Source organism: Stegodyphus dumicola, chromosome 2, assembly GCF_044657685.1.
Source record: "Stegodyphus dumicola isolate Sdum_Otavi_A_Nest chromosome 2, ASM4465768v1".
Taxonomy (NCBI): Eukaryota; Metazoa; Arthropoda; class Arachnida; order Araneae; family Eresidae; genus Stegodyphus; species Stegodyphus dumicola.
Window position 1 is genome coordinate 124,094,041 of NC_140769.1, and position 1,153,433 is coordinate 125,247,473.

At 33.4% G+C, this 1,153,433-nt stretch overlaps 1 protein-coding gene and 1 non-coding gene across 3 annotated transcripts; one reads left to right on the plus strand and one right to left on the minus strand.

Annotated features, from left to right (window-relative positions):
- Positions 1 to 237,837: 237,837 nt before the first annotated feature.
- On the minus strand, positions 237,838 to 237,910 carry TRNAA-CGC (transfer RNA alanine (anticodon CGC)). The gene has a single exon. It is a non-coding gene; the product is annotated as a tRNA-Ala (tRNA).
- A 155,212-nt stretch (positions 237,911 to 393,122) lies between these two features.
- On the plus strand, positions 393,123 to 914,841 carry LOC118193323 (lachesin-like). Of its 2 annotated transcripts, XM_085811101.1 has the most exons (11): positions 393,123 to 393,182; positions 434,929 to 434,994; positions 644,165 to 644,271; positions 731,432 to 731,639; positions 748,129 to 748,299; positions 763,364 to 763,399; positions 832,376 to 832,507; positions 851,536 to 851,823; positions 855,023 to 855,091; positions 894,096 to 894,182; positions 899,164 to 914,841. In XM_085811101.1, exons 2-11 carry the CDS (start codon positions 434,958 to 434,960, stop codon positions 899,262 to 899,264), a joined length of 1,236 nt encoding a protein of 411 aa, XP_085667227.1. In that variant the 5' UTR covers positions 393,123 to 393,182; positions 434,929 to 434,957; the 3' UTR covers positions 899,265 to 914,841. The 2 variants fall into 2 exon arrangements, with proteins under 2 accessions (XP_085667227.1, XP_085667228.1); XM_085811102.1 differs by lacking the exons at positions 393,123 to 393,182; positions 434,929 to 434,994 and adding an exon at positions 519,288 to 519,310.
- The last annotated feature ends 238,592 nt before the right edge of the window (positions 914,842 to 1,153,433 follow it).

The following is a 1,153,433-nucleotide window of genomic DNA, read 5'->3' on the forward strand; positions in this document are numbered from 1 at the left end:
TTTCATAAAGACTGGAGCATCAGTTAACGAATTAACTAAATCCATCATGATAGATCAAGAATTTTGGATTAATAATTCTATTTTTGATGAAACTGTTCTCTTATCCTGCCTAAACATAGATATGCGTATTGCCGCCTTCTAATGCATTAGAATGCGGTATAACTTAACTTTTAAAAATGCTACTGAATTATTAGGAATAAATAAGAACTATTGAGAATGTTTCTAATTTACAAGGAATAATATTTCAGTAATGATAAAAAAGTATAGAAATATCAATGATATAGCCGTTAAATTCGTAAAGAACACATACACTGAAAAAGAAAAGGAAAACTAAAAACATAAATAAATAAATAAAAACTAGCATAGATTATGAATTATCAAACTGAGACTTCTAGTAGTATACTTTGTAAGATTCTCACTAGTGTATTTCTCAGTTACTGTAGAAAGTGACGAATCTTAAGAACTATTTAGCGAATAATCGCTTAAGTTCATGTGACAAGAAACAACAAGAAGGAAGGGTAACTAACAGTTTATTATTCCAATAAGATTTAACAAAACTCCGTCTTGGAGTGTACAATAAAAGCCGACACTTGGGCTTGAACTTAAGAGACTAAATATTAAACTAAAACTAAAATTGACTAAAGAGATATAGCCGAAGTTATCAAGATTCTAATCGAATTGGTCCCTTAACTCTAATTGACTACGAAGCTTATCAAGGGCTTGAGTACGGCCGAGCGTAATAACAGCTTTGAGAGTGAAAGTAGCCAAAAGGCAGACGCGCGCAAATCAGAAACTCTGATTATCTCTAATTCTGCAAATAGACTTCGCGGTTTAAATACCGCTCCTCCTCATTAAGTATTCAGAGTGATTCCAAAATTACGTTCTAGCCGGAAGTAGTAAGTTGAAGTTAAGAATTTGACAGGAAAGGAACTTAAAATTTAACTGTTAATAAAATCAACATAATCCTTACAACTTATTGTTATTATATGTAGAACATCTATCTGTGCCCTTCAAACAACATCTTATCATCGTGATATGCAGATTACATTAACGCAGGTATGCAGAAATGCATATTATGCTAATTAAAGTAAGTATATCAGTTTACTCCTCGATGTGTTTCAATAATAAGTATTATATGCCCGTCATCGTCTGTAAATATTATGTTACTAATATAAAATAAAATAATATAAGATTATATAATATAGTGTATCTTGCAAAAACTACAAATTTTAAACCTTTGATATCAGTGTGAAAAGTAACGTACTCTCATAATGTAACTGAATGTAAAATCATTCTACTTGCGAGAAACTGTGCCCACCAATTGCCGAGGGGTAAATTAGCTGAACACTGGTAAACCGAATCCCAACGAACGTGGTGGCTGCACGAGCGTTTAGTTAGGTTTGCCCATGTGTAACGTGCACATGAGATAGTTTCCCTTAGAAAGTCCTCCACAAAATCATCCTTACCCTTAGGCAGATAGCCATCGAGTGTTTTGCGATAATCAAGGAACCAAAATGCACCTCGAGAAAAGCTCATCTCTATTTTGCTTCAAACAAACGCTTTTTAATGTTAATAGCATTAACTGCAACTGGAATTTCAAGTGATATATTATTCTAACAAGTATAAATGTGGTATCCAATGAAATAATTTACAATTTTTAATCATTTCTTCTTGAATTTCCACGTCCACCAGCGGTAAAGTCGCTAAACATTGATAGTTCGTTCCAAGGTTCGAATCCCGGCGAACAATCTGGCGACATGGGCATTTTTGTAGATTTCAACATGTGTAGCGCGCATATCAGTCAGTTTTAATTAGAAAGTCCTTCACGGAAACATCCTTCCCCTTAGGTAGATAACCCTCGCGTGTTTGCCGCAATCAAGTAAGCAAACCCAAACTTGAGTATAGAAATTGTTGAAAGTCTGATCTGTGGGATTTTTGAGTCATCATATATGATATAAAAAATGTCGGTTTCATTTTAGGATTTTATGCATAATAGGGGTTTTCATGCATAATAGTTATTAATAATTTATGCAAGATAGGTTTCCGTCCAGGGCATATAAGAAGCAATTACTCTTTACAGAAGACATAGAAAATTATTCAGCTGTTTACTGCTGCTAACATAGAAATACTATATGAATGTCTGGCCTCCCGTAGTCATACTAGAAATATTGGAATTATTTTTAGCTAACCCAATTCTTGCTTTAATATCTCCTCTGTCACTAACTTTACTCCATTAACAATGTGATTTCATATTTTATGTGACGAAAGCATAATATTCAGTTGCGTACTCGCAAGCTTTCCCCGGGGAACTGAATCAGATGTAAAACTACATTATTACTTCAAAGATTCAGCGACGGAGAAAAAAGCTGAAGTTCTGTCTCGGATTCACTTGCTCCCAAATCAGAGAAATTACTTACAACAAATATAAATAATTTTTTTTTTTTTTCATTTGGTATTAATTTTTTATTGCTTCATCTTCCTAAACTCAGAATATATAATTATTAGAGATCGCATAAACAATTTTGAATCACTTTGCTTTATTTAAATTGTATGTCTGTTCAGCCAGTGAATTAAGAAAAATAACAGTTCGAAACTTATAATTAACTAGCGGGCTGTAAGCTAAGCAAAATTTATAAGTTATATGTTCACCGAAAAAGTGTTATATGTGCACTGAAAAAGAAAATACATTAAAATATTTTAATATGAATGAAATGAGTTCATTCCAATAAGCAACTAATTCGTAAAGAAAAAAAAACTGAAATCTGTAATCTGAAGGCTTTCAGATTTTAAATTACGCCCAAAGGGACGTTTTGTAAATGTTTTCTGTGCTACCTTTATTTATTAATATCATGTTCTTCGCACTTAAACCATAATATTCAATTGAACAGCAATATCGCAAATTAATTTTAAAATGAGCATATCTTTAAAATTAATTTCCGATAAACAGTCTCGCGCGCTGGAGAATTTTATTTTTTTTTCCCTACAGTGTTGCTATTGCTCGCTTTGAAATCGTCGAGTTTCTTAATCAAGAACCCATAAATACTTTATAAAATATGAACTAGGTAATAAAGAGACTCCAAGCTGCCCAGACGGTATAATGGTTAGGGGAGCTTGACTGCGATACCGAAGGACCGGGTTTGAATCCCGGCGAACGCATGGATATAAAATTGTCTATCCTTTCATAGGAGTTAACAATGGCCGCCTATTAGGTCCCTCCACAATAAAATGGTCACCGCTTCCGACCTTAGCAGTGGCCAATGCCGTTATAGGCAAGTGCCCGCCGTTTGTAGAAAAAATAAATAAATAAATAAATTCCAAATTTGGGTTTCCAGATGCCCATATTCGGAGGAGGATTATGTTAATCAAACTTCGATGGCACTAGGTACCGTTGTTTTATCACTATGCGAGAAACTTGTTTGCAAGCATTTGTTGCAGATTCTTCATTATTTAATGTCTTTAAATATAACAGAGAGCAATAATATTTTGTGGCGACATTTTTAAAAGTGATACAGACGTTTACAATGAGCACCCGGAAACGAAATTAATACCCCTTATGAGCTAACGCTCTTTCGGGCTAATATTTTGCTGCCAAACCAGGAATCGAAAACGTTTTACTTCAGGTATATACGTATGCGTATGATGCTACGATTTAAATTTAATGTAGAATTTTTTTCTCAGTATCAATAAAATAATTAATGTGGCAATAACATACCGCCGCAGTTATCCTAACCTGAAGCAAAAAAATAGCCAACAGTAGCTATTTATTTAAAATGCTAACATTAATAAATTATTTTCAGCAGACAATGATGTCACATGCAATCGAATGTTTCCTTCAACGTCGGAATATGACCTTATATAGTAATGGTATATTTAATACTTGGCAATGCTATTTTTATTTCATATTTTGTAAAACTTGCAAATTTATTATTCACAAACTTTAAGATTTGAAAGTGAGAAGTGGCAATATTTTTCGAAATAAAGCAGATTTTTATTTCCAGTGGGCGAGATTGTTGCCATTCGGAAAAATGAGTGTGAAAAATAGTGTTTTCAGAGTTTTTTAACAGCATGGCAGCTGATGAAAGCAGTACGAAGATGAGAATGGTCGAAATGGCTTCCCACGAATTTTTCGAATTTGAGGTACTTTTCTCAAAACTCAACTCCCCGCCGTTCCGGAAAGATACTCTGACAAACAAACAAACAGACAGACAATCGCAGATTTTTAATAGATTCCCGTATAAGGAATAAAAAAAAAGGTCTATTTAAATTAACACGGGAATCGCACACGTACGTGCTCAAAAAAAAAAAAAAAAAAAAAAAAAAATTGGGGACAGTGCTATATCTCCCGTTCTACTGGCCCGATTGACAAAATTCAAACTGCGCTTTTCATGTCTCGAAAGCGCGATTTAGGATATATATTAGATTTATATACAGCACTATTCTAACATAGGTATTTTGACACAAAATCGGACTTTTTCTGAAATAACATACCAATTTTTTTACATATTTCGATTCTACGACTCAAATTATGCCAGAATAAGTTTTGTAAAAATCGTACGAATAGTTTTTAAAATATTAGCTCTCAAAATTTTAGCTTCTCAATATTAATTGAATTTGGCAAATATTTATTAATATCTCTTTTTTTATTAAACTTTTTTGATTTTTTCTCTCACATTTCGAAATTTTGGTTCATTCCAAATAAAATTTACCCATTTTTTGCGTTTTATTTTTTAAATTTCTATTTTTAAATAATTTCTATAGATTTTTCGAAAAATATTTTGAATTATAACCTATAAAATTTTTACCATCATCTTAAAGTAGGTGTATTTTTAAGCATATCTGCAAAAAATTAGACTTTTTTATTCAAAATTTTCTAAGATATACACGAATTTACATAATTTCGCGTTTTGAAATTTGGCACCTTTTTTTTGAGCGATAATAACGCCAAATGTGGTCTATTGGTTTTTGTTAACTGAATTGCCACAGCTATTTTTAACCTCAAACTTCAAGTAACATTTTACGGAGAATTAATTATATGACATTATTTCCCTCAATGATGCGTAATAAATATTTATTAATACTATATGAAAGGCTATTTTTTAAATTATAGATGATATTATTCAAATTTTTAACAATTTTTTTTTCAATTTCTCTCGTATCTTTTCTCTTTTTAAAAAATTTAAGAGTAAGTTTTTGTAAGAGTAAATTTTTACCTTCCGCGTTTTATCGTCTGCTACTTTACTTCGTTTAAATCGAATTGTCTAAAACTGAGAATTTTCATTTGATATTTATTTGAGTTTTATGACATTAACTGCACAATTTATTTCTAAACAAACTGTTGCTTTTAAAGTGGCTGAAAGAGCGGCTGATACTATCATCCATATTTTTAAAGCACAAAATATTTTTATAGAAACATAATATTTAGAATAATCATTTTTTATAAAAGTCAAATTATGATATAAACATACAACCCTCTAGAGACTGAATTAATGGAAGTTCAATGGTTATGTAGAAATGATCTGCAGCTACTTAATGGCTGGATAAGTCAGCAGATACTGTGAACAAGTAAGAATAATTATATAAACGACACCAACATTCTGGATTCAATAAACAATGAGGATACGATGTTTACTAAATGAATTTAAGAAGTTTTAAAACATAAAAAATCAACTGATTTTTTTTTCCTAAAATGTATTTTTGTGCGTAGCGTATTTTCATTATATCCTTAAAATTCTAATTTAGAATGTAATTGTCAAGAACTGAATCCTAATCATCAGTAATATAATAAGTAATTATTACGGTTATTAATAAATCCTTCTTATAAAGTAATTGCAAATATTTCAAAAAACTTTCTGTCTGAATGCAAATATTTTTCTATGCAAATATTTTTAATTTTATATTAATCAAGATTGCACACCATATTACTTATTTCCACTTCAATTCTTACCGTCAGTTCTAGTAGAATTTACAAATCAATTATATTTAATTAAGGATTGGATTGGATTATTTAATTATGGCAAAGCACACGCGGGCTATCTTCCTAAAGCGAGGGATGACTTCGTGGAGGACTTTCTAAGGGAAACTGGCTCGTATACACGTTACACATGGGGAAAACACGAAACCGCCCATGTGGCCAGCCCGTTCGCGGGATTCGAACCTCGGACTGAATTACCAGTGTTCAGCGTCTTTACCGCTCTGCCATTGGTGGGCTATTTAATTAAGGAATGACCATAAGTTAAGAAACAGCGTACCGTAACAACATTTCAATTCTTGGCGCCGTATCTTTCATGTTACTCCCGATCGGCTAGCTACATGATTTTTAATGAGTATTCGGATTTTACTAGTAACTTCACGTGGAAATCGCGCTTAAACTAGGTTAGTTGGTTATTTGAACATAGAAAGAACATGGGAGCTATTTGATTAAGATGCTTTCATAGAGAACCTTTGTAAAGAGAACCTAGAAAACTACGAAAACCAACCATGCAGATTGGGTTAGACTGAGCATCAAACAATTAGTATTTAACAATCTTTTTTTTTTTTTTTTTCAAATGCTAGGCAACTGATGAGGCTCCAATTAAATCTCCAATTTAATATTTTATTTTTAAATATTTAAAATATTGTTGTATTCTTAGACACAAAAAGCAGAATTTAAGTTTTGTTAACTCGTTGGTAAACTACCAAGCCGTAGTGCAAATGAATATTCAATTTCTTTTGCAATAATTGTATTCACTTAATATTCTTGGAATATGAGCTAAAGAAGGAACGTTCTCGGAAGATTAAAGAAGTGTTTAAATCCAGTGATATTAAGTTTGTGTTACAAGCTCAGGATCAAAACGATTCTGCAATTGCCCGAATAGTTGACTTGTAAATGGATGTGAATTAAGCAGATGACTTTTAATCTTACGTTATTCAGCCAGAAAACGTATTCCAAATGTTTTGTATTGCATGACAATGCATCTTTTCATTTTTCAATAACCAGTCGGAGAACCGCTTGTGTTCCGAAAATAAGTATGTGTACTCAATCGTCCTGCATGTTCTTCAAATTTGTCTTCTTGTGATTTTTTTTCTTTCCCAAAAACTAATGTTGCCTCTCAAAGGAAAGTTTTTTGACATTGAAGAGACAAAATTAATATGACATCTACTTTTAGAGGCATGTCGAAAACAGATCTCTACAAACCTTCTTTTACATTACATGTTGTGCAGTCAGACAAAAAGTTACATCAGCGTAAATTCTATAATCTATTTTTATTACACTCTGATTACTTTATTAACATACAGTGAATATATACTAAATCTTTTACTTTAGCTTAAGTAATTCGGAATTTCTGACGGAATTGTTGTCGGAACTAGGAATTAGAATATAAGTCAAATTAAATATTGCGATAACCCAATAAATTCAAGTTCGAAATTTCAATATTTTATTTTCGGAGGGAGGGGAAATGTTTTCAGTTTTGGTCCATTATACTAAGTATATTTGCTTCGATTTTTTATTTTTCCATAAAAGCGAAAATTTTACGCATGGTATACATATAACGCATAGCTTCAAATTAAAATTTAATAATATACAGAGTGGTTATAATTAAAGTTCCACATTGAAACGGTCATAAAAGGAAAACTACTGGATCAAGTGTTATCAAACTTGGAAATCGTGTAAAGGAGGTCATGGGAATTTATTTTCCGCGAAAAAAAGGAAGTTCGAAACCTCACCACCAGGGGGGAAATGGCGCTGTATGCAATATTGTTAAACGAAATATGGGTCGGAATCTAACTTAACATTTTGTTAAACGGGTTTAATATGTTATATACCCTTAAGAAACTTTGAAGTAGGCAAATTACCATTTAAAGACGTTAAATTCGATAAATGTCGAGTGCGCCATCCCTGTAAGTGAGAATTTCGTCCGTGAAAACCACGAATTAGCGATTAGAAAATGTGAGATCGCAAATCACTCTCACAAGTGCGTACAATCTGGACATCGTTTTCTTACAGATCACTAATTTGTAATTTTTTAAGCCTGAATTCGGCACTAAAACATGAAAATACTGATTCAAAACGCTTTTAATCGATTTGGGCCAAAGAAATCTCTCATGTTATCTAGCTAGTTCCATTGCTTTCTCCTACTGCATTCGATTGCATAACAGTCATTTCACACCGTTTACTGTTGAATGACAGCTAGTTTTATAACAGAACCATTTTTTTCTGAAGAGCAGTCGACAGCTGGACCACTGCGATTGCAGCTCACTTAGAGTCAATATTAAAATGTTTCGTGATACATTAACTGCAGTAACGTGACATTTTAGATACTACGATTTTTATGCAGGCTGGGCACCACCTCACGTGTGTCGCACAGTTACTTAGGCAACATTTCACGAATGAACGTCTTATAAGCCAACACTTCCCCTCTTCCCACCAGACCTCAAACTCTGTGACTTTTGTCTATGAGGTTATCTCAAAAGCACTGTTTATGGTGATAATCTAAACAATTTGGCAGAAATGAAAAATGTGATACACTGATAACATTCCTTCTGATATGCTATGTGTAACGTGTATACGAGCCAGTTTCCCTTAAAAAGTCCTCTACGAAAGCATCCCTTCCTTAAGGCAGATAGCCCTCGAGAGCTTTGCCGTAATCTAATAAACCAAACCAAAACCAAACCTGATATGCTAAGAGCTGCTGTTGAGAATGCAGTAACGTGATTTAACTTGCTTTCGGAAAATGCTGGACGCTACATTGAACATGCTTTGTAACACGTTTCGGAAAATATTAAACACATTTAAAAAGATGTTTTCGTGTCTTATTTCATTTAACAATATTGTATACAGCGCCATTTTTCCCCTGATGGTGAGTTTTTGAACTCTTTTTTTTCCGCCGAAAATAAATTACCATAATCTCCTTTACACGATTCCCAAGTTTGATAACATTTGGTCCGGTAGTTTTCCTTTAATGATCATTTCAAATTGAAACTTTAATTATAACAACCATGTAAATTAAACTTTAAAAGTTTGACAGTTTGGTTCAAGTCCCAGCTTTAAAAATATATATATAAATATAATCTTTTATATTAATTCTCTTAGAAAGAATGTTTAAAGAAGCTAATTTTTCTCTCGCGTTATAGACTGTATAAAAGAAACATGATCTTTAGTATGATTTAGATTGTTTCAGCCGATATAAGAATCGGGTCACTCGGTGGTACAGAATAAACCCTGCTGGACTGTTTTATTTCTTTGTCATTTAGCAAAAATTTTTAATTAAAATATTTATCTTTGGACTTCGCTTTAAACTTTATTTATAGCTAAAATGACTAGAAAATGAAAAGCTGTCTTTAGCTGAAACGCAATTCATATAATTGATATTTTAAAAAATTGACAAGAATGCAAAATGTATGGAAGTCTAGCAGTCGAAAAATCTTAATTTTCTTGTGTGAGCACTGAAAATAACTGTAGAAGGAAAGAAGAAAATTCGGCAGAAAAGTAAGCAAAAATTTGCAGGGAAATTTGGCTATCAGACATACCAAGATGTTCAAAAAGTTGGACGCTTTCGAATATACTTTCAGAATACTTCAAAGAATTTAGGTGTTTAAAGAGAAAACACTTGGACGTGTACACCAGCAAATACCATCAATTGAGCTTGTGTTAACAGAAAAGACAAAACGATATCATTGCAGATTAAAGTGAAGAGCGACTGGTTTTAAACTATATGGTTGTGTAAATTACGTTATAGAACATCATATCGTATCATAAATGGTGAATCCCATGATTTTCTCAGTCGAATTATTTGAAGATTCAGGAGTTTATCCAGTGATGTATGTGGATGTCGCCTAAAGATGTTTTTTTTCCCTTCCTGATGAAACAGCGGCCGAGCGGTAAAGTCGCTGAACACCGGTAGTTCGGTCCGAGGTTCGAATCCCGCGAACGGGCTGGCTGCATGGGCGTTTTCGTGGTTTTCCCCATGTGTAACGTGTATGCGAGCCAGTTTCCCTTAGAAAGTCCTCCAGGAAGGCATCCCTCCCCTTAGGCAGATAGTCGTAGTGTGCTTTGTCATAATAAAATAAACCAAAACCTTTGCATGAAACCAGTCTTTCCTTTCATCTCATACCTTCAAAATGTTTAGCCTCTAAAGACTGATAAAGGCTCTGACGAAATACTTCGTGAAGAACTTTCTAAGGGAAATCAGCTGTCATACGCGGTACGCATGAGAAAATCCACGAAAACGCCCATGCAACCAGCCCGTTTACCGGTGTTCGAACCCCGGAGTGAACTACCAGTGTTCAGCAACTTTACCGCTCGGCCATTTGTGGGGCTTTATGAAATGGAAGGCGATAACTTTATTTAAAATGATTGTCAGAAATACCAAAATATTTTTAAAAGTTGGATACTTTTCAATATACTTTCAGAATGCTTAAAGAAAAAGAGAAGAAAAATAAATTTTTTCGTAAAATTTAGTATTCGTATTTTTTTTTAATTTAAAACTTTTCAATCTTATGATATTTGATTCTTGCCATTTTAAAAATAAAATATTTGACTAAAATAAGAATAACATTTTAAGAAACCAAATGTAGGATAAAATTGTGTAAAGCAATGGGCACAATGATAAAACTGTTTAAAGCAGTATATGCAAGTCATCCTAAGTTAAAATATCGGTTATACATCTCTCTTATTTATATATATCTTTTTCTGAACGGAACATTGAAAGGCGTGTAAAACTGTGCTTTACTGTATTTTCTCTTTTAATATAGTATGCAGTTTTCAAACGCATCGTAGTCTGGGTTACAAAGTATTCTTCCGAAAGAAACGCAGTTCAAATAAATAAAATCAAATTCTGGAAAATTGATATTAATAAATATATTTAAAATGCTCAGTTCGAAGGAATAAATAGAAAATTTTAAAACAATTATCTGAAGAGACAATGCAACACAAACAATTAAAATAAAAGTATAAAAATTTAAAAATGACCTAAAATAATAACTATGACGAAAAATATATATAAAGAAAACTATTTGAAAAAAAAATAAACGCTGCACCTTTATTTACGCAGTTCGAATAGGTAAATAGAAATTTTTAAAACAGTTATTCGCAAAAAAAAAAAAAAAAAAAAAAAAAAAAAAAAAAAATGAAACTCTAACAATTAAAATTAAATTCGAAAAAAAAATTACTTAAAATAATAAGTTATAATTAAAAATATAATATAAAGAATATTATTTGGAAGAAAGGAACGATGGTGACTTTTTTTCCTATCACGGGAAAGGAAACTAGGTTGCCATATGTTAAGAAGTTTGCCAAGTAAACATAAATTTGTGAATTTCTCCGTAAATTTCACTCCAAATTTTACAAAATTTCATATTTAGGCGTAATTTGAGTCGTAGAATCGAAATATGTAAAAAAATTGGTATGTTATTACAGAAAAAGTCCGAATTTGTGTCAAAATACCTATGTTAGAATAGTGCTATATATAAATCTAATATATATCCTAAGTCGCGCTTTCGAGACATGAAGAACGCAATTTGAATTTTGTCAATCGGCCGAGTAGATCGGGAGATATAGGACTGTCCCTTTTTTTTTTTTTTTTTTTTTTTTTTTTTTGAGCAGTGTACATTAAAACCAAATTAGGCAAAAGTAAATTTTAACTAATCCTAATTTTATAGAAAATTATTCTTTACTTCGCACAATCCAGTCATGCGTTCTCTCTTCTCCCAAAAGCCAAAAAACAGTGTTTTTTTAAAAATAAAATGTGCATTTTTCTCCAGACACCTATTTTGCCCCCAAATGGCATTTTGTTTCATAAACACTTCAAGACCACAAATATGTCCTGCAAATGTTTCTAATTTTTGCAATCTATTCTCCCTATTTAACAGCTTTTGCAAATTTAGTACTTCATCACGTCCTATAAATGTTGCGTGTTTCGCTTCTTTTGTTCTTAGTTCTCCAGTATCGCTCTTTTTACTTCCTTGTACGAAGTAAAGGGAGTATTGTAATCGCGAAAATTTCCGAGTATCATAATTCAATGAAAATATCCATTCTGACCGCCATCGAATGCAATTTAACGGTGTTATTGAGTATCATCTGTACTTAAGGACAGAATAAAGGACACGAATTGCAAAATGGATTTAAATGGATTCAGAAAAAATCTTTAAATGATGTCTGTATGTACACTGCTAAAAAAAAAATGGGACAGTGTTATATCTCCCGTTCTACTGGCCCGATTGACAAAATTCAAACTGTGTTTTTCATGTCTCGAAAGAGCGACTTAGGATATATATTAGATTTATATATAGCACTATTCTAAAATAGGTATTTTTACACAAAATCGGACGTTTTCTGAAATAACATGCCAGTTTTTTTCCATATTTCGATTCTATGACTCAAATTATGCCAGAATACCATTTTTGTAAAAATCGTACGAGTAGTTTTTAAAATATTAGCTCTCAAACTTTTAGCTCCTCAATGTTAATTGAATTTCCTAAATATTTATTAATATCTCTTTTTTTGTTAAACTTTTATTATTTTTCCTTTCGCATTTCGAAATTTAAGTTCATTCCAAATAAAATTTACACATTTTTTGTGTTTTATTTTTTAAATTCCTATTTTTAAATAATTTTTATAAATTTTTCGAAAAATATTTTGAATTATAACCTATAAAATTTTTACCATCATCTCAAAGTAGGAGTATTTTTAAGCATATCTGCAAAAATTAGACTTTTTTATTCAAAATTTTCTGACATATACACGAATTTACATATTTTAGCGTTTTGAAATTTGACATCTTCTTTTGAGCGATAATAACGCCAAATATGGTCCATGGATTTTTGTTACAGTGAACTGCCGCAGCTATTTTTAACCTTAAATTTTAAGTAAAATTTTATGGAGAGTTAATGATGCGTAATAAATATTTATTAATACTATATGAAAAACTATTTTTTTAAATTATAGATGATATTATTCAAATTGTTAACTATTTTTTTAAATTTCTCTCTATCTTCGTTTTTTTAAAAATATAAGAGTAAATTTTTGTAAGAGTCAATTTTTACCTTCGGCGTTTTATCGTCTGCTACTTTACTACGTTTAAATCGAATTGTCTAAGACTTAGAATTTTCGTTTGATGTTTATTTGAATTTTATGACAGTAACTGCATAATTTATTTCTAAACAAACTGTTGCTTTTGAAGTGGCTGAAAGAGCGGCTGATACTATCATCCATATTTTTAAAGCACAGTATATTTTTATAGAAACATAAGATTTAGAATAATCATTTATATAAATGTCAAATTATGATATAAACATACAACCCTCTAGAGACTGAATTAATGGAAGTTCAATGGTTATGTAGAAATGATCTGCATCTACTCAATGGCTGGATAAGTCAGCAGGTTCTGTTTACAAGTAAGAATAATTATATAAACGACACCCAACATTCTGGATTCAATTAACAACGATAAATGAATTTAAGAAGTTTTAAAACATAAAAAATCAACTCATTTTTTATCCTAAAATGTATTTTTGTGCGTAACGCATTTTCATTATATCCTTAAAATTCTAATTTAGAAAGTAATTGTCAAGAAATTAATCCTAATCATCAGTAATATAATAAGTAATTATTACGGTTATTAATAAATCCTTCTTATAAAGTAATTGCAAATATTTCAAAACACTTTCTGTCTGAATGCAAATATTTTTCTATGCAAATATTTTTAATTTTATATTAATCAAGATTGCACACGATATTATTTATTTGCACTTCAGTTCTTACCGTCAGTTCTAGTAGAAGTTACAAATCAATTATATTTAATTAAGGATTGGATTGGATTATTTAACTATGGCAAAGCATACGAGGGCTATCTGCCTAAAGGGAGGGATGCCTTCGTGGAAGACTTTCTAAGGTAAACTGGCTCGTATACACGTTACACTAGGGGGAAACCACGAAAACGCCCATGCGGCCAGCCCGTTCACGGGATTCGAACGTCGAACCGAAATACCAGCGTTCAGCGTTTACACCGCTCGGCCGCTCTTGGGCTATTTAATTAAGGAATGGCCATCTAAGTTTAGAAACAGAGTACCGTAACAGCAATTCTGTTATTGGCGCCGTATCTTTCATGTTACTCCCGATTGGCAAGCTACATGATTTTTAATGAGTATCCGGGTTTTGCTAGTAACTTCACTTGGAAATCACGCTTAAACTAGGTTAGTTGGTTATTTGAACATAGAAAGAACATGGGAGCTATTTGATTAAGATGCTTTCAAAGGGAACCTTTGTAAAGAGAACCTAGAAAACTACGAAAACCAACTATGCAGCCTGGGTTAGACTTCGCAACAAACAATTAGTATTTAACAATCTTCAAATGCTAGGCAACTGGTGAGGCTCCAATTAAATCTCCAATTTAATATTTTATTTGTAAATATTTAAAATATTGTTGTATTGTTAGACACAAAAAGCAGAATTTAAGTTTTTTTAACTCGTTAGTAAACTACCAAGCCGTAGTGCAAATGAATATTCAATTTCTTTTGCAATAATTGTATTCCCTTAATATTCTTGGAATATGAGCTAAAGAAGGAACGTTCTCGGAAGATTAAAGAAGTATTTTAAATCCAGTGATATTAGGTTTGTCTTACAAGCTTAGGATTAAAACGATTCTGCAATTACCCGAGTAGATGACTTTTAATCTTAGGTTTTCAGTCAGAAAACGTATTCCAAATGTTTTGTATTGCATGACATCTTTTCATTATTCAATAACCAGTCGGAGAACCGCTTGTGTTCCGAAAGCATGTGTACTCAATCGTCCTGCCTGTTCTTCAAATTTGTCTTCTTGTGATTTTTTTCTTTCCCAAAAGCTAAATTTGTCTCTCAAAGGAAAGTTTTTTGACATTGAAAAGACAAAAGGAGTATGACATCTACTTTTAGAGGCATGTCAAAAACAGATCTCTACAAGCCTTCTCTTCCATTACATGTTGTGCAGTCAGACAAAAAGTTGCATCAGCGTAAATTCTATAATCTATTTTTACTTAGAAGATAAGTCATATTAAATATTTCGATATCCCAATAAATTCAAGGTCGAAGTTTCAATATTTTATTTTAGGAGGGAGGGAAAATTTTTTCAGTTTTGGTCCATTATCCTAAGTATATTTGCTTCTATTCTTTAAAAGATTTACGCATGGCATACATATAACGTATAGCTTCAAATTAAAATTTAATAATATACAGAGTGGTTATAATTAAAGTTCCACATTGAAACGGTCATAAAAGGAAAACTACTGGATCAAATGTTATCAAACTTGGTAATCGTGTAAAGGAGGTCATGGGAATTTATTTTCCGCGAAAAAAGGGATGTTCGAAACCTCACCACCAGGGGGGAAATGGCGCTGTATGCAATATTGTTAAACGAATTATGGGTTGGAATCTAACTTAACCTTTTGTTACACGGGTTTAATATGTTGCATACCCTTAAGAAACTTTGAAGTAGGCAAATTACCATTTAAAAGCATTAAACTCGATAAAAGTCGAGTGCGCCATCCGTGTAAGTGAGAAATTCGTCCGTGAAAACCACGAATTAGCGATTAGAAAATGTGAGATCGCAAATCACTCGCACAAGTGCATACAATCTGGAAATCGTTTTCTTACAGATCGCTAATTTGTAATTTTTTAAGCCTGAATTCGGCACTAAAACATGAAGATACTGATTCAAAACTCTTTTAATCGATTTGGGTCAAAGAAATCCGACATGTTATCTATCTATTTCCATTGCATTCTCCAACTGCATTCGATTGCATAGCAGTCATTCCACACAGTTTGGTGTTGAATGACAGCTATTTTTATAACTGAGCCATTTTTCTCTAAAGAGCAGTCGACAGCTGGACCACTGTGATTGCAGCTCACTTAGAGTCAATGTTAAAATGTTTCGTGATACATCAAATGCAGTAACGTGGCATTTTAGATACTACGGTGTATTTAATTACGGCAAAGCACACTAGGGCTATCTGCCTAAGGGGAGGGATGCCTTTCGTGGAGGACTTTCTAAGGGAAACTGGCTCGTATACACGTTACACATGGGAAAAACCACGAAAACACCCATGCAGCCAGCCCGTTCGCGGGATTCGAACCTCGGATCGAACTACCAGTGTTCAGCGACTTTACCGCTCGGCCGCTGGTGGGCCTTTTAGATAGTACGATTTTTATGCAGGGCTGCGCCCCACCTCATGTGTGTCGCACAGTTACTTAGGCAACATTTCACGAATGAACGTCTTATAAGCCGGCACTTCCCCTCTTCCCACCAGACCTCAACCTCTGTGACTTTTGGCTATGGGGTTATCTCAAAAGCACTGTTTATGGTGATAATCTAGACAATTTGGCAGAAATGAAAAATGTGATACACTGACATGTCCGTAACATTCCTCCTGATATGCTAAGAGCTGCTGTTGAGAATGCAGTAACAGGAGTTAACTTGCTTTCGGAAAATGCTGGACGCTACATTGAACATGCTTTGTAACATGTTTCGGAAAATATTAAACACATTTTAAAAAGATGTTTTCGTGTCTTATTTCATTTAACAATATTGTATACAGCGCCATTTTTCCCCTAGTAGTGAATTTTTGAACTCTTTTTTTTTTTTTTTTTTTTTTTTTCCGGCGGAAAATAATTTCTCATAACCTCCTTCACACGATTCCCAAGTTTGATAACGTTTGGTCCGGTAGTTTACCTTTTTTTAGCATTTCAAATTGAAACTTTAATTATAACCACCATGCAAATTAAACTTTAAAAGTTTGACAGTTTGGTTCAAGTCCCAGCTTTAAAAATATAAAAATATATATATAAATATAATCTTTTATATTAATTCTCTTAGAAAGAATGTTTTAAGAAGCTAATTTTTCTCACGCGTTATAGATATATAAAAAACATGATCTTTAATATGATTTAGATTGTTTCAGCCGATATAAAAATCGGGTTACTCGGTGGTACAGAATAAACCCTGCTGGACTGTTTTATTTCTTTGTCATTTAGCAAAAATCTTTTAATTAAAATATTTATCCTTTGGACTTCGCTTTAAACTTTATTTATAGTAAATATTACTAGAAAATGAAAAGCTCTCTTCAGCTGAAACGCAATTCATGTAATTGATATTTTAAAAACTTGACAACAATGCGAAATTTATGGAAGTCTAGAAATCGAAAAATCTTAAATCTCTTGTGTGAGCACTGAAAATAACTGTAGAAGGAAAGAAGAAAATTCGGCAGAAAAGTAAGCAAAAATTTGCAGGGAAATTTGGCTGTCAGACATACGAAGATGCTTCAAAAATTTGGACGCTTTTGAATATACTTTCAGGATACTTCAAAGAATTTAGGCGTTCAAAGAGAAAACACTTGGACGTGTACACCAGCAAATACCATCAATTGAGCTTGTGTTAACAGAAAAGACAAAACGATATCATTGCAGATTGAAGTGAAGAGCGACTGGTTTTACACTATATGGTTGTATAAACTTAAATTACATTACAGAACATCATGTCGTATCATAAATGGAGAATCCCATGATTTTCTCACTCGAAATATTTGAAGATTCAGGAGTTTATCCAGTATTGTATGTGAATGTCACCTAAAGGCGTTTTTTTCCCTCCTAATAAAGCAGCGTTTGAGCGGTAAAGTCGCTGAACACTGGTAGTACGGTCCGAGTTTCGAATCCCGCGAAGGAGCTCGCAGCATGGGCGTTTTCGTGGTTTTTCCCATGTGTAAAGTGTATGCGAGCCAGTTTTCCTTTGAAAGTCCTCCACAAAGGCATCCCTCCCTTTAGGCAGATAGCCCTAGTGTGCTTTGTCATAATTAAATAAACCAAAACCTCTTGATGAAACCAATCTTTCCTTTCATCTCATACCTTCAAAATGTTTAGCCTCTAAAGACTGATAAAGGCTCTGACGAAATGCTTCGTGAAGAACTTTCTAAGGGAAACCAGCTGGCATACACGGTACACATGAGAAAATCCACGAAAACGCCCATGCAACCAGCCCGTTTGCCGGGATTCGGACCTTGGAGTGAACTACCAGTGTTCAGCGACTTTACCGCTCGGTCGTTTGTGGGCCTTTATGAAATGGAAGGCGATAACTTTATTCAAACTGATTGTCAGAAATATCAAGATATTTCGAAAAGTTGGATGCTTTTTAATATACTTGCAGAATGCCTAAAGAAAACGACCAAGAATAAAGTAGAATGCCTGAAGAAAAAGAGAAGAAAAAATAAATTTTTGCGTAAAATTTAGTATAGTATCTTTTTTTTTTTTTTTTTTTTTTTTTTTTTAATTTAAAATTTTTTAATCTTATGATATTTGATTCTTACGATTTCAAAAATAAAATATTTGACTAAAATATGAATAACATTTAAGAAACCAAATGTAGGATAAAATTATGTAAAACAATGGGCACAATGATAAAACTGTTTAAAGGAGTGTATGCAAGTCCTCCTAAGTTAAAGTGTCGGTTACACATCTATCTTATTTATATATATCTTTTCTGAACGGAACATTGAAAGGCGTGTTAACTGTGCTTTACTCTATTTGCTCTTTTAATATATGCAGTTTTCAAACGCATCGTAGTCTGGGTTACAAAGTATTCCTCCGAAAGAAACGCAATTCAAATAAATAAAATCAAATTCTGGAAAATTTATATTAATAAATATATTTTAAATGCTCAGTTCGAAGGAATAAATGGAAAATTTTAAAACAATTATCTGAAGAGAAAATGCAACACAAACAATCAAAATAAAAGTATAAGAATTTAAAAGTTACCTAAAATAATAACTATGACAAAAAATATATATAAAGAAAACTATTTGAAAAAAAAAAAAAAAAAAAAAAAAAAAAACGCTGCACCTTTATTTATGCAGTTCGAATAGGTAAACAGAAATTTTTAAAACAGTTATTCGAAAAAAAAAATGCAACTTAAACAATTAAAATGAAATTCGAAAAAGAAAAAAATACTTAAAATAATAAGTTATAATTAAAAATATAATATAAAGATTATTATTTGGAAAAAAGGAACGATGGTGACTTTTTTCCCTCTCACGGAAAAGGAAACTAGGTTGCCATATATTATGAAGTTCGCCAAGTGAACTATTCTTGGCGCAAAATGAAAAAAAAAAGTTCCAACATAAATTTGTGAATTTCTCCGTAAATTTCGCTCCAAATTTTACAAAATTTCATATTTAGGCGTAATTTGAGTAGTAGAATCGAAATATGTAAAAATATTGGTATGTTATTTCAGAAAAAGTCCGATTTTGTGTCAAAGTACCTATGTTTGAATAGTGCTGTATATAAATCTAATATATATCCTAAGTCGCGCTTTCGAGACATGAAGAACGCAATTTGAATTTTGGCAATCGGCCCAGTAGATCGGGAGGTATAAGACTGTCTTTTTTTTTTTTTTTTTTTTTTTTTTTTTTTTTTTTTTTTTTGAACAGTGTACGTACCTATGTATGTATCTGGCGTAACTTACGTTGAAAATTTGTATATAGAACTGCTATAAAATATATTTGTACCCACCTTTTTTCGGTTATAGTCAGCAGCAACAAAAGTATATAAATATATGTGCATTATGTTACCGTGAAAGATTGAAGTTGGAGAATATTGACTTTCACCGGAGAGTGTCAACATTCACCAAATGCGTCGGTGAAAGATTGAATATTGCCTTACATTCTTGTACATTCGGGCCCTCACCGGTGTATGCCGACAATCACAGATTTGCTTTGGTGTAGGTCGAAAAGAGAGGAGTATATGTACACGCTTGTCACTGCAAAAGGAAGTGTTTCATAAATAAATGCAGTTGTAAAAGTAAGGGTCTCTTGTGCAATTCAAAGTGTCATAATTGTTTAAGTTGTTGCAATAAATAAGATTTGAATCACATAATTTAGTAAGTTTTTTATTTCTACTATTTTCCTTTCTCATTTTGAATGTAATGTGTATTTTAAGTTCTTATATTCTTAAGTTCTTATTTGAAGTTTCAAGTGCGTTTTTTCATAACTGAATTACGAAGAAAATATAATATTCTTGTATGTTCAATATTCACCATTAGTACATGGTGAATGACGACCGGTGTAAGTCAGAAATAAGAGTATTTTGGAAATATTTCGGACATACACCAAACGACTATGTGAAAGTTGACATTCACCGGTGAAAGTCGATATTCTCCAGATTTCGGTGTTTCTCCATAACATACATATATACATGGTCTGTTGCCTGGGTCGCTGAACTCAGTTTGTTTCTTATATTTTGGTAAATTGTGCCTTTTTGGTTTTAAAAGTGATTGAAATATGTTGCGCTTAAATTGCATTTAAGGGTTTTATGCCTTTTGTTAATTTTCATGCAATAGTAGTAGAATTATCAGCAATTTAAAACTTATTGAAATGCGGATAAGCCTAACGGAGTAGCTATATTTGTTTATACTTGATACTTAGCAGAATTGTGAATTAAGTTAGTTTCTGCACCTTCAGTGTCTTTTTGGTGAGTGGTGCCGAAAGTAAACATTCATTTTTGTGCACCGAAAAATCTGCCTTTTGTCCGCAGGTGAAATGCTTGCTTTTGCCTAGACTTTAATTATTATTGTAAAAATTCTTTTTTCCTGTATCTTTCAATTTTTTAATGAAGGTATTTGAGTATTCATGTATTTTTGCCTTGCTGAGAAGTGAGAAGAGTTAATTGAATGAGAAATATATCTCCAGTTAGTTTCAAAGAAAAAGGTTAAATGAAATGCAGCAGAAATGTGCATAATTTAATATGCCGTAGAAGGAAGTCGTGTGTTTTCCACATCAAATGTTTTATAGTAAAATGTTTGTAATAATTTAAAATAAATTTTAATAAGCAAATAACGGAGACACTATATAGTTTATATTGCTGCCTGTGGATTTGAGAATTCTCTCTGTAAATTAAGCAGAATGGTTTACAGTTCTTTAAAAAAAATGAAAACAAACAGAATGTTATTTATTGAGGCAATAAAAAGGCAGAAAATATTTATGATTATATTTCAAGAAAGAAATATTATTTTCGCTAAACTCCTACATATAAGTGAAGGGCAGTCTATAAAAAATCTAAATGGGACATTTTAAATCTCAAGAAATTGCTGTATGCGGACAGAATACATAATGAATTGCATCCATTATAGGCAGAGCCTTGAACCAGAGCTTCCACCGGAATAGTTTTGAGAGACACTTGATCTGAGTTTCGTAGATATGTATGTCTAATTCATATTCAATTTCTATAGCTGCATACTAGGGTAACATTCCATTTTAGATTGCCTTTAAAGAGGACTTACTACAGATTAATTATTAACTCTTTCCCGATAACGTAAATGAAGAGTATTACACTAATGTGACAAAAGTCATCGGATAGCAATATGGAAATATACAGATGGCAGTAGTATCGCGTAGAAAATGTATAAATGCGAAGTGCTTTGGCAGGGCTTTCATTTGCGTTCAAGTTATTCATGTGAAGAGGCTTTGGCGTGATTATGGCCGCACGACGAGAATTAACAGACTTTGAACGCGGAATGGTAGTTGAAGCTAGACGCATGGGTCATTCTATTCCTGATATTGTTAGGGAATTCAACATTCCGAGATCCACAGTGTCAAGAGTGCGCCGAGAATATCTAATTTCAGGCATAAGATCCCACCATGGACAGCGCAGTGGCCGACCACCTGCACTTAACGATCGAGACCAGCGACGTCTGCGTAGAGTTGTCAATGTTCACAGACAAGCAACACTGCGTCAAATAACCGCAGAAATCAATGTGGAACGTACGAGGAACGTGTCCGATAGGACAGTGTGGCGAAATTTGTCTTCCTTGGGCTATGCCAGCAGAAGACCGACTCGAGTGCCTTTACTGACAGCACGACATAGCCTGCAGCGACTCTCGTGGGCTCGTGGGCATATCGGTTGGTCCCTAAACGAATGGAAAACCGTGGCTTAGTCAGATGAGTCGCGATTTCAGTTGGTAAGAGCTGATGGTAGGGTTCGAGTGTGGCGCAGACCCCATGAAGCCATGGACTCAAGTTGTCAACAAGCACTCTTCAAGCTGGTGGTGGTTTCATAATGGTCTGGGCTGTTTTTACATGGCATGGACTCGGTTCTCTGGTGCAACTGAACCGATCATTGACTGGAAATGGATACCTTCAGCTACTTGGAGGTCACTTAAAGCCATTCTTTGACTTCACGTACTCAAACAACGATGGGATTTTTATGGATGGCAATGCGCCATGTCACCGGGCCACAATTGCTCGCGATTGGTTTGAAGAACGTTCTGGACAATTCCAGCGAATGATCTGGCCACTTAGATCGCCCAACATGAATCCCATCGAACATTTATGGAACATCATCGAGAGGTCAGTTCGTGCACAAAACCCTGCACCGTCAACACTTTCACAATTATGGACGTCTATAGAGGCAGCATGGCTCAATACTCCTGCAGGGGACTTCCAACTACTTGTTGAGTCCATGCCACGTCGAGTTGCTGCATTTCGTCGGGCCAAAGGAGGACCTACAAAATATTAGGAGGTATCCCATGACTTTTGTCACTTCAGTGTATATACCTTAATTTGCCCTATGTTATAATGTGTCCTTTAACTTAACTGTGGATTAATTATTCTTCCATGCCATTTATTATTGTTATCAGTTAGTATATATATATATTATCGTTTAGTATATTTATTAATTTACTCATTCATTTATTTAAAATTGTATTATGTCATTAGTATGTGTTTAAATTAATGAATCTAATTTTAATACTTTCCGCCACAGATTAATTTTTTATTTGATGAAATATATTTTAAGTTCCCCACCCTAGTGTTCCTCCTGATCTGTTATAAAATTACATATCATGCTTTTGTAATGTATGCAATATTATAAAATTATGGAAATATATAAAACAAATTTAAAAGAATCTGAAAGCTTTCAGATTTTTACATTACGCCCAAATGTTTTTTTTTAACGTTTTGTGTGTTACATTTATTTATTAAGTATCATGTTCTTCGCACTTAGAACATAAAATTCAATTCAACAGCAATATCGCAAAATAATTTCAAAACGAGCATATCTCTAGAATTTCCGATGCAGTTCCTCGCGCTGGTGTTAAAAATGTTTTCTTTCGTAAAATGTTGAGTTTCGTAATCAAAAATTCGTTAAAGTGTTAAAAAATATGGAATCGGTAATAAACCAAATTTCAGATTAGGGCTTCTACATGCCCATATTCAGTAGAAGATTAAGATATTCATAATTTGATGGCTCTAGGCACCGTTGTTTTATCACAATGTGAGATACATACATACATTTATGCAAGTTCTTCATTATTTAATTTCTTTAAATATAACACAGGGCGATAATATTTGGTAGCAACAGTTTGAATGTGATGTGGACAATTACAGTAAATCGACGCAAAATGCCAAAACGAAACTTATGCCCATTCTAAGCTAACGCTCCTTTCGGCTAAAAATGTTCTATCGAAATTGATAGAATTGATAGAAAAGTGATGCTTTTCAGACCTTATTAATTCCATAACTATAAGGAAGAGTAAAGCAATTTGGGATCCTAGGTGTTAAAGGGAGCTCAATAAGATATACGAAATTGCAAGTTTGTAGGTCTAATAGATTTTGAGTAACGAGGGGTCGAATGTAGCTCGCAATAGTTCGTGTAAGATACACAGGGTCGGTGCCTCGCTGTTTCTGTTCCGTCTGTTCCGAACTTGACTGACTAACTGCCGTCTATCTAAATATATTTTTGATTGTTCTCTTTCTTGCACTGAAATACAGTGCATAAACAAAGCCATGCATATTTATCATTCACGAATTAGCTTTCTTTCCATAAAATGGCAAATTATCCCGCGTATACGCACAAAACAAAAGACGTCCTTTTGACCCGCAAATTATCACCAAACAGAGAGCAAATTAAGTACGCATGAATGAAATTATCAGTATTCACGTAAAAGGCTTACAGACAGACCAAGGTTCCTCAACTGAAAAATTTTCTTCTCTCTATATGGATGCAAGGAAACCTGTTTTTAAGTCATTTTCGTCTTCGATGATTGCTATTTATTAAGTCTTTTTGCTGGGGAAAATTCTTTTTTAGATTAAACAATACAAAAAGCGCAAAAACAAGAAATTAAACGATGGATAAATATCTAACTATATTTAAGTTTCCCGCATACCTAAAAAAGATTAGATTGAGTTGAAATGTTATTCTTCTTCTTGACACACTGATTAATTTAGCTATGTGATTGAAGTCAAGTGTTGTTCACTTCATTCACATAGCTAGATTAATCAGTGTGTCAAGACCTGGAAGGTGAAATCTTCAATTTTGCGAAATCAACCTGAGAAATTACTTTATGTGAATTGTTTTAGATGTTCAGCAAAAGCCAAAGCTTCTTCAGTTAATTTAACAATCTTCTCGCTTAGCGTGTTGTAAATTGGAGCCTAATGACTCTTAAAGGCTGCCAATTGGAAAGAAATCCATTCAAACTGAATTTCCAGCGATAATTGTTTAATCTTGCTAATTTTAAAAGGAGTTGCATTAACGTAACTAATTCCACTTTGCAAATTACGTTTACTTAAAAAACGGCATCCGATTATCTGGGAAAACTGGTATTCTTAGAATCCTACTAATTGTGCTTATCTGAGCTGTAGAAATTATATTCACTGTAGTAACTGTTGCAACTACTGTATTAGAGTATCATATCTACATATAAATATTAAAAACTCACAGATATATATCAAAATCAGTATTATAATGCTCACAAAGAAATTTTTCGTTTATTTCGGAAGAAAGTATTGGGTACCTTAGTTTGTGAATTGCTCAAGGATAACCGCCCCCGAAGTTTAACATTAATGGACTAAAATTGTGTAAAATATGAACTAACGAGAAAATTACAAGCCACAGATTGAAATTTAATTCTAAAGGTTCTAGATAAATACTCGTCCATGAATGAAAATTTAAGGTCTCCTAAAATGTCGCATCATATTTTAGCTGCTTTTTATGTCTGAAGAATGGGAAAACATTTATCAAACGTTAGCTGATCGCAAATATATTTCACATAATTTTTCACTTGAACACTGAGGGATTATAGAAGAATCTGTATGTATTGCTGTATATCCATTTGAACGACATTTATGTAAGTTCAAGGAACAATAAATATTATATATCTCTCGGAATTGAAAAAAAAATATAGAATATAATACCACCACCAATATACGTCATAGCAGTTACTGTATTTAATGCTGTGGAAATCAAATTTTTATCGAATAACTTTTGCTTTTTGAAACTGTGGTTCTTACTGTCAGTGAAAAATAATCTGCACATTTGCTTTATGCTCATTCTAAACTAAAACCTATTTGGATGCATTCTGTTTCGTGGTACTGGAAGCATAAGTTTTGCACACCGGTACAACCGACGGAGGTGCTCCGAGTACAGACCAACGGGCTTCTATTTTTCTTGTAACTTGAATCTATGTTGTTGCTTACATTTTAATTCGCATTTGTTTCATAGTTTCCAACTGATGAGGAAGGAAATATGGTAACAATTCATTTTTCAACCATCTTTTTCAAGCACGGCTAAGGTCATGGAACAAATAAGCTGCTGGAAGCTCATTGCTTCCATCTAGTCCATCCCCTCCGTAGTTTGCGATACCAATGTTCTCTTACGAATTATGCGTACGGGATCGCCGAGATCTAAAGAAACTAGGCCAAATGTACAGAAAATCTTTTATTATATTCTAGGTAGTAGGAATTACAACACTTACAAGTAAGATAAGTAGGTAATAGCTATTAAGTAATTACAAAAACTGTAATTAAAAATACACTATAGATAATATAAGAAAATATGCTTTGTTGCAAAAAGAATTAAGCGCCTAGAAAAATTGAGCCACAACTACGGAACGTGGCGTGTAAATGTGGTTTTGCGAGTTGCGTAGATGATTAAACTTGCAGCACCAATCAGCATTTTGGAGCGATACAATGCACGTCTGAAGTGTGCAGCTGGTAGAATGTAAAAGGGCAGGCACGGCAAGTGAATATAATTTACAACCGCTCTGATGTTTGGATATACGACACTGACGTACTCGACGGCGTTACAAACAGCTTTGAGATGGGTGGCATCATAGGTGAAAGAGAGGCAGGTTGGTCGAACAGGCAGATTGGCCGGCATATTGGTCCAAGCGATGCAATAAGACGTCGTAGTTTCTCAGGACGTCTCCGTGGTCACCAATGAGCGAGATTATCGCGCAAGTAGAAAAGCTGCCACTCCCACACCAAAAGATACTTTATCCTCGATTCAACGCCATTTGCCAACTCGCAGGGATACGATTCACAGAAGTCTAAATCACGCTGTGCTCAGAACTCGCTGTCCATTAAAACGCTTGCAGTTGACGTTTCATCATAAGCACTGGACAGTTTGTGATTGGAGAATTGTGATGCTTCAGTGACGAATCAAGCTTTTCTCCCAATGTTGATGTCATCCTTATACGTGTCTGGAAATGGAGAGGTGAGCGGTCCAATATACCATTTGCTAATAAGCGGCACGTAGCCAGAGCACAGGGTTTTGCCTGTCTGGGGAGCGATCAGCTGGGACAGCCTTCGCCATTAGTCGTGCTACGAGGAACTCTGATTGCTCACAAGTACATTGACGGCATTTTGTAGCCGATTGTACTGCCTACGGTAGAATGTCGTCCAGGTTCTGCTTTGCAGCAGGACAACACTCGGCCACACGCAGCGTATACTTCCCAACAATGTCTTCGACCTATTAATGACTTCGGCTCACCTGCCAGGTCTCCACACTTGACGCCCATCAAACATATTTCGGATATGTTGTTTCAGCTGTTTACAAATACGCCTCAACTCTCTGACCCATTTGCTCGATTTGTGGCACAATCCATCACAGATGAACACTAGCACTTAATAGACTCCATACCCAACCGAGTATCGGCTTGTGTAGCTGTCAAGGGTGGTTTATCCCCTACTGGGTTTCACATTCTTTGTATTGCTGCTCGTAAATGAAACGCACGTATCGTCCTAGTTGTTGATCCTTTCTTTACCTACTTAAACACTATACTATTGCTGAATTTCGTACTTGTGCATGAATTCTTTCTGAAAGCATGCATTCTTTTGCAACAGAATGCATTAAATAACATATATAAATATATAATGCCAGAATTATTATCAGAATATTTAATCACTTGCTCTGCATTAGTCATACCGGTAATGTTTAAATTTCTTATTACGAGATAAGCACTTATATGAAGAGAAACATGCATAGTTAAATATATCTAGAAACTCAACTCGCTCTGTACCCATTAGTCGTGAAGAATGGATGTGATATGTTTTATAACTACAGCTGAGTTAGGCACGGTTTCATGAATTCGCATTATCCACGTTTGAATAGCTGGCATCAATAAATGTGAAAAAAACGTGTACAGTAGTTCAAAATGTGGAGATTTCAGTCTCCCATTGCACAATAATTGCAGAAATTTATTTTGACTTTGATACATACATGAGCGAATGAGATAAGTGCTTTGATTTGAAGATTCTGGAATCGGGGCTCATGGGCCCTTTTGGAAGAAACTTGTTCATTTGAGTCATAATCCCACTATTATTCACTATTTTCCAGAAGCCAAAGAATGATGCTATGGCTTCAGCTTTTGTATGTAAGTTGCCTGCAGTGGTATGTTGGTTAGTTCATTAATCATTGTGCTTTCATATCTTTAACTCATAGTTTTAGAGAGACCAGAAGCGTTGTCAGAGAATGAATTGCATATTTGCTAACTCCTGCCCTAGATCACCCCTCTAGGTGAAATTTAACAGAGGTAGACCTGCTCATATTTTGTAAAGCACTCCATAAGCTGTTTTATACTCACATGATTTTTATTAATACAAATTCGTAAGTATTTAAGAATATCATATGGATTCTAAGTAATAAGAGTCGCTGGTATGTTTTCAGATGTCTTTCAATATCTTTTTGAGTTAACTATTTGAAGATCATAACGCCCCAGACGGTCTTTCCTTCAAACGACCACAAGGGCCCAAAACGGCCGAAATTCCGATGTTGTTTTCTTCCCTCCCCTAAGGTATGCAGCAGGTGCAGTTTCCCCAAATGCATTGTGTCAGACTATTGAATACTTCTCATGTAAGGCATATGGTTAAAAATTTAACAGAAAAATTGCTATAACCCAGATTCGGAAAACTTCCAGAATATTGGCAGTTTGCGCAAAATTTTCATATGTCACAAACTTGGAAACAAAAATGTTCTTAAGGCCCTGCATGTCCGATTTTGTGCCCACATCAGGTTCTACTCGATCTATAGTTGCAATCCAATGTCAATTCGTCTGGAAAATTATATATGAAGAAAACCCATTCACATAAATTAGAAGGGATGATTTTAATATTAAGAAACTATATATTAAATGAATGTAAAATCAGCATGAGCAGTGCAATAAATAAATAAATAATATATAGGTTAACAAAACGATACAAAAATCATATAGAACTATAAACAAATTCGAGCAAAAATTTACATAAATTACAACAATACATACTAGAAACAATCCTTGAGGAGATATAATTTTATTCCAGCATATAAAATATATATATATATATATATTTAAATGCTTATATTATTTAAGAAAAAGTTCTATAAAATTTTCTGCGAAGTACATATAATCTCGTATTTTGACCAGAATTCCTAAATTTCATAAAGAAAATCTTTCTACATCTTCTTAACGTATTTTGAGAATTAAAAACATGTTTACAAAAAATGCATGTTAAAGGAACGAGAGTTGTTCCTTTAACTCTCGTTCCTTATGTTGAACTCGTATTCTTATATTTTATTCTACACTGGCACCTTTTTTGAAAACGAACGAAAATAGAAAATGTCAAGACTCTTGTTTGCTATCTGGGACATAATGTATCGGCAGTTGTCAGCTGAAATGATGGCCTTTACTTTCCGTTTCTGATGTTTCGTGGGAGTAAAATACCAACATTAGTACTTTGAGCAACAAGATGCGTAAAATGTGACAGCAGTGTTTGCAGAAGCCTTTTGTAGTTTTTCAGTTGATCCTTTAAAGCAGAAGAGCATATCTCAATCATCATTCTTGTAGAAGGAAATGGATAACTTTTCTTAAATTCTCGTGTGAAATTCTGAGGTACCATAAAAGCTCATCTTTCTTGATTTCCTTTTTATTTTGTCCGTATGCCATTGTTATTCTTCAGCTTGTGTTGCTTTCTATGCAATTTTCTGACAAGATTGCTTACTTAGAAAATAGCTTTGGCAGAAGTTTTTTTTTTTTTTTTTTTTTTTTTTTTTTTTTTTTTGACGCCATTAGACCGCAGATATTAAATATTATTTAGCGGAAGGACCGACATGCCTTAATGGTTCCTTGTTTTTTTCGTTGCACTACAGCTATATGTGAATTTAGAGGCACTGTTATTAAATTATTTCTTCTTATTCTTATCACTGCATCATTTTTTTTTTTTCATTTTGGAGCTTTGTGGAAATTTCTAAGTGCATGGAAATATGAATATTTGCATGTATGATAAGTTTAATAGAGTATAACTGGAAAGTTTTAAAAACTGTTCTTTTCTTAATTTACTTTGTTTTTACGTTATTTAAGAAAGTTTTAGATATCCTTGGACAGAACTGTCGTATTCTTTCTTGTTTTTTTGTGGAGTATGTGTTTAACATATTAAGTTATATTTGTGAGAATCGTAATTCGTATGCCAGCAAGGGCACAGTTGAATTTTTTCATTTCTCGCTCCATTAAAGATGCGTTATTGTCTCTATTTTCGATACCCAACTAAAAATATGTAAACGCTAACTTTTTATCTTTTGGATATGATCGAATAGGTCTCGCCTATTTTCCTCAGTCACCTTCTAAATGGGAGGGAATTTAAGGAATCATTGCTTTTCTCCATCTGTGTCTCTTGAGAATGCAAGTAGTTAGCACCTTCAACGCCGAGATTCGAGCTTGGACCTCTTGAATTCACACCAAGTGCGCTACAGTTACACCACAAAAGTGTGCAGAAAGGAGGGAGAAAATACCTTATAAACAAAACTTCGTTTTCAAAGCAAATGTATTTTGTGTTTTAAGGAAAAAGAATCTTTAATTTTATTCTGCTTAACCTCCCAGTCTAATTTTCATAAATAGGCCCACCAGCGGCCGAGCGGTAAAGTCGCTGAACACTGGTAGTTCGGTCCGAGGTTCGAATCCCGCGGACGGGCTGGCTGCATGGGTGTTTTCGTGGTTTCCCCATGTGTAACGTGTATACGAGCCAGTTTCCCTTAGAAAGTCCTCCACGAAGGCATCCCTCCCCTTAGGTAGATAGCCCTAGTGTGCTTTGCCATAATTAAATACACACACACACATAAATTTTCATAAATAAATTTTGCGCTCGTTTTTCATACAAAAATTACGGATCTCATGAATTAAAAATAGTGAAATCAACCACGAATAGGAAAATCCAAAATCTAAAATTTAAAATAGAGATGTAATATTTAATTTTATTTTTAGCAAAACAAAATTATTCTTTTCACTGTTATTTGTTTTATTAAGAAATTCCGCATTCTAAGGTAAACTAAAAACAAAATAATGACCTTGATGATAATGCATGACAACATTCTATCAAATCAGTGTTAAATAAATATGGATTTTACATACCTTTAAACTTCAAACTGGAGTGCTTGCTTATGCATATAATTTATAATACGAGTATTAAAAGAAAACGACAAAATGCAAATGAAACAAACTATGAATGAGTTATTTATTTAAATGGTGATTGCATACATGTGTGAAGCATAAACCTGCGTCAAAAGTATCCTGTATTTAGCAAAAAATTAGCTGTTTCGTAACAGATGCATCTTTTTTTATGCATGGTATTCATCTTTCTAAAGCGATTTAACCAAAAATCTAAAATCATTTAACCAAAAATTTCAAACAGGTTATAAGGTATTTCTCACTCTTTTCTAGCGTCCCTTCGTGGTATAGTGGTTCTGCACGCTGGGCCGGTATTCCAGCTGTCCGCAGTTCGATTTCCGGCGAAGTCGGTTGCTAATTTTTCATCTCCTCGGCTTTTCCAATTAATCTCATGTCTCTACAGTGGCTCCCGAACTAAACGGGTGTTGGATGAGGATCCTCCACATCCAGGATTTGGTGAATGGATCCCCTAAAAACACTAGTCGCCGCCCTTTAGAAAGGGGAGTATATAAGGTATTTCTCCCGCTTTCCTAGCGTGCCTTCGTGGTGTAGTGGTTCTGCACGCTGGGCCGGTGTCAGTGGTTCGATTCCCGGCGAAGGCAGTTGCTAATTTTTCATCTCTACGGCTTTTCCAATTAACCTAATGTCTCTACAAAGTAAAAAAATTAATAAATTAAAATTTTATACTATTTATGATCACACGAGTTCCACGTAATACGTTATAGTTAAGATATCTTGTTCTTTCTTATATCTTGAAATTCATTTATTTATAGAAATATGTTTTACATTCTAGGTTTGCAGAATTTCAATTTAGAAAGCAATAAGTTAATTCATCAAATATAGTCCTTAAGTACAAGAAAGAACTTGGAGGGTTTTTTTATTCCATGCAGATGATAAATTTTTTCAGCTTTGAATCAGTGATAACAATAAACATGAATAATTGAATATTGTTACTCGGGAATTAACATAATACAAGAACCATAAATAAAAGTAATAAAAGTATACGCAGGATTTTTTTTTTTTTTTTTTTGTTTGTTAGAAATGCGCCTGAACTGTTCTACAGCTAAAATAGTAATAATTATTGTAATAATAATGCTAATTGTAACACCATAATACTTTTTATTCTTGCTATATCTATTGAAAATTCTACATTTCTCTTAAAACTTTAGTCTTCAGCAGAAATAAAAAACCAAGGCAGTTACCTATAAGACTTCTAACAGAAATGATAAATATCCGTGTCATATAACAGCATTAGAAACCAAAAGAAATTGTTGCATATCGTCATTAAAATACCCTTCTAACTGCGAGTTCATGTAGAACTTTTTTTATTAAGTCATTACTTACATTTCCGTTTTAGCTGTCATCTTTCTCCAGTTTTCCTTTTAATTTAAGTATGAAGTAGCTGTGAATCTACATCTCAACTATAGGGATTCTGTCAAGAATTTTTATTTCAATACTTACGATATTTAAGCTGAAAATAACGCCATGGATCCTTAGAATTCCATATTACTGACAAAGAAAAATTTTTTAAAAAATGTATTTTGCTGAATGCATTTTGGACAAGAATTTAATGAAAGTTCGGCGTGTGTTTCTTCTTTTAAAGTAAAAGACTGATATTCCAAAGCACGTTAAAATATGAACGCTGTTGGAAATTTCGATCGAAGAATGCTTTGAGATGTCTTCATTATCCAAGAACACATTAATATGCTTGATACTAAAGTTCACATTTATTTCAATTTACCATTGCTATTAATTAACACATAAAATATAATCAAAATGTCAGAATCTTGTTTGAAAGGAGTATTACTAGGAACATAATATTTAATTTTAACTATCAATTCCATTGTGAATCGTTATCTGAAAATCCATATTTTGAGCCGTTAAACGAAAAGAAATTGATACTGCATAAATACATAAATCATTTAACTAGCATAAGCTAAGATAATACGATTCCGTGTTAAAAATAACTTAACATACATGCATTGATTTGGGGAGAACAGGAATTCAAGGGAACTAAATCCTAATAAAGGAAGCTGTAAAAGATGCCAGAAAGTACTAGGAAAACATGACCACAGCAGCAGAAAAAATCCGAAATCAAGGACAACGAAAACAGTTTTTGTTCCGGTAAGAATTTCTTTTACCATGAAAAAGAAAACATTATATTGATGTAACCACCTGCAGCCCACAGGAGTTTATATATTTCACGTCTGTTACGCAGAATGAATCCAATTAATTTTTTCTCTTACTATAGACTGAAGTTGCATTGCTTTAGCTATGTTGCATTATAGAGAACTGGAAAGGAGTTCAAAGAAGTGCTGAGATGGTATTTAAGACCAATTTAATCTCCCGTTACATATTTAGAGCCCCAGGAATAAGCAATTTTTAATTCAAAAGGTTTATTCCTATCTTCAAGCATAGAAGGTTTCAGGCTTAGAAAAGTTTAATTCTTTCTTCAGGTTTCAGGCTTCGTATTTTAATACATTAGCATTTTAACACGAACAGATATATCATAACTTTTATATAAAAAGATAATTTAATTCATTTAAATTTACTTGTGTCAATTTAGATGTAACGATTATGTTTATTATATCATAGTCCTATTTTGAGACACATTTTATGGAGGAAAATCATTTACATTTAAGTTAGATGAAGAAGAAAAACAAATTTGTGCACCAAAATTATAGTTTTTTTGAATTAAATTACCTGAGTTTTAGTGATATAAATTTTTATCCGTTACAAGTTTATTAGACAAAATATATGGCTACATTTTTTATGTCATTTAAAACATCTAAAAATAACTTACAGCACCAGTTTTTATCCAAAAAATGAAATCCGTATTTTAAAGTCATCTTCTAATTATTCAAAAGTAAGGCTTCCACCATAAACCATTAAACATACAATCTGGCAATTTAATTCGGGGATTTGCATTTCCTCTTTAAAAAAAAAATGTTTTGGTACGATACGATGCAATGTTACTAATATATTCTTCAACACTCCAAGATGATAAATTAGCCATTTTACACAGGTGACCTCAGTCAGTGTTTTCTCAAAAGCAGCAGTGTAGACGTAGGACCAGACACTATTGAATTATTGCCTCATTTGTATAATAGAAATTATAAAATAACAATAAATATGCAGATGTTTTTGTTTTAAACTGGGAAAATCGGACACAGAGATTTTCAGATGAAATTATAAATGCTCTACTCGAAGGTAATTTAGTCAACGGAAGGAGGATTTTCAAGTGGGTTTGAAGCTTTCAGAATATCCAGTGTCTATGAAATATAATCCTTTCATCATTCAGAATGAAAAATAATTACACAAATCAATCGTGACTTTCGAAGAAATTATTGCAAGAACAAATGTTCCACTTTGCTCCAGTGCCCAAATTTTAAGTAACGTCCGGGAGTTAAATCATACGTCCGCAATCCTTCGTTCCTTGCCACCCAAACGCGATAGTGGTTAGGGATTCTGACTATCGTAACGAAAGTGCTAGGTTCGAATCTCAGACAAAGCATGGATGTATATAAATGTATAGTGTCTTTGCAACATGGGAGCACTCTAAATATATTTCGAGCCGAGCGTCTTCTCGCGGTGTTTTGTGGTAGAGGAAAAAGGGTGGGAGGTAAACGGACCTAACTCTCGAGGTACTCTCCCTCAAATTTGAGGTGGAACAGGCCAAAATCGTACTGCCACATACATGGTGCCTAAGCCCCTTCTCAACGACAGGCGTAATGTCATACTCTTCGCCACGATAAATATCGTAGGCTTGTTCTGATTCAGGCAAGATAGATTTGAACCGAGGATATGTATACACACCTTCTTTTAACCGAAGACATTCGAAGAACCGAGGACATCCTCGGTTGGAAATAATGCCAGAATCGCACTCAGGAACCTCGGATCCATGTAAATAGAAACCAATTATGAGCCAAACTAAGCTATGTCCTCGGTATGAATATAAGTTTGTTAAGTCTCTCTCTCTTTCTCTCTCTATATATATAGATATGTATAGATATATAGATATATATCTATATCTATACTCCTATATGTATATATAAATGTGAATATTAAATGAATTCTTACACATTTAATACAATTCTAGTACATTGTATTTTTCTGTTTCCGTAATTTGCATCTATTGATTAGATGCCTAGGCTCTGCGTCATGTTAGAAATGACAGTAAAAAAAAATCACATGCGTATAATCTGAGTTGTTAAAACAGAAGTCGAATCGCACAATATTTTAATAATATCTAGAAAATGTTCTACAAATTTGATAAATATATATGTTATGAAGTATTTCGATAGGTGGCGCTAACGCGCCAAAAGTGTTAGTTAGATCTTGCAACTCATCGTGAGCAGACGCATATCTTGAAGCGTCGAAAGGGCTAAAATCCTTGAAATATGTATGGTAGCCCCACCTTGAAATATGTATAATATTGTATGTAGTGTTTAATCTGTGTGGGACTTAATCCTTGAAACGTCACCGGCCACAAACAGCATCTTGTAACTACACCCTCTGGATAATTAAAGCCTTTCATGATCGTTCGCTTACAATATATATTTATACACGTTTGATGCACCCGATTGCAATAAAATAGGGAGGAGCACATTTCCATCTTATAGTAGTCTTACATACAAAATTTCAACGTTCTGACGGTGCTAGTTTTTCAGCAAAGCGAGATACATACATATGTACGTACGTACAAGATGTCACGAAAATTTCTCTTTTGAATCCATTTTAAATCCTTTTTGAGATCCTTTTTTGAAAAAAAAAAGAGTCCTTTATTTTGTCCTTACGTACTGATGCCACCCAAAAAACGCTTCCTTTACTTCGTACAAGGAAGTAAAAATGTTTGTGGAATGCATAGTATTAAAATTTCTAAATACAAAATGAACAATTTGACTAATCGGAAAGGAAAACTATCCTTTTCAATGCGAAGTCACGCTGCGAGATCCGTATGACAGTTAGTGGGTATCATACCCTCTATTAACCTCCTTGTTCCTTTCATCTTCATACCTCTATTTTAGGTTTTCCTGTGCTAATCAACCTTGCATAAGAATCGACTTGTACACCTTGAATGCTGTATGGTACATTTTTTGGTTTTATTTGAAATTATATGCTATTCAAAATTTGATTAGAGTCTATCCAAAAGTCCTTGTTATTATGGAATATATGCTTTACAAACTTAACCTTACATTAGCGCCCTCGATTTTAAGTTTTCAGAACACACTACTTAACATCACTTAGTTTGGCAATGCTTCTCCACTTGTTAAGAACAAATATAGTTGGTAATTAAAACTTACTATTTACTTGCCTTTTTAGTATTATTTAAGTATAATTTATTATTTGTTATAGATAATGTCTAGTTTCTTTTTGATTTATATGCACAATTCGTGTAGGGGAAATTTCTGTAGGCAAGAGTTTCTAAATTACAACTTCCCCTTGATAAGTCTGTCTCCTGCCTGTTCAACAATCATTCACGTATGCATTTTTATAAATAAATATTTTAGGATTAAGTAATTTTTGGAATTTTATATTTATTAATGGATTTTTATACTTGCACTTGATTTACATATGTTCTCAATTTAAATTATATTGTAGATTAGTTCGCAACAATAATTAAGCCTTTATTTGTTTGCAATAAATTTCATTTACATTTATTAACTTTAATTTGCTTTTTACGAATAGAGAATGTTTGTTAAATTCAAATTCCATTCCTTGCAGCTATGGCGCAAGAGAAATATTTAAAATTAAGTTTAACTTTATTCTTTTGAAGCAATATATAAAGGTATATTTATATTATATATAAGTACATTTATATTATATATATATATATATATACGATGTGTGATACAAAAAAAAAAAAAAAAAAACGAGACTTGTCCAATAAGTCATTGTACTTACAGAATCAGTTCTCCGTGACATTATCACCTTCAAAGTAGTCCCCTTTAGCATGCATACACTTCTGCGTTCGTTGCTGCAATTGCTGATAACAGTTCTGGAAAAATATTTGTAAGGCATTTCAGGAGATTCTCCGTTTTTGCCTAATCCTCATCATTTGAGGTAAAATGACTTCCCTTTAAGCAAGGTTTAACTTTAGGAAATAAGACAAAGTCGCATGGAGCCAATTCAGATGAATAAGAATGGTGTGCCATCACAGTCCTAGTGCAACAGCCATCCATCACTCTCAAACTGTAGCCTTTTTTTTTTTTTTTTTTCAGGAAGTCTTTTTAGTACTTCAATGTAGTAGTGTTGAGTAACAGTCTGACCACTGGGAACCCACTCAATCATTACAATTCCATTAATGCCGAAGAAGACACTTAATATTGCCTTAAATTTTGATTTTGACATGTGCGCTTTGTCCTTTCCACCTGAAAACCGCTTATGCCATTCAAACACACGTGCACGAGACTAAGTTTCATTTCCACAAGCCTCAGTTAATATTTGAAAGGTTGTTGTGGATGATTTCTAAAGTTCGACAAGATACTTAATGTTTGATTCGCTCTTCCGTTTTTACATTAGACATTTTTTCCGACAGAATGCAGTTGCATATGTTCACTCAATGACACAGTGTTCCCCACGGGTGTGATTGATTAAATCGAAACTGCCCGCATAGTTAACGGAGATGTGTGAGATGACGCACCAAAAGAGTTCTTGCCAACTCCACTTTTTTTTCAAGCTACACACTTAATTTCGTTTTTTGTGTCACTCCTCGCTTCTACATATATATTATTTCACAAGAATATAGTAAAATAAAATTTAAATACTTCTCAGCAATTGCGCAAGGAATTTAAATTTAAATTCCTTGCGCTATTGCTGCAAGGAATGAAATTTGAATTTAACAAATATTCTCTATTCGTATAATTCGTATAAAGCTAATATAATAACCTTAATTTAATTAAGAAATTTAAATTTCAAAAATAAAAATAAAAATAAAATTAATTATCGCTGCGAACTAATTTAAAATATCATTTAAATTCCAAGAACATATGTAAATTAAGTGCACGTATCTAAAAGGTAAAAATTAGTTCGCAGCAATAATTAATTTTATTTTTGCAATTTAAATTTTTTAATTAAATTTTAATTTTATATTATCTTTGTACGACTAGAGAATATTTGCTAAATTCAATATATATATAATATATATATGTAGATATATATACTATATAGGTGCAATTCTATTATATATGTATTTATATTATATGTATTAATAATTAACTTTAATTTGATTATTGTCTAGGAAATAATAAGTAAGTATATAATGGGAGCGGTTTAAATTTAGGCAGTAACGATATGCGAGATTTTTTAAAATTTTAATTTGTCCAAACTGCTGAAAACAAAACGTGTAATCTGTATTAAATTTTATGAAAAACTCGATTATTAAAAATAAAAATATTTTACAAGAAAAGCTGTTGCCGATTGCATAGAAATATTCTAACTTTTCAATAGGTATTAGACGTTTTCCATAAAATCACTAGCTATTCAATTCGATCACTTTCGTCTCTCTCGCATTTTTGAATAAAACCCCCGGTCCAATATATAAAAAATGGAAAGTAATATAATATTTGAATTTTGGAATCGCTTTGACCCGGTCCATTTCTTTCATTATAAATACTGCCGTCGCTTCACCCATTTTGCAGAATTAAAAAAAAAGCCGTCCTGAAAAAGAGGGACTTATGTCTTACTGAATTTAAGTAGAATTTTACATAAATAAATCTATTCTAAAGTAATGTTGTCCTTTTCACAAATTTTAAAATTTAAACCTTTCTTAAAGAGAAATTTCAAAATGGTTAATATTTCAGCTATAATCTTTGAATTGGAATGTTATATAAAATATTTTGATCATTCCTTCGTGAAATTCACCAGCAAGATTCAGAATAGTATTTTTCTTTTTGATCTATCCTGTGAATCAATGCAATGCATTTACACATTAAAAACACAGTGCTAACATCAGAAGGAGATTTTTAAAAGGAGTAAAATTTTTCTTCCTAACCGAGAGTATGCCCCTTATTGATAGAGTAGGGGAAACGATCAATGCTTTCCAGATTTTGAAATGGGTTTTTACTCTTCTTTACTTTATTCAGGATAAACTCGAGTGCTATCTCATTCCCAGCAGATTCGAGAAAGTGAAAAAAAAGGAATGCACACAAATGGTAAAGGCTGAGATGAACCTTCAATGATACTTCAGTGGTGGAAAACATTATTTTAATTTTTAAAGGCTTGCCAGATTTGAATTACTGCCTAATTTAAATTTTTAGAAAATTAGAGTTTGTGATTCCAGGTATTATACTATAAATATTCAAAAGGGTATTATTATATTATTATTTTAATATTTCCTGTAATTTTATAATAATTTGAAAGAAACTCATAATTATTATGTTAATATCCCATTAAAATGCTACAGCATTAACCCTTTATAATTTAGGACTTTTATAACAAGCAAGAAATAGTATTATAACATATTCTTTACTTCGTAGAACTGCATAGTATAAGTGGAAACAATGAATATTAATTAATTTATGTTTAATGGGGTTGATACAAAATTAATCACAGTTAAAATAATATTAAATTGTCTCCAACGTAATTAAATTGATGAAATGAAAAAAAATAATCCTCATTTGTGAAATTACATTCAAATCCGTCAAATTTCAACAATAAACAATTTTTATGAAACACACCGTAGCTTATAATAAATGCTCAACAATTCGTGAACAAATTTTAATCGTGTATTTCAGACGCCAGAGATCAAGAAATGACCATAATGGAAATGTGTACGTTTGTCAGTTAATTTGAACTATCTAACTTTAATTAAATTGTAGCATCTGTTCATTCATGCTTACTATTGCATACTAAATTTAAGTCATCAAAATTAAGTAATTCACTAATTCGTAATAGAGATTTTGTACATAGAAAGTGTATTATTTATTTTGACATTGATGGTGTGGTGTATTTAATTATGGCAAAGCACATTAGGCTATCTGCCTAAGGGGAGAAATGCCTTCGTGGAGAACTTTCTAATGTTGACACTGATGACCTTCATAGCGAGTGAAATGTGGGCAATTGTACAACGAAGTGCTTTTCAGTCATAAATTGTTGGTATAACCGAATTATGTAAATCAATACTTAAACGGTTATTCATCACCGCAGAAAAAGGGAATATGTACAATATTTATTGAGTGTGGAAATTGGAGTTATAATTCCGATTTTTAAATACGCGGGTTATACACTCAAACTTTTCCTCTGTTCCGTGAACCTTGAAATTTCCAGAATGATATAACGTTCCAGGTCTGATACATTTTGTGGAATATTAGCTACAAGAAGCTTTATAAGGTATATTCCCCCCTCCTTCCCGTAAACCTTCCTAGTATAACGGTAGCGCACTCGGCGCGTATTCGGGATGTCCAGGTTCGAGTCCCGGCGAGAGCATTTCACATTTTTCACATCTCCTACTTCGAAATATTCTAATAACTCGACAGTGGCGCCCGAACTAAAAAAAAAAAGGGTGGTGGAGAATAAATAATTCGTCACCCGTCAGGTTCCCTAATCCAAGTCACCCTTTAAAAGAGAGAGTAAATAAGGTGTTTTCTCCCTCCTTCCAGCATACCTTCGTGGTGAAACGGTAGTATATTCAACGCGTACTCCAGAGCTCCAGGTTCGAGTCCCGGTGAGGCGTTGCGCGTTTTTCATGTCACCTGTTTCAAAATAATCTAATGTCTCTACAAGCTACAAGAAAAGATGAAAAATGATGTCCATTTTATATTTAAATAAGTGGCATTCGGTTTATTAGTAAGAAACTGATAGCGTACATAAATCATGAATTAATCTCTACATATAATAAAAGAAAGAGTCTGTCTGTGTGTGTGCGTGTGTGTGTCTTTCGTTTGCGCTGCGCGTAAGCTAATAGAGCCACGGCTACGAAATTTGGTACATAGGTGCCTCTAGACAAGAGCCAGTGCACCTCGAAGCGATTTTTTCGAAATTCGAATTCGAATTTTTTTATTTTATGTTTTGTGACGAAATCGCGTCATTTTGAGCGAGATTTTACTCTATACACTCCATTTTCACATCGTCATGAAACGTAGGCACTTAGCTATTTTACGAACTTAAAATAAATTTCGTGTTTCAATAAATAGATTAAATACGAATTTATTTAACAAAGTGAGCTTAACACCTTTTCAACGGGACTTTTTTAAAAAATTTTATTTTTAAAAATGTACAGTTTACTTTTCTTTGATTTTTGGACACGTTAAATTTTCATCCTTGCGACTGCGTTTACAAAAAGAATTTTGGAAAAATGATAATATTTTGAATTTTTAAAAAAAATTTTAAATGAAGCTTCCGAGTACACTTCTCACATCTCACATCTTTAAAAGTGCGATTTTGGCAACAATTTTCCTGTCTTATTGTTGTTGATAGATTTTTAATGAAATCGCATTATTTTGAATAGTTTCATTCTTTTAGAAATATGGGTTTGGCAACAATTTTTCATCGTATTTCTTATGTCACTGTTTTAAGACATTGGCATATTTCATTGTCATTTTTTTATATATATAATATTTTTTTATAAAGTTGTTTTGCAGAGTAAAATTGTGCGCGGAATGTTTTGTTTTTTGAGTTTCATTCATGTTATTTTTTGCTTATTTCACTGTTTGTAAATATTGAAAAGTTTTGCATGATTTTTTTTCTTCAACGGAAAGTTGGTTAATTTTTTTCATTAGGATAATTAATATTTGTATTAAGGGATATAGCTTACTCATTGTAATTTTTTTTCTCTTGTAAATATAAGATAAAACATCATTAATTATACTTTGCTTTTCAGAATTTTTTTTTGTTTTTTTTTTGTATTCTTTTATGTTATTTATTGCTCATTTCATTGTTTTTAAGATATTTAAAAATTGCGAGTGATTCTTTTTAGGAAACAAAGTTTTTAACCTCCTTTATACCATTTGAGTTCTTAAGATTTTGCAAAGGGAAGTTGGTTAATTTATTTATTAGGATAATTAATATTTGTATTAAGGGATATTGCTTATTTTATTGTAATTTTGGTATACGTAATAACTTTTTTTGGTGATGTTTATAAAGTTTTTTTTTTTTTTTTTTTTTTTTTTTGTGAAGTTGTTCTGCATATTAAAATTCTACGCAATTTTTTAATTTAACGTTTGGTGTTCCCTTCAGCCATTTTTTCGGTACATTTAAAAGTCAGACGAAGGCTGGCAGCGCAACCGCTAGTCATATTGTAAATACTCATTGTGACCTCGGACCAAACTACCTGCGTTCAGCGACTCTACCGCTCGGCGGCTGGTGGGCTTGTTAGCAGAATTATACTGCATTATTATTGTATTATGCTATAAAGTAACAATGCTATAAGACTGAGGGTTTGTTCATGGAATAGTACTTTTGTAACCTATTATAGTATTAGAAAATCATTGTTTCTTTGCAAATTAAAAAAAAAAATACTGTTCATAGCATTCTCATTTTTATATTGTAAAAGAGATATTGATTATTATTAGTTTTCTATTTAAAATGTGTTGAAACGCTAGTTTGACAAGGACTTCAACTGCAGGAGACCTACACTGATTATTTTTACTTTAGTACTTGCGCTGTGAAAATATTACTATCTTTTAATTATTTTCACAGAATAAAATCTTTTGAGAAGAAGGAATATTTAAACTGAGCATTTCTTATATGTATAAAAAATTCAAATAATAGCAATGTAATATAAAAAAAAGGTATTAATAATTGTGTGACAAAAATTGCAAAACGAATTAATCGTACATACAGGATATATTAGTTTAATTTTGGTTATATATTTTATATTGAAAAAAATATTTTCTTTCATGTTAATTATAGAATAAATTATTTAAAATAAAGCATTTTGATGCGTGTGTGATAGTTGAATGCAGCAGCAATCGGCCATACTGTAATAGCGAATGAATTTTATTTCTTTTCCTGAAAGAAAAAATTTTCGTTGAAAAAGAAAATAAAAAAAGGGAAGAAATATTAAGAAAGAAATATTTTCTTTCTAATTTCTTATTTAAAGAAATATTTTTCCAATAGTAACTGTAAAATAAATTGCGGAAAACAGTTTCAATGTAAGCATGGAAAAAAAAAAAAAAACTTAGTTTGCTATTAGATTGTAATGCAAATTAATCATATTATAAATTTAAATGATTAAAATTGTTTATTTCTAAAAGGATTTGAAGTAAGCTTAATTCATTTCCTTTTATCTATTTACCATTGCTTTCGTGGTAGCCCATATCACTCTTTATTTCTTAGCTCTAAATTTCTGCGTTAAGTTTCCCCTTAAAAAAAGGAATTTTCCTTCACATAACGCAGCAGATACTGTTTTGTGCTATTTTTTTCGAACTACAAATGCAGCGTGTGAGTTAGTGAAATAATGGGAGAATATTCCTAGAATTTCAGCCAGCGCGCGCTATAAATGTCGTCACTCGTCTGTACTGCGATTGGTCTAAAGCTCCTTGAAGCCTTGTCCCCTTTCAGTAAAGTTAAATGGACCCACCCGCCCACCAACGAGGACCACAGAATGGCTTTCTCCGATAAGTTGTGATGGCTGTCTATAACGATTTTTTTGAGTCGAATATTGTTCGCTCAAGTTGTAGACAGATCCAGTGATCATAGAATAGGCGTCCTGTTTGATCAAAATCAAAGTTCAAGCAAAACTTAATGAGGAAACTTTTCTGCATATTTTACAGCTTTATATTGAAATTTATTTACGTTTCTGGGAAACGATTGCCAAAATTAGTTTAATTTGCCAATGTTAATGTAAAAAATAAATAAATTCTAAACGAACGTTACTTTTATTCGCAAATTCTGTATTGAATCTTACAAAAAATTTATTTCACTGCTATGCACTTTGTAAGCAATAAGCAATAACCGTTTTTTGACAAGGTATTCTTGAAGCCAGATAACGATTTCAAATCTCTGTCAAAATAGAGGTATATGGAAGAACACTAACTACTCGTGAAATGTATTTTCAATTGTTAGATGTTAAATAAATTTAACATATCCGTACATATAGTTCAAGTCATTTTAAGTTTATGAAAGTTTAATTGCCGTTAATATAACTATACATTGAAAATCTGCATAAAAATTCTGATGTGTACACCACATGACCTCCTTGTACGAAATGTTAATGTATATATATCTATCCTTTGCTGTATTTAATTTAAACGTTTTTCTTGGAATTTCATTAGAGATATATTTCTCATTCAATTAATTATATTTTCACTTTGGGACAAGGCAAAACTACATAAAACCTCAAAATATCCTCATTGAAAATTGAAAAATATAGAAAAATGTAAAACACCAAATACATTTAAAATAATTAAAAAAAAAACAGTATTTACAATTCAAATTAGAGTTTCTAGGCAAAAAGAAGCAAATCGGCCAGCAGGCAAGAAGGCAGATTTTTTTGTGCACAAAAATATAACTTTCGGTCCCACTCGGCAAAAAGACACTGAAGGTGCAGAAACTGACTTAAAGCACTAATATTCTGCTAAGTTTCAAACGTAAACAAATATGGCCCCTATGGTAAAAAGATTAGGCTTAGGAGTACTTTATTTTCTTTATTAAACAAGTTTGGAATTGTTGATAATTCTACAATTATTGCATGCAGATTCTGTAATTATTGCATGCCGATTAAGTCATAAAAGCAATAATCGGCAGATAAGAAAAACATAACTCAAATATTTTCAAGCAAAAATGTACAAATTATTAATATATAAGAATAATAATAAGAAAACGTACCTTACTGAGACGAGTAACAAAGTGGGTATAAATACCCACTCTATTACTATATATATACATACACACATACACACACACACCCATGTATATATATGACCGATTGCAACCAAAAAGGGAGTTGCACAACTACATATTTTAGCGTTCCTATGTACAGAATTTCTGAGTCCACTCGTTTTTGTGTTATGCGAGATACATGCATACATGTTTGGCAAAGAGAATCCTTTATTATGTCCTTATGTACAGATGTCACGCAAAAAAATCGTTAAATTGCACTTGATAGAGGTCAAAATGGATATTTTCGTTAAAATATGACATTCGAAAATTTTTGCGATTACAATATTTCGTACAAAGAAGTAAAAAGAAGTAACCTTTTTAATTTCATTGTGCCGCACAGACGAGAAAGTGTTTGTGACTCTGAATGCCACACCGAATAGCCCGTATTTAAGTCCCACATAAGGCATGATGTAAATCGTCGGTGCCTTCAATAGGAAAAAACTGTGGTTTACCAGTTAGGTCCCTCCATAATAAATGAAACCCCATTTTCGGCTTTAGGATTGACGAACGCCTAGCAAGGCTAGTGCCCGTCATTAGAAAAAAAAAAAAAAAAAAAACAATTTCAGTGCTGTGGAATTACTTTAGAGATAATGATTTACAGTAAGAAAGAAGACAGCGTTAGCTATGAAAATATTTAAGTCAAGCATATTTAAGATGAATTACGAAAGCTAAAATAATTATCAAAATGTACAAAAGTGTAGAAAAATTTTTTTTAAACATCGAAAGATAAATTAATAAAGCTTTTCTAAAGAAATAATTTGTTTTGACGAAGCAATTTTTCTGTAAATTAAATTACCTGAAATTGCTTCCTTGGAGACGACTCAAAATTTACACGGACATCAAGAATTAATATTTAATGCCTAGAACAGGATTTCGGGAAAAAAGATAACAATGGATTGTAGCTTAGTAATTTCATTATAGAAATCGAAGAGTAGGACTAATTTACACTCTAAAGTTTTTTCAACCAAGTAAATTGAATCTTACATAAGACAATTTGGAAGGGGGGAGCAGTTAAATGACAAAAACTACTTTTAAATTATTCAGATGAAATATATTTAAAAGAGTAAAAAACAACAGTGCTGAAATGGGTATAAAAGCTGATACGTAATCATAACGTAGATTTTAATGAGCTAGTAAATTAGTCATTCCAGTTGTAAAAGATTTGGATCTCAAATCAAAATCTTGTTAAAATATTGTTTGTATGTAGCGAAATAAGGGAAATACTGAAGCTTAATTATATTCATTAATTCTAGTTTCTAAAAGCGGTCAAGCGGTTAAGACGCTAAACACTGTTGGTTCTATCAAGGGTTCGAGTCCCGGACTGCCTGCGTAGCATTTTCATTGTAACGTGTATAAGATTCAGTGTCTCTTAGAAAGTCCTTCACGAAGGCATCCTGCCCCTTAGACAGATAGTTTGCGTGTGCTTTGTCATTATCAAATAAACGAAACCTTATCTAATGGTAGAGTCAGTGAATATCTTGATTCTTTCCGGATTTACACCACACGTAGCGTAAATTAGAAATATTTTCCGGAAAATCTTCCGTGAAAGTAGCTTACATGCTTTGTTATGAATTACGTATTCACTAGCACGAGCTTCATTAGATAATAATGCTTAAATTAAAGTTGCACCATTAGATAATAGTTCATTAGTACGCAGGTTGTACATAAAGTGACATCAGAATTATAAGGTTGACAGAACACAGTAAATGCTAAGAATTTTGCATTACATTTCATGGCAGAAAAATGTGAAAAATTACGAAGAAAGTAAATTGTTTTAATCACGGATATTTACAACACATTGTTGGAAAAACTACCATCAACTCCATTACAATTTCAATCACGACGAAGAAATTCTATAACACATATGAAATCCCAAACTTGTAAATCCTAATTCAGAAGTCACACAACAAAATTCATTTGTTGTTTGACTTCTTAATTAGGATTTGCGGTTTTGCAGCTGAGGATGGTGGTTCGGTAAAAACCATCGAAACCAGTCCTGCGAAAATTTTGAAAATATAACGCTGATTTTTGTTGTTTGACTTCTGAATTAGTATTTATTTGGCGTGTTATTGTGTCTTAATTGTAAATCCTGTTCTAAGCTTTAGCCGAACAGCTTTACGCAAGGTCATGCCTCAGAAATTTAAGCGTGACAGAGCACAGCAAATGTAAAAATTTAATTAATCATAATTAATGGTAGAATAAAATACAAGGGTATGCATGGGAACGCACAAGCATGTATGGTGATGTATAGGGATGTATGAGAACGAGGAAACACAAATTATGAAAATCACGAGGAAAGAAAATCATTTTATTCATGGGTACTTGCAAGATATAATGTATGTTGTTTATGCTTGGATCTTAAATAATAACGTTGGGAAATTCTTGGACGCATATGAAAATGTGAATTGGAACTTGTAAATACTGTTTTAGACCTTCTTGAGCTAACAGCCTTACGCGCGGTCATGGTCTATTTAACTGTGTGGTATAATTTTGTATGATATGCCAATCTATAGCCACAACAGGTTTTATTGATAACTGCCCACCGAGTCAAGATATATATATATAGGTATGCATGTATGTCGTAAGAATTTTGATGTTGTGAGGTAAATGCATAATTATGAATCTTGTGCATAAAGCTGTCGCATTTATCCTTACCAATTGATTTTTTTTTAATTAAGCAAAACTTTTTTGGCTTAGATTTGAAATAAAATTCTATCGATGTCGAAGGTGATAAAAATACAGTCTTCTAGATTCCTTTCCTGAAGAAATGGGGGCAGTTTCTGATCATCTTAAATATCAAAATTGTTATATATAAAAGCTACACTAAAATTAGCTTCATGTTTTGCCTAATTTTAAATTTCACTTTAGCCTTTCCTCTCGGCTTCTGCTTTTGCTTTTAAATTAGAGCTAAACTGGCGAATACACGTGCTCCTTCCTCAAAAACTGCATTCATACATTTGCATTCCTTAATAAAAGTTATAAAGTCCAATATTCTTAGGTAGCATACGCTATACTTCAAAAAGACTATTTAATAACCATCTTCTAGCCTTGTGAAACAAAACAAATGTCAGAACAAGGTGTATGAGATCCTTTTAGTCGAACACAAAATAAACAGTTACCCAACTTGGGTTTACTCAAGCCAAGTTTTTATGACTTAACAGAAATACGTAACGTTGAACAAAATGAAATGTGATAGATTAGCCTAACGGCTCACAGAATATTTTAATGCGCAGAGAAGGCTCTGGTTTTTAGAAAAAACGGTGAGACAAGCTGAATGGCTAGAAGCACTCAATGCCACAGAATCAAATCGTTGTAATCACGGCACGACGTGGCCTGGAATAGGCACACACCCTCTAACACTAATTTCCGAAACTCTTGCTTAAGTAGTGCTTCTTTCCACCTTAATATGAATAAACACTCGCTATCTTATTTACATTCTGACATGAAAAGCGTGGTTGAAAATAGATTGATAGGAAAGTACTAAATCTTAATTATTAGTTATAAATGGATAGAAAAACCTCACAAACTTATTCGTTTTTTATCACAATTTAATTGAAGTTAGAAAAAGAAGCAATGAACTATAGTATATCTAAGCTGAGCAGATAAAGTGCAAGTGAAATCCGCAACTTGCATTATGGTTGTTATTCAAATTAGAGTTTTACTTTTATTTCTATTGGTTAAGAAATATTTAATTTTGAAATGCAATATTGTTATTAGCTAAAAGCCTTTATCCATCAGTATATGAGAGCATTATTAAGCATTATTGAAGGATCACACGACAAGGATTAGTTTGGAAAAGACACATTTCAGAAAGATTCATTATAAGCTTCTTACTAGTTTCCCGATAGAGAGAAGGAATAACCAAATTAAATGCTAAAATTAACGGGATAGGAATTTCTAGTGGCATTTATGTTTACTCACATTTCCTTTAATTTAACAATTGCAGTCGTTTATCTAATTTTAAGTTTTTAAGTTAATCATTATTAATGTAAACGGATAGAAAACATTTAAAAAAATAAATATTTCTTAATAAGCTTTTTCAAAAATAAAAATTTGTCTTTAAATGGAATAAAAACACTCGAAATCATCTTTGTATATTATCTGATAATGAGGCGGAAAGGTGGCCGCGGCTTTGTTTGCTAACTTGCTTCGTATGTACAGTAAATCAATTAAATGCAACGAATGTAAAGTAAAAATCTCAACTCCTATTTGCATACGTCTGGAAAGATCAAAGAAAATTTTTCTTCTCTTCGTGACTTATTTCCTTTGTAAAAGAAAAAAAGCAACAGTTATATTCGGTAAGGAAATTAGATATGTACGCTTTTTAAATTCTCATCATGTGATTTTAACATCTGGAGCTTTAACGGGCTTGGGAAAAGTTTTAACTTGAATTAATGCGATTTAAATTAAAATACATAATCAATTATAATTAAAAACATTTTTGCTCTTTCATTTTTCCCTCAGATTCGTTTAATTTCAAATTTCTGGGAAAACTTAGAAATAAGTATTAGCATTTTGGATGATAATATCTCTTCCTACCTTTCCTCTGAAAATGATGTTTGAGAGAAATAGAGCAATGATAGCGAAGGGTTAATTTAAATTTGGAAGCAGAATAGTTTTATTGTTTGTTTAATTATGTAGTCTTTACCTTTAAACATAAGTCAGGCATTTCCGTAAAAAAGATTTTGCGCTATGTATAGACAGGTATATAGATAAATAAATTATATATGTATAATTAATACATATATAGCACTCAAATCAAAATTAACACAAAAGCAATTCAAAACTGAAAAAAAAAAAAAAAAAAAAAATCAGCCAGGTTGTCAGGATTAAAAATATATTCACTACAGTTGATTAATTTACACTAATTTTTATTTTTTATTACTTACGGTAGGACTTACTTAGCAACGTAAGGAGGCATTTACTGGATGCGTACCAATTACAAATATAGTTCTAAATTTGTAAACAAGCCCCCTCTTTATCAATATACATACTTTATCCCTTTATTTATCAATGCATCGTAATTCAATGAAAATATCTATTTTGAAAGCCCTCGAATCCATTTGAATAATTGCTTTATATAGGCATGCACGGACAGAATAACTATTCATTTTCGCAAAACGGATTGTGAAATGAATTGAAAATGGATTGAGGAGAGATACTTTGATGACGTCTATACGTACGCACGTACATACATCTGTATGTATCTCGCATAATTCAACAAAGATTAGCATAAGAACGTTGAAATTTTGTTTAGAGGATTGCTATAAAAATGTAGCTGCGCAATTCCTCTTTTCGTTGCAATCGACCTTACTAAACATATACATATGCACTCTGTTACCGGGCTTGCTGAGTTCAGGTTTTTATTATTATATTTTTATAAACTGCACATTTTTTGCTTTAAAGGTGATTGAATTATGTTCTTCTAATGTTCTTTTTAAGGTTGATATACCTTTAGTTAATCTACATGCAATAGTTGTAGAATTAACAAACATTTAAAAGTTTATTAAATGGTACTAAGTCTAACGAAGCTACGTTTGTTTACATTTGAAATACATAGTAGAACAGTGAATTAAGTTAATATGTGCACCAACTTCAATGTATTTTTTCCGAGTGCGATCAAAGGTTAACTTTCATTTTTGTGCACCGAGTAATCCGTCTTCTTCCCCACGGTTGAATTGCCTGTTTTTGTGTCGAAACTCTAATTTTAATTGTAATGTTTTTAATTTAATGTCTAATCTAATTTTAATTTAACGTCTTTTGTCCGAGTGGGATCGAAAGTTAACTTTCAGTTTTGTGCACGAGAAATCAGTTTTCCTCTCCACTGGTTGCAATGCTTGTTCTTAAGTAGAAACTTTAATTTTAATTGTAAAACCTGTTTTTAACTGTTTTACTGTATTTTACAATTTTTAACGAAAATGCTTTGAGCTTTGTGGTATTTTTGCCTTGCCGAGATGTGAGAAATGTATTAATTCAATGATAAATATATCTGCAATGAAATATGTGAGGAAATACGCTTAATTGAAATGCAGCAAAATTGTGTGTATAATTTAATAAGTCGTACAAGGAATTCATGATGCGCCTACATCAGATTTTTTTTTACATTTGATTCATAACGAGCTCAAACTTTATATCTAATCTTAATCTTTAAAACTCATCTAAAGAAAATACCTTTTTCAGACAGACTTCAAGCAAACTGATAGTTTCAGAAAGAAGATGCTACGCTTCGCAATTAGTCACTTTTTTAATGTCTTTAAAACTATTCTGTGAAACAGTTTCCAAAGTAACGTTGGAAAGATTTTTTAATAGCTAATGCTTTTGGTCCCAATGTTGAGTTCTTGTTTTACTTTCAAGATTGCATATAAAATATGGGAAACGCATATGAGGTCAAAGACGATTAAAGCAAGATGTGTTTAAGACGCTGCTGAATGGCGTGATAAACAGTTTGCAGTATGAGATTTTCTGAGACAGGAGACTTTTTGAACACTTAATAAACTAAAGCTATGATTAAGGAAACAGTTGCACAGCATTTAGAGTTAAAAGTAGTTAAAATTAAGCAGAAAGACATATTTTTTGGTGCTCAAGATTTCCCCCCCCCGCCTCGAGAAAAAGACAATGAAGTTGTAAGGATTTTAAGTTTTACTAACGTTTATTTTGTTTTAAAACTTTGCTCTCCTCTCTTATTTTCCAATTCTGACCAGAAAAAGCGCGAGTAGAATTGTTTATGCTAATGGAGTTGCAAACTGTATAGGTATTTAAGATGTTAGCTTTTAGCTAAGAGAAAATAGATTTCTTGCTGCCTTACCACGCACGTGCTTTTCAGTCAGTTCATGTCTGCCTTTAAAGCCCGAACTTAGTTCCGCTGATATTTTAAGACGTATTGTAGTTTTTTGCATTTCGCTTACTACATAAGTAGTGTCAAAAGGCCAGTCTATACGTTACTAGTCTCTGTAAATCACATAGGTTAAGTTCTTATTTAGTTTAGTTAGTTTATTTTCTATTAAACCCAAAAGTGCTAGTCTCTGTATCCCGAAGTGCCGGAGCGGCTGTACGCTGTGGAAAATAAAGGGTAAAGTTAGCCCTTAGTGGTGTTTTTTGTCTTACACACACACGAGCATAGTTTGAGTACGTTCTCTGTTCCCATTCAGGATTAGTAAATGTTTCCAAAGGTAATTAGAAGGAACAGCAGTCTTGAAAATTTAGTGCAGAAACTGAGTACACCATGTTACTAAATTTCAAATGTAAACAAATGGCGGCGCCGTTAGGCTTAGTGGAACTTAAAAAAGTTAGAATTGTGACAGTTCTACAACTATTGCATGCATAAAAACCTTAACCGGAACGTAAGAACAGTATAGTTCAATCATTTTTAAAGAAAAAATGCACAATTTACCAACATATAAGAATAAAAATTATATCTCCACTTAACAGAATAACAAAGTGAGAATATATATATATATATATTCGCACTAAATGGATTTAAGTTCATACAACATTATATATATATATATATATATATATATATATATATACTTTATACTCACTATATATATATATATTATTTCCTAAGTAATATTGATTAATTGATTATATTATCTCCTAAGTTTAATTAAAGTAGAATTATTTTAAAAGAGTGAATCCATACTAGTAAGTTATATTTTGAAAGATGTTTTTAAGTAACTTGAAAGTAAAATGTTAATAATATTTTAACGGGGACTGGAATTAAATCATCATGAAGAACAAAATTTCAATTGTAAAAGGAAAAATTAAATTAAATGCATGTTATCATTGTCATTGATCGGAAATTAGTTGACTTTTCAAGGGGAACAAACCAACTCCCGTTCAGTGAACAATAACTAATAAAGAAATACGTAAATACGAAGGTGTTTCGTCTTTACTCGAGTAATAAGGTTAAGCCAAACCAGCAATTCTACTCAGGCCAAATATTTCCTCGAATAGAAGGGATTATAAACCAATGCTGAAACTCAAAGAACTTATTCCTATGAAGCATTTTAGCCAAATCAGTTTTGAGTGAAAAGCAATTTCTGTAGGAATTTCCGAAAAAACTCGAGTAACCGTCCCCCGACACCCCCGTGTTTATGCATTTGAGTTCTAGATTATTTGTAAAAATTAAACATTGGAAATTGTCGTTATGAAATAGAATTCAAAGTATAAAGTTGAAATAAACATAGAAGATTACAAAATTAGATAAATAATGCAAATTTTGTAAAAACAAATCAAAAATAATATAAAAATAAAAAATATAATAAGAACAGTGAATGTACATGAAGATATAAAGGCCAGAAAAAGTATTAATTATTCTTTCTAGTGAGGAGTCGGCAAAGTGTTCTCTTCGCGTCTGACTCAGAAGTTTAGGGTGTCCGAAAAATTCTGAGCGGCAGCGGGGGCTTTGAATAATATCAGTCGGTAAGACTTGGGTGAAGTAATTTATGGTAGTGGGTGGGACTCGGAATTCTTGAGGGATGTATTATGTGGAGTTCTTATTTGAGTGAAACTGTCAAGATTTTTTGAAAATACTAGTGAATGATTTCTAATGAGTGATACTAGTGAATGTCATTTTGACACGACAATTAGCCAGAAATTAATTAATTTCCATATTCACTAGTCAATAATCAATCAATCAATATTATTTAGGAAATAAATTATTATTAACTTACTTTGCAGCAACTGCACAAGTAGTAGTAACTTGTTTTCGCACTAAATAAATTTAAGATCATACAGCATTGTGTATATATGTATATATATATATATATACTGTTACGTTATATCCTTCCTTCTGACACCAGTTGTTACGTTATTTTCTTCCTTCGCGTTTTCACACTCACTCGATGAGAGACGCGCACTCACTGACTGCAGGCCAGCAGGGTTTATATAGCTTTCGGCTTGTGTTCGAGAACATTGTGAGCTAAATCGGTAAGTATTCGTTCCAGAAAGTTCTCCAACCGTCCATGGCACATCGCCAATTTTGTGGCCAAATGGGCGATCTCTTGCCAAATGTGGCAACCTTGCTTTTTCTTGCCGTTTTATGGCAACCCTATAAGTGCTTTGCGGGGAAGCTATCTCACCGCGCCTGTACATTTCGTAACAATACATACACATATGTATACACTTTTAGCTCGGCCTATCGCAGCCAAAAAGTGAGGTGCACATCTACATATTACAGCAGTCCTGTAAACAAAATTTGAATATTCCGAGATTACACGTTTTTATGTAATGCGAGATAAATGCATACGTACAAACGTTACGAAAATATCTCTTCCGAGTCCATTTTAAATTCATTTGGCAATCTGTTTTTTGAAAACAAGTCCTTTAATCTTTCCGTACATGCAGATGCAATGCAAAAACTTCGTTTAAGTGGAATCGAAAGCTATAAAATGAATACTTTCGTTGAAATTAGTTGCCTGAAATTTTTCACGATTACAATACTTTCTTTGCTTCGTACAAGGAAAAGTGTGATAACATATTTTATACCTTCTACTGAAATTATCATTAGCTTCTCTGAAACATCAGGATTAAGCTACAATAGCTATTGTTTATTAATTATTAGAAATGTTTTCAAACATAAAGCTCAGAAATTTTAAAAAAGGAGAAATGATAAAATAGATTTTTCAATTATTTAAAATTATGAAAAATAAACATTTTTATTACATGCAGGAAATAATCTTGAATGGATGTTAAGAATTGTTTTATAGATATATATTACATTAAATATTAAATTTTTCTAAATGAGTGGAAAGTTTTAGAAAGAAATCATTTTTTCATTATTTAAACACAATAATTTCTTCTAGAAGAGGCTTAAATTTTATTGAACTGTTTCTCTGTATTCTAAATTAGTGCAAATTGAAATAAAGTAAATTCAAATGGAAATATATATTTATCAGAAGCTGAAGTATCAAATATAAATGTGCTGTAAAAGTCAATAATTCTCAGTAGTATTTTGTTTCATCGGAGGAATGTTTAACTTACATAATTCTTTTAGTTATTGCCCTTAGTTAATATTTTAAGAATTTTGATTATGTTTTGTTTACTGGTTAATCAAATAATATTATTTCATATATAATTAATTTTAAATGGGGATAAAATATTTGGAATGTTGAGGATTGATATGAAATTCTTTAGCAAGGAAATTTTGGGGCATTAAAATATGTGTAAGATTGAATTAAGATTGATTGATTTGGATGTTCAGCTTTGAATCTCTAATTTTCTTAGTAATAGCAGTACCAAAAAATGCTGGCTACTAATAATTAGACTAACTAACGTCACATGAATTAGCTGTCGACATTCAACAAAGTCTTTTCTTTTGAATGCATACATTGTAATGTCATGAAAGATACTTAAAATGTTACAATTGTGAATATAAGCTGCTATATTGGGATCGGAAGAAGTGATTAAATATATACAAAATTCGACATTTTCTGCTATGTATTTCATAAAAACATAGAAATTTAGATAAATGTGCCATACTAAAACTGAGGACGCTTAGTGAATTGATAGTATCAGAAAAGTATTATATTACTTTTACTACTACTAAAATATTGAAAGACTTCATAACAATAATGCCTCTTTATAAAAATCCAGTCACATGCATAAGGGTTTCGGCAAACTAGCATAATTGGTCAAAGTAATCACAAAAGACTCCCCGGTGACGAAGTATCTAGCGCGTCGCGCAGCTGCACCACTGGTCTGGGTTCGATCCTCCGGTAGGACAGGGTTGACTCAGCCTTTCATCCCTTGATTGGGTCGATAAAATGAGTACCAAGTTTGCTTCGGAACTAAACACCGGGGGGAGCATATATACATTCTGTACCGCGCCACGCGTATAGGGAAAAATCCGTGCTAATGATTGGACATACTTTCCTATGACATCATTTTATCTTGGTGTATTGACGTTTAGGAGGGATCCTTAGGGTTTTGTTTTCGTTGAATGACGCGTATAAGTAACAACACGAAAATGTTAAAATATTTTTTTTTTTTTTTTTTTTTTTTTTTTTTTTTTTACAATAATGCTATACCAAAAGATTTACTTGCAGTTTTCTGCAGATGGTTTCTTGTTTTAAGAATAAAAAAATTATAAAATCCTTTAAAGATGCTGTTAATACCAGACGCAAACTTAAGCGCTTACATTATATATATGACAAGTTCTAGAATTTAGTATAAAAACCAAAACACATTGGATTACTCAACGATTTCGACCCAAATGTAAACGCAGTGTGTGCTGGTAAGTGCATTATTATAGCAATTTTGTTGCGCTCGTTTCCTTTCACTTTGCAGAAAATATAGCCTTTGCAAATGCATATGTTATTTCCATGTTAGTACCCATGTCTTTCCCATTTTTAATATTCCTTAAATGAAAGAAAAAAAAGCATTCAGTATTGTCGCTGAATTTAATACACGTGTTCAATTAAATGAATTTCCTTTTCTGATAAACGCTATTTTTATAGAAATGTACGAAAGATATTACACATTAAAAATGAGCAATATTCATACAGTAATATTACTCAATTTTAACACACGTATCTTTGTTTCTCTATTACGAATGTATAATAGTGTAACTTAAAAAATAAATTTAACTTATCCTGACTAACTACAAATATTGTGAATTTACTGTGTATTATGGTAACTCAAAATATTTTTGTCACCTACGAAAGCTGATTTCTCTCATATTTTCGGATATTACATCTGCAGAGGATGGATATATAATGAAGATGAAATAAGAAATGAATAATCATCACACCTTTACTTTGAACAGTTAAACATCTCTGCACCGAATATTAATACACATTTACATAACACTTTTTCTCTCTAGAGGAGAAATTCACTACATTTTTTTTTTTTTTTAAATTTAATTCGCCACATTACAATGCCGTAAGAAGTGTAATCTCAAGGCACCAAATATACAGCGCATGTTATTAACAGAAATAATCTTTTCTATGCTGCTATCAAAATGTAATCAAATGGTATGGAGATGTACTCTCGAGCCTAAGCAAAGGCTTCCTAAGCATACAGCGCACGTCAGTAACAGTAGTAATCTTTTCCATACTGCTATCAAAATGTAAACAAATGGTATGGAGATGTACTCTCGAGCCTAAGCAAAGGCTTCCTAAGCATACAGCGCACGTCAGTAACAGTAATAATCTTTTCCATACTGCTATCAAAATGTAAACAAATGGTATGGAGATGTACTCTCGAGCCTAAGCAAAGCCTTCCTAAGCATACAGCGCACGTCAGTAACAGTAGTAATCTTTTCGATACTGCTATCAAAATGTAAGCAAATGGTATGGAGATGTACTCTCCAGCCTAAGTAAAGGCTTCCTAAGATAGAGGAAATGATCTCATCGGAAGCTATACCCAATCCCGAGAATATATTTTTCTCTATGCGCGGATGCGCGGGGTGCGGTACAGAATGCTTATATGGCACCGGAGTAAAGCTGACCACTAGTCCAGGGCATATGCTGATACACTCTGGGGCTTAAGTTCAAGAAAGCAGAAAAGAGCATTGAAGGCCGTGGACCATTACGGCTGTTGCGCTACCGTTTAGTTTTTAGTTTTCAATAACAAAAAAAAAAAAAAAAAAGGATGGCAAATGTCTTGGGAAGTAGCAGCATATATCACATTGAGCACTGTAAACTCATCTTACCAGTAAAATATGAGCATATAATTTTACTTGAAAGAGTAAAAATAATATTCAAGATTTATTGCCTCTTAGCTACTATATTTCGAACTAAGGGTGTAACTTCTGCGGCAGGCAACATTTTATGCCTGAATAATACTTCTGCTTTCTTGATTCCTTTAATAATTACAAAAATTTATTACATACGTAAACGATTTATTTACTAAAGCGAAACCTAATAATAATTATGTTAATATTTAGCAAATTAAACTGCTATTTTAAATATTTTTGGTTTTACTTGATCCCAAATATGTTTCTAAACCTTAGAAATTTAGTGAAACGGTATGAAGGAATGAGTTTACATAATCTTCAACACAAAAAGATGAAGCTCTGCCCCTCCACTAAACTTGTAAACCCAATTAGGCTCTGGAGATTAAGAAAATGAAAGTAGCTATGCCCTAGGTAGAATTTGAACCAGGATTTTTCAGCTGTTAGTAGACGTGTTCCACTTGCACTTCGAGACTGCGCTCAGCTGAACGTAATAACTCTTCACAGATTTTTCATGAATTCTCGATGATTGAGCAAATTCTAGCACTCACACAGACAAACATTTTTTAAAAGCGATTTCATGTATTGAAATTTCAGTAACGCCGTTTCAGAATGCTCCTGTAGCTACTTACCTTGAGGAGGAAAATTATACCTTTAAAATTGCAGGTTAAATTCCTTACCTAATATGAATATCAGTCATCAGTTTATGTTGTTTGAATCAATAGAAATGCAGTCTAAATAGGACAGTGGTTAGCAACTCTGACTACCGTACCGAAAGTTCCGGGTCCGAACGAAGAAAGAAGGTATGGATGTTTGTAAATATATAATATAATGTGATATACGAGAACTATATGAACCGAATGTCTTCTCGTGTGGTAGGGTATAACGGAAAGGGGAGCCTCTGACCTTCCGCCGGATGTTCTCTCTCATAATTTGTTGTAAAACTAAGCAGAATCGTACTTTCACCTATATGGTGCTAAAGGCTCTTGACAACGATAAACGCAATCTTGTACTCCTTGCCACGGTGCATTTCGTGGGCATATTCAGATGGTGAGGTTAGACGAGTGAGAGTAGTAGCAACACTACAACAAGAAAAGGAATGAGCAATGCATTGAAATAAAGGGGTTATAACATCTAGCGGCGGGCCTTTCTAGATGGAACTTTTCTGAGAAACGAGATTCTGGTAGCACTGGTTTAAACGGCAGTATTCCTAGAAAGAACAGTTCCGCTGGAAGTGAAGTCTCGCCTAGTTTCCGCAACGATGTACCAGATACGCGGAATTTTTGGAACCTTCGCCGAAAATGTATCGGCTGCAGCTCTGTCCCGGGTAGAGTTCAATCAATCAAACGAAAGTTCTGCTTCGGAAGGATCACGTGATCCCAATCTAAGCGTTAGTCGATTACTGTTTGGCGTTACATTCTTTGTAGCCAATGCCAATGATTTGCAATTTTCGGAGTGCCTATGGTTCAAAACCATGTACCTCCACATCAGAATTACTAAACGTGAGCAGAAATAGGAAAAATTTGGCATAAGTGATTTACTTGATGCTCAATAGAGGGAGCCACAGGCTCGAGAAAGTTTAGGGATAGAGATAAGATAATAAAAACTTAAGTATCATAATCTTTTTATAAGTTTTTAGGTTTTTATAATTTTTTTGTATTTTATATTTTATACTTTTTTTGGTTTTTATAATTTTTTTATACACAATACAAACACTAAAGCAAAAAGCGGATAGGAAAGAGTTTACGATTAATAGGCTCATTGGCATGTGGCTATGTGTAGGAGAGTGCAAATAATAAATGGGAACGCGATGAAAATATTCTTAGGCAGATTTTAGAATCTGCGGGAGATGTGATTCTTAAGTAAACAGATTGATAACTTTGCTTGAAGATCTTGGATTGCAGTTGTAGAAGATATATAAGCAATTATATGGCAGCTCGCTGAAGAGACATCCTTCCTTCATGGCGCGGGGGCTGGAACTGATGTTGACGACGAAGATCATATGCTTTGTTATAGTGTCAGAGCGCGAAGTGCTCTTTTACTATGTTTCATATTAAAACTATCAGAAGTTAGAGTTCGTTAATGAGCTGTCCGAGACTGATGTTTGAGTATAGAATTGAGGTGAGCCGTTCTTCAACCGGCGAGGCGGTGGTGGCGGGGCCACACTAGTCTAGCAGTGACGTGAAAGGTAATGTAATGTTTTTGTATAGTGGTAGCTGTAGTAAAGGTGTCAGTATTAATGCCTGTGTTATGGGGCAAGGATATGTGCTGGGTACCTGTGTTTTTCGACAGGGATTGGAGTATATCGAAGGTTTGATATTTCTGGATTATGATGAAATTGGACTGATTGAAAGAAGTTGGTGGAGAGTTTGCGTATATATTCTGCAATGGTATTGATATTGAGATCTGTGTGAATGGTGTTATTTGGGATAAACCAAGGTGCATTTACAATTTCACGAAGCATTTTGTTTTGAAGAATTTGTAGTTTTTTTATGTGCATTTTTGCCGCTTGTCCCCATATAGGGCAGGCATAGAGTAGAGCAGGTCTGAGTATCATTTTGTAAAGTATGACTTTGTTGGATATGGAAAGTACACTGTGTCTGCCTAAGAGTGGCCGCATAGTGGCCGCTGTCATTTTAAATTTTTCTGTGACAGCACTGAAGTGTTGCCTAAAGGTGAGTTTGCTATCCAGAGTGATCCCTAGGTATTTCACCTCGGAAACCCATTCTATATCATCTTCAAAAATTTGGGGTGGTGCTGAGGTGTAATTCGAGGTACCTTTACGAAAGATGATTGCTTTTGATTTATTAGTGTTGATTGCTATTCTCCAAAGTGTGAACCAGTGCTCGAGTGCTATGAGGTAATGCTGTAATTGAAGTCGAATGTGATTTGTATGTATTGCCCTCGTGAGAATGGCCGTATCATCAGCGAACAGTGCTAGTGTGATAGTGGCATCTTTGGGTATGTCATATGTATAGAGAGGGCGTGTCTTGCCCTTTTGGATGGCGGATAAATGCCGAACTCTCGGCCAATCACGGCTCTCGGTCTCTTCTGTGAGCTGCGAATAGCAGGATCGTATGCTGGTATCTGCTGGAGTGCTCGGTTATCAATCTGTTCAATTTTGAGGAATAAATTTTGACTAAGTTTTTTAATATAGTAATCAACAGGTTTAATGTTAAGGTCCGAATGAATCACATCTGTACGGACGTACCAGGCTGCATTCAGGGCCATACGTAAGGTCTTACTTTGAAAAGATTGAAGTTTTTTCACATGAGTTTTTGCAGCAGTACCCCAGATTGTACATGCATACATGAAGACAGGTCTTATAATTGATGTATAGAGAAGAATTTTGTTTTTAATTGACAGATGGCTCTTTCGAGCTAAAAGAGGATAAAGTTGGGCTCTAGCACCTTTTGCTTTATTGAGAACATTTTCAATGTGAAGGTGCCAGCGTAATTTTGAATCAAGTACAACTCCTAGGTACTTGTAAGAATTTGACCAGGGAACATAATCGTCGAAAAACTTTAAATTAATGGAAGGGTACGGGAGAGGGCTACGTTTGAATATCATAGCAGCACATTAGCAACATTAATTTTAATTTTCCAAGTGATGAGCCAGTGCTCAAGGCTGGAGAGATATCTCTGAATGATGTGAACAAAGTTTTCAAGGCGTTTGTGTTGAGCTAGGATGGCTGTATCATCTGCATAAAGTGCAAGAGTGATACTAGGTGATTTTGGTATGTCATTTATGGAAATGTTGAACAAAATTGGGCCTAAAAGTGACCCTTGGGGGACGCCGCTTAGTATAGGACATGTGCCGAAATGAAAGAATTAACTCGTACAGAAAAAGATCTATTAGTGAGGTACGAGTTAATTATATGAATTAAATGGGCAGAAACGTCAAGTCGTATGAGCTTGATAATGCTTCCTATATGCCAAGTCCTATCAAATGCTTTGGCTATGTCAAGAAATAAAGCGCCAGTAAGCATATTGTTACGAAACCCTTCGTGAATGAACTCCACTGTCCTCAGCAGCTGGTGCGTAGTGCAGTGTTTTGCTCGAAATCCAAATTGTTCATCAATCAGAACGTTGTGATTTCGGAGAAAATCATTCAGGCGTTTAAGTAACACAAATTCGTATATCTTTGATAACGATGATAGGAGGCTGATAGGTCTATAATTTTGAGGATTTGAAAGGCTTTGGCCTGGTTTTGGAATAGGCACAATGAGTGCTTGTTTCCAGCTTTGAGGAAAATAGCAATGCTGTATCATAAAATTTATAAGCATTACTAAGGAAAATAGATAACTGGTGGGTAAATTTTTAATCATACGATTAGAGATAGAGTCCATACGAGGGGCTTTTTGGGCGGCGGGCCTTTCTAGATGGAACTTTTCTGAGAAACGAGATTCTGGTAGCACTGGTTTAAACGGCAGTATTCCTAGAAAGAACAGCTCCGCTGGAAGTGACGTCTCGCCTAGTTTCCGCAACGATGTACCAGATACGCGGAATTTTTGGAACCTTCGCCGAAAATGTATCGGCTGCAGCTCTGTCCCGGGTAGAGTTCAATCAATCAAACGAAAGTTCTGCTTCGGAAGGATCACGTGATCCCAATCTAAGCGTTAGTCGATTACTGTTTGGCGTTACATTCTTTGTAGTAAGTGAAAATGGTAACCAAGCTACGTAGGTTTCGTGGAAATGTGCGGGGTGCTGAGAATTGTCCCTTTCGACGTCCAGTCCCTCGTAGCGGAAGCATATGTGATTGGGATTTAAAGCAGTTTATTGACAATGCCGTTATGTTTCTGCTTCATGATTTAATTTGCTAAGTTTATTTGTTCTAAAAAGTCTGTTTAATAGTAATTATTAAGCATAATAAATATACTAGGTAAAGTTTACTGAAGAAAATAGCATTTTCATCTCTCAGCATAAGAAAAATATAATTTTTTTCTACCCTATTCAATTCTGCTACCGGCACCGCATAAGTGAAACTTTTGAAATGTCTTACACATGTCATTTTTGAATGACCTCTAGGCGCTTGTACTTCACAAGGTCGGGTTGTAAGCCATCCGGAAAACTAGGTTTGCTTACAGGCATAAATTTCTCCTTCAGTTCAATCTGTCGCTTTTGATTATCCTTTTTAAAGAACGTACCCCTGATTTGCATTTCTTTGCTATTATGCTGAATATGAAGTAGGAATTTAAAACGAAAACGGAATATTATAGTAATAACTTTGGTTGGTTTCGGAAAATAATAACTGTGGTTACATAATTTGGAAGAAAATAAATAAAAATAGTTACGACTCGTAAGAATATGTTCTATACTTAGGCAGAGGAAATAAAAGGTATACTTATTTTCAAAACTATAAAAGAAGAAAATATTTTTAAATAGCATTTATTCTTTCTGAAGACAATTCTTGAAACTTATGAAGCATCATATCCATAGACTGTCTTGGCAAAATGCAAAATTTTCTCTTGTCAAATGCAAATGCAAAATATCTATTTAATTCTTTAGTTTCACCGATGAAAAATGCTTAATGTCAATATCTTAACATCCAGGCAGTATTTAATACGTACAGAAATAACAAGTCCTTTGTCGCAAAATACTGAAATTACATGTTTCATTAGCATAAATTAATATAAGAAATCTTGAGCATTTTTTATCTATCAGTATTTTTTTAAAATGGAAAGAGCAGTGGAATAACCTCTAAGAAAAACAAATTTTCAGTATAACTTCCATGAATATTATAACTTAAATTCTGAACTTCTGGCGAATTTTTAAAAATTCGTGGATTTATTAGACTTTTTGAGGTTTATGATTTTAAAACTTCTACATACAAACTGTGTCGGTTTATTAAGTTTAATGTAGATTTTAAAACAACCGTTTCATCCTCTTTTCAAACAAGAATGATAAAAAAAAATATTAATTGGGCGATTTTTTTTAAATAGAATGTGTTGCAGTCTGAAGCATACAGGAGAAAAAAGCATTTCTCCAGGAAAAAAATTTTTTAAGCTTGCATCTGGACGCGCTTCATGACTAATTTACGATATTCGTTTTTGCACTTAGCTCCAAGCGAAATGATGGTTATAGCATTGTTATTACATCCATTTTCCAAAACTGAATTTTCAAAGCCATTTGCTCATTCTCTGAATGATGTTCAGTTACGTTTCTTTATTCCATAATCTTCTAATATATATATATTTTTTTTACCCGTGTTCTAATAATGACTAAAAATTTCATTACTGATAACGTTTAACTGAGACTAAATACAGAAAATAAAGTACAATTCAAAAATAGTTTTTTATATAAAATTAGCTTTTATTTAAACCTTTTAAAGTAATTAATACGTACATTTTACTATGGAAATAATGCAAGAAACTTCAATTGCCTACAATTAGAAATTACGCGAAGAATTTCGAACGTTGTTGTAACGGGTAAACTTTTAAGAATTGGCAATCCTGCTTTAAAAATGCCATAATATTTATGTATGTGTAATGTAAAAGTTTAGTAAATATTATATAATTGTACTAATTCAATTTTAATTTAGTTTTCAGTGCTTTGTATAATTTTTATTCATTTGTATTTTTTTTTTTTTTTCTTATTTAAATTTATGTAATAGATTCAACAGGTATTTTGGTTTAATCGAATTTGTCTCCACGTATTTTTTTTCAAATGTTAGTTTTGAATATTAAATTGTAGATGTTTTAATTTTTCATCATTCGATATCTTATTTAAAAAAATATTTAAATTAGAACTTGATATATGGACAGAATTATTCTGACGGGATTAGACAAATATTTTTGATTGTTAAGTTGATAACATTCCTCTAGCTATCGGAAACTTGGTTACATTCTGGAGGTTTTCGGAACACCCATTTTCAAAATTTTAGAAGCCACTCATATATGATGAGCAGCTATACAAATTCGTTTGTGTAAAAACATCCGACACTCAGTCATCTGAGTTCATAGTTGTATGAAGGTATTAGATTTTTTAGAGGAATAATTTTAGTGATCTAATAATACATTCCTTGCGGGTTAAGAAAAATGTCGTTACATCTGTTAGTGTTCTTGTGTTAGGTTTTATTTGGCTGTACGTGTCATTAAGAACTCTTAATTAGCAAAAACGTTTCTTGATAAATAAAAGATATCCGAACTTTTTTCCGCGTGCAAAATAGAAGCCTATATATTTGTGGAAACAGAAGACTTTTAAAAGGACAGAAATTTTAATGAAATGTAAATTTTGTGTATGGTTCAAACTTGCAATGGACTGACAATGAAAATATATATGGTATGTTTAGATTATAATAAAGTAAACAATGGTTATTTTCCTAACTAAAATGGTACATTCGTAGAGGACATGGATATTTGCTGATAGTCATATTAAACATGGGAAAAACCACGAAAGTTTTCCCACGCAGTAAGGCCATTCGCCCAGATTTGATCTCAAGTGTACCTACGAGTGTTCAGTGAATTTTCCGTTCAGTCTCGGATAGGTAACTCTATACATCGGCAACAAAAACCATAGATATAAATATCAGAACAAGAAAATTAGGAATTCATTAATGGTTTAATTTTATTTCGTGAACATTTAATTATCTCTTTAATTAGCTATTTCCTTAATTGCTATATTTACTTGTATCCCATTCCCATACCTACTAGTAGTCAAATAATAATTCAATTTTGTTATAATTATTTAAAGTTATAACAATTAGCAAATATATTTGGTATATGCTGCAGCAAATTTCAAACTGTTGAAAAAGTTTGAGTTAAATCAGTTTCAGAGAAGCATGTGTCTGCTAACTGACATAACCTTTAAAAATACTGTTACGGTTTTTGTATTTAGTTTGCTATTTTGAATAGAATTGTTATTAAAATTGTTTTATATCCCCGTGCAATGCAGCAAGAGATTTATTTGAAGAGAAAGCAACGCCGGAAAAATTAAAATACAGGATCACGTGCATTTAATATTTTAATAAATAGATATCTGGTAATAGTACTCTTTTGCTATACAGAAAATCGAGAAAATACCAGAATATTTTTCGTCCACGATTAAAAAGATTATAAAAGTTGGAGGAAAATATCTCAGTTCAGTTGTTTAATTAGTTCTTGTTTTTTATTGTAGCGAATTCGCTGTGAGATCGCATTAGCTTTCTCTGTTTTGAATTGAGTTCTGTTAGACGTTTTAGTAAGTTAAAATATGACTACTGTAAGACATTGTGGTACTGTACGAATATCTCTGAGGAAATTTCAGCATTTTGTTTTATTTGTTGTGATAAGAATAAATTTTATTCACTTTTCATCGGACTTGTGCATTCAACTTATTACGAATCCTCACGTAGGAAACAATGCGAAATGTCTTACATTTGAAAATTTTGGTATTTCTCCCACTTCGAATCACGAAGTAGTAATGTGCTTCGAAGTGGTAATGTGCACGTAGTCACATTGATTTCACGTACAATTACGATTTCTTCTTCCTTCACAAGTTTGTAAAAAGAGGCAAATGACTTCGAAAACTTAACGCTTGCCATTCAGCAGCAAATGTTATGAACGCTCTTGTATTTTGCACAATAGCACGCATACATTTATATAAAACAATTATTAGGTATTTCTCACGCCTTCTTAGCATGCTTTCGTGGTGTAGTGATTAGCACACTCGGCTCGTATTGAAAAGGTCCGTGGTTCGAGTCCCGGTGAGAACACTGCTCATTTTTCATGACTCCAGCTTCAAAAACGTCCTAATGAATCTACAGTGGCACTCGAACTAAAAAGGTGGTGGATGATGACTCTCCACCACCAGGATTTGGTGACTGTGTTCCCTAATCCCATCCCCAGTCGCCCTTCAAAAGACAGAAAGGTATATCTCCCTCCTTCATAGCATTCCTTCGTGGTGTAGTGGTCAGTACACTCGGCACGTATTCGAGAGGTTTGTGGTTCGAGTCCCGGCGAGAGTTTTTGTCCTTTTTCATGACTCCCGCTTAAAGCAAAATTCCTAATGACAATAATAAAATATTAAACATTAGAAATTCTATACCTAAGTTTAACTAGGGATATTAAAAATCAGAAAGTTATTTGTATTAATTTAATTAAGTTTTCTGCATTTATGCCATAAAATAAACATCCATAAAAAGCTTATAAAGAATTGAGTAAGACTAAATTCGGTTTGACCCAATTTGATTTTGGAAACCTTCTCTGACAAGAGATACATTTTAATGTATCAGGCTTAAATATTACATTTCTGTGCACGCGGAGCATTTGTTTGATAATAAACACGAATTAATATACGTCTCAGGTTTTTATTAATTCGTTACAATGTAATTTACCGTTATCTTTATCAAAATAAAACAAAAAATGTGACAGTCATTGTTGCGTAAATACTACTCGTCTAAGCTTCTGATTTTAAAGAACTGCACATAATTACTTTTTAATAATGAGCACAATTCCTTGTTGCTTTAACGGAAGAATTACCTTTTAATGAAAAATAAAAAATAAGTTTTTAGTCCTTCCCGACTCCTAAAAGAAAAATAAAATGATCCTCCCCATTGCACATTGTTTCTTTTAAATTAATGCTTAATAATGCTTCAAAACCTTCAAATAATATTAAAAACAACCTTTGATCTTTGCTGTAATTAAAACTCAAGGAAACTGTTTTGGGACGAAAAACTTATTTTCTTTTCTTACGGTGCCTGTGATTTAAAATTTTAAATGTTTTATCAATTACTTTAGGAATTAGAAAGGAAAATATTTTCGGCACTGTTCTTGAATTTTTTGGGCGAAAATATTTATGAAAGTAATTACTTTTAAGACAAACGCAGCTGTTTAGTAAAAATGATTTGATTTTTTAGTAATGAAACTGTTGTGGTGTGACCATGTCACATTCAAGTTTAAAACAAACAAATATTTCCATATATTTAATCTTTTGTTCTTGGATATGTAAATTAAATTATAAGAGTTCTTAATTGCGTTTTTTTTTTTATTATTATTTAGTATTCCTATCCCCGAGAGAAAGAGAGAGAGAAAAAAGGGTCCTGTTAGTGATTTCTTACTTTGAGTAAAATAAAATGAAAAAACATTAATATTTTATAAATTTCTGTAATCGAAATATTTAAGAAATTCGGATTTCTTGTGAATCAGTATTAAAGACTATACACATGTTCACTAATTTACGAATATGATTTATTTATAATATAATGTTTCAGGAATATATATATATGATGTTAATATATAATATAACGTTTATATGTATATAATGTTTACTTATTAACCTTTAACTGCTGTGAGCTGTGTAAGAGACCGTGAGGATTTTCTAACCGTCGTTTCCACCCCTAAAAAGGAAGAATGGTCCCTGTCCCTCCTCTTACCTTCCCAAACCCGTCTCGCAAGTTCACATATCCACTTTCACACTTCTAGCTTTATTGTGGTTTCAGTTATCACGTATTTTACTTTTTAAGTTGTCTGGGAGACCACTCACAGCAGATGCGTACCAGTTTTAGTGGACGAAAGACATTATTTACCGGATGCTTGTTTTTCGAAAAGTGATAATATGGCTGGCTTCAAATTCTACAAGAAAACGTCCCATATATCTCACTCAAAAAGAAATTGAATATCTTGCTAAGAATAATTTTGATGTAGAATAATCTGATTCTGAACAATCATGTAGTAATTACTACATGATTACTGCATGATTGCTACATAAAACACAATGAAAGCAAAGGTGAATCTGAGCTTCCTGCAAATGAATATAATATTGTTTCTAATGACTGTGAACAAAATGATAATTTTTATGGAAAAAAAAGCACTTCAAATGGAGCAAAAAAGTATCAAATCGGGGGTACGAACACCAAAGTATAATATAATAATTCAGCTCTCTGGTCTGAAACATCCTGGAAAAATAGGCTCTAGAGAAGATCCCGAAGATGCTTTGAATTTATGTTCACACGTTATTTTTTATGTTATTTTTTAAAAGTCAGATCCTGATGCTACAGAAATGAAAAGAAAATATTTTATGCTTTTATTAGCTAATCAACTTATTAAACCTCATCTGAAAGTTGGGATAACTTCTGCTTTTCTCCCAAGGGAACTGAAGATAACAATTAGAAGAATCCTTCAGCAGAAGGATATTAAGAGAATAAATTTATCAAATCATGAAGAAAAATTAGGAAAAAAAAAAAAAACATGTAGTCTGTGCCCACCTTGTAAGAAGAAAGAAACAGCATACACATGCTTGGAATGCAAGGAACCAGTGTGCCTTGAGTGCTTCTCAAAAAATGTGTTATGACTTTGTATCATCTTATGATTCATTCTTGCAAACAATGATGTACTAATTTATTATTTATTAATGACTAAATTTATTATTGTAGAGATATGGTTTAATTGACAGTAATACTTAATAAAGTCACATATTTCCATGCATGTTTAATAAAAACTTTGTTCTTTAAAAACTCTGTTCTTTACATCGAAGAAAATAGTAATTTTTTTTATATGAAAATAACTTCATAAAATTAAATGATTGTGTTTAAAATATATTGATTTAAATAAATTAGAATTTCATAAATATGCATAAAGTATCTATAACATTCCTTAAAAAGCCACAAAAGTATGTATTTTTACGCTTTTTTTAAAGCGGTCTCTGCGACCGCTCACAATAATATTGGCAAAAAAATTGTCATAGCAGTTAAAGGTTAATGAATATAATGTTTTTAGTAAAGAATTTTAAAAATGAGATTTAACTTTTAAATCAGTTGTGATAATCAAATCAAACCTGGATTTTCAAAAATATGGTAGGAAATATGTTTCACAAGTAATCTTCCAACAAAACTTGAAAATTAACTGGCTTCGAATCAGTAAGAATGAAATTACATTAAATAATAATAATAATAAATCTGAAAGCTTTCATATTTTATACTACGCCCAAACGCCATGTTAATTTGTAGAGTAACTGCAGATTCGTCTGTCTTTTTCGAAAAAAAGGGCTCTTACGGTAAATGTTATGACCTTTTACATTCCATAGCAAAAAGTGTATTTAATTTTTTTTTGCTGCTTAACATTTCAGCAGATGTGTGTAATATTCTAGTCTTTTATATTTTCCGATATATGCATTAAATTTGCCACAGAAGACTTTATCCATGGACTTTCCCAAATAACAATGTTCTTGTAAATTTGGACGGCACTGAAATGGCGTACACAATACTACATTTAAAAATTAAAAATGTCACTAAATGACAGCTCTAATTTTTTTTAAGTCTTCTTTAATCAACTTTAATTAACTTCTAATCTTTTTCCCCTTTTCTACGTAGAACAACTCTGGTATAATAAATTAATCGCTTCCACTCCTACAGCACAAATTTAAGAATGAAAGGTAAAAAAAAATACAATTAAGAAAGAAGGTAACAGACTTAAAAAATGTCACAAAACAGATCATCTTCATTGATTACTCGTTATTTTTTCTAAACCTCATTTATTCTTACGAACTTCCAATAACGCTCCTTGAATTAAAGTTCCAAGTCTTCATTTTTTCCTTCCCTTCTTATTTTGTTCACGTGATGAGAACTAATAAAAGGAGAGGAGGTTTTAGAAGTTTTTTTTTTTTTCCCTTTCTTTCTCCGCACAAGTTGAAGAGGCTACTGCTACTTTGCATCAAGAAAACACTTTTTTAATCATAGACCGGCTTTTCGTTATGCTGTAGAACACGTTAATCAAGTTTAGCGATTTTTTATATGTATAAATTTGAAGTGCATGGATAAGATGAATTACACAATTTTGGCCATAGTCTCATAGATACACTACGGTCATAGAAGCAATGTCTTATTATTTCCCGACTCTGTGCAATTAAAGCAGAGTTATACTTTAAGGAGATCGGAAGTAATTAATTTAGAAAATTTATTATCGATAATTGATTAAAATACGAATTTTAATAACACAGTCTACGGTGAATATGATCCATTGAAATCCACTATATTTTCAAAGGTATTATACATTAATAACTAATACATAAAACGACTGGAAACTCACAAATTACAGATATTCTGTATGCATCGTTGGTTATAAGACATAAAAACATTAATACTACTAAAATCTGTGCTCCTTTGTCTGTTTGTTTGTGGCATTATTCCCTCCGAAACGGCGAAGAATAGAGTTTTGAGAAAGCCACCCGCGGATTTCAAAAATTCATGGAAAGCCATTTCAATCATCCTTAACTTTGTATGACTTTAATTGGCAAAAATAACGTTATGAAATGTACAGGCGCTTCCCCGCAAAGCTAGCAAGATAGCTTCCCCGCAAAGCAAGATAGCTTCCCCGCAAAGCAGGCTGAGGGTTGCTATAAAATGTCAATGTAAGGCAGGGTTGTCACATTTGGCGAGAAATCGCCCATTTGGCAATATTTAGCAATGAAATTGGCGATATGACATGGACGGATGAATTACCTTCTGGAACGAATTCTTACCGGTTTAGCCCAGACTGTTCTCGAACACAAGCCAAAAGCTATATAAACTTTGCTGGTCCGCAGTCAGTTAGTTCCTCGTCTAAAGTGCGGGACAGTTAGTCTCGAGTTAGTCAGTCCCTGCGGAGTCGATCGAGTTGACAGCCGGGCAGCGAGTGCCGAGTGGGTCCTCGAGTGCATCGAAGAGTCTCTTAGTGCATCGCGGTTAGTGCATCGTCGAGAGAGTGTGTTAAGCTCCGGGAACGACTGAAGCGAAGATAGAAATACAAATAATCAGCTTTGTTCTGTGTGTCGTCGAGTGCATCGCGAGCTATAGCGTGGAGAATCTCGAGAGTACGTGGAGTTCCAAGAACGACCAAGCAGAGTCGGGAGCTGTACTCTGGTGCTTTGCAGTAAAGCTGTATCCACCGTTATTGCCTGACAGTGTGAAGGCTGTGTCGCTGATTGTTCCAGCGTGTCCATAGTAGATCTTCGACGACTGTAAAAGTGTTTTGGAGCTTAATATCGGTAAATAAAATGTTTTTCGATATTCCATCAAGTGCTGTTGTCAATATTCACTGCAAATCCACACGAAACCCGTATGAACGTGAAGGAAGAAAATAACGTAACAACTGGTGTCAGGAAAAAAAGTAACAACATTAATTAAAAACTTTAAAAAAGCTGATTTTCGTGTTTATGTTTCCGAGTGGCAATAGCCTCGCGCGTTGGAGATAAAAGTCTACTTTACAGTAGAACTCCAATTATCCGAATAAATTGGGACCGGATCCTATTCGGATAATCAAAAATTCGAATAACTGGATTTTTTCCGAAGACAGGGTCTACGTACTCTTTAATTAATTACTGTATGTACTGTATGATAAAAATGGGAGAAAAAACTTTTTTTTAAGAAAAGAAGGTTTTAATTAATTAAAATGAAAAGGCAACAATTTTGTGTACATGTTATATTGCGTACTGAACAGTACTTGCAAGTGCTGAACGTCATTGCTTGCTGAACATCTCGGTCAAAGTATGCTCTTTGACGGGCACCGTGCCTTCCCTATAGCCAGCCGTTACTTGCTTTAAAGGATGAACGACCAAGCTTCTTAGCTAAGATCTTAGCTTTTTCTCAAAGAATCGGACCCAAAATTTGGTTTCCCATATAACGCTGCTGCAAAAACTATTTGAAAACTACATCTTCTAGATTTTTTTTTTCTTTGTTGCTGCGTTGATTTTCTTGAAGAACTTCCATCTTCGTTTCTAAACAGTGACGCAAAGTTTAAAACTGTAGGTGTGCTCCTTTTAATGTCTGAAATCGTTAATTGTCCAACACTACTTATCCGTCTTATTATTATTTTTTTTTCTTGAACTCTGGAAGTAGTTCGGATAATCAGTAATTCGGTTATTCGGAGTTCGGATAATTGGGGTTGCATTGTATTTCGAAAAGTGTTGCCACTGTTCTCTTTCAAATCTTAAGTTCAAAGTTTGTTAATAAAAAATTTTAAAGTGTTACAAAATATGAAATGCAAATAATATCGTCAAACATTAAATATGTCTCGATTCCAAAAATTCGTTGGAAGCCATTTCGATCATTTTTAACTTCATATGACTTCGATTAGTCAAGATATTTTTTAAAAACTTTGAAAACAGTGCCGAGTGGCAACAGTTGGAGATAAAAATGCTTTATTTCGAAAGGTGTTGCCACAACTCTCTTTAAATCGTAAAGTTCGTTAAACAAAAATTTTTAAGCTTTATAAAATATGAAATAAATATAGCAATGCCAGACATTAATCTATATATTATTATTATAAAAGGTCATACTTTCATGTTGAAGAAAGCACACGATTGTATGTCGAAAATCTTTCGTTAATGTTAGTATTTTAAATAAATAGCTGCTTGTTCACGATTTTATATTCGGGTGAGGATAATTGACACAGCATACTATTACCACATTAATTATTTTATTGATATTAATAAAAAGTTGTGATATTACGTAAAATTTAAACTATGACGTCATACGACGTTTTAACCTGAAGTGTCCAAATTTTTTGTTTCCTGTTTGGCAACAGAAACTTGCATAAGAATTGATTGCTGCTTGGAACGAATGAACTGATTTATCCATATTGAAATATTTTGATGCATTTTCGTTTCAGTGTACTTAATTATAAACTACAATTGTTCATAATTATATTGTACATTAATATTAGTATAATTTTTATAATATATGTATTAATATTAGTATAATATATAATAATAAGTATAAATTTTATTTTGGCCATAGTTGGCTCATGTGATGCGATTGCCCGCTAGTTATCTATAAAATGCAGAAAGCATCTAGCTTGTATTAACTTATTTCGTTTTGCTAAATTTGGGAGGCATCTGGTGCAATTAGTTAACATTTTACACAAGCGACCTACATTGCATGAGATACTAGATATTATAATGTTTCTGGTTTCAAGACACACTTTTCTCTGCCTCTGAATGGCAACATGAAAGTCAGTAGAAGCGCATTGATTTAGAGAACTTTAAGCGGCAACAGTTTGAACATTGGAACTTGCTTTCGATTTGATGTAGCTGCAGTTTATATGTTTTGACAAAAAGATTTGAGTTTATGTTTGATGCAAATGATCGTATGCACAGAAAATAGGGTCAGAATTTTGGCAATTGAAAAATCATATGCTGATGGTGGGGAGGAAAATTTTGTTCCTTATACTGAATACATAAATTATGATTTATTGCAAAATGTTATTTAAAGTTTAATAAATCTCTTTTAAGTTGATGAGTAACGAATTTAAAAAATATGGAAAATATATTAAAAATTTTTAACTTTGTCAAATGAAACAGCGCCTAGCGTTTATTTGTAGAGGACAAAATCCGCAAAATGGAGAAAAACAAATCGCTTGCCTAGCTATTAATTAATGTTAATAAGCAAATGTCATCCAGGCTTGTCTTTCTTCTCTGTAAGCAGCAGATAATTATTATAAAAAAAACTGAAGGGTTTCAGATTTTAAATTACGTCCAGAGGCGTTTCTTAACATTTTGTGTGTTACCTTTATTTATTAAATATCTTGCTCTTCGCACTTAAATAATAAAATTCAGTTCAAGAGCACTATCGCAAAATAATTTGATAATGCGCATATCCTTAGAATTTCCGATACACAGTCTCACGCGGTGGAGATAAAAATGTTTTTTTCTGTACAATGTTGCCATTACTCGCTTTGAAATCCTTGAGTTTGTTAATTAAAAATTACAATTAAAGTTTTACAAAATACGAAACCGATAATAAAATAAATTCCAAATTCCAAATTAGGGCTTCCAGATGACCATTTTTGATGGATGATTACGTTATTCAAAATTGGATGGCTCTAGGTTCCGTTATTTTATCACAATGCGAGAAACATATACACACTTATGCAGATTCTTGATTATTTGATTTCTTCGAATATAATACAGGGCGATAATATTTGGTGGCAATGCTTTGAAAAATGAAACAACGCTTGTCGTGAATCAACGCAAGGTGCGAAAACGAAATTAATAGTCCTTCTGGGCAAAGTGCCCTGTTGGCCTAAAAATAATTCATGAATAATTAAATGCAACTGAATAATTAAAAGCTTTAAGCTCTGTTTTAAATTCCGATTTGGATTTAAATTCTACATCAGATTTTGTAGAAATAATCAAACCTTAACCTTCTTTAAAATAAATTGCAAAGAACCGACATTATTTCAAATGTGTGTTAATATTTTCCGTTGTAGAATAGGCTAAATATGATATTTTCACTTAGAAAAAGATTCGAAATCAAGCGTAAGTACTTTCAGTTATTTTTCATTCATAGAAAATGACGAACTAAATGACGAATAAATAAAATTATAGCGTCACAAATAAAATTCTACTCGTGAAATCTAAACTTATAATAATTCTTTTCTTTAAGACAGTCTAGAAATTAATTCCGTTCATTATTTAATCATTCTAATTTTATCTTTTATGTCTTTATATAAAGCTTGCTTGCTGATCAAAGCATTTTGCTTTAAATATCCAATTTTGTTTTAACTTTTAAAATATGCAGTGTGTTAATCGAAGAAGTGAACTTTTTCTCAAAGGCTATTCAGAAGAGATTAAAAGAGTATAATTAGTTCTATTATAATATATTAAATGCCAAATATAAGTTTTTCAGATTTTTTATATGATTTATTACGCATCAATTTCTTTAAATTAATTGTTAACTTTGCGTTAAATTAAAACTCTATGCTTTAAAACACGACTTCACGCTCTAAAAACACTCCGGATAAAGCATTCGTAGATTTTAAGCATTCGGAAAAGCAATAAACTTTTGTAAAGTATGTTGGCTGTGATCAGTAGCCTATACTGCATTTTAAAGCTTAAAAATCAATTTAAGCATTCAAAACAGGGGACCGATTTGTTGACCAACAGTGACTTCAGTGGATCATTGGTGTAATACATTTTTGATAAAGCATTCGTAGATTTTAAGCATTCGGAAAAGCAATAAACTTTTGTAAAGTATGTTGGCTGTGATCAGTAGCCTATACTGCATTTTAAAGCTTAAAAATCAATTTAAGCATTCAAAACAGGGGACCGATTTGTTGACCAACAGTGACTTCAGTGGATCATTGGTGTAATACATTTTTGATAAAGCATTCGTAGATTTTAAGCATTCGGAAAAGCAATAAACTTTTGTAAAGTATGTTGGCTGTGATCAGTAGCCTATACTGCATTTTAAAGCTTAAAAATCAATTTAAGCATTCAAAACAGGGGACCGATTTGTTGACCAACAGTGACTTCAGTGGATCATTGGTGTAATACATTTTTGATAAAGCATTCGTAGATTTTAAGCATTCGGAAAAGCAATAAACTTTTGTAAAGTATGTTGGCTGTGATCAGTAGCCTATACTGCATTTTAAAGCTTAAAAATCAATTTAAGCATTCAAAACAGGGGACCGATTTGTTGACCAACAGTGACTTCAGTGGATCATTGGTGTAATACATTTTTGATAAAGCATTCGTAGATTTTAAGCATTCGGAAAAGCAATAAACTTTTGTAAAGTATGTTGGCTGTGATCAGTAGCCTATACTGCATTTTAAAGCTTAAAAATCAATTTAAGCATTCAAAACAGGGGACCGATTTGTTGACCAACAGTGACTTCAGTGGATCATTGGTGTAATACATTTTTGATAAAGCATTCGTAGATTTTAAGCATTCGGAAAAGCAATAAACTTTTGTAAAGTATGTTGGCTGTGATCAGTAGCCTATACTGCATTTTAAAGCTTAAAAATCAATTTAAGCATTCAAAACAGGGGACCGATTTGTTGACCAACAGTGACTTCAGTGGATCATTGGTGTAATACATTTTTGATAAAGCATTCGTAGATTTTAAGCATTCGGAAAAGCAATAAACTTTTGTAAAGTATGTTGGCTGTGATCAGTAGCCTATACTGCATTTTAAAGCTTAAAAATCAATTTAAGCATTCAAAACAGGGGACCGATTTGTTGACCAACAGTGACTTCAGTGGATCATTGGTGTAATACATTTTTGATAAAGCATTCGTAGATTTTAAGCATTCGGAAAAGCAATAAACTTTTGTAAAGTATGTTGGCTGTGATCAGTAGCCTATACTGCATTTTAAAGCTTAAAAATCAATTTAAGCATTCAAAACAGGGGACCGATTTGTTGACCAACAGTGACTTCAGTGGATCATTGGTGTAATACATTTTTGATAAAGCATTCGTAGATTTTAAGCATTCGGAAAAGCAATAAACTTTTGTAAAGTATGTTGGCTGTGATCAGTAGCCTATACTGCATTTTAAAGCTTAAAAATCAATTTAAGCATTCAAAACAGGGGACCGATTTGTTGACCAACAGTGACTTCAGTGGATCATTGGTGTAATACATTTTTGATAAAGCATTCGTAGATTTTAAGCATTCGGAAAAGCAATAAACTTTTGTAAAGTATGTTGGCTGTGATCAGTAGCCTATACTGCATTTTAAAGCTTAAAAATCAATTTAAGCATTCAAAACAGGGGACCGATTTGTTGACCAACAGTGACTTCAGTGGATCATTGGTGTAATACATTTTTGAAGAGCGAATTGAGGTATTTCGAGTTAACTTTAACTCTTCAATGCATGGTGTTGCATATATGAAACATACCAATTTTTACTGAATTTAGCATTAAAACAATTACAAAGCAGACGGTTTACTGGGCTGCTTTTTATCTTACTGTATTTATTATTATCTTACTGCTTTTTATATTACTGCTTTTTATCTTACTTTTTATCTTGATATGGTATCAACAGTTTATCTACTTTTTTCCCTAGTAGATAGCAACATAAAACTGTACTCTTTATTTCATTAGTTCCAAAAACACAGAATTCATTTCTGATTTTCAGTAGTCAAGCTAACTTTGTCTTCATAAATTCAATATTAGACGCTTAAAAATTTTACTCTGTATAGCTGAAGGGATATACTTTTGAATTTTATGTTAATATTTAACTATAGTTTTTTTTAAATGAAATATTTCAATTTTTCTGTTTGACTCATATATGCATCCGAATGCATTTATGATTAGATTTCATTGTAGAGTGTACGGTGATGCTTATATGAATCTGGTTAAAATTTAGAGTGGATTTTTATTTATAAGACTTCAGATTACCTTTTATTTCATGATTATTTTTATATCAGCAATACCCACTCGATATTTGTATACATTGTTCTTATTTAGAGTCATAAAATATTAATTTTATGTTTCTAATTATGCACTATGTATATTGTTTGTTTGTATTGAAAATTCTTTTAATTGTTTTTACTTATGTTCATTTTTATGTGGTCTCGATGGATTTGCTCACAAGTTTGAGGTATACTCAGGCCAAGAAAATCTACTTCATAATCGCTTAGCAAATAGTGCAGAATTGCGCGCCAGCATAAATCTTGTGATTAGACTTTGTAGGGAGATTTCTCGAAATCAAAATTTCAAACTGTATTTCGATAACTTTTATACTTCAATTGACATAGTGAAGTCTTTAGCTGATGAGGGCATTCTTTGTTTGGGGACTGTGCGTAGGAACAGAATTCCAGGTTGCAAGCTCCTTGCAAAAGAGCAACTGAAAAGAGTCGAGGAGAACAAGCATTGAATACGTTGCGCACTGCGGTGGAATTGAAATATGTAATTTAATGTGGAAAGACAATAAGAATGTGCTCCTGTTGTCTACGTTTGATAGGAAACATCCCATTGAATAGATATCTACTTTCGATAGGAAGGGAAAAAAAGACAGTGTGGGCTTCCCAAAAGTTGTGAAACGATGCAACAAACATATGGGGTGGGGGCTTAGATTTGCTGGATAGCCACATAAGAAGATATAAAATATCTCTGAGATCAAGAAAGTAGTATATGAGATCTTTTACCACTTCTAAGACACAGCGGTCATAAATGCGTGGCTGCTGTCCAAAAGAGTGTCTCTGCAGAATGTACACAACCCCAAGGATTTACTAAACCTGGCAGCCTTTTCGGTTGAGATATCTTTTGTACTGTGCAAAATGGCTAAAAGTTCAGTTCCTAAGCGTGAAAGACCGATATGTCTTTTAAAAAATTATTACAATATGAAAAGACAGAGAGGTGCTGAATCAAACATTCCTCCAACCTGCATCACACAGGATAAAATTCAACGTGTTCCCATAACGACTCATTGTAAAATGTCAAATTCCAAATTCCAAACATTTATTGGATGTGAAAAATGCACTGTAGCATTACGTCTAAATAAGGATAGAAATTGTTTCGAAATTTTCCATACAACACAAACTTACAAAGTATTTGATACATCATTTTTATATAAATTTTTACCACAATTTTAATTCTTATAAAGTCTGAACATGTTTAATTAGAATTAAGTATTAATAAAATTTTAATTAAAGTCAATATCTTCTAGAAACAATAAATAATTAGGCATTTTATGCCAATATTTATTAAATATATTATTGTAAATGAATTTTGTGTGACTTACATTTTAGTGCTAAATGCATGATGATGCATATCAAACCTAAATATTCAAATAATAACCAATAAAAAATGTTAAATAAGTTTAAATATTTTTCTATATTTATTTAAGCTATGACCATGAAGAAAAATAATGATTTGCAAAAATATTTAAAAAAATCATGCATTGAAGGGTTAATAGAAAATTATCTAAATCTATTGCTCCGTCATGCACTAATATGATATAGATTGATGCAAAGTGCCCATCATCATCCAGTTCGCTAGTAAACGAACGTTTTGAGCAGCACGAGTGACATTTGATTTCACTGCGAGGTCTGAAAATTTCTTAACAGAGTTTTAAAGCACGTTTAGTTTCCCTGCATCAGTATTTCCTTATTTTTTTTTTTTTTTTTTTTTAAATAATACGTTACGTTATTATCCCAAAGGGCGTTAGCCCAGAAGGGTATTTACTTCGTTTTGGCATTTTGCGTCGATTCACTTTCTGTGCTGATTCACATTTCAAACTGTTGCCACCAAATATTACAACCCTGTATTATTTTTAAAGAAATTAAATAATGAAGAATCTGCATAAATGTATGTATGTTTCTAAATGCATAATGTATGCATAAATTTTGTTATATTTAAATTTCCATTTTGTTGCGCCTCCTTAATGCGTTTTATCGTATTGCTTCCTTAACTGTACGTAAATTAAAAAACTCACATTAAATTTGCTTGATGCTGCGAACACACATAAGGCAAAAATAAGAATGCCCATTTAAACCTTAATATTTTGAAATCCTTCGAAATTACATAACAAAAGGAAAAAAAGGAGAATCTGAAAGCTTTCAGATTTTATCTTATGCTCAAAGGGTCGTCTTTTTAACATTTTGTATGCTATCTTCATTTATTAAATATCATGTTCTTCGCACTTATATCATAAAATTCAGTTTAAGAGCAATATCGCAAAATAATTTTTAAATGAGCGTATCTTTAGAATTTCCGATACACAGCCTCGCGCGCTGAAGATAAAAATATATTTTTTTTCGTACAATGTTGCCATTGCTGTTTTGAAATCGTTGAGTTTTTTCATTAAAATTTTGTTCAAGTTTTATAAAATATGAAACAGATAATAAAACAAATTTGAAATTTGGGCGACCGGGTGCCCATGATCTGGTGGGGGATTAGATTATTCAAAATTTGGTGCCATTATGTACCATTGCTTTTTCTCAGTGCGAGAAACATACATACAATCATGCAGATTCTTCATTATCTGATTTCTTTAAATATAATATAGGGCGATAATATTTGGTGCCAACAATTTGAAAAGTGAAACGGACTTATGGACGGAAACTGATGGAAAAGTGAAACGGAGCAAAATGCCGTTTCCAAACTTATAGCACCTTCTGGGCTAGCGCCCATTTGGGCTAATAAGCATTATTATGCATTAACTATTATCATTAAAATATTCTCATTTATATCATTTAAATATTCTCATTTATATTAAGTGATTCGATCTTCACATGTATTGTTTGTCTTTGGAGAATTGCAGAGCAAGAATTTCTAAAAGCATATTCGACTTTAATATTTGATAAGCTACAACAGAGAAATAACCTTCTTTTGATTTACGCATTTACATTAGAATCTAGAATCTAGTTTTTTTTTTTTTTTTTTTGAATATATTTCAAATTGTTTAAGCGCTATTAAATATTTATTTAATTTGATTTATTCTGGAACCGCTTGATGTAGAGTTAGATACAGCTTACCTCATGAGGTTTAAATTTTATTAAGACAAAGAATGATATGTGTCATTTTTTTAAGTTACTCTTTCTCAATATGTAGAAAAAAAATTTTTTTCATAAGAATTTCATAATTTCATATTCCAATAGCTCACATTTTGTTGGAATTCCCTTTAACGACATTGATAATAATCAGTTATTGATTTCGAGGTTTGCAAAAGGAGAAAGAAATTACATCAGTATGATTTTATATCATGTCCTTCTTTACCCGCATTACATTTTTGAAGTGCCCCACCAGTTGATTACCGAGTTATCGATCGACATATCCCCCGAGACTGCCATCCAAACGAATCTTTGTCTATATCGAGATCATGGATCTAATCTGTAGTCTAGGCATCATAGGGTGGATGTGATCTCAAAATGTAATGAACTGGGCCATATCTAAACGCGCCCTACCTGATTCGTATTCCATAGGAGCACTGTTTAGTGATCACATTATCTGTTGTTTTTCTTAAAGGATACGCAAAACCATTTTGATGCATGATGGCAGGATTTGTTAAATTTTTCCTTATTCTTTATTTCCCTAAACAAAGGTGAGGTTCGATGCTGGAAATAGCGGCATAATTTTATTTTGAGGCTGTAAGGAATGTTGGTATGATATATGAATGATGAATATTTTGATTATGTTATTTGATTTTTTTGAGTTAGTGTGTACGGCACCATGAATCAAAGTTAAAGTTTTAAAAGGGTATTCTAAAACCCCGTAATTTTCAGATATTCAACAATACTAATAATTCATATCCAACAATGGTGCCGTGACTTCGCGACTGGCAGACCACTAGATTAATTTTTGTGTATATTATTTGAGTATTATTTTTTATTTGATTTCTATTTTGTTTTTATGTGTATGAATATTACATTTTTGATTATAAATGATGAAAAAAAAATTTTTTGCGCTCACCTATATGTTTGATCCATTTATCATTTAGTTTAAAGTTTTGGTGAGAATTGCGTTTGTGTTTAGTTTTGGTGAGAATTGCATGAGTTGATTTTGCTATTGCATTTTGAATAATTGCTTTGCAGATTTCTAATTTTAATTAATTGATTTATTGTCAGAGCAGTATATTTTTGTGTTCTAGAAATAGTAATTTTTTTAAACTTCTTGAGGTGTATTAATAGATTTTATGAAATTTGTGCTTAATAGAATTGAGTTAAATTTTATTTTGAATTTATTTTTGGAAAGATCTGAAATGTTTGTTTCTTAAAGTTAATTTTGGTTAGATTTGTAAAGTTGCGCGGGAACAGTGATAGTTTAGTTAGGGATTGATTGAATTTTTTTTTGGAAGTTGGTCTTCAGCCGGAGTGAAGTTTCTTGTTTAGCTTTTCTGAGTTTGAGTAATTAATTTTCTACCTAGTTGTGAGTTTTGTGAACATTTATTGCTGTCTGAGAAATGTCTGAAAACATTAGAATAGTGAGTTTGGTGTTTTACAGCAATTGTGAGTTGTGAATTTTAAAAATTTTTTTGGAAAGGTAGAGCTGGTTTTGTTTGGAATTTTGGAAATGCAGTTAAAAATATTATTCTTGCTCTTTACTCTTACTGTTGTTTTTCAAGTGTTTTAATGGTAGTTTTATAGTGAGTTTACTAGTGAGTGGTATAAGATTTGTTTTAACGGTGATCTAAAATTTTTTTTGACTTTGTCAATTTTTGAGCTTTAATAGTTTTATTGCTTTGGTTTTGAATTAAATTTTTTTTCTTTGGTTGAACTTGTTACAGTGTTGTAGTAACTTTAAAAGTGGATGTGAAATGTGTTTTGGAAATTTAAACTTTGATACTAGTGGAAGTGAAAATTTGTTTCGAGAAGTTAAACTTGATTTTGTGGAATTAGAAATTACTTATGTGAGTTTAGTCTTGTGAAGATTTGAAAAGAATTTTGATTTGATTTTAAGAGTAATTAACTCCACTGAGTTTTGTACTGAGTTTCTGTTTTCAAGTTGGTTGTCTTTCAAGATTTTTTTTTTTTTTTCTGGTTTTCTGATTGCACTGTGTGGTTACTGAAAAATTGTGATTGCTCTTGAGGCTTAGTGTATTTCAAGGAGTTTAGTTTTGAAGTGGTTTAGGAAGTATAGAATTGAGTTTTGTGAGATTTATAGATATTGAGATTTTGATTTTTTTTTTTTTTTTTTTGGTAAACATTTCCCTCTTGTCTGCTTTTGCATTTTTGTGCCTGCAGTTTTGTAGTCTTGTTGTGAAGTTGTCATGCTTACGATTGCTACCTAGAGTGCAATGCATACTCTTCATCTTCATTACTTACTCTCCAGGAACTCGACTTTTGAGAATTATTTTGTGTCGTTCATACTAGTTGTGCTTGATTACAGCCTTAGTTCGGTACATCACCTTTTTAACTAGACGTGGATTACGAGTGCATTTTTAACTGGGCTGGTGGTTTGTCTAGGGAATGCATTGAATTGCAAGTATTGTTCATTAAATTGCCTTACTCTCCCGACTTACATGGCTATGGTTTGATAGCTCTATGTTCTTCATGTCAGTGAAAGGTATGGATAACAACTGTTCTTTGTGGTGACTCACTTCTTTTTGAACCATGATGCAGTTTGGTTTTCTTCTAAACTGTAGCAAACCCTTTTGTTGGACACTTTCTTGTTTACGTGCAAATTCTCTGTGTGTAACCTGGTTCAGTTCAGTTTTAACTCATGTTGACTAATTTCAGAATTAATTTTTTTTTATTTGATCTTGAATTTTTTATGAATTTGAATTCCATTTTTTTTTTTTTTTTTTTTTTTTTGAGTGTTAGTTTTGTTTTCTTGAAAGAGTATCTAAGGTTTTCCTCCGTAGTTTTGCAACTGGTTTGGTCTAGGACTTGTTTGCATTTGTGTGAATTCTTTTAGTTTCGGTTTCGAGGTCTTGACTCAATAGTGCTTTGCGTTTAAAGATTTTTTCGGCTGGTCCGAATTTTAATTTCTTTGTTTCAAGTAAGTTTATCTAATTTTTTCCCCTTTTGCTTCTAGATGCGCTCTAGATTCTTTCTGCTTAATTTTTTTTTGGTCAAGTTCTCTTTTCCGTTCCTGGGGGTGTTCTCCGTTTGTTTCAACTTCTGGTTCAGTTCGGTGTTTAATTCATTTAGGATTTTTTTTCCACTGTTGGTTGGCTGGAAAGTTAAAGTTAATTTGTTTTTCCTCACTAGTGTTTTAATTTTTTTTTTTGGTTTGTGTGCTTTTATTAACTTGTTTTGCAAATGGATTATATGACACTTCACTCCTGCTGCTGTTTAATTAGTTATGCGAGTTGAAATTAGATTTTGAATTTAATTTGTTAAACTTTGTGCTTTGTAAGTAAATTTTATTTTTTTAATCACTGCTCTTCGTGACAACTAGTTTTGAGTTGATTATTTGTATGGCACTTAACTTGGTACTATTTTAAAATGCTGTTTTGTTTTGTTTTGAAAAAAAAATTTTGATGCTCAAAAATTTTTTCGCTGGTGCGTGGGGGGATGTTATGTCGCGAATTTTAATTAATAATATGTGTTTTAAGTTATTATTATTCTAATATTTTTATTTGTATTCATGTGTATTTTAATCCGGAAAAAAGTATTCTTAAGCTCTTAAGGTTTTATTTAACTCGTTATTCTTGAGTAGGAATTCTAACAAAGGCGAGAGACGGTTGCAAGGAAACACATGGTTTATTGGTTTATAGCCTTTTACTAACAGTGGAGGCAGTAGGGTATGTGTTGTCACCTTTTAACTAATGGTGTTTGAAACGGAAATCGTCTTCTTGTCGCTTTGTTAAAGTTGCAGTTTGCTTACTTCAAGACAGTGGGGGGTGTACTAAGCTTAGGTAACTGAATTCTCGTAAAACTTATTTTCCGCTTGTTAGTTGGGTGGTCTACGTTTTCTCACGTTATGTGTACAGATGTTTTTCGGACTGCATTGTCAGATTTTCTGATGTCTGATTCGTCATGGGTGTGTCATTTTCTCAGTTTAGATAACGTAAATTTCCGGGATTGGTAAGATTTAATTTTATGATTTTTGAAAGCCTATGAACTCACAGAGGCGGAGAAACCGAGATTTCCTCGGTGCTTGCACCAGGCTAGAATTATTCTGATTCTGATTTTCAAGAAGAGTAAGAAAAGGAAAAGTGGGGGCTTGACCCTTCGGGTCTTGCTCTCGAGAGCCGCGTGAACCAGCCGGCAGCGGGTATGATTTTCTCTAGGCGTTTAGCTGGCGAGAATTTGCGTTGGCATAAGGCGTAGAGCTCAGCAGAAAATTTCGATTCTTTTGTTCCAAAATTGTACTGCAGATTCTCTTGGAGATCCTGATATCCTGATGCGGTATTCCTGTTTTTACCGACTTTGACTTCCTAAACAGATTTTGTTCCAAAGGCGCTCTACGTTTTTTCGTGCGTTGCGAGGCTTACAGAACGAAAGAGACTCGTGTAGGATCCGTCTAAAGTGTGCGATGCTGTTTATTCTGCCTGTGTCAGCTGCGTAGTTTTTTTCATCCTTTAGTACTCTGGAATTTATTTATTGTAAGGACAGCTTCAGTGGTGTTTCAACCAAGTCATTTTTAAAATTCGCAAGAATTTCTATCTCCATTAACGAGGGTTTTGTGAATAAAGGTGTTGGTGTATTGAGAATACGGCAAAGCATACTAGGGCTATCTGCCTAAGGGGAGGGATGCCTTTCGTGGAGGACTTTCTAAGGGAAACTGGCTCGTATACACGTTACACATGGGAAAAACCACGAACACGCCCATGCAGCCAGCCCGTTCGCGGGATTCGAACCTCGGACCGAACTACCAGTGTTCAGCGATTTTACCGCTCGGCCACTGGTGGGCTCTTTGTGAATAAAGGACAGCTTCAGTGGTGTTTCAACCAAGTCATCTTTAAAATTCGCAAGAAATGTCTATCTCCATTAACGAGGATTTTGTGAATAAAGGACAGCAGGAATAATGTGGCGCTCGAGTAAACTTTGGACGCTGGACAATCTGCGGAGCTGTCAAATCACCTTATTAATCAGTATACGAAGGTATTCCCGAGTAAAGTGAGTGAGCGGTATGGACTTCACCCTATGAGTGATTTGTTTTTTTTTTTTATTTGTTTTACTTTAATAATTATCTTAATACTCAAGCAACAGTCGTCATGTTAATGTTTGTTGAAATTTGAACAATTACTTAAATTAATTAATCGATGTGGAAATTATCAGTGTTCTTGAAGTGAATTACCATGATAAATACTTAAAGTTAGAAGATGAAATAAGAGAAATACTAGTGTTACACTTATGTTACAGTAGAATTTGATAATGTTAATCTTAATTAATGTAAGCTGTAATTTGGTGTAGTATTATGTGTTATTTTGCTTAGAAAAATATGTAGTAGGATTACTGATCAGTTATCCATTATTTAATTATATAAAATAGTCAAGAATTTAAAAGTGTGTGTTTAAAATTTAATTGCCTTTTGTGTATTTATGTTGTGTATAATTTACTGTGGTCTGTCATGTCCCTCCATTTGTTTGAGCCGGGAGGCTTTTAAGAAACATGGAGTTTAATTGAATTTGGGGTTATTGATATTTCCTTTTGCATAGGTTACTCACAACGCGAACCTAAAAGTTAAATTGTACTATACCACTATACGATTTATTGATTGATTGATATATTTGATATACGAATGTTTATAAGTATGTTCGATATGATATATGAATGTTTTATATAATAGAATTGAGTTTATTTGCTCCGGCACCATGAATTAGTTTCAGTTAAGTATAAAAATTAATAAAACACCTCAAATTCTCAGATACATAACATGTGTAAAGGGTACAAATATTGTAAGCCGTACTATTATAATTAAGTTTCCCTCTTGCAAAATACATTTTGAGAAATGTGGTGTGTATTTAATTATGGCAAAGCCTCGAGGGCTATCTGCCTAAAGGGAGGGATGCCTTTCGTGGAGGACTTTCTAAGGGAAACTGGCTCGTATACACATTACACATGGGGAAAACCACGAAAACGCCCATGCAGCCAGCCCGTTCGCGGGATTCGAACCTCAGACCGAACTACCAGTGTTCAGCGTCTTTACCGCTCGGCCGCTGGTGGGCCCATTTTGAGAAATGTCCTAACAAATATTGTTATTCTAGCAAATTTATCTTTTTGGTTAAAACTTCGTTAGAAACCTTTCCGTTTTCCAACTTTTTGAAAGGTAATGAAATAAACAATACATTCGCCGTTTATAATAAAGATCTTTTAGGACAGCGACAATTTCGGAGCTGATGAAAAAAATATTTAAAAAAAATTTGAAAGGTTTTAGATTTTAAATTACGTCCAAAGGGGCGTTTTCTTAACGTTTTGTGTGTTTCCTTTATTTATTAAATATCATGTTCTTTGCACTTAAACCATAAAATTCAGTTCAATAGCAATGTCGCAGGATAATTTTAACATGAGCCTATCTTTAGAATTTCTGATACATACTTCCGCGCGCTGGAGATAGAAAAGGTTTTTTTTTTTTTTTTTTTTTTTTTTTTCCGCTTACAGCAAGGATGTCAAACTCGCGGCCCACTACAAATATTTTTACGGCCCGGCCAATATATCGGCAAATAATAATATATAATAATAAAATAACATATCGACGAAGAAAAAAAATGAAATGTTTACTGCTAAGTAATTAACGATAATTTAATCAGTGTTGTCAGATTACTCACAGCGAGCTGACACACACACTACTTAAATTACAAATGCATGTGAGTAGCTTGCGTTCAGCTACCTTCGGCTTTTGGGGGACACGTGCACTCAGAGCTTGTGCGCATCCTCCGATAGCCGAATGTGGCCGAACTCATGGTCTCAGTTTTCCAATCATAGTTTTGTACGATATATTGGTGCATGCATGTGCATGCACTTTGCTTTATTATTAATTATTACTTAATTCATATTGTTACGGCTTTCATAGTTATTTATTTAGTTAGTTTTTTTATTTAGAATTGTAATTAGATGTGCTTCATGTTGCCTTAGCAACGCAGACGATTTTTGAAAAGACAGCTGCGTTGGAAGGTTAAAATAGAACAGCGCGTGCATTTAATACCTAATAAATAAATATCTCGTAATTGCTGTTGCCATCCACAAAAATCCAGATATTTATAGATGTTTCCAGTATATTCGAGAAATTAATTACAAAGCTTATAAAAGCCGAGAACAAACAACTCATCTCAGTAGTAGCTGTAGTTCTAGCGAACCCTTTGTTTACTTAATGCTGTGATTGATTTGCAGCGATTTCGCTGTGAGATAGAATTAGTTTCTCTGTTTTGAATTGATTTTTGCTAAACGTTTGACATTTTGTGATATTGTTAGAATATTTTTGAAGAAATATTTCAGCATTTTGATTTATCTCTTGTGGAAAGAATAAATTTTTGTTAACTTTTTAACGTTAACCGTGTTTATTCCAGCCCTTTGTATTCAGTATGTCTATATCAAAACCAAGTGGTAGTAAAATTAAACGAAAAATCGCTGACGAACATAGAATATTCCAAGTAAAATGGGAATTAGAATATTTTTTCTGTGAAATAAAAGTTAAAATAATCTGCTTGATATGTAATAATACTATTAATATATCAAATACTATAATATACTATAATGTATACAAAGTTATATAATATTAAACGTCATTACGAACAACACAAATCGAAATATAACAATTACGAAGCATTAATGCGAGAAGAAAAGTTGAAAGAGCTCAAGTTAGGAGTGAAAAAGCAACAGTCCATGTTTAGTAAAGTATTGCAAGAAAGTGAAGCGGCGGTACATGCAAGCTACGTCTTGTCCGAGTTGATAGCTAAACATTCGAAGCCTTTTACTGACGGTGATTTCATCAAGGAATGCCTAATGAAAGTTGGAGAAATTGTTTGTCCTGTAAATGTGAAGGCTTTTCAATCAATTTCATTGTCTCGAAATACAGTTGCGGAAAGAGTTACTGATTTGGCCACGAATTTAAGTGATCAGATCAAAGCAAAATCATCTAGTTTCGAAAGTTTCTCCATTGTCTGTGACGGACATTAGTGGCAAAGCTGAATTAGCAGTGTTTCTTCGTTCTTGTGACAAGAATTTTAACATTTTTGAGGAATTACTGGAACTAATACCGATGCCTGGTACTACCACAGGAGAAGATATATTTACTTGTGTTTTTGGACTTCTGCAGAAATACAATCTACCTTTGGCAAAATTAAATTCTGTAGCTACAGATGGCGCTCCATCAATGACCGGGAAAAACAAGGGCTTCGTAGCATTACTAAGAAAAAAACTTAGTGAAATTCACGGTCCAAACATTCATCATATGCATTGTATTATACATCAAGAAGTTCTATGCACGACAGTAATAAATATGGAGAATGTTTTGTCATATATAAAAAAAGTTATAAATTTTATAAGATCTCGAGGTTTAAATCAGCGTCAATTCACTGCTTTCTTAAGTGAGTTAGATAGTGAATATTCGGGTTTGTCCTACTATACCGAGGTCGTTGGTTATCTTGCTCAAAATTCTCAAACAATTCTGGGATTTGAAAGAAGAAATATGTCAGTTTTTAAAAACGAAAAATCAAGACGTAAGTTTGTTTTACGATCCAATATGGATACAAGATTTATCTTTCTTAGTTGATATTACCAAACACTTAACCAATTTAAATTTATCGTTACAAGGAAAAGATCATATCATTACGAACATGTTTGACATAATTAAAGCATTCAAATGTCAACTAGTTCTTTGGGAAAAATAACTTAAAAATGAAGATTTGACGCATTTCCCGACGTGCAGCATGAATAAATCAAGTTTAGGTGATACTTGTTCGTATCAAAAATACGCAGAAAATATTGCAAATTTAACAACTGAATTTGAAACAAGGTTTAATGATTTTAGTTCCCTCGAAGACAAGTTTTTTTTGTTTTTTTCGATTTTCTCAATAAGTATTGACTCAGTACCTAGCCATATGCAAATCGAGGTGATCAAGATTCAATTCAACTCAAATTTGAAAGCAAAATTCATTGAAGTGGGCGTGCCTGAATTTTACAAATATTTACCAGCCAGGTTTGAAAATACTCGAAAATTCGCATATGAAATTATTTCCATGTTTGGTAGCACTTATCTGTGCGAGCAGTTATTTTCAGTCATGAAAGGTAATAAGTCTCCTATTAGAAACCATATTAATGATGCTCACCTTTGGTCAGCGTTGAAAGTTATCACTGCAAACAAAATTTCTCCTGAAATAAGAAAGATAATAGCAGAGAAGAGATGTCAAGTATCAGGACGCAAACATTAAATTTTTCTTGTTCTTTTCTATATAAATATATATATATATATATATATATATATATATGTTTATTATTGTATTATTCGAAATAAATCTAAGTTTCTATGAATATTGATTTTTTTTTTTTTTTTTTTTTTTTTTTTTTGCGACCCGCCTAAAGTTAAACCTTGTTTGTTTGGCCCAAGTGTACCTATGAGTTTGACATCCCTGGCGTACAGTGTTGCAATTGCTCGCTTTGAAATCCTTGAGTTTGTTAATCAAAGATTCGTTAAAATTTTACAAAATATGAAATCGATGATAAAACATATTCCAAATTTCAAATTTGGGCTTCCACGTGCCCATATTCGCAGTAGGATTACGTCATTCAAAATTCGATGGCTCTATGTACCGTTGTTTTATTACAATGCGAGAAATAGACAGACATTTATGCAGTTTTTTCATTATTTAATTTCTTCAAATATAATGCCGGACTCTAACATTTGGTGGCAACAGTTTGAAAAATGAAACGGACATTTATAGTGGTTCAACTCGAAATCGCAAAGAAAAAAAAAGCAATAGTCCTTCAGGGAGTCAAGTCCCTTTGAACTAAATATCCTGTTAAAATTTTCATTATGGCTATTGCTCACTAAATTCTAATTTCTCGAGAGATACTCAATACCTGTGAAAGCACTTTTCGACAGGCACAAAACCAAAATTTTATTGGACACGTCCTCATGTGGGAACTGTCAGCAGTAAGATTGCTGATTACCTAACAGGAGAGTCTGCAAATAGTATTTTAGGGTAAATTATTTCCTTACCTAATTCAATATCTTACTTAAAATCTTGTTTAGAAAAAGATCTTATTGCACAATGGAAATTTGTATGGTCACAAGAAGTCACAGTAAGAAGAATATTTACCTTCTTACCCATCCCCTCACGTAAATTAGTTTTCTAAAAATACTGCAATGAGTTATTTTCTAATAGCTAATAAACCTTTCGTGGCCTACGTATTTCGTTTTGGTCTACATAACACGGACAATTATATTTGTGGCTTACCAGATATATTAGCCCTCTATTTGTTTCAGTGTCAAAAAACCAAAGGTCTACATTTCGGCCCCTATACAACAAAGAATGCTCGTGAAAATGGTTTCAGCAAGTGCAACTCTTTTCTCCAGACGCTTCAGACTATCTCAGTTCTACTGGGCCGATTGCCGAAACTCAAACTGCGTTTGAAATGTCTCAAAAGCGAGACTTAAGATATATATTAGATTTATATATAATTTTGTTCTAACATAGGTATTTTTACACAAAATCGGACTTTTTCTGAAATAACCTAGCAATGTAATTTTTGGTGGAAAATGTGTAGAGAAATTTAAAAATTTATCTAGGAGGGTTATTTTCATTTGCGACAAGAATAATTCCCTTGGCGAACTTTTTAGTTTATAGCAACCTATTTTCCTTTCCTTTGTCTTCATTGTCCACTAGCGGAAAAAAAGCCATCGTTCATACTTTCAAATAATTTTAACAAAGTGCGTAAACCACATTTTCGTTATTATCGCTTATAATTAATACACCAAACTTCAAAACGCGCCAAAATGTAAATTCACGTATATCTTATCTTAGGAAATTTTGAATAAGAAAATCTAATTTTTTGCAGGTATGCTTAGAAATACATCTACTTTAAGAAAGCGTTAAAATTTTATAATGTCTTTCGAAAAATTTATAAAAATTAAAAAATACAAATTTTAAAAATAAATCACAACAAATAGGCGATTTTTTTTTTCTTTTTTCTTTTTTTTTTTTTTTTTTTTTTTTCTTTTTTTTTTTTTCAATGAACCTAAATTTTGAAATATGAACGAAATAATCAAATACGTTTAATAGAAAAAGACACATTTATAAATATATATCAAATTAAATTAACACTGAGGAGCTAAAATCTTGAGAGCTAAGTTTCAAAAAAGTACTCGTACGAATTTAACAGAACTTCGCAGTTTGGCATAATTTGAGTCGTAAAACTGAGATATAGAAAATAATGGGCATGCCGTTTCAGAAAAAGTCCGATTTTTGTGTCAAAATACCTGTATTAGAACAATGCTATACATAAATATAATACCTATTCTATATCGCGGTTTCGAGACATGAAAAACGCAATCTGAATTTCGACAATCGGCCCACTAGAATGGTAGATATAGAAACTGTCCCATTTTTTTCCCTCAGTGTGCCTAGTCCTAATCAAAAGTATTAATATCATACTGATCATGGTTTAATGTAAAGGAAAGTCGAATAAAGAAACCAAAATACGTTTTCATTCCTTTTATACATTAAAGACGAACTATAATATTTTACAAACAACAAAACCTTTCATATCATATCTTTTCTATTATATACATATAAGAAATGAGATAATATAAGATATAAGAAAGAAAAGCCATTTTAGAAATTTTGTTAAGGAAAACATTTTCCTTGAAGAAGTATTGTTTTATTTAAATTAGCTTCATTGTCTTTTCTCTTTTTATCTTAAAAATAGAAAAGGTTTAATCAATCTATTCATAACATTCTAATTAAAAAGTAAAATATCAATAAAAATTTGGATATGTTTTAATAAAAATATGATGATATACTTACTAATTTTTTCTTTTTTATATTTACTCCCAAAAGTTTTAATTTAAATCCAGTTCAATGCAAATTAAAAGCTTTTGTTGTACTTAGCGGCTCAAGTTCTTAAAATAGCTCGAATGACAAAAAACCGGTTAAAAATATTTAAAAAATTCTTTAAAATATTAGTAATCCTACTAATTACATGGGCTAGAATTTGAAAAAAAAAATTCTGTTCAATCATTTAGGGATAGAATTTTGGATAGAAATACGGAATTAGTAATTTCTAAACTGAAAATAGGAATCTGAACTTAAAGTTCTTGGCAGTAAAAATATACCACACCAAATTTAAGCATCGACATATTGACAAAAACAATGTGCCTTAAAAATAAATTAAAATTCGTTGCTATGAGATTTCTAAAATGAAAAGCTAACAGTTTTGTCTAGCTAAATATTTTTCAACATATTTCATTAAAAATATTTTACTCTTTGAAGTATTAGAAACATGTATTAGCCGTTGCCAGTTTTTTATACTTAACGCCTGAGGGATCGTTTTTGATTCGACGTGCTCTTGGATAAAAGTTTGAAGATTTTCTTCAAAGTTTATTCATGCATTTGCTTGCATTTTTAATACCGTCTAAAGTAACTTTATAATATCTAACTTCTTGTCTTTAATTTTTAGCGCTTAGAGCTATCTGCAGGGAAAAAAAAAAAAAAAAAAAAAAAAAAGAAGATTGTTAGATTGTTTTATCTCAAGATTTATTTGACTGTTTGGTACATGTGACGAACTATCAGTAAATACTGTTAAGAATTCCTAATATTCTGTTTTGCATATCTCAGTAGATTTAGTTAATGTTAAATTATAGTTTTATCATTTGTTCTATTGCTTACTGAATTATTAATTTCATCCTTTTCTTGAAGTAAGGAGAATTATTTTCATTCAAATAAATAAGTAAATGAATTTCATCCAATTTCATATTTTATATTTTGCACAAAGCATAAAAAAATTGTTTTCTGAGGATATGTCTATGCCTGAATTATTGATATACGAATGCGTATTCATTTGCACTTATTATTTATTCTGTTTCTTCCTGAATTATTGAAATCTTTCTTCGTTAAAAGTAACGAAAATAATTTTCCTTTTATTTTATAGTTAGCTTAGTATATAAATATATTTATTAGTCCAAATGGGCAATTTGCCCAGAAGGGCTATTAATTTCGTTTAAGCATTTTGCTTTGTTCACTATAAAACGGCATTTCGCTTTTCAAATTGTTGCTAGAAACTAATATCGGCATGCATTATTTAATGAAACTAAATAATGAAGAATTTGAATTAATGTATGTATGTTTCTCGCATTGTGAAAAATCAACGGTACCTAGAGACTTCAGATTCTGAATAACTTAGTCCTCCACTCGAATATGGACATCTGGAAGCCAAAATTTGGACTTTTTAATTTACATTAATATCTATTTCACATTTTGTAAACCTTTAACGAATTTTTGATTAACAAACTAAACGATTTCAATAGGAGCCAAGGAAATACTGTATGGATAACATTTTGAACTCCTGGCCGCTAGAGTGTGTATCGTTAATCCTAAATATATGTTGTTTTTAAATATTGTGTGATATTGCTGTTGAGTTGAATTGTGTATGTTTTAAATGCGAAAAACATTATGTTTAATAAAAAAAAAATTAACACACAAAACGTTAAAAAATCCTCCTTTGGGCGTAATAAAAAATCTGAAAATTTTTAGATGTAATTTTTAAAAAATATTTTTATTTATTTTTTAGTTTTTTATTTATATAAGCAAACAACACATGTGTCTTTGTGCTTTGATATGCCTCAGACGGAATCAAAATGGCATGAAAACCTATTCAGATTTTCTCTCTGGGTTATCATTAATAACGTACATTTCTTTCGACTTTAATAAAAGCGATGAAACTCTGAATCTAACAGTAACTAGTAATTAGATTAACACATAAACTAAAACCACTTCAAAAAGAACCTAATGACTCTACAATTATCAGACAATTATCGTGCAATTATCGTAGTGCTGACCACCACACTACGAAGCCATGCTAAGAAGGCAGGAGAAATACCTTACATGCTTCCCCTTTTAAAGGGAGACTGGGGTTTTTAGGGGACCCAATCGCCAAATCCTGGGTGTGGAAAATCATCATCCACCACCCTTTTAGTTCGAGCGCATTTTAGAGACATTAGCTATTTATTGGAAGCAGAAGACGTGAAAAATGAGCAACGCCCTTCCCGGGAATCGAACAACGGACCTCTGAAATACGCTTTCAGCGTGCAGACTACTACACTACGAATAAACTGAAAAAGAATTTACATTAAAAGAATATAAGATTAACAAAGATAAACGAAACTAATTTTTAAATTTCATAAATAACTAAAATTTAATAGAGGTAATTTTATGCAGTTTTTCATCTTCCTTTTTTTTAATTCAATTTTTAATGAAAATTTACCAATGGAACTTTATAAATGAGATAATTAATTAATGACCTATATTATTTAATTATGTAAGTTTAAAATTCTACTAACTGCCATAAATAACATTAACTTCCTACTGTGATACTTCTTTCGCAATTTGAAGCAAACTCCAATGATGGAAAACAGCAATATTTTTTATTTAACACTCAAAATGGCGACATACAAACAAGAAGAGAAAACGAATTCTAACATTTTTAAAATGAAATAATTACATGCTTCGTGCGAGAACCGCATTCGGCTCTCGAGCCTGCGTTTCAATATTGCCAGTGACCTGTACATTATTATTCATCTATTTCATATGCACGAGAGATTAATAATAATATTTAAAGCTGTTACACTACTCTGTTTCAGTTTTTGAACGCTTAGATTTAATTCTTATTTCTCTATCAAAACTGATTAGTTAATTCAAAAACATGCCATATAACATTAAAAATATGCCTCATTTCTTCTCGGGGTCACAAATCATTATGCCATCATGCATTTACAACTTTTAAAGTCTGTAAAACGCATGCATACGATATTATCGTTATGAGATAATTTGGAGGAGTTCTATTTTTTAACACGATATTTTCGACGATGATATTTTCAAACTGCGGTGCTTTTAAACAACTTTATTTTCGTTGAAAATGTGCTTTAGACCACTGCTTGGCGAGTTTTAGTAGTGGCGATTTTTTGAAAATCGCCAGTAAAATCTCAGAATAGGTTGCGTAACCAAAGGTGCGAAGGCGGAACTAAGTGACGTCCATAAATGTGTGGGACTAAATTTGTGACTTCACAATGTATTCTCTATAGATATAGAAATAAGTATAATAAATTAAGTATGCAGTAAGTGAATTGTACCAGTTATTAAAACGGTAAACAACGTTGCAGTCTCTCATATTTGTATTTCATACAGCTTCAGTAATTTCAAAGATTTTTAAGCTTTAGAATTTATACAAATAAAAAAGGATTTTTATTATTACATTTATTGCGGCAATTATATCAGAATGTTGCAAATTATTGCGTGTCTTTTAAATAAAATAGTATGTACTCCAATTTACGTTAAATCTATTAATATAAGGGCTTAATAAATTTCAAGTCTCACCCCCCCCTTTGTTGACATTTTTTATGCTGGATTATATTCCGGATAGCTACTAGAAAAATACTAACTTCTTCTTTTGTGAATGATTCAACGTAAAATAAATCATACACATGATTTTGATTTTTTTTTGGTTTTATATTGACATAATGCTATTTACATTTTTAGTTTAAAAGGATAATCATTTAAAGAACAATATACGATTACAGCCGATTCAAAAACTACCAAAAATCGAGTTCAAGTTCTAAAAAAATGCTAGTTCTACGGCACGGAGTATAAAGACTCCGTGCCGTATCATTATACTCCGTGTTCTACGGTTTTCGTCTGGTTTCTCTCTGTTGCCAATACCCTCGAATCGATACCTATTTCCGTCTCTCTTTTTTTTTTTTTTTTTTTACCGGAGTAGTTGCCAACAAATTTAAATTCATATTATCGAACATTTTAATTTATCAATTTTACAAATTACATTGTTGCTACGTAACGACACAATCCCTTAGGTACTAGTAAATAGAAAATCTTCATTATTTTCTAAAAATGTTAAACTTTACATTAATAAAAAAATAATAAAGATTTTTATTGCAGATCAACATCGTACACAGCTTTCATATCACTGTTTCTTAAATTCTTAAAGCACGTCATATTCTATAGTCATACTAGAATTCTATACATCTTACAAATAAAAAAAATCTAATTTCTCACAATGAAAAAAAAAAAAAAAGTAAATAAACACTACAAATTTGGAACACTAAGCAATGCTTCACACACACACACACACACACACACACACACGTATTATTAATGAACTCATATTATCAAGTGCAATTGAGATAGCAAATACTACGTATTAAAATAAAAAAGTATACGTTATTTATAGAGTCAAAGTTAACAGTTTTGCTACTATTGAGTAGATCGTCGGATTATCGATATTTTTCGGAAAGCATTATCAACACATCAAAACCAAACAATTAAAAATACTATAAAAAATGTCTAAAGTATAACTTGTAATTAAAACAACAATGCAAATTTAAAATACACAAACCTCACATTAAACATTGCATATAAAATTCGTTACATTACAGCTCGGTATAACATACAGCCTCGCTTTGTTCATGTGCACAACGATCTGTATTCGCTCGAAAAACTTCAAAGAATTGCAAGAACTTGGTGTCGATGTACACATCCATCTATTTTCACTAAAAAAAAAAAAAAAATCAGAGAATTGCACAAGCTTGGCATTGCGCATTGCCTTGGCTTTGTCCATGTGCAAGTTACTTAGAATTTATTACAATTAGTTATATTTTTACTTAGAAAACATTAGGGAACCGCACAAACTCGGCATTGCTCGCTACATTGGCTTTTCCTATGTACACATCTATCTATTTTCACTAAAAGAAATCACAGAATTGCACAAACTTGGCATTTCGCACTGCTTTGGCTTTGATCATGTCTATTTTTTATATAGAAAACATTAGAGAATTGCACAAACTCGGCACTGCGCGCTACATTGGCTTCGCCCATGTACACGTCGATCTATTTTCACTTAGAAAACATCAGAGAATTGCACAAACACGACATCGCGCACAACCTCGGCATTGCGCACTGCATTGGCTTTGTACATGTACACATCGATATATTTTCACTTAAAAAAAATCAGAGAATTGCACAAACTCGGCATTGCGCACTGCATTGGCTTTGCCCATATACATATCGATCTATTTTCACTTAAAAAACATAAAAAAAATGCACAACCTCAGCTTTTCCAATCTTCTAGGATTGAGCCAAAAAGAAATACAAAATATTAAAAGTAAGCTACTTTAAAAAGAACCATGCAAGAAAAAATTTTTCACTTGCCCATTTCAAGAAAAATGTAAAATCTTTTTGAGGGTTTTATATATGTATATTGAATTTATCTCAGGGGGAATCCCTTTTGGATCCTCCCTCATCTTTAAATAAATTCATTAAAATTTTATACGCGGTTTCCGTAATATATGCAGAAAAAAGGCAAAAACCCACAGGGTGGAAAAACACTCGATTAAAAAAAAAACACCACATAAGAACATTCAAACCGCAACAGAATTAACTGCTCAAATTAACGAGTAAAAATAAAAAAAAAAGAAAAAAAAAAAAAAAAAAAAAGAAAGAAAAAGCTTTCAGATTTTACATTACGCCCAAAGGGACGTTTTTTAACGTTTTATGTGTTACCTTTCTTTATCAAATATAATATTTTTTCACTTAAACCATAAAATTCAGTTCAACAGCAATATCGCAAAATAATTTTTAAATGAGCATATCTTTAGAATTTCCGATACACAGTTTGCGCTCTGAAAGTACAAATGTTTCCCCCCCGTACTGTGCTGCCGTTCCTCGCTTTGAAATCTTTGAGTTTGTTAATCAAAAATTTGTTCAAGTTTTACAAAATATCAATCATATAGTAATTAAAAAAAATTCCAAATCCCAAGTTTGGGCTGCCAGATGCACATATTAAGTTGGAAATGTACGTTATTCAAAATTTGATGGCTCTATGTACCGTTATTTTATCACTATGCGAGAAAATTTTATGCATATTTTTCAATATTTAATTTCTTTAAATATAACACAGGGCGATAACATTTAGTGGCAACAGAATAACAACACAGTTTCAAAACATCGGGTTAGCCATGTTGGCGCGTTTATTGCCCATTGAAAAACAATCGCCAAGCAGTGGGCTAAACCACATTTCAACCTTATTTTCTCCAATGATACGTGGTATCACGATATTTTAGAAATGCGATGTCCTTTTTGCTTTGTTTACTCCGAAAATGTTTTGCATCACTACATTTTGGTTTGCATTCTTTTCTACTCGACGTTTTCGGCAACTATGTTTTCGCTTGTAACTGTCTCCCAATTCCTATATTTATATCTGAGAACGTTTTATACTCGTTATGGAAAAATAAAATCATAAGAAGCCTGAATCTCAGCCCCCCCAAAAAAATGGTTGGTATTATTTAATTTCAAAATTTGAAGTTTTTAATTTTATTTTCTACTTGCTTGAGGGATCAGTTAATCAAGTTAATTAATTCTATGAAATAGGTTTAAATGAAGTGCAGCAAAAAGTATGTTTAATTTAGTGGACTGTACACGAAAGTCATATAATACGCCATCAAATATTTTATATTTCTTTTAAAAACAAGAAGTTCTCAGAAATTATAAGAAAAAGGCAAATCCATAATAATATTAATTAAATACCCATATTAATTCAGAAGTCAAACAACAAAAATCAGCGTTATATTTTCAAAAAAAAATGTTTTTTTCACAGGACTAGTTTCGATGGTTTTACCGATCCACCATCTTCAGCTGCAAAACCGCAAATGAACAAGATAGAAAATAATTATTAGCTAAGATAAGAAAGCTTGGACAAGAATAAGCAAGTGGCGCCATCTGTTAGTGAAACCAGAACTAAAACATAATTTCTTTAATGGTCAAAGGCAAAGATGGATTGGAATTAGGATCGTTAACAAAAACAGAAAGATTTTTTTGAATGTGAAATGCCTCTAGAAAATCCAGTTCTCTAGAAAATCTATTTCATATTAACGAGAAAATCTGACGATTCATGATTCATTTGCGAATTTGCGAACACAATGGATGATATGAAAACACTTTCAGTATGCGCGAATAGTGATAAAATATTCCCTTGGGGTTTGAAGCATAAAAGAATTTGAAAATCTTTATTTTACAATCAGGTTTATGCTAAATATATCTATAGTTTGAACTCAAAATTTGCTTCTGAAGATTCGTTATTTGAAAAAATCGCTTATTCCTTAGTGTTGCATTAAAAATTATTTTCTCGTTAATTTTCTAGTAAATCCCAATGCATTTCAAAATTAATAAAAATTCTGAGCATTTTTAAATTTATATTACCGTAGATTTCGGCGTATAATGCGCAGTTTTAATACAAAAACTGAGACCTAAATTTGTAGGGTTCGCGTTATACGTCGGATAAAAAGAATAATAGATTAAAAATTATATTTTTACTTGCACCAGAATGCTGATTATTTAAACGGAATGACAAACCTTATGAAATTAAACATTTTCATTATCGGATAACATGAAGATTTCGTCATGCTCGTCTACCGTCACATCTTCAGGCGTATCATAGAAATCTGTTTTACCTTCCCCATCATTGATATTTTGATCCATAAATAAAAAATCATTATCTGTTCCATCTTTCATCAACACCAAACATTCTTGCTGCAGTATGATTTTCATCTTCTTTCACGAAATAAATGGCTTTGTATTTGAAACGTTTTTGTTTCTTTTAGCGGGAGCCATATTTACTACTAAAAGGAACACCTGAATCCACGAATTCATTTAGATTGAAAGTGCATTTTTATCCACATTATAGCTTCCTTCTCTCGAATTTCTGCAATAGCATTCTTGTGGACACCTGCATTGAACACAGTCCACCCTTTTGCAGGTATATTTACTCCATCAAGCATTTAACCCACAAACATATTGTTAAACTTATCGCCTGTGAATTCGGTATACAATTGTTCGAAAGGCTAGAGCCGAATGTTCGAATATTATTACCTCAAAAATAAGAGCATTGCATGTGTATCTTTTAATTTCCTTCGTGAAGAATTCGGTGCGCGTTATAGGACAAATATAGCTAGAAATATTAAAAAAAAAACGTAGCTTGAAATTATAGATGCGCGTTATACACTTGTGCAAGTTATATGCCAGAAAATGCGGTATATTTTTATATAAAATTAAGTTTTGAATGCGTGTTATTAGTACTACCACAAGATTTTATGCATATTTATGCATAAATTTCTCTGATGGGTAGTATTTTCCGAAGGCAAGAAGGCATCCGTCCCTTCGGCAGATAGCCCTTGCGTGCTTTGTCATAATTAAGCAAACCACTCTTTCTTTAAAAGAGGCTATCATTAATATACAGTTATATAACAGTTTTAACATTCTTAATTTTTTTAATTGAAATTTGAATAACATTAATGTGGGCTCATAAAATTGAAAATATTAACTTATCATTCGGAAAATAAATTAAATTATTTAAATATATCAGTTTGCAAAAATAAATGATGTTATCATCTATTTAACAGAATATAATTGAATAAAATAAATCTGATCTTCAGTATCCGCTATACATAAGTAAATTTTGTTAAAAATGCATACAATAAATATTCATGGCTAATTTTTTTTAAATCTTTTTTTTAATTTATACGTGTTAGGAAGTTTTACTATAATGAAATTTGCATTATAACAAAAGAAATTGCTTTAATGAAGATTTTATTTTAATTAAATTTTCTAATTTAGTCTAATCGCTTAAAGCTTCAGAGATCAGAAAACAATCTATAATTATACACAAAAAATAAAATCTCCATTGCTTGGAAGTAAAGTGGATTTTAAAACAAAATTTAATCTCTACCCTAAAAGGAAAATGTTCCAGTGAATAAACCATCGAATGATAAGTTTTTTTTTTTTTTCTGTCACATGATGTAAAATTAATTAGCTGTCACAAGAAACTTATGAGAAGAAAGGGCAACCTAGTGATATGTAAGAGGACGCGAGATTTTTTTCTACTGTATTCTCCCAAAATCATTCTGGAAAATTCAGTAATAAAGATTTGATATTTAGATGGAGCTTTCAGATATAGCAATAAAAGCACTTATTGAGATGAAGAATTATTTTTGAGACATCAGAAACGTGAAATACTGGTTGAAGTCAGGTAACACATTACTGCAAAGCTTCGTAATCTTAATAACGTACATTTTCTTCTAAGTTCTTTATTAAATGCAGGTCTGAGAGAATTTTAATAAGGTGCTGAAGACAAATTCCTCACCACATTAATTATCTTCTCATTACACTGCACTTAAATTAGATATTACTTTTTCACTTCTATATATATTCTAATATAAGTGCATGTATGCCCATATCCATATAACTAGGACATGTGCCTATTCATTTTTGAAGGCAGAAATAAAACTATGCTGTTGTTGTGACTAATCTCACTTGTCTGATATCAGAAGTCCACAAAATTCATCGTGGCAAGGACGCAAGATTACGCCTGTCGTTGCCGCAATCTTACGTCAAAGACAGGCGCAATCTAGCGCTCAGGCGCAATCTTGCTTAAGAGCCTTGAGCACCAACGACAGGCGAAATCAGGTTCAATCTTGCTCTAGAGCCTTGAGAATCATGCAGATGACAGTACGACTTTTCTCAGTTCCACCCTCAATTTTGAGGGAAGGCATCCCCAAGGGAACGTGTCCAAGGGTATTCCACCCCTCTTTCCATACCAAAATCTCTCGATAGGACTTTCGTTCGCCTCATATTTAGACTGGCCCCATGCCGCGCAAACATCATACATTTACAAATATCCATGTCTTCTCTGGGATTCGAAATCAGACCCTTCGTTACGACAGTCTGCGTCGCTAGTCACTGTCTCGGTCGAGTGGCACAAAAGTGTGTGAATTCACCAATGCATAAAGATATCTAAGCATGATACCTCGTATATGAAGCATCTCACTTCAATATCTTTAAGGAATCTTACATGAAACAGAAATTCGTACAACAAAACATTTTAAGAAAAAATACTATAATCCTTTCTTGACTTCCTAACTTCCTACCTTATTACAAAATCTAAGTATAATACTACATAGAGTGCACATTTAGTTATAGTCTGCGGTTTCTTTTAAACTGGGTAGCAAATTCGTAAGTTAAGCATTAGTAAATAAGTACTCTAACAGCACTGAAAATATAATAAATAAAGCTAACGCGTTGAAGTTACGTTTTTATCTTTGCTTAAAATAAAAACGTAATTTCAGTAACATAAATCAGACTTAAGATTTAATCTTAATTCATCCCATGTGAAACTGTCAGGCGATTTATCTCAACAATTTTAAAAAAGAGATTTTTAACAAACGTTTTTATTCTAACTTAAAAATGGGGAGGAGGCTGTCCGTTCGAAACGGCTGATAGGGTTTAATGCATAGCCTTTCCTTTAAATGCGTAGACTTTTCATGACTCTCTTTTCGCAAAGAGAATTTTTTTTGCAAACTGTAAATAATATTCATTCATGTTTGTATACTGCTTTTATCCATAACTATTTTATGCAATATAGGACGACAATGCGAGAAATAACAAGCAGAATAAATAACTGTGAACTAATACTTTGTGTGAATGTAAGATCTATAAATGATTTGCCAAGATTAAGTTTGTCCTTTACATACACTACCATGGAGGAACGTAAGTCTACATTAAAAATTCGCAGCTTTTGTTTACAAATCAATCTCCGCTATTTTCAAAATCTAAACTAACAGGAAACCGAAAACATAAAAGAAAAACACCAAAGTCAGGCATTAAATTATCAAAGCAACAACCCTGCATTTGGCGCAGATTTAGTCAAGAACCCAATCGATATCGAGGTCAAACAAGTACAGGTCCCTCTTTATCCCTATTTTTTTACTCCTGATGAAGAGGAACCTGTACCTGTTTTCCCTCGAAATCAAATGATTTCTTGACTAAATATACTTGAAACACAATGTAGTTGAAAAAAAATGAAAGATCAAACATCAAGAAGTTATAGTTGTGTTTTATGTTCATAGGTTTGAAGACAAATTTTAATATGGTTTATAATTTCTTTAATAATTGTTGGCTGAAAACCGTTTCTCTCTCCGTAAGTACACCTATTTCTAGAATTATATGAGAATGACATGGGAAAGTGATAAATGATTTTTTATGAAGACTTTGCTTATTTTATAATACAAATAGCATGTAACCAAATTAAAAAAAAAACAATGTAGTGGCAGCTGGAAATCAAAATAAAGGTTTAAATTTAAAAACCAAGTATCGATTACTGAGAATTAGTATCGATTACTCGTACTATTACTCGATTACTTATAATTATATAGTTAAAAGGGTACTTGAAGCTTAAACCTTGAAATCCATTCTCTTGAACATTAGTATGCATTTGAAAAAACAAATGCGAAATTGAATCAGTAAATGTTTCATCATAAATGCATTGTGAAATTGAATTGAACCAACATTTTACCATTATGCTCGAAATGAAAGCCTTTTTGAACGTAAACTTTAAGTCTTATACATAACTCCAAGCCTTTCTCCCTCTTTTTAATCAAAAAAGTCCTAAACTGCTCTTTCTTGTAACACAAATTTTGTTTTGGATTGTATTCTTTTTAGAAAAAACTTTTCTTATTTTTTTGACAAGTACAGAAGTCTCCTAGCCTATGCATTTAAATGCATTTATACGCTTCAAACACCAGGAAATTCTGGATATGCATATAGTTTCGGTTTTTGTTTATTCTTGCTTTGTAAACTTATTAAGTGACATTTTCTTTGTTTGCAAGGAACCATTTTAAATCATAGCACATTATAAATTACGGAGAAATATGTGTATTAGTACCATAATCTATGAAATACGTGAGATATATCGCCTTCCTTTCCGGGTTTTTACTTAAACAAACACTAGGATAGGTAATACGAGAAATAGCTATATCTGAAGCAATTACAAAGATTTGAAAAGATTTAAAGATACCTATTTAGTTAGCAGAATGTGTTTAATACTAGCCGCTACGCGACCAGCCTTCGTCTGGATTTTAAATGTGCCGGAAAAATGCCTAAACACCAAACATTAAATTTAAAACTGCAAAGAATTTTACTATGCAGAACAACTGCAGAATACATACGCTTATTAAAAAAAAAAAAAAAAAAAAAAAAACAATAAAATGTATTACATATAAAACAAATTACAGTGAAATAAGCAATATCCCTTAATCCAAATATTAATTATTCTAATAAATAAATTAACCGACTTCCCGTTGCCTTCTCTTGACAAACGTCCAGTATCCAGGAAAAACATTAAATTTAAAACCTGCACAGAATGATCGCCCTCATTTTTAGAAGTGGCAACAGTGATGATTTTTCACAGTTAGTAGCCATTATACAAAGCATTAAATGAAAAACCTGTTGCCTAAAACCACATTTCAAAAAGAATGAAACTATTCAAAATGATGCGATTTCATCAAAAAAGATTCAAAGAAATCTGATTCGAATTTTGAAAAAAATCGCTTCGAGATGCACTGACTCGTGTTTAGATGCACCTAAGTACCAAATTTCGTAGCCCTGGGTCTATTAGCTTACGCGCAGCACAAACGAAAGACACACACAGATACAGTCTTTTTCTTTTATTATATGTAGAGATGAATGCATTTTCTTTTACTCACCGTATCAGCGACTACATGTCGTGATACAACTAAAATGATAATAGTTTCAAACGTAAAACATACAGTAGTAATCAGAAACTACGCAATTAAATTTTAAACTTAGCTGGTTTAAAAAGTCTAACTGTCGGCTTAATGAATTCAAAAGTCGGCAGCAATAATAATTGCAAACATAATAACAATTAATTACAAAATGATAATAATAGTAATCAAACATAAAGTTAATATAATTAATAATAATATAAATATTAAATAATGTAATTAAGAATAATGGAAAAGGAATAATTGCAAACTTATCCGGTTGGGCAGGAATTACGTTAGAGGTCCTCGAAAGACAGATATCCGCTCTGTCTTACAATCCAAAAAATCTCAGCTTAAATAGTGTCTAAGCTCATTTACCTTCACGTGACGGTACAGCGATTATGCCAGCCTACTGCGGTACCGAAAGGCCCAGGTTCGGATCCCGGTTTGGTGGTCGTGTGCTTAATGCATGATATAATTAAAAAAAAAATAAGAGTAGACAATCTCCTATAACAAAAGAATATATTAAGTACTAAATTAGAATTTAAATTACATTGCAGAGATCAACGCAGAGCTCGGAACACAGTTCATGCTACCGTCGCGTACAGTTGTCTGACGAGAAGTCTGAGTGAGTAATGACGTCGCTTTGCTGCTCCGATTAAGAACTGGATTTTACACGTGGCGCCATCTCATGAATAGAAGTTGAAGTATCTGTCGGAACGCCACAGTACCCCCCCCCCCAAGTACCATCGGTACGTTATAAGTACTTTGGGTTAAATTTAACCTTTCTTCTAGATCTGGTAGTTTTAGGTTGCTTTTTAACGGGATGTAAGCTTTCTTCCGGGAGTGATGTTGATGAGGAAGTTGTTGGATCTTGCATTAGAAATGCTGGTTTGAGACGATCGATTCCAATCACTGATTGTTTGCCATTGCAGATGATGGTGAAATGTTTCGGTGTTCGTTTGACAACTTTGAATGGACCATCATATGAAGGTGTTAAAGTTGGCTTAATTGCATCGTTGCGCACGAATACGTGCGAAGATGTCTCAAGCGCAGGATGTACAAAATAGCTTGGTTGGTTATGCGAAGATGCTGGGGTTGGCGAGATATTGCTCATGGTCTCACGTAAACGTTAAAAGAATGTTGGAGGGTCGATAACTGGAGTAGATTCTGGGTGAAAGAATTCACCTGGCAGACGGAGGGTTGCACCATATAACATTTCAGCACAAGTGCTACCAATGTCTTCTTTGAATGCTATGCGAAGACCAAGCAAGATTAGGAGTAAGGCTTCTGTCCAGTGTGTGCTACTGTGGCACTTCAGACCTTGTTTGAGAGATCGTGAAAGCATTCCACCATCCCATTTCCAGATGGATGGTATGGTATTGTGCGAATGTGGCGAATGCCAAGAAGAGAGGTGAGGGATGCGAACAAGTGACATTGAAATTGTCGGCCTTGGTCAGTAGTGATGGTGTTAGGCATGCCAAATCTTGAAAGCCACTGGGAGATGAATGCTTGAGCTACAGTTTCAGCGGATATATTTTCAATAGGAATGGCTTCAGGCCATCTTGTGTACCGATCAATACAAGTGAGGAGGTAAGTGTAACCATTTGAAGGAGGCAATGGACCAACCAAGTCTAACTGCACATGATCAAAGCGTCTTGCTGGAAGGTTAAATTGTTGAATGGGGCTGTGAGTGTGACGGGATACTTTACACCGTTGACATCTAATACATGAACGAGTCTATTCTGTGATGTCTTGATTCATTGCTGGCCAGACAAATCTGTCTGCGATCAGCTTTTTGGTGGCACGGATTCCAGGATGTGCCAAATTGTGCAAGGCATTAAACACTTCACGTCTAAAATTGACAGGAATATAGGGACGTATTCTATTGTTCTCTATGTCACAGTAAATTTTAAGCGTTGGATCAATGTGCAGCGGTTCTAACTGAAGGGAGGTTTGTGGATTTGAGATTAGGTTCTTGAGTTCCTCATCATGCAATTGAGCTTTTGCAATTTCAGAGAAATCTGGGGTAGTGAGGTTAATATTGTTTACCCGAGACAAGGCATCAGCGACACAATTATCAGTACCAGAGACATATCTGATATCTGTACTAAACTGGGCGATGAAATCCAGATGTCGAAGCTGACGAGGAGAACATGAGTCAGAGTTTTTTCTAAAAGCGAAGGTTAATGGTCGATGATCGGTGAAAATGATGAAGTCGTGTCCTTCCAAGTTGTGCCGGAAGTATTTAACAGCACAGTACACAGCAAGTAGCTCCCTGTAATATGTGCTGTATTTCCTTTCTGCAGTAGTAAGTTTTCTGGAGAAGAATGCCATTGGGGAAAGTCCTTTAATGGTATGAGCTTGAAGCACTGCTCCTATGGCCGTGTCAGATGCATCTACCATTATAGAGAGCTGATCACTAGGTGAGTGATAAGAAAATGTGGCTGCATTTGCCAGATCGTGTTTGCATTGCACGAATGCTGCAGATGCAGATTCAGTTCAAGGGACAGCTCGTTGATCGTTTTTTTTTTTGCGATTCTTCAGAAACTCATGTAGGCAGGCTTGTATTTTTGCGGCATTTGGCAGAAAGCGTCGGTAGAAATTTAACATTGCTAGAAAACGCTTCAGTTCAGAGATGGTTTTGGGCTGAGATAGGTCGTTAATTGCTTTGACTCTTTCCGGTAAAGGTTTGACTCTATTCTGGGTGATAAGACATCCAAGAAAGGAAACTGAGGGTTGACCAAGTACACATTTGGATGGATTTAGTTTTCCATGATCTTTAAGGCGAGTGAAAATCTGACGCAGATGTTGAAAATGTTCTTCCGCCTCTGTAGATGCAACCAGGATATCATCAAAATATGGGATGCAGAAATCGAGGCCAGACAGTACTTGGTGTATGAAACGCTGAAATGTTTGGCCAGCATTGCGAAGGCCAAATGGCATATATAAGTACTGAAAGAGACCAAATGGTGTATTCACTGCGGTCTTGGGCACATCTTCAGCATGCACTGGGATCTGATGATATGCTCTGGTAAGATCGAGGGTAGAAAATATGTTTGTTCCATGAAAAATATGTGTACAGTCTTGGATATGTGGGACTGGATATCTGTCAGGGACTGTGACGGCAATTTGTAGAATTAAGTCGACGATAATCTCCACAAGGCCGCCAGTCACCATTAGACTTTTTAACCATGTGAAGTGGACTGGCCCATGGACTTTTAGATGAGCGAATGGTCCCCTGTGCTAGCATGAATTCAAATTCTTTACGAGCAGCTTTTAGCATCTCTGGAGAAAGATTTCGAGGCTTGGAAAATAAAGGTGGGCCATGTGTTTCAATGTGATGATACACTTCTGGCTGATGAGTATGCTGCCCTGATTTGGATGGGTTTAAAACGTCAGGGAATTCTGCTAATAACCGATGAAACCGTGTGCTGCCCGATACAACTCTTATGTTGGTAAGTACGTTCGATATGTGAGAAGCTTGGCCTTGTGATGTCAGCTGAGTTGTAGCATCAATTAAGTAATTATTCTTGACATCCACTAGAAGGTGGAAATGTGTCAAGACGTCGACACCAATAATTGCTTGAGTTACATCCGCAATAATAAAAGGCCAGTTGAAAGTCCGGCGCAAGTTTAAATCAAGTGTCAATAGTTTGGTGCCGTAGGTTGCAATTTGGGTACCATTGGCTGCATACAGTACAAGTTTATTAAGTTGGTGAGCATTTGTTTTAGTTCTAGGGAGCACTGATATGTCAGCTCCAGTATCTACTAGAAAACATAACTGAGTTGAACGATCAGCCAGTACTATTCTGTCGATGTGGCGGACATTCTGTTGGCCAGCAGAAGACCGCCCATTTAGTTTCCCGCTTGTTCAAAAGTGCATGGAGGGGCACACTTGCGAGCTTGAGCGCCAAAATTCATATGATAAAAACATATGCCACTTGTGGGTTCTTTGTACTGCGTTCGAATATTGTGACGAGATCGACTCCAGCTTCGGGCACGAAATTTATTACGTGGGCCCTGATTTGATCGATTGTATCTCCGTGAAGCATGAAGACTTGTAGAGAGTTCAGATACTTTTTTGGTCAATTCAGCCACTTGTTGTTCGAGGGATGAACTGGAAGGTGCAGCATTAGAGCACTGCCATAAGCTGGAGTAACAAGTTCATTAATTTTGTCAGCCATTGCTGCTAAACGGGTTATATCTTCATTGGAAGCAGCAAGAATTATTTGTATGTTATTAGGGAGACCCGAAAGCCATAGTGACTTCAACAAGTCGTCACTAAAATGGCTTCGTGCCAGATCACGCATTCGTGACAGCAAGTATGAAGGTCGCTGATCTCCAAGTTCAAGTCCTTGTAGTAAAGTACGTATTTTAGAAGATTCACTTTCTGAATAGATCTCAATGAGCCGCTGTTTCAGTTTGGAGTATTTATCACAATCAGGTGGTTTGAGAATTAAGTCATGCACTGAATTCCGAATATCAGACTCAATTGCTGCAACTACATGGTTGAATTTTGTAGAATCCTCACTAATGCGAGCGATAGAAAATTGTGCTTCGATCTGAGCGAACCACAATGAAGGGTTATTTTTCCAGAAAGGCGGTGGCTTCACCGCAACGCGTATGATTTGTGGCTCTGGTGGAATATCGTCGGGCATACTGATAGATAATTTTCACTTTAATTAATAAACACTTAACAGCACAAATATTGTAGCATGAGGATACACTATTGATATTTTACCATGATAATAATAAATATTTTAACCATGCAGAAAAAATTTACGTAACGATACACACACAAATAAGACAGGGTCAGCAATTACACACACAAATAATATTTTACCGAAATGCATTTGAAAAGAAACCCCTATTTGAGAAAAAAAAATGATGCGTTTATTTTGTATTGCGCACACACAAATCACCACTTCACACTGCTAAGGCACTTTCGAAGGAAAAAGGAAATCACTCCTGTAGCACATGGGAAAAAAATTCACTACTTTCGAACACTGAGGGAAGAATTTTGCCGTAGCACGTTGCAGAAAAATTAATGATGTAGCACATTTAGCGAAAATCACTATTGTATCACCTTTGTCACAAAAGTTGAATGATCGAAGAATTATTGCACGACTGGCGAAGTCAGCGGAACGGAACAGATCACATTGATGATTTGCTGAAGCTCCTTGCGATGATATGCACGGCTTTGGAAAAAACACAAGCAATATACGTATATCAATACTTCTAGAAATAATTGAAGGGGTACGTTGTAGCATACGTTTAATGTCCATATTCGTTGTTATTTTTAGTCAGTTCTTCAGAATGCCTTGGATGCACGTGGCTTAGGGTCGTTGAAAATCCATTGTCAGTAGCGTGCTCAGTCAAAAGGTCACCACTTTTGGTGGTCGTGTGCTTAATGCATGATATAATTAAAGAAAATAAGAGTAGACAATCTCCTATAACAAAAGAATATATTAAGTACTAAATTAGAATTTAAATTACATTGCAGAGATCAACGCAGAGCTCGGAACACAGTTCATGCTACCATCGCGTACAATTGTCTGAGTGAGTAATGACGTCGCTTTGCTGCTCCGATTAAGAACTGGATTTTACACGTGGCGCCATCTCATGAATAGAAGTTGAAGTATCTGTCAGAACGCCACACCGGAGAAGGCATGGATGTTTTAAAATCTACAGTGTACTTGAGGCAGGGGGGCACTGGTATTCTAAATATGCGGGGAGCCGAAATTCCTTCAGAAAGATTGCTGTGAGGGGAAGAGGGTTGAGAGACCCTTGGATCCGTCTCCCCGGGGTATTTTCCATCAAAATTAGGGGCGGAACTGAGCGAAGTCGTACTGTCACCTGTACGGTTCCGTATTCGTAGTGTACGGTTATCAAGGCACGTAATCGTACTGTACGGTTCTCAAGGCTTTTGCCAAGGCGCAGTCTTGTCTTTGCCAAGATGAATTCCGTGAACTTGTTCTGATGTTAGTGCCAGACGAGTGAGGTAAGTCGCAACAGAACACAACACAACACATTATGGTAAGGAAACGGAAAAGAGAAGTTATAGTAAAGTCTGAAATAATAAAATAATGTCTTAATTTAAATATTTATCTTATACATTGGCTTAAAGGATGTCTTATACTAAATGGAACATTTTGGATTTTACTAATGTACATTTCGCATACGTCACGCTCATATATTTCTTATGTGTTGTTGCCATGCTGATGACGCATTGCTTAATGTATATCTTTGTAGGAATTGACAAAAAATTAAAGAATCGGCTTAACAATAAATCAGAGAAATATATAGTTTGATTATAGTTATCAGGAATGCTTTCTTAGAGAGGGCAACAAGAATTAAAATCCAAAGCTAGATGTAAGACGTCAGTAGTTTTTTATTAGTATCTTGCATTTTGTATTTTGTGTCTCGTATGTGTATTTGCTGTACGTTCAGTTCCATTAAAATGTATTTGTAATCAAGAATAGCCCCACAGATATTATGCCGCCCACATGGACTCTACAAATGATCAGAAGTGGGATATACAACTCTACATCTATTTATTATGGGAATTTAACTTAGGTTAACAACCCTGTAATTATTTATTATAAATTTCATAACGGAGAGTTTCCTCACATTAAAACTTCCATTTCATTCGTGTGAATTTCAACTATCTGATTCCGTTAACTGAACGTTTATGCTCATTCTCTAAGGTTCAGATAGCTTGATTAATTTTTGACAACTTTTCCGTAATTTCTTTACCAATTCATAAGCTTAAAATAAGTTAAAAGATTTTAGATTAAATCCGGCATAGCTTCATATTCCATCTTCCGTTAACAAACACTACAAAATAAATATGTATTTGCCTGTAAGGATTTCAAATGCATGTAAGGTACCCATGAGAGAACGAATTATTATGAGTCAGTATATCAGGAGAATGAAGCAGTCTCAGAAATAAAATATATAAAAAAAAATACCTCAGAAACAACACGCACATTTCTTTAAAAAATGAAGTGACTTCAGCTCTCTCAACGGGATGCACAACATACTTTTATCTTATCCTCTGATATGATCTGAAAGAGCTTTTATGCTGTATTATTGATAAGATAAGCTCTATGTTTATGAAACAGGCCCTAGTGGAAAAGCCATTTAACGTAAAAAAATCTTTCAAGACACTTTCTAACATACTGCAGTCCGCAGCATACCTGTAAAATATTTTAGGCAAAAGAAAGGAAAGCGAGCAAAGATTGTGGAAAAAAAAATCTGTGTTGGAAAATGCTGTAAATTGCAGTCTCCTACAGCAAGGAGAAAAATAAAAATAAATATAAATAAGCTGATAAATAAATAAGAAAAATAGATTGCAGCATGGAAAATAATCTTTTTTATAATATTTTGTTTCTTAAATTACCTGAACACTTTCTAAGTGTCTTCCAAAGACTGTTTGCATATAGGTGGGAATTTGTAAAATTATAAAATTTACTTTTAATGATTCTAAATTTAAAAAAATGACGGAGTACTTGTAAAAAATACCCATTCAGTCGCTTAAAAAGATATAAGTGGAACTTTGAAAACGCTGTATATGACGTGAAATATTTGTTACAAGGAACGTATTTAATAATGAAAACTATTAAAGTATGAGTAATTTCCTGAATTATATCAACCTTCCCTAAAATTACGTTATTTCAGTTTCGACAATCACATCCACAAAAAGCGAAACTAAATGAAGATATCGTCCTCACATGTAAAATGTTTTTATGGCCAAATACGTAGAGGATGCAGATGAAAGTAGGTATTTAGTTAGCAGTAATTCGGAGACAAGAGAAGCATGACGTCTTATAGAAGCACAAATAGCAAAAGATACTTTTATTAGCAGTCATTCTATTCATGTTAGGAAAGCACGCTTTCTCTCTTCCCCCTATCACCTACTCTTCTTACGGAAATTTGAGACGGACGATACCTGTATTTCTGGACGAAGACGCAATAAATACAATCTTAGGACTTAATGCGGATATCGCAACCAAAGACGGGATCGCAAGCCAGGGTAGCTAACAAAGGCAGATAATTTGCTGATTCTCATGTAAAGCTCCACTATAAAATCGTGTTAAAACTATTAATTCCTAGTTATTATTATTATTTCATGCGTTCGAACTATTTCATGACAGCGATTTACTAAAAGAATTTAACAAATGGATAAACATAAAGTGTATATTTCATTTGTATTCAGCAAACATTCCAGTATTAAGTTTCTTGTGTAAGGCAAACATACATGTCACATTAATGAAAATAAGAAGCACTTGGCTGAATTAATAACAAAAATATCCAATTACGGTTGAATTTATTTTAAATGGTAACTGATTATGAAAATTCCACTAAGTTGTCTTTAATAGACCAGACTTCTAAATTCTTGCTATTATTTTTAATATTTGTATGGGAATTTCCATTTCTCTGTGATCAGTGTTTCAGTAAGACCTGAATTTTTTGATGACTTTTCTCTTTTCATTCTGTCTGTGTTTTTTCTATGATTAATTCTCTCTCAATTTTTCGAATTTTGCCAAATTGCCCATCTTTTAATTGAGGCGTAAATCATGATTCAGAGCTCATTCTAAGCTCCTGAAAAAGGATTTTCTTATCTATATATGTGGACCAGTCATTTCCTTTTATTACATTTGTTTTGGTGTAGTCACATTAAGGGGAAACAAGAAAATAAATAACTATACGGTAGCGTGTTAATAAATAAAACTAAGCCATAATTTTCTCTTTAATTAAATATCAGTTAATGATTATGGAAGAGGATATTTGCAGTAAAACTTTCTTTAGAATATTCTTCACAAAAGCATCCTTTGCTAGGTATATCGTTTTCTCATAGTACTTGATATCCGACAATACATTTTCATTCTTTCCTCCGGCCCACCAGCGGCCGAGCGGTAAAGGCGCTGAATACTGGTAGTTCGGTCCGAGGTTCGAATCCCGCGAACGGGCTGGCTGCATGGGTGTTTTCGTGGTTTTCCCCATGTGTAACGTGTATACGAGCCAGTTTCCCTTAGAAAGTCCTCCACGAAGGCATCCCTCCTCTTAGGCAGATAGCCCTAGTGAGCTTTGCCATAATTAAACACACCCCACCACACCATTCTTTCCTCCAGCGGCCGAGCGGTAAAGTCGCTGAACTTTGGTAGTTCTGTCCTGGAATTGGATTGCAGAAAATAGGCTGGTTGCATGCGCGTTTTCGTGGCTATCTCCATGTGTAAAACTCTAATCACTTCCTTCGACGTGAGCGGCTAGGCGGGACATTTCCGAGAAACGAGATTCTAGTAGCACTGGTTTATAAGGGAGGCTTTCGAGAAATGTTTCGTCTAGCTAGGCGCAACATGTCCCGGCTATGAGCAACAATTTGAAACCTTTCTGAGAATGTTCCGTCTGGAGACGTATTCCGCATACATTCAACCAAACAGACGAAAGTTCTGCTTCACAAGGATCACGGTAATATTCAATATGGCGATGGCTCTCAATCTGAAATCATGGACGTTGGAAATAGATGCCGATTTAATTGAAGAAATACGGAAAATGCCGTATACATATATATATATATATATATATATATTGCTGTTTTGTTGTACTACAACAGTCTAAGTCATTTTTAAATGTTTATATATTCATTAAGTTTATAATCGTGAAAATTTCAGAGTAGACAATATTTTATGACATGCTCGGTGATGACGTGCTATTTCTGATGATCTGTTTACAAATTATTCGTCGCCAAGTGTTAGCCAAAGTTGTCGTATTTCTGATCATGTGAAAAGAATATTATTGTTATATAATAGAAGTTTTTAATAAGTTGAAGGAGAATAATTTTTTAAATATGTTTGTATATGCGTGACTTTACTTTTCTGCTAATTACTTTTATTACTTTAAAACAGAAATTGCGTAATCAGCGATTATGTTAAAATCAGCGATCATGTATATTTATTAAAACATGGATTAATAATGAGGATACACATTAAATTTGTATGCTATTATCTTCATGTTATTAATGAAATGCTTTTTTAGATTATAAACACATTAAGAGCTATATTTTTATTATAAATACTACATATTGAAACATTGGAAATTTATGAATTTATTATTATAAATGATGAAAAATCTTATTCATTACATTAATACTAATAAACATACATCACCAACTTCTAAGCCATCGTATCTCTCTCGCTATGTGTAGGCAAATATATGACTTATTAGATGAGTGTGTATATATATATGTAATGATATTTTTAAAGCAATTGATTAAATTAAATTCTATTAATATTGCTTAATAATCTGTTGGCGATTCTCTACCTAAATTGCATCCCTGTTCCTAAATTTTGGCGAAATCCTTTCTTTAGTATAAAATATATTAACCTGTTGGCGCCTGCCAAATCGCCAAACTCATAAATCTGTCATATTACATAAAGTACTTAAGAACACTCCTGATAAGAAGATAGCGTCACCTCGTGATTTCAATTAATATCGCTGATTGGAGGAGCCTCGTGACGTACACATATGTATAAGTAGGGCTTCTGCTCAAGGTACGAGGAAAACGCTTACGAGATGGATGCTAAAATAAACCTACCACTTTATATTCCAAAATTTGTCTCATTCCTGTTGCCCCGGCTGCACAAAACAAATAATGTATGAGAAACTACATTTCATATATATATATATGTCTGAATGCAAAAATGAACAACGCCAAAAAGGTTATTTGAAGTTACTTTTAATTCATATAACGATTATGTAATTGTCAGCAACTGTAGTCATCAGTTATTTGCACCTTATCATGGATAGGGAATACACAGTTGAAAAATAATTGAAGTGTACTTTGTGCATTAGGCTAGTCATTAAAATTCACCCACTTACACACAACCTTTGCATTTGTAACTATACTTGGGAATTTGAACAAACAAAAAAAAAAAAATTGAGCAGGTAGAATTTTTAAAATATTTAATATTTTGGCGATAAAATAAAACGTTTTGACTCATCACAAAACAAATATCACTAAGTGGCATTATATCATGTACATAAAGGTTATTAAATAAATATATGGATACAAAAATAACTATTTACAATAATAAAATCTAATATATACAACAGATCATTACAAAGAATAGGACTTCTGTTTGCACGTTTTTTTTCTCTTTAATTTTTAGAATCGCGAGAATCGAGATAAAAGTGATTTACTTAATAGCCATCACCTTTCTATTATTTTCCAAAACTAACAATAAAGTTTAAAACGAAAAAAGTGTTAGCGACACAAAATACAACACGTAAAAGCAATCGTCACATGAAAGGAAACGTCACTTTCACCAATCTGAGCAATAACTGATACTTGTTTGGCTTTCAGCCTGTTTACCAACTGAATATGGAAACCCGATTTCGCGGAAGCTCACTTCCCAGAATTGTTCCTTCTAACATTATGTTTCCGAAACAAATATCGTATGTGATATCAGGCTAACGTGTATTCGAGCCAGTTTCCGTTAGAAAGTCCTGCACGAAGGCCTCTTTTCTTTTAGGCAGATAGTCTTCGTGTGCTTTGCCATATTCCAATAAAATAAATAAAGAAATTTTCATTCAAATAAGCTCCTGAAGAACAAATATATGCTTTCGTTAAATCCTTGGCCTATTTCGATGAATCAAAGTAGTGGAAATGACAGGCCATTGGATAATATACGTTGGTAAAAATAATTAAGAAATGCGTTTACTTTGTAATATATGCAAATAAAAATATTTAGTAAGAGAGTAACATTCTAAATGTCAGCATTTGATGCATTACTAGCCTCTGATGAAGCGATTTTTCTATAATGCCCTGATTAAAAAAAAAAAAAAAATATCCAAATCATTGCGAACCTTTACAAACGCTAGAACAATGACAAGTTGGCAAGTACGTTTCTTGTTCCTTTTTATCCTGGAGGTAAAGTAGTGAATATTTCATGATTCAGAGCAATTTATCAAGTTTCGCTATCATTAACTAATAATGTACATGCATTTGGCCTTCGTCATTGATAAATCATGCACTCAATTTGTCTTCATCTTCTTAACTCATGACCTTCCATTGTTGGGAGACAATCACGTTACGCTCATTTGGCAAAGGATAATTTAATTTGATAAAGGTGTACAGAAAGAAGTTAATAACATGCTTTGCAAGTATGTAAAGAAAATCCTTAGAAAGTATGATTGCTTAATTAATCTCATATTATGTTTTACTCATGAAACTGGGTGTAAGATTGATGTAGCAAGCGTAATAAACAAATAACTGCCGCATTTGGCTCTGAGAACTTCTCTATTTTTTATTCTTTTGAACGAAATAAAGGAAGTATTATAATCATGAAAAATTTCGGTTATCATATTTCAACGGAAATATCCTTTCTTTGCCCGTCCGAATCCAACTGGATGACTTTTTCCTTTACCTTTAATAATTTATATATTATTATTTTTTGGTGACGTCTGTACGTACGAAGACAATAAATGCTTTTTTTTCAGATCAGATTATATAATATGAAATAAAAGTTAACTGAAAGAGAATTTTTTCCATGATTGTAATGTCTGTGCGAATGTACGTATGTTTTTACGTACGTACAAGTGTAAGTATGTACGTATGGATGTATGTATATCGCATAACTCAAATACGATTAATCGTAGGACGTTGAAATTTTGTATAAGGGACTGCTTTAACATCTGGTTGTACACGGTTCTTTTATTGCAAACGGTAGATTCAAACAAACCCACTCCGGCTGAGAAATCCTTACCCAGCCTTTATTTTCCCAATCATTGGCCGTAGTAATATACTTCCAGTTACAGAATAAAAAAAAAAAAAAAAAAAAAAAATAAAAATAAAAAAAAAACTAAGCTCGCCGAACCAGGTAACAGAGTGGGGATATAGTACGTATGTATATTACATGATAGTGTATACATGATTGGTGCAGCCGAGTGAACGAAAAAGGGAGGTGCACGACTGCATGTTATAGCAGTCGCATATACAAATTTCAATGTTCTAAGGCTACTCGTTCTTAAGTTACGCGAGATACATGCATAAATATGTGCGTACAGACATCAAGGAAAATTCTCTTCTGAGTCCATTTTTAAATCCATGTTACAATCCTTTTTGTCAAAAATTTTATTTATTCTGTCTGTATGTACATATGTCACGCAGAAGCATCGTTCAAATGGTTTCGAAAGCGGATGAAATTGATGTTTTCGTTGAAATATGAGACCCGAAGCTTTTCGCGGTTACAATACTTTCTTTACATCGTACAAGGATGTGATTAGATAACTAAAACACCTTTCAGTTACACTTACGATCACGATTGTTTTTCGCACAAGCAGACATGAAATAATAAGAATATTATTGAAAATAAAACGTTAAAAATCTTTTTAAAATTACCTAACATTTGTCATCATTAAAAATATAAAGGATATTTTAGGTATAATATTATATATTGCTCATATCTAATTAAAAATTAAATTGGTTTTGCTAAAAATGATTGATTTCAAAAAACATTGTAGATCTTTGTTAAAATTGTGAAATAAATATCTATGCGATTTGAATACAACCATATATGTAATTACAAAATTCTTTTGAAAACAAAATATAAACATGCCTACTATTTTCACGCATTAAGCGTTGCAGAAAATTTATCATTAAAGACATAAAGTAAGAAATTTAGAACTAATATTTCAAAAAACGAATATTCACAAAAAACCAAAAACTTAAATTGATAATTAATAAATTTCAAATAATATTAGAAATGCAAAAAAAACTTAAAAAAATTAAAATCAAAACTTTTCAAACAAGCAGAACCCCATTTAAAAAAATTAATGAAATTAAAAGAAAACTGAACAAAAACAGAAGAGGAATTCTATCAACTTCAATGCTACTTCGATGGGGAGGGAGGAAGATTGAAATCAATTCAAATCTCTCTTATACAAAAATTATTGCTTTTCCTTGCTTTCTGATATATTAGTTGGGGCCAACAAGCGGCAGAGCGGTAAAGTCGCTGAACACTGTTAGTTCTGTCTGACGTTCGAATCCCGCGAACGGGCTGGCTGCATGGGTGTTTTCGTGGTTTTCCCCATGTGTAACGTGTATACGAGCCAGTTTCCCTTAGAAAGTCTTCCACGAAGGCATCCCTCCCCTTAGGCAGATAGCCCTCGAGGCTTTGCCATAATCACACATACACACACACACTGAAATATTAGTTGCCTTCATTAGTTCTAAATTTTGTATCTTTTAAAAAATCTTGTATTTTTGACTAATAGCGATTCGCTATTTTGTACATTTGCCTAACCAGGCCAAATTGTATAGTTTTGTTACAGATAGGTAAAAACTGAATTTCAAGATTTGGCCCAATCAGACAGAGAGAAAACCAAGTAATAAAAACATGTGATTGAGACCGAAGTTTTGTAACTGAGACTATGAATTTAATAAAGGGTCAGCATAACGTATCTTTGTGTTAAAATCACATTTGGTCATTTGATTAGTTTTATTTATAATGATAAACAAATGGTACATTTCAGCGTGCGGATTCGTAGTAGATTGCTTACAGAAGTGATGATCTTGATAAAATTTATTTTAACAAAAGACACAATTTGCTGTTCTGGAACACAAAAATACTCGTCAACATCACAGAGCATAATCAGTTGTTACACTTCAATTTACTAAGAACGTTAAACACAACTCAATGCAAAGCGCATCTGTAAGCCGAAGCTGTCATGGAGAGCTCAATATTCCGAAATCAGCTCTGAACTAACAACTGCTAAATTGATGCCCTCGCCTGTCTTTTATAGCTTTTCCTCAGCTTCCGAGAAATTTCTGGACGGCATATGAGGGCAGGAAATGGTTACAAATATATATATGAATTAATTGCAGTTATTCACGTTCACAGTGCCAATTGCAGTTATATAAGGACTGGACCATAATATCTCCAATGGTCGCGAAATTTGCAACTTTTGTCTATTTCTTGAAAAATTTGGCGATAAAAATTAGTCGCCAAAACCGTTGGCAACTTAGCGATATCTTATCAATTTAGAAAGGACAGTGATAAATAGATTTGCTCCCTACAATTTTTTTTTCCGGCGGAGCTTCCTCTCTTTCAAGCATTTTATGTTACATTACACAAAAAATATTACAATTTCACGTATGCTTTTTCTAGATTTATTTACATATATACAAAATTCGTAACAGTAAAAAATTCAAAATCTTTTACCCAGAATTCTAAAACATTGAAGAAGCTGCTGAAATTTAAATAATAGATGATTTCAATGGTAATTTAAACCTCCCCTAAGTATGTTTTCATATACCAGACGTAACAGTAGATCACTGATAATTCAACATAAATGGAAGAGCCTTAATTATTGACGATTTTGACCAATTTGTTCAATTATACTTGAAGCTCTATATGATGCACCAAACGCATCTTTATTATTGCGCACAGAACTTGAAACTTTATATTTTAAGCCTGCGAAGATTACTGAGAAATGCGCAGCGATTGGATAATCACATAGATTTTGATGTTGAAATGTATATAAAATATCAAACTGCTGTATATATAGTGTAACTTCTCAGTGAAGAGAAATACTAACATTAAGAAGATTAATAATAACAATAAAAAGAAAGAACCAGAAAAGATTAATAAAGGAGCAAAGTGCTAAGAAATAAGATTAAGAAAGGACTGGAACACTTATCCTAAGCAACTTTGCAAATGCTTACTGCATGATTTTAACAAACATATATAAAAAAAAAAAATCTGATCTCAGACACCTCACAAATGCAGAAACGCTTCAGCAAATAAAAAGATAAAAAAAAAAAAAAAAAAAAAAAAAAGACTACCTACTGATCATCTAATCTGATTGGATCTCTTGGCTGAATGTCTCGGGTTTTCCCTTGCGACTTCTACAGCGCTTTCTCTTCACTGAAGAAAGCAGAAAATTCAATGGAAGTTGACCGTATCGTGAATTCCGTTTGTTAGCTGGGAAATTTCTTTCCCAGAAACAAAAATTTCACTTAATAAACGGATTGTTTTTATTAAAGTGTAGTTAGTTGGGGAAAGAATCACAAAATTCGTGAACACGGTATACAGGATCATTTATTCTTTGTGTAAATAGTCTGTTTCATTCAGTCTTGCTGTATAATATATATGTGAATGTGTATGTGGCTATATGTGAAATAAGCATAACAGGACGATGCTAAAATGGGATAAGCAAACTGCAAACTTTATTGTTTCAAATAAAATCTGATCTACTTAGTTTTGAAATTTTTATTTTTGATCACTCTAAGCGAGAGACTATTAACCGATCAATCGATTAACCTGTATGTTGATCGTTAGAAAATTAGTTGGCTCATCACCTAGCAATTTTAATGCCTGATTTCCCACTATTTGATATGGTTATTTTTTTGGTAGCATCTGGTATATATTTTATTTTAAGATAGAAAAGAAATTTTTACCCAGTCAAATAAATTTTTTTAATGATATGCGTCTTCATTTCGAAAACAAAAAGGCTTATATTACAGACATTCTGTCTCAGAATTTTGTAAATATATAAAATAATAAGAAAACGTTATAAGTTAGATTCAAGGTTATATACGATAGGGAATATACTTCGAAAGGATGTTTAATATTGCCGAAAATGCCTTGTAACAAAGATTCTTTCGGTGCTAATAAAGTAATATATTGTGTTCCTATGTAATGGAGAATCTGTCAGCAAATTGAGGTGATTATTATTAAATTCACATGAAATTTCACTTGTCAGTATTATACGTTTACGATTACAATAAAAATGGTTCGAAATATTGTGTAGTGATGATATGGTATCAAGTACGCTAAATTTAAATATGAATTTCTGTCAAATGATTACCTTCCGAATGAAAACCTAGTCTAAAATTGTTATTCCGCTTAAGTGTAGGATGGTGTTTCTTTCTAAAATTATCATTCTAAAGATTATAATTATCTGAAGGTTATATGCTAATATAACATAACTATGATCCTCTTTCGGCTACTTACGCATCTTAATATATATAAAATGGTTGAACTTCGAATGAAACCTATTCCAAAATTATTAGTCGGCTTAAGTGCAAGATGTCTTATAACAAGATGATGCCTTCTGAAATTATCATCCTAAAGATTATAATCCACCTAACCCTTTAACGCGCGGTGGTCGCGCCCTGAAACCACCAATTTTCGAATTTTTTTCTCCTCTTCCTTCCGAAATTTTTGAGTGAAAATCAATTGACTACTGATCTTTGACCTCTAAATAACACAAAATGTCTGCAGAATCATACATGTTTTAGGTTTTAGTACTTCAAATCGGATGCCTTTTAAAATTCGTTTTCAATGAGACAAAATAACTTCCTTTTATTAATACAAACAACTTTAAATTTTAAAAGTTATTCATCACACATCATGATTTCTATCATAAACGATAAAAAATAACAATAATTAAACTGCATATATATAAAAAAAACCTCTATATGTATGGCATTTGCTTTGTGGTTTCAGGGCGCCACCACTGCACCACTAGAGCATTGTGTCACAGTGCTCTAGAGGCTCGGTAGTCGCGCCTTGAAACCACTGCTCTTCACAAAGGCGTTTGCTTGCTTCTCAGATAGGAATGTTTATTTTTACCGGATATAGATAAGGAGTTTTGAAATCACAGAGTAATTTTATTACTATACGATACATGCACCTGCCCAGTAAAATGGTCTTTCTTTTCCAGAGACTTTTCTCTGACCTCAACACACTTGCTCCCCAAGCTAGTATTGTGATTTTATAAATTAATTCTTGTAGTTTAAATTTAATGTAAATATACTTTGCTGTAATTAAAAATAGAAATCGCGTTTTATTTCGCGTAAAAATCGCAAAAAAAATCGCGTAAAAAAAGTTTTATTTAAATTTAAAATATGTTCTGAATATTTTGGGACGAAATACGAATAAAATAAGTATGAATGGGAAACGAATGATCCGTATCAAAGCCAAAAAGACCAAGCCCCTCCTCATTAACAAAAAAAAACCACAAATTTCATGTGCCAGATGAAAAGAAACTAAATAACGCTGGACATACACCAGTGAAATTTAGATCCAATCAGTGTACATTTTGTAGCACAAAGAAGAAACCTCATAGAAGAAGATACATGTGGTGAAACGTGCAATGTGGGCATGCATGTACCAAAAGGACAAAACATGCTTTGAACAGTGTAACAAAAAATATTTGTTCTTTGAAATTTAAAAAAAAAACACTGAGTCTTTTTTTTATCCTTATTTTATTGAGTTTTTTAATCCATTTATCCAAATGTCCTTATAATGTAGGTACTTATATTTTCACTGCTATAGAAAAATGACACAAATGCTTATTTTTTATTTTTTTCTGACGATTTACTTTGTAAAATAATGTAAAAATATATATATATATATATTATATAATGCAATTCCTACACGCATTTTGTTTTAAATTCGTAAATTTAGTCACTTATTGGAAACGCGCACGGAGAAAGGTAAGTTTTTTTTTCCTACTTACTCGGTAAGTTTCAAAGTCCTACACGCGCGGTGGTTTCACACCCACAGAACAATGGGCAAGGGTAATTTTTTTTTTTTTAAATTCATAGATTATTTGTCTCTAGGATCATAATATTCAATTTCTAGAGTTTTTAGTTAAAAAAATTATAAAAATAGTATCACGCGCGTCAAAGGGTTTTAAATGCTAACATAACACAACCTTGATTCCCTTTTAGTTACTTACGCAACCTAATAATTATAAAATGGTTTAATTTAGGATGAAGCCTATTCTGGAATTCTTATAAGGCTTTAGTGCAGGATGACATTTCTCCCTCAAATTATCATTCTAAAAATTATAATCCTTTTATGTGCTAATATACCACAACCATGATCCCGTTTCGGCTACTTACGCAAATTAATAATTATGAAATTCCATATGTATAAATAATCTTTCTTTATTCTTTGAATTTTACGTTATAAGTGGCATTTTCTTGTAGATTTACTTTAAAGAATTATATTTCTATAGTATAATTTTCCTTGTTCTCGATAAATTTCGATGTATTATACAAATGAAGTAACCTATACGTAAGCCATAATTTTATTGAAACACACTTGAAAAATGCATGGTTGTCTTCATAGATTGATTTGATTTGGTTTGTGTGATAACGACCGAGCCTGGCTCGGTCGTTATCACACAAACCAAATCAAACCAAAAACTTAAGATAACGACCAAAAACTTACACAAACCAAAAACTTAGGCTAACGACCGAGCCTGGCTCGGTCGTTATCCTAAGAGGAGGGATGCCTTCGTGGAGGACTTTCTATGAGAAACTGGTTTGTATACCCTTTGCATACGCGGAAACCACGAAAACACATATGCAACCAGCACGTTCGCGGGTTTGAACTCGAGCCGAAATACCAGTGTTTAGCGACTTTACTGTTCTGCCGCTGATGGGCCTAGGGTTGTCTTGAATTAAAAAATATAGTAAAAGAGCTGTCATTATGCTTCAAAACACTACAAAAACTAATTCCATTTCATATTTATTTTCTCTAATTTAAGGCGTTTAGTGGCATTTCTGGTCTAAGGCAACATGCGAAATTTAAATAAATTTTTCCCAGAGAATAAAAATTTAAATTTAAAACAGAGATAGGTATTTGTAAGTATAAAATTAAGTATGTAATTGTAAGTTTCTACTTAAACACAGGTATGGGGCAAAGAAGTAAAAGTTAATGATGATAAATTTCATAAGTATATAAAGAGTGTCATTTCATCTTTTTCGAAATATTATAAACCTTAAAATTACAGTATATTGCCTTTGCACCATTTTTTATATAAAGTGAAAAACACAGTAATTTTAATAAAATAAGATAGAAAAAATCTACCAGAAGTTTATCGATAAAGCCATGATATCCAAGTTATTGAATTTATAATTTTTTAATAATTTTAAAATTGTTTTCGTAAAGAATGTGAAAGTCACCGTATTTTTTAATAAAATTGTTTTTAAGCCTTCGGTTTACAAATTTGTGAATTATGGTCATTAATATTCGTCTGTAGAATTATGCATTATGTAAGCAAAATACAAGTCAAACTATTTTCAGTTGGAAAATCTCTCGTAGTCGTTTAGATAAGAGGCTGATATGGAAAGCCATCTGAACCTCAGGGTAACTACTCTCAAACGGAAATCAGTCGATAGTTATGAGTGTCTTGACAATGGAATCCATGTTTATGTCACAAATTCCAAACTGCTTTTACTACCATCAGGAGGCTTCGGTCGATGTTTTCCAAGATTCATATCTGTAAAGTATCTATATGTGGTATTCAAAGCTTTACTCAATATGGAGATGGGACTAAAAGGATCTTTGATTATCACAGTGCTGCGTTTGGAACAAAAATTTCGATGCTAACCCTATACAGATTATTAGTAGAGCAAAGTCTTTACATCTTAGAAGTAGCGGTACTTATTCCCATTAACAAACTGCAGCATAAATCCTTTTATTAGAGAGGAACACCATTCGTTGATGCAGCAAAACTGGAGCCATTTCCTATTCGCTTAAGAATCGAGATTCACTCGTCATTTTTCTGGAGAGAGTCTGGGAGACATTATCGTCCTCCGATATAAGAAAAATCGACCACTTTAATGAGAGTGGACTCATTTGTATGTGGAGGTATCATGTTGGCCGGACTCACAACACTGTACATATTATGATAACGTTGTAGGAAAGATGATCTCGAAGATTATATGTCTTCCTTTAGAAGCTGTAGAAGAGGAACTTATGAACGATATAGCCTGGCCACACAGAGCTCAATTAGTTAAAGGTTTTCTGGAGGAATATGGTCACATGGCTTTACTAAGGAAATTCCTGCTCTTAAATCCAGTGCAACATGTTGCGAATCCTCTATAAAAGAGCCACTGCATGAAGTCAGCTCACTCCCAGGACACTCACGATGGTAAAATCTTCAATTTTAGAAGAATGTGATTCGTTACGTTTTACATTTGTTTACACAAAACCTTGCGAAATATCAAAATCGCAGACAAACTTAGAAACAGATGCACGAGCCTGACGAGTACTTGGTACTTGCTTCCTATAACATCTATAACTCTCGAAGTATGAGGTTAGTTTAGTACTTAATAACAGAAGATTCAAACATCCCATTCGGCTACAGTTTATAAAATTCAAAATCATTCAAGATTCTTAGTACGAAGGACATACGCTGTCTTACAATTTTGAAGACTAAAGTTGCGAAGGAATTAAATTTCATTATCAACCACCGGCGTATGCATATGTGTGTGCATTTACGTATACAAATATATACATAGTCACAACTTATCATCTTCACTGTATATTTTGAATATGTAATGCAAAATGTATTCTGCCTTTTAGGTAATGCCAATAAAATATTGTAATAAAAAGTAGGAAAAATAATTTTTTTATACTTTGAGGCCCAGAATCAGAAAATAAAACTATTTGTGAGTAATTATGGTTACTTTAAGTTTATAACTATTTGATTTGCTTCGTAAAACCTTTTTACTAACATGTTAGTATAATACAGCTCGAGTAATAAAATACAGTTCAGCTGCATGTGTTTAATATACCTGCAGTTTCTATTAATTAAAAGTGAGTAAATTATTTTCGTAATCCTGATGTGTAACCAAATACAAACTAGAAATTATTTTAATTGCATGCTCTTTATTGAGTTGCATCATTTTATCTGCTCACTCAAGCAAGCTCCGTACATCATATTCACTTCCGTTAATTAAGCTCGGCATTTCACTTTATGCATCATAAAATTCAAAAACAGGCATTACACCACATTTAGTTTAATTCAAGAATGGTTTACGCTAGGATACACTAACCTCAAAACTGACTTTCGGATGTCGATAAACTTAAAGGGATCGATTGGGTGTGTATTAAACCTTTCAGGTGGAAATTTGATAAGTCTGCGAGGAGGTGTGTAATTCCCCCTTTACGTGTGCGCATCGTTCGTCAATAACAAAGCAAAGATATGTTATACAATACTCTAGTTTCCTTAATATCAAATTCAAGATTTCAAAGAATCATCTGTTTCCGTACCCTCTGCGTCCTATTTTTGTATAAGTACAGTCAGTTAAAAAAATGTATCTCCTGTTTCAGTCTGCCAATGAACAAAATTCAACATCTTTTTATTTTATATCTCAAAAGCGAGACATACAATATATATTATATTTATATATAGCGTTGTTCTAACATGCATATTTTGACACAAAATCGGACATTTTCTGAAATGGAATGCCAATTGTTTTCCATATTTCGATTTTATGACTCAAATATGGAACAAAATCAATATTGCAAATGGAATCCTTATTGGAAATATAAAATTTTGGTTTGGTATTTCGATGTACCATTCAACTAAGCTTAAGTGCCAAATTTTGCAAAAATTGCAGCATTAGATTTTAGCCCAAAGGGGCATTAGCCCAGAAAGGATATTAAGTCTCGAAACGGCATTTTGCATTACATCACTTTTGCATTTTGCAATATATGACTTTTCAAATTGTTGCCACCAAATATTATCGCCCTGTATTATTATATTTAAAGAAACTAAATAATAAAGAATTTGCATGAATTCTACATGTTTCTCACATTGTAATAAACAACGGTACCTAGTGTCATCAAATTTTGAACAACACAGTACCCCACTCAACACATTTCTACACAAGTAAAACATAGCACAAAAAATAAACAAATGGGCAGTAAGAGATATTCTGACCTCACCAAAAGCACAGCGGAGCCAAAGTTTCTTCTTACAATCCTTCACATAATAAAATTTGACCAGTATTCAACATATTTTAAAGTTCCGTATTTTCCGGCGTATAACGCGCACTGGTGTTTATCACACATCCATAATTTTAAGCTACATTAAAAAAATTAACTATATTTGTCATATAACGAGCACCCAATTATTCACAAACAAACCTAAAAGATGCATGCACATTGCTTTTGTCTTTCCAGGTCACTTATTCTAACATTTGTTCTAGCCTTTCGAACAATGGTAAACCGCACTGACAAGCGATAAGGGGAACAGCATGTGTAGGAATGAAATACTTGAGGGAGTCAATATTCCGGCAAAGAGGATAGATTGTATCCAATGCAGGAGTTCCAAAGAATGCTATTGTAGAACACTTCAACCTGAATGAATTCTTGGAATTAGGAATTAGATATTTTTTCTTTCTGTAGTTTGTTCTTTCTGTGTTTGACGCTGAGATATTGTTGTAAAAATCGAAGGCTCAGCAAATCGCATTTGCTTTACTTGAAATACTTTTCATCTAGTGTTACTTTTAGTCGTAAATATGGCTTTCGCGAAATGAAACAAACTCAGTACTGGTTTCAAATGCACATACATCTATTTTGCGAAATAAAATGGAAATCGTGCTGTACCAATTATGTTTGGTATGGGTGAAAGATGGAACGGATAATCATTATTTATTTATGGATCAAAATACCAACGATGACGAAGACGAAACACAATTCAATGATACGCCTAAAGCTATAACGGAAGACGAATCTGACCAACTTTTCATACTATCTGATAATGAAAATGTTCAATGTCATAAGGCATGACATTTCGTTTAAATTAGCAGCATTTTGTTGCCTGCAAAAATCTAATTTTGTCCTTATTTTTAAGCCCTCATTTTTATACCCGGCGTATAACGCGCACCCGTAAATTTCGGTCCTGTTTTTTGCATTAAACATGCGCCCCGGAATATACGGTAACTGAGTTTTTAACTGGATAATTTTATGAGCTGTTTGAAGCGATCTGGACTCGCTTCAAATGCGGGAGCAATAACGAAAATATGAAGCAAAATCTTCTTGAGTGTATTCTTAAATCTCATATCTAGTAGAGTATATCCAGCAGAGGCAACTTTGAAAAACGCCTGACTGTATCTTAGCTACTAAATGTTTGCGAACTTTTCAGGGCAAAAAAGACAATTTTTGCTTTTAAAAATTTCCTTCCCAAATCAGAGTTCTCTTCTGGAATCCATTCTGTTCATTTACGGGAAATAATGATTTTATGCTTTAAATAATAGTCTTTTATATATTAATATTTACTATATCGCAAATACACGTGTTATTCTCACTAAATGAATATTAATCAAATACTGTGTAGAATATATATATATTAATAGATATTCATCTCTATCTATACATGTGGAAAAATTGTGGTGTATATTACTTTTTATTTTATTTTTAACAATGACAAGACATTTGAAGGCACTTTGTCAACGAGCAGTAGTGCTTTCCTGGAGATTTTGACTTGGCTCGAATTTACGCTAAGCATATGGTAAATGATGTTATAATAATAAAATATCAGTACATTGTATTTCTATATAAATGTAAAATTAAATAGGATCATTTCTCCAGAAAAGGCTAAAGCGTGTATCATCATCTGTGTTGAATATTACAATAAATAATTTGAGCTACAAAGTAGTTATGCCGCATTTACTTTAGCGAAAACATCCCTATTTACTTACTCTGCAATGCAACAACGGCAGAATTTATTTAAATGTCCAGGGAATTATTTGATCTGCATATGATTAGAAATATTCACCAATTCCTTTTTTAATATCATCTAAAACAAAAACACAAAGTTTTAGTTATGGCAGCTTTTAAAAGTAATATATATTGTTGCGAAATATCTAGCTGCAATAAGATAACTTCCCCACAAAATGGGGTAAGAGTGGTCAGGTTTGGCACGAAATCTCTCATTTTGCGACAAAATTGGCGATATGAATAGACGGAGTGAGGACATTCTAAAATGCATACTTGGCAATTTTCCTCAAGAATGTTCTCGAATGTGGGATAAAGCTATATAAACCCTGCCTAATGCTGAGTAGTGGTATCTTGAATTCAGTAAAGTAGTAGTGTCTTGAGTTCAGTGATTAGCTTGAGGGCGATCGACGGAGTCGGGAGCTGTACTTTAGTGCTTTGCCATGCAACCGTCTTCACTGTTGTAACCTAAAGACTGTGTTGTTGATTTTTTGAACGCGCTTGACGTAGTTTCTCGACGACTGCAACGTGTCTTTAGAACTGTCCTGTTTAATATTGCTTACTGGCGAATAAATTGTGCTTTGATTCTTCCCCAAGTGTTAACATCAATTACTCCAAATCCACGAACGCGTAGAACACAACAATATATAAATAATGGACATTGGTTTCAGGAATTTACAATGAAGCGCAGAGATTGATGGTTACTCCTCGGTAATAACATTATAAGTAATTTTTAATAACTTCATAAATGCAGATATTTCACTCTTTTCTTACTGTTGTGACTGATCTCGCTTCTATGACATCAAAACAAGCTCAAATTTCATCGCTGAGTACAAGATTATGCCTGTCGTTGGTAAGAGCCTTGAGCACCATATTGGTGACAATATTGTTCCACCCAGTTCCAACCCTATTTCGGTGAAGAGCAACCCGAGGGGTGGGTCCGAGGGTCTTCCACCTCTTTTCCTTACTACTAATCCACATGAGAGAGCTTTCTGCTCACCATGTATTTACAGTGCCCCCATGCTGGAAGGACACTATACATTTAGAACATTCATGATTTCTCCGGGATTCGAACCCGGGTCCTTTGGTACTGTAGTCGGAGTCACTAACCACTATCCCGTTCCTCTGATAATGTTTTCTCAGCAGAAATTTTAAAACATAAATTAACTTTTAAATAGAAATATTAAATTGTGCGAGTTTAAACTATAAATACATTTTTGTAATAATTTCAGAGCCGTCCCATAGGTAAAATCAACATCAAGTGTTTGCAAATGAAATATTAACGAAGTCAGAATGTAGTTTGTTTTACTGAAAGATATTGCATTTAAATTTAGGACAACGATCAAGTCGTACGAAAAGACAAGGGGAATATTGGAAGCTGCTGAAATATTCATGCTATCTGGGGTTTAATCGATAGCGAGAATTTGAAGTCATTTTTACATCAGTTTTGGAAGCCTTCTTTATTGCCTTTCAATTGGATAAAGTTTTACACATTTCCCATTAATGCGCATGCATTTTCCTTTTAACAAAATTATTGTTGATGGCACCCGCGGCATCTAATGCACAACGAATAAGTTCGCGGAAAGTTTTCATGCTTAGGAGCATTTAGATCGTTCGATGCAAACTCACTTTATCTCAGGAAGATCGTCAAACCGTGAACCGCCATTTTTGGCCATGTATCAAGACATCTATTTTCGAACACTTCAGATTCATTGAATAAATAGAATTCGATATTTTGAATATTTTACTTGACAGAGCTATTATTTAGACAGATATTATTTTCAAGAACAAATGGTGGAAAGTGAAAGAAATAGACATGATTCTTTATTGAATTCTTATTAGGAAAAAAAATTAAGAATTGTTAACTTTGATGAAAATAACTCCATGTATTTTCAGTCAGCAAGTGTAGAAATTCAATGTGATAATTTGCATAAATGTAAAAAATTCCGTTATTTTTTTATTTCTATCATCCGTTATTTTTTTCTTTCTCCAGTTTTCATTTCATGCACTACAATTTCTTCAGAGCTCACCACCGTAACATCAATACTTTGAAAAAATTGAAATGAAATTGCAATCAAGGATAGATCTGGGTTTATCTGAAGTAATTATTATAATAAATTTCTTTATTCCTTGATTACATAAATCTTATGAACATTTCAGTGGTGCATATTGAAACATTCATACGTTTATATTTTACTTGTTGCCCTAAAACCTAATTGCATCTGTACTCGTGATTTTTAAAACTACATGTAATTCTCTTTCGCATTTCAGATGGAGACATACTAAACAAAATGCAAGAGGAAATCGAGAAGTTTGCTTCTCGATTTACACATATCTAAATTTCTCTCTGAGAATACACCGCTTGAGGTACACTGCAAAAAAAAAGGGGGGGGGGCACTTCCATATCTCCTCTTCTACTGGGCCGATTAACGAGATTCAAGTTGCGTTTTTCATGTCTCGAAAGCGGTATTTAGGATGTAAATTAGGTTTATATATAGCATTGTTCTAACATAAGTATTTTTACACAAAATCGAACGAATAACATACCTATTTTTTCCATATTTCGATTCTAAGACACAAATTGTGCCCAGATATTAAATTTTGTAATTTTTGGTGAGAAATTTATGGAGAAATTTGAAAATTTATCTGGGCAGATTTTTTTCAGTTTTCGTCAAGAGTAATTCACTTGGCGAACTTCTTAATTTATAGCAATCTATTTTCTTTTACCTTTTTTTTTTTTTTTTTTTTTTTTTGTGTGTGTGCACGAGCGTGAAAAAAAATTATCGTTTATACTTTCAAATTAAGAAAAAAAAAAAAAAAAAAAAAAACTGAAACGTTTCAAATTATAAATTACGTTCCAAACGGGCGTTTTTTTAACCTTTTTTGTGTTACCTTTATTTATTAAATATCATGCTCTTTGCACTTAATCCATAAAATTCAGTTCAATAGCAATGTCGCAAAATAATTTTAAAACGAGCCTCTCTTTAGAATTTCCGATACACAGTTCCGCGGGCTGGAGGAAAAAAAAAAAAAAAAAAGTTTCCTCTTTCCCCTTAGAGTGTTGCCATTGCTCGCTTTGAAATCTTTGAGTTTGTTACTCAAAAATTCGTTAAAGTTTTACAAAATATCAAATCGATCAGAAAACAAATTCCAAATTTCAAATTTGGTCTTCCACATGCCCATATTCGTAGGAGGATGAAGTCATTCAAAATTCGATGGCTCTATGTAAAGTTGTTTTATCACAATGAGAGAAACATAGATACATTTATGCAGATTCTTCATTATTTAATTTCTTGAACTATAATGCAGGACTCTAACATTTGGTGGCAACAGTTGGAAAGTGAAACGGACATTTATAGTGACTCATAATTAATAAATAAATGCAACACACAAAACGTTAAAAAAATGCTCCTTTGGGCGTAATTTAAAATTTGAAAACTTTCGGATTTTTAAGTTTTGTATTTATTTACATTTGAAACTCAACAGAATAATAAATTAAGTCAATTTCTGCACCTTCAATGTATTTTTGCCGGGTGGAACCCAAAGTAAACTTTCAGTTTTATGCACGGAAAAATCTGCCCTCTTGCCGACTGGTCGAATTGCTTGTTTTTGTATAGAAATTCAACAATTTTTGTGTAGCAAAAGTTACTTTTTTAAATCATTTTTAACTGTATTTGGCATTTTAGGTTTTTCTGCATTTTATGATTTTTAATGAAGTTAATTTGTGTTTTTATGTATTTCTGCCTTGCCACAAAGTGAGAACTGAATTGATTGATTGAGAAATATATCTCTAATAAAATTCAAGAAAATAATTTTAAATGAAATTCAGAAGAAAATCTGTATTGTATAATAGGTCGTTATAGGAAGTCATATGCGGTGTCCCCATCGGGTATTTTATCTGAAAAAACAAATCAGTTTTAGATGTTCGGACATGAATAGCTGCCATGAAAACTTATTTTTTTTTCCGATCATTACCATATTTAATTTTTTATTTTTAAATATTAAAACACTTATAAAACCTTTTTTTACTTTAACTCACACGGTATAAGGAATTGTCTCATTTCCCAGTGAGGGTTCTCTTGCTGTAAACTCGTCGAAGTGGCAATTTGAAGGACTGCGGAGTGAACACTGGAAAAGACCATTGGACTTCTTACATTTCCCATTTTGGAAGAACATAGTAATATTTTAGTGGTGCTAGCAGAAAAATATAATGGGAAAAATTCATCAACACTTACATTTTCTAGCTTGAGTTTCGTGTCCCTTCACAGTCGCACTTTAAGTAGAGGAGGGAATAAAGAGCCTTTGCATATCGCCATTACGTGCCGTCATAATGTTAAGTTCCCATTGAGCACATCGCGCTAGCAACTGAAATATCCGTAGTTCGAAACTTGCCGACTCTCTACAATGGTCTGAGATAAATGCTTTGAAATTAATTAATTAATAATAACTATCTGAATATTCTTAGTTATGCATAACAAAAATAAGATAAGAGATATATTCAAAATGAATTATTTTAAATCTAAATGTAAATTCTCAAAGAGAAATTCGAAAACATTAATTATATATATAAGGTATAATAAATGTACGTAATTCCTAGGCTATCACTTCAATTGTTCTTTGAAGTTCTGAAACTTCAAATAATATTAATGTATTATTTATCAAAAACAGAAAAATTCTTATATTTTTGCCCAATGATTTCGATTTTAGTTCCGCATAATCAAAATATTATAGTCAAATAAAAAGTGAGTATTATCATTATTATTAGTGTTTTTAGCTACAAAGAATTTTACGTAAAATTTGTGAGTAATATAATGAATAATATGAAATTTATTTTAATATTAATTTCTCATATGTAAGTCCACAGAAAGAGAGAAAATTCTGATGAAAGAAAATATCTGCTTCTAAATGTAGGGAAATTATTCCTTTTAATCAGTATAGCAATGAAATAACTAAATTCAAGTTACTTTCAAATTCTTCTACCCTATCTATAGTATAAGTTTACATTCACCTCATTAAAATTTTTGTTTAATTCAAAATGCACACATTTAGTCACATCACTTCAAATTACAAGACTGATGACACTGAAAGATAAAACTGAATTAAAAATACATCACTCTAAAAAGAAGTACGGAAAAAAAAAATCTGGTAAACACCACATGACTTCCTTATATGGCCTATTTAATTATGCACATTTTTCCTGCTTTTCCTTTAAACCTGAATTCAAATTTCACTTCTCGGCAAAACAAAAATGCATAAACACTCAAAGCAACTTCATTAAAAATTGTGAAATGCAGAAAAACATAAAAGACCAAATACGGTTAAAACAGTTAAAAAGATTTAGTTTACTCAAAAGGAAGTAATACGACCATCGGGTATGAGGGCAGATTTTTCGATGCACAAAACTGTGCAAAAACAAATGTTTACTTTGGCTCCACTCGGGAAAACGCTATTGAAGGTGCAGAAACTGATTTAATTCACTATTCTATTGAGTTTCAAATGTAAACAAATGGCGGTTCATTACTAACTCACCACTTAAAATTTTACATAGTTTATAAATCTACAACTATTGCATTCAGATTAACTAAAGTCCTAAAAACTTTAACTGGAACATAAACACTGCATAATTGAATCATTTTAAAGAAAAGAAGTGCACAGTTTACTAATACATACGGAAGCATAGTTCACCGAGTCAGACAGAATAGGAATGCATATATATGTTCAAACGTTTTTCGTGCAACCGATTACACGGAAAAAGGGAGGTGCACACCTACACGTTATAGCAATCCCACATACACAATTTCAACATTTTATGGCTACTCGTTCTTGAGTTGTGCGAGATATGTGCATACGTAAATACATAAGTTAAGAAACAAATCTTCTCTGAATTCATTTTAAATTCATTTTGAAATCCGCTTTTGGAAAAACAATTCTTTGTTCTTTCCGTACGTACATATATCATGCAAATACATCGTTAAAATGGTTTCAAGAGCATTGAAATGGATATTTTCATTAAAATATCATATCTGAAATTTTCCGTGATTGCAATTCTTTTATTTCGTACAAGGAAGTACAAAGAGAAACAATCGAATGCTTTAAAAATGTCCATAATTTGTTAACTTAAAATACCAATTCCAAAACAATTTCATTTGAATGATTATTTACCAATCAATCCATCAATCAGTTGGCAATAACAGGAAAATTTCTTGTTAATGAGTTTACTTGGAAATGAGTGAAAAATATTAGTGAAAAATATTCAAAGCTATATAATAATAACCTGTATGGAAATCTGACAAAATCGTTGTGACGTTTTGCATTTCCATTGAAGAAATGCTTATGCGTGAAATTTCAAGAAAATCGGCTAAGTAGAACGAAATCAAAATTTAATTTTAAGACCTGCTTCAAATAAAGAAAGAAGCCAATTTAAAGAAGCCTTTTAATAATGAGAGAACTTTATGCAACATAGTTCATAAATAGAAAGGAAAATAATGTAAGTGCATAAGTATTCGTGAAAAGGGAGGAAAATTAAAATTTCAAGGAACGCCAGTTGTTTTTTGAAAATGGTAAAATGTCGTTGACAGAAATGTAAACATAAAATTATTCAGTATTATTCTAGCGCTCAGAAATTGACAGTATCAGTGTTTAATACACAATGTTATGTGTATCAATTTATTGGTTCGTCAAGATCTCCTTAATAACTACAACAAACAAAATAAAATTTACTCTAAATTACAACAAAAAGCAGTAAAAAAATGCACTTTATTTAAATAAATAAAAACACACGCAAGTAAACAGTATTAAATAGTTTAAAAAGGAGAAGACTGATAAGACAGATTTTCTTATCTCGTAAGAATCATCACAAAAACGCAAAATACTATATACTTCACAAGCGACTTTTCAGTTATATTTGCGCTATACTGAACTGAATAATTAAAATAAAATTTCGTTTAACGGATTCGTATTTATAGGGATTCTGGGAACTTTAAGAAAATAGGAAGGACTCCATGAAAATGCGTTTTCGTATCATTTAAGGTCTTGAAAATAAGCTTTTCAATAATTCCATCATGAGGCCAAGTTGCAGTTTGGCCTGGTTAAAGTTGTCGCCAAGGCCTTTAAGAGATTTTTGGTCCATTTATGATTCTAATTTCTCTTTACAGTTCAAACGTCGATTGATTCAGAATTACAAATATATACAGCACAATATGCAAACGTAATTCTTATGAATTCATTAATTTGCTATGAATAGAATACGTATAACACAATTATTAAATTATTTAAATATAATGCAACAAATAACGATAAATAAATTTAGAAAAGAAATCTGAAGGCTTTCAGATTTTATATAACGCCCAAAGGGCTTTTTGTTAACGTTTTCTGTGTTACTTTTATATATTAAATATCATGTTCTTAAAGCATAAAATTTAGTTCAACAGCAATATCAAAAAATTATTTAAAGAGAGCACATATTTTAGAATTCCCGATGCGCAGTCTATTGCGCTGGAGATAGAAATATGTAACGTGTTGATATTGCTTACTTTGAAATCGTTGAGATTTTTTATCAAAAATTATTTGAAGTTTTACAAAGTATGAAATAGGTAATTCCAAATTCGGTCTTCCAGATATCCATATTCGAGTGGTGCAGTATTGTACGTTATTCAAAATTTGATGTATTTAGGTACCGTTGTTTTTTCACAGGGCGAGAAACATACATACATTTATGTAGATTCTTCATTACTTAATTTCTTTAAATACAATGCAAGGCTCTAATATTCGGTGGCAAAACTTTGGGAAGTGAAACAGCCTTTATAATGAGGCAACCCAAAATGCCAAAACGAATTTAATAGCCTTTGTGAGCAAATTAACCCTTTGGGCTAAAAGGTATATTTAACATTATAAAAATACATGAAAACCAAAAATATAATCAAATGAACACCAATATTTACATATATTTATTATACGGTTATTTACGAAAGTTTGTGTTTTGTGCCATCATTTTTTTTCATTAAAAAGAAAATGAAGCTATTAAATTAAATTTTCCGTGTTTAATTTTATAAACTATAAAATATAAACTTATGCAATATAATAATTATTAATGAGGGCTAAATAAAAATGCATTTTAATGGTACGACTTTTATCAGGTTTCATTGCTTGATGAGGAAAGGAAAAGGAAATTTTACTATTTAAATATTTAATATAATTTATAGTAAATCAGAATGTTGTTGAAGATATTTTAAGACAGACTCGTTTTCATTGAACCTAATTTTTTGGTAAGTGTTGATTTTTTTACCACAACTCATTTTAAGTTAGTTTATTGAATGTAATACCATAACTTAGACTCTCTCAAATAAGGAAAACATAGCGTAGAGATCTGTGTAAAGGTGCGAGACCAGCTTACATTACACAAAATAGCTGGCCTTTCTGGTACTCTCCGAAAAGTAAGAAAATATATTGAAATAAAAAAAATATATATGCGTTTGCTCTAGGAAATGCTATGTTATAATACATTTCAATAGTGTAAACATCGCATATAAAGTGGTTTATTTTAGGTACGGCAGCGTCTGACCTTTCAGTGTTTGAGAATTTCATGAAATCGAAAACCCTGAACGTGCTTCCGATTTTTCCACATTTCGATTGGCTGAAAGTATTAAAAAAAAAAAAAAAAAAAAAAAAAAAAAACTTTTATTGTGGACCTGAAAAGTTACATAGAAGACCATTAAATTTAAAAAATTTTTAAACAACTGCATGCTTTGATATTGTGCTTCTGATACAGAAGTGTAATTTAAAAGTGATACAGAAGTGTAATTTAAAACTAACTTAAGAAGCTAAATAATAGTTTGAAGAATTTCAGAGATTCGTTTATTCACTTCAAATGAAAAATATATGAAAAGAAACTTCTTATGAATAGCATTGTTAAAAAAATTTTTAGTTCACAGTAAGTTCGGTTGTTTCTGGTGTTTGGTATAGATTTTCATAAAATATAAAAGTAGGTGATTTACACAAAATCAATCCAACTCTTAAATGAATTATTATGTTGCTAAGTATTTTTTAAATAAAATTTATTAAAAGAAACTGTAAATGTTCTTTTTTAAATCTTAATAATTAATTAACATTAGTTAATAATTAATGTTAACTTGCTTTCAACCGTTATATGTATTTCAACTGTCACAGTTCACAGTGATTTTGATTTTGAAAATAATATTGATACGAAATGCCCAGCTGCGGTATGATAGCTTCCCCACAAAGTGGGTTAGGATTGCCAGAAAGTGGCAAGAATGGCAGGGTTGCCAGATCTGGCGCTAAATCACCCATCTGGCGACAAAATTGACGATATGCCATAAAGGGAGCTAGAACATTCCAGAACGAATTCTTACCGGTTTTCCAAGAATGTTATCGAAATGGAAGTCAAAATCTATAAATACCCTGCCTATACGTGGAATAGCAGAGTATTGAGAGAATATTTGGTGGCTACAATTTGAAAAGTGAAACGCCGTTTATAGTGGAACGCAACAAAATGCCAAAACGAAATTAATAGTCCTTCTGGGCTAACGCCTTCTGGTCTAATAAATAAAATAAGGGTTTAAAAGAATCTTAATAGATAAGCTTATCAAACACAGATATCTAAGAAAGAAAAATCTGAATGATTTAAGATTTTAATCGTGACCGAAAGGTTTTTTTAAGGTTTATTTACACTCTCGCTGAGCTCACAGTCTACCAGTGTGCCATTGCAGTCACCCCTGATAACCCATAACTTCCTTGTCCTTTTAGCTTTATTAATAAGCATATTTTCTTCGCACTTACGCTATATACATTTCAACAGAAAAATTACGATAATTTCAAAGATAGCTTAGCAGCATATGTTTAGAACTCGGAATGCAATATTAAGTGTTGATATGCTTTCTTTTTCAGTCTTTTCTCAATTCATAGTGTCAATGCTCAGTTTTCTTTGCAAGATGGCTTGCAAAACTTCTTTCTTGTTTTTATATTGTTAAAGTTTTGTGTGTTAACTTTATTTATTAAATATAATGTTCTTCGAACTTATGACACACACACACACACACACACACACACACACACACATACACACACACAAAAAAAAATTCAACAGCAAAAACACAAAATATTTAGAAATATCAAGCATGTCTTTCGAAATTTGACACATAGTCATTTTTTTTAAAAACATATTAATAGAAAGAGAAAGAAAAATGCTCGTCTGGGAAAACATGATTTTTCCTATAATACAGATTTTTATATGTAGGTGCAGCTATAAAAGTTTAAATGGGTAAAATTTTAATTCAGACTGTTTTCATTCATCTTATGAAGTCACACATATTCTACGTATAATCGATTTATTTTTCTAATTTTTTGCAAAACCTATCTGTATGGGTTTACAAAAAATAACATGGCTATATTTCATTAAAGTTTAGAAGAGGAAATTTGTATCAAAATTAACAGCAGAAATATGTTGACAGTCTGTAATAACATAAATGTTGAACCTGACAGAATACAAAAGTTATTTGTTCTCTGAGAATTCTTATCAACATGGTATCCTAAACTTCCGAGCAATTTACTAGAATTTAAATTATTAGTTTCGTTCCATAATTAACAAAATCATTTAACTCGCATGTTCTCGTCATATGAAAACAGGGTGTCATAAATTACCACAGATAGAATGGCAAGCACGTAATAAAAGAGAAAAATCCATAAGCATCTAGAATAGATTCAAAGTGATCAATAGGTCTTTCTAGATAACCAAACTTGATTTTATAAAACTATAGTTTTAAGAAGCGGAAACTGAGGTAATTATGTTTTTGAAACAATACTAGGTCAGCAGATTTGAATGTATATATACCCATCATGTAATTTTGAGAAAATCAAAAAAGGTTTTTCATTTCTCCCCACACGTTATTCAACATTAGTTTTGCATAATATTCTGGTCTCTGCAGTATCAGTATCATGAATTGGTGGCGAAATGGACTGGTCACGGGCATATCTTATGCCCGATTCAGGACATGGTCAATAAATAGTGAACTCTCACGGAAAGTATGCCACTTCCTGTAAGGTTACCAATCCTACTAAACATCCAGAGAAATCCGAAGCTTGTGGGGAATTTAATTTTTATAATAGATTAAACAAACTTCGATTTTTCTTCAATCGACATTGTTTAGTTATTATCTTGTAGAGACATTAGGATTTTTTAGAAGCCAGAGAGATGAAAAATATGCAACCGCCTTCGCCGGGAATAGAACCACGGACCTCTGAAATACCGGCTCAGTGTGCAGAACCACTACACTACGAAGGCTCGCTAAGGAAGTGGGAGAAATACCTTATATACTCCCCTTTTTAAAGGGCGACTAGGGTTTCAGGGGACCTAGTCGCCAAATCCTGGGTGCGGAGAATCATCATCCACAACCCTTTTTAGTTCGAGCGCCACTTGTAGAGACATTAGGATTTTTTAGAAGCCAGAGAGATGAAAAATATGCAACCGCCTTCGCCGGGAATCGAACCACGGACCTCTGAAATATCGGCTCAGTGTGCAGAACCACTACACCACGAAGGCTCGCTAGGAAGTGGGAGAAATACCTTATAATCTTATCCTGGATTAAAATTTTATATTTCTATCTTCTGAGGCTATTCCAAATAGAACGCTCGTCACCAGGGTAAGAAAGTTTACTTGCCCTATGTATTTCTTGCAGAAAACTGCATCGCATTATAAACATAACATCTTAACTTAAATACCAAAGCTTTCAGAGTTTGGAAGAAGCAATTTATCTCATGAATATCATAACATTTTAAAGCTATGGTATTTAATATAAAATACCTTGTCTTAAGTGCAGTAATATAATAATATGCACTTCTTGTTGCTGTTGTTGTTGTCGTATCAATGATGAAGCCTATTCAAATAGGGTTAGGGGCAAAGATGAGGGCTCTGACAATCTGCAAACTGTTATCATCGTAGAATTTCGGCCTCTTAAACAACACCCCAATTTATATCAATTGAACAAAGATGTCCGGACAATCAAAATGTTTACAGTTGTCAAATCTGCGTCCGAGCAGTTATCATAATATACTCTTGCAAAATAGAAGACGAATTGTCAAAAGTTTTACTCGCAGCACAAATGCTTTTTTTTTTCGCAATACAAATACAGAGATTTTGTGCCTAACAGAGATTTTGTCTCAAACTTAAGAACAGTCTTTACGGATGTACGATTACAAGTTTACTGCCATGCCATCGCAAATTTGCTATCGTGCCACCACAAGAAAAGGGCTCATAAAATGAAAGGTACTGTTGCGTTCTACGCGTTCGTGGTTTTTGAATAAGTGATCACAACACTTGTTCAAGAACCAAAACACAATTCTTTCGTCAGTATTACATAGTATATTTCCACACTTGTCGGAAAACTACGACAAACACGCTGAAACAATCAGCAACACATCCACTAGGCTACAACAGTGGACACAGCTTCACCGCAAATCCCTAAAGTACAGCTCCCGACTCAGTCGATCGCTTTTAAGCTTATCTTTGAATTCAACACACTACTGCACTCAGTGCTGAGAAAAGACTGAAAGAATGAACTGAGAAAAGACTCAAAGACTGACTTGAGAAAAGACTGGAAAAAAAAAAAATCAACACTTAATACTGCATTCCGAGTTCTAAACATATGCTGCTAAGCTACCTCTGAAATTTTTGTAATTTTTCTGTTGAAATGTATATAGTGTGAATGCGAAGAAAATATGCTTATTAATAAAGCTAAAAAGACAAGAAAGTTGTGGGTTATCAGGGGTGACTGCAATGGCACACTGGTAGACTCTGAGCTCAGCGAGAGCGTAAATAAACTTTAACAACACATTTTTGTCACCATTAAAATCTTAAATCATTCAGATTTTTCTTTCTTAGATATCTGTGTTTGATAAACTTATCTATTAAGATTTTAAACCCTTATATTTTATTTATTAGACCAAAAGGCGTTAGCCCAGAAGGGCTATTAATTTCATTTTGGCATTTTGTGGCGTTCCACCATAAAGGGCGTTTCACTTTTCAAATTGTATCCACCAAATTTTATGGCCATGTATTATATTTAAAGAAATTAAATAATGAGGAATCTGCATAAATGTATGCATGTTTTTCGCATTGTGATAAAACAACGGTACCTAGAGCCATTGAAGTTTAAATAACTTTCTTATCCCTCCAAATATGGGCATCTGGAAGCCCAAATATGGCATTTGGATTTTGTTTTATTACCTGTTTCATATTTTGTAAAGATTTTAAGAGTTTTTGATTAAGAAACTCAACGATTTCAAAGCAAGCAATGCAATATTTTACACACATACAAAAAAAAAAAAAAAAAAAAAAAAAAAAAAGGCAATACTTTACACACGTACCAAAAAAAATTTATCTCCAGCGCGGGAGACTGTGTATCGGAAATTCGAAAGCTATCCTCTTTCTAAATTATTTTACGATATTCTCTTCAACTGAATTTTATGGTTTAAGTACGATGAACATGATATTTAATAAATAAAGGTTACACAGAAAACGTTAAAAGAAGCTCCTTTGGGCATAATATAAAATATTAAATCTTTCAGATTTCTTTTGAATTTTCAATTTTTTTTATTTAGCCGTATTAGCCCAAAAGGAGTATTAGCCTCGAAACGCTGTTTTGCGTAGAATCACTATGAATGCGCCCTTTCACAAAATTCGAGACTGTACACACTCGACAAAATATAAACTTTTATGTTTCAAACTGATTCTTTCTGTTGTCGATTAACAAACTAAGCTATCTAAAAGCAAAAGAAGAAATAATATATGTTTCTTACCTTTGAATAGATTTGATTTAAAAAATAAGAAAGTCTCAAAGGTTTTAGATTTTAAATTACGTTCAAAGGGGCGTTTCATTAGCATTTTGTGTGTTACCTTTATTTTCTTAAATATCATGTTCTTCGCACTCAAGCCATAAAATTCATTTCAAGAGCAATATCACAAAATAACTTGAAAATGAGCATATCTTTAGAATTTCCGATACACAGTCTCAAGTGCTGGAGATAAAAATGTTTTTTCTGTACAACGTTGCCATTGCTCGCTTTGAAATACTTGAGTTTGTTAATCAAAGATTCTTTAAGAGTTTACAAAATATGAGATCGATAATAAAGCAAATTCCAAATTTCAAATTTGGTCTTCCCAGATGTCCATATTCGCAGTAGGATTACGTCATTCAAAATTGGATCGTTCTAGGTACCGCTGTTTTGTCACAATGGGAGAAACATACCTACATTTGCGCCTATTCTTCATTATTTAATTTCTTGAAATCTAATGCAGGGCGATAATGTTTGGTGGCAACAGTTTGAAAAGTGATACTGACATTCAGAGTGATTCGCCGCAAAATCGCAGAACGAAATCTATAATACCCCAGGGACAAAGCCCCTTTGGAATAAAAATGCATATAATTCGCGTTCTTTCTAAATGAAAAATATTCAATATTTTCATGGAATAACGTTATATATTTATTTTCATTCGCATGTGGTCACTATAAATGTTTCCATTCTTTCTGGAGATTTCTTGTTCTAAGCAACTTATCGACTGCTTTGCAGACGCGTAAACGGACTGTACAGAAAGCTACAGGTGCCCAGATTAGTGGTTGCGTTGAGACCGGAACCGCTATGAACTTTTTTTTTTGCTAGATTAAATTCTTATTTTGGAAAATCATGATACGTATATTTCCATTTTGAGGTTACAATTCATACTAAAGTATGAGATATAAGATCGTGCATCGTGAAACAAGATCTCGACGGTTTAATTTTCTAATTGCTTTCTTCTCTCAGTTTGATATTTTTCTTTCATCACTCACTTTGCCCCTTGATACTATGACAGGAAACGGTAGTATTAAATCTGTCATGGCTTGAAATATAAGCAAACAATAATTTCATATTTCTCTTAGTCCTTTCCCAAAACAGCGCGATTTATTGCATTTCAGAGCATAGCTATTTCATTTCCAGTTCCTGTCGCTTATGAATGCAAATCTATATAAAATTTAAAAAAAAAGGAAAAGAAAAAAAAGAAAGAAAAAAGTAAACTTTAAAAAAACATAAATCTGCGATAATAAATAGTCTACTTAAAATGGCAAAGAAAGAAATATTTTAATTACTTCTTCGCAAAACCTTTTTTTTTATAAATTTCTGATGAAGTTTTAAATCGCAAAATAAAAACGTTTCATTAAACCCAATTAATACTTAATTGCTCCTCAGAAGCAAGAGTGTTCCATTAATTCAAACTCTATAAATTGCCCCATTGAGGTTTAGCTTTCTTTTATGCGATTTAGAAGTTGTTTTTATAGTTGTCTAACAATGCAAAACATAGACTCCTAATCGGTGCAACTTTTCTTGGATTTGAGACAAAGTGGTGCCATAGAAAAATTCACTAGGAATCATTACACATGCTTAAGTCCTCTTTTATAACTGAAAGCTATATGCTAAAAATTCAGTTTGAAGATACCAAAACGGTACGACTTCTAGGTACCAATATCCGTCAACGATTTTACAAATTCTTTTCATAATTTCACGTTTACACAAATAAACTGCAGCATAAAGAACGCCATTTATGAATTAATAAATCCTACATATTATTATTTAAGAAAATGCTTGAAATCCCTTTTAAACATTATTTAGTACTTAACGGGGGAAATACTAAAATCTCGGTTACATTTGTTCAACTTAACAGAGCTTTTCGTAAGCTCTAATTTACTGGAGAATTGTATTGCGTTACATGTATAAAGTATTTAAACTTTGACACATTTAACAAAGAATCAACTGTGTTTACTTTAGAACTTCAGTTGTAAATTTCATTAGCCTTTGATAAACAAATAGATTACATTTCCGCTAATTAAAATTAGAGTGTTGATTCATAATTCTCTCTGTTATCATCTTTCAGTAAGAGAGAAGCAATCACAATCTGTATGTTTTCGAATAAATATGTCAGAAGTTCAGCATTTTATCTTAATATCCAAAATGCAGTTTATCGTTGCGTGTTTACTGCGGTACTTTAGACCACACAGAACTAAAATAGGACATACTTATTACATTTCATGACTCATTACATTAAAGTGATATAATTATCATCAATGAATTGTCGTGTTGTCTTTAACGTTCCTACATTTAATCTCTGTAATATATCGCGGGAATGTGGGGCAGAAAAATAGATTCCCATTTCGTATCCATGAGAGAAAAAAGTCCCTTACAAATGGATCTTGCAATTAATTATTTTATGCGAATTTAGGAAGAAGCGAATAAAGTCTTTAAAGAAGACTGACTCTAAAGACCTAACAGATTGGAAAAGCATAAAGTTTTGTGAAATATTGTCATTTTATTCAGCCACATATTATACAGAGCTGAAATATACTTTTTTTACAAATCATTATACTTTCACTTCATAAGGAATGAATTTATATTAGTTAATTTTAGTTACTAATATTACTTTTTAATTTTAGCACTAGCTTTTTTTAATTCCTGGTTAACAAATAATCTACCAAAACTAATGTTACGAATTTTGCATATACGTAAATAATTTAATTGAAATTGTAATATCTTTTACATGAAACGCTTGAGAGAGGAAAGATGTGCCAGAAAAGTAAAATTAAAGGGTCAAGTTCATTTAACACTTCCTAAATTGGCAAGATATCGCCAAGTTGGCAATGGTTTCCGGGAATATTTTTAGTCGCCAAATTTGGTAATATTTTGGCCCGATCCTTGTATAACTGTAATTGCTACAGTAGTTGAATAACTATAATTGCTCTTTGTATGTAACTGTAACCATATTAGTCTCTTATATGCAACTTTAGCCGTATGTGCCTTCCAGTATTTTCGAGAAATGGAAGGTACTAGAAGTTTATCGGCAGCTGCAGGAAACTATTTAAGACCGGAGAGAGCATCATCTCCAAGTTTTTATAATCCAACAGTCCAGCGAGATCTTACCGTTTCAGATGCGCGTTGCATCGCATTGTTGCATTTAACGTCCTTATTAGTTTAAAGCACAACTCCTGATTGTGCGGTGTGATACTGGGCAGAGCTGTACGACTGTTATTGTGGGAAATTCCAGAACTGTAAACTTTTCCTTTTGGAAAAAGAAATTTAATCAGGCTACTATCTCTTCTGTTTGTATGTAAAAAAATTAAGAACGCGTACACGTACGGAACAATATTCTGTTGTTAAATTTCCAAATTTTATACTCCTTTGGCGTTTTAAATTTACTCATTCGGCCAAGAATAATGAAGACTTTTTCTAAAGCTCAAAGCAAATTATCTTCACAATCTCAAATTATCTTTCACAATTTCAAAGCAAATTATCTTCACTTCAGAATGAATGCATACCAATGTGTCGGTAATCGTTTAGCAGAACTTGATCAAAATAGGGGTAATATCACAAAATGCAGCAGTTGTATTCCATATCCGTAATTAAACACACACAAGTCTCATGTGTCACTCATCTGCGATTTGTTTTAATATATTACTAAAAGAAAATTGCTGAAAGTCATGTTCATACTTCCATAAGTACAAAAAGCAATGACGTACTTTAGTACCGTAGTGGCTAAATAATATACAGTTCTTCATGTCTGCTAGAGCCTGGAGCAGGACAATAAGACTCAAGTTAGCAGAACTGCTGTGGTATTGTCGCAGAGTTGGGCTTTTAGCATTTCTGGAACTGGAATAGTTATGAGTTTATGCTAGATGGATTTACAGAACAATGGATTCTCTATGCTAAAGCTAGTCCTGAATTGTGTTAGTCTTGTTACATTGAGGAATATTTTGTGCTTACGCTCAATAGGAGCCTTGCTAGATTTGCTGACATTGTACTAGTGGATACTATATATCCGCAGCAAAGTCTCAGCATATGCGCTCACATGGAACAGCACTGCATTACATAGGCTTGTAATTAAATTAACATATTATCAGTCAGAAAAAGTGACAATGAAATTTTTCTAGTATATAAATGACAGCAAAACCATCTAGGAAAAAGCATAATAAAACCAGCTTTAGACCTGCAAGCATCCGTTGAATATTAATCTTCATTTAAAGAATTATAGTCTAATTAGGTCATCAAGTAAATTTTTTGTGTTGTTCATTCGCAAAATATAGTGATAAGTATTTAACATATTGAGACCAAAATACTTCAGAGTTTTCTAGTACGTTTTAATATGCATAAAAAATACTTTCTTTCATTTGCCTTAATGATTTACACTAATAATTTTTAGCTTAGATTCCATGCTCTCAGCAACAATTTTCTTCGCGTTTTCAGCAAATTTGCAGTTTAAATTTACTCATTCGTTTCTTTTAAAGTATATTATTTTTTCTAAGAAATAAGTAACATTTCTTTGTTTGAATAAAGTTTATTTTATTTACGTCATTATTATTGTTATTATATTATTATATAATATTATTTTATTTATTATTTAGATTATTTATTTATTATTGATATTATTTGTTTATTATTTATATTATTTTATTTATTTATTTATATGAAGTTATTATTAAATTATGATGTGTATGATAACTTAATAACTTAATAATACAGGCGCATATATATTATATATATATATTAACTTATTCGAGTTAATTTATTCGAGCGTAATTTTATGAAGTTGCGTTTCGCATTATCATTCCTACATTGTCATATATTCTATATATAATTTGACTTATTTGCAAAGCTTATTTATTAAACAAAAAGTAAAAAGCATAAAAAGATGCAATATGTTTGATATTATAAAAAAAATTAGCGATTTTTTCTCCCTGGAGCAAATTACAAAAAAAAACCTATTTACAAAAAAACAATATTACATGGTTGGTATGATTAATACATTGTATGTCTCCCAGACGATGCAATACAGTCCGTACAAAGCCTAGGCATGCTGAGTATCAAATTATCGATCTGATCTTGGGGGATATTACACAACTCAAAAAGGAATGCTCTTCGAAGTTCCGGTGGACATGTAGGAGGAGGTTGACGGGCTGCAACTCGTCGGCTAAGCATGTCCCACACGTGCCTAATTGGATTCAAGTCCGGTGAGAATACTGGCCAGTCCATACGGGTGATATCCTCCGACTGAAGGCATTCGATTACGATGTTTGCATGGTGAGGACGGGCGTTTTCATCCATAAACAGAAATTGTGTGCCCATGGCGCCCCGAAACAAACGTACATGTTGTTCCAGAATGACGTCTCGATAGATTTGGCTTGTCATGGTTCCAATTTGAACATGCAGGTCAGTTCTGGAACCCAGAATAATTCCACCCTAAACGAACACTCCTGCACCACCGTAACGGTGTCGTTCAATGATGTTTTCTTGGTGTTAATGGGTACCTGGAGCTCTCCATATGAACGTCCGGCGAGAATCAGACTGCAAGCTAAACCTGGACTCGTCGGAAAACATCACACAAGCCCACTGTTGCGGTGTCCACAATGCATAGCTCTCTACTCCAGGCTAACCGCAGGCGACAGTGAGTTGCAGTAAGCATCTGACAGGTCTACGAGCATATAGACCAATCTGCCCTAAGCGTCTGTACACGGTCTGCCTTGAAATTGTCGTGCCAGTGGCTGAAGAGTGCTAACGAGACAGGTCTGAGGCCGTGCTCCGCCTGTTTCTTTTGGCAGTAACTGCCAAATACCGGTCCTCATTACCGCATACCGGTCCTGTGGGGCGACCTGTGCTGTAACGTCTACTCACGATACCATCATCTTGGAATCCTTGCCAAAGCCTGGAGATGACACTCTGCGCAATTCCGAGTTCGGCTGATACTTCCAGTTGTGTACGCCCACATTTCAGACGGCCGATAATTCTACCACGTAAAAAATCATCCAAATGCGTCCTTTGTGTCATAACTATTCGGTTATTGCACTGAAATGCTTATAATGCGCCTGCGAACAATTTTACTTCTTTGCCTGTATTCCTTATATATCACTCTCTTACACTCTCGTTATTGTGACCAACCATCGGTGTCATCTGGTTACTTCTTGAAATTTGCATATGATTCTTGAAGATGTGTGTAGTGATTTTACAGGTGATATATTTATTTTAGAGTTCGATTTCCGCGTGGCTCCGAATTATCCTTAATTTATGGACATGAGTGTATATACGTATGCACATACACATGCATACATACATATATTTCTGAATCCGGTCTCGATAACAGTGGAGTAGCAGCAAATTTACTGCTGGGCCCAACAGACTCGGCCACTGATGGGACCCAAGCAAGTACTGATAGATTATTTTAAAATTATGGTAGAGATAATAATATGCATATGATAAATTATACATCTGTGCTTTCGATTCTCTCAGAGATATAGTTTACTCTTTAAGCAGTGAAAAGCCTGATTCTTTTTAAAATTTCTTACTTCTTTTACGCATGTATAATTTTTAAGCTTTGTATCTAATTATTTCATTAATTTCCGTATTATATTTTCAATGAAAATTGAAAATGCTCAGTATTACTGGCGAAATATTATATTAAAACCGAATAATATAGGAATAAGGGGACAAAGTTAGACGACAGTTAATTAGGATTTCCCTCAACACTGGGAATTAGAATACTTTAGCTTTGCTTTGATAGTGTATGATATTATATTTTGCTTTATTAGTGTTGCAAATAATTTGTTAATCATAACAGATATATTGAACAGAACGAAAGGCAAGCCGCACTTTAATTAAAAACTCCAGGAGTAAGAGGGTCTTTGTAATTAAGAATCTTAAATGCTTTTATCAGCATAAAATCTATGTTGTGATTAATTCTTAATGTTAAGAGCTACTCTTAATGCAGCACAGCTATAAAAGACAGCAATATACAGGTAAACATTAAGAGAATATTTAATTAATGCGCATTTTTGAATAAATATCCAGTTGTTTTTTATGTACATATTAATAATTACGAATTGCGAAAACTTTGAACAAGCCGTAATTGAATTTACTCAACAGCATTTTGCTTCATTTTTCTACACAGTCAAACAAAATAATTATATAAATAAGCCTATTTTTTATGTCTTCATTATGGGGGTAACTCGCATTATATTTGCTTGTCCTGTATTAAAATATGGTTATCAAGGGACTGATAAACCTGGCAGTTAATTAGTTGTTGCTGAAATAAATAACAATCTTAACATTAAAGATCATATAAAGAAATTTAAGTTGCTTTCAGGAAATCTTTTTAACATATTTGTATGTATCTGATGTAGTCTTCGCATCAGATATCCATATTGTGTTAAAATTTAAATTAATATCCTTAAAGGCAAATATTATTTAAATACTCTACGTGGAAATAGCGTTTTATTACATCTTTTATGTCAAAATATTAATTTAAAACTTAGCAGAAGCAATATTATTTGTAAACCATTACTTAAATTCAACTTCCATCGTGAGTACGCGTATTGCTTCAAGAAGAAAATGGGTTTGTAAAAGTTAAAAATAAAAAAAAAAGTTAAGAAAATTAACTTTATTATCATTATCATTCTCCTCCTCCTCCTCATTATTATTATTATTATCATTATCATTGTTATTACTATCTTTGTTATTATTATTATTAATTTTTTATTATTATTCTCATCATCTTGATCATCATTATTATTATCATTATCATTGTTATTATTATTATTTATTATTTATTATTATTATTATTAGTCCAAAGGGATTTGAATCCCGAAGGACTATTAGTTTCGTTTTGGCATTTTGCGTCGGACTCATAAATGTCGGTTCACTTTTCAAACTGTTGCCACAAAATGTTAGAGTCCTGCATTATATTTGAAGAAATTAAATAATGAAAAATCTGCATAAATGTATGTATATTTCTCGTATTGTGATAAAACAACGGTACATAGAGTCATTGAATTTTGAATAACGTAATCCTCCAACGAATATGAGCATGTGGAAGACCAAATTTGAAATTTGAAATTTGTTTTATGATCGATTTCCTATTTTTTAAAACTTTGACGAATTTTTGATTAACAAACTCAAGGATTTCAAAGCGAGCAATGGCAACGTTGTGCAGAAAAAACATTTTTATCTCCAGCGCGTGAGTCTCTGTATCGGAAATTCTAAAGATATGCTCGTTTTAAAACTATTTTGCGATATTGCTGTTGCACTGGATCTTATGGTTTAAGTGCGAGGAACATGATATTTAATAAAGAAAGGTAACACACAAAATGTTAAAAAACGCCCCTTTGGACGTAATTTAAAATCTGAAACATTTCAGATTTTTTTATTATTATTATTAATTAATTAATTAATAATAATAATAATAATAATAATATATTTCTGCTGTTTATTTTGTCAGTTGCAAACCGCTAGATAGTTCATTTTATTCTTGCATCTCAGATTCTTATAGCCGAGTGGTAATCGATTGGGAAAGATTTTGAATTCACTTCATATGACAAATGTTTTCCTTAATTTCAAACAAATATAGAATTTATAATATAAATAAAAAATGTGTTTAATGTTGGAAACACTTGTACTTGGCGTTATTGTCAAAGATATGCATACGCATATGCATAGTATCTAGCAAAAGAAGACTAAGTATCTAAGTAAACATATATGACATTCCCTGACTTTTCAAGATATACTTTCACTTTTTTACATTTCATTTTATTATTTCAGAAAAAGCTTCGGCAAATTTATAATTAGGTAGCACACTACATGAAATAAAGCGAGAATTATGTGCCTAACGGGTGTGTTCATGGCCAATACTTTTAAGTAACTTGAACTTTTGAAGTAACTTGAAACTTGAGTTAACTTTGAAGCAAGCTCATTACTCAATGAGCAAGTCAAGAAACCAGATTTCCTCAGAGCTACCTGCTCAGACATTCGTGAGTGTAATTAATATATATCTCTCTATATAAATTTCTGAAAATGCACTCTTGCTAATTTTTTTGTCTTAATTATATAAAATTTTAAAACATCAGCGAATGTTCAAAATTCAAGAAGGATAACAGAAGAGCTTAAAGAAGAGTTTAAACTCATCAACGTTAAGATGTTTCCCTTGTTGCGACTTACCTTACTTGTCTGACAGTGACATCAGAACAAGCCCACGAAATTCATCGTGGCAAGGACTGCAAGATTACTCCTGTCGTTGGCAACAGCCTTGAGCACCATACAGGTGACTGTAGGATTTCGCTCAGTTCCGTCCCAAAATTTCGAAGGAGATCACCCAGGGGTACGGGTCCGAGGGTTTCCCATTTCTCTCTCCCTATCACAACTTCTCGAGAAGACCTCCGGCTCGCTTAATATTTAGAGTGCCCCCATGCCGCACAGACATTATACATTTACAAACATGCAAGCCCTCTCTGGGATTCGAACTCGGGCCCTTAGGTATCGCAGTAGGCTTCCCTAACCACTAGACCGTCTGTGCTGCAGTAGGACTTTACTGTATTAAAACTTCTAGACGAGAAGAAAACATATGATGAAAACAGCTGTAGTGAAAAGATAAGAAAATTACATTAGAATCACGAGCTTAATTTGCATCTAGCGAAGCTGAAATCAGTATACCCTACGTTTCAAATCACGCTGAGTATATTAACAGAATTTTGTTCTGTGCTATTTGTAATGCGATATGAAGTTTTGAAATTCGCTAAAATCATGCTAAAAGTCACAAACGGTCATCATTGAGAATCTTGTCTTGATATTAGATATCTCAAATACTTAGATATTGAAAAACAGTTAACAATGTTAATTTTTTATTAATTTTGTATACTGAAATTCTTATAAAACGTCAGGTAAATTGAATAAAAATTTAGGAATTGTTACTATTTCCATTTTACTACACGCAATTTGTTTAGGCTGCATTGATTGTAGATATATTTAATATAATTAAGCAGCGTTTTCTTGTATTGACAAACACATTATAAAAATGTTGACATTGCATTGACAAACATATTATGAAACTTACGATCCAGAACATACATTTAAGCATTTCTTCTGCTGTTATTTCGCTATATTGCTGCCTGTCCACAAGTGGTAAAGCCGCTGAACACTATTAGCTTGACTCGAGGCCTAATTTCAGTGAGCAGATTGATTGTTTTTGCCGAAGTGTAAAGTGAATGCAGCCATTTTTCCTTAAAGTTTCGCCCACAAAGGCATCTCACAGTTTACGGAAATAGCCTTCGATTACATTTCGATTAACTATGATTATAATTATAATTCAGTAAATAAATACACATATATATAATCCGTACATAAATATAATATTTGTCGAGTTTAACGTATTTTGGCAGTTGCATGATACTGACCTTGGGCAGAATATGGGATAGGAAATTAAAACCTGTTTTGTTAGACCATAGATCATCAGTGTGGTATAGTACTTAAGTATATGCCTAAGATAAAATTGTTGCACATAAGTGCTCGTCAAGGTCTCCGATGGCAAATGGGCGCAGATGGATTAATGGCTCTTCAAGGTCACAAGTCCAGATCATTTAATGCTATCTCGTAAGTCACTGATATGGGGCTACATAATATTTTCAAACAGATATACAAATTTAAAATAATCAAAGTCCACCAGTGCTATAGGTTGATCATTGGTAACTTTAGCCTGAAACAGATTTAAGTTAAAGGTTAGAAGCTTACTTGGGATCAAATTATAGGCTACAGCTGTGGGCAAAGCAATAGAGTTTGACACATATTTAAATTAAATGGAAACAAAACAGTGAATATAAAGGCTCTGAGTCACAATATCCATCAATGGTGTTGGCCTAGACGTCAATTATGATTCACCAGTATAAGACAGAGAAAACGATTGATGTATTTTTAAATAAAATAAAATCAGAACTTATCATTGCTTATCAATGTTTTCGATCACCATGATCTATACTTGAAGGTCACTTGAGATCAACCAAATATTCACCATTAAGTGTCAGTTGCATAAATATACATAGATATTTTAATTCAAATTCACTCGAAGCAAAATCGACGTTAGTAATTTTAAATATTTCTAAAATTTAAATAAGAGTAAATAGTGAATATAAAGGCTCTGAGTCACAATATCCATCAATGGTGTTGGCCTAGACGTCAATTATGAAGAAGTAAATAGTTCCGAAAGACAAAAACACTGAAAATCTAACATTAAAATGAATGCACTCCGATATGAATAATTATTTGTTATTGGCTTGAAAAATTATGGAAATTTCACCTACACACATATAGTACGATAGAGCAAAGAACTGAAGCAGATTTAATTAAAATTAAACAACAAAAATATAGAAATCTGAAAGCTTTGAGATTTTATATTACGCGCAAAGGGGCATTTTTTTAACGTTTTGTGTGTTACCTTTATATGTTAAATATCATTTTCGCCGCATTTAAACCTTAAAATTAGCATATCTTTAGAATTTCCGCTACACTGTCTCGCGCTGGAGATAAAAATGTTTTTTTTTTTTTTTTTTCGTACAGTGTTGCCATTGCTCGCTTTGAAATCGTTGAGTTTTTTAATCAAAAATTAGTTAACGTTTTACAAAGCATTAATTAGATAATGAAACAAGTTCATAATTCCAAGTTAGGGCTTCTACATGTCCATATTGTAGTACAGGACAACGTATTTAAAATTTGATGTCTCCAGGTACCGTTACTTTTTTGGTAGCGCAAGAAACATGCATACATTCATGCAGATTCTTCATTATTTACTTTCTTTAAATATAATGCAGGGCTCTAAAATTTTGTGGCAACAGTTTGAAACGTGAACAGACATTTATAGTGGACCAACACAAAATGCCAAAACGAAATTTATAACCCTTCTGGGCTAACGACCTTTGGCGTAAATATGTTTTTATTTTTATTTTTTGTAACTACCATTTAATCAATATTTGAATAATTTTCTCGCATCAAATGTTATTCAGTATATCTCACATTATCTGATGTGATAGGACGTAAAAATACAAAATAAAATTACCTTGATTCTTTGATACGTAAACAATGCGAAGTGAAGAAAAGGCATTTTAAAACACCATTTTAAGGTCATGTAAAAAAACAAGCACTTTTTTGAAGATATTTATTTAACGATGAGCATTCTCTTTTATGATATAAAAAAGACTTGATTTTACATTTTCCTTGGTCCAAAGCTTTATTTTTATAACAGAAGAGTGAGTGAATGCAAATTTTTAATTATGCTATCCATCGTCTCCATAACAATCACTGATCATTAGAATAAAAATTGGTGACATAATGCAAAAAAAAAAAAAAAAAAAAAAAAAAAAAAAACTCCGTTTTCATGCTGCTAAGGAATAAAAATTAGTTTAATTAATTTAAGTTTTAATGTGTCAGCCGATTTTTATAGTTTCAACTTTTCGTTTATAAGATAGAGAAACAAAATTAAAGACAATTAATTGCAGTCGCCGGTGGATCAAACATAAACATTTTGTGCCATTTCTCTGCCCTCACAGATGACGCAAGCAGTGTATTCTCGATTACAACTTTTCCTGCAAAGGGAATAATAATTTTCTTTTATTTTCATTCTTCCGAATTTCTACGAAATTTATTGCAATTAGAATACACCACACGTACAAGACACTGACAAATTATGCCCGCAATTCAAAGCGCTTTACTAAACAATACGGATAGTTGCGTTATTCAGAATTCTTCAGCCCTACTTTAACAACTTCCTCGTCATACGAATTAAAAGGGGATTTGTACATACCTCGTACAACAGTCACTCGTAAACGAGCGAATTTCGTGACGAGGGCGATAGGAATCGCTTTTTTGGCAAGCGGACATTTTTACAGAAGTGGACAAATTACTTGGATACAAATGACTCCTGTTTAGTTTCTACTGTGGGGCAGTTTAACAGAATGGAGAATTGAGATGTATATGACAAAGTACATTTTCCTGGTTTTATCGTTTTGTTTATGTTCTGTTTGTCTTTGAGTGTTCGGTAATATGTTACAAAGATATAAAACGAATGACTACTAGATTTCTATGCCACTTATGAGGAATATTGGAAGAAATATATTCTATACGAAAGAGTTTGCAACAAAATCCTAAAATCACTGAAAGATCCAGTTAGGCATTAATATTAACAAAGAAGTAATAGTAGTAGTAATGAAGACGTAATAATCTGCCTGTTAGTTTTCTGAGAAAATGATTCATAAACAATTGTTTGGTTGAATTCAAAGAAGGAATTTAAAGATAGTAAAGATAAGAAAGCAATTAAAAAAATATGTAATTCACAAGAATGGGGCTGTAGACTAATTAGAGGAATGCAAAAGTTGTTTTAATACAACAGTCAAAATACATCAAGCATGTTTCATACTAATTAAAAGAATTTCTTAATGAATGACAATATGTTTTCTCATATAAAAGAATTTGTGTATCCCAACGTGTTCTGCTAACATAGTACTAATAAAGTTGCAAAAGATCCTAGTTTTTCTTTTCAATAATCCATACTTTCATATATATTTTTAAACCAATAGTTTATAAGGAAACATCTCCTTCCTGCATGCCTTCGTGATGTAACTGTAGCGCACTCGGCGCGTACTCGAGAGGCCCACGTCGAGTCCCAGGGAGGGCATTGCACATTTTTCACGTCTTTTTTTAAAAACATACTAATTGACTCTACAGTGGCAACTGAACTAAAAGTGGCGGATGATGATTCTTTACCACTAGGATTTGACGAATGTGTACCCTAATCCCCAGTCACCCCTTAAAAGGGGGAGTATAACGGTAGTACACTCGGCGCGTATTCGGGATTTCGTCTTTTTTTTTTTTTTTTTTCAAAATAGCCTAATGACTCTAAAAGGTTATTTTTTAAAAATGATGTTTATGAAAAATATTAAACGTGTGAGATATGTTATAAGGTAATGCGCAATTTCTGTCAAGATTATTAGTGCACGTATATTAGTCAGCGTACAAAATGTACTTTTATACCTAAGTATGAATGAATGTGCGTCGAATAAATGAATGCGTACTATATTGCTGTATAAAGGAACACCTAGCATTGCCCTGATGACAACCATAGCAATTATAACAGAAGACGTAGAATATCTATTAGTTATGCAAAAGCATACTGTGGGTTTATTTCAGCTTTAAGAAAAAATGTGAGAAGAAATTAATCTCCGCAGTTTTAAAAGGACACCCACACATATACAATATATATATATATACACTATATATATATATATATATATATATATATATATATGATGTATTCTTAACTACGATTAAATCATGGACAAGAAAGGCTGTTTTTAAAAGCATGCAAGTCATTAAAATCAGCTTTCTACTTCCTTATACGAAGTAAAGGAAGTAATGTAATCACGAAGAATTTCGGGTATCATATTTCAGCGAAAATATGCATTTCAACTGCTCTTGAAACCATTTGAACAATAGTCTTGGAAATGGGACTGCTATAACATGTAGTTGTGTGCCTCCCGTGTTCGTGGCAATCGGCTGCACTAATCGTATATATATATATATATAACAAAGTAGAATCAGAGTAGTATATTATAACAGAGTAGAATCATATTCATATATATATATATATATATATATATATACTAGCAGCTGCGCTGCGAGCCTTCGTCTGGCTTTTAAATGTACCGTAAAAATGCCTGAAGGGAACACCAAACGTTAAATTTAAAAACTGCGCAAAATTTTACTCTGCAGAAAACTTCCGAAAAAAAATTAAAAATAAATATATTACATATAAAAAATTAACCAACTTCCCGTTGAAGAAAAAAAATCATGCAAAACTTTTCAATATCTTACAAACTGTGAAATTAGCAAAACATAACATTAAAGCAACTCAAAGAACAAAAAATTCCGCGCAGAATTTTACTCTGAAGTACAACTTCATCAAAAACAAAATCAATAAAAATGTATTATATATATAAAAAATGAAAATGAAATATGCCAATCTCTTAAAATCAGTGACATAAGAAATACGATGAAAAATTGTTGCCAAACCCGTATTTCTAAAAGAATGAAACTTTTCAAAATGATGCGATTTCATCAAAAATCTATCAACAACAATAAGAAAGGAAAATTGTTGTCAAAATCACATTTTTAAAGATGAGAAATGTGAGAAGTGTACTTGGAAGCTTCAATTAAAATATTTTTTAAAAATACAAAATATTATCATTTTTACAAAATTCTTTTCGTAAAAGCAATCGCAAGGATGAAAGTTTAACATGTCCAGAAATCAAAGAAAATAAACTGTACATTTTTAAAAATTATCGTTTTTAGAAAAAATTCCGTTGAAATGGTGCTAAGCTCCCCTTGTTAAATAAATTCGTATTTAATCTATTTATTGAAACACGAAATTTATTTTAAGTTCGTAAAATAGCTAAGTGCCTACGTTTCATGACGATGTAAAAATGGAGTGTGTAGCGTAAAATCTCGCTTTCCTATAGCGTATATTATGTCTCAAAATGGCACGATTTCGTCACAAAACATAAAATTAAAAAAAAAAAAAATTATAATTCGAATTTCGAAAAAATTGCTTCGAGGTGCACTGGCTCTTGTCTAAATGCACCTACTATGTACCAAATTTCGTAGCCGTAGGTCTATTAGCTTACGCGCAGCGCGAACAAAACACTCACACAGGCACACAGACAGACTCTTTCTTTTATTATACTTAGAGAAGATGAATCTACTCTGTTACTTGACTTGGTGAGCTTAGTATTTTTGATCTTATATGTTGGTATAATGTGCATTTTTTGCTTTGCGAGTAATTGAATTATGTGGTTTTTATGTTCCGGTTAAAGCTTTTATGCCTTTAGTTAATATTCATGCAATAGTTGTAGTATAACCAACGACTTAAAAGTCTAAGTGGCGAGATAAGCCTAATGAACCGCCATTTGTTTACATTTGAAACTCAGCAGCGTAGTGAATTAAGTCAGTTTCTGCCCCTTCAATGTCTTTTTGCCAAGGGGGATTAAAAGTAAACTTTCAATTTCGTGTATGGAAAATTCTGCCGCCTTTGCCAGCTGGCCGATTTGCTTTTTTTTTTTTTTTTTTCTTAGAAGCTCTAATTTAATTTAAAAATTGTTTCTTTAACTGTTTTAGCTGCATTTGGTGTTTTATGTTTTCTGTATTTGACAATTTTTGATGAAGATGTTTCGAGTTTTCACGTATTTTTGCTTTGTTGCGAAGTGAGAACTGAATTAAATGGATGAGAAATACATATCTAATGAAATTCGAGGAAATAAATTTAAATGAAATGCAACAATTATGTGCATAAATTAATACGCCATGCAAGGAAGTCATGTGGTGTCACATGATTTTTTTTTTTTTAATCACATCAGTATACACGAGCTGTGAAGCTGTAAGATCATTGGACAATGGTATTTTAACCCGAATTTATCTTCTCGTGAGCTAGCTGTCTGCATTAGTCCTCCCTATATGAAATGTGAATGTAAACTAGTTTGTATTAGCCTGGCTTGGGACAAGCTAGACGATGTTGTTAGAAAATTGAGACCTCAGTCTAGAGACCACCATGAGAAAGGAAATTTTTTATACGAGCAATTGATATATATAGTACGTATTATAAATGTATTGTAAATGCAAATATACAAGCAGGATATCTGCTTCCTTCAAAATATACAAATTTAAGTTGCCAAATATAATATAAAGTAAATAAGGGAATCTGGTGAATAGGTGAAATGACTAAAAAATAACTCAATAAAAATTAATAAAAAGAATCGGATCATAAGAGAAATTATATGTCATGCACGTCTCATCGCGAAACCGAGAGAGCAACGCATGATGCAAAATCAATCATTATCTTACTCGTTTCTGAGCATAGATTTTGAATGTTATGTAAATTGGCATAATTAGGAGTATAGAAAATAATCAGTTAATAAATGCCAATATAATGAAAGAAGATATAAATTTGCATCCCTACGTAACATGACTGTTCTACGTAACATGATCCTTGAGCAGCATACACGTGACAGCCCGACTCTAGCACAGTACCGCCCCAAATTTCGAAGGACTGCCCCCCAGGTGGCACGGGTTCAAGGTCTCCCATTCCAATTCTCCTACCACAACCTCTCTACTTTAGGCTTGCATCATACGTGCATGCCGCACAGATAGTATACTTTTACAGACATCCATGGTTTCCCCGGGATTCGAACCCGAGCTCTTCTGGAAGTCTGGAAGCCAGAGTCACTAACCAATATCCCAGCTGGGCGGTTTAATTGAGTAGAATAGCTAGACTGAATATTATTTCCAGTTGAAACTTTAATGGGATTAATTCCGTCGTCTAAAATTTGTATACATTTATTCCATTCTTTTCTCAAATCATAACGCAAATCATAACGCAAATCATTCTCAAATCATATTCATTTAATATGTTTACGAGTTCTTCTGTCTCCTTAATCTTGGGATATCAATAGTTTACGAAATGTTCAGGCATGTTGGTAATTCTGAAATTGCCCACTTACCTGAACATTTCGTAAACTAAGAAACCCAAGATTTAAGAGACTCTTTTAGATCTCCCAGGAATTGCGCTTCTGAACATTGAATCCATTACTCGAAAAAAAATATCCGATTCCAAAGGCGAAATCAGTTCAAGCTGGGGGAGCTTCTTTCCTCAACGAAATAAAGTCTTGTGTGACCTACTCTCAATTCAGTTTGAAGAGACTGAGAAGTATGTGTTTGATGCTTTCTCATTTACGATATATTTTATTAAAAGGAGGTATTGCAGAAACAGAAAATATATTATTTTCGGGAAACTAGAAGATTAATTTTATTACGTCACATATGTTTAGCTAACATAAAATGTTCTCGACGTTGAGGACTATTGGTGAAGTTTCACCAAGTTTTTTAAATACTACAAAGTCAGGAAAATGGTGTAAGGAACCCTTTATTAACTCAAATAAAGTTTAACAGTTTTTGATTTGAACGACCAGTTTTTGATACCCGAAGTTTAAGGCACCAGTTCATGTTTACAAAAGCCAACACTTTTGGCTTGAATCAAAGACAGTGAATAACTTAAAAATTGATGAAATTAAGTATAGCAACTGCGCAAGCTGGGTCTGACTCAAAAGTCGGCGTAAACAAGACTTATGACAAGAATAACTCAACGCCGCATAAATCTAATCTCTAGAGAATCAATGACAGAAACGTGGCTTTCAAGCAGCCAGAAAGTTCTGATTTCACCTTATAAGATATTTCTCCTGCACACTGGGCTGGTATTCCAGAGGTCCGCGGCTCGATTCCTGGCGAAGGTGTTTGCTCATTTTTCATCTCTCCGGCTTCCAAAAAATCCTAATGTCTCTACAACCTTCAAAAACCTTCCTTTAAATATTTCCTTCTACCTACTTTGAATATCGCGCGGGCTGAAAATCTGCGTTCTGGAAGGGAAATGAAATGAGAACTGAAAGGAAAGTTACTTTAACTGCGAATAACGGGTTTCTGAAATTAAACGAAAATCTACAATTTAATCGATTGCTGTAGCGTAATGCAGGCAGTAGATTCAAACGCATTAGTCGACCATGTTCTTGCATATTTTTCAAACAATTCCTGTAAACAGAGAGAATTAAATCTGCTAAATATATGTAATTTAAATATGCAGGATTTTCATATCACGTTTACGATAACAGGTGTAGACGAGTTTTCAGTGCTATGTATTTCTCCCCATAACTTACAATTTTGCTTGCAAGTGCTAATGTATAGAAGGGAAAAGTTTAATATTACTTATAAAGACAATAGTAATTCAACTGATGTAATTGATATACAGTGATAGCAGTTTTTAAAATTAATGTAGACATATAATTTAACTGATGTAGTTGATATACAGCGACGGCAGTTCTTAAAATTACTGTAGACATGAAATTTAACTGCGAGTTTCATTAATCTGCGCAGTATATATGATGGAATTTGAAAGTAATACTTATTTTCATTTTTCTAAAGGTAAGTTTGAATTTAAAAGAATGCCTTACATGCATTTAAAGAGAGGATGATACAAAATACAGTGGTACTTGAGTATATATCCGCTTTGAAATACGCCCAATTTGATATACCTCCTGTTTGGACAAGAAAAAGTTTGTTTGGTACATGATATTTGTTTAGAATACGGCGATTCGACTTCGATGAGTAACGATTGCACGCATGCCACTTGTTTTCCTCTTTCGACAAAATACTACGACTATCCAAGATCGTCAGTGCGCATGTTGCTACTATTCCGTAGCAACATTATAATTCTGAATTTTCACGTGATTATGTGTTTTTCTCGCATATAATTTCTTGATAATTTGTTAAAAACAAGTTTTACGAAAGTTAATGAGAGGAATCAAGCAACGAAGAAAATGGTTAGGATCACTAGAGAGGTGAAAAGGAAAGTTTGTGTAAAGTACGAAGATAGCATGCGCATCCGGGATTTCGCTATTCTCTAATCTTATACCAAGTAAGAAGGTGTATACGCTTGTGAAAAGTAAAGGCGCTATCAAACGACTAACGTTAGGAAGGGGTGAAACTGATTATCAAACAAAGGTAAGAGACGTTACAGCAGGTTGACAGTTTCCTCTTAATCCGGATAGCGAAAACACATTAATATACAGCATCATGTACGATGCTTCATTCCTGTACATTATGTATTACAACCACTGCATTTGTATTTAGTATTAAACATTTATAATACAATAATTTTTTTTTTTTTTTTTTTTTTTTTTTAAAGAAAGGATTAATTAACTTTTCTATATGCCTTACTTTAAAAGTTCAGTTGGTATACGTTTATACGTTCTGGGATCTGGAGCTTAATAAGGACTATACCAATGTACCATTGAACATTAAGGAGTCATCTTAAATCCTGAAGTCATCGCAAATGACCTGAGAAACTATAGTCTTCTTGAATAAGCTGTGGGATTTGCCCATTTGTAAATAAAATGGTATGATTTTCGTTTTTGGAATTACTCTTAAGTGATTTATTTTTTTATTATTTTTTTTTTTTTTAAAGAAAAAGATTAGTTTTGTCATAAACCATGAGTAATTTATTTTTCAGCAGTTGACACATTCCAAACCACTATCTTTATTTATGTATATGACCTCTGTATAACTCAAAATAATTCCCCATAAAATAGCGACTTACATAACTGTAGAATGTTGTAAATTCTGCAAATCATTACCTCTTAGAACTTATTTACAATCCTATATTCAATCTTTTGCTTTAAAACATTAGGCTCTTAAAATAAAAGTGTATATGTTATATATAATCATTTATTAGGAAATTATGTAGAAAAACGCATAAACATAGCAGTACCCTCAATTTAAATTGTTATGTGAATTATCTGCATTTATATGATGGTAACGTAACTTATGATGGTAACGTAACTTACGTTATAAGATATTTCTCCCACCTTCTTAGAGTGTCTTCGTGGTGGTGGTCTGCACCCTGGGCGCATATTCCAGAGGTCTGTGGTTCAGTTCTTGGGAAAGGAGTTCTCATTTCTCATTTTTCATGCTTCCAAAAGTTATCTAATATAGACAGTGGCGCTCGAACTAAAAGGGTTGCGAATGATGACTCTTCACACCCAGGATTTGGCGATTGGGGCCCGTAAAACCCCAGTAGCCCTTTAAAAGGGGGAGTGTATAGGATATTTTTCCCACCTTGCCTTCGGGGTGTGGTGGTCTGCACGCTGGGCGCGTATTCAAGAGATCCGTGGTTCGATTCCCGGCAAAGGCGTTGCTCATTCATCTACCCTGCTTCTAAAAACATACCTAATGTCTCTACAACGTAAGGTGATAGATTTTCCCAATCCATGTAAATATATATTGTGTCATCATACGTATTCTTAACTCGAAATTAACAAACCAATTTTAATCCCCGCTTTCTTTAAATTATCATTATCTTATCGAAAATGTTTTTGTATTGTTTTGGTTTCTTTTTGTAAGCAAGCAAGATGAAAAATTAGCAGACGCCTTCGCCGGGAATCGAACCACGGGTATCTGGAATACCAGCCCAAGCTTGCAGAACCACTACACCACGAAGACACGCTCGGAAAGTGAGAGAAATACTTTATAGTTTTACATTATGCATAAATATGTTAGCCAGTACCATAGAACTAAAGCAAAGATGGCAAAGAATAATTTCTAGAGAAATTAGACACCGGCGGAGCTAAAAATACAGCATTCTTTTAATTAATTTCTAGTCTGAATAGTATCTTTAGTAGCTATAAATAAAGAACTCACGCTTTACATAACAACCTACTTAGATGTTTGGGCCACCTCGACTGCTAAAATTATATTATTAAAATGGTAAGAATGTTAAACGTGTGATGAGATATTGTTTACAGTGTACGTTATCTTAGAAATTTCATTAGAAATCCCATAACTCCTTTAATTAAGCTCAGTAATTTCTCCAACCATTTTTCTTGCGGAGAACCAACGCGGCGAGTTGATACGAGTAGAAGCAAGACGCTGTAGATCACCGTTAGCAGCTCGCCTGTGAGATTTACCAAGCAAAACACGTCTACACAAAACGCGTCGTTTTGACGTGTGTTTTATAACCTCATTAAGACGTCAACCCGTTATTCATCATAGGTGAATTAATGCGGAGCGCCATTGAATCACTTCTGGAAGGTGACAAATCACGTTGCCTAACCTCGATTCTATTCAGGGATCTCTATCTATCTAACTCGCACATGACGTAAGTGGAAGGGACGGAGTTGGTGGGTAAGGAAGCTGGCCGTTCGGCAGCCAGGTTTGACCTGTCATCCTTTTAAGCCAGCTTTTCGATGTGTTTTGTGTCTGTCTTTTATCCACCAGCACGCGATGTGGCATGATTTAAAACGCAGGCTTTGACTTTAGTGCTCAGCAGGAAATACTGTCAGCGGATCGTTCATGGCTAAGTAGTGGCCCCTCCCATATTATTTTCTGGGGATCGCAGTAAATTGGGGCTTCTCCCACGCGAACATGTCATTGAGTTGCAAGAAACTAATAATGAACATTTGCCTTTCTTGCAAATATAACCAGCTTTGTCTCTGCAACTGTAAAGATATTTTGAGGATTAATAGCTATATATATATATATATATATATATAGCTATTATATAATCTCCAAAATGCTTTAATAGAGCGGAATTTTACATAAAAATGCGTTTCTCTCCAAAATGTGATTTTTTTTTTTTTTTTTTTTTACACTTGATGTACATTTTCTCAGGAACTACGTACTGTTCACAGGTTTGTAAATTTTTTAAGGCTTCTTTGTTATATTTCTCAATATTTACTGACAGAAGCTATTTGTGATAAACGAAGAAAAAGAATGTAATCTTTATAAGTTTATAAGGTATTTCTCTCGCCTTCTCGGCATGCCTTCGTGGTGTGGTGATCCGCGCGTTGGGCTCGTATTTAAATGTCCTCGGTTCGATTCCTGACGAAGGCGTTGTTAATTTTTTATCTTGCCAGCTTCCAAAAATACATAATATCTCTATAGTGGCGCCCGAACTAAACAGGGCGGTGGATGATGATTCTCCTCACCCGGGATTTGCCGATTGGGTCCCCTAAAAACCCCAGTCGCCCTTTAAAAGGAAAAATATATAAGGTATTTCTCTCGCCTTCTTGGCATTTCTTCGTGGTGTGGTGGTCTGCACGCTGGGCGCGTATTGCAGAGGTCCGTGCTTCGATTCCCGGCGAAACCTTTGCTAATTTTTCATCTCACCGGCCTCAAAATTACCTAATGTCTCTACACAGTTATTCTGGGTTTGGCACTATAAAAGTCCGCAGCAGACGTGTTACCCACGGAGATAAGAAGAAACTCACTTACCAAAAGAAACCACACTTTATAGTGTCATCAAACTATGGCTTTACTTTGTTCACTGCGGATTGCTTTGTAAGGAACTGTAGTCTGATGTGATTTAATCTAATCATGATTAGAGGCGGATTTTATTATCATCCGTCTTTTAACAAAAAGCAATTTAATATTAAAATATATTACGCTTATAATAATTTAGGAATTAATTTGGTATGTTCAGTTCAAGTTAATCACCAAAGTAATAAGCAAGAGGAAAAATAAATAAATTATCATTATCGCGGCTATCCTATTTGAATGCAGATACTGGCTATAAGAATAGCAAAATAGACGCAGGCGGTTGCTCAGTTTTCATCTTTCCTACTTCCAAATTACCTAATGTCTCTACAGTAGCGCCCGAACTAAAAGGGTGTTGGATGATGATTCTCCTCACCCAGGATTTGGCGATTGGATCCTCTCAAAACTCCAATCGCCTTTTAAAAGGGGGAGTATATAATGTATTTCACCCGCCTTCTTGGCGTTGCTTCATGGTGTGGTGGTCTGCAAGCTGAGCGCGTATTCCAGAGGTCCTTGGTTCCATTCCCGGCGAAGGCATTGCAAATGTTTCATTTCTACTTCTTCCAAAAAAATACCTAAAGTCTGTACACCTTTTTTATTTGTCAGGAACGTGCTAAATTTTACTATGCCTAACATAATATTCTACAAATTACTCTAAAACTAAAAACATGTTTCAAAAGCTCATTTTATTATAATCATAGGAAAATTTCAAACATGTATCTGCAGCAGATTTCGAGAAAATGTACATCGAAAATGGCAAATTTAACATTGTCCGTATAAGAGGTTCTGACTTCCCTTAAGGAAAGGGTAAAAATACGCAAGTAGCAAGGTATATAATGTGTGTAAGATAAAATATGTAAAGCAGGCTTCTAATTTTAGTTGGCAACAGTCCCTCCTTGCACTCTTCATTTTAATTTTGGTATTTCCCTTTTCTGTCTTATATATTCCTATTGTTTATAATATATCAATCTAATATTTGTCTTTTCCAAACTAATCCGCATCATATGACATTAGGCAGCGTTTGAGTGCAGACATCTTTTAGCCAATCAGATTGAAGACTTCAGTTGAAACCGAAACGTTTTTGACACTTCCCTTCCACGCTTTCTTCTGAATCGTCTTCCCACTTTGCTTCGTGCTTGCGACATGCCGCTCGCTGCTTGCAGTCTCCAAAATATACTTTACAAGTACATACTATGTAAGAATTCTTTAAGAATATATCGCTGTAACGCCAATTGACCTGTGCTGGCTTAATGAGAAATGAAGTCAGCTATGAATAAAAAGGAATTAATTGATTTCGGCCTCGTCTGCAATTTCTCCTGTTTTACACATCCATGTAGGATCAGCTTGTGTCCAATCTGTTATACATAATAGAAGCTTTAACTCTTTGGTTAGTTTTATAGGCTTATAGAGATATTAAGTTTTTTTTTTTTTTTTTTTTTTTTTTTTTTTTTTTTTTTTTAATGCAGGAGATGGGAAAATGCCCTCGCCGGGACTAGAACCTGGGCCTCTCGAATACGCGCCGAGTGTGCTAACGTTACACCACAAAGGAATGCAGAAACGGGGTAGAAAATACATTATATACTCTGTCTTTTAAAGAGCGACTGGGGATTAGGAATTCTGGTAGTGAACGATCATCATCCACCACCTTTTAGTTCGGCCGCCACTGTAAAGTCATTAGGCTTTTTTTATGGTGAATATATGATAAATGAGCAATGCTCTTATCGGGACTCGAACCATGATCTCTCAAATACTCGCCGAGTGTGCAACCGTTACACCACGAAAACCATGCAGAAAGAGTACAAAAATACCTTACTATATGCTACCTAGATAAAAAATGACATAATAAGTTTATTTTTAAGTACTGTAGTTTCACGTTATCCTTTAGATCTGAAATTTCAAAAGTAGGATACAATAAATAATCATTGTGATTAATGATAATTTTTTTGCCCAGAAATTACTACAGTATTATTTTAACAGCCTAAAATTAGGTTAAGGAAAGACATACATCAAATTTTGTTTTAATTTTGACTTTAGTAACACAATCTGCAAAGCTGTTAAGCGCTGCTTTTATAAAATGTGTTTTAAACAATAGCTTTAAATAATTAGAGAAGTAATTATTTATAAGCACCTTACATTGATATTCAAATATAAATGGTATCGTATATAGTTTCTTTAGTTTTCATTCCATAGCATCATCCCATATTTTCTCTCACAGACTGAGTAAAATTTTAAGCTGTTAAAATTTAACTGTAAATAATATCTGCTACAAAATAATTCGAAATTTTTAAGATGTGAAAAATCTTCTATCTCAAGTTTATTATACTGTATATTAGTAATATTTTCATGTGTTTGTGCACAAACACTGTCACGTTATTCAAACAACATTTAATTTTAGTAAATGGGCACAAAAGAATGAAATCCTTAATAAAAGTTTCATTTATATATTGGCTGAGTAATTGATTAAGGCAAAGCAAGAGGAAAATATCAGCCTAAATTTTAAAAACAGCTCTTATACTTTTTCAGAAATATCTTCAGTGTGAATTATAGGTATAATTTTTAAATATATTTGTATGCCTTTTGTAATGTAAAATGGTATGCTATGTGCGATGAGCTCACACGTTCTGCGTAGGTTACAAACTGCAAATTCTTCAGTGTGAATTCTAGGAACAGGTTTTTAATATATTTGTATACTTTTATAATGCAAAATGTTCTTCTATATACTACGAACTCACGCTTTCTGTTCAGATCTCAAAGTGGTAAAATCTACATTATATTTCATTACGGAACAAATAACTGAATTTAATTGATACATGCAACAACAAGAAAAATGTTTTAAAATCTGTTCAATGAGGCATTCTCAGTTTCTCTCAGTTCTATGCTCAAGAACAAGTTATTTTTATATTCATTTGTTATGAGACGAAGTATATAATTGTCCTTTTGTTGCTTCAACATATTACTACGTTTATAAAAAGAAAACAATTAAATTTTGACACTGTCTTATGGAAAAATGTTTCTTGCAGTTTAAAACCTCAGTTACATACTTCGTCTATATAAAACGTTTTTTTCAATCTAGATAATTGACTTTGCACATGAGTTAGCGGAAACAATTTTGAAAATATAGATCGAATTCAGTCAATCATTTTAAATGAATCTAACTTTTCATTTTTTTAATTATAAGTTTTGGTCCAAGTGCACGCCATTGTAGGGAGACGCAAAAAAACACTAATTGTTTAGATCCGACATTACTTTAATTTCTCAGAAATAGCCATAAAATGTGAATTTCAACTCTTCGGTCTCTAAGAATAGCAATATATTCCGATTTTAGGAATACTGCGGACATTTCCTGGGAAATCAATAATGTCCTACACATTTATTTATGAGGGTATTTTAAAACGTTAAATGCATCTTGGACGCATCATCGAAGAATCCACGTTTCCAGTATTAAAAATATATCAAATAATGCAGACATTCAGACTACAACAATTTAACAAAGCGATACCTTACAGTAAAATATACGAATTTGAAATTTACATAGATGTACCATAAATTATAATACCAAAGATAGAAAGGAATCTTATAGGAAAGTAATGAAATACGCATCCTTAGAGTAGCAAAAGTAACAGAAATATTTTAAGAATTGTAAACTCTAAAATTCAGGTTACTGCTAGATCCAGTTTTACATCAAATATATATAATACGAGTATTATGCATCTGTTTTAAATTCTCAAATCTAAACCAGGGCTATCCAACCAGCGGTTTACGGGCAGCATGCGGCCCAAAGGCAAATCAATCAGGCCCAAGAAGCGAGCACGAAACAAAACAGAGATATCAAGACCCCACCCGAAGCTATATTTTTCTGTTATGATCGGATTTGGAGGCTGGCTTTCACCTCGGACGGGATGTCTGACACTACGAGTTGGAGCACATTTTTTTTTCCAATGTCGGGCCATCAACCGACTTCTTCTTGGCCACAACTAAGACCTGAAGTGGAGATCAATTTTTTATGGAAGCACCTAGTAGGTGGGCCACTTTTGCATTAATATGAAGGGACGGACAGTTGCAACCATGACTTCTCTGGGGTCCCTTTCGTATCGCAGTCGGTTTCCTAACCACTATACCGTCTGGGCGTCTGGAGCAAAAAAAAAAAGTGTTTTATTAGTAGAATACCGGTTCCAGATCTCCTTTGATTTATGTGCAAAATGATTTTCTTCATTTCGACCCAGAAACAAATATGCTTGACCTCATAGTCATGTTTTATTCATATCATAACTTTTGGCAACAAGTGCACGTGGCTATAGGATCCATTTTAATTAGATTAAAAATAATTGAAAAATTGAAATAAATCTCTTAATTTTTAATAACAGTAATTTTCTTGTTTTCCTATCCAGACTTAAATGCAAACTTAAACAACTGTTTCCTGTACAAAAACGTTGCTTTAATTAAAATCAAATGAGGAAAAAAAATATGTGTCCTTAAATTAGCTAAAAATTCCTGTAAAATTAGCTAAAATTTGAGTAATATTCTTATCGCAAACCGTGCATTGCATCTACAACTATTTGTTATAATACTGCTTTTATACCAGCTCTAAGATGTTTTACTCTTCAATTATGCGGCAGTCAGTGTTTCACTGAACCACAGCTTAAAGCTATAACTACATGGGGCAATTAATGATGACCTGACAATGACCTGCTGGACACCCCTCTATTTTTAATAAAGGACAGGCCAGCAACTCGCATAGTATCTTCTTGCAATAATTGACAGAATTTTCCGCTAGTCTGAGATTATGGCTGCTGTGATAAAACGTTTCTCTCACAGCTTGGCGATATTTCTAAAAGTGTCTTATTTTTTCATTGCAAAATAATGGTGACTTATTTTCCGTTTCTAAATTTTCCGGTGCCCTTCGTTCCGTTCCTTTTTTTTTTCGGGTGACTTTCTTCCTACGACCTTTTCAAGAGGGAAGGAAACTCAGATTAGAACCAGAATATCGGGGAAAAAACTTCAGAACACGCCGATCTTATAATTATTTATAGTATATAAATAAGTATATTTTATTTATGCGTCGATAAAAAAACGTTATAAATAAGATAAAGATACTAGTTTCTTATTATATACTATTTTCAAATTTTTAAACTGCTTGGAAAATTATTTCTCTTAAAATTAAAAAAAAAAAAAAAAAGATTTAATAATTTGTTTACTTTAGTTTGAATTAATGTTACCATTAATTAAATAGTTTAGAAATCTTTTAAATAAGTAAGACTAACATTTATTGAAATACTTCTAATATGTTTATTATATGGTACTGAAATAGTTATTTTATTAAAAAAGTTACTATATTGAAATAGTTCTAATATTTGAATAACAAATTTATAATTAGCAAAATATCTTGCAGTTACCAGGCTTTAGATTTCCATGCAGAAAACAAACATAAATCTGATTGTTTTCCCTTTGCAATGTCTTACGATTGTTTATATGTGTCGAACTGATATATTGTAAAGGAAATTTAAAATTTAATAAAAATATTTTTACTTTGTTAACAAGTTAACGTAGAGCTTTAATTTTGCTAAAAAAAAATGTTCTGGTCCGTCACCGTTTGTTAAGTTGCGCATTCAGCCCACATGCTATTTCATCAGGACCACTGCTGTAATGAGTTTAATGTTAGGCCAATATATGTGACGAAGATGAGGAGAACCAAAGCAACAATGATGGACGTTAATATTAATAGACTTTAATATACAATGAGGTCCGACAAATAATCAAGTACGGTAATAAATACTACATAACTTCAGATTAGGCGAGAAAAATTTCTTTTTAGCTGAAGAAATGGGTCCAAAAAAGATTCTGCGAAGTTTTTGCACGAGTCGCAAAGACACAAAGCACCTTTGCAAAGTATTTCCTGACAAAAACGTAATTACTCAACTAAACCATCTGCCTATCACATGTATCTACAGGACTTTTGACTATAACCAAAATTAAAACCTCTAAGAAGAGGATAAATATATTCCTAATATAAATTTTTTCCAGGACGAATACCCTCTAAGTCACTGTAAGAATAAGAAAAATAAAAGCGCTAGTATTTCCTAAAAACAATTCCATATGAATATTTTTGAAGGGGCATTTCATTTGAAGTGGCTGTAAAACTTCGAAAACTTCAAAAAAAGTATGAAATAAAAAGTTATGCGAAAACATTTTAACATAGCAATAAAATTCAATTAACAGAAATTTTTACCAATAATGATGACATTCTTTTACACTAACATTTAAAAAGATGTCTGCAATTTAAATAATACCGTCACTTACGATTATCTAGGAAATTTCAGCTTGGCTTTGATACATAAACCAAAGACTTGTTAAATACACAGGAGACTCTAGTTGCTATCAGCAAAATGAAAACCTTCGAATATTTCATTGATTTGACATCATGGAATTATTTTTTATTTTGCTAACAGAGCTATGAAGAACATATTTGTTTACTACTGGGATTACACTTTCTATTGTGACGAACTGAATTTCCTTTACTCTTATTAAAAGGTGTCACGCCAATAAAATCTTCCCTATCTGAAGACCGCTTTTATCTGCTATCCAGTTTTTAACGGCAGCGATTAATCCACTGTTCAGATTTCATTTAAGAATACAACAATTCCACTCCTTTTCAGTTAATATATATATAATTTTACATTACACAGGTATAGTATCATGAAATGTATTCACGTCTGGCAGTTATATGGCATTCCTTTCTAACAACGTATGTCCAGATGGAAAAAGAAACTTATGCTTAAAGCTTCTTCCTTAAATAAACTTGTATAGAAATATCATTACTAAACTTTTGATTTTTCAAGACATTCGTTATTTTTTTTTTTTTTTTTTTTTTCCGTTCAAGATCTGATTCATTACATTTCGCGAATTTGGATTGTATGAACTTATAAGGTATTTATCCCGTCTTCTTAGCATGCCTTCGTGGTGTAATGGTCAGCACTCTCGTCGTGTATTCGAGAGGTCCGAAGTTCGAGTCCCGGCGGAGCTCATTTTTCATGTCACCTGCTTCGAAAGTATCTAATGTCTCTAAAGTGGTGCCCGAAGTAGAAATGTGGTGGATGATGATTTTCCACCACCAGGATTTGGCGATCGGATTTCCTAATCCTCAGTCGCCTTTAAAAAGAGGAATTGTATAAGGTATTTCTCCCTGTTTCTTAGTATGCTTTCGTGGTGTAATGGCCAGCACGCTCGATATTTGGCATATTTGACGAGATGGATTAAGTAGAAAGAGCTGATATTTTACACTGAGCTAGAATGAAAGAATATATTTTTAAATAAAATCATTAGCAATGCAAAGAAAAAAAAATGTGCATTGAAATATTAGTATTATAATTTGATTATACTTGTGTAAAGGGAATAAAAAATATTTTTTTTCTTTGCATTCCAATACTCACTTAACCAATTTTTTATTTCTTAAAAATAATATTTAAAAATATATTCTCATAAATTTGTGAATGGATATCACTTATGTTATCGCTTTTGTTCTTTTCCAAATCTATTCAAACATGAAATTTAAATTAATATAACTAAGCAATATTTACTGCATTGTAAACAGCCTTTATAATAATATATTTTGGAACGAAAATCTGCATTTATAAAGAGTTTACTGATTTATATGAAACTCCTATAACAAGCAGAGTTAATTACTTCCCATCAATTTCGGTGGAATAGTTAATTATTTATTTCGTACCAATATAAAATGAAATCAGAAATTTGATTTTGATTCTAAAACTTATAAAGCTTTGTATCAATTTGCCACATTTTGAAAGAATCTCTTAGGCAACTAGATCTAACGTTGTATTAAAAACATCCCAAATATTTACAATATTTATTAATTACGTAAATTACATATAAACTAACATACTTTAAAATTTTAGCGAAATTGCTCGACCAATGTCAAATTTTATACTAAGAAACATTTAATTTCCTCAACATTCAAAAGCGGAAATTACGAAGCAACAACCATGGAAGTGACTGTAGCAAAGAACGTATTTTATACTCTACAAGGGTTTAATTGAGTTGAACAATGTTCTATGGTTTAAACAAGTACAAGGAAAGATAAATGAACCACGACGTGATTTACGACATAACGCCCATTTATTTTACTTAACTTTTCTTTTTTCACTTTCAGTGTATAGAGTGTTTGTTGGAGTTTACTTTAGTTTTCGTCTCCATGAATTAGTAAATCTTCAACGCACTTGTTCCTGGTAGCGAATTAATTCCTAACGTACACTTACGAAATGTGTTCTTTTAAGGCTATTCACATAAACCTGCCAGGAAGCACTATAAAATTCAGTTTATTTAAAGCTGAAAATTATTTTAAAATTTAAACAAGAAAGCAAAATGTAAGCACTATATAGTTGAATTCCATACATCCTTATGAGACCAAAATGGACTTTAGTCTCGAAACAGCATTTTGCGTTGAATCACTATAAACGGCATATCACTTTTCAAACTGTTGCCACCAAATATCATCCCCTTGTACTATATTTAAAGAAATTAAGTAATGAAGAATCTGCATGAATGTATGTATCTTTCTCGCATTGCGAAAAAACAACGGTACCTACAGCCATCATATTTTGTATAGCGTAGTCCACCACCCGAACTTGGTCGCGAATTTAGAATTTCAAATTTGATTTATTATCTATTTCACATTTTGTAAAACTTTAACGAAGTTGTGATTAATAAATTCAACGATTTCAAAGCCAGCAGTTGAAACACTGTACGGTAGAAAACACATTTTTATCTCCAGCGAAAAATATTTTCCATTGGAAATTCTAAAGATATGCTGTTTTTAAATATTTTGTGACTTTGCTGTTGAATCGAATTTTATGTCGCGCAAGCGGCAAAAAAGTTAAATTTAATATATAAAGCAAACACTGAAAATGTCAAAAGTAATGACAAGAAAAAAAATTGTAAAGCCATCTTAGTAAGAAAACTGGACATTGAAAATAACACAAAAATGTTATACCAACACTTAACTCTGCAATGGGAATTCTAAATGTATACTGCTATGTTGCTTTTAAAATTTTTATAATTTTGCTGTTGAATTGTATATGGCTTAAGTGCAAAAAAGTAATGCTTAGTAATAAAGCTAAAAAGGCAAACAAAATGAGTTATTAGGAGTGAGTGTACTAGCAGATTGGTAGACATCAAGCTTAGCGACATCGTTTAAAAAAAAAAAAAAAAAAAAAAAAAACTTTGATGAAGCCTTTTGGACGACCCTTGACATATGAAACATTCAAATTAAAAAAAAAGAAGGTCTTATTACTCTCGAAATGACATTTTGCATGGGTTCACTATAAATTACGTATCACTTTCAAATTGCTGCCCTAAATATTATTTCCCTGTCTTACTTTTAAATGAAAAATATGCATGTATGTGTGTATGTTCCTCGCACTCTGAACAAGCGACGGAATCTAGAGCCATAAAATTTTGAACAATGTAGGCCTCCACCCGAACATGTGCGTTTTGAAACACAAATTTTGAATTTTGAATTTGCTTTATCATTTTTCTTTTTATATTTTGAGAAACTTTAATGAATTTTTGATTAATAATTAAAACACTCAAAGATTTGAAACAGAGTAGTTGTACTATAGTTCAAAATAAAACATTTTTATCTCCAGCACACAAGATTGTTGACATTCGGAAAAATGTAAGACATTTATGTTTTAAATATCAATCGCAGCTGTATGAAAGCAACGTGTTGACGCAGCTGGAAATAAAATACTTTTATCTTTCATGCTGAGTTGCCATTCAATAAAACTCAAGCTTTATTCAATCTTAATCTGAAATGCTACTGAGTAATAAACTAAGCGATATAATGCTAAGATTATTCTTTTCTATTTCTTAATGTGATTGATTTAAATACACACGTATTAAAATCATGAGTTGCCGAAATAGAATATTCAACATTCCTATGAAATGAATCTAATTGGACTCATTGAAATCATTATAAATTAAAATTACAACAAGTGTAGAAAATGCTGACTAATACCAAAACTTGGTTAAAAGGACTTTTTTTATATTCATAAACTAAAACTAAATACTTAATTAACTAACTACAAAGTTCACCGCATTCCCCTTCCAACAAAATTCCGCAATTCTCAAAAAGGGGGAATTCCCAACAGATTGAGACACCGTGCTCTATCGCAAATTCTAATATGATGTTTTCAAATATATTGTGAATTTTTCATTTAATTGAATTATGTGGGACGTAAGTGGAAAAACCATTATATTTAATAATTAAAGTTAACACAAAAAGTTCATCGGCCGAGCGGTAAAAGCCGCTGAACACTAGTAGTTTGGTCCAGGGTAAAGTCCCGGCGAAGGGGCTGGCTGCATGGGCGCTTTTGTGTTTTTCTCCATGTGTAACGTGGAGAAAAACACAAAAATTCCCTGAAAAAGACCTCCACTAGGCATCCCTATCTTTTCATGCAGTGCCTAAGGGCTGAGCCCGTAATAAGTTAAAAAAAAGTTATTGATAAAAAGACAGAAACTTGTGTAAGCCAGCTTACTAAGAAAATGAACATTAGCTGCATGGGCTATAAAAGCATTATTATTATTATCTCAGATTTTAGTTAATTTCAAAAGATATGAGGAGGTCTTAGTGCATTCAAAAGAGAGGGAAATATCTTAGAATTCAGCATCTTCTTTACTATTTACCTATCATATATAGTAATAAATGTTGTCACTTCTTAAAACTGATGTTTCGGATTAGTATAAAAAAAGTGTCTTTAGCGTTACCATCTAATTTAAAAATTTATCACATATGATCAAATATACTCCTGCATGTCTTAAATTGTACTATGTATAATTAGCAGCATTCGTTTGAATTGAACTCTTAGTAATAACCTTATTGTGAAAGATATGAACAAATGAAATTGACTGTAAATATGAATAAAGTAACTAAATTGTAGAATATTATCTGCTTTCTGGTTTCAAGTAATTAACATCACACAAAACAAAGATGGAAATTAGAGCTACATTTTAATCTATATCGGGGATGCTTTGAAAACCATTTTGGAACAGAGTAGTTTTCAAAGCAGCTCCAAAACGCAAACCATATGTCAAAATCAGTAGAAAAACTTGCTTTCTCTTGGGAGCCTTTTTTCATTTGTGTTGAAAGCCTTAGCAAGACTCTCCTTAAACGGCAAAAGCTTTTCTGGCAAAAAATAGAATTAAGTACTTTATTTGGAAGCAACAAACAGCAGAATAAAGCGCTGCCCTCAGAATGAAGTTCTCAGAGGTAAGTGCTTCAGGTTTTCTTCAAGTTCATCGTCAATCTGAGGTGGGGATTTTTCCTCAATATTTTTTCTCCTGCTCCCTGGTTTTGACATGTGTCTTGTATCACTCATTTTATGGCACCCAAGGGTATGTCTAATAGTGGTAGAAGGTTCTAAATTCCTGCGAGCAGCACAAAGTTTGTTCGCCTCATAGATCGTGCAGCATAAAACTTTTTCCCATTTCTTGCCTTATTTAACCATACTCTAGATTTTTGTTTCACTTTTACAGGGAAAGACTTTTTCCTTTCGTTAAGTACCCGTCTAAAGTAAAGAAGGTTATTTTTTCCCTCGGCGTTTACTGTTGTTTTTTAGTTTATTGCTAGCCACGTCTTCTTTTTTCCTCATTTCGATTAATTTTTGTTTTCGCTCAGTTTCGAGCTTGATTTAGACATTTTTTCTCATTTTACGTGTCAAGAGATAAATTTTGTAATAGCTTTTCTTTTGTGCTTTACACTTCCGTATATACGATTTATGATATTAAAGACTTTAAAAGCAAATGATTTGAGAGGCTTAGTAAAGTTAGTGTTTTCGCAACTCATGCAATCTCTCTGTTAGATTTCACCGAAATGGAATCAGACAAACATTTTGGATTTTTTATTTTCTAATGACTGTAAATTTAGTCAGTTCGTAAGAGTGCCCAAAATCAAATACATCAAACTTTATTTCCTATAATCCGTATGAGATGTCTCAAAAGTTAAAATATCTTAAAATACTATACTGAGGTGTAAGAATAACAAACTTAATGCATGGAAATAGTGAAAATATTCAAAGAAAGAAGTATTTATGTTTTAGTAAATATATTTCAGTCTTTATTTTTCAGTCAGGTATTTATATTTCAGTCTCCATGTTGCAAGTATCAGCGCTTATACTCAGCTCAAAGTGACTTTTGAATTTGTTTCCAGGAATATTGCTTCAATCATTTGAACTTGATTTTTGGGTTTCAAACATACTCATATTCATTGAGTTTATAAGATTTTAAATCAAATACATAGTGTACGTTCGTTGACTATAATCTATACGAGAGTCTCAAAAAGTTCAAAATATTTTGAAAAATGCTCGTATCTACAAATAGCAGCCTTGAAGAGTTCCTCGTCCTTTGTCTATGATAAAACGTCGAGGAACTTAGTGAACTACACTCATGTCCATAAATTAAGGATAATTCGGAGTCACGCGGAAATCGAACTCTAAAATTAATATATCACCTGTAAAATCACTACACACATCTTCAAGAATCATATGCAAATTTCAGAAAGTAACCAGATGACACCGATGGTACTTCACAATGACGAGAGTGTAAGAGAGTAAAATTAGAAGTAAAATTGTACGCAGGTGCTTTATAAGCATTTCAGTGCAATAACCGAATAGTTTTGACACAAAGGGCGCATTTGGGTGATTTTTTACGTGGTAGAATTATCAGCCGTCTGGAATGTGGGCGTACCGAACTGGAAGTATCAGACGAACTTGGAATTGCCCAGAGTGTCATCTCCAGGCTTTGGCAACGATTCCAAGATGATGGTAATGTGAGTAGACGTTACAGCACAGGTCGCCCCAGAGTTACAACGCCGAATGAGGACCGGTATTTGGCAGTTACAGACGCTTAGGCCAGATTGGTCTATATGCTCGTAGACCTGTCAGATGCGTTTCACCCACTGCAACTCATTGTCGCCTGCCGTTAGCCTGGATTAGAGAGCATGCATTGTGGACACCGCAACAGTGGGCATGTGTGATGTTTTCCGACGAGTCCAGGCTTAGCTTGCAGTCTGATTCTCGCCGGACGTTCATATGGAGAGCTCCAGGTACCCATTAACACCAAGAAAACATCATTGAACGACACCGTTACGGTGGTGCAGGAGTGTTCGTTTAGGGTGGAATTATTCTGGGTTCCAGAACTGACCTGCATATTCAAATTGGAACCATGACAAGCCAAATCTATCGGGACGTCATTCTGGAACAACATGTAAGTTTGTTTCGGGGCGCCATGGACGCACAATTTGTGTTTATGGATGGCAACGCCCGTACTCACCGCGCAAACATCGTAAGGGAATGCCTTCAATCGGAGGATATCATCCGTATGGACTGGCCAGCATTCTCACCGGACTTGAATCCAGTAGAGCACGTGTGGGACATGCTTGGCTGACGAGTTGCAGCCCGTCAACCTCCTCCTACATATCTACCGGAACTTCGGAGAGCTTTGATTTTTGAGTGGTGTAATATCCCCCAAGATCAGATCGATAATTTTATACTCAGCATGCCTAGGCGTTGAACGGACTGTATTGCATCGTCTGGGGAGACATACAATGTATTAACAATCATACCAATCATGTAATATTGGTATTTTGCAAATAGGTTTTTTTTTTTTTTTTTTTTTTTTTTTTTTTTTTTTTTTTTTTTGTTATTTGCTCCAGGGAGAAAAAATCGCTAATTTTTTCAATACTCTCAAACATATAGCATCTTTTTTTGCTCTTTACCTTTTGTTTAATAAATAAGCTTTACAAATAAGTCAAATTTGTTTTGCTTCTAACTCTTCCTTTGCCTGATTTTGCATTATCCTTAATTTATGAACATGAGTGTATATAGCGAGTTACCACTGAGTTCAAAACAACTAAGACGTAGAATCGAGAAGGGTTAAATTACCCTTTTATTCACTCGAATAAGAATAACACTCGGATCTTTCTCGGGCTTGCAGGAAAGCCTCTATTCGGGATGTAACTAAGAATAAGAAAGCTATAAACTAAGTTTCTATTAGCTAAACTATACTTAGCCGAAGTTAGACACAATTTTCTAACATAGTTGGCTCTTAACTTAAACTAGCCGGCGAATATCAATAGGAACGTAGAATACGACCGAGCGTAACAGCTTCAAGAATGACTTAGCCAGAAAGCAAACACGTGCCACTAAAGATTCCTAGCACTCTCTATCGAAGTAAGCTTAAACTTCATTAAATACTTCTTCTAACTCATTTGCATTCAATTCGATTCTAATAATTCATGGTGGTAGGGAGTTGTAATTGGAAACAAGAATTAAAAGGAAAGGGTTTCAAAATAAAATAACTGTTATAAAATGAAAATGTAATTTACAGCCTTAGTTCATGAAAATGATAAAAATATTCTCCATAAAAAAGTAGAAGTATTTATTTTTCATTCGCTGTGTTGCAAGTACCAGCGCGTTTATACAGCTCAAAATGACATGTTTATTTTTCCCAGAATATTGCTTCTAGCATTTGAATTTGATTTTTAATTTTCAAACAGTTTTTCATTTAATCAGTTCATAAGAGAATTAACTTCAAAATTAACTACCTGGTGTAATTTCATTTACTGTAATCTGAATAAGGGGTCTCAAAAGTAAAAATAACTTAAAAAATCCTGAGTTCTGAAATAATAGACTTAATGCATGAAAATGCTGAAATTATTCGCCACAAAGAAGTAGGGATATTTATTTTTTAGACTGTATGCTGCAGGTACCAGCGCGTCTATACTGCTCAAAATAGCATGTTCTTTTCCAAAAGAATTTGCTCCAAATATCTGAATGAATTTTGTAAAAGTATCAATTCTACAGTCTCTAAGTTCATCTATGTGGTTGTTTCGGATCCCAGGACGTTCTTGATTTTTCAAAAGTGGCAACGAAGCAGCTGCTGGTTTAATGACCCAACATTTTTCTGGCCATGATCCTTTGCATACCTTCCGCATCGCTTCTCAGCCACAGCGGCATTATCTGTGTATGAGATAGGGTAAGGAAAACTAACTTTGACTCTCAACAAACAATATATTGCATTATGAGATCCATTTCCACAATCTGGCCATCATGGACTGTTAAATTTCATAGTAACAGAATTAATTGCGCGTAATAAGGATCGCTGTTATGTTATAGTTCCCTGTACCTACTCAAAGATTTCAGGATGTTTGCAGCCTGCTCCAAACAACTCGTAACTCGAGTTATATCAGATTCAAAACTCAAAAAGAAAGACATTTCAAAATTAAAATTGAATTTAAGATATATAAACCTTTATATGGTTTAGTCTCTTTAGGTATCGTAAATTGTAACGAAACATTAGATAGATTGGCAATGCATTATCGCTACTATAAAACACCAACTGAGTCTTGAAAAAGGCTGCTAAGACCTTTTTCATTAAAACTAAAAATAATTGCCTGTTGTAAAATAAAGTATGTTGTTTACAACTCGGTTAGCATTTATGGCGAGATAAAACAAAGTAAAATTAAGTTCAAATTTAAACAAGCTAGTATTGAAAAACTACACAAGACAATTTAATTGGAAGTTGACTCAAACTAACTGGTGTAGATATTTAAATATCAGCAATTATAATGCAAGCCGAAGGCTATAAATCTTCTTTACCAAATTTTACCACGTATAAATTCCATGATCCTAAGATTGTTAATGATTAAACTGCTTTGACCTATTGCTTGCATTATGGAGTGTATATTTTTAATTAATGTAGAAAATTATTGCTTACATTATGGATTGTGTATTTTTAATTAATGTTCAAAATTATTTCATTCTGAAGTTTTCTGCTAGTTTTAAGAAACGAAATGTAATGAAAAGAGAAACATGATTTTTTAACTTTTCTATAGGTTTAATATTTACTTAATTAATTCTGGAAAATATGCCATGTTTATATTATCTAAGGAAATTGTACCACATCTAAATTCCGTGACTCCATGACTGTTACTGATTAAACTACTTTGACCTATTCTTTACATTATGGAGTTACATTTTTTAATTATAGTTGTTTACATTATAGAGTTACATATTATTTAAACATAGCTTTCTACGTTATAGAGTTACATTATTTTTACTTAATGTACAAATCTGTTTCACTCTGAATTTTTCTGCTACTTTCAGAAGAAAAAATGTAATGGTTAAATTCAAATTTGTGTGAAAAGAGAAAAATAATTAGATGTTTTGGAAAGAAGTAATACAAACACAGTTAGAAATATTAATATTAGTTTCTTCATTAAAATTTGAGTGTATTAGTTAAGAAATGTCGAAACTCAGACATCGTTTTAGCTATTCAATAATTTTAAACTTAAAAAGAGTTTTTCCCCTTTTATTGAAATAGTTAAAAAAAAATCATAAAGAATCAAAACGGGTAATTCTTTGAATTCCTGCGGAGGAACTTATTCATTTCCTGTCTAAGAAAGGCATAAAATGATTTATTTGAAATCTGAAAGATATTAATTTCTTTCTTTTATTTCAAACTCAGATTTTTCAATCCTTTTCCCGAACTTCATTTCGCATGAAGTAATCAACTTCAGTTTCCGAACAATAAGAAGTTATCCCTTCAGAACAAAATATTAAACCCCCTTCCGCCTATTGACTTCCGCTCCCGTGGATGCGAATTAGAAATAAAAACCGTTGTCCCTTCTTGCAATATCCAATAACTTCAACAAATAACTTGATGGAAAGGAATTCAATAAATTGCTGTACGGAGCCGCGTTTCTACATCTAACAAGGCGCCCCGTGGCGATTCACCGGACGAAAACTTGCTTCGTCTAAGACTCATTGTTAGGAGCATAAGTTCGTATCACCTCGATATACGTTTTTCATTTATTATTATTTTTCTCGTAGCATGCCCATTTTATTAGCTTTTATTACAGTAAGTGCCTCCCAGCTACCGAGTCGAAAGAACTATCAAGATTGTTTTACCACTCGTATTATTATCAGGAAGCGGGTAGGATCTCCTGCTATTTTTTCCCATGTCAGAATTGGACTAAATAGATAGATTCTGATTCTACGATAATCAAAGTAGTAGTCATTCAATTAACTATATTCCCGTCTTCAAGAAATATTTGCTGATTCTCATATATGTACGTTTTTATATACTTAAAAAATTTGATTAATTATTATTTAGATTTTCCATATAATCTTAATCTTAATTTCGATACAATTAATCGTATTCATTGAATTTCAAAAGATAAAAATATACTAGCACCGGAAAAGAAAATATATGAAAACATTTTAATATGAGTGAATCAGTTCGTTCTTTCAAAGCAACAACCAATCAGTAAATAAGGTTTTATTGTCAAATCAGGACACATAATATTTGACACTTTAGGTATGTGTATGATGTCATGATTTTAAATTTAATGCAATATAATATTTTTATTCTCAATAACAATAAAGAATTACCGTGGCAGTAACATACCGTGTCAAGTAACATAACCTCAAACAAAAAAAAAGTTGCAAACAGCTATATATTACTTCCTTGCACGAAGTAAAAAAAAATATTGTAATCGCGAAAAGTTTCAGGCAGCACATTTCAACGAAAATATCCATTTTGACCGCTATCGAATGCAATTTAACGATGTTTTTGCGTGACATCTGTACTGAAGGACAAAATAAAAACCTCTTTTCCTCCCCAAAAAAAATATAAAACTGCTTTAAAATTAATTCTGAAGAGAATTTTTCGTGATTGCTGTACGTACGTAAATACGTATGTACCTCGCATAACTCAAAAACGAGTAGCCTCAGAACGTTGAAATTTTGTATGTAGGACTGCTATAACATGTTGATGTGCACCTCGGATTTTGGTTGCAATCGGCCGCACCAAACCTATATATATATATATATATATATATATATTTATATATATATCCACTTTGTTACCCGGCTCAGTGATCTCAGTTTCTTTACTCTTTTATGCTTGTAAATTGTGCATTTTTTACATTAAAAATAATTGAACTGTGTGTTCTTATGTTCCGGTTAAGGTTTTTATTTGTAGAATTATCAACAATTTAAAAGCTGTTTAAGTGCGATTAAGCCTAATTTTTAATAACATGGTGGAAATGCTTGTTTACATTTGAAACAGCAGAATAGTAAATTTGTTGCCGATCTAGAGAGACTGAGCTTCGCAACAAAAAAGATAACACCTTCATTTATTATTGCGAATTAACATGCTTAATTCTTACTGGAATTTTTTTGAGGAAATAAGTGTTTAAGATTTAGTTGGTAATTTTTAACATAGATATTTTGAGTTTTTATGTATTTTTGCTTTGTCACGAAGTGAGAACTGAATTAATTGAATGAGAAATACTGAATCGTCTATATAAAATTATTTTTTTTTGTTTTGTTTGCTTAATTTAGTTTATACATCGTTCTAGATTTATAATAGTATTTGAATAGAACATGTGGCAACGATTAGATAATTCTTCAAATGATATAAATTTTGTGCAACGAAATGTAACGCTGTTAAGTGAACCCAGCGTCAGAGTGTGGCTATGGTAAACAAATATAGTAAATTTTAAAGAGTGCATTTATTCTATTGTGGTTATGCGCTCTCGGCGAAGTAGATTTAATTCAATCCAATACGTTTAAATGAAATGCAGGAAAAATTGCGTATAATTTAATATTCCGTACAAGGAAGTCATATGGTGTACACATCAGATTTTTTTTAAATGCTGACATTAACGAAAACATTTCGACATGCTATGACGTCACTTGTAATCACTGGCTTTCTTCAACGTCAGAATATGACATTATATAATAAAAATATACTTACTATTTGACAATGATATTTTTATTTCTTACTAGGGAAAGTCGAGATGTCAGTTAAGTTAGATTGAGAGTAATGCATTCTAACAACAGACAAAACGGTACCGCTGTAATCCTTCTCTAATAAAGATGCAAAAAGAACGATTCATAGTCATGTATTTTCAGTCTGATGCGATATGGAACCCACATAAAAATTTCGATATAAAAATAATCTAAATCTCTCATTATACCAGCAACAATGGCACACAGGTTTTAATAATTTTCGTCTTTCTAATCAGGTGGTCGTAATGGCTCGTTTCATCTAATATTTCACCTATATTCAGTTTCAGTCGATTAAATGTGACAAAAATATATCATAACTGATCAGAAATCAATGACGCGAACAAACAACCAAACACACAAACAGTCATTCTTCTTTATATGTATAGATTTTGTAAAACTTACAAATTTTTGATTCAAAAACTCTACGATTTGAAAGCGAACAGTAGCAACACTTTTTAAAATAAAACATTTTTATCTCCAACTCGCGATACTGTTGCCACTCGGATAAATAAGTGCGAAAATTAGGCGCTTTCAAAGTTTTTATTTAATATCTCGGCTGATTAAAGTCGTACGAAGATGGGAATCGCCGAAATGGCTTCCCAAGAGTTTTTGGAACTGGGAATAATGTATTTAATATTTAGCAATTCTATTTTTATTTCATCGTAAAACTTCGAAATGTTTTATTAACAAATTCTAAGAATTGAAAGCGAACAGTGGCAACAAATCTTGAAATAAAGCAGAGTTTCGTCTGCAGCTTGCGAGACTGTTGCCACGTGGAAAAGGAAGGGTGAAAATTATCGTTATTCCGAATCTTTAATTACTATTTCTGATTTTAGCTACTTTTTATGAAACAGAATGGACGTCGACCTTTTCCAGGACCCAAAAAGGACTTGTAGAATGTTTGGTGACGATAGCTATAGTAGTGACTGAGTTATTACACGACAACTGAACACACAGGCTTTCTTCTTTATGCATAAAGAATCTGTAAAACTTATTCTTTTTCTTAACAAACTATACAGTTTGAAAGATAGTAGTGGTATCACTCCTTAAAATAAAGCAGAATTTTATGTCCAGCGCTTGAGACTGTTAGCACTCGGAAAAATGAGTCCGACAATTAACGTTTTCAGAATGAACCAATAGACAGAAGCACACAGATTTTAGTAGTATATATTTCTGCTCGAAATGTAATTATTTTATGCACTTTTAACGTAAATAATTTTTTTAATTTATAAATTTCGACTATTTTAGATTACATGCGTCGCAGAATGAATGCATACCATCTTTTCTTAAATATTCGAAATAATGTCTCAAGCTTTACAGTACAGAATGAAAATCCAACTTCCGCTAATCTTCATATCATATAAACTAATTCAGCTTGTTTCTAAAAACAAAGGAATCCTCCAATTCCTTCAAGGGCATATAATTCAAATTCTATACTTCCTTGTTAGGTTACTTTAAAAACAAAAAACATTCACTGTATCTTTCAAAATTCCTCATAAATAAGGACAAGAATACTTATGATATTATATTAGAAAGATATATATAACGGCTGAAGGGAAAATGCTTGCTGGTATAAGCATAAAATATTAAAATATCACTATCAGTAAATATCCGATTAAAAGATTCACTTCAGAGAAATTTACGAGAATCAACAATAAATGTTAATAAAAATAGAAAAGATTCAAAAAACTAATTCTGTAATTGCAATAATTTTGTAGCTTTGGGTGAAAGCAAAATTGCAAACTACGTATAATTTCTAAGAGCTCTGAAATCGACTAGAAATTTTATAATTCAGAGTAACAAAAATAAGTTAAATTTTATGATATACAAAAATAAGACGTGAAAGTTTTTGCACTTCCCTGTAATTAAAAAAAAAAAAAAAAAGAAAGAAAGAAAGATTCGAAGACAATATGCAGGTGGCGCTTAAAATCATTCAAATCATCAAAGCCGTTCGCAAATTATCATCGTTTGCAAGGAACATAGATGATGTAATGATCACTAGTCAAGCAATTTGGAATAAGAGTAGCTTTAATTAAACCTGTAACTATAAGTACAGTGCCGAATTTATTTTTGGTTTTAACTGATTTATGGCGTTTTTACATTCTTGTAAGGAAGTATTGTAAGGAAGTAAAGGAAGTATTGTAATCGCGAAAAATTCCGGGTACCATATTTCAACGAAAATATCTATTTTGACCGCTATCGAAGGCAATTTAACCATGTTCTTACATGGCATCTGTACGTAAGGAGAGAATAAAGGACTATTTCCCCAAGCGAATGATAAAACTGATTTAAAATGGATTCAAAAGAGATTTTTTCCTGGCATCTGCACGTATGTACGTGCGTACGTATATATGTATGCATCTCCCATATCTCAAAGCACAATTGCCTCAGAATGTTTAAAGTTTGTATATAGGACAGATATATAACATGTAGATGTGCACCTCCCTTTTTGATTGCAATCGGCCTCACCAAAAGTTATATATGCCCACTCTTTTGTTCGGCTCAGTGAGCTTAGATTTTGTATTCTTATATGTTGCTAAATTGCGCATTTTTTTCTTTTAAGAATAATCAAATTGTGTTGTATCTTATCTTCCGATTAAGGTTTTTATGACTTTAGCTAATCTGCCGGCAATATTTGTACAATTATCAACAATTTAAAAGTTGTTTAAGTGCGGCTAAGCCTATTTCTTTTTTTTTACCATAGCAGCCATATTTGTTTTCATTTGAAACTTAAAACAATAGTGAATTAATTCTTCCTTCACCTCCAGTGTCTTTTTGCCGAGTGGAACGAAAAAGAATCTTTTAAGTTGTGTGCACCGAAAAATCTGCCTTCTTGCTTGCTGGCGGAATTGCTTTTTTACGTATAAACTATAATTTTAATTTTAAAAATTGTTTTTAGTGTACTTGGTGTTTTATATTTACTATTTTTAATGAAATATTTTGAGTTTTTTTTGCATTTTTGCCTTGCCACGAAGTGATGACTGAATTAATTGAATGAGAAATATATCTCTAATGAAATTCGAGGAAATAAGTGTTTCGTATAAGCAGGAAATATTCTAGCCAATCTGTCTCGGACAGAGAAAAGTGTTTATGCATTGCGCCATTAGGAAAGCGGCGCTGAATCGTCTGTGAAGAACTGTTCCCTCCCTTTTTTTGTTTAATTTCTTTATACATCCTTTTAGATTTATTATAGTATTTGAATAGAACATGTGGCAATGATTAGATAATTCTTCAGATTGTATAATTTTTGTGCATTCTGAGTTAAAAATGAATGAGATGTATTGCTGGTAAGTGAACCTAGCGCCAGAGTGTCGCTATGGTAAATAATTATAGTGAATTCCAAATAGTGCATTTATTCTATTGTGGTTTATGCGCTATCGACGAAGTAGATATAATTCAATTCAATAAATTTAAATGAAATGCAGGAAAAAATGTGTATAATTTAATATTCCATACAAGGAAGTCATGTGGTGTACACATCAGCTTTTTTTTCTTCAAATATAACTTACTGAAAATATCTATGAAGATTTCCAAACAGCACGTAACATTTGGTAGCTATGTGACAACCACGAGACACGCTGGAATAAAAAAGACAATAAAATGCTAAAAATAAATTAGCAGATGACACGACGCACAGTTTAGAAAGCCGTCTATTTAACTAGCACATAGTCTTAACATTTTAGAAGAATAAATTTCGATCAAACAAATACATACTGTTTCTTTTAAACACATATTAGTTGACAGCTTTTAGAGCGAACTTGTTGTCACGCATGTAACCTTTTGTTACGAATTCTTTATAAGCAACAGCTAAAAATCAGACTTCAGGATATAAATAGAAGGTAGATAATGATCACATAAATAATGTAATTGTTATGAAACAAAAATATAGTGACTATTTCTGTATTTTTATTTGAAAACAGAATAAATTTAGATCACGGATATCAGGTGGCTTTTACTTCTCCTTCATTTTATTGAAGGAAGTCATTTTACTTTGTCCATGTTTTCGAAATTTCTTTTGCTTATGATAATTTTCATGTAAAGAGAAAAACAAAACGGTGAAGAAAACACTGAAATATTCATTCAAATTTTCCAAAAGAGTACATCTGAACATTCTCTCCTGAAATGTAAACGACTTTCAGCGTGCTGCTCGTTTTCGAAGTTTCGTTAAAAAAGCGTTGATACTCTTGATTTTATTTCCGTCCCCCCGCCTGACATCCTACATTTTGATCTCCTTTGAGGTTTCGTAATTTTATCTGAATTTGACTGATATGTGATTCCCTTTTTCTTATCGTTATTCTAAAAATGCTTCTCAATGATACTTGACTCACATTTTTTAATTTTAAACAAATTAATCTCACTTTCGCGTCCACTTTTAAGTACTAAAATATTTATTTTACCTTTTTATGTATTAAATTTATATAATAGAAACTTTACACTTGTATAGCAAAATAGTTAATTTCAAAACAGTTTACAATGTCACTTTAACAGCTGGAAACAATATTTAAACATAAAAAGTAAAATAAACACTGAAATGGGTCATTTGGTCGCTTTCACTTCAATTATATTAAAAAATACTAACTATTCGAAAACCGAAGCCTTCGCCAACCTGCATGCTTAAAATACAGAAACGCCCGTCTCCGTCCATTACCTGTCCCATCAGTTTCTTCCCCTCCCTGTTGCGGACAAAGAGGTTTGAAGATTTCAAATGGCATTTTTTCTGCTTGCTAACAGAGAAGCTTCCAACAGCCTTTTTGGACAAGCTGTCAGTAATAAACTGATACAATGCGTTTTGGGAAACTGCACCTGCTACTGCATACCTTTGGGAGAGGAAAGGTGGTGTGGTGTATATAATTACCACACCACCTTTCCTCTCGCAAAGGTATGCAGTAGCAGGTGCAGTTTCCCCAAACGGGAAACATCATCACAATCTCGGCCGTTTCCGGTGGTTGTAGTCGTTTGAATGAAAGGACGTCTTGAACGTTTTGAACTTCAAGGGGTTAAGGTTTTCTTCAACTGAGTTAATTTTGATATTTTAAACTGTACTTTAACTCAAATTCTCATGATTTAAAAAACAAATTTAATTGAATTACTCATGAGTTTTCAACGAATCCATTGCATATATTATTTTTAGCGCTTCTTAAATAATGATAATCTTAAAATAACATTCGATGCATTATTTCCTGTACATTAATATCAAATATTTTCTGTAAGACTATTGAAAAATGACCGTTTATAGCAACGTAATTTATATCACACCATACATTTGTAAATATTTAATCTCACTTCACTCATGAAAAATGCAATTTGCTTTCTTCGAGAGTTTAATTATTACTGGTTTTATCTCTTTAGAAAACAGAAATAGATTTGAAGACAAATTTTTCTGTTATGAAATCTTTTTTTCAAATTTTGAAATAATTTATTGAATCTTAAATAAGTAACTAGATAGCGCGAATTCTGTAAAGTGTAGAGAAATTTGTATTTGAAACAATAATGACTTTCAGATACATTACTAATACTTTATCCTTTCATGTATAGAATATGTTTAGCCAAGATATATATAGGACTTTGGACATGTTTCTTTTTATTACTGACACCCTTTTGTATTATTTTAATATTCTGTGCACAATGATTTGCTGTAGGTTTTGGTTTCCATTAGCATACAATTGGAATTAACATAAATAATTATCTCAAGTTTATACACTGATCTTCATTTTAATAATTAGCCTTTACATTTGAAACATCTACATCGTCAGACACACACTGACTCTCGAAATTTGAATAATATGCACATTTTTTAAATATTCCTAACCACAAATTTATGGCGCTTTGCATGGCATAACATAGCAGTTTGGCAGTATAATGCATGCTGTTAATATACGGCCATCATATAATTAATGGTCGTTAATTTTTTTCATTAATTTTTATCTGAGGCTCATTATACATATTGAATCAACGATAGAAGGAGGAATCACTATTTCAGAATGACAAACCCTTTCTCTCTTTTACATTGATTTAATCTCTTTTACATAACATGTTTTACATTAATTCTTGGCAATGTTACAGGCATCCATTACATGCGTATGCACTGCAAGAGTAATTATCTTCATTCTATCATGCAGTGTTTGTTCCACACATTCGTCGCACTATCTATTACGCATCGATTGGCTTCTTCCTTCATATTGGTGCAAAACAATCATTAATGTATATGGTGGCCTGATGCAATACGGGTATATATTATGCTGCATGCACATACAGAATTGTAGTAGCTTATAAATTCTTGTAGGGACATTAGGTATTTTTTGGAAGAAGGAAAAATGAAAAATTTGCAAAGCCTTTGCAGGGAATCGAAACGCGGACCTTTGGAATACGTGCACGGCGTGCAGACCATTACACCACGAAATCACGCGAAGAAGGCGGGAGAAATACCTTACTTATACGCTTCTATACCGAGATGTTCTTGCCCCGTATGTGTTTGTACATAACAAGACACTTCTTTGTACTAGCGCTGTTAATTGGAAAGATATGACATTGACCAAATGAACTTTATTGTTCGTTTCTGTGATTTAATTTAGGTGAATATATTTGAGATTACAATAGTAGACACTTTGCAATTCATTATATCACCCAGTAACTATTTTACAGTTGAGTTCTGAGTGAGAAAAGGACAATGTTACCGCAAGAACCTCTAACAAACACATTCACATGATATACCTTGAAATATAATATGTAACTGAATTTCAAGTACAATCACACGAACTACTTAAGAGAAATTCTTATCTTTAATTATTTACTGACAGTAGTTCACCTCTGTCATTTAAGCCAATGCTTCGCAACTGTTTCTGAATAAATCGCATCTTTATATTTTTACGTATTCAACTGCTTTAATATTTTTCTCTGTCCCTTCGACATCACATTAGATAATTTAACGGCAGTTTTCCTGTATCTAAGGCGTATCTAAAAGTTTAAGAACTGTTCATTTTTTTCGATTTGCAATGCAAGTGTAATTAATCAAAAACAATGCAATATCAGGCTAAAATTTAAAATTACCTCGAGCAATCATTAATGGTGCGTAATAGACATTTTCATCTAGAGCATGAAAAAAAAATAATACATAAATGTAAATTAGTATAGAAAAATAAAAATAATTCCAGTAAAACCCAGAATAATATTATTGTTAAAAAATAACAAAAATAATCATTATTATACTCGAATAATCGTGACAAAAGTTGAATGTCGTTTGATGATTTGATTTAAGTCACAAAAACTGTAAAAAAAATCTTCTTATTGTGAAGGAATTTAAACTTTCAGTTTCTACTGTTTTCGAATTTTTTCCATCTTCAATTTTATTCAATTTATCTTAACATTTACTCCCTGTGGAAATAAACGGAGGAATTTTAAACAAATAAATATTTCAAACGATCTGTTTTTCTAGCTTTCTAACTTAATATTTACATTATAAAGCTTTAAGGTTCTCTGTCTCTCTGTACACACACACATATATATATATATACATTATATTTGATATTTTGAACTTAAATTTTAAATTTATATATATATTTACTTTATATATATATATATATATATATATATATATACTTTAAATTTATATATATATATATGCATATATATGTATAATTTTATTTTCCCCTTTTATTCGTTTTCAACTATGTATTCGGACATTAATGGAAAACATGAGGAAGATTTTCATAAATAAAATCTCCAGGCTTCTCTTTCCATTTCATTTGAACATAAAATTTGCATTTTAATGGATAAAAGCGTTTTTGTAGTTATTGTTATTTATACGCGTACTATTTTTTTTCTGTTTATTTAATCTTGCAATTTACTCAGGAATGCATAAGCAAAGATTCTCCTGCGCCTTTATTTTCCATTTTTATTTATCATTTGCTTGCCTATGTAAAAATAAAGTATATATTTTTTTAATTTAATTTTTTACATTTAAACGAAATTTGAATTTTACGACCCTTTTCACTGCATAAAAATACTCAACTCTCCAGGAACTAAAAAAGGTAAGCGTAATTAACCGTTCGTGGATTTCATTTCTAGAAAAAGATCCTTCGCGTGCTTTCTATTAATTAAATCAACTAACCTGGCTAAAATTTTGAAATTTAAATTTCAGTAAACACGCTTGATTTTAATTTGCAAGAAAGTTTTCTAAGGGCATCAACAATTACCCAGTTTGTCTATTTGGGAAGAATAATAACTTGATTTGCAAGTAGCATTAAGGAGCTGAAAGAAGTGTTAAGTAGAATGGACTTTTGTAAAAACTTAAAGATTAAATATTTTCCTCAGGTTTCAATTCTGGTTGAAAAACGAGCTGGCAACATTGATGATTTCTTGGATTTTCTATGACGTTCTTAAAAACTCGTGTATTCCCTTAGATAATATAAATAAAGCCATTTCTTCTCAAACAGACAGCCTTTGAGCCATAACGCATACACGAAAGAAAAGAAATTAACCACACCAGATAAGAATTCGTAGAACAGCATTCTTGCAAGCGATACACTTGTTTCTTATCTGACGAAGATAGCGCAAATTTTACTGTAAGTTAATGCAATATTAGCAGTTATAAAGAAATATTTTATTAAAATAAAAAAGAAATAAATGTTCCATGATTATCTAATTTGACTTATTTGAATACTCGTTTATTGATTTTGTTAATTTTAGTATGATTTATATAAACGTGTATCACATTGTTGTAAACAGTTGTAAAAGTCATTTGATTACATTTCTTTATGTGTACACGTATTTAGCTGTAGTACTGTGTATTGCTTCATTCAAATTCTGAATTTTTGCTCTTTTATGCCGATAATTTTAGGAATTAATCTTCTCGTAATTGCCTTTGCGACTACAAGTTTTGCACAAAAGTGTTTTCTTCTTGTACGATAGATTTCTATATATATAGTAGATATTCTTCTTGTAGATCTTTTAAATCTCAATGCAACTACATTTAAGGGGGCTCATACACCTTAAACCCCGTATGAGCTTCGAATATGTAACTGCTCAAGAATTAGGATATTTTATTTATTTTAAAAGCAATTACTTCCAACATTTTACAGCGGACTACATAATATAGCAGCTTTGGAAACTAGTAACCAGTAAGTTTATTTAGTCCGCTTTGTGACAAAATATTTTCGTTATGTGTCCACATTGCGCGCATGATATTTTAAAAATAGCTAATGGCACATACTTGAAATCTGATGGAATTCTTTATATGAGTACTCTTTTCTAATTGAATCCAAAATCTGAAGAATAATTTAATATTAAAAAATTGTATGCACGAAAACATTACAGTTTTTTTTTAATAAAATACCTTTTTTAAACTCAACTCCAAATAAAAAACCTTAACAGGAAATTCTTAGAATTTTTGGTTCACAGTAGTTTCCAAATGTTATAAAAGCTATACATTAAATACGGAATTAAATTATGCAAAAGAATGTTTTAAACTGTGCACGCAAGGTGGAAACTTGATGAAACATTTTTCAAAAACTGGATTAAATTAAAAAAAATATTTGTGGCAACACAAATTTTCTGATTACTATTTCAGAAAGCAGCTAAATTATGTAGTCAGCTGTAAAAAGTTGGAAGTGATTGCGTTTAAAATAAATAAGTTATCCCGATTCTTTAACAGTCACATATTCGACGATCGTCTAGGTTTTAAGGTGTATGAGTCCTCTTAAATTCTTTAAATGGCTCAACTTGAACGCAAAATATGAACAAATATGCAAATGACGGAACTTAGCTGCAATTTCTACCGCTACGCTGTTGGCATTGGCCGATTTCTCCCCATCTTTGTGATTTTTTGGACTTCCTGTAAGCTTACAATTGAGACACCCTAGCAATACCATGTAAATACATCTCTGAGAGCCAGGAAGAATTAGTACCCTCAGAAACGACCGAGATCCATCATTGGCTGACAATACGGAACTACCTGACTGCTAATAGGTGATGCCGCTCCCTCAAAAATCATAAAAATACAAAAAAGAATATGGTTTGAGTTTCCACGTACTCCCGAAATTAACCGTAAGTACTTAAGTAACTAATGGTCCTCGGAGGAGTCAGTTGTTACCTCAGGTGTTACAGATTTCAGTGCAAAGCATGTTAGCTGACTTGGGTTTTAGACATTACAAAGAGAATAACTTTTTTAATTACCGATGTTACTCCTACGCCTAATATAGGGGTTTTACATTAGCTATTTATAGAGATTTAATTCTCTAAGTCACTGTTATTTGTAGCAAATCGTAATTTTCTGTCTGCTCATCTGGTGTAACAATTTCACATTACTCGCGACAGATGGTATCAGAATTGTGGATTTCTTTGAATGCCGATAACCAGTGCTAAAGTAACAAATGCAACTAAAAGCTGTAACGGATATCATTGCTTTCAGAAGGAAGGGAAGAATCTTCTGAAATGCGAAAACATGCAGATAGAAATGTCGCAGAGATAAAATCCAATAAAAAATACCTCTGAGATGAGAAAGAAAGCGGTAATGTATAAAAGAAAGTATCTCGTTGGCGCTTTCCGAAAGGGAGACACGACGGTAGCACATTCCACTGAGATGAAGGAAGTAATGTTTTGCGATGTAAGGGACAATTGCAAATGCTGTAAACGAGAAATTAGTCGCTGTAAAAGATAAATGTAAGTAAGCGAAGAAATGAAAAATGAAAAATCTTGGGAAAATCAAGAATTCGTCAACGACTATAAGGAGACTTCGACAGACTGAAGAAACAGATTAGAAATGGCAGTACTGAACTGGCTTAATCTATAAACAGAAACCCATTTTAGATTTCTGTAACTGTAGCTCCTGGTCATCCTGCTATAAGCAACATTCTGGCTCTCTCATCTCATCTCGCAACTAAGATATCACCATACCATGGAAATTATCTTCAAAAATAATATAAAACACAGTTTGACATGATTTCTCCGGAACAGCATTACGATATCGTCACCAAATCATTAGTTGGCTGTTGATATCTTAGAAAGCCTTCCAACTGGAAAACGTTCAGATATTGACGCACAAGTTAATAAATTATAATTGTGGCTTAGGAAAACTTTTCGTACGAATTTTTACCTACTTCAACTCCAGAGTCGACATTAAAAAGCAAGAGAGACCCATCAAGAACTAGCTTCTGATATTAAAAAATTAACTGGTCTGGCATTTCTGGATTGCGGTTGGGAAATTAAAGACACACTTAGTCCTCAATATTTTGTCGACGTTATGAGAGAGCATTTCATGAGAGTTTATGAGAGATTACAAGAATTTTAATAATACGGTATATGATCTTAAAAATGATCCTCTATACGCAGTGAAAGTCTAGGCTACACAGAAAGTCGGCTGAATAAAATGTAAAACGTTCGAACAGCGCCAGAAGTCTCGAACATGAGTGAGGTGATGGAGCTGGTGGAAGGACTGAAGTCAGAAGAAGCCCTCGAGATTTAAAGAAGCCTAACAATGAATTAAAGTTCTTAAGGGTAACAAATAAGCGCATTTGAGCATTTAATGTATTGCGTGTAGAGAACTAGGAAGTCAAATTCAAACGAAAGCAAAAGAATTAAAATGAGCTCTCGATGATCTAGAGATATCATCATTTCACGGTAGAAAGCATAGATTCTGTGCTGGAGAAGACACGGATGGTTCTGCTTGCTACATGGTTGTAGATATGGGTGCTAACCTATTTGAGAGCTTATTGCAGCCAGGCAAATGAATAGAACCCTTTTTGTATATGGCTCCATTCCTAACTTTGCAGACATGTGCCGAGAGAAAATGTCAGCGCACAAAAGTTAGCATTTGGTCTTTATGAGCACATGGTGTATATGGCTGATGCAATAGACCTATGTATCGTTATGTTACTTCTTAAGGAAATATGGATTTTGTTTAGACATAAAAATTAATGAGTTGTATACATCTAATTGTAATTAACTGCGAGTTACCGATGTTGGGAGGGGATGAAAATTAATTGTTAGAGGAGGACAATTAATAATAACGCAACACCCTTTGTATCTTCCGTTTCGTAAAACAAGAGGAAGTCGGAAAACTTCTGAAGAACATGCAGGGCAAAATTTCTATTGAACCATATAAAAGTAATCAGGCATCTCCTTTTACATTTAATTTCGAAGAAATACGGCTCCACGCCATTTTGTGTCGACTACGGACATCTAAATTGCATTACAAAAATTAATACTTACCGTTTTCCTAGAAGCGGTGACATCTAATACGGCAGAAAGAAACAAATAGTTTTCCATGTTTGGATTTGAAAGGCGACTATCAAGTGTAAATAAATGCCAAAGATGAAAAAGCTGCTGTTATTACCGTCTGAGAATTTTTTTTGCTTCCTTACGGTATACCTCTCTGGAGTAATTTGAAGCATGTCGGGCAAACAATCGGAGGTTTCAGAGTTCGAATTCTTGCAACAGCATTACTGATTTTTTCCCGTTTTCTGCTCCGAAATAATCCTAATTCAACAATATTTTAAATTGTTTGAAAAGAATGGTACGTATACTTGTATTTCCGTTTCTATAACCTTTATATGCTTAGTTAACAGTGCGTTCTTACTTTTTATATATATACATTTAGCTAATTTTCATTTTAATAATATCTAAGGAAAATATCGTTATCCATATTTATCGATTCTACAAGCTGTTTTGAGATTTAATAGAATTTTATTAAATTTATTTTATTAATGATTGATTTCAAAATGCAGTGAAACGTCTATAATGCATCCGAAAGAAACGATTCTGTGGCGTTTATTTAAATTGCAGATTTAAATTTCTTTCCGTACTGAGATGGCAAGGCGTTTTAAACAGTTAAATTTTAACAATAGACTTAATGATATTAAACAGCTCAATTCACGAAGCAGATATATGCTATCTAATTATTATTGGTAAAACAGAGATCTTACACTTTGTTGAATGGCAACGCACTGAGAACTGGCTATTTGCGAAGCTTCGTGGAAGATTCTATCAGATGAACGATGGTTTACAATAATATTTATTTTACGTTTACTTTCATTTAGAGAGTCAAGTCTCATTTCTTTCTTTAAAACACTACGGATACTTTGATACAAATATTTGTAGATAGATTTGAGACAATTTTAGAGAACTAAGATAAGAAAAAATTTTTTCAAAAAACGCAGCCTGTCGTAAATTTAAATATTTTCATTTAAATTGTTTATATAGTACTTCTCTTTTTACTTCCTCTTACGAAGTAAAGAGAGTACTGTAATCGCGAAAATTTTCGAAAATCATATTTCAACGAAAATATCCCTTTTGACGATCAATTTAACGATCTTTTTGCGTGACATCTCTACGTAAGGACAGAATAAAGGACTCTTTTTCCCCAAACGTGTTACAAAAAAGGATTTAAAATGGTTTCAGAGGAGATTTTTGTGACGTCTGTACGTACGAATGTAATTATGTATCTCGCAAAACTCAAAAACGAGTAGCCTCAGGACGTTGAAATATCGTACATAGGACTGCTTTAACATGCAATTGGTCGCCTCCCTTTTTGGTTACAAATGCCGCAACAAACATTTATATATATATATATATATATACCAAATCTGATACTCGGCTCTCTGAGCTCAGTTTCTTTTATTCTTATGTGTTCGAAAATTGTGCATTTTTTTGCTTTAAAAATGATTCCGTTATGTTGTTCTTATCTTCCAGCTACGGTTTTTGTGCCTTTAGTTAATCTGCATGCAATAGTTGTAGAATTATTAACAATTTAATAGTTGTTTAATTAAGGCTAAGCGTCACTTTTTACCATTATTTAATATGAAACTTAGCAGTATAGAGAATTAAGTCAGTTTCTGCACCTTCACTATCGTTTTGTCGAGTGGCCAAAAATAAACTTTCGGATTTGTGCACCGAAACATCTACCTTCTTGCCCGCTGGCCGAATTGCTTCTTTTTACTTAGAAACTAAATTTAATTGTAAGAAATTGTTATTTAATTGTTATAACTGTATTTGGTGTCTTATCTTTTCCTATATTTTTCATTTTTTAATGAAGATATTTTGAGGGTTTATGTATTTTTGCCTTGACGCGAACTGAATTAATTGAATGAGAATTAAATCTAATGAAATTCGAGGAAATACGTTTAAATGAAATACAGGAAAAATGTGTATAATTTCCTTGTATTGTCATGTGATGTCCGCATCAGTTTTTTCTCTGGAGCTAATGAAATTAATACCAACTTTTATACCAGTTTCTTATAAATATTTTAAAACCATGTTATTTGTTTTAATTGATCAAAAATTTTGTTACTCTGGCAGGTCAAGTTATTTAGTACAGATATGCAATTTATTTAATTATATATATATATATATAATTAAATAAATTGCTATAAATATATATATATATATATAATATATATATATATGCATATATATAAGAAAAATAAAGAATATGCGGCGTAAATTAATTTCCCTTCTCTAAAAATAGTAATCTATCTCCACTGCGTCATTCTGAGATTAATCCATCTTATGATTCTTATATAATTCTAATGATGTAAATGAAACTGAAACTCAAACAGCCTATAGGAATTTTACAGTATTAACTACCCAATCAAAATGCATTGAGAACCAAAACTAACTCAGTCTGAATTAAGATTTCTCCCTCAACATAAGGCACTTGCTTCCTACGCTTTGGCCAACTGGACTGCAGTCTGTCCGCTCGTTCTTTCTTACTGCAAATTTATAAAAAATGTAAACTTTTTGTAATAGGCATGAATAATGAGCCAACATGTCTGTGGCCGCAACATGTTAGCTAAAATAAAGTTGAATTAAATCTACCTCCACTGCCAAATTTCGTATTCATTGTGGATTGTAGTTTCAACATCCCTAAGCCATCAAAATTCCTGCTATTTATTAATCACTTCTAAGTTCGTTTCTATTACACACACACGCATATATATATATATATATGTATTTAAATGATATAGTTATATAATAATAATTTCTAATAATAATTCTGTTATATGAACAGAAGCATACAACTAAATTTATTTGTACTGTATCTCAAAATGTATAGAAAAGAGCTACCTAGAAATTCATTGCATGTTAGAAAAATATTTTGCCTTAAAATCTTTCATTGCTCTTTGAATACACAAGTTATTCTGATTTCAAATGCAAATAATGACTTTTATTTTAATTTTTTTTTAAAATTTTTTACATGCTTATCGTTGAGTCAAAATGCAGGAAATATGGTTATTTTTATTCTAATTCATTCTTCAAGTTAGCATATTTGGATGCCTGACTTAACTCATTTTACAGTTAAGACTTGCGAAGAAAGTGCGGAAAAAAAGCCAGATGGTTTGGAAGAAGAGATAGCTGCATTTTCCGAATTCGGGCTAATTTGCCTTTTTTGTTTAGTGCAGCGTTAAGACATTATCATCCCTAGAGGTTTCCACCGTCCACCCTTTTGATTCGTTGAGCGCTGTGGGCTTTCCAAGTGGCCGCGATAGTTTTCCGCACTGAGTTTTCTTCTAATCGAGTTTGGTATATTTCTTTTCCTTTTCATTCTTTCTATAGCTGCTAGTTATTAAAGGCGAGCATTTATTCGAACGCGGAAATGAACATTTTGCTTTTGCGTCAAGAGCTATTAAAGGTATAATTAGTAAATTCTACGTAATGCATGCATCGCTTTTCAGAACTACTCTTTTCAGTAAAGCATTATACTATAACAAGCCAAATTAAAAATTTTAAAAACGCAGTGATTATATTCGAATATATTTAATTTGATACATGCATGTAAATTAGAAAACTAATCGAGGTAGAAGTATAAAATTTTAATAAATTGAACAAACTTCTTTAAATAATTCAGCCCACCTCTTGCCAAAGGCAAGGATCGTTGGTAGTTCAACCTAGTGAAAATCTCGTCGAGCGAATTAGCTTCAAATTGTTTTTATGATTTTTCTTTTGTAAAACATGAACATGAGCCTCGTGTTCATGGAAAAGACTTCTGAAATCATTTTTTCGTTGGGCAGTTAGTCTTACAGTTTTTTGTCATTATCTAATAAATCTGGAATCTGTAGCTAATTCACAACATCTACACCGTTTTTCTTAATTAAAATACAGTTCTGAATAAAGTTAAAATTCAGAAGTGCGCTAATCGTTCATGGTTATCGTAGCCATGAACACAAGTCATGAACACCATATCTCGTGCTCCAAACAGACTATTTTATTTACGAAATATGGTAGGGATCTGCCGAGAAGATTATTTTCTGTGATATTTCCCTTTCTCTAAGCATATTAAACATCAGAAATAGGAGACAGAACATATATAACTCAAAGAGAAGGAGCGATAGTTGTGAAAAGTTCATTCTAACAAGCTGTAACCTGCAGGCTACAGCATCCGCTTTTTCTTAGGCTCCGTTCGGATGGTGGTATAAAAGTCATAAAGGCACAGTGTTCAGGATATGCGTTCACACCTACCAAATAGGGTCTATGCTAAAGCCAATAAAGAGAAGCTAAATTTTCCGCTTGCGTCTATGTGTCTACACTTCCCCGCTCTGTTTTTTCGCTGAAAAGGATTCGCGCTTCAGCTCTGATTGATCGACTCTTATACCAGGTCGACCTTAAGATGAAAACTTTGAACATTATGCCAAAACACCTAACCATTTTTTGGGACTTAGCAAGGTTTGGTTACCTGGCAATAAAGCTCGGCTTAAACCACTTATTACATTTACACCATCGTCTTTAGCAAACCCTTCCTCGACGGATCTATTTGCTTTGGTAGAATACTAACCAAGGCCGTATTATCCGTATTAAGTCAATCAGTGTATACATTAATGCCTACGGCTCCAAGCACCTGGAGTTTTCACTAAAATTTTGCCTGCGGAGGTTCAGTTTTGAAAGAAATTCATTCGTTTCACTTTTGGATGAAAATATTTCATGCAATTACAAAATGTCCAGCCGTCATTTCTTTCCTTTGAAACAATGTTGCTTACATTATAAGCTTCACTATAAGCCTTAAGCTTCAATTGTCGATATCAAAAAAATTAAAATTCTCAAAATATTAGTAGTCGATAATAGCGGTTGATGATTACAAAAACAGGAATCTTTAGCGTTAATTTTTATCCTATCCAATGATATAAATTCAAAGTGATTACAAACTAAGACATCTTTTAACTGAATATAAGAGATAATTTAGTTATATCTCTAAGACTCTCTCATTAGTTTATCCATATTTCGTTATAAACGAATTTAGTTATAAAAGGGAAAGATCTCAATGCACCAAATTAAGCCATGATTCCTTGCCTAAACAAATAAATATAGTAATTACATTCTTCTCAAATTTTGCTTCTTAAAATTTTTAATTACATCTGTCTTCAATAAGCTTCGGGAAAAATCTTAAACAGATGTGCTTGCACCTAATTCTGCTCAGTTAATACATATAGACATTTAATCTCTGAAGGTAGAAAATCAATCCAATAAATCAGCTTTGCTCCCCTGTATCTAACTGCATTACATCCGTCTTTTTTTTCTAGCATAATCTGCAAATTCTAAGAGAAAAGAAGTGTATTTCGGAAACTCTGTAGCATTAGAAAGACAATATAAGTATTATATGTTCACATAACACCCGCTGCTGCGGCTGAGTTTAATTGATGTCGATTTGTAATCATATCAGTTTCTCACTGCTCAAGTAAAATAATAACTAACATAAAACTCTTTAATTTATCCAGAACTATTAAAAATTAAAAAAAAACTATAATATACTGTTTGGGTGATTTTTAAATTTATTTAAATAGTTTACTAAAAATATTATTATAATTGCATTTTTGTTGAAATTTTATCTCTTGCAAACATCTATGTTTGTCTCCTATTGTTCACCAACAGTTTTCCAATTCTATTCTGTACTTTTTTAATCTGTTGACAGCATTTTTGATCAGCGCTTTCAGTTTAAGACTATTTCTTAGAATCTGCAGTGCTTTTCTAGATATGATTGACGATGGCATGGCATCACATTTTTCTGTATCACTTTCCATGTTAGTTTCTACAGCTCTTTTAACACTTTCACAGTAAGCGTTTACACACGTTATCTCAATATTATTGCGAATCGTCACATCATATTCTAAAAAAGAATCCTTCCGTTCCTCATCATATTCTAAAAAAGAATACTTCCGTTCCTCATCATATTCTAAAAAAGAATACTTCCGTTCCTCACTGAAGCCTGAAAATCTAGCTATAGTTTGATATTCCACTAAAGCTTTTTCTACATAAAATCCTTGCTTTCGAAAACAATTTTAACTCATTTAAAAAATGAACTCCTCCCCTGCGTTCACTATAATATGTACGGCACCAAGCAGAAATATCGACTTGCTTATCGCCTTCGAATTGCTCGTATTTTTACAAAATTCGATTCAGTTCGTCACTCACTGAACATCTTTCTATAACAGCATCCTGAAATTAAAGGTTTAATGAAATTGTCTTTGCAGGATGAAACACTAGTGCTTTCATATAGAGATAAGAGGTGTTTGTGCTGAACAGCTGTGTACTTAATAAAGCTATTTTTTTTTCCTTTTTACAGTTCGCTTTACATTTTGATAAGAAAATCAGCAAAAATATAATTGTTTACCTATGTGTTCTTGCTGCTATGTTCCTATGATACTGTTGCTGCGATATTGTTGCTATGATGTTGTTATGATATTGTTGCTATGATCTTGCTGCTATGTTGCTTGTTGCTATGACAAGTTAGAAGTAAATTTCTGACGCTTTTGCATCTAATGGTTCTGTGAGACTAAAGGTGCATCCAAGAGATAATAAGAGGTTTTGTTAACAATAACAACATTTATTTACAAGAAAATATACGAAAATTTCAATCAATTAGAGATATATTATTAGGCATCTCTGCCTTCCACGTCTTACACCTTTAGTATCATGCCTGCCACTGACTATTAGGACGAACGCAGCGCCCTCTAGTCAGAATGACTCCGGAAAAACGTAATAGACGCCCTTTAGGGTTTTCTGCTTTTGTCAAGGATCAATGTTGTCTTATTTGGATCCAAATTGCATGTTAACAACACAGTAACTTATTCCTTCAGTTTTATAAACCAACTGCTGTTTAACGTTTAAATATTGATGTGTGCTCTGGTAATGTTCTGTAATGCACTCCAGCTTCGTATAACTTGTATTTATTTAGCAGCAGAAGTAAAACGTCTCATCCAGTTATCATTGGCTAAACATCTATCCTGTTATCACCTGCGTGGTGATTCGCTTCTTCCTTTTCACCATGCAATTTCTGATGGGCTATGTCAAATTCCACTTCCTCCAGCTTAGCCATATATCAGTTTATATAAAATCATGACTTAGCATTTAGTACTTAGTACAAAAAGCTCTAGAATTAGAAATTTGTAGCTTTTTATCTTTATAGCTTGAAACCATTACAGAAAAGAAATTTCAAAGTCTCTTGATTTTCTAATTTTTTCCCCTTCCTTCACATAATTTAAATTTTTTATATCATTTCTTCAAATATTATAATTGCTTGCTGAAAAAACTCGCAACAACACTTTATTGGAAATTTCCAGTTTAAATGTAGTTTTTCTCTGATTGCATTTACCAAGAACATTAAAATATTTTACAAATTCATCCTTTCCGTTCATACTGAAATATTTTCGCTTCGTATCTAGACATGTTACAAGTTATGCACACAACATATTTTAAAAAAAATGCTTCTTTCAATAACTTATTAAAATTTCAGTATTTACCGTTTTTAAAAAGTAAGCCAGCTGAAAGTCAGCCAAAGACTTTTTAATCAGCCGAAAGATTACACTTTGTCTGTTTAGTCGATCTGCTTCTTCATGATTACAAGCAAGTCCAACAACGCTTTTCCTTTAATTTACAGTTACCATTTCTTTTCAATTCAAAGGCACTTAATGCTCGTAAAGCTTGGAATCAATTCATAAACTTTTTTATAACTATGTGCGAACATAATGTGTATCCCAAAGGGAAGATTTTCAATATGGAAACGTTAAGAAATGGGATACAGAAATTGCAATTCCCTCTCTTTTCAACTAGCGTTACAATCCTCACTCACAATGTCTCTAGAGGTTTGTTTATGTTAACATTAAGATAAGGAATTTCTTACGCTCTGAATTCCATTGGGGACAAAAAAACTCTAAAAACAGTGTCTCATAGATGCAGGGACCAGGGAGTACGAAATGCTTGGTTAAAGACATTTTAATGAAGCAATACATACCTGAATGAAAACCTAAGGTCCACAATATGTTAAACGGACAGTGAGATATTCTGGCACTAAAAAAATCAGTCTTTTGCCAATCTGAGTTTAATAAGCGGAGATGAATTTCATGAACGGTGATTTTTCTGTTGACAAGTATGCACATGTTTTCATTCCTGGAAGTTAAAAGTAATAAGCAGCTGAGTTTATAGGCTACGGGTACTATATGTGTATAAACTTGAAGCAACTGAAGTTAAAAGAGAATTTTTTTATTCTGTTAAATTAAGTGTCGAGGAATCTATTGAACTGGTAAGCGAATAATCGCTTGGTTCAAAGAACAGAAAGCGTAAACTCAAGAAGGGTCAATTACCCTTCAGTCACTCAAAATAAAACTGACAGTCGGTCCGTTTCTTGGGGCGTATAGCAAAGCCTCCACTTGGGCTTAAATTCAAAAGTAAGAAATAAACACTAATTAACGTGTAGGATTCTCCAATGTGTACTTCTAAGTTACAGATGAATGTGAAGAATCTTAAGAATTAGTAAGCGAATAATCGCTTGAGTTTGTGAGGTAGAAAATAACAAGTGAGAAGGGTGAAATAACCCTTCATTATTCCAACTAAAGTTTAACAAAACTCCATCTTTGAGTTGTACAATAAAGCCGACACTCCGGCTTCAGCTTAGGAAACTAAGAATTGAACTTAACTAATCTTAACTAAAGAGATATAGCCGAAGCTATCAAAATTCTAACAGAGTTGGTCCCTTAACGCTAATTGACTGCGAAGCTAACAAGGGCCCAATGTACGGCCGAGCGTAATAATAGCTTACGAGAGAGTAGCCTGAAACCGCGGACGCGTGCGAGCCATAATATCTGGCATCTCTCTCTAAGACAGTAGAACTTCGCGGTTAAATACCGCTCTTCCTCATTAGCAGTCAGACGTTATTCTAAAACTACGTTCTGGCTGGAAGTAGTAAGTTGAAATTAAGAAGTGATAGAAAAATTTAACTGTTAACTCAAACTTTAACTGTTAATACAGTTAACATAATCCTTACATATGAGTAAATGAGAGATTTAGCCGAAGCTAGCATAATTCTAAAGTAGTTGGTCCGTAATCTTAAACTAGCCGTCGGACGATCAAAAGGCACGTATTAATACGGCCGAGCTTAGAGAGACGTACGCCCAAGGCAAACGCGCTCTACTCAGAAATCCTCACGCTGTCTGTAGAATTCAGTTGAACTTTAACACTGTTCTCTTCGTCATTTGCATTCAGCGCGATTCTAAGAACCGCATTCTGGGAGGGACTTGAAACGAGATAAGACAGGAAAGATTAAGTTGAATCGAGATAAGACAGGAAAGGTTCACTAATTTAAAATAACTGTTATAAAATTAAAATATATCTTACGATACATTTATGTAGCAGCATGCTTAGGTGATCTTGAAAGGTTACAAAATAAAATTTTAATCTTAGCTATGAAATGAATATTTGAATAAATAAGTTTAAAACCATAAATAGAAATAAATGAAAATACTTATGTTATCAGTCAGCATGTCAAACGGTCAGACTTGTACTTTAAAACATTTAATCTATGTAGCAATATCGCAGTTTTGAATAATTATAATAATTATTATCGATATCTGTACATTTAATAGAGCAACTGAATCTCCATTTAATTTGATGTCATATTAAAATTAATGCAAAATTCAGTATAACAGTCGAAATTAATTAGTTATCAAATATTATTGTATATATTTATGATTTAATTTCAGCCTAATCTGATTAAGTTCGAAATTACACAAGTTACTGCGAGCATTTATAAAATAATTTAAATTACAATAACTATTAAAATAGAACAAACGCTTATGATAATTAAATAATAAATTAAGGCGAAAAGGGTATTATTGTATTTTAGGAAGTTTAGATAAAAGCATTGTCTCAACAGGTTAAATTTAATGCTTCAGTAATTGAAAACGTAAAACAACTCGCATTGTCAACATAATATAATTCAAAGAACAACATATTAATAATATAGGAACTTAATAACAGATTTTTCTCGTCATCATAAATAATACAACAAACACAGCACCATGTTGTTCGGGAAAATCAATTACCTCCAGCTGTCGGTGGAAGCAATACGTAACAAGTTCAGGACCATCTCTTTTCCATTCCGAATAAAATGAACGCCGATATTTATTCCAGTCCCTCAATTCATCCGATGTTCATAAATATTTCCATTTATTAATCTCAAGCAGATTTTGCATTCTTTATATTTGCAAGCAGCACTAGCTGCATGTATTTTGGTCGTAGAATCGTTCACTTCTTTGTTTGATCGAAGTAGGAAAAGATAGCATTTGGATAATTCTTGATAAATTTATGTAATGCTAGCAATTAAACCATGTGTTGAACTAGTTAGCTTAGAATAAAATATTTATTGTTTTGCTAATTCATTAGCAAAATATTAACGAAAACGAGATTGTTGAAACATATTGCCATTCTGCAGTTCGATCAATAGATCTTGGTAGATCACGTTTCATGCAATGAGGGATCGGGTTGTATGTTTCTGACATCTTCACTCATTTTTATCAACCTTCCATTTTTTTTTTTTTTTTTGTCTATTCTTCGAAAAATCTTTTAACAGATTTCTTCAGCTCTCATAAAATCAATGATTTTCAGTTTCTTTGAGAGCGAAATGAATCTTTCCATTCTGCATTCCCATCGTCCCATTTAAGTATCGGGTGGCCCAGAAGTCACTTTACATTTTGAAAATTCAATAACTTTTTCTTAAATGAGTGTATTTAATGAATTCTTTTTTATTACAAAGCTTAGAGTGTGTAAGTTAGTTCTGACTTAGTGACGAAAGATAATGTCTCTTAAATAGCCTCCATTCTCGTCTTCACAAAGTCGAGCTCTTTCTAAGCTATTCTCCATGACACTTCTTAACATCTGAGGTTGTTTGCCTTAAGTTCTTGAATAGTTCGGGGCTTATTTTCATACACTTTGTCTTTAAGATATCCCCAAAGCCAAAAGTCCGGAGCTGTCAAATCAGGAGAACGTGGAGGCCATTCAAAATCGGATTTAAGAGAGATTATCCGATCCTGAAACATTTCAGTTAACAACTGCATTGTGGCTCTAGCAGTATGTGCAGTTGCTCCATCTTGTTGCCACCAATACCCTGCCATGTTTACTAACTGAGGTTGAACAAAATTCGCTAGCATGTCTCGATATTTCTCAGCAGTAAAATTCAATTATTAAAAGTAAAATTCAATTATCTTCACTCGTTGTTCTGTTGTAAACTTATCCATGCCAAAAATTTCCCGGGATTATATTTTTTAATTCTCAAAAGAGAAAAAGAAATATATTAATAGAAAAAAAGTTATTTAATTTTCAAAATGTAAAGTGACTTCTGGGCCACCCTATATATGCTAAACATATCTGTAAAACTAGAAAGCTGTACTTAAATGAATAAATAAATAAATACATGTTTATGTCCCTTAAACTTTAACCAACAAGTTACACAATTATAAATGGAACATTATATATATATATATATATATATATATATATATATATATATATGTGGGTTCTTTAGTTTCGAAATCACAATTCATATTCAAACAAAACACATTTAATAAAACATTAATACATCTATAATATAGTTCATCTATTAATACAAAATCTATAACATCGTTTATCTATTAATACAGCATCTATATCATCTTACATCTATAAAACAACATCTTACATCTGATAAAACAAAGTGGCGAGAGTTCTATCAATTTCACTCGTGCAGTCAACAGCTAAAATTTAGACAACGCGCGAGGAAAAATATTAAGCTATGGATTTAAAATTCCACATTCGGCCTTCCTGCTATGCGTCGACCTCGACGACATTATTATACTCTTGGCATCATAAATCATTGGTCATCTTACATTTTCGTTGTCTTCAGTAAAAGGACCATCATCATCAATAAGTCGAAACCTGAAAAGAAATACGAAGGGAGAGGGCAAGATTGTGTGCTAAGGACAAAATTGAAAGGAAACATCGTAATTGTCCTTCATCTTTGCAACAATAACCTCGTCAACAGTTCCTTCTATTTTTCAGAAATTTCATCTCAATCGAAAAGTATCTTCAATCTTTCACATTTCTGGAAAAGTTCATTTCACCTTAAAAATAACATTAACTGAAATAAAAGTAATTATTAAGTGAAACATCACAGTTCGGTTATCAGTTGTATGTATCACTCCTGGTTAAAACCTCATAATCAGTATTATTTTATACATCTTCTGCTTGAGTCCATGGTTTTTTGTATTCAGCGCATGCAGTTGTTTTAATGGGTCCTTCATGATCTTCTTTTACAACGTCACAGGAGTCATTATTCTTTATTTTGACAGTCTTAGACGAGCCTAAATACTTTGATTTTATCTTAAGGGTTGGTTCAAAGTGCGTTCTTTTGATAGTTACTAAATCATTAATTTTATAACATTTTGGAGAACGTTTTCGAAGGTTATATGTTTTATGTGTTCTATTTCGTTCCTCTACCTTAAATATTTGCTTCTTTATATCTTTTCGAAGCTCTCCTCGGCAAGTTTCAAAACTATTTTGAATTTTTGCATCAATTGTTTCTTTAATGTTTACTTTTCCATAAGTATAATCAGTATCTGCTTGAAAATTAGAAGCATTCTGTTTGCTTACTCCAGATATAAAATTAACAGTTGATATTGCTTTAGAAAATCTTCCTTTTGGGACAGAAGGTTCTTCAAGGAAAGATTTACGCCTTATATGTAATCTTGTCTTAGATTTAGTTCATTTGTAACTTGAAGTCACAGTAGATGGTATTGGAACAGCAGCAGCAACACATAGGTCTCCATAATGTTCCCAATCATCAGCATTACGAATTTCTCGCAACTGACGAAATTTTCATTTCATCGTTTATCTATTAATACAGCATCTATATCATCTTACAGCGCGCGAGGAAAAATATTAAGCTATGGATTTAAAATCCCACATTTATATATTATATATATACATATATTATATATATATATATATAATTTATTTCCTAAACAGTATTGATTAATTGATTATATTATCTCCTAAGTTTAATTAAAGCAGAATTATTTTAAAAGTGTGCATCCATACTGGTAAGTTATATTTTGAAAGATGTTTTGAAGCAATTTGAAAGCAAAATGTTAATAATGTTTTAGCGGGGACTGGAGTTAAATCATCACGAAAAATAATATTTCAATTGTAAAAGGAAAGATTAAAACATGTAATCATTGTCATTGATCGGAAATTAGTTGACTTTTCAAGGGGAACAAACCAACTCCCGTTCAATGAACAATAATTGATAAAAATACGTAAATACGAAAGTGTTTCGTCTTTACTCGAGTTATAAGTTAAAGCCAAACCGGCAATTCTAGTCAGGCCAAATATTTCCGCGAATAGTAGGAATTATGAACCAATGCTGATACTCAAAGAACTTATTCTCATGAAGCATTTTAGTCAATTCAATTTGGAGTAAAAATCAATTACTGTAGAGAAATCTTGTAAAACTCGAGTAACCATACACTATATATATAGAACATTATATATATATATATATATATATATATATATATATATATATATATATATATATAGTATACATATATATATATGTGTGTGTGTGTGTGTAAGACATAAAAAAATACGATAGCTGCTAATTGGCGACCTCAAAATTAACGATTCTAGATTTGGTGCTTTCACCCTAAATTCATCTGTTCTCCCAAATTCGAGAATCTTCTATGTTATGTAACAAACTCAAATTAATAAATCATAGCTTATCTTTACAATTAGCTCAGTATAAATACCTCTGGCTAGTTTATTGCATTTGCATTACTACTTCGTTTCACTAGGTGTTGCGCTGTCAACATTGCGTCGCTTAGCAATGTACATAGAAATTTATCATATATCATGTTGATTGAATCACAGAAATGTATCAGATTTCATTATGATTGGATAAATATCTCCTGAGATGATTTATATGTGACTGGGAATTTGTCTAATTCATTTTTGTGTCGGTGTCATCTGTTCGTCTCCCCAGCCTGCCACTATGTCACCAGGACTACGCTTCAAAAATATTACACACACACACACATATATATATATATTTACCGAGCATTTGAGGTGTCACCACTTGATCGGATAACATGTCATAGAATTAAATTACAGTTACCGTAATTTATCCAGTATATCGTATAATATTTTTCTTCTTTTAACAGACGGTAATTAGACCGTCTGTTAAATCTAAGGTATTATCTTTCGTTGGTTAAGAATATTTAACTTTACTAAACGGCTTTTCGTTGAATTCTCTGCTAACATGCGCTGGTTTACAACAATCCTCTGCAACTGTGGGAATTTCCTAAAACTTAAAGTAATCATTTGAAAAGAAAGTAACCGAAGTTCCTCTAATAATGAGACCATAAAGTTAATAAATTATTCTGTTAAGTATTAGAATATTAATAAAACTAAAAAAGAATATCGGTCGGAAAAATTATATGCCAAATGGTTTAATCAAAATATATTTATGAGTGAAGAAACTGTCTTTAAAATGTATGAGTTTTAAAAGACTGATATGTAAGGAATTTGGCTTCATGCACTCTCGTAGGCTATATAAGCTAATTGACTAAATAAGATAATTGGCTTTATTTTCGTTTGTTGAATAAAAAAGAAACAGATACTCAAATAAAATAATTTTGACGTTTATTTAAGAGATTTTTCAAACAGTTAGAATTAAAATTAAGAATAAACTACATTTAGAATTATATAAGCAATATTTTGAAAATAGTAAAAAGCCATTTCATCTAAAGTATAAAAGAAAAGTATTTAAATAATAATTTTTAATAATTTTTAAAACATGACTTTGTAAAATCCCTTGTGTTTCGGAAACTTTGTGAAAATTGCCATAGACGATTGCATCAACATCCTGAAATTATGTGCTAAATTTAATGTCGGAAACTTTTGACTATTGACTTACAATTATTTTATTTATTTATTTGGCTTCCCTTAATTATTGATTAATTTTATTGTAATATTTAAGTATTTGTATTAAATTTTAACAAAGTTACGAAATAGTAACTTTAGATCCCGCAATAAAACAAAATAGTCCTACAAAATGACTGAATCATGAAACACAGAGAATTTTATAAAACGTAAACTCAGTATAAAAAATGAAATAACTAAATTATGATTATTAAACATTATTTTATAAGCGAATAAAGACTGGTTAAAGAAACAATTGGGCCAAAATCCGCAAGTTAACAAACATTAATCGAATGGAAATTTTAAAAGTAGAAAAAGGAGGGAGAAAAACTAAAATTTAAACTTCTCTAACATAAAATGTTGTTTAACGTTGCTCAAATTAGATTATACTCGTAATTAATTAAAATTTTTTAAGCTATTTCATAAGAGATTTTTGCTCTAGCAGATTTAAATTACTTTTATAGTGTTTACTTCACGCGCATACGCACGCAGCGATAAATGTAATTATCAAAATTTATCAAATTTCAATAATTTGTTTTTTTCCTAGCATATGTATTCTCTTTCTTCAACTTTAATTTCTTTATCTCTTTCTTCAACTTTAATTTCTTTATCTTTTTATCTAGGGGGTTATGGAGTTACTCATTTGTAAATATATTGGGAAAAGAATATTCATCGTTACTTGTAATATGAGAATCGCAAATAGTGAAAAAATCTTTCTGAAGAACTTTATGAATAACATTTATAACTACGCCCATTGCCTGAGGATGAAATAAATAAGAACATGTTTTAAAACTTATATACTATTATTATTGTTTATGATATTTAATGGGTATTTATTGTTTATGATGCTTATGTTTACTTACCTATATAATTGCTTCAATTACTAGTGATAGTAAATTAATAAGTCTTTGATGGTTATAGAGCCCACCAAAGACAGAGCGGTAACGTCGCTGAACACAGGTAGTTTGTTTCGATTCCATATTGGTTTCGATTCCATATGAGCAGGCTGGCTTCATGTGTGTTTTCGTGGTTTTCCCCATGTGTAACGCATGGAGGTAGGAAGTAAGAAGGAGTCGCCCTAAACAAGTTTCTCCGTACCCTGCTCTGAAGCACCGGCGATCCCTACGTGGTGACCAAAACATTGGGTCATTTACCATTGAGTTCTATGGGATTTGACGCGTTCGGGTGTAAATATTTTGTAATTACGTCGCAAATATACATATAAATGTATATATTTTCTTTTTCTACAACACTTCAGAGTCCTAAGTATGTGAAAACAACATATTTTTAAACAACATTTCATTCTGAACGGAATTAAATGCTATACTTTTCTCAGAATGGTTTAATTTGAATGAAATATTTTCACAAGTTTTCGTTAATTACATTAGAAAAAAAAATTAAGGTAATTCGATTTTATTCGGTTAAGGTACAAAAATTAAGATCAAAGTTTATTGTATTATTAATATTAAAATTATGCATTATTTCTTTTCTATTTATAGAGCTTCTTCCGAAAATACTTTCTTAAATATGACATGATTTTTTGGTTTCTTTTCAATCGAGAAATGTAAGTCAATTTATAATTAATGCTCTATTCGGTTCATTTTAAATTACAGAATTATTAGAAAAATAGTATTTGACTTTCTCTGAACATTTCTGAAAGGGAATAAAATAAGTTTTTTTTTTTAAGTATTATTTAAAACTTGTGACTGAGTTATTATAAAATGTAAAGGGAATAATTCTTTTAATTATACTTATCAGATTTTTTTTTACCCTGCATTTCAACAATACATATTCCAAAACTCTTTATTACGTTCTTAAGTGCGCATCTCATAGCATTTGCTTTACAATACCTTTTAACAGATTGCTTTCCAATACGAACAATTCTTGCTTAAATAGTTTTATAACGTATTTGTCAACAGGATTTCAATTTATGTTTACAATTCAATAATAAGGTTTTTATATATTTAGATAACATTTATAATCATTATAAATTAGATACATTTAATCATTAGATTTCTTCACAGTACTTTCACAGTTGTTTATAAGCGAATAAATTCTTCATTTCAAATACATTTATAAATAATTTAATGAATATTTAAGTATTTTGTCAAAGGCAGATACATGCTTTTTGCAAGCACATGCATAAATACCCATACATATTTCATATTTATCATTTCCGGCATGTGCAAATCTTTAATTTCTGTGCATTCACTATATTTTTCGTGTAAAGTAATTTACACTAATTTAGCATACACCCGAAAGTTTTACATAAAAAATATATATGAATATAATTTGAATGAAAATTATAAGTATTATTTTTAATACCCACTCAAAGGTCAGTTTTTCTTCAAAATTCCCCCACGATGGCATCTCTCTCTTTAGGCAGATAGCCCTTGCATGCGTTACTCTATTTAATAAAAACTTAATCTGACCTATGTGCCTAATTACAAATATTTTAACATACATAATTTTATTTAATTTATTACATACATAATTTTATTATAACATTTAGCCATCAAGTTTCAAACTTTTCAAATCTTCTAGAAAATAAATTTTGGCAGATCTCTTTTAGCAATTTTCTTAAAATCTATATTTTTGTAGTGCAACAGCTTAGAATTTTATAAAACAAATTCATAATCAAAATCGCTGTTGTTAGTTATCGAAAAATAACCAAGATGTGATTTTTGCGTAAATGTCAGTACTATACAAATTGCTATTATCCATCACACTATGAATGTTTCTTTCATGCGAGAGTGTCCCTTTTTCGATTTCTATGGAACTGTCGTGTGTCGAAATACTATCAGAATTTTGTCAAGCGAGCTTCTAAATGTAAACAAAAAACACCCCGTCTGGTGACCCAAGCTTCAAAGCAGTGCTTCACTTCTAGCGCGGAATGGCCCCTCCTCCCTTTCCTACCTCCATGGTGTAACGTGGATACGAGGTAGTTCCTCTTAAAACGTCCTTCCCCAAGGCACCCTTAACCTAGGGAGGTGGCCCTCTCGTGCTTTGCCATAATCCTTTAAACCTAAACAAAGCGTTCATGATTATATTGAAAATTAGAGTTTGCTGAATTTAATGGACCTATACTGCGTACAAAATCCAAGGCTATACATAGACTGGTACAATCTCGTAATGGCGATTTGCCCTAAGCTTTTGATTTGGACTATTTTTAGTAACATGTTGAGCATCAGTTTTACCACCCTCGGTTGGAGTTAAAATTGCAGCTTCGTTGCTCTTGAGCAACTTTGCTTTAGCTATGTCCCCTTTCGTCTTCTGTACTTGGTCGACGATTCATGGTAAATTGGAGCTCTTCGATCATCTGACATTATTTTCTAACAATTCTTTAACGGCTTATGTTTAATAATTTGTTATATTATATTTAATTTCCTTTACTTCTAAAACTAAATAACTAATTATCAAAGAAACGTTACTTGCAATATACGACATAATTTAGAATATAAGAGTTTGGCTAAAAAAACGCAATTTGTACTTTTAGGAAACATGCAAAATAATACATGAAACTAAATCTTTATCATTGGAAAGACGGGCTTTTCCTCTTGCTTAAAAGTATAAAGCAGTTTTTTTGATTGAGCAAATTTTAAAAAAATAATGTAATGTATTGGACATCCATTTAACATTTGGATAACATTTGAATAACATTTGGATAACATTTATGATACATTATATTCAAATGTTATGCATGATTCACATGCTGAAAGAGTTTGTAACGTATGCATACAGAACCGATTAAAGCTTCATGAAATTTATTTTCCCAAAACCGCTTACAGTTCTGGAACTTTTTACACAAAAGTATTCGTACAGTTCTTCTCAGTATGACAGAGCACAACCAAACTACTAAGAAAGTTGAACACAAGTCAACGCAAAGCTCAGAAAAAGCGAAAGCTCGCACTATGATCTCTCAGCACTCTGAAGTCAATGTACTGACTTCTCAATACTCTAGGCTAATCTGAAAATCGATGGTCTCTTCAGTCTCATGTAGTTTTCACCCATCCACCAGAGATATTTCCAGTTCTTCAAATTCTCGAAATTTACAGAAGTTGTGCATAGTGACATAGAAACAGGGCAAAACTGTCGCAAAGTTCAGCGACTTTCGGCAATTTTTCGCTAAATTTAGCTATAAATTAGTCGATTAAACTAAGCTAACTTGGCGCTATTTCGCCAATTTGGGGAGCACCTCAATATTAAATGAACTTATCCTGTACCCTTATTTTTCCGTCGATGCTTGGTTTCTGAAGTTTTCCATACTACTTATACAAGAGACACTACAACTTGCATATGACTTCACTAAATTATTTATATGCATACGAAATTTCTAACATCGCCCCTTGCTCAAGGACTAGACATCCCGCACTTTACAATCAATAGACAGAAAGCCATACTTACAACTAAGGAAAATCGATAACTGAATACTAATGCAACATTAAAATAATAATTTTTATAACTAACATGGAACAAATAAAATATTAAATTAATAAATAAATGCATAAATTTATAAATTTATATACATGTATGGCGATGGTCTATTTATGTTATATATACGATGGAGACTATATGTAATGATAACACTAAGGAGCTAGCCAGTAGTTATGACGACTTGAGGCTGAGACTTCGATGGCATACCATTCCAAGCTACGACATCATTGAGTGTGTTTATGACTGTGTAAGGACAGTTCCCAAAGGGATTTAGTTTAGAGGAAAGTTATTTCCGTAGAATCAGGTTACATAATCACACCTTGTCACCTACGTTGAATCGATGTACTGTAGCTCTCCTGTTGTATTACGTCTTTAACTAGTCCGTCGCCAAGTTGACTCGCTCTCGTGTAAAATCGAACATCACATCCAACCGTGTCTGAAGATAATGAATGAACTCCTTAGGCGTTGAAGATACAGTCGGGGGGCGACCAAGCAACAGGGTCACAAAACCGACGAAAGTCACCACCGAAGAGCCTCAGGAACTTGAGATAATCGGTAGTCTCGTTGATAGACTGTATATACTGCTAAAATCACTGGGATAGATTTCTAAGCACTGGAATAGACTGCTAAGATCAGTGATACTTCCTAGTCAAGGTTCTGTTGGTTTATGGAAACTACGAGATACAAGTCACTAAGGATGAGATGATTGCCATCTGTCTGAGGATGCACAGGTGTTATTTCGGTTCTCTCTATACCGAGCAGTTTACAGAGTTCTTTAAATACAGCCGTAATAAAATTCCTTCCTTGATCGGAATGTAAATGAACAGTCAACTCCTGGGAATCCAATGTTGCGTCATTACATTACAGACTTTGGTTAGAGATTTTTGATTAGACTTTTGATTTTACTTTTGATTTGACTTTTGATTAGACTTTTGATTTTATTAATTAAATACTTTTGATTAGAGACAGGATACACTCCCGACCGCTTCGCAAAGTAATCAAATACAGCAAGGATGTATTTCTTGCCATCAGCAGTTCGTGACAGTCAGCTCAGAACGTCGAAGGCGATGCGTTCAAAGGGTGTTCCTATACTGTAATGTTAGAGTTCTCCCACTGCCGCGTTTCTTTGGTACTTTCTTGGCTCCAAAAAGTATTGCAAGACTGACACCACTTTTGCACGTCAGCTCTTACTTTATTCCACTAAAAGCGCTCATGAACTCTGCGCAAAATCTTCATTATTCTGAAGTGTCCTCCTTCCCGAATGCTGCATGTAGTTTCTAAGGATGTCCGGGATCTAGGAAGCATTAGCTGCCATCAAAATACTTTTCATCATCCTATTCTAACTTCCGGTAAAAGACGCCGTTTGGAGTGTGGAGTGAGTCGCAAGCAGCCTGATATTGTTTTTTCTTGTTTCGTGGGATTGTCGATCTAAATACCCTGCCAGGTATGTTTTCGTTTGAAGACTCCATTAAGTCAACTAAGGGTTTAATGTTGTCGTTTCTCAACTGGTGTTTTTAGAGATCGTCCTCCATGGGTGTGGGCCAGATGATGCTGAATTTCGTAATGTGACGTACTACTTAATTAGCCAGCTCGTATTTCGCTTCGATCCTGGTAATGGTGCAAAATAATGTATGTCTTTAACAATGGCGAGGAACTAGTTCCTGGGCAGAGCAATTCCTCTCCAGATTAGACAGATGCTTGTTCCAGTATGCAAACACACATTCTCAACAGATTATATCCTGGAAAAAACAACACCGAAACTGATGTTTTACTCATCCGTGTCAAATATAAACGGTTTATTGACATCACGATACGTCATGATTGTAACAGATGTGAAAAATTCATTTTTCTAAAATTAATCCTGACATTCTTTTTCATTTACAAAATTTATTTTCTCCAAAGGAAACGTTTACAGCTCTGTAACATTCTACAAAAAACCTCATACAGTTGTTCTCAGTATCACGGAGTACAATCAACACTTTAAATTACTAAGAATGTGAAACACAATGCAGTCCAATGTACATCTATAAGGCAAAGCTCTCACAAGTCAGCTCTGACCTAACAAATGAGAACTTGTGTTCTTCCTGGTCTTGTCTAGTTTCCTGCTGGCAGCTGAGAAATCTCTAGTACCTCTGATTTCTCGAAATTCTCGAAAGCATATATGGTTACAGTTACATACAAGGACCAGAAACAGTAATAATTAAATATAGGGATCAATTGCAATTATTCAGTTACAATATCAATTACATTTATGCAGGCACCGGACCAAAATGCCGCCAAATAGTCCTCAAATGTCTACTTACGCCAAATTGGGTGACTTGTTTCTTGCCAAATCGGGTGACAAAACGTAGTCGTTAAACAATCGCCAGCTTGGCGATATCTTGCCACTTTAACGAGATAGACATTTACCTCAATGTGAAATAGTCTTGCATTTGTAGTCTTACTTTTACGTCAGTGTTTCGCTGTTTTCAGACTTTTCATCTTACATTATACATTAGATGCTAGAATTTTAAGTATGATTTCTAATATCAATAATATGATTTCTAATTTATTCGCTAAAATTATTTACATATATACAAAATCCGTAACAATATATTTCCACTCTGTAACTGGTTCGGTGAGCTGAGTTTTGGTTTTTTTTCATATGTTGTAAATTGTGCCTTTTTTGCTCTAAAAGTGATCGAATTATGCGGTTTTTATATTCCAGTCAAGGATTTTATGTTTTTTATTAATCTGCATGCAATAGTTCTAGAATAATCGACAATTTAAAAGTTTAAGAGGCAAGTAAAGACTAACGCACCGCCATCTTTTCCATCTCTCGACAGTGCATGATTTGCTCTCATTAAACCTCAGCCAACGGTCACTTTATTATGCTACATGAAATGACGCTACAATTGTTTGCGTAAAATTATAGCAACTGAAATCTGAAAATTTCATTCATAGAAGCGAATATCACAATACAGTATGAGGAAAACCCTAGCTACGTGTTTTCCTAAATAACATATATCAAATTTTACATTAAAAAGAATTTTTAATTCAAACTTAAAAAAAAATAATAATAATTATGTGAAAAAATAAATTAATGTGAAATTTGCATAATTTCGCAAGCGTTTATATTGTTTTACATTACATATAGTTCTCAACTGCAAGTGAAAGGCTAGAAATTATTTTATACGGAAAAGAAATTTGGCAAAAGACAGAGTAAAGCATTTTAGCACGTATGTTCAGATGGATGCAAAAAACAAACGAGAATTTTATTATTTTTCCCCCTAACAAGGGAAATATTTTAATTAAAATTTTCATATATGTTTTCTTTTTATGTAAAAAAATGATGTCTTTCTTTAATAAAAATAACTTTGATGTGCAGCGCATATTAGTGACACGAAGGAAAAATTACAAAAAGAACTCCCATATAATTAGTAAGCTTTAATGGTAATACCATAATTAATCTTACCTTCTTCCAAACTGAAAGCAGATTCTTGTCAGATATAAAATGTTTATAGTTTTTTTTAATATTAGGTAAATTGTTATTATTATTATTTAAAAATATATATTATTTTAAGATACATTTATTTTTCTCAAAGGCGCGCATTATATTTCAACATTTTGCTTTTTGATCGATACTTCTAGGATTTCTGGAACCCGATAAAAGCCAAAAAATATTCTTATTGTGGTTAAAATAATACAGTACCTGAATTAAACTGATAAATTCTTGTCAATAGAATTGAAAAAAATTTCAGTAAGATATTTTAGCTAAAACGAATTTTTTGCAGTGTGGATATAAGAATTTTACGTTGAATATGAAGAAAAAATGTATAAAAAATGTTTAATTCTGTGGTTCTATGAAGGATAAAGTATAGTACTATGAAACCTCGATGCTAATTATATGAAAAAATATATTAGCAATAAATTATTTTTAACGATAAATGAACTGACAATTTTCAAATGAATTTAGGAAATACAATGTAAAGCAAAATTCACCGTTTATTATTTCCTTGTACGAAGTAAAGGAAGTCTTGTAACCACGAAATATTCCCGATATCATATTTCAATAAAAATAGTGATTTCAACAGCTCTCGAAACAATCTGAATGATATTTTTGAGTGATAGCTGTACGTACGGTCAGAATCAAAGACACGTTTTGCCAAAAAGGATTGTAACATGAATTTAAAATGGATTCAGAAAAAAGTTATTTCCTTGACGTCTGTATGTGCATACTTATGTATGTATCTCGCATAACTCAGGAAAGAATAGCCATTGAACGTTAAAATTTTGTATATGGGACTGCAATAACATGTAGGTGTGCACCTCCCTTTTTCGTTGCAATCGGCTGCTTCAAAACCTGAAAATGAGGAATGTTTGTGCTCAATTTTTGCCTTCGATTTCGGAACTCAGAAAGAAAAAGACAATGTGCCCAATGGAAAACACCGTCTTCTTCCTTACCAAAAAAACAACAACAAACAAATAAATAAAACATTTAAAAAAAATTTAGATTTAAAATTACGTCCAAAGGGACCTTTTTAACATTTTGTGTGTTACCTTTATTTATTAAATATGTTATTCTTCGCACTCGAACCATTAAATTGAGTTCAAGAGCAATATCGCAAAATAATTAATATTAACTTGAGCATATCTGTAGAATTTCCGATACACAGGCTCAAGCACTGGAGTTAAAAATGTTTTTATTTGCATCGTTGCCATTATTCGCTTTGGAATACTTGAGTTTGTTAATCAGAAATTCGTTAAAGTTTTACAAAATACGAAATCGATAATAAAACAAATTTCAAATTTGGGCTTCCAAATGCCTATATTCGCAGTAGGATTATGTCATTCAAAATTGGATGGCTCTAGGTACCGTTGTTTTATCACAATGCGAGAAACATGCATACTCGTACATTTATGCAGATTCTTCATTATTTATTTTTTTCAAATATAATACAGAGAGAAAATATTTGGTGGCAAAGTTTGAAAAGTGATACAGCTTTTTAAAGATTCCAAGACAAAACGCCAAAACGAAAACAATAGTCCCTCAGGAACATTTGGACTAAAAAGCACGGATATCGAAATAAAGGTCTAAGGGGATGTTGAATTCAGATTTTGATTACGTAGGCCTGATCAATCATGAATTTGTCTTTGAAAATATATCAATTAAGCAATATTTTTACATGAAGCTGCCTAGAAACATGATAAGGCGAGATAAGAAGGAACTCATCGGATTTGCAAAGATTGTTTATTTCACATGCTAATGCTATATCTTACAGTATTACCTGTACAACAATATCTTGCTAAGCATTCGAATGCAGTTATAAATCACCCATCGTATTCTCCCGATTTATCGCCAGCTGATTTTTTCCTGTCTCCGAAGCTTAAAGGGGCCTTCGATGTCTTGAAGACACGTTTGAAGAATTATCTAGACTCTTGCCACGATTGTTTTGAAGGAGAAAAATTTATTTGCAAGAAAGTAATCTTTTTGGTATATAGAGGAAGTTGCCCGGTTAGTTTATTGGCACACCTTGTATTTTACAAAACATATTTTGATTTTATCTTCATTAATACAAGAAATCTGTTCCTTTATCGCACACTGATTTGATTTTTCATATTCCTTAGAAAAAGCAAACTTCTCTTGATATTTTTCTAACATACAGAATACGATATGTAAATCCAAAAACTCATTAACTGCTGTCAGGTAAATTATCCCAGCCATAGGAAAACCTCTCATAGCAATTGTGGACATGGTTGCTGTTACCAATCCTGTTCCTTCTAAATCTCAGGTATAGGTAAAAATTTTTTCTATCCATTTTCAATATACAGCTACCTTCATGGAGCTACCTTGAACTGCCTTAAATTTAAACTTAAACCTTCAAACAGAATCTGAGTGGACAGTATGCGAGACGGTATGCCTACAGGTATGCGAGACGCTCTAAAGTAGCATTACTTTTACTGTATTCCACAGAAATCTGGGGATCCATGGGCATCGATCCGCGAAATTTACGTGCATTTTTTCCTAACTTTTAAGAAAGTAACTTAAAAAAGCAATAAAAATTTTAATTAAGAAAATGGAATCATAACTAACCGTCGTTTCCAAATAGTAATCTGAACATTCGATACAACGTTGCGAGTTGTGACGGCCCCATTGGGACAGTTTCTTTGTATTCTACACCAGTCATGCTGGAGAACCACCCTGAATCCTATTACCGGTGATTCCCCGGTTCATTTCTTAATTGATTGCTACACATGGGAAATCCCTCAAATCTAGAAATACAGGGAATCATCCAGTTACAAAAATGGAGATGAATCCCGCATACTTGAATATTAAAGGGTACTGAGAATAACCAGAATAATTTTCATTTGACAATGTGTGCCTTCTAATATATAAATTGATTGAAAGTTTTTGACATAATTTTTTGTTTATAGATAATTTAATTGTTTTTAATTATGGCAAAACACTCAAGGGGTCTAGGACTTTTCGCTGTTTCACCGTGGCCGTTTCGCCGTCGGGACGGTTAGCTGTCAAGACTTATTTTTCTTTATATGATTGTATTATATATTGCCATATTATACTCGTATTAAATTTATTTAGTTTAATAATTCTGTTTACCTTATGTATACTTAATAAAGGTTGCTTGTAACATATATAGTTATTTACAAGAATGATATATAAAGAAATTACACATAGTTAGTTGGAAAATTATGACAGTGTCAAAGAGAACTGGGCTAAACTTCTGTCATATCAGAAGTTATATTATCAATTTTTAAATAATGCGGGTGCAATATTTACATAATTCTCCAAAATGTTTTGAAATTTTAATCACCTAGTTCAGAGAAATCACACATACAAGCAGGAAATTCACATTTTCATGAAATTTGAATAGAAAACGGAATTACTTTGGAATCTTGTCAGCACATTACTCTCTTAAAATTAATACGTCATGAGTAGCGGTGTATTTGTATAAAACTGTACACAAAAACATTTTATATATTATTTTACATAAAATAAATTAAATAAAATTTTTAACTAACCTGAGTTATTAATTTATATCAACTTAATATAATACGGCGAGATATAATACATTCGTGTAAAGAATTGTATAACTTTCATGCATGGGAATAACCGAGAATACGTCCATGTAGCCAGCCCGTTCGCAGGGATTTGAGCCTCGAACCGAACCACCAGAGTTCAGCCATTTTACCGCTGAGCCGTTGGTGGGACCATTCATTGATAAACTTTATTGGTTATTGTAACTTCATATCATCCATTCCATAAAATTATACACGAAACATTTTCGGGAATCTAAAGGTAAATTATAAGGAAATCCAAACAGACAACAGACAAACTAATACTTATCGATGATTAGACTCACAGATACTATGAGATAACTAAACCGACATCTGTACGGATACAGCAAAGGCCATGAGTGCATAAATAATGGGGATGAACAGATTAAAATTATCATGAAAACCTGTTCAAGAAACCATTGCGTGACGCAGTGGTAGGCAGTTGGTGCAAAAAATTTGCCCAGTCATAAAATTGCTCATGATGCGATCTTTAGAGTCATTAAATTCATAAAATCTCCGCTACTAAATAATTGTTTATTCAAAATACTATGTGACATGAAAAATATGCATGCATCTATTCATTTACATACTGAAGTCAGACGATTTCTCGATGAAAGACACAAATCTGTATTTTTGAGATAAGGAACGAGATAAGAATTTTTTTTCTTTCTAGATCACAATTTCGAATTGAAATGCCGATTATTTGATAGAAATTGGTTACTTAAAATTGCCTGTTTAAGCGAAATGTTTACAAGATCAATAAAGAGCTCATTAAACGTTTAACTTCAGGGCAAACATGTCAATATATTTAGTGCTCACGGAAATATTCTTGCTTTCAGGAAAAACATAAATTTTTGGATAATTTAGGTTCTTACGACTTGGATTGCATCCAAACAATAAAACGTTGTTCAGCGAAAATGGAGTTGAAATAGGAAAATCAGTTATTGAAGAAATTATTCAGTCCCTAAAAGATTTATTGAAGCTTTTAATCAGTATTTTCCAGATGAACAGCAGGTTAAATATCGGAATGAATTGTGTATTAAATGTCCATTTGAGTTACACGCTGAATAAGATCTATTGCGGATGTTAAGGCAACAGGTGTCAGCGTAACATTCGTAAATTTTCTGGATTAGTTTTGAAGCTCTAAACATGGAATAGGCTTCTTCGGGTACAGAACTTCAAAAAAGTTAAAAAGTGCATTTTGACCTTCTCAGCTAGAGAAGAAGGTTCTATGTTCTACATAAAGATGATGACTCCCAACCGATATAGTGGTTAGCGTCGCTGACTGCCATGCCGAAGATCTCGGTTTCGAATCCCGAAGAAGGCATGGATGTCCGTAAATGTATAGTGTGGGTGTGGCATGGCGGTAATTCAAATATACCGCTAGCCGAAAGGCCTCTCGTCTGGTTTGATGGAAGGGGAGAGGTGTGGAAGACAATCAGACACGTCCCCCCAGAGATTGGGAGCGGAACTGTGTTAAAATCGCACTGTCACCTGTTACGTGCTCAAGGGTGTTGCCAACGGCAGGCGTAATGTAGCGCCCCTTGCCACGAGGATTTTCGTGGGATCGGGCTGACTACATCAGACAAATGAGCATAAGCAACAACCTGTAATCTAAAACCTGCAATATGATTCCTGTAATCTAAAGATATACGATAACCTATATATCTTCAATGCATGATCTTCAACTATGTCAGCAGAAGAATACGAAATTTTTATTTAAATAGCATCTGATTCACTGTTGCAAGAAATGTTTTAATTAATTGAATTAGTAGAATTCTGTTCCAGTTTAGAAAATGAATATCTATCAATATTCTGACTTGTAATAAAGTTGTGTCGACACTTGTACGATTTCCATCTGCAAAAAACGTGGTTACCAGCTGTACCTGTCAAAAAAAAAATAAATATCGCAACAGAACTGATGCTGGGCATGACTTGAGAAATTATTTTACACCCGCAAAACCTAATATTAAACATATCTAAGAAAATAAAACACACTAATACTCATCTCTTTATAATAAGAATTTAATTGTCGTGTTTGATTTAAGAGCCTTTGGGTTAATTTTGAAATTACGCTTGAAGCTGTAGAGTCATTAGGATCTTTTGAAGTAGGAGATATGAAACACGAGCAGTACCCTCACCGGTACTCGAAGCTGGACCTCTGGAATAAGCGCTAGTGTGCTACCGTTTCACCACGAAGGTATGCTGGAAGGAAGGAAAAATACCTTATATACTCCCGCCTTTTAAAGGGCGACCGTGGATAAGAGGATCTAGTCGCCAAATCCTGGTGGTGACGAATTATCGTCCACTACCCTTTCAGTTCGGGCGTCACTGCACAGTTAATAGGATTTTTTGAAGAAGAAGACATGAGAAATGAGCAAGGCCGACACCACAGGGACTTGAAAGTGGACCTCTCGAATATGCATCGAGTGCGCTTCTGTTATACCCCGAAGGCATGCTGGAGAAAAGGAGAAAATACGTTATAAAACAAATTGAATTATCTGAAATAATAATAATTTCTGCCTCAAAAAATCCATTTATTGAATGTCTAATTAATACATTAGTACCATACTATTTATTCAAATCAGGGTTATCAAAATAAAAGTGGACATTAGAAAGTATTTCATTTGTCAAAAAGACTAAGAAATGCTACTTTGACGTTTCAACTCACAGGGATCCTGCCTTCGAAAGAGAAACTGCATGTAGATTTGAGATGTTTCTAGATGAAGGAGACAGGTGTATTCTACATAAAGCTGAGGAAACTGCATGGTAAACATATTCTTAGAAACATATTTGACATAATATATGACATTAAAGACTGATAATACCTAAAAAAAAAACATCCCTTTATTTATCAGAAGATTATTGATGTGTCAGAGGTATCGTTATTTGTACCGCAAGAAGTTAAATATGTACAACATTTTATTGTTATTTTGTGTATTGAGTTATAAATATTTCAGAATGTCTGTTTTTTCAAGTAAAGAGCTTATGCGTTTGCTGGCCTATAAAATTGCAATATTTTACACCGAAATTTAATTAATTTTAATGTGTATTTACTAGATATTTTTCATTCGGTACACCTAAATTTGTAAATGAAGATCAACACTACATTTTAATATAGGAATCATAGAATAGTATTCATTTTACGGTGGCATCTTAATCACTTTTTTAATTACTTTCTGTCATTTCATGTGATAAACAGTTTACATCATTCTGAATCTTAACAAGTTAAATTCGTCTGCTGTTGTCAGATTTATCACTTAAACGCCAGTCTCGAATCTGTCATCTTTGTCGAATATGAAGGTAATATATCTGAATGTATATTTTAAACAGAAATGGTAAAAAAGACAAGAAATAAAATAAAGAAATGGAAAACTATCATTAGCTTACATTTAAACACACAAACCTGACACCTAACATTATGTAATATTCTACATGATATTGGAATTTACTATTAACAGCAACAGAAGTATTCTGTCATTCAGAAATGAACGCTGTAGTTTGAGATCAAAATGGGGCACTTTTTTGCTCTCACGATATCTACACAATAATAAAAAAATCTGATGTGTACACCACATGACTTCCTTGTACGGAATATTAAATTATACGCATTTTTTCTTGCATTTCATTTAAACTTATTGGATTGAATTAAACCTACTTCGCCGACAACGCATAAACGACAATAGAATAAATCCATTCTTTAAAATTCCCTCTAGTATTTGTTTACCATAGCGACACTCTGGCGCTAGATTCACTTAAAGTATTATATTTCGTTCATATAATAACTCATAATGCACAAAATTTATATCATTTAAAGAATAAAATTACCTAACCGCTGCCACATTTTCTATTCAAATACTATAATAAAACTAGAATGATGTATAAAAGAAATTAATCAAACAAAACAAAAAAGAAACAGTTTTTCACAGACGACTGAGTATTTCTCATTTAATCAATTCAGTTCTCACTTCGCGAGAAGGCAAAAATACATAAAAACTCAAAATATCTGTATTAAAAATTACGAAGTAAATCTTAAACACTTATTTCCTCGAAAAAATTCCAGAAAGGATTAAGCATGATTTAATTGGCGTTATCTTTGTTGTTGCGAAGCTAAGTTTCTCTAGATTGGCAACAAATCCACTAGTCTGCTGTTTCAAATGTAAGCAATCAATGGCCGCCGTCAAAAAAAAAACAAGGCTTAGCGGCACTTAAACAACTTTAAAATTGTTGATAATTCTAAAAATATTGCACACAGAATTATTAAAGGCATAAAAAGCTTAACCGGAAGATAAAAACAACATAATTCAACCATTTTTAAAGCAAAAAACGTACAATTTACAAACATATAAGAGTAAAGGAAACTGAGATCACTGAGCCGGGTAACAGAGTGGATATATATATAAATATATTTATATACGTTTGGTGCGGCCGATTGCAACCAAAATACGAGGTGCACATCTACATGTTATAGCAGTCCTATATTCAAAATTTAAACGTTCTGAGGCTACTCGTTTTTGAGCTATGCGAGATACGTACGTACGCACGTACGTACATACGTTCATACAGACGCCACGAAAAATTCTCTTCAGAATTAGTTTTAAAGCAGTGGAGGAAACGAGTCTTTTATCCTATCCTTACGTACAGATATCACGCACAAACATCGTTAAATTGCATTCGATAGCGGTCAAAATGGATATTTTCTTTGAAATATGCTTTCTGAAACTTTTCGTGATTACAATACTTCCTTTTTACTTCGTACAAGGAAGTAAAAAGAAGAAGTTCAGTTTAGTAGCTTGAGCAAATAAAGTAAACATTAATCTAGATTTCACAGAAGCTTAGCAAAACTTTATTAAAACATTGCGACTTGTATTGTAGTACACGCAGTAAATGTTGATGTTCTTGACGTAGAAGTTATACGTTAGTGGTAAGAAGTCAGATGAGACACAGAACAAGTTTCTCCACCCCTACAACGCAACTATATTGATGATGCAACTTTCAACTCGTTTTTATCGGAGCCGTGAAAAAACATATTCTGGGCCGCATCTCTGTTCTTTTGAACAGCTGCCATATTAGATTTCTTTACTTACCTAGCATTAAACAGACCAAAATTATTTTCCTCAATTCTTTGCCAATATTTCAAATTTTTTGAATAATATCAGTGTACAAGATATTTTCTCTCTCCTACCTGCATGCTTACATGGTGTAACGGCAGCACACTCGATGCGTAATCGAAAGGTCAATGTTCGAGTTCCGGCGAAGGCATTGCACATTTTCCATGTCTCCTGCTTCAAAATAGCTTAATGACTCGACAGTGGCTCCAGAACTGAAAGGTGGTGGATGATGATACCTACTTTAACACCAGGATTTGGTGATTGGGTCCCGTAATTCCCAGTCGCCGTTTAAAAGAGAATTTAATATATAAGATCGTCTCTCCCGCCCTCGAGCGTCCTCTCAAATGATTTTATTCCTCCTTTGTGCATGTTTTCATGGTGTAACGGTATCACACTAAGCGTGTATTTGAGAGGTCCAGGTTCGAGTACTGGCTAGGGTATTGCTCATTTTTCATATCTTCTACTTAAAAAAATCATAATGTCTCTACAAATGTACTACGTTTTAAATGAATTTTTCAAATGTGAAAATTTACGTTCTCAGAATGGAACAGAAAGGTCATTTACATGACAAAAACTGAATGCGTTCGTATAAACTATTGATTTTTGAAACTAAAAAAGAAATGAATCCATCGTTACGAATTAGCTGAGGATTTCGCAGTTTGAGACTGAATATCTCAAATTTCAATTGCATATGAAATATTGAATCTGAATACTTCCAGGATGAAGAAACGTTGCTTTCTCAATTGCATTTTAGGCACTGAACCTTTTAGAACTAAGAATGTTAATTTTTGTTAATACAACTACATTAGCCGCAGAGACGAAATGATGGGTAGTCACTCCGACTGCTACACCGAAGATCGTGGGTTCGAATCCCATAGACGGCATGAATGATTGCAAATGTATAGTGCCTTTGAGGCATGGGAAGAGTATGAGCCGAAAGTCTTCTCTTGTGGTTTGATCTCAGGGAAAAAAGAGGGATCCGTGGAGGTCCGTGATCTGCCTCAAAATTGGAGTGAGGACTATAAATCGAACCTTTCAAGGCTCTGGCAACCATTGTTCCACGAAATATGGACTCGAAAACAATTACAATTAACATAACGCAAGGAACCAGAACACCGGCAATGCAAGTTCCGGATGAGCATTTACTTGAAATGTAACCCGAATGTTATTAAATGTCTTTCCAAAAAAATAAATATTATAATTTAAATTAGATTCAGACTTTGATTTATGATCCAGTCGCGCTTGACATCCCTTCAGGAAACCTCGGCTAGCAAGCATTGTAATTCAAATTCAGATTCTTGATTGGATCAGTTCGATTTGATTGTAGCTAATGGCAAGCTCTCAAGAATCTCTTGTCTAACTGTTTCGCTGAAGTAGTTAAGCATAATTTAATAACTTGGCCTGGAAGCATTTCTCCACACTTCCAGGTGTTAAAGCGCTATGCTTATCGATATTCTCATGTTGCGAGTAACAGAATAATGGATTTCGATTCCGCTGTCATCTGAGAATCGCATATCCTTTAGCATCTTTCGTAATTTCCTCAATATACTCTGACTTGCAGAATGTAACTTCAATTATTAAACTACGGGTGGAATCAATGTAACTGAACGCGGGAAAATTGAACAAAAATTAAAATAAGAACCAAAATTGATTGTCTGTTTAAAATTTTAAACCCATTTGATAAAACAATAGGATGATAACTACTAAACTGAACATTTGATAAAATAATATGATGACGCACAATAAATGAAGATATTTTACTTATAATCGCAAACAATAAGTGTGTAATTCTTAGCTCTCTAAATGTTTAATTTGTGTGGGAATCTAATATCCACACCAATTTTGGTATCCTACAAGCGGCCGAACGGAAAAGACGCTGAACACTGGTAGTTCGGTTGGGGGATTTAGTATCCCCGAACGGGCTGGCTCCATAAACGTTTTATTGGTTTCCACCACGTTTAAAGTATATACGAGCCATTTCCCCCTCAAAACTCATCCACGAAGTTATCCCAACCATTAGGCAGATAACGCTTGAGTGCTTTGCCATAATTAAACAAACCACATCAAATTTACCAGCTGAATTTTGGCTGATAACTGTGATCGAGTAAAGAGGAGAGCTAACACGGGTAGTTCTACTTTCATTTTCTTATCGCGGTTTCCGGACAGGCTTCATAGATAATTTCTGGGATATGGGATCTCCCCGTGTATAACATGAATACGAGTCAATTTCTTTTAGAAAGCCTTCGTAGAGGTATCTTTTATCGCAGGATGATGGTTCTAATGCTCTCTGCTCTATTCAAATAATCAAACGCATTTCGACTTGGAAATACGCAATTAGATACTTCACGTATTCAAATAATATGTAATTGCTAATTATAGGTATACATCAGGATATAGTCTAATTCAATGCATCAAAAAGCATCGTATTTATGCTTTATTCAACATAAGAGTAAGAAAAAAAATCGATTGTCTCAGATCTCAATATATAACTTTTAATATATATACTGAAATTCGTTTGTAGATTAGGACTCATGATGCAGGAAAAATAAAATATAACAATATTCTCAACTGTTAGATTAATTACAAAGAGCTTAAGGAAAGGTAACATTTAAAAATAGACATTCAAAATAATTTTTTGCTATTTTTTATGCATTATTAATTTTTTGTTTTATAAAAGTAATTATTCCAAAAGGGGTATTAGTTTGAAAATGTGCTTTTCCTTCAATTCACTATAAATGTGTAGTTTCAATTTTCATTCGAGTCTGTTGCCAGTCGGCAAAATATAATTTTGAAAGCGTATCTGTCAGTTTTGGATTAACATACTAAGACGTCTGAAATTTACAGATGCAGCTCTTAAGAGTACTCATTTCTTTCTTTTGAATCGCATTGCTTTAAATATTGAAAATGCATGTAGTTAAGATCTATTTAATAATGTGTATGTAATATTTTCTTAGAATGATGTTAATATTTTTAGCCGAAAGGGACAATTTGTCCGGAAAAGCTATTTATTTGGTTTTGGCATTTTGCGTTGATTCACTGTAAACGGCGAATCAATTTTTAAGTTATTGTCACGAAATATTAGAACCCTGTATTATATTTTAAGAAATTAAATAACGAAGAATCTGTATAAATGCATGTAAGCCCAAATTTGGAATTTGTTTTATTATCTTTTTCACATTTTGTAAAACCTTAATTTTTTTTATTAATGTTCTTTTAAATTTCTGTGATATTACTGTTGAATAGGTTATGATTTAATTGCAAAGAATTTTTTATTAACAAACTGAAAGACTTGAAAGCGAGCAATGGCAACACTGTGGGGAGTAAAACATTTTTATCCCTGCACGCTAGTCTGTTATTCGTACAATTAACGTTATGCTGTTTTTATATATTTCATGATTTTGCTGCTGGAGGGAATTTTATGTGACATAACTGCGACGAACGTGATATTTAATAGATGAAGTTAATTCCCAAATCGGTAGTAATGAGAATACAAAAATAAATAAATGTCTTACAAGATGTGTTATTAACAAAACAGAACATTAACAGAAGAACTGAGAAGTAACTATTAAAAAACCCCGAAAGTTTCAATATTTAACTGTCACCCAAAAGGAATTTTAAAGCTTTTTTACTCCCTCACTGAGCTTGGATTGTCTTCTCTTGCACTCACTACTGCTAACAACCTATATTTTTGTTTCTATTATTTTGCCTGTATTAACCATCGCTTTTCCCTCATTTATACCACATGTAGTTAAACCAAACAAAAATCACAACATTTTTAAAAGCTAGCAGCATAAGTTTAGAATTTTGGGTGCTGGTATTTTTTTGGGTGCTGGTATTTTGGGTGCTGGTATTACCACTTTATATTTTTTCACTTTTCAGTCTTTTCTCAGTTCAGCAAATCAATATTCATTTTTCTTATGAAGACGGCTACATGTTTTTAAATATTAAATTTTTATGCGTTACATTTCTTTATTAATATCACTTCCTATGCACTTACGCCACATAAAATTCAACAAATTCACAAAACGCAAAAGAACGGCAAATCGTAAAATATTTAAAATACAGTTTCCTATTTAAAACTGAAAAGATAACTAAATTTTAATTGCCCGAACAGTAAAAGTCTCCTCCACTGAAGATTAAAATGTTTTATTTCAAATGGTGTTGCCACTGATCTCTTTCAAATCGTAGAGATTGTTAATAAAAATTCATTAAAGATATTTAAACTACGAAATGGAAAGTAATAAAACAAATTCGAAATTCAAATTTGTGCTTGTAGGTGAGCATATTCTTGTGGAGGATTACGTTATTCGAAAATAGGTCGTACCACGACTTTTTCACAGTGAGGGGTACGTACATACATACATACGTACAGATTCCTAATATAAATATTCCTTAAAAATAATTCAATGCAATAATGCAGTGGCAACAATCCGAAAAGAGACACGCCATTTTTAATAAGCTAAAGCAAAATCTCACTTGGAGACTAATAGTCTCTTTTGAGCAAAAAATTAGAAAAACACGTATGCCAACACTTTAGCAGAATTTTAAGCATATACTGCTTTTAAAGTTTCGCTGTGTTTCTGTTGAACTGTATATGGCATAAGTGCGAAGAAAACCATAAACTAAATACGAAGCTGAAATGGCAAAAATAATAGGTGGCAGGATTTAATAATAAATAATAATAGCACATTATGATTAGCTTAATAATAAAGTTAAGATGACAGAACAAAATATGTTACCAGTACTGAATGGAAAATAGCGTACTGGTAGATTGGTAACTCTGGGAGAGCTTAAAAAGTCTTATAGACTCTTTTGGACGACCGTTAAAAATCTGAAAACTTTCAGTTATTAATTTAATAATTTTTACCGTGTTATACTAATACAGTAACGTAGTTTTGATTTTGTACAGCTTTTATTGTAATCAAGATTATGAAAATAAACTGTAACAATTTTAATAAATTTAGAAGTATTAATAACAGCACATAATCTGCAGCATAATCTAAACTAAATCTCAGGAAACATAACTGGAATAAATTGATTCCAGTTATTTCGAATCCCTCTGTGAAACTCTGTATCCTTTGCCTTCATAAATGCACTCTGGCCCGGATTTTAAAACCGAATGATATTCCTGTTGGAATTTAATATTTAATCGATATCCAATTCCGTTGCAAGAATGTTCTGGAATTCTCTTGTGACCAAGTTTTAATATTTATGAGATATACTGTAGCTGCGAAGAGTTCACACAATTTGTTTTTCAAAGGAATCAAAATATATTGGAGGAGAAATGTTGCTAAATGCTGTATTCATGATGCGCATATCGTTTAAAATTTTATTTCGAAAGTGTTAAAAAATCATGAATATTTGTTAAACTAAGCATTAACCACATAGTATTGATTATTCTCTTTACATCGATAGCATAAATGTTTTAAAAGAGGTAACCCCATTCTTTCTGAGCCTCATTCTCTTCCAATCAGTTATATAGAAACACTGGTAAGATGTCATTTTATTCATGAACATTTGTGCTTGAAACTAAGGGAAGGATAGCTCAAGAACATAATATTACATCTATCTACAAAAATAAGGTACTGATTTCATTGGCGAAGCACATTTAACAGTAACTGATCTGATTGCCCTAAGTACAGCTCTCCAGAAGTGATTTACAAGAACTAATGTGATAAATATATGCTAATATTGTAAAATTTAAATTAATATCAAGCGAATCTAAAACACGTATCATATCTTACTAAATAATAAAATTCTGATGTGAGCACCATATGACTTCCTTGTCAAGCCTAATAAATTACTCACATTTTGTTGCATTTAATTTTGTTGGAATTTGCATTCCTACCGTTCATGACTGCGCTGAACAGAAAAGGTGAACTATATAACTGCACAGAAAAATCCTCCTGGTTCGTGCAATGGCAAACTGAATTTTCAGTTGATCAATGTTAAACGAATTTCGCATACTACGCATGCCCAGAAGAGAATTTAGCGTAATTGCGACTTTGGTACAAATTTAAAAGAAGATAAATACGGTGTATGGTTGATATTCTGTTATCTGGGCGTAAACTGTTCGGAGTTTTAAAACTTGTTAGGTTATAAGTTCCTTTATTACTTAAAGGGTAACTATCAATTCTAAACTACACAAAGTTTCGTGTAAGAATGATTACAAAACAGGAAATATTACAAGATATATTAGCTGAATCTGTATTAAATATATTTATGAGGAATAAAAGCAACTGCGTATGGTAAATAACTATATGTTCCATTCGTATATACTTTAACAAATTAAAGATTAAATCCAATTTAAATTGCTGAATTAAAGTCAAGGAAATTATTATAAATAACTGATATTAAATATAACGTTTATGAACAAAATAAACCAAAATGAAATGAAACAGAAGCAAATGCATTAAGCCCAAATAAATTTCGGTAGTACTTTAATTGTAAATATTAGATAAAACCTACATGATGAACAGGCTTATGTAATGGTTGCTTATGCTTAGTCGTCAGTATTTCTTGCCACGCCAACGGTACACCACTGAGCATGCGCAGTAAACTAAATTCGTTAACATTGATCAACTCAAAGTGCGGTTTGCCATTACGCTCCCGATTCTGATGGTACTGAAGACTGTCCTTCCTGCTTTGCCTATCCGAGGTGTTTGCGACGTATCCAGTAGCCGTGATTTTCTCGAGCGTGGTGCAGCAATTCGATGCATAAAGTTCTAACAAGGAACAGCGCAGTGAAAGACTACATTTAAACAGGGATCATCGCCAAGTGTCCAAGTATGTTATCCAAAGTATGATTTCATTAATGTATCATAGTTTGATATGACATGTTCATCTATTTGGATAAATAAAGGAAAGTAACCGATTAAATCTTATGTTTTCAACTTAGTGCAATTTGTACTTCTGCACCAGAGAACCTCGGTTCTACACGTACAAATGCGTTTAACTCTCAAGACCTTTTAAAGAACATAAATTTAAAAAAACAACACATTTAAGCGTAATTCCTTGAATTATTACAACGTAATTATTTGATTCCTCAAGTCAAATTGAAAATAACATTAAAATTTCAAATTTTGAAATTTAACAACACGGTCAGTTTTTGTTGTACGGGAGTCAGTTCTCAAAATTTTAATTTTTCATAACAACTATTAAAGTTTCGCAAATGTAAGTATAGGAACAAGGCGATCGCATTAAAAGTTAGGCTTCTCGGAATCATAATCAATTCAAATAAGTTAAAATTTCAGATCGCTAGCACCTGTTTGGAATCTAAACCTAACTCCAAAACTAACAGCTGTTTCTTTAAAAAGCGAATACTTGCCGCGACAGACTTGAAGAAATGACAAGCAGATTGTAGATTATAAACTTCGGGAACAAAATTTTTGGAAAAACAAAACTGCAGATGAATTTCTACATTTTTATCTGCTTGATTGATAAAACATTCAAATCGTATCTTTCTGAAGGCTGGATTGCTTTCTCGGAAGACTTTCTAACAGAAACTGAATAGTCACATTACAAATGGGAAAACCCACGAAAATGCCCATTCAATAAACATGTAAACAGGGAATTTAGCTGTGATCAAACTACTGGCGTTAGTGATCTTAAACTTGCTCACGAATGTGCTTAAAATGAGCAGAAAATAACAGTTTGTTATAGTGAAGTTTTACGGTCTTGTGGCTAGAATACTATGTAAGACCTATCTCTACTTTTCCATATACACTAACTTAGATCCTGCAATGAACCTGCCGATTTCTCGCAAAGGCGTGAATTAAATACCAACACAGAAGAAGGGTGCAAAATAACCCTTTATTAAATCAAACTAATTTAACAGAAAAGCACAGACTTCGTGAGTTACAAAACACCGTTCACTTGCGGCGGTATCTGAACGTAGACTATAATACAAGTCAAACCTGAAAATAAATAATACAAAAACGCACTTCAATTTACGCCTAAGAAGTAGGCTCCTCATAGAAATCTAACCGGTGTGATACTAAACTGATAAGGCCAAGAGGCTTACTAGGGTGACCGCGAAATAACAACGAAACGTGCGCTTGGCTAGCGAAACACGCTCTGAATAAACTGAGATATTCACACGCTTAAATAGTACTTCATTTAACTTTAAATTTACATCCTGGCGAGAGAATGTGAGAGGAAGTTGAGAACAGGAAAACTTAAGATAAATTTGTTATGCAAAATAAGGAAAACCCTAAAGCTATAACTATGAAAGTTGAACATATGACTTAAACTCATATGTTCAACGTTTTCTAATACTCAAATTTAAATAATGAAACCAAAATGGTATGTACATAATTAGTGAAATTGTATATAGTTGACATTTTATCAATTTTTAAATATTCTTGCACATTCTATAACGGCCATTTAGAAAGTTTCCACGATGTAATTAGCTCTTTTATCTACTTGCACTGAATCCCCAAATTAACTAGTGATAGAATAAATTTCGAAAGCATTTATTTATAATGTTATGGACTTCAGAAGTTCTATACACAGGGGAAAGAGCAGTAATTTTCGGTGCTGTAAAAACTAAATTATCCTGCACCACATGTTATTAACCCACCAACGGACGAGCGGTAAAGTCTCTGGACGCTGGTAGTTCGAATTGGAATCGAATCCCGACGAATGGGTGGCTCCATGTTTGGCTTTTTGATTTTCCCCAGTGTAATGTGGATACGAGTCAGTTTCACTTAAAATAATCTCCACGATGGCATTCCTTGCGATAGACAGATAACCCTTGAATAGCTTTGCCTTTATCAATTAACCTAACCTAGCCGCATGTAACTTTATTGAGATATTAGGGCTTTTTTTTTTTTTTTTTTTTTGGAAGCAGAAGACATAAAAAATGAGCAATGCCTTCGCCGGGAATCGAACCACGGAACTCTCGAATGCGAGCCGAGCGTGCTGACCACTACACTACGAAGGCATGCTAAGAAGGCGGCAGAAATACCTTATGTATTCCCCCTTTTAAAGGGCGACTGGGGTTTAGGAGACCTAGTCGCCAAATCTTGGTGGTGGAGAATCATCATCCACCACCTTTTTTAGTTCAGGTGCCACATTAGAGATATTAGGGTTTTTTTGGAAGTAGGAGACTTGAAACATGAGCAATGGCCTCGCCGGGAATCGAACCATGGACCTCTCGAACACGCGCCGAGAGTGCTGACCACTACACAACGAAGGCATTCTATGAAGGCGGAAGAAATACCTTATAACTTAATATTTATAAAATTTGTTTCCAACCTATGTGCTGTACCGTATTTATTTATTCGAGTTTGGTTACTATAAACACGTTTTATTGATACATTAGTTTATTATGTTTCTAATTACAACTGAAAAATTTCTAATAATAATTTTAATAATTACATATTAGCGTGTTTAAAATGGACATTTCTTTAAATGATTAACTCTTTTGTAGAGTTCAAAACCATAAACCATATATATATATACAAGCGTTGGACAAAAATATGGTAACACCTTTAAAAAAACATGTTTCTTTGCTTAATATGGTGTAGGAAACCCGTTGGCATGCAAAACAGCTTGCAGTCTTCTCGAAATGGATAAATACAGTTCCTGTATGTTTGCCAAGGGAATATTATACTATTCTTCCTGCAAAACGGTGGCAAATTCAGATAACGATGTTGGCGGTGGATAACGAGAACGCACTTTCCGTTCCAATGTAGACAACAAAGTTTCGATAATATTCAGGTCTGGTGACTGTGGTGGCCAGGGGAGATGGGACAACTCATCCTCGTGCTCAGAAAACCAGTCCTGGACAATGTAAGCTGTGTGAACAGGGGCTTTGTCGTCTTGGAAGACACCATCACCATCGGGGAACAAAGTTTGTACCATGGGATGAACCTGATAGGCCAAAATGTTCACATAAGTCTTGGCAGTCATGTGCCCTGACACAGTTATCATGGGGCTAGCAGAGAACCACGATATGGCTGCCCAAACCATAACAGAACCCCCGCCATGTTTCACTCTTGGCAACAAGCAGTCTGTATTATAGGCCTGAGATGGCGTTCTCCAGACGTAAACTCGGCCAGAAGTGGGAAACAATGTGAAAGAAGACTCGTCAGACCATATTACTCGCTTCCACTGCTCTATAGTCCAGGCCTTTATGACTTAAACACCCCCTTTTCCTGTTACGGGCATTAGCAACACTGATGAGTGGCTTCTCAATTGCAGCACGGCCAGCAATTCCCTGTTTATGAAGCTCCCTTCTAATTGTTTTGGTTCTCACAGGGTTCGGAAACACAACATTCATTTCAGCAGTAACTTTTGCAGCTGTGGTCTTCTTATTTTTCGTCACAATTGCCCTTAATGATCGTCTGTCACGATCACTCAGGACACACTTTCGTCCGCGCTGTGATTTAGCAGATGATGTTTTTCCGCTTTTCAAATATGCGGAATAAATCTTCGATACAGTACCTCTTGAAACACTAAACACCTCGGCTACCTTGCTTACGGAAGCACCTACCATACGTGCTCCAACAATTTGCCCACGTTCGAAGTCTGTTAACTCTGACATAATGCAATGACAACCTCACATAACAGTACTCCGACAAACAACTGAACTATTTAGCACATTTACGAAGTTGTATAGGTGGCGTCAGTAGTCAAAAACACCAGCGCCACCTACATATTTCATTAAAATCAATCTTTCTTTTCAAACATGCATATATATATATATATATATACAGTGGATGGACAAAAATATGGAAACACCTTGTTAAATGCATGTTTGAAAAGAAAAATTGATTTTAATGAAATATGTAGGTGGCGCTGGCGTTTTTGACTACTGACGCCACCTATACAACTTCGTAAATGTGCTAAACAGTTCAGGTTTTTGTCGGAGTACTGTTATGTGAGATTGTCATTGCATTATGTCAGAGTTAACAGACTTCGAACGTGGGCAAATTGTTGGCAACGTGGGCAAATATATATATATAGATAGATAGATAGATATGTATATGTATATATAAAGTTTATATTTAAAACAAATATATATTTTTTAAAACATATCATTGCAAAATGCATTCAAAGATAAGGGAGATAGCAAACTTCTAAAATTGCTAAAGAAAACAGGGCATGATAGCTTCCTCCTGCTTTACTGGTATTATAAATAAATTATAAATAAAAAAATACGCTAAATATTTTATAGATTTAGTGCAGAAACAAAATAAAGAAAATATTGTTACGAATTTGGTATTTAAAAAGCTAATGTTAGTTCAATTATAAATTAAATGGTTTTATTTCTCGCGCAGTGCAGCGCGTGACGAATATTAAAAGAAAGCTAAGCCGGAAAATTGAAAATACAAGAGCTCGTGCATTAAATAAATAAATATCTCTTTTTCATTTCGAGAAAGTACTGGAAAATTCTAGCGCGTGATTTTAAAATCTTATAAAAGGAGGAAAACATCTCAGTTTGTTGTTGTTTAGAAAACTGCTCTTGTTGATTGTAGCGTATTCGCGGATTAGTGTTCTTTAGCTGCTTTGAATTACATTCTATTGGACATTTGAGTAGTTAAAAGATAACTACTGTGAGATATTGTAATACTGCATGATAATTTGAGAAAATTTAAGCATTTTTGTTATGATAATAATAAATTTTTGTTCATTTTTCATCGGACTTGTGCATTCATTTCATAACGAACCCGTACCCACGTAAATATATTTACCATTTCTTTTGTTAATGAAAATATTATATGTTATTCCCAAGCCTGCTGTTTTAATAATCTCAATTGCTGTCATTTCAATATATGTAATTCAGTATATTAAAATTTTAGTGGTTTCAAGCTTCTTTGGGAGTTTATAGTATGATCTCGTATGATACAGTCCTTAAAGGGTTTGCCCCCCTGATATACTGCACCCAAGGATAGGCATTGCATGGAATCTTAATCAGAAGGGGAAATGTATATGTGACGACATTACAGCAGTAATTGCGTTGAGCGTAACTCAGCCGTTGAAAACTAAAACGAAACAATATATATCTTTGATGAGGTTTACGTGTTGAAAGGAGAAATTACATCCTGGATAAGTGCACTGACGTTAAAAGAGTTTGCTAAAACGGTTCCTCAACTCTAAGGCTGTCCCCCTGCTTCTTACGGTCAGCATGCCTCGTTAAGTTCTCAGCGAAGCCTTTCAGAACTCTTGGCCCCGTTCCAAGCTCGTTTTGGTTTCGATCCAACCTGTAAAAGCGTCACTCGGCAGAACTAACTTCTTTTCAAAACATGTTGCTTAAACTTGAGTTTCTTTTCAAAAGCCAGGCGATCGTAAATCCTCTCTAACATATTGCAGCGGTTCAACAAGTTTGTGCATAAAGCGTAAATCAGTTGAAGTGAGAATTAAAATTTCCCTTCAAGTAAATTAAAATTGTACTTTTTAACTTACAAATTAAATCAAACATATCTAGATAAGCTTTAATTTAAAGCCGATGTCAAGTCCATCACTTATGAATCTTCGCGAGTAAAAGATTTTATTCAAAAATAAGAAACTTCATTTAAGCTGAAAGCTTACAACAATTTGGAATGGCATGTTTCTTAATATTTAAAAATGTATGTCATAATTGCGTATTTCCAATTAATTTCGGAAACACATGAATTTTAACTGTAAAAATAAGCATCAAGATGTTTACATTGGAATAAAAATACCTGTAAATGTGTGAAAGTGATTTTTATGAAGAGGAGACCTTATTTTAAAAAATAAAATTCGTTTGTTTTCTATTTTCACTAATTCTTTGAAACTGTTATTACTGAACTTTATTATTAAATCCAGACTACACGGCTTTCCCTTACGTTTGATCTCTATTGGATTTTATACAATAAACATTTACATTACTAATAATCTTATATCTTATAAAAACAGGAATAACAAAGCATTTTATCTTGTAGTTTTTCAAAAAAAATTCTTAAATATACAGGGTGTCTATAATTAAAGAACCCCATTTAAAACTACCTACAAGCAAAACCAGTGATCAGAAAATTGTGAAATTTTGTGGCGGATTTAATGAAGGTATGAGAATGCATTTCAGTGAAAAGAAATAGTTACAAATAGAGTTACCACAAGGCGTTTCACTTTAGAAACCTGTAGTAAAAACGTAAATCTCTAACGGCGTCCTGCAGCAGCTGTTATATAACCTGGAAACATTTCGCGGAGACTCTTTTCAATGTGTTGTTTAATGTGTTCAGCGGGTTCAATGTGGTATTCAATGTACTTTTGGTCACAATGACGATAAGCTAAAGAGATTGCGCTTTCGTAATGAAACTGTTTTACAGAAACAGCCGGAACTTTTGCAATGTGTGGCCTCCCCAATTCCCAGACCTCAATCCATGCGATTTTTGGCTTCGGGAACATTTGAAACATATGGTAAGTTGTGAGAAGCCAAGAGATTTACTTCATCCTAAAGCCTGCATTTCACTCCACGTGTTCAAAGTTTCCAAGCACACACTTTCGTCAGCTGTGGACCATGTTATCTTGCGATTTCAGATGGTAGCTGAAAATGATGGCCATTATGTGGAACATGTTTTTTTTTTTTTTTTTTTTTTTTTTTTTTTGTCCAAAGGGGCAAGTTGCCCAGAAGGACTATTAATTTCGTTCCGCCATTTTGCATTTATTCACTTTTCAAATTGTTACTACCAAATATTATCGCCCTGATCGCTCTGTATTAATTATATTTAAAGAAATTAAATAAGGAAGAATCTGCATACACGTATGTATGTTTCTCGCATTGTAATAAAAAACGGTATCTTTCATAACTTTGAATAACGTAATCCTCCTATGAAAATGGGTATCTGGAAGCCCAAATTTGAAATTTGGAATTTGTTTTCTATCGGTTTCATATTTTGTTAAACTTTAACGAAATTTTGATTAACAAACTGAATGATTTCAAAGCGAGCGATGGCAACTTTGTACAGAAAAAAAAAAAAATATCTCCAGCGCTCGAGACTGTGTATCAGAAATTCTAAAGATATGCTCATTTTCTCATTTTCAAGTTATTTTTATTTTGCGATATTGCTCTTGAACTAAATTTTATGGTTTAAGTGCGAAGAATAATATATTTAATAAATAAAGGTAACACACAAAATATTTAAAAAACGCCCTTTGGGCGCAATTTAAAATCTGAAAAATTTCAGACGCTATGAAATAATGAGAAAGTTTCCCTCACACGATCAACAACTTGCAACAGGACTGTTGGTCGGACAGAGATCCCTTTCCGCTTGTCACAGATGCACCCTTCTTCGATGAAATCCTTATAGCACTTCAAACTTGACTTGTCCGAAGGTCGTTCCACAGCACATTTGTGCCTGAACGCGCGTTGAACAACACTCTTCGTTGTGTGGAATTCTAACACACATCAGCTGCACTGCTGTTTGGAGAACGCCGTCTTGAATTTAAAATCTGTCCGTCGGAAAAATATGGAAATACCTTGTTAAATGCATGTTTGAAAAGAAAGACTGATTTTAATGAAATATGTAGGTGGCGCTGGCGTTTTTGACTACTGACGCCACCTATACAACTTCGTAAATGTGCCCTGTAGTGTAAAAAGGGTAAATGATACAACCTGTAAGGAATAAACAAAAATATTTTGAGTTACTACATCTTTTGACATCTTACCTCCAAACATACTGCAAAAAAATTTCATTTTAATCAGTTAAAATTAGGCAGTGTTTTTGTGGACACAAAACCTGTAACCATAAAACTCCTCATGCAGTATTCTTTCTGCTACTAATGGTAGCAGACACATAATTCGAATTATAGAATAAGTTTTCAATAAGAAAAATGTTATGTTTATAGTAGTTTTAAATTTCAAAAAAATCAATTTTTATAAAAACACATTGCGAAGTCTAACTTTTAAACAGCTTTTTGATCATTATGGCTACATTTAGTGGATATTTATATTTGTTCTATAAAGCAAAACATAAAACGCTTGACTTCGCAAGACAAGACAAAAAAGGGCCCTTTGTCTCTTTCTATATATACATATACATATATAAGTGCATATATGAAGAGAGAGAGAGAAAGAAAGGCAAAGGATGAAGAAGTAAATTAAATACAAATATTCTTTCACATGTATGGCTTCTTACCTACTCCTTCCATCTCCTTTACAAAACAGCATTACATTATTAACTAAATGGATACATGAACTCAGCTAAACGCTTGTCGATGAGAATTTCAATTTAGGTTTAAAATGCCATGGCGTTGTAAGCTCTATCAGATAAGAAACCACATCTGGTCGAAACAAAAGCACAAAAGCGAAAGCATTTTCATTTTCCAAATGAGTCCGAATATTCATTTTTTCTTTCCATTAAGAGAAAATCACGCACGCGATATGTAGAATGCAGCTTCGCAAATGGAAACGGCAAAATGTAAGTTCGTTGCCATAATTAGCATGGTCCGCTTAAACCATTTTCTTTTCATTCGAAAATAGCGGAAATTCTTACAAATTATCTTCTTGTAATGGCGTGCACTTAAAATTCAAAAGCATTAGCAGCTGAGAATTCTCCCTATTCGGTCACTTCATAAATATTTTACTTTCTGAGGCGTTCCGCTTTGGAATAAAAGTTTATATATATAAATGTACTATATGCGTAGGAAAATAAATGAAAAAAATCTAAAATTAAATTTCTTAAGCATTTTTTTTAAAACTATGAATTTTAAATCCTTGCGAAAAAATTATATTGTTTTCCTTCCAATTACTAGTGTTCTAATTTTTGTTGGTCATTTCTTTTATCTGCGCAATTTAATTACTTGTTTTGGTTGATTTGGTTTGATTTGGTCCTGTTTATTATAGGAAAACACACAAGAGCTATCTGCGTGATGAGAGGGATCTTTGGTCTTTGATTTTAGTTGGCTTTGGCAGCCTTTAGCGGTGTCCTCTTTTACTGCTTGTCTTGAAGGCGTGCCCTTAGACGTTGGTTATTGAATTGCTAAGGTGAAAATCGCCACGCCATAGACGCGAAATAAAAACAACTACTTCAGTAGATAATTTGGAAAATTAGTCGAAGAGGTGTTCGAGCTATGATATAAATAAACTTCAGGTGGAAATAGTTTGGAAGGGAGCCATGCTTTAGTGCAGGACGTTTTAAGGGAAACTGGCTCCTATACACATGGAGAAATCAACAAAAACGCCCATCCGGCAGCCCGTTTGCCTGCATTCGGATATAAGTCTGAACTGCCAGTATTCAGCAATTATACCACTTGGCTGCTGTGGCCTCAATCATTTGTTTCGAATTAGTGAAAATTACTAAAGTTTTTTTCCGCCGTTTAAATTTCCTACTATTACGTATTGCATTACACATATAGATATGAAGAATACAAAATACATGAAATTTCTTTCTTCTGAAATATACGTCGCAGGATATTTGAATTAGGTATGGAAACAGGGATTTGCATATGAAATTAATTAATTTTTTTCTAAAAGAATGCATGAATTTTATAGTAAAATTGAAATATTTTTAAACTCATATCAGTGCATAAATTTATGTGAACCATTTCGGTTATATGAAGTGTATTCACTTTTAATATGTGGGTTATTGAAATGTTATTTCGTGACAAGCGTTCTTCGCATCCCGTGTTATTACCAGAAAAGTTCTGCACGTGCAAGCACTGTAGTGTTAGTTTCGAATTTCCTAATAAATCTGTGTACATTTTCGTTTTTTAATTGGTAACAATTAGACTAACATTATCCAGAATATTACTCTTATCAGCGCCAAGTTTTAAACTGCCATCTCATTGATATGCTGATTTGCAGATTTTGGCTTCCACTTTCAAAGCCCACTGTTAGATTTTTCGAGGTGTAATTATAGTGTCTTTACTGTGAGCGACCGCTTATTAAAGGTCACCTTGTGATTCGATGACAGTAAGTAAAGAGGGAAATGAAACAGTCAAATTCAACTCCTCGAAGTGTTTTCTATATGTAACCCGAAAATTGTCATCCATCCCAATGTCGAATATTGCCCAAACGCCCAGGTTAGTGCTGCCCCCTAGGGTTTATGCATAGCTCATTACCTTTCCGTATTTTTTGAATAAGGTGTCGATTATTCTTATGCTAAGTACTTGTTTTTTTTGCCTGGGTACGCCTTCTTCAGCCGCCCAGCTGGTACAGTGGTTAGTAACACTTAAAGACACAGCGGTGGGCTCGGTTTCGAATCCCAGAGAAGGCATGGCTGTGACTGTCCGTTCCTTCATAGGAGGCAACGGTGATCAGCTAGTACGTGCTTCCCTAATGAAATGGCCACCACTTCCGGCCCTTGAAATTAATGTAGATAATTACTGAGATAATTATGTTTTTAGAGTAGTTTACATGAGATGAGATTACTTGGGGTCACGTGATAGGAACCGGCGAATCAGGATGTTGAATCATGATAGCATAGTAAATTCTTAAATTAACGTCTTTTTACAAATTTATTGTCTTTATTTATTGGCTTTTTAAAAAATTTTATACCATATTAATATGTTTATGCCTTCAATATGAAAAATTCTTAGAACTAACATTTGTTAACATTTTTTATGTGTATAATGTATGTTGTCGTCAACAAAGTCTGCTTAGCGAGATTTGCGCCGGCGAAACGGAAAAGCACCGAAAAGTCTTTAAAGTGGTAAATGCAAAACAAAAGGTACTAATAGAAAAAAAAAAAAAAACAATTAGTATCTGTAAAGTTTCAGATTTTAAACTACATCAGAAGGGGCGTTTTTTAAAAATTTTGCGTGTTACCTTTATTTATTAAACATCATGTTCTTCGCACTTAAACCATAAAATTCAGTTCAACAGCAATATCGCAAAGTAATGTTAAAATGAGCCTATATTTAGAATTTCTGATACACATTCTCGCGCGCTGGAGATAAAACTGTTTTTTCTGTACAACGTTGCCATTGCTCGCTTTGAAATCGTTGACTTTCTTAATCAAAAATTCTTTGATGTCTGAAAAAATATGAAATTGATAATAAAACGAATTCGAAATTTCAAATTTGACTTCCAGATGCCCATATACGCAGTAGGATTACGTCATTCAAAATTGGATGGCTCTATGTACCGTTGTTTTATCACAATGCGAGAAACATAACAGATTCTTCATTATTTACTTCCTTCAAATTCAATACAGGGCGATAATATTTGGTGGCAAAAGTTTGAGAAGTCAAACGGACATTCACGCAGTGATTCGACGCAAAATCGCAAAACGAAAACAATAGTCCCTCAGGAGCAAAGACACTTTGAACTAAAAATAATTAGTTAAGTATGTAATTGTTAACGTTTAATTAATTTAATTCTTAGGGAGCAGAAATGTATTTAAACTGAGATGTTTTTAAATGAAATTTGAATCTGGCGTTTCAGTTTCTTAAGAAAAACAGACACTGTGGTAAACCGATGGGAAGTATTAACACCTGGAGCACTGCTGGAGAGTTTCTTGAGACAGAATCCTTTAATAAATGTTAATATGCGTACAAAGTATATTTAATCGGATGAAGAAATTGAACTAATTAAAACTTTTCCAAAGCAAAATTTTCATTTTAATTTATTATTACAAGCCAATAAATGAGGAATACCATCACCAAGTATTACAAAATTATTAACTCTTAAGTTTTTATTTTGTTGCTATTCATTGCAATAAATACTGATAAAATTCTTTAAAATAATAAATGCGGTAGGAAATTATCTGATATCACGAGCAAAATATTTCTATTTCGTATGTTTATATGAGAAACTAGCAGCTACGCGACCAGCCTTAAATGTACCGGGAAGAGGAAGGGAATACCAAATGTTAAATTTAAAAACTGCGCAGAATTTTACTCTGCAGAAAAACTTCACAAAAGAAATTTATTACATATAACAAAATTAAATGAAATAAGCAATATCCCGTAATACAAATATTATTTACCCTAATAAATCATTTAACCAATTCGCGTTGCCTTCTCTCAACAAACGTCCAGTACCCAAGATAAACATTAAATTTAAAAACTGCACATAATTATTGCCCTCAAATTTCCAACTGGCAACAGTGTTGATTTTCAACAGTCAGGAGTTCGGTGTACAATTGAATGAAAAACTGTTGCCAAAATCATGTTTCTAAAAGAATGAAACTATTCAAAATGATGCGATAAAATCGAGAAGATAAAGTAAAATAAAATCTGATTCGAATTTTGAAAAAGGTCGCTTCGAAGTATTCTGGCTCTTGTCTAGATGAAACTATATACCAAATTTCGTAGCCCTGGGTCTATTAGCTTACGTGTAATACGAACGAAAGGCACACAGAGTCTTTCTTTTATTTATATGTAGAGATTATAAATAAGTTATGTATTCGATGCAATGTGTTATGTCGTGGAGCAAACAACAATTTTACTTTACACCTGACTGCCACTGCCTCCGACATAGCAATGTGAATACTCTACATCTAAAATTTTAAAGCACCATTCCAGAATTTTAAATGTTTATTTTATAGAATTCTATTCATATATTTGAAAGTTATACACTATAAACACAATAAACAAAATTTGAACTTATCTGCACCAGCGTGAATAAGCCTGGCATAATATTCTGAACTCGACGCAACTTGAGGAAAAATACCGCTAATTCAAACACAAGGCTCCCTCCTTTCCAACGCAGCTAATTTTCTAAATATATTTTACTAATATCAGCAGCGGGACAGCGTATTCCATTTCATTCACCCAAAACTCAAATTTTATAACGAAATAGTATCGAAAAGACGCAAAAAACATCGACTCAAAATCAAAAGAAAATCTATAGAATAATCATCCGCTGTTGCCATTCCAGCACTGCCAAGTGTTTCTTCCTGCAGCTGTTGCCAGACTTATCCTCGCTGTATGATGAGAGTACAACACATTGGTTATTTTGATCAATAAAATAAATTTGGAAAATACAATTATCTTAAAAATACTAGCAATTATAGAGAAATCCAAATCAAGGAAGACAAGTATACAAGGAAGTGGATCATCCAAATCATTGATAATTCTATGACAAAAAAAGGTCTAGTAGCAAAAAGCCACAACTTAATTTGATATTTCAGGTAATGTGTTTAAGGTATAAACTGCATAATCTTAGTTGCAAGATATCGTCCTAACCGGACTTGCATTTTAATAAAGCGTCTAGATAATATCATTATCTAGAATTGTTTTAACATATACTAAATGCAATGCTAAGCATCTCATCACAAATAAATATTAACTAAAACTAACCAAAATAATTATTGTTGCATTCTACGGATTCGTAGATTTAGAGTCACTGATGATAGCACGTGATTAAGAATCAAAACACAATTTATTGGCCAGTAAGCACTATATTATCAACACAGGCCAGTTCCGAAGACACGTTTGCACTCGTAGAAAACCTTCGGCACTGCTATTATTGCATACTGAAACAATCAGCAACTCAGCCATTAGACTATAGCGGTGAAGACAGCTGTAAAGCTGTGAGGCAAAGCACTAAAGTACAGCTCCTGACTCTGTCGATCGTTCTCAAGCTAATCTCTGAATCCAAGACACTACACTACGACACTCTCAAGACAGACAGGGTATATATAAGTTATGAAGAATTCGAGAATATTCCCGAGAAAAGCGCTAAGAATGCGTTCTAGAATGTTCTCACTCCGTCTATGGCTTATCGCCAATTTTGTCGCCAAATATTGCCGAATGAGCGTTTTGGCGCCAAATATGGCAACCCTGCCTTTCTCTATCACTTTCTGCAAACCTTAACCCCGCTTTACGGAGAAGTTATCTCAGCTTGGCTGGGCATTTCGCAACATTAGTTTCATAAGAGGCACATTAATAGTGCATTTTTCCTGAAGCACGTTAAAAGTTTTCTAAGCGAAATAATGTTTCAATAGTTTTGTTTTGGGAAAGAATAACCCAATTTTAAATCTGTGTAAAAAATTATTTGTGTCCCATAACATATTACACATCTTCACATAAACAAATACGCTACTCTTAAAGACAAGGACATTTAATGAAGCAGTTTAATTCAAATATCTGATGTTATAATCTACATTTATATTTAAAATTATATTTTGAGAATGTGTCACAAAAATTGTGTTTAAGGAAAAGTAAACAAAACTGATGTTGAATGTTGGAGATCATTTGCCATTAGAAGGGCCAACAAGAAGAAGATGTGCCCGCTGTGCCAAACAAAATAAAGAAACCCGAACAAAAACTGTTTGCGCCATGTGTAAAATTGCACTATGTAAAAACTGTTTTGCAATGTACCATACATAGAAATTTCATAAATAATGTTGTGTAGGTAGGTGTTTTCTGATAAAACTGTTTCAAAAGTATTGTGAAATTCATTTAGAACTAGAAAACTGAACTTTTCACTATGTTTTATATTGTCACTTCAACCCCAATGGGACACATGTGTCCCAACTAAAAAGACCAGTGGGACAGATATGTCCCACCTCCAAAATGGCCCTTACAGTAAATTTTTGCTTATAATTGGGCAGAATATTGCTATTTCTACTTTATTTTACCTAATAAACCCCTAATTTATTTTTTTAAAGAAAAAACTGGTTGTGAAAGGGTTAAATTGAAATCTCTATGCTACAAGATATTTTCTCTTCCAGCATGCCTTCGTGGTGTAATGGTAGCATACTGAACACGAATTCGAGAGATCCAGGTTCGACTCCCATTGATGGCATCGCTCATTTTTTACGTCTCCTCTTTCAAAATAACCTAATAATTCTACAGTGGCGCCCGAACTAAAAAAGATGGTGAACGTCATTACTCGGATTTGGCGACTGGGTCCCTTAATCCGCAGTTTTCCTTTAAAAGGGAAGTAAATAATGCATTTTCTGCCTCCTTCCAGCATGCCTTGTAAGCGATGTAGCGTAGCACATTTGGCAAGGATGTAACGTAGCACATTCGGGGCGTATTCCAAACGTCTAGGTCCGAATCCCGGTGAGGGTATTGCTCATTTTACACATCTCCCACTTCAAAATGATCTAATATCTCTACAATACTGAGATCAAAATGCAGTTTCTTCTTATTCATACTCTTAGGTTTTATATATATATTCTAGATATCCTGTTTTAAAATATATTTTAAATATTTATGATTTATTCGAGATGTTATATTGTAATAAGATATTTTCAGTTTGTTTATTACTTCAGTACAATACCTCAATATGATATAAAGAAAAGTATATAGAAAGGGAACTCAACATCAAAAAATATGTTAATGTCAGTTAACTAAATGAAAGAAATTTTTATATGATTTGCTGCTAATTAATTTAAAATGCAACATCAAAACAAATATAAATGGCATGGAAAAAAAATCTCAATAAATATAAACGCTATTCTACATACATTTTAAAATAGCTTAAAACTGTCTTAAATGAGAAAATTTAATTTACTAGCAATCCGTCAACATCTGGCGACTATATTTGCTTCCACTGAAGCGTGTGGTTTTGCTTGTTATTATAAGAGATTTTCATGAATGCTTTTTCTTTAATTATAGAGAGTTTATTTGAAAATCACAGCATTACCTCTTATGTTTTTCATTAATTTCTTGACATTTCAATTAGGAGACTATTATTTTTTATAATTAAACCTCTCTTATTTTCTTTTCAAATTTTTGGACCCTCGTTTAATGAATGCAATTAAATGCGCAATGACTGTCATTTTAAATTAAGATGGAGAAAACGTTTAAGGTAATTTATTAAAATAAAAACTTAACAAATATTCCAAGAAAACGAAAACACAGTAAATGATTCAGTAAAAAATAGAAGAAACGTCATATCAGTCAAACTTTTCTTACAGCATCTGATTTAAATTGGATTCAGTCGCACAAATTTTGAACATGTAATTAAGGATGATAAATCATAAAAGAGAACGAACTGTTTTCTATCATATTAACTGTTTCCCATGGTAGATCTAATTTACGTTCGATGAATGCAACATTTAACTAACTATGATTTTCTGATTAGAAAATCTTAGAGAGAAACATAAATTTACTAACATACGTATAATAATATACCTTTCCCAATAAGGCTATTATGTATAAATGGAAAATAAAAATATATCCATTTTAGGCACTTTTAATTTTGAGGCTAGAATGCGAAGAAAATTAAAATTTTTTCTTAACTTCTAAAATAAATATTTTATGGCAGAAGCATGTGAAATTTTAAAACTTTATGTACAAATGTTAAAGAGTGATACATTTTCAGGGTGAATCTGTACCAGTGAGCACTACTTTAGAGGGTGATGGAACGCAGATATACGAGCAATATTCGTCATAGAATGTATGGTCGGAAAGCAACAGTGAACCGCTAGGTGGCATTGTAAATAAATGGTATAAAAAGGGTCGGCCCTCGCATCCAACGGCACATGGATTTTTCGAGTGGTGCCAGCCAAACGTACAGTACATAGTTCTGTTTGCACGGATATTTCAGATTCTGACTCGCAATTTCCCGCCGCGCTACCTTCAAGTAAGCCAAAAATGCCCTTTTTTAGGACTCCTTCCGATTATGACGATGAGATAAATGAGTATGAGCAATCTACGCGATCGATATTATCACAGCCTAATCTGAGACGAGACAACTTCCTAAAATATGAAAATTCCTAAAATATAAAATATGGAAAACTGAAAAATATGGAAACCCCTGATGAAGAGTAGAAGCTTAACCGAATAATGAAGATAGTACAAGAAGGCGGAATGGATGATGTTTTAGCTACAGCGGGTAGGTAAAGCGCTTGAACAAGATATGGCTGATCTAATAGCAATGACAGAAAAGAAGAAGGCTAGCGGATCGTCGGTATTTAATCAAATTCAAAAAATTACGAAGGGAAATTCAGCTAATCTCATGGAGAAACAGACGATCGAACAACGCGAATCATGGATTAAACCACAAAACCAGTAAAAACTCCAAACCCCATCGAACCGATGAAAATTCCACAAGAAAATCGTTTTGAGACTCTAAAAAATATCGAGAACAGAGATGTGCACCGCAAGCGTTAACCGCTTGCATATCAAAATACTACCATAGCCTCAGGGCATAATTCCATTATCATAGGTAAAAGTATCAATTGCTCACACGTTTAATATCGTCAAGTTACAAAGTTACAAGTTATCCAACTGCATTTTCTACCGTGGATTGTTGAGAGGATTGCTAGTTATACGAACCACGAAATTTTCAGGGCGATGGATTGGTCGATATGGTCCCATAACTTAGCTACCAAGATCGCCGATCTCTCGTGTTTGGACATTTTCTTGTAGGGCCATATGAAAAGCCTAATCTATGAGTGCCCCAGTGAAACCAACGTGGATCTAGTCGTCAGGATCGCCGCTGTTGCCGGCGATAATCGGGAAAGGCGAAGGCGTTGCTAATTTTTCAATTTCTCTTGCTTCCAATTACATAATATCTCTACAAAGTGAAAGGTCTAGTTATAAATTATTGAAGTCCCGTGAAGTTATCTGAAGCTGGTTGCCAATTTTACTAGCTAGGTTTAGTGAAGCAAAAACGCTACTCTCTTAGCGTGGTGGTAGGTTAACCGACTATCATCTTTGGTTCGGGTTCGAATTCAAGAGAAGACAACAGATGCTTGTGTGTATATGGCATTTTTGCGGCACGGAGAGATTTCAAATAAAGTGGAGATGATACTGCTATCTGGAGTTTGTAGATGTGAAAGAGGAATGGAAGACCTTGGAATACATCCTTCAGAAAAATATCCTTTAAACTGGAGTCGAATGTTCAAATTTCAATTGCTACCCATACACTGCTCAAAACCCAAATCCACGATGTGCAATGCGTATGCGAACTAGTTTCCCTTAAACGACCTCCACGATAGCATCTCTCCTCTTAGGCAGATAGTCCTCGAGTGCCTTAATTAAATAAACAGAAACCGAACCTAAATCAACGAAAGGTGTAATTTTCCCTCTTGCCCACGAAATTCGTCGACTTGGTCTAATGTTATTGCCATAAAGATGAATATATATGCTAATGGATTGCATGCAATATATGCTTGACATATGCTTAAATTAGAAATTATCCAACTAAATTAACAGCAAAAATGTGTTAAGAAAATCATTTTATATAATTTAGCATGTTTGTGTTCTTTATTTATTAAGAGTGAATTCACAGAAACTCTTCTGAACCGAAATATTCCTCAATTTTAAAGACCAAAATGAAGTGTGAAACGTTTGACAACGGAAAGATTTGCATACAGATTTACAACGAATTAATAGTCTTGAAAAGTACATTGATATGCATAAATATATAACAAATATAAAGCATTATACAAGTACGAATTTCAGACACAAGCTTCTGATTTGGAGTCGCTAATAAATGTCAAGAAAAGTAAATCTTGACATTCAGCAAATGTATTTCCATTATAACAATTATGAAGGAATAAACTGTGTTTTTTGGGAGCTAGGCTAGCCCGCTTCGTTATTTGGAAGCCACAAATTCTTCAAAGGAAGATACATTTTCCTACAAATAGACGGGAAGCTTTGTAACACTGTAAGATATTTTATCTATTTTCTCCTTTCCACGTGTAGCGACAACACATTTCGTAAGAGATTGAGAGATCCAAGTTCGAGTCCCCTAATGACTCTGCATGGACGCCCAAACTAGAAGGTGGCGGATAATAATTTTCCACCACCAGAAATTGCGACTGGGTCCTCTAATCACCAGTTGTTCTTTAAAGAGGTACTGGTAAGTTACTTTCTTCCTCCTTTCAGCATGCCTTTGTGATGTAACGGTAACGCACTCGGCGCGTATTCGAGAGGTACAGGTTCGAATCCCGGCAAAGGCTTTGCATACTTTTTACCTCCCCTGCTTTAAAAAAAACTGATAACACTACAACACTTTTATTTAGAGCTTACGGACAATACCAACGTTAACACAAGTCAATCAAAATTTTGTTAATGCTGTAACATGGACTTGCTGAATGATATGAGATACAATAAACGAAGTGTTATTAATATATAAACAAGAAATAATTTTTTTAACAAAGTTACTTTTTAATAAATTTTAATAATTTTTTTAACAAAGTTACTTTAATACGTACCCATTTCTTAAATGGGCACGCATTTATGGATACATCAAAACCTAAAATCAAACATTTATAGACAGATGGAAGTATCTTTTGTCCTAAATCTGAACGTAAAAATGTCGTCTCAGTTTTATGTTTAAGTTGAAGAAAGACTATGCTACAAATTTCTATCTCCAGTACTGATATTTTTAGGCATAATTTTAGTTCTTTAATGTCTAAATATATTCACAATATATCAATTACATTTAAAGAATTACTTGTTTATATACATTAGAAACATGCCAGAAACTGAAGTACTATTTTTCTAAGCGCTTGAGATAAATTTTAGATCACAAAATCTCTCCAAACCACTCAAGCATTCCGCATGCTGACTAAACACTTTATTAAAATTGTTTAAATGTGTTTCAAAGTTCCAAGTTGTAAACGTCACTAAAGCTTCTTTCGTAACAAATAAATGCACGCATCACCTTGCATGCCATTTAACAGTCTAAGATCTGCATGGCTAATTGCAACATTCATTCATAAAATTGGTTGCATCTATTTAACTCGGAGCATTCCACAGCTTTAATTAGATCTTTAGTGATAAAATAATTCGTTTCCCGATCCTTAGTGTCTCGTTTCGCTCTCGAATTAATATGAATACCAGAGCTGTGTACAGGTTAAATTAAATTTTACTTTGACGCGAATTTCGGATAACTCTTTCCTCCCCTTGCACCAATATAATGCAACAGGGAAATAACATTTGACACACTGAGAGGTCCCAGACGTAAAATATGTTAAGGTAATAAACTAAGTCGATATTTTAATTACTCATGCTTAAAATGAATATAATGTCATAATTACGATGCTAAATCATAATTGAAAACAATGATCGAAATATTTCTTTCGTATTTCATTACTTTAAAACTTCGGTTTTACAGTTCTCATTACAACTATATTAATAAGATTGGTTAATTAAAATTATTACACATGTCTTTTATATGCATGTGTTATAAAATCATATAAAAGTCCGAACTAATGTGCAAAAAAAGAAAGAGTGTAATTTGTGGTGATAAGCTGTATATTTTTAACATAATGTTTCAATCACGGCCGATTTCCGTTCCTTAACAATATAAAAGGTAACGAAGCTTAGGGTAAATCTTTTGCGCAAGAATTCAAATAAATAAATAAATAAATGCTCAACTACGTCTTCAACAATTAATTCTACTCGATGATAACAAAGCGCTCAAATCTCCATGTCGCATTAATTTACAATGAAAGATTATCATAATAAATTTTTCAATGCCATTTGTCTTTGCTATTTTGTAGATTTCAATTTAAATGTAAGATTTTATGTGTTACGTATTTAAAATCTACAAGAATAATCCTTCAACTAAACATCTATTGAAAATGATCGAAATTATTTTTTATATATATTTGTTATCTGCGCAAGAAAACCTGATGTCTGTTTCTAATAATTCTTATAATAATCATACTTTTTAAATTAAAATATAATTTATCTGTCTAATTTATATATAAATAATTATATATATATATATATATATATCGTATATTACAAAATAATTTTTTTTAAATTTTAAAACAAAACTCTCCCAATCATTTTTCCGCCTAATATGCTGCTAAAATTATATAATTATACACAAAATATAAGACATTTAGAATCAATTCCAAAAGACTCACAAAAAAATTTAATTCAAAACCAGTAAATTTTAAAATTTCCAAAAAATATTCATGTAAATCAAGCAAAGATCAGAAGAATAAAAGAAATGTGAAAAATAAACCACATACAAAAATCATAGAAACAATTCAATTAAAACTGATACAACGTTATCAAGAGCAGGTATACCAGACTCAATTAAACCCTCTTCTCCATGGAAAACCTAGGCGTTTCTGTTCATATAAAATTAGCTGATGAACCATTCGAAAGTGATAGGTACTAGTGCGGAGTATTCAGTTTGTAATTTTGTTTTTCGGTTTCGTTATTTCCATCCTGTGTTTTGCAGAATTGCGCAGTACACTCATAGATTACGACATCACATATACACAGAAAATTTGCTTCATAAAATAAAGTTATATAAAATCAATCATATTCTAAAGAAACTGCAAATTTTCTGTTTTGATACTTCTTTATGCAAAATTTTAATTTAATTCTGCTCCTTAATGAGATTTCCAAAAATATTTGCATTATTCCTGTGTGACATTCGCAAACAAGTGATAGGTTCACTACGCTAAGCGGCCCACCAGCGGCCGAGCGGTAAAGTCGCTGAACGCTGGTAGTTCGGTCCGAGGTTTGAATCCCGCGAACGGGCTGGCTGCGTGGGTGTTTTTCGTGGTTTTCCCCATGTGTAACATGTATACGAACCAGTTTCCTTTAGAACGTCCTCCACGAAGGCATCCCTACCCTTAGGCAGATAGCCCTAGTGTGCTTTGCCATAATTAAATACACCACACCCCTATGCTAAATTGGTCGCTTGGTGCGTCCTTGCTTAATTATAATTATCTTCTCCAGTTTAACAGTAAACGGTAAATCAAAATTTAAATATCTGAAGTATACCTTAAATTATTACGGTTTATTACTCTTTACATATTTAATGCACTATTGAATATATTGTTGCGTGCGTACGGATTCGTTACTAAATGAATGCACAAGTCCGATGAAAAATGAACAAAAATTTATTATTATCACAACAAAAATGCTTAAATTTTCTCAAATTATCATGCAGTATTACAATATCTCACAGTAGTTATCTTTTAACTACTCAAATGTCCATTAGAACGTAATTCAAAACAGCTAAAGAACGCTAATCCGCGAATTCGCTACAATCAACAAGAGCAGTTTTCTAAACAACAATAAATTAAGCAACTACTGCGAACTGAGATGTTTTCCTCCTTTTATAAGATTTTAAAATCACGCGCTAGAATTTTCCAGCACTTTCTCGAAATCAAAAAGAGATATTTATTTATTTAACGCAAGCGCTCTTGTATTTTTAATTTTTCCGGCTTAGCTTTCTTTTAATATTCGTCACGCGCTGCACTGCGCGAGAAATAAAACCATTTAATTTATAATTGAACTAACATTAGCTTTTTAAATACCAAATTCGTAACACTGCCCCCTTCCCAAGGACTGCACGTCCCGGGCAGTACAATCCATGGACAGGAAGCTAAACTTACAACTGTGGCATACATGCATTAATAAACATTACATTACAATAATGAACAACATGAACAATAAATGCAATAAATAAAACAAATCAAATGCTATCAAATACAATTCAAATACAAATCAAATACTAAATGCAAATCAAATACTAAATATAAATCAAATCAAATATACATTTAAAAACAAAAAGGACCATGGTCTGATACTATTTACAATTATTTACATTATGTACTATGGCCATAGTAATAAGCTAACCTGTCGTAAGAGTTCGAAGACTCACGGATCCGAACCACGATGTCATTCGTGTTCAGCACTGTATATGGACCATCCGAAGGTGACTGTAATTTAGGACTCAGTCCTTTTCGTTGAATTGGGTCGCGCAACCACACCTTGTCTCCTTTGTTGGATCTCTGTCTAGTAGCTCTTGTGTCGCATCTGGTCTTCATTTTCTCCGTCGCCAAGTTGACTCGCTTTCGTGCAGAACGGTGCATCCCCTCAAACCAGGCCTGGACATCTTGGATGTGTTCCTCAGGCGATGAAGGCGCATCCGTAGGGCGACCAAACAGGCGGTCACAAGGCAGACGAAGGTCTCGACCGAAGATCTTCTGAGATGGAGAATAGCTGGTAGTCTTGCGTTTCTTTTCGACCCTAGCATGATTTCGACGGCTTCCCGAGCTGGGTCTTTCGGACAAGGCGTCGGCATTTCCAAGTGAGGATCTCTTCTGAGGATGTATAGTCATGTCACCAGATGCTGAAAGCAGTTTGTTGTTTTTGAAGTCTAAGGAAAAATTGTATTTCCTTAAAAAGTCCAATCCGAGTATGCATGGATCTGTGATATCCGCCACATAAGCCGTGTGATGGTAGGCGGCACTTCCAAACGTGATGTTTACGTTTAACTTCCCAGTTATGTCGATCTTATCACCAGACGCAGTCTGAAGGGTAACACAGGATGGCGTCCAAATAAGTTTATCTTTAAACTGTTCAGCTAAATCTTTCCTAATGATGGTAACATTAGCTCCTGTGTCAATGATCATATTGCAAGGAACTCCATCGATATTCCCATTAATGGACATTCCATTACTGTTGCCACTCACTGTATAAATTTTAAGCGCTTTAAAACAAGGTTTTTCATTATCTGACAACCTCCGTTCCTCGATATGGTCACTAATTTGTTTACTGCGTCGTTGCTGGGAAATGGTCTTATTTTCCGTACCTCGGGATGTTCTGCAATTTCTTCGTATGTGGCCTTCAACTCCGCAGTTCCAGCATTTTAGAATTAGTTTCTTTTCACTCCTGTTCCGTCTCAAGCCACTGACTTGTCTGGTAAAATCATCTGCTTTATATTCCGTACCCTGGGGTGTTCTGCAATTCCGTCTTAGGTGACCTTCACTACCACATCTCCAACACCTTAGAGCCACTTTCTTCTCGCTCCTACTCTGTATCAAAGCGTCGACTTGTCTGGCTAAATCATCTAAACGAGCCATCAGTTGATTCACTGGCTCATGGACTCGCACAGCTCTAACTGGGTAGCGATCTCTACTAGTTGCTTGCTGGGCTGCCTCGAACTTCATGGCGTACAACAGAGCGCTTTTTATGTCCTTTACATCTGTCATTCGAAGAGCTTTCTGTATTTCAGGATCCCGGATGCCGTCGATGAAATATTGCAGCGACAGGATTTCTCTTGTTTCTGTCGGGCACTCCGAAAAGGCGAGGTGGGACAGCCTTTCAACATCCGTGGCGAGTTCCTGGAGTGATTCGGTGGGCTTCTGTTGACGGGATTTTAATTGAAGCCTGCTGTAGTCTTTTAAACATTTCTCGCCAAAGCGCAGCTCCAATGCGCCGGATAAAGCTTCGAAGTCAAGTCTTTGGTTTTCTGGAAGCGTCTGCAGGATATCCGCTGCGTCTGCTCTCAGAGAAGCGGCGAGATGGCAGGCCTTAGTTTGGGAATCCCATCCATTCGCATCCGCAACGATAGAAAATTGTGTCCTATCCACCTGCCAGGATGTCTTCCTATCATATGTAGATAGTTTCAGACCGGAACGAGCAGGCATCGATAAAAGTTTGAAACTTTCAGAATTGTTTCCTACCGTCGCTATGCACTTCTTTAGGCTGTCAACTTCTTTGGCGACGGCAGCAGAAACCCTATCATTAATTTGTTGTTCGACGGCAGAAACTCTTTCTTCTATATGTTCTTTTACAGAAGAAATTCCTTCTTCTACTTGTTCTTTTACCGAAGAAACTCTTTCTTCTATTTGTCCGACTTTAGTTTCAACCGCGTCTATTCTGCCTTCCATAGCCTCAAATTTATTTTCTATTACGCAAGTAATTTCTCTTTTTATTTCGTCCTGACCTGCTTTCATCTCATTTTTAAGAGATTTCATCTCTTCCTTAACGGATTCCTGGCCCAATTTCATTTCTTCCTTAACGGAGTTGACGGCCCCTTCCATCTTTCATTGGCTTGATTTCATCTCTTCTTTCATTTCTTCTTTAAACGAGGCAAAGGCTGTTATCAATTGCCTTAACTGCTCTTCCATCGCTCTTCTTATTGGCATTCAAATCCCACTCCTGACACCAAAAATTGTTGCGTGCGTACGGATTCGTTACTAAATGAATGCACAAGTCCGATGAAAAATGAACAAAAATTTATTATTATCACAACAAAAATGCTTAAATTTTCTCAAATTATCATGCAGTATTACAATATCTCACAGTAGTTATCTTTTAACTAATCAAATGTCCATTAGAACGTAATTCAAAACAGCTAAAGAACGCTAATCCGCGAATTTGCTACAATCAACAAGAGCAGTTTTCTAAACAACAATAAATTAAGCAACTACTGCGAACTGAGATGTTTTCCTCCTTTTATAAGATTTTAAAATCACGCGCTATAATTTTCCAGCACTTTCTCGAAATCAAAAAGAGATATTTATTTATTTAACGCACGCGCTCTTGTATTTTTAATTTTTCCGGCTTAGCTTTCTTTTAATATTCGTCACGCGCCTGCACTGTGCGAGAAATAAAACCATTTAATTTATAATTGAACTAACATTAGCTTTTTAAATACCAAATTCGTAACAATATGAAGCGGAGCTTCTCCTCACTAATTTTTTAATAACTCTGCTTAAATTTAAACTTAGCATTTAAAAATTTTAAAATGGAGACAGAAAACTATATATTAATTTTTTTTAACCTAATATATTAAATTTTATTTTTGCTTTCAGCATGCAGTTAAATGTCCTGTATTTATATTTGACAGATTTTCCGTTATTAAAAAACGTATTTTAATATTAAGTATAAGAAGAAAAGGAAAAATTTGTTGGATGTTAAGATTTAATTATTTTCTATGTAGCATCAGTCTCTCTGCACTATGGAATTAATCACCGCAATTTCAGCATTTTTATTGTATTACAATTTATTCAAATTTTGAATAGAAGGATTACTGCAATCTTAATAACAGACTGCTTTGAGCTTTATTTAAATTTTTCAACGCTAAACAAAATAAATTCAAAATGGATTAATTTAATACCATCACATGAAAATAATGAATATATTTAAGGCGCTTTCCTTCTCTTGAAAAGAGTAATTGTGCCGTGAATGATAATTTTTTATCACAGTTAATACACTGAATAAATTTCAAACATGTTTGATTTAAAATTATATGGACAATGGACATGAGCTCTTATCACAGCATTAAATGAATTTAATAACGGTAGAAAAAATAAAGTTTGAATAATAATTCGATCTTTAAATTAGAGGTTCTTCAAAGAAAATAAGCAACAAAACCATCCACCATACAAACCTTAATCCTTATCTAAGTAATTTAATCATTGAACTCTACTTAATATTCAGTAAACCATTAAATACATGTCTCGCTTATTTTCACTTTACATTATCGCATTAAGTTGTATTATCGCATTCTCTTACATTACTAGATAATATTGCTTAAAAAACAAATATTTAATCATTGTCTATTTAATTTCTAATTAAATAAATGAGAATTATTTAATGATATCAATTGTTAAAGGAAATTATTTACTGTTCATACTTGACCAATGCTCCGATTTCAAGCGTTCTATTTATCAAGTCTGCAATGCTTTGGGAACTTCAATTATACTTTAACATATGACAAATATTCGGAATGATAATATTTGCAATCGTTTAAAATTTGCGATGTCATGAATTAATTATGCGAAAGTAATCGCAAAATAAATAAATGTGATAAATAAGAGTTACCTTACTCTCTTGTCAAGTGAGATTAAACATTATTACACATTACAGAACGTATCATTTTAGGCCCGTTACGTAGTGGAGAAAGTAGAAGTCAACAATATATTTTCTTTGGTTATATGAAGACAAACATTTTCCAGATTCAAAGTCCGACAGTTTTCAGAGGCATATTTTTAAACAAAAATAACTATCATGTCAAATATGAGTCACAAAGTCACATTATCACTTGAGTTACAAAAGACAGCAGGAAATTGACCATTTTCTGCTTTTACGTATTATACTCTAAGTTTGCGCTATGTATACCAAAATGAAAACTATTTTCTAACAAAAGCAAATACCTACATTGTAGAGACATTAGGTATATATTTGGAAGCAGAAGAATTGAAAAATTAGCAAACGCCTTCCCCGGGACTGGAACCACGGACCTCTGGAGTACCGGCCCAGCGTGAAGACCCACTACACCACGAATGCACGCCAAGAAGGTGGGAGAAATACCTTATATACTCCCCTTCTGAAGAGCGACTGGGGGTTTTTAAGGGACCCAATCGCCAAATCCTGGGTGTGAAGAGTCATCATCTACAAACGTTTTAGTTCGGACGCCACTGTAGAGACATTAGGTATATTTTTGGAAGCAGGATAATTGAAAAAATTAGCAAACGCCTTCGCCGGGAATCGAATCACGGGCCTCTGGAATACCGGCCCAGCGTGCAGTACCACTACACCACGAAGGCACGCCGAGAAGGTGGGAGAAATAACTTGTAACATAAATATAGGGTTTTGACGAAAGTTTCCCACCACGGTAAATATCATCTACGCAAATGGTATCCGTTGGCGTGTTTAATCACATTTTTTCAAACGATTTTTGACATTTGAAAGAAAGAGACTTGCTTTAGTAGAGTGTATTGTTCAAGTTGTAAAAAAAATATCGTTGTCATTACGTATAAGGTATCTGAAGTGGAATTATCACGCTGTCAGTTTAGAACGATCATCATTTCCAGTTCTGTTGTGAAAAGCAGCTATAAAATATCACCAAATTATTTGTAGAGCTTTAAGTACTAATGATGTAGCATACAACAGTGTGACGTTTCGGTACCGAACTTTCAAAAACAAGGATTATGACTTTCAATAAGCAGTGCACTCTGGTTGGTCTACTGAATTTAATGAGGCCTATATCCGAGAATTCATGGAAGAAGATCAGTATACAGTCACTCGAAGAGCTTGCTAAGGGGTTAGATATTAGTGCCATACCCATTAATCATGCATTGCATAAACTTAACGTACATGTTCAATCGCTGGATGGCGCATGAGCTGACTCAACCAAACAAGGACAGAAGCACTAATCTGCTCGAATATCAACGCAAGGACAGAATTCTGGACCAGGTCGTCTATTGTGATGAAAGGTGAATTTACTTCAACAACGCAGGCCGAAAAGGGGTTTGGTCTGGAATTTTTGACTTCGGCAGCGTCCCAAAGCGCGAATTGACTAACAAAAACATCATGCTTTGTAGCTAGTGCGATTGAAGTAGAGTCCACAAAGATGTATCTTCATGGATGTTTGTGGATCATGACAAAGAGTATCAGGAAAAAGGTAAAACCCTCGACAGTAAGGTGCACAGGGAGATGCTAGTCCGTATTGAAGCTGCTATCAAGTAAAAACGCGGAACTGAGTTCCAGAGCAAAAAGGTAATGTTCCATGAAGGTAATGCAGGACTACATGTGGATTCATCAGCTGAACTCTGTACGGACTCGAATGTGATCTTTTGCCTCACTCACCATATAATCCCGGCATCGCTCCTTCGGATTTCTAATTTTTCACACCTGCAGCTACATCAAGCTGGTATTATCTTCCATTTGGCACAGGACGTCCACATTGAGGCTGATCGGTTTTTGGACTCGCAGCCACCAAGTTTCTTAGCCGAAGGCTTCGAAAAACTACCTAAACCTTGGCAGAAATATTCATAGATTTGGGCGGTGATTACTACCTGCACTAAAGGTACTACTTTTCAAGTTTTTTTCCTAGCTTTATTATTAAGCTTTATTTATTAAGAACGTTTTTTGGCGGGAAAACCTTTTTTGGGTTTTCCTGACAACTATATATTTAGCTCTGCTTGTGATGTTCTGCTTCTAGTTATTAAACTTGAGACAATTTCCAAATAGAGCGTTTTAGAAGCATGAGGAAAGACTTATGAGGAAAAAATAAATGTTTGATTGAATGTTTAATGAGGAAAACAAAAAGTTCATTGTTTTATTATTTTAGAAATCTAACAATATGTATATCTTTGTTATACCTTATGTCAACTAAGAATGTATTACGAATATAGTGTTACGTTTTTCAAGTATTTCCGTGTAACACATACTGAAATTTGTATTACGAGTTTAGCAGGTTTTCTCTATGATTAAGAACAAAATGACCAATCAATATAGAAAAAGGAAGTAATAATCAGTAGAAGACAATTGCATGGAATATCCGTCACTCCTCCGATTTTCATGGAGTCTATGTAAAGTTATTTTAAAACAAAGCGTATTGTCACGGCGTGATTAAAATTAGTTTAATACAGTACACATATATTTAATATTAACATTTTTAAAGTAGGACATGTAACATATCAAGACAAACAGTTATATGTTTCGTAAAGCCCATTAACACTATACTACAAAATATTTATAACACAGGTTATTTATTTAAATCAGAAATATGGTTCTGACAATTTAAATATAAAGTACCAAAAGCCCCATATATAACTATAATATCGAATACGACATGCTCAATTAGTTGAGAGCTTCCAGAAAGTAAATACCTGTTCCTACTTTCAAATGCAACCACAACTTTATTGAAGGACTGTAAAAAAAATAAATATTACTCACATAGAGCGTAATCGTAATTAAAAGGCTCTGAGGATATCTTGCCCTTATTCCCCAATTTGAGTGGCAGAAACATTTTTAATTCTTAATTTCACTGAAAACGTTTCAGCTCTTTTCCTTCAGAGATTTTGAATAAGAAATTGTTATACCCGTTAAGAGACCATAACATGTAACAAAGAATCTTTGCTGAATAAAATCATTTCGTTCTACACAATCAATAAACCCAACACCCTTTCCCTCACCTTATCAAGATTATCTTACCTCAAACAATGGCTTCCAGACGTTTTCTTGTATCTCCTTTCAAACTCTATTTATCTTTGTTACAAACACTTAGTAGTTACTATTTTTCAGGATGTGCAGCGTGTAGATTCGTTGATTATCATTCGCTTCTTACACATTACTGCTACAGAATTTTTAATAACGAGAGTTTGTTTATGTATAGCTAATGAGAAAGTTAATGATTTTGGAAAATTTACAAATAATTCTCCACAAAGAATAGATTTTTTATATTCCTCTAAAATGTAAAATGAGTTAGCTTTCGAAATATATTACGTTAAATGTCAAAATGCCGCTGTGATAATAAAGTTCACAGATGATACTTGTATGTAGTTCTACTTAAAATGTAAAAACATATTACCTCCTGACCGTCGAAGTAGCTTGCTTTAGAACATACACATTTGCTCTAGCATTCCTGCGTTTCCTGTAAGCATTGCAGTAATTGAAGGGCTTGGGGGAAGAAGGCAACCAGCTCCACTTTGGTAGATTTAGTGTTCATGGGTCTTTTATTATAAAAATGGTGTTTTGCATTGGAGTAAAAAGTTATTGAAGTAGCCGTAAAAATTATTTTTATTACCACTTTTAATGAGGACAAACGTTTGAAATGTAAGTTAAAAAATAAATTTTTGAAATTAAAAACAAATTCCGGAAATTTAAAAATGTGGAACTGGGTTCTTCTTGCTGGAAACCAAGCCCTTCAGTTTATTTTTAAATACCAATATGTCGATGTCAGGACATCCCATTCCCATTCTTAAACAGCATGAATTATCTGAAGGTATTGACACATACATCCATCTTGATTAAAGAGAATAGTGGTGCCAGAAGATGAAAAATGTAGCAAATGTCGTAGTTTCTGCTTGATAGATATCCTTTTCTAGCCAACAAAACGAAGTTTATGTCCTCCAATGCGACACCGATGTTTTAAACCTCTAACTACGCTGTTCGGGATGCTTAATAGTACACTGAACACTGAGTTATTCAATGGAAACAACAACTTTTACAGTCATTGTTTTTACAGTCAAACAGTCATTGTTTACTGATGTTTACAATTATTATTTATTTTCCCCCTCGGTATGTTGCTTAATAGGTACTTAACACTCGTACTCATGACATTTGTTTATTTGCGTGTATTTCATTTTATTTTCTCATCATTAGATAAGTTTTGTTACACCTAGTAACTTTTAAATTCGTGCTTTATCAGAATTCTTGTTAGGCATTTACAAAATTAAGTATTTCGTAATTATAAATTAGTTGAGTTTTATTTTTTATGTTAATTTTAAAGGAGGAGATTCAGCGCGTTTTGAAAAAAAATATACATTCTGGGAACATATATGATGTTATACATTCTGGAATTCCCAGACGTTATGCAGGCTGGGAAAATATATTAAAGTGAGGACACATACCTTCTTATTATTTTATTTTTCATACAGTGTACTCAATTTGTTTCGTTAACATTTTTAGAATTATTTGGGCCGATTAGAAAATAAAATAATGTCTCCCAACAGCTGCTTGCGATATTAAAATTTATTTCTTCAATGGAGATGTAAATCTCTTAATTTTTTACAGCTTTGTTCCACGCAAAAGTTAAGAAATTTATTGAAGAAAATGTTAATTACGCGGCAGTAAAATTGTGATGTGTGCATATATAAAAACATATATGGATGTCTAACAACAATGGAATTACGACGTATAGATATGTAACTGTACATGCTTTTCTACAATACCCTATATGCCGAAATGCATAGATATGTTTATATCTGAACCATAACTGTAGCATTAGATTTTGTGCTTCCTTTAATCATTGCTTGTTTGTTTTAGCTGGACTTCCTCATCCATTTCTTCAAATGACGTCATTTTTATCATAAGAATAATATTCCATCATTTACTTCGATAAGTCATTTTCGAAGACTGTGACGGAATCAATATTGCAGATACTTTTGGATATAAACTAACCAAGATTAAAAACTGGCAGTTGTTTACTCTCTGGTAATGTAAGATCGACTGTGGCAAGATCATTCTCCTACATGGAATACTTGTCTAATTTTTAAAAATATAGCCAACGTAATAATTGCACCAAAATCTTTTTTTCTGAGCATTTCTTCAGACATTAGATCTTCTCTAATAATACTAAGCCTCTGACAGCCAAACTCAATAATTCTAATTTTTACCATCGTGACATGATATTCTGCGAAATTTTTTAATGCAGAACTTTTATTGCATATTCTTTAATTGCCTGTGTTTCTTTAATGAGATAAAAACACAGCTGAGTATAAAATGAATTTAAAAAAAAACATTTAAAATTTTACTTCCAATTGTACTGACTTCTTTATTCTATTTGCTGCTGATGTAGTAGATTATAGATTCCAGATAACCAAGGTTAAAAATATTTAATAATGTTAATGAATGGGGATCATCCAGAGCTACACATTGCTGTTGTTATCGTTGTTGCTAATGCTCACTTGTCTGACTTATAGTCAGCACAAGCCAAAGACGTTCCTCGTGGCAAAGATCGCAAGTTCACTCCAGCCGTTGGCCTTGAGTTGACAGTGAGATTTCTCAGTTCTGCCCCCAATTTTGCTACTCAGTTCAATTGGGTAAATATTAACTATATTTAAAAATTCCTTTGAGCTTCAAAATGATATTATGTTATATATTTTCTGTGCCTAAAGTATTGCTGCTAACTTTATAAAACATTTAATTTTCACATAAACTATTACAAAAATACTTTTAAAAAAATCTGAGAGGTTTCATATTTTAAATTATGTCCAAATGGGCTTCTTTTTTACCTTTTGTGTGTTATATTTATTTATTAAATATCATGTTCTTCGCACTTAAACCATAAAATGCAGTTCAACAGCAATATAGCAAAATAATTTTAAAATGAGCATATCCTGTAGATTTTCCGATACAGAGTCTCGCTCGCTGGAAATAATTTTTCGTAAAGTGTTGCCATTGCTCGCTTTGAAATAGTTAACTTTGTTAATCAGAAATTCGCTGAATTGTTACAAAATATGAAATCGATAATAAAACAAATTACAAATTCAAATTAGGGCTTCCATATGCCCATATTCTATGGAAGATTGATTACGTTATTCAAATTTTGATCTATGTAGGTACCGTTTCTTTAACGCAATTCGAGAAACATACATACATTCATGCAGAGTTTTCATTATTTAATGTCTTTAAATACAATACAGGGCGATAATATTTGGTGGCAACAATTTGAAAAGTGAAACAACACTTATCGTGATTCAACGCAAATTGGCAAAACGAAATTAATAGTCCTGTTGCGCAAATTACCACTTTGAACTAATAATAGGTGGGTAAACTTATACAATTTAAATTTAAATGGAGAAAAACGCATTAAATTTCAAAAAAAAAATTCCGGTTTTGATTTTGATTTTATTTACTAATGAAAGTACTCTACAAAAAACGATGAATTTTGTACTAACGTGATGAATGTACACTCATGTCCATAAATTAAGGATAATGCAAAATCAAACAAAGGAAGAGTTAGAAGCCAAACAAATTTGACTTATTTGTAAAGCTTATTTATTAAACGAAAGGTAAAGAGTAAAAAAAGATGCTATATGTTTGATATTATTAAAAAAATTAGCGATTTTTTCTCCCTGGAGCAAATTACAAAAAAAACCTATTTACAAAAAACCAATATTATATGGTTGGTAGGATTGTTAATACATTGTATGTCTCCCAGACGATGCAATACAGTCCGTACAACGCCTAAGCATGCTCAGTATCAAATTATTGATCTGATATTGGGGGATATTACACCACTCAAAACGCAATGTTCTCCGAACTTCCGGTAGACATGTAGGAGGAGGTTGACGGGCTGCAACTCGTCGGCCAAGCATGTCCCACACGCGCTGTACTGGATTCAAGTCCGGTGAGAATGCTGGCCAGTCCATACGGATGACATTCTCCGATTGAAGGAATTTGCTTTCGATGTTTGCACGGTGAGGACGGGCATTGTCATCCATAAACACAAATTGTGCGCCCGTGGCGCCCCGAAACAAACGTACATGTTGTTCCAGAATGACGTCCCGATAGATTTGGCTTGTCATGGTTCCAATTTGAACATGCAGGTCAGTTCTGGAACCCAGAATAATTCCACCCCAAATGAGCACTTCTGCACCACCGTAAAGGTGTCGTTCAACGATGTTTTCTTGTTGGTAACGGGTATCTGGAGCTCTCCATATGAAAGTCCGGCGAGAATCAGACTGCAAGCTAAACCTGGACCGGTTGGAAAACATCACACAAGCCCACTGTTGCGATGTCCACAATGCATGCTCTCTACTCCTGACTAACCGCAGGCGACAGTGAGTTGCAGTAAGTGAAACGCATCTGACAGGTCTACGAGCATATAGACCAATCTGCCCTAAGCATCTGTACACGGTCTGCCTTGAAATTGTCGTACCGGTGGCTGACGAGAGCTGACGAGACAGGTCTGAGGCTGTTTCCTTTGGCAGTAACTGCGAAATACCGGTTCTCATTCGGTGTTTTAACTCTGGGGCGACCCGTGCTGTAACGTCTACTCACATTACCATCATCTTGGAATCGTTGCCAAAGACTGGAGATGACACTCTGGGCAATTCCAAGTTCGTCTGATACTTCCAGTTGGGTACGCCCACATTACAGACGGCCGATAATTCTACCACGTAAAAAATTATCCAAATGCGTTCTTTGTGTCATAACTATTCGGTTATTGCACTGAAATGCTTATAAAGCGCCTGCGAACAATTTTACTTCTTTCCCTGTATTACTTATATATCACTCTCTTACACTCTCGTCATTGTGACGTACCATCGGTGTCGTCTGGTTACTTCCTGAAATTTGTATATGATTCTTGAAGATGTATGCAGTGATTTTACAGGTGATAGTTTTTAGAGTTCGATTTCCGCCTGACTCCGAATTATCCTTAATTTATGGACATGAGTGTAAATATTTTTTTCTAAGATAACACTTTATCCTACTGGAGTCTGAGTTAGCACTTTCCATCATTGACGTTGTTTGCAAATGGTCATCTATTAAACATCTATTACGGAATTAGATTCTTTGATTCCGAAAATGATTTTGCAAGGTGGTAAATATTCCTAAATAAAAGCATAAATTAAGTGCATATAATTTTAAATTACTGTATTTAATTTCCAAAAGATATGTACAAAATTTGAATAGCTCCTTTACTTTAAACTACCATGCCTTCTCCGGGATTTGAACCTGCACCCTTCGGCGTGGCAGTCAATATCACTAACCACTATCTCGGCTGGCCTGTAAATTAGCATTTGATAGATCAGTTTGTCTGGTTTCCAAATTAATTCTCAAAATGAGCTTTTCTGATATTTAACGTACGCTTTCATAAATTCCCATCTATCATACAAACTCGAAACAATATTTTATAGCTATTGATAAATGTATTTGATGAACGTATTTAAATTTAATTCCAAGAAGAAAGGAATAATTGAGTCATTATTTTCTTAAAAATTACTGCATGTTTTAAGTTTTCAAATTTCTTCCTTTAAAAAAAATATCTCTTTTTGTATGCTATATACATAATAAAAATAGGTTTCGCTTAATATATGCATATCAGTGAAAACTCAAAGTGTTTTTGAGTTGAAAAAGTTAAAATATGTTCCTACCTGTGAACATGATTCTTACAGCTATAGCTGAAAATCTATTTTAAGTTTCCTTTCTAGTAATATAATGCTGAGGATAAAAATTAATAATTGTAAATATAAGGTATTTTGTCCCTCCTTTCTGCCTACCTTCCTGATGTAACTGGAAGCGTAATGGCAAAGTGCACATTTAGCTGATCAATGTTAAACAAATTTCGCACTCTGTGCATGCACAGAGGGGATTTTGGCGCAATTTCAAAAGAGGATAAATACGGTATATTGTGGATTGTCTGTTATCTGGGTGTATACAGTTCGAGTTTTTAAAACTTGTTAGATTGTAAGTTTTTTCATTACTTAGAGTGTAAATACCGATTGTAAACTAGCAAATTTTCGTTTAAGAAGGATTACAAAACAGGAAACATTGCAAAATATATTAGCTGAATATTTATTCTGAGGAATAAAAGAGATGGAGTATTTGCCCTACGTTTCATTCGTATATATTTTAACAAATTAAGGAATAAATCCAGTTTAAATCACTAAATTAAAGTCAAAGAAATTATTATAAATAGCTGATATTAAATGTAATGTTTATGCATAAAATAAACTAAACTGAAATGAAACAGAAGCAAATACAATAAACAGAAACAAATTTCCATAGTATTGTAAACAGTCGATAAGATTTACATGACGAACAGACTTGTGCAGGGTTGCTTATACATAGTCACCAGTATTTATTTCCTCCCACGCCAATGGTACGCCACTGAGCATGCGCACTAAGCAAAATTCGTTAACATTGATCAACTCAATGTTCGGTTTGCCATTACGCTAACTTGGAAGCACGCTTAACGCGTATTGGATAGGTCCAAGGTTCGAGTCCCAGGTCCAAGGTCCGGCGAAGGACATGCACATTTTTCAGGCCTCCTGCTTCAAAGTAACTTGGTAGGTACAAGTGGCGGCCGAACTAAAAGGTGGTGAACGATAATTTGTCACCACCATGACTTTAAAAGGGGAAGAGTGGTAGATAGGATAATTTTTCCCTCCTTTCTATATGCCTTTATGGTTGCGTGGTGGTTATGTACTTGGTGTATATCCTTGAATTGACATGACTCCTTTTACTTAAACATAACTTTTATTCACACACACCATAACTTCAAACACAACTGAAATAACAGAACAAATAACAAAAACCACTAAACTAAAATTCAAACATCCTATGCTGCAGCTAAAGGCGAAGTGAGAGAGTTCACAGCCGCGCTAGCAGTTTTTACATAAACCACAGGACGTGGATTGGCTGCGCACGACACAAAAGGGGTTGGCTGTAAATTTCCAATTTAAGATATGCACATTCAAATAACAGTTATACTTTAAAATTGTACGTACAAAAAGAAATACAAATATATGAATAGTAATAATACATTTACAATTCTGATTGGAATATATACCTATACAATGCATAACTTAGTTAAACATAAATAATGAAAAGTTAATAAGCATTTTATATAACTCAATACGTATGACAAAAAATTATTCCGAGTATCTATACATTGTAACATTCGCAGCAAACCGCAAGAGAGAACTTTAATCATTTTACAGCAATTAGATTTTTTAGGAAAATGAACACAACGTCCACTGATAGTAACTACTTGTTTTGGAACAATTGAGTCTTCCCAGACTTCCTGTGGAAACTGAGGAATTACAGGTGAATTTATACATTCTGACAACATATATGCTGGTTTTAAACGATCGATTGTAACTAATCTTTTTGTTATTTACCTCAATAATAAAATTTTTATCCATTCGTTTAACCACGGTATGGGGACCAGTGTAAGATGGAGTTAGAGGTGGTTTAACAGAATCGATACGCAGAAATCCATGAGAACAGATTTGAAGTGCTGGATATACATAAATTGGTGATTGAATATGCCTAGAGGTTGGAATAGGTCTAACTAAATGCATGACTGATCAAAGTTGTGACACATAAGATTCAGTAGGCGATACAATATTTGTAGCATTCAGCATATCTGACGGTAATCTAAGTGTAGTACCGTAGACAAGTTCAGCGCAAGTAGCATTTATATCTTTCTTAATGGCAGATCTAATACCCAACAGAACAATAGGCAGAATTTCAGTCCATTTTGGGTTGTTATGAGACATTATTGAACTGTTAAGTTGCCTGTGAAATCTCTCAATCAGTCCATTGGACTGAGGATGATAAGCAGTAGTTCTAATGCGATGTGTACCCAAAATTTTCATTAAACCCTTAAATAAGCGAAATTCAAAATCTCGGCCTTGATCAGGTGTTATTGATACAGGGCAGCCAAATCTTGCTATCCAGTTATGCCCTAACACTTTACAAGTCGTCTGAGCTGACATCTCGACAGTAGGTATGACTTCTGGCCATCTGGTAAACCTGTCAATAATTGTCATGCAATAACGATTACCTTCAGACGGTGGAAGAGGACCTATTAAATCAATATGGATATGTGCAAATCTTGCATCAGGCAAGGAAAAGGTACCCAACGGTGGTTTCGTATGCCTATGGATTTTAGAACGTTGGCACTGTAGACATGATTGAACTGCAGTTTTAATAAATTTCTTCATATTAGGCCAAACATAGCCTTAGTAATTAATTAGTAAAGTTGAAATACCAGCATGAGAAAGACAGTGAATCTTCTGAAATATTTTAGAGCGAAAATATTTAGGTATGAACGATCGAGGTATACCTGTGTCCATATTACAGTAAAGAGTAACATCTTCTAAAGGAAAATAATATTTCTCAAGTTTAAAAACTGGTGAAGATTGAGGTAAGGAATTTTGAATTTCAGAGTCCTGAATTTGTGCTTCGGATAACTTTTTATAATCAATGTATTGATTATCAGATACTGCATCTATTTCTACCCTAGATAAGGCATCAGCAACGATGTTGTCACGACCTTTGATGCATCGAATGTCAGTGGAAAATTGGCCAATAAAATCAAGATAACGAAGTTGTCGTGGAGAACACTTTTCGTTTCGGGTTTCTGCTCAAAAGCATATATTAAGGGCTTTTGGTCAGTGTAGATTGTAAAGATACTACCTTCAAGCATGTGCCGAAACTTCCTAATAGACAAATAAATTGCCAATAGTTCTCGATCATAAGTTGACCATTTCCTTTGACTTTTGCTGGGTTTAACGGATAGAAACGCAATGGGTTCTCAAACTGAATTATGCAGTTGCATGAATGAGCTACCAACCGCAACGTCCGATGCATCAGTACAAAGTTTCAAAGTTGCACCAGGAATTGGGTGTTTGAGAAGGGTTGCCTCGGCAATTGCCTTTTTTGCATTTTCGAATGCTTTCTCGGCTTCGTCGTCCCATTCGAGAGGATATTCTTTTGTTTTGCTTGGTTGTGAAGGTTTCCTTTTATTAATGCGGCCTTCCAGTAACCTATTCAAGGAAGCTAAAATATGTGAAGATCTTGGGACAAAACGTCTGTAAAAATTAAATATGCCAAGAAATTTCCTTAACTGAGTTAATGTGTTTGGTTTAGGAAATTTTTGAATAGCTTCTACACTCTCGGGTAAAGGTTTTAAACCCTGTTCAGATACATGAAAACCCAAAAATTCCAAAGAAGTTAAACCAAAACTGCATTTAGATACATTAAGTCTTAACCCATAATTACTTAATCTTCTAAAAAGGGCTTTTAAGTGTATCAAGTGCTCATTTTCGTTATTTGACGCTATCAATATATCGTCGACAAAAGCAAATATTCCTGGCAGCTCGCGAGTTACTTCATCAATAAAGCGTTGAAAGATTGCAGCTGCATTGCATAACCCAAATTGCATTCTTGTGCTCTCAGAAAGTCCAAAAGGAGTGGCAATAGCCGTTTTATGGATATCAGAGGGATTAATTGGAATTTGTTGATATGCTTTAACCAAATCTAATCGAGAAAATACCTTTGTTCCACGTAACTATAAGCTGCAAAATCGCAAATATTGGGATAGGATACTTATCCTTCACTGTCTTAGCGTTTAACCTCCCAAAATCTCCCTCAGGTCTCAATTCGTTTGTGCCCTTTTTTGACACAATGTGAAGAGAAGAGGAGTAATTACTTTTGAAGGGTCGCATGTGACCTAAATTGATCATTTTTTTGAATTTCATGCTTAGCAATTTTTAATCTATCTGGAGCTAATCTCCTTCGCTTACATGAAACAGGAGGACCAATGGTTTCAATGAAATGCATAGTATTATGCTTAACAGTCTCATTGAGATCAGGAAGCTTTGACAGTGAAGGATAGTTAGACAGTAATTTATCATAAATACAATTTGTAATAATTACTTTAACAGAATATAAATGTGTGTTAATTACACTACAGTTAATTTTTAGATGTGTTTTTAAATCAACAAGTTTTTTATTACTTAAATCAGGTAATAAATCAAAATATTGCAAGAAATCAGATCCAATAATATTTGTTGACGCTTTACACACATAAAAAGTAAAATTAAAATTACGACGAAGTTCAAGGACAATACTTTACGCTTTTTGTCCGTAAACTGAAATAGGGTACCATTTGCTGCAGAAAACGTCATAATAGGTGTTTGACGCGCTTCCTGTCTGGTTGCTGAAAGAAGATTGACGTCTGAGCCAGTGTCGCACAAAAATATTCTATTCGATTTCCTGTCTCTAATGAAAAGGCGACGAGACTCAGAGGGTAAAGCGCATGTCGCCACTACACTTTCCCTGGTACATTTAGCTGGAATGTACATGGTGGAACACACTTTTTAGCTTTATCGCTAAATTTATGATGATACCAACAATAGGAACAGTTCGAAGCAGCTTTAGCTGAAGGGCTTCGTTTCCTGTTATAGCGATTTTCGGAAATAATGCGTGATCGTCGTAGAGACAAAACTTCGCTACGCAATTTGCACACTTCCTCTATCAGGGAATGCAATTTAGAATTCTCAGAGACATTTAGAGATACACGAGAAGAAACTTCGCTTACCTGAGCGGGTGTAACTCCCAATATTCTATCCGCGATACTAGCAGCTTTCGATAAATCGAGCGGCTTAACTGACGCTAGAAATAGTCTGAACATTTGGCGGCATCTGGTGCATGAATAGTTTCAGTAACAAAGAGTCAGGCACATTGTATTTTTCAGCTTGCCTAGTCAGAAGTTCTGATACTCGTAGGAGTTCTGATGGCTTTCTATCTCAAAGTTGCTCGCAGGTGAGTAATTTCCGTATTTCACTCGTACTGCTTTCACCACAGCGTTCCGTTATAGCAGCTTTGATGTCTTCGTAAGAAGAAACTGTTCGTTCCCGGAGAATGATATCTCTAACCAACGCAGCAATTTCCGGCGGCAAATAAGCAACGCAGTAGTTAAATTTTGTCTTCGAATCCGTAATAGGCTTGGGTGCGGCTAAAACAAAAGTTGCTTCACACATAGCAAACCACAATGCCGGGTCAATCGGATTGTAAATTTGAATTTTAATTGCTGCTGTTTCCTCCATGTGAGCGGCTGAAGGGAAAACACACAAAAGTTCTGGAACCAAACTCTTTAAAGAACAACCAGTATAAGCTTCATGCAAGTAGCCGGATCGCCATTTTATGGTCGTTGACACCGGGTCACCATTTTATGGTTGCGTGATGGTTATGTACTTGGTGTATATCCTTGAATTGACATGACTCCTTTTACTTAAACATAACGTTTATTCACACACACCATAACTTCAAACACAACTGAAATAACAGAACATATAACAAAAACCACTAAACTGAAATTCAAACATCCTATGCTGCAGCTAAGGGCGAAGTGAGAGAGTTCACTGCCGCTTTAGCAGTTTTTACATAAACCACATGACGTGAATTGGCTGCGCACGCAGTCGAACATCAGATTGCCACACTTTCATAGTGTACGTAGAAACACACTCTACGCGTATTTGAGAGGTATAAAGTTCGAGTCCCAGTTGGGAGAACTGCACATGTTTCACGTATCCTGTTTTAAAGAACCTACTGTGCAATGACTTTGATAAGGAAATGATTACGTTAGTTGTAACAGGTATTTTCCCTCTTTTCTTTGCTTTTATTCTTTCTTTGAAACCATCTTATTTCCTTTCAAATCCTAAAGAATGGAATACCAAAACAATCCTGACGAAGTGAAGAATTTGGCAGAAATCAAAACACTTAGTTAAAATGTTCTACCGTCTTTAAATTTTTTTAGTTTTAAAGTAAATTATTTATCCATTCTGAATCAACTTTTTTCTTGTACATGCCATTCAGTTCATACGAATCATATTGTCACATGGATATTTTCAATAGATAGTATACATGTTTTGCTTTCCTGCTCTTCCAAAATACATATATTTTCCATTTCTTTTCACCGGATCTTTATTTTGTTCCTTTACATAAAAAAAGAATTCTTTCTTACATACTTTTGCTTGTGAACAAGAAAGATATTTATGTGTAGTTCTTTCATTTCTATGATTTCAGTCAGATCTGTTACTAGTTGCTTCAGAAAACATTCCCTTTTCATCTATTTCGAAGAAGTGAATCTGTTTATTCCTAAAGTTATGAATGAATGTGCGAATTTAAAATATCAGAATATCCACAGTGTTAGGCTTTTGGGTTTTGAATGAAGAAATCGGTTTATTCTACCTTGTTAAAACGTCTCTTCTTTCGAAATATCTCATAGCTTTTACCATGATATGTTCGTTTTAAAAGAGGTTCTTGTGTACAACCATTTTTGCTAGTTTTATGTTGAATAAAAGTTACTATTTTATACCAACTTCTTAGAAATCATCAAACATCCGCGCAGAACAAATTTCAGAACTTCATCTCATTTCTAAAGATAATTTAAACCGTAGAATGCCCATTTTCAGAACATAGTTAATAAGTAATTGATAATTAAGACACAATAACACGCCGAACAAATCTGCAACGAGTGCAAATTAATTTTTTGTCATATTTTTTATGTAATTCTAATAACACATGTGATCATATAATCCAAAATTTAAACAAAACATTATATACTATCGTAAGTAACCCAAACATTTATTAGGTAATATGCAAGAAAAGAAAAAAAAAGAAAAAAAAAAGGTTCTTTATTCCAGAAAATAATCACACGTCTTTCATTCAATGGTAAATCCGGTAAGAAACCGGTTGAGGTGTATTAATTGCTCGTAATAGAAAGATATATGACAGCTAGTTGAGAAGAAACGTCTAGCTATATCTCATAATGATCTTTCCCAGACGACAATGTCTCCATAAAAATATTTTTTTTATTATGACTTTTTGTAAAGTATTTTGGAATGTTTTCCTTAAGTGTCTAGTTAAAAATTTTGTGAAGCAGACCGATGAAAGCTGTCTCATTATTTTTTCCAAAAAAATTTTTTTTTTCTTCCTTTCTTTTGCTTTAATAAAAAATTTTAAACAGGAAAAAAATGCATATTTGTAAAATATATTAATTATTAAATGAATGAATTTTTATATTCATTTCCTTAAAATCTTCTATTCCTTGACCTTCACTGAATTGATATGTTTTTTATGACAATGTCTGATTCAGGAAAGTATACGTAACGCTGCATACATATAAGTGACACTTACTGTCTGTTACAGCCAAAGTATAGTTATACATTCAATTCGTGTTTGAACTTCTGTCTAATCCAAGTAAGTTGTAAATCTTGCATCAACACACACACACACTATTAAAAAAATAAAAAAAAAAAAAAAAATAAAAAAAATAAAAAAAATAAAAAAAAAAAAGAAGGGCACCGAGCTATATTTCCCGTCCGTTCGCGTAATGGCAGACCGCCCATTGAGTTGAACAGTGTTAAAAGAATGTCGCATACTGCGCATGCCCAGAAACAAATTTTGGCGTAATTATTATTTTGGCGCGATTTGAAAAGAAGATAAATACGGTATATGGTAGATGTACATCCATATGATTGTAAACAAATCTGGCGTTTAAGTCTTCGTAGAGTATATGTGCAATGTAAAGTAATTACTGTGTTAAAATAAGGGGGAAAGTGCAAAATCACCCACTGCTTGGCGCGTTTTTAAGAATTGCACGTACTCGGTATCCATGTACACATCGACCTATTTTCACTTAAAAAAATCCCAGAATTGCACAAAAATGCCACTGCGCACTTCCTTGACTTTATCCATGTACACATCGACCTATTTTCACTTAAAAAGTCAAAGAAAATTGAACAAAAATCCAACTTTTCTTACTTTTGTAAAAAGCGTCAAACAAACACCAAACAAATAAGTGGGCGATTCTGTACTTTAGCCTTTATTTCTTTGAAATAAAAAAATAAACGCGCGAATATACGTTAACAAACTAAGCGAGAAAATCCAGTTTACGTTACTGATTTATAACATGTAAACAAATTACATTTAAATAACGAATTATTACGCACAACATATGTTAACAATTACTAAATGCACTCTTATTGAGAAATTAAAATTAAACATATATTAGAAAAATAAGCAGGATATAGATAAAAATAAGCAGGATTAATAGGGACGTTAAAATGAATAATAAACAAAGTTCCACAGCATTGCATTTGTAAACATCACTCGACCACACATGGCAGCCATGGCGATCACGAATAAGCTAGCGTAGGGTTGCTTAGTCGCCAATATTTCTCCCCGCGCCAAAGGTACATAATCAAGCATGCGCAGTAAGCGAAATTCGCTCAACACTGTTCAAGTCAATGTGCCGTCTGCCATTACACTTCTCGTTCCACTCGACGGATTGACGAAATTTAACTAGTATTCGTCATGCCTCGAAAGTGTGGCTTATGTTGTATATTAGATTTATATATAGCATTGTTTAAACGTAAGTACTCTAACACAGAAATTGGACTTTTTCTGAAACGAAATACCGACTTTTTTCGTACTTTGATACTACGACTCAAATTATACCAAGTTTGACAGTGTCAAGTTTGGTGACAATCCCACGAGAATTTTTTTTAAAAATTAGCTCTCAAATTTTTTAACTCCTGAGTATTAATTGATTTTGGTATATATTTATTAATATACCTTATACGCTTATATCTCGCAAATAATTAATAATTTTTACTTGATTCCGTCTTTCACAATTCAAAATTCAGGCTCAATCCAAATAAAATTCGCAGCCTTTTTTTTTTATTTGTTTTTAAAATTTGTATTTTTTAGTAATGTTTATAAATTCCTCGGAAAAGTTTTTTAACTACAGCCTATAACAGTTTAGCATAGCATCGTCTGAAAGTAAATGTAGTTCTAGACACACCTGAAAAAAATGAGATTTTTTATTCAAAATTTCCAAAGATACATGTGAATATATCGGCGCGTTTGGAAATTTAGCATATTTGTTATAAGTGGTAATAATGCTGAATCTGCTTTGCGCACTTTGTTAAAATTATTTGAAAGAATGAAAGATGCATCTTTTTTCCGTCGTGCACAGTGTAAAAAGGGAAAGTGAAACAGGTTGCTATAAATTAAGAATTTCACCAACTGAATTATTCCTGCCGGGAATTGAAAAAAGAGCGCCAAGATAAAGTTTCAAATTTTTGAGTAACTTTCGCATCAAATTTTACAAAATTTTAAATTTGGGCATAATTTGAGTCAGAGAATCAAAATATGAAAAAAATCGGTATGCTATTTTAAATAAGTCCGATGTTTTTGTATATATACCTATGTTAGAACAATGTTATATGCAAATCTGATGTAGGTCATAATTCGAGATGAAAATCGCAACTTAAATTTCGTCAATCAGCCCAGCAGAGTGTAATGTATAGAACTGTGCATTTGTTTTTGTGCAGATTGTATTACATGTTTTCGCGATGTTTATATAGGCCCACCAGACGCATAGTGGTAAAGTCGCTTAACACTGGCAGTTCGGTCTGAGGCTCAAATCCCATGAACGGAATGGCTTCACGAGTGTTTTCGTGGTTTTTCCCATTTGTAATGTATTTTCTCATAGAATGTCCTCTACGAAGGATACCTTTCCCTTAGCAAGTTAGCTCTCGAGGTTTTGCCATAATCACGTAAACCTAACCAAACACAATGATTGTACAGAATGCATTATTTTAACATCACATAGCGCTTACCATATATCAATTCATCAAGCAGCGCAATATTTTGTATATCAGTTTCTAGGCTCTTTCCCAAATAAACTATCAAATGGTGAAGTAAGGCTTTTGTGGTGAAGGGATCAAATACAAAGCACGAAGTAGTTAAAATTAACTGCTTAGAAATAAGTTGTTAAAACAATAGAATTTTATTAGTGATTTTGTTTCATATATCCAAACATTTCTATCATATACTCGTAGTCTGAATATAAAATTCATCTACAATGTTGAATGGTAAAACATTACTCGCATGAAAGAAAGGTGTATAAAAATATTTCTTTCGAAAGAGAAATAAATGTCTGTAATTTTGTTTTCCTAAGGAGTCAATTGTCCGAAAGCACTAGTGACAGATTATTTACTACAAAATTTTGCGTCACTGTAAATGATTTACGATTGTACAAAGACATATATTTTTTTACTTTGCACGTCTTTTTTCATAAAATAATCCTATCTATTCTGTTTTGAAGGTCTGCCAAACTCTCTTCTGAACCTGGATGAATATCGATCAAATTATTTGCGAGATATTTTGCTTCACTAACTCAAATAACTTACGGCTATGTATATTTCAGTTACTCCGACTAAAAAGCATTTAGTATGGCATTGTCGTAACGACTACTTTATATATGAACAATATGCTGATTTAATTAACTATTTTTCACTCTACAGTTGCTATCTTCAAACTGCACTAGACTTTTGTACTTTTGTATTAGATAATTTTCAAAAGATATTATTAAACTAAAGAATTGCTTTAAACCACTCAAAATCATTCACTTTTTAGACTTTTCAAACATTTACATAGTATACATTAGACAATCCATGCTTAGCACAATAAATAAATAATTTTCTCAGTATATAAGAAGAATTTCACATTTCAGACTTGTTCTTGGAATAGGTCTTATTTTAATATTCTGTGAACGTTTTGCTAATTATTTGTAAATATATTACGGTGAAACACCGAAATCTGGAGAATGTCGACTCCAGATTTCTGTGAATGTCAACATTCACATAGTCGCTTGGTGTATGTCCGAAATATTTTCCAAATACTCTTATTTCTGACTGACACCGATAAATGTCGACATTCATCATGTACTAATGGTGAATGTTGAACATATAAGAATATTATATTTTCTTCTCCGTATTCAGTCGCGAAAAAAACGCACTTGAGACTTAAAATAAGAACTTAAGAATATGAGAACTTAAAACACACAGTACATTCAAATGCGAAAGGAAAATAATAGAAGTTAAAAACTTACTTAATTATACAGTACGTTCTAAATGAGAAAATAAAATAATAGTACTAAAAAACTTACTAAATTATGTGATTCAAATTTGATTTATTATAACAACTTAAAAAAATATGACACTTTCTGACCTCTCTTTTCGACCTACACCAGAGCATATCTGTGATTGTCGACATACACCGGTGAGGGTCCGAATGTACAAGAGTGTAATGGAATATTCGATCGTTTACCGACGTATTTCGTGAATGTTGACATTATCCGGTGAAAGCCAACATTCTTCAATATCGGTGTTTTACGGTAACAAATGTATGTGATTATTATATTACCATGTTGCTAACAATTTTATTATGCGGAACATTTTTCAAATTTCTTTATCAGAAGGAATATCAGATATAAAAATTGATGTTTTGGTTACGTTCGTATTATTAGAAACGCCAATAATAGAAAACCTACATTTGGAAACTTCTTGAATAAATCTCTCCCTTTTGGAAAGACACTCTCCACAATAAATGAAACCTCGTAAATTTGCATAGATTTTGTTCATTCTTGATTGAGTTTACGCTTTGTTTAAACTAAAATACAGAATTAGTTTTGATGTTGGATTATTTTCATTAATTCTAAATTTGTCTGTTACGAAATGGTACTGTTGTTATATATGGCTTTATTGGAAGGAACAACCAATCGTATAAAATAGATCAATATCTCACCAGAGTAATCATATATAATAAAAAAGAAAACAGACATTTAAAATAAGAAACAGAACAAATGAAAATGGGAACAAAAGTAAAATTTTAAAAATTTGAACAAGAAGGAAAGGAACATTAGAGATATAGTCTGTACAAAGAGTTCATGAACGTTATGGTATTTCAATATAGTCTGCTTTATCTCTGCTCTCACCACGTTTCTGAGACTCTTTATCTAGTTATGGACATATATTAAGATGCTGAGATGCTTTGTATTCATGATGCCCGAATTACAAATTTGGCATATACTAGATGGAAGGATGCCAATTTTATTAAGATGATGTGCCATGCAATCGGTGATCTGCTTGCAGTCTGAAGTTTGCCATAGCCTCTTTACGGGGTTTCTGACAAACCTTTTTCCAAGTGTCTTGAATGTTAGTCCAGGATTTGCCTGCTGATTTTGTTGTCTGGCCAGATTTAAAAGTACCCATTAATTTCTCAAAAATATGTTTTTTAAGTGACTCTTTAGAAAGTGGTTTGCTGTCTTGTGGCTCAAGTGTTCCTCCCTTGGCTAGTGAGTCTGCCTTTACTTTGCCATCAATACCTACATGAAAAAGGATTCATTGAAAACGATTGTTTTGTTGTATTTATAAAGAAAGTCCAAGGTCTATCTTATTTATGAGATAATCTTGGTATCTGTGTCATGATTTATAATTACAGCCTGGATGGCTTCCTAAGAATCGGATAGAATAACTGCATTAAAGTAACAATACACGAAATGGTATTAGTTTCAAATGATTCATTAGATAACTGTAAATTAGAGGGAGTGTACAATTTCAGGAAAGAACATTTTATTCTCATTCTGGAATTTTTAATCCAGGAGATTATGTTTTCAACAATGTTAATATCATTGCTTCATAGATTACAATTTACTAAGCTACATATTTACGTTGTAACAAATGTAATTAGCGTGTAAAAGGCGAAATTTGAAAGCATTCAGCTGCTGTCTGAACGTTCCAACGTGATATGGAGTAGCTTTCAATCAGAATCCCAAAAATTAGGAAATGAGTTTAAATATTTCAAAAATGTGAACGATAAAAGATTCGAAAAAATTACAATCAGATTTTAGTATGTTGATTCCAGTTTAAGCTAAACAACTGCAATTAATCTACTAGTTTAACTTAGTTATTTAGATATTATTTAGTTAACTAATCTCACAGGAACATCAATAGATAAATTATAACATTTATTTGAAAAGAGTTTTTTAAAGTATTACTACGAGCTCGTAAGGGGGAAAAGATCTTACAATATTATTTCATAGCAAGTTATTGCCACATGAGCTTATTTAATATACAAAATCCTTAATATGGTTACGAAAGGTCTAAGCACGGTAAGATAGCTTCCCCGCAAAGCAGTTTTAGGGTTGCCATAAAATGGCAAAGAAAGGCAGGGTTGCCACATTCGGCAAGAAATCGCCCATTTGGCGACCTTTCACGACAAAATTGGTAAAATGCCATGGACGGACGGAGAACCTCCTGGAACGAATTCTTACCTGTTTAGCCCAGAATGTTCTCGAACAAAAGCCGAAAGCTGTATAAACCCTGCTGGTTCGCAGTCAGTTAGTGCCTCGTCTAGCGGGCTGATAGACAGTCATTGAGCGAGTGTCTGAAAGTCTAGCGTCGAGTTGGTCGTCTAGTGCATCGGAGAGTCTCTTAGTGTATCGCGGTTAGTGCATCGTTGAGAGAGTGTGTTGAGCTCCGGGAATGACTGAACCGAAGAGTCGGGAGCTGTACTCTGGTGCTTTCAGTGAAGCTGCCTCCACCGTTCTAGCCTGATAACCTGAAGGCTGTGTCGTTGATTGTTCCAGCGAGTTTTAGATTTTCGACGACTGTGAAACGAGACTTTAAAGCTGTCCTGATAAAAACCAGCCAATAAAGTGTGTTTCGATACTTCATCAAGTGTCGTCGTTATTCACTCCATATCTAAAAAACCCGTATCAAAGTGAAGAAAGAAAATAAAGTAACAACTGGTGTCAGAAGAAAAACGTAACAATATTTTCGAGTGTAACCATATATTAATTTCAACGGTTTCCTGTCTTATGAACTTTGCAATAATCTTTTCCTGCAAGATGTCAAATTCGCTTATTTAAAGCAATAAAAAGATGTTTCCTTTAGGTACTTAAGTAGAAATAAACACCTCAAAGGAGGTTTTTTTTTTGCGAATTATTAATTAAGTATAGTTAAAATAGGCAGAAGTTCAAAATGTCTACTTGATGTTACATCTCTCTGTTTCATTTGCATGAGTTTCAATTCTCAACATGCTTAAAATTTCGATCTCTGACACAATCTTCATAATTCAATTGCCTCCTACATGCCTTCTTTGAATGCTATTTATATTTCTCATTTCCCTTGCATTTAAATAGAAGTTACATAAGTTTTATTAATATTTATTTTTCTTTTAGTTAGTCTACCGCTAGCTTTCACCACTGAAAATCTTTCAGAACTAAAAATATTCCATGGAAAATACAATTTAATTGTTGTCAGGATAGCAGCTTAAATGTGAGGAAGTATTTTAGAAGTTGACAAGGGATACTTTTTTTACGAAAAAGTTTCTTTCTGCATCTAAAAAGGAATTCTAAAAAAAGGTATCGAAAATCGTTGCAGGCAATGTGCCAGGGTGTATATAACTTCCATCTTTTTTCAGGAACTCCTTTTTTCCCCGTTCTATCCTATCTGAACAGTTATTACAAAAGTGATTTTTTTTTTGTCTCATGGGATTTTTTTATTTACCTTGAAAGTTTTATGATTTGATTATTTATTAAACTTGCCGTTCAACCTGTCTGGTGTGTGCCTTTTCATGTTTTACCGCCTTGTAAGTGATTTTTTTAGCCGATAAACTTCACCGTTTTGGATGTAGAAAGTAATTTATTGGGAAATAAGGCTATATATTATACCAGATTGGGAAACTGAAAAAGCGTTAATTGGGTAAGATAATTTATAATGAGAATCAATTATTTTATAAGGTATTTTAACTAAATAACCGTGTGCTATTTCATTTAATGTCTATAAATTTTTATTTAAAAGACATATATCTGTAACATGCATAAAGATATGTTGCATTTGTATAAATTATAATGTATTTTCCCCCTCCTTTTCGAATGCCTTCGTTTGAAAGTTTACATGATGCCTATTCGAGAGAACCGGGGTCGAATCCCGGCAAAAGCATTGCACATTTTCCCCGTCTAGAGCTTCAAAAAAAACCTAACGACACTACAGTGGTGCCAGAACTAAAAAGGTGGTGGAAGATAATTTGTCATCACTAAGATTGGGCCATTAGATCCCTAATCCGCATTCGCCCTTTAAAGGGACTCCCTTTTCTTTTACGCATGCTTTCGTGGTGTAATTGGAAGCATAATCGACGCGTATTTGTGATATTCAGGGCTCGAGTCCCAGCGGAGGTGCTGTATATTTTTTCAAGTCTTCTCCTTCAAAATAACCTAATTACTCTACAAAGTGTGCGCAACACGTGAAAATATATTAGAAGAGATATGTTGCACTTAATGCGATTGGTATAAGGTATGCAACATATATGGAAATATATTGGAAAATATATGTTGCATTTAATGTGATATGTATAAGTGTACGCAACATATTAAATATGTTAGGAAATGTATGTTGTATTTAATGTGATTTACATTAGTGTTGCGTTACACATATCAAAATATATTAGAAAATATACATACCATTTAATGAGATTTTCAAAAGCATACTCATCAAATATGAAACTATATTAGAAAAAGATTTAATAGAAAACAATTTAACAGAAAGAGATTAATAGAATTTTAGAGTTCTGCTCTCTTATTCTACTAAAGTAAATGTCTAGGAACCTAGTGAGCTGTTAAGTGATTTATCCCTGAGTTCAAATAACAAAAGTTGTAGACTCACGACGGTTAATTACCCTTTATTTTACTGAAAATAAGATGAATAATTGGCCCCTTTTTCGGGCCTACAAAAAAGCCTCTACTTCGTCTTGAACTCAAAATAAGAAATAAGAACTAAATTAGAACTAACTAAGAGACTTAGCCAAAGCTAACACAAATATAAGGTACTACTTTGGTAGACGGTTGCACGGATTTTTGGCGATTTACGTTGGCGCACTATATTGGCGCGATTTTTACAATCGTCAGCCATCTTGAAAAACGCTCTTTTTACGTATTTTACTCATAATAAAGTAGTCGAAACTTTAAAAAGATAAATACAACTAAAAATAATGGATTAAACTTTTTTTGAAATTTTTTTTTTTTTTTTTTTTTTTTTAAGATGGCAGGCAAATGTAAATAAATACATTCACTACGAGTATAAAATACTAAAGTAAGGTTAAATTATTACTTACATATAGCAAAGAAAAAGAATAAAAATACCGCTATAAAAACATTGCGCCAACTTTAATTGGATTAAAGTATTACTTAAATTGAATATCGAATTAAAAACATCATACCAACCTTTAAGATAATTTAAATATTACTTAAATTCAAATACTTTAAAAGAAGTTTTATAGGATATAATTATTTTCTAACTGCGCCAGTCAGCTACAGCTTCTGGAAAAATACGGAGCTCACATTGAATTCTATCGTGCGAACCCATGAATATTTTTTACACTAGAGCTAAAATGACAGCAATTGGAAGTTTACTGCTGGTAAAAAAGAAGGAATGTCTAATACTTCTTTTTATTGTTACAGCGGTTATTTCTTCCACCGTGACCGCAATACCATATACGGCCATCCTCAGAATCGGCTCTTTTAACGATCTTCATTTGTGAAACACATTTCTGGCACTTCGTTAAAGAAGCAATTAGCGAGGTTTCCTCCAAAAATTTAAAATAAACTTCCTCTAACCCTTGTAACAATTTATAAATAAATATTTTATTAGTAAAGCCAGGTTGGCCAAAATAAGGTCTCAAAAGAAAATTTTTTGATTCCGATACCAATAATTCTTGGTACTTAACAACAATAACAACATTCATCTTTGAAAGGGGCATATCCGTTCGCTATGAAATCTAAGGAATTCGAAGAGGTGAATAAAATTAAAAATAGCGGTAATGCACAAGTATTCAGTAACCAATCAGGGAGCTGATTACATTACGTTTATAATTAAAATTAATTAAATAATCACACATAATAAAATCATTTTTAACAAAAAATTGCAAAACTGAATTGTATTTTAATATTTAACAGCCATAAATAATGTTTAAATCATTAGATTAAATGTATAGATATTAAAACCAATTACATTTAAAGTAAGGTGACTTCATTGATTACATGATCCACAACATACAATTATATAAAATATCATAAACAATAAAATTTTTATTTCAAATAAAATGCAAAATTAAATTGATTTTTAATATTTAGAAGCCATAAATAATTTCTTAAAACCCGAAATTTATGCATAATAAAACGCATTATTTTAAAAAATAAAATGACAACAAAGTATAGGTTATCATAAGTAATTTGTCCAGCAATGGGTTTACCATAAGTCGTATCGCTCGCCCAAAAATAACCGGCAAAATACGTGCAACTGTCTACTAAAGTAGCACCAAATCTAACGTAGTTGGCCCTTAATTTAAACTAGCCGATAAATATCAGAAGGCATGTAACATACGGCTGAGCGTAACAGCTTCTAGAGTGACTTAGCCCGAAGGCAGACAAGAGCTACTCAGGATTCCTAACTCTCCTTCTCGAAGTTGAACCTTACTTAAATGCTACTTCTAACTCATTTGCATTCAATGCGACTCTAAAACCTCATTCTGGTAGGGAGTCGTAAGTTGAAACAAGAATCGATAGGAAAGTAGATTGAAATAAAACTAGCTGTTATAAAATTAAAATATACCTTACAGAATAATAGAAAATATTGAATAGAAAGATATTTAAAAAAAAAAAACTGTATGATTTTTTCAGCTTTATAAGGATTCGAAAAATAAAAATCTTAAAATTACGATCGATAACTACTGGGGAAATAAATCTATTAGTAATAAAACCTGAGAAATGTAAATTTAGACAAAAGACATACAAGAATACAACTTTAGGAAAAGAAAAAATGTAATATTAAGTACTGGCAGTTGACTCAGAGGCGGAATGTCCGTGAAGGAGCTGCCCGTATGGAATTTTTGAAGTTTCAACTTTGCCTTGTTGACACCCGAAACAGTTTTCTATGGAAATTCCTCTATTGAAGGCATCCTGCCTGTAAGCAGATATCCTTCTTGTGTCTTGCCATACTTAACTAAGCTGAGAAATAAAAAATAAAAAAAAAAGTATTATAAAACAATAAAAACAGATAAGAAATATCCAAAGAGAAACGAACTGAAATAATGAAGTAATTTACCTTTGACGGTTAGGTAATAATTTCTCCAGCATTAACTTGACATTTCGGACTCTTTGTTAGGAACAAATTGTCCGAAATATCAGTTAACTGATGGCCACAAAGGTTATGTCCAATTGTAGGCGAGTTAGCGCGCAGTACTGCTTAAATATTAATTCAAAAGGTAAAAGTCAAAATTCGTTGTATAACAGTAATAAAAGTCAAAATTCGTTGTATAACATTTTCAGACACTTGCAACTTAATTCATTAATTAGCAATGGAGAATATTCATTGGCAATTTATCTACCACATCACCGAGAGAGTTGCTTAAGCATCAAGAGAGTGCATCTGAGTTACACCTGTAAGAAAGAGTAAACTCCATCCCTCTTTTGATGGAGAACGCACCGAGAGACTGATCGGTTTCTCGCTACCGCTCGATTTCCGTAGCGCTAAACCCGTCGGGAGGATTTACAGCTTGCGAGTATTTTATGTACCTTTATGCAGCACAACTATTATCTACTTACAAACATCCAAGCGTCCTCCAAAAATTTGAACTTGGGCATAACGATACGACGCCCACTATACCACTCAGAGAGGTGAAATTCAAAATTACTCATAGAGTTAAAATTCAACCCATTATACCACTCAGAAAGGTAAAATTTCGAACTCGGGCATAACGATACGGCACCCATAACTTATTTATTTAAGAATATTTAAATTCCTTGTGCACCACATCGCTATCTACTTTAGGGAAGGGCGCGAACAACAGGAGTAATAAGAATTTGATATGGCCGCCCAAACCTAACAACTTTATGCGGTATAGCTCTTAGCGACGCTGACTGCCGTAACGAAATTCGGGTTCGAATTCCGGAGAAGGCATGGATTTTGGTAAATATATAGTGTCCGTGCGGCATGGGAGCACTCTAAATATACGGTGAGCTGAAAGTACTCTCGAGTGGTTAGTGGTAGCTGAAGAGGATTATGAGAACCTCTGTGGTAGCTGAAGTTAGTGGTAGCTGAAGAGGATTACGAGCCCCCCCGGGGTGGTCTCCGTCAAAACTGGGGGTGGAAGTGAATAAATCCCACTGTCACCTGTAAATTGCTCAAGGCTGCCCGGGTCTGGCAAGTCCTAGAGCAGATGGCTCTAGTAACCCGGGGTGGCATCTCGGTGACGCTGGGTAATATCCCTCTGCGACGGGCAGCCCGAGCGACTGGCAGGTAGCAAATCATAGTGAACGAGTGGTATAGCAAAAGCGATGCGCCCTTCTCTCCATGCTGAGGGGGCGGAGGTTGAACCTTTGCCCCTGGTTCGAAGGGGCGAGATGACTCACAGAGCGGTTACGTCTCGCGGAGTGAGGAATACCCAGATCATTGTTGTGTTCTTTAAGGAACAGTAACTCGTATAAAAACTTTATTCTTTCCTAAATCAGGGTCTTTAAAAATTTTTTATAAAGTTAAGTAATCCCTCTGTCTAATCTTAAAATTCTTGTATTCCGAAAATTTCTGAACTGTGTTTTATCTTTCGTCATTCCGCTTTGCAATCCAGGTGTTAAAAAATTCTATATTTAACAGCTTTACTTTGTAAATTTCGATTTTTTTTTTCTTTTGTATTTCCGGTTTTCGTCCTATGTCAAACAGCGGTTAAAACAATGTGCCAAATATCTTTTGTAATTAACAAACCAAAACAGAGGTTCTACGAGCTGAAATACGACAGCTATGTTTCAATAAACTGACTAATACGAGGTACTGACTCGTAGTTTAAACCTAAATATCGTTAATATATACTTAACTACGAAAAGCACAGTATACTTCAGAAGATCATTGCTGTCGTTTTGGGAAATAAAAATCGGTATTATGACCATTTCAACGGTTCTATGTCTATAGATTGAGAACTTTATGATAACGCATCCACTACTGCGCTATCAAAGGAAATTCTCTTTTTCCAGAAAGCTAGTAGGCAAAATACTGCATAGAACGAAGGATCTAAAAATTAAAGAAATTAATATAAGATAATAGAAAATTTCCAAACGACAGCTGAAATATCCGATGAATGTCCAAAAATTTATTGCCCTATTTCAGCCCCCATTAACATTTCAGAAGACAGCATCTGCGCAGATAATTCGTTGGAGAAAAAAATCGATAACGGCCGAATTATATTAAGGTAAAATATGATCCTAAAGCTCCCAGACCGTAAATTTCATTTGATTTTGCTTCACCTTGCTGTAAAGAATAAAGAAAGAACTTCAGATTATGTTTAGTATTTAAATTTACATAAATCAGAGAGAAAATTAATTTCCAGAATGCGTGCGGAGGGGGGAAAATAATAAAAGAATCAATATTTAATTTGTAAATTTAGTACAGTCATACGAAGTAAAGGGAAATACTTTTAAAATGATGATATTTTTATTCTTCTTTCGCTTTCAAATAGGCTCGATCATATTTCTTAGAGATACACATATAACTATTGAACGAATATAGTAATGAAAGGGGTAAAAAAAGTAAACAAAAAGTGTGATTTTTCAATATTGTATGCAGTAAATACTATAAGGAAAAAAATAGAATGTCTCTGAATAACATTTTATTTGTAATAAAGTATCATATGCGGAGTGAAATACTTCAATAATATTTTCACAGTTGTTCAAAAGAGAATATTATATTCGTGTGATTTCTTCCGTATTCAATTTTAAATTATTTATCAGCTTTAACAAGCAAATATTTCAAAAGTTTGGGCAAATGAGGTCGTATTACTTAATTAATTAGTACCGTATTTCTTATTGTTGAGAAACGCCTATAGAGGGCGCTGTACCCCGCCTTGCTCTTCAGTGTAGAATTGTTTAACTAATGAGTAAAAATGCTTGTAAATGAGTCGCCGGCCCTAATAATTAATGGCACAATTAATACTACACTTTATTTCAGTAATCATGTAAATAAAATTCTTTGTTGTTGTGTTCAAAACTGAGCCTTTCATCGCTTATTACGTACAAACTGAACCACCAAGATAGTTACAAGTTTTGGATTAGTAAAAATTCTATATGGTGCATCGTCAGCGAAGGAATTCCGGGACTATTAGGCCATTATATTTTGGATTACTAAATCATGCTCAGGAGAAAATAAAAGGTAGGCTCTCATTTTGTATCTATTTTTGATCCTTGGATGTATTTCTGTTGTACTGTATTAGGAAAATGGCAGCGTTAGAACTAGCAAAAGCTAAAAGAACAACAGTTCGAAAATTAACAACCCAGTTAATTAATCAAATTGATGCGAAATTAAAGTCAGGAGAGGAGCTTGATGAGCAAGATTTAAGAGACGATTACGAGCTCTTATTAGAAGAAGTAACGAACTGAAAGCTCTCGACAGTGAAATCGAAACTTCCATTGCAGTTGATCAAATGGAAAAAGAGGTTACGGCGAGTCAGGAATATAAAGCGAAATGCTTGAAATACTCAAGTATAATATTGTGTTACCTTGAAAGCAAAACTAAGATTGAGTCAGCGTCAAGTGATTCGCATAATCAAAGTACGAATGTGTCTTTAAGTGAAAATTTAAGAAATCAATGTTCATTTAAATTGCCAAAGTTAGTAATTGAAAAATTTTCCGGAGATCCGAAACATTGGCAAAGTTTTTGGAATAGTTTCGAAAGTATGATTGATAAAAACGAAAGCATTTCTAAAGTTGAAAAATTCGCGTATCTTAAAACCTTTTTGACTGGTCAAGCTGCCAATGTTGTTTCAGGATCCGAATTATCTAACGATAATTATGATAACTGCGTAAAAATTCTGAAAGATAGGTTCGGGAAAAGAGATATCATTATAAATTCCTTTATGAATAAAATACTAAATTTGGAAGAAGTAAAAAATTCTTCTAATGTTTCAGCATTACGCAGAATTTATGATGAGCTTGAGATCTCTATTCGAAATTTAGAAGCAATAAATGTTACATCAGGCTCTTTCGGCCATTTGTTAATGCCTATTTTGCAAAAGATCTTGCCTCACGATCTAATTTTAGAGTTTAACAGGAAAAGAGGACGTTGACATTTCTAAATTCATTTTATTCTTAAAGAAGGAGGTCGAATGTCACGAAAGTTTTTTATTGGCTTGCGGTGAAAATAAAACGTTTACTAATTATTATAATCAGAAAGCTATAAATAAAAGACACAACAGAAATACACCCACGGCTAGTGCATTTAACACTACAGTATAACGAGTATGCATCTTCTGTGAGAAACATCACGATTCTTTTAAATGCTGTAAAGGGGTTACTGAGAAAATAAATATTCTCAAAGCGCATAATCGATGTTTTAAATGTTTTAAGAAATTTCATTTGAGTCGTTTTTGTAGAGATAAAAATGTATGTATTAAATGTAATGGCAAAAATCATCATGAAATTATCTGCTTGAAAGTTAATGAGGAATCAAATTCATGTAATTTATCTGAGAATGAATCAATTGCCACGAGTTCGAAAAAGGAACCTTTAGTGTCAAATGTTAATACTAACACTTTGGTTTCTCAGTGTAATATTTCTGTTTAAAAATATACTTTACAAACATGTACTGGTTTAGCTTGTAATGAAAACGGAACTAAAGTTGTTCGTATCCTTCTTGATCAAGGTAGCGAAAGATCGTTTATTAAAGATACCTTAGCGAGATCTTTAGAGCCTATTCAAAATGAAAAATTGTCTGTGTTTTCGTTTGGAACTAAGAAACCAATTGTTGAGAATTATCCTGTGGTCGTAATTGAATTAAGGGATAGAAATCAAAAGAATAAAATAAAATTAGAATGCCTAGTGACTAACACGATATCAGCTTATCTCATAAAAAGTCCCAGACATAACACACTCGAAAAAAATGAAGCGCTTAGGTTTACATTCAGCAGATTTAAGTGTAAACAACAATGAAGAATTACAACATGTGGGAATATTAATTGGCGCCAACGGATTCTGGGATGTAGGACTTACAAGTTGGAAACGCATAAATAAACACATCCAAGCTGTAAATTCCATTTTGGGATGGCTGTTAGTGGGAAATGAAAAAAATAAACTAAAGGAAGGAAACGATTCGATAGCAGTAATGGTAGGGAATGCCTCGTTGTCAGATGATTTAAGCGTGTTATGGCAACTCGATTCAATAAATGAAGGGCAAAATGAATTTAATCAAACTGATAACGATCTAATCAGCCATTTTGAAAGAGATACAAGGTTTAAAAACGGGCGATACGAATGTAAATTATTGTGGAAATCTACGGAAGAATTAGGAAATAATTTTGATATCGCAAAAAAGCGGTTTGAATTTTTAAAGCAAAAATTACAGAAGACTCCAGAAATATTGCAAAAATATAGGGGAATTATTGAAGAGCAGTTAAGGGAAAATATAGTCGAAAAATGCCCTAATGAAATTAAACTTTCACAGTATTATATGCCGCATCGTGCTGTAATTCGCGATTCTGAGACTATTAGTGTCCGGGTAGTTTTCGATGCTTCTTCGAAGACCGGAAACTTCAAATCCTTAAACGAATGTTTAGAAACCGGTCCAAATTTGAATCCGAATTTTCTTGACGTGATCCTGAGGTTTCGTGAACCTGAAATAGCATTTTGTGGGGACAGAGAAAGGGAATTTTTAATGATTAGCATTGCAGAAGAAGATAGGGATTACTTAAGATTTCGTTGGTTTGGGAATGATGAGAAATCATGTTATATTAGGCGCATGTGTCGGGTTCCTTTCGGAACAGTGGTTAGTCCCTTTCTTTTGGCTGCTACAATAAAATATCACATCAAAGGGTATAAAGAAGACCATCCCGAGAGTTTTTAAAATGCTTAATTCTTCTATTTACGTTAATGACTTATTTTATGGAGGTAAAACTGTAGAAGATGCATACCGATTGTCTGTAGATGCTGTAAGTATTTTTCGCGATGCCGGTATGAATTTGAGAAAACTGAAATTGAATCCAGATGAATTAAATACATTACGGATGAAGTCAAATATTAAAGGGGAAGATGATTTCAATAAAGAAACAAAATTTTTGGGCATGATTTGGGATCCTAGTAACGATGCAATAAAGTTAAACATGAAACCAGTTCAGGAGTCAATTGGAAATGGTGAAAGCGACACATAAAGGCTGATGTTAAAAACTGTCGCCAAAATATTTGACCCTATCGGATATTTGCAACGATTTATAGTTCGGGTTAAGATCATTTTACAAGACATTTGTCTTCTGGGTTTAGAATGGGATGCTGCGCTTCCCATATATATCAAGAAAAGGTGGTTGAACTGGTGTGCAGAAATGAAATGTTTAAAAACTCCTTAATTCCCTAGAAAGTTCTTTCATAAAATTAGTTACACGCAGCTGAGCGTTCATATATTTTGCGATGCGACACCTAGAGCTTTTGGAGCAGTGGCATATTTTAGATACACTGATGGAAATAAGAAAATTAAAACCAGTGTCATAATGGCAAAAAGTAGAATAGCTCCTCTCAAATCTTTAACCCTCCCCAGATGTGAGCTAATGGGAGCTGTTGTACTGCTCGCTTAGCTAAATATTTAAAACACGTTCTACCTATGTTAAGCAACAATATTATCTTTTGGAGTGACTTCCAAATAACGCTACATTGGATAAGGAAATCACCAAATGTCTGGAAGCCATTCGTTGGCAACCGTGTAGCAGAAATCCAGGCAATTTGCAACGCTAACCAGTGGTACCATTGCAGTAGCAAAGAAATTCCTGCAGATCTATTGTCTCGAGGGGAACGAGCTGAGACCATCATCTTCAGTCCATTATGGCAAAACGGACCAAGTTGGCTTATCCAACCTGAAAATTTGTGGCCTAAAAGACCGAGCAGGGAAGAAAATGAGGAAGAGATATCCATAGAAAAGAGGAAGACGCATAATGTCCTACAAGCTGTTATTAACAATAAGGACTCTGAGCAAAATTATTGCTCGATTTAAATCAGTTTAGTAAATTAAACAAGGTATACCGAATAACAGCGTGGATATATAGGTTCATCAACAATTCTAACCCTAGATCCGAAAGACTTTGTGGACCATTAACCGCTTCTGAAATAATGAATGCAGAAAAATACTGGATTAAAAACACGCAATTTCAATATTTCGAAAAGGAAATCCTCGGTTTATCTCAAGGAAAGTCAGTTGACAAAGGTTCCAATATTTACTCGTTCAATCCTGAGCTCGACGAAGACGGACTTCTACGGTTAAAAGGCAGAATACAATTTGCAGACTGTCTGGAATCTGCCAAGCATCCATGGATACTTCCATCAAAGTATCGATACGTCGATCTGTTAATTTTCAACGCACATGAGATGGTATTTCATTCCGGAGTGGACTCAACTCTGACGCACCTGCGCGAAAAATTTTGGGTTGTCAAAGGCAGACAGCGAATTAAATCCTTGTTGAGCAGATGCGTGATTTGCAAAAGATACAGTGTTCGCGCTGGAGTTCAAGACGTAGTTCCACTTCTTCCAGATCGAATTCTTCAGTGGCCACCGTTCGCTGTAACTGGATTGGATTATGCTGGGCCATTTTTCACGAAAGAGAGCAACAATAAACATTACCTTTTAGTATTCACTTGTGCAGTAACGCGTGCTATTCATTTAGAACTGGTACTTTCGATGAGTACGGAAGCATTCTTATTAGCCTTTAGAAGATTTATAGCGCGACGAGGATTGTGCTCAATTATATACAGTGACATTGCAAAATCATTCAAACGCGCAGACACTGAGCTGAAAAAACTGTGGACTTGCATTTATGATCCTTCTGTAAAGAATTTTTTCTCTTCTCACAATATTCATTGGAAATATATAATTGAAAGAGGAGCATGGTAGGGAGGATTTTGGGAAAGAATGATCAGAACGACTAAAACAAGTCTTAGAAAAATTGTTGGCCGTTCATCGCTCGCTCCCAATGAACTGGAAACAGTGTTCGTTGAGATTGAAGCCATGATCAATTCCAGGCCCATTACTTACTTATATTGTGAACCCACAGAACCCTATCCACTCACTCCTGCACATTTTTTGATAGGTAGACATTTGTTATCCCTTCCTCCAATTAGAACAGTGCTCCGCAACCTTTTCTCACATGCGACGCACAAAAAATCTTTCTGGAATTTCGTGGCACACCAAAGAGTTCCGAGTTATCAAGGAAGTGCCGAAAAAATTCAAATACTGACACACTTACAATCACACACACAACCACACAACAGTGAAATATATAAAAACATTTAAAATAGACATTATTAAGGAAAAAAATGTAATTGTGTATTAAATACATGATAAAAAATTGCAAAATGTCAAATACATGTATTTGATTGCGGCACACCTATATCCTACTCATGGCACACCGGTTGCGGAGCACTGAACGAGAATAACTAACGATGATTTATCAGGATCGAGAAAATTTATTGTGAAAAAATTCAAACATCAGCAGAATATTTTAAATAATTTTTGGAAATGCTGGCGAAAGGATTACATATTAAATTTAAGATCTGCTAATATGTGTCAGCAAATTTCAAAGATAACTGAATTCAAACTAAATGACATTGTGTTAATCTCTGAAGAACGCTACCCAAGAAATATGTGGTCTCTAGGTAGAATTATAGAGACTTTCCCTGGAAGGGACGGCAAAGTTCGATCATGTTCGAAAAAGGCCAGTTCAACTGATTTACAATTTAGAGCTCAATGACTGAGCCTAAAATTAAAAAATTTACAGTATGATATTCATAAGAACGAAACTTTATTTTTGTTTTTTATTATTGTGTTCTTTTAATTGTTATGTGCTAATAGTATATTTATTCCTGTATTCTTTGTATTAATAGTTTATTCAAGAAAGCTTTGTATGGAAAACAGGTTTAGAAGATCACATGTAAAAATATGGTATTTACTTTATTGCAATGTGATTGATGTAAATCCAAATTATGGAAATTGGTAAGTATTGTTATAAACTCTATGTTTAGAGTTTAGGTGGGGAGTGTTGAGAAACGCCCATAGAGGGCGCTGTATCCCGCCTGGCTCTTCAGTGTAGAATTGCTTAACTAATGAGCAAGAATGCTTGTAAGGGAGTTGCCGGCCCTAATAATTAACGGCACAATTACTACTACACTTTATTTCAGTAATGATGTAAATAAAATTCGTTGTTGTTGTGTTCAAAATTGAGCCTTTCATCGCTTATTACGTACAAACTGAACCACCAAGATAGTTACAAGTTTTGGATTAGTAAAACTTATTTCTCGTCCTTTATGTATTGTATGTGATTAAAGTGCATTTACGAAATAATGCGAAGAAAAATAGCATTTTACTTACCTAACTACTAAGCATATTTTATCTCTTCGTAACTTAAAAATGATTAATTTTAAATTTATTGCTTATTTATGAATGGTTTTATTTTATCCCGAGTTCATGATAATGTCTAATATATTGATAAAATTTTGTACATTTTTCATCTGATGCATTTTTTTTAATATTTAAATGACTTTATACGGTTTAGCATTTAAGCAACCTCGTTCGGGGGGCTTGTTTCATATTTTTTTTTTTTTTTTTTTGTATTTCTTAATTTAGAAGATTTTGTTATTAGATTGCACTTCCAGTTAACTATAATTGCTACAAAAATGATAAAATTTATTATTTTGATAAATTTGTGCAAAAAAACTGAAAATGTTGCATCGAAATTAACAAAAACACCGGCGATGACTGAAAAGAAAATAATGATGATAAAAATATGTCTTTGAATTTATGTTATATATATATATATATATATATATATGAACATATAAAGTAAGAAATTTAGAACTAATTTTTCACGAAGACCAATAATGGAAATTGATAATTTATAAATTTCAAATAATCCTATAAATGCAACAAAGAATTTAAAAAACTTATAAGCAAGCAATGCTCCGATTCACAAAAAAAAAAAAAAAAAAAAGTTAATGAAATTTAAAGAAAAATGAGCATAACAGAAGCGGAATTCAATCAACTTCAGTGCACTTCGTCAGGGGAGAGGAACACTGAAATTACTTAAAATATCTCTTCTACAAAATTCCTTGCTTTTATGTATCCATAATTAGCCGATGAACCATTTAAATGTATTTTAATTATAGTAATTCACCCAAAAATTCGGGCACTTACCCAAAACAAGGGAAAAAGAAAGTAAATTCAAATTAGAATCTTGTATCTTAAATAAAGAGAATTGCATTTTATTTAAAGAATTAAGAACCTAAGTGAAATAATAAAATACTTTATTGAAAAATATAAACCAAAATTTTACCTTTAAATAAATATATAGCATAAAATCCAAATAATTTAAAACTTTAGTGAAATTATAGAACTTACGTGAAAAGACTTAACTAAAACTCACAATAATTAATTAAAAATAGTTTTATAATTTAATTTATTAATGAATTTTAAATTGAATTATTAATTTAAAATTTTTTGAATTGAGGTATTTCTTGTTTAAAATTTTTGGTTTTAATGTTTTTTAAATTCTTTGTTGCATTTATAGGATTATTTGAAATTTATTAATTATGAATTTCAATTTTTGGTTGTTGTGAAAAATTAGTTATACATTTCTTACTTTATGTCTTTAGTGATAAATTTTCAGCAGCTTAACGCTCGAAAATATGTTTACATTTTGTTTTGTTGCATGTTTACATTTTGTTTTTAAAATATTTGATTTCAATATTGGAAAAGATTTCAGTATTGAAAAATATTGATTGACTAGTAATATATGGCTAAATTTGCAGATCAGTACTAAAAAGTCAAAAAAGAAATACATGCACAATTGGAGGAAAAATTATATAATTTTAATAATCTGAGGTTAATTTTTTAATTCCTACTCTACATCATGCATAATAATGCATAACTCTGTGCAAAATTTCAAGTAGTTCTGTGAAGACCTTTTAGAGTTACTACTGTTGCTGTGAACATAAATGAAAAAAAAAAAAAAAAAAAAAAAATTAATTGACCAAAAATCGAATCTAAAGTTTTCAGATTAACGTTACATGACATACATGCACAACTATTCTCGTTGCAAAACGAAAATGAGAAAATACATGATAAAAATGTTTGTCATATTCTCGACACGTACTGAAATGCTTAAAAATATTCCATTAAAAAGTAAAATAAAAAAGGGTAAAAATTACATTTTTAATTTTCTCTTTAAACTTTGACTTCCGGTATGGCAGACAGTAACTTCCGGTATGTCTTCTCTCAGAAAAAACTGATATACTTCCTTTTCTAATTAACATATCATGAGAAGAAAAGTTGTTTTTAAGAGTTAGGAATATGATCTTTAACAATGTAAAATAAAACAAAAATTGAAATATTTAGCAAATTCGGCCTTTCTAACCATTTCGGTTACCTTGTAGTAGATCGACATGCACAACGGAGACTTTGTTAAATCTAGAGCAGCGGTTTTCAAACTTTTGCGACTCAGGTAATCCTTGGAAATAAAAGGTTTCTTGCGTAACCCTATCCCACACTTGGAAAAATATATCTTAAAATAATATTAAAAGCAGATCAATCTGTTACAGGTAATTAATGTAAAAAAAAACAACGTACTGTGTTTTCCATGAAGAAATTTTATTTAAAATTAAGCTTACTTACTCTGTAGTAACACTAAATCGTGCTCCATGTATCACCTAGTATTGAGTTATGTTTCCTGACAGGAGTCTGCTTGCAATTTTTCAAACAAACTGTCACAGTATAGCTTAGTTAGGGTTAAATAAAATAGCATTTAATATTCTGCATTTAATTTGTTTCTATATATATATATATATATTTGCCATTTTAGAAATATTGTTCACTTAGGTACGGTGTTGCGAATGGCATTAAAATAGTTTCTGCAGAATCTACAACCAAAAGGTGCTGCTCTTACTTAAATTTAGATTCTGACGTCAAAACGTTTGATATATAGATGATTTGTTTTATTTTCTTCATTGGCATGCCATATTATCTATCGTAGTTCTAGAATAGATAATTTATCCAGTATTCTTAGCTTTATTTTCTGGAAAATATTTTTTTATATTTTTCTTCAACTGGAAAAAATACTCCATTGAATAATTGTTAACTTCGTCATCTAATTTCAATTCACATTCATCGGAATTCAGTTTTCCAAAGCATTACAAGTCATTCGCTTTGAAATGTAGAACCTATTTTGAATTGAACCAAAACTGAACCAATTTTGAACAAATTTCTGTGGAACCAAATAGTACAAATAACATATCTTTATATTTTTTAGTTCATAAACGCAAGTCAACAAATGTGAGGACTTTAAACTTTCCATTTCAGTTTTTTATTTTGACTCATGGATGCCCGACTTTCTGTTGTGCACAGCTTTACGAGCACAGATACTGAACAATTTAAATTCTTAGAGGTAATTAAATTACGTTGAAATACCTTATCTTTATACTATTCTGATACGTTATAAGGTATTTCTCCCGCTTTCTAAGTGTCCTTCGTGGTGTAGTGGTTCTGCACGCTGGGCCGGTATTCCAGAAGTACGTGGTTCGATTCCCGGCGAAGGCGGTTGCATATTTCTCATATTTTCTGCTTCCAATCAACCTAATGCCTCTACAGTGGCGCCCGAACTAAAAGGGTTGTGGATGATGATTCTCCACACCCCAGGATTTGGCGACTAGGTGCCCCAAACCCTAGTCGCCCTTTAAAAAGGGGAGTATATAAGGTATTTATCCCGCTTTCAAAGTGTCCTTCGTAGTGTAGTGGTTCTGCACCCTGATCCGGTATTCCAGAGGTCCATGGTTCGATTCCCGGCGAAGGCGGTTGCATATTTTTCATCTTTTCTGCTTCCAATCAACCTAATGTCTCTACAACGTAGGTAAAAATTGAAAGCTACTCTTATTCCTTAAATCGAAAATGGAGTCTATAATATAAAAATTTATACTATCGTAAACATTATTGTTTTGTGCAATATGATGCATTTTAGATGTTATGTTTTGCAACTATTAAAACTATAAGTTTGATTTTTCAAGTATTTTATTTCTGAATACATAAACTCTTATCAGACGTATGATGTTAGGCTCATAGTATCTTGAAGAATATTCAGTGGGACGAAATTTAGTCTTTAAACTCCTGATTTACTAATGACATGCAATTGCAGCCTGAAATGCATTGTTGCAAAGGATACTTGTAAATAACTGTCTGTCGCAATAAAATCTCCCTTTTAGACACTATTGCTTTAGCTATTATACTGAGTATGAAAAGTTGAAATTACATTTAAAAAAAAAACATTAATCTATTTTCCATATTTCATTTTATCTGTTTTTAAAATAGTTCATATTTTACTAGCATTAAACGATGAATAATATTATAAGTCAGTTTACGATATCCATTATAAATCTCTTAAACAACAGTAAACACAATAAATCCTTTTATCGTAAAGATATTTTCTTGGACCACAAATTTACTTTTAAATCTTTATTTCCAAGTTCAATAAAATATAATACTTGAATGCATACTATGATATTTTATTTAGTGCTCATAATCATATATCGACCATGGTGGGGGAGAAATAGGGTAATAATTATATTCATTAGTTTAGGGTGGTCGAAGCCAGTTAAACAAATCTACGGTAAATCAATTGTGACATACGTTGCTGTCAAATTCTACCTATGGGACGTTTTTCAACAAGTTGCAGATCAGACATAAAATATATATTACCGCAATTTACCAGATATATTTTCGTGCGGTAATGTGTCCGATGGACATATTGCAGAGCATTTATCATGATGTCCAAATAATGCGGTCATGGAAGAGTGTTTCAACATCCCACAGCGCTTGCAGAAACTATAATATATATTCTTTGGCGAATAATTCCTCGCCGTGATAACTTGAGTCGCTAACGTTTTTCCCTTGGAGAAATCCTATCCCAAACGGGCGATAAAGAAGCGCCGCCTGGAGGACAGGCGATAAAGTAAAGTTTTCTGGAAACGGTCCGGCTTAATGATCACATTGACTTCCCAAAAGTATGGGATAGTAAATGCCTAAAAGACAGTAGAGAAAAAGTAAGAAGGAGGTAAGAAAAAGCATAGTGGATGGGGTGGGCTGATAAGGAGAGAGAAAATACATCATGATCTTCAGCAACTTATGCCTAATGGCATCCATGGCCTAGATCTAGGAGAAGATGTAGTCTAGAGTAGTCCTATTGATGTATATGTATGTCGAAACGCGCAAAAATTCGCCATTCCAGGGTCCGCACCTTGTGTTCGAACGAAGAAAACAAAGGAAAAGGAATAAGATATTAGGGAATGTTCGCAAGTTACGCGATGAACATTACGATCTAAAACCTCAGATTTAGTATTCTTGAAATAGAAACGGAGACAGCCCTTCTTTAAAAGGAAAAAAAAAAGGAAACGAGTGTAGGATAAAAAAGAGAGAAAAGCCGTCAATACTATAAAAAGGATGAGCCTACACGTTCTCCAAGGAAGAAGGATTCCCAAGAATGTTGTTCTTCCACGTGATCCATGAAAAATTCATAAGTTCGCAAATAGGAAATGAAGACGAGGCTTAGAGAAACGACGGATTCTACCAGTTTCATGCAAATCTTTAAACACTGTCAGTTTTTATTTCAACCGAACCCCTGTTTGTGTCCAGGGACAAAGATATTTGTCATCCACATGAGGATAAATTCGTAATATTGTCACTTAAAAATGTTTCTTTTTTCTGAGAACAAGAGGTAATTCTTTTTCTATGCTTTAAATGTTTTTTGGTTGCGAGCTTAACCAATTCACGAGCAGTCATTCAAAATTTGGTAGCTGCTTGTGATCTTCCTAAAGATCCCATGTTTTATTTATGATAGCAGTTTCCTAATAACGGTAACCATACTTTTAAAATAAGCAAAACGTTTTTTAAATATTTAGCTCATTTTTTTAAATACCGATATTTTTATATTTTACATCTTCTTACAAAACGTTTTCAAATCACTTATAAAAGTTAGTACATTTAATTGACATATATTTTGTTTGTTAGAAATGAGTAAAATCATTGATTTTGGAACATCTTAAAATAGCCAAAATTGGCATCTTACATTAATAAACAAATCATTCCGGTGTTACAATAATTTTCAAGTTTTAAAACAATTGCATTAGTAGGAAATTTCTGCCTGATACTTTTGTCAAGTACTTTTACTTCTCTAAAAGTATCGATCCCATATTGCTAACACTTCAAATTCTCATTCTGTCGATGAACTTACGTCCTGTTGATTAATTATAAAAGATAAGTCAAATTACCATTTACAAAGAAACTGGTTCTAGAATGGTGACTATGTTAGCGTGCTTTAAAAAATTAAAATGAGTAGTTTGAAGAATTCAGTGTACCGTATTGTATTCAAATTTAGAGCATTACTAATACATCGTGATATTTTGGAAGTACGAATACAGAAATATAGGAATTTTATTCAATTAATTTTATATTCCACAATTTTTATTATTTTTGTTCTTTTCTTATTATATAAGACAATAGATCATTAACCTTTTATATTCTTCAAGCGTAATTTAAAAACTTAAAAGTCTGAAACAAGTAAATGTATTTTGGAATTTATAAGAACGTCAATGTGAATGCTTTGGGTTCCTAATTTATCAGTGACATGAAATCTCCGCTAAATTGTGAAACTACTAATGTAATAAGTTGTAAGTGCTTTTACATTTTATGCGAGAGCTTGAAGTACAGATCATAAAATTCATTTCAACGGGTGGTTTCAAGAAAATTCCAATAAAATAAATAATACTATTTAAAAATTATTGTCACAGTGCATATAACTGGTTATTAGTTCTATCGCTATTTAAATTATTGGTTATCTAAGCTATGGAATGATCATTAACAGATATTTCACACAAATTACTTCATTTAGACATTATGTCCTATACAAGATGATTGTCTCCTTTGGAGTTAGGACCCACCAGCGGCCGAGCGGTAAAGTCGTTGAACACTGGTAGTTCGGTCCGAGGTTCGAATCCCGCGAACGGGCTGGCTGCATGGGCGTTTTCGTGGTTTTCCCCATGTGTAACGTGTATACGAGCCAGTTTCCCTTAGAAAGTGCTCCACGAAGGCATCCCTCCTCTTAGGCAGATAGCCCTCGATGCTTTGCCATAATCACACACACACCTTTGGAATTAGGTTTAGGCTTTCACATTAATAAAATATTTGTTAAGCATCTACCCAAGCAGACTGTATCTCAAGATATAATTGTTTTATTTGTGGGAAATAAAAACGCAAATTTTTGCACAGTATATATTTTAGGAATGAATAAGCCTCTGTTAATTTACCATGTTGCTTTAGAAAAAATTTTTTGAAGCACCTAACAGGCAGCCACCGTTATCTCGTAGAAGGAGGACAGACAGTTTATATCCATGCCTTTTCCAGGATACGAAGCTGTGGCCTTAGGTATGCAGTTGGCTTCCTTAGCCACTATACCGTCTGGGCCAGTACTGAGTGGGAATAATTTGAGGCTTTTTTCAGAGTATTTAAAAAAAAATTACAATTATTCAGAATTCGTACATGGTTATAAATTAAACAGAATCAATCTAAACGTCTGAAGACTTGTATGTATATTTTTCTTATGTATTGAAACACATTTAGCAAAAATTCCATTTTTTTAATTCTCTCATTAATCACATAAATTAATTTTTCATACAGACAAGTAATGGTTTTTCTTAGTATGTGTTTATATTCAGGATTCCGCACTTCCTGTCTTACTGCAAGAATTTAGGCACGATTTTTGTACACTAGGAATTCACATTAGCTCGAAAGAATTAATATTGGCTAAAAATTCTTAATATTGTATGAATGTCAAAAATAAAGCATGGAATCTAAAAAAAGTAATTTTTATCCAAACTAATTTTACAGGGAATTAAAATTGTCATTAGATAATGAAAGGAAAATTTTCTTCTTTCAAACTAAAATGACTAGACATATGGATTACCTTTTCCAATTAAACAGATTCAAGCTAATTGAAATTCCAGTACTGAAAATATTTAATTCCAAATAATAGAATTTTCTCTCATTTATATACGGTTTTTCATTTATGATAGACGAAAATTAATATGCGTAATTTTAATAAAGGCTAGTAACTAAATTTTGGTAATTAAAGATTCATCTTAGTTAAAGACTTTAGGGTTCAATCCAATTCTTCCTACCGCTTTTAAAATTTTATAAACTTAATTTTTCAATGCCGTTACTATTTTTGCCGACAGATAGCGCTACCTTCTTGGTTGGATTTAGTACCGTAGGATGTAAATACGACCGTTGCACCCCCTGCTTACCAGTATTGCAGAATTATTTGCTTCCGATGAAGAGGGACCTGTACCTGTTTGCCCTCCAATTCGAATTCTTTTCTTTCATTTAAATAGTTTCTTTTTGAGCAGATTATGAATATAACTCATTTTAAAATATATTTCGCCTATTATTTAGAATAAAATCTTATATTTATTTGCTTCTAAATGATTAGCTTACATATATTATTTTGTTTCTAAATTATTACATTTGATTTTATTTATTTCTGAATTAAAATAACTGCAAATGCAATAGAATAAAGCTGGAACGTAATCAGGTCTGTTTAGGGTACTTACGTATTATTCCGTCGCCCCCTGATAGAAATTTCAGCAACGATCGCCAGTCACCAGTGGTTGCTGCGAAATTCTTGAGAACACGGTCGTCTATAATTGGCCTAGTTGGCCACTCGACAGGTAAATACGTAAGTATCATAATTATTTGTTTCGTTCGCGTTCTTTCTTAAGATTCAGTTATAAATATACCCAAGTTATGAAGGTAATTTTAATCGGTTTCATGCTTCCTTAATAAAAATGATAGATTGGATGCTTTCCCTTTTTATTCCAACATATTCGAAACATAATATCAAATACGCGTGTCTGAAGAAAATGATACAGAAACAAATATTACCGTTAAAAATCTCAGCCTTAGCATTTTACAGATGAAACTAGTTTTTATTTTCATTTAAATACTAGAGTGTCTTCTGCAATTATGAGTTATGCATCATATTGTTACGAAATGTACAGGCGCGATGGGATGGCTTCCCCGCAAAACAGTTATAGGGTTGCTAAAAAATGGCAAGGGAAGGCAGGTTTACCTCATTTGGGAGAAATCGTCCATTTGGCGACAAAATTGGCGATATCTCATGGACGCATGAAGAACCTTCTGGAACGAATTCTTACCGGCTTAGCCGAGAATGTTAGGCATATATAGATAATATCTAGACATTAGCAAAATATGAATAACCTCAAATTACAGAAACGATCTTAAATTTATGTTATTGGATGTGGAAAGTTAAAGAAAATTCTTTATAATTTGAAGCAGTTTTGCGAATATTTGCAATTCTGCGTGATTTTAAATCATGTGTTAAATAGATAGACATAGAAAATTAGCAAAGCAACCACCTTTCGTTTATTATAGATTAAGTTAATATTGGGCACACTATAATTAATATAATACTAATTATACACTATATATTTGGGCATATACGGCCCGTCAGACTAAACGACACTCCGCAGCCAATCCAATCACAGAACCAGGCGCAGGGGTTCAACTTCTGTCCGCGCACTTTGGAGAGGATTGACGCCATCGGCATAAGGCAATACTGGTCGTCAAAATTTGCCACCTGTCAGTCACATGGGCTGCCCGTAGCCCAAGGACATTACCCAGCAAATCCGGAGCTCCACCCTCAGGCAGCTACACGGGCTACTAGGACCTTAAGCTGCCAAGGACCTGCCAGACCCAGGGGATGACCGATAGACGACCTTGCCGAGGCCATTAGAACCACCAGATTCGTTATTTGTTTACCTCCGTGGCCGAGACTGCCTACGTACAGATCTCAGCCAGTAGTTTCGCAGAATTCTCTACGTCGACTCTCGGAGGAGGTAGTTTTATTTAGATCTCAATCGAATTGGAGGGCAAACAGGTACAGGTCCCTCTTCATCGGAAGCAAATAATTCTGCAATACTGGTAAGCAGGGAGTGCAACGGTCGTATTTACATCCTACGGTACTAAATCCAACCAAGAAGGTAGCGCTATCTGTCGGCAAAAATAGTAACGGCATTGAAAAATTAAGTTTATAAAATTTTAAAAGCGGTAGGAAGAATTGGATTGAACCCTAAAGTCTTTAACTAAGAAGAATCTTTGTGAATGTGGAAAGCTTTAAGAAAATCCAATTCACCGGTTGAAGAAACTTTCTGGATGATTTCTACATACCCATAGGCAAAAATATAATTCAATTTCCAACCATAATTAGCTATTCAAGATATGTTAATTTCGCCTTTTCGGACTAAAATTCGTGTTTCTTGATAGGAAACTTTAATGCTCTTTTAGTATGGTCGATATGTCTCCTACCACACTAACAAACATGTTATAAATTCCTCAAGAATAAAAGTAAGAAAGATCTATTATCGAACTGTGGATTTTATTAATAGGATAGAAAATGACATTAAAAATGAACTTCTGGAGAAACCGTGCCATTTTATAACTGACAGAAGGGAAGAACGGAAGCAAGACAATGTTACTAATGTTATTTCTAATATCTAAATATCCCCTTTGATGGTGAGGTGAAAATAATTTAAAGGTTTTATCAATAACCACGTTAGAAAAATCCTCCGTCAATGCAAATGATCTCAAATAATTGAGTTCATTAGAAAGCAAAGGTTCTAAGGAACAAACTTTAAGAACGAGAAATACATCACAATAAAAAGAAGCGAGTGAGTGAGGGAGTGAGAGTTTATTGGCGCAAAACCAAAGATGATTAAAACGCGCCAAACACAGGATGGGATGATTACAAATGATGAAATTAAGATACAAAAATAAAAACAAGTGGACAAATGTACCAAATCCAGAGGATGAAGTCATATATAAGCAAGGTAAAAGCACACATTAAAATTCAAGATACAATCTTCAAAAACAAATTACATTAGGTAGTAAAAGCCAGTCTCTTTCAAATAATAAAATAAATTACAATTAGCCTCTCTTCCAATTAAACGATCGAGAGGTAAGTCACAGCTATTAAAATGTTTCTGACGAAGACTATTGCCTTCACGCTTGCCTTCACGTGATGTTTGAAAACATCAAGAAGCTGAATCCGTGAATTTTCCCAAGATGGGATTTCAAAATTCTCTACTGCTTGGGGGCACATATCAGAGAGGGAAAGTTCCTCAATGACAGGGCGAACTCTTAAAAGAAAAGTAGGAACACAAGATGGACGTGTTTCAAATAATGTGTTATACACATTATCAGGTAAGCACAGCTTATTACGATGTTCAGGTTGAGATAAAATATTAAAGTATTGTAAAAGGGACAATTGCTCACGCCTCAGATAAAGTGATGGTTCGTTAGAGTCAACATACAGGCTCTGGACAGGAGAAGTCCTGAAAGCTCCTGTACAAATCCGCAGAGCTTGATGGTGAACAGGATCTAGTTTTAACATAACTGATAAACGAGCGGATCCATAAACAACTGAATCATAGTCCAGTCTAGAGCGAGCAAGCGCTCTGTAAATGCGAAGCATAGAGCCACGCTCTGCACCCCAGGATGTGTTCTCCAACACTTTTAAAATATTTAGTGTTTTTAAACACTTCTTTCTCAGGTTTAAAACATGAGAAAGGAAAGTCAATTTTTGGTCTAACGTCACTCCTAAAAATTTTACTTCGGGCGCAATTGGAATAATTGTACCATTCAGATATACCTCAGGCTCAGGAGGGAGACCTCGCTTCCTACAAAAGTGCACACACACAGTTTTCTGTTTGGAAAAAGTAAGTCCCTGTTTGTTTGACCATTCTTGGATTTTATTCAGAGCCATCTGCAGTTGCCTCTCTATGTTTCTCATGTCTGCCACTCGACAGCTAATCTGTAAATCATCAGCATATAGAGATCCCAAGATAGTAGGAGGAAGTTCTTTTAGTACACAGCCATGAGGCACACCCTCTTCCTGTTCAAAAACATCCGACAGAACAGAGCCAATCCTTACTTGAAAAGTTCTAGTCTTCAAGAAATTCTGAATGAAAATTGGTAGGTTGCCGCGCAAGCCACTCTCATGAAGATCGCGAAGTATACCGTATCTCCATGCCTTATCATAAGCTTTCTCAATGTCGAAGAATACCGAGACAAGGTGGCTTCTTTTTACAAATGCTTTTCGAATAGATGTCTCTAAGAGGAGCATGTTATCTACAGTTGTTCTTCCCTTTCGAAAACCCCTTTGATAAGGCGATATAATATCATTCTTTTCCAAGAAGTAGACTAGGCGGCTGTTTACCATCTTTTCAAACAGTTTGCATACGCAACTCGCAACTCGTAAGGGCAATTGGCCGATAGTTCGAGGGATTCCTTGGATCTTTCCCTGGCTTAGCAATAGGAATTACAACAGCTCTCCTCCACGCACTGGGAAAAATACGCTCCTTCCACACTCTATTGTAAAGAGTGAGGAGGGCAGTCACTGACTTATAGGACAGATGTTTTAGCATTTCATAATTCACGCCATCAAGACCAGGAGAAGACCTATATGTCTGCAATAAAGCTCTCTTTAATTCCAGCATAGTGAATGCTCTATTGTAAGGCTCAGATTTGGACGAGTTGAATGCAATGGGATTTATTTCAGAGTGCTGCTTGGAGCACTCTGAAATAAATAAATAAATAAATAAACTCTGAAATAAATAAATAAATAAATAAATAAATAAATAAATAAACTCTGAAATAAATCTCTCTACCAAGAGAAATGCAGGTGAATAGTTTCTGCTGGAAGAAACGGCAGCAAATGTCTCACCGATAGTATTCGCAATTTCTTCTATGGAGCTAATCACTCGGCCATCTTTTTCCAAAAAGGAAAGTGAGTGGTCTTTATATATTCCGCATGCTTTTCGAACTCTTTCCCAAACCCGTTTACTAGGCGTGGAGGTTGACGACACATATGAAATCCAGGAATTCCTTTGGCTCTGCATCCTTACTTTTCGTGCATTTGCTTTGGCTCTTTTAAATGCAATGAGGTTTCGCAGAATAGGATATCTAAGAAAAATACCCCATGCTTTTTTCTGTTTTTCAGTACTTCATGACAATCGCGATTCCACCAGGGTTTCGGATATCTCAGTATTTTTCCTGATGTTCTAGGAATGGAAAGCATAGCTGCCTCAATAATAGTATTAGTAACAGCTTCAACAGCATTATCGATATGCGCATCTTCTACCATTTCATCTGTGAGCTCTGCAATGGAAGAGAAGAGTTCCCAGTCTGCCCTATCGAGTATGAATCGAGGGGATCTCGACATGGGGTTTGCTCCTCTTCGTGCAAGAGATATAAAAATGGGATAGTGATCGCTGTTGTAAAGATCATTTCCCACACTAAAAGTGCAAAATGGCAGCACAGATGGTGAACAGATGGCAAGGTCGAGAGCGTGGAATGTCCTTGAAGGCTCATGGAAGTAAGTATCCTGCCCATTATTCAGGAGACAAAGGCTATGATCTTCGATCATCTGCTCTATTTGTCTTCCTCAGCAATTTGTATCTTTACTACCCCAGAGCGGACTATGGCCATTAAAATCTCCTATTATGATGAAAGGCTCAGACAGCTGCTCGAAAAGGTCAATTAAATCTTGCTGATCAGTGTGCTCATTAGGAGGCAAATAAAGAGAAACGACTGAAACTACAATATGAAAGTTTACTTGTACAGGGACAACTTGGAGAGAAGTCGTCAAAGGAAAGGAACTTGAGGGATAGTCCAGTGAAGTGATGAGACATACACCTCCACTGGCACGCTCACCTGCAAGGTTATCCTTCCTGACGAGAGAAAACTTCCGAAGTTTTGCATGTTGATTTGGTTTCAGATTTGTATCTTGTATTGCGAAGCACACAGGATGATAAGCATTGATCATAGCTTTGATGTCAAGGAAATTTCGGTGGAAACCGCGACAGTTCCAGGAGACGAGTGTGGCCATTATGATTGATGTTTGTTCTTTCTGTGTTCCTTTTTAGTTTTGCGCGGAAGCAGATGTTCGGGAACTTCCAGACCGTCTTCCACTTCCATACTGTCTGAATCTGCAGATTCAGAAATAGTTTCATTTACAGAACTATTGCTGGGACTTCTAGTTTTGTTAATTGGTTTTGGAGGGACATGTTTTGGTTTGCTTTGAATAGCTATTTCTTTATTTTGTACGATGTGTGTTGTATTTTCCTTTTTCTTGTTCGCAGGTTGCTGGGATTTATTTGATGGAGTCTGTGTACTTATGGAAGTTTGGGTGGCTATAGTGCGTGTTGATTTAACGGCGCTGGCATATGATTTGTTTGATTGAGGCTGTGTGCTTTGAACTTGTCTCCTGGCTTCGGCATATGAAATGTTCCTAGAAACTTTTATGGTCTGAACTTCCTTTTCTAATTTCCATTTTGGACAGGAACGGGAAAATGCTGGATGGTCGCCCTTGCAATTAATACACAGTGCTGCAGCAGTGCAATTATCGCTGTTGTGGCCAACCGACGAACACCGAGCCCACATCAGGGACAACACGACAGGACATCTTCGAATGGCCAAAACGCTGGCACTAGGAGCATCGCATGGGGTTTGGAATATAAGGCCTTACGGGGCAATTTAGATATCCAGCCTTAATATTTTCCGGCAGATCAGGCGATTTGAAGGTCAGGATCACGTGTTTCGTGTCAGTCAACTGACCTTCCTTACGCATCTTGATCCGCCTATCACCACAGACGTTTTGGTCAGCTAACTCGGAAATGAACTCTTCTTCTGAAACACACAGAAGGTCGATTTCCGAGATCACACCTCTACAAAAATTCAGAGTTTTATGCGCTGACACAGTTATAGCTACATTTACAAGTTTGGTTTGTGACAAAAGGGAAGCAGATTGGATTGGCGAGACAGTATCTATAAGCAGGTCTCCAGAACTTTATGTTCTTTGGTTCACCTATGCAAGAATGAATATATTTGTTTATCAGGAAAGGAGACATCTTTTTAAGTTCTTCAGAGGCACTGGAAACAACAACAAAGCGAGGACATTCAGTAGTTACTTTGGTATTTGCATCGGTACGAATTTTCTTGCTTACTGATAGCCGGACCTATATGCAAACTGAAGCCCCACAGTCGGCTTTCCCGAAAGCAGGTACTCCCGAGAGCTTGACCCCAAGCCACTGACACAATGACTAGTGACCAACCGATTGACACTCGTGAGGACGACTAAGGTGCCTCCCGTTTAGCTGAAGCAGAGGCCAAAGCAGTGTGTTGGGGACAGTACCTCGCCCCTCAACTACCAGGACCCTCCTTTCCAGCGACACGGGTCTCCACGTACGGCAAACACGTGGGCAGTTTTCCCGCCACTCGAAAACTAGAGACAAGGTCTGTTCCAGTCTCTCGTGACGAGCCCCAAACTCCGTAGAGAGAAACCTCAAAGGAGAAGGGAAGAGAAAAAGTTCCAGCCAAGAGGAGAGGAGACGGAAAAGAGATTAGATCACTGGGGCTCCAGGATCGTGACACCCGTCTCATCAAGGGATAGGGTACCTCGGGATTGCCACACCCGTACTCACAAGAGTGAGCCCCCTGAGGGGCAATTAAAAGAAGATGTAACAGACCTATTTAAGTGTAATTGAACTATTTTATTCATGTCATGAACTGTAACCGAACTATTTTATTTAAACGCCATCTCGTGGCGATATGAAAAAACGCCAGTCGACCTCCAGCCGCCATGATGATAGCTTACTATGTTATGTTATTCTCAATGTTTGATGTTCCATTTGGTATATGTTTCATTTTTATGTATATTTATTTTGTTTGTAACCGTTCCTGTGTGCTCTGTTAATAAATCCTTTAAAAGCTAGCCGGTATTAGTGTCTATTGAGGAACGGCTACATCACATTGGCGCCCAACTAAATTTGAATCCAAAATGGCGCAACAAAATGTTTAGAATTTCTGTTTGGCTTTGGCTTTAACAAGCTCTTACTCCCGAATTTAACTTTTAGTTGCTGGAGATCGGCTCAGTTTCTTTTCAGGTGTGGACTACTGGTCAAATATTCTGGAAACCAATTCTGGAATTAAAATTGTCATACCGTGCTGCTAGCACATCGAATCATCAACTGGACAATTTCAACGGAAAAGATAAGTTTCGTTTATATTATCGTTTAATCTGAGTTTAAAGTTCTTTTAAACTGATTATTTATTATAAGCTGCTTCTTAAATCAAATGTAAATTCTTTACTGAAATCTCATTTATTGATACTACATAAGAGTATTAAACGAAAGCAAACGGCTTTCTGTTAACCAAACGTTATTTCTTGAATTGTAATTTGTTATTTTAAAATGTTAATGCGCATAGTAAATTAATTTGTGAATAATATTGTTTCACTGAATACATGTTTTGATTTTAAACTTTGAATATATTCATGGACGTTGTTCATTAGAATTTATTAGTTTCGATTCTGACATACAGCAGCAGATGTTTTCTCCCCGCGGAAATGTTTAGACTAGCGATGATTTATGATGTGTTTACGTCAAATCTTTTATTATTTTTATTTCCTTTGAGTGCTGTTGTTCCTTATTAAATGTTTTATTCTGCATAAAATAAAATATTGTACTTGTTGATTTATCTTTCGACGAACATTTTGAGAAAATGATTATAGTATAATACTTTAAGAAAATACGATTGTTTTCCTTTAATGAATGCATGTCTTGAAAATATTTCTTGAAGCGAAAGAAAATAATTATGAATAACATCGAATGACCATTTAAATAAAGTAAAAGAGTTACTAAGTGTGTGTTGCTTAATCAGCTTAATATTTTTTTAAGATTAAGATTTCGAAGAATTCAGCTTAAATATAAAAGCTTATGGTAAGACATTTATGTATGTTGCTAAGTAGTAAACAATTTTTGAGCAATTTATTATATGTTATTTTCTTGATATAAGTTGAATTTATGAGGGCATTTTATGATATTTTTACGACTCCGAAATAATAAACTTTGTGAGTATTATTGTTTACATTTATAAATACTGTTTAATAGTGGTATATAAATGTATGAGTAACATTGTTTACATTCATACATGCTGTTTAATAGAGGTATATACATTTTACTTAAAGGAATTATTAATTCTAAAATACTATATTGTGAATAAAATCGAAATAACAACAAATTCAACTTCATCTTTTCCCTCCCCCCTGACCTCTCATATAATTATGGCTTACCTTGCCAAAGCGCGAAAAGAGGATTTAAAAACTCTCGCTGCAGAACTGGGTTTCACTGTAAACGACACTATGCGAGTAATAGATCTTAAAGATCTTATTGTCAATTCTGACACTTATGATGAGGCTTTTACCAGGAATCTTCTGGAAACTTTAATCGAAACTAGACAACAAAAACAACGTGAAAGCAACGATCTGGAGACACGTCAAAGAAAAGAACAAGAACTTTTATTAGAATTGGAACGTTTAAAATTAAACCTGGCAGCTGCTAGCTCAAACCCTAACTATGCCGCCTTTGCTTCAAATGCAGCTATTGGAACAAATATTCAACACCTAATCCCTAAATTTACAGGAACTTCTGACATTGCAACCTACCTGAAAATTTTTGAAAGACAATGTGAGAAAGTTAATATAAAACAAATAGATTACATCACTCATCTCCTACCTCTTCTGCCTATAGACATTTCGCAAATTATTTTAAGAGAACCAAAAGACAAATTAGAAGATTATTCTTACATCAAGAAGATTCTGCTACAAAGATTCAAATTAAATGCTGAATCATTTCGAATTAAACTTACTACACACCAAAAACACCCTGGGTCTTTATGGAAAGATTTTACTTACGAATTAAACAATTATCTGGAAGAGTGGCTCCATAGTCTCGATGTTACAGACTTTGAATCACTCAAAGACTTGGTCCTGACGGATCAGCTTAAAAGAAGAGTCAGTAGTGACGTTAAGGAGCATTTTATTGATACTTGGGGAAAAATAAAGAGTTCATCTGAATTAGTACAGAAATTGGATGATTATGAAGCTGTACGTGTTAAAAATACGAGCTATAAAACTGAACTTCCTGGCAGGCGGAACTATTCTTACAAACCGACTAATCCATCCAAACACAAAGTAGAAAATCGAACAAGTGACATACAGGGAACTCATAAAACCTTTTCAAATCGTGTTCAGCAACAAACAGAGGAAAAGCGACCTCCTTTAACATGCTATGGGTGCGGAAAAACTGGTTTTATCAAGTCTAAATGTCCAGACTGTAACCCCCCAAAGACTTCAAATTCATCAAATTTTGGCACTATCCAAATCCGATCCTGTTTATCTTCCACTCGGACTGCTGAATTTCCAATTAGTATTGGTGGTGTTTCCGGTACAGCTTTCGCCGACACTGGTGCTAGTCACTCAATTGCAAGTGAATCCCTCTATCATTTTCTGCAAAAACAAGATGCAGTATTTGAAAAGACAACACTACAGGTGTCTTTCGCTGATGGTTTGGTATCTGAAAAAGAGGTACTTCGCACCGAACAAATCATTCTTCTCGAAGGCAGAGAGTTCAAAACTCCGCTCCTTGTGTTGCCTGATGCCAAAAATAACTCGACTCTATTAGGAACTGACTTTCTTCAAAAAGCTAAAATTGTTTTAGATCTTGCTGAAAATAAGTGGAACTTTTCTGATGAACCTCGAAGAAAATATAGCTTCGTGAAACCTCATCAATCCCAAGTACTGGAAGAAACCCCAGTTGTTGTAAACAACTGGCGACTACGAGAAAATGAAGGACAGCAATTAACTACAGCCCAACGGCTTGCAACTGATGCATTGCTTAACAAATATCACACTGTCTTCAAAGTAGGGGGAGAAGCCACTAATCAAAAGCCATCTGGTTTACTTCAAATTCCAGTCTATGCTTAACGTTTTGAAACCTTGTCAATTGATCTTTTCGGTCCCCTTCCTAAAACACCGTCTGGTGAAAAATGGATTTTTATTGTGCAGGACTGTGCTACGAAGTGGACAGAACTATTTGCTTTAAAGGAAGCCACGGCCAGAGAATGTGCCACTATTCTTTTGGAGGAAGTCGCCCTTCGATTTGGGTTACCCAGGAAAATAATAAGTGATAATGGTACCCAGTTTACTAGTGCTGTTATGCAACAACTATGCTATATCGTGAACATTGATCAAAGTCTTACTCCTGTCTATCACCCACAATCTAACCCAGTTGAAAGGAAGAATAGAGATCTGAAACCACGTTTAGCAATACTTGTTGGTAACGACCATCAATCATGGAAGGATAAACTGCCATTAATAAGGTTTGCTTTGAATACAGCCAAATGTGATTCAACTGGACATTCTGCTGCTTTTCTTCAATTTGCACGAGAGTTACGAACCTTAGATGATGTAAAGCATGATATAAAAGCCGTAATTGAGAACGATAATTTTGTTCCCGACATTACTCCATATTTGAAACGTTTTGCAAGAAATGTACAACAGGTACGAGAAAGAGTCGAAATGCATCAAGATAAACAGAAACGTTATGCTGACAGAAAACGAAGAGAAACACCGAAATTCGTTCCTGGAGATAAAGTTTGGGTCACCCTCCACCCAATCAGCAAAGGTCCACTGAAGAAAACTGCTAAATTCATGCCCAAGAGAGATGGTCCTTTGATAGTGACTACAAGATCTCCAACCACTTATGATATTGCCGATCCTCATGAACCAGACAAAATTCTCGGCAAGTATCATGTTTCAGCCTTGAAACCATATCAAGATCGAAATAAGCAAAACTCAGCTCGTGTAATTCCAGTGGTTCCCTTAAAGAAAAGAGGATGCCCGAAACGTGTAATACCATCCGAATCTGCACCTGTTGCACAAGGTGCTGGTGACGCAAAATCTACTCCTCGTCAAACTGGAGCCCGTCCATCTGATTCTTCGCCCGCTGCACAAAGTAGACAAATGTCAGTTCCTGACTTCTTGCCGAGACGTCTACGAAGTCAGAGGGGGAGGATGTAACAGACCTATTTAAGTGTAATTGAACTATTTTATTCATGTCATGAACTGTAACCGAACTATTTTATTTAAACGCCATCTCGTGGCGATATGAAAAAACGTCAGTCGACCTCCAGCCGCCATGATGATAGCTTACTATGTTATGTTATTCTCAATGTTTGATGTTCCATTTGGTATATGTTTCATTTTTATGTATATTTATTTTGTTTGTAACCGTTCCTGTGTGCTCTGTTAATAAATCCTTTAAAAGCTAGCCGGTATTAGTGTCTATTGAGGAACGGCTACATCACAAAGCTGCTTTTTTGCTTAGCCGGTGATATGAGTTAGTATGGATCTGTAAACAAACAGGAAAGTGTTAGCGATTGACAGTAGGGGTTAAAAACAGATTCATTGCGAATTATAACATTATCAAACGGAAGGGTATTGTCAGATTCATGTTTGATGTGAACAAATGTAAACAAATTCAAATGTGAACTGAATGGCTGGATAAATTGAATTTATAATAGATAAAATCTGGGATAAATCTTCTTTATTACCATTAAAAAGCCCGAAAGTGTCATCTTGTTAAGTCAATGAACTTAAGTCCAATCCAATCGTTCCTAACGCTTTTGAAATTCTATTAACTTAATTTTTCAATATCATTATTATTTTTGGCGATAGATGAAGCTACCATCTCGTTCGCTGTACTTGAAGAGGGACTTGCCCTCGAAATTGAGATACTGACTAAATTTATGCCAAACAAAGTTTGTCGCTTTGTTTGGCGTGGATTCAATATATGTATATGCTCTAATATATATATATGTTCTAACATATATATATATATATACATGTTCTAACATATATATATATATATATATGTTCTAACATATATATATATATATATATATATATTGTTACGAATTTGGTATTTAAAAAGCTAATGTTAGTTCAATTATAAATTAAATGGTTTTATTTCTCGCGCAGTGCAGCAAGTGACGAATATTAAAAGAAAGCGAAGCCGGAAAAATTAAAAATACAAGAGCGCGTGCGTTAAATAAATAAATATCTCTTTTTGATTTCGAGAAAGTGCTGGAAAATTCTAGCGCCTGATTTTAAAATCTTATAAAAGGAGGAAAACATCTCAGTTTGTAGTAGTTGCTTAGTTTGTTGTTGTTTAGAAAACTACTGTTGTTGATTGTAGCGAATTCGCGGATTAGCGTTCTTTAGCTGTTTTGAATTACGTTCTATTGGACATTTGAGTAGTTAAAAGATAACTATTGTGAGATATTGTAATACTGCATGATAATTTGAGAAAATTTGAGCATTTTTGTTGTGATAATAATAAATTTTTGTTCATTTTTCATCGGACTTGTGCATTCATTTCATAACGAACCCGTACGCACGCAACAATTTTTGGTGTCAGGAGTGGGGTTCGAACCCACGCTCTCTTTCGAGAACCAGAGCGATGGAAGAACAATTCAGGCAAATGATGACTGCATTTGCTGCTTTCCAAGAAAAGATGGAAGGAGGCGTCATCTCCGTTAAGGAAGAAATGAAATTGGGCCAAGATTCCGTTAAAGGAGAGATGAGATCCGTTAAAAAGGAAATGGAAGCCGTTCACGAAAATTTGGAAGCTGGTCAAGTAACTTTTAAAGAAGACATAAAAGCTGTACAAGAAAAGATTGAAGCAGGTCAAGACGAAATGAAAAGAGAAATAACCTGCGTAATAGAAAGTAAATTTGAGGCTATGGAAGACAGAATAGGAGCTGTCGAAAATAAAGTCGGCCAAATTGAAGAAAAGGTTTCTTCTGTCAAAGATGAAACAGAAGATAGAGTGTCGGCTGTGGAGCAACGAGTCGAAGGAAGAGTTTCGGCCTTCCAACAACAAATTGAAGAAAGAGTTTCTGCCGTCGAACAACAAATTGATGATAGGGTTTCTGCTGCCGTCGCCAAAGAAGTTGACAGCCTAAAGAAGTGCATAGCGACGGTAGGAAACAATTCTGAAGGTTTCAAATTTTTATCGATGCCTGCTCGTTCCGTTCTGAAACTATCTACATATGATGGGAAGACCTCCTGGCAGGTGTATAGGACACAATTTTCTATCGTTGCGGATGCGAATGCATGGGATTCCCAAGCTAAGGCCTGTCATCTCGCCGCTTCTCTGAGAGCAGACGCAGCGGATATCCTGCAGACGCTTCCCGAAAATCAAAGGCTAGATTTCGAAGCTCTATCCGGCGCTTTGGAGCTGCGCTTCGGCGAGAAATGTTTAAAAGACTACAGCAGGCTCCAATTAAAATCTCGTCAACGGAAGCTCACCGAAACGCTTCAGGAGCTCGCCACGGATGTTGAAAGGCTGTCACATCAGGCCTTTTCGGAGTGCCCGACAGGAACAAGGGAAATCCTGTCCCTGCAATATTTCATCGATGGCATCCGGGACCCTGAAATACAGAAAGCACTGCGAATGGCGGATGTTAAAGATCTGAAAAGCGCTTTAGTGTATGCCATGAAATTTGAGGCAGCCCAGCAAGCCACCCGTCGAGACCGCCATCCAGTCAGAGCTGCTCAAGTCCAGGAGCCAGGGGATCAAGTCACTGCTCGTCTAGACGATTTAACTAGACAACTGAACGCCTTGAGACAGAATATTGGTGACAAGAAACCGACCGTAAAGTGCTGGAACTGCGGTGCTGAAGGACACATACGACGAAACTGCAGAACACCCCAGGGCACGGATGCTAAGACCGCTCCTAACAAACAGCAGGGAAACTAATTAGTGGCCATCTCGCGGAGCGGAGGTTGCCAGATCATGAAAAGCCCTAGTTTAAAGCGCTTCAGATTTCTGCAGTGAGAGGCGGCAGTAATGGACTTTTCATAATAGGACATATTAATGGAGTTCCCTGCAATATGACGATAGATACAGGAGCCAACGTTACCATCATCCGAAAAGATTTGGCTCAACAACTGGGAAGCAAACTTATCTGGACGCCGCCCTGCGTTACCCTACAGACTGTGTCCGGTGAGAAGATCAACATCAATGGAAAAGTAAATGCTAACATCACGTTTGGAAGTGCCGCTTACTATCACACGGCATATGTAGCAGAGATCACTGATTCTTGCATACTCGGATTGGACTTTCTAAGGAAATACAATTTTTCCTTGGACTTTAAAAATAACGAATTGCATTCTACATCTGAGGACATAGCTTTATTTGGAGTCAATGATGAAGTTAAATCTGTCCATAAAATCATAGCACAAGACAATATCACAATACCGGCAAGAACAGAAATTTTACTTCCTGGATCCATAGCCGAAAACAGAAATTTCCGCTACGGCATCATAGAATATCCCAATAACTGTAATAGCCCAAAAGGAGTACTAGTAGCCTCAACACTCGTCGACCTATCCAGAACGGTTATCCCGGTGAGAGTCGCCAATGTAACTGAGAAGGCGAGAGTTATTAAGAAAGGTGAAGTGGTTGCGACATGTACTCCAGTAACCACCGTTGAAAGAAAGAGTAACATCCAAGAATCCGTGTCTTCAGAAAGCATTACATCAGAGTTACTTCAGAATGCGCAATTAAACGATGAAGAGAAGAATGCTGCCGATCGCGTCGTTAAAGATCTTCAAGTTGTTTTCTCCCGCTCGTATTCTGACGTGGGTCGAACTAGTTTGATACAACATAGAATAGATACCGGTGATCATCCCCCGATCAAGCAACATCCAAGACATCTACCGTTTGCTAAACAGGAAGAGGTGCGAACACTGTTAAAAGATATGGAAGAAGACGATGTCATCGAGCCTTCAGTAAGTCCATGGGCATCTCCCATCGTCCTAGTCAGAAAGAAAGACGGCTCAACAAGATTTTGCGTCGACTATCGCCGGTTGAATGAGGTTACGAAGAAAGACAGTTATCCTCTTCCTAGAATTGACAACATTCTAGACACTCTTTCTGGAAGCAAGTGGTTCTCAACACTTGATTTAAAGAGTGGGTATTGGCAGGTAGAAATACAACCTGAAGACCGAGAAAAGACGGCATTTACTACGGGATAAGGGCTTTGGCGATTCAAGGTGATGCCGTTTGGACTGTGTAATGCGCCGGCAACATTCGAACGTCTTATGGAAACTGTTTTGAAAGGCCTTTCCTACGAAGCCTGCCTCATATACCTGAACGACATCATCATCGTCGGAAAGAGTTTTGAAGAACATTTAGAAAATCTTAGGAAGGTGCTTCAGAAACTGAAAGAAGCCAATCTGAAGCTGAGTCCCGCTAAATGCAAATTGTTCCGAAAGGAAGTGACTTACCTGGGACATGTCATCTCTGCAGAAGGTGTGCGCACGGATCCTGAAAATGTATCAGCCGTTGAATCCTGGAAACGTCCCGAAAATGTCCATCAGCTGAGAAGCTTCCTAGGGCTTTGCACCTACTATAGGAAATTCGTGAAGGACTTTTCTTCCATCGCAAGACCCCTACACAAGCTGACAGAGAGCAACCAGAAGTTCTTGTGGACAAAAGAATGCGAGGATGCATTTAACAACTTAAAGGAGGCTTTAACATCTGCTCCAATCCTGACGTATCCTCAGCTTGACCGACCATTTATTCTCGACACCGACGCGAGTAATGAAAGTGTTGGTGCTGTTTTGTCCCAAGAAATAGACGGCCAAGAACGTGTAGTGGCATACTGGAGCAAGTGCCTGTCTAAACCGGAGAGGAATTATTGTGTCACCAGGAAAGAGTTGCTCGCCATAGTCAAAGCTGTAGAACAGTTCCATCACTATCTATACGGCAGAAAATTCCTGCTCCGCATCGATCATGCATCATTGACCTGGCTTTTAAATTTGAAGAATCCTGAGGGTCAAATAGCCAGGTGGATACAGAGACTCCAAGAATATGACATCACTATCCGTCATCGTAAGGGATCATCACACGGAAACGCCGACGCCCTGTCTAGAAGACCTTGCCAAGAAAGCTGCCGATATTGTTCCTGGGTGGAAGCGAAATACGAGCTGCTGACTCCGGTCGCAAGACAAATTACAACATCAACATCGGCTGATCGAGAACCGTGGAGTGATGATGAAGTCAGGAAAGACCAGCTGGAAGACCGCGACATTAAACCCATAATTGATTTAATGGAGTCATCAAACAGAAAACCTACCTGGCAGGACATTTCTATCTGTAGTCCTACAACCAAACAATATTGGGCACTCTGGGATTCACTTCACATTCGAAACGGCGTCTTATACCGGAAATTCGAATCGGATGATGGGAAGACGTTCCGATGGCAACTTATACTTCCAAGATCCCGCATTCCTGATGTCCTTAAAGAGTTACATAGCACCCCTACTGGAGGTCACTTTGGAATAATGAAGACCTTGCAGAGAGTTCGTGAGCGCTTTTACTGGAATAATGCAAAGGATGACGTGCAAAAGTGGTGCCGATCTTGCGATGCCTGTGCAGGTCGGAAAGGACCGAGGAGACGCAGCCGAGGCAAGCTGCAACGTTACAACGTAGGGGCGCCATTTGAACGTATCGCCTTTGACATCCTGGGACCTCTGCCACGAACTGCTGATGGCAACAAATACATACTCGTTGTCATTGATTACTTCACCAAGTGGCCTGAAGCTTATCCTATTCCTGATCAAGAGGCTGTCACAGTAACTGAGGTAATGATACAGCACTGGATTTCCAGGTTCGGAGTGCCTCTTCAGTTACATTCCGATCAGGGAAGGAATTTTGCCTCGGCAGTAATCAAAGAACTATGCAAACTACTCGGCATTGACAAAACTCAAACGACGCCATTGCATCCCCAGTCGGACGGCATGGTAGAGAGGTTCAATCGAACCATCCTTAATAACCTCTCATTAGTGGTTTCCAGAAACCAACAGGACTGGGACAAGAAATTACCACTCTTTTTACTGGCTTACCGCAGTGCTGTGCACGAGACTACCGGCTATTCTCCATCACAGATGATCTTCGGTCGTGACCTTCGTCTGCCTTGTGATCTATTGTTTGGCCGCCCTACGGATGCTCCTTCATCGTCTAAGGAATATATTCAAGATCTCCAGGCCCGGTTTGAAGTGATGCACAACTTTGCACGAGAGCGAGTCAACTTGGCGACGGAGAAGATGAAGACCCGCTACGACACAAGAGCTACTGAACATCAGTTCCACGAAGGAGACAAGGTGTGGTTGTGGAATCCGACTCGACGGAAAGGACTTTGTCCGAAATTACAGTCACCTTGGGATGGCCCGTATACAGTCCTAAAAAGACTGAATGACGTCGTGGTTCGGATTCGTAAGTCTTCGAACTCTAAACCTAAAGTCGTTCATTACGACAGGTTAGCTCATTACTATGGCCATAGTACGTAATGTAAATAATTGTAAATAGTATCAGACCATGGTCCTTTTCGTTTATAAATGTGTATTTGATTTGATTTGTATTTAGTATTTGATTTGCATTTAGTATTTGATTTGTATTTAGTATTTGATTTGTATTTAGTATTTGTTTTGTATTTAGTATTTGATAGCATTTGATTTGTTTAAGTTAGTTATTGCATTTATTGTTTATATTGTTTGATATTGTAATGTAATGTTTATGCCTCAGTTGCATTTATGCCACAGTTGTAAGTTTAGCTTCCTGTCCAGGGATTGTACTGCCCGGGACGTGCAGTCCTTGGGAAGGGGGCAGTGTTACGAATTTGGTATTTAAAAAGCTAATGTTAGTTCAATTATAAATTAAATGGTTTTATTTCTCGCGCAGTGCAGCGCGTGACGAATATTAAAAGAAAGCTAAGCCGGAAAAATTAAAAATACAAGAGCGCGTGCGTTAAATAAATAAATATCTCTTTTTGATTTCGAGAAAGTGCTGGAAAATTCTAGCGCGTGATTTTAAAATCTTATAAAAGGAGGAAAACATCTCAGTTTGTAGTAGTTGCTTAGTTTGTTGTTGTTTAGAAAACTACTGTTGTTGATTGTAGCGAATTCGCGGATTAGCGTTCTTTAGCTGTTTTGAATTACGTTCTATTGGACATTTGAGTAGTTAAAAGATAGCTATTGTGAGATATTGTAATACTGCATGATAATTTGAGAAAATTTAAGCATTTTTGTTGTGATAATAATAAATTTTTGTTCATTTTTCATCGGACTTGTGCATTCATTTCATAACGAACCCGTACGCACGCAACAATATGTTCTAACATATATATATATATAGAAGAATTAGGCTTACCGTTACGAGAAGGGCATCGTGGTACCGGTCGACCATCAAAACTGCTGAATGTTGGGAGTTCAATACCAATCCAAATTTTTGCCACCATCTGGATTTCCTGATTTTATATTCATTTCATCATCAATTTGCCCTTTAAGCTGAATATAATGCAATGAATTGTCCCATTCCTTGCGTTGTTTTTCTTATGGTCTAAGTGGTTAGCATGGAGCTAACAATAGAAAATGCAACATTCAAATCTCAAAAGGTCTATGCTCTTTCCAGAGTCAAGTTTTGTGTAAAATAGACTTTATAAACCCCTGACGGTACACAACATGTCATATAAAATCTTTAAGAGCTTTCATGGAAAGTATGTAGAATCATTAGGATCCTTTTAAGTTGGAGAAGGGCAAAATGGGGAAGTGGCCTCACAGGGACTCGAACCTGGATCTCTCGAATACGCGCCGGGTGCGCTAACGAAGGCATGGCGGACTGAGGAAGAAAATAGCTTATAAATATATAAAAAACCCCGTATTGTTTACACCCTTAACAGAGAAAACCATATTATAAGAGCAGTTATTTAGGGTTAGCATACTTTATTTAGTTCTCCGGTCTTTTAGTAAATAGAGGGTATCTGTACATAATAAGATAATGGAAAGTAAAAATATTTTCTCGATCGCAAGCGTTAAAAATGTGCAGAAGCAGCAGTCATTTCACTGTCATACACCATATGTTCCCACTCTGATAATAGCTCCTATTAAGATCTTTTCTCACAGCCCAACTTAACAGAGCGCCCAGTTATCTGAGCATTATATAACGAGGGAATAAAACTGCCTTCATATCATATAAATGATGTTCTCTATCATTGGTGGTAACAAAAGAAGACTGGGATGAAAACCTTGATGATGTTCCGTCCTTATTATTTCCGCTATCTCTGTGGGCCTCTATACGTTTCATTCTCTTTTTTTTTTTTTTTCTTCTTTTTTTCCTCTTCTCCTTTCTTCTATCTCCGGCATTACTCCGCAATGACTGCTGTCATTCTCAGCAACATTTACCACCAAGAAAGCAAGGTGTGAAGTAGACAGCGGTTTGCTGATAATGTATCGCGACGAAACATTTTTCACAATTTTCTATGCTATACACTAAGCCGTAATTCGAAGCAAAGAATGTTACTTTTATCCGAGAGCTCGTATATATAATTTTTTGTATTTCTTCGCGAGTCACTTTTACTTTGATCTATGACGTGTCTTGCTCAGGTGGAAAGAAATCTTTATTTCTTTGGATGAATGAGTGCAAAGAAAAAAGAATATTTTTTTATTAAAAAAAAAAATGTGGGTCTTGTGTCTGTGACCACCGGACTCCAACAATGTTAAAAGTGTATTGGTTCTATACAATTTTCTCCAAAAAATATTCTCTATGGAATAAAAAACGGATTATTTTATAAACGAAAAGGGAATCCGCTTGACGTATGTCAAACGTAGCTTTTGAGGAGATAAAAATAATTTTCGGAAAACAAAAATCTTTCAAAAACTTCATACTTCTATGGAAATAACGTAAGTTATTTTCAGGAAGCAGAAGCTTCAATGAAATGTTTTAAAAGTTCATAAAAAAGAAAGTTTTTATAAAATTCATAAAAGTTAAAGAGATTGTCTCTTCTTCAATGCAGCTGAATCAAACAAGCTCTCCTATACATTTAAATCTTATAGAAAAGTATGTACTTTTTCTTTACGCTGTTAAGCTTCCTTTTAGAGGCAGCTTTTCAGGCTATGTCCTCTTGTTTTCTTCCTGTCTGCCTTGAAGTTTCACATAATTTAGACTAACCTTTGTTCCTAAGAACCGTTTCCATCTTGATAAGTTATGACACTCATAAATCTTAGGAGATAACCAGGAAATTTTATTTCATTACTGATAATCTCTACTATTAAAGATACATGCGTGTTTGTTTGTTTGTTTGCTTGCTTGTGGCATTAACTTCTCCGAAACAGCGAGGAGTTGACTTCGAGAGAGGTAGCCACGGATTCCAAAAATTCGTGGGCAGTCATACTGACCGTTTTTATCTCCATACAAATTTAATTAGCCGAGATATTAATTAAAAACTCTAAAGACGCTAATTTTGCATTCGTTTTTCGGAGTGCAACAATCTCGCGCGCTGAAGATAAAAATTTATTTCATTTAAAAAAGTGTTGCCACTGCTCGCTTTAAAATCGTAGAGTTTGTTAATAAAAAATTTGTGAATTTTTCAAAATATGAAATAAAAATAGCATTGCCAAATATTAAATATATTATTCTGGATTCCAAAAATTTGTGGGAAGTCATTTCGACCATTTTCATCTTCGCAAGACTTTAATCAGTCGAGATATTAATTAAAAACTCTGAAAACGCTAATTTTCGCTCTCATTTCTTCGAATGGCAACAGCTTCGCACGCTGAAGGTAAAAAATATGTTTCATTTCGAAAAGTTCTGCCACTGCTCGCTTTCAAATTGTGGAATTTGTTAGTCAAAAATTTGTATGTTTTACAAAATATGAAATAAAAATAGCACTGCCAAACAGTCAAGATATTATTATTACATAAGGTCATATTCTGACGTTGAAGAAAGCACACGATTGCATGTGACGTCAGTGTATGTCCAACATTTTTTTAAATAAATATCTGCTGTCCACATCTGTTTCTGTTTCAGTTTAGGATAATTGAAACTGTAGTGTCGCTTCAGTTCCGTCAAGTTTCTAATTAAATTTAGTTAAAACGGAATGGCAACACTTTTCTACTCTCCGCGAAGAACGAAGTAAACAAAGTTCGTTTTTCTGTCACGCGATTCAACGTGCATGTAAAATGTAAATAAATCTTATGAATAAGAATCTATAACTTCGTAAGGAATAAAATATTGGTTCTATTGGAGTCAGAGAAGTGTTATTTTTGTATATTTCCATACCAGACACCTCACTGGTGACCCGGACGTGATCGAACTCTACAATGGCTGACGAAGACGAAACCGAAATTAAAGCAACAACTGCATCTGTCGCCAAGGTAAGCGTTACAGTTCCTCCTTTTTTGAAGCCAGATCCTAAAATAGGGTTTATTCAACTAGAAACACAATTTAGAAATGCAAAAATTAATGCAGATCAAACAAAATATGATTATGTTATAAGTTCCATTCAACCCGATATTTTGTCACAGATATCTGATATTTTGCTAAGTCCACCACAAGATAATAAATATGAGGCAATTAAAAATAGACTATTTTCATTATATGCTGATTCAGAGACTCAGAAAACCCAAAAATTACTGAATGAATTAGAACTGGGTGACAAAAAGCCATCTCAATTGCTGTGTGAGATGCGTAATTTGGCGGGCGATAAAGTAACAGATACTTTCCTAAAAACATTGTGACTACAACGTTTACCCGTTAATATGCGTAGCATTATATCTGTTAGTAGTGAAGATTTGTCAAAAGTGGCTACAATGACCGATAAGATTTGGGAATTAAACCCTGTTATTCCACAAATAGCTGCTGCTTCATCCATAACGGTAAAAGCGGAAGAGATTGAATGTTTACAAAAACAAGTTAGTGAACTTAGCTTACAAGTTTCTGCTTTAAACAAGCAACGCCACAGTTGTCCCTATTGTCGTAACCGAACCAAATCAAGAGATAGGAGATACAGTGGTAACATATCTAGTGATATTTGTTACTATCATAAAAAATTCGGTGATTAGTCATTTAAGTGTAAACAACCCTGCAACTACTCATCAACATCACAGACAAATAGTCCGGAAAACAAGCTACCCGTCTCTCATTGACGACGGAGGGACAAGGGGTGCAGCTGAGTCGTCTTTTCATCAGCGACAAAGAATCGGCTACTCAATTTTTAATAGATACAGGGGCAGAAAATTCTGTCATTCCTCCCTTACCTGCTGATAAAAAAATCTCAAAATTAGAACTCTTTGCTGCAAACGGTACGAAAATCAAAACATATGGCCAAAAATTACTCAAGCTTGATCTTGGACTCAGACGATCATTCACATGGCCTTTTGTAATTGCGAACGTAAACAAACCGATAATAGGCATGGATTTTCTTGCAAATTTTAAGCTTTTGGTAGATTCTAAAAATCGCAAGTTGATTGATTATTAACAACAAATGGAACTCCTTGTTTTCAAAATAACAATAATAATATTCTAATTTTAAACGCCGTAAATGATCCATATAAACGTATCATTAATGATTTTCCGGATTTGTTAAAACTGAATGTAGTTAATAATAAAGTTAAAAATCATAACATCGAACATTATATCGAAACCGGAGGTCCACCAGGTTTCGCTAAAGCCAGGAGACTATCAGCTGAGAAACTCAAAGCGGCTAAAAAGGAGTTTGAATTTATGCTCCAAATGGGTTTATGCAGGCCATCCAAAAGTAACTGGTCGAGCCCACTACATCTCGCTATGAAGAAATCAGGTGATTGGAGACCTTGTGGAGACTATCGAGCGTTAAACAACGTCGCGATTCCTGATAGATACCCTCTCCCATTTTTAACAGATTGCAGTTCCATTTTAGCTGGAAAAAGAGTTTTCTCATCCATAGAACTCATTAGAGCGTACCAACAAATTCCAGTTCGCGAAGAAGATATACCGAAAACGGCCATTCTCACTCCTTTTGGCTTATTTGAGTTCTCGTTCATGACGTTCGGCCTACGAAATGCGGCCCAAACGTTCCAACGTTTCATGAACAGTGTGTTGAATGGACTAGAATTCGTGTTTTGCTATTTGGATGACATTCTAATAGCCTCTCCAGATGAAGAAACTCATCGAAAACATATACGAGCAGTCCTCGAGAGACTAAACGAATATGGTTTGTGCATTAATGCGGAAAAGTGTAAATTTGGTCAAACAAAACTTGCATTCCTGGGATACGAAGTGTCAGCTGAAGGACTTAAACCTCTTTAAACGAAAGGTGATGCCATCAAACATTTCCCAGAACCAAAGTCATTTACTAGTTTAAGACGATTTTTAGGTATGGTGAATTTTTATCACATATTCATACCAAATTGTGCGAAACTGCAACAACATTGCTCAGTGGTATTAAAAAGAACTGCAGAAAAGAAATAACCTGGACGGGAGAAACAAGAAACGCCTTCCAGATTTTAAAAGATGCACTTATTCATGCCACAAACTTAACTCACCCATCCGAAAAGGCTGAAATATCGCTAACAGCTGATGCTTCCGATACTGTCATTGGAGCCGTTTTACATCAGATTGTGAACAATGAAAAACAACCCTTAAGTTTCTTTTCCCGAAATTTGACACCAGCACAACAAAAATATAGTGCCTACGACAGAGAACTCTTAGCCATCTATACAGCAGTAAAATATTTCAAATACATCTTAGAAGGCCGACCTTTTGCAATATACACGGATCACAAACCACTAACATTTGCCTTCCAACAAAATTTGGAAAAAGCTTCGTCACGACAAGCTAGACAACTATTATATATTGGCTAGTTCTCAACCGATATCCGATTCATACAAGGGCATGAAAATACCGTCGCTGACGCTCTCTCTCGCATAGACACAATTTCTGTACCATCTGCAATAGACTTACAAACTATAGTAGAGTGTCAAGAGGATGAAGACTTGGAGATACTTAAAAAGAACCCAAACTTAAAAATCCTACAGATCCCTGTACCGAACAGCGACAAGAAAATTTACTGTGATACTTCTACAAATTATAATCGACCATACATTCTTGCAAAGTTTCGGCAGAAAATATTTTCTTCCATCCATAATTTATTTCATCCTGGTATTAGATCCACGATAAAATTGATAACACGACGTTTCATATGGCCCAATATGAATAAAGACTGCCAGCCATGGACTGGAGCATGTTTATCTTGCCAAAGATCTAAAGTACACAGACATACACAGTTATCTTTCGGAGAATTCAAAGTACCTCCACATAGATTCCAGCATTTAACCCCTTCGCGCCGACTGTCACGTATACGTGCCAGCAACGAACACACTTACCTACCGGCCGACACGCAGGCGTGCCAGAGCATTTTTGCGTTTATTACCGACTGAAACGTATTTGTGCCAGTACCCTGGAACGTTTTTCAAACTATAATTTCTGCCACAAGATGGCACTGTATGTCCATATGGTTTCAGATACATGTACATTAGACCTTCTACTCGAAATGAGAGAAGCATGACTCACATACACGTGTTTTTGATTATATAAACAAACGGGGAACTAAATGTTTCAGAATGGCGTGATTTATGACGTCTCTTTAAATCGCACTTTATTCGCACGTGGTAGTTGTTTATTGTAAGTAGAAGTTTTATATGCGCTAAAGCGTTGAGTATTTCGGTTTACAGTTCAGTTTTTAGAAAATAATTAGATCTTCTTAGACGTGAATTCTTTCTGTTTTTACCGTTTCAATGTCAAAGCGTCGAAAATGTTTACTAGAGCATGAAATAGCAGAAATGGTGCAAAATATTTCAGATATTGCTTCTGAAATTCTGATATTGATTCTGAAAGATTAACTGAAAGACATTTTCCAAAACTTTGTTCAGAAGAGACTGATAAGAAAATGAGACGACGATGCTTCGTTTGTTCACATTCCCGGAAAAATCCTCCAAAACGGCAAATGAGTTATTACGAGTTCAAGGAATGTAACGTAGGACTGTGTGTAGATCCCTGTTTTCAAATTTTTCATACGAAAAGAGAATTTTAAGTAATATTATTTAGTTTTCAGATGTATAAAAGTCATAAAATGGTGAATAATTAAAATAAAATGTGTAAAATATGCATTTAAACAAGAAATAAGATAATTAAAGTATATATATATATATAAATATCTATAAAGCATAAGCCGTTTAAATACTCTATAGAGCATTATTAAACAATGCGTTGATACTTCGGAAATTTCATGGATTTAGGCTTAGTAGCAAAAAAGCACGCGGACCTGGAGAGACGCTCGCGGAAGACACTGCCGACCTCCGCGATAAGCGCGCGTTTTCGCTACCCGGCTCGAAAGTGGAACATAGATCTGGTGGGTCGCTACTTCTTTGTAAAGGATTCAAATATCTTCTAACCATCATCGATCGTTATACACGATGGATCGAAGCGGTACCGTTAGAAGATCAATCAGCAGAATCTATTGCTAAAGCTTTGATTTATACTTGGTTTTCACGCTTTGGAATTCCGTAACGCATAGCATCTGACCAAGGTCGGCAATTTGATAGCCAACAAAAGTTTTCAAGCTTTAGGAAAATATCTTGGTTTTCATACAAACACTACAACTGCGTACCATCCACAGGCAAATGGCCTGATCGAAAGACAGCACCGAACTTTAAAAGCAAGTCTCAAATGTCATCTACTCGAATCAAAATCATTGGTGGAAGCATTTCCTTTCGTTCTTTTAGGCATAAGATCTGCCATCAAGGAAGACTTAGGTTGCTCATCCGCAGAACTTGTATACGGAACCCCTTTAGCATTCTCTGGTGAATTCTTTTCAACAGTACCTCATATGAAACAGTCTGAATTTCCTCAAAACCTTCAGAAAATAATAAGAGATATGAAGCCAAGTTCTACCACCACCCGTGGAAATATAACAGTCTTTGTTTCTAAACATCTTTCCAACTGTTCTCACGTATTCCTATACAACAACATTAATAATTCGTCACTACAGCCTGTCTATCTTGGACCGTATCCTGTAAGAGCAAGAAAGGATAAGTATTTCGATATTGAAATCCAAGGAAAAGTTAAAAGAGTTTCAATAGACAGACTAAAGCCATGTTTCCTAGTGCAAGATTCTGATATTCCTTTTCAAAACTCCCATTCCAAGAAAGCGGAACTTGGAGAAACACCTGCACTCAAGAACACTGAAGAAAATTCAGAAACTCATCATGAAACCAAGACTACTAGAACCAGCAGTCATGTAAAGTTCCCCAGACACTTTAAAGACTATCTTCCATAATCGCTGTCACTAGGAAGGGGGTGTGTAGTGTCGCTTCAGTTCCGTCAAGTTTCTAATTAAATTTAGTTAAAACAGAATAGCAACACTTTTCTACTCTCCGCGAAGAAAGAAGTAAACAAAGTTCGTTTTTCTGTCACGCGATTCAACGTGCATGTAAAATGTAAATAAATCTTATGGATAAGAATCTATAACTTCGTAAGGAATAAAATATTGGTTCTATTGGAGTCAGAGAAGTGTTATTTTCCTATATTTCCATACCAGACACCTCAACACGATATGTTATTGCGACGTTAATTCTTTTATTGATATAAGGAAAAGTTATTATATTTCATTAAATTTAAAGCATGACGTCATACATATTAATCTGAAGTGTCAAAAGTTTTCGTTTCCTAGTTTGGCAACAAAAATTATTTACGAATTGGGTGTTGCTTGGAAATAATGGACTGATTTCAATTATATTGATATGTTTCTTTACATTTTCTTTTCAGGTGCACATACAAAAATGTAAGTTTTGCTTTGACTGCAGCCCGCTCTTGTAGTGGGCTTGCTCGTTAGTAATGTTAAAACTTATCGTGCGATTTATACTAAATGTTCAAATGAGTTGAACGTATTTTAAAGACATTATCTTCTCATAATCGTATGAAATTCTTCGAACGATTGCAGTGCACGTACTAGCATTTCATATGCTCTCGACCCGTTATAATATCTTTAGCAAGAATGTGCGTATTTCATATTTTTCAAATGTAAAATGTAACATTCTCATAAGTAATACGCATAAGCCTATCATGTATACTACATAGTATGTTTCATTTAAAATATTCTTCTAAAATTTCCATCTCTTTATCATTATTCTTTCATGCCATTATTTCATATACAATGTCGAGTTAACGGAATACGTTCAGACTTCATAAAAAAATACATTTATTCATTCTGTTTTGCCTCCAGTCGTCTTCAAAGTAATCTATTTCAGCGAATTTGGTATTCGATTTCAAAATTCGCAATCTATATTTTCGCTAACAAATGCTGTAGAATTATTCATAAAAAAAACCTCGAAAAGTCTCAAAATGTTAAGTGGTAGTCATGCATAAATGTCATTTGTAAACTCTGAAGATGAAGTAGATTGTTTTCTTAATTTTATATAATTTTAAGGTCAACTTAGGGAAGATATCTTCAAGCGATAAACGTACTTTCTAAATATTTTCAACTAGTTTGATTCAGTATTACATCATGGTTATTTTAATGAGGGACTTCAATCTTTACCTTGCTTTATTTAGAAACAACATATGGCTCAAAATGTTTCATATCATTGATATTCATAAAACTTTAAGCAATAAAACGCAATAATTATAAAAATTGGGGTACATAATTAAAATCACATGCAGCGAAACGATAACGAACCTAAATCGCAAGGTTCGTTTCAAACATTTACAACAAGGAATCTGTGTCACAGCAATACTGAGATTGTTCGACTAGACTCTAGTATGATCTCATTAAAATCCAACCGACCCACTGATGCATTTTAACACATGACCTGGGGAATTTAATTATTAATTGCATCTTCGCCGCTGATTACGTACCTCAGGCTTTCATGCTCACTAGCTTAGTACTCACGTGAGTTCCAAATTAACAGCATGCATAGTCCCAGGCAGTATGCATATTTATTGCGAATACTATGAAATTTCCTAGAATGATATAGAGCTGTAGTAAACCATAAACACAGAAGGAGCACACATTTAGAAAGGTTTTTAGAATTCGTATAATATTCGTAAAAGTAACGAACGAAAAGTACTATTATGTCTACAGTTTTTATCAGTACGTTATGTTTCTCATAAATTTCTTAAAAATAACGTGCATAAAATGTGATAAAGCGTCGATGATTACCTTCAACTTTTTTTATTCGTGTAACTTTCTCAAAACTAACGTGCAAAAAATAACACACCCGTATTTCACTAAAATTATACGTATACTTTTGAAGGCATGCTGTTTGGTATATAGCTTTAAATTTCATGATATAACCAACATACCTTATATGAAAATGTGTTACAAAAATAACGTTTTCGAATATCTCTGGAATTAAAGGAAGCAAAATTAAACTAATAGGAATAAAATCATAAACAAGAAATAAATAAATTTGTTAATTACTGTCCATTTTAAGTACTTACATAGATGAATTAATTTGACTTGTAATTTCTTCCGTGCCCTCTTGCAAACAGAAGACGGAGAACAGTACGAAAGAAATTCATTTTGAGCCTATACAGGGTAAATGGAATTTCGATTTCAAACAATTATATAACTATCTCGATAAAACATTGAGGAGCAATTCAACTACTTTTGAGCATGTGTGGTTTTATATCTGATATTAAAAAGAAACTGGTGCCTTCAATAATACAAGCGCCAAACCAGTTATTGGTGAAATGCTGTAAATGTACTTCATGCCCGTGATTTTTAAGCAATAAGAAAAAATTTAAATCACGCACTAAGGAAAAACCTAATAAATGACTATAGTATTGATTAAGTATTAAATCGAGAGTTGGTAATAAAAGCTGAATGTGTATTAATTCTACCTATTCTCTTCCCTATGAAACTCGTATTGCATAGAATCATATATAATTAAATTGGTATCCGATTGAATTATTGTGCATCAGTTCTATTTAGTTGGAAAGTTGTCTGTCTGAGTGTAAGGGATTGATGACGTCAAAAGTTTCAAATGGAAAATGTAATAGCCATCACGCTGTAACATGGAGAGGAATTTTTTCAAACTTGGATTTTGAGATAGCATGAAACAGGACTTAGAACAGAAGGGCTAGCTCATAGAGCTTTTCCCCTTGAAGCCGAAAGAGAGGAGTGATGACGTAGTCATGCTGACACTGAGCGCGAAGATGCAATTTACAACAAAGAAATTAACGTTTTTGAACCAGCTTTTAAAAGGAGCTGTGTGTGAAAGAAAGCTATAATTTGGAAGAGACAATGTTACTGCTGTATGCATTTTACACTAAACATTAAAAAAATAATAATACTTATTCAGTTTTAAAATAATAGATAAAATACGCTACTCTTTTAACACAAAGGTTTTTTTTTTAAGGAGTTTTTATTTATAATACTTTCTTTATCTGTATGATAACTAAGAGAATTCTTATGCTACTTCTAAGATAACTATAATAACAACTATTTAAAATTAATCAAATGAACTTTAAATTACGTAGTTTTAAACTAATATGACATATGTGGCAAAATTTCTGCTAATCTAAGGATGATTTTCTTTGCTTAATTGTAAATTTTACGTTGCAATATTTCTTTACCAAATCAATATAATAATAGGTATTTTATAAATAATTTTGTAATTTTTACTTACATCTATATTACATTTAAATATATATATATGTAAGTTTGTTTTCTTAAATTTGACAAAAGAGTTTTACTCACAGTACCTAAAACAATTATTTAATTTTTCAAAAGTGAGAGTTAAGGAGACAGGTCTTCTTTTGCCAATTACTTTGATGTTTTATTCTATTATATTTTATCTAGAATGCTAATCTAGCACAAAATCGAATCAATAATTAGTTACAAAGGATACAAATAAGAATAACAAGTACTTAACAAAATTAGTTTGTTAAGTTCTTGTTAAAGTTATTCTTGTTGGTACTATTTTGGTACTATTTATAACATCGAAAAAAGTAACGCTATTTGAGATTTCAATTTCTGATACCAGTTTCTTTCTAGATGTCGTCCACCTTCTTTGTCGTTGAACAAACATTCTAATTTTTTTTCCTCTATTTTTCAATATTTTAATACAATTTTAAGGATATTATTTTGTTCTTCAAATTATCAATGCATTCTTGTTTATCTTTAAACTTAGGATATTCAGGGATATCTACATTTTCATTTGTGAGTTTTATTTCAAAATCATTCAGATTTGATTTATTGTTATTATCATCAATTTCATTTTCCGCCTCAAAATGAGTTTTCTGTAGGCTTAATTCGTGTATTCTTTCAAAAGTGCTCTATATTTTTAGCTTCCGTTCCGTTCCGTCAGTTAGTTCGGGTTCGAGCCCCGGCGAGGGCATTGCTCATTTTTCATGTCTCTCCCTTCAAATTGTTTTATGACTCTACAAGCTCAATAAGTAAAAAGATTATTTAGTTTTAAAGCTTGAAACCATTCTAAGGAATTTTTAGCAGGGTAAAGAGTATAGATATATTACATATATATCTTTTTTGGTACCGCCGATTAGAATAAAAAAGGGAGGTGCACAACTAGATGTTACTGCAGTCCCATATACTAAATTTCAACGTTCAAGCTAATCGTTTTTTAATTAAGCGAGCTACATAAGTATATGCGTACGTACGAACGACACGAAAATCATCTATTTTAAATCCATTTTACAATTTGTTTTGATGGATATTTTCATCTGATAATCAAAAGTTTTCGCGATAATCACACTTCCTTTCCTTCGTATAAGGAAGTAAAAAGGCATTTCAGAGATGGAACCGCCGCAGAAATCCTGTCTCCGCTTTCTTGGTGTTATATATATAATTTTAGTCAGTATATATATATAATTAAAATTAAAAGCTATATCAGTATATATATATGTGATGTCTTCTCTGGCGTTATATTTTAAATTAGCGAAGTCGCAGAAAGTAGTTAAGGTGGGATCGATAAAGTTTTCTTCTAATATTTGTTCAAATTCTGAGTAAGTTTTTAGCTTATGGCAATTTTTAGTATAGAGCCAGAGGGCTTTTACCTTAATGTAACGAGAAATATTTTGAAGTTTCCAATTTTCGTCCTTATTTTGGCAGACCTTTGTTAAAATAACCTAACCAAGAAATTATGTCACTGTCCTTAGAATCTTCAAATGGAATAATATTTAAATCTATTGTATCTTAATTCACGTTCAGTGAATCGTCAAGATTAACGGGTTCCTGATTTGTCGACATTGGAACTGAAACTTTAAAATTTTCTTGAGAACAAAAATGTGCACTTTTCTCAAAATATTTTTACGATAGTTAAAATAATTTTTTTTAAACCGAAAACTCTTCAGAGTATTATCAACACTTCATAGAATAATAGACTTAAATAAAAATTTTGTATTCTCAAATTTTATGATTTCACATTTCAGGATAATATCAAATCTTACTTAGAATACTATTAATTAGAATAAGACTTGAAATTTAAATAAACTCGTAATTATTTTAACATAATATATTTAAACAAACTATTGTCGTAGCAACTTAGTTCACACACTGAGAAAAAATAATTTCTTAAAATCTGTTCTTACTTGAGTACATTATTTATAAATGATTGAAATTCTTCATATCCAAATCATGCGGTTCTAACTATGAGACGCGCTCAAAATGCGAAGACAAAGCTGTATCACAATTCGCAATTCTTCAGTTGTAAAAAAAAAAAAAAAAAAAAAAAAAAAGCTTGCACTTAAAAAGTTCTTTCAATTCCATTGGAATTACTTTTCTCTTTGGGTACACCCGTCCTGCCGACTCCTTGGGATGTACCAGCTTTTGTACGGAATAAATAGATTGGTGAATAGATGTAGTCTTAGCTTAAATTAGCAGACGATAAGTTTTAAAAAACAGGAAAGATATGCAGGGGTGAATTTAGTTACCGAATGAGGGGAATTATTATATTCACTAATAAGTTGATCCAAAATTTTCGTCCATGGAATTTTCGATGATGTAGAATTTACTTTACATATTAAACGGGTTACTAGGGTTTGGTTCACACGCTCTACTTTACCATTTGTCTGGGGGTGATGGGCAGTAGTTAGAAGTTGTTTTACATTATATTCTCTAAGAAATGTTTTGAATCTATTGCAGGTGAATGCGGCATTGCGGTCACTAAGGATTTTTTCGGGGACTTGAATTTGGAAAATTTGTTTCAAAATATTAGCATAAGTTTCTGTAGTTGCACTTTTAGATTTAATCACCCCGCAATATTATTGGCCCTACATTAGTAAAGATATTGGAAATTTCGTGAAGCATTGCCATGTTTGTCAAATTAATAAAAAGAAAAAAAAAACAAAAAAATTGGACTTATGCAAGAAGTACCCCCAACTGATAAACCTTTTGAATGTCTTTCTATTGATACAGTCGACGGTCTCTTATTTGAAAGTATGTGGAATTAAATCCATAGCCCCGTAGTCAAGTTGTTTTTCCCGTCTTTTCTACGCGTACAGTTTTAGAATGTTCTAGAGATATTTAAAGCGAACTGGAATGACTGACGAGGCTGACGTATCTCTTCGAAGCTCCGCCTTTCCAGAGGCTATAAAAGGATTCACAAAGGAATTTCGTGAATAAAAATTTTGTATTCTCAAATTTTATGATTTCACATTTCACATTTCAGGCGTCTTTTCTTTAATGTAACGATGCAGTAAACCTTCATACAAAAAGTTATTAGTAGTTTTTTTTTATTTACTCCGGAGATCTTAATTTTTGTAACTGCTATTTTCTCCTGAAATATAAAAAATGGATCCTGTTTTTTAAAACTTATCGTCTCATAATTTAAACTACGACTACATCTATGATTCTTCACCAATCTATTTATTCCGTACAAAAGCTGGCACATTATATATATATATATATATATAAATTATTAATCATATATATTTGTTTTCTAAAAAACAAGAATTTGAAATAACTACAAACACATGTTGGATACTCCGCAAAAGTATCCATGTGAAATATTATTTGTAAATAAAATGAACAAAGGAAAATGGGATAAACATCTGAGCCCAAATACTATCTTTACATAAAAGTATGCGTGCGAGAAATTATATATGTATATAGAACTCAGCACTTTTTATTGCAGTCTATATGAAAAGGATGTTCTATAATAATATCCAATGCAGAATTTTATACAAAATTAACTTTACTAATTTGCATTCGTATTCATTTAGTGTGTTAAATTTCACATTTAATAACTGCTCACTCTTAAATGTACTGTTTAAACAAGAAATACTCATTTAACAAAATGAATTTATCCTATTCACAACGGATATATTCAATTTATTCACATATAACTTTTAATGTTAACAATAGATATAACCAGATAAAATACAATATGTATTCTGAATCTTACGCATTAAAAACCAAAACAATGCAAACACAAATAAGAAAACACTAGATTCATTGCAACACTTCCAGTTCTTCTCAGCTCAGTTAAAAAATATATATGTATATACATATACGTTTGAATTCTCTTAATCCACAGGTGTTAGTAAATGCATAATATTCTAGGCTAATTGTAGCTTGAGTCATTTTTTCGATATAAAGAGCGATAATATGCCGTAAACATCAATCCAAATATTAATGCGTGATAAAAATCGCGAAAGTGAAATTGTAGAGTCATTAGGATTTTTTGGAAGCCAGAGAGATGAAAAATTAGCAACCGCCTTCGCCGGGAATCGAACCACGAACGTCTAGAATATCGGCCCAGCTTGCAGAACCACTAGACCAAGACGGACGCTAGGAAAGTGGGGGAGAAATACCTTATAAAATGTCAGCGATTAATTAAACTCATAAAAACGAAAGAACTACGAGGTTTTCTACTATTACGCCATGCATTTACAACTGCGAAACACATGCAAATTAAAACATAAATTTACGCTCACATGTATGAAGATTTAGCGTCGCAAGAGCGATGGAAGCTCATTGGTCTATTTTCGAAACCCCCCTCCCTCAGTGGTTACGCTGATGTGCACTTGTGAAATATGGTGCCGGTTAACTCCGCCGATTAAGCTCGCGTCGACGATGTGTCGAGCAAAGGAATGAACTAGCCCTTTCTACCCTGGGATGAAAGAAGTTAACGTAACAAGCTTGATTTTAATGTTATTTCTTTATTTAAGTTTGGAATATTTTTAGTTCAGATTTAATAATATTGTGTATTGGGTTAGTAACACTCATTATTACACCGATTTCAGTAACATTGCTTATTCTGAAGAAAAAAAAAAAAATCTGAAATGTTTCAGATTTTAAATTACGTCCAAAGGGGCGTTTTTTAACATTTTGTGTGTTACCTTTCTTTATTAAATATCATGTTCCTCGCACTTAAACCATAAGATCCAGTGCAACAGCAATATCACAAAATAGTTTTAAAACGAGCATATCTTTAGAATTTCCGATACAGAGACTCACGCGCTGGAGATAAAAATGTTTTTTCTGCACAACGTTGCCATTGCTCGCTTTGAAATCCTTGAGTTTGTTAATCAAAAATTCGTCAAAGTTTTAAAAAATAGGAAATCGATCATAAAACAAATTTCAAATTTTAAATTTGGTCTTCCACATGCTCATATTCGTTGGAGGATTACGTTATTCAAAATTCGATGACTCTATGTACCGTTGTTTTATCACAATACGAGAAATATACATACATTTATGCAGATTTTTCATTATTTAATTTCTTCAAATATAATGCAGGACTCTAACATTTTGTGGCAACAGTTTGAAAAGTGAACCGACATTTATGAGTCCGACGCAAAATGCCAAAAGGAAACTAATAGTCCTTCGGGATTCAAATCCCTTTGGACTAAAAAAAAAAAGTCTTACTTAGAATGACTAACATAGGGCTTCATTACTGACATCGTAATATTGTCTGGATAATCGAGCATCCTAGCCGCAGAATCTATAAATGTGTTCAACCCAGACATTATACATCTGTTTCCATTCATAGTGGGTCAAGCAGACAGCTCTTTAGCGTGCTTTTGCATGGGCAATGGCCTATTTCTTTAAAGTCATCTTCCGTTTTAGACTATGAAATTTCTTCAGAAGGAATTCATGTTTTGCACTAGTAAAAATGTTTTGATCCCCTTCTATTTGTTACAGTTTTGCAGACTGCAGTATCAGGCGAGGGCATTGCTCACTTTTCATGTTTCCTACATCAAAAATTAACAATGGCGCCCAAAATAAAATGTGGTTGGTGATGATTCTTCACCACCAGAATTTAGTAGTTGGGTCCTCTCATCCGTAGTCGCCCTTTCAAAGGTTTAGTATATGGGATGTTTTTCCATCCTTTCTGTATTCCTTCGTTGTCTAACGGTTAGCACACTCGGCGCATATTCGAGAGTTTCAGGTTCGAGTCCCAGCAACTGAATTGCAGATTTTTGACGTCTCCCGCATCAAACAACCTAATGTCTGTGCAACATAAGTTATAACAACAGAAAATTTGCGAATTTATTTTTGATGATAATTCAGAGATAACATTTAAAAATATTCTCGTAAGTAATTATAAAATTTACGGAATATGTTGTCTGCGTACTTATAAAACTACCTTCAGAACCAAACGATTCCGTACCAGAAACGTGCTATATGCCGTCCAAAGGGCCTTTGTACCCGAAGGACTGTTGTTTTCGTTTTGCGATTTTGCGTTGAATTAGTATCAATGTCCGCTTCACTTTTCAAACTCTTGCCACCAAATGTTAGATTCCTGCATTATATTTTAAGAAATTAAATAATGAAAAATCTGTATAAATGCATGTCTATTTCTCGCATTGTGATAAAACAACGGTACATAGAGCCATCGAATTTTGAATGACGTAATCCTTCTACGAATACGCGCATGTGGAAGACCAAATTTGAAATTTGGAATCCGTTTTATGATCGATTTCATATTTTGTAAAAGTTAAACGAATTTTTGATTAACAAAATCAAGGATTTCAAAGCGAGCAATGGCAACACTACGGGGAAGGGGGAAACCTTTTTATCTTCAGCGGCACGAAACTGTGTATCGGAAATTCTAAAGATAAGCTGATTTTAAAATTATTTTGCGACATTGCTATTGAACTGAATTTTATGGTTTAAGTGCAAAGAACATGATATTTAATAAATATCATGTTCTTTGCATAATAAGGTAACGCACAAAACGTTAAAAAAAGTCTCTTTGGAAGTAATTTAAAATCTGAAACCTTTAAGATCTTTTTTATTACAATTACACTGCAAATATATTTATATCAATTAGTTTAGTACAATAAATTTATTAAAATTATTAAGACGTGTTTTTATCACTTTTAAATCATTCACTTTGTTAATTAAAAAGCTTGATTAAATTCAGAAGATAAATCAAAGGTATTAACTTGCGTACAAAGGCAACACTTCAACTAATGAGTTATAGGCAAGGCTGCGTGGAAGAGATATTAAACATGTTACGTTTCGCACGATAATAAAACTAATTGATAAGGTTACGAAAACTGTAATAAGATCGTCTAAAATTTTGGAAATGTTTCACTAAAGTTATTTCTAAAGTCAAAAGACATAGCACCTTTGTGTATTAAATAAAAATGAGTAAATATACAGCTATAAAAATGTCTAAATATAATATTAAAAATGTAAACATTCTATCCGAGCATATTACTAAGCAAGAAGTTTTACGTAAATAATCTTGCAAGATTTCATTTACAGAGAATGTTAAAATGATTTAATATTTTAAACTTCCAGTGAAGAAATTCTCCTTCTCCTTTTAATATCATTTTCAAAGCAGTCCAATAACTTTGCGGAAAGAAATACAAAAGAAATAGCGTTACTGTTGACGAGTGAATAATGAAAGAGTAAGAAAATACATTAAGCAAAAAAGATACAGCAACGGAAATTGAAAATGCTAAACGAGGAAGAATGTAAAAGAAATACGCTTCGCAGCTCTTCAAAGAAACTTTAATTGCATATTTTGAAATGTTTCACGGAAGAAGAATACCGAAATGAAAAAATGACTTTCTCCACAGTAATGGTATCTCAATGTGAAATGATAATGTAACAAAATAACCAATAATGAATGACTTTTAAAAGTTATAAGTAAGTAGCTATATTGTTTATCATCTTGTTATGGTGATATTTCATACTGCATTTGTTTCGGTAACTTGAAATATAATTTTATGTAAACTTTTCCTTATGGATTTAAAAGCAGATGGAAACTATTACTCACAGTCTGTAGAATACTTATAAGGTATTTCTTCCACGAATTCTACAATGGCGCCCAACTAAAAAATAAGTGATGTATGATGATTCTTCACCACCAGGATATAGCGCCTGGGTCCATTTATCCCCAGTCGGCTTTCAAAAGGGGGAGTATATAAAGTATTTCTCCCAACTTCTTAGTAAGCTTTCGTGGTGTAGTGGTCAGCACACTCGGAGCGTATTCGAGAGGTCCGTGGTATGAGTGCCGGTGAGGGCATTGTACATGTTTCATGTCTCCTGCTTCAAAATAACCTAATGACTCTACACAGTTAGGCATTCTAGGAGAAGTATAAGATATGAGAAGTATTATATACTTTACCTAATCGTTGTACACAATACCTAAGCTTTCTCTAGAATGACAAATGCTCTTTGGGTAAATAATGAAAAAAAGGTCATAAGGTTATTATTTAAAAGACGCTCATTTCCTCAAAAATACAAATTTTTTCTTGAAAAATAATAGAAAAATATCTTAAACAATTTTATAATTCAAAATACATAAAAAAATGAAAGCTTGAATGCGATTTTGAATATATTTCATTACTTTATTCACACAGAGACATTTCATATTTTTGCACTTTTTTTTAAACATACACTTAACGAATCCTTGGTCACTTCCGTTGGACTGACACTTTCAACTGACCAGAAAGGAGCTTCGTCGCCAGGAATATATTCAGTTCTAAGCAAGTTTTTAGAACATAAAATGAAATTTGATCTTGTATTTAAAATTATTTCATGAGTTCCAAGTCAGGAGAAACTATCCTCTGTCACTCTCATTACAGTTGCGATATATTATATATCTGCGTGAAATGTTATATATTTGCGCGAAATACTTTCTTTAGGCAATGTATATAATATGGCGATGTATTTCATACTTTTCGGGTTTGTAGTTTGGCTTTCTGTAGAACGGCTAAGCAATATGAAAAATGTTTAATCGTTTCATACACTGCACGCCAGCTTTTGGCATTCTGTAAAATTTCTAGGTATTCTATAGAATGCAGAGTTCTATATTTTGCCGGTAACAAATTTAAGCAAAAATTAAGAAATGGTTCTTAGTAAATGTTGTTGCTATCGATAGTAAATGAAGTTTTATGAAGTTTGTTGGTAACGTAATGTGTAACAGTGGTATTACATCGTACCACTTTTTGATGAACTTCAAAGAGATACAATCGTTATTAAGCCATTTCCGTTATTTTATCCAACTAATTACTTTTACTACATTCCACTTAAAGAAGAAAAGTAATGTTTTCTCTATCATAAGATTGTTGATAATGTTGGACTACAAATAAAACTTGGTGTTGATAAGAGTGAAAAATTTTAAATCTCTTTTTATCAAGTTGAAATTTAAATTATTTTAAAGTAATTAATTCATACATGTGACATTTTTCGTTTTAATTTACTAATTTTCTCCTTAACATGCTAATGGGTACATGTCATTCATTCGGCCATCCCCCTAAATTAGTATGAAACTGAAAAGAGCCTAGCCCCTATCCTTAGCACACGATAGATCTCACCTTACGCAATAGTACTCCTCCTCTGCAGCCAGTAGCAGACTTGCAAGCTCTTGGTTACTGCCTGACTTCTGAACAAGTTTCGGGTCTTCAACGCTTTTTCAACTTTTTCAGAACTTCTCTTCAACTTAATAATTGCCATGAGCTAAATAATTGCTATACTGGGATAGGGTTATGCCCAGGAGCCCACTACATTTCAGATACATTCAGATAATATCTTGATGGCAAAATCCAGTCATTAAAATTCCTTTGGTGAGGTGAGGTGTGTGTTCATGGCTGCGATAACTAAATACAGAGGAATGCCCTGCCTGATTGATTAAAAAAGCGTTTTTGCAAGAAAACATTCTGTAGACATCAAAGAAAACTCTTTAAGAGGTTTGTAGGGATTATTTTAATTTTCTAATCGTTATTTTTAATTTTGAAACCCTTTCCTTTAAACTTTTGTTTTCTATCTTCAACTCCCTGCCAGAATGAGATTTCAGTATCTCGTTTTATGTAAATGAAGTAGAACCAGTATTTAATGGGAAGATCATTCTCTTCAGTAAAAGAGCTCAAAGTTCTCATTAGAGCGTGTTCTGCCTTCGGGCCACGTTGTTAATTTAAGCTTATGTTTCTACGAAAGGCCATGGTCTTATGTGCTTGTTAATATTCGCCGGTGAGGTTTAGTTAAAGGCCAACTCGGTTAGTTTCTTTTGTACAGCTTGGGCTAAAGTTGAGCTAGTTAGAATTAGTTTAGTTCCTTATTTTCTAGCTCAAGTTAGAACTCAAGCGAAGGGCTTCCTGTAAGCCCGAGAAGGGGCCGACTATATTATTTTTGTGAGTGAATAAAAGGGTATTTTAACCCTTTTTGGACTCTTACAGTAGGACTCCAATTATCAGAATCAATTGGGACCTGACCCCATTCAGATAATTGGATTTTTCCCGAAGAAAAGGTCTGCGCACACTTTAATTAATTAGTGTATGTACTGTATGTTAGAAATGGTAGAAAACAACTATTTTTAAGAAAAAGAGATTTTAATTAATTAAAATGAAAAGGCAACTTTTTTACGTACATGTTATGTAGCGTATTGTACAGTATTTACAAGTGCTGAAAGTAATTGCTTGTTGAACATCTAGGTCAAAGTAAGCTGTTTGACTGTCTTCATCCGTTTTGGGGCAGCCAAGTCGCGCATCCGCTTGACAATGAGAAGTTGCATGTGATCACACTCGAGCTTAAGCTCCATCTACTTCAACGCGGTTTCAAGACGGGCATACACTTCACTAGCTGATGGTCTCGTGACTGCTTCACTTCTACGTTAAAGTCATCTCCTTCTTCGATACATTCTTCTCTCACATTTTTAATAAGTTCATCATCATTCAGAAATTGAAACCCAGGGTCTTACGAATCACACACCATCCATTCTGCTGTATCCTCAGCACTAACCCCTGAACATTCAGGAATTTTTAAAAGAATGCTCCTTAATTCCTGAAGTGCCACGTCATCCTCAGCTTCTCCTGTGTGTTCCGTTTCCTTCTCTTAAACGTCTTTTTCCTTTTCTTCCTTTTCCTTCTCTTCTTCAGTTGATTCTGGAAAGTTCTGAAAGAGATTCGGATAGTGGGACTTCGGATAATTGGAGTAGTACGGTAGTTGTAGGAAGATCAGTACATAGTTGCTAGACCCTTTACTAAAGATCTAGTAAGGAAGGACACTTAAAATATCTAGAACTTAATAGGTTTAGTAAAAAATCTTTGATTTTAAATTTTATCCGTTATGTCTTCGAACAGGTCAACGTACTTGCATAACAATGGCAGCTCATTTTGAGGAAATGGCAACGAACTTTGATCTTGTTATAGAAAGGCAGAAGCTTAAAAATCTCAGTATAACTGTAGCTTTGAATATCAGATGTCCTGCAGTATCTACTGGGAGAGTAATTCATAATTGTCTTTGAAACGCCATATCCGCCATTCGACATATTACACATGCTTCCCTGTAGCCATGCTTTATTCACACTGATTCCTATCAATTAATAGTTACAATGAAAATATTTTTTTGACAAATGCTAAATAATGTTTAAAACAACTTTTTATGTAGTGAATTATTTTTTTTTTCATTAATATACCTCAGTGTCTTCTTTCAGAGGTCTTTATTTCATAATTCGCTTTGGCATTCTGTGAAGCAGGTATACTCAAAGCCTGAAATTCCGCCCACTATGTTTAGAAGATACTGAATACAGCTTGAAATGAAGTATAACGTTTCACAAAATTTGAGGCCGTTAATGAAGTAAATCAATAATATAAAGCAGAGTTTGGACATATAAGAAAAGACATACAGTTTGATATACAAAACAATCTACTGAGATAGGATGTGGGCAAGAATTATTTATTTCATTTTTTTAAATTGGTAGCAAGTTTAAGATATCTTATATTAATTAAATTTTAGTTTCCTGAACACAAATGGTTTCTTAATATTTTTCATGATTTCAATATTGTTGTAAAGATTATAAGGTTTTCCTGAGCGAAAAGGAAAAAAAAATCAACTATGGTTTCATCGGTACTCAAAACACTGACTTTTCACTTGGTAGTATGCTAACCACTTATACTGCAAGAACATACGTACGCAACTGCCATACAACTCTACATTCTCTACTGTTTGACGTGCGAGACGGCAGACTCAAGAAACCCAGCAGACCAAATCGTGGTGGCGCGGAGTTATCATGTGACATATTTTAATTCAGGAGGCAACGGTCGAGACTGTTAGGTACATGGGAGCAAAAAATTTGAAAAATCAAAGTTGCGTTTTGTGAGATGCGGAACCACGGATCCTGCATTTCCTAAGTGGATTTGGTAACCTTTTATCTTAAGAGAATGCTGGAGGGAATGCAAAATTTCCGTACACATTCAATAACTATGACTTTTAAGGAGAAAGCAAACTTTATATTTTCTGTAATTTGCTTTAACAGAAGTTGATATTCTCAGACTGGAATCTATTAAGATTTGGAGCTCTATTTGAAACTTGATTGAGTATGAGTGACATTCAGCTATATCAAAAGAGGATGAAAGTTCGGAGATTTTTTTTCCTTTTTTAAAATTAAAAATGCTAGACAATCATTAATTGTTTAAAAATCGAAAAAGATGTATTGATGTTTGCGTTTCAGTTTAGAACGTAAACCACATTTTTGCTTTATACTCACATCGAAAACTAGGAGCTGTTTTCGAAAACAGTTTTCGTTATGTTAATTCCAGTCAGTCAATCTAACATCAAAGTATTTCGTAAACTGGAAAGATCCAGATTGACTGCAATGGATGGCATTCTTCTCATAAATAAACTAACCAAAGACATAAAAACATATTAAAATACCACCACTTCTTAAAGCCTTCCAGAATAACCTTTGATCGGTAAATATTTCCCCATCCTTTTATGTAAAACGGGAATGTAGCTCAGGAAATCATTAAGCTATGAAAGCTTCGTGAAAATCCACTTTGGAAAGATGAGTATTTTTCCTAATTACTGTGCTTTCTAATATTTTTATTGTACACTTATTACACTACTTTTATTTTATGGTAGCCCAAGTTTAGGATGCAGAGTGGGAGCTTTGGACACCTGATGAAATGCTTTGTAAATCTAAGATCATTAATGTAGCTTTAGTTCAACATTTGCGCTTATTAATAGGAGTAAATTCAGCTGCTGCGAAAACATCATTGCAGTTGCTTTAAGTTCGCGCATAACTTTAAGCGTAATGTGAAAATTATTTTAATTCGCATTAACGGCTTGCAATTACGAAACATGATTAAAGACGCTCGCTAGGCCGGCGCTTTTAGGGATGTTAATTCTACTGCGTAATTAAAGACGTGATTACAGGGTTTCGTATATATGGCCATTTTGGAGAAAAATGATTCCTTTAGCAGGGGATTTTTAACAGTTTTCTACAGTATCGCTAAGAAAGGACGAAGAAATTTAAAAATATCTATCTGTCGACATCATACACATGAGCATAATAAACAGAACATAAACTAACAAATTGTTTCCAAAGTAAAATATGATTGGAATAAATCTAAGAAACTTTAAACAGTTGTTCAATGTCAGAAGCAAATTCATTCGTTAAGATTTTTATGGAAATTTAAATAATCCAAAATTCCAAGTGTAAATTCTTTTCTAAGTAATTTGTAACCCAAAGGAGCAATTTGCTCAGGAGGGTTAATTTCGATTTGGCATTTTGCGTTGGTTTACTCTAAACAGCTTTTTCACTTTTCAAATTGTTACCACCAAATATTAGGGCTCTGCATTTTATTTAAAGAAATTAAATAATAGAGAATCTGCATGAATGTGTGTATGTTTCTCGCACTGTGAGAAAACAACGGTAATTAGGGACATCAAATTTTGAATAATGTAGTCCTCCACTGAAATATATGCATCTGGTAGCCCAAATTTGGTTTATTATTTTTATTAACAAACTCAACGATTTCAAACCGAGCAATGGCAACAGCGAGCGGGGGGACATTTTTTTTTTTTTTTTTTTTTTTTTTTTTACCAGCGCGCGAGACTGTGTCGAAAATTCTAAAGATGTCTGCTCTTTTTTAATTATTTTGTGATACTGCTGTTGAATTGAATCTTATAGTTTAAGTGCAACGAATATGATATTTACTAAATAAAGATAACACACAAAACCTGAAAAAAAACGCCCCTTTGGGAGTAATGTAAAATCTTTGTACGTCCCTCTGGGAGTATTGTAAGATTATTTCTTTGTTTGTATAATCAGTTATCCAAAGTCAGGAACGACTATCCGTCTAAGGATACAATTGCCTTCATGAAGATGTCTAAGGAAACACGGCTCCTTTCATCGAATGCAATAAGAAAGGGTTATAAATCCTTAAAATAATTAACAGGCTTGGTATTATCTTTTACATTTAGCTTTTAGTATACAATTTTGCTTCGGAAAACTGTTTTGTTTTAGAATTTGTATTTTAAAATGGAAACCACTTTGTAATATCACTACCAACTTCAATCAGGAACAGATTTATGCAGCTGCATTCTTAAGGACTGCTTCATTTTAGGCATCCAAATCATTATAGTGTGTATGTCTCTTAAATGATTTTCTTTTTGCATTATTTACTAGACTTTTAATTATACTGTTGACTTCTATTTTCCAGCCTGTTTTTCTTTGCAAACTTTTTATCAGTAATTTGGTATTTTCGTGTCTTTCGTCAATGATGAATATCCATTTTACATCAGAAAATCTTCTCCACGAAATCATATCTCCATCTAGAAAATAGCTTTAACACGCTGTATCACATTCAAATAAATCCATCTATAAATAGCTTGTAAAGATGTACATTTGCAAAATACAAAGAGTACAAATAGTCATCATCCCGATTAATATTTTAATGTCCTCCTGGGAGGTACAGCTATTTGCAGACATCCTCTACATTATAAATTACTTTTAATAATAAATATACAGTATATCTTACAAAGAAGATTCGCCAAAACTTTTGGTGAAGTATCTTCGCCTCACTTCATAAATATGCAACCAACTATAACGTTAAAATTTGAGTCTTTGAATTTCACTGCATGCTAAATATTCTTACAAAAAGCCCGTGCATAAAAATAACCTATATAAGAAATACGGTAATATTTACTCTTTAACATGTAATATAAATTACCAATTACTAAGGGATTCACAAATTTCAACGTTGCACGGTAGAGCTTAATAAATTAATTTGTTAGGGACATAAATATTCTATTTTTAAATACGAGATATAAAAAATAAGATTGTGCACTTCAAATTATTAGATATTTCACAATTAAAGTATCTAATACATATCAGGGGAAAATTATTTGTTAATTAAATTTATGATTAAATTCTTTTCATTATTTATTAAGAAATAAAAACAAAATAATTTACCGTAAACACTCATGCAATGTTTGCATTTTTTTCTAAACATTTCCCCTCAAAAGTGATTAATCCCCTAAATTTCATGACGTCCATTTACTCTTTCTCTTAGAAATCCCTTGAGAACTGTTAAATGCTTATTAGAATTCAATTGAAAATTCCTGCTTATATTGTAAAGTATTTCTCCCACCTTCTTAGCATGTCTTCGTAGTGTAGTGGTCAGCACTCTCGACGTGTATTCGAGAGGTCTGTGCTTCAAATTCTGGCGAGGGCGTTGCTCATTTTTCACATCTTCTGCTTCGAAATAACCTAATGTCTCTACAGTGGCGCCCGAACTAAAAGGGTGGTGGATGATGATTCACCAACACCAAGATCTGGTGACTGGGTCCAATAATCTCCAGTCGCCCTTTAAAAGAGGGAGTATATAAAGTATTTCTCCCGCCTTCTTAGCATGCCTTCTTGGTGTAATGGTTAGCACGCTGGACACGTATTCGAGTCCCGGCGAGGGCATTGCTCATTTTTCGTTTCACCTGTTTCCACATACCTAATGTCTGTACAATATACCTACCTAGCTCTGATTCCTTTTTTTTTCCAGAATGGATAGGAAACACATGCTTTCGGATGCAGTTAATTAACAATCATTTTTAAACAAACCACGAGAAATACTCATACACGTTGCCATGCATGAAATCATTTTTAGTGCAGCTAAATACAAAACTTCAAAGGCAAGGAACGCTTATGCGGAATTTATACAGGTATTTTATTAATCAAAGATTTTTACTTATTATTCCTTCCTGAAATCAAGGTGCAGACATTACATGACTACGAATAGTATTCCATCGTATAGGATTAAGTAAGTTAACTTATTTGAATATGGCAAAGCACACAAATACTATCTGCCTAAGGGAAGGTATGACTTCGTGGAGGACGTTTTAATCGAAATTGGCTCGTATTCAAGTTACCCATGTCAAAAAATACGAAAATAAAACGCATAGCTAACCCGTTCGCCTAGGCGCGAACTCTAGACCAGTTCTTGCATTCAGCAGTCTAACTGCTCGGTCGCTGACTCGAGAGTAAACAGTATCTATTTGTATATCATGGCAAGTAATGTGTACGTTATATGATTAGTGATTTTATAAAGTTCTAGTTAATTTACGTGACGTTGGTTACTAGAACCTTAAGGAAGTGTTTACTGACTATTCGCTGGTCTTCTTATAACTATAAAATATAGGGTAAAAAAAATTGGTTAAATTACCCTTTTTCTTCATTCAAAGAAATGCTAACAGGCGGCACCTCTTGGGCTTAGAAGAAAGCATCCACTTGAGTTTAACTTCAGATAAAATATAATACACTAAAATAATTCTAACTAGCTAAAATTCTACTTCATTTACATAACACGTAATGCAGAAATCTCATTCTGGCAGGAAATTGTAGGCGGGAAACAAGAATTTAAAGGAAAGGGTTTCAAAATAAAATTAACTATCAGAAAATTAAAATAATCCCTACAACTTATAAAAAACATTTGTGATTGCTAAGATTTTTATAAGATTTAATAATAATTAGGAAGCTGAAAATACCCTTTTTTTTTGTTTTATTTATGTTTTTTAAACTGATTCTATAAATGTTTCAGTACGTCTACTAGCAATGTATCAACATATCATTTGTATGCATATATTTAAAAAACAATCAAATTTCATAAAATAGTTTTAAGTATTTTAAAAATAACCTTTCCTAAAATTTAATTATCATTCCTTTATTTCATGACAGTAATAGGCCTTGATAACAATGCTGGTAAACGTCAATTAAAACCTAAGTGTGCTATCATTGTTTTAATCGATTTCTTACAAGTAAACCTTCTTCCATTGATACAGGCTTTTCGGAAACCCATACATTTTCTGAAAGTTTATGTCACAAGTAGAAAACCTGTGAAATCTTAGGGGCAGAGGGATAAGTGTTTAGAAGCTAAGGACTCACAAAGTATCAGTAAAGTGTTGAAAACAGGACACCAAATGTGGCTAAAAAGCTCGTTTCACGTATTTATATGAACTAATAATATGATAAGAAGGTGGAGATCTCAGACTAAACGAAGAAATAACTTGCTGAAAACAAATAATATACGCTGGCATGATGAAAATGTGACTTGTTATTGATTTCAAACAAAATCTATTATTAGAGACAACAAATGTGCAATTCATCAAATAAACAGTGAGACGGACAGAAAGACAGTTCACAATGGGCACATTTTACAGGCTAAAGTATGAAACTAACGCTTCTGCACATTACAAAGCGCACATCTTACAAAAGGGATATATTCACACTTTGCACACTCTTATTTGTCAATGAATCAAAGCAGTAATCGATTGGCGCAATCCCCATTCCAGGTTCGTCGTCCAAGTATCCGCCCTTATGAAAGCATAATTAATCAAGTTCTTGAAACAAGGAGCTCTGAAATGATATAGGAAAAAGGACTGCAGGATCAGAAAACTATCGCAATGCCAAATGTGCTAATGTGTCTGAATACTGAATGTGTCCGTTATGTAACGAACACAAGATTTGTAGTGTCTGAAAAAAATGAATATCCAGAGGTTGGACCTTTACCGTGCAACCTTCAGGTACCAGTTCTTTTTGAAGGACTTTACCATCAGGTACTTTGGAAGTAGGCAGTGCATGGACATGCAAAAAATAGAGACGTCATTACGGGAATATGCCCATTTATGCACATGTTTAATGATACTTTGTGGGTCCTATAGCTCTTAAACGGTTGTCCCTCTGCCCCTAAGACCTTTACAGTTTTTCTACTTGCGACATAAGCTTTGGGAAAATATATAGGTTTCCGGAATACCGTACCAAAGAAAAGCTTTACTTGTTAGATTTTAAAATACATTCTTCATTTGCAGTTGCTAAATGCATGAATCCAAGAAAATAAGGAATGATTAAAATACAACCCGAAGACAATAATAGGTGTAATATTTACAATTTACTGTCTTCATTTCATAACTGGAGAAAAAAAACACTTCATTACAAATTTTTCAATCATTATTTTTAATATATTATTTTTTAGAAATACACAGAATGTTAATAAATTCAATACTGTTCAGAATATTACACGCAAGGATCTAGTTATAAGAATGTTTAAATAAGAATGTAGTTTTTAGAGTTACTGGAATAAATGTAATATGGATACAAGAGATATTTTTCTAAAAAAATTCCAAAAGGAAAATTACTCAATTGGTTTTATAATCAATGCCTTTTTCTTACACACATTACTTGCTCATATACTCCAGGCTTTTATCACGTTAACTTTAATTTTGTTTGTTTTTCTCCGTTCTGAATGAAATTTTTGCATTAAATTGCACTCAATGGAATTAGAAAATTGCAATTAATATAGTTAAAATAAATGTGGCCGCATAATAAAATTAAAATTAAATTTTATTCAATTATGTAAATATGACAACATCGCACATACCGAGATAGAAAAATGAATCGTAAATATTGGTACCTTTGGATCCTCTCAGTCAATTTCGAAAACGCAATTTCTCAGATCGCCTGTGACAGTTTGATAAAGTTAAAAACAATTTTGCGGATCCTGAAAAATGAATTTTCGAACATGTCGTTGACATATGACCTTCAGAAAATAGCTTTTGGCAATAAATTTGACATTCACCTACCTAATGAGCAGTGAATAATAAGACTGCTTCAATTCTCATAATACCGAATGCAGTAAAATTGAATTTAACCCCAAAAATTCAGTTCAGTTTTCACAGATATTTTTTATAAACAGCGTTTTCGAGAAAAAAAAAGAAACTAAAGCTAGATAACATATAACATCCAGAATTTGAGGTATAAAAGGGAAAGTAAGGAAAACGTATATGTGATTGTGAATTGTAAATTAGTTTCACAATTACAGAACATACTGACACAAATGCAAGTAACTGAAAACTAATAGTTATCAGTTACGCAAAGAAATCTCTTACACATAGATTAATTATTTTCCAATCTAATAGTTAGTAGTTAGGCAAAGAAATCTTTACATAGAGATTAATTATTTATCAGGTTAATATCAGCTAAAATTAATGCATTTCTCATAAACGACTCTGAGGTAAAATCTTATGGAGTAAAATACATTTAGCAAGAGTAATAAACTAAATTTATGTAAAAAGATCAAGCTTTTTATAGGCGGATTTTAAGTAATTATTAATAGTATAGATTTTGTATATATTCCTCTATATTTACATATTAGCAGAATATATATATTTTTCTTCTCTAAGTGTAAAAATGACCGAAGATTTATTATTCGTTAATAGAAATCATTGATTATACGTTGCGTTATGCATTAATAAAAATTCACACAAAAAAGCTAATGTAACATACGTAATGAATTATATTTGAAAATAAGACTTTTATTACTATATAAATGTATTTTATAAGCTATGCCTAGCAATATTTTAATGTCGCTGTGGTGTCAACTTATAAATTAATTCCTTCCCTTTTAAACTAGAACTATTTCATTTACGCTCGACTTGAAAATTCATGGGAATGATGCTTATTTAGTTCATTTATGTGTTTATAGATAAATCTGGGCGCGTATATATTCCAATATTTAACTAAATGTATTATTAATAAATTCTAATTTGTAAATCAATAGTTGCTTTATTGGTAAGAGTAAGTAAAAATGAAGCTCTCTCTAAATGTCTGGTGTTGTAGTTTGGGATTCTCTTTGTTAGATCAATATTTGTACACGATTTTCAGCAATAAATTGCCTTAACTAATCAGAATATTTAAATAAAAGCTGAAATACTGTAAATATTTATCGGTTGTTGAATTTGTCCCATTTATTATTTGAGAAATTACTGAGAATATTAAAGTGGCAGTTAAGAGGGAAACATCAGCTTACACGCAATTAAAGTTAGCGTTTAAGAAACTAACAGGACTTAAAATTGAAAATCTGCTTTACTTTGTATAGAGGAGACTAAATAAGATATTACAACTGTTATTACCATAACTATTAATATTATCACGACCATCACAACTACATCACTACTACTAATAATAATAAAAAAAGAAGAAATAAAAATCATTACTCACTAAATAAATGTCAGATATTTATCTGCCGGTCCAACGTGGAAAGAGATTAAAGAGTCTCCCTGATGAAAATGATGCACTAATATTGGTTAAATAAAGGGAATAAAGATAAGAATGCAAATCTTTTAATACGTTGTGCCATGTCATTCAAAACATTAGGCTCTCTGAATTAAATACCCGAATCGTTTACACAAAACCATCTCATTTAACGAAAATACTTAATACAATAGCAAACTTTTCCAATTTTGTTGGCAGTAGTATAAGATATTTTCTCTCTCCTTTCTGCATGCTTCAGTGGTTTAATGGTAGCACACTCGGCGCGTATTCCAGAGGTGAAGGTTCAAGTCCCGACGAGGGCATTGCACATTTTTTCACTTCCCCTACTTCAAAAATACCTAATGACTCTACAGTGACTCCCGAATTAAAATGTGGTGAATGATGATTTTTCGCCACCAGAATTTAACGACTGGGCCCCCTTATCACCAATCGCCCTTTAAAAGGAGGAGTATATAAGGTATTTTGTCCCTCCTTTCTGCATGCTCTCGTGGTATAACGATATCACAGTCGGGACGCATTCGAGACGTCCAGATTCACGTCCCGGCTATGGCACTGCAAATTTTCACGTCTCCTGCTTCAAAAACACCTAATGATTCTATAGTAGAAGTAAAATTGCTGAGTTTAAATGTTAAAAATATAGTAAAATATATAAAAGGAAGTTAACAGTATATGAAGATAACGGACATTTTGATGTAAATCAAATTGTTGAAGAAAATTTTCCGACGCAGAAACAAATAAGTCAATACGTTTATTGGATGTTAGCCACAAAACTCGAAATTTTTACCCATCCGATTTCACAAAAATTAAATACACTGTTTTACAAAAATTAACGAAAAATCATATAAACATAGATAACTCGTTCAAAAATAAGCCAAATTACAGTATGCAAATTCGTGGCGCTGCAGTCGGAATACGTTATCTGTGAGGAGGGTACAATCGAATGTTTCAGAGCAAGCCTGTAAACTTCGCTGTGATACTGAGATACGAATTCTGGGATAGCCAATTTCTAATAATAAACCTCCAGGCCTCATATGCCCGAGGAGCTGTGATGGAGAGCTATTGGGAGATTAGAAAGAAGAAGACCAAGTCAGGCAGAAGTGGCCAGATGGCTAAATGTGTGTCCTTTTGTAGTTCATGGACTTTGTAAATTTATTTTTAAAGTTATATATAGTATTGTTCAAACAACAGATATTTTGATACAAAACTGGACTTCTTGAAATGACAGATTGTTTTCAATATATTAATTTCACAGCTCAAATTAAGCCGAATGCCAGGCTTTTAAAAATGTCATGAGAAGTTTATAAAAAATTTTAAAATTTTTTAACGTTTAATAGTGAGGACTAATTTGAGTCGTAGATTCTAAATATGGAAAAATAATCGATGTGTCATCTAAAAATATGTCTGTTTTTATGTCAAAATATCTATATTAGACCAATGTTTATAAAAATCTACTCTTCATGCCAAGTCGCCCTTTCGACACATGAAAAACGTAAATTAAATTTCATCAATCGGCCCAGTAACAACGGGAGATGTAGAAATTTCCCATTTGTGTAGAGTATACAAGTAAGGAATACATATATTATACATACATAGTATACATAATATTTTATACATAATAATAAGCTAACGTAAAACAGAGGAAATTGTTTGAAGGTTTATCATGAACACAAACCAAATACCGAGGTCTAAATTATCTGCAGAAAGTTAAGTTTTAGTCAGCCAGGGGTGAACTCCTTTAAATTGCAATAATTCTCACCGTTTCTTTTTCTCCCCTAAATGAATGGAAGTCAATAATAATAATCTCCTACTGGAGTCAATAAAACTTTGAATTAAAACTTGAAAAAATTAAACATTAATTGATTTTAATTCGAAACACTCGTGATAGGCGTTAATATTCGAATTTTTGCAAGTCGAATTTTTTTAAGGTTAGTTCAGTACATTCGAGGATTCGATATCTAATTTTTAATCAAAAGCAAATTCCTCTAAATTTCAAGGTATTTCACTTGAAAACTCAATATTCCTAGTATAACGTTTTGTACTGGTGCATACTATATACTAAAAGTATATTTTATAGCTTATGACCATCTACAAAGATTACTTATGTCAAAATGAGAAAAATAAGCAATTTTTTCCTGTAATTCTTTATAAAAGCAAGTGGAAGATCTTCAGTATAAAAGCTTTTCTATAAAAATTCTGCAACCATTTATATGAATCGTTCTAGACAAGCAAATCCTAATTTAGAAACGCCTGAAAAGCCTTTTCAAATAAAATGTTTTTCAAATGCAATTCAGAATTACTTACCTCTCGAATATTTTACATCTGAAACATCAGCTTCACAAGGAAAATGGGAGTTTAAGAAAAGTCATTTATTGTGGTCTGAAAACGTTTCTGGACAGAATCAAATCTATCTAAAGAGGCTCAGCAAAACGAATGCATGAATAATAATGTAAATATTCTTTTCAATAATATTATTTATATTTTTACTCTGCAGTAATTCTTCTGCATAGGATAAGACTGTGGTCAATCTATAACGCAAACATATAATTAAATTCCAGCTTGAAATGAAATGTAAAACTTTTCAAATATTGAAGAATAAACTTGTTTTTATGTGTCTTGAAATTTTAAAACTATTTTTGAAAAGAGTATAAATAATAAATTAAATTATGGTATAGTTCTCTCCCTGTAGTTAATCTTTCTACCTGAATATGGAATTTGTAAGACAAAGTATGTCTGGTTTAGAGAATGTGATTTAAAGATGAGGATTTGTTTTGTTATTTGAGCTTGTTTTTGCTTGTAAAGAATTCTGTCAGAACATCTGAAAATAACTAGCCCAGATTACAAAAAGGACTTTGAAAATTATACGAAATTTAAATTAAAATATTTCGTTACAGGGAAGATAAAACAGCTATAAGCTGTCTCCATAGTATACAGAGGTAAACGGGTTTTTAAAAATTTTTAAATGGGCAAGGTCTGAAAGAAGATTCACGAAACAGAAAGCTCAAGAAAGGAACATAAACTAAATTTCTCAGTTTATCAGGTTCTTTTACTTTATTACACTCTTAGTTTAAAGCTAAAGACTTAAAATTAGAAAACTCAAAAGCGTATAATGAAATAAGATGAAAAATATAGTACTTTAAGTTTTTCGATGAGTAATAAAGGAAAGAAAAATTCCTCGAACTTGCAGTTTTTTATTTTTATTTTTTTAAAAATAATTTTTGCAAAATGCTGAAGAACAACAAAATACATTTGATGAAAAGTTTATGTGCTTCGGATGTAACATCCTGATCTACAGTAGAAGTAAATGTAAATACTTTCTCTCTCCTTTCGTGGTGTAACGGTTACCACACTCGACGCTTATTCGAGAGAACCAGGTTCGAGTCCCGGCGAGGGCATTGCATGTTTTTCGTGTTTACTCTTTCAAAAAACCAAATGACTCTACAGTGGCGCCCAAGCTAAAAACGGAGGTGAAAGATGATTCTTTAAGACCAGGGTTGGGCTACTGGGTTCCCTTATCCCCAGTCGCCCTTTAAAAGGGGGAGTATATAAGGCATTTTCTTCCTTTTTTTTTTTTTTTAAATATTTTTTTGAATGATTTTTGTGGTGTAACGATATCACACTCGGCACGTCTTCTAGAGACCCAGGTTCGAGACCTCGCGAGGGCATTGCACACTTTTCACGTCTTCTGCTTCCAAAAAATCCCAATTTCTCTACATCTTTTACACACATTTTACTTTTTTTATGTTAATTTCTTTACTACGACTCACATATATCCTGAGTATGCCTGTAATATATATCTAATTATGTCTATAATGAGACACAGAATTCGGCATTTCTATGCTAGAAGCGTTTTCTATGCTTTTGTATACATTGTTATGTTTTTCTATGCTTCAACTTTTCTATGCTAGAAGAAAAGAAAGAAAAAAAAATACTGTATGTCATTTTTAAAGATGTTGGAAATAGCATAATGTATGAAATGATAAAACAATATAGAACTGAGATACGTAGAGATCAGACTGTAAAAAGTATTTTCAGGTAGAACAATTAAATTCTCATATATTTAATGAATACCTCTGCGTTTCATTCAACCTTTCAGTAATGCTAAATTGTCCAACTTCATAAGCTTTCGAGGAGATATTAGCTATAATGTAAAGAATGTCCCAGGAAGCGACTTTTTATGCTTAATATTAGAACTAAATTATTTTCCACGGAAGCTAAATCTATGAGTAATTACGTGACTGATTGCACCTTTTCTACGCTCGGAAATGTTACTGAGTTTAAATGTTTTTCCGATAGGAGCAATTTACCTTGTAAATGAGGGTTTGGAATTTTTTGAAAAATAAAAGCCAACCTAGTATTACATTCTATTCTCTAACGTTATGAATAATTGGAATCTTTTTATCTTCTTCCTGAAAATTGGTAGAATGATTAAGTACGAGGTTATTGCTTTAAGGCAGTATGTTATGTGAATCATGGTAAAGGAACACTGTTATATGATGTCAGATGCAAGAATTATTTCCTTACTGAAAGTAATTTTCTTTTTAACTCACATTAGTATAAAATACTAATATAACTATGCTAATCTAGTCGCTGAACACTGAACCGAGGATCAAATCTCAAGAACAGGCTGGCTGCATGGGCGTTTTCGTGTTTTTTGTCCATGTGTAACGTGTAAACGAGCCAGTTTCCCTTAGAATGTCCTCCAATAAGGCATCCCTCCACTTAGGCAGATGGCCCTCGAGGCTTTGCCATAATCACATAAATAAACTTGTAGAGACATTAGGTAATTTTTGGAACCAGCAGTCATGGAAAATAGGCAACACCTTTGCCGGGTATCGAACAACACAGACCTCTGGAATTCACTCCCAGTGTTCACCACGAAAGCACGCTAAGAAGACGGGAGAAATACCTTATTATACTCTCCCTTTTAAAGGGCGACTGGGGTTTTTAGGAGACCCAATCGCTAAATCCTGGGTGTGGAGAATCATCATCCACCAGTCTTTTAGTTCGGTCACCACTGTAGAGACATAAGGTTTTTTGGGAAGAGAGATCGAAGAATGATCAACGCCTTCGCCGGGAGTCAAACCATGGAAATCCGGAATACGCGCTCAGCGTGCAGGCCACTACCCCACGAAAGCACGCTAAGAAGGCGGGAGAAATACCTTATTAAAAATAGCATTTTTCTGGATGCGTTTCAATAAATAATTGATATTTTCTTGCATTTTCTAGCAACCATGTGGCAATAAATGGCAGTGTGTAATAAAATGGCAATGTGAACTTTTGAACGCTCTTATAAAGGTGAAGTGATGGAATATATAACTTAGATTGTGGCAAAGTGAACGAGGATTACCTGCCTAAGGAAAATGATGCATTCATGAAGAGATTACTGAAAGAAACTTACTTGTAATTGTTTAACACATAATAAAATTTCGAAAACACTCTTTCAATCAGCAAGTTTGTCAGATTATGAATTCATGTTAAACCCATGCTCAGTTATCTTACTGATACAGAGCTCGCGAACAAGAAGGGATGACGGAAGATCTCAATTAATAAAACTGAGAATAGAAGAGAGAGTCAGTGTTTTGCATTTAAGGGAAATTGTTTGATGCTTTAAACTTTTCACGCATTCCAGTCATAAGATTCAAACATTGCTTATCATTAACAACATTTCTCTGTAAAGAAGCATTATTATTCTATTTTGTATATACTTCTGTAGTGTAAGATTTTAATTATCAAAATCGCTGCTAAATAATTTCATCTCCTTCTGCATACATTAAAAGTATCTACCTTTAATTATTTATACACTGACTACCAATAAGTATTTGGACACCTATGCAAATGACGATATCTGAGGTCCCAAGGTACGCCACGGACTCCGACGGTATATATCGTGTAGGAAACAGCATCGGCTTTAGTCGCATGCAAGATGCCTCGCAGTTCGGAGCTCTCTGATTTCGAGAAAGGTATAATTATCGGGTATCACAAATGTGGCCGATCCTTAAGAGACATATCTAGCGATCTGAAGTACCCAATATTGACAGTGGCCTATGTGATTAAGAAGTAGAAGGTGAGCGGTGATTGTTGGAATGTGCCCCGAGTCGGCAGACCAACGGAACTGGGGGATAGAGACCGATGAGTGCTGTTCAGAGAAATTCGGAAGAACCGCACCCAACCGATAGCTCTCATCCGCGAGGAGTTTCAACAGGCATCCGGGAGTATTGTTTCAATGAATACCATCCGTAAGGAAGCACATCTGCTTGGTTATCATGGTCGTGCTGCTGCCCATAAGCCTTTGATCACAAAGTCCAACCACGCTGTTCGGTTAATGTAGTGCAAAGCACATCGAAATTGGACCGTAGATCAGTGGAAACGGGTTCTTTGGAGTGACGAATCAAGGCTCACCCTTTTTCGGATGGCAGGGTCTGGGTCTGGCGTCTACCTAGAGAACGTCTCCTGCCAGAATGCATTTGCCAACAGTCAAGTTCGGCGGAAGTGGAATTATGGTCTGGGTGTGTTTCTCCTGGTATGGGCTGGGACGCTTGGTCCCCATTCATAGTATGCTCAACTCCGATGCCTACTGCACTGTTTTAGATGACAATTTGGTTCCTACGTTGTGGTATTTTTACGGGTTGGACCCCTGTGACTTTCAGGACGACAATATCAGTTGTCATGTTTCGACGTTAACCAAGGCTTGGTATGGTGCCAATAGAGTTTATCGAATGGACTGGCTTGCCCAGAGTCCAGACCTGAACCCTATCAAGAACGTCTGGGACGAGTTGCATCGCCAAATTCAGGGGTGCACTACCGGTGCAAAATCGGTGAAGGAACTTCTATGTCTTCTCCAAGCCGAGTGGAAGAAAATACCACTAGCTGTCATACAAAGAGTTGGCGAAAGTATGCCACGGAGGGTCCACGCTGTAATTACCTCTCGTGGAGGCTCTACCAACTATTGATTTTGAATAAAGTTAGTTTTTCTTTTCTATCACAGGTGTCCAAATACTTATTGGTAGTCAGTGTAGTTCTTATGCATTTAAAATTATATCTTAAATTCAAAAACAAGAATTTAATTTCATAGCTTTGTCTAAAATTTAGAAATTAATGATATTCATTTGTAAGATCCTTATTATATAAAGAAATATTCAAATATTTAAATTATTTTGAACTTTGGCGAGAATTTCAACTTTGGTTTTATAGCAAATATTTCAAGTAAATTATTACATGGTCTCTTCTATTTTCAAGAAAAACAAATGTTCAGTAAAGAATCATTAAACTCCACAAAGTGATTTGTTTCCCTAAAATTAATGCAGGCGTAAGACTGAAATTTGTCTAGCATTTACCAGTATATTATTCGTATATTAAAATATATAAAAATAAATATATATAAAAATGCAATTCTTTTAAAGACCAAAAAAGGCTATCTGTTTGTAAATGGTATTTTGCGTTGGTTTACTGTAAACTGAACATCACTTTTAAAATTCTGCTAACTACCCCAGTGGATCGGCTGCTGCGCTGTGGGTGGAAAGAAAGAAAGGTACTTGCAAATATCAAATTTTGAATAACGTAGTCAGCCAGGCAAATATATACACCTGGAAGACCAAATTTTGATTTTCAAATTTGTTTTGTTATTTATTTCATATTTTCTGAAACTTTAATGTATTAAAAAACTCAGCAATTTGAAAGACAGCAGTGGCAACACTATTCGAAATAAAACGATTTTATTATAAATTATACTAAGTGCACAAATTAAAATCATAACATTGTTTTTTTCTTTTTTATGATAACTATTTTAGGCTGCTAGGTTTTTCAAGAAATGATAGAGCGAATATAAAAATATCAATATAAACCTCTAACCCTCTATCGTAAATTTTGAAGACATTCTGTTTTTAAATATTCTGTGCTTTTAATGTTGAATTGAATTTTGTGTAGCGTAAGTGTGAAGAATGAGACATTTAATAAAGTTAACAAGAAAAATGAATTATAAAAAAGCCTCCAAAATAATTGTTGTCCGTTGAGAGACTAAAAAAAATCTAAATATTCGTATAATAAACAGAGAAAATACTGGAAAAAATATATAAATGTATGCTAACATTGTATTGTGAATCTTAAGCATATACTGCAATGCATCTTTAAAAAAATGTAATTTTGTTGATGAAATGTATGTAGCGGACATTCGAAGAAAATTATGCTTTATAATAAATCTAAAAAGACAAAAAAATGGGTTAGCAGAAGTGAGGAAAGAACGACTGGTAGATTGGGAACAAGGACAAAGAAAATATATAACCTTACAAGATCTTTCAGGCGACCTTTAAAATCAGATTTTATTTACTTATTTATTATTAGCATTATTACTGAAATATCCAGCTTTATTCAAAATTCTTTGCTTTTACTCATACAATCATTTTATGAAGAATGCTAACAGTATCGGAAATTTTTCTAAGTACTTATTATTTGTCATTATTTTTTTTTCCCTAACGGTTGTTCATCTCTTCATGAATCTCAAAGGCTTTTTATAATCTCCGCCTTATCTACGTGTCCGTTCAGCCCATTTGAAAACATCTGGTATTTATTGATACAATGTTTTGCCCAGAGTTAATTAAGGTGTGTGGGAAAGATTGTCAAACGGGCGCTCAATCAGCGCTTACACATCAAAGGAACTTATCAATAATCATATTGGAAAAGAAAGTAGGAAGTTAAAAAAAGTATTCTCAAAGAAAGGATTCTTCTCAAAGAATGGAAGAAAAGTTGTCAAAAATTTTTAAAAAAAGTGTTTCTAAGCATAAAGTTATCAATGCATGGAATAAGCGAAGAATGTTTCAAAGAATGGTACCCATTTTCTCTTTTTGTTGGCCAGAATATATATGGAAGTGGAAGTGATAAGGATTTCTTGATAATTATCACGATGTGCGTTCTGTGTTGCTTTCTTTCTATGTAGGTATATTGCTCTTTTTATTGTTAAAATATTAATGCTATGTACTATGGGCAAATAACGTGTAATGCACGACTTCTATACGTATACATTTAGAAAACAGTATTGTGTATATTTATACTTGTGCCAAAGCCACTTGAAATGTATTTTCGGTAATGATTTTGTAGGAATGTTTAACGTTTACACATAATCATTATTTTTACAAAATACTAGAATTTAAATTTCTCAGTAATTCTACTTAGTAATATTTTTTTCCTATGATCCATCCCCAATTTTCACCCTAACAATCTTTAATAAAATCTAAACCGAATCTATATTTTAAGCCATGTTTCGTTGACAGAAAACTGACATAAAGTTTTGTAAGTGTTGGTAAAAGGTGCGGAACATTTTCAAATCTTGTGTACCTTTTTCTACTCATATTCGTACAATTCAGTGTACATTTTAAAACAAAAATGTTGCTTTGAAACTAACATATAATGCGGTATGTTTTAGCATGTAGAAAACCTGCATGTAATTTTAGAAGCCTCGGAAATGCATTTGGACGTGATATATTCTTAGATATTGTCGAATTAGAAAGCAGATTATATTAATTTCTCACTTTTAGTACTGAGGGTACAATATTGGAGAAGGTTATATGAGTGTCAATGCATTATTTACACTTAATGTTAATGTAAACAAAATGTTCAGCGTAACAAAATGCTTTACTATAATTGTGGAGAAACATTATTAAGGCATTAATTCCTCTTTATGTAAAAAACAGTATGCAGTTGTATCTAATTAAACTTGACTCTACTGGAGGAGAGAAAATAATAAATTTAGCCAAAACATAGTATACAAAATCAACACAATAAACCAAAACACATTTAATGGAAAAGTAAATAATTAAATCTTAAACATTTGAAGAAAAGAAGAAACTAGTTGATTTGTGCTATCATTTCAATTTTCCATTTTTGGTCTTATGCAATAAAATCAACAGCATTACAGTTTTATAGTAATTAAATATCCATATTATTTTAGATAAAATGGATAAGAGTAAAACAAGATAGTCAACCGTTGCATGACCTACGTGGCAAAAGTTTATTGTTTTTCAACATTCCAATTTAATGAAAATTAATCTATTAACTTAAAATATTTGAATTTAATTTAAAATTACATTTTTTATTCCATCAACTGTTATCTGTACTACTCATAGCGTAAGTTAAAAATGTAGGAACTGAATTTAACTGAGTAGTTTATATTATTATACGTTGCTGAGGAAGACGTTGTGTGAACCAATTTGCGAGCGATGTTGTTCACATTTGTTAGCTTCTGACTATTCAGTGTTTCACAAATTTTGAGATAGGCTGTACATACAGGACCTTTTGAAAGAGCATATGACTTGCAAAATGCTCTTGTTGGAGATCTCAATACGTTGAAGGCTATATTATGAGAGATTTGGAAAACATCAATTCATCGATTTTTAAGGGCATGAAAAGCTTTGTGCATGAGTGCGTGTATCTATGAAAAAAACCTCGTTGCTTATTAGTATCAAATAATTTTTTGGATATGTTAAAATTTATTTGAATTTATATTTATTTATTTGAATATTACAACCAATGTGTTCTTTCATAATAAAAATTATCGTCTACACTCAATTTTTATCATCTATATTTAATTATCGCCTATGTCCAATTATTTTCGAATTTGAAATTTATATTATAAGATATTTTTCATCCCCTTCCCAAAAAAATCTTTCAATTTTGCTCGACATTTCTTCAAAAATGAGTCTTAGTATGTAAAGCTAATTTATTATATCAGTTTATATGAAGAGAAATGTGCTTCTATGTAGTTATATGAAACAGAAAGCAAGTAAGAAAGGATACATTGTAAGAAATTATGTCAGCCCCCAGAGCATGTGTAAGGTACTTCCTCCCTCCCTTCCTCATGCCTTCGTGCTGTAGCTGGAAGCACTTTAGATCCGCACTCAGGTGGTCCAAGGCTCAAATCCCATTGAGGCCATTGCATTTATCACGGTTTTGCATCAATATAACCTAATAATTGTACACGTGCTTTTGTGGCCTAAATGGTTAGCGTGTGTAATTAGCAAGTAAAAAATACTTAAATCGGATCTCGATAAGTACACAACAATATTTCTCATATTTTTTTGCTTCGAAAATCGCAGTCAGTTAATAGTACAGCTTGAAAAAAAAATATAGTAGACGATAACTAGTCACCAAGTGCATTTGGTCGCCTGGGGTTGGTGCTTCTCCTTAATCGACATTTAAGTTCAGGATACTGTAAAAGTTATCCCATCTTAAAGCACTATCTCTCGTGGTATAAGTGGTTTCTATTTGTGAGTGGAAGGTCGGTTTTTGAATCACGACAAGGGCATTTGAGTTCCTCTGTCCCATTTTTCAAGTACCATAATAATCTCTTCAGATAATATAAAGCGTACTTGTTATCCAACATTTATCAACAAATTTGAAAACAAAATGGTTATTATTAATGGATCAATCTCAGTATTGGTGAAGTATATTAATTTTGAAGTTAATTTTTATCCACTTACAGAGAAGAAATCTCTCTATTTATGACAGCATTAAATTTCACCCTAAAAACATTCTGAAAACTAGCGTAAAATTTCCAGCCAAATTTATTTGATAAATTGTTTGCAAAGAGGTCGCATCGCACACTCTATGGTAAACCCTAACTCAAGGCAGCCGTTTTCCCTTAATGATTATTTCTTACGTCAAATCATTTCAGAAATAAGATTTGTAGAAAAGCTATATTTTTATCGAGTCTATACAAATAAATAAAGTACGAGAAATTCTGAGACGATAAAAAAATTTTAAATAAAACAGCATAAAATAATATCCCATGATTGTCATTTCCAAATTCCAATATCTTTTCTCCATTCTTTTGTTATTCGCAAAGAGACAGATTGAGAAGGAAAGTAGTTTAAGTACAGTGACTTATTCTTCTCCATTATGTATTTCAGTTTGCTCCGATTCTGAAGTTCGACGTCCTTTTTTCATATAAATTTGGCTCTTTGTGAATAGTAAAATGCAAATAATTAAAAATGCATGTGGATAGTTCTCTCTTTGTAATTAATTTCAATTTATTTTTGAGAGAGATGATACGATATATATATGTATATATATATGTATATATATATATGTCATTGCTTATAATAAAAATTACACGATTAATATATTTTTTATATTCCAATAGCGGGCACAAACCATCATAGACGTTGGCCACTACTAAGCCCAAAAGTGGTGGTCATTTTATTATGGTTGCACCTAATAAGTGGGTCATCATTCTCTCCTATAAAAGGACAGGTAATTTACATCCACGCCCTTCTCTGGGATTCGAACCCAGGTACGTTGGTACGGTAGTCAGAGTCACTAACCACTTACCCATCTAAGCGGTACATGAATGTAAATAGCATCAGTTTATAATAATATAGTAGACATGTATATATTTTACGAAACTAGATATATGACATATTTCTATTAAAATAAATTATTTCATCACTTCGGATTGTTTTCTCTGTTGCCTGCACTGAATAAAAAATGTCAAATGTTCTCCTGCTGTTGTATTGTTGCTTATACTCACTTGTCTGACGTAGTCAGCCCAAGGCCACGAGATTCCTCGTGACAAAAAGCGCTAGAATACGTCTGTCGTTCACAACATGTGACAGGGCAATTTGGCTCAGTTCTGCCCCCAATGTTGATGGAAAGCACTCCGGGAGGACGGGTTCTAGGGTCTTCTACCCCTTTTCCCTTCTACGAAACCACATTTTAAGGGCATGAAATTGTTTAAGGACTTTCGGCTCGTCGCATATTTAAAGTGCCGCCATGCCACACCGACATTATATATTTACAAACATCTATGCCTTCCCCGGGATTCGAAACCGGGCCTTTCGGCAAGGCAGTCAGCGACGCTAAACCATTATACCGGTTGGGCGGCCAAATGCTCTCCTTATAATCGCAATGCAACAGAACTGTAAACATCTGTACTGTAAAAAATCTAGTTTGAATTTTTCATCGAATGCTTTGCTAAATGAAACGTTCTACACAAAAACACGTTTTTCATGAAACGGGATATTTTTATACTCGATATGCCTTTTCTCAGGAACTACTACTTACAGATAGTAAATGTTTTATAATGTATTTCTCTCGCCTTCCTAGAGTGCCTTCGTGGTGTAGTGGTTCTGCACGCTGGGCAGGTATTTCCATAGGTCCGTGGTTCGATTCCCGACGAAGGCGGTTTGCCCAGTTTTCATATCTCCGGCTTCCAAAAATCCTAATGTCTCTGCAGTTTTATTTCTTATTTATTATGTTTCCTAATGTATACTGAAATGAGCGTTTTGTGATAAAAAAATTCTTAGTATTACAATTTAGTTCAGTTAGTTTTCAATTCAGTTCTGACAGTTAGTTTAGTTAGTTAATTACTTCGTTTTCGCAAATTTAATTAATTGTTTCAGGGAAATGAAAATAAATGAAATCACAATGTTTAAAAAATTATAAATTTATAATTCATTTACAAAATCATTACAATTAGCTTACATTAAATTAGAGATGGCATTGTAATTCATTTCTTTGGAAATGCTTCCGGTGGAGTATGAATGCATACCTACAAAATTTTACTCTATTTTAAAGTGATTGGTACTGATTCCTTAATAATAGCGTGTATTTCAATAAAAGCATAACATATTAAAAGGAATTCTAATAGTAAAAGCGGCATTACCTTAATTTAGAAGATTGCTGCATTAAACGGCTCATAAATGTGCTATGATTTTTAAAATATTGGCAATATTTATGAGTAATACTATTAATTTACATTTCTCGTTTGTCAAGCGCTTGAAATTAAATCGCACTTAGTGTCATCGTTTTGTATTATTTCATGTAATTCCAAAAGAGTCCAATTTCCATAATTACGCAATTCATATTCAGTTGAGTGCGTTACAATTCGGAGAATTTCTGTCGTTTAAATCCTAAAGCTGTTAATGCCGGTTTTGAGACACACATCAGCAAATTTTCGCATTTTCCTAATTATTACAAGTAGCGTAATCGGTTTACAGATTCAGAGAAATTACACGGGAATATTACATGCACATTAAAATATTAATGGTGAAAATTCGGAAATCCTATGTTTATTTCATTGTTTCAGGGTATTGTTTACGAAAAGGGAGCAACGCACTGAGTCTTACACTACAAAACCAGTATATAAAACTTTAAGTGAAATTAATGTGCTTGACACCTAACAGCAAACTATTAATTTAAGTATTTCCGCCAATACTCAACGCGAATCTATATTACTCTATATATGCTTATAGCAATAAAATATTGCTATAATAATAGGAAAATATTCAATTTTGACTTATCAAAAAACATCATTTAGTTTGCCACTAAAACGTTAATTAAAGTTTTACAAAATAAGAAATATAAAATTCGGAATTCAAAACTCGAATATCCAGATGCACATGTTCGCGTGGAGGACTACGTTATTCAAAATCTAATGGGCCTAGTTACCGTCGTTTTTTCACAGTGCGAGAAACATGTTTTGCAATCATGCACATTCTTCAGTACTTAAATTTCCTTAAAAGAAATATAGGGCGATAATATTTCGTTGCAATAGTTTGAAAAGTGACTCAGAATTTAGTTTTAGATAAGCCACAAAATAACAGAATTTAATTTCAGATACGCCAGAAAATCTCGTTTCGAGACTATAATAGCCCATTCAGACTAACGCCCATTTGGGGTTAAAAAAGTCTGATTTGGACACAACATGACTTGATAACACAGCATGTTATCAAGTCACGTTTTTTGTGCTACACTTCATTTAAACTTAGTTCCTCGAATTATTCTAATTTAATTTACTGATAAGTGAAAGCAAGTTGAAGTTGGAATCAAAAATTGCAAATTTTGAAATTAAATACGTCGGTCAATTTTATCGTACGGGATTCATGCTCATAATGAGTACAAAACTTTTGTAACAGTACGCATAGGAAACGTCAGAGCCAATTAAAAGTTAGATTCCGTCCGTTGCCGAAAATTATTTTTTATTGTGAGGTTACCAAAAGCTGATTGCTTTCATCACTTAAAGTACTTCTATATTTTGAAGTACATGACTACAAAGAACGATTGCGAAAACAGAGGCCAGGTAAGGACTTTTAAGTCGTGTTATCTGGTGGGTATATATATATATTATATGTTTGGTAATTCGGATTGCAATAATAAAGATCACAAAAAAAAAATCCCTTTTACGTTCCGTTAGGAAAAGAGGTCTTTAGTCTGTGCGTACGTACAGGCATCCCGCAAAAAAATCTTCCAAATGGATTCGGCAACTGTCAAGATATATATTTCCTTTGAAACGTAATACTCGAAATTTTCACGATTATAATACACTGTGGTGTAGTGGCCGAAACCGCTATGCAAAGCCTGGGTTGTGACATCAGGTTCAAAACAAAACACAGCATAAAAATTTTATTGAACGCAAAAAAAAATGGCTACATACAATTCGACAAGAGAGAAACTTACTATTTTCAAAAATCAAATTCTATACATTTTACGTGCGAGAGCAATTCGTGGTTCTCGAGCTTGCATTTTTAACATTGCCAACGATTTAATTATTTTAATAAAGACTATTTTAACAACTATTGAAAACGTGTTTGTAGGTTAAAAAATAATAATTTTCAGCTTATTCTCACGAGACATCCTTGTTCATATTAATCTTCAGTCTCTTCTTCTTTTATGTGACCTTATCACAGCTCCTCCCCTCATAAAGAAATTTTTCTTGACTATGGAAGGAAAAATTCTAAATACATTTCACTGCTTTCAAAACACAAGTGGTAAGCATTTAAGTGATAATAGAGAAGCCAGTTACATTACCCTGCGCTTATTTCTAGATAACATAAATGCAAAAATACAACAAAAAGATTTAAATTTTTAATCTACACAAAGTACCTTTTCAGTTTACAAGATGCTAATACTTAACATAAAACATTTGATTCTAACCATTTCGAAAATGAAACACACTATGCAAACAAATTTAAATCTACAAAAATATAATTCCAAAACGCTACAAAAATCATTTTTCAAACAACAGTTTACAGAACAAAAAGGATTGGCTTCTCCATATACTTCATATGCTAAAGTTCCTGCTGTCCGTAGATCTGATCTCGAATAATCAATCACTGAGATAGGACACGCTTCAACATTTACAATTTCTGGTGCCATGAATGCTATATTTCCAGCTTTCTCAGAATCATATGAATTGTAAACCAAATAGAGGCCTTCATGACAACACCCAAAGACAGTTATTGCAAGTCTAGGAGAGGAGGGTGCATACTGGAAATCTAATAAAATATTGTCAGTCTTCAAATCCCAATGAGTAATATCATTTTGAAGCAAGTTTACCAGAGCTTCCAAAAGCTGAGTAAACAGTAGCAATGCTGTGTGACCAGAAACATGTATTCTTTTCAAATATTCTTTTAAATTGAAACTGCATCTCTCCATAACAGGAAATAGAGTGATATATTTACCACATCCATCACTCAGAAGACGGACAGGAAGGTCTTGTGAATAGTTAGTGAAGGCACCAGGAAACAGAGGTGTTTGATCAGCAAAAGCAAAATACATTTCAAATATATTTGGATGAGGTCCCAATTTTCTTTTCCTGACTTTATGTTTTGTCAGTTCACCCAAAGAAAACTCGTCAATGGCTGGTAATCTCTCCTTATACATTGCACGCCATATAGCATATGCATTTGATTCAGCATTATAATTGAACATCATTTTTGCAGCAAGGTTATTTGGAAGCAATTTCTCAGAAGAAAATGTCTTGATAGAAGTGGGTTTTTCGAATATAGAATTCCGCAGATCTTGTGTTCCTTCAGTATGCGATATAATACATTTTGTTTGGTGTTGAACATTATCATGAGTTGCTTGTGCTTCCGAGAATTCTGTTGGCGAAACATCCGCAAGGATAGCCAGGATGTCTGGAATTTTAATGTTCTCCTCCGTATTACTGGTTAACTTCCTTTCTTCTGAATGCTCATTTTTGACGGCCCTTTCACTTTCTATCTCTTTCTTTTCTTCCGATCTGGAATCTAAGTCTTTTGCACTCGCTCTCTCTAAACTCCTGCGCTCATGCGCCTGACTACGAGTCTCCACAGCATTCAAGAGAACCGGTCGTTCTCTAATTTCCGCAATCAACTGTGCAGTTTTATTTCCTAACAAATAGTACTCTTTATCTAACTCGACCGGAGTAACCGCTGCCTTTGTGGTGACCACACCAAAATCACCTTCAATGGTGACTTTCGCCAAAGGTAAACATTTACATTCTGTGTCCAAAGGCTGTTTCACCCATACAGTTTCCCCTAATAAGTCACTAGTATTAATCCAAGGGCTAAATCGCAGAATAGGCTGCATCAGTCGATGCTGTGTTTACTTCTCTTATGCTTGGATACGCCTTTTTATGACGTAATATTGGTTACGCCTCTTTTTAAAAACAAGTTATAAGTATGCTATAGCTTCGTATTTAAAGAAAACTTAAATGAAGTTTTAACTGTGTTGAAATGGTAGGTTTATAATGTTCTGCGCGAGATTTTTTTAATTATAAATCTACTTTTGTGTGGTGTGTGGTAGTGTTAGCATTTAACGCAACGAATTATCTCTGACAAATGTATTATTAAGATACCAAAGGATTGAAAAAATTGAATGCATGAGTTAAAAATTATAACCGTAACTTTTGAAAATACAGAAAAAAATTCTTTTGCTTAAAGAATGTTTTGATTATTGATGAGTGTGTCAAAATCGGTGCTTACTGCAGAATGGATGAATATCTGAATTTGGATTTTTTTTAATCAGTTGGAGCGAAAAGGCAAAAAGAGCGTTGAGTGGTCTATGGAGAAAAGTTTGATTCTATGATTTGGTCTATGGAGAAAAGTTTGATTGAATATCGTATAAGTTCCCAATTTGTGGAACAAATATGAAACTAGTAGAGAGACGGTTTTGAGACGTATAGACGATTTCGAGTGGTGCGCAATGCCGTGTTTGTGCAACTCTGAGGTGTTTTTTTAAGTGAAAATTGATCGATGTGCACATGGGCAAAGCCAATGCTGTGCGCGATGCCGAGTTTGTGCAATTCTGGGATGTTTATTAAGTGAAAATAGATCGACGTGTACATGGGCAAAGCCAGTGTGGTGCGCAATGCCGAGTTTGTGCAATTCTGGGATTTTTTAAGTGAAAATAGATCGATGTGTACATGGGCAAAGGCAATGTGGTGCGCAATGCCGAGGTTGTGCGCGATGCCGAGTTTGTGAAATTCTGGGATTTTTTTTTTGAAGTGAAAATAGATCGATATGCACATGGGCAAGCCAATGTGGAGCGAAATGCCGAGGTTGTGCGCGATGCCGAGTTTGTGCAACTCTGGGATGTTTTTAAGTGAAAATAGATCGATGTGCACATGGTCAAAGTCAATGTGGTGCGCAATGTCGAGTTTGAGCAATTCTCTGATTTTTCTTTAAGTGAAAATAGATGGATGAACACATGGACACTGAGTTTGTGGAATTCTTTGATGTTTTTCGAGAGAATATTGATCGTTGTGTAGAAGAGAAAACGAGGTTGTGTGTAATGCCGAGCAATAATGTTACTTTATTTATGTGCAATGTTTAACATATTGTTAGTGTATTTTAAATTTGTATTGTTTTTTTTAATTGTGAATTATATTTAAGACGTCATTTTTCATTTAAATTGTATTTTTAATTTTTTGGCTTTGATATGTTTATAACGCTTTCCGACTTACGACACATATCGATAGCCCGACGATCTACTCAACAGAAGCAAAATTGTTAACTTTAAATCTTGAAGTAACGTTTACCTCATATTTTAATACGTAGTGTTTTATATCGTAATTGCACTTGATAATATGAGTTCATTGATAATATGTGTGTGTGTGCGTATGTGAAGCATTGCTTAGTGTTCCAAGTTTGTAGTATTTATTTTATTATATTATTTTCTTTCATTCTGAGAATTTAGATTTTTTTATTTAGTAATGCGTAGAATTCTAGCATGCCTACACAGAATATGGCGTGATTTAGGAATTTTAGAAACTGATATGAAAGCTGTGTAATGATGTTCATATGCAATAAAAAATATTCTTCTCTTTTTATTAATGTAAAGTTTAAACTTTTTAGAAATAATGAAAATTGTCTAATTATTGGTATGTAAGGAATTATGTCGTTACGTAGCAAGAAGGTAATTTGTAAAAATGATAAAATTAAAATGTTCCACAATATGAATTTAAATTTTAAAAAAATGTATTTGTATAAATAAAAAAATTAATAAAAATAATAATAATTTAATAAAAATCTTTGAAAATATTGAAGCTCTACAAGTATTAGAGACTGCGACGTGGTTTATCGTTTTAATAATTGGTAGAATTTGCTCACTGTATCATGGTAATTTTAAATATAAACGATTTATTATACTTATTATCAGTAACGCCTAAGCTTAAATGTTATAAATGTAAATTAAAAGTAAAGAATTTGATATTAATTTACAATAATATACAATTTATTATTGTTATTTTTAAGAGAAAATAGAAAGTACACGTAATGTAAATGCGAGACTACATTGTGACGTCATAAGCTTAGTCCCACCCATTTATGGACGTCACACAGCTCCTCCTCCTGACCTTTGTTGATGCAGCCTATTCTGCGCTTTTACCAATCCAAGTACTATTACACAGATCTATACCAGCTCCAGCATCTCTCAGATATTCTCTCTCTATCCCATTAATTACTGCTTTCTTGAAATACGGCTCAAAACATTTTCCTAAACTCTCCGTTCCTAGATTATTCACCAGATTAGCCTTATTTTTCTCCAGCGATGGACAGTTAGGTCGGATATGTCCGCCCTTTCCACATTGGTAACACCTTATTTTCCGATGTTTCTTGAAACCTGCTTCATTGAAGACTTGCTTTTTTTTTAGGAGCCTCCACTTTTCTATGCTCCTTTCATTTAATTCTTAGGTGACCACTACTTTTCTGATTATAACTACAGTTAGAATTTATATACCGCTCTCTATCTTTCTCAAATGGTTTCTTTAACTCCGCTCTCTGTTCTAACTTCCTCATATCTCATCGCAAAGCCTCATACTTGTCGCATTTCTCTGCTAAAATGGAAGCTGTTTTAAATTCTTCCCAATTGTCTAAGTAGTGCTCTCTTATTTCTAGAGGGACTCGCCGCTTAACTTGCTCAGTGAGCATAAGTTCCTTAAGACTTTCATAATCTTGAACTTCTACTGAATCCAACCAATTCTCTAAATACACTTTCAATTCATACACTAAACCCACCCATAACATTCCGTTTTTTCTAGAATGTTCTTCAAATTTTGTTTTCAGTGCCCTAGAACTAAGCTTGGATCTCTGCATGAGTAATTTCTTAACATGCTGATAATCATCCCCTTTATCCGCTGGTTCTTTCACTATTAACTGGGCTACATCGTAATTTAATAAAGGAATTAATTGCGAGACCCAATCAATCTCATTAACGTTCTCTTTTTGAGCTTGTTTCTCAAATAGCATAAAGAATAATGAAATATATATATTACTCGGTTCAAAACGCGGTACTAGATCTTTCAAATTAACCTTTTTTTCTCTAGATTGTTCAACTTTCGAAACCGTGGAAGCTAGGCTATTAGTCTGAACCACATTCATCAGTTTTAACCTTTCCAATTCAAAAACTCGCTCCCGTTCCCGTTCCGCTCTCTCTTGTTCCCGTTCCCGTTCTGCTCTCTCTTGTTCACGTTCCCGTTCTGCTCTCTCTTGTTCACGTTCTCGCTCTGCTTTCTCTTGCTCGGCTATTTCTTCTGCTTTTCTTTGCTCAGCCGCAGCCCAAATTCTTGTCGCGTATTCTTTCGCAGCTTCTTCTTCATAGTCCTCCGCATTTAGAATAGCCTGCCTAATTTTTCTTACTCTATTTGCCTGAGACACATTTGTTTCAAACTTCTCCGCTAACTCCAATAGCAGAGCTTTAGTAAATTTCCTCATAAACTCACCCATTATGGAAAATTAAAGAAAAATAACCTACCCCGAAATACAATAACACAAAAACAACAACAGGTCTATCTCTCCAAAACTGAATAATTCCCTAACAATTCTGAGCACAAATTGCCTTACAACACTTAATGATAATACCTATGCCTAAAAACAAAGCGTATATAAAAAATGCTAATTAAGAGGCAACCTTTTCCGGCCCTATATCCGAGATAAGCCTAGTCTCGAATAACTGGGATAACCTCTCCAAAATCACAAAAATGGTACTCACCAATTTTGAAGACGCTTTCGATTGACTCTCCTGGCACTACTTGGATATTCTTCCGGGAAATTTCACTATTTTGCGGCACTAGATCACGCTTCCTCCGGCGTTCCTTTCTGACACACTGTCAATTGTCACTGAAGAGGCTTCACCACGCGAACTGTCCTTGCACGCAAAATTAGATCGTTCTTGAAGAGAAGAAAGTCTAAGAAGAAAGTGTTTACATAAAACTCAAGTTCACAGGCGAAAACGTCCGTTCCTAAATTTACTCTCAGGAACAATCCCTAAAAGCTGCCACCAACTTTTAATATTTACTGCTGTGGTGTATTGGCCGAAACCGCTATACAAACCCTGGATTGTGACATCAGGTTCAAAACAAAACAGAGCATAAAAATTTTATTGAACGAAAAAAAAAAAAAAAAGGCTACATACAATTCGACAAGAGCGAAACTTACTATTTTCAAAAATCAAATTCTATACATTTTACGTGCGAGAGCAATTCGTGGTTCTCGAGCTTGCATTTTTAACATTGCCAACGATTTAATTATTTTAATAAAGACTATTTTAACAACTATTGAAAACGTGTTTGTAAGTTAAAAAATAATAATTTTCAGCTTATTCTCACGAGACATCCTTGTCCATATTAATCTGCAGTCTCTTCTTCTTTTATGTGACCTTATCACAACAGCATTTACTTCATGCAAGGAAGTGAAAAGATGAAAATTAAAATGTACAAGTAACACCATATTTATTGAAAAAGGTGGCTGTTTAAAGACAAAATTAATTTAAAAAATAAAGAATAAGTAATTTCGTTAACGTTTCTATAAATTGATAGCTAACAGTAGGTATTTTTAAAAATAATATTCGTATGTGATTACTAAATTTTCATTGCCCCCATGGACATATTTTTTTTTCTGGAACACTTCTTATCGCAAGTGCATCTGAATCGACTTATACGTTGGACATTATCCAACAGTTAGATGGTTAGTTATAACGGGTGGCCACAATTAAACTGACAGTGCTCACAGTGTTCTGTAGCGCGATCTATTTGCGAGAATGACGCCACATTTTGTAGGAAGATTAAACAAGGCGGGGGACGAAGGATTCCGCGAAGAAAAAAAAGTTCCAAAAGTCACCTCTAGGGAAATATTTGGCGCTGTGTAATAGAAAATAGAGTGTTAACAAATGCAAACCAATGCGGAAATTACCTTTTATTTTGCATTCAAATGAGGTTCAATGTGGTTGCCGTTGTTGTGGACCACATATTGCATTCTGTGCACAGTATGCACAACAGCAGAAAGTAACATGTCTGCAGGAATCTCCCGTACAGTCCGTGATATGTTATCCTTCAACGTAGCCAGGTCCTGGACCACTCCTTGATAGACCTTGGACTTAAGGTAACCCCATAGCCAGAAGAAGCATGGGGTAAGATCAGGCGACCGAGGTGGCCATGCAGTTGGAAAGTAGCGGCTAATGACTCTCTCTGTTGTGAATTTCTGTCGTAGCATGTGTTGCACCCGTACAGCAACGTGTGGAGGGGTTCCATCTTGCATGAAAATTATTCCTCCCAGGCATTGTCTTTGCTGAAGTGCCGGAATGACAAAGCTGTTCAACATGTGGCAATATTTCTCTACGGTAACAGAACAGGTTTCCGGTCCTGTCGGGGTAATGTTCTCATAGAAGAATGGACCTACGATAAATTTCGTTGTGAACCCACAGCAAACAGTTACCTTTGATTCACCTTTGGTGAATGTAAGGGAATTGCTGTGACTGCATGTGGTGATTTGTCGTCCCAAGTTCGGCAGTTCTGGGTATTCACAGTTCCATTCAGGTAAAAGTGGGCCTCGTCTCCCCATCACGGCCAAGCATCATCCATCTCCATTCTGACAAGAAAGGTTAGAGCAAAAGACAATCGCTTATCATGGTCGGTCATAGCTCCTGTACACGGCTGATCTTGTACGGATAGAAGTTGATAATCTTTCGTAAGATTTTCCATACCGTACTGTAAGGCATATCCATAATAAAAGTTAATTTTATTCCGTATTAATTTGTTAACACTCTATTTTCTATTACACAGAGCCAAATATTCTCCTAGCGGTGACTTTTGGAACTAATTTTTTTTCGCGGAATCCTTCGTCCTCCGTCTTGTTTAATCTTCCTACAAAATGTGGCGTCATTCTCTCAAATAGATCACGCTACAGAACACTGTGAGCACTGTCAGTTTAATTATGGCCACCCGGTATATAAGAACTATGAAAGATAATGTTTAAATAAATAAATTGGTAACAAAGTTGCACAGTGGTATTTCCTCACATACAAGAATACATAATTGCTAGAAACAAAGGTCTGCAAAATTCTAGTTTAATATTTTTTTATTAAAATAAAATTTTCTGTTTCAAAATATTTTCCATGGACACTGCTATTGTGAAAATTTCAGAGAGAAATAAATGTAATGATACTGGTCATCATAACGCGAGGCAAGATTCACAATAGGGAAAAAGGTTCTTGCAAAAGCCCCTCACTGTTCATAAGCGCTCTTTTGATTTCTTGTTCTTCTGCAGATGTTGTCCCATGAAAGGATATCACTTATGGTGATATTCAGTACAGTTATTTAATGCACAGTTTTATTAGTATAAAATGTTTATTCCTATAACAGCCGTATATGGCACTTTCTGATAATTTTGAAAAGCACTGAAACATAACAATTTGTTTCTTTCTTCCTTGATTACAAATGTTCGAAGTAACAGCAATAGTTTTTTTCCCTCAAAAAATATTTTTTGGCTAATTCAAAATAAAATAAATGAAAGAGAAAATAAGCTTTCGTTCGATACAAAATAAAGTAAATAAATAATGAGATATTCATTTGGATAGTTGAAAATAAAATAAATAATAATTCTTAAATTAGAAATATGAAATTCTCCAGATTAACGGTCGACTAAAGAGTTTGCTTTTTTACGCTGACTCTGAGCTCGACGTCTACCAGTATTCTCGAAGTCTGCTCTTGTACTATTATCTCTAATACTCTTTCTAAACTCTTCAAACAAATCTTTTCAGCTGTATTAGTAAACGTCGTGTTCATAGCACTTAACCACATACAGTTCAGTAAGAAAATCACAAAATTTTTAAATGATTCATAGCATATATTTAAAATTCCTCATTCAACTGGAATATGTTTAGATTTCCCGATTCCGTGTTAAGTGTTGGCATACATTTTTAAAATTATATCAGTCTTTTCATGTTTCATGAAATCAATATTCAGGTTTCTTAGTAAAATGGCTAAGATTTATTTTTCTTTATCTTTCATTATTGACTTTTTTTGTGTTAACTTTATGTAGTAAATATCCCGTTCTTCGCAGATTTTCTTCGAAAGATTTTTGAAAGAAAACAGAATTCGTAAGAGAAAATATTTTATGGCAAATGATTTGTTTGAATTATGTAAGTTTACACCAATCCTTTACAATAGCTCCAAATTTGCTTTTTTTTCTCTCCCTAATTGAAAATAAAAGCGGATAAGATGTTACATAAAAATTTCAGAAAGTTTGCTTGAAGTTTTATACACGTATTTATCTGTTGTCAGTATCTGGCCTAAATCAAAAACAACTAAACAGTGGCCCTTCAGGTTATCCCTTTAAACAAATTATGTATCTCATTTATTAGAAATACTAATAAATGGGACATATTCTAAAAAAAACTTTTAGTAAATTGAAAACTAAAAACTGCAGAAACTCACTGCTGTTATTAATGCACAGTGATTTAATGCACAGTTTTATTAGTATAAAATGTTTATTCCTATAACAGCTGTATATGGCACTTTCTGATAATTCTTCATCTCGGAGTCTGTGAATTTATCACAGCTAAAAGGCAGAAAGCGATTTCCTTGGGTCAAAGCCTTGGACACCTTATAGGTACAAATTCAACTTTTCTGTAGCGTCGTCATTCCATTTTGACGAAGAACAAGACGATTCCTCTGAACGACGATTGACGAGAACAGATCGGTTGATCTTTTCCCCTTTGTCCCTATCACCAGCTTCTTAAGGGGTCTTTCGGCTCATCTGCCTTTTAAGTGCAATGACACTGAAAAATTCTAAACATTTATAAGTAGCCATGCCTCTTCAAGGATTTGATCCCTGGTATATACTATAGAACCTATGACTACCATGCCGATAAGGTTGAAAAAAGGTCACTTTTTATGCGCATAACGCAGAAGGCTATTTAAACGTATCAGTTACCTTTGTAAAACATTAACACCGGAGTCAGAGCCATTACCCTGGGAGACTTGAGTCTCACTTTCAAAGTTTAACGTTGGCTAAGACTCTAGAGGCCAATCCGAGAGGGGGGCACCCCTCCGATCGCTGCAGAGGAGAAAAAATCCTATTGAGTTTAATTGAATAAGAGACACGACGGGCGACCATCACGAAGATATCCACAAGGCCGATCTCAACTCCGACTACTAAAAATATTTTCCTGCAAGGCGGGCTCACCATTCCCTCTCACAGTACTAATTCAAAACTATAAAAGTCAGACATCGCCGTCCCTCCACACCGACCGAGAGGAGCCAATCCCCCTCGTGCAACTTTCGATAGCTGACCATGTAACGTCCCCACAGTCAACATTGGAGACAAGACATGGTCCCTCTCGAACCCGAACCACCACCAAAGCTCTAGTCCATTCTTTCCTTGATTTCTGACTCGTATCACTATTCTAGAAAGAGGATAAGACTGTGTGCGGAGAAAATTATTTTTCCGCGTTTGTTCGCGGTTTATCGATTTCCGTTTTTCACGTTAACACCCAATGCACAATCACGGTAGCAGTTGCGGAGTCCTTTGTGTGTGCGTGTCTGCTTGTTTGTTATCTCCTAATTTACGAGTTTTTTAATGACTTTTTCTACTCCTATGGCCATGAAAAGAATGGTCATACAAATGTCTTTTGTTTACTTCCAGCGATATTGATTTACAATAACGAGAAAAGTTATAAAAATGTTTATTTGCCCAAAGAATCGAAGCTGTTGTCTAGAAGAACCCCGGATCTCTCCCCACAAGTGGTCGGTTGCAGAAATTTCACCCAGTCGATTCCGAGGGTTGTTTGCACAGCACCGTTAGCCTATGCCAGCCGAAGCAGACATAGTTTCCATCAGGGGCCACAAGGAGGCCGATGCTGAACTGAGGGAGACGAAGCAAGCCTTCATCCCTCGGCACTCGCCCCCTTGGATCAAACCCCGAGTCTCCTACCGCCAGCGGTCGGTTCCGAAAACTGCCACCTTTGTAAAGCAGTTCTGATTTGCATTTGAACTCATGTTTACGTTTCTCCATAACGGTCTTATGGGAAAGCAAGGGGCTGTATACCTTCGACCACTTTTTTTTTTTTTTTAAATTTTATTTTAAGTTTGTGCATTTAATTTTGGGATTAAAGTAATTAATGATGAAAAATAAATGAAAAAGCTGAGTTATTTACTGACCATTAATTTTGTATTTTTGGAGTAAAGCAAGAAAACAAGCACAAAAAAAAAAAAAAAAAAAAAAAAAATACAATAAATTAGAAACACTGCGTTAAAAAAAGTATAATATATTTTCATATTTTGTAAAATGCAAACCCATTATAATGATATTCTCAAGGAGGTAGACTCTTATTCTAAAGCTAGAATTTATTTTAAAAAATTAAGCTAGAATGTGTAATATAACAAAGAAAAAGCATATTTTCTCATTAAAATTCACGTTTAACACATAAGAACTTTATATAAAATGCATTAATCAATTAGTAAATAGCCTATCTCCTTACATGAAGTGTTCTAAACATATGTACCAAACTGCGTAAGGTTTCAATGATAATTTTCAAAGATATTGTGTTTCGTGTTAGCATTAAAACACAAGAAATTAAAAACGAGATAAACGCGTTTAAAGAATTCGAACACTCGATTACCTACTTTTAATCAGTTTGTAAACTCAAAATTCCCCTGATTTATATCTATATGTTTATATCTCTATATATCCCTCTTATTTTTCAGAATTTAATTTTTTTTTTTTTTTTTTTTTTTTTTTTTTTTGCTTTCGCGCAACTTTTAAAATTTTTCTGTGCTTTACAAAAGTAAACAGCTCTGACACACCCGCTTTGGCTTTTTAAATATCTACGTCTTGTGCACTTCCGGTATGCTTTTCGAGGAGAAGGTGTCAAATAAAGTATCATAACTCTGGTTTAAATGAACGTAGGAGCACAATTCAAACAGTTTTGGAAACATAAGAAATAAGGCTTTCATCGAGCGTAAGACAAAAAGGAGATTTTTGACCAAAATCTCTGTTTCTAAGGTATGCAGCCAACTTAAGACCATATTTGAGGTGGCGCGAATGCTCATATCTCCGAAACTACGAATGTACAATCAATCAAAATACAGACGTACTGTAGATACAGATGGTTAATAAACTCAACAATCTCAAAGTAAGCAATGGCGGCACTGTACGAAAAAAAAATATCTCCAGTTTGTGAAACTGTTTATCGGAAATTCTAAAGATATGCTCATTTTAAAATTATTTTACGATATTGCTCTTGGACTGAATTTTATGGTTTAAATTCGAATAACATGATATTTAATAAATAAAGGTAACACACAAAATGTTTAAAAAGTTCATTTCGACGTAATTTAAAATATGAAATCTTTCAGATATTTTTTTATTTGTTAATTTTTTTTATTTATTTTTATTTTCTCATTCTTCCTTATTTAAATGTGCTATTAATTTCATCAGAAAAATCAGTGGAAATTAGAGTAGCTTATGTAAAGCCAGAAATAGAATTTATGGATCATAAACACTTTGCTAAGTTGTAGATAAGCAATGATTTCTTTCCTTGATTTCTGACTCGTATCACTATTCTAGAAAGAGGATAAGACTGTGTGCGGAGAAAATTATTTTTCCGCGTTTGTTCGCGGTTTATCGATTTCCGTTTTTCACGTTAACACCCAATGCACAATCACGGTAGCAGTTGCGGAGTCCTTTGTGTGTGCGTGTCTGCTTGTTTGTTATCTCCTAATTTACGAGTTTTTTAATGACTTTTTCTACTCCTATGGCCATGAAAAGAATGGTCATACAAATGTCTTTTGTTTACTTCCAGCGATATTGATTTACAATAACGAGAAAAGTTAAAAAAATAGATAAGCATGAAGTGATTTGTTAATTCGTATACTGTGATGAAATTCTTTGTAAAAAGAAATGTTATGGAAATGAAATTCTCAAGTTGCTCCTTATTTCACTTCTGAGAAAAGTGATTAAGTCACGCACGTGGCTGTCAAAAAAGGACAGCTACAGAATGAAAAGCTGTATTTAGTATGTTTCTTACGGAGATAAATATGTAGAAAAACGCTTTGTAGGCTATCATCACTGGACTTGATACGCTTGTGTTAACGGGGGACTGTCATTAAACTAGATAATATGAAACATTTTTGAACTGATGTGTGAGCTCATATTAAATGCCACAATGTAAAGGTTACCACAATGTTCTAAATGAAAATTTTGATTTACATAAGACACATTTTCACACCTCTTTTAATTTAAAGTTTTGTTTATATTTAAAAAAATTTTGACTGAAAACATTTTACGACTGTACAACAGAGATGAATTTTATCATGTTGTATCGTGATGAATTTGTATCATCCGACACATGCGTGAGTGAAACTGTCAATTTTTTCACTTTTACTGTAATATACTGTTGCAGGTTTAGGTCATTAACTTTAATTTCTAATTTTAAGACATAGAACAATGTGAAAATTTTAAATAAGTAACAAACGAAATAACAGCGCCACATGCAAAGCAAGTAAAAAGAACGTTCATATTATAAAAAGAAATGTTTCGAAACTTTTTTTTTTGTCTGTATTGTCTTATCTTTATCTATTTTCAGATACATTCTGTAAAAATATTTGGTAATTGTAAAATTATTATAATCAGAAATACCAACAATGCTAAAATTTTGACGACTTCCTGTTGCAGGTCCCGCGACCCACAATTTAAGAAACTCTGATCTGAAATATTAAAAAAGAATCTAAAATAATTAAGTAGAATTTTTAATAAAAGTTGTATGGTTCTTTTTACTTTGTTTCAAATATTTATATGAAAAAAAATCATTATCAATGAACCTTCTTTTAACGATTACCTACCTTTCAAATAGTTATTCGATAGGTATTTCAATGCATCCCCAGATACCTGCTTTAATTCTCTAAAAAGATGACTTCTAAAAATAACTGCTGCTGCTGCTGAGAACATAATTAAACTTTGGTACTGAACATCACCTCTCTAAGATGAGCACTCTGTCGAAGACCACAGTCATCTAGAACAGTGGTCTTCAAACTGTGATCCGTAAAACACGGAGGTTCCACGAGTTAAAACAAGAATTCTAGAAGAAACATTTTAAGTGCTCACACTAGTTGACTAGTGTTCATTAGCTTAAATTATAGAGATACATTTAGTTACAGATTAATTTTAAAATTTAACGTGTGATTATCATGTATCAACGAGAATAACTTGCAATGCGTTCGAAACTAAATAATTTTCTAACCGATAATTAATTAAATTTAGACGAAAATTAAAAAAAAATACATCTTTTTCAATTGAAGAAAACTCAGAGGACAATGTCCAGAAGGGAAACTGTGTATGGATGGATATAAAATCGGTTCGAGTATTGCGCGGAATCAGAAGGAAAGGGAAAAATTTATCGACTTATCAAGAGCCTCGACGTTAAAAAGTAAATTTAAACAAGAGTAGCCTCCAGATGTTTTGATTGTAAGTACTTACAGAATACCTAAAAGTTTCCTAAACAACTATGAGTATTTTAATTTCATTTGAAAACCCGTAATTAAGTGAAAAATCTCTCTCAACGTATGTGGAAACAAAAACGAAATGTAGAAGCAAATTAATTACAGAATATGAAATGAAAAATGCAAGCACACCAGTTCTCTTAAATATAAGAAAAGGGTACGTGCCATCTTATTCGTAAATTAAAGCTATTAATGACTAACTTAGGGCCCACCAGCGGCCGAGCGATAAAGTCTGTGAACACTGGTAGTTCGGTCCGAGGCTCGAAACCCACTAACGGGCTTATTGCATGGGCGTTTTCGTGGTTTTACTAATGTGTAACATGTATACGAGCCAGTTTCCCTGGTCCTCCACAATAGCATTCTTCCCTTAGGCAGATAGACCTCGAAGATTTAGCATAATGATTAAATTTAATTTTATTTAAGAATTAGTTCTAAGAGTTCCTTCAGTCGACAATGTTTAAAGAATTTGGTAAAATTAAAAATAGATGCATATGACTTGAGAATTGGACTTTGAGGAAAGGATAAATTTTATTGTTTCTCATGCGACACTTTTTGAATTTTGACTGTCCTTATCTGGATATCTTAGTAATGTTTCATGTTGCAAGATGGTAATTTTGATTTCTTTTGATACTACATACATGTTCCCATCAGGCGCAATAAAACTTAGATTTTAATTTTCATATTAAAATAAATAATTACTACTGGTTAGAAGGATTATAGTGAATGATTTAACCAGTAAATTTAAAATGAATAATTTCCATCATTGAGAACATCGAATAGATTTTGTAATGCTGTATATCTGTAAATATCAAAGTTTCGTTTGTTAAAAATCCTGTAAATTTATATAATTTCAGAAATATGGAGAAAAAATCGTTTTCTTAACTTTTCCCATCACATATTCGCTTCGTATTTAGCTAAAAAGGAACATAAGTCTCGAATGGGGTATTACTCTCGAAACGCCATTTTGCGTTGATTCACTATAAACGACGAATCACGTTTCAAACTGTTACCAGCAAATATTATCGCCCTGTGTTATATTTAAAGAAACTAAATAATGAAGGATCTGCATGAATGTACATATGTTTTTCGCACTGTGACAAATCAACGGTACCAGAGCGATTATATTTTGAATTACTTCAAATTATATTTTGAATTTTCCCCCTCCCCGAACTTGTGTACCTGGGAGCCCGAATTTTGAATCTCGAATGTTGTATTTCACATTTGATAAAACTAATGAATTTTTCCTTAACAAATGCTATGATTTCAAAGCGAGTAGTGTCAACATTTTACGAAATAAAACATTTTTGTGCCCATAGCGAGAGACTGTCTATCGGAAATTTTAAAGATATGCAGTTCTTAAGTATTTTGTGATTTTGCTGTTGAATCGAATTTTAATAAGCGCCAGTTAAATAAAGTAAAAGCACAAAAGGCTAATGATAAAAGAAAAAGTTATGTAAAGCCATCTTAGTAATAAAACATATTATAAACTGAGGAAAGACTGAAAAAAAAAGAAGAAAGAAAAATTATGCCAACGCTGCATCAGGAATTCTAAACGGTTATTCTGTATACGGCTATGCTGCTTTTAAAATTTTCGTAATTTTAATGTTGAATTATATACGTCCTAAGTGGGAAAAATGAGTCTTCATAATAATAAATTTGTTGAGAGATTAGGTTATCTCTGAAGGAGGAAAGATAAACAATGAACAGTCCCTCGCCAGGACTCGAACCACGGACCTCTCGAATACGCGCCGAGCATGCTGACCATTACACCACGAAGGCATGCTAAGAAGGAGGGAGAAACATTTTATATACTTCCTCTTTTAAAGGTCGACTGAGGATTAGTGCACCCAATCGCCAAATCCACCACCAGAATCATCATCCACCACCTTTTTTAGATCGGGCGCCACAGTATAGACATTAGTTATTTCTGAAGAAGGAAAGATAAAGCGTGAGCAATACCCGCGCTGGGACTCGAAACACGAAACTTTCGAATACGCGTCAAGTGTGCTGAACACTGCACCACGAAGGCATGCTAAGAAGGCGGGAGAAACACCTTATAAAAGAAAAAAAAATACGAGTTAGTAGGAGTGCGTGTAACAGTAAACTTGTAGACTGCGAGGTCAACGAGAGCTTAAAAACGTTAATAAACTGTTTTGGGTGACCGTTACAATTTCAAATCTTTCAGATTTTTTAGTTGTAATTAGCTGTTATTTTATTCTATAATAATCCTTTTTAACCTGACACACCGCACTTTCATTACATTATGTTTTCCCTTATCAAGCTCCAAGAGTCTTGAATAAGATAAATCTACCAGGCAGATCAATAACTACCATAACAGACACTTATCTATTTCAAGACAACTCTTTCTACAGAACACTAAAACCATTTGAGACCATGGTTAATTACCTTAAAGAGGACTTATTGCATTAAAATTATAACTAAATGCTTTTACAGACTAAATAATCGGACACTCATTTCCAAATCTCAAAACTGAGGTGACTGTAAGCTTTCTTTACAGAACCATCAACATGAGAAAGGAAATGATGTATTGCATCGAAGAAAATATTACTTTTAATTTATTATTTTGCACTTTTATAACATAAATTTTATCTTTTAATGCCATTAATGCGTTTAAGAGAAAGACATAAGGGAAACAGTTGAGCGAAGCAATTAAAGACACTACCCACTTATATATTTTTATTTTTCCTAGAAAATCATGTGTCTTCATTCCATGGCCAATTAAAAAGTAGGAAATTTCTTTTCTTTCGCAGAGTGACCTGAAGCTGGAACCCTGTAACTGAAAATGTGTCGACTAATGGAGGGCGTCAGATAATTATACTCCGAGGTATTTGCCCAGAGAGAGCCTATGATTTGGCAGCTCGATTCCGAAACCATTATTTATTTTCCTCGTTTTTAACGCCATTAAGTCGGCAGATTTAACGCAGCTCAGAACATAACTGCAGAGCTCTGGGGAAATACTGGCGCCTTTCCTAAAATTAGTTTCAAATTTAAAAGCAGAAAGAACCATAATATTTAAAAATTATCTCTTTTCCTTAACGTCAAGCGGAAGCCATTTCTAAAGAAACCGTGTGCTTCAGCGGATTTATTTAGCCCCCAAAAATCCTTGTTATGAACGTGTTGGCACATTTTCAACAGAGCAAAATATGTTTCCGCCTATGTCCTTTGAGAGTATATTGTACTCCATAATAACGAGTTTCCTTTAATTAATGACTTTTGTATCACCAACGTTATTGTTAACAGCTATTTGTTCTAGTAATAAGAGCACTGAGTAGTAAACATGATGAGCAGCTGAATGTTGCACTGATAACCATCAATTATATATATATATGTTTTACTGTTGTGTAAAGTAGCTTCCTATGTATCTTTCTACATCTGGATTAGGTCTGTGAAGAATGGGCGGCAGGTACTAATTCCATGGTGCTTGGAAGGATTTCTGTAATAAAAATAAGAAGAACCATTTCATTTGAAACGTGAATTTGTAGAAAATTCTACATTTGTGTTTATCGTAGTTCCTTTCCTAATTTTCGAAAGTTCTTACTGGAAGCCTTATTAATAGCGTTTCACGTTGGAATAGATAATTGGGCAACGTATTTTTATGATGCCATAATGTTCATTAGGCATAATAGGAATTAGACGTATTTTTCTTATAAATTTAGGATATTTTCGTTGAAATATGGTGCCCGGAATTCTTCCTTTACTTCGTATAAAGAAGTAAAAAGCTAATGTTATGGATAATATTAGGTTTTGGTAATGATTTATAGTCCCTCTTTTTGAAGAAAGGAGCTAGCACTTGTGGGCTATAATAGGTTTTATAATGGTTTATGTTCCCTTTCCTTGATGATAGAAGCTAATGTTTATGAAAATTTTGGGACAAACTCGTTTCTGTAATAAAGCACTACCTATTTCTGTTGCTTCTTTCTGCATTGCTAAATCTGTAGTTACACTGAATCAGAAAGATTTGAGAACTATTCGTATAATGAGAGAAATATCTTCGTAAGAGTTTTTATGGGAAATAAAAATATATTTGTGTTATTAATTGGAGTCCACACACCTCTAGGCAGCCAGTTTATTCAACAGCTTGGAAATCAAATCGAGATAAAATATTTTAATTTCCCCACAGCACACGTCGGCTACGTGGTCACTCCAGTGGCCAACGTGACCTACGTAGCCTCTCTCCAGTGGCATTACGTGACCATTGGAGAGATTTATGTGAAGGAAAATAAAACTGATATTAATAATACTTACTAAGGACCACTTAAGTATCTTAAGTTGTAAAACTGTTCGGTTGATTTTGAAATTAACTTAATTTTAAGATATATGCCATCTTTGCATTTCGCATCAATTTACTTCATGACATATATTTTTAAAGCTTCGCCTACAAATAACAAAAATGCTAAGAAAACTGGAATTAAATACATAATTAGAGTATACCTTGCATCAAATTCCTACTCTGAAAACATGATCATTTTCTAAGAAAAAATCTGATGTGTACACCATATCTGATGTGATTATTTCCTTGTACGGAATATTAAATTATGCGCATTTTTCCTGCATTTCCTTTACATGTATTGGATTGAATTAAATCTACTTTGTCTAGAGAGCATAAACTACAACAGAATAAATACACTCTTTAAAATTTACTATTTTTGTTTACCATAGCGACATCCTGGCGCTAAGTTCACTTAACACCAATAATTCATCCCTTTTATAACATTATATAATAATCATTCATTTCATAACTCAGATTACACCAAAATTATATCATCTGAGAATTATCTATATATCTGCCACATGTTCTATTGAAATAGTGTAATAAATGTAAAACGATGTATAAAAGAAATTAAAGAAGAAGAAGAAAAAAAAAAAAAAAAAAAAAAATTTTCACGGATGATACATTAATTCTTATTCAGTTCTCATCTCGCGGTAAGGCAAAAATATCTATATTAAAAATTACAAAGTAAATATTAAACACCTATATTTCCTCGAATAAATTCTATAATGGATTAAGCATGATTTAATTCGCAATAATAAAATAAAGCGTTATCGTTGTTGTTGCGAAGCTTCCCTAGATTGGCAACAAATCCACTATTCTGCTGTGTTTCAAATGAAATGAAATATGGCTGCTGGGGTAAAAATAATTAGGCCTAGCGCACATAAAAGTACTTTTAAATTGTTGATAATTCTACAAATATTACATGCAGATTTACTAAAGGTATTAAAACCTTAACAAGAAGATAAGAACAATATAATTCAATCATTTCTGAAAGCAACAAATTGACAATTTACACACATATAAGAATAAAGAAACTGAGATCACTGACCCGAATAACAGAGTGGTTATATATATACATATATTTACATACTTTTGGTGGGGCCGATTGCAACCAAAATAGGAGAAGCACATCTACATGTTAATAGCAGTTTAATATACAAAATTTCATGTTTCAAAATTTCATGTTCTGATGGTACACGTTTTTGAGTTATGCGAGATACATTCATACATACATACTCACGTACGTACGTATGCACAGATGTCACGGAAAAATATCTTCAGAATTCATTTTAAATCAGTTTTATAATTTTTTGGGGAAAAAGAGTCCTTTATTCTGTCCTTACGTACAAATGTTACGCAAAAACATCGTTAAATTGCTTTCGATAGCGGTTAAAAATGTGTATTTTCGTTGAAACATGATACCCGAAATTTTGCGTGATTACAATACTTCCTTTTTACTCCTCACAAGGAAGTGAAAACCGTGTCCTTTTATTATCTAACAAATATGAAACTGCAGGTCATTGATTATGACACAATGGATGCAAACTATATGTAATAAAAATGCAATAAATACATTTTCAGAAACATCATAACCTTATAATATGAAACGGTAAATGATGTGTCCTCATTCCTAAAATTAAAGGAACTAAGAATGTGTATTATTTTTTTATTCTTTTTTGACATAGAGTAATGCATTTAGTTGAACTCCAATTTATTTCCTTTTCAGGGTGGGACGGTGATGGAAGTTTTCATTTACCTAAATTCAGGCGATTACGGTTACGACGATTTCGCCGTAAGTTGATTTTTTTTTTTGACAGTTCATCTCCATATTATTTATTTTACTTTTTCTCAATAATCGTCATGCCATGAATAGTTTTAAAGATTTTAAAAGTCTTGCTTTCATATCTATAGTTCTTGTTCGTCAGACATTCGATTAAAATAAAAGACTTATCATGAACTGACGAAAGATTCTCATATCTTGCTATTTTCCGATTCCAAAAATTATGTGTTTACACATAACAACATATTTGATTATTAATTTTTAAGTCAAACAACAAAAATCAGCGTTGCATTTGCAATTTTTCTCATGAGTAGTTACGAAGGTTTTACCGAACCTGCATCCCCAGCTGCCAAAGAGCAATTAAATCTTTCATTGAACTATCGAAACCAGCCCTGTGAAAAATTGCAAATATAAAGGTGATTTTTGTTGTTTGACTCCGAAATTAATATTTGTTTGGCGTGTTATTTTTACCTAAATTATTCCCTTATATTTATTTGCTTTGAAATTTTCAAGATTATTCTCCTCTTCTTTTGTCACTTTCATAATGAAAAATTATGCTTCCAGTACTGTATTATTTCTAACCTGATATCAAATGAAACTGACTGGCAGTTGTCCATATAAATAAGTAGAAATCTTATAATCGATAAGAGCGTCTATAAAAAAAGAAATTAGAAGTTTTTACGTGCAAGAAAATGAGTAAGCGTATCATTTCATTTTCTTACTTCTATGTTTAAATGCTTCTCTAACATACTTGTAGGGTAGTTCTATTTAAACGTAAAATAACATTATTTATTTAATTAAGTATAATAATTTTAATTAAGTATAATAATTTTCATAGGAAAACTCTTTCTCGAGAGCTCCTACTATTCCTGGATATTTGCAGGTCGCTGCTCTTAATATCTCTTTTGACTGGTTATCGCATTGTTTTGAATAGTTTCAGTTGTCTCAAAAACATTAACTTTGTAGATTAGTTAAAGTAACAGGAAACAACGCTCTCAAAATTCAAAAATATGAGTCAAATAATTTCGTTTGGGAGTGAAGTAAATCTAATTCGAATTTTAAAAATATAACCTTCTTAGCTGAACTCTCTTTGTTCAAAATGCAATATCCCTTTGAAAGATGGGAATACTCTTTAGTTCTGTTTCCGATGTAAGTCATACCATACATTGTTTGAGAGTGAGTCAAATCGTTCTAGCTGCCAAATCAAATTGCAAATATCATGCACATAACTTGATTTCTCAACGCTTCGCATGTTTTGACTAGAACAATTTGCATCAAATTCTTCAACCTTTTCCTTCAAATTAATATAATCATGACTAAAGAAAAGAAAGTCTAGCGAATTGTTATGTCGTATATAATAACCAAATAGAGCAGCCCATAACGGGCAAGAGCTGAGAAAAATTTATTCTTTCGATCATTAGCCAAATACTTTTAAATAAATACCACAACGGGAGTATTTTGTCCAAATTCATTTCAATTTCAATCGAAACATTAGAACACGTGATTCATGAGAACCCTATTGCTTTTCTAACGATCCCTATAGTTTTTATGATGGATTTTAACTAAGCTTACCCTAATTACAGATAATATTCTAGAAGACTATCCGGGCTATAGGATACCGCCACATCAACGTGGAATATGCCGTCACTCACTAACATCATTATGATGAACATCTTGTTAGATCATGGATTTACAAAGCATTTTACTGCGAGAAATTTCGTGACGTTTTCAAACTTCCTTTTACACTACCGAAATCAATTGCGGAAGCTAAGATTGATAATTTTCGTGCTCAAAGTTTTCATGCATTTAATTAAGCAAGTTTTCAAGTTTTTTTTTTTTTTTTTTTTTTTTTTTTTTTTTACTTACATGTTAGTACGCGGGCAAGAATATTATTACGAATTTCGCATTTCGTTAAATATTTTTAGTAGAACTGTAATTAAAATTGTTTTATTTCCCCATGCAATGCAGCGCGTGACGAGTTTTAAGGAAAAGCTACGCCGAGAAGTAAAAATACAGGAGCACGCACATTTAAAATTTAATAAATAGATATCTCGTAATTTATATTTTATCTGAATAAATGTAATTGACTAGTGTGTTTAGCTATAACCGTAATACTACGCTTTTTGCTTTCCAGCAATTGCTAGAACTGTCTCGCGTGACCGATTTAAAAAGCCACTAAAGCCGGAGAGAAGCATCTCAGCTCAGTTGTTGATATTCATTGTAGAGAATTCGCGGTGAGATCGCATTAGCTTTTTCTGCGCTTTAACTTTTGGGTAGTTTATAATACAACTAATGTGTGATATTGTACGAATATCTTTGAAGGAAACCCTAGCGTTTTGTTACATTTCTTGTGATAAGAATACAAATTTATTAGTTTTTTTTAATCGGTATTTAACAGTATTATTTTTCCAAATTGCTGGATACTTTGAAGCGTTCATAGTAAATGACCTAAGTTGTCTTAACTTAGCTTTAATTTCAGTTCTACTGCGTCAACTCCCATCAAAATGAAAACTAATGTAAGTACAAACAAACTCACCTTTCCTATAATTTTTGAGATAGAGAGCACTTGACAACATAGGTTGGTGTTTAGCTTCCCTGCTTTTGTATTTAATTCATATTTTAGATCCTTTTAGAGCATGCCGCCTCTCGAATTTTTCTTTCACGGCCAAGTTACTTTGAACATGTATCGTGACAAACCACAATCTAAAGGAGTTATGCTTCTATGAATCTTTCGAGTTTATGTAACCATCAGGTTAACATGTTGATGAAACAGCTTTCATTTCAGACCTTTATTTAGAGTTGTGGCATCTGTAGTTAGAAAACTGATGTGACGAAAACTTATCTGACAGTATAAACTGCTACTGTTGAGACACGCATACCTTAGAGTAATACAATAACTGTATAATTTGGGGGAAAACATTCGTTGGAAATAGATGATTTCATGGATCATTTAGCGTATTTACACTAGCAAGGTTGTCTAGCATGGAGTGCATGAGGTAAACCGATATTACAGCCTCGAGTAGGGAAAAAGAGCTATATTTGTGCAGCTAAGACTTATGCGGAATTCCACCTTGGTTTGAAATCTGCTTAACGTTCCGCTAACCACAAATAATTCCAAGCAGTAGCAAAGAGATTTATAATGCAGCGAGTAGGATATACACCTGACTGTGTGCAACAACTTTGAAGTCATCCGATTTAGGATTCACTTCATCCCTTTAATGTTATATAATAATAATGGAAAAAATAACTAATGTCAATACTGCTTATTATAAATAACAGTGTAACAATGGTATGAAAGCCGCTGTTGAAACGTCTGATACTTTATTAATATTTTTTCCGCATTCAGTCGTATAAAATATATTTAATAAACAAACTAGTTAAAACTTGTTGCTTTAATAATCATTATATTCTTTTTATAGCACCCTTGTATATGTTGAAACACATAAGACATTATTCCAACCCCTAGTGTTGTAGAGAAATTAGGTAATTTGGAAGTAGGGAAAAATGAAAAATTAACAACGCCTCCGCCTGGAATCGAACCGCGGAGCTCTGGAATACCGTCCCAGCGTGCAGAACCACTACATCAAGTAGGCATGGCAAGAAGGTGGAAGAAATACCTTATATACTCCCTCTATTAAACGGCAACTGGGGTTTTTAGGGGACCCAATCGCCAAATCCTGGGTGGAGAGAAATCATCATCCACCACCCTTTTAGTTCGGGCACCACTGTAGAGACATTAATTATTTTGGAAGCAAGGAAAGATGAGAAATTAACAACGCCTTCGCCGGGAATCTAACCGCGGACATCTGGAATACCGGCACAGAGTGTACACCACAAAGGAATGCCAAGAGGGTGGAAGAAATACCTTATACTGTATGCATTTTAGCATTTTTTCAACATTTCAGACGATATATATATATATATAATGCGACATCTCAAAATAGAGAGTAAGTGTGTATTATACCTATATAAGGCAACATATTTCGTTGTGTATGTAAATAATGCATAAACCTTCAAATAGTTAGTGGGTGTAAACTAACTACACTAATGTGCAAAAATTAAGGACGAGACGGTTTTTTCAATATAACTTTGTACAAAAGCTTTCCAAATCAACACATTTAATACGTAAGATCCCCAATACGTAAGGACATGAGTAATGTAAGCAACACTTACTACAAGAGAAATCAGAGGGATAAAAAGAAGCTTTATTGAAAAAGTAGCATGGAGCGCAATGCGACTGAAGGCCGAAACATCCTTGTGATGGGTGTCCAGCAAGAAACAATTAATAGGGGATATGATCTCCTCTGACTGCTAGGCAGGTTTCACAGCGTCTGCCCATGCTGAGAATGAGGGTGTCAATGAGTTGTTGAGGCTTTGCTGCCCATTCGTCTTGCAGCGCCAATCGAAGCTCCGGAATCGTTACTGGTGGTAAGGTACGAGCTGCCAAGCGTCTGAGTAGAAAATCCCATACATGCTCGATGGGATTGAGATCCGGAGATAGTGCCGGCCAATCCATACGTTCAATATCCTTACTCTCTAAAAGCTGTTCGGCAGCTACTGTGCGATGACATGGTGCATTGTCGTCCATGAAAAGGAACTGCGGACCCATAGCGCCTCTAAAAAGACGCACATATGGAAGAAGAATCTCGTTACAATAACGGGTCCCGTTGACTGAACCTGCGTCGAAGATGTGAAGGACTGTACGACTACCAAGCATGATGCCTCCCCAAACGAGAACACCGCCACCTCCATACCTGTCCCTTTCAATGATGTTCGAGGGATGATTGCGGCTTCCCCGCTCTCTCCAGATGAGTATGCGATGAGAATCGCTACTCAGACTGAATCTGCTCTCATCTGTAAAGAGTACTCGTCCCCATTCATTGTCTCTCCAATTCCGGTGTTCCCGGCACCACATAGAACGCCTTCTCCGATGGGCAGGCGTTAGAGGTACACACCGTACAGGGCGTCGTGCAAACAGACCACCACCGTGCAGTCTTCTGGCCACGGACCGCCGGATAGCTGTTCCTGTAGTTTGAAATTATCTCCAAAGTCGTGAAACGATGCTGTGAGCAATTCCGAACTCTGCAGCCACACTTGTCACACAGCGGCCTTCCTCCAACTTCCCAATGATTCGACCTCGGGTAAAAGCATCCAGATGTCGTCTAACAGATTGATTATTCGCCATTTCTCGCTGAGGCAGCAAATCGGTGTGATTTTAACTGCTATACGGCGTGCAATCTCTTTGACAGAAATACTGATCTTACACCAACAACATGCTTTATACTACTCAGACACTCCCCCATTACGTCTACCTGCATATCTGCGCATGTGCTACCGTACATCACCTTACTTAATCTCCTGATTGGTCTTTCTGTCCGCTCTGCCTCTTCGTTCAGCTGATATGCTAATTTTTCGACTTCGTCCTTAATTTTTTTCACACCAGTGTATTAAATGAACAAGATGATTTAGTTAAAATAAATACCATGCACTTATTTAGTAAGAAAATATTAATGGAGTTTTAAAAAAAATTGTTTGTGGTTTCTACTCTTGCAGGTGGTAGGTTTAAAATTTAGTACAAAAAAGTGATAAAACAAACCTTTAGTTTTAACATAAATAGAATGGGAGGATTCACACAATTTCTAAGTAGTTTTAGCACATACAGATTTCACTTTAGATGAATTATGTTGGGATAATATAAAACTGTAATTAAAAACTTATAGTAAGCCAGATAGACCGGTTGACATCAGGGGTACAAAGTACGGCAAAATTCCGGTACACATTATTTTCAATACAAATCCGTAACAGAATAAGGTAAAGGGGAAAAAATAGAGCCAGATGTCACAAGAATGTATTAAATTAATTTTGAGAAACATTTCCTTGTTTTCACATTTTAACACAGTAAATTAGCACGTCAGTCACTACCAATCAGAATTTATATCAGTTACTTTTCAAGCATGAATTTTCATTAAACAAATATCTCTGTATTGTTGGTAAATATACACACGGGGGGCGATTAGCCAGATTTCTTTATTCTTCTTTGGGCCCACCAGCGCCCGAGCGGTAAAGTCGCTGAACACTGGTAGTTCGGTCCGAGGTTCGAATCCCGCGAACGGGCTGGCTGCATGGGTGTTTTCGTGGTTTTCCGAATGTGTAACGTGTATACGAGTCAGTTTCCCTTAGAAAGTCCTCCACGAAGGCATCCATCCCCTTAGGCAGATAGCCCTCGAGGCTTTGCCATAATCACACACAGACTTTATTCTTCTTTTCTCTCGATACAGTTGGCTGAAGCACGGTTTCTTTTAGTCACAATCTTCAAGACCTAAATCAATGTTCCAAAAGTCTGTAAGAACACAAATGAAGTAGTACGGAAATGAAGGATAGTAAATTTAACTGAAACTTTTCCTTCTGGTGGACATTCTGGCTACTTAGTTGTTCTCGACCTTATCACCATGGCGCCCATAATTACTCCTTTCAGTGACTCCAAGCACAGGTTTTTCGGACGATATCTCTGCGTCGAAAGCCCCGTCTTCTCTTGGCGACAATTCTCTTATTTGGCCATGAAACAATCAAGACAGACGACAGCCACCAACAGCATTAGCGGTGCGTCTCAGAGAAAGCGTTGACAGTAGTTCCTCAGAAGTTGGCGCACACTGCTCCTTCTTCCACATCTGCAATCCTGGTCAGGTGAACAACCCGACCCTCCTCATGTAGACCTCCACGATTTCGGAAGACAGCATTCCAATAATTAGCCTCGTTACAAGTCCCAGTGTAAAACGGACACAACGCTGAAAACTTCAATTTTCGCTCCCCACGGAGAAAGCATTACAGCATAACTGCGTACAATTACTATCCTCTCCGCAGAGTGCCAATTTCTACATCCGCATATACGTTTTACAAATCGATTCAAAAAGTAAAGTTGTAGAGTCATTAATTTATTTTGTTGCGGAACACATGTAAAACGAGCAATGCTTTCGCGGGGATTCGTACCTGAACCTCTCGAATGCGCGGAGTGTGCTAACCGAACACCAAGAAGGCATGCAGAAAGAAGGGAGAAAGTACATTATAAAATCACCTTAAAAGGTAAAACACTTCTTCCAAAGCAACGACTGATAAAGTCAGGAATTAAGGCGCTGCATGTAGCGTAGATAAGAAAATACTTTTGAACAATTATCTGTACTTAATTTGTTCTATTACATAAAAGTTTTACTAAGTTACAAATTGTCGAAATTACCACCTGAGTCAGAAAATTCAGATTCAGTAACTTTAAAGGAAGGAGAAGGGGAATTAAACAGAAATAAATTAGGAAAACAATTATGTTTAAATACCAAATGGTGTAGCAAAACAAAAATCAAAATTAAAATTAATAAACTTAAGTGTCATCCAATAAATAAATCCAAACATAAACTAAATGAGGTTTTTCCAACAGAAAATTGAATATTTCAGTTTAACTTTTAAAGTTAAAAAAGATATAAAGTTAAAATGTTATCAATAACAAAATTAAGTAAAACAGCTACAGCTCAGATCACAACTTTTAAATAACCCTATTGAACAAAACTGATCAATTACAAAAATTACGCTATACAACATTCTCACCGTTTGAAACATCTGTTAAATATGCCATGTGATTTGAATTGCAATAATTCACCGAGTTTTTGTTTACTTCTATACACCAAAGACTTGCTTCAATAATTTAAACCTGAGTATTTTATTCCTTACCTATTATTGGGTATAAGATTTTTATGCATGTCATTATTCACTTTCATCCTTTTGCCATAAATTATTGAGAATAATTTGTTTTGCGTTAAAAAAGTAAATATTTGTTACTGTTGATATAAATATTCCTTCAATTGTGAGTATTACTTCCTTCCCAATCTTTGAAAAATCGTAAAAGATGAATATCTCATCTAATTATGTTTTCTCCTCACACTAAAGCGGGGAAATAAAATTACACTGTTCGAGGCAATACCGAATAAGGAATCCGGTTAATTAGCGTCTTATTGTATTAGAATCATCCTTTTGAAATGCAGTCTGCCAGGTAAACATATTATATTCACATACTTATGCATAATTAATAGCTGTAATTTTGAAAACAATAAATCAGTCTTTATCTACCTGTTAATGTAACAATGATATTTCCATTATTTCCGCTAAAACATTTAGTTTTAACGCAGTCTAATATCAACAGCGTAAGAGGATGATGCATCTTAAATTTAGGTGATAATATTGCCAAATAGTTTAAGAAAATGCAAACCACTAATACAATACTATTAATTATTGTGTTTAATATCTACAAGAAAATAACAAGAAGATCATAATGAATATAAACCGATGGAGATAAAATATTTCAAATTTTTATATATTTATCCAAAGTGGCAATTTGCCCTGAAGCACTATTAATTTCATTTTGGCATTTTGCGTTGGTTCACTATAAATGTTGTTTCACTTTTCAAATTATTGCTACCAAATATTATCGTATAATAAGTCTTATGTTTAAATATATACACCAAATAAATCTTATGTTTAAAGAAATTAAATAATGAAGAATCTTCATTAAGTGCATGTATGTTTCTCGCATTGGGATAAAACAACGTTACCTAGAGCCATCAAATTTTGAATAACATAAACGTTTACCGAATATGTTCATCTGGAAGCCCATATTTGGAATTTGAAATTTGTTGTTTTATCGAATTCATATTTTGAAACACTTTAAATAATTTTTGATTAACAAATTCAAGGATTTCAAAGCGAATAATGGCAACACTGAACGAAAAAAAAAACTAAATTATTTGCGATATTGCTGTTGAATTGAATTTTATGGTTTAAGTGCAAAGAACATAATATTTAATAAATAAAGGTTAACATTCAAAACGTTAAAGAAACGCTTCTTTGGGCGTAATGTCAAATCTGAAAGATTTCAGATTTTTTTCTTTAATTTACTTTTTTCTTTTACTCGAAAATCTTTTTTTTTTTTTTTTTTTTTTTGTTGATAAATATGTAAAATTGCTGTTATTATTTTACATGGCATTTCTCATTTATAATTTAAACTATTATTTGTATTGTAATTTAAACAGACCATTGTTAGTCACTAAAATCATTGAAAAGAAAACATTGGAATTAAGAAGACCATTGAAACGTTAATACATGTTCTTTTCTGTTTTTTTGCCGGCGCAGGCGATAAAGTCGCCGAAAATGGTACAACTTGTGCCAAACGGAATATCCTCGCTGGTAACCTTTTACACCTCATTTTCAAAACAAGTCGCCGCCATTTCTTATCAGATTGATTGTCTCCTTCAATACTGGCATACAATTACATAGAAGTTTTATCAGATAGTTCAATTTTATGCCCTAAGGCCATTCGCGGTAATTTAAGACAATTAGGATGAAATCACATCGCTCACCGGAAAGCGAAAATATAGAAAATCCACAGTTAAGGGCACAGTTATTCATCAATTCTAATGAGAATGCACTAGCAAAGTAAATCACTGCGGTTTTACATAATTTCTGAGTAAGCTATTCGTACGAATTGAAATAATTTTTGCTTTTAAACTTATATTCCAAACTAAGATTTAACTTGAAAGTAATGTAAATAATTGCTGATACAATTAGATTTTTGTAGCATAGTTTCCGTGGGATGAGATCACTTGGAGTCACGTGATACGAACCGGCGACTGAGGATGTTGAACCATGAAAGCATAGTAAATTCTTAAATTAATGTCTTTTTACATATTTATTGTCTTTATTTATTGGATTTTTACAAAATTTTAAACGATATTAAAATGTTTATGCCTTGAAAATAAAAAATTCTTAGAACTAACATATGTTAACGTTTTTTACGTGCATACTGTAAGTTGCCGCCAATAAAGTCTGCTTAGCAAAATTTGCGCCGGCGAAACGGAAAAGTACCGATGTAAATGAGGCTGGATATAAATGATAATAGATAAAGTGATATTACAGATTCGTATTCAAAAGCTAATGGTTGCCCTTAGCTGTGAACATGAATGTTTCGGCAAGAAATGTCTCGGAGCCTAATTACGCTATGATGGTAAGATACTGATGTTACACATTCAACTCAGGTTTCGAAGTTATAGGCATTGCATTTATTTATCTGAGTTGTTTTTAATATTTGTTAAACATTTCCCTCTTACTGCTATATTATATTTTATATAAAAATAAAAGTACTATTTATTTTATTGGAAAGCTTACACTTACCTCGAAACAGTAGTTTTTCTTTATTGTCAGACACATAGCCATTCTAATACGTATTAATCAATTTTAAATGGTGACGGCCGAAAACATTGGGAACGAAATTGTCGCAGAGAACACAATGGAAGGCGAAAATATCGTGGAGAAAAGAAAGCAAGAAGAAAACATCGTAGCTTCTAAAATATCTGAACTATAGAACATCTGTCTCGAAAATACAATTCAAAAACATGAAAGTAAAAAAATAAATAAATAACTAAAATAAAATAAACATTATCGTCGAAAATATCATGGTAAAATATAACGCAACTATAAATCATCAAATTGAGCTAACTAAAACGAAACTCCAGTCTATTTTCAATAAGAGCATACCCGATTGACAGATAATCTCATGCAGTTGCTCATCTTCGCTTTCTGATTTCATAGACTGTGTAAGGTCCTCACTTGAAATTCTAAGTTAATGTTGGAAGTGAGGAACCTAGGATCTGATAAGCGAATAATCGCTAGAGTTCGAAGACAGGAAACAACAAGAGAGAAGGGTAAATAGCCCTTTATTATTTCTATAAGATTTAACAAAACTCCACCTGGGAGTGAACAAACAAAGTCCGCACTTTGGACTTGAACTTAAAAGACTAAGAATTAAACTAAAACTAAGATTAACTAACTAAGTATAGCCAAAGCTATCAAGGTTCAATGAGAGTTGGCCCCTTAACTTATTTTACTACGAAGCTTAGCAAGGGCCTGAGTATGGCCGAGCGTAAAACAGCTTTGAGAGAGAGAGTGTCCAAAAAGGCAGACGCGCGTAGTTCAGAAACTCTGATTCTCTCTCTGTCTCAGTAACTTCGTGGTTTAAATACCGCTCCTTCTCATTAAATATTCAGCAAATTCCAAAACTGCGTTCTGGCCGGAAGTAGTAAGTTGAAGTTAAGAATTTGACAGGAAAGGAACTTAAAATTTAACTGTTAATAAAATTAACATAATCCTTACATAGCTTCCGACCAGACTTTAAATACTCGAAAAATAAGGTCTCAAAACGACCTTGTTTAAGACTTTAAAGTCTGAAAACTTACATTAACTACACTCTTCCAACTTTTACATTAACTAAATGCCTTTAAAGTTTCTTTTTAGGGCCAACTTTACAACAATTCTAAAAGCTAGACTAAAGCTGGGAAAAATAAAAATTTACAATGTGTCCTTTCTGAACATTATATCTTGACATACATCTTCTTCCTACATAGATTCTTTATTCAGCCAGACTTATTTCAGGTCTTGATCCTTCTATATCTGGAAGGAGATGTCATTAGTAATGCATTTTTACAAAACTTTACTTTAAATCCTAGCTTTACGCTTTTAATTCATCATTTGGCCCTTATGCACTTTCATTCATACTACAGATTTATTTCACCCATGCTCTCCAGCAAATGTACTGAAATGTACTTAGGGTCTTCTATGTTGTGTTACCGCGAACAAACTACCGCTACACAACACCTAACTTTGTTAAATTTGACACACTAGACCTGCCAAGACTCCCTACACGAAAACTGTTTCCTACTGTAGTAAGCAAAAGCTTACATTTTACTTTTAAACGTGTTAACTGGAGAGCCTAACATTAAACACATATATATCAATATTCCATTCTTCCTTAACTACATCCTTTCTACATGAACATTTAAATATTTACACATCACTTTTGAATTCATTTTACATCAACAGTCATAGTTGTTTAATTACACTTTACCAAAATTTACACGAAATCTTAACTTTACGTTAACATATTATAGTATTCCAATAGTCTTCCGACTAAACTTATTCAGAACTTACTTCTCGCAACTTGCGAGTTCTTAACGAAAAGTATTTAACGCTAGTAGCTTCTCGCCAAATTACTAACATAAAAATCTATGCTTACAAACATTTACAAAATATCGATATCTGCGATTTAAGTTTTCTAAACAGATTTAGCAACTTATAACAATATGATATAATTTGAACTTCAAAGAAAAATTAGCAAAGAAATTTTCACTTATCTTTTTCTGTATTCCTGCATCCTGTCTTTACAGAACTGGTCAAATGTAGAAAACCTGATAACCTCCACTCTTTTTCTCGATGTTCGATGTTCCGTTCCATTCAGTTCCATTGCTCTCCTTTTCTTTCTTTTATGTAGGCATCTGGGACTCTTCCGGGCAGGTTGTGGATTCTGAAATGCCAATTTCCTTTTTGACTCCGGTGGGGCTCTCCGTCCTTCAGGGTCTTTGAATCTTCTCTTGGCCCTTCTAACATGTTGCTCCGGCACGGTTGTGTCTACAGGTCTTTTTTGTCTTTTCGGTTTTCACGCTGGTCCTCCTTGGGTCTGCCTTGTAGTTGTTGATGCTGGAAACTGTGCTGTACTTTTAGTTTTAATTCGTCGTTGAATTTTCTCCTTTCCTAGAACCTTGTCAGCAGGCCTCCCTCGTGTGGTCGATGGCACTTGAGTTTTTGCAGCATCCTGGGTTCTGACTCGTTGATCTGTCGGTGCTAATTTCCTCCTTTTCTGTGCGCTTGCAGCCTTACTGGTATGGGTTTCCCTGATCGAGGTTTGTTGGCTGTGCTTTCTTTTTTGAGTTGGTTGACTCGAGCTGTACTCCTGAGCTGGCGGGCTCCTCTCCTTACTTCCAGGATCCTGTAATAAATCCTGCAATATTTTAAAGTCAGTGCGGCTGTAATAAGGTTTTAACTGATCGATATTTGCCACCAGTTGTTGTCCATTTTCGTCCTTTAAATAAAACGTGGTTTCTCTTATTCTTTCCACCATGTACGGCCCTTCAAACCTGGGCTTACACTTCGCGACTCTGTTTTCTGGTGCCGACGATGACGAATATTTCAACTTAAGCACTTTTTGTCCCACTTTATATTCCAATTCCCTTCTATTTCTATCGTAATAAATCTTTTGTTTTTGTCTTGCTATATCAGAACTTCTAATTGCTTCGTCAATAATTTTTTGAACGTCTTTTAACTTAAATTCTTCTTGCCGCTGTTGTACAAAGAATAGCTTATCCAACGGCGTTATGATTTTTCTTCCTAAAAATAACTCCGCGGGGGTCTTCTGCGTAGTATCGTGCTTTGCGGTTCTCAAGGCAAAACCTAACTCATTGACACAGCTGTCCCAGCGGTCATGAAAATTTTTCACATATCCTCTGATAATTTTTACAATATTCTTATTTACGCGTTCCGGTATATTCGACTGCGGTCTATATGGTACCATTTTGAGATGGCGTATGCCAAGTCCTGTGCACAAATTTTTAAATATACTACTAACAAACTGTTTCCCATTATCTGATATTACTTTTAGTGGAGCTCCGTATTTTAATATATATTTATTTAAGAACGAATCTGAGACTATTTTAGCTGAAGCTCGTTTAAGAGGGACCATTTCTACCCATTTTGAAAAATGGTCAACGATTGTTAAAAGATATCTGTTTTTATTTATTTTTGTCCTAGGGTAGGTCCTAGCAAATCTATTTCAACTATTTCGTTTGGAAAAGTGGTCTTTATGTTTTTTAAATACCCGGCCGGGCTGTAATTAACATCGTTTATTAATTGGCACATATGACACGACTTAACATACGCCGTAACAACTTTCTGTAATTGCGAAAAATAAACCGCTTCGCGTACCCTCTTTAGTGTTTTTCGTATCCCGAAATGTGCTGCAGAAGGTAGATCGTGCAACTTCTCTAAGATATTTAAACGTAGACTCGCTGGGATTACTGGTCGGTATTCCTGATTTTCATTAGTTACCTTTGTGTAAAATAACAATTTGTCTATAATTTCGTAATGCTGTGCCCTATTGCGAATAGCTGTTAAATCTATATGTTCAAATTTTTCAGGGTCTTCCAAATATGCGTAAATATCTTTAAACTCTGGGTCCTTTTTTTAATTCTTCGATTATCGTTTCACGGGACTCAATAACTCTTGAGGTGAGCATGGCACACTTGATAGTGTTTCCCTCTTCATCAATTTTTATTCGCGAAAGGGCATCGGCGACCAAGTTTTCCTTTCCCGGAGTATGTTTTATAATTAAGTTGAACTCTTGTAATTTTAAAGTCCAACGTATCAAGCGACGCGATAAATTTTTTCCTGAATACAAACGACCCACTGCCGCATGATCTGAGTAGACCATTATCGGTGAACTTCCGAAGTAGACACGAAACTTCTGGACTGCTAATAACACAGCGAGCGTTTCTCGCTCAGTAGCGGAATAGTTCCTTTGCGTAGAATTCAAGGTTTTCAACTAGAAAGCTATAGGTTGCCCATTTTGGGAGAGCACTGCTCCAACTGCATAATCGGATGCATCCGCTGAAATTTCTAGACCTTGCTCGCCTTCTGGGAATTTAAGGACTGGGGCATTGATTAGGGCATTCTTTAATTGTTCAAACGCGGTGTTCGCTTCGGCTGTCCAAGAAAATCTACTTTTCTTTCTTTTTAGCACTAGAAGAGGCTCAACTATTTTCGCAAAGTCTTTTATGAATATTCTATAATAGGAACATAAGCCCAAAAATGAAGACAATTTCTTAGCCGTATTTGGGGGAGGATAACTTTTAATTGACTTAATTTTTGAATCATCAGTCTCTATTCCCTTATTCGAGATTTTGTACCCAAGGTATCACAATTCCTTCGCCGCAAACTTGCATTTTCTTGCATTTATTTTGAAACCGGACTCGTTAAGTAAGGCAAAAACTTCTTCCAAATGTTTCAAATGTTCTTCTAATGTTTCGCTGGTAACTATGATATCGTCAAGATAAATTATTGTGCTTTTACCTAAAACTGGCTTTAAGACTATGTCTATAGCTTTTTGGAACGTAGCTGGTGCTCCGCTCAAACCAAAGGGCATTCTTAAAAAGGCATAGACGCCTGATTTTGTTATAAACGCGGTCTTCTGGACATCCTCCGGCTTCACGGCTATTTGAAAGTAACCCGACGTGAGGTCTAGGGTTGTCATGAATTTAGTCGAGCGAATGTTTCTGATGATTTCATCAATTATTAGTAGGGGATATGTGGGATATTTTGTTATACTGTTTAACTTAACGATAATCAACTGCAAACCTATACGCGTCCGGGTGTTCAGGCGGTAGCCCGTTCTTTTTTCTACAAAGGACCACCGGACTTGCGTAAAGGCTTGTGCTCGGTACAATTATTTTATTCTTTAACATCGTTTTTATGTGGGTTTCCAAAATTTCTTCTTTTACTTTATCATACCGGTAAGTTTTTGACCGGACTGAAGGGGCATTCCCAGTGTCTATGGAATGACTAACTACCTGACAAAACCCGAGGTTTTTCGTTAAACAAAGAATTAAATTTTCTTACCAATTCTTCAATCTTCTTTTTCTCTTCTAACTTCAAATGTTCTAGATTCAATTCCGGCATGGAAACTTCACCTTCTTGTACCGGGTCCATGTTCACCTGAAACGTAGAATTCTGAAAATTAAGATTTGCGCCGGATGCGCGTAAAAAATCGATCACCAATATCACTGATGTGAGTAAATTTAACGACTAAAAAATTAATTTTTAGGACCTCGTTTTTAATCTGAACATGCAGTGCGGTTTTCCTTAAACATACACACTGTTTGCCTTGGGCGGCAATTACTTTCTGTCCTGTGGCTTTAAACAGTCTGTAACGACGAAAATGTTTTTTGAAAAAAAATTCCGATAGGAATGAACATTGTGCCCCTGTGTCCAGAAGTGCAGTGGTTGGTACATTATTTATCAAAATCTATATCTCCGGCATAGCAAGATTTTGTACTAAGACTGTATTTAGACAAATTTATGAGGGTTCTTCTGTCCCACTCGGTGACCGTTGCCCCTTCTCGATCACCGGTTTGCGTTTAAAGTCTGGTTACCTGCCGCCTCTTTTCGCTGATTTTTATATCCACCGCCCTTAGATTTATCTGCGCTCTTGCTATGAAACTTTTCACTTTTTCCCGTCTGCCGATATGCCTTGTACTGAACTTGTGGTTTCTTTTGGGGAGTAAATCTTGAGTACTGGCCAAACGGACTTGCACGCGCTTTCTCTGCGTTTCTTCTACTTTGAAATTTCATTGCAAGCTGGAACAGAATTTCCAACGTTTGCGGATTACGAACTTCGAGAAAATCTTGCGCTGACGGTAGAAGACGCTGTAGAATTAGTTCGATAATTTCTTTATCGGGCCTTTTCCCGTATAATAGATTAAAAATATGAAGTTTTCTTAAAATGAACTCTGTCAAATCCTCGAAACCGCCTTGGTATTTACTATACAATTCTGATTCAAGCTTCGCACGATCTTTAACAACTGGAAATGCTTTTATTAATGCAGCTTTTAAATTTTTCCAGTTATATGATTCAGATCCAGGGCCCCCAACAAGAACTTTTCTATACACTTCTGCCAGCTAAGGGCTTGACCTTTTAAGGCTGTCGTAGCGATGATCACTTTTTGTAGCTGATTCACAGGGTGTAAGGTGAAATGTAGGTCTAGTTGCTCCAAAAATGTCAGGACTGAGCCCTTGCCATCGGTTTCATGGCTGCATGCAGCGTTTCCACGAGGAATCCAAACCCTTCTACTGAATTCGTGGATGTTGTAGGGACTTGAAAGGTCGGAGAGGTCAACGTAAACTTCCCGGACTCTAACGAAATGGTCCGTTTAGAGGTCAACGTAACTTTAGGGTGCCAATTGTAAGGTCCCTCACTTGAAATTCTAATTTAATGTAAGTGAGGAACATAGGAACTGATAAGCGAATAATCGCTAGAGTTCGAAGACAGGAAACAACAAGAGATAAGGGTAAATAACCCTTTATTATTTCTATAAGGTTTAACAAAACTCCGCCTGGGAGTGAACAAATAAAGTTCGCACTTTGGACTTAAACTTAAAAGACTAAGAATTAAACTAAAACTAAGATTAACTAACTAAGTATAGCCAAAGCTATCAAGGTTCAATGAGAGTTGGCCCCTTAACTTATTTTACTACGAAGCTTAGCAAGGGCCTGAGTATGGCCGAGCGTAAAACAGCTTTGAGAGAGAGTGTGTCCAAAAAGGCAGACGCGCGTAGTTCAGAAACTCTGATTCTCTCTCCGTTTCAGTAAGTAACTTCGTGGTTTAAATACCGCTCCTTCTCATTAAATATTCAGCAAATTCCAAAACTACGTTCTGGCCGGAAGTAATAAGTTGAAGTTATGAATTTGACAGGAAAGGAACTTTAACTTAAAATTTAACTGTTAATAAAATTAACATAATCCTTACAACTGTATTTTTCATACAAAAATACCCATACAAATTCATAAAATAGATTACTTAAAGAATGACTTTTTATAGTCAATTACATAAATTTAAAACTCTGTCAACTGCGATAAAACAGAATATATTACTACGCATTTTCGGCTCATCATTGCTTAAGTTTTCTTCTTGCTTTTTTAGAAAAATAATTGTTAACTAATCCAAAAGTATTCATCATTCCATATCATTCATTATTCCAAAATATTCATCAATCCCAAATAATCATATAAATATACATTGATAACTTTTGAATCCTGCAAAACACATGTCCACGATGTTATCATCATGCGATGATTTGAAAGTGCTTTTATTTTACCACTATAATTTCCATGATAATATTTACAAATCTGCGATGGTTTTGAACTGCTTTATTTACGAGATGTTTTATCCTTGTTTTCTTTTCTGCCATGATGTTTCCGCCTTGCGTTGTGCTGTTTTCTCTGCAATGTTTTCGTCCATTATGTTTTTGTGCGATGTTTTGGTCTGTAACATTTTTAAATTAACGAAACTAACTGGTTTTTCTATGAACGTTTGTTTTCAGTGCTAAAATATTGAGTTTCGATCCCTAACAAGTTTTAATACCAGATGTCTATTATGACATGGTATAAATGTTCAAGGCTCTCGCAAAAAGCGTACCATCCCTTTGAATCCATTAATTTCCTTTCAGTTTAAAACTGAAACATGGATTTTCAACATTCTGTGCTGGAAGCTTTACTGATAATGATGCGCACGTAAAATGACTTTTGAATGGTGCATATGTTTCTGCGTTAGGCATGTATATTCATATAAAATTTCATGAAAATCAACCCATTAATGTTTCAGAAATTCGACATAATATGCAATTTTTTTTAAATTTTGTACGCGACTATATCTTGCTTTTAAAATGGTATTAAAGAAATACGTTTTTTCTTCTACTTTTTCCAGTTTCTCAGTTCTGTATACAAAACGATGAATTAACAAAGCCTGACGAACATTTCGATGTGTAGGCCATAAAGAGGAAATGAGTTTGTTCAGTTAGTTGTATAAAAGCAGCGATAATTAGACAAAGTCGCCAATGGCTATAAATTTCATGTACAGTTTCATTACATAGTCCCATGATACATTTTAATAATTACATTATACAGAACACAGATATTATTTTAAATTATTAATAGTCACAATTATTATTCAGTTTGAGAATAATACGGATATTTCTGAATGGAAGCGTAAGCCAAACAGTTTCGAACATAAATTTAAAAGTAAAAAAATTATGCAATATTCTTTCTTCACAGCTTTTTGTTTGGCAAACATGGATTGCTTCAGAAAAACAAAGCCACTGTAACCTTTTGGACAGTAATGGACGGAACGGTTAGAAATTATTATGAAATGAATGATAAATCATCTTCTAAATACTCACTTTCCTTTACTAAAGTAAAACGGTGTCATTTTTCAATTGTATTGTTGCAAGAAATGGTAACATAGCCAAAAATAATTTTTTCCCATTTCCTGTAGTTAAAATAAATATCCATGTTATTTTTCTGTTCGGAAAGCCTTTAAATATCGTCAATATATGAATTAAGCCAGCTCTGTACGCCTCTTCTCAGCTAACATCTATCTTAAAGCCTTTCAACCAGTTGACATATTTCCATCCACTTACAGCTGAACCATTTTCGTTGCCCTCCGTTCCACCGTTCCTATTGTAATAATTGTCTGTTATCACGATCAAGAATCGTGATTTGAAAGATAATTGAATTAGTAAGATATTTCGCATCTAAGTTGAATGAATTCGATGGAATGAATCATATCGTGGAATTTATAGTTTCTTTTCGTTTCACAAGAATTTCTTTTACAGCGTCATTAAATGTAATTGCAAAAATATAAGCTCCCTTGATAAAACTAGATATTTAGCTAATTTTCAAGTCATATTATTCATTTTATAGTTAGTTTGTTGTTTTAATAAGCATTGTAAGACATTTGAGAAAACTACTTTTAAACTTAAAAACTAGTTTACTTTATTCAGTTATATTTTATATTATATCATTCATTGCAATTTATTTTTTACTAATTTTAGTTACAAAAAATATGTTTCGTATTCGTAACGGGTGAAATATATTTTGTAATACATTTTATACAATATTAAGTTATTATTAAGCACAATCCGTATGTATTGCAGAGAGCTTGTACCTCGAAACTGCGCCTCATGTTGGTCCTCTGTGCGCAAAATCATCAAAGTAGTAAAATAATTTCATAAAGTGGGACGAAATTCCAATAGACCAGAAGTGAGGGTTAAATTGCGTAATTCTGTATGGATTAATGTTTACGTTGGTAGTTTTGTTCATTTAATAAAAAGATGAGCATATTGCAATACGTTCTCATAAAACAACAATGCCATCATCTATTTATCGCGGAATGAACATTATATTAATCAAATAGAAAATAAATATATCAGTTTAAACGTTAAATGCAATTAATTTTGCATAACGTTTTTAATCAAATTACAAGAATTTCGAGAACGATCAGGCACAGGTTTCTCTTCTTCAGGGCAGTAATTGTTCTCCTGAAGAAGAGGTATCTATGTGTGTGTTTCCCTCGAAATTCATAGAATTTAACTAAACCTACGCAAAAATAAGGAAGACTTTATTGCATAATTTCACATAAATCATATTCACTATAAATTACACCTAAATAGTATTATATATTTTATTATCGAAAAATAACGCAAATCCATTGGCTCAAGTTGAACTTCCTTTTTCATATTTATATTTAATATTCCTTGCAAGACTTTTTTTATGTTTACTTTACTGCAATTTCAAAATATTATTATTATACTTTCCCTTCAGTATCAAAATCTTTGATTTTTTTAAAAATTCCTTTCCCCCCCCCGGGGTCCACGTACAGAACTCTACGAAGCTACCGGCTGGGATATGTACCTAAGCAGTCTCAGCCACCGGGGTATAAAAATCATGAACTTAGTGGCCTGAAGTCTCAGGAAATGTCATTTATTGGCCGGTCCAGGGTCTGGCAAGTCCTAGAGCAGATGGCTGTAGTAACCCCGGGGTGGGGCGCCTCGAGGACGCAAGGCAATGTCCCCCTGCGACGGGAAGCCCGAGCGACTGTCAAGTAGCAAATCATAGTCAACGACCGGTATAGCAAAAGCGATGCGCCCTTCTCTCCATGCTGCGAGGTCAGGAGTTGAATCCCTGTGCCTGGTTCTGAGGGGTAAGGGGGTTAAGGACCTTCAGACTGGAGGTTCTCTGAGCTAACGGAGACATCTGACATAACCGACCCATCTAAAAACCCAGTTTTTTCCCATACGGCTGCGAGTTGAAAAATCTGAACTGCACGCATAGCGGAACTAGTCGACACATGGAACTGACTCCGTTAGATCAGATAAACCCCAGTCTGAACGACCATTTGCCCTTTAAGACCTTTCAGGCCATTTTTCCGAGACCCTTTTCCTGAGACCCTTTAAAGTCCTGACCAGACTAGGGTTTATCTGAGCTAACGGAATCAGTTCCATGTGTCGACTAGTATCGCTCTGCGTGCAGGTAAGATTTTTCAACTCGCATCTCTGTGGAAAAGAACTGGTTCTGGAGATGGGTCGACTACGTCAGGTGTCTCCGTTAGCTCAAATAAACCCCAGTCTGAACGTCCCTTAATCCTCTTACCCCTTAGAACCAGGCACAGGGTTTTAATCCCTACCCTCGCAGCATGGAGAGAAGGGTGCATCGCTTTTGCTATACCGGTCGTTGACTATGATTTGCTACTTGCCAGTCGCTTGGGCTGCCTGTCGCAGAGGGACATTAACTAGCGTCTGCCATTAAGTTGGCGGAAAGGAGAAATACCCAAATTGCAGTTACTTATTCATTATTTTATTTGCTTTAATTTTACTCGAATCATCTTCACTTATTCATTACAATATGACTTATGAAAAGAACAGGACTAGAGGATATTTAAGATATATTTTGATTTTTGCTTGTTTTTAAAAGGCATTTATTGTAACTGTGTTCAAGACGAAACTGTAAATGAGCTAGTTTAAGAGTTAGTTTTAAATTAAAATACTCGTTCGAAATCCCTCATAATTTAAAATCTCTTACTTGGTATCTTTTTTCAAGTTTTCAAAACTAAGATTGTTAAACTTTGTTTCCTGTAATGCAGTATACTTTAAATATTGGACAATTTCTTATGTGCCGATGCGTATCGTGTGTGGCGATACTACCGATACTACCTGAGGATTCTGATTAGATGTGATGATAATATTTGGTGAGCTATAGGTTCTTATTAACTCATATAGATACATATCAAAACCTTTTGTAAGCATATACCTATAATTCTTGTACTCTGTACCTTAATAGAATATTTACCTACAACTTGTATATAACAATAATGTAGGAAATAGTTCTGATCACTAGTATTACTTAGTTCTGATTATTAACGGTAGATCCGAGATGTCCTATTGGCGTCACTATCATACCTCGCGGTATCTTTATATAGTATAACAGTGAGACAGGACTATATGTATTTAGCTGAGGACAATGTCCTAGTATACTGTCTAATTAATCTTGTGCTGTGGTATTTGTCGTATATTAACTCAATAGGAGTTGCTGTAAAAGTCCTCTGAAATGTGTGATGGTTGATTCTGGTCATTGCTTAACGATTTAGAGCTTTCTCAGCATTCAAGCAGTTCTCGCAAATAAGTTTGTTTTCACTGAGTTAATACAACATATTTATTTTATAAGTCCATTCGTTAGTGAACTCAGTTAAATCAAACTGAAGAATATGCGATTTAAACGCTGTCCGAGTTTCTTTGTTTTTCTTAAATAATTCAAAAAAATAATAATTTTTCAGAAATACATAATTTTTTGTTTTTCACAAATTTAAATTTTCTTTCAGAACTGTAGATAGAAAAGTACGATAAATTTACTTCATTTTATTTAACTTTATACCTTACTAAAAGGTTGTCAAAACAATGTCAGTTGATCATATTTAAAAAAAAAAATTATGAGAATGTATGCTGTGTGTCAGAGCACAATGTTCGAGAATGTTGTATTTTGCCTTTTAAAGCAAGTATAGGTGCCATCAACTTCGCCAACTCTACCAAATTCTATGATAAATGATTATCAACACGGAGATATCTGGCACGAATTGTTTATTAAGCACTTGCGTTGAAATTAATTAATCAAAGCAATAGCTTCGTTACTAGAATCAAAGCAATAGCTTCGTTACTTCGTTGTTAGAGTTCGTTACTAGAGTTAAATATTCCTAAATTATTTCAACAATATTATTCAACAACAACAACATAAATTCAGAAAGCAATAATAATCGCTTTCTGAATGTTCGCAAGAATGCATTCTGACGTTTATTATCTCTTGCCCTCACCCCGATTATTTAAACGTACGCTGTAGCTGTACATTTTGACGTGTTATACATTCCTGCATGAAACTGCAGATGCATGTTTATTCGCTTTGCCAATACGAAAATGTTGCTTAACTATAAACTGGTAAAACAAAAGCAGCATGGTTGTGTTTTAATTATTTTTGGAGTATCAAACGTTCCCATAGCTAAAGAGCAAAGATTTTTTGAATGGTATTCTATCTGCTGTTTGGTATTTTTTTTTAACAATAGTGTTTTCCTTTGGTGATAGTTATGACCTTAAGTGTTTTTTTATGGTTATGAGAGACGTTCAGTTAATGGCTGTGCGCTTAAACCTCCTAAAAATTCCCAGAAAATCCCACCGATGCTGTAAATAACAGTTTTTAGTTTTAATACTTTTTTGCTGTAAAATAAATATTTGTTTCAATTTTCTTTTCAATTTAATTGAGTGGAAGTCCAGTAATGAGATACCTCCGTGTGAGCTTCGCTCTTTGGATGCGCTTTGCATTGCGTTGTGTTTAACCTTCTTAGTAGTTTCAAGTGTAACTACTGAGTGTTCTCTGTGATACTGAGAAGATGTGTACGAATATTTTATTCCAAAACTGTAAAGTGTACCTTTTAGTAAAATAAACTTTATCAAGCTTTAAAGAATTAAAAAAAAAATATTTGCGCATATACGGGTTCACAATAGACCGAATGCACACAGAATCAATTGTAGCTTTATATAACTTATTTTGCGAAAAGAAACATTTTAAAATTCTGGAACTTTCCACAATCATACTCCTACAGTTCCTCTCAGTATCACAGAGCACAAACCGTAGTTACACTCTGACTGACTAAGAATGTTAAAGCAACGCAACGCAAAGCGCATCTGAAACGCAAAGCTCACACGGAGATATCGCAGTGGTTCATAGTCGACTGTGAAATGAGAAACTATGGTCTCGCCGGGCTCGTATAGTTTTTCTCCAGCAGCCAAGAAATCTCTAATACCTTCTATTTCGCTAAATTACTGGAAGGCATATACAGTTAAAGCTACACATAAGGGCCGAGTACGTGTCATTTACATGGATATGCAATATATATATACGGATTTTTTTGTTAGTTATATACCAATTATTTTAAATTTTATTTACATTATATAATTATTTCTAAACCGTAATAAGTCAGTAATCTCAATGTAGCAACACACAGTAAAACCTTTCTCCCGTGTAAAGTAAAAATCTATTCCAAAAATTATATTTATTACACTTAATTTCAAGTTAACATTCAATTCAACGTTTATTTTATTTTCAATAAATGAAAGTCTACTTACGTCTTCAATCTAGAAGAGAATTAGAACAATGAGAATCCAGTAGCAATCAAAATTAGTTTTCATACTCAGAGAAACAGTAAATCGTCTCTTCAGCGTTCGAACAGAATTACTTTCAACTCTTTCCCTTACATTCTTCTTCATTCCGACTGTCATGAAACCTGTCTTGTTGATATTCACTGATTTTCTGCAAACACTTTGCTTTTGTTCTGACTGTCAATTTCGAAACGCTACCGTGACAAGAAAGAGCGAAAGGGTTTCAAATTTAAATTTGTTCGCTGAAGCAGCTGTTCTGGCACTTGAATTTAAAAGATATGCAGAAAGGGTGTTAATGCAACAGTAACTATAATGCCATTTTAAGTTACTCATTAGTTTGTAGAATTTCAGTGAAATTGCCTTCTTAAATTAGTATAAAAGTTGTTAATGTATTTCCTTTATATGTATATGTATATATATATATATATATATATATATATATATACACCTTGCGTACGGGTTCGTAATAGATTGAATGCACACGGGTCGGATTAGAGATTAATAAAATTTAATTTTATCAAAAGAAGTGTTTCATAGTTCCGGAATTTTCCACAGAAACATTCGTACAAGTGTGCGCTGTATCACACAGTAGAATCAGTAGTTATATTTGAAACTACTAAGAACGTTAAATACAACGCAATGCAAAAGCGCATCTAAAGAGAATGCTAATTCGATCTCACGCTGAATTAACAACTCGCAACAACAACTAACTAACTAAGAACACATGCTCTCTCTCCCGACATATATAGTTTTTAACCGGCCCCTGAATATTTCTAATACTTTCTGCTTCTCGAAATTACTGGAAGGCAATATGAGGGTCGAATTACGGTTACAGCTAATATAGTGGTTAATTACATTTATTCAATTACAATACCTAAACGAGCATACAGGAACCAAAACAAAATGTAGCCGAATAGTCGCCGTTTGGCGATTTATCTCGAAATTTGGCGACAAATTAAGTCGCCCAAACCGATGTCAGCTTGGCGTTATCTTGCCAAATTACCAAGATATCCATTCAATGTTAAATGGACTTGCCCCGGTATTTTTACTTTTCTGGCGTAGCTGCTCTTTTAAGAGTTTTCGCGTTACATCACGGAGGAAAATAAAACAATTTCACATATAATTGCACTGAAATGATCTACTTACGTACAAAATTCATAACAGTATATATACATATGTAAGATATTATAAAATACGATGGCTATGCATCCAACTAATTGGAAACTTCAAAATTGACTGTTCTAAATTTGGTATTCTCCTCCTTAAATTCATCTGTTTTCCCACAATCGAGATCTTTCCATGTTACATAACGCTGCTTGAAGAAGGTAACTTAAATCTAAAATTAACCAATCGCAGCTTAGTTATACTTATGTACCTACTTAGTAATAATACTGCTCCGCAAGCAACTACGTCTTTCCTTTCCTAACTTCTGCCAGACAAACATGACGTAACGTGACGTGAAGCATGACGTAACATATATATATAAATCATTGTAATTGATTATGATCAAAAAGTATATTGTCTACAAAGAAATAATTTTGACGTGCTTAAAAAATAAAGATGGTGATTTGCCGAAATTAATTCTATCTGCATGTTCTTCCTGTCTTTTCCACTCATCTATCACGATTACACACTTGTAATATTACATACACCCACACCCACACACATATATCTATATATATGAAGTTATATATATATCACTTCAAAATAAAAATGGCAATTCGAACTAACTCGATTACGCTCTGAAAAAAGCATAATGTGGTGGTAATAATGCAAAATAAATAATATGTTTAAGATTCATTCTATATTCAATTCAGAATAAACACGTGAAAAAGCAGAAAAGGAAAGGAAAAGAAGCACGTTGGCAAACTGTCAAGAAAAAGGCCAAATATGTCAAAACTGAAAATGAAATCAGAAAAATATATCTTTCGCTGCATTGGCGCAACCAAAGAAGTCGGGCGAACAGCCTGTTTCTGAACCAAACAAAGATACAAGTTAAAGCTTAAAACAATCTCAGAAAATCAATTAAAGTTATCTATGCCTTTAATCAGTTCAACCCCTACAGGCCAAAGTAAGTTGTGCGATGTACTGCAAAATTTAAATATATATATATATATATATATATATATATATTAATATTATTATTTTGTGCAGACCGAATCCAACAAACAAAACAAAACAGGCAGATATAAGTAATCCAATTTATAAAAGAAAAAATATGTTAATTTTGAATCCATACTAGTTGGGTTAAAAGACTAACAAAATAATTTCAGGTTAAATAGACTCAGTTCAAAAAACATGTAAAACAAAAATAATCCAATATGTATTGGACTGTTTGTATTTTTGTTTTGTTTTTTGGACTAATTGTCCTCAAAATAATAATATGTTTTAAATTCTTTTACGGTTTTACGCTATAATTTTGAAATACTTTTTGTATTGCTTACTTCGGCCCAGTAAGAGCTGAACTGATAAAGACTAACATTACTGTAAATTATTTTTTTCAGATTATTTTAATTTTTGCCTTTGCTGGTTCAGCAACAAACTGATTTATTTACTTCTTTCGTTACGCCAAGCCCTGATGACGATACAGAGGAAGACGTAAATATTTAATTTAACTTTTGATTTTGACCTGTTAGCTTATAGTATCTCAGATTACCACCTTTTTTTCTTTTGCATTTGTTTGTTTGTTTGTTTTCTGTTTGTTCCGGATAGCTTTTAAAAGATCCGCATTTCTCAACTTCATCCGGATAACTTTAAATTTCTAAAATTTCAAAGGAAAGGGATAAACAAAATTATTATTTAAAATCCGTTAAAAGTCCAAAAGATTATTTCCTATTTTTTTTATTTTAATTAATCATCAAGATGGCATCTCTTCCGACGTGACTCTAAAATACAAATTACTGCAAAAATAAACAGGATTAAAACGGTATAAGTAAGAAACCAAAATAGCATTGGATAAATTAAGAGCAATTTAATAAATAATATTTAACTAAATTTCGAACCAAAAAGAAACTGCAAATTTGTTAAATTACTTTGTAGATCAAACGCAGCTATTGGCAATGAAAAATAAATATACTTGAATATAATTAAGACACAATAACACGCCGAATAAATACTAATTCAGAAGTCAAACAACAAAAATCAGCGTTAATTTACAAAATTTCCACAGGACTAGTTTCGATGGTTTTACCGAACCATCATCTTCAGCTGCAAAACCGCAAATGAACAAGATAGGAAATAATGTTTAGATAAGATAAGAAAGCCTGGACAAGAATAAGCAAGTGGCGCCATCTGTTGGCGAAACTAGAACTAAAACATAATTTCTCTAAAAGCCGAAGGCAAATTTGGATTGGAATTAGGATCGTTAACTAGAACAGAAAGATTTTTATGAATGTGAAATGCCTCTAGAAAATCCAGTTCTCCAATGGAAGATGTTTTTTGAATAATTTTGGCAGCAGAAAAATTGAAAGTGTGATTTTCGGACCAACAATGTTGAGCAACAGAAGACTTCTGTGTTTCCTTTTTTCTAACATATGCCCCATGTTCTTTAACGCGAAATTTTAAGGCTCTCTTAGTTTGGCCAATGTAAATTAAACCGCACTGGCAAGGAATCCTATAAATACCCCAGGAATTCATATCCGGAATGGGGTCCTTGAGTATAGAAGTTGGAATTTTATTGATGGGAGAGTAAACAACCCGAAAGTTAAATTTCTGCAAAATATGTGCAACTTTATAACTAATTGATGGAAAGAAGGGAATGACAACAGAATTTTTATAATCTCCTAAAATAAGAGTGTGGCTTTTAGTGTGTTGAGATGAGAATTTTTTAACTGCTTGATTAATAATGTTGGGAGAAAAGCCCCTGTCAATAGCTATTGCTTTTAAATAATTTAGTTCTTCATCAAGGGCTAGTTTGGAGGAGCAAACTTGAAGAGCACGGAAAACATAGGAATAAAATGAAGCTAACTTTTGTTTAGTCGGATGACATGATTTAAAGTGTGGTGGAAGGCAAACCGATGAAGGTTTACGGTAAAATGTAGTACTGAAGTTGGATGTGTTACGTGTGACCAGAATGTCGAGAAACGGAAGAGAATTGCAAGTCTCAAGTTCAAAAGTGAACTGAATAGCAGGATCAATAGAATTCATTGTTGAAAGAACTCTATTTAAATCATCTTTATTACCTTCAAACAGGGTAAAAGTATCGTCTACGTAGCGGAACCATGCCGGGAAGTTTAAAGTTTCAAACAATTTTGATTCATAATAATGCATGTAGATATCAGCCAGGATGGGACTGAAGGGGCTTCCCATGGCTAATCCCTCAGTTTGCTTGTAATATTTATTTTGGAAAACAAAATGTGTTTGTTTCAAACAGAGTTGAGTGAGAGAAATTAGCTCATCAATTTCGATGCAAGAGAAATGAAATTCGCGAAGTCTGGTTTCTAGACATCTTAATGCACCCTCCACTGGGACATTGGTGAATAATGATTTTACATCAAAAGAAACCATGAGTAAATTACGAGGAGAAATGTTTTAAACCTTTTTTACAAACTCTATTGAATTTTTTATGGTGTAAATGTTATTGTCTAATAGATTGGAAAATCTAGAAACTAAATATTTAGCTAATGGATATGAGGCAGTACCTAAATTTGATACAATAGGGCGGAAAGGAATACCACTTTTATGAATTTTGGGAAGAGCATATAATCTGGCACAATTCGCAACAGATGGGATAAGCGAATGTTTTAAGTTGCTTGAAATGATTTGCGAAGATTTGATCGCAGTTTTTATTTTGCATAAGTCCGAAGGTGAAGGATCTTTAGGGATCGGATTATATGGTCCTTCGTTTAAGAGTTTAGTGACACCATCGATGTAAGTGTTCTTATCCATGACGACTATCTGGCCACCTTTGTCGGCTTTTGAAATGACAATATCCGGGTTAGAATGAATCTCGCGCATTGTAGCTCTTTCTCTCGCAGTTAGATTTGGTTTCAAAGGTTTATTATTGAATTTCACATTATGAGCGATAAGATGCCTAATCATTTCTTTTTGTGAATCTGAAACTTTACTGAACTTGAAAGCTTTTTCGATAGGAGCCAAAATCTTTGGAATCGAGGGTTTACAGGTTTGTGAGAAGTTAAAATTATATTTTAGAATTCTCTCTTGTTCTTCTGAAAGACTAACATTAGAAATATTAACTATTGGCTTGATGTTTACAATGGGAAGATTTTTTGAACTACTTGAACTGGAAGACTGTAAAATAAGTTTTTCGAATTTAACTTCAAGGGTGTTTTTATGACGGTTAACTGCATTCTCCGTTCTAGACCAAGACTTTTGTTCAAGGGGAGTGAATTTTGGATATGTTTTAGCGAGTTCCAGATGAAGCTTATAGAGTTCATGTTCAATTTTGGACAATTGTTGACGTGTATCCCTTATCACGGACCGAAGTAAGGCAAGTTTGCAATTTAACAGAATTCTTGAAACGCGACTCGAAGGTTTTTGATTAGATTTGATTTGAATAAAATTGGGGATCAATTTTTACATTTACATTTAAGTAAAAAGTCAAGATGATTCAGGAATTTTTGCCGTTTCAGGCGTAATTTAGTGAAACGATTAACGGATGAAGGCATGATAAACAATGCAGAAAATCAAACTAAATTAACTGAGCAATAATAAAGTAGACACAAAATAGCAGAAAAATCCCTCACTGAAATGAATAGAAAACAAAATGTTTGTAAGCAAAATGCATGAAACCAGACAAGCAAAGCACAATATCCAAATGTACAAAACATAAACATAACTTGAAAATTGCAAAAATGTACTCACCGAAACTCCTACAATCACAATAGGCGGCCACACCACGTGCAAAAAAGAAAGCAAAATGTAAGCCTGTTTGGGGCTTCTATAATTAAGACACAATAACACGCCGAATAAATACTAATTCAGAAGTCAAACAACAAAAATCAGCGTTAATTTACAAAATTTTCACAGGACTAGTTTCGATGGTTTTACCGAACCATCATCTTCAGCTGCAAAACCGCAAATGAACAAGATAGGAAATAATGTTTAGATAAGATAAGAAAGCCTGGACAAGAATAAGCAAGTGGCGCCATCTGTTGGCGAAACTAGAACTAAAACATAATTTCTCTAAAAGCCGAAGGCAAATTTGGATTGGAATTAGGATCGTTAACTAGAACAGAAAGATTTTTATGAATGTGAAATGCCTCTAGAAAATCCAGTTCTCCAATGGAAGATGTTTTTTGAATAATTTTGGCAGCAGAAAAATTGAAAGTGTGATTTTCGGACCAACAATGTTGAGCAACAGAAGACTTCTGTGTTTCCTTTTTTCTAACATATGCCTCATGTTCTTTGACGCGAAATTTTAAGGCTCTCTTAGTTTGGCCAATGTAAATTAAACCGCACTGGCAAGGAATCCTATAAATACCCCAGGAATTCATATCCGAAATGGGGTCCTTGAGTATAGAAGTTGGAATTTTATTGATGGGAGAGTAAACAACCCGAAAGTTAAATTTCTGCAAAATATGTGCAACTTTATAGCTAATTGATGGAAAGAAGGGAATGACAACAGAATTTTTATAATCTCCTAAAATAAGAGTGTGGCTTTTAGTGTGTTGAGATGAGAATTTTTTAACTGCTTATTCACCAATGTCCAGTGGAGGGTGCATTAAGATGTCTAGAAACCAGACTTCGCGAATTTTATTTCTCTTGCATCGAAATTGATGAGCTAATTTCTCTCACTCAACTCTGTTTGAAACAAACACATTTTGTTTTCCAAAATAAATATTACAAGCAAACTGAGGGATTAGCCATGGGAAGCCCCCTCAGTCCCATCCTGGCTGATATCTACATGCATTATTATGAATCAAAATTGTTTGAAACTTTAAACTTCCCGGCATGGTTCCGCTACGTAGAGGATACTTTTACCCTGTTTGAAGGTAATAAAGATGATTTAAATAGAGTTCTTTCAACAATGAATTCTATTGATCCTGCTATTCAGTTCACTTTTGAACCTTTTGAACTTGAGACTTGCAATTCTCTTCCGTTTCTCGACATTCTGGTCACACGTAACACATCCAACTTCAGTACTACAGTTTACCGTAAACCTTCATCGGTTTGCCTTCCACCACACTTTAAATCATGTCATCCGACTAAACAAATGTTAGCTTCATTTTATTCCTATGTTTTCCGTGCTCTTCAAGTTTGCTCCTCCAAACTAGCCCTTGATGAAGAACTAAATTATTTAAAAGCAATAGCTATTGACAGGGGCTTTTCACCCAACATTATTAATCAAGCAGTTAAAAAATTCTCATCTCAACACACTAAAAGCCACACTCTTATTTTAGGAGATTATAAAAATTCTGTTCTCATTCCCTTCTTTCCATCAATTAGCTATAAAGTTGCACATATTTTGCAGAAATTTAACTTTCGGGTTGTTTACTCTCCCATCAATAAAATTCCAACTTCTATACTCAAGGATCCCATTCCGGATATGAATTCCTGGGGTATTTATAGGATTCCTTGCCAGTGCGGTTTAATTTACATTGGCCAAACTAAGAGAGCCTTAAAATTTCGCGTCAAAGAACATGAGGCATATGTTAGAAAAAAGGAAACACAGAAGTCTTCTGTTGCTCAACATTGTTGGTCCGAAAATCACACTTTCAATTTTTCTGCTGCCAAAATTATTCAAAAAACATCTTCCATTGGAGAACTGGATTTTCTAGAGGCATTTCACATTCATAAAAATCTTTCTGTTCTAGTTAACGATCCTAATTCCAATCCAAATTTGCCTTCGGCTTTTAGAGAAATTATGTTTTAGTTCTAGTTTCGCCAACAGATGGCGCCACTTGCTTATTCTTGTCCAGGCTTTCTTATCTTATCTAAACATTATTTCCTATCTTGTTCATTTGCGGTTTTGCAGCTGAAGATGATGGTTCGGTAAAACCATCGAAACTAGTCCTGTGAAAATTTTGTAAATTAACGCTGATTTTTGTTGTTTGACTTCTGAATTAATACTTGAATATACTTGAAATCAAAGTTTTTTGAAGAAGTATTTTTTTATTTTGAAAGACATTTATTAAGGGTAAAATAAATAAGAAGGTTTTAATAATATTTTTTACGGAAGATCTCTATCGCGTTTTACAATAATAGAGATATTACGATTATCGTTTTGCAGAGATATGAGCAAATGTATGCATAAAGATGACAAATATTTTTACATCATCTAATTTAATTAAATTAGAAATTACTCTGTGCGGGGGGGCCAGTTCTACTGAGGCGATTGACGAAATTCAGCTTGCGTTTTTTAAGTCTCGAAAGAGCGATTTGCGATCTGTATTACATTTATATTATTATTATTAATATAAGGGCACAGCTCTGATCCTGCTAGCTGGCACAAGCCGGCCGTATGATCAAAAAATGGGACTAGTCAGAAAAAAACAAAAAACGATTTATATATAACATTGTTCTAATATAGGCATTTTGAAACAAAATCGGACTTTTTCGGAAAAAGACATGTCACTTTTCTACATATTTCGATTCTACGGCTCAAGTTATGCCAGACTGCCAAGTTTTGTCGAAATCGCAAGAGTAGTTTTTAAACATTAAATCTCAAAATTTTAGCTCCTCCATGTGAAATGAATTCGGCATACATTTTATAATATCTCACCTTTTTACTAAACTCTTTTTTATTCTTCCATTCATATTTGTAAATGCAGATTCATTCCAAATAAAATTCATCCATGTTTATATTTTTGTATTTTTTAAATAATTTGTATAAATTTTTCGAGAAACATTTTGAATTAAACCTCCCCATCATCAATTAACCTTTTTCCATCATCTTAAAGCAAATGTATTTCTAAGCATACCTACAAAAAAGAGTTTTTTATTCAAAATTCCTTGCAATATAGTACGTACATTTACATATTGGCGAGTTTTCAATTTTGACATATTTGTTATAACTGTTAATAGCGCCAAAAATGCTTTACGCAGTTTGAATTTTGCCAATAGGCCCAGTAGAATGGGAGATATAGAACTGTCTCCCTTTTTTGTTCTTTTTTTGCGCAGTATACACAGTATTTATGTGAATAAACTTACTAATGTACCATGCACTGAAATAAAAAAAAATAAATGTAAAATGATTTAACATTGCTTGGATCTTCAAATAACAATTTATAAATACTTACAGCAGAATTAAAAAAAAAAAAAAAAAAAAAAATCTGATGTGTACATGAATTCCTTGTGCGGAACATTAAATTATACGCATTTTTTTCTTGCATTTCGTTTAAACATATTGGATTGAATTAAACCTACTTCGCCGACAGCGCTTAAACCACAATATAATAAATGCATTCTTTAAAATTCACTGTATTTGTTTACCATAGCTACACTCTGGTGCTAGGTTTACTTAACAGTATTATATTTCGTTCATATTATAACTCAGAATGCACAAAATTTATATTATTTAAAGAATTATCTAATCGTTGCCACATGCTCTATTCAAATACTATAATAAAGCTAGAACGATGTATAAAAGAAATTAAGCAAACATAACAGAAAAGAAACAGCTTTTCACAGACGATTTAGTATTTCTCATTCAATTAATTCAGTTCTCACATCGCCACAAGGCAGAAATGCATAAAAACTCAAAATATCTGTATTAAAAATTACGAAGTAAATCTTAAACACTTATTTCCTCGAAAAAATTCCAGATAGGATTAAGCATGATTTAATTCGCAATAATAAATGAAGACGTTATCTTTGTTGTTGCGAAGCTATGTTTCTCTAGATTGGCAACAAATCCACTACTCTGCTGTTTCAAATGTAAACAAGCAATGGCCGCCATCAGAAAAATTATTAGGCTTAGCGGCACTTAAACAACTTTAAAATTGTTGATAATTCTAAAAATATTGCAAACTGATTTAATAAAGGCATAAAAACCTCAACCGGAAGATAAGAACAACATAATTTAATCATTTTTAAAGCAAAAAATGTACAATTTACAAACATATAAGAGTAAAGAAACTGAGATCACTGAGCAGATCCACTCTGTAAACAAGAGTTTCAATTGTCTGTTTCAGCGAAACGCGTAATGGAGTTAGCTTGGTTCGACGTCTAACTGAAATTTCCCTTGAAAAGCCAGGTTGGAAGTCGAATTGAGCGAATTTACCATTTTCCGCTTTATAATTTTTATATTTTTTTGTAATTTTAAGTTTTTCATACGTTTTAATTTTGTTTTAACTTGTTCCGTCGATCGGTTTTTTATATGTGTTAACTTTTCACTTATCACATCGATAGGTTTTTTTTACTGTATTTTTTGCCATTCACATGTTTCCAACGATTGATTTTAACTGTGTTTTATGTTCTACATTTTATTTCGCGTGCAGCTAATTTTTCACCCTTCAATGTCATTGTTTTTTTTAAAAATACTGTGTTGAACTATTTCTTGGAGCCACAGCTCCTGGTACTTTTTCGCGAGCTCACTACAATTTTTCTTATTATTATTTCCTTATTTTTGCAGCATTTTCCGCAAAAAAATTTTAAGACCAAATAAGTCTTACTGCACAGTACTTACTGGCTTTTCAATTTTATATAAATATATTTATATACGTTTGGCGCGGCCGATTGCAACCAAAATACGAGGTGCACATCTACATGTTATAGTAATCCTATATACAAAATTTCAACGTTCTGAGGCTACTCGTTTTTGAGTTATGCGAGATACGTACTGTTAACTAGTCACAACACCAATGTTCTGTTTCTATATCGTGCCGTGATAATCAGGGGCACCAATGCTGTGTTACACTTCCTCTTAGGGAGGAAACTAATGCAGAAACAGACAGGTGAAACCGTAAGTAACTAAATATCAACTGAGAACTAAACTATTAAGAGTTAGCTAAATTTCCACATTTTTAGTGATCGTAAAAGTGAAGTTTTTGGGCATTGCGTTGTGAAAATGCATCCGGGACCGTGCCGTGAGAGGATCGTATAAACAAGATGTAAAATCAATATACATATAAGATAACACATAAAAGATATAAAGGAAACATAATTAATAGGTTTCCAGATTAAAATACAAATTTATTCAAATTCCTCAACAATTAAAATTAAATTTCATCCTAATAGCTCGAGACATAATTTTCTTATTTTAGTTACACAAGTGAATTCTTCAATTTATTTTTTTTTTTTTTAGATTTAAATCAATGATTTGCAAATCTGACTCATTTAATTTAACCTGAACTACTGCTGTAATTTCTAAGATGTTAAAAGAAACACATTATCTGAAATTCAACATCTATTCTAAGGATGATTACACAAACAAATTATATTTTTGTGCCACAATTTCCTAATTAAGACTTTCCGATTTGTCTCGATAAATTAAGAAGGGGAAAAGGGAGGCAAATTTTTCCTTTAGAATTAATTTAGAGATTCAATTTAAAGTAAAGTTCCAATTCCCAAAAGTTCAATAGGAAAATTGATAACAAAACAAAACTTAACTATTATGTAGACGACTTGAAACGCACCCGAAAATGTCTCGGGCTGGCCTAGCATTCAAGGAGAAATCAGGGATAAATAGTCCTCCTTTAAGTCCTGGGAGTAATACATTACGTAAGGGGAACACTGACGTCTAATGAGTCTCACGTTTTCAAGATCACTGACCGAAATATAGAAGAACGCGCCTCCTCCATCATTTTTTCAGCAACACATCCGCAAGCTCAGCATCGAAGAAAATTTGCCACTTGAACAAGCACCCGAGCAGAATCTTCAAAGTTCGTTGGCCGGCTGTCGAGGATAGAATCTCACATTGACGTGGTAGAACTTGGCCGATAAATGTTAGGAATTTAATACACGCTGCAGGAAACTTTCTTATTTTTAAGATACTTGAGAAAGTCCTCATCGTCCTTGGTTTTTCCGATAGCAAGTCTGCGGCCGGATAGCATAACTGCCGTTCTCTGCCGGAAGCACAATCTCACGATGAAATTACATCTCCTCCTTTCTATCGCTCAACCCAAGAGCAAGTTCGAAGTTACAGTCTTAGTCAAAGGTCAGTCCAAAAAGCATTTGGACTAAAGTCTAAAAGTCTTTTAAATCTTTCAGCAAAACTCGTCCGCTCTTCAATTTCGCCCTTTTGCCAAAACGTGGCCGGGGAGCATATTTGACGCTCCCCGCCGGAAACACATCTCACGACGTAAATTACATCTCATTTCTATCGCTCAACCCAAGAGCAAGTTCCAAAAGTAAGAGCAAAAAGTAAGTCTAGCAAGTCTAAGAGATTCAAACTCGAATTTTCTTCGTCTCCTTCACAAACGCGGGCTCCCACAATGGCTTCAATTATCGGCCCCTTAATCTGAACAAAATTTGCGTTTCTTTTCCCGAATGACAGAATTAGGGTGATCACACATGCGCGCCCTTCTTCACTTAGCCAACAACCGGACCCCACGATCGCCAAAATCTGAATGACTTACATCGAAGGTTAAGTGGCAACCTCTGACCCTTCTGTCACGTACTTCCTGTCCTAAGGTCAATTGCACAAAGAAATTTCTTCTAGAACATTCTAAAGGACAAAACGCGCAAATCATGACTTAGCAAAAATCGCCTCCTTTCCCTGCTTCTTTTCACAATGAATCAAAGCTTGGACAAAAATTGCAAATAAAAGGAAAATAAATAATATTCTTTGAAACTAAATAATATTCCCAGAAGCATCTGTTTTTCCCCAAAATTAAAGCATTAAAATAACAAATAAAATTAAGATTTTCTTAAATCAGAAAATCATTCACCTAGTTTTTATAACGCGATCAGAGAATTACCTACACAACAGTACGTACGTTCGTACATACGTTTGTACAGACGCCAAGATAAATTCTCTTCAGAATTCATTTTAAAGCAGTTTTATAATTTTTTTGGAGGAAAAGAGTCTTTTATTCTGTCCTTACGTACAGATATCACGCAAATACATCGTTAAATTGCATTCGAAAGCGGTCAAAATTTATATTTTCGTTGAAATATGCTGCCTGAAACTTTTTGCGATTACAATACTTCCTTTTTTACTTCGTACAAGGAAGTAAAAAGGAGGGGGGAAGTTCTATATCTCTCGTTCTACTGGACCGATTGACGAAATTCAAACTGCATTTTCCATGTTTCGAAAGCGCGACTTAGGATATATATTAGATGTATATATATATATATTAGATGTATATACATCTTTGCTCTAATATAGGTATTTTGACCCAAAATTGGACATTTTCTGAAATAACATACCAATTGTTTTCCATATTTCGATGCTACGACTCAAATTATGCCTAAATATTAAATTTTGTAAAATTTGGTGCGAAATTTACGGAGAAATTAAAAAATTTAATTGTCACATTGTTTTTCAGTTTCACGAATAATTCACTTGGCATATGGCAACCTAGTTTCCTTTCCTTTCCATTGTGCATGAGCGGATAAAAATCACTTCGTTCCTACATTCAAGTAATCTTAACAAAGTGCGTAAACAACATTTCCGTTTTTATCGCTTTCAACATATATGCCAAATTTCAAAACGCGCCAATATATAAATTCACGTACATATCTTAGGAAATTTTGAATAAAAAGCGCTAATTTTTTGCAGGTATGCTTAGAAATACACCTACTTTTAAATTATTGTAAAACTTTTATATGTTTTAATTCAAAATGTTTTCGAAAAATTTATAAAATTTATTTAAAAATACAAAAATAAATCATAAAAATGCGTTAGGTTAGGTTATTTAATTACGGAAAAGCCTCGAGAGCTATCTGCCTAAGGGGAGCTGTGCCTTCGTGGAGGACTTTCTAAGGGAAACTGGCTCGTATACACGTTACACATGGAAAAGACCACGAAAACGCCCTTGCAGCCAGCCCGTTCGCGGGATTCGAAACTCGCACCGAACTACCAGAGTTCAGCGACTTTACCGCTCGGCCGCTGATGGCCCATAAAAATGGGCTAATTTTATTTGGATTGAATATAAATTTACAAATGTGAATGGAAGAATAAAAAAAAATTAATTAAAAAGAGAGATATTAATAAATGCATACCAAATTCAATTGACATGGAGGAGCTAAAATTTTGAGAGCTAATGTTTTAAAAACTGCTCTTGCGATTCCTACAAAACGTGGCAGCCTGAAATAACTTGAGCCGTAGGATCGGAATATGGAAAAAAGTGACATAAGTCTTTCCCGAAAAAGTCCAATTTTGTGTCAAAATATCTATATTAGAACAATGCTATATATAAATCTAATACATATCGTAAGTCGCTCTTTCAAGACATGAAAAACGCAAGTTGAATTTCGTCTATCGGCCCAGTAGAACGGGAGATATAGAACTGGCCTCATTCTTTTTTGCGCAATGTACACTTGTTTAGCACTTATAGACAGCTAACCAGCATATGCATCAGACGTGAGTTGCTTGGCACAATCAGAGTAATCACAGGCTGGGGTCCAATTTAGCAGCATGCATGCTAGTTCGCAGGAAAGTCAGCAGGATTTGCGTGATCAGAGTGGGATAAGTCACGGTCAGTTCCATGCTTCACTTATGGCTGCGAGAAATAGACTATTGTGTTCTGTCTCAAATTCTTCTCCCTATTAGAAGAGAGAGACGCCATCTTTTATAACTGGCTCTTACTCAAGAGTTTTCCGCATTTCTGAATTGAGGAAGAAAAGGAAAAACCAAGCAAAAAAATGTAAGAATTAGAGACTAAAATGAAGAAAATTAAAATAAATAAATAAATTAAATAAAAAGCAGTATTACTAAAACTGGAAAAAACAAATAAATAAATTAGTTGTATAAATGTAGCCAGTGAAACTGAAAATTTTGGAGGTTGTAATCGCAGTGTTAAATTTTAAACTTCAGTTGAAATCTAACCTAACCTTATGTGTAAGGAATATGTTACTGTGTTTTCAACGTGCAATATGGAACCCGTAAGTAAGAAGACAAAATCGACTGCAGAAAAACTCGATGTTTAAAAGGCGTCAAAAACTTGTTTCAAATTTACCGCAGCAACGTGAACTCATGCATCACAAAGAACTTTTACTCCTTTTCGTTTGAAACAGGACAGAGAATGAAAAAATGAAAGATAGATTTGATAATTAAATAACTGTTCAATACACAAATGTCACTTCCTGAGAAACGTTTGTGTCCATTCCTGCATATGTAACTTATAAAATCCCTTTAATATTAACCTAATAGCTTAGGTTACTATAATATTTTTTTTTCAAATGATATTGCAGATAAATGTTTAGAAAATACTGAACGGAACTGAATTTTGTAAAAATGCAAGCATTTCGAAAGAAATATCTTTACCAGGGGTAATACACATTGCAGTCAAAGTAAGGGGTTAATCTCTTAAAATCAGGTAACTAATTTCGAAGGAAAATCAGGAAATAGGGTTTTCATGTAGAAGAACGCACACATGAATTACAAACTATAGCTAAGGTTTCTGGCATTAGCCAGGGTGTTAAAGAAGATTTATTTTTAGAATATGCGTAAATTCACAATAAAACTGATACAACCTGTATAATCCAAGATCCGTACTAAAACATAATTTAAAAATATCATCACATTATCCGCGTATTATATTTCTTAATATATCTGCAGTAATGTAAGAAGGTAATGTTCGAGATATATTGCGAAGATATATATCTCCGCATTATATCTTCACAATATATCTCCTTCAAGACAGAATTTTATCAACCAGTGATTTTTGTATATTTGGAGAGAGAGGAGATCCTGACCACTACTCCATTATATGTCTTCTAATAGAGAGATTTCACACTGACTCCCAAATACCTTTTATACCAAATTTATAAGGTTCCTGGTACAACATCGAAGCATACATAGCAGACTTAAATCAATCACAGATTATCTACATCAACAAGGCCTCAACATCTGCCACCCATGATAAATTTCATGTAATTTTTTATAAACCTGTTGTAACTTTTGTAAGTTTCTTGCAACCGTTTTAAAATAATAAAAACATTTCAAGTTGGATGTCCCTGAAGGGAACATGATGGTTACTGTACCGGAGCTTTACCAACTTTGTCTATGACGCTGTTTTGGTGCCCAACACGTTTGCAACTATCATGTCTTCTTTTCACGACGCACGAGTGACGTTTTGAAACGCTTCGAACGTCGAATTGATACTACTGATTATTACAAAATATTGTCTATATTATTGAATAACTACAAAGCTGTGTAACTTCCTATCATATTAATTTTTAATGATAACTAATTTTTCGATTAAAGTAAGATTTAAATTTTTATTAAAGATTATAAAAATTAAAATTATCTATAAGCCTACTTTGAAAAAATATAGAAATGACCCTTAAAGTGTCATGATATTTCTGCTTCCTTTCTTACATCAGAATACGATTGAACAGAAAAAGAAGGAGAATTGCCAAAATTGTTTTTCTGTACGATGAGGAAGTTGTAGTATATGCGTACACATAGTCAAACACTTGAAGATAAAAGATAAATGTTTGAGATGTTAAAAATCATGTATTTATAAATTCATTCGAAAATGCTAATTATTACTTTTATTTGAATTTATTTATTTATTTAATAATTACTTTTTTTGAATAGCGGGCTTCAGCCGTTTGATCTGTTCTTCGCGGAGGCACCTAATAAGTGAACCACCATTGCCTCCTTTGAAGAGACAAACCAATAGCATCCATGTCTTTTCCAGGATTCGAACCCGGCCTATTTGGCAAGACATTCAGTGTCATTAACCACTTACCGGTCTGGTTGCCTTAAATACATTTGCATAATAATTACATTTATTTGCATTTTTTTTATCGTTTGTGCATATGGTATGTGCTAGAGATAAGTAAATTTAGAGAGACTGTCTAAACTTTGTAACTGAAAAGTTTCGCTATCTTCTTTTTCATGTGATATTGTAAATCTAATTTCTTCATTTGTCGCTGAAAGAGTTGCAAATGTTCTTGAATTCAGTGCACATGTGCCCTTGCCTATAAAGACGTGTTGTTTCTTCAACTCACATCAGTTCAGTCAAACGGTAAAGCATTAAGATTTAAGTAAAAGTCCCGATTACACGTACAGGTACGTGTATATACATAATTTTTTTCAACTAAAGGTTTCTTTATTTTACACATTTATCTTTTTAGTACATACTTTTGCTTACTTTAATGTATTCATTTCTGCAATACGCATGATTATAAGAATACTATTTTTTTAATTGATGTATGATTTTTTTTTTTTTTTTTTGTGGTATTTATTCTTTTTACTTCCAACAGTCTCGATACAGCATGAGAATGAGAAATAAAAACGATCGCAAGGAAAATGCTGATTCCATATAATGGATGTATAAATGCATTCTTTAACATTAAAAAATATATATTTTGTGTATAGCATGGAAACATTTTAAAAGAAAGATGTTGATGAAAATGAGATGAGCTGTTATGTTCGAGAATAAATTGAATCAGCTCACATGCTTCCCTCAGAAATCCATATCGTTGCATGTAATATTCTATTTTTTATGTGCAATTTAAAACATGTTTTCCCAACTGAGTATTACAATGACTTTTTACCTTATTTTTAGTGTTTGAAGATGAATTGTTCCCATACCTCATGGAGCAAAAGAAATATATCACAAGACGTTCTGAAAGTGAGTAATATGTTTTAAAATCAGCAACACTGTAACATAAAATATCAGACCTATACAGAATTTGTAACAGTTAATATTTAAAATATTTCAAAGCTTATTGAATTATAATTTATGTCCTTGAAAATTTAGAAGCTTAAATTATTGAATTGAGATATGAGGATCCGTATGGAAGCGTATTATAATTAAGGTTTCCTTCTGTGCAAAATTAATAAATTTTATTTTAAGGAGAGCAAAGAAGCTCTAGCACTATTCCTCTCAGGCGCATTTATACGTATTTTTGCTGTTAATATCTGTTAGTCAAACATGTACTAAAAAGATTTAACTATTCAAAAAGACAAGTGCACTATAGAATTTAAAATAGGTACATATATCTTTACAAGCTAATATAACGCATTTTTTACTAGTTCTTGTCTATTTAAACATAAAAATAAAGTATAATCCTTTGCATATTTATAGTTAAAAGATATATACCATACAGATTAAGCAGACTACAAAACAATTTAAATTACGTTGGTGAATTGAAATGGCTCAGTTTATCGCAAGAGTAAATTATCTAATATATTCCAAATTGTTTTTGTTTTCTTTTATTACGCAATCAAATCCAAAATTATTTTATTGACTTCTGTGCTTGTCTCTTGGGACATTAATGACGTTGAAATTTCCTTCGTGAATATAACGAATAATAAGAAATTCGCTTAAAAATGAGCGATACCAAACACTGTAAACAATGAACAGATCTCAAGTAGCCAAAAAAAAGAGTCAAGCGAGCTTCGTTTCTAAGGTCTCCTTTTAGCCTCGTTAATGATTCCCCGAGGTTATTCTGAAAGGCGTTTCTTCTGCATGTCAATAAGATAAAATTTAAAAACAACGCAAAAGATAAACAAAATAAACATATAAAATGACCCTCGCTGTTTATTTTCTTGCACAATCGATAGATAGTAGCATTTTGCCTCAATGTTGTTGGGAAACAAACGGTCTTTTTTTTTTTTTTTTTTCGAAAAATGTTAATCGAGTTAATGTTCGTGTTTCTCTGTTTATTACAGCATGCAAAGTTCTCTGCTATATTTAACATGATTACCACTTTTTTGTGCAGTTATTTGCAGATAGCTTCATATTTTCTTTTCCCTATTAAATACAAGTAAAACATTTTCCCCATTAATTTTTAGAATATTATTTTATTTAAAATATGTGACGCTTATTTTTAAAACAAATGTGTACTGTGTAATTGTAAATGTGATGTATGCTTTATAGTGGAATTACAAATGTAAAATCTAAACACAAAAAATTACTATATGATTAAGAAAACGTATTGTTGGTTGGAGTTCACTAGAACAGTAAAATGGATTTTTAAAACACGTTTCCATCTATTACTTATTTCGAATTTGATTTTTTTTATCATCTATCAGTTAAAGTAACATGAAGTTTTTTTCTTTTGCTTCAAGCAAAAATTGAACTTTATATAATAGCATTACTGTGTAAATAAAATGCTATTTATAATTTTTATAAATAGCATTTTATTTACACAGTAATATTAATTAATTAATCTCAGTTTAATTAGACAGTAATCTACTGTAATAAATCTTAAAAAAATAGTTTTACTGCGAGTAGTTATAATTTAGTAAGTAAGTAGCAAACAAATAGCTTTAATTTTTTTTTTTTTTGCATACATTGAAAATAGATATAGTTTTTTTTTTCTTTCCAATGGTCGTTTTTAGTCGTTTACAGGTACTGACCACAACTAAAGTCAAAAGCGGTGGTCTCTTTATTACAGATGCACCTAAAAAGTGGACCATAGCTGCCTGCTGTGAAGGAATGGATAAATTACATCTAGTATGAGTTCTCCTAAATTCGAGCTCCGGCCTTTCGGTATGGGAGGCGTAATGGCAAACCGCACATTGAGTTGATCAGTGTTAAACAAATTTCGCTTACTGCGCATGTCCAGAAGCGAATTTGGCGCAATTACTACTTTCTCGCAATTTCAAAAGAAGATAAATATGGTATGCGGTTGATATTGTGTTATCTGATCGTAAACAGTTCGGAGTTTAAAAACTTGTTAGGTTTTAAGTTTCTTCATTACTTAGAGTGTAAATATCGATTGTAAACTACGCAAATTTTCGTTTAAGAAGGATTACAAAACGGAAAACATTATTACAAGGTATATTAGCTGAATGTTTATTGATTATACTTCTAATGAGTAAAAGCAGTTGAGTATTTACCATACGTTACATTCGTATATACTTTAACAAGGAATAAATCCAGTTTAAGTTACCATTTTAAATCAAAGAAATTAAGTCAAAGAAATTATTATAGGTAGCTGATGTTAAATACAATGTTTATGAACAAAAATAAAACTAAGCAGAAGTACATGCAATAAGCATACACAAATATCCGTAGTACTGCAATTGTAAACAGTCAATAAGATCTACATGACTAACAGGCTCGTGTAGGGTTGTTTACGCTCAGTCGAAAGTATTTCCTCCCATGCCAACGGTACACCAATGAGCATGCGCAATACGCGAAATTCGTTAACATTGATCAACTGAATGTGCGGTTTGCCATTACGCGTACGTGAGTCACTAACCAATTTCCCGTCTGGACAGCATATATTTTATATAGATAGATTTTCATATCGTTATATACTGATTCCTTTCAGATATTCTTCTCCTTTCAAAATGACACGCTGTGTATCGAAAGATATGTTTTTAAGTGTTCGGAAGAAAAATATTCCTATTATAGCATTAAAAAGCTTTGTGAAATGCATGCTAATAAAATTTCTGAGTGCAAAATAAGCAACATTGTGATAAGGTGGCATAAAGGTTCTTTGTCAAGGGTGAGTGAATTCAGAGTGCAACAGTTTCATATTTGTGATGAAATCCTGTACCAATCCCGGTTGCAGCATCGAAGGTAGCTTCAGATGGACAAAGAAATAAAAGAAATCTTTTCAACAGGGTCCGGAGATGGACACTTTGTTATGTATGAGAGAAAGAATCATTCTCCCTCGGGAATTCAACACAAGTAAACACGGTATATAAAGTGGTTTCCTGAGAAGAGAAAACCTTCCTGTGGATGCCTATGGGCATGTTGGCCTGCTAAGAACGATCATTCCTCGTGTGTAATGCGTCAGAACGTTTTTCCTGTAACAAAATTCTGAAATTACTGGACTAAATATATCTAAGTCCCATATTGTCAAGAAAGGTAACAGTTAAGGTTTTCATCTTATTAAAATTCATGTTGTTGTTAAAACTTGAGTTTGAAGTTCATTTCAACCATGCGTCACAACCCAGGCTTTGCGTAGCGGTTTCGGCCACTACAGAACAACATGATTAATCGAAAAGGAAAAAACCATCAATCAATACTTCTAACATGAAAGGGTGACTCCAAATGAATATCCAAATGAAGTCTCAAAAAGGTACGTACCGTTTTTAATGTTTCTAACGTTAAAAGAAATCAATTACAAACTCTGTAAATACGTCTGTAGGATTAATAAATAGAACAATAAAAAGATTTATAATTTTAAAATGTTCAACAGCTTCCGCTGAAGTATGTGGTTCTATGTAGAACAATTCGTAGAGCCCCTATATGGAAACAACACAGTAGGATATTATTAGAAATATATTGTGGCCTTTGATGGAGCATGGTTTTCACTAAATGATTGCTATCGAAAATGAAGAAAATAATGTACAAACCTGGTTTTGCTAATGTCAAGAAAGGTTCAGTAAGGAATATATGATTCTCGCCGGATTCCCTTATATTGGAAACTGAAAATAAGGATTAAGGACTTTGAAATAAACTCTACATACTCTCAGCAAATCTTACTTCCGATCTTTATAGAAGAAATTTCAAAACGAAAAATTTCAAGACAAAGCAATAAGTCATACATAGAAAAGTACCACAGCGTTCCTGGATGAAATGAAGACTGATACAGGAGTTGCATGTATGCATTTTCACCAAATTCTTGCGAAGTTCCATGACGTTTCATCTATGGAGGGTTGTGTCTTTGATCTCATGAAAACGCTCAAAAGCCAGCGCGATTGATAGACTCTGGGAAATAGTAGAAGATGAGTGGAAATGAATAGGCTAGAACTTTTATGAAAAACCCTTCTACCGTAAAAATCACGATATATATTTTAATCCCGAAGAAAGGTTATCAGGTAAAACATTTAAAAAAAGTATATTTTACAAGCTAAACACTAAACGACTGCGAAATTGTTCTAAATATATGTAAACACCCTCGCTGTATTAACTTTTTATTATTATATTGCCAATTATTTATTATAAGCCATAACATATAAGCCATAACAGTTATAAGCCATAACATTGTTAAAATAATAATTCTTTTAATCATATCATTATACAATTTTAATTAGCCAGTTGAAATCTATATTCAGCTGGCCAATTAAATCTCGGATACTAGGGTATAGCTTCAGGAACCGGATTAATAATTAAGATCCTTCAGGGCAAGTGCAGAGCTGAGAACAACCAGAGATCGGAAATTCCTTCTCCTATTCTTAGTAAGCAGAGAATGCTTGCCTTTCCCGATGTAGACTTGAGATCAGCAAGGTTTTGTCCTTGAGATTTGTAAAATCTCTTCCTCTCGCCTAATACCTGCTTCAGCTTAAATTTTAGGATCCCCGTAACATCACTAATCTGCAGAAGATGATACAGAATTAGCTAGTCAAAGTTACAGCAGACATTTTCTGAAGGTTAGATTTATGACTGATTTCAAAAAAGAGATTTTTTATGTTCATATTCTTTGATATCAAAAGAATAATGCAAGTTTTTTGATGTGAAATGTTTTGTGATATATAGCTTAGAAACATGCCATATTTTTAGAAAATAATATGTAAGATTTGGAAATAAACATAATTCATTATCAAATACTTTTTCAAATAAAGATCGTGTCGAATATTGTTCTATTATATTAAATAACTCCGACAAACATAAATAGTTAAAAAGATTCAAAATAGACTAAAGAAGGATTTTTATATAGTAATTAAAATTAATTTTATTTAGCGTTCAATTTAGAAAAAAGATAATTTTTTAATCTAAAATTATTCCAAAGTTATAGGAATGTATCTAATCAAAAAAGAAAGAAGGGGTATGTATACAAGAGATATTCAGCCTTTTCTATAAAAAAGGGCCAGCACTCTGCCATGAACATATAGCCTTAAAGTCCTTCAGCTAAGTTTTAGGTTTCTTTTTAATATTTCCTTAAATGTTTTCGAAGGTCTCTGTCTTACTTTAGTGTAAACGTATCCAGTGTTTAGATATAAAATACATCCGAGATTCAGTACCTCCGAAAACTTCAAGCTGTTGTATTTTTCGTGTAATGAACTGATACTGCTTTGGCTCTAACGTAAGGTATTAAGACAGGTCGCTGAGGACAAATCGTAGATATCTTTCCGGTTTCAGACGCACCTTTAAATTATCATGTAAGACCAGGAAGGAACTTTCTGAAATCTATTATTAGGAGATACAATAGTTATGGAAAACAGTAGGAAACTTTCTAATTGTTTTTAGAGTAAAACTATAGATTTCAATTTTTAAGACCAAAATTATTTGTTGCTAGCTCTAATTAGCTTCTCGATTTTCATTTCTTTGAATCATTCAAAGTTTCTTTTATTAAATTCGGAAACAGTCATAAGTTCCACAAAAACAATGCCATTTTTAATACCTCTCACCCCGTCCGTGTCCAGTACTCAAATAAGTTTTCATGAAGTACTGCAAATAACTCAGCGCCCGTGACGCAATCCTGTATACCACTGACGCTTTCTCTAACAGGATAAATGAATGTACTTTTGTTTTCCACAAACATCGCAACCTAGCGATTTAGCGGCCAGTAGTCCCGTGGTTCCTTCTTAGTAGCCATTTTGGCCTTTTTATATCATTTATTAACTTAAGTAAGTAGTTTCGGTTCTTCGAAACGAATCGGACATGTATTTCATACTTCCCCGGTTTGCCATTTAGCATTGTACAGAATGCCTAGGAAATGTGTGAAATATGAATCGTTTCGTACATTGCCTGCTAGTTTTCAGGCATTCTTATACAATGTACGCATTGTATAGAATGCCGGATTTCATACTTTGCCTATAAGGATATAAACATTCTGTACCGCGTCACGCACATAGGGAAAAATCCCTCCTGGTGATTGGATGCGGCTCCGATGACATCATTTCCTCTGCGCTTAGGAACGCCTTGGCTTTTACAACTCCATATCTTTTGTTTACATTCTGATAGCAGTATAGGAAAAAATATTACGTGCGTTGTATTTTTGTTGCTATGAGATTACGTTTACAACATTGTAGTGTGGTGAATTTAATATAAAAAATGTAATGATTTTTCGCTACAGAGTAAAAGTAATATTTCTTCTTGTGCTAACTCCTTAAATGTATGTTAATATTACATGCAGAGATTTTTAATGAATGTATTAATTTAAAAATCCTTCATCTTAAAGTGTTGTGATTATTAATCCATTATTTCATGTTCATTATGTATCCCATTCTCTGCAGATGCGAACTTCGAAAGCATGAGAGAGGTAACTTTTCGGAAATAGTAAAACGACGTTGGGAGCTAACACAGTACAGAGTAAATTCACAAAATTTATTTTCGAATTTAGACTAATATAGATTTGGAACGAAAAAATAGAGATACGTATTTTAAACTGAATAATATTACTTTTTATTATTATATTGCCAATTATTTATATTGCCAATTTTTTAATGTGTAACATCTTTTATATCTTCGCATACAAATGTGTTAAAAATGGCATGCACATTAACATGGAAACAACATAGCATTTGCTAAGGAAATACTTTCTGCAATGTGAAAGAAATAAAGTGCAACAAAACTGCAGTAATAATAATATACCTGTTAGCACACTATGCATGCCTTATAGTTGGGATCGGGACAGTCATGTTTCGGTTTTTGCCCTAAATTCATGAACTTACCTATTTATATAATCTAAACGCTTAAGATTGCTCCTGATATTAACAGCATCTTTGAAAGATTTTATTATTTTAAAATTCCTTCAGAACGCTGCAGCTAATTTTTTTCGTTTGAAAGAAAACAAACGATAATTGTTATTCATGCGAGTGATTCGGCGAAAACAAAACTCTAAGAATCTCGTCTAAACGTCCTTACGCGAGAGAAAATGATGTCATGGAAAAGAATGTCCAATCACAAGTACGGATTTTCCCTATGGGCGTGGCGCGGTACAGAATGCTTATATGCTGCCAATAACATATTGTTACGAATTTGGTATTTAAAAGCTAATGTTAGTTCAATTATAAATTAAATGGTTTTATTTCTCGCGCAGTGCAGCGCGTGACGAATATTAAAAGAAAGCTAAGCCGGAAAGTTGAAAATACAAGAGCGCGTGCATTAAATAAATAAATATCTCTTTTTGATTTCGAGAAAGTACTGGAAAATCCTAGCGCGTGATTTTAAAATCTTATAAAAGGAGGAAAACATCTCAGTTTGTAGTAGTTGCTTAGTTTGTTGTTGTTTAGAAAACTGCTCTTGTTGATTGTAGCGAATTCGTGGATTAGCGTTCTTTAGCTGTTTTGAATTACGTTCTATTGGATATTTGAGTAGTTAAAAGATAACTACTGTGAGATATTGTAATACTGCATGATAATTTGAGAAAAGTTAAGCATTTTTGTTGTGATAATAATAAATTTTTGTTCATTTTTCATCGGACTTGTGCATTCATTTCATAACGAACCCGTACGCATGCAACAAATTTTGGTGTCAGAAGTGGGGTTTTGAAGGTCAATTACAAGAGCGATGGAAGAAGAATTCAGGCAAATGATGACTGCATTTGCTGCTTTCCAAGAAAAGATGGAAGGGGCTGTCAACTCCGTTAAGGAAGAAATGAAATTAGGCCAGGAATCCGTTAAGGACGAAATGAAAGCCGTTCAAGCTCGTCAAGAAGAAATGAAAAGAGAAATTACCTGCATAATAGAAAGTAAATTTGAAGCTATAGAAAGCAGAATTCATACAGTTGAAAATAAAGTTGGACAAATTGAAGAAAAAGTTTCTTCGGTGAAAGAAGAAATAGAAGAAAAATTTTCTGCTGTAAAAGAACATATAGAAGGGAGAGTTCCTGCTGTGGAGGAACGAATTAAAGGAAGAGTTTGTGCCGTCCAACTCCAAATCGAACAACAAACTGATGATAGGGTTTCTGCAGTAGCCAAAGAAATGGATGTTTTAAAGAAATTCGTAGCGACGGCAGGGAACAATACTGATGGTTTTAAATTCCTGCCGATGCCTGCTCGTCCACCTCTGAAGCTATCCACATATGATGGGAAGACGTCCTGGCAGGTGTATAAGACACAATTTTCTATCGTGGCGGATGCGAATGGATGGGATTCCCAAGCGAAGGCCTGTCATCTCGCCGCTTCTTTAAGAGCCGACGCAGCGGATATCCTTCAGACTCTTCCCGAAAACAAAAGGTTAGATTTCGAAGCTCTATCCGGCGCCTTGGAGCTGGGCTTTGGGGAGAAGTGTTTAAAAGACTACAGCAGGCTCCAATTAAAATCTCGTCAACAGAAGCCTACCGAAACACTTCAGGAATTCGCCACGGATGTTGAAAGGCTGTCCCATCTCGCCTTTTCAGAATGCCCGACAGGAACAAGGCAAATCCTGTCCTTGCAATACTTTATCGATGGCATCCGGGATCCTGAAATACAGAAAGCTCTTCGAATGGCAGATGTATAGGATGTAAAAAGCGCTCTGTTGTACGCCGTGAAATTGGAGGCAGCCCAGCAAGCAACTCTTAGAGATCTCTACCCAGTCAGAGCTGTGCGAGTCCACGAGCCAGGGGACCAATTGATGGCTCGTTTAGATGATTTATCCAGACAAGTCGATGCTTTGATACGGAGTAGCAGTGAGAGCAAAGTGGCTGTAAGATGTGCGAGATGTGGTTCTGAAGGTCACCTACGACGGCATTGCAGAACGCCCCAGGGCACGGAAAATAAAACTGATGAGTTGACAAGAGCAGTGAATGCTTTAAGACGGAATAGTGGTGAAACGATACCGACCCTAAAGTGCTGGAACTGCGGTGTTGAAGGCCACCTACGAAGGAATTGCAGAACTCGCCAGAGCACGGAAAATAAGGCATACGATTTAAACAGACAATTAAATGTCACGGGAAGGAAAAGGACTGACAAGAAACCAAAGTGCTGGAACTGCGGAGTGTAAGGCTACATACGAAGGAATTGCAGAACATCTCGAGGTACGGAAAATAAGACCATTTCCCAGCAACGACGCAGTAAACCAATTAGTGACCATATCGAGGAACGGAGGTTGCCAGATAACGAAAAACCTTGTTTTAAAGCGCTTAAAATTTATACAGTGAGTGGCAACAGTAACGGAATGTCCATTAATGGGAATATCGATGGAGTTTCTTGCGATATGATCATTGACACAGGAGTTAATGTTACTATCATTAGGAAAGATTTAGCTGAACAGTTTAAAGATAAACTTATTTGGACGCCATCCTGTGTTACCCTTCAGACTGCGTCTGGTGATAAGATCGACATAACTGGGAAGTTAAACGTAAACATCACGTTTGGAAGTGCCGCCTACCATCACACGGCTTATGTGGCGGATATCAGAGATCCATGCATACTCTGATTGGACTTTTTAAGGAAATACAATTTTTCCTTAGACTTCAAAAACAACAAACTGCTTTCAGCATCTGGTGACACGACTATCCATCCTCAGAAGAGATCCTCACTTGGAAATGCCGACGCCTTGTCCGAAAGACCCAGCTCGGGAAGCCGCCGAAATCATGCTAGGGTCGAAAAGAAACGCAAGACTACCAGCTATTCTCTATCTCAGAAGCTCTTCGGTCGAGACCTTCGTCTGCCTTGTGATCGCCTGTTTGGTCGCCCTACGGATGTGCCTTCATCGCCTGAGGAACACATCCAAGATGTCCAGGCCCGGTTTGAGGGAATGCACCGTTCTGCACGAAAGCGAGTCAGCTTGGCGACGGGGAAAGTGAAGACCAGATACGACACTCGAGCTACTAGACATAGATCCAACAAAGGAAACAAGGTGTGGTTGTGGAACCCGATTCAACGAAAAGGACTGAGTCCTAAATTACAGTCACCTTCGGATGATCCGTATACAGTGCTGAACAGACTGAATGACGTCATGGTTCGGATTCGTAAGTCTTCGAACTCTAAACCTACAGTCGTTCATTACGAGAGGTTAGCTCATTACTATGGCCATAGTACATAATGTAAATAATTGTAAATAGTGTAAGACCATGGTCCTTTTTGTTTTTAAATGTGTCTTTGATTTGATTTGTATTTAGTATTTGATTTGCATTTAGTATTTGATTTGTATTTAGTATTTGATTTGCATTTAGTATTTGATTTGTATTTAGTATTTGATTTGCATTTAGTATTTGATTTGTATTTGATAGCATTTGATTTGTGTTATTTATTGCATTTATTGTTCATGTTGTTTGATATTGTGATGTAATGTTTTTGCCTCAGTTGCATTTATGCCACAGTTGTAAGTTTAGCTTCCTGTCCGGGGATTGTACTGCCAGGAACGTGCAGTCCTTGGGAAAGGGGCAGTGTTACGAATTTGGTATTTAAAAAGCTAATGTTAGTTCAATAGTAAATTAAATGGTTTTATTTCTCGCGCAGTGCAGCGCGTGACGAATATTAAAAGAAAGCTAAGCCGGAAAGTTGAAAATACAAGAGCGCGTGCATTAAATAAATAAATATCTCTTTTTGATTTCGAGAAAGTACTGGAAAATTCTAGCGCGTGATTTTAAAATCTTATAAAAGGAGGAAAACATCTCAGTTTGTAGTAGTTGGTTAGTTTGTTGTTGTTTAGAAAACTGATCTTGTTGATTGTAGCGAATTCGTGGATTAGCGTTCTTTAGCTGTTTTGAATTACGTTCTATTGGATATTTGAGTAGTTAAAAGATAACTACTGTGAGATATTGTAATACTGCATGATAATGTGAGAAAATTTAAGCATTTTTGTTGTGATAATAATAAATTTTTGTTCATTTTTCATCGGACTTGTGCATTCATTTCATAACGAACCCGTACGCATGCAACAAATTTTGGTGTCAGGAGTGGGGTTTTGAATGTCAATTACAAGAGCGATGGAAGAAGAATTCAGGGAAATGATGACTGCATTTGCTGCTTTCCATGAAAAGATGGAAGGGGCCGTCAACTCCGTTAAGGAAGAAATGAAATTAGGCCAGGAATCCGTTAAGGACGAAATGATAGCCGTTCAAGCTCGTCAAGAAGAAATGAAAAGAGAAATTACCTGCATAATAGAAAGTAAATTTGAAGCTATAGAAAGCAGAATTCATACAGTTGAAAATAAAGTTGGACAAATTGAAGAAAAAGTTTCTTCTGTAAAAGATCAAATTGAAGAAAAAGTTTCTTCGGTGAAAGAAGAAATAGAAGAAAAAGTTTCTGCTGTAAAAGAACATATAGAAGGGAGAGTTTCTGCTGTGGAGGAACGAATTAAAGGAAGAGTTTGTGCCGTCCAACACCAAATGGAACAACAAATTGATGATAGGGTTTCTGCAGTAGCCAAAGAAATGGATGTTTTAAAGAAATTCGTAGCGACGGCAGGGAACAATACTGATGGTTTTAAATTCTTGCCGATGCCTGCTCGTCCACCTCTTAAGCTATCCACATATGATGGGAAGACCTCCTGGCAGGTGTATAAGACACAATTTTCTGTCGTGGCGGATGCGAATGGATGGGATTCTCAAGCGAAGGCCTGTCATCTCGCCGCTTCTTTAAGAGCCGACGCACCGGATATGCTTCAGACTCTTCCCGAAAACAAAAGGTTAGATTTCGAAGCTCTATCCCGCGCCTTGGAGCTGCGCTTTGGGGAGAAGTGTTTAAAAGACTACAGCAGGCTCCAATTAAAATCTCGTCAACAAAAGCCTACCGAAACACTTCAGGAATTCGCCACGGATGTTGAAAGCCTGTCCCATCTCGCCTTTTCAGAATGCCCGACAGAAACAAGGGAGATCCTGTCCTTGCAATACTTTATCGATGGCATCCGGGATCCTGAAATACAGAAAGCTCTTCGAATGGCAGATGTAAAGGATGTAAAAACCGCTCTGTTGTTAGCCGTGAAATTGGAGGCAGCCCAGCAAGCAACTCTTAGAAATCTCTACCCAGTCAGAGCTGTGCGAGTCCATGACCCAGGGGACCAATTGATGGCTCGTTTAGATGATTTATCCAGACAAGTCGATGCTTTGATACGGAGTAGCAGTGAGAACAAAGTGGCTGTAAGATGTGCGAGATGTGGTTCTGAAGGTCACCTACGACGGCATTGCAGAACACCCCAGGGCACGGATAATAAAACGGATGAGTTGACATAACCAGTGAATGCTTTAAGACGGAATAGTGGTGAAACGAAACCGACCCTAAAGTGCTGGAATTGCGGTGTTGAAGGCCACCTACGAAGGAATTGCAGAACTCCCCAGAGCACAGAAAATAAGGCATACGATTTAAACAGACAATTAAATGTCACGGGAAGGAAAAGGACTGACAAGAAACCAAAGTGCTGGAACTGCGGAGTTGAAGGCCACATACGAAGAAATTGCAGAACATCTCGAGGTACGGAAAATAAGACCTTTTCCAGCAACGACGCAGTAAACAAATTAGTGACCATATCGAGGAACAGAGGTTGCCAGATAACGGAAAACCTTGTTTTAAAGCGCTTAAAATTTATACAGTGAGTGGCAACAGTAACGGAATGTCCATTAATGGGAATATCGATGGAGTTTCTTGCGATATGATCATTGACACAGGAGTTAATGTTACTATCATTAGGAAAGATTTAGCTGAACAGTTTAAAGATAAACTTATTTGGACGCCATCCTGTGTTACCCTTCAGACTGCGTCTGGTGATAAGATCGACATAACTGGGAAGTTAAACGTAAACATCACGTTTGGAAGTGCCGCCTACCATCACACGGCTTATGTGGCGGATATCAGAGATCCATGCATACTCTGATTGGACTTTTTAAGGAAATACAATTTTTCCTTAGACTTCAAAAACAACAAACTGCTTTCAGCATCTGGTGACATGACTATCCATCCTCAGAAGAGATCCTCACTTGGAAATGCCGACGCCTTGTCCGAAAGACCCAGCTCGGGAAGCCGCCGAAATCATGCTAGGGTCGAAAAGAAACGCAAGACTACCAGCTATTCTCTATCTCAGAAGCTCTTCGGTCGAGACCTTCGTCTGCCTTGTGATCGCCTGTTTGGTCGCCCTACGGATGCGCCTTCATCGCCTGAGGAACACATCCAAGATGTCCAGGCCCGGTTTAAGGGGATGCACCGTTCTGCAAGAAAGCGAGTCAGCTTGGCGACGGAGAAAGTGAAGACCAGATATGACACTCGAGCTACTAGACATAGATCCAACAAAGGAAACAAGGTGTGGTTGTGGAACCCGATTCAACGAAAAGGACTGAGTCCTAAATTACAGTCACCTTCGGATGATCCGTATACAGTGCTGAACAGACTGAATGACGTCATGGTTCGGATTCGTAAGTCTTCGAACTCTAAACTTAAAGTCGTTAATTACGACAGGTTAGCTCATTACTATGGCCATAGTACATAATGTAAATAATTGTAAATAGTGTAAGACCATGGTCCTTTTTGTTTTTAAATGTGTCTTTGATTTGATTTGTATTTAGTATTTGATTTGCATTTAGTATTTGATTTGTATTTAGTATTTGATTTGCATTTAGTATTTGATTTGTATTTAGTATTTGATTTGCATTTAGTATTTGATTTGTATTTGATAGCATTTGATTTGTTTTATTTATTGCATTTATTGTTCATGTTGTTTGATATTGTGATGTAATGTTTTTGCCTCAGTTGCATTTATGCCACAGTTGTAAGTTTAGCTTCCTGTCCGGGGATTGTACTGCCCGGGACGTGCAGTCCTTGGGAAGGGGGCAGTGTTACGAATTTGGTATTTAAAAAGCTAATGTTAGTTCAATAGTAAATTAAATGGTTTTATTTCTCGCGCAGTGCAGCGCGTGACAAATATTAAAAGAAAGCTAAGCCAGAAAGTTGAAAATACAAGAGCGCGTGCATTAAATAAATAAATATCTCTTTTTGTTTTCGAGAAAGTACTGGAAAATTCTAGCGCGTGATTTTAAAATCTTATAAAAGGAGGAAAACATCTCAGTTTGTAGTAGTTGCTTAGTTTGTTGTTGTTTAGAAAACTGCTTTTGTTGATTGTAGAGAATTCGCGGATTAGCGTTCTTTAGCTGTTTTGAATTACGTTCTATTGGATATTTGAGTAGTTAAAAGATAACTACTGTGAGATATTGTAATACTGCATGATAATTTGAGAAAATTTAAGCATTTTTGTTGTGATAATAATAAATTTTTGTTCATTTTTCATCGGACTTGTGCATTCATTTCATAACGAACCCGTACGCACGCAACAATATACATGTATTAGTATAAACGTTCTCTAGCACTTCATAAAATTAGGTGATTTGCGTCTGATTGCATTTTTAAAATTACTAGTTTAACTGGTAACGTTAATAAATAATTACATTTAAAATAACAATAAATATAAAATGGACATTTTACAGTGGTTTTGAACTATGAAAATTCTTTCTAATTCAGACGGAAATAAAGAGGTAAACGTACAAAATATCAAAGATTTTACATTAATTAATGAAATTCAAATATTTTTCGAGTTATATGCACTGCTGCTATTTAATCTGAAATTCTTTGCTTGAATTTATTTATGTATATCTCTCATAAATTCGGACCGATAGCCTTGACGAAGTTGTGAGTTCGCAAGTCACAACTTCATCAGGGTCATCCATGCGAACTAGGTGTGCCAGCATAAAATAAAAGTTTCCATTAGATATAAAAACTAATTCTTCTGCATTGCTTGGATTACTTGAAATGACTTTTCGTTTCAGCACTATCGTAATATTTTCAATTGGATTGAGATCTGGCAACATAGCAAGCCATTGCAACTTTTAAATTAATTTAGAATGAAAACATCTTTCTAGTTAAAATAACACGCCAAATAATGATTATTGTATGTCATTACACAAGAAAAACCAGTAGTAAAATTTCATAAACTTCCAGCTCTAGTTTCAACATATTTTATAGAGAACATTATTCTTCAGTTAGTTTCGAGCTAATCAAGTTACAGTAAAAATAGAACTCTAGTAGCCCCTAGTGGAGAATACCAGAGCTTTGTTTACTTTTTATGGTACTTTTTCTAATTTTCAAATGTCGTGAGCATGTAAAAACACATAACTGCCGAACCTCTCATGCAGTTATTTATTTTTACAACTGGCATCGCGTGAGCAGAGGCTCCTCTTTCGTCATTTTCAGTGCTGCGTCAATAGATGGGCATCTGTATTCGAACCTCGGAAACTAGTACTTAAAATTTATGAAACTTATTGCTAAGCATCTCTAGTAATCATTTGCGTAACGTTTCTGCTCAATAGCATGGTGTATTAATATCATAAGTGATGTAAACGCTTTAAAACATGTTATATTCTAAAGGAAGCATTTTCCTTTACATGTATGTATACACTCGTGTGCAAAATTAAGGGAATTCACACATTTTGTCGAATTTTTGGAAAGCTGATGGGCAGGTATTAATGAATATTGATTTCTTACAGAGAAAGTGGTGTACTATTCAAAAGTCATTTTATGAACGCATGATTATAAATAAAGAACATAGTGGCTGGGTATCCAAAATTCACGTTATTTTATCGAACTGAAAATGAGTCTTATATGGGGTGTGGTCCCTTCTCACAGCGAGACAGGTCGCGCAGCGTAAATGCTTACTGGACAGGATGCAGTCTCTCCCACACCTGCAACAAGGAAGTCTTTCACTCCGGAATGGTTCTTGGAGTGGGATGGTGAGATGAAATTGCTCTCTCAATAGCACCACAGAATAGTTTTATAGGTTAAATGTCATAGTTCTGGCTGGCCAATCCATTTGGCAAATTTCCTCCCATTCCGTGCAATCGTGGATCTATGCGGACGAACGTTGTCGTTCATTAATATGATTCCAAGACCAATGAAGACTTCCTAAGAAGTCAAACATATGGCGTTATTATCTCTTCTGTATACCTCACAGTAGACCAGGAGCCTTTATCAAGTACATGTGGAAGTGTACGTCCGTCCAACTAAATGCCTGTCCAAACCGCTACACCTCCACTACTATAATCATACTTTCCCCGTATGAGGAAGGGATAGTACCATGTTCCAGGTTCTCTCTAGATGCATGTAAAACGAGAATCAACGCCCAGGCTCAATCTCAACTCATGTGTAAAATATATGGTGCTCCACAGAAATCTGGTCCAAGGCGCGCGTTGTCTGCCTATGCTAAATGTGTTCTTGTTCTCTTGTGTGCTGCAGTGAGCGTAACTCAAACAGAGGGTCTCTGACATACAGCTGAGTCTCATGAAGCCATCGGGCAAATGTATGCCGTAAAGTGGATTCCAGTGGTAGCATACAGTTCACAGCTGTATCAGCCCCGTGTCGCTTAGCTGTAAGTACCAAATAAGGGCCTTATTCTTCGCTGTGAATCTTATTCGGCTTTGTTCAGGTATTCTTGATGTGAATCCGGTGTCGTGAAAGGTTTTCTAAAAATTGCTCTGCATACTTCTGCGCTTGTAACTAGCCAACCTCCATTTTGCCGACAATTCTCCATCTCATTCCATCATCCATGCCTTTGCGGCTACCCATTTCACCTGACTCGTTAAAAAAATTACCGAACTTTAGAGGAGAACATGGCAAATGTCGTGAGCATGTAAAAACACATAACTGCCGAACCTCTCATGCAGTTATATCCCCTCCACTATCAAATCTCCACAGACATGCACGTGTACGCTTATGTATTCGACTCAGTTTGATTCGATAAATTTACGACGTTTACACATCATAACGCCGTTTATATGTTTACGTCGTTTACGCGATGTATAATAAATTTAATAAAAATTTGCGCCGTTTAAGTAATAAATTAAAAAGATAAATAATAACTAATAAACTAACAAAAATAAATAATTAAATGCTAATTTAAATACTAAAATAATAAATTTACGTCGTTTCACGAAGTATTTGGTTCACTAAGTTTCTTTAAAATAGATATAATTTGACATTTGTCTTAATTTTGATACCAGTGTATATCCTTACATTTTAAACCGGTTTTAATTAATCAACCTGCATATATAAATATGCTCTATAGTATCACCTTGTAAGAATATGTTATAGGCATACAGAAATAAAATTACAATAATATGCATGAATCAGAATGATACTACGCAGATAGTGATTACTGTACTACATGTTTTGTTCAAACGAATATCTACCTGTTTGCCTTGATTATATTAAAGTTTAAGAATATAAAGAGAGAAAATTGATAAGAAAATGTAAGTAATTGAAAACATGTGAGGTATATATGAATATATAATATGTAAGCAATACATCTAATGCATTAATATATTATATGAGACATATGTACGTAATTAATATAATGTATTTGATATACAAGCTATTACTAATATTAAACATGTCTCATACATAAGTTATTAAACGAAATATATAATTTTTTCCTTAATGAATAAAACTGACATCTTATTGCTGTAGCAGTACCATCTTATAGCATATAAAAATCTATTATTGGATGAATATTTTAAAAACCTATTTATTATTATGCTCGAAATTAAAATTGTATCAGTATTTTTTTATCTGAATACCATTTTGAATCAATAATAATTTCAATATGAAAAAAATGCGCTTTCTTTCAATAAAAAATGAAGCTCTTATTTGATTAGTTATTAAAATATTATTTTCTTCACCTTCTAAATAACCCAAAATTAATTTGAAAATTAAAGCGGTTTTTTACCACAAAAAGTAAAAACTTTGAGCTAATAAATGACTAGTTAGTAGCGACATCAATTTTAGAAAATAAAATATAATAATATTAAAAGCTATTAAAGAAGAAAATACGTTTATATGAACACAATTAAATTAAAAACTATTAATATTAAGCATCAGTTTTAATGGAAAAAGAAAAGTTTCTTTCGTAAATTGAATTTATAAGTATGCTTCTTTCAGTTTTATAATGCACATAAGAAACTGTAATTAAAATAACTAGGATATAAAAAATGTATTACCTACACGTAAAGAAGAAAACTTTTCACACACATTCCAAACAAAAAAGCCCTTGAATGAAAGAAAGTTTAATATTTAATAATCGCAACAGTTTTCCGTTCTGAGATATAGTAATCTTTCCGTGCGACAGTAAAGTATTCGCTATAAATGTTAATTTAAAATAATGTGACAAGTTTTTTCACTAATATTCTCATTTTTATGGATGAGCTATCATTAAATCTTATTTAATACTTTCAAAAACATTTCTTTATTGCAAATAATTAAAATATTTTTCTTTCTGGAAAATAAGTCGCGTAGTTATGCAAAATGTTAACATTATACAGGATTGTTACAAATGGTTCATAAGATTTTTAAATCTCGTAAATTAGAAATGATACGTATTTTTGACACTCATGAAACGAGAAAAGTTTCAACGTCGCATAAGAGATCTGTTAAGCAATTTTATACTCATACTTTACAAATATGGTATTGGGCTCATTCCTGAAGACACAACTGATCTTGTTTTTTTTAATTTGATATTAAACAGTACTTTGTTTACACTCACTCAGCATGGAATTCAACAATAAAATCACAAAATTTTTAAATGCAATATTCTTTTGAATTTTCGATATAATGTTAAATGAAGCTTTAAATTTTTTAAGAAAGGTGATTTTTTTAAATCTTCTCAGTTCGTTATATCAGTCTTGAGGTTTTTTTTTTTTTTTTTTTTTTTTTTTTAAAGATGATTTGCATAGCTAATTTTGGGCCTCTAGCTCTCTTTAAGAATATTGTGACGAATATTCCCTTTCTTGATACGTTGCAGTTGCGGTTAATTTGTTAAATGAAAGATGGTTAAGAAAATACCTAGCACTGTGACAAGCATGTTTCTTCATACTACATTGCAGTTGAGTTTAATTACTTAAATGAAAGATGGTCAAAATATATTTGTCTTGGACTCTATGTGAACAAGTTTGGACTACATTCATTTAGAAAGGTGTAGGATGATACAAAGCCGACACCTGTGCAGCTGTGTAGGACTATCAATCATTGCCGAATTTTGCTAATAGCTTATCTTCCGCCCTGACTTAGAATTCAGTACAATACATAGTGCGGTTTGAGTGTTTACTACCCCTATTCCCCTAACATTAACCTCTTGGGAGGCTTTCAGCTCGCCATGTATTAAGAGTGCCTCCTTACAGCATATACACTATACGCTTATAAACACTCACGTCTTTGCCCTGATTCAAATGCGAGAGCTTCAGTACGGCAGTCAGCATAACTAAACACGATTCTATAAGGACGACTTAACATTGTTCACATGACCACTAAGATCTCGTGAGCAAGCCCACATATTTCACTGTGATAGTGACATCAGAAATCTCAGATAGTCAATTCGTAACAATGACCTCCACGCATCTTTTTGTCTGCAGAACTACAATCGAGAGCCATTGGGAGACTAGAGGCAGAATAAAGTCAAACAGAAGGGGCTAGATGGCTAAATGTGAGTCTTTCTGTGGTTCATAGACTTTGGAGGCGATTTCAAACCATAGATTCGGCATCTAGGAGGTTCAGCCAAGTACGGCCAACTGCTATGACGAGTGCCGATGACCGATATTTGACATTATGTGCACGCAGGAATAGAAACGCTACTCCGATTCTTCTTAGATCCTCCCTTGCTGCAGCCACCGGAAGGTTGGTGTCAACGTCAACTGAGCGTAGATGGCTTCAGGAAGGTGGTCTGTATGCGAGGCGACCAGCCACTTGCGTGCCGCTCACGTCACGCCATAGGAGGGACCGTTTGCAGTAGGCACGGCAGCATGTCTACTGAACGCCTGATCAATGGAGGGTTGTTCTCTTTTCGGATGAGTCTAGGTTTAGTCTAGAAAGCGATAGTAGGCGTTATTTGATATGGAAAGAACCTGGAACCCGTTATCATCCGGGAAACATCTGTTAAAGAGATGCATACGGAAGAGGCAGTGTCTGTGTTTGGGGTGGCATCTCTTTGGGTGGACGCACAGACCTCTATGTCTTTCTAACGGAAATCGTGAATGCTCCGGTTTATAGACATGACATCCTTGATGCTTATGTGCGCCCATGTACCGGGGCAATAGGTGATGCTTTCCTGTTAGAGGATGATAACGCAAGACCACACAGGGCTCGCATAATAAATGGTTAACTTTACAGGAAACAATTATACGCATGGAGTGGCCAGCTCGATCCCCGGACTCGAAACCTATCGAGCACGTTTGGGATGATTTAGAGAGACGTCTAACTGCTCTCGATCCATCCTCTCAGACCCTTGCGGCGCTTGCAACTGCTTTGCAAGAGCAATGGCTCTCGCTTCCTATGGAATTGATAGACCGCATAATTGAAAGCACCACGCATCGCTGTATGTGATGTATTCTTTCTAGAGGCAACCATATTCCATATTGAAGGTACTTTTCCAATAGCAAACTGACACCTTCGATTTGTTCATTTTATACATATGCTAATTTCTATACTACCATAATTGTCTGGTAATTTATTTTTATATTATTTGATACCTTACTATGTGTTGTATATTGTGAGTAAGTTTCATAAAAGTCTACGTGTAACTTTTTCAGTAATCGTGATTTTTGTGATTTTTCCTTAATTTATGATAACCAGTACAGTTCACCCATTCTACGAACTAAACTAGAACTTAAATTTAGATTTCTTTCAAATTTAGTAGTATTACTTCGACATTATAGGTTTTCCTCTAAAGCAGTCAAATATAAATTCCATGACCTAAAAATATCAGTATTATTAAATATTGTGCGAAATGTAAAAGAAAAAAAACGCAGAACTTTTTATCGATACATATACTTGAGAAAACCCTTTGCAAGTGTTGAATTTGATACTGTAAGCTCAAATATAAGTACGAGAATTTTTCTAAGAAGAAAATACATTGTTCAAGAATAATGTGTTCGTCTAATAGCAGTTGCAGAAAATAAAAGTATAGACTTTCACTTCATTCCATGGAATTCCCTTCTGCTTCAAGTGTATCGAATATCAGGACCGTGATAATCTCAGACCATATAAGCGGTTTCAACACCAAGATTCCTATTTTTTTTCCTCTTTCCTAAAGAAACTAAGAGCAAATACACTACACGCATATAAGATTTGATACTTTTTCCAGAACTGCTTCAGCTAGCCTGTTAGATTATAATCAATAAAATTTAATAATGATTTAAGATGGCAAGATAATTTCTAAATTAAGAAATATTCAAATCTTATCCCTAGGAACGAAAACCTTAATTAATATTAAAATTTGTTTTAGTATTTTAATAAATTAATTTAAGTGTTTTAAGAATACCTTGTGTTTAGAGACACTCAAACAACTGCAATGACCCCCCCCCAAAAAGGGGAGGGGAGGACTTTTAAAATTGGGCATTTGTATAGAATAAAACAAAATATTATATTGAAACGTATATTTTACGTTACGTTTCATACAACGTTTACGCATATTTTACGTTATACTTATATTTTGACGTACGTGTAACGTATATTTAACACTTATATTTATATTATAACGTATTATAAAGCATAATCTTATGTATACTTTGCTTCCGAAAGCTTCGCACGAAAAAAGGACTGAAGGCGCGAGAATGCCCTATTTCATTGAATGGAGAATGATGAATTTAGTACAACGTTTCGAGAAAACAGAGAGCTTGTAGAATCGTTTACGAAGTGGCAGACCATCCTTGACAGTAAAGTTACAAGTTTATGTTATACCAAGTATCTTGAAAGAACTGGTAACCAGGACATCACTGGGGGGGGAAGTTATAGTACTTGTGAAAAGAGGAGATTAACGGGGTTCTGGAATCGGTGTTCTGTAGAGAATGTTGAAACTGTATCTGGACAATGTACAGCTACTTCATTAATTATTCCTGGCAGATATAGATGAAAGGCAAAATTTTGCTATATGAGCGCCGGCACAAAAGGAACAGGACTCCGTTGCTGAACGTGATGTGTACGAATGAAGCTTACTTTTCACTTCACGGTGACGTCACTACGCAAAGCAGTGGCATATAGGTTACGTTACTCACTCGTGACTAAATGAACAAGCCACTACACACTCGCCATGCGATTGTTTGGTGTTGTTTAACCGCGTCTTTCATTGCAAGTACATTTTTTAAAGATATTTCCCTGTATCCACCTGGAAAACGTCTATAGTCACCGCAGAACAGTATGTTATGCTTTTGCATTACCTGTCCTCACCTTCATGCAGGTTGGTGCCCCGGCCGGCGTTGCAGATGAACAGAAAACCGAGTCATATGTCAAGGTTGTAAGTTTAAGTGGTCAACCCGATCAACAGACTTGACTCCAGAAGATTTCCCGGCTGTGGGATACTTAAAGTATCTTGTGTACGGGGGCTCTCCAGCCACTTTGGTGGAACTTAAAGATGCCATTCAGGCGACATGCTACTCTTAGATGTAATAGGCGTAGTCACGCACCTCATTTGCCTTATAAATTGTGCTGGTAGTCATGGCGAATATACTTTGCTATAAAAGAAACCCATAATGTCATGCTATAGTAATATGTTTCACTGTATGTTTTTATTTGCCCTCTTTTCCATAAAACGTTTCAGTATAACGTGTGAATGCCCTCTTTCGGTTAGGCTTGGAATCCTTTTCTAAACATCTCTGATTATACTCGCGCAAACCGAAACTCTTCCGAGCAGTGATTATTTTATTATGAATATTTCTTCACGAATTCATGATACACCTATATATATATATATCTGTGTGTGTTTTCCAGTATGTGCCTGTTTATGTAGAATGCGGTGGAAAAAAAGGGCAGTTCTATATTTCCCGTTCTACTTTGCATATTCGCGAAATTCAAATTGTGTTTTTCAGGTCTCGAAAGCGCCTTAGGATATATATTAAATTTATATATAGCATTGTTCTAATATAGGTATTTTGACAAAAAATCGGACTTTTCCAGAAATGACATGCCGATTTTTTTCCATATTTCGATTCTACGTCTCAAGTTATGAGTGTAACAAAAATAAGAAGTGTAACAGCTCACGAGTTTTGCATGGCCTTGAAAATAATGATGACATTGGTACTCGATCCTAGGTCTGCTATGTGGCTTTCGAATATTCCGCTGTTGCGAAAAGCATAATAATATCATACCGCTGCTGCGAAAACCTTCCGTGCCACAGAATCTGATATCCGAACTGGTGTATGATAAGGCATCGAACATTTTGCTAAGTTTTTGAAATCGCTAAGCATTCTATGTCCCACCATTTCTCTGCAATACGAGAAGGTATGATTGGACGTTAAGCACTAAGTTTGCATTGTGATCCTAGTGAGTTGGTAAGATTGATCGTGCTTGGGTGGGGTGTGTGAGCATGCACAGTTGGATGCATTGTTGAATGATGGATCATGGTTGAGAGGATCTGATTTGTTGGTGAAGCTTGTGTTAAGGAGCGTCTTAGAATATGTGACGTAGTTCGTCATCTGTCCACATTTGGGGGAAGTGTGTGTAGTTGCCCGGTTGACATTGTGGCGATTACGTGGTGTAAATTCGCTTGGAGCTGCTTGGTATGCAGTTGCTTGCTCGTGTCGCCATCTACTACCAACAATAAGAAGTACAGCAGGGAACGTTTTTTCATGTCCTTGAAGATGATAATGGCTTTGAAATTCGACCTGGGGTCTGTTATGCAATAGTCGAATATCATACCTCCGCCGTTGCAAAAGAGCTCCCGTGCGACAATTTCTGATATTCGAACAGTTTTCTAATGCGAACATTTGGATTAGCTCCCGAGATCGTTACAAATGTAAACAATCTCTGAAGCAGTAAGTCCCTTAAACATTTTTAAGCTAAAAAAACCTTTCAAGTAGCCTCTGTATGGTATAAGATTATAGAATGAAATTTAAATATTCAGCGATTTAAGTGAAAAAAAATCTTGGAATAATTCTTATTTTTCTATGCTATACATATTGGTTAAACTTATCTCCCTATACTACCTGTGTTTTTAGCTATTTCTTGCCTGTTTTCACCTCTTTAAGAAATCAAGATTTCACTGTACTTTACTCCTCTGTTTCATAGTAAGACACTAGTAAAAGTTTTCGTACAAAACTACAGATGTTTAAAATTCCATTTGAATAATATGTATCACCTCATTATAATAACTCCATGTTAACAATTATACATATATTTTGCAAATATGATAATTAGGCATAGCTGTTTTCTAATCGCAAACTAGACAGCAGTCGTAAAGGAAATTAAATGGTGATTTCAGTAAATTCAACATGCAATTCAAAGCTTTCATTTTTTTTTAAACTAATACAAATTTTATGCAAGCAGTGTAACTGGTTTTCGTCACATCGCAACTTGCTATATCTTCTCCTTTAGATTTTAAACAACGTACTTTGAAAGGAACTCTAATTCTAATAAATGCTGCCGAAGGATAAAATTGTCCAGCGCAGAATAATCGATTAATCGAAGAGAAGGCTTTCAACAAACATTACGATTACTCCTTCGCACAAAACCATAGCATGGGGAAAAAATCGAAAAAGACTTAATGCGTGGACCAAGTACAACATAGGGTCGCTGGACCTAATAACATGCGAGTACTGCTCCCACGTCCCTTGGGGCCTTTCTGTTTGAATTACGTTGATTGCGAAACTGAATTTTCAGGATCGCTTAAGGGAGAGTGGTTCCCCTTCCTAAGTTTAGATCCTTCTTTCTTTCCCGAGGTTGCATTTGAAGAGGAATTACTCTAAGCTTGACTCTTACTTGGTTTCAAGAGCTTCACTTTGTGGAATGGAAGAACTCCGAAGAGTCTCTAAGCTATTAATAGTAACACAAACCTCTTGTAGATATTTAAGTGAGCATAGCAACGAAAGATGGCCATTATAACAGTTATTACTGACTGTTAATAACTATACTGAAGTTTTGAAAGGTTTCGCTATCAATTAATGTATTAGGCTCACTAATATAAGCAGCGCGTATACTGATATACTTGCCCTATCTGCAATTTAATTTTCCTGCCATATCTGCAGTTTTGTACATAAGAGTAATAAAGGACCAGAACTGCAGAATGCATACTATCTTCATTAATACTGACATCATTAAGTGCAAAAATATTTTACATAATTCATTCGAAATTATTTAGACATTTTAATAACGAAATAAGAAGATTACTTCGTAAAATTAGTAACGAAAAACCTTGACATTGCTACGTTTTGAAAATATTTGAAATCTTAAGCATTTTTTAGCAGACTTGCTCTTTCAAAATATTGTTTAACATTAGGAATATATATAAAAGTAAAAATTCAGTCACTCATAAGGTTATTTAAAATCTTAAATGCATAGAAAGATTAGATACCGTAAACAAGTTTTAAATACTTGTTTTGGTGTTTAACCTCTTCGTCGTCCATAACGCGTCTAGCGCGTTCAAGTGAAACTTCCGCAGGACGGCCGTAACGCGCCTCAAGCGTTCTTCTACATTTTAAAACTTTTAAACGTTTAAAACGCTTTCTAAATGTTTACTTGTGCGAGTTTTTATTTTTGTTTGTTCTAATACCTCCTAGAGGGTAGCACTAATCAGGCACTCTTTTTCTAATTGAAATTGCCCCGGGGTTTTTGAATATTCGTGCCATTTTTCATAAGATACAAGATAGTGAGAGATGACTTCATTTTTATAGTGAGAGATGACTCATTTTTCTCTTTTTCTACTCAGCAGAAAAAGAGAAAAATGAGGTTGTGAATTGGAAAGACAGGAAGGATATACGTTTGATGAGTACAGTCCATAATAACTCGATGATTGATGTTGGAACACGGAAAAGATCTGTAAAAAAACCAATAATTGTAAAAGATTACAAAAAAAAAAAAAAAAAAAAAAAAGGGAGGAGTGGACCGCCTGGATCAGATGTTATCAAATTATCTTGCTGTTAGAAATAAGCAGAGATATTACTATTTTTTCATTATGCTTTATTTCCTTATAATTTTACTTATTATTCATTGACATTCATCCACTACGAAAGCCATGTATGGAAAGTTATGATGTATAAAGAAAACAACATTACACGCTACGAAAAACAGACGGCCGCTGGGTGGAAATTTTCGCGGACAGGAGAGGACGGCGAAAGGGTTAATAAAATCTTAAGAGGAATCGTTATCTTTTGAATACATAATTTTAAATAAGACATTTAATTTATCCTTAGGATTATTCTTAAATGTTGTTGTTAGGTTTGTTATTAATTTTAAAAAATGTTAAATTAAAAATTAAAAAAATGTTAGTATTTTATTAAAAATCCACTCACTTTTACGGCCATTAAAGCACCATACTTTAAATTAAACTCTTGATTCTACTAATACCTTCTTAACGAATGAACAACGATAACGCATTTTTCTCATTGCTCCAAAGTCAATCATAGAACCTGAAAGGATATCAGTAACACGTCCTACTTCTGTCAGTTACAAATTTCTACACGTCAGCCACATTCCATTAAAAGAAGCACCCATGCTCACATTTTCTGCAGAATTTGGGAGCTTGGGTCAGCTTCTGCAGAATTTGGACAGCTTGATGTGCAGTTTAAATCTTATGAATATTCTCAAATATATTTTGCGATGCAATGAAGTATGCTGAATCTAAATGTCTTACATATTTGTTGTATATTCTCGACGGAAATGACCATTCATGACCATAAAAAATTCTTCACTGGCTAAATATCCTTCCAGTATATAAACAAAGTCTTACATTACACGTAAAGTTACATCGGATTGGATTATTCAATTATGAGAAGCACGCGAGGGCTATCTGCCTAAAGGGCCTTCATACTGAGCTTTAGTTGTCCTTTCGAAGAGCATACAGTCGATTTGTTTTCCTCACAAAATCTACAAGTGAAATTTATATCGTAAGAAAATCGTATTTTAATTCCAATTTCAAGCTTTAAAGTCCCTTTATTACAATCAGAGCACTCCACGGGAATATATATGTTACTAATCTGATGGCAGTTCACAATAATAAAATGCTCTGCATCAAGTATTTCATTCTCTTCAACAATAGGTAAATTTTATTACTTATATTTTATCCACCATGATTTTCAGTCAGGAACTTTATTGTTCTCACACGCCGCTTTCTATTCGTATCCTCGCTCATAATTTCCGTTCCTGAAGAGGCATACCTAAATTAGCTGATAATAAACAAAGGAATATATTTTGAGCTAACTAAAACAAAACGAAAAAAAAAAAAGAAAAAAAATCTGATGTGTCCACATGACTTCCTTGTACGGAATATTAAATTATACGCATTTTTTCCTGCATTTCATTTAAACTTATTAGATTGAATTAAACCTACTTCGCCGACAGCGCATAAACCACAATAGAATAAATGCATTCTTTAAAATTCACTTTGTTTACCATAGCGACACTCTGGCGCTAGGTTTGCTTAACAGTATTATATTTCGTTCATATTATAACTCAGAATGCACAAAATTGATATCATTTACAGAATTATCTAATCGTTGCCACATGTTCTATTCAAATATTGTAATAAAGCTAGAACAATGTATAAGAGAAAGTAAGCAAACAAACAAAAAAAGAAACAGTTTTTCACAGACGATTGAGTATTTCTCATTCAATTAATTCAGTTTTCACTTCGCGACAAGGCAAAAATACATAAAACTCAAAATATCTGTATTAAAAATTACGAAGTAAATCTTAAACGCTTATTTCCTCGAAAAAATTCCTAAAAGGATTAAGCATGATTTAATTCGCAATAATAAATGAAGACGTTATCTTTGTTGTTGCGAAGCTAAGTTTCTCTAGATAGGCAACAAATCCGCTACTCAGCTGTTTCAAATGTAAACAAGAGCAATGGCCGCCATCAAATTAGGCTTGACGGCACTTAAACAATTTTAAAATTGTTGATAATTCTAAAAATATTGCATACAGATTTACTAAAGGCATAAAACCCTTAACCGGAAGATAGAAACAACATAATTCAATCCTTTTTAAAGCAAAAAATTTACAATTTACAAACATATAAGAGTAAAGAAACTGAGATCACTGAGCCGGGTAACAGAGTGGATATATATATATATAACTATATTTGTATACGTTTGGTGCGGCCGATTGCAACCAAAATACGAGGTGCATCTACATGTTATAGTAGTCTTATATAGAAAATTTCAACGTTCTGAGGCTACTCGTTTTTGAGTTATGCGAGATACGTACGTACATACGTTAGTACAGATGCCACGAAAAATTCTCTTCAGAATTCGTTTTAAAGCAGTTTTTTATTTTATTTTATTTATTTATTTATTTATTTTTTTTTTGGAGGAAAAGAGTCTTTTATTTTGTCCTTATGTACAGATATCACGCAAAAACATCGTTAAATTGCATTCGAAAGCGGTCAAAGTGTATATTTTCGTTGAAATATGCTGCCTGAAGCTTTTCGCGTTTACAATACTTCCTTTTTACTTCGTACAAGGAAGTAAAAACTACTCAAAATAGACTGAAAGTCAGAAGTGAAAAATGAAAGGAAATATTTATTCAAACTGCCCTTGATATTCAAATACACATGTAAACAAGCTTACTGATATTTACAGTCGCAGTTAATGGCGTTCCTCTTCTTCTAAACTTCTTTTTACTTTCATATGCGAAGTAAAGGAAGTGTTGCAAATTTCGGGTATCATATTTTAACAAAAATATCCATTCTGAACGATTTCGAATCCGTTTGGAAGATTTTTTTACCTGGCATCTGTATGTACGGAAAGAACAAATAACTTCTTTTTTCCTGAAACGGATTGTAAAATAGATATAAAATGGATTCAAAATGGATATTTTCCTGATGTCTGCATGTATGTATATATCTCTCAGAACTCAAAAACTATTAGCCGAGCGTACGTCAAAAATTGTATATGGTAAGGTAATAATATACATATGTGTATATGTACTTTGTATGTATGTATATATATATATATATATATGTATGTATATATATATATGTATGTATGTGTGTATGTATGTGTGTATATACATGTAGTGGGGGAGTTGAAGATGTTAAATAACAATTCCAACGTTGTTTTCCACACCACAGAACATTTAATAAAGATAATCAGAAAAGGTACAAATTACATTAAATACAAGTGCCGTTTGATACAAACGGGATTATGTATAGCTTTTACCAGTCTTATCACATAACCGATTATTCCCTACTCGCACTTGCTGATGTATTATACAGTTCAATTTACCACCTTCGCGTGGAAAACTACAGTTCCTTATTGTACACCTTCACGTGTAGACAGACATCTCACCACCTTCGCGTGGGATTGCAGAAGAAGGTCACTGTCATACTCCTCTTTCACCTCGCTGCTGGAACATCGGTGAGGCCATCTGGTGTTTGTGTCGCACTTACGGATACTACATACATATAGGTATGTATATACACATCTTTTTTCCGGTTTAAAAGACCTTACTTAGCCTATGTTTTCGCAATGGTTGTCATCATAATGATATACGTTCAGTTACAGAAGTGTATTAAATGAAAAAATATTCATCTTTTCGCCATGTCATATTTAACCTTCGAGCACGTGCGTATGAGCAAAATTTACGACAAATTCTATTTTTAAAGAACATTTTTCGCATATCGAAGCTGAGACGTCTGAAGGTCATTTCTATTCCTCCTTTCTACCCTTTCCCTCATCACGGAATACGCCAAACAGGAAATCATTTGACTGGAAGTCATTTTTTACTGGGCTTTTGTGCTACGTGGCAGTTTTTTCATAAAAGTTACGAGACGCGCGTGGACGTGGGTGAAGATTCTGAAAACATTTTTTTCTCAAATATTTTAAAATTTTGTGTTATTAATTGCCGTGTGTTATTTTAATTTCTATACATTTGACTCCGGAAGTTTTATATCAGTTTTCATGGCAAAAAATATGGGGAACCAGCTGATTTTGCTCGCATTCTTCAAGAATTATTTCATGAAGAAAAGAAAGACAAGGAAACCTTTGGATGGGAGAACGATAGCGATTTCCATTCCTTATTCTCTTTCCATTTCTTATTTTTTTTTAGTTCTATTTTTTAGAAATAAATAAAATGTTAAATTTAGTTTAAAGTGCGCTTTTGTAACCAGTAATAAATCAATTTCCTTGCAGAAGTAAGTAATGCTAAACTTACTTTTTTTGCTACCAGGGTGACTGTGCTTTTTTTTATTTATCTATACTTGCCTTTGAATATTAAAATTAGCTTCGATTTTAAAATATGATTATTAAATAATAAATTTAAAATTTTCTTTAATGAACTACGTCATTGCATTTCCATCTCACTAACATAAGAACTTAAAAATAATTTACATATATTTGAATGTGATATAATTTGTATTTTGCAATAATAAGGTTAATATTTTATTTCTTAATAAATTTATTATCAATATTCACTCATTCCTGTCGTTTTCCTGCCAAAAACGGTAAAATAAGGGATGTCGTAAAAAATATGACGCGCGCGTGCTGGAACGTTAAAATAAATTAATTTTCGACAAACAGCGAAATGTACCTTTTATTTCCGTCAATTCTTTCAGTTATATCTGTGAAAATTTCATAACCATTGTGAAAAAATAAATCTATCAGAAGCATGAACTCCCGTACGACAAAAACTGACCTGGATATTTATTTTCAAAATTTGCAATTTTTAGCGTTATTTTCGACTTGCCTTGAGGCATCGGTTGATTGAGCTGGAAAATAAGTTTAATTAAAATGCAGCATAAAATGTGTATAATTTAATAGACCGTATATGGAAGTCTTCCCAGATTCTCTCACTTTAAGAAGCATGATTACGTAATACTACACTCTCATTCTATACTTGGAAGTCTCTTAGGTTTACGGCAAATTTTTATAAAAGCAGCAAAAATTAATCACTGCTGAATCGTATTTGAAAGTTGCAGTAATTTTTAAAAACGCAAAAACTTCTTAGTCCAAGACATCTACAAAGCTAATTATAAATGATTTTTATATATTTGGATTTCGTTAAAGCAGTATAAAACACCATTAAACCTACAGACCGTTGAATAAAACCAAAATTTCCGTTTATTATAACCGTGGGTTCGTTACAAGCTATGTTTGCTAGAGTGGGGTTGGACTGTAATTTGCCGAACGAAATACCTTTATTGACTTTGTAATTTCCGCTACTTTCTGAGCAATTGTATGATATTTACACTTTATCTATATATAGCAAAATACATTTACTTTCCAGAGTCTGCTTAAGAAAACTTCCTTGAATTCTTATAAACACAGAAATAAACAAAAAATAAAATACAAGCCCCCCCAAAAAAATCTGAAAGGTTTCAGATATTAAATTACGTACAAAGGGGCGTTTTTTAACGTTTTGCGTGTTACCTTTATTTATTAAACATCATGTTCTTTTCACTTGAAGCAATGTCGAAAAATAATTTTAAAATGAGCCTATCTTTAGAATTTCCGATATACAGTTCCGCGCCCGCTGGAGATAAAACTTTTTCCCTCCGTAGAAAGTTGCCATTGCTCGCTTTGAAATCGTTGAGTTTGTTAGACAAAAATTCGTTCAAGGTATTTAATTTCTTCAAATATAATGCAAGACTCTAACATTGGGTGGCAACAGTTTGAAAAGTGAAACGGACATTTATAGTTGTCAACGCAAAATCGCGAAACGAAAACCATAGTCTTTCACGGACAAAGCCCCTTTGGACTAACAATATTACACATAACTTAGAAAGTTCATGTTTTTGCGCCCAAATTGAGTAAAATAATTTTTATTGCTCATGTCTATTTAAAAGCTCGAGATAATGTTAAAAAACGCGAAGAATTCCACTAATATTACACAATAACTAATATTAAACTACTTAGCATTGTTATTATTTCATAAGCACATCTTTCACTCATTAACCTATGCATGTTGTACGTCGTTCATAGGAAATGTGAAGAACACTCTTCATGCAGATGGTAGAAAAAGTGAGAAAACTTTTATATATTGCATAAAGTATCATTTGAGTTCGTAACCAGTTATTCATGTTCATTTACTTTCCTATCAGCCTCGTTTTCATTTTCCTGAGAGAATGCAAATTTCTAATTACCTCGATTATCAAATTAGTTAGAAAGACGGAAGTATTTCCAGAAAAGTTTTGCAAGGAGAAATCGGAGCGTGTTCTGCCTGCTTGAAATCAACATTGCTAACTTTGATTCTCTAGAGATCAGTATTCTGCGGGGTTGGCTTATTCTTGCCATTAGGGTTGTTTGCGGAGACTTCGGTCAGAGTCAACTTGGTTTAATGCCAGTATTAAAATGAACAAAATTAGTTGAATGGTGCATCTTAAAATAAGTAAAAGTGGCAATTTTATTTATTTTAAGTAAAACTTATTTTAAATAAATAAGCTTAGTAAATATTATTTTGAGTTAATAAATTTACGTGAATAAGTAAACTTACTAAGCGATTTTGCATTATTATTAGTACGCAATTTATTAGTTAGCATTGTTATTAAGCAAATTTTGAAAGTCAAAGAAACGGCAAACAATCTAACAAAGGAAGTTACCAAATACCACTATGTACAGTCAAGGTGATAGAAAAGTTGCGCTTGTTAAACTTTCATAAATTGTTAAAATTCTAAATGTAAGAGAGATATTGGGAGATTATTTTATCGGATAGGAATAAAGGATATTGTCAAAAGTTATGTATCACTTGATGCTGTCTGCTTTAAAAAACCTCTGCTCAGTGCAAGAGGAAGAAAGGTTTTTCTTAAGCTGAATGAGATTTTATGACTTGGTATAACTACGCATCACATTCTTCCAGAAATATTGTTGAAGCAACTTAAATGACCTTCCCAGACGTTCTGAACCTATATGGTGTTTACTTTCTCCTTCCATGTTCTATATGGTGTTCATTTAAATGGAAGCACACATGACGCGTATTCGGGAGGTCCGGATTTCGATTCCCGGAGACAGTATTGTAGATTTCTTTAGTCTGTGGACATCGAAATATTTTAATAACCCTACAGATCCAATAAGAAAATGAATTTTCGCTTGGTAATTTGATATCTTGAAACGAGATGCGTTTACCACAAGAAAAGGAGTGGTCCTGCGTTTCGTCTGATTTCGGAAAAATTCAGGGTGGGAAAAAAAATCTCAGCGTTTACAAATTTATTAAATATCATGTTCTACGCACATAAAGCACAAAATTCAATACAACAGCAATATCACAGAATAATTTAAAAAGAGCATATCATTAGAATTTCCCATAAACAGTCTTGATGGCTGAAGATAAAAATGTTTATTATCCGTACACTGTTTCCTTTGCTCGCTTTGAAATCGTTAAGTTTGTTAATCAAAAATTGGTTAAAAGTTTACAAAATATGAAATAGATAATGAAATAAATTGCAAACTTGGGCTTTCAGATGCTCATATTCGGCTGGAGGATTACTTTTTTCAAAATGTGATGGTTCTAGGTACCGTTGTTTGATTACAGTGCGAGAAATATACATACATTTATGCAGACTTTAAATTATTTAATTTCTTTAAATCTAATACGGAGCGATAATATTTGGTGGCGACAAAAATCTCAGCGTTTACTTAAAAGCATTGCATCATTTTTGTAACTGTACAAAGGTGATTCAACGCTTTGAACGCAAAACAAAAACGCAATTAATAGCTCTTCTGGGGTAACGCGATTTAGGGTAATAAAATGGTGATACTGAAAAGTAATGTTCGATCATAAAAATTCTTTCTGCTTGGAAAAAAGTACCTCAAATTTGTGTAAAACAAACTTTCTTGAAGCCAAAAATGCAACTCAAATTCCAAGATATATTGTTACGAAAAGCCTAGATGAGGTAAGATAGCTTCTCCGCAAAGCAAGCTTAGGATTGCCATAAAATGCTAAGGAAGGCAGGGTTGCCATATTTGCTGAGAAATTGCCCATTTGGCGACAAAATTTTCGATATACCATAGGCGGATGGAGAACTTTCTAGAACGAGTTCTTACTGGTTTAGGCCAGAATGTTCTTGAAGGTAGCCCAAAAACTATATAAAGCCTGCCTGTACGCGAAGTACTTGTGAGAGTCAGTGAGAGTCTAGCGAGTCAGTCAGTGAGAGCACATCGAGTTGATGTCTAGCGAGTATAAAACAACGGTACATAGAACTTAATGACGTAATTCTCCTACGAATATGGTCATGGGAAGACCAAATTTGAAATTTGGAATACGTTTTATTATAGATTTCATATTTGGTAAAACTTTAATGAATTTTTGAGTAACAAACTCAACGATTTAAAAGCGAGCAGTGGCAACACTTTACGGGGGGGGATACACCTTTTTATAGCCAGCACGCGGAACTGGAACTTTTTATTTATTTACTTTTTTATTCTTATAGCTATGTTTCAATGCCCCAGGACAAGTTTTTAAAGGTTTTCATGGATTGGAAATAAATATATAAGAAAGGCTTAAATATCAACTATTAACAGTTTAATTCAGGTGATTTAGTTCATGTGTGTTTTGAATCGGTGTGCGTTTGTTCTGTATAAATGCGCACTAAAAATACTCAGGTATGCGTTTGTTCTGTATAAATGCGTACTAAAAGTATGAAGATAATTGAAATATTTGTCAAGTTATTGATGGGAAAATATAGCTATTATTGTAGATTGTGTAGGAGATCTAAAAAAAGTAGCATTTGAAACAGAAACAGGTCGTTTCCTTTGTTAAACTCAAAATTTCTATAAAATCTAAATGGCTAACTGAAACATGGTTTAATGGAACGTAGTTAGATAATGTTTGTACAATATTAAAAAAAATATAAAACAGCGTTAAATTTAATATGTCAACAAGTTGAATATTCCTAAATCGTGATTGAGCTTATTATACAAGGATTTCTCAATCTCCTTTGGTCCATGCACCCCTTTGACAATCATTCATGCTTCCTTTCCAAATCTCGAAAAGTATATATGTATAGATATGCTTGTACATGATTTTCAACGGTTTTGTAAATTAAACATTAAAGAGTGTAGAAAATGTTGATAAACACGAAAACTTTAAAAAAATAGTTTTTTACATTCATAAACTGAAACTAAATACGTAATAGATTAACACAAGGTTGACCGCGTCCATTCCCTTGATACTATGAAATTCCCCCAAAAGGGGGATTCCTCCCAGGTTGAGAACTCCTGTATTACACTATGCACTGTTTCTATTGTATTTATCATTAAGCAGGTGAACATTATCAACATATGAAAAGAAAACATACTTAAGCAATTTAAAATGTAAATTTGAGTTATTAAATAAGGATTACCTGGCATGTTTAAAAAAGTAATTAAATTTACTTCGCTCTTCAAATCTCTCTGGAATTTTTTTCCCGCTATTTTTCTCCCGAAGTACACAGCGATGTGTTTTCGCTTAAACGAAACATCAGAGAACTGCGAAGACTTCATCAGTTCTCCGCAACAGCAGCTATCTAGGAAGCACATTTCTTCGTTGTTCCCTTTAGAAAAATATCAGAAAAATTCTGTAGTCTTGCAGAAATTTCACTGCACTTGCTGGCAAATTCCACAAGCTCATATTTTAAAACTAAGTTTGAGGCAAAAAATATCGCGATTTGTTATAAAAAAAACTCTTGGAATTTGGAATATAACAAGAAAGAACGCATATGAAAATGGTGGCATTGCTTGACTGAAGTATTGTTATGAGTATGGTTGCTGAAAGAATGCTTATGTGCATGGTTGCCAGAGTTTGGCAAATTCTCAAAATTTGGTGACTTCTACTATGGTGATTGAGTTAATGCGTAAGCACTGAATAACATTTGCAGATTTGAGATATTTTTCAGGTTATAATTATATATAGCGATGTTGATTAGAATATCACTAATGCTACTAAAATGTGGTAAAATCCTTTATGAATGCCAAAAAATATGTAAATAATAATAATTAAAGAATATTTTATGAGTAAATTAAAATATGTTAGGTGTATGTGTATATAACCAATCACATACCTATATGATATAATAAGTGACGCTGCTTTTATTCTTAAAATATTTAACTAATCTAAAAGATGAGTAGCGACATACATAATAAAAACTCTGAATCACTTTCGTTCTGAACTTCCGCTGCTCTGTTTCTGGAAAGAATTGAAATGATAAGTTATTTTACCCAAGTCTCGTATTTGGCGACGATTGTGTTATTAATACACGATACATATCGATAAGGGTTTTCAGCGAAAGGAAGTAATTTATCTATCCCACCAAGGACGCATTCTCAGCATCAATTCGATTTTTTTTTCCTCCTCGCTTTAGTGTCGTAACTACTTACAGTCCTTAGCAATTTAACGGTTTGTATTTTGACACATGTCGACAAATTACTGTCATTTGCAAACGGTTATTCGAATTTATGCACATTTACTAAGGAAGAGGGTTCGAGAGATGAAATACTTTTGTTTTGATTAAAACGAAAATAAGTTTGATTTCTGAATAAGTTATTTAGATTTTAATCTCTTTGTATTTCTGCAGTCAAAGAATTACAAGTGATTGATTTGAAAATTTTTTTTTTTTTTTTTTTTTTTTTTTTTTAATTCCGGAAAATAAACATTTTCAGATAAAGAAATATTTCTTTAAATGACGAAAGGAAATAACCATGCATTTTTTAAATTGTTATAGAGATATTTAAATTTGCGTTTTAATGCATGAGGTAAAGTATAACTTTAAAGTACAACTTTGTTATGAAATACTAAGCGATTTGCAATGAAAATTTCCTTAGACGACTTCCTTTCTTCATACCTTCACTTAGATTATTAATATCTTTTAAATAAATACCTCTTCAAGCATACTATAAACCTGATTTGCTTCTCGAAAGAGAATAAAATGCCGACAGAAAAATGCAATTAATACAACATTCGGACTTAATTTGTCAATTAATACTGTTGCGATTTTTTTCATCTGACACTAGTTGTTCCGTTATTCTCTTCCTTCACGTTCGTACGGGGTTCGTAGATTTGGAGTGAATAACGACGACACTTGACGAAGTATCGAAACACACTTTATTCAGCTTATATTAATCAGGACAGCTCCAAAAGTCACGTTTTTACAGTCGTCGAAGATCTACTATATACACTCGCTGGAACAATCAGCGACACAGCCTTCAGGTTATCAGGCTATAACGGTGGAGACAGCTTCACTGCAAAGCACCAGAGCACAGCTTCCGACTCTGTTCGGTTGTTCTTGGAACTCCTCGTACTCTCGAGACTCTCCACGCTGCAACTCGCAACATACTCGACGACACACAGAGCACAGCTCCCGGTTCACTCGTTACTGAAGCTTAACACACTCTCTCGACGATGCACTAACCGCGATACACTAAGAGACTCTTCGATGCACTCGACGACCAACTCGGCGCTAGACTTCGAGACACTCTCTCAATTACTGACTATCAGCTCGCTAGACGAGGCACAAACTGACTGACTGCGGCCCAGCAGGGTTTAGATAGCTCTTGGCTTGTGTTCGAGATTATGGGCTAAACCGGTAAGAATTCGTTCCAGAAAATTCTCCATCCGTCCATGGTATATCGCCAAATCTCGCCAAATGGGCGATTTCTCGCCAAATGGGGTAACCCTGCCTTCCCTTGCTATTTTATGGCAACCCTAAACTTGCTTTGCGGGAAAGCTATCTCACCGCGCCTGGACATTTCGTAACAATACATTCGGTTGAAAATAGTGTTCAAACATAAAACAATCAATAAAAAGTTTCGGAAAGCTTTCAGATTTCATGCCACTCCCAAAGCGGCTTTTTTGAAAGATTTGTGTGTTACCTTTTTTTTTTTTTTTTTTTTCAAATATTATGTTCTTCGTACTCAAACCATGAAATTCAATTCAACGGCAATATCGCAAAATAATTTTACAACCTTAATATCTTTACAATTCCCCTTACACAGCCTCGCGCTCTGGAGATAAAAATGTTTCTTTCTGTACAGTGTTGCCATTGCTCCCTATGAAATTGTTGAGTTTGTTAACCAAAAATTCGGTAAAGTTTTACAAAATTTGAAATAGATAATAAAACAAATTCGAAGTTCAAAATTCGGGCTGTCAAGTGCCCATTTTCGGTTGGAAGACTACGTTATTCAGAATTCTATGTCTCTAGGTACCGTCGGTTTTTCACAGTGCGAGAAACATTCATGCATTCATGCAACTTCTTCATTATTTAGTCTCTTTAAATATAAAGGTATTGCGATAATATTTGGTGGCAGTAGTTTGAAAAGTGAACCAACATAGAAAGTGATACGACGTAAAATGCCGTTTTGAAACGAATAGGTCTTTGGGTCTAACGCACCTTTGGGCTAAAATGAGCTACAGTCAGCATATTTTGGCCTGCACATATTATTAGAAGAACGATACAGTTTTTTAGAATTTTGTAACAAAGAATTATTTTGTTAGAATATTATGGCTTAACTATGATTACCAATATGAATTTCCTTCTCTAGCAGTTTTAAATCCAGTCATTTAATATATCTACGGATCTTACATTATTTATTATTTTTTTAATTAGAAGAATAAATAACAACTTAATAATTTTGCTTTAGAAACAAATAAAAGCAGCAAAATAAAAACACTAACATCATACCAAAAATCCACGCACCTAAAGGAAAAGCAGTATGGATTGGATTGGATTATTCAATTATTGCAAAGCACACGAGGGCTATCTTCCTAAAGGAGGGATGCCGTCGTGAAAGACATTCTAAGGAAAACTGGCCGGTATACACGTTACACATGGGGAAAACCCCGAAAACGCCCATGCAGCCAGCCCTTTTGCGGGATTCAAACCTCGGACCGAACTAGCGTCGTGTTCAGCGTCTTTACCGCTCGGCCGTTGATGGGCCTGAGAAGCAGCATGATGATGACCATGATGAAACAATAGATCATGATGAATTTTGGTCAAGGATATAAAGAAAACGAGACAAGAGATGAAGAAATGGGCACGATATCAGAACTTCGCTAATGATTTACAAATATACTCCAACTGCGCATGCGTAAACCCAAATTTATTATGAAGAACATGACGGGAAGCATATTTCGTAAGTGCATAGCTCTATCGCTACTGAAGGAGTGACTTCTAGAATGAACCAACAGACATCCAGTAATATTTCTGTCATTTCATATGATTTTTGATGCGTTTTAAGCAAGGTGGTTGAAATTGTTTTGCCACACAATTTCTTGTACAAAATACTGAAAGCATCGTGGATTTCTTGAGAAAATTTTGAGTACGAAGTTAGATCAAATATAAACATAATGATATATATAAACCGTAGAAGACATTTAATTTTTTACTGCAGTCTATATGAAAAAGATGTTCTATAATGATAGCCATTGCACAGTTTTATTCAATGTGAATTTCCCGAATTTGTATTCCTACATATTTAGTGTGCTAATTTTCACAATTTATTTATATATAACTTTTATTGTTAACAATAAGTATAATCAGATCATTCACAATATATATTTTGAAGCTTACGCTTTCAAAATTAAAGGATTACAAGCTTTGAGATAATACTAGATTCATTGTAACAGTTCCATTTATTATCAGCTGAATAATATATATATATATATATATATACTTGAATTATCTTAATCCAAAAGTGTTAATGAACACATAATTTCGATGTTAATGCAGCTCGAGTCATTTTCTCGTTATAAAGAGCAATAATATGCCACGGTCATTAATCCGGATAGCAATGCGTGGTAATTTTCGTGAAAGTCTGTAGTGTTATTTTAATTTTTTACTAATTATTTTTACTTTGGAACAAGCCTTTCCTATACTTTCTGATTTTTCACATACATTTTATGTAAATGAAGTAGAATCAATTATTTAAGTCGATGTCACTTCACTAGAAGAGCTTAGTAGAACGTTAAATGAGCGTGTTCTGCCTTCCGGCCACGTTGCTGCTCAAAGTCTAATCTTACTACTGTTCGGCAGTATTGTTACGTGCTTGTTAGTATTCTTCCTGTGTTCTTAAATAAGGGCCAACTCTGTTAGTTATTTCTGTGCAGCTTTAGTTGGTTTTGTTTTAGTTAGTATTAGATTAATTTCTTATTTTCTGTTTTGAATTAACGCCTAAGTGGAGGCTTACTCTAAGCCCGGGGAAGGGCTATCTGGCAATTATATTGAGTTGGAATAAAGTGTAAATTTAACCCTTCTTTTGACTGTTTCCTGAGTAGAACTCTGCGATAAGTCGATAAACAATTTTTCGATATTCTAGCTCTCAAGGGCTGCTAAATTAACCAGAATATTAAAGTAAAATGTTGGAGATTAAATAAAGTTATAAATGAAAGCACTACGGGATTTTATAAGAAATGATAGCAACTTTTATATGCTATACATTTATAACGCCCAAACAAACGCAAAATATAACGTAAACAACAACATACGCTCATATACACAATTTCAAAGATTCAGCGTGACAAGAGCAATAGAAGCTCATTCATCCATTTTTGAAACCCCTCCCTCAGTGGCGATACGGAAGTGCACTCATGAATTATGCTGACCACAGATACAGCCTCCCAAACTTCCTGCATTAACACCAAACTTGTGAAGACAACTTTCGGATCTCCAAGGTGTTTTAAGTGTTCTGTCTTCCGCAAATTATACACTTACCAATATCTGTGCTTTACAGATTTTCGAAATGGGGTCTAAAGATATGGCAGAGAGCTGTGCTAACCACAATACAGAAAATAGCGGCACATGAATGGAGATAATATCAAAAACATGAAAACAGCTGGAGAAACAGTACCATCATTTGTTGCAGGAAATGCAGTCCAGAACCGCTGCAGATTAATATGAATTAGCGCAGCCTTGGATATCTACTATGAGTAGCATGGAGGTAGGAAGTAAGATGCAGTAGCCCTAAACAAGTTTCTCCCGTACCCTGCTCTGAAGCACTGGCGATCCCTAGGTAGTGACCAAAGCATTGGGTCATTTACCATTAAGTTCAATGGGTTTTGACGCGATCGGATGTAAATAGTTTGTAATTACGTCGTAAATATACATATAAATGTATATATTTTCTTTTTCTACAACACTTCAGAGTCCTAAATATATGAAAACAACATATTTTTAAACAACATTTCATTCTGAACGGAATTAAATGCTATACTTTTCACAGGACAGTTTTCTCAGAATGGTTTAATTTGAATGAAATATTTTCACAAGTTTTCGTTAATTACATTAGAAAAAAAAATGTATGGTAATTCGATTTTATTCGGTTAAGTTACAAAAATTAAGATCAAAGTTTATTGTATTATTAATATTAAAATTATGCATTATTTCTTTTCTATTTATAGAGCTTCTTCCTAAAATACTTTCTTAAATATGACATGATTTTTTGGCTTCTGAGGCATCTTTTAAATCGAAAAATATAAGTCAATTTATAATTAATGCTCTATTCAGTTCATTTTAAATTAGAGAATTATTAGAAATTAGCGAAATACTTAAAATAGTATTTAAATTTCTCTGAACAAATCTGAAAGGGAATAAGACAAGTTTTTTTTTTTTTTTTTTTAAGTATTATTTAAAACTTGTAACTGAGTTATTATAAAATTTAAGGTGAATAATTCTTTTAACTATACTTATCAGATTTTTTTTACCCTTCATTTCAACAATACATATTCCAAAACTATTACTTTCTTAAGTGCGCATCTCATAGCATTTGCTTTACAATACCTTTTAACAGATTGCTTTCCAGTACAAACAATTCTTGCTTAAATAGTTTTATAACGTGTTTGTCAACAGGATTTCAATTTATGTTTACAATTCAATATTACGGTTATTATATATTTAGATAACATTTATGATCATTATAAATTAGATACATTTAATAATTAGATTTCTTCACAGTAACTTTTACAGTTGTTTATAAATGAATAAATTCTTCATTTAAAATACATTTATAAATGATTAATGAATATTTATGTATTTTGTTAAAGGCAGTTATATGCTTTTTGCAAGCACATGCATAAATACCCATAATTCATATTTCCTATCTTTCCGGCATGTGCAAATGTTTAATTTCTGTGCATTCACTATATTTTTCGAGTAAAGTAATTTACACTAATTTAGCATACACCCGAAAGTTTTACATAAAAATTATATATGAATATAATTTGAATGACGGATTGCAGCATTTGATAGTAATTTTATTTTTAATTAACCCAAATAAGTAAAACCTGTAAGCCCAAAGTGATTATTTTTCAGATATATAAAATTAAAACGATGAGTTTAAAATGAGCAGCAGTAAAGCTTCTCCTCTAAAAAATTTTAAAAGGTACATGTTGCAATAATATATAGATGAAAAACAATTTATTTTATTTAAAACATTGTGTCGTTTGGAATATAAAATAAAAGTAGCGAATACTCTATCAAGGGTATCGAAAGACGTATACAATTTTAAAGGTACCGTAAGGTATTTTTCATTCTTTAAGCATAATATTTTTGTTGAAATCTATATTTTTGTAGTTCACAGCTTAGAATTTTATAAAACAAATTCATAATCAAAATCGCTGTTGTTAGTTATCGAAAAATAACCAAGATAAGATTTCTGCGTAAATGTCACTAAACTATACAAATTGCTATTATCTATCACACTATGAATGTTTCTTTCATGCGAAAGTGACCCTTTTTCGATTTGTATGGAACTGTCGTGTGTCGAAATACTATCAGAACACTGTCAAGCGAGCTTCTGAATGTAAACAAAGAACACCCCATCTGGTGACCGAAGCTTCGAAGCAGCGCTTCACTTCTAGTGCCGGTTGGCCACTCCTTCCTTTCTTACCTCCCTGATGTGTAGTTATGTAGCTAAGCAGACATGATTTCCGATGGCTAGAGGCAATGGCCACCTGGCCCAAACTTGTTTAATGGCGAAACAGTCGGACGATCGGAAACGCAAAGAGAGCGTACCAACTTCTCAGCAGCATACCGTGCTGCGTAATGACCGATATTATCAAAGACAAGCCCAAAAATTATGCGAGGGTTATAAGTAATTTGAAATATTTATTTTTATTTTTTGAAATATCACTTTCATTAATCCCCTGATTTATTCTAAAATTGAGGAGCAAATTAGTGATTCCTTTCTTCTAACGAATAGACCCTAAAAGCTGTAGTAAATTCGCAATGTTTAAAGAGATGTTGAATATGCGATAGCAGAATGTAGTGCTAGGTTTCTCAAACATTCCAATCCTTGAATGTGTTTGAGATTCATGGCTACACATATACATGAAGTTACTTTGAAGGAACGAAGTTAAGAAAGAGATCCGTATAAAAGAAAAAAATACTATGAAGAAAAATAAGCAATTACAATTATCCACAGCTGATTAGTAAGTGTAAACAATTTTTAATTACAGTAAACATTATGTAATTACATATTGCATTAGTGCCAATAAGCTAAGAGTGCTTTCAGTTTTTTTCTAGATTTTTTGCGACTCACCAAATTTCTCTTCCAACTCACCCATCGGTCTTTGGTTATAATTTGAGTCATTTCACTGGTCATAATTTAACAACCATTTTTCTATTGTATTGAATGATCCTTGCACCGAAGCTTTCTGACAGGGCAGATATGCAATTTTGTTGTCTTCATGAAGAAAAATAACTTGCCTCTCAATTTTTTTTCTCTTAGTGTTAATGAAAGATATAGGCATTCTTAAAACGTTAAATGCTTTAAAAATGTCTCAGGACTATAAAGCTGGTTTATTTTTGTAATGTTTTTTTAGTTCTCAAACTCAAGAGCTTGCTAGATATTTCATTATGACGCACAAATGAAACGTAAGAAATTTGCAATACAGAGCTTTGACTGAAATAATGTCAAAAAATAACCAAGGCCGACTTTTCATGAAATTTATACAAATGTTGGGGCTTTTGTACAAACATAGGGGCAACGTACTCATTTATGCACACCTTTATTGAGATCATGTGCTACAAATTTTGCTACACTTTTGGTAAAAGATCATGTGCTACACTTTTGATAAAAGTAAAAATTTCAAACTACTCAATACATTCAAAAGCATTGAATATTATGAAATGAAGCATGAGCTTCACTTATCCACAGCTGCGAAGTTATTTATGAGCTCGATGTCGTTGCATTTGAATGCACCTTTGATAAAATATGCCAAATGAGAGCTCGCATTTTTAGGTACGACAAAAAACTAAGAACGTGCAAGTATTACGTATGCTGAAAAAAAAAAGAAGATCCCATATGGATAAAAACATACCCAATCTTTTCTTCTTTTCCAAATCCCTGAGCCGAATATCACAAAACAACCTCTTTTCACCTTTCAAATACATGTCAGAAGTATACAGAACGCCCTAGAGATCAGCATATCATTTCTGAGCGCACTTTTGATGTCTAGATTATGAAAATAACTTTGAGATGTTTGTTTGTATTCTTTCCCGTAGAAGATTTCAAGAAGAAGATAAGCAGCTTCCAGAGGGATAGCTAAGAATTACAAAAGAATGAGTTGTACCCTTATGGGCGTGAACAAGATTATACATAATCGTAGAAATGTAAAGAAAACAGTATTTATTATAAATGTGAAATGCATAGTGAACCGGTGTAGAAGCAATTACGAAAAAATTCGGAATAAATAGTGTTTGCATGTAAATAACTGATGTAAATATAAATTTAATAGAATTAATAAAATAATTACGCACAAAACGAAACAAAAATGATAACACTTAGCTGCTGTGCTTAATTATTTTTCCTATGTTTGAAGCAATATAACTCATATGAATAAAATAAAAGTGTCATACTTAAAACCAAACATGTAATCTTTTCCAAAGAATTCGGTTTTATTTAAAACAAGCACAGATAGTAAAATGGTTTGATAAAGAAGGAATCTGAGAGTTGGTGGAAACCTAGACTATTATAATTAAAATATTTAACTTTGCAAAAAATGAAGAATTAAGATCCCGCCGTGAAGATATAAGGTATTTCTCCCGCCTTCTTAGCATGCCTTCGTAGTGTAGTGGTCAGCACCCTCGGCGCGCTTTCCAGAGATCGGTGGTTCGAATCCCGGCAAGGGCATTGCTCATTTTTCATCTTTCTTGCTTTTAAAAACTACCTAATATCTCTAAAAAGAAATGAAAATAATATTTAAAATCATTTGTATGAAGTCGTACTTACTAAAAATGAAATTAAGTATATATTAAATTCTATGCAAAAGCTCTTGTGCTTTAGTCGCTGCGCTTCTCACAGTTATTATTTACAAGTAAGATAACTTTGTATAGAAAATTTGTGTGGTTAATTTTAAGTTAAAAGTTTCCTGTGTTATTTCTTCCGCCAACTATCACCAGAATGCAAATTAGTCTGAGTTTAATAAAACGATAAATTATAATTTAGAGAAACAGTTGTGGTAATTATCTAGAAAAACAGTTCATTTCTTTCTTTTACATCTTAGTAAGCGACTTTGGCAATTGTTAAAGTGCAAACTAGAAGTCATGCCAGTTTCTGAAAAATTATCCTTTATCGGTTGCTACATCACAAAAGCGCTATTTCTGTGTTTAAGAATAACCTTTCACTACCATATTTTAACGAAAATTTTTTATTAGTTTAAGACATCGATCTTCTAAAACAAACATTATTATTCTAAAACATATTATTATCTTAACCGCTGCCCTTCCAGTCTATATAAAGTTATAGGGGAAATAAATATTACATATCATTTGTAGAGATTATGCTACTCCCCCTCCAAGCAAAATACTTGCAATACAGGGAGAAAAATAGTTGTTAACATCATCTGAATACTTACATTGCAGTAAGAGTCATCAATGATTTTTGCAAAATATTTCCAATCATTAAATCAACATTTATTGTTGACCGGAGTGCTACGAGAGCGTGCTGAATGTCCTGTACCTTACCTTTACGGCAAATCACGTCCGAGTCACCAATAAATATAGCGATTGCTACATCACAGAAACGCTATTTATATGTGTTTAAGAATAACCTTTCACTACCATATATAAAGAAAATTAATTTTTCCAGTCTATTATTTCCACTATTTATTATCATTCCAGTCTACATAAAGTTGTAGAAATAAATGATTACATATCGTTTGTAGAGGTTACAATCCGCTATACTAATAAAATTTGAATTTCTGGTATCCCATAAGCAGCAGAGGTTATTATTTTTAAATATGAGTTATACTAGTATAAGACGTAGCTTTTAATACAAATTTTAGGTAAGTTTTGCCTACTGTCTCTGTTGTTACAGCTTAGAACTCTGGTAAGCCGGAAAATGAGAATAAGTCGGAAGCTCAAAAAACGTAAATAGACAGCGTTTAACAGTTGATTATTTTGAACCTTAAAAATTTACTTTTCGAAGTACAGTTTTATTAAAATAGTAAAAACAAAACTGTAACAGAAAAGTTATAGTATTGCTTTAATGTGATCTAAAACATTAAAAAATTATCACATAAGTATTTTGCATTTAGGTTAACCCTCTCGCTGTGAACTTTTTTTATCAAAATAGGTCCAAAAATTGCGTAATTTTTTATTACATATTTTAAATCTACATATATTTTAGAGTTAAAATATAAAAAAAAATTGTAAAAAATGTAAAAAAGTTTTTTTTTTCAATATAGAATTCAATATAGAACTGAAGTACTTTGCATCATCTATATTGAAAAAAAAATTTGTAAAAAAAATTTTTTTTTTCAATATAGAATTAGATCATAGAAAAAGGTTGTTAGAATATTGAAATTGAAGATTAATGATAGAAAAGGAAAGTTTTGAAAATTAATATTGCTTAAATTATGATTTATTTTATAAAATACAAAGGTAAAGTATATATACTAATGAAAATATTTGCATAATGTAATATTTTGCTTATCAATTTTGCACTAGTGTCGAACGTTTTCAATAGAAACTGAATTTTTAGATTTATCATTATCTTCAGAGGAATCCGAGAAATTCTCATCAGTTTCGCTATAACTATCTTCAATATACTTAAATCAGAGTCAGAACTACTATCAGTGTCGGGAATATCGTCAGGAATACAGGTTATATCACTCGCGAAACGCTTCCTGCCAGACATCACTAAGGTCTGAAAAGCGCGAGGGAAATGCTATATTACGTATTGTTGTATATTTGGCAGAAGTGTGGACAACCAACAGCATCTGTTAGTCCACATCTAAAAAAAAAACAATTAAACATCACAGAAAAGCCGAAAGGAAATCTTGAACGAGGAAAGAACGGGTTGCAGAGTTAAATAGACGGCAAAAATTTATCCCCGTGGAAATCGCGGAATGCGCAGCGAGAGGGTTAAGGCCTTACCTATCTATTGTGACGAATTTTTTACTTCGATAGGTAATTTTAGTAAAATTATAAGTAAAATTGTGTATTTTTCTGCGAAATTTAGCACAAAACAAAGTTTAAGAGAAAGCTATGCAAGGAAAGTAAGAATTCAAGGACAAGTGCATTTAACATTGAGTAAATAGGTATCTCGGTAATTTGGCGAGATGTCACCAAGCTGACAACGGTTTTGGTGACTTGCTGTGTCGCCAAATTTGGCGACCTTTGTGTTAGGCCCTGTATCACCGTAATTAAATGGGTCCCGTATAATGAGGACCTGGGACGGAGGTCCTCCGTCTGGTATGTCTGTATTACCGTAATATGCATTGAAATTGAATAAACGTTATTGACAGCTATGTTAGCTGTAACCATAGTCCCACACTTTTACTGCTTTCCAGTAATTTCAAGAAGCAGAAAAAGTACTAGAAATTTCTAGGCGGCAAGTTGAAAACTATAGAATCCCTGAGAGAGAGCATCTGAGTTCAGTTGCTTAGTTACTGTTGTTACGAGTTGTAGTTCTGCTTGAAATGAGATAAATCCGAGTTAGCTGTCTCTTTAGAAACCCGTTGCATTGCGTTCTGTTTAACTTTCTTAGTAGTTTGAAAAGTAACTACTGTTTACACTGTGAGATACTGTGAACACTTGCACGAATATTTCTGTAGAAAATTCTAGAGTTCTGAAAAAAAAAAAAAAAAAAAAAAAAAAAAAAAAAAAATCTTTCTATAAAAATAAAATTTTATTTACCTATTATCGGACTTGCGCATTCAATCTATTCGAATAAGTACGCACGCAACTGTATTAAAAAAATTGTCTTTATGAACTGAAGTATTTTGCATCATTACAATCATATAGTCTTGTGTTTGAACATTAAACAATTTTACATTTTAATTAGATTTCTGTTTATTAATTTCATACCAAAGTATAATCAGGTATCAGTGAAAGTGTTTTATTACACTAAATTTACTCCTATGTTTTGCATGCAGTTAAAATTTGAATTAAAAAAAGTGGAGAAAAAGCGTAAAATGCATGCTTACTATATAAATTAGGCTTAAGAAAGCAGCTGAATACGCTTGAACTGTAAAATATGAAAGGTGACGTTAAATATTTTACTTTTATTATTTTTTTAACTCTTTATTACTCTTTCGCAGTTTTATGTCTTTACACGCGCCAGATGTTAGAGACATCAGAAATTGCTATTTTCCAAGACGAGAACGCTTTATTATCGTAAATTAAGATGGGGAATTATAGGTTGCTCCCAGAACAAACGTAAAATATGGTAATTCTTCTGCTGGATTTGCGGAAGGCTTAACCGTAAAGGAAAATTAAATTCTAAACTTGAGCTTTAGTCCGTTATGATGATATTTTCCCCTTTATAGTTCTGTCTGACATTTTTTCCCTTTCTGGCTTAATGCTCGCAATGACTTTAAGATGTTTGAAGTGGTATAATTTAAAGTAAAAGTCAAGCCGCCTTTCTGAAATATTATACACAATTAAGACTTTTATAGCGTGGTTATTATTAAACTTATGGACGTTTCTATATTTCGTGACTTTAAACTGAATTATAATACTTTTAAACGTTTATTATTTTTAACTTGCTCGAAATGAAAAGTTAAAGAAAATAAAGTTTTATAATATATTTGTCCAAAGACAACTGCACAAAAATACAAGAAATGTATTTCCATTGTTTTAAATGATTATATTGTTTTAAATTATTCTCCTCGGAAATACAGAACATTAGATGTCACTGTTTCATTTTAATTATTTAATATTAAGTATGTAATTTAATATTATTCTTCAAAAATAATAAATTAAATATATTACTTTAATATCTTTAAAACTGATTTTTTGTTAAGTATATTTTACGTTTGAAATTAAATTCATCTATATGAATAAATAAATAATTGTTTTTATATCTATACAGTATTGTATTTCAAAAGAAAATAATATCAGACAAATTAATACAAAATTCCGAATGGTATTTTAATTTATCTCTAGTTTAGGAATTCGAGTTATTCTTTGGTATTTCATTTACAAATTGCTCAGTTGTTGGAAATCAGAGCACAATTATTATTTTTTATTTAATATTAAATTTTACTTTAATATTTAGCATTTACGTTTCGCAAATTAAGTAGTCGCGTAGTATGTGCATTTATATCTGCAATCTTAAAAATAATTAAAATAATCAAATACAAAATATGTGTTATAAATTTTAAATTTTAATATAACTAGTATATCCACTTTATACTTTTTTTTTTTTTTTTAATTTTCCAAAATAATAAGTAATCGTTTTGAAATCGGATTAATTATTTTAAAATGTAATAGATTTCTTAGTATAATTTTAACATCTTCCGTGGAGGGGTTAATCTACCTCTACTTAATTATTAATTTAAATATTTCATTGTATGCATACATATATATATAATTTAAAGTAAAGTAGAAAGAACAAACGATAAAAGACTTATGTGGTCAAAAACTCTGCGCATTGTGCTGCAAAATTAAAAAAAAATCAAAAGAAAAATCCTAGTACGAACGCTAAAAAGCCGCTGAAATACTGTGGTTCCGTGAAAACTTTAACATAAACAAAACAAGTTGTAATGAAATGTTTTAAAAGAGAAAAATATAACATTTGATTATTTACAAGTAAAAATCAATACTAATGCAATATGCTAAACTAATTAAGGTATATTTAAAACATATTAAAAGTATTAACTAATTATTCGAGTTAAAAATAAAAATAAAAATTAAGAAGCGGTAAATGGCAGATTAGCGCAATTCGAAGTTCATTAAGGCAAGTCAGGGAAAATATTTTTTTAATGAATTTCGAACTAAGCTAACTCCATCATGCGTTTCGCCGAAACAGACAAATGAAACTGTACGCGACACATTTTTCAGTTAATTAAATAAACTTTGTCAGAATCTTGAGTCTCACTTCCCTGTTCCAATTTCCCGACGCGTCCGCTTGAAGAAACACATTAAGGTGTAATAAGGATAATAAATAATGGAATGGAAATCCCGATGTACGGAATAAAATAAATAGCGACATGCTATTAGTCAAAATATACACGATCTTATGGGTGGATCTGCTAGCTGAAAGAGTTAATACTTTGTAAAAGTACCCAAAATTATTTTAAATTCAAAACTGAAATGATATTAAAATAGAAAAATTGAAGCAAGGGTCTTGCCAAGACCTACAAATTTTTTAAAGAAAAAATATTATTAAAAACAGATCTGGAGAAGTGCCGTCTTCTTCGGCTAACGATGAAACTCGAAAAGGAGGGTCAACCCCGAGCATGCTTACTGCTTTCCAACTGGCAAAATGACGTAGGAAGGGGGAAAAACGTCCCTGGGAAAGAGCCAATGTAAAGTGACTGACCGTTGGCAAAAACCTGAGTGCAAAAGGGTATGTCCCGTAAATGTTGCGACAATCTTCTGGGGAAGGTAGGGCACATCAAAAGGATTAAGAATTGCATAGGAACCCATGCCAGGAAATATCAGGGGTAAGTGGTAGCAGAGGTAGAAGTTGGGAAAGGAAACAAGAGAGTGATTAATTTGAAATATTTATTGGACATACTAATGGCGTACGACAGCTTGAAGGTTACAACAGCTGCTCGATGTTTGCACCATCAGACGCCAAACATGCCTGACAATGACGGACCTTTAATTGCCGGACGTGTTCAAACACACCGGGAGTTTCTTTGATTGTAGCAGCTGCGTAGTCGAATCTTGCCACAAGATCCATTTCAGGCACAACAGAATCGTGATAGACGACACTCGTGATGGCTCCCCACAAAAAGAAATCAAGGCTCGATAAATCCGGTGAACGCGGGTTGCAGGGAACCAGTCCACCACGCCCAATACATCGATGCGGAAACGATCTGTTCAAATGGCTGCGAACGTCCAGTCCAAAATGAGCAGGAGCCACATCATGTTAGAACCCCATGTTTACAAGCTCTCTGTTCGTATAACTTTCATCGCTCTTCCCCATGGTGCCTACCGCTCGAGCGAGGCAATCCGCACTTAAACTAGTACTCTTCTGTAACATACTCTCCGGTGGCGTACAATGACGTTTCTGGGCAGGGGTTCGTATGCAATTCTTAATGTATAGGTTCCTTATGATGCGCTCTAGAAGATTGTTGTAACTTTTAGGGACACCCTGTAGAATTTAACATTATAATAGAGATAACAGAAATTATCTCCTACGAAATCAAAGTACAATTTTAGAATGCAAAAGTGTGCTATTGTGGTAAAAACTGGCAATTAAAGAAAGCATTTTTGAAAGCTAATCTGCATTATTGTGTAAATAAAGAAACATCGATGTAAATTAATAGTAAAGAAGTAAAATAAATAAAACAGTGGAATAGTTGCTTGTTTGTATGGAAAGTATATATTACACGTATATATATCTTACACGTATCCTCTTAAATACCTATACAGTTTGCAACCTCATTAGCATAAACAATTTTACTCGCGCTTATTCTGGCCGGAAATGGAAAAAAAGAGAGGATAGAAAGTTTTAAAATAAAATAAACGTTAGTAATACTTAAAATCCTTACAATATAATTTCAACCTTACCGCATCTATGTTTCGATTGTTAATAAATATAATTTCGAAAATTTATCTGCCATTAACACGTTTTTTGAAGACTTAGTATAAAAATGACAATTTCTTTAAAAACATATTTGAAATTTTTCATCGCTGAGAGGCTTAAAATTGCAAACTTCTCTTTTAGAAGATTTACTGGTTAAAATATTTTTTCTGTCTTTTGCGGAGTACAGAAAGGTTTTAATTTATATAACACCAATCAGTAAACCGATTTTACCGAACCGATTACATCCCCCCCCTTTTTTTTTTTTGTTGTTGTTGTTTTGTTTAAGAATTTGGTACATTTGCCAATAAATTATTCAGAATGATATCCAAAATAACCGCATTAACATTAAATTTTCCTTACGACTCTTAACTTTATCCAAACGCACACAAATAATCAGCCTTTGAAGTTTAAATCAATATTTTTGCTTTCCTCATTTTTTGATTTTGTATCATCTAAGTTACGCCTCGTCTAAAAAAAAATGCCACTCAATTTTTTTCAAATTTAGCCATACCACTTGAGACAAAGTATATGATCAGATGAATAATGAACACTAAAAACACGAAACAAATTCACTTTGGATCGATCAGCGCGATTTGCTTTAGATAATTTGCTATGCATACATATCCTACATTTTCTACTCATTACCGTTTTTATTATTTATTTTTGTTGCTAAACATTAGTAATCATACTACTCCTTTCTGGCAGGATCCTTCAGTATTATTAATGCAATATCAAATCTGTTAATCAAATTAAGTTTAATGCAATATCAAATCTGATAACTATTTAGTCTGTCAATTATATGTTATTTTAACTCTCTTTAATTAACTTGAAACGAAGAATATTTATTAAATTTTAAATACATTTTTGGAAGTGTTATTTATTTTGAATGCATGAACTTCGTGTTCAGGCAAATAGGAATTATTACCACTCAAGGAAAATATTTAATCTTCATGCCTTGTTCTTAAACGATCTTGTGAAGGGAAATCACAACTATGTATTTCACCATTAATTTTGTATTAAATAAATCCATAAATATTCATGTTGGAATAAGTTATGTCGAAATAATGTCATGGTTACCTTTTTGTACATTGTGGCTTTACCAATTTAAACAACTCATTTTAAATATCAGATTTTAGGCTTTCTATAAGGAATTTCTTAAAAATAACTCTTAAACTAAAAAGCTTTTCATAATTGCGTAGCTTAAAATTACTTCAGGTGTTCCGCATGCGGGTTTAGAATGAACTTCCTTTCTAATGGTAAAAATTTTATGTTTATTTAATATTTTAATATAATTTTAAAAAAATAAACTTTCGTTTTAAATTTTTTAATTTAAAGTTTTGGAAACTTTTGAAACTTTTTAAGCCCCACTCTAGTTAATTTATCATCGAAAATAACTGTGCTTATGATTTATCTGATGCTAAAGTAAAACACTTTTAGGACGTAACCGAAGATTCTAAATTCTAAGATTTCCAGCATTTTCTGATATTTTTACAGTTAAATAAAGTGCATATTTAATAAATCTGTAAAGAAACATGTGTTTTAGAATAATTAGCGTTAATTATTACAGATAAATGCTATAGACGTCTTAGCTACTGGTTTATAAGAAATGCTCTTAACAGACTTTTACATTTCGGTTTAGTTTCATATGCTTAGGAATTTCAGCGCACTTTTGCAGATACAATTATCTCCGTTCCACAACTTTTACATATACTACTACATTCCTTTTTATATGATGTAGCTGCTCACATTTTGGATTTTCAGAGGACTTTTCTAGATACGACAATTGCCATGCAACTGTTTTGACATGTTGTGCTGCATTAACATCCATGCTCGTATTCCAGTAATCGTGTTGGATTTTTTAATAGCGTATGAAAATTCATATAAACTGAATTACTCATTTTAACTTTTAAGTTGAAAATTTTCCCTTCTGTAGAGAAAAGGAAAAAAAAAAAAAAAAAAAAAAGCTTCTTAAAAGAGCTTACTTTATATTTCAAATTGAACACATTTTTTTTTTCTTTATATGATTTACTAAATATACCGTACATTCTGGCATGTAATGCGCATCTGTCATTTTAAGCTCTGGTTTTTAATTTTTAGGTATATTCGCCGTATAACTCTCACCCTTATGAAGTAATTGAAAGATACATGGGAGATGCTCATATTTGTTTTAACTCGTTAACTTGGAGATTTTTCACAGGCTTTCGAACAAGGCTATACTGAATTGAAAAGCAATAAGAGTAAGTGTGTGGGGAAGTGCTGGAGGGAGTAAATAATTCCGCAAAGAGGGTGCGTTGTATTCAGAACAGTTGTGCCCAGGAATGTTATTCTAGGGTTTCGAGAAAAAAGAGAAGTAATTTGGGATACGAATGAATGCACTTCCGACAAGAAGGAATTTGCGAAATTAGAAGTCATTTTTTTTTGGAAGTCATTTAAAGCACTGATTCTGAAGTGAACATCAAAGACTTTAGTAAATTACATTTGCTTTAGTTAAAATACAATGCGTTCCTCTTTATAGTAAATATAGCTCCTGCGAAACGAAACAAGCATGGAGCGGGTTTCAAATGTAAAATCATTCAGTTTATGAACGAAAATGGAAATTGTGCTGAAGCGACGATGCTTGGAACTGGTGAAAGCTTCATACGTGTGTGGAAGAAAAATGAAATCATATAACTAATATGAAAATGAATGAATGTGTTTTGAGGAAATGGTAACGAAATGACCTATGCTAGGAGGTAGTGTTGCAAACTAGATCCTAGGTAATTTCCAGAATCGCCAGTAAAAGCATTTTATGCGCATGCAGAAGTCAAATTTTTGCATGCTCATCTCTTCCTTATTTTAAAATCTATCATTTTATACCCAGCATATAACGTGAACCCGTAAATTTTGATCTCAATTTTTGTATTAAATGTGCGCGTTATCTCCCGAATATACAGTACGTTTTATAAAAAGCCTTACCCATTTAAATGAAACATTATATTTTGTATATCATCATTGCATTTGTAATTTCAAAATGTTATAAAGTAAATTTACGATGATTTTGATAGAAAAAGAGCATCGCCTGTGTAACGCGTGTCAATATGCTTTTGCTTGTTCAATTTTTGACAAAGTGTCGAATTTTCGAAATAATTCGTTACAGCGATGTTATGTTTAAATTGGATTAAAATATTTAACGTTATTCGTTATCATTAAGTGAAAATATATTGCAACAGTATTACATTGAACGCACAACGAAATTAATTAAACACCCGACTTCTGATTTTTCGTTATTTTGATTTTGGCACATAAATTGCGAAACTAAGAAATTTCAAGCAGTGTCATTAAATATGTCAAGCAGAAAAGACATTTTTGTCTTTGCAAGAAATAATATATTGAAAAATTCGCAAAACTTAAAAATAAAAAGCAACTCCTAAGTGAATTAGGGACCAAAAAATATCAATAATTTTAAAACAACTGCTTCTGTATGCTGCAAAGACCATTTGCGTATGCTGGATCATATTTAATACAATATCTGAAAAATACAAAAAAAGAACAATGACGCTTCTCTTGTAATTAGTTTACGTAAGATATTTAATATTAGGTTGTCGCAAAGCCCAAATGTAAAGACAAATTTAAACTCGGATCACAAAAAATTCGCCGACTTAGAACCAGACTTTTTTCCAGCTACCAACATGATCACTACCTAGTTTTCTGAAGTATTTGAGTTGCGATAAATTTGCCTGAGACAGTATAATGAGCTGTTCCTTCGTATAATTTATCTCCTTTTTTCAAATTATTTTCCGGGGGGAAAGGAGGAAAAAACGTTCTCCGAGCCAGCTCTTGATTTCATGGAGGTTATAAGCATTAAGTTAGAAAGCTGATCTTCTCACATGCTGAAAACTGAATAACGAGTTTTATAAGTCTTCAAACTTATTCTTAGTCTTACGAACTTCCTTTTATTTTTCGCAAAGATTTTTCTTTTTTCTGAAATGTTTAGTTTTCTACTAACCATTTCATACAATGACTTTTTTTTCCGGGATGTTTATGCAAAATTTGATATTGCCTGTTCATCTATACAACCTTAAAAGTGATGATATAAGAAACACTAAACAAATGTATTTTCTTCAGGGAATTATAAATGGTAAGTGTGGTGGAAAATGGTGAAAACTAATTTAGCACTAATAAAGTACAGGTGAATAGCGATTATTTTTACAGCTTTTTTGAAGTAATCTCTTTGTTGTATGTTTTTCCCCTCGAACAACATTAATTAAAAGCATTTAGTAAGGCAGTAAATGGAAGATAAAATATAAAAAGTAATTATGATGAAAGTAGTTTCAGCATAAAAACCTGTTACATTTTAAAAATTTGTTGAAGGAAAAATTCAAAAGTACTCAGTAGGAAGTAAGAATATGTGAAATTAAAAGCATTAAACTTCAATCATAGGCGCTTTAAAATGAGTAAAGGAAATAAAAATAATAAAAAAATATGTTTCTTTTTAGATTAAAATTATTAATTTCTACCTAATAAAATATATATCTAGACCGTCTAATGTTTCTGCATTTTATATTCTAATAATTTCCTTGCTAACGTAAAATGATTTAACGAATTTGTTTCGAAATCTCTGCAAAATTTCATTAACACATTCACTGCATCCAAACGCAGCTGAAAAATATCCAATTTATTAAACATAATAGACTAACAAATATTTTTGTTAATATGAATAAGTTCTTTTAATAAGTATGATTTAATTTTTTATTGGATTAATTGAAGAAGATTTATTTTCTATGTACTTTAATTCGGAAAGAAAAAGAAAGAATTAAGTGAATCATATAAACATACATAGAGCGTTTATTAGCTAGTATGAGTTTCTAAATGCAGTTACCTATTTGCTGCTGTAATCATTTCTCTTATTTTGGTACTATTATTATTACTGTTATTATTCGTGAATTCATGTTCTTTTTTTTATTTAATTTTTTAGTTACTATATAAGAATGATCTTGAGCAAAAATTTAGAATTTTATGCAAAAAAATAGTGTTTTTAAAAATAAACCTATAAAATTAATATGCATGTCATTATTTCTTACCATTTCATCTTGCCGATTGTTATTCAGTATAAATTTTTGTTTTTAAATTTTAGAAAAATTTATAGAAATTAAATTAATAGAAAAACTAATATATATGCATCTGAAGTTGGCTTTATATCTTAATTCAATTCAGTAACTTTCTTTCAATAAATTTGAATTTTATCACAAAACAGTACTCCGTTTTCTCCATTATTCGTATTTTATGTACGAAGATTAAATGTAATTCAAGATGTTAATTTTAATATTGATTGAACTGTACATGTAATTTCTACACGTGAAAAATTCGGAAAGCAGATTTTCTGCTTCCAAATGTTTGGGTATTTGCGCTTATAAAATGTCTAATTATACGAATTTTAATTCAAACAATTATAAGCAAGTTTTGATATTAAACGAATAGATTGTAACGCCTAGTTTCATTGACTAGCATAAACTGCTACTATACCTACTTGAAACTGTGCTAGCGACTTATCTCTAAGACTAAATGAATTTAAAGGTAATCTAGTAGTACAAGAATACACAAATTAATTTAATCTAGCAGGCTGACTCAGAAACTTAAGCCGACGTGATAGTAACTTCCACGAGAAGAATGAGATGCTAATATTCGAAATTTAAATAGCCGAAAAAACAACAATGGGCGCACTCAGTAGCGAAACACGTTCTGACTAACCTTTTCGCTATTTCAGGTTAAGTATACTAACATTCCCCCTAACTCATTTACATCCTGAGAAGGGAAACGCGAGAGAAACATGAGATGAAAGGAAAGGAAAACAAATTAAAATAAATATTAGTAAAGATGATTTAAACCTCACAATGCAACTGCAAAAAGTTCTGTATAACTTATTCGCTAAAATCGTTCCCCTAAAACTGCCAAACAATTCAAACTTAATCCATGCAAAAACTCAAACTAAAGTCCCAAAAAAGTTTCCAGCTGCCCCCCCCAAAACATAAAATACCACATTTTATGTTAAATAATCGAAACAAATTGCGTTTTTGTACTTCAATAAATAATGAATATTCTTCTATAGTTAATGCATATTTGCAAAACAATTATTTTAATATAAATTAATTTTACATAGATTTCAACAAATGTAATTTAGAGCGTATATCATACATTAAGTGTCATGAGCATGCTTTAATTTACATGCAGTAAACTAGTATCAGTCCTATCTAATTTTTTTATTCGTGCACTGCTTCAATTTAGAAACATAGTTTATGAATTTAAGCAAATTAATTTTTTGATTCAGGAAACTCAAAAAATTAAGTAATTTGTACCTTTCGTTACTAAATTCAAGTTATTAATTATAGCACTCTAATAAGAGGCGGTTGAAGCATTAAACATACTTCTGCAATGCGGTTATATAATCTGTTATTCCAGCAAAATTTCACTCATTAAATTAAACTAGAATTTGTTTATTTAAATGTATTGCACAATAGTGAGAAAACCACTCACTCCCTTCCTTCAGACGAGGGAGTAATCATGGAATTCTGTTTTTTTTTTTTTTTTTTTTGGGGGGTGGGGGGGTTTATACGGCACTGACTTTTGCCTCTAGTTCATCAGATAAAATAATTTGATACTTCATTGTCATCGCCTTCCTCTCTATAAATTTTCCCACTTTGTGTTGAGCCTGCGTTATCAGTTTCTAGATGCTTGTATGTTTAAGTAACATAAACTAACGATTTCTAAAAGACTGTATGAAGACTAATCCTCGGGTCTTATTGACAACAAGAAGTCAGAAGCCCTTTACACACAAAAACGCCTGTGAACCTAGATCATTCGCTGGGAACCGCGTCCCAAACCGAACTACTATTGTTCAGCGGCTTTTGCCGATCGTTCGCTAATGGGATCGATGGCTTTATTTCACATTCAAACTATAATAAAAAACTTTTATTCATAGTTGAGGCGATTTCTACAGCCTCATCAGTAGTTTCCTTCAACACAAATTCTTAAATGTAACACTTTCTCTAAATCACATTTCCAATATCATACATACACATCTAAAATATTTCACTGCCTTTTCATCTTCTTATTAATTCCATTTTAAGTAGTTATTTGCGGCATATAGTATACATAGTATACATATGTTCTATAATTACATCTATTACATAACATATTCAGTATTTTCAAAATTTATTAATATTTTTCGAAATTGTTTCCAAAATTATTGAGCATACAAACTCTGTGATAGTAACTTTTAATATGTTAATAAAAATTAAAAGAGTTCCTTTAAATTTAATAACATTTAGCGCAATTTTTTATCAATGTGATGATTTTATGTTGACATAAAATTCAGTTATGTATTATATTTGAAGGAACTTGGGTATAGCACTTTTAATTCCTACCATAACAAAATAGTAAGTGACACAAAATGAAATTTATAAAAAGTAGCATTATGCGCAAGAATATTTCTTATATGAAACAAACAATTTAGACTTTAAAATCATACTCAGATATAGCTTTCAAAACTTTTTCAATGTTATGTTGCGTTATATAATACTATCATGAACATATTTCCTCCCCTTTCATTGGCCATATTTCCAAATATGTATAGCGCCAATGTTTTTATCTTCCACGCCATCCCACACTTAAATAATTCATGATCATTTCTCAGAATATGGTTTCTCGAATCTTAGAATGTAGTTCAAAACATGGTTACAGTTACATTACTTTATGTAACGTAACGTGATATTTTCTAATTTATTTTCTGTGAATTTAATGTAGCGTAAAAATAACGCAAGAGCCTATCCGTAATATTTCTAGTATCACATATTACGTAATGGGTGCGAAACCGATCTGTGTTTAAGAAATGAGGACTCATTTTGCTATTTCATTTTCTACAATTTTTCTGCTAAAAATATTACATCTCGAAAAGTTTTAAAAAAATCTTATAATAATAATAATTTTAGTAATATGTATATATATAAATTTAGTAATAATATATATTTAAAAAAGTAATTTAGAAATATATATTTAAAAATAATTTAGTAATATATATTTTAAAATTAATTTAGTAATAAATTAAAAAAAGTAATTTAGTAATATATATTTAAAAATTAAATTTTAGTAATATATATATAATTGGAAATCTGATAGTCTCAAGCCTTCACAGATTAAAATCGATATCTAAACAAATTTTTGATATTCCATTTAGGAAAGCACGTACAATAGGAAGAGAAATGATCATATGAGCGTAGTAAATAAAAAAAAATAACCCTGAAAACAAACCACAGCTCGAAAGAATAGATATATAAAAATGGAAAGGAAAATGGAGAGTGGGCCTTGCATTTGTTGTAAGCAAAAATAAATAAATATATAAATAAATAATAAAAAGGGACGTTCTAAAGAGTGCTCGAACACAAAACAAAAGCTTTGAAAGAATCATGGGTACATCTTCACATCTGAAGTGTCCAGTAGGGAAAGAAAAGTCGTCATAATAATAGTAATAGTAATAATAATAATATTGCTGTCGCGGGTATTCTTCACGGAAAAGAAGGTTTCTAGTATTGGAGACCATAGCATGTAATGGTTCACGACACAGAGCATGGAGCCACTGCGATGATGACATGTCTTCCACCAAGATGACACCTCGTGTCAGACAGGATCGAAATGAGTCCCAGTGATTTCCACGCTCCGCTTTTATTCTTGGACGAAAAGGCACTTCTGGGTCCAGGAGTGTGTCTCCGAGAATGCTTCACATATTTTATTTTGTTTTTTTCCTGTCTATTCGAGATGGAGACAGAACACATAAACCCAATATTGAGTTTTCTTCCCAGTGTAGAAAATTTTTTATATCTGATGGTATTTTGTTTTCCTATGAACTCCCAAATACACATCTCTCAGCGAGAACACTAATGATTAGAATTCTTTAACCTATGCCAAATTAAGTTTACATGTATTTACAAAAGAAGTTCCTAATTATGATTTATTTTATTAACAGGCGAGATTACATATTACTATTACTAAATCTGATTAATAAAATATACTAAAAATATTGATTACTGAATTATATTGCAAACTGTATTTTTTCGAAATTTTATAACAATTATTTTGTGTGATATATTTTAATTTTATAAGAGTTATTTTAATTTAGTTAACTTCCTACCAGAGTGGGGTTTTAGAAACGCGCTGAATGCAAATGCGGAAGAAATAGTATTAAAAGAACGTTCAACTTACTTTTTGAGAGAGAGTGCTAGGAATCCTTAGTAGCACGCGTTTGCCTTTGGGCTAAGTCTGTCTAAGCTGCTGTTACATTCAGCCGTTATTACTTGTCTTTTGATAGTTTGACGGCTAGTTTTGATTACAGGTCAACTACGTTAGAATTGTGTTAGCTTCGGTTAAATCTCTTAGTTAGATATAGTTCTTATTTCTTATTATTAAGCCCAACTGGAAGCTTTGTTGCAAGCCCGAAGGAAGGGACCGACTGTTCATCTTATTTTGAGTAAAATAAAGGGTAATTAACCGTTCCTGAGTTTACTGAGTTTTCTGATTTTTGAACGGAACGAGGTAATTCGCTTACTAATTTACTAGGTTTCAAGACATTTAATTTAGCAGAGTAAAAGTGAGGAACTCTACAGTTTTTAATGTTGAAACTCTTTCTTTTCAATCCTTGTTTCCCAGTAACAACTTCATACCAGAATGAGCTTTTAGAATCTTGTTGAATGTAAATGTGGTAGAAGGAGTATTTTAGGAAAGTTCAGCTTACTTCAGTAGGAGAGCTTAGGAATACTTAGTGGAGCGTTTTTGCTGTCAGACTACTTCGTTACTAAACCTACTACGCTCGGCCGTAATGTACGTGCCTGTTAATAATAGACGGCTAGTGTAATTAAGGCGCAACTACGGTAGGTATTTGTATATAGCATCGGCTAAGTCAGTTTAGTTTAGTATTAGATTAGTTTCTTATTTTTATCTTGATTTCAAGCCCGAGCGAAGGCTCCTCTGTACGCCCGAGAAAGAGCCATCTATATTCTTTCTTTGAGCGAACAAAAGGGCATTTTAACCTCTCTCTGGAATTTTTCATTACACTTGAACTCAGCGAAAAGTTGCTACACTGTTCAATAGGTTCCTCACCATTCAGCATAGACCAAGTCGTTAGGAACATTACAATATTACTAAAAATCCTGATCGAGCACGAAAAATAGTAAATAAATAAATAAAAATAAAAAGCGGGGTTTTATGTTCTGTTAGTGCATTTGCAAAAGCTAATCATTTTCAGTCGTTTAGTTTTACCAAAAGATGTGATATTTTAATTGTGAAAAATTCAAATATCTTAAAAATTAAGTTTCTTCGTGTCATAATTTTCTACTATATGCAGCTTAAGAAATTTAATTACTGGTGTACAAATGTAATTTCTGAATAAATGCTTTTACTTCCCTATCAAAAATGGATTTTTATTCAAAGCACACACTGGGGATATTCGACTCCATTCTTCTGGGGATATAATTCTCTAAGGATAAAGTATTCCGATGAACACTGATCATTCTACAATGTATTGTAGTAAATTATACATAAAATGAAAGTCTTAAATCCTTATAGTAAAAATAAAATAAAACTAATGCAATTTTAGAAATAAGCTTAAATATAAATAATTTGTTACTGCGAGACTCTTAATGAAAAGCAAAGTTTTGCATTACGTCAAATAGAAAAATAAAAGAAAGAGAGAAGTTGGATTTTTTTGATGCAATCAAACCAAAGAAATGATGCAGTATATTATCAATGATATGAATGAAATAGTTACCGTTAAAACGTGAAGCTTTTCAAATTTTAATTTTTTTTTAAATTTGCAGTTGTTGATCGTTTAATCAGTGCAACTAATTTTACCATAGTTCACACACAAAGTTATCCTTTTACTGATAAACCTAAAAAAAATGCTGATATTCAGGAATTTCTAACACTTATATGCATGAAATTTGCGTCGAAGATATACGAAGCAATGACAAAGGAGAAAAGAGGATTTCCTGTCATCAGGGCAAATTTAAGCGCTGACATTCTGTCACGAGCACGTGTCCATAGTACGTGGATTATAATAGATCCCATGAAATGTAACGTTCGGCTATGCCTAGACTTTGGTAGTGAGCATTTCCAGCTTCTCCTCTAATAACGGCATCTTCTTACGAAGAATGAATATCTGAAAGACTCTGTGTATTTTTCGTTCGTGCTGCTCATAACGTAATAGACACAAGGCTACGAAATTTGGTATATAGGCGCATCTAGACAAGAGCCAGTGCACCTCGAAGCGAATTATCAAAATTCGAATCAGAATTTTTTATTTTATCTTTTCGCTTTTATCGCATCATTTTGAAAAGTTTCATTCTTTTAGAAATGTGGTTTTCGCAACAGTTTTTCATCAATTGTATACTGGACCGCTGACTGTTGAAAATCAGTACTGTTGCCACTTGGAAATAGGAGGGCGATCATTCTGTGCAATTTTTAAATTTAATGTTTCTCTTGGATACTGGACGTTTGTTGAGAGAAGGCAACGGGAAGTTGGTTATTTTATTTATTAGGAAATTAATATTTTTGTATTAAGGGATATTGTTTATTTCATTGTAATTTTGCTATATGTGTAGAATCGGTACTTACTGTCTAGGAATATGATGTCTGTAAACTTACTCCTTTTGTGGCTGTCTAGGAGCTAATAAACTAGTCCGATTTACAAATAACTTGAATATTTAATGAAACATGAATAGTTGCAACAAACTACGAAGTAATTACATACGTAGAAGTAAATAGGTGAGATTATTTACAGATGAAGAGAAGGAATCATCTTTAATATGCAAACATCTTTTAATCGCGTCATCGTCTTAATGGCGGAATCGTCTGACTTCTATCATCGGAAAAGTAAAAGATTTATTTTCACAGCTTGTCGCGTCATCTGATTATAATGAACGATGCCATCCCACAAATGCTCGTCCATCCTGATGGAATGCGGCCTCGCATTCTCGTAGCACCACTGTCTACATCTAGGGATCTGAAAAATAAAATTAAAAAAAACAAAAAAAGAGATTTTTAGTTACTATTGATGGAAAAGTCGTCTTAAATGGTTTATTTCAGCCATCTTTTCTCATCATCTTAACATCCTCAGAAATAACGGCGTTAGCTCTTCTTAAATGCTCTTTCAGTGTTCGTTCATCTTTAACAGTCTATCTGAATACATGTATTTTACAAACACCTCTTCCTTTGATGTTGTCTGGAACAATTCATCTTCGTATTTACGTCTTCTTAAACATCATCTGAATACGTCTTCTTAGATACCGTCTGGATACGTCTTCTGAATGCGTCTTATATATCTTCAAGATCCGTCATTCGAATGCGTCTTCTCAAAATCATCTTCTTTAAGTCGTCTTCCTTCAAACATTTCATCCTTAGACATCATCTTCAGTCTTCTTAAATTAGTTCACGTCTTTAAAGCAATAGTCCATTAGTCAAATCGGAAGAAATTTGTCCAGTCGGGAAAAACGTCTAAATCAGGAATCATCAAAATCGGTATTTCATTATCAAAGATTTTCAATTTTCTTCCTGGATCTTCTGAATCTGCTTTTTCGCTTCTTTTTTCTCCCTTTCTTTAATTTCTTTTCTTCTGTCTTTGCTTTCCGTATCAACGTCGTTGTGATCAGGTTTTCTGACTGACTTCTGCTTTTCAATCTTCTCTTCTTCTTCGGTAGTCTCTGTAGTTTCTTCGTCTCCAGTGGCTTCTTTTGCTTCTCTATTGCAAGGTATTTTACTGAAATTGTTCTAGTAGAATTCGCATTTGATTCATCATCTTTAGCAAATGACTCTTGTTCGGGAAAATGCTTCTCTTCAGAATCTCCTTCTGCAGTGGTGTTTCTCCTCATTGGCTTCAGAGTTAATTGTATTGTGCTTGAGTTTCCTTTTTGCACTAATTCATCTTTAATAGCATCATTTTCATTTATATCAGAATCTACATCACTCGGAACGTCGTCAGAATTCACAATCAGGAAATCATTGCCACTTGCTTTGATTGTGGATGAGGTATCCAGTTTGATCACATTCTGTACTGTAACAGGAACTATACTAACAGGATCAGTTTCTGGTTTTAGAAGTAAAAAAACATAATTAACAACTTTTCCATATCCTTCTTCAGATCCATTTCCATTGCAATGAGCATTTTTATGCCCTTCGGAATCACTATCAGATTTCTTGTTTTCTGCAATAACGCAAATATTTGATTTAAATAAAGAACCATCGATTTGGTATTCACCTTCAAATCTCTCTATAGGTTTGTTGCCAAATTCCGTTAACTGTAGCTCTGCCGACTTCAGTTCAGGAGAACCTATCTTCTTATGTATATCTTCTCGGATTAACGTTACCTGACTACCAGTATCTATTAAAGCATCAGTTTGCAAATTACCCAAATTAACAGTTTTATGCACTTCTTTCTGACAAGTCTGAGTTATTGGAGTAACAGCTTTGGCATCTTGGATATTTTTAGATGATAGTTTCGAACAATCTACGGCTTTGTGTCCAAACAAATCGCATTTAAAACACTTAAATCCTTTACTCTTATTGTTACAGAAATTCGATTTATGGCCTAAACTTCCACAATTATAACACCTTGGCTCTTTAATCTTACTAAATACAGCGCGTGTTTTATTTTGTGTGTTAGTACTTGAATAACCCTTATTTTTCGTATCTGGAACGCGAATTTTCTTATAAATTTTTAATTTCTGTTTGAATTCAGAAATAGTTTTACAACAGTACAAAACAATTTTGTTACTACTCTGATCTGGTATCCCATTTATTACATAATCAGGAATTGATGAATCATCAACAGAACCTCGACTGGCTATTTCACGCATGGTAATTAAATATTCGAAAAGTGATTCACCAGGTTTCAAGTGTCGTTTCTGTAACAAATTATGAAGTTGTGCACTGTTTATTTTAGAACCAAATTCAGATAAAAGATTTTCTTTTAATTTTTTCCATGATATTATACCTTTCAAAGACCGAATAAATACTTTAGCAGAACCAGTAAGCAAATTTTTAGCAAACACAATTTTCTGTAATTCCGATAACTTAAATAATTTAAAAGATTCTTCTAAATCACCAATGAAGGATTCAACTGGATATGTATCAGTGCCATTAAATTCAGAAACAGTTTCTAAGATATCACGAAAATGTAAGGAAATATTGCTACGCATTATAATGTTTTCATCCACTGAGTTATTTATGGGAGGTGATTCTGACCGAACAGAATTAATATCATGATTTTTATCAGAATCATAAACACTTTCGTTTTCAGATAACTCATCATCGTCATCACTTTCGGATTTTAAAAGCTTAAAATCACAAAGACTATTCAATATTAAATCACAGTTTTTATCAGGATTTGAATCATAATTAAGATGTAACAAATTACACACAGAAATAAAATCATTTGCAGTAAGAGTTTTAAGTAATTTTTGTTTTGTTTCTTCAATATTAAAATCAGATGGAAAACCGCAAAAGTTACGCAATCTAGCTCTATTTTTTCGATCACCCAAAGTTCCAAACACAATTTGATGTAAAAGTTTAATTGACTTAGTAGGCCCAGTCTTTAAAGAATTTGAAATTCTAGGAATAGAATTCAAGGTAGTCATCTTAATTCACAGTATCATAGAACACTATTCTTAGAAGTAACAATGTGGAAATAATCGAAACAAAACTTACTTATTTTGTAATATTCATAATGCTTCTTCCTAGGCTTATCCCGGCCGAGCCCCCAAATCTGTAGAATCGGTACTTACTGTCTAGGAATATGATGTCTGTAAACTTACTCCTTTTGTGGCTGTCTAGGAGCTAATAAACTAGTCCGATTTACAAATAACTTGAATATTTAATGAAACATGAATAGTTGCAACAAACTACGAAGTAATTACACACGTAGAAGTAAATAGGTGAGATTATTTACAGATGAAGAGAAGGAATCATCTTTAATATGCAAACATCTTTTAATCGCGTCATCGTCTTAATGGCGGAATCGTCTGACTTCTATCATCGGAAAAGTAAAAGATTTATTTTCACAGCTTGTCGCGTCATCTGATTATAATGAACGATGCCATCCCACATATGTAACATTTTTTTTTGATTAATTTGTTCTGCAGAGTAAAATTCTGCGCAGTTTTTAGGTTTAGTGTTTGGTGTTCCCTTCATGCACTTTTCCTGTACATTTAAAAGCCAGACGAAGGCTGGCCGCGTAGATAAATAAATAAAAAATAAATAACCGCATAAATAAATAACCAAATAAAAGAACAAAAAAAACTCAAAGCTTTCAGATTTTACATTTCCTCCCAATCGGGTGTTTTTTAACCTTTTATGTCTTACCTTTATTTATTAAATATCATGTTTTTCGCACTTAAACGATAAAATTCCGTTCAAAAGCAATATCGCAAAATTATTTTAAAATGAGCATATCTTTTAAATTTCCGATACACTGTCTCGTGCGCTGAAGATAATTTTTTATTTATTTATTTATTTTTTATTTTTTTTTTTTTTTACGTAGTGTGTTGCTATTACTCACTTTGAAATCGCTGAGTTTGTTAATCAAAAATTCGTTGAAGTTTTACAGAATACTCAATAGATAATAAAAAAAATTCAAAATTTTACTTTCAGATGTCCACATTCGGGTGGAAACGTACGCTATTCTTAATTTGATGGGTCCAGGTACCGTTGTTTTATTACAATGCGAGAAACATACATATATTTATACGGATTCTTCATTATTTAATTTATATAAATATAATGCAGAGCTCTAATATCTAGTGTCCCCCATTTGAAAAGTGAACCGATATTTCAACGCAAAATGCCAAATTAATAGTGATTATGAACAAATTGCTCCTTTGAACTAATAAATAAAACCACCTCATGTATAAAAACTGCATGCAGGCAAAAACAGCTATCGTGTCCGAAATGATTACTGTTTGATCCCAGGATATTTTTAGAACCACCTTTTAATTACTTTTCTTTTTGTAAACTTCTCAGTGAGGCTAGTTTTAAAGCTATTCTTTCTGAACGTCAGAGCTACTGATATTATACTTTGAAGATTTTAAAAAGCAAGGTATTCCATGAAAATTAACAAAACAAATAACAGAAATATTTTTTTCATATTACAAACAGCTAAATGAGAGGTATGAGGCAGAGATATTTGTTTCCTTCGGTTAGAACATTCTGTGACGTAGGCAAAGGTAGTTTTCACTCAGTGAGAGACAGATTGCAGAGCTGAATGAAAAATTTGATGTGTACACCACATGACTTCCTTGTACGGAATATTAAAATATACGCATTTTTTCTTGCCACTCTGGCGCTAAGTTCATTTAATAGCGTTACATCTCATTCATTTTATAACTCAGAATACACAAAAATTATATCATCTGATGAGTTATCTAATTGTTGCCACATGCTCTATTCAAATGCTATAAAACCTAAAACCCTGTAAAATAAATTAAACAAACAGATAAAAAAGAAACAGTTTTTCAAAAACGATTCAGTATTTCTCATTCAATTCATTCAGTTCTCAAAACTCAAAATATCTACATAAAAAATTACGAAGCAAATCTTAAGCACTTATTTCCTCGAATATATTCCAGAACGAATTAAGCATGATTTAATTTGCAATGATAAAAGATGCCGCTGTCATTGTTTTTGATCAGCTTAGTTTCTCTAGATTGGCAACAAATACACTATTCTGCTAAATTTAAAATGTAAACAAATATGGCAGCTATGGTAAAAATGTTTAGGCTTAGCCGCACTTAAATTACATTTAAATTGTTGATAATTCTACAAATCTTGCATGCAGACTTACTAAAGGCAAAAACACCTTAACCGGAAGATAAGAACAACATAATTCAATCATTTTAAAGCAAAACATGCGCAATTTACCAACAAAAAGAATAAAAAAACTGAGCTCGCTTAGCCGAGTAGCAGATTGGATATATATATATACATAGATTTATATACTTTTGTTGCGGACGATTGCAACCAAAATAGGACGTGCATATCTACATGTTATAGAAGTCCTATATACAAAATTTCAACGTTCTGAGACTACTGGTTTTTGAGCTATGCGAAATACATACATACATGCGTACGTATGCACACACGGCACGAAAAATCTCTTTAGAATCTATTTTAAATCAGTTGTATACTTTTGTTGGAAAATAGTTCTTTATTCTATCCTTACGTACAGGTGTCACACAAAAACATCGTTAAAGTGGATTCGATGGCGTTTGAAATGAATATTTTCGTTGAAATATGATATCCGAAATTTTTCGCGATTTCAATACTTCCTTTTTACTTCGTACAAAGGAAGTAAAAATTGCAAATCAAAGCAAAATATGCAAAACGACTGCATTTTAACGTGCATTACCATATTTATTTACAATGCACAAATGCAAGGATGAGATGATTTCTACATTTTAAATTTAAATTGCGTAATTAAAAGGATTGAATATAGTACGAGGGCTATCCAGAAAGTAGATTACGTTTTGGAATAAAAAAATAAACAAAGTATAGGAAACAAATTTTATTATATACAGATGAAAGCCACACTCAAATACTACTTTTCTACATAGTCACCATACAAATTAAGGCATTTATCGTAGCGATGTACGAGCTTGGAAATTCCTTCGTCGAAAAATTCGGCCGCCTGCGCCTTCAACCACTTCGTTACCTCTTCTTGCAGCTGTGCGTCGTCATCAAAACGCTGCATAGCTATTGCTGGGAATAGGTGGAAGTCGCTCGGTGCCAGGTCGGGACTGTACGGCGGATGAGGAAACAACTCCCACTTAAAAGATTCAAGAACTTTACGAGTGACATTTGCCGTGTGGGGCCGGGCGTTGTCGTGAATCAACAAGATCTTAGAGCTCAACATTCCTCTGCGCTTGTTTTGAATTGCTCTTCTGAGTTTTTGGAGAGTTTGGCAATACCTTTGAGAGTTTATTGTAGTGCCTCTTTCCAGGAAGTCCACCAAAATTACACCTTTTCTGTCCCAAAAAACAGTCGCCATCATCTTCCTTGCCGACATTGTTTGCATGCATTCCTTGGGTTTTTGGGGAGAACTTGTGTGCCCCCACTGCATTGATTGCAATTTCGTTTCACAGTTCACATGTTTCACCCATGTTTCGTCACCAGTAACGATGCGATCGAGTAAAGAGTCACCATCCTTATGGTAAGCGTCCAAAAAGTTCAACGCTGCAGCCATTCGCTGATTTTTGTGGTCCTCTGTCAAGATTTTTGGAATCCATCTTGCACAAAACTTGTGGTAACCAAGCTTTTCGCTGATGATTTCGTGCAACAAACTTCGCGAAATTTGTGGAAAACTCAAAGAAAGTTCCGTTATTGTGAAATTTCGATTTTCACGGACTTTAGCATCGACTTTTTCGAGAAGTTCGGCGGTCACTATGCTGGGTCTCCCACTTCGATCTTCGTCGTGAACATTGGTTCGGCCATTTTGAAATCTTATGACCCACTGACGCACTCCACCTTCAGTGATAATGTTGTCCCCATACACTTCACGAAGCTGCCGATAGATTTCTATCGGTTTACAGTTTTTTGCAGTCAGAAACCTTATTACTGAGCGCACCTCGCAGCTCGCGGGATTTTCAATTAACGCAGACATTTCAAACCGTCACAGTATCTGAACGGAGCACAGCACGAACCTCTCACTTGCACGGCTAGATGCAGACTGAGCTGCGCAACGCTCTGACCCCAAGATGGCCGCGCTAGCCCCGCCCCTAGCGGACACAGACGGAAACGTAATCTACTTCCTGGATGGCCCTCGTAGTTCATGGAACACTATTCTTTAATCCTGAAACATTCCACTATATTTTCCACTCAGTTTCTCGTGCCTTTCTCTCTTTTAATACTTCATCTGTTCTCAGTCATAAGCACAACAACTCTTGCTTCCGAGAGAAAATTTTAGTTAAGGTAATTGCTAATCCTAAAAATAATTACTAATCCTTAAACTAAAGTACCTTTTTTTAAACTCAATTAAAGTGGAAAATAAACTGAATGACTTAGAAATTGTAATATTTGGCTGTAGTATATAAAATGGCTCACGTAATTAAGGTTAATCTACCTCGCAAGCTGACTATTGTCTACGAAGTCTAATGACCAAGCTAATAATAGTTTTTAGGTTTAGTTTATGTGATTACGGCAAAGCACACGAAGGCTATCTGCCTAAGGGAAATGATGTCTTCGTGGAGGATTTTCTAAGGGAAGCTGACTCGTATACATGGTACACATGGAGAAAACCATCAAACCGCTGACGTAGTCGAAATGTCCGCAACATTTTGAGCCTCCGACCGAACTACCAGTGTTCAGCGACTTTATCGCTAAGCTGGTGGTCTATGGTAAGAATGAGTAAAAAGACTGTCTTCTCCTGGATCCTTACTTCTGAATAGGGTAAAAATATTGCAACGCTATAGGGCAAGAAGCGTTATAAAAGAAGAATAACTTGGCATTCACAACAGACTTTTGCAAAGCCTTTGAACTGCAAGAAATAAAAAAAGTTGCAAAATGTATCCAAAAAGAGCATTTCATATTAATTAATTAATAATTGCTCTTTTTCATGATCTGAAATTCTACACCTGCTGTGTTATGAAAAGAAATATAAAAGTTTTAAAGATTTATTTCACATCGTTTCTACATTTTCCTTTGTATGTTGTGAACATATACTATATATGCGTAACATATGCTATATATATATATATATATATATATATATGCGTAACATATGCTCTCTCTCTCTCTATATATATATGCGTAACATATGCTACATATACTATATATGCGTACATCTCATGCTACATATAACTGATTTTTAATTTGTGTCTGAGAACAAACTTTATAGCGAAACTATAGAAAAATTCAAGAATATTCCAAAAGAATATTTTCATCAGCATCATGACATCCCTTTTTCGAAGAATTCTACATATTGTTTTAGTACGTAAAAGAGTCAATAAAATAAAAAGATAAAATATTTCAAATATTTTAGAACATTTAAGACTTTTTGAAGCTTCATTACCAAAAGACTGGATTATATTCTCGAGCAAAAATGCACTTCGGGGACCAGGAATTTGTCTCAAAAAGCGCTTCACTTTTCTTGGGGACTTTTTTTTTCTCTCAGGACGAGATGGGAACAGGTCACATAAATCCAATATTTAGTTTTCTTTCCAAAGCAGACAGAGAGATTTTCCAGTATTCCCTCTAGATGATGATATCTTATTTTTCTTTTAGAATATTTTCATATCGTGAAATCCAGCAAAAACGTTTCTGCTTTTTTTACGAAATTAGTTTCTTCCATCTAAAAGCATTTAACTTCAGTTTATTTACTAGTAAGTCATATTTAAAATGAGGTATTAATTTTCATTTTATACTTTTTGTTTTCATACTACCCTATATAAGTGTATATATACAGGTAAAATATATTAACCAGCGTGGCTTTGATGAAGTTTTTTCAAATGCTAAAAACAGAGTTTGATTTCTTTTTTCTTTTAGTTTAGTTTCTCTTTCCCCTTATCAAATAAATACCTCCAAAAGCACGAGGCTTTAGTAAATAAATTAGAATTTAATCATTTTATGCTTAAGGTTTTACATAATTTTAAACCACTGCAAAATTTAAATGAGAATAATTTAAGTAAGATTTATTTTTAGAAATATTTAAAGCTGCAGAGATTTGCTCTACATTAATCAAGACTGCAAAGCCATTAGAATATTTGCTCTGAGGAATTTAGAAATATTAGCAGTGTGTTTGCAAGAAATGGTATCCAAAGGCTTCCATCTGTTAATTGGTTTTCCTGACGTAATAACTCGTTCATTACGTAATACGTGACGTTCATTACGTAATAACTCGTATGAGAATAATATATTTAATTGTTTTCAAAGCTCTTTATTAAAGTTCCACATAATGTCTTGAAAATGGCAAATTAAGATGAAAAATCTTGTTTATTTGCATACCTTCTCTTTATTTTTGCTATAATATGCCTAGAATGAGCTATATAAATATTTTTGCAGATTATTTAATTCTTAATCCGCTTAGTTAAAACTATTGCAAATGCAGTACAAATATTAGATTTCTTTTTTCGGTAAGGGAGTTAAATAAGTTCCTAATAACACATTTTCTATAATTATATTCTTAGGACATTCTAAAGGAATTCTAATTATTCGATTTGTTTTCTTTAGTTTTTATCCATAATTGGTGAAAATGTTCGAATTATATTACTTCAAAACTGTGATTATTATTATTGTTTAATTTTCAAACTAACATTTGCTGGGAAATTTGCAATGATCAGCTTCAGAATTAATATAACAAAATAATTAAAAGATTTTTAGCTCCAAAAGATTAGAGTATTGAAAACTTTACGGTTAAATCTGAATCATAAATCTACACACACTAGGCATACTTTGATAACTTCCTAAACGCAAAATAACATCAATTGCATTCAAATAGTAATTTTTAAGATTTAAACAATAATTTTTCAAAATAACTTTCCTATTAAACTATAAGGGTTTCGTTAGTAATTCAATTTTGTAAATGCAAATGCATATATAACGCTAATCGTCGTCTTAACGTAATATTACTTGAGTCGGCTGCAAACTGTATTCTCTTTTGATTTTATTGAATTGCGCTTTAGTGAAGATGGAAAACTGAAATTCTTGAATTTGTGATGTATGTAACATGATCTAAATGTCCAATTCTGGGTCTATTAGTCTTAAGCTGTTATAAATTAAATGTTAACATATTCCAGAGACATTAGGATATTTCAAAGCAGGAGACATGAAAAATAAGCAATAACCTCACCGGATATCGAATCACGGACCTCTCGAATACGCACCAAACGTGCTGACCGGTACACCACTACCAGTACCTCTTTTAAAAGGATTAAGGGATCATCATAAGGGGATTCCTCTTAAGCAGATAGCCCTCATATGTATTACCATATTCAAGTAACTTAAACAAAATCTGCTTTAAGTAGAGATAGAACTATTTTAAATAACCTCAAAAACAATTAAGCAAAGAATTTTTCTTGTTTCTTTCTATCGGATAGTTTTGCTAAGTTAATATTTTTCAGTCAAATTTGTAAAACTACATATATAGCTCGAAAATCATTAGCGAATGGGGGCTACATATTTCCATTCAAAAATTTATAGTTTTTCGAATGGGTACTCAATATATTATTTTTAATCCAAAGCTGTATTTTTGAAATTTTCAATTTATCGAGTAGAAAGATGAAACGACTTTCCGTTATAATCATGTATGAACGCTAGAGACAAAGATCGATTTTCGTCACGAGTTTCAGCTTTCAAAAAGTACTCTGTTGTTAGAGTTGTTCGTAAAATGTAGCATTGGTTTCCAATAATTTGGGAGATTTTTTTTTATCCGTCTTCTAGTAAAAAGGGTTCTCATTCACATTCCCTGACATCAAAGCCTCTAAAAGAGAATTTACTTTCACTTTTCTGTGCTGAGTAAACGGCAGGCAGATATTTGTGCTATAGTTTTGTAAGGAAGTTATTAATGGGAATTCGAAGCTTCCAGAAAAAGAAACGTGCTTTTTTTCCTCTGATATATAGTTTTCTCTAAACCTCTGGACTTTATAAACGTAAATATTAAACATAATTTACGTCATTTCGAGATCAAAATATAAGAATAAATCTTTAAAAACTATCATTATATAAATTTACTTTTGAAATTTCATCTATTTCATATTCATAATTCATATTTTTTAAATCAAAAATGAAATTTGAATATGAATAATAACAAAACATTATTTTTGTGCGTACTTTTAATGATGTTAATAAAATTTGCAAAAATAATTTTAGATAAATTTAATAATGCTCTCACATAGAAATTGATACTAGATGTTTAATTAATACTAGCCTTATATCGGTCGAAAAATAAGGCGCGAACAGTTTATAGAGTACACATTGTGGACTCATTTGGTTATTTGAAGCAGAAGACATGAAAAATGAGCAATGCCCTCTTCGGAACTCGAAGCTGGACCCGTGGAATATGCTTCCAGTTACATCACGAAGGCATGCGGAAAAGAGGAAGACAATACATTATACACCCCCCTTTTAAAGGGCGACTGAGGATACGGGTGGGTACTCATAAAACCATCATGAGGGTGGGTACAAAGAAAATGGGTACTCATGAAAGCTGAAAGAACGCTCTACTCAAGTGCTTGGGCTCTCCTGATGGAAAATAACTTAAAGGTGTAAATACAAATAAAACTTCTACTCACAGATAATAATAAACATATAGCTAAATTCTGCAGTCATTAGAAGTTTTTAAACAGGAGACCTGAAGAATCAGCAATGCCCTCGGCAGCACTCGAACCTGGACCTCTTGAATACGCTCCAAGTGTGCTACCATTACAACACGAAGCATGTTTGAAGGAGGGAGAGAGTATCTTATTCTTTTAAAGAGTGACTGGGGATTAGGATACCCAAGCATCAAATGCTGGTGGTGACGAATTATCGTCCACCACCTTTGGATTCGGGTGGCACTGTAGAATCTTTAGGTTATTTTGAAGCAGGAGACATGAAAAATGAGCAATGCCCTTACCGGGACTCGAACCTGCACAAGGCTTTACCAACGAAAGGCGCAATCTTGCTCTCCTTGCGGCGATGAAGTTCGTGTGCTTGCTTTGATGTCACTGTCAGGCTAGTGAGATAAGTCGCAACACAACTACAATATATCACACGTGTATTTACCATTTACATTACGTACTGTAACTTGACTTCTAGGATATCTTTTAGATAGACAGTCGATTCCTATGGCGAATGATTTCATTGAATAGATTACCTAAGGAATCTCTTTAACTTGGTACTAGAAACTATGTTTTTATAGTTCCACGATGTTTTTAATTTTCTTTACAAATGTTTAAATGTAATTAATTCCTCTTACACAGGTTTGCTTCACCTCTTTTTATATTCAAGTTTCCTTGTGTCGTGTTTTGGAGAAACGTATGTGGTTAGTCTGATTGTTTTCAGTTTAAACTCTCACGTCTTACGTTAGTCAAGCTTAGAACCACCACTCCGTAGAGACATAGGTTAATGCAAAAATTAAACGTTACGTTAGTTACAAAAATTAAACGTTACTTTGAAGATGATATGCAGGGTTTTACATCTATTACATTAATTAGATTAGAAAAATATATAAAATATATTAACAACTGTTCACATATGCACAAATGACAAAGATAAACATTACATATAAGTCCTTCAAAAGAATCAAAGAATAATCATAAGCGGAATTCCACAGCGGTAGCAAGCATGCTAGTTCGAATGTCGGTCAGTATCACGCGACATGAGCGAAGTCACTTCGATTCTTCATTTGTGGCTACCACAGAGGGACTATCCTGTTCAATCACAAATTCACCTCTACCCGGCGGAGAGGAGAAAGCTGATAGAGCCTCTTTTTGGATCGTCTTGCTATTAAAGAATTTTCCAGAAAATTATAAATGCTTTTCGTTTTTTAGTTCTAGTTTTGTTCTTTTTTCGGATTCCCGTTTATCATGGAACACTACATATCGTTTATCTACATAACGTTCATCTTCGATTTAAAAATAAAGAAAGACTAAGGAAGGGAGATGTCTCAAAGACCGCACTGCCGGTTTTGAGGATATTAGAAGTTTTCAGGTTTACATGACACATCCACAACAGTGAGGGAAAACAAAATAACGATATCCCAATAATTCAAGAAACTCAGAATGATAAATATATCTGGAACAGATTCAGATGCTGAGTAAACTCCTTCTAGAATTATAGCAAAACCCTGCTTTTGCTCCAGCTACCCATGTTGGCTTAAATGAAGTTATTTTCTTGCAAGCCTTTAAAGTTCGTTTCACTATCTATGAAATGATCAAAATTAATTAAAACTACAAAATGGTGTGTTCCTCGCTCGCAGAATTCATGTTAGGTTTTAAAAGCTGTCGAGTTTCTTCTTGCGTGCACAACATAATTAATATTAATTTTAATTTTGATGTTGATGATGATAATGTGTATTACGCTGCTTTCGTTTTAGGCATTCGAATGAGCCTTACTTTTCCAACGCATGATTGTAGGTCCGGGTGATCTCCCAAATTGTTTTTAATGCATGTAGAATCTATGAACTACAAAAACTGAGGGACGAATGCTTTTTTTTTCCTCTCTCTCTCTCTCTCTTTTATTTCCAGATTTCCTATATGGTAATACACTCCACTGATATTTTTACGTTATGTGGATATAGTGGTTCACTGGCACCTAACATACTCGTGTAGTGTAATTTTTGCTTAAAATGAAACCCTGAAGTCATTAATAGTAGATCATTCGTTGTTTAAAATTCTTTAAATTGAGGAATAATATTTTTCGAAGATTTACAATCTGTTTATTCATATATGTTTTGAAAATTATCTCAGATTATATATATTTGATATCTCAGATTAGACCGCTATATCTCAGATTACTTTGAGTCTAGAGAATTAAAATACGAAACAATGTTGTTATAAAGTTTTGCTCTTTCAAGAAATTTTGACTGAACGCAACTCTTTCCATTTAAAGTTTTATTATTAAAACCATAATCAAAGAAAATGGTTGGTAATTATTAATTGCATTATTAGTTATATAACCTTTTACCTTTTATTTAACCTCTTTCTAATACTTATGCACTACTGATAGCAAGTCATATGGCATTAGCAATGGAGAAAATCTTAGCAGAGAATTGAAATTTCCATTTTGTTTCGAATTTCTTCTCGGTTATAAATGAATCAGCGGAATTTGAGTCTAAATAAAATAATGGAATTCTACAGACTTTGTTTATGAAATTTCAGTTTCTTGAGACTGCAAAAATGATTTCATAATTATCTTAATGTTTTATTTTGGGTGCCTGTGTAGAGTTTTTATCAATTTCCTGTGGAATAATGTCCACCAGAGGCCAAGCGGCAAAGTCGCTGAATACTGGTATTTTGTTCAGAGGTTCGAATCTTGCGAATGGGATGGCTGCGTGGGAGTTTTCGTGGTTTTCGCCATGAGTAACGTGCATAATAGGCAGTTTTCTTTAGAAAGTCCTCCACGAAAGTATTCATCCCCTTAGGCAGATAGCCCTCGAAATTTTCCCGTAATTACATAAATCAAAGTAATCCATTGAATAAAATGGCATTAAATATTCAGTAAATTATATTAATATATAATTTGCTATGGCTTAATATATAAATAATCAGAAAGAATATCGCTTTTATTTAAATAAGTTAAATATGTTATTTTTATAAACGAAATATTTCATTTTATGTAGTTTCCAGCATTTTTTAATATTCCATTATACTAGAAACCAGCAACAGTCTCATATGTATCTTTTGCTGAGATTTCCACTGAATTTTTAAATTAGATATTTACGCATTTTTCCTATCATTATACTAAATTTTGGTTTGTTTTATTTGATATATGCTTCAGTAGAACTCTCAACAAATTAACATACTTCCTCTAACTAAAATACCTTAATAAAGGATTGTATAATATGCTATGCATTCAGCCATATTGTTAATGAAATGGCTACGAACATTTAGATATTTGACCGTTAAAATAGAAATATCTAAAGAGCTTGCGAGTATTTTTTGTGCGCATTAGTTTTAATCTGAGAAAACTCTATTGTGAAGCAACTCCATTTCTCTAAATTTGTGTTGCTTTGCATGCATGTTGGTTTATTTGGGGCAGATAACGAAATTAAATTTACCACCTTTCATCAAACCGATTTTCTTGCAACTTTTTACATACACATAATTTTGGATACAATGTGCTATTCTACGGTAATTTTTTCAAGATTCAGTACAGATAATTTTAAATTTAGTGCTATATGTTTTTCATAAGTACTTATTCTTTAACAATCAAATTAATCACTCTGGAAATTTGAATTTCATGCATTCGAATAAATGTACAATAGCTTTCTATGGAATTTCTAACTGATTTGATGAATTTTATTCTTTTTCAAAAACTAAATCGATTTTTTGCTGCTATTGTAAGGGATATTCAAGGAAAAAATAATTATAGGTAGTTGTATGCACAGCCATGATTTTAAGTGATAACAATATCGATTTCCTAAATCTCACATGAATTTAAATTAAATGGATATAATTTTAAAATTTAATCATATATGATTAAGAATAGCATGATAAAAATATAGTTCAGTATTATTTTGTACTGCTTTATTCCATTTGATTAAAATCATGTAATTTGGAAGTTTGTTTTATGTATTTCTGAATGTGTTCTGTTTATTTATTTATGATGGTTTCATTCTTTCCAAGACTCTTTAACTATGCATTTTCGTATAAAAACAGATTTTGAATGTTTTTACATTTGGCATTTATAAACTATGTTATTATACGAGCTCTATAAATATCACATGTTTTACACAAGCATTTTCTCTTTGTAAATTAAAAGGCGTTTAGCAGATGTACGTAATATGATACTCTTGTGTGTGTACTTGTTCGTAATAGACTGAATACACACAGAACCGATGATGGCCTGATAAAGTTTATTACAGTTCTTATTACAGTTTATTACATTTCTAACTTTCCACAAAAGTACTCGTATAGTTCATGTCATTAGGGAAGAGCACAATTAGTAGTTATCACTTCAAACTACTACGAACGTTTAACATAATACAATAAAGGCGCATCTAAAGGATGAAGTTCGCACGTAAATTTCTCAATATTACGAAATCAACGCAGGCCCACCAGCGGCCGAGCGGTAAAGTCGCTGAACTCTGGTAGTTCGGTCCGAGGTTCGAATCCCGCGAAAGGGCTGGCTGCATGGGCGTTTTCGTGGTTTTCCCCATGTGTAACGTGTATATGAGCCAGTTTCCCTTGGAGAGTCCTCCACGAGGGTATCCTTCCCCTTAGGCAGACGGCCCTGGTGCGCTTTGCCATATTTAAATAGATCAAATAGACCAGACCGAAATCAACGCTGAACTAAACACCGAGAACCGATAATCCTTCCAGTCTTACGCAATTTTTCCTCAGCCGCCGAGAAATTTACAGTACCTTCGATTTTTTAGAATTCCTGGCAGCATATATATTTGTACTTTCATGTAGAGCCTGTTACAGTAATTACAGTTACATAGGAATTAGAGCAATTACCATTACAGGGATCGGACCAAAATATCGCCAGTTTTGGCAACATATTACGATTTCTCGCCAAGTTTGGCGATAAACATGACGATTTTTAAAATAAAATTCATTGCATATATTTCAGCAGCCCAGACGGCACAGCGTTTAGGAAGCCTACTGAGGTACTAAAAGGACCGGTTTCGAATCCCGGAGAAGGCATGGTCGTAACTGTCGCTACTGGATAAAGAAAATTATTAAGGACTTGTATGTTTGCCTTCAAAATCGATAGAGTCTTGACTAAAATGCGCGCAAAACTCAATCTTATTGCCTATGTAATTGTATAGTTATTTAAATTTATTCGTGAACAACTCGCGTATTTTCAATGCTACATTAACAACGTTCGATTTAATAGTGAAAATTTATTTAAGTATTAACACATTAGAGATTTTATCCAATTGCATAGTTTCTATTCACCGTGGATTTGACTTTCAGGTTATTTCTATGTTGTGCAATTATGAAAATTTCGAATACAAGAGATAAGGAAACTGAAGCACATAAAGTTAAAAAATGTTTCTTCTAAAGCATCGATGGTTCATTGAAAACATTCCTCACTACTACAAAATGATTGACTTTTGATTTGCTAGTTATCCTATACGGGAATGGGAAAAAAGACGATCTTTTGTACGCTTAAAAAAGATATTTCATTGCTTAAAGAAGATATCCAGGCAACTCTAAGAAATCGGAGAGTTCGCCCTTTAGAGTAAACTGTAGTAGACATGATTTTGATCTCTTTCTATTTTGACCTAAATATGAAGGTGATATATATATATATACCTATCTATTGAATAAAGCTAGCGAAGTAAAAGTGCATGGAGTTCAAAATATAATTGTACATATTATTTTATATTGTTCATTTTGAAGGCGAAAGAAATGCACGTTCAGAATGAAAGGAACTGATGCCGAAGAATGAAGGCAGCTTATTTGGCTACCGAATGCTCTGAAAAGAGAATGAAGTCAAGCAAAGTTTCACTCTATCTAAATATGAATTATAAATTCTATCTCTCTCTATTCTGAAACTGAAAGCTATCTGCGTATTTTCTTTTTCTGAGATATTAGAGTTTAAATATACTTCCCATTTAAACCAAGAGAAAATAATATTAAATGTAATGCAAACATTCCTTCTGATATCATTTGATGAAAAATTAGCAATCTCCTTCGCCGGAACCGAACCACGGACATCTGGAATACCGACCCAGCGTGCAGAACCAATACACCACGAAGGCACGCTAGAAAGGAGGGAAAGATACCTTATATACTCCCCCTTTTAAAGGGCGACCAGGTTTTTTAGGGGACCCAGTCGCCAAATCCTGGCTGTGGAAAATTCTTATCTAACATCCTTTTTAGTTCGGGCGCCCTTGTAGAGACATTAGGATTTGTTTTAGAAAGCCAGAGAGATGAAAAATTAGCAACGCCTTCGCCGGGAACCGAAAAACAGACCTCTGGAATGGAATACCGGCCCAGCTCGCAGAACCACTACACCACGAAGGCGCGCTAGGAAGGTGGGGGAAATACCTTACACGACAATAACATGAATTTGATAACGATGAAAAATAGATACACTGATAAACAAGGGCATACAGGCGCATATTGATTTCAATGCAACCGTGGAGCGATTTCTTATCTCTAAGTTTTTTCTAAAGTTTATCAGCTTCTCTACAGTGTTCCGTAGAAAAGCCGATTATAACAGTTTCATATGCACTATTTCAACGTTCTAGCTGTTCTTTCTTGAGTTATTTGTACGCACGTCAAGAAAACAAATCTCTTCTGAAGCCATTTTAAACTCATTTTACAACCCTTTATGGCAAAAATAGTCATTTATTCTGTCCGTACGTGTACATATCATGCTAAAACATTGTTCAAATGCTTTTGAGAGCGGTTGAAATTGACATTTTGGTTGAAATATGATACCCAAAATTGCTTGCGATTACCATACTTCCTTTACTTCGTATAAGGAATTAACAAACGACGATAGTTCTAGCAAATCCGAAAGTAGTCCTATTACTTCTCCTTAAAGTAAAAGTGAACATCATATATTGGGTGAACCATCTACAGATCATCATCAAATATTTACAAATTCGCAGTTCAAAATGCATTGGATAGCAAACTCCTTTAAATATGGAAATAAAAAATCATTGAGTACCTGAATTCAACAACATTCCAGTTTACAAACTGACTGAACCGACTGAAGGTACTAAGGCTCTTTTAATATTTTTGCCAAGAAGGACAAAAGAGCAACGGATAGAAAGAAAGCTTAGAGAAAATCCTTCGAAGTAGGTTTAGATTCATGTGTGGCCGTTTTCCCGAAAACATTCGTTTCCAAGAAACAATAGTTTCAAAAAGGGCTGCACCTACGTTTACGTGTTGCTAATAACACAATTCTACTACATATTTACAGAATGCTGTACATATATATTAAAATATTCAATCATGTCTATAATATTTACAAAAAATTTAAAATTTCGTTAATGATATCGCATAAGAATATGCCTAAATTCCAATTAAATAAAACAAATACAAAAATACTAAACAAGAGCTATCATGTACTAAAATAAACCCAAATAAAAACAATCATTTTTCATAAATTTACAATAATTTGTAATAACATTTCCATTTGTTTCATTGTTTAGCCAATCTGCAATAATTGATATGGAATATAGTATTTCTCTATTTTCAAGGCCCACCAGCGGCCGAGCGGTAAAGTCGCTGAACATTGGTAGTTGGGTCCGAGGTTCGAGTCCCGCAAACGGGCTGGCTGCATGGGTGTTTTCGTGGTTTTTACCATGTGTAACGTGTATACGAGCCAGTTTCCCTTAGAATGTCCTCCACGAAGGCATCCCTCCCCTTAAGCAGATAGCCCTCGAGGCTTTGCCATAATAACACACACACACTCTATTTTCAAGACTAACAGGCGATCCTTTTATTGAAATAAGTGTCGCTTGCGTGTTCTACAAACATACTTGACATTTACTCCCCAGTCGTCTACCTTTCTTGTAATCAAAGCGAATTCGTCCTCTATAAATTGCAGTTCTATTGCGTCCACACATAGTTATAATTATTTAATTGTTTTGCGGTAGAAGCCAGAAATCGCATTTCACTCGGGAAGAACCATGAAAACCCTTATACAAACAACCCGTTTGCCAGATTTTAGCCCTGGTCGAATATCCAGTGTTAGATGAATTTATCCGCTTGGCAGCATTTATAATTTCTGAAAACAGAATGTTACATAACAGTAGTTTTAGGCAGTATGTTGGAACCTCAAAGTCTCGCCATTCTTTGTCATTTTGCCATTTTAAGTTTCACTTTGGGCAATATTCATATTAGTAATAATATGTTAATAATGATATTACTCTTAGTTATAGGTTTGGTTTATGTATTACGGCAAAACCTCGAAGGGATGTCTGCCTAACTTAAGGGATACCTTCGTGGAGGACGTTCTAAGGGAAACACGTTACATATGGCTAAAACCTCGAAACGACTCATGCAGCCAGCCCGTTTGCGGGATTCGAACCTCCAGTGTTCAGCGACTTTACCGCTCGGCGGCTCGTGGGCCTGCTCTATGTGTAATTACATCAGGAAATATGCAAATAATATGTTCGTGGTAAAAAGATTAAAGAATGTTAAGTAATTTTAATTCGTTAATTTATTTTGCATTAATTATAATACTCAGCAATCAGAACTCTAAGTAAAATATGTCATTTGGGTGTCATGAGAGCAAATAAGCTCAACTTTGGAACTTACTGTAAAGCATCTTGCGAAAACATTTAAAAATGAAACTGGAAAAGACGCTTTATGTCAAAGCATCTTCATTTCATGCAACACGTGATGTTCCTAGATCATATTTTTATCATAGGAGGAGATATCTTAACTGTGGCCGTGACGGCCGATAAATCTTTCAGGGTAAAGATAAAGTATCAAAAATGAGTGAAGCCAGCATCTCCCCACTAGGTCACGTCAGCTTACAGTTCAGAAATATATTCACCATATTCGCAAATGCTAAGTCAGAAAACTACTCACCGCCCTTTTCTAGGAAGCCATGGTCCGTAAATCCAAAGTGTTAGCAGTTACGGAGCACTTTCTAATCAAGGTAAGTGCTCGAGGTGAAGTAATGTTTTTGAGTTACCCAAACTAATAGTCCTGCATGGAAAATACGGTATTGTTTGTATGTACGTTAGGTGCATCCAATTCACCGGTGGATAATGTTTAAAAGCTTGTAGCGGTGCCGAAAGAGTTCAAGAACCGTGAGTATATATGCAGATGTATGCTCCGGAGAATTAATATAACCGAAGCTTCAAAGTCAAAAGCTTTTACCCGAACTTTATATATTCGCTCGTTCGTGAGATTGTTCTTTTAAAGTGAATTCCTTTAGTATTGAGTTGTTTAAGTATTTATGTAATTATTTAATTGAACTGACGTACGAGATAAATGTAGCTTATGAAAGGAATGGCGATTACTCTACTTCAAAAGCGAAAAATGAGGTTAAGTTAATTGCCACATCACTTCCTAATTCTGTGAAAATCGAAAATCCATTTTTGAAGTCTATTTTTTAATGAATTTCTTCATAAATCGAACTTGTATTAGTTAATGTCAACCGATAACCAATGACATTAATCTACCATATACTGTTGAGTAATACTTAAAAAGAGAAGAGTTTCGTATTCCAACACTTTTACTTTCAACTCTCTCTTCCAAATGCTTTTACTTGCTTGTATTTCCTTTTTCTTGTTTTTAGCGTTTGCTTTTGTCTTTACATTTCCTTGTTTTATACCTTGAATTTTTTTTTGAGAGAATGAACTTTGAAGAATTAAATATACACTGCATATGCTGTAGCATTTACATTAAAGGACAAGAATTAACTCAAAACTTCGTTCACGTTTACTACGCTTGTAACTATACATTATCGTATAATTTACTTATTATATAACGCAATCATTACACAATTATTTTATTTTAAATAGAATTCTTGTGCACATAAATCATAATTGATTATTTCCTGTTAACTCTGCTAATGCTGTGTGGACAGTACAATCGCTAGTGGAGGGGTCCGATAAGGTGAAATGAAATTACTAGTTTTAGTCATGAAGTTATAGTGTTTTCTCCAAATGTTGCGAAGCCCACCAGCGGGCCGAGCTGTCGGTGGCGGTCGCTGAATGCTGGTATTTCGGTCCGGGGTTCAGCCTTTTTTGTGGCTTTCTCCATGTGTAACGTGTATACAAGCCAGTTTACCTTAGTCAGTCTTCCACGAAAGCATCCCTTCCCTTAGGCAGGTAGCCCTCGAGGGCTTTGTCATAATCAAATAAACCAACCCGAAAAAAACCAAATGAGATTGCCGATTAATCACGCACAAAGATTATACAGTCGTTCGGTTATTTTGAAGTAGGAGACATGAAAAATGAACAATATCCTTGTCGGGACTCGAACCTGGACCTCTCGAGTACAGTCGAGACAAGTCGAGTGTCTTAACCGTTACACCACGAAGGCTGGTTGGAAAGAGCCTAAAAACATAAGGCCGAATAATCCGACATTCCGCAGTCTAGAGATTAAGAATAAGTGGATCGGTGTTTCAGTCTTAATGAAGAAAGTCCCAAATATCCACCATAGGCGGCATTCCAAAGCTTATCAATTGAAAGCCAGTTAACCACTGCAGCAACTACATCAAGATGTTTAAAAAAAATTTCAAAATTTAAAATGAGAATTATATTCTTCATGTGTTTCAGAACAAGAATGAACCAATGTCATCAGTATTTTTTAATTATTTGCTTTCATGTTGGGGGTAAAATTAAAAATAAACTTAAGATTTTTTTTCTGGATTAAGTATACATTGTATCAAATAAAATCTTCAACGGATTCGTATTTCGACATTCAAATAAATATATATAAAATTCTGAAACATTCCTTTTATTTCGAAATTGTATGAAAACAAACTGATTATTAGTTAGGTTTTGTAAGTATGAATTTGGAGAAAATCGTATACCGTAATCTGTTTTCGCTTAAATTTTTGGCTGTGGCATCATCACGCATTTTACCTATCAATACCATAATAACACTTAAAGCTTTACGACATTTATGATTCACTTTGACCAAAAAAGCAGCTGCGGATTCTAGACGGATGGGGGGGGGAATCCGGGATCTCTTCTGTCTAAGCAGAATTATTCGACCATGGATAGAAAGAATCCTTTAAAGGGGGCACCACCCCTTTTTCCTCTAATGCAGCCTTTGCGTGACGACAACCATAAGACAGCAGAAGCGGCTGAAATCAAAGGCATTTGTTAATGCGGGATTGTCGCTGGCTGCTTTAGCCATTGGTGAATGGAAAGTATGGCAGAGTCTCACATTTTTGTGATACGGTGTTTCCGTCATTCTGAGCAGTTTTTGTCCCTCGCTGATGAGCAGTCACGCCATCCCGAAAGTGATATTTGCTTCGCTGTGATGGTTTGGCGTCCGTCAAACGATGCTATCGTGAACGTCATTTTATTAAAAGTGCTCCCTAAAGTAATTAAGAGACCTGCGGGCATCAGTTTTGAAAGCATTTCCCATACGTTTGCCAGACGAGTGGCGATTTATGCATCTTCCATAGCACTGCCCATTACTATATCTTACCAAAAAAGCCTTTATGATATAAATGCTTGTCACAGAAAGTTATGTATTGCTAAATCATGCATGTTATGTGCCAGAAAATTGTAATTCTATTGTAGCTTGTTATGTTCCCCAAATAATCTAAAACAAAGGAGACATTAAAGAGTGAGAAATACTATCACATGCATTACAGAGGTCTTACATATTAACGCAGCCACCTTATTAGAAGTTGTCAAATAACCAAAATGTACAAAACTCTGAAGACCATACGCAAAACCATTCTCCTGGCAACCATGCTTATAACACTCCTTCATCCTTCAGTCAAAACGTCGTCATTTTTGTATGCGTTCCTTTTGTTGTATTTCAGTTTTCAATAGTTTTTATAAGCAAATCGTAATATTTTTTGCCTTGAACTTATTTCATTATGAACTTCAGGAATTTGTCTGTAATAGAAGAAACTGCGGTTAAATTTCTGCAGTTATACAAAATTTTCCTGAAAATTTTCTCAAGGCAATAACGAAGAAATGCGTTTCCTCTATATCCGCTGTTGCTGAGATTTGCACGAAGGCGCATCTCCGCAATTTTATGATGTTTCGTTTAAGCGAAAATATTAGATCACTGTGTACTTCGGGAGAAGAATCGTGCAAAAAAATGTATAGGAAGATTTGAAGAAGAATGTAAATGATTGATTTTTTTAATATATCACGTAATCCACATTTAATGCTCAAATTTGTATTTCAAATAGCTAAAGTATGTTTCCTTTTCTTTGATAATGTTTAGCGTTTAGCGATTTACGATAAATGTCGATAGTTTGGGAAAGGAATATAAAATGGCTTGAAAAACACCAATTTTCACCCGATAAGTAACTTTTGGCTTTTCATATGTAAAAAATCGCCAAATTGCTCCAAGGTGGTCGCGTTAATACGTAAGTACGTATTATAGAATGTTTATTTGCCTTGTAACTTGTATGATTATTTGCCGCCTGACATTTCTATATATGTTATTATAATACTAATATTTTTTATGCATTTTAATCGCACTTGTAGCCCTAAATTAATCACTAGTTTAATAAATAAAATTTCGCTACAGCTGAGTTATGTTTCGGAGTATGCAAATGTCATTGAACACTTGTTTGACTTCATTCAAATCCGCTGAACGGGTTAGTTTCATGGACGTTTTAAATTGTCTTCTCCATGTGTAATGCGAATAGAATCAAAAATTCGTGTATAAATTCTTTCAAAAAAATTGTACACGAAAGCATTCCATCACTTTCACTGAGAGCGATTGTGTGATTAAACTTCTAAATCAGCTTAACTTAAGATTATCTGTCATGTTTTACTGCTTTCATTCCCTTTGATTTTCCTTATTAAGACAGAGAAGTTTTGAGCTGTGATGGTGGATTGTAGTATAATTACAAGACCATTAGCGGTGCAGCGCAAAAACGTTCACTGAGTAATGGACGCCCGACCTTAATTTCACTGAATGGATTGCAGAGGCGCATTCCCAGTACTGGTTAATATTTTTATGTGCACCAATCAGTAGTCAAGTGGTAGGAAACCGCTGACCAATGAAAATTCACCCGAATGTTTTTTGTTTTTCTTTCAGTGAACTGGCTGCATAGGCGTTTCATGGTTTTTTTCATGTGTAAGTTTATCTGCCAGTTTTCTTAAACTAAAATCTCCTTTTCAACAGCATCTCTTTCCGCGTGCTCTTCCGTATTTTATTAAAGCAATTATTATAGTTGGCCTTCAGATTTTTAAATGCTAATAACTCGCTTTTCGCTGAACGATAAACTCGCTGAACAATGGTAGTTTAACAATAGTAGATTTAAATTCAAGCAGACGGGCGGGTTGCTTCGAAAATTTCCTGGTTTTCCCAAATATAACATGAAAACCAACTACACGCCCTTCAAGTATCATATATGAATGCATCCTTTTCCTTAGACAGATACTCTTTGTGTGTTTTGCATAATTCTAAGTAATCCCAATCCTAAGCTAAGCATTAATAGAATTGTTTACTTCACTTACGTAATTAAAATGAAAATACATTTTTCCATCATTCTGCTAATCTCTGTGTTTACTAGAACGTTTCCCTGAACAAATGTCCCCGTTATAGATGTTCCTGAAAAATAGCCGAAATTTATCAATGCAGTGTTTTACATAAAATTAAATTTTATAATTTTCAATGAAATAGAAATTATAATTTAATATATGTTTATATATGCCTCATAATTTTGCAATAATTTATTATATATATGTAATGTTTTCGAAGCACAGTTCCGATGGCTGAGTGGTAGGGCGACAGAAAGAAGTTGATACGAAACTAAGTTCAGCCAATTATCATCCTTATTTCCAGATTTCCAGGCATACTATAATAATTCTTCGTAGACAACATACCTTTTCATCACACAATTACGATAATTTCTAATACACATTGTTTTTTTTTTTAAATAATAACGCAGTTCTTTTAACAAAGCGAAGCAGGAAGCGCCAGAGGTAATTATACCAAAGTAGGTGCGATTCTAGAGACAATGTATGATTGGTTAAAATTAGTTTTAGTTGCCCTTTTCCAGTAGCATTACGTAACGTAGAAAGATCTCGAATTTGGGAGAGAAGATAAACTTAGGGGAAGATCACTATCTAGAATGTTAATTTTGAGGTCGTCAATTATTTTTAAAGCGGCTATCGTATTTTGTTGTATCTTACACACACACACACAAATATATATATATAATTAGAATATATATAAATTAGAATATATATATATATATAATTAGAATAGTTGGCCTTCAGATTTTTAAATACTAATAACTCGCTTTTCGCCGAACGATAAACTCGCTGAACAATGGTAGTTTAACCAATAGTAGATTTAAATTCAAGCAAACGGGCGGGTTGCTTCGAGAATTTCCTGGTTTTCCCAAATATAACATGAAAACCAACTGCGCACCCAACAAAATATTCCAATCTCATATATAGGCCCTGCTGAAGTGCGTATTCACTTTCGTGCTATCTCTTGCCCTACCAGCAGTTGTCACTGATTCGCTGAATCATGTAAACAATGGTATATATATTTATGGAATACTTGTCACACCCATACTGATGTGCAAATTAGGAAATATATTCTACGAAATTATTCTTCGAGGAAATAGTATTATGCGGTGCATATACGGCTAATAATGTTTCAATTCAACTTTACCGCACCCTTTTCGTGTGTGAACTACATGTTCTTAAAACACCATAGTTAAGAAGTAGTTGGTGTTGTAACGTATTTTTCAGTATTTAACGAAACAGCAGATGATCTTCTTAGTAAAACATAAGTTTTATTTTTAGTTCACGGAGATAGATAATTTAAAATACTATTTTACCCATTACAACATCACACTCTAGCTTACTTTTTCTATTTCTTTCTTAATAAATTTTGGATCATCTACTAACTGTTTTTAGAATAAAGTTAACTAAAGTTTTTAGAATAAAGAAATTTTTTAACATTTTTTGACTTTGCTTAGCAACAGTTACAAGATACAAAATACAAACGATATCAAATGTGGCGTTGCCACTCCAATATCAAGGATAATGAATATAATTATATGTTAAATAATGAAATATTACAGTCTCATCATCCACATAATTATGTATATGTAAATAAAAAAATCTGATGTGTACACCACATGACTTCTTTGTACGAAATATTAAATTATACGCATTTTTTCTTGCATTTCATTTAAACGTATTGGATTGAATCAAATCTACTTCGTCTAGAGAGCATAAACATCAATAGAATAAATGCATTCTTTAAAATTCACTATATTTGTTTAGCATAGCGAAACTCTGACGCTAGGTTCACTTAATATTTCGTTCATATTATAATTCAGAATACACAAGATTTATATCATTTGAAGAATTATCTATTCGTTGCCACATGTTCTTTTCAAATACTATAACGATGTATAACAGATAACAGATTTTCAAATGCTAGAACGATGTATAACAGAAATTAGCAAACAAAACAAAAAAGAAACAGTTTTTCGCAGACGATTCAGTATTTCTCATGCAATTAATTCAGTTCTCACTTCGCGACAAGGCAAAAATACATGAAAACTCAAAATATCTGTATTAAAAATTAGGAAGTAAATCTTAAATACTTATTTCCTCGAAAAAATTCAAGAAAGAATTAAGCATGATTTAATTCGTAATTATAATAAATGAATGCCTTATCTTAGTCTCTCTAGATTGGCAACAAATCGACTATTCTGCTGATTCAAATGTAAACAAATATCCGCCATGTTATTTAAAACTTTGCCACACTTAAACAGCCTTTAAATTGCTGATAATTGTACAAATATTGCTTCCAGATTTACGAAAGGCATAAAAACCTTAACCGGAAGATAAGAAGGACATAATTCTATCATTTTTAAAGCAAAAATTGTACAATTTACAAACATATAAGAGTAAAGAAACTGAGATAGTTGAGCCGAGTAACAGAAAGGATATATATATAAATATAATTATACGTTTGGTGCGGCCGATCGCAAACCAAAATACGAGGTGCACATCTACATGTTATAGCAGTCCTATATACAAAATTTCAACTTCTGAGGACACTCGTTTTTGAGTTATGCAAGATATGTATGTACGCACGTTCGTACAGACGCCACGAAAAATTCTCTTCAAAATTAATTTTAAAGCAGTTTTGTAATTTTTTTGGAGGAAAAGAGTCTTCTATTCTGTCCTTACGTACAGATGTCACGCAAAAACATCGTTAAATTGCATTGGATAGCGGTCAAAATGGATATTTTCCTTGAAATATGCTGACTGAAACTTTTCGCGATTACAATACTTCCTTTTTACTTCGTACAAGGAAGTAAAATATGAAAATCACAATTACTTTTAGCTTAGAATAAATATAATAAAATATTAATTTCCTAAAATTTAGCTATAAAATTTTTTTAAAAATGTGTTTTATAATTTTCTTATTTTAAATATTATATTATACATTTTATTAAAATATATTTTAGAATACATTTTTTAATTTATAATTTTTAGAATATAATTGGTAATTTTTGGATGTGTATTTAATATTTGCATTTCATTTTTTTTTCTTTTGCCTTTCATTCTATTTTCTCAGTATTAAATTTTATGTTATTATTTATAGAATAATCTTGTTACTGGAAACATGTTTCATTTTGCTATTTAGTTTTTGTGAACTGCAACTGTTGTTCATGTTTAATTTTTGGTAGAACAGCGTCGTTAACCGCACTGTGGCTCAGCCATTTTTCTAACCGCTGCATGCTAGGAATAAAGTTGGAGTTTAACCTGTAGTTGCAAAAGGTTTAGTCTTCTAGCTTGAACTTCAGTTCCACTAATCTTGGAAAGTAATTAGTGTTTTCAGTGGATTTTAAAGAAGTTCGAAATAAGCACCTTGCTGATAGTTTTCAAAGAAAATATCTTACACGTCGTAAAGAAACCAGTGAATACATGTTCACCATGAGTGGGTCAGCTCCTTCAGCAGTCATCAATATTTCGGTTACCTTTGATTGGTATGCGGGTGCATCAAGAAAAGATCTTGAAAATGCTCTGTATTTTGACTCGGGCATGATACTTGCCGGAGAAGACTCAAGCTCACTTCTGTCTAGATTATTGGTATCAGCACTTTTCGAGTACCTGACATCAGCCCTGTTTGTAAAATTGTAAGATCTATGGAACGGAGGTAAAACTACATCTGTTGGCAAGTCTACTACTGTATGGAATCTTAGTGTTTTAGGGGATGCAGCTCAAGACGAAGACGGGTTCTTTAGAGAAAGAACCATCAGTGCCTCCAAGACTAAACTTAAAGGGAAGATACATAGGGATTAGGGTAGATACATATACATACTTTCTGTTAAGGGTGAAGTGTCTCAAGCTTGGATTTCAAGTGACCATATTGGAAAATCACTGAAAAAGCATGGCTACATTTTTGCAGACCAATTACTTACCCTTCAGCATCCCAAGGCGATGCACTAGATTCGTCTGCCTCTGAGACGGTAGCAGAAGCATTAGAGAAAAAGTCAGAAGAGAGGAAAAGTGTGATATAAAGTGCGGTGAAAATGTACTTTAGCCCACTGCTTGGCGATTTTCAGTAGCGGGGATTTTTTGAAAATCGCCAGTAAAATCTCAGAATACTTGCATAAACAAAGTTGCGAAGGCGGAGCTATGTGACGTTCATAAATGGGTTGGACTAAGATTGTGACGTCATAATGTATTCTCTGCACATGTAGAAATAAGTATACTAAATTTTTTGTATTTCAAACTACTATAATACGGTAAGTGAATTGTAACAGTTATTAAAACTGTAAACAACGTTACAGTCTCTCATACAGGGTGAGGCGCAGCTTTAGTATAGCCCACCCGGAATTTTAAACAAAAAAAATATCGCCAAGAGCGGCGATAAATGATATGATCTGGTAACCCATACTATTCGCCAAACGCAATGTAAACAAGAGAATGAAATTACGGTTACAGCTAATTTAGTAGTCAGTTACATTTATTCAATTTCAATACAAATTACCGACATATCCGTTTACTCAAAGTTTAATGCACGTGCCCTGTATTCTTACTTTTCCGGTATAGATTTCTCTTAAAATTTGCCTCAGCTGCGTTGCAGGAGGAAATACAACATTTTAAATTAGACTTCTACTAAAATTAATATCTAAATACACAATTCGTAACACTGTTATTGGCGATTGTTTAACGCTCAGATACCTTGAATACTACTTTGTGTATATATTTTTGGCTACTTGAGGTGATATTTTTGCGTTTAGTTATTGCTTGCTCTAAAACTGCTGTTAGTGATGTTGTAATTAAATATCAGGAGATTATAAAGGAAAATTTAAGGTGGGAGTTTTCAAACAAGCGTAAAATTTTGGGAACAGATATTTTATGTATGAATTAACAATAGAGTATGAACTTTTTAGAGGATTTTTGATGGATTGTCGATTATTGAAGGATAACGTTTTCTGTGAAAAATGTAAGATACCATGCTGGTTAGTTAGTCAGAAAAAGTCACCGAATGGTAGTATTTGCAAGAAATGTACGGCTGAGAAATCAATTAGGCTTATGATCTTGATTCGCCTGTAGTAAACTAAATTTTTCTAGAAACTTTTTTTTTTTTTTTTTTTTTCAACGCGAATCAATGGAGTTGCTTATGCGCGAATTTCTGCAATTCTCCGATTTCTTTTAAGTGAAAGCAGATTTCTTAGTATATGAGCAATGCAGAGTTTATTCAATTTCTGATTTTTAAGTAAAAAGAGATCGCTATATACATGGGCAGAGCACTACAGACCAGGCTTCCGGCCTCAGGTATAACCAATCGGAATAGTGCCTGACCTGTAGAAATTATCTACTATCTACTTCCACTGCCAGGGCGAGCCCCGCAAACCAGCGGCATTTATTGAGTCTAAGTCAGAAGTTACCGATTCACAGTTATGGTTGTTACAATGGCACCTTTGCAGACGTTGTCTGCTACATGAAAAGATGTAAGTGCTGTACTGAGCTGAGTATTATTCATACGCGCGTGTAATTACAATTGCTCTGATTGTGTAATGTTCCATCGGCAGTAATGGGTTAAGAGCACTGCATGAAATTTAGTACATTGAGTTAGTTAGTGAACTTGGCTTAATCTATGCTGCATATCTGTCCGTGTCACATACTAAAGACATACTGTACATACATACATAGCATGATGTATACATAGCATAAAGATTACATACATAGCATGAAGATTATACATAGCACTAAAAATTATACATAGCACTAAAAATTACACATAGCACTAAAAATTACACATAGCATTAAAAAAATATACATAGCATCAAACATTATTACTGTTTTGCTCAATGAACAAATTATATAACTTACTATCCGCACAAATATTGTACTCATTAGTAGCTGTGCACACAGAATATTATAAACATTAAATAGGTCCTAGCAGCCACACGTTATTTACATATTACATAATATATGCGTTTCATAATATGCGCCTACATAATATATAGGATTATAAGATAAATAATTAAATACTCGAATGCAGAACATTGCAAATTTGAATAGGTAAGTAAATGAATGATACTGAGATACATTAATAACGATTAATAGTGAGTAACTAAAGAATAGTATTTAATACTAAAGCTCATAAGTGCATAAGAAAGTTCGCAAATAGTACTATAAGTTTCAAAATTTCTTAATTTAATGCAAAACATACAGCTGTGTTTCAGGAATTTTGTGCGGAAATCGAAATGATGCAACTATCTTATAACTATTAATACTAAGTAAGCGCATGATAAATTCTAGATTAGATATGCTTGCTTAGTAGGTTACACGATTTGCAATAAGGCATAATTACATAGCAGTAAAATAATAAAGAATATAGGGAAGTGCTATGGCTGACATGACTTAGTGCGCATTTTGATTACATGACACTTCTTGGTAATATGCAATAAAAACTTAAGAGATAAAAATGGCAACATACTGAGATGAATGAGTACTAAGAATGAAGTTTCTGAGTACAGTAAGCAAAGCACAGAATACCATGGTACAATGATTAAACAAGCATGAAATTTTGTACAACTGGCAACACATATTATTGATACGCATACAGGATCTTGCTTACATTACTTATGGCAATGCTTAAATATACATAATATAATACATTCTTAAGATAATTTGCTTATGAAACATACTTATAAGAGTGTCAGTTCATTACGTAATGCTGATGGGAATCCACTTACATATATATACGTTGGATTATGTATTTACTACATTCAATTTAAGTGGAAGGCATAAGATTACGATTATAATGATTAAATTAATATATTAGACACGTTAATGTGTTGACAACATATACTGTAGTTATAAAATTCAGATTAAAATGAAAGCATATGATATCAATTATAATAATTAAGTTAATACTATAAACACATCGAGGATGATTATTACAGTCAAGTAAAAGTCACGTAAAGTGTAGTATTTAAGGTAATACGTTAAATGCATCTAACGAATAGGATAAGAGTATGATGAAAATAATATGGACATAACAGTAGCAAACAGATATTACTTATCTGGTAGCAGGGTTATGCGCTGGGAGGTATTAGGTGACAAATGAAAAGTGTACCCTGCAGAACTTGATGATCTTGTGAAGCTTAAAGCACGCACCCCTCCGTTCTAGTAGCACTTTTGTCCATTCCCTCCAATATCTATCTGAAGGAGGACACATGTGGTGCGCCTCTGTCAATCTGCATGTAAATGCATAATGGTCTGGCGTTCCGATTAGTCCACATTCACAGAGATCACAGTCTCTAAGTCCAAATCTGTGTAGGTAATCAGGAAACGGGCCGTGCCCAGAGAGGAACGTAGTCAATGAAGATGAGTTGGAGAAGACAAGGTCTGTAACTTTTGGGATAAATTTATACGTTCTTCGACCTGTCCGGGAAGTATCCCATCTCTGCTGCCATTCTGCGTAAAGGTCGCCGCGTGTAATCTTTTTGAGATAAGAGGAAGGCAGAGGTAGAGCATGTTCTGGCAGGAAGATACCCGAAGCCGCTTGTTTTGCCTGTTCATCCGCCAGCTCGTTGCCGACTACACCTGTGTGCGCTGGTACCCAGCTAATGATGGGACGATAATTGAGTGGGAGGTTGACTAATGCCCTTTGTATGTTGAGTACGAAGGGGTCTCGGCTGGCTGGTCCTTTTATGGCGGCTATGCTCGACAGTGAGTCACTATAGATATAGACAGTTTCTTGGTGACCATATGAGAGATCGATTGCTTTTTTAATAGCTAACAATTCAGCTTGGTAGACTGTGTTGTTCGGATTGAGTCTACGTTTCCAGCGGTATTTGATTTCTCCATCGATCATTGTGCATAAGCCGCATCCAGTGCCATCCTTTGTTTTGGAACCATCCGTGTAGATGGCTATTGAGTTCTGCCGACAGAGAAGTGTCTGCGTGTATATATTTTTCGCGAGGTTATGCTGGGCTGGGTGGCAGGGATAGTCAAAGATCTTGTGCATATACTCCGAGGTATGCAAGTTCCTGTTCCAGAGTTTATAGTCTTTCCCAAGTCGGAGAGTATTGGAGATGGCCGCCTCTCGCTCTGCCAATATACATGGGCAAAGCCAATTGCAGTGCGCAATGCCGAGGTTGTGCACGGTGCCTAGTTTGTGCAATTCTGCGATGTTTTTTAAGTGAAAACAGATCGATTGTGTACATGGGCAGAGCAATGTAGTGCGCAAGGCGAGGTGGCGCGCGATGCTTAGTTTGTGCAATTCTAGGATGTTTTTGTAAGTGGAAATAGATCGATGTGTACATGGGCAGAGCCAATGTAGTGCGCAATGCCGAGGTTGTGCGCGGTGCCTAGTTTGTGCAGTTTCTAGGATGTTTTTTAAGTGAAAATAGATCGATGTGTACATTGGCACAGCCAATGTAGTGCGCAATGCCGAGGTTGTGCGCGGTGACTAGTTTGCGCAATTCTGGATGTTTTTTTAAGGGAAAATAGATCGATGTGTACATGGCAGAGCACTACAGACCAGGCTTCGGCCTCAGGTATAACCAATCGGAATAGTGCCTGACCTGTAGAAATTATCTACTATCTACTTCCGACCACTGCCAGGGCGAGCCCCGCAAACCAGCGGCATTTATTGAGTCTGAGTCAGAAGTTACCGATTCACAGTAATGGTTGTTACAATGGCACCTTCGCAGACGTTGTCTGCTACATGAAAAGATGTAAGTGCTGTACTGAGCTGAGTATTATTCATACGCGCGTGTAATTACAATTGCTCTGATTGTGTAATGTTCCATCGGCAGTAATGGGTTAAGAGCACTGCATGAAATTTAGTACATTGAGTTAGTAAGGTGTCCGGACTTCACTACAAATCGTTATTGGTGAACTTGGCTTATCTATGCTGCGTATCTGTCCGTTGTCACATACTAAAAACATACTGTACATACATACATACATAGCATGATGATATACATAGCATGAAGATTACATACATAGCATGAAGGATTATACATAGCACTAAAAATTACACATAGCATTAAAAAAATATACATAGCATCAAACATTATTTACTGTTTTGCTCAATGAACAAATTATATAACTACTATCCGCACAAATATTGTACTCATTAGTAGCTGTGCACACAGAATATTATAAACATTAAATAGGTCCTAGCAGCCACACGTTATTTACATATTACATAATATATGCGTTTCATAATATGCGCTTACATAATATATAGGATTATAAGATAAATAATTAAATACTCGAATGCAGAACATTGCAAATTTGAATAAGGTAAGTAAATGAATGATACTGAGATATATTAATAACAATTAATAGTGAGTAACTAAGAATAGTATTTAATACTAAAGCTCATAAGTGCATAACAAGGTTCGCAAATAGTACTATAAGTTTCAAAATTTCTTAATTTAATGCAAAACATACAGCTGTGTTTCAGGAATTTTGTGCGGAAATCGAAATGATGCAACTATCTTATAACTATTAATACTAAGTAAGCGCATGATAAATTCTAGATTAGATATGCTTGCTTAGTAGGTTACACGATTTGCAATAAGGCATAATTACATAGCAGTAAAATAATAAAGTATATAGGGAAGTGCTATGGCTGACATGACTTAGTGCGCATTTTGATTACATGACACTTCTTGGTAATATGCAATAAAAACATAAGAGATAAAAATGGCAACATACTGAGATGGAATGAGTACTAAGAATGAAGTTTCTGAGTACAGTAAGCAAAGCACAGAATACCATGGTACAATGATTAAACAAGCATGAAATTTTGTACAACTGGCAACACATATTATTGATACGCATACAGGATCTTGCTTACATTACTTATGGCAATGCTTAAATATACATAATATAATACATTCTTAAGATAATTTGCTTATGAAACATACTTATAAGAGTGTCAAGTTCATTACTTAATGCTGATGGGAATCCACTTACATATATATATACATTGGATTATGTATTTACTACATTCAATTTAAGTGGAAGGCATAAGATTACGATTATAATGATTAAATTAATATATTAGACATGTTAATGTGTTGACAACATATACTGTAGTTATAAAATTCAGATTAAAATGAAAGCATATGATATCAATTATAATAATTAAGTTAATAGTATAAACACATCGAGGATGATTATTACAGTCAAGTAAAAGTCACGTAAAGTGTAGTATTTAAGGTAATACGTTAAATGCATCTAACGAATAGGATAAGAGTATGATGAAAATAATATGGACATAACAGTAGCAAACAGATATTACTTATCTGGTAGCAGGGTTATGCGCTGGGAGGTATTAGGTGACAAATGAAAAGTGTACCCTGCAGAACTTGATGATCTAGTGAAGCTTAAAGCACGCACCCCTCCGTTCTAGTAGCACTTTTGTCCATTCCCTCCAATATCTATCTGAAGGAGGACGCATGTGGTGCGCCTCTGTCAATCTGCATGTAAATGCATAATGGTCTGGCGTTCCGATTTGTAGTGCGCAATGCCGAGGTTGTGCGCAGTGCCTAGTTTGTGCAATTCTAGGATGTTTTTAAGTGAAAATAGATCGATGTGTACATGGGCACAATCATTGTAGTGCGCAATGCCGAGTTTGTGCGCGGTGCCTAGTTTGTGCAATTCTGGGATGTTTTTTTAAGTGAAAATAGATCGATGTGTACATGGGCAAAGCCAATGTAGTGCGCAATGCCGAGGTTGTGCGCGGTGCCTAGTTTGCGCAATTCTAGGATGTTTTTTTAAGTGAAAATCGATCGATGTGTACATGGGCAGAGCCAATGTAGTGCGCAATGCCGAGGTTGTGCGCGGTGCCTAGTTTGTGCTGTTCTAGGATATTTTTTAAGTGAAAATAGATCGATGTGTACATGGGCACAGCCAATGTAGTGCGCAATGCCGAGGTTGTGCGCGGTGCCTAGTTTGCGCAATTCTGGATGTTTTTTAAGTGAAAATAGATCGTGTACATGGGCAAAGCCAATGTAGTGCGCAATGCCGAGGTTGTGCGCGGTGCCTAGTTTGTGCAATTCTAGGATTTTTTTAAGTGAAAATAGATCGATGTGTACATGGGCACAATCAATGTAGTGCGTAATGCCGAGGTTGTGCGCGGTGCCTAGTTTGTGCAATTCTAGGATGTTTTTTTAAGTGAAAATAGATCGATGTGTACATGGGCAAAGCCAATGTAGTGCGCAATGCCGAGGTTGTGCGCGGTGCCTAGTTTGCGCAATTCTAGGATGTTTTTTAAGTGAAAATCGATCGATGTGTACATGGGCAAAGCCAATGTAGTGCGCAATGCCGAGGTTGTGCTCGGTGCCTAGTTTGTGTAATTCTAGGATGTTTTTTTAAGTGAAAATAGATCGGTGTGTACATGGGCAATGCCAATGTAGTGCGCGGTGCCTAGTTTGTGCAATTCTAGGATGTTTTTTTTTAAGTGAAAATAGATCGATGTGTACATGGGCAAAGCCAATCTGGTGCGCGGTGCCTAGTTTGTGCACGCTCGATAACGCCCCCTGCGAGGTAGGATGTGTGTCAGCTGAGCTCCCTTAAAAAGCATTATTAACCGCAGAAATATCTACCCCACAGAAGAAATTTTTATTCCAAATTGTGCGCGAAGTGTTAACCTACATGTGGATACCTAAATTTTGTGTGTGCGAGAAAAATTAGCGAAGTTATAAAAGTTTTTGTGAAAATTACAAAGGAATCCGTCCGCCGCACTTCAACGGTGTTTGTGCTTACCAGCATAACGGTCACCTCGACGAAAACGTGCCGACGATCTACCACGTGGCGACCGGGGTAGGCCTAAGTTTTCAGTGTAACTGTAGTGCCCAAAAGTGCTTATTTTTTCAAAATTCAAAATCTCGCGATCTACTCGACATAGCTACTCCATCTGAAGAAGACTAAGGTAGGACTGTTATTCTCCTTCCATTAATATACCGCAATAGCCTGTAACTGAATTTTTTCAACATTTGATATCAGGACTTAGAATATTCTTCGACCATTCTAGCGTCTCTCTCGGTTAATATTTTGCTTATTTTGTTAAAATTCAATAACTTGGCCCTTAATTACCTTAGCGAACTGCTCTAAAGATGTTTTTAACTGTCTAATAGTTTTCTTTCTGTTTATTGCATTTATGTTTATTTCAAATTATTTTTTGCATTTGGGTATCTTTAATTACATGCACTGTTAACATTATATGTTCAAGGTATTTTAATACCAAGTGTAAATTTTACTTATTTTTGTAAAAATCAATAACTTTGACCTCATACGCCCTAGAACAACCATCTAAAAAGTTTTTTTTTTTTTTTTTTTTTTTTTTTTCCATAGAATTTAATGCTTGTTTAATTTACTTAAATGTTTTTCATGTATCAGTGTTATTCCATGTTCTGATTATTTACTGCCTACTGTATTGTAAATTTTCTTGCCAACATACCCTGTTTTATTTTCTTGCAAAAGCAGCACAGGGTCCGTCCTTACGGTTTGACAATTGTTTAATTTTGTATTAATTTTTAGCTTTTAGTTATTTCTGATTGCTTAATCAACCTTTTTAACTAACATTTATTGGTTATAAGTGCCTCTAGTGTGTTTTTCGATAATTATTATCTGGTTCTGTTTATTAATTTGTATTAATTATTACATTTATTTTGTTTGATCTTGTGTTTTCTCATTTGAATGCAGTATAATATGGAACCCTCTTAAGATCCTTATTTGCATTATAATGTGCTAAAATATTATATTGTAATTGCATTAATTGTAATATTTATCGGACTCTTCACCATAGTGTATTCACCATACGGCTGTTCACACGTTTCTAAAAGGTCATTCTGTTTAATGTAAATAATGCAGCTACAGTGAGCTCATATTACGTGCCACTACTATTACCTTTCAGTGACAATTTTAGAGTGCAACATTAAATTTATCTTAGATCATCACCCCAAGTTCAACTCACCACTATTAGCGATTTAGCCTCAGCACACCAAATAGTGCGCACAGTATTACACGGAATATCATGTCTCGTGCTTCAGTTATTCCAGCTGATAGTGATTCCACCTCTACATCGCATACCATAATAGACGCCTCAGCAGTACTTACATCGGACCTGACCCACGTGGAGAAAGTCACCATCCTATACAAGGATATCAGGCAGGTAGCGACTACGACAAATCGAGGCGCCAAATTCCTTCTGTCAACAGATCTTCGAGGGCGCCTACTAGATTCACTGGCTGCACTCCAAACGCTGGCCCTAGAGGGTCCGGAATTCACGGTTAAACCTGCAAAAGTTGACACAGGAGTAAACACTTCAACAGTGTTCTGCTGCGAAATTTCTCATACACAGCAACTAGCGTCAACTGCTCAGCAGCCACACGATCCCCATACTCCAACACCACCACCAGCAATCACATATCAGACATTTGCGGAGATTGCCCGGAAAACTAAAAAACCGTGCCTGTACATACGCCCAAAAACAGACATTACAGACGCAGAGCTAAAAGAACAGCTCAACGCCAAATTGCCTCTCTCCAAGTTAAAAGTCGGCGTTGAAAGAGTAACAAAGAGCAACAAAGGCGGCTTTGAAGTAGTCTGCAAATCCAAAGAAGATGTCGCAGCCCTTGAACAGCAGATCAAGCAGACAGAAATTCCTGCGGACATCAGCAGGCCAAAAATGCGTAAGCCCAGGTTCGCGGTACATGACTTGCCCGAAGCAGCAAATCCCGAAGACGTACTTGCAGAAATTAGCGGTGCCTCAAATATGCCCAGCCCCACCCTCAGGACTCTCCACCGACTCCAAGAGCGCCGCAAGAGCAGGGTCAAGTGGATATTTGAATGTGAGCCCGCAAGCTTTGAGGCCATCATGCGTCAGAGAAAAATCTTCCTTGGCTGGCAGGCCCACCGAATCACTGAGCATATTGGCATCAAGCGATGCTACAGATGCCAGCAGTTCGGACACACACAGGCCGACTGCAAAAGCCGCAAGCAATTCTGCTCCTTCTGCGCAAACAATCACGGAGTTAGAGAATGCAACACTCCGATGCCACAATGCATCAACTGTAGAGAAGCTAACTACCGCTACGGGGACAGATACAACATTCACCACCCAGCGTACCATTCAGACTGCCCGCAATACCAGCGAAACGTGCAGAACATCCGTAACAATACGGAATACTAACAATAAGACAATGGCAAATACTACAAGAAGCAGACAGAATCAGCAACCCCCAAATGTACAGCATAACAATACACAGTTGGACATCAACAGTACGCAATCGCGCAGACAGGACACAATACAATGTTTGCAGATAAATCTGCAACGCGCTCGTGCAGCAACGGCACAGGCAGCCATATACACAACCACAGAACAGATCGACTTCCTACTAGGACAAGAACCTTATTGTTTACATGGCAAAGCTGTGGGCTACCCCCTACAGTGGACTGTTTTCCAAAAGGAAGATACCAACGAGCCGCCAAGAGCCATTATAGTAAATTGCAACCCTATGTGGACCCCCACTGTAATCATTGCGGAAAGGGACATAGTGGCCATCCTGCTAGAGGTGCACAATCTGACAGCAATCATAGTCTCCGTGTACTCTCCGCCAAAGGCAGATATCGAAAACAGTATCTTGCAAATGCAACAACTGATGCGAGAGCAAAAAATAGACAACGTGTTGATTGCGGGAGACTTTAACTGTCATAGTACAACATGGGGATATGCTACCACAGAGCCAAAGGGACGTACCCTGGAGGATTTTATTTCAAGCAACAACCTGATCTTGCATAACCAGCAAGATGCGCCACCGACTTTTGATCGCGTCCACTCAAGAGGGTGGCCGGACCTTACAGTCTCGACCCTTCAAATGGCACAACTAGTACAAGATTGGATGGTCGTGGAAGGCGTAAGCCTTTCCGACCACAATTACATACGATTCACCATTGCCAGAGCCACAGAAACAACTATCATCAGAAGGTACAACCTACCAGGTCGCAAGGTCAGGTCATTCGTTACAGCTATCAAATCACGCCTGGCACCCTTTAGCAATCGAATTGAGCAAGCAACCACTAGAGAGGAACTACATGTACTCACGAGTGAACTGATGTCAACCATTAGGACGACTTGTGACGACATCCTACCAGTACGAACAATACGACGGGTCACCACATTAAACTGGTGGAATAGCCAATTACGCGCGCAACAGCAAATGTGTCGTGCCTTAAGACGACGGCTAAAAAGTGAGCGACGACTGAGCATCACCTCTAACACACTCACTATATATCAGAAGGAAAGGGCCCAATACAAAAAAATGATCATTACCGCCAAACTGGACAGCTGGAGAAAGTTCTGTACAGAAACTACAAATACCTACGGCATACATCACAAGATAGTGGCGGGAAAGCTGTTCAAACAGGCCTCCTTTCATCTCCTGCCAATACCTAACACCAATGAACACCTTACTGAAGCTACATTTACAGAAGTGGTCAACACGGTCTTTACGAAGGACGATCCTACAGATGACACAACGACACAAGCAACCATGCGTAACCAAACCCTGGCCACAGATGCCATGAACGATGCTCTTTTCACAAATCAAGAAATCCTACATGTCCTGCGACAGCTACCGCAAAAGAAAGCACCGGGGCCAGACGGAATAAACTATCGAATAGTTAAGATCGCAATACGGTCGCACGTCAACCTCTTCCGTACCCTTTTCAACAAACTGCTTTCCACTGGCACATTCCCCAGGTGCTTCAAAATTGGTCAAGTTATTCTTTTCCTCAAAAAGAATAAAGACCCAAAAAGAGCGGACTCCTATCGTCCAATATGCCTACTATCAGCGCTTGGTAAGACATTTGAAAAGTTACTCATGAACAGACTGCGACACTACCTGCATACTACCAAATACTTAAGTGGAAACCAATACGGATTTAGAGCAGGAAGATCAACAATCCACGCACTCATGGAAGTCAAGGAGAGCATTTTAGAGAACAAATTTACCGGCCACCACACAGCATTCATATCATTAGATCTAAAGAGTGCCTTTGACACTCTGTGGTGGCCGGCCATACAACATGCCCTGAGAGAGGCAAAATGTCCACGGAATATTTACCACACCCTGGAGAGTTACCTTTCAGAGCGAAAATTGATTCTACCACATAACAGCGGTGTCATCCAGCAAGACCAAACCCAAGGATGCCCGCAAGGTTCCTGCGCAGGGCCGTTTCTATGGAACGTAACGTACAACATCATACTCACACAGCCGTGGCCGGAACACACAAAATTAATTGCATACGCGGACGATACAGCTCTAGTTGTGAAAGGAAACACCAGGGAACAGCTGCAAGCAAATTCCCAGGAATCCTGCAACCTGCATTCCCAGCGATGCACAGCAATAAAACTCCAAATAGCTGAAACAAAATCTCAAATACTGCTGATTCCTAAAAAAGGGGGCACACTCGCACGCCAACCAAGAATAACGCTCAACGGCCAAAGACTCCGCATTAAGCGAGAACTAAAGTACCTGGGCATAACTTTTGATGATAAACTAAATTGGATCCCTCACGTGCTGGAGCTTAGGAAACGAACAGCACAGATTGCCATCAAGCTCAAGTTGATGAATGGTTACAGATGGGGACTTAACCCCCATTTACTCAAGACCCTGTATATGACAGTCACTGAGAAAATAGTAACATATGGAGCTGCAATATGGGCCTCTCCGATGCAAGGACGCAAAATAAAATATCTACAGAGTATACAAAGGCCGTTTCTGCTCAACATTACTAAAGCTTTTAGAACATCTCCAACGAATGCACTCAATGTCCTGGCCGGATTGCCCCCTCTTTACATAAATGTGGAAAAAGAGGCAGCCTACCAATTGGTGAAGCAGCTTAGCCGCCCTGCGGTGTTTGGTGACCATACTTTTACGGCAGATAACCTAGAACGGGAGTCCAATCGCCTCCACACACACCCGTCGACGCAAGGCCAAGGCGTGCACATTAATATTAAGCAAAACACAAGAGCTACGGACAATGATATCGTATTCTACACAGATGGCTCAAAAACTGACGAGAATGTTGGCTGTGCATACATCGCATTTCGGCAACAGCAACCAATACGCCAATGGAAAGGACACTTGGAATCCAGAAACAGTGTTTTTCAAAGCGAAGCCGCAGCCATTTATCACGCAATAAACACTATTACCCAATATCGACATCAAAACAATTTTATAATAACAGACAGTCTGTCAGCATTATATGCTATATTAAATCCTATGCACGGCTCCCCCATAATTGCAGCAATTCAAGAACAACTCTCTTTTCACAAGACCTTAAAAATCAACCTAGAATGGACAAAAGCGCATATTGGCAACCTTGGGAATGAGGCCGCAGATCGGCTCGCAAAAGAAGCAGCCCAAAAAAATGATGCAGAGACACTGCAAATTCCATGGCCCACCTCATATCTAAAAAAGAGCTTGAAACAGGTCGCTTTCACACTGTGGCAAGAGGCATGGAACAACGATGAGACAGGACGTCGTGCGTATGCGCATCTGCCAAAGGTTGATCCAGAACGTCTTATAGTAAATCCACAACTGGTCTACTATATTACCGGGCATGGCCCGTTCCCAGTCTACTTTGAAAGATTCGGCAAGACGACTACCTCCTTATGTTGCTGCGGTGAACTGGGAACGCCAGAACACTATGTCGAAAAATGCTCACTAACGGAGGATCTACACATCCCGTTCCCAGAGACAAACAGATTAGCCTTCAGCAGGTTCATAATTAAGCAGCGACATCTCAAACGCAGCATTACAAAAATTGTTGACAAGCTTATGGGCTTAGGAACAAACCTATGCCAAGTGTAAACCATTTAAGAGTACTTAGTGCATCATGCAACATTCCCATACCAGCTAAAGGGAGCTCACTGGCAGCATTATATAATTGTAACTGCACATATGAATGGCTCTAACTTATTATGTATGCAGCAGTAGTATACAAGTACTTTGTCTTCATAAAACGCAGTAATGGCAGCATCTGTAATCACAGTCAGCAGCATCATATGTACACATGAAATACCAAATGTATGCTTTATGTACTCCTATATTCTGCCACCAATGCACTGTCATCTTCGTATTTTTGTAACGCCAGTCTGCAATTTCACTATACGTATTAAATTTGCAATGCGTATTTCCCCCCCGGTATTTAATTCAATAATCATGTATATAACTCACTATCTCGTATCAGTATAATCTCACCCTCTCTATGTTTCAATATCACCGCACTATGCATCTGAAGTCTGTAATTTATATACGCCATTATTACACACTCCTATATCCTGTCACCAAGTGAACTGTTTTGTTTATGTATTCTTGTAGCGTCTGTCTGCATATCTTGCTACGTATTTAACATTATAATACGTATTTCTCTCCCATATTTAATTCAGTAATCCTGTATATAATTTATTATCTTATATCAGCATAATGTCACCCTTTCTATGTATCAATTACCTTACTATGTATTTCAAATTTGTAATTCATATATCCTCCTTGTATAACTCAGTAATCCGGTATCTAATTTAGCATCTTGCATCAGTATAAACTCACAAGGTACTTCATGTCACAATTTATTCAGTAACAGCATGTTTCATGTTTCAGTATGTTCAGTTTCCCATGTTTCTCTGTCTTTCAAATATCAGTATAACATAAGTATTAGTATCAGTATCTTATTTCAGTATATCCTCATTATGTTACCCTCGTGTTTCAGAATGCTCAGATACAATGTGCTTTACTATGTACCTCAAGCACCAGTATAACCTTTCTATACAATTCAATATTGACATATGTATATCTCTCCTGGATATAATTAAGTATTCCGTATATAACTCAGTACTTTGTAGCAGTACATTATGTATTTCACGTATTAGAATGTACAATTATAGTATGTTGTATGTTTCAGTATGTTCAGCATTTCCTGTTCCAACATGTTTTTCAAGTCTCAGTACAATCTCACTATGCCTTCTATGTTTGTTATACAAATATCTCTCTTGTATATAATGCAGCAATCCTTTATATAATTCAGTATCTTATATCAGTATAATCTTACCATGCATTTCACGTTCCGGTATGCTCTGTTATAGTATGTTTTCTGTCTCAGTACGTACAGTATTTCATGTTTCATCAGGTATCTCGTGTAATTAGCGTAATCAGTAATATCTCACTATATATTTCATGTTTCAATATGCTCAGTCATAGTATGCTCATGTTCAGTATGTACAGTATTTAATGTTTCACCATGTATTTCAAGTCTCAGAAGTATCTGTATAACCTCATTATGTATATCATATCTTAGTATGTTCAGATACAGTAAGTGTCATAATTCAATATGTATAATACTTCCTGTTTCAATATGTATTTTGAGCATTAGCATAATCTTACTATGCATTACATGATTCTATACCATATTGTACTCCAATATATAATTTAGTAATCTGGTATATAATTCAGGAACTTGTGCATACTAATGTCTGATAATTCAGCCTGCAGCAGCAGTGATGACCCTTGTTTAGCCATGTCATTTTCTACAATATTTGTAAAATAATTTCCCAGTGGCCGCAAGGGTATAGCTGATGCAATGTGGCCTGCATCAGACGCTGGGTTTCAGTGGTCGGTGCGAGGCGTTTTTGTGGACTCAGTGACCTTGGCACGTTTCACTAGACACAGGTGGACGTGGCGCTATACCAATTAACCCTAATGGTAGAGGGATGGTGCCCACGTCCTCCGTCGCATGTCGCATGTCGCATGCCTAGTTTGTGCAATTCTAGGATTTTTTTAAGTGAATATAGATCGATGTGTACATGGGCACAGCCAATAAGTGCGCAATGCCGAGGTTGTGCGCGGTGCCTAGTTTTTGCAATTCTATATGTTTTTTAAGTGAAAATAAATTGATGTGTACATGGGCAAAGCCAATGTAGTGCGCTATGCCGAGGTTGTGCGCGGCGCCTAGTTTGTGCAATTATAGGATTTTTTTTAAGTGAAAATAGATCGATGTGTACATGGGCAGAGCCAATGTAGTACGCAATACCGAGGTTGTTCTCTGATATTTTTAAGGTGGAAATAGATGGATGTGTACATTGACACCGAGCTTTGATGTTTTTCGGGCGAATACGGATCGTTGTGTACAAAGGAAAACGAGATAATGTGTGACAAGCTGTAATGTAACGTATTTTATATGCAATGTTTAACATATCGTTTGTGTTTTTTTAATTTGTATTGTTGTTTTAATTGTGAATTATATTTAAGACATCATTTTTCATTTAAATTGTATTTTTAATTTTTTTGGTTTTTATATGTTTATAATGCTTTCCGACTTACGATATATATCGATAGCCTGACGATCTACTAAACAGTAGCAAAACTGTAAACTTTGACCCTATAAGTAACTTTTACCTCAGTATTATAATACGTAGTGTTTGCAATCGTAATCGCACTTGATAATGTGAGTTCTTTGATAATACAGTGTCTCACAAAAGTGATGGGACACTTGTGCTTTACAAAAGGAAACTGTAGTAAAATAAATTAAAAAAACATGTAAAAATTTTTTGTGGGTGTGTTTCATACTTAAATTTAGTAACAATTATTACATCACATACATTTTCTCAAAATGTTAATTTAATAAAAATACAATTGTTTAGAACGGAGCAAAAAATGGTTCACATAAGTGATGGGACACCATTAGATACTACTACGTACTATGCAAAAAAAATCGTCTGAAGTAAGCAATAAAAATATTTTTTGGGGTTTTTATTTTTACTCAAAAGCAATTGGCAATAATTTATCGCAATCGTCTGCAGTATTTCTCTCCAGTTTGTTTTGGAATTTTTGTGTTTTTTATCTCTGTGCAGCCATGAATGCTAAACGAAAAGAAACTTTGCCTGAAATTCGAAAATTAGTTGTTAATTTGCATATTGAACGTGGAAATTCTATTAGAGAAACTGCTGAAACCGTTAACCTGAGTCATTCAACAGTTTTTAATATCATTAAACGATATAAAAAGAATCATATGATTCAGGATAAAAGAAGACTTGGCCGACCATCAAAGCTATCCAATGGACTAAAGCGAATTATCGTTCGAAATATTAAAAAAAATCCAAGAATGAGTGCTCCCAAAGTTGCTGCTGATTTACAAGCATTATATGGAGTAATTGTTAATCCTGAGACTATTGGAAGAGTAATTCGATCTGCTGGATATCACGGTAGAGCAGTCAGGAAAAAATTCTTCGTGAGTGAAAAGAATAGAAACCTCAGACTGGCTTTCGCAAAATCCAACGTAAATAAGAATTCTGATTACTGGAATGAAGTTATATTTGCTGATGAGAGTAAATTTAATATATTTGATTCTGACGGTAGAATCTTGGTGTGGAGAAAACTCAGGGAAGAATTTCGCAAACACACCATTTCTTCAAAACAACAATTAAAATCGGTGCTTCAAGAAGAATGGGGTAAAATCACTCCAGAAATCGCAAAAAAATTAATCGAATCCATCCCAAGAAGATTAAATCATGTTTTAAAAGTAAAAGGAAATCCAACAAAATATTAAAACCTTTTATAAAGTAAAATTTTTGGATAAATATTTGATGGAAAAGTAAGTGTCCCATCACTTATGTGAGCCATTTTTTGCTCCGTTCTAAACAATTGTATTTTTATTAAATTGATATTTTAATATTTTGAGAAAATGTATGTGATGTAATAATTGTTACTAAACTTAAGTATGAAACACACCCACAAGAAATTTTTACATGTTTTTAGTCTAAAGGGGCTTTGTAACTGAAGGACTATTGTTTAAAATTTATTTTACTACAGTTTCCTTTTGTAAAGCACAAGTGTCCCATCACTTTTGTGAGACACTGTATGTGTGTGTGTATGTGAAGCATTGCTTAATGTTCCTAATTTGTAGTATTTATTTTCTTATAATATTTTCTTTCATTGCGAGAAATTAAATTTTTTATTTATTTATGTGTAGAATTCTAGTATGCCTGCTTACAGAGAATATAATGTGATTTAGAAATTTAAGAACCTGTTTTTCATTAATGTGAAGTTTAAATTTTTAGAAAATAATGAAAATTGTCTACTTACTGGTATATAAGGGATTATGTTGTTACGTAGCAAAACGTTAATTTGTAAATATGATAAAATTGATATGTTCCAAAGTATTAATTAAAAAAAACTTTTTTATTTGTATAAATGCTAAAGCTTAAAAATCTTTGAAAATATGGAAGCTGTATGAAATACAAGTATGAGAGACTGCGACGTTCTTTATCGTTGTAATAACTGGTAGAATTCGCTTATTGTATCATGATAATTTTAAACATAAACAATTTATTATACTTATTTTCAGTTACGCCTAAGCTCAGAAATGTAAATTTAAAGAATCTGATGTTAATTTACAATAATAAACAATTCATTATTTTTTTAAAGAGAAAATACAAATTACGCGTAGCATGAAGAATTATTTATTAAATTATTCATTAAAGGTGAAATAGCTAAAGGTTTCCGGTATTGTTTTTAAAATTACATTCTTTTAACCTTAATCATTTATATTAATCATTTCTTAATATTTCTTTTTCTTAAAATCGTGTATAATAGTCGTAAACTTATTTCTATTATCCACGATTTCTGGTGAAATCAAGATGGCCACCATTTTTTGAAACACGGAGTTTCGTCGAAAATCTGGATGGCAACCATTTTTCAAAACAACGTATTTCATGTGCTTTGGCGCCAAACCAAATTCGCCAAACTTTGAAGGTGGGCTATACTAAAGCTGTTCCCAGGGTGAATATTTTTAAGCTTTAGTATTTATACAAATAAAAACAGATTTTTTAAAATTTTAATTTCATATTGCGGAACATTTTAACTTTATCATCTTTCCAAAATTACCTTATTGCTACGTAACGACACCATCTCTTACATACTAGTAAGTAAACAATCTTCATTATTTTCTAAACATTTTTAAGCTTCACATTAATAAAAAAAGAAAAATATTTATTATTGAATATCAACATCATACACAGCTTTTATTTCCCTGTTTCTTAAATTCCTAAACCACGTTCTATACTCTGGTATTAGAATTCTACACATTAATAAATTTAAAAAATCTAATTTCTCACAATGAAAGAAAATAAGAAAATATTAAAAATAAGCAATTTAAAAAAGAAAAAATATTTTCACTTACCCTTTTCAGAAAAATAAAAAGTATTTTTTATTTATTTATTTATTTATGTCGGTAGACAGAAAACCTCCCTAAACCCCGTCTTTAAGAAAATTTACTCCGTTTTATCGGCCTTTTCCGGGGATAAATCTTTATGATTGCCGCTAAAAAGGCACGATAATGTTCATCACTTAGTAAATGATTGTGCCATTTTCGCCACATATATTCCGCTAAATATGAATCAAATTCGCCATTTACGTGGTTTGTATTTCGACGTAAATGACGTTTGATTCCAGATCAAATACCCTCTATGGAATTAGTGTGCGCACCCGACTCGAGATCACGGAAGTACAGACTGTGGTTGACAGTCAGATGGCCATAATCCTAAATGTTTTTAGTCCACCATATGCCTTTCAGCAGTCTGAAACCACAGTTGATCCCGGCAACAACAATTCAACTATCACTCTCTGTTCGTTCCTCTTTCTATACCACCAATTACCCAATGACCGTCCACAGGCCTTTCCTCTTCCATACTTCATTTTCCCGAATTTGCCCTCATCCACTTCATCTATCACTCCTTCACCACTAATTGGAACACTATCATTTATCACAGTCGTCATACACACTTCTCTGCTAAACATAAACCAATCAACAACAGCATGTTCATGCACTTTAATTTCTTGAATCACAGATTCATTTCCCATTTTCAAAACCCAACACCTCGTAATTCTCAAAATATCACATATACTCAAAAAACATCATGCGCATTCACTTTTCCTTGCTTTCTACATCGCCATTCAAATCCATCTATAATTCCCTTTCTCTCACAAAAACGCATATTTTCACCACATTTCGAACAAACAAAAAAAGTATCAATCAAACCAACTTTCATACACCATTCAATGACGGCACGTTTCTTTTCCCTTGCACTTCCAATAAAGTAATAAATTTACATGTACATTCGCTCACCTCTCTCAGCATCACCGATAAATCCATAGCGACTGTTTATTTAACGAAATATATGCAGAAAAATGGCAAAAACACACAGATAAAACCACTCGATTGATAACTACCACATAAGAACATTCAAACGGCAACTGAATTAACTGCTCAAATTACGAAGTAAAATTTCTAAGAAATCGTCTGCTTGGAAATTCTTTTTAACTGCAAGTATATTTTTGAAAGCATAAATTATCGTCTGCTACTTGACAATTTGTCTTCGGATATTTGTGCTCTCTCCGAAGAAATTTATTCGTATCTAGTTATTAAAAAACGCTGTGAAAGCCATGGCTTTTCTATATCTAAAGCTACGATAGGTAATACTGTCAACGATAGGAAATTTAAAAAAAAGACAAAAAATATAATAAAATTAAAATACAAAATAAAATCTGAAATTTAAGTTTAAAACACAAAATACCATTAGGTTCGCTTAAAAGCTACGTGTAATTCACAACAAATGCGAGAGGTTTAAACCTCGTAGAAATTTACAACATTTTCATTCAAACTTGGAAGTTTATTTCTCGCAAAATGCATGATTTATGTGAAGGATTCATTTGTTAAAATTTATCTGCGTGCATACATATTTTCTTAAACAGATATCAGTCACTATGCATACCAGAAACAGTGTATAGAAAAGCCTGCTATACAATGTGAAGTCATTTAAATAAGATTAAAAAATCAGAGAATTACAAAAACTTGGCATTGCGCACCATTGTCATGTGCAAGTCGATATATTTTTACTTAGAAAACATTAGATAATTGCACAAACTCGGCATTGCGCACTGCATTGGCTTTGTACCCCAAGTACATATCGATCTATTTTCATTAAAAAAGACATCAGAGAATTGCACAACGTCAGCTTTTCCAATCTTCTAAGATTAAGCCAAAAAAAATACAAAATATTAAAAATAAGCAACTTTAAAACGAACCATACAAGAAAAATTTTTTCACTTACCCTTTTCAAGAAAAATGTAAAGTCTTTTTGAAGGGTTTTATATATGAATTTATCTCAGGGGGAAACCCTTTTGGATCCCCCCTCATCTTTAAATAAATTTACTAACGTTTTATACGCCGTTTCCGTAATATATGCAGAAAAAAGGCTAAAACCCACAGGGGGGGGGAACACTGGATTAAAAAAAGAACCACCACGTAAGAACATTCAAACCGCAACAGAATTAACAAGTAAAAAAAAAAAAAAGCTTTTAGATTTTACATTACGCCCAAAGGGCTGTTTTTTTAATGTTTTGTGTGTTACCTTTCTTTATCAAATGTAATGTTCTTTACACTTAAGCCATAAAATTCAGTTCAACAGCAATATCGCAAAATAATTTTAAAATGAGCATATCTTTAGAATTTCCGATACACAGTTTTGCGCTCTGTACGTAAAAATGTTTTTTTTTTTTTTTTTTTTTTTTCCCGTACTGTGTTGCCGTTGCTCGCTTTGAAATCTTTGAGTTTGCTAATCAAAAATTCGTTCAAGTTTTACAAAATATCAAAAAGATAATAAAAAAAAATTCTTCCACATTATTCCAGTTTGGGCTTCCAGATGCCCATATTAGGTTGGAAACGTATGTTATTCAAAATTTGATAGCTGTAGGTACCGTTGTTTTATCACAATGCGAGAAACATTTATGCAGATTTTCCAACATTTAATTCCTTTAAATATATCACAGGGCGATAACATTTAGTGGCAACAGAATAACAACACAGCTTCAAAACATCGGGTTAGCCATGTTGGTGCGTTTATTGCCCATTGAAAAACAGTCGCCAAGCAGTGGGCTAAACCGCATTTTAACCTAAAGTGCAATTGCAAAAGTCAGACACCCTTTTCACAATACATAAGGCAAAAGAAAAAAAAAAAAAAGAAATGCAAATATTAAATATGCATCCAAACAGGAAGTATCCAAACTAATTTTTTTAATTTGAATTGTTCTCATTATTCTAAAAGTAGTAACTATGTTTTGTAAGCTGCATCAGTGAAAACCTATACCTTCATTATGTCATGTGGCATTTTAATAAGATCTTCTTCAATCGTTGTTCCGAACGTAATCAAAAGCTTACGATTTTACATATAGGCTCAGCTAAAATGCACATTCACTTTTTCAACTCTCTTTTGCTTAGAAATTTCATGTCTCGTTACTCTATTGTATCCTCTATTGCTGTTCCATCCATTGCTGTTCACAATACTGTTCCTCGACTACAAGTGTTGTTGATGAATGGTGGCCGACATGTTGAACATTTGTTATAAGATTTTTTGCTAAATAGAGATTGTTATGCTATTTATTGCTTTTTTGTAATATGAAGCGCCATCTGTTGCCTGTTTTAGGCAAGTTTTTGCTTTCAATAAAACCCCACGACATTTCAAGAACGTGTATCAGTTTTTAATTTTATACCCACACTTTTCAGTGGATTATTGAATTTTCAAGTGTTAACCGACTTTTGGGTTACCCTGTGTAATACAGAGAGAGAGAGAGAGATACATACCTATCTCTAACTTGTGTATTTACTGAAAAATACCTTAAAGAATTTTTGAGAGAAATGGGGTATCACCCACATACCAACATATTTTGGTTGGAAAAATCGTCACGCTTTTATTTAGATTTCTGCTTCTATTGGAAACATTATAATAATTTAGTATATCCATCAAATAACCAAGAGCACGGTATATTATCAGTCTCATGTTGTCTGTGTTAAAGGCCATTCGTTATAGTATGAAAAATGGATTTTACTATATCCTTATTATGTACTCTGAAACCGCTTCAAGGCTCAATTTATGTAACTTTCTCTAATTATGATTATGACATCGCAGAATATTTATTTCTTTATGATTAAAATATGCGGCATCCAATTAAAATAAATAAGCTCTCTTTCATTAAGTAGAATGTCATGTACTTGATTAAAAACAAGTTAGCAACTCCGGCTTGAGGTAAACGGAAAATTCTTCCCCAAATCCAATCAAGTCATTTTCTTCAGTCATAATCGATACTTTCAGTGCTTTGATTACGCTTTATTAAATTCGTTTTGTGCCATTTATAAGCAGTATTTCCATAGATGTAATGTAATTGTGAGAAAATCCATAAATAAATTCATGGAATGCGGTATATTTAAGTTAAAATTTTCGGGCAGCATGTTTTTGAAAAAGAATTTCTATGTTGATTATGGAGTTACACAAGTCTGTTACTCAGACAAGATACGAAAATGGTATTGGGTGAAAAATATGAGAAAATCACAGAATTTGTATACCGAATAATTGCACTAAGACTTGCAAATTGTTAATAATTCGAATGAATGTTTGAGTTTCTTTAGTAACTAATTTAATAATAAAAGATAATTCTAATGAATGTGGAATCATGCTGCAAAAAGACGAACGTAGACATATTTTCGATTGCTCATTTTTAGTAAATTAAGGCAATCATATATGTGATGAAATCCATGACTGGTGGACAATGTTTGTATCTCGCGTTTAACTTGCGTTTTCCATGTCTCGAAAATATATATATTGGATTTATATATAGCATTATTCTATATCTTTAACATATATATTTTGGCACAAAATCGGACTTTTCTGGAATAACATACTAAACCTTTTCCATATTTCGTATCTACGACTCAAATTATACCACAGTGGAAAGTTTTCTAATAATCTAACGAGTAGTTCTTAAACAATTCGCACTCAAAATTTTAGTTAATCCGTGTTAATTGAATTTTGTATATATTCATTAATATCTCCTTTATTTGATTCTCCTTCTCACATTTCGAAATTTCAGTTCATCCCAAATAAAATTCACTCATTTTAATGATTCATTTTTAAAATTTGTATTTTTAAATAATTTTTATAAATTTTTCGAAACAGTATTTGAATTATAATGTGTACAGATTTTGCTATCATCTTAAAGTAGATGTATTTCTAATCGTACCTGTAAATATTTGAATTTTTTTAAATACAAAATTTCCTAAGATACATGTGAATTTACATATTGGTGCGATTTGAAGTTTGGAGTATTCGTTATAAGCGATACTACCAAATGTAGTTTACGCACTTTGTTAAAATTTTTTGAAAGAATGAACGATGAACCTTCTTTTCCTTCCTCCTGCACAACGAAAGGAAAATGGACAAAGGTTGCCATAAATTAAGAATTTTCCGAAGTAAATTGTTCTTGGCACAAAGTGAAAAAAATGTGCCAAGATAAATTTTTAAATTTCTCCGTAAATTTCTCACCAAAAAGTGCAAAAATTTTCATCTAGGCATAATGTGAGTAGTAGAATCGAAATAAGGGAAAAAAATGGTAATTCATTTCAGAAAAAGTCCGATTTCACGTCAAAATACCTATGTTAGAATAATGCTGTATATAAATCTAATATATATCCTAAGTACAGCTGTCAAGGCATGGAAAACGCAAGTTAAATTCTGTCAATCGGTCCAGGTAGAACAGGAGATATAAAAGCAGTCCCTTTTGTCTGTGTAAGATATATATCCCTCTTGAATATTTTAAACTCTCATGTTTAATCTTGATAAATATTTTTACCGTAGACTTTAACTGGATGATCTAGTTTTAGCGCATTTGTAGGACATATATTTATCCTTGAACTCAAACATTACCCTTAAATATTGTTATGTAACGAATTTTAATTATTAATATGTGATTTAAGTTATCATTATTCTAGTATTTTTATTACTACTCGTGTATTTTAATCTGGAAAAAAGTATTCTGAAATTGTTAAAGCCTTATTTAACTGGTAATTCTTGAAAGTTTAGTGTAACAAAGGCAGTAAACGGTTGCAAGAACCACCTGGTTTATTAGTTTATGGCCTTTTTCTAACAGTAAGAGCAGTTACGTTGTTGTCGCTTACTTCGCTGGTGGGCTTTTTTTACTAATGGCGTGGTAACAAAAAATCGTCTTCCTTTCGCTTTGTTGTATGTGCAATGTTTCTTTCAGTAAGCTTAGATAATTGGAATTTCTTATAGTTTATTTTCCGCTTGTTAGTTGGGGGGTCCACTTTAGTTCCCACGTTGTGTGTACAGATGTTTCTGGACTCCATTGTCAGATTTTCTTGTTTTAGATTCGTTGTGGGAGCGCAATTTTCTCAGTTTAGATAAAGTAAAATTTTGTCATTGGTGTGAACTTAATTTTATGATGTTTTGTAAGCCAAAGAAATTTTCGGGTGGCGTAGACCTTGTTACACCTTGTTAGAATGATTCTGATTCTAATTTTCGAGCGAAAGAGAAAAGAGAGGGGGCTTCACCCCCTTTGGGTCTTACTCTCGCGAGCGGCGTGTACCAACGGACTCCGGTTATGGTTTTTCCTTTGGAGTCTGATATGGAGTGATTTTGAACAGCGGCGATGTGAAAGAGAAAAAAGCGAACGAGCGGCGTTTTGCCCTGCTGCCGGCTTTGCCGTGCGACCGGTTGCCGAAGCAAGAGGGCTTGGGTTGCGTTTTTCTTTGCTCTAGAGGATACATTCTTTTCTGAGAAATGTTTAAAAAGTTTTCTTGTGCGAGATGCAAGAACATTTTCCTCTCGAGATGTCTGGAGAAATGTTGCGCGCGCTGCAAAGATGCTGAGAGCTGATTACTACATTAGTCCGAGATGTATAGAGCAAATCTACCAAGAAAATTTAGAACAGATTTTCCCTCTTCACCAGAATCTCCAGATAATCTCTTCCGAACACGAAAATTTGATATTCCCGAAGTGAATATGCCCGACAAGTTCCGGATCGACGTGTAGTTATTACTTTCCGGCTCTCGTGGTTCCGAACGCCTAGACGTTCTACACAGAAATATGTTCCTGAAGAACGAACTTTTCGCTAATCTGGAGTTTAGTTTTACAAAAAGAACTTCATCCCGTTTACAGATATTCTTGTACAGAATGGACTTCAGTGCGAGAGTGTTAGTTAAACTGTAATCAAAGTGTTGGCTCAAGGAAATAGACTTCCTCCGTGACTAGGAAAACTGGACACTCACCTCAAGGTATTGTATTCCGAAGAATATGTGAGTGAAATTTTTAAGTTTTTTTTTCTCTCTCTCTTAGTATTCCCAAATGCCGTATTAGTATATACATTTAGTATATACATATTAGTATATACAAATATACAGTTAATAATGATTTATCTACCTGTTTATATTGTTATTACTTATATAAATTAAATATTACAGTTAGTAAAATTGAGAAGTGATTTATTATTTCAAGTGATGGCCAGTTTTGGGATGTTTTAAATTTATTTCACTGATACAGATATTCACATGTAAATGAAATACATATTTAAGATCGAATGAAGTTCAATTAAATCTGAAACCTTTCAAGGAAAAATAGCTAATTTTAAGATATTCAGAATGATACTTTTTTAGGCAAATTTGATTCAAACGAAATTGCGTATAATTCTTTTGGTATAACCTCCATTTGGTATGGTAAATAATTGAAAAACAGGCGACAGCTATGTCCTAATGGAACGGTGTCTTCGTGGACAATATTCAAGGGAACTGGCTTATAATCGCCTTATACATGGACAGAACCAGGTGAACGCCCATGCAGCGAGTTTAAATACTAAGATTGGGCATGCAGAAAATGTAGACTTTCTTTTTATTTGTCTTCCCTGGTACTGCGCAATGATACAGGACGTTAATTTTTCTGGCGTTTTAAAACAAGACAATTAAAGATTTAGTGCTGCTGTCAGCTGAGGATTAGCGCCTCCGTTCTATATCTAATTCTTGACAGAGTTAAGATGTGTAATGACTAAAAAAATTTTAATAAACCTCGAATGCAGTTAATTTTTTATTTGCGTTTCTCAGACTAGGGAATAGAAGTTACATGTGATAGAATTTCTACTTCATCAGAACAAATAAAATAAATGAAAAATTTAAATAAAAAGTGGAAGTGTTATAATCAGGGTTTTCTGCAAAAGGACCTATTTCAAGTAAATGTTAGGTAAGCCCGTTCTCAAAATGTTTTCTGTATTACCAGCCGTCCGTTTTCTTATGAATCTTAACTGTCATTTCTTAGAGATGGCTAAATTATACCACCATTACTCGTTTCAAATATAGTTTCCAAGTAGGTGTATAGGTATCACAACTAAGTAAGATGAACAATTTTATGGCGATTCTCCATTTTTCCTAGCTTTCTTTGAATGTACCATGTGTTTACAGAGTGTCTCAAAAGGCCGTTGCCAAATTTAACATGCTTTGTCATAATATAACAAACAAGGTTTACGTAGGAGCTTGTGTCCGAAAATTCGAACTACGACCACTGGAGGACAATGTTCGCAGGCTTATGGGGAAGGAGGAAGTGTGATCAATTTCAGGCGAAGACGTTGCAGGGGAAGGATGATTCAGTTTAATCGAAAATCAGTTCATTATTATTGATAAATCAGTTCTTTATTGACATCTTGTGTAACATTTTCTGGAAAGAGTGTTGTCAGATTTCGTGGTTGACGTACCAGCAGCTACACGCCGAAACATCTGGTTTCAGCATGACGGAGCGTCTGCACATTTTAGCAGCACTGTACAGGAATACCTGGCAGGGATATATCCTGATCGCTGGATTGGCAGAAGTGGACCAGTTGCATGGCCACCCCGATCCTCCGACCTGGCTTTCTCTGATTTCTACCTGTGGGTATACATGAACTCCATGGTGTACGAGAAGACCGTAACATCGGATAGGGATCTCGTCGCCAGGATCGTGGATGTGGAGTCACGTGTCCGTAACACCTCTGCCCATTTTGAACGAGTCCGTGAATCCATGTGTTGAAGGTGCGAAGCATGCATTGTGGCCAATGGAAGGAATTTTGAACATGTTCTATGATTTAACTGTGTTCCTTAATAAAAAATTTATTAACACCTCTTTCGACATCCTTTCTTTCTTCGTCTCTACGCCTGCGAACACTGCCCTCTAGCGGTCGACGCTCGCATTTTAGGACACAAGCTGCTATGTAAATATTGTTTGTCATGGTATAACACCCCAGCATGTTAAGTTAGGCAACAACCTTCTGAGAAATGCGAAATGAACCTTCTCTGAAATTTTAAATCTTAAATGAGAAGTTGAAAAAGAATATATAATTATATAAAACTGATAAAATATGATTAAATTAAATTGTTACGTTTAAAATCCTTTATAGTTTAAACAAAAGTGTTTAAATTTAACCTAAGACGTATTACGTATACGCTTTAGAATTGCATTTGAAGAAAAGTCGTCCAGGTCCCAGGAAAGGTATACGATATTTGGTGATAAAAGTTCTGAACTCAATAAGTCAATACCGATACTAGATACAGACTTCGGAAACTCGATCTCATATCTTCTTTCACTTGAAGTCTTCCTTATTCCTATTTCATACTTTTTTTTTCCTTTGCGGAGGCCAAAAAAAAAAATATTCTTCTTTTTATTCCCTTCCCCTTTTTACCACTTGAAGATCTCCCAGTTATATTTCTTCAATTTCTGAAAGTTCTCTTCCAAAATGTTCCTCTTAACATCTTTCTTAAGCTGACAATATTTTTTGAGTATGCTTTTTGCGTGGTAGCTTTCTTATCCCATTAAGTTAGTAAATGCTGTAGTAAATTATGTGTTCTTACTGCTTAATCTGTTTACGAAATTTAAGTAACTGTGTTACTAAATAATTTTATCAAATCCATAAATATTTTCAGACTCATTTTACGGCAAAAGAGTCTATACATGCAATAGTTTATCATTTATAACTGAGAAACGTACTCTATAATGTTAAATTGTGATTAATGTATTCTTAACTTTACAAAAGAAATATATTCAAATTTTACGAAAGCCTAGACTTGCATTTGAAAACAGAAATTCAAAAAGATTTATTCAATTGCTTCTCATGAGATTTCCTAAATTTTGATTCAGATTTACGTAGGATAAGGTTGCTTAAGTCGTACCCCTTAAAAAAACCTGCATAAAAATGAGTATTTAGCAAATATGTAAAAATTTTATTTGCTATTCGATGCTAGTGTAAATATTGTTTTATTTATTAGAACAAATCTAAAAAATCTTTGTGTTGGCATGTAAATTAATCTAAATTTTAAAAACGTCGCAAAGGTACGACTTACGAAACCAGTGTCCTAAGTGGTACCACCTGTGGCTTAAGTCGTACCTACTTAAAAATACAGTTATTAGGCATTTATTTAGAATAAATTCATTAAAAATGGTAATTTTATTAGAAAATTAAGATTCAATTACAAAAAAAAAAAAAGTATTTATTTTCATTAAGCACAGGCATCACACACATATTTCTTAGTTTTTTTGTTAACTCCTGCGCATAGATCATGCACCCATGTTTTACATTTCAAGCACTGAATCATATTTTCCTTCCGATCCTTCTGCGCAAAGAGAACAAAACCAATCGTCTTTGTCTATAGTTGTATTGCCTTTCTCCTTTTTAATCTGTAACGTTGTTTCCTTTTTAATGATTGCATCTTTCTTTTTCTTCATTGCACTTTTTACATTTTCTTTACTCACACCTGACATTATTCAGACTACTGGGGTTACGCTTCTACGGCTTCTGGTTATTAAGTTTGGAATCGGACATAACGTATTTAAATGCTCATTTATATGGTTTGAAGTTGAAGAAATTGTGATAGATCCACAGTTGCTTCTTCTTGGGTTTTTTGTGTTGTTTCTTGTGTTGGATGAGTTTCAGTACTCACAATTTGAACTGCATTTGTGCGCAAAGACTCTTCAATCATTGAATCTTCCTTTGGAGTGCAGGCCCACCAGCGGCCGAGCGGTAAAGACGCTGAACACTGGTAGTTCGGTCCGAGGTTCGAATCCCGCGAACGGGCTGGCTGCATGGGCGTTTTCGTGGTTTTCCCCATGTGTAACGTGTATACGAGCCAGTTTCCCTTAGAAAGTCCTCCACGAAGGCATCCCTCCCTTTAGGCAGATAGCCCTCGTGTGCTTTGCCATATTTAAATAATCCAATCCAATCCTTTGGAGTGCAAAAATCTTCATCCTCAAATTCAAGTCTGTTGCATGGCCAAACACCGGTAGATTTAAAGCCACTCAAAGCAATATCCATAAGAACAGATTTTATGTATGCAATCCCCAGTAGTTCTGACACAGTACTTTGTTTAATTATATGCGTGGAGTGCCCCTCCAAAAGAAGTAGTACTTTCTTTTCATTACTTTTTTCCAACTTGATGTATTTGATGAAATGCTTTAATCATTCAAAAAAAGCTCTGATGTTATCCATCCGTTTTTAGAACATCCGAACACCGTTTCTGGTGGTGCTACGTTTTTTAAGCAATCGATCATCCGTGCACGTTTAAATATTACCATAGGCGGCACGAATTCGCCTGCCGCATTCATACAACATATACATATAGTGGTCACACCCCTTTCACCACTTGTAATTGCCCCAAATTGATGTTTGCCCTTTTCAGCAATAATTTATATGGTTTGTGTCCAGTGGATAATCCTGTTCCATCAACATTTTAAATCTGGTTTGCATTGAAACTATATTTATCTAATATTGATTCATATTTATCAAAGAATTTATAAACTAATTCTTTATTGAAAGCTGTAGCCCTGGCCATTGATGTTACTTCTGCAGCGCGTAAGGATAAGCAAGGATTATTTTTCATAAATTTATAGTACCACTTCTTCATTGCAATTTCTTTTTCTCTGTTAAAACGATATGGTAAATTATATTTTTCAGCGAGCTGATAGGCAAGTTTTCTTAGATCAGTTGCAGTAAGCCCAAAAAAGCTTACTTATAACTTAAGTGCGTTTGAAACCAACTTCCTGTTCCATAGTATTGCTCAAATCCTTGGACATTACAAATTTGACGTGCCTATTTAATCCTCGAAAATGATGTCGTAGCGTTGGTTTCGGGATACCATATTTTCTATGAGATTCATTAAATCCGATAACACTCTGCGATGATTTGGTTAACGCCTCCTTCATGTCTTCCTTTTTCCAACGATTGTAAAATCGTTTTGACATAATGGCCTATCAAATAAAAAAAATTCTAAAATCAAAAACAGAAAAGAAAGAGGAAGGTAAAAAATCCGTTGAAATAAGAATTTCTAAAGCCTTAGTCGTACCGGTTACGACTTAGGCGTCTCGCACAAGTACGACTAAGAAACTAATATTAATATAACCTCACACTGATTGATCGTAATGTATGTTAATTTCGCTCAAATGATGCTATAATAGTTACAAAACTTACAGTACTATCAAAGCTCCAAAAACAATAAATACTTACAAGATGAACTATCACAGATATGTAGAATATTATACGAAAGCAACGACAAACTTCTTAATACAAATATCACTTAGTAGAAAGCTTGATGAATCACAATAAAACGTTCAAACTGCATGTGGCGTCATCTACATCCTATCGTGGCACCACTACAGCTGTGGCAGCTATAACACTCCAAATACAGAGCAGGTACGACTTACGACTTAAGCACAGGTACGACTTGAGAAACCTTACCCTATATTGTAAGCTATAATGTTTTTTCAGTAGTAGGTATAAAATTTGTAGAAACAATTTCAACATAGCTCTTAAGATTCTCCAAATAATAAATTTTTGTTGTCCTCGTATAATAAGACTTCTATTCGTAAAATACTTACGAATATCTTACATGTTAAACATAAAGCGTTTAATTTCTTTGCATGCATAGTTTAAAGTTATTAATATAATTAACATTTTAATTCAACCATTTTCAATCTAAGAAGGAGCGTTGCTATTAACCAATGCTACGGTACTGATGGTCAAAACGAGAAACTTTTTTTTTTTTTTTTTAATTTACCTCTAATTTTCGACAAATATGTTTCAATTTCTTCCTGTGAGGATGAGTACCTTATATGGTCCTGATTTATGTAACACAGGCTCAAATGTTTCTCATATCTTTGTAAGGATTATGTTAATTTTATTAACAGTTAAATTTTGTGTTAAAGTTCCTTTCCTATCAATTCTTAACTTCAACTTACTACTTCCGGCCAGAAAGTAGTTTTAGAATCATGTCTGAATACATAATGAGAAAGAGCGGTATTTAACCGCCAAGTTTTTCGGTCTTAGGGAGAGGGATACGAGGTATTCTGACTGCACGCGTCCCCCTTTTTAGGCTACTCTCTTGTAAGTTATTATTACGTTCGGTCGTACTATAGGCTTTTGATAGCTTCGCAGTCTATTAACGTTAAGAGGCTAACTCTGTTAGAATCTTGATAGCTTCGGGTATATCTCTTTACTTAAGATTAGGTTAATATTATTCTTAGTCCCTTAAGTTCAAGCTGAAGTGTCGGCTTTATTGTAAACTCCAAGACTGACTTTTGTTAAACTTTAGTTCGAATAATGAAGGGTTAGTTTACCCTCCTATCTTGTTGTTTCTTGTCACACAAACTCAAGCAATGATTCGCTTATCAGTTCTTAAGATTCTTCACTTCCAACAGTAACTTAGAATTACATAGTTAGGTACTCTATACCTTCTTGGACTGCAAAGCGAATTTTCGCTTCGTCTGAAGAAATACGACTAAGTCCTACGATGGATCATAATGTCTTAATATGGAATTTGGCGTATTTTGGACTTTAGACCACCCAGAAGTGGCCGAGCGGTAAAGTCTCTGAACACTGGTAGTTGGGTCCGAGATTCGAATTCTGCGAACGGGTTGGCTGCATGGGCGTTTTCGTGGGTTTCCCAATGTGTAATGTGTATAGGAGCCAGTTTCCCTTAGAATTCCTTCCACGAAGGCATCCCTCTCCTTATGAAGATAGTCCTCCAGGTTTTTTACCGTAATCACATAAACTCGAAACAAAACGTCTTTTGGACTTTGTGGTAATTATGTCCTACTTTGTCGTGCTTTGGTCAAAGTTCGAAGTCATGTATACTTTTTTATTTAAACTTGTATTTAACAGAAGCCACAAGGTTTGCGTACAAATAACCTCTTACTATATGCGAGTGTTAAAATAACAGAAAATTGAAAGTACAATCTAAAATGATTTCGTAGCCTGGCCATACACAATTTTTCCTAAGTGTCAGCTCAAAACTTGTAATCGCGCGTTTAAATTTCGGCTAGTAAAATGACTGATACGTGAATAATAAATTAGTATAACTGGACGAGAGAAAATACAAAGTGCGAGAGCTGCTGCCAAACAATCTATATCTAAAATCATTCAAAATTATTTCCTTAAATACTTTTAAATCATTTGCTTCTTAAAGGTTAACTAAATACAAAAATAACAGTACAGATCCAAGTCATATGCAATGATTAAGTAATATTGTGATAATTTATTTGTAGAGTACTGCCGCCCAGACGCTTAGAGGAGCCTACTGCGGTACCGAAGTGCCCGGGTTCGTAAATTTATAGTGTCTTTGCGGCATGGGGGTACTCTTAATATACGGCTATCCGAAAGTCCTCTTGTGTGGATTGGTGGTAGGGTAGAAGGGGTTACCCTCGGACCATACCCTTGGGGTGCTCTCCCTCAAAATTAGGGTGGAAATAGAAGTCCAACCTCCTTGAGGGGACTATTCTTGCATGAAATTCATGGACAAGATTATGACAACAACAACGACATTTCTAGAGTATTTACACGGTTTGTACACGTAAATGCCGTAATACTTTTATTTTAGCTTAGTGTAATTATAAAGAGTCTTTGACTAGTTTATTTTTTTTATAAAAGGACTATGCAGAAAGCTAAATTTTGTACTTGAAAGCTTAGACATAACTAGTGCTGAAATGATTTTCATGAAATTATCTATCTGATTTTGAAAAGCTTTGCATCGTGAAATATAAAGTACATGCAAATTCAAGAACACAGTCATAAATAAATCATATTTTTATAATAAATCATATTTTTTATAATAAATCATATTTTTCATATCATATTTCAAAAATAAATCATATTTTCCAAATAACTGAAATTTAATGACTTGTTCATAGTCGACTACTCAACAATATATTATTATACATTTTACCGCTAATTTTACCGGAACATAGTAACACAAAATACTCCAAATATTCGACATACATAATTTTGGAGTAATGACGCTCGCCGACGACGATTCTTTGTGCTTTATTAAAAGAAACTTAGACTCTAATACTTACTCTAAGTAAATTCGATAGTAAATTACTAAGAAAAACGTATTATGCAATATATTACTAGAATTCGGAACAACACAATGACATAGTAAAGCTGATACTACATATAAAACACACCATATACACTGCTTGTATCAGACAAGTAGATAATTCTGTACATGACGCTGTACTGTAATGCTAAAACTCATCAAAAGAACACTAGACAATAAACTTTGAAAGCAGTCACAGTGAAAATTAAGAAGATCATATATTGTAGCAGAGCTAGAATGCCGAGTCAATTCAAAATATTAAATCCAACAATACATTTGAATAGGTATTAACAAAATTCTACAACCAAGAAAGTATGGTTCAATACTACTATTATACATCACACTTACTTACCATTATGCAACACTAAACTAACTATTATACACCACATTAATAAAATATTAAATCCAACAATGCATTTCAATAGATATTTACAAAATTCTACAACCAAGAAAGTCTGAATCAATACTACCATTATACGTCACACTTACTTACCATTATACAAGATTAAACTAACTATTATACTCCACATTAATAGAAAATAAATTATACAACACACTTAATGGAATACTGTACATACACTGAAATGAATTGTCGAATACTACATAATAAGAACCAATCAGAAAGTTGGCTCTGCGGCTACGAATATTTGTTAGAAATTGTTACATTCTAAACAATACTAGAAACTGTAGCAATACACTTACACTCAATATTTCATGGTACTAGCCGAGGGCTCTATATATTGTTATGAACAGCTAATGTTAATAGATTTATAAATTAAATTGTTTTATTCCCCGTGCAGTGTAGCGCGTGACGAATATTAAAGGAGAGCTAAGCCGGAAAGTTAAAAAATACAAGAGCACGTGCATTTAACATTTAATAAATAAATATCTTAAAAACAACCTTGTATTTAGCGTAAGTATATTGAAACACTCAATCGATTTCGAGGGCAGCTAAAGGTCCCTCCTCATCAGGAGAAGGAAATACCAAGAAAGAAGAAAAGTAAAGGCGGAAAGAGTTTCAGAAACACGTGGTCCTTATCAGCACTGCACGTGGTTATAACCGGATTTTTAATCAGAATTACACTGGCCGCCTACTTTTACTGAGCCAGGCTATCTGGTCAAACATGTAACAAAAGGACAAGAAAATAAGCGAAGTTAAAAATAGGGAGCGAGTGGCAACTGCACCTTCACGCTCAAAATCTGAACTTCGAATAATGGAAAGTAACCACTGAACGGATTTTTATACCCTCTGGCAGTACCAAACGCGAGGAGGTAACGCCATCTATCGTCAAAAATAGTAACTGAATTAAGATAGTAGAATTTTAAAGGCATTAGGAAGGACAGGATGGACTTAAAATCATTAACTAAACATGCTAAATCTTTGTGAATATGAAAAGCCTCAAGAAAATCCAATTCACCTATGGAAGAAGTCTTTTCGATAATTTTTGCAGACCCAAAGTCAAAATTATGGTTAAATGTCCAACTATGATACGCAATTGACGACTTGTTAATTTCGCCTTTTCTGACATAAGATTCATGCTCTTATTTCAGACTTTTTTTTGTTACATGCTTGATCAGATAGCCTGGCTCAGTAAAAGTAGGCGGCCAGTGTAATTCTGTTTAAAAATCCGGTTATAACCACGTGCAGTGCTGATAAGGACCACGTGTTTCTGAGACTCCTTCCCCCTTTATTTTTCTTCTTTCTTGGTATTTCTTTCTCCTAATGAGGAGGGACCTTTAGCTGCCCTCGAAATCGATTGAGTGTTTCAATATACATACGCTAAATACAAGGTTGTTCTTACGATTTTGACTGTCACATTAGCGTGTTTCTCTTCTAGTCTAAATAAATATCTCTTTTTGCTTTCGAGAAAATTCCAGAAAATTCTCGCACGCGATTTAAAATCTTATAAAAGAAGGAAAACCTCTCAATTCGGTGATTTTAGTTTGTTGTTGCTTTAAGAGTTTGTTTAGAAAACTGTTCTTGTTGACTGTAGCGAATTCGCGGATTAGCTTTCTTTAGCTGTTTTGAATTAAGTTCTCTTGATTGTTTTTGAGTAGTTAAAAGATAACTAATGTAATACTGAACGAATATTTGAGGAAAATTAAGCATTTTTGTTGTGATAATAATACATTTTGTTCATTTTTCATCGGACTTGTGCATTCGATTCAAATGAACCCGTACCCACGCAACAATATGTATTTACTATTAGACCGAAAACTTATTTGAACACATAACACAACGCACTTACTAATTAACAGGTCAATACACTAAGACAATATGTAAATTGAAAAATCAAGAGGTACTAAAAGAGCGATTCAGCTAACTGTGCACAAACTGCTGGGAGGTATAGGTGCATGAAGATAAACAGAAATCACACATAACAATGAAAGGTCGGAAATACTCATTCCGTGTGCTAATGTACAGAGGAGAAAGAAATCAAAGAACAACTCTGAAGAGAAAAAAAAATGTTTTATTGCTGTTACGGAATTTCAGTATTTATTGAAGTTGCATAAAATGTTAAAAGCTGGTATTGTGAAATATAACAACATGCCTGACATAGTTAGTGCACGTAAATTCTTATGTACGTTTATTTTATTCCCTGGAATATCTCGGGCATCTGAAGCAGCTAAGGATATGCCCGGAAGAATGTCTTAATTTTTTTAACAAGAATGCTTTTTGTTTCATCAAGAATGTTTATACATGTGTTTTTATATAACCACATAAGTAATTAAGGCATGCTAAGGGCTGTGATTTTCTAGGCTAGCTGGCTATAAATGACGGTATCTTGAAAGAGTAAATATGCAGAGTTTTGTGGCCGAACAATAGCATGGAGACTTCTTGAGTTTGTACATAATTCCGATTTGTCCCTATGTATTCCAGAAATTTCGACGTACTTAGTTAAATCACTTAGGTATAGGTGTATAGATATGTGAGACCAAAATAAAAGTGTAATGTCTTTTATCTAGTGAATTCTTTTATATATTTTATGGGTAATTTTAACATAATAGCATTGTTCTTGAGTTTTTTTAAAAGAAAAAAAAAAAAAAAACAAATGAAGCTTTCATAATCAGTCAATCTCCTTTGATCTTCATATTCACGGCAGTAATCATGCATAAGATCATCTTTTATCTAATTCATTTTACAAAGTATCTGAGAGATTTTGGACCTTTTGCTAATTAAGTTCACAATTACGGTACTTTGTACATGTTCAGGAAGCTCGAAGCTAAGTAATCGACGAAGCCAAAAAAGAAATAAGTAAAAGTCTCCACAATGCAATTAACTGAATACGGAAGCTTCTGTGAAAATTTTGTCGCTTATCTCTGCGATTAATGATTTATTTATCTCGACATTTTTCAAAAATCGCTAATTAACGCAACCCTTTTTGAGCCACTGCTTTTAAATCGATAATTTAGTTAATCCTAGAATGAGAGAGGGAAGATTTTCCTCTTAATGAACTTCCAGTCCTTTAAGGTAAAGCTAGGCAACTAAAATTTCACATGTTTCCGTATCTTCTGCTTCTTTTTCTTCGCATTTTTAATTCTAAATTGCAGATTTATTTAGAAGGAAAGGAATTTCCACGAAATATATGAGAATTAAAGTAGTGTTTTTTCTTCTGGTTGAGCCTGCGTGATTGTCTTCATGATAAGCAAGGATGCAAGGATTTTTAAAACGCTAATTGAATGTTAAAAACAAAAATGATGCAGATGCAACATCTGTGTATTCACTTAAAAAATTAAAGCATTTTGATTTCATCTATACGTTATTCATTTGAAAGAACTACTACAGTTACATGCTTCTGTCACATTATAAATAATTGTCACTTAACAATAATGATTAACATTTAGAAATGTACCATGTACGCTGTCGCAATTAAAGAAAATCCAACTTTGTAAATAATGAAATTATATGTCAACTCTTCTTTTGAGCATAACAAAATTTGTTGAACGTAATAATATTTCCTCTTTCAATGTTACTTAAATGAATTTAAAAGTAACATACTTTAATATTCAGAGCGCACGAAAAATGCTTTCAAATAAAGTTTCGTAAATTTCCATAACATTAGGCTTTTAATTCTAAGAATTCTATAAAAAGTAAAACTCGCAATTTTAATTTCGATAGAAAATGAAATTCATTTTCAGTCTTCTGTTGATTATTTAAACATGGAACTGTGCTGCTTAAAATAATTATAATAAAGTGTTATTTATTTGTCGCGTAACGCATAAATATTAATTCTAAACTTCCAAGAAATATTCTTTTCATTTGGAATTGCAAAGAATGCATTTGTGTTTATTTGATTAAAACTTGGAAATTCGCAAGAATTATATTTGCGATATCGAGAAGGCGGCAGAAAAATTTCAGAAAAAGAAATTCCTTGATCAAATAAATAAGCAACTTGCTTAGTTTAGAACTGAGAAGTGACATTCTGTGTCTGTCAATAGTTCATCGCCTATGCGTAGAAACGCAGAATCTAATTCTACATTCCTGTCGTTTTAATGAACTGGAAATAAGTATTATGTGAAGATTCATCAGAACATGGAAGAACTGATGTAGATGAAAGGCATGATTCACATTCCTCGAGATATGGATGAAATACAAGATTCATCAGAACCCAGTCAGAAGTCATGTTTTGAACAATTTTAATAACTAATTTTTCACTCCTTTCTCTGTGTATTCATCATTGTTTTCTAGTCAAACCTTTATGTAACAAATACCTTATAGAGTCAATATTTTTTTTTTTTTTCTGAAGCAGGAAACGTGGAAAATTTGCAATGTCCTCCCCGGACTCCTACTCTGTATCTTACGAATACGCGTCGAGTATGCTTCCAATTCCGCCAAGAAGGTATTTGGAAAGGAGGGAGAAAATAACTGTTATGATTATAAGAGCAACTTTATTAGTTAGGTGGGTCGGGCTGTGCCACAGCTGGTACCTTTGTATAGTACCCCTATTAAAGGGTGACTGGGGATTCGGGGACCAAATCGTCGAATCCTGGTGGTGACGAATTATCGTCCACCACATTTAGTTCGGGTGCCACTTGTTGAGTAGGTAAGGTGTTTTGAAGCAGGAGAGGTGACAAATATGCGTTACTCTCGCCGGAATTAGAACCCCGGAACTCTCGAATAAGCGTCTACTATGCTTCTTATTACGCCAAGAAGACATGCAAAAGAAAGGAGAATATATCTTGTCCATTCCGCAAATCCACTCAGAACGGTTGGACGTTTATTTCGATGATCCTTCCAATTATCCATCCGACATCAGGAAGATACATGACACATTTTTTTCACTAGGTTTCAGAAAACAGGTGTGTAGAAACACTAGGTTATTTTGAAGTAGGACACGAAAAAATGTGTGCGCCGGGAGTCAAAACTTGGACCTCTCTTATACGCGTCGAGAATGCTTCCAATCACAATGCGAAATTCTGTCTTACAAGACTATTTATTATATGTAATGCGCATTTAAAATCTCAATCTTTTCATAAAAAATTGCTAATTCAGGATACTCGGGTATTGACAGATAAGCCACTAGTAACCATTTCTGATCATCTCCTTCTTAAACAAATAACTACTTATTTTTGAATGAAATGAACTGCTGAAATGCATGTTCTGGAAAAATCTTACATGCTCTACAACACAATAACTATTTACAATGCAATATACATATTACTTATATGATACTAAATGTCCCCGAGCTGCTTGTCAAATAGGAAATTATATTTATCCCGATCCAATTTTACTTAAACAATAACATAAATAAAACGAAGGTTTTCCCAGCATTGGGTAGGGATAGCTGATGGGTCTAGAGTAAACTTCGGTGTAAGTTACTTTACATCCGCTTATTATTTTCACAAATGTTAATGAGTCATCCTAAGCAACAGGTTGAGCAGATTTGCGAGACTGGATTCTTTAATTTTTAGTATACGAAAATATACATGAAAAACACAAACAAATGTTTGTGAAATGTCATCTGACACTACCATTTTAGTTCATCCTTTAGTGAGGAGATGTGTGTTCATCCTCGTGAGCTACTTCCATATTTAAAATAAAAGAAGTAAGGATTAATTTCGAATAAATAATTTTAGTTCCGCTGTCGCTTTGAATTGCGATCTACTTATTTTATTGGCACATTATTCTACCAAATTTAAATAATATAGCGCGGCGCTTCCATTAGCGGTGTTCTATTTCATCTAATCTACGCTTAACTCCACATTTGGCCCTCATTTTTTTAATGCAACATATAACTGAAATTGGATGCTAATTCATTTGCCCTTTAATACAAGAGGCCGCCCTGCCGGTTTAGTTGTTAGCATCGCTGACTGCCATGCCGAAAGGCCCGCGTTCGAATACCGGAGAAGGCATGGATATTTGGAAATGTATACAGTCCGTGCAGCATGAGGGCACTTTAAATGTGTGGCGAGCCGAGAGTCCTCTCGAGAGGTTGGTGGTGGTAGGTGAAGAGGTGTGGGAGAACCTATGAACGGTACCCCCGGGGGCCTCTCGATCAATATTGGGGGGAACTGAGCTAAATCGATCTGTCACCTGTAAGGTGCTCGAGGATGTTGCCAACGACAGGAGTAACCTTGCGCGCCTTGCCACGAGGAATTTCGTGGGCTTAGGCTGACTATATGTCAGACAAGTGAGTATTAGTCAACAACAATAAATTAATACAAGATGTTAGTTTTTTTTTTTAATTAGCCCCAAATTGACAAAATTTACAAAACCAAAATATTTTATTAATATATTAGACCTAGCGTCCTTGCAAGTTATTAAAGTATTATCTTTTGCAAAACGATTAAAAGTGTCGTAATTGTTATACCTTTTAAGCCTTTCCCGAAATAAATCAACATTCTATAAAAAGTACTTTTTCTCTCATTATTGTAACTTAAAAGCAGTTTAGTGGCTAAAGTAAACCGCTGATTTAATTATCATATTACCTTTGGTACAAATATTTACCTTTACCAACTAAACAGTAATGCTTTTCTGGAATCAAATTTCCCTGTGTGAATTGGTTATTCTTAAGGGCTTTGTATAGCGCCACGAAGCGCTGCTTTAGGGAATGCCATTCTACGTAAATGTTATATATTCAGTTTAATTCGGTATAGACAACATGTGGAATAACTGCAGTTTAACTTCCTCTAGTCTGGGTACACACCACATCTTAATTAGACATCTGAACAAACATTTGTGACACCACTGAGATTTCTGTAATTAACGAAATTAAACTACTTGTTTTGATATGCAGTGTAACTTAACCTTTTCAAGTATATTTTAGTATCATTCAGCTTCAAGACCTAAACTTAGAAGTTTATACAATTTTCAAAGGAAAGAAAATTATTTTCCAAGAAGCAATTATGTAGAGATGAGACGAATGCTAAATTTTATTGCATCCGTAAACGTAAAAGGTTTTTTGAATTTCCCTTTAAAATATTTATAAAATATTTAGTGAAAAATAAATTTATGAATTTATATTTTATTTCTTTATAATATATATATATATATATATATAATATTAATATTTAATTTATTTATTTATTTTATTTTGTACTTAAACTTATTTTAATATTAATTTTTATTTATAACATATTTTATTTATGTTGTACTTCTTTATAAAATTACCTATTTTATTATGAAGCTGGAAATTTAGTAACTGAAGTACATAATTAAAATTTTCGAATTTGTAATGTTAATTTTCTTAACATGATATGTGAACATACGTTTGAGAAACACTAAAATATTTCACATTTTCCAGAATCGTTTAAAATAAAAGCATCAATATAGTTGGGGAAAGATTAATTTAATATTTAACATTAAACACGGAACCAAGTTATTGTAGAATATTACGAATTGTATCTCATAATATTACTAGACTATTACAAGATTGGAACTTGGGACTGTCTAGAGGTAATATTAGCTATCCATACCTATTAAAACTGCAATAAAGGTATTTTCTCTTCAAAAGAAGCTTCTATTGGACATAAAGAAAACAAATATTCTCGATTTCGAATTTTTAAATTTAACTATATTTAGGTTAGAATTCAAAATATTTGAATTACGAAAATTATAACAGCATTGTAAATTTCGAAGTCTTTTTTAAGCATTGCTACACATTTCACATTTTCTACAAATTGCTTTCTGAGAGCCAAGTTTCTTAACTAAAACGGAAAAACAAATATTTTAAAATTTTCCGACTTCGAACATTCTCACTCGCTGGAGAAGAAAATGCTTTATCTCGAACATTCTTGCCATTGCTAGGTTTTCAAATCGTTGAATTTCTTCAAAGATTCGTTAAAGATTTGCAGAATATTAAATACAATAAAGTGTAACTGAATTAGGGATAGTAAGTCAATAACGAGTTGGACCTCCTCTGACCATCCTTAAAGGCTACCACATGACTGAATGTAGCATAGATTAAAAAAGTTTCCGGAACGTTACACAGGAACGGCTAGTCAAATATCGGCTAGAGCTGACCATAACACCTTTATTCAAAACATTCCAAACATACCAATAGGATTTACGTTAGGGCTTAGATGGCCAATTCATGACTGAGAAGTCAGAGGAATGCTCATTCAGCCAGGCAGTATCAAACCGGGACCTGTAAGAGGTACACTTATCTTGCTGGAATACTTTTTTCCCAGGTTAATAACAGGACAACATAAATGGGTGGAGGTGATCGCCCGGCAACTTCACCATGGTTTAACCTATACTGGCGACTGGAAATGATTGATTAGTAACAAAGATAGTACTAGCTAAATGTGTAGTTACCACAGCACCCTCACGTAAGCATAATTGCGGCGAAGGGCTACACAGTTTGTGTAGCATTTGTGCATTTCAATGACCGTGACACAATACATGTAGATTCTCCATTGTTTAACATCTTTAAAATAATACAGGGCGATAATATTTGGTGGCAGCAATTTGAAAAATGTTATATCCTTCATATACCGATGCAAAATCTCATTTCGAGACAAGCAGCCATTTTTGGGTTAATAAAGAAATAATAAATGATTGTTTCTGAACAGAGAAAAAGTCATTTGCTCTCATCAATGAAAGAACAAAGTACCAGAAACTCGTCTACATTTTCTCAAGGTGCATGTACATGTTGCCTAATATCTCAAAGAACAAAGCATACGCTGCCGTGCTGATATAATCGTAAAGTGCTTAATTAAAGCTTAATTTAATATATTTTGGGAATATTTATTTTAAATGCTGAAGAACAGTAGTTTTTACAAACTGTGAATTATTCAAATTTTAGGGACTGTATACAGAAGGTACTATTATCATATTGGTATCACTGATTAATGAGTAATTATTACACAAATTTGGGAGAAAGCCTTAAAAACGATTACTTACGCTTTCTATTTAAATTTAAAATTTAAAAATAAGCTTTGCTTCTAAATAATGGCGACCCCATTATTTTATCTTTAGAATAGAAGATATTAAGTATTAGAATTATAATATATATATATATATATATATATATATATTCCTATATAAATAGCAAATTCTAAGTATAACATATCTATAAGTAAACTAAAATATGACTGTTTAGATTTTCTGCATCTTTTTCTCTTTATTTTACTAAGAAATGGTAAAAAGAGCATTTTAACATCTTAGATTGGTCTACAAAGGGAATTCTGTTATGTTTAGCCATGTACAGAATGGTCATAAAAAACGTTTTTAATACATGAACACCTAGCGGCCTATCCGCTTAGCCAATCAAAATGAATTTTCAGATATTGTTATTTGAAATAATGCGCTCGAGATTGTGATGACAAAGTTACAATAAAGCTCTCACAGTTAGAGTTACAATAAAAAACAAATTCGAAAATTTTGAATGGCAACACTCGCTCTTTTTCAACTCAAGCTCATCAGCGCACTGACAAAACACAAATGGCGCCGTAATGATATATATATGACGACATTTGCCTGCGTAAAATATTTGCAAAATACAGCATTGTAAAGGACATAGGACAATACACGATGGTAGAAGGAGAAAAAACTTATTGGACTCACAATTTTTGAATCTGTACTCGTTTCAAGGTAGAATCGTCTCCCGATATGATGAAATTTTCTGGCCACCACGATCCCCCTACCTCACTCCGTTACATCAAATCCAGGAGATTTCTCAGAATTGTTTTTTTCTACTTAATTAGTAACTTTATTCTGAAATGTATCCAATTATTTTCCATATTTATTTGTAAAGACATTAAATTGAACGCTGTATTTATTTACTATAAACAAATTATTGATCTGATTCACTTTGAGTGAAATACTAAAACACTTGTTTCGGAATTTACTTTCTGTAGTTTGCAATAACTATTTTTGTTAAATTTATGTTTTATTGCGTTTGCTACTTAAAAACACTTTTTATTACTTACACGATGTTTACAGTTTTCAAATTCTTTCAGTATTTAATTAATTACTTTTGCACATCAGATTTTATTAATTATTTTTGAGTTTGTTGCTTTTAAATAATTGATTTACTTATTTTGTGTCATTTTTTGCTATTTTCCACGGTTTTGTTCTTAGCTTTTGTTTACTGTGTAATTTTTGCCAGGTTCATACGAAACGCTTTGCTTGTTTTTCTGGTCGTGTAATAGTGTAATACTTTAAAGAACAATTAGCAGGATTTTATGCAAAATTATAATAATTTAGGTTTGAATTTAAATTATTTTTTCAGCATTAAATGTTTCATCATTTAGTTCAAGAATATGGCTAACTTATTATTTTTGCTCGTGGCACCATCTCTCTGAAATAATGTTAAGATATACATAATGCTTTGGATGCTCTCAAGTCTTCATATTATTCCGTTAATTTTTATTTTAATATATCGAATTCTTGTTTTATTTTTGAATGCTTTTGATTACATTGCTGGAAAATTCCAGAATTTTGAATACAAAATCGGTAGATTTATAAAATGAAGTATACTGAATTAAATTTAAAGAAAATACATAAATGAAGGAATGTAAGGAAAACCTAAACCCAAAAATAAAACATTACTTTCAAATTAAGACGGAAGCTTTAAATTTTATTTTGATCAATCTTATACTACAGAATAATTCTTAAAATTATCTTAGTATATATTTTCCTAGTTACCTAGGAAAAATTTTAATAAAATTAGTGTTTTTCAGAAATTAATTATTTAAATACAATCAAGTATTTTATAAAAACGAAAATAAGAAATGTTGGTACACTAAATTATTATTTGACAGTTTCAACAAACAAATTATTCTAGTCTAACAAAATTAATAACTTATTTTAACAAACATTACAGAAATACCGCTTCAGGAAGTGAAGCTTGTATTTAGATACATAATTAATTTTGTTTCCTTACTCTTATTTGGATTCATTAAAATGATTCTTTTATCGGCTTGAACAAATATTTATCTAAGAAGACCGTAGAGAACAATGTGCATATTCACTCAAAAATGCTGAAGAAACAAAGTCGAATCGTAATAATCCTCAACATATCTGTAAAGATTTAATTTTTACAAAGTCTTCTTTCTCAAAAGGGAAAAGAAAGAAACACGCGAAAGATAATATACAATGAAACGTGGATTAGCCAAATTAGTAAAACTATTACAACTTAATGAGTTAAAACATGTCCATTTTTACTTCTTTGTACGAAGTAAAAAGGAAGCATTGTAATCGCGAAAATTTTCAGGCAGCATATTTCAACGAAAATATCCATTTTGTTCACTATTGAATGTAATTTAACGAGGTTTTTGCGTGACATTTGTACGTAAGGACAGAATAAAAGAATCTTTTCCTCCAAAAAAATTATAAAACTGATTTCAAATGAATTCTGATGAGAATTTTTCGTGGCGTCTGTACGTACGTACGTATCTCGCTTAACTCGAAAACGAGTATCCTCAGAACTTTGAAATTTTGAATATAGGACTGCTATAACATGTAGATGTGCACCTCGTATTTTGGCCGCACCAAACGTATATAAATATATAAATATATATATATATATATATCCACTCTGTTACCCGGCTCAGTTTCTTTACTCTTATATGTTTGTAAATTGAGCATTTTTTGCTTTAAAAATGCTTGAATTATGTTGTTATTATCTCCCGGTTAAGGTTTTTATGCTTTTAGGAAACCTGCAAGCAATATTTGTAGAATTATCAACAATTTATAAGCTGTAAATTGCGGTTAAGCCTAATTTTTAAATAACAAATATTTATTTATATTTGAAACAGCAGAATGGTAGATTTGTTGCCAATCTAGAGAGACTAAGCTTCGCAAAAACAAAGATAACGACTTCTTTTATTACTGCGAATTAATTCATGGTTAATCTATTCTGGAATTTATTCGAGAATATAAGTGTTTAAGATTTACTTCATAATTTTTAATATAGATATTTTGAGTTTTTATGTATTTTTGCCTTGGCGGGAAGTGAGAACTGAATTAATTCAATGAGAAATAGTGAATCGCCTGTGAAAAACTCTTTCAGTTATGTTGTTGTTTGCTTAATTTCTTTTATACATCGTTTTAGATTTTAGATAGTTCTTCAAATGATATAAATTTTGTGCATTCTGAGGTTTAATATGGACGAAGTATAACGTTTTAAGTGAACCTAGCGCCAGAGTGTCGCTATGGTAGACAAATACAGTGAATTTTAAAGAGTGCACTTATTCTATTGTGATTTATGCTCTCTCGTCGAAGTAGATTTAATTCAATCAAAAAGGTTTAAATGAAATGCAAGAAAAATGCGTATATTTTAATATTTTGTACAAGGAAATCATGTGGTATACACATCAGATTTTTTCTGAATGTTATTCTCCTATTTTTCCGGGGTGAAAAGCATACGCGATTATTAAAATATAAGATAAAGTGAGGGAAAAATTAATAATACTAAGTAGTACAATTATAGATGAAAAACACATTTTCTGGTATTTGAAAAAGAAATAAGCAATTTGAAATGAATATACATTTATTGAAATAATAAGAAGAAACAGGAAGGGATAGAAGCTGCTAAAAGTTTCGAAATGCTAATAAAATGATTTCCTTACATGTGTTTTACTTATTATTACTGAAGACAAATTTATTGATCAAACGGATCAAATTTAAATCATTTGGAATATACATTAAGAATCGCTGGATACTGTGAAAATAAAGAGTAGAGAAATGCAGTTGAACACATCATTACTTTATGTTCTAAATTAACATTAATATAGCATGAAATAAAACTACATGAAGCCTCTGCTCCTCACACTTCCAGATACGTGTAGAAAGACAGCAATTTATTGCCTCATCTTAGTGTTCGAACGAGTAAATATGAACTCAGAAGAAGGATTAAAAGATTTTTAATTATAAATTACGATAATTATACAGCTCGTGTAGTATCCATATAAATCGTTCCTATTTGCTGTAGATAAAAACATAAAAGCAACTTAAGAACGAACTTACCGAAATTAGGAAACGAACTTGAGAATCAAAACTTAAGAACAACATAAGTAAAACTTAAGCAAATAAATTATGATAATCAAAAGTAAATACCCTATTGTAGAATTTGAGTGAGGCCCTCAAATTACGCAAGCAAACATGACTATCAAAATGCTAAAGCCGTTTCAGGTAAATCTAAGAGCTGAGCAAAATTGATTCAATAAATATTAGTGGTAGTTGCAAATAGCTCATTTTAACTTCAGGAACTGAATTCTCATACATATTAACTAATTTGAAACCTGGCGGAAGCGCACGAAAGTAAAAGTGACATAACAATAATAAAACAAATAATTGATGACTGTAAAACATTATAATGGTCCTCATAATTTAAAAAAAATAAAACAAAGGTTTTACTCGCTATGGTATTTTACAATTCTAAAACTAAAATTGAGCCAACACTTTTACAAAAGCTTACAAATGGACTTGATCATGACGTACTTTAATATAAAGGATAATACTTTTAATTGCATAAACAAATACTATAAACACGACTTGAGAATTTATTTTAATAACTCAGTTTAACAACTTGCTTTAATACACTTTAAAGCTCTGAGTTGAGTGTACCAGCGTGTGTCTTTATGTTGTATGAAAGCGACCGCCTATAGCGAATCGTACATGGTCAGTTAGTTTGAAAGACTAGGCTCCAAAAACAGCTGCATCAAAATCTAGCTTATGTCTACATCTTAATTCAATTTAATATCAGAGTTTCATAATGTATTTTGTTTAAACTCAATCAACTTCCAATCCACGTTTAAATTCATTGCGTTTGCAATATACTCACATTAAATTGTTATTATTTGCACCATGCCACCATATTAGTACCTTGGTTTCTGCTGCACTAAGCATAATAACCATATTTTCTCAGCCTGTTAGTGTCCTTCCTTTTTTATATTTTGTCTTGTCACTACCGCGGCAGGAAAGCGTTTCGACCATGCATTGCTATATGATTTTCTATCGTCTAGGTATACTCTATTTCTCCTGAGAGTTTATAACCGCTGTGCTTAAATATTCTGTATATAAAATGCATGTAAAGGAATTTTTAATTATTTTTAGCTATTCGTTTGTGTTAAATGTACCAAAATTATGAACTTAATGCAACCTTAGAAGAATATCCCAGATAGAATGACAGCAATCCGTATTCATGTAACAAAATAATGTTTCTATTATCATGAAATACGTGCAGAAAAGTATCAGAAATTTTCAACTAAAATAATTAATTAGAATGAATTAATAATCAGTTTTGCGGAAAGGAGCACACATATCAAACTCGTCGTTTAATATTTAATATGTATAATAATCTACGAAATGTGCAGAGCTTTAATTTTATAAAATAATTGAAATATATGAAGTTATTTGTTCCTCAAGCGCAATTAATTTTAATTTTGAGGTTATGAATGAACACTAATTACGTAAATATTTAGCATATTCTGCAGTTTGAAATATTGACAAGAAATATATATAATAATGATCTTAAAAATTTTGCACACTGCAAAAATTTTAATTTTAGTGGAGTTGTTCATTATTTTTCATATCTTTATCAATAATGCTCAGTTGATTTATTACTAACCACTTTGAGTTATCATACACTTAAATTAAATTACAAGACACAAGGAATTGTTTCAAAATTTGATTTTAAAGATGTAAAGATATTCTCCTTATTAAGCCTTTTTTATTTATACAGCATTTTTGATTCTATCTTAAGAAGAGCTTATTATTACGGTTTTTGTACTTAATTTGCTATTTTTATGAGAATTATACTTAAAATTGTTTTATTTTCCCGTGCAATGCAGCATGTGACGAGTTTTAAGAGAAATCTACGCCAAAAATTTAAAAATACAGGTGCACGCGCATTTAACATTTAATAAGTAGATATCTTGTACTCTTCTGCTTTCCAGAAACTTCGAGAAAGTACCAGAATGTTCTCATGAATGATTAAAAAGTTTATAAAAGTCGGAGAGAAACATCTCAGTTCAGTTGTTCAGTAAATGTTGTTGTTTACTCTAGCGAATTCGAGGTGAGATCGGATTAGCTTCCTCTGTACTTTGGATTGAGTTCTATTTAACGTTATAGTAGTTTAAAATGTAACTTCTGTGTGATATTGAGATATTTTACGAATATCTGTGAGAAAAAAATTTAAGCATTTTTTTTATTTCTTGTAATAAGGACAATTTTTATTGACTTTTTATCGGCTTTGTGTATTCAATTTATTACGAACCCATACATACGCAACAATATGTTACAAAATATACTGTGTATTAGAACTTGAGAAATTAAATGTAAATGCTGACTATTAAGTGTGGATTTCCTGTTCAAATAATATTTAACCTACAGATGATAACAATTTATTAATAAAAGCAATAACTCAACTGCTTAATTACTTCAAATTTAAGACCGTTGAAAAAAAAAGTTTCTTTGAGGAATTATATAATAAATGTAGTTTATAGTTTAAAATTCCTGCTCATACTGTGAATAAAATTTATTCATATTGCATTTTTTCTGATGCTTAAACCGCCCACCAGCGGCCGAGCGGGAATGTCTCTGAACACTGGTAGTTTGGTCCGGGTTTTGAATGTCGGCGAACGGGCTGACTACATGGGTGATTTTGTGAGTTTCCTCATGTGTAACGTGTATACGAGCCATATTTCCTTAGAACATCATCCACGAAGGCATCTTTTCCCTTAGACAGATAGCCCTTGTGTGCTTTGCCATAACTAACTAAATAAATAAACCTAAATTAAATAGTTTACCGTGTACCCAACGAACCTTCATTAACGAATTTAGAAATTTGAAGTTAATTGAATTGAATGCGTAGATATACAGTGGTATTTGGATTCTAGACTTTCCGAATACATATTGAGTGTGCTTTCAGTTATACCAGGAATGTATGAGGAAAGGGGGAGAGAATACCTTATACTTCCCAATTTTAAAGAGCGACTGGAGATGACAGGTCCCAATAGCCAAATCTTGGCGATGACAAATATCGTCCACCATCTTTTTTAAATCGGGCGCTCTGTAGAGATCTCTTTAGAATTTTTTGAAGGTAGGAAACTGAAAAAATCTGCAAAACATTCTCCGGGATTCGAAACCGGATTTCCCGAAAGCGAGTCGAGCGGGAGTCCAGTTACACCTTGGAGTCACGTGAAAAGGAGGAAGGAAGCCCCTTAATAACATGGTACATAATTCAAGGTAAAGAAACACGATTCAAGTTGCACTGCAGCTTATAGTTTTAAGATAGGTGAACATACTATGTCGTGAATTGTGAATAAAATTATGTCACATATGACATAAACCCAACTTACTTAATCTCAAACAACAACTGACTTAAACCAAACTTCTAAAGCTTAAACCCAACTTAGGCAGTTAATCGTGTACCCAATGAACCTTTGCTAAAGAATACAAAGGTAAATGCTTCATAGAAAGCTCTTATTAATAGCTGAAAAAATGAATGAATTGCTCTTGATACTAAATGAAAATCGTGTATTCATGACTAGAAATGGAATTGCAATTTTCCCCTTTCATTAAGAAATTAAATCTCATATAATGTAAACGTTTACATCAAGTAAGTATATTTTTTACGAAGCCTTCTTTCTATATTGATATATTAAGTTCATAGTTATTTTAGTCATAAATCTTAAGGATTTATTTAAAATAAATAAATAAGCTGTAAAATGTGAAACAACAAAATGCGCCTTATAGTTACAATATCTTTCTTCTGCCTTACTGCAAGCTACGTGGAGTATTCCAGTGAATGCTATTTGTTCAGACTAAATTCAGTTCCCAGAGACAAGATTCGTTGGCGATGATGATCCCAAAGACAAGATTCGAGACAAGATACGTTTCTAAAGCATGGAGCCCTTGGATATTTTACCAAAATAAGGCTCCTATTTTCTTTGCGCAAATTTAAAATTTTGTTAATTGCCATTCCCCGTGTCTTTGCGCAGACAAGGAAGAATACTCAAATTTTCAAATTTCCCTGCGTTTCGGATGAAAAGGAGACAAAAAATTATTAATAAGAAACCACAGCAATTTTATTTACAGATATTTTTTGTAACATATTAATCTTTCACTTGAAGATAATTCCTAATATTTATTCTTTAGGTTTCACTTATAATTCTAGAAAACATAATACTATCGGTGAATAAAATAATAAATCTTTATTCGAAACAATTATCTACGAGATCTGCTCCAGTCAGAATATTTTCGTTACAAGCATGCATCTTCCTTCAAAGAATGTAGAAAATCTATATTTAAAAAAAACCTAAGAATCATATGGTAAACATTGAAACAAATATATGTGTGATTCTATGGGAATTTTAACAATTGGAAGGTTTTCAAGAAACACTCCTCTCTATCAAACTTTGCCAAAACGGATAATCCTTTTCCGCCAAGAGAAAGTGAAATTCCATCGATTCATATAAGAAAGAAATCGGACATGAAACGAAACCTATTCATTAAAGATTAAATCTTCGACATAACGCTTCGGTGAAAACTTCAAAACATTAAGTCCGTCGAAGATTTCTGTTGGAAAAAAAGAAAAAAAAAAGAAATGAAAAACATTAAGTGCTTCAGAATTGTAAGTTTTCTTCGGCAAAGCCATAATGGATGAAGAGCATTCACTGATGTTGCTTTTTAGCAATTTACTGCTGAACTCTGCTAAGTTTAATTAGACCTCGTGAAAAACGAGAAAGAAACTGTGAGGAGAGATTAAATTACTTTTATCATCTTTTCATCACTTTGGTAAGCGATTAGTAATTGGGGGAAGTAAATTATTTGCTCGGATATTTTGGACTGCTTTTAAAAAGTACTTCTTGTGAGTTCGTTTTCTGTTCAGGGCTTAAGAACAGACATATTGATGAATTTTAATTTTATTTAAAAATAGATAAAAGTTTTCTTAAGAATATTTTGTTTGTCAGAATATGTTTAATATTTCGTAAGATTTAGGATACTTTATTTTCACAAACGTATTTCTGAAGACTGCGGAATTTGCTCTGCTCATTAATCGTGGACAGTAATATTAATATGTTTATGTTTTGATGGAATTTTGATTAGTTAAAATACACAGACCAGGCATGGATCGGCTATTTGTGCTTGCCAGTTATGAAACTGAACGAAAATATATTGCTTTAGATACTCTGTTTACAGAGTATCTAAAGCAATATATTAAGATTACATAATTAAATTTCAGTGCAGTATGTAATATTCCCCAGGCCCTATTTTCAGCAGGCAACTAGTAGAATTAAAATTATTTAACCTTACATTTATAGCTTTTTTTTTCTAATGGCCGGGCGCTTTATGTAATAGCCATTAGCCTTGCACCACTACAAGGGTCAGAAGTGGTGGCCATTTCATTCTGGAAGCAACTAATAGGTGGCCAGTTACAATCATACCTTCTCCGGGATTCGAACCCGAGCATCTCTACGGCAGCCAGTATTGCTAACGACTGTGCTGACTGGGAGACGTCATGCAGTTATAGAGTACGAATATAACCTTTTAAAATGGAATTTCACTAAAGCATCGGTACGCTTTTCAACAGTACAAGGAAGATTATTGTAATGAGAAAACAAAAACAAAGCTGAAATGAAATATTGAAATAAAAATATAATTGATTATCTTAGTTATAGAATGTATGCAATAGTTTTCAGACATTTAACTTCCACAGGAGGAATATTGTATTTTATTAAAAAGACCTTATAATACAATGTAATTATTTCTTATTTAAAAAACTATATTCTGGGAAAGAATAGGAGGAAGGGGATTAATGATCTCTCTCTAGATGATTTGCAAGACACTCTAAATTACATTTCACAGAGTTTCCATTAAGTGCAAATTATTCATCCATGAAAAACAAAATTATTTTGTATTAACTTTGATTACAGAAATTTTACAGTGATAAGGTAGAAAATAGTGTGTATGTGATTATGGCAAAGCCTCGAGGGCTATCTGCCTGAGGGAAGGAATGCCTTCGTGGATGACTTTCTAAAGGAAACTGGCTCGTATACACTTTACACATGGGGAAAAACAGGTAGAAAATAGTTTTCAAATTCTAATAGCATTCTTTTCTATTAAAGTCGATGATAATTTCTTTAAAAATTTCAGTTTTCTATAGATGTTTCATACAATAATAAGTAACATTGTTAGCGAAGACCTTCACAGCTATTTACAGAAAAAAAGCTGTAGAAGGGTTATGTTTATTAACTGGTTATCTCATGATTTTTGTCTTTACTGTCACTTCTAATTCTGTCAGATATCACCAGGACGCAAATTAGTTATTGTATATGTATATATATGTAGACAGTTATTGAGTGTAAGGAATAGATTCTGGAAGCCTTAGTTGATTTTCAAATGTTATTTCTTCTCATAATTTATTTGAATATGGCTTTATCTTCGCCAGCCATTTCTGCTCGCGTACATTGCGAGCATGAGAGCCGCTTTGCCTTGTGAATCTCATATTTTGAATAATTAAGGTCACTTTAATTTCGTGTTCTGTTAATTTTGCGAGAAGCAGAACCTGATTTTGTTATCATGCGGCCTGTGTGAATTGTTAAGGCTGAAGAAGTAATAAAGATATTTATTATAACTATCTTCTCGTGTTCGATTTTGTTTAACTGGAAAATTAATACTTGTCGAAGATAAATAGCCTTACTGACTCAGAACTAGTATTTAAAATTTGAAATTAGTAAAGAATCAACCTTGCATTTAAACAAAAACATTCAAATACAGGGTAGTTTTTTTACTAATTTTAAGTTTCACTTTGGGGCATTTCTCTTAGCATTTAAAATACTTAGTTTCCGTATACAGTGACAAACCTGATTTAAATGTAACAATAAAATATATCATGACATAAACGTAATAACATTAAACTAACATAAAAAATTTCTTACTAAATTACAACACATTGTGAATTATTGATGTTAAATAAATAAGTTTCTCAACATGCAATGATTCGATTTATGATTTAAAATCTATATCTTCTACCTGACTAATATTTATTAATCAATCTTCTACCTAACAGGAATAGTTCATAATTTGTGTTTCTTAATATACTGAAATAATCAAAATATCATTATTGTTTTGAAATGTGATCTCATAGGTTTCCAGATATCAGGCTTATATAATTGTAATATCTTACAAAAAATTCTATTATGAATAGATTATAAGGTATTTCTCCCGCCTTCTTAGCATGCCTTCGTGGCGTAGTTGTCAGCACGGGCGGTGCTTATTCGAGAGTTCCGTGATTCGAGTCCCGGGGAAGGCATTGCTTATGTCTTTACTTCAAAAATACCTAATGTCTCTACATTGGCGCCCGAACTTAAAAACGTTGTTCTATGATGATTCTCCACCACCAGGATTTGGCGACTAGCGCCCCCTAATCCCCAGCCGCCCTTTAAAAGGGGGAGTATATAAGGTATTTCACCTGACTTCTTAGCATGCTTTCGTGGTGTAATGGTCAGCAGGCTCGGCGCGTATTCGAGAGTTCTGTGGTTCGAGTTCCGGCGAGGGCATCACTTATTTCTTAGATTTTGTTTTTCAAAAATACCTAATGTCTCTACAAGGTAATTTTCGCGACCTTTCGTTTCACTTCCGCCACTGTAAAACATTTCATAACTTTTCTTTAATATTACTATTTTATTACTTTCAATATGACATTTTAATATCAAATTTTAATTTGTTTATATCTATTCTTCAGTAGTAATAAGCGAAACCATACAGTTGTAAGAATAACTGTTATGCAATGGTTAGAAATTTCTTTCTATTGTAAGTAACTGTGTTTAAATTTAGTTAAGTAAAATAAACTCATACTTTTATTAAAAGCATATATCAAAATTTATTACAATCTGCTATTATTCTTACATTCTACTACTCTACTTATTCTCAAATTGAATCTACATTCCTCAAATCGAATCTTACGTATGTGATTTTACTTTAATGAAGTAACGTTAATTCGTAAAATAATTTACACTGTTAATAATGATTACGCTTTTAGTTTAACTGATCATTTACCTGCTAATTACTCTAGGGGCTTACAACGTGTTTAAAACAGTCAAGAAAGAACGAGGAAATTGTCATATGCTGTCTGGTTTCCTCCTAAATGACAGGAATTATTAGATGATAATCGATTTTCAACACTTCCTTCCGCACATAGTTTTGCAATCGCTTATCTTTCCTCTGAAAACCCACCATCTTTGATGTAGAGGGATTTCTTTATTTAGTTAGGCAAAGGGTGATCAAAACATCTATTTCTTAGCGCAATCAGTCTTTTGTGCAGTTAGACAAACATGCTGCAGGAAGATCGTGTAAATGGAGAGGAAAAATGTTGCGAAAGCAAATAACCAGTACGTAAAGTGACTTCGGCGCTTATGCTTTTCATGGGAACGGGGTATGAATTTGTCAAACCAGGCGGAATTTTTCGATATTGTTCATAATTTATAAAAAATGAATATAAATTTTCTAAAGGTCAAAAATCATATTTAATTTTGAATTAATATTTTCTTAGAAATATAAAAATGTAACTTCAGATCTGTGCTTCAGTATTTTTCTGTTTCTGTCACATGTAAATTTAAACTGTCGGCAAGTTTTGTATCTTCGAATGTTTAGTCCGTTATTTACTAGGCAACCTTTCCAAATATCCGACAAATGATACTGAAATCAATTGCTTGTACCTTCGACGAATTTGAGATGTTCACTTATACGCTCTAAAGTTTATTTCAATAGTTAAAATATAGCTATTCCTGTAAATCATGTCATCACATAAAGAAGAATTATTACCTTTGTTAAGGAATATTATTTGATATCGCCAAGAGATGGCGTTAGGAGTCCATCTACTGGCTTACTTAACCTTTCCCCTTCTGAACACGTGACTTGAAAAAATATTCTTCTTCTTGAAGGTAGAATTTCGATGCACTACGCAATAGAATTCGATTGAGATTTTAGCTGGAACTATTCAGTTCTTGCCTTTTGAGCCTTAAATATTCGATTCAGGCATTTTAGCCTACATTGTATATATGTAAATATTAAGCTTAATTAAAATTTATGGAAAACCCTCCAGGCCATGCATCTCGTCTTTTGGATTATGAGTGATTTGACTTTGATCTAGAACTTTCGTTACATAATGGTGCATCGGCTCCAGAAAAGAATCTGATTAATTTGAAAATTGGTGTTTTTCGCCTTTTGGATTCGCTTTGTAAGCGAAAACTTCTCACGGTAAGTCTCCTTTGATAATTTATTAAAATGGAACAGAAGACACTAATTAAGAATCGAGCACATATACGTGCTTCTGTAACTCAAATTATTAAAAATGTAGATGAGTATTTAAAAGAAGAAAATCAAGAAGAGTTAGAAAATTGTTTGGAATTGTTAAATAGTAAAGAAACGGAACTACACGATTTAAATGAAAAAATACAAAATTTGATTGAAGATGAATCAAAATTAGATTCAGATATTAACACTTTATGGAATATAACGATAAAATAATAATAGCGAAGTCTAAAATCAACCGTTAGTTAAGGAAATACAATACTCAAAATATCAACACGAATTTAAATAATTCATCTACAGAAGTTGAAACCAAAAGACAGATTGAAGGCAATGTGACTTACTCTTAATTCACAAATTATGACCAAACTCTTAATGACCAAACTCTTAATTCACAAATTTTCCGGAGACTATAACGATTGGATGAATTTTTGGAATTCATTCAAGGTCACTATTCATGACAATGTTACACTTTCGAAGACAGAAAAATTTAATTACTTGAGAACTTTGTACGTTCCGTTGTTTAAATATAGTGGACTGTAAATTGACTTGATATTACTTCAGTATAGAACTCAAAAAACCTCAGACTCCTAACGTTGACCGAAACTTCTTTATTGACTTTCAAATAGTAAGTTAGTTGAGGAACGGCGAAGACCACACAAACTCCGACTTCAGTGGCGGCTTACCAACACAAATTCAGAAGAATCTCCGCTTAGTTGAAACTCCAATAATTCACAGCAACCTCAAAGCTCTAAACGCGAGCTTTAAAAACCTAACAAATTTGCGTCTGCGCCGCTCCTCGGTACAAAGAAAGAAATACAATTTGCATAACATCGAACAGACCCCCAGGCTTGAAGTCCCAAGGGGGTTCAAACAATAAATTTAAACTGTTGAACTGCATAAACCTGAAAAATTAAAATTAGGGTCTCTAAATCGGGAATTAAATGGTAAAGCGCATAGCTTTGCTATAGGTCGTTTTATTTCAACATTAGGCGTGCGTAAACTCACCACTCGAACTTTCTCATCCAGACCAGGATACACTTTAATAATTCTACCTAATTTCCAACGTAGCGGAGGTAGATTTTCGTTCTTAATAAGAACCATATCACCAATCTTCAGGTCTTGTTGTACCTTGCACCACTTGGGTCTCTGCTGCAATCTAGATAAATACTCACTGCTCCAACGATTCCAGAAATGTTGAAATAACTTTTGCACGTTCCTCCAACGGTCACTGCAGCTCATGGTTTCTTGAAATTGGTTAGATTCTGGAATAGCGCTTAAAGCCGCTCCGGTTAAAAAGTGTCCTGGTGTTATCGCCTCCAAGTCGCTACAATCACTTGAAGCTGGTACTAAAGGCCTAGAATTAAGACAGGATTCAATTTGGGTTATTAATGTCAAAAATTCCTCGTATGTTAAAATAAGTGTTCCTAAACATCTTTTTAAGTGATGTTTCATGGACTTGATACCCGCTTCCCAAAGCCCTCCAAAATAAGGGGCAGAAGGAGGATTAAATAACCATTTAATATTTTCTGAAGAAATATAACCCTGTAGCTGTTCATCACGTTGAACAATAGAAAAGGCTTTCCTTAATTCTTTATTAGCTCCTATAAAATTCGTTGCACAATCACTGTGAATTTCACACGGTTTGCCTCTACGAGCTATAAACCGCTTAAGTGTCGCGAGGAATGATTTTGTTGAAAGATCTCCAACCAATTCTAAGTGTATTGCTCTTGTAGTAAAACAAATAAATAGACATACGTAACACTTAAAGATTTTGACTCCTCTACCAGGACGATATTTAACGTTAAATGGTCCTGCTAAATCAATCCCTACACGAGAAAAAGCTCTACTTTGAGTAACTCTTGAAGCGGGTAAATCTGCCACTAGCTGAGTTGCAGTTTGCGCTCTAACTCTACGGCAGATAACACATTGGTTTATACACTTTCTTATAATATCTCTAGCATTCACAATCCAAAATCTATGTCGTATGACAGAAGTGAGTAGCTGCGTACCTGCGTGAAGATACGTGTCATGATAATGCTTAATAATTAAACGCGTAATATTGTGATTCTTAGGTAAAATCATAGGATGTTTCTGATTATTTGAAACTGTAGCGTTTCTGAGCCTTCCGCCTACACGCATTACTCCCGCGGAATCCAAGAAAGGACTTAAAGACAGTAATTTACTTGATGTCTTCGAGGGTTTACCAGATTCTAAACAGAATAATTCTTCTGGAAATTCGGCTCTTTGCACAATCCTAACAATCATAAAAGTAACTTCACAGAATTCTTCAGTAGATAAATAACCCTTTATACGCTCTGTAGGTAACTTACTACAATTATTTCTAAATCTTAAACACCACGCTAACACTCGACATAACTTTAACCATGATGAAAATCTTGAAAACACACTAGGCTCTTCAAATTTGGAAGCATTTGAACTGAAACTCTTTTTCAATTCCTTCAACATAACCTCAACCTCTAATTCTACACTTGAATTTTGCTGTACATGAATTACGGATTCGTTTAACCACTGCGGTCCCTTCATCCATAACACACATTGTAGGAATTCTGATGGAATAAAACCTCTGGTCCCACAGTCTGCAGGATTTTCTTTCCCAGCAACATAATTCCATTGAATACCTGGAACAGCTTCCTGGATTTTTGTAACTCGATTTGCCACAAAAGGTAGCCAACGGCGAGGTTCGGACGAAACCCATGCCAATGTAACCCGCGAGTCGGTCCATGCGTAAATATTGTTAATAGGCAGTTCTATGCATGATAATACTGCATGTAAGAGGTTGGTTAAAGGTAACGCAGCACACAACTCTAGTCTCGGAAGAGACTGGGTTTTTAAGGGCGCTACTCTGGTTTTCGATATCAGAAGGCTGACTTTAACTGACGAATCAAGGTTGATTGTACGGAGATAGATGACTGCACAATAAGCCTTTTCTGAAGCGTCGCAGAAAGCATGGATATCTATCACTACTGCCTTTGGACTCAAGACATACCTCGGAAATTGTAAGCTTGAAAGTAAGGGCAATTCTAGATAGAAACGCTTCCATTTCCTACTTATTCTCTTATCAACGAGTTCATCCCAACCCATCTGTAAGTTCCATAACTCTTGTAATAATATTTTCGTGTATATTATTGTTGGCGCTAACCATCCCATTGGATCAAAGATTTTGGCTACTTCTGATAAAATAGTCCTCTTAGTAAACTCTTTATCACTTATGCATACTGAAAAATGAAACGTATCACTAGAGTTGTTCCAATTAATTCCCAATACTTTTACTTTCTTGTCACTGTTTATTTCAAGAGAAATACTAGATTCTCGTAAGCACTCGGGAATATTCTCTAAAATAGCTGAACTGTTTGAAATCCACTTCCTTAAGCGAAATCCACCCCTTTTCATCATTTCATTCAACTGCTGAACTAGAACATTCGCTTCCTCTTCACTTTGTGCCCCTGAAAGCAAATCATCAACATAAAAATCACGAAGGGCAATTTTTGATGCTAAAGGAAATTTCACTTGTTCATCTAATGCAAGTTGTTTCATTACTCTAGTAGACAAATATGGCGCACAGGCAGTCCCATATGTAACTGTCACTAATCTAAATGTACTCAAGGGCTCACTAGGACTATCCCTCCAAAACATTCGTTGCCAATTTGTATCTTCTGGGTGGACACGAATTTGTCTGAACATCTTCTCTACATCGGCACATACTGCAATTTTGTGAGTTCTAAACCGTAGAAGAATTGGAAACAGCTCTTGCTGAACTCTTGGCCCAACCATCAAAATATCATTCAATGAAAGACCCGGTGTCGTTTTAGCTGAAGCATCGAAAACAACTCTCAGTTTAGTCGTAGTACTTGATTCCTTTAATACGGCATGATGCGGCATGTAATACGTAGAGTCAATAAGAATCTCTCCCTCAGGCACTCCCTCCATATGTCTCAGCTCAAGGTATTCCCTCATGAAATCCTTATACTGTTCATATATCTGAGGCCTTTTTAGAAGTGAATTTTCTAAAGATTGGAATCTACGCATAGCTAATTGTCTGGAATCTCCAAGAATCTCCAAGCTGAGAAGGCGGAGAGTGAAACGGTAATTTCACAGTATATACCCCAGTTTCCTCTCTCGTATATGTAGATTTGAAGTAATCTTCACATGCTCTCTCCGATTTAGTAAGCATGTCACACGTAGGTACAACATCCAATTTCCAAAAGTCAGACAGCATCTGATCAGTTTCCACTTGTATATTATTAACATAGATAGTAGGATTAATTTCTGTTGAATTATTCACACTACCCGAAATAATCCATCCTAGTTCAGAACGAGAAGCTACCGGTTTACCTTCTTCGCATTTAATTATTTCTCCCTTTAAAAGAGGTAAGCCAATATCTACGCCTAAAAGTATATCAACAGGCCCACTTTTGTAAAATGTTGGATCTGCTAACATTAAATCATTATATTCCTCAACGTACTTCTTATCCAATGTAAAATGCGGCAAAGTTCCAATAATTCTATTGATGATAAATACTGGTGTTTTAAATGACACTTTCGCCGGAAAATGCGGAACGAAGTTTATTTCCGTAATCCCATTAGTTTACGTATCCAAAGACCCTAAACATGAAATATAAACTTTGGCATTTCTTCTTGCTAACCCTAGCCTTTGTACACAATCTTCTGAAATCAGGCTTGCTTGACTGCCAGGGTCAAGGAGGGCTCTACACAACTGGTATTCACCCGGTGAATCTAACACTTTAATAACAGCAGTACATAATAAAACTTCACGCTGAAAATTAAAGTCTGAAACACAAGATTTAATTACTGGACTAGAACTTGCGATATTCTCCCCTGAACCAGCCGATTGAGCGCGAGGTTCTGGCCCAGGGAAAAATGGCTTAGCCGTCAATGATAATTCATTCGAACTGTTGGTAACTCCTTTACGTGCCTTTGGTTCATTTTGAACTCTTTCGAAATGCAGTAGTATGTGATGATTTTTAAAGCACTTTTTACATTTATGTGTACTTCTACACTCGAAAGCTTTATGGTTTGAAACTAAACAATTAAAACAAACATTATTTCTCTTGACAAAATTAACGCGTTCCTGAACATTCAGATTTAAAAACTTTTTACATTTAAAAACTGAATGACCGGCTTTACAATACGTACACTGCGCGCGAATCTCTGAAGCCAATGAAGTTAATTTGTCTTTTGTAACTTGTTTTTTAACACCTTGCGCTTTACCTGCTTGCAAGGTTCTGGCATGAGATTTCGAGAACTCTAGCAGATTATTAAGTGTTGGTATTTCCTCACTCTTTAATGTTCTTTCCCACCATCCTCTCGTCGAAGAATCCAATTTAAACTGTACTATTAATATTAAAATAGTATCCGCGAATTGCTCCACTTTGAATCTTAGATTTTCAAACGAACATACACACTCTCTTACAGTGTCTACTAACGCTAATATCTGACTAGGAATTTCAGATTGTAAATTTGATAAATACAAGATTTTCTTTAATAACGATGAAAGTAATTCTCTCTTATGTGAAAATCTTTGACACAATAAATGCCACGCTATTTCGAAATTCCTGTCACAAATAGTTAAAGCTTGAACAATCCGCAAAGCATCTCCTTTTAAAGAACCCTTTAAATATTGTAGGTTTTGTGCACCTGATAAACGGTCATTATCCACTATCGCCGTTTTAAATAAATCAGAAAATGATAACCATTCTTCAGTACTGCCACTAAATACAGGAAGAGTTAGCTTAGGTAAGCGTATACTCGCTATTTCGCAAGATTTAGTTTCCACACTAATGTCTTTAACATTCTTAACTCTGGTTAGCATTAAAATTAACTCATCAACAGTATCTTGTATGACCTGTTGTTCTTCTATAAATACATCAATATCTTTTTCTTCACACACTACAAATATGTTACTAAAAATATCCGAAAGTTCGGTCATTAAGTCATTTAATCTAGATTTAAAAAGTTCCAACTGATCAACATCAGCAGAATCGTAAGTCACTGCAATTTTCTCTTTCAGTTTACTTAACTTAGCTTTAGCTACACGCTTTTTAGTCTTAAGCGTTGTAAATTCCATTATCTAATAAGAAAGATAAAAAAACACACTGACTCACCAAATTTACTGCGACTCCGGCTCGACGGACCATAAAACATGTACGTTCCGTTGTTTAAATATAGTGGAGTGTAAATTGACTTGATATTACTTCAGTATAGAACTCAAAAACCTCAGACTCCTAACGTTGACCGAAACTTCTTTATTGACTTTCAAATAGTAAGTTAGTTGAGGAACGGCGAAGACCACACAAACTCCGACTTCAGTGGCGGCTTACCAACACAAACTCAGAAGAACCTCCGCTTAGTTGAAACTCCAGTAATTCACAGCAACCTCAAAGCTCTAAACGCGAGCTTTAAAAACCTAACAAATTTGCGTCTGCGCCGCTCCTCGGTACAAAGAAAGAAATACAATTTGCATAACATCGAACAAACTTATTTATGTGGAAACGCAGCATCAGCCATAGAAGGTCTCTCAATCTCAGAGGCTAATTATGACTCTGCTATAGACATTCTTAAAAATAGATTCGGTCAAAGTGACCTTATTATCAATACACACATTTCTAATCTCTTAAATTTAAATCCCGTTCAAAGTTCAAGTGAAGTGACAAAATTCCGAAAACTTTATGATACAGTTAACGTTCAAGTCAGAAGCCTTTTAACATTCGCTGTGAAACCAGAAACATATTCCAACATGTTTATTCCAATTTTGATGAAAATTGTCCCGAACGATATAACTTTAGAATTTCATCGTACAAATACTGAAAATCCTTCAACCTATGATTAAAACAAATTTCTAGACTTTCTCCGATTAGAAATAGAATCGCGAGAAAAGATTAATTCGTTATCCTTTCCACGCAAGTCAAACCCGGAAATGAAATGTATTAACAGATATCCACCGACGCCGAAACATAAACAAACTGTCACCACACATGAATTTATTGCAGCCGCGTCATCAAATGGAAACTGCATTTTTTGTTTTCAAAACCATGACTCAGAGTCCTGTTTATGCCTTACAGTTAATGAGAAGAGAGATATTTTGAAAAAACAAGCGCGACCGCGTTGTTTTCTTTGTTTGGCCCCTAAACACAAAATCTCACAGTGCCGGCAACGCCAAACTAACGTTTGTAAAATTTGCAAAGGTAAACATTCAGAAGCCATATGTTTTAAACCCAGTTCGATAGTTAAAAATACACCAAGTGATAAAAAGGATAGTATATTAATTTCGAAAAATTATACACAAACTAAGGAACAGAAAGAAGAAATTGTTTCGGCCGTTTCACATAATGCAAATAATACAATTCTTTTACAGACTTGCACGATAAAAGTTAAAACAGCTAAGGAAAAGGTGTTTGCCAGACTTCTCTTGGATAGTGGAAGTATGAAAAGTTTTTGTGCTCTCGAGTTAGCGGATAGGTTAAACCTCGAAGTCATAAGAAAAGAAAAATTGACTGTCTACACTTTTGGGAATACTTCTCCCATCCAAAAAAAATATGACGTAGTTAAATTAACTTTAGAACATAGAAGTTCTCCCGATTCTAGAATAGAAGTTGAATTATTAGTAACTGATCATATATCAGGTACAGATATTCCTCCTCCTAAATCAGAAGAAATTAAGCAAAACAGACAATTAAAAAATTTGCTGCTCGCAGATTTTCCCGATTGTAAACGTTAAATGCTTAAGGACACGTTAAATGCTTAAGCAAAAATCTTGTTGCAGTGGAAACTATTTTCGGCTGGTGCCTACATGGACGAAAAGGTGATGATGGTGTCTCTTTAGCTTTCAATGTAGTTGTAGGGAAAGATTTGATTTCCAAACAAATAACAAAATTTTGGGACTTGGAAAACTCAGGACTTATTGATAAGAGGGAGAACTTCGATTCAACTGAAAATGAAGTCGTCGAATATTTCGAATCAAATATAACATATGAAAATTCTCGCTTTAAAGTTAGATTGCCTTGGAAACATGACACATCAAATCTAAATAATAATAGGGAAATCGCAGAACAAAGATTTCATCGACTTAGAAAACGATTTAAAAAAGATCCTAATCCATTTTCCGAATACAGGAACGTATTAAGAGATCAGTTAAAACAAAATATTATCGAACCAGTTTCAGAAATTTCAAATGAAAGGGATGTCGTGTTTTACTTGCCACATAGGGAAGATATACGCGAGGATCGAGCTACAAGTAAATTACGTATTGTTTATGATGCATCATCGCATGCCCCAGGATCCATTTTTTTAAATGACTGTCTACATGTTGGGCCAAATTTATACCCTGAAATATTCGAAATATTGTTAAGATTTCGGTATAATCTAATAGCCTTCACCGCAGATATAAAACAAGCCTTTTTACAGATCTCATACATGAAAAAGATCGAGACACAACCAGGTTTCTGTTTTCCGATTTCCCTAATGATGAAACCATTTCTCCTGACATATATAGGTTCACTAGAGTTTTATTCGGAAATTATTAGTAGTCCATTTCTATTAGCCGCTACCATTAAACATCATCTGAAAAAATATAATAAACTTTATCCTACAACGGTTAACTTTTTGAATGAGAACATATATGTAGATGATGTGATTGGAAGTCAACCAACGATCAATGAAGCATTAACTACGAGTCTAGAATCGGTCCAAATATTTAAGGAAGCAAGCATGCAGCTTCACAAATGGCATAGTAACTCAATACAATTACATGAATTGTGGGTAAAACAGGGTATCGTTCCAGATGAAAATCCTGAAGATTTTAATAAAGAAAATTTCCCATTTAAAGTCTTAGGTATGGCATGGGATAATTCAAAGGACTTACTGTATTTTGATGTTCGGAACTTATTGTCTTTCACATCTAAACCAATAGAAACAAAGCGATTTCTTCTACAAGTGTTGGGTCGGATATTCGATCCGATTGGAATTTTAGGACCTTTCACTGTTAGAATAAAGTGCTTAATACAGAAGATTTGGTTGTCACAAATAGATTGGGATGAACCGTTACCTGAAGTTTTAACCTCTGAATGGAGAAAGTGGTGTGAAGAGCTACCTCAAATGGCTGAATTCTCCATCTCTCGTTACCTTTTCATGCACTCGAACATTAATGTCGAAAATCTCGAACTACATTGCTTTTCAGATGCAAGTGTCAAAGCCTATGGTACAGTCGCATATTTACGTTTCATTAGAAAATTAAGAAAAACTAGCGACATTCAAGGAACTCTCACAGCTGAAGAGTTACAAGAAGCAGAAAATTTCTGGATAAAATCAGAGCAAAAGAAGGTTTTTGCCGAAGAATATGAATCCCTCAAAGAAGGTAATTCGGTTGAAAAAAATTCTCCTTTGTACAATTTTCTTCCTTACATTGATGAAAAGAAAATCATGAGGTTGAGAGGAAGACTGGAATTTTCTGACTTCTCACTAGATAATAAACATCCAATAATCTTACCTAAAAATTCTCGACTAACGATTTTGATTGTATGCAAAGAACATGAGAAGATAATCCATGGAGGAATTGCTGCGACTTTAGCTAAAGTCAGATCACGCTTCTGGATTCCTAAAGGACGACAGTTAGTCAAAAAAGCATTAAAAGGTTGTATAATTTGCCAAAAATATTTAGCTAAACCAGCAGACCAGATGACAGCACCCTTACCAAAGGATAGAATCCAAGAATCGCCTCCATTTGCAGTCTGTGGAATTGATTTCGCCAGACCAGTTTACGTAAAGAATTCTAAAGACACTCGAAAATCCTATATTCTTTTGTTCGTTTGTGCAGTAACCCGAGCTGTACACTTAGAACTTGTATCAGATATGTCAACAGAATCCTTTTTACTTGCATTTCGCAGATTTTTGAGCAGAAGAGGAAACTTCGTAATCATCTACTCTGACAACGCCAAGACCTTTAAGAGGGCAAAGAAAGAACTTGAGAATTTTTCAAAAGTTTTAAAAGATGACAAATTAAAGAATTTCATTGCCAAAGAAAGAATCCATTGGAAATTTATAATCGAACGAGCCCCATGATGAGGAGGGTTTTATGAGAGACTTTTTAGATCTGTTAAAGAATGTTTAAGAAAAATTGTAGGAAAATCATTGTTGACTTTTGAAGAAATGTCTACACTACTTGTCGAAGTGGAGTCAGTTCTTAATTCACGACCTCTAAGTTACGTTTACAACGGCAATGACGAGCCGCAACCGTTGACTCCAATGCACTTCTTAAACATTGGACAAACTGATTTGAAGTATCCTTTGACCTTTGCTAGAATCATCGGTAGCGAAACGACAAGAGAAACGCTGTTAAAAAGAAAGCGTTATCAAGAATTGCTGTTAAAACAGTTGTGGTGGAAATGGAAGCAACAATATTTATTAGATCTTAGAACTACCCATTTCTTGAAGAATCCGCAACTTCAACCAGAACTAAAAGTAAGAGATGTTGTTTTAGTCGAAGGAGATAATAAAAACAAACTCTTATGGAAACTTGGTAGAATCATAAAAATTATTCCTGGACGTGATGGTAAAGTCCGATCATTCGAATTAAAAACTGGTAATGGGACTTTAAAACGTACTGTTCAACATGTATATCCTCTTGAACTTTAGATATTTTGAACTTTAACGATTTAGTTATGCTTTTTTCCTTTTTTTGTCTATTAATGATTAAATTGGCCTTGTGATGAAATAACTGACCTGATGTTAGATGAAGTTTTATTAATGATTAAATTGAATATTGTTAGTTACGTTTGTTCAGTTAAGTGGAAAATATTTTAAAATTTAGTTCATTTATTAGTTACAGCATTTATTATTTGATACCTGTATTGGAATTGAAGTGTTTGACTAATTATTATTTTTTAATATTTTTATAGAATAGTGATTTATGTTCTTGATTGTATGTATAACTGAGTTAGATGAACTCTTGTCAGAGTTCAGGTGGGGAGTGTGTTAAGGAATATTCTTTGATATCGCCAAGAGATGGCGTTAGGAGTCCATCTATTGGCTTACTTAACCTTTCCCCTTCTGAACACGTGACTTGAAAAAATATTCTTCTTCTTGAAGGTAGAATTTCGATGCACTACGCAATAGAATTCGATTGAGATTTTAGCTGGAACTATTCAGTTCTTGCCTTTTGAGCCTTAAATATTCGATTCAGGCATTTTAGCCTACATTGTATATATGTAAATATTAAGCTTAATTAAAATTTATGGAAAACCCTCCAGGCCATGCATCTCGTCTTTTAGATTATGAGTGATTCGACTTTGATCTAGAACTTTCGTTACACCTTAATGTGATGTGCCGCTTTCACGGCACTATTTATTAGTTATGCACCGAATTAACAGTATCAATAACAAGTACCATTCAAATTCAATTCAATAACGTTTCTAGATAATAAATGAAATTGTAAGGTATAACTCAAATACTTAATTAAAATCAGTTTAATCAAAACCCTTAGTTAAAACCCAATATAGTGTTTTTTGCGTTGTGTTTAGAGTTGCCGGGTTCGTGCCGGTTGAATGACTATTCAAGAGAATAATTAATAAAATAATATTAAAGTAAAACAAATAATCGACTGATTAGTATCTATTTTTGTTTAAAAGTTTGGAAAAATATTCGAATAAGCAATCATTTAAAGAGAACAGAGTGGGTACCCAATTTAACATCTTTTTCTTTTACTGTTATGCACCAGGTTCACTAGTAGAATTACTGGAGTACATCATTTCACATTTTTAAACATCATGTCAGATACAAAAAAAAGTATTAATTATACATTCAAGAATAAAATTTTATTCTCGGCCACATAAGCGAATGAGCCATTTTTTTAGCATAGTAATATTAACAATTTAGTAATAGTGATTATATCATTCAAAGTCAAGAGACCTTGCAATGTTAATTACAGTCTATCAAAACCCCATTCGTTAAGCAGATGAGAATGTAAACAATAAAATAAAGATACGAAAAAATTTATCTTTGAAAGTTATTCTCACCATCGATAACCGGAAGCATGAGAGAGAACAGGCACCTTCCACTGGACAACTAGTGTATACTGGGATTAGAAAAAATAGAGACTCCATATCCTCTACCTCTGAAGAATTTAGGAAACGTGCCTAGATGAATTCAGTAGACACGGCGAAATCTTGACGAAACCTCAGCTTCGATGTTTGGAAGACCGGACCTCGAGAATAGTACACTAGAAACAGGATGAACACGCTTGGGGTTCTTGATCGCACACATTTATAAAAGTAAGATAGGCATAGTTCATAACCCTCGAGGGCAAGATAAAGCCACAGGGCCGATCGGAAGAAACGCTCTTTCTCGGGGCGGAAACACAGCTCGGCCGAAGAACTTCGAATCTTCTTAAATTCATCCAAGCAAGAACTCACAAAAGCATTTCCGTCAATAGTACCCTCAGAAAAATCTTTGACCGGCTATTGACATTCAAAAGGCATTTTTGCTGAACCCTAGGAGCCAGTTGCCAGCAAAACGTAAATGATGAGATCACCAAACACCCACAATTGGTCTTACCTTTATGAAGAACAGTCGAAAAATTGAAGAGATCACCAAATCTTTCGCACGATAACGAAAAAAAAACTAGGTTCTAGAATCTTAGATTCCCCCTTAAAATGATCAAATTACCACTTCTCCGCCAAATAAGTCAAAAATAAATTTTTGCGCAATCGCGGACAGTAAGCCCGGAAAGCCAAAAAACTGGACAAGGCATCAAACCCGTTGACATCTCTGCAAAAACCTAGTATTAGCCCTTGACCTTTACTGTAGGAGAATCACGTACTCAAGACCCCACGCAAGATATTCAGAACATTCTACTGCTTTTCCGGAACTTGCAAATGGCACAGCAAAAACCTTGTCAACCCTCCTGATTTTATACACAAGAATTATTTCCTTTTTTCCACAAGTTCCAATTACAATTTAATAGAGGAAATAACAATGAAGCACCAGCTTTCAGATAATAAGTTAGTGAAATAAAAACTCCCTATCAAATCAAAAAGTAGAGAAACAAAATTACACTAGAGTAAATCTATGTTTCAAATAACTATAATTACGCTAATATAAAGTGTGTTGTCATACATTGTGTGTCAGACATTTTACTAAATAACATTATGATAAATTAAAATCATATATTGAGAGAATATAAGAATAAAATTAATTTCGTCAGTTTTTTAGCCCAAAGGGGCAATTTGCTTAGAAAGGCTATTAATTTCGTTTTGGTATATTGCATTGATTCACTATAAACGACCAAATTCTGAATAACGTAATTCTCCACTCGACTTTGGGAATCTTAATTTCATATTTTATAAAACTTTAACGAATTTTTGATTAACATACTCAACGACTTCAACACGAACAATGGCAAAACTGTACGGAGAAAATCATTTTTATCTCCAATGCGCGAGACTGTGTATTGGACATTCTAAAAATATGCATTTTTAAAAGTACTTTGTGATACTGCTTTTGATTTGCATTTTATGGTTTAAGTGTGAAGAACATGATACTTTTTGTGATATTGCTCTTGAATTGAATTTTTTGGTTTAAGTGCCAACAATATGACGTTTAATAAATAAAAGTTGGAAGTAGTAAAAAATCTGAAAGTTTACAGATTATTTTTTATATTTATTAGTCAAAGGGGCTTCGTCCCTGAAGGACTATTGTTATCGTTTTGCGATTTTGCGTTGAATCACTACAAACGGCGAATCAATTTTCAAACTGTTGCCACCAGATGTTAGAGTCTTGCATTATATTTAACGTAATTAAACAATGAAAAATCTGCATAAATGTATATCTATTTCTCGCATTGTGCTAAAACATCGGTACATAGAGCCATCGAATTTTCAGTGACATAAACCTCCTACGAATATAGGCATGTGGAAGACCAAATTTGAAATTTGGAATTTGTTTTATGATCGATTTCATATCTTATAAAACTTTAGCGAATTTTTGAGTAACAAACTCAACGATTTAAAAGCGAGCAATGGCAAGACTCTACGGCGGGGAAAGAAAAACTTTTTTAGCTCCAGCGAACGCGGAACTGTTTATCGGGAATTCTAAAGATATGCTCACTTTCAAATTATTTTGCGACATTGCTGTTGAACTGAATTTTATGGTTTAAGTGCAAAGAACATGATATTTAATAAATAAAGGTAACACACAAAACGTTAACAAAACTCCCCTTTGAAACATAATTTAAAATATAAACACTTCAGTTTTTTTTTTTTCTTTTTAAATGGATGGTTACTGTTCGTTTAGTTTGTAGCAAATATATAATCAAGGAATAAATGCGTGTTTTCTACGCACGCTTAACAAACTGTATGCAGATTATCTTCTTTCTAAGGGTGCCTTCATACTTTCTAAGTGGCACTGGCTCATTACCCGTGATGAAAAAACTTATGCAGCAAACTCATTCGCTGGGGTTTGAACTTAGCTCGAATTATGGCTTCAGCCAAGGACAGTAGACAAAAAAAAAAAAAATGTTTAGTCTTTTTCCAACGCTAACGTTAGCTGTAAAATTGGAAGAACGGAAGCAAAGGATTTGAATGAAAACAAAGGATTTAGAGAAGTTGTTTTTGACCAGAATTAGGAGCCAATTACATCACACAAGAGCAAACCTTCTAGTGTAGTAATCTAGGTCTTACCCACTTAGCAATTAGTGGTTCTTATTACATTGTTAAAGTTGACTATGATAATAAACTAATGTAAAGTTAAAGAAGATTGCCATTTGAAAAGAATCAGATGGGCTAAATTAAAGTTATCTTTAATTTAATCTCAGGGCCTAGAATCATTCATAAATACATACAGAACCTAGATTTTTGAGATATTCGTATCGCTTTCGTGATATATGCGCTCCTAATTAACGTGGAATTTTTAGTCGTCAAAATGTATTGCAATCTAAATTTATCTCCTGTTTTATTCTCATTAAGAATTTTTATGTTCACATCCCGTTATGAAATTGAACAGTTGCATTAATTTGCCTCTATGTTCCTTCATTTGTTTCTCACATATTCATAAAATTAAATTTTTATTTACTATTTACAATATTTATTACGTAGATATAAAATAATGACAGCATCGTTTAAAATTCACATTTCGCTTATCGTTTTAACAATTTTTAGCCCAACAGGTTGATTTTCACAGAAGGGCTACTAATTTCGTTTTGGCATATTGCGTTGGTTCTATCTAAACGGCGTTCTACTTTTTAAACTGTTGCCACGAAATATTGGAGTTCTCCGTTACATTTAAAGAAATTTAATAATGAAGAATCTGGATGAATGTATGTATATTTCTCGCACAGTGAAAACAACAACGGAACTTAGAGACATCAAATTTTGAATACCTTCATCCTCCACTCAAATGTGGGCTAAGAAGCATAAAGTTAGTGAAATGTGTTGAAGTAAGCTTTCTTATCCACAACTAAACATAAATTTTATTCTCTATACTTAAGTAAACGCTGGAAAAAATCTGCCAATAATTGGAGAACACATGATAATAAGTACTAATTTTTGGTTAATAACATCATATTATTATAATAACATCATATTATAAAGGCCAAATTCGGAATTTCTTTTATTATCTACGTTCCAGCCTTCGTCTGGCTTTTAAATTTACCTGGAAAATGCCTAAAGAGAACACCAAACATTAAATTTCAAAACTGCACAGAATTTTACTATGCAGAACAATTTATCAACAACGACAAAAAAAAATTACTGCACAGAATTATCGTCCTCATCTTTTCGAGTGGCAACAATGCAGAGTGCTTATATCAGCAACAATGACAACAATAATATATCAGTGACAATGACAGCGTGCCATTGTTGCTGATGGAGAATTATCGATTTGATGCGATTTCATCAAAAAAAAAAATAATAATAATAATAAAGAAAAAATAAAATAAAGAAAAGAAAAAAAATCATTCATTCCAATTTTGAAAAAAAAATTGTTTGTGAAGAACATGATAATTAATAAATAAAGGTAATACACAAAACGTTAAAACGTAGTCCTTTGGGCGTGTTATAAAATATTAAAACTTTAAGTTTTTTTTTTTTATTTATGAATCAATTTATAATTAGTTTTAACATATGACTGCAATTAATAATCAGTAGCCCGGCGTGCTAATTGTAACACAAATAGTAGACTAAAATGTTTTCTGTCATATTCTGGTAAGAATCTTGAAGATAATTTAATCATAGCTTTAAGATAATTTAATCATAGCTTTAAGTGTTCTATAGCAGATTTTGTTTCTAAAGTAATGAAACTCTACTGATTAGATTTAATCAAATATTAATGCATAATTGTAATGAATGAATATTTAAAATATGCCGTAGTATATATCCCAAATGAAAATGCTAAATTGTAACTTTATGTAAACTGTAAGACATATATTATAACTGCATGCAATGTGTTATAACTGTATGATGAATCATGAGAATAAAACATGTTTAGTTACACACAGTTTTCTGTTGAGAAATACTAACTAAACCGTAATAAAGTACATAGGCAATCTGTAACATGTTCTAGTTTTTATTCTGCAACATATCACAACTCTCAGTCACGGGTGAAAGAAGTTAAGTACGTTCTAATTTCTAAAATAAGTTTTTACATTTCCTATTGATAATGGAATATAATTTAAAGTACCTCCTGCTTTTTATTTAGCAATATGGTGGTATTTTATAGCTCCGACTCAAGACAAATAGTAAGTTATTTCACTTTTCACGTTTTTTTTATTTTATTTTATTTTTATCTTATCTTATTTATTTATTTTAATAATAAATTTCACTTCGAAAATAACTTAATATGCAAATAAAAATGCTACGGGCCGAGCTACGACTCATATCTTTTTCTGCAAGGTGGCGTTATATCATTTCTTAGAAAACTTGAACAGCATCAATTTGCTTATAATTTTATTCATTACATTTCCTGCTGAAAATTTCAAATTTGAACGTAGAACCCAAACATAGAACCCAAATTACGTTCTAATGTTTGTTTTAAAACATGATATTACAAAGCTGAGTGACGTAACCAGAGTCTCATAACCAGGCATAATTTTGAAATTCTTCATATCCTATCGCGTTTCCAGAATTTGAATTCACAATGCTGCTATGTGATAAGAAGCATAAAGGCCGTAATTACTCATGTTATCTTTAAACATTCATTTGTTGCATCATAGAAGACTTCTCAGGTCCACAAAATTAACCCCAGTTTCCAAACTATAGTTGTGGGACAGTCATTCTGATTACGGATTTGACATATGAAAGACGGTATGGCATTTGTACCAGACTTTTTCATGTTTAAATCTTGCATTTTCCAAATTTTATTGAGCAAATAAATTGCCTAGCTTCCGTTTCTTAACTGGAAAACTACGTAAAGCAAGATATATGACAAGATACAGGTTCTTCAAATAATTGGAACAATTTATTGCTTGAAAGTGGAGTAAAATCTAAAAGCTGACAGAGCGGTATGTTGGATAACTAAATGGACAGTTTATACATGCCAGTATAAATTTAGGGTACACTTGGAATATTTATCTTCAGATAGTAAATAATTCAATTCTTCTAAAATTTCATTATTTGCAATAAAAGATCAAACTTCTTAGTAAATAAAAAAATTAATAAAAAAATTAACAATGACAAGCTATTGTATACGACTCTAAAGTGAAGAAATTATTTAAATCTTAAATGCAAGTCACATAATAACTAGAACCAGTCTTTACTATAAATCATATGATAGCTAGATTCAGACTTAAATAATGCAGTAACTATAACCATGTTTGCATGAAGCTGCAATCATGATTACTTGAATGTAATCTAGGTAGTATATGAACAATTCAGAAAAATTTCTGTTCAGATAATACACTTTAGTATATGCACATGTAACATGCGGAGTTTGTGATAGATATTTATAATGGAAGCAACATTTGCTCACTATATTATTCTAAATAGAGAATAGCTCAAACAGAAAGGCATTGAAAGCTCATAGATGTTAAAATGCGATTAAGATCTATAATGGATTCGATCGTTCTGCCTGACAAAGTTTCAGGCGTTTGAAATTAGTACATTTGATGTTAAAATCAGCAAAGGTATGTGTTGTGTGCATAAAGAAATAATTAAAATTAAATGCGTTTCCTAGTATTATATAATTAATAAAATAGCTGATGATAAAGAACTGCAGAAAAACTTTATCCTTAACATAAATTACTTTAAATTTTTAAACTAAAACAAGAACAAAATGAAAGTCTGAAAGCTTTCAGATTTTACATTACGCCCAAAGTGTCTCTTTTTTAACGTTTTGGGTGTTACTTTTATTTATTAAATACCATACTCTTCGCACTTAAACCATAAAATTCAGTTCAATAGCAATATCGCAAGATAATTTTAAAATGAGCATATCTTTAGAATTTCCGATACAGAGTCTCGCGGCGCTGAAGATAAAAATGTATTTTTTCCCGTACAGTGTTGCCATTGCTCGCTTTCAAATCGTTGGGTTTGTTAATAAAAAATTCGTTAAGGTTTTACAAAATATGGAATGGATGAAAAAAAAATTCCAAATTCAAAATGTGGGCTTCCAGATGCCTATATTCGCGTGAAAATTTATGTTAATCCAAGTTTGAGGGCTCTAGGCAGAACCTGACTAAGACAGGGGCATACGGGTCAGTTGCCGTTGTCCTCCAACATCAGAGGGGGGACCCCCAAATGGAATAGAATGCTTATTTTACGTTTCCTTCTATAGTGAACCTTTTTTAAACAAAGTAAGTTCAGTTCTTCGTTACTGAAGTATTGAAGCAGAGAGGGCTCCACAAAGAGTTTTTTTTGCCCGGGACCCAATTAGGCTAAGTCAGGCCCTGGCTGTAGGTACCGCTGTTTTATCACAAAGCGAGAAACATAGATATTTTATGCATATTCTTCATTTTTAAATTTCTTTAAATATAATACAGGGCTCTAATACTCGGTGGCAACTATCTGAAAAGTGAAACGACATTTATAGTGAACCAATGAAAAATGCCGAAACGAAATTAATAGTCCTTCTTGACAAATTGCCCCTTTGGACTAAAAATGTGTTGAAGTAAGCTTTCTTATCCACAACTAAACATAAATTTTATTCCCTACACTTAAGTAAACGCTGGAAAAAATCTGCCAATAATTGGAGAATACATGCTAATAAGTAATAATTTTTGGTCAATAACATCATATTATTTTCGGATGCTTAAAATTAATATATTTGGGAATGAGTCAGGCAAAATACTTAAAAATTTTTTTTTAAAAATTTATAATGAATTTCATGAAAAAAAAATTGTTGAAACAAGGCAGCAAAAGTGAGCGCATTAAAATTAAAACACGTTTCATAAAACTGCAATGATTTAAAATAAAATGCATATAAAATACGCATACAGTGTATGAAAGGTGGACGTTCTGAATAATAGATACCATACATAAGCACGCAGACATGTTCTAGAGGAGCGGTTCTTAATCTTTTTAGTGGTCAGCAGCCCTTGAATTCTAAAATAAGCGATGGTATACCTATTAAAAATATGCGCATATTTTTATCCAAAAAAAAACATTTATTACATAAACAAATGCCGTCTTTATTTGTAATATATATTACTGTATAATATAAAAAATATATTTAGATTTTAATGGCTAGATGCTGTTGATTATTCATAATAATTCTACTGAAACGTGTCTCTTCTTTTTGAAGAGGCGCGCGTACGTCATCAGAAGCATTTAAGCGATTTCTGGATTTTGTTTTGATGTTCAAAAGTGCTAAAAAATCCCATTTAACAAAGGTAGTTGTCGTCCAAACGCTACAGTGGCTAGCATCGCTAAGTTTCGTTCCGAAGTGCCCGGGTTCAAATTTCGGAGAACTCATGGATGTCTGTAAACGTATAGTGTCCTTGCGTCATGGGGCACTTTAAGTATGCGGCGAGCCGAGAGTCTCAAGAGGTTACGAGTAGGGGGAAGAGGAGGAGGAGACCCTCAGACTCGTCTCTCCGGGGTGCTCTACATCAAAATTGGGGGCGGAAGCGAGCTAGTCTTGCTTTCACCTGTAAGGTGCTCAAGGTTGTTTTCAACGACAGGGGTAATCTTGCGCTCCTTGCCACGAGGAATTTCGTGGACTTGAACTAACTGTACGTCAGCAACAAAAAACAACAAATGTAGGTGGTGACAAATAGTAAAAGTTTCTGTGGTGCCACGTTTATCAGTTGTGTATAAACATCTAACTGTTTACACCAGTTATAAGGCTAGTTTTTCAAATTATTGTTGCGTGCGTACGGATTCGTTACTAAATGAATGCACAAGTCCGATGAAAAATGAACAAAAATTTATTATTATCACAACAAAAATGCTTAAATTTTCTCAAATTATCACGCAGTATTACACTATCTCACAGTAGTTTTCTTTTAACTATTCAAATGTCCAATAGAACGTAATTCAAAACAGCTAAAGAACGCTAATCCGCGAATTCGCTACAATCAACAACAGTAGTTTTCTAAACAACAACAAACTAAGCAACTACTACGAACTGAGATGTTTTCCTCCTTTTATAACATTTTAAAATCACGCGCTAGAATTTTCCAGTACTTTCTCGAAATGAAAAAGAGTTATTTATTTATTTAATGCACGCGCTCTTGTATTTTCAATTTTCCGGCTTAGCTTTCTTTTAATATTCGTCACGCGCTGCACTGCGCGAGAAATAAAACCATTTAATTTATAATTGAACTAACATTTGCTTTTTAAATACCAAATTCGTAACATTATGTTTCCAGTCGCGCATTAGCTCGTATTTTGATAGGAACTTCTTTCAAAAAATCACTGTCGTCCATAGAATTTGAATCAAACAAAAATGGATTGAGTATCCATCTGTTAATTTTGCTAATATTTCTCGTGGAAAAGTATCCATCACGTAATTCATGCAATTGTTGGACGTGTATTATAATTTCTGGTGTAATTATTATTATTATTATTATTTGTTTTCAAAATGACTGAATCCAGCAGATGAAAGTTTGCTGAATTTCCATAATTAACTCGACGTCTCGGATGATTTACGTTTTCAACAAATGAAGCTAATTGTTATTTTAGGTGTTATTATGTCTTTGCCAAATCCTTGCCTTGAAGTGCTTTCTTCATTCGCAAGGTTAAATATATCTGTTAGGTGGGCTAGCCGAAGCAATGCGTCTCCATTTCCAAAAGCTTTCACTAAATCACTATTTTGGTTAATTAGAAACTGTATAATTCTCTCGCGCACTTCAAAAACCCTGGTAAGCACGCGACTCTTGGAAAGTCATGGTATTTCGGCATAATAAAGAAGCACAGTATGGAACTGCATCGATTTCTTCTCACAAAGCACGAAATATATGATGATTAAAAGCTCGTCCTCGGGCTCTGTACTTAATAACATTCATTGTTGTAGTTAGGTATTGTTTCAAATTCCCTGACAATGTTTTCGATGCAAAGTACATGATTAATGCAAAATGCATTGCATTATTATGACTTGCGGTATTTCTTCATGTATGAAATAAATCCAGAAATTTTACCCAACATTGCAGGAGCACCATCAGTGCAATTTGGGCTAGTAATACTCATGAGTATGTGGCGTTTTAAAGAAGAAATTTGATGTGATTAAAAACATCAATGTCTTTTGTCATCCAATCAAGCAGTTCACAAAATAGAAAATATTCTGGCATTTAATTTTCTTTCATGTATCACAAAAATACTAATAACTGACTGCAGTTATCAATATGACTTGTCCACCTTTTTACTTGTTACGTCATCTACCCTTAGGTACTACGCGGAAAGGGAGGGAGGTCCTGTGGAGGTCTTTTTTAAGGGAAATTGGCTTGTATCCACGTTACACATGGGAAAAACCTCGAAAGGGCCCATGTAACCAGCCCGTTCCCCGGGACTCGAACCCCGGACCTGAATTACAAATATTCAGCGGCTTTTACAGCTCGGCCGCTGATGTGCCTGACTGACTCATCCTCTGGATTGCTTATTTTTAGAGAAATGACTTTCATATCTTTTGCTATTTGTAGTAAAATACCAGCACTGAGATCTTAATGAGCAAACGAATCACATCATTGGATGACGGAATTTGTTGACATTTTTTTTGTGCTTCAGAATTCCAGCAAATTTTTCAAATTTCAAGCCACATAGTTTTACTAGTTCTTTAGCTACTGCCTTGTATTTTTTTCCTAGCACACAAATACACTACTAGGTTCTAGCAAAGGCTTTTCAACTGCTGTAATGTTAAGTTTTGTAACAGCACCGCGATCAAGGTCCTGGACCTTGCACCGCGATGTGCTGAGTAAGGATGTTGGAGTAAATAGAGACTCCCCCCCCGTATGTCCCGTGCAATGGAAATGAAGGCATGAAACGACACGGCTTATCATCACTGCTGCCTTAGGTTGGTTTTGTTTACATTCTAATCGGTGCTTTATGTAACACGCGTGGGGGCATCGTTCATATATATATATATATATATATAAATTTCTCTCGTAGCCCTGGAAATTTTCTCTCGCACCCCCTAGTGTCCACGCACCCCAGGTTAAGAACCACTGTTGTAAAGAGATATACTGAATAATTAATAGTATTTACAATTCTAATTTTAACCAATCTCATACGTTCTACGGATAGGACAAGCGAAATTCGGCATCTAGCGAATTTTAGGAAGGGGGAAGAATGAAATTTTGTTTTCATGAAGATTTTCCTATATTAATTAGCCTTTTTCTATGATTCCCGTATTATTTTCATGGGGCAGATTTAAGAAAATTCGAAAATCTTTCAGAATTTCACTTGCGGGTTTAGAAGACAAGATTATGGCTCTGCTATAGTAATTCTCATCATTCTATTTATCACAATCATACATTTATAATATATTTATACGATTACTTTTAACAGATTTTTTCTTAATGTGTTATAGGTAAAATGTTTTCTGATAACCTTAGATATGTTTCTTATTGCGGTTTTTGTAAACGGGGTTTTATTTATCATAAATATCATTTGAGTTACATCAGAAGTATCTAATATTTTGGAGTTTCTGCGGTAGTACAGCTTAAACAATTGAACATAGTGAGGCATAACGTCCAGTAGAGTTATATCAAGGATCGGATATTATCAAGGATAATATTAATATTTAATAAATTTGTTTTGTAACTCAAATTGTATTCTAGGGAAAAATGTCAGCATAATATGTTACTATGACCACTGAACATGCTTTTGAATGTGATAAATGCATTTACATATAATTTTAGAGACATGAAAGAAATGGCGAAATGTATATTCAGGAATGCGAGACTAAAATGTGCATTTCCTTTTATCTTTACTTCTTGTTTTTCACAAATTTTTCGTTTTACTTGCTTTAAAAAAAAGTTTTGCTTGCAAATGTGCATGCTTTCAGAAAGAAACATCATGAATAATCAATGAACACGAAGCACTAGAATTGATTCTTTAGACAGCTGCAACTTTGAAATATTTATTTGACAAAAATTTCTTTCATTTTGTACACCTGGTGTCAGATATATGCATTCCATTTGTAAATTCGTACAAAATTTGATGTCGACTGAGATTGAAATAACACACATATGCTGAAACATTTTAATGTTTTTTGAAATCTTGATATATGTCCTCAAATTCTTCTTATGAAATGACAATCAATGACACCTAATTTTCGATGCAATTAGATTAAAAGTCTAAACTACGCCGGGCGTTAAAGCCAGTGGAACAAGTGGACGTCACTTGAAACATCTCGAGGGTGTCGATCTCGAGTGTTTCGAATTAGTGTGGCAGAATTTAGGAACGCAAATATGTCACCTAGAAGTGAAAAGCCTAAACCCAGCTCCGTAAATTGGCGCTTTTAAAGTGAGATTGCTGCAATTTCATTTTAATTTTGTTTGCTTTTGCTGTTAAAATTCTTATAAGCTTCTTCAGTCCCTAATAATAAAAGCCCAGTCCATTTCAGTAAGAATGTACGCACCTTTGAAATCATCCATTCAGATTCAGTTCTCATATCACTCCCTTTCTTTAGTTGAGTGCGCTCTACCAACTATTGATTTTTCGTTACGTGCAAAAACAAACACACAAACAAACACACAAACATACATTCTTCTTTATATGTATAGATGTTGTAAAACTTACAAATTTTTTATTAACAAACACTACGATTTTAAAGCCAGCCATAGCAACACTTTTCGAAATAAAGCATTTTATCTCCAACGCGCGAGACTGTTGCCACTCGGAAAAACGAGTGCAGAAACTAGCACTTTCAGAGCTTTTGATTAGTATTTTGGCTGAATAAATTTGTACGAAGATGGGAAAAGTCAAAATGGCTCCCCACGAATTTTTGGAATCGGGAATAATTTATTTAATGTTTGGCTATGCTATTTTTATTTCATCGTAAAACTTTTTTATTAACCAACTCTAGCATTTGAAAGCGAGCAGTGGCATAAACCTTTGAAAATAAAGCAGATTTTCATCTCCAGCTTGCAAGACGGTTGCCACTGGGAAAAATGAGGGTGAAATTTAACATTTTTCCGAGTGTTAATATCTCTGATTTTAGCTACCTTTTTTTTTTTTTTTTTTTTTTTTTTTTTTTTTTTTTTTTTTTTTAGGAAAAAATTGGACGTCGAACTTTTCTAGGACCTAGAAAAGAATTGTAGAAATGTTGGCGCGTGTAGCTATAGTAGTGACTGAGTTATTAGAGGACAATCAAACACACAAACGTTGTTCTTTATATAGATGTATGTTATCAAAATGGTTTCAAAATACTCGTTAACAAACTCGATCGCATTAAACGCGCCTACTGAACTTCAGTGGAATTCATTTGGAAAGTTTGTTTCTACATATTGATTAAAAAGACATTGTTTTAAATTTTTGTTCTATTGATTGAAGTAATGAAGGCTATTTGTTGCAAATATAGTATATAATCTTACTTTCTGCAAGGAGGAAGGAGTTATAAGCGAAATTGGGATTTCCTAAAACTCTTCGTACAGTCTACATAAAAACAATATTGTACCAAAGGTAGGTGAACTGCGTAAATACCTGCGATATTCTCACAATTGTAGTATACCATGTAATGAAGTGGTTTCGTATTATATTTTCTCATATGTATGTGATTTATATTTTCATTGTCTTAAATGAAATTCTCTGTTTCACTTCCAAATTTGAGCAAAGGTTTTCTGAAGCATCATTAATTATCACGCATTCTTACAGGTTAAGCTGAGCAGCTATTTCTACGTTTCATAATGAAGAAATAATTTATTAATCAATTTCCTTTTAATATAAACTGTGTAGGCACATATTAAGCCTAATGAAATAATTAAAAACTGGAAGAATATAAAGATACTTTGTAATTGTGTTCCCCATTAACGCGTATCCGGTTGTAGAGTTTTCCACTTTGTAAAGGCTAAGGTGCTGTTGAACGTGAAGAATCTTTAGAACTGATAAGCGAATAATCGCTTGAGTGCATGTGACAAGAAAAGACAAGATGGAAGGGTAAATAACCCTTTATTTTTTAAAAAAGATTTAACAGAACTCCCTCTTGGCATGTACAATAAAAGCCGACACTTGGGCTTGAACTTAACTAAGAAGTAAACTAAAGAACTTAACTAAGAAGTAAACTTAACTAAGAAGTAAGAGGCTAAGAAGTAAACTAAAACTAATCTAAACTAAAGAGACATAGCCGAAGCTATCAAGATTCTAACCGAGTTGACCCCTTAAGCTAATTTACTGCCTATCAAGGGCCTAAGTACGGCCGAGCGTAATAATAGCTTACGAGAGAGTAGCCTGAAAAGGCGGACGCGCGCAGACAGAATACCTGGTAACTCTCTCGCTAAAACCGAAGAACTTCGCGGTTTAAATATAGCTCCTCCTCATTACGTATACAGACGTGAATCTAAAGCTACGTTTTGGCCGGAAATAGTAAGTTAAGAATTTGACAGGGAAGAATTTTAACTCAAAATTTAACTGTTAATAAAATTAACATAATACTAACACGGTCATTCGTTTCCTTTCTAAAGGATAAATCGAAATGTGTCGATAATAAGGATAATATCTGTAGAGATATTTTGTAATTTTTTTACATACTGAAGAAAACTGGAAGTTTATATTCAGAAACGCGAAAGATATTTTTACATTAAAAGTCAGTAGTCAAATATGAAAAGAAGTTACGGCTTTGCTTTGTTATAAAATGTCTGCTACTTGACAAGTTTGCTTTCGTGCAAAATGGCGCTTTTAAAGAAGCAATGAACGAATGGCTATATTTGTGCTTTTTCCGAAGACAAATATTCGTATTTAGTTATTAAAAATGATGTGAAAGCCATGAGATTTTGATATCTAAAGCAACGATAGCTAATATTATCAATAAGAAACAAAAAAAGTTTCACTTCAAGGGGAAAAAATGTATAAATTAAATATCTATGTTTCGAATATAGAAATAATAGAAAAAACCGAATAAATAATAAATAGAAAAAACCGAATGTTTCGAATATTCCAAAGGTAAGAACAGTAATGGTAAAAGAAAATCTGCGAAGTCAAAGGACAGTTGAATAATCATTAAAATAATCAATGGCGACTGTAAACAAAGTGATTAATACTAATTCCAATCTTAAAAAGACGAAAAAAGTAATGTGAATCATCCTTTTCAACGACATATCGCCGAAAGTAGAACTCGCTGCAGAATTCTCTATGAGAAACAATCATTCGGAAAAAAAGGGGAAAAGGCTATCACAATAGATGAATCTTCGGTATATTTAACTGATCGCAATAAAAAGTGATCCATTTATTGTCATCAAAGAGAAAAAAAATCTTAGAGCATGCGTCAAATATAAGGTTTTCTAAAGGGATTTATGATTGTTGCTGGTTTTTGATATAACGGCAAGTAACAACTAAACATAGTTCAGAAAACTTTTAAGATCATGTCCACATATTATCAAAAATATATTTTATACCGAATTTTCAAGTATTAAATACTTTCTCTTTACCCATAATGCCATCAATAAGTAGAACGGCATCAAGACAAAACAAGCAGTCCTATGTCAAAATCCACTGTTAATTTCCTGGAACAAATCGAACAAGAAACGTGTACCAATGCTATAATTCTTCACTCATATCCCTATTATATCTCCTTACGTATCATAGACGGAGTTTTGCTATTTTGGACTTTTAAAAAGCGAATTGTTCAAAGTGAAGAATAAGGGTTATTAAATGGAACACATGAAACACAAAAAAATGTTGGTAAAATATTGTATTTACATACAATGAAAATCGTCTAAAAGTGTGCAAACAGACTCTTTATTTTAGAAGATACCTGGTATCAAAATATATAATTTTCTGTTTCTGAATACATTTAAACTCTAATTCAACAAAAATGCTAACAGTTCTTAGGAAGTATGTCAAATAAATGGTTACATCCGAAAACATCGCGGCAAAAACATCGAGGACGAAAACGTCGCGGAGAAAACAACGCAAGGCGAAAACGACGTGATACAAAACATTGTGGGAGAAATGAAGCAAAGAGAAAACATCGCAGTTTTAAAACTTTGTGGTACAAAACATCGTTGTCGAAAATAAAGCTGTTCAAAAATTTCGCAGTTTAAAAACATCGTCGTCGAAAATATCGTGGTAAAAAAAAGTGCTTACAAATTATCGCATAACGATAACATCGCAGACAATAATTGCAAATGGATATTCGCATAATGATTTGTGCTCGCAAGATGGAAAGATGGATAATTTTCACATTCATATTTTTATTAAATAATACATTTAAAAAAAAGCAAAACAAGAAATTTAAATAAAACAAGAAATTTAAATAAAACAAGAAATTTAAATAAAACAAGAAATTTAAATAAAACAAGAAGTGATTTTCATTATAAGAGTATCAGATTAACAAAAGGGAAGAAAATTATCTCATAATTTAACTTAGTAATTTTTTACTTATCTTTCATTTCTATTTTTTTAGATAATACTTTTCATGAAAAAATACCAGTAAAACTTATAAAAAAAATATTTTATTAATGACCTTTGTTAGTTAACTACGTCAGTTTGAAATTATATTAAGTGCTATAAATTGCATCAATTTTCTATACTTAAATTTCCAATTTACATTTTCAGCAAATATTTACTAGTTAAAAAAATATGAAAATCAAAATTATTAATCTTTACATCTTGCGCTCGCGCATGTCTGCGATATTATTGTCATGCAATGATTCGTAGGTACTTTGTTTTTTACTATGATATTTTCGTCGTCAATGATTTTAAATTGCGAAGATTTTGAACCGCTTTATTTTCGACGACGATGTTTTGTGCGACGATGGTTTTAAAACTGCGACGTTTTCTCTATGCTTTATTTTCTCCCACGATGTTTCGTACAACGACGTTTTCGCTATGCGTTGTTTTCTCCGCGACGTTTTTTTGTCCGCTATGTTTTCGGCGGACACCAAATAAATAATGAAGTTGCACAATTTAGTGTAAATTGTAGACATTGCAACCATTATAAATGCAAATATTCCTTTGGAGCTGAAGCTGTATATTTAAAGCGGAAACACATATCCTCCATACATTCAAAATGCGATTTCAGGATTCATCATTATGAATTTAGCTTCATTGTAAAAACACAGCTTTACTTTTTAAAGCAAGTAAAATTAAGAAAGAATTTCTCAGCTTCTGCTGTTAAGAATAATGTTGTAACAGTCATGTGCATATGCAGAAAATGTTATAGCTTTTATTTTTTTTATTTTTATTTTATTTTATTTATTTATTTATTTATTTTTTTTTTCTGCTGGAAGTTTTTAAAATAACGAAATTTAAGCTTTCAGGGCCGAACGAGCTGAAATATCCGATGCTAAATGATAAATTGGTATTTCGATGCAAAATTTTTATCAAGATACGGCGTGCGTAAAAGATTTGTTTTGTATTGGGCTTGCTGTTATTAGAGCGTAATCCCGTTGTTATTTTAATCATCTTGAGTGCTATGTAAACGTTTCCGATATTTATTTTTATAAAATTAAAATAATACATACAATCTATTACCCAAAATTTCCCTCGCATCTGTCTTCTGAGCATATTTTAATTTTAAAGACGATTTATGAGATTCCCAATACGCCGTTTAAAATCCTTTTTGTAAAATAACGAACTCTACAGTTAATTTTTACTGAGTTATGAGACATAGTAACAACTAGTTCGGAAAATGAAATAGAAAAATATAGGGGCCAAACCTTAATACATTACTTATAAATATGTAATGATGGTACTCGGATATTAATACTTGTATCTACGGCAGATTTTGAGAGAAGGTACATCGAAAATGGCCAGTTTAATATTGTCGGCATAGGGGTTTCTGATACCCCTTAAATGTCGAAGAAAGCAGATATTCTAATACTTGAAGACTCGCAAAAATTTTATTAAAATTATCCTTTATTCTTAATTGTAAGTTTTTCACATCTTGTTTTGGTTTACGTAATTACGCAAAGCCTCACAGGGGCTCAAATTCAAATATAAATCCATATAAGGGGGGAAATATCATTTAAAATTGCTATAGAGTTAAGGAAATGCGAAAATATTTTCTCAAAATAAAAGGTGTACTAGGCCGATCAGCAGCCCAGCAGTAAAATAGCTGAACACTGTTATTTCGGTACGAATTCCGCGAATGGGCTGGCTGCTTGGGCGTTTTCGTGTATTTCTCCAAGTGTAACGTGTATACTAGTCAGTTTCACTTAGAAATTAACTCACGAAGGCATACCTCCACTAAGGCAGATGACCCTCGAGGCTTTGCTTAATTACGTAAACCAAAACAAGATATGAAAAACTTACAATTAAGAACAAAGGATAATTTTAATAAACATTTTTTGCGAGTCTTCAAGTATTAGAATATCTGCTGTCTTCGACATTTAAGGGGTATCAGAAACCCCTATGCTGACAATGTTAAATTGGCCATTTTCGATGTACCTTCTCTCAAAATCTGCTGTAGATACAAGCTTGAAAGTTTTTCTGTTATTAAAGTACAGTACACTCCCGATTATCCGCGGGATTGGGTGGCGCGGCCGCAACGGATAACAAAAATCGCGGATAATCAGAAAAAAGCTAAAAACGGGTATAGAAAAAGAGAAAACAGTCATTCCAACTTTGAAAAATCGTTTTATGTACAATAAAACGTAAAATAAACAGCAGGAAACGTTTAACTCTATTATGTAATTACAAAAGCATAACTGTAAAACTACACCTTTTAGAAGAAATCAGTCATTTGTGTTTGCTTCTTGCTTTGGAAGCATTTTCTCTTGATCCGTAGCATAAGTTTCTCGGCCAACTCCACGTCGTCTTGTTCTTCCAAATAACTCAGCAGTCCGTCGACTTGCTGCAAAGCCGCTTCGTGAGTATTCCGCATCTGCACCTTGGGCTCGTCTTCGCCTTCACTTCGCTGTCCTTCATTCTCTGTCTGTCCCCTTGCTTTCTTCACAATTTCGTCATCTGTCAAGCGTTCGAAGCCAGGTTCGTTGACGTCACACTCCAACCACTCGTTAATGTTTTCAGCATCGACGTTCTCACCACCCGAAACTGTTTTTACCATATCGGCGAGAGTTGCCGTGGGCGTGTCTACATCTCCATTTTCTTCTTCACAACTGAAAGGGGTTAGGTTGCTGTTGGCTTCAACATTAGGCGTGAGTTTTCTCCATGATTTTATGAGGGTTGACGGTTTCACTGAGTCCCATGCAAATGCAATATCGTAGATGCTGTTCAAGGTTGCGTAGTGTTTCCGAAACTCTTTCAGATCATAACCTTCTTCAGTTTTGGTCATTACCAGCTTGGTTCGGTATGTTCTCTACATTGTTGAAATGACTCCTTGGTCCATGGGTTGGATTAGCGCAGTAACGTTTGGGGGGAGAAACTTTGCAAAAATTTGTCCATGAGAAAACTTTAGCACGCTTGTTGTTGGGTGAGAACGTGCGTTGTCGATCAATAGTACAGCTTTTTCAGGCAGGTTTTCCGTTTTAAGTTGTTTACGCATTTGAATAACAAAGATTTTTTCGAACCATCTTAAAAAATGTTTCGGTTCATCCATCCTTTTTTTTTTTTTTTTTTTTGGTTAAAGTAATCAAAGGGCAAATTTTCTATCCTTGTGTCTTTGAAAGATCTCGTTTTTTTTTTTTACTTTCTAATGACAACAAGTCTAAGTTTATGTCCACCGGTAGCGTTACTGCAAGACATGATAGTGATCCTTTCCTTGCTGCTTTTATGACCCGCCGCTTTACTTTCACTTTCAGATGCTAAAACGCGAGTGGGAAGACATTTTCACAAAAGTCCCGATTCGTCGGCATTGTAAATTTGTTCAAAAGATAGCTCTTCTTTTAAAACAAATTCTACAAATTCATGGTGGAAATCGTCGACTGCTTGTTGGTCACCACTAAGTTTCTCCCCATGAAGTCCAATTTCTCGGATTCCATGTCGCTGCTTTAAACGAGTCAACCATCCAGAAGATGCATCAAAATTTCCTTTCAGGCCTAATAACTCAAAAAAGGTTTCTGCCTTCGCCGCAATGATAGGACCATTTACAGGAGTACCCTCTTTTCGAACTTGAGCTAACCACTCTGTCAGTACCGTGTCTAGATCATCAAAGGTAGGCCCCTTCATAGTTTTTCGCGTTTTCATTGTGGAAGCACTGTCCGACATTGATGATTCACCAGTTTGTCTTTTTGCTTTAGAATGTCACGCACTGTTGTTTCCGCGATTCCGTAATCCAATTCCATCTGCTGCCTTGTAGTGCCGTTTGCTACTTTGGAAATTAATTCTAGTTTTTGCGCAATCGTCAACACAACCTTCTTTCATTTTCCTGACGTTTTAAATCGGTAACGAAAAACACAAAACCAAAACGCACAAGCACTGAACACAATAAAAGATAAGAAGTTAACTCCGACTAGTTCGCAAACACTATCAAGCTTAAACTATCAATGGCGTGTGGGAGGAAGGGGACGTGTCAGTAAGATTAAGACGAGAGAGGGCGGTGGAGCGGGCAAGGATGAGTGAGAAATCACTAACTCATGAGCGGGGAAGATTCCGATGAGAACGCCGAGGGGAAGGTTCCGAGAAGGTCTGGGATATTTTTGCCGCGATGTTTAGCAAATTTAACGTTTCGCTCAGTTTTGTAAACATTTTTATTTTCTTTGCTTTTTGCTTGTAAAAAAAATCACTTTGTGCGGCGGGCGCGGATAATCCGCTCCGCGCATAATCGGCCCGCGGATAATCGGGAGCCTACTGTATACCTATCTGATTATACTGAAATGAGCTTTTGAAGCATTTTGAATTTTAGAGTAAATTACAGAATATTTTGTTAGGCATAGTAAAATTTAGCACTTTTCTCACTCAAAAAAATTATTTTTTCTTTCTAAGTTTATTACAAAAAGCTCATTTCAGTAAATATTAGGGAACCTAATAAATAAGCCATAAAAAGTTTAGATACATGTGAGCAGTAAATCCTGAGAAAAGGTACATCGAATATAAAAAAAAAAAAATCACGTTTGGAGAAAAACGCGTTTTTATGTAAAAATCCTTTTTGATCAAACCAGTAGATGACAAATTAAAACCAGATTTTTTTTAGAATTCTAATTTTCATAGAGATTAAAGAACGGTACTTTTAGAAAGATAAAAGTGTAGAGAATTTGAAAATGCAAAAATCCGAAATCACAATTTTTTGAAGATTTTGGGGTTCCAACACTCCTTAATGCAACAAATAAAGAATTTAATGTACATCGAAATTGTATTGATTACATAATACTTATATGTATCGAAAGTTTCAGACATGTGGTTCTTTCAAGTTGAGTTGGGAGAATTCGGTACAGTTACAGAAAAATAGGGGAAAAAAATGAGAGCAAATCCTAATTTTATGAATACAATTATTTCATATTTATATTTTATCATTAGCCAAAAGGGGCAATTGGCTCAGAAGAGCTATTAATTGCGTTTGGCATTTTACGTTGATTCACTTTAAACGTCGAATCACTTTTTAAATTTTTTCCACCAATTATTAAAGCCCTGTATTATATTTAAAAAGTAAATAATGAAGAATCTGTATAAATGTATGTATGTTTCTCGCATTGTGATAAAAAAGAAGATACTTAGAGCCATCAAATTATGAATAACGTAATCCTCTACCCGAATGTTGGCATCTGGAAGCCTAAATTTAGAATTTGTGATTTCTTGTGTCATATACTTTACATTTTGTAAAGCATTTATGAGTTTTTTATTAAGAAACTCAAACGATTTCAAAATGAGCAATGGCAGCATTGTTCGAAAAGAAAACATTTTAATCTCCAGCGCGCGAGATTGTGTATCGGAAATTCTCAAGTGCTCTTTTAAATATTTTGCGACATTGCTGTTGAAGTCATGATATTTGATAAATAAAGGCAACACACAAAACCTTAAAAAACGCCTCTTTGGGGCTTAATATAAAATCTGAAAGCTTTCAGATATTTGTTTTTATATTGTATCACGTAATGCAATTATTTTATGCAATAAGTTAGGTTACAAGAATGTAATTATGAAATATTTAGATTCTTCCTTACACAAGCAAATAACATTTATTTTATTGGTTGTGTCCAATTTTGTCTTAACATATGTTAGAAGCATTCAACATACCATTAGGAAGCATATATCTAAGAAAAACATTATCATTATTAATGTATTCCGCCCTAAGGCACTACGCGGAAGGAAGAGATGACTTCATAGACGACTCTCTAATGCAAACTGCTTCTTATTAACACGTTACACACGGAGAAAATCACGTAAATGCCCGTATAGCCATCCCGTTCCGCGTGATTCGAACATCGAACGGAACTAGCAAACTAGAACATCGAACGGAACAGAAGTAAAACTACGAAACAATGTTCAGGGACTCTACCACTCGGCCGCTGTTAGTCCAAGCATGAACATTAATAGATTATTCAAATATTTCTTAATATTCATTAAAAAAAAAAAAAAAAAAAAACTTCGGTTTTCTTACAGAAGTAAAACTACGAAATAAATTCTTATGCGTGTATGGGATTTGATTTACACAGAATGTAGAATTTACTTGTTTTGCGTTCTATAAAAATATTGAGCATAATATGAAACGTCATTCGTATCGTTCCTCTTTCAAAGGTTAAATTAATAAATAAATACCTGGCTTCATCTTTCTGATTTTTCTGTCTACAAAAATAACTAGCATGATTTGAAAGCCATTGTTGCTTAAGAATAAGGTTCTTCTTTTAACTTTTAAGCCCCGCGTTTCCACTTGTTTTAACAGTCGTAACATTGCGATTTCTTCCTTTCGTCTTAGCAGGTTTCCGCAGCGAGATTCCTTTTAATTAAATTGTAAGGCCTGCATTTCTTTCAATTCAGTTTGAAGCACTATGATTCTATTTGACTTAACTGTTTTAAGCTCTAAAAAAGTCCTAAGCTCCACATGACTTAATCGTAAAGATCTTAATTTAACGTAATCGCAGGAATATTTACACGATATCCATCGTTAAAAGCTCTGATTGCTTAGGTGATAGTTATTCCTTAAAGAAATTTAATATGATTAGTAAAAAGCGATATTTTTTCAATAGCGATGTATTAAATATATTCTTGGAGTATTTTGTACACGCTTATGTGGCTTTGCTATTGCTCATCCAAGCAGGAGTGCTGTAAATAAAATACTTTTGAAATTTCAGACCCTGCTCTCCTACTTTTTAAACGATGTTTCTTGTTTTAAATAAAATCGTCTGCTTGGAATTTTTTTAACTGCGAGTATATTTATTGAAAATATAAATTATTGTCTTCTACTTTGCAGTTTTGTTTTCATGCAAAATGGCGCTTTTAAAGAAGCAATAGATGGAAGGCCATGTTTGTGCTCTTTCCCAATCAAAATATTCGTATCTTGGTATTAAAAACACTCATGATTTTCCGATATCTAAAGCTATGACAGGTAATAACGTCAAAAAAAAAAAGTTTAGCTTCAAGTGGAAAAATTGTTCCAAGTACATATCGAATAAAAACGCGCAATGGTTTGAAAGTTGCAAAGATAAAACCTTTAATATTAAAAGTAAATCTGTCAAGTCAAAGGACAGTTGAAAAAACATTCTATATGTTATTTCTCCCGCCTTCTTAGCATGCGTTCGTGGTGTAATGGCCAGCACACTCGGCGCGTAATCGAGAGGTTCATGGTTAGAGTCACGGCGAGGGCGTTGCTTATTTTTCGTCTTCCCTTCTTCAGAAATAACCTATCTCTACAATTAAACGCTTAGTGCCGATTGTAAACAAAGTGATTAGTGCAGATTTGAATCTCAAAAAGGCGAAAGAAACTAATGCGGATCGTCTTTACTCCCAACATATGTCCGCAGAATGAGGTGCAGAGTTTTTTTATCAGAAACATTTATCTAGAAAAATAGAAAACTTTTGTCTAGACGGATCTTGAGTGTATTCAAATGACTGTAACAAAAATAGATCAATTTATTTTCATTTATTTAAGGGGAAAGAAATGTCTTAAAACAAATGAATGTCTTTGAATGTCTTTACATTCAAAGAATGTAAAGAAAGATTTTCAAAGGGATTCATTATTGTTCTTGGTTTTTTATATAACGGCAAATAAAAAATAAAGAGAATGGAAAAAATTTTGAGATCAACTCCACATATTATCAAGAACATATTTGATACGAAATTTTCAGATTCCATCAATCACTAGAATTGCAGTAAGACAAAGCATGCAGCCAGACATCAAGTTCCACTGTTAATTTCCTGGAAAAAATTTAACAAGAAGCGGATATGAAGTACCCTTCACTCATATACATACTAAATCTCTTGATGTATCACCGATGCATTTTTGCTCTTTTGGACTTTTAAAAAACGGATTCTCCAAACGTTGACTTATAACCCTTCTTAGGCGTTGGAAAGCTGTTCAAAAAAAATTTGCACTGCGGAAAAAAAGGCGACAGTTCTATATCTCCTGTTCTACTGGTCCGATTGACAAAATTCAAATTGCGTTTTTCATGCATCGAAAGCGCAACTTAGGGTATACCAAAATTTATATATATCATCGTTCTAACATAGGTATTTTGCACACAATCGGACATTTTTGAAAATAACATACCGATTTTTCCCATATTTCGATTCTACGACTCAAATTATGCCTAGATATAAAATCTTGTAAAATTTGGTGCGAAATTTACGGAGAAATTCAAAAATTTATCCTGGTACACGTTTTTCAGTTTGAACCAAGAATAATTGGTGGCGAAAGTTTTAATAATGTGGCAACCTAATTTCCTTTCCCTTCCATAATGCCAGAGAGGAAAAAGCCTACATTTTCTCATTGTGCACGAGCGGGGAAAAAATCACTTCGTTTCTACTTCCAAATAGTTTTAGCAAAGTGTCTAAACCATGTTTGGTGTTTTATCGCTCTCAACAAATATGCTAAATTTGAAAACGCGCCAATATATAAATTCACCTAAATCTTCGAAATTTTGAATAAAAAAACTGCAATTTTTTGCAGGTATGCTTAGAAATACGTCTACTTTAAGATGATGGTAAAAATGTTATAGGTTATAACTCAAAACGTTTTTGAAAAAAATTATATAAATTATTTAAAAATACAAATTTTAAAAATAAATCATAAAAAATGGGTGAATTTCATTTAGAATGAACCTAAATTTCGAAATGGGAAAGGAAGAATCAAGTAAGTTTAATAAAAAAAGAGAGATTATCAATGTATACCAAACTCAATTAACACTGAGGAGCTAAAATTTTGAGAGCTAATTTTTTAAAAGCTACCCGTACGATTTTTACAAAACTTAGTAGTTTGACGTAATTTGAGTTATAGAATCAAAATATGGAAACAAATTGGTAAGTTATTTCAGAAAAAGTTCGATTTTGTGTCAAGGTACCTATATTAGAACAACGCTATATATAAATCTAATATGTATTCTCAGTCGCGCTTTCGAACGCAAGTTGAATTTCGTCAATCGGCCCAGTAGAATGGAAGCTATAGAACTGTCCCTTATTTGTTTATTTTTTTTTTCGCAGTGTACCTCTTGTAAAGTACCTCTTCTTTTATTATAATATGCTTTATTTTCTTGAAAATTAGGATGTAGAAAGATAGTGAAGTGTAAGTGTTATCAAACAGAACACTTAAAATACAAAAATGTTCGGTTAAATATTTCTGTAGTTGCAATGAAAATTGTCTAAAATGTGTACGAACAGCCTTTGTATTAACGCAGTGAAATATACTTAAACAAAACCTCTTTGTATTCTGTAACATATTTTTAGGATATTCTAACTGTTTAACAAAATGCATTTCGTGTTTATATTTTATATTTGAGTTTAACGAATTGCATTCCTCTTTCGATTTATGCTTATATATATATACAATGTTGGAATCATAAACTTTCATAAATATCCAAAATGGATACTAATGTATTCTTGCAATACCAGAAGCAAATCAATTCTCTGTTCATCTTTCAACTCATGACATATCTATATTTATCTTTCACACTGCTTCGCATCTCCTATTGATTTTAAACGACAATTCCAATATGCATATCTCTTTATTCAGCGGTGGACGAAAACTTGCAGAAGAATCTCCTTCAGCCAACAGAAATTGTCTTGAAAATTATCATCATTTTCATCCTAGAACTCATATTCAAATTGTCATACAAACATTTTTCCATTACCGGGTATTTGGGATAAAGAATTTACCTATGCTAGACTGTAACTAAATGTGGATATGGTGAGATAATTCATAATATACGATCGAATGTACTCCTAGTGCTATTTACAAAACTTGAACGCTTCGTGGGAGTTATTTCAGATATTTATGGCTCCTTAATTATTAAGATGCACGCTACAATCGCAAGGGAGATTTCATTAATTCAGCAGTAGAAAACGAGAAGGCCGAAAGCAAGCTCTGCATATACATATTTAGCTAGATTCTGAGATATTATGGTTGCTTGTTTAAATTTTTAGCTTTTGTTGAATGAGTATTGTTCGCAGTAATGTCGCTAATATTTAGTTTTGAAAGTCTTATCTTCGGCAAAGCATAATTCCGATAAATCAGGAAACATACGTTATATTTTGTATTTGATTTATGTTGCAATGGAATATTTTGTATTTGATTTATGTCCCCAAGGAATAATATAGTGCTTATATTCTGAGCGTGATATATATTGTAAGGTTTACCTCAAAGAATAATAAAACGCTTCAAGAATCTTCTCAGTCTGAAACCCTCAAATATGGCTTGGTGGTTTTCACCCTACATATATGTTCTGTATTCGTAGTTGCATAAGAAAACTGAAATGTTTACTTACGCATAGCACATAATGTAAAAAGCAAGTCTTGTTTCGAAGGATCAGTTTAAGAATAATATTCATAATTATACTCAGAACACTGTCATAACGTCTATACAAAAATGTTTAGCTTAAACCTTCCAGCACGTGCGCTTGGCAATTTTAGATGATTTTTTTAAGGCATCCCTTATTTTACCGTTTTTGGCACGAAATACAACAGAAATGAGTGAATATTGATAATAAATTTGTTAAGAAATAAAATATTAACCTTATTATTGCAAAATACAAATGATATCACATTCAAATATGTGTAAATTATTTTTAAGTTCTTATGTTAGTGAGATGGAAATGCAATGATTTATTTCATTATTGAAAATTTTAAATTTATTATGTAATAATTATATTTTAAAACCGAAGCTAATTTTAATATTCATCAAAGACAAGTATAGACAATAAAAAAGGAAAACACTGCAATTAAATTGACTTCTTACTGGTTACAAAAAAGCACTTTAAACTAAATTTAATGTTTTTATTTATTCCTAAAAAATAGAAATAAAAGAAAATAAACAATGGAAATCGATATTGTTCTCCCATTCAAAGGCTTTCTCGTCTTCCTTTTCTTCATCAGATAATTCTCTAAGAATGAGAGCAAAATCAGCTGGTTGCACTTATTTTTTGTCATGAAACCCGATATAAAATTTACAGAGCCAAATGTATTCAAATTAAAATAATACACGGAAATTAATAACACAAAATTACAAAATATTTGAGAAAAAAAAATATTTTCCGAATTTTAAAACACGACCCCGCGCGTGTCGTAACTTTTATGAAAAATAGCACAAAAGCCCAGTTAAAAATAAGTCAATAGACTTCCTGTTGGCACATTCCATGATGTGGGGAAGGGTAGAAATGAGGAATAGAAATGACCTACAGACGTCTCACCTTCGATATGCGAATAATGTGCATTAAAACCTGAATTTGTCGTACATTTTGCGCATATGCGCGTGCTGGAAGGTTAATATGTGTATCTTGCTTAACTGCCCAAAGTGTTACACACGTTTATCTCAGAAATGATATTTTTATGTATTCTTCACTTAGAAGTATAAGTACATCATAACAGATTTGGATACTGTTTCTCTCTGTCCAGTATTTTAATAAGCTATGCCGACAGCCAGGTCGTTGATTTAGAGGCCGGAGACTGTGTGGATGTTTGAATATGTAAAGTGTGTTTAACTCAATGTGGTACTTATTGATTATCTACTTAAAATTTCTTTCAAGGTACGGGTGATAGGGAAGAAATCTCATGAGACTTTTGAATATATTTCCTAGGGTGTTTACAGTGTGTTCAACACTAAAACCTTTGACATCAAACTTGACTTGTGTTTAACGTAAAAGTCATACTGTTCCATTGCCCCACAAATAATAATGAACCCAAAATCTTGGCAAACGACAGACGAAACCCCTTCTCTCTTGGCTACAATGAATTTGTAATCCCGATTTAGAATTTATTCAAATCAGGAGGATTAGTCACAACAGTCTTTGGCTTTAATACTGACTTTCTTCGTTTATAAATTTGTTTTAATTTGTTTAAAATTGTCTGCATCCGATATGAAAACTGAAACTTAATTTCACAACAAAAGACGATATATAAAAACTAAGAAATGGTTTTTAAATCGCTTGTATCTACTCAGAAACACTACAGTTTCACATCTGTTTTACATCTATGAATAAATTTGTAATCGTATTTATTGGAATTCGCCATTATTTGCTTCAATGCTATGTTGTTGCTTTGATTAAGCTTTCTGATTTGAACATGATCTGCGTCAGATCAACAAATTCATCACAGCAAAGACTGCGCGATTTGTTGGTAAGAAATATATTTATAAAGCAAATAGTGGATGGTAAGGGATATATTTACACATTAAAGCAAATAATGCATGGAATGATTTCGCACCTTAAACAAATAATGGTAATCCACCTTTATTTACTTGTGTTATACATATATTTTTACCACCCATATATTTAGCTACATAGATGGATTAATGGTTAAATTACTGCTACTTGAATGAAAAACGGGTAGGATTTAGGTACCTTCTTCATTAAAGAGCATTTTTCTAAGTTAGTAACAAGTGGTTGTACGGGGAATGAATAAATTACGTCATTTACACAAATAAACACGCACTAATATTATCCTTAACGTCAACCGTATGACATGATACATGGTTCCCTTAATGCTGTCTCAATTTACGAGAGATATTTCTTTTTATACAGCCCTGGGAGGATCTAAAAAGTCAAGGACGCTTGATCCCATTCTTAATCCTTATATCTATGGCACAGATCCCCCACTTCGTCTGGGGAGTACCAAAATCGATAAGGGATTCATTATCAAGCTCCGCACCGAAGATCACATGTATGGAAAGAATTCAGAGGTATAGTGGTTTGCGGGAAAAAGCACTTTTGTGCGAGAAAAGTTTCATCTTGATTTTGGAAAGCAAGTTTCCTGTTTTTTGCTGAGTAATTGAGAGAAATGTTTGAGATAGTTTACTAATAAATATTATAAGTTGCATATGTGTCCGTATGATATATATATCAAGTGAGAGTATATAAATATACTAAATTACAGAATGCGTGCTTTATGTACTCTAATGTAATTAATTTTACTCTGTTTATATAATGTTGATTAACTGCATCGTTCCATAAAGATTATACCAGGTTTAAGAGGTTATATTTAAATATAAAAGACACTGAGCAAACAAATGCAAAAATAAGATAAGGGAAAAAGAAGAAGAAAGACTACTAGACAGCAATAAATACAGGAAATGACTCAAAACAGAAGAATTTCTAACAACATAACCACTTATCGTATACAGAGTCAAAATGAAGTAAATATTTTGGAAATATGGAGTAATCATGCAAATATTTTTTTAGGGATAATTCTTCAATTATTTGTTTATGTTCATCAATTAAGTCGTAGAAACATTAGGGATTTTTTGGAAGCAGGAGATGTGAAAAATGAGCATCGCCCTCGCCGGGAATCGAACCACGGACCTCTGGAATACGCTCCCAGCATGCAGACCATCCACTACGAAGACTGACTAAGAAGGCAGGAGAAACACCTTACAAAGTACTCAAAGCAGCGCAATCGAGAGGATGTAAATGTTTAGAGATAGTTTTTTGTAATTTCTGACATGTAAAATGAATTACATTGACAGTTTTCAAATGTTCCTCTGTTTAGTAATAATAAACAGAATAAAAAATTCAGTAAGCTGAAATCAGTTTTAATAAAAAGGTAATTTCAGTTAACACTATGCATTACTATTATTATTATAATTTCTTCTTTTCCTTTGGAAACAACTAAGATAAACTAGACTACGCTAATTTGTTTTCATATTTACAGTTTAGAAAAGGAATCATAAATGGCTTTATAACTGCAAGTAATATACAAATAATGATTGGGCTTGGACTGGGATCCCGGAAAAGGCATGGATATTTGTAAGAGAACAGCATTTTAAAAGAACATAATTACGTGTAATACATAAATAAAGCTTGCCATAGACTAGAATACCGGAAAAGTCAAGAATATTTGTAAAAGAACAGCGTCTTAAAAGAAGATAATTACGTGCAATATACAAATAAAGATTGGGCTTGGCCTGGGATCCCGGAAAAGGCATGTATATTTGTAAGCGAACAGAGTCTTAAAAGAACATAAAATGCAGTAGAGAATGAAGTGTAGGACACCCTAGGTTTAGCTTCCGAAGTTTGCTTCGTGGAAAGTGAGACAATAGTGGATAAAGTCATGATGTCATGTTTAAGATACCCAACACGCGCATGGCCTCTTGGCCATGAGAAATTTGGTGATCTGATCCTGACTAAAGATTTTATTTTAAAATTTTAAAAGAGTAAGCATAACAAATCCAAGAATTTCAGTTAAAACTTGAAACTTTTAAACACTAATTTTTAAGCAGGTGATACATTTTTTACATTTTAAAAGAAATGTGCTTATGATTTCAGCTGTGCATTATAACTTAATTAACAGCCTTTGTTCTACAATCGATCTTATCATACTTCAGAAATTAATTACAAAACGCTTTTAAGGAATATATTTTATTTATCCAATAATACTCGTGGTGTAGTTTTGTGAGGTATTTTCTCCTTCCTTTGCGCTTGCATTCATGGTGTAATTGGAGACATACCCGACTTGTATTCGAGAGTTCCAGAGTTCGAATAATGGCGAGGTCACTGCATATGTTTCACGCCTCCTGCTTCAAAAAAACATAATCAATCTACATTTTACAATATAATCAGTCTACTCTCCAATGCTTAACAAAATTGAACGTTACCACAGGGAAACATGTGTGAATTAATTTAATAACTTCTCTAGATAAACAAATTTATTGTAGAATAGTATAGAGGTATTTATAAAGTCTCTAAGGAGTTTTATCTATACAATTTGCTTCATTGCTCTTCTTTCTCATACACACACATTGAAATATAAGTAATGCGTATTTAAAGAGTATTTGAGTATAAGTAATCGCCTAGTTAGAAATGCATTTTCTCTTTATTCCTGGACTGCATATTTAATTATTATTTTATTACATTCATTGTGTGTTTATAAGCTGCCTGGACGATATAGCGGTTAGGGTAGCCGATTGCTAAACCAAACGGTCTGGGTTCGATTTCCCGAGAAGGCATGGTTTTACTTGTCCGTCCCCTCATGGGAGGCAATAGTGGCCCACATATTAGGTGCCTCCAAAATAAAGTGATCACCAAGTTTGGTATAAGTAGATTTCAACGTCTGCAGACGGTTTGGCCCGGATTCGGATTTGTAATTAAAGAAACGTGTAAGGAATACTTTTCAATAAATCCTTGCCATTTAATTAAAAATATTTAAGATAAACAGTATGGCTAAATATGCAATAAATATCAAAATTAAAATAGGATTTTGGTTATTATTCAGAGACATTCAAAACAATAAATTATATTTCAGATAATCAAATTATGTACCTTTTAGCCACGTGTTTTATTATATATTCAAAATGATGTGCATTAAGTCTAAAAAGAAATTATCCGGTTTAAAATGTCGCTAAAAAAAGATGATACTGCCACACTGAATCTGCGAAAGACACATTTTTGAGAAAATGAGAACTGCACAGCAGAAGGCAATTTACCTTTTGCAGTTTTTGAGATTTATATGAATACCATATCTGTTTCGCTGATATTACAGGCTTTACGAAGACATCGATATAGACTTTTTCATCAATTTAATATATTTAAAATTTCAGTAAAGAATATCGTCTTTTAATAACTGGCTGCTCGACCAGATTTTGCAAGTGTCTATAAAGGGAACGTGAGTTAATGTTTCGCAGCTGGTATCTCAAGTCTATTACATGTGATGTATGTGTCATGTATGATGCCATGTGCCATGTAAGGGGCATGTTATGAATTTTGTTTTGTGCATTTTTCTTTATTTGCATGCTTCGGTTATACACCACACCTTCAGTGCCATCTGCAGTAAAGATAGTAACAGCTCATATGCAGTACTGAGCATGGGAAGAGACAATGCTTCTTCTTGATGTTGTTCATGTTCTAATGTTTCTAACTACTTTGTCTATGCTTAGCTTAGCAGAAAACTTTTTGAGCTATGTAGCGACTTATCGCTAAGTTCGAATGTGTAAATGAAAAGTCCAGGCGAGGATTAAACTCACCCTTTATTATCTCAAACTAAGAACAAAAATGGCCCCTTTCTTGGGCTTACAGAAGAACCTCCACTTGGGCTTTTAAAATAAGAAAATAAAAATACTATTCTAATGCTAGACTAAACTGAACTTAGCCGAAGCTGTACAAAACTATCTAACGTAGTTGTCCTTTAATTAAATTAACCGGCGAATATCAGCAGGCACGTACAATACGGCCGAAAGTAGTGAGCGTTAAGCAACGAAGCAGACTGACGGCAAACACTGGCCACTAAGGACTCATAAGGTCTTCTCCTGAAGTTGGAAAGAAGAATTATCTTTCCAAAGATTTTCAAATCTGAATATTTATTTAGTAGACAACATTGACACTACGATTAATTTTAATTACATGAGATACTACGATTAATTTTAATTTCATTCCTAAATCAAGCTTAAGCAGTTGTTGAACAATCTTGTTGCTGTTAATACAAAAACTAAAGAAAATAATCATTCATAGGTCATCCTCCTAACATGATATTTGGTTTCTTGTTTACATTGATTTCACTATGATAATAATTGTAAGCTATTTAAATGAAGGAGTATGCAAGTAGCTGACAAACGTAGGACTTGGAAATGAATTGTGGAAGTGGAAGGCTTCATTCATACACTGGACATTCTCATCTTAAGATCAGAGGGGGGAAAGGAAACTTTCTTTTTATCCCTATTTATGCCCAAAGGAAAATATTACCATAAACATTATACTATTTAAAATACAGTATTTGAAATCAACATGCACTGCCAACGAAAATTTTAACGTTTTAATTAATTTACAAGACGATTACTTTTATCACAGACGAAGATGCTATATTATTTATAGAAATCTCCTGACATATTAGCAGTTGACTAAGTTCTGTTTTCTGTTCCTTGGTTGACGAAAAACCTGCAGTTTCTGTTCACATGCATTTCCAGTGCATTAAATTCTTGTGCGAAGTAATTGATTTTACCTGACATACGGTCAATTCTCTTTAGTTGCTATGAAGTTTTTTTAAAGATAAGTAACATAATCAAAACTCGCTATTAATCGTGAAAAAAATTTACTTTTAAATAAGTGTTTACTTCCATCCACTTAATTATTATAGAATACATAGTATAATTGAAACGTAGCATACAACGGCAATTGTTTCACTCTATGCCAACTTTATTTTCACAAACGTTACTTCCACATCTTTGCATCCACCCTTAAGTATAATCCTGCAAAATATAAAATGTTAATTTTATTGGTTATTATCATTATATATTTAAAATGCTAATTATTATTCATTGGGGTATTTATAACAATCTCAATGAACTCGATGTTCAACATTGTGAAAAATCGTTCATGGTGTTACTATTGGTTGAATTAGAACCAAAGCATTCAATAACATTAAACCCTTAGCCACTGGAAAGCACCATTTGGAAACATTTATGAGTTATGTTATTTTAGTAAATTCATCCTAAATACATTTATTTATTAGTAATGACTCTGAATATAATACTGAAGTTTTAAACTGGAATACAGATATTTATTGAGATTCAAGCAACAAAGAGAATTATGGACACAATCTTAAATTCCGTACACAGAAAAATGGCTGTAGGCAAAATAATCAGCAGGTTTGAGTCTTGGAAGTCAATAAACAAAATCACACAACAATCATTCCTTTCTCAAAAAACATTTCTGTTTGATGTAAAATCCTTTGCATTACAATTTTGGTATCAAATATTTAAGCACTAATAAAATATGTGACTCATGCCTTTTACCTTATGAATCGGCACAGAACAAATGAATTAGGAGAGCCATTTCAACTGCCAGGTCTGTTTACTACTTTCCGGTACAGCTGCATCAGAACGTAAATTGTCATATCATTTATTTTCGATATAAATAAATGGTGTTGTTGATCACGTTTTGCTACTTTTATGTCTATATCATACATTTATATAAAAGAAGATTTCTAGGAGCAATCATAGACCTAAAATGATTTATAACATACTATGCATGGAATTAAACGATTCTTTTCCGTTATAAGTAATTCAGAACTGTGCACAATTAAATTTTCAACTTTAAATACGGTTATTTCGGTAATATTTAGTTCCATGCATAAAAGTGCAGTTTTATGATTTGCAAAAGTACCTGCAGCAGAAAATTTTTACGAGGATTTTAGACAAAGGTTATTCATCATTTCATTTAAATATAACATAAGGAATATTTAAGCTAGGAAAATAAGGGTACAGCTTTGAAAGTTAAGGAGATATGCCTTTCATACATGTTATGTTTTCAGTGATATTCATCATCATTTACATTACAAATAACAAATATAAGTATATATATATATATTGCTTCAAAAGAATAAAGTTAAATTTAATTTTAAATAATTCTCATTCTCCATTGCTGCAAGGAATGAAATTTGAATTTAACAAACATTCTTTATTCGTAAAAAGCAAATTTAAAGTTAATAATTTTAAATGAAATTTAATGCAAACAAATAAATGATTAATTATTGTTGCGAACTAATCTACAATATCATTTAAATTCTGAGAGCACAGATAAATGAAGGGCAAGTATAAAAATCCATGAATAAATATAAAATTCCAAAATTATTTAATCCTAAAAAATTTATTTATAAAAATGCATAAGTGAATGATGGTTGAGCAGGCAGGAGATAGACTTATCAAGGGGAAGTTGCCTCCAAACCTAAATCTTCAATCATTCAATTTGTGTTTCGTCATCCATGTAGGCAAGAGTATAAATAATTATAAATTAATGTAATCGTTATAAATTCGTATAGTCGTTATAAATCGTATAATCGTTATAAATTTGTTGCGGTGAAGATTCTGTAGGAAAGATTATCTAAATTAATTTGGTTTTCTAAAAATTTGGTTTTTTACTCTTAATTATTAATTTTTAAATTTTAATTCTAGTTTTTTAATTGCTAATTTTTCAAAATTCCACTTGTTTAAATTTATTTTTAGTAATTCACCACATTTGGTATTAGTAAAAATCCTTTCCTTATTTCAATATAATGAATATTGAATCTTGTAGGAAGAATAAAGCTAATTTTTTAGAATAAACAAAATACCTTTATTTAAATTTTAAAACAGAACCAAAAAAAATAAATACTGCAGTTCTAAACTGTCAAAATTTTAAACTCTTAATTACTGCAGTTAAAACTCTTACAACTATTCAAAAATACTAAAAATCTTCAACTCTCTAAAACAAAATATATATAAAAATCTTTCGAATCCTCTTCTTGTTGCCACACCGTAAAATGCAAGTTCTTGTCCTATTATTTATATTTCACGTTCTCTTTAAGTCACGATCTTCACAAGTCATGATCTTTACAAGTCACGATCTTTACAAGTCTCCCCACAAGAAGCACATTCGTCACCGTAGAGACAATGTTGCTCAGAGTTCATTGAGAGAGAAAGAGTTAACAGCTAACCTTGACAAAGCATCAGCATTCCCATGTGAACTTCCTTTGCGGTATGTCACAGTCATGTTATACCGTTGTAACGCTAAGGCCCAACGAGACAGTTTAGCACCATGAGGGGCGCTTTGGGTCAAGTAGGTGAGGGGATTGTGATCAGACACAATCTGCACTTTGGCACCGAAAATCCATGTGTCAAATTTTTTCAAGGCTTCGATGACACAAAATGCTTCTCGTTCGATGGTTGACCATCGTTGTTGACAGGGCGTTAATTTCTTGCTGAAAAATGCTATGGGCATTTCTTTGCCATGTTCGTCGTTTTGAGCTAAACACGCTCCAATTGCGAAAGCAGATGCATCCGTATAGAGTTGAAAGGGCTTGCTGATGTCCGGAGTATGCAGAGATGGCATTTTAATCAACTCTTCTTTAAGTTTGTTAAAAGCTGCTTCTTTTTCAGAGTCCCATGGAATATTATTTGGAACACTCTTCTTTGTAAGGTTTGTTAGAGGTAAAACAATCTCAGAAAAATTTGGGATATAATCCCTATAGTAGCTTGCTAGCCCTAAAAGACTCCTGACTTCTTTTTTAGTGGTAGGCTTAGACAGATTTCTGATGACTTCTACTTTCTCAGGATCTGGAGAGTGAGTGCCAGAACCTATTACATGTCCTAGAAACTTCACGTGGCTCTTTCCGAAATCACACTTTTCTAGATTTGCGGTTAGACCTGCGCTTCTCAGTGTCTGAAACACTTGGTCGATGTGATAGAGGTGGCCATCCCATGTTTCAGAAAATATTGCCACATCATCAATATATGAACGGCAGTAGTTCTTATGGTTTGCAAGCACCTTATCCATCGATTTTTGGAAGGTACTTCCAGCATTTTTCAAACCGAAAGGGAGAACTTTCCATTGGTAATGGCCGGAATGAGTGATAAATGCTGTGTAGGGTTTAGCTTCTTCTTTCATAGGAATTTGCCAATATCCCTTGGTTAAATCGAGAACTGTTATGAATTTGGCTTTCCCTATTTCGAATAGTAAATCTTTAGCAATCTTCATCGGATAGGCGTCCGGAATTGTGAAGCTATTTAAAAGCCTGAAGTCTATGCACAGTCTAACGCCGCCATTCTTTTTTGCAACACATACTATAGGATGTGCCCAGTTACTGTCACTGGGTTCTATAAGATCCCATTCTAACAGTTCTTTAACTTGACGATCGACTTCCTCTTGAAGTGAAACAGGAACACGGTAGGGCCTCAATCTTTTCGGATTACATCCTTCTGTAACCTTGATGTCATGACCATCAACATTGGCTTGACCAGGTTTGCTACTGAAAACATCTACATAAGATTTTAGTACTTTAAATAGTCCTTCCCGTTGGTAATATTTTAAGTCACCTTTCGAATTTTGTAAATGGGTCCAGATATCATCAGCAGATTTATTCATAAGATCTGCTGGTGCATAGTGGATATCTCCAAACTCTTCATCTTGGTCAAAAATGATACCAACGTGATCTACACGAGCAATATATGGCCTTAACTTATTTATATGGAGTTCCCTAATACTTCCGTTTTCCATTTCGATTTTGGCAGAGTGTGGCCTGGTAAGTTTGATCACGGTAGCTGGTCCTTGCCACGTGTTGAGCAATTTATGTGATGATGATGGCATTAACACGAGGACTTTGTCCCCAACATTGAAAGTCTTTTCTTGAGAACGTAAATTGTATCTTGAAGTGTACTCTTCTTGAGATATTTTGGAATTTGCTGATGCAATGTCATGAGCTTTTCTTAATTTTTCTAAAAGGTCTTGTAGATAATTTTCAATTGAACGGGAAGCTGTAACTGGAATGCTACGTTCACCTGTCCATATTTCTTTCAGCAAAGATAATGGTCCTGGTGGTATTCTTCCATATACCATCTGGAAGGGAGACAAACCAGTGGTGCTATGTGGCACTTCTCTGTAGGCAAACAGGAGATAGGGAAGATTCAAATCCCAGTTTCTGCCATGTTCTTGGATATTTTTGTTCATCATCTCTTTTAAGGTTCTATTCCAACGCTCGACAGCACCCATACTCTCGGGGTGTCCTGGAGTGGAGAATCGTGGAGACACACCAAGTAAGTTCTCAAAGGCTCGGGTGAGTTTGGCTGTGAAATTAGTTCCCTGGTCGGAACAAATCACTTTTGGAAATCCAGTTTGAGTAAAAAACCTCATCAAAACGTTGCATGTTGTTTTCGCACTTATGTCTTTGACGGGGGTGGCTTCTGCCCATCTGGTGCATAGGTCAACTGCACATATCACAAACCGATGACCTCTCCTGGATGGAGGTTCTAATGGCCCGATACAATCCACGCTCCATACTTCAAAGGGTGTTTCCGGCCTAACAATAGGTTGAATTGGGATTCGATCTTTGTACGTAACTGTTCTCCTCAATTGGCATTCTTTACAACTTTCACAGAATTTTTTAACATCTTGCTTAATAGTAGGCCAAAAGAATGAGTACTTGATTCGTTGAATTGTCTTTTTCTCACCGAGGTGGCCGGCAAGAGGGATTTCATGTGCCATTCTTAGGACTTCCCTTCTTTTTTCTAAAGGTAATACAACTTGCTTAATGTTTTCACCACAGATATATTCGGAATGAAGTAATATGCCATCATCGAAAGTATATGAATTTTGATTTTTATTTGCCCATTCAAAGCATTTTTTCAGAGTTTCGTCTTGTTCTTGACGTGTCTTGAATTCTAGTCTTACCTTGTTCGTTGTTTTCAGAGACTCTATGTTTTCTTGGGAAATCTGATTAACAACAGCCAAATTTGTAGTAATGTCTTCAACTGGTGAGGGTTTATCATCTGTCTCTTTGTACTCTAAGGGGGATGCATCCCAATGACGATCACAGTTCCACAGTTCGATATTTCCACAGAATGTTTCATAAGCTGAAGAACTCAATAGCAAGTCGGTAACTAGCTTTTTTGAAACAGCACACGTAATGGACACTCTACCGTGAAAATCATCGTCAATTTTCATCTGGAAAATCTTTAGTGGAGTAATTTCGTTTTCACCAAAAGCAGAAGATATCTCTATTTTACTTTCTCCTTCGCAAGGTATGTTGTCAACCAAATTCTCACGGACTACTGAAATTTGTGCTCCCGTGTCTACGATTCCATTTAGAATAATATCTCCACATTTAACTTTGACCAGTTTTAATTCATCTATGTTTCTAGATACGTCTACTGATTTTGAGACAGGAATAGAGATCTTGGCAGTTAGCACTTCTGGTTTTTCTTTTTCTGCTAGGGGTGCTTGTGTTTGTATTAAGTTGTTTTGTGCTGTTGCAGAAGCACTTCTTGGTATCCGATTTTTGGTACATAACTTAGATGTATGACCTTCTTTTCCACAATTATAGCAAGTTAATTTGAAATTAGTCTTTTGTGGTTCGTCACTCTTACGGGATGGGTACACTCTTGGCGTGTTTTCAGCGTACAGCGATTTATTTCTGAAAGCTCTTTCTGGAAGTGGAGAACGAGGTTGCCATTTTTTATTAGTTCTGTCTGCTGATGGATTACCACCATTCTGTTTTGAGATATTACGAACACTGTCATATTCGTCAAGTTTATCAGCTAATTTGGTTGGAGAAACGAATTTCGCCCAGTCGTCCAGAAGATGGTCTCTTACTTCATAGGGTACTCTTTTCTTAATTTGGTCAGTAATAATCAAGTCTTTTAACGCGGCAAAATTTGTGATTTCAAGACCATTGATCCATTCTTCAAAATAACTTGTAATTTCGTAGCAAAAATCTCTCCATGATTTTTCAGCGCTCTTTTGGTGCATCACAAATTTTTTTCTAAAGCTTTCAGGATTTAATTTAAATCTCTTCAATAAAATGGCCTTAATGTACTCATAATCTTCAAAATTTTCTTCAGATTCCCTACCAATTAATTGAATGATTTCAGATGGCATTAAAGTCAATAAACATGAAACCCAATCTTTAGGATTAATCTTTGTCCTTTTAGCTTGTCTTTCAAATAAGGATAAATAAATCACAATATCATCGTGTCTTAAATTGAATTTGGGAATAAGCTTAATTAAATCAAAATTATGATGTCCATTTTCATTTGTTGGTGGAGTTTGTGTTAGTCGAACACGAGATTCAATTTCGAGTTTCCTCAATTCAAACTCCATTTGCTCTCTTTTCTGCTGTGCTTCTAATTCTTCTTTCCTTCGCCTTTCCTCAAGCTCTTCTTTCTCCTTTCTTCGCTGTTCCTCAATCTCTTCTTTTTCCTTTCTTCGCTGTTCCTCAATCTCTTCTTTCTCCTTTCTTCGCTGTTCCTCTTCTTTTCTTTTCCTCTCTTCAATAATCGTTAAAAACACTTCTTTAGCAAATGCTTCATCATATGTATCACTTTGAATTATTTCATTTTTTATCGCCACGATTTTCATACTTGGATCTACTTGAATTTCTAATTCAGCAGCTAAAGCCAGCAAATCCTCTTTTTTCCCACGTCCCATAAAAGCCATGTCTCGATTTTATTCAGCCAATAGACTCTTAGTTTTATGAAAAGCTATTTTTTTTCTTTTCTTTTTCTATTTAAATATAATTCACAATGAATTTAATTTTATTCGACACGAAAATCAATCAGTAGAATCAATACTTAATGTGTTGTTCACCTACTCTGGCGAGTCAAACGAAATTACATTTGAACACTGGCGTATTCATTACTTTGAAAATTACATTTGAACACTGGCGTATTCATTACTTTGAAAATTACATTTGAACACTGGCGTATTCATTACTTTGTAAATTACATTTGAACACTGGCGTATTCATTACTTTGAAAAGTAAATAAACTAAGATTCCATGACGGAAACAATAATTAACTTTCCATAATCTTAATTAACTATTTTACGTTTCCAAGGTAAATTGAGCTCTCACCTGAGTTATTTTGGTTCGTAATTATATGCGGGGAAACTCCGATCCTACCGGCTGCGCCAGTAAAAATCCTTTCCTTATTTCAATATAATGAATATTGAATCTTGTAGGAAGAATAAAGCTAATTTTTTAGAATAAACAAAATACCTTTATTTAAATTTTAAAACAGAACCAAAAAAAATAAATACTGCAGTTCTAAACTGTCAAAATTTTAAACTCTTAATTACTGCAGTTAAAACTCTTACAACTATTCAAAAATACTAAAAATCTTCAACTCTCTAAAACAAAATATATATAAAAATCTTTCGAATCCTCTTCTTGTTGCCACACCGTAAAATGCAAGTTCTTGTCCTATTATTTATATTTCACGTTCTCTTTAAGTCACGATCTTCACAAGTCATGATCTTTACAAGTCACGATCTTTACAGTATTACTTTTGGTTTTGACTTTTACCCTTGAGAATACGAATTAAGTGATTGAAGAGTTAGGTCAGAATTTAAAAATATTGTAGATTAGTTCACAACAATAATTAATAATTTATTTGTTTGCATTAAATTTTATTTAAATTTATTAACTTTAAATTTGCTTTTTACGAATAGATAATGTTTGTTAAATATATATATGTATATGTATAAAAATCTTGAGCTTTCAGATTTTATGTCACCCCGAAGGTGCGTTTCTTAGCGTTTTGTGTGTTTTCATTTATTAAATATCATGTTTTACGAAATTAAACCACATAAAATAATTAATTTCAACTGCAGTGTAACAAAATATTTAAAAACAACATATCTTTAGAATTTCCGATACAAAATCTTGCGAGCTGAGGTTTTTTTTTTTTTTTTTTTTTTTTTTTTTTTTTTTTAAAGCAGTGATGCCATTGCTCGCTTTGAAAGCATTGCGCTTATTAATGAAATATTCGTTAAGATTCTGTAGAATATGAAACAGGTAATAAAACAAATTCAAAATTCATGCAACCAGGTGCCGATGTTCGGGTGGATGTTTACGTTTTTCAAAATTTTATAGCTCTATGTACGTCGTTATTTAGCAATGCGAGAAACATACACACATTCATGCAAATTCTTCATTATTTAATTTCTTTAAATATAATACAGGGGGGATAATATTTGGTGGCAACAATCTGAAAAGGGAAACGGACATTTATAGTAGTTCAACAACGCTAAGTGCCGTTTCGAAACTAATAGACACTGTGGGCTGCCGCCTTTTTAAGCTAACAAATCCTTAACTTGCCTTTTATAGGGATTTGCTTTAATGAGTGAACAATGTTCAATCCATCATTGGTGAATTTATTCCAAAGAAAAATAAGGTAGTTTATAAATAATCCTTATTTTCTTGCGTTAAGTGATATATAAAACATTAGGTCATTTATATGGAGTAACGATGCTATTAAATAGGAAACAGCTGTGTGAAATATCGTAGCAAACACCGAATGTGGTAAGATAGAGGGGCATACTACAAACTTGCTGAACTGTTTCCCATGAGAGAAAACGTATTGCAATTATATATTGTTTATTATACTATTGCGTCACTTGGAAATTTCTTTTATTTAGCATATGATTTATTGCAGTGATTAAGTTTAATTTACAAAATCGATGATATAATTAATCAGACGTTATAATATTTGTTAATGCCACATCGTTAAAAAGATTTGATAGGTATTTAAAAATTTATGCATTTTTCTGATATTATGACAATTTCTGCTGGATCATAATGCTTGCTGTATGGAAGATAGAAAATTTCGTATAGTTAGTTACCTTTTTGAACCTTTTAAGCATAGTGTAAGTTGCAAAATGTTTACATATGCAAAATATAATATTTAAAAGCAAAGGGGAAAATAATTGTAAATATGTACCGTTACTGTAAATCTCCGTTTTCCTGAACATATTCGTAATCTTTGTAGGGTTCTTCACTTTTATCTTGTTAAACTAAGTGTTCAGGAACCTAATGAACTACTAAACGAATAATCGCCTAACTCCAAGAACAGAAACGTAAACTCAAGAAGGGTTAATTATCCTTTATTTGCTTAAAATAAATATTTACAGTTGGCCCCTTTCTCAGGGCATACAAAAAAGCCTTCACTTTGGTTTGAACTCAAAGTGTAAGAAATAAGAACTAACTAATGACTAACTAAAGGGATTTAGCCGATGCTAACAGAATTCTAAACTAGTTGGGCCGTAATATTAAATTATCCAGCGAAGCTATCAAAAGGCAAGTAATACGACCGAGCGTAGTAACCGTTACAAAGACTTATCCGAAAGATAAACGCTCGATATTCAGGAACCGTATCTCTCTCTCCTGAAGTCAATGGAACTTAAATGCTTTCTACTTTTCATTTGCATTTAACGCTATTCTAAAACCTCATTCTAGTAAGGAATTAAAATCTGAAGAAGAGATAGGAAAGGTGAACTAAATTAAAATAACTGTTATAAAATCAAATATACCTTCTCTAACATAGTACATTTTATTATTCAAGAGAAATAAAGTAAACCAGTTATCATTCTAATCAGTACTTAACTTTTAGATGTAACGGATAACAGCGACGTAAATAATAATAGGTATATATTATTATGAATTAAAATTCAAATAGCGTTTACGCAAGCTTACGAGTATTTGGAAATTATATTTTACTTTAACTGACCTCGAAAATTCGGTATTTGCACTTATGGCCAGCTAAAGCTGAAAACAAATTATAGTTACTTTACAAAATAATGTAATATTATTTTCCAAGATAAATTAATGATGATTTTCTTTCTATTAAATTCTTTAAAAGTGTTGTGGCGGAGTAGTGGTCAGCGGTGGCTGACTGCTTGTCCCAATCCAACGCGAGAGTTCAACTCCTGAAGTCAGTTCTAGTTCTTTCTTCATTATCTTTTCATTTTTTCGCAAGTGCAATATCGTTATGCCTCTCGTCACGCACACTGGGTAACCGTCGTGGCGGTATGACGACTTGAAAGCTGATGCATTCGACCAATTATGATACTACAGAACAAATATCCCGTTACAGAATTAAAAAATAAATTAATTAAAAGAAATCTGAAATGATTCTGACTGACTGTAAGTCATACCAGAGGGTTCTTTATGCTCTAGCGAGAGCACTGAAGTTGTCAATATGCTCCTAGACTCGCTTCTGTTAATGAAATCGTTTTTGTCTTTTTAAGTTAATTAATATAGGACTCTTTCTTCGCACTTGCCGTGTATAAAGTTCAAGAATAAATATTTATAAACAACATATCTTTAGAATTCTCGATAGATTATTAGGGGTAGCGTACAATGTTGTGTATTAGCTTTATTACTCATAAAAATTAGCCAGTCGCGCAGTCACCCGCGGAAAAGAAGTGTCACAAAAGCGAAAAACATTATAATGATTTTAATGAGTCCAGCTAGAGTCATTTCATTATAATATTGAATATTCGTGATGAGACATCTCATGACTTTAACTAAACGCATTTTTATTTAAATCAGTTACTTTAAAAAACTGAAAAATATTCTTACAAACCGTGTTAATTGCTTTTAAATCGCTTAGTAACCCTTCAGATTAAATCGGAAAGTTAAATATTTTAGGCTTAACTGAATGACAACACGCTGGACATAGAACCTATAAGCCTTTTATTTCCGGCAGACGCAAAAAATTCCTTTCAAACAGCCGAGTTTGTTAACTTAAAATTTAAAGAGAAATATTTTATATTTTTTCAAATGGCAATAATTTGCTGGGCTGGAGATAAAAATATTTTATTTCGAGGGATGCAACCAGTTCCCGCTTTCAAATCGCTGAGTTTGGTAATCGAAAGTTCCTCAAATTCGAATCACGCCTTAATTAAATAAATAATCCTTTTATTAAATCAAAACACCCCTTGCTTGACAAAGTCAGCCAACTATTTGTGGCGAGATAACTTAAAAGTAATAGATAAATTCAAGTAAAAAGTAAATCTAGTAATAAAAGACTGCATAGGTTATTTAAAGTGAAGGTTGGCTGTAATGATTTGAATAATGGTAGAGAAACAGAAGGGAGAAGTGTCAAAAAAGATCTAAATCATAATAAATAGTTATATTAACATAATGAGCCGTTAGAAAGTTAATCGAAATTTATTTAAACATATTAGAAATTTGTAAATAAGAAAACAAAACATTGCTGTTGCTGTTGCTCATCATTTATATAAATCCAAATAAGATCAGGTCTACGAAGCTGAGGAGTAAGAAAGCAATGGCTTGTCATTGACGAAAAGCGTTGGACACATTCTCGACGATTTTTACCAAGCTTCATGCTAATTTTGATCGCCAACACTCCAGAAAATGATTAAAACGGCATTTAACAACCTCTTTCCTAGTACTAGTGTCTCAAAGAAACTTTGGGCCCGAGGAATTTGTTGAGACCTAACGACCTCAAGTAGCCGTTACATTTATAAACCTCTATGCCTTTATGAGAATTTGAATCTGAGCCTAATGGTAATTTGCTGCATCACATCATTCAACGTACCAAATAACTCACTATATGTATGTATATGTTACCGTGAAAGACAGAAACTGGAGAATGTCGACTTTCATGGAGAAGGTCAACATTCACCAAATACGTCGGTGAAAGATCGGATATTGCATTACATTCATGTACATTCGGACCCTCATCGGTGTATGTCGACTATCACAGATACGCTCTGGTGTAGGTCGAAAAGAAAGGAATATATGTGCACGCTGTCACTGTAAAAGGAAGTGCTGCCTCTTGTGGAATTCAAAGCGTCATAATAGTTTAAGTTGTTGCAATAAATAAGATTTGAATGACATAATTTAGTAAGCTTTTAACTTCTATTATTTTCATTTCTCATTTTGAACGTACTGTGTGTTTTAAGTTATTATGTTCTTAAGTTCTTATTTTAAGTTTGAAGTGCGTTTTTTCGCGAATGAATTACGGAGAAGAAAATATAATATTCTTATATGTTCAACATTCACCATTAGTACATGGTGAATGTCGACATTTACCAGTGTGAGTCAGAAATAAGAGTATTTGGAAAATATTTCGGACATACACCAATCGACTATGTGAATGTTGACGTTCACGGGTGAAAGCCGACATTCTCCAGATTTCAGTGTTTCGCCGTAACATATACGTCTTACTATATGTGTTAAGTTTAAATTAGGAACTGCCAGTTTAAAATTTCTCGTGAGATAGTTTATAAATACCCTTATATGAGTTAAAATGATGATAGAAAAAATGTCCGACCACTGTGTTTCTTTTTATGCTTTAGTACATACAGGGTGTCCATGATTTATTGAGCGTATAAAGTTAAGCTTTAGATACTACAAAATAAGATATAGGGGAAAACGTCTAGTAGAATTTTATTAGGCACTTCAAAGAATTTTATATTAATACAATTCAACATGCGCATCATTCATTGCTTGGAGAATATCAAGTCTGTTCTCGATTTTCCTTTCAAACGTTATTAAGCATTTGTGGACTCACAGTATTTGTTTCTGTGGTGACTCGAGTTTTTAGTTTTTCGACGCTGAAAAATTTCTGCAAAGTAAACTTGGTTCTTCAGGTATCTCCAGAAAAAGGAGTCAAGAAGTGGGACGTCTGGTGAGTGAGATGAAATTCGTCCCCTTCTGCCTATCCACTACGAATGCTTCATCAAGTAAATAGCCCGAATTTACAGTCTGCTGACAGGGTACGATTTTCTGAAGACATTTATTAAGAACATAATTTTTATCAGTAAGGATTATCTTCATTACTCATACGGTCACTAGTGTCTACAGAAAATACCTTACGAACGACCTGACCCTTAGATTTGATATTTTGACAAATTTGCAGTTTATAGGCAGCAGATTTCAGCCGTTCCTTTGAATAGTCAACCTGGAATTTCCTATTTGCTGGCTTGCTTCTTGCACGGAGAATGAATTTACTGGGACTGCGCATAAGCGCATCTCCTATGGCGGAAATCTTTTCATCCCTAACGCTTAGCCTAGCTGCTCCTTCTTTACGCAAAATATGCCCGGTCTATCGAAGCTGGAGAAAACGAAATTTCTTGAACAAAAGAGTATATCAATATAAAAATAAAGAAATATTTTATATATTTCCGCTTTCTTCGGAAAATTGAGTTTTAATTTAACATTTTTATGTGATGATTAAATTACGAAAACCCTATATTTAGTCTTAAATTGCAAATCATTAGATTAGATCATTAGATAAAAATGAATTAATGTCTTCTTACTCATTACATTTCAATATTTATACATTAGTTAACCACTTCTCTACGCAACTCAAATATTTGCTTCTTATTTTTCCTCCCAAAAACAAACTTATTGCATTTGAAACTGGACATAGAAATATGATTTCCCTCTTTCCGTCACGTGCCAAAGCTCTATTTAGAAAACCGCCTAGTCTCTTTAAAAAAAAGAAAAAATATATTTTATGTTCTCTAGTTTTTTTATTTGAGCATTAACAAAGACGATCCCCCAAAAAGCACGCTTTGAAATGAGAAATAGTTTCATTGCATTACTAGTTGTAAGGGAATGGAAGTGTATTCTTATATCCCGTCTTTGTAAGTCGTTTTAACTTTATGCGACCCTGATATAACCCTCATATGAGCTTTGGAAGGATGTGACTAATTAAGTCATTACTCACCTCTTTTCATTTTCGCCGCTGCATTCAGGGTGGTTGGAAAACACAAAGTGGCAAGTATCTGTCAGGGTAAGGATCCATGGCCACATTTTATCCTGAAGAGTATGGGTTTCTAATGCCTGACAATAATTTTCAAATCGGCGAGTCTCTTTTGGGGGAAACGGTGAAGTGGTTAATATAATCGATCATAGTTAATGAGATAAAATAAGATAATCGTAATCTCTTATTTGGAGTTATTCGGTAATTACTTTTATTTAAACACCACAAAATGACAACTGTCAAAGCATAAGTCAGAAATGTTTAATTTTACTTGTGTTTTCAGGGTCTGAACCAGGACCAGCTTTTGCAGCAGAAATTGGAAACGTCACAGCTGCTGTTGGAAGAGACGCTAAACTTGAGTGCATTGTTGACAGACTTGGATCTTTCAGAGTAAGTGAAATTTTTAACATTTATATATCTCTACCCTTCAAACATTATTTGTATTAAATGAAGAGCTACAGAATCACTGACTTTATATGGATCATATTACAGAAAATAAACTCATAAAAACATTTATGTAATTTAATATGTAGTACCTTATCCAAGCTTTTATATACAGCAATAGTAAAAATAATATTTTCATAAAGTTCTTAAATTTTTATTTTAGCATTTCACTTCACACTCTAATCTTATTTTCCCCAAAATGTTGGAGAGATTACTTTCAACGAGGTACAGAACTCTCCCTAATAATATGCTTTCTCTGTAAAAAGGTCTTTAGGAGTCGATAGTGTATAAAAGAACACATCAGTGATGTATGATAACTAAACACTACTGCTTTATAATTCCAGTTTTTCTTGCAGACTTTGTTTACATATTAGGGGCTTAGTTTGAGAGATGCTAAAATATTTTCTTCCGTTGCTAGGAAATAATCCCTGTAGTCAGTCAGCGTTCCATTTAGCGGTATAACAACTGCAGCAACTAATATTATAACTTTTGTTTTTGAAACTTTGTCCTCAGGCAGGAATTCAAGGTGAAAAAAGGAATTGTAGGCTCAAGTCCACATATTTTTAAAGATTTTTCAGGAATTTTATGTGGATGTTACATTTTGAAGAAATACTAACTTAGTTACAGGCATTACGGTAATGAGCCGAAGTAAGAACGGATCTGAAAAAGCAACACCTATGACATTTCCATAATTTTTTGCTTATTCAAGATAACATTTTACTTAAATATTACGAGATTTTTGTGTGTTCTTCAATATTCTGCTCTTTTGTTAGTTCTTCAACTTCTAGTCTTAGTTTACTATATAAAGAGCTATTGTAACTAATATTACTCTTTCTTGTAATTTCTACTGTACGTAAAAAAATATTATCATGTCCACCTCTACTTTTGTGTAAATCTACTTTTATGCCTCTCATATCTCTACCTTTCTCTATTTTCACCTTTACCCATGCTATTAATATTAAATTATACGTATTTTCATTTCATTGTACGAAGTAAAGGAAGCATTTTAATCTCGAAAAACTCCGGTTATCATATTTCAACCAAAATAACCATTTCGACGGCTGTTGAATGCAATTTAACGATGTTTAGGCGTGGCATCTATACGTGAGGATGGAATAAAGGACTCTTTCTCGCCAAACGAATTATAAAACTGATATAAAATGGATTCAGAAGAGTTTATTTCGTGGCTTCTGTATTTATCTATATATCTCGTATAAGTCAAAAACGAGTAGCCTCAAAACATTGATATTTCATATATAGGACTACATGTTTTGAGGCTACTCGTTTGTTATAATATATAGTTGTGCATAATGTAGTGTGTATAATATGTTTTTCTTTGCAATCGGCAGCACCAAAAGTATATATATATATATATACTTTGGGTATATATATATATGAATAGCAGGAATGCAATAACTCAACACGATAATTATATACATACATATACTCACTCTGTTACTCGGCTCAGTGAGCTCATTTTTATTCTTGTATGTTGATAAATGGCGCATTTTTTGCTTTAAAATGATTGAATTATGCTGTTCTTATCTTCCGGTTAAGGTTTTTTTATGGCTTTAGTAAATCTGCATTATAGAAGTATCAACAATCTAAAAGTTGTTTAAGTGAGGCTGAGCCTAATTTTTGAATACTATAGCAGCCATAATGGTTTACATTACAAACTTAGCAGTTTCTGCAACTTCAGTGCCTTTTTGCCGAGTGCGACGAAAAGCTAAACTTCCAGGTTTGTGCACCGACAAATATGCCTTGTTGCCTGCTGGCCGAATTGCTTGTTTTTGCGAAGAAACTTTAATTTTAATGGTAAAAGTTTTTTGATTATTTTAACTGTATTTAGTTGTTTTTCTGTATTTTTAAATTTTTAATAAAGGTAATTTCAGATTTCATGTATTTTTGCCTCGCTGCGAACTGAGAGTAGAATTAATTGAATGAGAAATATATGTCTAATGGAATTCCTGGAAAAAGGTTTAAATGAAATGCATTAAAATGTTCGTATAATTTAATATTCCATACAAGGAAGTCCTGTGGCGTACACGTCAGATTTTTAACGTTATTTAACAACCGCATTATGCACATCAATACAGCCAGGTATTACTGGTATTGCCTACAGCATTTGAGTTTATAATTTAAAAAATACCTTGTAGAAACATTCGGAATTTTTGGAGGCAAGAAAGATAAAAAAAAAGCAACCACCTTCGCCGGGAATCGAACCACGGACATCTGGAATACCGGCCCAGGTGCAGAACCACTATACCATGAAGGCAGGCTAGGAAAGTGGGAGAAATACCTTATAATCTTTTTAAATAAGGTAAAGTAAAAACTTCATTTTTAATTTTGATTTCCTACACCACTAGGTCACATTTCCGTGGTTTTATGTTGAGGGCATTTCAGTGGTTTTAGATTTCAACGCATTTTAAATTCAGCACGCGCATATTATTTCATTATAAGAACTTTTCGCTTTTGAATATCAAATTGGATGCATGATAAAAGAATAAAATCTTCAAATATGAAACAGGAATTAACAAAGTTAAATGAAAATTTTGACTTTTTAAATTTATTTTAGAATATGAAGTAGATTTATGCACTTTTAACCCTTTGCAGCACAGTGTGTCCGGTCTGGACTCCTTCTGTATGCACAGAAAAATTGAATGAAAAAGGATTTATAGGTTACTATAGGTTACTCTGAAACTTTTGTATTTATAGTAGATTGCAGCTCAACACAAACCAGTCTGTATATTTTAGCCATGTTTAGTTTTTTAAGACCCTCATTTTTCAAAGAAATCTGCCAGATTTTTTTAGGGTATAAAAATAATTGTTTGAAAGAAAAAATTCGATGTTATTTTTTGGCGGTATGCTAATCTCCTTATTCTATATTAATTTAAAATTTTTACCTTGAAATCTTGCCTAAAATCAAACGGCGAACCCTAGGTGTGCCCAGACCGCGATCACCGATAATCTAGGACAACTGAGACTCTATATTCTTTGTTTCTCCGCATCTCATCGGTCAGTTCATTGACAACAATGCTCGTTTCAGCACTTTTTTCGAAGCTCTATTCAATCAGGGTGTCACTTTGCGCACACCCACAATATTAAAACGATAAGTGCTATCTTCACAAAATTTTACTTGTGTACTCCTCTAGGCCTAGACTGCCTACTCTTTTTTTTTTTTTTTTTTTTTTTTAACTCTTTAAAAGATAACGTGCCGGAAAGGGTTAAAAAGTACAGGGTTAAAAAGTTCTAGGAAACAATCTCTAAATATTATACCAGTCTGAAATACAGAAAATTTGAATAATACCCAGACAGTCGTTAGGTGCTATAACGACCACTCATTATAACGAGGTTTCATAATAATGGCTGGTGTAACTATTGAACTGATATAAGTATATTAAATAAATTTTTCCTATAATGACTACAAGTTGTTATAGAACCACGTACAAAAGGCCGATTTTCCCTGAAAATCTGAATTTCTTTTTAATTTCGCATTTTATAGGCCGCATTCTTAGCTATCAAAAGCAACTTTTCTTTTCTTAATATGTTTACTAGATGTGGAGATATCCCAGTTTTTCTGAGAGACGACATACCGGAAGTTATTGTTTGCCACAGCGGAAGTAAAAGTTTAAAGGGCAAATTAAAAATGCAATTTTCACTCTTTTATATGTTATTTGTTAACTAAATAATTTTAAGCTTTTCAATTAGTATGGAGAATCTGGCAAAGCATTTTTACTATACATTTTCTCATTTTCGTTTTGCAACGTGAATAGTTGTACATATATATATGTCACATAATAATCTGAGAACTTCAAATATGATTATTTTATAAATCTTGTTTTTTTTTAATGATTTATTTTCAAAGCATACATGATAATTCTAAAATTCCTTTTAAAATCACTTACAATTTTTCACACAGAGTTTGTATATTATTATGCATGATGTACACTAAGAGTTAAAAAATTAGCTTTACATAATTTAAATTATGTCATTTTTTCCTCATGAACGCATTTAAAAAAATATTGTGTATTGATAAACATATTTAGCTAAACACTACTAGTGAATGAATATTTTACAACTGTTCTACTTCACTGTATGCTTATAGTTAATATACATAAAATAAAGTCAAAAATATGTGTCTATTATCATTATTTTCTTGTCAGTGATGGTTAACGTTTTTGTTAATTTCGATGTAAACTTTTCACTTTTCTGCATAAATTGTAGAGACATTAGGTATTTTGGAAGCAGGAAAGATGAAAAATTAGCAACGTCTTCGCCGGGAATGGAACCGAGGACCTCTGGAATACGCGTCCAGCGTGCAGACCACTACGCAACGAAGGCATGCCAGGAAGGCGAAAGAAATACCTTATAAAAATTCACAAAAAATTGAAGTTTTTATCACTTTTATCACTTTTGATTATATTTAAGTATGATTGGAACCCCCCCTCAAAAAATAAATCACATTAATTCAGCAGTATAACAAACACTTTGGAAACAGCCCTTCGAACGTGGTCAGTTCCTTTTCCGTTCAAAAAGTAGTTATGATGAGTGTTCAACTGTATGAATAAAAACCACATAATTAAAACTTTCGCCACAAATATGCATGTGAAGCAGCTTCAGTATCATAAATTAATTTTGTTAATATACACAGAGCAAAAAAAAAAAAAAAAAAAAAAAAAAAGTTTTATATGTTTTGTTCTACTGGGTTAATTAACGAAATCAAAATTGCGTTTTTTATGTCTGGAAAGCGCGACTCGGGATATATATTAGATTTATATGTAGCATCATTATAACATAGGTATTTGGACACAAAATCGGACTTTTTCTGAAATGACATGTCATGTATTTTCCATATTTCGATTCTACGAATAAAATAATGCCTAAATACTAAATTTTGTAAAATTTGGTGCGAAATTTACGACAAAATTCAAATATTTATCTTGGCCGTTTTTTCAGTTTGCGCCAGGAATAAGTCACATGGCCAATTTCTTAATTTATAGCAACCTATTTTCCTTTAATTTTTTTTCATTGCAGACGAGAGGAAAAAGTCACCGCTCACACTTTCAAATAATTTTAACTAGCTGCGTAAGCCATATTTAGCGTTATTATCGCTTATAACAAATATGCCGAATTTCAAAACGCTCCAATATGTAAATTCATGTATATCTTAGAATATTTTAAATAAAAGACTCTAATTTTTTCCATCTGTGCCAAGAAATACATCTACTTGCAGACGATGTTAAAACCTTTCTAGGTTACAATACAAAAAGTTACATAACAAAAGGTTTTCGAAAAATTTATAAAAAATATTTTAAAATACAAATTTTAAAAATAAATCATAAAGAATGTTACTTGTATTAAACCTAAATTTCGAATTCTCAAAGACGAAATCAAGTAACTTTAATTAAAAAAAGAGATATTAAGAAATATATATCAAATTCAATTAACATGGAGGAGCTAAAATTTTGAGAGCTCATTTTTTAAAAACTACTCGTGCGATTTTTATAAAACTTGGCAGTTTGGCTTAACGTGAGTCCTAGAATCGAAATATGAAAAACAATTGGCATGCCATTTTAAAAAAGTCTGATTTTATGTCAAAATACCTATATTATAACAATGCTCTATATAAATCTAATACCTATCCTAAGTCGCGCTTTCTAGACATAAAAAACGCAGTTTGAATTTCGTCAGTCGGACCAGTAGAACGGGAGATAGAGAACTGTCCCATTGTAGTATTTGCGCTGTGTACATAAAATGGCAAATGTATGTAAAATTAACATAATTTACACATTAACGAAATTAACTATGATCAAAGTTGTCTGATAAATTTCAGTATTATTCCTAAGAAGTCTTATTTCAATTCCCATTGATAGGATGTATTTTATAATGAAACAAAATTCACAGCGGTTCATGTCTTTTTTAATATTTTAGTCTTATTTAATATTTTTATATCCCCATTCCTAAAAGGAAACGCACAAAGAACAGGTGCTTTGAACATAAAAGCTCATAACTTGAAATGGTCTCTGTAGTGTGTAAGCTACCATTGCTTGAAATAAATATTTACTGAAAGGAAACGAGTCACATATAGAGCAATGGAACATTTTAAATAAATGAAATATCTTCCGCTTTTCTTTGATGTTTAGTTTTATACTTTCTATTTTCAATAAAACGTTTTAAACATGAGAAGACATTTATAGACTGATGAAATCTATTACTGAAAAAAGATTCTCTCGGAAAAGTACACATACACTACTCCAAAAGTCCTATCATTGCGGAAATACTCTTCCTATTTGTCAACTAAAAACATTTTTCCAACAGGATTTTTGAAGCATGTGCAAATTCATGAGGATTCTAAATATTGAAGTGAATATGGATTATTTTTACGTTCAAATACGTTTCGGATCTCGATTTAAATCATTTTTAAGTACGCAGATTACTGTTAGTATATTAAGTAAATTATCTATGCTATATTATATGAAATTCTAAAAAAATATCGGGCTTAAAAGAGAAAAGGTAAATTAAGTTCCTTTGTACTAACGAACTGTTTTTAGATGATCGTCTATAGAGCTTCCAGTAACGTCTTATACAATCAAATTTGAGTATTCTAAGTACGTGCAAGGCATGTGATTTCTCTTTGATCGTTTTCTTCAGAGTATGCAGGAGAACAAATTAGACAATTAACAGTTTTATAAAACTTTAGGAGATACCAAATTTATTTATTATCCGAAAGAGAAAATTTGCCCAGAAGTGTTATTAATTTCATTTGGGTACGTTGTATCGTCTACTACAAAACGGCGTTTTACCTTCCAAATTGTTGCCACCAAATGTTAGAGCCCTGCACAATATTAAAAAATTAAATAATGAAGAATATGTATGAATGTATATATGTATCTCGCATTGTGATAAAACAATGGTACCTAGAGCCATCAAATTTTGAATATCGTATCGAATATGGGCATTTGGAAGCCTAAATTTGGCATTTGGAATTTGTTTTACTATCTATTCCATATTTTGTAAAACTTTAACGAAATTTTAATTAACAAACTCAATGATTTCAAAGTGAGCCCTGTACGGAACAACAACATAAAAAAAAAAAAAAAAAAAAAAAAAAAAAAAAAAAAAAAAAAACCCTCCAACGCGCGAGACTGTGTATCGGCAATTCTAAAGATATGGACTTTTTAAACATCTTATGATAGTGCTCTTGAATTGAATTTTTATGATATTTAGTAAATGAAGATAACACACAAAACGTTAAAAACGCCCCTTCGGGTATTATAAAATCTGAAAAACCTTCAGATTATTTATTTATTTATTTTTAATATGCGCGAAACTTTTACTGCGATGCGCAACATTTAAATATACGACAAAATTAATATTTCGTTAAAAATTTAAAATTTTATTATTAGTATAACTTCCATCAAAATAATAAATTTGCCTAAACCAAAGTTAAAAACTTAAAATTTTGAGAGGTAAAGCATTTTCAATTACATTTCAAAAATAGATTACGTGATTTACTTAGAGTGTCTTTTTTTATTTAATTCAAATTACACAAGCTAAATTCATTTCGCGAAATGTACTCTTTATAATGGGACTTAAATGCTTATTATTTAGTAATTTCTTTCAAGCAATATCACTTAAATGCAAAAACCGATTTCGTATTTATTATTTCACAAATTGGTAGTTATTGAACGTATTTTTAATTTGATTATTTCTTGCGAATATACGCGAAAGGCTGGTTAGAAAGAGCTATAAATATATGTTTTTGCATATATTTTTCTTTCATTTAAATTATTAAGGAATAGTACCTATCGTATAAAATTTTGTAAATATTATTAAAATGGCTATGGACTGTTTCCTTTATTAATCTATTTGAATTTTAGTGTTAAACGTAAAGTATTTTCAGAGAGGATGATATTATCAGTTCTACTCTGTAATAACTAACTATTGAGGGAGAAATAAGAAGAGACGATATGTATACTACTCATGTTCAGCTTATTTAATTGCAGTATTTTTTGGCAATTTACTGTAAATAGCATACAGCTTCGAATCCTGTTTTTCTTAACGTAAGCTTCTGTCTGACTCCCCTGACTTCCATACTAACGTTTGGCTAAAACTGAAGTCCCATAAATGCACTTCTAGAGGAATCTTGTACTTCTTTTAATAATTTTTTCGCCACCTAAATTTGGAACTCTGAGAATTAAGTTCAGTTTTCAGTTCTGTTAGCCGCGAGTTTTGTTTGGTCTGCAGAAATTTGTAATTCCGTTAAGTTAGATTTAGTTAAAATTACTGCAAGTTCAATCATCTGTTTTAAGGTTATTGTAATGGGAGTATCTCATTTAATCCCATCTATAGACATTGATTGTTACCTAAAAATAGACATGCCTAAGTTAAGTAGCATTCAATCGCCGCATGTAATTAACAAGCGTATCGGTTTATTGAATTTGCCAGAAGTGTTTTGCTTGTCTTTTTGAATATGATTCTTCAGCTTAATGGTTTATTTTTAAGCACACTGCGAAAAATAAAGAAGGGACAGTTCTATATCTCCCATCCTACTGGACGATTGACGAAATTCAACTTGCATTTTTCATGTATCGAAAATGCGACTTACGATATGTATTAGATTTATATACACATGCGCTACTTAATTCAGTTCTTACTTCGCGGAAAGGCAAAAATGCATAAAATGTTTTTAAAAAATTTCATTTAAGTTATAAAGATATAGAAAACATAAAACACCAAGTACAGTTAAAACAATAAGAAGAACAGTTTTTGCAATCAAAATTACAGTTTCTACCACAAAAGAAGCTAATAAGAGAAATGATTATTTCAGAAAGAATTAAGCATAATTTAATTCGCAATAATAAAAGAAGACGTTACTTTGTTGTTGCGAAGCTTAGTTTCTTTAGATTGGCAACAAGTCCACTATTCTGCTAAGTTTCGAATAAAACCAAACATGACTGCCCTGGTAATCAAGAATTAGGCTTAACCGCAATAAAAAAATAAATTGTTGATTATTCTAGAATTATTGCATGCAGGTTAACTAAAGGCATAAAAATATTAACCAGAACAACATAACTAAATAATTTTTAAGGAAAAAGTGCACAATTTACAGACATATCAGAATAAAGAAACTGAGCTCACTGAGCAGAGAAACGGAGTGGCTATATATATATTTATATATTTTTGGTTCGGCCGATTGCAACTAAAATACGAGGGGCACATCTACATGTTATAGCAGTCCTATATACAAAATTTCAAAGTTCTGAGGTTACTCGTTCTTCGGTCATACGAGATACATACGCACAGACGCCACGAAACATTCTCTTCAGAATTCATTCTAAACCAGTTTTATAATTTTTTTGGCCAAAAAGACTGCTTTATTCTGTCCTTACGTACAGATATCACGCAAATACATCGTTAAACTGCATTCGGGAGCGGTCAAAATGGATATTTTCTTTGAAATACGATACCTGAAATTTTTCGCTATTACAATACTTCTTTTTTACTTCTTAGAAGGAAGTAAAAAAAAGAAAAAAAATATATCCAGCACGCCAAACTGTGTATCGTAAATTCTAGAAATATTTTTCTTTAAAATTAGTTTGTGATATTGCTGTTGAATTGAATTTTATGGTTTAAGTGCGAAGAGCGTGATATTTAATTCTCGCAAATCATTAAAAATGTCCCACATGGACGTAATATAAAATCTGAAAGTTTTCCCCTTTTATTTAACTTTTAGCAAGCAAGTGAGCTGATTGCCAGTCTTTGAGTAAATTTAATAGTGTGACCTAAGATTAAGTAGTAGGATCTCTATATATCCCGCTAACCTGCCCTTGCTCTCTCTAACGAAACGTTTCTCCTTTCTGCAAAGAACTCGTAGAAATTTATCGCGTTTCCTTAGAAATTGTGCCACAATAGCTTTTAACTCGATAAAGAGGCTCATTCATTTCATTTGTCGGGTAGAAACTGTCTACAGATTGTTCGTCAGTGAAAGTGTAACATACATTAATGATATATTTGACATTGCGATTACATTTTCCGACCTGTCAAAGTTATGAATTCAGTCCAGCCATGATAAATCAGCGTTTGGATGTATTTCATTTTGTGCTTTTATTCTTTTGTATCTTATGGTGACTTGAAGCAGAAAGCGCAAATAATTTTCGATGAGTCGTTAAAAATCTTTATTTTTAAAACTTATTTTGTAATTTCAAAAATACGTACACCGTTTTAGTTGAAGGGGCTTAAAGTCTTTAGTTTGAAGATCGTTACCTGTTTGCCAATAAACTAAGTAGATTTGTTTGTAAACTTATTTATACCGGTCCTTTACAGTAACGTTTCGAAATGATAACACACTGCCAAGTAATTCGTTCGAAAAAACATTCAACTTCTTTCATTTTCCATTTAAATCATTCGAAAAGTACGTAAATAGTTAACATATATTTATGGTTTATATAATTTTTTAATATATCTAAAATTTTCTGGCATTGTGTCAGGAATTTTTATTGCCAAAGCAATATTTAATATTATTAAAGCAATATTTAATAGTAAATACTTACACGAAATTCGCGTTAACCTATTCCTTCCCGCTCCTGCCAAAATTATGGGTTCGGGTTATATGGTATTTCTCCTGCCATCTTAGAATGCCTTCGTGTTGTAGTGGTCAGCACTCTCGGCGCGTATTCAAGAGGTAAATGTTTCGATTTACGGCGAGGGAATTGCTCATTTTTCATCCCTCCTGCTTTTGGAAAGACTATCACCTTTGGAAAGACTATCATCTGTGTCTTTTCAATACTGCAACACAGTTTGTTGTCTTGACTCCATTTTGTAAGCAATTTGAGTGCTGCGTTTGCTTTACGCTCTATTGTTGTCCTATTGCCTCCGTCTATTATGAGTATAATATCGTCGGCGTAAGCTTGTATCTTGGCATTGTCTCCAACATTGATGTTCAGCGAGAGGAGGCAATAAGTGTTGAATAACTAAGTGCTTGTCGACGATACCATGTTTCTCATAGCTGGAGGTTTTTCTTGAAGAACAGCCTAATTTAGTATTTGCTGAGTACTTTTTTCAGACACAGTGTTGTTTGCATGTTTTTACCTGCAAATGAAAATTATTCAATCCATCTAGGAATCAAAACAAAGAGATGTGAAATATGTCCTAACTGGTAAGTATTTCCACCCTTGGAAAATTACAAAATTCTAAACTGCTTAGGAAATGTCCTGTTCCTGCTGCTTATGAAATACATTTCTTAAATGAGAAAATGTTAAAAAACCAGCTTTATACAAAATCTTTCTCACCGGATAATTACCTTAATAATCAAGTTTTGTTAAACTGCATCTATACAGATTCTTCTAAATCCATTTACAAAGAAAGAAAACATATAATAAACAGAGTATAATACTTCCGCTTAATACGTTTTGCATTTAATACGTTAATACTGTTTTATTTTAAAATGAGAAAAACATTAAAAGAGGATATTCCTCTTCTCCAATATTTTCTGTTTCAGAATATTATATAGAACAATGTATGGAGCAAGCTGCAACAGCAGATTTTTCAAGCTTCTTTTCACTTTACTTAGCCGCCCAATGTTATTTTACTCGGAGAAAAAGGTATTGATTATGAAATCACTGCTTTTGAAGTTCAACTCCGAACTTCGATCGTGAATTAGCGTTTTCTTTTCTTCCCTTTTTATCCCTTTGGTTGTAGGCGTAGTAACCAAACGAACGTCAAAGATATATCTAGGGAAAAAAGAGGAAAGTACAAAGACCAAGTGTGGAAGAACAAAAAAATCTTGTCGCCAATATTGTGTTGCAAAAGATAGGACTATGTTGAATCGGCTAAATCGTGATTGATTATACTGTTTGATAAATTCACTCATTCACTCAACGTTGTGGACATAGGGAAAAGAAAAGGGAAAAATGCAGTAGGGGGAAAATCTTTTAGTTTGGACGAGAATGTAGAGACAATGGTTAAGCATCGATTCCGTTTATGCTCGAAAGATGATGTTTTTATTTTGCTGTTTCTCTCGAGTGTCTTTTCAATTTATTGTTTTCAAAATGAATCAAAAATTCGACTGGATGTTCAAAGAAGCGGGATAAAAAAAAATCACAGAAATTTTTGAATCGAATAGCAGATTGTTAAGGTTTGGAATTTTAATATTATGAGACCGGATGAATCTTAAGTCCGAAGCTTAACATTTTTAGCTAATGCTATGCAGATACACGATATGCGTTAGTCGTATAGTCGTAGCTGCAATAGTACGATTCTTATTTTCCAGTTTCTCCATATCAGATTTTTCTAAAAAAAGATATTTCTTACTTCTAAAAAAAAAAAAAAAAAAAAAAAAAAAAATACTAATTATCAAATATTAGATCATTAAGCCTTCTCACTTTATTAGATATTTAAATACCAAAATAACAATGTGATTTACTTCTATAATAGTAATAATAATACTAACCATTTTAATACTTATGTCTCTTTGGGAACATGATATTTTAAAAGGACTGCTGAAGAATTATTATCTAGCCTTGTGAAACAAAACAGAAAGAAGAAGGGTGTATAAGACACTTCTTCTGATTTCTATGTGTGAAGACCCATTTTGGTGTGTAAGACCTTTTTTATTCAAACATAAAATTAACAATGGCCCAACAGGGTTTACACAAAGTCACGGACTTCTGGCTTGACAGAATAACGTAATAAATACTATAATTTTAAGTTGGGGGTAGATTAGCCCAACGGCTCACAGAATATTTACTTTAACGCACAGGAAGTACTCTGGTTTGTCGTAAACTGGAGAGACAAGCTTAATGGTTATAACACACAATGCTAATGCAAGTCGCTAATAATCAGAGCGCAACGTAGCCTGGATTAAGTAGACATGCTATAAAAATAACTTCCGAAACTCTTGCTTAAATAGCACTTTATTCTACCTTAATCTGAATAAACTCTCGCTATCTCATTTAAATTCTGGTATGAAAAGCGTGGGTGAAAGGAGAGTAATAGGAAAGGCTTTTCAATTTAAAATAAACTATTAATTAAAAATAAATAGATAAACCTCACACCATAGTAAAAAACTAATTAACTTTGACTACTTTTCTTTTACAACTAAAAATAGCACATTTTTTTTTTCTTTATATTGTGGCACTCCCATAGGAAACTTAGCCATTTCCAAATATAGAGAAAGCTTATACATATGCGATAAGAGACACAAAATGACGGTAAAAATCATATAGAAATTCATACAAAAGGGAGAAAAACTCAGAATTTTGGTTCGATTTATTTCTTTATGGCAAAGAACTCAAAGTAAGATTTTTAAGTAAAGTTCTTTTTTTAATGGCGAGCACTATCCATTTTATGCTTTGGCCAGTACTAAGGCGAGAAGCGGTGGTTATTTTATTATTATTTATTTATTTATTTACGCTCACCCTTACCTCCTATGAAGGGACACACAATTTATATCTATTCCTTATCCATGATTCGCAACCGGTCCCTTCAGTGCGGCAGTCAGAATCACTAACCACTTTCCCATCTGGGCGACATGCTAAATAAAGTAGCTGAGCAAAAAATTAATATCGTATCTGTTTTTTAAACATTATTGTGTACAACTAACTTATGCATTTTTTTATTGCGCTGTGATAGTTACAAGTGTATTTCAGCAACATCTTTTACATCTTGATCAATGACTTAGCAAATGGTATAATCTGTAATTTTTAGTTATTACTAGAACTTAATCAAAGAAATCCGTTTTGCCTGATAAAAGGGAGAAAAAACTTATCATTCGTGAGCGTGAATACAATTATAAAAGAATTTGTCCTTTCTTATTTTGAGATAAAATAATCAAAGTATTTAAAGAAAGAACAAAGAGGCTGGTTTCTACATCGAAGATCAATATATTGACCTAGCCGTTATGAGGTGTCTAACTAATGGATTAATATTTCATCTGAAATTCAGTATTCAATTTTAGCTTCTCTTTGTATACATTACAATTCAGTGTCGATTTCCTTTGAACTATCGTAAAATTTACCAGACTTTAGAATTTCACGGAGATGTATATATGCTTCTGGATGTAATATGTTTTTTAAGTCGATAAGGATAAATTCAGAGATTTGTTCTATGAAAATCATGAGTACCGTTCTAATGGCTAATAGTCGCTTCCCGTGTTATTATTTGCCCTTTGTCGAGGTTTGCTTTCAAGGAAAAAACCTATGCTAATACACAGCTTTGTTACGAGGGATGCTTCATTTAGTTTACGAAACATAATAGTATACTATACTGCCTATCAGTTTAACAAATTGTGCCATTTAAAATTTCATATTATTTCATAAGGAATTTTATCCCTCCTTTCTGCATGCCTTCGTGGTGTAACGGTAGCACACTCGGCGCGTATTCGAAAGGTCCAGATTCGAATCCCGCCGAAGACATTGCTTATTCTTCATGTGTTCTGCTTAGAAAGTCCTAATAACTCTACAGTAGCGCCCGAACTAAAAGGTGCTGGATGATGATTCTTCACCAACAGGATTTGAAGACTGGGTCCCTTAATACCCAGTCGCCCTTTAAAAGAGACAGTGTATAAGGTATTTTCTCCCTCCCAGTAGACTCTACAAGTTAGCTATGTGTTTATTATTTTCTGTGTTTACGCCACCAAGGCATTTATTAGTGTTTACGCCACCAAGTTATTTTCCATCGGAAAAGTCTCAGCTCTTGAGCATAACGTTCTTTCAGGTATCACGAGCACCCACTTTCATGGCTGCCGTGAAAGAAAAATAGAACTACAGGGACATGCAAGACTGTTCTAGGGCTCCCGAAAGTCTGATGCCGAAGATTCAAACCTTGAGTTCTTCGGTACTAATCGCAAAGTATAATGTAAAGCATTTTAGCACTATGTATTTTATTAATTTAATATCATTTTAGCGCCGCTGCCTGCATGCAATTATATATATATATATATATATTTTTATCAAAAACGAGATTTGATTACTCCAGTTAGGTTGCGTCTAGCTTTAAATTTAATGAAACATTCAGTTACAAATAATTCGTTACGTATATGTGGGGTTTTAATTCTAACAGCTGTGACATCTTGTCTATTATATTTAGTTTTATTGCAAACTTCCAATGCAAAACACTTTCGTTTATTTAGTTTATAAAGTTTTTATGTAAATTAACCAGTTACTTATAATTTCAGCCCCCCCCTTTGCTATAAATTCTCGTTTCCGTTTTCTTATCCCAATGCAAATGAGATAGCTTGTTAAATTGAAGGTTTTTAAGTTTTATAACCCTCTAAGCGGCAAGAACGTATATATACGGTCTAGAATATTTTTGGTTATCTGTAAAAACGTATATATACGTGCATATCAAAATATGTCAAATAAATTAAGGCAATATATCAAAAGTACAAAAATCCAGGTATGAAATACCAGGCTAATTTTTATATTAAATCAAAAAATAATTTGTTCTCATAATAGATTTTGGAAATTTGCGCTTTCTTAGCGAAAACCCTGGCCGTTCAGAGGATTAAGACAGAGTGTGTTTGTGACTTTAATTACACGATACGTATAAGATCCTATCAGCTCTGATGGTTATAATGTTTCGGTTTTTGTGTTACATCGCTGCCAAAATTGGTTTCTAACGAAGCAGCGGTAGAATTACTGAGCTAGTTTATAATGTTATTTAATCGTTTAATCTTTGACTACTGTTCCATGTTTAACTTAAAATTGAATGCTCCTTTTGCTGTTTCAACGCGAGCTGTCGTAGGGTTACCCTTAGTTCTATTAAGCAGTTATTTTAATTTTGGTATCTTTTCTGAATTCTCTTATTTTCCTCTCGCATTTCTCGCCAGGATGCAAATTAAGTAGGTGAACAAGTGTATTTAATCGGTTGAAACGAAAACGTTAGCCAGAGCGTGATTTCGCTATTGAAGCGCACGTTTGTTATTTCCTCCTCCAGATGTTAATCTTACTGCGGCTACGCATTCAGGCCGTCTTGTTAGCATATCGCCGGTGTAGGTTTCTGACTCAGCCTGTTAGATCAAATTAAATTGTGTAGTTTAACACTACATCAAGCCTTCCCACGACTTTGTAATAAACTCAGACTTAGCAATAATTCTCACAATGTGTGTTAGATTTTTTGGATTATATACCAGCTCTAGATCAAATAAAGCCCCACAAATTTACAACATGTGTGCTAATGGTAGAATGCACATTGGAGTTTAATGTAATTGCATGAAGTAATAAATAGTCAGAAAGGATTGTGTAGTCAAAGTTGAAAATTAACCGTAGAAAATCAAAATTACAAGAGTACTGAGAGCAAAGTATTCTGTCCTCGTTGAAATTTAGATTAGAAACTAGCACGGTTGTTGTTTAATGAACAGCGAGATAATCTTGAATATTTAACAATGGCAGCTCATGAATATAAAATAAATTTACTATTCAGTTTTATGTACTCAATCATAAGTATGTACTCAATCATAATCTGTACAAATAAAATATGTGCGCATCTGTTTGTTTGTGGCATTATCTCCTCTGGGATGACGGGCAGTTGAGTTTAGAGAGAGGTACCCCCGGATTCCCAAAGTTCTAAGGAGACCTTTTCGATCATTCTCATTTTTGTGCGACTTTAATCACCGAAGATATTAATTAAAAACTCTGAAAACGCTAATTCTCGCACTCAATTTTTTTCGAGTGGGAACAGTCGCGCTCGCTGTGAATAAGAATATGTTTTATTTCGAAATGTGTTGCCACTGCTGGCTTTCACATTGTAGAGTTTGTCAGTAAAAATTTATACGTTTTACAAAATATGAAATACAAATAGCATTGTCAAACATTAAATACATTATTACTATATAACGTAATATTCTGACGTTGAAGAAACCACGCGATTTTATGTGACGTCATTGTAAGTCGAAAAGTTTTCGTTCATATTAGCATTTTAAATAAGTAGTTGCTGTTGACAACGTTTATGTTTCGGGTTAGTATATTTGGCACGATATATTAATGTCTCATTGATTCTTTCATTGGAAATTGATATAGAGAAAACTTTGTTATCTCTACATATAATAAAGAAAGAGTCTGTGTGTCTTTCGTTCGTCCTGCGCGTACGTTTATAGGCCCAGGGCTACGAAACGTGGTATATAGGTGCATCTAGACAACAGCTAGTGCATCTCGAAGCGATTTTTTCAAAATTCGAAACAAATTTATTTTATTTCATCTTTTCGATTTTATAGCATCATTTTGAATAGTTTCATTCTTTTAGAAATGTGGTTTTGGCAACAGTTTTTCATTCAATTGTATACTAGACTGCTGCCTGTTGAAAATCAGCACTGTTGCCACTTGGGAAAGTGAAGGCGATAAATCTGTGCAGTTTTTTAATTTAATGTTCTCTTGATTACTGGACGTTTGTTGAGAGATGGCAACGAGAAGTTGGTTAATTTATTTATTAGGATAAGTAATATTTTTATTAAGGGATACTACTTATTTCATTGTAATTTTGTTATATGTATTTTTTTTTTTTTTTTACTCCAAAGGGACTTGAGCCCCAAAGGACTATTACTTTCGTTTTGGCATTTTGCGTCGGACTCCTATAAATGTCGTTTCACATTTCAAACTGTTGTCAAAAATGTTAGAGTCCTGCATTATATGTGAAAAAATCAAATAATGAAAAATCTGCATAAATGTATGTCTATTTCTCGCATTATGATAAAATAACGGTACATAGAGCCATCCAATTTTTAATGACGTAATCCTTCAACGTATATGGGTATGTGGAAGACCAAATTTGAAATTTGGAATTTGTTTTATTATCGATTTCTTATTTTGTAAAACTTTAAAGAAATTTTGATTAACAAACTCAAGGATTTCAAAGCGAGCAATGGCAACATTGTGCAGAAAAAAACATTATCTCCAGCGCGTGAGTCTCTCTATCAGAAATTCTAAAGATATGCTAATTAAAAAACTATTTTGCGATATTGCTCTTGAACTGGATCTTATGGTTTAAGTGAAAAGAACATGATATTTAATAAATAAAGGTAACACACGAAACGCCCCCTTGGACGTAATTTAAAATCTGAAACCTTCCAAATTTTTAAAAATTCATCTAGATTTGATTACAAAAGCATAGAAAAAAATAATTTGTTATACTTAAATATTCGTCTGGATTTTTTTTATTGGAAGTTGTTCGTCTGGACTGGAAGTTGATCTGCAGAGTAAAATTCTGCGCAATTTTTAAATTTAACGTTTGGTGTTCCCTTCAGGCATTTTTCTGGTATATTTAAAAGCCATACGAAGGCTGGCCGCGTAGCTGCTAGAATTACATAAAAGCTAAATCATGACGTCATGCGTATTAAGCCAAGGTGTCAAATGTTTTTGTTTTTTCTGGTTTGGCATCAAAAAGATTATTTACGAATTGGATGTTGCTTGGAAAGAATAAACTCATTTATGTGGAAAGATTTTTATACATTTTCTTTTCAGGTGTACATAGAATATACAACTTTTGCTTTGGATGCAACCCGCTCATCTGATGGGCTTGTACGCTAGTAGAATACAAAAATATACAGTTGAAAATAACTATTTAAATAGTATGCTTTACTAAATTAGTTTTCCATGAGTAATGCGATTTAGAAAATCAAATGCGTTGTGAAATCAAAATTGTAAAAAAACAGATTTCTATTTAATGCAGTATTAAATTTTATATCTACTGCTATAACCGCACTGAATTATGATATAAAAATTTCTCTTTGTAATTCATATTCAAATCTTATAAAAAAAATGTATCTTTAAAAAAGGAGATCAAAACGATAAAAAAGAACATTTGAGTATGGAATACTTAGTAATGTGCAGCGTATGAATAGCTGCTTTCTGTATACGTGGAAGCAAATGCATGGTTTCGTATGCATATTTTATTAAATTCCACATATATTACTTTCACGGGAGAAATTTTCTTGAATCATTTTTCTTTTTAGTGTAACTGATACCCTTTTATTCAAATATTAAAAAACTCAAAATATCACATATAGCATTTGCTGTTGTTTCATTTTAAACTAGATGATAGTTCAACCATTTATCAAAGCAATCAGCGGCGATGTTTGAAGGAGAAACATAAGGGAAAAAAAGGTAAAAAAAAATTAAATTCGCTAGTTACTCTGCTTGATAAATGGACACGATTCGTAAACTGATTTTTTTCTTTCTTAAGATACTCTTTCTTTCACTTTATCAAATGAATCTTTTGTTCATCTTGTCAAACGAGACTCTTTGCAGTCCTTATTTATCAAGCGCAGAACAAACATTTATCAAACCGAAACTTTGTAAACTTCTTCCCAAAAGTGAAAAGCCTGAGCAGACTACAATGCCTTGTTAGCCGGGAACATTTTTGATTAAATTTCTTGCGGTTAGTATTTGCTTTTAAAAGCAATTTTATAAGCCAAACATGTACTTTTTTGTGCTTGACTTAATTCGGTAATTCCTTTCCTCTTTCTTTTTATTCCGTTTTCAACTCTCCTTATGTTAGATACTTGATACTGCAAAGCAATATGTGGATGTATAGTTACTTCTCGTTCACTGCCACCGTAATAGGATAAAGCTAATCACAAATGTCCCAGCAATTAAAAAAAGAGATGAAACGTTTTAAGAAAGAATTAGGAAAATAACATGCTCTTATCATGTATGTTGCGTTAAGTTAATTAAAAATATCTGATGTGGACACCACATGACTCCCTTTTACGCCTATTAAATTATACAATTTTTTTTTTTTTTTTTTTTTTTCATTTTGCTGTAACTCCTTTTCTCGAATTTCATTAGAGTTATATTTCTCATTCAATCAATCAAGTTCTTACTTCGTGGCAAGGCAAAAATACATTAAAAACTCAAAATATCTTCATTCAATATTGAAAAATATACAAAACCATAAAACACCAAATATAGTTAAAACAAACAAACAAAAAAAAAATGCAACTAAAATTCGTTTCTACGCAAAAACAAATAATTCGGCCAGCACACAAGAAGGCAGATTTTTCGATGTATAGAACTGAAAGTTTATGTTTGGTCCCACTCGGCGACACTGAAGGTGCAGAAATTAACTTCATTCTTCATTCTGCTAAGTTTCAAATGTACACAAATTGCTGCTCTTTAGGCTTAACTCGCCACTTTTAAATTATTGATAATTCTAGAGCTATTGTATGCATTTTCTGCGCGAAAACAAGCAATTTAAGCTAACGGGCAGAAAAAATTTTCGCTGAGCAAAAATTCAAAGTTAACTTCTGGTCACACTGGGCAGAAAGACACTGAAGCTGGTGTGTCAAATGTATGCGAACAGCCGCCACATCAGGCACATCGTCCCTTAAACTTCTAAATTGCGTATAATTCTAATACTAATTGCATGCAGATTAAATAAGAAAACAAGAACCTGAACCGGGACATAAGGAAAACATAATTCAATTACTTTAAAATAGAACATAACTATTTAAAAGCAATTTACCAACAAATAAGAAAAAAACTGAGCTCACCGATCCGTGTAAAAGGGTAAGAAAACATATATAATGAACAAGGGAGATGCACAAGATGTTATAGGTTCACAAGATGTTCCCTTATACAAAATTTCAACGTTCTACGGGTACTTGTTTCTGAGTTATGCGAGATAACTGTGCGTGCGTACATACAGCCGTCACAAATAATCCACTCTGAAATCATTTTATATCCATTTTCTAATCTGTTTTGGAAAATGGAGTCCTATATTCTGTCCGTAAGTACAGATGCCACTCACAAATATCGTTCATATGGCTTCAAAAGCGGTCAAGAAACATATTTAATCTATTTCAAAGAATGATATTTATTACGATACCCGAAAGTTTTCGAAATTATTACATTTCCATTGTTTCGCCCAATAGCGTTTTTTAGCAACAGTCTTACATCTTTAAATAGACAAGGTGTAAAATATGTGTTGGTATTAAATTGGTGCTTCCAAAAAATAAATTAAAAATAATATTAAGAACAATTTTACACTCCGAATGCGTCGATCGTTTCGTTAACATAGCACGACAGCATTTCTTTCATTGTCCTATTTCCACTTTATTTAGAATTAAATTTACACTCTCTAAACCAAAATTAAACTTCTTCAGATTACGTTATAAATTTCCTCGGCTAGTAAGGAAATAAGTCATTTTTATTTCCTTGTACGGATTAAAAAAGAAGTATTGTAATCGCGAAAAGTTTCAGGCAATATATTTCAATGAAATTATCCATTTTGACCACTATCGAATGCAAATGAACGATGTTTTTGCGTGACATCTGTACGTAAGGACAAAATAAAAGATTCTTTTAATGCAAAAAAATTATAAAACTGCTTTAAAATGAATTCTGAAGAGCATTTTTCATGGTGTCTGTACGTACGTATGTATCTCGCATAATTCAAAAACGAGTAGCCTCAGAAATTTGAAATATTATATATAGGACTGCTATAACATGCAGATGCGCACGTCGTATTTTGGTTGCAATCGACCACACCAAACGTATATAAATATATGCATATATATACCTACTCTGTTACCCGGCTCAGTGAGCTCAGTTTCCTTACTCTTATATGTTTGTAAATTGTGCATATTTTTTGCTTTAAAAATGATTGAATTATGTCGTTCTTTTGTTCAGCTTAAGGATTTTATGCCTTATGGAAATCTGAAAGCAATATTTGTAGAATTGTCAACAATTTAAAAGCTGTTTAAGTGCGGTTAAGCTTAATTTTTATATAACTTGGATGACATGTTTGTATACATTTGAAACAGCAGAATAGTAGATTTGTTACCAAGCTAGAGATACTAAGCTTCGCAACAACAAAGATAACGCCTTCATTTATTATTGCGAATTAAATCATGCTTAATTCTTCCTGAAATTTTTTCGAGAAAATAAGTTTTTTAAGATTTACTTCGTAATTTTTAATATAGATATTTTGAGTTCGCCTTGTCGCGCAGTGAGAACTGAATAAATTGAATGAGAAATACTGAATCGTCTGTAAAAAATTGTTTCTTTTTGTTGTTGTTGTTCTTTGCTTAATTTCTTTTATTATTTTATTGATTTATTGCAGTATTAGAATAGAACACGTGGCAAAGATTGGATAATTCTTAAGATGATATAAATCTGTGCATTTTGAGTTAAAAAAATTCACGGCATGTAACGCTGTTAAGTGAACCTAGGGCCAGAGCGTCGCTATGGTAAAAACAATATAGTGAATTTTAAAGAGTGCATTTATTCTATTGTGGTTTATGCGCTATCGACGAAGTAGATTTAATTCAATACAATAAGTTTAAATGAAATTCAAGAAAAAATGCGTATAATTTAATATCCCGTACAAGGAAGTCATGTGGCGTACACATCAGATATTTTAACTTGCAAATATGATGACATATGATCATTTTCATGAAAAGGGGAAAATATCTTAGTTAGCTCACTTTATTTGAACTAACATATTACATGATTCCACAGTACTTTCATTCATGGCCTTCTCGTAAACGAATTAAGAGAAATTGACAAAAATATCAATTTCGCGTTTGGTGGTTGTCTTTGCAAGGAAAACCGAACCTATCATTCCCAACAATACCTGTATGTCCATGAACAAATGTGAAAGCATCCAAAATGCTTTTATCTTTTAGATTTTAAAATTGTCTTTTTCAATCACGATGATTATGTTATGAGAAGAAGAAACACATTTTAGGGTTTCCGTAGGTGAAAGTTAATCTTTACGAATTAGATAATGTGAAACAGCACTCTTTTGTTCAGTGATTCATTTGATGGAGAAATTTAAACACAAAAGAGCCTGAAATTTAGTAAACTTTAGTTACTGCTACAGCGATTTTTGTTATTATATTTCGTACCATAGCATTCATCCAAATAAAGCGTATAATTAGTATTAGTACCGTAGTCGGGATCGCTCTTATTAAACCGAGCTGGTGAAGTAGCCATTTTCCATGTTCTTCAATTACCTGGCATAATTATGACTGAGGTCTCTGGAAGAGTCTAAAAAGGAGTCAAAAGAAAGTCCGACCTTATGCGCTTTAACGTAATAAAAATATGTGACTTTGTCCTCACACCCGAACACCTTGTTATACCTGAACACCTTGTTATACCGAACACCTTGTTACACCTGAACATGCTGAAAAGTTCAATTTGGCCAAAATTACCAATTTTCTTTTATTATTTCATTGTATAGAACGTTTAATTAGCTTTCCAAAACAGGTTTGATTTTAAGACACAATAACACGCCGAACAAATACTAATTCAGAAGTCAAACAACAAAAATCAGCGTTATATTTACAGAATTTTCACAGGACTAGTTTCGATGGTTTTACCGAACCACCATCCTCAGCTGCAAAACCGCAAATGAACAAGACAGGAAATAATGATTAGATAAGAAAGCCTGGACAAGAATAAACAAGTGGTGCCATCTGTTGGTGAAACTAGAACTAAAACATAATTTCCTTAAAGGCCGAAGGCAAATTTGGATTGGAATTAGGATCGTTAACTAGAACAGAAAGATTTTTATGAATGTGAAATGCCTCTATAAAATCCAGTTCTCCAATGGAAGATGTTTTTTGAATAATTTTGGCAGCAGAGAAATTGAAAGTGTGATTTTCGGACCAACAATATTGAGCAACAGAAAACTTCTGTGTTTCCTTTTTTCTAACATATGCCTCATGTTCCTTGACGCGAAATTTTAAGGCTCTCTTAGTTTGGCCAATGTAAATTAAACCACACTGGCAAGGAATCCTATACCCCAGGAATTCATATCCGGAATGGAGTCTTTGAGTATGGAACTCGGAATTTTATTGATGGGAGAATAAACAACCCGAAAGTTAAATTTCTGCAAAATATGCGCAACTTTATAGCTAATTGATGGAATATAATCTCCTAAAACAAGAGTGTGCCTTTTAGTGTGTTGAGATGAGAAATTTTTAACTGCTTGATTAATAATGTTGGGTAAAAAGCCCCTGTCAATAGCTATTGCTTTTAAATAATTTAGTTCTTCATCAAGGGCTAATTTGGAGGAGCAAACTTCAAGAGCACGGAAAACATAGGAATAAAATGAAGCTAAATTTTATTTAGTCGGATGACATGATTTAAAGTGTGGTGGAAGGCAAACCAATGACGGTTTACGGTAAACCGTAGTACTGAAGTTGGATGTGTTACGTGTGACCAGAATGTCGAGAAACGGAAGAGAATTGCAAGTCTCAAGTTCAAAAGTGAACTAAATAGCAGGATCAATAGAATTCATTGTTGAAAGAACTTTATTTAAATCATCTTTATTACCTTCAAACAGCGTAAAAGTATCGTCTACGTAGCGGAACCATGCCGGGAAGTTTAAAGTTTCAAACAAATTTGATTCATAATAATGCATGTAAATATCAGCTAGGATGGGACTGAGGGGGCTTCCCATGGCTAATCCCTCAGTTTGCTTGTAATATTTATTTTGAAAAACAAAATGTGTTTGTTTCAAACAGAGTTAATTGAGAGAAATTAGCTCATCAATTTCGATGCAAGAGAAATGAAATTCGCGAAGTCTGGTTTCTAGACATCTTAATGCACCCTCCACTGAGACATTGGTGAATAATGATTTTACATCAAAAGAAACCATGAGTGAATTACTAGCAGAAATGTTTTTAACCTTTTTTACGAACTCTATTGAAATTTTTATGGTGTAAATGTTATTGTCTAATAGAGTGGAAAATCTAGAAACTAAATATTTAGCTAATGGATACGAGGCAGTACCTAAATTTGATACAATAGGGCGGAAAGGAATACCACTTTTATGAATTTTGGGAAGAGCATATAATCTGGCACAGTTCGCAGCAGATGGGATAAGCGAATGTTTTAAGTTGCTTGAAATGATTTGCGAAGATTTGATCGCAATTTTTATTTTTGACAAGTCCGAAGGTAAAAGATCTTTAGGGATCGGATTATATGGTCCTTCGTTTTTTTATTTGAAAGAAACAGCTATCAAATTCTCAACTTTGGAGGGAACAAAATGCCTTTTACTTTATATACATGTAAAGAAACATTGTGAATGGTATTTCAAAACCAAAAGTCGTTTCCTTCCCTGCTAAAAATGCCCCATAGAAACCAGTAAAACTTTTTATGGATACCCGTAAAATTTTATGGATTTCTATTGACTTTTACTGGTTTCTGTGGGTTTTTCTTACTGGTTTCAAAATGACCCATAGAAACCAGTAAATCTTTTTACTGGTACCTATAGAATTTTTATGGTCTCTACTGACTTTTACTGGTTTCTATTGATCTCTGTGGGATTTTCTTACTGATATCACTTGACACCCATACAACCAACATTTCAATGGCAGAACTTTGTACTGGTTTGTATAGGTTTATATTGACTTTTACTGGTTTTCTTACTGGTATCAATATAATAATAAATCTTCTGTTGGCTTATATGGGTTTATGCTATTTTTTTATCTGACGTTAATAGACTTCTTGTAAACAATAAAATTAACAGAATGAAAATATGATCTCTTTAACCCGGGAGAAGTCGCGCGGGGCACAGAGTCACCCCATGCGTCAAAAATCAACAATCCTAACCGGAAATATTTCATTTTAATGAATCATCCTTTTAATATCCTCCTGTTTGACACTCTCCTTGGAATGTGTATTGCTATTTTTGCTTGTTTTTTTTTTCTGCAAGAGAAGCAATCGTTTCTTGGAATCCATGAGGGAATGGGGTGACTGAGTCACCTCGTGCGACCGTTACTGCTTCGAAATTTTTCATTAGTAGAAGTTTAGCTTCGTGCTCTCGAGTGTTGCCGTTGTGGTTCTGTTGGATTATTTGATAGATAATGGTTTACAAACGTAAATTTACCGAACATGAAAAAGAGATGGAACGTTTGAGAACTGTATTAGATGAAGTTGAATCTTCTGAAGGAGAAATTGATCAAGATAGTAAAAAATGAATCTGATAAAGAAATATACAGTTCTTACAACAGCGAAAGAGAATTTCAGCAGAATGATGAAGACGGCGGAAATCCTGATTTAGAAAAAAGTATTTTTATTAGCAAAAATAAGAGTTTGGCGGAATGGAAAACCAAATCAAAAAGTGAAAAAAGTGTTCTCAAATTATAATAACTCATTTAGCAGGATTAAAAGAAACTGCACGCAATATAAAGGAGCTTCTGGAAAGTTGAGAATAGTTTTTCAATGATACAATCCATTGTAGAGTGTACAAATATTTATATTGGAAAAATATTACGACAAATGATGTGGAAATTAGAGCACTTTTTGGGCTTTTACATCTGTACGGCTTGCATAAATCGTCACATAAAAATACGCAAGATTTGTGGGCTACTGAAAATTGAAACAGGCATTGCAATTTTACGGAAAACAATGTCATATAAAAGATTTAAATTTCTTCTCAGGTGTCTACGGTTAGACAATGTGACCAATCGTGAAGCTCGGGAACAATTGGACAAACTCGCGGCTGCGAGAGAATTTTTTACCGATTTCAATGAAAATTGCCAAAAGATATACCTTATTGGTAAATATGTTACTATCAAAGAAAAATTAGAGAAATTTCGAGGGCGGTGTTCCTTTTGTCAATATATACCCAGCAACCTATCGAAGTATGGAATCAAAATATTTGCCTTATTCACGTAAGAAGATTATTTCTGTTAAAAATATTAGATTAAAGAACTTTCTGCAGCTATAACATGGAGATATTCGCAAGACAACAGTCGGAAGGTCCCTTTAGATTTGAAAATTCTTCATTTGAAATTACAAAACGCCTGTGCACCCCTTTGTTTGGGCAGAAATGTAACAATGGATAACTGGTATACGAGTTATCCTCTAGCAAAAGAACTTTTGTCAATTAAGTTAACTATTGTAGGAACCCTGAACAGAAACAAAGCTGAAATTCCCACCAAGTTCGTCCAAACAAAAACTAGGAACGGTTATTTATCTATATTTGGGTTCTAAAAGAACGCGACAATAGTATCGTATGTGCCTAAAAAATCAAAATGTGTAGTTTTGTTATCTACAATGCATTGCGATGGTGCCATTGATAAAAGCGATGATACGAAGAAACCAGAAGTAATTTACTTTCATAATGCAACAAAAGGTGGTGTAGATAAAGTTGATGAAATGTTATCGTTATATTCGACATCTCGAAAAATCAACAGATGGCCGATGGTCGTCTTTTACTGTGTTGAACGTCACTGCAATAAATACCCGAGTTGCTTTATTCCCAACAAAGAACCCTCCCTTACAATATTTAGTAGAAAATTCCTAAAACATTTGGCTATATCTCTTATACAGCGCCTTACATAGAGATTACAAAAAATATGTCAATGTTTCCTAAAGTGGTTCGTGAAAGCATCGATAATGCGACTTCTAGTGTATCAGAAGAACGCCCATCAAAGAAACCAAAACTCGACAAAGGCCGACGTGCTATGTGTCCAAGATCCAAAGACAATATAACTACAATTTCTTGCAAAATATGTGATAATGTTTCATGTAAAATTCATTCTTCCTATCTTTGCCAGAAGTGTATGTTAGCTTCTGACTCCTGATTAGGTATATACTTATTTTGAATGGATTTTTTTTTCTTAAATATTGAAATAAGTTTTTTAAGTAAAGAAGTATAGTTTCTAAATGAAATATTGATATTATTGTTTATAATCAAATGATTTCTATAAAATATATAACACATTTTCCTAATGAAACTGCTTGGGGTGACGCTGTCACCTCGCGCGATCTCCAACGTCAGTGTTGGGTGCGCGCCTTCTGCCGGGTTAAGACCATCAGAGTAACCTGGAAACGCAGGTAGTCGTTTTAGAGAGGGTTTTTAATAAATATGCTTATTTATTTGATTTAATTTTTTTCGGAAACAATAACAGTAATGATATACACCACACACAACGAGGTCTCTCTAAGGCGACCAGCCGCAAGTAAAAAATCCATCTTTGCAAGTGGTCGCCTTAGAGAGGTGATGCTCAATACCAATATATACTCACGTTCTCAGAGATATGTTTATCTTTTAGAGGTGGTCGTCTTAGGGAGATTGCATCTACGGAATGAATCTTTCTAAGGCGACTCATGCACAGAAAGTTTGTAGCTTTGAGGTCCGAATTAACGACTTTTGAGTGTATATATATATAAGTAATAGATTCTGTAGTCGAATTCAAGCAGCTGAATCCGTAATGAACAGCAAGAATTTTGATGGCTTAGTGATGTTGAAACTCCAATCCACAATGAATAAGAAATTTGGCAGTCGAGGTAGATTTAATTCAACTTTTCTTTCAGCAAATATGTTGCAACCACAAACAAGTTGGCACATTATTTATGCCTATTCCAAAAATTAACATTTTTGATAAATGTGTAATAAGAAACAAGGAGCAGAGAGACTGTAATCCAGCTAGGCCAAAGCGTAAAAAGCAAATGCGTTATGTTAAGAGGGAAATTTTAATTCAGACCGAGTTAATTTTGGTTCTGGATGCATTTTTACTCGTATTTGATAGTTAATACTGCTGTAAAATTACTATTGGCTGTTTGAGTTTTAGTTCCTTTTACAACATCAAATTATGTAAGAGTCATATGACATGAATTAATCTCGAAATGATGCAGTGCAGAAAGATTACTGTTTTTAGAATAGAGAAGGAAAATTAATTTTACGCTCCTAATTTAATCTTTTGTTTATTCCTTATTTTTCTTACATATATATACGTACATATATCATTCGATAGTTGTGAATCATGACTTTGGTTATTATCTTTCTATTAATTTTATTTCAAAATTATATAAAGGTAGTTTAAAATTTTGTAAAGAGAATTTATACAAATATTTTGTAATATGTTTATAGATATTGACGTGCATTAAGAAGGACAGGGCCTTCTATATATTTTAAAATTTTTATTTATTCGCATTGAATTTTATTTAAAATTACTTTACATGCTTTCTCCGCCATTTAATTCTGTACATTTCATCAGTGCTAATTATGTACTTCTGCTGGTTTATGTTTTTTATGGAAATTTGATTTACAGTTCTATTTTTGTGTCTTGTTTTTTATAGGGATTCTGTATATGGATACCCGTTCTATGTGCGATTCTATGTATGGATACTCCACTATGGTATAATGCTATTGGTTCTGTTTATGGGTTTTTGTTTACTGTTTTGTGCAGCGATTTTTCCAAGAGGTACCTTTATTGGTCTGTGGATTTTTGTGTAGTGGTTTTTACAGGATTTGGCGTATGGGTGCCTGTACATGCTTTTGTCTACTGGTTTTTACAAGGCATAGACCTACCGAATATTCATTTTTAATGGAAATTTGGCAATAGATATGGATATAAAGTTCTGATTTTTGGCTATGGGTTTTTACTGGGATTTTGTTTATAGTTCCTACAGTTCTACAGCTTTCTACAGAGATTTATCCGTACAGTTGTACGGGTTTCTGTTTACAGGTTTTTTACGGGTATTTGGCCTACAGGTACCCGTACAGCCATGCAGATTTCTTTTTATGGGTTTTTACGGGTATTTGGCCGACGGGTACCCATACAAAAGTACGGGTTTCTTTTTATGGGTTTTTACGAGTATTTGGCCTACGGGTACCCGTACAGTTGTACGGGTTTCTGTCTGTAGGTTTTTACGGGGATTTGGCCTACGGGTACCCGCAGAGCTGTACGGGTACCCGTAGGCCAATTCCCCGCGTTTTTAGAAGGGTTATCAATAACTGATTATGATAAATTATTGTAAAACAAGATGCACTCAGCGTCCATCAAATATGATTGGTCAAGTTATTCGATTGGTCAAGTCACAGTACCTAAAATCCCCATTTTCACCGAAAGTCACATTTCTGACAGACAAGAATCACGGATGTCAAGTAGGAAATTTATGTTGGACTTAGAAGCGATATTTGCATCGAGTTCATATCATTAAGCTACATTTACAAAGGCTAGCTTAGGCTGGGAATTTAAATTTTCGAAAAGATTCTGTAAACGCTACGTTCAAACTGTTTTTAAGCTGTGAGATAGTATTTCTAAGCTGTGAGGTCATAAATGTCCCCGTACACTTTCTCTGGATATATATGAAAATTGCAGATTTGTCAAATTCATTTAACGACTTAGTTTAAATCAATAATCTGATTAACCCATTATCCGATGGTGTTGCGTTGACGCAACGATCAAAATAAATGCGTATATAAATATAACTACCTAAGATATTTTATACCAGCAGATGATTTTGTGTAGGGAATATTATGAAGATTATTTCTGTTAAAAATATTTCCGTTCAACAATCATTTTGTTTATAATAATTAATCTCATACTTTAAGCAAAATTTTCGACCGGGTATTTTTGCTGAAAATATTTAACGAAAGAATCGCCGTCTTTATGAGTGATCTATTTTTTAGTCAAGGTTACCGTTTATCAGAACATTACATCAGTGAGATGTTTATATTTGTGTTGGGAAGGAAGGGAAAACAGGTGTTGCGTTGACGCAACGTCAGCAGGAAACGGGTAGTCAATCTCCTTTTTCACTCATTCCTTTCGATGTTTTGGTTCACGTTCTGGTTGTTTAAAAATGCCTAGAACGAGGTATCTTACTTTAGAAGAAGGCCGTCAAAGATTTTTTGATGAAGAAACAGATGATGATAATGTTACTAATGACCAGAATGAAACTTATATTGTTGTTCCCCCAGAAATTGCAGAGGCTAATGTCGAAGAAGAAAGGAATGACAATGTTTTAAATAATGATAATGATATTTTACCAAATGATACTGCTGGGGAAGGTGAAATTCACGTAAGAAGTAAGTTTCAGCTTTCTAAAAGCAGTTATAGTCATACTAAAAATTTTAAAAAGCAGAAGACTGAAATCTGGAAGTGGATAAAAAAGGAACTGTTAGTTATGTCTCAGGAACATGAAGAAAGAGATAGAAGAGTAATTATAAAAGACAAAACACAAGGTAAAACTAGTGCACAGATTTTCGATTTTCTTTTTGGTTTAGACAAAACCAGAATTTATTGCATCTGAAGCCTATATGAGAAGATTTATTGGAATATTATTGCTTACAAGACATCATTCTTTACCTCAAGAAAAAATGTATTGGTCTTTTGATAAGGACATTTCTGTTCCTGTTGTACGAGAATTGATATCACCTTTGCAGTACAGGAATATGAAGCAGAATTTGCATTTGACAATAGTCAAATTGACAATACTGATGAATTATATGAGGTGAGACCGTATCTAAACTTACTAAATATCACCACTTTTTACTACTGGAAATATAAAGTCTCTTCTAGATTTCAAACGCGAGAATGCATTATTCCTTTTGCAAACTTCTATGGAGAGTGTAGAATTAGCCAGAAATAGAACTGCAACAGGAAGACCTAGTACATTCAGCATTCAAAAACCATTGCATGGAGATGGTAGACATTTTATCGTAAAGTCCGTTGATAACAAAAGACTTTGTTGTAAAGAGTACCATAGCCAGACTGTTTATAGTTGCAAAGTATGTAATGTAGCTTTACATCATGATTGTAATCGAGCTTTTCATGCTTGAATCTTTCAAATGAAATAATCTGTATTTTAAAAGAAATACAATGTATATTTTAATATTAAATTAATTACAAGTAAAGTGATTTGTAGATTTATAAAACGTTATACAGTTCTGTATAACGTTTGTTGTCTGTGATTGGTTATATAAAAAGTAATCCTGCGCTCCACTCAAAAGAAACATCACACGAGTACAATCCTACTCACTAAACATCCGTAGTCTTTTTCTGCTGACGTTGCGCGAACGCAACACTCGCTTTTTGCACAGGTAAGAGCATTTTTTTTTTATTTTTAAAGTAAATTTATGTTATAAATGCTTAATTTAATATTTGTTAATATTTTCATGAGAAAAGAAACATTCCTTGTAGTTTTGGCGGTTAATGGGTTAAAAGTGTAATTTAACTTCTCTTTTGTGTCGGCTAGAATGAGTCAGTGCAAAACCACATAAAAAAGCTTCACCTCAAATATATTAATATCAATATCCGTTTCTTTGTCTTTATTTCAACGGAAGAATGCCTCTAATCAATAACGTTTGAATTTATTAAAGCATTCTGAAATTTAACTAAGACAGTGCGATAAGGGTTAGGAGCTAGAAAATTTGACAGCTAAAAGTGAGGAAAGTTTGAATTCAGGAAAACGATTTATTCAAACAGCTGCAATAAGATCGACATCTCACTCAGAAACTCAGAAACAAATAAACCATTCTCTTAACGAGAATTAGGCGTTTGAGCCGTGTGTGATGTTTATTTTCAGCAGAATATTTATTTCTACAGCGAAACAGGTAAAACCAAACAGCACCTGTGTGAAAGTATGCATTAATTTAATTTATTAATTGTTTAAGTATCTAAATAACGGGTTTCAATATTTAGTTACAAATGGCATCACTCTCGTAACTCTCCCTTTATATCTATGTTGCTTTGGATTAGATGTCATTAATGAGAATTTGCGGAAGGAGATTTAGTAACATAAAATAGAAATACAAAGAGCCTATAGAGAATCACCAAAGTGTGCCGCTTTTCAGATATTTCCAATGCAACACATTTTGTCCATAATATTTCGCACTCAATTTGATATTTATGCTTCGTTAGATAGAAATGACATAATTGATGTTCTGAAGCTGAGAATTTTATAATCACTTAGGCTTGCATATCGGCAGTATAATTTCTGTCATTTAAATACTTTTGGATGAAAAAGGCAGAGGAGGACCTGCTCTTTTTTTGGTTCTTTAATTTTAAGACGTAGGCATCTGAGAAGCAAAACGGCGCGAGGATAACAGAGCAGTAGTTAGGAAAGGGAAGAATGACGCAATTGACTTGCTAGCGGTATTTATACTAAACCTGAGGTTTAAGTACAGCTTGTCTGTGATTGGTTAATTTGACGTTGCTACATAACATAGAAGATTCTCGAATTTGGGAGAACACATGAATTCAGCGGGAGATCACCAAATTTAGAATGGTTAATTTTGAGGTCTCCAATTATTTTTAAAGCAACGGCTATCGTATTTTCTTATACATTACATATATATGCGAATACTTGAAGGAAAAAAAAATTATACCTTTAAAATCTTTTGAGTTCAATAAATATAAAAGCTCATTAATATGTTCATCAAATGTCACGATAAGGTAATAACTTACATAGGTAATAAATGCCAGCAGAATATGATACGTTGCAGCATTTCCAATTAAATTCTGATTTATTGCTATCAATGTGATGCAGGGCTTTTTAGCAGTAAAGATTTGATTCTAATAAAAAGTCCATCTTCATGCTATTCCTCTTTTTGTAAACCGCTCTGCGTTGTATTCCCACTGTTTAGTTATCGACAATGAAATCTCCTCTGTGACCATCGTCATAAGACTACAGTGTTTGAAACAGACCAATATTTCTTATAATTCAACAAAATAGTAAAAAGAAAATAGTGACTGACATCTTCTGCAAAACGATCGCATCCAAAAAAGACAACATACTAAGATAATCTTGAGTTATCGTTTAATGGACGCTTTGCAGTATACATCTGGGAAGGAAAATAATTCAAAAGGAATATACTTAGTGTATTTGCAGAGTCTTAGATATATTGCATAGACATTAGTTTCTTTTTTTTTTTTTTACTCGAACCTCAGAACTCTCGAATACGAGCGGAGTGGGCTGACCGCTATACCACGAAGACATGCTAAGAAGGCGGGAGAAATACCTTATAAGATTCTTCATACTATGATTGTATCCAAATGGTACATATCGATCCTCATAATATTTTCCAAACACATTGGGATACTAAATGAAACTCGGCTTTGCTTATGATTGAGACAAAAGAGCAGTTATGTGCTTGAGTTGAAGCAGGTTCACCACAGTTAGAGAAACTTCACTTCCAAAACCCTCCAGTAAACCAATGTGAATGTTTTAGATTGGAAAATGATAATTCACGAAGAATTTACTCTAGAAAGAGAGAAGTTAGAAATTCCATATTTATGAGATGCTGATGGATGGATTTCTGAAGAGAATTCATCGCATTTAGACCTTAAACGTGTAACTAATTTCTTCTGCACGACATAAGGCGTCACATGATTCTATTGTCGTCAAAACAGGTCCTAGCAAAGAAAAGGGTCGTAGTTGTCAACCATCTACTATATTCATCACATTTGGAATTTGTAGACTAATTTCACTACTGTATAGTTAAATTTCAAAAGTTCTTATCGTTAGTATATTTTTATACCAAGTGTTGAAGAGATTTCGTGAGCCAAAACCATAGACAAAAACTGCGTTCCAAATGTTGAGTTCTACGAAGGAATCAAGTAATTGTATAAACTTATTAATATATTTATTGTTTAAAATTTATTATTTATTATTTAATATTTAAAATATATTTATTATTTAAAAAAATATATACAGCCAAATTATATATGATATTTTATTCGGCTATATATGATTTTTTAAATTAGTCCAAGAACCTTGAAAATGTCTTTTATGTATGTACTCCAAACCCATTTTCAATCATAAAATTAATGATATTTCTCCAAAAAATCTCATCTATTTTTTATTAAATTTTAATATCATCCAAGGCATGGTAAGCATTAGCCAAATGATTTTTCTTCGTAAATTTAAGAAAGATTTATTGCGATTTCCGAATTTATATAATCAAAATAATATTTTAGAGGATAGTGTCTATCTGTCATAAAACATTCAACCTACGTGTGAGTTCCACAAACATATGTTTTCTTTCTAATCCGTCGTTTCTAATCCGTTAACAATCCAGATTAAGGTCATACGAGAAAAACGTCTGTTACTTAAGGAAAATTACCATCCAAAACTGACCATTTCAGCCAGAGTTTGATGGCTCAGCGACTGAGTTTACAGGTTGTACCAACTACCACTAGAATTTTTGCATTCTGATAAACTGTATACGTGTGCTGAATTAGAAAATCATATATAACAAGGAGCTAATATTTTATGTTTTATCAATCCCAAAAGATAAAGAATTGCATGAATTGATGCTTAAAGCATCACAGCCAAAATTAACAACAATGCGATTCTGTCTTTAGCGATGAGTCATATTAAATTTTTATACATGATTATGCTTTTATATTTATTAAGAGTAGAATATATATGAATATATATGAAAATTTCTTGGTAAAATTAAGAAGTGCAAAGGCTGTTCGCACATTTTTAGACGATTTTCATTGTATTTACAGAAATAAATTACATAAACTTTTTGTGTTTTAAATGTTCAATTTGATAACCCTTATACTTCACTATCTTTCTACACCCTAATTTTCAAGGTAACAAAGACTTTATTAAAAAGGTATTTTATCCAATTTCTCTTGAAAACATTCCTTAAGTCCAAGGAAGTTTGTAAAGGTCGACCTTGGACAACTCACTTTATAAAAGTCCAAAAGTCAAACACTACTATTCCACACCACACTAGTTTAAATATACATATGTATGTAAAACTAATACACACATACATATGCACAATGCCAAGCGCACTAGCCATTATAGACGTTCGCTACTAGGCCCGGAAGCGATGGTAATTTTTAGACGTCCACCGTTTGCATCCAACGAAGGGACAGCCACTTTTAATCCGTACCTTCTTACGGGATCAATATAAAGAGTATTTTTCTATCATTCAGACCAAACAAATGAAGGAAAAAGAGATAGAAATTCGTCGTAAGGCAGTAAATTTGTAGAATTCGGATACGGGATTTATATTCTTGATCGAACATCATGCATTATCAATCGCAAATATGAACCATTATTCTGAAACAAGCACAGACCAATTAATATTGTAGCTTCGTATATCAATAAACTTGTACGCTGTTCACCCGGGAATTACGTAATGGTATACTAAAGAAGGAATTAATTCCCATGCTAAGATTTGTATAAAATTTTTCCCACAAACTGTAAATAATTACTGCTACTTTGAAGGAAAAATATCGGCCTGTTTTCTCGAGTTTTGACGACGGCTTTTGAAGAAGTTATTCTTTCATCATTACTGCTCTTCGCATCGGATTACAAAAGTGGTGGTCCTTTAAATGCAATTACTTAAAAGCTGAGTTCGAATTTCAAGCGTTATAATGCTTGTTAAAAAGCTTTTAAAGATTAATCTCGCTTTGAAAGTCCTTTGATTCTATCCTTCTTTATGAAACTGCACAATTCCTTTAGACTGAGAGATACAATTATTTAAATAATTTCAGTTGTAATTATTTAGCGGGTTTGAAACCTGCTCTAATTTCCTTTCGTTATCATTATATACTAAAGAAATCATGTTTAATGCAATGCTTTAAAATTAAACATCATTGGGTTCCGTATTTTTTTTCCTACCAGATATCTTTGTGTCTCAACTTTCCCATTTGGAAATAATTATGAAAAATATTTAATATTTCTTACATATTTTGTGTAATAACCTATTTATTACAATTAATATTTGTATATATGTGATTTCTAAATTGACTTATTTAGAGGAAACGTAATTAGTTGTGTTTACAGATCATTGAAAAACGATTAATCACAATTATGTAAAAAATAATAAGTGATAATGTTTATCCAAGGGGTTTAGATTATACGAAACAAACTGGAAGTTCATTATACTTTATGCTTTGTTAATGTATACAATATCAATTACATAATTCATATTATATCCATAGTTATTCATCACGGTAAATCTACCGAGGAAAACGTTTAACACAGAATAAATAAGAATATTTTTTCTTCTATATTCTTATAAGTCACTTATTTTTTCTAATATTTTCTGTCATCCGTCCTTTGAGCAACAAAACCAACTGATGCGTTGCATGCGCATATGAGATGCGCAACTGGGAGAGTTTAAAAGGATTTCTCGTGCCATAGGGCTATTCAAGCGCATCTGTCGTCTGGCATGGTTGGTATTGTGATTGGAGATGGCTCTCAGATGTAAACAGTGGCAGTACGAACAGTCGTCGGACATTTAGAAGGGTGTAGTACGTATCAGAGAAGCAGATTGGTCGGTAACATCGCTAGCATCGATTCGGCAGCATTAAGCACCTTCCAGGTATCCAATGGTATGAAGGGGAACCATTCGGAGACGACTGGCTAACGCTGGTATATGCTGCCGACGTTCGCTAAGACATCTAACTTGACTGACTCCACATCATACGCTAGCTGGGGCATCATAGGAAAGCATCCGAATTCGGGCAAGCTGGAGTGTGACCGACTGTCAGGCGTATGGTCTTCAGCGATAAATCACAATTTAGTCTTTATGTCGATGAACAACCTACAAACATACAGACGCAGCCAGTTTAGCGCTTTATTCCGGCATTTTTTGTCGGGTAGTATGCGGCGATTACACAAGGTGTGGTGTGGAGAGCAATTTGTTAAGACACACGATCACCTCTAGTCACCCTTCAAGGCACTATGACGTGTTGCAGTTACGTGGACTACATTTTGACTGCCTATGCTATCTAGTCGCCCAGGTGCCATTTATCAGCAAGATAACGTGCTTCCATATACTGCGCGACTCTACCAACAATTATATCACGTACTCCACGTATATACGTGGCTAGCTAGGTCACCAGACCTGTCACAAATAGAGCACGTTAGAGACTTTTTTGGAGGGCAACTGCCGTCGTCCCAGAGTAGTATGCGTTTAGTTTGGACTCTTTCTACCCTTGGCAAAATCTACAGCGACTAATGAATTCTCTTACCTAATCGCTGCTTAAAGCAATCAATGGAATATAGGAGTATTTCTGATTTACATGTGCAATGGCATTAGTGGTTTAGTACTTTTAACTACTGGCATCAGGCAGTACGCATTGCACTCAAATTTATTAGATATTGAGTAAAAGTACAAAAGGTGTTTATGCGTTTTTTTGAAATAAATTGGTTTAAATTTTGCACTCTTCAAAACAAATCTTTTGGAATGAAAATACCTGGCAGAAGCTTATTATTGGGAAAAACCGCCAGGCGTTACATCTACATGTAAAGGAAACTCCAAATGAATGCCCGAAAAGGTAAGTTCTATTTGTAATGTTTCCAAAGTTAAATTATTGGTATCAAGAAAATAATCAGCCAATGCAGAAATCATTTACAAATTAAATCTGTAACAAAAATGAATAAAATAATAAGCTATGATTTACAACTTAAAAATGCTAAACACCATAATGCTCACAAGCTTTTGCTGAGACAGCGATGACAGACTAGCTCGTTACAGATTTAGCTAACGAATTCGACATGTCTAAGACAAAATTCACATTCAGAAATTATTTAGTTTGGATGTATTTTAATTGTTTGGTAATAAGTTTCTAAAACTATTATTGGTTTAAACCTTATGTAAGTATCTGATACATTATGTAAGTATCTGGCTAAGCAAGAATCATAATCTATGCATTTATTCTGAAAAACGCAATTTTGTGAAATTTATTATAAACAGTTACTATTCTTAGAGTGGAAATTAGAAAAATACAAAGTAAAATGGAGTGTTTAGCGATAGTTGGAAATAAAAGTTAAAATTTTTGGTTAATCTTCAAATTATGGTAACTTGGCGATTTTTTGGAAAAATTTGGCGACCAACCCTGCTACAGCAATCTGCTAGTTTTTTTTTTTTTTTGACGCCATTTTGTTTTTATGAAGTAAAGGCTTTTTTTTATTAATTTTATTTATTTATTTATTTATTTATTTTTTTTTTTACTCACATTTTTTTCCAATAATCTGCTAGCCGAATTACGCTTATGCTAGAACTTTTATGGGACAAAAGTGCTTAATCATGACGAAGATTAGGTGCGAAATTGGGAGAAAGTGCAGAATCGCCCACTGCTTGCCGCGTTTTTAAGAATTTCACATACACGGTATCATCCATGTACACGTCGACCTATTTTCACTTAAAAAAACATCCCAGAATTGCACAAAAATGGCATTGCGCACACTCTTGACTTTATCTATGTACACTGCTAAAGTCCTAGCTAGTAGCCATCGCCTTACCAAAGTGTCGCCAAACTACCTATTACCATATTCCAAAGATTAGCCAAATTTTTATTTAGATATTGTTATCTTATATATATGTAACACAAAATTACAAAAAACAAATCCCATGTAGGTTTAAATTGCAAAGCTAGATTGTTTTGGCGTAAAAAAAAAAAAAAAAAAAAAAAAAAAAAACCTCACAATATGGGTGAATTAAATATTCCTTTTCATACCGATGAAAACATCTATTTAAGCCAACCCAAATAAACTGTCGCAGTAATTGTATGATCTTCAAGAACTACATAGTTAGCGATAATATTTTGAAATAAGTTTCATTTACAAGGGTTAAAAAACTGGCTAGTTAGAAGTCAAATGGAACGGCCAAATTCAAATGGAGAGTTATATGGTTTTTTTTTATATATTAACGTTCAAGTTTTAACTTACGTATTCCTTCTCTTACATATATCTATCTAACTGTTAACATATAGATATACATGTATGTCTGTATATAGGTAGATATACACGTGTTTTTGTGTATAGATAGACATATACGCGTGTTTACGTATAGAATGTGGTAAATACATAATCAAAATTCTGTTAAAGAAAAGTAAAAAATTTAAGTGGAAATAAAATGAATAAAATATGCCTGAATATTTACATTTTACAGCTCTCTTGTAATAAGTTGGAAGAGTAATTTTCATGTATTATTCTGGAGAAATATATCTAGAAATGCACCCTGAAATAACTGAGAAATTTTTATAAGGAATGTGTTTTTAAGGTTTATTTTAATTTTATAACAGTTATTTTCATTTCAAAGCCCTTTCCTATCAATTATTTTTTCCATTTACAACTCTCTACCAGAATAAGCGTTTAGAATCACGTTGAATGCAAATGAGTTAAAAGAAGTATTTACGGAAGGTTCAAATAAACTTTCGATATAGAGTGCTAGAAATCCTTAGTAGCGCGTGTTTGCCTTCGTAATAAGCCACTCTTGAAGCTGTTACGCCTTGCCGTATTAATACATGCTTTTTGATTTTCCCCGCCAATTTAAATCAAGGCCCAACTACGTTTGGTACTTGTGCTTAGCTTCGACTAAGTCTGCTTTAGTTAACTGTACTTTAGTTTCTTAGTCTAAGTTAAAGTACGAGTAGAGGCTTCCTGTAAGCCTCAAAAGAGGCCAACTGTTATTCTTATGTGAGTAAATAAAAGGGTATTTTAAAGCCTCTCGAATCTACGTCTTTACTTGTTTGAGCTCAGCTGTAAATCGCTACATGGTTCATTAGGTTCCTCAACGTTCGTCTTAGGCAAAAAGAGTGAGGAATCCTCAGTATATATATTAGTGAATTTTCTGTATATGTTTTAAACAAAGTCTAAAGAATACATCAGACTAAGGTATATTAATTTCATCGTAACTTCTGAGTTTAATGAATGCAATAAAAATGTCTCCGTTCTGTTAATATACGACTGCGTAATTCTGGCCAGATACTGTCCATGAATCTTTAATACAATGCATTAAGATTTTAAGCAAATTGAATATTTGGCCCTTAAATAAGTTGTGCATATGTTTAAAGGAAATAAGTATCTCGTGAATTTCCCTTGAATTTATGGTTTACGTAATTCTATCACTTGCTTAATATGTTCTGAAATGACAAGAAATTCAAAATTTAGAGGAGAAAATTAAAATGATGTATGCATTGTCTCAACACAAAGAGCAATAATGATAGAGGTTTTAAGGTCTCATTTAGGAACGGATATGGTTATTCTCGACTTAATTTAGAGTTCCAAACTGTCTAGGTTTCTAAGCTTCAATTAATAATTTACTGATTATTACAATGCCCTTTTATGATAAAATTTCTAAATAACAGAGGAAATTGTTCATTTCCTTTTAAAATATAAATCAAATGGAAATTCAAATGCATTCATTTTACCTGCCTATATTTCATATATTTCGTCGTCAGTTTGACTGCTAGAGGTATTGAAGATTAGATGTTATTATTTATTAATGTAATTTAATTAAGAACATAAAAATTACATAAAAATATCTCCTAAATATCACAACACAAATACTTGTAAAGTATACGTATAAGGTATTTTCTCCCTCTTTTCTCGTTGCCTTGATGGTGTTACGGTAGCACATTTAGCGTGTATTCGAGAGGTCCAAGTTTGAGCCGCGGCGAGGTTATTGCACATTATTCACGTCTCCAGCATCAAAATAACCTAATGACTCTACCATGGCACCCAAACTAAAAGGTGGTGGATGAGAATTATTCACCATCAGGATTTGGCAATTTTGTGACCTAATATCCAGTCGTTCTTCAAAAGGGCTCCCACTTTTCTGCATCCCTTCATGGGCTAACGGTAGCACACTTGGCACGTATTCGAGAGGTCCAGAATAGAGTCCAGGCGAGGGCACTGCGCATTTTTCACATCTTCTACTTCAAAATAACGTATGTGGAGAAATCCATGAAAATTACCCGTACAATAAAACCGTTCAGGTGGATTTGAAACCAATATGAACAATGGGTATTCAACGGTCTTAACAACTCGGCCATTGAGAGAACTCAGAATGTTACTCTTAAAATATGAAGGCTTTAGATTTAATTAAATATTTTGGTGCGCGTTTCGATTACAAACGGGGTTTTGAAGAACATTTGAATACCAGATTCTTTAAAACAGTTTCGACGGAACTCATTTGCATGTTGTTTTATGTGACGTCCGTTACGATATTTTCTTCTTTATATAATAATAAATTTAAATTGAGTTAAAAAATTATTGATTTTACTATTTACGGTGGTTTTACTGCATACAATACACGTTTTCCTGTCTTTATAATTAACAGTATACATCGTGCATTAAGAAAATCAGTGAAATATCAGATACCAAATGTTTCCATAGGAGAATAGGATATATTTACAGGTGGTTCGGGTTATGGCAGTGACATTGTTGTAGCATATGGGGTTTGGTACACAAATAGACTACGGAAAAATTAGACTTAAACCTTACGTGTCCACTTTTCAAGCCAAATTAGCTGCTAACATATTTGCACTTTAATGCATTGATAAAATTCTGAATGTAACAATATATATTAATATATATACAGACTCATTATCTGGTTTGGTAGCACTAGCAGAAACTGATAACACTAATATTTTGGTCTCGTATATTGAAGATCTCTTGGTAAACGTTGAGCCAATACATGAAGTGAAAATGAACTGAGTGAAATCCCATATTGGTGTTATAGGCAAGAAGAGAGCCAATATACTGGCCAAAGAGATTTCTATGGGTAATACCGGAGATGAGTTCGATATTCAGGCATTAAAAATAATTGTTATTGTCTAAATCAACGATTATTATGATTGCTGGAAAGAGAAATGGGACATTTCGGGAAAGTGAAAAGATTATTCATTGAACTTTGAAGTTTCTAAAAATATGAGATTAATATGTGATTTTGATTACAATCAATAATTACTGGACACAGGCGCTTCCCTGCATACCTGAAAAGATTTAATTTGAAAAATAATAGTCTTTGCAATTTTTGCAGTACTGAAGGCTATAAGGTATTTCTCCCGTTTTCCTAGCTTGCCTTCGTGGATCTCCCTTCATCCAGGATTTGGCGATTGGGTCCCATAAAAAGGCCAGTCGCCCTTTGAAAGGTGGAGTATATAAGGTATTTCTCCCGCCTTCCTAGCGTGCCTTCGTGGTGTAGTGGTTTTACATACAGGGCCGGTAGTCCGGAGGTCCGTGGTTTGATTCCCGTCGAAGGCGTTTGCTAATTGCTCTCTCCAGCTTTTCCAATTAACCTAATGTCTCTACAAGACAATGCACGACATTTCCTCGAAGATTGCATATTATTATTTCGACATATTAAGAAAACATAATAAGAGTAGAGAAACATAATAAGAGAGTAGCTAGACTAAAAGAGATCACTTTCAAAAGGACTGAACTCGCACATAACCACTCATTGTATCTTAAAATGTTATATATAATGCAATTTAAAATGCAATACATGCACCAAGAAAATAGTTTCCAACTAGAGCTCAAAATATTACATCTAGATACATTACTTAATAACGTAATGTTATCAAACTTCTTTCCATAACATTTGTCTGGTTTCGATATTCACACTCTCTATCGGCAGTTCATTATTATTCATTATTTATTATTAAATCATTAATTATTTATTATCATTAATTATTAATTATTAATTCAAGATTTCATCACAAAGAAAAACGCAACCATTTTTAATATCACATCTGCGTAATGATCTGACACTAGGTGCAGTATCTAAACGAGGCCATACTGAAAAGTCTGAGACACACAGCGAAGCGCAAAGAAGGTTTGAAGCATATTCAATTAGTCCAGTTCTAAAAGAAATATATAGCGTCAGATAGCATGTATGTGGGAGTCTATGGAGTGAATACGCTGATTTCTTAGTATCCGGCGAAAACAACACAAGACGAAACCGTGATGGTACAAAACATCGTGGGAGAAAAGAAAGCAAAGAGAAAACATCGTGATACAAAATATCATCTTCGAAAATAAAGCGGTTCAAAAACATCGTCGTGTAAAATATCGTGATAAAAAATAAATCAAGTACAAAGAAGGTTTGCTGAATTTAGCTTTCCCATTTAAGGTACATTTATTTTCTTTAGTAAACATTTAATTTTTCTATTTTTTTATGTGAAAAAAAAATAATTATTTTTTCTCTTTCTTAACATATTGTAAATCATGACGTAGGAAATTTCTCTGGGATCTACCAGTAGTCGGTTTAGGATAAAAGATTATTCTACATGTTGACAAGTAGGTATTTTATAATGGCTGCCGCTAAACTTTTGTGGGATTATCATTTAGGAAATGCGACTTATATAAGAACGTTTTAATGTAAACTGGCTCATATAAGTAATTAGAACAAAAGTACTGGCAGATTTTTTTTTTATTTCTTAAAGAATGCTTTTGTTTGGTGTTCCTTAATTTTTTGAATATCTCAATTTGTGCGTTTCAGAAATCAAAAGCAAAATCACATTAATATTTCAGAGTGATATTATGTTTTTTGGAGACTCTTTGTCCTCGGAAGTATTTAACTAGTAATACTGAAGCGACTATTTGTCAGTGCAAATTTTAAATTTAAAGTAAAATTAATAAAATTTAATCTTCATTAGACTGCTATTATTGTAGACAGTTTTTAAGAACAAAAACTGTACATATTTTACAATGACTTTATGTTCAATGAATGAAGCGTTTCAAATGCACTAATTTATATTTAAATGACCATTTGTTTGGAATAAAAACATGTCATTGTTTTCTAAATCATTTAAATGTTTTAACACTCTGACGCGCGGTGGTCGCGCCCTGAAACCACCAATTTTCGAATTTTTTTCTCCTCTTCCTTCTGAAATTTTTGAGTGAAAATCAATTGATTACTGATCTTTTACCTCTAAATAACACAAAATGACTTCAGAATCATACATGTTTTAGGTCTTAGTACTTCAAATCGGATGCTTTTTAAAATTCGTTTTCAATGAGACAAAATAACTTCCTTTTATTAATATAAACAACTTTAAATTTCAAAAGTTATTCATCGCACATCATGATTTCTATCATAAACAATAAAAAATAGCAATAATTAAACTGCATATATAAAAACAACCCTCTATATGTATTGCATTTGCTTTGTGGTTTCAGGGCGCGACCACTGCCCCACTAGAGCATTGTGCAGGCTCGGTAGTCGCTCCTTGAAACTACTGCTCTTCACAATGGCGTTTGCTTGCTTCTCCAATAGGAATGTTTATTTTTACCCGGATATAGATAATGGGTTTTTAAATCACAGCGTTATTTTATTAAACAATACATGCACCTGCCTAGTAAAAAGGTCTTTCTTTTCCAGCAACTTCAACACACTTGCTCCCCTGGCTAGTATTGTGATTTTATAAATTCTTTCCTGTGGTTTAAATTAAATGTACATATACTTTGCTGTAATTAAAAATAGAAATCGCATAAAGTTTTATTTAAATTAAAAAAAAAATTTCTGAAAATTTTGGGACGAAATACGAATAAAATAAGTATGAATGGGAAACGAATGATCCGTATCAAAGCCAAAAAGACTAAGCCGCTTCTCATTAACATAAAAAAATCACAAATTTTATGTGCCAGATGAAAAGAAACTAAATAACGCTGGACATGTACCAGTGAAATTTAGATCCAATCAGTGTACATGTTCTAGCACAAGGAAGAAACCTCATAGAAGAAGATACATGTGGCGAAACGTGCAATGTCTATTTTTTTATGTGAAAAAAAAAATTATTATTTCTTCTCTTTCTTAACATATTGTAAATCATGACGTAGGAAATTTCTCTGGGATCTACCAGTAGTCGGTTTAGGATAAAAGATTATTCTACATGTTGACAAGTAGGTATTTTATAATGGTTGCTGCTAAACTTTTGTGGGATTATCATTTAGGAAATGCGACTTATATAAGAACGTTATATAAGAACGTATATAAGAATGCATGTACCAAAAAGACAACAATGTCACAAAAAATATTTGTTCTTTGAAATTAAAAAAAACACACTGAGTCTTTTTTTTATCCTTATTGTACTGAGTTTTTTAATCCATGTAGCCAAACGTCCTTATTATGTAGGTACTTTCACTGCTATAGAAATATTACATGAATTTTTCTAAAAATTTTTTCTGACGATTTACTTTGTAAAATAATGTAAAAAATACATATATTATATATTATGCAATTCCTACACGCATTTTGTTTTAAATTCGTAATTTCGTCATTTATTGGAAACGCGCACGGAGAAAGGTAAGTTTTATTATTTGTCTCTAGGATCATAATATTTAATTTCTAGAGTTTTTAGTTAAAAAAATTGTAAAAATAATATCGCGCGCGTCAAAGGGTTAAAGCATATAAATTTGAGTGTCAATCATAACTAAAAATTAATATTCGAGTTCGCTTCCTGCATGATTATTTTTTAATCAAAGTAATCAGAATCTTTTTTGAGTAAATTGAAACAGCTTAGTGCTGCTACGATCTAAACATCTATTTTTGAAAACGATACTTTTAGATAAGACATCCAGTTTCCATTTTAAGTCGAATAAAATATATCTCTTTGCTTTTAGTAAATTTACAAATTCTATGGTTATTTTTTTTGCTTGTAATTAACTATAGTTTTATATTCTCAGTTTATAATAATAAACAAAAATATACTATTAATTAGCTGAACCATTGCGAGATGTATTAGGTAAATGTAGATTTTGATTTTATGCAACTACACTACTGTGAATAAAAAATATACTATTTGCTTATATTGATTACTTTATCTCATCAAATTATTTGAAGGGCAAAACATTTTCTTCGTCTTACTTTGCGCGAGAAAAAAAAAAAGGCTTCTATATCTTTTTTGCTCACCGTAAAAGCTTACAAAGTTCATTATTGCATATGTATGTAATAAAAGAATCAGAATATTGCATGTAAATTTATAACATTATATAAGTCATTTTTCACATTTCGATATGCGTGCTCTTTAAAATTCATGCAAGGCTTAATTAGTATGTTGGTTGCGAATCATATAGGTTTGTAGTCTTATATACACAGATCACATGCATTTTGGAGTTTTGGAGTTCTTAAACTTCCTCTTTCTTTCATTTTATTGTTGCAACATGTTTAATGCTTATATAAAGTGTTGTGGCAATGATGCGTGAATGTAAGGAGATGCATATTGTCCTTATTCATTTTGCAGATTATCCTTATTCATTTTAGCAGTTCTTATTATATTGTATATTGTCCTTATTCATTTTAGTAATATTCATGAATTCGCGCTGATTCCGTGATACAATTATTTTAATGCTTATTACATATTAGCCCGTATTTCGCCCTGAAAATGTATTATATAACTCTAATACAATACATTATCAAAATATTAATCATATTGGGAATGTAGGAAACGCATTTAAGTCAAATAGATGCATGGTTCTATGAATTTTTACAATAAATTTCTTTCCATCATGAAAATTTGAAAATATGGAAATATTAATCAGGCACCCTCTCACATAAAAACCTAAAATGATAGAAATGATAGCAATAACATCTTTGAGAAGTTAAATGCATTTTAAAAATGACATTTAGAGATGACATTGCTCCTTGAAATTTGATTGACTTATTGAAACTAAAAAAAAAAAAAAAAAAAAAAAATTGTTTAAAGGAGGTGATTAAATTATGTATGCTACTGCAGTTAAAATTTGCAGAATATTGACTTGTGAGTTTATTACAACAATTCATTTTGTAATAAACTATCTAGTTCCACATTTTAAATTTGATTATTTTATTCATAAAATGAAAATTTTGCTTTTCTTATTTGTAGCAAAAATGTGTATCGAAAAAGAAGTAAGAATCTGTATGCAAGTTGAAAGAAATTAGGAAACTGGAAGCATGATAGACTAGTAACCCCAAAGACATTAATCCGAATGAAATCAATGTCTTTAAAATAAGATACAAAAATATAAAGCAACAGCGGGCTACTTAAACGAACTTAAGAAACTGACAAATTAAGTATGAAAGTATTAAACATGCGTTGACAGCACAGTTGATTGATTCTAGACCTGAAAAAGTTTTTGTGCAGCATTTCTTTACTTATTTACACTTGAAATCGTAAACAGAAATGTTTCTTTTTATGCTATTTCATTCTGATGCTTACAAACATATAAGGGCTCCATATAGGACACAGTACTTGACTTCTTAGTTGACTCAATTTACAATTTAATCTGCAATTCATTTTGAATCCATTTTGAATTCATTTTGAATTGTTTATAACCTGAAGTTTATACATTAGTTAACGAATATATTCAAAATTTTGTAGTGTCGCAATGATCACATTTAGCAACTATAAATAATTTTAAATATATGATATGCCTCTACTAATTACATAATACCATATAACTTGAAATCAAACAGCTTGTTTAAATAAATATAGGTAATAAGATATTTCTCCCGCCTTCTTAGCATGCCTTCGTAGTGTAATGGTCAACACGCTCAGCGCATATTCCAGAGTGCCGTGGTTTGAGTTCCCGGAGAAGGCTAACCAAATGTTTCTACAGTGGCGCCCGTACTAAAAGGTGGTGAATGATGATTCTTCACCACAAGGGTTTGGCGATTGGTTTCCCTAAACTCCAGTTCCCATTTAAAAGGGAGAGTTTATAAAGCATTTCTCCCATCTTCTTAGCATGCCTTCGTAGTGTAGTGGTCAGCATGCCTGGCGCATATTCGAGAGGCCCGTGGTTCGAGTCCCGGCGAGGGTGTTGCTCATTTTTCATGTCTCCTGCTTCCAAAAAAATACCTAATGCCTCTACAAAGTTATTTCATTTTATTTATGCTGGCGAATTTCCGTGTCAGAATCATTTAAAGATTCATGATGACATACATTTTAAGATTTCATATTTCTAATTTAAAAGCCGTAATGCGGTTATGCCACTAGATTTAAATCCAAGGCAATTGCTTTTGGAACACACATTCTTCTCTTTTGTTGGCTCAAATATTTACGACACAGGAAACTGAATTCCAAAGAAAGATTTCTTTTTTCTGTATATATTTTTTTAACGTCTGAAGTCTTTCATAAATTATCTTACCATTTATTCACAAAAGCATACAAATACGAAGTTTAATCTCTTTGGAATTTTAAAACTAATTACAATATTTTCGAGACAAATTTCCATCAAAATAAGTACAAAGATTTTCTCATCATGCTGAGATCATATATACTTCTAAATAATACTCGTGACATAAAGAAATGTGTTATGAAGCTAAATCGTACAAGACCTGATGAATGTAAGGTGATATCAACTCAATATTGAAATTATTAAAATATTACTATAATCAATATAAATGCTCACTAAAGAAAAAGCAGTAAACGCCACTTTTCCCTTTTTCAAATTTAGAGTTCAATATAGACTGAATTTTCAATAGGTTAAAACTGAAGGTCAGGAAAAGTAATAGACCATCCTGTACAAGTGGCCGATGCGCAGAATGTATGTTAAAATGCAATTTTATAAGGCCACGGATGAAAATACGTTTAAAGATTAAGTACTTGATTACTATGTTAGAAATATGCTTTTAAGGAAATTTAGTTAGAAATGTGCTTTAAAGGAAATTTAGTTAGAAATGGGCTTTAAAGAAAATTTAGTTAGAAATGTGCTTTTATGGACATATTTTATTAAAATGTTAGAAATAAGTAAATGTAAGACAAATTAAAATGTCTTTATATTTATTCAAACTTCGTTTCAAATGACGCAATCCAGTTCCAAGATTTAAAAGCTTTCCAAGAAAATATTTCCTTGATAGAATAAAAATAAGATTCCTTAATTTCAAGCATTTGTATTTTAATCTTATTGTCAGAAAGAAATTTTAGACGCAGAAATTTCTTAATTCTCAGCATTTATTCATAAATAAACGTACGTATCAACATATAATTGCTACATTTTTTTTTTAAATAGAAGAAAATTAATATTCAATTCCATCTTCCTGATTGTATCTATCGTAAACGGTAAAATATAGAATATACGTTATTTTTTTAATTAAAAAAGTATTATTAAAGCATTTTCTAGAAATTGAAATTTGAAAATTCATATAGGCATTGCAAATGTAAAATAATATGTATCTGTAAGTAAATTCTATCATTGGAAACACGCTGAAGCATTTATATGAATTTATTGCTATTTACACTTCCAGAAATTTTCTGTCTTATGCTTCGGTGATTTAACGCGTTTCTTAGAATAATGACTGTGTAAATCCATTATTTTGACATGATGGCGATAAATTATAATGCCATGCAAACCTGGTATTTTTCTGCTGGGTAACACCTTTTAGAAACCCTTCAGCAAATATTTTGTACAATATTTTATTTAAGTAAGAAAAAGAGTAACATAATTTAAAATATCATTAACGTTTAATCTAAGCGCCAAACGGAAACTTTTCTATCTAATGAAATAAGATGCATTCATTTTAAACTTGAAAAACATTTTAAAACTTATTTTAGGTCAGTTATTTGGTTTTACAGCTCATGATGCGTTATTAAACATAAGCATCTTTTAGAAAGAACTAGGTTCATTTGAATTTTTTACAAAAATATTATTGAAATTCAAAGAAATTTTACACTTTTCTTACCTTAAAATATTCTGTTACTTAGGATTATTTTAATTGTAGTATAATGTTTTTTAAGCTATATTATTTGCCTAAAGGGCTTTAGCTCAGAAGGGCTATTAAGTTTAAAACGGCATTTTGCGTCAATTCACTTTTCAAACAGTTGAAATCAAATATTATCGCCATGTATTATGTTTAAAGAAATTTAAGAAACTTTGCATGAATGCATAAATGTTTCTCGCATTGTGAAGAAACAAAAGTACCTAGAACCATCAAAATTTGAATAACATAATCTTCCAACCAAACCTGGTGCGCTGTAGTGGCCGAAACCGCTACGCAAACCCTGGGTTGTGACACAGGGTTGTAATGAACTTCAAACTCAAGTTTTAACATTAAAATGAATTTTAATAAGATGTAAACCTTAACAGTTGCATATCTTAACAATATGGGACTTGGGTATATTTAGTCCCGTAATTTCAGAATTTTGTTACAGGAAAAATGCTCTAACGCATTATACACGGAGCATGATCGTTCTTAGTAGGCCAACGTGCCCATAGTTCTAAACAGGGAAGTTCTTTCCTCTTCTCAGAAAACCACATTATATACCGTGTTTACTTGCGCTGAACTCCACGGGGAAAGGGGAATTCTTTCACTCATACATAACAAAGTGTCCATCTCCTGACCCTGGTGAAAAGACTTATCTCTTTGTCCACTGGAGTGACCTTCCAGGCTGCAACCGGCATCCTTAACAAAGGCACAGGATTTCACCACCGATATGAAAATTATTGCACTCTGAAATTTTGAATTTCGAATTTGTTTAATTATTTATTTCAAATTTTGTAAACCTAGCGAATTTTTTATTAACAAACACAACGATTTCAAAACGAGTAATGGCAACACTGTACAAAAAAAAAAAAAAATTTACCTCCAGCGCGCGAGACTCTGCATCGGAAATTCTAAAGATATGCTGTTTTTAAATATTTTGTGATAATGCTGTTGAATTGCATTTTATGTGTTTTGAGTGGGAAGAACATGTTTTTAATCAATAAAAGAAGCACACAAAACGTCAGAAAATGCCCTTTTCCGCGTATTATAAAATCTGAAAGATTTCAGATTTTTTTATAATATTATTTTAATTATATTACTATAATATTATTCAGCTTTTTTTTTTTTTTTTTTTTTTGATAATGTTCATTTGCTCTAACTTGTCGTAATGTCATTGCTTTCATTTCCTCAGGTTTACATTTCTAAAATAATAAAACAGTTTATTATTTTTATGTCTAAAATAACTGTTCTTAAATTCTCTATATAAACCAAACTCGAAGATCCCAGTTCAATTTCAAAAATACTTTGTAGTCTTAGTGATGAAAATTCTTGGCTTTCATCCATGAGATTTCAACTCACAAAGAAATTAAATTAGGAATCGAAATTTGGAAAGATTGTAGATATCTTTACTATTGAAAGGAACCTGACTTGAAGATACGGAATGATGATCTGATCTTACAATCTGTCATAGCTTCACAACAATTTTGTTCTTCCAAACCATAACAGAGGAATTTTTCAATAGAGTTGAAGAGTAAAATTCTTTTTGTAAATATTTGCTTTCGTATCAGTCAGATAAGTATTTTTGGAGTAGGAATATTTTTATTTAAAACTTACAGTATTTAACAATGTATTTCGAAAATAAAAATAATAAACAGTTTATTTTTCTCATGTATTTTACGTTAAATATAATATTCATTCTCTCCTCTGATTAGTTCTAGTATTACCGAAAAATTTCAGACGCTATTACAGAATGGAATGGTATGAAATCTGGCCTCCCACCACAAAAGAAAGAATTTCAGAATTTGATTTAAAACTGCACACAGTGGTGCATATAATGATCGTTCATCTCCCTTTCCTAAGCGCAAATCTAATTCCATAATGTAACGTCATTCCATTCATTTGGTTTAACTTACATATTAGAAGTATTTTTATCATTTAAGATATTTTAGAAATCTATCTATATATGTGTGTGTGTGTGTGTGCTTGTATCAAAATAGCACTTTCAGAAACAAAGGCATTAATATCCAGCTTTAAATTACTCAACTTACTTGGTCATAAAATAAATGACTACAAACATTTTCGCCCAACTGTTTTGAATCTCTGCTACGTACCGGTACTTGTAGTTATAATTAATCACTCCAAAACGCTTTTCTAGAAAACTTAAGTATTCCAAAAGCATTTTATGTGTCACTTGTTTCGCATAACATACTGCAGTTCTACACTGTAAGTCACACATTAGAACCAGGAGAATTCTAAGCATTCAGATACTGCTACTGCTGTCAAGTTTTGGAAATACCTCTGAAATACATTTGACCTTTGAAATATAGTTGCCTTTTTCTTTCGGACTATACAAAGTCATATATGTAGGAACTTTATCAAGAAAGGACTAGATTGACAATCCAATTATGAAACGTTGATTTCTAAGCTGGGTGTCCCTGTTCCGGCTGTTGTTTAAATGGAAAATTAATTTCACCTTCAATGAATCATGTATTTTACATTTAAAATTCCAAAGAATATCTAACACAAGCATATTTTTAAAATAATTATTACACCCTTACATACATATATATCGCAATGATTTTATTAACTGTACACATATGTAGCCAAGTAGATAAACTACTTTAGTGTTTATTCTGTGTTTGATTTCGGGCGGTTGAATTGACTGGTTACCTGAAATATCCGGAATTCGGTAAGTCTCAAGTCTAATTTTGCTGGGAAAACTATCTTCGAACTCAGCCTACAAATAGAACTTAAGTGTATTATTGAAACAAATGGATGTCCAAAGAAGGAAACGAGGGAATTTTTATTAGAATCGAATAAAATTATGCTTTTGTGTTGAAAAGTAAAATAATTTAATTTTAATTTACTATCCCCAAAATTCGCAGTGGACGCCTATGGATTCGCACAATGACAAGTAAAGAAACTGTATTATAAATTGTGCCTTAGAAAGGAAGACAATTAGAAACCTTCTACTTCCAAATAAAAAGAAATAATGGCGTAATGGACAAAGTTCCTGTTAAAACCCAGAAGTTTTAACCCAGAAGAAGTAATAATTTATATCGGTTTCTAATGCAGGAAACAAATGCTATAATGCCGAATGACTAAACTGATCATTTGAATTTTAACTAACACTACCTTAAATGTATAAAGTATTTTCTCCCTCCTTTGGACATGCCACCTTTACGTGCCTTCGTGGTGAAATTGAAAGGATACTTAACAGTTCCACGGTTCGAGTCTCAAAGAGGTTAGTGCAAATTTTTTACGTATCTTACTTCAAAAAATATAATGACTCTACAAGTGGCACCGAACTAAGAGTTGGCGGAAGATAATTCGTCATCACCAAGATTTTGCGACTGGATACCCTAATGCTCAATCGCCCCTTTAAAGGAGAGGTATATAAAGTATTTCCTCCTCCTTCCCTCATGCCTTCGTGGTGCAACTGAAAACAAACTAAAGGCGTATTCGACAGGTCCAGGTTTCGAGTCCCGGCGAAGGCATTGCACATCTTTCCCGTCTTCTGCGTCAACAAAAAAGGACGATTTCTCGCCAAATATGGCAACCTTACTTTCCCTTGAAATTTTTCGCAACTCTAAACTTGCTTTGCGGGGAAGCTATCTTACTGCATTATATACCGTGTTTACTTGCGCATTTCGTAACAATGTTTTATGAACGTGCAAGGCCTCTAGAATTCTAATTATCCCAGCGGAAGACATTTATGATTTTTTTATCAACAGTTTTGGGCAACAGAAGATTTATGTGTTTCGTTTTCCTAACAGATGCCTCATATTTCTTAGCGCGAAATATTAATACTGTCATAGCCTGACCAATATAAATTAAACGACGTTAGCAAGCAATCCTATTCCAGGAGTTCATTTCCGGAATGAGGGTCTTTAAGTATGGAAATGCGAATTTTATTGATAGGAGAAACAGAACAATCCGAAAGTTGAATTTCTCTAAACTCTATAAACTGTAAATTCTGTAAAATATGTGCACTTTCCTACCTAATCTAAGGAAAGAAAGAAAAGAAAAAAAGGAATGAAAACAGAATTATTATATTCTCCTAAGACAACAGAAATGTCTTTGTTGTGTTTGTTAAAATGAGATATTTTAACCGCTTTGTTAATAGTGTTAGGTGTATAGTTTCTGTCAATAACGCCTGCTTTTAAGAAGTTTAATTCTTTATCAAGGGATGACTTGAGAGAACAAACCTGAAGGAAATGAAACTTACTTCTGTTTAGTTGAATGACATGATTTGAAGTGTGGAAGGCAAACAGATGAAGGTTTACGGTATGAAGTAGTACTGAAGTCCAATATGTTGTCTATTACCAAAGTGTCGGTGTACGGAAAAGAACTGGATGCCTGGTTTAGAATTGGAATTGGTTAGAATTGAACTGAATATTGGGATGGATAGAATTAGTTGAAGAAAAACATTATTTAAATCTTATTTATTACAATCAAACGAAATAAATGTATCTTCAGCGTAGCGGAACCACACGGGGTAGTTTAGAATTTCTAATTATTCGCATTCACAATAATTCTTGTAGATATCTGCAAGGAGAGGACGAAGAGGGCTACCCATTGCGAATCCCTCATTCTGGTTGTAATATTGTGAAAAATAAAAAGTGTTTGTTTCAGGTAAATCAAGTCATAAATGAGAAACCGACATGAGAAATGAAATTCTCAAGGTCTGATATCTACACATTTAAGTGCACCTTCCACTGGAACACTGAAGAATTTTACGCGAATTTATGAATATTACATTGATTCATGTTGCCTTATCTCCTCCAATAATCGTTATTCGTCTTGTTATTTTAGCTCAGACGTAATTCATAAACTTGTTCTAGCAATCAGGGTGTTGAGGGAAAAATAAACTACACTTTCGAGTAATATCCCAATTAAATCGTACTTTTAAATTTCTGTCATAAAACCGCTCTCTTCAGAAAAATGTATCTGTTTAAACCTTTAAGTATTTGCTACTATTTTATAGCTTAATAATTTTATCACAAGGGGTAATAAATGGAGTTTCAATTGAGATTACTTCGAAAATGTAGTCTACGTTTCGTTGATTTTAAATATTGTTCGAGGGTTATATTCAACCGAAATCTGGAACAAAGAATTTCATTGATTATAAAAGAGTTATGAAACCTGAATTGTTCTCTTAATTCATTTTTTCTAATCCAAAACAAATTTCAGTAATATAGAAAAATATATAGTGTGAATATTAATTTTGGCAAAGTTAATGAAAATAATGTCTGGATTTGGATTCATACTATTCAGAAATAATGATACTACTGCGTTAGAAAATTTGGTTCTTGATATCATTTTTATTTTTATGCTCCGCATGCATATAATATTGATAAAGATGTTGATAATAAAGTTATGTTCCCCTTTGATTTAAAGAAATTCCCCCAAAACGGGTTTATGATCCTTTGGTGTAATTCGATTTTGATTAATTTGTATTGGAATTAATTAGCTGCGAACATAAGAGTCTCTTTTCAAAGGTTGTATTTATGACTGCCTCTCTTGTGTTAGCCAATCACATTGCCAACTGTGGCTGACGTTTATTGGCAGGCGACATTCTCAAACTGAAGAAGCGCTAAAGAAATCTCTCCCCAAAACTCTCGTTTTTCTTTCCAGCTTCAAGAATAAAAGAAAAAAACTGTGAACTCTAGATAACACGAAATGTATTATTAGCTATAGCATAAAGAAACATGTAATAAATGCCTTTTTATTAAAATAAATTTAAGAATTAAAATTATAATAAATATTAAATTTTAAGGATTTCTTAGGAAATAATAAATTTTAATTTAGTTTCAGAAGAAAATTAAAAGCTTAATCAAACAGGTTCAGAAAATTATTTTATAACGATACTCTTACATTTTTATATGTATTCAGTTATTAGTACATTATATAGTAATGCATTTTCTCACTCCTTCCAGCATGCCTTCGTAGTGAAACGATAGCATACTCGGCACGTATATAAGAAGTTCAGGTGCGAGTCCCGGCGAGAACATTGCACATTTTTCACGTCTCCTACTTCGAAAGAAACCAACAATTCCACCCGAACTAAAACTTTGGTGAACGAAAATTCGTTCGGATTTTGCGAGTGGGTCCTCTAATCCCCAATCACTGTTTAAAAGAGGAATTATATAAGGTGTTTTCTCTCTCCTTCCAGCATGCCTTCGTGTTGTAACGGTACCACAATTGGCGCGTAATCATGCGGTCCAGATTGCCGTACCGGTGAGAGCACTGCACATTTTTCACATTTCCAGCTGCAAAATAAACTATTGACACTAGAGTGGCGACCGAAACTAAAAGTTGTTGGAGAAAAAATCTTCACCGTCATCATCTGTCGATTGGGTCCCCTAATTTCCAGTAGCCCTTTTTCACGTCTCCAACTTTAAATAACCTAATGACATTATATTGTCAATCTTCAATACTTTTACATACTGCAAACAGATAGAGTATATAGAGATCTTCTTACATAACTTACCCAAATGAGAAGACTTGACTGTTATGGATATGCATAATAGCTTGGTCATCAGGACAGACATATACCTCAAAAGGGAAAGAGAGATAAAGTGAAATCATACTTAAATAATACACTATAAAATATGCGCAGAGCATAAAACTCACCCGCACAATACCTTCCAAAGCAGTAATCACTTACAAAAATTCAGCAACATGAATAAGTGCCAGTTTAACTGCTTTACAGCAGCTCATGGCCTCCTATTAACAGGATTTCTCAAAGTAGCATATAGGAACTTCTCCAAGTTTTAAGAATTGTCTTTCCTGAGAATCAGAAAATGCGTTTTCTGGATACTTCCATAATATCACTGCATTGACGAAGAACTGTAGATAAGATCCAACAGAAAGATGTTTTTGTATTTTTCTGATTTTACTTTGATTGGTCTTATATTTCAAATGATATTAGCTCATAATTAAAAATCTTCCAACACAATACATGAAATAAAATTATGCTTGGGCATAAATTGTCACTTTATTTGCCGAAAATTCTAAATATATAAATGCGCAAGATATAATATTACTTACTATGCGAAATGCAGCACTTAAAAGTAAGCACATAAATAAATAAAAACATATTAAAATTACTATAAAAATTTAAAAATGCTTACAATATTATTTATAAATACTTTTAACTAAAATAAAACATTATGTAAAGCTCGATAAAAACCAAATTATTAAACAAAAATGTTACACTTCAGAATTTGATTTAGGAACGCTTCCTCCGCTAATTTCTGCAATATTTGTATTAAATATAATAAATGATATTAAAATAAGATTCGCAACGAAAAAAAAAATCTTAATAACATTTTATGAATAAGGCGCTCTAACGCAGCCGTTTGAAAGTGGATATTATAAAATTACGAAACTTAAAAAAATGTAATTTAAGTTCATGATTTTTTCCGATGCTGTAAAGATACTAAATTTTAGTTTTTGAAAATTCTTAGAAATTTCCTAATAAAGGAAGTTGAAGATCTCAAATGGTTGTATAAGAGGCATTTGACATTTATGAAACGCTGCGTGAAGATAGAGAAGAATAAGTAAAGTACGTGAAGGGAGAGAATCAAATAATATTTATCCTAAACGGTTTCAGCTGACGTCGACCTAGACATTCAGCGAAGTGTCTTTTACTTACTTTTTAACGCCTTCTAATTATGCAATAAATTCATTAAAATGTAATTTGAAATTACTTGACCATCGAAATATGGTCAATTTGTTTCTCAAATCTCATCCTACCTTGATTTTAATGACTTTGTTTGTTCTAATTTTCTTTACATGTTATTTTGAAGCCTTCTTTTTTTTTTCTTTCCAACGGAGGGCTAGCCTATATAGGCGTTAGCCACTACTAAGGCCGAAATCGTTGGAGGTACCTTATGGAGGAAATGGAGGTACCTTAAGCTGCGTTCCCACTGGGGTTTATCTGAGCTAACGAACATAATTGACGCAGCCGACCCATCTCCAAAACCAGTTTTTCACCATAAGGCGGCGAGTTGAAAAATCTGAACTGCAGGCACAGCGGAGCTAGTCGACACATGGAACTGACTCCGTTAGCTCAGATAAGGCCCGTTTCCACTGGGGTTTATCTGAGCTAACGGAATCAGTTCTATGTGTCGACTAGCTCCGCTGTGCCTGCAGTTCAGATTTTTCAACTTGCCACCCTATGGGAAAAAATTGGTTTTGGAGATGGGTCGGCTGCGTCAATTGTGTTCGTTAGCTCAGATAAACCCCAGTGGGAACGCAGCTATAAAGCCCAGTGGGAACGGGCCTTAATAGGTGAGCCACCACTGCCTCCGATGAAGGGACAGACAGTTTACATCCATGTCTTCTCCTGGATTCATACCCGAACACTTCGGTGTGGCAGTCAGAATCACTAACCACATTTCCGCCTGGACGCCATTTTTAAAATTATACATCGATTTTTAAAGTTGATATGATTCCCTTTACTGACATTTTTTAAGTCTCGTGGGATACTCTGTGGTACAGGAGGAAACTTTGTTTTTTTTTTCTTATTAAAGAAAAGGCAGAGGAGAACTGAGTAATTTGGGAACGTTGAACACTAGCTGGAATAAATGAATGTGACTTAACCTGTCAATCTGCGCATGGAAGAGAAATTGTAAACAGTGTGATATTAAGGATTTAAAACTGTGTTTTTGAAATAAAAACGAAGCCAAATCGTAAACTGGGAATTACACTGAAAACCTCTAAGGAATCCTAGAGCTTTAAAAATTAAATATACACATACTGGACAATGAATTAGAAACCTTTGAGAATTTCATTTGAAAGCGTGCTAGGAATGAAGTATGCAAATTGTTTCAAGTGAGATACATGTGGTTAGAATGCTAACATAAGTAAGGTGTAAGAGTGTTTTTCACGATGAATGAAGTAAAATGGGAAAAAAGACAGATCATTTAAAAAAGAATACATTTAAAAAAAATATTGTTGTGCCTGTTTATGTTGGTTTGTGCATAAGCACTGAAGGCGTAATGAGTAAGTTTCCTCAGTCGCAGTTTTCATTAAAGAATCATAAGTCAAAAAATTAACTACGAAATCTTTATTTAATAAAATAGTAGAATTTTGCTTAACTTAAGCATAACAAAAAGTAATAATCTTCACAGACATTAAAACACTGAATTATCGAAAAGAAGATAACTTATATGCAAATATAAGTCATACATCTTCAAGCATACCTATTTAGGCAATAAGAAAAAAAAGGAACATACTTTGACACCGTACCTGAAAAGAAAAAGTACTAACTGAACTAGACCTTTGGTCGTGATATAAGTAGCTAGGGTGAAAATCGAATACACTGCACGTAGTCAAATATACTGCATTGCACACGAACTTTACTTTCTCTCGCCAATATATATCTTGGCGCACGTTCGTTTCGTATGCCTTTCGAGTTTCATTATGCAAAATACCTAAATTTATACTAACAGTTTAGCAGGCGCCTCGATTTCGAAGACAGAAAATCTCACTGAGTTCTCAAAAGCAGCTATATCAAAGGTTTTCAAAAGTTTTCAAAAGTTGGAATCAGATCTCACAGTCCTTCTCTAGAAGACGTAACTGCGGTTCGAGCGCAGTTTCCCAAGAGAGTTACCGGCGTCGATTTCGACGAGTTGCACAGCAGAATAGAGACTTCACTGTACTTCAACAGGCACTCATCGTCAACCAAGGCTCTTCTTAAAACAGTTCGAACCATTCGTAGAGAACTGCAGAGGATAAGAATGCATAGTTGGGTGCCAGGGAGAAAACCACATATTTCTGCCCGATATGCAAGAATTCGTTCGCAGTTGTGTCGGAAAGAAGATACTGGAAATCTGAGGATTGGAAACGAGTAATGTAGTCGTATGAATCACGCTGGACATTATTTTGCAATGATGGAAAACGTTGACTTTGACGAGAACCCAATGAAGCCATCTTGCCTTACTCGCACTGTGCAAGGGTCTGGTGGGAGTATCATGATATGGGACATGTTCTGCTTCCACAGGAGTGTTGCCGTTCCTCGAGGTTAAACAAACAGCCAGAAGATACCTAGATATACTGGCAGATCAAGTGCACACTGAAATGTTACATTTTTATCCTGGTGTCGACCGATACTTCATTGACGGTAATGCAACTAACTATACATCGAGCCATAAGTCTTCAAAATTGGTTCGGTGAATATCAATCTGATTCCAACACCGGCATTATGCGGACGTACTTGCACTCCAGAAGCATTGCAGACTCGATGCCCAAGCGAATCAGAGCAGTTATCCGTGCAAAAAGTGCCCAATAAAATATTGATCTTGGGTTTAATTCATTTGTCACTTTGCGTATGAAATCTAAATATATACCAAAACAAATGATGGCCTTTACACAGTTTAAGCAAGAGATGAACTACAGTAAAAGTGTTCAGTTAACAAGTTTCTTTAGTAACTGGAAATTTCTATATGTTACATCCTTTTATTATACATTTAAATTTGTATTTGCATCCATGTGCAAGACCACACATTTTGATAGCCCAGGCGACCATGATACCCGACTAGTTTAAATTAATTATGTTATATCATTTTCACAAATCTGCAATCATTATAAGCACAGACATTTGTGTATGCGCAAAATACACCAATTGGTCTTCTGTTTATCGTTTCTAACGAAATGTTTTATTCATATTAAAGCTCCAAGACGATTATTTACTTAGAGAGAAAGGAAATTTATGGAATATGAGTCTGACAGATTATTTTGTTTCAGACCTTTTCATCTGTGTATATTTATAATTCTTGGACGTAATTGCATTTAAAGGAAATAGCTACATTTAGGCTAAAGTTCTATATGCTTGGAAGTATGTGAAAATTTGTGGTAAATAGTTTCGTCATTTAGTATTGTTCCCATATAATGTCCCAGACTATCTGTCTGGCGCCACTGAACAATGCTCCCTTTTAAGATATTTTCAAGTTTTAAATTGAATTCATGTTTGTTTAAAACACATAAACTACTTATGCATTATCATCAGATCTTTCAGTCCACGTTCATGATTTCTCTCAGATATTTTATTATTTGTGAACTAGCAGCCATTGTTTAGCTTATGATTATTCTGAACGCCTCTTTGTTTATTTTGTCGCGTACCGTTCTTACAGATTCACGACGTAATTTTTCAAATAACAATTTGATGGTAACTGCAAACGACAACGTATTATTTCCTCATAACTTTCATAGTGGGCATACACGCTAATTATAGCTACATTTTAAGAATTATGAATTGTATACATGCTCATTATTACTATGGTCGGCTAAGCTCACGCACATGTTCTTGTATTAGCAAACTGTTTCATTTTTGATAAAGGGTTGCGAATACTCCTTAGTTTCTTTTTTTATTATTTCTTGCTTTTTTATGAGTATGCGGTTAACCACCTTTAATTTACAAATTAAATTGGTGGATGTCGTATCATGTTCTCAACAAATAGGTTTTTTTTTTACCTCACAAACAAGTATGCTAGATTGTCCACAACATGGAACTAAATGTTAACGACGAAACCATTTGAAGATGTAATGTTAAAAATTATAAAATACAGAAGGCCCTCCTTGTTGGAAACTGGTTCAGTGGTTCAAGACTGTCATTTTTCACTGCTATTGGATTAAGATATTCAATCGGTGAATATCCAGTCACAATAAAATAGTTAAAATCAATAAAATTTCCTTAATCAGACTTAAAAACAACAGTGGCAGATTACATCCACAACAGTGGATTTTTGGAGGAATATGCCGGGATGATTGTGAGCACTTTGTCGTTCAAATCTAGCATAGGGAAGTTTGTACACATATGGAGAATATTATTCAACATACACGAGATGGATCAACGATTTATTCACACTGCTGGAAGGGATACAAAACGGAGCAGCGTGGAGAAGTTAGTTACTGTCACTTTACTGTGAACCATATGTACAAGTTTGTAGATCCAACAGCGGTTATTCACAACCACAATGTGGCAAGAATTTAGCCAAGGGCAGCATTAAAAAACAATGGAGCACGGTATGGCATCACATAGAGTCATATCTTTCGGAATTTATGTGAAGGACGTACATAGGAAAAAAATTATATTTTCGTCAAATATTTGAAAGCAGTTTCAGAAATATGGCCTTATCATAACGATAATAAAAATATTCTTAGGAAACGACATGTGAGTATTACTATTATTGTATATTGTGTCGTTTGCTTTTATCTATGCACTTTATGAGATATATCGCTTGATTAGCGATTCACTCTTGGTGGATATACTACTACAGAAAGGAAATACCCAGTTTTGCAGCAAAAATAGGCTGGACATCATAGATTTAAAAAATGACTTGGAAAATAACTTATTTTTAATTTATTAACAAAGTATACTACTTAATTATATATTTTTAATTTAATTTAATTTTAATTCTGGGTTTTAGTGCATATCTACTGTAAACGCTGAAGTTTCAATTGTTATTTTCATACTTAGCGTCATTTAGATAATAATGAGAAGAGTGTAATAGAAAATTCATCATTCATTTAAACAATAATAATAATTAAATTACCAATTAACAGAAATGTAGAAAAAGTAATAGAAAAAATTAAAGAATAAGAGCTTTATTTGATTCTTCTTGAAATGTAATTATAAATCGCACGAACACAATTGCAACAGCAAAATTTGCACCGTTACAGATCGAATTTAAAATGTAGTAACATAAACCCTAACGGATTACGGATTAACTTTACGTTTCCTACTCATTACCCATAAAAGGAAAATATGAAAAACCTATTTGCGCTGTAAGCCAGTTAGTCATATTTTAGCTATATGCCAACTGTCAACCAATTAGTTAAACCTTTAGTCATTTTATGATCTTAATTCAGTACCTTGCTCTGGTATTAAAATATGGAACTAAATAGGATTAAAAGAGAGAAAATTATGAGTGATTTTAATTACGGAAAGTAAATGCGCTTTCATGTTTGGTGAAGATCCTACGAAGGTTGTAAAAGAGATCAAACTCATTACCGGGGATTTAAGCTTAAACTTTGATTGAGAAAGTTCATAAAAAATATTAATTATTATAATGAAGTATTTCGTTATTCCTATCTAGATATTTACAGAATCAAGATCAGTAAAAGCTTTACTGAGCTAATTTTTCTTGAGCGTCCGATTTCTTTGCAGAATTTAAGATTAGAACGTTCTTCTAAACTTAAATATTTAGACCAAAATTACTGCTAGCATTATAGGTATGACTTCATAATATTTTGCCACTTGCCAGACTGAAAAGAGTGAATTTATTTAGTTCTATACATTTTATTAAAATGATTTTTTTCTTAAATGACAAAATGGCTGAAAATCAAACTTTTCAGTAGATTAAACGGGTAAAATAAAGTACGTTATATGTATAATATAAGGTATGTACAGTCAGACTAAGGTAAGTTAGAGCTATATAAATAAGATAACTTAGTTTTAAACCATAATGGAAGCAAATAGGTTAACAGCATATACAGGATTTTGTTTAAAGGCTGCTTACATAAAATACGGAATTCACAGTCAGTTCTATACTAAACAATTTAAAAAGCGAAATTTAAGAAAGAGGTATTACTTTATAATTGTCATGTTGCCATTAAGAGTTAAAGTGGTACAAGGTAAATTAAACATACGGAAATTATTCAAAAAACTTCTAAGATCTACTTGTTTTAAAAATGTGAAAATTATGGGAAACGCTTGTAAGATCTACTTGTTTATCTTCTAATGTGACAACTGCAGTATGTGGAGCTAGGTATTTACGGAGGACTGGAACTCCTGTGTCTAACAGAGGTAAACAGGCATCTGTTCCACGACCTCCTCTAACTACAACAGAAGCTCCCTGGAGCCACTCGAGGCTGCACCAGGGGATTATTGAGGTTGTCAAAGGGAAGTACATGGCCTTAGAATGGCATTAGCAGGATTGTACTACAGATTGAAGAGGCAAGGTGTGGTGTTACAGATGGAACGTTGTTAAACAAAAAATACAATAAGACGTACACATAAAAAGACATAAATACACATAAGCAAACAATACACAAAACACAATGCGTAAAATGCATAAACAGAGAACACATAAAACAGGTACGTACACGTAGTCATTTAAGACACTAAAAGGCAAATGGAGTACGTGAAGTCACATGAAAGCTGGAGCACAAGGTTAGCGTTGGGCAGTTCTGTTGTATATAAATACAGGTACATCTTAAATGATGAATGAAGAGTTCGTGGATACTCATGTGTGAAGAAGAGTGCAGTTAGATTGTTAAGGCGTTGGTTATAGTAGCGTCGCTAAAGATCGAGATAAAAATCACTGATTAAAATAGCACGAGAATGTTGTAGCACTAATTATTGGGCAGTGCCCCAGCAATTATTGCACCGTGAAGCACACAAGCGTTCATTAACACTGCACAAGATGATACTTGTTCACATGTTGTTGAAGGGATTGAAACCACACAGGAGAAGAGTTAAAAGTACTCTTTATTAAACTCTTTAAAATTCACAGTGCGTCGACTCGCTAACACACTATGCTTCACTCGGGCGGCAACTCAAATAACAAGAACTAAACTAAGAGTTCGAAGATATTAACAAGCAGTAGAAATTACTCTACAGGGCTCAAATATTCCTGTTACTTAAAACCGCGTCGAAATCTAGTTGCAGCAAAGTAATAGCTATTACGCCACATTAAGGGGACTCATACACCTTAAACCCCATAAGATCTTCGAATATGTGACTGTTGCAAGAATTGGGATAACTTATTTATTTTAAAAGCAATTACTTCCAACTTTTTACAGCTGACTACATAATATAGATGCTTTCTGAAATAGTAATCATAAAGTTTGTGTTGCCACAAATATTTTTATAATTTAATCTTCTTTGTGACAAAAGGTTTCGTCATGCTTCCACCTTGCGAGCACAGTTTAAAACATTGTGTTGCATAATTTGATTCCATATTTAATATGTAGCTTTCATAACATTTGCAAACTATTGTGAACCAATGTTGGAAGTAATTGCTTTTAAAATAAATAAAATATCCCAATTCTTGCAAAAGTATCATATTCGAAGATCGTAAGGGGTTTAAGGTGTATGAGCCCCCTTAACCGCCAATAAATGCAGAAATAGTAGAAGCTCACTCCAGAGAGGTAACGGCGCTTGCCCAAACTCTAACTTTCGTTTCTCGAACTCAGTATTTAAACCTTTTCTCCTCTAGGTAAAATTTGCATTATTTCACGCACGCTACCAAATTTAAATATTCTAGCATTAACCATTAGGGGAATGAAGGCTTATAGGAAAGAAAGTCAAATAAAATTAAATTGATTATTTAAAATAAATATAAATCCCTACAAGCTATAGAATTCACTGAAAGTTAACCGGAAAGGAGAAATATTCCAAAATTTATTGTCTACCTTATGTTTTCTCATTCAACAATACCGATGTTCCTGAACACATAGTAGCTTGAAGGTTTAAAAAATGCTATTAAATGATTTTAAAATATTTTTAAATTTGAAATTCGTGCTTAGCATCGCTCGGTTAAGAAAACTGTATACACTGTCTTGAATTTTATACAGCATTGCATTGCTAACACATGAGCCAATAAAATTATTAGATAATGCATTATTATTATGAGAAATTACGGATTAAATTCACAAATTTTGGGCATAAATGCAAAAGAATTCAAACGAACGGATTCCCACTCTGAATGACATGAGCAAATTCGTAGTAGAAATGTTTATATTGATGAATATTTATTCATAGCTTGCAAACACAATTTGTTAGATTCTGCTATTGATCCGATGACAAGAAATTCGGAACATAATGTCAACACTAGAAAGTTGTGAACAGGCAAAACTAACAGGGGACTCAGGCGCTATTATACCTTGAAATTTATCTTAAACATTGAGTAATCATTTCTAAAATATACAAAAAAATTTTAATGGGAAACCCCATACAAATTACAAAAGTACATAAACTGAAAATGTTTATTCGCTATTTATTGCTCGTTTTGCTCGTCAGCAGAATGCCCGAAAATTCAAATATTGGTTTTCAAAGGAAATTAGTTGTTTTACTTCAGCACAAACATTTTACGTATACACTTTTAAAATACAAATTCCAGATTTGAAGTTTTTGAACTCTGTGTGCCTTGCGTTAAAGAAATTTCGGGCACAACTGAAACAAAGTTAATTAGGGAAAATGTGAATTAGGGAATATTGAAATGATACGATGTAACGGCTTTTTGTCTCATAATCTGTTACGAGATGATGACCTTCTCACTTGCCACGAGGAGAAGCTCTTTTATTCCTTGAGTTCAGATGGGTTGCTTAAACCCTCCATCGAGCGCAATATGTTTTGGAACACGTTCAGATGCATTGAACCTGAGAGGCACTTCTTGATTTATTAATTTGTTTTATACATGAAAAGGTTTTTCTTACAAACATCAAATGCTATCCATTATTATTAAACTTCCAGAAGTTATAAAAATACTTAAGGGATAATAAACAATTTTTATAGACATAAAAGGGAATTATTTCTGTTAAACACATTGTGTAAAATAACTTTTATGAAGTTGTTGTACTAGACTAAATATAGATTAAAACGTAATTGAAACTAGATCATAAGTATAATCTCTCATCCATCTGGTTCATTAGGAGATATCTGTCATTCTACTTCTCTCTCATAGCATGAAGGAAACATGAAAACAGCATACGAGAGGCAGGCTGCTGTGTGACACTTATTGCACTCATATTAGCTTTATCTTCTCTTAGAGTCTCCAAATGGCATGCTTCACATTTGCGTCTTTTTGGAGTTATCTGTGGTTCATTGTAATTTTGAGGTTGTTGTCTTGGTTGGGAGCTTATACCTTTAATTTTTGTTGTATGTGTACTGGCATCCCATTAGACTTCAGACTTGAGTAGAGCAAGTTGTCCAAGCACAAGTTCATTAAACAGTTGTTATAAGAACAACCTTCTTTTAAGAGCTGTGTACCCGTTACCTACATGCATAATCTGAGAATACTTTGAAACAATGTTTAACATTGTAAAAAGGATTACCATGTGCAACCAACCATTTTACATTCCGAGACACATTATGCGAACCCCACATTTTATCTACAATATCTACTTAGTTTAATTGTAGAAACTGATTTTCTGGTTTTTGTTTTTGGCAGTAGAAAACTCAGTAGCTCAGTAGCTTGTATAATCATGCAATGATGATACAAGAAGTCCATTTCTATTTTTTTTCTTGGAACGTAGGAAGCCAAAACATTGCCATCACTACTCAAGCCAAAATTACTGGAGTGTTGGGGTCTTTATAAAGTCTAAAGTCTGTATAAAAATTTAATTCTCAAAGTGAGCCTGATATTTGCCACTGTGTTTATTAGTCATTGCTTCATATTTAGGAAAGTATGACGATACTCCTGCTCGTAATCAAGCGTCAAGATCGTCCTCTGTAAGGCGAGCTTTGTACTTTATTTTGCGATATTCATTATTTTAAACATTGAGTTGCATAAGCATGTGGAGCTAAAAGGATTTTGTCTTTTATGTTGCGTTTCTCAATGAACTTTGGTTCTCTCAGCTGTATTCCAGAAGTTCTCATCTTATACATTGGATTTTAGGACAATGGTGTTTCGAAGGTCCAAACGTTTTAGCTCTAGATCTTTTCTTCATGCTTTCCTTATTGATTTTTGATATTTTTCTGAATTTCTGCAATTATTAGATTTTTTTAATTATTTTTTGCATTACTATTATTTGTAATTTTACAAACATAAACAAATCTTCAGAAACAAAACCAGACATTTTAAGGGGGCTCATACACCTTAAACCCCTTATGAGCTTCAAATTATGTGACTGGTGCAAGAATTGAGATATTTTATTTATTTTAAAATTACCTCCAACTTTTTACAGCTGACTACATAATAGATTACAATAGACTACATTTTACATGACTACATATAGCTACTTTGGAAACTAGTAATCAGAAAGTTTGTGTTGCCACAAATATTTTTGTAATTTAATCCTCTTTGTGACACAATTTTCCGTCATTTTTCCACCTTGCGCGCATGATATTTTAAAAATGGCTAATGGTACATACTTGAAATTTGATGGAATTCTTTACATGGGCATTTTTTTCTAACTGAACCAAAAATCTGATGAATATTTTAATATTAAAAAATTTTATGCACGGAAACATTACAGATCTTTTTAATAAAATACATTTTATAAACTCAACTCCAAATAAAATAAAACTTTAACATGAAATTCTCAGTTTTTTTGGTTTTAGTAGTAAACTTTTGATAACATTTGGAAACTCAGTAGTTTCCAAATGTTATAAAAGCTATATATAAACTATGGAATTAAATAATGCAACACATAATTTTAAACTGTGCGCGCAAGGTGGAAACATGACGAAAATTTTGTCACAAAGCGGATTAAATTTAAAAAAAAATATTTGTGGCAACACAATCTTTCTGATTACGTTTTCAGAAAGCAGCTATATTATGTAGTCAGCCATAAAAAGTTGGAAGTAATTGCTTTTAAAATAAATAAGTTATCTCAATTCTTGCAACAATCGCATATTCGAAGATCATAAGGTGATTAAAGTGCATGAGCCCCCTTAAAGTTTGAAAATAAACTTTAACTGAAATCGTTACGCTAGATACGGCCGTTATAATTTATAAATTTGTTACGCAATTTTTATATGCGATAATTATCTATGTATTTGTTTTATATTTGAGCAATGTAATTATATTTTACAGTAATTTAAACAGTTTAATATTTTGATAATTACGCGCCTGCCTATCATTCTAAAATTTCGTTAATCAAACGACCCAATTCATAAAATTGATCAAACTTTAGTTCCAAAAAATATGCCAAAGCATTTTTCATTCTTACTTCCGAATTAATACGGCATGTATCTTTTACATATCTATTTCTTATTTATGTGTGTTTTTGGGGAATCACAGTTACAAGAGGAAGAAATAAATATTTTTACATATTTTAACGTTAAGAAAAAGAAAATAATGCGTATTGTTTATAACATTTATTAACAACAATGTAAATAATATTTATTCGTTACATGAGCTGAAGTTCAAAGTGTAGGAGGAATGTTCCTGTAATTTCAAACAAGTCAGTTGCTAAATGCAATACAGAAAATTTCTGGTACAACATCCACAATTGAATATCAGAATATGAAAAAGAAGACAATAAAAACTCAATTTTCGTGTATTTCAGCGCAGTCTTAAATAACATCACATGATAAGGTGATTTCTTGACTCGTTTTTTCGTACTTCAAGTATTCTAATCGTGGCATGTATTAATGCTTATTAATTCTATTATTATTTTGATAATTTTTAGCAGTAATACGGCCTGAGATAACATTTAATAAATATAACATTGTATATTGTTATGAATTTCGCATAACTGTAAAGAATTTTAGCAGATTTGGAGTATCTCTTTTATAATGTAACATGAAGCGCCTTGAAAACTGCATCCGGCCTTAGGTGAAACTATAACTGTATTTACCTTACAACAGTTCCGAGAAAAGGAAGGTACTGGAATGTTCTTAGCGGCGGGGACGTAAACTTTATTAGATCGGAGAAGGCATTAATTTTTAGATTTTAGTTCACAGTTGACACCGGATTATTGAGAAACTTCCGTGCGAGCTTCGCTCTTTAGATAGATACTCTTCACATTGTTTACGTTTAACATTCGTAGCCAGTTGGAGTGGTAAGTACTGATTGTGCTGTGTCATATTGAGAAGAGCTGCACGAGTACTTTTGGGGAAATTTGCAGAATTGTAATGTGTTCTCTTTTTAGGAAAATAAATTTGATAAAGCAATAAATTTTACAATCGCGTGTGCATTCAATCCATTACGAATCCGTATTTACGCAACACTATAAAAGAGAAAATTTGGACTATCATTGTGTGCAAATATGTTTGAGATATCAAAGCATTTAGTGGGGAATTTCTCGTGTAACTTAACTTCGTTCATAGATATCCAGAGCACAAAATACTGGCGGTTCATTATTTTTTTGGGAGGGGGACAAACTCTTCTGTCTGCCAACAAATATTACTTGAACAATATATTAACTATAGTTGTAAGTATATTTAAAAGTCAAAAATCATACTTGAATAATTGAGCAACTATACTTGAATTAACGTAACTATAGGGAATTAAACGCAATTCCTTTGTATATAAACAGATGGATAATTTGTAACCTTCAGAATGTATTTTCTGATGTATTTGTATTTTGACAAACTCATAAAGTATGTGTCTTGGTGTCTTGTTTTTTACTGTTGTTATGAATTTTGTATAATGTAACATTAGAAATCTGAAGAGAGTTAAGTGTTGCGGAAAAAATAAGGTTACAGGGGCAAATTCATTTGAGATTGAGATAAATGTCTATTTCCTTAAACTGGCGAGATATCGCAAAGCTGTTGATGGTTTGGGCGACTAATTTTTCCTGCCAAATTTGGCGAGAAATTCTCAAAAGTAGCGAAGCTTGGCAACATATACGAATCAGTTAGTTACGAATCAAAACGTCGCGAAGCTTGGCGACATTTTGGTCCTATTCCTCTATAATTGTCTGATTCTGTAACTCAAACCATATCCAGCTTTATAGACTGCAACTATGTATGCCTTCAAGGAATTTCGAGAAATCGAATTGGAAATTTCTCAACGGCGAAAAGCTATATAAGATCGAAGAGAGCATCAGTTCTCAGCATTTAGCTCAGAACTGACTTCAGATTATTTAAAATATGCTTGGCTGTTTAGAAGCGCTTAGCATTGCGTTGTGTTTAATGTTTTTAGTAGTTTCAAAAGCTAACTACTAATTTCGCTATGTCATACTGAAGAGAGCTGTAGGGATCTTTTATGGAAAGTTGTAGAGTTGTAAATTATTTCCTTTGGGGAAATAAATTTTATCAAACTATCATCGATTATGTGTGCATTCAATCCATTACGAACTTGTACGCATGTGTCACTATTAGGTTTGTATGCATATTTCTATATGAGAGATACAACTTAATCGATGAATTACGTACATTTTCAATATTTATGCAAGCATGTACCATAAATTGAATTCTATAACGTTGCACATTGTTTGCATTTACACTTGAAATTAATTCCTATTTACTTAAAGCAAAGAAGATTTATTTTTAACTATTTGTCTATTAAATTAAATTACGAATTAAATAACATTTTTTCGTGTAGACTTTTTATATTACTTTTGTTCTTATTAACGGAACATTTTCGAAAAAATATTTATCTTTCAAGAGTTTAATTATATACAGCTTATTAATTAAAGTGATTTTTTACGTTTGGTATTCTATGTGCATAAAATATAGCCAGAATTAAAAAGAAAACAAATATTTAATGTATTTAATGATTTTTTATCGTATCTCTAAAAATGACGAGAATGAATGTTTCTTTTTTAAGACTGATGTTATTTAATAAAATAATGAGTTTTCTTTTCATTCATACATAAAATTATATTATAAATAATACATTTTAAGTAAAGATTAGACTGTACTTAATTCTATTAAGAAAGCTCATAGCCACCTCGAATTGATGCAAATGTCGACCTGTGATATCCTCTGTTTTGAAGTTGAATGTCGTTAGAAACACAAACATTCGTACTATAGTAACTAGAAGCATGATACTTTCTAAATTTCCTCGAAGTCGCTATCTGCCTTTTTGTTAAGGAACTGCTATGAATTGGGCAAAATGCTGCAGGAAACTGCAGGAAAAATCGTTATTATAGTTAGTAAATGAATATAATCTATGTTTATTTATTAAAGGGATGTTTATTTTATTTATTAAAGGAATATAATCCCATGTTTATTTGATTTATTAAAGGAATTATTAAAGGAATATAATCCCTGTTTAAGAATCTAACAGTTTTAAAAGATTAAAAGAAAGTATTTAAAAGCTAAAAACAGAACCTAGCAGAAAATATCAAATATAAAGATTAACATTTAATTTTTTATACTTATTCCAGCAGTTCATAATGTAATTAAAACAGCACTCAGTAAAACTGTAAGAAATAAATTAATATGTAGAATCAAATTCTGCATGTACTTCATGAGAATGATAACATGTATTCATATAATACTTCTCAGTGCAGGCTTTTCTATAATAAGTCTTGTTCAAAACACAACGTAATGTAAATCATGAGATATTATAAGATGTATTAAGTAATTACTCAATTGTAATGAAAAAAATATTTAATTAAAACTCGTTTATAAGTGCTAATTTTTTTTTCTCCTTCAGGTAATTAATGTTTAGTAGAACATCTGTAAGTAAATATGCATTTTTACATAAAATAATTTTATTGGTTTTTAATATATTTCTGAATTTCTGTAATAACTAAGTCATATTTTCGAATATAAATCAATTCCGCATAGGGTAAAATGCGTTTTATCTTTAAAAAATTACATACAATTCAAAATACGTATATAAGCCAAAATTTAAAAAAAAAAAAAAAAAAAAAAAAAAAAAAAATCTTGCAGTGCTCAAATATTTCGCCATGAGCGCAAAAATGTTGTCAAGCAGGTAAAACGGGTAGAGCGTATTCCAATCAAATTGCTGCAGTGTAAAACAAAAGAACGTGAATATTAAGAACGAAAACTTTGCCAAAGCAAGAGTGGCTCTATCAGGCCGCAGGGAAAAAAATAAGTTTCAAGTTCTGCTGTTATGCCGCGAATATCATGCAGCATGCACGACGTTTTCTGCCAATCTTATTTTAAATCACTGTGCACACATAACATTTCTCATGTGGGCCAAGAACAGGAAAGGTTTGGAGGTACCAAGAGATCTGTGTGACCATTTTTCACGTGCGCATCTGTAGGCCTTCTGATGAGCAGAAAAGACCAGGTATGTCCTGTGATGAGAAATACAGCAGAAAAAATATAACTTACGGAATTACAAATTTTTACAATGGCGATAAATTATACTACAGCAAGATATATTCTCGGATTCAAAACAACAGCGTCATCTTAGCTGCGCTAACACATATTCTGATATGGCAAATATTCTGTCAGTGACGTCACACAGAGTGTTTAAGAAACAAAATTAGTAAATAGTACACAATTAATGAACATTTCAGAAAATATGCGCCTGTGACCGAACGCCGTGATCAGGGAAGTACGTTATGGCTCCTGGGAATAATTTATGATCAGTCAGAACTTTTTTAAATCAGAAACATTTACATTATTATAATGCGAGAGTGGAAAAAAAAATTGAAGGTGTCTGACTGGCTTAGCTTTGGCTCGAAATCCTATGCTCAACATTCAAAATTTCAATATCCTGAAGAAGTGAAAAAACTATTTAAAAATATAGAGAGAGAACGGAGAACACCTTAAGTATTGCATTTGAAGACAAAAGTCCAATATTAAGCACATATAAAATACAAACAATTTAACTGGGCAAATGAACTATCGATGTGGAGACGATAATTTATTCCTCCACGATTTACAGGCGCATTAGTCAAAACGGTGTGTAATCCTAGTATACGGTACACACCAGATTTTGCGAAATTTGGGAGGAGATAATGTTTAAACGCATCAATTTGGTGTTGGCGACGATTTTCAAAGTCTCGCCAAAGCCGTCTGTATACTAGGATTTTATACAAATTGGTTTACATTATGTCTATGTAAGCTTTCTTTCTTTACATACACGTTCTTTGGTAAAACCTCTGACGCCAGAGAGGAAAGTTTTAACTCTGATAATGCTTTCTGAAGCTAGCACATTTATTCCATTCATCGATGCTATTTTTTTTCTGTGCCAATTTATTTTGGTCTGACAAGTGCGCGGGAAGAGAAATTCTTATACTGTAAATCTCAAACTACAGATGATCGCTTTTGCTAAACGTTCTAACAACAGCATGGCTCCTGGAACTTTTCCGTAACTAAAAAAAAAAAAATTCTAAGCTAGCTGGAAATAGAAAATTCTAAATGGCCGGGTGCAAATTTTACCAGAATCAGTTATTTCGTGTTGACAGCTACTCAACAAACCAGCATTATTAGCAAATTCCTAAAGCAAAGAACTCATTTTCATGCAAAGAATAACAAATTTCAATTAAAATTAATTTTTCATGAATTTAATTGATAAAAAGTGCGATATTTAGCGATTTATCTCTTGCACACTGTAACGGAAAAGTACTTATACTTTTGCGACATCCGTGTATAACCCTATCCCTGTAATTTATCTTTAGAAAATGTTCTAAAAATTATCCTCCTGTACACGGAAATATACGGTAATTCTTAACGATCTTGACTCTAATAATATTAGAGAGATGAAATAGTCAGGCTACCTTTTGTAAATGTGAAAAACTTCACCATTTCTTGACAGAAGGAGTTCTTACAATAGTAAATCTAAATAAATGATGGCTCCATAAATTTAAGTTTCTTATTTTGATGGTAAATTTATGATCATAACTTGATATTTCCCTTCTTAATGTAAATATTATAATGAGTCACCATTAAAGATATTTTGCGCTACGATACATATCCGATACATATAATACAAAATCCTTCGAATTTTGCCTTCAATATAGTAACTTAAGCATTGAAGCTACTCTTCCAGTGTTCAAAAATGCAAAGCTTTTATGTACCTCAAGTTACGATAAACTACTGTTCTAAAATATTCATAGCTTTCTATATATTATCTGTATTAAGAAAGTAGATATTTAATCTTGCAAACATAAATAGCTACAGTAAGCTGAAGAAATTAGACGGTTAATCTTGTAAACATAAATCGCTACAATAAGCCGATACGTACTTTTTAGTTTAGAGATTTAGATTCATACTTATATAAAAAGGTAGGCTTATACAGGGTGTTTATAAACGGATGGTGCGTATTTAAAAATTAATAATAAATCGATGTATTACTTTATATGGGCAAACCGTACACCATAAGCCTCTAAGTTAGCCATAAGCACCCTTAGTCACCACACATCTACACAAAAACGAAATTTTTCCTATACTGCGTATAGCATGTCGTCATAAGGTCTGCAGTATATGCTTTATCCGATTACAAACTTCCTCAAGGTCTACGGAATTTGGCGGTACATAAACTCGGTCTTTAATAAACCACCAAAGTAAGACATCTCGTGGTGTTAAATCCGACGAAAGGTGTCGCGAGGGGAGAAGCTTGTTGTTTGCTCTTGCAGTAATATGAATCCAGCGTTAGTGGAGAACATTATTAAGAACGTCTCGTGCATTCCTTTGAAAATCGGACGGAGCACCGTACAATTATAAAATGTAATCATCATAATTGCTATGGGCTATGGTAACAACCAGGTTTCCAAAATATCTATGAATGAGTCACAAATCACAGTTTTATGTTCGAAGAAAAATGAACTGTGCATTTTCTCGCGAAACTGCGCAAAGGAAACGTGCACGAAACTCACACTGCACTAAATCCACAGATCCGTACACCTCAAAACTGAGCACACAGAAAGCCTGTTCTTGCTGGGCACCATCTTATAAACTACCATGATACTGCAATTGCTCCTCGGAGTGAATATTAATGAAAAGTTAACTTTTATTGAACATTTTAAGGCGATTCATAGAGATATAGAGAAAATTTTAAAATATTATAGAAGTACCTTTGAATCACAAACTTTAAGGCTAAATGGCACCACCCTCAGAGATATTTATTTAAATGTTATTAGGCCAAAAATTTTATATGGTATTGGCATGTTTTGCTGCCGGGCAGGGGAATTGATTAGACTGAGAACTAAACTGGATTCATTGCAAAGGATTTGGCTGCTTGCAATCACAAGAGCTTTCCGTACTGTTTCTACAGACGTTATTTGCTTACTTGCTGGCATTCCGCTACTCTCAATGTTTTATAACTTTTATTATGAAACATGTTTACTCAGCTATGGTTTTAAAAAGGTTTTAACATGTGAAAATGGTGATGTTTCAAATGGTAACGCCTTGACAGGAAAAGATTTTTTAATATACATCCAAAAGATTTTAAGGATATACCGTACGATAAAGATTATATGAATACTGGCATGATTGATATATACACCGATGGCTCCGTATATGAAGGTGGAACTGGTTGTGCTTTTGCAATTTTTTGTTACGGAGTCGAAATCTATCACAGAAAAATAAGATTAGAAGGAAATAAATCAGTGTATCAAGTTGAAGTGGTTGCAATTAGAGAGGCACTATGGTGGAGTTAAAAAAATTTGAAACAGTTTATTATACATATTTATTATGGTGCTCTCTCGGCCCTACAAGGCTTGGCGAATCCAGACCCAAGCAATAGACTTCTTTTGGATATAAAAAAAAAACATTTATAACAAAATAAGAGAGAAAGGTGGTATATATTTTCATTGGGTCAAGGCACATATTGGTGTATATTGGTGTTACCGGGAATGAGAGGGCGGATATGCTAGCTAAAGAGGCAGCCCTGGGAGAGGGTGATATTTATGATGATATTAATGATTCCAAAAAAGAATAACCTTGAGAAAAATGAAAGCAAGTATAATTGAGAAATGGGCTCGGGAATGGAATGGTTCAAATAAAAATAAGCGTTACTTGAAAATTTTGCCTATAAAAAGAAAAATGGATCTATTCAGTAATATAGATACTATTCAAGTTATCACGTATCATGGTAAATTCCCGGCCTATTTAAAATGTTTTAATCTCCAGGTCAATGATCAATGCTTGGCTTGTGGGAAGTACGGAAATGCAGCTCATTTTATGGAAGAATGTAAACTAACCGAGAATGTGAGGACGAGATTTGAAAAAATAAATGAACAGAATGTAATTGAAGAAAGAAAATTTCTGAATAGCTATGCAACAGAAGTTATGAGGATTGTGAATGAAAACAAGACTATCATAGGAATAGGACATTAAACATTGTAGTTTTTCTTTTGTTTACGAGTTTATGTGTTGGGTGAGTGAGTTATGCGTCGTCTTACTATTTTTATTTAACCGATTATGCTAATGATTTTCCTTATTTTGTATTGCGTGAGTGTAATTTTAAAGATACACAATCTGTATTAATCTATTTAATCTGTGCTTTAATTTTTACTTTTTATCGTTTAACTGTATTTTTGTTTGCCTGCGTCCGTGTGCTGCGTTAACCATGAGGCCGATTATTATCTGCCAGGAGGGTTGCAACATACTCAACTAAACTAAACTGCAATTGCACAGTGAGCACGACAAGCAAACAACCCGTAGCACAAGAGAAACATGGATAGCTTACGGGAAGGCGTTACATGGGTAAGTTGAATACATCCACTTCTTACTAATTTTTAAAACCGCACCTTGGAAACATATTTGTTTCAAATGAAATGTAAAATAAATCAGCTTATCATCAGTAGTTAATATTCTGTAAACACTGCTGATAAATCTAACAAACGTGATAAAAATCCATTATCAGCATATAAGAAACTTAAAATGTAAAATAGCTGTTAAAACATAAAACACAGATAAAAGTTAATGATTCGTGTAACTTCATGGAGCATTAAATTCCATTAAATGCTGCTTCTTTTTCTTCTTGAAAAGAATTCCTGGATAATTTAATAGAAAGATTTTTTGTGCGAGCGAAGGAAAGGAAAGAACGCGATCTGTATTCCAAATACCAATCAGCTGATGCGTTCTTAGTGAAAATTTATTACTAGACCAAGGCAGTATGTCCTAAATCAAATGTATTCGCCAAACCCCGCCCTAATGTTTTATATTGTCTTCTTTAGTAATGGATTCTTAGGGAGTAATAAAAAATTAAGACGTTGGATAGAATCTCGTCGAAATAAAACGCATGACAAAACAATGTGGTGTATTTTAATGTATTCCTGAAGAACTGCGCTACATTCACTGAAAACTCAATACACATATTTTTCGCGATATGAAAACTGACGACTCGAAGTTTTAGTTTACGAAAATTTAGTTGCAAAGCTGAAAATGCGTCTACCAAAAAACAGAAGGAAATAGGTATTATTATTCGTACATAGATTGGTTGTGATTGTCAGAACTCATTATAAACAGCACTTGATGTAGGATTACGTATTACCTGAAATTTCTGATGGTTTGAACGGGAATAATTTATTAGACTTTTCTAAATTGGATGTCAGGCATATTGCCTTATCGGAAGTAGTAAAACTAATTTAAAATGTGATTTTGAATGCATTTTCTAAATTTTATACAGCTCTTGGCTTGTTCAACATCATGAAATAAACTGAGATATTGTACGAATATTTCTGAGGAAATTTCAGCATTTTGTTTTATTTTTTGTGATAAGAATAAATTTTCTTCACTTTTCATCGGACTTGTGCATTCAATTTATTACGAGCCCTTACGCACGCAACGCTTTCTTTCGATAAGAAGTTAATAAAATTTACTATTATCCCCCCCAAATAAACCAAAATGCTCAAATGTCCTCAGAAATATTAGCACAGTATCGCAATATCGCACAGTAGTTATATTTTAAATTACTAAAGCATTGAATAAAACTCAATTCAAATGCGCAAGAGAAAGCTAATCCGACCTCGCCTCGAATTCGCTACAATCAGCAACAAAAACTCAGTAAACAACCGAATTGAGATGTTTTCCTCCAGCTTTTATAATCTTTTTAATCAGCACGAGAGCATTCTGGTATTTCTCGATTTTTTCTCACTATCAAAAAAATTCAGTTGCAAGATATCTGTTTATTAAAATTTTAAATGCATGTGCTTCTGTATTTTAATTTTTTCGGCGGAAATTTCTTTTCAAATAAGTCTCGTGCTGCATTGCACGGGAATGCAAAATAATTTTAATTACAAAATCTACTAAAAATAACTAAATAAATACAAAAACCGTAACATTATTATCATCAAATTAATTACATGCAGTTCTTGTATATAATAATTAGGGTACATTAATACGTATTTATTTTAGCAAAATGTGCACATTGCTTATTCTTAGTATGTGCTGCTCTTGGTATAATTTGTACTGTATTCATATTTAGTATGTTTAGTTAAAATTTGTGTTTACACTTTATAGAGTCATTACGTTATTTTAAAGACAAAGTCCTGAAAAATGTGCAATGCCGTTATCGGGACTCCACCCTAAACCTCACGAATACACGCCGAGTGTGCTACCGTTACACCACGAAGGCATGCAGATAGGAGGGAGAAAATAACCTCATATAATAATGTATCCCTGCATACTTAATATTAGTATAGCATATGTAGATAAATATATTCTACAAAAAATTAAGTTAGGTAGCTGTTAAAGTTTTGTAGACTCAGTTTATGCAGATGTGGACGTCTGTGAACACCATTTTTTTCCCGTCTTCTATGACAACTGATATACGATTTGCTAGAAATCTGTTCTTTAATTTCAAATATACATTCCCGGGCACTTTTTAAGATGCTTAGGTAATTAATCATGCGAGCAAGCATAGTTTTATTCTTCGCAATATAAATTTTAATTTAAATAATTATTACGCTTCAGCTTAGTAAATTTAAGAAGCAAAAAAAAAAAAAAAAAAAAAAAAAAAAAAAAAATGCAATTTAATTTGCGTATATCAAAGAACACTTGCAAAAAATAGAATGTTTGCATAATTTCTTTTGTGTACGAAGAGGATCTTGTAAAAACACTTAATGACTTTAAGGATGCAGCAAGCTAAACGAAACTGAACAATTTATCAAATAAAGGGAGGGGAAAAAAACATCTTTAAACATGTTCCCTCAGGGTTTATGGAAAAGATTAGTGACTAGATGGAATTCGGAAATTCTGTGCCATAAATGCACGATCTGTTTCACTTTGACAAGTCTGTAGGTATACATGCGTTTTATTTAAAATGTAAGTTTGAGGTACAGGAAAATGTGCATGTGTAAATTTTTAAGAAAAGTTTATTTAAACTTTATTTTAAAACTATTTTTGTGTAAACACAGCCGAAAGCTTGACTGAAGGCATAGGAAAAAGTTCTGATATTGAGACAAAATTATTCCTTAAAATGTAAACAAGGGGAAAAGTCTTATAAGTTTTCCCCTTGTTTACATTTAAGGAATAATTTATAAAAAAGTTTGTTATTTATAAAACTCTTTACGTTAAGGGAATAAATAAAAAAAAAAAAGTGGAAATTAAGATAAATTTTTCTTTAGTTTGTTTCATACAAACAGCATAGTAAAAAAATCATGTGTTATATAATAAATACTACTGTATACTAAGGAAAAAAAGTAAACTAGGTGTGATAACACAACATATTTCATACTTGTAAAATAATATGATTTGAATCTTTTATTATTCGCATTTATCATTAGTATAAATTATTCCTTTTACCTCACTGTTTCATTTTCTAAATAGAAATTCTCATCTTTTACGAACTGAGAATCTCATTTCTATTTCTGAATCATCTGTATTCTTTGCATCAGGAGAGTTGGAAGTTTAGAATTTGATCAGCTGCACACTGTAAAATTGTGCTTTTGAGAATAAATTATATCTTAATAATATAAGTTGGAAAAATATGTAAATTATTTACTTGATAATAAAATGTATAAATTTAAAAAATAAGCAAATATCATGGCTACCCGAATTCATTTGAACGATATTTTTGCCGGACGTCTGTACTAACGGACAGAATAAAGAATGCATTTTCCCAAAATGGATTGAAAACAAAAAACGAGTCGTCTCAGAACGTTGATATTTGTATATGAGACTTGATATTCGTATATGAGGCTGCTATAACATGTAGTTGTGCCCCTCCCTTTTTAGTTGCAATCGGTCACACAAAAAGCATATATATGTATATAGAGAGAATTCAATTTTTCAACACTCAAATTAACCAACTGGAATTCAAATATTTCTAAAAGAGTCATCCTCAACACAATTTATTCACAGCTACTTAGAATTAAAAGAATTTGCAATACAGCAAAACACCTTCAAGAAGAAATACTATACTTCGTGACAATCTTCAAAAATAACCTAATTCCTCAAAAAGTAATTAAAAATAACTTAAAAAAGCTGGCATTAGCCTTACCAATTTTTAGATTTTTTCAGTTAGATAATGATATTTGATACTTAAAGCCCAATGGGACGGTATAAAGTGGATGGCTTATTCTGAAAATCTAATGTATAAATGCACAGATAATTCTTGTCACTACGTTTTCATTCCTCCAAAAAATTTGGCACAATACTTTTAATACTATTTTTAAATAGTTTTAAATTACTTACTTACTAAATATTAGGGCCAATTCTACTGCTATTATTAACAAACGGGCCTTTTCGTTTCGTGAAGCTTGATCGCCCTCTAGCTTGAAGAATTACGACTTTCGTTAATAAATTACTATTTTTTCAATTTTTCTCTTACTTTAGAGGCCACTTTAGATAATTTTTTAGCTGAATTAGCCATTTTCACTTTTGCCCCAGTCCTTCTTCTTAAAACTACTTGACAGACTCATTTTGAACATTTTCCACGTCTTTCCCCCCATTGGCTTTAGGCAGGTTCCCGCCAACGGACAGTCTCTTGACATTGGCTATTGCCCAGTGACATTGTTTTCCCCTTCCTACGTCACACGACAAGTTGGAGAGCGATGAAAAGCGCGGAGGGGAAATACAACCCTTTTTTGGTTTCCTCCTCACCAGAGAAGACAGCATTGCTACAGGTCTCTTTTTTAATACTTCTATAAAAGTTTTTTTTTTTTTTTTTTTTTTTTTCTTGGTCCTAGCAAGATCCACGCTGTAGGTTGTTTTATTTTTTCCTTATTCCTTTAAATTTAATTTCAGATTCGTTTATAAAGTTTTAATTCCTTAAGCTTGGAGGTCCAGCCTGTACGTTATTGTATATTTTGACTAATAGAATACCGCTATTTATTTTTATTTTTATTACTGCTGTACATCGAAATTGCATTTACATTTTTTACGCCTTAATGTGTCAATTTATGCGGACGCATCGGGAAATTGGAACAGAGAATTGAGACTAAAAATTTTTTTTTGGACAGTTTATTTAATTAATTAAAAAATTTTTGCAACGCAAAGTTTCAATTGTCTGTTTCAGCGAAACGCGTAATGGAGTTAGTTCGATGTTCATTCAGAAATTTCCCTTGAAAAGTCAGAATGGACCTCGAATTGGGCTAATTTACAATTTCCCGCTTTTTAATTTTTAATTTTCAGTTCACATATATATATATTTTGCCTTCATTTTGTTCCATCGATTTATATTTTACTGTGTTTTATTTTTTGCCTTTAACTTGTTCCATCGATTAGTATTTTACTGTATTTTATAATTTACTTTTTATTTCGCGAATAGCCTATTTTACCTCATTCAATTGATTAGTTTTTTAATACTGTGTTAAAATTTCCGAAAATATAGCTTTTGGTAACATTTTGGCGAGCTAACAACATTTTATCTTCTCATTTCCTTAATTTTGCAGCACATTGCGCAAACATTTTTGACCAAAATTGATCTTTTTTGTATTGTTCTTACAACTTTACTATATATATATATATATATATATGCTTATATATGTGTGTGTGTGTGTGTGTATCAACTTAGTTACGCAATTAACTCAGTTTTTTTCATTCTTATATGTTGCTAAATTTTGAATTTTTTGCTTTAAAAGTTATTAAATTTTGTTGTATTAATGTTCCTGTTAAGGTTTTTTTTGTTATTTTAATCTGCATGCAATAGTTATAGAATTAGCAACAACTTAAAGTTGTTTAAGTAATACTAGATTTAACGAAGCCGCCATTTATTTACATTTGAAACTCTTAGTAGAATAGTGAAATAAATGAGTTTCTGCACCAATTTCAGTTGGTGTAATCAGTTTCAGTTCATGTTTTTCCGAGTGGAACCAAAAGTAAACTTTAGCATTTGGGTACCGAAAAATCTGTGTTCTTGCACGTTGGCCGAATTGCATGTTTTGGCGTAGAAACTAATTGCAATTGCAAAAAAATTGTTTTTTTCACACTCTTTTAACTGTATTTGGTGTTTTATTTTTTGTGTTAGTTTATAATTTTTAATGAAGTTGTTTTGAGAATTTATTTATTTTTGCCTTGTCGAGGAATCAGAACTTGAATGAAAATGATGTGTCTAATGAAATTCGAGGAAACAAGTATAAATAAAATGCAGCAGAAATGTGTATAATTAAACAGGCCGTACAAGGAATTCAAGTGGTGTACATGCCAGCCTATTTGTAGAGCATCAGTCCATAATGAATGACTATCATAGGATTCTTATATACCACTAATGAAATGTCCACGTATACATATACAAATGTCTTAAATTTGTATATAATGTATGTAAAATGTAACGAAATGTACTTAAATTTTCAATGTAATCTGTGTTCAAAAACTCTGTAAAATGTGCATCCAAATGTATCATTATGCCCTTGTTTGGCCCTGTATTGCAAATAATTATTCTGGCCAAACTCTAGATAAAGGTGGACGTGGCGCTATACCAATTAACCAATTGGTAGAGGGATGGTGCCCACGTCCTCCGTCGTATGTTCACGTATACAACAGCAAGAAAAGCAGCAATCGGCTAAAACTGAATTGCCGACGGGGAGGGGAAGCCGGAACAAAATGAAAACTGACGTTGCTTCATCTCTTGATCAATGCAGGACTCTAAAATTTGGTGGTAACAGTTTGAAAAGTGATTCGCCATTTATAGCGATGCAACGCAAAATCGTAAAACGAAAATAATAGTCCTTTACGGACAAAGCTCATATAAGCATGCGATGTTTTTGTTAATTTATTTGTAGAGTCTCACATTTTTGGGAAGCATACACTAAATCGAGACTCTGTAAGGGACTGATAGCTAGCGGTGGTCATTTTATTTATGGAGGCACCTAATAGGCAGTCACTGTTACCTACTGTGAAAGGATCGACAATTTTACATCCATGCCTTCTTCTACGAGATCCGAACGCGGGTTACTTGCAGTATCCCCTACTATATTGTCTGGATGGCAAAAAGCTTATAATTAAAGTAAAATGTTTACTGTGAAAAACATTTTTTAAAGGTAAATTTTCGAAAAAAAGATGTTAATAACTGTAATAACTTTTAATGCTGTCTTGGCTTATTGAAAGCCAAGACGTTTAACATAATTAAATTAGACCAAATGCAATCAATAACTTAACAGTATTGATCCTATATGTGTATAAAAGTAGACATATAAATAAGCTTTTCTCCTCTTTTGGCTTTAGTAATAAATAGGGCTGTTTCAGTTATTCACTTCATATATAATGCAATGTTGTACTGAAAGTTACCGTCTCCATCTTTCTTTCTTTTCCTTATTTTCACTTTAAAATGTCTAAGTAATATTTCCCGACTGGAACACATTTTATAATTTTCAGTAAAGAAAACAGTTTGCATCACAAAAAGGATTTTATTTTATATGCAACTCGACATAATTCCTATATCATCTGATTTTAACAAATCTCTTCGTATTATAGACTGCGTAAACACTCTCATTGTCTTTTTTCCATTGTTTTAGATTTTGTTAATGCTATTTTAATAACCCTTCTGGGAAATTTTATTTACTATTTTACCATGAATTTGAGATTATTGATTGTTTCTATTTATTTTAAGACGAAGTGAGAAATTTCGATTCGGGCAGGACTACCTGCAAGGGATTTTTTTCTTTGAGATTATTTTTTACTTCCTTGTACAAACGAAAAGAGGTATTGTACTCTCGAAAACTTTCGGGTATCATATATCAACGGAAACATCCAATTTGTCCCTGACATAATATCAACTACTTATACGTGTGACGTCTCTGAGTGCCGACAGAATAAAGGACTCTTTTTTTTTTTTCCAAAACGGATTGTAAAATGGAATTTTCTGTGACTCCTGTACGTATGTACGTAAAGTTGAAATTTTGTACATGGGACTGCTATAACATCTAGTTATGCCTCTCTCATTTTTGTTGCAGTCGCCAGTATCAAATGTGTGTCTCTATACACATATATATATGGATATATATGCAAACACAGTGTAAATATCGTGTATATATATATATATATATATATATATATATATATATATCAAAAAAATGTTTTAGCGAAAAAGTTTCAATTGTCTGTTTCGGCGAAACGCGTAATGGGGTTAGCTTGATTCGACGTTCAAATAAATGAAATTTCCCTTGAAAAGCCTGTTTGAATGTCGAATTGGGCTGATTTACCATTTTCCGCTTACTTTTTAACTTTTTCTGTTTTTTAATTTTATTGTATTTATGTTTTACATGTCTAATGATTTGCTTTTCATGTGTATTAATTTTTGAAAACGTCTTAAACCTTTTGGAGCAGCAGCTCTTGGTAACTTTTAGGCGAGCTTTCTAAAATTTTTATTTTTTACTTATTTTGCAGCATATTGCGCAAGATGTTTTCTTGACCAAAATTGGTTTTTTCAAAAATTGTTATTACTGCTTTGCTTGATAAATTATATATATATATATATATATATATATATGGGTATATACTCACTCCCCTGGCTCGACTTAAAAGTCCTTAGGAGGATATTATTTTCAGAATCGTTGGTCGTAGTCATATACTTCCACTTACAGAATTGCTTTAAATGACAAAAATATTCATGTTCTGGTAATTTCAAAAGAAATTTATTTTGGACAAATAACGAAATTTAACTGTTAATGCTGTCTCTCGGTATACTTATATTTGGGAAAGTTTTATAAACGTTACAGAAAAATAAAATTATAAGAAGTTTGACGCCCGTACGACAAAAAATTTTCGGAATAATTAATTTGCAATTTCGAGCTTACCTTGAGGAATCGGATAAGTTAGAATAAGTTTAAATAACATGCAGTAGAAAATGTGCATAATTATTAATAGGCTGTACGAGGAAATCATGTGGTGTCCACATGAGATCTTTAAATTTAGTTCTAAATCTTATTCTAATACAGAACTAAAACTGCGCTGTTTATAGCAGATTCTAATTCATCTATCGCAAAAAGCAACTTTTGAAGATTTTATTTGTTGCATTTTAAACATATTACACTGATTAATAATAGTAAACGAACTAATATTCTTTAAAAAATCATTATTTTATTTAAGTTTAAATATCTTTTTAATACTTAATTTTATGCATATTTTTCCTTCATGGTACCATTTCTCAGTATTGATATTGTATATTCACAGTTTACTTTGATTTCATATGAAATATGATGTCTTTACTTTTGTATATACTGATGTTTCTTTGCTGTTAGTAATTGTTTCCCTTCATGAAACATTGTAAATGTAATGTTGTTATTTTGGTTTATAAATACGAGACGGGCTTAAATGGTAAGCTACATTTGGTCGTGGTAGGTGTGCACTTGATTATGGTAGGTAAAGCAAATTCTACTGTGTCATAACTCTATTGCAATACAAAAAGGACCCGTCTCGAATTTTTTCATCAAAATTTTTGTGAGCACTTGTCTAATTTTTCAATTAAGCACTCTAATCTCTTTGAAAATTTTATTTTTTCAGACATGAAGCCACTTACTGTTTAACCCTATTCATCGTTAGGAAACTTTTGTCCATCCACGCATCAACTTCAGCTTCAGCTTCTCAGTATATCACACTCTGCTTTTATTAAGATTCATTAAGATTCATATGATTACATTCAGCCACAATATTTTATGTGACTGATGTCGATGGGCTTTAGGTTTGTGATCAGAATCTATTAAATCTTTGACACAACGAGAATGTCTGGAATGCTGACACTATTTGACTGTCGTTGTAAACAACAAAATTCCTTCTATTCTAGGTACTCCAATCTTCAGAATTTCGAATTATCCCACCATTTTGTTTCACTTTAGTCTTAGAATTTGTAACGATGTACTTCCTAAGACTTCCAAATTGAAATTGTTTCCATAGCAACGCATAAAAATGAGCTTTGTTCTGCATGTGTACAGTTTTGGCAAATTATGATGACAATTTCAATTTATCTTTGAAGCCTTTATGTATATATGTATATGTGTATCATTAATATAGTTTAGTTTTGTATATATTAATGATTATTGCATTGTTACCCATCAGGTGGCGTGGTTGCGAGTTGAGACGAAGACTATCCTTACAATCCATCGTCATGTGATATCTCGTAACTATAGGATCACCTTAAGCCACAGCGACAACAGAAACTGGGTTTTACACATCAACAACGTGCAAGAAGCAGACCGCGGCGGGTATATGTGCCAAGTAAATACAGTCCCAATGCTGAGTCAGATAGGCTATTTGGACGTGGTTGGTAAGTGCAAAGAATATTTAAATGTCTGATGAATGTATTAAATTAAAAAAAAAAAAAACAGATATTTAAGGATAACATACACAGTGAAACTTCGAGATATGAGCACCTCTATATACGAGAAATTCGAGATACGAGGAAAGTATGAGCGAAAGTACGAGCATTGACTCGAGCAACGAGCCAGGCTGTTGGCATGCGTGGCGCCATTTCCCGAACCGGCTCGACTCGAGAAATCTCCTCGTCAGATCACTCGGTGTTCTCTGATCTATGTGTTTGTGCGCTTGTGAGTGAATTGTTTATTACATTTAACGTGAAAACAATTATTTCACGATGCTTTCCAAGAAGATTGTTGTTACAAGACGGTGCATAGTGCTGCAAAGAAAAATAAGGAAGTCATGGCTGTTGAAATTAAGAAAGAAATCATAAATAAACTTAAGCGTGGTGTCGGAATTGGCGAAGAATTACCTTTCGACATCGACGATCTGCACTATTGTTAAGAAGCAGGAAGAAATTAAGAAACTTGATGTAACCAAAGGAGTTATCGTTACTTCCAAGTACCGTCCAAAACTCCTAGAAGATGTTTAGAAGCTGTCGGAAGCCTCTATCATAAAAGCACACTACGGTTATATTATTTACCGGTGTTATTTATTAGAAAATGTGATTTTTATGTGGATATTTTTGTGGCTGTGGAACGGATTAACTGGATTTCTATTATATTTAATGAGGAAATTTGTTTCTAGATACGAGAAATTCGCTATACGAGCTCAATGCTGAAACGAATTATCTCGAGGTTTCAGCATCCAACTCGTATCTCGAGGTTTCACTGTACCTACAATACTTACATTTTCCTATTCTAAATTTAACGAAACGAGCAAGAACTAGAAATGTTGTTTGTCATAAGAATCTGGTACCTAGTATCTTATGTATTACATAATATTAAAGAAGATTTCTGTTTTAGATAATTTCATGAAATTTAAGGCCATAAATTAAAAAGATATTTAATCTTTAAGAAATGTTATTACACCGGGTTTAATTAAGTTTCTCTAAAGTATTTCTCCTTTATTCTAAGAACATCTCAAAATTATTTGAAGATTTGAAGTTTTGTTTTCACAGACTGTTAAATGGAAGCGAAAATTTGCTAGTCTTGTTCACAGTGCATTAAGAATCATCTGTTTTCACTTAAAGCAGCGGATATCATTCTTCCGTGGCCTTACCTTTAAAGAGCAGATGATAATTATGAGATATGCAATTATCTAAGTAGAAAGTGAGACAATAAAAGGGCACTTTATGTAACTACTGCTTAACTGAGGCATTTTAGGAAACCAATGAAGAATATATTTCCCAATGTACTTCACACTTACATTAATGTACTGCATCGTTTTCCTATTGCACTGCGAAGGTTCTAGTTTCTTAAAGTTTTAATTAAATCATGTTGATTTAATAACTATTTTACAGCATACATATCTGCGTTACTGTCTTAGAATTAAGTGCATGAAATACCTTGAGAAGAGTTTTAGCAGAGACATGAAAACTTAAGGTTATCTGGAATCTAAACGTAGACGCATGTAATCATATTTATAATATTTCAATTATAACGTTTTAAAGCCTTTACGCACGTATTCATATATGAGATAGTATTAATGTTTTAACTAAATAAAACATATAATAAATAGTGAATTAGAAACCGAAAACATATTATTATTGACCACATAGGCTAAGAAGACAGACGTTCGCCATTCTTAATACATATGTCTAAGCCAGATTATCACCAGAATTTATTATGTTTACTGATATTGGTGATCTTATATTAGAAAAGGCGAATAGGTGTGCCGTGGACGCAGTCAGCTGATCAAGGTCAAAGGAATTCTCATTTTCCCTCCTTCTTCCCGTAACGTCAAAGCATCACATTTTCCCCTAATTGCGGGGAAAAGTGAATGTTCGCTGATTGGGTCGCAATGTATTATTTAGTTAAAACAAGGGCGAGATTCATGTTACAAAGTCTGCATTTAGTTTAAAGTATAAGGTATTTCTCCCAATTTCCTAGCGTGCCTTCGCGGTGCAGTGGTTCTGCACGCTGGGCCGGTATTTCAGAGGTCTGTGGTTCGATTCCCGGTGAAGGCATTGCTAATGTTTCATCTCTCCGTCTTCCAAAAATCCTAATGTCTCTACGGTGGCGCCCGAGCTAAAGTGGTTGTGGATGATGACACTCCACACCCAGGATTTGGCTATTGAGTCCTCTAAAAACCCCAGTGGCCCTTTAAAAGGGGAGTATATAAGGTATTTCTCCCACTTTCCTAACGTGCATTTGTGGTGTAGTGGTTCTGCTCACTGGGCCGGTATCTCAGAGGTCCGTGGTTCGATTCCCGGAGAAGGTGTTTGCTAATTTTTCATTTTGCCTGCTTCCAAAAGTACTTAATGTCTCTACAAAAGTACTGTGCACATGTATTATTTGTGCATTATTGTTTAAAAATTTTTAACAATGTTTTTGCGAGGATCATTGTGTACACTGAAAATGACTTCATGAGTTGATTTGCTTTATAAAATTAGCTGCTCATTGTTGTGCAAATTTTGAATCATATTTCAATTCAACCACCTTTGTTTAAACTTTTTTTAATGTTATTTAATTTCGTTTGAAGCATGTTCAATCTTATCGGCAAATCAGAAAATGTGTATAAAAATTTTAAGTGGAATTTATTGTAGTTTTTAACTCTGTTATTCTTATTCCTAAAGTTTCACGCTTTCGCTTATTCGATTCTCTAGACTCTCGAGGTCTGGCTGGTTTTAAAGTAAACAATACGGTAACATTGTCTAATCATCAATTCTAAGCTGGATATCAAGTGTAAAAAACTCATGAACAGATTTCTATTTGAAAAATGAAAGTGGATTTAAACTGTAAAGTTCGACAAGAGGATAAATATTCCTGCTTGAAGAACTCATTTCAAATTTCTTTTAAATGATACTGCGGAATGATTTAGAAGCCACTGCCCTGTCACCACCATATTTCTTCTGAGGTACAATCACAATTGCCGCGTTCGACAGGCGTTATTGTGCTTGAACTGATAACTTGTCTCCTGAGACTGATTATTAATGGTAACCTTCATTATTTTTGCGAAGGTTATCTAATGTGTATACTAGACTATACTGATCGATAATACAGGCGCCAGAACAGAGCCAAAGCTCTGTAATCAGTTCTAAGAAGTAAAATGTATATATATTATTTTTGGTATTTTATTTTTGTCTCGTAAAAATGGCGGTAAATCACTGTTGTGAAAGAAAGACTTTGTCGTGGACGACATGCAATTGATGACTTTATGCGGTACTTTCTCCTAGAGAAATTTAGTGATCCGTTTGAGATAACTCTGCAATTTGCTATTGTTTCTCAAGCATTTGTATAATAGCTGAAGAAAAAGCAGAAGATAATACAAAAAAATAGAATAGAAGACGAAAAAAAGCATACTAAATACCTCGTAAGTCAACCTTGATGAAATTACTGAAGTATAAATTTTGTTAGATTATAAATTTAAATATTGTGTTTTGTATTAGTAATAAAATAATTAATCCAAGCTTATAACAGATAATCGTTTGCACGGCGCTTTTCATCTTCCTTATGCCAAAAAAGTAAATCAATAAATACATACAATTAAAAAAAAATATATTCTGAAAGCTTTCAGATTTTATATAACACTCAAACCGTCGCTTTTCGTTCCTTGTACGAAGTATTGTAACCATGAAATATTCCAGGTACCATATTTCAACGAAAATATTCAGTTACACCTCTATCGAATGCAATTTAACCATGTTTCTGCGTGACGTCTGTACGTAAGGACTCTTTTTCCCAAAAAAAGTTATGAAACTTAATTAAAATGTATTCTGAAGAGAATTTTTCGTGGCATCTATGCGTACGTATCTCGCATAACTCAACAACGAGTAGCTTCAGAATGTTGAAATTTTATATATAGGACTGCTATAACATGCAGATGTGCCCGTCGTATTTTGGTTGCAATCGGCCGCAACAAAATTATGTAAATATATGTATATATAATTATCATAATAAAAGCAAAAAGAAAAGACGGAACACTGTAGATCGTTGATCTAAAGAACTTGGCAGTCGAGGCAGTTTTAATTCCATTTTTATTTTCAACTGATATTTGTGGCCACAATCACTTGGCACTCTAGTCGTGCCTTTCCACAGAAGATTTACATTTTTGATATTGTTGAGATAGAAAGCAAGCCAGCGAAATTATATCTTAGCACAGTAGAGAGCAAAAGCTGAAGTGCGTAGTTATGAAAGATGGAAGCATCCGAAGAGAAAAGTTTTGATTTACAACGGCAGTTTCAGTTCCAAATTATTACGTCATCATAGACTGATCTAGAAATGACGCAATGCAGAGAAGTTATTATGATTTTAGAATAGAGAAGAAGAATTAATGTTTATAGTTATATTATAATTCTGATTCATATAATTTATCTTACATAACAAGCATATCTTTATTTTAATTTAGAGCAGATGACTTTTTCCAGATGGAGTTAATCAAATAACTTATTCAGTAATTGAACTATTAGATACGACTGACTTTAATACATAATAACGTTCTAACAAAGAAAGAGGAGCATAGCGGAAGCGTTAGCAGAACGAAGGCGAGAAGGCATCTGTGTAAGAGAACTTATGACGCAGCATTTATATGAAAGGTTATGTAACAGAGTAGCTTCTAGAAAAATGTAGAAAAACTTATGACGCAGCATTTATATGACGAGGTTATGTAATAGGTGCGAATGTTCTAGAAGGTAATGGTCTAAGGGGAGATGCTGAATTGCAGAAAATTAATTAAAGATTGCTGGTTCGAAAAGAGCAAAGCCATCGTATTTTTTTATATTATATATATATATGTATATATATATATATAAACATCCACACTGTTACCTTAGTTTCTTTATTCTTACATGTTTCTAAATTGTCCATTTTTGAATTATGTTGTTCTTACCTTCCGATTAAAGTTTTTATACCTTTAGTAAATCTGCATGCAATATTTGTAGAATTATCAACAATTTAAAAGTTGCTCAAGTGCCGCTAAGCCTAATTATTTTTCCTATGGCGGCCATGTTTGTTTACATTTGAAACTTAGCAGAATAGTGGATTTCTTGCCAATTTAGAGAAACTATGTTTCACAAAAACAAAGATAACGCCTTCTTTTATTATTCCGAATTAAACCACGCTTAATCCATTCTGGAATTTATTCGAGGAACTAAGAGTTTATGATTTGCTTGGTAATTTTTAATATAGATATTTTGAGTTTTTATGTATTTTTGCCTTGTCGTGAAGTGAGAACTGAATTAATTGAAAGAGAAACATTGAATCGTCTGTGAAAAACTGTTCATTTTTTTGTTTGCTTAATTTCTTTTATACATCGTTTTAGATTTAATATAGCATTTGTATAGAACATATGGGAACGATTAGATAATTCTTCAGATGATAAAAATTTTGTACATTCTGAGAGGAAATGTGACGCTGTTAAGTTAACTTAGCAGCAGAGTGTCGCTATGGTAAACAAATATCGTGAATTTAAAGAGTGCATTAGTGGTTTATGCGCTATCGACGAAGTAGATTTAATTCAATCCAATAAGTTTAAATTAAATGCAAGAAAAAAATGAGTAAAATGAATATAAGGAAGTCATGTGGTATTCTTATCAGATGTTTTACCAAAAGGATTATAAAATTGATTTAACATGGATTTAAAAGAGATTATTTGGTGACGTCGGCACGTATGTATGTATCTCGCATAACTCAAAAGCGATTATCTTCAGAACGTTGCAATTTTGTATATATGACTGGTACAACATGTAGTTGTGCACCTCCCTGTTTGGTTGCAATTATCCGGGCCACACACACACACACACACACATATATATATATATATATATATATATTTAAACAAATTTAAATTCTAAACAAATACGTATAAAAGTAAAAAAGTAGAAAAGCAAATTTAAATTCTAAAAAAGGAAAAAAAAACAAAATAATTTAAAATAATTTTAAAATATGCAAACATGTAAAAGATTTAATTCTCGAACTAATCTACAATATCATTTAAATTCAGAAGCATAAGTAAATCAAGTGTAAAATCTATCCATGAAAATAAATCTACTAATTTAATAAATTAAAATTAAATTAAACAATTTTTTTTAAAAATGCATATGTGAATGATCGTAGAGTAGGCAGGAGACAGACTCATCAAGGGGAAGTTGCCTCCAAACCTAACTCTCCAATCATTCAATTCGTGTTTCGTCATTCACGCAGGCAAGGGTAAAAGTCAAAACCAAAAGTAATTCCAATAAAGTGGTACTCTTAAAAATTAACATTTAAGTATTAACATTAATAAATTAAAGTTCAAAAAGGAAAATACTAATAAAGTCTTTTGAGAAACAAGCAAGTAAAGTCAAGAATTAAACTTTTTCTTAGAAAATTAAATTTTTTAAAAATTAATTTTTTATTAAATAATAAAAAATCTAGAAACCAATATATTTTTGAAATCCTTGTCTACAGAAACTTCCCCTACACGAATATGCATATCAATAAAAAGAAACTATAAAAGAACTATACATAATCCATATAAACCAATAAGAAATAAAAAACAAAAAGAAACAAAAAGAACTGATTCACAATTTTTAAAATTAATATATATTTAAAAATAATTTCATATTTAGAAAAACTTAGATACTACATAAAAATTTTTTAAAAAAAAAATACTTAAAGCAAGTAAATAGTAAGTTTTAATTCTAACTTACCTACTATATGAGTGTTGGGGTCTGCAAAAGTGTTGTGAAAGAGAAGTAAGTGTGTTCTTCAAATTATATAGATGGCGCTTATGTAGGTAAAGTTGAGTGTCAAGCTGCTATCTTTGTTACAGTAAAAATTTTTTTGTAAATATTAATATTAATTAAATTAAATTAAAAATCCTAAAGGTAGTAATATCAATTATTTAGGGAGGTAAGTAACTGAACCAATCAAGAGATGTATGTTTGCTTGAAGGAAATTAAAGTGAAGTGGTATGTGAAAAAAATGTAAACTGTTTGTAATTTGAAATGTGTGTTCTGTTGAAAAATTGTGAAAATTGTTAAAAAAAATTAAGTGAAAGATATTTTGTGTGAAAATTGCAAAAAATTAAAGTAATTAAAGTAATATATATATATGTATATATTTGAACCTTCTCTGTTGCTCAGCTTCTTGAGCTCAGTATTTTATTTTTATATGTTTTTAAATTGTGTATTTTTTGCTTTCAAAAATGATTGAATTATTTTGTTCTTATCTACCGGTTAAGGTGTTTATGCCTTTAGTTAATCTGCATTCAATAGATGTAGAATTATCATCAATTTTAAAGTTTTGTTAGAGCGGCTAAGCCTAATGTTATACGTGAAATTACATTTTGGCGAGTTTTGAAATTTGACGTGTTTAATATAAGTGATAATAACGAAAGTGTGGTTTACGCATTTTGTTAAAATTATTGGAGAGAATGAACGATGAATTATTTTCCTCTCGGGCGTCAATGAAAAATAAGGAAAGCAAGTAGGTTATTAAAAATTAAGAAGATCGCCAAGTTAATTATTCCTGGCGCAAAGTGAAAAATCCGCCAAGATAAATTTTTAAATTTCTCCCCAAAATTTTCACCAAAAATTACAAAATTTAATATCTAGGCATAATTTGAGTTTTAGAATCGGAATATGGAAAAAAATTGATATTTTATTTCAGAAAAAGTCTGATTTTGAGTCAAAAGTTAGAATGCTAGAATAGCGATATATATAAATCTACTATATATCCTCTAATATAAGTCGCGTTTTCGAGACATGAAAAACGAAAATTAAATTTCGTCAGTGGGCCCAATAGAATGGGAGATACAAAACTGTCTTTTTTCCCCCGCAATGGTGTACATGCATTTAGCTGGAAGTAAATCACGGGAAACGGAAATTTAAAACATGGCAAAAAAGGTAAATTTATATGTTTTTTCTACCTCCAACCTTCGTGCATGTTCTGCAGTTTTACTGCAGTTTCGATGTGATCTTCCCAGAGACTGCGATCCATGTCCTGCGGCCTTAGGTACTGTAGTTATGTTTTTTTTTTCCCTAGACACCAGAGGATAGTGATTATAGCGATGCTTCTAAAATCGGTTTTTCCATATGCTCCCAACCAGCAAAAAATGTCCTACTGGCTAGCGACTTCAAGAAATCTAGTTCTAATACCTTGAACCAAAGACGAGTGGTCGTGTTTTAAAATTCAAAAAATATTTTTTTCTAAAATATTTTGTAATTTTGTGTTATTAATTGCCGTGTATTATTTTAATTTGAATACATTTGGCTCTGCAAATTTTGTAACGGTTTTCATAGCAAAAACATACCTGCAACCAGCTGATTTTGCTCAGATTCTTCAAGAGATATCTGATGAAGAAAAGGAAGACAAGAAAACCTTTGGATGGGAGAACAATTGCAATTTCCATGCCTTATTTTCGTTCCATTCCTTATTTTCATTTATTCTATTTTTTAGAAATAAATAAAAACATTAAAGTTAGTTTAAAGTGCGTTTTTGTAACCAGTAAGAAGTAAATTTCCTTGCAGAAGTAAGTAATACTAATTGCAGAAGAAGTAAGTACTACTACTTTTTTCCCTACCAGTGTGTTTTCCTTTTCTATTGTCTATATTTGTCTTTGATGAATATTAAAATTAGCTTCGATTTTAAAATATAATTATTAAGTAATAAATTAAAGATTTTTTATAATGAAATACATCATTGCACTTCCATCTCACTAACATAATAACTTAAAAATAATTTACTTATATTTGAATGTGATATCATTTGCATTTTGCAATAATAAGATTAATTTTTATTTTTTGACAAATTTATTATCAATATTCAGTCATTTCTGTCGTTTTTCGTGTCAAAAACGGTAAAATAACGGATGTCGTAAAAAATACGACGCGCGCGTGCTGAAAGGTTAACTCAGAAAATATTTCACGGTTGACCTCTCCCGGGATAACAGGAATCCTCCACTTGGCTTTGAACTTAAGATAGAAAATAAGAAACAAACTAATTCTAAGTAACTAAAACTTAGTCGAAGCTGTGAAGAAGTAACTAATCCAGTTGGCCGTTATTTAAACCTCACCGGCGAATACCAACAGGCACATAGTAATATGGCGGAACGCAGTAAGACTAGCTTTAAGCAACGTGTCCCGAAGGCAGAACATCTTCTACTGAGAACTTCTGAACTCTTCTACGGAAATGACTGAAACTTTCCATTAAATGCTAGTTCTTCCTCATTTACATAAAACGCAATACTGAAAACTTATTCTGGCAGGTAATTTTAGCTGGGGAACAAGAAAGAAAAGGAAAGGGTTTCAAAATTAAAAGTAACTAGTAGGAAATTAAAATAATCCTATACACTTTTAACTATCAGATTTGCACTTCTGCAAATTTCTAATCTTCTTCAAACACTAATGAAATTTCATATCACGGATGTAAGCCATGCCGAAAGTATTCAGAGCATTTAGATTTATGTACATGATAAATAAATAAATAAATAATTTAGCCAAGAAAAGGAAAATTAAGGGGTATCAGCAACCCCTGTACCGACAATGTTAAATTGGCAATTTTCGATGTACCTTTTCTCAAAATCTGTTGCAGATACATGCTTGAAATTTTTTTGTAATTAAAGTATACCTATCTGATTATACTGAAATGAGCTTTTGAAACAATTTGAATTATAGAGTAATTTACGGAATATTTTGTTAGGCATAGTAAAATTTAGCACTTTTCTCACACAATATTTTGTAATTTTTTTTCGTCGTTTATCACAAAAAGCTCATTTCAGTAAATACTAGAAAACCTAATAAATAAGCCATAGAAGTTTTAGATACCTGTGAACAGTAGTTCCTGAGAAAAGGTACAACGAGTATAAAAAAATCACGTTTGGAGAAAAACGCATTTTTATGTAAAAATCTTCATTTATTCATTCAAAGCATTCGATGAAAAATTAAAACTAGACTTTTTACAGTTCTAATTTTCATAGAGATTAAAGAATGATATTTTTGAAAAGCTACAAATGTATAAAATTTTAAAATGCAAAAATCCGAAATCACCATTTTTTGAAGATTTTTGAGTTCCAACACCCCCTTAAGCATATCATTTTAAGAAGTTCGGATGTTTAAATCTCAAAACGCAAACAGAAATAAAAAGCTCTCATCTTTTCAAATAGTGGCTTTATTCAATTTATAAATGACATTATTTGAAACCTTCTAAATATTAATTGAATTTGGATCATTAAATTATGGAGTAATATTTTCGGCAGGTATGCACAAATAGAAGCAAAACGGACAAATTCCAGAATTATAGGTAATATTGACAACAAAAGATAGCCTTGTAGCTTTTCATGAGTGCAACAATTGGTCTTAATAGCATGCAAAGGAATTGCAAGTATTCAAAAGCGAAAATTATAAATTCCGTTACGACACTGTATGTCTAAAATATTCTACTTCTAAATAAATCGCTTAAAAACGCCATCTAATTAAGCGATTGTATTATAGCTTGAATAACCTAATCTAATCACCCCTTAAAGCTTCATCTTGTGTTTGACAAATTCCCCTTCGAACGGGTATTGTCACGTGACAATGAAAGCGCATTTACGCATTTCATAGAAATCTCAAAATCCTTCCTTTTGCATTCTGCATTTAAATTCTGTTTCACTGATTTGATGCAATTGTATCAATAGCGAATGTAATTAAGGGATCGATACGGTGGGCCAGGAAGTTTCAGCAGATGCCTTTGACAGCCTTTATCGTTAATGAACAGAGTGCAGTCTCCATATTAGAAATGGGACTTTGAATTATGAAAGATTTTATTTCCGAGCAATCCGAAGTCGAATAATTCTTCACGGATTCCTCAAGGTTGATTATTAATTTATTAATTTCCAAACCAGTTACGCTTTGGGTTTGAAAATGAGAAGGTGTAGTAGTCAGCGACCGCGTTAAGTGATTACGAATTTCTTAAAATGAGCCTTTAAGCTTCGTTAGGGAAATGACAGCGAAATAGAGAGATTTAACTCCTCTGGTCATGTAATATCTATCTATCTGTTTCTAGATGTCTATTTAAGTATCTGAATGTCTTTGTAATGAAGCACGTAGATTTCACGACTGCACAATTTTCGTAAATATTTATATGCATAACGTGAGACTGAGAGCCTGAAAACTGACAATAGCTAGAATTTTATAATTAAAGTATAAACTCTATCAATTAGTACCTGTTTTTTTTTTTTTTTTTTTTTTTTTTTGTCTTTGGTATCTGCTCTTGTCTAAATGTTTGTATTTGTTCTTTTTCTTCATTTTTATGTTTATAATTATAATAAACACATCATTATTTTCATTTAGTTATTTTATATTTCAATTTTTGCCTTTGTTGAAATGGGCGTTGCCTGTTATGATCATGAGACCAACTTGTTTGGTTAGGCGGGTTGAGTTGAGCCCAATACTGGTACTAATACTACTGCAAAGGGTTACTTATGCGCCTCGCTACTCTTCGCGATTAAAAAAAAAAAAAAAAAAATCATTATACATGTTACATCTATGAATGTATTTAAGGAAATGGATCACCATAGACATTTGAAATGAAAGCTTAATTGAATATAATGTTACATTAAAAATATTAATGTATTAATAACCATTTATTAATTATTTAAACAAGAAAGCAATTAATTATGAAACGAAAACTTTCTCTATAAAATAAAAATATTCGTATGCAAAGCGCACTGCAGAATAAAAATTTTGGATATAAATAACAGCGCAATCAAATTTTCAAATAGCAGAATTATACTTCGTTTTCCACTAGCATTTGAAGTAGAAGGAATTTCCGCTAGTGCCCTGTTTTTTTTTTTTTTTTTTTTTTTTTTTTTTCCCCAAGATTTTTTACATTATGACTACGGAAGCTTGCCGTCTTCTTCTATTCATATTTTTTAATTATAGTATCTTGAGGAGGATGCCGAAGGGGACGAACACCTGGGAAACCAAGCTCAGAACCAAAATTGATTTGGTCTAAAAACTATTGTCTATATGAGCAAAATAAACACTGGTATGTTCAGCATCCATGAGATTATCATAAAGTTGAAAACTAGGCCAAAGAAAATTGCAGCATTAAATCATGATAACATCTAATATGAAACACTATATCGGTTTCGAGGCCGAACGACATAAATATACTATCCTGAAGAGGAGGAGGGACAATGGGGAGCATAATAAATTGAAATACTTAAACTTGGCCAATGACAAAATAATAACAGTTTCAATATCTAAGGAAATATATATATATATATATATATATATATATATATATATATATATATAAGAAGATAAATAAAAGGGAAATATTAATTCTAATTATCAAAATTTAAAACTTTGAGCAAAATGATTTGCAAATGTAGAGTGTTTTAGAGAAAGTCTGATCCACAAAATGAAGACTGTTTTTTTCCCTTTTCTAATAATTTTTGTCAAGTTAAATTGGAATAAAGATACTAATAATTTGTGATCAACAACTGAATTAATCTGATTTTTTATCTTTGTGGAAACTTGCAGCATTCTTTGTTAACGTGGTTTGATATCAACCAGAGAAAATGCGTTAAAATAGGCATCGAAGAACATGAATCTTATGTTAAACATAATAATAAATCATCAATGATAACCATTGATAATCACTGCTATTAGTATATTTTTAGCTCAGCAAAAATAGCCTTAAAACATCCCTCCAGCTAGGAGAATTAGATTTTTCCGAACTCTTGCATTTTCATAAAAAAAATTCCTAATTTTAGTTAATGATATAAAATAAAATCCAACCTTTTTTCTAAAATTTTCGAAATTCTGATATTTTAGTTTTTATTATTTTCCCACAGTATTTTGCAAAATGCTTATTCCACTATTCCCTCGGTCTACTAATTTTAGTGCTTTTTGTTACTTGGCTTTTCCCAAATATCTTTTTACATTATTGTACGAAGTAGAAGTTATTATCATGGTGAAAAATTTCAGGTATCATATATCAAAGAAAATATCCATTTTAATAGCTCTGGAAACTATTTGAACGATTTTTTTAATCTGTGTGTGCGGACAGAATGAAGGGCCTTTTTCCCAAGAGCGGATTTCAAAATGAATTTAAAATGAATTCAGATGAGCTATTTTTCGTGTTTTCTGTACATATCTATGTATGTATCTCGCATAACTCATAAATGAATAGCCTCAGAACGTTGAAATTTTGTCTATGGGATTGCTATAACATGTAACTGCGCACCTCGTTTCTTATTTGCAATCAGCCGCACGAAAAATACATAAATATATATACCATTTTGTTATCCGGCTCCGTGACCTCAGTTTTTTATTCTTACATGTTGGTAAAACGTGTATTTTTTGCTTTAATGGTGATTCAATTATGTTGTTCTTATGTTCCGGTTAAGGTGTTTATGCCTTTAGTTAACCTGCATGTAATATTTATAGAATTATCAAGAATTTAAAAGTTGTTTAAGTGCTGTAAGCCTAACGGGGGAGCCATTTGTTTACATTTCCTGAAATTGTTAGTAGAATAGTGAATTAAATCAGTTTCTGCACTATCTTTTCGCCGAGTCAGACCAAAAGTTAATATTCAATATTGTTCACCGAAAAATCTGCCTTCCTGCTCGCTGGGGGAATTACTTGTTTTTGTGTAGAAATTCTAATTTTAATTGTAATACTTTAAAACTGTTTTAACTGTATTTTTTGTTGGACATTTTTCTGTATTTTACAATTGTTAATGAAGATGTTTTGAGTTTTTATGTTTTCCTGCTTTACTGCGAAGTGAGAACTTTATTAAATGAATGCAGAATATATCTTTAACGAAATTCGGGGAAGTAAGTTCAAATGAAATGCAGCAAAAATTGTGTATAATTTAGAAAAACGTACAAGGGAGTGCAAGGAAGTTCACTTTTTCATTTCACCATTGGTATGTTTTTCAGTACACCGCTTAATTAGAGATATATATTTCTTCAAAGTCATTTGACGTCATTTTTGACTGAGTTATTGGATAGACATCAACGACTTATTCTGGCGGAAGCTCTTACTATCTGCAATTCACTACTCTATAAAAGCATAAATTTCTTTTTACGGGTAATGTGTAATTAGTTACATATGAAAAATACAAAACTGGATCTCACTGCGCGTTCTGTCTTTGTGAAAAGTCAGGTAACGCTTGATATTTTTGAATGCGTCAGAAGTCCAAAATTCGAAAATGCACTGCTGGTTACGTTGACGTACACAGTTACACTTTGATTTCTGATTATAAGGTATATCATGCAAAACCGCACAACACCTGTGCGTAAATAGTGTCCCTGGATGGTTTTGTATCTTTCATTTTCAATATAAGCCTTACAGTTCCAGGGTTTTCTTCGAGAACTAACCATGCGTTTGCATCTCAGTCTCAGATCGAACAACGTCCCTCACATTTCGTATATATAATTTGTCAAGTATTTATTTTTTCTTTCAGGAATTTGAAGCAATTTATTTACTTAGGTTCCCTGATTATTGGTTGACTTACGCGGAACGTAATATAATGGAACATGTTAGCTACTGTCTTAAATTATTGCGGCTAGAAAATAATGCAAACTGGTTTTGGAGTAGGAAAATTCTAAACAAATTTAACTACAGCTTCCCTCGTCCGTAGGTTTGTTACCAACTTTATTTATTAATAGGCATGAGTATGTTTTCCAAAGACTCCTTACTTCTGCTGACTTTAATTTGTTTTTGAGGAATTTTAAGTAATTACGTTACATAGTTAGGTCGAATGATCCTTCTTTTATACATTCTGAATGGCTGGCCTACGCGAAACATAGTTTAAAATTAAAAATGTTAGCCTCTGTCATAAAATATTGCCGCTAGAAAAGAATGCAAACTGGTTTTGGAAGAGAACAGTTCTAAACAATATTACCTTTTTTGTCCTTGTCCGTAGATCTGTTATCAGCTTCATTTATTAAAAAAACATGAGTGTGTTTTCTACACACTCATGCTTTCTTTTATTCCATACCCGTGCAGTTTCTTCCAAACACCAGCTATTATTAACATCCACAGACTTTCAACAGCAATATCCATCACAGTGTCTCTTGCTTTGACTGGCTGGAAATATCTTCCCGGCTCTTTTAGATCATATATTTCCGAGACGATGTAATCTACTAAAACCTATTCAGTGACCTCCTTTGGTATCTAAAATTATAAGTACATTAGGTTTCTTTTCGAAACACTTTTATGAACTTCAGCTTTTCAGGTTGAAAAAATTCTGCTCTATCTTCATTTTAATGAAAACATTTCATTCTTTAGTGAATTATATAATCTCAATTTTTGGCGAAATTTCATGACATGTTTTATATTAAACGTAATTATTACTTTTACCCGCAGACAGTGATTATTAACTAAATATACATAAAATGTTGAATGAAAAATACTACAGAGAAGATAACTTTTACTACATTAGTTCCTATCACTCTTTTTAATATTATACACTAAGCGTTCTGTGTTTTTGCTGAATAAAAAGAAAATATAATCAAATGTTGCTTTATAAGTATTTTCTTTGCGTTGTTTTTATCCTCTATACACTATGTTAATTGTTTACTGTCTATGTTCAACACAGCAACCATTTGTAAAACAAAATAAAATTACTTATTTTCTACTTTTTACGTAATAACTCATTTGTTCAACTGTTTTTAAATGAGTAGCCATTAATAATGTGCTGTACTTATCACCTACTTTCAACGGAAAATTATGTATTTCTAGTTTCCTTTAAGCTTCTGTACACGATAGCTACGTATATTAGGTAAAATGCAGATTAAAATTATTTCTTGAAAATTATTTAATAGCATTTATGAATTATCAATACTAAAAAATTCACTTAAGGAAAAAATAAGACTGCTTAAGTTAGACTCCTATCTTCTCAGTCTGGAACAAGGCAAAAATTATAAATTTAAATGTATTCCTTTGTATTAATTATTATATATAATTATAATATTGTAATAGAATTACTATAAGATATTTTCAAACTAAATAGTAATATAATTGATATTCAAATAAATAGAGAAGTAATTAATTGATAACTGTCTGTTGTTTAACTGTTTATCTAATTCTTTCTGTTTTTTATTCGGGGGGGGGGGGGAATCGGATTTGGGGAGCAACAAAAAAGACTAAATGTCATTTCTCATTTGAATCCTTGGCCTGATTCCTTTGAAGGAGAAATTTTAATCATCTAATTGATTTCATAAGGACCCAAATAAAACATTGAGTTTGTTGATATTTTGAACTTTATTTAAAAGAGATCTTCATATAATCCATCTATTTCAAAAATCTTATAAAATGTACAAATGAGAAATAAGTAAAGCCATGTGTATATTAATATTTTATCAAGTATGAAATTTATTATTATAATTGTAATTACAACCGCAGTATTCTTTTTCAATAGTGCCTCCAGATATCATCGACACCGAATCTAGTTCCGATGTTCTTTCTCGAGAGGGTGCTGACGTAACAATGGTGTGTAGAGCTAAAGGTTACCCGGCACCGACTCTGACATGGAGAAGAGAAGACCATCAGCCTGTTGCAGCTGGAAACTGGCAAGCGAATAATTTACAAGGTGTGTAACCATTGTACCTTCATTACACCGTACGGAGATTTCATTCTAAAGGAATTTTGCTCGCAATTCGTCCCGATTTTGTCTCTAGGAAACGTAATAAATTCATGAAATATCCTATTGATTGCTGTTCCTGCGTTCTGAGTAATGCATGAGGAATTTGGATTTGAAATTTGAAGTGCAGGAGAATATTTTTAAGCGAAGGATATACGATATTAGAATTGAAATTCTGGTGAGTTTAGGTATAAAATGGATCGATCAAAATATTACGCATTCATGTAATATATTTACATTCCATTTTTGAATGTGTAATCTGGAACTGTTGTTGCAGCATTTTACTAACCTATCACAACTCAATTTTAAGAGAACGTACAACGTATCAGTTCTGGAATGACTGAATTTGAGGAATACGAGTAGTGTGTAGCGGATTTCAATCCTACTTATGAAATATGATGTTTTAATAGCGCTTAAGAATTTATACCCCATATTACTGCTTTTTACCACTGAACGACCACGAAATAAATTCTTTCCAAACTCCTGAAACGCTCATTCTTTCACGAATTTCTGCTTAAAAGAAATTTCTGAAACTTAAAAAATAGACTGGCAGAAATTTATGAGTTTCATACTTAAATGAAATAATTAAGACGCATTGTACTAAAATTTTTGATCAACAGAAAAATATCTATTCATGCAAGATCAGAGTTTCAAAAATTATTATTACAAAAATGTAATGCTGGGGTATCAGGTAAGTTCAAACGCGTATATTAGTAGTTCAGCACTAGCAATAAATATTATCAGGGAATCTACTTAACCTAATCATGACATATTTGAAGAGAAAAATGTGCAGGCATTTTTTAATCCAAATTAAAAGCTCTGCACAGTGTATGTGTAGATTATATATAAGTAATATTAAATTCATGTTGCACAACGTAAATCCTAAAGGTCAGTCATGATTTCCCATGATTCGTATTGTGTTACATAAAGTTCGATGCGCACGTACACACACACACATATATATATACATACACTGGTGTGCAAAAATTAAGGACGAGACGGTTTTTTCAATATAACTTTGTACAAAAGCTTTCCAAATCAACACATTTAATACCGTAAGATCCCCAATACGTAAGGACATGAGTAATGTAAGCAACATTTACTAAAAGAGAAATCAGAGGGATAAAAAGAAGCTTTATTGAAAAAGGAGCATGGAGCGCAATGCTACTGAAGGCCGAAACATCCCTGTGATGGGTGTCCAGCAAGAAACATCCGGTCTTTAATAGGGGATATGATCTCCCCTGACTGCTAGGCAGGTTTCACAGCGTCTGCCCATGCTGAGAATGAGGGTGTCAATGAGTTGTTGAGGCATTGCTGCCCATTGGTCTTGCAGCGCCAATCGAAGCTCCGGAATCGTTACTGGTGGTAAGGTATGAGCTGCCAAGCGTCTGCCTAGAAAATCCCATACATGCTCGATGGGATTGAGATCGTGCCAGCCAATCCATACGTTCAATATCCTCACTCTCTAAGAGCTGTTCGGCAGCTACTGTGCGATGACATGGTGCATTGTCGTCCATGAAAAGGAACTGCGGACCCATAGCGCCTCTAAAAGACGCACATATGGAAGAAGAATCTCGTTACAATAATGGGTCCCGTTGACTGAACCTGCGTCGAAGATCTGAAGGTCTGTACGACTACCAAGCATGATACCTCCCCAAACAAGAACACCGCCACCTCCATACCTGTTCCTTTCAATGATGTTCGAGGAATGATTGTGGCTTTCCCGCTCTCTCCAGATGAGTATGCGATGAGAATCGCTACTCAGACTGAATCTGCTCTCATCTGTAAAGAGTACTCGTCCCCATTCATTGTCTCTCCAATTCCGGTGTTCCCGGCACCACAGAGAAAGCCTTCTCCGATGGGCAGGCGTTAGAGGTACACACCGTACAGGGCGTCGTGCAAACAGACCACCACCGTGCAGTCTTCTGGCCACGGTAAAACGCGATATCGGTCGTCCAGTCGCCTGTGTCGTCTGTCTAGCGATTTCTCCCGCTGTCTGCCGCCTGTTTCTTCTGGCCTGTAAGGTAATATACCGGTCCTCTGCGGGTGTGGTTTCTCGTGGACGACCACTACTAAATCCCCGGATAGCTGTTCCTGTAGTTTGAAATTGTCTCCAAAGTCGTGAAACGATGCTGTGAGCAATTCTGAACTCTGCAGCCACACTTGTCACACTGCGGCCTTCCTCCAACTTCCCAATGATTCGACCTTGAGTAAAAGCATCCAGATGTCGTCTAACAGATTGATTATTCGCCATTTCTCGCTAAAGCAGCAACTCGGTATGATTTTAACTGCTATACGGCGTGCAATATCTTTGCCAGAATTACTAATCTTACACCGACAACATGCTTTATACTACTCAGACACTCCCCCATTACGTATACCTGCATATGTGCGCATGTGCTACCGTACATCACCTTACTTAATCTTCTGATTGGTCTTTCTGTCCGCTCTGCCTCTTCGTTCAGCTGATATGCTAATTTTTCGACTTCGTCCTTAATTTTTGCACACCAGTGTATATATATATTGTTACGAATTTGGTATTTAAAAAGCTAATGTTAGTTCAATTATAAATTAAATGGTTTTATTTCTCGCGCAGTGCAGCGCGTGACGAATATTAAAAGAAAGCTAAGCAGGAAAATTGAAAATACTAGAGCGCGTGCATTAAATAAATAAATATCTCTTTTTGATTTCGAGAAAGTACTGGAAAATTCTAGCGCGTGATTTTAAAATCTTATAAAAGGAGGAAAACATCTCAGTTTGCAGTAGTTGCTTAGTTTTTGTTGTTGCTTAGAAAACTGCTCTTGTTGATTGTAGCGAATTCGCGGATTAGCGTTCTTTAGCTGTTTTGAATTACGTTCTATTGGACATTTGACTAGTTAAAAGATAACTACTGTGAGATATTGTAATACTGCATGATAATTTGAGAAAATTTAAGCATTTTTGTTGTGATAATAATAAATTTTTGTTCATTTCTTATCGGACTTGTGCATTCATTTCATAACGAACTCGTACACACGCAACAATTTTTGGTGTCAGAAGTGGGATTTGAATGCCAATAACAAGAGCGATGGAAGAGCAAATAAGGCAGTTGATCTTAGCCTTTGCCTCGTTGAAAGAAGATATGAAATCTAATCAGGAAAGGATTGAAGCGGGACAAGAATCCGTTAAGGAAGAGATGAAGGCCATTTAAGCTGGTCAATTAACTTTTAAAGACGAAATAAAAGCCGTACAAATAAAGATTGAAGAAAGTCAATGCGAAATGAAAAGAGAAATTTCCTGCATAATAGAAACCAAATTCGATGCTATGGAAGGCAGAATAGATGTGGTTGAAAATAAAGTTGGGCAAATTGAAGAAAAAGTTTCTTCCGTAAAAATTCAAATTGAAGAAAGAGTTTCTTCGGTGAAAGAAGAAATAGAAGAAAGAGTTTCTTCTGTAAAAGACCATATAGAAGAGCGAGTTTCTGCCGTCGAGCAACAAATTGATAATAGGGTTTCAGCCGTTGCGAAAGAAGTTGACACTTTAAGGAAGAGCATAGCGAACGAAAGAAGCAATTCTGAGGGTTTTAAATTCTTACCGATGCCTGCTCGTCCATCTCTGAAGCTATCCACATATGATGGGAAGACATCCTGGCAAGTGTATAAAACACAATTTTGTATCGTTTCGGATGCGAATGGATGGGATTCCCAAACTAAGGCCAGTCATCTCGCCGCTTCTCTGAGAGCAGACGCAGCGGATATCCTGCAGACGCTTCCAGAAAACCAAAGACTTGACTTCGAAGCTTTATCCGGCGCATTGGAGCTGCGCTATGGCGAGAAATGTTTAAAAGACTACAGCAGATTTCAATTAAAATCCCGTCAACAGAAGCCCACCGAATCGCTTCAGGAGCTCGCCACGGATGTTGAAAGGCTGTCACATCACGCCTTTTCGGAGTGCCCGACAGAAACAAGGGAAATCCTGTCCCTGCAATATTTCATCGATGGCATCCGGGATCAAGAAATACAGAAGGCTCTACGAATGGCAGATGTAAAGGATGTAAAAAGTGCTCTGTTGTACGCCGTGAAATTGGAGGCAGCCCAGCATGCAACTCTTAGAGATCGCTACCCAGTCAGAGCTGTGCGAGTCCACGACCCAGGGGACCAATTGATGGCTCGTTTAGATGATTTATCCAGACAAGTCGATGCTTTGATACGGAGTAGCAGTGAGAACAAAGTGGCTGTAAGATGTTGGAAATGTGGTTCTGAAGGTCACCTACGACGGCATTGCAGAACACCCCAGGGCACGGATAATAAAACGGCTGAGTTGACAAGACCAGTGAATGCTTTAAGACGGAATAGTGGTGAAACGAAACCGACCCTAAAGTGCTGGAATTGCGGTGTTGAAGGCCACCTACGAAGGAACTGCAGAACTCCCCAGAGCACGGAAAATAAGGCATACGATTTAAACAGACAATTAAATGCCACGGGAAGGAAAAGGACTGACAAGAAACCAAAGTGCTGGAACTGTGGAGCTGAAGGCCACGTACGAAAGAATTGCAGAACACCCCAGGGTACGAAAATTGAGACAATTTCTGAGCAACGACGCAGGAAACAAATTAATGACCATATCAAGGAACGGAGGTTGCCAGATAATGAAAAACCCTGTTTTAAAGCGCTTAAGATCTCTATAGTGAGTGGCAACAATAACGGACTGTCCATCAATGGGAATATCGATGGAGTTCCTTGCAATATGATCATTGACACAGGAGCTAATGTTACCATCATTAGGAAAGATTTAGCTGAAGAGTTTAAAGATAAACTTATTTGGACGCCATCCTGTGTTACCCTTCAGACTGCGTCTGGTGACAAGATCGACATAACTGGGAAGTTAAACGTAAACATCACGTTTGGAAGTGCAGCCTACCATCACACGCCATATGTGGCGGATATTACAGATCCATGCATACTCGGATTGGACTTTTTAAGGAAATACAATTTTTCCTTAGATTTCAAAAACAATAAGCTGCTTTCAGCAACTGATGGCATGACTATCCATCCTCAAAAGGGATCCTCGCGTGGAAATGTCGACGCCTTGTCCGAAAGGTCGAGCTCGGGAAGCTGCCGAAATCATACCAGGGTCGAAAATAAAAGCAAGACTACCAGCTAATCTCCATCCCAGAAGCTCTTCGGTCGAGACCTTCGTCTGCCTTGTGACCGCCTGTTTAGTCGCCCTACGGATGCGCCTTCAACGCCTGAGGAACACATCCAAGATGCCCAGGCCCGGTTTGAGGGGATGCACCGTTCTGCACGAAAGCGAGTCAACTTGGCGACGGAGAAAATGAAGACCAGATGCCACACAAGAGCTACTAGACATAGATCCAACAAAGAAGGCAAGGTGTGGTTGTGGAACCCGATTCAACGAAAAGGACTGAGTCCTAAATTACAGTCACCTTCGGATGGTCCATATACAGTGCTGAACACGAATGACGTCGTGGTTCGGATCCGTGAGTCTTCGAACTCTTACGACAGGTTAGCTCATTACTATGGCCATAGTACGTAATGTAAATAATTGTAAATAGTATAAGACCATGGTCCTTTTTGTTTTTAAATGTATATTTGATTTGATTTGTATTTAGTATTTGATTTGCATTTAGTATTTGATTTGTATTTGATAGCATTTGATTTGTATTTGATAGCATTTGATTTGTTTTATTTATTGCATTTATTGTTCATTATTGTAATGTAATGCTTATTAATGCATGTATGCCACAGTTGTAAGTTTAGCTTCCTGTCCATGGATTGTACTGCCCGGGACGTGCAGTCCTTGGGAAGGGGGCAGTGTTACGAATTTGGTATTTAAAAAGCTAATGTTAGTTCAATTATAAATTAAATGGTTTTATTTCTCGCGCAGTGCAGCGCGTGACGAATATTAAAAGAAAGCTAAGCAGGAAAATTGAAAATACAAGAGCGCGTGCATTAAATAAATAAATATCTCTTTTTGATTTCGAGAAAGTACTGGAAAATTCTAGCGCGTGATTTTAAAATCTTATAAAAGGAGGAAAACATCTCAGTTTGCAGTAGTTGCTTAGTTTTTGTTGTTGCTTAGAAAACTGCTCTTGTTGATTGTAGCGAATTCGCGGATTAGCGTTCTTTAGCTGTTTTGAATTACGTTCTATTAGACATTTGAGTAGTTAAACGATAACTACTGTGAGATATTGTAATACTGCATGATAATTTGAGAAAATTTAAGCATTTTTGCTGTGATAATAATAAATTTTTGTTCATTTCTCATCGGACTTGTGCATTCATTTCATAACGAACTCGTACACACGCAACAATATATATATATGTAATAATAAAAGCAAAGGAAAAAAGCCGGAGCAGTGTCGATGCGTGCTTAGATCCATATTGAAGAAGAATTTTGATTGCGTAGTATTTGAAGAACTTGGCAGTCGAGGCAGTTTTAATTCCATTTTTATTTCCAATTGATATTTGTGGCCACAATCACCTGGCACTCTAGTCGTGCCTTTCCACAGAAGATTTACATTTTTGATATTGTTGGGATAGCAAGCAAGCCAGCGAAATTACATCTTAGCACAGTAGAGAGCAAAACTGAAGTGCGTAGTTATGAAAGATGGAAGCATGCGAAGGGAAAAGTTTTGGTTTACAATTCGGTGATTGGTCGTCAAGAGGCATCTGGTATTAACGGTTACGTAAGATCGCATGATTAATTTGAATGACGCTATGCAGATAAGTTATTACATATATATATATATCCATAGCTACCTCAGAATATGGATTAATCTGTTACAGATCCTTTGTATAATATGTTTTGTACTGTATGACAAATTCCAAACAAACTTTTCCAGTAAGAAGCGAAGAAGAAATAATTGATCCTTTTTTTTTACCTTCTGCACCATTAAGAAAGGTCGCGCGTATTTCCTAGATACGCTATTATAAAATATAAATTTTCCAGAGCAAAAATATTAAAATTATTTTGTAAATAGTTAAATGTTAATAAGTACAATTGAGTTAAACAATATTAACTTTAAATTAAGGAAAATAAAATAAGTATAAAACACTAAAACAATATAAAAAGGACTAAAGGCTTACCAAACTAACTTGAAAGTAAAACAAAATGAAACTGCCAATATTTCAACTGAAATTTTATATTTTTAATCAGTAAATGGAAAAAACACATTAAATATTACATAAAAAATCAATTTCAAAATCACTTAATTGCATCGCTGTAGTCTGAACAAATATGTTTATAGTGCTCTAGACAAATGAATTTTAAACAAATATCACAGCTGAACCTCGGAATTCTAGTGCGCTTGTCATTTTGGCACGGTGTGCATCTTTTCTCCCCTGAAGTCATTTCTTCAACAACACCTAATTCTGGTTTTCATTTTTTTTTTTTATTTTCACAATTTTATTTTCAGCTCACTTTGAAGAGAGGTAGGGCTTCTTCTTTCAAAGTTTTCCTTCATAATAGCATATACTAGTTTTCGCCGATATTGCTTTCTAAGTAATTTTTCACTAATATTCTTTGAATGAATTATGTAGCTGTTGACTGCTGCTATACTCAGCTTAGAGAAGAAAACTACAAGAGGTCAACGTCTGGTGTTTCTGGCAACATTGCAGGAAGCACTAGAGGAAGGCGTTTGTCCACTGTATCCACACCTCCTTTGGTACGGTTGTAAAATGTGATAATCTCAGGCCTTTTTCGGTCCTGGATATCTTCATCTATTGCTACGTCATCATGAAGACATGAAATCAATATGACGTTTCTATAACGTCTTGGTACATAGGAGAGAAGTGTCATATTTTTTCTAAATCCAAAAAGACTCTTATTTGGTTCCCGATTTTTCCTCAGCTTGAACTGATCCGGAATTTGAGAAAGAAGAGCGATCATGTGACCTCCTCACCCTGAGTCACGTAACTAACGCCTACTCTGGAGGATCCTAAGTACTTTGGCAAAATGCTAGCCAAGGTTGCGTTTAGCGACGAAATACTATATTATTATAACCGCGTTTAACACTAAAATACAGACGCAGTTGGTGAAATATATATGGTTCTTAAAACGCACTGCACATGACATTATACTAGTTGTTTTCCGTTATCCAGAGCAAAAGCAGTTTTTCAGCATGTTCTAATGTCTTTGATCTTTGCTTAATAAGCGATCTCGCCCCATCGGCAATGCTTGCAGTCATAGAGGCCTTTTTTTCTAGGCACAGGGTATGCAATAGCCAGGTGCTCACCTATGCCTTTCACACTTTTCAACAGTCTCTTTTATCACTTCCACTGGTGATCCTACAAATTTTATTCATTTCTTTTTTCTTCTCATTAGCTTTCCTAAAACTTGCTGTTAATGAATTTCCAAACAAATTACGGAGGAATACAAAATCACGAGAAAATTAAGAGTTATAACTCGAGTTGTTTACCGAAAAGTAGCAACAGGCATATTGAAGCTCATGGGGAATCGAAGCTTTGTCTAGAAAGATGCAAATAATTGTAGTGAGCGCAGTTGTGAGTCATTGAACTCGAGTCATATTCCTCGTGCTGCATACAATCGTTCTCCATAGAGTTTATTTATATATATATATAATGTAGATATGTGCATATATATATACACTCTTTTGCCAAAAGATCGAAGCATCATGAAGGAACTGGTTGTTTTGTATGAAATTGAATATGTGTATAGCTCATACACAGATAATAAAACAATTAAAAAATCAAGGTCATAGTACCTGTTCATGGCTCACGATCACCCATTGAGTGCTCAAATTAGTAGTTGGTCGAACCGTCCTTGGCTGCAATGCATGTTTGAATTCGTCGAGGCAAGGAATGGTAGAGGTTTCTAATGCTATTCTGCAACACATTCTTCCAGACATTCATCCGTTGTCGCTCCAGATTTGCGATATTCTGTGGTGCCCGAATCTGGTGGCCTACCATGTCCTACACATGCTCGATTGATGAAAGGTCTGGTGAACGTGTTGGAAAAGGAAGAATATCAACCTCGAGGAGACAGTCTAGAGATATGCGAGCGGTATGTGATATAGCATTATCTTGTTGGAAAGTCACCCCAGGATGACGTCTCATGAAGGATAATGCAACCGGGCACTGGATGGTATCAACATATCGTTGATCTCTTAAAGATGTACGAAGGATGACCTGCTGTCATAAGAAATAGCACCGCACGCCGTCACAGCAGGGGTTATGGCTTTATGCCTTTGTAAATCAAAGGCTGATTGAAACCGCTGACTTCGTCCTCTCCAGACACGAACACGATGGTCATTTTCATCAAGAGTGAAGCGGGATTAATCGCTGAACACTATACGGTGCCAGTCTAATGGCAGCCATAATGATCAGCTGCAACACGACTCCGCCGATGTTGTGGGGTCAAAGGCCAACGTCTTAAAGACTTCTGTAAGCGTAACCCCGCCTCAGACAAGCGCCGTGAGATGGTGGACGGTACCATGGGAGGTATAGACGTGGCTGCAGTGCGTTGAATAGTCGACAATGATACCGTTGGGGCGATTCGGGCCTGGAGAACAATCATCCTATCATGCCTCGCATTTGTGCTCCTTGACCTATCAGAGCCTTCATTTCGCTGACAATTTCCTTGTAGCAGCTATTGCTGCCAAAATCTTTGCCCAGCACTGTGTGTTCGCTGCAGGTGGCCGCCTATTATGACCACCCAGCTTCACGCAACCGCACAATGCGACCACGTTCGCAGTCGTTTAGTTGTCTGTAAGGTCTTCATTATCGCCGTAATAGCACCTTTAGGTGCTTCTTTACGGAATTACAATGGCAACAGAAAAAGATAAATTTCCCCCCTCTGTTACTGGTTTTATACTTTGCGAATTGCGCACTAGAAATGCGCGCTATGATCGCAATTACTTACCATTTGCCTTGAAACTTTTATAATTCGCATGCTCGATCAAGATGTTTTTGCATACTAAATTTCGTCACGATCGCAAAAGTCCTTCTTGGTGCTTCGACATTTTTTGCAAGGTAAGTATGTGTATAATAATTTAGATGTTGATAACATTTTTATATGTTAACTATAACAGCCAGTCATGAAGACTAGATGCAGTCGTGAAAGACTGGACACTTTCTATTCTTGAGAAGATATTTTTGATAGAGAGACATCTAAATTGGCACAAAAAGCGCAAATTTATTTCGATAGTTTCATTGGTATGTTTTACATTTTGAAAACAGGAATTACAGCAAATAGCAACTTTGCAAAATAGATAAGCTAATCGAAAACTATAAATGCAAAATATTAAGGCCTGGTTCAAACTGAATCTATTTCGGTTCTTCGTCCTTTTGACGATTAATTTACATTGCAGTTCCAGACTCCTAATATTGTGATTCGTTGAAACGTTATACAATTGCTTGAGTAATTAATGTTTAACACGAATTCTGTGAGAGCTATTAATTTTAAACTGATGGAATTTAGTGATATTTATAAACCTTTGCGGCGCGCTATCCGTTAACGTCGGAATTTCAACAAAAAAAGTTGCATGCAGTCTATTTAGTCCTAAAGGAGTATGCAGGTAGAATTTTATAAAAAATTACACTTGCCGTTTTAATTCTGTGGGTGTTCCATGAGGTGGAACACTGCGCCGCCAGAGCAGTGTTCTGCTGCTCTGGCGACTAAGCGAGCATTGCAGTGAAGCACGAAAATGAGTAGAAGCGTTTGTATAAGAATGAAAAACTCTGTATTATGGCTGTATACATTGTTTCTAGGATATACACAATATTCTTGAATATATACGGATAAATGAGATAAATATCTATATACACAAGTCCTATATACAAAAATATTTACAAATTTTCCTATTTCTTAGCTTCGTGAAATTGTTAAAGGAAAATCACACCTTTCTGATGGAAGCACAAACCAACTACGATTAAAATAATTAACTACGATTAATATTAATAATAAAGGAAAAATAAACCTATAATATATACATACACGAAAAATATCTACTCAATTATTGAAAATAAAGAGGAATGAGACTAAAAAAGCGACAGCAAAAAATTCGCGCAAGTCTAAGTAAAGATGAGTCAAGCTACTAATAAAATCCCCGCCTAAAAACTACTCCCAAAAAATTCGAGATGCCAATATTAAGGCTTTCATAGCACAAAACACACCTCACCCCTCAATACTGCTTTGTTTGAATTCATTCCCCCCAAAAAACAACGGAAACAGAAGACGTAAACAACGGATGTTCTCTCCTAAGCACAGATGTTCTGATTCGTAACAGCATGAGATCGCTAAAGGCGCAGAGTTCCCGCTAATGGAACACCCGGTTTTATTCAATGATTCTGCGTATGGTTTTTCTATGAAAGATTAAAGAAAAATATAGAACAAATAATTTGGAGTACAGCCAGCAAAATTATGCCTAATTTTTTTCCAAATAAAATTTTTTTATATCATTACAAAAATAGAGAAAATTACTTAAAAAAAATGGATTTTATAACACGTAATAAGTGAAAATTCTGTGTCTCCTTGTGATATGCTGCTATCTACTGTTTAGAAAGAAAAGTTCAAAGTATATTATAAAGGCATTTTTATCTATTTACGGTTGAATTTAAAGGTTTGAGAAGCGATTAAATTTGGGTGTTCCATGCAGTGGAACACTGAGACACAAAGGGATAGAAAGCAAATTACTGTTTGCAGAATGGAAAGGGAAATCTCTAAATTAGTTATTAAATTGAAAAGACTATTGTAAATAAATTTAGTACCTTACCTATTTTTCAATCTTACGTAAATAAAAATACACTGCCCTGCAAATGTTAAGGAACAGCAAGTTTTCTGGCTCTAGTTCGAGAATAAAACAACATAGAAACAGGAAATTTACAGGACATGTTCACTAAACAGTTCTTTAATGAATGCAACATAGAATGTTTCTAAAGTTCAGCCACAAACATGAATTACAAAAAAAAAATTGCACTCTTGGCAGAGAAATCCGGTCTTTTTGAGGAAAAATGGGGTGATAAACATTTTAAAAACGGGTTCTAATAACGTATGTATCCGCCCCTAGCTGCAATATATTGACAGTAGCAATCAATTAAATTATGGGTCAGTGAAATGGGAAGCAACGACCAGACAAGGCCTGATCCTTGTTCGAGCTCGTCTAACGATCTTGGAGAAGGACTTATAGGAGTAACCAACCTGTCTTCCAATGTAGTTCCAAAGACGCTCTATCGGATTCATGTCTAGAGATTGAGCTGGCTATTTCATCCGCTCCGTACCGTCACCCTCAAAATATCTTTAGAAACCGGATCTCGGTGCGGCCGTACATTTTCGTCCATCAGAAGAAATCCAGGACCAATAGCAGCGGCATATTGATCAAGGATCTCGTTTCGATATCTCATACCGGTCAAAGTTTCCCCATGGAACACATGCAGGTCAGTGTGACTACAAAGAGAGAGATCCCAGCCCAAACCATTATTCCGCCACCCTTGGATCTATCTTTCCACAATGTGAGATTGGTTGTATTTGGTGTGTTCCCTCCAGATCAGCTGACGACCTGAATTATTTTCCAATGTGAGTTCTTGCCCAACGTAAAAGAGCACCTTTGTGTCCTCGGGTCAATGGGATACAAACAACTGGTCGTCTTGTATACAGACTTGTATTGCACAGGCGTCGGCGCACTGTAATAGCTGAGATTCTTACTCCTGCTGCCACTGAATGATCTGCCATGAGCTGCGGCACAGAAATGTTGTTCATCCTTCTGCCTGAAAGAGCTAAATAATGGTCACCAGCAGGTTTTGCAACTCTAGGTCTGCCTGAAACATGTTTCTAGACACAGAATCATAGGATGCAAACTGATTCCATTTCCAGTTGCCCACACTAGAATGAGACTGAGACGTCTAGCAGCATTAGCTTGTGACATCCCCATTTCCATCCCTCAGATCGCCCGCGACCTCAACGAATCTTTTAAATGAATTCTCTTGGATATTTCCGCGTAACTATTATAACAATTGAAGGTCAACAATCATGAAAAAAATTAGAATTTTTTTCATTTTTTCTCCAACTTCTATATAAGTATTCATTTCTATAAAATAAAAGCGGTGGCTATTATTTTTGCATAAACTTTCTTAAACTTCGTTACTGTCATGCATTTGAACTTAATCGTTACTGTCATTTTTGTAATGGTGAGTTTTGAAAAATATGTTGTTCCCTAATTTTTGGAGAGCAGTGTATTATATACAGCAAATAGTAATGAAGAGAATAATCACTACGTTATAGAATGAAAAGTTAACAATCAGGCTACGGCATCAAGGAGACGTTATTCAATAATATTATACACAATTTGCATGCAATATAATTGCAATGACAATAATTTTCAGATGAGCATGTGGATGCTGCATACACAATTGGGTGAACGACGATTTTTTAAGAACGATTGGCAGTTCTTGGACATCCAGAGATCCCTTTTATTTAAGTACATATTTTTGGAAAATATATAACATAGCAGCACATTCACAGATTTAAAAAAAAAATCATAGAACTGCTATTAACTATAGAGTAAAACCAGGGTACATGACTGCACAACACAGCGATAAGCTAGAGAAAATATGTAGAGAACCACGTTGAATTTATACCAGGATAGAAAAGTTACGGTTCTGAGATTTTCTATTGATTAATTAAAGGTTCTGTTTCCAAAATTTAACATTATTATACGGAAGAAGACTCTTTAATACTTTCATTTAAAATATAAGTATTTCTACACTGAGTACATGCAATCAAGGTCGGGATTAATCGGCCATGCAGAAACACTAATGTTTGATGTTTCTCACGTGACTGCTACTCAAAGATATCAGTCAGAAGATGGATGCTAAAAAGTGCGCTGGTGTTACACAGCACGTTTGTGAAAATGACTTTTTTCAACGTGAAAACGGGCGTGGGACACACGCCTGTTTACCTATGTTAAACACCAGGCGTCCCCGTCCTCCATCACCTGTCACCTGGTGTTACACAGCCGAAACGTTTGTGAAAATGACTTTTTTCAACATGAAAAGTAGGTACCTTCATTGAGATGCCATCAGCATTATACGTACGTACTTCTCTGCATATAATACCTCTGTTGTACTGATCAGAACACAAAACCGTCTTTTTACCATTTTTAGTTCATTTTCTGTATTAATCTCGATTTATTCAGATAAAAATCAAATATGTCACTGATATTTTAATATTTTTAAATGTTTAGTCTGTAAAATTCCGATTTGCTTGAAATATTTAATTTAATAAATAAATTATAATACGTCTTTTCTTTTTCAAAATATGAATTTTAGTGGAAAACGTTATGGCTAGAAACAACTCATAGTATACTAAACATCCTGTTTTAAAAACATAGCTTCAAAAGGCATTTAATAGGGAGAAAAATGTGATCAATGCATTACGTTTAAATTTAAACTAGAAATAAGATATCCCTATAAACGGATTAAAACATATCATGCTTTTATAATCACACATCATTACAGCATACTTAGAATCCCAAACGCAAAATCAAGAAATGCTATTTTTCTAAAGGCACTGTAAAGCTTTGTCAAGAAAGGAAAAGAAAATATTTCTCTGAATATATCCATAACAAGAAACCGATGTAACTTCTTGTTTCTATGAATTCTTGATAGAAGCTGTCAGAAGTAGATACACATAAGAAAAGTCTCACATTCGACATTTCTGCGATTTTTTTTTTTTTCGCTTTTCAACCTAAAATCAGATGTCAAAAGAATGTCGTAAGGGATACGAAACCTGAGTATTCAGTAGTATAAGTAGAGTGTAACGTGTATTCTAATACGCTTTTTTATTATTCTTTCAAAGGCATCGAATAATATTTATTAAAAAAAGATAAACAATTTTCATATAATAACTTTGCTAAACAAATACCATTTGTTTAAGTTACTATAAGTTTTGTTAGATTTCGGCATTTTGAAATACATTTAACATGTCTAAGCTTAATAGTAAAGCAATTTATATCAATATCTTTTTATTTAATTGACACTTCATTTTCTTTTGCAGATACATCATTTACAGAAGATGAGAAATCCATGAAAAGTAATGTATTGTTTTGATGTTTTACTATTAAATGAGTATTGCACGTATTTAAATATGTATAAGTGATTATAAGGTAATATGTGCATAAAATGTTGCCTTCTCGAATAAATGAATCTAGAATGCAGATGTTCATAGAAAATATGTCGATATTTTTTTTTTTTTTTTTTTTTTTTTTTTTTTTTTTTTGTTGTTTTTTTGGAACCAGGTAAAATATAATATTTCCTCACTGCTGATTTGCTGGGATGACTAAAATTTTATTTCTTTGATTTTTAAGAAGATATTAAATTCGATTGCTACGCTACCGTTCGAAAGTTAAGAAGCCGGCTTATTTTACTGCAAGAGGTTTGAATCAAGTAAAAGAGAATTATGAAAAATGATTTCAGTGTTGATCATACGATAACTTGTTGTTAAAAATGTTCTGCATTTGATATATTTGTGGAAAATATTAATTGTGACAATCAGATAGCACAGGATTAATGATTTATTGAGAAAATATTACTTTAAATTTGTACAGAAAAAAAAAAACATTGTATATGGCATAGATTTCGACAAAAAACTCAATCGATTTCGAGGGCAACTTCAACGCATTTTCAGTTTGTGAAAAAGAAATTTTTGTTATTGTTTTCTTGAACTTATTTGACTTGCCAGAATCTCTAAAATGATCCATCCCGAGGTTTACAACCATCATCGCGAGAAAATCTATTTCCGTCTTTCGTAATGCTACATCATTTTGTTTCCCCTTTCGAACTTTATGTTGCAAGTTCTCTATATTTTTAAGCGTTAGGATAATTCTAACAACGTTATCATCTTCTTCTTCATCTTCAATATTTCCCACATGCAGAAGTCTATATTTCGAATGGGCGACATTGACAGGAAAAGTGATACGATAAGCGTTGCACCTAGCAAGCACGAGGCAGAGTCTCAGAAAAGAATCAAAACACTTGGTGAGAGCTAGGCAGGAACGTATAAGAAATGCAATCTGCAAAGGCGAAGGTTCCTTCCCGAATGATGCCCAGGTGAGGATATTGCTACATAGATACGTGTCCCTTTGAGCAATGATTGATTGGATGCATTCTGTTCTTTCAGCTTGATCGTGAAAGTATTGTTCAGCTACACTATATTTTAATAATGAAAAAAACATGTGGACTTTTTTTCCCTCGGGGTGGGAAAAATAGTAGATACCCGCAATTGTAATTTAAGGGTAATCATATCAAACTTGGTGAAACTACGAAATATCTAGGAATTATTTTTGATTGCAAATTAAGTTTTGCAGAACATTTTAAGCATATACATAGAATCACTGATAACATTTTAAAATGCTGTAAGTATAGTTTTAGTGCTGATACTTTGAATAGAAAGAGTTCCACCTTAAGAGAGATATTTAGAAATGTGATCATCCCTAAAATATTTTATGGAATCGGAGCTTGGGGCTGCCGTGCGGACGAGGTACTTAGGATTAGAATGAAATTGGACACCCTGCAGAGAGGCTGGATGCTTACCGTTGCAAGAACCGTTTCGACTGACGTTGCCTGCGTCCTTGCAGATGTTCCGCCCCTCTCGAGTTTACTGCAAGAAGTTTCTATTAGCTAATAAAATTATTAGAGATAACGAAATTGGACGACAGTACTCACAAGTAAGGCCTTTCAACAAGAGAATGAGATTATTATTCACCCAATGACACGATTTGGATTATTTTATGATTTTGAGTTTCTTCTGGTGGCGAAAAAGACGTTTTACAGATGGTTCTGGAATTGATGGGGGAGTGGGTAGCGCTGAGCGCTGTGGTAATTTATTTTCATAGAGTGGAGATAGCCAGTGGGAAAATAAAACTTAAACTTCGGAATTCGGTTTACCAAGTAGAACTATACACATTGACAGAGTCTTAGAATTGGATTAATAAAAAATAACATTTCGATGTTTTATAAATATTTTTACTGATGCCCTATCTGCGCTTCAGGCACTCGCCCAACCAGATCATAAAAATCGACTGCTTAATGAAATAAGATTTGTTAAAAAAGTATAAAAGAAAACATATTGTTAAATTACACTGGATAAAAGTAATCAGCGGAATTGTCGGAAATGAAGGAGCGGACAGCCTTGCTGAAATGGCGCAACTTGGGGATAGGACCGATAATTTTCATATCCAAGATTCCAGAAAAAAGACTATTGCTGAAATGGAAAACCGGATTTATACAGAATGGAATTTTTGTTGGGAATTCTCGTATAAGAAAAAAAGAGTTAATCTACAGAATAATGATAAATGCTTAATTTGGGATAAGTTTGGGCACGCCAGGCACTTCGTCGATGAATGTACGCTTACCCGGAGTGCAAGAGAGAAATATAGAAATAATTTTAAGGAAGATTTTAAAAAGAACTATTCAAATTTGAAAGATTTTGCAGAGACAATAATGAAGATTATAAGTACGAACATAGATAGAATTGGAATTAGGCACTGAACCTCAGATTTTGGACTTTATATGTTTTTTCTGATATTTTTTTTTCTCTATCCAGTCCCATTTTTTGATCATACGGCCGGCTTGTTCCGGCTAGGACGATCGGGGCTGCGTCCTTATAATAATAATAATAATAATAATAATAATAATATCATGTGAGGAATGATGTCTATTAAAACAAAGTAATCAATAATTACGCCGGCATATAGCTTGAAAATTAACCGATGATATATTTTGTATTTGACTGAGCTTAAATCAATTCTTGTCCAAAATGATGATAGCCCCTATAAATAATCACATTTAGTAATGCTCGACTGACTATGTTGAGCTTCTTTGCCTTCTTTACATCACATTACGACGTGAATCCCATTGTACGTAGTGCTACTGCAATGCGTTCTACATGATATGGTCTTTTGCCCAATTCTTTCGCTAGCACCGTATAAGTAATGTGGCGTTTGACAAAATAATTCACTCATTTGACTGCATGAATTATTATACTCTCCTCATAGTAAAATCTTCTTACGGTTAAAAATAGATCAACAATAAGGTGAGTTTTTTTTAATTTTTTTATAACGTTGCCTTTTTTTTTCCAATGGTTAGGCAAAAAGTTACAAAGAATTAAAATCTTATAAACAACGTTACAAATAGAACTGCCAACATAAAAACCGAAGTCATTGCCTAAAGAGCGGCGTTCTTACTTTCCAGTGCCTAGGCTCTTCTGTTAGACCAAGAAGAGCCCATATAGGAGAAAGTGGGCAACTTTTAAAATAAAAGTTTCAGCGTTACAGGTGACCGTAGTTTGTTATCCTTCACTCATATTATTACAAATTGAATTTAGTGTAATAACTTGTTTAACGCGCAAAGAAAATAAACTTATTAAATCGAGAATTATTCAGATATAGATATGCTTCATGTGGATTCATATCCAAATTGCAAACAAACTTGTTAAGTTATTCAAGTAAACTTATATAGTTATTTTTGATAAAAATGTTTATTTTCATTTTATACAAATAATTAATTAATTTTCATGAGTACATTAAGAAAACGTAGCTAAATATGAAATCTTTTGTGGAGAATTTATTCTTTTACCTTTAATCTTCTAATCTTTTGTGAGGAATTTAATCTTTTATGGAGAATTCCATGAAGTAAGAAATTAAATCATAAAACAAGAGAAATTTTAAAAGAAACGACAGTAATAATTGCAGATATCCGTGGGGTACATCCAATTTGCAAATAGTGATACTCATTTGATGATATTAAAAATATAACACCATTAATATCTGCGTACATATATGTTGAACAAGGGAAAAGTAAAGACAGATACAACAGAGTACATACATTATGTACGCACATAACACATAACATTAAAATTATTTTATTTTAGATTATTTATATTATTAAATAATCGCGAATTCTTGAAAGTAATTACAGTTCTATTTAAATTATTTGTTGGATTTAATAATTATGATGCGAACATATTTGTAATATTGCCTTGAAAGCTCTTTAAGCTTTGGTCTCTTTTACTGTTGCATTGCTTTAAGAAACTTCATAGAAGGTAACATAAAATACCTCACAATGTTTTTAACCTAATGTTCTTAATGCATTATGACATGTTTTTTTTTTCGAATGTGACAAAATTGTGTAATTAGCAGTTAATTAATGTCAATATCAATAACCATTTTTTGAGACAAAGACTAAAACATATACGAGTATAATTTTATTCCATAACTTTGAAAAAGGCCTATATGTTCTTGATATCTATGAACGTTTAATTATCGTTGCAAGTATAAATTAGAAGGCGGGGTGATAATTCATGTATTTCTGAATAAAACAATTTTTTGCTTTCGAGGCTGAAAGGAAAGCCAATCGCTTATTTCATTCTTTTATGGAAAAGAAGATGAAAAAAATACTTTAAAATGTTTTAGTAATGAATTAAAGTGACACGCACTGCAAATAGTAAATATATGCAAATTAAAATTATAAGCCGAGTTACATACCCCAAAATATTAAGTCTTAGATATTAATGAAAAGTTATGAAAATCAACACTTTAAATTGCTTCTTAAAAGTACTCGAGAATTTCATATATTTTTTAAATTTGGTTTTATAAATGCAGATTATTAAATAACTGCGCTTTTATTTAACATATTTTTTCCAAACAACACGCTAGTACTTATCTCTTGTCGTTATAATAATTTTATGCAAAACGACACTCTGTTTGACATATAGGCTGTGAATATAATTCAGTCGCTTTCAAATATATTCTTTATGCAGGGTTTTGTTATTGGTAAGGAAACATTTCGCCTTTAAAAATTGCAGTGCACTTTAAGCATTCAAATAATGTAACCTTCTTTTTCAGTGGAAATCTCTAAAATTTACCGCACTTCTAATTAATTAAATTATATTACACTGTTCTTAATAGTAAAGACAAATGTCTTTCAAAACACGCAAATTTTAAACTGTGACTATTTCAATATGTTTCTTTCACTTGTTAAAACCAGTTAAGTATATCAAAAATGCATAAATAATATTTTTGGAAAATCTTCATTATTTTGGCTTTTACTAAAATTCACTTGAAATCCTGAAAAGCAAGTTCAAAAAACAAACTTTGTGAAACAGTTTTCTATTCTTGTTTCTATCTTGCAGTTTAAAGGAAACCAGTATAGCATGCTGAGTGACCGTTTGTACATGAATTAAGCCGTAACTTTACACATTTGGAATTTCATTGCGAAACCTGAGTTTTCAAGTTACAGGTGTGTTTAATGTATTAGATGACATAAGTGAAGTCTTTGATTTGGCTCCTTTTGAAGAAAATTTTTCTTTTATCTTGGTGACTCAGACATTAACGTTATAAATAAATAGGAATCTCTCACATTTTCAATTAAAATATTTTCAAATTCTTTCCGTTTATTAAATGCAGCCTTTTTTTTACTGAACACGAGGAGGAATTTTACTTAACAGGATTCAGACAGTAATTTCATAAAGAATTCAATTATTTGTACAAAAGAACAACATACAATTCCCTGTTTACATACTTTATCTCTTACTATATGCTTGCATAATTTTATTTCCCTATTTACATACTTTATCTTTATAGAGCTTCTTCCACGTGTTCGACAAGATAGTATCAGACAACACAAGAAAAGGTTTACCAGCACAGAGGTACTCTCCATTGCTAACCAAGATGTATATTTATACCGCAGAGGAATGCTTTGAGGAAAGAGAGAACTGCGTAAACAATAACCTTGAAGAATTTGTAGAAAATATTTTGCCTTGAACTGAAGACATATATTAAGGACTTATGATTCAAAGTTTTAAGGAAATATGAAAACATAAATCATATACTTGTATTCAAATTTAGAAAGAGGTTATAGAGTTTATTGTTGTTTGGTAACATAAACTTGTAGAGACATTAGGTTTTTCGAAGCACGATATATGAAAAAAGAGCAATGCGCTCGTCGGGACTCGAACCGCCGAACTCTCAAATACGCGCCGTGTGTTGCCCATTACATCACGAAGGGATGCTAAGAAGGTGGGAGAAATACCTTATAAACTAATCCGAACTTAGAACTTGGGGCGAATTATAGCTTAGTTTCAACAGAACTACAAAGTTTATAAAGTTTTAAACCGATTCTTTTTATTAAATAAGAAATGGAATATAAATGCACATCTAATGCTTTGGCGGGTTACCCAAGCACTTGTGATGTAACTTGAAGTAGCATTCAATTTTAAAGTTTAAGACTAAGTAGCCAGAGGTTACACAATTGATTTAACAAAGTTAGCTAAAAAATCTCACCGGTGTAACAATTTAAATATCGGCAACTGTAAGGCAAAGCAGAAGAATTAAATCTTATCTGAGCTAGAGAAACTTAGTAACGTGGTCTCGAGAGGCAAAATCACAATGTAACTTATAATCCGAACGAAATCAGCTTAAGTACTAGTTTACATTCTGGTACGAAAAAAAAAAAATTCTATTCTGTTAGAGAAACGGAAGGGAGAAGTGGCAGTAAAGATATAAATCATAAAACAATTGGGTATGTAAAATTATAACAACCTTAGAAAGTATTGAAATTCATCGGATGATTGACAATGAAATCAGTGGTTATAATACAAAAGCTGAAAATAAAAGAAAGTCAAGATGCGTTTGAAATATTTTAGCTTATTTATGGCCAAGCAGGGCTTATATAGTAAAAAAATTGATTTCTTTTTTGTGCTACATTTTGCGCCCTTTTAATACTGTATATGTAATTAAAGCGAAATATAATAGGGAAAGAAAAGTATAATGCCGATTAATAAAAGTATTTTATAGGTATTTGTATGTTTAATTAATATCATTTTATTTTGTGCATACTTCGCACATACTTACGTGCCGTATTTTTGCACATACTTTTTATAATGAACATGACACTATAATATTACTGTTGGTTAACAGGTATAATCCCACGCAATAATTGTACAGACTCGACTCCCCTTTGATGGACGGACACACCAGACGAAGGATCCCCGACCCAGGTCCTCATTCTACGGGCCCCATGCAGAGTTTAGAATACCCGTCGTCCGTGGGACCTTGTCCTCTCGGGCGCAAACCCCGCAGTCTCCGCCCAGCTTTTACAAAGCATTGGGCAGAACTAAATCGTTGCAAATTCAAAAAATCTATCACCTTGCCTCTGAGAACCACTCTATCGGCAAAAATTCCGTTGTTAGTGGGTGCTCTGTCCACTGTGTCAGTCCCCGCCAGGAGAACTGAATGGGGTCAAACGCCCGAGGATTTAGTCGACGATTTCCGATATAGCTCCACCACAGCCGGAGGAACAGACACGAAATTACCAGTACGGTCCCTGCCAAGCCTGAACCAACCTGAGTACAATACTCGGGCTCTAATCCTGTGAAGTCAAATAATATACCCCGTGGATGAGACTGCCTAGGTACAGATCCTAACCAGTACTTTCCAGGCGTTCGCCTGAGTCAAGCCCCGGGTGGAAATTTTGATGGACAGCACCTCGGTGGATTCTTCGATCATCTCCTATTTCCTACCATCAGATCGCTCGAGAGGACTTTCCGCTTGCACCATTTTAAGCGTCCTATGACGCACAGACATTGTACTCTTAAAACATCTATTACTTCTTCAGAATTAGAGCCCTATCTCACTGGTATGTTAGTTAGTTTCAACATGCCGATCAGAGCGGCTGCCGAGACTTGTAGCAGTCTCTCACCTTCAAAAGCAAAGAAAATTTATAGTGGGTAAGGAGCGAATAATCAGATAATAGAAACAGTGAAACGAACAGGCGAAATTAAAGGCAAAGTGTACAAAATGCCGTCTATCGAGGGAAAAATTTATCAAATTCAAAACTCAGAGCGGTATGGAAAGTTATAGGAAAACATCGATTAAAATTAAGATTGTTAACTACAATAGATGAATATTTATGGAATCCTCAAAGTAATCTATGAAGACATTAACACTTTTTGAATGAAAGATTGATGAATGAACTGCTGATTTTCCCGGGAAACGAACCACAGATTTATCACTCACTTGCTGCGTGTGGTACTAATTACACTGGGAGAGGATTCGCGGAAGAGTGCGATTACATCTTACATTATCCTCTAAACTGGGAAGAGCCATGAGACCTAGTCAACCAAATCAAGATGATGACGAATTATAAGTTACCACATTTTAATTCGAATACGATTACAGAGCTGGTAGAAATTTTTGAATAAAGAAACAATAAAATGCACTGTATAAGTGCTGAGTTTCGTACCAGTGATCTTCCAGTTCCTGGCTTACGCAGTTACACCACGAGAACAAGCACGGGAGCTATACGATAATACTTTACGAACATAATCCTCGACTGAGGGTTCGGGATAATTTTAACAAAACTGAAGTTGAATTCGTGATTTAGGGATCAATAAGGATTACCTACTGAAGTTTTACTATCATCTATTCTTCTTCTTCTTATTATTATTATTATTATTACTATTATAATTATTTTATCTCTTCAAATATAAAACTCGTATTCCTATAGGTGCTATCGTTGTTTAGCCTATATACTTCAAACCACTTCGACAACAAATTTAATAAATTACTCATAAGTTAAATTCAGAAATGGGACCTTCGCTGATAGGTGAGAAAATAATCTATACTTACAGCTTCTCAGAAAACCTAACTGCGCCTATAATTTAGCTATATGTTGTCAGGCGTTTCTTTCATTAAGTAATGTTTCCGAATTAGTAATCCTTTCTACGGCTTTTACTGCTTATCTTATAAGGTATTTCTCTCGCCTTCTTAGCATGCCTTTGTAGTGCAGTGGTCAGCACACGCGATGCGTATTGGAGAGGTCTGTGGTTCGAATCCCTGCTAGAGCATTGCTCATTTTCCTCTCTCCTGCTTCGAAATAACCTAATGTCTCTACAACCTGTCTACGACATTTATCGGGTACGATATCTATGTGAGGCATAGCAAATGATTTCTATCTATCTAAGGGAAGAATTCCCTTCAAGGAAGACTCTCTAAAGTAATCTAGCTAGTATACAGTTTGCGGTTGAGAAAAACAGCGAAAACAACCATGTAGTCAGCACGTTCGTTTGAGATTGATCCCATGTCGAAGTACTAATATTTAAAGGTCTTGTGTAGCTAGTAAACATTATTAGATTTCTATTAGGAATCTAAAATATTTTCTATCAGCATCACGCTTAACGATGGAGGAAGTTAAAAATTTCGCTTATTTTTCCTTCTATTTGATGCTTTTTGGGATGCTGTTAATCTTATCACGCACAAATTGCAACAATGGGAAGATTAAGAGGAATAATATTTTTAACAGTTTTAATGCATTACAACTTAAGTCAAAAACATTATGCATGTTAACTCATAAGGAAGTTATTCCGTTAAGTAAGGCAACTTATTTATCGTTAAAATTGCTTAAAATGTGCCAAAATTCCTCTTTGCGCAAATGTTTACGTAATGTTTGCGTACAAATTCTTCAATTTAATTTTTAAAAAAATGCACGCATACATAAAGCTATGCAATATTCTACATTAATTTCAGGAACGTTACAAAAATTTTTAAGAATGTTCTATACCTAACTTAATGTTGAGTGTTTTCGGAGAATAATTAAATAATTATGACTATTATCATAATTCATGTCACTTAAATAAGGTGTATATTTAAATTACTTTATTTGTAAATTTAACTCTTAGTTACAGAAATGAGGAACTAATATAAAATAATTTCTTTCGAACTTATATCCATTTCCGAATTTCATAAATTAGTTCTTAACCCATTTTATCCCACTGTCCTATTTAAAGGACAGCTGAAAAATAGCATGTAGAAATCAGTATTTGCTTGGTACGAATATTTTGCCAGCTGTAATAGGTAAGGATATGTATTAGCATCTCCTAGCGTGAGTTACGTGTCTCGCCTCCTCCTCTTTCCTCTGGACATTTTGATTATTCATCGCATTAGTGGACGTGGTTTGTCTTATCTCTCTGTGGTTGCAGAATTCGTTTTCAGTTTACTTTGGACACTCGGCTGGGCATTTTGTATGTGAAAGTACTCTTTCCTTATTATCCTGATGGTTAATGAAAGTTTTATTGTTATTAGGTGAGTTTTAGAGCTTGTTTTGAACTGTCCTATAAATAGGACAATGGGACGATAAGTATGCAATTCACGCGTTCTTTCCCTCTTTATAAATAAGAGTAAAAAAAATTTAGTGTTTCACCCCTGCTGAGTTATGTCAGTGCAAAGGTTTCTGAAGTTAGAAGAAGTTAGCATTAGAACTCAATAGTTTAGATTCAGATGGGAGCAAAGTTGAAATTGCTGTGTTACCACCAGATGCCAGTGAACTAACTGACGAAGATGAAGAGGATGAGAATGAAGTAAATACTGTTGAGATTATTGTAACCAATGTTCCTGGGTCTCTGAAACTATCTCCAATTTCCAGCCTGAACCGTCCACAAGCTCTAGTGTTTCCACAACAAAGAGCAGAAAAAAAGCTAAAAGACACCATCTTGGATAAAGAATAAATCACCACAATATACAAAATGGAAAAATTTCTTGACCACTGCCAACGAAATACGTGTTTTTATCGGAATTTTGCTTCCAATTGGTTATCATTCAAATACCTGCGAACGTTACTACTGGTCAGATGCTGAAGACCTTGGCATTACCCTGGTGAGTAATGCCATGTCACGGAACCGCTTCCAAAAGTTGAAATCTTATTTATACTTTGTGGACAATGGAACTGTCAGTCAGCGTGCCCAGGATCGATCCTTCAAAGTAAAACCTTTGTTTGCAGTACTCAATAATAATTTTATGAAATTTGGACACTTCTCTGCAAATCTAAGAATTGATGAAATGATCGTCATGTATTACGGTAGGAATAGTCTGAAACAGTTTATCCGAGGCAAGCCTATACGTTTTGGATATAAACTTTGGGCTCTCTGTGGGAGCGAGGGATATTGCTACAATTTTTCTCTCTATTGCGGTAAAGAGTCTGATGCGAGTAATGATACTCCTCTTGGTACTCGGTTTGTGATGAAACTAACACAGAAATTTGTGAATCCTTCAAGCTACATTTTATATTTTGATAAATTTTTTACTAGCATTTATCTTTGGAAAAGTCTCGGTGAACAGGCTTTTCAAGCTACAGTAACCATATGAGAAAATCGGATAAACCACGAGTTTGCTATAGAAGAATCTAAGTCTATGCGGAAGAAAGAAAGAGGCACGTCTGATTTTGCATTTGACGAGAAATCTGAGATTTTCCTGGTGCGATGGAATGATAATAGTACAGTAACTGTTGCTACAAATTTCAGCACTTTAGAGCCATTCTTTGATCTGAAGAGGCGAGTGAGAGGAGACAAAGATAAAGTTAACGTAAAGATGCCAAATTTGATTAATTCTACAACAAACATATCGGCGGTGTGGATCACCACGACTGATTGGCTGGACTTTATTCCATTAAAATTCGTGAAAAAAAGTGGTACTGGCCGCTTTTTATACGTTCGCTGGATATGGCTATGGTAAACGCCTGGATAGTTCACAAAACTCTGAACAAAAATGAAGCTCTAAACTTGAAGGAGTTCCCAAGAGCTGTAACAACAGTTTATCTAAACGAAACTGTGATAAGAACAAAAGGCAGACCTAAGATATTGACTGTACCTTCTGATGCAAAAGAAGACATCCGTAAATATAGTGTCAGTCATTTTCTACTAAAGCGATAAGAACAGCGTCGTTGTCAAAGAGAAGGCTGCAAAGGAAAACCAAACACATACTGTGGCAAATGTGACAAAACACTTTCTCAGGCTTGCTTTGGACCTTTCCACCAAGATTAGAGTAAAATTCATCTGAAAAGTGAATTATCTTGTAAATAAGAAAGTATTAGTCGAATAAAGTAAAATTTGTACGCAGAAATCACTTTTCATCATTGAAGAGAACACTAAAAACATGTAAGTGAAAATTTTATCCCCTTTATCTTAGTGTCCTATTTAGAGGACGGGCCAGATTTCTTATATAAAATATAAAGAATTTTCTAATTTTGTTTAGTTTGTTTGGGTTTAATTAACCTTAGAAAATGTCATTCTTTTCAAATTTGAACAAAATAAATAAATTGGGATGAAATGGGTTAAGTATAGGTCAGTCCATAAGTTCGTGCGCATTAAGAGTACGCGTGAAATTCATTATGACGCATTTACTAAAACAATACAATTTTAAAATATTGAAACTTGTCATCGTTTGACTAACATATTATTCAGTTCATCACCAACTTTCATAAATATCGAACGCATTTTAGTACCCATAGAAGATGAATAAAGATAATCAGTACAAACGTGCTCGGCTACATTTTTATTTATTTTCGGGTGGTGAATCTGTCAGGTTTGCAGCGATAAAAATTAAAAGTGTACATGGTGATCACACTATTAGTGTAAGGACTTCCCAGAAATGGTTTAAAAAATTCGTGAGGAAAAGTTGGAAGAAGCAGCATTGATGATGAACCCCGTTCCGGACGTTTTGAACTGTTAGAACCAAATCAAACGATTCATTCAGACGTTTATAATGAACAACTTTGTCGTCTAAACTCAGAATTGATCAAAAAACGCTCACGATTGGCGAATATCAAGAAAGTGTTGTTTCATCAGATAACGCTAAACCGCATACGGCTCGAACAACGCTACAAAAAAATGAGTCAATTTAATTGGAAGCTTTCGCCACATCCTGCTTACTCCCCAGATATTTCCCCATGTGATTTTCACTTATTTCGTGCCTTAGAAATTTTTTTACTGGGAAAAAAATAAATTCTATTTAGGATGTGCCAAATGAACTTGCAAGTTTTTTGCATCAAATCTAATATTGACGGTAAAATGAAATAAATTATTCTAAAGCTATTTTAGTCTATATTCGTAACATGAACTTGCTGTATACTTCTGTCATGATCCATGTCAAACGTACTCATTTTAAATGAAACGCGAAAAACATTATAAAGCTGTAAATGTATACATGTCAAGTCTATTTTTATTCCATTTTCGGCTTTGTGCAAGCATTATTGTTGTCTGATATGAGAAGATCCAATAATATCGGAATCGAGTTTTCCACCATTTTAAACACTTACCATAAATGAGTAAGTAAAATTGCAATATTGGATACTTTTTGTTGCTTCCAAATGGCTACACACACTCCAGGTAATGATTTCATGAACCCAAGAAAAGGAAACAGCTGAAAATTATTACCTTTTGCAAAATGACATATGTGGAAAGAAATAGATTGCCCGTAAAATACGATTTCATTCGCATATAATAGATCATGATGCAATGCTGGGCGGAGAAGACTTTGAGTAATCCAGTTTGCCTAGCAAAATATCATCTGCCTTCGGCTTACAAGCACGCAAGCTGAAAGCTATTATTGCTAACCACAGAGTATCAACGCTTTCCGAGATGATATTTCTCCCTTTTTTTTTTTTGAGCAATATTTATTTCCTTTAGTTATTTATTTACCTTTTTTTTCGGCTGAAAGCTTAAATCGATAACATCTGAAGAAATCTTGAATTCCACATGCAGGAAAACGACGAGGAAAAGCATCGTAAATGATGTAAGACGCAGACATTCAATTTTTATTAGGTTTTTCGTAGGAAATAGGGCTTTATGCTCTTTTTGAATATTTTAGTAGGTACGAAGTCGTTCATGTGTGTTTACGTTTCCTCTTAAATCTGCTTTTTTCCCTCCCCTTCGTTGTTTGGATGTTTTATTTTGCTTATGCTAGTCATTCAGGAATATTTTTCTCCGGCAAAGAAATTTAGAGAGCTTAATAATTAAGCATAGAATAAACGCATTAATTAACTCATTCAGAAAGTTTTATGAACCATCAAAGGAGCTTAGTTGCCTTGTTTTACACAATAAAGATTCAATTTGATGAATAAATAAACTAAGGGGCAATTTCGTTAAGAGAGGTTTCACAACGCAACTCATGCACTCAAAAACGAGAGGATGGAAAATACTTCTTCAGAGAAATTACCTGAGTAATATTGCTTAAAAATATTAACCGTTTATATTAAAAGACGAAATAATGTGAATATAAATAAGTCGAGATGTACATGTTTATGTCATTATATTCTCATTTTTTGTGAGACAAAATATCCCATGCTAAAGAAAGAATAGTGATTAAGCCGAAATGGTTTCTCATAAAGATCCAAATTTATGATAATTATTGGAATCATCTATTATTACAGTTATTGGAAAATATCCCAATTTTGTTATATTTTGGAGATTATAATATCCCCAAAATTACCCGAAATTGATTATTTAAACTAAATCTCAAGAAATGTGTTTTCTCAAGTCCACTAGTAAAGTATGCATGACATTTGATTCGGCCAGGTATAAGGCAAATAGAAAAAACATTCCCACAATTTTGTTGTGATTCTTTATTACTACAATACAAGTGCACATTTACTAATCGCCTTCAATGTACACACACTTGTTCCAACGCTCCTGCCATTGCTGAAAACTACGATGAAAGTCCTGTTGTGGTATCTTCCGAAGTTCAGCTGTCGCGTTTGCTTTCATGTCTTCTGCAGCTTCAAAACATTTACATTTGAGGCCCATTTTGTTTCTTCAAGCCTTATCTGCACAGCAGTCGATATCTGGGTTGGAGCTTTGTCGTGATACAGTAACCATCGTCTTTGCAGTTTTGGATTTGTCATGACGTGATTTCATTGGTCAAGGAGAGAACGTCGTGTGCCATTCTGATAACTGCATCTCTGTCTCTGGGTCGTAAGCCTACATACAGGTCTTGTCACCAGTAACAATTGTCTCAAGAAAGGGGAGGTTCTCAGTGCTTTTATCCAAAACATTCGGCCTCAGTCAACTGCCAAGTTTCCATTTGATCAGGATTCAGTAGCCGCGGGACAAACTTTGCACTGACACGTTTCATCTTGAAATCATCTGAGAAGATTGCGTGAATGGATCCATGAGAGATCCTCACTTTATGTGCCAACTCATCGATGGTCATTCTTTGGTCTCATCTGATTAACTTTCTCGCTTGCTTGACCATTCCTTCGTTTCTGAAGATTGAAGGTCCCCCGCTGATGCTTTCGTCATTCAGCGATTCCTGTCCTCCCCGAAAACTTGAAAACTACGTGTAAACGGTTGTTTTCTTTAAGGAATCTACCCATAAACTGTTTGTAAGGCTAACAAAGTCTCTGAAGCAGATTTCCCTAATCTGCACATGAACTTCATGTTGACCACACCCTCCTATCTTCAGCTACACTGCCAGTTATGAATTACGGTCGTAAATAAATTAAAAAATTAATTATTTTAAATAAAAATTAATAATTAAAAATTAATTATTAATTAATTATTTAAGTAAAAAAATTAATTATTTGTCGTGATAAAGAGTTACAACGAAATTTAGGAAAAGTTTTGATTTCTCCTCGTATAAGAGCCCGATTCAAATGAACTAAAATTATCAAGTCTCCTCCGACTAGAACTCAGCTAATTAGTTTCGTGGGATTTCGCTGCTGTCATTAAGGATTATACTAAACTGGTATATCCGCATAAAAATAAAAAAGTAAAGGTGCCAGAGAAGCTATCATAGTCAGAACTCGATAAGAATTAAAGTTCACGTAACAGTGTTTCAAAGTTGTACATATTCTTTACAAACAAAATTTTACCATCCAAAATTTATATCTTTTTCATACATCATTTTCTCATATTGGTGCTTTTTCCCGAAAAAACGTAACGGTAGTAAATTATATCATATACGACTAAAAGTCAGAAATTGACAGAATCTATCTCAGATAAATGGTCAGCGATTGAAAAAGAAACTTTCGCCATAATTCAGACTTTACTAAGTTCCGAAACTTGAATTCTCATTTCTTCTGTTTGTAGCAATATTAAAACTTAAACAATTAATAACTTAAAAATGACTGGCAACTGATTTTTGTTGGCCGACAAATCTATATTTTAGCCTTCATTTCATTCCTTTGAGCCAATTAACGTTCCCCAGATAACGAATATATCAAATATTTGAGATTGAGTAATGTACAAATCTACCTGACATATGGCAGGGAAATTTCGAGAGTAGCAATATGATTTTCGAAGAGTAACAGTTTCTTATTTATACCATTCTAAAAGTTATCAAACATACGTTTATGAAAAAAAAAAATATGCTTAATGTAGATTAATGAGAATTTCGCTTTTTTTATTTAATTGATGAAAATATAAAAATGATCTTTTATGTCTAATATTGTATATTCAGGTAACCTTTTTTCCAAGATACACACATTTAAAGGTATTGTACGATGTAACTGAACATTCTTTGTTAAAAAAAAACAAAGCAATTTCTTCCTTTCTCCAGCCATTAATAATTGTTGAATTGCTTGAACAGATGTATATTGAAACAGAAAGATGGAATTGTAATACTCGTTTCGAGTACAACGACGCGAAAATCTTTTCATGCGTGTGCAGAACAAAATATTAATTTGAAAAATAGAACCAGTGAGTTTTCGCACTCATCTGGAAATAATAATTTTCTTTTGAAGCTAGAACTTTCGACCGACGCATTAAATTGAGCTTTGGTTGTCTTAGATATAAAAAGGCATAATAATTAAACTTTTCGACAAAAATTTTATGTTCTTCGGAAATGTCTCACTGAAATTACAATGTACCTCTCATTGATCCAGAACGCATATTTCAAAATATTTTTATATACTTGTATAAGTGTTTGGATGATCTGAATTTCTAAAACCAATAATAGAAACTGTTAAAATATTTGAAAAATCTTTTAATCTTTTATTACACATTAGTACTTATATAGTAATAGGAATTAGGATTACGCTCTAATAATAATATATTTGGTGACATTAATAGTAACAATAATAATAATTTTGTTTTTAAAAATTTCATAAAACAATATTTTATTAGTTGAAGGTAGCATATGATTTTCTCAACTCAACAACAATGATTTATTTACATTTATTTTCTTTCATCTATTTTCTTTTACAATATAATTTTAGCGGTGCTACTTTGGTAGACGGTTGCACGGATTTTGGCGATTTTTTGGCGATTTTTTTTTTGGCGAGCGTTCCGACTTATGGTAAACCCAATGCTGGATACGTTATTTATGGTAACCCATACTTTGTTGTCATTTTATTTAAAAAATAATGCGTTTTATTATGCATAAATTCCGTGCTTTAAATATTATTTATGACTTCAAAATAATAAAAATGAATTTAATTTTGCATTTTTATTTGAAATAAAAATTTTATTGTTTATGATATTTTATGGAATTTTATGTTGTGAATGATGTAATCAATGACGTCACATTATTTTAAAAGTAATTGGTTTTAATATCTATAAATTTAATCTAATGTTTTAAACATTATTTATGGGTGTTAAAAATTAAAATACAATTTAACTTTGTTGATAAACGTGAAATATTTCTCTCTAGAATACTGATGAAATACGTTTTAGCGACTCAAGATTTTAAAATGTGGTCAATCCATTTGTTAGCAATTAATTAGTTCCTTTATTAAAAACACATTCCGTCAAACATTAATTGTTAGATACTTGCTTTATTCAGAAACATTACCGTCAACATTACTCCTCAAAAACATTACAGTTCAAATTATTATCATTCTGAAAAAAACTGTTGTTGCCAATTGCGAAAATACATTTTAAATAAAATTAATACATTGCGTTTACATTCGGGCATCCTGACTTAGTTACGACCTCGGAACATTAAGAACTTATATTTAAAAAAAAAATTAAATCTGTAATATTAATGTTTATAGTTCGAAAGTCTTTAGCTGTCATATAGATTCACCGTCGTTTTCTATTCTTTTTCCGTGTCCTAGTTTTAGTAATATGCGGCGTGTTGTTATCGTTATCCCCAGTAACACTAATGTCATCACCATCATCATCGTCTTCTTCTGATTCAGCTTGACACTGCCATGACTTTAATTGGCTCACATGAGCTGTCGTACTAAAGAAATGTCCTTTCACCTTCTCTTCTAATTGAGTCACTCTATAGGTATCACTTGGTAAAACTTCTGTAACTAACAAAGGTCCTCGATACTTTTGTTGTGTTTTGGTTGATTCTCCAGTTGATTTAGGTACTCTTCTCATAACTACTATTTCTCCTCGTTCGAATGTTAAAGAATTGCTTTTCTTCTTGTCATAATTTGCTTTCATCATATGCAAATTCATTTCATCTGCATATCTTCAATTCTCTTTCTAGCTTCATTCTGTAAGATTACTGGATTCTCCCATTCCTTTGCGTCTTCATCTGTAATCATCCTCATCAATCCGTCGTTAAATTTTGGTGAATAACCGTGAAGCATTTCGAAAGGAGTTTTATTTGTAGTCTTATTTATCATATTGTTTAGATTTCTTTCGCATTCCTTAATCTTTTTGTCCCAGTCTCTCTGATTCGGATTTTCCATACTCGTTTTAATCGTAGCCAAAATTGTTCGATTTGCTCTTTCCACCATTCCATTACCACTTGGATGTTGAGTTGAATTGAGTGTATGACTGATTCTATTATTTTGACAGTACTCTAGAAATTCCTTCGCTGTGAAACATGTTCCTCTATCGCTGATAATTTTTTCTGGTAACCCAAAATCATCTACAAAACTCTTCAATGCAACTAACACGTACTTGGTTGCAGTACTTTTCATAGGATATAAGCGTGTAAATCTCGTAAAATTATCAATTATTACAAATAATTCTGTATTTCCTCTTGAACTTTTTACGAATGGTCCTAAATGATCTATATGTATAATTACAAAAGGTCTTCTACCAGGTTTAATTGGATGCAGTACTCCTTGTTTCTTACCACTAGGCATTTTATTTACTAGGCATTCGAAACACATCGAAATGTGACGCATAACATATTGTTTCATTCCTTTAAACCAGTATGATTCCTTGATTTTGGCAACAGTTCTATCTGCTGAAAAATGTCCCAAAAGATCGTGAAATTTTACTACAATACCTTTTCTCATCGATTTAGGTATGATATATAACAATTTCTCCTTTTCCTGATCTTTCACTTTACGAAACAATCGATTATTCTTCAAGACGTAATTTTCAGTTACATATTTCTCTGCATTCGTTCTATTATTTATCTTTTTCTTTAAAATGTCTATTAATTTGCGTAATTCTGGATCTGAATGCTCAATCATAAGAATTTGTTCATCTATCGTTAGCGTTAAACAAACTTTCAAGTTGTTTTCAATTATGGAGTCTAAAGTTTCTTCTGGCTAATCAACTGGCAGTTGATCAGCCAGAAGCGGCTCAATGCATCTATGTGATCATTTTTTTACCTTGTCTGTGCTTTATTTCAAGATTGTATTCCTGGATCAGATTACTCCACCTTGCTATCTGAGGATTTGAAGTTTTCTTCGCGTTTAAATAAACTAAAGCTTGGCAGTCTGTAATTACCGTAAATCGGATTCCAATTAAAAATTGTCGAAGTCGTGTCAAAGTCCAAACTATAGCCATTAATTCTAATTTGCTTGAATGATAACTCTTTTCTGTTTCTGTTGTTCCTTTACTTACACAATAAACTAAATGCCACTTTCTATCCTCACCTTTTTGCAACAGCATTCCTGCCAGCCTTTTGTTGCTCGCGTCTGTGTGCACTTCAGTCTCTGCTTCCGGATTATATAATGCTAGTATTGGTTCATTAGTTAAATGATCCTTTAAAGTAGTGAATGCTTCTTGCTGATCTTCGTTCCAACGAAATGTTTCAACCTTCCTCGTCAGTCTCGTTAGCGGCTCAGCTTTCTCTGCGTATTTCGGTACAAACCTTCTAAAGAAACTTGTAAGACCTAAAAATTGTTTAACTTCATGTTCATTGGTTGGTTTAGGAAAGTTTAATATGGCTCGTACTTTTCTTGGTCCAGGGTGCATACCATTTGATTTTATTAGAAATCCCAAATACTCAACTTCATCTTTTCCAAATTCGCATTTTGTCAGTTTCAATGTCAGCATTGCTTCTCTCAATCTATCAAACACTTTCCTAAGTTTTTCCATCATTTCTTCCCAAGATTTAGCCGGAATTAATATGTCGTCCAAATAGCACAACACTTCTTTATTAAGCAATGGACCTAAAACTTGATTCATAAGTCTCTGAAATTCTGCAGGTGCATTAGCTAACCCAAAGATCGTACGTTCAAATTGACCCGTATCATCTGGAGTGATGAAGGCTGTTTTTAGTTTCGCTTCTTCAGTTAAAGGAATCTGCAAATATCCATGAGCTAAGTGCAATGTAGTGAAAACTTTACACTCATTAAGACATTCAAGAAGATCATCTATCCTAGGGAGTGGAAATTTATCTTTAACAAGTTTGCGAATTCAACTTTCTATAATCTATCACTAATCGTAATTCACCTGTTTTTTTCTTTACGAGTAAAACTGGACTAGCATACGGAGATCTTGTTTCAGTAACAATTCCATATTTCTTCCATTCATTTATTATCTCCTTTATAGAAGCACGCTCTTCGGCATTGGTTTTATACGACTTCATGCAAATAGGCTTACTCCCTTCAATTTCTTTAATATCCATTTTTGTTAAGTTTCTATACCCTAATTCCTCCATATTTAATGCAAAACAATCTCGATACTCATTTATCAAATGTAAAACTTCCTGTTTTCTCTGTGGCATAATATTGTTATTAACGTTAATTTCTTCTAAAGTAATCGGTCTCTTAAACTTCTTAATTTCATTTATTATCAGTATTTCCTTTTGACTTCAATTTTTTCTCTACCAATACATTGATTCTCTTTCAAAATTAGTTTTCGATCGCTGTAGTTAGTGACTGGTATCACTGTTTCTCCCTGTATTACTTCCAATAATGAGCCCAAGTCATCTTCCGATAAACTTATTAAAACATAAACGTTATTTATTTCATCAGTTTTAACTTTCACGAAATTAACCGTATTACTTTCGATTTGAGTTTCTTGGGAAACCTTCAGTTTAATTCGCGGAGTGTTGCTATCATTTTGCAACTGTGAAAATGGGCAGTCATAAGCATAGCGTATGTTCAAGGTATTACCTATCTTGGCGTATGCAATATGTATTAAATCAATTTATGTTCGACCAACTAATAAGACGCATGGTTGCGTTTTATCTACAATGAGAACTGTAATGTCCTTTCTTTCCACATTATCAATCTCTAAGTTAACAGTTACTTTTCCCAATGTTCTAGCGGCTGGTTTATTCTGGTTCCCAAAGCCAAACAATTCCTCCACATCAGGTTTTATAATAAGATTCAGGAGGACATATGTCCGTCGCTATATGTCCATAATCATTACAATTGAAGCATTTCGGCTCACCCTTTTCATTGCGGATGCCAGAATTATATTCCCTTTTCCTTTCGTCTGTTTTATAAAACTTATCTCTCAGATTGTATTTATTATCAAAACTGTTTTTAAAACCCAATCGTTAACATTTTTTTGTCTTGAATACTGATTATAGGATCCTTCATAAAATTTAGAACCAGATTTGGGCTTAGAATTACGCCTAAAAGTTTTATTTTCTACTTGAAGTACTTTTATCCCTGCCCGAATATTTTCATATTCATCTAGTTTTTCATCCAACTCTTCAGGATTAATGAATTTAGACCAATCATCAATGAAATGGTTTCGGATAGCAGCGGGGACCCTCTTCTTTAATTGATCAGTAATAATAAGTTGTTTTAAAGAGTCAAAATCTGTTACATTTAATCCAGCAAGCCACTCTTCAAAATAATTTTGTAATTCAAACGTGAAGTCCTTCCACGTATTACGCAACGTTTTAATATGATCAACAAACTTTTGCCGAAACTGTTCAGGGCTTAACTTAAATTTTCTCAGTAGCAGTTGTTTAACGTGCTTATAGTCGTTAGCTTTCTCTTCTGATTCACGGGCAATTAATTGAGTTATTTCATAAGGCAATAGACCCAACAGCTGAGAAACCCAGTTTTGTTCTTCTAACCCAATACGTCGTGCCTGTCTCTCAAATAAAACTAAATAAAAACTTATATCACCTTCATTCAAATCATACTTATGCATTAATTTACTCGTATCACAAATATTACTTCTTCTGACATTAGAAGGAACAGAATCATTTACATTACTACTTCTGATTTCCGCTTCTATTTTCAATTTTTCAAGTTCAAATGTTCTTTGCTTATCTCTTTCTATAATTTCCATTTCAAATGCTCTTTGCTTATCTTTTTCTTCCATTTCAAATGCTCTTTGCTTATCTTTTTCTAAAATTTCTAACTTTTCTCTGTCTAAACGATCATTTATAATTCTATCTAGCATTTGTTTAGTAAAGTCTTCATTATAATTCTTACTATTCAAAATCATATCTCTTAAGCCTACAATTTTACTATCAGAAGGGACATCTACATCAAGTTCCAAAGCAAGTTCTTTTAAGTCACATTTCTTGCCTCTTGTCAAATAAGCCATCTCAGACTTCAATTTTCAAATAATAATACAATAATTATACTTAAGTTCTTTCCGTTTAATACTTAGACATAACAGAAACAGTTTATAAATTCACGTACCTTTCTACTTTCAGTTTTGGCGAGCTTCCGCATTCAGTTTAGGCTTAGCGTACGTTAAGGCAATACGTTGTTAAATCTAGATAATAATTCTAGTTTATCCCACTTCTGAAATGTTAGCAATTAACTAGTTCCTTTATTAAAAACACATTCCGTCAAACATTAATTGTTAGATACTTGATTTATTCAGAAACATTACCGTCAACATTACTGCTCAAAAACATTACAGTTCAAATTATTATCATTCTGAAAAAAACTGTTGTTGCCAATTGCGAAAATACATTTTAAATAAAATTAATACATTGCGTTTACACATTGAAGAAGGTCCATCGTTTCCGTGATCCCAAAAAGTTCGTCATGTAACAATCATAGGTAAAATAAAGATTTCTGCCTAAAATTCCAAAGAAATCACTAAGGTACATAGAGTTCGTAGTTAGAAAAGTGTAGCTGTAGCATATTATGGTGAGTAGTTTTTGGAAGGTTGCAGAAAAATGCACGAAAGTCATATGAATTGCTTTTTATCTTATCCACCATAAATTCTACACATGAGTCCACAAAACTTCAAATGCGTCTCTAATTTAAAACAGCTTTTGTGTTGAATGTGCGTTTCTTTAGTTAAGTCGTCGGAAGACTGAAAACAAAGCAGTACCCTACAATGAATCATTCGAAATATTGAGTCGCGATTATTAAGATGTAGTGTGAAGGAAAGAAGTAAAGGAGAAACTGTCTGAAATTAAATAAATCCCGAGAATGAGAAAACAAGTAATAAATTATTCTTTAAATTATCTTCACATTTGTTGTTTGTTTCACCTCGTTGGTCCCAAACTATTGTAAAAATAGCAAAATCACTATAATAAATATATATATTGCCGAAATGGAATTATTGCCTATTTTATTTACTGTTCTGACAATTTATTTATGACAGCTGAAATCCATCAAATTATTATTTAATAAAATTTATTAATAAAATAAACTTAATAAGCTTAAATACTTTTCAAATTATTACTTAAGTTATTTAAGAAATGAAATTACTCATTGATAAAACAGCAAGTCGCTGCATGATTTATGTTTCAAAATGCAACTGTATTTCGAAAAATAAACTTACTGGTTATAGTAAGTGAATTGTATCTGAGGGGTCAAGAGCCTCGCGAGCCGAAATTTGACTATTCCTGACATATGGTTTCCTTTAGCACTGCAATCGTGTAGACTATATATTTTCAAAATTTGTATTTCTTAATAAATAAATAATTTAAAACACATTTTAAATTTTCATTTTTTGTTTAAGTCTCAGGAATCTAAAATATTTTCTTATGATTTCAAATTTGGGGTATGTCTATCTCCATGATACTGCTGGTTATTAGTGGCATTCTCTCATGTGGATTTCCGAACTCCCGAAAATATGGTGTCCGACGAAAACATCACGAACGAAAACGTCGTGGAGAAAACAACGGAAGGTGAAAACGCCTTGAGACAAAACATCGTCGGAGAAAATAAAGCGCCGAGAAAACATCGTGGTACAAAATATCGTCGTCGAAAATAAAGCGGTTCAAAAGTTTGGCAGTTTAAAAACATCGTTGTGAAAAATATTGCTATAAAAATTAAATACCTACAAATCATCGCAGATATGTGTTTTTCTGCCTTTAACAATTGTGAAAGGATACTCACGTGCTCATTTGTGAGCGCAAGATGGAATGTGCTCATTTGTGAGCGCAAGATGGAAAGAAGGATAGTTTTTACTTTCATATTTCTTATTAACTAATATATATTTGTTGAAAATATAAAATGGAGACTTAAGCATAGAAAATTAATGTAACTTAAACACTTCATAGAATTTTAAACTGACAGACTTAGTTAACTTAACTTTAAACTTATTTAACTAACAGAGGTCATTAATAAATTATTTTTATAAAGTTTTACTAGTAATTTTTCATGAAACGTATAATCTAAAAAAGAATTAAAGAAGGAGGATATGTAATTGCATGACTTTATCTATAAAAAATTGCTAAGTTAATTATGGGATTATTTTCTTCACTTTTGTTAATAGTCTTATAGTGAAAATTATTTTTTGTTTCGTTTAAATTACTTGTTCTGTTTTTTAAAAATTTATTACGTAATAAAAATATGAAAGTAGAAATTATCCTTCTTTCCATTTGCGCTCACAAATCATTATGCAATTATCCATTTACTATTATTAAAGCCTGAAAAACGCACGTATGCGATGTTATCGTCATGCGATGATTTGTAGGTACTTTATTTTTTACCACGACGTTTTAGAACTACGATGTTTTCTCTTTGCTTTATTTTCTCCCACGATGTTTTGTATCATGATGTTTTCGCCTTGCGTTGTTTTCTCCGCGATGTTCTAGGCTGTAACCGAAAATATATATACATATGAAAATTCTCGAACATGAGAAAGTTTTATCTCCATAAACCTACCTAAATGTTTCAAAGGCTTTTTTTTATTTATAAAGGTTTGTCCAAATTTAAATAAATTTAAATATTTTATATGTCCTCAAATTTTCCACACATTGACAACTACAAAACGCCTCTATAGAAATATTCATATGTAGCGAAAAGGTGATATGACTACTTCTGAGTGCTTGGTCAGCGCTTCTGAGTTCAGTCCAGCAATGTAGTGGATGCTCTTGTATGTAAGTCTCTCCTGCTCGCCGACTTCCAGTTCGTTAAATTTCTATCTGCGTGTAAGGAAAAATTATATAAAAAAACTATAATAAATTGAATCTTAACTGAAGTGTAATAAATTGAATCTTAACTGAAGAGAATGCTGCAGGGACAACAGACTATAAAGAAAAATTTTAAATTAGTAAAATCAAGCTAAACTGAGTCGAAGATGATTTATGTACGTAATGCACAATATGAAACAAAATATATATGAATGATATAATCAGTTTTTTTAATTAATCAAATTGAAAATACTTGAGAACTGCATGTGCTGCTTTTAAATAGTTTATTTATCAATAGCAGACAGGTTAAATATAAAAGAATAATCTCACGTTTTTCCGATTGGCAACATACTGGAAGAAAAGACAAAAACGCATTTACAGTGGGGTACGCAAAATCACGTTTCGAGATTTAGGGCCATTTTAGGCTAAAAAAAAAATAAATTAAGTAAAAGAAACGAAAAAATGCTAACCTTTTTTTATTTTATTTTACCTGGATATGGAAACAAATTAAAAGAAACTGAACCAGCATTGACGAACGAAAGAAGTAAAATTTTAAAAGTAGTTCATTAACAAAATGCATAGAATAATTAATACCTTAATAAATTCCTGTATAATTTAAGTATTTTTATTAAATCTCTACAGTTTACTAAAGATTCAGTTTCTCCTTTTGAATGATAAAGTTAATATGATAATATGTTTATAGGTGGTATCATGTTCAATTGCAGTACCTAAACGGGCCAGTCAAAAAATTATTTCGTTTCTTTCTCCATGAGAAAACAATCTCATTTTCATTTGATGTTCATGCATGAAAGCATATCTGTTTTGACATATAGCTGTCAAATGTTTTGCCTCAATAATGCAATCTAATTAAATCCTCTTTCGTTCCTTGTACGAAGTGCAGGAAGTATTGTAGACGCGAAAAATTTCGAGTATCATATTTCAACGAAAATCTCCAAATTGACCGCTTTCGAATGCAGTTTAACGATGTTCTTAAGTGACATCTGTAGGTAAGGACAGACTAAGAATCTTTTTCCTAAACAGATTGTAAAAAGGATTTAAATTGGAGTTATAATGACGTCTGTATGTACGTAGATACGTACTTACGTGTGCATGTAAGTCGCCTAACTCAAAAACGAGTAGACTCAGAACGTTGATATTTTGTATATACGACTGCTATAACATGTAGGTCATTTTGGTCATAATATGCTGCAACAATATATATATATATATATATATATATATTGTTGCAGCATATTATGACCAAAATGACCTAGGCTGGCAAAATGACATAGCTTTTAAACATTCCTCTTCTTTGCATATATATATATATATATATATGCAAAGAAGAGGAATGTTTAAAAGCTATTGTTAAAAACTACATTTGACACTGTAGTTCCTGTGTATCTACTTTTTATGCCTTTAGTTAATCTGCATGCAATAGCTGTAGAATTATCAGCAATTTAGAAGTTGTTTAAACCTAAGTCTAACAAATTAGCCGTATTTGTTTACATTTGAAACTTAGCAAAATAGTGAATTATGTCAGTTTCTGCCCCTTCAGTACCTTTTAGCCGAATGAGACCGAAAGTAAACTGTAAATTTTGAGCATCAGAAAATCTGCGTCCTAGCCCGCTGGCCGAACTTATGGTTTTTGAGTATTTTAACTGTGAATAGTTTTTTAATTGTTTTAACTGTATTTGGTGTTTCATGGTTATCCATATTTTTCAATTTTTAATGAAGAGGTTTTGGTATTGTAGGTCCTTTCTCCTTGCCGCGAAGGGAGAACTGGATTCATTGAATGAGAAATATATCTCTAATTAAATTCCAGGAAATAAGTTTAAATGAAATGCAGCAAAGAATAGTGTATAATTTAGTAGGCCGTATAAGGAAGTCATGTGTTGCCTACATCATATTTTTAGACAAATTGTAAAGAATAATTATATAAAAATTAATGTTAAAATCTTTTCGGTTTACTAATTCCAATGAAGAAAATTATTGTTTATGATCATCGGACTTTAGTATAAATGATTTTTAGTTATAGTACTATTTTCTTTTAGAAACTAAAGTTCACTGATTCTAAAAGTACACATATAGTATTAGTTTTCTTCTAACATAATATCCCGCGGGATAAGACAGAAAGACCGTCTCTATCAGAAATTTTTTTCTTGTAATAAACCAAGGAAAACTATGTGTAAAACCTTATCTAACAAGTCAAACGATCGGTTATCTGGGTAAACGTAGGAAGAAGAAACGTTTTATTTTATATTTTTCCCATCTCAGTTGGCCGAAGAAAGAAAAATATTTTATATAGGGCTCTTGATATGCTCTCAGATAAGTTTACCAACGAAAGTTGCTTATTATATTTTTGCTCTGGGACATTTCAGTGGCTTTATATTTATAACCAAATAACGAAAGATTCGTTTTCAGGTAATACATTTTCTCAAAACTGAAAGTATAGAGGATTTTCTAAATTCATGGCTCATAAGAACTGGAGCCATCGAAATTACTCCAATTCCAGTTTCCTCAAAAAGCTGAAAGGTTTGAAGCTTAATCAAATCACATTGGTCTCATAAATATCTTTACAAGTACATTCAAAGTTAAAGAATTTATGTACACCAATAAGTTTATAAAAAGATAAAGAAGCAGAGAATTGTTTTTCACAATATTTTAACTTAATTATTTCCTTATGTTCTCTTTGATCTGGGGGGGGGAAAGTTTCAGAGTTAATTTCTGAGAATTATCTCTGTTACTGATAGACTTTCTCTGGACATTTTCCTCACTTCAAATTTTACAGAGATAATACAATGCTTCAATAGACATTTTGTAAAAATCGAAATAGAGATTTTTAAAATGTAGTGGTTCAGTTTTCTTCACATATCCTTTTTAAGTTTCACACTAATGATTGCATAATTTGTAACTCTACAGTATATCATAATAAGAAGCAGTAAGTTGGGAGAAATAGCCTTTTAAATGAAGATTTTGCAAGCTTGTAAATTAATTTACCTAATTTTGGTAGTTTTTTGCAGCTAGGATGTAGTTGCAACAATTTTTGAGCTGATTTTTTTTTTTTTTTTTTTTAAATTTTTAAAAGCCTACATTCTTAGTAATGTCATGATTTAAATCGCGAAGATATCAGATTTCTAATCAAACATAAAACTAGATGAATTGGGGGAAGTTTTCGTCATCAGATAAATTCTTGAGAACAGAAATTACGTTACGATGAATAGTAGCTATGCTGATTTCACAGGATCAAAATTAGTGATTTTTTTTATCAGATTACCTTGTTCTGTAAACTGAAAAGGTAACGCGACAAAAATAAATGGGCAGTTATGTATCTCCCGTTCTACTAGACCGAATGTCAAAATTTATCTTGCGTGTTTTAAGTCACCAAATGCGATTTAGGATATATATTAGATTTATATATATAATTATTCTAACATAGGTATGAGACAAAATCGATTTTTTTTTCTGAAAAAATACCAATATCTTCCATAATTCGATTCTAATACTGAAATTATGCCTAAATATTAAATTTTGAAATTTTTAGTAAGAAATTTATAGAAAAACTTAAAAATTTATCTTGGCGATTTTACGATTACGATTACGATTACGTGATTCTTTTTTTCAATTTGTGGCAATAATGATTCATTTTGCGAACTTCTTAATTTATAGCAATCTATTTTCCTTTCCTTTTTTTCATTGTACACGAGCAGAAGAAAGGTCATCGTTCATTACTTTCAAATAATATTAACAAAGTGTGTAAACCACATTTGGCATTATTATTGCTTATAACGAATAAGTCCAATTTCAAAACGCGCAACATTTAAATTCACATACATCTTAGGAAATCTGGAATAAAAAACTCTAATTTATTCCAGGTATGCTTAGAAATGCATCTACTTTAAAATGATGGCAAAAATTTTATAGGTTATATTTCAGTTTTTTTGGAAAATTTATAAAAGTCATTGAAAAATGCAAATTTAAAAAATAAATAATAAAATAATGGACGAATTTTGTTTGGAATGAATATAAATTTCGAAATGTGAAAGGAAGAATCAAGTAAGTTTAATGAAAAAGAGATGTTATATACACAAAAGCGCTGCCCTTTTCTTCCTGGATCCATGCGCACCTGGCCACACAATACATATATATATATATATATATATATATATATATATATATATATATATATATATATAAACATTTTAAGCTGCAGGGTTTTACATAAATGAGTTAAACAATAAAAACATTTTTGTCAAGTATCATAATACTTTTAAGTATATGAGACTAAAATAATAAGTAATTGAAAATCTGAAATGTTTCAGATTTACGTCGAGAGGGGCGTTTTTTGAACGTTTAGTGTGTTAACTTTATTTATTAAATAGCATGTTCTTTGCACATAAAATTATGTTCAATAGCAATGTCGCAAATTAATGTTTAAATGAGCATATCTTTAGAATTTCCGATACACAGTTCCGCGCGTTGAAGATAAAAAGGTTCCCCCCAAATAGTGTTTTGCCATAAGTTCGCTTTAAAATCCTTCAGTTTGTTAATCAAAAATTCGTTAAAGTTTTATGAATATGAAACCGAAACTAAAACAAATTCCATATTTCAAATTTGGTGTTCGACATGCCCATATTCGTAGGAGGATGACGTCATTCAAAATTCGATGGCTCTATGCACAGTTGTTTTATCACAATGTTGGTGTTGGTATTGGTGGTGTATTTAATTATGGCAAAGCACACTAGGGCTATCTGCCTAAGGGGAGGGATGCCTTCGTGGAGGACTTTCTAAGGGGAACTGGCTCGTATACACGTTACACATGGGGAAAACCACGAAAACACCCATGCAGCCAGCCCGTTCGCGGGATTCGAACCTTGGACCGAACTACCAATGTTCAGCGACTTACCGCTCGGCCATTGGTGGGCCCTTATCACAATGTTGAGAAATATACATATATTTATGCAAATTTTTCATTATTTAATTTCTTCAAATATAATACCTGTATTATATTTGAAGAAATTAAAATTAAATTGGTAAATTGGTAGCAACAATTTGAAATGTGAAACGGACATTTATAGTGACTCAACGCAAAATCGCGAAACGAAAACAATAGTCTTTCAGGGACAAAGCCCCTTTTGATTAAAAGCATGATGCTACCGTTATAATAATTGAATTGGAGACATTAAGAATTATATATATTCTTGGAAATTATAACAGAATTTTACGTAGTAATGGAAGTACTAGTAAAAAAATAACATATTTAAGAACGAAAGTATTAAATGCGCTTCAATTTCTATTTAGGGGAATTTCGATTTAGAAACCGTAATTTTTAGAAACCCTACGATTTTAAATCATATATAACAAATGACATTATGGTAAATAAAATATCAGTCTGGACATTTTAATGCATTAACTTAAGCCATGTAACTTTAAGATATTTTTTGTGTAATTTACTGTTTAGAAAATAATTTTCATATTTCGTTTACAAATTTATCTAACTATAAAATATGTAAAGAGTAAATTGGATTACCATGCCAAATCACTTAACGTAGTCAAATTAAATTCTTGCAGGTATTTTTGTTTCAATGGACTATCGCTTTAATGGAACATATTCCGACAGAAACTAGCTGTCTTGATGTCATCAAGAACCTTGATTTCATATCTTGCATTTAAGGTTTCATAATGTTTAATTTAATTAACCATAATCTATAGTTAGCAAGTAGATGGGCAATACTGAAGAAGTAGAGAAGTAGTTGATATTGCATTATTCATTCGATTTCTATATTATATCTTAACAATATTTCTCGATGTGCAAACTGATATGAACCGCCCAACTGGGATATTAATTAGCGATGCTGGCTGCATGAATCCTGAAGGAGGCATGGATGTTTTTAAATGTATAATATCTGTGAGGCATGAGGGCACTTTAAATATGCCGCTAGCCGAAATATTCCTAGAGAGGTTCTAGTAGGAGCAGCGGGGTCGGAGACGTTTGGACCCATTGTCCCGATGTGCTCTCCATCAAAATTAAGGGAGGGGGGAGGGGGAAATGAGCAAAATCGCAATGTCAGCTGTAAGATGCTTAAGGTTATTGCCAACGATAGGCGCAATTTCCCACTCCTTGTCACGATGAATTTCGTGGACTTGTTCCGCTGCAACCTTCAGGCAAGTGAGATAAGTCACAACAACAAACTGACATGAAATATTTACAGATTGCACACAAGCTAGTGTTTGTGATAAGAGATTGGAATGTAAATTTGTAAACACAATGAACGACAGTCAGATGAATGATATGTAGGCAAATAAATGTCCGGACAGTTAGATGAATAATACCTGATCTTCTAACCTTATATAATTAATGTGATGATATTTGATACATTTAACATTTCAGCCGCATGGTTATAATAAATGTGGAATGATTTTTCGAAATTAAAATTCAAAATAATACAAAACAACATTTCAGTTAGTCCATAATTTCAACTTGATAACTTACGGCTTTGAGACTATTTAATTTTTTTATTAATTGTTAATAATATTTATATTAATGTTTGCTATTGATGGAAGAAGACCGGAGAATTGGATAGCTTATAACTCGACTGTCATTTTACAATTAATATTTCGACTCTTAAGTAGAGGGAGGGAAATCTTTTCATGTTAATTTTATTTTAGTTGCATATTGTTATCCTATGCAACTTTTAATAAAGTAAAGTCTTAAAATACCACTTTCCTTTATTCTGTCATTCCCTTTGCATACTGGACTCAAATTAATATTGCGCATTTTCTAACAACACTCACAATAGTAGTTACATTTCTCCCCGGCAATTTGGGCATTGATTAATGAAGTCCATTTTCTAACTATTTCGGATATTAAGTCAACATCTGCTAAAAATTCACCAAAAATCTGAATCCGAAATCATTATGTGCTCCAACCACAGAGAGAACCAATGGGGGAGTCTCAAGTAACATATTGCGTACTCCACATCCGCTGAGTTTGGAATGCGCCATTTCAGCTTTCAAGCCTGTTGGATTACAATGCAACACAGAACTGCAGAGAAATGACCAAGCATTCCTTTAACAATGCTTCCCTCCGGTAAGCAGGCCAAATTAGGGTAATGATCCTGACATCGTGGCGGTTTGTGGAAAAGGGGAAGAATGGTGGCTGTTACATAATGGGACACATTTATGTGAGTGTATTATTTTCATTTTTAGCGCTCATTTGTATTTATGTTCTCCGCCCGAAAGGTTTGCATAAATCTCCTGGATTTTCGACGGTAACTTTCTTTGCTATAAATGAGAAAGTGATGGGATTTTCATAAAGAGAATGGGTAGACTTTTAAACGAGACGGGGTCAGTTAATGGAAGCAATTGATCACGGAAACAAGGGAGACGAATGATAGATATGAAAATGATTTTACATGAAAGAGTCTATTCAAAAAAATTATTTAAAGGGGCCTACATCAAATGGCAAATACATTAAATTCGTGGTCGCTTCTAGGATTAAATTTAAAATGTAAGCTCTCTCAAGCAAAACCGAAATCAATATTTTTCAGAAAAATAACTATTTCGAATTGTCTGATACACATAAGAAAAATGAAAACATAGCAAAAGCTAAATAAAGCGTGAATAGGAGATAATGTGAAACTTTAGCTGACAAAGTTTACATTTTGTAAATGTTTGAATTAAAAATAAACTTTTGAATGAATATTTAAGTAGGAATTTATTCAAAAATTTAGTATAAATGTATTCAAAAATTTAGTATAAATTTATTAAGTATTTATTATCAGTCGAATGGGGAAATTTGTCAAGAAGGGCTATTAATTTCATTTTAGCATTTTGCGTCGTCCAGTATGAAACGGAGTTTCACTTTTCAAATTGTTGCTACCAAACATTAAAGCCCTGCATTATATTTTAAGAAATTAAATAATGAAGAATCTGCGTGCATGTACGTATGTTTCTCGCTTTCCAAAAACCAACATCAAACCTAGAAACATCAAATTTTGGAGAACGTAGCTCTCCACTCGAGTATGGCCATCTGGAAGCACAAATTTGGAATTTGTTTTAACTACTTCATATTTTGTAAAACTTTAACGAATTCCTGATTAACAATCTCAACGATTACAAAGCGCTATGGCAACACAGTACGGAGAAAAAACATTTTCTCCAGCGCGCGAGACATTGTATCGGAAATTTTAAAGGTATGTTCTTTTTAAATATTTTGTAAAATTGTTGTTAAATTAAATTTTATGACATAAGTTAGAACAACATATTTAATAAGCAAATTTAATACAAAAATCTTTAAAAACGTCCGTTTGGGCATAATGTAAAATCTGAAAGCTTTGTTTGTTTAAGGAAATAAGTTTAAACAGGGTGATTTTTAATCTTCTAGAAATTCAATAATAAGTTGAATTGCAGTTAAAAACCTTGAATATTTATTTTTCATAGCCGTTCAAACGCGGCCAAATGCATATATTTGGAAAAAAGTTTGTGAAGAAAATTTCACATCCCCCTAAGAGCGCTCTCGTGGTGTAAAAATAGCACGTGCTACTACCAACTGGATAATCGACATTTCGGATACTGGGCAGAGCATATTTTCTTTATCTCGTGTTTTGTTCTGAAAATACTTGATGGCTGTACAAGTTATGGTATTCAAAAAGTTTTACAATAGTTTCAAAAGGAACAAGAAAATATACTGAACATTAAATATTATTATTAGGATTCTGATTTTATACCGATAGTAATTTTTCACCAATGATTTTATTTGGAGATTATTTTCTTAAAGCTTCGTATTATGCCAACTGGTCAAGTACGTAATTAAATCAGAAACTAACAGCTGGCAAAACCGCATATGGCCCAGGTATTAATTACATGCTATGGCCATTGAGGGGTTTCCACCCTTTTATTTAACAACAAAATGTGAAGGAACTTAGTGAACAGCTAAGCGAATAATCCATTGAGTTCAGTAACAGAAAAGTAAACTCGAGAAGAGTTAATTATCCTTTATTGCTCAAAATAAGAGTGACAGTTGGCCCCTTTCTCAGGGCGTACAGCAAAGCCTCCACTTGGTCCTGAACTCAAAATAATAAGAAATAAGAACTTAACTAATTCTTAATTAAAGAGACGTAGCCGAAACTACCGCAAATCTAACTACTAGTTGGCTCCTAAATATCGAATAAGCTAGTTAAGCTATCAAGGGCCTGTAATATGGCCGAGCGTAGCAACAGCTTAGAGAGATGTAGCCACAAGGTAAACGCACGCTAGTCAGAAACTCTGAGGCTCTCTTTCGAAGTCAGTGAAATTTCGACTTAAATACTACTCTTACTCATTTGCATTAAACCCGATTGAAAAAACACATTCTGGTAGGAAATTGTAAGCTAAAATTAGGATGGACAGGAATGTAGCTTTAACTTAAAATAACTGTTAAGAACTTAGGATAAACCTTACACCATATTAACCTAAGATTTTCATTTCGTACCTTTAACTGTTTTTCATATATATATTTCGTACCTTTCGTCTTATATATATTTCGTACCTTTAACTGTTTTGAAAATTTTTAAAGTATTCAGATATTAAAAGTATCGTTAGAAACAGGTTGTTTGAACCGCTTCTTCGTATACATTCCTAGAGTACTTTTATTAACTTTTATTATGCTTTTAGATTTAATATCTAATAGTACAAACAATTTTCCAGAAAGCTAAGTTTCAGATGTTATTTTGTAATTTTGTCTTTGATATTGTTCTACCTGAAAAGCGGTTGACACATATAATTTGAATTCCATTCAGTTTCCTATACTCTTAATTTTATTTTATACTTCTATTTCTAACTTCTAAAGGTATGAAAATGAGATATTAAAAATTCCATGGATACTTCAAATCAAACATGTTTTGTATTTTCAATATTTTTGAAAAAAATTACCGAAGTTTTAAAAAAAACAATTTGATTACCTTTGAAAGCATTCACATTTCAAATGTTAATATCCACATTTTATTTGCTTTCGTTTTCACATGCCATCTCAGACCATAATATGGTGTGCGCGACCACTGAAGCAAAAATGTTAATTACTTCGCTAATTCCATTTAAATTCTTTTATTTAACACTTAGACACAGCTCAATTCAAGCGTGATTTCGGGATTTAAATTTTCGCTATTTAAGGAAAGAAAAAGCAGTGAGCTTAAGGCTTACAGGGAATTAAATTTCATTTTTTTCTGAAATATTATTAAAAGTTCTGTCCCCAAAATTGGGGTTTTCCATTCTTTACGTTATAAGATATTTCTTTCCTAACGTGTCTTCGTGGTGTAGTGGTTCTACACGCTGGGCCGGTATTCCAGAGGTCCGTGGTTCGATTACCGGCGAAGGCGTTGGTAAGTTTTCATCTCGCCTGCCTCCAAAAAAATACCTGATGTCTCTACAACGTCTTTTGCAAGATATAATATGTTCATTATAAAGGTTATAGGGTTTATTTAATTTATTTCACTAATTATTTTACGTTTGGAATCTTTACTGTCACTTTTCTCCTTCCGCTTTCTCGCCAGAATGGAAATTAGCTCTCGTGCATTCAAGTGAAGGTTTGTTTAGACAGAGCGTGTTTTGCCCACTGAATGTCAGGTTGTTAGGAGGGTTATTCTAAGACAAAAGTTCCTGCGCTCGGCCATGCATGATATTTGCCGATAGTATTACACGCCGATGGAGCTTTAAAAGCCAACCTCGAGGTCAATTTATCAGTGCAACCTTTGATTGTTAACTACGCAGATTTAGTTTTACACTGAATTTTTACTTTGAGTGCTCGCCATAAATGCAGGCTGATTTGTAAGGACCATGTATGTCTTCTACTCATCTTACTCAGTTTCAAAATAGAAGGTACTTTTAAACTCTTCTCAGATCTCTGCAGTACTTTCGAAAGCATAACCATAAGTCACTTAATTAAGACACAATAACACGCCGAACAAATATAATTCAGAAGTCAAACAACAAAAATCAGCGTTATATTTTTCAAATCATATCAGCGTTTTCAAAATTTCCTGTAAAAATTTTGAAAATATAACGCTGATTTTTGTTGTTTGACTTCTGAATTAGCATAAGTCACTTACTGAGGATCAATCACAAGTTACATTTAATAAAAGGTTAATACCTTACAAGATTACTAAATCTTTGCTTTGCTACCATAAATATTTTGGAGCAACTAACTGCGTTCCCATTAGATATTGGATAAGACAAATTACTAATTGACGAAAACATCTTAATTTTTTATCTTTTACAGAAGAGCAAATCTTCCAGCTAGCATTTGACCAATTCTTTGCCCTCTGCTAGCGTTTCGAAAGTTCATCCACATGGTGCTGTGAATAAATTGTACTGTATTGGAGATAATGTTAGCATTGTCCGAAAAATGTTGAATGGATGTAACCAAATTGGCATCTGTCAGGAATACGGTTTATTTAAATCTACATTTCATCATATGAAGAAATTGATAATTTAATAATTTCTACCCATGGTACAAAGAATTTGATATGAGGGAAAAGTTGAGAAAAGCGAGTATAAGGATACTGAATAAACATGGTTTAAAAATGGGCAGATATTTTGAAGAGGCTGCTTTATGTTGTGCTTTAATAGCTGGTTGGATAGGATTAAGAAGCGGAACAATATTTCTTCAGAAAAAATACCGTAGAATTAGGCAGTATTTCGAATCAGACGCTGAGAAAAATATGTTTGGGATGATATATCTTTCCAGTAGCAAAAGTAAGAGACATTTTCACCGCCGAGGAAGCTAGGCTGCTCTGTAAGATGATGACAAATGAAACGTGAAAATTTGAAATAGAGAATTTGCACTGCTGGAAAATTACCAAACGTGCTACTCACAATTACTGTTTTTTTTATTAATATTTTATTTTATTTATTTATTTATTTATTTATTTTTATTTTTTTTTTTTGTGTGTGTGTGTGTGTGTGTATGGGAATGGCACTGGCAGTAGTAAATCTTTAGTGATTGAAAAATCTCAAACGCAAGATGTTTACAAAAGGAGAAAAATTTCTAATTATTCCCTACTAAGGTAATCGTAAAGCATGAATGAGGTCAAGGCTGTTTGAAGTAGAGTTACGAAAGCAGGATACAGAACTTTTATTCAAAATTTTAAGATTCTGTTCTTGGTTGACAACTGCACGGAACATACAAATGTTTGAGACAGAATGAATTAAGATTGTTTCCCTGACCCCGAACACAACTTCGATATTGCACCAAAGGGCACAAGCCGTGATCATAAGAGGAAATGTCATTTTATGTATCTGAACAGATAGCCGTCAAAGTGATTTTCCCTATTCATATAACCTAACATTATAGGAAGCAGATTTATTATTTTCTGACGGAGTGTTAGGGCTCGAAAAATCTTGGCGACGCGTTGCCGAATCAACCATTTCGACTGCTTTTTAGTAGAACTAATTTCCGCATTCTAGATGGCATGCATATTATAGCCAATGAAGGAGGTTCATCTCTTAAAAATAAGTTAAAAATGCTTTTGAAAACATGCCCTTTATGTAGAAGCGCCTAAGAAATCACAATGTATGGATAATATTAAAGGCATCAGTGAGGAAAGTTACGAAGTTCATTTTTATAATATGCAGCAATTCGCAAAAAATATTCAGACACCATGTTAAAAATTATGAAGAACAAAAGAAATTTCAGGAGCTAAAAACGAAAGTTATGCAGAGAAAACTATGATATGGCAACATGAATCAAATCAGGAAAAGTATCACAAATTCTAAGAAAAATTCTTGAGTTCAAAAACGCTTATCAAGAAAGCAACCAACAATTTTACAAAACTGAGAATACAGCTTAAAACCTGTTTTTGAACAGTATGAAAGAAGCACAGACTGACTAATTCGGCACATGACAGACTTTTGATAATCTTTTCAAATAAGATATGATACAGATTTGAATTTAGTTTTATGTGAGAAGTTAACATATCTTATTAGAACTAATGATAAAGAAGGATTTAATGTATTTATCATGAGATGCAGCAGTATTTAATTAAAGAATTTACTGTACTTGTAAAGAAAAGTACCTTCTATTTTGAAAGTGAATAAGATGAACAGAAGGCACACGTGGTCCTTACAAATCAGCCAGCATTTATGGCGAGAACTGAGAAATTCAGAGTAAACCTAAATCTGCATAGTTAATAATTCTCATGATTAATACATTAAATAATATGCAGCAGTCTTTAAGTAAATTTGCTAGTTTAATCTTCATCATATTGGGTTATTGCTGTTAATCAATGCATTATTGTGGCATGATTAATTAAATTAGATTATTAAAACTGTTTTTTCTAGTAATATATATTTATGTACATAAAGAATGCACACGAAATTAGTACATTATACGTTTGAAGGAGATATTATTTAAAGAAACTGGGATATTCTAATGTTTCATCCTTTAATGAGAAAATTGAATTTCCACCTGCGCATCCGTGAGTTTAATCCATTTAATTAGTCCCGTAATTAACACCAAAGTAAGCCGGACGGAAACGCTTGAAATAACAATTTCATTTATAAAGGCTTTGCACAGCTTCAGCAGACTTTGTGCCGGAAGATCTTGTTAGAGAACAAATTGATTTCCGTGATTTGTCAAAGTGTGAACAAATTTTGTATTTTTTCTGTGAATATTTAGGCACTGGAAGCTTAACCATGTTTGTATTTGGCAAGTATTTGTAAAGAGCATCTAGGAATTCTTTTCCTAAGCTCCGTCAATTTTTGAAGATAGATGATTACTGTTTAGAGCTAAGTAAGTAAATTTCTATGGCACAGGTTAAAATTAACAGGTGGAACGGATACAAATAAATTACCGTGAGTTTACGAATAGAAATATGAACAACAATTCTTATATGTGTTTATTTGATTGAAACCTTCAGTGTACTGCGTCTATACTATGTAGTACAAGCTAAATTTACTTCATGTTCTGCTGACCGACTGAGTGGGAAAATATAAAAACGGGAATACAAAATATCTGCTTCATTTTAATATATTTTATCTGTTTTAATTAATTTAACTGCTAATAATAAACTATTTGAAAATTACCATATCTTAATATATTAATTCTTATTTTATTTCGGTTTATTTGTAGCAACTTGAATTGACACGCAGTTAGTTATTTTATATTTTATTACTTACTGGAAGAGAGACTGTTTATTTTGTGCTTTCTATTATCACGTATTTTCGTTTTTTTATATACTTTTCATAGTCACCATATATTGGATACATTCTGCATTCATCTTAAAACTTTCATTAGAGAATTGATGATTTCCATCTTCAAATCATAAAAGTTCTCTTTATTTTTTTTTTATTTTGGCTGAAATAATTGTCATAAATAAAATATGTTAATCGAAATGTGAGGCCTTTTTTTATATCATACAGAGGATATGAAGTATAAAATATTAACACCGCAGTAAAATGGAAAAAGAAAATGTTTTTCAACGTACATAAATGTGCTTGCAACAGTATAAAATAATCGCGCAATGACTTTACATAGTCAATAAATTATAGGGAGCAGGAAAACCGGAGAGTCAACAATGCTCTACAGGGATTCGAAATCCGGAATTTCAGACTGCCATCTATACTCACTTTGTAGTTCCGACATGGTAACTAGTGTTTAAAATTTGTGAACAACTGTAGAACCAATCCAACATTAAGTATGTAGAGACATTAGGTAGTTTTGCAAAAGCCGGAGAGATGAAAAATTAGGAAACTCCTTCGCCGGGAATCGAACCACGGACCTCTAGAATTCCGGCCCAGCGTGCAGAGGCACTACACCACGAAGCACGCTAAGAAAGTTGGAGAAATACCTTATAAGTAGACCAAACATGGAACGTTAACGAATTACTGGAATTTATTTGTAAACCCGATAATGTAAACAACAAACGCAGTAAACAGTTTGATAAAAGTTCGCCTAAAACGTATGAATATATTATTCCAGTCACTAGGGATAATTGTATAAATTGTAACGGACTACACGATTCTGAGCGTTGTGAAATTAAAACCGTGGATGAGAAAAGAAATATTTTGAAACGTCAAGCTCGTTGTTGTTTATGCATTAAACCTCAGCATAGAATAAAGGAATGTAAAGAAACAAAACTGTGCGAAGTCAGTTAAAAACCAAAACTTTCCGCAATGCACTGCTACAAACGTGCATTGTGATGAAACGTCCACTCTCTGATAAGGATAATTTAGAGCCAGTTCGTATTTTATTAGACAATGGATCGATGAGAAATTTTGTAATTCGGAACATTTCAGAAAAGCGTAAATTACCTGTTATTTGAAAGGGCACTTTGTACGTATTTGCATTTGGGGTTAACCAGGCAACAGAACAAACTTACAATGTTGTGTCAAAATCGAAAACAGAAGTGAACCATTCCTAAATATAGAAATTGAAGTTTTAGAAACTAACCAAATATGTGCAACTAACTTACCTTTCCCTGATATACCAGTTTCCAAAATTAACAAAGATTTAATAAGATTACAGTTAGCTGATTCTTGTGAATACAGCGACAAAACATTGCTGTTTTGATCGAAGCAGATTGCTATAATGAAGTAATAACTGGTAGACTTAAACGTTTTAAAAATAAATTTATAACTTCCGAAACAACATTTGGGTGGTGCCTTCAAGGTAGGATTGATTCTAACGGTGAATTGTTAAACATGGACGTTATTGTTGACGATTAATTGATCTCAACATAGTTAAAGCAGTTTTGGGAATTAGAAGCATTGGAAATAGTAATATAGATAGTTGCATTCTGTAATTCGGGAGCACTCAGTAACAAAAGAGAAATATCCTTGGAACCTTAACAAATTCACTTCTCCAAATAAGAAGAAAACTAGATTTTCAATTTATTATCTTGAGGTTAGTGTACTTAAAAACCTCAAATCTTTAGAACTCGTGTAAATATAGTTACATGCTTATATGAAATCTCATTAAAAGTGTATTTCAAATTTACAGTATAATAATATTCTGAAATAGACTGCAACACGTCGTTATACAGGGTGTTTCAGTACAAAGGTTACGAAATTTTAGAAGAGATAAAGTATACCTATACGATGGAAAGTCATACAGCACTGCATGGTCAGAAACGTTTTACTGTCGTGGTAGTAATGACACAAAACACAAGAAAGAAAAGGCACGAACAGCGTGAGAAAATGTTTATTATGCTTAGTACAGCTAAAATGTTGGTACGGCGTTGGCTGGTGTACGAGGTCTACCTTGTACGCCAGCCAAATACAACGTATCTTCAACATTGGATCGGTTGGGGTGATACGGTGCATTTGCCAGCAAGTTCGCTAGACATCACTTGCGGTAAATACTTCCTCTGGAAGGGGTACGCCAACCAGCGGCCGAGCGGTAAAGTCACTGAAAACTGGTAGTTCGGTCCGAAGTTCGAATCCCGCGAACGGGCTGGTTGCATGGGCGTTTTCGTGGTTTCCCCCATGTGTAACGTGTATACGAGTCAGTTTTCCTTAGAAAGTCGTCCACGAAGCATCCCTCCCCTTAGGCAGATAGCCCTAGTATGCTTTGCCATAATCAAATACACCACACCACACCTGGAAGGGGTACATCAAGACACTGGTGCACGAGGCCCACGGTTAACAGTACTGTGGAACCTGTTCCACGCATCGTAGCAGCTGATGAGGATGTCCGGAAATTCGCCTACATTTTCCAGAACATCAGATCTTCTATGCGCCGGAGATGAGAGGTTTGCATCACGGTCCTGGGCCGTTGTTTCGAATATTTTCTTTGATAACGATCGTTGTCTGGTTTTGTTCTTCTTCCTTAGTTTTTGCTGCAAAAAGCATAATAAACCTATTTTCTCACCCTGTTCGTGTTCTGCGTTTACTGTGTTTTGAGTTGTCACTACTGCGCCAGCAGAGCGTTTTCGACCATGCATTGCTATGTGATTTTTCATTGTCTAGGTTATACTCTAGCTCTCCTGAAAATTTGTAAATTCTGAGTTGTACCACTCTGTATATAATTATATCTGATTCGTTATGTAAGATTTTATGTATACTGAACAATATATTACAGTAAATATAAATTAATTTTATATTTTTTAAATAATATGTTTTTGAGCAAATTGAAAAAAAGTTATTAAATGATGTTGGTGAAAACACAATATAATGAGTTTCACAACTTTCATTTAAAAAACATATTGCGTCACAAATAGCATAATTAATTATCACAGACTTAATCTGATGTGACAAATGTTTCGTAATGGTTTCTAAACATTTATACTATCAGAATTATGCACGCAGCTATTCTCTGTGTGAACACGATTATTACATCTGCTTTAAGTTAATGCAACTTGATACATGAAAATACCTAGCTTCTTTTATCAACCAGAATTTCCTTCGCGAACATACAAACAACGATACTTTATGATGCACTTTAGATAATTCCGCTATAAGCCTCGAGAAAATTAGTTTGATAAGTTGCATTTTTTTGGCTTTATAATATTTAAACAATATTCTCCAGAAAATTAATAAAACTCCAAAACTTTCAGTTTCCTGAAAGGCAATAGAAGCAGGAGCGAAAAATAACTTTTTTCAAAATGGAACCATAGTTCTGATCAGGAGATGGTCCTTACTTTGCAGTCAGCTCATTTTCCATATATATATATATATATATATATAATTTATCAAGCAAAGCAGTAATAACAATTTTAAAAAAACCAATTTTGGTCTAGAAAACATCTTGCGCAATATGCTGCAAAATAAGTAAAATATAAAAATTGTAGAAAGCTCGCCTAAAAGTTACCAAGAGCTGCTGCTCCAAAAGGTTTAAAACGTTTTCAAAAATTAATACACATGAAAAGCAAATCATTAGACATGTAAGACATAAAATTAAAAAACAGAAAAAGTTAAAAAAAGTAAGCGGAAAATGGTAAATTAGCCCAATTCGACTTCCAAACAGGCTTTTCAAGGGAAATTTCATTTATTTGAACGTCGAATCAAGCTAACCCCATTACGCGTTTCGCCGAAACAGACAATTGAAACTTTTTCGCTAAAAAAATTTTTTTGACAAAGTGTCTTGGAAATTTTAATAGTCTCAATTCTCTGTTCCAATTTCCCGACGCGTCCGCTCAGAATGACACATTAAGGTGTTAAAATATGTTAATCAAAATCAAAAATTCCTAAATCTAGTCTAAAATTAAAATCAAAACGAAAATAAATAGTGATGAGCTATTAGTCCTAAAAATACAAAAACATACGGGCTGGGCCTGCAAGCTAAAAGATTAACAATTTAATTTTAAAATAATAGATTTAAGAAAACTGTAAGAAAACCTGTAATTAATATAAAATAAAAAATAATTAAGAAAAGAACAAACTCAGTGGGTCTTGCTAAGACCAAGAAAAAGTTTTAACAAAAGAAACAAAAAACTGACCTTTGGCGATGCAAAGCTGTCCCTCTGAAAAACTTGTTGAAAAATGGCTGCTAACTTCTAGCGTCTTATTTTGGATGACGTACGTAGGGGGGAGCGAAGTGCTGTGGGCGTTTAGACAATGCGAAGTGATTTTCGTTATCTGCAACTCGTCTCCTATTATCGAAGGGGGCCGGAAACCTCGGAAACCGTGTAAAGATCTCAAAAATGGCGCTTGGCTTGTAGTAGGATGGAAAAAAATTTTTCGAAGTGAAAATGGCAAATTCAGCTAAAACTATAAAAACTTGGCCATTAAAGCATGAGAAAAAGGAAAAAACAGTCATTTGTTAAAAAAAGTCGTAATTCTTCAAGCTAGCGGGCAATCAAGCTACTATGAAAAATGAAAAAAGCCCGATTTGTTAAAAAAAGCAGTAAAATTGGCCATTACAGAAATTTAAAAATTTAAAAATATGTACACAATAATATTTAAGATTAAAGTGCCAAAAATTTTTTGGAGGAAAGAGAATGAATAAACAAGAATTTCCTGTACATTTTTACAATAGATTCTCTGAATTAGCCATCCTTCTTAAACCGTCCGTAGCTTTAGGTATAAAAAATCATTATCTAACTCAAAAAATCTATAAATAGGTAAGGCTAATGCCAGCTTTGGTAAGGGAATTTTTAATTATTTTATGTGGAATTTGGTTACTTTTTAAAATGGTTACGAAGTATAGTATTTCTTCTTGTAAGTGTTCCGCAGTATTGCAAATTCTTTTCATTCTAAGTAGCTGTGAATAAATTGTGTTGATTATGACTCTTTTGGAAATATTTGAATTCCAGTTAGTGAGTTTAAGTGTGGAAAAATTAAAATCTCTTCTTTTATCGTAAACTTTAATAAAATGGAAATCTATAATATGTAAATCAAGGTAGACTACATTATGCTGTTCTGTATTGGTTTTATTAAGTTTTAAGCAAGCAGGGTAGATATTAGCGATCTCTATTTTGTTGTAGTTATTAAATGCTATGACATCATCGATATATCTATAGATGTGCTGGAAAAAGAGACTTTCTTCCGTACTGAGTGAACGTACATAAGTCAGTTCTTTAGTGAACAGGAATAATTCACAAACTGAAGTTGAAAAATTCCCGCCCATAGGTATTCCCTGAACTTGTTTATATATGTAATTGTCAAATTGAATAAAATTATTGAAGAGTACGCTGGTTAGGAATAGCTGCCATTTTTCGTTGCTGAGAATGGTAGAAATTTGTGGAAATAAATCTGGAAGAGCAAGTAAACTTGTAAAACTTTCTTCGAGTGGTAGAGAAGTATAAAGGTTTTCAAAGTCGTAGCGTTGGATATGTTCTATTTGAAGTGAATTCAGAGTTTTAAGAACTAGTTCATTACTAGAGATCATCCAGTTGCAATGCAAACCCTTAAAATCATAGTTATTGATTAGTTCACGAATCATACGAAGTTTTTGCGCAAAGAGATAATCTATTTCTTTGAGATAACTTTTTGTACTATTAGCTATGAACCTGAATTTAATTGGAGACTTATGAAATTTCGGTAAGGCATAGAGATTTGCAAACCTGTTGTTATATTTCTGGGGTTGTATTTTAAGTCTTTTATGTAGTGCTTTAAATTTATTTAGAAGAATCTGAGTACTGGAAGTTATTTTTTGGTAAGTGCAAGTGTTATTTAACTCTTTACGCAGAAGGTTGTAGTAGAAGTGTTGTCAAATAATACTAAAATTGTTGCTTGCTTTGTCAATCTTCGTGATGATAAAGTTATGTTGCAATTTTTGAATGAGATCCTCCAGGCGTTTTTTATTGTGTAAAGATTTGAAATTAGGCGCCTTGAACAGCAAACATTGAAATTCTTTTATAAGTGCAGCTTTCCATTCAAGAAAAGTTGTAGTGGGTAAATTGGATCTTGTACTAGCAATAATAATAAATTTATCAAGATCATTATTGAATTGTTTGAGGCAGACGTGTCTATTAAGACTGAAAGTGGGACGAAATTTGGTGCCAAGTTGCATAAGGTTACGTAATTCAATATTTTCTACAATATTAAGATCTCCTGTGACAATATGTTGGTAGAAAGGATCGACATATTTTTTGTAGATAGGCATATGGCAGTTACATGTGCTATGATCTTTTATAACGTGGTGGTTAATAACTAGTTGACCCAAGGTTTTTTCAAATTTAAAACAGGGTTTAATCTGGAGTGGTTGGTTAGGAAGCAACTGCTGATATTTTTTTAAAATGCTAGGAATTTTGAACTTATCGTAAGATGGGTGTTTGAACTGAATAGTACAAAAAAGTTTTTTTGTGAAAAAAATTACTGTTTTTTAGTTTAAAATTGCAGAAGTCTAAAATAAGATCCTTGACTATTTTGAAGCAATGAGACGGTTGATTTACTGTTTTAATCAGATTCCACAAGGTAGTATTCTTAAAGGTATGAAGAAGTTTAATGGCGCAAATAAAAATTGAATTAAAACTGCCTCGACTGCCAAGTTCTTTAGATATTACCATGTTAGCATTACTAGTATACTACGCAATCAAAATCTTCTTCAGTATGGGTCTAATCACGCATCTACAGTGTTTAGTCTTTTCCTTTGCTTTTATTATGACAATTAAGCCGGTGGGATAGTTTTGCTACATCCTGAAATCTCAATGGAAAATTTAGTTCAGCTCTTCAAATCATCGTTTTGTGATAAATCCAAGATAATGTGAAAGAAGCGAATCATCAAGTTTGTTTTTTCAGTGTTTAAAAAATAACAGATCATTCTTCTGCTGCGGTGTTTTGAAAGTGCTTCAAAAAAATAATCACGCGTACTGTTTACAGATTTAAAGTAATCTCTCAATAAATTGAGAAGTTCGAATGCTTAGTGAAAAGGAAATCAATCATCAGTGAATTACCGTTTAGGAATTAAGCATTACAGCGGGTTCAAGGTCGATCTGAGTTAGTGTTTGCAAGTATGTGCGACAGAAAATTATTTGCGCTTCCGCTTTTTCAACAACTCAAAAATGGTTACATTCGTTGAATCTAACTCAGGAACTAAATCATTTAATATGCTGCGGATTCTATAGTTTTCATTTCAATTTTGGTTAAAATTTCTGCAATTTGTTTTGAGAAAATCTGAAATTCTTGTTCGTTTATTTTTCTAATTTTTCATAATTATGTGTGAGCAAATTAAGTAACCAATTTTAAGCTATTTAAATTATTCATAGGGAAAGATATTAGGATAAGTTTTTATGTTTTTGAAATTTTGTTGAGAATTTTGAATACGAATTTTATAATTAATCTAAAAATGAAGTAGGTGTAAAAAAATAAGTGAAATTATTACAGGTACGTAATATAAAATTATGGAAATGCATGTTAAATTTATGGGTGATTGTATGAAGTATAGTGTATGTCGAGGGAGTACTGGGTTCCTAAGCAGAGGCCTGTAATTACCTCTGTACAGTTGTTCCCTTCACTCTCTTCAAGTAATGTGGGAGGCTCTTATTTTATGAGTGTGTGTAATTTTTTATATTATAATTATTATTATTATATTTTTTATTATGGAATGTATTAGTGCAGTTCTCAAAGGCCAGCCAGATACCTTAATGCAAGGAACGGAGGCCTTTTCAAGTAACTGCCTAGGCACCCTGGGCCACCAGTGCAGAGAACACACTGGTTAGCTCAAGAGGACAGCCCTATTGATGGATATGTTTGTTTAGAAGTATTGCGAGGCTTCCAGTTTGGTAAAATCAGGAATTGTAAATGAAAGATGATAACGGTGAAACCATAAATTCTGAAAATCTTAATCCTATTATTTATGATGTTAAATTATAATTTATCAGTATGGAAATAAGTATCAGAAATATTTATGTGCATTACATTTAATTATAAGTAATGATTACGTAAAAGTTTATTTTGTGATATTCTGTAATAACAAGAACCTTCCCTGAAGAATTATGATGTGAACTCTCAAACAAAAAGACTTTTGGACTGAAATGCTGAAAAATTCAATAGAACTCTAAAAATTAAAAATGTATTTTTAAAAAAAATTATATTTATAAATTGTACTTTACAGGAGACAAAAATTGTATGATTTTTTTTTTTTTTTTTTTTTTTTTTTTTTTTAACATTTGCTAGTGCTTTAACTCTTTTTCTTTAAAAAGGCTTCTCTGTCGCGCTACGCCTTTTTCTTTTTGAAGGGGGGAATATGTAAGATAAAATTATATTTATCAGAATTATAATATAATTATAAACATAATTTCTTCGTCTATATTCTAAAATCGTAATAACTTCTCTGCATTGCGTCATTCAAATTAATCATGCGATCTTACGTAACCGCTAATGCAGATGCTTCTTAACCAATCACCAAATTGCCAACAAAAACTTTTCTCTTCGAGTGCTTCAATTTTGCATAACTACGCCCTTCAGCTTTTGCTCTCTACTCTAGTAAGACGTAATTTCGCTGGCTTGCTTTCTATCTCAGCAATATCAAAAATGTAAATCTTCTGTGGAAAGGCACTACTAGAGTGCCAAGTGATTGTGGCCACAAATATCAGTTGCAAACTGCCTCAACTGCCAAGTTCTTTAGTTATTACCAAGTTAGCATTACTAGTATACTACGCAATCAAAATCTTCTTCAATATGGGTCTAATCACGCATCTACAGTGTTCCGTCTTTTCCTTTGCTTTTATTATATATATATATACACACACACACACACAATCCCGAAAAATATTGTTAATTTATATTGTTAAAAATATAGTTTAAGTCTACCAGTTATTACTGTTTGTGTATATATTAAATATAACAATATGTTTTCGGGTGTAATTTTCATAATTCTGGGTTACTTCATTCAAATACGTTCTACTATATATTAGGGGATAATATAATCAATATTACTTAAGTAAATAAATTATATATATTACGAGTTCTGTATATGTAAATAATTTTTGGTGAAGATATGTTTAAAACTATAGTATCTTACGTAAAATGTAACATGAAAATCTGAATAATCGAAGCTATGCCAGAAAAATAATTCTACAGGGCAAATTTTTTAAACATTGAAGTAATTGACTAACTCGCTAAATTTGCGAGATATCGCCAAACTGTTAGCAGTTTTGGCGACTTATTTTTGCCGCTAAATTTGGTGAGATCGCCAATCATGGCGATAATTTGACGACATTTCTGTCAGATCCCTGTATAACTAATACATGATGTAATTGAATAAATGTAATTGATCTCTATTTGTAATTGTAACTGCATCCGGTCCTTATATGTAACTTTAACCGTATATGCCTTCCAAGAATTTCAAAAAATAAAAGACACTGAAGGTGTCAGCAGACATCGGAAAATTATGTAACGACAAAGACAGCATCAGTTCTTAGTTTTTTGTTCAGAATAGACTTCGGATTATCTTCGTGCGAGCTTCGTTGGACAGATGTGCATTGCATGTTTTGTGTTTAACGTTCTTAGTAGTTTGAAGTGTAACTACTAATTGTGTTTTATGATACCGAGGAGCGCTTTAATGGTATTTTTTGTGGGGAAAGTTCGAGAACTGTAAAGAATTTCTTTTGGTTAACATAAATTTTATCAAGCTATCATGAGTTTTGTGGGGTTTTAATTTATTACGAACCCGTACGCACGCAACAATATCTTGTTGCACAATATTATCTCATTACAAAGCACAGCGCAATTGGGGCAATCAGCGTCCTCCGATTTTAAATTAGTGACACATTTTTTTAATATTATAGAAATGTAGCAAAGCAACAGAGCAACAGATGGGGCGTATGCAAGTATAAGCAAGAATAAAAAAAAGACAGTGCCTATATCTTCAGCGGCGTGATTAAAGGTTCAATTCCTTTGTTTGAGTTCTGAATGACAATTGGATAAAAGCTCACAGCAATGCGGATCTCTGTAGGGAAAAATGCTGCATCAGTGCACGTGATTTAAATTATTCACGTGATTCATATTTAAATTAGAATTTTAAAGACATTTGCCATTTATGTGTCCTCCGTGTTTTACATTTTACACGCACACATATTTATACACATTTATATATATATATATATATATATATATATATATATATATATATAAGTATAGTGAAGTATTGTACGAAAAGGTGCAAAATCAGCGTGTAAAAAATGAAAACGTTGAAAGGAAAAAAATTTTTTTACAACCTTCTGTTATCAGCCGATAGACGGCATTGTAGAAAAGCCGCCGATAGGGGGCGCACGATATCAATCGAGAATCGGGAAGCGCGAGAATAGGATTAATGGTAAGAATGTTCCGGAATGATATGTATATAATTATTGTAATAATAAAGCATTTATAAAATGCCAGAGTTATCCCGATTGAATGAAAGTGAAAGTCCGACTTACCCTAGCCGTCCTGAGATTGATAAGAGAGATTAAAGCTAACATTTCAGAAGCGGGATGGATTGATACAAGTACGCATTGGATGACTCGCGTACCAAGAACGTCGATGAAGGGTAAGTTTCGTTTTTAAAGATTTGAATGCATGCGAACTGTAGAATAATTCTAACAGAATTTAGAAGTATAGAATTATATTATTAGGTAATATTATGGATGAGAATACAAAGAAAGCTTTAGATAAAGCAAAAACGAAACGTAAAAATTTAAGAAGGTTAACAACACAAGTAATTAACAGAATATGTGAACTATTGGAACAGGATATTGTAGATAAAAATCATTAGAAGAATGGGATATGAATCTACAAGAAAAAGCAGATCAGATATTTAAGTTAGACCTAGAAATTGAGAATTTAATTCCTTAAGTATCTGATCTGGAAACAGAAGTCGAGAATAATCAGGAATACAGGAAACGTATAATCTAAGCGAAATCGAAAGTCAAGAATTATCTTCAGAATTCAGATAGAAATAAGGCAGATTTGGCGTTGAAGAATAATTCGAAACTTCATGTAGAACCGTTTGAGGGTAATTTAGAGAAGTTTCAGGAATTTTGGTTACAGTTTCATAATGCGATTCACAGTAACGAACGCTTATCTAAAGTAGATAAATATAATTATCTCAAAGCTTTCTTGAAAGGACCAGCCTTAATTAATTTTCAAGGACTATTGGTATCGGAAAATAATTATGATTTAGCAGTTGAATTGCTTAAAGAAAGATACGGGAAAAAAGAAATTATTGTAAGATCTCATATTAACCATTTGTTAAATTTAAGGACAGTAAAATCAGCTTCGTATTTGAAACAGTTAAGGGAGTTATACGATACGATAGAAATCCAAGTACGTGGTTTACAAACTCTTGGTGTCAAAATGAATTCATATGGAAGTTTGTTGTTTCCCCTAGTAACCAAACTTATTCCAGATTCCATTGTGCTAGATTTTTATAGACAGCATGAAAAAGACGATTCTTGGAATGTAACAGAATTATTAAAATTTCTTAGGAGAGAAATAGAAACGCGAGAACGAACATTTTTGTTTCGACAAACAAGGGAAAATAATGAATCAGTTAAAAGCGTAGACTATAAACTGTCAGTTAATAAATTTTCGGAAAAGGGGAATAGATTTCAGAAGTTTAAAGGGAAGCAGCAAGATTCGATTCCTAACGCAACCGCACTGAGCACATTTCAGAAAATTTGCATTTTTTGCAATAATTCTAAGCACAGTTCCGAAAATTGTGATAAGGAACGCGAACAGAAATTAGAAAGTTTAAAGCGGAACGGAAGATAATTTCTATGTTTCCAAAAATTTCACGTGGTCCGCTTATGTAAATCAAAAGAGCGCTGCACGACATGTAAGCGTAAACATTCTAGCTTGATTTGTGACGTCAAATGCATCCCGCGTCAGACAGAGAGTCGCGAAGAAATGAAGAATGACAAAATGAAAGATCAAAATAGTGTCGCGATGAATCATCATGGATTATCTGACGTTTCAAAGTATTTGAAGAAATCAATAATTAACGACAGTGAACGGATCGAATGTTTGATTGATACTGGAAGCGCTGTCAGTCTATTAAGATTTTCGGTCTTTTCGAAATTACGATTACCAGTGCAACCGGAAACAAAAAAATTCTTTGGAATCCGGAGCGTAAATCACGCATCTACAACGACCTTGGGAAAAGTTCATATTTCACTTCGAATCGGCAAAATCCAAACAACCGCGAATTTGTTTATCTTAAATGATGAAGTACAGTCGTATGACCTAATTATTGGGAGATATATTTTAAACGATCAGATGTTGGCTTATGGGAAAATAGGGGAATCGTTTAATATATGGCATGCTAATAAAATTCCATTCGCGCAATTGATAAACGAAACGGAGCGTAAACACATTAAGTTACATTCTGAGAAAGATAATAGAAATAAAAAGTAACACGATAAACTTTGTGCATTCTGTAGCCCCAGATATAAATAATGGACTGATTTTATTTCAAAGCAAACATGGAAGTCCGGATTCAGTAACGGAGGTTACAAATGGTAGGGTAACAGTCCCAGTTATGAACATAGGACACAATAACATCAGATTAAAAGAAAATCAGTGTATCAGCAGGGTAATAGGTATAACAGAAGATTGGGAATTAAAGGAAGTAGACACTCCCAATATAAACAAAGATGAAGAACAAAACTATGTATTTGCCATTTCTCAAAATATTCACCAAATAAAGATATATGATATAAAATTTGATGAGGCAACTACAGATAGTGAAAGAACTGCTATCTAAAAATTAGTAAATGGATTTAGGGACTGCTTTGCTCTTAATTTAAATGAATTAGGTTGCACGAACGTAATAAAAATGCACATCAAAGAAATTGACGGGAGTAAGCCTGTGTCTTCTCCCCCATACAAAACGAATGCAGCTGAACGTAATGTAATAAAAGAAATTGTTAAGGAATGGAAAGATAATGGGATAGTTTCCGAAACTAGATCGCCTTACGCTAGTTCAGTGTTACTAGTAAAGAAAAAAACAGGGAAATACAGACTGGTAATTGATTACCGCAGACTTAATAGTCAGACGATAAAGGATAAGTTCCCTTTGCCTCGAATAAATGATCTTTTAGAATGTTTAGGAGGATGCAAAATTTTCACTACTTTGGATTTAGCCCATGGCTAAATACTCTTAAGTGAAGAAGCTAAATTGAAGACGGCGTTCATTACTCCAGATGAAACAGGACAGTGCGAAAGGATGACATTTGGGTTAGTAAATGCTCCTGCTGAGTTTCAGCGCCTAATGTCGTATGTCCTAGGCCCCTTGTTAAATACTATGGTGTTGCGTTATATGGATGATATACTTATTCCTGCAAAATCTTGGAAAAAGATGATTTTCAAATTAAAAGAGGTAATATAATGCCTACGAAAAACAAATTTAACCTTGAAATTATCTAAATGTGAATTTGGGAAAAGGGAAGTTGATTTCTTAGGTTTTTATTATAAACGAAGATGGTATTAGACCAGGATCTAGAAAAATAAAAGCCATAACAGAATTTCCAGAACCAGAGAATGTGCACGAAAAGCGAAGATTCTTGGGCCTGACTGGATTTTTTAGACGATTTGTGCCGAAGTATGTGTTAAAGAGCGAACCATTGACCAGATTGACAAAGAAAAATCAAGACTTCGAGTGGAAGCAAAAACAAAACAAGTCGTTCGAACTATTAAAGAAACAACTGAGTGACAAGCCCATATTAGCTCACTATCAACCGCATGCAGATACTGAAGTCCATTGTGATGCAAGTGCAGAAGGTTTGAGTGGAATGCTAATGCAACGTGATGAAGATCGAAAATGGCATCTTGTTTATTGCGTCAGTAAGAAAACAAAAGAAGCAGAGAGAATGTATCATTCCAGCAAATTGGAGTTAATGGCCATCGTATGGACGTTGGACAGGTTAAGACAGTTCTTAATCGGCATAATATTTACAATTATTACTGACTGTCAAACTCTAATATATATGAATGCGAAGAAGACTACAAATCCTCAAATAGCCCGTTGGTGTAGTTTGATTCAAGAATACGATTTTGAGATAAAGCATAGGTCAGGAAAAAGACTATCACAGATTGATGCTTTGAGCAGAGGTCCTGTATCAGAAGCTGATGATACAATGACGAGAATAGCTGAAAATTTTGAAGTTTGCCAGTTCCTAACCGAAGAAGAGCAAATACTAATGATACAACTGACCAAGACCTGAAAAGAATTATCGAAATTTTCAAGAAGAAACAAGATGAACGAATTGCTGAGGAGAAAAAAATAATTATGAATTACGTGTTTAAGAAGAACAGACTATTTTGGAAAACCGTGGTGGATGGGAAGGAGAGACTACTCTATGTGATTCCAAAAAGCATGAGGAAGAGTGTAGTGGTGAAATTCCATGATTTATTTGGTCACTTTTCTGTGGATAAAACAGTTAGAAAAATTAAGGAATTATATTGGTTCCCAAGCATGAAACGATACGTACGAAGACACATATCAGCATGTATTGAAAGCCTTATGAATAAAGCGACAGGTGGCAAGCAACAAGGACTGTTACATCCCATAAAAACCTGGTAAAAGACCGTTTGCTATTGTTCACATGGATCACTTGGGCCCTTTCGTAAAGAGTTCGAGAGGTAATCAAGAACTATTAGTGATAATTGATAACATGACTAGATTCGTGAGAATTTTTGCAGTTAAGAATACTAGCGCTAAAAACGTTTTACAGTCTTTTGAAGAATTTTGTTAATGATTTTGGACTACCGGAAAGAATAATAAGTGATAGAGGATCTTGTTTTACTTCTCACCAATTTAAGCAGTATTGTACAGATAACAGAATAACTTAACTAGAAGCGAAGAATCGAGGTCGCTACTTCACTACCACTGCTCATGTGAACCAGCTGAAGCCATGGAGATGCGATCCCAGCTCTGACGATGATGATGACGGTGACGATCAAGATACTGATCAGTTATCAAGCTTAATTCCTCGACGGAATCCAATCATATCTGTTCGTAAGGACTGATGGAAGTGCTCTACCCTGTGATTAAGGTGAGATCTTTCCTTTTTTTGTGTGTGTATGTGCTTATCTACTTATGTTTGCTGATAGAAAACTTTAGAAACTTTGAACTTTTGAAAATTAATTGACTTTGAACTTTTGAACATTAGCTGAAAGACTTTAGTGCATTTGTTTTGAATCATTTTAGGACTGAAAAAAATTGAGTTATTTCATATATATCACGTATATAGTAAAGATTTACAGAAAATTTTCGATTATTATGCTAATGTATAAAAATATGTGAATTTATGTATGTGAAAATATTTTAGTAAGTTTATTATCATATCAAATTTTAGTATAATGGGTATTCTTCTTAGTGTATTAGTAATATGTATGTTTAGTATTGTGTATAAGATCGAAGTAGAAAATTGTATTAATTATAAAATTGATTTGTACTCCGAACAATCGGGACCATTGTCAGGTCAGAATGACCGAATGTTATCAGCCGAGACGGCATTGTAGAAAAGCCGCCGATAGGTGGCGCACGATATCAATCGAGAATCGGGAAGCGAGAGAATAGGATTAATGGTAAGAATGTTCCGTAATGATATGTATATATGTATATAATTATTGTAATAATAAAGCATTTATAAAATGCGAGAGTTAACCCGATTGAATGAAAAGTGAAAGCCCGACTTAGCCCTAGCCGTCCTAAGATTGATAACGGAGATTAAAGCTAACACTTGTTTGGAGTTTGCTAACATAAGAAATAAATGATCCAGCCTTTTTCTGAACTCATGACGAGAGTAATTGTAAATTAGAAATTAATACCTCTATTAAGCATAAAATATTAATAATATACAATTTTGCTTTCATCATCCACATCCTAATAGTGATAGATTAGATTAAAGCGACGGTTATAAAGCCTTATGCTATAGGAGACAAGGAAAGAACATGATGATCTACTGATCTTTCGCTGTTGTTCAAGCAAGTAAATTAGGTTAAATTATGTTTCGTTTGCCAGTCTTGGTATCGGAAGTCATGCTGTTGTTGTTGCTAATGCTCACTTGTCTCACCTCTAATCAGACCAAACTTACGAAATTCCTCGTGGCAAGAAGCGCAAGTTTACGCCTTTCATGGCAACAGCCTTGAGCACATTACAGGTGATATTGCAATTTAGCTCAATTCTGCCGCCATTTCTGATGGAGAGCACGACGGGTCCGAGGATCTGTCACCCCACTTCCCTACCCTCAACCTCTCGAGAGGACTTTCAGCTCGCCGCATATTTAGAGTGTCTCCATACCGCACGGAGACTATACAATTACAAACATCAATGCCTGCTCTGGGATTCGAACCTGGGTCCTTCGGCAAGGCAGCTAGCGATGATAATCACTATACCGTTTGGGCGGCAGTCATGTAGTAAATATATTATTAAAATTACAACATAAATTTCATTTTTACTAAAATCTTTTATTGTAATTAACAAAATTACATATTTGTGTTTTTCAGTCATGCAATTAGAAACACTCATGCTCATTTCACATAAGCCAATTTTCATAAAAACGAAAAATCGGTGCTGGATTTCTTTCAGTTACAGGAACGGTTGAAATAAACGTTGTTAAATTTTTTTCAAAAGCTAACTTCAATACTCCAAGAGCAATCAGTTTTTACAGCTTCTTAAAATATCAATTGAAGTGATTTATATATATATATATATATATTTTTTTGGCTTTTCTTTACGATTTCTTTCCTCTTCAAAATTCTATCTTAAAAATAATTTCATTTATAGTAAAAAAAAAAAGTCGATCTTATTCCTTCTGTAAAAGTCCTTTTTAGTGTTTTATGCCTTTTTCTTTTGGGTTTCAAGGTCAAGCTTCGTAAAGAGTTGTTTACTATCTTGCTTCTAATCCTGAGAGGAATTAAGTTACCACGTCAGTACAATCCATCTTTCGACTAATCTCTTAGGACACTTGTAATCTCATTGTCTTCCCGCGGAGTAGGAATGCTAGCATATACATGGTTATTTCTTACGCTTCTGGAAGATATGGTCTCTGATAAAATATACGCTTTTTTCAATTGTTGTTACTCGAACCAGTTGTTCACTGCTATTTATTTGGCAACACAACGCTCGAGTATGTATTTGGTCCAACTGTCTTAGGAATAAGTATCGTGCTCTGCGCTTCCTGTTCTTTCTGTGCCCCATTATTCTTTAAGAGCTTAAAAGATTTCATCTGTTATATTTTGTAAAGTATTTTTTGTTTGTAGAATTCATAAAAATATTCACATTATTTCAACTTGTAAAAATTTAAATGTACGGTTTTTCAAAAAGCATAAGCTGTATTTTAAACAGCTATATTTTATTAACGAAATTAAAATTGAATTTTTAAAAGATAAAGTGTTTTTTGTTGGTAATGACGTTCTATTTCCAGGCTTATAGATATTTATTCTGGTTTTTAATAAAACATACTACTCTATTGCCTGTCTTATAGTTCCAAGGGGTTGACGGGTTATAAATCTATAGCTAGCTAATTTTATGGTTTTTTGCAGGATCCACTGAATTACAATTGAGATTTCTTCACTTTTTCTCACAGACTCCAAGACTTGATCCTTTGCACCTTCATTCACTCTCTTAAAAGTGTCGAAATAAGTGCCCAATGTTCTCGAGTTAGAGAACGTTATATATCTTTGCTGTATCGTCATTCCGATTTTAAACAAGCAGTTTGACTTTGAAATACTACACACCCAGAGAAGTATAAACGTACTCTGTTACCAACTATTCAAACTTAGACACGTTCTCTTTCACTTTGTCAGTGACACATTCGGTGAAATACTTCAAGAATATGATATGTTTCGTATTTGGGAATTGTATTATTCGGTTTTAACCTAGCGAAATCCTGAAATTACACTTCTAGTTAGAGGCAGAAATTGCTGAATTTCAGGTAAAATAAAACAACTTGTGAAAGAAAACAAGTAGCATGAGTGTAAAAGGGCTACAATACCACAATCTGAGAGTTTTTACGAACTTTCATGATAAAGTAATAAAAGCATTTGTTTAAATCTATTCTAAGTTAACTAGTATTACCTAAATTTACATGACTGCAAACATCAATTGCAATATCTAGTTTTCAGCCAGTGGGTGAACCTTGAATCCGTTATTACGAAATATATGTGTGAAATATGTATCTTATGGAATGTAATCATATTTACGAAATATATTTAGGTATTTTTTGAAAGCAGGAGAGATGATAAATGAGCAATGCCCTTCCCAGGACTCGAACGACGGACTTCTCGAATACGCGCCGAGTGTGCTGGGCATTACACCACGAAGGCATCCTAAGAAGGCGGGAGAAATACCTTATACACTACCCCTTTTTAAGGGCGGCTGGGGATTAGGGGAAACAATCGGCAAATCCTGGTGGTGAAGAATCATCATTCACGAACTTTTCTAGTTCTTCCGCCACTGTGGGGACTCAGGATTTTTTTTTCTTTTTTGAAGCATGAGAGATGAGAAATAAGAAATTACCTCGCTAGGACTCGAACCACAGACAACTCGAGGAAGATCTATCAAGGGCAGTTAACGTTACTCAGTTGGTTTTGACTTCCATTACACCTGAATTTTAGACTTATTTAAGAAAGAGCAGACTTCTGATCCTTTGTGCCAGCAGATTATAACTGACTTAAAATAATAAAAAATTTCCAATGCCTATTTTTCAAACACTTTTCTTTTTTCTTTTTTTTTTTTTTTGTAAAAGATGGCATTTTGTATTGCAAATATAAAAGACTTACTTCTCGTTGGCAGAAACAGAATAGGCTAGTTGTTCTTTAAACTTTTAAAAATTTTATAGGGTCATCATGACTCGCATACTGCTGCACACTCAGGTTATCACAGCACACCACCGTATTCAAAAATCCCTTTTTTTGGAGAGGAATGCACAAGCAAGTTCATAATTACATCACGTTCTGTCACTCCTGTATCAAGAGAAGGGGTCATAGACCTGCCCATATACTCCCCTTATGAGAATCTGTATGGCTACCCGTCCCATTGAGCGTGCTGCGATGGATATAATAGGTCCCCTTCACGTTACCGTGGCAGGCAATAAATATACTTTTTTCGTAACTGAGTATTTTTCATGATGACCTGAGGCTTATCCTTTGCAGGACACCACAGCCAAAACTAAAATAATAGAGAAGTTAGAATAGTTTATTTCTACTCATGGGATACTACAGCATATAGTAAAGGATAAAGGAACTAATTTCATTTCTCAAGCCATAATGGAGGTTTATAAAAAATTGGGTGTCACTTAAACCACTGTTACTAGTTATCATCCTCAATCGGATGATGTGGTGAAAAGACTGAATGCTGTTTAAATTAATTCATTGAGTTGTTTAGTTTCTCAAACTCAGGAAGTTTATGATAGACATCTGCCTTTTGTTTTATTAGCTCACAGAACGGGGCGACATATTGCTCTTAAGGAGTATTCAGCTTTTATATTGTATGGTAAATATTTATGTTTGCCAATCGATTTGTTATTGCAAGCCAATTTAAGAACTTATGATGACACAAACAACTATTCCAAGGATTTGGTTTTAAGATTGAAAAAGGCCTTTCGATTAGTTAATACGAATTTAACTGAGGCTGCTGACAAATAAGAAATTTCTCGTGATAAGAATTCATAGGATAAAAGAATAAAAGTGGGAGATGTGGTGTATTTATACACTCTGGTAGGTAGGCCTGGTTGGCTAGAAAACTCTCTAAATTGAATCAAGGACCTTTCGGGGTTATTGAGCAGGTGACTAAGGTTAGTTACAAACTAGCTTCATTCACAAATCCTGATCAGATCCAAACAATTCATGTGGATAGACTCACGAAGGTGCCAGAGAGGTTTAATTTTCCCACTTTACAAAATTGTGTCTTAACGTTTTTCGGAACATATTCCAAATTCTTCACGCTATTCGCCGTACCATCTAAGGCCTAGAGATGCACATGGTTTTGTGTATAGGAAGCGATTAGAAATGTTTATGACATCTGTAAAATATTTAAGCTGTACAAAATTCAGTTCTTTGTAGTTTTGTTTTCTGTGTAATTTGAAAACTTATAATCACTTAGTTATTCGTTTTAGTTAGTATTCTTTGGCTTATCCTTAGTCGAGTGTTGCATTGGTTTTCATATGTTTAGGCATGTGAGAGGGTGATTATGTTGTCCTGGGTTTTCACTATCTTGTCTCAATAGACAATAGCCCCCCCCTTTTTTTTTCTTTTTTTTTTTTTTTTTTTTTGAGATTTTGCAGGGTGGTCGCAGCTGTTTGGCTCTACTTCCTGAAGTTAATTTTTTTTTCTTGGTTTTAGCAGATCTAAAGTACTGGGGATTTATTTTGGTTAGATTTTCAACTTGATTGTTATTTGCCAATGGTTCATGGTGATTTTCCTTCTTCATAATTTGTACGACACGTTTTATTTTTATTCTGCCCAAGGATTATTTAATAGTTTAGTTTGCGCTGTACAATTGCTGTGTGTCTGTTTTTATGCACTCCTTCCTTACTTCATTTTGAACTCGGAGACTTTTGGTGCCAGTAGTTATAGAATTGAAGTTATATTTTGCCGATAGGGCAAATTTAAGATTCAGAAATTGTAGGTATTTCCTTACAAGCTTGAATTTACGTATCGTGTCACTTTGGTTGGTGATTGATTTTACAGCCAAAGTAGTACGCCTGTTTGGGATTTCGTTTTTTTCTGTGTTGAGCTCAGTTAACTCTTGAATAGTATTTCTTACTTTAACACCCATATACTTAGTGGTGTTTGAATTGTTTATTTACGTACATTTTCTTTTTCTTTTGCTTTGGGGGGTATCGTGTTGATTACAATTTGTTCACATTTGTTTTTATTTTGTGGTGTGTCACGTATTGCTTGCTAACACTTATTTTTTTATTTGTGAGTAGTTGTTCTCCTGGGAGACCTCTTGACCCTCAAACATATCTGATTTTTAAGTCGCACTTAGTTAACCTCGTATACTGGTAGGTTAATTTGATTATGGGAATAGCAACGTGTATCCTTTTCTGCGATTGACAATTGGATGTACCAGCTCTATTTTACCTACACTTTCAATAACTAGAACGCTCAGTGTAAACCTGTTGCCATTGTCTCTGTGTCGGTGAAAAATTTTTGACTTGCCAATTTTTTTTTCCTTTGGTCATGAGAGGGATGTTGTGTAGCGAAATTAGGATAATCAGGTATTTATGAGTCTTTTTATATTCCAAATTATGCTGCACAACGTGTACTTTTATTTAATCTCAGTGTTAATTCATTTTACTTTTAATTGGGGTCTGTACGTAAGATTCTACGTTCATTATCACTCGTTCTTTCTGAACTCGCTAGACAGTAGACAGTGGGCATGGGTAAATTTCCACGTAATAATCCGGATTTAAAAATACTTGAGTTTACAGATTTATAACTTATACCATTGAAAGCAGAAAAATTGCTCTTTAATTTAAATGTAATTTCAAATAAATAACTAAATTGGGTTCTGAGTTTTAGCTATTTATTTAACAATTTTTTGTAACTTTAGGTGGACTTTCGAAAAGGGGGAAGAACCAAAGAATATGTATTGTTACGCAGGAAAACTTCTCCACAACAGGAGTGGTTCCGTCCCAACGTAGAGGGAAACAGCTGCGCATGCGCGAAATATCTGTCGCCATAGCGCCAAAATTTGAAGTTCACGTTTATCAAGAGTTCATAAGACGAATATCGTTTTAAATTTCTTTAAACTTTAAAGGAAATGAAATTTTTTTTGCGCAAGTAAACTAATTAATGGATTAGTTATTTTGAGCAAGAAAAATACGGAAATCCGAGTTTACGTTATCACGAAAAATCAAAGAAGAAACATTTTGTCAAAGAACGTTTCTTCTTAAGCGTGTTCCTTAAATTTCTGTACACATCGCCGAGGGAAAATTTCTCGCCGTTAGATTCCGTGACCAAATCCTTTGCGAAATTTCCCTACGCTTTCCAGCGGCGTAATAGCAAACTGGTTTACATTCCTTTCCTTCTTTACATAGACGTTGTTTGAAGAACGCAGTTTCGGGTAAGATTTTAAGCTGCATTTTTCACTAAAGAAGGGATTTCTGGTGGAGAGAGATAGGTTTGCAAGTTTTTCCATCCTGCAGATGTTTTGGTTTGCGATGTTTTGTCGACGCAAGGAAAAGTGGTTGAATTAACGCTTTGGAAAGTAAGAAACTTGTACACTACACTAAGTAAGGCTAGAGGTTGACGAGTCAAGTTTTCCACCTATTAGGTGAGGTTTGGCTATTTTTGGTAAACTTTGTTAATAAAATCAAGCTGCATTGAGATTAAAATTTCATCTCTCCGGTTGTTGCAGTTCGTTAACTGCATCGTAGATTCGAAGAGGGGCTGATACTCCATCTGGCTACTGAAGATTCTTACGGCCGTAGATACCTTATCTTGCCGGTAATCCAGACTATTGGCCTAGCGATGTTGCAGAAATTTCTTCGGAGCAGTCTCGCCCAGTGGCGATTGAATACCGTTCTTGGAAGAATTGGCATCTGTTTCCCGATGTAATAACTTGCCGCGTTTCTTGATCAACTTTTGAAAACTTCATCCATAGTTATGATTCACGATATAAAGTTTTAGCTTGTATAAAGTATATAAAGGTAACCTGATAAGCAATGCAATTTATGCACCGACTCTGATAAAAGTCAATACAAAATAAATTTAGTAAATTTTAAATTATTGATAGTTAAAAAATTAAAATAATTAAACTAAAATGATAATGAAGAAGTGAAGTAAATTAGATAAATGTAATATCCTATCTGTCAAGGAAGATCTAGTATTTAATGAAAATGAAATTAAAATTACCTTCAAAATGAGAAAAAGCTTTCAATTATTTTTAGAAAAATGAACGACTGAAAAATCAGTGAGGCAATGCCGAATTATCAGAAGGAAAATGAGCTTATCTCATCTTCTCCTTAATTGTTCAGACATCGTGCTTCGTCTTTCGCACACATATTTAATCTTAATATTTTTTATAGGTTTTTAACATTAAAGAAAAATTAGTAAACCATATCCATGCTCAGCATTTGCTTATACAATGCGTCATTTCCTGTTCTAATTCGGTTAAATTTTCTAAATGCAAATATTGTGACAAATAAGTCTGGTGAGAATTACATGGAATAATCACGCAAGTAGTGAATAATAAATGCAAGATTTAAAAATAATTACAAAAAAATACGCGAAATGACGATTAAAATGACGATTCTGAATTATATCAGGATGGTAATAAATTCATGAAATAAATCAAAATATGAGCCAAAAAATAAAAATCTGAAAGCTTTCAGATTTTACATTACGCGCAAGTGGGCGCTTTATGAACGCTTTATGTGTTACCTTTATTTAATAAATATCATGTTCTTCGCCTTCAAACCATAAAATTCAGTTCAACAGCAATATCGCAAAATGATTTTAAAATCAGCATATCTTTAGAATTTCCGATACACAGTCGCGCGCTTTGGAGATAAAAATGTTTTTCCCGTACAGTGTTGTCATTGCTCGCTTTGAAATCATTGAGTTTGTTAATGAAAATTCGTAAAAGGCTTACAAAATCTGAAAAGATAATAAAACAAATTCCAAATTTTGAATTTGGGCTTTCAGATGGCCATATTCTCAGTAGAATTACATCATTCAAATCAAGAATTCGTTAACGTTTTACAAAATATGAGATAGATAATAAAAAAAATTCCAAATTTGGGCTTCCAGATGCTCAGATTCAGGTGGAAACGTACGTTATTCAAAATTTGATGGCTCTAGGAATCGTTGTTTTATTGCGTTGCGAAAACACATACATACAGTTATGTAGATTCTTCATTATTTAATTTTCTTTAAGTATAATAAAGGGCTCTAATATTTAGTGGCAACAATTTGAAAAGTGAGCTAACATTTTTGTTTTCAAAATGTTTAGAACCTACGAAATAACGAAACTGCTGATTAAATTTTTAAGTCAAAACCTAAGGAACGAAACTAAAGTACTTTTGTTGAGAAGCGAAATCTGTATGTAGCCCTAAATGTAAATTTTTTGATAGGGAAAAGGTCTAAAATTAGGAAAAATGATAAATTTAATAATAAATTGAAATAATTAAATAATAAATTGAAAAAAGGAAAAAAGAAAATTAAAACCTCTGATAAAGTTGGTCATTGGTGAACGTATGTGTTCTATGAGGCTGAAAAGAAAGACAACTGTCGTGAGGTGTTGAATCGAGTTGAAAAATTGTATGCTAGTTTCATAAAATGGAAAAGAAAAATTCCAGGTCTAAGTTGAGTGTGAAATAAGCTGTCTAGAAAATTGAAAAATAAAAATGATGGAGAGTGAAAACGCAGTCATAAAATGAATAAATTTAATTACTGAAATGAAATGTTTAAATATGACATAAAATAAAAACAATGGAGGGTGTAAACGCAGAAATAAAATAATTTGTTAATAACTAATAAATAATTGTATATTAATAAATAATAATAAAAATAATAATAAATAATTGTAAATTTATAATAAATAATTGTAAATTTTTGAATTAAAAATGAAACTAAATTTTAGGAAATTTTATTCTGTTTTTAAATTACTTAAAATCAAGTTTAATGAAATAGTAAAATTTTAATAAAGGTATTTTAATTTTGTAGAAAAATGAATTTATTAATTTAAAAATAAAAGTGTTTTTTTTTTTTTTTTTTTTTTTTTTTTTTTTAAGGAGAAAAATATTAAAAGGAAAAATGATTGTAACAGGAATACGTTTTCATATATTTGGCGTATAATACGACTAAGTAGACATTTCTTAGTTACAGAGATAAAGGGATTAATTTCATATTTGTATAAATAATTACAATTGTTACGTATCTGGCAAAATCCACCAATTTTGTTTAAGTATTTCCTATCATAATTAATAAGAAAATTACAGCGACCTAATTTATGCAGAATTTAGTTAATAAAATTAAAAATTAAGGGGAATTTGATTATTAACAAATACAGTTTTGAGAAATTGAAGGTCTTCAACGCAGTGTGAATAATTTTAATTCTCAAAATATGATTAATAATAGCGTTAGTAATTAATTTTTTAGAAATATTAAAATTCCAATATATAAGTTTAATGACATGAAAATTAACATGTCTGTTTTTGAAAAAGGTTAATTCTTTTACCGTTGAGAATTTGAAAGAGTGTAATGAATTTCGTTGTTATTGGTACTGATTTTATTAAGTTTTACACAATTGAAACTTCTGATTCAATTAATACGAATTATCGAAAATGATAGGGTCATCTAGGTATCTATTTCGAAACCATAACTGTGTTAATATCATAAATTTTATTACTTTTAATGCTTTTAACATATTTTTTATTATATATATATATATTATTATATATATATATTAACATATATATATATATATTAACATATATATATATATATATTAACATATATATATATATATATATATATACAACATATATATATATATATATATGTTGTATGATCTTAAATCCATTTAGTGCGAAAACAAGTTACTAGTATGTATTCACTCTTTTAAAATAATTCTACTTTAATTAAACTTATTAGGAGATAATTTAATCAATTAATCAATATTGTTTAGGAAATAAATTATATATTCATATGTATATCTATATGTGCATGTGTGTCTGTATACTTACCATAAAACCAAAAGTGTAGTAAAAGGTTTAAAAAAAAAAAAAAAAAAAAAAGTAACTCTTTCCTTTCCTGCTCTTATACCTGGCTCTTAAAAGTGTAAAACACATAATTCTGTAAGTAAAACATATATTTCTATAGTATTTGGTGACTTCTAATTCATTATATTTACAGAAAAATCTAGATTTAATTAATTACCTTTCCATCCAGAGACGCCATTGTATCAATCCCTTTGCTTGACTTTAACAGCAATGAAACGAATAATGTTATTCTACTGTCGAAAGTAAACATACAGTTGTTGTTGTTGCTTATGCTCACTTGTCTGACGTAGTCAACACAAGCTCACGAAATACCTCGTGGCAAGGAGCGCTAGAATATGGCTTCCGTTGGCAACAGCCTTGAGCATCATTCAAGTGGCAGTGCGTTTTTGATCAGATTCGCCCCTAAATTTCATAGGGAAGACCCCAGGGGACGGGTCCAAGGGTCCTCTCTCGCCTTCCTCCAAACCACAGGAGAGATTCGCCGCATATTTAGAGAGAGAGAGAGAACGGAGGACGTGGGCACTATCCCCTTATCAAACGGTTAATTAGCATAGCACCATGTCCACCACTATCTATAGCACAATTAACCATAATGGTAAAGGGGTGGTGCCCACGTCCTCCGTCACTAAACTAAACTAAACTATCTATAGCACTCCTTCAAAATACATAATGCCACCTGAAAGGTATTCAACGTGCACGACAAGACACACAAAATAATATGTTACAGAGTTACAGGTTAATATTCAAGATACATTACTGGTACGTTACTGATACAGACATGACAGATGCAAAACTGATAAAAGGCTGATATAATACTGATATTAACACTGATTAATACTGCTACAGTACTGATACATTTACATAACACTGAATATTATTACTGATAAATGGGAATGATTTTGCACAAGTCGGTAAATAAGTCCACGAAATAATACGTTACAGAGACTCAAAATATTGCGAATTAAAATATCACAGATGAATGTTCTACTGTTACATTACTTGTACTATTGTACTATCTATAGCACCCTTTCAAAATACATAATGCCATCTGAAAGGTAATCAACGTGCACGACAAGAAATACAAAATAACATGTTACAGAGTTACAGATTAATATTCAAGGTACATTACTGGTACATTACTGATGCAAATATGACAGATGCAGAACTGATAAAAGGCTGATATAATACTGATATTAACACTGATTAATACTGCCACAGTACTGATACATTGATATAACACTGAATATTTAATGCTGATGAAATGGGAATGATTTTGCACAAGTCGGTAAATAAATCAACGAAATTATACGTTACAGAGACTAAAAAAAAAAAAAAAAAAAAATGCGAATTAAAATATCACAGATCAATGTTCTACTGTTAGATTACTTGTACATTACTGATGAGAGCGCCGCCATGCCGCACCGACATTATGCATTTACAAACATCCATGCCTTCCGGGATGCGAACCCGTAAAGCACTATATCGGTTTGGCGGCAAGCAAACAGTTGTCCTTTGGTATTGACATTGCGTCGACATGATATTTCTTAAAGTATAAGACCTCATATACAATGCTAAGTAAGTTGCTTTGAATTGAGCATAAACGAGAAAAATTGATCGATCACAAGAAAGCAAACAACATGCCTCAGACTGGTTGAAGCATCATTGACTGAAGTGGCAAGTAGGTTGAAGCGTCAGAATAATGTTAATAATACATGGAAATTCTAATTAAATAATATTTTTAAATATTTTGTGCTCTGATTTCGTTTATCGCTTATTGTGTAAAATGTTTAATGTTAATCCTGTGCACAACAGCAATTCTTTATGTTTACTGATAATTCTCGTCTCAGGAATAGCGTAATTGACAATATCCTGTTGTGATTCTGCAATAAATGTGTGAAAAAATCATGAATGCAGCAACTTACCTTTCCTAGACTGGCTGTAATGGTGTAGCGTAGATTCTGATCCCGAAGGTTTACCTCCGTGAGATCTCTCATAAGTTATTGTGCCTTAACTGTGTACAGTTAACGCAAGTCCTTCTGACCCTATTTAGACCGACACACGAGTAATTGCTTCGTATGAAATATTATGAAAAAGTCATAAGATTTAAATAACATTTTTGTTAATTCTTAAGATTGAAAAAAAGACAACTTCTGCTTACAAATAAAATTCTGTCACTTGCGTTAATAAAGTAACAAAATCGAAAGTCTACCATCAGCGTCTACCAAAACTGGTCTACTTAACTTGGCTTAATATTTTAAGGCGTGTTTTAAAGTTCGTTAACAGAATGACTAAAGCTGAATATTCATTGCGAGATCTGGACGACAGAACATAACTGCATTCGTCGTTGCAAAGAGCTCTTGTAAGTAAAACATTCAAAATACTTGACCTAAAAACTCTACAGTCTAATTTGCGTTTTGATTAGGACTACGGAAAGGTAAGTTATAGTAACGTTTAAATCATAAATACTCATCAGTTAGCATAAAATGTTTTTTAAAGTATGCAGATAAAATTTAGGATACATAAGCTACAGTCTGATATAATAGCATAATAGCCGCCCTCCGGTCCTTAGTCGCAACGGCAAATTAATGTTCCTTATCTCTTTGCTTGTTATTTCTTAATTTCCCATAGCAATTCAATAAAATTGTAAATACAATAACAGATTGTAAATTCATGTTTTTAAACAGTTATTAATATTTAAGTTATTTCAGTTTGGAATGATTAACGAAGCTGATACAGGATGAATCTTAACAAGAGGGCAAAACTTTATGGAGTTATAGAAAGCAACTATACGAGCAATATTCGTCACAGAATGATGATCGGAACACAAAAGGCTAGCCGATGGGTAGCGTTGTAAATGGTATACAAAGGGTCGGTCCGTACACCAACGGCATTTTCTACATTGGACGGCCGAGACTATGGCTGATTATACGAACCACGAAATTTCCAGGGTGATGGATAGGTGGAGGTGGTCCCATAGCTTGGCCACTAAGATCACCGCATCTCTAGTGTTTGGACATTTTCTTGTGGACCCATATAAAAAGCCTAATCTTTAAATGCCCCGTTGAAACGAATATGGATCTAATCGTCAGATTCTGTGTTGTTGCCGACGATACTCGGGAAATATCTGGTGGATTTGCAAATGTCCATCAGTCCCCTATAGCGCAGGCGTCAAGCCGGCATTACATCTGGCGGAAGGTTTTTTGAGCAAATTCTTTGAACATGTACACCAATTACGTTCGTGTTAATAAAATGTTTCCTGTAATATTTCTTAGTGTTAATTCTTTAAATGTGACAGTGGAAAACTGCCTTTAAATTCTCACCGCTTGCGTTCCGACCATGCATTCTGTGACGAATATTGCTCGTAAATTTGACTTCTGTCACCCCTAAAGTTTTGCCCACTTGCTCAAATTCACCCTGTATAACTCGAATTTCTACTGCTGTGTTAGTCTATCATTTGAAATCATTTGTATTTAAGAAAATTATCTAATAAGCAGATTATGGAGTCTATCCCTTTTGCCAGGAACGTAATTTAACAACGGAGTAATCCTTTGTATACGACAAGAAAGATCCCTTAAAAATTCGAAAAAATGTTCTCATTTAATATGTATGCGTTTTGAATATTTGTTTTGGAGTATTCATCCCCCAAAAAATATAGCACTTTGTTATTTCTTAACACATTTTACCTTAGATCTTATTTCATTTTTCATATTTTTACTTGAATTTTCTTTTAAATTTCAGATAATACTGTCCATTATGGCGAAACATTAACTATTCATAAAGTGAGTCGGCTTCATATGGGAGCTTACCTCTGTATAGCATCTAATGGCGTGCCTCCATCTGTTAGCCGTCGAATTATGCTTCAAGTAAATTGTAAGTATAATGAAATATATTTTTATTTCTTATCCATATGCTTATAGTTTTACTTCCTAAAATTCATAATTAAAAAACACTCCAGACATAGTGACCTTGACAATATGTTCATGAGAAGTTATTAAGAGAGATATCAGAAAACTTATACTAGCTCTCTGGCAAACTTGCTGGATAGTCGGGCATTTTGCTAAAGGAATGAAAACAACAAATATGACGGTTTTTCACAAAACTGATAAATATTCGTTTGATTCATTATTTTAGAGACCAGTTAGTCTACTAGTCAACTAGTCTGTTAGTAAAATTCTGGAAAAAGTAATCCTTTCCTGACTAAATTTCTTTCTGGAAATAAAGAACACCATCCATCCTAAAAATATGGCACTAGAACGAAAGATCAACGGGCATGCATTAAAAAACCTCCTAGGCACTTAACTCTTTCACAACCAATCCGCCCCGCCGGCCCTACATTGAAACAACCAGAACCGCCCGAAGACGGCAGAGATTATAATCTTGTTTTCTTCCCTCCCCCTAAGGTATGCAGTAGCAGGTGCACTTTCCCCAAATGCTTTGTATCAGTTAACTGCAGACAGCTTGTCTTAAGAGGTCTCTTGTCTTTTGGTTGCTCGTGACATTTCGTTGTTGATTCTTTTGTGGTACAGTGTGCTTTTAAGCTTAAACAGCAATAAAAGTGCAGTTTAAAAATTTAAGGATTATATTTATTTTTAATCAATTTATTCCTTCCTATAAAAACAGCGGAAATAAACAAAATCTCAGTCTTGAACATAACAAAGACAGAAAGGCTTGTTGGTCTGACCTTCAGAATAGTTTTATAAAGAATAGGGTCAAAGGCTAATGGGATCTTTGTTAGAAAGTGCAAAGGATGTCATTCGAAATCTTCACACCTATTTTCTGCGTTAATGTACGGGGAGAGGAGGAAATTGCTGTGAAACTGGAAAAGTATTTCGGGCGGTTCGGTATTTTGAGGATACAAGTTAGCGAAGGATCTGGATTTCAAAGAGCATTATTTTTTTAATTTCAAAGAGCGTTATTTTTATTATTTTATAACATACATTATTTTTAAAGAAATTAAATGATGAAGAATCTTCATGAATATATGAAGATTTTTTAGCAGTGTGAAAAAAGACGATATTAAAGCCATCAAATTTTGAATAATGTAGTCCGCTATCCCAACATGTGCACCTCGAAGACCGAATTTAGAATTATTTTGTTATGCATTTCATCTTTTGTAAAACTTTAATGAATAGTTTATCAGCATACTCAAAGTTTTAAAATATCTGTTAATTTTACTGTTGAACTTATCTTATATGGCTCAAGTGCGAAGACCGTGATATTTAATAAATAAATTTATCACGCAAAGCGTTTGTTACTAAAACACAATTTTTTTTCTAGCTATCTTTCTAAGGAAACTGAACACTGATAAACTGAGAAAAATGTGCAAAAAGTGAAAAACATGTCCGCGAGCACTTAACACTGCAACGGGAATTCTAAATTTTCTTAAATTAAATAAAGATTTTGTCATTTTGTTGTTGAATTGTATATGGTGTAAGTGTGAAGGAAATGATGCTTAACAATGAATCCAGAAAGGCAAAACAAATGGGTTATCAGGATTGACAGATAAAATTGAGAATATTTATCAGATTGTAATTGTTACGAGTCGACAATGTCTCTAACCATGACAGACTGTGCTTTCTCGTGAAATATTATTATGAATGCGATAGCATGCATTAGCAGTGGAGGAAGCAGTAGTGGAAAGCACATACGGTACTTGCAGCATAAGTGTTTTAGCACAGCGAATGAACGAACCATGGAGTACGGTTTACAAAATTTTCCGTAAAGTGCTGCAGTTCTTCCCATACAAAATCAAACTTGTTCAACAACTTAAAATTAGCGATCTTGCTGTAAGAGAATCTTTTGTTTTTGAATTCCTTCTACAGATGGAAGTGGACGAACATAGACCATGCAACATTTTGTGAACAGACGAGGCTCATTTTTACCTGAATGGCGATATCAACATCCATAACTGCAGGATGTGGTCCAAACAAATTCCTCATGTTGTATACCCAGTTCCATTGCATCGTCCTAAAGTCACCGTTTGGTCTGGTTTGCAAGCTAGTTTTATAATTGGACCATTTTTTTAAGAGCAGTTGACAGCTCTACCTCTTACATGCATTGTGACTACAGTTTGGCTTAGCGTCAAAGTTAAGACGTTTCGTCATACCTGAACTGCAGCAACGTGGCATTTTAGACACCACGATTTTTATGCAGGAAATGGCCCCACCGGACATTGGTACATGTGTCACACAGTTACTCAGGCAACATTTCATGAATGAAAGGCTTACAGGCCGACACTTACCAACTTCTTGGCCACCCCGGTCACCAGACCTCAACGTCTGTGACTTTTGGTTATGGAATTATCTCAAAAGCACTGTTTATAGTGATAATCTAAACAGTTAGGCCTAATTGAAAGATGTCATACGCCAACATGTCCGTAACATTCCTCCTGATATGCTAAGAGCTGCTGTTGAAAAAGCAGTAATGCGATTTAACTTGCTTTCGAAAAGTGTTGGACGCCACATTGAAAATGCTTTGTAACACATTTCAGAAACGATTAAACACAATTTAAACCGATGTCTGCATGTCTTATTTCGTTTAACAATATTGCATACAGCGACATTTCGCCCCTGGTGGTGAGTTTTTGAACTTATATATATATATATACGGAAAATTAATTCTCATTACCTACTATACACGATTACCAAGTTTGATAGCATTTGGTACAGTAGTTTCTTTTTATGTTTATTTTCAAAGAATTCACTTTAATGACAACTATCCGGTATAATGTTTCAATATAAAATTGGAACAGATCATTTGATTATCATGTAAAAAAAAATTTTACTTTCTCTGAAAGAAAGTTCTATCTCTGAAGATCGTTCATGTCCTTTTCATTTTCAAATTGACTGAGAATTTTTTTTCATCCTTTTTTTTTGGGGGGGGGTTAGTACAAAATGTTTTTAATGGCAATCTTTCATTACTTTTTCAAAATAAGATTTGTATTTTTTAGTAATGTAGTCTTTTAATGATATCTTATCGTGACCATTTTTGTCATACATTGTATGAAGCGCATTTGTCATTCTATAAAATGTCTCGGTGGTACCTAAAATACCTAGGTAAAGTATATAATAATTCTCATATTTCATATTTTGCCTAAAAACATCCGGCAATATATGCAATGCCTAGACATCCTACAGAATGCCGGCGTATCATACTTTGGCGGTAGCATATATATTTAAAATACATTCGATAAGTGTATGCTCGTCCTTGTAATCACCGTAGAATAGCTTTAAGCTTAAATTTCGAGGTTCGATGGATTGTGTCGGTTCTCTGTAACAGTTTTAAGTTGCAATAATTAATAAGTGTTATGCTTCGAAACCAGATATCTATCTGTTATGAAACGAAGAAAATTGAAAAACAGGATTGACAAATGACTGCGAAGAAGCAAATTGCCTCTTTGTTACGTAGACACGCGGCGCAAGATAAATGACCGTTAGAGATTACTGAATTGCAAATTTTATTCCCTGTAGTATAATACTAGCTCTTTTCCTACGGATAATATACGCATATTTTCACTGAAATTCACCAGATGTTACAATTTTCCTCAGTATTACATCCTTTTCCCATATCTTTCTATCCTTCTTATTTTTGAACATGAATGCTGCAAAAGTCATTCTAGACGTGAATTTGTCTTAAATATTAAAACGTAGGCGTGAATATTGTCATATTTTAATTGCGTAAGAAAACGATATTCCAATAATCGAAGCATTTTTACCTTCAATCTGATCATAAAAATCCCCTGCATAAAATATAATACTTTACTGAAAAGCTAAAAGAAATTCGAGCAGGACACAAGTCTTGTTAAATCCTCCTTAACCCTTTTTGGTAAGCTACCTTTTAAAGTCGGAGTTTTGATTTAAAAAAAAAACGGTAGGCAGTCTAATTAGGCCTAGTGGAGTACACAAGTAAAATTTTGTAAAGATAACACTTATCGTTTATTTCTGAGGGTGTGCCCGAAGATGGCACACTGATTGAATAGAGCTTCGAAAAGAGTGCTGAAACGAGCATTGTTCTCAATGAACTGACCGATGAAATGCGCAGAAACAAAGAACACAGGCTCTCAGTAGTCCTAGATTATCGGTGAGCTCGGTCTGGGCACACCTAGGGTTCGCCGTTTGATTTTAGGCAAGATTTCAAGGTAAAAATTTGAAACTAATATATAATGAGAAGATTAGCATACAGCCAAAAATAACATAGAAATTTCTTTTCAAACAATTACTTTTATGGCCTAAAAAAATCTAGAAGAATTCTTTGAAAAATGAGGGTCTTAGAAAACTAAGCATGGCTAAACTATATGGACTGGTTTGTGTTGAGCTGCCATCTACTATAAATAAAGAAGGTTCAGAGTAACCTATAGTAACCTATAAATCCTTTTTCATTCAATTTTCTGTGCGTACAGAAGGAAAATTTTATTTGTGTCCAGACTGGACACACTGTGCCGCAAAGGAACCTGTCAAAGAAGGAAGCAGCTAAGAAGGAATATATTCCAATATTATCTCTCTTGTTGCGTATCCCCCGATTTCTGTAAGCAATGTATCAAAATTTGAGCAAGTCGTGATTTCCGCTGAGATGCATTTTTTTCGGTCTGTTTCATTGTGCAACTCGATCTTTTCCCCTTCATGGTTTCATTTCAGCTTTTCTGTAATATTCAATTGATTATTCAAATCTGGATTAACAGATTTCGTTAGCTGCCCATTTTTCTACGAAATATACCAGGATATTTTGCACCATTTTGCGCGCTCTATTCAAAGCTCAAACATGTCTGTAGTTCAACTCTTAAGCATATGCCACTAACTGGTCGACATTTTACTAGCCATATATTCCCCTATCCTATCAAGAGAGAGTCTCGTAGACAGTGTGCTGTTTATTAACCAAAAAAAAAAAAAAAAACTGAAACTGGCAAAAAAAAAAGTTCGTAAAGAAACGTGAATTTAGTGCAAAGTTTACGAGGTAGAACTTTGTCTGGAGCCTTGTATCGAAATTTTATCATACTAAACTTGATTTCTAATAAATGCTTTGATAAATAAAAATGAATATTTTTGTTATTTTATACATTTCAACTTTGCATTTCATAAAATAACCAACATTAAATTTCAAAATTTATCTTTCATATGATTAATCTTCAGTTTCAATTTTCCGAGAACTGTTTTTTATGATCTAACTAGCGGAAGTACCCGATACCAGTTAAGTTAGATTGAGAGCATCTGACAGCAGAGAGAACGATACCGCTGTAAACCTTCTCTAATAACGATGCAAAAAAATACGATTCATTAAACATACATTTTTCAGTCTGATACGATATAAAACCCACATAAAAAATTTCCACAGAAAACTAAGCTAATTCTCTCTCATTATATCAGCAACAATGGTTCCCAGTTTTTAATGATTTCCGTCTTTCTATTCAGGTGTGCGTAAAAGCTCATGTTCCATCCAATTTTTCACCTATATTCAATTTTAGTCGATTAAATATGGCAAACAATTTACTATAATTAATCTGAAATTAATACCGCCAACAAACAAACACACAAGCAGTCATTCTTCTTTATACAAATATAGATAGATTATGTAAAAATTACAAATTTTTGATTAACAAACTCTACGATTTGAAAGCGAGCAGTAGCAACACTTTGGTCATTGGTCATTAAGGATAAAATAGGCATTTAGCTTTTAAAATACCCTTTTTGATGTTTTTGCCCCAGGGCTATAAGCAACACCTGTCGAAATAAAGCATTTTTATCTCCAACGCGCCAGACTGTTGACATTAAGAAACATGAGTGCGAAAATGAGTATTTTCAGAGTGTTTAACTAATATCTCGTTCGATTAAAGTCGTACAAAGATAGGGATAGTCGAAATGACTTCCCAAGAAATTTTGGAATCAGGAATAATGTAATTAATGTTTGGCGAAACTATTTTTATTTCATTGTAAAACTTAGAAATAAGTTTTTTATTAACAAAGACTAAAATTTGAAAACGAGTAGTGGCAGCACGTTTCGAAATACTGCAGATTTTTATCTCTAGCGTGCGAGTTTGTTGCCACTCGGAAAAAATAAGGGTGGAAATTTTCAGAGTTTTTAATTAATATCTCTGATTTTAGCAATTTTTGGTTTTTGAAAGTTTTGAAGTGGACTTCGACATTTTCCGGGACCCAGAACAGATTTGCATAATGTTTGGTGACGATAGCATTAGTAGTGAGACTGATTCTATCACGTACAAGCACACACATATTCTTCCTTATATATATATATAGAGAGAGATAATGTACTGAAAGAAAATCTTTTACAAAATATTTTTGCATATTTTAACTCTAAAATATATGTGGATTTGAAATATTTATTAAAAAATAAGCAATTTTGGAACCTATTTTGATAAAAAAAATTACGCAGCGTGATTTTTAATCGGCAACCATACAGCCAAAGGTGTTGTGTTGCTTTTATACTTCATGTTCTTAATTGCTGCATAATTTTACTATGTAAAAAAGGTGAAATTGTGAATTTATTTTCAATTTCTCATAGTTATTAAATTCAATACTATCGAAATATTTATATGTAGCTGACATAAGTCACACGATCTTCTATTTAAAAAAATATGATGTGAACACAGCATGACTTCCTTGTACGGAATATTAAATTAGACGCATTTTTCCTGCATTTCATTTAAACATTGAATTGAATTAAATCTTTGATAGCGCATAAACCACAATAGAATAAATGCACTCTTTAAAATTTACTATATTTGTTTACCATAGCCACGTTATGGCGCTAAATTCACTTAACAGCGTTACATATCATTCATTTTATAGCTCAGAATGCGCAAAATTTATATCATTCGAAGAATTATCTAATCGTTGCAACATGTTCTATTCAATTGCTATTCAATTGCAACAAAAAAGAAACAGTTTTTCACAGACGATTGAGTATTTCTCATTTAATTAATTCAGTTCTCACTTCGCAAGAAGGCAAAAATACATAAAAACTCAAAATATCTATATTAAAAATTACGAAGTAAATCTCAAACGCTTATTTCCTCGAAAAAATTCCAGAAAGAATTAAGCATGATTTAATTGTCAATAATAAATGAATGCGTGATCTTTGTTGTTGCGAAGCTAAGTTTCTCTAGATTGGCAACAAATCCACTAGTCTCATGTTTCAAATGTAAACATCAATGGCCGCCATTAAAAACAGGCTTAGCGGCAATTAAACAACTTTAAAATTGCTGATAATTCTAAAAATATTGCACACAGATTTACTAAAGGCATAAAATCCTTAACCGGAAGATAAAAACAATATAATTCAATCATTTTTAAAGCAAAAAAATGCACAATTTACAAACATATAAGAGTAAAGAAACTGAGTTCACTGAGACGGGTAACAGAGTGGATATATTTATATAGGTTTGGTGCGGCCGGTTGGAACCAAAATACGAGGTGCACATCTACATCTTATAAGAATCCTACATACAAAATTTCAACGTTCTGAGGCTACTCGTTTTTGATTTATGCGAGATAAATTCGTACGTATGTACGTACAGATACCACGAAAAATTATCTTCAAAATTCATTTTAAAGCAGTTTTATAAGATTTTTGGAGGAAAAGAGTCTTTTATTCTGTCTTTACGTACAGATGTCATGCAAAAACATTGTTAAATTGCATTCGATATCGGTCAAAATGGATATTTTCGTTGAAATATGCTGCCTGAAACTTTTCGTGATTACAATACTTCCTTTTTACTTCGTACAAGGAAGTAAAAACATTCACCTGCTTGGGAATGTTTTTCTAACTGCAAATTATCGTCTACTACTTGATAATTTTGTTTTCATGCAAAAGGGTGTTTTTAAGGGAGCAATGGACGCAAAACTCTTCAACCTTTTCCCAAAGAAGAGTATTCGTATTTAATTTCTAAGAAATGCTGAGAAAGCCAATAAATTTTGGTATCTAAAGCAGCGATAGATAATATTATTAATAAGAAAGGAAAGAAACGTCAAACTTTGGTTTCAAGGAGAAAAAGTGTTGAAATTACTCACCCAAAGAAAAAAAACGGAACATGTCGATTGTTGCAAAGGTAAGAAATTTAATGTTAAACAACAATCTGCGAAGCCAATGGGCAATTTTATAATCATTAAAATTCTCAGTGTCAACTGTAAACGAGGTGATTAAAGCTTATTTGTACCTTAAAAGGGCTAAAAACGTAATGCGCATCGTCGGTTTCAACGACATATCACCCAAAGCAGAAAGTGCTGCAGAATTCTCTATGAGAAACAATTATTCCGACAAAAATTGGAAAAATGTTGTCACCATAGATGAATGTTGGATACATTTAAATAATCGCAATAAAAATAGATCCATTTATTATTATCAATCATATGAATAAAATCTTCGAGTAGGGTTCAAATAATCCTTAAAATGTTTTTCAAAGGGAATTATGATTGTTGCTGGTTTTTGATATAACGAGAAATAAACTTTAAAGAGAGTGCAGAAAATTGTTGCAGTCAACTCCACATATTATGAGGAACATGTTTCACACCCAATTTTCAAATATAAAATAACTTCTCTTTACCCAAATTTCTATGAATCAGTACAACTGTATCAAGGCGAAGCAAGTAGCATTTCAAAATCCGATGTTCATTTTCTGAAACAAAAAGAGACTAGAAACGTGTATCAAGGCCATATCTTTCAAATATATCCCTACTAAATCCTGTGATGTATCATCCACGGATTTTATGCGCTTTTGCAATTTGAAAAAGCGAATTGTCCATACTACGTCGACCTACAACCCTTCCTGGACTTTAAGATGTTTTCAAGAAGAATGGGTTAAAATATCTCTTTCGATACTAGAAAAGGCTTTATTGTCTTCCAAATTACGGTATATAAAAATAGTGAAGAATAAGGGGTATCAAATAAAGCATTTAAAACTAAAGGGTTTTAGGTAAACTATTTCTGTAAATACAATGAAAATCGTCTATAAAATGTGCGAGCAGCTTTAGTACTCTTAAAACACATTATCGTTTTGATAATTTCTTAAGAGTTACTAGTGTGCAATATGCATTTAATCTGTAATAACCGTTTTGATTATTACACGATTAATTACATCATCTACGAAGAATGAACATGCAGCACAAGGCATTTTTTATGTAAAAATTAGTTTCAGGTATTTCATTCTAATCTGACTTCATTTTTAAAAGCTTAGTTTCTCCTTTGCGTTTTAATCTAATGAAAAAATTCAGACCTTATGAAAAAGAAAAAAAGTCCATGACCTTTCTTGCATGACCTTTCTCGAAGCGTGAATACATAGTGACTAAAATTGAACGTATTGCTAATCGTACCTCATACATAAATCATACATAAATGAGCGAAACGTTTATATGAATAACTGCCTGAAAATTAAGCTTCTGCCTGTATCTAGTCATGTATTATTTTAGATTCAAGATTCGAAAATGGATATCTAGAGATTTAGAAAAGAACTCTTGGCAAATGTGAGCTAGTGTTGCGTCATCAACTTCAGTTAGAATTTATGTATTTTTATTTGCTTATCTGCATCATATTAGCGGTTAAAATTACTACGTATTTTGAAATGAGCAGATTCGCATGTATTTTTTCAAGCACATCGAGATTTCATAGTTCGGACTTTCTCTGTGAGAAAACTACTTAAGTTTATAAATATTGTAAAATGTCTGTAAACAGAAAAGTTCCTAGGAATATCCGATCTGGTGGGAGAATTTTTCTACAGTAAACTTCACCTTCTGCATTTCCATGTACCTCTCATTTATTCTCGGAAATCCAAAAAATTATAAGTACTAAAAATAAAAAGTTAACTAAACATATAATCTATAATCTATGTAAATTACTCACGAGAAAAATTATAAAAAATATGTAAGAAAACATCATTCTAACGATAATTTGAAGAGATTTTATTTTCGTAGAGGCAATTTATGTGATTCAGCTTTAGCTTCTTCAGCTGATACTAACCGAAACTCAGGTACCTCAAATTGAAAGAGGTGTTGAAGAATTTCCGAAAGAATACTCTTAGCTATGCACGGTGCCCTTATCATGAAGGGAAGATAAACAAAGCAAATTATGCTGTCTAGAGATTTTAAAATATAATCAGGAATTTTCTGTATACAGGTATGTAAAATTTAAGCCATTGACTAATGTAGTGAGATTTTTCAAGACTCGACGTAATTTAATTCATTAGATGATGATCTGCTATATGAGTTGATTAAAAGAATTTCACTGCCTTCTGTGTAAAAAGCCTGAGAAAATAGACACTTTTTTTCACAAGGTTAGAATTTAATATTCGATCCTCAGCAGTGCATGGTTTGCATGCGGAAGTGAACGAAATGTATTCTTGACTCAAATAATTGTTAACATCAAAATCAAGACAAATATAAAATAACAAACGTAAAACAGTCAGATATAAAACAGCATTTTGTAAACCTTTTGTATGCTTCATATCTTGATTACAAATTTTTGCATATGAGACAAAAGAAATTAAATAAGTAATTCTTAAAAAGTTAAAATATATAAAGTAATAGAAGGAAAAAAAAATTAGATTTTTCAGACAGTACGCCTAAAGAGGCTTTTTCTAACGATTTGTGTGTTACCTGTATTAACTACACATCATGTTCTTCGTACTTAAAAGATAAAATTCAATTCAACAGAAATATCGCAAAATATTTAAAAGATCAAAATCTTTAGAATTTTCGAGGCAGTCTCGCGTGCTGGAGATTAAAAAAAATAGTATAAAAAATGTATAGTGTTTCTATTATTCGCTTTGAAATCGTTGAGTTTCTTAATCAAAAACTCATGAATGTTTTATAAAACATGAAAAGATAATAAAACAAATTTCAAATTGGGGCTTCCAAATACCTCTTTTCTGCTAAAGACGTACGTCATTCAAAATTTGATGGCTCTAGGTACCGCTGTTTTATAACAACGGAAGAAACATGCAAAATTCATGCAGATTCTTCATTATTTAATTTCTTTCAATATAATACAGAGCGATAACATTTGGTGGCAACAATTAAAAAAGTGATTTGTCGTTTATAGTAAGGTGACCAGACGCCCCGCTTTTGGGCGGACTGTCCCGCGTCCCGCGGCTTTTTAAAAAAAGTCCCGATTCTTAGGAAGAATGCACCACAAGCTACGGTATATAGTAAAGCAAGAACTTAATTGGAATGTGCAAAAAATCATTCATCATATTACTCAAATTCTCCCATACAGTAATATTTCTGAAAATGATCTTTATAATTAGACATCATTATTATAAAATATATTGATAAGGAAAAGGTTAAATCTTGGACATCAGCGGAAATCACAATAGAGTAAAAATAGTTAGAAATATTTCATCATTTTGAAACAAAACATGTTCCATACAACAATGCACTCAAAACTGTGGAATACCCCAGGAACTAACGCTGTGCCAGCGCTTTTTCTACGGTAAATAAAGTGGTAATCACAATTAACTACGGTAAATCACAATTAAGTGTTGATACTTTGAAAGCCATTTCATGTGTGAAATATAATTTAACAAATTCTTGTGAAAAATGTCACGACCTTTCAAACAACAACAGCAATCTACTAAAAAAAATTTACTCAAACGAAAAATATGCCAAAGAATAAAGTAATACTATACATAATTTCTTTTAATCTATTTATAAATTGTACTTTTGTTGAAATTTTAAAAATATATTACAATACTATTTTTCGTTCTATGAAAATTTGTGTTACTCTCTATAGACCAAATGTTAAATCACCCTTTCCCCGGTCAATGGTGTCCTGCTTTACCAATGTTAAAATCTGCTCACCTTAGTTTATAGAGAAACAACGCAAAATGCTAAAACAAAATTAATAGGTCCTCTGGACTAACAACCTTTCAGCTAATAACTTCTGTGATAATATTAATGTTAAAAACGTGAATACAAAGCTCATTCAAAACGTTTGCATAAATTAACATATTTGTATGTGTTTACATTTCATTAGATTTTCATTAATTTTCTTACTCATTGTGAATCAAGAACGCAAGAAGTTATGTTTATCCAACACAATTCTGATAACCAACGATAATATCTGCATAGGTGTACGGGGTAGCATTAAAATTCATGTTGACTATTTGCAACATCCAGAACATTGTGCTGGATTTCACTAAAGCATATCGCTTCCCTAAAATAATCAATTGGCCAAGTTACGGTTGCAGGTTAAGATATCTTTAAAAGAATGATATTCGCTAATGGAAGTAAGTTTGAGACATCATAGGACTCTAGATAAAAGCCAAACATACCTTGCTGATTGCAATTTGACATCTCAGTTTCGGGCAGATTTTACTATGCGTGCCTATAATAAATTTTATGCCCTTTGGGAATAAAATCTAATCTTTGTTTCAAATAAAATTTATCAAAAGAAGTGTCCCTAAAATAATCAATTGGCCAAGTTACGGTTGCAGGTTAAGATATCTTTAAAAGAATGATATTCGCTAATGGAAGTAAGTTTGAGACATCATAGGACTCTAGATAAAAGCCAAACATACCTTGCTGATTGCAATTTGACATCTCAGTTTCGGGCAGATTTTACTATGCGTGCCTATAATAAATTTTATGCCCTTTGAGAATAAAATCTAATCTTTGTTTCAAATAAAATTTATCAAAAGAAGTGTTTTAATCGAGATTTTATGCTTTTCCTGTGCGTTGTGGCAAATACCATGACGAAATCAATAATAATAAAACTTCATTCCTGCGCATAATCAAAGAAAGGATTTGTGTACTATAATAATGTAAATCAGATTACGAGTTAATGTGCATTCCAAATGAAAGTTTCAAATGTAGCTTTTGTATTCGCAATGTCGGGATATGTATAATAATCACCTAAGACCCTTTTGATGCAGAAAGTAACTGTCAAGTTTAAGCGAAGCTTATTTTCTTATTTCCCCCTTTTTTTAATAATTCATACATTGATGATGATAAAAAACACTAAGTAGTTTCCTACTTATACCAGCTTACTTCTTAATGGGAAATAAATGCTTCAGTTAGAACCGTAACGTGAGATTTATGATACTCAGCGTATCTGTTTGAAAGCATTACATTTTTCCTTTTAGCAAAGGCTGTAAGAAATTCGAGTTAGTAATTTTTTTCTTCTCCGAATTTTGAAAAGAGCAGTTGTCGAATTTGTAATGCATTAGATGGGTCTTACAGACGTATCATTTTCTCCGCCTGTATAAATTTCGTATTTTGCTAAGATGAACATGCCAGTTTATACCTGGGATTTCTCTCCATGTTTTATCTATTTTTAAATCATTTTATTTGTGGCTTTCCCCAACCCGTTTTAATACATCATATTTCAACACGAGAAACATTTGTGGACTGTACTTTACAAAATGAAGTAATGAAGATATTACGTATCAATCTTATTATTGCATTCTGCAGTAAAATATATTATTACGGAGCTCTAACCAATTTTAGTAATATAAAAAAATACGATTTTAATTCGCAATCTAAATTTAAGATAAACTCAAAATCATAATAAACAAAATTTTAAATCTTAGTTTGATAAAACTGTAAATGGTATAAAAATGCATAAACTTATCAAAATATAAATCTTCAATATCAGTTTTGTCTAAAGTAAAACTTTATTTTAAATACATACCTTATCATCAATATATTGTTAATTACTCAGTTGAAATTTTGATACTGTCCAATTTCAAAAATTATATTTTAATTTTAAACCACTATGACCACATCTAATACTTTCTTACTATATCTTATATTTTTTTTATAAATTTTAAGCTTTCTAGTACACTCATTAATCCATTTTCTATATTCTACGTTGAATAATAATGTTACGAAATGTCAAGGCACGGGCTTCTCCGTAAAGCAGTTTTAGGGTTGCCATAAAATAGCAAGGAAGACTGTTTTGTCATATTTGGCGATAAAACGCCCATTTGGCGACAAAATTGGCGATATACCATGGACGGATGGAGAACTTTCTAGAACGAATTCTTACCGGTTTAGCCCAGAATGTTCTCGAACACAAGCCGAAAACTATATAAACTCTGCTGGTCCGCAGTCAGTTAGTGTGTGTGTGCCTCGTCTAGAGTGCGAGTTAGTCAGTATCGAGTTGGTGTCTCGTCTAGCGAATCAATCCCAGCGGAGTCGATCGAGTTGACAGCCAGGCAGCGAGTGACGAGTGGGTCGTCGAGTGCACCGAAGGAGTCTCTTAGTGAATCGCGGTTAGTGCATCGTCGAGAGAGCGTGTTGAGCTCCGGGAACGACTCAACCGAACAGTCTGGAGCTGTGGTCATGTGTCGTCGAGTGCATCGCGAGTTGTAGCTTGGAGAGTCTCGAGAGTACGTGGAATTCCGAGAACGACCAAGCAGAGTCGGGAGCTGTACTCCGGAAAGCAGAGGCGGGTGCTTTGCAGGAAGCTGTCTTCACCGTGATAGCCTGATAGCCTGAAGGCTGTGTCGCTGATTGTTCCAGCGAGTCTATAGTAGATCTTCGACGACTGTGAAAGCGTTTTGGAGCTGTCCTGATTAGTATTGGTAAATAAAGTGTGTTCCGATACTTCATCAAGTGTCGTGGTTATTCACTCCAAATCTACGAACCCCGTGCGAACGTGAAGGAAGAAAATAACGTAACAAGTGGTGTCAGAAGAATAAAAAAAACGTAACAATAATAATGTTAATAATATCAACAACATGAAAGTGAATATATTTTTTCTTCTCTCACAAGTCACAGACATTTTGTTCTCTTTCTTTTCGTTTTTTCACTGTTCGCAAACCTTATGTTCCCAATCCCGTTTTCATATCACGTGGCTATCGATAACCAAATAAATTAATTTTTCTCTGTTAGAACACTTCTCTGAGCAGTGAGATAATTTATGCAAGAAAAAAATTGAAAGAAAGTAAATATATTAATAGGACCATTCACAGTAGGGTATACCTGAACTAACGGAGAAATCTGAGATAACCGACCCATCTCCAAAACCAGTTTCTCCTCATAGCGCAAGGAATTGAAAAATCTGAACTGAACGTATAGCGGATCTAGTCGACACATGTAACTGACACTCTTTCGCATCGAGAGAGGACCAAATCTCTTTTCCTCAAACATCGAAAACGCCCGTGTATACGAATTCCTCTTGGAATACTTTTCCTTCTCCCATAAAAAATTGAATGCTACAGACCTAGCAATAACCTGCTGAAGTAAAGCGATAACTTCTTTCTTGGACGCTGCCACCCTGTGTGAAGTTCTCCCTTGGGACAAGATTGCAACTTCGGGCATCAATAGCTAAAAATGACAGTAAACAAAGGAAAAAGAGGGTGCATTAAAATAACAGAACTACTTTTAGTCATTTCATAAGAATGATTAACTTGTCATTTAACAACTCCTAAAAGCAATGAATAATGCAGTAACGTGATGGAGAAAAAGCAGTGGGTAAGAAATGGCGTTCGGGCGAACTGCCGAAATCTGAATGCTCTGGCGTTTGGGACAACTTCATTGTGAAAGAGATAAACCCCAATGTGACGACCTTTTAATGTCAATATGACTTTTACTAAGGTATAACGTAATTTTGACTCCATTATATAAGTAATTTTGTGATATTGACAGGATAAGAGCTATAATGCAGATAGGTAAGTTATTCAAGTAGTTCACATTTAAGGAAGACAATGTACTCGATGTTATAGGAATTTAATCTCTCGTGCCTCACATTGTTCTTTTGTAGGTGTAATAGTATTTCTTTAATCCTCTGACAATCACGGGGTTTCACTAAGAAAGCCCAAATTTCTGAAAATTGCCATGTGAAAGCCATATTTTCTTGATTTTAATGCCAAAATGCCCTTAGTACATTATACCTAGAATTTATGTACTTTAAATATATTATTGCGTTAATTTCTTGGACATGTTTCAAAATGCATGTGTACATACGTTCTTACATATATCACAAAACTATATTTCCGAATAAATTTTTCCCAACGGCTGTGACATCTGCACCAGTCAATATACACAAGGAATAATATTGCCCGTACGATGGTGCTAGCGTGAGGAAGAGAAACCATGATCATGATGGGGAGCAAAGCTGCTGGCGACTTAGATAAAAATAAGCAATAAAATTGCGTATAACAATGTGACAATTGCGTATAACAATTGCGTATAACAATGTGTAAGAATAAGCAATAAAATTGTGTATAACAAAAAACATAAAAATTGACAAAATTTTCAGTGTCATTAAAATAATAATGCCATTGAAAATTTTGTCAATTTTTATGTTTTTTGAGAATGATGGAAGTCTTCTATCACATTTAAATCATATCAAGTACTTTAATCTATCTGATTGGCTTAGCAGCTCAAAGCAACTTTAACAAAAAAATTGCTCTGTATAGACAAACTGCTTTCAGTCAACAAAATGGGAATGAACGCTAACCTTAAGCACCTTTTATGCCTCGCGTAGACGGTCTTCAACTGGAAAAACAAAACTGTCAGTGTTTTCCTAAACAAATTTTTAATTCAATTGTATAACGTCCTTGCTGCAGGTTTTTTTTTTTTTTTAATACGTAGCAAATAATTATAAATGCTTGATACAGAAGGGCAAATTTTGAAAACTATTAAGCACTGTTATAGAATAAGTAATTCAAGGTTTCGGAGCAAACGTTTTCTTTCGAAAAAATTTCTGCAGCGGTTACAAATTCTTTCTACTTTAATGACACTGGTTATAGCTCTTTTTTGTTTTCCTCATTCATCAGAACTGTTAAAAAATAATATGCAAATGTATCTAGCATTCTTCCTGAAGAGAAGAATGTCAGAATATATATGAATATAATTTTAAATAGCTCATTCCCATTATTTGAAATAATTAAAAAATTAAAATTACATGGTAAATGAATATTCATGCAAAATGTTTGAGTTTCAAAAGGGACTTCCGCTATTCTAATTGACAAATACAGTTTATGTATTAAGTACAGTTAGGAAGTTGGGATTTTTAAGGAAAGGGACAATTTGCCCAAAACGGCTATTAATTTTGTTTTGGCATTTTGTGTCGTCCATTATAAAACGGCGTTTCACTTTTCTAATTGTTGCCACCAAATATTAGAGCCCTGTATTATATTTAAATAAATTAAATAATGAAGAATCTGCATGAGTGTATGCATGTTTCTGGCATTGTGAAAATAAAAAGGTACGTAGAAACATCAAATTTTGAATAACGTAGACCTCCACTCGAATATCGGCATCTGGAAGCCCAATTTCGGAATTTGTTTTATTATCTATTTCATATTTTATAAAACGTTTTCTAATTTCTAACTAACAAACTCAGTGATTTCATAGCGAGCAATGGCAACACTGTACGGAAAAGAAACATTTTTGTTTCCAGCGCGCGAGACTGTGCATCGGAAATTGTAAAGATATGCACTTTTTAAATACTGATATCGATATTTCTGTTGAATCGAATTTTATTGTTTAAGTGCAAAGAACATGATGTTTAATAAACAAAATAACACACGAAAGTTAAAAAACGCCACTTTGGGCATAACATAAAATCTGAAAGCTTTCATATTATTTTTTTTATACAAGCTAATTTACGCTAGTGTTTCATGCATGTCAATTTTATTTTATTTTCATATATGTTAGTTTACATTGAATCCATTTAGAATTTAAGTTCACATCATAAACTATCCTAAGCAGACGGAGACAAAAGTCTTTAGTCTTTTACTGATGTATAAAGTATTACTAAATATTTTTGTTGCGTGGTCACTCTGCTTACAATGTTTAATTTATATGTTTACCGTGAGTGTGTATATCTTATAGTGTAAACCCTGCAATTTTAACGTTAGTCTGAGTTTAACGTTTATAATTTTAGTTTAGTCTGTGTTTAACATTTATAATTTTTGTTTCATTCTTCTTAACTCATTATTCATAAACACGCACTTTCCAGCTAAGTCACATCAATACTGACAGATAGTTTGGGCAAATTTTTCTTATCAGATTTACCACAACTATCGCAAAAATATTGTTGCGGTTTTTTTTTTTTTTTTCTTTTTTTTAACACCAGTTGTTACATTCTTCCTTCACGTTTGTATGGGGTTCGTAGATTTGGAGTGAATAACGACGACACTTGATGAAGTACCGAAATGCACTTTATTTACCAATATTAATCAGATAGCTCCTAAATCACTTTTACAGTCGTTGAACTGTTATAAACACGCTGACGCGTTCAGCGACACAGCCTTCACACTCTCAGGCAATAACTTCACTGCAAAGCTCCCGATTCTGCTTGGTCGTTCTCGGAACTCCACGTACTTTCGAGACTTTCCACGCTACAACTCGCGATGGACTCGACGATACATAAGAATATAGCTCTCGACTCAGCACTAATTCGCGATAAACTAAAATATTCTCTCGATACACTTGCTGACCAACTCGGCGCTAGACTTCGAGACACTCGCTCAATGACTGACTATCAGCTCCCTAGACGAGGCACACACTTACTGACTGCGAACCAGCAGGGCTTATATATCTTTCGGGCTTGTGTTCGAGAACATGACTGGTCTAAACCGGTAAGAATTCGTTCCAGAAGGTTCTCCATCCGTCATGGTATATCGCCAATTTTGTCGTCAAATGGGCGTTTTATCGCCAAATATGACAACACTGTCTTCCTTGCTATTTTATGGCAACCCTAAAATTGCTTTGCGGAGAAGCCATCTTACCGCGCCTTGACATTTCGTAACATTATTATTCAACGTAGAATATAGAAAATGGATTAATGAGTGTACTAGAAAGCTTAAGATTTATTAAAAAAAATATAAGATATCGTAAGAAAGTATTAGATGTGGTCATAGTGGTTTAAAATTATATTTATTTAACAATATTTATTTTAAAAACAGACACTTAAGTATTAATTTACTTTTCAACTTATTTCAGTTCCTCCAATGATATGGATTCCGAACCAGCTTGTCGGTGCTCCAGTGGGAGGTAAAGTCACCGTCGACTGTCACACCGAGGCTTATCCGAAGTCCATAAATTATTGGACAAAAGAGGAAGGCGAGATGATCATCCAGAGCACAAAATATGACGTTGTACATAAAGTTAACACGTACAAAGTTCATATGATTCTAACGATCAGAAATCTAGTTCATGAAGACTTTGGGACCTACCGGTGCTATGCTAAGAATTCACTAGGATCCACAGAAGGCTCTATACGATTATATGGTATGTATTAGTTTGATAGATTTAATTAGGTAAACTATTCTGAACTTAATTTAACTGAAGACTTCATGTCATGTATCAGATGACAGAGATGATATATCTCAAGTCATGTATTAGACTGTCATGTATTTTTCTTAACATGCGTTTTCCTAGCGTAAAGCGTCCTTAGAAAGCCGTATTACTTCTACAAGAATATGATATAACGATATATAATTTATACTGGAACTCAAATCATAGCTCGAAAATCTTTGACCTCAAATATATATATATATTCAAATATAAATTCAGTTCACTTGCTAGTTATATTTGTAGTTCATCATTTTTCAAAAGTAATAATATTTCATCAGTTTTTCAAAAGTAATAATATAGGGAAAATATTAGGTTTGTCATGTATTTACGGGTATATTTTGAAAAAAAAATTACAAAATCAAAAATCTGCCTGTTAAAATGCGATTTGACCCAGATACATATCGTACGGGTAGATCAATTTGGACATAAAGCAACATTTAGTTCACAATAATTTCAACAGATGGCACTTTTAATATTTTTCCTATAAGATTCGATTCAGAAAACTAAAGTATTACAGAATTCATTATTTCGCATATGTGAGTACATTGCAGTATTTCTAATAATGAAGGCGGTTCATTATGAGCTTATCAATTGCATATTTTTTTTTAAAAGATTTCAGTTTGCTTACTTTAAAATTAATTGTTTTTGTCGTAACTTCTGCATATTAATTCTACATATCTGACAACTCTTATAGTAGTTCCAGAGCAGCTTTATTAAGCTGCAGATTATTGCTAAAGAAGAAACAAAATTATGCCCTTTCACTGAATGTTATAAGGCATTATAAATTACGGATTTTAAGTACATGTTATAGTCTCGAAATATTATAGTCAACAGAGTAATAATTTGTCTTAAAACTGTATCTGGGCATAGCGAGGCAAAGAATTTTTGAGAGCGTATTTCATGCTAATGTTTGAATTGTTACACTTCAAAAATTGTAGTTTTTAGATTAATAATCCGTGAACTTACTTTGTAAGATCGTTCTCTTCTATTCCCCATAAACTAAATTAGATTCGACAATGAACCTGACGAATTCGCGCCCGGGAGTGAATGAAAATACCAGCAGAAAAGAAGTGAGAAAATAACCCTTTATTAATTCCAACTAATAAGGTACGATCTTTGTGCTTTACAATAACACCGTCAATTTGCCTCGAAACTTAAACGTAGAATATAAATCCACCTCAGAGTGAAATTATAATAGTGCTGGATTAGCACGCTTAAGTATGGCTAACTTAGGTTACATCAAAACCTAACTGGCGTTAAAATTATCCGAAAGGGCCAAGAGGGTACTAGCGTAACAGCGATACAGCAATGAAATGGGCACTGGCTAGCGAACACACGCTCTGAATAAACTCAGAGATTCATCCTTTTAATACACACTTCACTTAAATTTAAATTTACAGCCTGGCGAGCAAATGTGAGGGGAAGTTGAGGAGTTCAGGAAAGTTGTCAAACTTAAAATAATATGTTATGCAAAATAAGGAAAACCCCACAACTTGCATAGTTCAACTACAGTTTTCAGGATGTAAGTGTAAATCAGTTCATCGCTTTAACACTCCTATGCTGGAACTGAATCACTATCGTGGTTGTCCTCTAATGTCATTCTTAAAGCTTTGTTTTTAATTAGTGACATAATTATTCAACTGTCATATGAATACAATTTCCAAAGGGAATGAACACTCCGTAGTTACCCGAAAGAAGGCACAACTATGGGTACCAATTTCTAACATATTTTATTACTCATTATTACTAATTTATTATATCTAAATTCATAACTGTCTGTAATCACTAAACTAAACATATTAATTGAAATATAATGCTTGTATAAACTTTATTTTTTAACTTTATTGATCTGTTAATTGGAAGTAGGATCATCATGTTTATAATAATGTATTTTGCAATATACTCCAAATATATATTTTTCAAGGGTGTTGTTCTTTCAATGGATTCAGCTATATATACATATTAGATTGAAACATAATCGATGGTCATTATTTAAGCAATAGTGAAATGTGAATGGGTACCAGAGTAAGGGGAGAATAAAAATTAATTTTAATCCTGGGGATTTATACGCTAGTCTATTAACTATTAAGTGCCAACTGAAATCTTAATAACCATAGGACGCTATCGTTTTCGTCCTGTTTGTATTCTAATTAGAAATGGTAAAAAGCTAAGGCAAAAGCTTGAGTACAACTATTTATCAACACGTTGAGAGAATAGGTTACATAAACTGAAAATTAACAGCAATAAAATTGCTGGGTTACGGATAGAAACTACACGTTTTCAACACAAAATTTCAAATTGGAGGTGCAGTAGAATATGACGAAAGCTTACCCTAAACCTTGGGTTTCCTTGTCTATAAGTACTCCCCAAAAAATTGTGGAAAGCAAAATTTTATGGGCAAGCTAATTATAGTAGGTGAGATCTATACTATAGTCTAATCTAAAGTAAAGGCCAGCTTATCCTGAAAAACGAATGAACTTGAAGCATGTTTACGTTGACTAACTAATTCGCACTCTGGTAGTTATTAAAGAAAGTGGAAGTACAGAAATGCCAAGGTAATAAGGTAACTCTTTATCTAAAATAAAACCTTAATAATTACATGAAATAGTGTTTAGTATTTACCAGAATAATTCAAATGAACGATCACCAACTGCAATATTTGCATCATATAATAACGAAATGATTCGAAGACGTCCAGTATATAACGTACAGCTAGAACAGCAACGTTAATTCGGGTGATAAGCTCTTCAAGAGAGTCAGTCTGTGTCTAGTAAATTAGATCCACCATTGTAACGATTGATGCATGTATTGCAGTTTGCTGTTCAGTCAACTGAACAATTCTCGTTGACATCAAATATTTATCACTGTAAACATCAGTGTTTAAAAATTTACATTCTGTTTCCCATTTGTATTGTACGTTCTGTCTTCTTCGTTCATATTCTAGCACATATTATATTACAAATTGTTGCCAATGAAAGTTGTAAGCAGCAATTCTGCTAGATGCTATAAATATACTCTGGAAAAATGTATTCGATTTATTTAATGCTAACTAATTTTTATAGATTTACATATGTCTCAAAGCGCATTTTTATAAAAATATATCATTTATTGAATAATTTATTTTATGCTATAGAAATCCATGTTCCTCAGTTATTCAAAGAGCCTTCCACAGCTAAAATTCAGAGCCTTGATGGAACTTCAGGTACGTTATCTTATTTAGCATATAATATGATGGATTTTGACATTATTTTGAAATTTTAGGGTACAACAAAAGGTTCTTATCTATTAACTAATATTTGTACAAATATTAGTTATCAATATGAAATCAATTTTTAAATAAAAATCAATTGTAAATATTTAAGAATTTTTTCTTCCGTTTTCTGCATCTAAAAATATAATTTCTCTTATGTAGAATCACAGTTTACCCAAAATTTCTAATTCAAAGTACCCAGCAACTGAAATACAATTCCTAACCGTTTGATGTATGCTTGCCAACAAAATGAATATACATATACATATTTTTTTTTGTTTTATGATTATCTCCTCGAAATGGAAATGTAAAACTATTGCAAATTTAAATTCGTAAATATGAGTGGACTTTGTTAAAAATATTAAAAGCTTGTTACAAACTTAAAAGCAGTTCAAAATTTCTGACGTTCTGCATTAAAATAATACATTGTAACAAAGAAAAATAATAGTTCGTACACAAAAATAAGGTAAAACAGTATTTACATGAAAAAATCAAATAAAATATTGTCTATTTCACAGACGCGAGTTGACATTTCAAGGGGAATTAAAACTCGTCCAAAAAATCCGCAATAAATTGGGTATTACCCCGTTTCATCTTCTTCGCATATTTGAATGAATTCCTTTAATCAAGAAAACAATACCGGAAGTTCGTATTTAAATGAATAATTAATATATTTGAGACCTAAAGGACAAAAAAAAGATATTTATAAAAAACAAAATTTGAAGGATTTCAGATTTTATATTACTCCCAAAGAGGCATTGGTTTAACATTCTATCTGTTACCAGTACTTAGTAAATATCATGTTTTTCGCACTTAAACCTAAAACTCAATTCAACAGCAATATCACAAAATATTTAAAAAGAGCATATCTTTAGAAGTTCCGATACACAGTCTCGCGCGCTGGACATAATTTTTCCCCCGCACCATCCTGCCATTGCTCGCTTTGAAATCGTTGAGTTTGTTAATTAAAAATTCATTAAAGTGTTACAAAACATGAAATAGATAAAAAAAAAAATTCAAATTCTAAATTTGGGCTTCTAAATGCCCCTGTTATGGTAGAGGACACAATGCGAGTAACATACATGCATTCATGCAGATTCTTCAATATTTAATTTCTTAAAATATAAATCAAGGCTCTAATATTTGGTGGCAATAATTTGAAAAGTGAAATTAGTGTGGACGATTGAAAATGCGAAAATGAAATTAACAACCCCTCTGTGAAAATGTCTCCTTTCTGTTAAAAAAATTATGTAATGGGGAATTTAGGTGTATCAATGTATTTAAAAACAATGTAAGACTATTATGTAATTATAATGTCTTAATTACGTGCATTATATAAAAAAACTGTTCTACCTTATTCTTATGTTGATACTATACTTTCCATTTTTCAAACGTACGATTTTAAGACAAAGCATCAAGAATTTTAAACTTCTTTTAAATGTATTACAAGTTTTTGATAATTTTAACATAATCCTTTTAAATATTAACATTTGCTAGTTTCAATTTTCAATAGTTTTACATTTCCTTTCCTAGGTGGTAATTATAAGTTGAAAATTAATAATTAAATTTCCTTGTTATAGTCTTTGCTGCAATAGCTCCAGGTTTGTTTCGCTTTCAAAGTTCATCTATGCCTTTAGTTTTTGCTTCTTTACTTTAGATAACTGAATATTTTAAACACAACGTTAAATGTGTTTCACGATAAATTCACTGTTTGGATTGCATTTGTGAAAATAATTTTATCGGACTAAAGCTCAATAATTATATTATTGAGATTAAATTATCGTGAAAATTTCTAATAGAGATTAGTGCATATATAACGAACCCTAATGTTTTAAGTCTATAAAATGAACTACTTCGGTCGGTAATTTGTTGCTTTTAAATACTATCTTCGACATAAATTTGTGACATTAAAAGCACCATAAGTTTCAAATATCAATTTTCTTACGGTAGAATTTTCCAAGCTTTGCATATTGCCCTCCTTAGTAAAATCAGAATAGAAACAGCTGAGCTGTAAATTAAGAAAACAGAAACCACAAATAATGTCAAAAAGGTAAGGATATTGATTTATTAAAAATATTCAGTGTAAAACATATTTTGAAATTACTGTAGCAAATAAAACAAGATCAATGGATCGTAAAATTCAATTTTTGAATCAAAACCTGTGCAAGATGAAAATAAAATAAAACAACAGTAGAATTTTTACACACATATAATGTTTCTTTAAGATAAAACAAATAAAACTATATGCATTGTGTTTTTAAAAGTTGTCGAATGAATATAAACATAAAGAAAAGTTTCGAGTTCCAAAACAATATGTTAAAGCTGCAAAGAAAAAAAAATATGTGATCTATTTTAGATCTTCTTTTCCCCACATACCTTAAGGAGAATAAAAATGGGATGCGTCATTGAACGCGAAAAAAGGTGTAAACGCATAAAACTTCGTTCCCATTTAACTGTTATATCTCTCAAAAGCAGTCGTATAATAGAATTTATTCAGCAACTGAGTATCCCAACTATGGTTTTTATTCATCTCTGTGTACTTTTATTTTCCTGTGCAATGCGTAAAATATTAACTGCTATATCGAGACAATGACTCCACTGCAGAAAATTAATTGGATTTGCAACTTTATTACTTTTCAAGTACACATTTTATGACACTCCCATTTCTAGTTCAGTTTTCTAAAGTTAACAGCATTTTTTGCCAGAACTTAAAAAGATAATTTCCTTTGAAATGCATCTTAATTCTCAATGAGTTAAGCATAAATGTTTGCTGAATATTTCGCTTTATTTAACTTTCCTTTCAAGAAATTTACTTTTAATTCATTTTCTATTAAAGAACTCATTTAAAATTAATTTAATTGTTCGCTAAATAAATAAATAAATATATATATATATATAATATGCGAATTAATTAAAATTTATATCTAATCTCTGGTACGTAGAGGAAGATGATGCTGACATAGATATAGAAGTGCTAGCAGGGAGTGCTGTACGTAGTAAAGGTTAGCATCTTGCTTATTTTTAATGAATTCAATTAATTTTCTGTTATGTAATTTCTTAAAAAAGACTTTCTATGCATGCGTATTTTACTATTTGGTTTTTTTTAAACGTCATATACTGTGAAAATGTCATTTTATTTCAATTTCAGAAATATTTCTCTCCTAAATTTCTTTAAATTAAAAATTCAAATGTTTCCCAATTTTTTTTTAGTTCAGAATTGTCTTAGGTGTTTCAAATATTTAATTGGATTGAATTTCAATAAAATTTCAAGTTAAAAGTTTCGGCTGAAAGTAAGTCAAACATCGATCCTTTAAAATCCTGAGTTGAGAAAATGTAAGTAAAATAAAAATAAGAAATTATATGATCTTGAAATTTTTGTATAAAATATATTCACCAATAATAGAAAATTTTAGGAGTGTTTCTCAGGTGGCATTATTTTGAAAGTACACGTATATTTATGTTTAGATAGTGTTAAATATATTCTATAGTATCGTGGCGCCTTAATCGGTATAGTGGCTAGAGCTATAGGCTACTATACCATTGGGTCCGTACCTTACGAGAAAAAGTGTCTCAGAAAAAAACTAATTGCATTGGGATATACATCATATGTTTTCGTCAAACTAATGCAGCTTCTGTCAGACTTCCAGTATACGCATTCGCTTTGTTCACGTTGTTATTTGTATTATGTAAAGTAAGTAATGAAAACAATTGCAATTTGTCTTAACCCAACGAGACTGAAAAATGTGTGCGTGACCTTGGAATTTCGCATTTTATAACACTTCTGATTTTTGTAACTTTTATAACACGAACTAACATTTTTAATTTTTAAACCATATTTCGCTATTTTTGTATTATACAATTTGAAGACGAAATATTATAACTCTTTTACGTCATATACATGTCAGAAACATTTTATTAATACTAGCGCACAAGCCCGGCAGATGAACGGGTGCAGCTAAAGCAAAATTTATAAGTTCTACCTGAAATGAAAATGCATAAAAACATTCACTATGAATAAAATCAGTTGATTCATTCCGAGCAAAAACCGATTAGTAAATACTTTTTATTGCAAAACCAGGAAACAAAATCTTTTGATTTATCAGGTTATTACGTTTACCTATGACGTCCTAACTCAAATTTAATATAATATAGCAGCTTTGTTCTCAATGCCAATAAAAGAACTAACGTGGCAATAACATACCGTATCAGTTATCCTAAGATGAAACACAATAGTTGCAAACAACAACTATTTATTTAAAATGCTGACATTAACGAAACGTTTTCGGCATACAATGACGTCAAGTGCTATCGCGCACTTTCTTCAACGTCGGAAAATTACTTTACTTAACAATATATTTAATGCTTGGGAATGCTATTTACCCCGAAGGTGCGGGAGCCCAGATGAGTTATTAGTCTCAAAACGTCATTTTTGAGGCGTTTCACTATAAACTGCGAATTAAATATCTGCATGAATGTATGCATGTTCCTCGCATTTGTGAAAAAACGATGGTACATAGAGCCATCAAATTTTGAACAACGTAATCCTCCACCTGGACATGGACACTTTTAAGCCGGAATTTTTAATTTTGAATTTGTTTTCTTAGCTATTTCCTATTTTATAAAACTTTAATGAATATCTTATTAACAGTCTCAACGATTTCAAAGCCAGCAATGGCATTAACAAAAAAACAATTTTTATCTCCAGAACGCGGGACTGGTTATCGGGAATTGTAAAGATATGCTGTTATATATTTTGTGGTATTGCTGTTAAATTGAATTCTATATGGTTTAAGTCCGAAGAACATGATATTTAATAAATAAAGGTAACAAACAAATCGTTAAATACGCCCCTTTGGGCATAATATAAAATCTGAAAGATTTAAAATTTTTATTTTATTTCCTATTTTGTAAAATTTAGCAGTTTTTCATTAACAAACTCTACGATTTGGAAGCGAATAGTGGCAACACTTTTCGAAATAAGTAGATTTTAGTTTCCAATGAGAACGTTGCCACTCGAAAGAATGAGCCCGGAAATTAGTGTTTACAGAGTTTTTATTTAATATCTCAGCTAATTAAAATTATGCGATGATGAGAATTGTCGACATGTTTTCCCGCAAATTTTTTTAATCCGGGGGGGGTATCTCTTTCAAAACTCAACTCCCTGCTATTCCGGAGGAGATAATGCCATAAACAAACACATAAACAGACAGAAACGCACAGATTTTAATATTATAATTTTTGTATTTTCAGATATAGAACGTGAAAGGAATTCTAACTGATTTCTCCCAATCATACACAAAACAAATTACGAATTCTTACCTATTCAAACAGCCGAAAAAATGCGAAGGCAAAAATTTCCCTAAACTACTTCCGCTCTTTCTAATATCGCTGCCAAATTACACCCCATGGAGGAGGTAATGGTTGAAAAACTTGGTACATTATCATCTATTTCTTTCTTATACTATGCAACCTATTGTAGAAAAACAATAGAAATGAGCGATTTAAATAAAATATCAGCGAAGGACCAGCTACATTTAGAGAAGGAATTCAATATGAATATCATTAAGCGCGAAGCTAGGCACATTTGTCTTTCCTTATCAGAGAACTTAACATAACTTCGCTGACGAATTAAATATGACTTCTAAATATTCGCATGGTGTTTCATTTTTTACTTGCTGCTTAAAAGAAAATCGAAAAAAAAAAGATACTAAATCTCCAGACATCTAAACGCTATTTTACAAAGAAAGCTTTTTGCTTTAAAATTTTAACATTAGCTAAATAAATTTAAACTTCTGTTGTGTAACAGATAAGTAAAAATTCTAATGTGGACCCCTCACGACATCCTTGTATGGTCTATTAAATTATACACATTTTTACTGCATTTCATTTAAACTTATTCTCTCGAATTTCATCAGAGATATATTCATCATTCGTTTAATTCAGTTCTCACTTCGCGGCAAAGCAAAAATACGTAAAAACTCAAAATAACTTCATTAAAAATTGTAAAATACAGAAAAACATAAAACACCAGTTAGAACGTTTAAAAAAACAATTTTTACAATCAAAATTAGTGTTTCTACGCATAAACAAGAAACTCGGCCAGCAGGCATAAGGGCATATTTTTCGGTGTCCGCAAAAAACATCGCCGCAAAACCATCGCGGACGAAAACGTCGCGGCGAAAACATCGCAAGGCGAAAACGTTGTAATACAAAACATCGTGAAAGAAAAGAAATCAAAGAGAAAACATCGCAGTTCTAAAACATTGTGGTACAAAATATCATGGTCGAAAATAAAGCGATTCAAAAACTTCACAGTTTAAAAACATCGTCATCGAAAATATCGCGGTTAAAATTAAAGTACCTACAAAATCATCGCATGACAATAGCATCGCATTCATGCCTTTTCATGTTTTAAAATATGTAAAGGCATTTTCGCATAATGATTTGGCAGCGCAAGAATGATTCTTTTACTTCAATATTACATATTTTTGAATGAACTAGTAAATTTTTTCTGAAACAAAAAGAAGGAAACTTAAGTATTTAAAACATGAAAATGAGTATAAAATTAACGCAATTTTTAGAACTTAATTTGAATAAGAATTACTTAACTTGACTACTTGAACTGACTTACTTGAAAAATTTTTAGAACTTAATTTGAATAATAATTTTTAGAACTAAATTTAAGAAAATTTTAACTTTGCATACTTAATTAACAAAGGTAAATAATAAATTAACCTTTCACATAAAGTTTAATTGATCATTTTTATGAAAAATATATTCTAAAATTGCTTAGGCAGATGAATAACTGCATGAAGTAACCTCCATAAAAAATGCTTAGTTAGACAGCAAATCATTTTGTTTCACATTTGTTAATCTGATACTGTTTTAGTGAAAATTACATTTTTCTTTGTTTTCCGTTTATTCTTAAAGTGCGGTTAACATTTTCGTGTATAGCGTGCAATCAGTTTTTTGGTTATCGATTTGTTAGTTATGATGAATTTCAGTTACATGACATGTTAGTATGGGACATGTCATGTAACTGACTTTTATCATAACTAACATTATCGTTTTAATTCTGTGGGTGTGCCCGGAGCGGTTACACCGAATGAGTAGAGCTTCGAAGAGTTCTGAAACGAGCATTGCTGGGAAGCGCGTAAAAGGGTAAGAGATTTTGACTACGATTAAAAAACACTAGATTCTGAATAACATAGCAGACTTAGCCAGGGTGTGCCATAAGGAGGCCTGCTACTCTACACGCCTCTAAAAATGCTCTTCTTGGTTATATGATGATTACATGCGTATGGATGGGAAAACAGTAACTTCGGTATATGATATTTACATTATTTACATTTCACATGTACACTTTCGTCTATTTTTTCATAGTGGTACTTTTAGAAGAAAGTGACACCACCATTGAAAAAGCACAATCCAATATTGCATGTTTTGCACATGTACCGGAATTCGTATCAGATTTACTATCTGAAACCAATTCGTGTAGCACTTTCAGTGCTTCAGAAATGATTAGCCCTCTCCGATCCCTTTGGAAAATAATTAAAACAAATTAAAGTAATATTATATCTACAATTTGATATTATAAACTATAAAATAAAATTAAATTAATGTCTACAATTCAAAACTATTAAACGTAGCGCGAACAAAAACATCTTTGAACGAAAGCGAAAGAAAAAAAGAGAACTGCTCTAGTAGAAAACCGAACAGCAAACTGATAAGTCCAGCTAGTCCACTCTGGGCACACCTGATGATCGTCGTTCGATTTTAGGTAAGATTTCGAGGTAAAAATTTAAAATTAATATCGAATAAGGAGATTAGCATACAGCCAAAAAATAACACATATTTTTTTTTCAAACAATTCCTTTTATATCCTAAAAAAATCTAAAAGATTTCTTTGAAAAATGAGGGTTTTTAAAAACTAAACATGGTTGAAATATATGGACTAGTTTGTGTTGGGCTGCCATCTACTATAAATAAAGAAGGTTAATAGTAACTTATAGTTCCCTATTAATCCTTTTTCATTCAGGTTTTCTGTGCGTACAGAAGGAAATTTTTAGGTGTGCTTGGACCGGACACATCGTGCCGCAAACAGAAAGACAGCATTTCCAGCAGCCTAGAATTCGTAAATCCTAAATGGCTATATTTGGAATCGGCTGCTATATTATGAATGATATTAAACTGATATACGAAAAAAACACATGTGTGTATTCTTTCTTCCTCCTTTTTGTGTTCCATATTATCGTTACCTAATTCGCGTCACATTGCAGCACATCTGATATGTGTTACTAAATATATTCTAGTAAATGTTTGCATAGTTCCATGCTGAATGTTTTTGATCTTGTATTAATATGTGAAATATATTTGATTTCCCAAAATATAATTTAAAATTCCTAATACATTTCTATTGAAATTTCCATGCTGTATTATAAGCATGGAATTGCATTCAAATTAAGGAATAATAAATTTATTTGAATAGTAAGTAAAAGCAAACAAATAATCCTTTTCCAGCATAAATAATCACTGGAGGATTTAAGTCTGCTATGAAGAATATATTGAAATTTCTCCGTATCGTTACGCTATTTTGTTGACTTACATTGTGTCTGTAGGATTTTGCGATAAGGATGGGAAAATAATTGTTTTTGCAGCTTATGGTTTTCTATTTCTACATCTAAATTGAATTTTTCCAATTTGTATAGCACAAAATATCAATATTTTGAACAACAAGTGAACCTCATTTTGTGTATTTCTTTTATATGCAACATTTTCCTTATTGGGTTTTTCAATTTTTGCATTTTAATATTTGGATCATAATTTAATGAAGATCACATTTCTAATTCAATGAACATTTAAAAGAAAACGCCCTTATCTTTCTACTAGATTATCTTAAAAGAAAAAGCCCTTATCTTTCTACTATATTTCTACTTTCTACTATGCCCTTATCTTTCTACTAGAGTATTAGATATTTTATTTTAAAAACTGGAATTCTATGAAATCCTTATGGCAGTTAGTCCCTGCTGAGTTTTACTATGAAGGAAATTGATTACTGTTTTTATTATGACAAATTCCTATAGATCTTATTTTTTACTTATTATTTTCAAATAAAAATGAGTAATTTTTAAGTAAAATCTGAAGAAGTATGAAAAAAAATTAATTGCTGATTTTTATTATGACAAAATCCTATAGATCTTCAAAAATATTATTTTCAAGTAAAATAAAAAAAATATTATTTCCAACTATTTTTCTCATTCTTCTCTTTCATTTGTCTCATCATGAAATGAGACAAAAAGTATATAATTGCTTTAGGAATTTGTGAATTAAAACTTCAAGGCCTAAAACGAGCAAGTTATTTAAACAATTCATTTTAAAAGCAGAGTAACCAACACAAAACAATGCAAATAATTTCAGTTGATTTTAACATTACCCAGGTGAAAAATTAACCGAATTTTCCATTTATGTCTATAACAGTATTGAACCAAAGGTACTAATTATGCCGCTGAAGAACTATGCAAGTATTTAGAGTCGAATACTAATGCGTACATGTGCATGTTTGCCGAGCTGCGACTGTGGTAGGGATATAAACGCACGAAGGATTTTCAGCGAAATGTGTCCTCGTATTCCCTCTTGACTTTCTCCGTGTTTCTCGCACGATTAAGGGTAAATTTTATAAGATCAAACGAGTAGCCAGGAACGTATGGATGACTGAATCAGATGGAGAATTGTCAGTAGATGGGAGCCAGGAAAATCTCAAGAGCAGATAGCTACAGGTACAGATAAAAGTGTTGGGAGCACCAGAACTTCATTAAAGATTGCACAGGTATAGCTCCTGTGGTAAAGATTATTTCGTTGGTTGTGGTGGCAAACGTATATGTCACATGTTATGATAAACAGGAATATAGTGGCAACTTACCCCAGGACAAGATCCAGGTCTATAGCCCGCCGTGACGAGAGAGTGATAAACACGTGAAAACAGATTTAATTCTTGCTTTATTGGATACTAACAATACTGAAGAGATATTCCCTTTTTTTTTAAATCCGGTATGTCACATGACGATATGAGGCCTCCTCACTCAGTACAAAAAAGATAGGTCAATTCTTCCACACAGCCCTTCGAAGACTTGGTGTATTTCAGCTCATACACATGCAGATACTCTTCATCGGGATGCCGGGCGAAAATGCCAAGCCCGGGAAAAAAAAAGGAGATTAGCTTAAATTTTGCAGCTACAACATCAAAGAGAAAGAAACTCGCTTCTTTCATACATACTGGGAGACTAAAGAAAGCTTGCACGATAAACTCCCACTTTTTTACTCCACTCTTACTGTCTTTCTCTATGCAGCATCTCCATCTCGCACCTTCACAATCTCCTCCTTCTCCTCCCTCTCCTCATAGACAAAAAAATACCGCCTTTTATAAAGTTCCACAGTTAAGTTTTGCCGCCCAATGAAAAAAGATCCAGCGTCAGAAGGCAACCAATCGCAAAATACCTTCAGCTACCCAGGCAAACAGAAGTGAAGACGCTAGTTGTCTGACGCAATACTTTCTTCCGCTTACAACAGTTATCTGATGCAATGCTTTCCTCCGCTTACAACAGTTGTCTGATGAAATCTGTTCCTCACCTTACAACAAGTTGGCGAAAAAAATGAAACTGTCACCAAAGGAATCTGATGCAAATATCTAAATATTGCCATAACGTAGTAAATAATTAATTCAATGTGACCTCGTCACATATCCACCGCTCCTTCGAAAAAAAAAGGGTAAAAAAAATTCCTATGTACACGAAGAACATTCCTAGTGTTAAGAGGGAGCCTCATATCAACACATGCCAATTCATGTGAAAGTGCTGGTTAAAAATACATATATTACACATAAATTGCTATTTACATAATAAATAAAAGTACATAGTATACAAATGCCAGACAAATAACATAATCAAATGCGCTATAAATAAACATACAATTTCTAACATATTAAAACATGGAGATCGCTTGGTTACATTGCTATCGTTTAACACCAAAGTATATGGAAAATTGTGCAAAGAATCCAATTTTACACTGTTGGCACAGATGATTAAAGTTCAATTGATAGTCTTCTGTGCATCACGCACAGTAATGGAAGCATTCATTTTAAAAGTCCATGAAAAATATTAGAGTCCATAATATCAAAAAGTCTATAAATTTAGCATAATTACCGTACTGAGTATTCAGGCACAGTCTCTAACACGTGTACTCAGTAATAAGTGATATAATCATTGCACATTCACATAATTTGTCCAAAATATTGAAGAACTAGGCACATAATTGATAATAAGTGTGCGTTAAAAAAAGGTACACAGTCCACAAAAGTAGTCGAGATGTCAAACAATTTGAACATTGTTCATATAGTTCATAACCTACATTCTGTTCTATTTGCACAGAATTCAGCATTTAAGAGGATATATGGATACACAAACACAGAAATATCATGTGTAAACAAAGTTAACTTGCAAGACATAAGACAGTTGTGGTGGTAAATGCATTAACAGTGAGTCCTCAAAGGCACAGTAATAAAATATCATGACATACAATACTTCTCATGCTATACAACAAACAAAATTCACATACCAAATTTTGATGCAAAATATGTTTCATGCTATAAATATGTAGTATAACACACATACAGTTTCAAGATAAAAGTAGGGCGTATAAAATCTCATGGTGACTAAAGATTAGAGAACCGTTACAATAAAATAAGAAAACATTCTTTATGATAAAGCAAAATTGCAATTTTTACATACTCCTAGTTACACTTAATAAATAGCATTTATGATGACAAAATATTATAAGACAACTATAATCACATCATACAGAGAGATTTTGAAAAATAAAACACCTTTAATCATTTTAAATATGTTAGGCACAATGTTGTTGAATTTCTAATTGATTTTTAAGGGTGATCAAGCCTTAAATACTAATGATTATGCCTGCACAATCATAAGAATTCAACAAAAGAGGCGCAACAGAATAAATTTGGTACAATTAGATATAAATACACTACTTAACAATATAATAACTTTTCATATATATCAACATTCTCCAATACACTACTATGTTAAGACGAGAAGAAAATTTAAACGTGCTGTCTTTTTCTTAGATTATACTGATGTGTAACTTGAGGAGCAGGAGGTGGATTTTGCCCATATGCCGGGGCAATAGGTGATGCTTTCCTGTTACAGAACGACAACGCAAGACCACACAGGGCTCGCATCGTAGATGATTATCTTCAGCAGTAAACAATTATGCGCATGGAGTGGCCAGCTCGATCTCCGGACTTGAATCCTATCAAGTCCGGAGATCTTCAGGGAGACGTCTAGCTGCTCTCAACCCACCCCCTCAGACCCTTGTCGCGCTTGAAACTGCTTTGCAAGAGCAATGGCTCTCGCTTCCTATGGAACTGATAGACCGCATAATTGAAAGCATCACACATTGCTGTATGTGCTGTATTGCTTCTAGAGGCGACCATATTCCATATTGAAGGTACTTTTCCTATAGCAAACTGACACCTTCGATATGTTCGTTTTATACATGTGCTAATTTCTATAATATCATATTTGTCTGGTAATTTCTTTTTATGTTATTTGATACCTTACTATGTGTTGTATATTGTGGGTACGTTTCATTAAATTCTATATGTAACTTTTTCAGTAATCGTGATTTTTCCTTAATTTATGATAACCAGTGTATATCATATAATAAAATTTAGAATTTTGAATACGGTGCTAAAATATAGGATAATACATGATGTATCATATAATAAAATTAATAAAATAGAAGTATAAAATGTAGAAGAGAATAATATTGTACTTTTGAGTTCATGATCCCAAATCAGATGTTCAGAGCAGATGGTTACACAGCACAGTTTAACGCAGAGTGTCATCTGCAATTTGGGAACACCCTTTTATGATCCTAAATCACTATCGAGAACACCTGGACAAGGTTGACCAAAATCCACAACGATAAACAAGGATCATTCCTTGGCATTTTCATGGCGGCTACACCTCTACAACTCTCAGGTGAGCTGTATTCTAATACTGGAAACCGAGTTTTACGGTCTCCAACAAACTGGAGGCTTTATGAGGTAAGGTTGTATGAGAGAAGACCCCCTATTTGCGTCATACTCACTGCAGCCCGCAAGAGAGTGCGTTTAGCATAGAGAAGACAATATGCGACTTTGGGCAGACTTCAGCGGAGCACCGTGCATTTTTAAAGATGAATAGCTGTTCAATCAATCTCAAATGAAAATCATGCCTTGTTTCAAAACTTGCCTTGTTTCAAAAGTGGGATCGATTGCCACAAGGACTTCTCAACTGCTTCCTGCCCATATGCTGTCACGCTGCGCGACATGTCTGGCTGTGAGCCCCTAACCCATATTAGACTCATCTTCCTTTCGATATGAAGCAGTATGAGCTCTAGTGATAATCACACATAAAACCACTTTTGATTAGTGTCTCTATTTGTTATATATTGTTACAAAATGTCCAGCCTAAGTAAGATAGATTCGCCGCAAGGTAGGTTTAGGGTTACCAGAAAATGGCAAGGGTAGGCAAGGTTGCCATATTTGGCCCAAAATCGCCCATTTGACAGTATTCTACAGACGGATGGAGAAACTGCTGGTGGAACGAATTATTACTGGTTTAACCCAGAATGATCTCGAACGCAAGCCAAAAGCTACATAAACCCTGCTGGTACGCGGATAGTTATTCAGTGAGTGCCTAGTCGAGTCAGTTAATAGTCAGTGAGTGCCTAGTCGAGTCAGTTAATAGTCAGTGAGCGACTGTCTGGTAGTCTAGTGCCGAATTGGTCGTCCAGTGCATTGATAGTGGATCGATAGAGTCTCTTAGCGTATCGCGAGTTACTGCATCGTCGAGTTTCATCTTAGTGTGTTGAGTTTCGAGAACGACCGAACCGAGTCGGTAGTATAGTCGTAACTCTAGTGTATCGTCGAATGCATCGTGAGTTGTAGCGTGGAGAGTCTCGAAAGTACGTAGAATTTCGAGAACGACCGAGCAGAGTCGGGAGCTGTACTCTGGTGTTTTGCCGTGAAACGTTCTTCATCATTATAGCCTTTTGCGATTGTGATTGCTGATTGTTTCCGCGTGCTTGTAATAAGTCGGAAAGTAATGTCGTTTCTGCGCATGTCGACAACAACATGCTAAGGGCAGAAGTGGAAGCAAATCCATGTCAAACACTCTTAACCAACCTTGGTCGACCATCCAAGGACATTTAAAGCAGAATGGAAAAATAAGCAAAGCAGGTGTTTGAGTCCCCCATAATCTGTCCGAAAAGAACAAAGCCAATATATCAATCACATACAACGTATCGCTTCAACGGCAGCCTAGAGAACCGTTTTTTGATCGTTTGATTAGTGGAGACAAAAACATAAGTCCTATATGATAATCCGAAACTCAAAAGGCAGTTTTATAGGGGTTCCAAAGGGTTTACATCCCGAAAAGGCGCTTCTGGGTGTTTAATGGAGTATTCGTGGAATTGTTCATTTTGAATTCCTCAAACCTGGACAAACTGTTAATGCAGACCTTTATTGGGAACAATTGGATGGAGTGAACCAATCTTTAATCGAAAAATAACAATTGTCAACAGAAAAGGCGTCATTCTGCAACATGACAATGCAAGACCGCACTGTGCAAAACGAAGACTGGAAAAAATTAATGAATTGGGGTGGGAGGTACTGCGATACTCACCCAACATACTCTGCCGATATCGCAGCCTTGGATTTCCATTTATTCGGATCCCTACAACATTTTCTTAGTGGCAAAAAATTTGAAAATTTGGATGATGCCCAAAATGTCCTCTCGAGATATTTTACTAAAAAACCAATTGATTGTTATCGGTCCGCGATTGAAAATGTGCACGTTAGATGGCAAAAGATTGTTGATAACGAGGGTGATTATATTATTGATTAAAAATAAGAACTTGTTAAAAATGTATTCGATTGAATTTAATGTAAGAAAGCGACATTACTTTCCAGTCTCCCTATTAGTAGTTCTTCACGACTTTAACGTGCTTTTGGAGCTGCCTTGAATAATACTGGCTAATAAATTTTGTTTCGAGATTTCATCAAGTGCTATTCTCGTTATTCACTACACATCCACGAACCCGTACGTACGTAAAGAAAAACAAAGTAGCAATATGTATATTCGTATTGAACTTAATTAATATATTGATATATGCACTAGTTTTTTAGAAATTCGAGATAGTGTGCAAATTTCCTTAATTTTACACACGAATGTATTTAAAAAGAAAACTTCCATGTAATTAAATAAGGAACGCGCATTTTAAAGTAGTGTATTTTTCTGGCTTCTAGCTCGTTTGCAAATAAGTTTTACCTAAAGTGGTTTCTATAATGTGACATTAACTACATTTTTATGAAAACACTTTTTGTCAGACTTTTCACATTGAATGTAGGTTAACAAAAGTTTGAAAAGAAATTGCTCGCAAATAATTCATATGAAAACTTATTCATTTACCTGAAAAATATTGTTATAAACGTAAACCATACGCTATTATAATGATAATAAAAATATAGAAATGGGCAAGTTGTTAGATAAATTTAATAATAAATACTTAATATTTCATTTAGGAATTCTTCATTAACTTGATATTTTCATTGACATAAATTTTACCTAAAGCTTAAGTGTACTTTAAAATATACCAAAGGGTCGAAATATCTTCAGTAGTGATTCGGTTTTCGTATTAATTTCCGTTAGTTTGACGATGTGACTCAATCAAGCTTAATGGCGCAAAATGTTCTCTATCGGAAAACGAAAGTAAGCAGTATAAGGAAAACTTCCTAATTCATATTTAACTCACCATAATCAAGTAATTACCATCACGTATTTTCCAAATCTCAACTCAGAAAGGAAAAGTAAATAAATGCAAGGCTAGACCTTTACAATATCATTCTCTTCCACGTAGCGTGCTTCTGAAAACGAAAACATTTTCTTGAAGTTTCTGTCAGTCAAGTATCTCAGACCCCGGAGGAAATCCTGAAAGTAATTATGAATCATCTCTGTCTATATAACGAGCTGATGAATGTCAAGCATCTAAAATTGTACGAGTTCCGAAATAATCAGTGCTAAGCACGAAAATTAAGGATGTACTCAGAAGGAAAGAAAAGGATCTAGATTTCTCAATCCTCACGTTTCGCAGTTTCTTAATAATGATCCTTGGAAGAACATACTTGAATAGGTTAATCTAGAAGATCTGCATCTCATTAAGGGTCTAAGGAAGTTGACTCATAATCAAACTTATCGTGAAGTTTTAATCATCGCCGGGACATTGCTTATTGTGCCGCGAAAGACCATATTTTTCTGTCTTGCTGTATCGAGATTGTTATCGAGCTCAATTATGACCTCTCTGGCAAGAAGATAATTAGCTCTTTGTATGTTTAGTGTGTTTTTTGTAACAAACAGTGTGAGTCATTATTTGAAACCGATAAATTCCCGCTTCCGAGGAATTTGCTTGCAGGAAATCTATATAAGATAATAAAGTTATCTATCGGTTTTAAAAATTATGCTTTTGATGAAACAAAGCATTGGATGTAGATACATAGTATGCTAGTCTTTTTTATCCAAGATCAGAGTGATTGTCGTTCATCTAAGCACATTCGGAATTATGTTTGTACGACTTTTTTCCTTCTTTAAAGTCGTTAAGATACATTTGTGCGTGCACTTTATTAAATATACTGTGAAAAAAATTAACTATTAATAATCTGGTTATATTTTTTGTTCAAAATTAATGAGCTTTCAAATGCTAAATTATTTAGCAAGAGTACCAATGCAAATTGACGAGTATTATTGTTTGGCTCTTGATGCTAAAATGTAAAGATTACTTTTATTTTATATTCAGAATATGAACCTTTAAACGATTTAATTTTGCTGATCTTTTCAACAAATCCATGATTTCAAAAGATAAATGCATCTGAAATAGTTCTTAAAATCTTCCTGAAATTTTAGATAATACTTTATGTTAATGTTATTTTCCTAGAGAAAACCATTAAGCTATTTTGAATTTGCTGTAGAATAATTAAGTGTAAGAATGGAGAGAAAACTAACTTCTAGAACGTTTTAACATTATTTCATATTATTTGTAAATAAATTATTTAATGAATATACAAAATTGTTATCTGAATTTATATTTTACTTAGCAAACCGCGTAAATGCATTTTTATCGACATAGATGTAGGGGAACTGAATAAAATTAATTATATAAATAATTTATTTAATTCAGTCCTATTTAATCATACCTCAGTTGCGCAGTAACATTTGCGTGCTTCAATGATGATTTACCATATGATTGAATGATGATTCAACGCTGATTTATGAAATAATAAAACAAGCGAAGTAATAAAATTTATTTATCAAAGTTACATATATGAATATTACTGGTACTTCCCAATCAAATGAATGCAGCGTTCCCATTTTCCAGATCGTTTTTGGATAGTTACATGAAACCGTTATTTAGGAATACTGCAGATCTATTTGAGGGATAAAATTTTTTAAATCTTCATTGTCAACTATGCAAGTTCTTATCGAAAGACGCATAAACATGATCCTTGTCATGTTATTACGAGTTGTAGCTTCTGCAGGTTAGTGAGTCTGTTGTGCCTGGACTGAGCACAAATCTACATGCAAAACAGCGTGTAGAATTCTTTTGTTTCCGGTTCAATTTATATCTCATTAATGATCTCATTTCAATACAAATACTATTTCCATGCTGAAGCTCTTAACCCAGAGCTTACCTAGCGCAGGAGTTTTTGTAAAATATACAGCAACATGAATTAATGCAGCTGATCGTCCATCTTTCCGAAAATAACCATGCAATCCACCTTTGCCAATATGCATAACCCTTAACCACACTTCACGTTATGACTCACTATTTTTATTGTACCAGAAATCAGCTCGCTATCCTGAGGCAGAATGTTGGTCTGGCGTCACCATCTGCGGCTAATACTATTATAAAGTTCAACTGTTTGTCACACTGGAACAGGAACGCGAGGCCAAATTACTATCAAACCGACAAATACAACTGGGAAAATTGGAAATAGACATATATAATGCTCCCGATGGTAACGAAAATTTTCTATCAAAGAATTATCCCCCTTATTCTTGAAACTAAAATTAGAAATTTAACAGACGAGTATTTTCTTTTCCTTGGTAAGGACTAAGATTTTGCTTAACTTCTAGATCTTTTTCATCAAGATTATACAACTAGCATTGTATTAAAGCTTTTCTCAATGCAAAAATGAATACAGATAAGGATATGGAATTTAGTACTTTAATAAATTTATTTTTCAAGTGAAAGCTAACTTAAAAAAGTGCTTAGAATGCTTGTAGATAATATACCGTTTCGGCTTTTTAGGACAACTCTGCAATATAAATAAGTTAAACTTCCGTTTTTCTGCATTTTTTCTAGCGTAAAATAATTTATAATGCACACGATGTTTATAATATTTTCACTTCTGTTTCGCAAACTGATAGTTTTTTAAATGTAAATTTTAAAAAAATTCTATTGCATAACTAGTACGATAATATATTTAAAATATTTTTTTAAATTATTACATTAAATTAATTTAAAATAAAAATGTAAAATTATTTTATAATCAAAGTCTCAAATTACTAATATGAAATGAAATATGAGTTAAATATATAAACGTTTATTCAATATGACACTATAATGAGTGTTAAGTTATTTAATGGCATATTATTAAAAATCAAGAGTTTATTAGTGAGTTCTTGAAGAAGTCACCCTTTACCCCCAGTCTGCAAAAGTACTGTTTGAGATAACCTTGCTAGAGGTGGTAAAAAATCAGTCAATTTTCTCTAAAACTAACAGAATCAGAAGCAAAAGTGTGTATGCTGCTAACGCTGGAACTTTCAATGAAGCTAGTAAAAGAGGAATTAAATGACACCTTGTAGGGATTATTTTAATTTTCTAATAGTTATTTTTAATTTCGACACCGCTTCCTTTAAATTCTTTCAGCTAGAACCCCATGCCAAAACGAGATATCAGTATCTCGTTTTATGTAAATGAAGTAGATCCAGTATTTATTAGGAAATACAGTCACATGTGTAGAAGAGCTCAGTTCTTAGTAAAGCGTCTTCTGCCTTTGGGCCATGTCGTTGTTTTAAGCATATCTTATTAAGTACGGCAGTAGTCTTACGTACAGGTTAGTGTACGCCGGTGAGGTTTAAGTACTGGCCAACTCGGTGATTTATCTTAATAGAGCTTCGGTTAAAATTTAGCTTGTTAAAATTAGTTTAGTTTCTTATCTTCTATCTTAGGTTAAAGCCCAAGAGGAGGCTTTCTTATAAGCTCGAGTTCATTGAGCCAATCTATTTTAACTCTTCTTTGGACTTATAGTTTATATTTTTAAAGAGACCATCGAATAGTCGCTGGACACTCCCGTAAGGTTCCAGTGCCAAGGAAACGTAAATTAACTATAACGTTATAGTCTAACATAGCATAATTTCAGAAGGTTGTTGGAAAATATACGAACCTGTACTCCTTTTTTACTTTCTTGTACGAAGTAAAAAGGAAGTATTGTAATCGCTAAAAATGTAGGGTATCATATTTCAACGAAAATATCGAATTTGACCGCTATCCAATGCAACTTAATAATGTTTTTGCGTGACATCTGCAAGTAAGGACAGAATAAAGGACTCCCCCCCCCAAAAAAAATTATAAAACCGATTTAAAATGAATTCTGTAGAGAATTTTTCGTGGCATCTGTGCGTACCTCTCGCATAACTCAAAAACGAGTAGCTTCAGAACGTTGAAATTTTGTATGTAGGACTACTATAATATGTAGATGTGCACCTCGTATTTTGGTTGCAATCGGCCGCACCAAAAGTATATAAATATATGTATATACATATCCACTCTGTTACTCGGCTTAGTGAGCTCAGTTTCTTTATTCTTATATGTTTGTAAATTTTGCATTTTTTGCTTTAAAAATGATTGTATTCTGTTGTTTTTATCTTCCGGTTAAGGTTTTTATGCCTTAGTAAATCTACATACAATATTTCAGGAGTTATGAACAGTTTAAAAATTTTTTAAATGCAGATAAGCCTAATGAGTTTTGCGATGGCAGACATAATTGTTTATATTTCAAACTTGGCAAAATAGCGGATTTGTTGCCAGTCTATAGAAGCTAAGCTTCGCAACAACAAAGATAATGCCTTATTTTATTTTTGCGAATTAAATCATGATTAATCCGTTCTGGAATTTATTCGAGGAAATAATTGTTTCAGATTTACTTCGTAATTTGTATATAGATATTTTGAGTTTTTATGTATTTTTGCCTTCTCGGGAAGTGAGAACTGAATTAATTGAATGAGAAATACTGAATCGTCTGTAGAAAACTGTTTCTTTTTTTTGTTTTGTTTGCTTAATTTCTTTTATACATCGTTTTAGATTTATTACAATATTTGAATAGAGCATGTGGCAACGATTAGATAATTCTTCAAATGATATAAATTTATATGCATTCTGAGTTATATTATCGACGAAATGTAACACTGTTAAGTGAACCTAGCGCCAGAGTGTCGCTATGGTAAACAAATACAGTGAATTTTAAAAAGTGCATTTATTCTGTTGTGGTTTATGCACTATCGACGATGTAGATTTAATTCAATCTAATAACTTTAAATGAAACACAAGAAAAAATGCGTATAATTTAATATTTCGTGTAAGGAAATCATGTGGTGTACACATCAGATTTTTATTATCTTGTATTATCATTACCCCGAAATTATTATGCCCTTTCTTTAAAGCAAAAAGAGCTGAAGTGATTCCTTCTTGTAATGAATGCACGAGAAATATGGGTGTTAAAAATAATAGTGTCGTAGCTACTAATACACGCGCACGCACTGTTGCTACCTACATTTGGGTTTCAGCCAGTTAAAAATTAAATGATTTCATCTAATTTAATTGAAGGTACAAACCTCAAGTTTTCTTCTGCTTCACATGTGGCTCTTGAACCCACCGGAGAGCAATACGTTCAGGGAATAGTGCGCAGAATGTCGAAAAAACAGTTTTCCCGGGTAGATACAGAACTGAACCCACGATCATCCACACGGCTTGCTCTCTTAATTGAAAAACATCCAGAGCTCATCATTCTGTGACTGAACAGGCGATAAAAAATAAACAAAGAATGTATTAAAAGCCTTTTAACCAATTACATAAAAAATTTATAACAAGTAAACGTTTCTTTATTGTACATTTAAAGCCTTAGGGCTAGTGCTATAATTTAATTCTTAGTAGCTTTTATTTGCATTCTGAGCAGGCTTGTTCTTTCAGATATTTTTATGTCTTTATATTCGTTTACTATCCTTCAGCTTTGAATGGAGTGCTTATTATTTTACTACAATGCAATACATCATGCATTGTAAAGTCTTCTAGTGCATTTTGGAATTGTACACTGTAGACCCTACTGAAAAGACTAAGTAGCAAATTCTCGCTAGGTTTTTTAAGAATAGATAACTGAAGATGAAAGTTTAAATAACCTTTTTTAGAAATTAACAGAAATGCACTCACTCGCTGCTCACAATCTACTACCACTTGTGGCTAAGTAACTTAACAGAAAACAAAGATATGCAATCACAATAAAGTATTATTGGCTACATAACTTGCTCCTTCATTATCTAAACCGCTGCACACAGGAAAGCCGAAACTAGAATATCAATATAATCTAAAGAGAGTGGCTAAGCATCAACTATTCATTTACAAAGTTACTTCAAACACGCGGTTCTAAATTCGAAATTAACTCTCCTACTGCAACTCTTAAAAGTGCTGCCTTAATACTGTTTTCAACTCACTGAGATTTGCATGCTACGTCATATAAAATTTACATTCTGGCAGGAGACGGAAATCAGATGAAGTTTCCTGAAATTAAATGTAATTGGTTAGAATAAAATATGTTCTTTACAACATATGTAAGGGAAAGATCATTGCTTCATACTTTTAATGTAGCTAAATAGATACGAATTTATAAAAACATCTGCCCGCAATCCTTGAAAATCGCAGAAATAATGAAAGAATCTATGTTGACTGCAACTACTAAAATATTTCATACGGCTAAATATTATTATATTCCATAGTTATACGAATATTAATATAAAGCCGTCATTTTAATCAAAAATATTCAATAAAGCTAGCATCTGGCATTAAATAAATTCATAATTATTACCTCCTTTTAAAAAAATAAATTTCAATGAACTATACATATTTGAGATTTTTTCGCAGTTGAGCCAGTGCATCAAAATTAATAAAGCCCTCCAGTTGCTTATCAAAAATCAAAACTGAATAAAACTGTAAGAATACACGGAAGAATCGTCAAATGACTCAGGAAAAAAGAAATGATTTAATCATTTTTCTATGTTTTACATGGTGTACATACAGCAGAAAAGAAAAGTTTTGAATGTATAAAGAAATATCTTGCGCTGAGTGTACAAGAATGACAAGGCTTGTACCGAAAAAAGAATTACACTGAAATAAATTTATCGATAAAACCGCAGAAAAGTAAAGTGCATGTAGATGTCAAAAATCGCGATCGATATAGAACAGAAAAGAAGTATAGAAGCGGCGAGAGATTTTATTTGAAAATGTGTTTATTGAACTCTTTTTCGCACACACACCATATGGAGCAAATAATTACTCTCTGTAAGCGATTTGGCAACGTTTGTTGAAAGAAAATACATCATTCCTACAAATAAAATATATCATGTGATAACATAACGAACTTTTGCTGTGTTTTATCGAATAAAACCAAGAAAATATAAATATAGAACTATAAAATACTGCCTGAGGAAGAAAATTTGACTTAAAATTCTGAAAAAACACAAGCAATTTTCAACTCAAAATCCATCTACGGTGAAAGCTACTTAGTGCTTTTAATTTCCATTCAAACACAGTATAATGAATCATTGAAATTATATTTTATGATTTCTGTCATGTCATTGAATGTTTAAATTGCCCAAAATCTAGCTTACTTTATTTTATAATGATAAAATAAGTTACAGTTTTCTTCTTCAAAAATGAGATGATAGTTAATCTTTCAGAAATGAAAAATAAAAAAATGAAGCTAATTACGTTTTTCCAAAATATTTCAATTATTTGTATGTTTTATTATATTTACTAATTACTATCTCATCGTTTTTGTCTTTACCGCCACTACTGCTTTCTTTGATTCCCACTGTAACAGCTTTAAATAATATTAAAATCTTATAGTTTAAATAATTTAAATAGATGAACATTAAGGTATTTGTGAATGGCAATATTTGAAACCAGACTCGAGTGCCACGTGCGACTCTCGCACGAAGAATGTAATTTATTTTTAAATGTTAGAATATGTTTTCTCTTCTTGTTTGTATGTCGCCATTTTTGAGTGTTAAATAAAAGTTATTGCTGTGTTCCATCATTGGAGTTGCTTCATATCGACAAAGAAGTATTACAGTCATAATTATTTTGGAGGCACCGACCGAGATCGAATAATCGTGCGTATTTTTATTTTATTAGTTCATCACTGAACATAATATTAGTGATACCAGGTTATTACTTCCTGTTGATATTGAATTGCCTTATTTTATTAGTTCATCACTGAACGTAATATTAGTTATATCAGGTTATAACTTCCTGTTAACACTGAACTGCCTTATTTTATTAGTTTATCACTTGAACGTAAACTTAGTGATACCATTTTAATGCCATTTCTACTAGAGCTCAAAGGAAAAGAAAAATAGCTGAAGAGCAGATCTTGGAACCGATGAAGGAAGAAAATAAAGCATCCAGAGATGTATTTGAAGAAGAAGTTAAAATACCAGAATTAAACGTGAAAGATGTTCACGAAAATTTGAAAAACGATAAAGAAATTAATATTGAGAATCATTTTGCAATGCAGCGTTATCATCATCTTTCGGCTTTTGATTTAATATCAAAGCCGCTACTAATAGACGAAGAAAACAATTGTCGAAAGCAAATGACAAATGAATATTATCCGAAAGGCACAGATGAACTGAGGAAAGGCACTGTTGTGAATTATAGAAGAACTGATCTAACATGGAAGAGATGTAAGCACCGTCAAAAAAAAAAAAAAAAAAAAAAAAAGAAGACTAATTTGAACACTGTAAATTTTCTTCCTATTTAAATGTGGTGCAAAAATATTTGTTTAAAACTTAAAAATTTTGACCTGAAAATTTGGAAACTTTGAGAGAAGTTATCTTTTCTCTTTAAGCAATTGAGCAAGCCGCCTTATATTATTTATTGAGCCTTATAAACTTTCGAATTTTACAGAACTTTTCCCTTCGGTAAAAGTCTCTCCGTTGGGGGAGAGGTTGTAACAGCTTTAAATAATATTAAAATCTTATAGTTTAAATAATTTAAATAGATGAACATTAAGGTATTTGTGAATGGCAATATTTGAAACCAGACTCGAGTGCCACGTGCGACTCTCGCACGAAGAATGTAATTTATTTTTAAATGTTAGAATATGTTTTCTCTTCTTGTTTGTATGTCGCCATTTTTGAGTGTTAAATAAAAGTTATTGCTGTGTTCCATCATTGGAGTTGCTTCATATCGACAAAGAAGTATTACACCACCACATGCGAATTACTTAACGTATAAAGTACAATAAAAGAGTTCTTAAATCAATGACAATAAAATACAATAAAAGTACAATAAAAGAGTTCTCAAAGCTAAGAGACAGCTCTTGGCTACAACCACTGACCATCTTTTAATTTATTTTTTCCCAGCTAATAAATTTACCTGAATCGGCTTTAGTCTTTGTTAGAAATAAGATCATCATTTGCTCACGTAATCGAGAGGAGACTTTGTCTTGCATATTTTTACTAAATAAATTTTACTTTCCTATGTCCTATTAACACCGCAAGAATTGGTGACTTGTTTTGTAATTACACGAGCTACCTAAACAAAGCTGAAGTTCAAATCAAAAAGCTTATTTAAATGTTCTTTTGAAGCAGATGTTCTGTCAACAGAAAGCTGTCGAATATGTTGACATTAAAAGAACGTTTTTGACAGCAACCGTTAACTGAAGTATGGTTGACGTACGACTGGTTGACCTGAGTGATAAGTCGCCTACGTGTCTACACGGAATTAGATTTAAGGTATAAGTAGATTCCATGTTATTCATGCTTTATTTGTTTTCCTTTTGATATAATAACTTATATATTATTTCTCTTTATATAATATAATAATAAATATTATTGCTTGCGTACGGATTCGTAATAAATTGAATGCACAAGTCCAATGAAAAGTGAATAAAAGTCATTCTTATCACAACAAATAAAACAAAATGCTGAAATTTACTCAGAGATATTCGTACAATATCACAGTAATTATATTTTAATCTACTAAAACGTTGAATAGAACTCAATTCAAAACACTGATAAAGCTAATCTGATCTCACCGAGAATTCGCTACAATCAATAACAGCAGTAAATAAACAACTGAATTGAGATGTTTTTCTTCGGCTTTTATAAGCTTTTAAATCCTGCACTAGAACATTCTGGTATTTTATCGATTTTTATGGATAGCAAAAGAGTAAAATTACAAGATGTATATTTATTAAAATGTTACATGCTCAGCCTCCTGTATTTTAGTCTTTTTCTGGCGTAGCTTTTTTTTCAAATAAATCTCGTGCTGCATTGCACTGGGATATAAAATCATTTTAATTACAGATTCTACTAAAAATAGCTAAATAAATACAAAATCCCTAATAATAATAATAGTAATTTAATATAATACCTTCTGATATATTTAATGCATTCTGTTCTTTATAATTGCTTAGTTTCAAAATTGTGACTGTTTAAGCTTAAGACTCTACTAAGAAAATTTTAGTCTTCAAAGAGTGAATTTTTAATTGTATGGGTCTTCGTATAAAAAAAGAGTTATTAAAGAGTGTGAAGTAGCTGCTCCTCAATAGACACTAATGCCGGCTAGAACTAAAAGGATTTAATAACAGAGCACACAGGAACGGTTACAAACAAAATAAATATACATAAAAATGAAACATATACCAAATGGAACATGAAACATTAGAATTACAGAGACATCTGGCACATAGTAAACTATGATCATGGCGGCTGGCGGTCGGCTAACCATTTGCTCAAAATGTTCGTCGAAAGATAAATCAACAAGTACAATATTTTATTTTATGTAGAATATTAACAGAGCTCAAAGGAAATAAAATAAAAGTATAATCAAAAGACATGACGTAAACACAGCATAAATCATCGCTAGTCTAACATTCCGCGGGGAGGGGGATAACATCTGCTGCTGTAAGCTAGAATCGAAACTAATAAATTCTAATGAACAACGTCCATGAATACATTCAAAACTTTTATCATCAAAACATGTATTCAGTGTGACAATAGTATCCACAAGTTAATTTAATATGCGCATTAACATTTTAAAATAACAAATTACAGTTCATAAATAACCGTCTGGTAACAGAAAGCCGTTTCCTTTTGTTTAATACTCTTATGCAGTATCAATAAATCAGATTTCAGTAAGGAATTTTCATTTGCTTTAAGAAGCAGCTTATAATAAATAATCAGATTAAGAGAACTTTAACTCAGATTAAACGATAATATAAACGCAAATTAAACTTACCTTATTATCCGTTGAAAGTGTCCAGTCGATGATTCGATGTGCTAGCAGCGGGGCATGACAATTTTAATTCCAGAATTTTTTTGACCAGTATTCCACACCTGAAAAGAGACTGAGTCGATCTCCAGCAACCAAAATGGTAAAATCCTAGTATACGGTGCAGCCTTGGCGCGATTTTGAAAATTATCGCCAACACCAAAATGAACTACTCATCGTATATGTCCCGTTTACTGCTCATCATAAAGTCGCCAAAAGTAGCCAAATCCCTTGTGCACCGGAAATTAGGATTAAACCACCCAAAAGTTAAATTCGGGAGTAAGGGCTTGTTAAAGCCAGACAGAAATTCTAAACGTTTTGTTGTGGCATTTTGGATTCAGGTTTAGTTGGGCGCCAATGTGATATAGCTGCTCCTCAATAGACACTAATGCCGGCTAGATCTAAAAGGGTTTATTAACAGAGCACACAGGAACGGTTTCAAAAAAATATATATATATATACATAAAAATGAAACATACACCAAATGGAACATCAAACATTAGAATTACAGAGACATCTAGCACAACGTAACCCATCATCATGTCCGCTGGAGATCTACTGTCGTTTTTCCTCTTTGCCACTAGATGGCGTTTAATACAATAGTTCGGTTACAGTTAAATAGTTCTGTTACAAGAGAACGTTAAAAGAGTAATTATTTAAGGGAAAATTTCTTCCTACGAATAACGCACCTAGCCTCAAAAGAATAAATCTTCAAGTCTAAGATCTCAACCTATGAAAACCATGTCTGTCTCGAAAGAGTGTTCTCCTGAAGGAATAAAATTATACTCTGATGAATAAAATGCATGGATAAAATGCCTCGCCCCTAAATGATCAAGTTTAAAAACGAAAGAATCTACTTTCGGCATCCCAAAAATATTTTAAAACATAAGTATTGGTTTCTAAAAACAAGGCTCTACATGCATGTGTTCCTATTAAGGAACCTTAAATTTCAGTTTACATTGTTCCGTATAGAAGGCGATTGTAAATAGAATTTATAGCAGTGGTGTCCAGTCTTTAACTTGATGAGAGGCAATTTGGAATTTTAAAAAATGGCGAGCCACATTTATATATTGCGATTTTAATATTTCAATTATAAATGTATATAATGCAAAATTTACAGAAATGTGTACCGAATTATATTAAAGAAAAATGCAGTTATGTACTCTTTATGATAGTATTCATAAAATTTCCGTAAAATGCAAATTAAACACAGGAAATGCATAGTTTAATATGAAACCTTACACTGTACGTTTTTTACAAGATTTTTGTACATAAGATGTTATGGCTAAATGAATGTTATTAAGATGATTTTTGTTATCCTGTATCTGAAATTTGATTTTAACAAGTTTACAGTTGAAAAACACTTGTGCAAAAGTAAGGTTATCCAAAGCAAAAGTTTAACTTGAAAACTTTCTTTAATTTTATGAAAGTTTTTGTGAATATTTATTTCTAAGGCTCAGTTGGTATATTGGTCAGGGAAGCTGACTGCGATGCCGAAGGGCCTGGGGTTGAATGTCTGAGAAGGCATGGTTGTAACTGTCCGTCCCCTTCATAGGGAAGGCGATGGTGGCCCACTTATTAGGTGCCTCCACAATAAAGAGACCACCACGTCCGGCCTTGTATAGATTAATGGACTGGGTTGCAAAATCTGCCATTAGAAAAAAAAAAATATTTATTGCTAATGTAAGGATACCCAGACATTTGTTTGTGATATTTTTGCTTTTAACTCAAGATCAGACTGAAAGTAAGTTATTTCCATTTAATCATTAAAAGAATTTTGATTTAACATATCTGCTATGTGTTCGACGAATGGATTTGAAATGACTTAAACAATGGGCTGAATTAGATGAAAATCAGACAATTTGATTTCGAAACTAATATAAGCTCAACGCAATTTTCAGAATGTTTAATTCATTTTGTTATATTTTTAATGTAGTTCTCAAAGTTTGTAAAGTGGCTAAAATCACATTATTGTATTATTAAAAGTTACATTCAATAGTTACAAAAGTTATTCATTATCATTCAAAAGCTACATTCCTTTCATTTGTGGAAAATATTCCCCAGAAATTAATTTTGATATAAAATGCCTTTATACGTCGTATTAATTCAACTTTTCATTGCTCTGAAACTTAATATTCTGTTGTAAGATTCTAGCTAAATTAACTTTAATTTCCTGGCTATATCTTTAGCTAAACTGAGAAGCGACTATTAGCTAAGCTCAAACTATATCAATGACAAGACGTACCAAAGGTAAAAAAATACTTTTATTCATCTCAAGAAGGAATTTACAGATGGCATCTCGGGTGCTTACAAGCTTAGTCAGTACTTTTAGCTGCAATACAAAAATAGATATATAAAATTAATTAATTAAATAATAAGCCGATGATTAACAGATATAACTAACAAAACTTGGCTCTCAGCCTCACCGCCGACGTACACAAATCGTCAATTAATATGCACGGCTGTAAAATAGCAAACTTAAGACGCCGAAACAACGTGACCGGAAGGCAGAATATGCTGTTTCTGAAGTAACTCAGACACCATCTTAAATAATATCTTTCTACACTGCATAACAAGCGAAACTAAAATATCATTCTTGCAGGAAAGAAAATGAGGTAAGATATAAAAGAAAAACTGATTAGTTTAAAAACCAAATGCTTCTTTACACAGTTTATTTTTTCTGAATCTAATGTTGGTGAGAATGGCTTAAAACAGCTACGATCACTAAAATTAGTAACACAACAACCTTGAGTTTGGCATACATTTAATTCAAGATCTCAATCTATTTCGAGTACAACCAGGTACAAGTCCTTCTTCATCAGGAGTAAAGAAATATGCAGGACCGAAAAGCAGTGGGCGTCATACTTATACTCCAAGGAACGTTTGGAGTATAAAATACGACCATTACATCCTGTACTTTCCAGTCTTGCAGATTTCATTGTTCTTGATGAAGAGGCACCTATACCTGTTTGCCCTCGAAATCGTTTGTATCTTACCACACTCAAGTTTAATTGTATTACTAATTTTATGTTTCACTTGGCGTGTTTCCCTTCTACTTTTGTAATCACTAAGTTCTTCAGAAGTTTCATTTCTGGTTTCTAAAACTAGTTTCACTTTTGGAAGAAGCTCAAAAAATGAAAAATGGTTGTAGAATGTTTTCTTCTAAGTTATCTAATTTCATAATGCAACATTAAAGTTCCATGCTCAGTATCAAGTTCATCAGTCAGTTCTATTTTGAAGTGGTCTAGCACGAATATGACTTCTAAGTATTTCAAACAACTTTCATCGTGGGTTCATAATGTAAAATGTTTTGTTAATGTCTGCTGATGATAATGTAGTGTTAGTTAAAAAGGTTTGGAAATTCAGCATCGTTCTTGCATACTGTGGTGAAACTAACAGCACAACCAATCATAGCAATGCCATTACAAACACAGCTTTGGTAAGCGGGGGATTAAATTTCAATTACATGTTTACTTGGTACATGCCTCTTACTAATCTTTTAATGGCAACACGAATAGTACATCTTTCTTTCCTCAGAAATCGTTAGACCATCCCTATAAAAATATTTGCTTGAGTCCAATTGCAGATTTCTCTTACTTCACAATACAAACTTCAGAGAACACATTTTTGTTAATTACTTTTCATTTTTCCTCTGACATTTTCAGACATAGCGTCTGTACTACAACTGACATAATTTCTGATTAATTGGACATCTTGGGTATCTGAAACATTTCATTCTTATTTTTTAGATTCTTGAAATAAATCCTCGATACAGTAAGCAAATGCTTCTTTAATTCTCTTGCCATTCTCGAAGCATTTTCTGTGAGCAGCAAATGTACGTCTAGCTTTAAATGATGCAATCGTAGATATTTTCATTTTATTTGCGGTGTTGATAAACATCGATTGTTGGACAAAAATGTGCTTTTCATGTCTTTCACATTACTTGTTATTAGATTTCTGTTAGTGTAATAATTTTTAGGATTTGTTGTTAAATATCGTTCGAAGTTGCTTTCTTTCCAACAGAAGCTGTTTAACCATAAATCCAACAAATGCATTTGTTCTTAAATTTAATGATAACTGCAAGCTACGTTTTTTACTTTTTCCTGGCTCTTGTGATGACATGGTAACTACAAAATTGTTAATAAATATCTATTAAAATTAATGATTAACATACGTAGAAGAAACGAACACTTTTTACACCTGCATGAAACCTAGAAATCAGTTAGTTCGCTCACAATTTCGGAAAACTGTTTTATGTTCGCTGGCGTGTTTCATACAAGCTATAGCAAGAAGCTGACGGTGGCACTGTAAGATAACTAGAGGTTGCGCGGCAAAGGAACTCATAAGTATCAGCAAACGATTTACTTGTTAGAAGTAGAAAGGACGTCATGTGAAATCTTCACTCTTCTTTGTGTGCTAATGGATGGGCTGGGGAAGAAATTGCTGTCACTCTTGAAAACCATTTCAGGCGGTTCCGTATTTTGACATACAGGTTAACGACGGCTTTAGTTTTCAAAGAATTAACTCTTTTCAAATAAAACAGGAATAGCATTGCTCTAGGCGGATCTACCGTAGTATTCATTTTTGTCGAGTAAATCGTAGAAACTCTTGAGATGTTAAACACTGCTTAGAAGGATGGTGCTTTGGTAAAAACTTAAGTGTACGACTGCTTTTCTCCGTTCATGGAAGTGTAATGTCAGCTCATAGACAAACCCGTTGACGTCCGTCGACTTCATGAACATAGGAAATCGTCGAAAAATTGCCGCACTTATCCTTGAAGACCCATGATGGACAATGGTGACCTGGGAAATTTATCTCGAGCTCGGTTCAGAAAATTTCAATAGACGATTTGAGAATGAGAAAAGTCTCTGCGAAATTTGTGCTTCGAATTCTGACTGACCAGCCAGAAGATCCTCGAGTGGAAACATGCCGAGCTTTGAAGGAACAGCTCCAAAGCGTCCCAGTTTCTCTTCATGTCATTACTGGGTGCTATACGTACGACTCCGGCACCAAACATTAATCAAACCTTTGAAAGATGCTATTGCCATCTCGCGTCGGAAAACACACGTTCAGTGAAGTCAAACAACAGGACTATGCACTCTGTTTTTTTTTATGTGTGGGGGAGAGTGTATTTGGGCTTCGTTCCACCAGATTAGACTTTCGATTGCATCTTCTATTCAGAGATACGAAAACAATTGCTATGGATATGCTACAAAAAATACCTGGTTTGTGGTAGTGGGGGATGGGAATTACATGAAAATGCACCCCTTCATGCAGCCATCTGAGTGGACTAGAATTCGGCAATAACATGCCTCCCTTACCCCATGGTCCTTAATCTCCTAAGCTCGGCCCCGTAAGACTTCTTTTTGTTTTCTAAAATGAAGAGGACCTTGAAAAGTCCGCTATTTCGGAAGTTAAGGAGAAGTAGAAAAAAAAGTTAGAATGGAGTTGTCAGTCATCTAAGCAGTCGAAATTGAAAAATGTTTGCAAAAATGGAAGTAAATGTTGGACAAACGTGTTAAGTGAAATGGAGAATACTTTGAAAGTAATAAAGTTGTTTCGTAAGAAAAAAATAAATATATAGCCTTTTAAAAGAATTTTGTCTTTTTTGGCGGGTAGCCCCTTGTATAAATATCCATCTGTGGCTTTTCTCCTAATAGTCAACTAGTTCTTCTTGACTATCATGTTAAACGTTCTTATTAGCTTAAATGGATACGCAAAGGGCTGCTCTGTCGTATAGAACTGATAAACCGAATATCACTAAATGAACTCGTTCGTTTTTCTTTCACTGTAAACTAATATATATGTTTTTTTACATTTGCAGTTGTTTTACATTTTTTACATTTTACAGTCCAATTTCACTTTCAGATTAATATCGATAACCTCAGAACGTCGTATTTATTTTGGCTTATTCTAAAAAAAAATCTGAAAAATAAAAGCGATATTGTAACAAAAAGACTTTCTTGAAAATAAAGAAAGTAATGTTCTTGCGGTTCTTTTTATAAGTGGTTACTTCGGATTAAAAATTAACTGATTTAACAATTTTAATATTAACAGAGAGAATTAGAGAACTATGACTTTGGATTCGTTTGATATACACCAAAATTAAAATGAAACTATCTATTAAAATAAAGAACAATGAGGTTAAATGTAAATTCTTAATAAATTCTTCATCTACTTTCAAATAATATTTCTTTCTAGAAATAGACTAGTGAAAGAGTTAGAATTAAACTAACAACAGCAGATCAATATGTAAAATTTCTTAAATATTGTGAAGAAAATTAATTATGAATAAAAAATATGAAACAACGGATGCTAACTTAACAATAGCTGCTTTACTATTATCTGAGCTGAATTCAGGAAGAATAATTATACAACTATCGTATGAGTAGTAGTCTAATACTATTCAACATTTGGTGTGTTCAGATTATTTTATACAAACCGAAATTTGTATATCGATGCATAAATGCATTTAATTTTCTCCTTATATAATATTTTGATACCTCTATAATTGGGCATGATATTAAGAAGCAAAAATTAAGAATGTATATATTTTAAAAAATCTGAAAATTTTTCAACCAAATTTTGCAATGCTTAGTTGACTAAGCTGCGATAAACGAGTCTAGAATATGCTTTGAGTAGTTATTTACAAAATTTTTGTTGATGAAATGTCAACAATTAATACGCCAAAGCAATTTGAGATACTAAATGCAGAACTAATTTTTTATATTCGGATGCACCTAAAATCTAAACATATATATTCGGATAAAAAAAAAAAAAAAACATCAAATTGTAAAACTGAACTTTTAACAAGTTTTTCTTCTTGCCTTCTTTTAAAATTTTCATTCACTAAAGTAATTGTCAAAAGTTAAAGAAAATTTTGTGCTCGGTATTTGTTAGTTGTGAAGCTACACATATGCACTGTCGATACATTTCCATTATTTCGATACATTTCTATGTCGATTTTGTATTATTTCATTAAATAAGAAGTTTTTTTATCAAGATTCACTTACATACCCCTGGGGCCATATTAATTTCGCTGAAGTAACATGCGGAGCAAAATGTTTCATTTCTTTTCTATATATGCAACTTATTATTATTGTTATCGTTTACTTGCGCTTAAAAACTGGAATTTTGTCTTTATATGCATAGTAGTTATAAATTCAGATGACAAATGCTATATTATTCTAAACTTCAGTCAGCATATTTTCTTTTATATTTATTCTCAGCTTCATTGAAACCAAACTCTGCATATAATAAATTTTATTCTAAAAAAATATTTCAAATTGCATCTGAAATAAACAAAACTTAGTAAAACATTTTACTAGATAAATAAGAATTATTTTGTTCTATTAATAGCAAGGTAAAAATAAATTTGAAACTATATCAAACACTATCTAAGCGTTAAGTGATGTTTATTCTGTAGAGCATAAAATACGACGTTAAACGTCTTCTATAGTACATGTGTAAATATTACAAAAATTAATAGTTACATATGTTGCATGAATCATAGATATAAAAACTAAAGTACAGAATAATAAAGATTAGGTTTACGGTTTTATAAAGTCCTGTTTATGATACTGATAAGCAAGCCATTGGTATAATTTGAAAAATGAATTAATTATTCAATGGTTGCAAGCGAGTTGAGGCAAGATAGCTCAAATCAAACACTTGTTATCAATTAAGAAAAGTAATTACCAATTGTACAAATAAAATATTACAAAATATTGTTTCAGCTAATAATATCAATCTAAAATTTATTTAGCAGAAATGATTAAATATTAAATTATTAAATAGAAGCCTGTAAATTATAGGTATACCTTCTTGTACAAGACTGTATTTCAATACGTTTCATTCAGCACAAACTTGCATGATTATTCTGCAGTATCTTGTGCACATATTATAACACTTTGTGCTCAAGGCATACTTCAAGGACTATTGCAATAATTTGTGCTCCTTGCTTGAGGCAATATAAAGATGCAAAGAAAAGAACACAGAAAACTGCAATAAAAGCAAAGAGCTCAGATGTATAGAACATTCTAAAAATACTTCGTGAGTCCGAATAATGAGCTATGACATGTATGTACTGATTAGTACATACGGATTAGTACGTACACGATTACAGCATTAATTCAAAATAATATGCCCATTTAGTGCATGTTCAAAATGCGTTCTAAAAAGCTTTCAAAATATTTATTGTGAAAAAAGGGATAAGAATAGGAAAAGATCTCGGAAACTCTTGAGTGGAAATGACGATTGCGAATGAAAATGACGATCGGAAAAGAAGTAACAAACATCTCAAACATCAAACATCTCAGACCAAATAATTCACCTTGGTATTACCTTTACGAAATATTTTGTGCGGTTTTACTTTGAAACGAAAACACTGAAATAAGATCCTTTCATATTATAAATAAGCAAATATTATAATATATATATATATATGATGTACCGGCTTTAGTCGTAGCTTAAATTATCAGACGATAAGTTTTAAAAAAAAACAGGATCTATTTATTATTATTCAGGAGAAATAGCAGTTACAAAATCAGATATTCGGAGTAAATAAAAAGAATTACTAATAACTTTTTGTGTGAAGTTTACTACATCGTGACATTTAAGAAAAGCCCCGATATTCTTTTGCGAGTCCTTTTATAGCCTCTGGAAAGGCGGAGCTTCCAAGAAATGACGTCAGCCTCGTCAGCCATTCCAGTTCGCTTTAAATATTTCCAGAACATTCTCTAACTGTACGTGTAGAAAAGGCGGGAGAAACAACTTGACTATGGGGCTGTGGATTTAATTCCACGTACTTTCAAATAAGAGACCGTCGCCGTTAAAAAATGAAAAGAACATACAGTTAGAATTTTAAGTGTATTCTTGAATATGGAGTTTTATTATTACAAATATATATATATTCTTTTAAGGAAGGCTTGAAAATGAATTTTTTCAAACACAATGAACGCTCAGATTTTCTACGTCCGCTGGCTCTTGAGGTTATTTATAACGATATTGACAGACAGCAAAATGCAGTATAATACTTGAATGATTGGATACGCGTCCTGGATAAGCTAAGGCAGGATTTCATTTCCAAATTTATCATTTTGGCACGGACCAACCTTGATTGCTTGCAGTGGATTCTTTTCCATGTGAGTGTTTATGGATGCGAAATTGCTAGATAAGGTAGTGAACTCCTCACTGCCCTTTCCCCCAAATTACAAACTTCTGAGGTCCATTTCCTGTTTTTGGCCAAAGTTAGTAACACTTGGTAGATCTCGATAGATCATGCATGGTTCCCCGCAAATGTTCTGGATTGGCACAGCAGTGCTCTGTCCCCAGATCTGCTCAAACGGCATTATAGGCTCAAGACTAAACACATAAAGAGGTTAGTGTTCAATGAAAATGAGAAGACTTTGCCTATTGTCATTGTTCATGCGTTGACTTTTTAGACTTGGTATAGGGTCCTAAAGCAAGGAAGGATGTGGAACAACAACAAGCATTATATATTATTATTATTATTATTATTATTATTATTATTATTTTTCTGCTTCACTTCGTACGGGGTTCGTAGATTTGGAGTGAATAACGACAATACTTCTTCGAAACAAAAAGTATCGAAGCACACTTTATTTACCAATATTAATCAGAACAGCTCCAAAACACTTTTACTGTCGTCGAAGATCTACTGTACACTTGCTGGAACAAACAGCGACACAGCCTTTTTGGCTATCAGGCTATCACGGAGAAGAGAGCTTCACTGCAAATCACCAGAGTACAGCTCCCGACTCTGCTCGGTCGTTCTCAGAACTCCTCGTACTCTCAAGACTCTCCACGCTACATCTCGCGATGCACTCGATGACACACAGAGTACAGCTCTTGTGTTATCGGTTCAGTCGTTCTCGGAGATTGACACACTCTCTCGACAATGCACTCAACGACCAACTCGGCGCTAGACTTCGAGACAGTCGCTCAATGACTGACTATCAGCTCGCTAGACGAGGCACACACTAACTGACTGCGGACCAGCAGGGTTTATATAGCTTTCGGCTTATGTTCGAGAACATTCTGGGCTACACTGGTAAGAATTCGTTCCAGAAGGTTCTCCATCCGTCCATGGTATATCGCCAATTTTGTCGCCAAATGTCGCCATATAGGCGATTTCTCGCCAAATGTGGCAATTTTGTCTTTCCTTGCCATTTCTATGGTAACCCTAAAACTTATTTGCGGGGAAGCTATCTCACCGCGTCTGTACATTTAGTAACAATATATATATATATGAAGCCATTTGTATAAAACTGTCTACAATAACAACCACTTAATTACAAGATTTGATGTTATATTGCAAAACATTAATTCATTCGAACTTTTCTAAAATTTAGCGTTCAATTTTTTTGGTTTCATTCCAATGGAAGCAATTGTCTGTTTTAATTTGTTCTTCAAAAATAAAGTATAACATTCTGCTTTTTTCCTACATGTTTCAGTTTGTAGTAGCAAAGAACATAAGATGAACGTTGTAGGTAAAGATATGTAAAGCTGTAGCAACACCCATAGCCGTTTTATTACTCGTTGTCCTCGAACAAACATTATTGACACATAAAGTTGTCCTAGCTTATTATACGAGCACCTTTAATAATAACACTTGTATTTTTCAAATATTTATTTCAATACTTTCTAAGTAAGAAGATTGCATATTAGGTGAACAGAGAAGCTGAGAACCAAATGCGTGTAGATTTTATTACGGATGTTAGTGAAGCTGTTGTTTCACATTAGTTTCCGTTGGAAAACGTAACATTAGTATTTGATAAAGAGGCTTTCATTATAATGTTAGTACACGCATTATGAGTGCTATGTAAGAATGGCAGAGGTTAATGTGAGATTTAGGATAGTAAAAAAAAGAGAAAGTAATGCATTAAACAAAATTAAAAGGATATTACAAATTAAAATTGGAATTTTATCTTACACGTATGTATGTACATATATACATACATGGCTTTTGTATGTATATATGTACATACTGTTTTTCTCTCATTTAGGGCTAAAACATTATTATTGAAGCTTAATAAAACTAATTTAACGCTTATTAGTCCAGACATAGTTATAGTACTGTACCATTACGTTCAGATATTTCTCAATGACATGTAAATGCAATGAAGCCCTAACTACCATATATTCTAGAATATAACGCGCACTTTTAATTAAAAAAAATAAGATTGAAATTTACAAATGCGCGTTATATGCCGAATATAAGAACGATACATTTAAAAATAAGGAAAAAGAGAGCGTATAGATAATAGATTTCTACATGTACCTAAATTCTGTTTGTTTAAAAAAAACGCAACTTATGAACTTAAAAATTTTCCGTATCATATAATTTCCTTTACGTAAGCCATATTATTTAGTGTGCTTTCATTAATTCAGAGAAAACATCTTACTCCTAATTACGCAAATTCATTCAGATCAGAAGTGCATTCTCACCCTAAATTATGTCCCTCCTTTCTCGAAACCCTAGAATAACATTCTTGTATACACCTGCGTTGAATAAAATCCACCACCCTTTGCAGAATTATTTACTTCCTCGGGCATTTCCTCCACACGCACATTGTTCCACATACTGCTTGTCAATTTAATGAACCATTGTTTCAAAGTCTGGGGAAAATCTTTGAATGAATAATTTTAAAAGAGCATCGCACATGTAGCTCTCGGGTTTCGCCTTAAGAAAAGGGTGCTCGTTTTGAAATTGTTTGTTGTGAAACTGCCCGTGTGAGTTTTGAAATTGTATGGGCTCGTTATACACCAGTGCGTATTATACGCCGGAATATTCTGTAATTTAATATGAATTTAAGTTACATTTTCTAAAATACAATAGTAAATGTCGCGTCCTACATACTGCAAGCAAATGTGTTAAATATTTTTAAGCACCATCTGCAGTTAAGGAAATTCTAAAGATATATTTTTGAAATTATTTGGACATTTGTTAAGACACATACATGAAGGATTGCACATGCATGATGGACATTACACACATATATATTTACAACAGTCTAAAATAAACACTTGCAAACATGGTTTTTATATAATGTATCCTGAAATAAAGTGAATTTTCGGTGCAATGAAGTAAAATATTGTGAAATATTCTATTTATTTACTTATTCCTATTTATAGAGTTACTCAGTTGGCTTTAGTTTATCAAAATCATTTTTATATGCTCTCTACTTACTGCTGGTTTCTTTCCTTCTAGGCGCAAATGGAAAGTATGAAGTTTCTGATGACAAACAAGTTAAAGAAACAGATTTAAAATCATCAAATTCATCTTCAGGCGAAACTAGTAAGCATGACTAACGTTAATCTAATATGTTACTGAATGCATAATAAAATATAGTTCCATATTAATAGTCATTACGATTACTAAGGCTAATAAAAAAACTAGATATCCTCAATAATATGAAAGAAGTTCTAACAATATTTTATTCAGTTAAAAATTCATTGTTTTCGTCTAAATACATTCCTGGATATTTGGATTAGGTCTTTATAAATTGATCATAATACAAGTATATCACCTGCATTTAACTTACCGAAAACTGTTTTATTGCTTAAAATACTTGACAATGAGCTTGAGTTGGTCATTGCTGTTTAACACAAAGCCAGTTTATGTTATTCTGTCCGCTATTTCATATAACTTACGCAATGCTATATTGAAAATGGGATACAGTATTCTTGTGCGCACACTCTCGTCACTGACATATACAGCTGAAACTATTATTGTCAAAGGCATGTTTAAGGCATTCGGATTGAATCAACTGCTGCATGACAGCGATATTGAAGTTAACAAGTTCATGTCTACCCTCTCCTGATGAGATTTGCGTTACATGCGGGAAATCTATGCAGCATTCACTCTTAACGCATGTTATCCTGTTTGACTTATCTCACTTGTCTGATAGTAACATCAGAACAAGCCTATGAAATTTATCGTGTGAAGGATTGCAAGTAGATTGCGCCTGTCGATGACAATATTCTTGAAAACGTTAGAGGTGGCAGTACGAATTTGCTTAGTTCCGCCCCTAATTTTGATGGTGAGTACCCCCGGGGGGGCGGGTTGTGGGTCTCCCACCTCTCTTTCCCTACTGCCATTCGCTCGAGAAGACTTTCGGCTCACCCCATATTTAGAGTGCCCCTATACAGCACGGATACTACACATTTACAAATGTCCATGCGTTCTCCGGGATTCGACACCAGGCCCTTCGATACGGCATTTTGCGTCGATAACCACTATTCAGGTTGGGCGGCACTCTTAGTGTATTGTCTTTAGATATGATTCAAAGTGAAATACATTAATATTTTCTTTCTCTGATGTGTTATAAACGCGGGTGAACGTAATTGTTCATGTTGAGACATTTACATATTTGCAATGTTCATGTTATACCTAATAAACGCTACTAGTCCGAGTAAAGATCAAGATTTAAAATCGAAGTAGGCTTTCTATTGAGTTCCTTGAGCTTGTTTATTGCTGTAAAACTGGAAGCACGCTAATCCGTTGTCACCAGTATACTCTTTCCCTAATTTAATCTATTCTATATATTATTAATGTTGATGTTTTGCATCGTGTATGTGGTTTCCTAGAAACTCTGTGTTCATTTCCAAATAATGTTGCTACGTTTAAGAACTTCAAACAACTAAAACTGTTTTTATTTTTGGATTTGCTTTATCTAAGTTGAAAAAGTTATCAAAATAATGTTTACTTACAACTGATAACGAAATAAACTGATCGCAATAATGTTCATGATTTTGTGGTGCTGAATATTTAAATGTGTCATTTAGCTATTTTGCAATTTTATACACTTTTCTCGCTGTTTGGTAATGTCAGACACATCTTTACTGAAATTTAGTCCTTTTTGTATAGGTTCCTTGACAGTGTTCTAGAAAGAGTTCCTCGCTTAGTACCACTCTATTACTTGACAGTAGAATTTACTTCTGTTGCTGTTGGGGAAAAACACTTTACATACTTTGTTTCCTGTAAAAACTGTTAATGAGAAATAAAATTATTTAGATGCATTTTCATAGGTCGTGTGTTGCGGTGCTAAATGTAAAAAATGAAATAGAATAAAAAATGAAATATCAGTTGTAATAATGTTTACTTACAACTGATAAAGAAATAGAAAGTGTAGTGAATTAGAATTACTTGAGCACCAAAAATAGTAACATGGCGTTTTTTGAATTAAAGAATCAACAAATGTAAATCAAATGAATTGCTTACTTAGTAAATCGCGTTGTGTAGCAATAACGCATAAATACTTACTAACGTGCAGATCAAAATGTGTGATCTAGAAGGAAATACGAAATCAAAGTACTTACCCCAAAGTATGACAACTGTATGTTACCAAATCAATTATATTTTATTCTTCATCTTTGATATTGAAATAAGCATTAATGTAAATAAAATTATCAACCAGACTGACGAATAAATTTGAACATTAAGCACGAGTGATGCGCATCACCAGAATTAACGTTGTACTCATAATCTTTCTCCATCAGCTCGAAACAAAGTCTTGATGTAAAAGGAACAATCAAATTTTGATGGCAGTCATTAAGCGCACTTGATTAATCATGCTATTTCTGCCTTTTCGTCTTTAAGCCAGGAAGTTTCAGCCAGGAAGTGTGAACCCATACCAAAAAGTTACCTTTGGTGAATATAAGGGAATTGCTGTGACTGCATGTGGTGATTTGTCATCCCAAATTCGGTAGTTCCGTGTATTCACAGTTCCATTCAGGTAAAAGTGGGCCTCGTCTCCCCATAAGATTTTCCACGGCCAAGCATCATCCACCTCCATTCTGGCAAGAAAGGTAAGAGCAAAAGTCAATCGCTTATCATGGTCGGGGTACAGTAACTCCTGTACACGGCTGATCTTGTACGGATAGAAGTTGATAATCTTTCTTAAGATTTTCCATACCGTACTTTAAAGCATATCCATATTCCGAGCTACTCCACGAGCGCTAGAGGTGGCTGCAATATTGTCTGGTCCTCTGTCGACAATCGCCGTGGGAACTGCTTCGATTGTATCCTGTGGTACAGGTTTTCGTCCTCTGCCTGACTTAACCTTCAGAGAACCTGTTTCCTCAAACGTCGCAATCATTGCTTTTAGCCCATTAACTGACACAGGACCGTTACCTTTACGCATTTTTTTGTGCGTTCTAAAAGAACGAAGAGCAGCTGACGCGTTGCACTGGTTGAGGTAAAAGAATTTGACCAGTGACGCACGCTCGACTAAAGAAGGAGACATTGCACATAAAGTTTCAATCCGATTGATTCGAAACGTAACACATTGCCTTTTAAAACCCAAGCAGCTGGCACTGTGCGAATGGATGTAACGTGAAATTTGAATAAAGAACTTCTTCTTCTGCTCAGCGTACGTGATATTGCAGATCACGAGACCTTATCGGTGTTTCTGTAGATTTTACGCTTTTTTAAGAGTGTTGCCATATTGCACTTGAACTAAATCAGAAAATGTGCATAACAAAAGGTAATTTTATTCCGTATTAATTTGCATTTGTTAACACTCTATTTTCTATTACACAGCGACAAATATTCCCCTAGCGGTGACCTTTGGAACTATTTTTTTTTCGCGGAATCCTTCGTCCCCCGTCTTGTTTAATCTTCCTACAAAATGTGGCGTCATTCTCGCAAATAGATCGCGCTACAGAACACTGTGAGCACTGTCAGTTTAATTATGGCCATCCGGTATGTTAGAATCGTACTTTGAATGCATAAGAGCTTATAAGTTTTTGTGTAGCTCAGATTTGAGTATATTAATGAAATTAATTCCGTAGAAGGCAGAGGTGTTTTTAAATGTATAGCGCGTGTGCAGCATGGAGCACTCAAAATGTATGGCGAGCCCGAAATGATCTCGAGTGGCTTGTTGCTAGGGAAGAAGATTGGGAGTGCCTTGGATCCATCTCCATGTATTCTCCTTCAAATCTGGACGAAGCTATCCAGACATGGAGGTAAGTCGTATTGTCCCCTATATGGTACTCGAGGTCCATGCCAATGATAAACGTACTCGCACATTTCGCGATAAAATTCGTTGATCTCTTCCGCTTATGTCTGAAATTAATTATGTCGATAGCAGAGAGGTTTGCATAGATGTATAGAGTGTGGGCGGCATGCGGCACTCACAGTGGATGGCAAGTCCGAAATGCTGTCGAGTGGCTTGATGCTGGGGAAGAAGGTTCGGAGATCTTACGATCAATCCCCGGGGATTCTCCTTGAAATCTGGAGGAAACTGTTCTGGCATGGAGTATATACTATATAGTATTCGAATACTATATAGTATTCGAGGTCCATGCAAATGACAAACTCGCTGTCCTTACCAAGATAAAAGTCGTTGACTTTTTTCACTTAGATAAGACAAATGCAATAAGCCACAACATGGTATGACATTTGAACGTTTATCACATTCATCTTATTCACCAGATATTGCCTCCATTGATTTCTACATGACCTGATGTCTGAAAATAAAAACAATAAAATGCAAGCATTTCTAAAGCGATGAAAACCGTGGTGCCTTAGTTTCTATAGTCATAACCAAACGTATTCTTCTCTCTAAGTATCCATGTACTTATCAGTCCTAAAATTTACATTAATTGCGCGCATTAAGAGATACATCGCAAACTGGAGTAGTTTAGTTTTACTGTATTTCCTCATTCGCCTCGTAATAAATAATAAATGTTTTTCATTTGAATCATATTCGTATATGATGTGGATGAAAGGTTAGGTAGAATATAGTTTAAATTAAGCCTAACTATTGTTAAAACTTCATCAATTTTCACTTTTTCGTAAACGGACCCAAGACATGATAGACTGTTTTAAGAACATCCAAATCATAATAAAAAAGCTTGTGGTATTATTACTAAAACTTTATAGCAACTTACATAGTCAAAGGTTTTGAATCCATATTTTACCTCTAATAAGATAAATAAAATAAAACGGACTTGTTTTTTAACACTTCTTATACTAGCAGAAGCCTATCTAAATATTTTTGTGAAATTCGGAGTTCATTAAATGAATTGATAAATACTACAAATATAGTTACAGTCATTTAAAATAATAATTAAATTTAAGCAAAAGAGATCAAAGATTTAAAATAATATGTTTATTCTGTTGATAAAAGAATACTGAGGACATTTTTCACTGATTTTTATATACATTTTTCTTTAATTCATATGTTGTATAATTTTAATGGTTACCTCTCTTAATATCGATAAGTGTTATTTGTTATGTAAAACTAGCTAATATCGATTTTTTTATATCATAGGTGGCTCTGATGGCTGTAAGCACATCTTTCCAGAATTTGTCAGCGTTGTCTTCTTATTTTCATCAATAGTGAATTCCTGGTTATTGCTCCCTGGAACCTAAAATAGTCTACGTTAGCTAAGCAGATGATGCGATCAGACTTAATGAAAACGTGACTATCACGATGACTATTCGTTTTGTTTTCATTATAACAGAGCTACAGCTATCACTATGGAATTTCTGTGATGATGTATGTGTAACTCAATCAAGGATATTCTTCAGTATTCCGTCATGTTGTTTGCAGTATTATATTTTCGTTTCGACTTTGTCATCGTCAGTGTCCGTGATGAAGAATAATTAAAGGAAAAAAATAGCGGATCAAAGATATTTTTGTGGACGTATATTAAGAGATTTTATTTATCATGGATACAGTGCCAGTTAACGAATCCATGTGACAGCTTCGAGGTAAGCCCGAAGCGCGTACGGCTGTGGAGAGAATAAAGCTACTCGATATTTCCGATGTAAGTCAAAACTTAAGTGGATTGCTGACGCGTAAGCTGTTTTCAGTGCAGGATATTATATGTTCAGAGGGTTTTTCAGCTATTTTTTACCTTAGTAAAAGTGTGACATTTTTAATATTTTCACTCCTTGTTAAACGTCTTTAAATATTTCTGACCTCAGGTGTTTTTGCATTAAGACATTGAAGAACTAAGTTTTAATTCTTGAAATTATAAGTATGAAATATTTCTGATGAGAATATTATGCGCACATAAATAGTTTTAATTCTATATTCATTATACCGTTACGTCTGATGATATGACGGGTATCGGTATTTGGAAAATTATACCATTTTTCAAGCGATGAACAGATATCATCATTCGAAAAGCCACCTAATTTTAAGAATTATGCCTAGTGTGGTAAATTTCATGCAACAATATAAAACAACTGCATTGATAATTTGAAAATGATTCGGTGTAATTTCATTTGTTATGAATACAGTGTTACGTAACATCTACTGGCATATGTAATATAAGTAAATTTTCATTGTACCCTTGATCGTCACTGGCATGTTTGTTCCCTCAGGTAATAAATAATTAATATAAGATAATTTGCAATAAATAATAATATAAGATAAATAATTAGTGTAATTTGTAAAAATAATTAGCATAATATAAATATGTTGCTTGTTCAGACGTGAACAGTAAGAAAATAAATCCAGTAACAAGGTAGAAGTAAGTGTTATGAGACTTATAAAGAAATTATCCCTAAAATTACATAATTAACAAAACACGAGAAGAAACGTTTTGTATCCTAATCCTAACAGTGCACACATTTCTGCGATAACACTCGCTAATTTTAAAATCAGGAAATGCTAACTAACATTGTTATCTTGATCAAGCTGTACTACAATTACAAATGTAAATTCTATATTGTTGTGTAAAACTATAATTAGTTAATTCCCGGTTACTGCCAGAATATTATAATTAGTTAGCTTTCCTTTTGTTGTAGTAAATATTTAAATGGATGTTTATACGATTGTGTTAGCTTATGAAAATTACTCATTAATAATATGTTCTAAATCTGAAGTGCATGTAAATAGGGACAGACATTTTATACCTGTGGTAAAACTACAAATTTGAACTAGACATTAAAATTCCATTGTGTAATATACAATTACTTTGCTTGGGGTTTAGGAAATTTCGTGTCTTCTTGTTTGCATGGGGCAGAGTAGTCAGCTGCTATAGTTTTCGGCTCGGTTTCGATTCCCGCAGAAGGCACGTAACTGTATAATGTCATTGCAACATGGAAGCACTTAAAATCATGTTTACCTGAAGGGTCTGTCGAAAGGCCAGTGATAGCTTAGGGCCCCCAAAAAATTTAAAATATAGTATAAATATAATGCTATAAATAGTATAACAGACTTATAAAGGGCCCCATATTTCAAATAGCTTAGGGCCTCATCAAGTCTAAATCCGGCCCTGCAAAAGGCTGTTGAAAGGGGAAAATGATGATGAAAGGACACCCTCAGATCAGTCTCTAAGAGAATTATCATTCAAACCTGGGAATGAGCTCAGGAAATTTGAATTCTCACCTTTAGGATTTCCAAGGGTTCCTATAGGTTTTCCTTTAGGATTTTTGCAAACTTTGCGTTTTGACAGAGAAAGAACTCGTCGAATTTATCTGATATTACTGGTAGATATATGAGTTATATCACGACAGGAAATCTCAGTTTGCACTGGAGGAAAAAATAATGCGCAACTCAAAAAAGTTGAAGGAAAGGTAATAAAACCTATTCTTTACAGTAAATTACAGTTTCGATAAAAGTATCAATTTATCCCCCACTAGTTTGAATTTTAGCTAATCAAATCAAATTAGAAAACTTTGATCGCTACTCTAAATGCCTGAACAAACGGTTTTGTTGTGCAGTTTATTAAATAATAACAAAACAAAAAAACAAAAAAATAAGATACACAGTCACCAAAATGCTTATCTGTTTTAGTGATTAAGCGCTTATCAAATAAGAATAAATACCTTTAACAAATTTAAAAGAGACTTTTTGTGAAATAACTCAAATTTATGTAATATTTAATTGTCTATTGTTAAAAATTAATGCCAATTAAGAAACTTTGTTTTTTATTGAAAATTGATTTCGTTCTTTTGTATATTATTTCAAACAGAAAAGCAAACATTTTTTATAGTAAAATAAATGTAGTATTATGAACAATTTTTAGCAATGGTCTATACCTAACTTTAAGCATTTGAAGTACAGAGTTGTATCATTAAACTGATGACAGCACCATCTGCAGTTTTGATTGATGTTAAGCGTGACGAAGTGCAATGTCCAGTATGATAAATTGCTATATTAAAGGTAGATCTGTTGACGGATCGCCTGAAAAAGATTATCAGCTACAAGTTTCAATGCTCCAATGCTCCCTTTATCGATTTACGAAAATGCTGTTGAAATGGATTTGAAGCATCTACAGAATTTTCAATCCTCGGTCAAGAACATATACTATTTGTATCTAGTTTTAAGTAATTTCATAAACAATATATTCAAATAGCCTTTCAAGAAAAATAACTGTTATGTATATGTAAAGATCACAGATTTCCGTTTTATATTTCATCTACATGTTTCCAATTATCAATCGATAAATTTTGCACCACATGTTATGTAGTGCTATTTTACACTTTATAACAAAATTACATATAATTTAAGCATCTTACTAAGTTATATTTAATTTCAACTTTATTTTATAACAGGATACGTTAAACCTAAACTGAGGAAATTAAATGCATATTTCAGAGTTACAGTGTTTGTTCTTAAACACCTTACGAGGTATTTCTCCCACTTTCTTAGCGAGCCTTCGTGGTGTAGTGGTCTGCGGTTGGATTCCCGGCGAATTGCTAATTTTTCATCTCTCTTGCTTCCAAAATATACCTAATGTCTCTACAATCTTATTCATAAATAAATTTTTCTGCCCAGAAAACTGAAATGCTTTAACTTAAAAAAAATAAATATATCATGGTAACAGATAGCTTTAAAGATGCATTATCAAGTTTAGAATAATTAATGAATTCTCGGGCAAAAATATTACTCTTGAAAATCTTTATAATATTCATATTAGTGCTGACCAATTAGAACAATTTAAGCAATTGGATTTTTGTCCTTAATTGAGATAATAAGTTACTTAACCTTTTCCCCTCTTTAAGAAATAATATTTGGAAAACTTACGTTAGGATTATTATTCTAAATTTACTTGGCTTTATCTAAACTATATTCTAAATTTCTAAAACTGCTGGAAGTGCTATGGACTTTTCTTTACCTTTCAGTATCATATCACTAAGAAATTATAATTAATTCCGATTTCTTGCCGTTGCACAAACAGCAAAGGTTTGAATTATATTATTAAATAAAATTTAAGCTTAAAAATCTGAACTTGCTATTAAACAACTACTAAATTAATTTTAATTAAAGACACAAACCGCCTCGTGACAGGGTCGGTAAAAGCAGAATATAAAAGATTAATTTCGCTAAGGTTCGCCAATCTTCTCTCTAAACTTAGATTGTCATCCGTATTTATAACACATTTCACTTTCTTATTCTGATGGAGTAGAAGAGACAGGAAAATTTGTTAGGACAAATAATCCATTAATTTAGATAAACACCTGTCAATAATCTGTCAGATTTGGGTATTGATTGATTATGTAAATTTGACAGACAATTGAAACAATCTATCATGTTTAGATTAGATTTGTTTATTTTATATTAATTTTTTTATCTTGGTAATATTTTATGAGTCATTTTGCAATTTCTTACATTACATAAACAGCATTTGAGTTTTATAAACAGAATAGCTAATGATTTTAGGAATGTATCACAACAATTACGGATTTAGAAGCATGCTACTTTAAAAATAAAGGAAATGTAGCTTATATTTCGTATTAAGAACTACATCATAGTATAAAATTTTTATGGGAATAAAACTACCATTGCTTTAAAATCACCAGCACGTCTGAATGCATAAATAATAGTATATAACAATCAATTCGCGTTTGCGTTAACATGTATCTGAATCTCTATATTTAAACGAAGTATAGAGGAGACAGATCTATTTACATGAACATTATCCTGAATTTCCTTTTGATTTACTTTATGCATCTATTTCAGTACAATAATATGAAGTTAAAAAGCATTATTAAAATATTATTAAAGTCGAAAAAAATTAAAGAACAAGCATTCAAGTTCACTACGAGTGATTTAACTAAGAGGCATCAAATGTTTTATGAAATAAATATAGCGATATTATTTGAATCCAATTTTTTTCTTTTTGCGAATATTCTTTGTCGCTTATAATTCTTCAGCATGAGTCAAATTGTAAATATCGAACGCATTTCTAAGTTAATTGAAAATAGCTTTCGATTTTGTGTCGGCAGACTTACAACAAAAAAAGACTTAAAATTCAAACACCTATCTATGTGACCATAAGATAACGCACACTGTTAGATCCGAATTAATGTTCGTATACCTAAATATGCGTGTAGAGTGTTTCAAACATTATCATTTAATGCTGCGATCTTATTAAACCCAATTTAATGGAACTTAGCTCTATTTTGCAGGATATAATATTATTCTTAAAAATAATAATATCAAAATTTTGATTATCACCCTTTTTGATTTTTATTTTTATGCAGCTGAAATTCTCTTTTTCATGAATATCCTGCCGAAAACAGTTATGAGCTTTGATACAAAGGTAAAAAACAATCTCAAGAACTTTACATAACGTATGCACTGATGTTTCATACTTCAACTCAAGCTAGCCGCATAGAATGTTTTAAATTAGACATCATTTCTCATCATCATCCAACATTGATTCATAGTGACTGCTTACGTGAAGATATTATGCTCGGATGTATTTTCAAATTTAATAGTACAGAAAATTATTAATTGTTGCTGAAGTGCTATTACATATAGTTATGAAATAGTATCCGCATTTGCAGTCTTGCATCTTTTTTTCCTGCATCAAGAAATAATAGACATATATTCATTTCATAAATGTTTATTCTACTTGCGAATTTCGAAAAACTGTATGGAACGTTATAAGTCAAATTACACTAATTGGAAATTTATATAACAGAAAAGAACACCTATATGTGCACCACGTTTTATATCGAGTATCCCATCCAAGACTGAGAACTATTTTGCAGAATTCTGGCTCTACTGAGCAAAACAGTTGTTTAGATGGTTTACATTTATGCAGATTTAGCGTAAATTTGAAAAATGATTTCTTAATATAACCAGTTGTGTTGTATAAAAATTAATGATTTCGAAATAATAATTTATATGACAAAAGATCAATCCAATTTCTTTCAAGTATGTGTGATGAATGTTTCCTTATATAAATTCTGATGTTAAAAGCTTTGTGCGATTTTGAAATTTTCGTAAAATTTATGACTTTGCGAAATACAGTGATTTTTTTCGCAATGTGTAAAAGGCGTAAATATTAAAAAAAATATATCTTCCCCTTGGAAAAAAATATTCTGAATATCTTCAGTTAGCTGCGGTAAATTATTCCTTAAGTGAATACATTTGTTTTCAAAGGCTAATTACAATATATAAAAAACTAAGTTTGAGTACTTTGTTATAAAATAATTTATATAGTATTTTTATTTTTGCTATTTCACAAGTTTTAATCATTAGTGATAAACTTTCTAAACTTTTGTACAGAAACATGCCTGGTTCAGGCACAATTTTAACCCTTGCAGAACATTAAAATACATGCAAGCAAAGTCTTCATTATGAGTGTTGTAATGAAGTATACGGGGACCATATTCCCGTATATTTTAATTTTAAATTAAACTCAAAATTATGTTATGTAGAAATTTACGAATATGACTGACTAGATAACGCTTTTATGTGGCTAGTAAATATCTGGCTGTAACGAAAGTTCTCCGCCAAAAAACACTCTTAATGAACATAGGGAAAAAATGAAAGCAGTACGGGTAGTAATCACCATACAAATCTATGATTTTCTGCCAACGTTTTGGAATTTTTCAAAGCCTCAGCCCAGAAACTTGCAGAAAAGAAAACCCGAAAACAGATCAACCCCATTTCGGACGTCCGTTGCAGAATGGAAGATAGCACCAGCAAGATGTAGCTGCAGGTGGTAAAAACGGTTCGGATTATTCCGAAGAACGATATCGGGAGGGGGGCTATATGATGGGTGCAGAAAAAATCACATTCGAATCCGTGCAGACCAACCGATGAATGCACACACATGTGGTCTTGCTTATCTACATGAAACATTACCATTTTACGCCGGAACTCTTCGAAGTTTTTCCTTGATAGCACCGTCAACACGGACTAGCATCTCACTGTAAACCTTAAGAGGTTATCACATATGGCTACAGTTCTTTCTAGACGGGACTTTTCTGAGAAACGAGATTCTGGTATTACTGGTTTAAAAGGGAGGATTCCGAGAAAAAAGAGCCCGCCTGAAGCGAAGTCCTGCCTAGCTACGGATACAATGTTGCGGGTAGGCGAGATTTTTTAAAACCTCGCCGAAAATGTATCGGCTGGACCTCTGTCCCGGGTAGATACAACCAATCAGACGAAAGCTCTGCTTCTGAAGCATCACGTGATCCCAATCTGAACGATAATCGATTATCGTTTGGCGTTCAAGTCTTTGTAGTAAGTGAAAATGGTAACCTACCTACGTGGGTTTCCTGGAATTGTGCGGGTTCTGAGAATTGTCCCTTTCGACGTCAAATCCCACGTAGCTGAAACATAATGTGACTGAACCTTAAATGTCGAGAGTTTTGCTTTTTTGCAGATACAATTCGTGGATAATACCACGACAATCCCACCAGATATAAAGCATCTTGATATTCGAGCAGATTAGTGCAGGCCTGAATATGTCTGTCATTATCTGCTTGAGTCAGCTCATTCGGCACTCAGAGACTGACCTTGTAGGTCAGGTTTATGCAGTGCGTAACGCAACTATTTAACATGGCATTAACATCTAACTCATTAGCAAGCTTTCTAGTGATTGCATATTGTTTTTCTTCTATAAGTCTCGCAGGCGAACCTCATCAACATCAGTAGGCCGACCAGAGCGCTCTGCTTGTTTAATGGCTCTGTCCTTGTTTTTGAACTATTGGTACCAATCCTTCACAGTGTATATGATACAACATTAATATCTAAAGCTATACACATGATTGGGTGACATTCTGTAGCTGACGTTTTGTAACGGAACTCGAAGTACATGATGGTTATAATCTGGTAGCGTGATAGTTCCATTTCAGACACCTTGTGCTTAATGATAACGATATTTTTTTCCATATTTCACCACACAGTCTTCTAAAGTAAGTTTCTTTCTTTCAGGTATAAAAATTTCTTTGACAAAATATGATTAATCACCTAAACGCGAACTAGTGGCGCAGATGATATTTGCGGTGGCGGGAAACTTTCGTTAATACCCGATAAATTATTTTATATCAATATATTATTAGTAAATTTTTACTAAAATGATTATTTCCTTTAATTATCGAGTTCAGAAATGTTTATCTCAGCTGACATCTCAAGTTTATCTCAGTCTGAATCTGTATGTAAATAAGTACTAAAATTATACTTTTGCAGATTATTTCCTGTTTACCTAAACTGTTTGAAATGGGCAATTAGTGAAAATGTATAGTATAGTTTCTTTTTCGTAAGTTTGTATAACATAATTATTTTGTTGTTATTTGTTTTGTTGTAGTCTGTATTTCATTCTAGCATAAGGTGAATACAGATTTCGCAAGGAATTTTATTAATTGAAATAAATGTTTAACACCTATATAAGTTTCACAAATCATTTAAGAAGCTTAAATCTGTGTTATAATGGATTTAAGTTTAGTTTCATTACCGTTAACTCTCTGAACACATATTGAAAATTTACTTAATTTAATGCCGTGTTTTGCAGCTTTCAGCTGGAATATCATTTTGCGCTGTAATCAATTTCTACAAACGGTTTGGGTATTAAATTTCATTTCTTCGATATAATTATATTAAATTATTAAACGTGAATGAAATATAGCATTGGGATACTGATAAACAGTTTTCTTCTTCACTTTATAATTTTAAACTACTGAATACATCGTAAATAATTTTTTTTAAATCAAAAACAGATATTGCTCTTTAATAATATGCAAAGCGCTACTACGTCTTGTTATTCCTGTTAAAATTTTGTATTAAAAAGTAAAGGAAAGAGAAAATTGTTGGTATTTTATATATTATTTACTGATTTCTTCAAGTGCAGTATATCAGTTCTTGCAATAAGAGCTGCACTTGGTGTAAGCGCTCACATTTAGCATATCAATGGACATTACAATTTACATATAGCGAGATACCGTACTAAACCGTAAATTATATTATTTTCTTTATAGTAAACCTTTTTATAAAGTGTTTTAAATTTTAATTCTAATTATGATTTTATTGTGACTAATTCTTTTAATTCTAATTTTGTAATGTAGGGAATGTACATTAAAATTAGAATTCTGCATTCAAATAACATTAAATTAAAATAAAGTATTTGAAAAAGCTTTAAATTTTACAGGCAGCAAATCAATGATGCTTTTGATATTTTTTTCTTTAAATGAATGTCAGAATAATAATACTAATATGTATGATTCATTAAATTTTGGCAAATATATCTGAATTTCGATAATCTAAAATTAAAATGAGCAGAAGAAATTTTGAGAACTAGGAAATTTTACTTTAGATGAGAAATTAATATTAATTTAATTTTCTTGATATCGAGAATATTAAATTACAATTAATATTACTTTATATGTTTAATGCATTAAAAATAAATAATTTACACAATAACAGTACATATATTAGATTTTGTCCTCAGTTTAATTGTGATTTTTCAACCATCACTGTTCAGAAGATTTATCTTTGGAAAATATTTTATCTAATTTGGTAATTTTAAGTTGGTATTTATTAAGAGTTTACTAATCCGTTGAATGTTTTCCTTATTATGTTTAAAAGAAGTTCTGATAAACTAAAAGAAAACAGAATGTCTTGCGTTTTGATATGTATTGAAATGAAATTTTCAGATATTTTATTAAACAAGGCACACTGGGGAATTAGTTCAAGTAAACATCACGGCTCTTACTGTATATCAGAATGTGTGTCTTTCTGTTAATTATAACGTGTTTAACCTTTCTTGATTTAGTTTATGTAAACATCACGGCTCTTAGTGCATATCAGATTGCGTGTTTTACTGTTAATTATAACGTATTTAACTATTTTTACAGTGCATTATTCCAGATACTTTGAAAATATGCTTTTCTGCCTCTTATGACCTGCATTTGTTTTCAAATCTAAAAATCCAATTTTTAATTAAGGACCTTCAGAATTTCTTTACAGTGTGTTAACAAATTAAGGTACCAATTTAAATTTTTGACGTAACATTCTTAATGTATCAGCACAATACGTATGGTATATCGTAACCTAAATGCGAGGCTCGGACTTCAGTGTTGTGAACCTTAAAGATAGAAAGAATTCTAAATGTTTAACTTAAAAAGAATTCAGTTCATCTTTTTAAGTGATTCGAACCTTAAAAAGGTTTCGAATCACTTAATAAAGTATAATTTGAAATTTGATTTTAATAAAAGACGGCATATGATGTTTTAAAAATATGACTTAAAGATACAAGTAAAATTTAGCAGTGAAGCGCAAAATTAAATATTTTTATTGTTATACTTCATTTTCTCAATGGAATTTGGCGGAAAATGTTTGAAAAACAGTTCAAATTTCAATTAACATTTCAAAATTCAACAACTGAGTTTAAATAATTCCATTCAATGACAACTGGATTCAGATGCCAGATCTGTAGTTATGTGATATATATGACAAGAACATATATGTACATACAGATACATATATATTAGTGTATGTATATATATATATATATATATATATATATATATATATAAAGCCATAAAATGTTTAAATTATATGTATACTATATATACGAGACACGAATATGCATTTTCGACATGAATATATGCGTATATGACGCGAACTGCCACAAACATCTAAAACCGGTACTCTAAAATTACTTAGATAATTCGAATTAGTTTCCAGAGTTTTCAAAAACCACATTACATTTAATACTTAACATTTTAAGATGTTAAGCTAGATGGCTTGTGGTGGTATTGATTATATTCACAAGATAATATTAGTGATCCAGTTGCAATTGAAATTGCAACGTATTGTTTTAAAATGGAAGTTGTTATTGCACGTTAATAAAACTAACCTTTCATAAATTCTAAGTTAAAAATATTTAATTGTTTAGACTAGAATTTAGTGTTGCGAAAAGCAAAAACGTTCGATCATTGGATATTTCGAATCTTTTAACATTCGTGCATTTGAAGATTTGAAATCGAGTACCTCTTTTTGCAGGAGATATTTTGATACGTTATTCACACGTGTTTTACATTTAGTATTATCTGAATAAATGTTTACATTTATAAAAGGAATGATAAGCATAATGAAAGTTAGTTTTGTATTATTATTATCATTTTGTTAAATAACTGGCTAAGTCTACGTTGCTATTTAAGACTTATATTTCATAATAGCAATAAAATCTAAATTGCTAAATCTAATTTATCTGCTTCCATTTTAAATTAAAGTAATTTCAAGTATCAAAATATGATTTAAGCGTATTATTTGAGTAAATAGTGATTTGAATAACATCATATGAATAATCTCTTTATTTATGATTTAAATCCTTTATTATAGTATTTCACTTAGGAGTGCAAGTAAAACCAATGAATAAAAAGCAATAGAATTAAAACTTAGAAATGATTTGCCGCATTTTTAAATTGACGTAAACATAATTATTCTATTCTCAATACTAATATATAGGAATATTTTTAAAGTATTATAAACTGACAAGTTGCTTCTTATACAAATAAAGTTTCCCAACTTATTGAACAATTTGTTAAAGCCATAAACAATTACCCAGTTTAAATGCTACTCATGTCTGTGCTGGTTAAAATATATTTCAGAATCTAAATATTTTATACGATATTTAAAAGGAAAATTCTATCCCTTAAATTTAAAATATGTATTTTTTGAGAAATCCAATTATTAATGCAAAGTTGCGGATAATATTTATTCAGGCTTTTAAAATGCTAACCCAAATCGTTAAACATTTATAGTTCAAATAGTATTTAATCTAATAAGATTTAATATAAACGTGCTGTATGACAAACTCCAAAATCCATAGCAAATATTTTATACAATCAAGGAAAATTTTTATTAGATAGTGTGAATTGTTCTAAAGTATGTACATTATTGCAATTCTACATGTAAATAAATGAATAAGATTAATTTTCAAATTATTAGAGTACGTTTATCTGAAACGAAAGCAAGTCACATGATTGGCGTTTTGTGTTACAAGACAAACAAGGCAATCAATATCGTTCTGCCTCGAAGTTTAATTTTCTAATTACCGGAGCAGGTCTAAAGGATTAAAATATTTAATGGCAACCCCTCATTAATAACATTTCCCACAATTTAATGTAAATAATGAGTTATTCAGGTCTCCATCTGCCGATTATTATTCTCAAATACCAATTTTATCCAAAAATGTATTGAAAATTTTTATTCAGAAAATATTATTTACATTTATAGAAATTTCTTATTTATATGTGTAATTCAAAGTACAAACTGATAAATGTTATTATAGTTATTACAATTAAGAAGAGGAAAGGTATTCAGATGTAATTTCCCAGGCATTATGATAAATGTATTTCAAACATTTTTTTCCCTGTATATTTTGTATGTTTACATCGCTGCACATGCGCATTTAATCCATGTATTTTGCAAACTTATATTAGACGAAATATGCTTTATATATACAGATAACGAAAGGGCAAATAATTAATAAGAAAACAAATAAATGCTGCATATCAGAAATTAGCTCTTTATTGCAAGTAGGAAAAGAAAATTCGAGTTTTGATTTCTGTTGCAAAGTAAAATATTTCATTTTTGACTTTATTTCATTCTCTCCTTTCTATATGCCTTCGTGATGTAACAGTAGCACACTCGGCGCGTATTCGAGAGATCTAGGTTCGAGTCCCAGCGAGAGCATTGCAGATTTCTTCAGTTTTCTCACATGGAAAAATCCTAAGCAATTCAACAGTGGCGCCCAAACTAAAGATGGTAGATGATGAACCTTCACCGCTAGGATTTGGCGATTGGGTTCTTTAATCTCCAGTCGCTCTTTAAAAGACTAAATAAGGTATTTTCTCCCTCACTTTCCGCATGCCGCCATGGTGTAACGGTAGCACACTAGGCGTGTATCGAGATGTCCTGGGTTCGAATCTCGGAAAGGGCAGTGCTCATTTCTTCAGTTTCCTGACACTGAAAAATTCTAAATATCTGTAGAGTGGTGCCCGAACTAAAGAATCTGGCGGATGATGATTTTTCATGACCAGAATACGACGACTGGGTCACCCAATGCCTAGTCGCCCTTAAAATGGGGAGTATCTAAGGTATTTCCTCCATCTTTTCTGGATGTCTTCGTGGCGAGGCCCGGCGGGTGCATTGCTCATTTCTCACATCTCCTACTTCAAAATAACCTAATGTATCTGCAACCTAACAAGTGAACGATAAGATATTCTCTTAAACTGTTGTCGAATTATTACATTTCTGACTATTAGCACAGGAGATTCAAAGTGAAAAGTAACACGAAATTTTAATAAATAATCAGTGATAGATAACAGCTGTCCAATGGCAGATTGTGAACAGTTACAGTGTAACACAGTCCATTAATCTATATAAGGCCAGATATGGTTGTCTCTTTATTATGGAGGCACCTAATAGGTGAGCCACCATTGCCTCCTATGAAGGGACGGACAGTAACAATCATGCCTTTGCCTGGATTCGAACCCAGAGCCTTCGTTATCACAATCAGGATTCTCTAACCGCTCTACAGTCCGGGCAGCATTCTAAAAACATATTAAAATGTATGTTTTTAAATTACCATTAAGACATGGTTACAGAAGGAAAAAAAAATATTTACTCGGATTTGCAACACACTACGGACTGGAGCGGGAGCTGGCTAACATTTTAACATTTCCCGTGAGACAAACCTTCGATAGGTTTAAATTTCTACGCTGCATGTGCCATCTGTAGTTGGACGACAAAACGCTGGCAACACATCCAACTTTCTGTTTAACCCGTAAGGTCTTCTCTACGCTCTTTACACAGTGAAGTGATTCACTCTTATTTACTTCAAATTCTCATTTCGAAGATGAGGAGTAATAGTAATTTTATTACAAAGGTACTCTATAAACAATACGCCTTGATACTTGGACAGTGCTACTGCACAGCTTCAATTGAGCTTTCTCTAAAAATTTCAGCTTGCACTTACGATATGTTATGTTTTACGGTTGGCTACGTCACTCGTCGTAATATTTGTATAGACCTCTCTGGCCTGAACAAGTAAGATGATTAAACAAAGCGCATAGGAAAGAAATTAACATATCTAATAGTTAAGCAATTTTGAATCAAAACCCATCCACTGCTGCAGAACGATTACCAACTTACTTAAGATGAAAATAATCAATAAATAAATAGCAAAAAAATTCTTTTTATTTATAGAGCTTCATGTAAAAAATGTCTGACATAGCTTATTACAAAACTGTTAAGGTTTCTTGCTTATTTAAACTGTATTTCAGAAGAACAGGCATTAATATGCGCACGTGCATAAGATAACTAATATCAGAAAGAAATAGAAGAAATCTTACTTAAGGATTTGTTGAAAGTTTTCTTCTTTCTAATTTTTATTTATTTATTAATTTTCTTATATGTGTCACATTAATTTCAGGAAATATTAACAAAAATATACTTAAAATTGCTCTCTGAATTCCGCTTCTAGTGATAATGAAACACTTTATGAAGTCTGTTCCTTCTACATCTTATTAATTATCAGACTATTTTCAGGTACTAATATTACTGCAGTGTTTACATAGCTAAAATACTTGTAGATAAATGTTTATTTTTAATGTAGTACATAAAATTAAAGAATCAGTTTTTAATTGCTTCTAAAACTAGTAAACGTATTGGCTTGAAAGGAAGCTTTGAAATAAATTTTAAAAAAACAGCTTCTCCTTTATGTATTAGATTATTAGTTTATCATGTATTAGTTTGTTATTGTTATCACCTGCGGTGCTGTCAAATTTTGTCAAATAGTTGTATGGTATTACTTCTTATTTTTATATATTTTCAAAATGTTAAATTAGTGTTTTGAATAATGCGTGTTGTGCACGCAACTTTTTAAGTTTTATGTATGTGTGACTATTTTGTGGTTAAGGATAATAAAGAAACTCAAAATTAATATTTCAGTTAAATTTTATGTTTTGTCATTTGTTGTTTCCTGAAACCACAGGAACATTTTATGAAAAAAAAAATAAATAAAAATTGAAAAAAAATTGAAAAAACCCACTGATTTTATATTAAACGTGGATGTGAAACTATTGCCATACTAATTTTTTAAAAATTATTAAAAAAAAGGTTCTTAATAACTATATTTTAAACCTACATGTATTACGTTCATTTCTCAAGAACTGTGCATGCGGTATCTTCGTGAAATAAGGTTAATTAATATTTTGGCAAATTAAAAACACGTTTTCATGTAGCTGACATATAATGTACTAAACGAGATGAAATTTTTAAAGTATTATGATAATATGTTTCTAATTTACTTAAACATAATCCCCTTTTCTTAGAAAATAAAAGTTTTCATTCCTATCATTATAATTTCAGTTAAAGAAGTTCAATTACTTTGATAAACGTCTATGTTCCCTTTATAAATTTGTTTTCCAGCACTTCTTTATATTGCCTACTAATGTGCAAAGTGTATGTGTGAAATGGCTCATTTCTTCACTCAGGCATGTGTAGAAAATATAATGTTTGACCAAAAACCACCTAAGCCACACATGAAATATAGTTCTGTCTGTAAAATGTGTTTTCCATTAGAGGTGATCCAAAGATGTCAAGAAAAGAAAAACGGCATTATTAGAGAATAGTTTTGTAATGGAATGTTATGTACTATAGCTCTGCCCCCAAGAAAGGTGACTATGTTAATAGACGTTTTAATGTTTGTAGTCATCACCAAAGTGAAATTATTAAATGTGTTTTCAAGAAAAATTGTCTCATTTATTTTGTAGCATTTAGAATTTGTGTATTTTTTCAACAACGAAATTAAATTTTATGCATTTTGCGACAATTAAATTGGTATATACATGTTTCCCTAATCAGATTGGTATGTGCATTTTTCCCTAATAAGATTGATATGCATTTTTCCCTTTCAAATGTAAGACTTCTCAATTGAAAGGCCTTTGCTATTGTAAATCAGAATAAAGTCTGCTGAAATTTCATAATAAAACAGTCAGACTTAGTTCATAGCGTTCAAATCCGCCAAAAAACATTTTTAATAAAGTTAGAAAAAAAAAGATGAACGCAGTATACCATTAGTCCGGGTAGTAATCACTCTCCAATTCTATGATTTTCTGCCAACGTTTTGGTAGTTTTCCAAAGCTTTTGACCCAGAGATTTGGTGACCACGACTCCAAAAACAGATCAACTTCATTTCGGTCGTCCTCTGCAGAATGGAAGATAGCACCAGCAAGATGTCGCTGCAGATATGAAAAAAAGTAGAATTCCGAAGAGCGATGTCGGGGCTGCACCGTGGGTATTGCAAAAGAGGTCATTCGGGCCCGTATAGAGTTCAGACAGACGCATGCGGTCTTGCATTATCTATATGGAATATTGCCTTTTGGCACCGGAACTCAGTACGATGTTTTTCTTGACAGCAACGCCAACAAGAACTAGCATCTCGCTGAACACCTTACTGTCGAGGTGTTTGACCTTTTTCCAGATATTCTTTGTGAATAATACCACAGGAATCCCACTAGATATAAAGCATGATCCTTTTGTTAGTCAAATTGAGCTTTACGAAGGCCTCTCCGAGCACAGAAGAACCCATTTATCGGCCTGTATTAGTGAAGTAAGTCCACTTTTCATGCAAGTAACGATTCGGTCCAGAATTTTGTCCTTGCGTTGATATTTCAACACATTAGTACGGGCCCGAACACGTTTATCTTTACCTGCTTGAGTCAGCTCGTACGGCACCCAGCGATTGAACTTGTACGTCAAATTTATGCGATGCATGGCGCGGCTAATTGATATGGCACTAACGTCTATCCACTTCTTGTATCTCACTCGAGTGATTGCATACTGATCTTCCACAAGTTCTCGCAGACGGGCCACATCAACAGCAGTAAGCCAGCCAGAGCACTCCGCTTCTTGGATGCCATAGGTTTTGGAATGTTTTGGATGTTTTGGAACTTTCGGTACCGCGAATTCACAGTGTCATATGATACAACATTACCTAAAGATGGGCACATGATTTGGTGAAATTCTGAAGCTGACGTTTTGCAAAGGCACTGGAAGTAAGTGATGGTTCTAATATGGTAGCGCGATAGTTCCATTTCGGACACCTTGTACTTAATGATAACGATATTGTTTTACAAATTTCACAACACAATATTCTAAAGCAAGTCTCTTTCTTTCAAATGACAGAAATCGTTTGACAAATGATGATTAGACACGTCAACGCGATCTGTTTGGTAGCCGATATTTGCGGTGGCAGGAAACTTTCTTTAAAACCCAATATATTAAATCTAGAAAGCCCGGCGGTCATACGAAATGACCGCTGTTCTAGATATTATAAATTGTAATTAAAATGATTTGTGCAAAAGTGTCTGCTAATTCAAACTGAATTGCCCAGGGCAGGCGGCGATTAAGCCCCTTTGCTTACTGCCCCAAGGGGTTTCACCCTTCTACTTGCTTAATTGCTTAAAGAAGAGAGCGATGAAGGAAACCACTGGCGGTACATTTCTTAAGAGCCACCGCTAGCTCAATAACTAAAGGGGATTTAAATAATAAAATGTTAATTTACATGTCAAATATCTCTTTGTGCACACCATATCTTGCGTAGATCTTTCCATCATTTTTAAGCTCGCCTTGCAAAGGACCATCAATTATTCTTAATTTTACATCTGTTCTTTCACGAACTCTTGAACAGACAACATAAAGTTGACCGTGTCCAAATGCATGCTCAGGTAAAAAAATGCCAGCACGCTTAAGCGTTTGGCCCTGAGACTTATGGATGGTCATAGCAAAGGCAGGTTTTACAGGAAAATGTCTATGTCTCAATTGAAACGACAACTTTGTGCCGTGGCAACTTCACTCCATTGGCTAGTACAGTTACGCAAGCAACGAATAAATTATCGGCGACAAACAGACACTTAAGCCGCATATATATATATATGGGGTGAAGTAACATCATCTCCTCCGAAATTGCTGACTCCCGGGTATAGCGAAGCACACCGTTGGATTCCGCAGGTCCGTTGCACGCCATTTTGACAATTTGCGTCTTCGTGAGACTTTAATTAGCCGAGATATTAAAAAAAAACTCATTTTTCTCCTACGTTTTCTCTACATTTTCCACTTTCTTTCTTGGGTTTTTCCTATTAGAGGGATTTGGCTACGTACCAAATTCTTTTTTTCTCGAATATCAACGGAACGGCGCCGAGTTGAAATTCGAGACGCGTAACCTCAGATTCCAAAAAATTCTCCAAATCCATCGATACCGTTCTCATCTTCGTACGACTTAATCGGCCGAGATATTAATTAAAAACTGCGGAAACGTTAATTTGCGCGCTCATTTTTCCGAGTGGCAACAATAAACTATCGGCGACACACACTTTAGCCGCTTATATATATAAAGATTATTAAATACAACTGAAATCGTATTTCTTACATTAATTGCCTTGCGAAGTTTTACATCATAAAGCTTACTTTTAAAGCTCACAATGCAATCTGAATAGTACATATGCTACTAACTTCTCATAGTATAAGATATAATACACTTTTAATCTCAGTTAAATGTAAGTGAATTTTCTTTTGTACCTGTCATGCTGCACTTTAAAAACTTCGTGTACTTCCTGCACTACGAATGACGTTTCTTTAAAATATCATTAAAGGAATTCATTCTAAAGTATTTTATGAAATGTTTGTAAATATTAAACAACTGGAGGATATTTTTCCTAGCATTTCAAATATTTAATTCATATTTAATAATAATAATAATATTTTTTCAGAAAATCTAATTTTCAGCTGCTTTTTTTAAATATTATTTAATGTTATTTTTACAATTAGAACAAAAAGAAGTTTTCTGTTATCACGCACATAATAGATGATTTCATATTAAGTCAAAAATTATTTTTCTTTCATTAAATCAAAACTGTACTAACTCTTTCGCGTGATTTCATTGAGAACAGTAATAAATATGAAATAAAAAATGCATTTCAAATTATTCTCATAATTTAAAGAACTAAAACGCATATTAACATAGGTATACATGTGTTTCTAGGCATAGATAAAGAATAAACGCAAGCTGACTTTTTTGTCACTGAGTAAAATTGCAGGCAATTGACTTACACATTTTATTAAAACTGGAAACATGCAAATTATTTTGAGGATGTCAGTAGAGGTATCCAAGAATCGTCTATCTCTTTTCTTCTGCCAACAACCTTTTGGAAGAACTTTCGTCTCGACAGTATTTTAAGGACCCACATAACCATGAATACATTACTCCTAGAACTAACTATTCGTAACTCGACAGAAATTCGAATCCTGGTCCAAGGTTACGAGAGCTTCCTCTACTACAACTGTGCCAAAGGGATTGAATTTTAAAATGTAGAGCTACATCGAAAATTGCAGTAAATCTTTAGTATACATTTAAATTTGGAAAAGAAAGTTTATTTAACTGTGAAATTTTAAATTGAATAAGGATATATTGTCCGGCCAATATAATAAATTCTAAACCCAAAGCTTGCTTTATACATAGTGGCAGAGAGAATTTTAATTGTCTCTGCAGATATTATAGTTTCAAACTTATTCGTATATTTCTAAAATACGTTTTCCTTACACGTATTTCAACTATTTGATGCTGTTCTATGCATATTTCGCACACTATCTCTTTTGGCATTCATTTCTGTATAATATGGTTTCGCAAATGCCTTTGTTTTAAAGTCTCCGCAATATTTTTTCTGAAGTTTTATTTTTGAATTTTTATGTATCATTTCTCCCAGAATGACTATTTTGATTACATTTTTATAAATAATTTATTCAGTAATAGGAACAAGAACCAAAGTTTCTACAAACACTTAAATTATCCAACATTTCAATAGACTTTCTGCAGGTTTTCATGCGCTCAATAAAATTCCTCGATATTGAAAGATATCATTAGACTTGAAAAGCTCTTCGGCATCGTTTTCCTTTTACATTCTAAAGTAGAATGCTCAGAATGAAGCCATTTTCACTTATTTTTCGTAGAAAATTATTTGCAGTCAGCCAAGATTGTTAGACATATTTTTTTCCTAAACTTTAAATGTCATTTTGCTTGTATCTTCTCCGGATTCGCATTTGGCAAGCGCAATTCTGCTGAGCGTAACAAGAGCAGCATTTCGATATTTCATCGAGACAGAACGTTAAAAATAGGTCTAATTTTTGCAGTATGTTCTCTGAACAGAAAGGATCCCATTAGGTTCTCAGCTTGTTTTGGAAAGTACTTTAACTACACATATTATTCTCAATGATCTAAAGATTATTAAAGATACAGAAATTGACTTCATAAAATTTCAACTTTAATATACTCTTTCTCGAGATGATGACTGCCTCTGTTGTAAGCAAAAGCAGCAAACCTTGTAAGGTATTTTTTCCCTCCTTCCTGCATGCCTTCGTGATGTAACGGTAGCACACTCGACGCGCATTCGAGAGGTTCAGGTTCGTGTCCGGCGAGGACAGTGCTCATTTTTCATGTCTCCTGATTCAAAAATAACATAATGACTCTACAGTGGCATCCGAACTAAAAACGTGGTGGGTAATTATTCTTCACCACTAGGATTCAGCGAATGTGTCCCCTAATTGCCAGTTGCCTTTTAAAAGGTGGAATATATAAGGTATTTTCTTCTTCCTTTCTGCATGCCTTCGTGGTGTAACGGCACGGCACACTCGGCACGTATTCGAGAGGTCCAGGTTCGAGACTCGAGAGCATTGCCCATTTTTTTACATCAAAATCCTAATGACTCTACAACCTGACCCCAAATGGATTGAAATTTCACATGCTGTATATTTTATCAGATTTACTAAAATTCCTATAACGTCAATTTCAAACGATCATGATTTATTAAATAAAAATTAACTAACAATCAGTTACCATAGCTCTCGAGTTAAATAACTTTCAGTGATATATATGCATTAGCGAAAACAAATGCCGTCAAAACAGAAATAATAAATAATTACGTCACTTATTTAGAGGAACACTTTTTTTCCAGTTTCCGTAGTCAAATTTATTAAAATACACTAATATGTGATATATTAAAAGACCACATAAGTTAACTTACTATTACATATACCTACGTTATTTTAAGTTTTATATATTATTAAATCCTAACGATGAATTTAAGTTATCGTTTTTCTGCATTTCATTGCACTCTTTAAATAAAAATTTAAACAATTCATAGGGATACAAAATAATTTTGCATCTTTATATTATACTCTCTCATTTCAAATACAATATAAAAATTTAGTTGTCATTTATTATTTACAATTAATTGTTTCTACGACGAAGTTATAAATTTGATAATATTTGTTTCAAACACAGGAAACTTGGTTCCTAAAGGGGTTTGTATTGTAGAATTACCCATTGCGCCAATCTATATGTTATGGAAACTGCGCCTTCTTTCCCTCTACGTATAAATGATTTTACAGTAAGTGAAATACTGCTCTAGTACATATTGCAACTAAGATAGTGTAAGAAAACAAACATAATTCAATGGCTAATAGGCACTGAATTAATTCGGCAAAATTAAGCTGTTTAAACGTATAAACTGTGAACGAAAAACATTCAATCATTCAATCATTGCTCCTATATCTGCTCAATATATTAAAATTTGATATTTTCAAACTGGTGTGCGATTGATATCTAAGTAAAATATCGGAACACTACTGACATTTTTAGTTAATAAACACCTACAATGAGAGGCGTGAAATTTACATATAAATTTAAGTATAAACATAGTTTATATGCTATAAATTTAATTAGCGAACACATTGCAAACTGAGATAAATTTTATTTATTAATTATACACAAATTTCAGTTTTAATTTTCTGTAAATACAAAAGTTTTATTCATTTATATATATGTAGACTTCCTCTTCGCGAAACTGACTTTCTAGAATAATGATTTAGCTGCTTGTGGTGTCCACGGATAATATAAGCATGATAATCCAAATGGATTGTTATTTAATGATGGTTTTAAAATGATACATATATGAAAGAGGATGAAAACAAGCGCAAGAATATATTTACAAAATCATAAGTATTATATGAAAGTCCATCCTCGCATATTTGAACCAACGGACCTTTCACTTTCATCTTCGTTGCATGATCCCATCGTCTGGTCTCCGTTTAGATGAATGGCATGAAGCGCCATCTGTGCGTAGTGAAAGATACCATCCTACATACTTTCTCGCCTTCACGGTATGAGTTCTTGCATGCTGGAGAAAGTGATCTTCATCATCAGGGAATCTTAAAAATAGTAAAAAACAAACATGTAGATTTCCTCACTGGGTAATTCTAAGTTACTGTTGAAAGTGAAGAATCTTAAGAACTAGTAAGCGAATAATCGCTTGAGTTCGTGTGACAGGAAACAACAAGGTGGAAGGCAAAATAAGCCTTTATTATTCAAAATAAGATTTGACAGAACTCCGCCTTCGAGTTGTACAATAAGGCCGACACTTGGGCTTGAACTTAAGAGACTAAGAATTAAGCTAAACTAATCTAAACTAAAGAGGTATAACTCAAGCAATCAAAATTCTAACAGAGTTGGCCCCTTAAGGTTAATAGACTGCGAAGCTATGACGGGCCTAAAGTACGGCCGGGCGTGGTAATAGAGTAGCGTGATAGAGAGTAGCCTAAAACGGTGGACGCGTGCAGATAGAATACCTGGCATCTGTCTCTCTAACACCGAAGAACTTCGCGGTTAAATACCGCTCTTCCTCATTATGTATTCAGACGTGATTCTAAAACTACGTTCTGGCCGGAAGTGGTAAGTTGAAGTTAAGAATCGATAGGAGAGGAACTTTAACTCAAAATTTAACTCCTAATAAAATTAAAATAATCCTTACAATCATAAAACGAAAACTTTAGTTTGCCCTGACGGAAAAGAGGTTAACAGTTTACTAAAATAGTCTTCTTAAACACGTGCTGTTTAACAGCGTCTTCCTTAGGCCGTCTTCTTCAATACATTTCATTTTTAGGCACGTTGTGGTTGTTGCTGTTGCTTAGGCCGTCTTCTTCAATACATTTCATTTTTAGGCACGTTGTGGTTGTTGCTGTTGCTAATGCATCATTTCAACCCAAGCTCACAAAATTCCTCATGGTAAGGAGCGCAAGTTTATTCCTGCTGTTGGCAACAGTCTTGAGCACATTACAGGTGACAGTGTGATTTATCTCAGTTCCATCCCCAGTTTTGATGAAGAACACCCCGTGGGGATGGGTCCGAGGGTCTGCCATCTCTCTTTTCCCACCGTCAACCTCTCGAGAGGACTTTTGGCTCTCCGCATATTTAAAATGCCCCCATGCCGCTATACTAGTTGGGTGGCTTTTTAGACATGTTCTTGGTTTTCCTTGAAAATGGTTTAAGGGTTTGAAGCAGTAGTCTACTGGCCAAAAGCCAGGAACCAAATCGGTTTTGAACTATCAAAAATCGTCTGTTCATGATTTCCGATACTTAACAGAGGTAACCATGTTTAAGGGGTCTTTTAAATCCAGATTTCTCTAGGTCGTATGTATCGTTAGATTTCGGTCTGATTATTTTGACTGGGCTAAAAACTTGGATTTTAGCTTTATGCCTAGCCCTAATTAGATGCGTTTGATAGCTACCGTATCATTGATTTTATATTTACGAGAGAAATTTGACTTCGATTGTAAGTCCTTTGATTTCTTCTTGGACCTTTTGAATTTGTTTCTTCGGATCTCTATGTTAATCATCTTTGGATTTAATGACGTCATTCAGAAGTTTTGGATCAATTAGTTCTTTCATCTTCTTGTCTTTATTCCTCTTCCTCTTATTACGAAAAAACGCTAGAATGGTTACAAATTTATGCTCTAGAATTTCGATTTTACCTTTTATAGAAACTGACGTTTCCTTAGCGTTTAATTCTAACCCATACAATATTGCAATCTGCAAAACACGTTTAATCATTTCGATTTCTTGAGTTTTGTTTTGAGTAATGGTAACATTCGTAGAGATAACTACCGCGTTATCCTTTAAATGATCAGGAAATGTCACATAAATATATCTGCCAAAAGTTCTTGGGCTGTTGGCCAGGCAAAAAGAAACTTTAAAAACTGTTATTTCCTACTATCTTCATCTATTTCCAAATGGAAGAACTCATTTCGTTAGTAGTATACATTATTCTAGATTCTAATTTATCAATAACGTCGTCAGCCAATGGCAACAGAGAGCTATCATAATGTTCTTTTATTCAAGCGTCTCTAATCTATGCATAAACGATATGAATTTCTTTACTTTTTACTTGGAACCACACTTCTAGCGGAATTAGAATAGCTACGTCTTATGATTTCTTTTCATCAACCACTCAGAGATTTTTTTATCTATTTCATATTTTTCTGCGGAGGGGGAGGGGGTTCTAGGTGCAGTAGGGAACGGAAGTTTCCGGAACAATGTCTTGCAACACTAGCTTCCTCCTCAAGTTTGTTACTATTAACAGTTTTTCGGCACAACATGAGACATTCTTTATAAAAAGTGTCCAAAATTTCACGCAAGATTTGAATTTTGCGCAATTTGTGCAATAAACTGTTGCTTACAAAAAAGAAAATTTGGCAGCTTACAGTTCGCGGTTATTAAAAATGGAGCAAAACACGGAGGAACAAAAAGTTTTCATGTTGAACAATATTATAAAAATAACGAAGCTTTCGCAGCAACAGTTGGCCATTTTCGTACAAAGTATGTTTAGAATGGTGATTTAATTTAATAATAATTTTAAATTACAGTGGTTTAACTTTTGCGAAGGAATTAAATAAACCATTTAGAGAGACTGGATCAATGAGTGAACACTCTGGCAGTCTTTCGACACGTTGTTCAATACAAAACATCCAAGCAGTTCGTGAGAATGTTGCTGACAATTCCTGGGAAGCCGTGGCCAAGAATAGGGCATTTTTAAAAGCATTATACAGCGTATTCCTGTGAAAAGTTTGCCTCTTCATACGTAAAAAGTACAAATAACTCAGAAGCCTACTGATAACGCACAACGAAGAGAATTCGTTGAATGGATTATGGAAGAACAACAAGTAGATGCTCATGTTTCGAACACAGCAACAGGTGAATGCTCATTTCTTCAGCGATGAGGCTCATTTTCATCTTATGGCTTATGTAATCGACAAAACTGTCTCATTTGGGGTTCCCAAAGCGCACGAGTGGTTGTTGAGAAACAAATGTATCCATAACGTATTACTTCCTTGTGCGGTTCTGGAGCTGGAGGCATCATCGCATCAGTCTTCTTTGAACGTGCAGCTGGTCAGAAATAACAGTTACTGGTAACAGTAATAATCCATTTTTCGTACATAAATTGCAAAGTGTGAATGTAACGATACGCGGTTTCCGCAAAACGGTGCTACATGCCAAAGTTTCCAAAAAACAATTACAGTATTTGAACTCAAGCAGTAATTGAACTGCTTGAGTCATTTCCTGATTATGTAATTTTCCTTTCTGATGAGCAGAATAGTGTCATGTAATATATATCATGTGATATAACACCGCTGGACGTTCTTCTTTGGATTTTTCTGAAGTCTAAAGTTCATGTCAACAAAGCAAAGACCGCCGCGCTTTGAAAGAGGAAATGGAGAAGTGTATTAACGAAATCCTGACACACTTTATAAGGTATTTCTTAAGCCTTCTTAGCGTGCTTTCGTGCTGTAGTCGTTCTGCACGTTGGGCCGGTTTTAAGAGGTTCGAGGTTCGATTCCAGGCGCAGGCGTTTGCTCATTTTCCATCTTGCCTGCTTCCAGAAATACCTAATGTCTTTACAATGGCACCCGAACTAAAAGAGTGTTGGATGATGAATCCCACACAGGATTTGGTGATCGGGTCGCCTAAAACCTCACTCGCCCTTTAAAAGGGGGAGTATATAAGGTATTTTTCCCTCCTTCATAGCGTGACTTCTTGGTGTAGTGGTTCAGCAAGCTGGGCCAGTATTCCAGAGGTCCGTGGTTCGATTCCCGGCGAAGGCGGTTGCTCATTTTTCATTTTACCTGCTTCCAATTAACCTAATGTCTCTATAACTTATCAAAATGGCCATTTAAAATTTAACAAATATGTGCTTATGTGCCAGAAAAGAAGTGCAGGCCATTTACCCGATATGCTATTTCATACATAATCCTAAACTACACTCATGTCCATAAATTAAGGATAATGCAAGTTCAGGCAAAGGAAGAGTTAGAAGCAAAACAAATTTGACTTATTTGTAAAGCTTATTTATTAAACAAAAGGTAAAGAGCAAAAAAAGATGCTATATGTTTGATATTATTAAAATAATTAGCGATTTTTTCTCCCTGGAGTAAATTACAAAAAACGCGTATTTACAAAAAACAATATTACATGGTTGGTATGATGGTTAATACATTGTATGTCTCCCAGACGATGCAATATACAGTCCGTACAAAATCTAGGCATGCTGAGTATCAAATTATCGATCCGATCTTAGGGGATATTACACCACTCAAAAAGCAATTCTCTCCGAAGTTCCGGTAGACATGTAGGAGGAGGTTGACGCGCTGCAACTCGTCGGCCAAGCATGTCCCACACGTGCTCTACTGTATTCAAGTTCGGTGAGAATGCTGGCCAGTCCATACGGGTGATATCCTCCGATTGAAGGCAGTAAGTGGAACTCATCTGACAGGTCTACGAGCATATAGACCAATCTGCCTTAAGCGTCTGTACACGGTCTGCCTTGAAATTGTCGTACCAGTGACTGAAGAGAGCCGACGAGACAGATCTGAGGCTGTGCTCCGCCTATTTCTTTTGGCAGTAACTTCCAAATACCGGTCCTCATTCGGCGTTGTAACTCTGGGGCGACCTGTGCTGTAACGTCTACTCACATTACCATCATCTTGGAATCGTTGCCAAAGCCTGAAGCTGGCACTCTGGGCAATTCCAAGTTCGTCTCATACTTCCAGTTGATTACGCCCACATTCCAGACGGCCGATAATTCTACCACGTAAAAAATCATCCAAATGCGTCCTCTGTGTCATAACTATTCTGTCATTGCACTGAAATGCTTATAAAGCGCCTGCGAAGAATTTTACTTCTTTGCCTGTATTCCTTATACAACACTCTCTTACACTCTCGTCATTGTGACGTACCATCGGTGTCATCTGGTTACCTCCTGAAATTTGCATATGATTCTTGAAGATGTGTGTAGTGATTTTACAGGTGATATATTTATTTTAGAGTTCGAGTTTGGCGTGACTCCGAATTATCCTTAATTTATGGACATGGGTGACCTCCTTTATGAATCTATCGATTTCCTCACCGTTATGAATACTTGCATGCAGATTAAAAATTTTTGGCTCAGATTTTCCTTTATTTAAATTCTACTTCAATTCCATTTACAGTCAGTTCTCTTTGATTTTTAACGTCAGTACCAAAGCTAATGTTAAAAAATCTTTTAAAAACTAAACCGAAAATAAATCGCTAAATTCCAATTAAGCCCTCTGAGCGGCCAGGGTTTTCGCTAAGAAAGCACAAATTTCCCAAAACTACTATGAGAACAATTTTTTTTTAAATTTTATTGTAAAAACTCTCCTGGTATTTCAAACCTGAATTTGTTTTCTTTTGATATATTACCTTAAGTTCTTTGACATATATTAATATGCACTTATATATGCGTTCTTACAGGTATTTCAAAAAACATTCTAGCCGCTTAGAGGGTTAAGAGAAATTCAGTAAGCGAATTCTAATTTAGTTCTTCTGACTCTCTCAAACAAGTAAGTAATAGGTAACTAGTTAACCAGTAACAGTAATAGGTAAGTTAAACGTTAATCCTTTATTTGTCACAATAAATAGGGAGACATACAGAACTACAGACATACAGAACGTCTCATTTTTCTTGCTATATCCGAATACAAACTTAATTGGTTACAACACATTAGCACATTTAGTTTGAAGATCGCAAATGAATTCTAGTTTCTCAAAAAGAAACATTTTATTTTGTGTGACAACTAAATGGTTTACTTAAATCAAAAACCACCTAATTTGAAATAAACTATATTTCCATATAGGTTTACTGTTCCCGCTGCCAAATTCCGTTAATTATAGATCTGCTGGATAAACCCATTAACCACTGGTGTTGGGTTGACGCAACGGTCAAAATAATTGCGTATATATAAATATAACTACCTAAGATATTTTATACCAGCCGATGATTTTGTGTAGGGAATATTATGAAGATTATTTCTGTAAAAAATATTTGCCTTCAACAATAATTTTGTTTATAATAATTAATCTCATACTTTAAGCAAAATTTAAGCAATATTTTCGACCGGGTATTTTTACTGAAAATATTTAACGAAAGAATCGCCGTCTTTATGAGTGATCTATTTTTAGTCAAGGTAACCATTTATCAGAAAATTACATCAGTCAGATGTTTATATTTGTGTTGGGAAGGGAGGGAAAACAGGTGTTGCGTTCACGCAACGTCAGCAGAAAACGGGCAGTCAATCTCCTTTTTCATTCATTTCTTTCGATGTTCTGGTTGTTTAAAAATGGCTAGAACGAGGTATCTTACATTAGAAGAAGCCCTTCAAAGATTTTTTGATGAAGAAACAGATGATGATAATGTTAATAATGACCAGAATGAAACTGATATTGTAGTTTTTCCCACCAGAAATTGCAGAGGCTAGTGACGAAGAAGAAAGGAATGGCAATGTTTAAACAATATTTTAAACAATGATAATGATATTTTACCAAATGATACTGCTGGGGAAGTTGAAATTCACGTAAGAAGTAAGTTTCAGCCTTCTAAAAGCAGTTATAGTCATACTAAAAAGTTTAAAAAGCAGAAGACTGAAATCTTGAAGTGGAAAAAAAAAAGAACTGTTAGTTATGTCTCAGAAAAACCATGAAGAAAGAGATAGAAGAGAAATTATAAAACACAAAACACAAGGTAAAACTAGTCCACAGATTTTCGATTTTCTTTTTAATTTAGACATTTACTCCCTTCTCGTTGAACAGACAAATATATACGCTCAGCAAAAAAAAAAAAAAAAAAAAAAAAGCCCAGAATTTATTGCATCTGAAGCCTATATGAGAAGATTTATTGGAATATTATTGCTTACAGGATATCATTCTTTACCTCAAGAAAAAATATATTGGTCTTTTGATAAGGAAATTTCTGTTCCTGTTGTACGAGAATTGATATCACGTTTGCAGTGCAGGAATATGAAGCAGAATTTGCATTTGACAATAGTCAAATTGACAATACTGTTAAATTATATGAGGTGAGACCGTATCTGAACTTACTAAATATTACCACTTTTTACTACTGGAAATATAAAGTCTCTTTTAGATTTCAGACGCGAGAATGCATTATTCTTTTGCAAACTCCTATTGAGAGTGTGGGCCCACCAGCGGCCGAGCGGTAAAGTCCTTAAACACTGGTAGTTTAGCCCGAGGTTCGAATCCCGCGAACGGGATGGCTGCATGGGTGTTTTCGTGGTTTTCCCCATGTGTAACGTGTATACGAGCCAGTTTCCCTTAGAAAGTCCTCCACGAAGGCATCCCTCCCCTTAGGCAGATAGCCCTAGCGTGCTTTGCCATAATTAAATACACCACCACCTATTGAGAGTGTAGAATTAGCCAGAAATAGATCAGCAACAGGAAGACCTAGTAAATTCAGCATTCAGAAACCATTGCATGGAGATGGTAGACATTTTATCATAATGTCCTTTGACAACAAAAGACTTTGTTCTAAAGAGTACCATAGCCAGAGTGTTTTTAGAAGCAAAGTATGTAATGTAGCTTTACATCATGATCGTAATCAAGCTTTTCATGCTTGAATCTTTCAAATGAAATAATCTGTACTTGTAAAAGAAATATAATGTATATTTTAATAATAAATTAATTACAAGTAAAGTGATTTGTAGATTTATAAAACGTTATACAGCTAAAAAGTAATCCTGCGCGCCACTCAAAAGAAACATCACACGAGTACAATTCTACTCACTGAACATCCGCAGTCTTATTCCGCTGACGTTGCGCGAACGCAACACTCGCTTTTTCCACAGGTGAGAGCATTTTTTTTTTTTTTTATTTTCAATGTAAATTTATGTTATAAATGCTTAATTTAATATTAGTTATTATTTTTATGAGGAAAAAAAAACATTCCTTGTATTTTTGGCGGTTAATGGGTTAAGTGGTGAAAACCTATTTTCCTACGCACATCTTTGCCTATTAACTTTACTTGTTTATCAGCATATCTAAAGCATCAATTTGCAAATTGCCTAAATTAATAGTTTTATGCCTTTTTTGTGATAGGTCTGAGTTAGTTGGAGTAACAGTTAGTTGGAGTAACAGCTTATTTTTAGGAGACATTTAAAACAATATACGGCTTTGTGTCCATATAAGTTATATTTAAAAATGTTTAAATCTTTTACTCTTGTTGCTACATGCGTTCAATTTATGGTGTATACTTCACACAGTTACCGCATCTTGTTTCTGTAGTCATACTAGGCTCAGTGCATACTTTATTGTGAGTGTTTGTGCGTGAATAACCTGCAGGCTTTGCAGCTAGCGAGCGAATTTTCTCATAAATTTTTAATTTCTTTTTAAATTAGAAATTACTTGAACAGCCACACAATTCGTTGCTATTTGGATCAGGTGTCCCATTAATTACATAATCAAGAATGGATGAATCGTCAACAGAAGCATGACTGGTATTTCCCACATTGCGATTAAATATTCCGAAAGAGATTCACCTGGTTTTAAATATCGCTTTTGTAACAAATTATGAAGCTTTGCACTGTTTATTTTAGAACTAAACTGAAGCTTTTAACTTGTTTTATGACATGACTTCCAAGAGCCGCATGAATACTTTAGCAAAACCAACAAGCAAGTTTTTAGTAAATCCAATCTTTTGTAACTCAGGTAACCGAAATAATTTTCAAAAATCTTCTAGATCGGGAATACTACAGAATATGTATCAGTATCACTGAATTACGAAATATTTTCTTAAATGTCACGAAAATGTAATAAAATATTACTGTACATTATAATATTTTGTTCTACTGGATGTTGTATGGAAGGTAAATATGAATGTTACGAGAAATAAGATTTTCATTATCATAATCAGTTTTCGACAACTCATCAGCATCGTCAACTTCGAACTGTGAAACCTTAAAATCATAAAAACTCTTCAGTATTAAATCATAGCTACTTATCAGCATTCCACTCAAAATTAAGATGTAACAAAGTAAGCAAAGAAATTAAATCGCTTTCAGATAAAATCTGAATCAGTTTTTGTTTCGAGTGTTTTGCTCTGATATTAATATCGGATCAAAAAACGTAATACAGATTTAAATTTTTCCTCTCACTTAGAAGTCCATTCATAGTTTAATGCAAACGTTTTAACAAATTTTATGGGACCAGTTCCTAAAGACTCAGAAATTCTAGGAATATTCCCCATCTTGTTTAATATTGCTGTTCATTAATCTTATAAATAACAAATAAAATGAAGAGAAATGAATTGAAAGTAAACAGTTTGTTGATAGTTCCAACTTCGCAATACTGATGTCAAAATTCCATATAAATTCAAGTCGTATATCCAAAGCCCATCCGGCGCCAAGCGCCCAGAAATGTGCAGACCTTCGCTTCCTGGTACACACTTCGTAGAATTAAGGCTTAGCTGCTCGCGGTATTCAGGAGATATGTAAACAGGATAATCCACACGTATTATTACTAATGATGGTTTTAAGATACACATTGGCAAGGCAATGAAAGCAGAAACATGAATTTATTTAAAAGACAATAAGTGTTACATTAAAAAAAAGTCCATTTTCTCATCATTATGGAGTCTCTTCCGCCAGTCTTCGTCTCACGGTTCCATCGTCTGTCCTGTCTTTGTGCACTGAATGGCGTGTAGCGTCACCTGTGCATCGTGATACTATCCTACATATCTATTTATCTATCTATATAGGTATATATATATATATATATGTAAGATAAAAATGTATGAATCAGAATTATAATATAACTATAAACATTAATTCTTCCTCTCTATTCTAAAATCGTAATAACTTCTCTGCATTGCGTCATTTCTAGATCACTCTATGGCCCGCGCAACTCTGATGACGTAATAATTAAGAACTGAAACTGTCCTTGTAAACCAAAACTTTTCTCTTCGCTTGCTTCCATCTTTCATAACTACGCACTTCAGCTTTTGCCCTCTACTCTGCTAAGATGTAATTTCGCTGGCTTGCTTTCTATCTCAACAATATCAAAAATGTAAATCTTCTGTGGAAAGGCACGACTAGAGTGCCAAGTGATTGTGGCCACAAATATCAATTGGAAATAAAAATTGAATTAAAATCGCTTCTGCTGCCAAGTTTTATTTACGAAGTCAACACATTAGCTTACGACGCAATGCAAACTGAAACTGTCCTTGTAAACCAAAACATTTCTCTTCGCGTGCTTCCATCTTTCATAACTACGCACTTCAGCTTTTGCCCTCTACTCTGCTAAGATGTAATTTCGCTGGCATGCTTTCTATCTCAACAATATCAAAAATGTAAATCTTCATTGGAAAGGCACGACTAGAGTGCCAAGTGATTGTGGCCACAAATATCAATTGGAAATAAAAATGGAATTAAAACTGCTTCGACTGCCAAGTTCTATAGATATTACCAAGTTAGCATTATTACATACTACGCAATCAAAATTCTTCTTCAATATGGATCTAAGCACGCATCGACACTGCTCCGTCTTTTCCTTTTGCTTTTATTATGACAATTAAGCCAGTAGGATAGTTTCCTGCAGCCTGAAACCTCAATGGAAAATTTAATTCAGCTCTTCAAATCATCGTTTTGTGATAAATCCAAGATATGTGAGAGAAGTGAATCATCAAATTTGCTTTTTTAGTGTTTAAAAAATAATAGATCATTCTCCTGCTGTGGTGTTGTGCAAGTGCTTCAAAAAAAAAGTTACGCGTAGTGTTTACAGATTGAAAGTAATCTCACGATAAATTGAGACGTTCGAATGCCTAGTGAAAAGGAATATTTAATTTGCTTCGCCGATCTCTACAATATTTAGAAAAAAAAGTGCTTTGAATCATCAGTGAATTAACGTTTAGGAATTCAGCATTACAGCGGGTTCAAGGTCGATCCGAGTTTGTGTTTGCAAGTATGTGCGACAGAAAATTATTTGCACTTCCGCTTTTTCAACAGCTCAAAAATTATTACATTCGTGTGAATCTAGCTCAGGAACTAAATTATTTAATATGATGAGGATTCTGTAGTTTTCATTTCAACTTTGGTTAAAATTTCTGCAATTTGTTTTGAGAAAATCTGAAATTCTTGTTCATTAATGTTTCTAATTTTTCATAATTATGTGTGAGCAAATTAAGTAACGAATTTTAAGCTATTTAAATTATTCATAGGGAAGGATATTAAGATAAGTTTTTATGTTTTTGAAACTTTGTTGAGAATTTTGAATACGAATTTTATAATTATTCTAAAAATGAAGTAGGTGTAAAAAATAAGTGAAATTATTACAGCTACGTAATATGAAATTATGGTAAATGCATGTTAAAATTTATGGTTTATTGTGTGTTAAGTATAGTATGATCAGGGTGTACTGGTTCCTTCAACAGAGGCCTGTAATTACCTCTGTACAGTTGTTCCTTTTACCCTCTTCATGCAAGATAATGTTGGAGGCTCTCATTTTATGAATGCATGTAATTTTTTTATATTATTATTATTATATTTTTTATTATGGAATGTATTAGTGCAGTTCTCAAAGGCCAGTTACCTTAATGCAAGGAACGGAGGCCTTTTCAAGTAACTGTCTAGGCACCCTGGGCCACCAGTGCAGAGAACACACTGGTTAGCTCAAGAGGACAGCCCTACTGAAGGATATGTTTATTTAGAAGTATTGCGAGGCTTCCAGTTTGGTAAAATCAGGAATTGTAAATGAAAGATGGTAACGGTGACACCATAATTTCTGAAGCTTACTCCTATTATTATATGGTATTAAAATATAATTTATCAATATGAAAATTAATATCATAAATATTTATGTGCATTACATTTAATTATAAGTAATGATTATGTAAAAGTTTATTTTGTGATATTCTGCGATAACAAGAACCTTCCCTGAAGAATTATGATTATGTGAATTCTCGAACAAAAAGACTTTTGGACTGAAATGCTGAAAAATTCCATAGGACTCTAAAAATTAAGAATCTATTTTAAAAAAAATTGATATTTATAAATTATACTTTACAGGACAAAAATTTTATGATTTATTTATTTTTAATTTTTTAACATTTGCTAGTGTTTTAACTCTTTCTCTTTAAAAAGGCTTCTCTGTCGCTACGCCTTTTTCTTTTTGAAGGGGGGAAATATGTAAGATAAAAATGTATGAATCAGAATTATAACTATAAACATTAATTCTTCCTCTCTATTCTAAAATCGTAATAACTTCTCTGCATTGCGTCATTCAAATTAATTATGCGATCTTACGTAACCGTTAATACCAGATGCCTCTTGACGACCAATCACCGAATTGCAAACCAAAACTTTTCTCTTCGCGTGCTTCAATTTTGCATAAGTACGCCCTTCAGCTTTTGCTCTCTACTCTAGTAAGACGTAATTTCGCTGGCTTGCTTTCTATCCCAACAATATCAAAATGTAAATCTTCTGTGGAAAGGCACGACTAGAGTGCCAAGTGATTGTGGCCACAAATATCAATTGGAAATAGAAATGGAATTAAAACTGCCTCGACTGCCAAGTTCTTTAAATACTACGCAATCAAAATTCTTCTTCAATATGGATCTAATCACGCATCTACACTGCTCCGTTATTTCCTTTGCTTTTATTATGACATATATATCTAGATAGATAGATTTTCCGCTTTTATTTGAATTTTAATGTCTTAAATAAAAATGTAATTGAATCATTTTTTCGGTTTTTGATCTCAAATAAAACAGGAGAACAAAACACGTTTTCGAAACATATTGACTTTTATGAAGCTTTGATTCATTTTCTCTTGATGCGTTCTGGACTGGAGTTTCAGTAAAAGGAGATTAATTTTTTTATTTTTATAATTCTGTATATTTTTCCTTTCGCAAATTTTTCGAATTTGCTCTACTTTAAATTCTTATTTTTGTTTGGATTTGGCTATATATTGTTTTAAACCTCTCACACACGGTTGCAATTATTAATATTGTTGAGGAATTGCCTTGCTTCGATTCCAATTTAATTTTAACTTTTGACGCTTTAAATTTACTTTACTTCAATCCTGCAGCTAGAACGCAGGACGGATATAAAAAAATTGTTTTTAATTTTTAGCCTATTGTTATGTACATATGTATACCATTGTACACACACAGATACCATCTTAACAAACACACACACATATATATATATGTGTGTGTGTGTGTGTGTGTGTAATTTGTAGTAAAATAGCACCTGTAGATTTTACGAAGAGAAATTATATAAAATTATCCTCTTTATTAATATATAACATTTAATATATTTGTATTTTTATAGTTCCCTTATGATTCAGTAATAAAAAACGTGATAGTTTTCTTGAATGTATTTTCTATCATTCGTTTATGAATCAAACTACCTGTTTATGTTTAATATGATATTTGCATCTTTGAAGATATTTCTAAAATAGAATCGCTCATACTATTATTTTCCACTATGAATGATGCAAATTTGCGATAAATACGTATATATATCTTACCTGGTTTAGCTGTAAACAATTACGTTTGCGATCCATTCAGTATGATGGTAATCTATGTAAATCATATGTTCGATGAAATATTTAACGTAAATATTACTCGAAATCTACATGGATAAAGCTTTACTAACTACGTAAAAGTATTTTCTATGTTTATGCACTACTCCTTTAACACGTAATTTTGAAGGCAATATTATTTAAGTTACGCTCACAGAAAATTTGATTCAGATTTAAACGCCTTTATAGGTAAACTGAAAGATTTACCTTAAGCATATCATTCGAATTTTTCTTTATCTGCAGAAAACGCACTAGTTCCAAAACTGATGTCCTATAAATGCTGTCGATTAGCTTTTTTTGCAGGGTTTCAATATTGCAATTTTTTTGTACAGTGGAAACTCGAGATACGAGTACCTCTATATACGAGAAATTCGAGATACGAGGAAATTATGAGCGAAAAATGTGTCTCAAAATACGAGCATTAACTCAGTAACGAGCAATGAGCCAGGCTGTTGGTATGCGTGGCGCCATTTACCGATCCGCCTGGACTCGGGGAATCCCTTCGTCAGATCACTCTGTGGTCTTTAATCTAGATGTTTGTGCGCTTGTGAGTCAAGTGCTAATTACATTTAACGTGAAAATAATTATTTCGCGATGACTCCCTAGAAGATTGTTGCCTCAGATAGTTCTGCAATAAGAAACAAGGAAGCCATGGACGTTGAAATTAAGAAAGAAATAATACATAAACAAGCGTGGTGCACTATTCTGAAGAAGCAGGAAGAAATTAAGAACCTTGATGTAGTGAAAAGAGTTACCGTTACTTCTAAGCACTGACTAAAACTCTTAAAGATGTTAAGAAGCTGCTGTTGATGTGGATAAGGAGAAGCAGTTCGGTGTCAGAAGCTATCATAACGGTAAACTACGGTTATATTATTTACGAGTGTTATTCGTTAGAAAAATGGATTTTATTTTGATAACTTTGGTGGTTCAGAACGGATTAACTAGATTTCCATTATTTTCCTTAAGGAACTTTGTTTCTAGATATGAGAAATTCGGTATACGAGTTCAATGCTGGAACGAATTAAATTCGTATCTCGAGGTTCCGCTGTATATTGTGTAGTTGACTGACCACTGTACATTCGAAGTTGAACCCACAGCTCGCCAAAAAATGCAAGTAGCGTAAAATATGAGTATAAAAGAGCTACAGTGAGCTTCACATAGCATTTTCGAAACACACTAATATATATTTTCCGCGTATGTTTGTAAATCATAAAAATAATCAATGAAATTTTGCATTCTTTATAGATGGTATTTATTAAAATTAATTGCATTTTAAACATTTAATTATGTTTTTATGTAAATTTCATTTCTATGCTTATGCCACCAGATACATATATGCACATTTTCCTCTATTGAAGTATATACTTTGTACAAATGTTTAACTTGAGAATAAATAGTAACATCCATCTAGTGTTCTCCTATTACTGCTCCTGAAATATATCGTTTTTTTTGAACAAAATTCGACTGTAGGGGATATCAGAGCAGTCACATTCTCAAAGCTTTTGTTAAATGATGTGGAGCTATGAATGATTCAAATCTTTTTTCACCTTCTTCTTTTTGCCTTTACTACAGGAGAAATGAGGCATCGATGGCATAAAGTGCTTCTCACTGTATCGACATGTGTTTACCAAACTGAGCACGTAGACTAACCACTTTTTATATTTTTCCTCCATAGGGAACTTTTAGAAATGCACGTGCAGGACATGCTAAAATTTTTCCTTCCTTCATAGTCCTTATCTCGTTTGCCCATTCACGGATTATTCGATGCCCCAAGTCCATAACCAGTGAATGACTAGAAATTTTTACGAGCGATTTTTGCTTATTCTCTTTCATATTGATTATGTCGAATGGGGAGACTTCGAATTATTCGCATTTTTGGCTAATGCAAAGGGTGCAGTAAAAAGATTTGCATTGAAAGAGGTTGAAATGACAGAAAGGGAAACTACTGAAGGTGCGGTGCTTTGTGTATTGGTAAACAGGCATGAATATGCATTTCACGGTGCGTAATGACGGAAGGTAAGATAAATAAATTTTTGCTGATTATAACAGAAAGAAAGATTTACTATCGGTTTCAGAAAGAGAGTAAAGGTATCAAGCAGTTCGTGTTCTGCCAACAATGAAATTCTATAACACACGAAAGAAAAAGAGCTTCAATATCAAACCTCAAGAGAAAAAGGAAGTACTTTAGTATATTCCTTCTTCAACGATGTTTACAAATGTGCACCTATCTATTATTAAGAAATGTACATTTTTATCAAGACTTTCATAACGTACCAGTGCAGTTTAAGAAAAATATTCAGATAAAAATATTGAAAATATTTATTTTGCATTTTTGATGTGGTATGGGACATACATGCAGTTTTCCAGGTTTTTTAAAATTGTTCTATTTTATTTAAAAATTGAGTTACAGTTGTTCTTGATGGCTAAGCTGACTCTATTTTGAAACTAGAAGTAACGTTCTGTAAGGAACCTTCTCTATAGTCTTTGCTTATCTGGACTACTGCTTACAATGTTCCTTTCATTTTGGATCTTGTAAATAAATGAATCTTTTTTTAATCCAGTAACTGCCATTTGTCTATTCAGCACTGGCCACTTCTAAGGCCAGAATTGATGATCATTTTATTGTGGACGCAGCTAATAGGCGGCCACCGTTGCCACCTCCTATGAAGGTGCGGACAGTGACAAGAACTCTTTGTCCGGTATTGAAACCTACTATAAATGGCAACAAATGAATTTTACTAATGTGATTAGAAATTCTTGCGTATCTTTACAGTTTTTAAAAATTGGGCTTTCATTTTAGCACTCTTGCGTATCTTTACAGTTTTTAAAAATTGGGCTTTCATTTTAGCACAAATAGTTGGATTACAATACAGATTTTATTTTATTTTTGCTGTGATATAAAACATACATACATTTTTTTCAGATGTTTAGCCCAAAGGGCGTTAGCCCAGAAAGGTTATTAATTTCTCTTTGGCATTTTGCGTTGGTTCACTATAAATGTCGGTTCAAGTTTGCCCAAAAAGACTATTAATTTCGTTTTGGCATCTTCCGTTGATTCACTTTTCAAGTTAGTGTCATCAAATATTATCTCCCTGTATTACATTTAAATAAATTAAATAATTAAGAATCTGCAAAATTGTACGTATATTTCACAAATTGTGATAAAACAACGGTACCTAGAGCCATCAAGTTTTGAATAACGTAATCTTTCACCGAATATGGACATCTGGTAGACCGATTTGTTTTATTGGCGATTTCCTATTTTGTAAAATTTTAACGAACAGTTGACTAACAAACTGAAGGATTTCAAAGCGAGCAATGGCAATGTTTTACAGAAAAAACATTTTTATCTTCAGCGCGCAAGACTCTGTATCTGAGATTCTAAAGATATGTTTATTTTAATATTGTATTTTGCGATATTGCTGTTGAACTGAATTTTATGGTTTATGAGCGAAGCACATGATATTTAATAAAGAAAGGCAACACACAAAACGTTAAAGAAACGCCCCTTAGTACGTAATTTAAAATCTGAAACGCTTCATTGATTACTGTTTACAGTGTTGCTAGAGCAATTTACAGTGTTGCTAGAGCAATATTAGATCCCGTAAACAAATAAAAAATGAAAAATTTCGTTTTTAATCCTTTATACTATAACTGGTAACAGATGAATTTCATTATTATTTTATGTTTTAGCTAACTGTGGTTAGAAAGTGTTAAAATATCGGTAAAAAAATAAAAATATCATATTTACGAAAATCGCGTTTTAGTAAAAATACCCCAAATAATTAATTTCTATACGATTAAACGTAAAGGATGCCAATTCTTCAGAATTCTGGTAAATGTTTGTTCAACGTTTCTGACAATTTTCCTATTGATATTTTTACTTCAAAGACACATAAATATTTAGACATTGATGAATTTCCTATTTACAATTCCATCCCACTGTTTTATAGCAAAGTGGCTTAAGAAAGCTTCAGAATCATTTAAAAAGAAAAGTCAGTTTTAAATAGAAAAAGAGTGAGAATTTTATACAACTGGAGAACATTCGTACTTTACTGAGAGCCCACCAGCGGCCGAGCGGTAAAGTCGCTGAACACTGGTAGTTCGAATCCCGCGAACGGGCTGGCTGCATGGGTGTTTTCGTGGTTTTCCCCCATGTGTAACGTGTATACGAGCCAGTTTCCCTTAGAAACTCCTCCACAAAAGGCATCCCACCCCTTAAGCAGATAGCCCTAGTGTGCTTTGCCGTAATTAAATACACCACCGTACTTTACTGATGTGAATCCGTAAAAATATTGTACTCGTTGTTATTTTATGCAGAGTGTCATATGTATTTTCGAAACTTCCGTTTATCCAAAACATTGTTACTTATCTAACTCAGCTTTCATTTTTTTAGATTGTATCAAAAATATAACATGGACAAAGAGAGCAACAGTACAGATAATGAAATGTTCATTATCTTTTGGTTTAAAATGCTTTAATTCAGAATTTTCTATCAACCTTTCGAGAAAGATATTTATTGGTGACCAAATCTGTATAAAATTTATATATGTCATTTTTCAAAAATCAGTAACAATCTGCGTGGCACTTCGCCTTTTAAACAAAAGGATGATTAAGAGAGCTTTCAAGAAATGGCGCAAATATTTTCACAGAAAGAAACGACACAGATTGTAAAAAATGTTTTGCAAGAACTGACTCAAATTTACTCAGAGTTAGTGAATAAATTATTCACAATAAAAGGAAAAATTATTTCTTATCATATTATAAAAGTGACTTCACTGTAGTGGATATTGTTCTCCAGTCAAGTTGCTTTCATTAATGTTTATTTTAACCCATATTTATAGAAAGTAGTTTCACTCATGTAATAGTCTCTAAATGAAGTGCTTCAATCAGATTTAATATTTAGCACACATGTAAAGATTATAGCATAGGAAATGTAAAATTAAATTTTAAAAAAATTAACAAAGAAATAATGTAAATACAAAGAAAGTACTTTTCCTAATTATAAATGTATTCTAGCAATTAACCCGTGCTTCGTTCATGAACCTTCAAGGTAAAAATTTCTGAATAATAGTCATTAGTTTAGGTTACAATAACACGCCGGATAATGATTATTGGAGAAGTCAAACAACAAGAATCAGGGTTATATTTGCAAATTTTGCAGGGCTAGTTTCAATGGTTTATCAACACAACCAGCTTCCTCAGCTGCCAAAATGCAAATGAAAGAGATAAGGTAAGAAAAGAAGGACTGAACTACTGGAAATATCTTTTGATGAAACAAGAAATCTAAAACATAATTTCTTAAGATGGATGGTAAAGATGGACTGGAATTAGGATTCCTAAGTAGAACAGAAAGATTGTTCTCAATGTGAAAAACCTCTCAGAAATCTAATTCACCAATGGAAGATGTACTTTTAATAATTGTGGCTGCGGAAAAAGAGAAAGTGTGATTTTCGGACTAACAGTGCTGCGAAACAGATGACTTTTGTGTTTTCTAACATATGCCTCATGTCCATTAACGCTAAATTTTAAAGCCGGCTTAGTTTGAACAATGCAAATTAAACCACACTGGCAAGGAATCCTGTAAATACCCCAGGAATTCATATCTGAAATGGGGTTCTTAAGTATGAAACTGGGAATTTATTGATAGGAGAAAAAGGAAGTTATTTCTTGTCTTATTACCAAATCTTACCCCTTTCATTCGCACTTTGGCATCTGAGAAATGTGGTTGTGTAATCAGAACATTGAAACTAGTTCTGCAAAACTTACAAATATAACTCTGATTCTTGTTGTTTGACTTCTCCAGTAGTCATTTCATTTAATTCTCTAAGTAACCGTATTGTGTCTCTGTTCCCGTTGGCGAGGCAAATAATTGTTGAAGCAAAAATATAAAAGTTAAATCATATCTTTATTCAGGCATGCAATAAGACATATATATTCCACGACATATATTTCCATATGGTGTAATGAAATCACTGATGGACAACGATAATTAAATAAAGCTTTTCCTAAGAATACATATGTTTGAATCTGGAACATTTTTGTATGAATTTGCTTATATATATTTGTTTCGCCTCATTTCGATTAAAATTCTGGATATGTAGCTTAATATATCTGACACGGGTCAATTAACATTATTTTCGTAAAAAATATTAACTAGAAGTTTCATACGTTTTTCTTGCTAAAAGTATCGAACTTTTGTTTTCATATATCTAGCACTTTATAATCTAATTAGGAAAATATTTCATCAGAAATATTTATTCAGATTACAATTATCTCTTTCAAGTGGGTAATATAATTTTATATCTATTGCAATTATCATTTTAAAGTATGTGTAGATACCTTACTAATTGAGCAATAGTCTGAAATGCAAGCTGACTTCAAATTCTATTGAATTTAAAATTCGGTATTGTCCCAACTGGCGATATACCGAATTTCGTTTGTAATTTAATCAGTTTTATACTAGATGGCGCCACCTTTTTTCAGACAATTTTGTTTGTAAAAGTAATGTGTTTTTCTTATCGTTTCCTTCTGTTGAAAATGCTGTCTTATAATCTTTGTTAGCAATGTACTTTCAAATAAATTTCACGCTTACTTTACAAAAATTTTAAATTAGAAGCAAATGAAATTATTCTTATCTTAAGCGGCAAAAGTGCTTAAATTATTCTCTTAAATTCATTACCTCTTTCCTTTTTAATACTCGGATTACAACAAATTATTTGTGAATAGGTCTAGAAACAACTAAATATAGCAGTACAAAATCAGGTGTATTCTGTCTTACCTCTTATCTGTTTCATTCACTATTCTTGAAATTTTTTATATAATCTATATCCATAACATTTAGGGACTCACTTTAGTTATATAAATATCGAGTAATTCGTTGAAATATTTAAACCAGCTAATCTAATTCAGAAGACAAACTGTCTTATTTACAGCTAATCTATTTCTTTTAAAAAATCTTTTATTCGCAGAATGAAAGTTTTCTCCTACGCAGCATAAATCCCAGCAAAAGAAAGAAATATTTTGAAAACGTATTAAAAAAAAGAAAAATATATTAATATTAATAATAAATCTTATAAGGTAGTTCTCCCGCCCTCCTAGCATGCCTTCGTGGTGTGGGATGGTCTGCACGCTGGGCGCGTCTTTCCAGAGGTCCGTGGTTCGATTCCCGGTGAAGGCGCTGCTCATTTTTCATCTCTCCTGATTCCAGGAAATCCTAATATATCGACAAGCTTATCATGCAAATTTGAATAAAATGGCGAAAGAAAAAGAGTAAAAACAAAGTTTTAATGACGCCACCTATCGATCCGTAAAGTAACTACACAGTTATGTAAGGTTTGGAATGTTAACACATGTATAGAATCATAATTTGAGAAACCTGTAACCATAATTATATACCTGTAACCATAATTATAGAAGAATGTTATAAAATACATATATTTTATAATTTTTTGCGTGGGGAAGGATTTATTTCATATATAAGTCCAATATGGTAAAAATTTTCATGCACGATTATTCATCCATCTATATTTATGCATATATATATTACTGCAAATAACATAACTGAAGTTCTGGCATATCATTGAAAAAACATTTCCTACAAACATGTCGTTTAACTTGCACCAGCTACTAAGGCTTTTCGAAAGCTGAAGCGTGAAAATTTAGCAGTGATGTAACACGGATTTGAATTTTAGGTCATCAAATTGCTAATTGAGTATGCTATTTGTTACTCCATGAAAACATGCAATGGATAAAGCCAAAACTGATTATAAACTTTCGTAAAAGAAGGTTTAATATTATATTAAACTTTATTGCGCATATTTGGGCCAATTCATTATATTGGTACTGAACAAAATCAAATTTATTTCAAACTGCATTTAACAATTATACGAGACTATTGCAATATAGTCATCCAACCAGAAAAATAATAAGCATGAGAATTCTTTGTTTCTGGTGTAAAAGAATATGTATCAATTTCTCGTCAATAACCGATTCCTTTCAAAATCCTGACATATATGATAACTTCAAAACACTTAAACTCGCTAAAAGAGAACTTAAAAGCAAACCGACGTTAACTTTACACAAGACTGAAGGAGAAGCTTGAAATGTCATTAGATTTCCGAAAACGCAATTCGCTTCGTTTGCAGTCTTTCTGCAAAGATTCCTCCGCGATAACGTCAATGGATTTGCTTTGTGCTTAACTGCCGCCCATTATTCAGCTGTGTAATTTGTAACAGGTCAACACACGAACAAAATGTCACTTCCTATTATCCAGCCAGAGCGCATTTTCTCATCCGAGAGCTAGTAAAAGGTTCGCAGATATTGGTTGAGCCAAGAATAAATAAAAGTAGCTTACGATTCTTCGCCTTCGTATTAGCAGTTACTTGATGGCTTTATTCCCCTTTTTAGCGCCAGGCGACGATATTAAAAAAAATCTAGGAGTAATATTGGGAACGATATAGGATCGTTTAATGCGGAATTTTATGAGGGACATCCAGCAATTGCTGAATTAAACCTTAGGATGTTAGCAATTTTACGATTATTTTTCAACAGGTTTGTTAGTGGTAGAGTGATTTTGCTCTCAATTTAAAATTAACGGATTCATTATATAGATTGTGAAATTCTGTGACAATGAAATACGGTAACATAAAATATAGAATATGTATCTTATGAGACTCTATGCAGAATTCATGTTGGAAGATATGAAACAGTATTTAAAAACCAGTCCTTGATTTGGACTGCCACATGGTTAAATTTTAAACACAGCACATGTTTAACACATGTTTATTTATTTAGTTATTTTCCGAAATGAGATAGGCTGTCTGCCTATCTCATTTCGGAAAAAAACTTTTAGGCCTAGCATATGTATAAATATAATGAAATTCATTGTACCTTTGCATAATTTTTAACTTTTTTTTTTCGAATGCACATCTCGAGCTTTATAAAAATATTATTTTTATATATTTATGTATCGAACATTTGAACTGCAGACGTCTAACTTTTTGATGAGATAAATTAACTGTAAATTAATAAAACGCGTATTCACTTTCAAATATATTTTATTGCTCATTAAATGACGAAGTCAATTTCTAGTATATATTCTATACATGAAGGGAATATTCAAAATAAAAAATCTGGAATAATGTCTCATCAGTATTTTAAATTTACCGAAATCCATATTGAAAATACAGCGTCCATTACATTGAATGGGACAAAAGAAATAGAATAGTACTGATTCTGTAATTGATTTATAAAGGAGAACGAAATGAATTCTGAAAGTACAGTTACACAATTTTTATCTGGCAACAGTAAAAAAATCTCCGAGTCACGAAATCGCCGTTAGAGACTTGGTAACGAGAATGATGCCATACATGCAGGAGAAAGCGTACTTTGCTTTGGAATGCGCCGAAGCATTATCATTTACAATCGTCCATAAACGTTTTAGCATGGAATTCGGTAAAGAACTGCAGCATCGCAACAACGTGGAACATTAGGTGATGCAATGTTCATTACACGGGCTCTTTATGTAACAAAACCAGACAAAGACGACCAGCAGCCCAAACCCGAAGTGTTGAATATAATTACTGAAACGTTTTTACGAAGTTCCACAAAATAAGCGCATCCTGTACGTTCTGAACTCATTGTGCTTCATGTAATGGAAGGGGATGTATTAAGGAAACGGCTACAAATCCGAACATACAACTTTCAGATGATGCAGGCGTCGAAACCTTCCGCAAAACTTTGCTTAAAACATTTTGTGAAAATCTGCAAGATAAACTGGAGATGCATGGTTTCTCAAGCAGAGTTTTTAATAATGAAGTCTCTTTTCACGTTTCTCGCAAAGTTATATTACCGTAATTTACAATTTTAGGTCACGGGAAATCTACATAATGCAATGGAACGTGATTGTGACTCTTCAATGGTAAAAATGTTTTACTCCATTTCCAACAGTTGTGTTTTTGGTTCTTTTTACTCTGTAGGAAAATCTGTTAACTGGTACATTTACTAACATATATTGTCACATGTGGTTGCTCCCTAAGGTGGAGGAAGTGGTTTCGGGCTTGATTCTGTAGCAATACTATGCTTCTCCACATTGGCATAAAAACGTACGCCAGTACCTCTCTACCCCATCGCTGATGTTGCATCAGGTTCTTCTATTTACAATAAAATTAATGTAAAATTCCTTACCTCCTGCATCTTCAGTGTTCTCGACGCCAGGCTTCTAATAATCACGTTTTCCAGTAAGAGTTTCTATTACAATTAGCAGGCCATCTTGTCTTTTAATTATTTATTCAAAGAAAACGCTAATATACACTATTTACAAGGTAAGTGATAATTATTTTAAGACAGTACATTTTTAACTCTGAGTCTTTACGCTCCTCAAAGCGGTTCCAATCTCGACTGCTTCTCGGAACTTAATTACAGCAAAAGTAAAGGAAGAGATGCCCGCCACCTAGTGGCAAGAATGTGACATCCTCCCACCTTTTGATTTTACCTCGATAAAATGGGAAAATCAAAACAAAATTTATAATAATCAAACAAAAATTCAAGTACAACTTTCACAAATATGAAAGGTAACTAATGCTCTAAAATTAATACTTACAAAGAAGGATTGCACATCTAAACATTTTCTGCATTACATTCATACCATATCCAGATAACATGTTCCAATTGACTACTGTTAGGACAATTAAATTTTAAAATACTGAAAAGAAACAAAAATTAGTATAGCAATTTAAAAATATGTAACAGGTTTTACAGTTCTACGTCCATATCTAGTTTGATAGTTCATATCAGTCACACTTATCGGCAGAGTTTTTTCTGTTCATGGTGAAGTCACTAAACAAGTTAGGTCTATCAAGTTCGAGAGGATAAATACGTTTCACAGGTCTTAGGAGTTCACCCGTTGCAGTTTTCACTTTGACAACACGTACTTCGTTGTCTTTCCCAGGATATAGTTCTACAACACGACCTATTGGCCAATCTATTCTCTTCTTGTTGTCGCTGCCGACAAACACCAAGTCATTTTTGTTGATAGTCCGAGTAGATCGTTTAGATGGTTTTTGCACTAGGATAGCTAAATATTCATCACGAAATCTTTTGCGAAAATGTTCTCTTAAGTTCTGCAAGAACTTGTATCTTTTTGTCAGATTAATGGTATCCAGGTAGTCTAAGTCAGGCACTCCGACGTCTTGCACATCTTGTAGAAACATTGAAGGAGTTAGTACCGTAAGATCATTTGGATCTTCTGAAAGGTACGTAAGGGGTCTTGAGTTGATTACTGATTCGATATCACAAAGTATAGTCAACATTTCCTCGTAAGAGACACAGGACTTTCCGAGAACATTTCTCAACATCTTCTTGACTGTTTGTACCAACCTCTCCCACCAACCGCCCCACCATGAAGCAGTTGGGGGATTAAACTTCCACTGTATTCTCATACTAGTTGAATGACATTCTATTTCTTTCCAATCTATCGATCTTAACAGATTTTCAGTTCCAACGAAATTAGTACCATTGTCGCTGTAAATAATACCTGGACGACCTCTTCTGGCAATAAATCTCCTTAATCTCAAGATGAACGCATTTGTTGATAAACTTTCTATCAGTTCAAGATGTATCGCGCGATAGACCGCGCAAGTAAAGAGCAAGATCCATGCCTTTTTTCCTTTTCGTAAATAAAGAGGACCGGCTACATCGACTCCGGTCACTTCAAACACCAGAGCATCTCTAACTCGATCTTCAGGAAGAGGTGCTGGAACAGTCTCTATATTCTTTGCGCTATATCTTCTACAGCGAACACACTTCATAAGAACTTTACGTACTGTTTTTCTTCCTCTCAGGACCCAGAATTTCTGTCGAATATTGGCTAGTACGAATTGCACACCAGCGTGGGATAGTCGCAAATGGTAATCTAAAATTAACCTATGAACTAAGTCATGATTTGAGGGCAATACAATTGGACAGAGAAAATTTTCTTCTTCCTCTCTTCTAGTAATCTTGGTCTTTAACCGAATAAGGCCATCTGAGTCAAGAAAGGTACAAAGGTTGCTAACTTTAAGTTCTTTGCCAAATGCTTCTATTTGTATTATCTTGCATATTTTCTTTTCTGCAGTTTCTATTTCAGGGACCGTGAGTTCTCCTGATTGTTTAGAATCTGGTCTTCTGCAGTTGTTGATAAATCTGCATATCCAAGCAGTTATTCTTAACATTTTATGGTAAGATGAATATTTCTCAAAAAAATGTTCTTCCTTTGCGTATTTAGTGCAGAAATGACTGATTTCCTTTTTTCTGAATTTACTATTTCCATATCCGGTATTTCCCTTTGTCTAGGCCATTCTTCCTGAATTTTCTTCAGCCAGTCGGGGCCCTCCCACCATCTAACTGCTAAAAGTTGTTTGGCGGTGCAACCTCTTGATGGGAGGTCAGCTGGATTTTTCGTTCCAGCAATATGTTTCCACGTTTTTGGATCCGTCAGTTTCCTAATCTCCCTGACTCTGTTTTCCACAAAGACAGCCCAGACAATCTCTTCCCTTTGAATCCATGTCAAAACTGTTGTAGAATCCGTCCAAAAATGCGTTTCCACATTTTGCCATTGCAAACCATTTAAAACAGAAGAGCATAGTCTGGCACCTATCGTGGCAGCTATCAATTCCAGACGAGGGATCGTAATAGATTTTACGGGAGCTACTCTAGACTTCGATGCCAACAGATGAACTTCAACTCCAGAATTCGTCACAGTTCTCAAGAAAACTGCAGCAGCATACGCATTACTACTGGCATCACAGAATGTGTGAATGCTGCAGAACTTCCTATTGTCCTTGCTGGAATGTATCCAACGTAGGAGGGATATTTCTTTTAAGAGAAAAAGGCTTTTATACCAATTCACAAAATTTTGTTTTGTACTTTCGTCAACTTCAGTATCCCAAGAAATTCCTGTTTTCCATAGGTTCTGCAACAATACTTTAGGATACAAGAGAACAGGACTCACAATACCAATAGGATCAAATATTTTGTGTGTTACAGCGAGAATTGTTCTCTTCGTTTTTATACCCATTTCAAAATCTTCTAGCCAATTCAGATTCAAAGTTAAATTATCTTTCTGACAGTTCCATAACAGACCCAATACGGGTGAAATAGTTTCCTGTTTCAGGTTATCTCCATTATGTAACCAACCTCGAAGATTAAACTTTCCTTCATTCATTATTTCTCGAGATTTTTCGATGAACTGAATCATCTCGGATTCTTTGTCAAAACTGGCAACAACGTTATCTACGTAGAAGCTACGCAAGAGTTTAGCTATTATCTCCGTATCATATGAAGAATTTTTCATGTACTTTTGTAGATGGAATTCTATAACAGCTGCCAAAAGGAAAGGACTACTCTTAACCCCAAATACTACCCTAGTATGACGAAATATTTTCGTTTTCCTTTCTTCCACATCATTCCACCAGAAAAACCGAAGCCAGTCTCTATCTTGAGGCCTTACACTGATCTGTAAGAAAGCCTTTTCAATGTCTGCTATAGCAGCAAACTTGCCTTCCCGAAATCTCAACAAAAGAGATGGAATTAGTTCTATCAAATTTGGTCCACACTCCAAACACTGATTTAGAGAAGGAGACGATTGTTTCCTCGCAGACGCATCAAACACCGGTCGAATTGGTGTTGAGCTATTTTCTTTGATCACCGGTCTATGTGGCAAATAATGTCCATAGTCAACCGCAATATTTTCTTTAACTTCTTCGATCACTCCTAAGTTACACCAGTCATTAAAAACTGCATTGTATGAAGAAAATAAATTTTGAGATAAAAGTTTCTGGGTGTTAGATTGTAGACGTTTCAAAGCTAAATCCTTGTGGGTGGAGAGTGGTACATGATTCTCCGCCCACGGAAGTGCGACTTCATAACGCCCTTCTTCGTTTAGAGATACAGAATTTTCGAATTGCAATTTTGCTTGCAAATCCCTTTCCTCTCTAGCCTTTTTTGTAACTGGATCTGTTATTCCGATAACATCAAGCCTCCACAGTTCTGACAACGTGGCATCAGAAATATGTAAAGATAACGAAAGCGTGGAAAAGGAATTTTCTATTTCATAATTGTCAGTGTTCGCTTTCCCCATGACTGTCCACCCAAGTCTTGTACTTACAGCAACTAATCTTCCCCAAGGAAGAACTTCGATTTTACCTGTAAATAAATTTGCAGCAACATCTGCCCCTAACAACAAATTAATCTCTTGGGGGTTCTCCTGGAATAATCTGCAATTTCCATTTTCAAAAACATCACTGACGTAAATTCCTCTTCTTCTAAGTTCCCCAATCCAGTGTATATTTTTGATTTTAGGGACCGAAGAACATATTTTTCTTTCATCCAATACATTGATTTCGCAATTATACCGTTTATCTACGCTACCCAATTTTATTCTATAACGTTTATGTTTTTCCGAAACTTCTATGCCACCGAAAAGTCCGTGGGTTACACTTTGTTCACCTAAGCTTCTTAATTGTAACCTTTCTGCTGCATACCTGCTTATGTATGAGTTTTGACTTCCGGTGTCAATTATCGCTCGAACAAATTGGTTATTCCCTCTTCCATATATGCGAACAACTAAAGTTTGCAAATATACTTCTGAACATCCTGCTTGATTTGAAAGTACTTTATTTTCTATCTGTTTGTCTTTTTTAATTTCCGAAACTTCGACAGAAGGATTTTGTTTATTACACATAATAGTTGCATGTTGTTTTTTACAAATAGAACAAGTTATTTTTGTTCTGCAGTTTTGAGCCAAATGGTGTAATTTTAGGCATTTATAGCAAGCACATTTTCTTTTTAAAATGTCCCTTTTTTCTTGTAATGATAAGCCGGAAACGAAACTACAGTCATGAATCTTGTGGAATTGATTACAGAATACGCAGTTCATATCTTCCTCCCTGCATTCAGATTTTGTAAACAAATCTGTAGCGGTCGGAATCTTTGGTTTATTATGTCTATTTGAGAAACCATATGCGCTTTTCGTTGCAGGGGGGAAAGAAGACTGTCGCCGATCGGATACTTTTTGCTGTTGCGAAACCGTTGACCTTGTGCGTTCGCGGGATGAAAGTTCTGCGTGTAAAAATGACATTAAATCTTTTATGTTATAATCTGTGCCAACATTTTGTGTTCTATGAAATTCAAGCGTTAATTCTGAAGGCAATAACTTCAAAATCATCGGACACAGCAAAGCGCTGTAAGATTCCGATACAACATCTAACGCTTCGAGACATCTAATCTGTGTTTGTACTTTATCATACAGGTTACGAAATGTTTTTATGTCATTCGCATTTTTTAATGATTCAATATTCAGCAAATTATTCATGTGCGCATTAATAAGAGTGTCTCTCCTTCCAAAACGGTCGTGTAAGATTTGAATTGCTGAATCATAATGTTTTGGCGATAACGGAAATCCTTGAACGCAGCTAGCAGCTGTTCCTCCTAAATATGCTTTCAGGTAATTAAATTTGTCTACTTTGTTCAATGATTCGTTATTATGTATTGAGGACTCAAAACTATTCCAAAAAGTAAGCCATTGACTACTGTTCCCATAAAATACGGGAATCGAAAGTTTTGGTAATTTAACATTAGGTGTATCTTTTATATTTTGCTGTGTGTTCGGTGCATTTAAGTCATGATTAAGTTCCTTAATCCGTTTCTTAAGCCTGAATTTCCATAACGTTATCTTCTCGCGATATTGTTCTGTAATTTCGAATTCATTTTCGAATTCATCTACACTCAGAATTGGTTCAACTTCTACATCGGCATTAGCTAGTGTTTCGGCTTTAGCATTAAGCTGTTCTAACAATTCTTCGAGCTCATTAATACTACCTTCAGATTTATTTAATTCACTTTCGATTTTCTTAAATAGTTTTGTAACGGCAGTTCTTAAGATACTTCTTTTCTTTTTTAATTTATCTACTTCAGCCATTATCTTTCTTAGATTCAAACATTTACACAAAAAATATACGTCTCATGAAAAACAAATATTTAACTCTTACTTAGAAAACAAAATTATTCTTTTGCTGAATACTTCAAGAACAAGTATTAAAATCTTCAATTTTAATATTCAGCTTTTGAATTCACTTTATTAGAACTTTTCAAAAAACCTGGCGTCCCTGTTCGGGCGCCATAAAAATGTTGCATCAGGTTCTTCTATTTACAATAAAATTAATGTAAAATTCCTTACCTGCTGCATCTTCAGTGTTCTCGACGCCAGGCTTCTAATAATCACGTTTTCCAGTAAGAGTTTCTATTACAATTAGCAGGCCATCTTGTCTTTTAATTATTTATTCAAAGAAAACGCTAATATACACTATTTACAAGGTAAGTGATAATTATTTTAAGACAGTACATTTTTAACTCTGAGTCTTTACGCTCCTCAAAGCGGTTCCAATCTCGACTGCTTCTCGGAACTTAATTACAGCAAAAGTAAAGGAAGAGATGCCCGCCACCTAGTGGCAAGAATGTGACAGCTGAACTGGTTGGGCTGGGTCAAACGGTATGGCTCGAGTCATTAACAAATGTTATTCTATCACGAGTATGGCAGGAATTGGAATACCGCATAAATGTGTGTCGTGTCACCGCAGGGGCACACAGAGAACATCTATGGACATTCGGATACCTATAGTTCCACTGTAAATTTTATATATCTAAATAAGAAACTACAGCGTTCACCGATATACTTTCTTTCTGTGCCATTCATTACGAATCACCCTGCATAGTTTACAAATTATTAAAAGTATATTGTATGTGAAAGTATCTGATATTATATTATAAAAACTAATTTTAATGTCATAAAGAAACTATCTTGAAGCTATAATTTAAAATTTTTCCAACTCTATATTCATCATTTATCACTGACAGTCTTTTCGAAAGGTGGTCTTGCCAAGTTTTATAACTTTTCCATATGCATAAGCGCATGCCATATTCTCATTAGATTTATTTGGTTTTAATTCTGAAACTCTAAGATCATTTAACGATATTGACTTAAACATTTCAATACAAATGTGCCACATTCTACAACAATTTAAATCTACTTCAATATACGATTGTTGTAAAGTTGCTTGCTCGCTGAAACAAACTTTGTATTTAATACTTAAATTAAGATTATAATTTTAGACTATTCGCTGAAATACTTGCTTAAGCAAACCAAACAGCGTGTTTCAAGTCTCGCTGCGTAAAGTACTGCCTTTTCTTTTACACCTCGTAGAACCTTTTAGGTGCTTCCATATCACAGCTTCTGGACTTAGTAGTGGCCAAAGTCTAAAAAAAGGCTAGTGTCCGCCATAAAAAAGAAAAGAAAAGGTTTCTTTATCCGAAGATTGCGCTACTACTGTAACTTCTTATGAAAAATTCTCACAGCTAGTTTTTACACATTTATTATTTCATACATGTATCTATAACATGTTTGCTTTAACCCTTAGGAAAACGAATGCTTCACTAACTTGTACGCTTAAAATGCGGAATTGCCCATCCCTGTTCATTACCCGCCCGTGCGTTTCCTCCCCTACCCGTCCGTTAACACACAAAGAGCTGTGAAGATTTCAAATGGCATCTTTTCTACTTCCTAACAAAGAAGCTTCCATTAGCCTTACAGGAAACCTGCCTGCAGTAAACTGATATAATGCATTTGGGGAAAATGCGCCTGCTACTTTATACCATAGTAGGAGGGAAGAAAACAACATCGCAATGTTGGTCTTTTCAGGCGGTTGTGGTCGTTTGAATGAAAGGATGTATTGGGCGTTTTGACCTTGAAAGGTTAATGCACACATAAAACTTGCATATAATTAGTTTAGAATGATTTTGCCAGATGTTTATCATTTTCTACTAATGTTATTAAAATGTGAAGAACATCGGTAAATATGCAAGTACATTTCATTTATTCAATTTACTCAGGCTACTTTTAATATTACTATTCTATTTCGAGTAGTATTAACGCAGATTTTATTATGAATTTCAGCTTTGTATTGAAACCCTCTCATCGGCAAAGCCGTATATATACGGTCTGCAGTAATTTTTGCGATGTATGTAAGAACATATATATATCTACGCATTTTGAAATATGTCCAAGAAATTGAGGCAATATATTAAAAGTACATAAACACAGGTATAAACTTTAGGGAAACTTTGAAATACAAATTTTAAAAACCCTCTTTCCCATTGCAGTTTTTAGAAATTTGGGCTTTCTTAGTGAAAATTCGTGCTGTTCAGAGGATTAATGGTGTATACTTTATTATCATACATATATTACAGCAAAGAAAGATTAACATATTTGATTTGTTAAGACTAAAGGTATTCTTTCAGAACACAGCATGTTTTAAATTGTCAGATGTGTATATTTGGTTCTTCTTAATTTATTATTAGACAAAATTTTAGAAAATTGCGTACATGTTCTTTTACATCCAATTTCACGTCGACTTGAATTGTTAAATTTTCATACTGGGAGTCGAAAACTCCTATTATTTCTAGTACTTAATAATGCAAAATGGTTATAATTAAGTTATCCTACTTAGACCTGCATAGAGCACGTTCTGGTAGGCCTATTTCGTTCAAACTTATTCTATGGCCATGTAGAAAAGAAATCTGCAATACAAATTAATAGTTAAAGTTTTGACCGATATATGCTATGTGTAAAGGATTTTATGCAAATTTGAAGTGTTTCCAAGAAACATATGTCAATGCCGTAAAATCATTCTTCACCATGGCTTAATGAAGAATAAAGATAGAGTTTTACTGATTAAGTTGTTTTCTCAGATCGACCTCAATTTTTTAACTCGGCGGAAGTCGCACCAAGAAAAGTTACTAGAGTGGGCGCGTGGGGTATCACATACCCCAATATTTAAAATATAATAAAAATAGTATTATTTAGTTTTAAAACTTTTTTTTTGTTCTCGTGTATTATAAATAAGTGAATAATAATTGGATTTCAAAAAATTAATTTCCGAAATAATCTTAGAGTTAAAATTAATATAAATGAAAATAATAAACATCATGCCTCTAAGTTTAATTGCATCTCTAATACACAATGCTTATTTTATTTCTTCATACTTTAAACGAAATACGTTCATGTGTTCTTGGCACAGAATGTTTCGATATTTTAAACATTGCATTCGCGTTCTTCTGTCCTTGGCGCGAGGGCAAAAAATTTATCACATCTTTTATACTTAGTTGCTTCGAATTTCATGTATTCGTTTTAATTCTTCGTCGAAACTTCTGATTTTGTTTTGCATGCAGTACGTCAGTTTCTTGGTAAAGTATTAATCTCTGATCTTTGTTCAATACTTTGTTTCATTAATTGTAATGCTAAGTCCTTCAAAAACAGACTTCTGTTTCTTGTTGGTGGATCAGTAGTTGAATGTAATATAATTCAAGTATTTATTACAGCAACATTCAGTGCAGGAAAGAAAATTACCATTGGCCACCTCCTTGTTATTCTGGCAATTGAATAACTGGATGACATTTCATCCCCCATATCTACTGCTCCTTTAGTCACATTACAAAAACATATAATTCCTGATGTTTTATTTTCTCCAATAGTATCATCTATAGTATGATCGTTATATAATGTTGAAAGCATAAGAACAGTTTTTCCTTTTCTAGGAACATCAGGAATTAATGTTTTATTTTTTTTCGAAACCAAAACAGTGTAGAAAATATTCCTAGTTTCATCTTTAGTTTCCGAAGTGCGATCTTCATCACTTTCAAATATTTCTAATAAATTTCACAGGCATTGCATCTCCAATTCATAGGGAGTCATTCATTTTACCATAATGCAGTTAGAAAATTTTGAGAATTTAATGTCAAATACTTTAAAATAACTTGCGAGTAGAAATATTTACTGTGACACTCTAGAAATAAATTTCTGAGCTAAATATTCAGTCAGAAAAACACTTACGCGGACAGGCGCGTGGGGTGTGTCATACCCCAGTTCCAACAAAATACCTATAAATATATTTTCCTGAAACACACAGGCAAAGAAAAAGCAGTTCTGAACGTCAACCACAAGTAGAAACTCAGCTACTGAAAGCAGCACTGAATTACATTTTCACAAGTTAGAAATATTCCACTTTTATATAGGATTGGAGTATGATACACCCCGCGTGCTTTCCCGCGGGTTAAATGCATCCCGAGAATATCGATGCTTAGGAAAAAGACCTATGTTATGGCTATGTTTGAAAAAGATTATTACTATATTTGAAGATACTGAATGGTTGTGAAGAGAATGCAAACGTGTTTTAAACGAAAATTTTGAAGAAGTCTGTTTTGCCGAAAAAGGCGTATGGTTCCCAATATTCTTCCACAAGTCTTCGAGTGGATTCACTTGATTTGTCTCTTCCTTGTTAGACAGTACGAAAGCTTTTGCAATCCCTTGTAAAGTGGTAACATACATGATCCTAGTTCTATAAGAACTGCATCATACAGACCCAGACAAACACACTGATTTGGCCAGAATAACGTTACAATGCAGGGGCTTGAAACATTTGTAGTCGGACTGGTTGTATTTTGCCCTAGGTGAAGCAGTTAATACTCAAAGCTGCTCATATGGGGTATTTCAAGTCCTAATGTTGTGTATGAACGGTCTCTGCAGCATAATTACAGAACTGTATAATGTGATTTTACTGCTGAATTCATTCTTGGTGCCTTTTTTTTTAAGGAGAAAACCTCTCAACGCTTTCAAAGGTCTTCCATGACGGGTGACGGTTACTGTGAACTTCTTCAGCAGCATGTCATTCCTGCCTTATAAGACCAAGAATGGTTAGAGACTACTGTTTTCACGTAAGATGATGCACTTCCTCTCATTTCCAGACCAGTGAAGGTACTACTTCTTCTCCTCTTTGGAGATCATAGGGTAATTTCGTGAAATTTCTCGATTTCTTGGTCTGTTTGTTCCCGAGACTTGAATGGACTTCTGGTTGTGTGGAATTCTGAAATTGCATGAACGAAGCATACGGACTATGCCTGAACTGAAAAGAGCCACATCACGTCTTGATCAAGCAACCTTTCGTGCTACTATTGAACACTGTTGAACACTATATTCCCCCATAACACAAGACATCCTCAGGATATCCTATTTAAGTCGCAATGTCCCGGGAAATAGTTAGGATATCCTGAGGATGTTGATTCTCAGATATTCTGAGGACTTCTTAAGTCAACATCCTGAGGATATCCTATTTAAGTGTCAATACCCCGGGATATATGAAGATCTCCTCAGGATGTTGATTTTCATATATCCTGAGGACTTCGTAAATGAACATCTTAAGGATGTCCTGTTCAAGTCGTAATGTCCCGGGATATATGAAGATCTCCTGAGGATGTTGTTTTTCAGATATCTTCAGTACTTACCTTTTATGGAAGCTGATATCTGAAAATATTAAAATAAAGTAACCTTGTATCACACGCAAGTCATATTATAAGAATCGAAATCTTACTCTATGGATTACTATTCTGCATATGAAAATTTAATTGTTATGCTTACACTTATTTTTCTCTTGTATATGTCGGCTGTAAGTACTAATATTTTCTAATTTTTGTTGTTCTTTTACAGTGCCTAGTCATCAGAGCACTTTCTTACAAATTATAGGCACGTGTTTTGAGCCGTTTTGTGTTTCATATTGAAAGTGTGCAGCCGTTTTGAGTTTCATATGGAAAGTGTGTTTAAGATTAAATTTTAATTACTACATAATATATTTTGTAAACATTATTTTAAATATTTTGCTAATATCTTTGAACCCAAATATTATTTACGTTATAGGTTCGTTCAGAAAATCTTTTGCGAAGACATTTATCCTATGAACAGATGGGCAAGATGTACTATGTTATGTTTAAGTAAATAATCCTTCAGGCTGCAGAGAATAAAACCGCTAAACTCTGGTAGTTCGACAGGATTCAGATCCTGGGAAACGAAAAAGCTGCATGAGATTTTTCATGTTTTTCCCATTTTTCATATGTAGCGCATAAACGAACCAATCTCTCTTAAAAAAAGCAAATTCGTTAGTAAAGACATTCCTTTCTATTGTTAGACTGCCTCGAGTGCTTTGCCACAGATCCTTAAATCAGGATAATCAATTAAAAAAAAATTTCAATGCCCGGCACTAGCCGTTAGAGGCAAAGGACAAAGGACATTAGCGGTGGTCACTTTATTATGAGGGTAATAAGATGAGCCATCGTTGTCTCCTATGAGAATACAGACAATTTACATCCGTGCCTTATCTGGCATCCGAACTTGGGCTCTTCTGTAGGGCAATCATTCACTAACCACTTACCCGTCACTGCGGTACTAATCTGAAATAATGTAGCATTAAGTTTCTTGAGAATATGGCGCAATGCGGGATATTAAGGCATGGCTGAACCATGAACTTACAAAATCAAGTTACAAAAGTATTCTATTAAATTCATCGAAGATCTTAGAGCAAAACGTATTACTGAAACGATTTAGATCCAGAAATAGTTCCATTAGCTAGTTCTTAGCAAACTATACTTTAAAACTGCAAAAGAAAAAATACTTTTTGATCTCTTACACTATTGTATTAGTAATGAATGATGTTTAGTGCTGTGCAGTAATAAGTAACAATATTTTTTTTTTTTTTAACAAACGAAATTTTAGTTTACAGACACAGTTAAAAACTAGTCTGTACGAGGTTTAACTTGCTTCAATTTGAATTTAAAAATAGAAGAATAATTTTATTGGGCTAAAAAATTCATTGCAGTTTCTTCGATCATTTTCTGGTAAGTATAAATTAAGGATAATTCAAAATCAGGCAAAGGAAGAGTTAGAAGCAAAACAAATTTGACTTATTTGTAAAGCTTATTTATTAAACAAAAGGTAAAGAGCAAAAAAAGATGCTATATGTTTGATATTATTAAAAATATTAGCGATTTTTTCTCCCTAGAGTAAATTACAAAAAAAAGCCTATTTACAAAAAAACATTATTACATGGTTGGTATGATGGTTAATACATTGCATGTCTCCCAGACGATGCAATACAGTCCGTACAACGCCTAGCTATGCTGATTATCAAATTATCGATCTGATCTTGGCGAATATTACACCAGTCAAAAAGTAATGCTCTCCGAAGTTCCGGTAGACATGTAGGAGGAGGCTGACGGGCTGCAACTCGTCGGCCAAGCATGTCCCACACGTGCTCTACTGGATTCAAGTCCGGTGAGAATGCTGGCCAGTCCTTACGGGTGATATCCTCCGATTGAAGGCATTCGCTTACGATGTTTGCACGGTGAGGACGGGCGTTGTCATCCATAAACACAAATTGTGTGCCCATGGCGCCCCGAAACAAACGTACACGTTGTTCCAGAATGACATCCCGATAGATTTGGCTTGTCATGCTTCCAAATTGAACATGTAGGTCAGTTCTGGAACGCAGAATAATTCCACCCCAAACGAGCACTCCTGCACCACCGTAACGGTGTCTTTGAATGATGTTTTCTTGGTGGTAACGGGTACCTGGAGCCCTCCATATGAAAGTCCGGCGAGAATCAGGAGTCGTTGGAAAACATCACACAAGCCCACTGTTTAGGTGTCCACAATGCATGCTCTCTGCTCCAGGCTAACAGCAGGCGACAGTGAGTTGCAGTAACTGGAACTCATCTGATAGGTCTACGAGCATATAGACCAATCTGCCTTAAGCGTCTGTACACCGTCTGCCTTGAAATTGTCGTACCAGTGACTGAAGAGAGCTGACGAGACAGGTCTGAGGCTGTGCTCCGCCTATTTCTTTTGGCTGTAACTGCCAAATACCGGTCCTCATTCGGCGTTGTTTTTCTGGGGCGACCTGTGCTGTAACGTCTACTCACATTACTCACATTACCATCATCTTGGAATCGTTGCCAAAGCCTGGAGATGACACTCTGGGCAATACTTCCAGTTGGGTACGCCCACATTCCAGACGACCGATAATTCTACCACGTAAAAAATCATCCAAAGGCGTCCTTTGTGTCATAACTATTCGGTTATTGCACTGAAATGCTTATAAAATGCTTCCTGCGAACACTTTTACTTCTTTGCCTGTATTCCTTATATATCACTCTCTTACACTCTCGTCATTGTGACGTACCATCGGTGTCATCTGGTTACTTCCTGAAATTTGCATATGATTCTTGAAGATGTATGTAGTGATTTTACAGGTGATATATTTATTTTAGAGTTTGATTTCCGCGTGACTCCGAATTATCCTTAATTTATGGACATGAGTGTAATTCGCCACTTGTAGATTTGGAGAGAGGGTTTTCTTTCTCCATAGTCATGCATTACTTTAAATAAGGCAGCATATAAGAAATTGTTTCTTTTTTTCTTCTGTGCATTCATAGCGTAATCGGAAACACAGCCGAATAGTAATGAGAGTTAGAATCTCCCAGAAGAATTTTTCATCTTTTCTTCTTTGATAAACACCTAATTATTTTTTTTAAATTGATCGATATTTCAGTTTCTTTAATGCAAGTTGAATTTTAAGAACTTTGCATGATCTGAGTCCTGTTTTGCTGGATTTAAATCTAATATTGCCATGCATATTACAAAATGCAAAATTTATTTAGATGAACTAAAAGTTATTGTTTTATTGTCAATGAAAGATTACAGTCTTTGCTTTTACTAATGATTCATATGTATAATACAATAATATTGGTAAAAAATTTCGAATTCTGAAATATTTGTGCTACACTACAGTTTTATTTGATCAGTAAAATTTGTTTATATGAATGAAGATGTTGTAAGGATCTTAAGTTTTACTAACGTTTATTTTATTTTAAATCTTTACTATCACTTCTTATTTTCTACTTCCGGCCAGAATTATAAGCGTGAAGGAGTTTATGCAAAGTTGTCTGGCGAACGCCAAGTATTTAAGTGTGGCCTTTTTGCCAAGCAGAAGAGAGGAAGCCGTGAGTTCGAAGCAGGCCGCTTACCTTAGAAGTTACGCAGTTGCTACTTTGCCTTCCAGGCCAGAGGTTTTAATCCTCTTGATAAATTAAACGTATTGTAGTGTTCACAGTCTCTGTGCTACATACGCTTCCTGTTATTATAAGGCCAATCTTATTCTAAAGTTAAATTAGAGTTTAGTTTTATTTTGATATCTTTTAAGTTAGACCCCGAGTGGAGGGTCATTGTATTCCGAAGTACGGAAGTCATTGTATATAAAGAAAAAAAATAAAGGGTTTTGTATACCCTTCGTCTGTATCCTGTCTACTTACTACAATTAGTGAACATAGCTTTAGTAAGCTCTCTGTTCTAGTCAGGTCATTGTATGTTTCCGAAGAAGGTTAGAAGAAACATTGAACCTGATAGTGGCGCCCGACGAAGAATAACCATGGCCGAGTTTCAAGAAGAACCTGTGCTGCCTGCAGAAACAGCTCAGAATCCAGAAATGCCAGCTGCCGCCCTGGAAGGATTTGGGTATATTGTCCAGACACTGCGCGCTTCGATGAAACCAGAAGCAACGTTTAATGGAAACTCACAGGTAACCAGTTTTTTGGAAAAATTGGATGACCACTTCATGCTCTACCCCGTGCACGAGTTTCAAAAAGTTACCTTAGCTACCAGCGCTTTGAGGGGCCAAGCGCTTAACTGGTTCAAATGTATCGGCAGAAGTCTCTTGGGTCAAGCAAGAAGTCCCACCTATACCTACGAAAATTTCAAGACTGCCCTACTAAAAGCCTTCCCTGTTGTAAGGGATCGTGCGAAATTAGAAACAGAACTTTTCAGTATATATCAACAAAGAATGGAAAACCTCTCCAGGTTTATTTTAAGAAAAATTCACGTTTTCAAGCTCTTGTATGGAAACCGTCCGGATCCTGAAATAATTCAAGTGATTTTGCCGAGGTTACTACCCCAAGTGCAAGACTTTATTGAATTGAGAAATCCGACTACACTGGAAAAATTATTTGAGCTAGCAATCCAGTTTGAAAGTAGAAGAACGGCGGACGTCGAAAGAAGACGCCAATATCAACAGCGAAACCAATTTGGTACGCCAAGACTACAGCAAACTCAAGCACATGGCTACGGAGAAAAAGCGAATCAGTGGGCAAGGAAACCCGAGCATTCAAAAACAGCCGGCGAACGTCGACAGTTCAATAGCAACCCAGAAAAAAAGTCTCAAGGCCAGTGGAGAAAGAAGGAAAGCACCGAAAGAAAAAATAATTTAAACTAAAACGGATTTCTGCTGACGAGAGGGTGCGGAAATCCGAAGGCCACGAAAACCCCTCTTCCTACAAGTTAAATACAGTAATGGTGAAAAATTTAACTCTTCCGAAGATTGAAGTCTTGGTAAATAATATCCCGGCCACCGCTCTCCTGGATACCGGCGCGCAGTGTTCCTGTGTGGCAGAAGTCTTTTTTAGAAAGTATTTTCGCAAATACCGCATATATAATGCGGATAATACAACAGTATTAGCGGCGCAAGGAGAACAATGTAAGTGCGTAGTTAAAGTACCTTTGTACATCCGTATCAAGGACGAACAAGTAAAGGTGATGTTTTTTATAGTAAAGAATTTGCAAGCACACTTAATACTAGGAATAGACTTTCTTTCAGACGCACAAGCTACACTGGATTTTAATGAAGCGTCTCTTAAGCTGAAGATGAAACCAGTGCGTGTAGAAAAGGTTGAACCACCAAGGGTAAATCTCGACCACCTGCCTAATGACGAGCAAGATAGAATCCGACAAGTGGTAAGTGAATTTGCTTCCTTATTTAGTGATATTCCAGGATTTACCCAGGTTACTAACCATAGTATTGACACCGGAGATGCATTGCCGGTTCGTCAAAAACCATACCGGTATGATAAGAATAAGGAAAAAATTATAGAATGGCATATTACCGATATGCTACGTAAAAAGATCGTAACGCCTATCTCAAGTAGTTATGCTAGTCCGGTGGTTTTATGTAAGAAAAATAATGATTATCCTTTGGAGCATCCAAAAAGGTGGAGATTCGCTATTGATTACCGTAAATTAAATTCCATAACGAAATATCCGGTATATCCGTTACCGATTATAGAAGAAATTTTAAGGAACATAAAATCAACCAAATTTATGACAACTTTAGACTTAACGAATGGTTATTTTCAAATAGGGATCAGGCCTGAGGACGTGCCTAAGACTGCTTTTATAACCAAGTCTGGCACTTATGCATTTTTGCGAATGCCGTTTGGCCTTTCAGGCGCCCCAGCAACATTTCAGCGATGCATGGACATTGTGTTAAGACCTGTTCTCGGAAAGTCCACATTTATCTATTTAGACGATATCATTATTACTAGTGATAATCTAGACCAACATGTACAGGATTTAAGACAGGTGTTTTCTTTATTAAATGAGGCCGGTCTAAAAGTTAATGTCGAAAAATGCAAATTTGCAGCCCCTGAATTAAAATATTTAGGTTACAAAATATCGCAAAAAGGGATCGAGACAGATGAATCAAAAATAATCGCTGTACAAAAGTATCCGACTCCAAACACGGCAAAGAAGCTCTCTTCTTTTCTAGGACTTTGTTCATATTATAGGTCCTTTATAAAAGATTTTGCGGCTATCGCTGAGCCATTGTTAAAATTAAAAAGAAAAAAGGCAAGATTCTCGTGGACGGCCGAAGCCAATAGTGCTTTCGAAAAATTAAAACAAGCATTAACGCAAGCCCCTGTGTTGAAATTTCCTGAAAAGGATGAAAATTTAGAAATTTCAGCGGATGCTTCGGATTATGCGGTAGGAGCGGTACTTTCGCAAAATCAGCAGCCAGTAGCATTTTTTAGCCGAACTTTAAATCAAACACAAAGAAACTATTCCGCGACCGAGAGAGAGGAACTTGCAGTTCTGTTAGCAGTGCAAAAGTTCCGAGTCTATTTTGGAAAGGCGCCGATAACAGTATATTCTGATCATGCGGCGGTAACTAGATTGTACTCTGGAAAAAATTTATCCCCAAGGTTAATAAGATGGGCACTCAAGCTGCAAGAATATAATCTGGTAATCAAGCATACCCCCGGAAAGGAAAATATCGTAGCAGATGCCCTGTCACGAATTAAATTAGACGAACAGGGTAATACCGTCAAAGTTGCAATGCTGACAGCGTGTACAATAAATTCCCGAGAAACTGTAATAACCGAACTGGGTAAGGATCCTGAGTTTGGAAGTATTTATGAGTATTTGAAGGATCCTGAAAATTTTAGCCACCAAGATATTGTGGCGATAAGAAATAGGGCGGCCCATTACGAACTAATAGATGGTCTATTATTTTATACAAAAACTACGAATTCCAACAACGAATTTCGACCTGTTATCCCAGCTAGTCTTAGATTAAATATCCTGCAAGAGCTCCATGACAGCCCTTTAGCTTCTCATGCTGGTATTCGAAAAACTACTCAACGCGTACGCGAGGCAGCCTACTTTCCTGAACTGCAAAAGTTAACAAGGGCGTATGTCCAGTCCTGCCCAACATGTCAAGCCGTTAATTATATTAATTTCCGCCCGGCCGGGTTTCTAAATAGTATTAAATCCGAATTTCCAAATGAAATAATCGGTATCGATTTATTGGGCCCTTTCCCAAAAAGTCAGTTAAACAAAAGTCGCTATCTCCTTGTTATAGTTGATCATTTTAGTAAATGGACCGAAATTGTTCCCTTAAAACGAGCCTCCGCGAAATTAGTTACCGATTCTATTTTAAATAAATATATTTTAAAATACGGGGCGCCCCTAAAAGTTATATCGGATAATGGTCCTCAATTTGTAAGTAATATATTTGAAGACATGTGCCAAAAACTGGGCATACGTCATTTAAAAATGGTCCCGTATCGGCCGCAATCAAATATAGCGGAACGGGTCAACAGAAATATAGTGAAAATTATCCGTAGTTATGTTAAAAATTTTCATAAAAGCTGGGATAACTATGTCAATGAATTTGCTTTCGCCCTTAGGACCGCAAAACATGATACAACGGGCAAAACTCCTGCTGAGTTATTTCTAGGCAGAAAGGTTATAACACCGTTAGATAAACTATTTTATGTGCAACAAAGAGCCCCAGAATTTAAAATGGGTGATATAGAAAAACTAATAAAAGAAGCAAAAAAGAATACGGAAGTAGCACAAAGAAAACAAAAATTGTATTATGACTTGAAACGACGGGGAGTAACTTATAAAGTAGGGGATGAAGTACTAAAAATTAAGCATTCACTTTCTTCAGCACCAGAAGATAAAACTGCCAAATTTTTTCCACGCTTTGAAGGACCATATGTTATAGAAAAAATAACTCACGCTGTTGTAGTATTAAAGGCAAGAAATGGTGAAACCTGTTCCGCAAACATTGACCAGATAAAACCATTCTATGACCGTAATAAAATGCAAATCTTTTCAGATCTTTTGCAGGATCCGGTACGGCAGACACCGCAGGTACAAGTTCCAGAGGTGGGAAAACGACAAGTACAAGGGCAAGCCAATGAGAGACAGAAGCATGTGAAAAGAAAATTGCCCCGCGGAAAAATTGAAGGTACAAAGAAAAAGAAGCCGTTCCACCGTCCAAAAAACAGAGTTCACGAACACCCCCAGAATGAAGAAGGGAGAAGGACGACGTATGTGGAAAAGACCGGGAGAAAGGACGGCAACTATAACCCGGCTGTGAAACGGAAGATTGACTCATCCGACAGAACTCTCCGCAGCAAAAGTCGCCGAACTGCGGAAGGGCCATCAGCGGCGGAGGAAAAAGTACAAGAAAAATTTGAACGGCCAACAACGAGGTCCAAGCAGGATCACGACAGAAGTTTCCCGGTTCCACCAAGACCAGCTGCCTTCAAACGGCCAAGACCACAAGCAGAGGACAGAAGGAAGATGTTCAAGGGTGGCCGTAGTGGTGAAAAACGGAAGCTTCCAGAGGAAAGCACTGAAGGGCGAGCCCGTACAAGAAGGAGGATCAACCAAGCTACGGTCTGCAGCACCTTTAAAGACTGGGCCCAGAAAAGGATGTCTGAATATTACAAAGATAAGTAAAATTTTGTGTTACTTTACAAACTTAAGTTAATCTTTCATTCTTACTGCAAGTGGCAGATTTGAAGAAGTTTTACCTCATGCGAGGTCTACCTTTATCGCCAAAAGGGCGAGAAATGAGTTGTGACCGATTTTCTTATTATGTTTTTCAATTACTCGCGCGTAAAACTAAAGTTGATGTATAATAGCGTTGTATAAAGACTTAAATATTGTAAAAAGTTATTGTATAAATTTTATTTAAAACATTCTAACAAGAAAGAAGTTTTAGTCTGAAAGACTTTTTGAAATGTAGTATTATTTCAATGTAGAAAGAATTGGCACTTGCTTTGAAAAGAATAGAAGTTAACAATGTACTACTAATGTATGTTTTCAAATGTGTAAAATTAACGGCGTCTTGATATGTTCTTGTATACATGTGAACTGTTATTTTGAATGTTTAGAAATAACGTGATATGGTAAAAGTGAAAGTAATGTTAAAAAATTTGTTATTCGTGTGACTGTAAAGATTAAATCATGGTGAATATGTGTTAAAGGTTGAATGATGTAGTTAGGCTCTCTGACGCTACACTTTAGAGTTAACCACTTTCAGAATAGTACCTCAGGGTCTAGAGTTGAAATTAGGGTGTGTTAAGAGGTCTCGTATGTTGAATTTTAACACGTTAGTGTTTTGATTGTAGGAGGAAGTGTTGAACACATAGACAGAAACACATTCGTGTTTGGTGTTTTTACAACACATGTCAGAGAGCACGGGGAGAGATAATTAAAATAGTCATGAATGAAATAAGAATGTTAAGAAAAGTATATTCTATATGTTATTTGCAATGTCATTCTGTAACATTTCATTAAACTAGTTTTCCTTCCAGATCTCTGGAAGGAACCAGAATTGAATAAAGCTCCTGTTTTGATGCAGTACAGATGAAAAAGAAAAAAGATTGTTGTATATTCCGGGAGCTGCTATTGTAACAAATTTCTTTCTTTTAAAATTTTCTAGTTTCTAGCTAAGTTATGTTTGTAAAAGTTTGGCCTCGCGTTAATTTCTAGAGCTAAAAGTTTTCAACAAGGTCGTTTTAGACCTCAGTTTCAAACTAATTAACTCTGGCGGGAAGTATGTAAGGATCTTAAGTTTTACTAACGTTTATTTTATTTTAAATCTTTACTATCACTTCTTATTTTCTACTTCCGGCCAGAATTATAAGCGTGAAGGAGTTTATGCAAAGTTGTCTGGCGAACGCCAAGTATTTAAGTGTGGCCTTTTTGCCAAGCAGAAGAGAGGAAGCCGTGAGTTCGAAGCAGGCCGCTTACCTTAGAAGTTACGCAGTTGCTACTTTGCCTTCCAGGCCAGAGGTTTTAATCCTCTTGATAAATTAAACGTATTGTAGTGTTCACAGTCTCTGTGCTACATACGCTTCCTGTTATTATAAGGCCAATCTTATTCTAAAGTTAAATTAGAGTTTAGTTTTATTTTGATATCTTTTAAGTTAGACCCCGAGTGGAGGGTCATTGTATTCCGAAGTACGGAAGTCATTGTATATAAAGAAAAAAAATAAAGGGTTTTGTATACCCTTCGTCTGTATCCTGTCTACTTACTACAATTAGTGAACATAGCTTTAGTAAGCTCTCTGTTCTAGTCAGGTCATTGTATGTTTCCGAAGAAGGTTAGAAGAAACATTGAACCTGATAATGTGTATTTTAAAAATGCTTAATGTTTATCAATACTTTTTAAAAATTTAATTTCTGTTGCATGCATAACATAATTTCAAAGTAATTTATTCGATCCCTAACAAGCAAAACGTAATATATTTGTTCTATATAAATGCAATGCAAATGCATGGCTTTTAATGCCAAACTTCTCGAAATTAGTATGCATTTCGAGAATATGCCAGGAAAATATGTAATTGTCCTTATGCGTAAAATATGAGTCAACTAATATTGGGTTTTATACAAATTCTACTATAAAGACAGAATGAAAGTCATTAGGGCTACGAAACTGCAGAAGCAATATATCTTACTTAATGACTTTATACGCTTCCTGAGAAAGCTGAAACCAAATTTGCTATCTAATTGCACCTGTTTAACCTTTCATATCCAGACGAACTTTCAGAGAGTTTATCTGAACTTCAGTAACACAGACAGGAATTAAAACTTAACTAAAAGGTCTATTATAATATTATTCGTAGTTTAGAACTTACAAAATTAACAAGAATTGATTGACATTACATGATGGAATTCGAGGATTTAAGTATTTAAAGCAGTACCGCAGCACAAAGCCAAAATTTTACCTATCATTTCATAGGATTTTCTAAACCCCACTTTCGAATAAAGGCAAAATTCACCCAAAATCCACAGAGAGGCTAAGTAAAAGATGTTCCTCTCAAAGTTAATTATGCTGAGCAACTGACACAGTAATACGTCTAAATACAACTTAACTCGCTATGTAAGTAATATTAATTTGCCTTCTGGTGAAAATCAAACTTAAAAATATGCAGTATATTAAAATATTAGTGTTCAAATAACATATTGGCTAAAATAAACCCTATACCTTTATTTCTATATCTGGATTTCAGAATGAACAGCATTACATACTGATGTGAAAAATTAAACTATAATTTTATTGTAATTAAAAATTACACTTCATATATGAACATGATTTTGCATTTTTAAGTAAATATTGCAAAGACGTAAAATACTTGTTTCATGTCGCAGATTTGCTTTTACCGTTTTTTAAAACAGAGTTATATAAAAGAGAAATCATAACATATACTAAATTACTAATTAAAAGCAATTAGTACGATGTAAAATCAACTATCATTAATAAATACATATACTAAATAAATGTACTAAATAAATACAGTTGGTATCATAAAACATTAAGAGTAATTGATACGTAAGCATCGTGCTATTGTTCTGCAGCGTGAAATAGACTGTAAATTGAATCCTGTAATATTTCACTAACGGTTCTAAGAGGGCAAATGCAATTTCCCTGAAATGCAGAGGAAAGGTTTGAAGTGCTGTAGCTTGGTTTCCTATCAGTTAGCACCCTGGCGCGTTCAGTAGTGTATGTTCATTAGCTGCAGCTTAATATATTCAGTAGCGTAGCTGGAAATCTAACTTAAGGATGCATTCAATTTTAAGGAGTTTATCATGATATAACTTTGAAGAATTCGGTATTGTTCGTGAACACAAGGTCTGACACGTCTTATTCCCAAATTCTTTACGAATTTAGGATCTCAACAGTGTTAATCTGTTCTGTTAAGTTCTTCTGTTGTAAACATGGACATCAAAGCTGTCATTTTTCATGGTTTCTCTTCATACCAATAAAAATGAAACTTGTCACACACCTTTAGAAATATGAATATTTTTCTGCTTCTGTTTGGATAATTCTGTAACTTAAAATGAAAAGGAGTCTGTAAAAAATTTCTCCTTTTCCGATATAAAAAAAAAAAAAAAAAAAAAAAAAAAAAAAAGAGTATGGACACTGATATTTAAACTCAACTGTTATTCAGCTGTGAAGCATTCTCGCATTAAGAGACATTTCCTTAAACGTTTCAAGTTAAGCTTGAAATGGAAACTCACGTGCGTATGTGTATATAGAATCCTGCTCAAAAATTTAATTTAAGAACAATATCAAAATACGGAATAAAACAAAAACTATTTAATGGATACGCGTGAAATTGATCCACAAGAGGTTTGTATGACTTACTAGACTAAATAGCAAACAATAAAACAAAGACATATAAAATACATTCATTATGACCATCACACAAGAAAGATTAAATGGGTCGGAAGAATATGCAAAGGAAACGTCACGCTAATAACGGATATAGCATCCACTAGCCGAAATGCATGCTTGAAAATGGCGAGGCAAGCGGCAATTGTGTCGTTGATCGCTTGGCGTGGCAGTAGCGATCATCCCTCTAGTAACACATGTCGTAGCTGAGGTTGCCTGGTGGCACACTGCGACCTGTTATCCATCGTGCTTACATGCTCTATAGCATTCAGTACCGGTGATCTAGCAGGCCACGTCAGATATGGAATGGTTTCACTCTCCAAATATTTTCACACCACTCCAGTTGCATATGGGTGGGTGTTATTGTCCATAAATATCACGTCGATATCCATTTCAGCGACTACATGCACAGTGACGTATAAGAGGTTATAGAATTCTGTTGCGATAGCCGATGGTTGTCACGGCAACACCCGGTATCTTGTAGAAGTCGGTGCGACCGTTTTTTGTTATGCCAGCCCACACAAGTAAGCTTTCTCCTCTGTAATGGTTTCTTCGACGATCTTTGGCTCCTGATAACTGTCCCTGGCTCTAGCCATATCTTTGCCCTTTGAAAAATAGTTTTGGATGTTAAATCGAGACTCATTCGTAAAGGGTGCATGACCCCACTTTCTGATATCCAGATGTTATGTTCCCCGGCCCAATTTAATCGCTCTCTGATTGCGATGAAAACAAAGGATCACACACCACAGATCATCGGTATAGCCTATCTTCGTGCAGTCGACGCGACGCAGTTTGGCGGGATTAGGGCCGCCCTGCAGCAGCAGAGCAATGCGACTATGGCTGTTGTGCTGTTAGTGATCTATGGCGCCTTTCACATAACAACAGAAAGAAATCGTCTGCCGTCGCGGTAGTCCTCCGACTTCCGGACCCATGTCTTTTACAGGGTGTTTTGATCCCTTTAGTAACGATTTCACAGCCTGTTGATGATACTATGATGCACATTCAGCTCTCTCGCAACAGCGGATTTTCTTGAAGCTGCTTGCACTATTTCGACAGCACTCCAACCCAATTGATTATGCAGATGATGTCTTGTGCTCATGTTTTCCACTTTGGCTATCTCGGATTACACGGAAATAACACAGCTTGCGAATTAACCGCAGGTCCGACATACCCCTCTTAAGTTGTTATGCTGTGACTGCGGGATTGCGTTTTATGCTGATTGGGTTTACCTATTCGCATTCAGCGATGCAACCTCTACTTAATATACAAATTTTATGATTTAATTTTCCTTTTTTATGTACGTGCCTTTTTTTAAGCGTTTGTTGCCTATTTTTTGAGGACGAATATACGCATACACATAAGCGTCAGGTAGCTGCATAATTCTTTAGATATATTTTAAATACTTACAGCATTTATCGTAAAATTCACCTCACTGTCATTGCCAGCCATTTGGCGATTTGCCAGGTTATTGGAAGCACGTCTGCATCTATTGAGGCTCCTAAAGCACGAGTAATTTCCACTGTTACAATGGATCCTCCGACCATGTTTATTTTATTTTGGTAAAATAAATCTTAGTCAAATCGACTGATATCGAGCATACACTTTTGGAAACCGTGGTATGTCATCTCGCCATCATCATAGGAGCTTCGTAAGAAGTCTGGCATTATTATGCAGCATATCGACATGGGCGTTTTCCTGAATGTTGGATGCAGATGATATCTCAGATAATGAATCCCATCATTCTCCTTGGCAACCGGCGAAGTCACAAAACAAACGCTTTAACGGATCTCCTGCTATTGTAGCATTCGGGATTGTAGCGAATGTAGCAATTCAGCAGTGACCGCTTAATGCGATCGTGGTTAATGTTACCATTTGGATGAATTGCCAAAGATGCTCCCATTTGTATACGGAAACATTGAAACTATATCGCTTATTGTGATCAGCATATAGGTCAATGAAATCAAAATATTCTGGAACATTTTTTGAAATAAATTAATGTCGCAAAACAAAGAAATACAAAATTCTCAAATAAGATCTAAATAGTAAAGCAAAGTGAGGAAGTACGCCCGCAAATGGCTTGATTTTGATTTAAAGCTGTATAAAATCTTGGACCGAGTGTCCTAGAAAGTAATAAAATTTTTTTGTAAATATGCCAACCTCTTAATAAAAAATAATAAAAGAATTTGAACAACTTAAAACGTTTCCAACTAAATGAATTATAAAGAATTTAACGCTTAATGGATATTAATGAAAAACCTCAGATCACCTTCCGAAAGTTTTAGAATAGCCTTATGTTTCTCCCTCTCTCTATATATTATACATTTTAATTTCTACCCAGATTGTTTTCTTAAATTTTAGGCAAAGAGTAATCTGCCGGTTTCTTTTCTGTTAGCCACTGTGGGGTGAAAGTGCATGACGACTTCATTACAAATTCAGTTTTATGATACTCTCATTGAAGATATATTGAGATACTTGCAGACATTATCATTCTGCTCTTAACAAAACATTGTAATCTTCTAAATTGTTACGTTTTCGAGATAGCTGACTACGACTTACTAACTTCCAGTCTACTAGCACATTATTATCATTTTTGTGAGTCTGATTCATGCTTCTAACTCATATTTGAATGATACCTCCTCGCTAATTTAAAATGTACTTAAACAGTGTATAGGTAAAGCCTAATTCTGGTTCATGGTCTTTCAAATGAATACTTTCCTCTTACAGTCTGCTCGCAAATTTTCTGGACGACTTTCTTTGTAATTACAGAAATATTTTGCCTAAAATTTATATACTTTAACTATTCTGTTTGATAGCTCTTACTCTCCACTATTTTTTTACACTGTAATTTTCAAGACAACACAACATTTTTTAATATCGGAAGAGGTAATTTAATATTTGGCTCTCGAACAGCGTTCCAAAGTCTAAGGAAGTTGTAGGTCGACATTTGGACAACCTGCTTTTCAAAAGTCCAAAAACGGGGAAATTCAGTAAAGATACGAGTGAAGGGTATGGGCTTCATACCCATTTTTGTTTCATTTTTTCCAGGAAATAAGCAGTAGATTTTTACTTCCCGGTGTTTGCTTTGTCATCATGTAATTCTACTGATTGATCATTCTAAAAAGAGACGATATTTCGTGTTTGAGAATTGAGTATAAAATATGTTTTTGATAATACTTGGAGCTGATCTTAAAATTTTTTCCCCTTCTATTTAATTTTAATTTGTCGTTATATGAAAAACCAGCAACAATTATAAATCCCTTAGGAAAACTTTCTTTAGATTTGAACCCTGTTTTAAGATTTTTCCCTCCTATTTGTTGATAATAAATTAATATTCTTTTATTGTAGTCATTAACGTATACTGAAGATTCGTCTATTGTGACAACATGTTTTCATTTTTGTTCGAATAAATGTTTCTCGTAAATAATTCTGCAGAGCGTTCTGCGTTCGGTAATATGAAGAAAACATTTATTACCTAATTCTAAAGAAGCAATACAGCTAAACATCTTGATGAATGTGTCATTAAGGCTTAGAAATATATAAAATCATTTAACATTTTCTTATATATAAAAACTATCAGCTTAAAAATGAAAAACCTCTGATCTTTTGACATGAAGATTTTCGTTTAATACTTAAAAGCAAATTCAGGATAAGCAATTCTATTAGTTCTAATATTTTTTTAGTTAATGCTCAGATATTAAAACTATGAAACATGAAAATCGCTATACTGGGTTATAAAGCCATATGGAACAGAAAATTCTATGACAATATTTTACTGTAAATTAAATGCTAGATGGATACTTGTATACCTAGTTAATAAAGGAAAGAATTTTAATTTTTCAAAAATCTTGTTTACTTACTTCATTGAATCACTCCGCTTAGCCTTTTAAACGAACGAACATTTCCTTGGAAAGCCTTTAATTGAAGGATTTCTATTTTGCTTCAGCACGAAAACAGTTAAACTGCAAGAAGTTTGTTTCGAGATATTTAAGAAAATATTTTTCTTCAAGCGGATAAAAGCTGATGCTAAAAATAACGATTTTATGATATTTCCAAAAACCAAATGCATTGTGTTATGTTTAATGATGGAATCGTAAAGACATGAAATAAATTTAACCATGCAAAATTTTGTATCATTAATGACTATATTAAAATGGAATTTTAATAAGTGACCCAAAAGTAATGTCTGTGATATATAAAGTATGCATTGTAATGCTCCATCACATGCCTTTCAGTATCGTATTTATAATGCATTGTAATATCTTAGCTAAATTAAGAGTCCATGAGGGTTAGAATATTAAAGACTTGTGTAGCGACTATTCGCTGAGTCCTTAAAAGTAAGAAATCCAAAGAAGTCTTTAATTTACCCTTTATTCTAACAACATCATTGCAATTTATGATACTGAAGTTATGGTTTATATTGTGACTGATTTTCAAGTACCTTGTAATTAAATTTCGAAATTGATTGTTTGTGACGTAACTGAGATACTTGATCCACATATTCGAGAAGTTAAGTGCGTTGAATCTTCAACTTCAAGGAATAGTCATACGTATCTTGGGTATGAGAGATAAAGATTATGCTTTCTATAGAAAACTTGAATAGTGCAGCATAAATTTAAAGCGAAAAAAGCTAGAAATATTTGCAAATGTTTATGAACGTGCTAAAAGAAAACATGTAAAAGTTGTTTTTGTAAACACTGAAAAAGATGTTGCCGAAAAGTAATAAAAAGTATTTTCTTCCTTACAATAGCTTCGTAGCAAATTGCGAGTGCGTTAGGATCCATTTCAAAATACTACTGAAGGTCCCTCAACTGCCTAAGAAATCTTCATAAACTTCACGGCAAATATGGAAATCAAAAGACAGTGTAGTAATAAATCACTCTTTGAATTGTGGGCAGTGATGGATGATGATTTTTGTGCGCTAAAAGCAAAAGCGTTTCGTATAATATTACCATTTTCAGCATCCTACCTTTGCGAAACCAGATTTTTTGCTTTGATTTCTTTGAAGACAAAATATAGATCTTAGCTAAATGCAGAAAGGGAACTCAAGAGTGTCTGTTTCTAATGTTAAACCTCCCTTCGGAAAACTTTACCCTGTAAGGTAGGCACAAATAATCATTAAATTTGCTTTTAATTTAGAGTTGATACGTTAATTATTAAAAACATAATGCAGTAGTGATAAAATTCTATTTTAAGTGTTATCAGTGTAAATATGTATTTTATTTTTTATTATGTTAGAATGCAATTTGTTTTTCTTTTATTTCAGTAAATCAATCAATAAATTTTAATAACATTTTCTTTTCAATATGCTCGCGCCGCCAGTTTAGTTTTATCACGTCCTCCTTTCCGGCTGCCCCCCTACAGGTTATAAATCGTTGCATTAAGGCATTAGGTGTAAAAGAATAAGTCTGGTTTTCTACTCAGTGGTACGAAAAGATCACAAAATTGTAATTGCTGAAACGCATGCATTTAAAATGAAACAGCGGACTACTGTAGAACTGTCGCTTTAATCGTGAGATTTGCTAGACTGAATGAGTAGAAACCAACCAATTCTCCTTAAATGATAAGTAATTCTTACAATTCTATCTTACTATGCGAAAACGTAATCAGTACAAAATATCCCTCATAAGAAGCAGATAAACTATTGGAGCTACAGCATCATGAAACAGTTAAAAATTAAACATTATATTTGTATATATATATATATATATATATAATGTTGTATGAGTTAAACTAGCAAGATATATATCTTGCTAGCAAGATATATATCTTGCTAGTTTAACTCATATTGAAATCACTAAATGTCATTCCACTAGATGACAAACTTGAAAATTTAACGCCATGCCTGCTACAGGTAAACCCAAAAAACAATTTCTATGAAAAACATTTAACTGTATTTACATGATTACATGCGGTACTTGACATATTAAATATATAGGACAGACTAAAAACAATCTTAACTTTCGAATCAATAACCATAGAGCTCAAATCAAAAAATTCAACGCACAAAAAAATAACATTAAAATAAGTACACCATCACAACTTAATACAGCAGAATTAGAACACTTTAAACACCATGACTTCAACTCTATTCAACTTCAGATACTAGATATAATACCCAATCACAAAACACGAATTTTTCAGGAATCTCTCTATATACTAAAACAACGTTCACTTTATCCATATGGACTTAACACTTATATACATAGTCATAGAGATACTTCTAAGAAGTCTATTTTCAGCCAATTTAAACTCTACAGCATCAAAACGCAGAGAGGAAAAAGAGGAAGCAAAATAAAAAATAATGCGAGATTTTTATCCACTTTGGATACACTTGCATTGAAAAAACAATTGAAATGTTTTTTTGACTCAGACTGTTTTCCCAAGAAACTTCTCAACTGGTTACACTCCTGTACTAATAAATTCCTTATCAAACTAAAAAAATTCATTCAAGAAAGCTACGACGACATACAAATCATTAAAGACATGATTCTTGATTTTAGTCTTTTCAGACTCTCTAATAGTCTCACTCAACGCAAAATTTATTTTAAAGTCAATTTTCTGCATCCGCAGTTTGACAATGTTCATTTCTCAAGAATCATCAGAGATTGTAAAGATTACTTCCCCGCAGTTGACACTATACCAATGATTGCATTTAAATATCAAAGGACCTTAAGCAACTTGCTTACTAACCACCATGAAATAGATGAAACTGCAGAATGACATTGTAAGACACCAATTTACAGCAATTACGTAGATTCTCATCACCAGCACATAATTACTGGCAACCTGAATATCATACAAAACCATCAACTAAAAACACTAATGAGTTATGGTACAAAATTTAGACCAGTCAGAAACATGACTACAAATTACTGTTACAAGACTTTCGAAAACAACATCAACGAATTTATAGTTAAAGCAAGCTATCAACTGAATTTTCCCATAGATACCTTCTTAAAATGGAAAGCTAAAATTCTTCAACGCATATCCACAGAAATCAGTCAACTCAAATTTAAAAGTACACTGAACTGGTCGCAACTTACATCTGATATTAGTAAATTAAAACAGCTTTTTATTATTACAAAAATAGATAAAGCAACTAATAACTTTAGCATTATATGAAAACAATTCTACACTGAGATTATTCATAAAGAACTTCTCAACGCAACTACTTATCAATCAGCCAACCTTACAGAAACATCTATAATAAACAGGATTAAAACGTTTCATAAGAAACTCAATATTACTTTCAATGCAAACTACAACAGATTTACTAATCTTTATGCGATTCCCAAATTCCATAAAACACCATTAAAATTTAGATTTATAGCTAATGGAACTAATAATTACAAGAAAAATATAGACTATTATTTTTCAATTCAACTTAATAAAATCTGTAAATTTATTTTCAATGATTGTAACACTAATCATAACTATTGCTGGATCATTCATAATAATACTCCTGTCATTAATACCATTCATACCATTAACATCCAAAACATTAACTGCTATGATTTTGAAAACTTATATACCTCACTTCCTCTAGAAGAAATCTATACCAGTCTACTTGATCTACCAAAACTTTTCCCTAATATACTCAATATCATGACTCTTGACAAATGGAAAACCTACCTAAAATGCACACTTTTTCATAACTACATCAAGTTTCAAAATCAACTTTTTAAACAAGTCAGAGGATTGCCAATGGGCTTACATTCCAGCACCTCGATCTGTAATATCTTTTTATTTGTCAAAGAATTTAACTTCCTAAAAAATCTACAACCACAAGAGTTAAATTACTACAAACACACCTACAGATTTATTGATGACCTTATTACAATTAATAATTTTGGTAAAATTGAAAACTCCGACATTTATCCGAATTGTCTTAAACTTAATAAAACTAATAATTCACAAAATAGCATAGACTTTCTAGATCTTCAAATCATTAACTACAAAAAAATTTTACTTTTTGACAAAACAAGAAACTTCAATTTCAATACTAACAAATTAATAAATTGGAACTCCAACATATCCAAAAAAGTAATTAACAATACTATAATTAATCAAATACAACGAATTAAAACTATATGCACAGATACAATAGATTTACAACGCGAAATTTTGATCCTTATCAAAATTCTCAAAAATAATCTAATTCCCTTTCAATTTATCAACCATTGCCTTAAAAGAGCAGGCGTTAAATACTCACTCTAAATCATTTAACTGATAGGGATATGATAATTTATTCCTAAACCTGAGAAGGCGGTATAAGTTGGATGACTGTCAGTTGAAAGATTTGTATATAGTGTAATTACTCAATTGTATATATTGTAAAAAGCTAATTGTCTTCAGACATATACTGTTACTATACTGTTACTAAAACAATGGGCCTATTTCCTGCCTTTAGACTGTCTACTAGCTCTTGGATAGCGAAAATGCCTTTTTCCTTTCTTAAATTCTTAATCATTGCGACACGACAATTAGCCAGAAATTAATTAATTTCCATTCACTAGTATTTTTAAAAAAATCTTAACAGACGGTCTCTCTCAGATAAGAACTCCACAAAATACATCCCTCAAGAATTCCAAGTCCCACCCACTACCATAAATTTCTTCACCCAAGTCTTGCCGACTGATATAATTCAAAGCCCCTACTGCCGCTAAGAATTTTCGGACACCCTACACTTCTGAGTCAGACACGAAGAGAACACACTGCCAACTCCCCCACTAGAAAGAATGTAAGTTACTTAATACCTTTCTGGCATTTATATCTTCATGTACATTCACTGATCTTATTTATATTATTTTCTATTTTATTTTTATATTATTTTTATATTATTTTTATGTTCTCTTTGATTTGTTTTTACAAAGTTTGCATTATTTATCTTTTTTATAATCTTCTATGTTTATTTCAACTTTACTTTGTTTTCGATTTCATAATGACAATTTCCAATGTTTAATTTCTACAAATAATATAGTACTCAAATACATAAAGATGATAGTGTCGGGGACGATTACTCGAGTTTTACAAGATTTCTCTACAGTAATTGATTTTTACTCCAAATTGAATTGACTAAAATGCTTCATGAGAATCAGTTCTTTGAGTAACAACTATTCGCGGAAATATTTGGCCTGACTAGAATTGCCGGTTTGGCTTTAATTTATAACTCGAGTAAAGACGAAACACTTTCATATTTACGTATTTCTATCAATTATTGATCATTGAACGGGAGTTGGTTTGTTCCCCTTGAAAAGTCAACTAATTTCCGATCAATGACAATAATTACATGTTTTAATTTTTACTTTTGCAATTGTAATATTATTCTTCGTGATGATTTAACTCCAGTCCCCGTTAAAACATTATTAACATTTTGCTTTCAAATTACTTCAAAACATCTTTCAAAATATAACTTACCAGTGTGGATGCACACTTTTAAAATAATTCTACTTTAATTAAACTTAGGAGATAATATAATCAATTAATCAATACGGTTTAGGAAATAAATTATTATATATATATATATATATATATATATATATATATATATATGTGGGGATTTTAAAATATGAACAAATTAATTAACGAAAGACATTTTAATTAGACAAACGATTATTACATAAATTTAACATTTAAGAGAATTAAACAAGTAATGATTCGTCAAAGTTCTTTTTGAACAGAAGCAGCGTCTCTGCTTTCACGTCAATCGTCTATCGTCTCAAAACGGTAATTTCCCTAATTTTTGCTTGGCGCCTTCGCAGCTCGTAGAGAGAATGACGTCAAGGCATCTGGTTTTCCTCACAGCTCCAAGCGATCGGCACTACATTTCGGCCATCCGAGGGTGGACTGGCCCTCCAGGACACTGCAAAATACAAACAAACAAAAAACAAACAAAGCAACACGCAAGAATATACAATAACAGAAATAAGTGTTCGTGAAAAATTTTAAGATGCCGTCCATTTCTTGAGGAATTTGGCACATGTGGTGGTGCATATGGGACCCTCATGGCATCCTTCCTTTATTACGTCATAGGTGTTGCCACACTTAACTTTCTTGATCTTATAAGGTCCGAAATACTTCGCTCTTAATTTTAAGTGTGGTCCGAATTGAGTCCTTTTGATTGCCACTAAGTCACCAACTTTGTGCGGCTGTACTTGTCTTCTTTTGGCATTATATGTCTTTTTATTTTCCTGTTGGACTTGGAAAATTTCCCTCTTGGCTTGCTTTCGTAATTCTTCTCTTTGAGACTCGAATTGAGATTGAAACTCACTTTCTATCAGCTCTTTAAGCTGATCGGTGCCTTTGCTGTTCATTTTAGTACCGAAGAGTAATTCGAACGGAGTAGTGTTAATGCTTCTTTGATATGTTGAGTTAAGCGTTCTCTGAACTTCGTGTGTATGTTTATACCATTCGGTTGGTTTTTTTAAGGACAGTTTCGCTAATACTTATATAATGACTTGGTTGATTCTTTCGACTTGTCCATTTGCTCTCGGCAGGCCTGTGGTGATTAGATGATGTTTAATATCTTCTTTAGCTTCTCAGCTAGCACTGATTTCAAACGATTGAATGCGATCTTTTGTTCTTCACCGAATTCGAACTTATTACCTTTTTTAGCAGGTCGCTAAGTGGCTTGGCAATTATAGAGTATTTATTAATAAATTTTCTGAAATACCCTGTCAGCCCAAGAAAACTTTGGATCTGTTTTAAATTAGATGGTTCAGGGAAATTTACAACAGCTTGCGTCTTCAAGGTGGATGGAAAATTTTACCCTCTTCTATGACATGACCTGAAAAGTCAATTCGTTTCTTTAAGAATTGCGATTTTTTAAAATTTATTTCCAATCCGTATTCACTCGCTAGATTTAAAACTTGACTCAGCCTCTCGATTCCCTCTTCGTATGAGGCGGACAAAATGATGATATCGTCCATGTACGGCAAAACGATGCCATCGTTAACTAACGGTCGGAAAATGGTATTTATGAATCTCTGGAATACAGCTGGTGAGTTACAGAGTCCAAACGGCACTTTCAAAAACTGGTACTGTCCTTCATGCGTAACAAATGATGTGTACTTCCGACTTTCCTTTTCGACGTCCACGTAAAAAAAGGCATTTTTGAGATCAATAGTGCTGAAAATACGTGCTTCTTGAAGGCGGTCTAGGATGTCCTCAATCAGGGGAAGGGGAAATCTATCCTTTACGACAACTTTGTTTAAACGACGATAATCAACGCAAACTCTTGGTGTCCCGTCTTTCTTTTTAACGATGACCAATGGGCTGGAATATTCCGAAGAACTCTGTTCTATAATTCCTGACTTTAGCCATTCGGATATTTGGGTTTCAACAATTTTCTTTTCCGCAAACGGTAATCTACGCGGTTGATGCGATACTGGTTCGTTATTTTTAACGCAAATTTTTAACTGTATGTCCGTAGATTTGGTCTTACATGGCATATAGTTCGAAACTAACTGTTGAACAGTCTCTTTAAAGTAGTTTGGAACACTAGGTGCAATGTTTATTTCTTCTTCGTTACTAGCTAGGTCAACAGGTAAAACAGATACAATATTTACTTTCTCTACACTCTGTGACTTACTTTTTATGGTAACCCCATTTTCATTTATTAATATTTCACCTTTTAATATTACGTTTAAGCCTAAAATGGCTTCATGTGTCATTACATTGTTGTCTACAACACAAATATCTGCAGTACACTGGAAATCATTAATTTTAATATTACCTTTAAAGAAACCTAGAGGTTTTACTTGACATTTACCGAACCCACTCAGCGTTGAACTTACGGGCACGAGGTCTTCGATATTCAGTTTATCAAAAGTCGATCTACATAACAAAGTAGTTTGACTTCCTGTGTCTATTAACGCGGTTACATTTACATCATTAATTTTTACTTCTTTGGTCAACTTCGAGACTACATCAATATTCACGGTTGATACTTCTGGTTTCGAATTCGTATTTGAGCATTCGAAACTTCGGTGCCCAAATTCTTTACATTTAAAACACTTGACTCCCTTATCTTTAAGAAAACATTGTTTGGAAATATGACCGCTTTCACCGCAGTTGAAACAGGTTGTATTACGTTTAATTTCAGGAATTGTTCCTCGACTATCGGTTACGTTACGCTTTGTTTGGTTAACAGAATTTTTTGAGTCATATTTATGCCTAGATTCAATTTTTTGTTTACTTTCAAATTTTGTTTTAGACGTTCGCGACTTTTCTTAATCATCACATATCTGTTGATAAAGCTTCAATTTGTTCTTAAAATCAGTTAATGTTTGTGACCCATACAAGCAAGAATTTTTAAACGCGGAGCCTGGTATACCATCTATAACATATCGTATTAAAGCAACATCTTCAATTTGACCATTTTTAGCAATTCTTTTCATATTTAAAAAAAACTCATCAAATGTTTCATTGCTCTTCATTTTTTGTTTTGATAATAACTCATGCAGTTCGGCCGAATTGCAGCTGGACCGGAATTCATCAAGAATGGCATTCTTAAAAATTTGCCATGAGTTCAACTTTGGTTCACTAAGAACAAATAGTTTTGCTTTGCCTGTCATCAGGCGTTTAGCAAAAATCAGTTTTTGTAAATCATTTAACTGAAGAATGGTAGCTGCATCTTCAAAACTTTCGACCCAACTACTGACATTTTCGTGGCTTTGGACATCAAATTGAGCAACAAAAGATTTGATGTCTTCAATAGTAACATTTATACTACAGTTATGAAATACATTCGACTTGTTTTCAATTGTACTAAGAATATTATCATTAGCACATTGGGAAGGAAGTTGTCTCACTGTGGCACTGAAATTGTTTCTTAGTTTCGTTTCATCTCGAACATTATCATCTACTTCATTTTTATCCCCACCATCCACACCCTCTAAATCACTTTCGTTTTCACTTTCTTCTAAAATTACATTATTTTTAAGCAATTCTAAATTATTCAGATAAGAAACAATTCGGGTTGCTAAGTCATCTTGTGTGCCAGAGCTATCAATGCATAAAACATTGGCAATGGAAATTAATTCATAAGCCTGAAAAGCTTGTTTGATTTTTTCGAGTTTTTCATTAAGTTCTTTATTCTGTCGCCCACATCGTTAAATATTATTTTGTGTAATAATTTTATATTATGCGCTTTTTCACTTTTCAGGACATCTTCCATTCCCGGCACATCAATTAGAAACATAGTTAATAAAATTGAGAAAATCACTCACTTCATATAATGGTAATCCACGATGTACCTGGCTCTATAATCCGGAAACAGAACGAAACAAATTACTTCCATACCATCCAATGGATCACAAATGGTGTCGACAAAAGGCGAGTAGAAACAGGTTATGTCTGATGGATTTTTGGCCACAATTCACGTCTTGACACTTGACATCCAGTATTATTAAAATTAATTCCAGTCTTTAATAGAGCCGCACACTATTTACTCACTATTACGCAGTTTCAGTTCAGGTAAATCAGCATACATTCCTAGGAGTTTGATGAGGTTTTTGTTCGAAACATAGTTGATTATACATCGTAAAACAGTCCAGCACAGCAACAGTTATTCTTCAAAACCGGTAGTAATCCAGGAAAGCAGGTAAAACTACAGTTCATTCGAGTGCTGAAGTGCTATCCCACTTCTGAGAAAATTTTTGTGGGGATTTTAAAATATGAACAAATTAATTAACGAAAGACACTTTAATTAGACAAACGATTATTACATAAATTTAACATTTAAGAGAATTAAACAAGTAATGATTCGTCAAAGTTCTTTTTGAACAGAAGCAGCGTCTCTGCTTTCACGTCAATCGTCTATCATCTCAAAACGGTAATTTCCCTAATTTTTGCTTGGCGCCTTCGCAGTTCGTAGAGAGAATGACGTCACGGCATCTGGTTTTCATCACAGCTCCAAGCGATCGGCACTACATATATATAAAACCTATATATATATATAACCTATATATATATATATATAAAACCTATATGTATATATATAGGCTAATCATAAAAATACTTCCTCGATATATGAACCCCTAGCGGCCTATATTCTCAACCATTCGAAATGAAATCTCAAATATTGCTATTTGAAGGTATGTACTCAGCATTGTGATGATTTAAAACAATAAAGGTGTCATTTTTGTGGTTACAGTGAAAGTAATTCGAAGTTTTCGAAAGAAAATACCCATTTTTTCCCTCCCAAATCGCTCAGCGCATTGAAAAACCGTAAATGCCGTTGGAATGGCCGTAAATGGCGTCTGAAATCTAAGGTGTGCACATTAGATCCAAGAGGAGTGTCAGATTGAAGGATGGCATAAAACATGAGGTTACACAGATTTCTCCTGCAACGTTACGTTTGCCATTGTTATCACCAACCTTCCCCAGGCAATGCATAATCGTCTGCGAAGGTGGGCACATTAAACACTTGTACTTCCGATACTTCCCCCCCCTCCTTGTCTTGTGTTGTAATTGGTTTCTGCAGTGCTGTTCTGTGCAAAAGCTTAAGTCCGGCAATCTTCGTCATATGTATATTGTTCCAATGCGATTTATATGGTTTCTTAATATCCTGAACATTTTCTGAAGATAAAATGTGGGTGCTGCTATTAGAAAATTACGAATGTTTTTCACTGTTACCGTAATCGTGAGAACTCTATTGTTTTATACGAGTATATCATCACAATCTCGAGCACATATCTTCAAATAACAATATCTGAAATTTTATTTCGATTGTTTGCGTTAGAATTTCATAAACCGGGGATTGGTTTTTATGACCACCACATACACACACACACTATAGAAACAGAGCTATCATACCCACGAAAGTTCTTAAACGCTGACCGTAGACCTCTAGTTGCAAATTTTTATTTTACTTTTAAAATGATTTTAAATGAAAAAAAATCCCTACATATAAGATCAGGTCTCGGAGGATTGTATTAAAAATCAGATTTAGTGTATATTTAGTGTATTTTGTTAAATTGGTATATTTGTAATTGTTATTTTTCCCATTAAGAATACGTAACAATGTATATCTTTGCCATTTAAATTTTTTTAATTGTACGATTTGTTTACAAATAGTTTAACTATTTGCCTATAGCCAAATGTTAGAAAAATAAACTCCTGTAAGAATTTCTCTTGCAAGTATACATACATATATATTTGTAATAATAAAATTCCATAGTCAAGAATACACTTAAAATTCTAACTGTATGTTCTTTTCATTTTTAATGGCGACGTTCTCTTATTTGAAAGTACGTGGAATTAAATCCACAGCCCCGTAGTCAAGTGGTTTTTCCCGCCTTTTCTACACGTACAGTTTTAGAATGTTCTAGAAATATTTAAAGCGAACTGGATTGGCTGACGAGGCTGACGTCATTTCTTGGAAGCTCCGCCTTTCCAGAGGCTATAAAAGGACTCGCAAAAGAACATCGGGGCTTTTTCTTAAATGTCACGATGCAGTAAACTTTCATACAAAAAGTTATTAGTAATCATTTTTATTTACTCCGAAAATATGATTTCGTAACTGCTATTTCTCCTTACCAATAATAAATGGATCCTGTTTTTTAAACGCATCGTATGATAATTTAAGCTACGACTACATTTATGATTCTTCAGCATTCTATTTATTCCGGACAAAAGCTGGTACATCACAAGGAAAAGAAAAATAACAATATGCATGCAGTATTGGGAAAACATTTCTCGAGAACAGTTTCAGTTCTGGATCCAGGTCTTTAGAGATTGCTGCAAAACATTAGAGCAGTTCTTATTTTACAAATCTTTCATTTCCAGTTCGCCGTGGCTTTAATATAAAAAATTTCTATTTGAGGCGAGGTATTCTTCTATTTTTTTATTCATATCATTGACAATTGCAATACTTGGCTAATTTCTTAACATTTCCTTTTGACTTTTAGTTTGTTTACAGTATTTTATTTCGACTACTTATTCATATAAAACACTTATTTTGATAATAATCATTTTACACAATTAATTTTACAGGCTGGATAGGTGTACCCAAAGATCCAATGGAAGAGAAAGAACTTTTTAAGTGCAAGTTTTGTCTGTTTTTTACAACTGAAGAATTGTGAATTGTGATACAGCTTTGTCTTCGAATTTCGAACGCGTCTCATAGTTAGAACCGCATGATTTGGATATCGTCTGCTGGAAAGAAGCTGAAGAATTTAAATCATTTATGCTTTTTTTTTTTTTTTTTTTTTCAGTTGAAGAATTGTGAATTGTGATACAGCTTTGTTGCCACATTTTGAGCGCGCCTCATAGTTAGAACCGCATGATTTGGATATCGTCTGCTGGAAAGAAGCTGAAGAATTTCAATCATTTATGCTGCGTTTTTTTTTAACAGTACACAAACGAGCAGAATTAAATAGTGTACTCAACAGCCAAGTAAGAACATATTTTAAGAAATCTTTTTTTCTCAGTGTGTGAACTAAGTTGCTATGACAATAGTTTATTTTAAATATATTATGTTAAAGTAATTACGAGTTTATTTAAATTTCAAGTCTTATTCTAATTAATAGTATTCTAAGTAAGATTTGATATTATCCTGTCGACTCCTTGTGATGTACCAGCTTTTGTCCGGAATAAATAGAATGCTGAAGAATCATAAATGTAGTCCTAGCTTAAATTATCAGACGATAAGTTTAAAAAACAAGATCCATTTATTATTGGTCAGGAGAAATATCAGTTACAAAATCATATTTTCGGAGTAACTATTTACTTCTAGCGCTTGAACTAATCGTACGTGAACCATTTGAGGATTCTTAGAATATTCGGCGAATCACTGTGTGATGGATTTTTCATCTCGAGTTACATCGAGAGAATCAGGGAGTTGATTAAGACAATCAGCTGACATTTTCGAAACTATACGCTACATAACCATATAATACGAGTATAACTTATGAAACCATGAGGGAAAGCGTTTAATAGAAACATTTTTATTTCACTGTACGTTAATGAAAGTTTTTTAATGTAAACCTTACACATCCTGCATTAACGAAAGGCGTGGTAAATCAGGGAACAAATGCCTTCGTAGGAGAATCGTATATTTATAGACTGTTCCGGTTTTGACAATGGAATTGGTGTCGCATATGTGGTTAATATTTATGATATAGAAATAACCTGTGGTTTATTTGTATGGTACAAAAACATACTATGGCAAAATTGGAATTGCAATTCGGTTTGTCAACCCGAATGGGTCGCTATCATATATTTACCAAAAGGGATGCTAACAGCCTGACTTTATAAACACAAATTAATGTATATTCAGAATCTCTTTCCCGGCTGGAAGCATTAGCAGATGCTGATAATACTAATATTTGGTCTCATGTATAAAAGATATATTTGTTTATGAAAATGAATTGCTTGAAAGTCTATATTGGTGTTACAGGCAGCAAGAGGTTACAGTCGGAAACATCACGGCAAAACATCGTGGAAGAAAACGTCGCAGAGACACAACGCGAGGCGAAAACGTCCTGGTACCATCTTAGGAGAAAACATCGCATTTTTAAAATATCGTGGTCGAAAATAAAGCGGTTAAAATACTTCGCAGTTTAAAAACATCGTCTTTGAAAATATCGTGGTAAAAGATAAAGTACCTACAAATCATCGCATGGCGATAACATCGCACACATGAGTTTTTGTAATCTCATACTGACATATTATGTAGATGATTTTCGTCATAACTAACAAATCTAGATCCGAAACATTCATTGCACGCTATACGTGAAAATGTTAAGGACACTTTAAGAATAAACGGTAACAAAACAATATACAATTTTCTAAAAAACGATATCGGATTAACAAATGTGAAAGAAAGTAATGTGTTCATTAGCTAAGCAATTTTTATAGAGGTAACCTCATGCAGTTATTTATTTCCCTTTTATCTAAGCGTTTTTAGACTCTATTTTTCATAACAAATCATCAGTAAAACTTTATAAAAACAGTTAATTTATTAATGGGCCTGTTAATTAACTATGTAAATTTAAAATTCTATTGCACTAATTTTCTACTCATTTTCAATTTTAGATATTTAAGTTTTCTTTTTATTTTTTCAGCAACAATTTATTAATTCGTTCAAAAATATAAAACAGAAGTAAAAGACTCCCTCTTTCCTTCTTGCACTCCCAAATCATTATACGAACATGCATTTACAACTTTTAAAACCTGAAAACGCATGTTTGCGATGTTGTCGTCAAATGATGATTTGTAGGTACTTTATTTTGCACCACGATATTTTCGATGACGAAGTTTTAAAACTGCGAAGTTTTTGAACAGCTTTTTTTATCGACCACGATATGTTATGCCACGATGTTTTAGAACTGTGATGTTTACTCTTTGTTTTCGTTTCTCCCACAATGTTTAGTACCACGTCGTTTTCGCCTTGCATTGTTTTCTCTGTGATGTTTTCGTCCTCGATGTTTCCGATGGACACTCAACAAGAGGGCCGACATGCTGGGCAAAGAAGCTACTATGAGTAATGCTGAAAATGTGTTTGAGGTTCGGTCATCAAAAAGAATTGTTATTCGTAAAATGAAGGATTTTTATTGTTGCAAAGACCAACGAAACATTTAAAAAAAAAAAAAAAGTTTATTTATTCAAAATATTATTTTGTTATTCCTCGTATTTTTTAAGTTTACAAAAATATTAGGATGATACGCGATATTTATTACAATCAAATAACTACTGGGCACGGCAGTTCCCATTTTTACTTCAAAAGATTAATTTTGCAGAATAATAATCTTTTTAGTTTTCATAACGCTGAATGCACGACAATTCGTCGAAGCTGAGCATTTTTGCGGCACAGTAAGGACACATATGACAATATATAAGAAAATTCTTTAGCCGCAAACACGAATGTAGATTTGCAAAGGAATTGATGAGTTATATAAATGGTAATAGGAAGTATTTTAATTTGAGCCGAATAGATTTTATTTTAATTTTATTCTTGTTATTAATTATTGGTTTTCAGTGTTGTGTTGTTTAGTGTGTATGAATGACCTCTGCTGCGTTAACCACGAGGTCGATTAATATCGGGCAAGATGGTTGCAGTTCATCCGTATATTACATTACGTTAATGAAAAGATAAAATTTTTAAAATTTTAGTTATTTACGAAATATGCAGGAATTAAGTATACGGAGAAGCAGTTTTTATGCGGCTGGTTATAAAGTAGAACAGACATTTTATTGCATTCCATGAGGGCTTAGTTCTCTATATAGAAGATTTAAAATGCTCAGAACAAGAGTGTTAGATCTATTCTTAACGCGCCATGTTATGTAACTATTGCATACATTTGATATCAATTAAAAAATGAAACTACTGTCTCCAAAGTAATTACACATTGTACAAGTTCTGCAAAAGCTGTTTCCTAACGTCAAAACAGTATATAATAATGCCTTATCAAACTATTATAACTTATTAAACTATCATAAAAAAATTCCATTACAAATATAACATATCTAGAGCCTTTATATTCGATGTTAAATGTTTATCATTTTTTATTTAATTTTTTTAAGAGTCATACTCAGCAAATTAGCATCATGGGATATAATTCCGTATATACATCATTTTGTGTTTTCTCTTCTGCAAATTTGATTTTAAGCTTTTAGCGGTGGTTATCCCTTAAAGCATTTAATTACTTTAATGCCTGATGGACTATTTATAATGTAATAAATTTATATATTCTTCATTAGCTCGGGCCCTGTCTAGTAAAGCAACAGTTTTGATGTTAAATTTAATCGTAAGCATCAGTTTCTCCATAAATTTGAAACTAAGACATGCATTTAAGAAAAAAAGTCTAGCAATTAGGAACCCTAAATCGATAAATATCTTTAATATTTTAGAATATTTTTTTACATTGCAAATCTGCCGCAGATGTATCTATAAAAAGGAATAAGAAACGTTTTTCTGGAGCATGACGTAAAATGTTAGCAAGTGAATTATTGAGCAAATGGGAAACGTATTGTGCTTAATTACCCTGCTACAAACTCTCTGTCAGATATTAATCATATCATATATGTCAGATATACACGTATTAGAAATTGTGTAATGATAGAACTGAGAATGTCTTATTTATAATATAGAAGCATAACATTTCCAAGAGCATTGTATATTATTTCAAGAGCATATGTCAGATATACACGTATTAGAAATTGTGTAATGATAGAACTGAGAATGTCTTATTTATAATATAGAAGCATAACATTTCCAAGAGCATTGTAATTGAATGGAAATCATTCATATTTTCTGAAATTTTCTTAGACTTTCTTAGACTTATAAATAAAGCATACGAAGGGCTTTATACTTTTTCCTAACAAGATGTATAATGAATTTAATACTGCGTAAATAAAAAAATAATTTAGTGACACATTTTAATTGTATGCATTCTAAATTTCCGAATGATTTTTCAAGTTTTAAATTTAAGGCATGCTTCCCTGCACTTGTGCATTATATTTATGTTTGGTTATCCTTCGTTTAAAACACAAAACCTCTGAACGGTTTACTTCGCTGTTAATAATTGCAGATGATATTTATTCAAAATTTTAAAATTAGCTGAATGAAATAATTTTGCCCAGCTAAATGCATGTAACTATATTCCCGCGTAACAGGTTTCACTGGCGTTCTGTCAAGAAGAATATTATAGCACTTCAATTTGGCAGACACGTGGAAGAAAAAATGTTTTCAGGAAACTAATTAAAGCATTTTTCTGAAATTAATAGCTTCATAAATTTGAATTTTGATTATATTTAAAAATCTGTATACCAATTTTTTCTTCATACCCACATTAGAATGTGCGGACTTCACAAAGCAGCTAAAATTTCAAATCTCGCTTTAGTGAAATAGATATGTTGAAATTTTTTATAACATAAAAGTTATATTAGAAAAACTTTTATTTGATTTTTTATCATTTTTAATATGCTTCTTCTAGTAATGCAGCGTTAATATTAAAAGAGTTACTATACAAAGAAAAATAGTTTATAGTGTTTTGAAAGCTACAAAATACTTTATTATTTTATCGTTTTCTGTTATATATCAGAACAGCTGACATGCAGTAAAACACTTCGTTTTCTCACGTCAGATTTGTTTATGGCTCTCTAGTGTGCTCTCAATTTTTCAGAATAAACTTCGTTCATGTTACACAATCATATTTCAAGCAAATAGTTGTTCTGACTTTGTATCACCATATTTTAGTAGATGGTTGGCAACATAAGTATCACAGAATATTTCATTTTTTATTTTAAAAAAAGTGCAAGTGCTAAATATTAGACACTGGTGTTACAAAGGCTATTCGCATATTTTTAGACAACTTTGATTTGCTATTTAAAAATAAATAAATAAAAAAATAAAAAAAACCTCCTTTAATTTTTTTTTAAACTCCAACTCTATTTTTGAAAGTGTAAATTATCGTCTGCAACTTGACAAATTTTTTTCGTGCAAAATGGCGCATTTAAAGAAGCAATGGACGGAAGGATATGTTTGTGCTCTTTGTGAAGAAATCGGAATGTACTAGTTATTAAAATGTATTGTGAAACCGTGATTTTTTCATATCTAAAGGAATGACAGATAATATTGTCAATAAGAAAGGAAACGAAACTTAAAGATTGGCTTCAAAGAGAAAAATTGTTTAAAATACCTATCGAAGGGAAAAAAACACAATGTTTCGAATGTTGCAAAGGTAAGATTAAGAAAATCCAGGAAGTCAAAACAACTGCATACTTATTAAAGCGCTCAGCATCAACAGATTACAACAACAAAGTGATTAATGCTGATATGAATCTTAACCTGGCTTAAAAATCGTAATGCACATCATCTCTCTCCACGATATATCGCTAAAAGCAGAACGTCCTTCAGAATTCTCCATGAGAAACACTTATTCAGACAAGAATGGAAAACTGTTGTCACAGTCGAAACATATTGGGTATATTCAAAGGACGGCAGAAAAAGAGATCCATTTATTATCATTAATGTGAAGAAAAGAAAATCTTAGAACATTGCTCAAAGAATCTAAAGAAAGTTTTTAAAGAGATTTATGATTGTTGCTGGTTTTTGATTTAACGGCAAATACAAATTAAAGAGAGTGTATAAAACTGCTAAGATCAACTCCAGATATTATTAGGAACATATTTTATATCCAGTTTTCAAATATGAAATAACTTCTCTTTACCCTCAATGCCATCACTGTAAACAGCAGCAGGGCAAATTCTACTGTTAATTTCCTGGAAAAAGCGGAAAATGAAACGGATATCAAAACCCATACCCTTTAGTCATATCGCTACAAAATCTCTTGATGGCTTCAGTCATATCGCTACTAAATCTTCCGATGGCACGCTGATATCGCTACAAAATCTCCTGATAGCTTCAGTCATATCGCTACCAAATCTCCCTTGGCACGCTGATATCGTTAAAAAATCCTCTGATGGCTTCAGTTATATCGCTACTAAATCTCCTGATTTATCCACGGATGTCTGCGCTTTTGGACTTTTAAAAAGCGAATTGTCCAAACCGTCGACGTAAAACCCTCCTTGGACCCTGGAAAGTTGTTCATCAGGAATGGGGATCAAATACCTCTTGCGATATTTACAAAGGCTTTACTGTGTTGGAAATTACGGTGTAGAACAATAGTTAATTAAATAAAACATTTAAAACCAAAAATTTGCCGTAAATTATTTCTGTAAGTGCAATGAAAATGGTCTAAAAAATGGGCAATCAATCTCTGTATAAGCCATCTTAACCTTTCTAAAAATAGACACTGTATAATCTTTATTACATTCGGTTTAAATGTCTGTTTGTCATCGATAGTTTATTGGTTGCTTGCGTACTTTATCATATGCGGCTTAAGTGTCTGTTTGTCGCTAATAGTTTATTGATTGCTTGCATAACTGTACTAGGCAATGGGGTGAAGTTGCCGAGGCATTCAAATATTCCACATGCACTGATACCATACTTGCAGTTATCATTGTTTTAATTAAATTATCATGGTATTTAAGAACATTTAAATATTTTAATTCATACAATTGTTGCTTATTATGCATTTAACTATACTAACATATGAATTATTTCGAAACTTGCAAACGCTGAGAAATTAAAGGAGACGAAACCAACTAACGAGTTGTGCGTAGTACATCTCATCAGGTAGATTTACCCAGACTCCTATGCTAAATATCCTTTCGCGTATAGAGTTTATAATTTTGCCCGATTTTATTCCGACATTGTATTTTAAACTGCATTTTCAGCTGAATGAAAATTAAGCGTGTCAGGTAGAACGTGTACATTAGTTTCCATTAGCAAGCACCTTTTTTGAAATGGTTTACAACTGAACGCAAATTGAGCGTATCAGGGGGAACGTGTACATTTGTTTGCATTAGCAGTCATCTGTTTTTGAAATGGTTTACAACTGAACGCAAACTAAGCATGTCAGGGGGAAGGTGAACATTTGTTTGCATTAGCAATCATCTGTTTTTGAAATGGTTTACAACTGAACGCAAACTAAGCATGTCAGGGGGAAGGTGAACATTTGTTTGCATTAGCAATCATCTGTTTTTGAAACAATTTAAGGCTGAACGCAAATTGAGCGTGTCAAGGGGAAGGTTAACATTTGTTTGCATTGGCAATTATCTGTTTTACATGAAAACTACGTCTTAAGGTAATTTCTTTTAAGCATGCCTAATAGAAAATACAGCACTGAATACGAGAGAAAAGGAGCTGAAGCTGCACAAAAACGGTGTTCTGGACAAAAAGAAACCACTGAGCAGAGAAAGACAAGGCTTGCTTTAGTCGCAGAGCAAATGCGTCTTTCTCGCGAAATGAGACTAGTAAGCTTTGCACAAATAATTTTAATTACAATTTATAATATCTAGAACAGCGGTCATTTCGTATGACCGGCGGGCTTTATAGTATGTAATAAACAGAAACATGCAAGACAAGAAAAATATATCTGAAACGGCGAGAAAAGGAAATAAAGATAATAAAGTGGGCTAAAGGGGTGAACATAATATTCGTAAAATAAAAGGTGTATTACGCTTTAAAAATCTTTAAATGAAATTGAATATTTTTATAGAAAATAAACCGTCGCATTTTTTAGAGATGATGCTATGTTTCGGCGTAAAACAATATACACATTTCAGTTTTATTTTCAAATTCAGACACATAGCTACGAAAGGATTTGCATTCAGGAGATGTTTAAATTAATTTATCGACAGTTTGATGCAGCTTTAAAAACATTTTGACAGTCAGAAGTGAAGAGGATTTTAGAAATCTTTTTTCCTATCATTATCATCTGCATTTATTTTATTCGCTCTGAATTTTCTTCGTAATTCTTTTCTGACAAACATTTGAAACTACACAGTGAATCCTTGTCGGTTTTATTTGTCATTACTCACGTATATTCCGAAATTAATGCCTTTCTTTTCCCCATTATTTTTGAGCTATTATTATTATTATCCTTATCCTACGGATTTGGTATTTAAATAGCTTATGTTAGTTGAACTGTTAATTAAATGGTTGTATTTCCCGCGCAGTGCAGCGCGTGAAGAATATTAAAAGAAAGCTAAGCCAGAAAATTGAAAATACAAGAGCGCGTGCGTGTAACATTTAATAAATATCTCTTTTTGATTTCGAGAAAGTACTAGAAAATTCTTGCGCGCGATTTTAAAATCTTATAAAAGGAGGAAAACCTCTCAGTTCGAGGTAGTTACGTAGTTTGTTGTTGTTTAGAAAACTGCTCTTGTTGACTGTAGCGAATTCGCGGATTAGCTTTCTTTAGCCGTTTTGAATTAAGTTCTCTTGAACGTTTGAGTAGTTAAAAGATAACTACTGTGAGATATTGTAATACTGCACGAATATTTTAGGAAATTTAAGCATATTTATTGTGATAATAATAAATTTTTGTTCATTTTTCTTCGGTCTTGTGCATTCATTTCGTAACGAACCCTTACGCATGCAACATTATTATTTTTTACTCAAAAACTTCAATTATTAAGTTATATGCAGCATAGTTTTAAAGTAGGTAAGTATTAACGATTACGCAGTGCAGTATTTTATGGATATTTTGAGATATTTTCTGTAATTTAAATTACACCATATTTCGTTTAGAATAGTTATACATACTGAAATATTCCTTCATTGTTAATTAACTTATCTCGTCTGCTTTACGTTGAATGCTAAAATAATTCACTGAATCGTAATTTGGAATAAAAAATGTGTAACTTTTAGACTTATTCCAAGATACTCAGAATTGCAGCTGTCCATAACTTTTATCTATAGTAAAATAATACGTACGAAACAAATTAAAACTTAGAATAAATAAAATATTTTGACTTGCAAAATATTATTTCTGGCAAAATATGTCTATCCGTAACGAAAGATTAGATTTTAAGTGTTAATTTTAAACTTGAAACTTATAAAAATGAATTTCCTGCAAAAATTTGCTTGCATAAAAATTGGATATAAAAATACAAAAATTATGAAATTTATTAGCAGTGTTCTGATAACATAAAAGTGAAAAAACATTTTCAAATGTTTAAGAAAACTAACTAACTAAATTTATTAAAACATAAAATATATTTTACTTATCACATACATTTTTTATTTACTTTTATAAGTTAAAAATCAATCCACTATTTGCACTAGGTATATAAATTTCTACACTACACTGTGTGGATATTCGTAATAATAATCCATAATCAACAATGCATTTTAACTTCCTTGTACGAAGTAAAGGAAGTAAGGTAATCGCAAAAAATTTCGGGTATCAGATTTCAACGAAAATATCCATTTCGACCACTCTTGAATCCATTTAAGAGATGTTTTTGCTTGACATCTCTTCGTACGGATATAAAAAAGGACTATGTTCTCAAAAAGGATTGGACTTATGGACTTAAAATGCATACAGAAGAGATTTTACCGTGAGTCTGTGCGTACATATCTGGCATAACTCAAAAACGAATAGCCTCAGAAAGTGGAAGTTTTGTACATGGGACTCTATAACATGCAGTTCTACACCTTCTTCTTTGGTTGCAGTCGGTTACACTAAATATTTATATATGCTTCGTCTGTTACCCAGCTCGTTAAGCTTAGTTTTTTTTTTTTCCATATAATATATATTAGAAAATTGTGCCTTTTTTGATTGATTTAAAAGCGATTGAATTATGTTGTTCTTATGTTCCGGTTAAGAATTTTATGCCTCTAATTAATCTACATGCAATAGATTTAGAATTATCATCAGTTTAAAAGCCTTTTGGAGGCTTTAAAATATAAATTTTTATCATTATTAGTACAAGCCTAATGTACCCGCCATTTGTTTACATTTGAAACTATTTAGTAGAATAGCAAATTGAGTCAGTTTCTGCACATTCAGTGTCTTTTTGCCGATAAGAACAAAAAGTAAACTTTCAGTTCTGTTAACCGAAAAATCTGCTACCTTGTCTGCTGGCCGAATTGCTTGTTTTACGTAGAAACTCAAATTTTAATTGTAAACTGTTTTATTGTAATTGGTGTTTTATCTTTTTCTATAGTTTTCAACTTTTAGTGAAAACGATTTCAGTTTTTGTGTATTTTTGCGTTTCCACGAACTGAGAACTGACTTCATTGAATGAGAAACAATATACCTCTAATGGAATTCGAGAAAATAAGTTTAAATGAAAAGAAGCAGAAAATATGTTTAGTTTAATAGACTATATAAGTCATGTAATGTCCACATCAGATTTTTTTGTTTCAGCCTCACAATATTTTCTTACCTTTCTTGCTAAATTAAAAAAACAAGTGTAGATTTCATTCTGCAACTAATGACGTAGATATGTTATTTTAATTAGATGCATGAACTTTGTGATCACTGCTATCCTTCTTTAACTAACGATGTTAGGAATTAAAATTGTCTTTACTGTTGCGATTAGGTTTTAGAATTATCCTAGTTCATGCAGTGATACGATTATATTACGTTTAAAAAAAAATCTAATCGATAATATAAAAAAACTGTTTTCATTTAAACTATCACTAATTTTCTGTAAATTTCAGGACACATAAGTCCTTTAAAAATACGACTTCGGAAAACTATTAAATTAAAAGTTAGAAATTTAATTAAAGTTTATTAAAAGATTTTTAAAAACGCAAGGATTAGATATATAAAGACACTACGCACTTCTGATTATATGAGAAATGTCGCCCCAAAATGACTATATATTTGATAATAAGCAAAACGTAGTTCTGAGGGGGAGGGGGGAATAGAGATGTCTAAGATTTAATGATTTATAACAATCATTTCATTTATTAATAAAACTCAAAATTTACATTTTCAATTTCTAATATTCATTTCAGAAAATATATTTTTAATATTTTTCCTATATTTTAATATTTGTTTTAAAGTTTTTATTTCTTAAAAGCATAATAAGGCTTTTAATATTTTAAAGCTCCTAATGAAACTTGCGTACAGAAGGTAAATATTATAGTTTTTTTTTTACGTATGCAACTAAGCAAGGTCATCTTTTATTTCTTTATAGCCTTCTTTATTAGGGGAAGGGAGAAAATTTTTAGCCACAAAACGTTGGAAGTTTCCATATGGGACTACTATAACATTTTGCATATGGGACTACTATAACATTTTGCATATGGGACTACTGTAACATCTGTTGTAACCTGACGCAACAAAACTATACTATCTTTTTAGGCAAAAGTCCATTTGTTAACACATGGCTCTTCACAGTAGATGTCGCCGATCAAGGTCTTTTTTTTTTTTTTAATATTTTTCTTGTTTTAATATTTGGTCATAGCAAGACCCAAATTATTTCGCTTTTAATTTTAATTTTATAGTTTTCTTCCTTCGTTTACAAAGTTTAAACTCTTTAATCTAGTAGGTTCTCCCTAAAAATCTTGTATTATTGACTAATAGCAAATCGCTGTTTATTTTATTTTGTACATTTGCCTAACCAGGCCAGTTTGTATATTTTTTTCTTACACCATTAATGTGTTTTTCATTTACTTTTACAAGCGGACGCGTCGGGAAATGGGAAATGAAACAGAGAAATTGAGACTAAAGTTTTTATCAAGGTTATTTTATCACTTAAATATTCAAAAAGTTTCGTGTACAGTCTCGATTTTCTGTTTTGACGAAACAAGATATGGAATTAGATGGATTCGAATACCATTGCCTTGCATAATTCAGGGGAAATTATGCATTTCCCCTGAAGAGTCAATAATGAGATTCGAATTTTGCTAATTTACTGTTTACCGCTTTTTTGTAATTTTATATTTTTGCTTATATCTTATATAACAATTGTATTTCTTTTCAAATGTTTAAAGCTTGTCTTAACTTTAAGCAACATATAATTTCCAATTTTATTTGAGTTTCAAATACGCTTATTATTTGTAAGTATTCTAGTGATAATTTCGTTTATTTTGTATTTACACTTTTCATTGCACTTTAACTTGTGTTAAATTTTTTCACCGGAACCACAGTATCACAACACTTTTAAGCAAAAGCATGAAGAATTTTCTTTTTACCTTGTTTTCTAATATTTTGCAGCTCAGTGAGGAAAATTCATGACCACAAATGTCTTTTTTAGTTTGTTCTCCTTTCTTAATATATATATTTAGTACGTTCTGTGCTTTTATATGTTGGATAAATTTTACAGATTTTATTTTAAAACGTGATTGAATGTGTTGTTTTGTTTCGATTATGCTTTTTATGTCTTTAATTAATCTGCATGCAGTAATTGTAGATTTATCAACAATTAAAAGTTTAAGCGGCATTAGGCCTAATGAGGCTGACATTTGTTTGCATTTGAAATTCTTAATGCAATGGTAAATTAAACCAATTGGTGCAAGAACTTCAGTGTCTTTTTTCCCAGAGGGACCAAAAATTAACTTTGAATTTGGTGCATGGAAAATTTTGTGTTCCTGTTCATTGGCGATTAGCTTGAATTTGCATACCAATTCTAAGTTTACTTGTAAACATTGTTTTTGCAACTGCTTTACCCGTATTTGGAAGGCCCGGTGGCGCAGTGGCTAGCGCATTGCACAGCAGCACCTCAGGTCCGGGGCTCGATCTCCGGGCTGTTCGAGGTCAACTCAGTCTTTCATCCCTTGATTTCCATCCTTTGGGTCCATAAAATGAGTACCAAGTTCGCTTGGGAACTAAACACTGGGGGTCTGCGACCAAGCTGACCACTTGCTCAGGGCATATGCTTACGCACCTGGGGCCCACGACCAAGAAAGCAGATTTCGGGCCACTGCAGGCATTGGGCGGTCAGGACTGTTACGCCACTGAGTTTAGTTTTTTTAGTTTTTACCCGTATTTGGTATTTTAATTTTATAATTTTTAGGGAAGATATATTGAGATTTTATGTATTTTTTGCCTTTCCGCAAAGAAAGAACTGAGCTGATTGACTGAGAAACATATCCCTAATGAAAATCGCAGAAATAAGTTTAAATGAAGCGCAGCAAAAAAATATGCATAATTTATTAATCCGTATAAAGAAATCATGTAGTGTCCACATTAGATATTTTTAACCTATCATCATTTCTAAATATCAGAATATTAAAAAGACATTCTAAAGAGGGTAGTAATGTTGTGCAAATGTCTATAAAAGAAACGAATACTGAATTGTATGTAAGAAAATGACATTTTTTAATACTTTTATATTTCTTTTTAGTTTAAAGTTTCCTTTATTTACCAGAAGCCTGCGTTTTCAAAAGTTATTTAATTGCATCCAGCAATAAATGTTGATGTAACATTATACAATTTTCAACATTGTGAACAAATCATTGTCAATGATTTTGAATTCGCTTTGTAAAAATGTATCCTCGTTTTACTTCCGCTTATTTTGTTATTAAAACACACTTTCTTTTTTCAACGCTCTTTTAAAGTTTTTATAAATTATTACCTCATTCACTAGAAAACCAAAGGAAATGTGTTGATATAGTGATAAATTAATTATGTATCAAGTAAATGTATCAGGTGTTCAGTAATTTATCAGATGTAAATATTTCAAACAAGCAGCTTACATTTACTTGAAGGTTACATAAAAAGAGCTGCAATAAATTCTCTGAAACCCTTAAAATTTAATTCATCTGCTAAGCTATTTTTGTAAATGTTTTCATCAGTGTTACGTAAGAAAAAATAAGAATTTAAATTATAAAACTACCGTCTGCTTAACTAACTGTTCCTATAAGCCGCGACAAAAAAGGCAAAACAGCTAGAAAACCAACTACTCTCTATGATAATCTAAAACTTATCCTAACTCTTGAAAATTTGGGCGATTATAACACTGACTTAAGTTTGCAAAATTCACTTAAATCATCGTCAGAGAAAATATACAGTTTAACATATCAAGTCTCAAACTCTTTTAGACAGCAATGAAAGGATAATACCCTGCCTGGTGTTTTGGTAGAAACAACAGATAATTAATCTAAGAAAAAATGTGAAATATACTTCTGTAACCAAAATCATTCATCTGTTATTTCTCACAAAAATAAACTATTTCAGCTTTCCAACCTGAAAACACATAAATTTCAATTCGATGCTAGAGATAGCCCGAAAACACTTTTCATTTAAAATACAATACAGAACTCTTTAAAACACTAGGAGAGATGAGTTTCTCACTAAGGAAGTCTAAGCACCAGTTCAAATAACTTAAGTAAGCCGATTGTATAGTCACAAAAATCTTTAAATTAATTTTTCTACTATCGCAATAAGATTACCCAGGTTCTAAATGAAATACTTATGTTTTCCGAAAAGATCACATGGGTGACCTACAGTAGACCACAAGAAAAAAAACTCAAATGAAACATACATTAATTTAATCAATAAACACATTTATTAAACATTGCCAAACATTGTAATTTAAGATAGTTGGCCAGACTATCACTATGAAACATTATCTTAAAATTTAATCATTATTTCTCATTTGATGGCTTATCTCTCATTAGGAGTCTGAATACTACAAATCATTAATAATTCACATTTCGAAAATATAATAATTTATCTTCAGTAAATTAATTGATATAATACTGAAATTACAATTACTTCATACTTCAGTGAAATGGCAGAAATTTATACTTCAGTGAAAATTTCTTTTCAGAAATATTTATTTTAAGACATATTGAAATTAAACATTAAAAACATATCTTCGCGCTCTCTAATTTAGACTTCGCGCCGTCTAAACACTAGTACTTCGCGCCCTCTAAACACTAGTAAGAACCAAAACGAGAGGAAAAAAAAATCACTCACAATTCTGAAGGACTCGGAGAGCCGTCCGGATCTTGTCATAAATCGTCGAAACAATAACGGTCAAAACTTCATCGTTGTCAGGGAAACAGATAGTGAAATCTGTTTAAGGCACAAAGGCAATTTTCTCATAGTTCCAGCACTATACTCTGTCTAGTATCAATTTTAACTCTAAAATCAGCCTTCCCGTTTATTTCGAAGTTTCTTTGAAGATAACAGAAGTGGATGGACAACAGGAGACCACAGACCACTGCAGACATCAGGAGATGACAACAAATCTTTCCATATTTTCCAAAGTAATCTGGAAGATCAGCGAAAGAAATTCGGATTAAATTTTTCCACAAGTGAAAAACATCAGAGACATAATTCTCAATTAAAAGTTGTTGGTGAAGGAAAAACGCTCGATTCAGCCAATTTTCGCCGATGTCTATCCGGTGGAAGCCCGCGACAAGTTCGGATCGGTTCCCGCGGCCAGAATTTCGGAGATAAACTATTTTAACCGCGAACCGCGGTCTTCCCTAAGGGGTCGCCGGGCTAAGCTATTTCTCAAAAGTAGATCAGAACTAGACCAAATCTTCAAAAAGTTTCTCTCCTGCCTCTCGTGCAACAACTTTAGAAACCTCGGTTGACGCTCCAAATGTAACGCCTCTAATTTACTATTCGCTCAAACATCACTAAAATTAAAAAATTAGCCAATCTAAAGCAAAACTGGAATCCCTCTAGCCAAATAGAACAGAGATGATAAGACTGCAAATAGTCGAAGAAATTCAGACCTCTCTTCCAAGAGGATAAGCCCGCTTTCCCGCGCAATCACAGGAATGTTTTCAATCATAATTCAGTTAAACTTGCGACACGAGTACGTAATAAACATATCACACAATTCTCCTCTTCAGAAAGGCCGAAAATACTTTCTCGCCTCCAAACCCGAAACACGTGTTCAACCCCATACCCCGAAAAATAAGGGGAAGGAAACTCACTTGGCGACAAAATGAGCACTCTGTGAGAACGGAACTAGCAATCCGCCTTTTTAGCAACCTTATCAAACTCTTCTGCTAAACTTAAAAGAGCTCGGTCGTAATCGACGAAAAGTTTAAACAAAACTATATATTGAACATTAATTCTTAAATAAAAACATTACAAATTCCCTATTCACAGTAAATTAATATAATTGCTAAGAATTTCCTATTCACAGTAAATTTATATAAATTTAATACATAACAACTGTAATACGTACTCGAACAATATACGTAATAATTGTACACAACAAAAATAATACATAACAGTTTCATAACATCACTACGAGCTCTTCAATTTCTGTTTGAAGTGTATTTACGACTTTAAATAGGACTGCATGCTGTTTACAACTTTCTGCTTGACGAATTTTTTAGCCCAAATGGGCGGTGAAACACAAGGGATATTATTCTTGAAACAGCATTTTGCATCGAATCACCATAAACGGCTGTATCACTTCTCAAATTGTTGCCACTAAATATTATCGCACTGTATTATATTTAAAAAAACTAAAAAATAAAGAATTTTAGGAATGTTCCTCACTTTGTGAAAAAACAACGGCAACTAGAATCATCAAATTTTGAATAACATGGTCCTCCACCCGAACATGGGCACCTGGAAGCCCGAACTTGGAATTCATTTTTTGCCTGTTTCATATATCGTAAAAATTTAACGAATTTGTTATTAAAAGTCTTCTCCATTTCAAAGCGAGCAGTGGCACTACTGTAGGAAGTTAGACATTATCTCCAGCGCGCGAGACTGTATCGGAAATTCTAAGGATATGCTTTTTTTAAATCTTTTAGCAAAGTGTGGCGTTAGCCTAAATGCTCTGGAAACGCATATGTGTATGTAATAAAAAAAATTAAAAAAAAAAAAAAAAAAAAAAAAAAAAAACGCCCGTTTGTGGCTAATGTGTCATAAATTTGCGTAGCCAAAAGTGGTGTTTCGCCTGTAGCGCAATTGTGTGTGTTCTGTTTTAAGTTGAAGTTTAGTTAAAATGTTATATAATGTTTCTCAAGGACTTTGCCATAATATTTCTTACTATATTTGGGTCACCAATATTTTAACGTTTTATGTATCCACCTCCCAAATAAGTGAAATTAGAAACGCTGGTGAAGAAAATTTAAACGCGTGAAACAAAAATTTAAATTTTTAAAGAACTTACCAATTTTCCTGACTTTTTTTTTTTTTTTTTTTTTTTAAATCGTTTGGCCTGTGAAAGTTTTCGCTTTGTTAGTCCGAGATCTATTTTTCTAAATTAAATACAGTTTTACAAAAAATTAAGCCTAGTTGGGAAAACTTCTCGAAAGAAATTCGTGTATACGAGCCACTTTCCCTTAGAAAGTCCACGCGGAAGACATTCCTCCTTTAAACAGTTAGCCCTATTTTGCTTTGCCGTAATCTTAATGAACAATTAACTGGAAGAAAATTTTTTCGCGCCTTTTTAGTCCAAAGGGGGTTTATTCCTAAGAGACTATTGTTTTCGTTTTGCGATTTTGGTAGAATTACTCTGAATGTCCGTTTCACTTTCCAAACTATGCTAGCAATTATTATTGTCCTGTAATACATTTGAAGAAATTAAATAATACAGAATCTGCATAAATGTATGTATGTTTCTCGCATTATGATAAAACAACGGTACCTAGAGCCATCAAACTTTGAATGACGTAATCCTACTGTGAATATGGATATCTGGAAGCCCAAATTTGAGGCATGGAATTCGTTTTATTATCGATTTTATATTTTGTAAAACTTTAACGAAGTTTTGATTAACAAACTCAAGGATTTCAAAGCGAGCAATGGTAACGTTTTACAGAAAAAAAAAAAAAAAAAAAAAAAAAAAAAAAAAAAAAAAAAAACATTTTTATTTCCAGTGCGTAAGACTGTGTATCCGAAATTCTAAAGATATGCTCAGTTTAAAATTATTTTGCAATATTACTGTTGAACTGAATTTTATGGTTTAAGTGCGAAGAACATGATATTTAATAAATAGGGGTAACATACAAAATGTTAAAAAAAAACGCCCCTTTAGACGTAAATTAAAATCTGAAAACTTTCAGATTTACCTTTTTTTTTCTTTTTTAAATTTCAAGTCTTATACAGTTATTAATAAACATTTATCATATAAATTTTTACTAATATTAGTTTTTGCCATTTTAAACAGCTCGTTAAATTTGGTATTCTCATCCTTTAATTCTGGAGTCTAATTTTTAAACTAATATATTAGTACTTTTACATGCCAATATTTATTTGTAATGTATTATATTAATAAAAATAATCTATAATAATCTCGTATGTTATTTCCTGAGTTGCAAAATTACTTTTTTGTTGTAAATATCAAACTCAAAAAACTATGCAGTATTTTCTCCCTCCTTATCGCACGCCTTCGTGGTGTAACGATAGCAGACACTGCGCGTAATCGAGAGGTTCATGGTTCGAGTCTCAGACTGCTAATTTTTAACCTCTCCTACTTGAAAAAAAAATCTAATGTCTCTACACTGGCGCCGGAACTAAAAAGTTGGTGGATGACGATTCTTCACCACTAGGATTTGGCGACTGGGTCTCCTAATCCCAAATCGCCCTTTAAAAGGGGGAGCATATAAGGTACTTCTCCCTCCTTTCTGCATGCCTTCGGGTGTGTAGAAAGGAGGGAGCAGCACACACGTCTTGTAATTGAGAGGTTCAGAGTTTGAGTCTCGGCATAGACACTGCTCATATTTCATCTCTCCGGCTTGAAAGAAATATAATGTCTCTACAGTGGCGCCGGAACTAAAACGTTGGGGAATGAAGATTCTTTACCACCAAGATTTGGAGATTTGATAATTTCCCTTTAAAACGGGGAGTGCATAAGTTATTTTCTCTCTCCTTTTTGCATGCCTTCGAGAGTATAACACTGGAAAACTCGGCGCATATTCGAGAGGTCCAGGGTTCCGAGGGCACTGCTAATTTTTCACCTCTCCTGCTAAAAAAAAATCTAATGTCTCTACAAATTTTTGAGACATTTTTGCATGCAAATATTTACTTATTCAGCAATAATCAAACATTATTCCAGGGTTCCGAGGATTTAGGGTTTATTCTTATTATTCCAGGGTCCAGAATTCCGAGAGCAGTGTTAATTTTTCACCTCTTCTTGAAGAAAATTTAATGTCTCTACAAGTTTTGTGAGACCTTTTTGCATGCAAATATTTACTTATTCACCAATAATCATGCATTATATTATATCGGATTTGAAACGATATTTTGCCTGATGTAAATAATAAAATAAGCATTTTAATGATATTTTTGGATGCACGTTAAATTTTACACAAACCGGCATGAAAGCTTTAATTATTTTTATTCAGCTATAAATTTAATGAACTAGTAAAATATTCTATACGCAGTTATCGCTAACAAAATATGATTTATAACTCGATAACAGTATCTCTTATAAATGAAATATCGATAACCAGCAAAGAATAAAGATGCCGATTTCTTTTATTTATCGGTGAAGTGACAGCGTCTCAAGTGTCCCAAGAGCAGTTTACAAATGGTCCCTCTAGGCGCCCCCTTCTTGGAACTTTTCACCTTCCAAAAGGAAATGCAGAACGCTTTCAGGAACACTGGTGCCGTTCTGTCTGTCCCATTTATCTTCTAGTGGCGAGCATGATGGGAGAAATGAAATTTCCTGTCACCAGTAGCGCTTTCATTCGATTAAAATTAATGCATTTTAAAGGAGAATCGATACGCCTTTGCTACTCGATTGCTGAACACCCAACTACTCATCAGCGTTGCCACGTTGCTAAGTAGATTTTAGCGAAGATTTAATTTTAATGTTCTTATATTTCATTTATGTTTAGCCGTTGCAGATCGTGAGATGTGTTTGCTTAATTATTTGTTGTTGAATACAAAAGAGCGCTTTCCTGTAAATAAGTATTTTTGCCAAAAGGAACTCTCCCGAAGGCAAAATGGCTAAAGAATTGGCCTGGGTGGAAAATTGCGTGATCAATCACTTCCCTCTAAGCATTTTGCCCCCAGGTACTATAACGAATAAAATTGATTTCCACGTTTGTTTGCCCGCAAAATGAAATTTCTCAGATGGTGTGTTTTGGAAAACGTACAACGAGTAAAATATTTCCGGGATTAAACTTAGAATTAAAGGCAAATGTTTTCCACGTCATTTAATATAAGGACATGACTTGATATTCATCTAATGATTTATGGTCAACCTGTGTGTGGAACCACAGTTTTTAAATATACAGATAGATTCAAATTGGAAGAAACGCATGCCAATGTAAAATTTGAATTTAGGTAAAAATAAAAGCATGCTTAAATTGCTGTAGATAGTGAGTTAAAACTATATATTTCTATTTTAATTTTTTTTTTCAAAATTAGAGATTTTTTAGTCTTTCATTTTTTGAGAATTATTTTCTAAATTTTTCGAAGTCGTGGCATTTCTTTATCTGTTGAAGAAGAAGGAAGAGAGACTTGCATCTGATAGCCTTCGAAATCTATAGAATTTATTATTAAAAATTTTTGCTATGTTTATACTTTCGCCTGACTTTCAACAAAAATTAAACTTAGTATAGAGTATATATAGTTTTACTAACATCTTGTAAAATAAGAAATAATATTTTTGTTTCCATCACTACGATCTGGTAAGAAAAATTTGTTTAGAGCTGTGAGATTGACTTGTGTCGAATTAATGTTAACAATTGCTCGCATTCCAGTTACGCATCGCAATGGGCATAAACGAACGCAACTCGCTTTACAAATTTTTGCCTAAATGTAACGAACGATTCCCAATAGCAAATTAGAATTTACTGCAATGCGTGAGGTCGTTCTTTGACGTATTTCATTAGGTTTTAGCTTTACGATTGAATTAAACTCGCAAATCAATAATGATTGTGAATTTGGTATTTTTTCAGGAATTTTATTCTCATATTTTGAATGATCGTCATAGCTAGCAATGGTGTCAAAGTGAAAGTAAAAGCACATTTGTTTAAAGGAGAGATCTGATTGTGAATTCGAAGATCTTAGAAAACGATTTGTATTCGAATAACGACATTCGTTTTGAAAACTTGGATGATGAATAGAGAGGGGAAGAAGATTTTCAATCGTGCGAAATGCTGCATTGTGTACTATTTCGTGTTTCAATACCTAACGAACGTGGAGTGTTTCTAGGTGCATAAATATGTGTATATATATATGTGTGTTATTTTTATTTTTATAATTATATGTCTTAGTGATTTGTAAAATAATTATCTAGCATGTATTGATATGATTTGAAAATTTTGTATTGCGTCATTATTCTATTCATAAATTAAAAAACATGTGAATGTATAGTGGCAAACATCAAAGTATTATATTTTAATAATTTTATTATTCGTTACAGTATACCACATTGAAATTAAGGATAGCAACTCAATAACGAGTTGGGTTTCCTGTTGGGCTTACTCTTCCCTTGATAACGGCTGCCATAGGAAGAGGCGTAGATTCAATATCTTTCAGAAAGTGTTCCTCGGGAATGGTTGGGCTTCCTGTTGGATTTATTCTGGCCTTGATAATGGCTGCCATAGGACGAGGCGTAGATTCATTATCTTTCAGAAAGTGTTTCTCTGGAATGGTTGGGCTTCCTGTTGGGCTTACTCTGGCCTTGATAACGGCTACCATAGGACGAGGCGTAGATTTAATAACTTTCAGAAAGTGTTCCTCAAAATGGTTTGCCAAACATCGGTTGAAGTGTCCATATATCAGGAAAGCTTCCTAGTGCTGTGTGATGAGCTTTCACACCTTTCTTCAATGCATCCCCTAAGATGCACAATAGTATTTAATTCAAGCCTTTTTGGTGACCCACTCATGACACAGAAAGCATAGTACGGCATGATCCAATCATCACTGGTTAGCTACTACCTGGTTGACTCATCCAACTCGACAGCAGCCAACCGTGACCTGCCAGAGGCGAAAGTTTCTTGCTGAATACTGTATTTCCGTATGAAAGACAGGGTAATGGGGGTTTGGCACAAGTCCCAAAGATTACAAACACTGCCAAGGGAAAACACCCCAAACCAGATTTGAATCGCCATGGCCTTGTACACTTCCAACCGGGCATGAAGGATGCATAGCTTCATAAGCCTGATGCCATAACATCTGCCTCCCGTCGGTGTTAAGGAGTCGGAAATCATTCCTTGCTACTCCTTGCTGCTCTAAAGTTCATTCTCTTTATTATCTTACACAGGCAAGAAGTGCAGCCCAATGGCCTGTATTGAGCCACGGTATGTTTGTCGGTCTACTGCTCCCGAAGCCCATACGGTAAAGCGAGGATTGCACTGTCCGTTTACTGACTGTACGATTGGCGCGCCCTAATTCATCTTGGTAGTAATTTGAGCTAATGTATGGTTTCGCTGACTATGTACATTACGACTGAACCATCTCACACCACCTTGTTCGAGATTAATTGTCCCTTGCAACTTGCCCGAACGCTAGTTTTTTTTCCTTCTATTATTATCCGTGGCACTCGCTATACTCTTGACACTGGTGACCTTGAAAATCTTACCTCTCTGGCGATTTCGGAAATTGAATGGCGCATGCGTCGAACGTCTACAATTCATTAGCGATCGAAGGCGTCTAACTCAGAAATTTTATCCATACTGGCAACCACCGTACTGGCACTTAACAAAAACCATATTACTGGCTATGCAATATGCAGTTACTACACCGCTCTTATATGAGCATAAATTTGGGGCAAGGCTACACGATTTGCATAGCCATGTCTATCCCTAATTTGGTGGCGCTTCAGTGTGTAGCATTCTTATTATTTTCCTTGAAGTTAGTTTAGAATAGTAACTTTCTATAAAGATGCACATATGTTTTCCTTTTTAAAACGCTCTCTATTTTTCTCGCTTAGAGATAGTGACATTTAGCATTGCGTCTAGGACGTGCCATATCCCACGACTGGCAGATATCGCGCGTATTTAGGACGAAAGAATTGGTTAATTTCGCAACCGCTGAAGGGCCTACGCTATCACAGATATTATAAAATTCTTTGCATTTCGAATAATGATCTGATATTAATTTCTCTTTATAAAAATTGGGTCCACCAGCGGCCGAGCCGAAACCTCGCTGAATACTAGTAGTTCAGTGGTGGTTTCGTGGTTTTCGCCATGTGTAACGTGTATATGAGGCAGTGTTTCTTAGAAAGTCCTCCACAAAAACATCCCTCTCCTTATCCATATAGCTCTCCTGGTTTTACCGTAATCACATAAACCAAACTTTGTAAAAAGTAGTATTACCCTCATACACGAAATGCGTGACCCATGATACGCCGTTAATTCGTTAGGAAGGTCATGAGTCATCATCAATTCATTTGGAAAAATATGAAAAATGTTTTGGAAAAAATTGAAATAAAAGCGCGAAGTTTCTAAATCCTTTTCATAAGTTTGGCTTCAAATCTAAGCATATCTAAAACTGATAGATCATAAATAAGGAAATGTTTTAAGGTCGTCTAATTATCCATTTAAATAAGTAGACTGAATAATATCAGATGATGAAAAATTGATGTAACAATGTACTGGTAATGAACACGAGCGATAGATGATAATTTTGCTTCTTTCATTATATTGTGGCAAAGTAAACGAGGGTTATCTGCCTAAGGAATGGGATGCTTCCGTGGAAAACTTTCTAAAAGAGGCATCGCAACCTGTGTAATCAACACGAATATGATCGTATTGGTGATATGTATACATGAATACAGTGTTACATATTCCATTTTACACAGAAGGTAAGTGATGAAAATCCTCATTCAGGGTGGTAAAATTTCGGAAATTCCTAGAAAATGTCTTTTCCAAGCCCTAGGAGACAGCTTTATGGAATGTTTTAGAAATGTTTGCTCTCCTCGTCTGCGTGAAGAGATAATTGATACGTGGACACATCGGATTGAATGGCAACGGAAATACCACAACTCGAATACTGTAAATGTCATGCCACATATGAAGTCACATAGGAAACCGGCCATAGGAAACAGTGGCAAAGATCCTCGAAAAACGATGACACTAGCAGGATAATATATAATTATCTTCCCAAGATCAGAGAAAAATTGTGCAGTGGGTCTTCTTAGCTGACACAATGATGGGACATGCCTCATACGTGAACTACATACTTCGCCCTCCTTATGAAACAGTGTGCAGTGGATATATGCAAGGGTTAGAAATCCTTTTTTCTTTACCATTATATTATTGACTGCCTAGAAAAAACTTCTTATCTGCATTCTATCAGCTGAAAGCAAACATTTGCGGACAAATAACATCTATTGCAACACATAAGTGTTCAGCCGCATACAGAAATACACAGAAATCGTTCTCCGAATCTCCAATCGACTAAATAACTTAGTACTCTTCTACAGATAAAGTCAACAGCAGTCGAGAACCGTCAACGTGGCACCACTAGCTGATAAGCTCACTCTCCATATGGACAAATGTCATATTGGAGGGAAAAAAAGAAAAGGAAAACAAAACAAAAAAATTCTCCTATGTGATTATTGCTTTAGACTTTTATTTGTCTAAACGTTTGGTGATCTGCCATGTTCTAACGTATTCAGAAAAATTTATATTCATCGTTGTGCAGTTTTTGGACTGTTTGAAGCTGATTACATTACTTGTAATAGCTGTTACTCGGCTTAAAAGAGAAAAAGTATTCATCTGGCTTAAATATTTAATGAGATCTGTGTGAACCGGTAGCGTGTAATAATGTAAGTAAACAAGAAATGAAAACGTACTAAGAAAGATAAAATAGAAAATTAATGCATACTTTGCAAGCATAAATTAAAACCTGAGTAGTAGCTATCGTATGATTTCAAACAATTTGCGGATTTATTCAATGAAATAAGGCTTTGATGGAAGAAAACAGTAACTGAAATAGCATCGCATACATATTATTGCGAGGGAAACAACAAAAATACGAATGCTTCAGTCATTCCGATTTCAGAAAATGATCAATAATAGTAAGCAGTGAACGTATTGTAGGAAATGTTGCACAGTTTGGTAAAAGCGAAGATAAAATGGAGCATTTTCTTTAGAACTAAGCTTTAAATGACAAGAATAACAAATATTTTTCTCCAGATTGCATATCAAGGTGTATCAAGGATACCTACGTATAACTTAGATTAAAATATTAAATTATGAAATAAATTAAAATATGTACCTTATCCTATTGGCACCAAACTTCATAATTTTTATGCGATCTGTTTAGGAATTTTGTAACACAAACAATAGCAAAATAAAGAATACATTTTAAAGTCATTGCACCATACAAATGTTACAAGAATTGTAACCTCTTAGTAAAAATGAAGAAATTGTGACTGAACAAGTGCATTCGTCGCTTAAGGTTATAACAATAATTCTAGATCTATCAAATTTTGAATACACATAGTTAATATTTAATATTAAATGTTGTATTACATACAATTAATTATTAAAAATGAAGTATCTTTGAATGAGTGCAGAAGCTTGTCGCTAAGGCACTGTAGTTAAAGATCCTAGAGGCTCCAAATTTTGAACACATATAGTCTGGTACACAAACAAGTGCACCTCGACTTCCAAATTTTGAATTTTTAAATTTTTAAAATTCATATTATATTTTGTGCGAATTTAACAAATTTTTATATTTAATAACATTCGCGAAATGGGCATATGTTGACACATTATTAAATGATGCACGCGTCATATATGATCTTTAGCGCTAAGGTTTAAATTTGAGATTGATCGGAGTAGAAGACTGCGGGAGAAAGAAAAGTTTCAAAAGAAATTTGTTGAGTAATGTTTTAGTGAGTAAAATAAAAGATTTCTTTATAATATATATTGTTTACCTGCAAAAATGTACTAAATTTTTTAGATAGTTATTTTATCTATCACTGCAAAACGTATACACTAAATAAACACTAAATACCGAAAATAATACAGGGATCAATTATTTCATTCTTCCAGATCTTTCCAATTACAATTTTATAGTGGTATTATTTTTAGTGTGTCAACTACTATAGATTAACTATATTGATTGTTCGCTCAAATATCGCTTTTTTGTTTATGTTGAAAAATTATTTGCTAAGAAACACAATAGTCGTTCTGCACTTACCGTTAGGGTCGGTCGCTCAGCAAATATCACACATTCATTCCAGTAGTGGAAGTCCATTTTTCTTTCCAACTACGCAATGACAGGTGGTGAATCATTGTTATAGAACATAAAAAAAATCAAGGAAAATGGAAGAAATTTTCTATTTCTCTACGCATGCATTTGTAGTATAATGGGAACAACATACGGCTGGTTATTCGAAGTTTCGGAGTTGGAACTCGGCGAGGGTATTGCAGATTTTTCTTAATACATACTTTGAAAAATCTAATTGCTCAACTTGTGGCACCTGAACGAAAGTGAGGCTGACGTTAATTGGTCCCCATCAGGATTTGGTAATTGTATCCTTGCCTCCCCAGTCACCTTTAACAGGAGAAGCAATATATGGTACTTTTTTCCTCCTTCATTACCGCCTCGGGAGTAGTTGTGCTCCCTCGAGGATAGGAAGGAGCTGATTTTCGCACGCGACCATTTTATGGGAGGATACCCGGGGTTTGATATACACTGTTTGAGCGTGGGCATAGCTACAGAGCTGTGATGCACGCCACATAGCTTTTCACTGTCCTAATCTGACATAGACCTCCTCGTAGGCCGCGCTGGGAACCAAGTTCGCCTGGGCTGACGATGTTCGAATGACCATCCGTGGGGGTCAACTGGGACTGACCATCCCAATGTACTGGCGAGATTCATATCTAGACAACCTCGACTTCTGGGGTAAATAAACTGTCTTAACAGTGACTAGGGCTATCGTTTATTCTGTGGTAGGCTCAGACTCTGCAGGGACCGTACTAGTACTGTCATGCCTGCCCCTGGGTTGTGGGGATGTTACATGCTGCGATATCGCAGGTTGTCCTTGGTAGATGGGCTCTCCTTGGTCAACATTGCAGGATGGTTGATGTTTGCTATGTGCGCTGACTTTATACTTTAAGCGTTGATATTTATATTCCCGGATTTTGTGTGACATTCTTTGTCTTCTTGGGTTGACCGAGGAAGGTGGTGCCTCTCTGGTGTTCTGTCCATTTGTAGTGTACTTAGAGGCATTTCCGTCTAGTAGTCGCGTATTCCTGCTTTGATAATAACTAAAGAAGCATTTAATTGCTTTACAAAAGAATATCATATGATATCATATGGTACAGAACAGATTGACTACAATAAACTCTAAAGAATTTCGGTACGAATTATTAACATGGTGATAGAGTTTAAGTAAATCATTTATCTAGCGCTTTCTTAGAATATATTTGTGTTTATTCCTTTGTTACGCTGTACATGAAATTCCTAACAGTCTATATAACTACGTATTCGGAATTAAGAAGAATAATTTTTGAGCTGATACCGATAAGTGAATTCAAGTGTAGCTTGCTTTTTGCTCCTGAGTAATAAGCATAGCTTCTTAGTAATTAGCTTACGTTTTGCTCCTTTGGAGCTTACATTTGTGATAATTAAAAATATTTAATTGTTCTACAAAACAACTTAACGAAAATATCTTAAGATACAGGACCGATTATCTTGTAATGTTGCGCGCTTCCAACCTGCACGCAACAATAGTGGTGACTGCTATGAACTGGAAAGTACACAAAGTCTTGAGAAGGGTTTAAATCCCTTTTTATTCAACTTTAGAAATTACAGATACGTGCTCTTGACGCTCACAAACTACGCCGACCCGGCGGTAAAATAAAAATAAGAAACTAAAAATGAATAATAACAAGTGACTTCCTACGAGGCTCTCTAAACGTAACTAACCTAAACGCGTTCTAAAATACCGCTGATAATTCAGCAAACTTCTGAATATTACGTTGAAAGATTTAACTATCTGCCGAGGCAAGCACACAGGCCGAAACGCGTGGTTCTTCAATTTCTAACTAGCCACCTCCACGCTCGTGAAGCAAGAAAGCACACTTTCGAACTCGTTTCCCTTCTACATAACTCAGAATACTTCCGCTGACTATTTTGAATACTTTGCGCTTTCTACTAAAATTTACATACTCTGGCATTGGCAATTCCAGGGGAAAGTAATGCTTTACAGGAAAGATAGTTTAAACTTAAAATAAATTTTAGTTCAAATAAATACAAACCCTACATTTGCCGCTGCCAGAATTTGGTAAACTTGGAAGCAGGTCCTAGAAACGACCTTTGAAAAGTTTCCACAATTCTGAATTAAAATTTAATAGCCTCGTTTACATAAAAAAACTGTCTTCTCACAGAAGTTAGAATAAATTTCTGTAGATACTTATTTAACCCTCTCTTCTTACAGCAACCTTTCCTGGACTTCAGCAATCAATCTGTTCTCTTCCTTCCAGCATCTGGAAGGAATAAGTATCAGTATCTTTCTAAATACATTATAATTTACACTTTCTTGACACTGAATAAGTTTTTGCTTTTGATCGATTTATTTTCCTTAGTTACTGCTTAATTCACATTCACTCAAGTATTCAAACATGAATTTAACTTTACCCTGGCTCTCCACTATGTGTGGTGTCAAACGGGAAAATTCGTGTTTTAGTATTGCAACACTTCCCCTAACTACAATGATTTGTTAGAATTCGACGACCAAATAGACACACCTTACTCGACATTCTAAAACTCGATGAGCTATTTTAACATTCTTAAAATTCAAGTGTAGGTGAAGAACCCTACAAAACGCATTCATTCTAAATTTCCCCTCATTCATCTTTAGACATGCAGGCTTTCGCTCTAAAGCATGATTTTATCTACAGTTTAATACTTAAATTTGAATTCATTGCTTTTGAGCATTTACTTTTAGCATCTAAAATTTTATGTTTCTAGACTAAATTCTACTTTTACATAACTTTCAAGTATTTACGTATATTTACAAAATTCTAAATCCATATGATTTTTACAATTTACTATAAAATGAATAAGAGAAACATAAATTTTTACTTTACGCATTCTTCGCCAAGCTCGCGGCACTGAAACTAAATTTCTTATTAATACAAGAATACGAAGTTATTTTTATCTTCGGCCAAATTTTGGCTTTAACATAACCGAATTAGTCTTTCGACCAACAGAAACTGCTTGTTCTTAGATTTTATACTTAAAGAAAATAATACTTTTTGCCTTAGCTAAATAAAGTAACTAAACTAATAAATAATAAAACTAAGTCTCAACCGAGACAAATTGACTTTCAAACAAATGACTTGTTTCTTGCGTCAAAACATAGAACTTCGTATTTACGCATAAAAGTTCGGAACAAAAGAAAAAAAAATATAGAAGATTTTAACTTTTCGATGATTGGAACTCCGACATCCTCTTCTGGCAGAACTGCTCCCACGATATGGAATTCATCGACGTCTGTCGTCTCCTTTGTGTCCTTCGAGTGTCGTCCATGTTTATATTTCTTTTTAGCCCTCTGCATGCTGGCGTCTTGGAGTGGTAGTCGTCGGGTTGCTGTCTTTTCCGTTTTGCCCCTGGACGGCTGGTCTTGGCGTCCTCCGGTCTGGAATCATGTTTGAATTTCTTCTGTTGGTGGTGGTCTTTTAGTTCCTCCTGCTGTCTTTTCGTTCTCGGGAACGGCGGCCTTGTTTGTACCTGACACTCTGGCCCTGGAAGCGTTCTCCTTGATGCAGAATTTCTTCTGCGATACGTTGTAAGTGGTCTTTTCCTCTTTACCAAAGCTTCTTTACGCGGCGGCGTTGCTTTCTTGTATTTCTTAAATGCTGGAGTCAACGTTTTCATTTCTTCTTTTCGGTACCGTCGCATGACTTGTAGAAGGGCTAGGTTTCTCTTCAGTTCTCTGCTTCTTGGGTGTTGGAGCGGGTGACGTCACTTCTTGACCTTCCACTTCTTTTACGCTTGAGTGCGGCAAGAAACTTTTAAAGGATTTCAAAATCATTTTGATTATAATATTTTTTCACCTGGTCGGGACTTGCTTTACAAATTTCCCCTCTCTCGTTCCTAAGGCACAATACGACTCCCTTTATTTCCTGAATTACATAGGGGCCTTCAAATTTTGGAGCTAACTTTGCAGTAAAATTGTCTGGGGCACTTGATAAAGAAAATTTCCGCTTCAACACTCTATCTCCAACTTTAAAATCGGCTTCCGGCGTTCTCTATCATAGTATAATTTTTGCTTTTTCTTGCTGTATCCGAGCTTTTAACCGCCTGGTCAATGATTTTTTGCACATCTTTTTGTTTAAATTCTTGCTCTCTTTGTTGCACAAAGAATAATTTATCTAATGGCGTAATTAACTTCCGTCCTAAAAATAATTCTGCTGGAGTTTTTACCATAGTATCGTGATTTGCCGTTCTTAAAGCATAAGCTAACTCATTTATGTAGCCATCCCAGCGCTTGTGATGTGTGCTAACATAACTTCGAATTATTTTTACAATATTTTTATTAACTCTATCTGCTATGTTTGCTTGTGGTCTATATGGAACCATTTTGATATGGCGTATGCCAAGTCCAGTGCAGATGTTTCCAAATATTTAGCTAACGAATTGTTTACCGTTATCGCTAATGACTTTTATCGGTGCACCGTATTTTAAAATGTATTTCTGTAAGAATGCATCTGCGACTGTTTTGGCTGACGCGCGTTTAAGTGGAACAATTTCTGTCCATTTTGAAAAATGATCTACTATTACTAAAAGAAAACGATTTTTATTTAACTCACTCTGAGGGAAAGGACCAAGAAGATCTATGCCTAAAATTTCATTCGGAAATGTAGCGCGAATGCTATTTAAGTACCCGGCCGGGCTGTAATTAATATCGTTTATTAACTGACATTGATTGCAGGACCTGACATACGCAGTTACTATTTTGTATAATTGCGGGAAATATACCGCCTCGCGTACCCTTTTTAAAGTCTTTCTGACCCCTAAATGACCCGCTGTTTTCGCGTCGTTTAATTCCTTCAAAATGCTTAATCGAAGCGAGGCTGGGATGACTGGTTTGTACTCGAGATTTTCGTTTGTTGTTTTCGTATAAAATAATAAATTATCTATGATTTCATAGTTTTCTGCTCTATTTCTTATCGCATCGATATCTGTGTTCTCAAAGCTTTCGGGGTCTTTCAAATATGCATAGATATTTCCAAATTCAGGATCAGCTTTCAATTCAGCAATAATTGTTTCTCTAGAATCTAAAATTTTTGAAGTCAACACAGCGCATTTGAGTTCATTTCCTTCATCGTCCAGTTTTATACGAGAAAGTGCGTCAGCTACATTGTTTTCCTTATCCGGTTTATATTTAATTATGAGATTATATTCTTGAAGTTTTAAAGCCCATCTCATTAACCTGGGCGTTAGGGTTTTCCCCGAGTAAAGTCTACCAACAGCCGCATGATCCGAAAAGACTGTTACTGGCGCTTTGCCGAAATAGACTCGAAATTTGTGTACAGCCATTAATACAGCTAATGTTTCTCTCTCTGTAGCTGTATAATTCCTTTGTGTAGGGTTCAACGTTTTACTAAAAAATGCCAAAGGATGGCCATTTTGCATGAGAACAGCACCTACAGCATAGTCCGACGCATCTGCTGCAATTTCCAGGTTTTCGTCCCCCTCCGGAAATTTCAAAACTGGGGCATTGATGAGCGCTTCTTTTAACCTTTCAAATGCGTTATTTGCTTTTTGGTGTCCACGTGAATTTACTTTCCTTTCCTTTAATTACTAACAAGGGTTCAACAATATTAGCAAAATCTTTTATGAATGACCGATAATAAGAACATAATTCAAGGAAAGACGAAAGTTTCTTGGCGGTGTTGGGAGGTGGGAAATTCTTAATAGCTTTTATTTTTGAATCTTGCGTTTCTATACCCTTTTGCGAAATTTTATAACCGAGATATTTAAGTTCTTTAGTTGCGAACTTGCATTTTGAGGCGTTAATTGTAAGACCGGCCTCTTTTAATAATTAAAAACTTGTTCGAGGTCATTAATGTGTTGTTCCAACGTATTACTCGTTATAATTATATCATCTAGATAAATTAAGGTAGATTTTCCTAGGACAGGCTTTAGAACAATGTCCATAGCTCTCTGGAATGTTGATGGGGCCCCACACAACCCAAAGGGCATGCGTAAAAATGCATAAGTTCCCGATTTTGTTATAAACGCGGTTTTATGTTATGTCTTCGGGTCTCATAGCTATTTGATAGTAGCCAGACGTTAAGTCCAACGTAGTCATGTATCTTGTAGATTTAATCTTTCTAATAATTTCCTCTATAACCGGCAAAGGGTAAACTGGGAATTTAGTAACACTATTAAGTTTTCTGTAATCGATAGCAAACCTCCAAGCCCTTTTATCCGAAGGAGGAAACTCGTTCTTTTTCCTACATAGTACGACTGGACTCGCGTACTCACTATTTATGGGCGTTATTATTTGGTTCTTTAACATTTCCTGAATGTGTTCTTCTATGATTTGCTCTTTCTGTTTATCATAGCGGTAAGGTTTAGTCCTACAAGTTTTATCGAGAGTTAACTGTATCTCATACGTAACTATTTGACAGCTACCAGGCCGTTCTGAAAACAAGTTTGAAAAAGTACTCACCACTCGCTGGATAGCTTGGCTTTCATGGTCATTCAAATGGCTAAGGTGGACTTGCGGTTGTTCCACTGGTTCCACCACCCTCCGATCCATCTCCAGCACAATAGAACTTTCCTGAAAATTCAGTTTGGCCTTCGCGGCTTTTAAAAACTCCATACCTAAAATAAGTGGACTTTGCAAGTTTTTTACTACAAAAATTGATACTTTAAGGCTTTCGTTTTGAACCTGTATTTTTAAAGATAATTTTCCTATACATTGACAAGTTTGTCCTTGCGCTGCTATAATTTCTGTGTTTTTATTTTTAAATAATCGTAACCAATTAAAATTCTTCTTAAAAAAATATCACTCATAAAATTACCTTCTGCTCCTGTATCGATGAGGGCTTCTACTGGTACATCGCCAACCAGGACTTGTATAATCGGTAATTGTGAGTTTTTTACGATGACCGTATTTAAGTATCTTCTTGAGGGTTTTTTCAAAATTTCCGGGGTCTGGACCCTCGCTTTTACAGGCCCCTCTACTCGTTTAAAGCTTTCCTTTCAATTTCTGCCTTCTGGGTACGCGGACGGTTGTCTTCAAATTTCCTTTTTGGGCCTTGACCTTGGAGCTTCGATGAGTTAGCTTGATAGCTCTTTCCCCCATAAGAGCGGTTTGCATTTCTGGTCTGCTCATTTGAAGATTGCCTTCGGATACCTTGAGAATACTATGCCCCTCTAGCTTTTTCCGCTATTCTGCGATTTTGGAACTTGACCGCCAATTCGAAGAGCTCCTGCAATGTGCTTGGGTTTATAATTTCGAAGTAATCTTGAACAGCAGGTAGCAATTTTGGTAAGATTATTTCAATAATTTCCGTGTCGGATTTCTTCCCATACAGCATATCCGTCAGGTTAATTTTTCGCAGAATAAAGTCCGTCAACTCTTCTATATTCCGTTGATAAAAACTATACAGTTCGGCTTCTAGCTTTGCTCGATCTTTCACTATGGGTAAGACCTTTAATAACGATTTTTTGAAATTTTCAAATGTATATGTCTGGCCTCCGAATTCATCTAATAAAAATTTGCCTATATTCTTCCACCATAGCGAGGCCTGTCCTCTTAGTGCAGATGTGGCGATGGCAACTTTTTGTCTTTCAGGCACAGGGTAGAGCTGGAAGTGATTTTCGAAGCCTTCTAGAAATATCGACACCGAATTTTTTCCGTCGAAATTGACGTTTGGCTTGATTGATGCTCTCATCGTCTGGACCAGGTATCCAAATCCTTCCAATTGGCTTGCTATTTCTTGTTGTTGTCCAGCAGCTTCCATCCAATTTTAGGCCATTTCAGTTCGACAAGTATTCGGGCGCCAATGTAATGTTGCGCGCTCCCAACCTGCGCGCAACAATAGTGGTGACTCCTATGAACTGGAAAGTACACAATGTCTTGAGAAGGGTTTAAATCCCTTTTTATTCAACTTTAGAAATTACAGATGCGTGCTCTTGACACTCACAAACTACGCCGACCCGGCGGTAAAATTAAAATAAGAAACTAAGAAAAGAATAGTAATAAGTGACTAACTACGAGGCTCTCTAGACGTAACTAACTTCACCGCGTTCTAAGATACCGCTGATAATTCAGCAAACTTCTGAATATCACGTTGAAAGATTTAACTATCTGCCGTGGCAAGCACACAGCCCGAAACGCATGGTTCTTCAATTTCTAACTAGCCACCTCCACGCTCGTGAAGCAAGAAAGCACACTTTTGAACTCGTTTCCCTTCTACTTAACTCAGAATACTTCCGCTGACTATTTTGAATACTTTGCGCGTTCTACTAAAATTTACATACTCTTGCATTGGCAATTCCAGAGGAAAGTAAGGCTTGACAGGAAAGATAGTTTAAACTTAAAATAAATGTTAGTTAAAATAAATATAAAACCTACAATCTAAAGAATCTGATGATGAATGAACTAATTAAAAATTAACTAAATGAAATGAATTAATTCTTATGAATGAACTAAAGAATGAATGAATGAAATAAATGAATTTCGAAACTAAAGAATGGAAACTAACGAATTTAGGTACGTATTATTAACATTATTCTACCTAGAGTTTAAATAAACATTATCTAACGCTTTTTAGGTAATTCTTTTGTGACGCTATTCGTGAAATTCCTAACAGTCTCTGTAACCATATGTTACGAATTTAGAAGAAGAATTTTTGAGCTGAGACCGATAATTGAATTCAAGTGTAGCTCACTTTTTGTTCGTTAGTGTTAAAGTGCACGTTTAAGAAACTACGAGAATCACATTTAATGAAGTAAAATTCGTATGACAATTACGGCACGGATCCTCAGTAAAGTAACTTACGTTCTTGCGATAATTTTCCCCATTTACGTGTGTTAGAGGATTAATCACTTGCCTGAGTAAGGGAAAAAAAGGATGAAGTCATATAAAGAAGCAAAATACAAAGAAAAGTTAAGAGAAAGAGATTGAAATCGGTACAATCGACAATCGATACTTCTAACCTTATATGGCCAAGGAGCCGAAGATTCAAAGTTAGATTAATGATGTCATCTTCCAAGCCTTGGAAGTATGAGAAGCGATTTTCTGAATGAGATTTTTCCTAAGTTACTAAATTTTTCCTTTTTTAATCGTAAATCTTTTCAGAATGAATGAAAAAACAGGAAAAAGGGGAGAGAGAGAAAGGTCGACTGAAGAGTGCAGGTCTCATTTTTCGTCCTCATTCTTTTTTTTTTTTTTTTTTTGATTTCTCACTCTTTTTTTTCCATAACACATTCGCATTTTTCTTCAAAAAATATCACCTGACTTCCACTAGTTTCTCACAGCTGATGGCTATCATGTATTATTTAATACATTTTCCGTAAGCTGGAAATGTGAGAGTTTACATTCACTTGATATAGGTGCGTGTTCTGCTTTCAACAATCCTTCTAGAAAAGTAGTAATATATCCTTTTTTATCTTTTTCTTTTCTTTCTATTTAAAGGTTATTTTTTTAACATCGTGTAAAACCCATCATAAATAATTTAATACTAATCTAAAGATTTTAAATTTTACTTTGTAGCCAGTCTTAAAGAAATGAATTTGAAAATGAAGAATTTTGATATTTTTTCTTAGATAATGCTTAGATAACACATGGAAGAGTTTTATTTAGGGGTGCACTTCAATGACTAAAATATAAATCTTAAAAACATGTAATTTTACTTTTAAAATACTTCGTAAATATATTTATAAGATTCATAAAAACTACAAAATGTGTACATAAATATTTTGGAATAATCCAAAAATTGAAAGATTACATATACTTTTTACTCTGTTATTACGATAAATTAAAAATAAAGCGATAATTCAAAAATGTATTTGAGTAGTCCCATTTAAGCAAAGTAGTCGACCAAGAATCAATTATGATCGATTAATGTTATCAAATAAAATATTGCAGTATAAATTATATTTTAGCAAAATCTTGGTTTTAACTTTTCTCCCGTATATTGCTGACATTTTAGAAAATCGATTATAACATTTTTAGTCCAAAAGAGACTTTAGTCCCCAATGGGATAGTAATCTCGAAATGGCATTTAGAATTGAATCTTAGAATTGAAAATGGCGTATCACTTTTCATATTGTTGCCACCAAATATTATCGCCTTGTATTATATTTAAAGAAATTAACTAATAAAGAATCTGCATGAATGTGTGTATACCTCTAGCACTGTGAAAAAACAACAGTAGCTATCAGATTTTTAATAACGTATTATCAAATCCGAACACTGGCAGCTGGAAGTCCAAATTTTAAATTTCATATTTATTTTATTATCTATTTCATATTTTGCAAACGTTTACGGAATTTTTGACTAACAAACTAAATGTTTTCAGACGAGCAGGGGCAACACTGTACTGCATGAAAAAAACATTTTTATCTCCAGCGCACGAGATAGTCTGTCAGAAATTCTAAAGATATTGGTGCGTTTTTTTTCTTCTGACACCAGTTGTTACGTTATTTTCTTTCTTCAAGTTTGTACGGGGTTCGTGTGGATTTGGAGTGAATAACGACGACAGCACTTGATGGAATATCGAAACACACTTTATTTACCAATATTAATCAGGACAGCTCCAAAACTTTTACAGTCGTCGAAACTCTTCTATAAACACGCTGGAACAATCAGCGACACAGCCTTCACACTGTCAGGCAATAACGGTGGAGACAGCTTCACTTCAAAGCACCAGGTTACAGCTCCCGACTCTGCTCGGTCGTTCTCGGAACTTCCCGTACTCTCGATACTCTCCACGCTACAACTCGCAATGCACTCGACGACACACAGAGCACAGCTCCCGACTCTTCGGTTCAGTCATTCCCGGAGCTTAACACACTATCTCGACGGTGCACTGACCGCGATACACTAAGAGACTCTTCGATGCACTCGACGACCCACTCGGCACCCGCTGCCCGGCTGTCAACTCGATATTTTACGTACAATATTTAATATTCATAAATGTTTACTCAGTTAAAACATAGCAATTATTTTCTGCATGTAGCAAAGCTAATCTTATGTAAAATAAGTTTCTTTGCACAGTTGTGATTATAGTAATTTGAAAGAATTAAAACTTCTCTGAACACTTAATACAAAACATTTATTTATGATATAGGAATCACGGGCAGAATCTATGCACAGACAAAACAGAAAATGTTTACTTACAAAGATTTTTACAAATTTCCTGTACCACAGATTTTTTTTTTTTTTTTTTTTTTTTTTTTTTTTTTTTTAGTGGCAGGCACTTGTCTACGCTGGCATCGGCCTCTCTTAAGGCCAGATGCGGCCAATTTATTATGGAGGCAAATAATCGGTGGGCCACAATTGCCTGCTTTTTACATTCATCCCTTCTGTAGGATTCGAGCCCGGCCCCTTCGGTATCGTAGTCAGGTTTCCCTAACCACTATACAGTCTGGGCGGATGTACCGGAATTGTTGACAAACAGATTATGTTCAGGCAGTAGTCGTATTATGTTCAGGCAGTAGTCGTGATTTTCTCTTAGCTCTACTTCACGATTTCGATGACTGCTTGAAAACAATTTTTTGAACCCTAAATTTAGGATTTTAAAATTTATGGTCAGGAACATTAAATGAAAGAATACGCCAAAATAAAATTCAATGAATGTTGCGTATTAGCAAAGGTAACTTCAAAGTTATATATATACATATAAATTAAAACTGGAAACAGTAGACCGTAACTGCTCAACTTAAACGTGATGCGAAATAATACAATAATACATTGACTTTCTTAAACATTCATCTAACCAAAACATGATACAAAACTGCTGTTTCACTACGTAGTGAACTACACTACAGAGAAAAATGTGTGCCAAACTACATGTATGCTGTATAAACAAAAAAATATTTATAAAATACCGTATAAACTATTTCACTAAAAAAAAAAAAAAAAAAAAAAAAAAAAAAAAAACAATGCAAAGCAAAAAAACGTTGCTGTTTCACTATGTATGCCAAAACTGCTTTTTCACTACGTATACTGCCTACGTATTCCGCTAGTTTATCTATATAACTGGTACATATGTTTAGTGATATAATACAAAAGATTTTATTGAACTATGGATGTTGTATGTTCAAGGAAATAAGAAATACTACTCCGATATATTACAACAACAAGATACCTTAGCTAAAGGAAAGGCTCTCAAGATTCAGTTGCTACTAGAGCAATAAACATAATGACTATGCTTTTATGATAAAGTTAGTTCAATATGACTTATAATAAAAATACTACTTGAAGCATAAGCTTTCGGAAAGTCGTGCACGTTGAATAACATTGTGTTCAAATGCGGTGAAATAACATTCTATTGCTTCTGTGATATAATTCATATTTTGTTAGGAAAGTGCACATTTAAATGCAGTTTTTCAAAAATATTGTGTTAAAATTTGAGAATTCTAATTTTGTTTTAGGTAGGATTTTAAAAATGAATAGGTTCTGATTTCTCATTTGCAGAAATATTACGACTTTGTAATACACGTAACATCAGATTCACTTATAAAGCATAAATTCAAACGAGATTCATAATTCAACAGTTTTTGAAAGAACGTTTATTAATTTTATAGTCATAACATTGAAATGTGTGAATTCTATCTGTGTTTTATATAAGGTTTTTAAAAGGAATAAGTTTTGACTACTCATTTGGCAGAAACATTATTGCTCTGTAATACACATAAGATAATCTTCATTTACAAAGCATAAATCCAAATAAGTTTCATAATTCGACAGGTTTTAAAAGCATAGTTATTAGTTTTATATCCATAAGATTGAAATGTGAAAGTTCCAATTCTGCTTTGTATAAAGTTTCCATAAAGAATAAGCCTTGCCTACTCATTTGAAGAATATTATTGCTTTGTAATACACGTGATATAAGCTTCACTTATAAAGCACAAATTCAAACGAGACTCATAATTCGACTGTTTTTAGGACAATATTTGTTATTTTTATAGACATAACATTGAAATGTGCGAACTCCATCTGTGTTTTATATAAGGTTTTCATAAGCTTTGCCTACTTATTTTGCAGAAACATTATTGCTCTGTAATACGCGTAATATCAGGTTCATTTTGTAGAGATATTAGGTATTTTTGGAAGCAGAAGAGATGAAAAATGAACAAATGCCTTCGCCGGGAATCGAATCACGGACCTCTGGAATTCGGGCCCAGCGTGCAGAACACCACGAAGGCACGCTAAGAAGCGGGAGAAATACCTTATATACTCCCCCTTCTGAAGGGCGACTTGGGTTTTTAGGGGAACCAGTCACCAAATCCTGAGTGTGGAGAGTCATCATCCACAACCCTTTTAGTTCGGGCACCACTTTAGAGACATTAGGTATTTTTGGAAGCAGAAGAAATGAAAAATGAGCAAACGCCTTCGTCGGGAATCGAACCACGGACCTCAGGAATACCGGCACAGCGTGTAGAACCACTACACCAAGAAGGCACGTTAGGAAGGCGGGAGAAATACCTTATAATTTATAAAGCATTAATTCAAACGAGTTTTATAATTTGTCTGCTTTTAGAAGAACGATTACTAGTTTTATTTTACAACATTGAAATAACTGCAAGAGAGATATTGTAGTAATTGTTTATACAACTATTCATGTTTTCTTATTTGCAAGTTAAATTTCCTTCATTTTTGTAGTTTTTTTTCATTTATTTAGTATAATTTATGCAACGACTGTGTAACTTTGCAACGTATTTATAGTCACTTAGTTTGTTTCGAAAAGTTTACATCGCATATTTTGATGCAGATTTTTTAGTTGTAAGTTGAATGATTAAGACATTCTTTTTGATTGATTCTTTTTTGCACGTGGTGTGGCCGCCATTTTGTGATTGCATGAGTTTCGGTAAGTACTTTTTTGCAATTTTCAAGTTATGTTTATATTTTGTATACTTGGATATTGTGCTTTGCTTGTCGGATTTCATGCATTTTGCTTACAAACTTTTTGTTTTCTATTAATTTCAGTGAGGGACTTTTCTGCTGTTTTGTGTGTGCTTTATTATTGTTTAGTTAATTTAGTTTGATTTTCTGTATTGTTTATCATGCCTTCATCCGTTAATCGTTTCACTAAATTACGCCTGAAACGGCAAAAATTCCTGAATCATCTTGACTTTTTACTTAAATGTAAATGCAAAAAATTGATCCCCAATTTTGTTCAAATCAAATCTAATCAAAAACCTTCGAGTCGCGTTTCAAGAATTCTGTTAAATTGCAAGCTTGCCTTACTTCGGTCCGTCATAAGGGATACACGTCAACAATTGTCCAAAATTGAACGTGAACTCTATAACCTTAATTTGAAACTCACTAAATCATATCCAAAATTCACTGCCCTTGATCAAAAGTCTTGGTCTAGAACGGAGAATGCAGTTAACCGTCATAAAAACACCCTTGCAGTTAAATTCGAAAAACTTCTTTTACACTCTTCCAGGTCAAGTAGTTCAAAAAATCTTCCCATTGTAAACATCAAGCCAATAGTTAATATATTTTTAATGTTAGTCTTTCACAAGAATAAGAGAGAATTCTAAAATATAATTTTAACTTCTCACAAACCTGTAAACCCTCGATTCCAAAGATTTTGGCTCCTATCGAAAAAGCTTTTAAGTTCAGTAAAGTTTCAGATTCACAGAAAGAAATGATTAGGCATCTTATCGCTCATAATGTGAAATTCAATAATAAACTTTTGAAACCAAATCTAACTGCGAGAGTACATTGCGTGAAATTCATTCTAACCCGGATATTATTATTTCAAAGGCCGACAAAGGTGGCCAGATAGTCGTCATGGATAGGAACACTTACATCGATGGTGTCACTAAACTCTTAAACGAAGGACCATATAATCCGATCCCTAAAGATCCTTCACCTTCGGACTTGTCAAAAATAAAAACTGCGATCAAATCTTCGCAAATCATTTCAGGCAACTTAAAACATTCACTTATCCCATCTGTTGCGAATTGTGCCAGATTATATGCTCTTCCCAAAATTCATAAAAATGGTATTCCTTTCCGCCCTATTGTATCAAATTTAGGTAATGCCTCGTATCCATTAGCTAAATATTTAGTTTCTAGATTTTCAACTCTATTAGACAATAACATTTACACCATAAAAAATTCAATAGAGTTTGTAAAAAAAGTTAAAAACATTTCTCCTAGTAATTTACTCATGGTTTCTTTTGATGTAAAATCATTATTCACCAATGTCCCAGTGGAGGGTGCATTAAGATGTCTAGAAACCAGACTTCGCGAATTTCATTTCTCTTGCATCGAAATTGATGAGCTAATTTCTCTCACTCAACTCTGTTTGAAACAAACACATGAATCAAAACTACTTAAACCTAAATCTCTATATTCATAAGATCAATATCACTGATGACCTACCACTTTTACAGTTAGTTCTGGAGATTCAACTTCTTCCATTAAATATAATAATCGTAATGAAGGGAAAGCAATTGCCCCAACCAAATTTTTTTAATACCTTTTTCTCTTAAAATCTCCACAATTACAAATTTATTTATTGGAATTATAATTGGAATTTCTTTGTTTTCCAAAATAAATATTACAAGCAAACTGAGGGATTAGCCATGGGAAGCCCCCTCAGTCCCATCCTGGCTGATATCTACATGCATTATTATGAATCAAAATTGTTTGAAACTTTAAACTTCCCGGCATGGTTCCGCTACGTAGACGATACTTTTACTCTGTTTGAAGGTAATAAATATGATTTAAATAAAGTTCTTTCAACAATGAATTCTATTGATCCTGCTATTCAGTTCACTTTTGAACTTGAGACTTGCAATTCTCTTCCGTTTCTCGACATTCTGGTCACACGTAACACATCCAACTTCAGTACTACGGTTTACCGTAAACCTTCATCGGTTTGCCTTCCACCTCACTTTAAATCATGTCATCCGACTAAACAAAAGTTAGCTTCATTTTATTCCTATGTTTCCCGTGCTCTTCAAGTTTGCTCCTCCAAACTAGCCCTTGATGAAGAACTAAATTATTTAAAAGCAATAGCTATTGACAGGGGCTTTCCACCCAACATTATTAATCAAGCAGTTAAAAAATTCTCATCTCAACACACTAAAAGGCACACTCTTGTTTTAGGAGATAATAAAAATTCTGTTGTCATTCCCTTCTTTCCATCAATTAGCTATAAAGTTGCACATATTTTGCAGAAATTTAACTTTCGGGTTGTTTATTCTCCCATCAATAAAATTCCGAGTTCCATACTCAAGGACCCCATTCCGGATATGAATTCCTGGGGTATTTATAGGATTCCTTGCCAGAGTGGTTTAATTTACATTGGCCAAATTAAGAGAGCCTTAAAATTTCGCGTCAAGGAACATGAGGCGTATGTTAGAAAAAAGGAAACACAGAAGTCTTCTGTTGCTCAACATTGTTGGTCCGAAAACCACACTTTCAGTTTTTACTGCTGCCAAAAGTATTCAAAAAGCATCTTCCATTGGAGAACTGGATTTTCTAGAGGCATTTCACATTCATAAAAATCTTTCTGTTCTAGTTAACGATCCTAATTCCAATCCAAATTTGCCTTCGGCCTTTAAAGAAATTATGTTTTAGTTCTGGTTTCACCAACAGACTTGCTCTTTCTTGTCCATGCTTTCTTATCTTATCTAATCATTTTTTCCTATCTTGTTCATTTGCGGTTTTGCAGCTGAAGATGGTGGTTCGGTAAAACCATCGAAACTAGTCCTGTGAAAATTTTGTAAATATAACGCTGATTTTTGTTGTTTGACTTCTGAATTAGTAAGTTGAATGATGTTTGAATTGCGACGACAGCTTAAATGAAAGATATATATATAGGGGAAGACAAGTCTCTTATAATTGGCCTTGACGGAATACTTATCACCACGTTGTAGCAGATATTTTCTGACCTTAGTATGCGACGACTTGCCGGCCATTTTCAAAGCTATAGAAATGATTTTTCTCCGAGTCTCCAGAAGCTTTTATTTCTTTTACGTAGTAATCTGATTTTAGGGAAGGTTAAATATTACTTGTTTGGATTGGTTGCTCGTTTGGATCCAGTGCAAGGAAATGTGAGAAAGTTTTACTGCAACTGGTGTTGGGAAAAATAGAGAAACACAATGGTTGTAAATAATTGACCGTTTCACTTTATAGCTTTTGTACTTAAAAAAAAAAAAAAAAAAAAAAAAAAAAAAAAAAAAAAATGCTTCATGCGGTTTTAATGAGCCAAATCATTTCAAATCCAAATCATTTTATCAGGACTTTTGTTCCTCTTGACTAGCTTGTGAAGTAGACAATACAAACAATACGAACCCTTTATTTTTTCTATCTATTTTTTCTATCTTTACAGGTATTTCCGGAACTTCGGAATACAGAGACCAACCACTTGTGGTCTGAACGTAAGAATATAAAACTACAAACTATAACTAAAACTAACTTTGAATTAGTATACAAGTGCCTAGCATTAAGATTGGCCGTTATTTAACAAAGATCCGTATGTAGTACGCCGAGCTGCTAAAACTACGATACGTTTGAAATTATCAAGAGGACTAAACCTCTGGCCTTGAAGGCAACCAGCAACCGAATGAAAGCTCGTAAAACGACAATGGCAAGCGGCCTGCTTCCAATAACTCCTTCCTCTCTCTTGCTTGGCAAAAAGCCACAACTTAAGTACTTGGCGTTAGCAAGACAAATTTGCATAAATAAGTTAAAGCTTTTAATTCTGGCCGGAAGTAGAAAATAAGAAGTGATAGTAAAGATTTAAAATAAAATAAACGTTAGTAAAACTTAGGATCCTTACAATTTCATCGTTCAATGGGACTAAGTGAATAGAGAAGGACGTTACAGGAAGGAAAACCGTTTTTGCGAATCACTGCTGAAATAACTAAAATCTAAAATTCACGGAAAGTTGAAATATATATACTGGCAAACAGAATTGATTATAGGATGTTTTGGGAAAAAAAAATAAAAGAGCTTAACTGTGAGAGTGTCTCAAGTTACTGTTAAAATTATCCTTAGACCGATAAAGAAGTAAGACTAACTAATACTCTGTCGAGATGACCTAAGAATTGTAGACAAGAGAAGCTGAAATCATTAGTATGTGTAATCCAATCTCAGTAAACGAATGGTGACATGACCACACAAAGTCATAGCCATTGTTACATTACTTATGGCATGTTGGTTGCTTCAAGCGATGCATAATTTTCCACATAATTGTGATATATATATATATATATATATATGTCATAATAAAAGCAAAGGAAAGACGGAACACTGTCGATGCGTGATTAGATCCATATTGAAGACGAATTTTGATTGCGTAGTATGCTAGTAATGCTAACTTGGTAATATGTAAAGAACTTGGCAGTCGAGGCAGTTTTAATTCCATTTTTATTTGCAACTGATATTTGTGGCCACAATCACTTGGCACTCTAGTTGTGCCTTTCCACAGAAGATTTACATTTTTGATATTGTTGAGATAGAAAGTAAGACAGCGAAATTACATCTTAGCACAGTAGAGAGCAAAAGCTGAAGTGCGTAGTTATGAAAGATGGAAGCAAGGCGAAGAGAAAAGTTTTGGTTTTCAAGGGCAGTTTCAGTTCCCAATTATTACGTTATCAGAGCTGCGCGGGCCATAGAGTGATGTAGAAATGACGCAATGGAGAGAAGTTATTACGATTTTAGAATAGAGAGGAAGAATTAATGTTTATAATTATATTGTAATTCTGATTCATATAATTTTATCTTACAGATTCCTCCTTCAAAAAGAAAAAGGCCTAGCGACAGAGAAGCCCTTTTAAAGAGAAAGAGTTAAAGCACTTACAAATGGGAAAAAAAAAAAAAAAAAAAAAAAAAGAAAACATATATCATGAAATTTTTGTCTTGGAAAGTATAATTTATAAATACCAATTTTTTTAAATAAATTTTTAATTTTTAGAGTCCTATTGAATTTTTCAGCATTTCAGTCCAAAAGTCTTTTTGTTTCAGAGTTCACATAATCATAATTCTTTAGGGAAGATTCTTGATATCACAGAATATCACAAAATAAAACTTTTATATAATCATTACTTATAATTAAATGCAAATAAATATTTATGATATTAATAAGCTTCAGAAAATATGGTTTCACCGTTATTATCTTTGATTTACAATTCCTGATTTTACCAAACTGGAAACCTCGCAATACTTCTAAACAAACATATCCATCAATAGACCTGTCCTCTTGAGCTAAACAGTGTGTTCTCTGCACTGGTGGCCCAGGTTGAGTAGGCAGTTACTTGAAAAGGCCTCCGTTCCTTGCATAAGGTAACTGGCCTTTGCGAACTGCACTAATACGTTCCATAATAACAAAATATAATAATAATAATAATAATAATAATAATAATAATAATAATAATAATAATAATACTAATAATAATAATAATAATATAAAAATTACACACACTCATAAAATGAGAGCCTCCAAAATTATCTTACTTGATAAGGGTGAAGGGAACAACTGTACAGAGGTAATTACAGGCTTCTGCTTAGGAACCCAGTACTCCCTCGACATACACTATACTTAACATACAATCACGCATAAATTTAACATGCATTTACCATAATTTCATATTACGTATCTGTAACAATTTCACTTATTTTTTACACCTACTTCATTTTTAGAATAATTATAAAATTCGTATTCAAAATTCTCAACATAATTTCAAAAACATAAACATTTATCTTAATATCCTTTCCTATGAATAATTTAAATAGCTTAAAATTCATTACTTAATTTGCTCACACATAATTATGAAAATTAGAAAAATTAATGAACAAGAATTTCAGATTTTCTCAAAGCAAATTTCAGAAATTTTAACCAAAGTTGAAATGTAAACTATAGAATCCCAGCACATTAAATAATTTAGTTCCTGAGGTAGATTCACACGAATGTAATAATTTTTGAGCTGTTGAAAAAAGCAGAAGTGCAAATAATTTTCTGTCGCACATTCTTGCAAATACTCACTCAGATCGATTTTGAACCCGCTGTAATGCTTAATTCCTAAACGGATATTCACTGATGATTTCCTTTTCACTAGGCATTCGAACTTCTCAATTTATCGAGAGATTACTTTCAATCTGTAAACACTACGCGTGATTATTTTTTTGAAGCACTTGTAAAACACCATAGCAGAAGAATGATCTGTTATTTTTTAAACACTGAAAAAACAAATTTGATGATTCACTTCTTTCACATTATCTTGGATTTATCACAAAACGATGATTTGAAGAGCTGAACTAAATTTCCGTTGAGGTTTCAGGCTGCAGGAAACTATCCTACGGGCTTAATTGTCATAATAAAAGCAAAAGGAAAAGACGGAGCAGTGTCGATGCGTGCTTAGATCCATATTGAAGACGAATTTTGATTGCGTAGTATGCTAGTAATGCTAACTTGGTAATATGTAAAGAACTTGGCAGTCGAGGCAGTTTTAATTCCATTTTTATTTGCAACTGATATTTGTGGCCACAATCACTTGGCACTCTAGTCGTGCATTTCCACAGAAAATTTACATTTTTGATATTGTTGAGATAGAAAGCAAGCCAGAGAAATTACGTCTCAGGACAGTACAGAGCAAAAGTTGAAGTGCGTAGTTATGAAGGATGGAAGCACGGCGAAGAGAAAAGTTTTGGTTTTCAAGGGCAGTTTCAGTTCCCAATTATTACGTCATCAGAGCTGCGCGGGCCATAGAGTGATCTAGAAATGACGCAATGCAGAGAAGTTATTACGATTTTAGAATAGAGAGGAAGAATTAATGTTTATAATTATATTATAGTTCTGATTCGTATAATTTCATAGTCATAATCAGAAAGATTTTTAATAGAGAATTTTGAAAAAATTAATTTTAATTTTGAACAGAGATAGGAATTCTACTATTTCTTACAGTTAACTTAAACTCACTTGCTGGATTAAAAGGTCTTAATCTAGTTGAATGAACAATTTCTGATTTCTTTTTAGTTAAAGGATTAGGTTTATCTATTTCATAAGTAACTTCAGAATATTGTTTTAAAATTTTATAAGGTCCTGAGAATGGAGGATATAATTTACGTGTATTAGGGTATTGAAATTCTTCATACATTACTAAATCACCAATTTTAAAATTACTAGGTTATAATGAATATCATATCTTTCTTTATTTACCTTATGATAATCATCAGATCTCTTTTGAGCTATTTTTCTGGCTTCTTCTATTGATGGATACTATTCTTTATTCTGAATTAAGGAATCATAAGGTAATTTTCCATACATTAAATATGATGGAGGGAATTTTGTTACAGAATGAGGGGTATTATTATACTCTTCAGTTACTTGGGGTAATGTACAATGCCAAAAACCAGTTACCTTGTATTAGGCAACGGAGGTTTTTCGATATTTGTACCTAGCACCCCCCCAACCATCAGCAAGTAATCACGCTGATCTGTTGGCGAGGGCATGCCATACTTTTAAAGTCAAAGTGTTTATGTTCTAGTGTATAATTGTATTATTTATATTGAATTGTTTTTGAATAATTATAATACTTTGTATTGAAGTGTAAAATATGTCAATCTTTAATTGCCTACGATGAGAGGAAAAAATGTACATAATATGTTATTCATAAATTGTATAATCTATTTCTTTTATTTATTATTGATTTTATTTATTATATGAAGGAAGAAAAATTTTAAATATTTTCTAATCAAAGCTTACTATTATGAAAACATATTCAGCGAAATTACATCTTAGCACAGTAGGGATCAAAAGCTGAAGTGCGTAGTTATGAAGGATGGAAGCACGGCGAAGAGAAAAGTTTTGGTTTTCAAGGGCAGTTTCAGTTCCCAATTATTACATCATCAGACCTGCGCGGGCCATAGAGTGATCTAGAAATGACGCAATGCAGAGAAGTTATTACGATTTTAGAATAGAGAGAAAGAATTAATGCTTATAATCATATTATAATTCTAATTCATATAAAATATATATATATATATATATATCAGAATTATAATATAACTATAAACATTACTTCTTCCTCTCTATTCTAAAAACGTAATAACTTATCTGCATTGCGTCATTCAAATTAATCATGTGATCTTACATAACCGTTAATACCAGATGCCTCTTGACGACCAATCACCGAATTGTAAACCAAAACATTTCTCTTCGCGTGCTTCCATCTTTCATAACTACGCACTTCAGCTTTTGCTGTCTACTGTGCTAAGATGTAATTTCGCTGGCTTGCTTTCTATCTTAACAATACCAAAAATGTAAATCTTCTGTGGAAAGGCACGACTAGAGTGCCAAGTGATCGTGGCCACAAATATCAATTGGAAATAAAAATGGAATTAAAACTGCCTCGACTGCCAAGTTCTTTAAATACTACGCAATCAAAATTCTTCTTCAATATGGATCTGAGCACGCATTGACATGTTTCATTTTTCCTTTGTGCATTTATTATGACAATTAAGCCCGTAGGATAGTTTCCTGCAGCCTGAAACCTCAATGGAAAATTTAGTTCAGCTCTTCAAATCATCGTTTTGTGATAAATCCAAGATAATGTGAAAGAAGTGAATCATCAAATTTGTTTTTTCAGTGTTTAAAAAATAACAGATCATTCTTCTGCTATGGTGTTTTGCAAGTGCTTCAAAAAAATAATCACGCGTAGTGTTTACAGATTGAAAGTAATCTCTCGATAAATTGAGAAGTTCGAATGCCTAGTGAAAAGGAAATCATCAGTGAATAACCGTTTAGGAATTAAGCATTACAGCGGGTTCAAGATCGATCTGAGTAGAGTATTTGCAAGTATGTGCGACAGAAAATTATTTGCACTTCTGCTTTTTTCAACAGCTCAAAAATTATTACAATCGTGTGAATCTACCTCAGGAACTAAATTATTTAAAGTGCTGGGGATTCTATAGTTTACATTTCAACTTTGGTTAAAATTTCTGCAATTTGCTTTGAGAAAATCTGAAATTCTTGTTCATTAATTTTTCTAATTTTTCATAATTATGTGTGAGCAAATTAAGTAACGAATTTTAAGCTATTTAAATTATTCATAGGGAAGGATATTAAGATAAGTTTTTATGTTTTTGAAATTTTGTTGAGAATTTTGAATGCTAATTTTATAATTATTCTAAAAATGAAGTAGATGTTAAAAATAAGTGAAATTACAAATACGTAATATGAAATTATGGTAAATGCATGTTAAATTTATGGGTGATTGTGTGTTAAGTATAGTATGATGAGGGTGTACTGGTTCCTTCAACAGAGGCCTGTCATTACCTCTATACAGTTGTTCCTTTTACCCTCTTCACGCAAGATAATGTTGGAGGCTCTCATTTTATGAGTGTGTGTAATTTTTTTATATTATTATTATTATATTTTTTATTATGGAATGTATTAGTGCAGTTCTCAAAGGCCAGTTACCTTAATGCAAGGAACGGAGGCCTTTTCAAGTAACTGTCTAGGCACCCTGGGCCACCAGTGCAGAGAACACACTGGTTAGCTCAAGAGGACAGCCCTACTGAAGGATATGTTTATTTAGAAGTATTGCGAGGCTTCCAGTTTGGTAAAATCAGGAATTGTAAATGAAAGATGGTAACGGTGACACCATAATTTCTGAAGCTTACTCCTATTATTATATGGTATTAAAATATAATTTATCAATATGAAAATTAATATCATAAATATTTATGTGCATTACATTTAATTATAAGTAATGATTATGTAAAAGTTTATTTTGTGATATTCTGCGATAACAAGAACCTTCCCTGAAGAATTATGATTATGTGAATTCTCGAACAAAAAGACTTTTGGACTGAAATGCCCAAAAATTCAATAGGACTCTAAAATTTAAAAATTTATTTTTTAAAAAAATTGATATTTATAAATTATACTTTACAGGACAAAAATTTTATGATTTATTTATTTTTATTTTCTTTTTACATTTGCTAGTGTAAAAAAAATAAAAATAAATAAACTCTTTCTCTTTAAAAAGGCTTCTCTGTCGCTACGCTTTTTTCTTTTTGAAGGGGAGAAATATGTAAGATAAAAATGTATGAATCAGAATTATAATATAACTATAAACATTAATTCTTCCTCTCTATTCTAAAAGCGTAATAACTTATCTGCACTGCGTCATTCAAATTAATCATGCGATCTTACGTAACCGTTAATACCAGATGCCTCTTGACGACCAATCACCGAATTGTAAACCAAAACTTTTCTCTTCGCGTGCTTCCATCTTTCATAACTACGCACTTCAGCTTTTGCTCTCTACTTTGCTAAGATGTAATTCCGCTGGCTTGCTTTCTATCTACTAAAAAGGATTTATTCCAAAGGAATTTTTTCGGAAATACTAATATACTTTTGTAAAAGTTTTTTTTCGCATTAAACAAGAGCTACAATGGTCTGTTTCGGCGAAACGCGTAATGGTATTTAGCCTATTTCGTAGAACAGTTTTTTTCCCTTGAAAAGCCAACTGAGAGTACGAGTGGGCTAATATACCATTTTTCAGCTATTTAATTATTGTTTTTGTAGCTAGTTTTTGATGCTTTTTGTGTCTTTATTATATTTTTTAATATTGATTTTAATTTTTATGTATAGGCATATTATATATTGGCAATTTTAATTTTAATTTTTATGTATAGGCATTTTATATATTGACATTTATAATCCATGTTTTTTGTAACTTCCTAATATATATATATATATTTCCCGTTCATCTTTTTTTCATGTGAGTTAACTTTCCCATTACACAACGGTCAGATTAATTAATTTTTTTCGTGCAATAGCAAGTCTTCCAGCACTAAAATTTGGCAGTTTTATCGCGCTTATACAGTTTTTCCAGTTTTACCAGGCAAATTTTGTATTGTTTATGTAGTACTATGTTACAGCATTTCGTGGAGCTACAGCTCCTGGTAACTTTTTAGCAAGGTTGCTGCAATGTTCCTACCTATTACTATTCTTTCAAATCTTTTTGCAGCATTATGCGCAAACGTTTTTGAGACCAGATAGGTCTTTCGTCTAATTACCAGTTCGCTTTACATTTTCTTTTTCAATTATATATTATATATATATATATGTATGTATTTTAGTAAAATATTAATTAAAGTGTAACATTCTCAGATGTTTTTCCATCCAAACCCAGAGCTCTTAATTTTAGCCACTTACCGGATCATACTTCTTATCTATATTATTTGAAGCTTTTATCCTATCTTTATTTTTCCATTCGAACTTTTTTCTTTTCTCAATCTCACAAGTGTTTTCTTCCTGCAGCAAATATATTCATTCTTCCTTAACTCCTTTGATAGGAAATTGGAACGTATCTTAAAACTATATCATAAATAAAACTGGGAATACTTTTGTTTGGATACTGAGTCTATACCCCTGCACTACGTGAAGATTTCTTGCTGCATCCAACACCTCAGCCAGGTAAAGGTCTTCGTAAAAGTTTGTATGTTTTCACCTCTCTTCAAGAAAATATGTTTCTGCTTATTTGAAAGTTAACTTTCCTTTAATAGCTCTAATACCACAATATTGACTATTTAATTAGCCCTTTGTGTCTACTTACTACAAATGTCGAATATCTGTAAAGAATTTAACCTTTCCGCATATGGCGACAACGATTTGCTCAGTCGTTGTTTAGCTGCATTGAATGGTTTACGATGTTCTTTAGAGGTTAAACAATTGTTTCACCATATTTCAGTGTTAATTGTTTTAATGATTAGATTTGCTAACAATAATTAACTCACATAACAATGGTTTTACCAAAGCCATTTTAAATTTTTGGCTTCGTTTTTTAATTAAAAGTACTTTCTGAACTTTAGAAGGTAAACACTTTTTAGCACTAGCAAACCTTAACAATTTTCAGACTCATTGAAACCTTAGTAATTTAGTTATTGTTATTTTTCACTACTTATGCATTATCTCTCCAGTTATCTTCCTCTTCCATTACATTACTAACTTCTGAACTTCAAGTTCAACTACACGTATTCCTAATTTTTCCTCTTTAATCTCGGACACTTTAAACTTTTTTGTAACATCTGAAAACATTCATTCTTCACTCTCGAAATTCCAAATAACAGTTCCTGTTTTATTGTTGATCGTCTCTGTATACCGAGGTCTACTTTTTAACACTGGAAGCAGGAACAATACTAGAAAAAAGGCAATACAAATTATAAAGAATAATAGTAATAAATAAAATCTGACAGGCTTCAGATTTTAATGGTCGTCCAAAAAGAGCATGTTAAGTGTTTTTGCGATGTCGCTGAGCTCGCACTCTAGCAGTCAGTCTAATAGTCTGCTGTTTCACTCATTCCTACAAATCCATTGTTTTGTGTTTTAGGCCTTACACATAAGCATCATTTTCATCGCACTTGCGCCATATACAAAACGTTACAATAGCAAAATTGCAAAACCTTAAAAGCAGCATAGATTTATAAGTTTAGAATTCCTCATGCAGCATTAGGTGTTGACATGCATTTTTCTGATCTTTTTTCAATCTTTTTTATTTCATCACATCAATATTCAGTTTTCGTACTAAGATGGATTTACAATTTTTTTTTATTATTTAAGTTTTGTGTGTTTACTATATTTATTAAATATCACGTTCTTGGTTTTTACGAAAAAAAAATCTATTTAACATAAAAATTACACATGATTTAAAAACAGCATATCTTTAGAATTTGCAATAATGAGTCTCACGCAGTGGAAATTAAAGGTGATTTACTTTGTACAGTGTTTCCAATGCTCGCAATGAAATCGTTGAGTTTGTTAATCAGAAATTATTAAATGATTTGCAAAACAAGAAATAGATAAAAAAAATTCGAAATTCAAAATTCGGGCTTTCAAATGCCCTTATTGGAGTGGAGGACTACTTCATTCAAAATTCGGGCTTCCATATCCCATTTTCGGACGGAGGCCTACGTCATTCAAAATTGGATGGCTCTAGCTACCGTAGTTTTTTCACAATGAGAGAAACCTACATTTGCTCATGCATGTTCTTCACTATTATGTTTGTTTAAATATATTACAATGGAATTATATTTGGTGGCAACAATTTGAAAAGTGAAACGACTCATTTAATTGTTTCAAAGCAAAATGCCACTTCGAGACTGATATCCTATTCGGCAAAAACGTCTCTTTAGAATAAAAATATCCCGTTAGTGAATATTCTGCACAACTTGGTTTTCCAGCTTGATTGGTGTCCCCTGTAAATTTCACTAATTGTTAATACACAAACTTCAATTTAAAACGTACATATGAAGTCCAATACTCTTATATTTTGCAGTGAATATTCCACTGAAATCTGTTGCAACATTATTTTCTGTCTCTGCGTTCAATTCCACAATCCTTAGCACAGGAATTCTCCGTTTTACTTTTTTCCTCGTATTGTGAAGAAATAAGCATTCATATTCGCCTTCTTAAAACATGAATTTTATAATAGTGAAGAATTATTCTTCTGGGTATGGTGAAATAATTGTCATCATATGTAACCACTTTTACAGATCTCTTTGACAGTAATTCTGTTCAAAATCAATCAATACGCAAATTTGCAACATTTTATTTTTTCCGATAATTTCCGACACTCCATTGAAGTAAGCTTTGACACAATCTTTATATTTTCCTACAATATAAGTCAGATTTTATATTGGAATATATTTTTATTCGGGATACTGTTGGAGGCACTAGTCACGTTTGCAAGGCTCACTTACACTGTTAGTTGTTTTCCTAAATTAATTGACATAGTGTTTGGTTCAGATTCTCACCTATAGTAGTTATTGTTGACTCAGGAAATCATATTTCTCTTCAATAAGCATTTGTTAAAAGTGCAGTAGTTTATTAACATTTTAAAAACAAAAACTATACAATTACGGAGCGTCACCTTTCATTGCTTTCATCATTTCATCAACATAGCTGCAAATCAAAATGGTGTCCGCCGATAACATCGCGGCAAAAACATCGCGAACGAAAACGTCGCGGAGAAAACAACGCAAGGCGAAAACGTCGTGCTACAAAACATCTTGGGAGAAAACATCGCAAAGAGAAAACATCGCAGTTTTAAAACATCGTGGTACAAAACATCGTCGTCGAAAATAAAGCGGTTCAAAAACTTCGCAGTTTAAAAACATCGTCGTCGAAAATATCGTGGTAAAAAATAAAGTATCTACAAATCATCGCATGACGATAACATCGCAGACATGATTTTTTTTCAGGTTTTAATAATTGTAAATGGACATTCCCATAATGATTTGTGAGCGCAAGGTGTAAAGAAGGATAAATTTATTTTCACATTTTTTTATTAACTAATAAATTTTTGCTGAAAAAGTAAGAAGGAAACTTAAGAATAGAAAATTAAATGCAACTTATAGATTATATTTTTCATGAAAAATTACCAGTGAAAACAATAAAAAATTATTTATTAATGGCCTTTGTTAGTTGACTATGTCGGTTTAAAATTCTATTAAGTGCTATAAGTTGCATTAATTTTCTATGCTTAAGTTTCCTTTTTATTTTCTGAGCAAAAATTTATTAATTAATAAAAAATATGAAAGTAAAAATTATCCTTCTTTCCATCTTGCTCTCACAAATCATTATGGGAATATATTATGGTAGTTTTTAGCCTTTTTTTTAATCCAAAACTAACCATTATTATTCTAGGTATAGATGCTTAGCCAGGCTCATCGTCCAAGGGGTCACATTAGCGTCTAACTCAGATAATAAAAAAAGCAGTTAAAAACAGAAAGGTACAGAGTCTCTTTATCTGACACAGTAAATTAGTTATATCCACAAAAAAGACCTTCATCTCTGTGTTGTGTAGCGAATTTAATTTAATTAAGTGATTCATAAAAATCAAAATTTTAATTTGTAATTATTCAAAATTTGAGCTACACAAGTTTGATTATATCATTTTTGGGCCTCTTAATTCTAGTGTAATATATTTTGGCTTTCCGAGTTTACGCGAACTGCGTCTTCAATCTTGTACACGCAAACAATGGATAAGTATTTTTTTTTCTACGTAATAAACTCAGTTTTTCATGTCAAAAATTAACTTGATTTCTTAGTATTTAATATCATTAGTTGCAGAAAAATTAGCTCTTTCATTTGGCATGACTTTCATTTTTCTAACTTTAATTGCATTTCAGTTATGAGCTTTAATTAGTAGATTTTTCTTCGTTTCGCTTGTGATTTAGTTAAAGGGGGATGAAATGCCTTCTTTCCGGTTGAAAAGTCACTTTTTGCGAGTTTTCAGCGTTCTTTCGTTGGGACCCTTGCAGGGTTGTTGAAATTCCTAATTTCCTCCAGTCGCGAAATTTTCGGCGAAAAATGGGTTGCGCCAACTTGGCAGTCCGGCGCTCTCCCTTTTAACGGGTTGTTTTGTGGGACGAGCGCACGTTTTACACCTTTTTGCACTTTCTGACACTTCTTTTGCCCTTTGAATTGGCCGGAGGCGACAGCTGACTCCGACGAAGAAAATGGAGCTTCGCTCCGATAGACCTACGGGCCTCTTGGCTAAGCGCTGTGAGCGCGGGCCGTAGGTATGGGCATCTATGTCTTCGAAAAAAAAAATCGAAATTCTTTCATCAGTTTTTTGTTGTGTGTGTTTGTGTATCTCAAGAAAAATATACAGAAGTAAATTTCTAGAAAAATGATGCGCACCATTGATTCGTCGCTTCACTCGGAACCAGAGCGTTAATTTACAACCGTTGCTTTTGGAACCTCATTTGCTCATCCTAAAATCTACTAGAACTTCAAGGCTACCGTAATGAATAATTTACAACCGTTGCTTTTGGAACCTCATTTGTTCATCCTAAAATCTACTAGAACTTCAAGGCTACCGTAATGAATAATTTACAACCGTTGCTTTTGGAACCTCATTTTCTCATCCTAAAATCTACTAGAACTTCTAGGCTACCGTAATGAATCCAGACTGTTCGACGAACATTTTTTTTTCCCATTCAACAGGCTGCCAGCATTCCTCATGAGCTTCGATGGATTTCTTTTGTTTGATGCTCCTTCTGCTCTTGGAACAGATAAGTTCTTTTCTTTTTTTGGTTAATTCTTGGTTAGTTAAATATTATAGATTTCTGCAGTTAAAATGATTGAATTAACTTAATTTGTTAATTTGTTGAACCCTAAATTTTTTTGTAGTTGATAACTTTATCCTAACTCTATAGAAATCATTTATCTTTGGTGTATCAATCAAGTAAAGACATTAAATGGAATAAAGATTTATAACCTTATTAAAATTATTGTAACTTAACTTAATGGTTAAGAAAATTAAGTTCTTCAGGAAATTATTTACTTGAATGTTTTTTAGAATTACTCATTGGTGAGGATGATTTGAAATAGTGCTTGTATCAGAGCATTCTTGTTTCTCAGGACGAACTTGTTTGTAGAATAGTAAATGTGTCATTACTTATCTTTATCCGGTTAAACCATATTTATTTAATCTAAGAAAAAAAAATTAAATAATAAAAATTTTTATGTGCAATAATAGTATTTAAATGATGATATTGAGTGCAATATTAAGCAATAATTTTTGTTGTATTGAGGAATTCTGTGTGAAGTGGAAAGTGTAACTTGTTAATTTTTTTTTTTTTATTTTCTCCCCGGGGAGGGTAGTGTTCTTAAATTTATAGTTTATTTTGATATGTTTTACCAGATTTGCAATATTAAATTTAATAGTAATTACAAGGATGTTTAAAAAATAATTACTTGGAAATGTTTGATGTGTAAAACAATAGTTCAAAAATTTTGAGCATTTAAATTATAATCTTCTGAAATAAACTGATTCACACATCATAACTAAATTAAGAATTTCCTAAATTTGAAGGTGCATGATCTGCATTATCAGCTGGAATTTAAACAGTGTGTCCTATTCTCTTCTGTTTGCCATTGGGTTTGGGTCTATTAGAGTTTGTGCTTCTGGATTCTTTTTCCCCATGGGGGGTGTGTTATGCATTTGAGAATGGACTAGCTTGAATTATACAAACTTAAAACCAGCTACATCTAAGAGATTGCAAGGAATTTTAAGCAGCCATGACTTTTTGTAGGAAACCTTTGTAACAATATCAGTAGACAGATCACGTGAAAAATTTAAAAGAAAAAAAATCCAGTTAATCCGCCCCAAAAAGATGAAAAATTAGGTTGTGCGAGTAAAAATTAAAATTTAAGAAGTAATGTAAAATCAGTGACTGAGATAATGTCTAGGTGAAGGTTGTGATCGATTTCTGTATGCAGCGTAGGAGAAAAAACCAAGAATTGGGCTAGATTAGGTCTTACAGGGAGAAAGAAAATTTAGAAGGTCTGTGAAGTATTGATCATTTAACCTTAGTCAAGCAAAAAAGCCTGTTCTAGCATTTTAGTGAAGATGTTAAAGGATCTATTGATGGCAGCCCTAGATCATATATCAGAGCTTTGAAAAGCTTTTGCCTATAGCAACTGTTTTTGAGTAATTTAGTTTTAAATCACAAGCTGATTTGGTGTAGTAAACCTGAAGTGCATGGAAAACGAAGGAATAAAATGAAGCTAACTTCTTTTTAATCAAATGACATGATTTGAAGTGTGGTGGAAAGTAAACAGTAGTAATGCAGTTAGATATGTTGTGTGTAACCATGATGTCGAAAAACAGAAGAGAATTGGATGTCTGGATTTCAAAAGTGAACCTAATGGCAGAAAAATGATCTGACTAAATATGATTCACTTTTGAACTTGAGATTTGGATTTTGGTTGATGAAGTGAGTAAACCATCTACAAAGTTCCCAAAGTGTTACAAATGTCTAAAATTATATAAATAGTGTATCTAATTCAGGTTATTTTTTTTAGATTATTAACTGTGTGTGCCAGGGACACTTCTTGACCCTCTTACTCGGTTCACTAAGGGATTTGCTAACCATACAATTGTGGTAGGATTGGATTTGCTAACCATACAATTATGGTAGGATTGGATTTGCTAACCATACAATTATGGTAGGATTTGGATTTGCTAACCATTGTTTTGGTAAGATTTATATTTGCTAACCATGACTTATGGTAGGTATAATTATAAATAGGTATATGTATCTTTCTTTGTGATTAACATGTGGTACCATTATGTACTTTTTTTTTCTCTTCGTATTTAGTAACTTATGTAAAACTTTTCCATTGTCTGTGGGTCCTAAATTTTTTTCGGCTTCGCCCAAAAAATTTTTTTGAGGATCATCGGAGGGAGTGTTGTGTAGCGAATTTAATTTAATTAAGTGATTCATAAAAATCAAAATTTTCATTTGTAATTAAATTTAAAATTTTTAATTTAAAATTTAATTTGTAATTTAATTTTTAAAAATTAAATTTAAATTAAAATTAATTTAATTTAAAATTTAAAATTAATCTAAAATTTAATTTAAAATTAAATTTGTAAATTTGAGCTGCACAAGTTTGGTTATATTCTTTTTGGGCCTATTAATTCTAGTGTAATATATTTTGGCTTTCCGAGTTTACGCGAACTGCGTCTTCAATCTTGTACACGCAAACAATGGATAAGTATTTTTTTTTCTACGTAATAAACTCAGTTTTTCATGTCAAAAATTAACTTGATTTCTTAGTATTTAATATCATTAGTTGCAGAAAAATTAGCTCTTTAATTTGGCATGACTTTCATTTTTCTAACTTTAATTGCATTTCAGTTATGAGCTTTAATTAGTAGATTTTTCTTCGTTTCGCTTGCGATTTAGTTAATAGGTGATGAAATGCCTTCTTTCCGGTTGAAAAGTCACTTTTTGCGAGTTTTCAGCGTTCTTTCGTTGGGACCCTTGCAGGGTTGTTGAAATTCCTAATTTCCCCCGGTCGCAGGTGGTGTTTATTTGGCGAGGGTTTGACGACATAGATTTTCCGTTGAGGTTTCAAAATAGTGGTTTTGGCGAGTTTGATAACATGAGGGTATGCTGTGGTTGCAACTATTTCAACTTTCGGCGAAAAATGGGATGCGCCAACTTGGCAGTCCGGCGCTCTCCCTTTTAACGGGTTGTTTTGTGGGACGAGCGCACTTTTTACACCTTTTTGCACTTTCTGACACTTCTTTTGCCCTTTGAATTGGCCGGAGGCGACAGCTGACTCCGACGAAGAAAATGGAGCTTAGCTCCGATAGACCTACGGGCCTCTTGGCTAAGCACTGTGAGCGCGGGCCGTAGGTATGGGCATCTATGTCTTCGAAAAAAAAAATCGAAATTCTTTCATCAGTTTTTTGTTGTGTGTGTTTGTGTATCTCAAGAAAAATATATAGAAGTAAATTTCTAAAAAAATGATGCGCACCATTGATTCGTCGCTTCACTCGGAACCAGAGCGTTAATTTACAACCGTTGCTTTTGGAACCTCATTTTCTCATCCTAAAATCTACTAGAACTTCTAGGCTACCGTAATGAATCCAGACTGTTCGACGAACATTTTTTTTTCCCATTCAACAGGCTGCCAGCATTCCTCATGAGCTTCGATGGATTTCTTTTGTTTGATGCTCCTTCTGCTCTTGGAACAGATAAGTTCTTTTCTTTTTTTGGTTAATTCTTGGTTAGTTAAATATTATAGATTTCTGCAGTTAAAATGATTGAATTAACTTAATTTGTTAATTTGTTGAACCCTAAATTTTTTTGTAGTTGATAACTTTATCCTAACTCTATAGAAATCATTTTTCTTTGGTGTATCAATCAAGTAAAGACATTAAATGGAATAAAGATTTATAACCTTATTAAAATTATTGTAACTTAACTTAATGGTTAAGAAAATTAAGTTCTTCAGGAAATTATTTACTTGAATGTTTTTTAGAATTACTCATTGGTGAGGATGATTTGAAATAGTGCTTGTATCAGAGCATTCTTGTTTCTCAGGACGAACTTGTTTGTAGAATAGTAAATGTGTCATTACTTATCTTTATCCGGTTAAACCATATTTATTTAATCTAAGAAAAAAAATTAAATAATAAATATTGTTATGTGCAATAATAGTATTTAAATGATGATATTGAGTGCAATATTAAGCAATAATTTTTGTTGTATTGAGGAATTCTGTGTGAAGTGGAAAGTGTAACTTGTTAAATTTTTTTTTTATTTTCTCCCCGGGGAGGGTAGTGTTCTTAAATTTATAGTTTATTTTGATATGTTTTACCAGATTTGCAATATTAAATTTAATAGTAATTACAAGGATGTTTAAAAAATAATTACTTGGAAATGTTTGATGTGTAAAACAATAGTTCAAAAATTTTGAGCATTTAAATTATAATCTTCTGAAATAAACTGATTCACACATCATAACTAAATTAAGAATTTCCTAAATTTGAAGGTGCATGATCTGCATTATCAGCTGGAATTTAAACAGTGTGTCCTATTCTCTTCTGTTTGCCATTGGGTTTGGGTCTATTAGAGTTTGTGCTTCTGGATTCTTTTTCCCCATGGGGGGTGTGTTATGCATTTGAGAATGGACTAGCTTGAATTATACAAAATTAAAACCAGCTACATCTAAGAGATTGCAAGGAATTTTAAGCAGCCATGACTTTTTGTAGGAAACCTTTGTAACAATATCAGTAGACAGATCACGTGAAAAATTTAAAAGAAAAAAAATCCAGTTAATCCGCCCCAAAAAGATGAAAAATTAGGTTGTGCGAGTAAAAATTAAAATTTAAGAAGTAATGTAAAATCAGTGACTGAGATAATGTCTAGGTGAAGGTTGTGATCGATTTCTGTATGCAGCGTAGGAGAAAAAACCAAGAATTGGGCTAGATTAGGTCTTACAGGGAGAAAGAAAATTTAGAAGGTCTGTGAAGTATTGATCATTTAACCTTAGTCAAGCAAAAAAGCCTGTTCTAGCATTTTAGTGAAGATGTTAAAGGATCTATTGATGGCAGCCCTAGATCATATATCAGAGCTTTGAAAAGCTTTTGCCTATAGCAACTGTTTTTGAGTAATTTAGTTTTAAATCACAAGCTGATTTGGTGTAGTAAACCTGAAGTGCATGGAAAACGAAGGAATAAAATGAAGCTAACTTCTTTTTAATCAAATGACATGATTTGAAGTGTGGTGGAAAGTAAACAGTAGTAATGCAGTTAGATATGTTGTGTGTAACCATGATGTCGAAAACAGAAGAGAATTGGATGTCTGGATTTCAAAAGTGAACCTAATGGCAGAAAAATGATCTGACTAAATATGATTCACTTTTGAACTTGAGATTTGGATTTTGGTTGATGAAGTGAGTAAACCATCTACAAAGTTCCCAAAGTGTTACAAATGTCTAAAATTATATAAATAGTGTATCTAATTCAGGTTATTTTTTTTAGATTATTAACTGTGTGTGCCAGGGACACTTCTTGACCCTCTTACTCGGTTCACTAAGGGATTTGCTAACCATACAATTGTGGTAGGATTGGATTTGCTAACCATACAATTATGGTAGGATTGGATTTGCTAACCATACAATTATGGTAGGATTTGGATTTGCTAACCATTGTTTTGGTAGGATTTATATTTGCTAACCATGACTTATGGTAGGTATAATTATAAATAGGTATATGTATCTTTCTTTGTGATTAACATGTGGTACCATTATGTACTTTTTTTTTTCTCTTCGTATTTAGTAACTTATGTAAAACTTTTCCATTGTCTGTGGGTCCTAAATTTTTTTCGGCTTCGCCCAAAAAATTTTTTTGAGGATCATCGGAGGGAGTGTTGTGTAGCGAATTTAATTTAATTAAGTGATTCATAAAAATCAAAATTTTCATTTGTAATTAAATTTAAAATTTTTAATTTAAAATTTAATTTGTAAAAATTAAATTTAAATTAAAATTAATTTAATTTAAAATTTAAAATTAATCTAAAATTTAATTTAAAATTAAATTTGTAAATTTGAGCTGCACAAGTTTGGTTATATTCTTTTTGGGCCTATTAATTCTAGTGTAATATATTTTGGCTTTCCGAGTTTACGCGAACTGCGTCTTCAATCTTGTACACGCAAACAATGGATAAGTATTTTTTTTTCTACGTAATAAACTCAGTTTTTCATGTCAAAAATTAACTTGATTTCTTAGTATTTAATATCATTAGTTGCAGAAAAATTAGCTCTTTAATTTGGCATGACTTTCATTTTTCTAACTTTAATTGCATTTCAGTTATGAGCTTTAATTAGTAGATTTTTCTTCGTTTCGCTTGTGATTTAGTTAAAGGGGGATGAAATGTCTTTTTTCCGGTTGAAAAGTCACTTTTTGCGAGTTTTCAGCGTTCTTTCGTTGGGACCCTTGCAGGGTTGTTGAAATTCCTAATTTCCCCCGGTCGCAGGTGGTGTTTATTTGGCGAGGGTTTGGCGACATAGATTTTCCGTTGAGGTTTCAAAATAGTGGTTTTGGCGAGTTTGATAACATGAGGGTATGCTGTGGTTGCAACTATTTCAACTTTCGGCGAAAAATGGGTTGCGCCAACTTGGCAGTCCGGCGCTCTCCCTTTTAAAGGGTTGTTTTGTGGGACGAGCGCACTTTTTACACCTTTTTGCACTTTCTGACACTTCTTTTGCCCTTTGAATTGGCCGGAGGCGACAGCTGACTCCGACGAAGGAAATGGAGCTTCGCCCCGATAGACCTACGGGCCTCTTGGCTAAGCGCTGTGAGCGCGGGCCGTAGGTATGGGCATCTATGTCTTCGAAAAAAAAATCGAAATTCTTTCATCAGTTTTTTGTTGTGTGTGTTTGTGTATCTCAAGAAAAATATACAGAAGTAAATTTCTAGAAAAATGATGCGCACCATTGATTCGTCGCTTCACTCGGAACCAGAGCGTTAAGTTACAACCGTTGCTTTTGGAACCTCATTTGCTCATCCTAAAGTCTACTAGAACTTCAAGGCTACCGTAATGAATAATTTACAACCGTTGCTTTTGGAATCTCATTTGTTCATCCTAAAATCTACTAGAACTTCAAGGCTACCGTAATGAATAATTTACAACCGTTGCTTTTGGAACCTCATTTGTTCATCCTAAAATCTACTAGAACTTCTAGGCTACCGTAATGAATCCAGACTGTGCGACGAACATTTTTTTTTCCATTCAACAGGCTGCCAGCATTCCTCATGAGCTTCGATGGATTTCTTTTGTTTGATGCTCCTTCTGCTCTTGGAACGGATAAGTTCTTTTCTTTTTTTGGTTAATTCTTGGTTAGTTAAATATTATAGATTTCTGCAGTTAAAATGATTGAATTAACTTAATTTGTTAATTTGTTGAACCCTAAATTTTTTTGTAGTTGATAACTTTATCCTAACTCTATAGAAATCATTTTTCTTTGGTGTATCAATCAAGTAAAGGCATTAAATGGAATAAAGAATTATAACCTTATTAAAATTATTGTAACTTAACTTAATGGTTAAGAAAATTAAGTTCTTCAGGAAATTATTTACTTGAATGTTTTTTAGAATTACTCATTGGTGAGAATGATTTGAAATAGTGCTTGTATCAGAGCATTCTTGTTTCTCAGGACGAACTTGTTTGTAGAATAGTAAATGTGTCATTACTTATCTTTATCCGGTTAAACCATATTTATTTAATCTAAGAAAAAAAATTAAATAATAAAAATTGTTATGTGCAATAATAGTATTTAAATGATGATATTGAGTGCAATATTAAGCAATAATTTTTGTTGTATTGAGGAATTCTGTGTGAAGTGGAAAGTGTAACTTGTTAATTTTTTTTTTATTTTCTCCCCGGGGAGGGTAGTGTTCTTAAATTTATAGTTTATTTTGATATGTTTTACCAGATTTGCAATATTAAATTTAATAGTAATTACAAGGATGTTCAAAATATTTACTTGGAAATGTTTGATGTGTAAAACAATAGTTCAAAAATTTTGAGCATTTAAATTATAATCTTTTGAAATAAACTGATTCACACATCATAACTAAATTAAGAATTTCCTAAATTTGAAGGTGCATGATCTGCATTATCAGCTGGAATTTAAACAGTGTGTCCTATTCTCTTCTGTTTGCCATTGGGTTTGGGTCTATTAGAGGTTGTGCTTCTGGATTCTTTTTCCCCATGGGGGGTGTGTTATGCATTTGAGAATGGACTAGGTTGAATTATACAAAATTAAAACCAGCTACATCTAAGAGATTGCAAGGAATTTTAAGCAGCCATGACTTTTTGTAGGAAACCTTTGTAACAATATCAGTAGACAGATCACGTGAAAAATTTAAAAAAAAAAATCCAGTTAATCCGCCCCAAAAAGATGAAAAATTAGGTTGTGCTGTAAGGATCTTAAGTTTTACTAACGTTTATTTTATTTTAAATCTTTACTATCACTTCTTATTTTCTACTTCCGACCAGAATTATAAGCGTGAAGGAGTTTATGCAAAGTTGTCTGGCGAACGCCAAGTATTTAAGTGTGGCCTTTTTGCCAAGCAGAGGAGAGGAAGCCGTGAGTTCGAAGCAGGCCGCTTACCTTAGAAGTTACGCAGTTGCTACTTTGCCTTCCAGGCCAGAGGTTTTAATCCTCTTGATAAATTAAACGTATTGTAGTGTTCACAGTCTCTGTGCTACATACGCTTCCTGTTATTATAAGGCCAATCTTATTCTAAAGTTAAATTAGAGTTTAGTTTTATTTTGATATCTTTTAAGTTAGACCCCGAGTGGAGGGTCATTGTATTCCGAAGTACGGAAGTCATTGTATATAAAGAAAAAATAAAGGGTTTTGTATACCCTTCGTCTGTATCCTGTCTACTTACTACAATTAGTGAACATAGCTTTAGTAAGCTCTCTGTTCTAGTCAGGTCATTGTATGTTTCCGAAGAAGGTAAGAAGAAATATTGAACCTGATAGTGGCGCCCGACGAAGAATAACCATGGCCGAGTTTCAAGAAGAACCTGTGCTGCCTGCAGAAACAGCTCAGAATCCAGAAATGCCAGCTGCCGCCCTGGAAGGATTTGGGTATATTGTCCAGACCATGCGCGCTTCGATGAAACCAGAAGCAACGTTTAATGGACACTCACAGGTAACCAGTTTTTTGGAAAAATTGGATGACCACTTCATGCTCTACCCCGTGCACGAGTTTCAAAAAGTTACCTTAGCTACCAGCGCTTTGAGGGGCCAAGCGCTTAACTGGTTCAAATGTATCGGCAGAAGTCTCTTGGGTCAAGCAGGAAGTCCCACCTATACCTACGAAAATTTCAAGACTGCCCTACTAAAAGCCTTCCCTGTTGTAAGGGATCGTGCGAAATTAGAAACAGAACTTTTCAGTATATATCAACAAAGAATGGAAAACCTCTCCAGGTTTATTTTAAGAAAAATTCACGTTTTCAAGCTCTTGTATGGAAACCGTCCGGATCCTGAAATAATTCAAGTGATTTTGCCGAGGTTACTACCCCAAGTGCAAGACTTTATTGAATTGAGAAATCCGACTACACTGGAAAAATTATTTGAGCTAGCAATCCAGTTTGAAAGTAGAAGAATGGCGGACGTCGAAAGAAGACGCCAATATCAACAGCGAAACCAATTTGGTACGCCAAGACTACAGCAAACTCAAGCACATGGCTACGGAGAAAAAGCGAATCAGTGGGCAAGGAAACCCGAGCATTCAAAAACAGCCGGCGAACGTCGACAGTTCAATAGCAACCCAGAAAAAAAGTCTCAAGGCCAGTGGAGAAAGAAGGAAAGCACCGAAAGAAAAAATAATTTAAACTAAAACGGATTTCTGCTGACGAGAGGGTGCGGAAATCCGAAGGCCACGAAAACCCCTCTTCCTACAAGTTAAATACAGTAATGGTGAAAAATTTAACTCTTCCGAAGATTGAAGTCTTGGTAAATAATATCCCGGCCACCGCACTCCTGGATACCGGCGCGCAGTGTTCCTGTGTGGCAGAAGTCTTTTTTAGAAAGTATTTTCGCAAATACCGCATATATAATGCGGATAATACAACAGTATTAGCGGCGCAAGGAGAACAATGTAAGTGCGTAGGTAAAGTACCTTTGTACATCCGTATCAAGGACGAACAAGTAAAGGTGATGTTTTTTATAGTAAAGAATTTGCAAGCACACTTAATACTAGGAATAGACTTTCTTTCAGACGCACAAGCTACACTGGATTTTAATGAAGCGTCTCTTAAGCTGACGATGAAACCAGTGCGTGTAGAAAAGGTTGAACCGCCAAGGGTAAATCTCGACCACCTGCCTAATGACGAGCAAGATAGAATCCGACAAGTGGTAAGTGAATTTGCTTCCTTATTTAGTGATATTCCAGGATTTACCCAGGTTACTAACCATAGTATTGACACCGGAGATGCATTGCCGGTTCGTCAAAAACCATACCGGTATGATAAGAATAAGGAAAAAATTATAGAATGGCATATTACCGATATGCTACGTAAAAAGATCGTAACGCCTATCTCAAGTAGTTATGCTAGTCCGGTGGTTTTATGTAAGAAAAATAATGATTATCCTTTGGAGCATCCAAAAAGGTGGAGATTCGCTATTGATTACCGTAAATTAAATTCCATAACGAAATATCCGGTATATCCGTTACCGATTATAGAAGAAATTTTAAGGAACATAAAATCAACCAAATTTATGACAACTTTAGACTTAACGAATGGTTATTTTCAAATAGGGATCAGGCCTGAGGACGTGCCTAAGACTGCTTTTATAACCAAGTCTGGCACTTATGCATTTTTGCGAATGCCGTTTGGCCTTTCAGGCGCCCCAGCAACATTTCAGCGATGCATGGACATTGTGTTAAGACCTGTTCTCGGAAAGTCCACATTTATCTATTTAGACGATATCATTATTACTAGTGATAATCTAGACCAACATGTACAGGATTTAAGACAGGTGTTTTCTTTATTAAATGAGGCCGGTCTAAAAGTTAATGTCGAAAAATGCAAATTTGCAGCCCCTGAATTAAAATATTTAGGTTACAAAATATCGCAAAAAGGGATCGAGACAGATGAATCAAAAATAATCGCTGTACAAAAGTATCCGACTCCAAACACGGCAAAGAAGCTCTCTTCTTTTCTAGGACTTTGTTCATATTATAGGTCCTTTATAAAAGATTTTGCGGCTATCGCTGAGCCATTGTTAAAATTAAAAAGGAAAAAGGCAAGATTCTCGTGGACGGCCGAAGCCAATAGTGCTTTCGAAAAATTAAAACAAGCATTAACGCAAGCCCCTGTGTTGAAATTTCCTGAAAAGGATGAAAATTTAGAAATTTCAGCGGATGCTTCGGATTATGCGGTAGGAGCGGTACTTTCGCAAAATCAGCAGCCAGTAGCATTTTTTAGCCGAACTTTAAATCAAACACAAAGAAACTATTCCGCGACCGAGAGAGAGGCACTTGCAGTTCTGTTAGCAGTGCAAAAGTTCCGAGTCTATTTTGGAAAGGCGCCGATAACAGTATATTCTGATCATGCGGCGGTAACTAGATTGTACTCTGGAAAAAATTTATCCCCAAGGTTAATAAGATGGGCACTCAAGCTGCAAGAATATAATCTGGTAATCAAGCATACCCCCGGAAAGGAAAATATCGTAGCAGATGCCCTGTCACGAATTAAATTAGACGAACAGGGTAATACCGTAAAAGTTGCAATGCTGACAGCGTGTACAATAAATTCCCGAGAAACTGTAATAACCGAACTGGGTAAGGATCCTGAGTTTGGAAGTATTTATGAGTATTTGAAGGATCCTGAAAATTTTAGCCACCAAGATATTGTGGCGATAAGAAATAGGGCGGCCCATTACGAACTAATAGATGGTCTATTATTTTATACAAAAACTACGAATTCCAACAACGAATTTCGACCTGTTATCCCAGCTAGTCTTAGATTAAATATCCTGCAAGAGCTCCATGACAGCCCTTTAGCTTCTCATGCTGGTATTCGAAAAACTACTCAACGCGTACGCGAGGCAGTCTACTTTCCTGAACTGCAAAAGTTAACAAGGGCGTATGTCCAGTCCTGCCCAACATGTCAAGCCGTTAATTATATTAATTTCCGCCCGGCCGGGTTTCTAAATAGTATTAAATCCGAATTTCCAAATGAAATAATCGGCATCGATTTATTGGGCCCTTTCCAAAAAGTCAGTTAAACAAAAGTCGCTATCTCCTTGTTATAGTTGATCATTTTAGTAAATGGACCGAAATTGTTCCCTTAAAACGAGCCTCCGCGAAATTAGTTACCGATTCTATTTTAAATAAATATATTTTAAAATACGGGGCGCCCCTAAAAGTTATATCGGATAATGGTCCTCAATTTGTAAGTAATATATTTGAAGACATGTGCCAAAAACTGGGCATACGTCATTTAAAAATGGTCCCGTATCGGCCGCAATCAAATATAGCGGAACGGGTCAACAGAAATATAGTGAAAATTATCCGTAGTTATGTTAAAAATTTTCATAAAAGCTGGGATAACTATGTCAATGAATTTGCTTTCGCCCTTAGGACCGCAAAACATGATACAACGGGAAAAACTCCTGCTGAGTTATTTCTAGGCAGAAAGATTATAACACCGTTAGATAAACTATTTTATGTGCAACAAAGAGCCCCAGAATTTAAAATGGGTGATATAGAAAAACTAATAAAAGAAGCAAAAAAGAATACAGAAGTAGCACAAAGAAAACAAAAATTGTATTATGACTTGAAACGACGGGGAGTAACTTATAAAGTAGGGGATGAAGTACTAAAAATTAAGCATTCACTTTCTTCAGCACCAGAAGATAAAACTGCCAAATTTTTCCCACGCTTTGAAGGACCATATGTTATAGAAAAAATAACTCACGCTGTTGTAGTATTAAAGGCAAGAAATGGTGAAACCTGTTCCGCAAACATTGACCAGATAAAACCATTCTATGACCGTAATAAAATGCAAATCTTTTCAGATCTTTTGCAGGATCCGGGACGGCAGACACCGCAGGTACAAGTTCCAGAGGTGGGAAAACGACAAGTACAAGGGCAAGCCAATGAGAGACAGAAGCAAGTGAAAAGAAAATTGCCCCGCGGAAAAATTGAAGGTACAAAGAAAAAGAAGCCGTTCCACCGTCCAAAAAACAGAGTTCACGAACACCCCCAGAATGAAGAAGGGAGAAGGACGACGTATGTGGAAAAGACCGGGAGAAAGGACGGCAACTATAACCCGGCTGTGAAACGGAAGATTGACTCATCCGACAGAACTCTCCGCAGCAAAAGTCGCCGAACTGCGGAAGGGCCATCAGCGGCGGAGGAAAAAGTACAAGAAAAATTTGAACGGCCAACAACGAGGTCCAAGCAGGATCACGACAGAAGTTTCCCGGTTCCACCAAGACCAGCTGCCTTCAAACGGCCAAGACCACAAGCAGAGGACAGAAGGAAGATGTTCAAGGGTGGCCGTAGTGGTGAAAAACGGAAGCTTCCAGAGGAAAGCACTGAAGGGCGAGCCCGTACAAGAAGGAGGATCAACCAAGCTACGGTCTGCAGCACCTTTAAAGACTGGGCCCAGAAAAGGATGTCTGAATATTACAAAGATAAGTAAAATTTTGTGTTACTTTACAAACTTAAGTTAATCTTTCATTCTTACTGCAAGTGGCAGATTTGAAGAAGTTTTACCTCATGCGAGGTCTACCTTTATCGCCAAAAGGGCGAGAAATGAGTTGTGACCGATTTTCTTATTATGTTTTTCAATTACTCGCGCGTAAAACTAAAGTTGATGTATAATAGCGTTGTATAAAGACTTAAATATTGTAAAAAGTTATTGTATAAATTTTATTTAAAACATTCTAACAAGAAAGAAGTTTTAGTCTGAAAGAGTTTTTGAAATGTAGTATTATTTCAATGTAGAAAGAATTGACACTTGCTTTGAAAAGAATAGAAGTTAACAATGTACTACTAATGTATGTTTTCAAATGTGGAAAATTAACGGCATCTTGATATGTTCTTGTATACATGTGAACTGTTATTTTGAATGTTTAGAAATAACGTGATATGGTAAAAGTGAAAGTAATGTTAAAAAATTTGTTATTCGTGTGACTGTAAAGATTAAATCATGGTGAATATGTGTTAAAGGTTGAATGATGTAGTTAGGCTCTCTGACGCTACACTTTAGAGTTAGCCACTTTCAGAATAGTACCTCAGGGTCTAGAGTTGAAATTAGGGTGTGTTAAGAGGTCTCGTATGTTGAATTTTAACACGTTAGTGTTTTGATTGTAGGAGGAAGTGTTGAACACATAGACAGAAACACATTCGTGTTTGGTGTTTTTACAACACATGTCAGAGAGCACGGGGAGAGATAATTAAAATAGTCATGAATGAAATAAGAATGTTAAGAAAAGTATATTCTATATGTTATTTGCAATGTCATTCTGTAACATTTCATTAAACTAGTTTTCCTTCCAGATCTCTGGAAGGAACCAGAATTGAATAAAGCTCCTGTTTTGATGCAGTACAGATGAAAAAGAAAAAAGATTGTTGTATATTCCGGGAGCTGCTATTGTAACAAATTTCTTTCTTTTAAAATTTTCTAGTTTCTAGCTAAGTTATGTTTGTAAAAGTTTGGCCTCGCGTTAGTTTCTAGAGCTAAAAGTTTTCAACAAGGTCGTTTTAGACCTCAGTTTCAAACTAATTAACTCTGGCGGGAAGTATGTAAGGATCTTAAGTTTTACTAACGTTTATTTTATTTTAAATCTTTACTATCACTTCTTATTTTCTACTTCCGGCCAGAATTATAAGCGTGAAGGAGTTTATGCAAAGTTGTCTGGCGAACGCCAAGTATTTAAGTGTGGCCTTTTTGCCAAGCAGAGGAGAGGAAGCCGTGAGTTCGAAGCAGGCCGCTTACCTTAGAAGTTACGCAGTTGCTACTTTGCCTTCCAGGCCAGAGGTTTTAATCCTCTTGATAAATTAAACGTATTGTAGTGTTCACAGTCTCTGTGCTACATACGCTTCCTGTTATTATAAGGCCAATCTTATTCTAAAGTTAAATTAGAGTTTAGTTTTATTTTGATATCTTTTAAGTTAGACCCCGAGTGGAGGGTCATTGTATTCCGAAGTACGGAAGTCATTGTATATAAAGAAAAAATAAAGGGTTTTGTATACCCTTCGTCTGTATCCTGTCTACTTACTACAATTAGTGAACATAGCTTTAGTAAGCTCTCTGTTCTAGTCAGGTCATTGTATGTTTCCGAAGAAGGTAAGAAGAAATATTGAACCTGATAGTGCGAGTAAAAATTAAAATTTAAGAAGTAATGTAAAATCAGTGACTGAGATAATGTCTAGGTGAAGGTTGTGATCGATTTCTGTATGCAGCGTAGGAGAAAAAACCAAGAATTGGGCTAGATTAGGTCTTACAGGGAGAAAGAAAATTTAGAAGGTCTGTGAAGTATTGATCATTTAACCTTAGTCAAGCAAAAAAGCCTGTTCTAGCATTTTAGTGAAGATGTTAAAGGATCTATTGATGGCAGCCCTAGATCATATATCAGAGCTTTGAAAAGCTTTTGCCTATAGCAACTGTTTTTGAGTAATTTAGTTTTAAATCACAAGCTGATTTGGTGTAGTAAACCTGAAGTGCATGGAAAACGAAGGAATAAAATGAAGCTAACTTCTTTTTAATCAAATGACATGATTTGAAGTGTGGTGGAAAGTAAACAGTAGTAATGCAGTTAGATATGTTGTGTGTAACCATGATGTCGAAAAACAGAAGAGAATTGGATGTCTGGATTTCAAAAGTGAACCTAATGGCAGAAAAATGATCTGACTAAATATGATTCACTTTTGAACTTGAGATTTGGATTTTGGTTGATGAAGTGAGTAAACCATCTACAAAGTTCCCAAAAAGTTACAAATGAATAAAATTATATAAATAGTGTATCTAATTCAGGTTATTTTTTTTAGATTATTAACTGTGTGTGTCAGGGACACTTCTTGACCCTCTTACTCGGTTCACTAAGGGATTTGCTAACCATACAATTATGGTAGGATTGGATTTGCTAACCATACAATTATGGTAGGATTGGATTTGCTAACCATACAATTATGGTAGGATTTGGATTTGCTAACCATTGTTTTGGTAGGATTTATATTTGCTAACCATGACTTATGGTAGGATTAATTATAAATAGGTATATGTATCTTTCTTTGTGATTAACTTGTGGTACAATTATGTACTTTTTTTTTCTCTTCGTATTTAGTAACTTATGTAAAACTTTTCCATTGTCTGTGGGTCCTAAAATTATTTCGGCTTCGCCCAAAAAATTTTTTTGGCGATCATCGGAGGGAGTGTTGTGTAGCGAATTTAATTTAATTAAGTGATTCATAAAAATCAAAATTTTCATTTGTAATTAAATTTAAAATTTTTAATTTAAAATTTAATTTGTAATTTAATTTGTAAAAATTAAATTTAAATTAAAATTAATTTAATTTAAAATTTAAAATTAATTTAAAATTTAATTTAAAATTAAATTTGTAAATTTGAGCTACACAAGTTTGGTTATATTCTTTTTGGGCCTATTAATTCTAGTGTAATATATTTTGGCTTTCCGAGTTTACGCGAACTGCGTCTTCAATCTTGTACACGCAAACAATGGATAAGTATTTTTTTTTACGTAATAAACTCAGTTTTTCATGTCAAAAATTAACTTGATTTCTTAGTATTTAATATCATTAGTTGCAGAAAAATTAGCTCTTTAATTTGGCATGACTTTCAGTTTTCTAACTTTAATTGCATTTCAGTTATGAGCTTTAATTAGTAGATTTTTCTTCGTTTCGCTTGTGATTTAGTTAAAGGGGGATGAAATGTCTTTTTTCCGGTTGAAAAGTCACTTTTTGCGAGTTTTCAGCGTTCTTTCGTTGGGACCCTTGCAGGGTTGTTGAAATTCCTAATTTCCCCCGGTCGCAGGTGGTGTTTATTTGGCGAGGGTTTGGCGACATAGATTTTCCGTTGAGGTTTCAAAATAGTGGTTTTGGCGAGTTTGATAACATGAGGGTATGCTGTGGTTGCAACTATTTCAACTTTCGGCGAAAAATGGGTTGCGCCAACTTGGCAGTCCGGCGCTCTCCCTTTTAAAGGGTTGTTTTGTGGGACGAGCGCACTTTTTACACCTTTTTGCACTTTCTGACACTTCTTTTGCCCTTTGAATTGGCCGGAGGCGACAGCTGACTCCGACGAAGGAAATGGAGCTTCGCCCCGATAGACCTACGGGCCTCTTGGCTAAGCGCTGTGAGCGCGGGCCGTAGGTATGGGCATCTATGTCTTCGAAAAAAAAATCGAAATTCTTTCATCAGTTTTTTCTTGTGTGTGTTTGTGTATCTCAAGAAAAATATACAGAAGTAAATTTCTAGAAAAATGATGCGCACCATTGATTCGTCGCTTCACTCGGAACCAGAGCGTTAATTTACAACCGTTGCTTTTGGAACCTCATTTGCTCATCCTAAAATCTACTAGAACTTCAAGGCTACCGTAATGAATAATTTACAACCGTTGCTTTTGGAACCTCATTTGTTCATCCTAAAATCTACTAGAACTTCAAGGCTACCGTAATGAATAATTTACAACCGTTGCTTTTGGAACCTCATTTGTTCATCCTAAAATCTACTAGAACTTCTAGGCTACCGTAATGAATCCAGACTGTGCGACGAACATTTTTTTTTCCATTCAACAGGCTGCCAGCATTCCTCATGAGCTTCGATGGATTTCTTTTGTTTGATGCTCCTTCTGCTCTTGGAACGGATAAGTTCTTTTCTTTTTTTGGTTAATTCTTGGTTAGTTAAATATTATAGATTTCTGCAGTTAAAATGATTGAATTAACTTAATTTGTTAATTTGTTGAACCCTAAATTTTTTTGTAGTTGATAACTTTATCCTAACTCTATAGAAATCATTTTTCTTTGGTGTATCAATCAAGTAAAGGCATTAAATGGAATAAAGATTTATAACCTTATTAAAATTATTGTAACTTAACTTAATGGTTAAGAAAATTAAGTTCTTCAGGAAATTATTTACTTGAATGTTTTTTAGAATTACTCATTGGTGAGGATGATTTGAAATAGTGCTTGTATCAGAGCATTCTTGTTTCTCAGGACGAACTTGTTTGTAGAATAGTAATTGTGTCATTACTTATCTTTATCCGGTTAAACCATATTTATTTAATCTAAGAAAAAAAATTAAATAATAAAAATTGTTATGTGCAATAATAGTATTTAAATGATGATATTGAGTGCAATATTAAGCAATAATTTTTGTTGTATTGAGGAATTCTGTGTGAAGTGGAAAGTGTAACTTGTTAAATTTTTTCTTTTTATTTTCTCCCCGGGGAGGGCAGTGTTCTTAAATTTATAGTTTATTTTGATATGTTTTACCAGATTTGCAATATTAAATTTAATAGTAATTACAAGGATGTTTAAAAAATAATTACTTGGAAATGTTTGATGTGTAAAACAATAGTTCAAAAATTTTGAGCATTTAAATTATAATCTTCTGAAATAAACTGATTCACACATCATAACTAAATTAAGAATTTCCTAAATTTGAAGGTGCATGATCTGCATTATCAGCTGGAATTTAAACAGTGTGTCCTATTCTCTTCTGTTTGCCATTGGGTTTGGGTCTATTAGAGTTTGTGCTTCTGGATTCTTTTTCCCCATGGGGGGTGTGTTATGCATTTGAGAATGGACTAGCTTGAATTATACAAAATTAAAACCAGCTACATCTAAGAGATTGTAAGGAATTTTAAGCAGCCATGACTTTTTGTAGGAAACCTTTGTAACAATATCAGTAGACAGATCACGTGAAAAATTTAAAAGAAAAAAAATTCAGTTAATCCGCTCCAAAAAGATGAAAAATTAGGTTGTGCGAGTAAAAATTAAAATTTAAGAAGTAATGTAAAATCAGTGACTGAGATAATGTCTAGGTGAAGGTTGTGATCGATTTCTGTATGCAGCGTAGGAGAAAAAACCAAGAATTGGGCTAGATTAGGTCTTACAGGGAGAAAGAAAATTTAGAAGGTCTGTGAAGTATTGATCATTTAACCTTAGTCAAGCAAAAAAGCCTGTTCTAGCATTTTAGTGAAGATGTTAAAGGATCTATTGATGGCAGCCCTAGATCATACATCAGAGCTTTGAAAAGCTTTTGCCTATAGCAACTGTTTTTGAGTAATTTAGTTTTAAATCACAAGCTGATTTGGTGTAGTAAACCTGAAGTGCATGGAAAACGAAGGAATAAAATGAAGCTAACTTCTTTTTAATCAAATGACATGATTTGAAGTGTGGTGGAAAGTAAACAGTAGTAATGCAGTTAGATATGCTGTGTGTAACCATGATGTCGAAAAACAGAAGAGAATTGGATGTCTGGATTTCAAAAGTGAACCTAATGGCAGAAAAATGATCTGACTAAATATGATTCACTTTTGAACTTGAGATTTGGATTTTGGTTGATGAAGTGAGTAAACCATCTACAAAGTTCCCAAAGTGTTACAAATGACTAAAATTATATAAATAGTGTATCTAATTCAGGTTATTTTTTTAGATTATTAACTGTGTGTGCCAGGGACACTTCTTGACCCTCTTACTCGGTTCACTAAGGGATTTGCTAACCATACAATTGTGGTAGGATTGGATTTGCTAACCATACAATTATGGTAGGATTGGATTTGCTAACCATACAATTATGGTAGGATTTGGATTTGCTAACCATTGTTTTGGTAGGATTTATATTTGCTAACCATGACTTATGGTAGGATTAATTATAAATAGGTATATGTATCTTTCTTTGTGATTAACATGTGGTACCATTATGTACTTTTTTTTTCTCTTCGTATTTAGTAACTTATGTAAAACTTTTCCATTGTCTGTGGGTCCTAAATTTTTTTCGGCTTCGCCCAAAAAATGTTTTTGACGATCATCGGAGGGAGTGTTGTGTAGCGAATTTAATTTAATTAAGTGATTCATAAAAATCAAAATTTTAAGTTGTAATTAAATTTAAAATTTTTAATTTAATTTGCAAAAATTAAATTTAAATTAAAATTAATTTAATTTAAAATTTAAAATTAATTGAAAATTTAATTTAAAATTAAATTTGTAAATTTGAGCTGCACAAGTTTGGTTATATTCTTTTTGGGCCTATTAATTCTAGTGTAATATATTTTGGCTTTCCGAGTTTACGCGAACTGCGTCTTCAATATTGTACACGCAAACAATGGATAAGTATTTTTTTTCTACGTAATAAACTCAGTTTTTCATGTCAAAAATTAACTTGATTTCTTAGTATTTAATATCATTAGTTGCAGAAAAATTAACTCTTTAATTTGGCATGACTTTCATTTTTCTAACTTTAATTGCATTTCAGTTATGAGCTTTAATTAGTAGATTTTTCTTCGTTTCGCTTGTGATTTAGTTAAAGGGGGATGAAATGCCTTCTTTCCGGTTGAAAAGTCACTTTTTGCGAGTTTTCAGCGTTCTTTCGTTGGGACCCTTGCAGGGTTGTTGAAATTCCTAATTTTCCCCAGTCGCAGATGGTGTTTATTTGGCGAGGGTTTGGCGACATAGATTTTCCGTTGAGGTTTCAAAATAGTGGTTTTGGCGAGTTTGATAACATGAGTGTATGCTGTGGTTGCAACTATTTCAACTTTCGGCGAAAAATGGGTTGCGCCAACTTGGCAGTCCGGCGCTCTCCCTTTTAACGGGTTGTTTTGTGGGACGAGCGCACTTTTTACACCTTTTTGCACTTTCTGACACTTCTTTTGCCCTTTGAATTGGCCGGAGGCGACAGCTGACTCCGACGAAGGAAATGGAGCTTCGCCCCGATAGACCTACGGGCCTCTTGGCTAAGCGCTGTGAGCGCGGGCCGTAGGTATGGGCATCTATGTCTTCGAAAAAAAAATCGAAATTCTTTCATCAGTTTTTTCTTGTGTGTGTTTGTGTATCTCAAGAAAAATATACAGAAGTAAATTTCTAGAAAAATGATGCGCACCATTGATTCGTCGCTTCACTCGGAACCAGAGCGTTAATTTACAACCGTTGCTTTTGGAACCTCATTTGCTCATCCTAAAATCTACTAGAACTTCAAGGCTACCGTAATGAATAATTTACAACCGTTGCTTTTGGAACCTCATTTGTTCATCCTAAAATCTACTAGAACTTCAAGGCTACCGTAATGAATAATTTACAACCGTTGCTTTTGGAACCTCATTTGTTCATCCTAAAATCTACTAGAACTTCTAGGCTACCGTAATGAATCCAGACTGTGCGACGAACATTTTTTTTTCCATTCAACAGGCTGCCAGCATTCCTCATGAGCTTCGATGGATTTCTTTTGTTTGATGCTCCTTCTGCTCTTGGAACGGATAAGTTCTTTTCTTTTTTTGGTTAATTCTTGGTTAGTTAAATATTATAGATTTCTGCAGTTAAAATGATTGAATTAACTTAATTTGTTAATTTGTTGAACCCTAAATTTTTTTGTAGTTGATAACTTTATCCTAACTCTATAGAAATCATTTTTCTTTGGTGTATCAATCAAGTAAAGGCATTAAATGGAATAAAGATTTATAACCTTATTAAAATTATTGTAACTTAACTTAATGGTTAAGAAAATTAAGTTCTTCAGGAAATTATTTACTTGAATGTTTTTTAGAATTACTCATTGGTGAGGATGATTTGAAATAGTGCTTGTATCAGAGCATTCTTGTTTCTCAGGACGAACTTGTTTGTAGAATAGTAAATGTGTCATTACTTATCTTTATCCGGTTAAACCATATTTATTTAATCTAAGAAAAAAAAATAAATAATAAAAATTGTTATGTGCAATAATAGTATTTAAATGATGATATTGAGTGCAATATTAAGCAATAATTTTTGTTGTATTGAGGAATTCTGTGTGAAGTGGAAAGTGTAACTTGTTAAATTTTTTCTTTTTATTTTCTCCCCGGGGAGGGTAGTGTTCTTAAATTTATAGTTTATTTTGATATGTTTTACCAGATTTGCAATATTAAATTTAATAGTAATTACAAGGATGTTTAAAAAATAATTACTTGGAAATGTTTGATGTGTAAAACAATAGTTCAAAAATTTTGAGCATTTAAATTATAATCTTCTGAAATAAACTGATTCACACATCATAACTAAATTAAGAATTTCCTAAATTTGAAGGTGCATGATCTGCATTATCAGCTGGAATTTAAACAGTGTGTCCTATTCTCTTCTGTTTGCCATTGGGTTTGGGTCTATTAGAGTTTGTGCTTCTGGATTCTTTTACCCCATGGGGGGTGTGTTATGCATTTGAGAATGGACTAGCTTGAATTATACAAAATTAAAACCAGCTACATCTAAGAGATTGCAAGGAATTTTAAGCAGCCATGACTTTTTGTAGGAAACCTTTGTAACAATATCAGTAGACAGATCACGTGAAAAATTTAAAAGAAAAAAAATTCAGTTAATCCGCTCCAAAAAGATGAAAAATTAGGTTGTGCGAGTAAAAATTAAAATTTAAGAAGTAATGTAAAATCAGTGACTGAGATAATGTCTAGGTGAAGGTTGTGATCGATTTCTGTATGCAGCGTAGGAGAAAAAACCAAGAATTGGGCTAGATTAGGTCTTACAGGGAGAAAGAAATTTAGAAGGTCTGTGAAGTATTGATCATTTAACCTTAGTCAAGCAAAAAAGCCTGTTCTAGCATTTTAGTGAAGATGTTAAAGGATCTATTGATGGCAGCCCTAGATCATATATCAGAGCTTTGAAAAGCTTTTGCCTATAGCAACTGTTTTTGAGTAATTTAGTTTTAAATCACAAGCTGATTTGGTGTAGTAAACCTGAAGTGCATGGAAAACGAAGGAATAAAATGAAGCTAACTTCTTTTTAATCAAATGACATGATTTGAAGTGTGGTGGAAAGTAAACAGTAGTAATGCAGTTAGATATGTTGTGTGTAACCATGATGTCGAAAAACAGAAGAGAATTGGATGTCTGGATTTCAAAAGTGAACCTAATGGCAGAAAAATGATCTGACTAAATATGATTCACTTTTGAACTTGAGATTTGGATTTTGGTTGATGAAGTGAGTAAACCATCTACAAAGTTCCCAAAGTGTTACAAATGACTAAAATTATATAAATAGTGTATCTAATTCAGGTTATTTTTTTTAGATTATTAACTGTGTGTGTCAGGGACACTTCTTGACCCTCTTACTAGGTTCACTAAGGGATTTGCTAACCATACAATTATGGTAGGATTGGATTTGCTAACCATACAATTATGGTAGGATTGGATTTGCTAACCATACAATTATGGTAGGATTTGGATTTGCTAACCATTGTTTTGGTAGGATTTATATTTGCTAACCATGACTTATGGTAGGATTAATTATAAATAGGTATATGTATCTTTCTTTGTGATTAACCCATTCCCTGCCATGATCCCCATATGGGGATCGCCTACATTTGTATACATTGTGACGTCATGCTGTACCTGGGTGGTCCCTTACGGGTGGTCATGCTTTCCTGAAGATTGAACTAAGTATAGAAATCTTAAACAAACACGTGGACTCAGTTAGTTGAGCTCACGAGTTTATTTTTCTTGCTCTCTCGTTACTTTTCACGAGAAAAATAATACAGTTATTTTCAAAGCACAAAAAAGATACTTAGGAACAATTATTTTTGTTGTACTGAATTTTCCTTGATCACTGGTAAGTAATTAATGTATTTATATATTATTTATCCTCATACTGTAATTTGGATGGGTACAATGAACCCAGATATATCGATCCCCATTTGGAGATCATGGCTGATATTGACTAAAATTGTCAAAAAGCTGTTTTTCTTTTTTTCCAGGAAATGTCGCGAGAAGATATCTTTCTTTAAAAGAAATTGAAGAAATTGTAAATGCTGATGATTTTTTTGCATCTGACGATGACGACGATAATAGCCACATAGATATTGTTGAAATTCCACCAGAGTGGGTTGATGAGATTTCAGATAATGAGGATATGGATGACAACGTAATTGATGATGAAGAACTACTTGATGTTCCCGGGTGTGTTGAAATTCACCGTGTGCCAGGATTTGAGGACAATGTTTTAGTGAATGTAACTGAATCTTCAGCAAATGAAGTAACAAAAGATACCGGCTTCCACCTGCTAAAAAGAAAAAAGAAGTATTGACTTCCAATTGGAAAAAGAAGCACCCTAAGTACTCGAAACTATATGAAAATACTGACGTTATAGTGACAAGGCGAAATTATGTCATTAGAAACCTCAGGGGAAAATCCCCGGTAGAGTGTTTTGAAATACTTTTTGATAATGAAACTGTCACCTATATTATCTAGCAGTCTGTAATATACGACAGACAGAAAAACAATCGTCAATTTCAGCTTTCTAATAACTGCCTAAAAATTTATTGGAATGCTTCTTTTCACTGGCTATCATTCATTTTCGCAAGAACAATTATATTGGTGTGAAGATGAAGACATGAACATTATGTGTGTTAGAGCATGCATGAGTCGGAATAGGTATCTGGAAATTAAACGGTACCTACATATCAGTGACAACTCTGATTTAGAAAGGATTCCACTAGGTGAACGTGATAACCTCTTCAAGATTCTCCCATTGATTGACAAGCTGAATGACAAATTTCAACAATTGGGGGTGTTTCTGAAAGTTTGAGCATTGACGAACAAATGGTTCGTTATTATGGATATCATTACCTCAAACAATTTATACGTAGTAAGCCAGTGCGGTTTGGGTTCAAACAATGGACTATCTGTTGTTCACAGACTGGATATTGTTATGAGACTCAAGTGTATGAAGGCAAATCAAAGAAATTAGGAGATGATGAAAGCATCAGTGGGCTTGGGACATTTGTTGCCCTTCATATGGTATCTATTCTTCAGACACCAAATGCTCATAAAGTTTACTTCGACAATTTTTTCACAGGATTTTCTCTGATGAAACATTTACAGGACATTGATGTTAGAGCAACAGGAACTGTTCGATTCAAAAGAATGAATAAATTCCCTATTGCAACAGACAGAGAGATAAGGAAAAAAGAACGCGGGGCATATGACTACAGATTTGATTCCCGTAATGAAATTTTAGCTGTCACGTGGAATGACAAGAGTTGTGAAAGGCTTCTGTCTAATCATGCAAACCAATATCAGAGATGAAGCCATGGAGTAGAACAGAGAAGAAAGATATTCAAGTACCACAACCCAAACTGATATCAGAATATAACAAATACATGGGTGGAGTAGACAAGATGGATTGGAATGTTCAAAAGTACATAATCAGAATAAGGGGGAAAATGGTGTTTTCCTTTGCTTACTAATGTCATCAACGTAACACCGGTTAACGCCCAAGCACTGTACTGTATTTCAAGTGATAAAATTCCATTGCTAGATTTTAGGAGGATGGTTGTATGATATCTTGCTTTATCTTCAGAACTCTCAGATGCAAAAAAGGGTGGAAGGAATTCTTTCACTAAAGGATCAATTAATCGTGTTCCTACTGTTATCAGAACATCTGGTAATCATTATATTGAACGCACCGAAAATGGTAAACAAAGAAAATGTGCAGTGTGCAAAACAAATGCAAGAAAACAATGTGGAAAATGTAATGTTGGATTACACGTACACTTGGTATTAAAAGTAGATAGTATCAGCCATGATCCCCATTTGGGAATCGGACTTAAATTTAAAATTTCTGAAAAAAAATTGACGCATTTATGAGAAAAACATGTTTTTCTTATTATTTAGATGAAAACTAACAAAAATAAAATAAAAATTGATGAAATAAAAATTTGGCAGTTAATGGGTTAACATGTGGTACCATTCTGTACTTTTTTTTTTCTCTTCGTATTTAGTAACTTATGTAAAACTTTTCCATTGTCTGTGGGTCCTAAAATTTTTTCGGCTTCGCCCAAAAAATTTTTTTGACGATCATCGGAGGGAGTGTTGTGTAGCGAATTTAATTTAATTAAGTGATTCATAAAAATCAAAATTTTCATTTGTAATTAAATTTAAAATTTTTAATTTAAAATTTAATTTGTAATTTAATTTGTAAAAATTAAATTTAAATTAAAATTAATTTAATTTAAAATTTAAAATTAATTTAAAATTTAATTTAAAATTAAATTTGTAAATTTGAGCTACACAAGTTTGGTTATATTCTTTTTGGGCCTATTAATTCTAGTGTAATATATTTTGGCTTTCCGAGTTTACGCGAACTGCGTCTTCAATCTTGTACACGCAAACAATGGATAAGTATTTTTTTTTAGTAATAAACTCAGTTTTTCATGTCAAAAATTAACTTGATTTCTTAGTATTTAATATCATTAGTTGCAGAAAAATTAGCTCTTTAATTTGGCATGACTTTCATTTTTCTAACTTTAATTGCATTTCAGTTATGAGCTTTAATTAGTAGATTTTTCTTCGTTTCGCTTGTGATTTAGTTAAAGGGGGATGAAATGCCTTCTTTCCGGTTGAAAAGTCACTTTTTGCGAGTTTTCAGCGTTCTTTCGTTGGGACCCTTGCAGGGTTGTTGAAATTCCTAATTTCCCCCGGTCGCAGGTGGTGTTTATTTGGCGAGGGTTTGGCGACATAGATTTTCCGTTGAGGTTTCAAAATAGTGGTTTTGGCGAGTTTGATAACATGAGGGTATGCTGTGGTTGCAACTATTTCAACTTTCGGCGAAAAATGGGTTGCGCCAACTTGGCAATCCGGCGCTCTCCCTTTTAACGGGTTGTTTTGTGGAACGAGCGCACTTTTTACACCTTTTTGCACTTTCTGACACTTCTTTTGCCCTTTGAATTGGCCGGAGGCGACAGCTGACTCCGACGAAGGAAATGGAGCTTCGCCCCGATAGACCTACGGGCCTCTTGGCTAAGCGCTGTGAGCGCGGGCCGTAGGTATGGGCATCTATGTCTTCGAAAAAAAAATCGAAATTCTTTCATCAGTTTTTTGTTGTGTGTGTTTGTGTATCTCAAGAAAAATATACAGAAGTAAATTTCTAGAAAAATGATGCGCACCATTGATTCGTCGCTTCACTCGGAACCAGAGCGTTAATTTACAACCGTTGCTTTTGGAACCTCATTTGCTCATCCTAAAATCTACTAGAACTTCAAGGCTACCGTAATGAATAATTTACAACCGTTGCTTTTGGAACCTCATTTGTTCATCCTAAAATCTACTAGAACTTCAAGGCTACCGTAATGAATAATTTACAACCGTTGCTTTTGGAACCTCATTTGTTCATCCTAAAATCTACTAGAACTTCTAGGCTACCGTAATGAATCCAGACTGTTCGACGAACATTTTTTTTTCCATTCAACAGGCTGCCAGCATTCCTCATGAGCTTCGATGGATTTCTTTTGTTTGATGCTCCTTCTGCGCTTGGAACGGATAAGTTCTTTTCTTTTTTTGGTTAATTTTTGGTTAGTTAAATATTATAGATTTCTGCAGTTAAAATGATTGAATTAACTTAATTTGTTAATTTGTTGAACCCTAAATTTTTTTGTAGTTGATAACTTTATCCTAACTCTATAGAAATCATTTTTCTTTGGTGTATCAATCAAGTAAAGGCATTAAATGGAATAAAGATTTATAACCTTATTAAAATTATTGTAACCTAACTTAATGGTTAAGAAAATTAAGTTCTTCAGGAAATTATTTACTTGAATGTTTTTTAGAATTACTCATTGGTGAGGATGATTTGAAATAGTGCTTGTATCAGAGCATTTTTGTTTCTCAGGACGAACTTGTTTGTAGAATAGTAAATGTGTCATTACTTATCTTTATCCGGTTAAACCATATTTATTTAATCTAAGAAAAAAAATTAAATAATAAAAATTGTTATGTGCAATAATAGTATTAAAATGATGATATTGAGTGCAATATTAAGCAATAATTTTTGTTGTATTGAGGAATTCTGTGTGAAGTGGAAAGTGTAACTTGTTAATTTTTTTTTTTTTATTTTCTCCCCGGGGAGGGTAGTGTTCTTAAATTTATAGTTTATTTTGATATGTTTTACCAGATTTGCAATATTAAATTTAATAGTAATTACAAGGATGTTTAAAAAATAATTACTTGGAAATGTTTGATGTGTAAAACAATAGTTCAAAAATTTTGAGCATTTAAATTATAATCTTCTGAAATAAACTGATTCACACATCATAACTAAATTAAGAATTTCCTAAATTTGAAGTTGCATGATCTGCATTATCAGCTGGAATTTAAACAGTGTGTCCTATTCTCTTCTGTTTGCCATTGGGTTTGGGTCTATTAGAGTTTGTGCTTCTGGATTCTTTTTCCCCATGGGGGGTGTGTTATTCATTTGAGAATGGACTAGCTTGAATTATACAAAATTAAAACCAGCTACATCTAAGAGATTGCAAGGAATTTTAAGCAGCCATGACTTTTTGAAGGAAACCTTTGTAACAATATCAGTAGACAGATCAATTGAAAAATTTAAAAGAAAAAAAATCCAGTTAATCCGCTCCAAAAAGATGAAAAATTAAGTTGTGCGAGTAAAAATTAAAATTTAAGAAGTAATGTAAAATCAGTGACTGAGATAATGTCTAGGTGAAGGTTGTGATCGATTTCTGTATGCAGCGTAGGAGAAAAAACCAAGAATTGGGCTAGATTAGGTCTTACAGGGAGAAAGAAAATTTAGAAGGTCTGTGAAGTATTGATCATTTAACCTTAGTCAAGCAAAAAAGCCTGTTCTAGCATTTTAGTGAAGATGTTAAAGGATCTATTGATGGCAGCCCTAGATCATATATCAGAGCTTTGAAAAGCTTTTGCCTATAGCAACTGTTTTTGAGTAGTTTTAAATCACAAGCTGATTTGGTGTAGTAAACCTGAAGTGCATGGAAAACGAAGGAATAAAATGAAGCTAACTTCTTTTTAATCAAATGACATGATTTGAAGTGTGGTGGAAAGTAAACTGTAGTAATGCAGTTAGATATGTTGTGTGTAACCATGATGTCGAAAAACAGAAGAGAATTGGATGTCTGGATTTCAAAAGTGTACCTAATGGCAGAAAAATGATCTGACTAAATATGATTCACTTTTGAACTTGAGATTTGGATTTTGGTTGATGAAGTGAGTAAACCATCTACAAAGTTCCCAAAGTGTTACAAATGACTAAAATTATATAAATAGTGTATCTAATTCAGGTTATTTTTTTTAGATTATTAACTGTGTGTGCCAGGGACACTTCTTGACCCTCTTACTAGGTTCACTAAGGGATTTGCTAACCATACAATTATGGTAGGATTGGATTTGCTAACCATACAATTATGGTAGGATTGGATTTGCTAACCATACAATTATGGTAGGATTTGGATTTGCTAACCATTGTTTTGGTAGGATTTATATTTGCTAACCATGACTTATGGTAGGATTAATTATAAATAGGTATATGTATCTTTCTTTGTGATTAACATGTGGTACCATTATGTACTTTTTTTTTCTCTTCGTATTTAGTAACTTATGTAAAACTTTTCCATTGTCTGTGGGTCCTAAAATTTTTTCGGCTTCGCCCAAAAAGTTTTTTTGACGATCATCGGAGGGAGTGTTGTGTAGCGAATTTAATTTAATTAAGTCATTCATAAAAATCAAAATTTTCATTTGTAATTAAATTTGAAATTTTTAATTTAAAATTTAATTTGTAATTTAATTTGTAAAAATTAAATTTAAATTAAAATTAATTTAATTTAAAATTTACAATTAATTTAAAATTTGATTTAAAATTAAATTTGTAAATTTGAGCTACACAAGTTTGGTTATATTCTTTTTGGGCCTATTAATTCTAGTGTAATATATTTTGGCTTTCCGAGTTTACGCGAACTGCGTCTTCAATCTTGTACACGCAAACAATGGATAAGTATTTTTTTTTCTACGTAATAAACTCAGTTTTTCATGTCAAAAATTAACTTGATTTCTTAGTATTTAATATCATTAGTTGCAGAAAAATTAGCTCTTTAATTTGGCATGACTTTCATTTTTCTAACTTTAATTGCATTTCAGTTATGAGCTTTAATTAGTAGATTTTTCTTCGTTTCGCTTGTGATTTAGTTAAAGGGGGATGAAATGCCTTCTTTCCGGTTGAAAAGTCACTTTTTGCGAGTTTTCAGCGTTCTTTCGTTGGGACCCTTGCAGGGTTGTTGAAATTCCTAATTTCCCCCGGTCGCAGGTGGTGTTTATTTGGCGAGGGTTTGGCGACATAGATTTTCCGTTGAAGTTTCAAAATAGTGGTTTTGGCGAGTTTGATAACATGAGGGTATGCTGTGGTTGCAACTATTTCAACTTTCGGCGAAAAATGGGTTGCGCCAACTTGGCAGTCCGGCGCTCTCCCTTTTAACGGGTTGTTTTGTGGGACGAGCGCACTTCTTACACCTTTTTGCACTTTCTGACACTTCGTTTGCCCTTTGAATTGGCCGGAGGCGACAGCTGACTCCGACGAAGGAAATGGAGCTTCGCCCCGATAGACCTACGGGCCTCTTGGCTAAGCGCTGTGAGCGCGGGCCGTAGGTATGGGCATCTATGTCTTCGAAAAAAAAAATCGAAATTCTTTCATCAGTTTTTTGTTGTGTGTGTTTGTGTATCTCAAGAAAAATATACAGAAGTAAATTTCTAGAAAAATGATGCGCACCATTGATTCGTCGCTTCACTCGGAACCAGAGCGTTAATTTACAACCGTTGCTTTTGGAACCTCATTTGCTCATCCTAAAATCTACTAGAACTTCAAGGCTACCGTAATGAATAATTTACAACCGTTGCTTTTGGAACCTCATTTGTTCATCCTAAAATCTACTAGAACTTCAAGGCTACCGTAATGAATAATTTACAACCGTTGCTTTTGGAACCTCATTTGTTCATCCTAAAATCTACTAGAACTTCTAGGCTACCGTAATGAATCCAGACTGTTCGAAGAACATTTTTTTTTCCATTCAACAGGCTGCCAGCATTCCTCATGAGCTTCGATGGATTTCTTTTGTTTGATGCTCCTTCTGCTCTTGGAACGGATAAGTTCTTTTCTTTTTTTGGTTAATTCTTGGTTAGTTAAATATTATAGATTTCTGCAGTTAAAATGATTGAATTAACTTAATTTGTTAATTTGTTGAACCCTAAATTTTTTTGTAGTTGATAACTTTATCCTAACTCTATAGAAATCATTTTTCTTTGGTGTATCAATCAAGTAAAGGCATTAAATGGAATAAAGATTTATAACCCTATTAAAATTATTGTAACTTAACTTAATGGTTAAGAAAATTAAGTTCTTCAGAAAATTATTTACTTGAATGTTTTTTAGAATTACTCATTGGTGAGAATGATTTAAAATAGTGCTTGTATCAGAGCATTCTTGTTTCTCAGGACGAACTTCTTTGTAGAATAGTAAATGTGTCATTACTTATCTTTATCCGGTTAAACCATATTTATTTAATCTAAGAAAAAAATTAAATAATAAAAATTGTTATGTGCAATAATAGTATTAAAATGATGATATTGAGTGCAATATTAAGCAATAATTTTTGTTGTATTGAGGAATTCTGTGTGAAGTGGAAAGTGTAACTTGTTAATTTTTTTTTATTTTCTCCCCGGGGAGGGTAGTGTTCTTAAATTTATAGTTTATTTTGATATGTTTTACCAGATTTGCAATATTAAATTTAATAGTAATTACAAGAATGTTGAAAAAATAATTACTTGGAAATGTTTGATGTGTAAAACAATAGTTCAAAAATTTTGAGCATTTAAATTATAATCTTTTGAAATAAACTGATTCACACATCATAACTAAATTAAGAATTTCCTAAATTTGAAGGTGCATGATCTGCATTATCAGCTGGAATTTAAACAGTGTGTCCTATTCTCTTCTGTTTGCCATTGGGTTTGGGTCTATTAGAGTTTGTGCTTCTGGATTCTTTTTCCCCATGGGGGTTGTGTTATTCATTTGAGAATGGACTAGCTTGAATTATACAAAATTAAAACCAGCTACATCTAAGAGATTGCAAGGAATTTTAAGCAGCCATGACATTTTGTATGAAACCTTTGTAACAATATCAGTAGACAGATCACGTGAAAAATTTAAAAAAAAAATCCAGTTAATCCGCCCCAAAAAGATGAAAAATTAGGTTTGCGAGTAAAAATTAAAATTTAAGAAGTAATGTAAAATCAGTGACTGAGATAATGTCTAGGTGAAGGTTGTGATCGATTTCTGTATGCAGCGTAGGAGAAAAAACCAAGAATTGGGCTAGATTAGGTCTTACAGGGAGAAAGAAAATTTAGAAGGTCTGTGAAGTATTGATCATTTAACCTTAGTCAAGCAAAAAAGCCTGTTCTAGCATTTTAGTGAAGATGTTAAAGGATCTATTGATGGCAGCCCTAGATCATATATCAGAGCTTTGAAAAGCTTTTGCCTATAGCAACTGTTTTTGAGTAATTTAGTTTTAAATCACAAGCTGATTTGGTGTAGTAAACCTGAAGTGCATGGAAAACGAAGGAATAAAATGAAGCTAACTTCTTTTTAATCAAATGACATGATTTGAAGTGTGGTGGAAAGTAAACAGTAGTAATGCAGTTAGATATGTTGTGTGTAACCATGATGTCGAAAAACAGAAGAGAATTGGATGTCTGGATTTCAAAAGTGAACCTAATGTCAGAAAAATGATCTGACTAAATATGATTCACTTTTGAACTTGAGATTTGGATTTTGGTTGATGAAGTGAGTAAACCATCTACAAAGTTCCCAAAGTGTTACAAATGATTAAAATTATATAAATAGTGTATCTAATTCAGGTTATTTTTTTAGATTATTAACTGTGTGTGCCAGGGACACTTCTTGACCTTCTTACTCGGTTCACTAAGGGATTTGCTAACCATACAATTATGGTAGGATTGGATTTGCTAACCATTGTTTTGGTAGGATTTATATTTGCTAACCATGACTTATGGTAGGATTAATTATAAATAGGTATATGTATCTTTCTTTGTGAATAACATGTGGTACCATTATGTACTTTTTTTTTTCTCTTCGTATTTAGTAACTTATGTAAAACTTTTCCATTGTCTGTGGGTCCTAAAATTTTTTCGGCTTCGCCCAAAAAATTTTTTTGACGATCATCGGAGGGAGTGTTGTGTAGAGAATTTAATTTAATTAAGTGATTCATAAAAATCAAAATTTTCATTTGTAATTAAATTTAAAATTTTTAATTTAAAATTTAATTTGTAATTTAATTTGTAAAAATTAAATTTAAATTAAAATTAATTTAATTTAAAATTTAAAATTAATTTAAAATTTAATTTAAAATTAAATTTGTAAAAATTAAATTTAAATTAAAATTAATTTAATTTAAAATTTAAAATTAATTTAAAATTTAATTTAAAATTAAATTTGTAAATTTGAGCTACACAAGTTTGGTTATATTGTTTTTGGGCCTATTAATTCTAGTGTAATATATTTTGGCTTCTTGAGTTTACGCGAACTGCGTCTTCAATCTTGTACACGCAAACAATGGATAAGTATTTTTTTTTCTACGTAAGAAACTCAGTTTTTCATGTCAAAAATTAACTTGATTTCTTAGTATTTAATATCATTAGTTGCAGAAAAATTTGCTCTTTAATTTGGCATGACTTTCATTTTTCTAACTTTAATTGCATTTCAGTTATGAGCTTTCATTAGTAGATTTTTCTTCGTTTCGCTTGTGATTTAGTTAAAGGGGGATGAAATGCCTCCTTTCCGGTTGAAAAGTCACTTTTTGCGAGTTTTCAGCGTTCTTTCGTTGGGAACCTTGCAGGGTTGTTGAAATTCCTAATTTCCCCCGGTCGCAGGTGGTGTTTATTTGGCGAGGGTTTGGCGACATAGATTTTCCGTTGAGGTTTCAAAATAGTGGTTTTGGCGAGTTTGATAACATGAGGGTATGCTGTGGTTGCAACTATTTCAACTTTCGGCGAAAAATGGGTTGCGCCAACTTGGCAGTCCGGCGCTCTCCCTTTTAACGGGTTGTTTTGTGGGACGAGCGCACTTTTTACACCTTTTTGCACTTTCTGACACTTCTTTTGCCCTTTGAATTGGCCGGAGGCGACAGCTGACTCCGACGAAGGAAATGGAGCTTCGCCCCGATAGACCTACGGGCCTCTTGGCTAAGCGCTGTGAGCGCGGGCCGTAGGTATGGGCATCTATGTCTTCGAAAAAAAAATCGAAATTCTTTCATCAGTTTTTTCTTGTGTGTGTTTGTGTATCTCAAGAAAAATATACAGAAGTAAATTTCTAGAAAAATGATGCGCACCATTGATTCGTCGCTTCACTCGGAACCAGAGCGTTAATTTACAACCGTTGCTTTTGGAACCTCATTTGCTCATCCTAAAATCTACTAGAACTTCAAGGCTACCGTAATGAATAATTTACAACCGTTGCTTTTGGAACCTCATTTGTTCATCCTAAAATCTACTAGAACTTCTAGGCTACCGTAATGAATCCAGACTGTTCGACGAACATTTTTTTTTCCATTCAACAGGCTGCCAGCATTCCTCATGAGCTTCGATGGATTTCTTTTGTTTGATGCTCCTTCTGCTCTTGGAACAGATAAGTTCTTTTCTTTTTTTGGTTAATTCTTGGTTAGTTAAATATTATAGATTTCTGCAGTTAAAATGATTGAATTAACTTAATTTGTTAATTTGTTGAACCCTAAATTTTTTTGTAGTTGATAACTTTATCCTAACTCTATAGAAATCATTTTTCTTTGGTGTATCAATCAAGTAAAGGCATTAAATGGAATAAAGATTTATAACCTTATTAAAATTATTGTAACTTAACTTAATGGTTAAGAAAATTAAGTTTTCAGGAAATTATTTACTTGAATGTTTTTTAGAATTACTCATTGGTGAGGATGATTTGAAATAGTGCTTGTATCAGAGCATTCTTGTTTCTCAGGACGAACTTGTTTGTAGAATAGTAAATGTGTCATTACTTATCTTTATCCGGTTAAACCATATTTATTTAATCTAAGAAAAAAATTAAATAATAAAAATTGTTATGTGCAATAATAGTATTAAAATGATGATATTGAGTGCAATATTAAGCAATAATTTTTGTTGTATTGAGGAATTCTGTGTGAAGTGGAAAGTGTAACTTGTTAATTTTTTTTTTTTATTTTCTTCCCGGGGAGGGTAGTGTTCTTAAATTTATAGTTTATTTTGATATGTTTTACCAGATTTGCAATATTAAATTTAATAGTAATTACAAGGATGTTTAAAAAATAATTACTTGGAAATGTTTGATGTGTAAAACAATAGTTCAAAAATTTTGAGCATTTAAATTATAATCTTCTGAAATAAACTGATTCACACATCATAACTAAATTAAGAATTTCCTAAATTTGAAGGTGCATGATCTGCATTATCAGCTGGAATTTAAACAGTGTGTCCTATTCTCTTCTGTTTGCCATTGGGTTTGGGTCTATTAGAGTTTGTGCTTCTGGATTCTTTTTCCCAATGGGGGGTGTGTTATGCATTTGAGAATGGACTAGCTTGAATTATACAAAATTAAAACCAGCTACATCTAAGAGATTGTAAGGAATTTTAAGCAGCCATGACTTTTTGAAGGAAACCTTTGTAACAACATCAGTAGACAGATCACGTGAAAAATTTAAAAGAAAAAAAATCCAGTTAATCCGCCCCAAAAAGATTAAAAATTAGGTTGTGCGAGTAAAAATTAAAATTTAAGAAGTAATGTAAAATCAGTGACTGAGATAATGTCTAGGTGAAGGTTGTGATCGATTTCTGTATGCAGCGTAGGAGAAAAAACCAAGAATTGGGCTAGATTAGGTCTTACAGGGAGAAAGAAAATTTAGAAGGTCTGTGAAGTATTGATCATTTAACCTTAGTCAAGCAAAAAAGCCTGTTCTAGCATTTTAGTGAAGATGTTAAAGGATCTATTGATGGCAGCCCTAGATCATATATCAGAGCTTTGAAAAGCTTTTGCCTATAGCAACTGTTTTTGAGTAACTTAGTTTTAAATCACAAGCTGATTTGGTGTAGTAAACCTGAAGTGCATGGAAAACGAAGGAATAAAATGAAGCTAACTTTTTTTTAATCAAATGACATGATTTGAAGTGTGGTGGAAAGTAAACAGTAGTAATGCAGTTAGATATGTTGTGTGTAACCATGATGTCGAAAAACAGAAGAGAATTGGATGTCTGGATTTCAAAAGTGTACCTAATGGCAGAAAAATGATCTGACTAAATATGATTCACTTTTGAACTTGAGATTTGGATTTTGGTTGATGAAGTGAGTAAACCATCTACAAAGTTCCCAAAGTGTTACAAATGACTAAAATTATATAAATAGTGTATCTAATTCAGGTTATTTTTTTTAGATTATTAACTGTGTGTGCCAGGGACACTTCTTGACCCTCTTACTAGGTTCACTAAGGGATTTGCTAACCATACAATTATGGTAGGATTGGATTTGCTAACCATACAATTATGGTAGGATTGGATTTGCTAACCGTACAATTATGGTAGGATTTGCATTTGCTAACCATTGTTTTGGTAGGATTTATATTTGCTAACCATGACTTATGGTAGGATTAATTATAAATAGGTATATGTATCTTTCTTTGTGATTAACATGTGGTACCATTATGTACTTTTTTTTTTCTCTTCGTATTTAGTAACTTATGTAAAACTTTTCCATTGTCTGTGGGTCCTAAAATTTTTTTGGCTTCGCCCCAAAAATTTTTTTGACGATCATCGGAGGGAGTGTTGTGTAGCGAATTTAATTTAATTAAGTGATTCATAAAAATCAAAATTTTCATTTGTAATTAAATTTAAAATTTTTAATTTAAAATTTAATTTGTAATTTAATTTGTAAAAATTAAATTTAAATTAAAATTAATTTAATTTAAAATTTACAATTAATTTAAAATTTAATTTAAAATTAAATTTAAAATTTACAATTAATTTAAAATTTAATTTAAAATTAAATTTGTAAATTTGAGCTACACAAGTTTGGTTATATTCTTTTTGGGCCTATTAATTCTAGTGTAATATATTTTGGCTTTCCGAGTTTACGCGAACTGCGTCTTCAATCTTGTACACGCAAACAATGGATAAGTATTTTTTTTTCTACGTAATAAACTCAGTTTTTCATGTCAAAAATTAACTTGATTTCTTAGTATTTAATATCATTAGTTGCAGAAAAATTAGCTCTTTAATTTGGCATGACTTTCATTTTTCTAACTTTAATTGCATTTCAGTTATGAGCTTTAATTAGTAGATTTTTCTTCGTTTCGCTTGTGATTTAGTTAAAGGGGGATGAAATGCCTTCTTTCCGGTTGAAAAGTCACTTTTTGCGAGTTTTCAGCGTTCTTTCGTTGGGAACCTTGCAGGGTTGTTGAAATTCCTAATTTCCCCCGGTCGCAGGTGGTGTTTATTTGGCGAGGGTTTGGCGACATAGATTTTCCGTTGAGGTTTCAAAATAGTGGTTTTGGCGAGTTTGATAACATGAGGGTATGCTGTGGTTGCAACTATTTCAACTTTCGGCGAAAAATGGGTTGCGCCAACTTGGCAGTCCGGCGCTCTCCCTTTTAACGGGTTGTTTTGTGGGACGAGCGCACTTTTTACACCTTTTTGCACTTTCTGACACTTCTTTTGCCCTTTGAATTGGCCGGAGGCGACAGCTGACTCCGACGAAGGAAATGGAGCTTCGCCCCGATAGACCTACGGGCCTCTTGGCTAAGCGCTGTGAGCGCGGGCCGTAGGTATGGGCATCTATGTCTTCGAAAAAAAAATCGAAATTCTTTCATCAGTTTTTTCTTGTGTGTGTTTGTGTATCTCAAGAAAAATATACAGAAGTAAATTTCTAGAAAAATGATGCGCACCATTGATTCGTCGCTTCACTCGGAACCAGAGCGTTAATTTACAACCGTTGCTTTTGGAACCTCATTTGCTCATCCTAAAATCTACTAGAACTTCAAGGCTACCGTAATGAATAATTTACAACCGTTGCTTTTGGAACCTCATTTGTTCATCCTAAAATCTACTAGAACTTCTAGGCTACCGTAATGAATCCAGACTGTTCGACGAACATTTTTTTTTCCATTCAACAGGCTGCCAGCATTCCTCATGAGCTTCGATGGATTTCTTTTGTTTGATGCTCCTTCTGCTCTTGGAACAGATAAGTTCTTTTCTTTTTTTGGTTAATTCTTGGTTAGTTAAATATTATAGATTTCTGCAGTTAAAATGATTGAATTAACTTAATTTGTTAATTTGTTGAACCCTAAATTTTTTTGTAGTTGATAACTTTATCCTAACTCTATAGAAATCATTTTTCTTTGGTGTATCAATCAAGTAAAGGCATTAAATGGAATAAAGATTTATAACCTTATTAAAATTATTGTAACTTAACTTAATGGTTAAGAAAATTAAGTTTTCAGGAAATTATTTACTTGAATGTTTTTTAGAATTACTCATTGGTGAGGATGATTTGAAATAGTGCTTGTATCAGAGCATTCTTGTTTCTCAGGACGAACTTGTTTGTAGAATAGTAAATGTGTCATTACTTATCTTTATCCGGTTAAACCATATTTATTTAATCTAAGAAAAAAATTAAATAATAAAAATTGTTATGTGCAATAATAGTATTAAAATGATGATATTGAGTGCAATATTAAGCAATAATTTTTGTTGTATTGAGGAATTCTGTGTGAAGTGGAAAGTGTAACTTGTTAATTTTTTTTTTTTATTTTCTTCCCGGGGAGGGTAGTGTTCTTAAATTTATAGTTTATTTTGATATGTTTTACCAGATTTGCAATATTAAATTTAATAGTAATTACAAGGATGTTTAAAAAATAATTACTTGGAAATGTTTGATGTGTAAAACAATAGTTCAAAAATTTTGAGCATTTAAATTATAATCTTCTGAAATAAACTGATTCACACATCATAACTAAATTAAGAATTTCCTAAATTTGAAGGTGCATGATCTGCATTATCAGCTGGAATTTAAACAGTGTGTCCTATTCTCTTCTGTTTGCCATTGGGTTTGGGTCTATTAGAGTTTGTGCTTCTGGATTCTTTTTCCCAATGGGGGGTGTGTTATGCATTTGAGAATGGACTAGCTTGAATTATACAAAATTAAAACCAGCTACATCTAAGAGATTGTAAGGAATTTTAAGCAGCCATGACTTTTTGAAGGAAACCTTTGTAACAACATCAGTAGACAGATCACGTGAAAAATTTAAAAGAAAAAAAATCCAGTTAATCCGCCCCAAAAAGATTAAAAATTAGGTTGTGCGAGTAAAAATTAAAATTTAAGAAGTAATGTAAAATCAGTGACTGAGATAATGTCTAGGTGAAGGTTGTGATCGATTTCTGTATGCAGCGTAGGAGAAAAAACCAAGAATTGGGCTAGATTAGGTCTTACAGGGAGAAAGAAAATTTAGAAGGTCTGTGAAGTATTGATCATTTAACCTTAGTCAAGCAAAAAAGCCTGTTCTAGCATTTTAGTGAAGATGTTAAAGGATCTATTGATGGCAGCCCTAGATCATATATCAGAGCTTTGAAAAGCTTTTGCCTATAGCAACTGTTTTTGAGTAACTTAGTTTTAAATCACAAGCTGATTTGGTGTAGTAAACCTGAAGTGCATGGAAAACGAAGGAATAAAATGAAGCTAACTTTTTTTTAATCAAATGACATGATTTGAAGTGTGGTGGAAAGTAAACAGTAGTAATGCAGTTAGATATGTTGTGTGTAACCATGATGTCGAAAAACAGAAGAGAATTGGATGTCTGGATTTCAAAAGTGTACCTAATGGCAGAAAAATGATCTGACTAAATATGATTCACTTTTGAACTTGAGATTTGGATTTTGGTTGATGAAGTGAGTAAACCATCTACAAAGTTCCCAAAGTGTTACAAATGACTAAAATTATATAAATAGTGTATCTAATTCAGGTTATTTTTTTTAGATTATTAACTGTGTGTGCCAGGGACACTTCTTGACCCTCTTACTAGGTTCACTAAGGGATTTGCTAACCATACAATTATGGTAGGATTGGATTTGCTAACCATACAATTATGGTAGGATTGGATTTGCTAACCGTACAATTATGGTAGGATTTGCATTTGCTAACCATTGTTTTGGTAGGATTTATATTTGCTAACCATGACTTATGGTAGGATTAATTATAAATAGGTATATGTATCTTTCTTTGTGATTAACATGTGGTACCATTATGTACTTTTTTTTTTCTCTTCGTATTTAGTAACTTATGTAAAACTTTTCCATTGTCTGTGGGTCCTAAAATTTTTTTGGCTTCGCCCCAAAAATTTTTTTGACGATCATCGGAGGGAGTGTTGTGTAGCGAATTTAATTTAATTAAGTGATTCATAAAAATCAAAATTTTCATTTGTAATTAAATTTAAAATTTTTAATTTAAAATTTAATTTGTAATTTAATTTGTAAAAATTAAATTTAAATTAAAATTAATTTAATTTAAAATTTACAATTAATTTAAAATTTAATTTAAAATTAAATTTAAAATTTACAATTAATTTAAAATTTAATTTAAAATTAAATTTGTAAATTTGAGCTACACAAGTTTGGTTATATTCTTTTTGGGCCTATTAATTCTAGTGTAATATATTTTGGCTTTCCGAGTTTACGCGAACTGCGTCTTCAATCTTGTACACGCAAACAATGGATAAGTATTTTTTTTTCTACGTAATAAACTCAGTTTTTCATGTCAAAAATTAACTTGATTTCTTAGTATTTAATATCATTAGTTGCAGAAAAATTAGCTCTTTAATTTGGCATGACTTTCATTTTTCTAACTTTAATTGCATTTCAGTTATGAGCTTTAATTAGTAGATTTTTCTTCGTTTCGCTTGTGATTTAGTTAAAGGGGGATGAAATGCCTTCTTTCCGGTTGAAAAGTCACTTTTTGCGAGTTTTCAGCGTTCTTTCGTTGGGAACCTTGCAGGGTTGTTGAAATTCCTAATTTCCCCCGGTCGCAGGTGGTGTTTATTTGGCGAGGGTTTGGCGACATAGATTTTCCGTTGAGGTTTCAAAATAGTGGTTTTGGCGAGTTTGATAACATGAGGGTATGCTGTGGTTGCAATTATTTCAACTTTCGGCGAAAAATGGGTTGCGCCAACTTGGCAGTCCGGCGCTCTCCCTTTTAACGGGTTGTTTTGTGGGACGAGCGCACTTTTTACACCTTTTTGCACTTTCTGACACTTCTTTTGCCCTTTGAATTGGCCGGAGGCGACAGCTGACTCCGACAAAGGAAATGGAGCTTCGCCCCGATAGACCTACGGGCCTCTTGGCTAAGCGCTGTGAGCGCGGGCCGTAGGTATGGGCATCTATGTCTTCGAAAAAAAAATCGAAATTCTTTCATCAGTTTTTTGTTGTGTGTGTTTGTGTATCTCAAGAAAAATATACAGAAGTAAATTTCTAGAAAAATGATGCGCACCATTGATTCGTCGCTTCACTCGGAACCAGAGCGTTAATTTACAACCGTTGCTTTTGGAACCTCATTTGCTCATCCTAAAATCTACTAGAACTTCAAGGCTACCGTAATGAATAATTTACAACCGTTGCTTTTGGAACCTCATTTGTTCATCCTAAAATCTACTAGAACTTCTAGGCTACCGTAATGAATCCAGACTGTTCGACGAACATTTTTTTTTCCATTCAACAGGCTGCCAGCATTCCTCATGAGCTTCGATGGATTTCTTTTGTTTGATGCTCCTTCTGCTCTTGGAACAGATAAGTTCTTTTCTTTTTTTGGTTAATTCTTGGTTAGTTAAATATTATAGATTTCTGCAGTTAAAATGATTGAATTAACTTAATTTGTTAATTTGTTGAACCCTAAATTTTTTTGTAGTTGATAACTTTATCCTAACTCTATAGAAATCATTTTTCTTTGGTGTATCAATCAAGTAAAGGCATTAAATGGAATAAAGATTTATAACCTTATTAAAATTATTGTAACTTAACTTAATGGTTAAGAAAATTAAGTTCTTCAGGAAATTATTTACTTGAATGTTTTTTAGAATTACTCATTGGTGAGGATGATTTGAAATAGTGCTTGTATCAGAGCATTCTTGTTTCTCAGGACGAACTTGTTTGTAGAATAGTAAATGTGTCATTACTTATCTTTATCCGGTCAAACCATATTTATTTAATCTAAGAAAAAAAATTAAATAATAAAAATTGTTATGTGCAATAATAGTATTTAAATGATGATATTGAGTGCAATATTAAGCAATAATTTTTGTTGTATTGAGGAATTCTGTGTGAAGTGGAAAGTGTAACTTGTTAAATTTTTTTTTTTTTATTTTCTCCCCGGGGAGGGTAGTGTTCTTAAATTTATAGTTTATTTTGATATGTTTTACCAGATTTGCAATATTAAATTTAAAAGTAATTACAAGGATGTTAAAAAAATAATTACTTGGAAATGTTTGATGTGTAAAACAATAGTTCAAATTTTGTTGAATATATTTTGATATTTTTTTTCAACTAATGGATATATATATATATTTATAATTGGCATTAATAGTTAAATAAATAAGTTTTTCTAGATCATTCAAAGGTTAAATTTTTGTGTGTCTGCTCATGATTTTCACCCGTCTCATTCTCAAATTGATTTCAGGGTTAATCCGAAAACACAACGCAAATGTACAGGGCTTATTGATATTAGTATGTTACTGTTGTTATAAAATTTTAAGTGTTATGTCAACAGAGTAGGAAACCTTTTAGGTACCAGACCTTTAGGAAACCATAACAATTTTGGTACTATATGACTTTTCACTATAACATTATTGGTACCATCACGTTTACCTATAACATCTGTTCTTTGTGACTAATTTCGAATACAGATGCTCAAAAAAAGAGCTGGTAGGAGGAATTTGTATCATTTGAGGAACTCCATATCATTTGAAGTCTGCTTGACTGCTACAGTTTTGTCTGTTAAAGCTTATAGAAATGTTGAAGATCTTCTATTTGTGGAATGCTACTATACACCGCGAAGATGGCATTCGTCCTAGGTCGTGCCGTGCGAAATTGAATGTCATTTCTGCAGAAATCTGTTACATTGGCATACAAGGCCTGTTGTTCAACACATATTTTTTTGTTTCAAGACATTGTTGCATGGGTATGGGTTCGTAATAGACTGAATACACAAGTGCGATAAAAGTTAATAAGATTTACACTTATCACAAGAAAAATATAACAAAACGCTGGAATTTTCCTCAAAAACGTTCATACAATATTGTAATATAAACAGCAGCTGTATTTTAAAATAATATCAAATGGAACGAAATCGAAAGCGCAGAGAAAGCTAATCCGATCTCACCATGAATTCTCTACAGTCAACAATAACAGTTAGCTAAATAACAACTGAGCTGAGTTGTTCTCTCCGGCTTTATAGCCTTTTAAATAGGCCGCACGAGAGAGTTATAGCAATTTCTGGAAAGCAAATAGCGTAGAATTACGGTAACAGTTAACATTGCAGTCGATTGGATTTGTTCAAGTTAAATATCAATTACGGAGATATTTTTTTAAATATTAAATGCACGTGCTCTTGTATTTTTACTTTTTCGGCGTAGCTTTCTCTTAAAATTCTTCACGCGTTGCATTGTACGGGGAAATAAAACAATTTTAATTATAATTCTACTAAAAATAGACAACTAAATACAAAATCCGTAACAATATTTTTAATAACACAGCATTATGTATGAAAATTTATATTATATAAATGAATATTTATATATAAGGAGAATTATATGGTATATATATATATATATATATATATATAGCTCTTAAGTTTAATTAAAGTAGAATTATTTTAAAAGAGTGAATCCATACTGATAAGTTATATTTTGAAAGATCTTTTGAAGTAACTTGAAAGTAAAATGTTAATAATGTTTTAACGGGGACTGGAATTAAATAATCATGAAGAACAAAATTTCAATTGTAAAAGGAATAATTAAATTAAAAGCATGTAATCATTGTCCCCTTGAAAAGTCAACTAATTTCCGATCAATGACAATGATTACATGCTTTTAATTTAATTATTCCTTTTACAATTGAAATTTTGTTCTTCAAGATTATTTAATTCCAGTCCCCGTTAAAACATTATTAACATTTTACTTTCATGTTACTTCAAAAAATCTTTCAAAATATAACTTACCAGTATGGATTCACTCTTTTAAAATAATTCTACTTTAATTAAACTTTAGGAGATAATATAATCAATTAATCAATATTGTTTAGGAAATAAATTATATATATATATATATATATATGCACATTACAGTGCATTAAATGAATATTAGATTTGGTGAACAAATAAGTCGAATATGCTACATTTAAGTAAGAACAATCAATGCAAAGAAAAGATTTTTACACTACAGATAGTAACTACAGGTAGTAAGTGACATTAAGCAACACTAGAGGTAGTAACTGACATTATGCAACACATTGTTTTTGATATTCCATGTGTTAAGTTGGCACATTTTTAATAATGAAATGAACACTTATATTACGAGAATTAGATATTTTTTGTAAGAATGCATTACACTGGATGAATAGAAATATATGCATATGTCGAGAAGTTGAATCGATCAAACAAGGATTTTAAAATCATAAGAGTTCGATAACTATATAAAAAATTAAGTACTTGTATTAAAGGAGCTGAAACCGAAATTTAGCTACTTAGGAAATGACTGCAATTAAAGCTGTTCCAGATTACTGCGTTTTTGAAGCGCAATATATAGTGATAGCATATAGTTTCGACTGAGCAATATTGTTATTTTGAGTAATTTTTCACAATGCTGCACGAAACAACGGTGCTGGCCTTTTCAAATGGAAATTCGCCGTTAAGCAACATTCAAAAGTAATATTCCATTTTCTCACATTTGCAGGTGTATGTGTTGGAAAGACCAAACCTATGCAGATATGCTTTGTTTGTGCATATTTTGAAAATTTGTATGCAGATATGCTTTGTCCATGGCCTGTTAGGAAATGTGACATACTGGCAGTTTTGCTCTGCAACTTGGCAGCATTGTATGAGTACGTTAACCCGGTGGAACTGGAATGTTACTGAAACTATTTGCTTTGTCTTAGTTATCTTTTGTTTCGTTTAATTACCAGCATTTAAGTCCGTGCATTATGATTTACATGAAGCAAATTTTATTGCGATATCTTGTCTGCTTCTGTCCTTCTTGTAACGACACTTATTCAAATTTTGAAAATAATTCGACAAAATAAAGCTAATTTTACACTATAATAGAAAATTTTTAGGCTAATTTTACAAAATAAGGACATTTTCTGGACACTATCTCTTTAGAATTCCCCATTGGGTACTGTCGTGGGCACATTTTAAAAGCCTTTTTATGTTTCAAGTTTTCACCTACAAAAGGATAGTTATAAGTCGGGATTTTACTCACATTTGTTTCTTAAAAAATCTGATATGCAATCTTTTACCAGAGGGTCTTTACCTTTATGTAGGCTTTACCACAAGCCTTTATATTTTATGTAGGCTTTCAGTTTCTTATGCTAATTTATATCTAGGTAATCAGTTTAACTGAAAGATAAGGCTTTATTTGAAGCTAATTCTAGAAGTAATTCAGAAGTCAAACAACAAAAATCAGCGTTATACCTACAAAATTTTGTAGGTATAACGCTGATTTTTGTTGTTTGACTTCTGAATTAGTATTTATTCGGCGTGTTATTGTGTCTTAATTAATTCTAGAAGTATCTGATCCTACGCAGTTTTGAAATTATAATTTTAATATCTGTGAAAATTCATTAACTGTCTTTTATATAAAAAACAGATTAAAGCTTCAAAATGTCATACACCTTAAATTAGAAACAAATTTTCTTATATTTTGAATGAGAGCAATATACAGAAGAGTTAAATACTGAAAACGTTAACTCCAGTAGGCAACATAACAGCGCATATTTAATATCATTTTCGAAATCAGAGCTCAAAGATGCCCAGCAGTTTTTGATTTCTGTTTGTCTGAAAATATGTTGGGAAATTTAGATAATCTTTCACTAGCAGAAATACGAAGGTTTATACTTTTATACTTCATACTTTGGATTAGATTACTCTATTTTTCATCTTTCTATCTGAAAGCTCACTAGTCTTTAGATGATTTTCAAATCAATCTTCTCTTCTTTTTCAGAGGCAGGATCGATCACGAGAAGAATGTATTGAAAGTATGTATTTTTATTCACTTTTTCCCTTGCCTGAAAGATTGAACTGAAGTAATTACCCTCCGCCATAACCTATAGATCAAGCTATAAAATGTAGTCTAGAGAAAATATATATAGTACTTTATGGGAAGCTATAACCTTTAGTATTAATAAAGTCTCCTATTTTTTCTGGAGTTATATATGAAATGGTTTCGATCAGTGTTCTTAAAGAAAACATAAAAGATCTTATTATTCAATTTTGTCCGATTTCAGAGGAAATGTATTGATTTAAGTGACTTATTTTGCTATACAATAAAAATATTTTAGCTTATATACCTCGAATACCCATTTTAAGAAAATATTCCAAATATAAAATAAATTGCAGTGTTTCTAATACAGAATAACGAAATGAGCATTCATCAGAAATTTGCAGATCATCATAGCTGTGGATAATGTTACAGTCCCTTCGATTTCTGAATTTATTCCCGATAAGTCCAAAGTTTTCTTTTCTCACACATTTGCCCCCAATGAGGCATATTTCGATCCAAACAGAATTTTTCTCTGTACTGTATTTCTTTTGATTGACTAAAGTATGCACTAAAGCTTATAAATTTTCTTATTAAATTATGTTTACACTATTGCACATTACGCAGGCATGGCACTTACGTTACCGTACATAGGTTTCATGGTAACTCAGCTGCTTAAATTATTCTTAGGGGTACGTTCGCCTAACTGAGTCTTCACTAAGCGTTACTTCGTAATATGCTGGTAAATCATCGCCCTGACAAAAATCATTTTGCACAGGTACCCATTTAAAATTCAGCAAAATTTATGTGTCCATTCCTTGTGGGTTACAACTAGAAAGATAATTCACAAACTAAAGGGTCCATTACTTATCGATAATCACTAGCAATATTTCCGGTTGCTTTAACATTTATAGTATTCCAAATCTAATATTTTCCAAACGTCACCTGGTTTTACCCTAGCATTATGAAGACAACAGGCCTGCTATTATGCTTAAGCTGTTACTGCGTGTCCTCTAAAAGATAAAATCTATTCCCCGGCCGTAGCTACTCCCCGGCCGTGCTACAGAGTACTTTTGTTGCTCTGTAGCACGGCTAAAGCCTGGAAGTGCAGGAGAAGCGACATAATTAAAAAAAAAAATTGTTGAATTACAAGGACATAGAAAGGTCCTTGTAGGAAATATATTGAAATCCTGTGCTGCTACAAGTGAACTGCAAATCTTATCGTTAAAAGTTGAACCACATAAATTATAGGATTATTTAAACAGACTCAAATACTGCGTCAGATATTACAGGAATGTGTTACGGAAAATAGGTAAGTACCAAAATAATAATTCATGCAAATATTTACATAGCATTTATAAGAAAAAAACAGTTTAGACAAAGTGAAGAAAATATGTGCGATAGATTAAACGTTATGTGAGTCTTCGGGGCAGTCGACAATGCACTTCGTAACAGAAAATTCTGAATTCAGAACAATATGCTATGAGGAAAGGCCTACATTTTATCAGGATTAGCATCACTACCTTGAGAGTTTCTTTAGACCTTTTTCATTTTCCACTAATCGAGCTGTACAGGTGTCACGATTATTTTCAGAGGGCTCTGTGAGATGCATGTCCTGTGTTATGGTGCATTCATGTAAATAATGCCTCAAGTTGCCTACTCACTACAGATGCACTGATTTGAGGCTCTGCTTCAGGGGAAAATAGGAAGCAATGCAGTCACATACCAATACTAACTCTTCCCAAACAACTATGGTGTCATCTATTTCGAACAGTAATGCTCTTACGGAAGGTATGAGTTGAAGCTTGTCTTCTTCTGCTTTTGAAGTGTACTTTTATTTGCACATATCTTTTTTTAGTTCAAAGGAGCTTTGTCCCTGAAGGACTATTGTTTTCGTTTTGCGATTTTGCGTTGAATCATTATAAATGTCCGTTTCACTATTCAAACTGTTGCCACCATATGCTAGAGTCCTGCATTATATTTCAAGATATTAAATAATGAAAAATCTGCATAAATGTATGTATATTTCTCGCACTGTGATAAAACAACGGTAAATAGAGCTATCGAATTTTGAATGACGTAATCATCCTACTAATGAGGGTATGTGGAAGACCAAATTTGAAATTTGGAATTTGGTTTATTCTCGATTTCATATTTTGTAAAACGTTAACGAATTTTTGATTAACAAACTCAAGCATTTCAAAGCAAGCAATGGCAACATTCTACGGGGGAAAAAAACATTTTTATCTTCAGCGCGCGGAACTGTGCATCACAAATCCTAAAGATATGCTCATTTAAAAAATATTTTGCGACATTGCTATTGAACTGAATTTTATGGTTTAAGTGCAAAGAACATGATATTTAATAAAGAAAGGTAATGCACAATACGTTAAAAAACGCCCTTTTCGACGTAATTTAAAATCTAAAACCTCTAATTTTTTTTTTTTTTTTTTTTTTTTTTTAAATGTTCAAAATGACTTAACTATTCTGTTACTTTTGAAGTATAAGCAAAATCGCATGCCATAAAAGCATATTTTATATTTGCCAAAATCAGGACTTAGATAAGAAAACAAGTTTCTAGCTGTTAGTATTATTTCCGGTAATATATTCTATTCAATATGTTCCGTATGCAAGACTTTCAGATTAATTTTTGCTTTAAATGTAAAGTATTCATATCACTTACAACGTCGATTTGAAAAAAAAAAACAAACTTTTCGTGAATTAAGACACAATAACACGCCGAACAAATACTAATTCAGAACAACAAAAATCAGCGTTAATTTACAAAATTTTCACAGGACTAGTTTCGATGGTTTTACCGAACCATCATCTTCAGCTGCAAAACCGCAAATGAACAAGATAGGAAAAAATGATTAGATAAGATAAGAAAGCATGGACAAGAAAGAGCAAGTCTGTTGGTGAAACCAGAACTAAAACATAATTTCTTTAAAGGCCGAAGGCAAATTTGGATTGGAATTAGGATCGTTAACTAGAACAGAAAGATTTTTATGAATGTGAAATGCCTCTAGAAAATCCAGTTCTCCAATGGAAGATGCTTTTTGAATACTTTTGGCAGCAGTAAAAACTGAAAGTGTGGTTTTCGGACCAACAATGTTGAGCAACAGAAGACTTCTGTGTTTCCTTTTTTCTAACATACGCCTCATGTTCCTTGACGCGAAATTTTAAGGCTCTCTTAATTTGGCCAATGTAAATTAAACCACTCTGGCAAGGAATCCTATAAATACCCCAGGAATTCATATCCGGAATGGGGTCCTTGAGTATGGAACTCGGAATTTTATTGATGGGAGAATAAACAACCCGAAAGTTAAATTTCTGCAAAATATGTGCAACTTTATAGCTAATTGATGGAAAGAAGGGAATGACAACAGAATTTTTATTATCTCCTAAAACAAGAGTGTGCCTTTTAGTGTGTTGAGATGAGAATTTTTTAACTGCTTGATTAATAATGTTGGGTGGAAAGCCCCTGTCAATAGCTATTGCTTTTAAATAATTTAGTTCTTCATCAAGGGCTAGTTTGGAGGAGCAAACTTGAAGAGCACGGGAAACATAGGAATAAAATGAAGCTAACTTTTGTTTAGTCGGATGACATGATTTAAAGTGAGGTGGAAGGCAAACCGATGAAGGTTTACGGTAAACCGTAGTACTGAAGTTGGATGTGTTACGTGTGACCAGAATGTCGAGAAACGGAAGAGAATTGCAAGTCTCAAGTTCAAAAGTGAATTGAATAGCAGGATCAATAGAATTCATTGTTGAAAGAACTCTATTTAAATCATCTTTATTACCTTCAAACAGGGTAAAAGTATCGTCTACGTAGCGGAACCATGCCGGGAAGTTTAAAGTTTCAAACAATTTTGATTCATAATAATGCATGTAGATATCAGCCAGGATGGGACTGAGGGGGCTTCCCATGGCTAATCCCTCAGTTTGCTTGTAATATTTATTTTGGAAAACAAAATGTGTTTGTTTCAAACAGAGTTGAGTGAGAGAAATTAGCTCATCAATTTCGATGCAAGAGAAATGAAATTCGCGAAGTCTGGTTTCTAGACATCTTAATGCACCCTCCACTGGGACATTGGTGAATAATGATTTTACATCAAAAGAAACCATGAGTAAATTACGAGGAGAAATGTTTTTAACCTTTTTTACAAACTCTATTGAATTTTTTATGGTGTAAATGTTATTGTCTAATAGAGTGGAAAATCTAGAAACTAAATATTTAGCTAATGGATACGAGGCAGTACCTAAATTTGATACAATAGGGCGGAAAGGAATACCACTTTTATGAATTTTGGGAAGAGCATATAATCTGGCACAATTCGCAACAGATGGGATAAGCGAATGTTTTAAGTTGCTTGAAATGATTTGCGAAGATTTGATCGCAGTTTTTATTTTGGATAAGTCCGAAGGTGAAGGATCTTTAGGGATCGGATTATATGGTCCTTCGTTTAAGAGTTTAGTGACACCATCGATGTAAGTGTTCTTATCCATGACGACTATCTGGCCACCTTTGTCGGCCTTTGAAATGACAATATCCGGGTTAGAATGAATCTCGCGCATTGTAGCTCTTTCTCTCGCAGTTAGATTTGGTTTCTAAGGTTTATTATTGAATTTCACATTATGAACGATAAGATGCCTAATCATTTCTTTCTGTGAATCTGAAACTTTACTGAACTTGAAAGCTTTTTCGATAGGAGCCAAAATCTTTGGAATCGAGGGTTTACAGTGTAGGGTTTATATTTATTTTAACTAACATTTATTTTAAGTTTAAACTATCTTTCCTGTCAAGCCTTTCTTTCCCCTGGAACTGCCAATGCCAGAATATGTAAATTTGAGTAGAACGCGCAAGCATTCAAATTATCAGCGGAAGTAGTATGATTTAAATAGAAGGAAACAAGTTCGGTGTGAGAGTTATTCTTACTTAGCGAGCGCGGAGGTAGTTATCGAGAATTGAAGAACCCCGCGTTGCGGCCTATGTGCTTGGCGGGAAGTAGTTGCAATTGTTCCAGTGAGCTTCAAGTCTGCTGAATTAGCTGCGGTATTTGTAAAACGCGGTGAGTTAGTTATTTTAGAGAGCCTCGTAGTTAGAATATTGTCTTTACTTTCTTTTCAGGTTATTATTTTTATTTGACTGCCTAGTGGGCACAGTCTGTAAGCGTCAAGAGGACGCCATTGTAATTTATTACGTTGAATAAAAAGGGACTTAAACCCTTTATAAGACTCTGTGGTTTATACAAGCTTTCACAGTCACCTCTTGGTTGCGTGCAAGTTAGAGGCGCGCAACGTTATATTGGCGTCCGAACACTTATCGAACTGAAATGGCCGAAAACTGGATGGAAGCCGCTGGACAACACCAAGAAATGACAACGCAGTTAGAAGGATTTGGATACCTGGTCCAGACTTTGAAAGCATCAATCAAGCCAAACGTCTATTTCGACGGAAAAAATTCGGTGTCCGTATTTTTAGAAGGTATAGAAAACCACTTTCAGCTCTATCCTGTGCCTGAAAGACAAAAAGTTGCTATTGCCACATCAGCACTAAGAGGACAGGCCGCGCTATGGTGGAAAAATATAGGCAAATTTCTTCTAGGTGAATTTGGAAGCCCGACGTATACATTTGAAAATTTCAAAATATCGCTAGTAAAGGCCTTCCCCATAGTGAAAGATCGCGCACGGCTGGAAGCCGAGCTATGTAGTTTTTATCAACGGGATACAGCACAATTGACGGACTTTATTTTACGAAAAATCAAGCTAACGGATATGCTGTATGGGAAAAAACCCGATGCGGAGATAATTGAAATAATATTACCAAGATTGTTACCCGCTGTCCAAGACTACTTTGAAATTAGAAACCCAAGAACATTGCAGTAACTCTTCGAATTGGCGGTGAAGTTTCAAAATCGCAGAATCGCGGAAAGAGCGAGAGGGGAAACATATTCTCAAAGTACCAGAAGGAAGGAGGAAACCAGAAATGGAAATCGCTCGTATGGGGGAAAGAACTGTCAAGCTAACGCATCGAAACTCGAAGGTCAAGGCCAAAAAGAAAATTTGAAAATAAGCATCCGCGTACCCAGAAGACACAGATTGAAAGGAAAGCTTTAAACGACTAGAGGGGACTGTGAAAGGGAGGGTCCAGACCCCGGAAGTTTTAGAAAAACCCGCAAATAGACATCTAAATACAGTCATCGTAAAAAAACTCACAGCTACCAATTATACAAGTCCTGGTTGGCGATGTACCAGTAGAAGCCCTCATCGATACAGGAGCAGAAGGAAATTTCATGAGTGAAAAGTTCTTCAAAAAGAATTTTTATAGGATACGACTCTTTAAAACCAGAAATACGGAAATTATAGCGGCGCAAGGAAAAACATGTCACTGCATCGGGAAAGTATCATTAAACGTACAGGTAAAAGAGGAAAAACTCAAAGTATTAATTTTTGTGGTGAAAGACCTCCAACACTCTCTTATTTTAGGTATGTACTTTTTAAGGCCCGCGAGGGCCAAATTGGATTTTCAGGATAGTTCCGTGGTGCTGGAGATGGACCAGAGGGTGGTGGAACCGGTGGAGACACCTGAATTGGACCTTAGCCATTTGAATGACCAGGAAAGTAAAGCAATACAGCAAGTGGTGAGTAATTTTTCTCATTTGTTTTCAGAAAAACCGGGAAACTGTCAGATCGTGACTCACAAGATTCACTTAAATGCCGAAAAACCTTGTAGGACTAAACCGTATCGCTATGATAAACAAAAAGACTTAATCATCGAAGAACATATTCAGGAGATGTTAAAGAATAAAATAATAACGCCCATAAATAGTGAGTACGCGAGTCCAGTCGTACTATGTAGGAAAAAGAACGAGTTTCCTCCTTCGGATAAAAGGGCTTGGAGGTTTGCTATCGATTATAGAAAATTAAATAGCATAACTAAATTTCCAGTTTACCCTTTGCCGGTTATAGACGAGATCATTAGACAGATCAAATCGACAAGATATATGTCTACTTTGGACTTAACGTCTGGCTACTATCAAATAGCTATGAGACCCGAAGATACACATAAAACCGCGTTTATAACAAAATCGGGCACTTATGCATTTTTACGCATGCCTTTTGGGTTGTGTGGGGCCCCATCAACATTCCAGAGAGCTATGGACATTGTTCTAAAGCCTGTCCTAGGAAAATCTACCTTAATTTATCTAGATGATATAATTATAACGAGTAATACGTTGGAACAACACATTAATGACCTCGAACAAGTTTTTAATTATTAAAAGAGGCCGGTCTTACAATTAACGCCTCAAAATGCAAGTTCGCAACTAAAGAACTTAAATATCTCGGTTATAAAATTTCGCAAAAGGGTATAGAAACGCAAGATTCAAAAATAAAAGCTATTAAGAATTTCCCACCGCCCAACACCGCCAAGAAACTTTCGTCTTTCCTTGGACTATGTTCTTACTATCGATCTTTCATAAAAGATTTCGCTAATATTGTTGAACCACTCTTAGTAATCAAAAGAAAAAAGAGTAAATTTACGTGGACAGCTGAAGGTAACACAGCTTTTGAAAGATTAAAAGAAGCGCTTATTAATGCCCCTGTTTTAAAATTCCCTGAGGGGTACGAAAACCTGGAAATTGCGGCAGATGCATCAGACTATGCGGTGGGTCGGTTCTTATGCAAAATAACCATCCGCTGGCATTTTTTAGTAAAACATTGAATCAAACACAAAGGAATTATACAGCTACAGAAAGAGAAACATTAGCCGTATTAATGGCTGTACACAAATTTCGAGTTTATTTCGGCAAATCGCCAGTAACAGTCTTTTCGGATCATGCGGCTGTTGGTAGACTTTACTCGGGAAAAAACCTAACGCCCAGGTTAATAAGATGGGCTTTAAAACTCCAAGAATATAATATCACAATAAAATATAAACCGGGTAAGGAAAACAATGTAGCTGACGCACTTTCTCGTATAAAACTGGACGATGAAGGTAATGAACTTAAATGCGCTGTGTTGACTTCAAAAATTTTAGATTAGAAATACGGTTATTACTGAACTGAAAGCTGATCCTGAATTTGGAAATATCTATGCTTATTTGAAAGACCCCGAAAGCTTTGAGCATACAGATATCGATGCGATAAGAAATAGAGCAAAAAACTATGAAATAATAGATAATTTATTATTCTATACGAAAACAACAAACGAAAATCTTGAGTATAAGCCAGTCATCCCAGCCTCGCTTCGATTAAGCATTTTGAAGGAGTTGCACGAAAAAAAAACAGCGGGCCACCTCGGGGTCAGAAAGACTATAAAAAGGGTACGCGAGGCGGTATATTTCCCGCAATTATACAAAATAGTAACGGCGTATGTCAAGTCCTGCAATCAATGTCAGTTAATAAATGATATTAATTACAGCCCGGCCGGGTACTTAAATAGCATTCGCGCTACATTTCCGAATGAAATTTTAGGCATAGATCTCCTTGGTCCCTTCCCCCAGAGCGAGTTAAATAAAAATCGTTTTCTTTTAGTAATAGTAGATCATTTTTCAAAATGGATAGAAATTGTTCCACTTAAACACGCGTCAGCCAAAACAGTCGCAGATGCATTCTTACACAGATACATTTTAAAATACGGTGCACCGATAAAAGTCATTAGCGATAACGGAAAACAATTCATTAGTCAAATATTTGAAAACATATGCAATGGACTTGATATACCCCATATCAAAATGGTTCCGTATAGACCACAGGCTAACATAGCAGAAAGAGTTAATAAAAACATTGTAAAAATAATTCGCAGTTACGTTAGCACACATCACAAGCGCTGGGATGGCTACCTACATACATGAATTAGCTTATGCTTTAAGAGGCCCACCAGCGGCCGAGCGGTAAAGACGCTGAACACTGGTAGTTCGGTCTGAGGTTCGAATCCCGCGAACGGGCTGGCTGCATGGGCGTTTTCGTGGTTTTCCCCATGTGTAACGTGTATACGAGCCAGTTTCCCTTAGAAAGTCCTCCACGAAAGGCATCCCTCCCTTTAGGCAGATAGCCCTCGTGTGCTTTGCCATAATTAAATACACCAACCAACTTATTCTTTAAGAACGGCACATCATGATACTACGGGAAAAACTCCAGCAGAATTATTTTTAGGCAGAAAGTTAATTACGCCTTTAGATAAATTATTCTTTGTGCAACAAAGAGAGCACGAATTTAAACAACAAGACGTGCAAAAGTTGATTGATCAGGCGCTTAAAACCTCGGATACGGCAAGAAATAGACAGACGTTATATTATGATAGAAAACGCCGTGAAGCAGATTTTAAAGTTGGGGATAAAGTATTGAAACGGAAATTTTCTTTATCAAGTGCCCCAGACAATTTTATGGCAAAGCTAGCTCCAGTTTGAAGGCCCCTATGTAATTCAGGAAATCAAAGGAGTAGTCTTATATCTTAAAAACGAGAGAGGGGAAATCTGTAAAGCAAGTCCCGACCAGGTGAAAAAATACTATAATCCAAATGATTTTGAAATCCTTAAAAGTTTCTTGCAGGACTCAAGTCTAAACGAAATAGAAGGGCCAGAGACTGCAACAACTATTCCACCACCCAAGAAACGGAGAACTGAAGAGAGACCTAGCACTTCTACAACCCGGACGTCGGTATCAAAAAGAAAAAATGATTTTCAAACTCCGGCGTTTAAGAAAAACAAAAATACAGATGAACCGGGTAAAGAAACCATGGTAAAGACGAAAACACCACCTACAAAAGATGGCAGGAGAAATTACACATCAAGGAGAACGCGCACACGGCCACAGAGTCAGGTGCCAGCAAGGCCGCCGTTCCGGAAACTGAAACGCCAACAGGAGCACAGAAGTACGAGGAACAGAAGAAATTCAAGGACTCCAGACCGGAGGACGTCAAGACCAGCCGTCCCAGGCAGAAACGCAAAGGCCAACAACCAGACGATTACTCCGTCAAGAGGCCAGCATGTAGAGGACGCAAAAGAAAGAGCAACGGGGACGACACTCGGAGATCAATAAGGAGAAGATTGACATCCATGACACCGCTAACTTGGGATCAATTTTGTCAAAAACGGATGACGGAGTTTCAAGCATCGAAAACTCAGAGATAAGTTAAAACCTTCTATAATTTTTTTTTTCTCTTTTGTTCCGAAACGTTATGCATAAGTACGAAGTTCTATGTTTTCACGAAAGTCAATATGTCTCGGTTGAGACTTAGTTTTGTTTTACTTTATTTAGCTAAGGCAAAAGTATTATTTTCTTTAAGTGTAAAAGCTAAAAACAAGCATTTTCTGTTGGTCGAAAGACTAATTCTGTTATGTTAAAGCCAAAATTTGGCCGGAGATAAAAATAACTTCGTATTCTTGTACTAATAAGAATTTTAGTTTCAGTACCGCCAGCTTGGCGAAGAATGAGTAAAGTAAAAATTTATTTTCTCTTATTCATTTTTATGGTAAATTGTAAAAAGCATATGTATTAAACTTTTGTAAATGTATGTAAATACTCGCATGTTATGTAGAATTTAGTCTAGAAGCATAAAATTGTAGATGCTAAAAGTGAATGCTTAAAAGCAATGAAGTCAAAATTTAAGTATTAAACTGTAAAGTCATGCTTTAGAGCGAAAGCCTGCATGTTTAAAGATGAATGAGGGGGAAGTTAGAATGAATGTGTTTTGTAGGGTTCTCCACCTACATTTGAATTTTTAAGAATATTAAAGTAGCTCATTGAGTTGTAGAATGTCGAGTAAGGTGTGTCTATTTGGTTGTTGAATTCTAACAAATCATGGTGGTTAGGGGAAGTGTTGTAAGACTAAAACACGAATATTCCCGTTTGACACCACACATGGTGGAGAGCCAGGGTAAAGTTAAATTAATGCTTGAAAAATTGAATGAATGTGAAGTAAGCAATAAGAATACGAAGTTATCAAGAAAAACGAAACGTTAAAAACAAAAATTTATTGTGTCAAGAAAGTGTAAATTATAATGTATGTAGAAAGATACTGATACTTATTCCTTCCAGATGCTGGAAGGAAAGACCAAGGTTGATTGATGAAGTCCAGGAAAAGTTGCTGTAAGAAGAAAGCTTTGTAACGAGTAACAGAATTTTAATATATAATTGTTACATAAGATTTTTTTGTGTAAACGAGGCTTTCGCCAGTTAGTTCAGAATTAGATAAACTTACAACAGGTCGTTTGTAGGACCTGCTTCCAAGTTTTCCAAATTCTGGCAGCGGCAAATGTAGGGTTTATATTTATTTTAACTAACATTTATTTTAAGTTTAAACTATCTTTCCTGTCAAGCCTTACTTTCCCCTGGAACTGCCAATGCCAGAATATGTAAATTTGAGTAGAACGCGCAAGCATTCAAATTATCAGCGGAAGTAGTATGATTTAAATAGAAGGAAACAAGTTCGGTGTGAGAATTATTCTTACTTAGCGAGCGCGGAGGTAGTTATCGAGAATTGAAGAACCCCGCGTTGCGGCCTATGTGCTTGGCGGGAAGTAGTTGCAATTGTTCCAGTGAGCTTCAAGTCTGCTGAATTAGCTGCGGTATTTGTAAAACGCGGTGAGTTAGTTATTTTAGAGAGCCTCGTAGTTAGAATATTGTCTTTACTTTCTTTTCAGGTTTTTATTTTTATTTGACTGCCTAGTGGGCACAGTCTGTAAGCGTCAAGAGGACGCCATTGTAATTTATTACGTTGAATAAAAAGGGACTTAAACGCTTTATAACACTCTGTGGTTTATACAAGCTTTCACAGTCACCTCTTGGTTGCGTGCAAGTTAGAGGCGCGCAACGTTATAACAGGTTTGTGAGAAGTTAAAATTATATTTTAGAATTCTCTCTTGTTCTTCTGAAAGACTAACATTAGAAATATTAACTATTGGCTTGATTTTTACAATGGGAAGATTTTTTGAACTACTTGAACTGGAAGACTGTAAAAGAAGTTTTTCGAATTTAACTGCAAGGGTGTTTTTATGACGGTTAACTGCATTCTCCGTTCTAGACCAAGACTTTTGTTCAAGGGCAGTGAATTTTGGATATGTTTTAGCGAGTTCCAGATGAAGCTTATAGAGTTCATGTTCAATTTTGGACAATTGTTGACGTGTATCCCTTATCACGGACCGAAGTAAGGCAAGTTTGCAATTTAACAGAATTCTTGAAACGCGACTCGAAGGTTTTTGATTAGATTTGATTTGAATAAAATTGGGGATCAATTTTTTACATTTACATTTAAGTAAAAAGTCAAGATGATTCAGGAATTTTTGCCGTTTCAAACGAGTAACGGATGAAGGCATGATAAACAATGGCATGATTTGTTTATCATGCCTTCATCCGTTAATCGTTTCAATAAATTACGCCTGAAACGGCAAAAATTCCTGAATCATCTTGACTTTTTACTTAAATGTAAATGTAAAAAATTGATCCCCAATTTTATTCAAATCAAATCTAATCAAATACCTTCGAGTCGCGTTTCAAGAATTCTGTTAACTTGCAAACTTGCCTTACTTCGGTCCGTGATAAGGGATACACGTCAACAATTATCCAAAATTGAACATGAACTATAAGCTTCATCTGGAACTCGCTAAAACATATCCAAAATTCACTGCCCTTGAACAGAAGTCTTGGTCTAGAACGGAGAATGCAGTTAACCGTCATAAAAACACCCTTGCAGTTAAATTCGAAAAACTTCTTTTACACTCTTCCAGGTCAAGTAGTTCAAAAAATCTTCCCATTGTAAGCATCAAGCCAATAGTTAATATTTCTAATGTTAGTCTTTCAGAAGAACAAGAGAGAATTCTAAAATATAATTTTAACTTCTCACAAACCTGTAAACCCTCGATTCCAAAGATTTTGGCTCCTATCGAAAAAGCTTTCAAGTTCAGTAAAGTTTCAGATTCACAGAAAGAAATGATTAGGCATCTTATCGCTCATAATGTGAAATTCAATAATAAACCTTTGAAACCAAATCTAACTGCGAGAGAAAGAGCTACAATGCGCGAGATTCATTCTAACCCGGATATTGTCATTTCAAAGGCCGACAAAGGTGGCCAGATAGTCGTCATGGATAAGAACACTTACATCAATGGTGTCACTAAACTCTTAAACGAAGGACCTTATAATCCGATCCCTAAAGATCCTTCACCTTCGGACTTATCCAAAATAAAAACTGCGATCAAATCTTCGCAAATCATTTCAAGAAACTTAAAACATTCGCTTATCCCATCTGTTGCGAATTGTGCCAGATTATATGCTCTTCCCAAAATTCATAAAAGTGGTATTCCTTTCCGCCCTATTGTATCAAATTTAGGTACTGCCTCGTATCCATTAGCTAAATATTTAGTTTCTAGATTTTCCACTCTATTAGACAATAACATTTACACCATAAAAAATTCAATAGAGTTTGTAAAAAAGGTTAAAAACATTTCTCCTCGTAATTTACTCATGGTTTCTTTTGATGTAAAATCATTATTCACCAATGTCCCAGTGGAGGGTGCATTAAGATGTCTAGAAACCAGACTTCGCGAATTTCATTTCTCTTGCATCGAAATTGATGAGCTAATTTCTCTCACTCAACTCTGTTTGAAACAAACACATTTTGTTTTCCAAAATAAATATTACAAGCAAACTGAGGGATTAGCCATGGGAAGCCCCCTCAGTCCCATCCTGGCTGATATCTACATGCATTATTATGAATCAAAATTGTTTGAAACTTTAAACTTCCCGGCATGGTTCCGCTACGTAGACGATACTTTTACCCTGTTTGAAGGTAATAAAGATGATTTAAATAGAGTTCTTTCAACAATGAATTCTATTGATCCTGCTATTCAATTCACTTTTGAACTTGAGACTTGCAATTCTCTTCCGTTTCTCGACATTCTGGTCACACGTAACACATCCAACTTCAGTACTACGGTTTACCGTAAACCTTCATCGGTTTGCCTTCCACCTCACTTTAAATCATGTCATCCGACTAAACAAAAGTTAGCTTCATTTTATTCCTATGTTTCCCGTGCTCTTCAAGTTTGCTCCTCCAAACTAGCCCTTGATGAAGAACTAAATTATTTAAAAGCAATAGCTATTGACAGGGGCTTTCCACCCAACATTATTAATCAAGCAGTTAAAAAATTCTCATCTCAACACACTAAAAGGCACACTCTTGTTTTAGGAGATAATAAAAATTCTGTTGTCATTCCCTTCTTTCCATCAATTAGCTATAAAGTTGCACATATTTTGCAGAAATTTAACTTTCGGGTTGTTTATTCTCCCATCAATAAAATTCCGAGTTCCATACTCAAGGACCCCATTCCGGATATGAATTCCTGGGGTATTTATAGGATTCCTTGCCAGAGTGGTTTAATTTACATTGGCCAAATTAAGAGAGCCTTAAAATTTCGCGTCAAGGAACATGAGGCGTATGTTAGAAAAAAGGAAACACAGAAGTCTTCTGTTGCTCAACATTGTTGGTCCGAAAACCACACTTTCAGTTTTTACTGCTGCCAAAAGTATTCAAAAAGCATCTTCCATTGGAGAACTGGATTTTCTAGAGGCATTTCACATTCATAAAAATCTTTCTGTTCTAGTTAACGATCCTAATTCCAATCCAAATTTGCCTTCGGCCTTTAAAGAAATTATGTTTTAGTTCTGGTTTCACCAACAGACTTGCTCTTTCTTGTCCATGCTTTCTTATCTTATCTAATCATTTTTTCCTATCTTGTTCATTTGCGGTTTTGCAGCTGAAGATGATGGTTCGGTAAAACCATCGAAACTAGTCCTGTGAAAATTTTGTAAATTAACGCTGATTTTTGTTGTTCTGAATTAGTATTTGTTCGGCGTGTTATTGTGTCTTAATTCACGAAAAGTTTTTTTTTTTTTTTTCAAATCGACGTTGTAAGTGATATGAATACTTTACATTTAAAGCAAAAATTAATCTGAAAGTCTTGCATACGGAACATATTGAATAGAATATATTACCGGAAATAATACTAACAGCTAGAAACTTGTTTTCTTATCTAAGTCCTGATTTTGGCAAATATAAAATATGCTTTTATGGCATGCGATTTTGCTTATACTTCAAAAGTAACAGAATAGTTAAGTCATTTTGAACATTTAAAAAAAAAAAAAAAAAAAAAAAATTAGAGGTTTTAGATTTTAAATTACGTCGAAAAGGGCGTTTTTTAACGTATTGTGCATTACCTTTCTTTATTAAATATCATGTTCTTTGCACTTAAACCATAAAATTCAGTTCAATAGCAATGTCGCAAAATATTTTTTAAATGAGCATATCTTTAGGATTTGTGATGCACAGTTCCGCGCGCTGAAGATAAAAATGTTTTTTTCCCCCGTAGAATGTTGCCATTGCTTGCTTTGAAATGCTTGAGTTTGTTAATCAAAAATTCGTTAACGTTTTACAAAATATGAAATCGAGAATAAACCAAATTCCAAATTTCAAATTTGGTCTTCCACATACCCTCATTAGTAGGATGATTACGTCATTCAAAATTCGATAGCTCTATTTACCGTTGTTTTATCACAGTGCGAGAAATATACATACATTTATGCAGATTTTTCATTATTTAATATCTTGAAATATAATGCAGGACTCTAGCATATGGTGGCAACAGTTTGAATAGTGAAACGGACATTTATAATGATTCAACGCAAAATCGCAAAACGAAAACAATAGTCCTTCAGGGACAAAGCTCCTTTGAACTAAAAAAAGATATGTGCAAATAAAAGTACACTTCAAAAGCAGAAGAAGACAAGCTTCAACTCATACCTTCCGTAAGAGCATTACTGTTCGAAATAGATGACACCATAGTTGTTTGGGAAGAGTTAGTATTGGTATGTGACTGCATTGCTTCCTATTTTCCCCTGAAGCAGAGCCTCAAATCAGTGCATCTGTAGTGAGTAGGCAACTTGAGGCATTATTTACATGAATGCACCATAACACAGGACATGCATCTCACAGAGCCCTCTGAAAATAATCGTGACACCTGTACAGCTCGATTAGTGGAAAATGAAAAAGGTCTAAAGAAACTCTCAAGGTAGTGATGCTAATCCTGATAAAATGTAGGCCTTTCCTCATAGCATATTGTTCTGAATTCAGAATTTTCTGTTACGAAGTGCATTGTCGACTGCCCCGAAGACTCACATAACGTTTAATCTATCGCACATATTTTCTTCACTTTGTCTAAACTGTTTTTTTCTTATAAATGCTATGTAAATATTTGCATGAATTATTATTTTGGTACTTACCTATTTTCCGTAACACATTCCTGTAATATCTGACGCAGTATTTGAGTCTGTTTAAATAATCCTATAATTTATGTGGTTCAACTTTTAACGATAAGATTTGCAGTTCACTTGTAGCAGCACAGGATTTCAATATATTTCCTACAAGGACCTTTCTATGTCCTTGTAATTCAACAATTTTTTTTTTTTTAATTATGTCGCTTCTCCTGCACTTCCAGGCTTTAGCCGTGCTACAGAGCAACAAAAGTACTCTGTAGCACGGCCGGGGAGTAGCTACGGCCGGGGAATAGATTTTATCTTTTAGAGGACACGCAGTAACAGCTTAAGCATAATAGCAGGCCTGTTGTCTTCATAATGCTAGGGTAAAACCAGGTGACGTTTGGAAAATATTAGATTTGGAATACTATAAATGTTAAAGCAACCGGAAATATTGCTAGTGATTATCGATAAGTAATGGACCCTTTAGTTTGTGAATTATCTTTCTAGTTGTAACCCACAAGGAATGGACACATAAATTTTGCTGAATTTTAAATGGGTACCTGTGCAAAATGATTTTTGTCAGGGCGATGATTTACCAGCATATTACGAAGTAACGCTTAGTGAAGACTCAGTTAGGCGAACGTACCCCTAAGAATAATTTAAGCAGCTGAGTTACCATGAAACCTATGTACGGTAACGTAAGTGCCATGCCTGCGTAATGTGCAATAGTGTAAACATAATTTAATAAGAAAATTTATAAGCTTTAGTGCATACTTTTGTCAATCAAAAGAAATACAGTACAGAGAAAAATTCTGTTTGGATTGAAATATGCCTCATTGGGGGCAAATGTGTGAGAAAAGAAAACTTTGGACTTATCGGGAATAAATTCAGAAATCGAAGGGACTGTAACATTATCCACAGCTATGATGATCTGCAAATTTCTGATGAATGCTCATTTCGTTATTCTGTATTAGAAACACTGCAATTTATTTTATATTTGGAATATTTTCTTAAAATGGGTATTCGAGGTATATAAGCTAAAATATTTTTATTGTATAGCAAAATAAGTCACTTAAATCAATACATTTCCTCTGAAATCTGAAATCGCTACGTAGACGATACTTTTACCCTGTTTGAAGGTAATAAAGATGATTTAAATAGAGTTCTTTCAACAATGAATTCTATTGATCCTGCTATTCAATTCACTTTTGAACTTGAGACTTGCAATTCTCTTCCGTTTCTCGACATTCTGGTCACACGTAACACATCCAACTTCAGTACTACAGTTTACCGTAAACCTTCATCGGTTTGCCTTCCACCTCACTTTAAATCATGTCATCCGACTAAACAAAAGTTAGCTTCATTTTATTCCTATGTTTCCCGTGCTCTTCAAGTTTGCTCCTCCAAACTAGCCCTTGATGAAGAACTAAATTATTTAAAAGCAATAGCTATTGACAGGGGCTTTTCACCCAACATTATTAATCAAGCAGTTAAAAAATTCTCATCTCAACACACTAAAAGCCACACTCTTATTTTAGGAGATTATAAAAATTCTGTTGTCATTCCCTTCTTTCCATCAATTAGCTATAAAGTTGCACATATTTTGCAGAAATTTAACTTTCGGGTTGTTTACTCTCCCATCAATAAAATTCCAACTTCTATACTCAAGGACCCCATTCCGGATATGAATTCCTGGGGTATTTATAGGATTCCTTGCCAGTGCGGTTTAATTTACATTGGCCAAACTAAGAGAGCCTTAAAATTTCGCGTCAAAGAACATGAGGCATATGTTAGAAAAAAGGAAACACAGAAGTCTTCTGTTGCTCAACATTGTTGGTCCGAAAATCATACTTTCAATTTTTCTGCTGCCAAAATTATTCAAAAAACATCTTCCATTGGAGAACTGGATTTTCTTGAGGCATTTCACATTCATAAAAATCTTTCTGTTCTAGTTAACGATCCTAATTCCAATCCAAATTTGCCTTCGGCTTTTAGAGAAATTATGTTTTAGTTCTGGTTTCGCCAACAGATGGCGCCACTTGCTTATTCTTGTCCAGGCTTTCTTATCTTATCATTATTTCCTATCTTGTTCATTTGCGGTTTTGCAGCTGAAGATGATGGTTCGGTAAAACCATCGAAACTTGTCCTGTGAAAATTTTGTAAATTAACGCTGATTTTTGTTGTTTGACTTCTGAATTAATATTTATTCGGCGTGTTATTGTGTCTTAACTAATTCAGAAGTCAAACAGCAAAAATCAGGGTTATGTTTTCAAAATTTTCACAGGACTAGTTCCGATGGTTTTAGCGAACCACCATCCTCAGCTGCAAAACCGCAAATGAACAAGATAGGATTTCCTATCTTGTTCGCTATGTGTTATCTCTCCATTTAGCATAACCTATGTATTATTTCCTATACATAAATAAGTCGCAATATCAAAAATGATAAGAATTAATAGTATTAAGAAAGAAGAATAGATTTTAATACAGAGATACAGCTACTGTAACGTGCGCACTGGTTCGTAATAGATTGAATGCACAAGTTCGATTAAAAGTTAATAAAATTTATTCTGATAACAAGAAATATAACAAAACCCTGGATTATTCCCCATGGATATTCGTGCAATATCAGAATAGCACGCACTATAAACAGTAGCTATATTTGAAACTTCTAAACCGTTTAATAGAACGCAATCTAAAGGGCACAGAATGCTAATTCGGTCTCACCGCAAATTCGCTACAATCCACCACAACAACTCACTAAAACAACAACTGAGCTGAGATGTTTCTCTTCGGCTTTGTATATCTTTTTAAATCTACCACGCAAGATATTTCTAGTAATTTTTGGAAAGCATAAATTGTAGAATTACGGTTACAGCTAACATAGTACTCAATTACATTTATTCAATTTAAATCTAAACTACGAGATATCTATTTATTAAATGTTAAATGCACGTGCTTCTGTATTCTAAATTTTCTGGTGTAGCTTTCTCTTAAAAATATGTATCGTGCTGCATTGCACGAGTAAATAAAATAGTTTTAATTATAATTCTGCTAAAAATATCTAACTAAATGCAAAATTCGTAACACTGCCCTCTTCCCAAGGCCTGCACGTCTCGGGCAGTACAATCCCTGGACAGGAAGGCTTACTTACAACTAAAGCATCAATACAATAATAAATATTACAATACAATAAGAAACAACATAAACAATAATGACAATAACTTAAAATATATCAAATACTAAATGAATAAATAAGTGCACAAATTTACAAATTTAGAAACAAAAAGGACCATGGTCTTATACTATTTACCTTATACATTACGCACTATGGCCATAGTAAGGATCTAACCTGTCGTAATAAACGACTTTAGGCTTAGTGTTCGATACTTTCGGATCAGAACCCGACGTCGTTTAGCCTGTTTAGGACTGTGTATGCACCATCCGAAGGTGACTGTAGTTTAGGGCAGAGTTCTTTCCGTCGAATCGGAATCCTCAACCACAAATTGTTTCCTTCGTTGAATCGGTGTCCAGTAGCAATCGGTGTCGTATCGGGTCTTCATCTCCGTCGCCAAGTTGACACGCTCTCTGCAAAATTGTGCATCACTTCAAACCGGCCCGGGAATCATCGATGTATTCCTCAGCCGATGAAAGTTCATCCGGAGGGCGACCAAACAAGAGATCACAAGGCAGTCGAAGGTCACGACTGAAGAGCACCTGAGATGTGGAATAGCCGATAGTCTCTTGGACAGCACTCTAGTAAGCCAGTAAAAACAGTGGTAACTTCTTGTCCCAGTCCTGTTGGTTTCTGGAAACCACTAATTAGCGGTTATTAAGGATAGTTCTATTAAACCTCTCTACTATGCCGTCCAACTGGGGATGTTAAGGCGTCGCTTGGGTTTTGTTATTAGAGAGAAATTTTAAAACGACTGTTTCTTGGTTTACAGCCGTTTTAAAATTCCTTCCCTGATTGGAATGTAACTGGAGAGGCACTCTGAACCTGGAAATCCAGTGCTGTTATTACCTCTGCTACTGTGACAGCCTCTTGAACAGAAACATGATATGATTCTTACTAATATTTAATGAAAAGGCGCTTCGAGTTGTTCTGAAAGGATTGAAATATCATGGACACCTTAATAATTTTGATTTCAAATTGATATTCGAAATAAACATAAAACTATTTCCACCGTGTATTCAATATTTTAATACAGAATTTGGTACAAAGAATTATACAAGTGACTCTTTTGAGAATCCAAATGAAAGTTCAAATAGAATTTTCTAGTGTTTAAAAAGTTCTACGAAAAATGTGCAATTAAAATGAGCAAAAGTTTCTTTTCTTTAGTGCAGATAATTCAAATTACAATTTTGAAATATGTCATTCGCTGTACACTAATGCCCTTACACTAAATAGAGTTGTTAAAACTAATAGTAACGCTCACATTGTATATAGTAACAGCAAAATGTGCAATAGGTACCTAGAATGTGGGCTTTGAAAATATTATCCTTAAAATATATGGTCACTTTTCAATGTAAGCAAAGCGATATGAAACAACTCATTTCATTTAATTGTAGAAGCATAAATATGTGAAATGCACAGACATATGCCTACTAGTCAACTTTATTTGAAACCAAGTATTGAAAACATTTTAATTTCGCGGAATGTGTGAAGTTCTTATTTCGGAATCAGACCACCTAATTGTCCTGTACAATTCTTCATACTACATTTAATTGATGATAATTGATGATAATTCTATAGAATACACCGATTACTGAAGTATATTATAAATTATTGTTTTCGTAACATTCAATGTCGATATTTAGCTTAGCTGTTGAATGACTAAAGAAGAACGAAACATATCCTGCAGAATTTTTCGATGTTTTAACCAAATTAAGAAATAAACTTAACCTCCATATAATAGGGTAAAAATAGGTAACGAAGAATCTTAAAAAATATCGACGGCTTTCGGTAATTTCTTTCTTCAGAAATGACTCTTCGATAAAAATTCTGTGTTTGGAAATTTGTAAGTCTCTATTCTGAATCTGTTACATGATTAATTTCAGCCGACCAAAAAATGTGTTGAGGTACTGAAGATTGGAAACTATAAAGGCCCTATATTTGAATACGTATGATCTATTAATGAAGTAACATAAAAACAATAAAAAAATTTGACTCGGTTCGAAGCTTTGAAGATTTTACGAGATCAAAAATGTCAAATAGCTAATAGCACATGATTTTAAAAACAGCTGATTATAAACATGTGAATATCTTAAATATAGTTTCCTATACGCTTTCAATTCTTGCAATATCAGCATACTATGAAAGAATATTTAATGTAATGTCAACTAAAATAAGCGAAAAGATGTTCGGTTGGGCTTACCAAAAATGAATCATTTATATATTTTAATTGAAAGAAAGATGTTCAGAACTTGCTCAAAAAATGAAAAATGATACACATTTTCCTAGGTTTGCCAGAAATTAGATCATATATAATTTTAAAATTTCAAAATTTACTTGAGGTTTAAAGTGTATTTTAAAGATTTCCTACGTTTAGCCGTTTGAATAACAGAAAGTAAATGGTTTGGTTTGTTTTATGTGATTATGGAAAAGCGTCGAGGGCTATCTGCCTGAGAGGAGGGATGCCTTCGTGGAGGACGTTCTAAGTCGTATATACGTTGCGAACAGGAAAAGCCCCGAAAATGCCCATGTTGACAGCCCATTCTTGGGATTCGAACCTCGGACCGAAATACCAGTGGTCAGCGATTTTGCCGCTCGGCCGCTGGTGGGCCTCGAAAGTACATGAATTTTGTACTTACCGCCGTTTGAAGATGAAACATTCTGCTCAGGTGGGAAATGCGAACTAGCAAATTTTCTTTGCCGATAGACAAATTATGAAATGTTCTCATTAAGGTATATTCTGCACACATACGCACACACACACAGAGGGAAGAAAACGACGTTTCTATATATGGAGTTTAATTGGTCTGATTGATGACTAATTAAACTCGAGAAACTTGCTTTTTCATGTTTCGAAAGCGTGATTTAAGTGACATATAACATTGTTCTAATAAAGGATTGTTTGAAACAAAATCGTACTTTTTTTCTGAGATGACATACAATTTTTTCCATATTTCTATTCTGCTACCCAACTGATGCCAAAATGCCAAGTTTTGTAAAAATCGCAACAGCTGTTTTTAAAATATTAGCTGTCAAAATTTTAGATCCTCAATGCTAAATGTATATGTTGCATATTTTTTCATATTTATTTTTTTTTATTAAACTTACTTGATTCCTTCTTTCACAGTTCGAAATTTAGGTTCAATTTATGTTAAATTTATAGATATTTTCTGATTTATTTTTAAAATTTGTATTTTTTAGTAATTTTTATAAATTTTCCGAAAACAGTTGTGAACTACATGCCTACAAAAATTTACAGCTCTCTATTCAGATTTTCCCAAGATATACGCTAACTTACATATTGGCGCGTTTTGAAATTTGGCATATTTCTTATAATCGCTATAAAGAGAAATGTGATTTATTCAGCTAAAATATTCCAAAGAATGAACGAAGCGCTAATTTTCCCGTCCGTGCACAGTAAAGGGGAAAGGAAAATAGGTTACCACAAATTAAGAATTTCGTGAAGCCAATTGCTTTGCTGAAAATTGAAGAAAGAGTGCCGAGATATTTTTAATTTCCCACCAAATTTTTAAAATATTACTATTTAGGCATAATTTGAGTCGTAGAATTTATATGGAAGAAAATTTTGATGTCATGTCAGGATAAAGGTTTGACTTAGTGTAAAAATACCTATTTTAGAGCAATACTAGTAGTATATATATAACCTAACATCTATCCTAAATCACGCATTCGGGATATGAAGAATACAACGTAAATTTCTGCCAAGTGGAATTGGAGATCTAGAACTTTCCCTTTTTGTGTGTGTGTGTGTGAGTAGAATGTACATATTAAAACTGATATTGAAGAACGATCTATACTTATTAATGCTTCAGGATCTTCCTAGTGAGGAAAATAATAAACTTATGTGCAATAATAGCATTTAAATCAATTTCATTCTTTATAAATATATGTCTGTAATAATTCTTTTACTGTAAAATCATTGGTTTAGAGTGTTTTTTTTTTCGCTTGTTGAGTGCTTTGCCGTAATTAGTTATCTCATGTTTTCCTTACTATCATTTATAAGCGTTTTTATCAAAAATTAGCTCGAATTCATCTTCAGAAAAAGCAGCATATTTGACTTCAAAGTGCAGAATCATATTAACCATTCCGATATTTTTTCTCCTAATGACTTAAATGTTTAATTACACACTAATAGTGACTGAAGCTTAGATTTAAAATGAAAGCGTCTAATTAGAGATTGAATTAAATGACTAACGTTTAAAGATCTGCTGCGCGTATTACATTTTTAAGTAGTAACTGCTCTCCATAACACATATTAGCGAAATATTTTTTAAAACGTACCAAATGTAATTAAAAATTTTAAATAATAGTAAATCTAATTAGTCTTTAGACATTCAAATTCAAAAATTTGCATACATTCACCGATTTCTTTCACACAAATAATTTTATTTTATATACATTATTGTTAATAAATGAAACAGCCGATCACTGAAAGTTGTTTGCTAGACATATATTAGTATTTTATTTCACTTATTTTATTCACTTTGAATCGAATCAAAAATATTTGTGTTTTACAAGGCGCGTCTTTGAATAGCGTTTTATGAAACAAAAAAGTTCATATTTTGCTCTTAAATCAGTGACTATGATTTAAACTCAAACTGCAAAGAATAATATTATTCTGATTTAATCTTAATACAGGGGTTCAACTTTTGATATTGTGAACTTATAAGGATTTATTTAGTTTTACTTAAGAGTTGTTTGTGGCTCAGACGGTATAGTGGTCAGGGGTGCCAACTACGGTTCCAAAAGGCCAAGGTTCGAATCCTGGAGAAGACATGGATGTTTGTAAAGGTATAGTAGCGGTGTGGCATGGAGGTACTCTATGTATGCGGCGAGCCGAAAGTTCCCTCGTGTGGATTGATGAAAGAGGAGAGGGGTGAGAGACCCCTAGATAACCCCCGGGGTGCTCTTCTTCAAACCTGGGGCTGTAAAATTAAAAGTCCAACCTCTCTTGGGAGTAGTTTCTAGCAACCATTGTTCCATGTAATATGGACAAGACAGCAACAACAGCAAGTTATTTTATGTTCATTTCTTTTACTATCTTTCTCGCCTTCCATTTTCTTGCCAGAATGCAGATTTTTAGTTTGCGTGCATACCGCCCAGTCGGTATGGTGGTCAGGGAAGCCGAAGGGCCTGGGTTCGAATCCCAGAGAAGACATAGTTGTAACTGTCCGTCCCTTCATAGTAAAGGCGATCGTGGCCCAACTATTAGGTGCCTCCATAATAAAGAGAGCACCACACTCGGCCTTGTATACATTAATGGACTGGGTTACATTTACAACAATCTGCCATTGGAAACAAAACGTTTGCGTGCATTCAAATGAGGTAGAAAAGCGATAGTATTTAAAGGAAGCCTTCAGAGGGTAGAATCAGAGTGTGTTCTGCCTGATGAAGACTCCATTTACAAATTGATTCTCTTGAGAACACTACATCGGCGGCTTTGCGTTATTCTCTTAAGCTTGTCACGCCGATTGTGTGTCTGAATTAACTTGAGCGTTTCTTTGTCTATATAGCCTTCGGGCTAACTTTACTTCGTTACTTTTTTTACATACACTGGTGTGCAAAAATTAAGGACGAGACGGTTTTTTTCAATATAACTTTGTACAAAAGCATTCCTAATCAACACATTTAATACCGTAAGATCTCCAATATGTAAGAACATGAGTAATGTAAGCAACACTTACTAAAAGAGAAATCAGAGGGATAAAAAGAAACTTTATTGAAAAAGTAGCATGGAGCGCAATGCGACTGAAGGCCAAAACATCCCTGTGATGGATGTCCAGCAAGAAACATCCGGTCTTTAAAAGGGGATATGATCTCCCCTGACTGCTAGGCAGGTTCCTCAGCGTCTGCCCATTCTGAGAGTGAGGGTGTCAATGACTTGTTGAGGCATTGCTGCCCATTCGTCTTGCAGCGCCAATCGAAGCTCCGAAATCGTTACTGGTGGTAAGGTACGAGCTGCCAAGAGTCTGCCTAGAAAATCCCATACATGCTCGATGGGATTGAGATCCGGAGATCGTGCCGGCCAATCCATACGTTCAATATCCTCACTCTCTAAGAGCTGTTCGGCAGCTACTGTGCGATGACATGGTGCATTGTCGTCCATGAAAAGGAACTGCGGACCCATAGCGCCTCTAAAAAGACGCACATATGGAAGAAGAATCTCGTTACAATAACGGGTCCCGTTGACTGAACCTGCGTCGAAGATCTGAAGGTCTGTACGACTACCAAGCATGATGCCTACCCAAACGAGAACACCGCCATCTCCATACCTGTTCCTTTCAATGATGTTCGAGGGATGATTGCGGCTTCCCCGCTCTCTCCAGATGAGTATGCGATGAGAATCGCTACTCAGACTGAATCTGCTCTCATCTGTAAAGAGTACTCGTCCCCATTCATTGTCTCTCCAATTCCGGTGTTCCCGGCACCACAGAGAACGCCTTCTCCGATGGGCAGGCGTTAGAGGTATACACCGTACAGGGCGTCGTGCAAACAGACCACTACCGTGCAGTCTTCTGGCCACGGTAAAACGCGATATCGGTCGTCCAGTCGTCTGTGTCGTGTGTCTAGCGATTTCTCCCGCTGTCTGCCGCCTTTTTCTTCTGGCCTGTAAGGCAATATACCGGTCATCTGCGGGTGTGGTTCCTCGTGGACGACCACTACTAAACCCCCGGATAGCTGTTCCTGTAGTTTGAAATTGTCTCCAAAGTCGTGAAACGATGCTGTGAGCAATTCCGAACTCTGCAGCCACACTTGCCACACTGCGGCCTTCCACCAACATCCCAATGATTCGACCTCGGGTAAAAGCATCCAGATGTCGTCTAACAGATTGATTATTCGCCATTTCTCGCTGAAGTAGCAACTCGGTGTCATTTTAACTGCTATACAGCGTGCAATCTCTTTGCCAGAAATACTGATCTTACACCGACAACATGCTTTATACTACTCAGACACTCCCCCATTACGTCTACCTGCATATCTGCGAATGTGCTACCGTACATCACCTTACTTAATCTCCTGATTGGTCTTTCTGTCCGCTCTGCCTCTTCGTTCAGCTGATATGCTAATTTTTCGACTTCGTCCTTAATTTTTGCACACCAGTGTAAGTCACAAATGATAGCTAGTTCTGTAAGCAAGAGCAGTGCCTTCTGTTAACTTTTATTTGAGTTAAATAAAAAGGCCTTTTACACCGTTCGCACTTTTCTGTCGTAATTTCAAAGACATAGTGAGAAGTCACTTTTAGTCGTTAGAGTTATCTCTGATTTCATGCTCCTAAAGAGACTTTATAAACTGATTAATACTTTCGAACTTGATTCCAAAAATTGTTAATTAATCGTTTGATGATATAACGAATGCAAAAACCGCTGGTGGTTTGTCCTGAAATAACAGCCCCACTCAAGTTTTTTATCATAAACACGATACAAAGAAGTCTTCTGATTAAACGCTCCACAGTCGACAAACGACTGACAAATGTAGGAGATCATTACAAAAATCTCCGACATTTGCGACTGGCCACTGAGTGTAGATGACTTAATGAACGAGAGGAAAAGCTTTGATTCGGACTTTATGGCCTCGTGCATGTTCTCAGGTCAGTTTGACGTAAAGTATAATTTCTCCAATATTCTTTATTGATTCTTTCGTTCAACTACTGAGATGTTTTTCCAAGAAAAGCAGTGTAGACAGGGAGAAAAGTCGGCAGTTCAAACTGGATCTGGTTTATGAATGTTCGAAGCATTGATCTCGAAATTTTGATGCATTGACCCCCCTTCCCCAAAACGCCAATAAGGAGAGCTGATTAGACGAACGAATTGTACTGGGAAAATTCTCGAAATTTCGATAAGCTGTTTGAATTAACATTATTAAGATGCTAATAACATTTTCTTGAGAAAAATATTAAAAACCATATTAGTTTGTATGATATTTTAGTTACTAATATTATTACTTTATTTTAGACGTAACTGATCTGTTCGAAACAGTTCTTCAAAATTAAGATTTTTATATATCAACCGAAATTTATCACCACGAAACCTGATTTTACAATCAGTTAGACTGAGTTTACCCAGTTATTTTCTTATGCAATAACTGAAGATAATAAATACTTTTTGCAATTTTTTAACAAAAAATTTTACAAGAATTTATTAAATTAAGAAAACTTGATTTTCTTTTTTTCACAATGGCACGCCCTCAGCCGACTTCGGCTTGGCCACTAACAAGGCCAGAAGTGGTGGTAACTTTATTATGTAAGCATCTAATAGGTGGGCCACCTTTGCCTCCTAATAACAAAGTCTTTGTTGGGTATTGACTCTATGTACACTGTTTAATATTAGATTATTTATGTCTGTGTAACTAACTAATACTATTCAGGACTACTGTACATCGAATCATATGACTTCCAACAGAACTATGGTTCCCATACGGGATAGTGTAAGGTAGTGTTCTTACTTTACAGAACCGAGTTGACATGCCGATTATTCTGATTATGTAATTTCGCTAAATACAGTACTCCCATTTCAAGTTTTTATGCAAGTAGTTGGAGTTCACAATCAGAGTAATTGGTGTGCGGCAAGATTAAATAGAGTGAATATAATTATTATGATGAGTATCTACTTTCTAGAGGTGATATTTTAGAGTCACTGAAACTGATATCGTAACTTTCAAGTTTTCTTCATGTGTGTTTCACAGAAACATTGACCTTTTTCTAATTGTGTGTAGTTACCTGTCTGTGTCTCTGACGTATTGTGTTATGTACTCAGTGCAATCGGAGATATTGCAAGAACTATAAGCAAACGTCAACAATGAGCAACCGCGAATAATGCGTCTGAATAGATATTTCTAGAGAGTTTAAACTGTGAACCATTGCGTAATTCGTGTTAAATATCTCAATGCAAGCAACTTCTCTCATTCACAGTAGCACAATTTAGTTTTAGTATGAATAGTGATTTCATTGACTTTTATTGTATTTAGCTTGAGATTAGTCATATTTTCTCAATATCTTTGGAAATTCTCAATTGTGAAGCACTGACGTTCTTGAACAATTAATACTACTGCAAACAGTGGACTATTGTAGAGTTTCTCGAACAGTTTAATTCTACTATGAACAGTGTTTTCTCTGAACATTTTGCCTGTGAACGATTTTGATAATATAATAATTTATTCAACAACTGGGCATTGTCACCGGATAACAATAATAATAAGACTTATGAACACGTTAAAGGCTTTGCTTCCTATTAAAGATAAATATTTATCATTATTAAATATGTTTTGTTTTATATTCATGAAGGCAGTTTATCTAAATTTTGCATTGCCAGTTTATAGGAATTATGATATTTCTTATAATTAATTATGTTTATTAATTAGAGTTGAACCTCTTAATTGCAATGTAACAACTTTGGCATTTTTTTAAAATTTTCAATATGAATGTATATGTGGCAAAGTGCACGGATGATTATGTTTGTCAAAACTTGCGATGTATCTGTAACTCTTGTCTAAGTTTTCAATAAATGCCCCTAATCTGCCGGGAACCTGATTGCTGTGATGGCAGCTAGCGTAGTAGGTATATCCACTGGTCAGGTACTTATTAATTTTGAAAATTTTGTTATTATCTTAGATCTTAAGCCTGTAGCAGTGGTGTTATGTGAAGGAATAGGCATTTACAACCATGCCTTCTCCAAGATTCGAACCCGGACTCTTTGGTTTCGCAGTCGGCTCCTCTAACTACTATACCATATGGGCGACAACATAGTTTCTAAATTTAAATTGCAGCCGCTTAAATTTTTGTCGAAAATTACCTAAAATTGTATATATAAGTTAAGGATCTGCTTTGCAATGATTTACACTTAATATTCAAACATTCACGTATATATATATATATATATATTATTTCTGTTACAAAAGCCCATTTCAGATACAGTTTAGCTCCGTGTTACATTTATACTACTTCATAATGTCAAACTATAACACAAAGATAAACAACCGATTGAAAAAAATGATACGATGCTGTGGTTCTGGATTTTCTCTTTAGAAATGACCTCTGTCTTAGTCACCCCCGCCTAAGTAACGTAGCATAAGAGTATAATACCATCTGCTCCTTCTCATCTGTCTGGATCTATTATTAGGAAATATTGCCTAAAAGAACAATCCTCAGATCTTGTAAATTAAGTGGACATTTCGCAGTTTACTTTTAAGCATTTTTTGTTTTTTTTTTTCGAAGTATAGTCTACTTTTTGGTAAACAATGTTTTCCCGCTTTTCCAAAAAGTGCTCAATTGCTTCTTTTATGGATTTATTTTTTAATACATGTATCATATGTTACTGTTGCGAAGTACGGAAGTATCTGTCTTGCCAGGAAAAAATATTGTTGCTAGCGAACGGAAAAATGAATCAGTCACTTACTTTTCTTATCAAAAACTCTGTTTATTATGAATGTAATAAAGTAAATCATGTAACAACAACGTATGAAGGTTCCTATTTATATTCCAGGCCTTGGCAACAGTAAGTGTTGCTAGGCGAACGCAGATGGTTACAACTGAAAGTATGATATTTGTAACCATAACTTCCTCAGAATGTTTTGCTATAATTTTTATTGCTTACAGTAAACTGAAAAATTCAAATCCAAAAAATGGAATTGACTCGGGAACATTTTCCTGCGATTATTTTTCATAACTTTCGCCATGGATTATCAAGGCAAAAGTGCTCCGATGAACTTAATTCTTTATACAGCGATAAAGCACCATCCTACAGCACTGTAAAAAAGTTGTATAACGAATTCAATCCTGGTCGACATTCGCTTCACGACGAATTCCGTAAAGGTCGTTCACACCGTTATTTTTTTATTTTTTTATTTATTTATTTTTTTTCGCCGAAAAATATCGATGCTGTGCGCGAACTGATAAAGCAAGATCGGCATGTGATATACTATGTGATATACCTTTGGGCATTAGTATAACAAGCATCAATAAGACATTACGTGAACATTTGGGGGCCGTAAAAGAAGATTTGTTCGCGTTGGATCCCGCATAATCTGACAAACTCTCAAAGGAAGGCTCGTGCCGACTGGTGCAATGAGATGTTGGAGAAATACGTTCAAGTTGCAGCGAAGGCTATGTATAAAATCTACACAGGTGACGAATCATATACATATCAGTTCGAAACAAAACACCAGTCGACTGTATGGGTCTTCCAAGACGAACCAAGTCTAACAAAATTTTTTTCCGGAAGAAGCACAACGTAGCAAATGATTGCCTATTTCTTCTTCATTACCGGCGACGTGACGACTGGGGTGTTAGAGCAACGCAGGACAGTCAATTCCGAATGGTATACCACCATTTGTATGCTAGAAGTCATCGGAGAAATTCGAAAAAAGCAGAAGAGGTGTATCATTCTTCATCCTGACAATGTGAGCTCTCGTACATCGCCTCAAACAAAAGAATTTTTGACGGGTCAAAACATCGAATTGATCAGTCATCCGCCGCACAGCTCTGATTTGGTAACCAAAGACTTTTTTTAATTCTCGCATATCAAAAATAAATTACGTGGTCGGCAATTTGCGACACCCGAAGAACCGGTTGATGCATTCAAAACGCAAATTTTAGAGGTACCTCGATCGGAGTGGAAAATGTGCTTCGAAAATTGGTTCAGACGCATGTAAAAGTGTACTGATGTTCATGGTGAATATTTTGGAAAACGTTAAGACCAGTTTTGATCATAAACATTTGTTTTCTCATGATTAGGCCAGAAATATAGACAACAACCCTCGTATACTTCTTAATTACATTCTACAGCAGATGTGATTCACGTTTACACTATATGGGGCACCAGGAAAGATATCAAAAACCTCCTAAACGTACCACGATTGCAAAATTTTTAATTTTGTTTCCTGTGTTTCCTTTGTTTTAACTATTCTATTTAATTGCATTTAAGAAAGACAGTTATTACCAAATATACATTTAATTTTATTCAGACAATAGTGTGCTTTGCAGAAATATGCTGATAGTGTTTAATTTACTTCTCTTCCCATTAAAAAACATACAATGAACGCTCAAGTTTTAAAAATTTAAGGATTTAAAGAAAGTTAAATATGATTTAATAATAAATATTTTATTCAGTAAATTGGCGAATAAAGAATTTCTATTTAGGGTACATAGTATTATTAAGATATTATCGTATAACTAAGTATAACACCTGTTTCTTTTTTTTTTTACATTTTGGGTTGAAATGTGTTCAAATTCAGGTATGTTAAGGAATTAAATAGATTATAATCTAAGCAATAAACTAAAACGTCTATTAAATACACCCGTCTAAGTACATGCACTAACTATTTTTCGAGAAATTTCTCTCTTTTCATTTTCATAATTGTCTAAAAATTTTTTTAATATTTAGATATGTACATAAACCTAAATTTTTTGTGCATTCGATTTACAATATTTCATAGAATTTTTGTGGAAAGTGTCTTTAAATTAATATGGTAATACTTAATGTTAAGGTTTTTATTCGCAACAGAAGTTTTAAAAAAAATCAAATTTTCCAAAAGAAATTTGGTTTAATGTAATGCAAACACAATTGGAAGGAAATGAAAATGTTGCCAAGTATGAAAATCAAATTGTAAAACTAATCGTGTTCCTTAGCTCTTAATAACAAACAGAAAGGTTCAGGATCATTTTTTGAACATCATAAAAAATATTCAAATGAAAAACTCTTTTTTTTTAAAATTATTTAGAGTAGTTTGTATACCTTTAGACATAAACTTCCTGATTTTTAAACAGAAATTTCCGGTTCACGTCGTAAAACAAGAACAGCCGGATTTCTTCTTCTAATGACCGGAGAGAAAAATTAAAAGTAATTTTGCGAAGCTTAATGTACAAGCTTTAAAATAAAGCAATATTTTTCTTGAAAAATGTCAGCAAAAGTTGACTACTAGCATGTATCTGGATACCTTAAGAAGCAAAAGCGGTATGTTTGAGAGACTTCCGGCACATTGGAATTTCTGTTGAGTTCAGACTGCAAAATGAATGAAATTTCGAATGGAAATTCCTGGTTGTTACTACAGGTCAAAACCATACCTGCCCTACCAACAGCAACGGAATGGTGATTGCTAATTCTTTTCTTTTCACTTCCCTCTCTCCTCTTCTTTTTTAATATGTAATTCAGTCACATGAGTGGACTTTTTATTATTATCGTTAAAAAAAGTGAACCTCGATCGAACCGCCCGATTCACACTGCATTAGTGAATGTATAGGTTCAGCAACCATCCCTTTAAAATGTAAGTTTACCGTGAAACATATCTTTTCTCTCATGTGCGCGAGTATGTATAGTAAGTTACATCATATCTCATTTGAGAAACCACAAAATACATGCATTGCTGTATATTAAATATTCATAACATGAGTTGCTTGCATGTTTTTTACTTTGCTGCCAATGATTTATATCGAATAATTTTATTATGTGTTTTAAGCAGCAAGTAGTCAGTGAAGTGTTTATTTTTTTAAGTTTGCAACAAATTATATTTAGGATAATTTCTCTGGTGAAAAATAGCTAAACCAGCTAAGAGTAACGGTCTTATAGACAAAGCAATAATACGTTAAGTTAGAATGAAACAGTTTTTGTATTAACATTTCTTGCATATAAACGAACTAGAAAATAGTGAATATTATGTGCAAATATTTTATAACAAATAAGTATTTTATCCAAATTATATATGAATTATAGCAGATTTGTAAATGTAAACATTTATGCTTGGAAAAATCACCAAATGTTTTAAATTTTGATAAGGACACCTAATATTCTAAATTTTTGCAAGTGCAAGAAGAACCAACTCCAAAACGTTTTTTGAGGTACCTGGCGGGTCATTTGTGGGGGCGTCCCACTTTAAAGCCAGACGCACAAGTGTAACGTACAAAAGCCGAAGCGGACACTCAAAAACATCCCGCACACAAGTAAACGTCCAGAGGGTGCAACAATTTAGCAGAGATGTTTGAAGAATCATAGCAGCTTAACTAGCCGAATTGTTAGGGATCAGTTTCGTATCAGCATATGCAATAGTGCTTGGTGATGTAAGATGCCACGAACTTTATGTGTAATGGATGCATAGGAATTCACAACGAAAATATCAGCAGCAAAGCATCGCTATGGCTATCTACTCTGCTGTGCAAAACTTAAGAACGAAATGGTTTTTTCCAAATCAACATAAATAATACCATAGGATCCCCAAAGCGTAAGAACATGGGTAATGTGAACTAAACTTTCCAAAAAAGAAATCAAAAGTATAAAGCACAATGCGACAGAAAGACCATGTGACAGGTGTCCAGAAAGGACCATTAATCGTTGGTAGGCGATATGATCTCCCTGACTGCTGTGCACGTTTCAAATCGTCTGTACATTGCTAAGTATGAGGTTGTGAAAGAGTTGTTGAGGCACTGCTGTTCATCCTCCTTTTAGTGCCAATCGAAGGTTCGGAATCGTTACTGGCGAGAAGTTACGTGCTGCCACGCATCTCCCTAGAAAGTCTTATATATGCTCGATGGAATTTCAATCCGGATACCTTGCCGGCCAATCCACGCGATCAATATCATCACTTACCAACAGCTCTTTGACAGTAACTGTGCCATTAGGTGGAATATTCTCGTCCATGAAGAGGTACTAAGGATCCACATCATCTCTGACACACGTAAAGAAGAAAATCCTTATAACAGCGGGCCCTGGTGACTGAAAGTTCTCGGAAGATGTGAAGGTCGGTATTGCTACCAACCATGATGCCTCTCCAGACGAGAACTCCGCGACTTACAAACCGGTCCCCTTTGATGATGTTGCAGGAGACATTGCGTGTTCCTCGCTAACTCCAGATGTGTATGCGTCTAGAATCGCTACTCTGACTAACTCTGCTCTAATATGTAAAATGTGCTCGACCCTATTGATTATCTGTCCAATAGTGGTGTTACCTGCGTCATAGAAAACGCCTTCTCCGATGACCAGATGTTAATGTTATAAATCGTACATATTGTCGTGTGAACAGACCACATTTTTGTAGTCACATAGCCACGATAAAAAGACATATCGGTCATCCAACCACCCGACCAAAGTGTCTTGAGATTTCTCCCGCTGTTTACCATCTGTTATTTCTTGCCTGTAGGACAATATAACGGTCTTCCGCCGCTATGATTTCTCGTGGATGAATACTGCTGAAACGTCTTACAGCTTTTCTTGTAGTCTGAAACACTCTCCAAAGTCGTCAAAAGATGCTGTGCGCAATCCCGAACACCGAAGACACACTTGTGATCATCCGATATTCCTCAATCTTCGCAATGATTCGACCTAGGGTAAAATCATCCAGATGTCGTCTAAGAAACTGTTAGACATTTCCCACTGAGGCACCAACGTAACGTCGGTTAAACTGATGTACGCCCTACAGTAGCTCCCCAGAAATGTGAGCTCACACCGCCATCGATCTTTATATCTTTATACCCATCATGTCTAACTGAATATATTCACATGTTCTACAGCACCTGACCCTAGTCGATCTGCTGATTGGACTTACAATTTGCTCTGCCTCTTCAGTTCGCTGATAAGCTAAGTTTTCAACTTCGTTCTTAATTTTTGCACACCAATGTACGTTTTGTAACGCTATGAAACCAATTCTACTATCTAACAACGAATCGTGATAGCCGCCAAAACATGGGTGCACCACTAAGAATATGAGAGTAAACGACAAAGTGTAGAATGGAAACACCCACCGTCTTGTGAATGCAAAATCCTCAATCAACAGCCGTCCTATAGTAAAGTGATAATAACGCTGCACTGAGATGTGGAAAGACCAGTTCTGGCAGAATTCCATGCACATGATGAAAATGTAAATACAGCAAGCTATAGTCCAGTTTTTTTAGACAAATTTAAACCTGCAATTTGCGAAAAGCCACAAGGATTCGTTAAACACATTGATACATTATAGCGCAGAGTTGCAAGGCAAAATGATATCTGAAAATTTCCAAAAGAGTTGATTTCTATTTAACCGGTGCTCCTGCTCCAAATACGTTAGACAATGCCAGGCTTCATATATCAAATGCAACACTATGTATTACGCATTGGTTTGGCTTTGGGATGTTTCCGCGTGCTCCATAGAGATCTGATGTGGCGACATCAGATTATCACATCTGAAGACCTTTGAAGTAGGCACTTTTTGGTCATCAGTTCAAATGAGATGACGACGTCCAGCAAACGGTACAGACATGGCTTTTGGACGAGCCAAAATTTTCTTGGGGGACTAGATACATAACCTGATTGCATAATATCAGAAGTGTTTTATCATATACAGGATTTACGCAGAAAAATATATCTATATATCAATCTTGTATAAAAATAAAGTTGTTGCGGGAAAACTGCCTTTTCTTTTTGTTTACCCTCTCATATTGCATGATTTTTAAAATTGTGCTTGTTTTCATGGAACATCCTATATGCATAGCTGTATACGTTTCTCTTTCAAAGCTATTGAGAATTTGTTATAGCATGTTTTTCATATTCATTTAGCATATTTAGGATATTTTTTGTTAAGTTTTAAAAATGCCAAGAGGAATAAATTTAAGATATGTAAAATTCTGCAAAAGAACATTGCTACAAAGTGATCTTTGTGAACCTAATTTTTTAAATTTTTTATAGCAACAGATTATTGTACCTCCACTAATCCACTTTTAAAAATAGATAGGCCACATAGATCATTATCACAAAATAAATAAAAAATTGTTTAACCTAACTTTGATGAAAAAAAGAATGAAACGATGTTGGAAGCTCGAATCTTCGATTTTTTTCATTTGAAACATTCAAATATTTATATAAAATATCGTAAAGGTTTTATCTGAAAATATTTGATAGCACAATAAATTTTGAGATAAACCTTTAAAGAGCTCGCTGTAAACCACTAATATAAAACCTTTAACGTTTCAAAATTTAACTGCTATCGAACAGAAAACGCATTTATCAAAAAATATTGTTGTCGCTAAAATTCAATCACCCTGGGTCACTAATAATTCTTTGTTGTCCTGAGTGAATCACGGGAAAATAAATCTCCGGTTTCAAACATTTTTAATTATACGTTTATATTTTTTACACAGTTTCGTATTCAGTAGCTTAATAAGTATAGGTGGTTTTTTTTTTTTTTTCTAAATTTTAATTTTATATTAATATACGCTCAACACTTACTTCATAAACGGCTGATGAATTCCGTATTTAGGGGGAAATGATCAACTAATCCAGTTCATACACAACTTAAACATTTAATAGAGATATCTAAAGTTTTTGCACACTATGGAAATGGACAACAGGAATAAGAAAATTTACAAGAAAAATGTCACAATGAAGAAAAGTAGGAAAAAAGTTCGTTCATATTTACAAAGCGTACATCTCTTCATTCGTCAGTTGTCTATTGTTGTCATGGTAGCCTCGTCTGTGTACTTCTACAAAAACAAAATTATATCGGACAGACTGCAGCGTCATCTGACGGACGCAGAAAATGATAACCTACATTCATTTTTTAATAAACGCTGATTTCAAATTTTACTTTAGTGAAAATCCGTTAATATGAAGTAATTTTTTGAGCTTTCATAAAGTTTTTTTTTTCCTTATTATTTCTTTGAGTGAGATATGAGGGACTCAACATTGTCTCTGGAATAACGAAAATTAGATTATTTTTTTATTTTTATTTATTACAATTTTATAAAGAAGTAATTTTATATTATCTACGAAATGTGTTAATGAAGATAAAACAGAAATATTCATTACAGATGATTTTAGGGACTATAATGTTCCAAAATCCTGTACAACTCCAAAACTTTATTTAAAATAAAAAAAATAAATAAAAAAAATATTTAAAAATGTTTGAAAGTGTTCATATTTCATATTATGACCGAAGGGGGTTTGTTTTAACGTTTTGTGTGTTACCTTTATTTATTAGATATCATGTTCTTTGCACTTAAACCATAAAATTCAATTCTACAACATTATCACGAAATAATTAAAAAAAAAGCATATCTTTAGTCTAGGCATATCTCTAGCGCGCGATACGCAGTCTCGCGCGCTGGAGATATTTTCTTTCCGGACAGTGTTGCCATTGCTTGCTTTAAAATCATTGAGTTTGTTAATCAGGAATTCGTTACAGTTTTACAAAATATAAAATAGATAATAGAACATATTCTAAATTACAAATTAGCGCTTCCAAATGCACATATTCTCGTGCAAGATTACGTAATTCAAATTTGGATGGCTCTAGGTACCGTTGTTTTATGACAATGCGAGAAACATACATACATTTATGCAGATTATTCATTATTGAATTTTTTAATATAACACAGGGCGATAATATGGCAACAATTTGAAAAATAATTCGGACATTTAAAGTCAACGCAAGATGCCAAAACGAAGTGGGCTATAAAAAGCATAAACCTTTTAACCAGAAATCTATTCACTCGAGAATTCTGCTTTTCTCTACATTTCTTCTACGTTTCATTTCATTGCATATTTATTTTCTCTGCATTCTTTCTCTTTTATACCAATTTTTGCATTCCAGTGTCTGAAGTAAGTTTACTGCAATAATTCCAAAATGTGATATAATTTTTTTTTTCAATGGCAGATTGTGAACAGTTACAGTTTTGCAACAGAGTACATTAATCTATAACTAAGGCCAGATGTGGTAGTCTCTTTATTATGGAGGCACCTAATAGGTGAGCCACCATTCCTATGAAGGGACGGACATTTACAAACATACCTTTTCCGCGATTCGAATCCCGGCCCTTCGGTATAGCAGTCAGGTTCCCCTAACCACTATACCTTCTGGGCTGATAAGGATATTTTGAATACAAAATATCCATATATTAAATTCAACATGTGATATGGATATGTTGAATTTAATATATGCAATCGAAAACAATGTGTCTGCTGCAAGGAAATGAAATGCAATATTCAGCACTAATTCGTTACCTTTTTTAAAGTTTGATTTATGTAAGTTCCTTGAACAATTAAATTCTCAATAAAAGTTCCATTTATTTTATTACGTTGTTAACGAGTAGTGTTAAATTTAACTCTAAATACTTTTTTCATTAATCCCATCTCATTTTATACATAAATATTAAAATATGTTCAATTCAGACCCTATGCATATTTAAATGCAAAATATACTTATCTGCAATACCCCTACCCTAGAAAACAACTACAGAGCATCAAAATGCCTTTGTCTCTGTACTTCCTTCAGTGTTTGCAGGACATCAATGCCGCTGCCAGATTTTTCAGAAGAGTTAGAAATAAAAAGGATAAAGAATCCACTTACAACAATTCTTCATGGAAAAAAAATCTAGTTTTAGGCTTTTCTTCTCTGTATATCTGTATACATTCTTCCTTCTTTGTGGCTGTTTCTTTTTTGCTCCTGTATTGCACTTGTATGGTGTCTTTCAAGTAGCAGCTTTACGATTCTACTCGTATAAATTAGGTACATAAAAGTAAGTGTCCAGCAGCGTGGTTTCCAAGAAAGGTAGGTAAGATCAATAAAAGTCTTCCCTCCTTTCTTGCTTTACAATTTCTTCCTTTGTATCTATATACTAAAAAGCGAAGTGTCGCAGAGCAGAGCCGTTGATTTTTACGGCGGAAAGGAAGCTGGATGGAGGTTTAAGCTTAAGGTTTAAGATTCAACTTGCGTCAATCATCACAAAAGAGTTTCCGAAGGATGGTTTGTCGGTAACGAAAGAAAGTTTTCGAGTGGTTAGTAGTGAAAAACTTTTCACTGAGAGATCTCTGGAGTATTTTTCAGGACCTTCAATTGCCATCTGGTTGAATAGCTTCTGTATGTTTAAAAATACATAGCTAGATAAATCTCTTTCTTGGGAGCCACTGTGTGCTACATATAACTCAGAACGGAATCATCTAAACGTGTTTCTGACACCATGTTTTTGTAAATTGAAATTCTCTGTTTGTTGATTTGAAAAATGCGAGGCATGGAAAATATGATGCGTAGGACCAATTTACAAATCGCAAAAGCATTTTTTTTTTCTTTATTTAGAAAAACACTCTTCGTTATGTAACATTCTTACTATTGCGAACAACAACATAATTTCTTTTAAAAAAAACTGAGAAGATTCAAGTTTTAACACCTTACAAGAGGGTTTATTCGGGCTTTTTATTCAAGTTCTCGCTAAGCTCGCGGCTTACCTGTATGCTCTTGAAATCCCTCTTGCTAAAATAAATGATTTTGTCTTTCTGTGCATCATATCAATGCTCAATTTTATTAGTAAAATGATTTAACTAACTTTTTTTTATCAATTTATTACTGAATTTTTGCTTTTTAACTTTATTAAATATACCTTTTTTCGCACTTAACGCCATATAAAACTTAAGAAGAAAATCGCAAAATATTAAAAAACAACCTATCGTTAGAATTCCCTTCAGAGTATTTAGTGTCCCATATATATAATATAGACTTCACGATTCTAAAATTAAACGTAAATTCTAAAATTAAACGTAACGAGTCAAAGCAAGGTTATTCATCGACATTATTAATATTAGCAATTGTGTATAAGAGGTTTAACACAAATTCCAAACATATTAAAATTAAAATAAGAATTCATATTAAGACAAACTCTAAAAATAAAAATGAAAATATAAAAGGGAAAAAAATACAAGATTATAAAAGTATAAAAATAATAAAGCTTCTTTTACTGAAACCTCATTTCAGAACTTATCAGGGGAAAATGAATTAAGGCTTCACAAAATTCGATTAATATGTTTCATTTTCCTGGTTCATTTGAGATCAAAAACCGAAAAAAGAACCCATTAAATATTCATTTAAGACACTAAATTTCATATATACCGAAAACTCCAATCTCATATCTACCAGGATTTTCCCTACACGCCTTCGAAGCACTTGGTAAAATGAATAAAAGCATTGCATTGTGCTAAATTGATTGTTCAAAAAAACCACAAAACTTTACATTATGTAAAAAGATCATTCAGAAAAATCAAATTCGTCTAAAATCATTATACGCAAATCCGAAATTCAAAAGCAGATAAATATAAAGTTCATGTAATGTAAAATTTTGTATTTTTTTAGTAGTCAATTTAACATAATTTAGTAATTACGTTGTTATTCGTTTTACCAAGTGTTTCGAAGCCGTGTGAGGAATATCTTGGTACAATTGATATTCGAGTTTTCAGTTTTTTATCAATTTTAGTGCCTTAAATGAAAATTTAATAGATTCGTTTTTCAGTTTTTGATCGCAAATAAAACAGGAGAACGGAACACGTTTTCGAAACATATTAATCGACATTTGTGAAGCTTTAATTCATTTTCCCCTGATGAGTTCTGAATTGGAGTTTCAGTAAAAGGAGTTTAATTATTATTTTTGTAAATTTTTCCCTTTTGTATTTTCATTTTTATTTTTAGAGTTTGTACTACTATGAATTCTTGTTTGAATTTTGATGTGCTTGAATTTTGTGTCAAACCTGTTGTACACGACTGTTAATATTAATATTATTCAGAAATAACTTTGCTTTGAGCCAATTTACTTTTAATTTTAGAATCCTTAAGTCTATTTTACTTCAATCCTGCAGCTATAGCGCAGGAAGGCTATAAAAATTTGTTTTTAATCTTAGGCTCTTATTATGTTTTTTTTTCTTTATATATATATATATATATAATCCTTTTATTATATACATATATATATAATCACTATATTAATTCTTAAAAATAGTATACAGAGATACTACTTAATGGCAACATCCTTTTATTTATCTTGCCATGTATTTTTTACATTTGATTTATTATTATTTTTTTAAAAGATGACGAGAGCATTTACTGGTAACATCCTTTAATATGAACAGTGATATGGAAAACAAAGTGAGGATCGAGGCTAATAGCACCTCTGATGACTAAAACACGCTGAAATATATTGCAATAACTTTTGAATCTGAAATCTGAAATCCATGTGACAACCCACCATCAAGGGCCGCTGACTGTTGGGCAGCGCATTTCTTTAGCCCTGACACATTCACGATGGAGGGTTTAAAGCCTGTGAAAACTGAAGCTAGATTGATAGTCGTCAAGTTGATCCTGCCAGTTGGGGCTTTCTACACTGACCCCTGAATTAACGGTGTTGTAGGCCTTGCCCCACTCGTATAGGTTACAGTAACCACAGATTAATGTATTCCCCCCCCCAAGGACCGAGAATGTCAGAGACCTCACCCAGTACAATAAACAACCCCGGGAGTAAATCGCTTGGAATAAGAAAAGGTATTCACGTACCTTGCTGTAAGCTAAGCAAAATAAGTAAAAAATACCGCAGAAAATTACTTTATAGAACTGAAAAAGCATTGAGTTCCCCTTAAATCAAATTGTCACATTTTGCCAAATGATATTTCGATTTTTTTTTTTTTTTTTTTGCTTTACAGAACAACACGCGTTGAATGGTTTTTTAAAAGAAAGTTTTATGCAAGAAAGTTGGCCATCGTTAAATTAATATTACTACTTTTATTAATGTTCTTGCTTTCCAAGAGCTAATCGTCAATAAAATTCTTTCAAAATGGGCCATTCTATTTTGTTCTCTGTTTGTTGAAATAACTAACCTAAGTACTTTTTCCATTTAAAAACATGTTACCACAGATGGAATAAGCTGCTGACGGCTGTAAGTATATTTACTTGTCGAAAAAGATGTAGAGATTTTTCGATAGCGAAATGAATTAGTAAATTTCTAGATTTTTGATAATAAAAATGTATATAAATAGGATTTTTTTCATTTCCTGAAAAAATGTTGCGGACTTTTCATTACCTTAGAATAAATCTAGGCTCTATTAAATATTTTATAAATTTAGCTTAATCTAGGCTCTATTAAATGTTTTATTGTTGTTACATTTTAATTTAGGAGTGTAATTATGTTTTGTATCGCGATTTAGTTAGCGACAGATATTCATTCATATTATATTCATTAAGTTCTATTTTTCCTCTTTTTTCATATCTGTCAAAGTCCCTTGAACTTGATTCAAACCTAGTCGAACGATGTAGAATTGCATTCGTGGAATTCCTCATGTGTAATCTAATACGAACCAAGTTACTTTATTAAATTCTCTACAAAGACATCCCTTCGCCTAGAAAAGCCCTTGTTTGCATTTGCCTATTCAAATTATCTAACTATTTTGTTAAAGAAAGAACAGGGAATAAATGCAAACAACTAAGAAAACATCACGAGATCACAATATTTTCAATAAACTTCTGTCAATTCAATTTTTAAAACTTTATTTAATTTGTATGTATGATGTTATTTATAGTTTATACGTGCGAATGTTCGTTTGTTTCACATATCCAGATATATTAGTTAAATGAACTTTATTTGAAAGTGCAAGCACATTACGGACAATTCTCATAATTTTAGTTCTAAATTAAGAACTTGTTTTTAGACTAAAGAGGCGGTAGCCCAGAAGGGCTATTAATCTCAAAACGGGAATTTTGTGGCGTTTCACTATAAACGGCGAATCCCTTTTTTAAATTGTTGCCACCAAATGTTATTGTCTCTATTATATTTAAAGAAATTAAATAATGAAGAATCTTCGTGAATGAACGTGTGTTTCTTTTATTGTGGAAAAACGATTGTACCTAGAGCCATAGAAACTTGAATAACGTAATCCTCCACTCGAACATGGGCATATGGACGCCCGAATTTAGAATTTAGAATTTTTTATGTTATCTGTTTCTTATTTTGTAAAACATTTAGGTATTTTTGATTAACAAACTGAACGATTTCAAATCGAGCAGTGGCAATATTGTATTGGAAAAAACATTTTTATCTCCAGCGCGGAAGACTATCTATCGGAAATTCTAAAGATATGCTGTTTTTAAATACTTTGTAATGTTTGCTGTTGAATTTAGTTTTATGTGGTTTATGTGACAAGAACACGATATTTATTAAATAAAGGTAACACACAAAACATTTAAAAAAAAAAAGTCCCTTTGGGCGTAATTGAAAGCGTGAGAGCTTTCACAATTTTATGTTACATTTTCCTTTCTTTAATTGTACTTATGCTTTTTATTCATGTAAGTATGAAAATTATCCAGATCTTTCTGTCAAACCTGGAATTACTTAGAGACATAAAGCCCGTCTGCTCATACAACTGCTTTCAACCTCTAACACTGAATTGTTTTGTCTCAGTTTGACAGGCACGTTGAAATGGCATTGACCAGTTTCACTACCAAAATAATTTTTCTTTAACAAAGCGAACGCGATTCCATTTTTGACTATGTTTTGCCTGAATGGCTTCTGAGAAGCGTTTGTTTCGAAAAATATGTAACCGTCGAAGCTTGAGAGTCTGGACAACTTACTGTTCCAAAAGCAGTCAGTCAGACACCAATAAAATTTGCCATAGATATTTCCAACTGATATTACTTCTCTCCTTCTCTTAAGTTCTGCAAATCCACGAATGGGTAAAACTCTTTTTCTGTTTTATATACGAGGAAACGGTATATAAAGCAAAACAAACTCACCACCTTGTGTGTGTTTACCGTCTTCTCAATACTTTGGTTGTATGAGGGAAAACAATTCTCATGCTTTCGATATAGTGAAACAGTTTAAAAACAGCTTTGTACAGAGAGTTTTTGCTAAAAACAGCTACAAATATATTTCCATCTTCTGAATATCAAATTCGCTAAATTATTTGGTCATCAACTAGTAATGAATGTAGCTATAGGAAAATATAAATCGGGATCTAATATAGCTTTATCAGTAGTTAACATCTGTTTTCATGTAAACAGCTGGATTAAACCCGACAGTGCCTTTCATATTTATATAATAAATAAACACAAAAAACATATCTAACTCCATTTTCTGTATAGCGCTATTATTTATGGCGAATTTTGTTTTCATGAAATTGTCTGTCGCCATTGAGTTACGTAAGAAATGCGTACTAAATCGCAGTTTGCGATTAAAAGATAATCCTCAACGCACCACTTAAAATTTTACAAATATTCACGATGGTGATTGTTTGTCTCCAGTCATAAATCCCCTTTATTAATTTGAAAATTTAATCAAAATGAAAACAAATAACAAACAATAAATAATTTTCTAGCCTACGACGCACTTTCTAGCATAACGAACCATCAACGATTTATCCAGACCACCATACAAATTTAATAAAAGTATTTTTAAACATTCTTGCATGCTTGAAAAAAAAATGGGACAGTTCTATATCTCCCGTTCTACTGGGCCGATTCACGAAATTCAAATTGAGTTCTTCATGTCTCGAAAGCATGTCTCATGTCTCGGTGTGTCTTAACACACCTTTCAATGTTCCGTTCAGAAAAGGTATACAAATAAGAGAAATGTATAACCTACATTTTAACTTAGGATGACTTGCATACACTGCTTTAAACAATTTTTCTTCAGGCATTCTGCTTTATTATTACTCGTTTTCTTCAGGCATTCTGCAAGGTCGCTGAACACTAGTAGTTCACGCCGGAGTTAGAATCCCGGTAAACGGGCTGGTTGCATGGGCGTTTTCGTGGATTTTTTCTTGTGTAACGTGCATGCCAGCTGGTTTTCCTTAGAAAGTTCTTCACGAAGGCATCTTTCCTTTTAGGCAGATAGCCCTGCTTTGCCATAACTTAATAATCCAATTTGATCCATTTCATCAGTATTTAAGTCAGAGCCTTTATCGATCTTTAGAGGTTAGCATTTTGAAGGTATGAGATGAAAGGAAAGGATGGTTTCATCAAGAGGTTTTGGTTCATTTAATTATGACAAAGCACACTAGGGCTCTCTGCCTAAGTGTAGGGATTAGGGATGCCTTCGGGAATGACTTTCTAAGGGAAACTGGTTCGTATACACGTTACACATGGGAACCTCGGACCGAAATACCAGTCTAAAACCGAACCATATAGTTTAAAACCAGTCGCTCTTCACTTTAATCTGCAATGATATCATTTTTGTCTTTTCTGTTAACACAAGCTGAATTGATGGTATTTGCTGGTGTACACGTCCAAGTGTTTTCTGTTTAATACCTAAATTCTTTAAAGTATCCTGACAGTATATTCAAAAGCGTCCAACATTTTAAAACATCGTGGTATGTCTGACAATCAAATTTCCCTGCAAATTTTTGCTTACTTTTCTCACTAATTATCTTCTTTCCTTCTACAGTTATTTTCAGTGCTCACACAAGAAAATTAAGATTTTTCGATTGCTAGACTTTCATAAATTTTGCATTCTTGTCAATTTTTTTTAAATATCAATTGCATCAGCTGCGTTTCAGCTGAAGACAGCTTTTCATTTTCTAGACATTTTAAATATAAACAAAGAATAGAGTAAAGCCAAAGGATAAATATTTTAATCAAAAGATTTGTTGCTAAGTGACAAAGAAATAAAACAGTCCAGCAGAGATTTTTCTGTACCACCGAGTGAAACGATTCTTATATCGGCTGAAACAATCTAAATCATATTAAAGATCATGTTTTTTTAACAATCTATAACGCGAGAGAAAAAATAGTTTCTTAAAACATTCTTTTTAAGAGGATTAATATAAAAATTTATATATATATATATATATATATATATATATATATATATATTTAAAGCTGGGACTTGAACCAAACTGTCTAACTTTTAAAGTTTAATTTACATGGTGGTTATAATTAAAGTTCCACTTTGAATGGTCATAAAAGGAAAACTACCGGACCAAATGTTATCCAACTTGGGAATCGGACCAAATGTTTTCCACCAGGGGTAAAATGTCACTGTATGCAATATTGCTAAAAGAAATAAGACATGAAAACATCGGTTTAAAATGTGTTTAATAGTTTCCGAAACGTGTTACAAAGCATGTTCAATGTAGCGTCCAGCATTTTCCGAAAGCAAGTTAAATTCTGTTACTGCATTCTCAACAGCAGCTCTTAGCATATCAGGAGGAATGTTACGGACATGTCGGTGTATCACATTTTTCATTTCTGCCAAATTGTTTAGATTATCACCATAAACAGTGCTTTTGAGATAACCCCATAGCGAAAAGTCACAGAGGTTGAGGTCTGGTGGGAATTAGGGGAAGTGTCGGCTTATAAGACGTCCATTCGTGAAATGTTGCCTAAGTAACTGTGCGTCACATGTGAGGTGGGGCCCAGCCCTGCATAAAAGTCGTAGTATCTAAAATGCCACGTTACTGCAGTTCATTTATCACGAAACATTTTAACATTAACTGCTGCAATCACAGTGATCCAGCTGTCAACTTCTCTTCAGAGAAAAATGGTTTAGTTATGAAACTAGCTGTCATTTCACACCAGACCATGTGGAATGACTGCTATGCAATCGAATGTAGTAGGAGAATGCAATGGAACTAGGTAGATAATATGAGGGAATTCTTTGACCCAAATGTATTAAAAGCTTTTTGAATCAGTATCTTCAAATTTTAAGGCCGAATTAAGGCTTCAAAAATTACAAATTAGCGATCTGTAAGAAAACAATTTCCAGATTGTACTCACTTGTGCGAGTGATTTGCGATCTCACATTTTCTAATCGCTAATTCGTGGTTTTCAAGGACGAATTTCTCCCTTACACGGATGGCGCACTCGACTTTAATCGAATTTCACACCTTTAAATGGTAATTCGCTTACTTCAAAGTTTCTTAAGGGTATACAACATATTAAACTCGTGTAACAAAAGGTTAAGTTAGATTCCGACCCATATTTGGTTTAACAATATTCCATACAGCGCCATTTCCCCCTGGCGGTCAGGTTTCAAACTTTCATTTTTCAAGGAGAGGTCATGGAAACCTTTACACGGTTACCAAGTTTGATAACATTTGATCCAGTATTTTTCCTTTTATGACCGTTTCAAAGTGGAACTTTAATTATAACCACCCTGTATATTATTCAATTTTAATTTGAAACTATGCGTTATTTGTATACTATGCGTAAGATTTTCGCTTTTATGGGAAAAAAAAAAAAAAAAAAGAATCGAAGCAAATGTACTTAGGATAATGGACCTAAACTGAAGAAATTTTTCCTCCCTCTGAAAATAAAATATTGAAACTTCAATCTTGAATTTATTTGATTATCGAAATATACAATTTGATTTATCTTCTAAGTCCTAGTTCCGACAACAATTCCGTCAAAAATTGCGAATTGCTGAAGCTGAAGCAAAAGGTTTAGTATATATTCAATGTATGTTAATAAAGTAATCAAAGTGTAATAAAAATATATAATAGAATTTACGCTGATGCAACTTATTGTCTGAATGCACAACATGTAATGGAAGAGAAGGCTTGTAGAGATCAGTTTTTAATATGCCTCTAAAAGCAGATGTCATACTCCTTTTGTCTCTTCAATGTCAGAAAACTTTCCTTCGAGAGGCATCTTTAGTTTTTGGGAAAGAAAAAAAATCACAAGAAGACAAACTTGTAGAACACGCAGGACGGTTGACTACACATACTTATTTTCGGAACACAAGCGGTTCTCCGATTAATTATTGAATAATGAAAAGATGCATTGTCATGCGATACAAAACGTTTGGAATACATTTTCTGACTGATTAACGTAAGATTAAAAGTCATCTGCTTAATTCACAGCCATTTACAAGTCAACCACTCAGGCAATTGCAGAATCGTTTTGAACCTGAGCTTGTGAGACAAACCTAATATCATTGGATTTAAACACTTCTTTAATCTTCCGAAAACATTACTCCTTTAGCTCATATTCCAAAGAATATTAAGTGAATACAATTATTGCCAAAGAAATTGAATATTCATTTGCCCTACGGCTTGGTAGTTTACTAACGAGTTAACAAAACTTAAATTCTGCTTTTTGTGTCAAAGAATACAACAATATCTTAAATGTTTACAAATAAAATAATAATTTGGAGATATAATTGGAGTCTCACCAGTTGCTTAGCATTCGAAGATTGTTAAATACTAATTGTGTTTTGCGAAGTCTGACCCAGGCTGCATGGTTGGTTTTCGTAGTTTTCTAGGTTCTCTTTGCAGAGGTTCTCCATGAAAGCATCTTAATCAAATAGCTCCCATGTTCCTTCTATGTTCAAATAACCAAAGCGCGATTTCCAAGTGAAGTTACTAGCAAAACCCGAATACTCATTAAAAATCATGTAGCTTGCCAATCGGGAGTAACATGAAAGATACGGCGCCAATAATTGAATTGCTGGTTACGGTACACTGCTTCTTAACTTAGATGGTCATTCCTTAATTAATTATAATTGATTTGTAACTTCTACTAGAGCTGACAGTAAGAATTGAAGTGCAAATAAATAATATCGTCTGGAATCTTGATTAATATAAAATTAGACATATTTGCACAGAAAAATATTTGCATTCAGACCGAAAGTTTTTTGAAATATTTGAAATTACTTTATAAGAAGGATTTATTAATAACCGTAATAATTACTTATTATATTACTGATAATTAGAATTCAGTTCTTGACAATTACATTCTAAATTAGAATTTTAAGGATATAGTGGATTGGATTGGATTATTCAATTATGGCAAAACACACGAGAGCTATATGCCTAAAGAGAGGAATGCCTTCGTGGAGGGCTTTCTAAGGCAAACTAGCTCGTATACACGTTACACATGGGGAAAACCACGGAAAAACCCATGCAGCCAGCCCGTTCGCCGGATTCAAACCTCGGACCGAACTACTAGTTTTCAGCGTCTGTACCGTTTGGCCGATGGTGGGTTTAAGGATATAATGAAAATACGCTACGCATAAAAATACATTTTAGGATAAAAAAATGAGTTCATTTTTTATGTTTAAAGCTTTCTTAAATTCATTTAAAAAACATCGTACGCTCGTTGTTAATTGAATTCAGAATGTTGGGTGTCGTTTATATTTTTATTCTTACTTGTCCACAGAACCTGCTGACTTATCCAGCCATTAAGTAGCTGCAGATCATTTCTACATAACCATTGAACTTCCATTAATATGATCTCTAGAGGGTTGTATGTTTATATCATAATTTGAATTTTCTAAAAATGATTATTCTAAATTTTATGTTTCTATAAAAATATACTGTGCTTTAAAAATATGGATGATAGTATCAGCCGCTCTTTCAGCCACTTCATAAGCAACAGCTTGTTTAGGAATAAATTATGCAGTTAATGTCATAAAATATTTTGATAAAATTCAAATAAACATCAAACGAAAGTTCTCAGTTTTAGACAATTCGATTTAAACGAAGTTAAAGTAAAGTAGCAGACGATAAAACGCCGAAGATAAAAATTTACTCTTACAAATATTTTTTTTAGAAAAAGGAAGAAAGTGAAGTTTTAAAAAATAGTTAAAAATTTGAATATCGTCTATAATTTAAAAAAAAATAGCTTTTCATATAGTATTTATAAATATTTATTACGCATGATTGAGGGAAAAATTTTATATAATTAATTCTCTGTAAAATTTTATTTGAAATTTATTGTAACAAAAGCCCATAAACCACATTTGGCATTATTATCGCTCAAAAAAAGATACCAAATTTCAAAACGCGAAAATATGTAAATTCGTGTATATCTTAGAACATTTTGAATAAAAAAGTCTAACTTTTTGCAGGTATGCTTAGAAATACACCAAATTTAAGATGATGGTAAAAATTGTATAGATTATAATTCAAAATTTTTTTCGAAAAATTTATAAAAAGTATTTAAAAATAGAAATTTAAAAAAATAAAACACAAAAATGCGTAAATTTTATTTGGAATGAACCTAAATTTCGAAATGTGAAAGTAAAAATCAAAAAATGTAACAAAAAAAGAGATATTAATAAATATTTGCGAAATTCAATTAACATTGAGGAGCTAAAATTTTGAGAACTAATATTTTAAAAACTGCTTGTACGATTTTTACAAAACTCGGCATTCTGGCATAACTTGAGTCGTAGAATCGAAATATGGAAAAAATGGTATGTTATTTCAGATAAAGTCTGATTTTGTGTCAAACTACCTATGTTAGAATAGTGCTATATGTAAATCTAATATATATCCTAAGCCGCGCTTTCGAGACATGAAAAACGCAGTTTGAATTTTGTCAATCGTCCCGGTAGAACGGGAGAGAACGGGAGATATAGCACTGTCCCATTTTTTTTTTTTTTTTTTTTTTTTTTTTGAGCAGTGTACATTTCTTTATATTTCTTCATCATCTTTCATATTTTTTCTTCATCTATTCTTGATAGCAATAAATTACGTATTTTTTCAAATAGTAATAAGAATTACGAAGGTCACAAAGGAGTCTACTGTACTATTTTTTTTTTTTTTTCTAAATATCATGATAACCTTGTAAGGTTTATGTTAATTTTTCTAACAGTTAATTTTTAGTTAAAAGATACTTTTCTATCTTCCTGAATTTCAGCTTACAACTTCCGTCCACAACGTATTTTCAGAATCGCGTTTGAATGCAAATGAGGAGAAGTATTTAAGTGTGAAGTTCTACTGACTTCGTTAGAGAGCCATAGATTCTTATTAGCCCGTATTTGCCTTTTTAGGCTATTCTCTCTCTTAAGCTATTATTACTTTCGGCCGTACTTTAGGCCCTTGATAGCTTCGCCATTAACTAACGTTATGGAGCCAACTCTGCTAGAATCTTGATAGCTTCGGCTATATCTTCTTAGTTGGATTAGTTTAGTTCTTAGTTCCCTGAGTTCAAGCCCGAGTGGAGGCTTTATTGTAACTCCAAGGAGTCATCTGTTAAACTTTATTTGGAATAATAAAGGGTAATTTAACTCTTTGGGAAGTGCAGAATCGCCCACTGCTTGGCGCGTTTTTAAGAATTACACATACTCAGTATCCATGTACACATCAACTTATTTTCACTTAAAAAAATATCCCAGAATTGCACAAAAATGGCGTTGCGCACACCCTTTACTTTATCCATGTACAGATCGACCTATTTTCACTTAAAAAGTCAAAGAAAATTGACAAAAATCCAATTCTTCTTACTCTTGTAAAAAGCGCCAAACAAACGCCAATCAAATAAGTGGGCAATCCTGCGCTTTAGCCTAACTCTTTTCACGTTTTGTTCTGTGTCTTACGAACTCAAGCGATTATTCGCTTATCAGTTCTTAAGGTTCCTCACTTTAACTGTAACTTAAAGGTACACAAGTTGCAATCTTACAACCTATTTCTTCATCTTTTTACTTAAATTTCAACGCTAGTAAATGCAAAAAAATGTAAACTTGTACGAAAATGAAGTACTGTAATCGCGAAACATTTCAGCTTTCATATTTCCATGAAAATACCCACTTCGTACACTCGCGAAACCATTTGAATGATGTTTTTGCATGACATCTGTACGTATGAACGGAATAAAGGACTGTTTTTGCCAAAACGGATAGTAAAATGGATTTAAAATGGATTTAGAAGAGATTTTAGGATGACAGTAGAATAAGACAGTAAGATGTAAATTACTATACGCCATTCTTCTAGACCGAAAACCTTAAGCAGAACTTCATCGTTGTACACCGCTCGTTCTTATGTGTTCACCGTTGCTCTTGCAACTCTTGAGAGATCTCCGAACCGCGCCTCTCGCATTGTTCTTCCTTAATATTAGAGTGAGTTAGAAGTACACAATTAGTATAGCGGGACTATAGTAGTATGGAACTACTAGTATGAAAATTCTGGTTGCCACTTCTACCTGAACTTGAAATCATGAGTTATACAATGTTATACCAAGCTGGTGTTTGGCGTATTTACTAAAAAGGGTACATGAATAGTTTCGAAGGTAAGATTTTTACTGGTTCTGTATTTGCGTTTTGTGTTTAAATAAGAAAAAGACGAAAGTGTAATTTATTCCATTATACACAATGATAAAAATCTTATAACCACTGAAAAAAGCCTGCTTAATTTATAAAAAAAAAAACTTGCCATCTTAAATACTCTGTGCGAAGTTTTACTACATTAATGAGATTGTAAGATTCTCATTCCGTAGAAATGTGTGTTAATGCAGAGATAAATTGACATGTCTACTCTTACACCCTCTACTTTAATTACATTTGAACATGTGTGGGGACTTAATGTGTGGGATTTAATTTACCTCAGAGTCACTTTTATAAAGCCGATTTGCTTTGATTCACTTTTCCAACCCACGTTTTTGTTCCAAAATGTTAATATGCTCGCGCGCGTGTATTCACTTGAGGTAGAAAGAGGTATTATTTAAACGAAGGTTTCAGAAGGTGGTTTTAGAGTGTGTTATGCCTACTTGAAGGCAGCGATTAGATTTCTGTGAAGTTGAGCGCTTATATCCATTAAGCTTGTTGAAGCTTACTTTTAAGAGTCAGAGCCTTCCTGCGCAGTAACTTATCCTGTGAGCCGTTAGGCTAAACTTATTACGTTTAAGTTTTAGTTTATCATTACCTTCTTGAGTTAAGCGTGAAGTGTTAGTTTCTGTTTAAACTCAAGTGGGTCCACTTGTGAAATTATATTTAGTAAAGGGTTCATTACACTCTTCTTCTGACTTTTATCGTAACTAAGGCCTGCGCATAGTTCCTCACACAGTCCTTTAAGTCTCGTTAGTTTATGCTGCTTAGGGAGACGAAACTCTATCATGTATTAAATTAGCACATAAATATACCCAATAAAAATAAATATAAGAATTGACTAGCTGGACAAAATCAAAAGATAATCACAGGCTTGTGTTCGCGTGAATTAACAGGCATGTTAGTTGGCAAAAAAGTCATCCGTTATCGCTATGTCGTAATTGTTTCTTAAAATTCAGTTTATCAGTTTTATTTCTTCTTAATTCAGCTTTGTCAGTAATTGAGGGTATTAATTTGATTTTTATTAGTTTTGTTAAAGTAATTGTAAGTTTGTATAAGCTGTAAATTTGGTTAATTTTAAATTTAAGTCGGGAGTGTTAAAATTTTTATTCTTTAATTTGAAGTTGGTTAACTTTTAATTTTGTTTATAAACTTAAATTTGCCTTTGTATTTATTTGTTGTACTATTATTTTTTACCTTTAAGGTTATTTAAGTTTTAAAATTTAAAGTTGTGTTGTTACATAAGTTGGTGTGTTAATTAAATAAGTTTGGTTTAACGTTTACCCCCTTTCTGGTAAGCTTCATGAATACATATTTTTTGACTCTGGTGGTAATGCCAATTCAGTTGTTGAAGAAACATAATTTTAGAATTGTATATTCATCCTTATTTCAACTGAAAAAAAAAAAAAAAATTTTTTCTGTGTATTTGATTGAACTGAATTTGTCAAGTATTAAATTATTGCTTAAATTATAATGCTTAAATTAAAGTACCTATTTTTTTTAATTATGATGAAAATTATATAATAGATTTATTTTCCGACAAAATTTGTTAGCAAGGAATTCGCATTTCTAGGAATTTCCTTATCTCGGGCAGACAGCGCTCCTGAATTCCTTTGTCAAGCGATGCACCACATGTACATATTTTGCATTTTCTGCATCCCCTTATCGCCGAGATCTTTTACCCGTATTTGTTCTACGAGGGATTACTTATGGGGGTGTGGTCCTTTGGCTTGCATCCATGTTAGAGTTGCACCCTGGAAGAGGGTAGTATTTAGGTCGCATTTCAGTGGAGAGGTTTTTGACCTCTAGTTTTAGCCTTGAAGTAGTAACATTGAAGTTCAGGTGATATCCGCCAACTTCTGGAAGACGGCGAAGACATTTACCCCCCTCCCCGGTTGCGTAATGGCAGACCGCACATTGAGTTGAACCAGGGATAAATAGAAGGGCTAGGTCATTCCTTTGTTCGACTCCTCGCCGACGCGAGTCTCATAGAGGGGGGGGGGGACCGGAAGTAATCTGACGTATCTCTGTTGCAGCTGCTCTCATTTCGCGCCTTTAAAACTGTAGTTTCATTCAGTTGCGAGACGATTTTCTGGAGATCGCACATCCCAAATTAATTTTAATCATACATATTTGTTTTCTAATAATGCAAATATTTAAAATAATTTGTGTATATATAGTTTTAGTCAGTTTTCCTTTTAAATTCTATATTTAAAGTATCCTTTATGTAATATGGCGTCTTGTGCTGTAGCAACGTGCCGTAACTCTTATAGAAATACGAAAGGAAGAGGTATTGTATTTCATGCTTTCCCCAAGGACAATTTGCTTTTGACGAAAGAATGGATACATAAATGTCGAAGACAGGATTCTATTAATGTGAAAAACGCAAGAATTTGCGGCAAACATTTTCTGTGCAGTGATTATGAAGATGACATGAGAAATCGCTTGCTTGGATTGCCACAAAAGAAACTGTTGAAATGCAATGCTGTGCCGAAAGTAAATTTATCGTGTGCAGTAAACAAAATAACACCAAGAAATCGGAGACATTTGAAAAAAATAATGCAGAGTGCTTTTGAAAGACTACAAGAATTAAACCCAAAAAAAATTTATTTTGAGGCCGAGAACGAAATTGAAGCTGACAATAATAAATCAAATGTGAATGATTTTGAAATAAAACTCACAAGTGACAATGCCCTATTTGACAATATCCCTGAGTGCCCTAAGTGTGAAGATAAACAAGAATGTATTGATAATTTGTAGAACAAAATAATATCCTTAGAAAATTGTAATAAAATATTGAAAAATAGAGAAAAGAAAGATTTTAGAATGTTTGCTCAGCGACAAAGAAGGTGGACGACATCTAGAAAGAAATTTGTATCGGAAATTCAGAAATTAAAATCCCAAACAGCAAAATTTAGGAAAAAACAGAACAGATCAGAGAATTTGGAAAAACGTCTAAAGCATATATTTACAAAGACGCAGATTAACGCATTGCTAGAAAAGAAGGAAAAAATCCGGTGGACTAGTGAAGATATTTCACGTTGCATTGTCATAAGAGCTCTGTCATCTAAAAGCTACGATGTTTGGAAAGAAAAAATGGGAATTCCTTTACCTAGCACTAGCACATTAAAGAGATGGTGCACTAAATTTTCATGTAGTCTAGGAATTCAGAGTGATGTTCTTGCTGTAATGAAGGAAAGATGCCGATATTTGAATTCTGTAGAAAAAATATGCGTTCTCAGTTTCGACGAAATGCACATAGATTCTAAACTCTGCTATGACTCTAAACTGGACCAAAATCGGTCCTTTTCAAAAAGTGCAGTTTGTTTTAATCAGAGGTCTCATTTCGCAGTGGAAACAACCAATATTTTTTGATTTTAACACTCCAATGAAGAAAGAACTTCTTTTTTCACTCATAAGACATATTCAATCATCTAGAGTAGAAGTGAAAGCAATAGTGTCTGATTTAGGAGGATCTACTACTTTGTGGAAAGAGTTACAGATTTCGATTAATAGTTCTCATTTTCCAAATCCAGTATTCCAAACGAAAAAAAAATATGGGTTTTTTCAGATTTAGTGCACTGCCTCAAATTACTCAGTGTTGATGTATTTAATTATGACAAAGCACACTAGGGCTATCTGCCTAAGGGGTGGGATGCCTTCGTGGAGGACTTTCTAAGGGAAACTGGCTAGTAAACACGTTACACATGGGGAAAACCACGAAAACGCCCATGCAGCCAGCCCGTTTGCGGGATTCGAACCTCGGACCGAACTACCAGTGTTCAGCGACTTTACCGCTCGGCCTCTGGTGGGCTCAAATTACTGAGAAACCACTTTTTAGATAAAGGATTTGTTTTAGAAGATGGAACTGTTTTAAATGTTGATATTATTAAAGAGAATTAAATTGTGTCACAAACTAAAACCAAATTATTTAATGGTCAAGGGAAACGAGAGACAAAAAGTAAGTATATATAATATGTTTTGATTTGAAATATTTCTAGATTGCATTTTAGAAGTTAATAGCGTAAAGCATATTTCAAATGAGAACTAATTCTGTTAAGTTATTGTTACAGTTATTTTCATTGTATCCTCTGTTATTATTGATTCGATTTTGTGCTAGCTTAGCATTCTAGATAAAATATATATAAAGTATAATATTAAAGTAATTGGCATAAGAAGACCTGCCCCCTTAACCCCCTCTTTTGAAAAATTAAATAATTATTTTAGGTACTGTGAGTAAAGTTGTTTTGTCTAAATTAAGATAACAATCTTACATGTATTTATTTAAATGAAATATTGATGTAAGCCTAAGTAACAAAATTATTTTTAAAAAAATGTATGTTATTATAATGAATCGAGAGAAAAATATGCTAATGTAAAATTTACAATTAGGCTGAAACTCAAACTTAGATTAGCAGAAATTTTGCCATATATAACCATACACGTTTAAAACTATGCCAATTTAAGGTTGTTTTTTTGATTAATTTTAAATAGCTGTTATTATAGTTATCTTAGCAGTAGTACAGTTCTCTTAGTTAACATGCAGATAAAGAAATGATTAGAAACAAACAGGCATTTAAAGAAAAAAAATCCCTGCAAATAAAAAAAGGAACTTTATGCTAAGAGTAGCGAATTTTATCTATTATATTAAAATTGAGTAAGTACTATTAAATTTTGTAATGTTCAGTGTAAAATGCATACTGCAGTAACATTGTCTCTTCCAAATTATAGCTATCTTTCACACACAGCTCATTTTAAACGCTGATTCTTCAAATTTAAAACGCTAATTTCTATGTTGTCAATTGCATCTCCGCGCTCAGTGGCATCATTGCTACGTCATCACTCCTCACTGCCTGTTTCAGTGGGAAACGCTCTATGAGCTAGCCCTTCTCTTTAATCCTGGAGTTGAACAGTGTTAAACGAATGTCGCATTCTGCGCATGCCCAGAAAAGAATTTGGCGTAATTACTATGTTCGCGCGATTTGAAAAGAAGATAAATACGGTATATGGTAGATGTACCGCCATCTGATTGTAAACAAATCTGGCGTTTAAATCTTCGTAGAGTATAATGTAAATGTAAATTAATTACTGTGTTAAAATACTATTTTTTGCTGTACTGCTCAAACAACTAGAAAGCTGAAATTATTGCGAAGTAATGTGAAGCAGTGTTTGCATTCAAAATGTAAAATATAATACCTATGAAATTCTGCACATTCCTTTGGAACTGTACAAATTTTCGTTCAGAAAAAGACTGAAATTTAGGATATATTAGTTGAAAATTTATTCATTATACTTTTAAGCAATAAAAACAATTCAGGATTTACCATACGTTCCATTCGTACATACATAAAGAAACACTGAGGAATATAACAAGTGCTTGCAAATAACACTGAAGAAATTTTACAATTCCTTAATACTAGTTATTAAATTCTTTGAAATGAGAAAATAAAAGCGCAAATATACGCTAACAAACTAAGCGAGATACCCCAGTTTACAATTACTGAATTATAACATGTAAACAAATTACATTTAAATAACGAATTATTACGAACATATGTTAACAAATAGTAAATGCACTGTTATTGACAAATTACAATGAAATATATATTAGAAAAATAAGCAAGTGCAATCGGTATGGACGTTAAAATAACTAATAAGCAAAGTTTCACAACATTACAGTTGTAAACATTATTCAAACACACTCGACAGCCATGGTGATCACGAATAAGCTAGCGTAGGGTTGCTTAGTCGCCAATATTTCTCCCCGCGCCAAAGGTACACCATCAAGCATGCGCAGTAAGTGAAATTTGCTTAACATTGTTTAACCCCTTAACTGCCGCGGGCGTATATATACGCCTTGCTCAGCCGATGCGTTAACTGCCCCAGATGCGCAAACTTTGCGAATAATTTTAGGTGTAGCAGCGCAAAGCATATGATAGCAGTTTGGAAGGACGTATATATACGCCTGGGGCAGTTAACGCATCGGCTGAGCAAGGCGTATATATACGCCCGCGGCAGTTAAGGGGTTAACTCAATGTGCAGTCTGCCATTACGCTTCCCGGTTCGCATTGACAGAGCTGCCGAAATTGGGCGACAGTTCCATCTTTACTCATCGCCAAGTTCAAGTTCTCCGCCAATGAAGAAAAGCAACTGCAGCGTTGTTCGAGAACTTGGATTGGATTGGATTATTCAATCATGGCAAAGTGGTGTCTAAAAATACAACAATATTTTAAATATTTACAAATAAAATATTAAATTGGAGATTTAATTGGAGCCTCACCAGTTGCCTAGCATTTGAAAATTGTTAAATACTAAGTGTTTGCTGCACAGTCTAACCCAGGCTGCATGGTTGGTTTTCCTAGTTTTTTTAGGTTCTCTTTACAAAGATTCTCTATGAAAGCATCTTAATCAAATAACTCCCATGCTCTTTCTACGTTCAAATAACCAACTAACCTAGTTTAAGCGCGATTTCCAAGTGAAGTTACTAGAAAAACCCGAATACTCATTAAAAATCATGTAGCTTGCCAATCGGGAGTAACATGAAAGATACGGCGCCAATAATTGAATTGCTGTTACGGTACGCTGTTTCTAAACTTAGGTGGTCATTCCTTAATTAAATAGCCCACCAGCGGCAGAGCGGTAAAAACGTTGAACACTGGTAGTTCGGTCTGAGGTTCGAATCTCGCAAACGGGCTGGCTGCATGGGCGTTTACGTGTTTTTCCCCATGTGTAAAGTGTATACGAGCCAGTTTCCCTTAGAAAGTCCTCCACGAAGGCATCCCTCCCTTTAGGCAGATAGCCCTCGTGTGCTTTGCCATAATTAAATAATCCAATCCAATCCTTAATTAAATATAATTGTTTTGTAAATTCTGTTAGAGCTGACGGTAACAATTGAAGTGTAAATAAATAATATCGTTTGGAATCTTGATTAATATAAAATTAAAAATATTTGCATAGAAAAATATTTGCATTCAGACAGAAAGTTTTTTTGAAATATTTGCAATTAATTTATAAAAATGATTTATTAATAACCGTAATAATTACTTATTATATTACTGATGATTAGGATTCAGTTCTTGACAATTACATTCTAAATTAGAATTTTAAGGATATAATGAAAATACGCTTCGCACAAAAATACATTTTAGGATAAAAAGTGAATTTATCTTTTATGTTTTAAAACTTCTTAAATTCATTTAATAAACATCGTATCCTCGTTGTTAATTGAATCCAGAATGTTGGGTGTCGTTTATATTTTTATTCTTACTTGTCCACAGAACCTGCTGACTTATCCAGCCATTAAGTAGCTGCAGATCATTTCTACATAACCATTGAACTTCCATTAATTCAGTCTCTAGAGCGTTGTATGTTTATATCATACTTTTTTAAAAATTATTATTCTAAATCTTATGTTTCTATAGCCCACCAGCGGCCGAGCGGTAAAGTCGCTGAACACTGGTAGTTAGGTCCGAGGTTCGAATCCCGCGAACGGGCTGGCTGCATGGGTGTTTTCGTGGTTTTCCCCATGTGTAACGTGTATACGAGCCAGTTTGCCTTAGAAAGTCCTCCACGAAAGCATCCCTCCCTTTAGGCAGATAGCCCTAGTGTGCTTTGCCATAATTAAATACACCACCTTATGTTTCTATAAAAATATACTGTGCTTTAAACATATGGATGATAGTATCAGCCGCTCTTTCAGCCACTTCATAAGCAACAATTTGTTTAGAAATAAGTTATGCAGTTAATATGTCATAAATTATTTTCATAAAATTCAAATAAACATCAAACGAAAATTCTCAGTTTTGGACAATTCGATTTAAACGACGTTAAAGTAAAGTAGCAGACGATAAAACGCCGAAGGTAAAAATTTACTCTTATTTTTTTAAAAAAGGAAGAAAGAGGGAAATTAAAAAAAATAGTTAAAAATTTGAATAATATCATCTATAAATTTAAAAAAAATAGCTTTTCATATAGTATTAATAAATATTTATTACGCATCATTGAGGGAAAAAATGTCATATAATTAATTATCCGTAAATATTTACTTGAAATTTAAGGTTAAAAATAACTGTGGCAATTCACTCTAACAAAAATCTATAAACCACATTTGGCGTTATTATCGCTCCAAAAAAAGATGCCAAATTTAAAAATGCGAAAATATGTAAATTCGTGTATATCTTAGAAAATTTTGAATAAAAAGTTTAATTTTTTGCAGATATGCTTAAAAATACATCTACTTTAAGATGATGGTAAAAATTTTATAGGTTGTAATTCAAAATTTGTTTCGAAAAATTTATAAAAATTGTTTAAAAATAGGAATTTAGAAAATAAAACACAAAAAAATGGGTAAATTTTAATTGAAATGAACCTGAATTTCGAAATGTGAAAGGAAAAATAATAAAATTTTAATAAAAAAAAGAGTTATTAATAAATATTTACCAAAATAAATTAACATTGAGGAGCTAAAATTTTGAGAGCTAATATTTTAAAAACTACTCGTACGATTTTTACAAAACTTGGTATTCTGGCATAATTTGAGTCGTAGAATGGAAATATGGAAAAATATTGATAGGTTATTTCAGAAAAAGTCCGATTTTGTGTCAAAATACCTATGTTAGAATAGTGCTATATATAAACCTAATATATATCCTAAGTCGCGCTTTCGAGACATGAAAAACGCAGTTTGAATTTTGTCTATCGGCCCAGTAGAACGGGAGATATAGCACAGTCCCACTTTTTTTTTTTTTTTTTTTTTTTTTTTTGAGCAGTGTACAATTTTTGTTAACCAAAATGAACGTTAGATGTTTCCTTATATAACTTGTTTGTTTAGTTTTAAATATTTTAAAACACTGGATCATTTTTAACTACTACAATGGGTTATATTGCCCTTCAATTTTACAAAGCAATATTTTATGAATGAATACTGAGTTCTGTTAAATTGAGTTACTTTTATATGTGTCGTCACTTCACACCTTGTTCAGCTCATTATTGTATTCACATGTACACTCTAGCTATGTTCTTGAATTGTATTTACACTTGATTTATGGCACTCTACAATCTCAAAAGTAACTTAAGAATGTTAATGGTTTTTTTTTTTTTTTTTTTTTTTTTTTTTTATATAACATAATAGTATTCCGCGATAGGCGTGAGATAAGTTCGATACTTCGCCTATGACTGCGAGAGATGAACTGTCGGGGCTAAGTCTCTAATTCTACCCCCTCTGCCACCAGAAGAGAGTGAGAATTCTTAAGTAGTACCATCTCCAGGATCTGTTGCTACTTAAGAGCTCTCCTCATTTCCCAAGCAAGAGGTTTTCTGTCTGAGGATCTACGTGATTTGTTAAAAGGCCAACAACCTTTGAGTTTTCAGTGGGTAGTCGGTAATGCTCTTATTCTGGTGAGATTTATTTGCATTTGCGTATGGCAAATGATTTACGCTAAATTTAATATAACTTAATGATTAGTCAGATGTATAGAATAACTTTAATCTCGGTGTGTTTCATAACTACACACAAGGCATAAAATACTTTCAAATTTTAATGAATGTATTTTTGCGAATTAATGTAAATCTTTATTAACGTAATTAATTTCTATCTCATTTTTAATTTCATATTCTATAACTTCTTTATGTTTCGTACAGCTTAGGGGAACTCTGTTAGTCGTTGTTACCTCTCCAAGTTTTCTGTAATGCATATACCTATTTTTACGTGACTTTAATACACGTTCGAACATACGTTCAGACAGAAAATACATCAGTCGGAAAAATTTCAAATGTACGTTGAAGCAGAAACTAGTAAAAAAAGTTGAAAGTTATAATTATTCATTTCAAATAAAAAAAAAAATGGACATATTAACTGCTTCTTCTGACTGCCAGTTCAACTTTTGGGTTATTTAGTAGCTGTTAACTCAAAAGAACTTTTTTGCCTTCCGTTCATTATGGTAATTTTTAAGTGCAGAGCAATTTAACTCCTCCAGCAATACTTTCAGAGCAAAATGTAACATGCTTAGAGTTACCATCAGAAATTTAAAAAAGATAGCTTAACACACACACACACACACCAAAGAAAAAGAAAAAAAAAAAAAAAAAAAAACCTCAAGAGCGCTTTTGTCTTTCTGAAAACGTCTCTCAATAGGTTTATTCATAGTTTAGGAATATAAAAGATGTAAAAAATTATTCAGGTTATGCGATATCTATTTAAGTAGGAAATTACTTGCATTTCTTTCGAAAACTCTTATTTTTTAAATTAATATTAGTAGTTAGTTTAGTAGTGGTAGTAGTAGTAGTTACTCTGGATAGAGCGTAAAATGCAGGTTCAGTTAACTCAAGGAAAGTTATCGCCGAACCTTTACCGTCGAATGCTGCGGCTGGCTTCAGTGCGGCAAACATAGTTTCGACGATAAATCCGAATCCTTCCATCGGATTTCTTGAAGTCTTAGGGACCTGAAAGGTCGGAGGGGTCAATGAACTTTTCGTTTTCTAATATTTTAACTGTCAAGTTATTTTGATGATTTGGATGCATAAATTGTCGGCTTTTTATTCCAAAAATGAAATGTTTGCCTTAAAATAAAAAACTATCCTTTGAAACTTTCAGTAAAATACTGCCATCTGTGGAACTGAAGCCGAAATAAAATTTTCACGATATATATTTGGCCATAAAAATACGATGCACTCAAAAACAATAGCCCGAGTAATATTCGGGCGTGACATTTTGGAATACCAGTGCTGTGCCCGAGATTATTTCGGGCATGACAGTTAAAAGGCTAACAGCATAGTTCGTCACAATTATTCAGTCGCCAATGTAATGTTCCATCCTATAATTTACAGCCAAATGTGTGGAACCTTGAGAACTCTTAAGCGAATATTCGCTTTAGTTCAGTAGACGGAGTAATGTAAGTACTAGTTTGCGTAATCTTTAATACATTTATTTCATATTGGAAAATTTTATGAATCAATTTATAAAATGATAAGAAGTTTAAAAAGTACCTAGAGTGACTTTTGTTTCTTTTAGCTGTTTGCTATATTAAATAAGCAATAGATTAATATATTTACTCACTTTATTTTATTTTGCTCTTCGTTGCATTAAATTATGTTTTGGTTACACGCATTTACTCAATTTACTTTATTTACTTGTGAGTTTTGTGTTAAGTTGCTAAGTTATATTTAGTTAAAGCCTCATAAGAACATAACTCAGGAAGGGTTAAATACCCTTTATTTCTCACAAAAGAATTTAACAGTTGACTCCTTCTCGGAGTTTACAGCTAACCTTCCACTTGAACTCAGGAATACTAAGAAATAAAACTTAACTAAACTAAAAGGATATAGCGGAAACTATCAAGAGTCTACAAGAGTTGGCCTCTTAACGCTAACTAAATGGCGAAGCTATTAAGGGCCTAAAGTACGCCCGAGTGTAAAAATAGCTTTAGAGAGAATATAGCTAAAAGGCGAACGTGCGCTGCTCAGAACCTCTGGCTCTCTAACGAAGTCAGTAGAGTTTCCACTTTAAATACTTGCTCTTCCTTCATTTGTATTTAACCGCGATTCTGAAAACACGTTCTGGCAGGAAATTGTAAGCTGAAATTAAGAGAGATAAGACAGTGGCTTTAACTAAATATAACTTAGCAACTTAACACAAACCTTACAAGTAAATAAAGTAAATTGAGTAAATGCGTGTAACCAAAACATAATTTAATGCAACGAGGAGCAAAATAAAATAAAGTGAGTAAATATATTAATCTATGGCTTATTTAATATAGCAAACAGCTAAAAGAAACAAAAGTCACTCTAGGTATTTTTTAAACTTCTTATCATTTTATAAATTGATTCATAAAATTTTCCAATATGAAATAAATGTATTAAAGATTACGCAAACTAGTACTTACATTACTCGGTTTTGCAGTGCATACAGATTACTAATTTTTTTTTTTTAATTTTACCTGTACAGGTTCCACAAACATATTTTTTACAGTATTCACAAGTATTTTAAGTTTTTTCTAGTCTCCGTATGCATTTATTTGGCATTGTTTAGGCTTACGGGAAGGATTGATGCAAGTATCAATTCTCTTTTCGTCAAATGAAAGAAGCTTGTGAATTTTGAATGAAATGTACATCTTTCGAAGCTTCTCAGAAGTATCCAAAGCAAAATTACGATGGCTGATGTTCTTATCTTTAGTTGTTTCCTTATAAATTATCCATGCATTGTGGCCAAATCAAGAATATATATATATATGTCTTTTTTCCGGCGTAAATAGAATGGTGAAGAATCATAAATGTAGTCGTAGCTTAAATTATCAGACGATAAGTTTACAAAACAGAATCCATTTATTATTAATCAGGAGAAAATAGCAGTTGCAAAATCATATTTCCGGAGTAAATAAAAAGGAATTGCTAATAACTTTTTGTATGAAGTTTACTGCCTAGTTACATTTTAGAAAAAGCCCGTGATATTCCTTTGCGAGTCCTTTTATAGCCTCCGGAAAGGAGGAGCTTCTAAGAAATGACGTCGGGCTCGTCAGCCAATCCATTTCGCTTTAAATATTTCCAGAACATTCTATAACTGTACGTGTAGAAAAGGCGGGAAAAACAACTTGACTTCGGGGCTGTAGATTTAATTCCACGTACTTTCAAATAAGAGACCGTCGCCATTAAAAATAAAAAGAACATACAGTTAGAATTTTAAGTGTATTCTTGACTATGGAATTTTATTATTACAAATATATATATATATATAACTTGAATTGACCAATGTTTGGATGAGGACTTCCCTGAGTATTTTCTGGTCATCTGGTCTAAAACATGAACTCCATATTTGGTCGAATTTTAAAAATTCATAACTTCCGGTGCCTTTTTATCATCAAATGCGATTTTGAATGTTGGGTGCATGGAACTCTTGAGCAGGACATTCTTAAATTTTTCTCTTGATAACACGTAAGCGTTATGTTGTCATGCTTAGCAATCTTACTTGAAGAGAGCTCATCCCTCGCATTTTTAAAAGAACAAGGTACTTCTCATTTTGAACTATTTGTTGTGCCAACGCAGCTTATCCCTGAACTGATTTCTTTTACTAATTTCAGCGGAGTGAAAAAATACCTGTTGTCAGCACTACTTGAGTTACCATCTATTATTTTTCATCTTGGGTATGAAGTTGGTTCTGCTACTTCTCGTAAGACATTCTGCTCATGATGTCTTCCTGTAACACTTGTTGATATACTTCCTATTTTTTAAACTGAACCATCATTCGCTGTTTCTTCATCGTTTTGAATATCCTTACTTAGGATAGACCTTCCTCGTTTTACAGCTCTGTTTTGTTGCCTTTCGTTAATTTCTCGAGTTTGACTGCAGCCATTGATTACACTTCCGCAAACTATACTAGTGTAAGCCAATGTAATATTTCCTTGGTTTAAATTTTTACCTTTCTTTCCTGTTTCGTGAACAGATTCTCAATCAGACGAATTGGATTCGCTTGTTTTAGTAGGAACAATCCAGTCCTCATCGAATAAACTGGATATAGTTTCGGTATAAAATTCTTCATTCGGTTCAGTTTCTGAAGCAGAATTATCATCAGAAAGGCTTTCAAAAACGTTCAACATCTCTTTCTTCCTTAGATATTTTCTACCAACGCATCTACGCGACATGATAAACAGTTCATGACAACAAAACTATCTAAATGAAATAAAGTGCATTTGTGTCTACTGAAAATAACCTTTATGACACAAGGGAAAATGGCAGACACGTCGCGTGCAAAAATTTCAAGCAGGTGTTTTTAATCCTCTCCTCCTCTCCCCTTTCACTGCTCTGAAATTAGAAATCTTCCTTACCCAAAATACAATTGTTTGTTTATCAGTAAACCTGAAATAGCTAAAAAAGTTTCAAAAATAAGAAAAAACATATATTTTTCTGTCAAAATGACCGATAGCCGTTATTCTAGGTATAAAGAATAATATTGGCGAAAATAAGTATTTAAAATGAACAAAATTTATCGTGTATCTTCGTAAGTTTTTTGAAAAAGTAAAAAAAATATCAAAGTTATAAATAAAGAATTAAAAAAAAGTTATGACCAATTACAATGGAGATACCGTCAAAATGACCGTTGCCGTAATTCTACTAATAAAGTGTATTTTCAAAGAAACTGAAGAACAAAACTTA

What these genes read in the sequence shown, in the direction of transcription:
- LOC118193323 (XM_085811101.1), top strand. Translation starts at nt 434,958, where the DNA reads ATGGAGCAAAAGAAATATATCACAAGACGTTCTGAAA. An exon ending in TATCACAAGACGTTCTGAAA is followed by an intron (nt 434,995 to 644,164) that starts GTGAGTAATATG and finishes TTGTGTTTTCAG; the next exon opens with GGTCTGAACCAGGACCAGCT. An exon ending in ACAGACTTGGATCTTTCAGA is followed by an intron (nt 644,272 to 731,431) that starts GTAAGTGAAATT and finishes GTTACCCATCAG; the next exon opens with GTGGCGTGGTTGCGAGTTGA.